Source organism: Equus asinus, chromosome 15 (genome assembly GCF_041296235.1).
Source record: "Equus asinus isolate D_3611 breed Donkey chromosome 15, EquAss-T2T_v2, whole genome shotgun sequence".
Taxonomy (NCBI): Eukaryota; Metazoa; Chordata; class Mammalia; order Perissodactyla; family Equidae; genus Equus; species Equus asinus.
Genome location: NC_091804.1, coordinates 5,434,735 through 6,479,375, shown reverse-complemented (window position 1 = coordinate 6,479,375; position 1,044,641 = coordinate 5,434,735). Strand labels below are relative to the sequence as shown.

At 45.2% G+C, this 1,044,641-nt stretch overlaps 3 protein-coding genes and 1 long non-coding RNA gene across 25 annotated transcripts; 3 read left to right on the top strand and 1 right to left on the bottom strand.

Moving 5' to 3' along the window:
* Positions 1 to 44,381: 44,381 nt before the first annotated feature.
* On the top strand, positions 44,382 to 44,837 carry SCP2D1 (SCP2 sterol binding domain containing 1). Its single transcript, XM_014856405.3, has one exon. The coding sequence runs from the start codon at positions 44,382 to 44,384 to the stop codon at positions 44,835 to 44,837; it is 456 nt and encodes a 151-aa protein (XP_014711891.1).
* A 291,171-nt stretch (positions 44,838 to 336,008) lies between these two features.
* Positions 336,009 to 793,456, top strand: SLC24A3 (solute carrier family 24 member 3). 2 transcript variants are annotated; one of them, XM_014855848.3, is made up of 17 exons: positions 336,014 to 337,031; positions 399,051 to 399,179; positions 616,238 to 616,314; positions 668,918 to 668,992; positions 672,124 to 672,208; positions 672,582 to 672,685; positions 734,047 to 734,121; positions 743,177 to 743,202; positions 748,568 to 748,621; positions 754,380 to 754,513; positions 756,362 to 756,522; positions 757,308 to 757,578; positions 765,096 to 765,262; positions 768,131 to 768,245; positions 769,336 to 769,448; positions 788,140 to 788,205; positions 791,527 to 793,456. In XM_014855848.3, the coding sequence occupies exons 1-17, from the start codon at positions 336,590 to 336,592 to the stop codon at positions 791,674 to 791,676; spliced, it is 2,244 nt and encodes a 747-aa protein (XP_014711334.3). In that variant the 5' UTR covers positions 336,014 to 336,589; the 3' UTR covers positions 791,677 to 793,456. The 2 variants fall into 2 exon arrangements, with proteins under 2 accessions (XP_044604075.2, XP_014711334.3); XM_044748140.2 differs by lacking the exon at positions 399,051 to 399,179 and having other exon boundaries at positions 336,009 to 337,031.
* A 1,820-nt stretch (positions 793,457 to 795,276) lies between these two features.
* LOC139040299 (uncharacterized) lies at positions 795,277 to 835,224 on the bottom strand. 6 transcript variants are annotated; one of them, XR_011494535.1, is made up of 4 exons: positions 816,954 to 835,224; positions 816,760 to 816,855; positions 810,222 to 815,433; positions 804,236 to 810,123 (listed from the first exon to the last, which is right to left on the bottom strand). It is a non-coding gene; the product is annotated as an uncharacterized lncRNA (long non-coding RNA). The 6 variants fall into 6 exon arrangements; XR_011494532.1 differs by lacking the exons at positions 816,760 to 816,855; positions 816,954 to 835,224 and adding an exon at positions 795,277 to 804,200 and having other exon boundaries at positions 809,242 to 810,123; positions 810,222 to 815,524; XR_011494531.1 differs by lacking the exons at positions 816,760 to 816,855; positions 816,954 to 835,224 and adding an exon at positions 795,277 to 804,196 and having other exon boundaries at positions 809,242 to 810,123; positions 810,222 to 815,524.
* Positions 815,754 to 1,033,303, top strand: RIN2 (Ras and Rab interactor 2). Of its 16 annotated transcripts, XM_044748554.2 has the most exons (13): positions 854,795 to 854,929; positions 861,802 to 861,927; positions 933,689 to 933,781; positions 971,799 to 971,899; positions 992,110 to 992,302; positions 995,788 to 995,899; positions 998,754 to 998,826; positions 1,004,004 to 1,004,095; positions 1,007,683 to 1,008,852; positions 1,022,070 to 1,022,375; positions 1,024,184 to 1,024,315; positions 1,028,266 to 1,028,429; positions 1,031,458 to 1,033,303. In XM_044748554.2, the coding sequence occupies exons 3-13, from the start codon at positions 933,725 to 933,727 to the stop codon at positions 1,031,779 to 1,031,781; spliced, it is 2,724 nt and encodes a 907-aa protein (XP_044604489.2). In that variant the 5' UTR covers positions 854,795 to 854,929; positions 861,802 to 861,927; positions 933,689 to 933,724; the 3' UTR covers positions 1,031,782 to 1,033,303. The 16 variants fall into 16 exon arrangements, with proteins under 16 accessions (XP_044604484.2, XP_044604488.2, XP_044604489.2 ...); XM_044748549.2 differs by lacking the exons at positions 854,795 to 854,929; positions 861,802 to 861,927 and adding an exon at positions 815,754 to 816,191; XM_044748553.2 differs by lacking the exons at positions 854,795 to 854,929; positions 861,802 to 861,927 and adding an exon at positions 816,572 to 816,715.
* Positions 1,033,304 to 1,044,641: the final 11,338 nt, after the last annotated feature.

The window sequence follows — 1,044,641 nt, the reverse complement described above, 5'->3', positions numbered from 1 at the left end:
GGTAAAGAGCCCCATCCAGAAAATATGGGATGGTCTCAGAGGCAGAGCCTCCCATCGATCATATCAGAGGAGAGGGAAAGTCACTGTTTTGAGGGGGGTCGCCCCCTGCGGTCACTGCTAATGCTTTTGTTCTCTCCGGGGGTACAGACACCAGTGCATTAAATTTTTAGAGGTTCTGGAAAACAAAACCTTAAATTCCCATTATGAAAGTATGGTGGTATTTTAGATTTGTTAAATTATCTATTATTTTTTTTTAGGAAGACTGGCCCTAGCTAACATCCATGCCCATCTTCCTCTAGTTTATTTGTGGGATGCTTGCCACAGCGTGGCTTGATAAGTGGTGCATAGGTCCGCACCAGGGATCCAAGTTGGCAAACGCTGGGCTGTCAAAGCAGAATGTGCAAACTTAACTGCTGTGCCACCGGGCCGGCCTCTGTTAAATTAATTTTTTTTTTTTGAGGAAGATTAGCCCTGATCTAACATCTGCTGCCAATCCTCCTCTTTTTGCTGAGGAAGACTGGCCCTGAGCTAACATGCCCATCTTCCTCTACTTTATATGTGGGACGCCTACCACAGCATGGCTTACCAGGTGGCGCCATGTCCGCACCCGGGATCCGAACCGGTAAACCCCAGGCTGCCAAAGCAGAACATGCGAACTTAACCGCTTTGCCACCGGGCTGGCCCCTGTTAAATTAACTTTTGATAATATATTTCATATTTGTAGTGGGCTTAAAGCAACTTCTCTTGTTTCTGACTCTTCCTGAGGCTTGATGAGTCAGAGGCCCTGTGGTTGAGCGGGAAGTGTGTTGGGGTGTCTGTTGGAGCTTCAGCCGCTGCCAGCCTACAGCAGGCGTGGGGTCCAGGAGGCAGCCGTCAGAGGCGGCTGACATCTGCAGGATGAGGTGGAGTTGGCAGGTGAAGCGGTGGGCCCGGGGGAGTTGGAGTGAGTGCAGGGCCTCAGGCATGAGAGCGGGGGAGGTTCAGGCAGCTGCCAGCAGGTGGGAGACAGGGCACATCTGGGGACTTGGACAAGAGCAAGTCTGAGAAGCGAGCAGGGACCGGACCCACAGAGGTCTGGTACATCATGATAACCTGTTTAGGCTTCACCACGTCTCCCTCCTCCGTCTTCTCCAAGCTGACTTGTTGTCTTTGAGCAGTTTCTCCTGTCACGTGGCCTGGAGAGTGACCTCAGGAACTGAATACGCTCTGCCAGTGTCGTGGGACCAAGGCCCCTGGATTTGGACAGTCGTGTAGTGGTCTCAACAGGCTAAGGGGCTGCACAGACTTGGGGTTGGGTCCAGCTCTGCTATTAACTTGGTGCGTGACCTCACACAGCTTATGTGTTCATTCACTTCTCCAAACTTCTGTCCCCCATCTGTGCAGTCCTGGAGCTAAACCAGGGTGTAAGAGTTAAGTGAGAGATGTCCTCAGGGCGCCTGGCGTACACCTGGGATGCCAGGCCGTGTTACTGTGGTCGTGCAGCTCAGTGTGACCGAAACTTTCTTTCAGTATTTGCATCACATCTTTGGCTCACACTGAGCCTGCAGATAACCGAAATCCTGGGTTATTCCATATAGTCGCTGTCTGGCCAGTGAAGAACCCACGTGAAGAACTTAAACGTATTCCTGTTGGGCTCAGCCCGTGGTCTGGTGTATTGAAATATCTCAGATGTCATGCTGGCTGTTCCTCTCAGCTCTGTGTCAGCCTCAAACAGGTTTTCGATGTCTTTATCCAAGTCTTGGCTAACCACACCGCACAGGATAGAGCTGGCGCTCCATTGGAACTCTTCCTTCGGGTCACAGATGCATCAGTCATGTCTCTTTCAGCTCACATCCCTCCTTCCCACATCCCCGTTCTCGCTAAAATCACGCTATACTATTTTCACAGTATTTTGGTGATTAATCCAATGATCTTGTCAAAAAAAACTATTAATACAGCACAATGCGTTACTCGTGAACTCATGCTGCTTCCAGTGATCGCTGTGTTCTTTTCCACAGGCTCACAGCCATCTGTTTAATCATCTGTTCTAGAATGTTTTCAGGAACCCGCATCTGACTGGCCTGTCTGATGTATCTGAAATCCCTCTTTTTGAAACTGGGATTTTCAACCTGTTTGCTTTTCTGTCCCCTCTCTTCTCTTCAGAATATTTTTCAAAGGCGTCAGTGGCAAGTCTGTTCTGCAGTCACGTCTTTAAGTTATTTCAGAACTTTGAAACTTCAGTTCATGATCACAAAACCTGGAAGTCTGTCTTTTCACCTACCAGAGGCTTCAAGTCCCCTTTTATGATGTTGATTTTGCCCTTTTTTGTTGAAACATTTGCCTTACAGGAGTAGATAAAGTAACTAACTTCATTTGAGCACTTAGTCTTGAGCAAAAGCTACTCTAAGCCTTGTGTCAGCTCTTGTAATCACACAGCCCTTTTGTTATTTCTGGTTTACAGTTGAGGAACTTGAGACTTAGAACAGGTAACAGTCCAGAGCTGTGCAGGCTGTGAGATCTCAGCCAACTTACAAAGTATCCAGTCAGCCTGCCCCGCCGGCAGAACACAGGAGACCCGGGGTCAGAGACAGCACTGAGCGTTACAGCAATGGTGAAGCCGGTGTCAACTCCCTGAACCCTGGTTGCCACAAGTGACACAGAGAGCCGGGTGACACCTCACACGCAGCAGGTCGTGCTACAGAAGAATCCTGAGAACCCAAATCCTTTATAATGCCTGACCTTTGCTCTGGAGAGAGGCACTCTGTCTCCCAAAGCTGTTTGCTATTTAAACACCCTCAGAAATATAGTCCCAGAGCAAAGGCAGTCACCGCTGCTCACAATATGTGCAGAAACACCAGGGACCGCAGAGGATTGTCGCCCAACAGGAACATAAATCATTCCGTTAGGTAGTCGTCAGGATTCAAAGCCCCCATTGGACTGCCCGGCTGTGACAACGGAAAGGAAGGAGGAAGTGAGCTGTGGCGTCCTCTTCACACAGTGAAGATCTCTCACTCACAATCCTGCTCTGAACGTCATTCTTGCTCTAATCCCCGTTTTCCTTGCCACTCACTCCTTCCATCCCGTTAGCCTGTCCAGATCCCCTCTCCACCCTTCTCCGCCCTGCTGTTCCCTGGAGGAGGCTGACCTGTGTGCACTTCCTTCCTGCTTCTTGTCAGGTTCGGACAAGGAGGCCCCTGCAGGCGACCTGAGGACTGAAAGAACCAGGGCGGGGTTGCCCTGGCTCCCTCTGTCTCTGAAGGCGAAGGCCAAGGCCGCAGCCCCGCAGGCAGCCCCTCCTACAGCTATTTCTAAGTTTTCCAGTAACCCTCCCTCCCTCTACCTCTTCAGGCCTGGGGTGGTAACAGTGGCCTGGGGTAGCTAGCTCCAGTCCCTCAGCCCTGCCCCTGCATCAGCTTTTCCCAGTCACCTCGTTAGAGTGGGTCACTGCTTCCTGGACTCAGCGGCCCTCCACAGCCTGCTGCGTGGCCGGGCGGCCCGTCTCAGGGTTTCCTTCCCAGTGGGGTGTGCAGGCCCCTTATTGCTCTTGCTTGTTGGGATTGAAGTCCTGAGGCCTGTTGCCAGCTCACAGTTAATTTCTTTGGAAAATTATGGGAATTTTTCTCCTTTGTGGTCCTTCCTGTGTCACAGACATTGTTCAACAGTTTTATCTGAGCACCCTGCCCCACTTTTACTTTGAAGTCCCCAGTTGAGAGCCTGCATTTCGAGCATGGTGGTGTTGCAGGCCAGAGAAGGTCGGATCTTCCTCTTCTAAATCTCACCTTTTATTGAAGGAAGAGATCACGACACCCCATGTGTCACCAGGTCTCTTGGTTTCTACCCAGGATGTCAGAACTTTTAGAATTACACCGTCCGATACAGTAGCTACCTAGCCACATGTGACTAAATTGATTAAAACTAAATAAAATTTAAAATACCACATTTTCGTTATCCATTTGTTCATCACAGACACTTAGGTTGTTTCCATATCTTGGCTATTGTGACTAATGCTGCAATGAACATGGGAGTGCTGGTATCTCTTTAAGATACCGATTTTGTTTCCTTCAGATGAATACCCAGAAGTGCAACTGCTGGGTCATATGGTAGTTCTGTTTTTAATCTTTTGAGGATCCTCCCTACTGCTTTCCATAGTGGCTGCACCAGTTCACATTCCCACCCACAGTGCACGGGGTTCCCTTTCTCCACATCCTCACCAGCGCTTCTCTCGTCTTTTTGATGACAGGCATTCTAACAGGTGTGAGGTGATCTCATTGTGGTTTTGATTTGCATCTCCCTGAAGATTAGTGTTGTTGAGCACCTTTTCATGTACCTGGTGGCCATTTGTATATTTTCTTTGGAAAAATGTCTATTCAGGTCATTTGCCCATTTTTTAATCAGGTTATTATTATTTTTTTGGTATTGCTTTTTTCAATTGTATAAGTTCCTTATATATTTTGTATATTAACCCCTCATCACGTATATGGTTTGCAAATATTTTCTTCTATTCCATAGTTTGTTTTCATTCTGTTGATTGTTTCTTTTGCTGTGCAGAAACTTTTTAGTTTGATCTAGTCCCGCTTGTTTATTTTTGCTTCTGTTGCCTGTGCTTTGGGTGTCAAATCCAAGAACTCATTGCCAAGGGCAACGTCAAGAAACTTTCCCCTCTGTTTTCTTCTAGGAGTTTTAGGTTCTCTTACGCTCAAGTCTTCAATCATTTTGAGTTGTTTTTGTGAGTGTTGTAAAGTAGTGGCCCAGTTTCATTCTGCTGTGTGTAGCTGTCCAGCTTTCCCAGCACCATTTATTGAAGAAGCTTCCCTTTTTGCATTGTGTGTTCTTGACACACTTGTCAAAGATTAGTTGACTGTGTATGTGTGGGTTTATATCTTTATTCTGTTCTGTTGATCTCTAAGTCTGTTTTTTGCCAGTACCATACTTTTGGTTACTACAGCTTTGTCATATAGTTTGAAGTTAGGAAGTGTGATGCCTCAGCTTTGTTCTTTTTCAAGATTGCTTTGGCTATTTGGGGTCTCTTGTGGTGCCTTGCAAACCTTAGGGTTCTGTTTTCTATTTCTGTGAAAAATGTCAATTGAATTTTGATAGAGATTGCATTAAATCTGTATATGCTTTGAGTAGTATGGACATTTTAACAATATTAATTCTTCCAACCCATGAGCATGAGAGATCTATGTATTTATTTGTGTCTTTCTCAGTTTCTCTCATCATGTCTTATAGATTTTCATGTACAGGTCTTTCACCTCCTTGGTTTAACTTATTCCTAAGGATTTTGTTGTTTTTGATGCTATTGTAAATGGGATTCTTTTCTTAATTTTTTTTCCAATAGTTTGTTGTCAGTCTATAGAAATGCAAATGATTTTTCTATATTGATTTTGTATCCTGCACAACTTTACTGAATTTGTTTATTAATTCTAACAGGTTTTTTCTGGTGGAGTCTTTAGAGTTTTCTGTAAATAAGATCATGTCATCTACAGAGACAGTTTTACTTCTTCCTTTCCAATTTGGATATCTTTTATTTATTTTTCTTGCCTAATTGCTATGATTAGGACTTCCAATACTATGTTGACTAGAAATGACAAGAATGGGCACCCTTGTCTTGTTCCTGATCATTCTTTTGTTGTTGTTGTTGTTTTTTGAGGAAGATTAGCCCTGAGCTAACTACTGCCAGTCCTCCCCTTTTTTGCTGAGGAAGCCTGGCCCTGAGCTAACATCCGTGCCCATCTTCCTCTACTTTATATGTAGGACGCCTACCACAGCATGGCTTTTGCCAAGCAGTGCCATGTCCACACCCAGGATCCAAGCCGGCAAAGCCCAGGCTGCCGAGAAGCGGAATGTGTGAACTTAACTAACTGCGCCACCAGGCCGGCCCCCCTCCTGAGCATTCTTGATTGTTGAGTATGATTTTAGTTGTGGCCTTCTCATATCTTGCCTGTATTATGTTGAGGTACATTCCTTCTTTATATAATTTGTTGAGAGTTTTTATTACGAAAGGTTGTTAAATTATGCCAATTTTTATTTGCATCTATTGAGATAATTGCATGATTTTCATCCTTCATTCTGTTAATGTAATGTATTGCATTTATTGCTTTGCATATGTTGAACCATCCTTGCATCCCAGAGATAAAAACAACTCAATCATGGTATATGATCCTTTTAATGTGTTGGTGGACTCTGTTTGCCAGTATTTTGTTGAGAATTTTTGCATCTATACTCATCAGGGATATTGGCCTATGATTTTCTTTTCTTGTAGTATCCTTGTCTGGCTTTGATATCAGGGTGATGCTGGTCTCATAGAATGAGTTTGGAAATGTTCCTTTCTCCTCAGTTCTTTGGAAGAGTATGAGAAAGATTGATATGAATTCTTCTTTAAATGTTTGGTAGAATTCACCAGTAAAGCCATCAGGTCCTGGGCTTTTCTTTCTTGGGAGGATTTTGAGTACTGATTCAGTCTCCTGACTAGTAATTGCTGTGTCCAGACTTTCTATTTCTTCATGATTCAGTCTTTTAGGTTGTATGTTTCTAGGAATTTATTCATTTATTCTAGGTTCTCCAGTTTGTTGGTGTATAATTGTTCATAGTTGTCTCTTACGATCCTTTGTATTTCTCTTGTATCAGTTGTAATGTCTCCTCTTCCATTTCTGATTTCATTGATTTGAGTCTTCTTTGTTTCTTAGTTTAGCTAAAGATTTGTCAATATTGTTGTCAATCTTTTTGAAAAACCAGCTCTTAGTTTTGTTGATCTTTTCTATTGTTTTTTTCTGGTCTCTTTCATTTATTTCTTCTCTGATCTTTGTGATTTCCTTTGTTTCTGCTAATGTTGGACTTAGTTTGTTCTTTTTCTAGATCCTTGAGGTATAAAGTTAGGTTATTTGTTTGAGATCCTTCTTTTTTCTTAAGCAGGCATTTATTACTCCAAACTTCCCTCTTAGAACTGCTTTTGCTGCATCCCATAAGTTTTGGTATGTTGTGTTTGCATTTTCATTTATTTCAAGATATTTTTATTTTTTCCATTTCTTCTTTTACTCATTTGTTGTTCAGGTGTGTGTTGTTGAATTTCCACATACATGTGAATTTTCCAGTTTTCCTCCTGTTATTGATTTTTAGTTTTGTACTATTGTGGTGAGCAAAAATAGTTGGTATGAGTTCAGTCTTCTTAAATCGTTAAGACTTGTTTTGTGGCCTCACATACAGTCTATCCTGGAGAATGTTTACTGTGTGTTTGAGAAGAATATGTGTTCTTCTACTGTTAGAGGGAATGTTCTGTGTATGTCTGTTAGGTCCATATGGCCTAAACTGTAGTTGAAGTCCAATATTTCCTTATTGATTTCTATTTGGATGGTATATCCATTGTTGAAAGTGGGAGTACTGAAGTTTCCTACTGTTACTTTATTGTTGTCTATTTCTCCCTTAAGATCTGTTAGTATTTTCTTAATATGTTTAGGTGCTCTGATGTTGGGTGCATATATATTTACAATTGTTGTATCCTCTTGATGAATTGATCCCTTTTTCATTGTATAATGACCTTCTTTGTCTCTTGTTACAGTTTTTGACTTAAAGTCTATTTTGTCTGATATAAGTACAGCTACCCTTGCTGTCTTTTGGTTTCTATTTGTGTGGAATATCTTTTCCCATCCCCTCACTTTGAGCCTATGTGTGTCCTTAAAGCTGAGGTGAGTCTCTTATAGGCAGCATATACTTGAGTCTTGTTTTCTTTTCTATCCATTCAGCCACTCTATGCCTTTTGATTGGAGAATTTAACTAATTTACACTTAAAGTAATTATTGATAGATAAGGACTTACCAGTGCCGTCTTATTGTTTTCTGGCTGTTTTATAGTTCTTTTGTTCCTTTCTTCCTCCCTTGCTGTCTTCCTTTGCGATTTGATGAGGATTGTCCATAGTGGCATACTCTGATTCCCTTCTCTTTATCTTGTGTGTATCTACTGTAGATTTGTGTTTTGTGGTTACCCTGAGGCTTACATAAAGCATCTTATAGATATAACACCTATTTTATGCTGATAACAACTTAACTTTGGTTGCATACAAAATCTCTACACTTTTATTCCCCCACCACAGCATTTTATGTTTTTGATGTTACAGTTTACGTCTTTTGGTATTGTGTATTCATTAACAAATTATTGTAGCCATAGTTCGTTCTAATACTTTTGTTCTTTAACCTTTATTCTAGAATCAAGTGAGTAACATATTACTATATTACAGTATTAGAGTATTCTGGATATTACTGTATACTTACCTTTACCAATATGTTTTATTTTTTCATTTGTTTTCATGTTACTGATTGGCATTCTTTCATTTCTGCTTGAAGAACTCCTTCAAGGTCTAGTGGTGATGAACTCCCTCAGCTTTTATTTGTCTTGGAAAATCTTTATTTCCCCTTCATTTCTGAAGGACAGCTTTGCTGGTAAAGTATTCTTGGTTGGCAGATTTTTTTCTTCCATCACTTTGAATATATCATCCCATTCTCCCCTGGTCTGCAAGATTTCTGCTGAGAAATCTGCTGATAGCCTATGGGGGTTCCCTTGTATGTGAAGAGGTTTTTTTCTCCTTCTGCTTTTAAAATTCTCTCTTTGTCTTTGATTTTAGCCAGTTTTGTTATAATGTGTTTGGAGAATATCTCTTTGGATTGAATTTGTTTCAGGACCTATGAGCTTCATGAACTTGGATGTCCAAATCCATCCCCAGGTTTTGAAAGTTCTCAGCCATTATTTCTTTAAATAAGCTTTCTGCCCTTTTCTCCCTCTCTTCTCCTTCTGGCATTTCAATAATGCATAAATTGTTTTGCTTGATGGTAGCCTATAGTGCACATATCCTTTCCTTACTTTTTTTCATTCTTTTTTCTTTGTTTTCCTCTGACTGAATAATTTTGAATTATCTCTCTTTCAGTTCATAGATTCTCTTTCACTTGATCAAGTTTGCTGTTGATGCTGATTGCATTTTTTATTTCATTCACTTAATTCTTCAGCTCCAGAATTTCTCTCTTTTTTTTCTTAATAATGAGGCTTAAAGAGGTTAGTAATTGTACAAAGTCACAGATCTAGTACAGACCTTTTTTTTTTTTTTAATGGCAGAGTAAGATTCGCCCTGAACTAACATCTGTTGCCAGTCTTACTCTTTATTTTTCCCTCCCCAAAGCGCTAATGCGTGGTTGTATATCCTGGTTGTAAGTCCTTCTAGTTCTTCTATGTGAGCTGCTGCCACAGCTTGGCTACTGACAGATGGTGGTGTGGTTCTGCGACCAGGAAACAAACCCAGGCTGCCAAAGCGGTGAGAGTGCCGAACTCTAACTGCTAGACTATCAGGGCTGGCTCTGTTTCTTCTTTAAAAAATGATTCCTATCTCTCTGTTAAAATTCTCATTTTGTTCATGTATTGTTTTTCTGATTTCATTGAATTGTCTGTGTTTTCTTATAGTTCACTGATCTTCCTTAAAACAACTATTTTGAATTCTTTATTGGACAAATTGCAGATCTCCATTTCTTTGGGACCAGTTGCTGGAAAATTATTGTGTTGGTTTGGTGGTGTCATGTTTCCTTGATTTTTCTTGTTCCTTGAGGTCTTGTGTTGCCATCTTCACTTTTGAAGAAGCAGTCCCCCCCTCCAGTCTGTATTGATTGGTTTTGGGAAAGAAATATCTTCTTTCAGCCCTGCTGGAGATTCTGAGGCCTTCTTAGACTCTTTCTGTGCATACACCTGCTCCATGCTTCTTGTTCCCTCTTGTGGGGAAATTCTTAAGATTGTCTATCTCTTTCAATTCTGCAAAGCCAGCCAAGGTGCCGACAGCCTCCTGTTTGCTTTCCCTAGGGCAGTGCTGAGTGCTAAGTTTGTGTGATTGCTCCCAATCCTACAGAGTTGGGTCGGCTTTCTGTGTTGATCACTAGCTATCTGCAAAGGCTTGCACTTGTTGCCCTCAGTGACGCACACAGGGAGCTGGCCACTGGGTGCGGGGGTATGTGAGTGGGGTGCATGGAGCATTGAGGGTATCATGGGCCAGACAGGGGGATCTGCAGGCGAAGTGTCCCTAGTGGCCCGTGGGCAAAGCAGCTGGTAGGATCCACATCCCTTCGATGCCCTCCAGGAGCCCTGGCTGCCATTCTCCCAGCCCTTCCCACCACAGTCACACAGCACACCTCAGTAATCTGGGTGGTGTGAGAACGCAGTGAGCCTTTGGCAGTGTCCCACAGCCGGGGAAGCCAGGTGCTCACTCACACCCTCTCGCTTCCTCCTGTGGGAGAAATTGTGTGCTGAGAGGGTCTCTCTCGGCATGGAGCTGTGCCACCTTGGGCAGTGGTGATGCAGGTAAAGCGAAACTGTTCCTCCTACCCTCCTCAATGTGTCCAGTCTCAGGTTTTTTTTGTTCCACCAGTGTTCTGGAACTTCTCCAGCAGGCTTCCGGACTTCCGCAAAGGTACTCTCATCCATGGGTGGTTGTCAAAATCGATGTTCCTTGAGAGGAAGACATAGAAAACTCCGATTCCACATACTTGATGAAGTCACTCTCCCTTCCGTCTTCTTCCTTATTCTCTCAGAGGATAATGGTATTTTCCCTTGTGTTTTTCCACCTTTTCTCCTCAGAATCAGGCCAGCTGATATGCTCAGCCACAGGCATGGCCACCTTAAGGAAGATAAACAAACACAAACTCTGAAGGTCACTGGGACAGTGCCCGCACCCAGGGTAAAGTCCTTTGGGCTTTCATTGAGATGTGGCTCCAGAAACTTCCCTTTCTTCACCTTGTCATCCTCCTCCTGGGAAGAGGCCCCTCCTGCACAGGGCTGCTCTCACACCTGCTGTGCATCCTGCCCTGAAGCGCTCACCTACCAGATGCATGGTGCAAGTCCCTCATGAGCTGTCATCGTTCCTGCAGGACGCAGGAGACAGCACTTGTCTTGTGCTTGCCCTTCTCGCTCTGGGAACACCCAGCATTTGCTCCCTGCTCCCCGCTTTCCCTGGACCTTTGGGTTGAGGGAGGCGCCCACTTGTCCCTACAGCTTTGCCTCTGCCCTGTCTGCCTCCTCCTCTCCATCTCCACCGCCACCCTGGTCCAAGTTGCTCTCACCTAGATGACCACAACCACTTTCAACAGGTTTCTTGCTGTCCCTTCCTGCTCCCTCCCTTCCATTCTGTATACTTTGAATGACGTGAACCATACCATGCCACTTCGTGACTTAAAACCTTCAGTGGGTTTCTGGCTCCAGGTTCCTTATTGAAGTCTGTTAAGTTCTCAGTGCTTTGTGCCCACCCAACTTTCTGGCCTTATCTCCCACCCCTCCCATTCATCTCTGACCTCACTTCTGGTGTGACCAGTTTGTTCCCCTCTTTCCTTGTCTTAGCACTGAAAGTCCAATGTCCCAGGAAACAGAGATGGTTGGTCACCCTACATCACCTCCCACTGCTCTGAGACCTCACCTCCCTCCTCTATCCCCTTTGTTCTCTGTGCTCTAAGTCTCTTTGACCTTTGTTTTCCACAGTTGATCCTAGCTCCTTCCTACCTCAGGGCCTTTTCACATGCTGTTTCCCTGCTGGAATTCAACTCCCTGTTCTGTCTCTGGCTAGCTCCTCTCATGCTTCAGGTCTTTACTTAATTGTAATTGTTCTAAGAGGCCTTTGTGAGCACCCCGTCCAGGAACACCCCCCACCCACCCATGATCTTTCTTTAGAGTACTGTGTTCTCTTCCTTGCTGGCACCTAGTGCAGTTGGACAGTCCAACTCCCTGGTGTGTTGGCTTGGTTGCTGTTGGGTTCTCCCACTGAACTGCAGGCTCCTCAAGGGAAAGTTCATCTGTCTTGTTCCCTGTGAAGCCCCAGCCCCTGGCACAGGGCCCAGCACTTGGTGAGGGCTCATGTCTCTGTTGAGCAAATGAATAAATGCACATGGAGATGACCTGCTGAGAAAGTCAGCTTCCATCTTAACTAGTATTTTTAGTCTCCTCAAGGAAGAAACAGGTGATTTTCTATTACTCGAACTATTTTTTAAAAAATGAAATAGTTTTTTATTATGATATTCCATTAGGATTTCCCCATATCTATGAATAATTCATGTGGATATTTCTATTTGCTCTGTCATCCTTCTAGTTAACGATTAGATTCCTATAGAGTGGAAGACTGAGAGCATATTTTCGTGGCAGGAGGATCTCCCCAGGCCTCCGCTCTGTCGTGGTGGAGGGTGTTGTGTTTAGCTTGCACAAGGGTGCTGTTTCCCAGGTTGCACTCCAGGTGCCTGACTCGAGTGCCGTGTGCTGTCCCTTCAGGCTGCTCAGACTCTTCTCCTGGGCGGGTGCCTGGCACACCCTGAACACGTCACTTCCAACGAATGTGTGAATGGTTTGCCATCTGAGGCTTATGGGGCTGTCTTCTCCTTTTTATTAAATAGATGAGGACAGAACCACTGTCTTCTCGTCCTCTTCTTTCTGTGGGGCAGGGAAAAGTGTTCCCTGCAGCCTTGGAGCAGCACAGACATGGTCACAGAATCACCTTCCAGAGAGATTCTCAAATCCACCTGGTGGTCAAGGTCACTTGGAGAGTTTGTTAAAAACAGATTCCAGAAAGTGCGGCTCAGTGGCCCTGAGCTGGTGCTTGATGTGTCTAAAAAGTCCCACGGGTGATTTTGATTTGGGAATTGCTTCTCTAAACAAGTGGTTCTCAAAGTAGGATCCCCAGACTATCAGAATTAGCACCACTTGTCACTTGTTAGAAATGCAGAGTCTCGGGCTCCATCCCTGACCTGCTCAATCAGAAATTAGGGGTGTGGCCTGAGAGTCTGGGTTTTCACCAGCCTCCAGTTGATGCTGATGCTAAGCTTTGAGCATCACTGCCCTTGCCTATTCCAAACAAGAGACTGAGTGGCATGCATCGAGTGACAAGCATCCCCCCTCTGCATCTACCAGAGGTTCTTAGCCCAAGCTGCGTGGTAGTCACCTGGGGAGTTTTTAAAAGTCCCGGGGTCCAGGCTGCATCCCAAGCCAGTGAAGTTCACCAGGCTATTCTGGTGAGCAGCTGAGGCTGAGAACCACCAGTGTAGGATATCTTACAGTGTTCCTTAACCATTCTCTTCTTCCCTTCACCTGTAAACATGATGTGCATGGGGATAGTGTCTTACATTTAAAAATGCTTTTCAGACGTGACCCCTGTGCTGGATCAGTTCTGTGCTGTAACCAGAGACGATTCATCACCATCGTGTAGATCAGACCACCAAGAAGGAAACTGACTTGCTGGAGATCAAAGGAATAGAGACTGGGCCGTTCCTTGATCCTAAGGCTCCTGACGCTTGGGCCTCATTCGTTTGTTCGTTCGTTCATTCATTCGTTCACTTGGCAGTCTGTATCAGCTCCTGTGCTAGTCGCTGGGCACACTCAGTTACAGATGAATGTAACTGAGCCCTGACTCCAGGAGGCATCATCTGCTGAGAAGATGGACAGACAGGCAGACAGGTACCTGGAGCAGAGAGCTTCAGTACAGGCAGCAAGAAGGTCCTCTGAAGATGGCCGAGCAAGCATTCCAGAGCATCCGGGGGAAGCAGCACTTGAGGGGAATTTCCAGGGCAGCTTGGTCAGTGGTCTGGGATGTAGGGGATGCTCAGGCAACCGTGGACAGCTCGCGTGAAGGTGTACCTAGAGAACAAACCTGGAGAAACATGGGGCATTCTGGGAACCTCAAGGAAGATTTAATATCTGGACATAACGCTCCATTCAAGACCTTTCAAGCTTTTCCATCTGAATCTTCTTGTTGTCCATTAGCAGGTTATTCAGTAAAATCAGGACAGTATCCTGAGGGCAACACGAGCACTCCAAGTTCTGGACCATTTTGGCTGGTATTCAGAGGAAGTGGGCTTTGGTCTCAGGGTCTTCTCTCTCTTATCTGGGCCAAGCACCGAGGCAGGCTTTGCCTTCTTTCTGGTATAATGGAAGAGTGCCCTCCTGAGGGGCCTCAGTACAGGATATGGGAAAAGCCCATGGTGGCCCAGAGCTCGGCATTTGCAGAAAGTGGAGCAGAAAGAGCAGTACATATCTGGTCAGAGCTCCGGGTCTGGCTTCCCGTCCTATGGATGTTCTTAGAGGACTGACCTTTGTCAAGCCTTTTTGATGTGGGGTCGGCCAGCCAGGGAGTTGAAAGAAAGATTTCTTGGACTCTCAAGGTCTGGTAGTAGTGCTCTTTTATTTAAAGAATAGTGTGGAATAGCATGGGGACAGGACCCATGGGCAGTAAAGAGCTGCTGCAAACATGGGTTGAGAGTAGGACATGTGAGCTGTCCACGGTTGCCTGAGCATCCCCTACATCCCAGACCACCGACCAAGCTGCCCTGGAAATTCCCCTCAAGTGCTGCTTCCCCCGAATGCTCTGGAATGCTTGCACGGCCATCTTCAGAGGACCTTCTTGCTACCTGTACTGAAGCTCTCTGCTCTGGTTACCTGTCTGCCTGTCTGTCCATCTTCTCAGCAGATTATGCCTCCTGGAGTCAGGGCTCAGTTACATTCATCTGTAACTGAGTGTGCCCAGCAACATGGGTTGAGAGTAGGGCTAAATTTAAGGCATAGGTATGTGAGTTATCTCTTTGCAAGACAAAGGAAAGAATACGTAAAAAGTTGTTAAAATGATATCAGTGCAGGTGGGGTCTGGTTATTGGGTGGTCCTATAACTTTAGATAAGAATCATACCGGATTAAGTCAGGATGTCCTATGCTTCCATGAGGATGTTGGTGGTGGGGGGAATCAGCTACATGAGGTTACCAGACAAGCACAATAAACAAGACTTAAGTCCTTGCTGTCACCATTAAGAGTTTCTAGAGATAAGGTCATCCCCCCTTCCTCCTGGTGCAGAGAGGGAGACACCCCCACAGATGGAGACTTCCTTCACAAATGCAAATGTCTCTCATCAAAGGGCAAGCAAATTCCACTCCTCAGAGCCTCCTTCCCATCTGCAGTTTTTAACAGTAACCAGCCTAAAATAATCCTCATCATTTTGACCACTGAGTCTCTTTCTTGTCTGAGTGGCCATGCCTCCTGCGTTGGGTTGCTGTGAGACTCAGGGTGACAATGCCCAAGGACAGGTACAGCAAGATGGTGGCTGCTCAGCCAACACTGTGTCTGCTGGGGAGGGGAGGGAGGGGTTGGAAGCAGAGCACTGATCATTATGCCTGCTTCCCCTGCAAACCCCTGGCCCCCAGAATTGTATTCCTGAGTTGTGGGCTGGGATCAGATCAGGGAGAGAGGCCTGCTGGGCCTTGGGAGATGTGCCGCTCATCTCTCTTCAGTTTTCAGGTTGCTTTCTGGCACATGTTGATGTAAGTGTTGCTGCTCATCAGGAAAACAGAAACACTGTGTGGATAACTCACAGCAAAGAAGGATCCCTCCACATTTCTCACTATTTTCTGAAGATGGGATGCTTCTAAATAAGGACGGGGAAAGAGGAGGCCCTCCCTGCCCGGGGTGGGGGTCGGGGGCGGGGGGGGGGGTGGGAATCCCAGAGAGAGCCAAACCAAGCTGTGCTCTGAGAGAAAGGCCTCGGGGCATAACTACGACCCTCCCAACTCCAGCCACATTTGCCTCTGAATAGAGTGGAGTTATTTCCCCTTACACACGAGATTCCAGATGCTTCTCCCTCTCCAACGTGATGATAGCCCATTCTAGTAAACTCTCCTCTCTGAAAAAGTCTATTAACAAAAAACAAACTATATTTTGGCATTTGGGGGCCAGTGCTATGAAGCCACTAGAAATATGGGGAAAGATCCCTGGATTTCCAGGAATGTAGGATTATAATCTATTCTAATAAAGAGCTTAAAGGATTGCTTTTTAAACTTTTAATTTGGAAATAATTTCACACTCACAGAAAAGTTGCAAGAGTAGTGCAAAAAATACCCTATATCCTGTATCTAGGTTTGCCTATTGCTGACATTTGTCCCTTGGCTTTATCATTCCTCTCAGCCCCTTTATATATGTGCATATTTTTTTCCTGAATTCAAGGACAAATTGCGTTCACACTTGAGGGTAAGTTACGCACCTCACAGCCCTTCACCCCTGAGTACTTCAGTGTGTGTTCCCTGTGACAAATAAAAATGGCAAGTAATAGGATATATTGGAATATGAGGAAGCCATTTGGTATAAACCTAATTCGGCCTGACCTTGTCTTTCCAAAGGGGCCTGACCGTGGCCGTTGAGCATGCATTGTACATCTGCTTTAGAGATTCCCTGTGGCAAGAGCAAAGGCCCTTGAGATAAAGGTGCAACTTCCCTCCCCCTCCCAACGTTGGCATCTCCTTAAGGATTAAGCATCTTTCCTTAGGCTAGAAACTGATTGCTGCGCTCACCTGTGACTGCCCAGCTCGAGACAATAGACTTGCCTCCTGCTACGCCCACCAAGATAGCAGACCCACTACCTGCTGTGTCCATCAAGTGCTGTGCCAACTGGGCAATCTTGTGACTATTGTGGGAGGGACATTTCAATCATATGTGAAACACCCTGTTTGGGGGTATATAACCACTCTGTGCACCCCACTTCTTCAGTGCCCTTTCTTCCTTTGGGAAGAAAGGCCCCGGGCCATGGTCCTCAGATTTCAGCTCAGAATAAACTCACCCAAATTTTCATTTACAGATTGGTTATGGATTATTTTCGTCGACACCTGGAATGGGGACCTCCTCTTACATAACCACTGCGCGGTTGTCAACCTCACTAACTTTAGTGCTCTTTTCTCTAACTTATTGTCCTTATTCTAGTTTTGTTGATTAACCCAATAAAGATTCTGATCACCAGTTCTGATTCGGGTAGGGGTGGGGTGGGCTTCCCCCACACCAACAAGCAATTCTCAGACACCAGCTGGGTGTCCTACAATTTAACTCAATTCTGACACTATTTACCCAGAGATGGGGACACCGGACCTCTTAATCTCAAGTTCATGTGACCAATGCACAAAGTGCCAATCACTGAGACACTGGCGCTTGGAGATAGAGAAAGGTTTGTTAAAATTGGCCAAAAATGAGAAGGCAGGAAGACAGGTTCTCTCAAATCTGCCTTAATGAAAGAAGAAAGCAGGGGTTTCATAGAGCTAAGGGGCTTGGGAGCAGGGGTTTCGGAGAAACAAAGGGCAGATCATGTTTCTTTCACTCCAGGTAAGGCATCAAGGGCAGCTGGGGGCTGGTTGTCTGGTGATTGTAACTTCCTTGAAGACATTCTTTTTCTTCTGCAAAACAAGCTCGTAAATCCTTGTTACCCTTGAGTCACTCCTCGATTAAACAAGGAAACAGTCAATTAACAAGATTAACTTCTGGGGCCGGGCCTGGTGGTGCAGTGGTTAGGTTCGCACTTTCCGCTTCGTTGGCCTGAGGTTCACCGGTTCGGATCCTGTGTGTGGACATGGTGCCGCTTGGCAAGCCACGCTGTGGTAAGTGTCCCACATATAAAGTAGAGGAAGATGGGCACGGATGTTAGCTCAGGGCCAGTCTTCCTCAGCAAAAAGAGGAGGATTGGCAGATGTTAGCCAGGGCTAATCTTCCTCAAAAAAAAAAAAAGAACAAAAAACAACAACAACAAGATTAACTTCTTTTCATCTGTGTCTGTGTTGGGAACAAGGCTGACCGGTAATCATATTGTTATTGAGTATCTACAGTAACCCTCAGGTACCTGGCTTCATTAGCATGAGATTCCATTCCCTCAACTTCAGATGCCAGTTGCAAGTCCAGCTTGTCACCTGTGCTTCTGACCGACTGGCTAGAGATTGGCGGTTTCAACAATCCCCTCCTTGGGTTCGATTAATTTGCTAAAGCAGCTCACAGAACTCAGAGAAACATTTTACTGACTCGATTACCAGTTTATTATGAAAAGATCTAACTCAGGAACGTCCACATGGAAGAGATGCACAGGGCAAGGTGTGGGGAAAGGATTGGAGCTTCCATGCCCTCTCCTCGTGCACCACTCTCCCCAAATCTCCGTGTGTTCACCGACCCGGAAGCTCTCTGAACCCTGTCCTTTAGGTTTGTATGGAGGCTTCATTACTTAGGCATAATTGATTAAGTCATTGGCAATTGATTCAGTCTTCAGCCCCTCTCCCCTCCCCAGAAGTAGGGGTGGGGTGGTTGGTTCCCCAGGCTACCAGCCCCCATCTTTAGGTGGAATCCAAAAGCCATCTTATTAACATAACAAAAGACACCTTTGTTGCTGTCATCACTTAGGAAATTCCAAGGGTTTTGGGAGCTTGTGCTGAAGACTAAATATTTCTTATTGTAAATCACAATGACACATCCTTTGTTGCTACTTTTTTAACCTTCAGGACAGGATTCAGTGTGGGATCAAGCTGCCTTTCTGTGGCTTCTTTTACTTCCAGATTAGCCCATGAGTGGTCACTTCCCTGCCATGGGCTGTGGTTTCCTCATCTGTAAGATGCAGGGGTCAGAGTGTTCCTGGCACGTTGGGTTCTTATTGTCCGCTGGATAGAAATCAAGAGAGACAACAAACAGGAGTAGAAAAGTAAAAGTTTATTAGCTTGTGCACAGGAGGGGCACAAGGGAGCTGGTGTGGAAAGGAAAGGGGCAGGTGAACAGCTCATTAGGGAGCAGGATTGTAGGGCTTTTATTAGGCAAAGGCTGGGGAGGAGGGCCTTGTCGTGGTGTGTAGAGGTGGGGTTGTGCTTGTGCCTGTGCTGTTGTTCATCGTGCGTTGCATGTATCATTAGCATGCCAGCTCTCCACCCCTGGGTGTGATTTTTACTATGCTAATGGGGCTATGCTTTATTATGCTTCAGTGCACTCTTGGGTGCCAGGGCACATGTGTAAGCCCGGGAAAGCCCTGAAGCTGTGGAATGTGGATCTTGGTGGTCTCTATCTGATTCTCCTAGCCTGCCCTTTGGTTAGAGGCCTTGTCTTGTTAGGCCAGGCGCCCTGCGGATGACCCTGTCTCGTTAGGCTGGTTCCTGTGTCAAGAGTAGCTGACATCTTGAGTTCTGTGATTATTTGATGGCCTGCGATGCCCAGCACAGTGTTTTACATGCTAGGTGCTTTTTAGATGTTTAATTGAAGTCCTGGTTTCTAGAGGGATTGAGAGTAGCTTTCTATTTCAGGAAGCTTATGTCTCACCTTCCTCTCTAAAACAGGACTGCTGGCACTGGAAGCAAATCTAAAGACTCTGCCCTGGGCTCCAAGATATCTCAAAGGTGACTGTTTAAAGTAATAGTAGCAGCAATGAATTTGGTGATTGTAGCGTATGGATAAGTGAGACGAATGACAAGATGTCACAAGGTGCGAGAGGGAGGAATCGGGAATACTCTCTTCTAAGGGACCTGCACGACATGTGAAGAGGTACACTGTTATTTAAAGGTGGACTTAGATTTGATCAGATGTATATTTTAAACTCTAGGGAAACCGCAATATGTTTTCTACAAGAAACCCAGTTTAAATAGAAAGACTGTGATAGGTTAAAAGTAAAGGGGTAGAGAAAGATATACCATGTTAACACTAATCAAAAGAAACCTGGAGTAGCTATATTAGTTTCAGACACAGCAGACATCAGAGTGAGGAAAATTATTACGGATAAAAAGGAGTACTGCATCATGATAAATGGGTCAGTTCTCCAAAAAGAGATAAGAATGTATGTGTGTAACAACAGACTGTCAAAATATGTGAGGCAAAAATCGATAGAGCTAAAAAGAAAAATCCACTATTGTTGTTGGAGATTTCAGCATCGCCCTGAAGTAATTGACAGATCAACCAGGCAGAAAATCAGTAAGAATGGAGTTGACCTGAACAGCACTATCAATCAACTTGATCTAATTGACATTCGTAGAATGCTCCACGCACCAACAGCAGAATACGTATTTTTCTTGAGCTTGCATAGAACATTCACCAAGATAGACCACATTCTGGGTCATAAGACACACCTTAACAAATTTAAAAGACTAGCAATCGTACAAAGTTAGTTCTCCAGCCACAATGGAACTAAACTAGGGATCAATAACAGAAAAATATTTGGAAAATCCCCAATATTTGGAGATTAAACAACATGCTTCTAAATAATGCATGGATCAAATAAGAAGTCTTGACAGAAATTTAAAAATATTTTAACTAAAGGAAAATGAACATATAGTTTATTAAAATTTGTAGGGTGAAGCAAAAGCAGGGCTTAGGGGGAAATTTGTGTCATTAAATGCATATATCAGGACAGAAGAGAGAGCTAAAATTACTAACCTCAGCTTCCATCTTAGGAAACTAAAGAAGGAGGAGTATCTTAAACTTAAGGCAAGTAGAAGAAAAGAAATTAAAAATATACTCCTTCAAAAAAAGATATAAATAAGAGGTAGCTCCACTGCTTGGAGAAATAATTGTGATAATAATAGTCATAATGACATCAACGATAATGAAGTTGACCATGATGATGGCTAATATTTCCATTGTGCTCTTTATGTGCCAGCTGCTGTTCTAAGTAGTTCTCATGTACTCACCATTTAATGCTTACAATAACTCTGTGAGGAAAGTACTGCTAGAATCCCCATTTCACAGATGAGACACTGAGGCACAGAGCCATTAAGTAACTTGCCCAAGGGCGCACAACTACCAAGGGGAGGAGCCAGTATTTGAATGAGCCGGTCTGGCTCCAGAAGAGGCAGAACCACTCTGTTCCTGTTCTGTGTCTTCTCCAGAAGAACAGTGACTGATCTTCTAGAACAATATATATATATATATATATATATATTAGGAACATGTGAAGGATAGAAGGGGTGGCCTAAGATGCCATCACAGGGTGTGCAAGAAATACAGATGCTCTTATGACCCTAGGGAACCTGTTCTTAGTGTTTGAGAAATCATCGAGGATAGGAATGCTGCCAGGAGGTTTGTGGCAGATAAATTCTACACAGGAATTTGCTAGGGGAATGCCACAGGGCTGTGCTCCAGACAGCACATTTATCAATGAGGATGAAGTTAACCTCATCAAGTGGGCTGATTCTGAAAGCTGAAAGGAGAGCCTTGAGTGATGCTGGAATCTAGAGCACACTTCCAATAAAATACAATTAAACAAGATTCTTTGGCTGAAACAAAACTTGCAAAATATAGACTAGGCAGGATCCAGTAAAGAGAAGTTTCTGTGAAAATGAACTTGGGGTTTAGCAAACCACAAGCTACAAATGAGTTGCAAGTATGATGTAGCTGCCAAAACTTCTGGCACTGTCTCCAGCCTCACTGAAAGGGACCTGGTGTTTGTGCTAGAGGCTCTCTGGCTGGATACTGCATCAGAATCATTTAAAAGTTATTGAAAATGTCTGAGCCCCAGCCCCAGAGATGCTGATACAGTAGGTCAGGGCTGAGATGAGGGACTGAGAATGCTTAAAAGCGAGGTGTTCAGAATGGTAGCGGGATTGAGAATTGTTACTTGTCCCAGGAGTGAAGTCAACGTGGTTCTGAGCATCAAAGTGCAGAGAGCATGAGGAGCCAGGCCTTCCAGAGTCAGCCTGGTTCACAGAGAGACCTGAGGCCAACCGAACATTAGCAATCTCTGTGCAAAGATGCCTCGAAAAGCTCTTACTTCACTTTCGTCTTGGGCCTTCAAAGAGCTCTTGACTTTGGTCAATTTCACCTGGTAGGAGGATCTTGCTCGGTTCTGGGCTTTCCCAGCTTTCATTAGGGATGTCAAGAGACTAGGTTTTGGGGATAACAATGGTGGTTGAATATCTTGAGTATCTCGAGGGAGCTGACACACAGTAGGCACCCCCCTCCAAAGATGTTGAATCTCTTCCTGCCTTTTCCTTTTCTTGTGTCAATGTATGAGGCATGTACTGTAGCCATGCAGCCTTTTCAGGTGATATGGTAGCTAGCCTCTATGATGGCCCCCCTGAATTGTCACTTCTTGGTATACAGGCTCTTGTGTCCCACTTCATTGAATCAGGGCTGACCTGTGTGATCAGTAGAACACAGCAAAATTAATGATGTGGGACTAAAAGCGTTGGTCAGAAAAGGCATTGCAGCTTCAACCTCGTTTTCTTGGATGCTTTCTCTGGGGGAAGCCAGGCGCCATGTTACGACAACACTCAAGCAGCCCCATGGGGAGCCCCACAAAGAAAGGAACCAACTATAGTGCCACCGTGCCATTCATGTGAATGAACTGCCTTGGAAATGGATCCTCCAGCCCCAGCTGAGCCTTCAGATGCCTGGAGCCCCAGCTCGCAACTTGCTGAGCTATCACCATAGCCACACACCTCAGGCCTTCTTATTACGTGAGAAAAATAAGCCACTAATTTGTCTAAGCCAGGAGGGTGCCAGACAATAATGCATAGGCTGGCTGCCTGTTTTTTGTAGGTAAAGTTTTATTGGAACACAATCACAGTCATTTAAGTATTGTTTATGGCTGCTTTCACGTTCTAGTGGCAGAGATGAGTAGTTGTGACAGAGATTGTGTGGCCCACAGCCTAAAACATTTACTATCTTATCTGGCCCTTTGAGAAAGTTTGCCAACCCTTTATCTAAGCCATTGCTTTTTTTTTCCTACTTGCAGCTAAATGCAATACCTAAATGATAAATGGTCCAATCCACAGGACATTTTTTCTTCAAGCTCCAGGTGACTCAGTGATGTCAAAGCTCATGGGGAATCATTTTTTTTTTTTAAGATTTTATCTTTCCTTTTTCTTCCCAAAGCCCCCTGGCACACAGTTGTACATTTTTAGTTGTGGGTCTTTCTAGTTGTGGCATGTGGGATGCCACCTCAGCGTGGCCTGATGAGCGGTGCCATGTCTGTGCTCAGGATCCGAACTGGTGAATCCCTGGGCAACCGAAGCAGAGTGCGTGAACCCAACTACTCGGCCACGGGGCCGGTCCCTCATGGGGAATCTTGTCAGAAAGACCATCCGGTTCTCTAAACCCTGCTCCGACCAAAGAATTGGTTCATCAAGAGAAACAGTCAGGAAATGGAATCCATCTTAGCTGATTCAAGAGACTTTAACAAAAGGGCTCCTTACAGAGGTGAGGGAGAGTCAAGAATTCAAACGCAAGATAGCCAGGCACCCAGAGACCCGCAACAGTGGGAAGCCGTTACCTCCTGCAGACTTGTAGGGGAAAAGGGAGGAAGTGGTGTTACCAGAGCCCATCGGGTGCCCTTGAACCCCACTGATACATTAGGACCGAATAATAACTATGGTTTAAGCTACTCTAAGAATTCAGATCCAGTTTGAACCAGCTATGTGAGAGCAAAATTGGCTACTGGAACAATTACCCGGAGGAGGCAGCCTGCGGAAACACTCTTGCTACAAGTCTACCATCTGAGTAATTGTGCCAAGTAGCTAGTGGCCTCAGTTGTCTGTACAATTACTACCTCTTTAGTTGATTTTCCTTGTATAAATGAATTTGAATTTTTTTATCATATCATAAATGCCCAAACCATGTTTTACGTGTCATTTTTTACCAGATTTTTTTAGCCCCAAACATTATCTATAATTAAAGGGGAAGCTGCCAGTTCTTGTAGCATTTTTCACCTTAAGAGAAGTCCAGAATGTTCGAACTCTCTACAAAGTACAAAGTAGTCTTTTCTCTAGAGATTTTTGAATTTTATGTTTGATGGTTCAGAATAAAAGAGACCTTGAAAAACAGAACCAGATGGGGTCTCCTCCCATTGCCCTACCAAGTGTCAGAGCCAAACCATCAACGTGGGCTCCCCTGGTGATCTGAAAACGCTGTCACGCTGACTCTTATTTTGGGTGTATTGATGGTCTTACTGGGCAGTACAAGCCAGAGCAGGACTGCCATCTTTCTTTTTAGGCGCTGAGGCCCAAGCCCAACCCCCGTCACAGTTCAGATGTTGCAAAAGAGGGGCCACAGATTCCTTCCCCCAGGAGGGGCCCCAAAGACTCTGCCTGCAGTGCAAGAGCAGCTTCAAAATGACCACCCTGCTGTATACGTGCTTGTTTATGCCATTCCAGCTAATACTGCCATTCCACTTACTCCTTAACAAATTACCCCAAAACTTATCCACTTAAAACAGTCATTTTGTTGTGCTTAATGGATTCAGTTGGTCAGGAATCCAGGCAGAGCATGCCAGGGATGACTTGTCTTTGCCCCCCAGTTTCTAAGGTCTTACCTGGGAAGGTCTCAATGCGAGGGGTGATGCAACAGTTGGGGGTTGGAATCATCTGAAGGCTCCTCCACTCTCGTGTCTAGTGTCTGAGATGAGAAGACTTGAAGACTAGAACCAGAGCACTCACCCATGGCTTCTCCATGTCGCTGGGCCTTCTCACAACATGGCGGCTTCCATGTCGTTGAACTTCTCACAGGGCAGCTCAGGCTCCCAGTGTTGATGGTCCAGTGAACAAGGCAGAAGATGCATGGCCTTTTTTGGGATCCAGCCTTGGAAATCACATAGCTTAATTTCTGCTGTCTATTACTCCAAACAGTCACAGCCCATCCAGATTCAAAGGAAGGGAAAATAGTCCCCACTCTCCATGAAGGGAGTGTCAGAGAATTTTAGAGCCATATTTTAAAACCATCATATTTGCAAATGGGGGAGTAGTTTCATTTACCTGGTAGAAAGTGACATAAATTTAAATGTAGTGTTTTCTCATCTGGAGGTTGGAGAGACCTCACCCAGATACATGTACACAGGCCAGGCTGAGTGAAATTTTTAACCAGACTTCAGAGGCCAGAGATTTCAATTCCAAATAATTGATATGTGGCAGTGATGGTGGTGGTGTGATGGAGTGTTATTAAAGAACTATGAGCTGGCCATTTGGATGCCATCTTTATCTCCTGCCTAACATTTGAGATCCATTCCAACACTGAGAGGAGAAACTGAGAAAATCATATAACTGCACCCTGTTGGGGTAGGGCAGAAAGAAGAGCGGAGAAGATTGTGAATAAGGTGTGGTCACTTGTTGGGTCCTAAATAAGATGAGGCTCCCATCAGGCTGAGCAGACCATGAGGCCAGGAGCAGGAAAAGACAATATTCAAAGAAGGCTGAAGAGAAGTTGGAATGGATTGGAAGAGAAAGTCAGATCTGTCAATAGCTAACAAGAGGTCATAAAGGGAAACTATAGTTTTGGGGATGGGAAGGGAGAGGAAGGAATGCATTGGAGGCCATGGCTAGCTATTAAATGAGGAAGAGATTTAGAGACCCTCAGTAAGGTCTCAGGAACAATGGGGCTAGGGTGTTGCTCCTGGCTTGGGAGAAGCAAAATAGAAATTTCAAGGCTAACTTGCGAGAAACGTGGAGATGAGACATTTTCCAGGTACTGTGAGGGAGGGAGCTGGTTATAAATATATACCAAGGTCATGTTTTTGCCATGGAGCATCCCCAAGAGATAGAATTGGCATCCCATATGTTGACAGAAGCCCTTCAAATGGTGTGGTTGGCTATTGTTCCCATGTCTTCTAGTATTCTGAGAATAAATTAGGGCCCAGTGGTTTCTGGCTGTTGCATGCCTCGCTGGCCATAGGAAGCTGGCCCTTAAGTTTATTTAGGACTTTTACATTCGTTATCTCATTCACTCTTACAAGCTTGTGAAGTAGGCAGAGAAGGTATTATCATGCCCATTTGGAGGATGAGGAAACTGGAATTGGAGAGGTTAAGTGGATTCTCCAAGCCAGGCAGCAGCAGGGCCAGGACTGGAATCCAAGTCTCACACTTTCAGGCATGACCAGGGCCTCTGGCCTTTGTCCTGCCACCTCCCATGCTGAGCCAGGTTGTAGTATCAGTCACCTGCCCCCCTCTTCCAGTGGCAGATGCGAGAAGGAAATGTTTGACTGCTCCTTGTAGCTGGAGTCCATTTCAACTTCGGTCTTCCTTTCATACATGCACACACAAACCCCCTCTGAGGCCACACATGATGTTGTTGTTACAGAATGTTGTTGTACATGATGTTGTTACCAGAATGTTTCAAAGGCTGCAGGGTCCTGCATTCCATTTCTTCCCTCATTGATCTGTTGCCTACCACTCCAAACCATAGTGGCTTAAAACAATAACCATTTATTATTTCTCACACTTCCATGGGTCAGCAATCTGGGCAGTTTTTCTGCCAGTCTCTTCCTGGGTTCAGGCACATGGTGGTGATCATCTGACAGCGAGGCTGGAGCTGAAGAGCCCAGGATGCCCTCATTCTTATGTCTGGATGTTGGTGGGACACCTCCATTCTCCAGGTGGCCTCCGATCCTTCAGTAGGCTAGCCTGGGCTTCCTCACAGTGTGGCTTCCTCATAGCGTGGTGGTCTCAGGGTTCCAGGAAGGTGGAGGTGGAAGCCGCAAGGCCCCTTAAGGCCTAGACTCATGAAACCAACAACATCACATCCACCATATTATATTGGTCAAAATAAGTCAGAAAGCCAGCCCAGATTCAAGAAGGGTGAGAAATAGACTCCAAGGATGGAGTCTTGATGGGAGGGGCAGCAGTGTCCCATTGCAAAGAGGCATGGACTAATTTGGGACCATTATTGTAATGACCTACTGTAAACCATGACCTGGTGAACAAGGATTAGCCAAAACATGCCCCTAATAGGAATAAACAAGCCTCTTCTTACTATAGCACTTCCACCTCAGCTAGTGTTCTTTGGTGGTAAACAACAGAAACAGACTTCAGTGAACTTAACAGAACAGTCACGTGTTAGAAGGGCATCAGAGAGCTTGCAGAGTTGATGGAAGGATTTGGCAATGAGACCCCAAAAGTGATCGGAAGAGGCCAGCTCTGGGGATCTCTGAAGCAGGGATTGATAGCCTTTGTGGGGAACTACCACTGGCATGACTTAGTTTCAGCTGATTTTTTTTTTTTTTTTTGGTCTTTGTGTCATTTGGCTCAAGATTCAGATTCCTTGGGGAGCTGCCTTGGCACGTGTTCCCACTGCTTGGGTGGGTAGTGGGGGCAGGGCAACTTGATTGATTGGACCTCATGGAATGGGGATGGGGTGGTGTCCCAGAGGAGAAGTGAGGTACTGTGTAAAAAGTGGGAGAGCTGCTAGGTAGGCCAAAATGTCAGTTGCCTACTGATTCTAACCATGTCCGGTGGGAGCTTATATGGACCTTTTGGGCCTGATAGTCACTTATATGTGAACAGCATCATTCTGTCTCAATGCCTCTGCTTCCAACCCTCCACCCCCGTGCCCTAAGAATGAAAACAATCATTAAAAATCTTTTTTTCCTTCTTTCATGCAAAATGTAATCTTAGATTAACTTTTGTCCCATCAGACCTAACTTCTTAAGTGCAAGTGTTCCCAAAGTTCCTATCATTCACTCTGTGTTGCACTCACCATCCTCTCTGAGCCACTTTAACCCCTAACATGATATCAGTCCTCACTTCTTCGTCTAAGTCTGGTACGGACCATTTCTAACTTCCTGTGAGAATCCTCCGCCCAAACCCATTAGACTCAACCTGCTCTCCCTCCCAAAATATGCTGTGGCAGCTACCACATACTGGCTCTCTCTGCGTCAACTTCAACCCCCTTATGCATATCTCCCTGTACTGTAGAGACTGGAAAGATAGAAATGACATTTCTCAAACTCCTGTGCAGCTGGGGAGCCATGCTTGATTGACTTCCACCAAGCAGGCCCACCCACGGGAGACATGGAAGGGGAAGTGAGTGATGGGAGGTGATGGGAGCTCTATGGCAGCTACATGGATGGCCATGTCGACGCTGCGTCTCATGTCAGAGGCATTCCGTTCTTCTGGGGCAGCATGGCAGCTTCTACTGTCCAGCCCTCTAAAGTCACAGGCTGTCGGTAGTGGCGGCTGTAGGGTTTCTGCTAGAACATTCCTGTGGAGAGGTTGGACATATCTCCTGGCCGCATTGCTCCTGGCCATGTAGCACCCAAGCTTGGTTCTTGGCCCTAGAGAAATTTTGTGAGATACCTAATGGAATACGCCTTTTTTGCTTAAACTTGTTAGAGTGGATTCTGTTGTCTGCAACTAAGAATGCTGCCTGATATAAACACTCACTAGCTCACCCAGTTCTGTAGTATAAATGTTGAATAGACTCTTTGTCCCCTACAAAAAAAGAGCCCTGTACCATTTTGCACTTCTACCAGCAGTGTATGAGAGTTCCAACTGCTTTGTCTTCTTGCTGGTGCCTGGTTGTGTCAGCACTTTATTATGTTGGTAAAAGAAACAATATAGTTTAAAAAAATGTTCCACTATCATAACATGACTTTGGGTGGAGGACAAGATACTAACACACACACCCACACACACACCCCCCACACACATATTTTAAAAACTTGCATTGCAGTAAAAAAAAAAAAAGCATGTTTGTTATTAACAGTAGCTAGGTCTTTTGAGTCCAACTCCTCACTTTGTTGCCCTATATTGTCACAGATGAAGAATTTAGGGAAGTCTTCAAGGTATTGTTTGATTTAAACTAGAAAAAACCTCTCCAAATCTATAGACAGAGCTTCCCTAATTGTTCCTGTCTTCTTGTTGGGTGTGTGAGTGGACTGTGAACAGAACTGTCTCGTCACGAATTCAGGACACTTCTTCACGTCCATGAATTATCCTTTGAAGAGAGGAGGAGACTGAATAAAATGACTTAGGTATAGAAGTTCAATCCCAGGGCCAGTGTGTAACTTAGTCATCATTTTCATGTTGAATTAGAAGGTTCATTCAAAGTCAAGAGGCATATGGTTAGCAGCGAATTAACAGCCTTGATAGAATTCTTATCAATTCAGGAGACTGTGCTAATTTGAAACCATTGCCAGCTCTCTCTCTTAATAAGCTATGCTCTATTCTCCCCACCCTTCCCCCGAGCTTCCTCCCTGACTCCCAAAGTCTGTTGCAGAGCCAGCTGAGGATTCTTACTTGCACACCAGCCAAGACCCAAACCTTGCTGGGGCTGGAATCCGACCTCAGGACTCCGACTTCAGTTTTTCATCTATAGGGAATTTTCTTGTTTCACCTTCCAAGGCAATGTTCTCAGCATGGTTCCTGACATTCCAAGGAGAAATCCTTGGTTATTGGTATCAAGGTCTTTTACAAAGAGACTAGGGCCCAATGTTGTGTCGTGTTTACCAGTGTGTACATGTGTGTGTGTTTTGGGGGGGAAGCCAGAAAGCAAGGTGGGTGGGGAGGGAGGCAGAGGGGGGTGATTCATTGAATTCATCCCAAAGAATCATGTAAATTACTTCTTGATAATCTGCCATTTCAACATTTCCTGTTGTCTTTTCCTTCCTCTTTGGTGCTGACGACAGACTCCATGGGATCCGGTGACTGGAGCAGGACAGGTACATGCTGACCCGCTCTCGTAGAAGCATCTCACACACTCTGCCTCTTTAAAAGTAGACATAGGAATTGCATTGTGTCTTGTGCTCCACTTTTGAGGCTTCCAGAAATAGGAATTCTGCTGTCAGGTCCCTCTCAGTGCAAGGAATCCCTTCCCCTAACAATAAGGAAGAAATTAGAACAGCACACAAGTCTTTCTTGTAGAATGTCACACTCAGCCTGTCGCCTGGTTTTAACTAACATGGCAACCTATAGGAATGGCTGTAACTCACTCTGGAATTCTATGACTGCTGTCTTACTGTATATTTTCTCATTATATATAGGATTCTGAGGTGACAGATTTGATTTCCCTTTGATTCCCCTCCCCACCCAATGTTTGACTCAGTGTATTGTTAGTTTTTGCTATGTAACCCCAAAACTTAGTGGCTTAGCAAAACACACATTATTTTTAGTAGACTTTATTTTTTAGAGTAGTTTTAGGCTCACAGGAAAATTGAGTGGAAAGTCCAGAGAGCTCCCTGTACCCTCTATCCTCACACATGCATGGCCTCCTCCACTATCAGTATCCCCTACCAAACCGGTACATTTGTTACAATTGTTGAACCTACGGAGAGATATCATTACCATCCAAAGTCCATACTTTACATTAGGATTCACTCTTGGCGTTACACATCTGATGGGTTTTGACAAATGTATAATGACATGCTTACCACCATTATCGTATCATACAGAATAGTTTCACTGCCCTAACAATCATCTGTGCAGTGCCTATTCATCCCGCCCTCCCTTCTCCCTAACTCCTGACAACCACTGATCTTTTCACTGTCTCCATAGTTTTGTCTTTTCTAGATTGTCATATACTTGGAATCATACAGTATGTAGCCTTTTCAGATTGGCTTCTTTCACTTAATAAGGTGCATTTAGGGTTCCTCCATGTCTTTTCATGGCCTATAGCTCATTTCTTTTTAGTGCTGAATAATTCCATTATTTAGACATACCACAGTTTATTTATCCATTCACCTACTAAAGGACATTTTGGTTGCTTCCAATTTGTGGCAATTATGAATAAAGTTGCTATAAACATTTGTGTTCAGGTTTTGTGTGGACCTTAAGTTTCCAACTCATTTGGGTAAATATCAACGAGTGCAATTGCTGGATTGTATGATAGGAGTATGTTTAATTTTGTCAAGAAACTGTCAAACTGTCTTCCAAACTGGCTGTACCATTTTGCATTTCCATCGGCAGTGAATGAGAGTTCCTGTTGCTCCACTTCCTTGCCAACATTTGGTGCTGTCAGTGCTTTGGATTTTGGCCATTCTGACATGTATGCAGTGGTAACATATTTTTTGTTTCTCAAGACTCTATGGATTGTCCAAATGGCTCTTCTCACATGGGCTGCTCAGCTGGGGCTGGGAGGTCTAGGATGATCTCACTTCTATTTCTGGAGCCTTGGCTAGCATAGCTGGAGCCTCACTCCCTGTGGTCTCTCATCCTCCAGCAGGCTAGCCCAGGCTTCTTCACATGGTGATGAGAGCATTCCCAATAGCAAGAGAGGGCATGTCCAGTGGTGCATCACTTTTCAAACCTCTGCTTATCTCATGTTTGGTACACCTCATTGTCTAAAGCAAGTCACATGGCCAGGCCCAGATTGAATGGATAGAGAAATGGACTCCATTCTTGATGGGAGGAGATGCAAAATATTGTGACTATATTTTCCCTATCTATAGCAACTGGTGACTGTGATGTCTAACTCAGCAAAGGAGTAATCTCTGACATTACATTAAACTGCTCTAGATCCCCACCCAGGGGGCACCCAGGAAAGTGGTTTCTTCAGTGGTGCAGGGAAATATTATAGGAAGGAGACTAGATAATCTCATTCTTCTTTTCTAATTACCCACTTGGCCTTGCTCCAAAGGGGCAGTCATCATCTTCTCAGACCCCATAAGGAACTCACAGTCTCTGGTCTTAATGCTCCATAAAAGAAAAGCTGTACATTTATTCTTGTCCTCATTTCTTAACTGCTGAGAAAGACATTGTCGAGGTTTAAGGGGTGATAATTAATCATGCCTCTTCCGTCTTTGGAATCACTTGAGAAATAGATGCAAGCAATGGAAATTCGAGATCAAAATAGCACCTCCATTGCTGGCAGGACTGGACAAGAGAATATGCCTTGGGCTACACCTAGACAGGGCTTCCTGCTTCTTCCACTAAGGACAGATTTGGGATGCCCATGGAGGGGAGCCTGGGTCTGCAGGGTAGGTCCACTGGCCTGACCAGACAAAGGGGGAATCGTTGCCTCTCACTTTTAGGTCATGGCCGTCAAGACAGAGGGATAAGGGCAGCACTTGAGAACAGGGAGAAAAGGGGCCACCCAGGCTATGTGTGGCTGCGTCTCCTTCTCTCTCCTCACTGCCAGGGAGAGGAGCGGGGGGCGGGGGGGAGGTTGGAAGGGTAGGTGGTAGCTTTCCCCTAACTATTTCTAGTCTGACTTTTTTGAAATTTTTCTGTATGCATATATTTTCTTAGCTTCTTGTTGAAGCACAATATACTGATAGAGAAGAGCACACATCATGAGTATATGGCTCGATACTTTTTCGCAAATTAAAAACACTCATGTAACCAGCACCTGGGTCAAGAATCAGAAAATTACCAGCTCCCCAGAAGCTATATGGACTCTTTTTTTTTGTCTGGCTTCTTTTGCTCAAAATTATGAGGTTCACTACGTTGTGTATAGATGTAGATTCTCATTCTTGTAGAGTATCCTACTCTGTGAATACCCTGTAATTTATTTATCCATTCTACTGTCGATGGGCTTATGTGCAGTTGCCAGATTTGGCTGACTAAAAACATTCTAATCTGTGCCTTTTGTGAAAATTTCTGGTTAATACGTCTCTAGAAATATCCCCTGGGGCCCAGTGATTCCACTTCTAGAGATAGATCCAACAAAAATGTCTAGCGATTTTAGGTACTGAAAATTGTTGTCCAAAGTGGAACCATTTGACATTCCTGCTGGCAGCATTATGAGAGCTCCAGCTGCCCACTTCCTTGCCTCCTAATACTTTAGAAAAGACAGAAGTTCCCCTTCTGTAGATGAGGGTGAAATACCAGAAGACGGAGAAAACGAGACCCTATAATTGAAAAGGGAAGAATTTTTAAAAGAATTAAAAAGTGTTTCTTAAATACATTAATCCATCTTATTTTTTTGACGCATTTCAAAATAAGTTGCAGACAATTGACAGATGGGGTCTTTTTAGGTGCAACACTACCCCACATGCAGTGATTTATGATTTAACTTTAGAAACTTGAGACGCTCTCAAAGTCTCACCCAGCCCGGGGGAGGAAGGGTTCGGGGACAAAACGTTCCCTCCCCAGAATTTGTGATAAAGACCCAATTAGTGACTGCAGTGATGAAGCGGGAAGGTTTAACCTTTCAGGCATACCAACAATGTACTCCTTAATTTGAAAATAGGGTACAAAGTGTTAGCAAGTGAAGAATAGTAATCGTTCATCACTCAACTTGACATATCTCTTTTGGAGCAGAGGCAAGAGAAGGGATCCTCTGTGCTCCATTTATTCTGGCTTTCATCTAACTTCTCTGAGAAAGGACCAGATGCTCTAATGAGGGGTACCAGACACAGAAAATATCTGGAGATCAGAAGAAAAGATGCTGACAGCTTTCCCCTCAAGAAGCCTCCTTCCCTCCAGCTCCTCAGAGCACTTGATATGCCACCCCCGGCAGCAGGTCTTATCATGCCTTTTTGCAAAGGTAGAAAAGTGGTGCAGGGAGGCTAAAAGGACTCACTCAAGGCTACAAGGGAAGCTGAATGTTCAGCTCAAAATAGAAACCTGGAGCTCTGGGAAAGCAGACAGCCTGAGAGGGTCCTTTAATCTCTGGACCCTTCTGTGTCTTTTTAAATAATGTCTTTCCTTGAAAGAGCTTTTCTCCCCCTAACGACAGGGCTGCCAACTCTCCCTCCAGGATGTTGTAAAAAGGTGACATTTAACAGTGGAAATTGAAACTCTAATTGACTTCTCCTAAAGCAGAAAAACAAGTGCCCTGTATTCCTTCTCGTGGCCAGATGTTTGTAATTGTCCCCTCGGGATTCCACCTTGAGGGAAGAGGTAAAATAGAACAGTTTACTTGAACTGGTGTAGTTACACACTCAAGATTTGTTTTTTCTGCGTGGTGGAAGACATGGAGGGCCCATCCACGCAGACAGGTCTCAGGAAGAGGCTTCTAGTTCACGTCACTAGACCCTGGACCAAAGCAGCCCCAGAATCTCTTGCAGTGATAATAAAGAGCTGGAGGTGAACACTCCGTTTCCAGCTCTGGTGGTGTGGGGGGCCTGTGATTGTTCAGATTAACTGTGTGACTTGCTTTGGCTAATGGAATTTTAGCCACGATGTGAGCAAAGTCTTGAAATGTTCTTGTGCCGGCGGGCTTGCCTTCTTGAGTTGCAGTCATCACGAGAAGAATATGCCCCAGGGAGCCTGCTGGTCCAGGAGGATGAAAGACACAGGGAGCCTGGAGCCCAGCCCAAATGAACCCAGCCCAGATCAGCCAATCGCTGCCTCCCCACAAACATATTTCTCTGCGAGAAATGATTGCTCATTGTCGTGAGCCGCCGTTTTGTGGTGGGTTGTAATGCGGCACATCATGACATAGCTGACTGGTACAGGACCCCGAAAGGAGAAGAGGGAGAGACAGATTCTGAGTGTTCTATGGACCAAATTTGCAAAAATGCTCAGCTTGGGGTAGTCATATAGGAAGCACTGAGTAACTGTGAGAGGAACTGAATTCAACGGGGTGACTGTATTTCATATATTTAAAAAGAACAGAGTGAACCACACTACATATCCTGAATGTCTGGCCTCCCTGTTAATATCTTTTTCCTAATTAACTGTAACTTTTATGAAGCCCTTTCTAATGGTTTCTTTCTCATCTCTTCCCCAGTCAGTATGTTGACATCTATCCATAACTCAGTCATAGGCTGAACCATCAACACCTATATACCCACCACCTAGATTCTACTATTTACATTTTGCTGTATTTATTTTGTTACATGTCTATCTATCAATCCTCCTATCCATCCATCAATCTATCTTATATTTTTTATGTATAAATTTTTAAAAATTCTTTTAAAAAATTTTATTTAGGTCAAATTGGCTTTTAATATTGTGTAATTTAAGGTATATATTACTATATGTCACTTTCTGTATAGACTGCATCGTGCTCACCACCAATAGTCTAGTTTTTATCTATCACCATACTTGTGTCCCTCTACCCCAGTCACCCTCCCCTCACCCCTTTTTCCTCTGGTAACCATTAATCTCTTCTCCTTATCTATGTGCTTGTTTATCTTCCACATATGAGGGAAATCATATGGTATTTGTCTTTCTCTGTGTGACTTATTTCACTTAGCATAATACCCTCAAGGTACACCCATGTTGTCGAAAATGGCACAATTCTGTCTTTTTCATGGCTGAGTAGTATTCCATTGTAGAAAATACCACATCTTCTCTATCCATTCATCCGTTGATGGGCATTTGGGTTGCTTCCACATCTTGGCTATTGTTTGTTTGTTTTTTAAAGATTGACCCTGAGCTAACATCTGTTGCCAATCTTTTCTTTTTTTCTTCTTCTCCCCAAAGTCCCCCAGTCCATAGTTGTACATTCTAATTGTAGGTCCTTCTAGTTTTGCTATGTGGGACGCCACCTCAGCATGGCCTGATGAGCGGTGCCATGTCCACAACCAGGATCCGAACCAGCAAAACCCTGAGCTGCCAAAGTGGAGTGCATGAACTTAATGACTTGGCCATGGGCCGGCCCCTTGGCTATTATGAATAATGCTGCGATGAATATAGGGGTGCATAGTCTATCTTAATTTTTGATGCATTTCAACACAAACTGCAGATGTCAGTATACTTCACCCCTATGATGAATTCTGACAAACGCATATATCCATCACCCCTGGAAGTTTCCTCATGCCCCTTTCCGGTTAATCCCACCCCCACACCCCAGGGTAAAGACTATTTTGATTTGTTTTCCATTACAGATTAGTTTTGCCAGTTTTAGAACTTTGTATAAATGGAATTATACACTATGTAGTCTTTTCTCTCCAGCTTCTTCTATTTGGCATATTTTTTTTATATTCACCCATGTTGCTATGTCTATCAGTAAGGGCTTTCATTTTTAAATAAATAGGCAAGATCTTTGCTGACTCTCTTTACCTTAAAAGTTTGGGCTTCTATCATGTGTATTCAGTTACAGTGTTAAATAACACACTTGAGCCAAACATCCTTCCGAAACAGGCATCTCTCCTGCTGGTCTGTCAGAAATCTTGTCCTCTGGTTTTTACCCCACCCCCTACCCCTTTTTGGGGTTGATAAATCTTTCAGAACTGCTGAGGGAATTTATCGAGATTTGTCTCATGGGCACAGTGCTTTTGATTTACTGAGTTTAGTAAAATGTAGGGGCTGACCAAGCTCTTAGGATTAATTGCATCTGACTTTTCCCCAAGGGGTCGTCAGCAGTTAATTCTTCACAGGCCTCACAACAGTGTGTCCAAACTGTGGGTTAGTGGGAAGGATGCAAAGACTTGGCAAGCTGTCCTCTTACTTTTCTCTGGCTGGGCGACAAGAGTCCATAGCAGTGAGTGGAAAAAAATAAGAAAATAAGAATGAAGTAACATTTTCCTCCACAATATGCAGGTGCTCAGCCTATTTGGCCACTTTATCCCTTAGACTTAGCTTGAGGTTTTAACTAGGTGGTTTCTAAAAATCAACGCCACAGTCAGCCCGGCTCCTGGCTTTGATCCGTGTCAATTTGGCAAAGGTGGAATTTCCGTTTCCCAGAATTCCCTTCCTTTCAGACCTCCGGGATTACCTGGAGCACTGAACTCGCGCGAACCTGGGAAGGCGGAAGTGACGCCATACTGTGGCCTTTCTACCCCTGGAAGGTGAGCGCGGGCGCTGGGTGGGAGGGGGCGCCTGGGGTCGTCCCGGCACGCTCGCCCTCGCCTTTGGGCCTGCAGCGGCTTGGCGGCCGCGCCTCCTCCAGCCCTGCTGACTCCTGGGCGGCTGGCGGGCCAGCAGCACCGTCACCGCCTCCTCCGCTTCCGCAGGCCCAGCACCAGACACAGAAGCACCGGCCATACACAGGCCGTGTACCCAGCGCCCTCCCTCAGATGTCGAGTCACATCCCCGTAACAGATCCCACTGCTGTGTCACTGTTGATGCTTCTGTCTCTCTGACTAAATCCTGAGTGGATACACTCAGCGATGAACGTTTCCCGCCACGCAAGATGTGCCCCACGCACTGCGTTTTCCTCCCCAATACCCGACCTGGTACCGAGATCCACACTCCTCCACTCAGCCGGGAGCCAGGGAAGGCGGCTGAGCCCAGCCTCAAAGGTGACTTGAAGAACCTAAGCCAGTCCCGGTAAGGGTACTGGATGCAGTCCTGGTCACTGAAGGACTTCTGGAGGATAGGCCCTTCAGATAAAGAGAGGCGTGGGAGGAAAGGCTCCTTGTTATTGTTCTACTGAATGTTGCCCCAAACTGCTGCCGCCACAAGGGATGCTGGCCTTTGAAGAACATGCGCAGGAAGATGCGGGAAGGAGGACCTAGGGTCCTTGAAGACTCGTTGAGCTGCTCAAGGCGCCAACCTTGGGGTAGCCATCTCGTCCCTGTTTGCCTGGGACTTTCCTGGTTTTAGCACTGAAGGTCCAGTGTCCTGGGCAGCCCCTCAGCCCTGAGCATGCCGGATGGTCCATCACTCTAGCCCTGCCTTAATGGGAGATAATTCCCTTTACTGTTAAGCCGTTTGAGTTGTGGCTCTTTTTGGTGCTGGTGGCTGAGCGCATTCTGAATGGTATGGGGCCCTGAAAGAACACAGCTTTTGTTTCTGACAGCAGTTTTAAAAGAGGTATTCTAAAAAATGTTTTCAGTAATGTCAACATCATTGGAAAAGTGCATCACTTATCTTAGAAACTGTGTGTCAATTTTGTTTGTTCAAAATGAGTTTCATTAATTTATGGACAAGCATAACATACATTCTACCTAATTTTTAAAAAGTTACCACTTGGGCATGCGTATGACATATGGAAAGATAACGGTTCTGGTTTAGGTATCTGCATGTCTCTGGGCCTTTCTTTAGCTTGTCTTTAAGTAGGAGCACCCTGCCGTGGGCCACTGATGGCCTTTGGGAGGGGAGGGAAGGGGCGATCTCGGTTCTATATGTTTAAAAGTCTCACTTAACTTACTGGGACTTTTAGAATATATTGTACGTGAGTTTGGTGTAGTTAAGTGATTTTTCCAGAAAGAAAGGCTTCCAGGGCTTGACACTGTCTCTCTGTGGGTGTAGTAGATTAATTACATTATTGACCTTTGCCCTTTCCTGGATCTACACCTGGCTTAGCCTGGGCTGCTATAACGAAAATACCATGGATTCTGTGGCTTATAAACAATAAAAATTTATTTCTCACAGTTCTGGAGGCTGGATGTCTGAGACCAGGGTGCCAGGAGTGTTGGTTTCTGGTGAGAGCCCTATTCCCAGCTGCAGGCCATCAGCTTCTCATTGTATCCTCACGTGGTGCAGAGTAGAGAGGGGAAGTAAGGTCTCTCATGACCCTTACAAGGGCATTCATGGGGGCTCCACCCTCATGACCTCATATAATGCTAATTACCTCCCAAAGGCCCCACTTCCTAATATCATCTGTGGAGAGGCAGGCAGGGTTTCAACATATGAATGGGGTTATACGTTCAATCCATAACATTCTGCTTCTGGCTTCCCAAAATTCATGTCCTTCTCACATGCAAAATACATTCATCCCATCCCCCAAACCCCTAAAATCTTGATTTATTCCAGCATCAACTCTAACATCTAAAGTCTGAAGTCTCGTCTAAATATCATCTAAATCAGCTATGGGTGAGACTCAAGGTATGATGCATCCTGAGTCAGAATTCCTCACCAGCTGTGAACATGTGAAACCAAACAAGTTATACACTTCCAAAATACAATGGTGGGACAGGCATAGGATAGATACTTTCGTTGCAAAAGGGAGAAATAGGGAAGAAGGAAAGGGAGATGGGTCCTAAGGAATTCCAAAACCTAGCAAGGCAAACTCTGAGATCTTAAGGCTTGAGCATAATGCTCTTTGGTTCTGTGCTCTGCCCTTCAGGCCCACTGGGGTGGCAGTCCTGCCTTCCGGACCTTCTGGGGCGGAGGTACTGCCCCCAATAGCTGTAACTGGCAGGGGTGTCATTCCCAGGGCTCTGCTGGGCGGCCCCAGCCCCAAGGCTTTGGGCAGATGCCATCTGACTTGTTGAAAGCAATGCAATCATCCCACTTTTGAAACCAAGGAGGCAGCCCTGATCTCTGAACTGCCTGTGGGATCATTCTTCCCTTGTCTTTAAGAATGGGACGTGTTCTCAGCCAAATAGTTCTATAGTTCCATCCTACAAAATCCAGGAAATCTGAGGGCCTTCCTCCATTCCTTCCCATCTCATTTTCTTTCAGTTCCCACTGGTGGTTTTCCTTCTGGGGTGGCTGATTAAGTCCGTCGTTCACACTCATACAAATTTCCCTATCAAACAGTCGTTGGCCACACCCTTAGTGTTCTCATATTTTGCAATATGGATAGGCTGAGAATTTTCCAAATCTTTAAGTTGTGCTTCCTTTTGGCTTAACAATTCTGTCTTTAAGTCATTTCTGTCTTATATTTTACTCTGACCAGTCAAGAGGGGCCAAGTTACACCTCTGACACTTTGCTTAGAGATCATTCAGCTAAATATCCAATTTCATCTCTTGCAAGTTCTACCTTCTCCAAAACACTAGAACATGAACATGATTCAGCCAAGTTTTTTGCTGCTTTATAACAAGGATTTTCCTTCCTCCGGTTTCCAATAACATGTTCCTAAATTCTGTCTGAGACCTCATCGGAATGGCCTTTACTGTCCACATTTCTACTAACATCCTGTTCATGATTACTTAGGTATTCTCTGAGAAGGCTGAGCCTTTCTCTACAGCTCTCTTCTTTTCTTTGCATGTCACCTTTAAAGGTCTGGTCACAGCAATGTGGACTTTTTTAGTGTACACCTAAACTCTTGCAGCCTCTACCTATTACTCAGTTCCAAAGCTGCTTCCACATTTTTAGGTATTTATATAGCAGCACCCCCACATCTCAGCACCAATTTTCTCTCTTAGCTTGGGCTACTATAACAAAAATGCCATAGACTGAGTGGCTTATAAACAACAGAAATCACTTTTCTCAATTCTGGAGACTGGAAATCCCAGATCAGGGTGCCGACTGCTTGGGTTCTGGCAAGGGCCCTCTTCTGGGTTACAGGGTGCCACCTGCTCATTGCATCTCATGTGGTCGAGAGCAGAGAGAGGAAACAAGCTCTCTTATTACTCTTGTAAGGACACTAATCCCATCATGGGGGCCCCACCCTCATGACCTCGTCTGATCCTAATCACCTCCCAAAGGCCCCACTTCCTGATACCATCACATTGTGTGTGTGTGTGGAGGGGGTGCAGGGCAGGGGTAGAGGTTCATGAGATGAGTTTTGGGGGGACACAAACATTCAGTCAATAATAATACCTTTTGCATGTAGCCTGGTAGTGCCCTCCCACCATGACCCTGGGATTGCCCATGTGATGTTCCCTGGCCAGCAGAGGCAAGCAGAGGCTGCAACAGCGCTCACGTAGTTGGGAGTGTTTGCTCATGCTCTGCCCCCACCGTGACAATGTGCCTAGGTTCGCCTGTGGGAGGATGTGTCACATGGCCCAGGCACGCCAGCCGATAATCAGACAACTGCCAGACATGTGAGTGAGCCCAGAGGAGGCCAGAAGAATCCCCCAGCTGAGCCCAGCCTAAAATACCAGTCCATTAACTCAGGAGCTAAAGAACTGCCTATTGTTTGAAGCCAGTGAATTTGGCGGTGGTTTGTCAGGCAGCAGTACTGCAGCGATTGATGACTAAGGCGACTTTTACCCATCAGGGACAATCTGGATGGGCTGTAAGAAGGAGTTAAATGTGTTCACTTTACAGGCAGTCACACCTTACACAACTGAGCTCAGAAGTTATCCAATAATCACCCACTTGGGCATGCTTATGTCCTATTTAAAGATAAATGTAACAGTACCATTGTACATATAAATGTGTATCTTTAGGCCTTTAGCTTTGTCCAAAAATGGAGTGCCCTCACATGGCCCAGATACCACCAATGGGAGCTGGTCTCTGTTCCACATGTGTAATAGTCTCAGGTGAGTTTTGGGGGGTTTTAGGAATGGATTTTTGTATGTTTGGTGTAATTCAGTGATTACAGACAGGGGCAGCATCCATTAGATGCCCAAGTAACTTCCTTGTGGCGATTAGGACGATGTTGGGCTTGTTTCCCCGGATGCTGATGGGAAATCTCGTGTGACTATTTAAATTTAAATTAGTTGTAACTAAATGAAATTAACTCAGCTCCTCAGTCGTACCAGCCATATGTCAAGTGCTCGACAGCCACGGATGGCTAGTGGCTCCCGCTTTGGACAGTGCAGATACAGAACGTTTTCATTATCTCAGAAAACTCTATTGGGCACTTCTGGGCTCCATGTTCGTGTTCAAATTTCTTATTTATAGAATGTTTTCTGTGTAAACTTCTAGTTTCTGCTGACCATTTCATTCTGACAGCCCTTCACTCTGCTCCCTATGGGAAAAATGAGTTACTGTAATCTAGATTATTTTATAAAACTCAAACTAGCGTGTTTTGACACCTACAATGTTAAATATTCTCTTTGTTTACAGGTCACAAAGCTGACCATTAAAGTGGACTCTTTATTTATTTCCAGGTACCGACAGAGGGAGTATCCACTCTGTCAGGGCGGATGAGGCTTGGGAGGGAGTGAGGGCAGCTGAGAGAACCCTCAGTTTGAGTTGTGAAAACCCAACAAAACCTCAGGGGCAGGGGAGCGGGGGAGCAGAAAACGAAGCACAAAAAGAGAATATTGGGCGAAATCATGCTTTAAGGCCAGGTTCCCCTGAACTTGCCCTCCTGCCCCCACCCCAGCTTGAGCTGGCATTGACTGGAGCACAGGGCCCACCTCCACAATCTGGTTTTTTCAAGGAGGGACTGTCCCCAAAGTAATTTCTCCCAAAGCCACTCCTCGCCTCTCTTCATCCCTTTACTCACTTGGATGAGGCGACTTTTTTGAGTGGTGAATCTGGGAAGTATGAACTGAGCTCCTCCATGTCCAGAACTTTCCCTGGGTGTGCCCCTCACTACCAGCCTCACATGCAGAGGCTTCCATGGAGGGTGGCCGATAGGTAGGTGGGTAACTCTGGCCTTGCATTGTAGGGTTTAGAGGGCAGGCCCACTGGGGCCTCACACTAACTCCTTTCCCTCAATTTTGCTTCTATCAGTGAGAAAGGCAAAATTTTGCTTGCTACCTGCCTTTCCTTGTCTTATTTCTCAATTTCTTTAGAATTCAGGTAGGGAAGAAAAATGCTGTTTATTGAATGTTCCCACAGACCCCATAGTCTTGGTAAATTGTTTTCTGAGGCTGCCCCGTGCTTGATTCAGGGTGCATTTATGCACCTGTCCCAGCTTAGCTTGTGTCTGACCCTCAAAGTCAAAAGCGCATCCGGCTAGATGTTGCGTGGATCCTACTGCATGGCGGTGGTGGGCTTGATAGAGGCTGACGCAGTTTAAACTGACGTTTGAAGGCAGGGCAGAGTTTGAATAGAAATAGAGGATGGGATGCAAAAACCTAGGTGGGAAACTCAAGGAACGTTCAGGAAAGGAGTGTAAGACCCGCTGGTCTGCAGGGCTCCTGCAGGGACAGGAGAGAAAAGTCTGGAGAGGTGGGGATCACCGGCTGGTGATATTTCTCCTCACCTCAATCATTCAGCACCTTTGCTTATCTTTTTTTTTTATTGAGCTACCATCGACGTATAACATTATATTAGTTTCAGGTGTGCAACATAATGATTTGATATTTGTATATATTGTGAAACGAGCCTCACAATAAGTCTAGATAACATCAGTCACCATACATGGTTACAATTTTTTTGTGTGTGTGATGAGCCATTGTAGTTTTCATTTGCCTGTCCCCAGTGACTAATGATGTTGAGCACCTTTCCCTGTGCATACTGGCCATTCATACTGGGATTCCTCAATGGTAGAAATACCCATAAAAGATAGAAACTCATGAAGGGGACATGTATGGGCTGTGGAACTGCATTCTCCTCTGAACACTAAGGCAGGAACAACAGCCCAGCTGGGGACCCATCTGAAGAATTCAGAGGGGACACCCCCACCCTTGAGGAAGAGCAGATACTGGTGGCGATGGGGCTCAGTTCTCTGCTGGTGGCTCCCAGCGAGCTTACTGGAGAATTGCCTGCCTCATCATTTTACATTCTCCAAGCTGACTTGTCCACATCGGGCGCCTCAGAATAAAGACTTGGTTTTGATGGTTGTTGGGTTTTGTTTAACTGCTGCATGTTGATAATACCAGTGCATTCATCATGTACCAAAGAAAGTGTATTGAAGCCTTTTTTTACTTTCTGCATTCCTACCACAGAGAACAAAGCTACCAGCAACTCCGTTTAATGTAGCTTCACTTACACATAAGAGCAGTGGGGTCAGGAATGGACACAGGCACCAACTAGACGGAGCAAACAATGGCCCAATCTGGGTCAGTTTGAGAAAATAGATAATGATAATAATAGATTATGACCCATAGGATGAAATAAATATCCACAAGTCCATACTGAGATAAATAAATAATTGAACAAATAAAGAAATGAGGGAGAAGGGACAGGCTCTTCCTTACAGCAGAATTCCAATCGTTCAATCTAAAGGGAGCGATGCGAGTAGAAAATGACCACTTAGCACACATCACTCGGATGGACCACGGATGGATGCAAAAAGGAGTGGGCTGAAGTATGATCTGAAACGGGATATTTGCAGTCTCAAAGTCCCCACAAGATACTTATTCACCACAAACGGAAAAACAGTATCTCTGCAGTGGAGAAACCTGGTGATACCACCTCATCAAGCGATCAAGGTCAACTACCCAGTAATGGGACATATTGACACTGCATACCCCAATACGATGCTCAGAGAAGGGCACCAGAGTGCTTCTGTGGTGTCCTGCCAAAAAACCTCAACCTAATCATGAGGAAACATCAGACAGACTAAAAGTGGGTTCTGGGGTCATTTTTACCTCTGTTCAAACCTGGCTACCCTACTTTCTGTCTCTGTGACTTTGTGTAAGTCACTTCATTTCTCCTTGCCACAGTTTCCTAATCTGTAAAATGGGGATAAAAATAGTACTTACCGGGGCTGGCCTGGTGGGGTAGTGGTTAAGTTTGAACGCCCTGCTTTGGTGGTTCACAGGTTTGGATCCTGGGTGCAGACCTACGCATGGCTCATCAAGCCATGCGGTGGTGGTATTCCACAAACAAAATAGGGGAAGATTGGCACAGATGTTAGCTCAGGGACAACCTTCCTTAGCAAAAAAAAAAAAAAAAAGTACCTATCTCAGAGCATTGTAGTGAGGATTGAATGTGTAAATACATGTACAGGGCCCAGAACAGTGTCTTGGTTCAAGTAAGGGCTATACGATTACATGAAATTATCATCTGAGACCGGAAGCATCTTCTGTTGATCTTAGAGATATTTATTTACTTATTTTTTCCCATTCACTGTACTTCCAGAAGCTTTCTGATGCAGGCCCTTGTGCCAATTTCTTCTCCAACCAGCTATTTTGCTCTAAAAGCATTTCGCCCTCCACGAGCAGCCAGGTAAAGCCAAATTCAGCACCAGGATCTATGCCTTGATGATTATCTGCTTTTAAAGGGATCAGAATAACTGCTACTGAGAGATGCCTGCATTGGAAAGACAGAGGTCATGTCACCAAAGAACCTTCTGGGGCCAGTTTCCCTTATTCCCACATGGGGTCCAGACCTTTCTGGCCTTGCGAGACCAATAGCCCTGATTGGTTTAGGGGTTGGTGGTGTGGGTCTGCCTCACAATTACCTGTCTGAGTCTCACCCCATGTCACATTTTAGCCTCTATCTGGCCAATAAGACTGCAGCACACACACCGGCTTCACTCCCCACACACACTTGGGCCTTACCTCTGATGTCACAATCTGACCTGCGGATATTAATCTGACCACAGCGGCTCACAAACCAGACAGCAAAGTCAGGAGGACCAGTACAGTAAGATGTGGAAGAGGACTGACCATCAGCCCAAGATCAAAGCGGGGGATGGGCCTGAGGATCTGGGGTCAGCTCAGGAACACGCTGCGCCGCACCCTCTGGAGCTGTCAGAATCCCAGAGCTTCCTCGTGTTCGAGGACATTAGCCATCACATCAAAGAAATGGGGGCCCAACTGGTAAAGAAAGTCAATGCCATCTTTCAGCTGGACATCACCAAAGATGGGAAGACCATTCTGCAGTGGACCATTGACCTGAAGAATGGCGCTGGGGACATGTATCCAGGATCCGCCAGGCTCCCAGCAGACACTGTCTTCACAATCCCAGAGCCTGTCTTTATGGAGCTGGTTTTGGGCAAAATGAATCCTCAGAAGGCTTTCCTTGCTGGCAAGTTCAAAGTGAGTGGCAAAGTTCTGCTTGGCCAGAAGCTGGAGAGGGTCTTCAAAGACTGGGCTAAATTTTAAGCATGCAAAAATACCAAGGAAATGATCAGCACTTCTCCCTGATTATAAGATTGAGCAGAAATCATGCTTAAACCGAAGATTAAAACAAAAAGTATCCAATATTTTTACTCAAATTCTTCCTATTCAAGTTTGATTAATTTTCCTGCTGATTTGTAAATTTGCAGTGAGGGTTCTAGAGCAGTAAAGAGTGTTGGAGTATATCACCTAAAATCTTTGTCTTTTTCTTTTCTTAGATTCACTTTTGCTGTAATATGCTAGCATGAAGCCTCATGTAGAGAAATGGTTTTGACAGTTGGATTGAAATGCTCCAATGATTGAGTTCCTGAGAAGTTTTTTTTTCTTTTAGTTTGGTGCTTTGGGGAAAGAACAACCATAATTGTGCAGATCTGCATTCCAGAACTTGGTTCTTTGAGAAGACTTTAACACAGGGGTGCAGGATTCTAAGAGGGTGGGTCCACAGCTGTGTGGATGGAATAAGGGGAAGAGCTCTTGGTGTATCATGACTTCTGATGGAATTAACTCCAGGAGAGTTGAAGGGCTTGAAAGATGTTCTAGGCTGCTGGCTCTTAAACTGGAGCATGCATCAGATCCCCTGGAAGGCTGGTGAAAGCCCCAATTGCTGAGCCCCCTCAGTCTTTCCACTCTGTAGGTCTGGGCTGGGAAGAATGTGCGTTTCTAACAAGTTCCTAGGTGATGCTGATGGGGCCACCCTCGGAGAAGCCCTGCTCTGGTTCATGCCCCGGCTTTCAGTGTTGATCATAACTGTTCTAGTCTAGACCAACAAGGTATTGCCATTATTTAAAGGAGCTCCTGGAGACAAGTTACATAGCCCTCTTGTGGGCCATCTCTGAAGTGTCAGAAGTTTGTGCACTGAACGTTTTCCCAAATCTAAGGTCATCCTGGGAGATTTTCCCTCCTGGGAGCCCTCTCCACTCATTGGGAGGACTGGAATGAAGCCAGCTGCAACCTGATGTGACCTTTTGAGTGAGTGTATGGGTCATTTGTTCCACCATGATCTGTGTGCACTTTTTTTTTTCCTGAGGAAGATTAGCCCTGAGCTAACATCTGTTGCCAATCTTCCCCTTTCTTTTTGTTTTTTTTGAGGAAGGTTAGCCCTAAGCCAACATCTGTACTAATCTTCCTCCACTTTATCTGTGGGTTGCCACCACAGCATGTCTGATGAGTAGTGTAGGTCTGTGCCTGGGCTCTGAACCCATGAACACAGGCCGCCAAAGTAGAGCATGTGAACTTAACCACTACGCCACAGGGCTGGCCCCTGTGTGTACCTTTATCTTGTAGGTTAAATACACATAGTGTGGACACTCTGCAACCCACATGGAAGTTTCATTAAAACGGCCATGCTCAAGCATGTGCCTACCAAATGATCCAGCCACTCCATTCCTAGGTATTTTCCCAACAGGAAAGAAAGCATACGTACAAGTACAGAAATTTGTATGTGAATGTTCATGGAGCTGTATTTATGATAGTCCCAAACTGTAAATAAGCCAAATATCCATCCATAAGTGAATGGATGAACAAATTGTTGTATGTCATTCCCTGCAATATTACTCAGCAACAAAAAAGAACGAGTTATTGATGTACATACAACAACATGGATGAATGTCAGAATAATTACACTGAATGAAAGAAGCCAGAGAAAACCAAGTGCATTCTATATGGTTCTATTTGTTAACATACTAGGAAATGCAAACAGTAGTGAGAAAAAAAATATCAGTGGTTGCCAAGGGACAGGCTTGGGGAGTGGGGAGGGATGGGGCCATTACAAATGGCCACGAGGAAGTGGGGCTGATGGATAGATTCATCACCTTGACGGTAGTGATGGCTTCACAGGTGTATCTGTAGGTCAGACATTCAAGTGCACACTTAAACATGCAGTTTATATGTGTCAGTATAAGCTCAGGAATGCTTTGAGAACCTGCCACCCTCGGTTCAAAACCAAGCCTTTATAAGGGGAATTTAAAACTCGATCCTGCCTTGGCACAACGCATCCTCTGACCTCGCAGTGTGTCCACTTTTCCAACCCCTTACTGATTTAGATGGCTCTGCAGAGCCCCTTCTGACCTCTCCATGTCAGAAGAAGGCAGAGGGAAGGCTTGTTGCTGACAAAATCTCATTCTCTCGGTGGGAAACGAAGAGACATTTTTTGGGTTGACGCTCAACTCTGCGGTACAGAATTGCTAAGGGGGTGTGAGTGGGATGTGGAGCACCTCCTGGTTCTTTGCTCGCCTGGGTCATTCGGTGGGTGACCGTGTGGTGCACCTGCCGATGCCCCCGCCTGGGGCAGCGGTGGGTGTCTGAGAGGCTGGAGACTGACTGTGAGCACTGTCGTGAGCACTCACCTAGCCCGCTCCAGGTCCCTCCGTTCAAGCCGTGTTTATGAGAGTATTTATGAGCGTCAGGCTGCCAGGCAGGGTTTGGGATGCTGTTTTCAGGGAGATGCCTTGCCCAAGTCCGTTCCCTGAGTGGTCCTGCTCACACCCTGAGTTGGTCATAGCCTCAGGGATTGGCCCTGAGATGTGGTTGCTTAGAGATCAGGCGTGGGGTGCAGAGGGGTGGGAGGGAGGGGGTGTTACAGAGGGTCACACCTGGGCTGGCATCTGACCAAAGGGAGGCCTACCCCATAGGCTGGACAGCGACCTATAGCCTATTATGAATTGGAACAAAATCTTGACCTGAAGTAATTAGATTCCTTTCTCAGGAATGTGGAACTGGGAAGCCGGGAGGCTGAGCTACAGGTGAGCAGTGGGGATGGAATATGAGAGGCTGGGATGCAGAAGAGGCAAGGGAGGCACTGTGGCAGTCTGGCAGCTGCCATGGAAGGAGCTGGAGAGTGGGAAGAGCAGAAGCCTTGAATAAGGAGAGAGAGCTGGTTGACAACTGAAGAGAGGAGTTCGGGCTTTGGGAAACGCGAGAGCAAACCCCTTTTCAGCCAAAAGAAACAAAATTGCTCGACACTGGGATGCCAGGTGGAGCAGCTGGAAGGACTTGGATTACGGAATCAGAAAGGTAGTTCCGAGCCCAGGTGACCACTTCATGTCCTTGTAATCAAGGTAATTATTGGACCACTCTGTGCCTCAGCTGCCTCGTCCAGAAATGGGGCCAGCAGCCTTACGACATCAGGTTGTTGGGGAGCCCTGAGTAGGTCATGCCCAGCATAGTCACCGGCCCAGCTGGGTTTTCCATGCTGGTGAGTTCCCTTCTGGATGAGAGGAAAGGGGGCACTTTCACTGGCTCCCTATTGCCTCCTGAAAAAGTCCACACTCCAGCTTTCACGCTTGGTTCCAGGGACCTCTGCTTCGTCTCACACTCAGTTGGTGTCCTACAAGTTCACATCTGGCTCAAAACACACATCTGTATGTTTCTCGGTCTGCACAGGGTTGGCCAGCACAGTGTTTTTGAAGTTTGAATGAGGACATTTTGTATAAGAATAGGATTTCTGAATTCTGAAAAATTGGATTATTTTTCACAGTGAGCCCATATTCCTGCATGGAAATGCTCGGGGGACGGGGAGTGGGGTGGCTCTCCAGACAGGCCTGAGCCCCAGCCTCCAGGCTGGGTTTTGGTGGCCCTCTGTCACTGAGCTTACACGGCTGTTTCCTCCAGCGGGGCCTGTTTTGCCGGCCCCCACAGGTGCTTGCATCCGTGCCTGCAGCTCCCCACCACACGTGCTCTTACTCTCCCCCTAACTGAAATGCCCGGGGTTAGTTTTCTGTTGCTGTGTAACGAATTACCACAAACTTAGCAGCTTAAAACGGCACCTGTTTATCGTCTCCCCATTTCTGCAGGTCAGGAGTCCTGGTGGGCTCAGCTGGGTTCTTGGTTTCAACCTCATCTCAGGCTGAAGTCAAGGTGTGGGCCTGGCTGGGCTCTCATCTGGGGAGCTGGGGGAAGAATCTGCTCCAAGCTCACGTGGGTTGTGGCCTATTTCAGTTCCCTGTGGTTGTGGGACTGAGGTCTCTATGTTCTCAATGGTTGTCAGCCAAGGATGCTCTCTCAGCTCCTGAAGGCTGCCCACATTCCTAGTCACATGGCTCCTCTGTCTGCAAAGGCAGCAATGGCACATCGGGTCCCTCTTGGGCTTCAAATCTTTCTGAACTCTTCTGCCTTCATCTTCTGCCTCTACTTTAAAGGACTTGAGTGATGACATTGGGCTTACCCAGATAATCCAAGATAATCTCCCTATTTTAACATCAATTGATTAGTAATCTTAATTATATCTGCAAAGTCCCTTTTGCCATGTAAGGTAATGCTATGGACTGAATGATTATGCCTAACTCCTACCCAAACTCTTAGGAGCTCTCTCTTTCTCCACCATGTGAGGATACAGCAAGAAGGCACCATCTCTAGCCTGGAGGAGAGCTCTCACCACAACCTGACCATGCTGGCACCCTGATCTCAGACTTCCACCTTCCAGAACTGGAGAAATAAATGCCTGTTGTTTAAGGCACCCAGTCTAGGCATTTTGTTACAGCAGCTGGAGCTGACTGAGACAGGCCGTGTATTCAGGGGTGTGATATATCATCATATTCACAGTCCTGGGGACTGGTGTGTAGAATCTTCTTGGGGGCCATATTCTGCCTACCTTCCCCCTGAATCTCCCAACTAAATCCCACCCACCCTACAAGATCCTCCTCCATGAAGCCACCCAGATCCGGTTGTCATCTTCCTCTCCCCCAGTGCTCGTGCCCCCCTTTTTCCAGCTTTGTGTTCTGACAATGGGCGTGTGCCATCCTCTCTGGGCCAACCTAACGTCTTAGTTTGCCCAGGACTGTCTCATTTTACACTGCTGTCTGGATGTTCAGTCAGGGGGGCCTCCTTCCTTCCTCAGAAGGGTCTCAGTTTGGTGACAGGCCCCAGGGCCAACCTGTGCGCCTCCCAGAGCTGAGACGCTCCTGAGAGCAGGCGTCGGTCAGGGCTTTATTCTCTCAACGCCTAACACCCACAGTACACTTTATAAAGGTTTGTTGAATGAATAAACAGACTCCTAAAGGTTTTTTGAAAACATGCACATGGAAAAAAAATCCAAATAGTACAAAAGGGTGTAAAGAAAAAATTCAGTTCTTCATTCTTCTCCTGACCCCCTTCTATTTTTATATCAAAAAGCACCCACAGTTACCAGCTTCTTGTGTGTCCTTCCAGATATGGACACACAAGCCCCATGTACATTTCCACATCTCGCTTTTTGCTTTTACAGGAATGGAGCTGACCACAGATGCTATTCTCTGCCTTGCATTTTAGCTTATTCCAAAAGTTTACACAGTCTTCTTCTTCAAAGAACACCCTGCAGAAGGGTCAAAGGTCAGACTTACCCAACTGAAATTTTTCTCACATTTGCCTGTGTCCTTTGGGGAGACTCTCACAATGGGCTGCTTTACAAGTGAAGGGTGCAAAGTGAACCCCCTTCCTTGGAGGTGGGAGTTGTTTCCCCTCACTATGAGAGTGGTCCTGCCAATCCTCAGTGTCCCAGAACTGTGGGTGGAGCTGGGGGGTGTCTGTGCCCATGGCTTCTCCTCCTTCTGGGCTCCCCTCTGCCCAAGGCCCAACAGAGAGTGTCTGGCGTGAGGGGCCCACACAGAGGATGCTGGAAAGACCCGGCCAGGCACTGGGCCCTTTCTCTCTGGGACCCTAAGGACTGTCTGATAACTGAGCAAGAGGCTTAGCTCTAGAGCAGGAATCAACAGATGGCACTGCAGAATTGGGAACTTCTGCAACAGGTGGACACTGGAGCAGGAGAGAGGGAGGCGCTCAGGTGGGTCCTGGGTCCACTACCAGGAATCCTGAGTTTCCTCGCAGCCAGGAAGATTCCATTCATTTGCCTGCAGCACAAAAGGAGGCAGAAATTATATTCTGATGAAGGATTTTTCTGTTAGAGGCACAGGAAACTCTCTCCTGGGAGACTGCCCCCTCGCCAGATTTATGTGGGTGTTAGTGAAACCCACACATGCCAGTTTTTCTGTTTTCTACACCTGGTGCTGAAGTGAGGGTCTCTTTCCAGGGGACAGTGCCGAGGTGTGGGTGCCAGTTCATATGCAGGGCATCCATGGAAAATAGCTCTTCATCCTCTATTCGTAGCCTGCTTTACACCTTTCAAGGGACTTCCATTGTTCTGACTCAGCTGATAGTGCCTGGGAAGTGTTGAGTGCAAGGTCCATGTGCCATAAGAACGTAATACGATCTAGTATTGAAATGTTACCAGTTCATCGACTGAACAGCTCATTCACTTAGCAAATATTTATTGAGCATCTTCTATGGGCAGCCCCTGTGCTAAGTATTGAGATGCAACGGTAAATGAAGCACTTCCTCTGGATCCAAGGAGACGACACCCTGTTGGAAGACAACACTTCCGGCAGGAATCTGGAGCTCGGAGAGGCTAACAGCATGCCTTGGTTAGGAAGAAGTGAGGGCTGGGTGTGGGCTGAAGAGCCCCCCTGGGGCTGCCTCCGCCTTCAGCTTGGAAAAGGCCTGGACGTGCACCAGGCCCGAGCAGGGAGGCAGCAAACGCTCACTGCCTGAGGAGGGTTCTCTGAAGAGCCCATGCCTGGCCAAGACCAGACTGAGGTCCTGGAGCCCAGGGCACTGTCAGGGCCCTCCGGTCACGCAGCTGATTCTCTGGTCCTCACACGGGACAGGGCAGTCTCACCTCCCACAGCAGATTCCTTCATGTGTGTTTAGGCACGAGATCCAGGAGAGCACGGGCCGTGGGGGCAGGGTTTCTATTCTGGAGGGGTTAAGTTAGGGAAGATTTCGGATTTTTAGCAGTGAGCTGTCAGATTTCGTTTGTTCATTGACTGACTGATTGGCCCATTCATCTAACAAATATTGAGCCTCTCTCATGTGTGAGGCATGAATGATAGTAAGCTGCCAGGGACCAGTGATTTACAGGCCAGGATTCCTCCCGGTTGGTTGGACCTGCTCTCATGGGCTTCTTATTTTCCGTACTCATTATTAAAGGTTCTGGAAATCACTGCTGGTTCTAGGTGCTGGGGCGACAGTGGCAAGAAGCTCAGGTCCCTCCTCTCCCGGAGCTTTTATTTTCAGAAAGGAGGTGTGTGTGGAAGGTGCAGAGACAAACAATAAACAGTAAAGAAATAACCAAACAAGATGATCAGCAAGCGAGTACTGACGGAAGGAAGCACCCGGGGAGTGCGGCCGAGGGGGACTGGGCGCCAGGGGAGGCCTCTCTGAGAAGGGGCCGCCTGAACTTGATCCTGCGGCAGTGGCAGCGGACCCAGGCGAAGCCTCCGGTGGCAGCGGTTTACCTGGGAGGCGGTCCCAGGAAACGCCGATCGGTCAGGGAGCGGGGACGTGAGATCCGGCAAGGAAGGCGGGCGATTCAGGGTCAACCACGGAGTGGTCACTGCGCTGGACAGTCGGGGCTCAGCCGGTCCACAGCAGTGCTCGGGACCCGTCCCGGGGCGCGGGAGCTGCGGCGTCTAAACCAGCTGCCGGCGGCCTGGGGGACGGCTGCTCCCGACGGGGCTGCGGCCTCCCAGGCGGAGCGGGCTCCGGGCGCCCGCCGGTGTCAGTCAGCTGGGGCTGTGGGTGGCAGCCAGACCCGGCGGACCAGAGCGGGCGCTGAGTCCCGGCCGCCCAGCCGGGCTCTGGTTCGAGGGGTCAGACCTGGGCTTTGGGGACCACGCCAGGGCTGGGCTCGCCGGCCGTTTCCAGCTGTGGGACCTCGGGCACGTTGCTTTTATCTACTTATTTTTCAAATACACGTTTTTAGAGAAAAGTCTAACAAATCCTAAATGTGCAGCTCTACAAAATTCCCCAAACGGAACAAACCCCCGTAGCCAGCACCTGGCTGGAGAAACGCGACAGGATCAGCACCCAGGAGCCCCTCCCAGCCCCTCCCCGGGAGAACGCCCTCTGACTTCGGGCCTCTCGGGTTTGGGGTGTTTCCGTGCTTTCTGGGAACGGCTGCTTCCAGCCCCGCGCGCCGTCGCGTGTCGGTTCCCTGCTTTCGCCCGGCTCCAGCTGGGGCCGTTTAGCGCGGGGCCGCGGAACCTTCCCGCCCGTCTGGGTGATGGGAAGTCCCTTTCTGTCACTCGGCGTTGGTGCGCGTCTCGGCCAGGTTTGCGGTGACAGCCGCGGCCTGGCGGCTCGCACAAGGGAGGCGCTTCGTGAACGGTGGTGACACGACCCCGGGGCAGGGCCAGCCTGGGGCCCACCTGCCCGCCCCGCGAGGCCAGCCCGCCGCTGCCCGGGAGCCTGGCTTCTACTTTTCTTTGGGACACAAAACATTCTTCCAGACCTGCGACCTGGCTCATCACAAGACACGTCCGCCACCTCCTACAAATACCAGCTTTGCACCGTTTTGTGGAGCACGCTATCTGTGTCGCCCAGCAGAGCATTAGATGGATGTTTAGTTGGCTCCGAAGACGGCTGCAGCCCCAGGGCCCAGGACGAGGTCCGCGGGCGGCGGCGCGGGCCGGGGGCGCCCGGGGGACGCGGCGGGGACGGTGGCGGGCGGGGCGGCCCCCACGGCCAGCTTCCCTGGAGGACCCGGCGGCGGGCGCCGCGCTCTCCGGGCCCTGCGGCTGTTCTGTGCGCCGAGGGCGGCCCCGTCGGAGGGTCCTGCTTGTCTCGGGAGCCGCACGGACCCACCGGGGGCTGCGCTCCTGTCCCCGCCGGGAAGCGCAGGGCCGCGCCGGTGAGACAGAGGAGTTTCGGCCGAGCGGGCCTCGCCCCCGCGTCCCCGAGGCCCGCGACGCGGGGACGGAGCCCCTTCCGGCCAGGCGGGCCGGGGACGCCGCCGAGGCCTGAGCGCCGCTGCACCGCGGCCGCTTCCAGGATGGCCTCCCAGCCTGCGCCCGTGGGGCCGGACTCCGAGGGCCCAGCCGAGGCCGAGGAGAAATCTGGAGCCTGGAGGACAAGCCGGGGCAGCAGCTCTCCCTCTGACCTCCCCTTCCCTTGGCCTCCAGCTCTTCGCAGGAGGAAGAGGGACCACCCACGGTGTTGCCGGCCCCCAGGCACGCGTTCATTCCGTGGTGGTTAGTGAGCACCTGGTGTGTAACGTACCTACTCGGCCCTGTGCCTTGTGTAGAGGATGCAATGGTGAGCAGAACGACCGCTCCTGTCCTCGGGAACAGCGTGGCACCTGGCTACACACTGTGGTGAGGGCTCGGAAGGAGAAGCCCAGGGCGTCCTCTAGACTGGATGGGAGTCAGGGCAGGCGTCCTGAGGCATGAGGTTAGAGGAGTGATTGGGCCGTAACTTGAGATGGGGCAGAGATGAGACCTTTCCAGGCAGAGGGAGTAACACGTGCAAATGCCCAGTGGCTGGCAGAGTAAGATAAGTTCCAGGAATAGAAGACTAGGCCCGTGGGACTGGAGCATGGTGGTCAATGGTGGATAATGGCAGAAGGCTGGAGAGGCACAGGAGCCAGCCAAGGCATGGCCCTCTAGTCTGGGGACAGGACTTTTCTTGTCATCTTCATGTAATCTCAGGCTGGGAAATGCCTGCTAAAATCGGGATGCTATGTTGAGTGGCCCCATCTTATTCTGGAAGAGAAGCTTGGGGTGGGGGATGACACTTCAAGTTGGGTCCAAAGACTTGCAAAACTAGGATTGCCACAGGATTTAGTTTTATCCCACTGTCTTGAGATCTGTGACCCCAGACTCCTCCAAGCTCTGATGGTGACCCTCATGATGGTGGTGGCTCTATGATGTCACTGAGGGTACAGTGACCAAAGGCCTAAACTTAACACTCTGCTCAGGAAACGGAGGGCTTCATTTCGGTGTCTGTCCAGGCCACAGCCTAATGGGTCATTAAATAGACTCGAGAGGAGAAACAGCCAAGGGAAGAAGGAAAGCCGCTCACTGTATGTCCCCGTGGCACTGTCTTTTCTTCTGAGACTAGGGGAATGTCAAAGCCATGAGTATTTGGCAAGGCAGTGGTGTGCAGTGGGCAGACTGGCGAGGTGGGGCAGTGGGAAGCACCTCGGAGGGTCAGAGGAGGCTGGTGGCATCCTGGTTGTACAGCCAACCAGATCTGTGGCACCATCCTTTCCTTTCCGGTGGGCCTCTTTTTTCCTCAACCTTACAACGGGGGGGGGGGGGGGGGGCGGGGGGCGGGGGGGGCCCAGCTGATCCCCATTTCCCGTGGATATTTATAATTCTGGAAAAAATGGTTGGTAGCTGGAAATTAACTGGGAAAGGGGAGGTCAGCTCAGTGGTAACAGTGAGAGGTGGCATTCTGGGTACATTTGTCTACGTGCCAGGCACTGCATTACGAGCTTAACACGTTTAACTTAGTTCCTGTCACCTCCACTGGGAGAGCACCAGGAATTATTCCCATTGCTACTGGGAGAGTGAAAACCTGCCAAGGTCTAGGCCTCAGAAAGATGATGGTGCTTCCCCCCACTTGCAGCACATGTAATTAAAAATAAAAACTATGGGGCCAGCTGTGTGGCGTAGTGGTTAAGTCTGTCACACTCTGCTTTGGTGGCCTGGGTTCGCAGGTTCAGATCCTGGGTGCGGACTTACACCACTCATCAAGCCAGGCTGTGGCAGCATCCCACATGCAAAAATAGAGGAAGACTGGCACAGATGTTAGCTCAGGGCTAATCTTCCTCAAGCAAAAAAAAATAAAAAGCAAAATTGGCAACAGATGTTAGCTCACAGTGAATCTTCCTCACCAAATAAATAAATAAATAAAAACTATGCTAAACCATAGATTAAGTGCAAGATAGACCAACCAAGTAATGGTTTTTTCTCCATGACGACTAGTTTGATGCCTTTTGAAATATTCTTGTATACAGTTTTGGTTATTTTTTTATGTCAATTTGAAGGAGGTGATTATGAAATAGTTTAATATAAAATAATAACAAAGTCTCACTTTGTTATGTAAAATAGAATGTAAAATGTAAAACAGAATACCAAGAAATTAAAGCTGGTTGGGAATTGCCCGATCTCAAAGCCGTCAGGAATGGTTTGTAAGCTGGGTCTAGGCCACCGCCCGCGGCGGGGGCCCCCTCAGCTGGCGAGAGGGAGACCACCCTCCTGGGTGGATGCTGTGGAAAGTCGGTCTTGACGTCTGTGAGCTGCGGTTGCATGAGGTCTTCAGGAACGCAGCTGTCCAATAAATACAACTGCCAGGTAGCAGATTATTTTGAAAAAGAAAAATCCAGCCGAGTGTCTCAAGTCGCGTGTGGCCATGGCAGAGGCTCCCTCTGCCTCCCTGGTCACCTAGGGGAAGAGGCGCCACCTGAGTCGCACGAGGGCACGAGGGCCACGTGCAGCTGGCATTGGAAACAGGTCTGTCTGACTCTGAACGTCTCACAGAGAGACGTGGTGTCCCTGACCTCCTCCCGTAAAATAAAAAGGGAAAAATTGAAGAGCTAGGCAGGACTTGGAATTCACTAAGCAGGGTTTGCCTTTTAGAGCTGAATAAACTGAGATCCAGAGAGGAACTGAAGGACCGAGGCCTCGGCTGCTGGGATTCCATGGGCTTCCCCAGTTTTCCAGGGAAACTCGCGAAGGTGGACCTGAGATCTATTTCAAGCTGGTTCCCAGCCTCGCTGTGGGACCACCAGGAGCTCACCTGCCCTCTCTGGGCTCCAGTCTCGCCTCTCTCAGGGAATCAGAGGAGTTGGATTAGGTGAGCTGTCACATTCCTTCACACTTGAAAGTTCTCTTACTCTGATTCCGGTCTCTTCTCCTTGAGCCGCTTCCCATTGTCTCTTGGGGAGGAAACTGGGGTGGCGGAAGGGGCAGGCCCCAGATGGGATGGGGGGTGGAAGTGAACTAGAAATGCAGAAGGAGGGGCCGACCCGGTGGCGCAGCGGTTAAGTGTGCACATTTGATTTTGGTGGCCCGGGGTTTGCTGGTTTGGATCCCAGGTGTGGACATGGCGCCGCTTGGCAAAGCATGCTGTGGTAGGCATCCCACATATAAAGTAGAGGAAGATGGGCATGGATGTTAGCTCAGGGCCAGTCTTCCTCAGCAAAAAGAGGAGGATTGGCAGCAGATGTTAGCTCAGGGCTAATCCTCCTCAAAAAAGAGAAAAAAAAAGAGAAATGCAGAAGCAATCAAAAGGGAAGTTTATTTGATAAAGAGCAATGAAAAATTTCTTTCCTTTCTTTTCTTTTTTGAAGAAATAGCCAGTATCAGAGCTCAAGACAACTGACCAGTGATTGAGGAATTTTAGTTCTCCATTACAAAGACTCAGTGATGCTCTCCCATTCCGTATGTACACAGCCCACAGAACACAACATGCAGTTGCCTGTGCCTACGCATCACACACCCTCTGGGACGCAGGCATGGCAGACTCCCGGCATCAATGCGCTGCTTCAGGGCGGTCCGTCCCAGGGGCGGCTTTGATGGGCGTCTCTGGAGAAATCTACTCCGTGGGGTTCGTGGGCTTAGGACCTTGGAAAACTTTCTGAAATGTCGTTGACCAGCTTGGCTGACATGTTAATTTGCCTCCTGTTTCCATTTTCTTCATCTTGAGCAGCTCTCTCAGATACGATTAGTCATGAGCCCTTCTCACACCTCTCAGATATTCTTTGTGGAACTGGGTCCAAAGTCTTTTTTGCAGGGCAGCATACCATTTCCTTATAGCCCCCAAAACACTGCGTCCCAAGCTATCTCAACATTGGCTTGATGCAAGGCTCAGTTATTCTCTGGATCTGCAGGTTGACGATGGGTCTGCCAAGCTAGGCTGGGCGTTGGGGGGCGACGCGGCTCTGCTCCCTCGGTCTCTCATCCCCTCTTCCTCCTCTCAGGCCAGCGGGCTGGTCTGGCCCGGGGTGTTTTTCCCACAGTGATGGTGAGGAGAGCGGCCTGAGTGCACACCCTCTTCCAGTCTGGGCTAACATCCCGCTGACCAGAGGAAGTCACATGGCAAACCCAGAATCAGAAGGTAGAGAAGTGTATTCCAGGGTTAGAAGTGAGGGAAGAGAGTGAAATGCTGGAAGAATAATTATTGTCCGTGTCTACTATTATAATTTATAGGGTGTGGTGGTTTAAAAACATGCCTGCAAGTCTTTTGACACCCCTCTCGTCAAGAGGTGGAATCTAGGTCCCCTCCCTTTGAACCCGAGCGGGTCCTCGTGACTGCCTCGGTGAATGGGATATGGCAGAAGTGACGCTGTGTGGCTTCCTAGGCTTCTGCCTGTGTCTCGTAGACACGCTCAGCCCCATGTGAGAAGCCCTGCCACCCTGAGGTGATGTCGGAGATACCACGTGGGGAGACCAGAGTCCCGGTCAGGAGTCCTTGGAGATGAACGCAGACCCTGCGTCTCTCTGAGCAAGCATCCCCGGCGGGGCCCAGTTAACCCCCAGACTCTGAGCCAAACAAATGGGTATTCCTGTTTTAAGCCATTGTTTTGGGGCGGCTCCTTATGGGGTATTAGATAACAGGAAAATCAAGGTTACAATTTCTAACAAGGAATGGAACTTGGAGTGAATCACAGCTCCCCGACTTGCCACCCGGTCCGTGACCTTGGACAAGCCTGTGAATCCCTCTGCGCCTCAGCTTCTCCATCTATAAAATGACCGTGTTCTTGGCCATCCAGCTGCTGTTGAGTTACATCAAACACGGAGTGCAGGCCTGGGTCCTAGCAGGCGCTCAGTCAAGGCTGATCGAATGACTAACCACTTACCATTACGCTTGGCTCATCAAGTGTGGGAGGAAGCAGGTAAAGACTGGCTGGGGAGAGACTGGGGGGTCACAAAATGGGTGAATGGAGGTCCTGAGACTCGTCTGTGGGTTCTCCAAGTCTATAAACTGTGGCTTTCAGAGGTGGTTGACCGCATTGTGTGTGTGCTTCAAATCTTCCTTTAAAAAGGAAGCTGTTAAGAGAGTAGATCTTAAAAATTCTTGGGGCCGGCCCCGTGGCCGAGTGGTTGGGTTTGCATGCTTTGCTTCAGTGGCCCAGGGTTTCACCGGTTCGGATCCTGGGCTTGGACATGGCACTGCTTGTTAGGCCATTCTGAGGCGGCGTCCTACATAGCACAACCAGAGGCACTCACAACTAGAATATACAGCTATGCACTGGGGGGCTTTGGGGAAAAGAAGAAGAAAAGAAGAAAAAAAGAAGATTGGCAACAGTTGTTAGCTCAGTCTTTAAAAAGAAAGTCTTTAAAAAAATGCCAGTCTTAAGAACAAAAACATTCTCATCACAAGAAAAACATTTTGTAACCATGTGAGATGATGGATGTTAACTAAACTCATGGCAGTAATCATTTCACAATATAGATACATGTCAAATCATTATGTTGCACACTTTAAACTAATACAACAGTTCTGTGTCAATTATATCTCGATAAAACTGGAAGAAAAAAGAAAGGAAGCTGACACCTTTTGAAGCCTTGATTGACATGTGTGAAATTTGTTTCCTGGGGCTCACAAGGGAGCTGTTGTTTGCCCAGCTTTGTTTCATTAAGGTGTAGTGACACACAACACATAATTTGTTTGGGGGGATGTTTTAGGTAGGCTGATGAAGGTGGAGGCTAATGAATCAGTGTAGCCAGCCTGTTTGGGCTCCTCTCCAACCTCAGCAACCAAAGGGATCTTCCTTTGTAAACAACTTTTACTGACCAACAGCACACATACAGCAGAAGGTGCACACATCCTCAGTGTGCGCTCAATGAGTTTCATAAACTGAACACACCCATATAACCAACACGCAGATCACGAAACAGACTATTCCAGCATCCTGGAGGCCCCTCATGCCCCTCTCCTCACCAGGGAAACCACGGTCCCGACTTAAAATAACATTCACTTTCCCCAGTTTTTGCTTTTTATGTAAACAGAGTCCTACACTCTGCACGCCTTTGTGTCTGGAGTCTCTGGCTTAGCATGCTGTCTGTGCAATTCTTGAGTTTCCTGTGCGCACACTGGCTCCTTCACCCTCTTTGATGCACCATATTTCATTTTGTGAATACACTGCCATTTATTTATCCATTCTACTGTTGGGGGTCGTTTCCAGATTTGCTTCCCACCTGCCTATCTCACCAGATTATTTGACATTGTCTGAAACACCTAGAACATGCACTTAGAACCTGAGGCCAAGGAGGAAGTTTCCTTAGTAAATTCAAATCTGTTCCCCTCCCGTTGCCCACACTGCCCGGTTTATCTTTGTTAGCTGTTCCGGCCTCTCACGCACTTGCCACGATTTCAAGGGTGATGGTGAGAACGCATCCCCTCCGCCCCTCCCCGCCCCGGCCTTCCCTCTGGTGGCCGCTGCCTGAAGCCCACCCTCAGAGGCTCTTTCCTTACCCACTGTTATGATACTGGTGCCCTGGAAGGCATGTTCTCTTGCGCCTCTATGTCATTTGTCCCCCAGGGAGAAGAAAGGAATGACTTTTTCTGGGAATAGATCTGGATCAGGGATCCAGTGGCACTTGACATCTGAGGGAAGAGAGTTTTCACTTAAAAAGGAAGGAAGAGGGAAAGTGCCCCCAAGGGAGGATGGGGACTTTGACTACAAACTCAAGGTGGCTCAGGTTCTGCCTGTCTCTGGCCCGCTTTGGGCCCTGCGACAGGAGCGAGAGATTAGATCTGGGATGCGAAGGCCCAGCGAGGAAGTCCTGGACCCAACCTCATCCTAAGGCGCCCCTTGATAAGACATCTCTCTAAGGAAGGAAACACTGCAGTTAAAACTGTGGCAGGCTGCTTTCTTATCATTTAGAATTTATCTTCAACTTATTGAAAGAGCTCTTTCAGACTTCATTACGTGAAGATTTTATCATATATTCCTCTTGAGTGAACATAAAAAAATACAAGCAAAACAAATTGGTGAACGTATTCTAAATTTCTTAACATTCAGAGTCCGATTTTTCTGACTCACTTTTGACTCCAAGTTGTTGATTCCTGTGGCCTCCCCTCTCCTCTGATGGTATCGTCCTCAGGACCATCAAGAGCCTTGTTGATGGAGCAGTTCTTAGGATAATGCACAGAAGAACCAAAGCCTTGGCTCTGGGCTCTTAAGCTGGTTTTGCAGTTACAGAAAGCCAGCCTGCTTCCAGTTCCCGCTCCGGGAGAGCTGCTGAGGGCAGAGTTTACCTTCCCCTCGCCCCACCTCGGGCAGTGAGCGCTCCACTGCAGGCTGCAGCCACTCTGCATGTTTTGATGCTGGTGCTTTTAATATCCAAGCGTGTACGGGCCACGGCTACTATGTGACTGCTTCCCAGAGGAAGCGGTTGTGAGGAACCTTTGATAATAAGATGCACCCCAACTTCAGAGCTGTTAGCACGGGAAAACAACCCTAATTGCTGTCTTAGAATCAATGCAACACCGTGACCCACAGCTATCCACACGTTGGCTCTGCCGTCCTCCTGAACCATGACCTTCCAGAAGTCTGTAGCCTGTGTCTGAACACTTGATTTTTCTTCATCTTTCTGAAAATATTGCATGTAAACTGATTGCGTCCCTCCCCTCTCCACGTCCTTCCAGAGTAGACTCAGTAACACAACTCAATCCTTTTTCTGGAGCAAAATGAAAACGTGACATCAGCCCTCAGACCCAGGAGAGCTGTGCTCACTATCATGAAACAATTCAGCATCAAAGCAGCCAGGGAGGCGGAGGGCCTGCCGCCTCCCGCCTCCACTCCTGGCCTCCTCGCTCCTACCCTATCGGGTGAGCCCGGGTCTGGGCTGCGTTTTCTGCTTGACTGTTCCCGCTTCACCCGGGGATGCGCTTCAGCGCTGGCAGACGCGATTTGTTTTTTGCTGCCGCTCCATTAAAGAACCGCCCCTGAGACCCCCATGAAAAAAGTTGGTTTTGTTTGTTTTTTGCAAGAGGTTCCTTCAGAAAAAGGCTCAGGCAATTCCCCCGGGGAACTTTCCTCTTGATTTCTCACGGCTTAGGAGCCTGGAGATCTGATGTTCATCTCCCTGACTTCAGAGCTCGCCTGAGAAGAGTGGAGAGGGGGCCGCTCGTTTTCCTTTTAGAGTTCCTTGGCGGACGGCTCAGCAGCCCCACCACCACAGATGGAGGGCTCTCCTCCTCTGCAGGTAGGTTTGGGACAAATTTAGTTTCTTAGCAAGCTCCCCGGGGCTGTGTGAGAGATATCCCCTTTCATTGAAGAGATGCTCTGAGCTTCAGGAGAAGAAAACAATGCTTCATGTCTGAACAAAAGAGAACGTTCTGCCGAGATGAAGGGAAGGCTTTTCTTGAAGCTCTGGAGATGGGTGAAGCAGAAGAGAGTAAAGGAGAGCGAGGTGGCATGAGGCTGGGGCACGCAGGAGACCCTGCTGGGGGAGTTTGAATAATTGATCTCATTTCTTCCCTCCCTTCTAGTCTTGTGTACCCACAACCTTGCCGTGGCCTCGTGGATGGGGGCTATGTTCACCCCTACCCCTTGAGTTTACGTTTGCCCATTTAACTTGATTTGGACAATGGGATGTTAGCAGATACCACACAGGTAGAGGCTTGAAATGCTCCTGGGCGAGGGTTTTGCTCTGTTGCACTCCTGACTTTCACCATGGTAAAAACGTGCCTTGGGTATTTGCAGGACCGAGGGCACTGAGGTACACACAGAGCAGACCTGGATCCAACCCACAGCGTATGCCAAGCCACCTAAATCTACTGTAGGTCAGCCAAATCCCAGCCAATCCGCTGAAATGTGATCAGGGAATAGATTCTTATTGCTATGTACTACTGTGTTTTGGGATTGTTGTTACACAGCACATTGTGGCAATAGCTGACTAATGCAGAAACTTTTTTTTACCCTCTCAAACCTTTACTAAAGTCAATAAATTCATGAAATGCTTGAGATAAGTGATTTTTTAAAATGGAAACCTGGGAGGGGTTGGGCTTATGACTGAATTACAAAGCAGTATTGAGGGAGAAAGGAGCATTTAGAAGAGAGCTGGTAGGTGAAGAGAGGCCCTGAGGAGAGCTTAGGAGCCTCCCAGGGCCGTGGTGACGGAGGCTGGGCAGAGTTTTAGCAGCTCCCCGACGGGCACAGAGCACCCAGCTGACACTGGTTTCAATAAGAAAGGACACAAGCCAGACACCAAAAATATGAGTGTATTCGTCAGGGTGCTCCAGAGAAATAAAACCAACAGGATTTGGGCATATATATGCATATATAAAGAGATTTATTTTAAGGAATTGGCTCACACTGTTATGGAAGCTGGTGAGGCCAAAGTCTGTAGGGTGGGCTGTCAGGCTGGAGACTCGGGGAAAAGCCAATGTTCCCATTCAAATCCAAAAGCGGTCTGCCAGCAAAGGCCCTCTTGCCCAGGAAGTCAGTATTTTGTTTTATTCAGGCCTTCAACTGATTGCATGAGGCCCACCTGCATTATGGAGTGCAATCTGCTTTACTTAAAATACACCAATTTAAATGTCAATCTCATTCAAAAACACTCTCACAGAAACATCTGGAATAACATTTGACCACATGTCTGGGCACAGTGGCCCAGGCAAACTAACACAAAAAGTGAACCATCACAATGGGCTTTAATCTTTCTTTGGCCCTGAGAAAAGGTAACCCATTTGCACCATGTTGGTGAGCTGTAAGTTACCAATAAGAGGGCCAGCATCCAACGGACATACATTGATTCATCTCTCAGTCATGTCCCAGGGGAAGTGGTGGGGACTACTGTTGAGGACATTTTGGATTGGATCCACTGAATTCACTGTCTTTGGCAAAATATCATTGCTAACATTCTTAAAAAATCTTGTGCTGGATTAGAGTATATGCCCACCAGGTGCATGAATTGGTACAACTTGATGACTTTTCACAAAGTGACCCATTCTGGATCAAAAATAGGGCCCACGAGCACCCTAGCAACCCTTCTCACATTCCCTTCTAGTTGCTACTCTTTTCCTAAGGGTAACCACTGCCTCCCAATCTAAGACCACAGATGAGTTTTTCCTGTTTTGTACTTCATGGCAGGTGTATTTTCCACGGATGTTTGCACTAATATATCCCATCCTACCTCTTCTGAAAACATGCTGCTGACATTCTTCCATTGAGAGATGAGGTCTCTGTTCCCTCCCTGTGAATATGTGTGGGCCTGTGACTACGGTAGAAGTGACACCACATGGCTTCTGGGGTTACGTTACTAAAGGCAATCTGACTACTCCTGGATCCTTCTGGGATGCTTACTCTGGGAACCCAGCCACATGCAAGACGGTGTGTATGTGTTCCAACTCAGCCCCCGATGAGGTGCCAGCTGATAGGAGGCATCATCCACCACACATGTGAGCCAGGACCCTTCAGACGATGCAGCCTCCGGCTTTCCAGTCTTCCCAATTGCCTTGGAGTGGAGCAGAGATGAGCTGTCCCCCACCAAGCTCTGCCCAAGTTCAGATTTAGGAGCAAAACAAACACTGTTGTTTAAAGGCACTGACTTTTGGGGTCATTTGTTACACAGCAAGAGATAACTAGAACACAATTTATACAAATGGCATCATTTGGTATGAATTCTTTACTCACATCCAACATAATTCTGTGAGATTCTTCCATGTTGCTGCGTGTGGTTGGAGATAGCTCATTCTTATGCGTTCTAGTATGTGATCATGTGGATGCAATGCAGTTTATGTATTCACTGTACTGTTGACAGACCTTAGTTGTTTCTAGTTTTGGGCTATTAATAAAAGCCAAACATTCTAGGACATGTCTTTCGGTAAACATCTATGTATGGATGTATCTCTCTGGGTGTGTACCCGGAGTTGGAACTGCTGTGTCATAGAGTATGTCTGTGCTCTGCTTTAGTAGTTACTGCCAAAAAGTTTGCTAATATTCTTGTTGAACAAAATACTAAAAGCAACTTTGCAGGCTTGTTTATGGACTGTCCTCCTGAAGTTTGACCCAGGGCAGGAGAGAGATCAGATTGGAGACATCCTAGTCATCTCTAGGGAGGATTCTGGGTCAGGACTGTTTGATTTATCAGCTCTGTAACCCCAGGGCCCAGCAAGCTTGCAAGGAACATAAACTGTGAGAGCATCGATTTGCAGAACGGGAGTCTCGTGGTGCAACGTGATCAAGGAGCGGCCCTTTCTGGTAGTCCTCCTTCTGCGCTCCCTTTAATGGCTTTAGGAGGACACATAAAAGTCCAAATTTGGTCTCATCTTTGGAAACTACGATTGCCAAGGAAGTTTCTTGTAAGTGTTCCATATTAAGAAGATTCCTGGACCACACACTACAGCCTCCACCCTCTAAATCAGATTAGTCCAGAAAGATCCCAACGAAGGTAGGAAAAAGCTAAATTGCTCTTTTATCTACCTCTTGTTGTCAGTGCTGTAGAGTGGATTCCAACTGCTAGTGACCCTGTGGACAGCAGAGTGGAACCCTGCCCCGTGTTTTTGCGCCATCCTCTCACCTTCTGGAGCTCTATCCCACAATGCTCTGCTGCCATTCATGGGGGTTTCATGGCCAAATTTTTGGAAGTGTGTGTCCAGGTCCTTCTTCCTAGTCTGTCTTAGTCTGGAAGCTCTGCTGAAACCTGTCCACCAGGGATGACCCTGCTGGTGTTTGAAATCCCGGTGGCGTAGCTTTCAAAATCACAGCAACATGCAGCTGCCACAGTATAACTGATAGGTGGGTGGCATGGTTCCCTGACTGGGAAATGAACCCAGGCCACAGCGGTGAGAGCCCTGAATCTTAACTGCTAGGCCACCAGGGCTGGCACAAAAAAACTGGGCAGGGTTCCACTCTGCTGTATACAGGGTCACTAGGAGTCGAAATTTACTCGACAGCATAATATTATAGGCCTCTTAGTTTACATTTTAAATGAAAATTTAACCCAACAGATGTAGAACTCACAATGCACGATTAAAGTGATCACAATATGAGGAACCTTAACCAAGATCACACAAACCCAGGCACGGGCTTGTCACCATTGCTACCTACCTAGTGGCAATTGTTGAGGATGCCATCGACAATGGCCTTGATTTCATGGGTGATGAAATGTGAAAAATGTGTGTATGTTAGAACTGGTACGACAAAGCCCTTTGACCATCCCTCCCAGTCGCAGCCCCTATCCAGGAGGGTAACTTACCTACTGTCTGTGTCGATCTTTACCTCGATCAGCTTAGATAATTAAGGATTAAGTTAAGTATGATTTCTGATTCTGTTAATAGCTTGGAACAAGTATCAGACCTTCTCAGCGTATCTCTGTCCGAATTTGTCAAATTGTCAGGATGGCCATTTTCCCAAAAGGTGACAAGAAGCAGCATCTCTTGTTCCTTATCACCGCAGGGACCGAGAGCCTTTGGGGTCTCCTAGCAGGGACTGTCCCCTTGGGAACCAGGTCTTCGATATTTGAGCCTGGACACCACCCGGGGAGGCTGCTGAGAGGTCTGCGATGTGGACGAAGGAGAGAGCAGGACCAGGGAGCAAGGGGGAGAGAAAGATGGAGAAGAGAGAACCAACGAGAACCAACAGACCAGGAAGGAAGACAGACCTGAGTGACGAGAGAACGCTACATCTGATAAAGAGGGGCCAAGGCCTCAGTAGGCCTCAGTGGGCTGCTCCCATGCACTTAGGGTAGATAGCACAAAATCATGACCCTGAAGGGTGCTTGTAAGCCTCAGCTTCCTCATCTATAAAATGGATTACTATTATTATTGTCATCTACCTCCCTGCGTTATCATAGGATTTGTTGAGATGATAACTATAAGGGCCTCAGCTCAGCACCTGGGGGGCGGTGGTAAATGCTTAATTAATGTAGTGAATGTTACAATTCTTCACAGATAGAGATCTAGATAGTAAATAACAAATCTTCCTCTGAAAAACAAATAAACATTTCCCTTTGGAAAATATTCTGGCTAACATTTTCATACTACCATGTGTAAGTGATCGTCCTTCAAAACAGACTGTGACCAGGTAAATGTCACTGAAGCAGTAGTGTGACATATGGGGCCCTCTACAGTCCTGCAGAGCCCCGGGGCGGTGTTGGGACCGCCATTGGCCGTGGGCGGTAGCACCTATTGGTCAGAAGCTTGTGCTCTGCCTCGGTTGGAATCCTGGCTCTGCCCCTTACCAGCCGTATGACCTTGGGTGAGTTCCGTAACAACTCTGAGCCTCAGTTTCTCGTCTGTAAAAAGGAAATAATAATAGCATCCATTAAACAGAGTTGTTGTAAAACTAAACATGGTTAGGCAGGTAGTAACTTGAACAGGTGTGGGTGCAGAGTCAGCACTCAATACTTAGCAGCTGTTATATTTGCAGTGGAGGGGTAGCTCAGGGTCAGGTTCACAGGGAACTCTGGTTAGGTGAATGCCGGAAAATGTTTATCCCAGGTCAACAAAGCGGACGGAATGCAGACTCGAAATCCTCCCAGATTCAGCCGCGAAGCCAGCCCTCATTGCCGATGCCATGTGTCAGGATGAGACGTGACTCCTTTTGGAGAAGTTGCAACAAGCACTGAACGCAGTTGGGAGGCAGTGGAAGGCAAGTCCCCATGCCAGGATTTAGTCGACAGAAGGCAGCAGCTTCCAGAAGATCTGCATCAGGCAAAAGATGAACGTGTTCTGGTTTCCCAGGGGCTGTGTCGCCCTAGCAGAGTGTTGCATAATTACTTTTATTTCCTTAGCTCTCCTATCAAAAGACCATTTACATTCCCTTGGAAGGGTGGCTTCTCCCTCCTGGTGTCCCTACAGCCATTCCCCCCAGTGAACCCTGACAAGGGTGATGAGGAAGTAGGAAAGAGACTTCTCCTGCCACAGAAGGACCTGGGCATCTGCAGGTGGGTTGTGTGTGACTCAGGAGCCGCCATCACAGGCTCCACTGCCCACATGAGATCTCAAGGTTGAGGTGGAGGGAGCATGTGAGACTGGCCTGCTGCACACAGCAGACACATGGCTGCCCGGGACACTCGTGTAGAGGTCATTCTCCTTGGTTGTTCAGCATTAGCACCATGTCCTTTCTGGGTTTGAAGGATATTCCACTTTATTTATCTTATTGTGACTAAAAATGCTAGATGCTGGTGTTTCCACTCTCTTTTGCAGCCAGGGTGCAGGCGTGTGCCTTAGACCCTGCCAGCTCAGAGTCACCACCTCCGTTTTCAGACCTTGGCTTGGGAGCTAGTGCTGGAGAGAAGCAGAAGCTGGGCAGAGTTCATCCTGGAAGGGTGGTGGCAGCAGTGATGGGAGCTACCCCATTCCCTGAGGCCACAGTGATGACGATTGCAACAGCAGTGTTCACCACGGCTGGTGTCACTGTCCAGTGGTGGTCAGCAGCAGTGGCACTGTGTTGTTCACTCCCTGTCACTCTCCAACCCACTCTTCATCCTTCTCTGCACTGACGGGTCTCCTGAGAGGCTGGCCTCTGTGGACCATGTCACTGGACTCGCTTGCCTTCAGGCTTCCAGTTGGATTTGGTCACTGGGTGGCATCAGAAGGAAAGGTGAAGACAGAGGTCAAGGTACTTCTTCCCTCCTTCGTGCCTGCCTGGTGCCAAGTTTCTGGAAGTTGCTGTGTCTTTCCATAGCTATGGTTCCTGTTCAGTGGCTCCTCCTCCAGGGCTCCAGCACTCACTGGGCTCCAGTTCAGACCTGGGGTGGTGAGGACTTCCTGCCTCTGCTAGTCTCTGGGTGCTTCAACAGGCCCTATCTTTACTCCTTTAATCTTTCCCACTTTAATAAACTCCTTTCTTAAACTACTCAAAGTTGGTTTCTGTTCCCTGTTTTTGCTAAACCCTGAGGACACTTCTCTGCCCAGACTTAGGTCTTGCAAAATGGCTGTTTCTGCAGTTGATGGCGCTCAGATTGAAAAGCTGTCCCACGGGTATTAAGATGGAGCAGGGCCTTGAGTTGAAGCCCTTTTGGAGCGGCCAGTCCTGGGGTGTTCTTTGACCAAAACTGCTTTCTCGAAGATATCTTGAGTCCATTTTCACAGCCACTGGACTGTGTGAGGACCAGGAAAAGGACCCCTGTGATAAGCTGTGGAAGGTAGCCAAGACTGTGGAAAGGGCCACACTTGTTCATTCCTTGCCACATCCATTTCTCTTGCAATGTGACTTCACAGCTCCTCTCATCGACAGGGCAGTCTGTCTCCACACCCCTCGAATCTGTTTGACTGGCTTAACCAGCAGAGGAGAGTGGAGGAGATGGTGGGCCAGCTCTGGGCCTGGGCCTCAAGAGGTCACGCATGCTTCTACTTGCTTCCTCAGACCCCTGCCTCCGCCACGTAAGTGAGCCTGGGCTAACCTGCTGGGGGGTGATGGACCGAATGCATCCAGGCCAAGTTGTCCCAGGTGAAGCCCATACACGTGAGGGAGCCCAGACAGGATCACAGAGCCACTTTGCAGCTGGCTGCAGACACACGAGAGCACCCAGTTGAGGTCAGAAGCACCACCCAGCTAGGCCCAGCCAACATTTCTGACCCACAGAATTGTGAACTAAACAAGTTGTTATTATTTTAGAGGAATTTGTTACAGAGCTGTAGCTAGCTGTAGCTAACTGACCCTTGGCTGCCCAGCAACGTCTTCCGAGGGCGTGGTGGGTGGGTGACCATGTGAGTCACATGAGGCTCTTCACAACCCCCACCACTAACCTCGTTTCTCATTAGGAGGGGACAAGGAAAAACTCGTTTTTTATTGAGCTTAATAAGGGAAAGAAGAAATAGCAAAGCAGTTACTTCTGCCCTCACGTTGTCTCTGAGCTGATACCTGAAATTAGTAGTTTATCTGGTACCACTCCTCTCTCAACACTGCTTCTTCTGTCCTGACTCCTCTGTCGCATTTTCTGTGGAAGCAGCTGCTCCCCTCTTCTGGAACGTCTGTGTTTCAAAGCTAACCCTGGTTTCACAAAAGGCAGACTGTTGAAGCAAAGAATTCCCACATCTTAACAGTTGAGCTGACTTCTGAGCCATCCAGGAAGCAGTGGGAACCTGCCTGCGTGTTGCTCTAAATGGGAAATTAGCAAACACAATATGATAAAATTGCCCCAAATTGGGAGGATTAACGTAAGGATGTGAGATGGATGGGAGCAAAAACTGTAATCAGGAACAATGGCAGGCGATGAATGGAGGGAAATGAGAACTCCCTGGGCGGCACCCAGAAACCGGGCTCGCTTTTCTTTCCCCCATACATTCCTCTTCTCCAGGCTTCCAAGCTGATTTTGTTTATCAAACGCTTGCCTCTGGCTTCCTGGCACCATGCTCCCAGCCACAGGGCTGGGCGGGCCACAGGGGCATCAGTCCTCCTGAGCTCTGGGATGCCCAGGCCAGGATGCTGCAAATCTGGGCTGACTCCCCGCTGGCCCACATCTCCTCTCCCAGATGACTTGACCGCTCCTGGAATCCAAAGCCTGTGTCCACAGGCTGTCTTTAGTGTGAATTCAGAGGCAGGGGAATGACTTAGGTTGGTGTGCCTTACTGTCTGTCAGATTGGTGAACTAGCAAGCTTGTCTTTAACCTCAACTCCAAGAGGGAGGGCAGGCCAAAATGAGGCAGTCGACAACCATGGTTGCCGCAGAAAGAAGTGGGATTGGAGGCAGGCAGTGAGGGGTTATCTTTTGAGCGAGTGTCTGTATTTGGGAAGTCCTGAACTCGATGACTTTTCCAAGTTAGAGCTGGACTCCTCAAGAGGTGATTTCTCATTTGCTCGTAGTAATGTTGAGGTGAGACTCTGCTTCTTGGAGACCTGCCTGACTTGCACTGGGGTGACCATGTGACTGCGCTCCAATGACTCAAATGAGAAAACAATGGGTATGCAAAGACATGAGGCTTTGAGATATATTCAGAATGCTCTCCAGAAAGGTTGACTCAACATCTGATCCTTCCAGGTGGGTGTGTGCGAGAGCTCACGCACCCAGCTCTTCATCAGCATAAGGAATCATCGTGGAAATGATGGTGGAAAATGCTATGCCATATTGGTTTGCTTTGATTACCAGAGAGAGAGAGAGAGGACATGCTCAATCTGATATTTGTATTTCTTCTTTTGTAAATTGTTTATTTAAGTTATCTGCCTTTTTTTTCCTTTGGGAGTTTTAAAACTTGATTTTTCTTTGAAACACTGATCAACTTTTATTTCAAAATGTCTACAAAGTTTTAATTCTCCATTATACAAATAATTTTTCAAAATTCAGACATTATTCAATATCTCCTGGAGAAAAATCTTGATTTTTAAAGGCTCAATATGTGTTAGCTATTATTTTTAGACTGTAGGTATGGGGGATCAGAATTGGCCACCCCAAAATGTGTATCTTTGACTTGACTATTTTTAAGAATAAAAGACTCTGAAAGAAACTTTGACCTTCCTCCTAACTGCCTAAAAGAATTTAAGATAAAAGGGCTGTCCGAGAACAGGCTGTCACCATGGATAACTCTGGGTATTGGTAGACTGGGAGGCCCCTTGCTAGGCCCATTTTTATCAAAGTTCTTTGTTGGGTCACATTGTCTACAGATGGCCCAGCAAACATCTGTTCATCAAACATTTGCTTTTCCATCTCCATGTGAATTACCTTCCTCCCCTTTGGAATCCCAAACCACCCCCCCCAACATCCTCCTTTGTCTTTAGCTGAAGATGGTATTTAAGGTGGTAACTTCTGCCATTTTGGTGAGTTACTCAGTTTTGCTGGGTTTCTCCCATGTATACATGTTATTAAACTTTGTTTGACTTTCTCCTGTTATTCTGCCTCAGGTCAATTTAATTCTCAGACCAGCCAGAAGGACCTGGAGGGACGGGAATAATTCTTCCTCCCCTACGTGGGCTACACCTAACTGGCAGTGCCAGTTAATAGGAACATTTTGTGAGTTGAATTATCTTTAAATATTAAAACTGTCAACCAATTGTCTGTCCTCTATGTTGCACATCTTTTTTTCCTGGATTGAATTTGACTTTTGGCTTTGTGGGTATGGATGTGTTTTGACCATTCAGAAAAACTTAAATTTGATATAATCAGATTTATCTTTTCTTTCATAGTTTCATCTTTTAGTGCATAGATAAAACTTCTCTACCCAAGATCATGTGGATCTCCACTAACTCTATTGTAGTTTTATCTCCTACATTTAACTGTTGAAGGCAGCTGGAATTTTTTGGTGAATCTGCTATAAGGTGGAGATAACTTTGTTTTTAGGAAATGGTATTTAGGTGCTCAATGGGGTCATAATTCCAAATGTCCTGGGCAGGCATCAGGAAAAAGTTGCCCACAAACGCTGTTGGCATCTCGAGAGGCTGAATCAAATTAAAGTCTGTGCTGCATTGAGTTGGGGCATCTTCTGGGAGCCAGGTAGATATCCAGCTGTTGATTGACAGCATCTTGCCTTTCTAGACCATTCCACCAGACCAAGACCTCAGAGAACAGCTCTAGGCAGGATGCCCATAAATTTATCATCCATCCAGGACACTTTTGAGGGTTAAAGGGGGGGCACCATTAAGAATTATGCAAGGACTGCAGGCACAGCCTGGGATTTTCCCAGGCAAACAGAAGTGCTTTGTTACTCTAACTGCAGGGGACTGAGTCTCTCTCTTCTGGCAATTAAGGATTGATGTCTTCTCTGTGAGTGACAGTGGCATCCTGGCAGTTTATATTACTTGTGCTCAGCTTCAGGGCAAGCAACAGTTGACTGGCCAGACTCTTTGCCAGATAAGTATATGTCTTCTAGAGAGGGAGTAGGAGCAGGAAAGAAGTGGAGAAGAATCAACATATGTTCAGTAGGATGTACATTATTCCTGAGAGAAAGGAGGCTTGAAAACATCACGTTTGGAAGGGATGCTGGCCAGGGGTTAGTTACATGGGAGATCAATGGGCATTTTGATGAACCAATTAGCACACCTATGCATCCCTGTTAGTACTGAGCATGGTGATTAATTTCCTAGGACAAGAATGGCCTCCTTTTTCAGGAAAAGGATGGTCTTCTTGGTTTTTTAAAAAAAGAGCCAATTGCCATGAAGATTTCCCTGCCTCTGGTTTCTCCCTTTTCAGCCCCAGAGCACAGCAGCCCCATGTGCAGGGATGAGATTGGCTATGGCGGGAAAGTTGAACAATATCATACATAGGCCCCTGTAGGCTTGAGGGGCACCACGCCTGTTTGGGTTTTTCTGCAGAAACATTGCTGCTGATTGCTCTGTGTGTGTGTGTCATCGTGACTCTGCAGCTTCACTTTATTGGGAGAAGAAGGGGCAGGTGGTCACTTATCACCATGACTGGCGTATAAATGAAAACAGAAGCGTGCCCTGAGAACAGGTCCGTGCTTCGAAAGTCAACTGCTTCATCAGGCAGCAGTGAAGAAACACCTTTCTGGTTGAATCAGAATAAGTAGGACAAGGTTTTATATGCCAATCGAGTAGGTGGGGGAAGTGCATATAGTAGTTAGCATTGCTGCCCTCAATTAAACTATTCAGGGTTTACTGGTTTCTGCAAAGAGTGTAATTGGCAAGTAAGCATCACACGAAGAGGTGATGGCTCCCCAAGGAACAAAGGGTCATCATGGTTTCTTGTGGCTGCCATGGCCATCTGCGCAACCACAGTGGCTCAAACAGCACAAATTTATTCTCTGATCCTTCTGGAGCTCAGGGGTCTGAAATCAGGCTCACCAGGCTCAAGTCAAGGCATCAGAGTGCTGGTTCCTTCTGGAGGCTCTGAGAGGAGAATCTGTTTCCTTATCTTTTCTGCTTCTAGTGGCCATCTGTGTTCCTTGGCTGTGGCCCCTCCTTCCATTTTCAAAGGGCATCACTGATCTCTCTGCTTGCATCATCTTGTCATCTTCTCTGACTCTGATCCTCCTGCCTCTCTCTCATAAGGATCATTGTGATTATATCTGGGCCCACCAGGATGGGCCCAGATAATCTCCCCATCTCAAGATCCTCAACCTAATCACATCTGCTAAGTCCCTTTTGCCATGTAAGGTAACATTCACAGGTTCCAGAAATTCGGATGTGATCGTATTTGGCGGAGGGCGGGGTGGTGGGTGGAGTGGGGGGGAGTGATGGGGCTCATTGTCCAGTCTAACTCAGGATCACTTGATAGGCCTTTTGGGAAATGAATTCTACATTCAGTCAAGGTCAATGGCTCCAAATAGACATTTCTCCCAGGACAATCATAATGTGTTTGAACTTGACAATGTATTTCCTAATTTATGAGGGGAAAATTGGAGGCAGCAAGGCCCAAAACAATGTTCCTTGGCAGCTCCTAAAAGGCCAAGCACTTTAAAAGCCAAAGGACATATTGATGGAGGTAGAGGCCATATACACAAGCAGATGGCATCACAGGATAACACGTCCAGAAGAATGTTTACAAAAAACAAACTCTCAAATGTCAGAGAGATCAGTGGAGAGAGCAGTGGAAAACAGGGTGCAGTGTCCTAGAGGGTAGCCCAAGGGAAGCAGCCAGATGGAGGCCCTCAGAGCTACCGAGGAGACTTGCTGCTTCACCCAGAACACAGCCGGTGGGGTTTCCAGAGGTCCTGACTCGTTAGTTTTCTCTCCCGGCTTTAGAGCGCCAGCATTTCTTCTTGCATTCCGCCGCTTGCTCCACTGTCTGCAAATGTGTAGGAGGTTTTGTATAAGCCACGTAAGAGGGAACTTCACAGCTGTCTTTCCTTAGTCTACAGCCAGCAGACTGGAGGAGGACAGTACCACTGGGTCCTTCTACCCCACGGATGCTTTCAGATGCACAGAAACTGCTTAGGGGATGGCCAAGGAGGGACAGCACGGACCTGCTTCCTTGAGGGGGAGGACCCGGAGTGCCTGCTATTTCAGGGTGGGATGGAGAGAGTCCAGGCCCTTCCCAGAAAAATGAAAATAGGAAACGTGCAGCCACTATGCGAAGCAGTATGGAAGTTCCTCAAAAAATTAAAAATAGAACTACTATATGATCCAGCAATTCCACCTCTAGGTATATATCAGAAGGAAATGAAGTCCCTGTCTTGGACAGGTATCTGCACCCCTGTGTTCATAGCAGCATTATTCACAATAGCCAAGACATGGAAACTACCTAAGTGTCCATCAATGGATGAATGGCTAAAGAAGACGTGGTATATGTATATACAATAGAATACTATTCAACCACAAAAAGGAAGGAAATTATGATATATGCTACAACATGGATGAACCCTGGAGACATTGTGCTAAGTGAAACAAGTCAGACAGAGAAAGATGAATACCGTATGATCTCACTTATATGTGGAATCTAGAAAAAACCCCCACCAAACTTGTAAATACGGAAAACAGATTGGTGGTTGCCCGGTGGGGGCGGTGGTGGGGTGGGGCAGTAGAGGGTGGGTGAAATGGGTGAAGGTGGTTGAAAGGTACAAACTTCCAATTATTAAATAAATAAGCCATGGGTATGTAAGGTACAGCATGGTAACTATAGTTAGTAGTACTGTACTGCATATTTAAAAGTTGCTAAGAGAATAGATCTTAAAAGTAATCAAAGGGGCCGGCCCCGTGGCTGAGTGGTTAAGTTTGCGTGCTCTGCTTCAGCGGCCCAGGGTTTCGCCAGTTCGGATCCTGGGCATAGATGTGGCACCGCTTGTCAGGCCGTGCTGAGGCGGCGTCCCATATAGCACAACCAGAGGCACTCACAACTAGAATATACAACTATGTACTGGGGGGCTTTGGGGAGAAGAAGAAGAAGAAGAAAAGAAGATTGGCAACAGATGTTAGCTCAGGTGTCAATCTTTAAAAAAAAGTAATCAGAAGAAAAATAAATTTGTTTAACTATGTATGATGACCAATGTTAACTAGACGTAATGTAATGATCATTTGACAACATATACATATATCAAGTTCTGTTGTTCACCTGAAACTAATATAATATGTCAATTATACCTCAATAGAAAACAAAAGGAAAAGTGGTTTGGGCAGGCAGTAACGCCCCAGGACCTTGAAAATTAAGGCTCCATTTGGGGCATAAAAGGAAATTCTGGGAAAGCTGACAAAGTGATGACTGAGTGAATGTTCTCTCCTTCTCTCTTGTTCTGTGCCCCCACCACAATCTCTCTCTCTCTCTTCCTCTCTCTCTCTCACACACACACACACACACACACGACCCTTTGATCATGCAGGTGGCCAAGATTCGCATATATAGCATCAGGAAAACGTCACTTTCTAAGGAGGCAGTGTGAGTGAGTGATAATCTAGGAGCTCTGGACCCTGGTCCGAATCTGCTTTATTAAGACCCCAAACGTTTTTGGACTACGTGTAAAGTGAAAGCTGTATCTAAATCAGTGGTTTTCAATATTTTTGGGTGTCAGGCTCTCCTTCAGGAATCTCACACTACTAGTTGTACTGTTTAATCGAAAGACTATATAAAATCACGGTGTCCTCCTGTGTTCCACCAAAAGCAGACACTGCGAGACAAGGAGGTGAGCTCCGGGAGTTTATTTGGGAGGTGATTTCAAGGAGCCCAAATGAGGGAGTGGAGGATGAGACTGGAAAGAAAGAGAAGCCAATAAGTGTGTGCTAATGAGCAGGGTTGCCTCTGTGGGCAATACGGGCTCCTTTCCAGTGGAGACGCCCTGAAGAACTGCTTCTCAAAGGGTGATCCCCCAACCAACAGCATGGGCTTCGCCTGGGAGCTTGTTAGAAATGCAAATCCTCAAGTACCCACCCTAGACCTACTGATCCCAAGCTCTGGTGGTGGGGCTTAGCAACCCAGGTTATTCAAGCCTTCCAGGTGATTCTGATGTACGCTGAAACTTGGGACCACCGGTATAGAACATGCCAGAGTTGACCCATTGAGAGGTTGAGGGATGGAGAAGCTGGAGTGATCATTCACCAACTCTCTTCTCTTATTGGTTGAGGTTGCTTGGTGACCTGGATCCCTTGGCACTCCAGGTGCCCTGAGCACAGTCTGAGAAAGGTCCCCTGGTGCTGGAGAAAGCTCTCAGGCAGAAAAGCCGAAAGACAGGTGCTCCAGGTGGAGTGCTGCCAGTGTGCACAGGAACGCTCCACCACAGCTGCAGGGAAACTCGAGAAGTCAGCTGAGGGGCTCTGGGGTGGGACAGCAGGAGGGTCTGCTACACATACCGAGAATTCAGCGGCATCTATACATATTTGCAAATAAAGGTGCGTATAGTGTGTGCATACATATATTCATTAGATTTATGGTTAGGGCTGAGTTAGATGCGGGGGGATGTTTAGACTCCTTACTTATTTAAATCAGCGTAGAGTTTGCACATCCATGGATTTACCAGTCATGGGGCATGTAATAACACGATTTTGCCTTATCACCCATGCTATAACTCGTGTGGAGAGACATACATTTTATTTTTCTGTGAAAAATGGCTCAAGAAAAAGTCCTCAGCTACTGTTGGTCATGTAGGTGGAGAGAAGATAAAAGTTCTCAGCTGGATAAGAGAAATGTTATAAGAAAAACAAGAGGCAATGGTGTCATCTGGGTGGTATTTGGAGTCCTGGGTGTCACAAAAGTGTTGGACTGTGGCTTTTTCAAATGTCCGAGTCTGCTGGACAGTGTCCTTAGTGGTTTTCATCTATTGTCCCTATATAGCACAGAGAGGGAGGTTGGCAAGAATTAAGCAGACTCCCAGCTCAGAGAGTTGGCATGCAAGGCACAGTTCTTGTCTTAATAGAACTGAAGTGCCAAATGGGAAACTGAGGCAAAAGCCCAGTTGTCTGGTCCAAGCCATGTGGTAAAGATTAGGCGAAGGTGGTGGACATTAAGATGGAGGGGGCGTCCCTGCTTTGACACATCCCAGGTTTACAATCCCATGACAAATTGCTACCCCTTCGCGCGGGGTGCTGGGGTGAGAGTTTCACAGGCTGGTGGCACTGGCAGTGGCCTGTGCAGTGTTCCTGTGCCTCACATCACATCTCTTTGCTTCACTTCTAGCTTCAGCTGCAGCGGCAGATGCTGTTCTCCAAGAAGCAGATGTTGAGTCAGAGTTACGAGTGCAAGAGGTTCGCTGGGAAGTAAGGGCTGAGAGCTGAAGAGGGAGGAAGCAGGATTGGGTAGGGGGAGGCGTCAGACCCCGATGCAGACTTGGCAAAGTCTGTACCAGCCCAGACTGCCCATTAGAGGAGCCTCACGTTGGATGGAAATGTCTAGGCTCTTCCTTGGAGCATTGCCTTGCTCAGTCACTGACCGGCACTGCCCCAAGAAGAACACAAACTTGGCTTGATAGTCAAGGTGACCTTGAGGAGGTCACAGCTGGAGGCTGTCAGCAGGACCAGAGACATAATTTTGCAGGGTCTAGTGCAAAATGAAATGGGGGCCTCTTGTTCAAAAGTTACTAAGAATGTCAACATGGCAACAGCAGAGCATTAACCCAAGTGTGGGGGCTGTCTAACTATGGGGCCCTGTGTGACGGCATGGGTCACACGTCCCTAAAGCCAGCCGTGGCTGTAGCTGACCATATTGCTTGCACCTACAAGGCATGTCCTGTCTTAAAGGGGATCTTAGCAGTGCACCCCACTTTGCTGCAGATCAGGACTTTCTGTGAAGTTGCAGGAGGTAGCTCAACCTGTTCCTGGGTGCCACCTACACCGATGAGGCTCTTAGCGCTCCTGGGGGCAGCCCTCGACTAGTGGAGGGACAATTCTGAGGTGTGTTTTACATAGCTCCTCAGAGGGGATCCCAGCAGGACTGAGCCTCAGTTGCCGCAGTGATAATCAGCTGGATAAAAAGCATTTTGTGGGGGCCTGTCCAGTGGTGCAGTGGTTAAGTTCATGTGTCCCACTTCGGTGGCCTGGGGTTTGTGGGTTTGGATCCTGGGTGTGGACATACACATTGCTCATCAAGCCATGCTATGGCAGTGTCCCACATAAAAAAAATAGAGGAAGATTGGCACAGATGTTAACTCAGGGACAATCTTCCTCACCATAAAAAAAAAATTAAAAAAGCATTTTATGGGCTTTTCCTTCCTCCCTGTCCCACTCTCTCCCCTTCATCCTGACTGCCTAGGACGACCTCTCAAATAAGCAGCCCACACCTAAGTCCTCATCTCCAGCTCTAAAACACATGCCCTCATTCAGGACTAACTCAGGAATTGGTGCCTCTGGCTGAAGATGGCTAGAGGAGGAAGAAGCTGATGTTATTCACAAAATAAGTGCTTTTCCTCAAATTTGTCAAGGAGGAAACTGAAAGAAGTATTATTATTATTATTATTATTATTGTTATTATTTTGGTAAGGAAGATTGGCCCTGAGCTAACATCTGTCCCAATCCTCCTCTATTTTGTATGTGGGATGCCGCCACAGCAAGCCTTGATGAATGGTGTGTAGGTTCGTGCTGGGGATCTGAACCGGCGAACCCCAGGCTGCCGAAGCAGAGCGTGTGAACTTAACCACTATGCCGCCAAGCCAGGCCCTGGGAAAAGTAATTTTTGATTAAGAAATAACCAACACCCATTGCTGGGAGAAATGAGGCCATCATTCACTTTGGCTGCAATAGGGATCAGAGACTCACATTGTCATGGCCAGTCGTCCCTGAGACCAGGGGGACAACCTCGGACTGAGGCTTTATTGCTAACGTATTGACTTTCCCTTTATGTAAGGGGAGAATAGCATGCTCCCCAGAGAACAGAAATTGACATGGGTCCTTTCCCAGTAAAGACCCTGAGCTGGTGGTATGACTTCTATCTCATTTGCTGAATGAAGGAGGGAAATTTCCAAAGACCTGTTAAAGTTCGAGGTGCCCTGGCTTAATTCCCCCACCACCAGTTTTATTGAGATATAATTGACATCTAACATTGTGTTAGTTTAGTACATATAACATAATGATTTGCTATATATAGATATATTACAAAATGATTACCACAGTAAGTTTAGTTAATATATATCACCTCACATATTATACATTTTTTCTTGTGATGAGAACTTTTAAGATTTACTCTCTTAGCAACATTCGAATATACAATACAGTAGTGTTAACTATAGTTACTATGCTGCACATTACAGGCCCAGAACTTCAAACTAGACGTTTGTATCTTTTGACACCTTCACCCATTTCCCCTACTCTCTACCCCTCACTTCTGGCAACAACCAATCTGTTTTTCCATTTCTATGAGTTCAGCTTTTGTAGATTCCACATATAAGTGAGATCATATGGGATTTGTCTTTCTCTGTCTGACTTATTTCACTCAGCATAATGCCCTCAAAGTCCATCTATCTTGTTGCAAGTGGCAGGATTACCTTCCTTTTTGTGGCTGAATAATATTCTGGTATACATATTCCACTAATATTCCATTCCAATAATATTCCATTGTATCTGGTATATACCACGTTTTCTTTATCCATTCATCCATGTGGACACTTAGGTTATTTTTATGTCTTGGCTATTGTAAATAATGCTGCAGTGAACACGGGGGTGTGCATATCTCTCCAAGATAGTGATTTCATTTCCTTTGGGCATGTTCCCAGAAATGGAGTTGCTGGATCATATGGTAGTTCTATTTTTAATTTTCTGATGAACCCCCATGCTGTTTTCCATAGTTACAGCACCAATTTACATTCCCACCCACAGAGCACAAGGGTTCCCTTTTCTCTACATCCTTGCCAACACTTGCTACCTCTTGTCTTTGGCGGCAGCCCCTCTAACAGGTGTGAGATGATATTTCACTGTGGTTTTGATTTGCATCTCCCTGATGATTGCCCTGGCTGAATTTTTCTTTTCAACTGTGTGTATATGCTGATCATTCACTTGAGGGTCAGGGTGAGTACTACTACTCATAATAAGGATATAGTGTGGGGAGAGTGGGAGTGGGTTCATGCTAAAGAAATGAGAGAGTTTTTGTTAGAGATTGCTTGGGAGACTTTGGTGGGCTCTGTGATGAGCTGTCCAGATCCACCTTATGAAAGCTTAATTATCCCAGCTTCTGAGTGCTGCTGGCAGACAGCCCTCAGCTGTCAGCCCATTTGGGGATTGGCTGGTTCAAGGCAGACCTCCTTCCAGGGGTTCCGACATCCAATGACTGGTCAACGTGTGTGTGAAGGTCCAGCCCTTCACCCCTCAGGAGTCAGCTCCGAAGGCCGCTTGAGCACAGAGCTCCGTGGGGTCGGCTGAGGCCTTCGTTGAGACTGCACTGCAGCTCAGCTTTCTCTCTGCCCAGTCCTCCTTCCCTCCCTTCCCTTCCTTAAGCACTGATCCCAAGAACCCTCCCTAAGAAGCCTCCTGCAAGCTAATCTTCATCCCAGAGTCTGCTTCCCAGTGTTGTCAGGTACCAGTGACATTACCCATGATGTTACGCGTTAATAACAACTCTCGGCTGAGCAGGCTCTTGGTTGTGTCTTGATGAATTGGGTTAGTCCCAGGCTCAACGTTTTCCGTTCAACAGCCTTTCATTAGTGGTGGGTCCAAGAAGGCTCTGAGGTTTAAAACGCTGCTGTTCTTCAGTTTTCAGGGAGCATGCCACCTTATACTTCCCAGTGACGTCTCTGCTCTGCAGCCAGGTTGAGCATTTTTGTTTCCTTTTAAATTGAGGTACAACTTATATATAGTAAATGCACAGATTTTAAACACACAATTTAATGAGTTTTGAGATATGTTTATGCCCCACCATGATTGAAAACATCTCCCTCATCTCCCGAATTCTCCCTGTGCCCTTTTCCCGGTCAGTATGTTCACCAGTCCCTCCAGGGGCAGCCCCTGTTCAGATTTCTGTCACCAGAGCTTTGTGTGGCCCCTTCCAGGATGTCACATAAATGGAATCACGTGGTGTGCACTCTTTGTATCTGGCTTCTTTCTCTTAGCAGAATGACTTTGAAATTCATACAATGTCTCAGTCAGTTAAGGCTGCTGTATGGAAACACCGTGGGCTGAGTGGCTTAGACCACAGAAATTTATTTTCATGTTCTGGAGGCTGGAAGCCTGAGGTCAGGGTGCCAGCATGATTGGTTTCTGGTGGGAGCTCTCTTCTGGCTTGTAGATGGCCATCTTCTTGCTGTGTCCTCACATGGTGGAGAGAGAGAGAGAGAGAGAAAGAAATCTTTCTCATGTCTCTTCTAAAAAGGGCACTAATCCCGTTCATGAGGTCTCCACCCTCATGATGTAATTATCTCCCAAATGTCCCATCTCCAAATTGGGGATTAGGGGACATGGTCAGTTTGCAGCATCCAAGTTGTGGCATATATTATTAGTTCTGTCCTTTTATTGCTGAGGTGTATTCCATTGTTGGGATGAACTCCAGTTTATCCATTTTCCTGTTGATAGACATTTGCGTTGTTTCTAGCTTTTGCCTGTTGTAAACATTCACGTACAAGGGTTTGTGTGGACATACGTTTTCATTTCTTTGGGATAACAAGGAGTGGAATAGGTGGGTCATAAGTAAATGCCGGGTTAACTTTATGAGAAACTGATAAACAGTTTTCCATGGCTGTTGTATTTGTTTGCCCATCTCAGGGTGAGAGTTTGGCCATTTGATTGTCTCCTGACACACAGACTCCATCAACATGAGAACAGGTGGCGATCTTGGAGTCTCTCACTCTTTTCTACCAAGTACGTCTACTGTTAGCAGAGGAGATCATGCTGTGGGAATGGAGAGTGCGGCCTGAAGCAGCCAATCAACCATCAGTGAGTCTTGTGGTTTATCCTAGAGGTTCATGGAAACTTGAGTTCTACTCCATGGTGTATCTGTAATTAAAAGAAAAAGGTTTGAGCGCCGGCCTGGCAATGTAGTGGTTAAGTTCACGTGCTCCATTTTGGTGGTCTGGGATTTGCAGGTTCGGATCCCGGGCCTGGACCTATGCACCGCTCATCAAGCCATGCTGTGCTTCCCACAGAAAATAGAGGAAGATTGGTGCAGATGTTAGTTCAGGACCAGCCTTCCTCACCAAAAAAAAAAAAGAAAAAAAAAAGGTTTGAAAGTGTGGAAGCTCCATAGAGATGGTACAAGTTTATCCCATGGCTTGGAGCTCCATCCTCCTCCTCTATGCCCAGCCAGGTGCTCTGAGGTGTACCTCTAGGGGATTGGGGCCTGTTCTTGAGAAACATACATCTAGTTACCCACTTTGTTTTGCAGATTGCAACTCAGATGCAGAGAAGTCAAGTAGCTTCTCTAATGTCACACAGCTATCTAGTGAAACAGCCAATTACTAGAATGTGATTTTCTTAACTGGCAGCCAAGAAAAATGAAATTGTACAGAGCTGTGGCCCGGTCATTCCTCTTTTTCCTCAAATAGGGGCAGTGAGAGATTTGGCTGAGCACCCTCTCCTTTGCCGAGGGGAGTTGTGTAATGTTTTAGGGTCCCACTTTGTCCCCCACTGATAAAGCAATTGCCACCAGTTCCTCTGAAGGAAGAAGGGGCTTTAGTTTTCTCCAGGCAGATAAAATCTCCCCTTTCACTTTAAGCACCCTCAGGACGCAGGCACACATGAAATTCACACGGATTAAACTGTTAATATACCAAAGGGGATGCCAGCAAGTGGCAACAGCGGTTAGAAACAGAAGCATCAAACTGCAGGAAACGGCCCAGAAATAGCAGCCTCCTCCAACCCCCTGATGGGGAGATTAGCATGTTAGGAGGAAAGATGACAGCGGCTTGGAGACACCTGGCTTTGTGTTCTATCTGTTGGCAGAGCAAGCGTCTCTTCTTCCCATTTTGTGCAAGACGTTAGCCAGAGCCACGACTTGGACCGAGTCACGTCATGGCAGCTGCACCCACAGCACCCTGCAGTGTGAGGGCTGTAAGCTGTTCTGTAGGTGTCCACACCACACACCAGCCGCCGGCAGACCCAGTGCACAGAGGGGTGAGCGCCATGCCACGGTGGTTTCATCACCGAGCTTCTTGTGATGGGGGAAGGAGACCGAAGACATGGACTCTATTGTGGATGTGCCATGAACTTTGTGATTTGGAGCAAGTCATCCCACCTCGCTGGAAGTGTTTCCTCATCTAGAGAAGAAAGGTTATTTATTTACTCATTCATTCTTTCTCTCCTGGACCCCAAAACAACAAGTAAGCACTTACTATGTACCCAGTACAATGACCAGCTTTGGGGAGACAGAGTGAGCAAGACAGGGCTCCCAACCACGGGAGCTTCAGTAGTCGTGTTAATGCCTCAGTTCTTCGTCCCACGTCCCACTCTGTGTCTAATCTCTCCCGTTTGTATTTGATTTTGTAGCCCTTCCCACTACAGAGGTGGATTCTATTTCCCCAACCCTTAACTTTGGGCTAGACCATGTGACTCTCTCGGGGTCACAGAATGTGGCGGAAATAACAGTGTGCCAATTCTGAGAGCTTGGCGTGTTTCCTTCTTGCCCTCTGCTATTGCCATGAAAAGCACATGCCCAGGGTAGCCCACCAGTTCCAGGAGGAGGAGGAGGAGGAAAGACACACGGAGCCCAGCCATGCCAGCTCCTAGGTCAGCTGACCCCCAGTTCACTCACAGACACATGAAGCAAGCCAAGATCAGCAGAGACCTCTGCCAGACCAGCCCCTTCCTAGCTGACCTGTTATGCAGCGTTATGTGGTCATACTCAGCTGTACAGAGCTCTCAGGGAACCAGACATTCCAGTTCAGTTGGATGAATACTCTGAGAGAGGGAAACGGAACGGTGAGGAGGGGGAAGTGGGCTGTGTAAGTTTGGAGGAAGGCACTTAGCCCAGTGGGGACTGAGAGAAGGGTCAAGGCGGAGATAAAGTTTTACTAAGTTCTGGATGATGAGCAGACCTTAGTCAGATGAAGTGGAGGAAAGGAGAGCTGGACCAGACTAAGGATCCAAAATCAGTTGCTTCAAGTTTGAATACAATTCATAGCTATATTTTATTTGATTGCACAGCCTTTTTTTTTTTAGCCTGAGCTAACATCTGTTGCCAACCCCCCTCCTCTTGCTGAGGAAGACTGGCCCTCAGCTAACATCTGTGCCCATCTTTTCCTACTTTATATGTGGGAGGCCACCACAGCATGGCTTGATAAGCAGTGCGTAGGTCCATGCTCGGGAACCAAACCAGCAAACCCCAGGCCGCCAAAGCAGAGCATGTGAACACTAACCACTATGCCATTGGGCTGCCCCCTGGAATTTTTAAATTAGTTGACAACATTTAAAAATGGGAAGATTTCCTTTTAAAATGCAGATTTTACCTTTTCTAGAAACATTGGATAATCTGGTGACCCTGGGCCTGCTTCCTCACTTGGGAAAAATGTCTTGGAGGGGAGTAGTGGACGCCTCTTTGGAGAGGATATGTCCCCTCTCCTTCACTGTAGCCCCTTGGTCATCCCACTTCACTCACTCACGATTCTTCTTTCTCCTGTAGACATCTGAGTCTGCCCATCCTGGACCAGGTCATCTTCCTGGTTGCTGCTGGTTCAAAGTCACTTATCCCCTTAACTCTGTCCAGTTGCGTTTATCCCATCTATTGGGCTTTTCCCCATGGCTATATTTTTCATTTCCAAGACTTTGAATCAGTCTTTTCATATGTATCTGTTGTTTTTTCGTATCTTTTAAATTAAGATTTTAATTTTGAGGTAATTATAGATTCTCATGCAGTTGTAAGAAATAAACACAGAGAGATCCTGTGTATCTTTTATCCAGTTTCCCTCAGTGATGACACCTTGCTGATTTATGGTGCAATATTACTATCAGGATATTGGCATTGATATGACACACCCATCCCTCTTGTTTAGATTTCCCTGGTTTTACTTGTACTCGCGTGTGTGTGTTTAGTTCTGTGCAATCTTATCACATGTTTAAGTTTGTGTAGTAACCATCACAGTTGTGATACAGAGCACGTCCATCGTCACAAAGATCCCCTGTGGTGCCCTTTGACAGCAGTGCTCATTTCCTCCCACTCCTCCCCAATGCCCCGCCCCCCCCATACTTAGCTCCTGGCAAACACGTGTCTGCCCTCCATTTCTATAACGGAGCCACACAGTCTGCAACCTTTGGGACTGACGCTTTTCACTCAGTATAGTTCTGGGAGACTTGTCCAAGTTGATGTGTGTATCAAGAGTTCATTCTTCATTACGAGTACATTCCACGGTACTGTCGGACCACAGTTTAACTGTTCACCTGTTGAAGGATTTCTGGCTATTTCCAGCTTTTGGCTGTTATGAATAAAGCTGTTATGAACATTTACGTACAGATCTTTGTATGGACATAAATTTTCATTTCTCTGGGATAAATGCCCAAAAGTACATTTTCTGGATCAAATGGTAATTGCATATTTAATTTTACAAGAAGCTATCAAACTGTTTTCCCGAATGAATGTATCATTCCGCGTTCCCACCAGCAAAGTATGAGTGATCTAGTTTCTCTGCATTGTTGCCAAGATTTGGTGCTGTCACTGTTTTTTATTTTAGCCCTTCTGATAGGTGTGCAGTGGTATCTCATTGTGGTTTTGATTTACATTTCCCTGATGGCTAATGATGTTGAGCATCTTTTCATCATGTGTTTTCAACACGTGCTTTCATCTGTATATACTCTCCGGTGAACTGTCTGCTTTTAAGGGAGCAGGTGGCTTGATTTGGCTCCTGGAATCAAGCTGGATTCAGCCCTAAAAGCCATAATCCCAGGCCGCAGTAGGCTACTTTCTTTTGGGCTGTCTGCCTGGAAGCCTCACCTCCGCTCTTGGCTTCAAGCAGTGAACCTGGTGTCTCGTGTCAGAACACCTTTGTTCCAACTGGAACAACTTTACTCCAACTACCCTAGCTGGAAAGTCCCAGACTGTGCCCGGGAAAGTCCACACTGAAAATATTTCCTCTGTGTTCATCCAGGGCCCTTCAGTTCTTCATTCCACAGCACCTGCATCTTTGTTTTCCAGCAGAACACGGATGACAACTCAGCTTCATGCTTATGTGTATTTTGTGGGTTCTGTTACCTGATGGCTCTTTGGGTGTTGGACGGCGGACGGAGGACGCTCTGCATGGAGGGCAGGAGTTAGGTTGGGTCCCTCTAGTGGACACTGCGGGCACCCTGTCCACATCCTCTCAGCCCACCCCAGAGGTCACCTGCAGGCAGTTCTTGTACACGTCATGGCTTCTTGTGTCTCTCTGCCTTAGGGCTTCTGGCTACAGGCATGTGTTCTGTCCAGCAACAGGGAAGTCTGAAAGTGTTGGGGAGTTAATGCCCCAGAAGCAACCCTCAACCAAAGAATAAAAGTTGGTGGATTAATACCCCTGCTTCCTCCTCGCTCAGTTACAATTTTGAGGTGTGTTCTGCACAGACACCCAGACGTTCCTCCACCAGACTGAGGATCCTGCCATGTTTACTCATAAAGGCCCAATGCTCCAAGAATAGTACAGAGAAAATCTTTTATCCCAAATGTTAACATTTATCCTGTTTGCTTTATCATTCTCTCTCTCTCTCTCTCTCTCTAACTTCCTCTCTCTCTGTCTCTCTGCCCCAATACTTCAGTATGCATCTCCTAAAAAACAAGAGACTTATCTTATGTAACCACAATATAATGTCCACATCAGAAAGTTAACATGGATATGTAGTCCTGCTTGCTAATGACACATCTTCTTCAAATTTTGTTAATTGTCAATAATATCCTTTACATCAAAGGAAAAAACATTTTCTGATTCAGGATTCTATCCAGAATAAGATGTTGCATTTAGCTGCCATGTCTCTTTAATCTCCTTTAATCTGGAAGAGTTCTTCAATCTTTCTTTGTCTTTCACAAATGACTTTGACATTTCTTTTTTGACCTGGATGTTTTTGATGGTGTAGGCCAGTTATTTTGTAGAATGCCCCTCAGTTTGGGTTTGTCTGATGTTCCTCGTGATTAGATTCAGATGATGTGCTTTTGGGAGGAATACCCCATAAACGATGTGTGTTCTTCCCAGTGCATCACGTCAAGAGGGAGATGATGTTCCATAATTGGTGATGTTAAGACTGATTATTTTTTAAGTAGGAACTTAAGAGGAAGTCATTAAGTAGGATCTCTGTGTTCTGTGTTCCTTACAGCGAGGATTCATGTGCCATGGCCAGTAGAATCAGAGTTCCCTTTAGACATTCTCTCATTGGTATCACCCATGTAAATTCTTCATGCCCTGAGGGCAGGTTACACACATAGAAGGTGATGGATATGCCCACATAACAGCCCTGAGCTCTGGCCTCAGGAATTGGGTAGGATGAGAATTCTGCTCTCCTCCCCAGACTCTTGGACCCGAGGAAGCTGGGGAATGAGGAGATGGGGTAGACCAGTAATTTTTTGTCCCTCAGGTATAGTCCGTTTCACCCAGCTCTGGTCTAGGCACACTAGGCTTACAAATTTGGTGAGATCTATGCCCCTCCACATAGGTTTTAGCTTCTTTGACCACAGACTAGGCGTTTCGGCTGCCTCGTCACTGTGTTTGCTGTTTTCTAATGCAGCATTGGATGCAACCACTTTAGCAGGACATCCTGTGAGTTTCGACAAGTTACTTGAACGCTGCGATTTCACGGTTTCTTCATCTGTAAAATGATAACCCTCATACATACCTTCGAGTGTAGTATGAGGAAAGGTGATATATTGGATGTAAAATGTAGCAAGCACCTGGAACACGTAAATACTCAGTGAATACGTTCTATTGTTGTTAATGATAACAATTAAAAAGAAGCCTGCACCTAGAGGTAGGGAATCTATGTTTGAATCCCAGCTCAACCTCTTCTTGACTTTGTGACCGACCTTGGCAAGTCTCCTAACCTCTGAGCCTTGATTTCCTTGTCTGTAAACTGAGGATCCTCAAATGTTCCCTGGCTACTCACGGGACTGTTGGAAGTAAGGAGTGAGCTACTGTGTGTGAAAGCCATTTATCCAGGGAGGGCTTATGTAGATGTGAGTGGACCCCAGCGCTCTCTCTTCTATACCAGCCCGGGCTGTATGTCCATGAGGAGGGGCCAGGGCTATGTTAAAGCAACGGGGCTGGAAATGATCGTTGGTTCTAAGGCCCAACAGCAAAACCACTGGAAATCCTGCCTTGCCCTGCCCCAAGCCCTGACTCTCCCTAAGTTTGGCCCCCAAAAGTCTCTTGGGATGCCTTTGGTGGCCCCTGACCCCTTGGTGGCTGGCTCTCTGCCTGCTGTGGCATTGTAGGTGGCTGCTAGACCACGGGGGCTGTGGGCCCGCAGATCTCCGTCTCTGAAACTGCCCCGGTCATCCTGCGGACCCCAGGGCAGAGCAGAGCCCTCTCTTCATCTGTGTGACTGATACTGTTAGGCTTCTTCACAATTTCCTAGAGATCCTTGTGTCAGTTGTTCTCAACCTTGGCTGCATGTTGAGTATCACCTGGAGAACTTTAAAAACACTGGGTACAATAAGAGGGAGAAAGACAAATGCCGTCTGACCTCACTCATATGTGAAATATACAACAAACAAATGAACAAAGAAAACAAAACAAAAATAGATGTGTAGATACAGAGGACAGATTGGTGGTTACCAGAGGGGATGGGGGAGGCGACGGAGAAATGGGTGAAGGGGCTCAATTGTATAGTGACAGATGGAAACCAGAGTTTTGGTGGTGAGCACGCTGAGGTGTATAGAGAAGAGGAATTATAATGCTGTACACGTGAAATTTTTATAATGTTATAAACCATTGTCATCTCAATAAAAAAAAATAAATAAAACACAGATGCCAAAATGGAAAAAAGTAAACAAACAAAAACACTGGGTGGCATCCAGACATGAGTCTTTTTAAAGCTGTCCCAGTGATTACAGATTGAGAACCACTGCTCTAAACTGTGTTTTTCTCCAAGCCAGAATCTGAAGGCTGTGGGGACCTGGAGGCAATCTGCCCCGCGTGGACTTGGAGCTCCCTCCGGCTGCAGTCGGACTGCCTGCTTCTCCAGGGACCAACATGGCAGAGGCGCGAGATCACCCCTTCAAGGGCCTTGCAAATCAGTAACTAACACTTATCAGCCTTTAGCCCGTTTTGATCCTACATGATTTTGACCTTATGGCTTGACTTTGGAATCTTCCGTCTATAAAAGCATGGCTCTGCTGTACAGAGTAATTTCACGTTTCGTTCAGTCCCTCCCATGATCCTGAGATAGGGACTGATGCAAAATCCACTTAGTAACCGGAAAAACAGACTCAGGTGTTGGTGAATAGTTCAACATCATCAGTTGCTGAGTGGCATCGTGCCTAAATCCAGGTCCTACCACTACAATTTGTTACTCAATTATTTGTGTCTCCAACTTTTATGATATTTTCCACAACTTCTAGTACAAGACTGGACATATGGTGGATATTTATTATGATTGTTAAAAATAATATTATCAAAAATGGACAACATTTATAAACTATCTTATCGTTTGTAAAGAACATTCATATCCATTCTCTTTTTATTAAAATACTTGCTAAGGAGTTATAAATAAGTGAATGAACACATAGTTTTGAAAGAGAAGTTGGAGGTTTGTACTAGCATCCTTTCAAACTCCCCAAATATTCAGGAGGGGAACCTTATGGTCTTTGCCCGTGGATGGCCTGCATCTCTAGGCAGTGAAGATCACACGTTGGTTCCTCACTCTGAACACCCATCCTTCCCAGCATCCACTGTGTCGCATCTCATGGAGTGGTAAGCCTATGTCCTAACTGGCTGCTCAGAAAACACTTAGGTTTATCTTACCTCGGCCATGTGAAGTTGGGTAAGTTGTTTCTCTGGGTTTCAATATCTGCATGCGAAAAAGGAGAGAGCTGGACTAGACTGGTGGCAAATGCAAGGCAAGTATATGCATCTCTCCTCACCCAGGCACAAGCTAGACACTGCTAATCGACTGCACAACTTCTACCCCACTGGGTTTGGTGCAGTCTCAGAATCTGTGTGAGCCCAGAACACCAGGCAGCCGCCGCAGGTTGACTGACAGCAGGTTGACTGGAGTGAGCACTGAGGATGAAACCGATTAGCCGTCCTGGCAGCAGATGGTTTCTGAGTTCCCGTCCAGCTCTACTATTCTTTGTTCTCTGGTTTTAAAATGTTGGGAGAGCCTGTGAGCTGTTATGATCCCGAAGGTGGAACCGGCAGCATAACTTGGGATGCCCAGGGCATTGATGGGGCTCAGAAATTTCCTGAAAGCAGAGGTTCCCAGGTTTGGCTGCACGTTAGAACCACCTGGCAGCTTTTTTTTTTTTGTAATTGAGGTAGAGGTATATCGTACACACAATAAAGTGCATGCATCTCAGGGGCACAGCTTGGTGGGTATTCACAGACATGTATATCTGTGCAACCACTGTCCTAATCGAGACAGAACGTTTCTAGGAGCCCAGCAGGAGCCCTTGTGTCTCTGCCCATTAATACCCCAGAGGTAACCACTATTCTGTTTTCTATCATCACAGATTAATTTCGCCTGATTTTGAATTTTATATAAAGTGTGTAGTCTTTTGTGTCTGGCTTCTTTTGCTTAATCAAATTTTTGAGATTCATCAACATTTTGAGATTCATCCACGTTGTTGAGTGCGTTGGTAGCTAGTTCATTTATGTTGCCGATGAGTATTCCATTGTACGAATATGCCGCACATTATCTGGTCTCCTGCTGATGGAGGTTTGAGTTTTTCCAGGTTTGCGCTATTATGAGGAAACCTGCTCTGACCAGTCTGTACTTAGCTTTTGGTGGACAGATGCTCTCATTTCTCTAGGAGTGGAGTGGATTGTCGGGTCTGAGGGTGATACCAAACCTGAAGTGAGTTCGCTCACTCGTTGCGCAACAAGCCAATCTCTGACCCCGGGTGTGGTGGAAGAAAGTAGGAATTTTATTTTTGCACAGTGCTGAGCAAGGAGAGAGAGCAGCTAACGCTGAAATCCCAAACTCCCTGAAAGGCTAAAAGGAAGAGTTTTTATTTGGGGTTTTAGGTAGGGGAGGGGGAGCATATGGCCTTGCTGGTTGGAGCTTTCCCACCAGCCCGTCTTTGGCCTTGAGACACTTGCAGAGAGGAGGGAGCCCGTGACCTTGCTGGTTAGCAGCTTTCCCACCAGCCTGTATCTCTTTGTGGGGAGGAGATGATCCAGGTGTTTGTCCTTGAAGGTGTCTGTCTCCATGGAGCATAGTGGATTCTGGAGCCAGGAAGCTAGAGAGTAAGCAGGGAATGAGTGTTTTAGTTTTAACCCCATATATGCTGGGTTTAATGTAGGGTAACTGATATCAGAGTCAGTATCAAGGGCGGATGTAGCGTCAACCCTCACTATTCATAGATTCTGTGTTGCGAATTTGCCTATTTGCTAAAATATATCTGTTGCCCCAAAACTCAATGCTCATGCACTTTCACAGTCATTTGTGGGCATGTGCAGAGCAGCAGAACATTTCAGTTGCCCATCGCAGCTGAGGTCAGACAAGGCAATGCTCTGCTTTCTTCTTTCAGCTGTAAGCAACTGTCCTTTTCACTATATGTTTAGTGTCATGTTTTTTGCATTTTTGTGCTTTTTGTTGGTGATTTCAATGTTTAACATGGCCCCAAGCCTAATGCTGTAGTGCTGTTGTTGCTAAGCTCAAGAGGCTGTGATGTGCATTCTGGAGAAAATGTGTATAGATAAGTTTCGTTCAGGCATGAGTTACAGTGCTGTTGGCCATGAGTTCAGCGCTAATGAATCAAGTATGGAAATAAAATAAGGTGTCTTTAAGCAGAAGCACACATAAAACAAGATTATGTATTGATCAGCTAACAAAAATGTTGTGACCAGAGCCTTGCGGGACGCTAACCCTGTCTTTCCCCCAGGAGCAGTGGTTCAGTATTCGCTAATTCAGTGTTTGGTCGTGACTTTATAGAACACAACTGCCATGAATAATGAGGATTGACTGTGTATTGAACTTTAATAAATACTATTCAATAGTTCCCTAAAATGATTGTACCACCTGGGGAGCTTTTAAAATTCCTCTTGGTCAGGCCACACCTAGACCAACTGAATTAGCATGTCTGGCAGGGCACCCAGGGCCAGGGGTCTTAAAGCTCCCCAGGTGGTCCCACTCTACAGCCGGTGCTGACTTGTTGACTGTCGCTGATAGAAATACTAGTAGAGAAGACAAGGCGATCACGACACAGAACACAGCCTGTATGTACAGCTGTCGCTCAATAAGTAGTTGTTGATTTCACTTGAAGGTGTTCTTTTGGGTTCTTTCTATTGAGTGCTTTACTCTCTCCTTACGTATGGTTTGTGCATATAAAAAGACAATCAAGGGGGAAAAAATGATCGCTCACCTGGAAGATAAATGACAAGAATTATCCCCATAGCAAGCTGCAGCTCTTGCTCATGGACCTGGGCTTGAGGATAGAGAGTGAAAAGCCACTTGTCCAGCAGAAATAAGGAATTATGTACGAGGCACACGTGCATCTCTCAGCACCTATGAACCTGAGCAAAGGGAGGGCGGGGAGGCTGCGTAGCAATTGGAAAGGCACTGCGACAGGAAACCAAGGCGAGGATTGCTTCCCAAACTCAGAAGAACAGCTCTTCTTCTCAGGAGATCAGTGTCTCCTTCTCTGAAAGGCGGCAGTACCCACTTCCACGGTAGCTGCGCAAACTTAGCCAAGAAAACTCGAATTTCCATCCCAGGAGGATGAGCTCTTTTGTTGAAATTACTGTGATCACTCAGGTTAAATGGTAACGTGGTGAGACCTGCCTCTCACTCTCCAGAACAGCGAGAGCTGCTGGAAGCACTTGCCTTGCTGGTCCTCAGGCACCACATGAAGGTATCTCTGTGTTTGCCTCCGGGGTGGGGGGGGGGGGGGGGAAGCTCCAGCCTTTAGTGCTCAGGGTTGAATTGGAAATTGCTTAAGGGGCGTCTGAGTTGTCCAGTGTTTCTCAGTGTGGCGTCCAGACCACAGTGACAGCATCACCTGGGAACTTGTTAGATATGCAAATGTTAGGACCCACCCCAGATAAAATATAGAATGCTCAGTTAAATGAGAACTTCAGATAAACAATGATTTCTTTAGTATAAATATGTCCCATGCAATATTTGGGACTAAGTACTAAAAAAAATAATTTCTTGTTTAGCTGAAATTCAAATCTAACTGGGAGTTGTGTATTTTTATTTGCAAATCTGGAAACCCTAGAACCTCAGACCTATGGAATCAGAAACTCTGTGCATGGGGCCCAAGAAAGTGTGTTTCAATGAGCTTTCCAGGTGATCCTGATGCATGCTAAAGCTTAAGAACCACTTCTCTGGTTTCATCTTCCCGTCTCATCTAGTTGATCTAGGAAAGGTTAATTTTACTCTAGTCATATCTCAGTGGCTGGACTTTACTAGCAAGAAATATCTGAGATGTAAGTCTAACTTTTTGCTCAAATTGGAAATAAATAACTCATTATCTCATTCTCTTTGTAATTCATGTTGGGCAGGGCCCTAATTTAGACTCAGGAGTTGACCCTCTCTCTAGACACTGATGAATCTGTGCAAGGTGCACATTACCCAGTTTCTGGCGCCTGTTCCCTTTGAGGTTTGCTGCTGCATGGGACCTCTGACCAAGAGGTGGCAAGGTTGCCTGTGTTTGTGACCTGTGGTGAGACTGAGGTACAGACTTCTTTGTCTCCACTGCTGCCACACCACAGTAGCTGTTGGGCTTTCTCACCTCCAGGAGTCCACCACAGGCTTGTCTCACCTGGATAAGGTGACAGTTAATATATATATATATGTCATCCCAGGCCTCTTTCCACAGCAGCAGCCGTCACTTCACCATAGAAACTAAATTAGAGAGGTCTGAGCAGGATGGGTTCTGGGCAAAATAATTAGAGTCTGAATAACGGTGATAACAGTCAACAATAGCCAGCATTTATTGAGCACCTCATATACACCAGGCATTGTGCAAAGCATGTAACCTGTAGCATCTCATTTAATCTTCATGATAGCATTGTGCATTCAGAACTATTTTCCTCACTTTAAGGTAAGGAAGCTGAGATTTAGAAAGGGCCTGTATCTTGCCCATGATCTCACAATCAGGAAACGGAAGATTTGAATCCCCATTTGTCCAACTCCATAGCTGGTACTCTGAACCATAATACCCATTGATTTCCTTTTGGAAAACTGATATTAATTAAGTGCCATTGTGCTAAACACCACATTCTTTAGCCCATAGTGAGCCCCCACTATGTGCAGGCACAAGGCTAGGTGCTGCGGGAATCAGAGATGCCTTACATACAGGCCTGGTACTCTGACAGCCATACATGGGTGGTGGAACAAGATGTTTGAAATAACAACCAATATCTCTCCCCATTGTATTTAGCCTCGCTTCCTAAGGCAGCCCTATGCACTCAGGCAAGGACTGGGGCAGCAAAAAAATACAAAAGGACGGAGTTTCTTTTCTTGGCTCATGAATTTTGGAGTCTTAGATACTTTGGGGAATGGGAAGTACTCCAATATGGATAAAATATTTAGGAGAACAGTTCATGAGAGGAGCAAGTCTTTCCCATTCTTCTCTTAGACTCTAGAAAAGGATTTCTAGAGAGGGAGAGTGATGGACGGCAGAGGACAAGGGTTCTTGGTTCTCCCTCCCGGGCCATGTCCTAGGGAGATGATAAAGCCTTCAAACTGGTTGTGCGGACTACAAGAACAAGGTGGTCTTGAACCCCACTGCCAGGGTGAGGCTCAGAAAGATGGCAGGTCTCCAATGTAGAAATGGCAACGTTAGTGTAGGGGCAGGCAAGGCTTTGGAAGTCCTAATGGAGTTTCCTGCATTTCAGCATGGCACTGTCCCAGGGGATGAACTTTTATGTACTCAAAATGAGCACTGAAATAGCATCAAAAACGTCTAGACTTGAAGGAGACACTGATGGGAACAAGGAATGTTTCCATGGCAACATGCACAGATTGATGCATACCTTAGCACTCTTCAGTGCGGAGAGAGAACACTGAAGACTAGATAACCCTTTCCCCAGTAATGGCTGTAACCTTAGCCCGGTAAAACTTAGATGCTGTCCCTGGGAAAGAGGAGGTAACCCCAAGTGGACTGAGGTAAATTTTCTGCTATCTGGGCCGAATGGGGACTTGAAATAGAAATTAAAGTGAGTGATAGAAAAATCAAGACAGTTATCTGCTCACTCATGCCAGGAAAAATTGTGGAAGACTTTGGGATTAGTGAAAAAGGTTACTGGTTGTCCTGTCTAGGGCACCCTTCCAGGCTGTCTTTGCCTTTCATTGTCTTTGGGCTATCTTACAGTTCTATAAGTGATAGCAAAACTACCATTATTCAAATGCTTCTTGTCCATAGAAATATAAACAAATTTTGTCTGATGGAGATGCAATTAATTATTGCCCAGTGGGTATCGGCCAGTTTTACATCTGTTTGCAACTTCATTTCAGGATGTATGTTGTTTACATATGTGGGTGTTTTTTGAATTCTCTTTTGAGCTGATTACAGCATCTTACTGGTTCCCTCATAATTGACGAGTTAAGTAAATCTTTGACATGTATTCATCTTATAACTGTATGAGACCCATCCACCTTTGAAAAAAAATTATCCTTTACTTCTGGTTTCCAGTCTGGTATATAAGGAGCTGAGAAGTCATCGCTCCATTTTAACAACGAGTAAAAAGCTAGACAAACTGAAAAATCAACAACTCTTCTTAGATTCATTCGACAAGTGTGGTCACAGGGCAAGCTGCTGCCCCCAAACTGGAGAGACGGACAGGTGGGTCCCGAGAATCACAACTTATCGGAGCAGAAACCTCCGTGGAAGCTAGTTCCAGGCAGGAACACCTGGACTGCAACTGATGAGTCACTGGTGGCTCAGTGGACAAGTCTGAGAGAGAAAAACTCCTGGGAGAGCCAGTCATGTTTGGGCGTGGGGACAGACTTTTATGAGTTTTACCCCCAGGACTCTACCAAGTTCTCACAGGGACGATTGGAGGGAAAATCCCCTCAGCCTTCCAGCAGGAAGAACTATTTTGAAATGTCAAAGCACTCTGTTTTTCTCAACAAGGCCTGTGCTCAGTAGAAACTATTTTACCAGTCTAATCTACTGGGATTTTATTAGAGTCTAACCGACCTGGGGTAAGGGAAATACCTCGCTCCAGCCTTCTCTAGCCATCCTGTACCACCTAAAGGGGTGGGAAAAACCCCCTGAGAAACACTTGTAAAGTTCCTAGCCCATGATTTAGTTTATATAAGTGAAACGAATGACAGCAGTGATACAAGGGATGGGAGGGAGGTGTTAAGAGTGTTTTGTTATTATAAGGCACCTGCATTACCTGTGAAGTAGCATTGCGTCATTTGGAAGTGGACTTGGATTAATTGCAAATGTATGTTGCAAAGTCTAGGGCAACCACTAAAAAAAATTTAAAAAGAAGTATATTCTAAGAAAGGAAAGAAAATGGAATCATATAAAATGCTCATCTAAAACCACAAAGGGCAGAAAAAGAATGGAAGACAAAAATAAGAACAAAGAACAAGCACAATGAATAGAAAAGATTAACAAACATGGTAGATCCAACTATATCAATAATCACTTTAAATGTCATTGGTCTAAATACGTCAATTGAAAGACAGAGACTGCCAGAGTGTGTCAAAAAACAAAACCCAACTATATGTTGTCTACAAGAAACTCATTCTAAATATAAAGACACATATAATTTAAAAGTAAAGGGGTGGAGAAAGACATACCACGCTAACACTAATCAAAAGAAAGTGGGAGTAGCTATATTAATTTTAGACCGAGTAGACTTCAGAGCAAGGAAAGTAACTGGGCATAAAGAGGGGTATTACATAATGATAAGTCAGTTTTCCAAGAAAGCATATCAATTCGTAATGCATATGCACATAATAACAGAGGGTCAAATACATAAGGTAAAAACTGATAGACCTGCAAGGAGAGCTAGATGAATCCACTATTGTATTTGGGGACTCTAACATCTCTCTATCAGAAATAGATCCATTAGGCAGAAAATCAGTAAGGGCATAGTTGAACTCAACAGCACCGTCAGTTCACTGGATATAATTGACATCTATGGACTACTTTATCCAACACCAGCAGAAGACACATTCTTTTCAAGCTCACATGGACCATTCACCAACACAGACCACAGTGGGCTGTAAAATATGCCTTAACAAGCTTAAAAGAATAGAGCTCATATAATGTATATTCCCAGACCACAATGGAATTAAACTAGAAATCAATAACAGAAAGAGAGCTGGAAAATCTCAAAGTACTTGGAGATTAAACAACACACTTCTAAATAACACATAAATCAAAGAAGAAATCTCAAGAGAAGTTTCAAAATACTTTGAACTAACTGAAATGAATATACAACTTTGAAGATTTCGTAGGATGCAGTGATAGCAGTGCTGGGAAAGAAATTTATAGCATTAAGTGTATATATTAGAAAAGAATAAAGATCTAAAATGAATAAACTAAGCTTCCTCCTTCGGAAACTAGAAAAAGAAAAGCAAGTTAAGTCCAAAATAAACAGAAGAAATGTAACAATAAAAATTAGAGCAGATTTTCCCAGTTGTGGGCTGGTGAAAGTGTTCTGAGCACGTTTAAGGTTGGCTAGGCTAAGCTATGACGTTTGGTAGGTTAGGTGTAGTAAACGCATTTTCTACTTACGATATTTTCAACTTACGATGGGTTTATGGGGCCGCAACCCCATTGCAAGTTGAGGAAGATCTGTATCATCTGGCCATCTGGCCATCTGGTCATCAAGTCAGCTGGTGCTGGAGAAGCCTGGCCTCAAGGGGCAGCAGGGAATAGAGGGGTGGGCTGCAGCCAGTCACAGAGGGTCTTATTTGTCTGGACTTTGTCCTATAAGCAAGGGAGAGGCATGGAAGGGTTTTTTTTTTTAATTTTTAAAATTTTTATTTATTTATTTTGAGGAAGATTAGCCCTGAGCTAACATCCGCTGCCAATCCTCCTCTTTTTGCTGAGGAAGACTGGCCCCGAGCTAACATTTGTGTCCATCTTCCTCTACTTTATATGTGGGACGCCTAGCACAGCATGGCTTGATAAGCTGTGCCATCTCCGCACCAGGATCTGAACTGGTGAACCCGGGGCCGCCGAAGCAGAACGTGCGAACTTAACTGCTGCACCATCAGGCCGGCTCTGGAAGGGTTTTAAATAAGGTCAGGTTTGCCTTTTAGAAAAATCATTTTGGCCAGTGTGGAGCTGACTGGGAGGGAATGTGTTGGGAGTGGTGGTTGGGCTGGAGTGTGGGCGGGACATGGAGGCAGAGAGGCCAATAGGAGGCCGTGGAGAAGGCCCTGGGAGAGCTGGGGGAGGGGAGTGACAGACGAAAAGGCAGGGTTTGCTGGGGGGAAAGCTTAGAAGAGGGGAGTTTCAATAGCTTCACCTTTAAAAATGACAATGGCAAAGCTGTGAAGTGTTGGTTGCTTTTCTTTTAACTTTTTAATTTTGACTCAATTTTGGAGTTATAGAAAAGGCTTAAGAATATTTTCCTGGCAGTCTGAAAATAAGTTACAGACATGATATCTCTTTGCTCCTTTATTCTTTACCCCTTTATTCTTCAAAGCGTATTTCCCCAAAACAAAAATCCTCCTGTAGAACCACCACACAGTCATGTAAATCAGGAAATTAAACATTTATGGAATACTATTATGTAATCTATAAGCATGATTTGGATTTCAGTCCTTTCTGGCAACCCCCCACCCCGAAACAAAAAAAACTCCTGGCTCAAACATTGCATTCAGTTGTCACGTCTCTGTAGTCCCCCACAGTCGGGAACAGTTCCTCAGGCTTTCTTTGTCTTTCATCACCTTGACATTTTCGAAGAGTGTAGGGCAATTATGTTGTAGAATGTCCTTCATTTTGAGTTCGTCTGATGTCTCCCCAGGCTTAGATTCCGGTTGCGCATTTCTGGCAGGAATATACAGAAGCGCTGTTGCGTCCCTCAGTGCATCAAGCCGGGAAGCACGAGATGCTCATTTGTCCCATCATGGGGGAGTGATAACTCTGATCACCTGGTTAAGGTGGTATCTGCCAGATTTCTCCACTATAAAGTGGCTATTTTTCCCTTTGTAATTCATAAGTATCTTTGGGGAGATGCTTTGAAACCAGGCAAATGTCCTGCTATTCCTCAAACTTTCATTCTTAACTGAGATGGTTACTTTTAACCCACGCTTTCCAATGTGGAAACTGATGCTGGAGGAATGAAGTGACTTGTCCGGCTCACAATATCAGCAAGTAAAACTCAAGTTCGAATTTCCTGACTCTCGATCACACTTTGTTGTCTCCTCTTCTCCTGGCTTAATAATGTCTGTTCCTAAAACCATCCCTCATGTAACGGAGGGACTGTACCAAGGCCACAGCCTCAGCCAGGTCCCCTCAGCCCTTTCATTTCAGCCTCACTTCCAGATGCCAGCGCTTGAGGGCTTTTGTGCAGCCACTGGGCCCTGCTCTGCCACCCTGTGTCCACGGAAGCGCCAGGAAAACACCCCTTGGGAGCAGCCCTCACTACTGACCACTGCTGACAGGAGCTGCTGGAGAAATTCCTCAGCGACCCTGTCCATTAGGTGGGAAGCTCTGGGTGTGAGTTCTACCCTGCTTCACCAGGATGAAGGTGCGTGTGCCCTCAGCAGTGACCTGCTCAATAACCTGCTCTTACCGGCTTTCTTCACCTCCCCATATCACCCACCCCCGCCATTATTTCCTAGGATCACATGCTAAACAAAGTACTTGCATTCGAATCCTTGCCTTCAGGTCTGCTTCTGGGGGGGAACTAAAGGAACACGCCTTGTGAAGTTTTGTGTTCCCTCTCCATTGTGGTCCCTCCCACCAGTCCCCTGTCAGGGTCCCTTGAAAATCAGAGCCCTCAAGAATGAGCACAGCCTTTGAAGTGGGGTCTGAGCAGGCTAGGCTGGAGCCTGCTGGGATCTCAGGAAGGGACTGGGAGGGTAACCAGGGCAAGTTACACCCTTGCTAAGCTCCACGGAGCTGGTCTGAGGCCCGATCTGATTGGACCGTCAAATAGAGATGTGGTTGAAAACACGGGTGTGCCAGAAACTGGAGTCAGAGACAACTGCATCCAACAGGGTGGCCCTGACATCTCCCTTTGGGAGCACGTTGTAAGTGGAGTGTCAAGTTGGCCTGAAGCTACAACATTGGGATGCACATGTCCTTTGAGTCAGTGTCTTAGGTGGGGCTCCCTGGCAGTGAGCCCTGAGATGAAAGTCTCTGTGTAGGTGTGTTATTCAGGCAGGATTCTGGAGAGAAATTGACAAGAAGCAAGGCGAGCAGGGAGGGGGAGAAGCAGCAAGGGTGCAGGTGAAATCCAGCCTCCGCCCGAGCCCGTGGCTGTCCTGGAGTGTGACCTGCGCCAGGAGCTGGTCCTGTCTCGAGGCCAGGGAGCGGGGTTTCTCACTCTGCATCACGGTGGGCAGGCGCGTAGACTCCGAGGCACTCCCTGCCTTCTGTGTGCTGGGTAGTGGTTCCAGTAGTGCACGGGCACCAACGTGGGTTGCAAGTGCGAGCAAAGAAAGTGAAGTGCACAGAAGTGGAGGCTGGGCACACCGAAATGGTGTCTTAGTCAGCTCAGGCTGCACAACAAATACCACAGACGGAGTAGCTTAAACAATTGAAATCTATTTCTTCACAGTTCTGGAGGCTGGAAGGCCAAGGTCAAGGTGCCAGCAGGGTTGCTTTCTGGGGCGGCCTCTCTCCTCGGCTGGCAGGTGGCTGCCTTCCTGCCGTGCCCTCACTTGGCCTTTCCTCTGTGCCTGCATGGCCCTGAGGTCTCTTTCTCTTCTCAGAAGGACACCAGTCATATCGAATTAGGGTCCCCTCTTAATGGCCTCATTTAACCATAATCACCTCTTTAAGGCCCTATCTCCTAATACAGTCACATTAGGCATTAGGGTTTCAGCCTACAGATTTTTGAGGGGGACACAACTCAGTCCATAACAAATGGTTAGAAGGATCTGAGGCCATCTGGGTAGAGTTGCAACAGCATCTGTGCAGGTTGGTGCCTCGGAATTCAAGTCGAAGCCTCACTGAATCTTCTTTAGCGACCACTTCACATTGTGGACGCAGTGAGTGTCCACAAGTCTTGAACAAGAGCAGTGCCCATGCCATGCCTGCACAGTTGGCCATCACCCTCCCTCGGTCTTCACTCATCCTTACGGAGGGGTCACCTCCTTAGAGCTCAAAGGATATCCGAAAGGGCTGACACTGTGGTCTCTTTGCAGGTGGAGGAAACTGAGTCTGGAACAGCCAAACGCCTGCATGGAAGTTGGCATCTTCACGCTGGAGTTGGGCTCGCCATCCAGGCCTCCAGACTCAGCAGGGAATAAAGCTGTTGTTTTTACCAGATGTCGCTTCTCTTTCTGTGAAGAAGAATGTGTGGCTTGATTTCCTCCCATCAGATTTGTGAATTGCTTCTGGCCACCAGGGAGGTAACCTCTTCCTCGGGGTTAATGGTATTTACAGCATCTGCAACACCAACTGGGGCTCTGGATTCAGTCTCTGCAATTAAGCTGCTCCATAGGCAAACAGGAGCTTATGGAAGTCTTTTGACAAGCTGAATATTTATAAGCAGGTTTATCTTAATTAAGATTGCTAAGTGGCCAAGCTGGAAATGTGTTTTCTTCTTTTACACAAAGTCTTTGAGCTGGGTGGTAACTGGAGGTCAGATTTTTGGGGCTGCAGATGGGAGAAGATTTAGTGATTGGATGGGCTGGCCACAAAAGGTGAGAGACGGTCAGCAGTTCATTCATAGGCAACCTTGAAGGGCTCCTCTTGAGAAATCCCTTTTCCTTAATCAGCAAGTTCACACTCAGCCTGGGGTTGGGCACTAGCTCTCCTCCTTTTTTTTTTTTTTTTTTTTGAGGAAGACTAGCCCTGAGCTAACATCTGCCAATCCTCCTCTTTTTGCTGAGGAAGACTGGCCCTGTGGCTCTCCTCTTGAAAGAAGCAATTTGTGTGATAGGCAACATGCTTATGCCTGGCTGTGGTTTATGGGGGCTTCTTTCTGGTGGGGATGGAGGTAAGTCATCTTAGTGGAGGGACATCTTTTCTCCCCAATCCAGTTGACCACAGCAAATGCTCAGTGGGAATTCTTTGGGTAGGTGACCGATTCGTCCTAGTTTGCCAGGGACTTTCCCAGTTTTAAAACTGAAAGTCCCACACCCTGGAAGCAACCTCGCTCTGATTGGTCACTCTCTTTTTAGACCAAGAAGAGAAAGCTCTTTACATTGGAACGAAGGCCCCTTACATCTCCAGTGGCCTCTTGATTACAGTTCAGCTGGAGGTCAAGGCACCTGACTCTCAGAATGTGACCACCCCTACCTCTTTGCAGCCACGTTCTTCATAGGCTCACTTGTAGCACAAAGGAAACTCCTCCCCTTCCACCATCACTGTCCTTCCCGGCCCCAGATGTCAGCTGGGGCTGCAGATATTGGGGGCTTCTCTGGGCAGAGGCCAAGATGGCTTCTCACATGGCCACCCGACGGGAGCTGAGCTGGGCTGCCTGCCAGACGGCCTGCAGGTGGCCTCTACCTCAGTGGTCTCGGGGTAGTTGACTTCGAGGATGGTGGCCGCCCCTTACCCTGGCCCTCTCCCCGTCCCAAGAGGACCCTGTGGATTTGCAGGACTTTTCCAGCCTCACCTGGAAGGGACTCAGGATCTCTTCTGCTGCATTCTGTTAGCAAGCGAGTCCCTCAGGTGAGCAAGGTAGGGGCTGCAGACCCCCCTCCGTGAGAGGAGTGCTGAACAGTTTGCAGACGTGTTCTCAAACCGGGACAGTGGTGGTGTTTTCTGTGTCTTCGTAGATATTTTGGTGGAAACTTGGGAGAAGCCAAATAGAGGATGTTTTTAGCCAGAGGAGAATCCAGTTTTATCCTAATGTTTAGGGGCAGAGTCATCTCCCTGCTGGTTGTTTGTCTGATCCTGGCGTGTGCTCCTGATGGCGGAAGGGAAGCAGGGAGCTGGCCACACCAGAGGGCTTCCTGTTAGCCAGTCAGACACACTCTGGGAACGCAGAGGCGGCTGGGGGCCTGGTCTAAACAAGGGATTATTTAAGCCTGGAGTGGACCTGAGAGCCTGCATTTTAACAAGCTGCCCGGATGTGGATGCTGCTGGGCCACTGGACCACACTTTGAATAGGAAGGGGCTAAACCTAGGCTCCTGGGCCAACGCCTGCCAGCAGCCTGTTTTGCATGGGCTGTAAGCGAAGAGTGGTTTTCATATTTTTAAAGGGTTTTTAAAGAACAAAGAAGAGTACATGACAAAGACCATCAGTGCCTGCAAAGCTCACAATATTTATTGTCTGGCCCTTTACAGAAAACATTTGCTAACCCCTGATCTAAACCATACAGAGTTCACGCTGGCTGGAGGTATGGCTTTCTGCTCTTTGGTTTGTCCCAGCTCCTGTGACGGTTAAGGCGCCTTAGTCTTGGGCCCTTGGGGCACTCCACATGGCGCTACCCACTCATGGATGGCTGAGAAACTCGGCCCCCTTCATGACCCTTGAAGTTTCACCCCCTCCATCTCTCCCCCCTCAGTCCTCCCTGTAGTGCTCAGCCTTCAGTGGGAATGTCCAGCCATTCACTGCACCCAGTGCTGGAAAGGGGCTGGGCTGGGCTGGGCTAGGGGTAGGGTGGGGAGGGGACAGCTGTGATCCCCAGGGAGGAGGAAGCAGGAGGAAGAGGTCTGTCTGACCTTGGGGAGTAGTTTCTGAATGACAAAGCAGATCTTTCATCTTGCCAAGATTAATTTTCTACACTTATCTCTCCTATATGTAGCTGTGGTTGTTTTAAAACAAGGCCCCGCAAGTCCCGCCATTGAAAGGTAGGGTCTGTCTTCCCTTCTCGTGAACCAGGTTTCCGTGACTCATCAGCAGAATACAGCTGGAGTAACGTGGTGCTGTTTTTCAGGCCCAGGCAGTTTCTTCTCCCTGTCTGTTGGGGTGCTTCCTATTAGAATCCAGCCGCCATGCTGGGAGGAAGCCCGAGTAACCGGGGGGGCCACGTGGAAAGGAACGAAGGCTGCCGGTCACACCTAGCTGAGCTCCCAGCTGACAAGCGGCCCCACCTGGGGACCAGGAGACTGAGTCACTCCAGTGGACCCTCCACCCCCTATATGGAGCAGAAATGAGCTGTCCCACCGCCCCTGCCGAAACTGCAGATCTGTGATCAAAACAGATGATTGTGGTTGTTTTAAGTCACTAAGTTCTAGGGTGTTTTGCTAAGTACCAATCCATAACTGGGAGATTTACACTGAAAGAATGTCTCTGTCTGTGCTTGGCAAGGCTCCTAACTACTCTCCTAGGCCTGAGATTTATCAGGGCCCAGGAAACTCAGGGTGACAGAGAGAGAACATAAACCTGTCCTGCACAGCTGGGTGGGGAGGGATCACTTTGAGATTAGTCACGCACGTTTTGTAATTTCCGGGCTGCTTTGGGGCTGCCTTTCCCCACCGGTAGCAGCACTCAAAGGCAAGTGGAAAATACATTTGTCACAAAAACAGGGCAAAGTGACTGCCCAACAATATGTGACTCTACAGAGAAACCATTAGAGGAGATTCCATTTACCAGTGTCCCCATAGGAGCAAATGATTTAGCATGGTCTGCTTTCTCTTATCAGTGGGCTGGCGTAATGGATTTTTCCTCCTAGTAATCGGGCGTTCAGGGCTTGTCTTCTTGTACCCTAGTGTCCCTTGCTCTTAGGTACTCCTTTACAGGAAGCCTGTTGCAGATGCATTTTGGGCGTGTGTTTACAGCTCACAGTGAATCCTTTAAACTCCCCTCCTTCTCCCACAGGGGTGACCAGTAATGGCCACATTTGCCCAGTATGATCCGCCTCTCAGGGCACAGTTGACTGGATTGGGATGTGTGTGTGAGTATGGGGGCAGGGGTCACTGAGCCCAGACTCTGCTTGTCTCTGTCCCCGAGGGTGGCGAGGGAGGGGGGAAAGTCCTACGGCTCAAAGAGAAGGATGCAGCCACATGCAGAGAGAAGCAGGGACTGGGGACGAAGAGAGAATCCTGCCAAGGCTCTCCAGGGACCCGTCTCAGCCCTTCTGGGCCTGACTATCATTCTTGCTCAGAACTCCCTGGATCCTAATGCCGAGCCTCCTGTGCAACTGATGCTAGCATGAGCCCTTTTCTGTTATTTTCTACTACATTGTCACATACAGAACCGCTTTCCCAGAGTCACTCTTCTTGATTTATAGATGTAAATTGGGCCATGAACGTGATCTGGGACCACACTTGCCCATATTTGCTGAGCTCTTACCTAGGTACAGGGGAGACAGAGATGAGCGGCACAGGAACCTGCTATGTGCTCCATCTGCCCAGTCCCTGTGAGCCTGCAGAGAACTGCATTGTGGGAAGATCCCTCACCCCTCACAGGACAAGGTACCATAGCAACCATGGATGCCAGGTCCCAAGTGTACCAAATTTCTGTGCTTTTATTTCCGAAGAAAAAAATAAAAAAGCCACCTAAATTTCTTTTCTCTCTTCAAAGGTTATTTTTTATTGAGGGAGAAATAATAACAAAACCACAGAATTCTTTTTTGTAAGGTAGATTTGGGTGCATACAGTGACCTTTTGAGTGGGTGGAGAGGTCCAAATAAAAACACAAAAATGTGAGTAAAACTGAGACTACTGGATGAGGCCCAAGTAATGCTTTGAGGTGCCATCAGTGCCAACGGCAGAGGTTGATTGATAAATTGAGTAATTCACTAAACAAGCCATTATTGAGTGCCTACTCTGTCCTGCACTAACCAGGCCAAGGGAGTCCAGGTGTGTAAGACACAAGGCTCTGTTGTGTGCCTCCGTGCAGTCTCATCACTCATTAGCAGCATCAACAAAAATGCATGTGCCTGCCCTCCTTTTGCTAGGAGCTTGGAGAAGCAAAAGGAAGAGTGAGACACTGCTCATTTCCTCCTGGGCATCATCATCCCAGTGGGCTAAGGAGGCGTATATAAAACCATAAGCTCCAGCACAAAGTGGTGCATTCAAAGTCCACATGGGTGGTGCACATAAGACCCGTCCCCCAGGCTCAAAGGGAGGGCCCAGTGGGCTGGAGTGATCTGGGAAGCCTTCACGGAGGAGGCAAATCTTGACTTGTCCCTTAAATGAGAGAGATTTGCTGGGTGGAGAGATGAAGGGAGGGTGTTGGAGGTGACAAAGTCTATCCCTGTCTCAGGGGCTAGATTGGCTGGATCCTGGACTGGGAAGCCAGGCCGGGGGTGGATTGTGGAGACCCAGAAGGCTAAGAGGACTAGACAGTACTCTGGGGAATGGGAATGGGAAGCCATGAAAAGTTTTGGAATGAGCGGTATTGACACAAATAATCCATAACCAATCTATAAGTCAAAATTGGAGCGAGGGGAACAGCCCTGTGGCTGAGTGGTTGGGTTTGCACGCTCCGCTTCAGCGGCCCAGGGTTTTGCTGGTTCGGATCCTGGGTGTGGACATGGTACCGCTCATCAGGCCATGCTGAGGTGGCGTCCCACATGCCACAACCAGAAGGACCCACAACTAAAAATATGGAACTATGTACTGGGGGGCTTTGGGGAGAAATATGGAACTATGTACTGGGGAGAAAAAGGAAAAACAAAATCTTTAAAAAAAAAATTGGAGTGATTTTCTTATGAGCCAGAGTGAGGATTATAACCCTGGAGGGCCTTAGAAGGCGTTCCGTCCTGGAGAAGCATGTTTTCAGTACAGTCTTATATCTTTTTAGAACAAAGAATGTACATTAAACACACCCAGGATACATTTTCATCAAAATTTCAAAGAGGTATTCAGTTGCAAATTAGCAGGTCACCATGACTGTGCCGTCAGGAAAGGGACTAACCTGGGTGTTACCAATGTTACCAACAGGGCTTAGGAGGGGAAGCATGCTTCTCCCCTGAAGAGAGTGCGTCTTTACTTTAACGGATAAGCAGATGTACAATGTGGGTTTGATAGGCCATAAGTCAGGCTTTTTAGTTCAAGCCGAATCAGTTTTGAACCCGAATAGTTACCTCGTATACCTCAATATGTGAGAATCTCTTGTCAGTGGCACACACAAAACTTGGCTGCATAAAGCTTATTCCTCCAGTTTTGGCGGAGTGGGTGGGCCGCTGGAGGCCGGAGCCCCGCTGGGAGGCAGTTGCCATGGGTGGGGTGAGAAGTGCTAGGCTCTTTCCTAAGTGTTGGAACATCCTTTAAATGATCTAACAAAAGCTGGAGTGGACAGTATGGAATCGCCTTGCCTCCTACGTCTGTAGGGCAGGGTTTTCTTTGGAGGAAGTGACTTTATTATTTGATGTGATGATGTTCAGGGTATGCCACCCCTCTGCGTTCACTGTTGAGTGCACACTGAGGGCTTCCTACTGCAAGTATCTCCAGCTCTCCACCTAGGGGCGTTCTCTGGTGTGCTTGGTCAAAGATGGGCAGATGGAAGTTAACGCCCCCTAGGAATAGCCGTTAGCCAACGATGGTGGTATTTGCTAGATACATAACCCTACGCCCTCATCCCTGTCCCAAGGGTGGAATGGCTCTGTGCCATGTTCTGTGCTGTCTTCCAGAGTGCCCAGCATGCTTGATCTTCAGGTGCCCACACTAGTATCCTGATCCCTCCCGCAGCCTGTATGGGTTGGCTTCCCTGCCCGGCCTCATTCCTGCTCTCCTCCGGTGGTACTTCCCAAGACTTCCTCCCAAATAAACTGCTTGCACTAAATTCTCATTTCAGGGTCTGTTTCTGGGCAATCCCAACCTACAACAAATGAACTAAAACCAGACACCCTGGTGTTCGACATCTAGGCATTCTCCTTTAGTGGTAGGCAAATAGAAATCACTGCTCTTTGGAACACGAGCTTCCATTCTTCTGGGGTAGAGGCTTTGTGGGTCTACTCGTCCAGATGTGTATAAGGTCCTGGTGGCTTGCTGCAGGATGTACCACAAGTCCAGTGCCTGCTCTGGGCCACCACCCTCCCTTCGAGTGTTGTAGTATCTTCAGGTTCCTACCCATCAGGAGGAGATACAGGGACAGTCGGTGAGTATGAGCTTTGCCCTGTTTGGTGGCTCTGTGCATGGAAGAGGATGCACGATAGCTGTGCAGCATTTGGAGACAAGGCCAGATCTAGAGATGGAGGGTAGATGGCAGCAAAGTCTTAATCATATCTGTTGGAACTTCATGTCCTCTTTTCATTAATGTGTTGGAGATGCATTTCAGACTCACCACTGCAGGGCTTTGAAAGTCTTTTTCTAGACATGACTTGGTTTTCCAAGAAGCTGACATCCCTACCCTGGAACCCAGCACCCTCCGTGGCCATGTTTTTTCAGACACCGTTCACACAAGCAAGTTAGAAAATTTAAAGTCAGCAAAGGGATGATTCCAATAAAAGCAAATTAGGGAAGACTTTTAAGTCTTAGAAAGGCACTTGTCTGCACATCCGAGGCCAATAATTCTTAGCACATGTGAGTAAAAGCAATTTGCTAACTCCAATTGTCTTAGTTCCTCTTTCTGAGCCTCACTTTACTATGGCTCTTTAGAGAGGGAAGTCAATGAGACTGAAATTGTTTCTGGTAACTGATCCCCAAGTAGGCAAATTAGCTCAAGCCAAAGGACCTACAAAACACCAGATGGGCATCAAAAAAGTCAGACAAGATGTAATTATGAATTTCGAAGATCAAAAAGTTATTCTAAATAACCAGAAGTATTGGTACAATTGTCCTTTGGGTGACATAGTGGATTGCTAAAAGACCTGTAAGGGCATTTTTCTTGGGCAATTTTAGTCATAATAATGTTTTGAAACTTCTCTGTAAGGTCATAGTTGAGCTCAAATCTCAGCTTGTCTGAGTGTCTAAAATGGACTTTTGTGACTGCAGCCATCAGTGTGAAATCTTATCTATTTCTTTTTACCTTCTCTCTGGACCTACGCTTTTTGAGAGGGTGACTTTGAGGGCAAAGTTAGGGCAGCAACAGAAATAACCAGACCATCTGTAATAGCTTTCATGACGGTTCAAGGGGGCTCTGGCAAACTTTTTCATCCCGGAGAGCCCAGTAGAGTGAGAATGTGTCCAGCTCCAGCTCCAGAAGTTCCCGATAACATGCTGAGAAGATGAAGGAGCCCTCCCTCGGGGTGGTGGGAGCCTTTGATGAAGGAGTGAAAATGACTCATCTGGGAGAGGAGGGGGACTGGATAAAGGCCAGAATGAGCACACCTATAAACCACGCCCCCTTCTGCACTAGATCTCTAGAAATTACGGAAAAGACATAAAACACATTCATTACATCTCTGTAAATTGCATGTATTACCTTTCATGGACCTGAAAATTGTGAGAAATGCACGAAAGCCAGAAGGGAGATGAAATCAGATTAAAGTGGAGTTCACCAATCAAAGTGTGGGCAGGTGAGGAGTTCTTTAAAAGGTGGGAGCCGTCCAGGGAGGCTGTACGAGGGCTCCAGGAGAGCTCCAAGCTGAGGCTGTGGATGCAGAGTGAGAGGAGGGTGCTTGGGGTCACCTGTCCAGGTGATTGGTGGGGTATTGCTAAGAGAAGCCAGGTAGGTTGCCAGCTACCTTTGTGAAGCAGCAGCAGGCAGAGGCATTTGCTCCTGTGGGAGTAGCAAGCACAGGTACTCGGGAAAGAGGGCAGTATAGCAGGTAGCTGCTGGTACTAGGGGTTGACAAGCTACTGACACATTCAGTGTAACGTCTTGACATGAAGCATTTACCAAACACCTGCAGCATTTCCATCAAATTTGGGGACAAGGCAAAGATGTCACAATCATCACTACTATTCAGCATTATACTAGAGGCCCAAGCAACGAGAGAGGGAAAAATGAGATATCTGGGGATGATATGATTACTTAGAAAGTCAAGTGAGAAATTATTAGAACTAGTTAGATTTCTATAGAGTGCTCTGGTTTAAGACTAACATAAAAAGTCAAAAGATTTCTTAAAAAACTAGCAATAATACGTTGGAACTGTAATACAAAATAAGATTCTATAGCCATAAAACTATAAAATACCTAGTAATAAATGTAACAACAAAAAAACAAGATCTACATGAAAAAAATTACAAATCCTTATTAAATGTCACCGGTAGATAGCAGAGCAAGTGAAGAACCATACCGTGTTCCTATACTATTTGCCAATGATCACTAAATTAATCCATAAAATACAAACAGGATTTTTTTTTGAGGAAGATTAGCACTGAGCTAACATCTGCTGCCAATCCTCCTCTTTTTGCTGAGGAAGCCTGGCCCTGAGCTAACATCCGTGCCCATCTTCCTCCACTTTATACGTGGGACGCCTACTACAGCATGGCTTGCCAGTGGTGCCATGTCCGCACCCGGGATCCGAAGCAGAATGTGCCCACTTAACCGCTGTGCCACTGGGCCGGCCCCAAACAAGATTTTTAAAAGGCATTTGATGAAGTGCATTATAGGGTTCTTGTCTTATGAGATATAAAAATATATTGTGATATATATTAATATATATTACACATTTTTATACATGATAAATTAAAAGCTAAAAGTACAAGTTGTAACTACAAAAGTATTAGAAGAAAATATAAGAACATTTGGTAATAATCTTGGGATGGGGAAATTTTCTTAAGCAAGACACAAAATGCAGATGGCATAATTGATAAATTTTGATAGACTATATCAAAATTAAAACCTGTATACCAAGTGGTAGCATAGAACCATTAAATTACAATAGCATAAATAACCAGAAAATATTATTGACATTTTTCAGTTAAATGACTAATATCCAGACTACATAAAGCACTCCAAAAAGCAATCAGGAAAAGAGATAATGCTGTATAAAAAGGAGTGTGGCTGAATCACAAAATTACTGTACACTCATAAGTAGAGACAAAATATGCTCTACTTTATATCTCTGTGCTTGGTCTCATCTCCTCTATTGGGACTCCATAGCTTCGTCCACTCTACTAAGCTTAACATGAACATTAAGTGGTTTCTTAGGTTAATGTCAGGCTCATCTGGATACACGCCTAGACTTTCTGACTTCTGTCCCCGCCTCAAGATGCAGCTGGTTGTGTGGGTGACTCTGTGGCTGTGTGACCTTGTGATGGTAAGGACACGCAGAAGTTCATTTGTTGACTTCTGGATCCTCCCTCATATCACCTCAGTCCATGGATCAGTGACCACTCAGGTACCACTGGTCCCATGCCTGGATGTTCTGTTTCCGTTGGCATCTGCAGCTGAGGTCTGCATCGATGTCTTGCGTTCTGCTCTCTCTCCCAGCGTGGTCAATACCTATGGTTCTTTCTGGCTGACCAAGCCCCACTGCTGCCCTCACTAGGGCAATCCCACCCCTGACCCAAGGTCTACCTAGGTCCCCAAGCCATGGGGCCCATCCTGTAACCCTTACCTATGAGCCGCTTCTCCTCATCACAGTGCCCTCCTGCCCCTTTGGCATGCTCCCCAGCTAACTACCCAGGTTCCTTTGCACCTGGAGAGGCTGCAGGAAACTCCTGGTTCCATCAGTGTCACATGTAGAGTTGCCCCAGATAAAATACAGAATGCTCAGTTAAATCTGAATTTCAGATAAACCACAAATCATTTTTTATTACAACTATGTCCCAAATATTGCATGTCTCAAGTATTGTCTGGTGCATAGTTACACTAAAAAATGATGTATTGTTTATCTGAAATTCAAACTTAACTGGACAGCCTGTATTTTTTTTTTTTTAAAGATTTTATTTTTTCCTTTTTCTCCCCAAAGCCCCCCAATACATAGTTGTATATTCTTCGTTGTGGGTCCTTCTAGTTGTAGCATGTGGGACGCTGCCTCAGCGTGGTTTGATGAGCAGTGCCATGTCTGTGCCCAGGATTCGAACCAACGAAACACTGGGCCGCCTGCAGCGGAGTGCACAGACTTAACCACTCGGCCACGGGGCCAGCCCCTGGACAGCCTGTATTTTTATTTGCTGAATCTGTAACCCCAGGCACACGGGAACCAAGTGTGCTTGGGAGAGTTTGACTCAAGTCCTTTCTCCTGCCTGGTGCTTCCTCTGCCACCTTGCACACTGGGTTGAGTTGGTTGTGCCCACTCCAGCTGGGGCTGGGGGCTGAGCGTGAGGCCATTTCCTTCCCTCGTCTGGAAGGGAAGGGAAGCTGAGGTCCTCCTGCCTTTTGCTTTCCTCCCGGTTTATATACAAGTGTCTACTCCCTCAACCCAGAGCAATGAAACTCAGACACCCTCCTCCCTAGCAGGCTCCTAGGCCTCTCCTTTGTTCTCTTCCCAGGTCTGCAGACCTCCTTAGGTCCTCCAGGATCTGGACATGATAAAGGAATTTAGAAAATCCCTTTCTCTTTGTACAAAGCCTGGATTTAGAGCCCATTATCTTGCTGTGAACTCAAACTCTTCTTTGAATGTTAGAATCTGAATATTAATTCTTGGTATAAGTGCTGCAGATAATTCTAAAACCCCTCACTGGTCCCCAACCTCGAAGGCAGCTGAAGTCCTCAGGCTGACTAGGGAAAGTCTGCTAAGGTGTAATTTTTAATAAGTTGGAAACATTACTTTTATACGAATGTAAAATGAACACATGTCAAAGATTTTATTTAGTCATTAATTACTGAAGAAGCCAGTCAGTTGTTAAAACAGATTCAAGTCAGAATTTGAGTTACGGAGAGTTATATTCTCTGGGACAAAATCAATGTGCATTGCTATGGGCAGGAACCATTAATATGGCTACTAATTGTCTTCAATTTAACTGCTACCCGCACAGACGTTGAAAGTGGCCTAACCAATGGAAAGTCAATCAGAGGCACACACTTCTATAGAATCAGAAAATCCCCAGGAGGTCATCTAGGCAATGCCCAGATCTCCACTGAGAGGATACCCAGGGATGTCTTTGCCCATTCTCAAGTCTTAGACAATTTTTCCTGAAAAAGTATAATATTCTCCTCAATTTTTTAACCTGTTACAAATAGTAAAAGATAATAAGTTCAAAGAAGAGGAAATACAAATGGCCAATAAATATAAGACTAAATGTTCAACATCACGAGTACATGCATGAGAAACACATATTAAAACAACATGAGAATTTTTATCAGTTAACATCCAGGGTGGGGAAACAAAGACTCCGATGTGTTGATGTTGGAAGTGTAAGTTGGTTACATTTTTTGGAGTGCAATTTGGTACTGTCTATTGAAATTTTAAACGTATGCACCTTTGACCAGCAATTTCACTTATAGGTGTATCGCTGAGAGAAAAATTCACAAACATGCAAATGAACAACAATGAAAACATCATTAATTCATGTACCAAATATTCGTAAAGCACCTACTGTATGCCAAGCTCAGAGATGCTTGAGATAAATCAATGAAGAAACCAAAGGTCCCAGCTCCCAGGGAACTTGTATTCTCATGGGGAAGATAGACAGTAAGCAAGCAATATAAGGAATATGTAAATCCTCTAGTATTTTAGAAGGTAATAAGTGTAAGAGAGTGTAAGGAAGGAAAAGATTTTCTTTGATCCTTGTAGGGTCCCTGGCTGGGTCTGAAAATTAAACTGATAAAGGTTAACAGTAGAAAAGCATACACATTTATTTAAAATGAGTTTTACATGACACGGGATCCTTCTTAAGGAAATGAAGACCCGAAGAAACAGTTAGACCCACAGGTCTACCACTTTTATGCTGGGTTTGATGAAGACTAGACAGTCGTGGAAGGAGGTGACAGGTCAAGGAGTAGGAGGGAAGTGTAGTAAACTGGGCAGACTTAGCAAGCCCTGTTTGTTCAAATTCTCCTTCGTGTTTCTTTGTCTTCAGAAATAAGGACGTTCCTTTCCGCCAGGTGTGGGAGGGCTCCTCTCACGTGACGGTTTGATGGCCTGTTTCGGGGAGAAGGCTTGGCGGAAGTTTAAGTGACCTTTCTGCTTCCACCATTTTCTCACACTCCTTCAGCTTAAAATATTCGAGACGCCGAGGTGCCATATATTGGTGTAGCATGTCCTGAACTCCATCAGGAGGGTCAGAGGTGCTTAGAGTGGAGAGTGAGAGTGCAGAACAGATTTCAGTATTAAATAAGGTGGCCAAGGTAGGCCTCATTCAGAAGGAGAGATTTGAACAAAGACTTGAAGGAGATGAAGGAAGGAATCATGCAGGTATTTAGGGGAACAGCAAAGGCAAAGACGTTGAGGTGGGAGTGTGCTTAGCATGTCTGAGAAATAGCAAGGAAGCCGTTGTAGTTGGAGTGAGGAGAGAGGAGGAGGAAAGGAAGGCAGAGTGGAAAATGGGGCACCCAACTCAAGAGGCCCTATTGGACATTGTAAGGGCTTTGGATTTCTCTGTAAATAAAATGAGGAGCTTTGTAGGATTTTGAACAAGGGAAGGTATGCCATCTGATTAATTATATGTTCCCAGAATCCCCTTGGTGGCTGTATAGAGAAAATATGGTAGGTGCAAGAGGGTAGAAGCAAGGGCACCAGGCAGGGGGCTGTTGCTCCTGGCCCGGACTTGGGAGAGAGCAGTGGGGGTAAAGGTGGTCAGATTCTTCAAAGGTTCTGAAGATAGAACCCACAGGATTTCCCGACATTGAATATGGAGTCAAGGCTGACTCCCAGCGTTTTGGTCTGACCAACTTGGTTGTCAGCTGAGATGGGGAAGGCCGAGGGTAGAGTAAGGGTCCTTTCTGAGGTGAGTGGGGGAGGGTCATCAGGAGTTGAGTTTTCAACATAAGAGGTCAGAGATGAAGTCTTTTTGGTGTAATACAGTCATGTATCACTTAATGATGGGGACATGTTCTGAGAAATTCGTTGTTAGGCGGTTTTGCCGTTGTGCGAACATCATAGAGTGTACTTACATAAACCCAGATGGTATAGCCTACTTGACACCTAGGCTATGTCTTATGGGATATATGTGCTAATCTATGGGACCACCATTGTATATGTGGTCTGTCATTGAATGAAACAGTGTTACGCAGCGCATGACTGAATTGCTTACATAATTTTAAAATAACGTAAAGAAAACAAAAGTGATTGATGAGAAATCTTGTCTTGCCTTGGCCTCGAGTTTCCTTATCTATAAGGTGACCTGTAAGATCCTTCTACCTCTAGGAATCCATGTTCTGTAATGTCACGCGAACCTGGGTCCTTCTTAATTTGAAGCCAGACTGTGTTTATTCTTTTTTATACAGCAGCCTCAATTCTGGCCCAGTCATACTGGGTTGTGATCAGAGAAGGACAAAATTTGGCTTTTTCCTCTAATCATAAAATTGAGGGATCACTTTGAAGTATGACCAAAATTTGCAAGCACATTGGTTTTCAATTCAATTTCAGACAGAAGTTAAAGCACATGGCTGCCGGAAAGTCCTTTCCTGACTACATGGCCTCTCAGAAGATGGTGAAGTGTATGGTCTTCATTGCAGTAAGTTCAAGTTGAAGAGGAGTCTCATGACTGGGTGGCTGAAGCCTTGGGGACATGAAGAAATGTTTCTTTTTGCTTTCTCTGGTTGATCTACTCTGACACCTATTTAAACAACCAAAGACTCTGTTTCACTCACAACCTGACTATGCCTTCTGCCCCTTTACTCCTGCTCCTTGCTAGTTAGCTCTCAGATTAGGTTATTGATCCCTAGAGTATGACTATCCGAGTGTAGGACTGGCCAGTGGGATGTTTGAAAAGAGGATTTGGACAGAGCATGACCCTGAAAGCTAATGTATTTCTACTAAATGGCTCAATTGAAAATCCATCCTGCGGCCAGGACATTTCTTGCTCCATTAAAAAAAGTAGCATTTACTTTAAGAAGCTAAGAACAAACTTAAAAATATTTGATGGCTATGGCTGTTGACTTCCTCACACTCCACATGATAATACCTTCAGTTCATTTTTTTTGATTAAAGACAACAATTTTTTGTACTGATGTACTACAAAATTTAAAAGGTTCCCCAAAGTATAAAGTCAAGTACCACACAGAGATCATCATTATTCATATTTTAGTGTATTTACTTCCAATTTCCCTTTCATATATGTGCTGTTAAAGAAAAAGTATTCTGACACTTGTTAAAAGAGTAGAGAGGACTTTATTAAGCATTATTGCAATAGGTGCCAAGGCTATTGCAATAAGGAGGGAGACCAGGCCCAGCTCTGAATGCAGCAAGGCCAGATGGGGATTTAAAGCCAACAAGCAGAACGAGGAGGGCATCGGTGGATCTTTGGAGAAGTATTAAAAGGACAAATCAAGGGCAGGGGGAGTCTTCCTAAACTGACTTCACAGGATTCTTGCTGAAGGCAGTCCAGGGTGACCAGATATCAAGAGTAAGGGGGATTCTCTCTAAACTGATTTAGTAGGATTCTTGCTAAGACTGGGCAATGCAGCCCCAGGCAAGGACAGGGGCAAAGCTTGAGGCATAGGCTCAGAGGAGCCTGACTAAAGTTTGGTCAAGGAGAGCGTCTTTGTCAACGCAATGGGGACAAATGAAATATTTATTTATTTACAAAAGACCATAGCCCCTTCTCCCATCTCTCTCCTCACTAGTCCTCCCCAGTGGGATTGGAAAGCAGAGAGATAAAAGAGCACAGGTACTGGAATCTGAGTAAGCCAATAGTCTTGAGGAAGGTAATGTAAGCTGAGCAGAAAACAAACCCTGCTTGCCCTAAGGGAAAAGGGGAAGAAGGTTGTGTCAGAGAAAAGGGGTGGGAGCCTGGGCAGTATATATAATTTTCGCATAATACCTCTTGATAAAAAGTGAGAGTATAACGTTAGATATCAGGATTAGTTAATTTAGGGTTCTCCAGGACAGCACTAATTTTGACCCATAATAGAGTACGGAGCTCCTAATTAGCAACTAAAGAAGCGAGCCCTGAACTGTTAACACACAGATCAACTTGGTGTTGTGAGCTAAGGGGCTCTGTGTTGACTCCTTTGGTCTGGTACCAATAGGTTGTGTAAACTCGAGCAAGTCACTCAATTTTCTGTCTTTACTTTCCTTATCAGAAGGGAAAATGAATGAATGGAATTGGTTCGTTTGTAGCATCGTGAATCTATAAAGTTACAGTTGTAAAATGAGATCTGTGTTTTCCCCGTGTCTTGGGCAGCCTCACCCCACTTCACTTTGGCAAATGTATGCGCGTCCCCATTCTTTCCAAATGGCGGCTGGCTCTTTGGCCTGTGTCTGTTTCGTGGTTTGTCTGGCAGTGTATTTCCTGTTGACTCACTGCACCAACCTCAGGTTACTGAGAGAGAGAGGAGACTAGTGATCACCAGGATTTACCACGGTAGTCAAAAGATTTTGAGTGTGGACTAGGGTGGACCTGAGGGAAAGAACATTTTAATGAGTTTGTGTGGGCAGCAAAACGATCCATGTGATGATAGGTAGAATTTAATGGAGATGCTTCCTCCTGCTTCCCTTTCCTTCCACCTTCTCCAGGCCTGCTCCCCACCGGAACTGCACCACTTAATTATCTTTGCTGATAAAGATTAATGGTAATCATTCAGCTCGTGAATGAGTAAAAAGAGAGATTGCCTGAGTCACCCAGGGTCTTCTTCCCACCCTTGCAGGAAACTAAGCTGTGTTTTTTATGACTTCTGTGCTTTGCAGGGACTCTAATTTCCCCCTGTTGGTGACCATTACTGTGCTTTATATAGAACAATAAAACCGCATGGCACATTAACCTTTGCAAATGACACAGTCAGACAGTGCCTTCGTAAGCAGCGGCTCTGATGCAAGCACAGGAAAATGAAACACAACTTTAGCTCTCCTGCAAGGCTATTGCTTTGCATAGCTTTCCCCCTGTGGCCCACCTCACCATTCTAAAGCATCACAGACAATGCAGCTTATCCCTAACTCTTGGAGGTAGGAAGAGGGGGCCATCACAAATGGCCAGTTTAGAGCAGGAGTGGGCATCTGACCAGTTCTCACAGCCCCCTCTGCTGCCCCCTGATCTGGGCCAGCATTGTCTCCCCCCTGAATTCTTGCACTAGCTTTGTGACTGGGCTCCGTTTCTACTGCTGCCCTCACAGTGTATTTGCAAATCAGCAGCCAGAGGGATCCTTTGACAACATAAGTTAGATCATATCACTGCTCCTCAAAGTCCACCCAGGCTGCCTATGTCACTCCCATTAGAAGACGAGGTCTTTACAATGCCCACTCCCCTACCCCCGTTACTTCCCCACCCCTCTCCTGGCTCCCTCTGCCTGGAAGGGCCTTTGCACTGGCTGTTCCCTCAAATTCTCTTCACCAGATTTCTGCAGGACTCCTTCCCTCACCTCCTTCAGGCTTTTATTCAAATGCTGTCTTTTCATTGAGGCCTTTTCTGCTCTGAAGATGCAAATTCGTCCCCCACGCTCTCTGTCTTCCTCCTTAGCACTTATCAACATCTAACAGGCTGTTTTTTAATTTAAGACAAACAATTCACTGGTTACTGGTCATTTTCAAAATCATCAGTTTTACATACTATATTTAAATAAATAAATTATATATTTCTAATATTATATTTATTACTATTATTGTTTACTATTTATCATGGCCTAGTGAAATAAGCTTCATGAAGTTGAGGCTTTTTGTCTGATTTGTTCCCTGTTCTTGGGCTTATATCCTTTCCATCAGTGCTTCTCAAACTTTAACATGCCCACCAATCACTTGGGCACCCTTCTAAAATATAGATGCTAATTTGGTAGCTTTGGGGTGGGACCCGAGAATCTGCATCCCTAACAAGCTCAGGTCTGCCACACCTGAAACAGCAAGGCTGGAGTTTGTGAATCCTCGCCTAGAGGCAGGGCCACCATTTGTTTTCTTTCCAAAGCCAAGTTCAAAAGCTCAGGTCTGGGCTGGGTTCAGAATCATGTGGGAGAGCTTTCAGATATGGGTTCCTGGGTGGCTCCCTCAGAGGCCGTGATTTAGGAGGTCAGAAGGAGGGCCTGGGAATCTCGTTTTATAGAGCTCTCCAGGTGACTGGAATGTGCAGCTAAGAGGGGTAACCACTGATGTAGAGAAATTAAGAATTTCTTGCACGTGCAAATGTGATTCTGATTTTGCCAAATTGTCGTCTAGTGATTACAAAATGAAAATTGACATCTCAATTGAAAATCAAAAAATTCTTTTTCCTCATTTGCATCATTTGGTTGGCCTCCAAAAGAATCTAATGATTTCAACAGAAAAAGGAAAATGTGTATAATCAACTCAGAATATCCCCATTCGCCACTTTAAATTTCTATTTAGTATTATGAAAATAACATAAGCGCATGGTAAACAATTCCAACAGTAAGAAGGTATGCAATGAAAAGCGAGCTTTTCTTCCATCCTGGATTTCCAATCTCATTCTTTGGAGGAAATTATTGTCAACTGTTTCTTGTGAATATTTACAGAAAATTTCTAGACACATGCACACTCTTTTTTTTTGCCTTGTTAAAAAAAGGGAAATGTGATCAATGCCTTTGTCCCAGGCTTTTTCTTATTACTGTGTGTTTTGGCTAGCCATGTGTGGCAGATTGTGTTTTCCAACATGGTGGCAACTCTAAGATGCCCAAGACCTCTCCCACTGAGGTGAGGGCTTATAGTCCTTTCCTTTGAATCTGGGTGGGCTTGTGACTATGTTGGAAGTGACACCATGTGACTTTTGAGGTTAGATCATAAAAAGTGATACAACCTCCCCTGGTCCTCTTGGGTTGCTTGCTCGTGGAATCCAGTCGCCATGTTGTGGGGAAGTAGAGAGACCACACAGATAAGCCAAATTTAGGTTTTTTGGCCAAAAGTCCTAGCTGAAGTCCCAGCCAACAGGTAGCATCAACCTCCAGAAATGTGCAGGAGTGAGTGTCAGATGATTCCAGTCTCCAGTCTCCAGGCCACTCCAGCAAGCAGAGATGAGCTGCAAAGAAACTGGAGACAGAATTTCCTGATCCTTTTTAAGGGCTACACTGCAGGAGTTACAGGAGGATGGTATAACCTGAGTGTCATTCATCGGTGATCTTGAGCCAATCAGTCACTCTGTATGAGTTACGCTAGGCTAGGCAAAGCTGCAGGAGCAAGCAAATTTCACATCTTACAACTTCACATCGTTAGTATTTACTCCTCACTCACATTACAGTCCAGGGAGGGTCAGGTGGCTCTCCTCCACATCATGACTCAGGGATCCCATTTCCTTCTGTGTGGTGGTTCTTTTTATCTTCAAGGGCCTCCTTGGAATCCTTTACTGTATCCTCATCTTTTAGCTGCCCTATGAGTAAAAAAAGAGAGCATGGAGGATTGCAAAAGAAATCGTATGGCTTGGCCCTAAATGAGTTCTATCGCTTCTGCCCACAATCCATTGGTCAAGAGCCAAACATTTGGCCTCGTCCTAACTGCAAAGGAGTCCAGGAAAGGTGGTCTTCTTGACTACTTAGGGAGCGAATCTAGCCAGTTTGTGCCACATGGTGTCTCACTTTCCTCCTGTGGATGGAGATAATAACAAAATGTAAGACGTTGCCTTATCTCTGAAGAAGCTGACAGGACTGTACACATTTTAGGTATTATGGTGTTTCCCATCAGAGAAAGATATCATGACACTGAGATCATGGACACTTCATCATTATTCTGGGGTCCCTGTGGATGATGGGCAATGATAAGCCATTGGCCCTCTCCCAGGCTGTCCTAAATCTAACCACTGGCAACCATTGCGCTAACACTAACAAGTGCTTCTCCCCACTGGAGAGAACCGCACGCTACAAGAAGCTGCCCACACACATGTTCTTCTGACTCAAAGAAAGGAATCTCGGGAGCACAGTTGGTCCCTCACCAGGCAACGTTCAAGTGGGACATTAAGCAGAAATGCACTTGTTCTTTCTGTCTTCAACTTTGTACTATACTGGTGGTGACCCAGGCTGTTTCCATAACAGCGTGTAAACTTCATATAAATGAGAGCAAGAAAAAGATCAAACTAAAGGACCTGAAAACAAATAATGTCAACCCTTTTGGACCCTGGTTGCCCACCAGGCTTTCTTGTCCATTTCCTCAATAAGATGCTTAAATTTAGGGGAGCCCAGTCTTTTCAGCTGTGCAATGGGGCTAGCAATACCAGAGCTGCCTAGCTTAAGATCGGATAGGCAAATGCTCTGGAGGGGGCATCAGGAGCTGCATGAACTATCGTGTAAGGAGGCATGCAGTCGTGCGTCTCCTAACATTGCTTGAGAAGCAGTAGGCAGCAGCCTTGTTGTGCAACTCTAAAAATCATGGCCATTTTTCTGATGATAAATTTTCTGTATAAAACTTGGAAAATACAGGAAAGTCCAATTATAGCTTCTGTTTATTGAATAATTTCTATGTCCAACTGATTTGGATAACAGAACGCTGTTAACCTCTCAGATTGGAGGTAGTTACGCTGCTTGCTGTTATCTGCCTATTTTCAAAGCACGTAGCTCAGTAGTTTCACAACATGTGTCAGGGCCTTAAAAATGTCCATTTCCTTTGAGCCTATAAATTTCTTCCTAGAAATCTTTCCTAAAGATATAATCCTAAGCGCGGCCCAGATTTATGGCCAAAGGTCCAAAGATGGCCACTGCAGGGTTATTTATGAAAGTGAGAAGTTGAAAATGTAAATACCTGTCATTAAAGTAATGGTTAGTAAATCACGGAGCATTCGTGCGGTAGAATATTGTGTGATCCCTAAGGATAATGTTTACCTTATACTTTTAATGATATAGGAAATTGTTTGTTACATAAATATTCACAGATTGGTGAATGTTATGTAGTTTTATCTCAACTGCATTCAAAACGCATAGCAAAATGACAGGACAGAAATAGGCCAAAAGGATTTGTCTTGCTTCTGAATGGGAGAATTATGAGAAACTTCTTTTCTTGTGTATTTCTCTCCCCTTTCTCCAGCTTTTCCATAGCACTTTTAAAAGTTTCTACATGGAACAAGATTAGGAAAATGAAGTAAAATACTGACGCAAAGTTCAGAACCCTGCAAATTCTCCTCTTAAACTGACGTTTCCGATCTCAACTCCATTTCTCCTTTGTTTACAGTTTCATCTGCTTTTTCTTATAAATGCTTATGTTGCCCTTGGTGCCATAAGCACTAGATTAAATTGAATTCAAAATATGTAAAAACTGGAGCCACCCACTCAGCAAGGCTTCATCTGCCAAGCGAATCTTCAAAGGAACCGAGAGGTAAGTGGTTCTCATATTAAATTTCCACCTTCAGGCACAGGTCAGAAGCACAGTGATATGTCTCCCAGAATGCCAAGGCTGTCTTCCACTAGCAAGATTCAGAGGAAAAAGAACTATTCTGCGGGATCCAGTAAAGCTGCAGCCTGTTGGAGATGAACCTCCATGAAGAATCAGGTCAATTGAGAGAGGACAAGTTTGCGGAGAATGCAAACGGATTGAGTTTCCTTTAGAATGTGAAAATCCCTGTGACAGCTTAGGGGTTTTGTGTGAGTGGAGACTGAATGTCCCTTTGAGGAGTTTGCCTGGAGGATAGTCAAGGAAAACATCCCCCGGGTAGAATTTCCACACCCCGTCATCTGAAGAGGAGTGCCCAGAGGGGACAAAGACTTCCTGGGATCCTCTCGGCTATCTTACCTGCTCTTGACCGCTGCCCCCAGAGCCCTCGAGAAGACTAAGTCACATGTGGAATGACTTCTGAGCAGAACCCAATAAAGTGTGATATGTATTAAATATCATGCAATTATCTACTTGCGGTAGAAGCAAAGGCAAGGATATTATTTGTTCTAAGTGTCAATACCTCATGAGGCCTTGCAGAAACCTTGACAACTGGGACCCTACAGATAGTCACCCTACATCTTTCCTGGTGGGGAAGATGAGTCAAGCATAGATTTCTTTTATTAGAAATTGCCTCAAAACTCAAAATAAAATTAGAAGTTTGCTTGGAGGGTAGACTCAGTGAATGCAATGGTGTTTGCTGATCCTAGAAATCTCAGAGACATCACACTCAAAAGGGATCTCCAGCTTGAGCGCACTTCGTTGCTCTCTGTTCTTTTCTGACTAATGTCTGATTTCAGTCCATATATCAAGTAAGGCTGGTGATCAGTTTATCACGTGGCCTTGAACTTTTCTGGGACCGGGAGTCTTTGTTAAGGAGGATACAATACACGGGATAGCCTAGTTGTGAGACTCAACCATATTTTACTTGCGTTGATAAGACTTCCATTTCTTTGCATCTCTCGTGATGTGGTTTCTGGTTCCTAACTTTTGCATCTTTCCCCCTCTACGCCCATGAGGGGTTCACCAGCTCCCCTTACCTTTCTGAGCTCATTCTCAAATTTTCTTTGCTGTCTATCTGACCAGTTCTGGTAAAGACACTGCCCTTCTTGTTCAGAGCCCAGAGCCTCTCTGCACATAAGTTCTTATGACAGGTTTGGCCATGTCTCCTGTCATGCAGTCCCTGCTATGGTGACCTGACCTGGACTCCCGTACCCTCCAAGTCCTGGAAAATGGCTCTGCCGTTTCAGAATCCCTGCCAGATATTAGAGCTCTGCCTTTGAACCCAAGTCTAGGCCTTTCCAGTGCCACTCACATCTAAGTCTCGCCACCTCCCAAGCCCTCCCAGTAGACTGGTTGTCACACCTGCCATTTCACCCCTGGTCTCCAGCTTTCACCTGCTTTTCTGACGTTCAGGATGCTACTGACCTACCCAGAGGACAGCTGCAGGGAGATGCTTCCTCCTTAGAAAGAAGCTTTAAAATGACTCAGTTCCATTCCTAGGATCCAAGAGATGAGGGTGACTAACTCAGGTTACAGCTACCCAGAAGCTAGTGCAAGTTGAAGAGTGGACTTTTGGGTGGGGGGTGGGAGGGCTTTCTCAATGACATCAGCTCCCCCCCCACCTTTACTGAGGTATAATTGACAAATAAAAGTATATATACTTAAACTGTACAATTCAATGAGTTGATGTAGGTATACATTGTGAAATGATTACCACAATCAAGTTAATTAACACATCTATCACCTCACAGTTACCTTTTTTTGTGGTGAGAACGCTTAAGATCTACTCTCTTAGTAAATTTCAAGTATCCCAATACAGTATTATTGACTATACTCGTCATGCTGCACATTAGATCCCCAGAACTATCATAGCCTCAGATTTATCTTATAACTGAAATTTTGTACACTTTGACCGACATATCCTCATTTCCGCCACCTCAGGTCCTAGAAACCGCCTTTCTACTCTCTGTTTCTATAAGTTCAGCTTGCTTTTTTTCTTTTTAGATTCCACATAGAAGTGACACCATACAGTATTTGTCTGTCTGGCTTAGCATCAGCTTCTGTTCACTTTGTATGAGTGAGACTGAAACAAGGTCCAGAAGCAAAGGTAGGACTCCCTGCGTGAAAGGCAGGTCACTCAGGAAAGCAAGACCAAATTACGAGAATGCTCCTGCAGCCCCTGATGATTGGGGCTGTACTGTCAAAGTATCCTCACCAATGTCATGGGATGTCATGGTCAACTGTGAAGCATGCACCTTCCTAAATAGAAAAACAAAACCCAGATTATCCAAGGAAAATATCCTCCATGTGTGGAGTGGCTGGATCCCACAGCCCAGATCTTGTCCTCCCCAAAGTAATCTTCTTCTTGGAGATTTCTTACTCAAGGTCTGGCCTGAGTAGGGGCACAGCCCTTCCCCTTAGTAGTATTATTGAAGGAGACTGACGCTCGACAATACTTTCATAAAAGCTTCTGGATGACAAAATGGAAATACACATTGAAGGGAATCACAAATTAGATAATCTGGCTATAAGGTACAGGAATTACTTTTGGTCTTGTTTTGTTTCATTCTTGGGATGCTTTGCAGAGGATGCAGTCTTCCTAGGTCCCAGCTTGCTGCTATATCATACCTTTGGTGGAGATTGGAAAGTCCATGGATGAATTTCAAGCAACATTGATCTCCTGAAATTGTAATTGAATGTTTGTGTGCCTGTGCATTTTTATGGGAATAGAGTCTATAGCTTTCATGAGATTCTCAAAGATGCCTTTGTATCTCAAAATGGTAGGTGCCATCTAAGCCCCTGTAATTGAGTCCCACAAACTGGACAACTCAACTCCTCAAAGCCAAGAGATTGAATGCAGGAGACAGTGGCTGGATCTTCTCTCCAGCTTCCTTCATTGGATAATTGACCCCAAGAATGACTATCTCTTTCGAGAAGAACCAAACCACACTGATAACCAATTCAAAACACAACTCCAAAAGAAATGGTACCCTAACATTGGGATCATGTTTTATTACAAGACCAGTCTCTGCCTGGCTCTTGCAAACCAAAGCTCCTTGTTTTATGATGTAAAAACAGGAAACAATTTTGTTTAAATCCCTCACATCTTTCTTCCCGGAGTTCAATTGAATTGGATGTTTAGAATGTTTAGCAAATTTTGCTTTTATAGATACCTAGCGAGGAGAACTTTAACTTTAATGTGTTTTATGTTTTCAGAAGGTTAAAACAATTAATATTGTGGAAACAATGCCATGTATCATCCCAGAGATAGCTGTGCATTTAAATTGATACATTAGTTTAATTCCCCCAATGAATGGCTTATCATCTCTGTTGGCAAGTGCGGCTCATGCATAATTAGCAAAATCACACAGATACTTTCCCAAAGAATCCACGTTGGGCTGGTGGGAGATCAGTGGCAAAAACTACTGATCTCGGCTTGGTTGATCAAACGTTGAAGATGACCAGTAAGGTCCTTGCAAACTCAAATAACAGTTTTGAGTTTCCACAGAAAGAATGCCACTCTCGGGATGGAGAGGCCAGAGTTATGGTATGGCATGGGACACCAGCCAGCTGTATAAACTTAGGTGAGTTATCTGGTCTGTCTGAACACTCACCTTGGTTCTTGTCTGTAGACTGAGGTGCTCTGAGGTCCAGTTCAGCTCTGACTTTTATGAGTCTGTTGACTGTACAAGTTTGAGTGACTCTGCAAAAGCCTTGGAGGGAACACATGACTATAAATATGGGCAAAAAGGAGTAAGGGACAGGACACTAGTGCTGTGGGTGGGGCTGTGCTAAAACAGGGTCCAGGCAGTAGTTGAATTAGAAAATACTGGGACATCGAGGATCTCATTTCACCATCTGGATGTTCAGGTGGACAGTCCCAAGTTTGTCCAATGATTATACAACTTTCTACCTGTCTTTAGCTCCATTGAGGCAAATAAGCTTGAGCTGATCTCTAGAAACAAGAAAGAAGTACATTTATTAGTTAGGGTCACATTTTCACTTCCACCATCATCTATTTGCCCCAGGGCACTCTTCCTTTACTCATGGCAGTGACTGAAATAGCAGTTATACACTGGACAACGATGGAATAAATTTTAGGTTTACATTTCCCAAGAGGATTCAGATTCACTAAATATCTGCCCTCAGAGACAAGGCACAAGGTCCTAAGCTAGGGAAATGTATGTCTAAATAGCTCTACTTAGAGACCTGAAGAACGGACTTGCAGAATGATCTTCGCTTGCAGACATTGGTCAGTAGTTTCAGCAACTTCCACCCAGTCCTGCCAAAGATATGCATGCTTCTCCCAGTTCTCACTTGCTAATTTGTTGTTTGCAAAACCTGAAGCAACCTCGGTCCACAGCTAGCTTGGCAAAAGCTGACTGTCTCTACCTGCAATGTCTACCAGTGAACTCAAGTTTGAGTTTCAGAAATGTTCTTGATAGAGGAAATTTGCAGTGACCCCATTAAAACTACAATCCAACACAAAGCATCATTTATGAGTATTTCCCAGTGGGGCTGAGGAGGGCCGAGTACAGAGCAGTAAGGAGACATTTAGGTGAAAATAAAACTCAAACATTTTTATCCCTCACATTTTGAATGTGTTTCTTAGGCCCAGCCAGTGACCTGGAAATTCATGGCTAGAAAGGAGATATTTCAAAATGTTTCTGAGTAAAATAATTTCTGGTAAATGTTATCATCAAACAGAAGTATTATGCAAAGCTTGACACAAATGCAAATCAGATTCAGAAAGCCTATCCTTAATAAGCTGAAAGGGAAATGAGTTCATAAATAACCAGGACATGTAGTGATATGGGCAGGTGTATTTGAAGAGCAGGAACCACGATATGTGGTGGAAATTGCACAGGAAACTGTAAGCTCAGTTTGGTTGGAAACCAGGTTGAAAGGGTAGATTAGAGTCAGGACTCATTCGTGATATTTTTGTTATCACAGTCTGGGACAACAATAACCTTTTTAAAGCTAACCTGTTGACCTCTTGACTCCTGTAGAGCTTGGGGACTATTGGAGGCCCCTAGTGGTCAGGAGGTTCCCGGGAAGCCACTCCCAGCTGGATGGTCTTTTGGAACTTTTGAGATATTTACTGAACATCTCCTATGTAAAAAGCTCTACAAGGCACTGCAAGAAATTCTAGGAATCATCTCTTTTAAGGATCTTGAAGTGTAGAAACAAGTGTAAGTATCTTAAGAAAGGTGCAAGGAAAGAGAAAATAGATGCTGAAGAGGCATTTGGTGAAGTCAGTACCCGTTTCTGATAAAACTCTTTGAACCAGGAAGAGAACGGATCCTTAATTTGATAAAGATGATTATAGGGGACACTTACTGTCTGGGGTCACTCCATTTCTATTTTCTGATTGGCTTAAGCCAATCAGCACAGCCTATCCACTTGGCCATAGTGACTTGTTCAGGAATGAGGAAGTGACAGTCCATTGGGCAACTGTGACATAAGGATATTTCTTCTGACTCCTGGGAAGGCAGCTGCCTAGAGGGATGTTCCCTTTCTGTAATATGTGACCAAGAAAATATGGAGCCCTGGGGCCGGCCAGGTGGCACAGCAGTTAGGTGCTCACGTTCTGCTTCTTGGTGGCCTGGGGTTCACTATTTTAGATCCCGGGTGCTGACTTGGCACCATTGGCATGCCATGCTGTGGTAGGCGTCCTACATATAAAGTGGAGGAAGATGGGCACGGATGTTAGCTCAGGGCCAGGCTTCCTCAGCAAAAAAAAGAGGAGGACTGGCAGTAGTTAGCTTGGGGCTAATCTTCCTCAAAAAAAAAAAAAGAAAAGAAAAGAAAATATGGAGCCCTGAGAGGCCTCTGGCAGCTATCTTAGGACCAGGAAGGGTAGCAGCCTTAGGCCTAAGGCTGAGCAGAGAGATGACTGACTGGAACAAGTCTTGCCTGAACCTGCTGTGAGACTTCTAATTTACTTTATAAGTCAGTTTGAGTTTAGTTTTTGTCACTGAAAACAGCTGAAAGATTGCTAATGGATTAAAACATTGATCTTAAACTAAGAGGGAACATCACATTAATGGAGAAACATTTGAGACTTTCTCATTAAACTCAGAAACAAGAAAAGATTGCCACGACCCCTTCTATAACTCAATATTGTTTTACGCCGCATCAGCCAATGCAGTACAGCAAGTTCTGAGGAAGAATTTTTGGAAAGGAAAACTTACAGATGATGTGATTTTCATTTACAAATCATGTGATTTTCTATTTGGAAAACTTAATCAACTGAAAAACTATTATAAGAGAGTTCAGAAATGTGGCTGGAAATCAAATATAGAAGAAAATCCGTAATTCTCCTATATGCCAGTAATAGACATTTATAAAATATAATGGAAAATGAGTTCATTCACAATTGCATCAAATAATGTGTAGAACCCATATTTAAAAATAACAGCATTTAACAGAGGGCAGACATTTCAGAAGTATGTTTGTATAATTCACAATGTTAGTGTGGATGCAGGCCCGCTGAGACATAGCTGTCAATTATCACAAAAATGGTGTGCTCATTTTTGGAGCTCAGTGAGGCAATGAATACCAAAAGTTTTAACAGCTTGAAAACTCTTTGTTTCCTAGCCTTTGCTGCTCCAGAAATTTATTCTGAGGAAATTACTAAAGATCTGCCCAAAGATTTAGTTCCAAGGATGTTTACTGAAGTGTCTTTTATAAATACAGGAAATAATTAAAATGTAGCACAAAAGGGATTAGGTAAATAAATTCTGGTATTCATACACAATGGGAGAGTTTGCAATTATTGAAAAGATGTTATAGAAGCGTATTTGTTGGCTTGGAAAGATGTATATGAAATATTAAATGAAAACGCAGTTTACTAAGCAGTATGTGCAGAGTGACCTCATTTTAAAGCCGATGTGACAGGCCAGTGCGTAGAGATGGGGAGGAAAGAGTGGACTAGATGTCCTAGGAGATGTCACATGGCATGGAGGCCAGTGTGGGTCTCCAGAAGGTGGCAGTTCTGAGAGGAAGGACATGGAGAGAGAGCCAACAAAAAGGAAAGCTACTACTTGCTTCTCTAAGTAGTTCTCTCTGGCTCCATATACGCTCAGTAAAACACACTCAGCGTCATTGGATTTCTTGTGGAAGGCACATGGGTCTGAGCTTTGCGCTATGTCACCATAGATGGAGGAGTGGTTAGTTATCTATTGCTGCATAACAAATTGCCCCAAAACTTAGTAGAGTTGATCTCGCACAGCATTTATTAACTCGGGCAGTTTCTGTGGGTGAAGAATTTGGGAGCAGCTTGGCTGGATGGTGCAGTTCGGTCTCATGTTGCGCAGGCTTGACTGGGATGGGAGGATCTACTTCCCAGGTCATTCATACGGCTGCAGGCAGGACGCATCACTTCCTCAGCATGTGGGCCTCTTGCTCAGGCTGCTCACAACGTGACTCCCACTACAGCAAAGGGTCTGAGAGGAAGAGAGTGGGCACCCAAGACGGAAGTCTTTCATAACCCAGTCTCAGGAATGGCTTGCCATTACTCCTGCCATTTGCTATGGGACACTCTGACTAACCCTGGTAGAATGTGGGAGGGAACTACACCAGGCTGTGAATACTAGCAGGCCATTGGGGGCCATCTTAGAAGCTTAGAAGCTGTGGGAAGAGAAGAGAGCTGGAGAAGGTGGGGTAGGGAGGGAGCTATGATGACATGAGGGCAGAAATTTTGGGAGGTCACAGGTAGTATGTTGGATTCATCAAGTTGTGAAATTTGGGTTTGAAGCTAAGTTTACCCACATCTCTGAGAGTCACAAAGGCTCAAATTGCCATATAGAATATGCACGGGATTGGACTAAAATCTCTTGGTGATGATTGGGGGGAAATTGGGGGATCAGAGAGAACCTATTTGAGAATGGTGTCATTCAACCCATATAGTCCAAGCAGAGGGATTATCAGTTAGTGTGAAGAGTCTGTGTAGTGAAAGGCAGTGCTGGGAGGAAGGTGACTGCAGCTTTCATATAAAAAGGCCCACTGTTAATTATTTATAAGTAGGAGGGTTTGAGTCATATCAGTGGGAGGACCATGTGTTCCTCATGTAGATGTAACTGCAGGACCTCTGGAAGAAAGTTCTCAAATGGGCAGAGAACATTGGGTTTTTGATAATTGAGGGGGAAATACTAGTTGCAGCCATGGCAGGCGGAGAGAAACTGAACTGCAGTTCAAAGACAGTGATTTTCTCCCACCCTTTCATCCCCCCTTCATGGACCCCATCTACAGGATCAGCACTCCCCCCTTCTCTGTGAAATGAGCAGAAGACTCTTTGGATGTCCAGCCAAAGCCTGAAGCAGCAGAGTCTATAGGACAACAAGGAAAGTGGGGATGGGATTCTATTGCCCTCTGGGGAGGGGTCTCTGTGAAAGATGGAGGCCACAGCCCAGAAGGATGGAGGGCTTAAGAGAGGTCTGGGAGAAGAGAACAAGGAAGTTTGGGGGATAGATAGGGAGGGAGGTGTACCCTAGTGGGACACCTTCTAGAGGCCCATGTGTGATCAGGATTTAAGGTAGCTAGCCGTCTTCTGTGGGTGCCTAGGTGATTAACCAATCATGGACAACCCACAGTCCAAGAAGCAGAGCTGCTTCCCCCGACCTTCACGTCACCTCTCCACGCACCCCACCACAAACATCGAGGGACAGAATGGCATCCCCAAAGCTCAGTTCACACACGCACACTCACCGGTTGCACATACACACATACTCCCATGCGCACATATATGTAAACAGAGATGTGCTATACACGGTAACAGAGGGATAAGTTTTATTTATTATGTAACCCATATGAAATCCAGGGTCTTCAATGGCCAGGTCTCAGTACTTTGTCACATTCAAAGAAACACGGTCTAGCAAAGAAAGGTAATTAAAAAATAAACATAATCCCAATCTTTGTAACTATCTGCCAGAGAACATTAAAGGGGATCCAATTCTTAACCCTCAGCAATTTTTCAAAATCCCCTCCTCATTCCTCTCTCATTGTTTCATAGCTCTGGTTTCTTTTTCATGCAAACCCTACTCGTTTAGTTCTCTCTTTCTTTCCCCTGTCTCTGCAGTACTGTGTCTCTCTATCCTTCCTTTTTATTCAAAATCTCCAGGGGTCAAAGAAAGGAGAGGTCACACTTGGGTGTGAACAACCAGCACAGAATCCCTGAGGCGTGGCATTGGAGACCTATCTGAAGACCACGGTGATAGAGAAAGGGAGAGAGAGAGAGCGTGAGCAACGAGAACAGATGGGAGCTCTTCAGTTGCCTTAGAATCCCAGAATCACGGGCTTTGCGGTTGGGAGGGCCGTGAGGGAGGGCGCAGGTCACCACGCAGTTTTAACAAAGCTCCCCAAGGTGCAGGTCACGGTTGATGCCCTCTACCAGCTCCTGTTAACTGCACGTGAACTGCAGTTGGGCGAGGGCACTCTGGAGGCCTGCACGGGAGAGGTGGGGTTAGGAGACAGAGGACGGGCTAGTGGGAGGCAAGGAAGGCTCCCTGGAGGAGGGTGACGCCAGAGGGGGATGGACGGATGACGTCAACTAGGGAACCGAGGAGCTGGGAGGCTCTCCCGGGCAGAGGCAACAGCCTAAGTAACAGTAGGAAGACGGGGTGTTGAGGGAAAGTATTATTTGAGCATAAAATGTAAAGAAGGGAGTGATGGGAGAGAGGTCCAGAGAAACAAGCTTTCAGGGCAAGTCTTGTCAGCCATGCTGAGGAGTTCAGACTGTGGCCTGCAGGGGGCACCTCAGAGGGTTTCCGCTAAAAGGGACGCAGACTTGCGCTGTACATGCTGCCACGCAGGGACGTGTGGGGAACGCGCTGGGCGAGGGGAGGGGGCGAGAGGAGAAGGGGGGGATGGAAAAAAGAGGATATTTGGAAGGCAAGCTCTTAGGGCTTGAACGTAGAAGGTGAGAGCGCGGGAAGGGTCAAGCATGATTCTCAGGTTTCCGGTCGGGGGGCAGGGGGACAGGGGGTTCCAGTGGAGGCAGGGCAGGCAGGCTTAGGCCCCGCTGTGCAGGGAAACGTGGGCTTGGTTTTGGCCACGTGGGCTAAGGTGCCGGGCGGCAGGGGACGGAGTGCTGGAGTCCGAACGCCCGAGGAGGGGTCAGGCGGGTCGTGGGGATGCAGGAGCTGCCAGCTATTGCTGAGAGTCGAACAAGGAGCGTGGAGGGGCCACGGGGAGCACCGGGGGCAGGAGATGACCTGGGGACACCAACAGTCTTGGTGTGGGCGGAGGGAGAGGTGCTCACTGCCGGGCAAATGAGGAAGGCGTTGGCTGGGTAAGGGAGGGGCAGGGAAGGAGAGGGTCAGCGTGAGGCCGGAGGGCAGGCTGGTTCTGCATGTAGAGAAGCTTCAGTGCCAGACCCCAGGGGAGTGGCGGGTCAGAGCCAGGACTCAGTCTGGCCATGGTGGGAAGACAGCTGGGAGAGACAAGGCAAGGGCGGCTGTAGCGTCTGAACACGAGGACCGGAGAAGACAGACCTAAGTGGGAACACCACCGGAGGGAGGGGCCCGGGATGCTGGAATCACACTGCCTGAGTTCAAATCCTGGCTCTGCCACTTGCCTGCTGTGTGACCTTGGGCAAATCACCTAACTTCTCTGTGCCTCAGTCGCCTCATCTGTAAAATTGCAGTAAAAGTAGTATGTACCTCGAGGGTTGTAGTGAGGGTAAACTGAGTCAAGAAACGTATGTTATAATACATAGCAAGTGCTATGTCAAAACTACCATTATGCTATCACATATGGCATGTTAAGAGTATATATACAGTATATAGAATAAATAGCATGTATTATACAGTACATACATTATAGTGTATATATATATAATATGTAAAATATGTGCAACTATCATAATGAATACTACTGTTATAATGTATATTATTTAAAATAATTTATTATATATAATATATTATGGCATATATTTGTGTAATATATAAAAATATATATTATTCTATATGAATGATTATATAATTGTACATACTGCTATTATAGATATACTGCATATATTTCTATAAAAGCTATTATTATTATCATCATTATCATTGTTATTATTAGAATGTGTTCAGTGCCATGGATGCTGAGGTTAATAAGTAGTATAATTAAATTGGTAGAGTTAATAGAGAAGTAGTGAGAATGACATAGAACTTTCGAGCCCAGGTGGTCGGGTGTGTGTTGATACAATGACTAGAAATAGAGTCTGGTGTGTGTGATGAATTTGGGCTTTAAACACAAAATCGCACAAAGACTTGGAAGAGCTGCTGTAGGCCCTCTGGTCCAACCTGCTCGTTCTACCAATGAGAAGAGCGGCTCCAGTGCGTCACCAGGCTGCCTGAGGTCACAGGGTCGTGGGTGGAGGTGTCCTGCCTCCTCCCTTCCTGCACATGCTGAATTTGGGTGGAATCCATAGAAATGGTCAGCACAGAGGTGAGGGCGGGGTCCTGGTGGAGGCCCCTCACTGGAAGTTCTGTTGTCCACGTTAACGTGGGGTCCAGCTCGACCATCTCTCCGGCCTTCCCTGCCCCTCCACCCTTCAGTTACCCTTCGTCGTTTGGAGACCCTGTCCTCTGCAGCCCAGGACTGCTGATGTTTGCCTGTGGAGGGACTCCTGACAAGAGCTCTGGAGAACCCCCAAAAATATTAGCAGATCGATACTTCAAAAACCCAGTTTGATCTACTTTCATTCTTTTGCATGTGGCTGTCCAGTTTTCCCAACACCATTTGTTGAAGAGACTCTCCTTTCTCCATCGTATGCTCTTGGCTCCCTTGTCGAATATTAGCTGTCCATAAATGTGTGGGTTTACTTCTGGGCTCTCAATTCTGTTCCATTGATCTGTGTGTCTGTTTTTGTGCCAGTACCATGCTGTTTTGTTTACTACGGCTTTGTAGTATAATTTGAAATTGGGGACTGTGATACCTCCAGCTTTGTTCTTATTTCTCAGGAGTCCTTTGGCTATTCGGGGTCTTTTGTTGTTCCATATGAATTTTAGGATTCTTTGTTCTATCTCTGTAAAAAATGTTGTTGGAACTTTGATAGAGATTGCGTTGAATCTATAGATTGCTTACACCATGCACAAAAATCAACTCAAAATGGATTAAAGACTTGAATGTAAGACCCGAAACCATGAGACTTCTAGAAGAAAACATAGGCAGTACGCCCTATGACATCGGTCTGAGCAGCATATTTTCAAGTCCCATGTCTGACCGGGCAAGGGAAACAAAAGAAAAATGAACAAATGGGACTACATCAAACTAAAAAGCTTCTGCACAGCAAAGGAAACCGTCAACAAAACGAAAAGACAACCTAACAATTGGGAGCAGACATTTGCAAACCATGTATCAGATAAGGGGTTAATATCCAAAATATACAACGAACTCATACAGCTCAACAACAAGAAAACCAACAATCCAATTAGAAAATGGGCAAAAGATCTGAACAGAGATTTCTCCAAAGAAGAAATACAGATGGCCAACAGGCATATGAAAAGATGCTCAACATCATTAGCTATCAGGGAAATGCAAATCAAAACTACAATGAGGTATCACCTCACTCCGATCAGAATGGCTATAAGACAGGAAACAACAAATGTTGGAGAGGATGTGGAGAGAAAGGAACCCCAGTTCACTGCTGGTGGCAGTGCAAACTGGTGCAGCCACTATGGAAAGCAGTTTGGAGTATCCTCAGAAAATTAAGGATAGATCTACCATATGATCCAGCTATTCCCCTGCTGGGTATTTATCCAAAGAACTTGAAAACACAAAGGCATAAAGATACTTGCAGCCCTATGTTCATTGCAGCATTATACACAATAGCCAAGACTTGGAAGCAACCTAGGTGCCCATCAAGGGACGAATGGATAAAGAAGATGTGGTATTTATACATGATGGACTACTACTCAGCCATCAGAAATGACGAAATCCGGCCATTTGTGACAACATGGATGGACCTTGAGGGTATTATACTGAGTGAAATAAGTTAGAGGGAGAAAGTCAAATACCATATGATCTCACTCATAAGTAGAAGATAAAAACGACAAAAAAGAAAAACACATAGCATTGGAGATCGGACTGATGGTTACCATTGGGGAAGGGGGAGGGGGGAGGGCAAAAGGGGTGATTAGGGGCACATGTGAGGGGATGCACTATAATTAGCGTTCGGGTGGTGAACATGATGTAATGTATCCAGAATTTGAAATAAGATGTACATCCGAAAAAAAAAATTAAAAAAAAAAAAACCCAGTTTGATACCAGAAGGAGCTGGTGTTTGTCTTTTCCTCAAGCCTGAAACAGTGAGTCTCTGTGCTCCCCAAAGACCAGCCTCCTGAGGGAGATGGCCTTTGGGTGAGACAGATTGATTAGCTTCCGAGGGGGGAGCCAGGATTCAGGGCTGCTGTCCTAGCCCCACGGAGTCCCAAGAATCTTTTGATGTCTCTATTGAAGTCCCTTATTGAGGACCAAAATGTATTCTCTGTGAATTTCCCATGTCATCCTGGCTTGAAAGAAAAGATAGTAATTTCAGGCAGCTTGTGATTCTAGAGGTGTTATGAAAGGCGTATTTCTAGATGCATTTGAGGATGTTGTCGGAATAAATCTAACCACTGCCTTTTCTTCCCAGAATCACTGCAAGGCAAGACTGTGATGAATGCAGAGTTTGTCTTTACAGCATCTCGCCTTTCCTCCCCATGCCCTGTTCTTCTCAGGGACCAGGGACTTTCATGCTATCCAGAGGCACGTCGGCCTCCCCCGCCTGCCTGCCGTGTGGCTCACCACTCTCCCTTGCCCTCCCTGGGCATGCTCCTGCCCTGGCCCATCCCGCCCTGGGACAGCCTCAGTGAGAGGGTGTCCACGCCAGGAGCAGAGAGCTGAGCGGGGGACCTCATGTGAAGATGAGGAGAACAAGTCCTGTCAGTGTCGGTCCAGGCTTGTTTTGTCCAGCAGCTTTCCACAGGTCACAACCCCTGATGTGGACATTGTTTGCAGACCTAAGTGGAAGAGTCAGACATAAAAGAACTGAATGAGTCTGTCCCGTCCAGACTACTCTTTCCTGTAAGGGAGCAAGCACCAGAATCCTGACTCTAATTTCCGGTTGGGTCTTCCCAACATGGACGCTGTTGCAAGCGTAGACGTGTTTAGAGCAGCGGCGAGGGGTGATAGAGCTCACTCCAGAATGTGCTAAACCATTAACTTCGACTCCAGCTACACACAGCAACGTAATGGTGAATTTTAAAAAGTCCCAGAAAATTGCATACACCGTGACACACTTTTAATAAAATTGAAAACAATTAAACAAAACAACATATTTTTAGAAATACGTATGTGTCAAAACTACACATAAAGTAAAGTAACTGTTAAATCTGTGGTTGTGTTGATTGTGCAGAGGTAGCGGATAGAATGGGGAGAAGTGTATAGATAGGTGGAAATTATTGTCAATATTTTGGGTCTTGTGTTCATGGTGTATCCACGCCTGTGAATTATGAAAAGAATATAAATTAAAATGCACAGAACAATTACAAAAATGAGTTATTGATCTAGTTAACACTTATTTGTATGCCAAGTATTGTTCTAAGCACTTTATAAATGTCATCAACTCACTGAATTCTCAAAACAACACTTTACAGTAGGTATTATTATTATTGTTTCCTTTTCCATGAGGAAACTGAGGCTCAGAGAGGTCAAGTAATTAGCCCAACATCACAAAGCTGAGCTGGGATTCTAACCCAGGCTGTGCATCTCCAGAGTCCTGTGTTGTGATTAATGCACTTCTGCGAATCCAAGGTCCGTAAGGAAAGGGGAACAAGTTAACTGAAGGAACAAGTTTCTACATGATTCAAGTGTAAAGGTGGGGAAGGAGGGATGGCTGGCCGCAGTCTGGGAACAAAGCAGACGGTTCTACATAGGGTAACGTTCCAGCTGATTACTACCTGCACTCTCCCAGGCAAAATATTTGTACGTTGGCAAGGCTTTTCTGGATTGATTCTAAGAGTGGGCATTTCGGTGAGGTGGCAGGCTAATGGGGGGCAATCTGTTGGCTGATTGAGTCTCTGAGCTTCCTTATGTCACAACGACAAGCGGGCCGCCTGCTACCTGGAGTTAGTGCCTCTCTTTATTTGGCCTCAAGATTTATCATCTATGAGCAAATATTGACTTCTGGAATTAACTTGTAATGTCCTGCAACAAAAGTCAATACTGGTTTGATAACATACCTGGTGACGGAGTGCAGTGGAGTTATAGTCTACTAATCAGTAGGAAGACCATGATGGAAGCTTCGTTTTCTTTTAAGTCAGACATTCTCCGAGAGTGGTCTCCAGAACAGCAGGACTAGTACCACTTGGGAACATTTTGGAAGTGCAAAATTGTGGGCCTTGCCTCAGTCCTTGTGAATTTGGAGCCCCGGGCGTGTGGGCCCCCAGTGATGTGCTGGCAAAGGGTTAACAACAGGATCTCTGAAAAAAGGGTATAAACGTATATACATACGTTTATTATAAATTTTCCTGATATATAAGATGTGTAGCACACAATTCACAAATAATATTAAAATATTCAGTATTCCTTTTTATAAATTTCATGTAGCAAATTGATTTTCACAGGATGCTTTTGTTTGCTTCTGCCAATCTTGTGTATTAGAGACAAGCTATGGTTGCAAGTGAGAAATGAGTGTAGTTCAACATGAATGTTGGTGATAGTTTTGTTTACATTAAGGAGTAAGACGAAAGTGAAACAAATAAAGATGTATGTTGTGTCAGAATGTTAGTTGTTTGTCAATGACATGAGCAACTTTGCTGCATCAGATAATAATTTCCAAATATTGAAAGACTATTCCTCAATTTTTTCTTTCTGCTATTCACAAGGTAATAGCTAAAGGCTGATACACTTTTAAGTTTCATTTGTTTTGTTAAAATTTTCTCCATGACTTTCTTAAGTCTAAACAATTAACAAAATAATAAATCCAGCCCAGACTTGTAGCATTTGCCCATTGCTATGGTGTAAGTACTTCTGCCACGGCCGGCTTCAAGCCACATGCCAGCACTGAGCCGGGAGTTAGGAAGACGCGCAGTGGCACACTGGTGCACGCTGTGTCCATCATACGGATACGACAGACGAGTGTCCTCAAGAGCAGGCATAATAGAAACATGCAGTAAAATAGTTAGGAAATACTTTGAAGGTAATTTTTTAAAAACATAATTTCTTTAGTTATACATTTTTATGATTTACTTTTTAATGATAGCTGTGTTTCACAGCAGTTTGCAAATTTCCAGAAAATTTAACAATTGGCTCTCCTGAGCTGTTCTGAATTGCTCCAGTACACCCCTGGGCCCAGGAACGTGTGTTTCAGCAAGCCCTCCAGCTGACTCTGAGGACGCTAAGTTTTGAGAACCGCTGCTCCAGCAGATGCTGAGGATGAGAGACGCATGTAGCTGTAACTAACCTCGTGCTCCGTGCTTGGGTCTGGCCAACCAAACGCTGTACTTCAACGTTTAAGCAAATTCAGATTTGGGCAGAAGAGAGGAATGTCTCTAAAGGGGAAGAGAGGAAAGAGAAGAGGTGTGGACTTTGAATCTTTGATTTTTTTCTTCCAGATTTGGCCCAGTTTGGTAAACCATTAGTAGACCAAGTAAACCTTAGAGCAAATTATGGCTCAGTTTATCCTCTTGAAACAAAATGGCGGCTGATGCAACCGCTCAAAAGACATGTCTTCTGGAGTCTAAAAAAATTGGTTAATTTATTCAATAAATATTTATTAAGCATCCGTGATGTTCTAAGCACTGTTCTGGATGCTGATGATGCAGGACACTGAGCAAGATGGATAAGGACGCCGACCTCCAGGAGGTCACATTTTAGGAGGACAACAGTAAAAATACCAAGTAAAAGCCAGATAAGCAAGAGAATTACTGGAACTATTACATGTCACAAAGTAAACAGAAGAAATTTGTGTAGTAGAGAGTGATGGTTGGGAAGGGATTATTTTTTGGTTAAAGTAACCGGGGAGGGCCTCTTTGAGGAGGTGACAGTTCAGTGAAGAAATGAATGGTAAAAAGAATCCAGCCAGGGAACTACCTGGGCAAAGAGCCTCCCGGCAGGGGAGACAACAATGGTAAAGGTCTTGAGGGAGGAACAGGCTTGATATGTCCAAGGCCTGCCTGACAGGGAGGCCAGTGTGGCCGGAACAGTGTGAACGAAGTGAGAATGGGGAGATGCGTTGAAAGGCAGGCAGGGGCCAGCTCAGGCAGGGTCTTTCAGGCCACAGCCAAAATTTTGGGTTTCATTCTAAGCGATGGGAAGCCTTTGGGAGGCTTAAGGCAGGGGAGTGATGGGTCTAATTTCTGCTTTAAAAAAACTGCTGGCTGCTGTGCGGAGAATGGGCTGTAAGAAGCAAGAGTGGAAGCGGGGAAGACTGTTGGAAGAGTCTGGGGCCCGGATACCACCGCTTGGAATGGAAGTGGCCAGGATGCAGAGGTGTTTTGGGGGCAGAGCAGATTGGACTGGCTGAGTGATTGTGACATATGCTCTATGAGAACAAAGACCATCAACCCCACCATCTTTAAGCAAAGTTGGCTAGCATTCTTCGTGTTTATGTCTGCTAATGTCTTTCTCACATCGGTTGATCTATCGGTTTCTGCCTTCTTCATGCAGTCCCAGGTACAGTGTTTAGGAAGGTGGTGGCCTCTTAATTGGGTGGGCAACTGAGGAGCCCTCACTCAGAAGACGCTCCACAGAGACTGTGTGTAATCCTCTGAGTCCCAGCCCATGAGCTTAGGTCGATAAGGGCCAAGCAGGAGTTGGGACGGGAGACTACGCCAACAGCTGCTTGTACCTGTGCACAGGTGCGGGCAACCATTCCTAGTGTGCATTTGCTGCCTTCCCACCCTACTCGAATTGGGCGGGTGAGCCCTCTCCATGGATCTGGGGGACTTCACCTTTCTTATGAACCTGGCCAGCTTTGCTGTGTGCATTTTTCCAGGAGTGGGCTTGGAGGATAATTCCCGAAGGACTCTGGCCTGCAGACTGCTTAACCTTTTTTTTTTTTTAAAGATTTTATTTTTCCTTTTTCTTCCAAAGCCCCCCAGTACATAGTTGTGTATGTTTAGTTGTGGGTCCTTCTAGCTGTGGCACGTGGGATGCCGCCTCAGCATGGCTTGATGAGCAGTGCCATGTCTGTGCCCAGGATTCGAACTGGTGAAACCCTGGGCCGCTGAAGCAGAGTGTGCGAGCCTAACCACTTGGCCATGGGGCTGGCCCTTGCTTAACTTTTGATGTATGAGGAGTAGGAGCTGTCACCCGGAGATTCCCAGAGATTCTCAGTCTGATGCTGAGGTCATCACTATGGTGCATATTTTGTAAATTGTTCCACAGATGATTTTGATTCATTGATTTAAAAAAAAAAAAAACCACGAACACAGTAGCATCTTATTTATACAATATTCTCTGAGAGTACAACGTTCCACGTAAATGTATTTTTCATAGATGTCCTTGGATGTCAAGGCAACTTTTTTTTTTTCTTAAAGATTGGTACCTGAGCTAACATCTGCTGCCAATCTTCTTCATTTTTTTTTCTTCTTCTCCCCGAAGCTCCCCCAGTACATAGCCATATATTCTAGTTGTAGGTCCTTCTGGTGGTGCGCTGTGGGATGCTGCCGCAGCATGGCTTGATGAGCGGTGCCGTGTCCATGCCCAGGATCCAAACCGGTGAAACCCTGGGCTGCTGAAGCGGAGAGTGTGAACTTAACCACTCAGCCACGGGGTCAGACCCTCAAGGCAACTTTTATGTCATGAACACGTTTGAGCATTTTGGAGAGACGCTTTCCTAAAGCAAGTGAGACTCTTAAGCAGAGTGTCTCCGCGATTTGACTTCCCTTGGTGACCTGTGTTCACCGTTATGACTATCAGTCACTCCTTCATACTGTAACGTAGTGACAAGTGACCCCATGCCCAATGAAGCTGACTGTTGTGTGAACGTCTTCATTCCCTCACTTTCTCTTTGGAGAACTAGACCCTCTGTGGAGTGTTTTACATCATTAACACCTACTGATGGCACCCAGGGTGAGAGTACGGCAAACAGGGGCCACCCTTCACTGTTCTTCATTAGAAAATTGGTGTTTTAAGACGATCTGTATTTGGGAGGTTTGGTCTAAAGTCTCCGGAAGCTATCTCTATGTTTTTCTATCCATCTGGGTAGTATGCACTAAACGTGACCCACTTTGTATTATTTATCAATACAAAAACTTTTTATTATTGGTCCTGGTTCATCTAAATTGAAGAATAAAGAGGAGTCATCAGGATGATAAAGTAAGATGTCTCTTGGGTCATCTAAGCACAAGGCCAAAGGAAGAAATTCAACTGGAACTGCCAAGAACACCCCAGGGGCCTGTTAGTAAGGATGTATGTCAGTAAGATCTGTGTCACCAGTCCCCACTACTGGGGCCACGCCACCCTCTCCCAGCCACAAGTCGGGCAGCCATGAGTGGACACTGACGGGAGCTTTGGGACAAACAGTCACAGCTCTAAAGCATTGCAAGTTTTCCTAGAACTGGTTTGTGTACTGAAAAGAACTTTGCTCCTAGGGGAGGTTACGTCATGGAATCTTCTAGAGGTCCCAATACCCTGCTATGATGTGTAAGAGCTGCCTCGCTCCAGAATTTGACAGGAAGTATTTGATGCTGTCATTTACGTGAAAACATAAATGGTGTCTTTCTTCCAGTCCCTGGCTTTTGACGAACAGAAGCCTCTCTCTGGTGCGCTGTGATGCATGGCCTTATCTTTAGCAGCAGTTAAACCTCCAACAGCAAAATTGCAGGCGGCACCTAGACAAGTTTCTCTTGACAGGCCAGACACCAGAAGTGTAAGTGGGAGGGTTCAGGGTTGCCTTTTGAACCAAAATAGATGAGAGATGAACCAAGAAATTGTCTGCATTTTGCCTGCTGTTTGTTCTCTTCCTTTGGGGAAATATATAATTATTCTGTAACTATTTATACACAGATGCAGGTAATTTTTCTTTTTCTAAAGAGAAAAGTCAAAGATTGTCATTGTCTGTGTCACATCAAACTGAAACAGCTTCGGCCCCTTCCTCCGTATTTCTGTGGTAGTTGTCTCTATGAGCCACAAACAAAGGAGATATGGTTTGACTAGGATGAGACCATCCGGGCTGGGGGGAAGCACACGCCCCATCCCGCCCCCCCACCCAGAGAAGGATCACGGCTGCCTTGGGCTGTTGGTTCTCACTTGAGAAATGCATGGTCTAAAGATTTTTCTTTGCTTCTTGTTTTCCACCCAGACCCAAGGGACACACACTCCACCCGTCCTGCAGGAGAGGCTATTGGCAAAGTCTTTGCGTCCTGTAAACTGTTGAATCGAATACCCTCCGCCATTACTGACCTAGGTTTATGGAGCACCTCTTGGTGAGTAAGATCCTGTGCTTATGTTGGGGTGATCATACAGAAGACTCATGGGGCCATCCTTCAAGAGGCTTACAGCTTGGTTAGAGAAATCAGAGAAATGCCCCCAAATTAAACAAGACAAAACCAAAACTGAACAGCAAAAACAATCAACCAAACAAAATAAAAACCAAAAACCAGCCACATCCCACCATTCCTTCCTCCTTCCTCCTGCAATGTAATGTCTTCATTTGATTGCTGACCTCTTTTTTCTTAACATGGAGATTTGTGTGTTTGTTTGGATGGTATTTTTGGAGGATGGGGGCCTTTGGATTTCTTGAGCTGGAGATTATTAGCGTTTTACGCCCAATGCATATGGCCAGAAGATCTCTCTGTTTTCTAGGTGCAGAGAATGCTGTCTGTAAATCACAGCCATCCAGCGAATGCCTTATGAAGAGCTTCTCAATACCGCATTTCTCCTGTAGAGGGAAAAATGCCTGCATTTAACTTCTGCCTCCTAATCTTCAGTTGACAGAAACCAGGAAACTGCTCAATTTCATATGTTTATTTCAAAATACCCCATCTTAGCCAAGTGTCTGGCTGCTCCATTCTGTAAATGCAAGGCGCCACCATCATGCCTTGTATTTCTTTTCTCTCTCCCTGTGTTGGCTGACTCTCGTGTCCAAAAGGCAGGCTTTCAACAAATTGCATTCTGATTGACTGACCTGGATTTCTACTGGGGAACTGAACACTAAAGCCAAATGGATTTGACCAAAACTTGCTTTGCTGGAGTTTTTAAGTCTCTTTCAGAAGCAGCCTTGGACACGTTTTATGAGAGGGGTGAAGAATATTATTTAGAAACAATGGTACAAGCTAGAGTTACAGTAAAGAGGGTTTTAGAGTTGGATGAAATCTCAGGTTATCTGTCTTAAGCTCTTAGCTATTCAATTCATAGTCTTCTTTTGGGAGCAACTGTTGAGACCAAGTTCCTAAGTTCATAAAACCACAGACCTCTGAATGATTCGAACTTGTCTTTTGAATGGCTGTTTACCCTCGTATTTGTTTTTAGCTTGAATCTCACAGCCGTTTTGATCCATCTAACCAAGGAGCCTAGTATCCAAAATGATGTGTGGTTCCATGGAGTTCATGATGTTACTTGGTGGTGCTGGGGGTGAAATCCAGGGATTCATGACCTCCCGACTATCCTCATGGACCCTGGTTGAGGCCGTCACTATTTTAGGCCAGCTGACCACAGTGGCTTCCGGATGACTTCCTGGCCTCCAGCCATTTCCTCTTCTAACTCAACCACACTGTGTTCCCAAGCCCCAGGACTATCATGGACTTTTACCCAATCTAAACACTTTCATGTCTCCCTATTATTTTTTTAAGTAAACTTTTAATTTTAGAGTGGTTTTAAGTTTATAGGAAAACTGCAAAGGTAGTACAAACTTCCTAAATACCCCAAACCCAGTTTCCCCTATTACTAATATTCACTCTGGGTGTGGTACATTTGTTACAATAATGAACCAATGAATATACATTATTGTTAACTAAAGTCCATACTTTATTCAGATTCCCTTAGTTTTAACCTAATGTCCTTCTCCGAATCCAGGATCCCATCCAGAATACCATACTACATTTAGTGCTCATGTCTCTTTAGGTTTCTCTTGGCTGTGGTGGTTTCTCAGGTTTGCCTTCCTTTTGATGACCTTGACAGTTTGTAGGAGTACTGATAAGGTATTTTGTAGAATGCCCTTCTATTGGAATTTGTCTGATTTTTCCCCCCTCATAATTAGCCTGGGGCGATGTGTTCTTGGAAGACCACAAGAGGTAAAGTACCGTTTTCCTCTCGTTGCATCAAGGGTGCATACTATCAAAATCGCCTGTCACTGTTGATGTGGACCTGACCACCTGGCCAAGGTCTCTCCACTGTCAAGCTTCTCTTTCCCTCTTCCGCTCTTTGGAGGGAAGTCACTGTCTGCGGTACTCACTCAAGCAGTGGGCAGTTACGCTCCATCTCCTTGAGGACAGAGTATCTGCATAAATTATTTGGAATTCTTCTGCACAGAGATTCATCTTTTCTCCCCTAATTTTAATTTCTTCAATCATTTATTTATTTTGTTCCTCAAACTGTTTCAACTTTGGTCATTGGAAGCTTTTTCAGCTGGCTCCTGTGGCCCTTTGACTTAGCCTTATCATTGTGGGGTTTAATTTTTTTGAACACTTTCTTATTTTGGGTGGCACAAGATACTCCAGGTTAATTTTTTATATTTCCTGCCCTAGTCCTAGAATCAGCCATCTTTTCAAGGAGCCCTGATTCCCTTTTTAATTCCAAAGCTATTTAGGTAAGCACATTTCTCCTCTACCCACTTCAGTGAAGTTGTTTCATACCTTGATAATACATTTAGATTATTTTATCACATTCTGCACTCCATCCCGGGATCTCTTGACATCCTAAGTGATTTTTTAAAATTTACGTACTTAAAGTGTATTCTTTGTGCTGTAAAGTTCTGTGGGTTTTGGCAAATGCATAGTGTCATATATTTACCATTTGAGTATTGTGGTCAGCTAAACAGTGACCCACCACAGATGTCCACGTCCTGATCCCTGGAACCTATGAATATATTACTTTGCATGATAAAAGAAACTTTGCAGATGTGACTAAGATAGGATCTTGAGAGAGAGATTATCCTGGGTCATCTGGATAAGCCCAACATAATCGCAAGGGTTCTTAGGAGAGGGAGGCAGGATTAGAGTTGGACATGTGATGAAGCAAGATGTTGGAGTGATACGAGGAAGGGGGCCATGATGCAAAGAATGCAGCAGCCTCTAGAGGCTGAAAAAGGCAAGAAATGGATTCTACTACGAGGCTTCCAGAAGGAATGCAACTTTGCTGACCTGTTGATTTTAGACTTCTCACCCCCAGAAATATAAGAGTAAATTTGTGTTGTTTTAAGCCACTAAGTTTGTGGGAATTTATTGCAGCAGCAGTGGGAAATTAATATAGATTTTAGTACCTGGAAATGGGATGCTGCTATAACAACTACCTAAAAATGTGGAAGCGGCTTTGGGATTGGGTAATGGGTAAAGGCTGGAAGAATTGTGAGGACCAAGATTGAAAAAGTCAAGATTGCCTTGAACAGACTATAGTAGAAAGATGGATGTTAAAGACTTTACCTGTGAGGGCTTGGGACAAAGAGAGGAGCATGATAGAGAAAGCCGGTATTGTCTTAGACGGTACCTATATTGTCATAAACAGAACATTGGCAGAAATATGAACATTATGAAGGTGGTTCTGGTGAAGGCTCAGAAGGGAATGAAGAATCTCTTACTGGAAACTGAAGGGAGGGAGAGTCTTGTTACATAGCGGCTGGAAACTTAGCTGAGTTTTATCCTACAGTTGTGTGGAAAGCAGAACTTGTAAGTGATAAACTTAGATATTTAGCCAAAGATATTTCCAGGCAAAGTGTTGAAAGTGCAGCCTAGTTTCTTCTTCCTCTTATAGTAAAATGTGAGAAGAAAGAGATAAATTGAAGGAAGATTTGTTAAAAAGGAACAAGGACTTGATAATTTAGGAAATTTTTAGCCTATCCAGATTGCAAAAGGTGGGGAAATGGAGGATCTTGTCCCCTTCAGCTTCCAGAGCAGGTATAAATGTTATCTCCTGCTGGGCAAAATACAATGGCAAATTCCTCCAAAAAAGGTAAAAATTTTTAAAAACTAAAATTAAAAGACCCATTGTCAGGAAACTGTTCTCTGGAGAGAAATCAAGGTGCAGCTGGGCAACATTTTGCTAGTGCTTCAGAAGAAAGAAAAGAGCAGAGTATTCAGTCACATGCAAGACTCTCTGAAGAGATTAGATTTGTGACTTATGAATCCCCTCAGTCATCTCAAAAGAAGCAAAAAATATAGAAGGAATGATCCAGGAGACGTCTTTGGAAGAGTCTCTCGTCTAATGGAGTGAATCCCCATGACATACATGGGAGACCCACAATATTTAACGTTATGCCCGAAGAAACACTACGAGCCATTATGTTTGTGGTAATTTGTTTTATAGCAATAGAAGACTAATACACCTACCCAAATCCATGTTTCCTGTCTTCCTCAAAGTCCCTTGTTGTTTTTTTTTTTTTTAACACTTTATTTGTTTAGTGCAGTTTAAAGTTCACAGAATTGAGGGGAAGATACAGAAATTTCCCATATGCCCCTTGCCCCTATACATGCATAGCCTTCCCTGCAGTCAACATCTGCCACCAGAATGATACATTTGTTACAACTGATGAACCTACATTGATACACCCAAAGCCCCTAGTTTACATTAGGGCTCACTCTTAGTGTTGTACATTTTATGGGTTTGGACAAATATATAATAACATGTACCTAGTACTATGTTATCATATAGAGTATTTTCACTTCTCTAAAAACATTCTGCCTATTAATCTTGCCTCTCATCCCGCAGTGCCTGTCAATCACTGAGTTTTTACTGTCTTCATAGTTTTGCCTTTTCCAGAATGTTATATAGTTGGAATCATATAGTATGTATACATTATACAGCCTTCTCAGATTGGCTTCTTTCACTTAGTAATATGTGTTTAAGTTTCCTCTATGTCTTTGCATGGCTTGATAGCTCATTTCTTTTTAGTGCTGAATAATATTCCATTGTCTGGATGTACCACAATGCATCCATTCACCCACTGAAGAACATTTTGGTTGCTTCCAAGTTTTGGCAATTGTTAATAAAGCTGCTATAAACATATGTATGCTTTGTACATATGTAAACATATGCTTTTCTGTGGACATAAATTTTCAACTCCTTTGGGTAAACTCCAGGGATTGTGATTGTTGGATTGTATGGTAAGAGTATGTTCAATTTTGTAAGAAACTGCCAAAATGTCTTTCAAAGTGGATGTACCATTTTTAATTCCAACCAGAAGTGAATGAGAGTTCCTGTTGCTCCTCCTCCTCGCTAGCATTTGCTGGAGTCAGTGTTCTAGATCTCGGCCATTCTACTAGGTGTAGCTCATTGCTGTTTTCATTTGCATTTCTCTGATGACATATAATGTGGAGCATCTTTTCATAGGCTTATTTCCCATCTGTATAACTTCTTTGGCGAGGTGTCTGTTAAGGTCTTTGGTCTATTTTTTAATCTGGTTGCTCATTTTCTTACTGTTGACTTTTAAGAGTTCTTTGTATATTTTGGATAACAGTCCTTTATCAGATGAGTCTTTTGCAAATATTTTCTCCCAGTCTATGACTTGGCTTCTAATTCGTTTGACAGCGTCTTTCACAGAGCAGAAGTTTTTAAATTTAATGAATTATAACTTATCAATTATTTCTCTCTTGGATCATGCCTTTGGCGTTGGGTCTAAAAAGGCATTGTCATACCCAAGATCATTAAGTTTTCCCCTCCATTATCTTCTATGAGTTTTATGGTTTTGCATTTTACAGTTAGGTCTGTGATCCATTTTGAGTTACTTTTTGCAAAGCGTTTAAGGTCTATGTCTAGATTTTTTTTTGGTAAGTAGATGTCCAGTTGTCCCTGCACCATTTGTTGTCTTTGCTTTATTCTATTGTCTTTGCTCCTTTGTCAAAGATCAGTTGACTATATTTATGTAGGTCAATTTTTGGGCTTTCTATTCCGTCATCTATTTGTCTGTTAGTTCACCAGTACCACACTGTCTTGATTACTATTGTTTTGTAGTAAGTCTAGAAGTTGAGTAATGTCAGCCCTACAACTTTGCTCTTCTCCTTTAATGTTGTGTTGGCTATTATAGGTCTTTTGCTTCTCCGTATAAACTTTGGAATTAATTTGTCAATATCTACCAAAAATAACTTTCTGAGATTTTGGTTGGGATCACATTGAATTTATAGATGAAGTTGGGAAAAACTGACATATTCATGATATTGAGTCTTCCTACCTGTGAACATGGAATATCTCTCCATTTATTTAGTTTTTCTTTGATTTTTTTTTATCAGAGTTTTTCGGTTTTCCTCATATAGATCTTACACATATTTTGTTAGATTTGTACCTTAGTATTTCATTTTTTGGAGATGCTAATGTAAATGGCATTGTCCATTTAATTTCAAATTCCACTTGTTTGTTGCTGATATATAGGAGAGCAATGGACTCTTAGATCCTCCAACCTTGCCATAATTGCTTATTAGTTCCAGGAGTTTTCTTGTCAATTGTTTCAGATTTTCTGCATAGGTGATCATGTCATCTGCGAACGAAGACAGTTTTATTTCTTCCTTCTCAGTCTGTATACCTTTTATTTCCTTTTCTTGTCTTATTACATTAGTTAGAACTTCCAGCCTGATGTTGAAAGTAGCAGTGAGAAGGAATATCCCTACCTTGTACCTGAGCTTAGTGGAAAGATTTGAGTTTCTCGCCATTAATTATAATGTTAGCTGTGGGTTTTTTGCAGATACTCTTTATCACATTGAGAAAGTTCTCCTCTATTTCTAGTTTACTGAGAGTTTTTATCATGAATGGTTGTTTGTTTTTAAGAGCAGCAATTGTGCTCAGCTACTTTTCCTAACCTTCTTCCAGCTAGGTGTGACCGTGTGAGTAAGTTCTGGCTATTGAGAAATAAGCAGGAGCTGTGAGGTAGGACTTCTAGAATTTCCCCTTAAAGTGAGAGAAAAATGGCTAGGCAATGCCTTTTTGGCCTTTTCCGCTTTCCTTTTTCCTGTTCCTGGAATGTAGATAGGATGGCTGGAGATTAAGCAGCCATATAAGACCATGAAGATAAACCATGTATGAAGATGGAAGTCATGTCGTAAGGAAAGTGGAACAGAGAGAGATGAGGAACCTATACCCTTGATGATTTTATACTATAACTGTTATACCTGTTGTAGACTGCCAACCTCTGGGATTGGGTTCTGTAGTAGTGTTTCATTGCTCTGTAATAAATTACCACAAATTTAGAAGCTTAGAACAACATAATTTTATTATATTACAGCTTCTGTGGATCAGGAGTCCAGACATAGGTAAGCTGAGTTCTCTGCTCAGGGTCTTGCCAGGCCAAAATCAAGGTGTTGGCTGGGGCTGCAACCCCAACTAAGGCTTGGGTTCTCCTTCCAAGTTCACTGATTGTTGGCAAAATTCATTTCCTAGAGGTTGTAGGACTGAAGTCCCTATCAACCAAGAACCACTCTTAGCAGCTGGGAGCCACTTTCAGCTCTTTGCCATGCAGCTGCTGTAGGTTGTTCACAGCGTGACTTTTCGCTTTCTTCCAGGACGGAGGGAGCGTGTCTTTCTGACTTGTAATCCCTCTCCAGTCTACTACTGTGGAGTCTTATATAATCTAACCTAATCAAGGGAGTGATTATTCCATCGTATTCACACTGAAGGAGAGGGGATTATACAAGGTGTGTATACTATGAAGTGGGAAACTTGGGGTCCATCTTAGAGTTCTACCTACCAGAGCAGACAACCACTGGTGTTTGAAGGGGTGCTTTAGAAATGCTTGTTGGTTTGTTGGACTGTTGGCTTCTTCATACCAGAAAGCCACTTCTAATTCTCCCTTGTGCTGGAATTGATATAGTTCAGCTCCTCACCTATCCGGCTCAGAGACGGGGAGTCATGAGCAGAGTAAGAGTTAGGCTTTTCTCATATTTCTGCAAAGTTTAGGCAGATCAACAAAAATAACTATAAAAACAGCCACTAAAATTTACCAAGAGCAAAAGTGGTTTGCTGAATACTTTTCTAAGTGGTTTGCATGTGTGAATGAATTGAATCTTCATCATAAATCTATGCAGTAGGACTATGACTATCTGCATTTTGCAGATAAAAACCTTAAATGTAGAGAGTTCGGTACCTTTCCCAGGTTCTCACAGCTAGCAAGTAGCAGAGCCAGGCTTTGAACCCTGGCAGACTGGAGTCAATGCCTATGCTCAAATCAGTGCTAATATGCCCATGAATCACCTGGGAACCTTGTTCATGCAGATTCTAATTCAGAAGGTGTTGAGTGAGGCCTGAAATGCTACCTATCTAACCAACTCCAGGTGATGCAGGTCCATGGACCACACTTTGAGTAGCGAGGGTATAAACTATTATGCTGTGTTGGCTCAGCAACATTGTTGGGCATGTCAGATCCTAACGTAAGTGTGGGAGTAGAAGGTGTGAATCTATAAATCTATATGGATACCCTCAGATTCTCCAGATGGGAAGATATAGGGGTGAAGGTCGGGGGCAGCTAAGCTTTAAGTATTTAAGGGGTCATGAGAGGAATTTTTAGGATCTTTGATTTTCAGAAAGTGGCAGTTCCGAATTTGGTTGTCTTCCACCTTTCCCAGACTGTTCAACTCTGTGAACACAGAGACGCTCTCCAGGCCTGACCCATCCCCTTGAGCATCTCCAGAAATAGACCATGGCCACAGTATTTGCCTGTGGCCTGGATGACAGCATGGGGAAGGCAGAGAAATGTATCCTCAAATGGTGTGTGTGGGAGTTTATTACGGTCTTACCTAGAACCTCAGAAGCGGGAGAAGATAAATCTTCTCAGGTGAGGTGGAGTAAGCTAGGAGTGACTCTCCTAGGAGGCTGGGAGTGAACTCTCAACTTGTCGGAAGGCCCAGGATGGATCAGGGGAGGTGAGAGAGAGAAAGGAGAGAGGCTCAGCTCAGTGCGGATGGTCCAGATCTGGGAGGAGGCAGGTTGTGTAGGGGAGAGAGTCAGAAGCAGCAGTGGTTCCCAGGAAGAGAGCAACCTCCAGCTGATTCCATTTGACTTGCTTGAGGGGTGGACGGGGGAGTAGAATTTGAATAGCTGTACATGGTCAATGCACAAAGGCACTACATACTCTTGACTTTAAGAAGGGCTTTCGCCAGTGACCCAGAAGCATTCCTCCACGTGGAAATGTGTATGGAAAGCAAAAAGGCAGAGCTTAACAGCGATAGTAATTGGTATGGAGTGTTACCATGGATCCGGAGGTTTGTATGTGCATCACTTCATCTATGCACTGTACAACCCTCATTTTCCAGATGGAGAACTTGGCCACAGGGAACTTAAGAATGTTGACAAAAGGCCCAGGGTTTAGCCAGTTTAGATCCTGGGTGCAGACCTAGCCTTGCTCATCAAGCCATGCTGAGGCGGCGTCCCACCTAGCAGAACCAGAGGGACCCACAACTAGAGTATACAACTATGTACTGGGGGGCTTTGGGGAGAAGAATCAAAAAGAGGAAGATTGGCAACAGATGTTAGCTCAGGGCCAATCTTAAAAAAAAAAAAAAAGAAAGTTGCTGAAGACCTGAGAGCTAGTAAATGGTGAGATCAGGATTTGAACCTCAATCCTGTATCTCTGAAGTCCATTTGCTGAACCACAATGCTGTACTTGCCCTAATAGATGGGGACCAACATCCTTGTTTTATCCAGGTAAGAAAACTGTGGCTTAGTGAATTTTGAGGACTTATCCAAGAAGATAGGGCAGCCAGAGACTGGCCCTCAGCTAGGATCTCGTAGTTAGCTAACTCTGGTAATCCTCGTATTTTCCTGTTTCTCTCTTGTCTTTTTTTTTTTTTTTTTGGTGAGGAAAATTGGCCCTGAGCTAACATCTATTGCCAATCTTCCTCTTTTTTTGTTTGAGGAAGATTGTTGCTGAGCTAACATCTGTCCCAAACTTCCTCTATTTTGTATGTAGGACGCCACCACTGCATGACTTGATGAGTGCTGTGTAGGTCCACGCCCCGGATCTGAACCCACAAACCCCAGTCCACTGAAGTGGAGTGCGCAAACTTAACCACTGTGCAAGTGGGCCGGCCCCTATCTCTTGTCTTTTTAGTCAAATTAGAAGTCTTTTGAGAGCAGAACCCCTGTTTTATTTTTCTCTGTAGCCTGAGCTCCCAGTATAAACCAGGTGCTCATCTAATGTCAAAGTAATGATCGAGCGGTACCAGACTTAGTCCAATTGTTGGTTAAGATTGCTACTGGGTGTGACATTAACATGGTCTTTGGTGGCTAGAGCTCTGTTTTCCTGGGTGCTTGGAGGAGGAGCCAGGAGCTGGTGCTGATCTTTAATTCATGCTCTCCTGGCGAGGGAGAGTAGCTTGGTTCCCCAGAATCCTGACAACCTTCTCTAGACATTCCTGCTACCCAAACCCAGCTTGTCTTCTGACTCAAATCTCATCACGCCTCCTGCAGGTCACCCAGTCTTGTACTCTTCTAGCTTAACTACTTGTGGCTTCAGTCACTATGCAGCAGAGTCCAACAGAACTTTCTGTGGTGATCTAAATATCCTATACCCACGCTGTGCAACACAGCCGCCACTGGCTACACACGGCTATTGAGCCCTGGAAATGTGGCTAATGCAACTGAGAAACTGAATTTTAAATTTTATTGAATTTAAAAAATTTAAATAGGCACATGTGGCAAGTAATTACCATATTGTAAAAAATCAGATCTAGATTTAACCCTCACATTGCTGCCTCCAGCACAGCTCTCTCCCTTGAGCCCCCAAATTAATTTTCAGCTGACCACTGAACTTCCTTCTGTGGCTTCAATGACCAAACAAGTTCCAGTGAGAACTCCTTGCTAACTCCATCCTAAGTCTGAGCTTCGCCTGGATTCTTGGTCTCACCTCCCTGGTCACCTCCTACTTGCTTGCTTAGCAGGAAGCCACAGTGGTGTTCTTGCCTGCTCTCTCTCCTCCATCTGTGGATTCTCCGTCCTGTTATCTTTCCTCTGGTCACTGGCTTTGTTCTATTGCTCATCACCTCCTGTATGGACCTTTGCAATGATCTCCCCATGGGTCTCTTCTTTCTAGTTCTCTTGGCTTGTGGTTGATTGTGTCATTGGTCCCAATCTTCACTCCTCTGTAATAGAATCACTCATCCATCTTCTCGCCATTGTCTCATGGTGGATGGTTCTCAACTTGGGGCTTGGTCATGTGGCTTGCTTTGACCATTAGGATGTTCACACGTGTGATGTGAGCAAAAGCTTGAAATATGCTTGTGCAGATAGGCTTGCCTTCCTGCACTTGTGCTCTCACCCTGAGAAGAAAATGCCTGGATAGCTTCTGTCCCAGGAGGATGAGAGATACGTGGAGCAGCCCTGGATCCCACTCATAGTCTGGAGCCAAGTCCAGCTGATCCCAGCCGAGGTCAGCCATATTTAGCCAAAATACGGGTGCCAGAGTGAGAAACATGCTTACTGTTATATGCCACTACAATTTTGGAGTGTTTGTTACTCAGTAAAAGCTGACTAACACACAGCTGTAATCTACTCGCCTCGCTGCCAAAGTCTGTGCTGTGAAACCTAGATCTGTCTTGTTACTGGCATACAGTGTCTGATTTTTCCTGCAGGGTAAAAGTCCGAAGGTTTACCCTGACGTGGAAGCCCTGCTTTGCCCAGCCCCAGCTTCTCATCGCCATCTCACTCCGCCGTGGCCCTGACTCACCTGCCACCCAGAATACTTGGAAGTTTGGAGGATGCTTTGGACTTTGCCTCCTTCATACCTTTGTCTTCTCTTTCCTTCTGCCTGGACTCTCATTCCATACCTGCTTTGTCCATTCCTATTTATTCTTCAGAGCCTGCTCAAATGCCACCACTCTGTGAAGCTTTGCTTTGCTCTCTCAGAAGCAGGCCCTTGATGTCCCCATGGCCCCCCAGAGATAATGCTGTTAAAGTACTCATTTCACGGTGTTGTAGCAGGTTGTGTCTGCGATCTGGCTTAGGCTGATAGCTTTAGGGAAGGAACTATTTTATTCATGCTTGTGTCCCTTATATCTATGCCTATCTCATTTCCGGGCACATGGTAGATGCTCAAAACAGGTGTAATGAGTTAATTTTAAGGGGCATCGTTTGGCAGTCTGCCCTTCGAGGCAGTGAGGAGCTTGTGGAGAGCAGATTAATTCCGAGATCTCATGCAAGTAGCATCCCTGTGGTCCTCAGAGTGGCTCTGCCAGGAAAGGAGTTATGCTTGGCAGAGCCCGTGTTCAAGCCTCTGCCTGCTCTGCTGCATGACAGATGGGGAGGCAGCGTAGTCCTGTAGCTGGAGCACAGAACTGAGAGTCAAGAGAGCCAGCTTGCAGCCCTGGCCCTGTCACCAGCTTCTCCCCTTATCTCTCTGAGCTTCAGGTTCTTTGTACAACGAGGCTCTCCGATTCGAGAGTCTCCCCAGGCGCTCCTGACTCTGATGTTTAACTGCTGCATTCTGTAGGAGTTTGGAATTAAGGGGTTCCTCCAGAATTCCCCAGGCCCCCAGGAGATGTGTAGAGCCGTGAATGATGGGGCAGTTGGATTAGGGGCACCCAGACCCTTACTGAGGGCAGGGAACTTGGTTCTTACCAACTTTTCCTATGCACGCACTCGTCATCTATCTGCTGGATAAAAAAGACACCAAAGCTTAGTGGCTTAAGACAATAATGTGTTGTTATTTCTCATGCTTTTGTGGGTTTGCTGTGCTTCTCTGGGCAGATTTCGCTCTTGGGCAGCTGCAGTCGCAGGGTGGCTGGGGCAGCAGTTGTCTGAGGGCTTGACTGGGCCAGATGTCCCAGATGCCTCCTCCACATGGCTGGCAGTGGACGCTGGCTGTCGGCTGGGACTGTCACTGGAGCACCAGCTTGCGGCTTCTGCATGTGGCTTGGGCCTCTCACAATATGGTGGCCAAGGGGGAGCATCTCAAGAGTGAGAGTTCCTAGTGAGAGTCTCAGGTAGAAGCTGCAAGGCTTCTATGATCTAGGCTCAGAATTCGTAGAACATCATTTTTGCTGGATTCTTTTGAACAGACAAATCGCCAAGGCCAGTCCAGATTTAAGTGGCAAAGCACAGACTGCCTTCTCCACGGGAGGAATGTTAAGGAATCTGCAGCCATCTTCAGTTCAGCCTGGGAATGTGCTGAGATAAGGATCTTGGATTTAGAAAATCTTCTAATACTGGAAAGGGCCAGGTGACTGTACCTAGCCATTTTGGGGTGCCTTGGGGGCTATCCTCAAGGCCGAGAAGGGGAGAGTCTGGATCTCATCTATATTTAATCAGACCATTTCTCTGAGGTTCAGCTTTAGGTATTTCTGTTAAATAAAGAGTTCCATGGCTTTTAAAGGTAATGTTATTACTGGGGTTCAGTGCGGGTCCCACGGCCTTAGCAAACACATGCATCCTGAGTGAGTTCCCTGGGCTCGTGGTTCAGCCTAGGTGCCTCCAGCAGAAGACAGAGATGCAGGTTTGGCCTGACCTTATGGAAGGAGACGCTTCCTTAGACTGGCCCTTCCTGGGAGCATGGGCAGAGCTCGGGGAGAACCCTTCCTTCCCCTTCCCATGGAAAAATACTCTGAACTTTCGTTAAATTTCTCACTAGTCTATATGTCTCTTAGTTATCTGTCATTAAAATTAAATACAAAATGGAGACCGAACTTGAGAATTCCCTGAGTAGACAAAACCATTTAAGTCACATAAGCAAAACTAAATCTAGCTTATTTCATGAACGTAAGCAACTCTTAGGCTATTTGTTATAAATGCCTCTGATAATCATAAAAGAAACAAATCATCTTCCTAGAAATGGTATGAGATTGTCGCTTTTAATCAATCCCCTGCTGCCTGGAAACCACCATTGTAATGCCAATCATTGTGAAGAGTCAACAACTTCCTCATTTTTACCCTATAAACCATCCTGTAACGTCATAGCCTGAGCTTCATATCAGTTTTAAATTTGAAAGCTCTGAAGTTTGCAAACTGTTCTTATTTGCACAATAAACTCTTACTAAATACTATTTATTGATCTGGTGGTTTTAATTTGGCTATTTCTGGATTTTTGGCACTTTTAACTCAGTTTTCCACTTGGAAATGGGGTCCACAGGTACAACCTGTAGCCCTTGTCACACTTCTGTTCTCTGATGTAACGTGAACTTTAAAAGGAGATACTAACTGAAAGCCCTTTGTGAAAAAGCCCGAGGGCATCATCTTCCTGTGTTGTTAATTGTCATTCGCCGAATTAGACTACAATCTCGTTAGGGTCGGACCTGGATTTTCCTGATCTCTGTATCCCTCTTGGTGCCTTATTTGCATACAGGCGGCTCTCAGTGAGGTTTAGACCTGGACTGGAGGAATTGAAAAGCTCCGAACTGTCCTACTGACCGTTTCCTTGGGAATCCCTCCACGGGTCTCTGAATGGCCCTAAATTCAGTGCTTTGAAGAAAATGTTTTGCTCCTAAAAGGGAGACGGCTGTCTTTTCTCCTTTGATGGATTGGTGGCCAGGCTAGGGGGAGGAGAGGTGACTCACCACAGAGGTCGGAGCAGACAGGGAGGGGAGGAGGTCTTGGCTGGTCATGCTGCTTGGGGAACCACTCCAAGCCTGGGCTTGTCACGCTTCTTACCTGCTTTTAGTCATCAGGGTCATTAGGTTCCGTGGATGTGCCATGCGGCCCTGACTCTCAACTCTCAGAAGCATGGAAAGATGGGTTGATGACAACCCAGGGCCAAAACCAGATGTAAATTTGTCATGATTCGATTTCTCTTTTTAGGTACTGCTCTGTGTATGTATATTTTCATCTGTCTGATGGAGGCCTGGGAATTAGATAACTCGAGGACAATCGGCTGCTCAACCACATATTCTTGGCTCCTCTGGGTGTCAATGCCAGTGGAAAAAATGCAAAAGCAGTAACTGGTCCCTGTGAGGGCAGCCTTCACCCTGCCACTTCCCTCTCCCTGGAATTAGAGGTTGGTTCATCTTTTAAGAATGACCAAGTTGAATGGTTCTTCCTGGTGCGTGTGGCTGTTCCCTGGTGGGACTCAGGGAAACAGGAGTGGGTCTTTCTGAACTGATGAAGCCAGAAAATATTGAGGTCTTGAACCTTCAATAATGGAATTTGTGTTGGTTTGAGTTCCCCGCTAAAAGTGGAGTCTGAGACCAGGGCTTGGATGTAGGTAGTGTTCTGGGAGGTCATCCCAGGAGGCAGGAGGGAGCAAGGATGATGATGTGGGGAGGAGAAAGAATCAAAATGAGGGTGTGTTTTTGTGAGCAGCAGGGTTCAGTTTTGCTAAGACCTCTGAGAGCCATAGAGGTCTCTCTGAGAGCCCTGAAGGATGAGAGTCTGGGGCGTTTATCCAGTGGCCCTTCATTTCCCCATTGGTTGTGGTAGCCCCTGGACTGTTGACTTCCCTGCCATCCTGGCTGCTCTTGTGCTGGGCCTAGAAGGGTCCTGCTGTGTGGTAGAAGGCTCTGGGGGAAGAAAGTGGAAATATAGGAGGGATGTACTCGAGGTGGGAAGCTGTCAGTGAGAGGTGAGTCTGCGCTCTCAAGGAACTATCCACAAACAGACTGGAATCAGAGCGGGGCTGAGCAGATATGATGTAGGGCATCTTCTGTTTCCAACAGGGACAACTTCTGATAATGTCTTGAGCCATAAGCAGTAATGGACCTTTAGGACTTACTCATTGAGGAGGAATAGGAGCAATTGGTTAGGTGGTGGGCTTGAGTCATTCTGCAATGTTTAGAAAAGAATTGTTACTAGTCAGAAGACCGATCACTATTATCTACTCCTGGCTCTACTTTTACCAAATTAAGTTATTTTCTCATCTGAGACTGAAAATATTCTATAAAAAATATATGCTTCATATTTACCTTCAGTTTTATCATTTTTCACTTTTCATTTCTTTAAGTAAATCCAAATGTTTGAAGAGATAATGGCTAACAATTGTCTAAATGTAATAAAAGACCATAAGCAAGAGGCTCAGTATACCCAGATCAGGATAAATATAAAACATATACGCACGCAGTCGTGCACACACACACATGTGCACACACCTGAAATCCAAAGATAAAAACTCAAAGGCAGTCAGAGAAAAGAGAAATATTACATAAACAAGAATAAAAATAAGAGTATTTCTTCTGCTCCATTCTCTCTCTCTCTCCTCCTCTTGGGACTTCTATTACATGTATGTTAGACTGCTTGACGTTGTCTCAAACTTGCAAGTTTGTTCTATTTTTTCCCTTTGGGTTTCAGTATATGTAATTTTTATTGACCCATCTTCAAGTTCATCAGTTCCTTCCTCAGCTGTGTTCTGATGATAAGACCAGAGAAAGAATTAATCTCTGAGATTGCATTTGTATTTCTAGCATTTCCATTTGACTCTTTTTGACTCTCTGCTGAAATTCCCTATCTGTTAGTTCATGCTCCTATTAGATTTGTTAGATTTGTGTTCAATTTTCCCATTAGATTTTTAAGAGAATAATCATAGTTATTTTAAGGTCTATGCCTGACAGTTCCAACATCTGAGTCATCTGAGTCTGGTTCTGTTGGTTGTTTTCTCTCTCTACAATGGGTTGTTCTTTCTTGCTTTTTTGTGTATCTCAAAATTTTTGACTGCATGCCAGACACTGGTTTTTGAAAACAGTAGAGACTGAAGTAAGTAGTGTTTATGCCTGGAAAAGGGCACACCTCTTCTGTCGGGTCATTAGCATGGGTGGTTGAATCAGTTTACCTAGGAATTGAGCTGGGTTTCGGTTTTGTTTCTGCCGTCGTTTCCTGCCTACACTGCAGACTTCAGGTCCCGCTGTCAGTGGGCTGTTGTTGTCTTGTGCTTGGTGCGGGCGTTGGAGAGCTGGGGGGATGGTCTCTGTGTTCCTGTTTCACACTCAGCTTTCAATAGTACCCATGTGGTCAGTTTCTCCAAAATCTTCACACTCCCCAGTAACACACTTTGTTGCTTGGTGCTTGGTGCTTAGGATGGGGACTGGGGGTGGAGAGTGTCTCACTTTTCCTGGTCTAGCCTCAGGCTTACGCAAGGGCTGTTCCCCTGAGTATCAGGGAGAGGGATTTATCAGCATCTGCCAGCCCACAGGGAAACCACGCTCTGCAGAGTTTATCTGTTTGGATCTTGGTCTCGAGAGTTTCCTGCCTTCCCCTCAACAGTAGCAAACCTCTGCTTTGTCTTGGTGTGGGATTCAGGGCTCAAGAGCATTTCCTTCCCCTACTGCAGCCGCTTATGGCTGTTGCTTCACCTGAAGGAGGGTCTGGGAAGTGGGTAGTGTGTCGTGCCTGCCCTGCAGTGGCAGCAGATCACCACCCACACACCTCACACCTTCAGGTACTTGTTTTAGTCCCTTCTCTTATACCAGTCTTTCCGGTGTGCTCCTGGTGAAGGCCCACGGCAAATAATTTGTGAGTGACTGTGAACTCTCTTTGTTTCTGGAACTTCCGTAATTCTAAATTGATATGCTGGCCCACTCTTGACTTTTTAGAATTCATTAAAATTTTAGCTGATTTCTTCTTATCTGCTTTTGTGGTGGCCTCCTCTGTCAGCCTGTTGTGAACTGACGAAAGTGAACCCGTTTGTGTGTCCCATCTCCCCTCAGATTTTGGAATTTAGTTCACTTGGTTGCCTTGTGACCTCAACTCTCAGATGGGCTCAAAAAAGTTACATTTTTGTAGATTTCCTGGCTTTTCCTCATGGTTAGAGTGGGAAGAAGTGTCTTCTTGTGACCTTCTACATCCTTTGTGGAAGTGGACAACTGTCATTTAAATGTCTATTGTACACAGGAAACTGGGCCAGGCCCTGTTTGTCGACTGTGCACCATGACTCAGCCCTTTCGACCAGTCCTCCTCAGATGGATAACGCTTTGGCCGCCTTTGTGATTTGTGGAAAAGCCACCTCCTGGATTTCTTCCTCAACTTTAAGCACCACAGTCTTTAGGATAGCGAGGGCCCATCCCAGTTCTGCACCCAGCGTTCTGGCTCTGGCTCAGCACCGCTTGCCTGGGAGTAGTCAGTGGGCACATCTGTTGTGTCATCTAAGAGCAGTGTGGTAGAGTAGGAGGGGATCGGGTATGCTGTCAGAACTGCTAACTCCATGAGAGTGTTGGCCAGGTATCCCTTCACTCGGGTTCTTACTCTTCGTCATGTCACTTTAAGCGTCTCCTCAACTCTGGGTCCCAGTTTTCTTCTCTGTAAAATTAAAGGTGGGACTGAATTCTCTTAGAATGGATGGCCTCCAGGCCACAGCGGGCCAGCGATTCCTGGGGTTTTGGAATCTACATGTATGTGTGCATTTTCTCAATCAAGAGGTAGTAAAGGGAAACTGCCATCATGTGGGGTTATAAGAAACGCTCTGTGTTAAAAGCAGTGCTCAGATTTGGGAAGTAGGAAACCATCGCTGAGCTTCTGTGGTTTCCAGATAGGGTTAGCATCTCTGACCTCCACACCATTCCATCCAGGCTGACTCAGACTTCACGTAGCTTATTTCTTGGGCTTCTCTTCAAGTATCTGCTTGAAGGAAATGTTTTGTGGAAAAAATTGAAATTCACTCAGAAATCAGATCAGTGGTCGCCTGGATGCCAGGGGTCTGGGGAAGGAGCTGAGAGCTTTTTGGTGACAGAAGTGTTCTGTGTCTTGATTGTGGTGGTTGTTATATGGGTATGTTGTGTGTATTTGGCAAAACTCATTGAACTATATATTAAAATGCATGAAATGTGTTGTATGTAAATTGTACTTCAATAGAGTTGATTTATAAATTGAAAGCCACTGCTTCAGATTAGTTTTTCTCAAATTTTTAAATATCCATGCTCCTTTCAGTTAGACTAAAAGCCTCACGCTGTTCTTTAGTTACTTAGAATTTCGAAAGAAATTAATTCTAGTGGGAAAGAGCAGATCAAAACAGTGGTAATTTTAGAATATGCCCTGTTAATTTGGAGATAAGAATAATAAAATCTCTGCCTGGCTTCCAATGATTCAGAATTTATATTTGCATTTTATCCTTTTGACTTCAGCATGCGCACACGCGTGTGTGTGTGTGTGTGTGTGTGTGTAAGACAAACTATTCTTGATACGTTGAAGTTCCCTCAGTTGCCACTGGTTCATCCCAGTCTCATTTCTGACCTCCTCCTTGTCTCCTCTCCCCTTCATCCTAGAGCAAGAGTACGAAAGTTTAGTATACATTCTTCCTGTGCATTTTTTGACATCTTTTCACACACACACACACACACATATATATATACACCTATGAACAACACATAGTATTATTTTTAACTTTTATTTGTAAATTTATGCAGTCAGTTTCAGACTATGCAGATTGTTCTGCAATTTCCTTTTTTCAATCGACATTATATTTTTGAGATCTACTCATATTACGTATCTAGATCGAGGTAATTTTTCTCACTGCTGTGCAGACTTCCATCATACAGATATACCACAACTTAGTTTCAACTTCCCTTTCCTTTTGTTATCCTTGGGAGCGATGCAGCCACGATCTTCCTTTTACGCGCAGAGGGTTTCTCCAGGTTACACCTAGAACTAGAGTTCTTCCACCATGGGGCTGGAATAAGCTTTTCCAACTCAAGTGCATCCCAGCTCCCACCCAAAGATCTGATGTTCCCATCTTCCCCTTCAACAGCTTCAGCTCCTTTGGGAGTCACTGTTCTAGAACAGGGGTTGGCAAATGTTCTGTTAAAGGGCCAGAGAGTAAATATTTTGTGCTTTGCTGGCCAACAGGCAATGTCGAGAATATGATGTAGGTATTTATATAACCATTTAAAATGTAACCATTGAAAAATGTAAAAACTGGGGTCGGCCCATTGGCATAGCAGTTAAGTTCTCACGTTCTGCTTCGGTGGCCCGGGGTTCGCTCGTTTGGATCCCAGGTGTGGACCTATGCACAGCTTGTCAAGCCATGCTGTGGCAGGCGTCCAACCTATAAAATAGAGGAAGATGGGCATGGATGTTAGCTCTGGGCCAGTCTTCCTCAGCAAAAAGAGGTGGATTGGCAGCAGATGTTAGCTCAGGGCTAATCTTTCTCAAAAAAAAAAAAAAAAAAAAAACGTAAAAACTATTCTTAGCTTGTAGGCTGTGACAAAGCGGTGGCTGGCTGGATTTGGCTTATGCATTATGCTTTGCTGATCCCTGTTCTAGACTCTTCTAGTTCTAGACAATCTTCTAGTTCTAGTATGAATTTACTAGTTAACAGATAAATTAATATACGTGTGGATACATAACCCCCCCGCCCCGAACACACACAATGTAAGAAGTTAGGTTGTTGGTACACACACTTTTGATTGAAGGAAGCCCTGGGGGACACGGTGTCCCATGTCTCACAAAGTTGCTGTTGCCCTTCTTTTTTAGGAACAGCGGGCTCAAGAGTGGCTCCACCCCAAGGAGCCTCATGCTTCTGTGGCCCGTCAGTTGGTGGTGTGCCCTTTTCCTTGGTGAGCGGACACACAGCAATAATGCTTCTGTCTCTGTGGGTATTTGTAGTTGCAAGAACACAAGAACCCAGTCTCCCACATGTCGTGTGACTCTTTACAAGGAATGTGACGTGTGTGTCGGGCAGGGTCTCTCCAGTGATCCTGAGGACAAAATGCTGTGAGGCTCAGTGAAGGGAGAGCCACAGAAATGGGCCGAGTTTTGGAAAACACAGACTTTAGGGAACATTAAGGCGTTTGACTCCATCTTTCTAAAGGTGGGGAGGGGATGGTATATCAAGGCTGATATGGGGGAAATACCTGCCCCCCATTGTTCCCCAAGACAACTAGTGCAAGCACGGTTAGTGGAATAGATGACAATACGGAAAGACTCAGGTTAAAGCAGTTTTCCATAAAACCCTGGTCCCAAGTAGAATTTGGTGTGGCCATTTCCTGTCCTTCCAGTAGGACTGTATCCAGACTCACTGTGACAACTGATGTCCAGTCTATTCTTTACCATTTCTGGGAAAGGCATACAATCTATTCTCCAGTGACTTTGAAGGCACCCTCTGGGAGGTGGCTGCCTTGGGGGACTGTGTAAGGTTCCTCACTGGTATGAGGACAACCATTTTGTTGGGGAGAAGGTTGCAGGGAGAGGTGAAAAGGGAATGCACATGTGTGTGTGTCTCAGGGGCGGTATAGATAGAGATACCCTTCCTTTTCAAAATGTCTAACTCACATAGAAGACACTCTTCCAAATCTCAGTGACCTCTCAAATTCTGTCAGACCCACCAAGTGTGGATCGACCCAATGCTGCAGTCTTCCTCTCCCACCATCCTCACTGCCTCTTGCTGTCCACCTCTCCAGATTATGAGAGCCTGTCTTGAATTCCTCTCCAGCAAACACACTCCCTACTCCTGTCCCAGCCCCTTTGGTTCCATAGAACTCAGAGAAGACGTGACAACAAAGAAGAGCGACTCACTGAAGCTGTTCAAGACCCAGTGGCTGAAGGGGATGGACCCACCTGAGTTTCTTCCAGGCCCTGCCCCTGAGGGGTGGGGCTTATGCCATGACTGGGGGAGGCAACCCCATGAAGACATGAGTTGGAATCATTAGAGCTGGCGGACTAGGTGACACTCCTTGTCTTCTCTTCCGGAACTTTCTACCATGCCTGAGCCCAGTAGCTGGCAGAGCTGATAATCAGGTGCAGGCTTCTGACTGCTGATTTTATGATCTATTGACTCAAACATTCTACCTCTTACCTAGAGCAAACAGCTCAGCAACGACATCCCATGATCCCCTGAAGCTCGGATTTGCTGCAGCCCACGCAGAGGGCTAAATTAGACTGTTTGTACCTTGGCCTATGTCTTCTAAATGGTTCTGTGGATAATGGTGTTTATCCCCCACAGAGATGGAGGCAAACGGAGGAAGGAACTCAGAGGTAGGATTTCCTGAGAAAACAAAGCTCACTAGTGAACTGACTACCCACAAGTTTAAGTATTTAAATTCTACTTTCAACTGAAAGGAGAATGTGTCATTACATATTGTCAGGCTCCAGTATTAATTCCCAGCTCTAACGTGGGATTCATTGGAGAGTCTTTTATCCTTTCTGGCCTTTGTAGATGCTATTCCCTGAGCCAGACACATGCGTCTCCCTCCCACTCTTCCCCTGGTGAATTCTTAGTCACGGCTTTGACATCACTCTTAGCGCTTTCCTGCGCTCTGTGGCACTGGACTCCCCTGTCATGGAACTTGTCATGTGGGCTGTAATTGCTCATGCACTTATCTGAATCTTCCACTAAATCAGAAATAGCATCCTCATTGTTATCGTCACAGCATCACTATGCCTGGGTCCACGGCGGCTAGATTCCAAATGTCAACTGTGAACCGTGCGAGGGTGCTCAGATTTATTCCCTGGCTGCTGGCTGAGGATGAGGAGGTCAGGCAGGGGTTTTGATGTGCTGGGATGGGCCAAAAGTTCAGCACTGGGCACACAGGGTCCTAAGCTGGTTCTAGAGGCTCACTCTAAGTGGTGCCCGGCCTCCATGGCATATCTAGAGGTTGTACAAACTCAGGAGTGGCTCCAACATGGAAGTTCCCACAACTTGGGCAAATGAGGCAGAATAGGAGATCCTGGACACCAGGAGAGTTTGACTCATAGCAAGGTTTATCCAGAGCTGGGATGTGTAGTGCAGGAACCAGGCCTTAAGGTGGGAGAAGACACAGATAGGCAGGCTTCAGGGTCCAAGTGGAACCTGGAAAGAAGCGGAAAGGAAAAATAGGAAGGTTCCTGTTAGGCTGGGTCCCCCGAGAAGCAGATCCTGAGACGAAGATTCCAGAGCAAGTGGTTTATTTGGGAAGTGGAGGAAACAGCAGTGTGAGAGAGAGTGGGTGTGAGGCCGGGAAAGGACGGCGGCCGATGAAGTGCATTATGAAATGTGTGACCTCTGTGGGCGCCCAGAGCTCCATCTTGCTGAGGAGCCCTGGGCCGGTGTAGCACGTGTCTCGGAGCCTCCCTGCGTGGGGAGCGAGGGTGCTCAGGGATCTCCCAGAGTCCCATCTGTCATTGGTTGAGAGGTGCTCTCCCAGGATCTGGGATTTCTTCTCTCTCATGAGTTGGATGAAGTGGCTTTAGCACCAGAAAAAGCCCTCAGACAAAGAGGGGCAGTGCTGGCAGTGGGACGTGGGGCCAGTGTGCACGGAACCAATAAGGCCTGAGGGCTGGGGGTGTGCTCACTGCGCGGGCTACAAGGCTTCAGTGTGAAGACTCATCTCTGGAGCATCAGACCCTAGGGCCAGTTCTCAGCAGCTGCGCATAGTGTGCCTACGAGCACATGTAAGCCTAGCTGCTGACACACCTCTGGCCCCTGTTGAATTGGGTGTGGCAGAGTCTGTAGGCACTCCGGTGGGACGGAGTGGCTTGAGCAGAGAGACCCTATCTTGATCTTCTGTATTCCCTTGTCTCCCGGGCCTGCTGCGTAGAAGACCCTTAAGAGCTTTGGGTTGAGCAGAACTAAAATCCAGCTTGAAGGAGTCAGAAAAGAGAGGGGAGCAACTCCTCACTCAAGGGCCCGGAGGCCACCGTCAGTGACCAGTAGCAGCAGTGGCTGACATCTACAGAGGGCTTTCCATCTGCCGGGCCCTGCACTCCAATCCTTACCTGCTTGATCCCATCTAGGCACCATTGCCCTCGGAGGTAGGCACTGTTTTCTGTCTCCTGGAAACCTGGAACTGAGAGAGGACTAGCACAAACCTAGTTGGGAAAATATTGCTCTCGCATTTCAAAATTGGAAAATGAAACACATCCAAAAATCTGGGGAAGAAAGATGCCTTTCCAGCAGTAATCAACATAATTTTTCTGGACAACGCCTTAAATATCGGAATAAGAATACAGGACTTGTGAACCCAGGGAACTGGGCAGGGCAGGCCTCCCGCGGGCACCACCTGGCTCTGCCGTCAGGCTGGCCCCTCTTAGCCTGTAGGGTGGCTGCAGATGCTCGAGAGCAGGGCTGCCTCAGTATCCCTCAGCCTTCTTTCCCAAGGTCCAGCCTTGGTCCAGTCCAGAAGCTTTTCCTAATAGCCACAGAATTCTTGCCCCAAATTAGACTTTTCTTGTAGACCAAATTGCATGACAATTCTACAAGACATCCACTTATCCACACACACACATAAAATATTCATCTGGGAAAACGCAACTTAGAAAATGGGCTACATAAGCAAAATCATTTTAGAAAGCGTCCTTCTATCCTCAGGAGAGACAGTGTGGAGGAGGGATGAATGCAGCTCTGCTCTTAAAATCCATGGGCAGGTGGGGGGCTCTAGACTTAGCTGTGTGACCTTGGAGCAGGTGTTTCCCTCGCTGTAGAATGGAGGCTGGGCTAATGAGATCTTGAGTCCGGTCCACCTCTGCTTTCCATAGTGGAAGGATCCTGCTCTGAGCTCCCCCGGCATGGCCAGCCCCGGGTTTGGGACAAGCAGCCCATTCACAGTGACAGGTAAGGTGAAGGAAACGTCCCACGTGGAACTGATGCCAAAGCACGGGGGCTCAAGAGAAACTGAAACACCAGACTGTCAAGTGCTCCTCATCTGAACATCGGGGATGCTTCCAGGATGCCTCTCCTCCCTCAGGCGTCCCTCATTCGTCCTCCCTCAGGTTCAGGTTTCCAAGAGACAGAAAACCTGAGCGTCCCATTTCTATACCTTCTACTTGTCTACATCCAACATGGAACTATTCTGTGGTTGTTTATTTTGACTATTCCCCAATATCATCTGTTTCTTGAGTTAATCTGGAAAATGCCAAACCTTTCTGTCATTCCCTGGGACAGACCAACGTTTCCAGGCCAGGCCCCATTCTCTCTGGGAGCTGAGAGTGAGTGGATCTCAGTGCAGGGGTCCCACTAGAGGCCTCCCTTACCACACCCCACTCCCTCAGCAAGGCCACAGCTGTGCTCACACAATGCCATCGGAGGAAAAGGCAGTAGGGGGCAGTAGTGACCAAGGTAAACACATCCTGGGTTCCCAGACCTGACCGCATCATCAGATATGCCTGGAGGGCTTACAAAAATTAGAGAAGCATGAGTCTTGTATCAGTCAGCTTTTTCTGTGTAACAAACTTCTTCAAAACTTAATGGCTTAAAACATTAGCCATTTATTTGGCTCATGATTCTGTGTGGTGGGGGGTTCTTCTGCTCTGAGCTGGCTCATCTGATCTTGGTGGGGCTCCCTTAGGCACTGTGGTCAGCTGGTAGGTTGGCTGAGGCCTGGCCTGTCTAGGAGAGCCTCCCTCACATGGCTGGTGGCCGGCAGGCTATTGGCTGGGGTGGCCAATGCAACTGGGCCATGTCTTTCTCTTCTTCCTGCAGGCCGGCTCAGGCTTATTCACATGGAGCCACAGGATCCAGGCAGAGGGTGAGCCATGAGCCACGAGCATCTTTCAAGTCTCTGCTTATGTCACAGTTGCTGATGTTTTACTGGAAAAGCAAGTCTCATGGACAAGCCTAGAGCCTTTGTGGGACAGGACCACCCAAGGATGTAGATATAAGAGGTGTGAACTAGTTGGGGCATCACTGCAAACATCTACCTCAGACTTCCGCTCCAGACTTGCTGAGTCAGACTCTGTGGGGTGGCCCCAGGAATCCCTGGTTTAACCAATTCCCTGGGTAATTCTTTCAGAGCTGCTCCTCAGAAAGTCAGGTGGGGACCACTGGAAGCAGTGATGAGTTGTAAACTCAGAAGACTGCAGAGGCCAGGCAAGTACTAACAAGAATGTGTGACATTGCAGGTGCAGGGTGACAGGGAATACTCAGTCTGAGCAAACTGGATGGTTCCTGAATGGAAGGAATTCAAATTCAGTTTTCTTAACATACTGACCAGGCTAAAGCCCTATGTCCAAGTGGCATGTGGCTATAAGCTGGTGTCCCTCAGTTTTATGATGATGATTTCCCAAACAGTTAGAAAGACAGGTGGACCCTGAGTGAGGGGCCCCACACCAACTCCACAGAGACCACTCCTCTCATCCCAGCTGCCCAAGCATGGGCACCGAGACAGGGAAGCTGGCACTCAGGGGTCCTCCCTGCCTTCCCAACTTGGACTCCAACTCACCTTCCTGTTGAAATCTTCCCTTACCGTCTCTTACTTCATTTTTCCTCCCCAGCACTCATCACCGCCTGACAGATGTTTTCTCTGTTTATTGGTTTGCTACTTCTCTCTCTCCCACGAGAACATACGCTCCGCGGACTCCTGTCTGTTTTGTCCACTTCTGGACCCTCAGGGCCTGGCACTCAGTGGGCGCTTAATGAACGTTTCTTTAATGAATGGAGCCCCCTCACTATCGTTCTTCATTTTGATTATTTCTCTTTTCTGGCCAGAGACTGGCCTCAGGAATGGTGCGAGCCTGGCCTCAAGCATCTCTTCCAACTCTCTGCGTCGGCTCTGTGGACCAAAGTCAGGCTGGTGGACAGGTTCCTCCCATGTATGCCCATCTTCCTCCAAATCCAGTTGCATTGCAGGACTTTCCTCTCCAGGATTCTCAGAGGCGGGTGAAATGCCCCCATCCCCCGAGCCAGGCCTTGTCTGGAAGCACGGCGGCAGGGAGGGCACGTGGGTCCTGGTGCACGGAGACCTCTGCTCTAGCTCTTCCTCCACTCAGCATTTATTATTAGCAATTAACTTTGTTTTGGTTGGACATTTAAGTTCAACTCTCTTAGCAAATTTCAGTTGTGCAATACAGCGTTGTCAACTACAGTCACCATGTTATACATTAGATTCTCAAGACCTTATTCATCTTATAGCTGAAAGTCTGTACCCTTTACCACCTCTCCCTATTTCCCAACCCCCAACCCCTGCAACCACTTTTCTACTCTCCGTTTTGATAAATTTGACTTTTTTTTAGATTCCACATATAAATAATACCATGCAATATTTATGTTTCTCTGGCTTATTTTATTTAGCATAATGTCCTCAAGGTCCATCCCTGTTGTTGCAAATGGCAGGATTTCCTTCTTCGTCATGGTTGAATAATATTTTGTTTTTATATATATACATACCACATCTTCTTTATCCATTTGACCACTGACAGACACTTAGGTCGTTCCCATATCTTGGCTATTGTGAATAATGCTGCATCACCCAGCATTTAGAATGCAGACCATTAGGACCAGAGGGACCACAGCTGTGAGAGAACTGGAGCGGAGAGAGGTGCGTGTGTCGCCAGCATGGGCCATGCAGCTCAGCATATCCCAGGGCCCCCTACTTACTTGGAGGAGCATTTGAGTTTGCTCCCCCAGATCTGACAGGCGAGGAAATAGAGCTTCAGAAACGTCAGAAATCTGCCCAGGGCCAGAGCCAACTGGAGACTCCACCTTCCCGCCTCTCAGCCCCCTGAGCTCCCACACACCGTCCCGGCCCCTCATCCTCAAGGGGAGAGCAAATCAGAATTTTCTTACCCAGCTGAGTTCTAACTTGACCGCCGCTGAAGAAAACAGTATACATGGGCCCTAAAATGCTTTCAGAGAAAGAGGAAAGGATTTAAGCATTTCATAAAGATAAACAAAAACTCCTAGCAGGCTGGGGTTCAAATTGCTCAAGAGGGAACCAGAACCCCTCAAATGGACTTTTGATAAGTTCCTTTAAAATATAGGATCAGGAGAATAACGTGGCAGGACCCAGTCTTTTCATCAGAGAAGAAATGAAGTCCTGTGGCGATGTGGGCGTCCTGCGGGGACACTGGAGCGATGCTTCTGCAGCACGTGTCTGGCTCTCTCTTATTGCTCAGACACCATCATCCAACAGCTTGTTTTGCATCTTGCTGGAAGCAGACGTGAGCATCCCAGGCTGTTTTAGATCACGGTTTACAGGCTGGAGATATGGCGTGTTTCCAAGGGCCAAATGTTTGAAGCAGACACACCGTGTTCCCACTTGGAAACCCGGGACTTATTGGACGAGAACATCTCACATATGATAGGAAAATGCAGCAGTTCCAAGTATCAGAGCAGTTGCAGATCCAGGCCCCTTCCTCAAAGCATATCCAGAAGGCATGCTAGAAAAGGTGTGTTGCTTTCCGATGCCAGGAGGCATCAGCCAGCAAGGATCTCCCACAGTTTGGTCCACGTGGGCAGGTGGTGTCACTAACTGGGCCTGAATCCAAATGATGCTAGTTCAGAGGAGAGGCTCTGTGCTTCATCTGTGGGACAATGAGTCCCCCCACCCCCGTGCTCCCTGCTGGGGTCCGAGCAGGAGGGGAGGCTTGTCTATGCCTACCACAGCATCCCAGTACGTAACCCGCTCTTTGGATTGGGCCTCATATTGCACAAGAACAGTGTTTGCTCAACTCACCTTCTGGAGTGTCTTTGGCTTCAATGTTGAAAGGCAGGTTCCTGAGTCCAAGGGCATGCTGATTCAGCAGAGGGGATGGGGGGCATAAAGGGGCCTTTTGCAGGTGCCTCTCAGAGGTATCAACCATCCTCGGGGCAGCTTCCAAGAGACAGGGTGGGGAAAAGAAAACTCAGCCTTATGCCTGAGAATTTGGGAGCTGAGCAGAAGTTGGAAATGTTTCCCTGCTAAAGGAAGTCTACTGGGTTGTCTGAAGACCAGGAAAGGAATCCTACAGGGCTGCGAGTAGGACACGTGTCAACCACAAACACAGCTATTTGAGCCCATTGATGATTAACAAGGGAAGGATAGGCACCTGCCAGCTTAATGAGGTTATTATCCATTTTTAATCTCAAATTTGTATGTCCAACCAAGACCTCAGCCTTGAACTCCCAGTGTGTCTATCTAATTGCCTACTTGGCATCTCCGCTCAGATGTCTAATAGGCATCTCACCTTTCACACATCCAGAACAAGCTCCTGACCTTTCTATCGGCACCTGATCCCCTCAGTCTTTCCTGTCTCAGCCAGTAGCAAACCCACCCTTCCAGGAGCTTGGGCAAACATCTGCCAGTCACCCTTGACTCTTCTCTTTTGTTCACACTGTTCATACAATCCATCAGCAAATCCTGGTGCCTAGACCTTCAAAATATACCAGAATCTGCCCATTTCTCATGACCTCCACAGCTACCATCCTGGTCTGCGCCATTGTCACCTCTTGTCTGCAGTATTACAGCAGTCTTCTAAGTGGTTATCCACTCTTTGTTGTCTTTCCTCAGCACAGCAGGCAGAGAGATTCTCCTAAAACCATAGGTTGGATTGTGCCATTCTGCTCCAAACCATCCATGGCTTTTCCTCTTACACAGAGTAAAATCCAAAGTCATGACTGTGGGCCTGCATGCTCTGGCCTGCCACCCCCTTTCTGACCTCATCTTGGGACCCAATGTGCTTCCCAAGTCCCTGCCCCAGGACCTTTGTGCTTGCTGCACTCTTCTCACTGAGTTTGCAGATGATGGCTCCTGCCAGCTCCACTATGGTGAATGCCATTGTGCCTGTCCGTATCCTCTCAGTACTCACCTTTCTCACGTGGGTAATGGCTTCCTATTGGGGGCACCTGCCATTCTACATGGTGTGCTCGAGGCTTGCGTGGGACGGGCCAGGTGGGATTTGGAAAGTACCCCAGATTCCCACTCCCTTGGACAGGACAACTGTGAGGTATGTTCTGCATGGTCCCCAGCAGGGCTGAGTCCTGGGTGCCCACAGTGGTAACTGACTTGATCGCACACGTGTTATCTGCTGCCTTCTCCTCCCTGTCTCACTTCCCTACTTTTCTATGTGTTTTCTGGGATCATCTTCCAAGTAAATCACTTGCTCTCAAATCCTCACCTTGGGGCCAGCTTCTGGGGCATCCAAATTAGGGCAATGGCTTTAAGGCTCTCTGGTATGAGAGCCATCCAGGGAGACAGTCCAGATGGTAAGGTCCTGTTTGTACCTTGTGACCAAAGCTCAGCATGCAAAGCCCCACTCTTCCCAAGAGACTGCTGCTCATGGCTTCCATCTGGGCAAATGACCGGAAGTCTCGAAAGTGTGAAAACATACATGTCGCGGCAGCCAGAAAAGAAGTCTTACTGTGGTTCCATGTAGTCTCTCTCCACTCTGCTCTCAGATGCCAGCGGAGCATCCACACTGGAGAGAGCGATTTACTTTTCATCATCCAGGGAGAAGAGGAATGCAATCTCTGTTCTCAGGGGACCTGGGAATTTCAGAGCCCAGGTTTTGCAGACTGTGCTGGTAACTTGGGCTGTGAAACAAACCGCCTTGAACTTAAACAATGACAATATTTACTCGGCTCACAAATCTACAATTTGGTCAGGGTTTGGCAGGGACGGCGCATCTCTGCCCCGTTGGCGTCAGCGGAGCACCTCAAAGGCCAAGGGCTGGAGTCTTCAGGCGTCACGTTTGGAAGTTGACTGTGAAGCCTTGAAGAGCAGGCACTTCTGAGGCAGCTCTCTGCTCTCCGTTGTCTCCCCACGGGGTCCCTTCAGCACGATGACTTCGGGGTAGCCAGACTTCTTACATGTGGCTCAGAGCTCCACATGTGCATGTCTCAAGTGAGTGAGAGCTTGGTGGAGCTGTATTACTTTTTATGACTCGGCCTAGGAAATTACATAGCATCACTTTTGCCACATCTTTTGGAGGAGGTTACAAAGGTCCACCTTTGCCACACAGATCTTTGCTTTCAAGTCTATTGGTGTGATGTTCCTTATAGTCAAAAGCTTCTAGTCTTCAGTGAAAATATCCTTGCAGACCCAGAGAGACATGGCCAATGACATAACAGGAGTCTTGCTGGACCAGAGCTGGGACCCACCTTCTCGTGTCAGAGAGCTCAGGCTACCTCCCAGTCCAAGTGTTTGCATGAGTTCCTACATGTCCTTTGTCGTGGTGTTGTTGAGGGAAGAGGAAGATTTTTGGCAGTAGAATAGAAGGAGAGGTGGATGGAGGGAATGGCAGGGAAGAGCTGGGACTGTTTGGAATACCCAGTGGGAGAGCCAGAGACAAAAGGCCAAAGAGCCTGTTTTCATGAGGCATTTTGTGAGATGCAGCACAAGCTGCAGTGTCTCAGAGTCTTGGCAATGAGGTGCAGCCTAGCACTGGGGAACATGGAACCCTCTTCTGCTCTGGCATCTCGGGCACTGGAGTGTGGGGGGCTCTGGGAGGTGGGGTGTACATAGGTGTGTCCTTGGAGAGCACTGACAGTGACAGGCAGGAACCGTGACAAGGGTCTGGAGCAAAAGAATATGGGGATATTTGTTCTTAACGTGTGTAAAACACCATTCTGGGTACATCCCAAAACAATGGGAGGAGATGGGGAGGCCCCGCGTGTCTGTGTCACCAGATGCAGGCATGGAGCTGGGAAGTCTGGTAGTGACAAGGACGTGCCCTTCTCAAGTTCACAGTCAGGGTGTTTGGGGAGGGTAACAGGATAAAAGACATGGTCATATCATAGCCATATGTGGTAAATTGTGATGGCAGGCATTTGTGCGTGTGTGTGTGTGTCTAAAAAGTGAGAGATGAAGGTTGAGTGGGTAAGGCTGACACCTTCGCAGAGCGCCTCTGTCACTCTACAGCACACTGATACAGGAGACACTCTTCACAGCATGTCTGCTGCCTGAGAGCCTGTCACCTCCCTGGCCAGGGGGCAAATCTCAGTAGAAGAAGAGATGGGAATTTATAGCTGGAAAAAGACTATAGGGGCTCAGTGTTTTACCAAGGAGGATGTGATGTCCTGGAGACAGCCTGGGGACATGGCAGCGACCCTGGCCCTATTGGGAGGACACTCACCATTTCGTGACATGAATTTTTAACAAGCTTCATAGAGGACTTTGTAATTCTTCCAGGGAAAATTAACAGACCTCTAAATGCTACAGTGTCCGATATATTTTACCATTTGAGAAAAGCTTTTTTTCTCCCTCTTGAAAAATCTAGGAAAAATTTGGATAGGCAAATAAAGAAAATAAAATCACCCTAAGTCTTAATATTCAGATATATCCAATATTAATAGTGTATATATAAAAAACATTAAAATAACACATCATAAGTACTTGCATTTCTCCCCTCCTCTTCTGAGAAGGGAGGGCATTCTTATGCTAGGTGGAGCGATTGGTGGAAAAGAAATTTGGCCCAGCTGAGAGAGGCCAAGCTGATTTATATAAGAAAGGGTATGGAGATACTCCAACGAGAAAAAGATAGCGATGGGGAGAATTTGTAAGAGAAGAGAAAAGAGAGAGAGAAGGAGAAGAAGAGAAAGAAGAAGAAAGAGAAGGAAGAAGAGGAAGAGGAGGAGGAGAGAGAGGAAGGGGTGCAGGGCAGCAGGAGAAAGAGCGTGTAAGTGAGGGAGAAAGGTTCAAAGGCTGGGAGTTTGGGTGAATGAGCAAGATCAAAAGGCGAAAGAGAGGGTATGCACGTAGCTATAGTGTGGGATAAACTTCTGAGGAAAGGAAAGGATGGCAAAAGAAATTTTTAAAGAAATATTTGTTACCATACACTGCAGAAAAACTTCAGGAAACACGTACATGTCCCTTCAATTCTGGTCTGCTGAAGACAGCAGTTTTAAAGCCTGAAGATGACCAAGTCTTATTTGGGATATTTATATCTATCTATATAATCCCATATTATTAAAAAAAATCAAAGTAAGATCATTTTTGACATATTATTTTACAACCTGCCCTTTTCACTTAACAACATGTATAGAACATAATCTTTAATGACCACATAATATTCCAGTGTGGGAATGTACCATAATTTGTTTAACTCATCCCTCATTGGCCATTTGGATTATTTCCTTTTTTTTTTTATTGTTCTAAGCAATATTGCAATGAATAACTTTATAAGTTAATTTTCATGACTAAAGATGGTGATTTACATACACAATGATTTCCTTAGGATACATTTCTTGAAGTAGACTTGCTGGGCTAATGGGAATATAAAATATTATAGCTTTTAATAGCCCATTACTGGACTGTCTTACAGAAAGGTTGACTGATTATTCTCCTATTGGGAGGATAGCTTCCAATCTATTGATCCTAAGCTATTTTCCCTTGTCCTGTAACTATATTCTGAGGGTAAGCCAACTACAGTGTGAGCTCCAGGAAGGCAGCAGCCCTTTCTGACCCTACATGGCATAGATCTTAGCACATACTAGGAACTCAATGAATATGTTTGAATGAATGAATGAATGAATGAATGGATGAATGATTGGATGGGTGGATGGATTTGGACTCTGCAAAGGTAAGGTTTCTACTTATCTAGAGCTCTTTAATGTCTGGTACACTGCCGAGCACAGGGTAGGTACCTAATATCCTAAGGAAGTTGGTCTTCGTCCAAGCATATTGCCATCCAGGAGGCAGTAGTTCTTTGCAGTCTAAGAAAGTTGATTGTTCACTTGAAAGTCTCTGGCTCCAGAAGAAGTCCATCACCCCAGGAATGTGTTATACTCCCTGGAGGATTGGGTTCCAATCTTCACCACACCATCCATCCTAATGACTGCTAAGTTTGACCGATTGATAAGTTTCTCTTGGGGTGGCCCCAACCTTAGCAAATCTTTATCTTCTTCCAATAACAGATCAATCCACCTTTTGGACATTCCTTTAAAATGCTGCGTGGAGAAGATCGAGGGAGAGGATGGATGGGAGGCATCTAGCACAGCGCCTGCCACAGAATTGGTTCTCAAAAATGGCGGCTGTTACTGTGATTAAGTGCATCACTCTTCAGTGTCACCCCTGGTCTTGTGTACTCAAGAAAAAAAGTAAATAACTACCTTTCTGTTAGTTTTTTAGCTTAATCCTTTCTATGTTGCTATGAGTTACATGTATTTTTTCCATTTTAAAGTGCAGGAAACTGGAGTTTGGAGAGGTAAAGTGACATTCCTGCTATCTCCTAATTGCTAGTGGTCCACTGACTCTAGGAGAGAATGCATGCAGTGTCAGTTTTAGTGCAAACTCCACCCTGAGCATAGCTCCCCTTTTGGCCGGTTGGTAGAGATGGAGCACAGAGCCGCCTGTGTCTCTGGGGTGCTGTTGGTTGCCTGGGTGCTTTCCTGAGGAAGGGGGGAGCCTTTATTTCCTTGCTCAGCCTCATTCTATTTTTATTTAATTGCAGTAAAAACCACATAACATGAAATTTCCATCTTAACCACTTTCAAGTGTATAGTTCAGCAGTGTTAAGTATATTCGCATTGTTGTGGAACAGCTCTCCAGAACTTCATCTAGCAAACCTGAAATTCTGTACCCACTAAACAAAAACCCCTCTCCCTCTGTGCCCGCTGCTGGCAGCCACCGTTCTACTTTCTGTCTATGAATCTGACCACTTTAGGTACTTCATATAAGTGAAATCATATAGTATTTCTCTTTCTGTGTCCAGTTTATTTCACTTAGCACAGCGTCCTCCAGTTCATCTATTTTGTAGCACGTGACAGGACTGCCTTCCTTCTAAGGCTGAATAATACTCTGTTTGTGTATGTACCACATTTGTTTATCCATTCATCCATTGATGCACGTTTAGTTTGGGAAGCCATTTTCATCACAGCCTCTCTGACAACTAGGCAGGCAGAGGCCAACTGTGTTTAAGAAACTCCACTGAGGTCAGCCAGACAAGTTGTGATAGCTCAGACCAGATACTGTGTGTAAAAAGGCAGGCAACTCCTAAAAATTCTCTTGCCAACATTGTGAGAGGTTCCTATGAGGAAAGGACAGTAGTCAAGGTTTTTTTGCACCAGGTTGAAAGTAAAAAGATCAACTGCTCATGTTGAAAAGGAAACCAAACTGAAGCGGCCAGGTTTTCACTGTGGTTGATTTAAGGTGTGGATCTGGCACTTTATTTAGTCTGGATTTATGTGCCTCTTAGTCAATGCCTGAGCTGAGGGAATGCCAGGAGTTCCCCTGGCCAGGCACCAAGATTTATTCTGTCCTCTCAAACCCCATCACTTTGATCTTCTTTCCATGTTTTCCCAGCAATGCCGGTGGCAGTGGAAAAGGGAGTTAGCTCAAATTGATCAGTTTTTCCTTCGAAAGTGAGAGTTTGCCTTTGGGATCTCTGTTGAGAACAGACCTGGAAGTCTAAACAGCAGCTGTACGTAGGCTGGTGTGAGGAGTCAAGGTTGGTGTTTGTGAGAAGGAGAGGCTTTTGTTTTCCTCTGTTGGCACTCAAACCGTGGTTGCTCTGGGACAAGACTGTGTCTGGCATCACTAGCTTATCTAGAGGACGGTTACAGGGACAGTGCAGAGAAAAGCTGGGGTGGGCATGCACACACCCACACATACACGACAGAGAGCGTCTCCTGTCCACAACTCTTCAAACCTGATTGTTGGCTGTATCCAAAGAGATGCTTGAAGGATGGTATCTCCGTGGCAGGCATCATGTTTTCGGTCTTGTTAAGACTGAAAGTATGACTTTGGGTGAGCTGTTTAATCACCTGGAACTTCATTTTCCTTAAGTATCAAGGGAGGCCAATGACGTCCTGAGCTGTGATAATACAAGTAAAAGTGCCCGGCACTTAGCGAGCACGTGATACGTTCTCAATTCCATCTTATTTTCTTCAACGTGAATGTCATTTCCAGCACTCACGGATGCCTTTTAGGTAGCTACTTTTAAGGATAGTCCTTGCAGTCTGTGCTGGTTTGACTTTCTGCTTTTCCTAAGGCATCCAAGGTCATCCTCTTAGGAAGTCTAAGAGACAAACCTCAGACTGTGTTCATTCTTTCCCAGATGGAAAATGGAAAATTGTGGTCAAGCATCCAAATGTTTGGTCTATAAAACACTCAAAACATTTAGATGTTTGGTGTTGGGAGGGCAAGGTGCCATCTAAGCATGTGAGTGTCATAAAGTCACAACTGGCCTCGCCATCAGGATCTTTGGTTTTAATCAGGTAACCCAGGAGAAACAAACCACACTTTGTGGTTTAACTCATTTCGTCTCTTCCTTAGGAAAATTTGTATTTATCCTCGCTCCAGAAGGTTAAAAAGGTTGCTTTGAAATGAGTTGATTTGCAGTGGCTGGATGGATTCTTTGAAATTGTATAAATATCTGACTTTATAAGGATTCAAATTTGCTCCTTATTTAGACCAAACTTGGTCAAAAGGAAGTTCTGGATTTGCCTCAGAGAAAAAGAAAATAAATGATTTGTTTTCAAGATTATGTGGTCTTTTAAAAGCTGGGTCCTGTTTAGCTCTTTCATCTACATATTAATCAAACCATTTTTATTGTTCATCTTCGTTAGACTATAGGTTTATTTTCAATGCTGTTCGCAAATCAAAGTCATGATGTTAAACATTTCTCCAAAAAATAGAAACAATAAAAGTCTCACCATCAATGCTGCCTTCGTCCATTGACACCGAAAGAATGCCGAGAATGTGAGATCCACCCATGGTCAGTTGCTTGCATTGATGGTCTCAATTCTTCACTCCTCTCATTGTGGGCAGGGCATTCTGCCCCACTAGTTAACACCTGGTTCAGCTGTGTGACTTGATTTGGCCAGTGGAATGTTTGCACATGTGAGGTATGTCACAGCAAAAGCTTGAAAAAGAGGCTTGCTCTCTTGCAATAACCATGGGAACACATCTGAGTTAGCTTGCTGGAGTATTATACGTGAAACACAGTCACATCTTCCCCCATCCCAGCTGAGGCCATCATGACAGACATGAGAGCCCAGCTGAGAGTAGCCAGCCGACTTACAGTTGACCAGATGCATGAGCAGACATGAGCAAGATCAGCAGAAAGACCCAGACAACCCATAGACTCTGGAGCAATAACAATTACATAAATAATAGTAAAATAATTTTAAATGATAATTAATATTAGTATTTTAGGCTACTGCCATTTGGGGATGTTTTGTTACGGAGCGTTGTTGTGGCAATTAATAACCCCTACCTTGTACACATCGCCCTGTGCTCTGAAATCAAATGGATCTGCTTCATACTAGCTGTGTGACAAGGAGCATGTTACCTCATCTCTTTGAGTATCATTTTCCTTACCCAAAATTAGAGAAAATAACTCCTGTCTGCCATGATGGTTGAGCAGACTGATACGGACTGTTGCTGAACAATTAATAAATAGCCTCCTTAACAAATATGGACCTGCCTTCTTTATCAAGAGTAAATGCAGAAAATTAGGCAGCTGGTGTTTGGTTGAGCCAGTGTGGTTTTTACAGAGACTCTTGTTTAAAGTCCTTGGGATAAACCCACCCAGAGAGAAAGCCCTGGGATGTCCTGCTTGGAAAATGGAAGGAATTTTACTGACAGGAAATAACCTTTTAATCTGGAGTATCATTTTGGCCCCAGTTTTTATTTTTGATCTTTGAGAGAGGATAAGGTAGGGACCAAAGAAACCCAGGGAAATTTCTAGACTGAATTAGTTTCTTTAATCCTGAGCTTTTGGATAACCACACAGGACATGCTGATTGTCTCTTAAGCAAGGATATTTGAGTGGCAGAGGGAAACGTATATAAGATAGACAGATTCCACCTCCTCAATGGGTCTGTTGAAGTGGACACAAGGAATGGAGCATTTGGGGCCTGATGCCTGGTTGATGGAGTTGTGGAACTGTCCTTTTGTGGTCTGTTCTGTGTTTGTATTTCCGGCTAAGAGAGTTGACCAGTGAGAAATAAGGGCATGTTTCTGCTATGTTTCACTATATTTCCATCCTATGAGACCTCTTTATTAAAAAAAAAAAAACTGTTCAACAGAAGTCTCAACACCTCAACTTTCTGCAGAATTCACCCAGTGTTAGAGAGCCTGGCTGAACATGAATACTCAACAAATGACTATTGGGTGCATAAATGAATGGATGAATGAGTGACTTCACCCTTGCCACGAGATTCTAGTCTTCTATAGAGACAGAGGAGACCATTGATTAAGCATGGTTAGAATCTTGGGATGTGCACACAGAAAGGGGCTTTAGGAACCACTTTCTTCAGTTCTCTCAGCTGATGAGGAAATAGTCTTAGAAAGATGAAACAGCTTGTCCTGGGTCAACCAGGAAGTTATGTGCGGGTGTAGGGACGTGCCCAGGACAGGAATCCAACTCTCCCATCTGCCATGCCAGCATTCTTTCCATTCTAGTCAGCTAGTCCCTCACACAATATTCTCTTTTTATATGCCACGTTATAATGTGTGGCTCAGGCAGTGTACTGGGCTGCTCCCACATTCCTAGTATTTTAACTTCAGTGTGTGTACTGTTTCCTTTGGAAAGTTCCTTAAATTATAAGAATTTCCCCAAAGTCCTGGATTTTATAAATATAAACATAAATGTATATTTATAATTATTACATAATATAAATATGTATAATTATTATTATACAAATATTAATATAAATATATATGTAATATTCAACCATTGCATAAAATGACTTTCTGCATCAGTCATTTAAGCCACTCCCATTCCACTGGGGCTCATCGTTTCCATGGTAACTAATGCACTGCAAAGTGGGGAACTCAGAGAGGAACTTGGTAGAGGATTAAAAAACAACACCATATATGAACATAAATTAAATGTGCCGTTGGATGGGGCACGGGAGAGGTCCACAACGTTTTTAATTGGTCTCTGCTTAGGAAAATCCCTGTAACTGACACAGCTTTGCTATTCACAGCAATCAGAACTCTGTAGCCTCCGGAATATCACATTCTTTCTACTAACCGGGCAGAGGAGCAGAGAAGCTGTTTGATACCTGTTACTGACAGAGGAGTTGAACGGAACTGTTTGAGTTTCCAGTTTTCCATTTGCTTGGAGACTTGAAAGACAGCAAGGAGGTTCTAGCTTCCCACCCGCCAGCCTGGGGGTGGGGGGGCGGGGGCAGGGGGTGGGGAGCAGGTAATCGCCTGGTAAATCAGTCATGCAAATTAGCACCCGCCCAAATGCCCAGGGCTTGTTAGAGAGCTGGCCAGAATGCAAGAAATGAGCTGTGAACCACTGAGGGCTTTTTGGAGCTGAGCTCTCAGCCCCACCGGGACTTCTTTCTTTCTTCTTTTTTCTTTTTTCTGTTCTGATTTTTCTCTCCTTGGGCCTCCCTTCTTTTTCTCTTGTTTCTCCCTTTGTTTGATTTTCTTTCCTGTGAATGCTTGTAGCACCCACCTTCCTGTGACCCCTAACTTCTGTCTGACTTGCCCAGTGGCTGTTCTCTCTGGTATTTTGTTGCTGCAAGCACTTGCCTTACCCTCCCTACCACACTACACACTCCTGGAGGACAGCAACTCTGTCTTCTGCCAGCTCCCAGCGCAGTGAGCAGTGCTGCCTCATTGACTAGCCTAAGTCAGTGGTCCTCAAATGTTAGTGTGCATCAGAATCTTCTAGATCGCTGGGCTCTGACCCCATAATTTCTTATTTGGTAAGTCTAGGGTGGGAAGGGGACTGAGAAATTTCATCTCTAATAAGTTTCCAGGTGATGCTGCTACTGCTGGTCTGGGGAGCACACTTTGAGAACCATTGGCTGAAGTCAAGCATGAACTCGATCAAACGACATCTTGTGATTTTCTCTCCCTCTCTCTCCTTTTTTTTTTTTTAGCAGAATTTTATATCATGCTGCACACATAGTTTTGTATTATGTTGGTTTGCTCTACCCTTAGCCAGCCCTAGTGGTCTAGTGGATAAGATTCGGCATTCTCACCATCGTGGCCCAGGTTCATTTCCTCGTCGAATGACACCACTTGTCTGTTGGTTGTCCTGCTGTGGTGGCAGTGTATTGCTATGATGCTAAAAGCTGTGCCATCAGTATTTTAAATACTAGCAGAGTCACCCATGATGGACAGGTTTCAGCAGAACTTCTAGACTAGACAGACTAGGAAGAAGGAGCTGCCCACCCACTTGTGAAAAAATTGGCCATGGAAACCCGATGAATAGTAGTGGAGCGTTATCTGATACAGCTATGAAAAGTGAGAGGATAACACAAAAAGACTGGGCAGGGCTCTGCTCTGCTCTAGGAGCAGATGTCTCTAGGAGTTGGAATTGACTCCATAGCAATAATAACAACAACCCTACCATTACCCAGGGGTGGTGTTCTCCAAGACCCTGAGCAGATCGGCTCTGAGAAGTTAACTCTCACTTGAGGGCAATGGTAATGGGGAAAAGGGTATTGCTTTCTCTGAACCAAGTAGAAGAATTTATGGGAAGTGAGTCTGAGCGTTCCAGTTGGAAAAGTCATGCTTGCCTTAGCCTGGTTACACTAACCTGAGCTCAGAAATCCAGACAAGGCACAGCCCAGCTTTTGATGGCTGGGATGTGCTCAAGCTGGACATTTCACTGCTGATGAGTTGAGCTATATCCCGGAAGACAACCAGGGCCTGCAACTCATCCTGCTGACAGCCCATCAAGGGACCACTTTCTGCAGTATGGGGTGGGCAGGGTCAGCCTGGAGGGTTGAAGACGGAAGTCATCAATGTTGATGTGTGTGTCTGGACATAGAGAGGCTGGTGTGAGTATGGGGACTACCTCCTAGGATCTCAAAAATATATCCACAGGAATGGGCGTTTCTGCATGAAGAAAGTGCCAAAAGAGTCTCGTCTCCATTTTCCGTGGGGTTTTTCATAACAAAGTATGTGATTTCAAGGGGACATCTTATTCTTGAAAGATAGCCCCATGGCACCCCCAAGAACATGAGTGGGTCCATAAAGGCTCAAGTCTGATATCAGCCACCACTATGAGGGACAGTCCATCCAAGCTTCAAGGGTATAAGTGTGTCCCATATGCACACACGTGCGTAAGGGTGTTTGTGTGCATTTGCGAGAGTGTGGGTGTTTTGGGGTGTGTGTGTGTACATGTGCATGTATGCATGGGGGGGGCAACTCTCACCACAGAGGGTACAGAGCTAGTGGATAAACGCCCAGCTGCCTTTCTTTCAGGCAGAAAGTTCTGGGGGGCACTGTGCATGACTCCGAGTGGGACTGATCACCCGGTACTCAGCAGCAACCTCCCTCAGTATACACCTCTTCGTTGGCCTTTCCTCCTCCCCTGTCAGACTCACTCGCTCTTCTCCCTCACTTCTTTAGGATTACCCTCCTAGAGAAATGATCCATTCCCGAGTCCTTGTCTCAAAAGTCCTTACTTGTGGAGGAGCCCAAACTAAGAGGTGACGTGGTTTGTTTGGTCTCTTCTGGTGACCACAGATGGCAAACAGCCATAACCCTCCATTCTGATGGGGCATCGTCGGATCTCTAGACATTTCCTGAATCTCATAAAAGTCTCTGTGTGACAGAGGAGGCTTTGAACTGGATTTCATGGAAGTGAAAGTTCCATGCAGGGCTCAGGAGCTGCTGTATGTGCAGGGAGACGAGGCCACAAGGAAGACCTTTGGCATCAACCAGGGCAGTTCTTTGTTATCTGTTCGAGGTGTGGGATTCCCAAGTAAGAAACTTAAAAACATGGTTATGTGTGCTGAAAAATCCTCCCAAACCCCTGGGTTAGTGTCTAAAGGCCACCTTAACAGGGAGAAAGCTTCTCCCTAAAGCAGGTGTGAGCAACACTCTCTTCTTCCACATATCTGCTTGGTATTTGTTCCACTCTTGACTGGAGCAAGCAGGCTTCATGGTCCTTGGGTACAGATGGGAAGCTGAGCCCTTAGCTTTGGGTCATCCTCCCATTCTCTCTGATGCAGCAGGAGAGAAGGCTCAGGTCCTGACAGTGGCCACACGGGGAACCAGATGCCCCCATTGGGTGAAGCCAGGAGAAAACTCCCACAGTGCTCTCTCCACAGCATTCTTGTTCATGTAAAGCCAGGTTAACACAACCATCAAGGGCAACAGGAAAGAGGGATAGAAATCACAAAAATGTACCAGGCTGCTTAAATTGGGCTTAGGGAAAAGTTTGAGTCCATCGGGCAGGGAGGGGTTGGTACTTTGCCCTGCCACTTCTAGACACAAGTTCCTTCAGGGCAGTGGTTCTCAGAGAATAGCAGGAGGGTATTGGGCTGGCTTCCTGGACTCCACCCCTGGAGGGTGTAATTCAGTACGTCTGCAGTGAGTCCTGGTGTCTGGATGTTTTTCACATGCTCCCTAGATTATTTCGATGTGAGGCCAGGCTTGGGAATCATCACCACATCAGGGCTTGTTGGTCTCACTCATAGGTCATTCACAGCAGGGGCCACTGTGACCAATTCCAGCATCTTGGAGGCTGTGGGGAAACCAGCTGTGGCGTATCCTTCACCTCCCTGTGCCTGGGAGACCAGCAGCCCTCGTGCTTGCAATGCAGGGAAGAGGCCAGAGTTCTCTGATAGGAGCTTCCTGCGAAGGGGACGGAAGAGCTGGTTAAAGCCCAGATTGGACTGAAATAGCTGCCAGTGACCTTGCCTGAGGCTCTTTTATGTCAATTTGAAATGTCCCAAGTTCTAAAGTTTCTCAGGGGAGTAATCAAGGCAGCCTGCTCTCCTTTCTTCTATAAAGCTGTGTATCATCCCTCCTCCCTGATGAGATGTTCAAGGACATGTCTGCACTTGGTCCTATTTCATCCTGGAGAAAATAGAAATAGACCGAGGAAGGCTTTGCTCAAAGTGGAGGTGAGGTCCTGGGTGTGAAGAAATGGAAAGAGAGGGAAAGGAAGGCGAGGGCTCTGATGAGAGGACAGAGGGGTATAGAAAGAATGAAATGGAGAGAGAAATGGTAAAAGGCATGAAGGGAAGGGGGCATAAGAAATGGAAAAGTGGGAGGCAAAAGGCACCCATGGCTTATCCCAGATAGCAGAGCAGGTGCTATTCTCCTGTATCAGTTGGGATACAGTTATCTGCCATTTCCTCCGACTCACAGGGTAGATGGAACTCCAGTGGTGCCACGGATTAGCTCGATCATAGTGGGACGTGCTTTGATCCTTGCCTGCCACATACAATAATTAGACGCTGGGAGGCAAATGGAAGGAGAGATGTGGGAGCGCCCTGCTATTTAGAGAAAGGGCTGAAATAAAGCCAAGGCACTGTCATCAGCCATTCTTGGTGCCTTTATGGATGGAAACTCTATGTGGACTAAGTGCATGGACAGCTAACTTCTCATCTTCTGGGTTCAGTTATTTACATTTCTTTTTGGGAATCCACTTCTCTCTTGGCATTTGATTCATTTCAAACTAAAAGATATTTTGCTTGGGATTAGCCTTGGTAGCTATCTTCATCCTTTTAGCATGGATTTATTTCTGACTACTGACTCTACACGTTCTTCTCTTCTGCAGCAATATCCGTCTGGTTCACCAAGGGCTCCAGGTCATCACTCTTCATTCATTTATTTATTGGTTCATTCATTCAACACACATGTATTGTGTGTGTTACTGCACATCTCTGTTGGGCAAGATGCTGTGATATTACTGAAGATGGAATGATAAACACATCTCTGTTCTTTTGGAACTTAGGGTCCAGCATATCAGTTCTCAACCCTGTCTGCACATTATGGTCACTTCAAAATACCCTTGTCAGGCCCTGTGTCTGACTCATTGCATCATTCTCTCTAGCTGAGGATCCAGCTGATTCTGAGGTTCACCCAGGTTTGAGATTCACAGGGAAAGGGTGCTCTCTAAGCATTGGTATTATTTGGGTCCTCAGACTCCATGTTAGTCCCTCAGTAGGGACATGAAGAGCATGTGTTTTCCTGTCTCTGCTCTGAGTGGCATTTTCTCTGTGGCTTCTCCTACTGCTGGACAGCTCCTCCTTCCACAGGCCCAGACGTCACTGCTCAGGCCAGCTATGGTTTCAACTTCTGCAGCTCTAGTAACACCATTTCCTTTCTTTGTCCTTCTAGACCTATGTGTGGAGTGGCCTCTAGCTGTCACTGATCTTTGTGTGGCTTCTCAGCTGTCCCATACTCGTGAAAGTTATCCCCTGCAGTGAATTCCTTCTGTATGAAGTGTCTGGGGTGGTCTCTGTTCCTAAAGGGAGCCTGACTGACACAAAGTAAAATGTAATGGAAGGCATCTACAAAGTGGCAGTCTCTTCGTCCCTTGTGAGTGGTGCATATGGTGTACAGGGAGGCAGAGACCAAGGTTTCTGGGGAAAGGATGTTCATATCTTGCATCTGAAGCATCCGGAACAGAACTAATAGGTGGTGCATGTCCTACCTGAATCCAGACCACCTGTAAAGTGATTCCTAGCTGCCACCTCCAATCTGCTGAATCAAATTCTCTGGCTGGGGTCAGACACAGTCAATTTAATGAGGTTCTTCCAGAGGTAGATAGCATCCTGATACATATAGCACGCTGCCAGAGAAAGCTGCCATTGACCTGAACCTCTCAGAGAGCCATGTGTGCTTCCTCAGGGTCCAGTTTCAGTTCTGCTTCTGACTCATGATCTCTTTGATCAGGGGAGTGTCCTCTCACCATATGGGACAGCTCCATGAAGAACAACTGACCCCCGCTGGCAAAGCATCAACTCACATTCATCTCTCTCAAAAATCACAGTATTTTTTTTAACTGGCAGAGAGGTTCAGTGTTTTAAGGCAGAGTGATTTGTGGGAGAGCAAAAGGTGTGGATCTTCGACTCCTTCAGATTTGTATTAGGACCCAAGCTCAGGAACCTTGGCTGTGCAATCTCCAAAGGTCTTCAATACCTTGACAGTAACCCATCCTTGTAAGGTAGCTGTGAAGAGTAAATGAGATAATTAGCTATCAAACTCCCAGCACATAGTAGGCATCGACAGCAGTTGCTTCTATTCCTCCTCCAATCTGATGTAACAGTGCAGCAGAGGAGACTGAAGGTCCGGAATGACTTGAGTTTCCGCATGGCTTAGTCGTTCCTTTTTCTCTTTCCTATCAAAGTAAGCCAAGGATCCTCTTGCTTGCTATGGACATTTACTTCCGGTAAATTCCAATGACACATAATATTTATCATTATTTTTTCTCTTAAGTATTTATTACTTCTTTATCTAAGCAATAGGGATAGGGCCTGCAATTGAGATAGGGACTGCATTCCCCCATAATTTATAAGCATCTTTCTGGGCATATAGCAGACATTCACTAAGTATGGATTTATTTGTTACTCCTCCAGTGATGGCTACAACCTGTCAAATAGAGTTGAATATGCAAGTTATGTGCCCTCAGAAGCGGAACAAGCTCCCTTCGGTACTATGCCTGCAATTTGAAGAGCTGCCATTAGATGGTAGTGAGTACTGTGGAATCTATTGAAGTTACTTGTGCCCTCATGAAGTGTAGGGAACTGATAGGATACTATCCACTTGACTTGGTATGGGGGGGCGGATAAAGATCCTTTCATCAAAACAACATTGTAAAAAATTAGCTAATCATCAATTAGCTGCAAATCCCATGATTTGTCTGCCCCGTTTTTTTTCTGCCTAGCACTTGATATTTTAAATGACATCTTTTTCACCATTTTCTTCGTTTACATTCCATCTATATCTCCAAGTAACTCGTTATCCTTCAGCCCTTAATTTTTTATTAGAATGCTTACCTAAGTTCAATTATCTCTTACAGCGAAGTGTTTTGTTTTTCTCTCTCTTTTTAACTACATGAGTCATTTACTATTAAAGATTCTGCTTCCTTTGGAATAAGTGCTTAATTAATCAATAATATTGATTAATTGATTAACCAGTAATATTCTTTCATTTTCCTCCAAGAAAATTCCAGACTTTGTGAGTCTATACACTGCAGCCATTCTCTACCGGGAGGCTGTTTTCCTTCCTTACTGTTTGGAACTGAGGAAAACAGAGCCTAGAGAGGGAGCTTTTAGACACACATGACCATGGGCTTCTTCATAGTGGACTCATGAGGACTTTGTGTGGATTAATGAGACACAATTGCAATTGTTTTCCTAAGAGTGGTTTAAGACTATGATTGCCAGGAAAACCTCTGCCCTTCGAGGTGCAGTCTGAAGAATTTTGAGTATGAGAAGTTGAGTGTGTAGGGGGTGGAGTTCAAGTGCAGAAGTCAATGTCTTGCCCATAAAGGCATCTGGAGCCCTTTCCTTATCCTGCCATCCCTTGAGTTCTGATGTCTGAGCCTCTCTACACCTGCTTATTCTTTGGGACATCATCTCCCAGTGGAGAAGTAGAATCTGCTCCCCATGCATGAGAACACAAACGTCACCAAATGGTGCCTAACAGAAAGCCTTGGCTTTGAAATAGTGCCTGCTGAAAGGAAAGAAGGCTAGTCAAAAATACTGATGGGGATACTAACATCTGATGCCATTTTGTGGCTGTTGGCCTGGGGTTTTGCATGCATTTTACCCAAGTCCTCTTACCATCCTGTTGTGGTTATCTATTGCTGTGTAACAAATCATCCTGAAACTAAGTGGCTTAAAACAACAATCATTTTGTTGTATCCGATGATTCTGTGGGTCAAAAATTGAGGTCAGTCTCAGCTGGGCAATTCTTCTGCTCTACACCCATCAATTCAGGTCGTTTGGTCATATTCAGCTGGTGCATGGGCTGGTCTGGAGGGTCCAGATGGACTTCATTCCCATGGCTGGGGTCTTGGTTGGCTGGAAGGCTGGGCTCAGCTGGATGGCTGACCACAGCACATACATGTGGCTTCTCTAACATGAGGGTCAAGGCTCCCAGAGAGAATGTTCCAAGAGACCCAGAAGGAAGCTGCAACTCTTCTTCTGATCTTGCCTTGGAATTCCCAGAACATCACTCTGACACATTCTCTTGGTCAAGCAAGTCACTAAAGGAAGCCCTGACACAGGGAGGTGGGAATTAGATCCTACGTCCCAAAGGGAGGAGGAGCAAAGAATACGTGGCCCTCTTTCCTCTGCCTCACCTGCTCCCCATGCTCCCTTCTGTAGCAGTTATCACCTTCTCACATCCTGTATCATTTACTTATTTATTAGGTTTGCTGCTCATTGTTAGTCTATCTACACTTGAGTATAAGTCCACGAAGGCAAGGACGTCTGTTTTCTTCACTGGAGTATCCTAAGCACCTAGATAGAGTCTGGAACATAGCAGGTCTCAATTCATAATTGTTGAATGCCGAATGAATTATTTCATTTAATCTTCTCACTGTCCTTTGAGAAAGCTACTATTACTATCCCCACAGAGAGATGAAGTCACCTGTTCAAAGTCACACAGCTAGTGAGTGGCAGAGCCAGGGCTTGAACCCGGGTCTCCCCGATGTACTTTTGTAGATGAGAAACTAATTCCACACCAGGCAAGGAAGTCAGCACGCAAGAGGGCGATCAAAGAACGGTGATCACGGCCTTTCCTCGCTTCTCAGGCCAAATCAGTGACCGGCTTGGGGGTCCGTGGTTTTCCCTTGAAATGGCTTATCTCATGTACTGGCTCTGCCTTCTTTTACCAGAAAGACCCACGGGAAGGCTGCTGTAGAGCATCAAGTGTGGGGTGAGCTTGTTGCCTCTCCCTCGGTGCTGCTGGTCGTGATCGTCAGTCCAGGACTCGGAGTGAAGAAGGTTCTTCATTTGATTGTGAAATCCAGCCAGCTGCCCTGTGACGAGCAGCAGCCCTCTGCACTCCTGTTGAATAATTCTGTGTAGTGTCCTCCTGGCTATATTTAGACGTGACACATGGTCTCTGTGTTTGCTAAGACGATGACACGACCTAGGGGACAAAGTCTCTGAAGCCACCCCATGCAGGCAGAGCCCGATGTCTGTGATCACACCTCCTTTCTCGACAATCCACCTCTCCTCCCATTGCCAATGTCAAGCTTCCCAATGTCTCCTGGGAGAAGCCAACCTCCCCAGATGCTCTTTTATTTTGTCATCTCTGGAACCACTTCAGTAAAATGACATCATATGACGTTGTCAAATCCAGTGAAGTCTTTTCCTGTCTAAAATCCCTGCCTCGCTGTCTCCTTTGCTATGACACAGCCCTGTGTAGGGGGTAGCCTGAAAATGAGGTGACTGACTGGTGATGCTGGAGGATGATGGAAACCATGGCCCAGTGGGGTTGTGTCGTAGCTGGGTAGCAAATAGGGCTTGTGGAAGGTGGCAGAAGGATATTCCAAAGGAGGGAGATGCAGTCCAGAAAATCAATGATTGGGGCCAAAATTAGAAACCACAAGAAGCTAATCATAGGATCAGAGATAAGAGCAGATCTGAGTTCCAAGGGTGGGGCCATTTGTTCATCCATGGACTCATTCATTGAGCAACTATCTACAGAGTGCCTCCTGTGTGCCCAATGCCTGCCAGGCTCTGAGAATATGGGGGCAAAGCCACCAGTCCTGTTCTTACCTGCATGGAGTTTGCAGTCTGGCAGGGGAGGATGCTGGTGGACAAGCTGACAGACGGATAGACTATTGAAAGTGTGGTGTGGATGACAGAGAAGGATGGAGGGGTTGTGTACTGGGGGACCTTTCTGGGGGTCCCAGGGGAAAATAAGGCTGAGTCGGGGGAAGAGTGGGGGAAAGTGTTCTAGGCAGAGGGAAGGGCATTTCAGAAGGCTGCGAAGGTAGTGAGAGTTTGGCACGTTTAAGGAACTGAGCGAAGACTTCTGGAGGAGGCGGATGTTACAGAGAAGAGCGTGGGCTTCTGGTACAGCTGCCCCTCAGTAGGATTTCATGGGCCCAGCAGCCACTGCTGCAACTTGTGCCTCAATAACGTCTTAAATGTGCTGTGTAATTTCTGACTATCTGGAAAAACACTGTCGTGTGCCTCCTTCCATACTTCTGGAAGCCTCTTCCAGGAAGCCTCCCTGGATTCCCCTGCTAGAACTGGCCACTCTAGGGTTCTGTGCTGAGTGTTGCACACACAGAATCACTAGCCGGCCTTGTGTGCAATCCGTCTGCTGCCTCATGGGAATTTGTGCTTAAAGGCAACCTTGGTTTTCTTTATCTTGGCATCCCCAGGGCCCAGAACAGGGCCAGGCACATTGCAGGTGTGCAATAAATAGTAGATGAAAGGTGGCTCAGACCCTATTGCTGCATTACAAAACTTAGCAGCCCGAGACAACCACTTTATCATGCGCAGATTCTGGGGCTCACGAGTTCACACAGGGCAGAGAGAGAATGGCTTATGTCTTTTTCCGGATATTTGAGGCCTCAAATTCTCCCATTCTCTGAGAAGAAGAATGCAAGTCTGGGTGAGACCCAAAGCTGGGGGCTTGCATCATCTGGAGGACCTTCCCTTGCCTGTGGTGGTTGATGCTGGCTGTTGGCTGGGACCTGGGCTGGGCCTGTGGACCAGAACATCTAGACACGGCCTCTCCATGTGGCCTGGGCTTCCTCACAAGACGGCAGCCTTGGGGTAGTCAGGCACCTTACAGGACGGCTCAGTGCCCCAAAGTCAAGGGCTCCCTCACATAAGATGGCAGCTGCGTTGGCTTTTCTGACTCTACCTTGGAAGTCACCCCATGTCACTTGCACCACACTCTCTTGGCTTTAAGTGAGTGACAAGCCCACGTCACCTCACCCCTCAAAGGGTTTCTACGATGTTAGCATCCCTGGCAGGTTCATTGGAATAGATTAGTTCAGCTGTATCTAAATTATGTTCTGTGGAGAGCCATCAGAACGTGACAACTGTCCCCTCAGCCCCCTTCCTGAAGAGCACACATGGCTGTCCTCTTCCATCAGGCCAGCAGGAGGGAAGTCAGGGTCCCCACGAGGGACTTGTGGGCACTAGAGGACAGGGTACTGTTCAGGGCTCCACCTGCCCTAGGTGAGAGAAGAAGCGTGGTGTGTGGGTGCAGTGGGGAGACACGAAGCCCTTAGACTGATGAAGTTGCGTGGATGAGAAGCCTGGCACTGAGATGTCGGGCATCCTGCTGGGACAGGGGACTTGAAGTCAAGGCCACTCGAGCCACATGGAGCCCTGAAGGCGGATGCCTGTCTCAGTCCTGCACAGGTGAGTTGGAGGGCTGGGTGAGGCTCGTGCTCCATCCAGGCCAACTGCCCCCGTCCTGGCCTTGGACATGTGCTGTGACCTCATTGCATCTGAGATGCCTGAGAGAGGTGGGACATTCAGACAGCAGCTGGGAAGGGTGGGGACTGCTGAGCCAGACTTCCTGGGCTCCACATCACCCCTGACTCCCTTGGTAAAATCCCTGGGGGTGTTGGTCCAGGTGAAGGGACAGGCCTGCCCCCCGGGGTGGGGCCTGCACTTTTGGGCTGGGCCCGTGGTTATGCTCAGAGCCTGGACCCTGGGTCGCACTTTTTTGTCATCACGCTTCTCTCAGCACACTTTATTATTATTTTTTATTGAGGTAAAATTCATACAGTGTAAGATTCACCATCAGCCATCGCCACCATCTTATCCCAGAACTCTCCCTCGGCCCATGAAGCACCCTGTACCATCGCGCTCCCTCCTCTCTCCCCCGCCCCTGGCAACCACCAGTCTGCTTTCCGCTTTCTGAATCTGCCGGTTCCAGGTATCATTTCATGTCTGTGGAATCACACAGTCTGTGTAGCCACTTGTTTGCTCCCTCTGTTGGTGTGACAATCAGCTCAGGTCAGGGGTGGTCTGGCCACACCTCCCCTCAGCTATATCCAGGTCCTTGTGAGGGACACTGGGAGCCACTCAGCTCTCCTGGTGCCGAATACGCCTGGGTCAGCCCTTGACCAGTGGGGGACAGGGCCTCCCCTCCCTGGTCCACCCTCAGGTGGACAATTCAGAGTTGTGTTCCACCCAGGTCCTCCGAGCCTCCCACCAGGAAAGAGCCTGGTGGCTCACAGTGGTGACCAGCTCAGTAATCCACCATCAGGTTGATGTTTGTCCCGTCAGCCCTGCCAATCCTGCTCCCTGAGCCAACTGCCTGCCTCTGCAGACAACAAACCAATCAATGAACAAAAATAACTTCTTGCATGGAAATCTAGTCCTAGATGCTGCTTTTGGGGCCAGGAGTAGGCAGGCAAAGACAGCTCCCAAAGAAGAAAACCCCCACAAAGGGACTTTGCAGCCACTGGACACAGCCGGGCCGGTGTGGACTGGGGAGGTGGTGAAGGCAAAGGCTCTGGGGTCAGTCTCACTTCCAGCCTGGCTCTGCTCCCCAGGTGACGTCGCACAGCACTCAGTGCCTCTGTGCTTTGGTCTTCTCATCTGTAAAATAGGATGATAACACGTCCTACCCAACAAGGATGCTGGGAAGGTCCAGTGAGGTACCATGTTACAGGCGCTGGGAGCAGGGCCATGGACGCAGCAAGTGCGATTGTCATCATGTCATTATTCAGCTCAAAAATTCTACTGAGCAAACGGATCTCCAGCCTCGCCTTACTTCAGGCCTGCTGTACCCAGCACTCCAGACCTGTGCTGTCCAGTTGGCAGCCACATGTGGCTCTTGAAAAGTCAATCAGTTAAAGTTAAATAAAATTAAAAGTTCAGTTCCCCGGCAGCTCTAGCTGCATTTCAAGTGTTCAGTGGCCCCACGTGACGCATGGCTCCCACACTGGACAGCACAGATACAGGGCATTTCTACTGTCGCAGAAAGTTCTTTTGGGCAGCGCTCCTCCCAATGCTCTGAGCTAGTCCTTATTGTTCAGATCTTCAGTGTACCCGCCCCCATTGCTTTGTTCATGGTGCTCCTCCTTCTGTGGAGTGCCATCCGCTCGGCTCTGCTCTCCCCAAATCGTACCATCCCTCTGGAAGGGGAGGCTCCACCCAGGTCCTGACCTGCATCAGCCCTGCACTGTCAGGGTTGGCTGGCAATGAGTTCTGATCCTTGCTGTGTGACCAGCCGCACTGGGCTCCTGGTTGCCAGCCAGGCTCAAGTTCTGGTCCACCTGGGTTCCTTCTCCGTTCCAGGCTGAGGGACAGCAGCCACCCGGGGGGGCTGTTCTCACGGGGGTGGCAGATGTACACGAGGCTGGGAACAGACACACCATCACTTCTGCCCACGTGCCATCAACCAAAGCAAGAGACTTTGAGACTGAGTCCAAATCAGGGGGCAGGAAGTCCCCTTTGCCTTCGTTAGGAGGGGCTGCAAAGTTCTAAGTCCAGGGGCATGGATATGGGAGGGGCCAAGAATTGGAGCCAGTAACGTAATCCATCCCTGATTAAGGCAACCCCCTCCCCTCTTCTCACTCATGACTGGGCTGTCGGTCCTCTGGCTCCCAGAGGCTCCTCCCGCTTCTGCTGCTCCCCCGACGCAGGCAGCATCCCTCTATTCTCCCTCTCCCTCCACACCGTCCTTCCTGTGAACACCATTGGTGTGGGGCTTTCAGCTTCGAGGAAGGCACCACCTAAAGTAGGAATCACTGAGATTCATACCTCCATTGACACATTTGCAGGCTAACCTGGGACATCTTTTCCTCAGATCAGAGAGTCGTTTTTTTTTCATTTTTTAAATTTTTTTTAATTTTCTTTTTAAAGATTGGCACCTGGGCTAGCAACTGTTGCCAATCTTTTTTTTTTTTTTTCTGCTTTATCTCCCCAAACCCCCCCGTACACAGGTGCACGTCCTTCTAGTTGTGGGATGTGGGACGCGGCCTCAACGTGGCCTGACGAGCAGTGCCATGTCCACACCCAGGACCCGAACCTTGGGCCCCCGCAGCGGAGCGCGCGAACTTAACCACTTGGCCACAGAGCCGGCCCCCAGAGAGTCCTTAATGATGTATTTTAGGCAGTGTGAGAACTACTGGGGGCTCCATTTATCCTCGTCTGTGTGTTGATAAACAGGGGCTGGGGCCAAGAATGTTTCTTCTGCAAGTCCTGACGTACGCCGTTCAAGGAGCTCTGTTAGGGCAGTCATCTGGGTGTCGGGTCACCTTCAGAAAAGTTTCTCCCTGTCTCTGGGCTCTGGTTTTCTTATGTGTAGAGTAGATGGTCAGGCTGATGGTTCCTACGGCCCTCGATGGCCTCGAAACATTGGGGACCCGAATCCTCACCCTGTCCCGGGTCGAGGCAGCAGCTGGCCTTGAGGAGATGTACTCTGCTTCCTCTTTGCTGTCTCTACCAACCTTTCCAACTCCTGACTCTTGTTCTTTGCCAAGGAAGCTGACTTCCAGTCTCCCAGAAAGAGGTTTTCCAGAAGGTGAGGCTGTAGAGACCTGAGTGTGGCCTGGGCATTAGCCCGGCCTGGAATCCCGCTCCCTTCATTGGGTGGGGGAAGGCCTCACTGGAGCATCACTGCCATGCTGCAGACTCAAGTCAAACCGAGTCAAATCCCAACGCATCCCCGGGGCAAATTCAGGATTACCCCAGAGGCCCTGGGCTTTAGCAGTACAGAAGGCCCTGACATTGGCTCCCAGGGCTGTACCCACCCTGCTTCCCCCACACGAGCATCAGAACAGTGGCATTTAATTTTCTGCAGACAAACCCCAGGCTTTTCTTCCCCAGGAACCAAATTAACTAACATTTATCCAGAATGATTTGCTGCTGGTTTGGAAGCTCATATTTGGAGACAAGGATGTTTCTAACAAGGTCCCAGAAATAGCTGGGGAAATAATCTGTTTGGTTGCTCGCCCTCGACAACAATAGAAGCAGGCAGAATGATTTACGGCTGCTGGGGAGACGTCTCCCTGCAGGACCCCGCCTGGGCAGTCCTTCTCCGGAGCATATGCGGGGGTCAGGGTATCTGTCACAGGCTGGGAACCAGATGGAAAGAGATTTGGAGAGGGGAGTGGGGAGAAGGGGATTGGTGGGTGCTGGAGGCTGCAGGTGCACTGGTCAGACAGGTGGACCCCAGAGGGTGATGGATTCAGACACAGACAACTGAGGAGGAGAGAGGAAGGAAAGCCAGCCCGGATGGAGCAACTACTGAACGTGGGGCCTCTGCAAAGGAGTCAACCCCTAGACTCCGACTCGGTCCTCCTCTCCCATTTTACACTCTCTGTGTAGAACACCCAATATACGTCACGTACTGTGTGAGAATCTAGGTATCTTACTTGACTATGACCCTTGAGACCACCAAGGTCCCTGTAACTGTTAATTCTGTTAAATACAACTAGTGTTACACTGATAGAGATCTTCTACTATGCTGGGGCACAGTCTTTCTTTCTCACTGAGACCCTAAAAGACAGGAATAATAATGCCTACATTTTCTAGAGAAGGAACTTGAGTTTCCAAGAAGTTGAATAATTTGTCTTAGGTTACAACTAGTAAAGAGGGAGCCTAGGGGGAAAACCCATCATACCTGTGCAGTCCAGTAGAATGAAGTGAAGCACACACGCAGTTTTAAGATTCCTAGTAGCCACATTAAAAAACAGTAAAAAGGAACAGGTGAAATGAATGTCAACAAAATATTTTATTTAACCTAATACATCCAAAATATTATATCTCAACATGTAGTCAACATAAAGATTATTAAACAGTTATTTTACATTCTTTTTTTTCTTTTCACCAAGTGGTTGAAGTTTATTGTGCATTTCGCCCTTCACAGCACATCTCAACTGGGATGAGGGCATTTGAAGCGGTCAACAGTCACAGGTGGCCCACAGTATCCTTACAGGACCGCGCAGCTCTAGAGGCATGTACGGGGTTTTTATGGAAGCTGGGTGTCAGAGACGGCTTCAAGGGCAAACTCAGGTCAGCCTGAGTTGGACCTAGGGACACAAATGCCACACTACCAAGTCCAAACTCCAGGGGCGCCCTTCTGTATCCAGTGCTCCCGGGAACAGCAGGTGTGGCCTAGGGGTTAGCCATAATACTAGGGTGAGGCCACAGATCTCCCAGCACTGTCCCTGTTGAGTGAACTGGAAGAATCTGTCAAGGTCAGGGCAGTGGCAGGGGCTAGACTGAGGAGGAGAGAGAGCAAGGTAAGGTGGACCGCACCTGCCACCCTGAGGGGGCTGTGTTTCATTCTGCAGCTGATGCGGAGTTGTGACAGTGGTGACATCAAGGGCTTGCTTTTCAGTGGGCAACTCAGGCAGCCACACGCAAGCTGGACTAGAGGGGCTGAGACACGGAGGGAACTGTCACATAGCAGGAGGGAAATGCTGAGGGGCTGACCTGGGGCAGGGGATGGCGTGCAGCAGAGAGACGGAGCACTGGACTCTGGATGGATCAGATTCGGTGTGGGGGCGAGGGAGGAATCCAGCAGGCTCCCTTCTGCAAGCGTCTGATTTTCCTACAGAAATCTTCAGCCACCTTGGGGCTGAAGCAGAGGACCAGGAGTTTGGAGCACACCACCTCTGTTTTACAAACAGAGATAGAGATGCCAATTTGACATCAGGAGGCAGCTGGAATCACCTTTAAGTCTCCTTGTCACCTGCATGGCCCCCTTTAAACTCTCCCTCCTCAGCACGAACGACCTGCCTCCCTCTGCCCACTCGTCTCCCTGCGGTTCTAGTGAACGTGGCTGTTTCTCCTAATGGCTCTCTTGTACTGGGAGCACCTCTCTGTGGGATATGCTAGGGGATCACCTAGAGGCCTGTCATCCAGAAAACCTGTGGGGAAAGAGAAGCAGTTTCACAGAGCTCAAGCCACAGCTCCAACATTGTTCCTTCCAGCTGAATTTGCCATCATTAATGACAGTCATGGTTCAACTTACACCAAGGTACTCCAGCTGTGAGGGACCTGAGATTCTGCATTTCCAACAGCCCCCAGGGGTGTCTTTGCTGCTGGTCTTGAACCACACTTGGAGTATAATTGGCTGCAGCTGGGATTCTCAGCCTGGGCTGCACCAGAGGTGCCCGGAAAGACTGTGAAATTCCCAATGCCCAGTCTGCACCAAAGTCCAGCTAATGCAGAACTTCTGAGATCTAGATGTTCTCTTGGAATCCAGCCCCGTGTGAAGAAGTCTACACTATCTAGCGGGAGAGAAAGAGCCTGGAGGATGAGACACCTCATGGAAGGAGGGGCCCCAGGGAGGAGAACCCAAGCCCAGCATGAGCCATCCCAGCTGAGGGCTCAGGCGTGAGTGAGACCATCTTGGTCCTTGAGCCCCAGGCCAGCAACCCAGGCAACACCATACGGAGCAGAGATAAGCTGTCTCCACAGAGGCCTGCCTGAATTCTTCACCCACAGCATCACGAGCTGGTATTTTTAAGGTTATGGTTTGTAAGCCACTAAGCTTGGGGTGATTTCTTATGCAGCAATAGCTAACTGATACAACCCACAGGACCCAAAGTGCCCAGAGAGTGGGCCCTGTGTTGTTCACCTTTATAGCCCCTACATGCCTAGCATTCAAGTGGGGATTTGGAGAATGCTGGAGAAATGCTGAATGCCAGGGAAAGGCCAAAGTGAAAATCACTGTCGTCCAGGCCAATTAAAGGCAGGAAGCGGAGGTCTGTTGTTTGGACATATATTCAGTAAAAGTCAAAGCCAAATAGACAAGGCTCTCCTCCCTCCCGAGGAGCATCTGGCCTTCTGCTGGCCTCGGCTGACTGCCTGCTCTTCCTCCCTGCTCAGTGCTCTCCGTGCAGTCTGGCTCCCAGACACAGCCCAGCACTCGGAGCAGTGGTCAGTGAGGGGTAAATGGCTTCAGGGAGCTCCCTGCAAGGTGCTCAGGCACAGCCTGGCCTGTGATGGTGATTCTGGCTCCTGTGGGTCTCCTGGGGCCTATGGCTCACCTCTCATTGCCAAAGACGCCAGGACTGGGGCCTCAAACTTCCCTGAAGGTGAAGGATTGGTGAGTGCCTCACGGTGGCCCAGGAAGGGAACTTGTGGGAAAGGGTGGGAAGAGGAGTGTCCTGGGGTCCCACCCAGATTTTGCAGCCACAGAGGCCTTTGGGGACAGCAGCTCCTTGGGGACATGAGCACAGCTTGGGATGCAGAGCTGGCAGCTAGAGAGAGTTGTGGCCACACCAGCTTTAGCTCCTCCCAGGGGCTTTTGTCAGGGCTCCTCCCTCAGCCCCAGCACCTGCTGCTGCCTCCAGAAACATCTCTCTTAGCCATGGAGGAACGATGCCCCACGGGCTGGCTTAGGGGACGGAGGGGTGAGCTCTGCCCTGCCCTCCACTCCCTGCCTTTATGTGAGTGGTCACAATGCTGCAACTTTCCTTCGTCCTTCTCCAGCGGGGTCACACCTCCCTTCAGAGAGCAGTCCCAGAGGAAATGGCCACTCAGCACCTCCCTGATGCTTGGCTAGTGCTGGTTGCTGGGCTCTGTTCACAGTGCATGTGTGAAGACCTCTTGGGGACATGGAGGCTATTAGGTGAGGTCCCTCAAAGTGGCCCCTGAGCTGGTGCCAGGCCATGAGGTCTTTGTTAGCTGGTGACAAGATGAGCATTTAGAAACTTTTATGGCACTTCAACATTGCTGCAACATCCATGCTTGTCATGTGGTATTTTACAAAAGTATTAGTCCACGATGGATTGGAAATAAAACAGATCCATCACCACAGAGAAGCAGCACAGTGCTGGGAACTACAGGCTGTATGTGGGAACAGCAAGGGAAGCGCCCCCGGGATCTCCCCTCCACTGCCCGCCCCTGAGTTTACACTAACAAGGCAGCGAGGATGTTTGTGTTCCCCAGTGTTCCAGCAAGCTCCTGGGCCCAGCTCTTCCTCCTCCGAGCTCCCGCCATCCTAGTGGTTCTCAAACTGTGGTCTCCGGGCTAGCAGTCAGCACAACATGGGAGTGTGTTAGAGCCGCACCCTGTCGGATCCCACCCGGGACCCACTAGATCAAGAAGCTTCTTCCACAAGCCCTCCCGGGGATTCTGATGCTTGCCGGAAAACATCATACAGACGCTTTCATTCTCTGCTGCTTCTGACCAGGTTACTCTCTTCTCCACAGCTATATCCTAATCTTCTTAAAGGGCAGAGGCCCTGAATTCTACTCCTTCTGTTTCTTCCACAGCTCCTAGCCCGGTGCAGACATAGGGGCTGAATAAACAGACCACTGATATGCCCTGTCTCCTGAAGTTTCATCACAATTACTGTACCCATTGTACAGCTGGGGAAACCCAGCAGTAGAAGGAACAGATAAAACTGATTTTAGGACCAGATGATGGAAGAGTTGGGATGAAAAGTCTCTCCTTCTTTCTCCTGACACGGCGTCCCGCAGGAGTGGAGAACTGACTCCTTTCAGAGCCCCTCCTCCCTGCTTTCATGGCCTTCTACCCTTCCCGAACCCTGAGCTCACTGGGTTTGGCCTTGTAGGACACCACCCCCCCCCCCCCCCCCCCCCCGCCAAGCCTTTTAAATTTTAAAACAAGAAGTTGAGGGGCTACCAAAGGAAGTGGTTGGCTCTGTTTGGCAATTGCGCAGTCAGAGAAGTCTGACTTCTGTGGACGTAGTCACCACTGCAGACAAAACTGAGGCAGCTGTGGGACATTCCTCACATGAAAGGACCCTATACCCTTCTGTTCTCGGACTTCCCACTGGCCCTGAAGTCATTAAGTGGTATCGTGGCACATCCCCTCAGAGGTCTTGGGGAGTGGGACACTCCCATCCCAACGGTGCCAGGGATCCTGCAGGGCCCTTCTGCCCCTTGGGGTTCAGCTCTGGGGGAGTGATCACGCCATTTTTTTCCTGGCTCTGTCCTGCTGATGGCCTGCTGAAGGGAGGGAGGGGGAGTCTGGCAAGAGCGTATGTGAGCCGGCAGATTTCCTGTACTCACCCAAAGACTAGTTGCAATAACTTAAGTCAGACCATGGTGTGGAACAGAGCCGTGGAAACAGCTGTCTTCTGAGCTGAGGACCCCGACACGGCACTGGGGCCTGACCCCACCTTCTCACCTCTCCTTCCTCTGTGGGAAGAGCAGGTGGCAAGTCCTAAAGCCAGGCCATCCCTCAGTCCTGAAACCCACATGTTCAGCCCTGGAGAGCTGACCGCCTCCGAGCTAGCAGAACTGGGGGCAGCTTGGGGCAAACCAGGCCTCCAGCCAGGGCGGCCTTCATGCCCTGCACCTACTGGCCCTCCACCCGCCACACTCTTTCCTTCTATTAAGATCTGGTGTTCTGTGGCTCCAAACCACTATTTTGGAGGAGGCAGCACCTAAAACCAGGTGTCCCTCATGCTCCTTTTTTTTCTTCCTGCTCTGTGTATTGTGGGCAATGAACACGGGAAGGTTAAGTGTTGCAGGGCACTTCTGACCTGAAAGGTTAAGTAACCCCCTGCTTGACATCATACTCTTAGGACAAAAGGTGACTCCTATCTCTATCCCCAGCTCCCGCCTGCCCTCACCTCCTCAGCCTTACTCACATGCAGGCTGCTGTTTCTCCAACACACCGAGCTCCTGCCTCGGGGCTCCAAGTAGTCATTCCCTCTGCCTGGATTGTTCTGTGCTTATCTTTCAATGCTTTTGTCCCATTTAAGTCTGAGCTCAAATGTCATCTTCCCAGAGAGGGCTCTTGTGACCACATATAACATCACCTGCCTTCCTCCATCTGCCCGTCCGCTGCTCTGGCCCCTCTCTCTTACACTCCCTGCTTCACTTCCGTCACGGCCCTTGACACTCCCTGCCTTTACTTCCACATTTGTCAGTACGCTTACAGCCGTCTACCGCCCAGCGTTAAACACTCCACAAAACAGGAGTCTGGCTGATTCCCTCCTGGATCCCAGGGACTTTCCCACAGTTGACATGCCGTGAGTGTTGGTGGAAGGAATGATGAATTTGGAGACAAGAGGCGGTATTAGTTTTCTGGGGCTGCTGTGACAAATTACCACAAACTTGGTGGCTTCAAACAAAATAAATTTGGGGCCGGCTCCATCGCCGAGTGGTTAAGTTTGCGCGCTCTGCTGTGGCGGCCCAGGGTTCGGATCCTGGGTGCGGACATGGCACCGCTCGTCAGGCCACGTTGAGGGGGCGTCCCAATCCCACAAGTAAAAGGACCTGTAACTAAGATATACAACTGTGTATGGGGGGGTTGGGGAGATAAAGAAGAAAAAAAAATTGGCAACAGTTGTTAGCCCAGGTGCCAATCTTTATAAATAAATAAATAAATAAATTTATTCTCTCAGTTCTGGGGTCCAGAAGTCTGAAATCAGTTTCACAGGGCTAAGGCGTTGGCAGGACTGCACTCCCTCTAAGGACCTCCAAGGTTTTCCCTGCACCTTCCAGCTTCCCATCGTTGTTGGGGTCCTTTGCTTGGGGCCACATCACTTGAGTCTCTGCCCTGTCTTTGCATTGCCTTCTCCTGTGTGTGTGTCTGTTTCAAAACTTCCTCTGCCTCTCTCTTATAAAGATACCTGTGATTTCATTTTAGGACCCACCAGGCTAATCCAGAATAAGCGACCTGTCTCAAGATCGTGAACTTAATCACACCATTTGTCATATAAAATCGTATCCTCAGGTTCCAGACACTAGGAGCTGGACATGTCTTTGGGGCCACCATTCAGCTCACAACAGATGGGAATCATAATATATGCCTAGTTCACTGCACAAAATTCTTGAAAAGATCCAAAGACATTTGCAATAGGATACGTGTTGAAAGTGAACAATTCCCTTCAAATCTTTGTTTTTAGTGACTTCCAGAAGAATGTAAGAGGCAACATAAAAGTGAGTTCTTGCACTGGAACCAGGATGCTTGCACGCATGCCACCACTGAAATATGGAGTGGAGCAAGGCAAATTTGTTCTGGCCTCAGTCCCCTGGGTGTTGCTGGCCCAGCAGCCTCCGTTGGTGTCACAGCCATGCTTTGACAGCAGCTGCTTGAATTTATGGATGTTTTGCTGAAAAATTAGACTAGACTAAAACAATCTGAGGGTTGTAGCTCTCGCGCAGTTTTGCAAGCTCAGCAAAGATAACCAAATTTGCTTGCTGTGCAGAATATCATTCCCTTTCTGGCAGGAAGCTCACCGTGTCTTTCCATTAGGCGAATCCGGTGTCTAACTTAACAGCAGAGGGGAAGGAGGGGCAGGCGGGGAACTGTTGAAGGCTGTGGGAGGCAGGTCAGGAGAGAGAACACTGAAGATTACTGTGGGGTGCTTCCTGGTTCCAAGTGGAATCACCTGGGGAGTCTTAAAGACGCCCACACCTGGATCCCACGCCAGAGCGTCTGATGTAACCGGTCTTGGCATGGCCCAGGCATCGGAGAAATTTTAAAGCTACCTGAGTGATTCCAACTTGTGGGCCATGTTTAAGACCACGGAGCTAGGCTCTGGCTAGGACCAGGTTATAATTCCTCCAGGCACAGTGGACATGATGGTCTCAGGTTTGAGGGTTCAGCAAGGTCACTGGATGGGGAGAGAGCAAGTTGGGGGTTTCCTTGGGAGTTCTGGAGACACACACACACAGCTCCCCAGGTGGCTTATATATAAAACAGGAGCACCCCAGCTTTCCAGGGCTCTCTGGATTTGGGGAGCTGATGATATGGCCCCTGGGGAAGACCTTGGGTTTGAGCAGGTTTTGCCTCCCAGCCCCGACTCAGGTCCCTCCAGATCTCACCTACCTCATGGATCAGCACTGTCCAAGCTTTAAAGTGCAGTTGAGTCACCTGGGGATGTTGTTCACATAGATTCCGGTTTTGCCAGCTCTGGGCTGGGGCCTGAGAGTCTGCGCTTCTGACAGCTCTGAGTGCTGCTGCCGGTCCCCAGGCCCCACTTTAAGGAGTAAGAGCACAAATGGGGTCTGCTTTAGCAGCTCACTGCCATGAGGCTTTCCCCAGGAACCTTCTGGAACTCAATGGGGCTACTTCTAGTTGGGATTCTAGTGGCTTCTGGAGACGTCAATGCCGCCCATTATCTCCACTTGCCGACCAGTGTAGTGTTACATTGCCTGGGGCTGGGCCTTGGTTCTCTCCGAGGTGACATCTTGACCCCGCAGAGCAATGGCTCTCAGCTTGGGCTGTCCCTCAGAACCATCTGAGGAGCTTTGAAAAATACTGATGTTGGGGGCCCCCAGCCCACCCTGTGAGGTCAGGTTTAATTCACCTAGGGTATGGCCCGCCCACTGGATTGTTAAAGCTCCTCCTCGGCTGATTCTAACATAAAGTCCAGGCTGCGCGCTCGCGCCTCCAGCTGTGGTTCTCCAGTGCGGCCCCAGCGAGGGGCAGCAGGATCTCTTAGGACCTTGTGAGGGACATGAGTTCTCAGGCCCCACCCAGACCCAGTGAGTCAGGAATCTGGGGTGAAACCTGGCAATCTGTGTGGTCTAACAGCACTGCGGGAGACTGTGATGCACCCTGAGTTTGAGGATCCCTTTTTTAGGATATTAAGGCGGCATAAAGCTTGTCACTTGACCACTGCTGAGGGTGCGTGAGAGGCTGGACACAGCTGTGGTTTCCTGGGGAGTCCTGAGCAAAATCAGGTGCTCCTGAGGGGGGCTCCTAGGGCCCTGTGATGCTGAGAGATGGGGGGGTCAGCACCCTGCTCAGGCTCCCACGCTCCGAGCTGGCTGCTCCCGCGCGGCCTCCGCAGGCCACCTTCCAGCCCCAGATGCATTGGCTATTTACAGTCTCAGCTGAATAATATTTTCCATCATGTGGCACAGACTTGACTCAGGAGTCCTTTGGAGCTGCCCAGGGTCATGTTTCTCTGCTTATCTATGACTGTCTGGACCCAAGTCCTTGGGATAGATCCCTAGTCTCTGTTTTTCCCCTAATTGAGGCCTAACTGGGGGGGGGGGGGGGAGATGGAGGAGAATGACCTAGAATGTCCCCTGCCCTTGCAAGAAGCCTCCCAGAGTGCATGTAACCTTCACAACCCCTCATTCCATGAGAAAGGGTGATGACCAAGGAGGGTGAATCGTTGCTAAAAGTCGCACAGCTTGTCTGTGACAGCCCCAGGTCTCAAACGTAAATCTCTGGGCCCAGTGGACTCATTGTTCACTGCATTTTAGGGGAGGCCTCTTGACCCCGTCCTCATTCCTCCCTCACAGGCTATGAGCCTGACACCCTCAGGGGCTGATTTCAGATTTAAGGTCAGGTGACTAACTGCCAGGGTGAGAGGAGGCTCCACCTGCTACCTAAGGTGTGGGGGGTGGATTCTGCAAAACACATCCTGAGAGGCATGCGCCCATGGCTCCCCTGGGCCAGACAGGGAAAAGCCCAGACGGCCCCTTATCAGGCTCCCAGCAGCGGCCAGCGGATGGGCCCCCTCCCTAGATCCAGGACAAAAGCAGGCCCTGCTGTGGACTCCCCCAGGACCAGTCAGTTCAGACACCCAGGTCAGATGGCCCACTTTCCAGGCAGGCACCCTCAAAGAGGAGCCGTCCACTTGCATGGCCACTGTACTTGGGACACTGCTCTGAGCTGGAGGCACCTTCTCAGGTAAAGGCCCTAGGAGCAGTTGGGGTGGGCAGAGGGGGCAGTTCAGCTTCCACATCTTCAGCAAAGCCCTCAGCCAGTCCCTCGCCGGGTTTGGGCTGCCCTGGACAGAAGCATGGGGGCTAGGCTTTCGTACTCCACCGTGACCAAATGCAGGCTCCCTCTGGGGAGGGGCGGAAAACTGGGCATAGAGGCACGCAGGTGAGAGCTGCCAGCCAGCTCTGGGGCCGCTGGGAGAGCACATGCCTCGTCCTGATGGAGGGGTGCGGGGGGCACACAGCACCCACCACAGTCCCGTGCCAGGTAGCCAAGCCCAATCCAGGCCGGCCAAGAGTAGGTTTTGGCTGAGGAGTGGGGTCGCACGAGGCAGCGATTCAGCGTGGCCACTGACAAGGCCAGAAAGTACCTGGAGTTGAATCAGCCTCACTACTTACTAGCTGTGGGGGCTGGGGAAGGCAACACTATCTCTCTGTGACTCAGTTTCCTCAACTGTAGAATGGAAATACTATTAGCACATATTTTGCTGTAAGGACTAAAGGAACTATCATGTGGAAAGAATTTAACTCAGTGGTTGGCAAAGTGCTTAATAGACAGCATTTTGTTCCTGGAACAGGGCTTCGTGTGCTGAGGAACCTACCTGAACAGAGAGAACGCCGAGGCTGAGGACAGGTCTGGACTTTGTGGGGCAGAGATGCAGAGGGTGTGCCCGTTCCTGGGCACACACACACGCACACATCCCAGTGAAGAACTGTGAAGGCAGAAATGCAGAGAATAACAGATGCAAATGCCCAGGCTTTGAGTGTCTGCATGAACTTGTGAAGCCCCGTGAAAACACTGGGAGTTCAAGGACAGGGGTACCCGGGCTGTGCACCTGTGAGGCTCTGCAGAGGTCGGGTGCATGTAGGCAAGGGTTCTGAGGCATCCCTCCGAGTCTCCTGGAACTTTTCTGGGCCCCTGAGGCACATGCACACTTAATGGTGTCCTCAGTGAGGAGGACATGGAGCGTGTGGACCATCCACCCAAGACTGCCGGGAACATGACAGTGGCCGAGAACCAGGCAGCGACGAGCAGCTCCGCAGATACAAGAGCTCGCCTACGCTGACCACGGTCTGGAGAGCTACTGGGTGCTGGATGTGGCTGCTTCCCCAGCCCCTCAACCACCGCTTATATAAGCTCCCTAGGGAGAAGGAGGGAGAGGGGAAAATCCAGATTAAATCTGAATGACTGAGTTGATCCTGTCATTGAGATAGATTAAAGCCTCCTGTCCCTCATCGAGAGGAATGGGCGTATGAAATAGTGATTAAGTTAGGGTATTGTAGAAAAAAGGTTGCGCTGGTGCCCCTGCAATTTTGGACCTGGATGTTCGTACCTGCCGCCTTTTGATCCTCTTTAGCTCTCTTGAAACCCATTCACTCACTTGGCATTCCTACTTCTAAGATTTCTGCAAGCTCCACCCATGTGAAAGGTGACAGGTGGAATATGGAAGAGCTTTTAAGAATGCTAATGCACTGTGCAGTGTAAGAGATGTGGGTTCACGATAATGCCAAATGAGTCCAGGAAGAGAGAAGTATCGAATGCAGAAGGCACTGAGAGGGGATTAAGGTGAGAGGATGTCCCAGTGCTATTTCTAATTGTCTCAGTTACTCGGCCACACGAAGCCCTAACTCCTCTTGCTGTCACTGTTATATGTTATATAATAATCAGCATAATACAGGTGATTAAGTGGCTCTCGAGCAAGTCATATTGGCTAATTCCTCTAATCATGGGGCTTTTTGCTATCTTTAAAGCCCTAGACGCTGCCTTGGGGAGCTTCCAGCAGGTGATGGACTCCATATCCAGCATAAGCCGCCAGAGCCCTGGATTCGCGACGTTAGAAGATCCGGTTTCCAAACACTGTTTTCCTCTCACGAGGGAGGAGTCGGCCGCGTTTCTGTGCTGGGTTTGGCCGTCTGTGGAGAAGGCGTTTCGGCCTCCAGGTCTCCCTGCCCGTGGGAGGCTGAGTCTGCCTTCAGTGCTCCCCTCCTCCCAGGGTGACCACCTTACCCCCCGCTGTGCTCTGAGGCCTTCTGGGGACGTCACCCTGCCCCATGATTTGGGGAGAGGCTTAGAAAGTTCAGTTTAAGGGCTCTGGGTTAGAAGCCAGACAAAGAAATCTGGATTCAGATCCCTACATGCCCACCATTTATCTGACCTGAGGTAGGCTACTCAGGCCAGCTTGGTTTCCTCGTGTGTGAAACGGGGAAGCAAATGGTTCCTAACTCAAAACTCTGTTTTGAGCAGGGCTTCCCCACTGCACACGTCCAGGGCTCCAGTCGATTGTCTTCTACACAACTCGCTTCTCCTGGGGTATGAGGATGGAGCCCCTGGAGTTGTGCAACCTCATCAGCCTGGCAGTGAGGATAAGCAGGAGCATGCACAGAAAGCTCACAACACGGTGCCCGCCACCTCTGAGCTCCAGCAGTCCAAGGGCAGCCTCTGGTGCTGGTTCAGTGGCACCTGGGAGCTACGGCTCTTCATCAGCAGCACCGCTGGCTGGTGGGAGGACAGGACCCAATCATCCCAGGCTCTCAATCCTGATGGCATCTTCCGGGGGAGGCTGTGATCTCAAGGTTTGTTGGGGGAGAAGAAAGTTCCTTGGCCGCAGAATTGAGTCTCAGAGTTGGAGCCCAGGTAAAGCACTCAGGCATTTCAGAAAGGAGAGCTGTCAGGGCAGCCCCATGACCTAGTGGTTAAGTTCGGCGCACTCCACTTCGGCAGCCCAGGTTCATGGGTTCAGATCCCAGGCACAGACCTACACCACACATCAGTTGTGCTGTGATGGTGACTCACATATGAAAAAGAGAAAGATTGGCAACAGATGTTAGCTCAGGGCTAATCTTCCTCAGCAAAAAAAGAAAAAGAAAAGCGGAGAGCTGTCATTCCCACTTCCAGCAGAGATGGAGGAGAAAAAGTTTGGCCAGCCCTACCATGCCTCCTGCAAGAGACACCACTCAAGGGGAAGTAGCACTGCCCATCTCTGCTCAATGTTCAGTATGAGACAGTTCGCTGTCCCCAGCTGACTGTTCTCACTTATTGATCATGTGTAGCATGGTTCTCTCATGTGAGGCTGTGCCAGTCATGGTGCAGGGAGACTGTATCTCCTCAGTCCCTGCCTCTGGTGAATGCGGGAACCTAAGGGGGCAATGGGAGATCTGGGCTGCAGTCTCTGGAACCCCAGCTTCATGCATGCTGCTCACTCCACAGAACACCATTCTCTGCTCCCAGTATCCACATCCTGTTCATCCTTCAGGACCCAGCTAAGTCTCACCTCCCCCATGAAGTCTCCCTGATTACTCAAGTCCTTCTCTGAACTCAGATATCTCAGTGTATGAACCTTTAGCTCAGTACTGAAATATTTACCCTGCCATACATTTTTAATTTCTTCTTTGAGAATGTCTTCTCCATTCCTAGAACATCGCACCAGTGCTTCTATTGAGCAACAATTTTATTTTGTCTGTATTAAAGGTGTTTGGATATGTCTTCCCCCTCTAGACATGCGCTGCTTGAGAATAGAGAAAGGGTCTTTGTAACCCCTGCCGTGCTAAGAACAACTCATATATTACTTGATTTGATGCAGTGTTTGTTTGTCAAGGACCCATCAAACCCACTGAACAGGCTTGGCGATTTCCTCATATCCATGGTAGACACAGAGACTCATGCCCAGGACCCCTCAGGGCAGGACTTGCTTCCCAGCTGTGGAGAGTGTGGTCAGCAGGCGTCCTTCAGCCGTCAGCTCCATCGGGATCCCCCTCAGCGGCAGACAGTGTCTTGTCTGGGGGTCACATCCTTCCAGGGTGAACTATGTCTAGTGACAGTAGTGTGGGGATATAAAGGCCTGGCCATTTTAGCCAGACCTGGGACAACTCTGAAAGCAACGTTCATTCCAGAACTCCCTGCCAGGTTGATCCAGGCTTTATTGGGCCTGCCTGATGGTTTGACTTCTCCTTCTTTCCATTCTTACTTCCTCCCCCTTCCTTCATAGTATTGATCCCTAGTAAGCATATGACTCCTCAAATTCCATCTCCCTGTCCATTTCCTCCATAAAACTAAACCTGTGAAAATGTCTGTCAGGGGAATGAGGGTGGTGACAGCTGATCCCATTTGTGAGTAAATATTGTCAGGAAAACACATGAGGGTACAAGGTGAGTAATAGTTGCCACACTTAGGAGCTAGAGCTCTTTCGGTGACTCATTCCTTCTCTCTCTGGAAGAGAAAAGATGCGAGAGATGGCTGGAGTCAGTGTGCTCTCCTCTCTGGCGGCCATTTTACTGCAGGAATTACCCTTTCCCGGCCCTTCCTTATGTGTATCAGTTAGCTGTTGCTGAGTAACAAGCCACCCCAGCACTCAGAGTTTCGCAGTCAGTTCCTAGGGAGCAGGCAGGCCCTAGTGCAGGGCAGCTTATGGGAGAGGAGTGTCTGGGGTCACAATGAGTGAGATGCTCTTGTTTGGTTCACTTCCTACTTCCTTTCACTCTGTATGTTACACACACGAGCATGTAAGAGGGAGCCTTCCTTCCTGTTCTCTCCCTGACACACTGCAGATGGCAGAGAAGGAACCGTGAACGCAGGGTCTGGGAGCCACAGTGGAGCTCTACTGAGAATGCAGATATAGCCATGGCCACCACTGTTCCTTCCAACACCCTGCTGGCTGGAGCAGTCACCTGATCTTACTGAATGACGTCCAGCCCTTTATTCTTGCATTCTGTTCATCACAAAGCCTGACCCAAGGTTGCTTGGCAGCACCTTGTATCTCTCCTATTATATAAATCTGTGTGGTCCATGCACAACCTACTTGCAAGTTTCCCTTGCTTTCCCAGCAGAGTTGCTGGCCTGGAGCGTTCTGTGAATTCTCTTCCTCTTCCTTTCTCTCTTCGGTCCGTTTTTAAAAAAGATTTTATTCTGATTTTATATGTTGATTTTAAACATTTTTTTGTTTTAATTTTTAAAGTAACATACAGTAATATTGACCTTTTTTGGATAGAATTTGACTTTTTTGGTGTACAATTCTATGAATTTCAACACATGTATAGATGCATGTATCTATCGCCGAAATCAGGATAGAAAACAATTCCATCCCCCCAAACTCCCTCATGCTACCCTTTTATGGTCTCATTCTCCTTGTACACCTAACCCCTGGAAACCACTGATCTGTTCTTCATCACTAGTTTGTATTTCTGCGAATGTCAAATAAATGGAATCTTACATTCTATAACCTTTCAAGACGGGCCTTTCACTCAACATAATGTCTTCAAGGTTCATCTAAGTCGATGCCGGTATCAATAGCTCATTTTTTAAACTTATGAGTGGTATTCCGTTGTATAGATGCACCAGTGTACTTCCCCATTCACCCACTGAATTGAATTGCCTCCAGCTTGAGGGGTTATGAATAGAACTGTATAAACATTTGTGTACAGGCTTTATGTGAACATAAGTTTTTCATCTCTCTAGGGTAAATAACTAGAGTTTGGATTTCAGGGTCATGTTTAATTGGGCACATGTTTAACTTCATAAGAAACTGCTAAACTGTTTTCCAGAGTAGCTGAACCATTTTTCATTCCTCCCTATAATGGTGTTCCACATCCTTGTCAGCACCTGGTATTAGCAGCAATTAAAAATTTAAAAAAAATAGCTTTATTGAGATTTAACTCACACACTGTACAGTTCGCCCATTTTAAATGTATAAATTCAATTGTTTTTAGGATATTCACAGATATTTGTAACTATCATCACAGTTAATTTTAGAACATTGCATCACCTCAAAAAGAGATCCTCTGCCCATGAGCTCTTTGTCTATCACCTCCTATTCCCTCCCCCGTCCTCCTCAGTCCTAGGCAACCACCAATCTACTTTGTGTCTTTATAGATTTGCCTAGTCTGAAAATTTCATATAACCGGAATTATACAACATGTGGTATTTTCTTTCACCTAACATAAAGTTTTCAAGGTTCACCCATGTTCCAGCACATATCACTACTTCATCCTTTTTTATAGCAAAATTATATTCCATTGTATAGACATACCACACTTTATTTATCTGCTCATTGGTTGATGGATACTTGGGTTGTATCCAAATTTTGCAGTTGTGAATATTGCTGCTGTGAACATTTGTGTACAAGATATGTACCATTTCCATAGTTCTTCCTTAGTTCCTGATATTTCAAGTTTTCTTCCGGTACTAGTTTACTTCAAGCTGAAGAACTTTCCTTTGCAATTCTTTGAGGACAGTCCTACTAGAAATAAATTATCTTAGTTTTTCTTCATCTGAGAATATCTTTATTTTACTTTTATTTCAGAAGGATATTTTCACTGGATATAGAATTCTGGGTTGATAGTTCTTTTCTTTCAATGCTTGAAAAATATATCCCTTGTTTTTGGCCTTTATGGTTTCTGATGTGAAATTCAAAGTCCTTTGAGTTATTATTCCTACACAAGGATTGTAGGAATGTCATTTTCCTCTGTTTTTTTTCCACAATTTGTTTTTCTTTGCCTTTAGTTTTCAGCAGTTTGGTTATATGACTTCTGGGTGTAGAATTCTTTAGATTTATAATGTTTAGGCTTTGTCCATCTTAAATCTGTAGGTTTATGTCTTTCACCAATCTAGGGAAGTTTTCAGCCATTATTTCTTGAAATGGTTTTTTATGCATTGCCTTCTTTCTACTCTCCTTTTGAGGCTCTGATGGCAGGATTTTTATACTTCTTGGTGCTGTCCCACAGGTCCCTGAGACTCTCTTCATTTTTTTCAATCTTTTTCTCTTTGTTGTTCAGTTTTTATAATTTCCATTGATCAATCTTCAAGGTCATTGACTCTTTTCTTTATTATTTCCATTTTGTATTGAGCCCATCCAGTGAGTTTAAAAATTATTTTTGGTTATTGTACTTTTCTGTTACGAAATTTACATTTGGCTCTTCTTTATAGCTTCTACCTCTTTGCTGAGATTTCGTATCTTTCCATTTATTTCAAGAGTGTTCATACTTTTTTGGAGCATTTTTATAATAGCTATTCAAAGTCTTTGTCAGATACTTTCAACTTTTGTGTCATCTGGCGTTATCATCTGTTGATTGTCTTTTCCACTAAGAATTCTGATTTTCTTGATTCTTCCTATGTCAAGTAGTTTGGGTTTGTATCCTGGACATTTTGAATAATTATGTTGTGAAATCCTGGATCCTTTAAAAATCATTAGATAGGATGTTGGTATTTTCATTTTACCAGGCCATCAAACTTTTCAAGACACAAGTTCTCACCAGTCTCTTTAGGTTACGTTTTCAGTGTCAGTTACATTTTCAAATCTTTTCAGTGTGATTTGTATCTGTCCCACATGTGCTTACCCAGTCCCATCTGATATCTGTGTGATGGTCTGTCTGATAGTTCAATTCTCAAAGTCTATGGTGTGCTTTTTATGGTCTGATCCATGCACGTACAGCTTATAGCTGAGCTCAAGAATCATAAGCTATACGATTGCTTTCCAGAGCTCTGCTCTGTCTGTGACCTCCTTATTACTTTCTGGTTTTCTGGGGGCTCCCCCTTTTGGTCCTCCAGACAGAAACCCGGCACTTTATCTTGCTCTGCCACACTCTTCCACCCAGTACGTCTTTGTCTTGGGTCAAGCAGCAGGAGGACAGAGAGAAAAGAAGCAATGAGGGTTCACCCCTACCACTTGAGGTCACAGCTCCTCCAACTGGTGAGAAAATTCTCTCCCTCAGGTTTTGGGTTCCTGTGGGCCTTCATTGATGTTTCTGCAGTGCCACCACTATCACCAGATTGTTTGGAAGCTGAAGTGTGACACAATGGAAAAAAGAATGAAAAGGGGAGTGTTTTTACTCTCTCTATGAATGTGAGGAGACCCCTTTTCCACTCTACAAGCCAGAACTAGAGGCTTCTTCTAGAGCTGTTTCATCCGTACCTGTGCCCACATCCAAGTTTTAAGCTGTACTGAATCCAGGCCAGGGAAGACTGGAGGAAAATAAAATGGTAAATCACTGCCTGTTCAATGGCACTTGAATCCTAGCCTTTCCACCCAATCTGCTTGCTACTGTTTACTTTTTGGAGTCCTCCAGTAACTGCTCCATGCATTCTGTACAGATTATGGCTACATCCAGTGGAAGCAACAAGCTGGACTGTACTTACTCCGTTATACCCTAAACTGGAACCTCCCCTGGGTCTCTTTTTTTTTGCATTTTAGGGGTCATTCTCATATCCCCCCTTATCACTGAAAAGTACCCTTGTGACCTCTTACCCCTTGTACTGCTCCTTTACTCCTAAGGCATCCTCCAACAACTGTCAGATTCCAGTACAAAAATTGTGGTTAAGCTCAACTAAAATTGTCATCAGCCATAGAAGCCCATCTTCCCTGGGTGGAACAAAAGACCCAGACCCCTTCCTCTATGACTATTTGTTAGCCAGGTCCTAACCCAAACATTTGCTGAGCAAGAATTACATAACTGGCATAATACTAAAGTTGGAGGCCTTGTTGACCACTGGGTATTTACCATTTCTTTGTATTGATAATAGAAACAAGATAGGATGATGACAAGATACAGTTGTAATAGTCTGCCCAATCAGAATGGTAGGAGAGAAATATTCAACCAACAGTTAAATTAATAGCGATGGAAATTGGTATAGCCTTCTTAGAAAGGAATTCTGGAAAAAAAACAAGAAATGCTAAAGCATTCATACATACTGGGAATTTATCACAAGGAAATAATTCTAAAAACAAAGCTGTATAGTAAAAAGGTACTTATTAATGGATTATCTCTAATAGCCAGGCATTGGAAATAACCCCAATGTACCCAAACTAGGGAACATTTCATTAAATTATGGTACATAAATAGTATGTTATGGAATATAATCATTTAAAGTAAATATTTTGAATAGTATGCAGGAGCATACAAAAATGGACCAGTTATCTATTGCTGTGTAATTTTATACTTCCTAGACCATATTAAGCTTTTTGTTCCTGGAGGGGCCAAAAAGCTATGGATGCTACCCAGATGAAAAGGGTAGGGAAGGAAGTTTCAACAGAATATTGTTGAAGTCTAGAATTAAATGAAATAAAAACACTTCATGTTTGTATGCCTCCCAGCATATTAAAAAAACTAACTCCACCAGTAGCATATACTTTTATATTATCACATTATTCAATCCTATTAATTTTAGTAGTTTATTTTGTGGGGAGGGGCAGTTTCTAAGTTTGCAAGCATATAATTTTCAAGTGAAATTAATTTTACCTTTTTAGTATAACTCCTGAGTGTTTTTGTCTTACAACGCTAGGAAAAACCTCTAAAACAATGTTATTAACAGTAGTGATATAAGACAATCATTTCCTATTCTAGAATCTTTGACATAATTCATTATGTGAATAATGTGCAGAAGAAAAAATATGATATAGCAAATCACATTTAGCAAATACTAAAAAATGCATTGCATGAAATTCCACATTTAATCCTTACAAAAGTTCTAAGCATAATTGGAATAGGAGGGTGCAAAAAATGGTAAAATAGAAAGTATTTCTCCAAAACTGCTAACAAACATCCTATTTTGTATGCCGCTACAAACATCTATTCAAAATATGGGGCCAGCTCAGTGGTGTGGTGGTTAAGTTTGCACATTCTGCTTCAGTGGCCCAGGGCTCGCAGGTTTGGATCCTGGCCGTGGACCTACACACAGCCCATCAAGCCATGCTATGGCGGCATCCCACATACAAAATAGAGGAATACTGGCACAGATGTTAGCTCAGGGACAATTTTCCTCACACACACACAAATATGTATATATATGTATATATATATTCAAAACAATCATTTAAAATGACTCTACACTATAACATAATATTTATATATCTAATTTAATGAATTTAGTTCAAGAATTATTGTGTTAAATTGAATACCTTTGAGTGTTCTCATTACTTCTTTTTTTAGGTTCATCTTTTGGTGTCATGTCCATGAACTTTTCACTTAACCCCAGGTTGTGAAGATTTTCTTCCAAAAGTTTTTTTTTTTAAAGATTGTCACCTAATCTAACATCTATTGCCAATCTTCTTTTTTCTTCTTCTCCCCCAAGGCTCGCAGTACATAGTTGTATATTCTAGTTGTGAGTGCTTCTGGTTGTGCTGTGTGGGACGCCGCCTCAGCGTGGCCTGACGAGCAGTGCCGTGTCAGGGCCGGGATCCGAACTGGTGAAATCCCGGGCCACCGTAGCGGAGCCCATGAACCTAACCACTTGGCCACGGGGCCGGCCCTCCCTCTGCAAGGTTTATAGTTTTACATTTTACTCTTAGAATTATGATCCATTTTGGGTTAATTTTTGTATGAGGTGTGTGGTTTAGTTCGGGATTCGTCTTTTTGTATGTGGATGTCAAATTGCCACTTTTTGGAAAGACTGTCCTTCCTCCACTGAACTGCTCTTGTGATGCAATTTTGCTCTTCTCAGTCTCTCAAAAATCAGCTGGCGGTTTTTTTTGTGTAGATCTATTTTTGGACTCTCATTTTGTTCTACTGTCATAATTACCTTAGCCTTATTAAGAGTAAGTCTTAGAATCAGGTAGTGTGATTCCTCTAATGTATTCTTTTAAAAAATGACTCAGCCACTCTAGTTCCTTTGCCTTTCTCTCTCTATATAGAATCAGCTTGTCCATACCTACAAAAAATTCTATTGGGATTGTAATTCATATCGCCTAAATTCCATGTGATATAACTTACCCACCAAAAAAGTGTATTCATCTAGGAATAGGATCATCTTTAGATTCTTAGAATAAATCTTCTGTAGTCATGGTTTATCATCCTTTTACTATACTGATGGATTCAACTTGCCAATGTTTCATTTACATTTTTTTGCCTCCGTATTTATAAATAAAACTGACCTAGAGTAGTGTTTTGGGTTTTGTTTTGTTTTGTTTTGTTTTGTTTGGTACATCCTATATAAAGTTTTGCTAGTATGGCTAAGGTAGCTTCATTGAATGGATTTGGAAAATTTTCCATGTTTTCCTATGGTCTGGAATTGTTGGATGTAGGAATTATCTATATACTTTTCTACAGACTTTCTGAGTCTCTGCATATCTAAAAATATCTTTCCTTGACAGGTGGTTGATTTTATGGCTGGGTATAGATTCCCGGAATATGGTACTCATTCAGTCAGCTTTAAACATTTTCCCATGGTCTTACCTCCACTATTGCAGACAAGGTATCTGATGCCAGGATATCTTTTTTCCATTGAAGGTTATGTCATTTCTTTCTATAACCATGTAATATTTTCTTTCCTATAATTGGAATTCAGGAATTTCATCAGGAAATGTCACTGGCAGTCTGGGTTGGTTTGTTTGTTTGTTTTTAATTATGGCTAATTTTACTTGCGGCTCTGTCACTCTTTTAACCTGAAGACTCAAAGCTTTTTCTACTCAGACAAATTTTCTTTTATGATTTCCTTATTTATTACTTCCCTGTCTGTTCCCTTTACCCTTCCAGTAAACTTTTATTACTCACATTCACATTTCCGGTCTGTCCTCCAAGTCTCTTTTCTTAATTCCTATGAATTCCACATAGTTTATAAAATACTTTTTCCACTTGACCTTCCAAAATAGTAATTTGGTTCTCAACAAAGAGTATTCTCTTCTCAGTTAGGCTACTGAACTTGTAATTTCACAAGTAAGCGTTCTGGTTCTAGAAATTTCTCTTGTTCTGTGTTAAAATGAATGCCCTTGGAAGTTCTCATCTGCTTTTTGTTTAAACTCGTCTGTCTCTTGCATCAGCTCTGTTTTAATAGCAGTTATCTGTCCTCCCTGTTAAACTTAGTCTTCTCCCTAAGGTTGCTGAATTTCCTTAATTTGACAGTTCTCAATCTTGGCCACACATGAGAGTCACTCTAGGGAGGTTTTAAAAATCCCAATGCCCAGGACACAGAAAAACCAGCTAATGAAGAATCTCTAGGGGTGAAATTCAGGCTTTGATAGCTTCTAAAGCTCCCCAGGTGATTCCAGGGTATCAGCCAAGAGTAAGCGCCAGCCTCTTCAATGGGGCTCATTTTCGAGCCAGCCCTAATGGCCTGGTGGTTAAAGTTTGGTGCTCTCACCTCTTCAGTGGCCCAGGTTCGTTTCCTGGTTGCATAAGCACACCACCTCTCTGTCACTTGCTGTGCTGTGGCGGCAGCTCACATAGAAGAACTAAAGGGACTTACAATTAGGATATACAACCATGCACTGGGGCTTTGGGGAGAAAAAAAAAAAAAAGGAAGATTAGCAGGCAAATCTTTCCCTGCAAAAAAAAAAAAAATGATGAATTTACATGGTTCTTATTTTATTTTTCTATTTATAGGCAGGTATTCCTTAGAATTTATAGAGATTAAAGCTTTGATGTTTCAACTGGCAGTTTTTGCTCTCATGAGGTGGTGGTGAAAAACCTGGAAAACTGTTCACTCTGCTGGAAAAACAGGAGGAAGCTCTCTGTCCCTAGGTCTTTTGGGAGACAAGTGACGGCATTCCCCCATCCACAGGGACAAGTGTCAATGCATTTCAGTGTGCTCACTCCTGCAGGTTCACAATAATCTGTGGACAAGGCAGGCTTTCTAAGGACCACATGCAGCAAGGTGAACAGGGAAGGCAAAGACCTTCTCTTTGAAGGTGATTTTTGGTCGTACCTTGCTGATTGTGTTATTCCAGATGGAGAAATGGAAAAGGAAGGTGAACACCCATGCATATAAGCAGCCGTCTTTCCAGAATCCCCTCTGAGATTCTTCTTGGTAATTAAAACTTTATCACAATTTAGATTTTTAGAATCAGCTGACTAGCGTAAATGTCAAATGTCCATAAACTTAAATTGGGCTCATAAAAAATCTCATGTACATACACACAACAACATGGATGAATTTCAGATGCATTATGCTAAGTGATAGAATCCAGACTCACAAAGCTATACAGTATGATTCCATTTATGTGACATCTGGAAAAGACAAACCATAGGGACAGAAAACAGATCAGTGGTTGCCAGAAGCTAAGAGTTACGGGTGGGGATTGGCTACAAATGGGCAGTGGAGGAAAATTAGGGGTGATGGAACTCTTTTATATTTTGTGGTGGTGCTTACATCATTATATACATTTGTCAAAACTCATAGACCTGTGCACTAAAAATGGTACATTTTATTGCATGTAAATTGTACCTTAATAAACCCTCCTGGAAAAGAACATAATGTACCTCCTCCATTGTACTGAACTTTTGGCAGATCCCCCAAATCCTCGTAGACCTCTTAGCATTTGTCCATTCTATTTGCTCTGCCAAGAAATTTCCACTTAACCTTTATGACTTGGATTAGAGACCGCCTCCTCTGGGAAGCCTTCCATACCCCACAAGATGACTACTTGTGGTTCTCTAACACACAATGGTTCCTGCTATCCCGGCCCTCCTTGTGTAGCACTGCAGGAGCTTGTCTATATGTTTGTGGTCCCTGATAGACTGTAAGTCAATAAAAGCAGGGATTTCATCTTACTTTTCACTGTGTCCCCATCACCTAACTCACTTCTAAGTACTGAGTCACCTATCACTTGGCAAAGGCAAGCTAGCTACCATCTAACACGTGTACCTGTTCACCAGGAACTTGTCTTTTCAGGAGCCTTCCAGGAAGCCCCTAAAAAATCAGAAAGTGTCCCAGAAGTTACTTGCAAAATCCTTGCACTAGAGCATGTGTGCTCAGCTATGGAGCTCACAAAGCAGACGGACATGACACTGAGTTTTCAAACCTGAAAGGTAGGTACCTGGAGGAAGATATTTTGAGAAGATGGAAGTGAGTTCCCTGAAAATCCATGGTCCATAACGCCTCATCCATTTTTATAGCTGCAATCAACAAGAAAGCTTGTTCTGTTTGCTTTCTTTGCTTGACAATATAATTTCAGAGACTGATGAAAAATGTTTTCAGCACTAAAATCAATACTTCTGATTACAGCCGCTTTTGTGCTCATCTCTCCCCAGTGGAAACGTTGCCAGAAAAGTTGAGAAGATATATGGAAGCTCTGCGCCTCTTGATTTTTTAGCTCTCAAAAAGAGCTGTCTGTTCTAATCAAACACTACATTTATTTTGAAGAATTTGAAGGCCTGGCTAGGGGTAAAAGAAGAGAAATGATAACTTTGAAACACTTGCTATAAAGCTGTTGTACTTGATCAAATAAGGACCCATCCGCTCACCTCTGCTTCAGAATCACATTTCTTTTCCTTCAGATTCCAAACCAAAGTATCTTGTGAAAGCTCTTTTTGTAGTTGGGGGATGCCCCGTTGTCTTCTCACTCTATGCCCCTGAGAGATTCTTGTTCCAGACGGTAGGCAGAACACCGCCTCCATCAGGAGGAGGGGCCTCCAGCTGTCTTGAGGGCTGAAGTCCATTGAAATGTTCGTCTCAAGCCACACCCTCAGGTGAGCAAGAAATGCAACTTTCTCTACTTGTCTTTAACTGAACCAATTTCTCTTTTGCATTTGGCTGGGTGGTGGGAGCTTCCTCTTGGTCATTTCAGGGTTTCTCTTTCTTTTACTTCAGGATTGCATCTAAGTTCTGGGAAGCCACGGAGAGCCAAAGTCTCCAGAGGTGCAGGGTGAAGGGAGGCTGTGAGATTGTGATTTATAGTAAGAAATGTATGTATTGGTCTCTGCCTCTGGTTTCTGGCACAGAACTGCTAAAACCCTCGTAATTTCCCAGTAATAACAGCACTAGGAGCATCTTTTGTTCTAATATTTGGTCTCTCACCCTGGTTCCTGACACAGGGCTCCTGAAACCCTTGTAATTTCCTGGTGTCTTTTGTTCTCATGAGGTGACTCTGGGTAGGCTCCTGGATGGGTCCTGAATGAGGGCTGGTCACTAGAAAGACCAAATCATAATTAGAAGCTTGGAATTTTCAGCTGCTCCCTCATTTTCTTGAGAAGGGCTGGAAATGGAGCTACTGATCAATCATGCCTACGTGATGAAGCCTCCATAAAATCTCAGGGTTCAGAGAGCTTCCAGGTAGGTGAACACATCTACAGCGGGAGGGTGACGCACCCCACCTCCACAGGGACGGAAGCTCCTGCACTCAGGACCCTCGCAGGCCTTGCTGTATATATCTCTTCATCTGGCTCTTCATCTGTATCCTTTATGTCCTTTAATAAATTTGTAAATGTAAGTGTTCCCCTGAGTTCTGTGGGATGCTCTAAGCAAATTAATCATACCTGAGGAGGGGGTCATGGGCACCTCCAATTTGTAGCCAAATTGGACAGAAGTTGTGGGTAACCTGGGGACCTGCTACATGTGCCTGGCATCTGAAGTGGGGTGGGGGCAGTCCTGTGGCCCTGAACCCTTCACCTGTGGGATCTGACACTGTCTCCAGGTAGGCAGTGTTAGAACTGAGTTAAAAGGTAGGACACCCAGCTGGTGCTGCAGAAAATTGCTTGGTGTGGGGAAAAACCCCCACACATTTGGCGACCAGAAGTGAAGCGTTTTGTGTGAGTACTAAAAGAGACACATAGGAAAGAAAGGAAGGCACATAGTAAAGAAGAGCTGAGTTTTTACCCGCACAGATGGAAAGCTAAGTTTTTCCTTTGTAGAGGCATATCTCACTCTCCATTGTTCTCATTTCTCCACCATGTGCCTCATCCCGTCTGGCCCTCGGTCATTGATTCATGCAGGTCATTGCCTCCCAGACCTCCAGTTCCATCGGCGTATCCTCCTTCCATCCAACTGCTGGGTCTTGCTCTCTTTCTCTATCACATGAAACATTTTAGTTTTTCCTTTCGTTGTGCAAGGGGTCTCTGAGGTTGTCTTGGCCCGTCTTCTCAGGTGCTCAAGAGTTCTTGTGATTCTTCTCATAAGAGCTCTAAGCCCATCACAGGGTCGCACTCTCATGACCTCATCTGACCTTAACAACCACCCGAAGGCCCCACTTCCGAATACCATCACAGCATCTCCTCCGTCTTAGGCCCTCGAGGAAGTCTGTGCAGTGTCCGAGTCCATCAGGAAGTGAGGCACAAGCTTCTTGGCTCCCTGGAGTTGCAGTTACTACTTCCAACTCCTCGGTTACCTGAGTGGGGATGGATGGGTCGTGGGCTCGAAGTCCCTGTCTCAAGGCAGCCATGCATCTCTAGGCCACCAGATGCCACACAAATATATATATTAGATCAACCATTATGAAATTGCCGGTTTTATTGGTCAAAACTGGTTTAATAGTAGTAATCTCATACTAAATTGAATAGAATAAATACAGTGTGGGCTATACCTGCCAAATCACAACACACCACTTTCAATCTGTCCACCAACTTTGCAATGATTTTTGTTGAATTATGTCTAGCAAATTGTATTCCTCCTTGAAGACCTTTAGTTGTTCTTGCAAACTAATTGTGCTTGTCTATTTTGAACAACTTCTTTCTAAACCACTGGCACACTTCATTTGGAAGATTGTCTAACAAGTTATAAAATGTTGTTCCCAAGTTTTGAGATTGTGGAGAGAGTTAGAGTTTTTATAGGTAACACCCATGATTGTTTTTTTTAAATCACATAACATTGGGAATATATCCAAACATCTTTTTAAAAAATGCTGTCTTCATAGCACGCATTTCTTCAAAAAAGCAGTTTCTTTTCACTCTTTGTTTAAATGTCATCTTTACCTTGGATGGACAGGTGTGACACTTCTTTTAAAAAGAATTATTTGTTAGATAGCAGAGCAGTGGCAGCCACTTGTCATTTCAGGAAAGGTCAGCAAATCTGAAACACTTGTCTTTTTGAAAAAGAAAAGCATATAACTCATCCTTAAGTCTGCCAAATCTTTTAAGCACTTTGCTGCGAGATAACATACAAATCTGTATATGGCACAAAAACGTTTCAAAGTCAGTCACTTAGTCTGCTCAGGCTGCTGTAACAAAATACCATAGCCTGGGTGACTTAAACAATAGGAACTGATTTCTCACAGTTCTGGAGGCTGGGAAGTCCAAGATGAAGGTGCTGGCAGATTTGGTGTCTGGTGAGAGCCTGCTTGCTGGCTTGTAGATGGCTGCCGTCTTGCTGTGTGCTTAGATGGTCTTTGCTTGGTGGGTGCTCATGAAGAGAGAGACAGAAAGAAAGAGAGAGAATGAGAGAGAGAGAAGGCTCATGTCTCTTGCTCTTCTTTTTTTTTTTTCCAGAGCTTTCTTTTTTGAGGAAGATTGGCCCTGAGCTAACATCTATTGCCAATCTTCCTCTTTTTTTTCCTCCTCAAAGCCCCAGTACATAGTTGTATATCCTATTTGTAGGTCATTCTAGCTCTTCTATGTGGGTTGCCTCCAAAGCATGACTTGAAGAGAGGTGCTAGGTCCATGCCCACGATCCGAACCAGTGAACCCCAGGCTGCCAAAGTGGAGTGCCTGAACTTAACCACTCAGCCACGGGGCCTGCCCCTCTTGCTCTTCTTAAGCTTATCATGGGGGCTTCACCCTCATGACCTCATCTAAACCTAATAACCTCCCAAAGGCCCTGCTTCGAAATGCCATCACACTGGGGGCTAGCTCTTCAACGTACGAATTTGGGGGGAAAGCAAACATTCGGTCCATAACAGTCCCCTCCTATTATAAAGTATTGTAAAAATTCTACTTGATCTTAAAGGTCTTAATCTTATAAAATTGCCAACATCATTGATATGCTGTAGTCCTTGGCACACTTCTGGCTAACATATTTTCTGCAAGAGTTTCCCCATGAATGTGGCAGTGAGGGAGTGTGTCTCACATGTGGTATTATCTTGGCAGCCTTATCCCCAAATTCTTTTTTAATCTCATAAGACCTTGTATTTAAGAAAGAACTCAACTGTTGAGCTTATGTCTTTCCTTGCACATCTTTACTACAGTGACGCACCGAAAGCACTTCTTGTGGATTTCATTATTGAAACCAATCTGGCAAATCCCATAAGCTAAACTTTTTACAAACATCTGTACTTAATCTGTTTACAACCTCCTGCACTGCATGCTTGTTCAAATGCTTGTTTCTTCAGTGGTGTTGTCTGTGAGTATTCCAATGGCGTTTGCTGGCAGAGGGAGGCATTTTAGTTTGTTACCATATTGTTTTCTGTGCATTTTTTAGTAATTTTTTATTGATGTAGGATGACAAGTGTTCTCTCAAAGTTGAGTGGCTTTTGTTCATCACTAATAAATAAAAAGATTTTTGAAATTTTAACATCAATGAAAAAATATTAATATTTGTCTTCTTATGTCTGATGCTTTTAAACAATGTCTGGCTACACATGATGGCTTCATATAGCCATTCTCAAGTTAATTAAGCCCCACAGACAATGGTTTCAGTAACTTTTCTGAATTCCTCCAAGGAAGGTGCAGAGCTGGCTGGCACCATTCTGGATTCATAGGGAGAAAGTCATCGTTACATTCAGTGGATGTTTTAGGGCATTAGGATTTAATTTCCTGGAACTCCTGTTGAGAAGGACTGGGAAAATCTTAAGACAAAATATAATTTAGTGTAACATCCATCATTAATAATAGTACATATAAATGTTTATTTTAAATAGGTTTATTTATGCTAGATAAAAATCACTGCCAACCCCTTTGCATTATAGAATTCCTATCCTTCCCTCAGGATCTCCGAGGACATGACTGGTAGGTAAATGGATCTATTGAAGACCTCATGTCATTCCATATATTAATTATTGGAAGGCTAAGATCTTTCATATGATTTTTAAAAAATAAATATAAATATAGGTTTAAGTATTAAATTAGTAAAATGTTTTCTTTCTATACCCTGAAGAAGTGTCTGCCCTACTTTCTGGAGTGTGGGTACCTTATTTTGGAGATCATTGGTTTAGGAGTACAAATGTCACTTCCCTATCTTTTTTGAATCACCATGCCCGTTTGCATTGAGAACTGAGAAATTGTGGAGGGGGGATGATTATGAAGTCTCGTTTATATAATAGCAAAAGCTAAGTGGACCTGGAATCCCAGGAATTTGTGGTAGATTGCTCTATTTGTTACGCAGCATTATTGTGACAGAACCCCACCAGTTCAGAAGAGGATGCCCCTGTAAAGTAGCTGTAGGTCCTTTATTCTGGGTCGTTCTGGGGATGAAAGTCACATCACAGAGCCAACCCAGCCTGTAACCTGGAGCTAAGCCATGCTGAATCCAACAGAGCCACAGCTGGCCTGCAGATCCACGTGCAGTACCACAGCAAAATAATGGCAAATAAATGTTTGAATGAGTGTGCTTAGCATTGATTTCAGCCCTGAGAACTCTTGTACTTGTCTATCCTAAGTTTTGTGAAGAGTTATTAACACAGAAGCACTCAGATATGTATAGACATTCTCTGAGCCGCGTTGCTCAGAATTACCTGGCTATGACTTGGTTCCAAAATATATGAGTGTTTGGCAACCATCTCAGACAATCCCCAAATACACCTTATTATTTCTCATCATTCATGCCTTTGGGATGAAAATGGATCAGTCTGGGTTTGGTCAGGAAAACAGACTTGCTAACTACGTTATAAGAACAAGGAACTGGGGTTTACATGAATGTGGGAGTAGCTGAGGGAACCACAGTCTGAAGGCTGCTGCGGAAGGATGGGAGAGACAGTCACTTATCACCCAGAGCTGGAAAGACTGGGATTCTCAGAGGTGTCTGAGAAGCCACCAAGTCTAGCTGTCAAAGTGTAAGCTGGGGATGGAGTCTGCTAAATAGCCACGTTCAACAAACTGCTCCGTTTGACATGACTCCCCAAGAACTGCGGCCTCTGCTCTGCTTCTGCCTTGCCGTGTGAGCTCTTCTCACTGGCAGTGAGTTTTTCTCATTTAAGCCTGAAACGTCTCAGGGGAAAGAGTGCTAGGAAATGTGGCTCCTGGTCTGAGGTGGGACTCCTGGTGGTGCCAGGTGATAACAGACGGTTCAGCAGAAGGATTGCCATTTGTTGTGTTTACTCTATGCCAGCTGCCAACCCAGGGCTTTATGTGCCTGAGTCTGTTTAAGTCTTGTAGTAAGACGGAGGAGTGGGAGATCCCCCAAGTACTCAGCTGCTACGTGACCAAGACAGGATGGGAGCTCCAAAGCCCACGCTCTTGGCATCACATGTCACAGCTGTCCGTGCAGTTCCCTTCTTACCACGTGGTGTGGTCACAGCACAAATGTGTCTCCTCTACTGGACTCCAGCTTCCAGGGAGAGGGCGAGCTCTCTTATTCATCTTTGGTTCTTCGATTGCTTGGAGTTTTTGTATACTTCAGGATAGCATCTGTACATAGAAGGAATCCGGCATTTTTTTTTAATTACATTGTTTAGATGTAGAAACAAGAAGACAAAAAATGTAGATAAGAAGGTGGGTAATCGTACACACTGATAGACACCATTCTTCCTCCCTGTCTTGTAGAGCATGTGTATTTTGAGAGAGGAATTCTTGCCATGCTCACCGAAGCCACTGTTTTGAGAGGCATGTATCTGGTTTGTCTCCTTGGTGCCAGGCAGGGCTCCACTCCAACCAGACGGAAGACCACCGTTTATTTAATTAATTTACTTTAAGATTCTCACCGTCTCTCCTGAATTTGCTCAGGAATATGAAGAGAAGAAATGAGATGGAACTGAAAATCCTCGTCACAGTCCACTCTCAAACAGCCCATAACTTCCCTGGGATTTGACGGGATATTTGCATTAAGGAAAATGTCTGTTAGCTGGGTCTCTGGAACTTCTTTTCACTCTCAACGGCTTCCAGTCTGGCTCTCCCAGGTTCTGAAAATATAGTCTTATTTTTTGCTCTCCTTTCAGCTTGAAACGGACATCAAATGCAGACATCTCATACCGTTTACACCCAGCAGGCTGTCAGCAGAGGCGCACGGGAAGAAAGCATGTTTAATCGTGAGGAGCAAATAGAATGTATACACATCCGGCAAACTGAAATGTTTTACCTTGGCTCTGGCTTCCACCGCCCCGACGTGTGGTAGCAGCTATTAAGACTTAGCTATGAATCCCCATCACTCTCAAAGTCCTGTTGATGGGAATAAGGGCTGAGGTTTTCCTGCTCCTTAGACTCTGGGCCCAGCCAAGCCAACAAGTCATCATTAGCCTGGGCTACTGATTCAGTCTCCCTTGTTGACTCCATGGTAGGTAACTATTTCATGATCAGTTTACAGTAGGTAGAAATCAAAAGTACAACCTTATTCTCTGTTGGTCTCTTCCATTCTCTGCTGGCCTTACTTGGCCTTCAGAGCATGACATAGTCACCATCAGCTCTCGTTGGTCCCTGCGGCTTCCACCTAAAGCATGTGTTAGAAGGAATCGTTGGCAACCCTGAGGGCAGAAGTGCATGCTGCCTCAGGCTCCAGGGGTGGTATCACTTGCTGGAGTGGTATGTCTCTAGCAGAGTCAGATAATTCAATAATTATCAGATGATTCAATACCCGCCCCCAAAAGCAGGTCCTTATAGCAAGAAACCGTGTGTGTGCTTTTCCCTCATAGCTTTGGAGAAAGGCCAAAACTTGTGTTATCTCCACTTCATACTCAAGTGACCTAAAGAGGGAAGAGAGGCCACTTTCACATTTTTACAGGGTCACTGCTGCTAATTCCTCTTCCTCCCCCTCCTCCTCCTTCGCTTTCACTGATTTCTCAGTTAGAAACTAAAAAGCCCGTGGACTCTCAGGCACTGCTGGTGGAGGTGTGGTTCGTATGACCACTCTGGCACACTGTTTAGTGACATTTAAGAAACCAGCACAGGCAGCACCATGGCCTTCTCAGTGTTTATATATACAGCACGGCCCAGCCATTCCATTCGCAGGAATGAACCCAGTAGAAACGCATACATCTGTACATCAAAAGCCATGTATTAGAATGTTCCTAACAGCGTTATTCATAATAGCCCCAAACTGGAAATAACACAACTGTTCACCAACAGCAGAATTAACGACTAATTGGTTCAATTCGTACACAGTGCAATATGACAGCAATGAGAATGAACAAAATACAACCACATGCAACAACATGAATGAATCTCACAAGCATGATGCTGAACATAAGAAGCCAGGCACAAAAGAGTGCATATTTTTGTGCCTGACTCCAGTGACATAAAGTTTGAAAACAAGAAATGTTAATTTATGGTATTAGAAGGCAGGATGGGAAGTGATCTGAGACCGGAGGGGCCTAGGGAGGCTTGGCAGGGGGCTGCCAATGATCTATTTCCTGATCTGGGGGCTGATTACGCTTGTGTGTTCAGTTCGTGTAAGTTCATCGAGCCATACAGTAGTCATTTGTGAACTTTCCTTTATTTATGTCTTTGTTTATATTTATGTCCTTTATTTATATATTATGTTTCCTTTATGTATATATCATACTTCAATAATATTAAAAATAGTAAAAATATAAAGTTCATGAAGACAGAAAGCAAAATATAAAGCCTACTTATGTGGGGTTTTTTTCCTTACAAATTGACCATCAGCAGAGAGAGGAGTTGTTGACAACACCCCACTTGCTAGCGTACGTGGCAGGGTCCTCTAGCCAGTGGGTCCCACCTCATTCCCCAGTCCTAACCCCTAAACTTGCATTTCCTGCTTCTCTCTAATCCCACCATCACAGATGCACATCAGCCTCTTCTCCAACTTTCCCTACCAGGAACCCTAATGCCACAGAGCTGTTGCTGTAACTGCTGCCCCCTGCAGTTTGGGGCCTTAACAGGGCCGGCCTTATGCACCAGTAGCACTTGGTATATGTCGGGGGGACCTCAAAGCAAGAGCATAGCTCTCTCTATCTCTCCATGTCTCTGTGGTATCTGAAATTCCCATATTTCCTTCATTCTTTTAGATGTCATCATTGAGGCTTTCTACTTAAATGTTAAAATGGAAGTGGCATGCTAATACTACTTTATAATTCTTCCGTCAATCAGACTTCACTTAAGGTTCCCTGTAAGCTAGAGAACCTCCGGCCGACACTTCCTTGGGAGTGATCATCAGACATTCGACCTTAAAGTTTTGAAGAATGGGCTAAGCATAGTGTTTTCCTTTTGTGATTAATAATTGTATTTCGTCCTTTCTTGACACAAATTGTGGCTACCAGAGATTTATCTAGTCCAGTGATTTTTCAAACTGCTTTTTTATCTGCCAAAGTCCTTCTTCAAATGCTGTCTAAATTAGAAGCATAAAAACTTAAGACAGACTAAGTCAGAGTTGTTGCGCAGCGGAAGAGGGAGTTCTCAGAGGCCTGTTGGCCCCTTCAGTGGTCCCAGGGGTCCCCGTGTTCAGGTCGGTATGGAGCTCTGAGGAGCTCAGACTAGAACACCAGGTATGTTGTCTAATCTTTTCAATTTATAGTCTCAGGAGAGTAAACTGACCAGCTCAAGCTCACTCTGGCCAAAATGACAGAGCCAGTTTGAGACGCTCCCTTCCAGACCAGTGTTCTTACCTCTCTGTCATAGGAGGAATAATAGTTTTCCGTCTTGTCTCAACGTTTGCAACTGGCGTCTCCTTCTCTGCTTGCGTTTTGAGTTCTTGAAGTCCAACTTCTCCTCAGGTGTTTGTAATCCCTGTTTTAGGCCTGGAAGTTTGTGCTAGAGCAAGGTGCTGGAAAATTCGTTCAGGTTCCGGGCCTTTCCTAGAGGAACTTGAATCTCGGCTTCAAAGTTCAGGGAGCCTGGAGTAGGTCCTACACAGAGAAGCGACAGAAGGACCAATTGAGCCCAGATGCTGGAAGAGTAACCCAGCTTGCCATTTTCTGAATTAGTTGCATGAGGTGGGTGAAATTGATGAGTACAATGGGTTTCATCTTTCATACACTATTCAACCCTTAAAATGGCGTGTGTGTGTGTTGTCAAAGCCCCACCAGCCAAAGGCTCCAGGAACACACCTGGAGGGACCAAATCAGGTTTATTTAATTTTCTACAGCAGGGGAGAGCCCACACTGGAGGAATTGGGGGTGTCTCAGTAAGGGGGTGTTGAGAGGGCTCCTCCTGGTTCCTGGGCTTGTTGGGTGATTCTAAAGAAGGCATAGGGATGTGGAAGCTAGTTCTAGGTTGGGTGTCATTAAGGAGTAGGAACAACACTATTGTTGTGTATCTTGGTAATTGTTATCTAGGAGGCAAAAGGATTAAAATGGGGCTAAAGATGTCGCTGGTAAAGAAACAAAGTTAACTGCTAGTTATTTTTGTGGTTTCAGAGTGTCCTTATCTCTAGTGAGGTTTAGATATGATTATCAACGGGTCTCGTTTCTGTCGTCCTTCACCCTGGTCACCAAATGTCCTTGTCTGGATATTATTTATTGTTATTTATATTCTGTGAAAGTTGTTTATACTCAGCTGGCGGCACTAGGACCTGTTTGCTTCTTGGTGTCGGCTGACATGGCCAATCTTTAACACATACATGTCCATACACTCATAGTTATGTCCATACCCGTATGTATATCGTGTGGGCATGTTGTTAAACAATGCAGTGTATTTGCAAGTACCTGGCATGGTGTGTCTGAAATAGACAACTGGAGAGACTGCCTTGCATTGAGGTTAATCACAGACAGACCTGGGGTTCTAATCCCTTAAGCAAATTTCTTCACCTAAGTTTCAAATTTCTCATCTATAAAATGGAGATAATAATACCCATGACATAGGCCTACTGTGAGAAGTCAATCAGCGTGTGCATGCAGAATGATAAGAACATGCCTGGAAATAGAAATGAGCACACACGTGAGTCAACCCCTTTGATCCCTACAGCCATTTCTAAGGTAGAGGCTGGGATAACTTGACCAAGATTTTGGCAGAGCAGCCTGACACCAGAGCCTGGATTTTACAGTTGAATTCTGCTTCCTGGTACGTGGCCTATGTTCCATAAATGGTGAATGAGTGTTGGTGCCCTCTGAGGAGACTGTATATGAATATATCACCAAAGTCACTCACAACTGCCCAGCAGGAAGCAATCAGGCCTTTCATTGTTGGTTTCAGTGAGATCTGAAGAGCAAGCAAGCCTGACTTTTTGAGTGACAGTGGAGAACATTGAGGTCTATGGCTGAGGCAGGAATGTCATTCATTTGGCTGCCTTGTCCCTGTCTCTTCTCGGAGAGATTGCTGTCAGGGGCAGTGGAGTCACATGACCCAAGTTGGCCAATAGGAATCTCTTTCCAGGGAACTTGGCTTTGATTGGTCTCTGTTGGACATTGAAGGGAGATGCTGTGAAGGACAAGGCTGGACTCTTCCCAACACATGCTGAGAGGAGACGAGACCAGACCAGTTCTCAGTGAAAGAGAATGCAAATACACAGAGAGAAAGAGCAATGAGAAGCCAGGTAGCCTCCAGAGGAGTTTTGGTCAAAGAGTTGGGGAGAAATTTGTTGCTTTGATTCCCAAAAAAGGTGAAGGAAGGTTGTGACCAGCCATCATTTCTGACCCATAAGCAAGTAAGCATGAGTCCTAAACCGGAAAGGACCACCAGGAGGTCTATAGCCAGTGGTGTGATCCCCACACAGCAGCAACTGTGTTACCTGGGAATGCCCAGGCCTCACCCCAGACCTATGAAATCAGAAACTCTGGAGGTGGGGCCCAGAGTCTGAGTTAAAACAAGAGCTCCAGGGGATTCTGATGTTGCTCAAGGCTGAGAACCACATAGACATGGTAGGGTCTTCCTTAACGCAGCTGTAGAGTCAGCCCTCTGTGAGAGCACACAGCACCCATGTGTGCCTCACTTTAGAGCCATAGTTAGTAGTCACAGGCCATTTGTTCTATCCTATTGCCCTGAGGAGGAAAAGCCATGACAAGCGGCCATGAGGAAACTTCAGGCCCCAATAGGGCACTTCCCTGTGGGTCTCACACCACACCTGGGTTCCTTGTGGGTTTCTTAATCTGGTCCCAAACCTGAGGAGACCTGTGAAGATACCATATGTCTTCAGGCTTATAAGAGAACCTAGTAGCTCTCTTTTTCAAGTAGATTCTGTGTCTTGTGAGTCATCTCTAAGTAACAGTAGAGAAATCCGTGACAAAGCTGAGGACACCTGTGGAAAATGGTCCCTCTCACTCAGCTTCTGAACTACTGGAGAAGCTTTATGAGGTAGTCTGTGTCAGTGCACACTGTGTTCCTGGGGTTTCTGGAATTAGGAAATAGGTGCAGCAAGAAATGGAGATTATTAGCTGACTGGGCAGTCAAAGTGACATTCTAGTTGGCCTTGGGAAATAGGGAGTTATTGGTAGCAAGAAACTTGTTTTTACTTTTCTTTTCCAAGTTTTCCAATGTTTTGGATGTATTTATATTCCTTAAGGAATACCCAGGGCTGCCTCAGACTTGTCACCTCACTACCTGCCCAACTCAACAGACTTCCTCCCCCCTCTAGAAACTTCTGGCTAGGTAGCCACCTGTCTAACATCACTAATTTCCTGCCTGAACTCCCTTTCTCTTGTTAACCAAACCCGAAGCACGAAACAGCCTTATTACACAATAAAACAAATTAACACTGTTTTAGCCAACTTAAATTTTTGAAAGACATTAATTCTATTTTTTGTGAAAACAGAAGCATTACCTTTTACGTTAGCACCAAAAAACAAAGAAAAAGATAACACTTAGGTTTAAAGCTAATAAAATATGTACAGAATTTTTATACAGAAAACTACAAAACTCTGTTGAAAGAATTCAAAGATCTAAAATTGATAATGGAGAGATATTCTGTGTACATTGGGATTATCAGATTCAATATTACTAAGATGTGTATTTTTTCAAGTTGATCTATAGATTCAACTCAATCCCAATGAAAATACCCACAAGCTGTTTTGTGGATGTCAACAAACTAATTCTAAAGTTACATGGAGAGGCAAAAGACCCAGAATGGCCAATACAACATTGAAGAACAACAAAGTCAAAGGACTGCCTTCTCCCAACTTTAAGACTTACATAAAGCTATAAAGACAGTGTGGCATTGGCGAAAGAACAGACTCACCGATCAACGAAACAGAATAGAAAGCTCAGAAATAAACTCACACAAATATACTCAAATGATATTTGACAATAGAGCAAAAACAATTCAATGGTGAAATGATAGTCTTTCCAACAAATGAACCTGGGCTAATTGAATGTCCACATGCAAAAACAAAAAAACAAGAAGAAAAGAATAAGAATCCAGATACAGACCTTAAAACTTTCTTAGAAGTTAACTCAAAATGGATCATAGACCTAAATGTAAAATGCAAAACTATAAAAATTCTATAAGAAAATGTTAGAGAAAATCTAAGTGACCTTGGGTTTGGTGACAAGTTTTCAGATAAAACACCAAAAGCATGATCCATGAGAAAAAAACCACTGATAAGTTGGACCTTATTAAAATCAAAAGCTTCGGCTCTGCAAAAGACATTGTTAAGAAAATGAAGAGACAGGTCACAGACTGGGAGAAAATATTTGCAAAATAAATATCCAATAAAGAAATTGTATCCAAAATATAAAAAGAACTCTTAAAACTAAATGATAAAAAAATAAGCAATCTGATTTAAAAATGGGCAAAAAATCTGAACAGATACCTCACCAAAGAAGATAGATAGATGGTAAAAGATGCTCCACCTCATACATCATTAGGGAATTGCAAATTAAAACAACAATGAGATACAATTACAGACCTATTAGAATGGATAAAATCCAAAAAACCAACAACACTAAATGAGGAACAGGAGCTCTCATATGTTGCTGGTGGGAATGCAAATGGTACAGCCACTTTAAAGACAGTTCAGCAATTTCTTCCAAAGCTTAAACATAGTCTCACCATATGATCCAGCAATTGTGCTCCTAGATCTTTGCCCAATTGAGTTGAAAACTTATGTCCACGCAAAAACATGTGGACAAAGTTTTAGAGAAGTTTTATTCACAATTGCCAAAAATAGGAAGCAATACAGATGTCCTTCAATAGGTGTATTGATAAAAAAAACTGTAGTACATTCATACGATGGATTGTTAGTTAAGCCATGAAAAGACTTGGAGGAATTTTAAAAGTATATTGCTAAGTGAAAAAAGCTAGTCTGAAAAAGCTACATACTGTATGATTCCAATCATATGACATCTTAGAAAAGGCAAAACTATGGAGATAGTAAAAAGATCAGTGGTTGCCAAGGGGTCAGGGTCAGAGAGCACATATACTGGACGCTGGTTTAAAGCATATCACATAGGACAATACCCTAATCTCATATAGTCTTGTCTCCTAGCTGTGCTGCTCCTGAGCCTTCAGCAGCTCATTCCAGCAGATAGCAAGCCAGCTGCTTCTGGGTGATGAGGCACATGGAAAAACCAAAGAATTCCAAGTGCGTGAGCCCATTGTCACACTTCCTTTGTAGTAAAACATGTCTTCTGAGCAGAAGCAACATCGTATGGGAAACCAGGGCAATGGAAAATATATTTTCTAAGTCCAAGAACAGTGGCTCTGGCAGAAGTGCTGTTGGCAGGGAAGACAAACCCCTCTCTGGGACATGTGTGTGACCCTATGAGAACAAGCACTGCTCCTAACATGATGGGAAGGTCCAGTGTAGTCAACTTGCCACTGGGCAGCTACTGCTGCCACATTTAGCATTGGCTGAAGCTCTCCATACATACCAACCTCTAGGGAGAGCCGGTTGGAGAGGGGTGGAGAGTCACACACTGGGTCATGACATCTCCAAATCTAGGGCTCCTGCTCTGAGACTTTCTAACTAGTCTGTGATGTTTTCACACTTCCAGGCTCCTCTCCCTCTGTCACAATGGAGCCCTCCTGATGATCTTTTCCATCTTGGTGGGAATGTAAGGCACCCCGGCCCTTTCCAGGAGTGTTTGCACTTTAACAGTAGTGTTTGAAGTGTTACTGCATCAAGCATGGCTCATTCCTCTGTGGCTACAAAGTTGGGCCCCTGGGAGCAGAGAGCATTATTTGATTTGACTTTTTGACTCTTGAGAACCACACCTGGGATAGCTGGCTTCCTTCCTGGGTAGATGTGGGAACCCCATGGGGATTCATGGAGAAATGTGGAGGAAGCCTGATTTGCAACAATTCTTGTCAAATTTCTGTAAGATGAGCCAAGGAGGAAGAGCATGGCTCTGGAGTCTGAAAATCCTGGGTTCAAAGCCAGGTTTTGCTAAGTCCTAGAAGGTATGACTTTGGACAGGTTACAAACCCTTGGGAAGATTCAGCTCTCCTCTTCTGTAAATTAGGAACAAGAGTGGCTACCCCTCAGGCCTGTTAGGAAGTTCAATACAATGGCGCAGGTTGTATCACACTGAGGTTCCAATGGATGCCAACTGTGTTCTTTCTGTGCTGTGCACTGTCCCGAGACACACCGGACCCCACCAGTCATTTCCGTGTCATCCCTGCACCTCACCAATCTGCAGAGTCGACAGTCACGTGTTTTGTTAAGGATCTCAAAGTCTGAGCCTCCCAAGAGGAAGCCAGACATTAAAAAAGCAGAGGTCTTATGTAAAGCTGTGGCTTTTTGCCAACGAAACCCACCACATCAATCTTCAAAGATGCGGTTCATTATTGTCAGGATGATGCAGTTAGTCTTAACGACCTGTCATAGACTGTGAGCAATGATTCTTAATAAAGCATCCAGGGTTAGGGTCCAAACGACCCACTGCTTGGGTCTATTCATCTCCTTCCCGAGCTCAGCCATGCATATCGAGACTCCTCGTGGTTTCTAAGTCCCTCCGAGGGGGAATTGTTTGGTGGTTTGCTATTGTGGGTCTCCTGGCCTGTAGTTAAGAAATGGGCCTGTCTCCTTCAGCCTGTTTTTCTTAAACAGACCAGGTGGAGAGCAAAGGCTAGGAGCTGGTGTTCCTCAACGAGTATGGGCCAATGGTCTGAAATAGCCTAACTGAGTGATCTCTGGGTATCACCCCTGGAGTTTAATAGTGTACCCAGAGGACAGGTTTTGTGTCTTATTTAAGAGATTAAATGACCACAAACTTGCTTCTCCATGAACCTGTCTCTGATCAGCACAGCCTCATGGAGAGCTCTCTCTTCTGAATATTTGTAATTCTCATAGTAGATTAATAATTGCTACTATATGCCTAGTCAACAGCCATCCCTCACCTTTCTTCCTTGCTGACAGAAGTATACCTCATACTCTGAAAAAGGCCAGATACTCGCTTTCCCAGACACCCTTCACTGGGACAAGGGCATGTGACGCATCATGACAATGGAACCAGGGGGAAAGTCAGCTAAGGGCTTGAGAGAAGGTTTTCCTCTGTAATCGAAGAGTAACAACAGAGAGGAAACATCCCTCTGCCTGCATTTGGATGGTGTGTGTGAGGATGTAGTCAGCTGCCTAGTGACCACGAGGGCAAAGCTGAGAGAGTCACAGAGAAGCCACCCCAGAGCCTTGACGTAGTGCAGCTGGCGAATGAGCACGTCCTGGAGCTCCCTGCCCGGACTTGCTGTTACGCGGGATCGTCAGCGCCCTATTGTTGCAGCACTTTCAGCTGAGTGCGGCAGACACTGTTGTCTACCTTCGCAAGAGTGTTCCTCCACATTCCTTGCTAAATCACGATTTTATTCCTTTGGGAAGAGATCCTCTCAGCCGTGTGCTAGGGGGGCATATAAGCCATCCTGGACAGCAGGATGTGAAGGGCAGCCTCCCGGAGGGCCCTGGTTCCTCCCTAAGAAGCAAGAAGTATGTGAGCAGAAAGGTCTGCCACCCTCTTCCCCTTTGAAAACAGTTGTGCGAGGTCACGTTACCGTGTTCCTCCTCGTGGGACCACCAGAAGATGCAGACAGAGTTGTCGAGGAGGCACCACTGAGCTGCTGAGCTGACCCCCAAACAACTGCATTTAGGGTTTTCAATAAAAGCCGTTTGGTACTATTGGATTTGTAGCCACGGCTGAGTGTTTCCCTGCTAAAGAGGTGTCGGGGGCCCTGGAGAGCTGGCGGGGAGGGGTAGATTTAAGAGCGATGCAGATTAGTTTCCCAGTCTAAACAAAAGCGATGGATATATATTTTTAGAGATGAAGAGAGAATTGGAATGAGCTGAAATACCCAGTCACATGAGAGAACTGTCCGCTTGGATAAGGGCTTTGTAAGGCTCTGAAACCCAAGGCTGCCTGGGACTGTGGTCGAGCCATGGAATGTGGCACACTGTAGGGGACATCCCAGGCAACCACTGGAGTGACCGAGGCCTGGAGGACAGGGGTTTCAGCACAGCCATGGGTGGGGCTGGGCACCTAGGGACCTGGGAGATACATCATGAATGGTGGGAGAGGGGAGGTAACTGTTGTCCCCAGGAGGCTGGACGCGGCCATCTTTGAAGTAGAAGGGAAAAGTAGAGACTAGTTTCAGTGATGTGCTAGTGAAGGCTGTCAGTAACTGGTTTATCACCCAGGTCCACAGTCCTGGACTATACCACAAGACTGGTGTGGTTTGGGAAAATGATGGATGCCCCTGTGTTTATCTTCATCTTCCAGCTCGTTTGTAAGCACCTTGAAGGCAGACACTGTTAGTAATGTTTCTCTGGTTATCCTGTCCTCTGTGTAGGGCATCAAATACTTGATTTTTAAATTTAATTCAACGAATATTTGTTGACCCCATACTCTGCCCCAGGCACTATGCCAGGCGTTAGGGATTCAGCAGTGAACATTTGCAGCAAGGAGGCTTGTGTGAGTCCAAGAAAGCTAACCCCTACCCCTTGTGGGTGGACCCAGTGGGCTTCTGCGCTGATCTGTCTCGACCACTAGAGGGCAGAAGAGGAGGCCCTTTTGCCTGTACCCTTCCCCGGAGGCATTTCCAGGGCATCTGAGAGACCAGGCTCTGGGCACCATCTGAGAGCTGAGAGGCAGGCGGGGATGGGAACAGTACTCCTTGTGATTATTTCTGAGTGGTGTGCTTTGGGTTGGCCTTTGTTTTTTCTTTCTTCCCAAGACATTCCGCAAATTGGAAAATCACTCCGTCATGCTAATTGTGACAGCGTGAGACCTCTGTGGAGTTCCAGCAGTGCCAGGCTCTGGGGAACACTGCCTTTTAAGCTGCGAAATGTCTTCTTCTACAGTAATGAACATCCTTTACCAGCATGAGAATGCACCGGAGGGTTCCCAAGAAAATGGAATAGGCTCTTTCCCATGGGTAGTTTTCTGCCCCCACCCCCCAACCACCTTGATCTAGAGTAATTATGACACCACTGGATTTCCCCTAGATGATGGAAACAGTGGGGGGAAATCTACTCAATATATGAGCCAGAACTTCAGATTGTACCAGTTTCTCAGTTCCTGGGCAACTGTGGTTGAATAGCTAATTAAACGGCTCTGGGTGTTGCGAAATAGTCACATTCCTTTATCTCATTCTCAATTTTCTCAACCTTTTGTAGTTATTAACTTCTGAGCATGGTTGCCCTATAATGAACAGAAAAATCTTGAGTCATTGTTTTCCCTTTTTTGTTGCTTAAAGTGATTCCCATCTGTGGTGAGATGAGCCCAAGTTTGCCACCAGGGAGACAAAGAGATTCTGGGGCATCTGCACGATGTTGGGGACTTTGTGGTGTTTGGGCCAGGAGAAGTAGAGCTGCAAGGCTTGTCTGTATGAGCTCCAAAGAGCCAGAGAAAGAGTTAACAATCCTGTGGTCTTACTTACGCAAGGCCACAAAATTAGTGTTTCTGTTTAAACTTCCCATGGATTTGCCTGTCACGAGTCACTGGCTACCTTAATTTGGAATTATATCCTAAATGTTTGAGGGAAATAGCAAAGGCAATGTATTTAATTGAAAACCACTTATCTTCAATTATTAAGTATTCAGTCAATAAGGTTTTATTGAGCATTTATTAAGTGCTGATCAAAGTCTGGATCCTGGGAAAATGCAGATTGGTCAAGAGTATGGGGCAACAGAGTCAGACCACATGGTTAGGAATCTCAGCTCCACTACATCCAGCTTGTGACATTGGGCAATTCATTTCATCTCTCCCCCTTCTCCTCAGTGACTACAGAGACCACATGTTTCAGATGGCAACACCATAAGACGGAGGATTCTGGATCCAGAGTCACCACATGGGGAAGAACTGCTCAAAAGAGCCATTGACTGCTCTCATGCTGTGCCGTGAGTGAGAAGTACAACCTTGTTATGTTAAACCATTGAGACTTTAAGATTTGTTTGTTATCACAGCAGAACCTAGCTGAAACTAACGTATAATGGCCATCTCTTGTTGCCCTGACCTCTGCCTCTCTGGGAGCGCTCGCCCCCAGGTCTCCCTGCTGCCAGATCCTACCTGGCTATAACCCTCAGTCCACCTCTGCTGCTGCATCCCTTTTCTCTCCACTCTTCCGTCCATTTCTCACCACTGAGCATCTGGGTCTCTTGTCCTACCACAGATAATCTCTATAACCCAGGCATAGATGCCCAGGTCGCAGATGTGGTACTCAGAGGACAGAGATCAGAGTTAGGCAATGTCATGAAAAACACAGGAGCGCATACCCACCTTATGCCTCTGAGTTGGAAACCAGGCTGTCCCAGAGAAGGAACCTTTTACACCCTTTCCTATAATGACAGTGAACATGGTGGCCTTGCAGGCAGCACAGAGCTAGCCAAGGTGGAAGGGTCTTCATTTTACAGCAACTTGTCTCTCCAGACATTTTCAGACAGAAAACTGTCCCTCAAAATGTGTTCTAATAGACTGCTGGAGCTCCAGGTGCTCGGTGAAGGGTGTGGGGGCCGAGCCAGCTCGGGCAATACCATGCAGAGCATTTCCATCTTGAGACTTTAGCATTCATGTTAACATGCTAAGATTTTGGGATGTCCTGCTCCAAAGCAACCTCTTTAATTTGGTTTAACCAAATCTATTCGACCCCAGGCATATCTTCTTTTGTTCACTAACACCTTTAGGAACAAATTTAAGGAAATGGCAAAATAGAGTATTCGTCCTTATTCTCACAGCCTCTGACCTTCACAGCATCAGTTGGAGCTATAGTACAGGAGCTCTGCAGTGATTGTCGGGACAGTAGAGAGAGTATAATTCTCTAAGGTTGATATTTTAATTTAATTAAGTGATTTTCATAGTTTCTCCTTGTTATCTCCTAATGATGACCAATAGGAAACAACGTAACTGAATTCAGTAATTACTAATAAGATGAAACTATTTTCCTTTTAATATAAGAGAATCAAGGACTTTTCATCTGATGGCAAGGGATGGCTTAGTTTTATGGACATAGTTATGCCTCACTTTTCAAAAAATATGTTCTGAGAAAATGTATAAATCAAACTTTTGAAAATAATATCTCATTTTCTTATTGGCTTACATTATCAGTAGTGTTTCATCTTAGCTTGATACCAATCTGGTATTATTTTTTCTGTATTTATCCCCCTAATATTTTAATCAGTTAGCTAATAATCAGCAAATTCCTAAATGCACAAAGAAACGTGGCAGTGAACCTTTAAATAAATGATCCCTCTCTACAGATGCCTCTTGTAGCTCTGGATACAGAGCCTTCTATATTATAAACACTTAATATTTTCTAAATGAATAAGTAAATTTTTTCTTCAGATTTCCCTCATGTAGAATGCACCCAAATATGGGAGTATTTGAGCAAAATCTAAGTTTATGCCTGCAGTCAGAAATGTATTTCCTGGTTGGAAATCATCTCATATTTTTAGAAGAAGTGGGAGTATATGTGGAAAATCTAGATATAAAATTGTACTATAATTGCTAGAGAAGTTCTCCTGGAAAGCAGTTTCAAGTAGAAAGTGGTGTTATGTGGTCAGGTTGGAAGAAGAAAGAAGAAATATAAGAAGACTTTGGAGAAAGCAAAACAGGGAAGATGAGTCGCATTTCCCTGCAGCGACAGGACGTGCTGTGGGTGTCCTGTCTTAATCATTTTGTTCTTTGTGTTAACTCTACACTGCACTACACCTCCTGTGCCCTCTTGGATTTGCCCAGCTCAGAAGCATTCGGACAGGTCTTGGTGTCTGTCAATATCTCTGCCTTCAGTGTTGTGTGGCACCTTGCAGCACTGGCCTGCCCCTGAGGTGGCCCTTCCTGTCAGCTGTTGACAGATGCTGCCCCTTCGGGCAATGCTCGTCACCCTGGGAATTGAGGGTGGCGTCACTAGCTGCTTGGCCATGACAGCTGGCTTGGGTAGGGTGCAGAGGCTATCTCCTGCCCTGCCCAGCCCTGGCCCTCCAGCATGGCCACTTCCGCCATCCCCCAAGTCTTCTGAGGTAAAAGGATGGACAGGCTGACTCCTGGCAGTGGGGTTCCCTGCCTCGCGGGCATCCTCCTCAGGGTGGCATTCTTCTTCGAGGTTGGAAAGAGGTCCAAGCTGGCCGGGCGCCGTGTAACATGGGAGTTGCTGATTGGTACACAAAGTCCAGATGTAGGAGAGGACCAGAAATGTCAGCTGTTTACTTGATTCAGGATTTGTCCTTGGTGATGCTTGGAGAGATTCTTTTTTAATTTTCTTTATGTTTTCTATTGGGATACAACATACATAATGTGCCTAAAGTTCATTTAAGAGTGTACAGCTCTATAAAACTTTATACGTTGTACTCTATATAGTCAGCTTGGGCTGCCATAACAAAATACCATAGACTGAGTGGCTTAAACTCAGACATATATTTTCTCACAGTTCTAGAGACTGGAAGTCCAAAATCAAGATGCCAGCAGGGTTGGTGCCTGGCGAGACCTCCTCCATGGGTTGCAGAAGGTCACCTTCTCACTGTGTCCTTACATGGTAGAAAGAGAGAAAGAATGAGCCCTTTGGTGTCTCTTCTTATAGGGACACTGATCCTATTAGGTCACCGCCCCACCCTTCTGACCTTGCTTAACCCTAATTACTTCCAGGAACACCCTAACTCCACTAGAGTCACCTGGGGGTTTGGGCTTCAACGCTGAATTTTGGGGGGAAGCAATTCAGTCCACAGCACATATACACACCTGGATAACCAGAACCCAGGTCAAGATTCAGAACCCTGCTAGCATCCCAGGAGTTTCCCTTGTTCCCCCTCCCAGCCGATCATCCCCACAGGGACCACTGTTCTTAGCTCTATCTCCATCAATTATTCTTTTTCTGTTTTGAATGTCATATAAATGAAATCATATCACATATACACTTGTATGTCTGACATCTTTTCCTCAACATTATGTCTGTGAGATTCATCTATGTCGTTATGTGTATTCATAGTTGACTAATTTTTATTGCTGTGAGGTATTTTATTATATGAATAGACCCCAATGTATCCATTCTCTTATTGATAAAGCTGCTATGAATACTCTTATCTATGTCTTTTGTTGGGTATAGACACACTTTCTCTTGGGTACAAACTAAGAGTGGAATCATTGAGCCATAGATTTAAGAATTTATTTTCATTCAGTTAGCTTAAGCATGTGTGAGTTGGCACAAGTAAATTTTAGCTGTAAGTGAAATATGAGTATCCCTGGTTTCAATAAATTGCAGGTACAAATGAAAGTTCATTTATTTCAGGGAGAGCTGATCACTACCGACTACCTGGCCTTGACCCTTTGCTCTGCCACTTACATGGGTTACTTAAGACCTTTGTGCCTCAGTTTCCTCATCTGTAAAACATTGATAATGATAATTGTAGCTACTTCTCAGCAGCAGTGTGCTATTTAATACCTAGAGAAGAGTTTTTCAACACTCTCTCTTCTATATGACAGAATAATTTTTAGTATTGACCATGTAGTAATCAATAATGATAAGTCATTCCTGAATTTGTTCTTTGGTTTTTAGAACAATTAACAATTTAAAAAGAAGAATTAAAATTTAACTTTAATGATATTATTCAAATTTGGAGAAATAGTTCATGTATGAACTAAAACTTTAACTTATCAAACAATATTAGCATGTCTTAAACTTTGCACTCAATTTCACTGTTTCAAATTTTAGTCACTAATAAAAACTCCAGTTGGTCACATAGAATTGAAGTGACTCAAGTTCTGTGTCTTGGTCTTTACAATCACTGTGCTGTCCTGTTTCCTTCTAATCTTCTGGCTACATGCAGGCATATTAGGACCGCAGGAGTTGGAGACACGAACTGAACCCCAGGCTCCAAGCATGAAGGATTCCCAGTGGTTATGAACTTACCTTCGAAGTGAATGCACATTGCTGAGTCTGCTTGTGTTGGAGGCTGACTCTAATACTGAGAATTATCCAAATGAGCTTCCATGTGGAATACAATGTTTATTAAAGGGGAAGTCATGAAAATGTGGTAATTCGAGACTTGAATGTATATTATTAAAACTCAGTGGTAACGACAGCAATTATTTCGAACATAGACCAATGTTTGGGGAGGGGTATTTTATCACTGAAGCTGCTCAGAATGGCTGGCTCATGGTAATAATAAAAAAAGGAGGCGAATTTCTGGTTGGTGTTATTTCTGCTCTGACCTTGTCTCCTGACAATGCTTCTGCTTATTTTCTGCACCCAGGGCAGAGTGCTCCCTCCGCTGTGCTCCTGGGACTCCACTTTCTCCTGGGGCTGTTCTGGGGTCATTCAACAGATATCAGCTGAGCACGATGGTGTGTAAGGCACCACTCCTGACACTGAGGCCAGAGAAGTAAACAAATCAGCGCCCTTCGCCTCAAGGAGCATATATTCTGGAGAAGTGGGGAGAGGAGAGAGAATAAAAAATAAACAAATAATTATATGTCAGGAGTGATAAAGGCTGTGAACACTAATAAAACAGGTTAAGGGGAACAGAGAGAGATGAGAGGGGGTCCAATTTTTGATGGGTGATTACGGAAGGGCTCTCTGAAGAAGTGACATGTGAGGCGCACAGACATCTGGGTAAACAGAGGCCCAGGCCAAGGGCACAGGAAGTGGCAAGCCATGAGGGGGAACATCCCTGGAACAGAAAAGAGGCCCATGTGGCCAGACCGGGGTCAGAGAGAAGAGAGTAGAGATGAGGTCATGGGAGCTGGGTTGGGTCAAGGGGTGAGGCCTTGCCAGCACAGTGGGGATGTTGAATGTTACTCTGAGGGAGATAGAAACTCATTGGGGGCTCATATTTGAGCAGAGGAAGGACACTCTCTGTAATGTTTTAGCAGAATCACTTTGGCTGCTGTGTTGAAGACAGATTTATGGCAAGATGGGAGAGGGCAAGGGCAGAAACAGGAGATATCTCCCAGCGGCAGCCCAAGAACGGCCAAGCATCCAAGCGAGAGATGAAGGTGGTTTGGACTAGGTACTGACAATGGAGGTGGGAGAAGTGGTAAAATTAAGGTCAAACCCGCTGGATTTACTGCTAGGATGTGTGTGTGTATGTGTGTGTGAGAGAGAGAGAGACAGACAGACAGACAGACAGACAGAGACAGAGACAGAGGGAGCTGAGTGGGCAAAGATGACCACTTACAAAAGCTTCCGCCTGGCATCTGGAAGGATGAGGTGCTGTGAGGTGAGCTGGGGAATACTGGAATACTGGGGAGGAGCAGGTTTAGAGAGAACTGACAGGTTCAGTTTGCCGTGCTTGGTCTGAAGTGCCTGCTGGAATCCAAGCAGGGAGAGCTCTGGGCTGGAGGTAAGAATTCAGCAGTTGTCAGTTTACACGCTGTGCGTAAAGCCCTGGGACTGGCTGAGTGCATCTCAGAAGTGATGAGAAAGAGGAGCCATGGTGTGTAGAAAATTAGGAAGGGGAGGAGCCAATCAAGGCAACTTAGAAGGAGTGGCCGAGAGAGAGCACTGTCTCAGAAGAAAGTGCTTGGTAAGGAGGAAGGAGTGATCCTGTGCCGCATGTGCTGCTGGAGCAGGAGGATGGAGGCAGGAATTCACCACAAGGTTCCTGAGGAGTAAACCAGTTGATGCACCTAGAACAGGCCCTGGCCCCTGTATGCACTCAATAATCATCACTATCACCAGTATTAACTGGTAAGTTTTTGGTTCTTAATATTTTAATAATTGTTGGTATAATAATGTCACTCTTATTATTTATAAACCTGGAACGTCAGAAGAATGCTGGCTACTAGGCAGCCAACTAAAACCTTTCTACCATTTGAACAGGAAAGAAGAATTTCGATTCCTTCTTTGTCATGATTATTTCTTGTGTCTCATCACACACTCTCGTGGGCCTACTCCACTCCAAGTACAGCAGCTGGCATTAAAAGAACTTGTTTTCTGTCATGCTGGCATGTTGTTGTTAAGCTCTTCTACGTCCTCTTATGTGAGCACATTGTATGAACACATTTCCATGCTCTTTTACAGTTTTGTAATGAATGTGGTGATGATGCAGCTGCCTTGATAAACTGCAAAGTACACCTGTCTCTTTCCTCTTTTCTTTGGCCACTGCTTCTCGGCACTGAATTTTCCTGCCAGATGAATAACTTCATTTATTTGAGGATAGGTATGTAGCCTGGGCAAAAAATACCTGAGTGTTAATGACATGTATCACACAAATACTCCAGAGGCAATGTCCCTTGGAGGGTCCGTGTCCCTTGTTTGAAGCAGTAAGGAGTTGTTCTTGATGCCTCACACCTGGACCCCACGTCCCGCAGGTCCAGAGAATGGACGGCTGGTGGTCACATTTCCACCGGCCTGGTGCAGCGGGCAGAGCCTTGGTGTGAGGGTATAGTCGAACACGGCTGCTCTCCCCTCTTCTTGTGAACACTACATGCTACCCCACTTGACTCTGTCTGCTCTCCTCAGCTGGCCTTCTGGCCACTGCTGTGCTTGACAGCATCTCCATTGGTGAATTTTCAGGACAAAGAAGACAGATGAACCCACATCCACCGGAGTCCCAGGGACAACCTGGAGGAAGGGCTGATGGCCTGAACTCTTGAATAGAGCCTTTGGAAATGAACCATAGGCTTCATGGCTTATTATAAGTTGGCTGTGATAAAACTTTGCTATTTGAGACAGAGGAACAGAAACACTGACTAGCCAGAGCCCTGTGTTGCAACAGAGGGAAGCTTTAGGTCATTTGTCTGCTCACATGTGCCTCCTGCACGTGAAATGGACCTCCGAGACACCTGGACCTCTCACTGAGAGTGACTCTGTATCCAAATGCCTGCTCCACATCCCCACTTGGACATGGAATAATCATCTCAAAGTGAACATGCCCAGAACCAAACTCCTGACCTCCCCCCAACCGCTCAGTCTCAGCAAATGGCAACTTCACCCTTCCTTTGGCTTATGCCCAATCTTGGAGTCAATTTTGACTCCTTTTTCTCCTTTCTCATGTGCCACAAAATAAATCCAGAATCCAATAATTTCTCAAGACCTCCACTGACCCACTGGGTCTGGGCTCCCTTTATGTCTTCCCTGGATGATCTCCCAGCTTCCACCCCTGCCCCTGCGCCCTGCCACCCACTGTCTATTCTCTATCCAGCAGCCAGAATAATCCGTTTTAAACATGGCAGGTCACACCCATTCCGTGCTCAAACCCTCTGATTGCCCCATCCCACTCGGACAACATCCACAGTCCTCACCACAGCCTCAAGTCCCTGCACAGTCTGGCCCCATCCTCTCCAACTTCATCCCCTAACCCCTTCCCGACGCCAATTCCACACTGGCCACCCTGGCCTCCTTCTATTTCTAGAGCATGTCAGGCACAGCTGTCCTCAGGGTCTTTGCTCCTACTATTCCTTCTTTCTGGAGTACTCCTCCCGAATATTCACATGGCTCACTCCCTCTTTTTCAACACTGCCTTCTCAGTACGGATTTCCCTTACTATCCAACATAAAATTCTGCACCCTGGCCCCCTCCTCTCCACCATCTACACTCCTCCCACCTCTCTTGCTTTATTTTTCTCTCTGAGACATGCTCATCAGACATACTGCGGCACAGAGCAAAATGGTTCACAGCAAGGACCCTGGAAGTAGACCAGGTGGTTGCACAGCTTGATTTCATCATGTGATAACTGGGTGAACTTGGGAAAATTGCTTAACCTTCTGTGCCTCAATTTCCTCATCTGTAAAATGGAGACTGTAGTAGTGCCTACCTCTGAATGAGCTATTGTTATTATTACTTGTTGCTATTGTCTGTCTTTACTCATTAGAGTGTAAAACGCCATGAGGGCAGAAGATTTTGTCTGTTTTGTTCAGGGCTGTGTTCTCAGTGCCTAAAATAATGCCTGGCACATAGTGGATGCCTAATTTAATATGTGTGGAATAAATGAACGAATTTTGAAAAATATAAAGTAGGCAGCTCATTATCTGTTACTGTGCAAATAAAAGTCTATTCTATGGTGTGTTTTTCATATTTAAAAACACTCAGAGTATAACAGAGTAGCTCATTCTAATTGAAATTCATAACTATTCAGAAGAAGGCACAGTGAAAAGTGAAAATTCTTTTCGTATCATACCCTCCTTTCCCCAGAGGTACGCTCAGTTAAGTTTGCTTTGCACCATTTTTGAGACTTTTTGTTTAATTATGTATATGTGTCACAAAGAAATACATAGTTTTGTTTCGTTTCATTTCAGGTTTAAGTAAATAGCAAACTGCAGGAATTTGTGGTCTTTATGTAGTCAAATATATCAGCCATTTCCTTCATGGCATTGGAGATTTGTGTCTTGCATAGGATCTTTATAGCCGTTACACTCTCACTTTTTAATAGATATTTTTTCCTTGAGAGCCTTTAGAATTTTCCTCCTTATCCTTATATTTTAGGGATTTACCAATATAGGTCCTAATGTGATTTTAAAGTTATCCTGTTTAGTCGTTTTTTCAATTTTAAGATACATGCCTCTCTTCAGTGCAGATAAATAGTCTAATAATATTTTTTGGATTATTTCTTTCTTTCCATTTCTGATCCTTCCTTCTGGAATTCCTATCAGGCCAAAGCTATACCCCCTGCCTTGATCCTACAAGTCTCTCAATACAGGTCTCTGGTATTTTCCATCTGGTTGTCTTTTATCCCTTTGTTTTGGCTACAAAGTGTCTGATAGAGAATGACAGTAACTAAAAACATTTACTGGTCAGCAACATAGCTTATCCGCTCACATATAATGTCTTTTGTGGGACCAGCGTTATTCAAGACAGCAGTCTTCTCTTTATAGCACAAAGATTATGTCCGCTGGGACCTCCTGGCCCTTGAACCTTATGTAAAACTGCCTCGAATCCCAAATCCATGGCCTGGTGAAGTCCTGAGACCACCCCAAGGTGTCTGGGAGTTCCAGGGCCTGCTCAAAATCTGTTGGCCTCCTTGGTCTGGGGCCCCTGCTTTGTTGTATAAAGTTTTTCCTCCACGTGCTTATGCGGCTAAGAAATTCTATCCTTGCTATAGTTTAAAAGTTATCTTCACACATAATAAATTGTATGATGATACTAAAGAGCTTGGGAGACATTGCCTAAGGAATCGCATAACAAACAATTTAATCCTCCATGTCTTAATCCCTTTTCTTCAAAGGATTTTCCAGACACTCAGCCACCCAAGCTTCCTCCTGGACCCGCCTTTCCCGCAGCTTCACTGCCGCCTCTCTCCTCCCGCGCCCTTCTCTCCAGATTCTTCCCCTTGGTTCAGCAGCATCACTAGCTGCTTCAGCTTCTGCTCCTGAGCGAGCACAGCACGAGCAGGGCAAAGAGCTTCCCCTCAGAAGATCCCCTCTCTTTACAAGGCAGTTGGGGCTATAAGTAACGACATTTTGCTCTGTTTTATATGGCTAGAAGCTATGCCTGGTGATTTTAATTGAATTATTTTAGCATTTCAAAGATAGAAGGGACCTTAAAATTTTCTAGCAACCCTAACATAACTAATTACCCTTCTAAGATTTGAGCTTGTCGCTTTATAACCTCCCACCAAGTACATTTTTGACCTGTCATAGAACATCACCAGGCATAGCTGACAGGACCTGACAGTTTTCACTGTTCACGTTCCACCGAAAATCTGGCTTCCTCCAGAAAGAGAAGGACAATCTCTGTATGACTCCACTCATATGAGGAATTTAAACACGTAGACACAGAGATCAGATTAGTGGCTACCAGGGGAAGGGGGGGTGGGGGGTGGGCACAAAGGGTGAAGGGGTGCGCCTACAACACGACTGACAAACAATAATGTATAACTGAAATTTCACAAGATTATAAACTATCATAAACTCAATAAAAATTAACTTTAAAAAGGTCTGGCTTCCTGTTGCTTTTAGTTTTCTCTCCAGAGAAGTAAAATCAACAGTGCTTGGCGATTGATCAGTAATGGTGAGTAACACTGTGGGAAATGATGAAGAAAGTCTGAGGTTCTCTATTTGACTGAAAAGATGGTGCATCTGTTAGGAATTACATTGGGCTGTAAGTAGAAAGTAGAGGGCTGCTTGTTTCATGTAACAGGAAGTGTAGAGGTGGGCAGCCCAGACTAGGTCAGCATATTGAAAATCACTATTGACCTCATGTCCTTCTCTCTTTATGCTTCCATGCTTAGTATGTGGCTCTGCTCCTTACAATCACAAGATGGCTGTAGCAGCTCCAGCCATTGCCTGCTTATATCTCACTGGCCAGAAGTGTCTGTATGACCACTCCTAACAGTGAGAGAGGCTGGGAGATAGAGTTTTTAGCTTTCCTAGATTCCCTTGTAGAGGCAAGCAAAAAAGAGGGAGTTGTAAATAGAATCTGGGTGAACTAAGCCACAGGGTGTGCCACACATGATAATGGCTTCCAGGGACACAGGAGGAAGCGTGTGCTTTGGTGGGGAATATATTGAATTTGGTTTGGGACATACTGAATTTGAGCTGCCGGTAGGGTTATCCCAAAAGACTGGTGGTTGGATCTGCTTCAGCCTGATGCATTTTACTGCTCCTTAACATAAAAGTGGCATAGCAAGGAACCCTGGAGTTGTATCTGCCTATTGGTAAACAGTGCACAGGACACAACCAGGAAGTGAAGAAAGAAGTCAAGACATGGTTCAGGCCGACCAGCTCGTTTCACCTCCTTGGCTTTCATAATTGGTTGAATAATACTCACATGATATATGACCCAAAATGGACCAACAAGACTCATGTCTAGGGCTTTTGGTGGGGACTATGGGCAAAGGGAAACTTATTTTTACCTTGGGTTGTTGATAGCGGAGATATAATTGGAGCTACTGGTGGCCACTTGGCTATTATATGGTAAGCTGGTGTTGACAAGATGGTACTACGGGGATGGTCCTGCATCCACCATATGGCCAGTGGACCTGACGAGGTAGTGTGTGGGATGAGAAGGCAGCTTTTCCCAGGCACAGGTGGTAGCTGTGAGATGGGGCTGTGAGTCCACGGTCTAAAACACTTGGCTTTCCTAAAGCAGCAACATAAAAATAACAAGAATGAATATGGTTTAATTAGAAATTTTATACGTTCTTACAAATATTTAACTATTTTTATGGAAAGCAGAGTCCATGCAAGATATGAGAAAAAATAATATGCAGCAGTAGATAGTGCAGCATTGTTTTTAATAGCAAAACCTATAAAATACAAATGTCAAACAACAATAAAATGAATGGGTGAATTATGGCGTGTCCATGCATGAGCATATTACGCAGCCTTTAAAAATTTTGTGTCAAACAATTTTTAGTGGCAATGGAAAATGTTCATGATATAATGTTGATACAAACTAATATAAACAGTATAATTCTAATGTTTTTTCTAAAAAGCCTTAATTTGCAGATAAAAGATTTAAGAATGAAATACATCAACATATAATAATGTTTTCCTCTGGATGGTGAGATTATGAATAATTTTAATTTTCTTCTTTATCCTCCCTATATTTTACTTTCATGAGCTTTTAATTTGATGATTATGAGCCCTTATTTTCATGATCATGAAAAAAACATTATTATTTATTTAAAGTTAGGGAAAAAGAAGCACAATCTCTGGTCATCATTTTGAATCTATCCTTAACATTAACTTGTCCTTCCCATGCCGCAGTACACGGGGCATCCCACCGTGAATTAGAGCTGAGCCTATATCCAGATTCGTCTTCATTGCTGGGTTATAGACTTCTTGATGGTGGAGCCCCAGCTTTGGTCCTTTCTGATCCCATGCTGTCCTGTCTTGTACACACTTGAATCTGATATGCACTTGTTGAGTTGAATTGCAGTGGGCAGCCCAGGCCTGCAATTATTAAGTGCCAAAGCAGGAAGAGAAATGAAGAGATGAAAAAGAGCCTAGAAGTCATCCTAAAGGAGGTGATCTCCAGGCAGGATGTGAGGGTGTTTTGCTGTAACTCCCTCTGCCTTGCTTTGTTCATCTGTGAACTGGGAATAATTGTAGCACCCTCTTTATGGCATCGATGTGAAGATTTATGAGTTAACAGGGTGAGGTCCTCACAACAGCGCTGGGCACGTAAGAAGCTCAATGCTGCCTCCTCCCGACTCTCTCCTCCTTCCACAGTGGGGAGCACTTTCTCCTCGCTCTGTAACTATGTACCTGAGGCAGTGTTTGGGCGCCTCAGTCCCCCCCCCACCCATGTTCTGCCCTTTATCACCTCACTTGCAAACTTCTTTACTCTCTGAGATCTCAAAACCCCTGAAATCAGGGATCTATTAAACTTTATATTCCCTTCGACGCATTGTACCTGCCAAGTACTGAATAAGACATATTTAATTAACTTTAAAATAATGTGTTTACTTTTCCTCCCAGGTGCCCTGACTGATTTTTCTTTTGAAATCATAGCATTCCTTAAACTCCAGTGAAAACATGCTCTGTTCCTGTAGAGGCGATTCCTAGAGAAAGGCACACTCGGCTTCAGGCTTGAGAGCAGGACTTTGGCCATTGAATGAGAGGTCACAGGACCAAGGCACACAGCTGGACAGTGGTAAAGACACTTGAACACAGCTCCCCAACTGGGAGCCCTTCACTGTCCTCCAGAAGGTAATCTTCAATGTCCAGGGGAAGGGGTATGCTTCTCATTTCCCGTTCCCGGTCACCTAGGGGTGGACTAGCCATGTGTGTGCACAGCTCCGGAGCACTCAGTGCATGTTCTCGTGAATGAATGTTTATCTATCATAAAATCCATCCATGGCCCCAGGCTGCTCAGTTACCCTTGCCCCTGTCCCCTGGCAGGTTTGCGTGGACTGGAAGCCAATTTTTGAATTATTCATTGTTCTAGGGTTCTATTCAAGGTTACCTTCAGAGTGATAGATGGGGACACTTAGAAGCTGCATTCCAGAGCTAGAAGCAGGAGCTCTTTTGGCTCTCAAGTTCCACCCTACTTGATATAGATAACCATTCTGGAGGTGTTTAGGAAGCATGAGGCCAGCCCCCGACTTTGAATTCTGTCTGTCCGAGTCAGTTGTCCTGTTATGTTAGGCAATCCCACTCACTTGCCCCTTCTGAATGTTGTCCTCCAGCCGAGGGAGATGTCGGTCTGTTGTGACCTGCTTTCTCCCCTCCCCAGCATGGTGAGAATGCACGTGGAAGTGATCTCTAGCATTTTTCAAGCATTAATGCCAATCGCCGATAACCGTTTGCTGTGTTGATTTAGAAGCCTCTGGAGAAAGCTTCCTGTTTAATCTGCAAATAAAGGTTCGTGTGACAGTGGGATGCTCGTCATTTCATAATGGTGTTGGAGCATATGTCTCGCTGGAGCATGACTCACAGGCTGAGTTGCCTACCACCGGATGTCACAAATAATGCTGCAATTCAAAAGGGGAGGGATGTTACCTGCAGGGCTCAGAAGGGATTTTTTAAACTAAAAGCCTTATTTGTGTGTCTTCCAGAATATTCTAAGCTCCATGCAGGAGGAGATACAATGCTCTTTGTTTAGGTAGTGAGGCAGAGGAAACAAATACTACATTATGTGTAATATCCCCGAAGCCAAATTACAATATTTACCTCTGCATGTTAGCTTGACGTGCATAATTATCTGTGCTTAGAACAGAAAATGGAAGAAAAGGTTCAATGAACACCCACCTGGGAGTTGTGAATGATGTTGTTCCAAAGAAACAAAAGTTGAGGAGGAGGATTTAGGGAGGAGGGAAGGAAGCGTGGTACTTGGACATCCTTAGGCAAAGAATGATTGCGATTTCAGGAGAATCTCCTGCAGCATAAGGATCTCTCTTGTCCATCAGCAGTGGCTCATCCTCAGGCAATTTTGTCATTGTTTTCTTCTCTGAACCATCATTAATGTCCTGGATGTTCCTCTATCAAAGATTAGGACAAAAAAGCTTTGATGCTGCTTTGATGCTCAGGGAGCATCCAGACTTTTGGGAAAGGATTGAGGCCAATGCTGTGGAAGATTTCACTGTGGCCTTTATGACCGGCTCAAGTTCAGTTGGACTGGCTGGAACCGTTGCAGCAGTGATGCTCTCCTCACATACCCTCTCATCCTGGTGGACTTCCACTTCCAGCAGGCAACATCTGTGCCTCTCCCGTGGTAGACTGCCCTACCCCATGTCAAAGGGACACAGAGACCCAGAACTGCCTGGGAATTTAACTCCTCCAGCAGCAGTTCGTGACCAACAACTGATGGGGTGTGGAAGTATAAATACTCTAGCTCTCTTGCCTGACTCTCCTCACACCCACAATTCAGATGACTGATGCTTCTTTTGAGCTCCCCACGGGAGTGAGCCAAAATCCCTCCATGGGTCTTTGCTGGATGCTGCACACTGGTCCCACTTTTCCATTTCCCTGACAGATTTTCCAGGAGTTCTTCCCAGTAAATCACTTTCACATGAAACCATGGACCATTGATGTGGGTTGAGAAGCATTCCCATGTGCAGGAACACGAGATGTGACTTCTCTGGCCACCGCTGACTGCAGCGAGGATGAGGGTCTGATCCAGAGCAGTCAGTTGATAAATGACTGACTGAAGAGGTCTGCCTAACAGTACTGGTCCTTGATGTCAACTCTTTACCCCAATCATATTTGCTCTTGCTCAGCTCAAATTGGAAGCACACAATCCCCGTTGGTAACCCAAGAAAAACAGAAGCACAATGGAGAGCAGTTGTCTCACCAAAATGTGAAGCATTAGACTAGTGAGCCACCGGTCAATGGGGCCAAGGGACAACCTTACATTGTCTGAGCTTGTTTTATCCTGAATGGCCTTGTTCCTGCATGCCCATCCAGTCTGCTGAGGCCTGGCCATGGCTGAAATAGTTTTCATCCTCTTTACTTCCTTGTACATCTTTTCACAACTCTCACCCCTGCTCCATCCCCCACTGACCAACACGACCATGTTCCTGAAAAAACTTAACAAATACAAAGAAGAGTGTTACAAAAAAATCCCCACATAATTCTAGGACCAAGAAATAGTACTATAGCCCCTGCCAACATTTTTTAACTTACATAATTACGTGTACATATTTTACAAAGTTAGGCTTATATATTATATATCATGAGCATTTTCTCACGCCCTAAAATATTCTATATGTACATGAATGATATACTACATGGCATTTCATAACAGAATGAACCATAATTTACTAAACCAGTCTCCTACTAGATACGTTGTTTCCAAATATTTATATATAAGTACATATTATAAATATATAAATATTACTGTGATAATCATCCTTATACATAAATCTGAATGTTCCTCTTTGAATGGTAGACTTACTGGCTCAGGAGGTATGACTTTCCTACAAGCCTTCGTATGGCCGAGTCCATGGTTCCCACAGTGGGCTGCACACTGGGGTCCTCTGGGGACCTTCAGAAAGTACCAATGCTGAGCCCCACCCTCAGAGACTGCGATTCGAGTGGTCTGGGGAGTGGTCAGGGCTAGGAATTTTGAGATTCTTAAGGAGATTCCCAGGTCATACTATTAGAAGTGGGACTCACTGTGCTACATTGTTTAGTGGCTGCTTTTAGCTTTAGGTAAAGAGAGACTTTAAATGGTAATAGAAGGAGACCTGATGTGTGTAAGGAAGGAGAAGCAGCAAAGTTTGGAACATTTCCTTAGTTTTGTACTCAGAGCTCTTGGCCGAGGCTGGTGGCTGACTTGATGGTGCCAAATGCCAAGGAGCATCCAAATACTGTTTACCTCTACCCCAAAAAGCATCCCCTTCCTGATGCCTGTCCATCCATCCTCCCAGCCTCCCTGCCCGTCAGGGGCTGCCCATGGCCTGTCCTGCTGAAGAGCTAATGGCAGCTCAACTGAAGTTCATCTTGCCTTCCAGGGACCCTAAAGGAGACCAGACTTCAGGGCTTGCCTGTTGGCACTGACTATGGTCCCCTTTGCTGATATCCAGTCCCTCCAGCTGCCCAGAAAGAAAGAGAATGACTTGTTATGGGCTGGACCTTCTGCCTACCCTCTCCCCAGGTCTTGAGATTTCCCGCAGATTTTAAACTTTGTGGCTGACTCTGATGCTGAGGCAATTTGGTAAGCATTCACTAACACTCCTCAGTCAAATCTGCTTTTTCACTCTCATGTCTGGTGCTTCAGGTGGATGCCTGGAGCAGCTGGTGACTGACTGGGCATCTCTCCCCATGCAGCCAGCTTGGACTTCTTCACAGCATGGTGGTCTCAGGGTAGTCAGAATTTTACCAAGTTGTCTGGCTTCTCCAAGAAAATGTGTTCCAAGAAACCAGGTGGAGGCTGTGAGGCTTTTTATGACCTAGCCATGGAATTCACACACTGTCACTTCCACCCACATTCTATTGGACAAAAAGTGAATCATGGGACCAGCCCAGATCTAAGGAGTGGGCACTACACAAGGCTGTGACTACGAAGACATGGGGTTCATTGAGAAGCCATCTTTGGAGATGAGTGACAACAGCAACTTCACAGGATTGAGTGGGGTTGTTAGGGTGTCAGGAGAAGGGAGAGCTCCCTACAGCTTATTATCCATATCCTTCTCCTTTCCTCTCTTTTTTCCTACTCACTCAGCTTTCATTTTTCCAGCAAATTCTATTACACACACATTAACTCAGAGAGTGGTAGTAGGAGTGAGGTGTAGGCAGAAAGCAAGAGTGACCTTACCCAAAAGCCAACTGACGGCTCTCCTTTGGGCCTGACATCCAGTGCTTTTCAGAACCATTTCCTCCCCAAACTTGATCCACTAGCTCCCTGATGCCTTATGTCGGGAGTTAAGGCTGATGTTTCTGAGATGTGATATAAGCAAAAGCACAGGAATACCACGATCCTTCTACCAGACTCCTCTATGAGATCAGAAGTCTTCCAAGAAAACTGTATCCAAGGGAAGTAGCCATGGCGGTATCCAATGATTTTATTAATGGCAAGTGAGGCAAAACTATGATTTCCAAATTATCCCACTGGGCAGATAAGAGATGCATTCTTCAGTAGGAGTGCAAAATTTTTTTCAGGAGAACAGAAGTCATTTACAGCTCAATCACCACTCACCACTCTTTCTGTCCTTTCTCAACAACAGACACCTAAGCTTTCAGCATGTGTCCAGTCTCTTCAATGGAACCAGAGACAAGACCTGAATATATTTCAAACTTCTCTGAGGAAAAACCCCATTGAGTATGGTGCTTCATGTCAGAGAGGTCACTGTTGACCTTGAGTAGGGGGCTGGTCAGGACCACTCAACTGGACAGCTCCAGAGGGGCATGTCTTGGGTCTTGAAGAGCTCAGACCTCAGGTCACCATCTGCAGACTCGGACCCTAAAACTGAGCCTTGGAGATCTTTTTTTTTAAAGATTTTATTTTTTCCTTTTTCTCCCCAAAGCCCCCTGGTACATAGTTGTATATTCTTCGTTGTGTGTCCTTCTAGTTGTAGCATGTGGGACTCTGCCTCAGCATGGTTTGATGAGCAGTCCGTGCCCAGGATTCGAACCAATGAAACACTGGGCCGCCTGCAGCGGAGCGTGCAAACTTAACCACTCGGCCATGGGGCCAGCCCCGAGCCTTGGAGATCTTGCCATGCAGCTCTAATTCAAATTTTAAACATAAATACAGACTTTTAAATCACAGGGCCAAGCACGTGGCCAGGGTGACACATAACAAAGAACGGGTGCTCAAAAAATATATGTTGAGTAAATGAATGAATGATAAAGTCCAGAGGTATAAAGTGGCTTGCCCAGGGTAGACAGGGAAATAGCAAAGTGGTCTCCCTCTCACTGTCCCCATCCCCTGGAAGTACTTAATTTGAGATTTGTGTCATTTTCGTGGCACTGATCTTTCTCTTCTCCGCATTGCAAATACCTGTGCAGGTGCCCTTAACTTTCCTGTTACATGATGTGCTCCCCAAGGGCAGGCCATATTCCTCTAAACACCGCTCAGGGAGCCTAGCCAAAGGCCTTGCACACAGTCAGGGGTCATAATGTGTGTTCCCTCTGATGCTCTAGGCTCTGGGTCTTTGAGTTGGTGTATAGGGCTTTTCATGGCTTCCCTCATTGTGTTTCTGTAAGTTTTTTTGGTCATTTTTTGCTTTTGTTGGTGCCTTCTAATTTATGGCTTCAAAACTGCCATCAGCTGGAAATCAAAAACCAAAGCTGAACGTGTACACACACACACATGCACACACACACACAGAGTGAATTCTTGTTATTTCTGGTAGTTGTGTTCTATAAAGTCCCCATCAGCACTGAATTAGCCAATACCAAACCATCTCCCCCGGAGGAAATACAGGGTTAGGTCCCACGAGCCTCTAGTCACAGCACAGAACAATACGGAGCCAGAGCGGGCAGCCTGAGTCCTGACAGTGTGATCTACTCCAGTGCAGATCTACTCCTCGACACTTTAACTTTGTAAGCCAGAAAATGTCAGTTTCAGTAACCTTTTTTGCCACTTCCATGTGAACGAGTCCTGATTAATTTATCTGCTTAATAAAAAATGCCTCTTACTATATTCTAGAAATGAAATATAACCAATGTTGCTTTACCTCCAGTGACAGGAAGCTCTCTACCTAATGAGGCACTCTACAGAGATGGCATTTATTCAAACAACCTCCCTACACAGAGACATACAGAAACATGTATTGAGCGCTCACTGTGTACCAGGCACTGGAGTGGGCTGTGGAGATTAAAAAATGATTACGACAGCCTACACTTTCAAAGAGTCCATGGTTTAAGCTCTTTTCCACTTCTAAGAATTTATTCCTTGTAATTAATAAGGGAAAAATAATTTTCTTCTTACTGCTTGTCTCACTTAGCTATTGTTATAATACTGCTGCATAAAAAAACCACCATAGAGTCTTGGCTTAGCAACCTGCACATGGCCTGAGGTGGCTCTGAGGATCCCAGCTCGGCTCACTGTCATGTCTGGGGTTCCCTGAGGTTTGGGTGTTCTAGACTGGCCTTGGCTGGGCAGCTCCACTTCTCACAGGTGGGCTGGGATGGCTCAGTGTCAAGCTACAATGGCTGGGGTGTCTGTTCCATATATTTCTCACACTCCTTAGACCAGTGGGCTAGCCAGCACGTTCTTCTCATGATGATAGCTGAGGCCTCCTAGGGCATAGGCTCACTTCCACCTTGTTCTATTGGCTAACGCAAGTCACATGGACAAGTCCAAAGTCAAGGCAGCAGGGAAATAATCTGCCTTTTTAGTGGGAGAGATTGCACAGGCATATAGCAAAGGCCATGAATGTAGAGAGGGGTGAAGGACTGGAGTCAATAATGCAATCTACACTCACTCATTGGTCTTAGATCTGCCTTCTAGAAATCCACTCTAGCTTCTCATGAGAGAGGATCACTTACTTATTAACGGTTTCACTTCTGCTTTGGGATTGTTCCTCAGATAAACTTGGTGATCTTGCCATGGCTCTCTCCTCTCTGGGCCTTACTTTCCTCAAATGTGGAGCATAGCAAGAGCCATCTGTCTGTTAAAGGACCCAGAAAACGGGCGTTAGCCCCTCCATAATGTGCTCTTATCATGAGTTCTCCTTCCTGATTCATCATGAGGGCTCTGCCTCATTCCAAGTTACACTCTGCAAATTAAGTTCCGGAGAAGCCAATATTGACGGCAATGCATTAGGTATGAAATTGTCTTGAATTTGTGTACTTGTTTCCAAAACCACTCCGAGAAACTGTTTGCATCAGGCTAATTTTGCTCATTCTTTTGGTAGGAGTATGTTCTGATAATAGGATCGGACAGGCTACATTATTTCCTGTAATGCTTTGCCGGAGAAAGATTGATTTTCTCTAAGTGAAGTACGATGCACCCCTTCCATTAAACAAATTACACTGCTTAGGTCAGGAAAGCTACAAGAAGGAGCATGGTGTGCTGATAAATGTTTAACAACTAGCTCCCTGGAAGAAAAAGCCCTGATTTGTAGTGTTTGCCAATTTCCCTGGTATAACAACTCCCACCGTGGCTGATTTCAAGCTACCAATGTGGTGATGCTTCTGAACACAGACTTGGGAAGAGATGCTCTTGAGCGAGCCTGCGCCACCCCAGCGCTGCCTGCACCGCTCTGATGTTGAGACGGAAAAATGGGTTCCCTTTCTGGCTCTTCCTAGGGAGAGACGAGACGGGATTTGTGTCCTACGTAGACTTTCTCAGAGGTTAAAGTCAGCAGTGGATCCATCAGAATGAGTCTAGAGTGTTGACAGAAAGGGCTTTCTCTGGGAAGGGGCTGTTTAAAAGTAATACCACTGGCTGCTTTTTTTTCCTGGTGCCTAAATGCCAGGCACTTTCCTCAATACTTAACATGCATTCACACAGGTATTCCTGACCACGACTCCGTGAGGTAGGTTCTGTTGGAGAATAGTGAAATGGCGTGCCTCAGGCCACACCCAGTAAGTAGAGACAGAGATTTGAACCAGACTCCTTGTTGGAGGTCATGAAGCTCTCCTGACACCCACTCAGAACCCGGGGGTTTAGAGTTGGTACTCATAGCTCCTGCTTGCCTGCACATCTGCTACTCCCTTGATCTGGTTGTCTTCTCCACTCTCTCCATTTGGCAAATGAATACTTCCTCCAAGGCTGGTGTATGTCTCCGAGCCTGTGCTGACTCACATCTGTGGCCCAATCCCAGGCTACATCCAGTGAGGAGCAAGTCCGGCTGGCACTGGCTCACAGGAGCTGCTTGGTAAGCCTTCAGAAATTTTGCAAGCCGTTATTAAAATTAAATTATATAAACTTCCAATTAAATAAACTATGTTAAAAATAAAGGGAACAAATACTCGTTGCCTATCACTTCCTAATTATCTTACTGTAATCTATGCTCTTGGGGTTATTTATACCTGTTACGTCACGCAGTGGAAAAATCTACCTAATGGTGGCTGCTGCGCATCTCTTTCCAACTCCACGTTCAGTGACATCACCTGGGTATCTTGAAATCACACATGGTGGGAATATTTACACCGTGGAAATCAACAAATGCTGCAAAGCAGGGTTTGGTTTGCTGTTTTATTGACTGGCCAGACTTGAAAAGGCAGATTAAATCTAGACGTGTGCCATGTCTGTAACTTCGACTTTGAGAACGGCACAAAACTTAATATGTGAAAACTCTTATTAATTTCAGCAAAGAAGTCACTCACATCATTGATGAACAAGTGACTTTCCAATATACAGCTTTGTATCACTTTTGTCTTATTGATGTGAATAAAAATATCAGCCAGCATTCAAAATGGAACTACACTCATTCGTCCATTGCAACCATAGGTTGGCTACCGATACAAGAGTTAGACAAAAATCAACAAAAGCGGCTTTCTTTCTCAGCCAAGATGGAGCAACAGGTTTACTCTCTCACCTGAAATAACATTAAAAAATGGATAAAATATATGAAAATTGGTTCTCAGGACATTGGATACTAGTAGCTGAAGGGCAGTGAGAGACAGGAAACAAGGTGAGATCTGTGATCACCCCAGCCTACTGTCTACAGAGAGTTTCAAGGCAGTGAAACAGAGGGGGCTGGATGGAGAGGTTGAGGACAGAACCTGGTGGGACCCCTGAGTTGAGGAGATGGAGCTGGAAGTCTGGAGAGGCAGGGGCGGCTGTGGGGTCATAGCACCAGAGAAGAGAGCTTCTCAGAGGGAACACTCCGGAGATCTTCACAAAGTGTCCCTCCCGTATTCAGCTCACTACTGATCCGTGCTACAGCTGTGCATTACCTGGGCTTTACTTGGCTCAGGTTAAAGCCTGAAGGGTTATGTATAAGTAATTGTTATAGACTCTCTCTGCATCAGTGTGATGGACTAAAATAGAGACGTGTAATTTGAGACTGCATGCTTCCTTGCACATTACAAAATATGGTAGATTAGGGGGCTGGCCCCATGGCTGAGTGGTTGCGTCCGTGTGTTCTGCTTCAGCAGCCCAGGGTTTTGCTGGTTCAGATCCTGGGTGGGGTCATGTCACTGCTCATCAGGCCAAGCTGAGGTGGCGTCCCACAAAACAGAACCAGAAGGACCTATAACTAGAATACACAACTATGTACTGGGGGGCTTTGGGGAGAAGAAGAAGGAGGAGGAGGAGGAGGAGGGGGAGGAGGAGGAAGGGGAGGGGGAGGAGGGGGAGGAGGGGGAGGGGAAGGAGGGGGTAGGGGAGGAGGGGGAGGAGGAGGAGGGGGAGGGGGAAGGGGAGGAGGGGGAGGAGGGGGAGGAGGGGGAGGGGAGGAGGGGGAGGGGGAGGAGGGGGAGGAGGGGGAGGAGGAGGAGGGGGAAGAGAAGAAGAAGAAGGAGAAGACGAATTCAAAAAGAAGATTAGCAACATTTGTTAGCTCAGGTACCAATCTTTAAATAAATAAATAAATAAAATATATATGGTAGATTAGATTTATGTATCAGTAGACACCCTTTTAACTAATTCATCTGCCAGACTTGATTTAGTCACAGCACATCTGGGATGCAGCATCATTAAAGGGGAGAGATAGAATGGCATGCAGTACTTTACGATGTATCAGCAGCTAATGGAAATCCTTCACCTATGTACATGCAAGATGCAGGTGTATACATACATGAAGATGCAGGTGTCAGCCTGGACCAGGTAGCTGGAGCTGAGGTTGCTATGACTCTGGATTCAGAGTTGTGGACAAGCTGGACAAAATTATTATTTCTCCATGGAATTTATTTAAAAGCATTTATTGAGACTTGTGATGATGGAGTTAGTGTGCTAACCACCAGACCGGATGGCAGGGTGGACACAGCCACTTAGGTTAGGAGTGCAGAGTCCCAGTGCTGCAGCCTCTGAGCACCGGCAGGAGAAAGTTGGCCTTTGTCATTTCCCTGGAGTGTCACTCTGGGTTCCTAGCTGCTAGAAATTATGCTCTTATAATACCGCTAAATGCTGTTCATCAAATTTGTGTCTAAATCCACAGGGACACACATAGATTGTGTTCCTACATGGAAATCCTACTGCTACTAAAACGACCTTTTTTTTTTCTGGAGCTAACTGTGTGTCCACTGTGCCACATGCCTTTCTATACATCATCTCACTTAATAGAAGTTAGGGTGACTTCAGTTTAAAATCCACTCTCAGAGGTAAAGTTATTTCCTACGATCTCCCAGTGATGTCTGCCCTATTCCAAAGCTTGCATTTGTAACTTTCCTGTTACATGACGCTTCTGAACAAACAATGGCATAAACCATTTTTATTCATATGGTGCTTTACTGTTTAACATTTACATGATCTGATTTAACCATGCACGCAATCAAAACCATCCTGTTGTGTAAGTATCTTTAACTCCACTGAACAGGTGAGGAAAGCTTTAGGCAGGTTGAGTGTCTTGCCCATTTGGGGGCACCTGGGATGTGGCAGAGCTGGAATCAAAACTCTGGTGTTTTTGCCCTAAATCCTTATCTCTTCCCACTCCATCACAGGAAGAGAGTGCTCTTACATAAAAGACCAGGGGAGTTTGACATGGTTTATTTAGGAGAATGTTAGTCTACTAAGTGGTTCTTGGCAGCAGTTGGAGAACAGGAGAGGTCATTGCAAACTCTGCAACACGGTGCTATTGCCACTTCATTGAGCTGCCTAAAAAGGATGCTTATCTTACACCACAAGCGAAAAACAACTCGGAATGGGTTAAAGACTTAAATGTAAGACCTGAAACGGTAAAAGTCCTAGAAGAAAACATAGCGGGAAAGCTTCTTGACATTGATCTTGGCAATGAGTTCATGGATATAACATTGAAAACACAGGCAAGAAAAGCAAAAATAAACAAGTGGGACTATATTAAACTCAAAACCTTCTGCACAGCAAAAGAAACAATCAACAGGTGAAAAGGCAACCTATGGAATGGAAGAAGATATTTGCAAATCATATACCAGATACGGTGTTAATATACAAACTATATAAGGAACCCATACAACTCAATAACAATAAAACTAATAACTCAGTTAAAATATGAGCTAAGGACTTGAATAGACATTTTTCCAAAGAAGACATACAAATGGCCAACAGGTAAATTAAAAGATTCTCAACATCAGTAATTACTAGTGAGATGCAAATCAAAATCACAATGAGGTATCACCTCACACCTGTCAGCATGGCTACTATCAAAAAAACAAAAGATAATAAATGATGGTGAAGATGTGGAGAAACCAAAACCCTGGCACACCATTGGTGAGAATGCAAAATGATGTAGCTGCCATGGAAAACAGCATGGCGGTTCCTCAAAAATTGAAAACAGAACTATCATATGAACCAGCAATCTCACTTCTGAGTACCCAAAATAATTGAAATCAGGTTCTCAAAGAGGTATTTGCACTCCCGTGTTCATTGCAGCGCCTTTCACAATAGCCGAGTGGTGGAAGAGTTCATAGAGAGAGAAATGGATAAAGAAAATGCGGCATAGACGTACAGTGGAATGCTACTCAGCCTTAAAGAAGAAGCGAGTTCTGCAAGATGTGACAACATGGATGGACCTTGAAGACATTATACTAAGTGAAATAAGCCAGTCACAGGACAAATATTTTATGGTTCTATTCATATGAGGTATCTAAAATAGTCAAATTCATAAAATCGAAGACTAGAACGGTGGTTTCCAGGGCCTGGAGTGAGGAGGGAAATGGGGAGATATCAGTCAACAGGCATAAAATTTCAGTTGTGGGATGAATAAGCTCTAGAGATCGACTGTACAGCGTAGTACCTGTGATCAACGACAACGCATTGTAAGCTTGAATTTAAGAGAATAGGTCTCATGTCAAGGGTTTTTGCCACAATAAAACATTTTTTTAAATGAAAAAACAAACAAACCCCAAACCACTTGACCTCTTAGAACAATACCAGAATGAAAAAAACAAAAAAGTAAAAAAGAAAGTAAAAAAAGACTCACTCATTCAAGGCTGGAAGGATTTCTTTGGCCTCATGTTTAAGAACTGGGCCTCCAGATTCAGATGATCTTGGCTGCAGCTCTAACATCACCCTTTACGGGCTGGGTGACTTGAAGCAACTTACTTAACCTCTCTGAGCCTCAGTTTTTCCATCTGCCAATTGGGAATAACCCTACCTCCCAGGGCTGTTGTCAGGTTTCAATGAGATGATCCATGAGATGGAGCATTTAGTGCAGTCACTGTTCCCATGGTCTGGTTTCTGCAGCATGTTCAGGTTGAGCGGGCCCTGTGGGCTCTGCTGTCACTGTCTTGTGCATGGGGAGTGCTGAAGGGACATGGGCGGGGCACCGGCAACTGGCAGCACCCTCCATAGCATCCTCCACAGGATATTTCAGTACCCCTATCAGGTGGTGTACGTAGATGATGGGGGCCTGTTCTCAGAGGTGTTCCCTATTCCTGGGGAAAGACCAGGCTTCTGAGAGCTGGCAGGTGTGGGTGTGGAGACATCGCCACGTGGGAAATTAGTGCCAACATGTCCTAACCATCCTCCCAGAGGGCTGACCTGTGAGCCCTGTGCTGCACCTCTGAGAGTTCGCGCCGCGCTTAGAACTCTCCTTTCTTGGTCAGTACAGCACGGCAAACGTTCCTCACACCATCGAAAATCCAGACTTCCACTTCACCCGCTACTTCCTCAGTGTTACATGTGGTCCTCATTATTTTAAGGAGTGAAATTATTCAGTTAAAATTTATTTGGAGAATTTTGCAACTCTGGGGTGTTGAAAAACCTGCATAGGGAATCCCAACTATTTTAATTCAAAAGTAATAAAGCTTAAAGTATTGCAAATACTTTACAATTTAAACATTTTCCATTTTAATTGGCCTCATGCCCCTACAGAAACACATCACAGACGTTCAGAACCTGCCAGGGAGTACCACGGCATCATTACATAACAATCTGGGAATTAGGGCGCCTGAGCTCTGGTTGTGGCGATGATTCTCTTTCCCTGGTGTCCTCAGGAAAGACAACGTAGACTTCTGAAGTTGGTTAAAAGGGGGCTGGGGAGAACCTGTTATTCAATCTCCATTTCTTTCTTAACTTTAAAAATTTTTGTTTTTGGTGAGAAAGATTGGCCCTGAGCTAACATCTGTTGCCAATCTTTCTCTCTTTGCTTGAGAAAGATTGTGACTGAGTTAACATCTGTGCTAGTCGTCTTCTGTTTTGTATGGGGGATGCCACCACAGCATGGCTTGATAAGCGGTGTGTAGATCCAGGCTAGGATCAGAACCCGTGAACACCAAGCCCCCAAAGCAGAGCACGCAAACTTAAGCACTATGCCACTGGGCTCGCCCCATTAACTTTTAAATTTTAAAATTAAATAAATGCAAAATATTTTTTTCATGAGAGGAATGACAAATGCATGAGATCCTCCACTCACCACCCAGCATAAGAATCGGAATATTAACAATTCCTTTGAAATACCCTGGACCCTCCCTAATGACCTCCAAGGCTGCCCAGAGGTCATCACTCTCTTGAATTTTGGGTTTATGGCTACCTAGCTTTTACTTATAGTTTTATTACATACGTAAATATCCCTAATCACTATATTTAATTCTGTATGCTTCTTTACTTTAAAATTTGATTGATATTCTACATATTCTTCGGGAACTTGCTTTCCCCCTCAATATTATGTTTTTGAGATTCTCACATTTTGTTCTGAGTTGCTGTCATTGACTCATTTGCATCTTTGCAGTTGTCCATTAGATGGACCATCTACTGTCTAATTTCATGGTTTCTATTTGTCCAATTTTTCTTTTTTCTCTATTCTTGCATTTTTCTGGGTTGTTTTTCTTTTCCTTTTTTTTTTAAAAAACTCCTTCAATTGGTTTGGAAGTCTTGTATTCCATTTTTTGTTGTTGTTGAGGAAGATTCGCTCTGGGCTAACATTTGTGCCTATCTTCTTCCACTATATGTGGGTCACCACCACAGCATGGCTGACAGGTGGTGTGGGTCCATGCCTGGGATCTGAACCCACAAACCAGGGCCAGCAAAGTGAAAAGCACCAAACTTAGCCTCTGTGCTGTGGGGCCGGCCCCTGAACTCCATTTTTAATCTCTGTGACTTTCTCTTTTTCCATCAGCCAAAGAAATCTCTCTGCTTTTAAGGGCTCAGGTGATGGGATCAGATCGACCTGGATAATTCCCTATCCTAAGGTCAACCACATGACACAATCATGGGAGGATGTCTCATCACACCCACAGGTTCCATGGATAGGGCAGAACATCTTGGGGGCATCATTTTAGAAATTGTACCACAGTTTGTGACAGCTGGCCTGATGGAGTGTGGCAGAAATACCACCACGTGACTTGTGATGAAAGATCATGGAGGTGACACCCTGGAACACTATTGCTTGGAACCCTGGAACGCCAAGTAAGAAGTCAACTAGCCTGAAGCCGCCATGCTGTGAGGAAACCAAGCCACACACAGCAGTCACAGGTAGGCACTCTGGCGTGCAGTCCTAAACTCTGAGGCATCCCAGGTCAGCCCAAGATTTGTAAGGGAATTAGCATTAGGTCATTCTAGCCCTCAGCTGTTGAGTTACTCCCAGTCTTCAAGCCTTCCCAGTTGAGGTTCCAGACGTAGAAGAGTGGAAATAAGCCATTCCCACTGCATTCTGTTCAAATTCCTGACCAATGAATTCAAGAACATAATGAAACAATTGTCTTGTCTCTACTTTGGGGATAATCTGTTATGCAGCAATAGTAACTGGGACAAACCAGAAGCTAGAAAAAAATTCATATTTTCTCACTGACCTTATTGACGGGCTGGGGTAGGGGTGGGGCAGCACTGTGAGTCACCTACCCTTTCCCCAGGGGTTCTTATATGTGATGAAAAACACAGCGGCTCCATTCACTTTTTAAATATTTGTCATTTTCACTTACCCTGCACCAGACACTAGATGGGGTACTGGGCATAGGGGTGCTAGACAGAGGGGACAACATCCCCCACCCCCATAGAGCTTAGAGGCTAATGGGGAGGAACTGATAATGGAATCTAAACATGTAAATATTCAAGATAATTGTGGATAATGCTAACTCTTACGAGGCAAATGACACAGAGGGTGTTGAGCCTGGTGCGGAGGAGGAGAGGTCACTTTTGATTGGGTGGCGAGTAAGGGGCCTCTGAAGAGGCAGCAGCTGAACTCCGAGTGACAGTCAGTTCTGCTATCACACCTGTTTCGAAAATGTGGATGTGTTCCAGTGTGATTGCTATATTGGGAAACAAGTTTCAAATTGCTGATGCACAATTTCATCTGCAAAACACTAGGTAAACACAGAAAACTGCACCTGCTGAACTGAGCTGTGTGGGAACACACAAAAGGCACACACATGGGCTTCGCATGCACCTCAGCTCCCCACATATGGGATGAGCCCCACCCGCCCATCTCGTGGTACAGCTTCGGTGTGACTTCAGATAACCTCCTTCCACCCTGTTCACAATAGTTCACAAGGTTGCAGCTCTTCTGGTGACGTCCACTTCCACAAGCAAACTTTAAGCCTTTTTCAAGATTAGGTGACACATTTATTGTCGTATTTATGCATTTCTTAACTATTTACATGTGTAAGACTGCTACCGTTTATATTAGGTTCCAATCTTTTAAAATTTTTATTAGGTTCTAATCTTTGTTAACGTGCCACTGACTTTTGAGTGCTGCGCTCCTACCCCCCCCTTTCCGCATAAAGCCTGTGGTTCTGATTGCATGATTTTGCACAGCATGGTGATATTTAGGATCACATATGTCATGCTGTTGCAGAACTTACTGTACAAGAAGGACTGTTTGAGATCCTGTGGAGATCTTGGAGCAACAGGTGCACCATCTCAGGGGCAGAAAGGAGCCTCATGTGTCTGAGGAACAGGGTGACACGGCTTGGTAGAGGGGAACCTAAGGGGATAAGGGGAGAGAGCCGTGAGAGCCAGACCATTTGGGGGCTTATAGTCCATGGTAAGGAGTTTGGATGGGACCCAGCGGAGGGGCTAAATACAGCATCTGCCTCGTTACTGGTCCAGCTGGGTTGGAGAGGAGCAAGTGAGGGGGAGACGGGTCAGCTGTGTGCTCGTCAATGCTGTCCCCTGAGGGCGGGGGAGTGGGAGTCCTCCCAGGGAAGCACCAGGATGGAGAAACAGGTCTCCTCCAACAACTTAAATTCACTTCTTTCGTGTAGCACCAAGGCCTTGTCAGTGCTCAGGGCCTGACTAGGAGAAATGTGGCATTGGTCTCGGACGGCATCTTCACCATTAACTGGTCCCACACCCACCTGAGAGGGGACTGATTTACCCGTGTTCATAGTGGCAAAGCTGGGACTGAAAACCAAGTCTAATTTTTGACTGATTGATTGATTGGCAGTGGATGAAGGTAGACATTTTCAATTTCCGGAGGCAGGGGGCAATGCCTTATATTCCTAAATTTTTAATAATGCCTATGTTGAAAGGATTTGAAAAAATGTTTCTTGCTACCTACATCTGTTCATAAGCAGTATGAACTTTTTGGCTACACCCTGGAAATTTTCCATTGTGACATTATTTCCACTCAGAAATTTCTAGGTCCTTGACTTTCCAATGCTCTCAAGGACAAAGTTGTGCTACTCTCTTTGATCTCCCTTTGATTGGCATTCCTCAACAATTCTGAAAGTCTTTTCTTTCCAGATGAGGCACCAGGATGAGGTTTTAACAGGGTTGATATGTAATTAGTGGAGGAACTCCATTGACCTGGGAATGATTAAAGACGAATAAGAGTAGCTCTGCTCTATAGTTGGAGAAAGGGAGGCAATGAGAGAAGGGTAAACTATAGCGCAGTGGTGTTCCAGGCGCCCATTATGGCTCGTACATAAAGCATTGCCCTATTCCTTTCTCCCACCACCTCACTTCCTAAGCTCCTCCTCCTCAGACTGGGAGGAACCAGCGTCCTCCAGGCTTTAGCTGTCAGTTGAAGCAGTGGTGGTTCTTCCTTGGGCATTTAGTTTCTTCACATTCTATGGCTTCTGTTTAGGGATTCTGTGATGAAACAAAAGTTTCTCTTTGTCTTCATTGAGGCTCTTTCTCCTTACTGTCAACGCCCCTCCTTCTTGAGAAAGGGACCTGGTGTGGGAACTCGGAGAGATCCTCCCTCAGACCTGCCACACTCATTCCATCTTCATTGCTCATCTTCCTGCTCATGGCCATCATCCAAATCCCACACGTCTTCTAGGGCCTGGATACTTCTCACTTCCTCCGTGAATACTCCCCTGACCATTCCAGCACATACTGACTCCCCCCGTCTGTATATTTCTGTAGCCTTTATGTTCAAGTCAGGAATCTTTCATTTATAAAGAATAGACTGACACACAGATGAGTTCAAGTTAAGAAAAACAAAATAAAAGCGGTGTATGGGAAATTTGTTCAAGAACCAGGAAAGGAATATAAATAGCTGAATAACTACCATTCAGGATGGATGTGGACTGGTCAGTTCTGAGAATGGGGCTAACCTCCACTGCATTCTCACCTTTCTATTTTCATCCATCTCGGCCCCTTCTTTGCTTCTCTCTGTTATTTTTATCCAACATTTCCTTCCCAACCTTCCTCTCTGAGCTTTACTTTATCATATCTTTGGTGTGCAAAAGGCCCCCAAATGGCTCCCCTGTCTTCAACTCTCTTTGCCCACTGGCACCCACAACTGGCCAGAAACCTCCCTCTCAATCCCTTAGTTCTAACTCCTGGAAAAGGAAGACTTTGGTTGATCCAGATCATCCTTTCGAACCAGGGCACATGAACCATAAGTTTGGCCAGCCAATGGATCACTCGCCTCGGGTCAGGTGTCCACCCTGGCTGAATGAATTGTGACCCCAAATTTTAGGATGACATGGTAGAGTGCCCCTTGATCTGGGATACGTGAACAGAATACGCGAACGTTAAAGGGGTGTATGCAGTGTAGGGGATAAATTGGCATCTTTAATACAACCTATGTTCACCTCCACAGAGTATAATACTTAATGGTCCTTGTAATGCTTCATATGTCTTGACCTTGTCTCCTTTAGGAGATGCGCTCTTGTTGGCCCATCTGTCAAACAGTCCCTATTTGAACCGCATTCCCCACAGTGCTGTTGAGAGGACCAACAGAACTGATGTCTGCTTGACATATGAAATGTCAGCCTGAGTGTCCAACAAGGAGAGATTGATTAAATAAATTACAGCAGAATGATACAATGGAAAACTAGTCCACCATTACAATGCAGTAGTAGCAGAATATTTATGTGGCAAGATGTTTAAGGCATTATTAAATGGAAAAAATGAACTCCAAACAGAATACACGTCATGATTCTGTTTGTGAGCATGCACACACACATTCATCCTCACATTTGGAAAGATGCTCACCAAAATGTCAACAACAGTACAATGTAGGTGGTAAGATTATTGATGATGTAAATTTTATCCTATTTGCTGAGCTGTATTTCCAAACTTTCTGCAATAAGCATCTGTCACTTTTGCAATAAGAAAAAAGATAAAACTTACTAAAAAGAAACTAAAATGTAATGCAAAGCTGTAATTTTCTTAAGGAGAAACTGGTGTTTTTAGATCCCACTGCAATAAATAATTTGGGGCTCCCTTAAATTATATGTGGAAAGGTCGTAGATAAATATATACATGTTTATGCCTGAATGTGTGTGCATGTAAGAATGAGATTACCTGTAGAACTACATTGAATGGCTTTATTGGGTTGCACTTCCCAAGAGGCAATAGTTTATTTGAGAGATGATCCCAGGAAGCACTGAGAAGAGAGTAGGGAAATGAGACAGAGAGTGGAAGAAAGCCAACAGCACGTGTGTTATTGAGCACCTGGGGTTCCGTCTCGCTGGGGACTGCTGAGAGCGTGAGAAACATGCCTCAGAGTTGTCCTACCCAAGGACCGAGGGAGCTGGGGCATTTGTCTACCACTCCCATTGGTTATTGGTTTAAGGCTGCTCCCAGAGGGTGTCCTGGCATGTCCATCCTCCATGTGCTCAGGCAGAGGAGGGTCCAGGGACCAGAGAAGGCCCTTGGTTTGGCAAAGATGCACACGTGCTCACAGTTGGAAGGCATTGGGTTGACATACACAAGAATGACAAGAGTCAAGGTGATGTGGGCTGGGTACCAACAGCATCCACTGCAATGGCATTCTGCTTTCCTCAGTAAGCACCACCCCTAGGTTTCATTTGCATTTCTGTGGTGGCGGGCCTGGGGCTGTGGCAGGAAGTGGGCAGGAGTGGTCGAGCTGTAGGAGGCCCACAAGGGAAATCCTTCAACTGGGCTTGTTGCTACCCTATCAACCACCAAAAGCTTGAGTGTTCGTTTAGGAAACTGATGCCCCTGGTGATGTTGGGAATATTCAAAACGAAAGTTGTGAAATGTAGGTTTTTAACATTAACCCACTCCGGCCAGTGAAATTGAAGAATGTCCCACGAAAACATGATATCGGAACTTAGAGATGTTTATTTATGCATTTGGTAAGACCATATTTTTTTATGAGGCGTTTGAACTCTTCTGGGTTTAAGGTAGATTCCATCAACCCAAGTCTATAAAATCCCTCACAATTCACTTTATGATGTGTTTGAAATACCGCAGCTGAATTATTTGTTGATGATTTGTCCTCTTTTTGACACCTCAGCTGGGGATCGTCCTCCCAAAAATAGAATTGCTAACTTCTTGGAGACTTGTGACTGCTGTTGGCTAGCAACGTCGGTGTACAGGACAAATAAATGTTTATTTGTTGGGGCCAAGTGGGTAGCAACAGGGTTCTGGACCTTAGAAACTCCAAGAGGAGCACAGACTTTTAGAACTAGAGTCACAAACTTTTCACTTTATGGGTGAAGACACAGAGGCCCAAGGTCACCCAACTAGTGGAAGGTGGCACTGGTGGCACCCAACTAGTGGAAGGTGGCCCACAGTGTGGGCCATGTGGGGGCACTGATTGGTGGCCTACACTGTTTGGCTGGTCAACAATACTGATGCTATAATTCTGTGATCTTGAGAATTGTCCCATTAGGCCCCAGTGGGGGGCTTTGACACGCTCTCCCTTTCCTGGGCCACTTTGGCACTGATGTCACCCTCTGCGGTTTCCCTGAGCTTTTTCCTTAGATTCTCCTTCTTTCTCTTCTTCAGGAAAGATTCACTGATTACTTCAGGGTGTTGCCAATCGACTAGAACAAGTCATTCTGGGCTTCTTACACAATATTTTGGAGTGTTAGGGACAGACAGAGTGAGAAGAGATGGCTGGGAGCCTGCACGCTTGTGTTCTGGCCTGGTCTTCTTTCCGTCCCAGTGGGGGCCGTTTCGAGGATAAATTAAATAATGTGGTGAGGAAATCACTCTAGAGCGAGGGTGAGTTCATCAGAGGTTAAACGTTCAGAGGGAAAAAAGGGCAGTTGGCCTCTTTGAGAAGTCAAGCAGAACGTCAGCTTAAGCGGAGTGCGATGCGCCAGGGCTGCCTGCTGGCTGGTTCACGAGGGCAGGTTTCACGCTAGGCAGGGACAAGACAGGCGGGTCTTCCAGAACCCGGGCTCGGGCAGCGCATGTGTGAACAGGGCTGAGAACTTGTAGGTTACTAAACCAAGAAAATAACCTTTTTCAGCCTCCATGCATTCACTGGTAAAATTATTGGAATGATTTGCGTTGTCTTTTTATTTCTTGGATGGATTAATTATGATGAAACAGGAAAAGCACTTTGAACAAGAAGGTAGTATGTGTTCAACAGATGTTATCGATCTGCCTATCTATCTGTCTATTGTCATCACCATCATCGCCATCCACAATAACGACAAAGTCATGACCAGCAGACATGGTCCTGCTTCACCTCCTCCCTGGGGCTTGGTCTTTCCATCTTGGTGTCTGGCTCTGTGCTCTTGTATCCGAGGGAATTTTGAGCTGAGTTTTAGCTCACCTCCCATGGCTGCTCCTTCATCTGCTCTGTACCAGTGTAGACATGGGGCTCAATCCCTCCATCCAGACCCCACCACCCAAACATTCATGTAACGCTTTTGAATACAGACTTTACCAAAGATTTAGCGGGGTTACGGGTCCGCGCAGCAGCAACACTGTGGCAGACCCACTTAGTTCCTAACTAATAACCGCTCTCCCTTCTTTGTTAATTACGAAACCATAATTTTGTTTGTGGTAGGGACATGCTCAACCGAAAACAGTCACTTCCTCAGACTCCGTTGTGGCTAGGGGTGTGACACAGTTCTGCCCAACAGGGCAAGCCTTTGCTTTCCTGATATAGACGCCATCTACTTCCTCCTTCACTCTTCCATCTTCTGCCTGCCAGAAGGTGGGTGTGATGCCTGAGGAGGTACAGCAACCACTTTGTGACCAGAACGAAGAAAAAAAGAGCACATGCTAAGGAAGGCAGACAGACTCTTTGTTCCTGCGGACGTTATAGAGCAGCCAGACTATCCCTGAACTGCCAACCTTGGGCTTATTGCCATGTGAGAGAGGAAGAAAAAGAAAAACGCTTCTATCTGTTCAGGCCTGAGTCAAATGCTATCCCAACGTGAAGACAAATGCCATCTTAAATCGAAGACTAAATGTCCTGTTTTGTTACACGGGTCCCTGACTATTTCTCCCAGTGTGGGGTCCAGCTTCCAGCTACTCTCCTCATCTTCTATTCCCAGCCCCACCCTGATCAGCAACTTCAAAATTTCCTGGACAGTCTTATACAATTTTTAAGGAAGGAACTGGGAAATAAAGATGTAAAAAGTACTAAATCCCTGTGGATCACAAGGTGTCCCCGTGGCCGAGTGGTTAAGTTCGCGTGCTCCACTGCTGCAGCGGCCCAGTGTTTCGTGGGTTCGAATACCGGGCACGGACATCACACCACTCATCAGGCCATGCTGAGGCGGTGCCCCACATACCACAACTAGAAGGACCCACAACTAAGAATTTACAACCATGTACTGAGGGGTTTTGGGGAGAAAAAGGAAAAAATAAAATCTTCAAAAGAAAAATTGTGTAAGACTTTCCAGAAAAGGAGTCATATTAACATGAATTAGGACAGTGACCTTAGAAGAGGGAATTGGTTAAAGCCAGTATTACTCTATATTCTATACTTCTATAAACTAGTAAGATAACTTATTGCATGCATATTTTAATTTTTAAATGAACTGTTTTCTCCCTGTTTAGACAGTCGTCATGTAGAGTGGCTAAAGAGGATTCACATTCAAAGAAAAGGACTAAGGAAGCATTTTAATTCTTGCCTCTGATAAACAACTGAGAGGCTCGAAAGGGTTTTCTATTTCTTTTTCTTGGTGAGGAAGATTGGCCCTGAGCTAACATCTGTTGCCAATCTTCCTCTTTTTGCCTGAGGAAAATTCACCTTGAGCTAACATCCATGCCAATCTTGCTCTGTTTTGTTTGTGGGATGCTACCATAGCGTGCCTTGGTAAGTGGTGTATGTCCATGCCCAACATCTGAACCTGCGGACCCGGGGCCACCGAAGTGGAGCAGGCTGAACTTAACCACCACATCACTGGGCTGGCCCCTCGAAAGGGTTTTCATAAAAGGAAAAGGAAAGCCACCATTTTTTTAAGTAGAGCCTGATAATAGCTGTGTTTGAGGACAGAGACACTTATTCAGGGGTGTATACTATTTTGGACGTTGCTTAACTCAGCTTCACTTTGCATTTAATTGGAAATTATAGAGTTATCAATATACAGATATTTACAATAAAGATTTGCAGTTCCTTAAATTCATTGTGGATTATATATCTGCTTTGCTTGGTTCCACACTCCACAAAAAATCCTCTAGTTTCTGGGCACAGGTGAGGATCCTGGATGCCTGTCCTCCCCGGATTGGAGGATTGGGGGCAGGGGCTCGGCTCCCCCCAAGGACAGCGTCAGAAGGCAGCTGTGTGACTCCCGAGGCCGACGTCCTCATAGCCCTGTTGATGAGTGTGAGTAATGGTGACAGCTGGCTTTTTCTGAGCGTCTCCTCTGGGCCAGGCTCTGAGCTCGGTAATTCTGCCTATGGTCCCCATGCAGAGAGCACTGTTTGTACCAAAGGACCCGGATCCCAGAGGGGCAAGTTGACTCGTCTAGGTCATTGGCAGAGGGCCCAAACCCAGGTACGCCAGATGCAAAGCCTTTTAATCACTGTGGGGTGAGGCTCTGTTTCTCTTTTAGTTTTATTTTTTGACAGCCTTTTTATTTTGGAATAATTTTAAATGTGCAGCAAAGACATCAGAGATGAGTTCCCATATGCTCCCCAGCACCCCGCTTCCCCATTGCTACCATCTTACATTGCCATTGTTTCCCTTTATTTTATCTCTTTCCCTCTGGAATTCTAGGTGTCACCTTTGGAATAGGAAAAAATAAATTGTTTCTTTCTCTGCTTTTTTTCTTTAGCTGCAGCCTGCCTGGCCCCTTCTTTTGAAGGGGAAACAGAACTTGAAACGTGGAGAACTGACCTTCTTTCAAGAGGTGACCTCGTTCTGGCCTGGGGAGACAGAAGGGCCAGGAGATGCCCAAGAAAGCCAGCCCACCCGCCTCCTGTGGGCTCTGCCCGCACCAGGGTGTGGGAGGTGGGGGGGGGGGGGGGCGGCGCGCACAGAGGTCTCTGTGGCAGGAGGACCTGTGGCGAGTTCCGGTGAGAAACTCAACAGGAGCTGCTTTTCTTGAACAATTCTGTTTACTTTAGACTACTTGTACCAGCTTTTCAGCTGAAGACGGAGACCTGTTCATGAAAGCTAAAGTAATGCCACTTTGTTCTTGCATTGCTTGTTTAAGATGGCAAAGCTCATTAAGGGCATGGGGACCCTTGGTCTCCTGCTGATGTAAGCATGTGGGTGACCCTGCGTTGCATGCCCAACCCGTTCTTTAACAGACTCAGGAAGAAGGTAGAAAGCTAGAGCTGCAACATCACCCTGGTTGCTGACACAGCTCATACGGCTTGAGTGCAGAGAGGACGGTGTATTATTACGTTGTGTGTCATTTTCTCCCACGCTACCCCCTTGCTACATGTCACCTACCTCCCTGAGGACAGCCCCACTTTTTGGCCAGGTTTCAATCTCACACAATCACACATGGAGTGGTGGGCCCCAGCAGGGGGGTAGGTGTGGGTCAGGTAAAAATCGAATCCCCCCTATAGCCAGAAATGCAATCCATATCCTCATGCCCTAGCCTGGCACCCAGGCTTTTCCCGTCCTATGGATCCAGACTCACACCCTCATGCGTAGACGCTGACTCATTTGGGGTGGGGTCAGGGAGCAACTGCTTCACACCAGGTCTGGGAGCAGGGATCCCATGGAAGGGAATGTGGGTAGGGTACACAAAAATGTATGTGTTTCAGGTATGAAAATACCTTCACAAAATCAAACCTTAGGCTTATCTGTAGGGCTTTACGGGACTGTTGCCGCATAGGGCATTCATTTAGGGAACAGTAAGAAAAGTCGGGAGATTGTCCAATGTATCTTCCCCTTCCTATCACACTGAAACTCTTTAATCACTTCCAGAAGATTAAAAAGAGTTCTTTTCTTAAAGTTCTGCCAACAGCAGGATTCCACTCTCTCTCTCCGCCCCACTTTGCGGTATTTGGTAGTTCACTCACAGTTGGCCAAACCAAGAACGGCTAAAAGCTTTCATTGGCAAACACCAGAACTCAGCCTCTGTGGGTGTACATGGGGAAACCCCTGTGATCTGAAATATATAACAGCCTTCAACTGGCTCCTTCCGCTTCCTTCTGAAAATAGAACTTGTCCACTTAAAACATACTGATAATAAGCCCGAGGAATCCTTCCACCCAGAGTCCCACAGCGCTGTGAGCGCACGGAAGCCCCAGCCAAGTCTAACCTCCAGAGGAGCTTGCAAGACGGTCACCAGGAAGGCTTAGGCTAGGCTGAGCTAGTTTTAAACCAGGTTGTCAGAGGAATGAAAGACTGTGTGTGTGCCCGTGTGTGTGCGTGTGTGCGCGCACGAGTGTGCATATGCCAGTGGCACTTGTCTCCAAATGGCATTCGTGTCTCAGTGGAAGCAAGTGCAGAAGCAACAAGACTCTTGAAAGCAACTGCTCATCAAGCATGTGGCCATCGCTTACACAGCATCTGCCACATGCCAGACGTCTACATCAGTGGTCGGAATCCCCGCACAGCCTATAGGGTGGGCATTGGTGGCAGGTGCTATCTGAGGGATCGAGTGCATCGCATGCTGCGTCAGTGCTCCACAGTAGCCCCCAGGCTCTCTTCACCATTTTCATGCACACTCAGTGTGCATTTACTTCCGACAGTCAGCCCCTGTGTCTCTGTTGGAGGACCGTTCTCGGGCCTCTGAGACATGCTCTGCTGCACGTGGAGCCAGGGGGTCCTTGGGAAGTGTGTGTTTTACTTTCTTCTCTAACAATAAGTGGGCAGGTTTGACAGGAAGCCAATGCAGTGAGAAGGCAAGTTCAGATCAGGTTTCTGCCACCTTCTCCTTTGCCTTCTAAGACATTGAGACATAATTTATATTCATGGCAACCTGCAGGTCCTGAGTTTTGACAATTGGATCCACATGTGTAACTCACACCCCTATCAAGATAATGAACATTTTCCTCACTATAAACATTTCTTCACACCCTTCCCAACCAGTTCCTACCTCTAGAAGGCCACAGGCAATCAATCACTTTCTGATTTACATTAACATCATTTAATTTAGCCTGTTCTAGAACTTCACGTAACAGGAATCATACTTTATGTACTCATTTATGTCTGCCTTCTTTCCGTCAAAATTATGTTTGTAAGATTCATCCATTCCATTGTGTGTGGCAATAATTCTATCAATATTCCATTTGTATGAACAGACTACAGTTTGTTTATCCATTCTTCTGTTAAAGGACATTTGAATTGTTTCCAGTTTGGGGCTATTATGAATCAAGTTACTTTGAACATTCACATACAAGTCTTTCTATAGACCAATTATTTTCTTCCAGATAGTTTTTCCTCCTCTTTGGTCCACCCCATTTAAGCCTTTACTCCATTATGTGCTTGGAGTTGTTTTCCGACAATTCTAAAGCAGAGAAAAGTAGTTTTCTTGCTTTGATTTCAAAAGTTCATGCCCTTACATCATAGCACACTGAAACCTTTGAGGGGTAGAGGAGACAGGACTTCCTCTGCCCAGACAATGGAAGATTCACTTGGATAAGAGTGGCAAGGAGAAGTGGAAGGAGCCAGACACACAGGGCCAGTGGCCCCCGGAAGAAGCAGACAGGACTCGATGGGGCCTCAGAGCTGGGAATGAGAGAGAGCTGAGCAAAGAGCCACAGAACTTGTCCAGAAGCGTGGTTACAAACAGACACTGAGCTCAGTTAAATTAAGCAGCAGAGGAATTTATTGACTGATAAAATTAAGAGATAATCTAAGGAATCATGATCAGAAAATAGGAAGAAGCTAAAGGAATTTAGGCGGCTGGACTCTTAGCCAAGGTCATGTCAAAGGAGTAGACAGGTTGGGATGAGATGTGGGTCCTGAATGCTGTAGCTGACACCCTAGACCTCGAATGCATGAGCTGATACCACCACTACAGCCACCCTGGAGACAGAAACGCGTGAGCTGACACCTTTGCCATACATGTAGACCCCGGATAAAGGCTGATGTCATTGCCATCTTCAATCCCTGAATACTGAGGCTGGCACCACCACTGCCAGGTTGCGTCTTATAGGCGCTCTGGGGCCCTGAGTGCTGGACCTGGCCCCACACCTCCCAACTGAATGTTGGAGGTTTCTCATCTGGAATTGCCCCTGGCACTGGAATAACACTGAACACCTCCCTTCTGCCAGAATGGTTTATAACAATCCCTGCCTCCCTGAGCCACCAGCTCCAGATCCTAGGACTGGCTTTTCTGAGGTCAGGACCACACTCCACTCACCAGAGAGAGTGAGCATCCTGTCTTGTTCAGCACTGGAAGACGTGAGCTGCCACCTCCGTGACCACACACGCCCAACCCTATTCAACAGGTACCATCTGTGACTTGCATCAAGGCTTTGTTAACCATCCGTAGCTACGTAGAGAGGATTTTCCCTCAACAATGCCGGCTGCTCAGCAAGTGTCCACTAATTGGGACTGATGACTGCTTGTGCCCAAGGTTCTGCTTGGTGTCCACCTGACTTAGGCCACCCACATGGACCTTCCTTCACCTGTAAATCCAAGAGAAGGCAGTGGGGCCCAGGAGTCCTTGGGCTGGTGGTGACGGGAAGGCAAATATCTATCATCTGACCAGGGAGGGCCACTTGAACAGACTAGCTAAATTTTTAAAATTTTTACTATAGTAAATACTGAACATACAAAGCCCTTCAATCCACAGATAATTCTGCTCCTTCTATAGCCTGATCCATATGCCTCAGACATCATATTATTACATGTCACTTAGAAATAGTACAGTAGGGATCTGCATCATTTGAGGGCACATAGTGTACACAAGGCCACCCTCACTTCTGGCTCCCACTGCAGCGTTAGAGAGAGGCTCCCAAAGCCACCCTCGGGTTTGAGGACTCACTAGAAGGGCTCACAGAGCTCACAGAAAGGTCTTCTACTCGTGGTTATGATTTATTACAGGCAAAGGACTAGAATCAGTCAAGGGAAGAAGCATACAGGTCAGGGGCCAGGAAAGTTCCTAACATGGACCTTCAGTTGTCCTCTTCTCGTGGAGTCCTGGACAGCCTTACCCTCCTGGCATCGACATGTGACAGCACGCACAGAGCACTGCCAGCCAGGGCAACGTGCCTGAGCCTGGAGTCCAGAATCTTTGCTGCGGCTCCAGGTCGACTCCCCACATGGCTGACTTCAGTCTCCAGCCCCTGTGGAGGTTGAGTTGACACTGCGTGACTCAAGGCGCCCATCAAAAATCACGTTGTTAGACTTTCTGATGTGGCCAGTACCAACCCTGAACAAAGTCCCGCCTGTCAGACAGGACTTTCTGAGGGCTTAGAGATCACCTCCCAGATGCTGAGGCAAAAGCCAGCTCTCTCTAGGGCAGGGTAAACACTTTACTACATGGGTCTCTGAATAAATGTAACTTTAAAAAAAATACTACACAGTGATCACACCTAAAACGTACAATAATTCCTTAGTATCATCAAATATATAATCAGTGTTCAAATTTCCATTTCATAATTTTTCATAATTTTTAAATAAAATATTTCCTAATTTTTTAAGTTTTTTTGTTTGTTTGAAGTAGGATCCAAATAAGGTCTATAAGCTGGTTAACAGGTATTTAAAGCCTGTTTATTCCATAGGTTTCCCCGCCATACTTTTTCTTTGCAATTTATGTGCTGAAGAAACTGGTTGCTTTCCTTACAGAATTTGCCACTGTCTGGATTTTACTGTCTCCTGTGGTGTTGGTTATCATGTTCCTCTGTCCCCTGTATGTCTTGTAAAGTGGCAGCTGAGCCTAGAGGTTCAGTCAAATTCGTGTTCGATTGTTTTTGGCAAGAATACCTCATACAAGGTGGTGTGCTCTCCCTTGAGGGGGACTGTTATCTGGCACCCCTGTTTTTGTGACATTGGTAGCCATTGATGGTCATTGCTTACATCCATTAGTTCATTAGGAGCTGAGAAAAGAGCCTGCTCAAATGAACTCTGAGCTGGGTCTGTGATCAAACAGAGCTTGCCATGCCTTCCCACCCCCATGTTTTTGTTCCTGTAATTCAAATATGGGAAGAACCCTGTGTTTCTGCCCACAGAGATGCTCCTTACCAATTTACTGGGGACAATGATGAGTTCAGTTTTTTTCCTTCCCATCATGGGAGACACTTTCTGTCTTTGCTGGTCCATAGTGCCTCCGATGCTGCTGAGATGGTGACTCCATGTAGTAACCCTTAAGGCCAGACAGCAATGCCTTCAGACATTTGTCTTTGCTGGAGGCCCCAAGAGTTACTATTTCTTCTCCAAGGGTTTCTCCCTTTGCCTGTCTCCCTCAGAGAAACACCCAGTGGGTCATGCTGCAGGTGTCTGACTTTATTATCTGAAGGGTTAGGAAAACCCTAGAGCAAGGTCGTATAGCAGGACTGAGTGGGCTCCGTCCCTCCTTCATCCCACTCAAGGGCCTTGCAAACAAAGCCTTCAGAGGAGGGTGGCCATGGCTGCCTCCTCTCCCCACCTCCCTCCCCTCCCTGCAGCCATTGTTTGGACCTCACAGTCCTTGTGTCCCATCTCCTTCCCCTGGGAGATCCCATCTACTTCTGGGAAGAGGAGGATGTTCCATTCCCCAGGCCCTCCTGTGACTTGCAAACTTGAGCTTTTCAGCTTTAGCTGGCTGCAGATGTGGCTTTTCCTGGGCCCAAGCATTGCCCACACTGTGAGGGGGGAGCTGGGCAGGGTCAGGTGGGAGGGGTGGTGCCTCCGCCTCCAGTTTCATGCCCCCAGCTGATTTCCTCATTAGTTACCCAAGAAGCAGGCACATTCACCAGGATGGGCACTCTTTCACACCCTCTCTATGACAAAGTCTAGTCTCTTATAAAGGAAGGGCCTCCTCTTCCTTACCGAGGTCCCCAGCATCCCTGGACTCTTCGCCCAGCCTGGCTTACATTGTGCATGCATCCACACAGCCACAGCCATTCTCTCTTATCCACGTGGGGTCTGTCGTCCCAGCCTCAGCGAGCTCCTTCCCCTCTCACAGAAGGAGAGGAGTTCCACCCACCCCACCATACTGCTGTTTTACAGTTGAGAAACCGAGGACGGAGATGTTACCGAACCTGAAGTGAGTTCGCTCACCCGTTGCACAGCAAGCCGATCTCTGACCCCTGGTGTGGTGGAAGAAAGCAGGAATTTTATTTTTGCACAGCGCTGAGCAAGGAGAGAGGGCAGCTAGCACTCAAATCCCAAACTCCCCGAAAAGCTAAAAGGAAGGGTTTTTATTTGGGGTTTTAGGTAGGGGAGGGGGAGCCTATGGCCTTGCTGGTCGGAGCTTTCCCACCAGCCTGTCTTTGGCCTTGAGACACTTGCAGAGAGGAGGAAGTCCATGACCTTGCTGGTCAGCAGCTTTCCCACCAGCCTGTATCTCTTTGTGCGAGGAGATAGTGAATCCAGGTGCTTGTCCTTGGTGGTGTCTGTCTCCACGGAGGATAGTGGATTTTGGAGCCAGGAAGCCAGAGAGTAAGCAGGGAATGAGCGTTTTGGTTTTAACCCCATATATGCTGGGTTTAATGTAGGGTAACTGATATCCGGGTCAGTATCAGAGAGAGGGTAAGTGACTTGCCCAAGTTACACAGCTGGTAAATAGAAAGCCAGAATTTAAATTCAGGTGTTTGTCTTCCCAAAGGGGCTGGCAGGTCGAAATCTTTCACTTAGTGTTTTTTACTATGTATAATTAAAAGACTGGGAGGCTCAGGGCACAAGTGGTCTGTGTGAAATGAAACATAAGCGTTGAACCTGGTGCTCCGCGGAGCAAGCTTCTTGAGGTGCGCGAGCAAATGCGAGGCGGGGCCGTGATGCAGAGCAGAGTGACGCTCCACAGGCACGCGCAACTGCTAGGCAGAGAAGGGAGAGTGAGTGTTGTGTTCAGTTTTTCTCTTGTGAAAAACACATTTTAAAAATTTGTAGCCTGGGAAAATGGAATATGGATCAACCAGAGAAAACTGGAAATTCAGAATTATTGAGAGGTGACAATCCTTTTCTGTGCCACCAAGTGACAAAATGAAAAAAGGTACAAGTGAGCATCAGACTGATTTAACTGTATTCACAGAATGCTCATCTTTAGAACCATTAGAAGCTCTAGGCTTTAGGAGCACCTGGAAAATGTACTTAAACATTGAAAGATAATCCTCTGCACGCTCTCTGGGTTACTGCTCCCCAGCATGGGGACTAGCCATCACGCTGGAAGCACAACCATCCTGACTACTACTGGGCTTTGTGCTGATGTTCTGAGGGCAGCAGAGTAGGAGGCTCTGAGGAGATGTGAGCAGGTGAAGACAGCCCCGGGGCCGGAATGGCAGACCATCTGCAGAAGCTGCATCCTTGCAGCTCTCCTGTAGCACTGCACGGTTGAGGGGGTCGGTGAACGGGTTGGGGGTAGGTGTGTGTTTGTGGGGGCATGCTAAGAAATGTTATATTTATCAAAATAAAAATGTTGAGGGAATAAATCATTCTTTCCATGGTGAAATAGTCAAGGTCTTTCGTCCAAGCTTCATTGTCATCAATATGCTTCGGGGAGAATAATGTTTTCAAAGTAAAAAACCAATAAGATTTGTATTTCTATCCCATGTATATTACACAGCAGCCATTTTGCAAAAATAGCCAGGGCAAAGAGGGGAGCTGCCCCCTCGGGAGAGAGGCTTGGATGTAAGGATGTCCCAGCTGACAGGAGGTGGAAATGAAAGCCCCCCAGGGAACTGTGGAAAGGAGAAGAGGGGTGGCAAGGGAAGATGGTGAGATGTATGTCCTGACCTCCTCCTGCCCTAGGTCAGAGGAAACGTAGAAGCAGAGGGACATTGGCCATGGTTCCCACTTGGAGTGTTAGGTCCTCTGATTAAGCGAAGAGGAAGAAGAGAATTTGAGTTTGCACTTCCAGCAGCCCTGGGCTCCCATGTGGCACAGTAAGGATCCAGGCAGACCCCTGGGCTTCCAAGAGTGGAGAATCAGCAGTAAATCCTTGGGAAGCTGACAGAGGTTGCTGTCTTGGAGCAAAGTGACTTGCAGACAAGAGCTACAGGGAGTGTCACCGAGGCTGGGGACTGAATGTGAATCCAAAACAGATTGCAGCATCAGAGAGGGCTGGGTTTGGAGACCAGGTCAAGAGGAGAGGACTCCAGGCTCTGATGGGGCCCCAAAGCTGGACCACCAGCTCACCAGCTACAATTCCAGCCACCAATGCAAACAGGGTACTTAGAGGACAGAGGGACTAGGGGCTTGTCCAAGGAGGGCAGAAGAGCCACAGCCGTGCCTGCTCCTGTGTGTGTGGATCTGAGATCCCATCTCCACCATCAGCAAGAAGTCCCTCCTCAAATGCCACGTAACATCCTGGAAGAACAGAGCATGAGAAAGCTACACTCTCATCCAAAACATGCTGAGGTAACTACGGAGACTTTTCAATGTACTGGTTCAAGTTGAGTCAATCAGGCTAGACTAAATTTAATGAAGCCCAGACCTGGTAAGATGGAGTGGTGGGATTGTGTGGAAGCTGCATTTTCTTTGAGCGTGAGCTTGTAAACTTGTTACATGGAAAAGCAAGTGGTGAGACCTCCTGACCTCTGCTCTCCAGCTCGAATTCTTGGATAGGTTGAGGGCAAAACTGAAAAGTGGATGCATCTGCCTCATTTCCTTCTGGGAATGTGGAAAGTAGGGGCTACCCAGGGGGCTCCTGGACCCACACAGCAAAAATTCAAAGGCATAGTTAGACAGAAAGAGAGCTTGAGTTTAGCTCCCAGATGCTCCCTGCAGCAACGAAGTGATGCACAAGTTCCACAACTCATACAAGGTTGTGGAAAGAAGCTGATGGTGCTGGCAATGAGCTTACCCTGGGGATCACCATCGTGGGAGTAAAATGACCCAGAGGCTGGGGGCCAGTCTCCGAAGAAGCACACCTCACTGTGTCCACATCCCATTGGCCAGAACTAGTCAAATGGCCAGAGCTGGACGCAAGGCAGGCTAGGAAATGCAGTCTTCCTGTGTGCCCTAGGGTAGATGAGATGTTTCATGAATACATGGCATTGTTTTGGCTGCACTGGCAGACCTTAGGGGGCCATGTAGAGCCAGCGAGAGCTGAGACGGGCAAGATAGGCATGGAAGCTCATGGAGCCCTGACAGGTTCAGCAGCTGTAGACCACAGAAGGGATATTCCCAGGGACACTGTCTCCCCACAGGCGTGGGGCTCCAAAGAACAACAGCACAAGGGCACCTACCACAGCTTTCCCAAGGATAAGATATGCACCTCCTTGTTCTTAGGTGTTAGGGAAGAGAAGGAGGAGGGGCAGAACTTGGAAGACCCAAGTATTTATCTGAAAGAGAATATTGTAAAGTGAAAGGAGACTGCTTAAGACCAAAGAGAGAGAATTATTGGTTATTGTCAACGTAGTTTCCCGCTTACCTTGAGGGGTGGGGGCAAGGACGCTCTGGGCAGATTAAATCTTTTCTTGTTAATAAGGGAGCCACACTTTGCTTCCCCGCTAGAGTATGGAGTGTGTTAATTTGTGGCCCTGCACAATGTTTTATTTAGCTGACTCGAAATCCATGTCAAGAAATTAGTCTCACGTGTCCTCTTGTCTGGCCTAAGGTGTGCATACTCTCTGAGCTGCTCTTCTTTAAGACTCTCCCTGGAGTTCTGATGTGGGACTTCTGAGGACAGGACCCCCTTGTACCTGAGCTTTGCCAGGGATCTCAGATTGAGCTCTGCTTGGAGGCAGGAGGGTGGACCAGATGTCTTCTGGTTTAATGAGTCTATGGTGGGTAACACAGGCTGCCTTTAAAAAAAATTGACCTTCAATATTAGTTTAACTGTTGCAAGCTGAAAGGTCTGCATGCAAGTAATAAACAAGAAGAGTATATTGGCCAGAGTGAGGCATTAGGGATTTGTGGTGACTGTGGCAAATTAAAGACCATATGCCCTGCCCAACAGTATTCAGAGTTATTTAAAAAAATAAAGCAAGACACTGTGCTCACCCAACAAACGTGCCTGTGGTCAGCATTCATGCTGCCCATTTGCAGCCTCACTTCAACAATTAATGTTCAATAATTTTTAAGGCATATTATGCAGAAATAATTTTTAAAACTATTTACTGTTAGGGAACAACTTCTTTTCTTTTCATATTTGTCCTTTTATGAGCTGTTTTGAAACTCCAAGAGATTTGGGGGTCATAAGAACCACAGACTACCTTAGGAAAGAATCAGTTACTATTGAAAGTCCAAGCAAAGAGCGGTGAGTTCACAGCCTTTGAAATTTCAGTCCAGCATTTTCACCAGGTGACATGGGCTGCGAGACACTTTACAGGTATTAAATTAGAGCACTCCCCTGTTGATCCCTGAATGCAATAAAAAGCAGAAAGAGAACCGTAGAGAAAAAAATTCAGAAATTGTGTATAAAAGCCTCTCAAATCAGAGAGGTCCCTTGGTGAATATGGACGTTCTGCTTCCCCAACCCAGATCTCGAGCTCTGTGGGTGTCAAGGTCCTGGTTTCAAACTACTTAGAGATGAACACGACGATGCTTAAGACTCTGGGTCTCCTCATGTTAGGGAGAGGGTGAGGTCTGAGTTGTATGAAGGGTAGTCACATCTTTCTGGATAGACACATAGAGTCATTTAGCTGATGTAGAGGATATGTGTAGGGAGCTGCCGTATATGGACACTAAGTAGCCAAAGGGGTGGACTGTGCCAGCCACAAAGCTGTTGTCTCAAAGCTCCCAACTCTCCTTTCTGTCTTCTGCTCTGTGTCCTGGGGCTGAGACCCGCCTCTGCTTGCCAGCTGCTCTCTTAGGCCCCATGGATAGGGGTGTAGGAGGGAGATCACGAGGCTGGAGGGGAGAAGACCTGCTCTTCCCTATGTGCTTCTTGCTCCTGTCAGCAGCGACCCACCTTGCTTCTCCACAGCGGAGAAGTTCAGATACAGTTTGTGTCTACAGCAGCAGCTGGATCTGGCTTGCGGTTTTCCCCACACTTGCGAAACCAGACTTATCGCACCCGGCTCAGACACCAGCACCAGCTGCCCAGTGCCCTGTCCTCAGAGGTCTTCCTCCAGCACCACAAGGACACTCCTCCAAGCTCAGAGACACCAATGCCAGCCACCTGATGCCTGCTGCTTGCTAGTAAGAGTTTTACCTGCATGGGACCCCATCTCTAAGCATCTACAATTCAATGATTACAACCTCTTCCCTGTGCTCCTCCAGTCCCGTGGTGATCTCTGCATCCTGTGGTTGCCACCTCCATGACACCTTCATGTTCTCTTTTCACCTTTTCACTTCTCCAAGCCTTGGTGAATTCTTTATACTAAGTTCTCTTCATGAGGTGAACCAGTTTGGTTTCTATCTCTTGACTGGACCATAACTGATAAGATGAAGCTTCAGAAGTAAGGGAGGGATGAGCAACGCAGAATTCCTTATGATTATAATACTACATGTGTCTACACCTAGAGACCTACCAGGGTAGGTCCATCATTAGGGGTACCTGATGGCTCTTTCCCTGCCTTGTTCCCCATCTGCTGCCAACCTTAAGAGGCCAGTCACTTCCCCCTAGTGGGAACGCGCTCTGATCAGCTCAGCATGTGGCATTAACAACCACACGGCCCCAGGGGGGAACACGTTTTCCTTCTCACCCCAGCATAAGCCTGTCTTCCAAGGTGCTGTGTTCTGTCCACTGCGGACCTCTTCCCCGTGGTCTAGAGGGTGGGCACCTCAGATGAGACACTCTCTCTTTCCACAGGACTGTGAGTTTGCTGCCTGCTTCTCACAAGGCGCTTGCACTGGAACACAGTAGACCAGCATCTGGAGGCACTGTGTCATCCAGGCTTTGTGATCCAGGGGAGGGAGGGACCACCCGGAATATGTTGGCATCTCCCAGCCCAGCTCAGTTAATTGTCGGTTTTACATTCAGTGTGAAGTAGAAACAGGCTTCCACACTCACACTAACTCCTACTGGCCCGCTCGTAGGAAACTACACCTAACTCCAGAAGCCAAGCGATAATATGGGGCAGTTAAAATCCATGCTGGGAATATGTGAATTTCTCCCAATTAAGTAACGAATCCCACAGCACAGCTTTGCCAGAACACATGTCAACTTTACATTCCCCTCGCTCCCACCATCAGCATTCGGGTTGACAGTGACCCCCTGAAAACACTGCGGGGCAATTGCTTTATACACGCCCGATTTAAAGGGTGTGGTGTTGATTGTCTCCTAAGAGGAAAATCACCTTCTACTTCTTCTAAGTCAGAGAATGACGGAGACCTTTAAATCACATTTTTAGGATTATGGGGAGAAGAAAAGTGTTATTCTCAAGGCTGGCTACAGTTTGAGCCGCTTAGTTTAGGGGAGAGCCATTCTGTAATTTCTTTAATCATAATGGGAGTGTGCACTGGGTTGAATAATGTCCCCCAAAATTCATGTCCAGCAGGAAGCTCAGAATGTGACCTTATTTGGAAATAAGGTCTTTGCAGATATAATTAATGAAGATGAGGTCATACCGGGTTAGGGTGTGCCCTAATCCAGTGACTGATGTCTGTATAAGGAGAGAAAACAGAGACACAGAAGCAGAATGCCGTGTGACAATGGAGACATCGGAGTGATGCGTCTAAAGCCAAGGAAGGCTGAGGATTGCCGGCAGCCATCAGAGGCTGGAGGAGGCAAGGAAGGATCCTCCCCTAGGGCAAGGAGGGAGGACGGCCCTGCCGACGCCTTGATTTCCTACCCCTGGCCTCCCGAACCATGAGATAAAAAATTTTTATTGTTTAAGCCACCCAGTTTATGACAATTCATTACAGTAGCCCTAGAAAACTGATCCAGTGTATTTGATTGTGAAAGATGATGTCTCTTTGAGAACATTTTAAAGTTTTAAGAAAAGTTTAAAATTAAAAGAATTAGAGCTCTGAATATTAAAGAAGTAGAAAGGTTGAAGGTTTCTTTGGCAGGTGACTCAATGAGGAAGGTGAGAGAAAATTCAGGCAGAGGATAAAGTAGAGGCAGAGGTGGCCAGAGGAGAATAAATGGTAGCAGAAAACCTTAGGGTTCATTTTCTCCTGGAGCATCCCATGACATTAGGACGCCATCACAAAAGTAATGCTTTTTAGTTAATGAGCTAAAAGAGGAAGGGCTAGATTTTTGAGAATCATGGTATCATGATCCCTTGTCAATGGTCAGAATCAAGTATACGCTATAGGAGAGGAACAAGCAAACCAGAGTTGATAACTCAAGACATTTTGGATTCACATACTACACAACCGTGTCTGGGGCGGAAGGGAATGTCTGGCCAGACCACTTCTGTTCCCTCTGTTTGGTTGAGTGTGTTCCCCGAGGGAGAGAAGTTATTACACAAGTGAATTAGAAATACCAGGCACGACTCATTCTTTACCCTCTCTCTTTCTGTGCACTTCTCAGATGTTCTGCCAGAATCTGTGCCCCAACTTCAAACAGACACCCTTAGGCCCTGTGATAGGCGGAGTGATGGCCCCCAAAGATGTCTTACTCCTTGGAAACTGTGAGTTTTACCTTACGTGGCAAAAGGGACTTTGCAGATGTGATTAGAGTGAGGACCTTGACATGGAGAGAGTATCCTAGATTATCCAGGGGCACCCAGTCACACGGGTTCCTTAAAGGCAGGGCACCTTTCCCAGCTGTGGTCAGAGAGATGAACATGGCTGGATTTGAAGTTGGAAGGGGAGAGCTATGAGCCAAGGAATGCAGGCAGCCTCTCAAATCTGGAAAAATTTTTTAAAAGGCATTCTTCTTCTATTAGTCTGCTCAGGCTGCCGTAACAAAATACCATAGTCTGGGTGGCTTAAACACGAGAAAATTATTTCTCACGGTTCTGGGGGCTAGAAGTCCAAGACAAGGTGCCCGCCAATTCAGTTCCTGATGACAGTCCTCTTCCTGGCTTGCAGATGGTGCCTTCTCACTGTGTCCTACACGGCCTTTCCTTGGTACGTGTGCCCAGAATGAGACATCTCTCTCTAGTCCTCTTCTTATAAGGCCTACAGACACCTACAAGGGGGCTATGATCATATCACTACAGACAGGTACTGTAAGCCCTTGGAGGCTGAGGATTGTGTTGGTCGTGATTCTGCCAGCCTAGCTCAGTGCCTAAAGCATAGTAGATACCCAATACAGATTCGTCACACAGAAAAAGGAAAGACATTGATGTTCAGAGAGGATCAGAAAGGATAACTTTCTCAGGATCAGGGGAAGATATAGATCAAAACCAAATCTGTCCATCTAAAGGAAGGTCACACACTTTTTACTACAAGGTGTAAGCCCCCAAAGTAGAGTACATGCATATAAAAGCAAGAGAACTTTTATTTATTCGGTCCCCACTGTCTCAGATCATTTTCATGCATTATTTCCTCTGGGTCTTATGAGGCAGGCATTAATTATATTCACTGAATGGATAAGAAAACCAAAGCTCAGAGAGGTTAAAAAATGTTCTCAAAGTTTTGAGTAGTTGTGGCGGAAAAGATTTCAAAACCCAAGTCTGTTGGGCTTTTGCAAAGTCAGCGTTTTTTCCACTTTCCCATTCTGTAAATGTAGTATTTATTTTCATTCGCCTGTGTACACGAGTCACCCTATGAAAGCAGAATCTATTGTTTTCTTTACATGCTCACACTGTTCACTGTAACCATAGTCTTTATGAAGGCAGGAACTGTATCTACTCTTTTTCTTTTATTCCCAGCGGTAGCTCTTGTCACGTAGCTTATCACGCTTGCAGATGCTATTAACTGACGACAGCAGACTTCCTGGGCTCAACACAGATCTCAGAGGTACGTTTACACTAATTAGAGCTATTTCAAAATCTTAGAACAGCTGCAAGTATTTTGTTGTAAAGAGTCACTCAGTTAAGATTTTTCGGATGCTTGGCATATGAGAGACACCACATGGGGAATAGAACAAAATCCACCTGGAGGCAGGCTGGCCTGGAGTCTAGCTTGTGGGCTCCGAAGTCACACAGGGTTGGGTTCGGATCCTGAATCACCACTCACTAGCTGTGGGATTTTAGCAAGTTATACCCCCTCTCTGAACCTCAGTTCCACATCTATAACAATAGTTCTTATTTCTAAGGTTTTGTGTGTATTTGCTTTGTTTTTGCTCTTTTGAGGGTAAGGATTAAGTAAAACAAAACTGAGAAGCTTTCAACATGGCATCTGAGGCATAGCAAATGCTTATTAAGTGGTAACTAGTATTATTATTAGTCCACAATGTAATCTATGTAAACTGCTTGTTAGCACAGTGTCTGGTATGTAATGAGCACTCAAAACCATCATACAACATTATTAATAAGATGAGATCATTGCCATTATAAATCGTCAATCTAGATAAGAGATAAGACTGACATGTAGATTTAAAAGCCTCCGAGTGAGACTTCCAGTTTCTAGTCGGGCATGTAAGAAGCTCGGACATCATCAATCCCACCCTCACAAGGGAAAAGCTGAACAAACTGAAAACCAACAACTCTTCTTAAATCCAGATCACAGGGCAAACCCACGCCCCAGAACTGGAGAGACATACAGGTGGAGACAGGGAATTCAAACTTCCTGGGCAGAATCCCAGGGGCAGAAACCTCCACAGGAACCAGTGCTGGAGTAGGAAAATCTGAACTGTAGCTGACCGACTGCTGAGGCCCAGTGTGGACAGGTGTGAGAGTTAAAAACTCGAGGTCTAAGGGAGGCCACTTCCAGGAGCCCTGCCAGATTCTCACTGTGAGGATCAGAGAAAAGTCCCCTTGTCCAGAGCATTCTGTTCTTAACAAGGCCTGCTCTCAAGAGAAACTATTTTACCAGAGCCTAAGCAACTGGGGTTTTACCAGAGCCTAACCAATCTGAGGGAAGGGAAAAACCCACCTCCAGCTCCCTCTAACCTTCCTCTCTCACTTAAAGAGAGAGGAAATCCTGAGAAGCATGTGTGAAGGTCACATCCCAGGGGCATGGGCTCACCAGAAGACTAAGATTTTATCAGAGGACTACAGAATGCCTGCCCTACTCCCACACCTTGTCACCACATCAGTAAGACTCCCATATAGTGACAGGAGAATACAACGAAAGGACTGCATGTCTCAGACCTTATGTAAGAGCAAATCTCTAGGGAAACCCAAAGACAACAGGAGAGAAAAAACAAGGACATACAAGGAAATTTTAGCCTCTGACAATGACAGTTATAGCAAACAAGAAACACAACCTAATCCATAGCCATATGAATGTGAAACCTCACACTGAAGTCTATTTATCTCAGTTCCCTTTATCTGGTGTGTTATGCCCAGCTTTCAACAAAAAATTATAAGACGTACTGAAAGACAAAAAACACAGTTTGAAGAGACAGAGCAAGCATCAGAAGAAGACTCAGGTATGAAAAACATGCTAGAATTACCAGACTGGGAATTTAAAATAACAATAATTAATATTCTAAGGGGTCTAATGGAAAAGTGGACAATAAGCAAGAACAGATGGGCAATGCAAGCAGAGAGATGGAAATTCTGAGAAAGAATCAAGGAAATACTGGGACAAAAAATCTGCAACAGCAATGAAGAATGCCTTTGATGAGCTCATCAGTAGACAGGACACGGCCAAAAAGGAACCAGTGAGCTTGAAGAAATGCCAATAGAAACTTCCAAAACGGAAATGAAAAGAGAAAAAAGAATGAAAAAGACAGAAGTGAACACCTAAGAATTACAATTACAAAAGGTATAAATACATGCAATCGATAGAATGCCAGAAGGAGGAGAAAGAGAGAAAGGAACAGAAGAAATATTTGAAGCAATAATGACATAATTTTCCAAAATTAATGATACACACCACACCATAGATCCAGGAAGCTTAGAGAACACCAAGCAGGATAAACACCAAAAAGTACACAGATACATCACATAAAAACCGTGGAAAATCAGGGACAAAGAAGAAGTCTTGAAAGAGCCAATGGGGAAAAACTTTACCTAGAGAGAAACAAGGATATGAATTGTATTCCACTTCTTTTCAGACATCATGCAAGCAAGAAGAGAGTGGAGTGAAATATTTAAAGTGATGAAAGAAAAAAACCAACTTATAACTCTTTATCCATTGAAATTATCCTTCAAAAGTGAAGGAGAAATAAGGATTTTCTTAGATTAACAAAAATGGAGAGAATTTGTCACCTGTGGACCAGCCTTGCAAGAAATGTTCAGAAATAAGAAAAAAAATTCTTCAGAAATAAGGAAAATGATATAGGTCAGAAACTTAGATTTACATAAAGAAAGAAAGATTGTTAAGTGGTAATAAATGAACTTAGAATACAATATTTTATTTTTCCAAATATAAAAACACATATAGATTAAAAATAAACCATGGAGAAAGAAATAACGTGCTAACACTAATCAAAAGAAATCTGGAGTAGCTATATTAATTTCAGGCAAAACAGACTTCAAAGAAGGGAAAATTATCAGAGATAAAAAGAGCCATCATAATGATAAAGGAGTCAATTCTCCGAGAATAACAATCCTTAATGTGTATGCACCTAACAACAGAGCATCAAAATACATGAGACAAAAACTAATAGAATTCTAAGGATAAAGAGACAAATCTACTATTAGAGTTGGAAAGTTCAATACCCCTCTGTCAGAAATGAGCAGATCCAGTAGGGAGAAAATCAGTAAAGTCATGGGTGAACTGAACAGTATCATCAATCAACCTGATCTAATTGACTCTGCAGACTACTTCATTCAACAACAGCAGAATACACATTGTCCTCCAGCTCACAGGGAACGTTCACCAAGATAGACCACGCTCTGGGACATACACACACCGCAACAAGCTTAAAAGAATAGAAGTCATACATAGTATACTTTCAGACCACAACGGAATTAAACTAGAAATCGGCAACAGAAACAGCTGGAACAGAATAGTTGGGAAACCCAAAGAAGTTGGGGGTTAAACATCATACTTTTAAATAACACGTAAGTCAAAGAAGTCTCAAGAGAGATTTTAAAATGCTTTGAAATAAGTGAAAAGGAGAACGTAACTCATCAAAATTTGTGGGGTATACTGAAAGCAGTGCTTAAAGGGAAAATTTATAGCATAAAATGCTTATTTAGAAAAGAAGAACTTAAAATCTCTAATCTAAACTTCCATTTTAGAAAACTGGAAAAAAAAGGGCCAATAAAATCCAAAATATGCAGAAAAAAAGAAATACAAATTACAAGAGAAATCAATGAAATTGAAAACAGGAATTCAATGGAGAAAATCAACAAAACCCAAAGTTAGTTCTTTGAAAAAGATCAATAAAATTGATAAACCTCTAGCCAGGTTAACTAAAAAAAAAAAAAAAAAAAAAAGACAAAAATCATTAATGTTAAAAAAATAATAAAGGAACATTATGAACAACTCTATACCCACAAACTAGATAACCAATTTCTTAAAAGAACAGTCAACTAAAACTCACACAAGGGAAAAGAGATAATCTTCATAGGCCTATTAAAGAAATTGAATCAATAATTAATAACCTTCTAAAACAGACAGCACCAGGTCCAGATGGGTTTGCTGGTGAGTTCTACCAAGTACTTAAGGAAGAGATTATACCAAATTGTCTACAATTTCTTTTAGGAAATAAAGGTAGAGAGATACTTCCCAACTCATTGTATGAGGCCAGCATTACCCTAATATCAAAACCAGACAAGACATTACAAAAAAGGAAAACCACAGACCAATATCTCTCATGAACATATTTGCAAAATTCCTCAATAAAACATTAGTAAATCAAATACAACAGTGTATAAAAAAGAATTAAACACCATGACCAGTGAGATTTATCTCAAATGTGCAAGGCTTGTTCAATCTTTGAAAATCAATTAATGTAATCCATTACATTGACAGGCTAAAGAAAAAAATATGATTATATTGACAGATGTAGAAAAAGCATTTGACAAAATCCATCACCCATTATGATATAAACCTCTCAGCAAACTAAGAATAGAGGAGAGCTTCATCAACTTTAAAAAGAATATCTACCCAAACACTACATACTTGATGGTGAAAAACTAGATTTTTCTTACTAAAATCAGGAAAAGTCAAGGATATCTACTCTCACCACTCCTATTCAACATTGTACTGGAGGTCCTAGCTAACTCAAAAAGACAAGAAAAGGAAATAATAGGTATACAGATTGAGAAGGAAGAAATAAAGTTATCTCTTTGTTTGCAGGCAACATGATTGTTTACATAGAAAATCCCAAAGAATTAACAAAAATCTTCTATAACTAATAAGCAACTATATCAAGGTTGTAGGATACAAGCACAATATAAATAATAAAAGTCAATCTCTTTCCTATGTACCAGCGACGAACAATTGGAATTTGAAACTAAAAGCATGATACCATTTATATTAGCACCAAAAAAGAAATACTTAATTATAGATTTAACGAAATATGTATAAGACCTATATGAGGCAAACTACAGAAATTTGATGAATTAATTCAAAGAAGAATTTTAAAAAATTGAGCTATATTCCACTTTGGAATACAAAGACTCAATATTGTTAAAATGTCATTTTTAACAATTTGAAATATAGATTCAATGCTATCCAAGTAAAATCCAAGAAAATTATTTTGCGGTTATTGGCAAACTGATACTAAAGTTTATATGGAAAGATAGAGACCCAAAATAGCCAACACAATATTGAAGGAGAAGAATGATGTTGGAGGACTGACACTATCTGCCTTCAACACTTACTAGAGAACTATAGTAGTCAGGAGAGTGTAGTATTGGCAAAAGAACAGACAAATAGATTAATGGGACAAGATAGAGAGCCGAGAAATATACCCACACAAATATAGTCAAGTGACCTTTGACAAAGAAGCAAAGTAATTCAATGGAGAAGGAATAGTCTTTTCAACAAATGGTGCTGGAACAACTAGACATCCACATGCAAATAAAGGAATCTAGACACAGACCTGACACTCTTCACAAAAAGCAATTCAAAATGGATCATAGATCTAAATGTGAAATGCAAAACTATAAACTCCTAGAAGATGACGTAAAGGAAAATGTAAGTAGCCTTGGATATGGCGATGACTTTTTAGATATAACCGCAAAAGCACAATCTACGAAAAAAAATCGATGTTGGACTTCATTAATATTAAAAGCAACGTTTTTCTCTGTGAAAGATACTGTTAAAAGAGTGAAAAGTCAAGCCACGAACTAGGAGAAAAGCTTTGTAAAACACATATCTGATAAAGAACTGGCATACAAAATAATGAAAAAACAAAACTCAACAGTAAGAAAACAACCCAACTAAAGTATGAACAAAAGATTTGAATATATACCTAACCAGGGAAGATATTCAGATGGTAAATAAACATATGCAAAGATGCATAACATCACATATCATTGGAGAATTGCAAATTAAAACAGTGAGATACCAATACACAGCTATTAGAATGGCTTAAATTCAAAACACTGATCAAACCAAATGCTGGCATGAATGTGGAGCAAGAGGAACTCTCATTCACTGCCGGTGGGAATGCAAAATGGTACAGTCATCCTGGAAGGTAGTTTTCAGTTTCTTACAAAACTAAACATAATCTTACCATATTATCCAGCAATCACACTCTTCGGTTTTTACCCAAATGAGTTGAAAACTTACGTCCACCAAAAAAAAAAAAAAACCTTGCACATGAATGTTTATAGCAGCTTTACTCTTAATTCCCCCAAATTGGAAGCAAGTAAGATGTCCTTCAATAAGTGAATGAATAAACAGACTGTGGTACATCCAGACAAGGGGATGTTATTCAGTGATAAAAATAAATAAACTTTCAAGACATGAAAAGACATGGGGAAATCTTAAACGCATATTGCTAAGTGAAAGAAGCCAAAATGAAAAGGTTAAAAACTGTGTGATTCTAATTATATGACATTCTGGAAGAGTTCAAACCACGGAGACAGTAAAAAGATCAGTGTTTGCCAGGGGTTCTTGGAGAAGGAAGGATGGATAGATGAAGCACAGGGGATTTTTAGGGCAATGAAACTATTCTGTGTTATAAAGTAATGATGGATACATGTCATTCTTTGCCAAACCCATAGAAGATACAACAAAACAGTTAATTGTAATGTAAGCTATGAACTTTAGTTAACAATAATGTATTGGTATTGGCTCATCAATGGTAACATATGTCCCACACTAATGAACAATTTTAATAATAGGGAAAACGGGTGGAGTAGTATATAGAAACTCGCTATACTTTCTCTCAATTTTTCCATAAATCTAAACTTTAAAAAAAAGTTGATTAATTATTTTTAAAGCCTTATATCAAAAAAAGTTAGTTCTAAAGGCCAAGGTTAAACGAGAAATACAAATAATTTGTACTGTAGAAATGCAGGTAGTCACCAGGAAAGAACCATGAAAGAGAGATTTCTGGTGGATCTGGAACAGGAGAGATCTGGATGGGCAAGTGCAGTGGATATCTGAGACCAGAGAAGGGAAACAAACATGTTTGGTCCAGAAACCCAGATGAATTTGATAATGTTGCAGAAGTGCTTATACCTGAAAAGTGAGTTAGAGAAGTGGATGGGAATGTATTCTGGATGGTGCTGAACGCGCTCTGTGTGCGGAAGACACCACCGTCTGCTTATCTAGTGGTCATTCTTCCTTCCTCTAACAAGCCTCCATTTTGTTCTGATATTGGCTGGCTGGCCAAGTGGTTTTGAGGAAGTCTAGAATTCTCCTCAGACTCTTAGGGTAACATTTTCCTTGCTCTAAACCAATCTGTCTCTCTCTCCTCCCTTAGAACTCAGCCACTATATTGTGAGGAAGCCCAGACCACATGTTCCAGCAGACAGCCCCAGCTGAAGTGCTAAGGTTCCAGACAACACCCAGCCTACCAGACTTGTAGGTAAACAACGCTTCAGAGGATTCCAGCCCCCAGGCTTGGAGTCTTCCAGCTGAGGCCCCAGACATTGTGTGGCAGAGACGAGCCATCCCCTCTGTGCACTGATTGAATTCCTGGCCCCGAAAAACCATGAAGCATTGTCAGTGAGTATCATTGTTTTCAGATACTAAGATTTGGAGTGATCTGTTTGTTATTCCACGGTAGATAATGAATACATAGCCATTTTCTCAGTTTCTGTCCATCAGGCCTGAGATGGACCTCCCTTGGTCCCGCTGACCTGCAGGTCTGCATCTGACCTTGGCTCATCTCTCTGAGGTGGAAGCAGCCCTTGTTGTCAACTGCTCAGTTCTAAGGTTCTATCTTCACTAACCAGGTTGGCAAGCATTGCTGAAAGGGCTGAGAAGCAAAAGTAAGGTTTATCAGCTCTTGAAAGTTCTTGGGCATGCTGCTGATTCTGCTGAGACCTTTACACATGTTCTCACAGCCGCCCTGTGAGGTTGGTGTCATTGTCATCACCGCCTCCATTTTACAGATGAAGAAACTGGGGCTGGGCATGGTTAAGTCCTGAAGTCACATAGTGGTCAAGCTGGGATTCAAACTCACATCTTCTGATTTCAAGTCGCATTTCTTTTGCTAACTGGGTCAAATCCATATTCATTTCACTCATCTTTGGCTGGGTCCGCACCACTGCCCAAGCATCCTTTATTTTCTCTTGCTTTCTCCCCATCTCTTATTCATCAGGATTTGAAATGTTTTCTATTTTCCTCGAATCCCACCCACATTCTCTTTGAAAACTTCCCTCCTTCTGGCCATGTAGAGGGAATAAAGTCATAGAAGGAGGATCTGGAACCATGGATGAAACGTCCATCCACTGCTGGAAAACACCACGTGGACAGACTATGAGAGGGAGCTGTGCCTGTCTCCTCCCATTTCTGCTTATTGTCTTCTGCCAGTGTCTCCCATTGGCCAAACTGGCCCAGAATCCTATTGGTCAGAAAGCTGAGAGACATGGCTGGCAGAATGATGGTGCTTCACCAGAATTTCCCTGCCCATAACTCTAAATTTCTGTAAGTGTTTGGATACACTTGTCTTAGATTTTCCAGGTTAAAAATTCATAAAGTGAATCTGAAGATTGATTCTGTCCAGATTTATGGACAAATGTTGCACTATCTACCAAGGTCATCCCCATCCACACTGGATTCCGGAAACTTCTCTCTTCCCTCACTCTTCTCCTCACGTGGTGATATTAGCAATAGAAGCATCCCCATCTATATGTTTTATTAACTTGACCTTGTCCTGTCTTCCAACACAGTTGACTGCTTCAAGGCTGGGCACTTGACTAGAAGTTAAGTTTGGGACCTAGAGAATTTCAGTGTCTCTAAAGGTGATTGGACATACAACCTGTATACTCAGGATCTAGGTGACCTGAGTAAGTGATCATTGAAAAAATTGTAAAATATATCACACACACCAAAGAATGTATGTAATCTGTACGTACATTTTAAAGAATAATAGTTATTTGTTAAAAGCCAAATACCTATGTCTGCCGTGAAACTTTTGGAGTTTTCTATACACGCTTCCCTAAATCCATCTCCCCACCTCCTGTCATAAGTGTCAATCATTTCCTTGCTTTTAATTTTTAGTTTTGCCATATATATGTATATTTCTAAACAACATATGACTTGTTTTTGAAACTTTATTCAAATAAAATCATGCCTTAGGCATCCTTCTGAAAGTTTCTTTCTTTTTACACTCAGCATTATCTTTTTTGAAATTCATCTATATTGATGTATTTAACTGTTTTTTCATTTTTTCCTGCTGCATATATATACCAAATGTATTGATTCATTCTACTTTGACTAGACAAGCTGCTTCTAGATTATTTGCTACAACGATGATGTTATGAAAAAATTTTGTGCCTGTTACTTAGTACACGTCGTTGTTTTTTCAGGGAAAAGATGTTAGAGTAGAAATACTGAGTCATAGGAGAGAGAGAGATATGATACATATGATATATATGTATCTCTGTGTGTAAATATATATATATATTTATGTATACCTATAAACAGTCATATGACCCAGCCTTTCTACTCTAGCATATTTGCCCTAGAAAAACAGTGATGCGTACCAGGTAAAAAGTTCAAAGTTTTTCATGGCATCATATATACATTGCTAGCTTTTATGCTTAAAGCCAAATTATTTTCCAAAATAATTTTTACCAAACTATCCTCCATAATTAAGTATGAGCACTCCCATTTTTACAAATCCTCACCAACACCCAGTGTTGTCAGGCTTTTTTTTTTTTTTAAGGAAAATTAGCGCTGAGCCAGCATCCTCCACTAATCTTCCTTCTTTTGCTGAGGAAGATTGGCCCTGAGCTAACATCTGTGCCTGTCTTCCTCTTCTTTATATGTGGGATGTTGCCACAGCATGGCTTGATGAGCGGTACATAGGTCCGTGCCTGGGATCTGAACCGGTGAACATCCAGCCACCAAGGCAGAGTGTGGGAACTTAACTGCTACACCACCAGGCTGCTACTTGTCAGACATTTTAATGTATGCTTTTCATTTGCATTTCCCTCATTGCTGATGAATTAGAGGATATTTGTGCATGTCGTTTGCTCCTACTTCTCTCTGAAGTGGCTATTCATGTTTACTAATTTTCTTATTGTGTTATTTTTCTAGATTTATAAGAAATATTTATGTGTATATACATATTTTTTTTTTTTTTGAGGAAGATTAGCCCTGAGCTAACATCTGCCACCAATCCTCCTCTTTTTGCTCAGGAAGACTGGCCCTGAGCCAACATCTGTGCCCATCTTCCTCTACTTTATGTGTGGGATGCCTACCACAGCATGGCTTGCCAAGTGGTGCCACGTCTGCACCCAGGATCCGAACCAGCGAATCCTGGGCCACCGAAGAGGAATGTGTGCACTTAACTGCTGCGCCACCAGGCCAGCCCCAAGAAATGTTTACACATTTTTGATTCAAATTCTTTACCTTACATATAAGGCAAATATCTTCTCCCAATTTGTGGTTTGACTTTTCATTTATGGAATCTTTTATTGAACAGAAGTTCTTAATTTTCATGTAGCTAAATAAAGCTATTTTTCCTTTCTAAATTTTCCCTGTTTGGGTTCTATTTAAATAACTTTTGTTCTTCAGAAAATACTTTCAATGCCCCAGTCTGATTTCCTCACTGTTTGTGTTGGAAAGTTCTATATAAACTTGAACTCACTTCAGTAATTTTAAGAGATTTTCTATTGTTGGTCTGACCTTGTGTTCAGGAATAAATCCACCTTAGTCACATTATATATATTATTTTCAGGTCTGGATTCAATGTGCCAATATTCTGTTTAGGACTTTGTACATCTCTGGTCATATTTGAGATTGTAATTTTCCCTTTTCACACTATTCTCGTCTGACTTTGCCGTCAAGGTCATGCCTCTTTTGGGCTCTGAAGAGTTTGTTCAGCAGTAGAATGGTCTTTTCCTGAGCATGCAAGTGAATTCAACTGTAAAACTGTCTGAGTGGTATTTTATTTGTGGAGAATCTTAAATTAGTAATTGTTCTGTTGGTTATTATTTGATGATTCATATTTTCCTATTTGTTTTTGGAGTGCGCTTTGGTAAAGTATGTATTTCTAAGGATTGGTCCACTTTATCCAAATTTATTGGCATATTCATAAAATCTTCTTAATCCTTTTAATGTTTATAGCATTCATGATGAGGTCCCCTTTTTCATTCCTCATATAAGTTATTGGCTCCTTCCTTCCTTCCCTCCTCCTTCTCTCCCTCCCCTCTTTCTGTGTATTTTTTCTTTCTGATCAATCTTGTCAGAGACTTGTGAATTTTATCAGTCTGTTCAAAAAAGCCACTTTTGGCATAATTTATTTATTTACTTTTTTAGGAAGATTAGCCCTTAGCTAACTACTGCCAGTCCTCCTCTTTTTGCTGAGGAAGACTGGCCCTGAGCTAACATCGTGACCATCTTCCTCTACTTTATATGTGGGACTCCTACCACAGCATGGCCTGCCAAGCAGTGCCATGTCCGCACCCAGGATCCGGGCCGGTGAACCCCGGGCCGCCAAGAAGCGGAACGTGGGAACTTAACCCCTGGGCCACCGGGCCGACCCTGATTTTCTTGATTGTATCTTTGCTTTGTATTTAATTTATTTTATGTTCTTATTTTTATTATTTATTTCCTTCTACTTCAGTTAAGTTCGTTGCTCTTTTACTAACTTCTTAAACTGGATGCTAAGTTTGTTTCCTTTCTGCATCACTTCTGATGTAATATGTGTTTTTTAAGGTCATACATTTATAAATGCCACTCTACCGCTTTTGCAATGGCCCCCGAGTTTTCAATAGGCAGTATTTTAGTATTGTTTAAAATATTTTCTAATTACCATTGTTATTCCTTCTTTGACCTATGGGTTATTTAGTAAATATAGATCATCCATAGATCAAGTGTGATAATTGTCTTATTCAAATCTCTGATTTGATCAGTTGTTAGTGTATTTGACATATTAATTACTGGAGAAATGTGGTAAAATCTAACATCTAAGGATGAGTCACAGATTAAAAAATATTAATTTGAAGTTATGTTTTAGAAGCAAGTTTGAAATTGTTACATCTTCCTGGTAAATTGAAATTTTTACTTATATGTCATGACTCGTATATCTCTTATGTCTTCAGCTTTACAGTTATCATGAGGATTGCATTTAATATTCTAAGTTTGTAGTAATCTAATTTGAATTGATACCAATTTAGCTTAAATAACATATAAAAACTCTTCTCCTAAACAGCTCTGTTCTCCTTTTATGTTATATTTGTTACAAATTACACCTTTATACCTTGTGTGCCTGACAATATAGATTTATAATTTTTTATGTATTTGTTTTTAAAATCATATAAGAAATAAAAAGTGGAGTTACAAACTAAAGATACAATAATATAATTTTTTATATTTGCCCATGTATTTGCCTTAACTGGAGATATTTATTTCTTCATGTGGGTTTGAGTTACTATCCGATGTCCTTTTATTTCAACCTGAAGGTCTCCCTTTAGCATTTCTTGTAGGGTAGATCTAATGGTAACAGATTCCCTCAGCTTGTTTATCTGCAAATGTCTTAATTTCTCATTCATTTCTGAAGGACAGTTTTGCCAGATATAGAATTCTTGGTTAAGTTTTTTCTTTCAGCATTTTAAATATATCATCCCACTGCATTCTGGACCTCCTTCTTTCTCATGACAACTGGCTGTTAATTTTACTGGGGATCCCTTTACATCATGAGTTGCTTTTCTTTTGTTGCTTTCAAGATTCTCTCTCTGTCTCTGACTTTCGACAGCTTGATTATAATATGTCTTGGAGTTCATTGAGCTTCTTGGAGTTGTAGATTCAGGTTTTTCATCTAATTTGGGAAATTTTCAATCATTATTTCCACAAATATTTTTTTCTATCACTTTCTCTCTCTCTTTTCCTTCTGGGACTCTCATACACGTATGTCAGTCCATTTGATGCTGTCCCCAGGTCCCTTAGACTGTGTTCCTCTTTCTTCATGACTAGAAAGAGAAAGGGAGTGGGGGAAAGAGGAGGATAAAGAAAAAAATGAGGATAAGTAAGAACAGAAAGGAGGACAAAGAGAAAAATATACAGGAGAATGAAATAGAGCAGAGAAGAAGACAAATGAGAAATGGAAAGTGATGACTTCTCGAGTTCCCTACAGAACACCAAACTCTGTTCCTGGAACTGCTGCTTTCTTGCCCTTGGGATTTGGGAGGCATCCTGAGGCTTTGTCAGCATCTCCATATTTATCTGTTTAGGCATCTCAACGTAGGTCCTATTATTTATCACCAAAAGAGACTTCTGGATACTCCATCACACCACTTCTGACACTAAGTGGGCTGGCCTGCTCTTCTGGTTTGTGGCTTCTCTACTTTGCTGTAGAGACACGTGGGACTGTATTCAACAGGAAGTATAAGTGGGCTGCTCTCCAAGATCCTGCCATAGTGTATAATCTCAAAATTATCAATAGTTCACTTTAGAAAAACAACATTCAGCGAAGATTGCTTGAAGAACATCTACTCCTTCAGTTCTAAATTTTTATCCCTAGATTAGCCATAACTAAAGGAAACTGAGGACCCAGATGTCATCATTCAGGTTCCTCCTGATAATTACTTTACTACATATCACTTTGATTTGATGCTACCAATCTGTATTGGTGTTTGTTATGAGAAATATGGTCTATGTAGTTAGTGGATATCTTGCTTATTGTTGTGTATTCAATTGTGTCTCCTCAAAACTCACATGTTGAGGTCCTGACCCTCACTTCCTCAGAATATGACCTTATTTGGAAATAAGATAGTTGCAGACGTAGTTAAATCAATATGAAGTCATTAGGGTGGGGCCTGATCCAACATGACTAGTGTCCTTACAAAAAAGGGAAATTTGGACACGGAGACACATACATGGAGAATGCTATGTGAAAATGGAGGCATAGATTGGGGTGATGGAAACCAAGGAACACCAAAGATTGCCATCAAACCACCAAAAGACAGGCAAGAGGCAAAGGACGGATACTTCCTCACACCCTAGGAAGGAAGCAACTCTGTTAATACCTTGTGTCAGACTTCTAGCTTCTAGAACTGTGAGACAATAAATTTCTGTTTTGTACGCTACCCACTTTGTGGTGCTTTGTTCTAGCAGCTACAGCAAACTAACTATGAGTCCATCAACACTGGCTCTTTCCACAGAGATGGCTAATGGTGGTCCCTAGTATAGGCTAGGGCATGAATTTTGCCCTCCCCAGTCACAAGTGCTCACATCCATGACTTTTCATTACCTGTTAACTTGAGCTTAACTTAAGTAAGCCTATGATTGTACTTAATACTGCATTATAGCCATTCACTCACTAAAAAAGAATGGCTCAGGTGTGCCAAGAAAAAGGTTTGCATTCACCTGCAAACTTTGTTTTGTTTTAGAGATGCCAATGAGAGGCCGTCATCTAGAAAAAAAAATCCAGTTATGCCTGAAGGGAGGCCTGTCCAAGAAAATGGCTGAGAGGCCACTAGATACCTTGGTGGGTTATTTCCCACTGTCTTTGATTTTGATACAATAGTCAAAGCAGTCCTCTTCCATCTTCTCACATAAATACGTGGCAAAATAACTCTTTGCATTAAAGAGGGACTTCTGGCAGCCTTCACAGGGTAAAGAGTTTGTGCTTCCTATCACAGCAGAACCCAGCTCTCAGCATACCCTAGTGTGCAAGTATACTGCTCTCACATCTTGTGATAAGGGCTGACTCAGACATATTCCTAGGTGGTATATTCTGTAGTCTGGGGTGTGGGTAACCACAATACTGCTCTGTCAGTGCCTTCCATGCAGTGGACATTTTGGTAGCTTTTCCTGGGGGGGGGGCCTTATTCCCATGTGACTGGAGACCTTATAAGAAGAGGAAATTAGGACACAGACATTCACAGAGGGAAGACCATGTGAAGATACAAGGAGGAGAAGATGACCATCTACAGGCCAAGGTAAAAAAATAAGTTTCTGTTGTTTAAGTCACCTAGTCTATAGTACTTTTTTATGGCAGCCACAGCAAACTGCACTAATACCCCCTTAAGGATTCATGGTTTTGCTTTCCATGGTTTCAGTTACCCATGGTCAACTACTGTCTGAAAATATTAAATCGACAATTCCAGAAATAAACACTTCATAAGTTTTAAATTGCATGCCATTCTGAGTAACATGATGAAATCTCATGCTATCCTGCTCCGTCAAGCCCAGGACGTGAATCATCCCTTTGTCCAGCACATCCATGCTGTATGCACTACCTGCCCGTTAGTCACTTAGTAGCCATCTGGGTTATCGGATTGACTGTTGCCGTATCACGGTGCTTGTGTTCAAGTAACCCTTATTTTGCTTAATAATAACCCCCAAACACAAGAGTAGTCATGCTGGCAATTCAAATATTCTAAAGAGAAGTTGTAAAGTGCTATCTTTAACTGAAAAGGTGAAAGTTCCTGACTTAATAAGGAAAGAAAAAAATTGTATGCTGAAGTTGCTAAGACTTATGGTAAGAACAAACCTTCTATCCATGAAGCTGTGAAGGAGAGAGGAATTTGTGCTAGTTCTGCTGTCGCACCTCAAATATGTATGTATAGGAAAAAACATAGCATATATAGGGTTTGGTACTATCTGTGGTTTCAGGCAGCCATTGGGTCTTGAAATATATCCCCCGCAGAAAAGAGGGGACTACTGTAATATGGTGAAATCAATCAGCAGCTCCAGGGTGAGGGTTTTGACTGGACCTTGTCAATCAGGGCATTCACGTTCCTGTGAAAACAGTGGCTGGTTTACTTGTGAAGGCAATAGATTGAGTGTTTGACTTTAATCGTCACCTGTATTTACACCCTCATCATAGCTTCATTGTGGGCAGAGTGTACTTTTCTACCCCTTGATTGTGGCCTTGGCCATTTGACTTTGATCAATAGCATGTGGGCAGAATTGACACTGTGCGAATTTCAAGCATACACCTTAAGAAGTTTTGTGTATTCATCTCTTGCACTCTTGTCATTTCTATGACAATAAAATGAGTCAGCTAGCCTCAGATCCAAGGAGAATGAGAGGCAGAGAAGAGCGTCCCTGACTTGAAGTAGAGCCACCCAGTCCACTCAGCCTAAATCAGCCCCCCAAACGACCTGCAGACACGTGAGTGAGCCCAGATGACAGCAGAGCTTCCTCCAGGTAGACTTCAGACACGTGAGTAATTCTTACTGTTAAGTGGAACCAAGATAGTGTGGTTGTTACACAGCTTTCTGTGGAAATAGCTAGCTGATACAATGAACATATGACCCGAGATTGTTCAATCAAGATAGAAGCCCAAGATATTTTTCTCAGTGTTGGGAAGGAGTTGTTCTTTCTCTCTGAGGGAGCATATAGCCCTGGAAGTTATTGGCAGCCACCCTTGTGCCCAGGTTGTAGATGATGCCAAGGAGACAGAACAGAGAAATTAAAGGAATCTACATTCTTGTTGGTGTTGTTGAGCCACAGAATCAAAGCAAACATAAGGCTTAAACTACTTCCGAAATTCTCAGTTATATGAGCAAAGAAATCCCTTATTGTTCAAGCCCATTTGATTCAGATTTTCCATTACTGCATAAAGATAGACTCAGAACTCCTGATTTCAGCTCCAACATGTAAAGAGCTTAGAAGTGATCACTCCTATCCTTAAAACAAGAAAAATGAAAAACAAACTGAAAATAAACAAAATTTCTTGGATCCATCAAAGATCTGAGATCAGAGGACAAACCACTACCCCAAAGTCTAGAGAGAAGGTGAACACAGAGAATCTGCTTAACTAGAGTGGAAGCAGCTGGAGTCACAAAGGGAGCAACACTTAAATGGTCATTTTGACGACCTGCTTGAGAGTGAGAAATTCTTGGAATCTGCAGTCTTAGGGGCCCCACACTTTCATGAATCTACTTCTAGGAACTCCACCAGGTTCTTAGGGTGAAGAGTCAAGAAAGATCCCCTCATGGTGTGACAGGAGGAGGGAGAAGAATAACCATGTGAGATGTGCCTCAAGAGTTCTTCATAACAAATGCTCATTCTTCAGGGAGAAGGATTTTACCAGAACATAAGAGGAGGGAAAAAAGCTAAGAAATCCTTGTGAAGGTCACAGCCCAGGGACATGGGCCTATTAAAAGACTGTGATTTAGTCATACGATTATAGAATGCTTCCTCTCTCAGACCTTACCATCACATCACTAGGGCTTCAGTATAATAACATCAGATTACAGCTAAAGAGCTACAAGGTGCAGACTCTATTTAAGGAGCCCAAAGGCAACAGGGGAGATAAAAACAAAGACATTAGATGAATTTGGAGCCTCTGAAATCTTCAGTTACAGCAAACATTAAACACAGCCAACTCTTAGACAGATTAACATAAAACCTCAGTTCTTATTACCCAATACATCATGTCTAGCTTTTAATAAAATATTACAAAGCATGCTAAAAGGCAAGAAAAAACACAGCCTTAAGAGAAAAAGGGAGCGTTAGAGCCAGACTCGGATATGATACAGATTTTGAAATAATTAGACAGGGAATTAAAAATAACTATGATTAATATGTTAAGGGCTGTAATGGAAAAAGTAGACAACATGCAAGAACAGATGGATAATGTAAGCAGAGAGATGGAAACTATAACAAATAATCAAGAGGAAATCCTACAAGTCAAAAGCACTGTAACGGAAATGAAGAAAGCCTTTGATGGGCTCATCAGTAGACACAGCACAGCCAAGGAAGGGATCAGAGAGGTCAAGGATATGCCAATAGAAAATTCCCAAACTGAGAAATAAACAAATAAAGCAGAACAAAGTATCCTAGAACTGTGGGAAAATTTCAAAAGGTATAACATATACATAATTGGAATACCAGAAGGAGAAAAAAGACAAAGGAGAAGAAGAAATAAATAGTTCTTGGAGTAACGTAATGACAGAGAATATTCCAAAATTAATGACAGATCTAGAATCCCAGACCCAGGAAGCTCAGAGAACACCAAGGTAAATACCAAAAAATCTATACCTAGGTATAGCATACTCAAACTACGGAAAACCAATGACAAAGCCTTGAAAGAAGATGAATGGGGAGAAACCTTACCTAGAGAGAAACAAGGATAAGAATTATTGAGGACTTCTCATCAGAAACCATGCAAGCCAGCAGAGAGTGGGGTGAAATATTTAAAGTGTGAAGTGAAAGAAAATATGTAGAATTCTATATCCAGAAAAATTATCCTTCAAAACTGAATGAGAAGTAAAGATTTTCTCAGTAAAACAAAAACAGGAAATTGATTACCAGTACGTCTGTCTAGAAATACATGTTCAAAAAGTTCTTTATGGAGAAGGAAAATTATATAGGTCAGACACTTGGACCTACATAAAGAAAGGAAGCGCATCCCAGAAGGAATAAAACGAGGTAAAATAAAATATTTTATTTTTCTTATTCTTATGATCTAAAAGATAACTGTTTAAAGTGACAATAGGAACAATGTATTGGGTGATTGTAGCATATGGTTACATGAAATGAAGGACAGTAAGGTCATAAGGGATGAGAGGGAGGAATTGGGAATACTCTCCTGTTATAAGGTAGCTGCACTACGTGTGAAATGGTATAGTATTATCTGAAGGCTAACTTAGATTAGTAGGAAATGTATATTGCAATCTTTAGGGCAACCACTAAAATTTGTTTTTAAATGAAGTATAATTTGTATGCTAAGAGAGGAGAGAAAGAGGAATCATACGAAACGCTCAATTGAAACCAGAGAAGGCAGAAAAAGAGAGGAAGAAAGAAGAGAAACAAAGAATAAATGCAATGAATAGAAAATAGTTACGAACATGGTAGATCTTAATCTAACTATATCAATAATCTGTAAATATAAATTATCTAAATACACCAATTAAAAAACAAAGGTTGTTGGAGCGGATCAAAAAACAGGACCCAAATGTATGTTGTCAACCAACAGCTCTCTTTAAATATAAAGACTTAGATAGGTTGAAAGTAAAGGGCTGGAGGGGCCGGCCCGGTGGCATGGTGGTTAAGTCCTTGTGCTCTGCTTCGGCAGCCCAGGGTTTGCAGGCCTGGATCCCGGGTATGGACCTAGCACTGGTGGTCAAGCCATGCTGTGGCAGCATCCCACATAAAATAGAGGAAGATTGGCACAAATGCTAGCTCAGCAACAATTTTCCTCAAGCAAATAGAGGAAGATCGGCAACAGATGTTAGCTCAGGGCCAACCTCACACACACACACACACACACACACACACACAAAGTAAAGGGATGGAAAAAGATATACCATGCTAACAGTAATCAAGAGAAAACTAGAGTAACTACATTAATTTCAGCCAAAACTGACTTCACAACGAGAAAAATTATGGGAGATAAAGCAGGGCACTACAAAATGATAAGGGGGTGAATTCTCTAAGAAGACATAACAATCCTATGCACCTAACAAGAGAGCATCAAAATATGGGAGGCAAACACTAATAGAACTTCAAGGAGAAATAGACAAATCCACTAGTATAGTTGATGACTTCAACACCCCTCTTTCAGTAATTGATAGATGAAGCAAGCAGAAAAGGATACAGTGAGCAGTAAGGTAAGCTGATCTGAACAGCACTATCAATCAACTTGACGTTTATAGACAACTCCATCCAACAACAGCAGAATACACATTCTTCTCAAGCTCACATGGCACTTTCACTAAAATTGACCATATCCTGGGTCGTAAATTACACAAATTTAAAAGAACAGAAATCGCACAAAGTATGTTCACAGGCCGCAATGGAATTAAACTAGAAATGAATAACAGAAATTCTAAATAGACAGAAATTTTTAAAAAACAATTCTAAATAACCATGGTGGGTCAAAGAAGTGTCAAGAGAAATTTACAAATATTTTGAACTAAATGAAACAAAGAAAGTACAACTTCTCAAAAATACATACTTCTCACTAACACAACCATCACATTAGTTTCCCAGAGAGCTGCTCATGCTCTTCCAGGAACGGGGTACTTCTTCAGTGAAGTGGTTATCTAACCCCAGTGTAAGGCTCTGAGTCAGTCACCTCCACTCTGAGGTGTCGAGTGCGTTCAGACGAGTTCCATTGGGTCTGAGGCACAGGCGCACTGTGCTTGAAAGCTTCAGAGTATAAGCTCTTGGAGAGTGAAGGAATTCATCCGCAGTGCTGGTTCTGTACAGAACGTTCAAATGCTGTCTGGTTTTTAGTATAGACACCCCAACAAAGCTGTAACACTTCTCAGATCATAAGTTTAAAATATTCTAAAAATCACGTTGCATTTCCAAACAAGATCTGAGTCTCTGGTCTGCTGGTGCTCACTTAGGCATTTTGAGTTTAATTGGGTTTAGCAAGAAGTGCTGGCACAGAGAATAAGGATGTTTCAAAGTTTAGCTTTGGCCTCAATACTCGGCTCTAATCTGATATTTGACTTTGCCTGAGCTCTGTCTTTGGAAGTCTGAGGGGCCTAATTCGCTTATTTCACTACTCTGTTTTGCAATCCTCTCTTGTGTTTGATCAACAATCATGTGATTGCATAGGGAACACATATCTAATTGGAAACAATGCCAGTAATCAGATTAAGACATATCCCTTAGATTTATTTTTAATATTTGAATATTTATTTCCATATATAGGCAAGCATTTTAGATGTAACTTAGAGTGAAAAGTTTCCACGTTTGAAATTCCACTAGTTAGCTGAAGTATACATATATATTTATTATTACAAGAGTAAAGTGTTGTACTAACGATGATTGTGAATAATTAAATTTATGTATAAAAGTAATTAGTATTTTCAATATTTTAACGAGGAAAGAAATTGATAATTATTATGAATTTTTAAAAGAGAAGGTTCGAGCTAAGTAACTTTAATATGACCAGCCATCTCATCATTTCTGAGCAAACAAATGTTTATAAAAATTTGAATAATAATTGATTAGTCTGCTCAAGCTCCCGTAGCAGAATACCAAAGACTGAAGGCTTAAAGAACAGAAATGTATTTATTTTCCCATAGTTCTAGAGGCGGGAGCTCCAAGAGCAAGGTGCCAGAAGGACTGGTTTCTGGTGAGGTCTCTCTTCCTATCTTGCAGATGGCCAACTTCTTGCTGTGTCCTCACATGGCCTTTCCTCTATGCATGTGCTCCTTATGTCTCTTCCCCTTCTTATGAGAATGCTAGTCCTACTTATGACCTCATTTAACCCGAGTTACTTCCTTAAAGAGCCCATCTCCACATACAGTAACGTTGGGGGTTAGGGCTTCAACATGTGAATTTGGGAGGCACAATAACAATGATATTATAATAATACAACATAAACCAGTAACAATGTGTTTTATATATTAATCCATAGTATAAAATAAAATTAACTTTGCAAACCGCATTAATTTTTAGTTATTTAACGCCATATATAGGCTGTAAGAAAAAGTCTTTTATGGACTTTTTCATATCTTATGGTGACAAATGAAAAGCAGAACTTCAATTTCACCACCTCAAGATTCCACAAGGAAGAAAAAGATCCAAAAACTCTGTGATAAAACATCTTCAATCTAAATGTAATAAAAAAGAAAAAGAGAATGAAGAAAAGAAAAAATGCTTTGAAGACTGTGTAGAAACAAACATTTGGTTCTTACTTATCAAAATTCAAAACAGCAGAATTCTAAATGCCTTAAGAAGGAAATTCTTTATAATTTTGGGTTAACAGGAGCTTACTTTTTAAACAAAAATATGTCAAAATAGTTGTTTAGATTGCAATCATTCTCAGTAGTTATAGAAAAAGCTATGGATCCTATGTGCAAAGTTCCTTCTAAAAAATCTATTATAAAAGTCTTTTATTGAATTATAAAATGCTAAACCCCAAAAGGGTCATAATATTTAATGTGCCGCTTCTATATCTTGCATTGGGCATTTGGACGTGTAAAATCATGAGGTCCTTTTTGCATTTGATAGCATGGTGAATGGCTTATTAAGAGACTTCTCAGTTTCTGCCAGCTAATATATGAATCTGCTGAAGAAGTGTTCATAGACTGGAAACTCTGCAAAAGAAAGCCCCATGCAACCGATGATGGGACATCTGTGATGAAGGTCAGGAGAGAATGAGGAGCTCACAAGCAAGCCAAGTTTTAGGCACAACCTCCAGTTGTGTGTTCAAAAAGGAATTAAGTAGTGATAACGTAAGAGAATTACTGGTCAGAAGTAGACGAATTTTGGGTCACATCCATTGTCTTCTTCAGTCACAGGCAGACTGCAAGACATACGAGAGATTATAGAACTGCCTTGCGAGATGCTCACACAAGACATTAACAGCAGATAGAGAGCAGCTGTTACTTGTTTAAAAGGCTGCTTGAACAAAAGAAAGTTTTAACACTGCTTTGCGCTGTATACAAAACCAACACAGAAGAAGTCACTAACAATGGTCACAGACATAAAGTCACCTTATTAAAGTGCATCATTCACTGGTTTCTAGCATATTCACAAAGATATGCCAGCATCACTACTATCTAATTCTAGAACATGTCATGGCCCCAAAAGGAAACCCATACTTATTAGTACTCACTCTCCATTCTCCTCTCCCCTAAACCCTTGGGAACTACTAATCTACTTTCTGTCTATATGGATTTGCATTTTCTGGACATTTCATATGAATTAAATCATAAATATACAGCCTTTTGTGTCTGACTTCTTTCATTTAGCAAATGTTTGCAAGGTTTATCCATGTTATAGCATGTACCAATACTTCATTATTTGTTACTGATGATTAATATTTCATTGTGTGGACAAACCGTATTTTGTGTATCCGTTCATCAGCTCGTGTGCAATTAGGTTATCTCCACTTTTAAACTATTATGAATAGAGCTGCAGTGAACATTTGCATTCATGTTTTTGTGTATGCCTACGAATGGAATTTCTGGGTCACATGATAACTCTATGTTTAACATTTTAGGAACTGCCGAAGTGTTTTCCAAGGCAGCCACACCATTTAACACTCCCATCATCAATGTACGAGGATTCTTATTTCTTCGCATCCTCATCAATACTTATTATTATCTGTGGTTTTGATTAGAGCCATCTTAGTGGATGTGAAGTAGTATCTCATTGTGGTTGTTTTGCAGTTCTCTAATGACAAATGATGTTAAGCATTTTTGCGTGTTTTTATTGGCCATTAGTATATCTTCTTTGGATAAATGTCTTACTCAAAATACGCTCATTTTAAAATTGGGTTATTTGGTCTTTTTAGTGTTGTAAGTGTTCTTCATATATTATAGATACTAGTGACTTATCAGTTATATGATTTGCAAATATTTTCTCCCCTTTTGTAGGTTGCTTTTTACTGTCTTGATAGTGTCCTTTGAAGCACAATTATTTTTAATTTTGACGAAGTTCAATTAATCACTTTTTTAAATTGTTTGTGTTTTTGGTGTCATGTCTAAGAGACCATTGACTAATACTGGGTCCTGAAGACTTATGATTCTGATTTCTTTTAAGAGTTTTACTATTTTAGCTCTTCCACTTAGACTTTTGATTCATATTGAATTAATTCTTGTGTATGCTGTGAGGGGTTTGGGTTCAAACTCATTCTTTTCATGTAGATATCCATTTGTCCCAGCACCTTTTGTTGCAAAGGCTATTCTTTCCCCATTGAAATTTCTTGGCACTCATGTCAAAAGTTAATTCACCATCAAAGCGTGGGTACATTTCTGGACTCAATTATATTGCATTTATCTATGTGTCTGCCATTATATCAGTACCAAACACTATTGATAACTGTAGCTTTGCAGTGAATTTTGAAACTGGGAAGCGTGAGTTCTCCAACTTTGTTCTTTTTCAAGATTGCTTTGGCTATTTTGGTCCCTTTATTTCCATGAGCTCTTGTTTTAAATAGACTTTATTTTTTAGAGCAGTTTTAGGTTCACAGAAAAATTAAGCAGAAGGTACAGATAGCTCCCATATACCTCCCACTCCCCTCTCATTCCCTGAAACCTCCCCTATTATCAAAATCCTACACCAGAGTGGTTACATTTCTTACAATCAATGAACCTACCTTGACACAACATCTTCACCCAAGGTTCACGGTTTACCTCAAGATTCATTCTTGGTGTTATACTTTCTATGGGTTTTGACAAATGCATAATGACATATATCCACCATTACAGTATCATACAGAATAGTTTCAACGTCCTAAAAATCACCTTGACATGATTATGTGATTTTTATTCTTTAGCTTATTGATGTGAAGTTTCATCTATTTATCCCTCCATTCCTTCTAACCCCTGTAAATCATTGGTCTCTTTATTGTCTCCAGAGTTTTGTGTTTTCCAGAATGTCAGAGAGTTGGAATCATACAGCACATAGTCTTTTCAGATTGGCTTCTTTCACTTTGTATTATGCATTGATGTTTCCTCCATATCTTTTCATGACTAGTTAGCTCATTTCTTTTTAGTGCTGAATAATATTCCATTGTCCAAATGTACCACACTTTATTTATCCATTCACCTACTGAAGCACATCGTGACTGCTTCCAAGTTTTGGCAATTATGAATAAACGTGCTCTAAACCTCTGTGTACAGGTTTTTGAGTGGATATAAGTATTTGGCTCCTTTGGATAAATACTAAGGGGTATGATTGCTGGATCATATGGTTAAGAGTACGTTTAGTTTTGTAAAAAAACTGCCAAACTGTGTTCTAAAGTGTCTGTACCACTTTGTATTCCCACCAGCAATGAATGAGAGGTCCTATTACTCCATATCCGGGTCAGCATTTGACATTGTCAGCGTTTGGGGTTTTAGCGATTCTCATAGGTGTGTAGTGATATCTCATTGTTGTTTTAATTTGCAACTTTCTAATGACATATGAGGTGAAGCATCCTTTCATATGCTTATTTGCCATTTTTATATATTCTTTGGTGAGCCAGCTGTTCAGGTCTTTTGCTCATTTTTTAATGGGGTTGTTCATTTTCTTATTTTTGAGTTTTAAGAGTTCTTTGTATATTTTGCATAACAGTTCTTTATCAGATGTGTCTTTTGCAAATATTTTCTCCCAGTACCTGGTTTGTTTTCTCATTCTCTTGACGGTGTCTTTTGCAGAGAAAGCATTTTTAATTTCAATGACATCCAGCTTATCAATTATTTTTTTCATGGATTGTGTCTTTGGTATTGTATCTAAAGAATCTTTGCCATACCTGAGATTACCCGGAACTTCTCCCTATGTTATCTTCTAGGATTTTTATAATTTTTGTTTTTACATTTAGGCCTATGATCCATTTTGAGTTAATTTTTGTGAAAAGTGTAATGTCAATGTCTAGGTTCTTTTATTTGCATGTAGATGTCCAGTTGTTCCAACACCATTTGCTGAAAAGACTATCTTTACTCCAGTGTATTGTCTTTGCTCCTTTGTCAAAGATCACTTGATTATATTTATGTGGGTCTATTTCTAGACTCTCTATGTTATTCCATTGATATATTTGTCTGTTCTTTTGTGAATATTACACTGTCTTGTTTATTATAGCTTTATGGTGAGTCTTGAAGTAGGGTAGAGTCAGTCCTCTGAGTTTGTTCTTCTCTTTCAATATTGTGTTGGCTATTCTGAGTCTTTTGTCTCTCCATATAATCTTTAGGATCAAGTTTTTGATATTCACAAAATGACTTGCTGGGATTTTTATTGGGATTGCATTGAATCTATAGATCAAGTTGGGAAGAATCGATATCTTGACACTGCTGAGTTTCCTATCCAGGAACACAGGATGTCTTTCCATTTATATAGTTCTTTGATTTCTTTCATCAGATTTTGTAGTTTTTCTCATTTAGTTCTTGCACACATTTCATTAGATTTATACCTGACTATTTAATTTTTTTGAATGTTAATGTAAATGATATTGTTTTTAATTTCATATTCCACTGGTTCATTGCTGGTATATAGGAGCGTGACTGACTCTTGTATATTAACCTTGGATCCTCCAATCTTGCTATAATCATTTATTAATTCCTGGAGTTTCTTTGTCTTTTCTTTCATATTTTTCACATAGACCATGGTGTCAAAAGTAAAAAAAGACAGTTTTATTTCTTCCTTACCAATCTTTCTATCTCTTATTTCCTTTTCTTGTTTTACTGCATTAGTTAGTGATGCCGACCCTGACATCAGTTTCCCCACATTAAACCCAGCATATATGAGGTTAAAACCAAAACACTCATTCCCTGCTTACTCCGTGGCTTCCTGGCTCCAGAATCCACTATCCTCCATGGAGACAGACACCACCAAGGACAAGCACCTGGATTCACCATCTCCTCCCCACAAAGAGATACAGGCTGGTGGGAAAGCTGCTGACCAGCAAGGTCATGGGCTCCCTCCTCTCTGCAAGTAGTCTCAAAGCCAAAGACAGGCTGGTGGGAAAGCTCCGACCAGCAAGGCCATAGGCTCCCCCCCACCCACCTAAAACCCCAAATAAAAACCCTTCCTTTTAGTTTTTCGGGGAGTTTGGGATTTGAGTGTTAGCTGCCCTCTCTCCTTGGTCAGCACTGTGCAATAATAAAATTCCTACTTTCTTCCACCACCCCTGGTGTCAGAGATTGGCTTGCTGTGCAACGGGTGAGAGAACTCACTTCAGGTTTGATATCACTAGACCTTCTGGTATGATGTTGAAAAGGAGAGAGGAGACATCCTTGCCCTTTTCTGATCATTGCAGGAAAGCTTTTAGTTTTTCATCAAGTATGATGTCAGCTGTAAGGGTTTTTTGTAGATATCCTTTATCAAGTTGTGGAAGTTCCATGTATTCTTAGTTTATGGAGAGTTTTTATAATGATCAGATGTTGAATTTTGTCTAATGTTTTTTCTGCATCTGTTGATATGATTATGTGATTTTTATTCTTTACCTTGTTGATCTGAAGGATTACATCCATTGATTTTTTTAATGCTGAACCAGCCTTGCATACCTGGAATAAATCCCACTTGGTCATGGTGTATAATTATTTCTATACGTTCTTGGATTTGATTTCCTAATTTTTTCTGAGGATTTTGTGTCTATGTTCATGAGGGATATTGGTCTTTAGTTTTCTTTTCTTATAATGTTTTTGTCTGGTTTTGGGCTCACAGTAATGCTGGCCTCATAGAATGAGTCAGAAAGTACTCTCTCTTGTTCTATCTTCTGGATTAGGGATAAAGAGGAACATCGTAGATAATTGGCATAATTTCTTCCTTGAATGTTTGGTAGAATTCACTAGTAAATCCAACCAGGCATAGTGCTTTCTGTTTTGGAAGGTTATTAATTACTGATTCAATATTAGTAATTTATGTTAATTATTTAAAATTTCTTTATTCTTTAAAGATGTAGGCCTGTTTAAGTTGTCTATTTCTTTTTGTGTGAGTTTTGCCTTTCAAGGAGTTGGTCATTTCCTCTAGGTTACCAAATTTGTGGCATAGAGTTGTTCATAATATTCCTTTATTATCTTTTTAATGTCCATGGGATAAGTGGGGATGACCCTTATTTCATTTCTGATATTAGTAACTTGTGACTTCTCCCTTTTTGTTTGTAATCAATTCAGCTAGAGGCTTATTCATTTTGTTGATCTTTTGAAGAACCAGGTTTTGGTTTTGTTGACTTTCTCCATTGATTTCTGCTATTATTTTTATTATTTCTTTTCTTCTGCTTACTTTGGATTTGATTCTATTTTCTTTTTCTAGTTTCCTAAGGTGAAAGCTTAGATTATTGATTTTAGGTCTTTCTTATTTTTTAATATAAGTGTTCAGTGCCACAAATTTCCCACTAAGCACTATTTTTGCTATATCCCACAAACTTTAGTAAGTTGCATTTTATTTTCGTTTAGTTCAAAATATTTAAAAAAATTTTTTGAGATTCTTCTTCGACCCATGTGTTGTTTGGAAAGGTATTATTTAATCTCCAAATATTTTGGGATTTTCCATCTATCTTTCTACTATTGATTTCTAGTTTAATTCATTTGTACAATGAGAACATACTTTGTATGATTGCTATTCTTTTAAATTTGTTGAGGTGTGTATTATGGACCACAATGCAGTGTATCTTGGTGAATATTCCATGTGAGCTTGAGAAGAGTATGCATTCTGCTGCTGTTGGATGAAGGAATCAATAGATGTCAATTATGTCCAGTTGATTGGTGGTGCTGTTGAGTTCAAATATATCTTTACTGATTTTCTGCCTGCTGGATCTGTCCATTTTCTGAAAGAGCGGAGTTAAATCTCCAATTATAATAATCGATTCATCTCTTTCTCCTTGCAGTTCTATTAGTTTCTGCTTCATGTATTTTGACACCGTTGTTAGGCACATTGAGGATTGTTAGGTCTTCTTGAAGAATTGACCCCTTTATCATTATATAATGTTCCTCTTTACCCCTGATAACTTTCCTTGCTCTGAAGTCTGACCTGTCTGAAATTAACATAGCTCCTCTCATTTTCTTTTTATTATTGCTGGCATGGTATATCTTTCTCTATCTCTACTTTTAATCTGCGTGTAACTTTATATTTTAAATGTATTCCTTATAGACAACATATATTTGGGCCTTGTTTTTTAATCCACTCTGACAGTCTCTGTTTTTTAATTAATGTAATTAGATCATTCATGTTTAAAGCAGTTATTGATAGTTGGATTAATATCTGCCATATTTGTTACTGTTTTCCATTCATTGCCCTTGTCCTTTGTTCTTATTTTTGTTCTTCACTCTGTTTCTGACATTTGTGGGTTTTATTTAGCATTTTTCACAATTCTATTTTCTTTTCTTTCTCGGGAGGTCAGTTATACTTCATTTTTTGGTTGCCCTAGAGTTTGAAATATACATTTGAAATCCTTACTTTCAAATAATGCTATACTACTTCACAATTAGTGTAAATACCTTATAATAACAAAGAAATCCTAATTATTTCTTTCTGTCCAGTGTATCATTGCTCATTGCTGTCATTCATTTCCCTTGTACATAAGCATACATAAATATATCTATTCAAATACATTGTTGCTACTATTATTTCAACTATTATCCATCAGATCAATTAAGAATGAGAAAAATAAAGTTTTTATTTTATCTTCACTTATTCCTTCTCAAATGCTCTTCCTTTCTTTGTATAGATCCAAGTTTCTGACTACATCACTTTCCTTCTCTCTGAAGAACTTCTTTTAACATTTCTTGTAGGGCAGGCCTACTGGGAACAGATTCCCTCAATTTCTGTTTGTCTGAGAAAGTCTTTCTTCTACACTTTCAAAGGATAGTTTTCTAGTGTACAGAATCATAGGTTGGTGTTTTTTTCCTTCAACACTTAAAATATACCACACCACTCTCTTCTTGCATGCATGATTTCTGAAGAGAAGTTGGATATAATTCTTATCTTTACTCCTCTAGAGGTAAGATGTTTTCCCTCCTCTGGCTTCTTTCAATACTTTTTCTTTATCTTTGATTTTCTGAAGTTTGAATATGATATGGCCTAGATGCAGTCTTTTTTTTTAGCATTTGTCCTGCTAGATGTTCTCTGAACTTCCTGGATCTGTGATTTGGTGTCCAACATTAGTTTGGAGAAAATTATCGGTCATTGTTACTTCAAATACATCTGTTCCTTTCTCTTTTTTTTCTCCTTCTGGTATTCCCATTATATGTGTGTTATACCTTATACAGTTGTCCCACAATTCTTGGATATTTGGTTCTGTTTATTTCAGTCTTTGCTTTTCCATTTTGGAAGTTGCCGTTTACATATCCTCAAGTTCAGAGATTCTTTCCTCAGCTGTTTTCAGTGTACTAATAAGCCCACCAAAGGCATTTTTCATTTCTACTTTAGTATTTTCAATCCCTTGTGTTTCTTCTTGATTCTTAGAATGTCCATCTCTCTGCTTACATTGCCCATCTGTTCTTGCATGGTCCCTACATTATACGTATATCCCTTACCATGTTAATCATGGTTGTTCTAACTTCCTGGTCTGATAATTCCAACATCTCTGTCATATTTGAGTCTGATTCTGATGCCTGCTCTGTCTCTTCAACTGTGTGCTTGCCTTTGAGTATGTCTTGTAATTTTTTCTTGGCAGTCAGACACGATATACTAGGTTAAAGGCACTGCAGCAAATAGGCCTCCAGTCATGTGATGATGAGGTGTGTGAAGGAGAGGAAGCATTCTATAGACCATGATTAGGTCTCAGTCTTTTAGTAAGCCTGTGCCTCTGAGCTGTGAGCTTCACCAGTGCTTCTCAGTTCTCTCTTCAGCCCCCTTCAGTGGTTCACGATAGCTATAGTGGGCTGGAGCTGAGCATCTCCCTTCCCCCAGGTTGTTTAGGCTCTGACAAATCCCTAATAGTTTAGGCTCTAGTAAAATAGTTTCTCATGAGGACAGGCCTTAAGAAGAATAGAATTCTGTGTCATATTCCAAAATGGTTCCTTTTTCCCTCCACTTACTGGAAGCACGAGGAAATTTTTCTCCAATACCACCATGAAAATCTGGTGAAGCTCTGGAAGGTGAAAATCACAAAGTGTGGGATTCCTCCTATGACTGCCCCTCCCTAGAGATTTTACCGCTCGGACTTGTCCACCCTGAGCCTCCAGTAATTCATCAATTACAGTTTACATTTTCCTACCCTGGTATTGGTTCCCTTGAGGTTTGTGCTCAGGGGTTTCTGCTCTGGTAAGTTGTGATTTTCTATATCTGCCTGAGGGCAGTGGTTTGCCCCTGACCCCACTTCTCTTACGGATCTAAAAAGAGTTGTTGATTTTTCAGTTTGTTCAGCTTTTTACTTATGTTAAAAGACCTACTTAGGAAAGAGTATGACTTTCAGTCTCCTTATGTGCTGAACTGGAAACTGGAAGTCCATATCCGCATGTATCTCAGAATCAACTTGTTAATTTCTGTAAAAGGGAAGCTGAAATTTTGACAAATGTTGTATTAAATCTATAGGTCAATTTAAAGAATATTGCCATTTTAACACTACTAAGCATTCCAGTATATGAACACAGGATGTCTTTCCATTTCTTTAGGTCTTTTAGAGTCTTTCAATGATGCCTTGTAGGCTTCAGTGGACTTGTTTTGTTAAATTTATTCCTAAGTGTTTTATCTTTTTTGATACTATTGTAAATGGAATTGCTTTTAAATTTTGTTTTCAAATTGTTTATTATGAGGGTATGGAAATTCAATTGAATTTTTATGTTGATTTTGTATCCTGCCTCCTTGCTAAACTCATTCATTAGCTCTAGTAGTTTTTTGTGTGCATTCCTGCAAATAGAAATAGGTTTACTTTGTCCTTTTCAATCTGATGCCTTTCATTTCTTTTTCTTGCCTAATTGCCCTATCCAGAACCTCCAGTACCACGGTGAATAGAAGTTTGAGAGCAGACATCCTTTTCCTGCTCTTGAACTCAGAAGGAAAGTTCTGTCTTTCACGATTATGATGTTAGCTGTGGGTTCTTCATAGATGCCCTTTGTTGTTTTGAGGATGTTCTCTTCTATTTGTAGTCTGTTGAGTATTTTTATTATGAAGGGGTATTGGATTTTGTCAAAAAAATTTTTGGCATCAATAGAAATGATCATGCGATTTTGTCCTTTATTCTACCGAAATGCTGTGCTATTTGTTGTTTTCTGTATGTTGAGCTAATCTTGCATTCCTGGAGTAATTTCCACTTGCTCGTGGTATATAATCCTTTTGTATGTTGCTGGATTCAGTTTGTTAGTATTTTGTTGAGGATTTTTCATCTATATTCATAAGATTTCTTTCCCTGTGATGTCATTTCCTGGTTTTGCTATCAAAAAAATACTGGCGTCATAGAATGAGTTGTAAAGTCTCCTCTCCTCTTCTATTTTTGTAAGCGTTTGTAAAGAATTCATTTTAATTCTTCCTTAAACATTTGGTAAAACTCATCAGTGAAGCCATCTGGTCCTGAGTTTTCTTTATGGGAAGTTTTTTCATCTTTAATTTAATCTCTTATTATAGGTCTATTAAGATATTTTATTTATTCTTGAGTCAGTTTTGGTAGTTTGTGCCTTTCTAAGAATTTGTGTATTTTACCTGGGTTATCTAATTTCTTGGCATTCAATTGTTTATAGTATTCCCTTATAATTTTTAGTTTTGTGATGTCAGTAGCAATGTCATGTCTTTCATTCCTGATCTTAGTAATTTGAGTCTTCTCTTTTTTTCAGGGTCAGTCTAGCTACTTTGTCAATTTTGTTGATCTTTTGAAAGAACAAACTTTTGTTTTCATTGATTTTTATCCACTTTTTTTCTATTTCATTTATTTCCACTCCAATCTTTATTATTCTTTCCTTCTGCTAGCTTTGGTTTATTTGCTGGTTTTTTTTTTTTTGATAGTTTCTTAAGGTAAGAGGTTAGATTCTTTATCTAATTTCTTTACTTTTTTTTTTAATATAGACATTTATGGGGCTGGCCCAGTGGCATAGTGGCTAAGTTCGTGCACTCAACTTTGGCGGCCTGGGGTTTGCAGGTTCAGATCCCAGACACAGACCTATGCACTGCTCATCAAGTCATGCTCTGGCAGCATCCCACATACAAAGTGGAGGAAGATTGCCACAGATGTTAGTTCAGCGACAATCTTCCTCAAGCAAAAAGAGAAAGATTGGCAACAGATGTTAGCTGAAGGCCAGTTTTCCTCACACACACACGCACACACACACGCACACACACACAAATAGACATTTATAGCTGTAAATTTCCCTCTGAGCTCTGCCTTAGTCACATCTCATACGTTCAGGTATGTTGTGTGTGTGTGTGTGTTTTCATCTCAAAATATTTTCTAATTTTTTTGTGATTTCATTTTTGACCCATTGATTATTTAGCAGTGTCTTGTTTATTTTTCATCTATTTATGAGTTTCCCAACTTTCCTTCTGTTATTGATTTCCAGTCTTACTCTATTGTAGTTGGAGAACAGCCTTTGCATGATTTTAATTATTTTAAATTTGTTTAAAGTTGTTTTTTATCCTAACACATGGTCTATCCTGGAGAATGTTCCATATGCACTTGCAAATCATGTATTTCCTGCTATTTTGGGGTGGAGTGTTCTATAGATGTCTGTTAGGTACAGTTGGGTTATGGTGCTGTTCAAGTCTTTTATTTCCTTGTTGATCTTCATCCTAGTTACTCTATCCATTATTGAAAGTGGGCTATAGAAGTCTTCAACTATTATTTTTGATTTGTCTATTTCTCCAATCTATTATGCCAGTTTTTGCTTCATGTATTTTGGGTTCTGTTTTTAGGTGCATATATGTTTGTAATCATTATATCTTCCTGATGGATCTACACTTTTTATCACTATAAAATATGCTTTGTCTGTAGTAATGATTTTTGTATTCAAGTCTGTTTCATTTGGTATTGCTATAACCACTCAGCTCTCTTTTGGTTACTGTTTGCATAGTATATATTTTTTTCTGTCTTTTCAGTTTCAACTATTTGTGCCTTTGAATCTAAAGTGTGTCCCTTGTATATAGCACATAACTGAATCATGTTTTGTGTTTTTTAAATCCATTTTGCCCATCTCCACCTTTGGATTGGGGTGTTCAATCCATTTCCATTTAATGCAATTAGGCAGGATTTATATCTGCCACTTTGCTGTTTGTTTTCTATGTGTCTTATGTTGTTTTTGCTTCTCTACTTTTCCATTATTGGTATATTTTATGTTAAATAGGTATGTTCTGAGGTATTATTTTAATTCTCTTGTAATTTATCTTACTTTGTGAAGAAGAAGAAGATTAGCTCTAAGCTAACATCTGCTGCCCATCCTCCTGTTTTTGCCAAGGAAGACTGGCCCTGAGCTAACATCAGTACCCATCTTCCTCTACTTAACCACTGTGCCACTGGGTTGGCCCCTATCTTACTTTTTTAAAGTTATTTTCTTAGTCATTGTTTTGAGGATTATAATTAACATTTTAACAAAGTGTCAGATTAATACCACCTTAATTTCATTTGTGTATACAAATTGTGCTCTTATATAACTCCAATCCTTCCCCTTCATTACTGCTGTCATTGTTACTCAAACTACATCTTTATACATTGTGTGACCTTCAATATGGATTTATAATTACAGCTTTATGCAGTTGTCTTTTAAATCATATAGTACAAAGTTACAGAAATACATTTATAGCATCTTTTTTATATACCTATTGAGTTATTCTTACTGTGCTCTTTATTTCTTTGTGTGGATTTGAGTTTCTCTCTTATGTCCTTTTATTTCAGCCTAAAGGACTCCCTTTAATATTTCTTGAAGAGCAAGTCTGCCAGGGAAGAATTCTCTGTTTTTTAAAAATCTAGGAATCCCTTGGGGGCCTGCCTGGTGGCACAGTGGTTCAGTTTGCATGTTCTGCTTTGTTGGCCCAGGGTTCTCCTGTTCAGATCCCAGGTGTGGACCTGTGCACCACTTGTCAGGCCATGCTGTGGCAAGTGTCTCACATATAAAGTGGAGGAAGATGGGAATGGATGTTAGCACAGGGCCAGTCTTCCTCAGCAAAAAAGAAGAGGATTGGTAGTAGATGTTAGCTCAGGGCTAATCTTCCTAAAAAAAAAATAATAAAAATTGAGGAATCCCCTAATTTCTTCTTTATTTTTGAAGGATAGTTTTGCTGGATACATAAATCTTGGTTGACAATTCTTTTCTGTCAGCACTGTGAGTTTGTCATCCCACTGCCTGCTGACTTCAATGATTTATGATGAGAAATCAGCTGTTAATATTATTAAGTTCCCTTGTATGAAATGAATCACTTTTCTCTTGCTGCTTTCAACATTCCATCTGTCAACACTCTCAGTATAAGGTGTCTAGATGTGGACCTCTTTGTGTTTATACTTCTTGGAGTTTTTTGAGCTGTTTGGATGTGTAGATTAATGTTTTCATCAAAATTTAGGAAATTTTCAGCCTTTATTTCTTCAAAAATTTTTTTCACTCTTCTCTATCTGGGACTCCCATTATGCATATGTGAGTACAGTTGATGATGTCCCACAAGTCTATGAGCTGCTGTTCATTATTCTTCATTTGTCTTTCTCAGACTAGATTCTCTCAATTGATCTATTTTCAAGTTTGCTGATTCTTCCTTCTGCTCACTCACATCTGCTGTGGAGACCCTCTAGTGAAGTTTTCATTTCAGTTATTGTACTTATCAACTTCAGATTTCTTTTTAAAGTAACATTTTTAATGATAGTCTCTATTTGGCGAGACATCATCCTTATACTTTTCTTTAGTTTTTAGACTTTTTAAAAAACTCTTTGGATATATTTAAAATAGCTGATTAAAGTCTTTGTCTAGTATGTCCAATGTCTGGCTTCATCAGGAATAGTTTCTATTAACTTCCTTTTTCTTTTTTCTGTTATGAGCTATAATTTCTTGTATTTTTGTGTGTCTCATAATTTTTTGGTGAAAAACATCTTAAGTAAAATAATGTGACAGTTCTGAAGATCAGATTCTTCCCCGTTCTTCAGGTTTGTTGTCGTTGTTATTCTTCTTTCACTGACTTTTCTGATCTAATTCTATAAAGTCTGCATTCTTTGTCACATGTTGTTGCTGAAATCTCTGCTCATTTAGTTTACTGGTCAGCTATAGCTGGACAGAGATTTCCTTAAATGCCTTGAACCCATAAGTCTCTTGTTCTTGGCCCAGGGGCTCAGTGTGTTTGGGGGCATGTCTTCAATACTCAGCCAGACAGTTTACAACTCTGTCTTGTTCTTCTCTTCCTCTTTGCTCAGAGCCTTAAGTCAGTCAGCAGTGAGAACTTAGGCTCTTCTCAGGTCTTTCCTTAGCATGTACACAGCCCTGGACATGCACACAGCCCTACACGTGTGTAGTTTTCTACATTCCCAGGAATGTTAGGAATTTTCACAAAGCCCCTGATGGACATCTCATTCTCTATTTTTTATTTTAAGCTTTTTTTTTCCTTTTTGCTGAGAAAGATTGTCAGTGAGCTAACATCTGTGCCAATCTTCCTCTATTTTGTATACGGGATGTCGCCACAGCGTGGCCTGATGAGTGGTCTGTAGGTCTGTGCCCAGGATTCTTCTGCAAACCTCAGGCTGCTGAAGCAGATTGTGTGAATTTAACCACCATGCCACCAGGCTGGCCCCTATTTTAAGCTTTTTGATTAGCCTACTGTTCATCCCATCAGTTATACACTGCCTCAGGCAGCCATGATGTTAAACAATTGCCACTGATTGTTTTTATCAAATTCCCACAGGGAAAAAGCTGTTTGTATTTAATGAGCTCTAAGTCAGATCAAATAAAGAGAGGTGTTCCAGAAAACCACCAGGCATGTCAAATAATGACATTCTGTCTCTTCCGGTGGCTGCTAGGCTGCTTGTTTCCACTGTGATTGTGGGCTATTGGTTTTCAAGGCTACTGTGGAGCTTGGAAGTGGGAGTGGGAATAAGGAAATTTAAAATGGTACATAGCTTGCTATTCTTACTTATCCTCAGCCATTTTTTTCCTTGGATAAATGCCCCCTCCCCCAGCTCCAGATTGCTGAAAGTCTTTGGTTAATTCTCAGAGTCCTCAAGAAGTTGATTCTAACCATTTTCCCAGTGTTCACATTACTGTTATGGCAGGAAAGATTTTTGGACATATTCACTTTGCCATTCTTCTGCTCATGGAACTTTAAAGAGCTGGTGAAACATTGCCTATCTGAGATTTTTGTGGTATAATAGAACATCTCAGTAATCATGTCACATGTGATGATTACTATAATGAGGAATTCAGAAAGATCAAAAGCTTTATGCCTGCGATCACCATATGAGGGGTTAGCAATTCCTCCTATCAGAAAGTTGAAATTCCCTGATAACTCTATACCACTATGAGTGATGATGTTATAGCTTTTTATCTTTGAAAGAGGAAAGAAACTGGCATTTTTATAAACGAGGAAATGAAGGCATCTGCGGTTGTGACATTCTCCTAATCCTGAATATCAGTGGAAAAGCCAAAAATAGCTCCTTGTTCCTTTGAGCCCTGGTTTTGGCAGAATATTCACTTATAGTTCTGGAATCAGATATTGTTGCTTAGGAAGGAATAAAAATGATTTGCTGTGTGGAGCAAGGAGCCCTTGTTGTAACTTTAGTGCCTCTGAAGTTTCTCTGAAATACAAAGAGAGAAGAATGCATGTTTTAAGAACAAAACAAAGCAAAACACTTTTGAACTATGACATTTTGAAATTGGTGGCCACCAATAGCATAATACCCAATAGGACTGACCAAAGATTTCTTATACTTCAAGTAATCAGAGACAAAAATGGTGTCTATCAAAAGAATTGATTAATACTAATAACATATTGATGACTTAAAAATAAAAAATGCAATCTATTTGATTGTAAATTACTACCTCAGCTTAATTCATGTACTTTACTAACACTAGGTTTGGGATCATATAGGCAGTTATTAGATTTTTCCACTCTGAACAGCACTGTTCTTCTTTTAAAGACAAGACTCTAAGTCTTATAAGCCTCGATTCCTTGACTGGTAGATTCATGAGGTCGTGAAATCTTATGTAGGCAGTCTTAAGGTTGGGTGCTGCACTTAAATAAGCACTTCTCTGGGATAGCAACATAGGATGGAAATACAACCTGTAGAGAGGCCCTTCTGTTTTCCTCTCCCCACCACTCATTGTTTATTGCCTGAACACAGCTCCCTCCCCTCCTCAAATTCCCAGCCTACTCACACACTTAACTCTTCTCTAGTAGTTATAAATGCTTCAAGGAAACAGTAAGCAACTTTTTATAAAATGGTTGAATACCACAGTAATCATTATTATGGACAAGATCCACCAAAGGATGCTAAAATTAATGGGTGAAATTTTGAGGAGAAACAAGATTTGCATAGCTTCTAAGTTATCTCCCCGCAAGATATCAACTCTAAGTGCTCAAGGTTAACAACACCAGTAATAAGACATATTGACACGTAGGGGAGGAAGATAAGTCCTCTACCCTCTGGGTCCTTCTGGCTGGGCTATGAATTAAATTCACATGAGACAGAATAACAGGAGAAAATCAAACAAAGCTTTACAACATGTATACATGGGAGACACTCAGGGAAACGGAGCAACTCACCAAAATGGCTGAGGTGCCAGCTTAAATATCATCTTCAACTAAAGATGAAGGAGCATGATGGGGGTAATGGTTTGGGATTTCAAAGGGGAGGAAGGCAATTCACATGGAAATGGAAAAGCAAATGTTTGGTAAACATAACTTTGATAAGAGTGAGCTTGGCAAGGATCCTCCAAGTCTACGGACACCCAGAGTTATCTAGAGTGACAGCCTGCCCTGAGACAGGCCCTTTATCTTAAATTCTTTTAGGCACATAGGGGGAAGGTCATGTTTCTTTCAGAGTCTTTTGTTCTTAAAAATAGCCAAGTGAAAGAGACACATTTTGAGGTGTCTCTGATCTCCCACAGACATCACAAGCCCCTTGATATGATGCACTGAGGACTCAGCATCATTTCATTGCCAGAAATTTATAACCTCATGCAAATCGTGAGAAAATATTAGACAAACCTAAATTCAGGAATATTCTACAAAATAAACCATCAATACTCTTCAAAAGTGTCAAAATCATGAAAGAGAAGGAAAGACTAAAGAATCATCATAGATTGGAGGAGACTAAGGAGAAATAATAACTATATGCAATGTGGGATCCTGGATAGGATGCTGGAACAGAAAAAGAACGTCAGAAGAAAAAGTGATGAAATTTGAATACGGCCTGTAATTTAGTTAGTAGTATTGTACCTGTGTTAATTTTATAGATTTGATTATCATACTATAGATATCCAAGGCGATAACGTTAGGGGAAGTTCATGAGGAGTCTACAGGAACTCTTTATACTATTTTTGCAACTTTCTGTAAGTCTAAAATTAGTTCAAAATAAAAATTTAAAAAAACTGTTGCTTTTACTATTTAATATCTCAAGGAAAATTTTTTTCATTCCTTTAATACTTTTTGTCATCCTACTAAAAAACTTGATATTTTTGGACATAATATTCTATTGAGAATATGACTATTACAGACTATGCATGGAAACATTTTGAAAGAAAATAACAAGTATTATACCAAGGCAGAGTTGTATTCTCAAATTCTCATGCTACTTTTTCAAATTTTAATTTATACCCTATTTTGTGTTTAAAATGCATTATACACTGGTGGTGTTACGAACTAACATAGCTTACAATAGGCATGGGATTTAACTTAGAAATTCTTCTTTTGAATATTATCCAGAATGGAGGGACTTGTGATTCACAGCTAAATGCCCAATGATGTATCTGGATTTCTTATTCCTTGGGGACTTCAGAATCTATTGCTTGTAGAATACTTTACTTGAATGTCAGGAATTTGATTTTGTTGGTTTTCTATATTCAAGAAGAGTTTAAAAGCAAATGGGACATGGAAAGTTGAAAAAATAAACTGGTATATGTAACCTTGAGTGTTATAATTCATAGTTAGCCATAAACATGGGTAGTTAAGAAGTCCTAGTCATCTCATCTAAGAGGGAGTAACAATAAAATTCATGCTTCTAAATCTTTAAGATGCAAAAGAATCTTTCGTGGATTTTGTTAAAATGCAGAGCCTGATTCAGCAGGCCTGTGGTGTGCCCTGAGATTCTGCATTTCTAACAAGCTCCCAAGAGATGCCATGCTCCTGGCCTACGGACGGCATTTTGAGTAGCAAGGAGTTCAATGTCTGGAAAGGAAATGCTACAGATGAGTCCTGTCTACCTCAGGTGTAAACTTTCTAAGAAGCGATTTAATTGTAAACCAGTGAAATATTCAAGTACCTTAAGGCAGTACAGCTGATGATGCACTTTGAGGAAATCTCCCCAGTGAAACACACTCTGGGGACAGGGAGTACTGTGTGTGATGCACGTCATCTCTTCTAGGAGTTTTATGGTTTCAGGTCTTACATTCAAGTCTTTAACCTATTTTGAGTTAATTTTTGTGGATAGTGTAAGATAATGTTCTACTTTCATTCTTTTGCATGCGGCTGTCCATTTTTCCAAGACCATTTATTGAAGAGACTCTCCTTTCTCCACTGTATGTTCTTGGCTCCTTTGTTGAAAATTAGCTGCCATAAATGTGTGGGTTTATCTCTGGACTCTCAATTCTGTCCATTGATCTGTGTGTGTCTGTTTTTCTGCCAATACCATGTGGTTTTGATAACTACAGCTTTGTAGTATATTTTGAAATCAGGATAAACCTCCAGCTTTGTTCTTTTTTCTCAGGTTTGCTTTGGCTATTTGGGGTCTTTTATTTTTCCATAAAGTTGCAGGGTACAAAATTAACATACAAAAATCAGTTGCATGTCTATATATTAATAACAAATTAGCAGAAAGAGAAATGAAGAACACAACCCCATTTACAATCACAACAAAAAGAATTAAATACCTAGGAATAAATTTAACCAAGGATGTTAGACTTATACACTGAAAAATATAAGATATTATTGAAAGACACAAAGAAGTGGAAAGATATTCCATGCTCATGGATTGAAGAATTAGCATAGTTAAAATGTTCATATTACCCAAAGCAGTCTGCAGGTTCACTGCACTCCCTAGTAGAATCCCAATGACACTTTTCACGGAAATAGCCCCAGTCACCTCAATATCAGATGTTGTCCGGGCAGAAATGTGGAAAGGAAGGAGACTGTGGATTCAGTCTGACATTAAGTTGAACCAGTCAAGAGCAGGTAGGGTGGAAGGAAGCACTTCTCCCAGGCAGACAGAAATCCCCCAGGAAGATGTCTACCGCTGCCACCAGGGGGCGCATCACCACAGCTTTTCCAGGTCAGCGGTGTGCACTTGCAACCTTTCCTTGGGGCAGCTGGTAGCTTGGGGGATGAAATGAGATAAGGAAATGGATACAGCATTGTACAACGTGGGGACGGGCATCCCACTGTTTTAGAACCTGATCTTGGGTCTGTCTGGTGACAGGGACTTGGTGATGGGTCATGTGTTTACAGCTCTTAGGCTGTTACACTTGGCAGATGAGCTTGGCTTGAACTGAAGTGCATTCTAATCTGCAGTTACACTCCAGGTGTTTGAGGAAGAGAGCTTTCCTGTGGTGACCCTCATACAGATGACACAGTGATGTTAAAGTGTGAAGGGTGACTGACTTTGGCATCTCTTCCTTTTGAAAGTTTTGTATTTCCAAAATGCTTCATTGCTGCAAACATCCTTCCAAGGAAGGGTTGTCTTCATCTTTCTAGTTGTTGGTGAGGAAACTGAGGCACAGGGCAGAAACGCCTGCATCTGAGATCTGTGGCCAAATTAGAATGCGAAGTCCAGCTTCCTGCTCTAGCCAGCAAAGGCCACCATGTGGGTGGGCTGCTCCCGCTCTGCCATCTGAGGACTCCTCAGAAAAAAGCCTCAGGGCACAGGGCAGGCAGTGAAATGCTGGGCAAAACGGCTCACCAGGGAAGGCAGGCCTGGGCCCTGGACCTAACCTTTTCCTCCAGCCTGCCAAAGTCAAACTGTGCCAGTTCCTGTAATTTAGGTCAACATGTCTTAACTGCTTACACATGAACAGATTCTTTTAATTTTTCTTTATTTCTTAAATTAAAAAAATAGGACATCTTGATGCCAGAAAAATAACTCTAAAAATATAAAACCAATATAAAAAATCAATATAAAATAAAAAGTGAAAGTCCCTCTTCATTCGCTGATCCCCGCCCCAAATCCTGTAATCCCACCTCCAGAAGTAACCATTGCTGATCATTCAAAAAAAATACACGTATATCGTTAACATAGAAATATAATTTATATACGTTCGTTTATATATACGTATCTAGAAAGAGAGACACATACACAGATGATTTTGCTTAACTTTACGAACATGACATTATGCAACTCATAATGCAGCTTGCTTTTGCCACTTAACATGTATACCACATTTTATCAGGATAAGGTTTTGAAATTCAAAAATGATAATACATTTTACAGATCTGTTTCTTGATTAAAAACACGGAATTCCTAAACTTCTTATTTATATGTTAGCGAAAACAAGCCCCCAGGGCCCTCCTTGGGTCCTCCTGCCGTACTCGGCATTCTGCCTTCTGAAGTTCACATCGGTAAAATAAAATTAGCGCGGTTTACATGTTTTCTTTTCAAACGATTCCGAGAGAATGAGCAAACTGCTCAAATTGTGAATAGTTAATTTTTGTCCTCTGAGGATTTAAAATTTTAACCTATTATTGCCATGGCGCCGGATCATTTTTTTATAGGAGTCATTTTTTAAAAAATAGCACTCTTATGAAACAGGAGATAGATATAGCCATAGCTATAGGGTGTGTTTGTGTACTCTGTCTTTATTTCTTCCAAATCCTCAAAACGAGTCAATTAAAAATATTGACAAAAATGGCGAGGTAATATACTTTTCCTTTTTAGATTTGCCCTCCAGGATCCACCAAAAATACATGCCAAGATGTTCGTTTCTGTAGAGCAGCAGATCTCAACCCTCAGCACAGAAGAGTTTGGGAATAATGCAAATTCTGGGCCTCCTGAAGCCTGTCTCCTCAGCACGGGGCAGGGAAGTGACATTTCTCTCAAGCTCCCTTGTACTTTTTCTGTCCACCAACGTTTGATTGAAAGGCCGCTCCATGGCTGTGCCACAGACTGGGTGGGAATCTTTCCTGAGGGGACCTGTGCCTATTCCGCTTTCCTCTCATTTAGAAGAAAAAGGGAGGGGAGAGAATGCACAAGAGATGGATTGTGCTTTTTCCATTAAAAATTACTTCCAAATTTTATGCACATCTTAGGACTTCTAGGCTTTTCTTTAAAAGCTTGACCCCGAGGTTGCCAGTTGACCTCTTGTTCTGCAGTTACCCTTGGGTGCTGTAACCAGTTTGAGAAGCAGCTGGTGACTGTTTCAATTTCAGCTGACTTTCCTTATAAAACTAGCCAATCTGGGAGGTCATGTGTCTCTGATCCAGAGGCAGTGGTTTGGTTATTCTTGGCTTACACTAAACTTGGAAAGCAATCGAAGCATCAGGTAAAAAACAGTCCATACCTACGCGTGTGAAAAAGAACAAAACCCTACACACCAGTGTGGATGCAGCCCACAGGAACAGGCTGAGCAAAAGTGCCTCCGTTTACCTGAAGTTCAAGGACAGGCAACAATGACCCACGGCGAGAGAGGTGGGAGAGGGGTGGGGATTTGGCACAAGGGAGCCTTCAGGGGGGCAGGCAATGTTCTAAGTTGTAATCCAGAGCCCACGTAGGATATATATACATGTATAAAGTCCCTGTGCTAAGTGCCTAAGCTGTGTCCATTTTACAGTAAGTATATTACACCGCAATAAATTAAAAAAAAAAAGAGGATGGGCAATTGTGAATATGACAAGGGTTTACTAAGAATACCAAATCTACAGTCATATTCCCGTAATGAGTCAAAATCACCGAGAAAATGCAGACAGTCGGACAAAAAGAAAATTAAAAATTGGAAACTACTAGAAAATAAGCAGTTTCTTTTAAATCCAGTTGTAAACTGAACACTCAAAATAACGTGAGGCCCCCCCCCGTGGACATGGTGCTCTCAGATACCTCATGACACGGAGTGTGGACGAGGAGTGATTATTCTGTGTTTGTCAAAATGCTAACAGCTCAGGAAAAGTCTAAAGGAGCAGTTTTATTGGCTTTTTGATAAGGGCAGTGGACAAGAATGGGGAGGGAGATAAGTTGTCAGGCCTCCTGAGCCAAGGTGGCGTTTTTCCAAATCAGGGCGACTGTGCACGTTCAGGGTGGCACATGCGGAGGCGCAGGGCAGGCGGTCCGTCCGGCCAGTGCCACGGCTGACCAAACAGAGGCAGGGACAGGCGTGGCTGTTTGTCTCCAGGCACGCACGGAGGGTGTGCTACATCTAAGGGCCGTCCCAGGAGCACTGCACGGAAGAGTTTCCCCCTTATTCCCCCATCCACCAACACTTGGCCTTATAGTGTTTAAAGGTTTTCTGGGAACATCTAGTGATCTTCCCTCCTTTGCTCGGGCCACATCTCTCTGTGTCACAGGGCAGCCACGGGGAGGAGGCTACCTTCTCCTCATCGAGCAAATGGTTTTTTCTCTGATTTTCTCCTCTTCTCCCTTCTCTACTGGTGGCTTGTCTGACACAAGTGGCCTTGTTTGGTGTTACAGAGACACCACCTTGCTTTGCTGTGGAAACTGCTCTGTCAGGTCTGGGTGCTGTGGGGGAGGGGAGGCTGGAGACCTGGAAATAATGCAGGGGGCACAGAAGACACTGGTTCTCTGGCACAGACAAGGCCGCGCTCACTGGCTGATATCAGAGCTGCCCTGGGCTGAGAATCTGCGAACGTGGTCACGGGAGGCTTTGGATTCTTTGCCATAAAGGCTGAGCTGTGAGAAAGAAGAACCACTTCGATGTCCCCACATCAGGCCCAAAGTCTGCATGGAACTGAAACTGGAATGTTTATAGGAGGCAAAAACAGGGGCACAAACCATGACCACCAGCCTCCAGCCCAGAGTGAGGAGGTACGATGTAAATATGTCCGTCTTATTCCTGGAAAGGGGAAGGCCCCAGCACATCATGGGGAGATGCCACTCTTTCCAAGCGAGCTAATTCTCAGACTAATGTGTCAGGGCCTGGAATTTTCTCCCTAAGTCTCCCTGCACAAAATGTGAGATCAAATGCAAGCAGATTAAGAAATAAAAGGCAAAAGCTACCTCAGGATTGATGAGGATCCTGATAGTGAAAGACAAATAGCACAATAATTATTTCAGCTCCTGATCCTTCCAAAATTCAGTTTCCCAGGGGAGCTTCCAAAGACCAGGAGAGGGCAGGCAGGGCAAGAATAATGGTTTCCTTGGAAGAGGGGCCCACCGGGATCTGTCTCCCTTCTCCAGTGCTCACAGCCGATTTGAGAGCCTACTCCCCACGAAGTGGGCCTGTTGGAGGGAGGGGAGCAGAGGGACTTCCCCAACCTAAGAAAGGCCCTTCCCTCTCATTCCTGCAGAGAAGCCTTTGCCATGCGGGGTGAGGAACCCACTAGGCCAAGGGGCTGTCAGGCTGGGGACCAGAAGCCCCCGTTTTCCTTCCCTGGGTGCTGGTTAGCTGCTCAGGGGTCTCTGCCTCTGCTTTACTTCAATATCCCGCTTTGCTCTGAAATCTGTCAGGATGAACATTAACTAAGAAATCATTTCTCTGTGCCACAGGAGTGATCTCTCTGTCTCTCCCTTTCCTTCTTGCCCTTTCTTCCTCTTACTGTAGGTGCCGAGAGCGTTTCCAGGGAATTGCCCATCCCTGGTTTCTCGCCTCCTCCTTCCTGCTCTCTTCCGGATGTCTCTCCCATCACCACATTACACAATTCCTTGTGTCTGTGGCAATTTCCCCCGAGCTAGTGTTCATTCCCTAACCCAATTAGTTCCAAATTGCCTCTCTCACTTTTATTTTTCCTATTTACACTAGAAAAAGTGATTTGAGTGTCTTTCCTAGTTAGTTGAATGAAAGACAGAATATTCTGAGCTCCTAAACTTTCCTTTCTGTGTCTCTGGATGTCTGATGGAGGTAATTCGACCAGAGAATTCTCTACACACACTCCAGCCTGGAAGAACTTATGTATTTTTAAATCCCCCTCTGTACCTGGCAATCAAAGCAAAGGGACAGCCAGCCACACGGGCCTTATAGGGAAGGCCCTCTGTGTGTCTGCGAAGATGCCAAACTGAGAACTGAGAACGGCAGTAAGTGAACGATATGCCCAGGAAGCAAACGTCTTCCAACCTTGTTGGGCGAAATGGCCCTTCTGTGGAAAGGAAGCCACCTATGAAGGCCTGCTATGTCCTTTGCCATGACTCTGCTCCCAGATGCCGTTGGGGTCATCGGGGAGGCTGTGGGCTAGAAAGTCACCCACAGGTGGGGACTAACTTGGACACTGCGGGTCATCCCAGACCTAGGAGAAAAGAAGGCTGTACAGAGGCTCCCTCCTTCCTGCTCACCTCCCTAGATGTCCGCAGCTAGATTCCCTGATGCGATCAGATTGCATTCCAGACAGACACCTGGTTTCCAGTTGAGTCTTTTGGAACAGGCCCTTTTGTTTTCAACCTCACCACAAAGGCATCTCCTCCTCAGGGCTGTATCCACCAACCCAACCAGCAGCCCTAGGGAGGCACCAGGAAGGAAGCCAGGCAAGCCCGAGGAGGGAGGGTGGGTGTGCCTGAGACCACTAGGTGTCCGGTCTAAGAGCACCTTCTGCAGGGCTGCTGGCCCGGTCGGCTCTAGGACGGTCAACATCTGCAGCAGGTGAGGGCAGGAATAGAACCGGAGAGAGGGCAATGCGGGAACCAGGGCTCTGACCTCAGGGGTAGGAGCAGGCTGATGCTCCCTGCAGAAGGTCAGGAGCCTCCTCCTGAGGTTGGCTACGGACCCTCAGGCGGCTTCGTCCAGGGACAGCGCCAGCTGTCCCCCTTCCCTCAGACACAGCATGGGGCTTGGTCCAGCATAATCGGGAGTGGAGCGTGAGCCCGGGCCAGAGGGGGGAGCCAGGACACCCCAGTGGGCGAAGAGCCTCTGGGAAGTCCCGTTCCAGGTCTTGAGCCTGGCGCGCAGGGGGATCCCCACGAGGGGGCAGAGGGAAACCCAGGAGGCCGGCGGGAGGAGGCGAGGCCGGTGGCTGGGCGCGCGCAGCCAAGCGCACTCGCAGCGCTTTCTCTCTGGGCAGAGGGTGGGGAGGGGGCTGAAGAGATCCTTGGTTTCCCCGAAAGTTTGGGGTGAATCCTTTTTCCTGGAGATCCGCCTCTCCGCGGCGTGTGCTTCCCGAGAGGGGGCCTCCTGCGCCGCCCCACTTCCCCTGGCACCGAACGACTTAAGGATTGCGCACGGGGCTGCCTCCCCAGCTCAGTCTCCTCCCCACGCGCCCCCTCTCCGCCGCGCTGGCCAGCGCCGGGCTGCGTCCCCGGCACTGCCCCCCGCCCGTGCCCGAGCCGCCGCGCCGCTGCAGGCTCCGGGGAGCTACGCCTGCCCGTGCACCGCTCGCCCCGTGCTCCCGGCGCGCTCCGGCCCGGCTCGGCCCCGGCTCCCCGCGCGCGGACCATGGAGTAGGCGGGCGGCCCCACGACGCGCTCCTGCAGCCGGCGAGGCCGGAGCCAGCCCGGGGTGGCCTCGCCAGCCGGCGGACTTGGCCAGCGGCGGGCCCTCCTCCCGCCGGTCCTTCCCCGCTCCTCCTCCTCGGCCGCCGCCGCCCCCGCCTCCGGCCGCCCCCACCGCCCCCGCCGCGCCGCCGCCCGAGGCCGAGCGCGGACGCCGAGCGTGGGAGCCATGGCGCGCGAGGAGGAGAGGGACCCCGAACGCCGGGAGGCGGCGGCGCGGGCTAGAGGCGAGGAGGAGGAGGAGGAGGAGGGGGAGGAGGGACTGAGCGATAGCGACGACGAGGACGAAGACGAGGAGACCGGCAGAGGCGAGGAAGAGGAAGAGGAGGCGGCGGCGGCCGGGCTGGAGCGCAGCGAGGACGCGCGGCTGCAGCGCGCAGGGCTGCCTCCCGCCCCCGTCCCCGCCGCGGCCGCCCGCGACAGGAGCGGCCGCTGCTCGCCGGGGCCCCCGCCGGTGCCACTGTCCTGCTGCCCGAGGATGCCGTCGTCCGACGACGAGGAGCGCGAGCGTCGCCGGAGCCGCCGGAGGGACCTTCTGCTGAGCCAGCTCTCCTTCCTGGCCTTGGTGGCGCTGCTGCTCTGGTCGCTGTCGAGCGTGCAAGAGCATAATGGTGAGTGCTCGCTGCCTGCCCAGAGTGGGCGCTGCGGCTCCGGCAGCTCGGGCTGCCTGGCCTGGGCGCGGGGCGAACAGGCTGGCTCGGCGGGCGGGGTGCCGGGCACGAGGACCCCCCCTGCCCCTCGGAGGGCTGGGGAAGACGGGGCCCTGAGGGCGAGGACCGCGCAGCGGAGAAGCGGCCGGCACGCTGGGGCACCTGGCTGCCCTGGGAACCCCTGCCTGTGCCTCTTGGCTCTGTCCTTCTTACCCACGAGCTGGAGGGACTGGTGGTCGCGGCGCTGGGGACTGTACCCTAAAAAAGTCCCCCAAGGCCAGTAATAAAGTTGTCTCGGTATCTCTGCAGGTAACTACCTGTACACTTTGGCTCGTTGAGGGCCTGAAGGGGGCTGGTTGACTGGTGAACACACAGTTATCCAGTGTTCTCCGTATAGAAGAGGCGGGCCGGACCAGGCAGAAAGCTCCGTCCCCGCCTTTCCAGAACAGGTGCTGAGTACTTCGGATAGGAAGAATGTGTTGGCCACCTGGCTAGTGTTTAGGAATGAGTTTGTTCTCTTAAACTGACCACTCACTGGGAAGACTGATCCCTTCTGTGGACTTGGCAGCTCGGGAAGAAATGATTTAGCCCGGACCGCCCACGGCTCTGGACCTGCTCTCCTGGTGCCCTGCAGTGGGTCCGCCCTTCACCCCACAACTTTTGTCTTATCTTTATCCTTGGCTTTCTTGAGCTGAAATGGACCTTGTGGAGAAATGTGCTCAGAACAGTTGTCCACTGAAAACACTTTGGACTCTGGGGTGCAGCTGTCTGAAAAACGGAGGAAAGACTTAGAAGAATAACAGTTGTAAAACCGTTTTATATCCCGGCCGTTCAAATGGCACGGTTCGTGGGAAAACAGCCATATAAATGGTTGTGAGAAAAAGCAGTTACAAATATGTGCTTTGGTGTTAAGATAGACATAACTCTAATATGAGGTGTTATGAAGTGCAGAATAAAGCCATTTTGATAGTGATGGTAAAATATTTTTAAAGGTGCTGTCAATTAAAAAAGAGCTCTGTCCCCCGAATGGCTGGTCTCAGGCTTCGTGGTAAAAGCAGATGGTTGGTCTTGGTTCAGGTCTTAGCAGACCTCTTGACAGACTTCATCATATATGGTAATATGGGAGAGTCCGTCCTGGTCTTCAGTGGCGCTGTTCAGACTCCACGACTCTCTCCATTCACCCTGAATCCCAGGTTGTGTGGTTGGGGGGCCTGACATGAGGAAGGGGCTGTGCCAGGATGAGGGGAGCTGGACCTCTCTCCAAGGGCAGAGGCACACCTGCCAGATACCAGTTACTGGGTGATTCTCAAGAAGAGGGTTTTCATTAACCCCCTTTTAATCTTCCCAATTTTTGTGAGTACAAAGCCAGGCTGTACTTGATGACACCTTTGGAAAGGGCCATTCCAAGTCGATTACGTGCCGGCCATTTTTCCTGCCTGTTGAGGCTGTCTGAATCACAGAGTTCCCACCACTTTCCAGGATATGAAAGACGTATTTATGGGGGGAGAATGTGACCCATACGCTTAAGTCCGTCCGTGGCAGGGGCTGCCTGGGCCCCGGGGAAGCTGGGATGTTCTGGGGGGAGGGAGTATCAGACACTCTGCAAACTTGAATCCTGGTGACTAGAATGGCGTTTTGAAATGGTTTGCCTAGCGGTGACATTTCTGTTCAGGTGTCGCTGACTCGGATAGCACAGCCCTTTTCTCCATCCCTTCCTTTGAGCTCTGTTTGTCCTTCCTTCCATTTATGTTCCTCTCCTCCCTCTCACTCCCTCTCCACCCCCTCCTATAAACATAGACCTTAAGAAGACTCCCACCTCAGCAACTGACCATGACAGTGGAAAGCCAACGGTGGTACGAGGATGCCATCCAGCCTCTGTTTATTTCCCCCAAATGGCGTACCAATTGTAATTCTGTCTCGAATCACCTTCTTTCCACCAGATATTGATAATTTCGTTATGTGATGCACAGTAGTATTTTGCAACAAGGCACAGGTTTTTTTAGATAATAAGATATTAATTAATGTGTATGAGTCTGCAAATGGTTATTTTGATTGTCATTCAGCAACCTTCAGCATTGAATAGTGACTTTTACCCTGGAAACTTGGGGTCTACTCTGCTTAAGGGTCCTTTCAGTATAGAGAAAAAGTTTGGAGTTTGGACTCTTTAAAAGATTCTGCGACTTGGAGAGGCTGAGTGATTCACTTAAGGTCACACAGCAATTGAGGAGTAGAGAAAAAAACCAATCTGAGGTGACCTGGCTCTTTGATCGCACCCCTCTTCCCTGGCATTCATGCCACCTTCTGGGTGCAGCTTTGTAATATTTATATAACCACAAAGGGGTACCTTCATAATGATCAAAGGTAATATTTTTATTCACCTTGAAAGCCATACAGTGATTAAATGTAACTTCTCAGAAGCCTGTTTTCTAACACGTATTGATTTTTCTTTTTTTATAAAAAGGACAGTTCTTTTACTAAACCAAAATAGAGGTGTGTGGCAATTATGTTGTATAAGGTTTCTAATCATGTGGAATCTGAGATCCCTTTCTTCACATCTATCCAAAGTCAGCGAAGAGTCTTTTCTGCTGAGATGGGACACAAGTGTTAAATTTGGGTCAGGAAGGGTTAACACTGGAATCAAGGGAAATGTTAATTCTCACAACCAAAGCAATAGTAACAGCTGGAATCGGGTGGGCTCCTGGGTGGCAGGCCCTGTGCTAGGCACACTTCATATCTGTTGCTGTATTTAATCTGCAGACTGTCTTTGCAGATGTGGGGCCTCCAGCTGTGGAGGAAGAAAAGCCCTGGGGTTGCTTTGTTTAGTTGTTGCCGATGAAAATCTCATTTTTGATGTCTGTTTTCAAAGCCGATTGAGGTAAGGTGTGAGATTTGCTAACAAGGGTTTTCTTTATTTTTTGCCGTGAGAATGGATTACTTTTGTATGTTTTGAGTGCCTTAAAAGTGTTTAATTTTTCTTTGAAGTAAGGAGCCTGGTCATTTTTCTCCAGAATAGTGTGGATAAAGACCAGGAATTCTAACTCAGGAGTAGTTATAGACATCTCCTCTAGAAGGTTCATAGGGGGGTGGATAGTGAATAAGAAAAATTATACATAGAAGCTTCGAGTTTCTGTCCCAGTTACTATTGCTGCATAACAGATCATCACAAAACTTAGTAGCGTAAAACAACAATTTTATTGTTTTCTTCATGGATTTGGACAGGTCATAATGGGGACAGCTTATCTCTGCTCCATTATGTCTGGGGCCTCAGGTAGAAAGATCGAAAGGCTGGGTGACTTGACAGCTGGGGCTGGAGCCATCTGGAAGCAACATCACTCTCATGTCTTGGGTTGATGCCAGCAGTTGGCTGGACCCTTAGCTGGACCGTCAACCAGAACACCTACATGTGGCCTCTCCCTATGGCTTCTCCACATGCCTTAGTTTGAGCTTCCTCAGAGCATGGCAGCCGCGTTCCAAGAGAACAAGGTGGAAGTGCATGGCATTTTTATGTCTTCGCTTCAGAAGTCACATGGTATCACTTCCACTATTTTCTGTTGGTCGAGGAGTGACAGATGTCAGCCGAGGTTCAGGGATAGATGCCACCATCTACTCAATGGAGGAGTGTCAGAGTACGTTGTAAAAAGAGCACGTGCACTGGGAGGATATTGTTGTGGCCGTCTTCGGAAAACCAGGGATCCAAAGGGATAATAACTTAGGACTGATTGCAGACGTTTCCCAAGGAGGTAAATGATATGTGTGTGTGTATATATATATTTGGAGTGTGTGTGCGTTTATACTTGGAGTGTGTGTATGTATGTACATTTGTATGTATACACACACACGTAATTTTTGAAATACCTTCCAACCATGAAAACATTGCTACTCATCTTAACTGGTGTGGGGTCCAGTGGTGGTGTTTGAAAATAGGGCTGCTGTGCAGATCTGAGCTGCAAATTTCAGTTGCAGATCTGAGAGCCCATCTTGAGCTTTGTGCCTTCCCATTCTCAGAGGTCTGTGACCATGACCTTTCTGTCCCTCGTGTGGTTTACAGAGAGGCCTTGCCAGGCTCTCCAGCTTTGTCTCCCCTCCCTGTCCTCCCCTTTCCACGCTTCACCACTCTGGCTTTTCTTCTCCTCAGAAAGGCGACACGTCTTCTGGCCCCAGACCTCTAGCATGTACTGGTCCTGCTGTCACCGCTGCAGCTAGTTAATCCTTTATCCGGCACTTCGGTGCCCAAGATCTTCCTGATGGAACCAGGTCTCCCATTTTGCTCTCTGAGCACGCTGTTATCCCCTCATAGCATTTATCACAGTGGCAATTTTGTATTTATTTGGTTATAATTTGAGAAACATCTCCTCTTCACCAGATTCCAAGCTGCGGGAGATCAGGGACCCTCTGAACTTCCCTGACCTTTGTCACCTATTTGTTACGTAAAGAAGCGCTTTTGGTTTCTGTACTACAGTGCTTGTGATAAAAATTAGCTACTGTGTATTAGGAACCCACCGACTGGCACACACTTTATTTTCGTGGTTTATAATTCTGCCCCCAGTCTAGCAAATTCCATGTTGCCACTGGTTTTTCATGGGCTCCCACTGAGCTGCAGAAAAATGAGTGCTGTGCCCAGTGCCACTTCATTAAGTGAGAGGATTTGAACCCAAGCCCATCGGCGTCCGAGCTGCGTGCCGCTGCCTTGCCTAGCCTCGGCTTAGGAGGACGTGAATAGAAATGGGAATCACACTGCCTTTTTCAGTCAACTGGCGAGTAGAGGAGTAACAGAAGGTTGCTTTCATAGAAGAGTATTTTAGAAACACATTGCTTTTCAACCTTTTCTATTTTCTGCCTAAACATATATAGATGTGTCTCTTTCCTCCTGGCTTTTCTTAGCTGCTCATCAACCCAGATTTTTCTCAAAGATTTCCTCCTTGCAAGCCTCGAATCCTTGTGGGAAGATTTTTTTTACCCTGGAGGGTTGGCAAAGCCAAAAGAATTGCAAACCCAGCCATTTGCTGAGAATTCCAAGGTCTGGCGGAAGCTGGCTGATAGGACAGGATTTTGGCAACTCTAGTTTCTTTAAGGAGATTTCTTTTCCTTGAGCAAAATAATTGTTGGGGAGGAATAATAGTACACAGATTGTTATAATGGGAAAACTGAGGTATGGAGAGTTCAGAAAACATCCTTGAAGTTGTATAGCAAATGGGCCATACTATGAGAAAGGTACTTTGAGTTTTTCTGGTCTTTTCCTGCCTTCCATGTCTGGAGAGCTTGTTTGGTGATGATTTTTGTTTATCATTTGCAGTGGTTTCAAATGTGGTGTTATCTTGTAGAATTTGAGAATTTGAAGTGTTAAGAATTCAAGTGGAAGAAGGTTTTCTATGAGTGAGGTGGTGATGGACGCCATCCAGGCAGTTTGAATCATCGAGTCATAATTCTCAGACTTGGACGACATCTTCCAGTCTCTCCTGTGGCTGCAGGTCTCTTAGGATCCACCTGCTGCTCTCTCCTCATCCTCATCCCTGGGTGTGGTAATACTCCCCTTTATTACACGCCCTGGGGATTTCACTGTCCCTCAGTGGTTTCCCCAGCCCTTCCCCCACCTTTGTAAATGGTCCCTTATGAAACTCTCTTCAGTCTCACCCATTGAGTGAGTTCCTGCCTGACCCGACTGGTACAAGACACAGACCTTCGTGTGTTCATTCAGTGAACACGTGGCAGGCTTTTTGCTAGTTGCTGGCGTGATGGTGGTGTCTGAGACTGACACCCACAGTATCATCCTCATGGTGCTCAGTCTTCAGTAGGAAGACAGGCTTTGAACAACGAATTTTCAAGAATTATAAGAGAGTTGAATGAGAAGTAGAGCATGGCGTGGAGGAGGTGTTGGTGGTCAGGAGAAGCTGGAACCTGGAAAATAAAAGGAATTAGGTTGGTAAAGACTGGGAGACAAAAAGGCAAACTCACAGGAAAATGAGCAAAAGGTATGGGCAGGCAGTTCACAAAAAAGCAGTTGCAAATGGCCAATAGACACAAATAAAAATCCTCAGCCTTAAGACGAATCAGGGAAATCTACATTTAAAAATGACGAAATACCATTTTTCCACATCAGATTGGCAAAAATGAAAACGTGATAGTATCAAGCGTTGGCAAAGGTACGGGAGAGACAGCTCCTCTCATTTACTGCGGGTGAGGATGTAAATTGGTACGCTAAACACCACGGGAGACTACAACAGGATGATGAGGTTTTTAGGCACAGACCCCAAATGAAGCTTTGGCCTTTTCATGAGATTGATGTGTAGCAAGGGGAGCGCTAGGATTAGAATGGCAGTGCATGCGTACTTGAGGCTTGCATATAGACTCAATTTACCTGGACCCATCTGTGACCTTGGAGCATGTTGGTCATGACCCTTTGAATTCTAGAGTTTAGAGATTAGGTGAGAGTCGGAGGGGAAAGGCCTTGATCATTTCTGGAGCTGTCCAAACCAGTAAAAGTTACTTACTTAAATCATGATATTCCTTGTTTGTCAATCGCTGTTTCTAGGAGAGCGAGCGTGAACAGACAAAGTAAGCGCATCTGTGACCTAGTTTGAAGGAATTTCACATTTGCAACTTTGTGTCTTTCCCTTTGTGCTTCTGCATTGTTTGACCTTAGCAAAAGTCATTGGGAGTGTTGTGGAATCCGAACCTGTGGAGGACAGGAAGTAACAAGAGGTTTTCTTGAACAGGACTTTCAGGTGAGAACAGAGTGGATGAGGAGGGGTGTGGGCGTCCAGGAGAAAGGGGGTGCCACAGGTTGACGTCAAGAGGTCAGTAGCGCCACTTTTAAGAAAGGACATGAGACACTCATTTTTGGACATTTTGATTTTGATTACTGGTGGGCTGTCTGGGTGGAATACAGCTGCCTGTTGAAAGTCAAGTTTATAAGCAGTTGCTACAGGTAGTATACATGAGGGTGAAAATTGTACCTTTGGTTAGCTCCTTGGGTCTCAATCTTCTCTGCACATTGTAATCACCAGGGAACTTTAAACTTTACTTGTGTCTGAGTCCTACCCCCCGAGATATTCTGATGTAAAGTTCCGGGACGTAGCCTGGGCATTGGGATTATTTTGAAATGAGAAGCGTGGCTCCCACGTGCAGCCAAGAGTGGGCACTTCTGGGTTAGACCAATGGTCAGTACTTACCTTATCACGGCCACAGCAGCGTTCTTCATAGCTGACCTGTGAAGTATCCTGGGCTTAATTTTTCTGTCTTGAAGATAAATTAATATTTGTCTGTTTAGTTTTCTAAGCCTTTACCACTAATTGAAGCCCAGAGTTTCCTCCTCGTATGTACAATGCCGTTAGATATTCTACCCAGTCCTTTTTTTGGAGAAACGTTTACCCGATTCTTCTGGCCTGTGCTAGTCTGGACAGGTTGCTTGTTAAACCTGCTGCCCAGCTGTCATCTTGAGATCTCCCTTCAACTTCATCCTGCGTGGTTTTGTTTTGTTTTGTTTTTTTTCCAGTTCTCCTCATGTTGAAAACCCTGTTTGCTGAAACCCACATATGTGTCTATCTTGGTTCATTCCTTCATTTGTGGTATACATTTTGGGGGATCACACACTCCAGGTGCCTCAGATGGGGTATGGAAATAACAAAACAGGTTTGAGACATTGTGTGTTTGAAAATATATTCATTCTACGCCAACACGTAGAAGACAGTTAGGCTGGGTCAAGAATTTCAGTTAGAACACTTTTTTTTTCAGAATTTGGAAGGCATTGCTCTGTTGTCTTCTACCTTCCACCCTTGCCTCTGGGAAGTCTGTTGCTGTCCCAGCTCTTACATTTTTGGGTGAAACCTTTTTTTTTCCCCTCTAAGACCATGCGTGCTCTCTTTGCTCCTCACGTTCAGTCGTATCATGACTGGTATGGCACTGCTTTCATGCATTTTCTTGGGCACTCAGCTAGTCCTTCTAATCTGGAAGCTTACATCCTTCAGATCTGGGAACTCATCTTAGGCTTCTCCGTCCTAAATCCTCTCTCCTTCTGGATTGTCTGTTATTTGGGTGTTTGACTTCTTGGATTGATCTTCTGACTTTCTTATCTTTTCTCTCCTACTTTTTCTCAGCTTTTTGCTCTAATTTCTATAGATTTTCTTAATTGTATCTGCCAAATCTTATACTGAGCCTTTAATTTCTGCTGTTGTATTTTTAACATCCAAGAGCTCATTTTGCTGCTGGAAGTTATTTTTAGTAGCATCCTGTTCTGCTTCATCAATACAGTATCATCTCTTCTATCCCTAGGTATATTAATAGTGTCTTTCAAGTTTTCTTTTCTCTGAATGGACTCTGTTTCTCCAAGTTGCTGTTGTCTGTTTTTTGTTTTGTTTTTCTTATTATGTGCTTTCTTTGAATGTCAAGTGATCCTTGGCATCTACTCATATTTAAGTGAGGCCATTAAAAAGATGATTGGAAACTGCAAGGAGAGGGGTCTGTTGATTGTGTCTCTGTAAGGTGACCTGACTGGGCCATGTCACTGGGCAGTACTCCATGTCTCTAGTTTTAGATCTCTTATCAGGGGTGGTCAGATTTCCCAGAGAAAGGTCACTCAGTGTCCTGTCTTGAGGGAAAAGACCTGGTTACATCTGGGAATCCAATGGGAGAGGAAGCTGGGATAGGGGACATGCATTCAGCAGAAACACTCCTGCGCTCAAGGACAACTGTGAGTATGGAAGAGCTGAACAATTTATTTTGACACATTGCAGGACCATCCCAAGTTATTTAAATCCTCCTGCCTTCCTCCTTCCCTCCCTCCCTTCCTGCCTTCCTCCTTTCTGTCTTTTAACTTCTGTACCCATGAAACTCGTTAAGACTTGTTGCCTCCTGGGGGTGCTAATGGTCAAAAGTATGGGGAGGTGTAGTTGTCACCATATCCTTTTCTTTAAATTGAAGTTTTTATTGAGAGAGTTGTAGATTCACATGCACTTGTAAGAAATAATACAGAGAGATTCCTTGTACATTTTCCCCAGTGGTAACATTTTGCAAAACTTTAGTATCATCTTAACCAGGGTAGTGACATGGATACAATCCACCAATTTTATTCAGATTTCCCCACATTTGTACTCTGTGTGTGTGTGTGTGTGTGTGCACGCACATATGCTTGTGTGTGTAAGTTCTGTATAATTTTATTACCTGTGTAGGTTCCTAAACCACTACAGTCAAAATATTGGACAAATCCAACATTACGTGGATAACTTGTGTTGCCCTTTTATAACCATGCATGCCCCATGTACCTTTTTGTATAAAAGGAACAGTAAAGTAACTCGTATGACCTATGGCAAAAATAAAATTAATTAAAAATTATAACTTTAAGACTCAAGGGAAATTCCACCAATAATGTTGCTCTGTACAAAAGACTGCTTATTAGTTGGGGGCAGGGAAATGAGCATAAGGTCCATCTACATTAGTGAGATTAGGACATGGATGTTTTCCCGTTCATTGCAGTTTTATTACTTTCAGGTACAGTAACCTGAGCTAAGTGCCAGATAAAGGCTGCGCATGGCTAGTTCACTGTTTGTTTGATGGATAATTTTTTTCTGTCATTTGCACAATATTTCTGAATGAATGCTCAGTGAAAATAGTTTATTCAAGTTGTTTGGTCATTCAGGCAGTTTAGCCATGCTCCTTGCAATATTGCTTTCACCGTTATTTGTCTCCCAGAGTACTGAGATGAAGGAGATCTTGGGGACCGTGGTATCTTAACGTCTGATTTTATGTTTGAGGAAACTGATGTGAAAGAGAGTTTGAACTGGTGCCAGAACCCAGTTCCAAGAACCCTGACTCCATGCTTACTAAATACTTACAGAAAAATCAGCGGAAAGTTAAGGTTAGAGATACATTTTATGCAAGTAGACTCTGGGTGAAATTGTTTCAAATTCTGAAATGTTTCTGAAGTGCTGGAATCTTGATGGGAATTATTTGGCATGCAGTTATGGTCACTATATGGGGAAAATTAGGGAATTTCGGGGTGAGCTACTTCTTATAGTGAACAAGAGATTTGTTTATTCAGAAATACTGGTTCTTAGGACACTCTGAGCTGGCTTTAGGAGAGAGTTAATATCGTTGGTTCACCTTTTGCCTGGGTAGTCACCTCACGTAACCAGTAGAATGGTAGTTTTGAAAATGAGTGCCCTTTAATTTTTCTTGTTAGTAGTCTTTGAGCTTATAAGATTTCAACTTTTTCTTTTAAATCCCTGATGGTTGCAATTCTAGGCTGTGATCTGAGCGTAACTTCCAAAGAGAGAAAAGTTTCCTGGGACCTTAACCCAGAGTTTGAAACCTGATGGTAATGATCTTGTGAGTGGGATTTCATGGTTTGGTTGTATGAAATCACAAGTGTTTCTTGGGGTGTGTTCTGAAAGAAAACTCATTGCACTTAGTTTTGGTAAATCTAGGCACGAGGACTGGTCTATTCCAGTATTTTCCAACATTGTGGTATATTTCCTCCCTTATCTATTTCAAAGTTGATGTCATACCATATATAGTGTCTTGGATCCTGCTTTAAAATTTTTTCAAATTAACATATAGTCAAATTGACTGACATTCAGGATACAGAACAGAAATATCAGCCCCCCAAAACTCCCTCAAACGGTCCTTTTGTAGTCACACCCTCCCTCATCTCTAACCCCTGGTCTGTTCTCTGTCACTATGGGTTTGTCTTTTTGAGGATGTCATACAAATGGAATCCTGCAGTTTGTAGCTTTTGACACTGCTTCTCTCACTCAGCATGATGCCTCTCATATTCATCTAGTCATTGCACGTATCAGTAGTTCATCCCTTTATGTGGCTAAGTAGTAGTCCTTATATGGGTGTACAACAGCTTGTTTATCCATTTACCTGTTGAAGAACATTGGGGTTGTTTTTAGTTTTGGTAATTATGAATAGAGCTGCTGTAAACATTCAGATCCAGGTTTTTAAAATTTCTTTTCTTGCCTTATTGCAATGGCTAAGACTTGCAATACAATATTGAGTTTGAGTGGACATCCTTGCCTTATCCCTGATCTTAGGGGGAAAGCCTTCAGTCCTTTACCATTAAATATGATGTTTGCTGTAGGGTTTTCATAGATGTCCTTTATCAAGTTGAGGAAATTCTCACCTACTGCTAGTTTGCTGAGAATTTTTATCAGAGATGGATATTCAAGTTTGTCAGATGCTTTTCCCACATCGATTGATACAATCCCATGGTTTTTCTTCTTTGGATAGTTAAAATGGTAGATTATGCAGATTGAGTTTTGAATATGGAATCAGCCTTGCATACCCTGGATAAGCTCCATTTGATCATGGTGTGTTTTTCATCTTATATTTTTCTGCATTTGAATTGGTCATGTTTTGTTGAGGACTTTTGTGTCTGTGATCACCCAGGGTATTGGTCGTAGTTTTCTTTTCTTGTACTATCTTTGTCTGGTTTTGCTGAACCTGTAAAATGAATTAGAAAGTATTCTTTTCTCTTCTATTTTCTAGAAGAGGTTATGCAGAATTGGTGGATTCTGCTTTTTAACTAATCATAAACATTTCTCCATGATGTCAAACTTGAAAAATAATTTTTAATGTCTGCATAATAATAATATTAAAAATCATGGTGTTTTTCTTAGTGTTACAACAGTGACATTTACTGAACACAGCCTGCTTGAGGCACTGTTCTAAGTGCTTTATCTGTAATGACTCCTTTAATCCCCACAACATCCAATGGAGGAGGTACCAGTATTATCTCCATTTTACATGCAAAAAAAAAAATAAGACACAAGAGTATAAGTAACTTGCTCAAGCTCACAAAGTTTCTATGTGGCCAGGTAGAGTGTGAACTCAGGCTGTGTGGTTCCAAATCCTGTGGTCTTAACTATTACATTATATACTCTGATTATACCATAATTTACTTATTCAGGCCTCCATTTGAGAAATTTAGGTATTTTCCGTATCCTCCCCTTGATGAACATTCTTGTGCTGAGGTTGTTGGTAATCTCTGACAAATTCTTCAGGTGGGATTCCTAGAATTGCTATTTCAGTGTCAAAGTGCGTACCCATTACAAAGGCTACCACATACTGCTATGTACCTTTCCAGGAATTTGAGCAAATTAGAAATTCCAACAGCAGTGTTTGAGAGTGCTTCATTCAGTGTTCTTTGCCAGAATTGAATGATTATTTTAGATATTTTATTCAGTTTGATTCCAGAGAGATGGTATCTCATTACTGTAGTTTGCCTTTCTTCTTTATTAGTGGAGCTGAATATTTTAAAAAATGTTTATTGGCCATTTATATTTCTTTCCTTGTGAGGAAAATTTGTTCATGTCCATTGTCCTTTTGTTTTACAATGGGATAACAATGTTTTTCTTTTTTGTTTTAAAGATTGGCAGCTGTTGTCAATCTCCCTTTTTTTAATTCTTCTCTCCAAAGCCCCCCAGTACATAGTTGTATGTTCTAGTTGTGAGTGCCTCTGGTTGTGCTATGTGGGACGCTGCCTCAGCATGGCCTGATGAGCCCAGGATCCAAAGCGACTAAACTTCAGGCCACTGAAGTGGAGCATGTGAACTTAACCAGTTGGCCACCGGCCTGACCCCTTTTTTTTTTTTTAAATGTGACTTTTTTTTTTGGCTGGGAAAGATTAGCCCTGCACTAACATCTGTTGCCAGTCTTCCTCTTTTTTTTTTTTCTTTCCCTCCCCAAAGCCTCAGTACATTGTCCTTCTAGTTCTTCTCTGTGAGCCACCACCACAGTATGGCTGCTGACAGACAAGGAGTATGGTTCTTTGACTGGGGATGGAAGCTGGGCTGCTGAAGTGGAGAGTGATGAACTTTAACCAATAGGCCATCAGGGCTGGCTCAACAGTATTTTTCTTAATGATTTGTAAGAGCTCTTTTTTATATTCTCTCTATAATAATCTTTTATCCCATTTCAGAAGTTTTACTTGTTTTTTTGACATACAGAAAGATTTTCATTTTTATCTAGTTGAAACTATGTCTCTTTTCCCTTGTATTTTTTCACTGTTTTATTCTTAGATCTGGGAACTCAATCATATATTTATTCCACATCATCCTTTATGTCTTTTTCCCCCTATTTTTATAGTTTAATTTTTTAAAAGTGTAACTGTTTACTTCATTTGAAATTTATTTTGGGGTAAGATGAAGATTTAACTTAAACAGAGTAACAGACTTAACAGTTAAATTGTTTATTGAATAATCTTTCCTTTACCCACGCAGTTGTGGTACCACCTTTATTCTATGCTTATTCTCTTATGTCCTAGAAGTTTTTGTGATGTCTGTTTTGTCCTATTTACCCATTAATTAATTGTTGTAGTTTATTAGCATGTTAATTATCTGATAGGGCAAGACTCCTCTCCTCTTGTTTTGGAAAAAAAAAATCATTTGCTGTTATCACTCGTTTATCCTTCCAGGTGAGCTTTAGAATCTCTGTTAAATTTTGCCCAAATGCCTCTGGGTTTTGACAAATCTAGAAATAATTTTTGGAAAAATGGCATCTTACAGCACTGAGTCTTCTTTTCATAGTGTGCTTCTTCATTTGGTAAAGGCTTTAGAAATATCTGTCAAGATTCATAAATTATTTCCCTATTTCTTTTTTACATTTATTTGTGAAAGTTATTTTGGTATTATTATTTATTGTTGCTATTATTTCATTCTTTATATATTTTTAAAAAATATTTCTTCTTTATAATTTATTTTTTATTTTATTCTTAAATCTTAAACTATGTAAGTAATTTTAAAAATAAATTTGTTATACAATCCAATGCCCTGTATTTTCTAAGAATTTGCTGTTATAGGAAACTTGTAGATTCACGCTGTAGTTGAATCGTTTTTTACTATTGGTTTTTGGTTAAGTTGGTTACTTTTCATTATGCTGTGAAACTTTCCTTTTCTTTCTTTTTCCAAGCGTTTTTAAAAAAACTCAGGCATGGGGGCTGGCCCCGTGGCCGAGTGGTTAAGTTCGCGCGCTCCGCTGCAGGCGGCCCAGTGTTTCGTTGGTTCGAATCCTGGGCGCGGACATGGCACTGCTCATCAGACCACGCTGAGGCAGCGTCCCACATGCCACAACTGGAAGAACCCACAACGAAGAATACACAACTATGTACCGGGGGGCTTTGGGGAGAAAAAGGAAAAAAATAAAATCTTTAAAAAAAAAAAAAAAAAAACTCAGGCATGGATGTTGTATGTGGTCAAATGCCCTGTTAACATTCATTGAAGTGTTTAATATAACATAATGTAAGTCAACATCCATATGAAGCTGCAGCTGAAGTAAACCATAGATAGTCATGGTATGTTTTTTCTTTTAATATGATGTTGGATTTGATTTGTTCATATTTTCTATAGAATTTTTGCTTTTATAGTCATGACAGAGATTGACATGTAGCTTCTTTGCCAGGTTTTGGTGTTAGCGTGCACTAACTTTACAAAACAAATTGATGATTTTCGTGTTCTTATACATTCTAGAATATTTTATGAAGTTTGAGAAACATCTGTAATTTTAAAATTTGAAAGAACACTTATAGTACTGCCTGGCCTGTAGACTTATTGAAGGTAATTCTGGACAGACTTTTCAGTTTCTTCCATTGCTACTTTTCTGTGTGGGTAATTTGTTTTCCCAGAGAAATGTCAATTTCATTAAGACTTTTTAAATCCCATTATATGTTATGTATTTCATTTTTAAATTTTAACTTGTTCTGTAATTGTGGTTATGTAACATTTTCTCATTACTAACTTAAGTGTTTTTCTTTTTTTATTGATCAAATCTGACTGTATTTGGTTTATTTTATTACTTTTGGAAGATCCATCTCTTGTGTACCTTCATCAGTTTTGGTTTTTCCTCTGTTTTCTGAATCATTGATTACAGCTTTAAGGGTTCTTTAAAATCCTGTCTTCATTCCTTTGTTTGCTTTTCTAACATCTTGAATCAAGTGCTTTATTCATATATTTGTAGTCTTTCTTACTAGTGGGGCATTTGCCTTGTGGGGCAGCTTTAGATTCACTTTAAAAGTTTTAAAATGTCCTCGAGCCATTATTATGCTTTCCAAATTGTCTTGTAATTGTACTTTTATTTTTTCTGCAATTTATTAGTTAGGAGCATGATTTTTAATTTCTAGGTTGTCAGGGTGTTCTTATGTGTATATTTTAAAATATTAATTTCTAAGTTTCTTTCCTTTTGTCCAGAGAATGTGACTTTTGATTGTGGTTTTTCATTTGTTTTGCTCATTTTTCTTGGAACATGAACTGTCTTCCGTGTCGACCATCTTCTCTCTCATCATTTCCCTCTTGTCATTTCCTCATCATTCTACAAGTCTCTCAATTTTTTTTCTCCTCAATGATTTGATTTTTAGCACTTTGGGTCTGCTCTCCTGCCTTTTATTACATTTAAGTTTGTTCATGCATTTCTGTTTTTTTCACCATTTCATATCTTGTCTGCCTCCATATTAGCTAGCTCCCATTGCAATCTTAGCCTTTCTGTCCATTTTCAGTTTTTCTTTCCTATATCCCATGTTTCCTTCCATGTCATTGAGATTTACAAAATAGATTCTTCCGAAAATGTACTTTTCCTTCCTGTAACAAATTATTTTGGGAAGTGTTGTTTTTTTTTTAATAAATTTGAAAAAAATTATTATAAATTTTTATGTTGCAGAGAATCTTCAAAGTTTTCTTGAGTTATCCACTTTTGAAAGAGAAGATCCAGGCTGTGGGTGTGCCTGTGAACAGACCTGCCTGTCCTTCCAGAGCGCTCACCTTGCCACATTGTGTCAGGGTACCATTAGCATGTCTTCAGTGGAAGGTGTGGTTGGTGTTCATGGTCCTTGGCCAAATTCCCTGTGTTTATGTTGACTTTTCTAGGGTGACTCAGCTTGCTGGGGAGGGGCTCTCCTGCTCCTGCTGCCTGGTAGTTTGAATATTTACATTTAGCTGGAGCTTTATTCATACAATTTCGGTCAGTTGCTGCTTCTTCCGAGTTCTTCCATCTAGAGACGGTGCATGAAAATCTGTCACCTCAGTTTGAATCCCTCCCGTGGCTGTTTCCATCTCTCCTGTTTTCTGTTATTCTCTGGAAGGTAGTAGACCCCCCATCCATCCACTCTTTTCCCTTTGTGAGTTGTATTTCCAGGAATTGGGGTCTCAGAATGGATGGATGTAGAAAGATGTATTTATGAGGTGGGGAATGCCCTTGAAAGCAGTTCCTTTCAGCAGCAACAGTCTCATGTTCCTGAGATAGGAGTTCACACCTGGGGATCAGCGTGCGCTCCCGTGGTCCGCCTGTCATGTTCCATTCTTGCATTTCAGGGACTCATCCACACTCATCATCTTTTTATGTATTTCTACATTTCTTTCACTGGGAATGTAGGAAAGGGTGAGTCACAAGCCATTGGCTAATTCCCGTGGTGTTCCAGAATGCCTCTTCAGGTTTTAGTTTGAAATTTAAGAAGAAATTTAGTTGATGGATAGAGGGGTTCAGGAACAGCTAAATTTGTCTGATGTTAACCAACTGGTCCTTGTGTGCTCCAGGTTCACATCTCTCACATATTTTACCTCACTTAATTATTTCCACAGAACCATGGATTAGGTGTTACCCTCATTGGAGTCGGGATGACTTGCCCACAGTCTCACAGGTAGACAATGGTGGTTTCCACTGTGCTAAACATCTCTGAGGAAAGAGCTCACTGAACTTTTCTTGCCAGGGAGTTCAACAAGAAGCTACCCCAGTGTGCAGGCAGGATATTCTCCCCCTCCCCCTCAAAGATGCCCGTATGCTAACTCCTGGAAACTGTGCATTTGTTCTGTTACGTGGCAAGGGGGAATTAAGGTTGCAGATGGAATGAAGGTTGCTAGTCAGCTGACTTTGAGATGGGGAGATTATCCTGGATTATCCGAGTGGACCCATTGTAATTACAGGGGACCTAATAAGTGAAAGGAGGAGGCAGGAAGAGCAGAGTCAGGGAAAGTGAGGTGATGACAGAAACAGAGGTAGGAGTGATATAATTACTAGCTTTGAAGATGGAAGGGGCCCATGAGCCAGGGAATGTGGGCAGTCTCTAGGAGCTGGAAAGAGCCAGGAAACGGATTCTCCTGTGGAGCCTCCAGAAGGAGCACAGCCCTGCTGACACGTTCACTTTAGCCCAGTGAGACTCCTGTTGGATTTATGACTTCTAGAAGCAAAAGATTTTGGTCTGTTTTAAGCCACTAAGTTTGTGGAAATTTATTACCGCAGCAATAGGAAACTGATACACTCAGCATATCAAATGTTGGTCATGGTCTGACTCTGAAAAGTGGCAATAGGAAGTCCTGGAATGTTTGATTCTGTGTCTGTATCACACAGGCATTTATACGAGCAGTTACTGTGTCAGTATAGATATGCCATATATTCATTTGCTCACTGTGTTGCTGTTATACTCCCCCAACGAGAATGCCAGCTCCCAGGAAACAGAGCTTCATCTGCTGTGTTCACTGCTGTATGCCCAGTGCCTGGTGTAGAGGAGAAGCACAATAAATGTTGGCTGCATTTTTCCTTTCTGCCCAGATGGCATTGTGCCAACTAAATGGAACCTAATTTGTGTCCTTGATGGAATATTGCTAACTATGTAAGTAGTAACAGAGATAAAAAGAAAGAAGAAATTGAGTTAAAATTATGCCACCCTCTAAGATCAAATATTAATTTTCAGTGTTCTTTCTAGTATTTGGTCATATGCATAAATATTTCTTATATAGGTAGAAATATTCCTTAGACACTGAATGATCGTCTCATAAGATAGGTTGTCACCATAAAAAAAAAATAAAACGTATGTTGCACTTTTTGCTTATAAATGTGATGTCCCATGTTGCATTTTTGAGCTTTAATATATTTTAAATAAAGATAACAGTCAGTTTTTTATAGTTATCATTTCACAGGCTGGTTGGCATTCCATTGAATATATAGGATAGTCCATTGAATACAGAGAATATATATGTTGAATATATAATTAATTGTATTTGTTGGTTATTTAAAGTATTATGGGTTATTTAAAATACTTTATCGCTATTAATTAAGCACCTTTGTGCATGAGTCTGTTACAAGTCGCTGTAACTCTCTAGTCAGTACAGTGTTTGTACTAATCCAGTAGGTCTGGACCCACTGGGGGAGCTGCTACAACGCCTGTGAAGCTGTCGGGCTTCCATGTGTTTCTGTAGAGCTCTGTCACTAGGTTCCGTGCCTCGGCGTGTTTTGTTTCACTTATTCCTAAGGCATCTGTGCCCGGCATCAAGTGTCCCCACCTTCTCTCTTCAACCTCAGATTGACTTCTACCTAAAATTGTTCCTCATCAGAAATCCCCAGAAGTGGAGGCAAAAGCAAAGTGTTAATGGGACAGCGATGGCAAAGAGGAAATACTAATTTGGAAAACGAATCAAGAGGGTTATGAGTATCAGAGAAGGCATCTCCTTAAAATAGGTCGTGTGATGACCTTCACTTTTTTAAATAGACGTTTTGTTTTTCTTCTCTTCTTGACAGTGCTTTGGTTTTCCTACATGCTGACTGTGCCTCTGATGACAAAATAAGAAGGAAAAACACAATTTTAACCGTTGACTCAGTTTCGTAAGAGCAATGAGAAGTCTGGTGGTGGGGGAGGGTATCTCCCCAGGCTCCCTCTGGTTGTAGAAGCCAGCAGTGACCTGAGTTACAAACAACAGCTCTGTGCCTGGGAGGAGAAGGATGTGCTCTCCAAGGCGCATCTGGACAGCTGTTTTGCCGAGGATGGCAAGAACATCATCTTTTAATCTTGAGCCAAGAAAACCACAGATGGACATGTCGTGTCCTGCCTGGGAAGGGATGCTCCTGTAGGCTTCTGGGGTGCCGTAGTGTCCTTCGATGGCTCTTTCGCCTTGTGTTTGCTTTCCAATGATTTTTGAGTCCATTGGGAAGCAGAGTAGGAAGGAAAGAAGGAGGGAGGAAGAGAAGAGGTGTGTTTGTCTGGGAGCACTCTCTTCCAATGAACATTCTGAGTGTCAGCACAGAATAAGAGTTTACTTTAGGAGACAACAGGAATGAAATCTTTTATGTTGATATTGTGCAGGACTGATCCGTATTGTTCTGCTGCGAAGGACAGTAGAACGTCACCATCCTCCTGCTTCTTTATAGTTTCTGCCATGAGAACATTCACGGACAGGAAACTTGGCTCGTATTGTCCAGAAGAGGCGTGCTGGGCAGTGAGTCTGGGGACAGGTTCACCCCACTCCTGCTGCTAACCTGCCTGTTTACTTTTGTTCTCAGTTTCCTCATCTGTAAAGTGTGAGCACTTACACTAAACTGCCTTTACGTTGATAACAGTAAATCTCTAATTTTATCATTAATTTTAAATCGCCAGCCTCCTGGAAGATGTTAGAAATACACTTTCTTCTAAGGCTAATTTACAGCTAGGCCAATATAGTTTTGCTTCTGAGCATGCCCTGAATCATTATTTGCTTTTATTTATGTATTTATTTATTTATTTATTTATTGAGGAAGATTAGCCCTGAGCTAACATCTGCTGCCAATCCTCCTCTTTTTACTGAGGAAGACTGGCCCTGAGCTAACATCCGTGCCCATCTTCCTCTACCTTATATATGGGACGCCTATCACAGCATGGCTTGTCAAGTGGTGCCATGTCCGCACCCGGGATCCGAATGGGCGAACCCCGGGCCACTGAAGTAGAACATGCACACTTAACCGCTGCGCCCCCAGGCCAACCCCCATTATTCACTTTTATTTCACGAGAATTACTCTTGTAGATGTGATTTTCTGTTAGTTTCACAGAGTCATTGAGATGGCGCGGCTCGATGAGTTTCCTCTGCATGTCATACATTTTCGCTTGTAGAAGCCAGGGATTTTCAAAGTGAGATCTTTGGATCAGTGGCATGGGTATCACCTGGCTCACCCTGTGAGCATGCTAGACATGCACAGTCATGGGCCCTACCCCAGCCTCTGGAATTGGCATCTTTGGGGATGGGAGCCAGGAAACTTTGTTCTGACATGGTCTCTTATTGCATGTGAACGAAGTCTGAGAAGCGTGTTACAGCCGTGGCAGCAGGCAGGTGATGATTCTGCCCTCTGCACATGAACAAACCCCAAGTGTATGGTTTGCCCTTTGAGTGACTGTGCTTCCAACACACCTAATGGGCTGTACTTGAAATGCCAACTTATGACGCTGCTGCTGCTCTGTTGGGGGCCGAACAGTGTTGACAGGAGAATGCAGATGATCTTGGGGTAGAAAGGAGGATGGACTTCCTTTCCTCATGGGGTGGCACTCATCCTCCTTTCTACCCCAAGCTTGGCTCCTCTCGGTCACCCAAGAATGGCACCTTTGCTGACTTTGAAGGGAGCTGCAGGTGCATGAGAGCGCTGGGAGGGCAGAGCCTTGGTGTGCTACCAAGCAATGAGGCAGGGGACAGGGGTGGCTTCTCTGAGGCCCGTGAGGAGAAACACCTGTGCTATCTCTGCCATTTCTATTTCGCTGTATTTATTTTGATGTCTGGCACTTGGCTTTGTTCCTAGTCCTGTGGTGACAGACCAGCACCCAGCCCTCTGCTTCTTGGCCTAGAGGATGGCGCCGAGGCCTGCGGCTGGCAGGTGCTCTCAGGGGGCTCTTCCTGGAGAGTCTGCCTGAGCTTAGAAGAGGTGCAGTGGTTCTCGTTACCAGTCACTTCTGGAAGGGTTAACCACAGCACCGTAAATACAGACATTTATTAGTGTGGGTGCCATGCCACACACACACACACACACACACACACTCTCACACCTGTTACAGTTATCCCTTCCCAGAAGAGGGTGTGGTGAGGTTTCTCTGTTTTTCCAGCCTGAGGTGGCACTTGCCTGGGATTGGGTGGCACAGCTGGTGGAGTTGTGTCCTCACTGTAAACTCACGCTGAATTAGCTGCTGCTGAGCAGTGAATGTGCCTACTCTTCTGACTATTTTCTACTCAAGGAATACTTACTGGTATTTATTTCTTACATCCTCTATTATCCTTTAAACCTCGACAGCCACTTAGGCACAGCCATGCCCTTCATGTGGATGTCCAGCCTAGGTGTGAATGGGGCCGAGACCCTGGCATGGAGCTGCAGCTGCTGAGAGGAAGGGCTGCCTTTTGCAAATTTGCATAAAGGTGCTATCCTCTCGCCTTCCCTATCTGTGCACCCACGGCGGAGGTGGGGGGTATACTCTCTCCAGTTGGTACAGAGGTGCTATATGGACCAGCAGTGGCCTGGGTCCCTGTGAGGTGCAAGGGAGGTATTTGTTTTCACTAAGGTGCGCTGCCTTCTTCTCCAAGTGTGAATGTTTCTAAAACAAAACTCATGGACTTACCTCCTAAACCAGGGTCCTTTCCTGTTTGGTGCCTCCAGGTGTGATAGCTGAGCATCCTGGATTCCTGTGTCTTCGTTACACCAGCATCCAGCACCTGGATCTCTGTACCTTCTTTCTTCACAGTGCCCCTTGTCTTTTCTCTCGCCTTGTCTACCCTCAGGTCCAGGTTCTTGTCACCTCATACCTCACTTTCTGGCCCCTTGCTTACCTGGCCTCCCAGCCCTCAGCCCCCTTCCTGCTGACTGTTCCAGCATGTTGCACTGGATCGAGCTGGACATCCATTCGTATTTCCCTTTTTCCCGTTACTTACAAAGTGTCTCAGTCAGCTCAGGCTGCTAAAGCACGAATACTATAGGCTGAGTGGCTAAAACCACAGATGTTTATTTCTCATAGTTCTGGAGGCTGGGAAGTGCAAGATCAAGGCATGGGCAGATTTGGTGTCTGGTGAGGGCTGCCTACTGGTTCATAGGTGGTCGTCTTCTCCTTGTGTCCTCACATGGTGGAAAGGGCAAGGGAGCTCTCTGGGGTCTCTTTTATAAGGGCGCTAATCCCGTTCATGAGGACTCCACCATCATGACCTAATCACTCCTAATATGGTCACCTTGGGGATTATGAGTTCAGCTTATGAACTTGGAGGACATATTCAGTCTATAACATAAAGTAAGACCGAATCCTGAAGCCTGCACTTTAAGCTTCCAGAATTTGGCTTTAGCCTACTTTGGAGATGGAGAGCCAATTCCATAGCTTCTAGGGTCAGGCAGCATGTGGATTTCAGTGAATTTAACTGGGTGAACACTGGGTGATAAACAAAACGAAGGGACAGCCTCGCTCATTCTCTCAACATTAGTTCAGTGTTTATTTTAGGACAGACTCTCAAACATTTAATGTGACCCTCCTTTCAAGGCCTAAGTCAACTCCTTCGTCCTTGACTCTTTACTCCATCTAATGGTGAACTTTTCTTTTGTTTGAACTTATCCATAATGTAATTTGATGTAATTCAGCTGACTTTTACTGGCGAGCCACTCTCTGTTGGTACCACCTGGAGCTAAATAAGACACAGTTCCTCGTGGAGGCACCTAGAGTTCACTGGGTCATAATAGGTGCTTATGCCACATGTGAAGTGCCCTTAAAAAGAGCCATGGGAGTCTTCGCAAAGGAGAGCCCAGCTCTGGCTGGCAGGGTTTGGATGCAACACACACCAGAGGTGGCTCATGCATTCACCTTTTTAAATTAATTGCTATTACCAAAGTAATTCATGGGTTGCATCCTGCCTGTGAAAATTTAAGACGTCACAGATAATGCTAATGTCCTCTTTGAACACCCTGGTCCTATCTCTGACATCTATGGCCCTGTCCAGAAGCCACACCATAACCAGTTGGGCGTGTCCCTGTTTATATACATTTTTATTTATCCATAGTGAACATGTAGCATTTCATTGTGCTTAGATGGTATCAGTCTGTGTATTTCATTCTGTATCTTGCTTATTCTCATTCGATAATGTATGTTAGAGATCGATCTAGTTCCTTCTTTTTAAAGCCAAAATAGCATCCCATGATATCCTGTGCACCCTCTCATGCACCCCTCACCCTTCCCCTGCTCTGCTGTTATCACAGGGAGCTACCTACCCCAGCTCTTTTATCCTCTGACTTCTAGGCAGGTTTGGCCAAAGGAAGTGCAAGAAGGGTTGAGAAAGAAGGGCCTCTCCTTCCCCTCCCCCTCACTTCCTCTCCCCTCCCCCTACTCTACTTTAGGCAGCCTCCCTGGCCATGACTGCATTCGTTCTGGAAGGCTCTCCCTTCATGGCCTGGCTCCCGAGCTCTGGTAACATCCCCTTTTCCCTTTGCCCTTTCCACCCTAGGGATGCTACCAGCTTCCTGCTGTTGCTGATCTCTGGGTTGCCCCACCAGCCCATTCCGCCTCTGAACTACTCTGTCACCTGTACAGCCAATTCCCGATGTTAAATTCCCCCGTTTCAAATACCTGGTGTGGCCTGTTTTCCTCACTGTTCTGACTCATTCATATGGATATATCAGAGACCATTTTGCTTTTTAGCTCTTCCCGTCGTGTTGGACATTTGAGTTGTTTTCATTTATTTCCCCATCACAAACAATGCTGGAGTTGAACTTTCTTGCACACGCTCCTGTGCCTGTGTGTGAGAGTAGTTTCTCTAGGTGACACCAAGCAGTGGGATCACCAGATCAGTTGTTCACCGTTTCACGCTGGCCTCTCTTCAGCTGGGTTCTGGATGGCAAATGCCTTCACATCCCTGCATAGTGAGCTGCTCTGCGGAGAGAAGAGTTGACTGAGTAACTGTTGAATGAATGAATAATGAGTTTCCATGCGCATATGGAGAAAGCATTGCCCAGTTGACCTCAGATGAAACACCCCCCAGGCCTTTTGGCTCTGTTCCCTGGCCTGCTTTCCTTGAACAGAGGACAGGTTATTTTGGAGGCCGCCCGCCCTGGAGAAGCTGATCCAGGAACCAGGGTCTGTGGCTTTGTTCAGCATCCAAACCAGCATGAGTGTCTAGGAACAGTGTTGTGGCTGGTGTAAAATAAGTGCTACAGAAAACTCCCTAGGACAGGCTTCGGAGACCAGGTGTCCACTGTGATTCAGGACAGTGCTGAGACTCAGGGTGGATGTGGGTGTGGATAGTGAGTGATGTGAGTTATGACTGCAGAATAACTCACAGGAAGCCAGCAGCTCATGCCTGTGGAAGCTCGGCCTCTCCATTCCTCCCTAGAGAGGCAATAGGCCGGCCCATATTTCATTGTATGCTTTTATACTCCACCCCCACAATGGTTTTAGATAAGAAAAAAAAAACACATAAAATGAGCATCAGAGGGATATTGCAAGGCCAGCAGATGTGACAGAAGACCCACAGACAGACAGGGACGGATATGTGGGAAAGGAGGGAGTGGAGGTTCCTTGGGGATGGATGTTCATAGCTCAGTGCCTGCAGGTTTGTTTATAAATCTTACGGTTTTTTTTATTTTAATAGTTGAGCTAGGCTGTTATTCCCCAGGGAACTGTCCAGACTTAAGACACCTCTAAATCCTACAATTACCTTTAAAAAGTAATATTAGTTATATAGCACTCAGCCAGAAATGATGATGATGAGAAATTATGGCCACGCAATGAACATCTGACACGCTCAGTCCTTGTGAACACTGGAGGCCAGTGATCACATTGGGCCTCCTTTCAGGAGGATTCTCTAAATTTTGAGTTTAGAGACCATCCAGGTTTTAGGAGCTGCAGATGTTCATTCTTTTTCCTTTCCCTCCCAAAGCAAAGTTTTTCTGGGGTGGAAGGATTCGATGTGGGACGGGATTGTAGTGCCTGCTGTTGCTGGCCAGGCAGTCGTGGGTTAGGGTTCTGTGATGGATAGAGTGGTCAGGATTTGGTTAGCCAACAGAACCGTCTGCTCCTCTCCTGCCTCAGCTGCCTGCTTTCTCGGGCTTTACCATCTGTAAGTCATCCTGTAAGGGATTTCGTGAGAATTACCTTATGCGGAGGCCTGGCGTATGGTCCCTTTAAAGTCACGAGAGTCTGTGCTCTGTGGGGTTCAACTTCTAACACGTCACACACAGCTCAGCTTGGCTCCAGTCTCTCTGAGGCATCTGAAAACTAGCAGGGCCATGCTGGAATTTGGGGTGCAAATTCATCCCCTCACGCATTCTCTTTTGTGGTACCCTGATCTCTGGTTCTGTGTCACATCAGTACACACTCATCGTAATTTGAATGGGATGTTGATGGCATGAGCATCAATGTGTGGCTGAGTTCAATTGAATTGAGATTTGCCCTCGTGAGAGGAAATTAGGCAGAGTGGAGAGGTGTGGATCATATAGCACTCACGTGGGACTCTGATGTAGTCTCCTTCTTGCCAAACCCCCACCTCACTGTCCCTCCCAGCCTCACCTCTCCTGATTTAAGCCTGGGCCTGAGACTTGCTTTCGCTGATTTCACTTCAAGAGCCTAAGCCCCTCTCCCATTTTCCTGCTGCCTTTTCTGTTTTCAGCCCAAATAGGAAATGACAAGGATGGTTTCAGTGCAGGGAGAATATGATTCATTTTATTACTTTCAAGAACTTTTTTGAATTTTATATGTACATAGTATATCTCCTGTAAGTGTATAGCTTGATGAATTTTCACAAATTAAGCAACAGCTGCCAGATCAAGAAACAGAGCAGGACCTGTACCCCTGAAGCCCCTCACAGCCGTTTCTAGTCACCATCACCCAACAGCGACCACTGTCCTCGCTTATTTCAGCATGGATTAGTTTTGCCTGTTTTTGTGTCTTATTTCAGTGTGACCTGTGTATCTGTTCTTTTGCTGAATATTATGGCTGTGAAATCTGTCTACATCATTTTGACTGGTGATAGATTATTCATTAATATTCCCATTTAGTATTTTATTGTGAGAATTGATGGACATTTGAGTAATTTCCAGTCTTTGCCTATCATGAGTCATGCTGTCCAGAACATTCTCATACATGTGTTTCTGTGATCACATGTGTGCATTTTGATTACCTCTGTGCCCCAGCATGGAATCTCTGGGTCTTAGGATATGCCTATGCTCGGCTTTCGTAGATCCTAATAAATAGTTTCCCGAAGTGGGTGTACTTATTTAAAGTATAACTTGGATTTTAAAGCAAAGCAGATCATTGAGCATGAACTTCATGGTCACATCTGTTGGATTGAAAGGTTTCATGGGAAAACCATAGCCAAGAGAGTCCAAACTTTTGGGGTGGAGAAGTGGCTGGCACCATAGCTCCCTTACCCTTGTTTGGTGTTGGGCCCCTACAGTCTGGTGTTGGGCCAGACAAGAGACACACCAGAGGCACACACCTTGACCTCTCTGGGCTGAAACAACAACAACAACAACAACAACAACAACAATTATTATTACTATTACTGATCTTCTTCTACTCCTCCTCCGTCTTACTCCCTCCTCCCTTACTTTCTCCTCCTCTTCTTCATAGACTTCTCTTTTCTTTGTTCTCTGAGAACATCTCCCAAAAGGAGCTGTATTCCCATCCCTCACCCAGCACACACAGCACACACACACACACACACACCCCGCCCCGCGTGTGTGGGAGGACCAGCTCCTGAGGTAGTGATACAGTCAGAGGCATCACAGCACAGAGAAGTGTTAATTGTACAGGAGGAAGTATGATCACAATAACTGGAGCTCTTCGGAGAAAAGCTTATTTAAGAAAAAAAAAAAAAACAGTAAGAACAAATCTTCCCAAAATTCGTGTGTCTGAGGAGGCCTGGGAGAGACAGCCTGCCCTCGCATTCCTGCTCTGCTTTCGGTGTTCACAGCATGCCAGGCGTGGAGTAAGCAGATGGGCAGAAACAACCCAGAGCCCCTCAGAAAAAATAACGGGACCGGGTGTTTTCTAAAGAGCACCTTTCTAGCCGGCGCCTCCTGTGACTGGGGATCACACCGCCAGCTTCTCCCCGGCTCGGGGGTCTGCCCCGAGATCCCACAGCTTGGAGTGGAGGGCCATGGGTCTAGGCGCTCATCTGCCTGCCGTCCTCAACCCTCCGTGTGGCACCTGATTGGGGGAGTTTCTCTGAGAGTGGAGGCTGCACCTTGGGTTTCCACATGTGGGGTCCCGTGCCCGGGGACTTCTACAGAGACCCAGCTCTCAACCAGACCCTGAGGCTTCTGCTATCAGCCCAGGACCCCTAGAGACTCTGTCACGATGGCTGTGCCTCCTGGGAGCTGGTGGAGTGGAGGCATCTGTGAGGAAGCCGACTGGATATAAGCGGGGGGTCCTTGGCGCTGGTCTAGGGGCCTTGGACGCAACGGGGTGCCACTTTGGCTGGGAGTGAACACACAAAGCGAAGGCAAGTGGCCAAGTCAGCCTGGCGGAATTTTATGTTGCCCTCTCCAGCCCCTTTGGCCAGGCGCAGCCCTCCCTCCTTGACCACTACAAAACCCGGGGCTGGGAAGCTGCCTGCTCAGTTCTCTGGCCTGCTCCTTAGTCTCTGAGGGGCACGGTGGGCCCTGAGGTGGGAGAAGAACAATTTGAGGCCATCCTCCATCTTCTCTGCCCCCTGCCAAGGACCTGGTAGAGACAATCAGTTTAGTGAGGTAGGAAAATGGTGGTTTTTAATGTCCCCTTTTATTATTTTCTTCCATTCATCCAACATCTTAGAAGATTCTGTTGACCCATAAAGCCGTATTAATAAAGCATTGATCTGTTCATTTTCTCCTGAAAATCATCAAAGACCCATACGAGGGCTTTCTGGCCTTTGGGTCACCCTGCAATAACTGGTGCGGCCACCTGAGTTTATATAATTGCAGCTGAAAGCAGAGGCTGGTGGCATTTCCAGTAGCCGTCACAGCCTTAATTGGAGTAGACCTGAGGGTTCTGTTATTTTGAAATAGCATGCAGATCTTCAGTACCACATTGTCCTACCGCTAGACAAGGGGTGACTGAAATGTGTGTGTGCATCGTAAAAGCAGAGTCTTTCCAGCACTTTCCCAATTCTGGGTTGGTGGGAGCTCCAGGGACAGTAACTCTCTGTTCAGGGTGGGCTGAACCATGTGTGTGCGAATGAGCAGACAGGCTCAGGGAGACCAGGGGAGCCAGCACAGGCGCTGCCTGCAGTAACTCACCCTTCTTGGGCAGGAGCAAATGAATGAGGAATCATAAACCTCCTTCTAAAGGGTTTCCACTCTGGTTGGCAGAGCCTGACTCCTGTGCAAGTGAGTTATTGAAGGAGGGAAGCAGGATAAAGCAGAATAGGCTGAGGATGAGGGCTAAGCTGGGTTGTAGTCTCTGCTGGGGTCAGCTGACCCCATAGGCAGACACAACTACATCCCAGAGTTGGTCCTGTCTGGGAGCAAAGAGTCTGCTGTTTGTACCCTCAGTCAGCCACTCACTGGCCCCTGGCATGGGGGCACGGTGACCTGCCAGGCAAGCAGCTGCTCTGGAGAAGGGGGCAGGTGAGAGCCATGAGCAGCCGTGCTCACAGCAGCTAGGGTGGTGCCTGAGAGGTGAAGGGGATCTGGGTGGGCACCAGCAAGCGAGTGCTGTACCGCCTGTGGGCCTGGCCAGTGATGGGCCACCACTCTCCCAGCCCTGTCCCTGTAACCAGGGCCCCTCTGGGCCTGGCAGCCTGGATCATGCCATTTGGAAAAGTGTGTGTGGCCCTGCTAGGACCTTGCAGTAGGTTTGGGAAAGCAAACCACCTGGATCGGAGAAGACTATGCATGTGGCAAAGCTGGGCTCCAGAGGGAGGTGTGGCTGCGAGGACCAGACGGTTTGCAGGGCTTGAGATGTTTGGGGAGGCACTGCTGTCTGAGACCTGTGAAAGGTGAGTTTTTGTTGGCATTTTTGCTCAGCCACGCATTCTTGCTTAGTCTACGTGCTCTCAGGCGCCAGGCGCAGTGCTGATGCCGAGCGGGGATTGGAAGCTCCCTCAGGTACACCAGAACCCCAGGTCTGTGCTGTCGGCTCCACCACCTCCACGCCTCCCCTCTCAGGCTGGGGACCTTTTCTCAGGATGGGCTGGCTCCCATTCAGGAGCCATTTCTCCATTTCTCCATTCTTGAGGCGGAGGTGTTGGTCAGGAGATCTCACCTGGTGTCACTCTGGTGGGGGCAAGCATGCTGGGTCCGAATTCCAAAAAATTGAAAAAGTGCTCATAAGTCAATTTACTGAGTGTGCATAGGGAGTTACCCAGGACCGGCATTGATGAGTAGATAACAATGATTGATCGATCGATTGATTTTTTAAAGATTGGCACCTGAGCTAACATCTATTGGGAATCTTTTCTTTTTTTCCTTCTTCTCCCTGAAGCCCCCCAGTACATAGTTGTATATTCTAGTTGTGAGTGCCTCTGGTTGTGCTATGTGGGACGCCACCTCAGCATGGCCTGAATGAGCAGTGCTAGGTCCACGACCCAGATCTGAACCCGCAAATCCCTGGGCCGCCAAAGCAGAGTGCATTAACTTAACCACTCAGTCACGGGGCCGGGCCAATAACAATGATTTATAATGAGCGCTTCCACTGGGCTGTGTGGGTGGTGCTTGTGGAGAGAGAGTGGCATTTTCAGCTCTGTCCCTTCTTTGCTAAGGTGCTCCTTCCAGGCTCGTGGTGGTGGCTGTGGGTTCAGAGCTTTCGGCACACTTAGCTCTCCTTGAGGGCGGTTGTGACGAATAGTGAGTGAGCATCCCCATCACAGTGGGGCTCATTCTACGGCAGAATGGCTGCTTTTTGTCTCTGTGGCAAAAGGCTACTGAGCAATGAATGTTAAGGGCTTTAGAAATGCTGAATAATAAGTGAACTTGATCCCACCGGGCAGCAAGTTCTGAAAGGCTCCTTCTGATTGACCCAGTTATCTCTTCAAGGTCCCTAGACTGGTGCTTCTGAAGAAGCGATTGGTTTAATCGTGTCTCTCTGTGCCTTGATGCCGTTGGATCCCCATCATAGACTTTCATCTCAAGAGCGAGTTTTAGGTTTTGAGAATAATAACTCAAAGATTTCCTGGAAAAGGTGGAGAAGGGGAGGTGACCTGTGGGAGTGTGAATGGGTATGCAGGAGCCCCAGATCCAAGAGGAAGATGAGTTTACAACTCAGAGGGAGGGGTAGTGGCTTAATCTGGAGCCAGTCTGCTTGGCCCTAATGGGAGTAAATAAAAACCCCAGTATTTGTGGGTGTTTCAGCTCCATTCATTCACTTTCATTGAGTCAACAGGTAGGTGTGGGGTGAGGTCACTTTTGCTGGTGTTGTGTTTGAGATGTCCCATATAGATTGGGTTTGGACCATAGAGGTCTGGGCTGTGGGAAGGAGCAATTCTTCACTCTTTTCCCAGGACTGTGCTGTAAGGAGCTAGGGCTGCAGCTGACATTTATTTTCTGCACGTTTCAGTGTTCTGAAAGTACAGGTCAGTTTTCGATTTTCTCTAAATTCATGGGGCAAGTTCCCTCACTCCTCATTAAATAATAATTTTCAGAAATGGTAAATCTTAGCTCTCATACAGATATAAAATGAACACATGTTAAAGATTTTATTTAAGTCATTATGGATGAGGAGACTGGTAATGTGACAAACATTGCAAAGGAGAATCCAAAGGACAGACTTATTTATAGATCAGGAATATTGAAATGAGTGTGCAGATAGAGGCTTCCACAGTAGGGGAGAGAAGTCAATTGAACCTACTGAAGAAAATTTGCATGCGTAGATAATAATTATTTTGCATTACTATCAACTTACAGAATTGTAAAATAGCTCAAAGGCAATGAAAATTTAGAATCAGACAACCTGGAAAGGTGTGTTCTAGACGATGCTTAGTTTTCTATTAAAGTGCAAATTTTTCCCTATATTCTTCTTAGTAGAGTCAACTATTTTAAGCGTTCAACTTGTTCTGAAAGTGCCTTTGTCCTTTTTAATATATAAGGAGCATTGATGAAAGTGTTTTTTTTTTTTTTATTGTGAGATGCTTTATGTCTGTTTTTATGATACTAAAGCAGTTACTACTCTCCAAATAACTTGAAGAGTTATTTTGGAAGAGAATTACTGAACTTACCCTGTGTAGTTTCCCAGGACCTGTATTAAAGAGTAGAAAGTAGGATTTATAGGATTTATGTATATGATGTATAAGATATTGGGTCTGTGAATAACATTGGAATAGCGAATCTGTGAACCGGAGATGAATTGGCTCAAACAACATAGAAGGTTCCAAAGCACAGCTGTTGTGGGGTGGGGGATGGGAAGTGGGGGGAAAGCACGTTTGCACAAACATCTAGATAATTCCAGAACACAGTTCCTGAAAAAAAAATTGGTAATTTCTTCATGCTTTAATTTTTAATCTCTGAAAACTTTTAATGTAACTTAATTGAAGCCAACATTTTTCACAGTTCAAAAGGACCCCAAATCCTAGATGCTTCTGTCTTGTCTGCCTTTCTGAAGTTTATCCTAAAAAGATGTGTAATTATTATGAAAAATGGAAGGACAAGGGAACTTATGGCAGGATTTAATGTAACAGAGCCTTTTCTGGTTCATTGTGAAAATATCCCTTCTTGACTCTCTGGTAGCCCTTGACATTGCTGGCCTGCCTCTCCTGTTGGAAAAGCATCCTTTCTTTCCTTGACCTTCTTTGGTCCCTGTTTTTCATTGCTGGGGCTATTCTCTGTGTCTTTTGTAGCCCCCTCTACCCTCTTTCCATTTGTTCCTAGGATGGCGCCCCTGGCACTGTGCTGCTCTCTCCCAGTCACCTCCCCATGGACACTACATCCTCGTCCGGAGAATCAGCTCCCACCTCTGTTCAGATGATTATGACCTTTGTTCTGCTGTGGAATGCCAGAGCATTTCCACCTGCCACTGGATATTTCCACCTGAATATTCTTACACTTCATACTCAGTATGTCCAAAATGCAAAGGATCAAATTTCTTCGAATGAAATGTAGCTCTTTTTTGAACTTATTCTCCCATCCATTTATCAGACACTATCAATTCTTTCTTCCCAATGCCTCTCTTATCTGACTTTTCCTTTTATTCGCTTGTTGCACCATAATCCAGGCCTTCATCCCTTCATTGCTGAGTCATTGCTGTAACTTCTGCATTAATCTTAACTCAGTCAGTGCTCCGTTAGCGCCTTGTGAGTGGGTACCATCACCCAGGCCCTCAACCAGCTGTTAGGGTTCCAGCACTCAGTCTGCTGAGAGGACAGGCATCAGTTGGATACTCACACCGTTAAGTGTATAGCCGTGACCTGTAAGAGCACGTAATGGGAAACCCTAAATTAGTCTGGAGGGCCAGAGGGCCAGACAGGACTTCTCTAAGGAGGTGATTGCTGAGGGAGCAGGCACTAAATACGTACAGGCGACGTGGAGGGGTGAGTTTATCAGGCGAGGAGCCTAGTGTTTACTGAGTCCTGGAGGTGATCGGATGTGTGGTGATTGGAGAGACTGAGCGTGAAAGACTCATGCTGCGGCGAAGTGAGTGAGGGGCAGAGCAAGGAGGGATGAGCCAGGGGTAGGAGAAGGCAGGGGCAGGCTGATGTTAAATTGCGGTAAGAATTCAGGTGTCTACATGGGTGGACCTTGAGGGCATTGTGCTAAATGAAACAAGTCAGAGAAAGACAGATACTGTATGATCTCACTTATATGTAGAATCTAAGAAAGCTGAACTTATAGAAACAGAGTAGAGTGGTGGTCACCAAGAGCTTGGGGGAGGGGGAGAAGGGGAGATGCTGGTCAAAGGGCACAAACCTCCAGCTATAAGAGGAATAAGCTCTGGGGATCTAAGGTACGGTATGGTGAGTGTGGTTGACAATACTGTATTACGTCTTCAAAGTTGCTGAGAGAGTTGACCTTAAATGTTGTCACCACACACATTTTAAAAAGGTGATTATGTGAGGTGATGGAGCTGTTAACTAATCTTATCGTGGTAATCATTTTGCAATATATACACGTATCAAACCATCACGTTGTACGGCTTAAACTTAAACAGTGTTCTGTGTCAGTTATATCTCATTAAGGCTGGGGGGAAAGTAAAGAATTTAGGTGGCTATCCTCAGAGCAGAGGGGAGTCTTTTTTTTTTTTTGAGGAAGATTAGCCCTGTCCTAACATCTGCTGCCAATCCTCCTCTTTTTGCTGAGGAAGCCTGGCCCTGAGCTAACATCCATGCCCATCTTCCTCTACTTTATACGTGGGACGCCTACCACAGCATGGCTTTTGCCAAGTGGTGCAATGTCCGCAGCCAGGATCCAAACTGGTGAACCCTGGGCCACCGAGAAGTGGAATGTGCGAACTTAACTGCTGCCCCACCGGGCCAGCCCCAGAGGGGAGTCTTTGAAGGGTTTTAAGCAGGAGGGGGATGACATGACCAGATAAGCCTTTTCAAAGGTCGTTGTGGCTGCTGTGTGATGTTCAGAAGACAAGGTAACTTGAAAATCCTCCTGATTCAGAACAACAGGAAATGCTGGATAATGTCGTAGCCAAGTGGAACCTCCTAGGAGGTCTGAGATCTCAATGGAGCTGTGAGTAAAAAGAAAGCTGAATACCCAAGGAGCACCCTGGCTCTGACTGCTGTATCTTCCCTGGTGGCATTCGCCCATCTCAGTAAACAAGGGATGCGGCTCTAATGACCACACAAGAAAATCAATTCCATATCTACACATCAGTCACATAGATGGAAAAATATATACCACTTAGAAAGCAAAGCCAATGACCCCACTCAGGTACCATCTCCCTCTGTGGGACCTTCCCTGATCAGGCAACCTTCCTACTTGGGTACAGAAACCATTCCTTGTACGTCTTTATACCCAACCTCCTACCCATCCTCACCAGAGTTACTTCCTCAGTTGCTTGGTTTAATAGTTTTTTGACTAAAAGAAAAAAATTTAAATCCCATTTCTGAAATGTCTTCAGCCTTTGCGGAGATCTGTGACTTACTCGGACACTGTTCAGGAGGGAAGGGTCTAATTGCCGAGGTAATAATTTTGTGGATGAAAGTAGGAGGCCCATAGCCACTAAAACTTTCATTCCTGGAGGCAGAGAGCAGTTCCCAGTCCTGTCCAGCATGGTAGCCAAGGGCCACACACGGCCAGCCGAACGCTTGAAATGTGGGCTTGAGATGTGCTGTGAGGGAAAAGCACCCACCAGATTTGGAAGACTTAGTTCAACGGAATGTGAATATCTCACTAATAATTTTATATTGACTTTGTGTTGTAATGATAATACTTTTGATATAGTGGGTAAATTAAAATGAACTATTAAAATTAATTTCACTGTTATTTTTTACTTAATGAGAATACTGGAAAATTTGTTACATTTGTGGGTTGCACTTGTAGACATTTTGTTTCTGTTGTTCGGCACTGTTCTGGGTTGCTCGTGCCCAGTTGTGTGCTGTGGGCTTCCTTGCTCTCAGGCTGTTTTCTCCTCTGTAGAATGGGTGGTGAGCGTCTCATGGACCTTAGTGAGTGGAGAGCTTTCTGCGGAGGAGCTGGCTCCCCACACGATACTTGGTCATGGTGAAGCTCTGTACCTGCACTGGGTGATTTTGTTTCTTGTTTGTCAGTCCAGTTTTGTTTGGGAGCACTGCACAGTCCCAGAAATAGGAAAAAAAAAGGGCTTCAAGAAAATTGACCATATTGCTGGCATCTTGCCTATTTATTGGAGCCAGGGATCAGGACCAGCCTTTAGGCAAAGTTTTATTACACGTCTTCTTTATGGGCTTCTATTTTAGAGAGAGTTGTGTGTGCCTGACTGTCTTTTAATCCTGCCATGGTTGTGGAGAATGGTAAACATCCTAGCTGATATCGTGCAAAGCAATCTTAATACTCAGAAAAATTATGATGGTTTTGTCAACTTTGAAGTTTTTTGTCACGTCGTTAATTGGTTACTAATGTGTAGTGAAATGAAAAACGGTTAAACTAATATTTAGTTAGTACTCTTATTTAAAACATCAGAGATATTGAGAATTGAAGTGTTTCATTTCTTTGTAAAAAACTTTCCGAGAGTAGTTTAGATAGCGCTTGCAGAATGGACGGAGCATCTTTTCTTGGCCTGGGCAAGTTGTCCTACTACTTTCTCACTTTGGATCAGCTTCCAACGTTTTCTCTTTTGCAGCTTCCGTGCTGTGAAGTATCTCCCAAGAGTTCCTTTAGCGTGAAGATTTTTGCTGGCGTCACTTCCTCCAGGATGTCTTCATGCGTTTTGTCACAATCACTTTCTTTGTGCTAAGTTTGCCTTTGCTGAGCTCCTCTGGCTGCGTACCTCGACTCTGGAGCAGCAACGGGGCATCCCCTTGTAGGAATTTCCTCTCTGACTCCATTCACACTCTATTCACAGCTCCCCTCCAGTGTTACCGCTTTGCATTTCTTTGCTGCACTTTCATCTTTTTGGCCAGTTCCTTCTTTTGATTATCCATCTTGTAGAATGTCACATGGGTTTGTCACTGGGAGACAACGGGGCAACACAACCACATGATTTGTAGTCTGTGGTGGACGGAGCCAGTGATGCAGTGACCAGCTGTGACAGACTTTGGAAACATTTTGATGTGTTGGTCGCTGATCATGATGTGCATGTCATTTGCACAGGGATGGCGGACCGAAGAGCTCGCAGTGGAGTGTGTACTTTTAGCAATTCCTCACGGTTAATATGTCGCGGTAACAGAAACTTGAACTGTTTTCTTGGGGCATTGGTGTTACTCAACTGAATTGTAGCACGTGAAATTAGTGGCTCTCAGAACTGTGCAAAGCGAAGACGGCCCATACTCAGCATGCTCAGGAGGTTATTCCTCGGGAGAGAGACACATCAACCCCTCGATCTGTGTCTCTGGTCCCTTGTCTGACCCAAAGCCCACCTTTCCTATTTGTGGTTCTCAGATGTTATCTTGTGACCGTGCTGAGTGTGCAGTGGAACCGTGCAGAGGTCAGCGTTCATTAAGTCATTCGACAGTTATGTGCTCCGTATCTGTCTCTGCTGGGTGCCGTGCTAGGCTCTGGCATGTTTGCTGGCAACTGAATGTGCCTTAAATTGCTCTCATTTTTGGTTTTTGGCAGCTAATATTCCAGCATATTTTCCAAACCACCACTTATACCATTTGCACAAGGTTTTAAAGTGACTTCTCACTTGCACAAGTTTCCACTATGTCGATTGCCGGGATGCACACGCTGTCGGGAGCATCAGGTTCCTGACGTTGGGATATGGGCTGCATCTTGGTGTGCCAGATGGGACGGTCCCTTTTCTAAATAGAGCAATCAACTAATGGACACAGTCTAAACTTGCATAGTTGCTAGTTAATTATTCAAACCATGTGTCATCAAAGCCAGTCACATTTCTCAGCATCTTCTTTCTTTAGGGTTTTTAATTGACCTGGGAATTATGGCTACCGTACTCAAAAGGGTGTGGTATGGTTTGTTTAGAATCAGATGTCTTTGCCTGGAGGGTTAAATTCCACTGAAAAACTACTTCACCCAGAAGAGAGATGTGGCCAGAGGGAGAGGTTCATGATCTTAGAGCTTTAAAAAAATTTTTAATCCTTTTGAGATTCTTTGCCATTAAATACATTAAGTAGTTTTGGCAAATAATGTATTTGCTTAAGAAATCCAAAACAGTTTTTATAAAACAGCTCTCTGGCTCCCAGTGATGAAGGAAACCAAATGCTTATGGAGGTAGGAGTGTGCCAGGAACTTTGACAGAACACAGTCCTCATAATAGCCTTCTGGAATAGGAACCATTATCTGCGTTTGTACAGTTGAGGAACCTGAGGTCTAGCCAGGCAAATTAAAATGCCTAAGATCTTAAGTGTTAAGTTGAATTTTGAGTTTTGAGTTTATCTGATTCCACAGTCCTTATACTTTTCCATATAGAAATGATCATAAATGTCTGGCATACTGGCCACCACTTTCTAATCCTGGTCCCATTACAGACATCACTAATTGATAACCTATTTATTTTTCCTGCCTTATTCCATGCTGCTGCCCATGAAGATGCTGAATGGTGCTCAGAGAGGAAACTCCATCTCACCCCCTAAATGAAAGGTAAAGAGATTTGAGGGATGTCTGGGCTAGGGAGGCACTGGTACAGCTGCTGGCGGGCAGCTCTCCAGCCAGTTTGGCCACTCACTACTATAGGGTCAGAGATGTCCCTCCCTCCTTCTAGCATTTTCCCTGTGTCCACTCTTTCTATATTTGGGATACTAAGAGAGAGCTAAAGTGTTCCCTGTGGAGTAAGCCACAGACAGGAAGAAAAACAATTACGAATTTAAATCTTGTCTGTTTAGCCTGTGTCTTGGTTTGAGTTTCCTTAAAAGCAGACCCTCAGACAAGGCCTTGGGCACAGGAGGTGATGCAGGACTTCCTCCAAGAGAGGGAATGAGGAAAGGGAGACAAAGTAGGGGGAAGGGCCTACAAAGGTGCCTTCTTAAGCAGAATGCTGCTGTGGACAGCCGGGGTGAACCCTAGATCTCTGAGAGACTGTGTGGAACGTGCCTCCACGGCAGGCAGCTGGAGCCTTTGTCCACCATATCCAGTTCCCCTCCTGCTGGAGGGCTGCTCACGTTCCTCCCCTCCCCCAGAATTGAGTCCTCTGTGTTTCTCAGTTGCTTCTGTGCTGACCAGCCTCCGCTGGTGCTGGAGAAAGCCCTCAGGCAGATGCAGGCACTGGGGTGGAGAAGCTGGGAGCAGGGCGCTGTGCTGGGGACACTCACGGGGACTGTGGGCTTGGAGCAGGGTTGCTCCAGCAGTGGCTCTAGCTGGCTGCTGACGGGTGATTTTCCCAGATGATGGGCAGAAAATTAAGCTGATCCCACACCCCTCGTTTTAGAAAGGCACCCAGACTCTTTATATTTTGAACGGCTAATGCCATGGGATGTACAGAGCCCAAATGGCCTTTCTCTGTGGCGAGGCTACATTCTTAGTGGTTGCAGCCCAGTGGTGTGGATTTGAAATTTATGGTGGTGGTTGATTCCATCGAAGACAACACAGAGTGCTCCTAATAAATTCCTCGTTATCTTTTACAACGATCTGGGGCAAGCATTGTTCCTCTTGACAGAGCAGGCCACGTCAGCCAGAGCGAATGTTACCCCAGACAGCCATGGACTGAAGGCGGAAGAGCGTTGCGGTCAAAATAACTAGCTTTGAAATGGAGCCAAACAGTCTTTCACCCGGGGAAGGGGCAGATCCAAGGCAGGGTGAACTCAGATGACCTTTGTGTTGAAGAGACCCTTCGCTTTGGGAGGTCCCTGAATTTGCAAGTAGCAAAATCTTTGCCACCAAAGAAGAAAAAGCGCTCTTGGTGACAGGGTAATGATATATTTTTGGTAATAGGTGCTAATTAACCCAGACGGCTGATTTTAATCATTACTGTCATCTGTTGAAATCAGCTAGCTGACGGAGTGGTTCAATCTCATCTTTTCCAATAGGCAGATCCTCAAAAACTGTGCTCTTTCCCCTTCCTACCTCTCTTAGCTGAAAAAAAAGAAGCCTAAAATTAGAATGGGGGGCACATTTTCTAGCACCCCTTGCAGCTTCCCTTGAGTTGTCTTAGTACATTCTTTTGTACTAGGCTTTGTCTCTCTGGACATCTAAACTGAGCGGAGAACGAGTCTACATTTCTTATTCAGCAATTTTTCTTGCAGAGCGCCCATGATAAACTTCTTTGGATCCTCCAACAGCGCCTCCTATAGCGGGGAGGGGTCAGTGTGTGTTTAGAGTTAATATGTTGATAGCTCTGTGTTACCCTCTGAAGAGATACACAGAAGAGGTGGTACTTGATTTCACAATCTCGTGGTAGGAGCTGCATGTGCATTTAGATTTATAGAATTATGCAATAGGTACTTTGCCTCTTGGAGTGAAGCAAAGTCATGTGGAAACATCTGGAGCAATTCCTAGATGCTTGGTCTTCCCACGGGCTTAGGCAGTAGTGCTGGTCCTAATCCGCCCCCAGGCAGCAGACAGAATGGTCTTGGTTATAGAAGGCATCCCAGCATTGGCCCCCATGGTCCGTGGGCTCACTTGCCCTTTCCTATAGGAGTAACTGAGGGAGGGGGACAGAGCTAAAGCTTCACATACCCTGGGGGTCCGTACCGATGTCACAGGGCCCTGGTTGTGTCCTGGAAATTTCAGTCAGTGATCCAGCATATTGAGTGTAAGTGACCTGCCACTGCTGGTTTTAGGAGTCATTTTTAAGGTGTTTTCACTACAGGAGAGGCATGAAATTGTTTCAGGCTCCAGGGTCTGATGAAGGCGTGTGTGGCACATACTCATGAATCCCTGCCAGGCGTCACCCTGGCACAGCTGCACTGCTACCCTTGGGGCCTAAGCTCTTCTGAGCAGTCGTGTCGGCATCCTCTGGACTTCTCAGACCTGTAAGCCATGTAGTCTGGCATCCACTTCTCTAATTATTTCATGGCTATTAATTTTGAGTCATCAGTGTCTTTCCTGTAGGAACCACGTCTGTACATTCTCTGTGGCCTTCCAAGGTCTTGGCACGGGTTTGACCAGCAAGGAGCTGCGGGCAGTTGCACCTCTCTGCCCTTGGTCCTCTCTGCATTCCCCATCAGGCTTTCCTACTCATGCCACATCACCCTTGTTGAGGACCTACTATGTGCCCAACCCAGTTTGTCAGGAAAAGGAGCCAAGAGAAGTGTATGAAATGTTCCTTTCCTCAAAGAGCTTCTGGAGTGGATGGAGAAACAAGGTATTTATGTGTGAGAGAAACGCAAGATCTGACATTCCAGAATTAAATGTGAACAAGAACAGCCCAGAAGTGGGAAGGCAAAGAAGAAAACGGACTCCAGTGCAGAGAGGAAAGGTGTCACAGAAAAGGAGGGATGCAGGCCAACCACAGCTCCAAGTGAGGTATGAATGTGGCTTAACAGGAAAGAACATGGTGAATGGTAGGCTGGGGCCTCACTGTCCTTCTCCTGTGGCCGGTCCAGTGTGCATGTTCTGTGTCTATGCCAGAGGGCCTGGTGAGAGACAGTAGGAAGTGGTTAGGACTGTGCTGAGGGCAAGGGAGCTTTCCTTGTCCAAAGGGGAGCAGGTGCTCTCCTAAGTGTCCACATGGCAGGAACTTAGGCCCATTTTGCCAGGTCTTCTGGTTTTTGAAGAGAGGCTGGAAATCTGGCTTTTTGTATGAAATTGGGGAGCTTTTGTAACACTAAGTGAACAAACTAAACATGTCTGTGCCAATCTACAGCCAGATTGTGACTTCTGGCCTTTGCCATCCCAGCGTGCTCCTCCTACAGGGTGACATTGCCGGGCAGCCTGATATCCTTCATCTCCTGACTGGATACCAGCACTGGCTGCCTCTGTGCAGTCACCCCAGGTGCCCCAGGGGGCTCCCAAACAGATCATAGGGACCCCACTTCATCTTCAGCGAGTGAAGCCTGGGAGAGAACATTGGACTGAGGGGAAACTGCTTTCCCTGTACTAACTCGGCTGCTTGCTGACTCAGGCCAGGATTTCTGAGTGCATTTTGGGCAGCCAGGTTGGGGTGGGGGCATGGCTTTGGGGAAAAAGCAATGAATCCAAGCGTTATGGAGTCTTTCATTCCTCAGCAACAAACTCAGCAGCTTTCTTTCCAATTTAATAAGTCAAGACCCTTGTGGCTCGTACAACAAGCGTGATGACAAGTAATAATAACTCATAAGAAAAAGGAAGAAATTTTTCTTTTTTGGTCCCCCTGACTCATGCCTCTAGCATGGGAAATCTAGGCAGTGTGGCCACAAATGTTCTCTGGGGCTGGGAGGCACGAATCCAGAGATCATGCTACATGAGCCGGGGAGGCTGAGGGGTCCATCAAGGAGGAGGTGGAACCGTGGGATCCTTGGATGTTCCATGCTTCTCAAGGGCAGCATGGTGGTCAGGAACCTGGATTCTGGAGCCAGACTGCCTGGGTCCAAATGACCGCTGTGCTGCTTCCTGGCTCTGTGATCTTGAATGTTACTTAACCTCTCAGTGCCATACGCTTTTCGTCTTTAACTACAAATAATAATAACAATGATGATACCTCCCACCCAGAGTTGTGAGAATTAAAGCTGTTGTCTGTAAACCACTTAGAAGACTATCTGATACATAACTGCCATAGAAGTATTTGCTGTTATTATTATTACTATACTATATACAGAAGAAAGGATCCACCTGCCTTTTCCCACATGTAGCAAATGCCTTTGATTCACTGGGTGGGGCTCCAGCAGCAACATTATTTACAGGAGATGGAAGTTCATTGACTCTCATTAACCCAACAGGCCTCTCCTCCCCAGAAATGTGTGCATCTTCTCTCACAAGAACCCCATAAAGTAGGGGATGTATGCATTATCCCTCCGTCAGGGGGATCTCAGGGGAGTTGAGTGGCTTATTCATGGTTCCCCGTCAGCTTCACCTTTGTTGCCTTTCGGCAGCTGCTGCTGTTGGGAGTCAGTTCATCTGGAGGGTGGAGAGGTGCAATTTTTTTTATTTGTTTTTGGTGAGGAAGCTTGTTCTTGAGCTAACATCTGTGCCAGTCTTCCTCTATTTTGTATGTGGGACGTCACCACAGCATGGCTTGATGAGCAGTGTATAGGGCCACGCCTGAGATCTGAACCTGCAAACCACAGCCTGCCAAAGCGGAGTGCGTGAACTTAACCACTACACCACCGGGCTGGCCCTGAGAGGTGCTTTTTTAGGGTGATTGTGGCTTGCTGCCTACCCCTTGTCCCGCTGGGCCTGTGCCCTGGTAGAAAACAGAATGATGGCTGACCAGGTTTGGAGTGTTGTTGAAGAAGAAGAGTGGACTTCCGTGGGTGTCTGTCTAACCTGCTGGTTTTTCATCTTTATCCCCTCCTTGTGGCCCAAAGCATGGGTTAGGAGGAAGCATAGTGCCATTAGATGGACCCAGAAACACTTGCTTTGGAGCTCAGTTGTAGCCACTGACTGGCATGTGACCATAGGCAGGTAATTGTCCTTCCAGAGCTTTGTTTAGTTTCCTAAAGGGAGATCACTAGATCTGTACTAATATTGGAGCCTTGAGCTGCATGTGGCCACTGAGCACTTGAAATATGGCTCATCGAATTGAGATGTGCTGTACATGTAAAATATATAATGGTCTTTGAAGGCTTAGTGCAAAAAAAAAAAGAATGTAAACAAGTTCATTAATCATTTTTATCCACACCATGGAATATTATTCAGCAATTAAAGGGAATGAAGTATTGATGTGTGCTGCAACATGGATGAACCTTGAAAGCATTACGCCAAGTCGGAGAAGCCAGTGCCCAGAGACTCCCTGCTGCTGGATTCCATTGATATGAAATGTCCAGAGTAGGCAAATCTATAGAGACGGAAAGTAGACTAGTGGTTGCCTAGAGCTGAGCAAGGGGGTGATGGAGAGTGACTGCTCATGGGTGCAAGGTGTCTTTTTGGGGTAAGGAAAATATTCTAACATTAGATTATGATGATGGTTGCACAATTCTGTAAACACACTAAAAACCGTTTAATTGTATTCTTTAAATGAGTGAATTTTATGATGTGTAATATATATCAAAAAAGGTGATAAAATAGTTTTTATATTTATTACATGGCAAAATGATAATATTTTGGATGGATGGGTTAAGCAAAATAGATTATTAAAAGCAATTTCACCTGTTGCGTTTTACCTTTTTAATGTGTCTGCAAGAAAATATGAAATTACACGCATGGCTCACAGTGCATTTCTGTTGGACTGCACTGTGCTGCACAGTCTCGAAGGACCTTCCTAGTTGCAGAATTATATTCTTCCATGAAACGATCCCCAGGTTTGGACTTCTGATGACTCATCTGGCACCATGGCTAAAGCCCAACTTGAAAAAAGTTCCTTTGGGTCTTTTTTTAAATCATTTTCAAAAATAGGTTTTTAAAGAGAAATCCTGGAAGGAAGCTCAGAGTCACATAAGGTGAACCCGAGAGCTGGGACTGTCACTTTCTCCTGCCCGCAAGAGCCACCCAGAGCCATCTGTAACTGTGGACAGGCCTGTCTTTAAAAAATTTACAGTCCTAGCCTGAACAACGGTTTCCTCAATCCATCCTCCTCTTGGAAGGTTGACGGCAGGACCGCCACTGCCCAGAGGAGCAGGCAGGAAATCCCTGGTTGGCAAAAGGGCTTAGCAGGAGCCTGGCCAGCCTGGTGCCTGGATTCCTCACATCCTTATGGCCCAGTCGGAGACCTTGAGGGTGTCTTTTAATCCCCAAAAGGCTCAATGTCCAAACACAAACCTTGGCCGCCATCTCGCCCCCAGGGAGGGCTGAAGACATCTCGAGAAGCCTCTTTTTACTTTAGTCCTCCGGGACTTCATCGAATGCCCGTTCTCTTTCCTGCAGTTTGCTGGGAGCTGTGGGGACATTCAGAAGTGCAAGGTGCATCGCCTTGTGCAGGACCTGACTCCTGCAAGAACTGGGAATTGTCTGGGTCTATTAAAAAAGAAAAGCCCCTGGATCTGGCTTGTATTTCCCCTGTGAGGCAGTCTTTCTCCTTTGCTCCTTCCACCCGCCTTCTTGCCTGGGGCCACGAGCCCTGGCCAACCTCTGCATTCTCCAGCACCTGCGCTTGGGTAGGCCCTGTTTGTAGTGTTGTTCCTAAACTCCGTTACCTCTCCTTTTACCAGTTTTCATTTAAACAACTGGGCCAAGTGTTCACAGTCTTGGGGAGGCCCAGCTGCAAGCTCCTGGAGGCTGGCTCCCCGGGCCCACCTGTTCCCACCAGCTGTCATTTCACATCTCCTCACCGGCTGCTTCCTACACCGTGAGCTTTCTCGTCCATTTTAAAGTTTGGCAAGGGCACAGAGAACCCAGGGCTTTCCGTAAAAGCCACTTTTAACATTTCTTTAGGAAACAAGGCAAAAGCAAACTTCTTTAGTTCCTGGGGTTCTTTTGCAATAATAGTCATATTCACAGAGAATTAGTCATAGAAACAGTAATGATGAGGAAGATACAGGAGTGAACACTTCCTATAGCTTTTCCTCCGAGTGTGAGCTTTCCAGAGATCTCCGGAGAAGAATAAGCAGGCACGGAACTCGCACAGGGCCATAAAGCATGAGAGACTGAAAATGTGACCATGCCTGTGTCTTCAGGGATCAGAGTGGTTCATGGGACACTAAGTTGATCACTTGGAGGCCCCTTCTCGTCCTGGCAATAACTCACCAAAGAAAAGTGCCGTTTCACCAGAACATTCCCATTGTAACATTAGCACAGAGACAGGGCCTGTTTCACAGTTAAATGCGAGTCAGGTAAATTTTCTGGTAATAGTGCTATCCGGGGGTGGGACTGAAGATAGAGCTGCTCGAAAATAATTTGCCTTTGAGCCGAGTTATGTCATGACTGTCCCAGGAGAGGACGTATTGCAGACACGGCTTTGCTCCTGAGGGGCAGCCCTCCAAACCCCTGCGATGGGAACATAAGTCAGACTGTGGTTCTGGAAGAGGAAAGGAAACGGGTAGGCAGCTTGAGAGGTGACAAGGCATTGGATGTGCTGCCTCGAACACGCGGGTGCCTCAGGGGCGAAGGCTGCGGCATTTGCGGGCCTTGGTTCTGGAATGGGCTGCTTCCGCCCGCCGGACGCCACCTGGAGATTCTTCTCTCAACGACTGTGTTTGTAATGCACTGCCCATGGTTTCGGTGCCACATCACCCTGCTGCTGGCAGTGCAGGGCCCAAGGCCTTTCAGACATAGAGGATATGGTCTTGGGAGCAGAGCAGTGCTGCGCGGCAGCGCCCCGTCATGCTTGGCAACCAGTGGAGGTGTGATCACACAGCAGCCACGGGGACCACCCTGTCTGGAGGGGTTTCTTGTACACGTGGATTCAGCCACATAGCAATAATCTTTTTTAGATCACTTTCAGATACTATAAGGGGGATGTTATTAATATTCACATACTGCTGGGACCTTCTGCAACACTTCTCCAACACGTTATATGAAAACATTCAACCTTGCAGAAATGTGGAAAGAACGGTGCAGTGAACACTCAGATACCCACCAGCTTGATTCCACCATTAACGTCTTGCTATTTGCAGCATTCTTTTTTGCCATGGCAAAATCTCTTCATCATTCTCCCATCCTATGTCCCTTTTTTGAAAAACCAGCCTTATCCCTCTTGTGTCTCTGATGGAAACATGGAGGGGAAGATTATACAAAAACAGCAGCTTAAAGAAACTGAGGCGGGAATCCAGGTGTCCTGAGTTTAAGGCAAATAAAGACAAAGGAAAGATTCCTGAAGTGGGAGCTAGAAAGTGGGGGTGCCAGACCAGGCACTGCTACTAAAAACCTGTACCCCTGGGGGGTCACTTTTATTCTGCCAGGACAGTCCTAAGCCTGACCTTGGACTGAGTGCTGCCTGCAGTCCAAGCTTGAGACCTTCGGCAAGTCACTGGCCTTGATGCTGAGCTATCGGTTTCTCATTTGGGAAGAAGGCGGGGAACACCCACCTCCTAAGGCTGTCGCAAGATTCAGTGAGGTACTGAGATGCAATGGAAGTTCCCCAAACGATACCTGGCATGAGGTGGGCATATGCAGGGTGGCAAATACTGTAGATACAAGTACACATACACCTTTGTAGAATGCCCAGCACATAATGCTTTCAGAGGTTTTGTGTATTATGTTGCTGAAGATACATCTGTATCGTGTTTAGAAACAATAGTGGTAACAAGAGCAGTAGTTATTGTAAAGTTAAGTAAACCTGAACCTAAGACAGAGAGCCAGAGAGAAAAAAATTTCTCAGTTCACAGCCTGAGCATTGTCTGTATGCATCTGTGGAAAGAGCTGTCACCTTTGCCTCTGTAGATGCTGTAGATCCTGGTTTATTACTTGCCGTAAAAGACCGGAGCCACAAGAGCACTGTCCTCTGTGGCTCTTTGGAGAAGGCCTGAGGGGCATCATCGCTGTACAGGACACGGTTATTGGAGCTCTGCCCTCCTGTTAGGTGACTGCCTCTGGCCTGGATGGACACGCTCCTCTTACTCAGTGACTTCCTGTTTATCATCTGGCAGTAATGACAGCTCACGCCTGTCATCTGAGAGGATGGGATCAGCTTGAGTCACAGCTGCAATGTATTTCTAATTGGAAACCAAATTGGCGTGGCCCTGGAAGCAGGAGATGGCAAGGAAAGCCTTTCTCCAGCACTTCAGAGGCCTCCAACCACTCATGATTCTCATCACGTCCTTGAGGCCCCTCGTAAATCATGACACTGTTCACATCACCTTTCGTGGCTTCACTGAACTTTTCTGAGGCAAGGAATCCTCTCGGAGAGATGGGAATTTATTCCAGGGACTCCTCATCCTTTCACATCCTGCTTGTCTACTTACTGCTGTTTTGAGCTGAGGGACGTTAGAGCTGGCTGTTAAGCTGCCATGATGGGGGACAAGGGAATGAATGAGAACAGGCCAGGTGCCATCTCTCACGCTAGAGGGAGGGCAATTTGACCTGATGGATAGTGGATCCCTGAGACCGGGGACAGGAACTTTGTGACGATCTTTCACTGTATTTATAAAAAGTTTTGTGTCCAGGGAGGCTAATCTATGGAACAGTTCACATGTGTGTAGGGCCAGCTTCCAGGAAGAGGTTCATACAGCAGTAAGGTCTCATAGGTTAGAAAATTGGAGAGCAATAATGTGAGCCAACGTCTGATGTTTCTTGTGGCAATACTTGTATCTTCTTAACAAAAGGTTTGATCGGATACGTCAGTCATGACACTTCATGGTGTCAAAAATAGAAAACAATTCAAAATGCCTAAAGCATTAGGTGATTTATTGGAGGGTGTTTCTGCAGGTAGGCTGGTGTGATGAGCAGACCAGCAGTGTCATCAGGGACCCAGTTTCCTTCTCTCCTTTTCCTCCCATCCTTATGTGAGCTTCATCTCAAGGCCAGCTTCCCACATAGTGGCAAAATGACTGCAGCAGTTCCAGGCATCGCCTCCTAACACAGGAGAGAGAAATACGACATCAGCAGCTCTCTCTGGAGAGTGAGAGGCTTTCCTTCCCAGAAGCTTCCAGCAAACCTCCCCTCTCATCTCACTGACCTGAGTGGGGCCACTTGCCACTCCTGAACCAGTCCTTTTGACCATGTTAAAGTAATGACGTCCTGTCCCTGGAGCTGAGATCAGATCAAGCTGCCCCTTCTCCATAACTTCCTGCTGCTACACAGTGGGGAAGAGTGGAAGGATCTTGAGAAAAGGACCACAATGTCCATGATATCTACCATGAGGGACATTTACTAACCCCACCTACTGTGTCTCTGACCCGTCTTTCCTGGAGCGACTCATACATGATTCCAGAAGAGATGGACACACCTTTGTTCCCCAAATCCCCTGCTTCATCGCCCCTTCTCAGCTTCTGTGCGCGTGTGGGTGCATGTCCTTATGTGTGTCCTTTTTTTGACTTCCTCTCCCTTGTTTCCTACTTGCTTTACTTTTAAAAACAGTGGAAGAGGACTTTCACTTTTCTTTTTTTTGACTCCCTGTCAAAGGACTTACTGACCTTGGCTGGTGGTGGCTGTGACGGACGGTTTGGACCTCAGTGGCCTAATGTGGCTTTGGGAGAGAGATGTGGGCGGAGGGAAGAGTGTAGAGAGGCATGCAAGAAGCAAACTGCAGAGTGGGACAGGGGGCCTTCAGCTAGAAGCATGTAGCAGATCCTAAATACTGAATATTGATGATTGTTTTCAAAAAATGTTTCAAGGAGGATGTTACTGGCAGTCTGCTCTTGTCAGGACCCTAGAAGATGAACAAAGCCGGATTCCTTAGGCAAATCCCGAATCAGTAGGAACACCCTTGGAGGGCTTCACTGGGATGGGAGCCAGGGAGGTGTTACTTTCTGCCTGAAAGGTGAGAAGCAAACCTGCCCATTGCACAGGGAGCAGGGGTGGCCTGGAAGGTTCCGTGTGCGTCACCCTATCCCGGTCTGGCCATTCGTGTACTCTCTCCCTGTCTTCCCTTTCCTGTTGGTGGATCTCTGGCTTGGGACTGAAACCCGAGAGGGCATGGATCCTATCTTTCTTTCCACTCACCCCTGTTACTCTCCTATGGCTGGCTTCAGTTTCCAGCTTGGAAAGGGGCAAGCAGTGGGCCAAAGGGTAGGAAAAAGTGAGAAGAACAAGTGGCTGTGCGCTTGAATGAAAACTGCACTGCCTGTCCTCTCCTCAGGCATGTCTTCCTCATTGTGAAATATTGAGAGGATATTTTAGTTCTGGTGTCAAGCTCTGTGGTGAGGAAAGAGAAGAGGAAAGGAAAACGTTATTGGAAAATCTACATGTCCATGGCTCTGGACCAATCACATCTTCCCTCTTGCTTCAAGAGACATTGTTTCCAAGATGGGGCCAAGGTTACCTTTGGTATCTGACATCATTTGGTGTCCCTCAAGACACCCCTCAGTCCTCCTCAGGTTCCAGCTGCAGCTGCAGTGGGCAGTTCAGTGTGAGTTCAGACTCCCCTTGCAATGATAGTGCCACCTCGAACGTAGGCCATGTGTCTTCCTGTTTCTGGCCCAGGGTCTTCCCCAGTAGATGGGACCTGGCTTGGGCCACTCAAAAGCGTAGCCTGGAATTTGGGGGAGTTGTGCTCCTGGGGCAATCCTCAGCTAGTGGGCGACGGGAGCCACAGCCCTCATCCTTCAGGTGGACAATTTTGGGAGACATCCTGGATGCAGCTCCAGGCTTCCAGTGGGACCATGCCCTTGCTCTGAGCAGCAGCAGCCTGCGTAATGCCCTCTCTTACATCCGGTTTCCCTTTCCCTGTCTTGCTTTCCACTCTCCCTCCCTCCTCCTTCCTGGCATCCCCTTCGGAATAAACTACTTGCACAAAAGCCTTTGTCTCAGACTTGGCTTTTGGGAAACCCAGACCCGGACACTTCCCAACACTGCAAACACTGCGCTGCAATCTGAAGCATTACTGCAATTTCACAATGACATTTGAGGCTTTTGTTTGTTTGACTGGGCCAGCCTCTGGCCATCATCTGGCCCAGGCTGGCGGGATGTTTGGGGGGCTGTACAAAGACTCTCTCTCTCCACCACGAGGGACCAGCCTTCATCCCTTGCAGCCTGTACTTGAACCCCTTATGTCCCGTAGTCATCTTCATCCCCACGCAGTGGTGCTGGTGCTCTTACAGCTTTATTACTTTGGTTGGTAGAAGGCATCATGGCGGGATGAGGGACCTTTGTGCAGAGAGAAGAAAGAACTCTGCTCAGAAGAGCACCTGATGGACACAGTGAGGATGAAGGCAGGGAGGTTTGGGGGAGAGCCTCACTGGGTTTCTGTCTTGGATTTTACCAGACTTTATGTGGGATGGGATAAAAGGTGGAAATGTGTATCAGCTAGGGGTATCTTGGTTTCTGTTAGAGAAAGGCCATTCCCATCTGGCTCAGGTTAAGAAAGGGATACATTGCAACGTGTAATGAAAAGTTCATGATTAGTGTGGCTTCGGGTATTCAGGAGTTGAAAAGTGATGTCCTCAGGACCTGGGCTCTCTCTGCCTCTTAGTTTGGCTCTACTTGCTTTTGTGTGCTGGCTTCCTTCTTGGACTCTAAGCATCCACGCTCTCCTAGTTTCAACTGCACTGGGAGAGAGTGGGTGAGTCTCTTTCCTGGGAGTTCTGCTTTGATTGGCTTGGCTCAATTATGGTCACATCTCAGAACCAATCATCATGGCCTGCAGGATGCGGGGCTTTGATTGGCCAGGCCTTTACTGAGTGAGTGGAGCTTCACCCAGACCAGGTAAACTGGACGTGGGAGAGGGCTCACTCCCCACATGAAAATCTGAGGTTGATTCAAATTAAGGGAGAAAGGATGCTGGGAAGGAGGAGTCCAGGCATGAAACTCCAGTGTAGTTTAAAAAAAAATTACTTGCCAATGGAGATTTATTGAATCCCTCTGCTATGCAAGTACTGGGGGCCAATGACAAAAGGTTGCTGTCATCAGGTAACTTACAGTCTAATGGAGGAAATAAGAAATGTGTGTGGCTGGAATGGAACTTGTCATCTGAAGCTGTGATCTCCAAACTGTTCTTATGAACGTATATTTATTTACAAATTGTGTATAATTAATACTGTAATACACATTATGTATATGCTTATATTCTATTTAAGCCTTGTATCTAATTTTGTATTTGTAGTTTTTTCATTTTAAAAGGATCTCGACATTACATAAGCTTCAGGCCCCACAAAACCTGCATCCACCCCTGATTTTTATATACCAAGAAACATAAACTTAAGAGGAAGAAAATAAACATGAAATAAACCATTTAAAAGTATTTTATTTGTTAATAGAACAAAACAGTACAATTTTACTAAGGTATTATAGTTATTAACATTATTCCAGTCTATGAGTACTATTTTAGTGAGGACAACATGACTGCATATACTTAATGTATTTGAAAATATTAGTTCCATACTTTGAGATACAGCTATTTGAGATCTCTTTATTTTAATTTAAGGTTCAGTTTAATATTGATGCTTCATGGTTGTCCTACCTGAGATAGATAATTCACGAAGATACATAGATCCAAATGGAATAAAAGCCTCATAGGCTATACCTACTAAATCAAGATGTTACTTTTCAATTTCATGCACTAATTATGCAAAGCCTTTTGTTAACATCTTCCTATTTTTCCTGGTTTTAATTGATTAGTCATTCTACTTTTCAGAAGGTGTTGTATTTACATATTTTTAATAAATCATTCAAAACTTATCGAAACGCTTCGTGTGGAATATTTTTAATCAGGTTACATAATTCTTTGAAGTTTTAAGTTAGGAAATATAAGTGTTTTAGATTCTACTGATTTTTATCATTTTGGGGAGGCAACACAATTTTTTGATATTTGTTTTCAAAATGCTGTCTCCATAGAATGAATTTCTCTAGGAAAGTAGCTACTTTTTCACCTGGTTGTTAAAATGTCACCTTGAAGGATGTGTGTGTGTGTTTTCTGAAGAAAATATTTGCTAGGTGCGTACTTAGCTGGTGGCCACATGTCTTCTCAGAAGAGGTTAGCCATATTTGCAGCAATTGCCTTTTTGTAAGAGAGAAATACCTAGTTTATCTTTAACAGTTTTTAAAAATTATTTTCCAAAAGATAATCAGTGTACATCTATATGGTATAAAAAATTTCATGATCGTGTCCCCATCTCATTTCAAAACAGTGTAGAGATTTTACTGTCTCAAATAATAGCTGCCAATCTGCTTCACTGAGCCTGTGTAGAGTGCACTAGATTGTGATCCTCTGAAAGAAGTGAACTAGGAAGAGCTCCCTGTCCATCCTGCACTCTTCCTTCAGGCCCCTCACCTACCGTGGGGGACAATGCCCTTCTGTTACATTAATTATGGAATATGCTGGCCTGTGGGTACTACTGTCAGCCTGTGTTTTAAATATTAAATAAATGTATATCTTTCTTATTTTTAGATCGGCATGTGATACACATGTGAAAGTTCTAATGTTTCTTTCCACTGTTCAATAAGTCATGTGGCCCATCCCCCGGGAGTCTGAAGGATGGGGAAAGATGTCCCATGGGACCCTACCAGCCTTTGATCAGATGACTCTACCTAGATTTAAAAAAAAAAGACTTACAGTCCAAGCTCAAGAGACTTTAGAGCTTGGATCATGCATGCATTTCAATTTTTATATGCAGCAACTGAGATAAAGTGATTCAACTTCTCCCACAGCCCAAAGCTAGTGACTGATCTGGTGCTAGAATCCTGTCACCAAATGCCAAGACGGCGAATTCCTATGCCATAAGCCCTGCTACCTTCTCTTATGGATCTCACATGATTTCTTGATCAACTTGAGCTGTCTTTGCTTTAAATCCTGATTGGGGATGCTTCTCTGCCACAGAGTAAGGTCACTATACCTCTTTGTCTAAGAGGGCTCGGGGCTGGGTTTTAGTATGGATGACTCTTTCCATTCTCCTCCACCAGTACTGTTGGTTGTCTCCCTTCTTCTCAAAGAAGGAAGCTAAAACAGAACAAAAACCAGACAAGCCCATCTTCTTCCTTGTCTCATCAGAATCTATGATCACCTCTATCTCAAGGCCATTGCCTTTTCCTCTGTCTCCCCTTGTCCCTGCAGTGTGCTGACAGAATTGGTGTTCTGCCTTGGTCCTTGACCTTGGAACAGGGACATCCTACTTATGAGATAAGGCAACCTTTAGTCACAAGCCACATGTGGCTATTTAAATTTAAATTTACATTAATTAAAATGAAATAAAATCAGAAATTCTATTTCCCAGTTGCACTAGCCACATTTAAAGTGAATAATAGCCAATGTGGCTGGTGGCTACCATATTGGACAGCGCCAGTCTAAGACATTCCCATCACTGCAGAAAGTTCCTTTCAATGGCACAGATCTAGATGGACCACAGTGATATTTGGGGTTTTCTGCCTTTTAAAATGTGGAAAATTATCTTAGGAGCATTTCAGGTGCTTGAAGGAGTATGTCTCCACTTAATTTCCCAGAGTTCCCCTGTCTGGAAGGTGATTTCAGTTTTGGAGCCAGGGATCTGTATTATACTCATTGAATTGAGGGTGCACCTTTGCCATCTGCCCCCGTTTTCCTCCCTATTTCTCCCTTCTGTCTACTCTTATCACCCCTGAAAGCTGTCTTTGTTGTGAGACCCATTACTCAGCCACCACCAACACAGAATTTTGAGCTGAATTGGCTTCCTGTCTTTGTGCTGTGGGATAATAGGAGCAGGTCAGGTATTGGCTGACACGATGCCCCCTACTGCCTGAGAAACGTGGGTCATTTCATTTCCCATCGTCAGGTGCAGTGGGCATTCGATTTTAGTATTTGCTCCTGAGCGCTGTATAGTAATCAGTGAGACGCAGCAGGCGCTCGCTTTCGACAGGGGTTAACTGTAGGTCTGCAGAGTTATTACATGAAGAGAAGAAAGACTCTCTCACCTTCATCCTCTTTCTCCTGCCGGATGGAACCCACAACCTGTCAGAGCTTCATCCTCTTCACTTCCATTGGGGGCTACTCTGTCCCACCCAATTGGGGGTCTCTGGGGTTGCTTGGACTGCAGAATGCACTGCCTGGGACACTTGCAGTGTCCTTTCTGAAACACAGCCCAGTTGGGGCTCACATTTGTATGTGGAGACTCAGACCCTGTTATTCATGCATGCTTTCATTTAAAAGTGTGTAATGGAGTCTCGTTTCTCAGAGTGCTACTTGCATCAGCAGCACAGGCGTCCACTGGGAACTTGTTAGAAGTGCAGAATCTTAGAGCCTGCTCCAGGCCTACTTAATCAGAATCTGCATTTTAACAAGGTCCCCAGGTGATGTGATAGCCATGCACAGTAGAGTTTGAGAAGAAATCCCATGTTGGATGTTGTATGTGTGTGTGAGATATTGATGGAGAGAAGAGTCTAGAAGAGAGGAGAGAGAGGAGAAGGGTCCTCTTGCCCTCTTCCAGATGGGGCCAGTCGGGAGACACCTCCATGGGGAGACCTGAACTTGGAACTGCCCAGGACGTCAAGGGGCAGAGAGGTGGCAGGAGAGCCTTCCAGGTGCAGCAGAGGGCGGGGGCGGGAGCCCGAGAAGCAGCACCGAGTCCTGGGGCTGACATGGGCCCTGACATGTTTCCAGATCATCAGGAGGAAGACAGGCTCTGAGGAGGGCAGCTGCCGGGGTCGTGAGGAAAATGGGACTGCTCTGAGAAGAGAAAGCTCTGACCCCAGGCTGCTGCCACCTGATCTTCTCAGGCCTTTCAAAGGAGTTTGAAAAGGGAGCCGGGACGAGGCAGAGGTGGGAGGAATGTGTCAGGGCGGCCAGACAGCACTGCAGATGCCGGGCCCCATCTCTCACAGGGGCTGAGGTGTGCTCAGCGGGGGGCCTTTCTGGCCCCTGGGAATGTTGAGGGTCCCTGCATTTTGAGCTTCAGAGATGGAGAGATCGAGCTGAGCACTGTCCTGGGAACTTTGAAGGCACACGACAATGTCTGTGAACGAGTTAGGAATGAAATAGTTGTGTGGTGTAGTGGAGCTTCTTGAACTTCGGAGTCCCCTGTGGAAATGCAGAGTCTCAGGCATGGGTCTGAGGTGGGCCCTGGATTCTGCGCTTCTGACAAGCTCGCAGGTGATGCTGACGTGGCTGGTCCAGGGACCATGCTTTGAGTAGCAAGACTGTAAAGCAAACGGTTTTGTCCAGGAACCCAGAAAACCTGGATTCTGGTTCAGGTTTGCCACCAAAATTCCCAGGCTTATCATGTAAACATGACCCCCCAGTCAAGGGGCACGACACCTGAGGGTGGTGTGGAATCGCCTGGGGATCTTTCCTGGAGATTCAGCTCTTCCCTCTTCCCTGGGGGATCCTGTGAGTACTGCCCAGTCCCAGCCAGGTGGTGGCTCGAGTGAAACACTCTGACACTGTGACTATCGAGCTTCCACCGAGTTTCAGGCCAGAGAGACACAACGCAGAGGAAACACAAGCAAGAGCAATCCAATAACGACAGTCAGGTTATGATTCCATCTGTGATGTGTGCTCTGAAGGAGAAGTAGCTCCTTCTCTGGGAGTCTGTGATGAGGGGGGTCCTGGAGGGTCAGGGAAGGCTGCCTGGAGGAGGGGCTTCCCACCGGAAGCAGCACGGGGCTATGTGGGCTCCCTCACCTTTGCCGCAGTCTCATGTCCAGACCTGCCTTGTTGTGCTCAACAGCCACGGCAGAATCTGCACTTGGGGCCAGTTCAGACTCTTGGCTCATGCCTTTGGGCTGGGTTCTTTGGGCAGTCCCTTGTTCCCAAGGCCACTCTTGCAGGGGTTCAGCCAGCCTGTCCCATCCCATGCCCAGCCTCTGCGTGCTGCGCAGCAGTGGGCGTCAGGAGGGAAGGGAAGCCGGGGATTTGGGCCGGGAGTAGAGGTCGCCGGGGCTCCTTTTTCTCCTCCTGTGGGTGAGACTGCACGGGGGCTCATAATGGGCCCCGTCTCCCTGGATGCAGAACACACCTGAATGCCACACGTCCTACAGCAGAACCTGGAGCCCCAGCAGCCCGCTCTGTGCTCCCACCCTTCCTTTCTCCATCCAAGGCCCCTGCTTGCCCCCGCCCTTAGCCCAGCAGCGGTGGGCAGGGCCCCTTCCTTCCTCCATCCTGCAGTCTCCCTTTGCATGTCACGCGAGACAGCTGCCCCTCAGGGCCTGGGAGCAGCAGCTCAGACTCCAGTGTGCTCTGTGTGGATTCCAGCTCCATTGGCCTGAGAGCCTGCATTTTTTTTTTTTTAAAGATTGGTACCTGAGCTAACAGCTGTTGCCAGTCTTTTTTTTCCTTCTTCTTCCCAGAACCCCCCAGTACATAGTTGTATATTGTAGTTGTGGTCATCTGGTTCTGCTATGAAGGACACTGCCTCAGCATGGCCTGACGAGTGGTACTGTGTCTGCACCCGGGATCCAAACCGGCGAAACCCTGGGCTGCCAAAGTGAGCGCGCAAACCCAACCACTGGTCTATGGGCTGGCCCCCTTTGTTTTTTTGAGCCTGCATTTCTAAGCAGCCCGAGGACGCCCATGCTGCTGCTGACTGACCACTCTGTGTAGGAGGCCTCCAGAGGACAGGGCATGAGTGGAAGTGTCTGCTTCGCTGGGCCGTGGCTTGGGGTTACTGTATTCCTCTTCCCCTCTGAGTGGAACGGAGGCCCATCCAATGAACTGAGAAATCTCTACTTTCAAAGAAGTTTTCTTCTTGAAGTAGAGGTGTTGTGCCTTGATACGGGGCTAGGTTTAAGTTCAGCATGCAGGCCGCTGCCTGGGATTGCCATGGCTTAGTTGGAGTGCATGAGAAGGAGCACTTGACCCAGCCACTGGGTGCTGAGTCCCCCGCCCACTGGACAGGGCGTGTAAATGGCTAGAGAGAGACATCCTGTGGGATCCGTGGCTTCCCTGCAGCTCTGAGTTCCCTGGAGCTGTCCTTCTCTGTCTTTCTGGAAGCTTTGAGGCAGTGCACAGTCTCTTCAGCCTCTGGCCTCTTCCTCTCCTGGTGGGTTTGGAGAGCTTGCAACCTCCCCATAGTTTGTGCTCCTTTCCTAGGACCAAGAACAGTGCAGGGACACGCTCTTCTTTCAGCTGGAAAATCTGTGTGAAAATCCACATGCAGAAAGCCAGCGCTTCCAGTGCTCCCCCTCTTGACCCACAGAGGGTGAGAACCACCAGGCTCACCCTCATGAGACCCCTGGGGTGGGGTCAGGAAGGGGGCCATTTGGAGAGTGGTGCAGGGGGTACAGCTTCGCCCCTGCTCACTGAGTCTGCAGAAGGCGGTCTGCTGGCTGTGGGCTTATGCAAACCCGACCTTCAACCCCAGGGTGAAGACCCGGGGCGCACAGAGTGGAGACAGCTGTGTAAACTACAGGGTGGGGTATTTATAGCCTCGGTGAGGAGCTGAGCCAGCCTGGAGAGCCGGAGGCAGTCACTGCGGCCATTGGCTCTGTCTCTTGTTCTGTTCACTGGGTTTTGGGACATTCCTCCTTCATTGTTGACTCAGACATTCCAAGACTCAGTTTCCTCATCTGCAAATGGGGGACTTTTGCCCTGATTCTTGGGGTGTTTCAGAATGGTGACTCTCTCCATCTCAGTTTTCGAGAAGAAATGCAGTATTCCAGTTCTCTGGGAGGGGAGAGTTAACACGACCTCTTAAAGTAAGCCTGCTGACCCATGAGGCCACTTCCCCTGGGCTCCCGGAGCTCTGGGACAAGGTGGGAATTGCATACCTGGGCTTTGGAGTCAGATTTGGGCTTGAGTCCAGGCTCGGCCACTTAACCCCCTCAGCAACAGCAGCAAGATGGTCAAAAGTCCCTGTGAGGGCATGGAGTGAGAGGGTGCAGGAAGGCTGCTTGGCACATAGGCAAGGGGCATGTGAGATACTTACGATGATGCTCTGGCAAACCCACCCACTGCTGCCTGTCCACATGTCTGAAGGAGGTAATGCCCTCCTCAGAGAGCAGACAGCCCCATCTCTCCGCTGGGCCTAGGACCAGGACTTAGGAAGGGTACAAGCCCTGTGGGACAGGGGTGCACACAGGAGAAAGTGTGTTAGTCTCAGGGTGAAGGCTGGGACTTGGGACACCCAAGAAAATCCATTATTGGTGTCAGAAATCCTTGGGCTCAAGTGCCTGTCACAGGGAGGAAGAAGGGGATGAGGGGAGAGAGAGAGGGAGGGGGAGAGAGCACTAAGCAGAGCAGGAGAGGGGAGCATACAGCTCTGTAATGGAAACTTGGCACCCAGCCTCCACTTTCTTTCCTTCCTTAGTGCATGTGGCTTGAGTCTCGCTTGAGAACTTCTTCCCCTTCCAGCAGGCACCCTGCGCTATCTCCATGGCCCACTCCTGTCCCCCCCTTCTCAGAGTGTGCAGTCACACACGCTGCCTCAGCTGATGACATGTGACATGTGAGCCTGCTGCCTCTCTCTTCATGCTCCTCCACCCCCTCCGCTGACTAATTAGGCCAACATGCAACTTCCAGGGCCCAGCAGATGGGGAGCCAAGAATGCAGTGGACAGGGGCCAAGTGTTTTTGTTGACATTGCTCAAGTGTAGCTTTGCGGAGCAGTCTCTGCTGTAGCAGAGAAGTCCAAGGAACCTGGGAGGTGAGTGAGGGGAAAGCAGTGAAAACACCAAGTATGGGCACCTCTCCAAGTCCCCTTTGCCACTTTCTGCCCCTCCTCCCTCAATCCAAGAATGTAACCCTTCATGTCATGACCAATGTCTCTGAGAAACCCATACTGAGCTGAGTGTGCATCCAATTGGATTTTAGAACCATTATCTTTTTTGTTTGTGATGCCTTCATGGGGTGATGCTCGTGCCCCATCACTGTTCCTAATAGTTTCTGGGGAAACAATCTTCTTGGAAATAGGTCCAGTGAAACTGTCTTCACCCCTCACCTATTTATAAGGTGCAGGCTTCATTGTTGATCTGCCTTACTATAGCTGAATAATGCAGCCAGATGGATTTCATCCTCTCCAGGCATCCACCAGGAATGTGGCCTTTGGGGTCACCAAACCTGGGTTCAAATCCCCATTCTCTCCCTCTTTGCTCACTGCGTGACCTTGGGAAAATCTTTCAACGTCTTTGTGCTTTGGTTTCCTTATTTGCAAATGGAGCTAATACTTCAAAATAACACTGTTGTTAAGATGAAACATGGTGAAGAATGGAATGTTGTTCGTACATCACAGACACTCAGTAAGTGGAGGGTGTGCTAAAAATGGAATGGTGGCTCTGGACTGGCTCTGATTGTAGACAAACCACTTCTACTCTGACTTATTTACTCCAAAGGTAAGTTGACTCCAGAACCAACTGCCCCTTCCTACCTCACCAGGAATCATGTGAGGACAAATGAAGTGGGTATAATCTTGTCACCTTTGGTTCTCAGTGGGCAGTAAGGGAATGCAATGCTTTGCTTTCATCCTTCTTATTTTCTCAGACACTGGTCTCTGCATTAGTGTAATCAGTGGTCAAATATATTTTTGTTGAGATAAAAGTTTGTAGGTTTTAGAATACAGAGGTGCTGCCTTAATAGTGTCTAATTCCTGAAGATATTGAATCAGTATGTTAAAAAAATCCTCTAATTTTCTGCTACAATAGCTGGCTTTATTTTTACATCTCTTAATTGGTATCAGCTTTTCTCTCAGAATTACAGAGTCATGGAAACTTGGCCTACGAAAGAACTTTGGAAGTCATTGGAAGGGACGCTCTTGCTTCTTTGCAGATCTTTGGAGTCTTCCTGAACATTAGGATTGCAGGACCAGAAAGCACTTTTCTTTGACCCAGAATACAAGAACAGCAGAATGGCCAATCTTTTGGCTCATACTACACCCTATCTTTGGATCCCATGCAGGCTGGCGGATACCATTGGTGTCCTGCCTACGTCACTGTGTTCTTACCCCTTCAGCGCACACTGGCACTGTCCAACTTGAAGCACCTACATCTCACTGTCTAAGTCCTTTTTCTGGACACCAGAGCCCACATTGGACACCTGTGTGGCAGGTTGGAAGTACCAAGGAACTAACATTGCCTGGGAATAGACTTCGACCAATGGTAGACCAGGAGTAGGTGGATAAATACCCCAGCTCCCTCACTCCTTGGGTATCTGAGATGCATGTCTACACTGGCCCAAGAGCTTTCCAGAGGGATCAAGCTCTGGTTTACTCATTTTGGTAACAGGCTTGAAATGCGCCCTCTACCGGCTGACTCTCTTTCCCTGTCCCATTTCTGTCTTCCCCCGTGGGTGCTCCCTGGCATCACCCCACCTTCCCATATAAACCACCTTTGCTTAATCCTCATCTCAGGAGCTGCTTCTGCAGAAACTCAGCCTGAGACAAATGAGATGTCTTTCTTCATACTTTTAGATCATTTATGATAATATGGTGTTATATTCACATTTTAGGGCTAGTTGTTTGATTTTAAGGCAACTGACCTTATTGTTTCTTTGTGAATTTTTGAAATTTTTTTCTCTGCTTGTCATCATTCTTAATCCTAAGAATTAACATTCAGGTTAACGTGACTACAAAAATCCCTTGTTTTAACCTTGAATTATCTTGATATTGTCCTCACAATTTTGGCTAAACCATATTTGTGGCTACCGTGTAAGTTTTTGTAGTTCAGAGTCTAAAGTTGTTATTTATTCTAGGTATGCTCTACCTTCTGTATTTTCTACAGGGGAAATGAATTTAGGGCTGTCCTGGCTAATATGCATAAGTTGTAATTTAATCTTCATAATTTTACATTGGAGAGCACTTTCCATTTGACTGAGGAAGACCTTAATCCATGAGCTGCTGATGTTACAGATGTCCTATTGGCTTGGGTGAAAGGCCCTTGACAAGCATTGTGATTTCCAGAAACTTCCATGAGTCTCACTTTATCCATCAACAAAGTGGGAATAATTATTTTGATATGTGCTTACTGAGCATCTGCTGTGAGTTAGCAGTGATTAGGTGTTGGAGAGTCAACATTGGACAAAGCAGACAATGTCCGTGCTGCCTCTTTTTTTCCCTGAGTGGTGTCATAAGGTTCAGATTCAATAATGAGGATGAAATCATTTGGGAAACTGTGAATCACCATGGAAACAGAGGAACGGGTATGATGACCTTCAGAATGGGTATGATTGACCTTTGGCTCATCATCAACCATTTTAGAACACCATGTTGATGTGGCTGGGTGGGTGATCTGGCCTTTTAAGAAGGCCACTGGGCCTGTGAATGAGGCCCTTGTCTTTGTATTTAAATACGTTTTTTGACCACAGCAACTCTGGACACTCAAGAGGTAGCCATCGCCTCATGCCACGTCTTTCTGTAGTGCCAAGCCACTAGGAAGAGCCATCTTTGCTTGTTGTTCTCATCTCCCAGTGACCCCATGATGTCCAGCTCTGTCATTTCCTTGCCTTTGTCTTACTTGATTTGTTCATGGTGATGAAGGCTATTGGTCACTTTTTCTTTTTTGAAATTCTCTTTCTGCTACCATCTGTGACACCATTTCTCCGGCTCTTTTTCTCCCTTTCATGATCCTTTGCTGAATTCCTTTGCTCTGCTTGTTCTCTGAAGGGATGTTGAGTTCCCCATGATTGCTTCTCCCATTCTGTTCTCTTTAGTCCCTTTCCCCCCTGCTCCGGGAGACTCCATCCTTAATGTCTAATACCCTGCCCTGTTTGTTTATGACTCCCCAGATGCTCTCTGTAGCTTAGCTGTCTCCCCTGAGGTATCTCCCCCACATTTACACAGGCCACGCACCTCCCTTTTGATTCTCCACAGACACTTCAAACCTAACATGTCCTTGACACAGTCTCCCCTCCAGGGTGCTCTTCAGTCTCTGTTCTTTCTTCTGGCACTTCATCCCTACAGTCTTCTCGGCTGGAGACCTCAACACTGTTATGTGCTCATCCCCTGATGAGCATTCAGTGGTTTACTTTTTCCTTGTTCATGCTTTTATCTTGTTTATTGAAACTTGCTATGTTGTATTCACTGGGCCTAGCTTCTGGGGATGTTGAAATGGTGTCTTAGCTGGGGCAACCCCCAGAGGCAGATCTTGAACATGTGTTCAATTGCAGATTGTTTATTTGGGAGGTGGTTCAAGGAAATACTGGTACGGAAGTAGATGCTGGTGGGCTGGAGCCAGTCATACTGACCTAGTGGAACTAATTGTCCCTATCTCTTCCCAAATCCCTGTTCAGTGAGGTCATATTGGTAGCTTAAAATTGGCCATAATAGGAATATTTACACCACGGGAATTGGCCAATGGCTACAAACCAGGACGTTTCCCCCCAGAGAGTTTATTGTTAAACATTTCTCAGCATGTCATTGGGAGTGAGAAATTAAGACAGGGAAGGACAGCAGCCAATAAAGTGTGTTTCATCAGGAGAGTTACGCTGTAAACAACTGGAGCATAATCCCAGTTTGATTTGGTGAGCTGAGATTTGGAAAACTCTGGAATCTATTTTAGAATACAGTAGTCCCCCTTATCTGGGAGTGATATGTTTCAAGACCCCCAGTGGATGCCTGAAACCCACATATAGTACAGAACCCTTTTATACTTTTTTTTCCCTGTAAATACATCCCTATGATAAAGATTACTTTATAAACTAGGCACAGTAAGACATTAACAACAATAGCTTCTCTTTGGCGTATGTGAATTGCCTACATCACTACTCTTGTGCTTTGGGGCCATTATCCTTGAACACGAGCACCGCAGTACTGCGACAGTTGGTCTGATAACCGAGATGGCTGCGACTAACAGAGGGGAGTGTATCCAGCCTGGATACACTGGACAAAGGAATGATTCACTTTCTGGACGGGACAGGTCGGGGCTGTGCAAGATTTCATCACGTTACTCAGAAGAGCGCACACTTTAAAACTTACGGATTGTTTGTTTTCGGAATTTTCCATTTAATATTTCTGGACCATGGTGGACTGTAGGTAACTGAAAGTGCAGCAGGTGGAACTGTGGATGAGGGGGCACTGCTGTACACCCCTCCAGGTCATCCCACTGGAGCAGGGAGGTATTGGTATACCACTTCTGCTAGGCACTGGCTGAGGGCTGCCTCATTGGGCCCAGTGGGACCCAGTAGCCAGAGGAAGCCCCCAGGCAGTTAGCGGCAGGTTGGGTGAACTGCAGTGGTAAGGCCTATGGGGGCCTAGGTGGGGCTGAGCAAATGGTGGCTGATTAGGACACTAGGCACCCAGTTTGGTATGGCCAAAACTCAGCTGTTAGTGATGTGTGGTTATGATCTTTTTCTCCCCAGACCTCGACTTCATGGACCTCATAGGGGAGGACAGACAGTGGACAGTGGGGAGGAAGTTAATGCAGGTGAACGACACTCTGACTTCAGAAGATGCAGGACTCCGGAGCAGCAAGAACTGCACTGAGCCAGGTAACAGCGACCGCTGTGCTGTGGGCAGTGGCTGCCGTTTTCTCTGATTGTAGCTAAGGAAGAGCTGGATGCTGTGGTTTTCCCTTGAGTTCTAAGCCAGAGAGACATTAAGGACATTTAGGGCAGGTGTCTAAGAAACAGAGGCGAGAGCCCTGGGGACTACTCAGGTGTGTTTCTACCTCTGTATTCTTTTTCTAGGGCAGTCGGGAAAAAGGTAAGTCAAAGTCAGCGGCACTCCTGATTCCGTACTGATACAAACTGGGATGCTGTGCCATCAAGTGGGAAACGGAGTCAGGAGCAGGATGGGTGAGGAGGTTCTGGGGCCGTTTTCCCTTTGAGCCCTGGAAGCCTCTCTGCCTGGTTTTTAATCAGGAGCCTTGTTTTGGTTACAGTAAAGGCACAGGGCTTGAACCAGCTTCTCACCTGTGATGTTGCTCTTTTCTTGGAAGGAGTGAATGTTCATTTGTCAGCTGTTATATTTGATGCCTATTGTGGCTTTTCTCAGGGAGATACGGAACGTTTTATCTCTAATGTTACTGAATTTAAAGAGAAAACAAACATAAAGGGAATCGAGGGCACTAGGAATCATCGAGACTCAGTTCACTAAGTCTCAGGAAACGACAGGTACGCTGGATGGATGAGGGCCCTGCTGGTTTAGACCAGGGGTCGGCAAACTTGTCCTGGAAAGGACCAGACAGTAAATATTTGGGGCTTTGCAGGCTATATACCATGTCTATAGTATATTAAAAAAACTTTTTATAACCCTTTAAACATTTAAAAACCATTCTTAGCTCACAGACTGTATACAGATGGCTGTGGGATGGATTAGGCCTGTGGCCACACTTCACCAGCCCTGGCTTGGACTTCTCAGCTCTCTGGGACCTCCTTCCTACCTGGTGGGGACTTGGGCCTCACATGTGCCCCCTTTAAAGGCCCAGGAGCTCGACAACTTGTGGATCCTACATCGAAAGGCCTGCCTGAGTTTTAGTGTCATCCTTGAAGAACATAAACCATGATCATTACAGCCCAAAGAACATTAAAACTTTGAGTGCAGACGGTGTTTTGTGAAGCTATGTGTCTGCTTTTTTTGGGGGGGAAGTTGGATAGGTACCCTTCCCCACCATACTGAGAATCCAACAATCAGCTCCCAAGCAGAGATGGAAAGAATTAAAAATAGATTACCCTCCAGCCTCCTGCAAAGAAAAACAACCCCACAATCCTACATAATCTGTATTCCTCAAGCTGGAGAATTCAAGGGTTACTGTGCTGTTATTAAATGCTCTGAAGGAGCACTCTTGAAGCCCATGGGCAGCGACATGAACTAGAAATGAAAATGGCGTGATGAGTGTGAGCGCCCCAGTGAGCGGACAGAGCCGCGTGTGTCTGAGAGCCGTGCGTTTATGGAGAACTGGCCTGAAAGGGAGTGGCAGGAAAGGTGCGGGTCATTGCTGTGCCAAGAACTCTGCTGCTGATCTGCTCTTACAGCCAAATAGTTTTCAACACCTTTCTGCAACTGATGGCCAGAAAATGACTAGGATGTTAGAAGACAGAAAATACAGTATTAGGGAGCCCAGCCGTCACCTTTGGTGGGAAAGAGTGGAGTCAGATCTGATACCATGACCATCTCTGGGATTCTGGGTTCGGCCACACACAGGACCCATAGTGATGGAGGGCTTCTGCTCCCTGTTGTTGGGGTTGTGTTTTGGGGGAGGTGGTGCCATCTCTCTGTGAGTGGCATTGCTCACTCAAGGTGCCAGGAAATGGAGTAACAGGTATAGAAGAATCAAGCACATTAAAAGTCATTGCAAGAGAGGAATTGACTCACCTCTGCGGTAGAAGAGATGTCCAGGTAAAAAGAGCAGAAGCCCAGTGCCCAGTGATGTTGGCAGGGAGGGCACAGGGAGAGGGAGGAGAGAAAGGGCTTCAGGAGGACCACGGAGGAGCCAATGAGAGCTCGTCCTGCTGCAGAGAGCTGGTCTGAGAAGAATAAGGACCCGGGAGGGGCATTCTTGATTTCCTCATGTGTGAACTCTGGGAACTGGGCTTGACTTCTGGGGCCCTTGGCTCTGAACCACATTCTATAAGGAAGATGATCCTGCCTGAAACAGGAAGGGTCCTGTTCAAATCCCAGCACAGCAAGGATCTCCCTGGAGCTTCTGTCCTTCCTAAGCCTACTTTGACCACGCAACGCTGCAGACCATTCTGTTCTCTGAATGTTTTTGGCACAAAACATTTCCAACTATGCTGTCCAATATGGGCATTCAGTGGCAACTTAAATTCAAATTAATTCAAATTAAATACAATTAAAAATTCAGATTCCCAGTTGCACTAGCCACATGTCAAATACCTGATCGCTGCATGTGGCTAGTGGCTACCACATCGGGTGGCACAGATCCTAGAACAGTTCCTCATCTCCAGAAGCTCTATTGGACAGGCAGGTGTAGGTCGAACTTCCATTTGTCTTTGGACATATCTCCTGATTTTTTAGCTCAGTTGCAAACATCTCAAGGATGCAGAGTAGATATGTAAATCTGAGGGCACCATCTCTTACCAGGGTCTTGGGGTCACACCCACCTGGATTTGAATCCCAGCTTAGAAGCTTGGAAGCTGTGGGCTTTGTGCAAAATGGTCAGGTTCTCTAAGCCTCTGTCTGCTTCTCTGCGAAACTGAGATAATCATTCTGACCTTTCACGACTGCTGTGAGAATTGGTAATGAGGTAATAAAATCGGAACAGCTTAGTGCCCTGTGTGGGGTAGCTTACTCGTGAATTTCCCGCTGTCTGCGGGGGGTGCCCACCCTTCCGTTACAGGGGGGTCGTGGAGCTGCACGCTCCAGCACCTGCTCACCGGAATGGGCAGATACGGCCTGCCTGGTCTCGTCAGCAGGCTCCTTCCTCAGGGGGCCCAGGTCCTGGCGGTCAGCGAGCTGGCCAGAGAGGCTCAACCACCCTCTTCTAGCACAGGAAGCTTTGAAGACCTCGCCATGGTAATGAGCACAGCCGCCTCTGAGGAAGCCTGTTTCCACAGGAAGGTGATCAAAATATTGCCATAGCCACACGTGACCCCTAGTTGCCTCGGTGCTCTTTCCAGAATGCTGTCTGAAGTCTACTTCTCAGGCTTGACCGAACAGATGCTTGATGAAAAAAAGCTGAGAGCCAAAGCACTCATAAGGCCCTAACTTAGAACTAAAATTTAAAAGTATTCATCTTCTCTCCCTCTGACTTACTGTGGGGTGAGAGGAATGAGCTGGAATGAGCAAAGGACAGGGCCGTTCACAAAACGTTGCCCAGTTTCCCTTAAGGGGTCAAAGGGGCCCTGCACGTGATGAATGTTAATTACTTTTGCTGGTTGATGCGAAATGTAGTGGTGTCTGCTCTCAAAGGTCTTAAATGTAAGGGCTGGGAAGTGAGCCATGTGGTTTCTGGTCTGGCTTCCTTCCTATTTGTGATGCTGTCAGCAGAGTGGTAGTGGACCTACCATGAGGACCATGCTTTCGGGTTCCCTCTGTACTTGGAGGGGTGATTATTCACACAGGAACCTGAGAGTTTGGGGTGCCAGAATGTGCCATGGCCATGTGAGTGATGGTGCCAGGGTCACAGGCGAAAGTTAATTTGGCTCTTGTCATAAAGTACACCTGGTGCTACTTGTGATGTTGCAGGGCTTCTTGGACTGTGTTCTCGGAACCCCTGGCTTTAGATGCCGTTAGAGTAAGTAGAGTAGATTGAGAGACTAGAGATGGAATGACCTCTATTCTGGTTGAATTCTCTAGCTCTGGGGCTGGTTTGCTTCTCAGATGTCCATTTCCTCACCTATGAAACACACCTGCACGTAGTTTATCCCTTCTATCCCTTCCATTGCACAAATCCAGTAATTCCAAGAAATTTCAAGAATAGAGATTCACAGAAACTTCCACCCCAAGACGTCCCTGCTCCTCTTCCCTTAATAACTTCTTTGTGTTTGTGAAACTGCGTGTCATACTTCAACCCTCCTTTTACTCCCTCTACCCTCACCCGCCCTCCCTTTTCCTCTCCTCCTCCGCCTCTTCCTTCACACCTCCATCTCCCTCTCTCTTTCTCTTTCTCTCTCTGAAAACCAGGGGCCCAGAGCACACACCCAGGGGAAGACCAGGATGCAGGGTGCCTGTTATAAAGTGTCAGTGTTGTTTGTGGTTGGTGTGGCAACATGAAGATGGCAGACTCTTCATGTGACAGCTGCCACTTTAAAGATATATTGCTTTGTACATTTTGGATTTAAAAAAAAAATGGCATTCTTCTCTTGCCCCTTAAAGACATGGCTTTGGTGGAGATTTGTAATTTTTACCTCCAGAACTGCATGAAAAAAACTGACCTCTGGGCTCCAATTTTTCTGCAATTGTTCCAGCCCTCTGTGAATTTTTAAGGTTGTTTTCTTAGCCTGACACTGCCAATTTCATCTGGAGCCTGGAAACATTGTTTTTTGGCAAATAACACTTGAAACTGTTTACTCAGATGACCTATTAAGAGAAATTTAACTTTGAATAAATTTGATGGACGGAAAATTAAGTTAGCTAAATGTAATATTGAGGGTGGTGGACAACTGTAGCAGAAATGAATTCTTTGTAATATTTATTTGTATACTTTGCATAATTTTATTTATGTACTTTGCAGTCTGTTCCCAGAAAAATCTATCATCTTTTGGTTTTTCGTTCTTTGATATTTTAAGGAAATGAGCTTTTCCTCAGAGTGCCTCTTTCAAATAAACTTTGGAAGAAGGAAGCTCTTTAAAATGATATCCTTTTGGCATGGGGTCCACTCTGAGATCGCTGGAGTTTCTTTTTATAAAGGGCTCAGCTCCATATCCCTGCCTGGCTTAGTTGGGTCTAAGTTCTCTGAAGATGGGAAGACACCTTGGGCCTGTGCTGTGGGACCAAGGAGAGGCTGGCAGGGTCCTGACCCTAAGGGTGTGCCAGGATCAGGTGCTTACTGGAGTGGCCAGAAACCACATGATCTAAGAGTTGAATATGAATTGTGATGGAGGAGGGAAGCCAGAGGTCTGTACGAGAGAAGCAGTATAGGGTAAGTCCAGGGGGTGAGCGTGGCCCGTGAACAAGAGCTGGAGGCCACACACAGAGTGGCACGCAGGGCAGGCTGGTTTAGGGCCCAGTTCATGAACAAAGTAGGTGTTGAGATCCTCCTGTTTTTGAATTTAAACCATAACATCAGGGACAGCTGGTTTAAAATCACAGGGCTGGGTGTGACCAATCTACAAAGCATAAAAGGTCCAAGTCACTCTCCTTTTACATAAAAATATTAGATCGGGGGGATGAACAACCTGCCCAAGGTCACATGGCTCGACAGAAGAGTAGAGCCCCCAAACTGCCACACATGGGTGCTTAATACATACTGATAATTAGGTAGAAAACCTGACATTTGTGTGATCTAGAGCAGCACTGTCCTGTAGAAATATAATGTAAGCTGCAGATTAATTTCAAACTTTCTAGTAGCTACATTAAGAAAGTAAAAAGAAACAGCTGAAATTAATTTCAATAATATATTTTATTTAACAAAATATATCCAAAATATTAGGAGTGAAAAATTTCAGTCACCTCAGTGTTTTGTCCTTGGGTTTGAACCCAGGATAGAGCTAAGGTTTTTTACAAAAGTCTTAAAATCTATACTTTATTGTATAGACACAGTCACATGACAACTTCCAGCTCACATAACTTTCACTAACTTTTCTCTGCAGCTGTAATTTTCATGGTTCAAATAATAGCTATTGACAGGCTAAAGTTTAACAAGTTAGAAATTCATTGTGATCTACTCTTTAATTTATATCAAATTCTTTCCTGAATTAGTGAGATAGGGTAATACTAGCTGCCATAATGGGTAAGTCCTCCAGATTTGGGGGTTTAACACAAAAGTTTCTTTCTTTCTCATGTAATCTTCTGGTCTGTGAGTGGCCCTGTTGCAGGAGGTGGTCCGTGGACTCTGGAGCCTTCCATTTCGAGACTTTCCCGTCCTCATGCTTGGTTTCCAAGGTCGCCATGCTTCTCTGCTTTAGGAGGAAAGAGCATGGAGGATGCACATAGCTGAGTTTTATGGACTAGACCCTCACTTCTGCTCCCATTCCATTGGCTAGGGCTCAGTCACATGACAACTTCCAGCCACAAGGGAGGGTGGGATGTGCATATTACCAGAATGCCCTGGAAGAAGAGAAAGCAGGTTTGGTAAACAGCTAGCTAGTCTCTGCTATATTATTTTCCCCCAAACTTGTCTCTTTTTGAAAAAACAGACTTCTCAATTTTCCTTTATTGTTATCTTATTACAAAAGCAGTATGCTCCCTCTATAGAAAAATCATAACCCACACTTAACTCTTCTGAGGTTGGCGTAGCTCTTGGTTTAACCCTCATGATTATCACCTGGTCAAGGTGACACAATTCGATCCTCTTTTCACCTTGGCAGGGTCACAAATGAGGTAGAAATTGTCCCAGTTGTGCCTGTTTGCAAATGGCATCTCTTGTTAGTACTTAGGGTTCTTAGTGCTTAGAACCCTAGGAAAAATAATGAATGTTTGAATATACACTAAGTCATCAGCAATAATTGGGAAGAGCTTGGGTTCTAGACTAAGTCCTAAATCCAAGCTCCATCTCTTTTGACTTATGTGATGCCAGGTGAGTGTCCTAGATTCTTTGAACCTCATTTCCACCATCTGTAAGGAGCAGATTAAGAAGCTCACTTTACAGAGTTGCAGTAATCCTGAAGTGAAGTAGGCTTTGTAAACCACGGGAACCTCAGTCATAGTACATGTTAATAAATTGTAGCTACGTTACCTTTCTTATCAGAAACATAATGAAGGGTAGACTGATGGCAATCATTTAGATGGGTTTTCCCGCTCTGAGGCTCATGAGGACGTTGTGGGACGAGGACGGTTGGTTTAAGGTCGGCTGGGTTCTTTAGTGCAGTTCAGCGACAGTGCAGCATTCTTACCGCTGTGTGGAGGAGACGTATCGAGGGATTAACTAGGAGATTTCTGACTAATGCCGTTTTCTGGCCTAAGAGGCCACTATGCAGACAAACAGGGTGAAATGGGAATACAGGATTTTCTACTTCACACTAAGGAAGAGTTTAAAAGTCTCAAGCTCCGGGAGGAAAGAGCCGGACACTGTTCATTTCTTCTAGCTCCAACATCCCTTTAGGACTTTTTTAATTGAGGCATTCTTTCAAAGCAGCCCAGGCAGCCTAACCCAGTGGATGGTGCCTGGAATCTTCCTGAAACACAGGTAAAGGATGTAAGCTCTGCTCTTAGATGCCTTTGTGGGCCTATTTGAAAAGAACTCTAGACTTTTCAAAGCGTTTTCACATTCGTTAGCTCATTGGAATACGTTTGGTCCTTAGAACAAAAATGCTGAAGGTCAGGAGTGACAGTATTATTGATAGATAAGTTAGACTGAGACCAAGGCAAGTTGAGTTAAAGAATTGAGAATTCATAGTCGTAAATGTGCAGAGAGGTGTAGGGATTATTGATTCCAAACCCTTTCCCTTGAAGCCAGGGCTCAGCAAACTATGGCCCTCCACTAAATCTGGCCTGTTGACTGTTTTTGTAAATAAAGTTTTATTGGAACACAGCCCTGCACGTCCATTTGTGTGTCTGTGGCTGCTTTTGCTCTACGAAGGCAGAGCTGAGTAGTTGCAGCACAGACACGGGGCCTGCAAAGCCTGAAATATTTCCTCTGTGGTTCTTTACAGGAATGTTTGCTGCACCCACATGGCCTGTGACAGACAGTGATGACCGCTTCTTCTTTGTGGCCATGGAGCAAAAGCGGCCCTGGCTGTGACTCCAGCCCTGGGAGGGTTGGGGGTGGTTCCCTCTTGCCTGGCCTCCAACTCCTCAGTCGTTTCTGGAGCTGCAGTGCACTCAGGGTCACTGGGGGGCTGTTTTCTTGTTCCACAGATAATCTCTTTTCACTGTTGAAGCCAGGACTGAGGTCTGGAGGTATGAAGGGGCATCCATCTTCAGGGTCCACCTCTGATTTTCAGTAGAGTGAGGACCAGCACTTGCATATCCTCTGGCTGCAAGACTGGGCTGTATCCCCTCACCTTGTTTGTGTGTGGAGTTGGCCTTAAGTCACATCTGCAAATCGGCGTCGCCAGGGATCACTGCTCTGCCTTCACCAGAGTGCTCTCAGGTGCCGAGAGCAACGGTTCTCACAGAAAAGCAGCAGCAGCCCCAGGAGCTTGTCAGAAATTCACATTCCTGGGCCCCACCTGAGACCTACTGGGTCAGAACCTCTGGGAAGTAGCCCAGCCATCCTGGTTTTCACAAGCTCTCCAGGGTCTTGTTGGGGGCACTCAAGTGTGAGGAGCCCTGGCTTAGTTCATTGTCACAGGGGGAGGTTTTCAAGCCAGGCCCCACCCCAGGCCAAGGCAACCTGAGTTTCTGGGACTAGGAACCAGGCATCAGTGGTTTGAAAGCTGTGCCATCATACCAGGGTGCAGCTGAGGTGAAGACCACCTGAGACCACCTCCGTGTACTAGCTGACTCTTGGAAGCCGGCCCTGGGATCTGGCTGAGGGGAAGATAGCTGGGCCTGCAAGCCAATCAGAAACCTCTCCTCTCGCCCCTCAACAAGCAGACGGGGGAGAGCGTCAGCCAAATTTAAGACACCAAAGCTGTCATGCTGTAGGTTTCTCATTCATTCAGCATTCGTTGTGAGCCACATGGACAGTCGTTCATTTTTAGACTCCATCTTAGGGTTCTGGGTTTCTGGGATTTCTAGGTTTCTAGGTTTCCCTGGGTGTCTAGGATTTCTTCCCCTGGGAAACGCCAGGATGGATTTTCCCCCACCTGTGTTTTAAAATGGGTATATATGAGAGTCGGGTGGGAACATTCCTGCCTTGTCTTATCAGTGGGTCTAATCTTGCCTTCTAGACCTCGGCTGGTTGCCCAACGCTCACCTCTCCCACCCACTCTCTCTCTCCTTCTCAGAAACCTGGGCTGGCAGAGGTGCAGGGCTGACCTGACCCATCGGCTGACCATGGGCCTGAGGGCAGGGCCCTGGGGTGCTGACCACCTCTCCTTGAAGCACGCTGACCCTGACTGGAACACTCCCAGGCCTGGGGTGGACTCCAGGAGCTTTGGGGTAGGATGAGGCCCAGGGAGGGCCCAGCCTCTCTTCCCAGAGGCTCACGGCAGCTTTTCCATCCCTCAGGCCTTTCTAAACAGGCTCTGAGGAACAACTTGGGGCAGTATGTCTGAGGGCTGTGGGGAGGGTATGTCTGAGTTGACCCACTGAGTGTGATTTCCACAGACTGCACACTAGGACATCAGGCGCCTCGCCTATTGCTTCCTCCTAATTGGGGCGCCCCGTGGGCAATGGGCCAAAGGCCACCCCTCCAGTTTGCACGCCCTGGGATAGGTCCCATCTAGGGACCCTAGATAGATGGCCACATTCCACCTTGGAGAGTAACTTTAAATAAGTACATGTCTGGATTATCATACTGGTGCTTCTGAGGTTCTTGATGTAGTGTTAAACCATTAGTTTGGCTGAAATTCCTATAATAGAACAATAAAATCCCTAAATTAAAGATTAGCAGTCTTTTTTAGAAGCTGACTCAGAACAAAATTGATGTGAGCCCGGCCCAGTGGCTTGTCCATCCCTACCAAGGTCTTTGTGCACAAAGCCCAGCCTGGGCTCCCCAGCCCTGAGCCGGCAGTGGGACCTAAGGGCTCAGCCAGAAGCCACGCCATTGAGATCAGGGATACTGGGCAGAGAAAGGGAAGAGGTCAGTCTGCAGCCCCTGGCACAGACGCCTCTGAAAGGAGCAGAGCACTGGGGTCCAGAGAGTCAGGCTGGGCTCATTTAAGCTTCTGTTACCTCAGTCACTGGGCGTTCAGAGTAGCCACTGGGTCAGTGGGAGAACCAGAAAACAAGGGTACCCAGGTTTTGTAATTGTGAAGTGCTTCTGAGTGGCGTTAGGGATGTGGACAGGGTCCCCCAGACCTGGAGAGGACCCCTGACTTTGACACTCGTGGGCTGTGGGACCCTGGACCAGTCTTTTAACCTCTCCAAGCCTTGATTTCCTCCCCTATGAAGTGGGGATGATTCATGGTACAAACAGAAAGGATTGCTGTGAAGTCAATGGAGTGAAGTGTGTGCAGTCCATAGCACACAGCACATGCTCAGCCTGTGAATGGATGCCGGTTTCCTGAGCCCTACTCTGTGCTGACCCTCAGGGCTCCCACACAGGGCCTGTTAGCTCTGCGTAGGAGAGGGTGATGTTCTTCACGCATTGATTAGGCATGGGGATTTCTACTACAGGAGGAGAGCAAAATGAACCTGCCACGTACTTATATTATAAGTACTAGGTAAGAAGTTGAAATATTCTTAATTATAACAGCCTATGTGCCAGTCATATGAACAGCCTCCCAGTGGATCTTTCTTGGCGAATAGGAATTCCACTGACACTGAGATCTTCTTGATCTGCCCTGGGAAAATCCCCAGGAAAATCACTGATGATGGGAATGTTGGTCTTTAGACCAAGGATGCAAATTTGGTGCGCAGAATGGGTATCAGCAGGTGAAGGAAGCAGAAGTGAAGGGCAGTGAGAAGGAGGAAAAGGAGCGGGGCTTGTTCTGTGCTTGATTCTGCCCGCCTTTCAGCCTCGTGACTGCCGAGGTGCAGGCCTGCCCAGTGGACGCGCCTTCAGTCAGCTCATGGGCAGCTCTCCTTCCACATTCCAGAGACATGAAGTTTCCTCACTGCTGGCGCCATTTTAACCACAAATACTGAGCCAATCTATTAAATTAAGTTATAATTTACCACTGAACCTAAAGAAAGGAAAGTTGTAACACAGCTGTACCTCCCACTCCGTCAGGTGTTTTTATCCATTGACCCTTGTTTCATGCGGAACCCGAGCTTCTTTGCAGGAACTGTTTGATGTTTGTGGCTCACAAAATGATGTTCCTTTTAACAGGGCCCAGGCCAAATAACTCGGTACCTGGTGCCTCTGCTTAGCGGTTCCCAGGGTACAGAGTCTCTCAGTACTTGCCGTTATGAATCTGGAATTATTGTCCTGTAAATGCCACAATTTCATGTACTGTTTATTTAAAAAATTTTGTATCCTCTCTCCCCATCTAGTCCCAAGAATCTTGCGTTTAGGGACTTTTTATTATTTTTTTGTCTCCAGCGTTTTATTATGAACATTTGCAAATATACAGAAAAATTGTAAGAATTTTACAGTAAGCACCTACAGACCCAGCACCTAGGTTCTCTAATTTACATTTTACTCTGCTGGGCTTGTCACCTGTTTATCCATCTAGTCAACCCTGTGTCTCTCCATCATCCATCCATGCTGTTTTATTTTAGTGGATTTCAAACTAATTTACAAACATAAATATAATCCCTTTCACATACCTTAGCATGCATAACATTAACTAGAGTTTATTATTTGTTTACCCTTCTTCTTTTTGGCTAGCATTTATGCACAATGAAGTGCACAAGTCTTAAGTGTACCATCAGTGAGTTCTAACATTTGCATAGACATTATCAAGATAGAAGATACACCATCATCCCAGGAAGATCCCTCATGCCCCTTTTCAGGAAGTCCCCAGCCCAGCTCACCCCCTCACAACCACTCTTCTGATTTCTGTTACCTTAGATTAGTTTATGCCTGTTTTCAAACTAAATACGCATATCATACAATACGTACCCTTTAATATAAGGCTTCTTTGTCAGCACACTGTTTTTGAGACTTATCCATGTTTTTATATATAGATACACCCTTGACTGTACAGGCACACGCACATGTAGCTAGACACGTATGCACATAGATTACACATACACAAATGACAGACTTTCCATGTAAATGTCATATGTTTCGTGTATTTCTCTCCAGGGAATGCTTTGTAGATTTTGGTCACTTTTCTTAGATACTTATCTTAGGTCGACTTTCAAAGGGACTTTTGTGATGTATGGAAAATTAGTAAGAGGTTTGGTTCACCAGGGAAGGTTCGTTATAGACAAAGGTCAGTCATCCCTAATGTGCCCTCTCACTTCCCTCCACTGCAGATCGCTGGACGGGACTCAGAAACCTTGTGGTTGGTTGTGGGAAGGGAAAGGAGAAGAGGAGGAGGGCGTGGGTGGGAAGGTGAAGAGGGAAGGGAGGAAAGGAGCAGTGTGAGTGGGAGGGGAGGGAAGGGGTGGTCTCCCCTGTCTTGAAGGTCTGGAACTAGTCAGGTGTCTCCAGATGCAACACTGCGCATTCAGTTATTCAGTTATACCAAAACGTCAAAGAAGACGTGCTGAGAAACTGCAGAAAACCATCTGATTCATTGAGTAAACGTTCACTCAGCGTGGCGTTGTCTCTCCAATCACCTGCATTGGGAACAAGCTGCCTGGTTTGGGAGGGAACCAGCTCTGCACCAAAGTGGGGCTCTGTGTGTGCTAGGGTCTTTGGACACGGTGAGACCCTCCTTTTCCCAAACAAACTCTGTCTGGGCAGAACCTTTGTTGGCACTGGTCCTCATTTGTTTCTTTGTGTTTGTTGTTTACTTGTCAGTTCCTGATACACAGGTTGATCTGAAATGCACAATTGACCTGTACAACAATGGCACACCCTTGGTGATCACTGATTTCATGCTGTAACCATACCTTGACTCAGTTCCCCTAGCAGATGCTGAGATAAGGATTTGGGTACATGTAGTTTATTTGGGAGGTGATCCCAGGAAATACCAATAGGGAGTGGGGAGGTAATAAGGGGAGAGAGGGCAAGGTAGCCAACGTATTGCTTGCCATGGGCCAGTTACCACTGGGGGCAACAGGGCTTAACCTCCCTGGGTTAATGACCTGGGATAGAGTATAGAAGTGCCCTCGGAGTTCCCCCACCAGTGGCAAGGGAGCTTGGGTGTGTAATATGGCAGCTTCCCTCAGTCATTGGTTGAGGCTGCTCCCAGGGGCTGCAGTGCCCTGGCACCTCCAGCCTGTCACTCACGCAGGCAGCGTCCATGCAGAGACAGCCACCAGGCGAAGAAGTGCAGGTGCTGGCCGTTGGAAGTTGGGCCACTGTGCACCCAAGAGCTACGGGTGAGGGCAGGTGAGTGGGGCACCAATAGGATTGCTACACACCTACTTCCCCCTTTCCAACGAAGTGTTTCAGTGTGGTCAAATAGGTTGGGAAGTTTATCCTAACCTAGAAAGAGCGTGTAACGGTGCTTCCTCTGTGTGTGCATGGGTTTGTCTTGCTGGGTGAAGGCACTTGGACTCACCCCGTTAGTTTTCTCTGCGTCATCATGTGTGTTTGTGCAAGTGCCAATGGCTCACCAGCCATAGTGGGCTGGTGCTGGGTGAGCCGAGGAAGCCTTTCATGCTGGGGCCCAGAGCAGAGGCTTCCTAGACCAGGGAACATTCCTTCGTTCCTCTTTCAGCTTTGACTGCTTCCATCCATATGCTGGACTTCTGGGGACCCCAGGGAGGCTCAGAACATGTCACAATTGACAAAAGGGGGACGCTAAGACAATCCTGCCTTAGCCCTTTCTGCAAGAGAATAGAGCCTTTGCTCATCAGGAAGATCTTTTTATTCTGCAATCAACTAAAGTAGAGGAGTGATTTCTATAAGTACTGCTGGGGCCAGGGGCCGGGAACTTATGTAAACTCAGGAAGGAGACTCACTTTGAGCCCTGGATAGAAATTGGGGAATGTGGTGTCCTGGCGAACAGATGGCTCATCCTTTAGTCTCAGGCATATGTCGTGTTTTAGGGATGCACACTGACATTTCTGGCTCCAGCGCCAGAAGCAAATATATCCATATTCTGAGGTAACCATTTAGTCGTCTCTGTCTTCTGTGAAATGGAATCTGTATTTCACACAAAATCATCTTTCAGAGTGACTCGATATATTTAAAGTAAGGAACCCTATAGCTCATGTATTTAGGTCCTACATGCTTTCATATTTCCAGGTCCCCCCAAATGTGGGATTTCCAAAGACGTCCAAAAAAACACATCCAACTTCGTGATGTTCTTCAGCCCAAACACTGGCACATGGGAGGTATTTCTCACCTGGAATTTGAGGTGTCTAGATCCCTCAAAAGCTGTGGAATATAATTTGTAGCCCCAGAGGAAGGCTTGTACCTTATGATGTTTTAAAACATGCCAGCAGGTGCTTGGCTATCTCTCTTGACATGGAATGGGCTCTCATTCTCCTCCTCTTGAATATGGGTGGTCTTTGTGGCTGACTTCTAACAGGTAGACTGTAAGTGCAGAAGTTGTATGCCTTCCGAAGCTGGGTCATAAAAGGCAATACAGCTTCCACCTGACTCTCTGTCTTGGGATGATTGCTCTTGGAACCCGGCCGCCATGCTGGGAGGAAGCCATGTGTAGGTGTTCCAGTCAACAGTCCCAGCTGAGGTCCTAGCTGATGGCTGACAGATAGCATCAACAACCAGACATGTGAGTGAAGACACCTTCTAGATCACCCTAGCTCACCCTTGCTCCAGCCACCGTAAAGCTGCAACCGCATGAGACCTGAGTGAGAACTGCCATATTGTTAAATAAATGAATGTGTGTTGCCAGTTTGGGTTGGTTTGTTATGCAGCCATAGTGACTGGTGCATGTATACACTCACTGTCATAGTGCTGAAGAACTTGTGGGACCACTAAAGGATCTCTGATGTTTGTTGCTCACTTTTGTCTGGTGTGATGAGTCACTTCTTGCTCCCCAGGAAATCAGTGTCTGGGGAGAAGAGACAAGAAGGGCGTATTTCTCTGGTTCCTGGAGTCTCCAGCTTGCATGAGGTTTCCAGCGTTTTTGACCTGAACAGGTTGGGGGTTGAGGGCCTGTTCCGTGTGTGGGGGCAGCAGCTGCTGCCTTTCTCTGTCCAGATGAGATCACACGGGTGGCAGTAGCTGCGCGAAGCAGCCCTCCCTGTTGTCCCTCTGTTCTGGGCTTCTGTGGCTGACCCTGTGCACCTAACTTGCTTTTTGATCGTGACCTCCACAATCTGGCCGCTGCCCTGGCAAGTAGCCAGCTGAGGGTGCATAGCAGTGTGGCTCCACCGTTCCTTCCAGTGCTTCTGTCCCCTGGAGGACGGGTCCCTGTGTGCCCAGCCAGGGGTCTTCTCTCTCACTTCCTCGCCTGCACCTCTCTTCATTCGGCCCAGGAATGGCTCCACCATTTCTTTACTCTCTTGGGGAGAAATGTGAAAATGCGTGTGAGAGAACTTTGAAAATCTACAAAGGTGTTGCAAAAATGGAAGGTACTGTTAAGGGATTAGGAAGCAGTGACTGGTCGGGCAGGAGCAGCACACTGTGCGGCTCTTCCACTGTCTCTGAAGACCGTAAGTTAGAGCCATAAACTCTCAACACTCAGAGGTTCTGAAAAATCGCGTGGCCCAGCAGCTCAGATGATGCCTGAGCTCCCTTTGCAGCATCACCAGGAAGTGGTCCTCTATCATATCCTCCGATATCCTCACAGACAGGGAGTTCACTCTCCCCTTGCTGTTAGAGGCCTTTTTTCCCTGGGCAACTTGGGTATTAAAATTGTCTTCCTTGTGCTGAACCAAAGTCTCTTCCTTTTGGTCATTCTGAGTTCTGTGAAATAAATCTTACTGCTTTTCCGTGTGGCACACCTTTAAGGTCAGCTATTTAGGTCTTTCTTGTCCAGGCTTCCCTCTCTTCAGTTTTTCAGCTGCCTCCCCCTGCCCACCCATATGACTTGGTTTGGAGCCCCCTGTAACCATCCTGGTTACCTGCTGGGCCAAATGTTAATCTCCTCTGCAACTTTTAAAAATCAATCTCCTGTTGATGTTTGAAGAACATGTGAAGAAATTGGACCTGATTCAATTCATGCTCAGCAGTTAGATATAATTATTTCAGATGCAAATCCAACATTCCCAAGTGAGGACTTGAATCCATAGGTTCTTTCCACGGACAAGGTAGAGGGACCTGGCCTCTGTCGAGTGTCTCCTTGGAGTCAGGGCTGGGCTGAGTGCTCTGCAGGCCGTGTCTCCTTAGCTCTCCTAACGTGCCCATGAGTCAGCAGCATTCCTGGAGCGCCAAGAGGGCAGCAGAACTGGAGGTAAACCCGGCCTCGCCCAGGTGCCCCTTCCCAGCACCTGGCTCCTCCCTGTGCTGCAGGTCGGGCAAGAATGTGCGCTGACATGTGGTTTCCACAGTACTGGTCTTTGCCTGCAGGGGATAAACCCTGTGTGGGCAGCACCAGGGCTGTCTGCTCATGGTTATGCCCCCGGGGTCTAGATAATACCCAGAAGCTGCTAGCTGCATCTGATATTTGTTGGTGTTAAATCTTTGTTGAACAATGAGTGAATGAATGAATCCTTGTAACTTCCCTGTGAGAATTGTTTTTTTTTTTACATTTTATTCTGAAACAATAAAAGAGTAGTACAGAAAACTATAAGGGACAATATGACAAAGTCCAGTGTATTTACTCTCAGAATTAATAAATGTTAACTATATTTGTTTGCTTCTAATCTTTTCCTATTAATAAGAAATAGAACATTGCAGATCAGGTTGACATCTTTTTCATTTGCCTCGTCAGGTCTTCTACCTTAAGACGCAACCAGCATGCTTGTTTTGGGGTGGCCCGTGTTTAATGTTTTTGCCTCATGTATTTGTATGCATAAGCAATAAATAATATTGTTTGGTGGGTTTTCAAATTTACAGAAGTGTTATTTTGCTATATTAATATTATGCAATGTTTTTTCTGCTCATATTTTTGAGATCCCTGTGCGCTATTCATTCATTTTAATTGCTGTCTAGTATCCTATTGTTTGATTCTATTGCCATTTATGTATCTGTTCCCTGGGAATACATATGTGGGTTGTTTTCTGTCCCCTGCTGTGTGTAATTAATATTCTTGTCACTGTAAGTGTTCAGGGAAGGAAACTTAGAGCCAGCAGTTAAATGACCCATGTAAGGTGTCACAGTTTTAATTGGCAGCAGAACCAGAGAATGAACCCGTATCTTCCTTCCGTTTGGGGCTATGGTCTTTCTCACTGCACCACAGTTGTCTCCCTCCAGGAAAGGAGATGATAAGTTGAAGGAAACGTTGGTGGGCTTTGTCTTCTAAAAGCTCCAGGAAGGGAAATGACCATTTTTAGAGAAGACTGTAAATGTTTGATGCAAAATGAGGTCACCCCCACGCGTTTCAAGGAAGAGAAAAGACCTGTGCTTGATAGAAAGGTTATCCCTGAGGCTGGGTCTCATCTCTCTTGTGACAGTTCGGTGTGAATAGCATTGTCACTGAAGCACCCAGGGTGAGTTTTACAACCACCAACTTTTACAACCGAGGCAAAGCTGGCCTGCATTTCACAAAAGCAGCAGGAGGCCACATGACTTTATCTCCCATCTCAGAGGGTCTCTGGGGTATGGGACCACTTCTGTCTTGGGGGTTAATGTCCCTTTTCTCATTTCAACTGAATATAGTGTCACTGTAGAGCAGATTTTTAAACCAGTTAACATAAAAAGAGACAAATCATTTCTTTCCTCATTTCTCTTTAGAAAGCGTTTTGAAAACATTAATCAAGTTTTACAAATTTGCCAAAAGATGGTTACGTTTCTGAGACAATAAAGGCCTTCTTTTCCCTTCTCAAGGGATGGCATAATGGCCTTGAAGCCACCTGGCTCTGTTACTTGGTATGGAAAGGCCCTGGGGCAATTTGCATAACTTCCTGCGTCTCAGTTTCCTCATCTTTCAAAGCAGATGGTGTTGATACTACCTCACTGCCAGAACAAATTTACCGTCAAGTGTGAGCCTCGGGGTTCCTCACTTGCAGGGGCCTTTCCAAGACCTTCTGTCTGATTTTTATTCATAATTTGGTATGCTTTTTCATAAAGGGCATCCCCTGAATTCTCTAAGCTTTGACCCCATAAGCCCTGGATCCACCTGCTTGCATATAAGGTTGTTGTAAGGATGTCTGTTGCATAATTATTGCACAGTAATTCTTAGCTGTTGTCAGGATAATTAACTGATAGCATGCTCCATGAATGTAACCCCATGCCTGGAACAGAGCAGGGGCTCAATTAGTGGCAGCTTTAGTTATTCTCTTCTCAAATTCTGTAGAGTTAGATTTCTTAGGATCTTCATCTTCAGGGACAAAGTGAGGAGGACCAGAGGTACCCACCCCTGCTGGCCTGCTGCCACAGATTCTCTGCGATGTAATAGACAAAAATCCCTTTAATTTCTTAACAGTTTTCCGCCTATTTCTCCTCCCCTTTTCTCCATCGTCTGGCTGACCTGAATGGTCGGTTGACTCCCCCACCCTATGGTGTGGCAAGCACTCAGCTAGGCAAGGACACTGTGAGGTTAATGTCATCTTCTCACGTGCTTTTTTTCTCCTCTTAAAAGGCCATGAATATGAAAATCCCTCAAGTAAAAGCCAACGGCAAGACATCTTACAGGGGAAAAAATAAGCTTATGAGAGAATGCTAATTACCAACAAAAGTGGAGAAGAAAGATTGTTTTTGGAGAGGGTGGGATTGTGAAGGAGAGAGCAGTAGTGATGAAAAGTTTATGCTTGGGCATCCTTAATGCCTTGGCTTCTTAAATAATCCACACCCTGAAAACTTGGACCAGGATATTTTGGTCCCATCTGGGTTTTAAGACCTGATGAGTTATTTTTCTCTTTCCTTCTTGAGTGCAACGTGACAGTTGTGTTTCTAAATTTAACTCTTTCTGTTTTGGCTGCTTGAAATATTTGTTCACAGAAGACCTGTGTGGGATGAGAACCGCTCTCTATGGAAGATCAGCACTGCCATGGGCTGTCACATCCCTGGGGAATAAAGCTTGGGGAGGGATGGTCCCATGGGCCATGGGTTAGTGGCTCTTCAATGTCACCTTTCTTTTCTCTGCAATGATGTATAATTTTTTTTTTCCAGGACTGGTTTCCTTGGTTTCTGTTACTCAGCCTCCCCAATACTCCCCTTTGCCTTAGGAAGTCCTGAGCACTGCCTCTGTTGTGAGGAAATCTGAAAGGTGGTTGTTCTTTCTGTGTAATTCTGAAATCCATTTATGGAATCTTTTTCCAGTTTCTTACCTCTTTGAACACCTTCTCAGCATTCACCATGCCCTGAATAGCCAGAGCATTTGTAATTGAGGCACCTGAACCACAGGGAGCTTAAGGGATTTGTCCCAAGTTACACAACATCCTAAGAGTGGATGCCAAGCCCTGACTTGGGTGAGGTGCTGCTTGGACCTCCATTCTCAGCCTTGCTTGGCTGTTTGCTCCTGGCATGTTTACACTAGGATGGCTTGTGAGGTTAAAAATTGGCGTGTGTAGCATTTTTGTGCCACTGGAGGTGCTTCACTGACCCTTCCTTGACCTTTTCTTTGGGTGAGATCTGGGTCTTTCAAGGGCTGGAGGTCTCCTGAGCCTTCTTCAGGCTCTACCTGTTCTCTGTCCTGGTGAGGATTTTAGGTTGGGATGAGGTCAGGGGAGGGCTGGGGCTTCTGGGCCGAATCTTGGGGAGGGATTTAAAAGACAGTTTGGTGTAGAAACAGCATGGAACTGTAGACTAAATTTTGGTCGTCACCTTTCCATTGATCAGTTAGGTGGGAACTTCAGTCCTCTCCTCTCAGAATGGGGATATGAGCTACATCACTGGGTTATTATGCAGAGTAAATGAGATCATATTAGTAATCGCACCTAATATTCATAGTATTACATGTAAAATGAATGCTCAGTCCCTGGTCACTCCCATTTGAGCCCCAGATTCTTTGTATATGAAATTCGCAGAGTAGACTAGATGATCTTTAAGGCCTCTGGCACTAAAATTGAATGATTTTCTTGTTAAGAGGAGATGTGAAATCTGTCTTCGTGTAGATGAAAAGCTTTCATAGATGAAAAGAGATAGAACCTCAGTACAAAAGGCGTCTTGTTTGTGAAGCATTTTGCACAGGAATGTTCGCCCAGGAAACCCCCCGAGGGCAGGTCTTGGTCTAGCAGTTCCAGCTCTTTCCCTAGTGCCTAGAATAGGCTTTGGCGCAGAGAGAGGGCTCAGGTTAGATATTTGTTGAATGAATGAATAGACGACATGACTGACTTTGTAGGACGTGAGACCCCAGCATCAGTGGTGGTCCACAGAGGTGGAATGAGAAAAAACTGGGGACACTGAAGGGCAGATCTATTGATGAGGAATTGGCTTCAGCTGTCAATTTTCCTGCTCTAAGATTCATTGCTCTAACTTAAAAACAGTAGTAACACTTGCCTGAAAAGTAGGCGCAGCATGGTACACACTGAAAATGTGTTCCATTTTGCAACAATCTGACCTGACTTGGAAATCAAAACTAGGGCAGGGGCTTCCTTGATCCACTAAGATTAGGAAACATGGCATCATATTCTTGGAGAATCCTCATACACTTGCACATCAAAGCCCATGAGAACTGCGGCAAGAAACCTGTTTGAATTTAAGCCCACATTTCCCGAAGCAGTTGGGTAACGGAACCCCTTTCTGGTGTTATTAACTTCCTAGGAAGCTTGGATTTGGCAAAACACACTTGGGGAAGTGCCCATCTAGGTGAGTTTGAATTATGTTGCAAATTGTGCTGTTTATTCAAGACATAAAATTCCAACTATTTTCCAACTATTTTCAAAATCAGGTGGTGATCCTCTAAAACATCTCATTCTGGGCAACCAGTTAAACTTTTAGAGGTGCATCTTTAGTGCCCCAGGAACCTCTGAACCAATCATTCATCTGTGATGACTAAGCAGATGCTGGTTTATTTCAACTAACTCAGCACAGGAATAGTTGCATGTTTCTTGTGCCTGATTTTAATGGAAACAAGTTTTGAAAGTGAAATGTCATCATCTTCATTTGTCATTCTTGACCTAATATCTACAAGACACAGAGGTCCCTCTGCAGGAGTATAAAGAGGGACCTTGGGAAATGGATTGGGGTGAGGGTGGGTGAGTGCCAGGTTAATTCTTTTTCCTTTCAACCTGGCCATTTTTTAAATTGAGGAGGTATCATATTAAGCGTGTTTTATTTCCACACTATGACGTTTTCTAATAGACTAATAAAGAAATGCTTTGAAAGGAAAAAGTCTCTTTAAAGGAGTATTGGCCAAGCTTGACGTTACCAACCCCTTGACTTAAAAGTTTCTTCAGCTCCACAGCTGGCAGCATTGCTCAGATCGCCCTTGCAAAAAGAAAGCTCTGGCTCAGACCAGGAGTGGCTTCATTTTGAAATTGCAAAAGACTAAAGACACTTTTATTTTCTTACGCATTTGGTTTTGAGAGTTCGGAAGTCAGACTTATGAGTCCACCTTTGCAGTCCCCAGATCACTACTGTCACATCAGTGGATTCTTCCCAAAGCAGATGTTGGAGAGCTAAGTCACACGGAGCGCCCGTCCTTTCACCACGTGGGCCGAGGCCTGTCAGGACAGATTTTGTACTTGGTGCATTCTGCAAACCTTTATTGAGCTATTTTGTTATTAAAATGTCTGAAATGAGCTGTGTCGTTTGGAATGTCGGCTGGAGTAAGACTAAACTGGGTTGCAGTAGGGGCTTTATTTCGTCGTTAAGGAGCCTGTATTATGACTTAAGTACCGCATTTATCTGGCATCCTCGGGAAGTCTTTTCCACGTTAATAGCTGCTGCTGATAGTGTGGCGCCTTGCGCATCTAGGAGCTCAACAAATGTTTGTTGAATGTGGTTGAATGAACTAAATGAAACAGCCTTTCAAATGCCACTTAAAAAGTGATAAGCATTTATTTGATGGATATCTTTCTAAAGTAAATTCTTTACTCTCGGAGACACAATGCACTGAATGTGGACTTGACTTTCTCACAATAAATTGAGCCATCGTTCTGTCAAGGAAAGGACAGAAGCTTAGGTGTCAAGTGGACCAGACTTAAAATCCGGACCCTTCCGTTTTCTAGCTGCAGAACTTGATCAGGTCTCCTAATCTTGATGACTGTTGGCTTCTTCACCTGTCAGGTGGGGGTGTCTGTGTCTGACCTGATGGCATTACTAGTATCTTAAATTAACTAATGTACATTAAGGACCTAACCAGGTGGCTAGCACATTGTCTAGCCTTTTGCTACTCAAAAAGCCCAGGGCCAGTGCCCCTGGGAGCTGGTTCGTGTTGCGGAATCTCACACCTTTCCCAGACCTGCTGACTCAGGATCTGCAGGTTAACAAGCTGCCCAGGTGATTCCTATTTAAAGTTTGTGAAGCACTGACCTAGAGCTTCCCTGATCTATTGGAGAGAGAAAGCAATAAGCCAACTTCAGGCAGTCAAGGCCTTTGGCTTTCTGGAAGGGTGCAGCGTCCTAAGCATAATGAGCAGCGGCCTACAAAAGGAGACTGGAACTTTTCTCTGGATTCTTCTCCATGCGGACAGGTTGACTTCAGGTAGCCCTTTATCATTTGTTTCTCAGCCATACTCAAGCAGATGTAGAGACATGATTTGGGGGATGTAAAGACAAGGGACTCCCCCTTCCTCCAGGAGAGCTGGGCTTCCCGCCTGTGCCCCATGTACCATGAGGTCCTGGGAATGATTCTGGGTCGTCAGGCTGGGTCAGGGCAGCAGAGCATCACGCTCTCTCCACTGCCAGCATCCAACCTACTGGAGTCCTGACCCTGCGCAGTGGGGAGAGTCCAGCAGGTCTCAAGGGCCTGAGGCAGAGACACGTTCAATGTCAGAGGCAGCCCCAGGAGAGGGTCCTGGCATGCTTGTTCCTGGGGGAGTTGGTCCCATGTCCCGGCTACCTTACCTAGGCATCACAGCATCTGATCACCAACTTTTCAGTTTTTTGAACAGATGGACCCTTGCTTTCACACCACCCCTTCTGACGTCTTTCTACCATATTCTAAGCTCTTGCTGCTCAGAGTGTTATGGGAGGATGCAGGCATAGGCATGGCTGGGGGCTTGTTGGCCACCCAGAAGCTCCGGTCCACCTGGACCCACTGAATCTCAGTGTGAATTTGCAGTGTTCTCAGATGATTCATGTACACAGTAGAGTGTGAGAAGCACCAGGCTAGTGTGTATTCAGTAAATAGTAATTCTCTCTTTCTTTGTTAAACATTGTGTATGAAATAAAAATCAATAAGGCTCCACGTGAGCGCTTGAGGAATGAGGAGCAAGACTTCAGGGCAGGGATTTCGTGAGAACTCCCTCTTTCCTCTCTAGTCCAGGCCAGTTCTCTGAGAGGCCGGGGCTGCTCCAGGACTGGCGTGTGGCTACCTGGGGAGGAACCTTACTGTTACTGGCCACTGTTCTTCCTCGTGGATGTCTGCACCCTTTGAAGCCCCCGCTGGAGACAGCCATTGTCTGTGTCGCTATCATTCGGGCAGCAAGAGTGTAAACAGAAGGCCATGCAGCATCGGCTTCATTACGTAATCCAGCTTTGGAGTCATACTTTCCAGATGTTGTGTATTGACATGCTTCCCGCTTCCTGCACTACCTGTTTCTTTAACAGCATTCAGCTTTTCTGGGGAAAGGTCAAAGACAAGCTCTGAGGACAGCTGGGTGCTTTACTTCTTCGGGAAAATGTCTTTTTTGATGCCTAAGTTGTGTTTATTGGCTTTCCTGGAATCTCTGAAAGATTTTCTTTTTCTCTCTATGTAAGCTTCCTCTCTCCCTCCTTCCCTCTTCCTCTCCTTCCCTCTTCCTCTCCTTCCTCCCTCCCTCCCTCCTGCCTCCCTCCCTCCCCCCTTCCTCCTTCTTCCCTCTCTTCCTTCCTCCCTCCTTCCCTTCCTCCTTCCTTCATTCCTTCCTTCCTTCTTCCTTCCTTCATTCCTTCCTTCCTTCTGAAGCTCAGTTTGGGGTCATTGGAGGCTTGGTTTGGTTGGTCACATGTACATATGGACTTGAGTTCACATCTCTGAAGAATTGGGGCATGAAGCTAAACCCATGTTCAAGGGCCCAGGGCTGGAAGAGAACCCCAGACTTGCACCTGGCAGCTTCAGGCCAGTGGGGACCACTACAAGTTTCTCACCATGTGGTGAATCGCCCCCGGGCCACACACAGGAAATCAGGACGAAGTGATAACTTACAGACAGACCCACACTCGCTGAGCTTTCCTGCTGGTCCAGGCACTCTCCTGGGGGTGGGGAGGCATGGAGATAGCAAGGACACAGTTTCAGCCCTCAAGAATCACACCCTGAAGGTAAGGGGAGAGAAATCCAGCCACTTCCATACAGAGTGATAAACACTAGACTAAAGGTGTCTGCGTTGGGCCCAATGGGGACCCTCAGAGGGCCAGGATGGATGGTAGGATGCGGATAAAGAGGCTTACAGGAGGCAGGAGGTGGCAGAGTTTGAATTGACGAGTGTCTCCAAAGGAAAACAGTTAAATTATGTCACCTCTGAGAGGACAATGACACTCGTTTGAGGAGGTGGGGCAGTGAAATCCGTACAGCCTGTTGTGCATTAACAATGATGTACAGCTCCCCTCTTTCCACTCTGGTCAGCAGAGAATTCATCGTGCAGCACTTGCTTCCCGCAGATGCTCCTTAGAATACATCTTTCAAGAGGATTCCACAAAAGAAATGCGGTTGCAGTCGCCTGATGTCATCCTGGGCCGTCTAAGAACGTGGCCCCTGTGCCCCGTTTGTCATGGGAGGACTTTTTTCTATGCATTCTCTCTTTCATCAGTCATCAGGAATGAGTAATTTTGTACCCATTTCCTCCTCTTGTTCTAATTCATGTTCCAAGCACTAGACTAGCAAATGGCAGGGAGCCTATAAGATAAGCTCAGTAAATTGGGGGCAGCTTACTGTCAGGGTGGGAAATTGCCATGTAAACCAAATGGCACTTGATTAGTTTATTAAGGTGACAAGGTTTTTTCCAGTGAAGTGATGTCCCTCAGGTGACAGTATTGGAAGAGTTCTTTAGGAGTATAAGACACAGGGCCCCATTTTCCCTTTAGTGAAAGGCTTCGTTCTTGCTTGTAAGAAATGTGTGCAGGTTGTTGGCAGGCTGCCCAACATGTGGACAGGTGTAGGGGAAGACATTCCGGGAACCTGCCCGAAGCTCCAGTAATATGGAAGCTGAGGACAGCTTTAGGATAGACACTTGGCCCTTTGTAGCCACAGGTTCCACATCTGCAGATTCAACCAAGTGCGGATGGAAAGGCCTACGATGGTTGTGTCTGTACTGAACACATACAGACTGTTTTTTCTTGTCATTATTCCCTAAGTAATACAGTATAACAACTATTTACATAGCATTTATGGTGTATTAGGTGTTATGAGTAATCTAGAGTTGATTTAAAGTACACAGGAGGATGTGCATAGGTTATATGCAAATACTGCACCACTTTCTGTAAAGGACCTGAGCATCCACCGACTTTGGTCTCCGTGGGGGTCCTGGGACTGAGCCCCTGCAGATACCGGGGGAGGACTGTATAGCTTTTATACGTATATCTGTGACTTTTTTAAAGTATAGGAATCATTTAAGATTACCTACTTAGCCTAGATAGTCCAAACAGTACTGAACTAGACAGAGTAAAAGTTAACATCTTTCTTCCCTCACACTTTGTCTCCTCCAGCTGTGCTCCAGGAAGATAGCCATTGTGAACAGGTGGCCAGGAGGGCAGGGTTCTTCATGACCTCTTTTTATTCACTCAAAAATGCACATACAGGGGCTGGCCCAGTGGTATAGTGGTTAACTTTGGCACATTCCACTTTGGCAGCCCAGGTTTGCCGGTTAGGATCCCAGGTGTGGACCTACACCGCTCATCAAGCCATGCTGTGGTGGCGACCCACTTGCAAAGTGGAGGATAGATTGGCACGAATGTTAGCTCAGGGCCGATCTTCCTCAAGCAAAATGAGGAAGACTGGCAATAGATGTTAGCTCGGGGCTAATCTTGTTCACACAAAAAAAGAAAAATAAAAGCACATACCTAGATTATTGGAACATAAATGGGACACATATTATACTTTATCTTGCTACTTTCTAAATTGCTGCCCCTGATGGTTTTGTTGTATTTTGTTCTGTTCATACCTTTTTGTCTAGGCTTTATGTTGACATGTGTGATGGGGAGGGGCGTTGGAGTGGTGGCAAGTTTTATTTCAGCACTTGAATGAACTAGGGAGTTGCCACACGTATATGAAGTTGCTCAGCGTCTCAGAGTCCTACTGGCCAGCTGTGTTTATGCTGCAGCAGCGTGAGTATTGGTGGTCAGTGGTGACTGCCCAGCCTCCCCACGAGCTAGCACAGCCTGGCTGTGCAGGTTTCCCCGGCTTCTTAGCTCACATTTGGTCACTCTCCTGCGTGGTTCCCCTAGAACTGTGCACAACTACAGCATCAGGACCAACACGATGAGGGTGAGCAGCAGTGTTCTCCAGTGTTTTCACTTCTCCTCCCTTTCTCTTTGCCTTTTTCATTCCCGCTCCATCCCCTGGGAAGAGAGAGAAAATGAAACAGAAGGTGTTTCAGATGCTGCTCCCCCACTCTGAGGTGGAAAGAAGTCAGAGCCTCCCAAGGAAGAGCAGGGGGGTGGCCAGCTCCTTCCCGGTTTGCCCTGGGCTCTGCACTGGAGTGGTACTGAAGGGAACACAGAACCTGAGCAGGTCCGGAACCCGCCCCGTCCTGCGCCATGACCCATTCCAACCCTCATGCCTGAACTTGTCTCTCTGAGGTCTGTCTTTTCTTAGTTGACTTAGCAAGTCATATCTTGGGATTTAACTAAGAATCGGATGCATTAGATCTCCTGTGGTTACGGTGTTCCGGCGGCCGAGTCCAGGTGGACACATAGCAGGCGCTGCTGTCAGAGTAGGTCCTGGAGATCACCACCACCTGGAGTAAGTTTCCCTGTGCTCAAGCCTTTTCTTCTGCCCTTTGCAGGCTAGTAACAGGGAGGTGCCTTGCTGACAAGTGTAATCCCTCTGGGCCTTTAGAAACTTGTTGTGCAACCTCCCCTACCCCTTGCCAGGAAATTATACATTTTAAAGGGTGGGCAGAGGGATGGCGATGCTGGACGCATGGGCTGAATGATAGAATTTCAAGCACTGGGGGGCAGGAAGGAAATCTCATTCTGTGAGCATTCCCTGACGTAGTTTACAGTCCTGTCACTCTGTTCATTTGTCCAGCTTGCGTTTATAGAATGGGGTACTATTGATGGACAGCAAAAGCTTTTCATTTAATTCTCTGCCCCCAAGTTTTTCTGTGGTTTTGTTGCAGGATCACAGGCCTACAGACAGGTGTCCATCCAGGGTCAATATTTTCGGAGGAAGGTTGGAGTAAAGGAGCAGCTGTTGCCTGATCCTATTCTAAACCATCTTTACTGGTGTTCTGGATCCTTGAGTGTTCTCAAGGAACTCAAGAGTGAGGGTTTTTCTTATCTACAGGTTGAAGGGAGTTGCCATAGGAGGCTGTTGGCCATGCAGGCAGCCTGGTCCTCCTGCCATGCCAGCTGGCATGCTGCCCATCCTCACAGCCTTCCAGAAAGAGAGTCAGCAAAGGCTTGTAATAACACACCTTGGTGGTTACCAGGCTGTGGCCTGTCGGTGTGTCTGGACATGGGCAGGCGGCCTGATGTCTCAGATGTGGGATTTACACATGGTGTCTGCAGTGCACAGACATACAGTATCACTCTGTCATTTAAAGACACTAACTACATGTTTTTGGCATTTGGTTAAAGGCTATACATAAAAAGTGCTGAAGGAGAAATTTGCTTTGATTTTATGGGTTATGGGGCCAGCGTGCTGGCAATCAAGTCACCTGCTTCTGGGGCACCCACATTCTGTCCCAGCTCGAGGAGATCGTCTGTTTTGTTTTTGTCTTTTTGCAAAGAAAAGGTCCTTTGTGTCCTGTCCGGAGAGCCACTCACCCTCACACCCATATCTGTTTTTAGCATTTTCACACATCGTGGGTCAGTTTCCTCTGTACCGAGTAGACCTGTTTGCCCCTCTTTTCCACCAGACTAGGAGTGTCTTAAATGAGAGAGGGAAAGGAGGCTGTGGGCAGCAGCCTGGAAGTGTCCTCTGAGTTTTCCAGAGCCTGACACGATTAGGACCAGTTACTGGGGCTGGGCGTCAGAGACTTCCACTCAGGTGCAAAGTAGGAGCCAGGCTTTGGAGGGATTTTCCATCCAGCACCAAGTAGGAACGAAGTAGAATGTTCTTGAAAGAGGTGGGACATGGTCCCACCCCAAGTAGGTTGTATGGCTAGGGGCACATCCCTTACCTTACAGGGCTGAGGCCTCTCCCTGTCCTGGTGTAGTCACAGCAGTTACTTGGGGTGGTCACCATGCTCGGACCAAGAACACACCAGCTGGTGATTTTTTTCGTCTGAGTGGATCCAGTGGCTCTGGTGGTAGGAGGGTCACTGCTCTGCTGGAGAATTCTAACACCATCACCAGACTTCACAGTTTTTTTTTTTTTAAAGATTGGCACCTGAGCTAACATCTGTTGCTAGTCTCCTTTTTTCTTTCTCCCCACAGCCCCCTAGTACATAGTTGTATATTCTAGTTGTGAGTGCCTCTGCTTGTGGCATGTGGGACGCTGCCTCAGCGTGGCCTGATGAGGGGTGCCATGTTGGCGCCTGGGATCCGAACCAGTGAAACCCTGGGCTGCCAAAGCCGAGCACGCGAACTTAACCACTTGGCCATGGGGCCGGCCCGTGGAAGTTGTTTGTTCACTTGTACACATAAATACTTGGAAGCTGCTAGTTTCAGGAGTGTTAGCAAAGATGAGGCCACAGGTCCTGCCTCTGCACACTTGCTGTGTGGCTGGAGAGAGAGAGAAATGAGATGAAGTCTCCGAAGCAACCAGAGGAGGGAAGCAGGTCCTGAGTTTCCATAAGAAGCCAAGGAGGGCATGTGCCTGCAGCCCCCTGGGGCACCGTGGGCAGTAAGACCTCACTGTTTGCGCCTCACCCAGCAGGTGCGCTGGTCTGTTGTACAGGACAGGGTTTCCCTGTTTGATCTGAGCTGTGGCTCATAAATCAGTCAAATAAGAAAATCCAATCTTGAAAATGTCTAGCAGTTCAAAAACTCTAGGATTAAGTTGCGCCAGTGGAGCTGTAAATCAGCCGGAAGCTCAGTCATTCTGATTCCCCTAGCAGGAAGGAGGCGGGGAGAGGCAATGTGGGCCCCAGGCAGCGGGGTAGACACCTGATGTGAGGTGGGCCTTGCAGAGGAGACAGTGAGAAGTTCTCTGCCAAGGAGGCAGACTTCTTTAATTATTGCCACCTCTCTTGTCAAAGTTTTAAAACATGGCATCTCCTTGATAGCCAAGTGAGTGAGCATGGCTGGGCCAGCACCCTTCTCCACCGTTACGGAATCATCTTGTTCCTCCTCAGTCATCAAGTGATACTTTCATTTCTCCTCTGCTTCCCATGATGTGACCTGCTGTGTTTACAGAAAAGAGGTAAAAGGGCAAAGAGTGCTTCAGGGCAAAGCAGCCACGCAAGGCCTGAAGGCAGCTCCCCTCACTCCTGGGACCCCAGATGGTAAAACAGACTCTTATCCACAGCCCCAGCTCAGACTTGCCTTGAATACCTCTCTGTAGAAGCAGACAAGAGCGAGCCACATTGGTGACCTTTCCTCCCTGAGTTGCTATGACAAGACCTGCACCTTTGGGGATCTCTTGTTCTCTGCCAGCTCCCCCTCCTTGTCGGGGAAATGGAATTGCTTTTCTGGGTGAGTGGTCATGCCCTCTGTTTACAGGACACCTCTCTTCCAAGGAGTGCAAAGCCTTTTACATTTGGGTGACCTCACACACTTCAGTCGGTGCAGTAATAGCTGTGTGCTGGGTCTTCAGGACCCAGAGTGGCTCCTCCACTCCTCCACTCAGAGCTTGCTGGCAAGATTCCACCTGCTCGCTCCTGCATTCCTTTGCCAAAAGGCCTTCTCTTGAGTCAGAGCCCACTTTGCTCCCCGCGTGGCAGGCTGGAAGGTCAGGGAGTCCGTGACCCCTGGGAGCAGCCCTCCCCCAGTGACAGATGGGAGCTGGTGCATCGTCCCACAGCTGGGATGCCCATAGTGGTCACCTGCTTGATAACACAAGCTTTGTTGGCTGCCTTCCCCAGTGTCTCAATTTCTTCTTCCTCTGGCTTCACCTTCCATGGTAATTACTTGCACTGAATTTTGTTTTTTCTGGAGTGTCTGTTCTGTGGAATCTTAAATCAAGACATTTACGTGCATCCTTTTTTGCAGGTAGGTGATGGTGGACATAGAGAAGGAGTAATTAGCCGTGATGGCAACAAGAGAGCGAGAGCAAGGCTGGAGCCAGAGCAAAACACAGCACCCCAGCCTGGGGAGGCCATGTTATTCCTCACCCCTGGTATTGATGCTCATAGCTTTTCCAGAAAAGCCAAAGTAGGTCCCCTCATGCCCATTTCCTGAGCTTTGGCTGCTGTTACTACCAGGCCTGGAATCAATAGTGGGAGACACTGTCTGTATGTGCTTCTCTGCCACGTGTAGCACACCCATCCACGCTCTCTCCAGCCCTGGAATGGGTGCAAGAGGTAAAGGACTTGCGGCTCTGGACCTGAGACTCGGCTTTAGTGGGAAAGGACAGCAGCAGGACACGAGGGCAGGGGCAGGGCGCTCTTCAGGTCCAGGCTGATGGGCAGGGGGCAGTCGTGCCCCAGAGCCGTTCCCTGGGCCACTCACAGGGTTAAAACCCAACTGCAAGGGCAGAGAAATACTGTCCAGCTCCATGCTGGATGGCCACCTCAGTCTCAATGGCAGTTTCTTTTTACCTTTAGAGGCAGCCGCTTTCCTTCCACATAGTCGTTCCCTTTGTTTCTAGCGTTTTCCAGATCTCAGAGGGCAGTTGGTAAGGATCCTGGTCTGGCGACATGTGTTTCCTCGCACGTGTTCCAGAGCGCCCTCTTCTGTTTGCCTGTTGAGGTGTTCACTGCACGGTTCTTCTTGACCCTCTCCCTGCCCTAGACTTTCCGGTTGTTTTCAAGGCGGAGGGTCAGCTTCCTTTAGGAAAGTGGGAATAGACCAAAATGAATCTCAAGGAACTGTGGGCTCCGCTGTTCTGCGAGCATGTGGTGGGAGACACCATTAGGGACAGAATAGGCTTAATTCTTCACTCCATAAGTGTGTGTGTGTGTGTGTGTGTATTATTGTTAAAATTTATCTCAAGCAAGCATTTTCCAGCAGAACTGCCTTCAAGAGAAATCAGCACCTCCGGCTTAGCACTGTTTCTGGGATCCACACCGGAAATGTGGGCGTTGCTCAAAGGCAGTTAGCTGTCTCAGCAGTTCCAGGTCACCCACCCTCACTCATTCACCAGCAAACTCGCCTCATTGCAAGCTCTCTCCTTCATCCGTGGATGCATTCAGATGCATGACTCTGGCGCCTACTTAAGTATGTGGCACTGTTAAAAGTGCTTGGATGTGGAAGTGAATAAAATAGACTCCTTGTCCTGGAAGAACCAGAGTCTAGAAGGCAAGAGTGCTGTTTAAAATATCTAACAATGGCAGGGTGTGAGCACTGACAAGTCAGAGCTGGCTGCCGTTGCATGGAGCCAGATCTCTGTTCTTGTAGTTTGGATCATGGGGATACGGTGATGGGGGTTTGCTGGCAGAGGGCTTAGGGAGGCACAGGCGGGGGCACTGGAGGGGTTTGGGGGGGCAGTTATTTACCAGGCGGTACAGAGTATTTTAGCCAGCCTTGGTGGTCTAGTGGCTAAGATTCGGCACTCTCACTGCTGTGGCCCAGGTTCATTTCCCAGTCAGGGAACCACACCCCTCATCTGTTGGTTGTCACACTGTGGTGGCTGTGTGTTGCTGTGATGCTGAAAGCTATACCACCAGTATTTCAAATACCAGCAGGGTCACCCATGATAGACAGGTTTCAGTGGAGCTTCCAGACTGAGACAGACTGGGAAGAAGGACCTGCCCACCCACTTCCAAAAATTTGCCTAAGAAAACCGTGTGGATAGCAGCAGAGCATTGTCTGGCATAGTGCTGGAAGATGAGAAGATGGTGTGAAAAGACCAGGCGGAGTTCTGCTCTGCTGTACACAGGGTCACTAGGAGGTGGAATCAACTCAACACACTAGTAACAACAGAGTATTTTGATATTTTAACAAATGGTATCTCCATCCATACCAGTGTATACCAGTTAACCTGTGCCCATTTGACAGTGTGGTTGTGGGTCACTCACACCTAAGAGATTGGTGCACTGGGCTTGCCAAGGGCGGCTCTCTTCCCTGTGCTGGGGGATGGAGTTGGTGGAGATTCCCAGAGCTTCCTCCTACTAACTCCCAGGGGGTATTTTTCTGGGCCTGCCTGGCTTCTGGGCAGGAATGGATTGGAAAAACCAGGTCCACCCAGTTTGCTCACCTGTAATTACATTTGCTTAAATCTGTTGGTGTGTCAAGGCTGTACCTGGAGCCAATGTTTAACTATAAGCTGGACCAGAGAAGTGCCAATGCCAGGTCCTGTGCTGAGAATTTCATGGCTCGGTTTTCTGTCGGCACAGACAGGTCAGGCTTTGTCATTTGGAGAGGTGGCTGTAGAGGAGGAAGACAAATCCTCTACTCTCTGGGTCCTTCTGGCTGGGCTATGAATTAAATTCACGTGAGACAGAATAACAGGAGAAAATCAAACAAAGCTTTACAACATGTATACATGGGAGACACTCAGGAAAACTCAACAACTGGCCAAAATGGTGGAGGACTTCATCTTAAATTCCATCTTCAGCTAAAGACAAAGGAGGATGTTGGGGGTGGGGAGAGTCAGTTATGCGAGATTACCAGAAAAGCACAGTAACAAGAGTAAGGTTATTATGCAGATTTAAGTCCTTGCCTTCCGCATTGATAAGAGTTTCTAGAGATAAAGTCATTCTCCCCTTCCTGGTGCAGAGAGGGAGACACCTTTACAGATGGAGATTTCGCTTACAAGTGTAAATATCTCTTACAAAGGATAACTTCTACTTTTCAGAGCTTCTCCACTGTCTGCAGTTTTTAAAAGTAACCAGCCCAAAATAATCCTCATGCCAAGGAAACACATTTTGGGTGGCCAATTCTGATCTCCCACATGGCCCATGTGTATGTTTTTTGTTTCAATCAAAATATGGTGATTTACTAGCATCATAAAGGTCAAGTTATGAAATTAACGTAAGGAGATGCCTGAGTGGAACTTAAAAGATTATTTCTACCTCATTTCACAGATTGTTGCTGAATTGCTATTCTGAGGCTCTTGGGTTTGGACATCTGCTCATTTTTCTGGGAGAGACGTTGTCACTTGTTTGGTTCATGCTATGGTTACTCTGCCTCAAGTGAGCTGATCTTATTGGCACTCTGCTCTTCTGGCTCTGAGTCATCCAATGTAGGGGGTATCACATTTGCTTGATCTCTGTAGATATGCACATACACAGGCATGTGCGTTTCCTAGATGTGTTTTCCACCACCCACCAAGCAATTTTCCAATTCTAACTGGACACTGACTGACTGTCCTATAGATTCAACTCAATTCCGACAACGTCTACCTGGAGAAGCATCAGATCCCACAGGTTAAGGGCTCCGTCCCACAAGGCTGCCGCCACTTCAGACACTAGTCGCAAATCCAGGTGCCTGTGCCTCTGACTGACTAGCTGTAAATTGGAGCTTCCCACGGCCGCCTCCTCGGGTTTGATTACTTTACTAGAGCGGCTTACAGAACTCAGAGAAACATTCGCTTATGTTTACCACTTTATTATAAAGATATTATATGTCAATTACATCTCAATAAAGGAATAAAATAAAGAATATTATAAGGGATACAGATACAGCCAGATGAAGAGGTACATAGAGCAAGGTCTGGAAGGGTCCTGTGCACAGGAGCTTCTGTCCCCATGCAACTGGGGTGCACCACCCTCCCAGCAGATGAAGGCATTTGGCCACCCGGAAGCTCCTCAACTCTTGTTCAAGAGTTTCGATAGAGCGCTATCTGCAGCCTTGGCTTTTCCTTTCCCCATGTTGGTGGGTGGGTTTGAAAATCAAACTCTCTTAATTACTTGGTCTTTCTGGTGACCAGCCCCATCCTGAGGATATCTAGGGGCCCCACCCAAAGTCACCTCATTAGCATAAACTCAGGTGTGCTCAAAAGGGGCTCCTTAAGAATGACAAAAGACACTCCTGTCACTTAGGAAATTCCAAGAGTTCTAGGAGCTTTTTGCCAGGAGCCAGGGCAAAGACCAAACATATTACATTGGACATGTATTATTATTGTTATATACACGAGTGTGTGTGTGCATGTATGTGTGTGTGTGTATATAACATATTTGGGTTTTTTTTGGTGAAATCCCTTGAAAGTAAGTTGCAGACAGACATCAAGACTCTTTGCCTCTAAATACTTGGGGCGGATGCCCTAAGAACAAGGGTGTTGCATACCCATCCGTAAGCACAATACCATTCAAGAAACGGAACGGTCACCTCAGAAACTTTTAATTTTTTTTTTTTTTGAGGAAGCTTAGCCCTGAGCTAACTACTGCCAATCCTCCTCTTTTTGCTGAGGAAGACTGGCCCTGAGCTAACATCCATGCCCATCTTCCTCTACTTTATACGTGGGATGCCTACCACAGCATGGATTTTGCCAAGCGGTGCCATGTCCGAACCCAGGATCCGAAGTGGCGAACCCCGGGCTGCCGAGAAGCAGAACGTGCAAACTTAACCATTGTGCCACTGGGTCGGCCTCTCAGAAACTTTTAAAATAATACAAATGAAGTTTTGATCAAATCAAGACCTGAGTATCAGAAGCATGCAAAATTATTAGTAATTTATTGGATGTTTACAGAGTCTCCCGTATGCACCAATCACTAGGTTTAGAACTAAGGAAGCAAGGAGCAGAGGAAAGAGTGAATTGGTCAAGATACTGAGAATATGTGAAGGACAAAAAAAAGAAACTTGAAGAAGCTCATGCTAAATGACTTCAGTCTTGGAAAATTAAAAGCCACTCCTACCTCGAGGCTGCCAGCTCATCCAGAAATCAGCACAGATCATCTTAAGGAGTAAGATTATCTTAGTCTTTGGGTCTCTAAGACATTTTTTACATTTAAATGTGTTTAAAATAACTAAAAGCATATGTCAAAGGACAGCACATAAAAGATACTATAGGTTAAATAAATATCTTCCCTTCCCATTTGTTAAATAAATATCTTCCCTTCCCATTTGTTAAATAAATACAGTTCCATTTTCTGGTCAGAAAAATGTTGATAATATCTATGTGCCCATATTGATATTTCTCCCAATTGTCCCCCAAAGTCTGTTAGAGTTTTATTTTTTAAATCTGAGATCTAGTCAAGGTTCACACACTGTTTGGTTGAGTCTCTTTAATCTGCCTAATTTTAGAATAGTTTCTTACCTTTTTCTTTTTTTTCCTGCCGTTGACATTTTGACGAGTCCAGGCTTGTTAACTTATAGAATGCCCAGGCTTCGCATTTGTCTGATTGTCTCTCCCTGATTAGATGCAGGTTGAACATTTTCTGCAAGAATTCTGCATAAGTGGTGGTGTCCTTCCCAATGCATCACGTCATTACATCGGGAGGCACATGATGCCAGTGTGTCCCATAATGAATTTTGATCACTCGCTTTTGGTGTATCCACTGGACTAGTACTTTACGTCTGTGTGGCTATCCTGCTTCCCAGCAACCTTTCACCTGTGGCTTAGCATCGGTGGATCATCTTCAGCTAGATCAGTTATATCAGAGTTTGCAAAATGGTCATTCTCCTATTCATTCACTTTTTCTTCTACATTAGCTGGCATTCCTCTCTAAAAATGAGCCCTTCCCCTTTTAGTATCACTATGGATTCTTTTTTATCCTCTTTGTTTTTACAATTTATTATCATCATCATCATTATTTGTTTTGCTGAGGATGATTTGCTCTGAGTTAACCTCTGTGCTAGTCTTCCTCTATTTTTTAGTATGTGGGCTGCCAGCACAGCATGGCTGCTAACAGAGCAGTATGGGTCTGTGACCAGGAACCAAACCTGGGTCACTGAAACAGAGAGCGCCAAACTTAACCACTGGGCTACCTGGGCTGGCTTTATTCTTTTTCTTTTTTTTGCTGAGAAAGATTCACCTGGAGCTAACGTCTGTTGCCGGTCTTCCTCTATTCTGTGTATGGGTTGCTGCCACAGCATGGCTGATGAGTGGTGTAGGTCCAAGCCCAGGATCTGAAACTGTGAACCTGGGCTGCTGAAGCGGAGCACGCTGAACTTAACTGCTGTGCCACTGGGCTGGCTTCCCATTTCTTTTTTTTTTGTGTGCTCAAAGTGTCCCAATTTTGGCCATGAGAGCCCATTCAAGCTGACATGTTTGCTAATGATTTTCCAGGCTCACCTTGCCTTATTCTTTCCTGTGGGAATATTTCAGACTTTGAGAGCCCTGGGATTTCTCTCTAGCCTGCACCTACCTGTTCTGTGAATCCAGTTAGACTGTAACAGTTTTTCTTGTGATTACTGAACGTTGGTCTTAAAAATCTGGCATTCCCTTGTGTCCACTTGGCACACATAGGAGACGCCATCTCCATGCCAGACCTGGGCCCAACAGCTGGGAGCTTGTGAAGTCAGCAGAGCCAGGGACTATGGCTAAACCTTTCTCTGAGCTTGTTGGGATTAATGCTCCTTGTCAGGTGGAGCTGATGAGGAGACAGTGAAACACAAAAACACTAGGAGTATAAAAGAACTTATTTTGGGTGAATGGCATTTTCCTTTGAGGAGAAATATGATATTCTTTACTCTTCACAGCTATAAAGTATGGAGAAGAGTGTTGTAGACAGAATGACCTGGAGCAAAGTCTGACTGTAAATGTGCTAACTGGTTGTTAGAGTGTTTGCGGGTCTAGGGACGCATCAGCTTTTGGATGGCCCAGCCTGAAAATGTTCTAGACTTCTCCTAGGACTTAGGTTTCACCCAGGGTTGTTGTTTCTGGCAAAGTTGATCATTTCTTTTATATTTAAGACTTTCTTTGGTCAAGAATCAATGGGATCAGGCATGTGTAGCCAATAGGACTAGACCTGCCCATTCAGGCAACCACACACCACGAGGCCAGCAGCGTCTTTAGCCTGCCATTTGGAATGCCCTCTCCATCAGCTCTTTCACTGTGAATCCCACATCCAGTGGGTTCACTGGGAGGTTAATATGGGAGATTGAGGCCTAAGGGGGACTTTTGCTACCATTTACACATTTTACGGAGCCTTCTGTCAGAGAAGTGCTGGAAGCCACATTTACCCATGAGAGAAACTAAAAGCTAGTGTTTCATTTGCCAAGATGGCGGAAAGATTGGCCTTAACTGGAAAACTGCTCCTGTCTTCTGCTCAGTTTTAAGAATATTTTCTCACAGCTCTGAAAACCATTTAATTGATGTTACTATCATCAACATCATCGTTAGCATTTCAAACAAGTCTACTAAAGTAAGAATATTTGCTTTCTAGTATGTCATAGACAAGAAGAATACCTGCCTCACAAGGTTGCTGAGAGGCCAATGAGATCAGGCGCAGAAAGCTCCTAGGGCAATGCCTGGTGCAGGATAAGAGCTCGGAAAACATCGTTTATGATTATTGGAATGTATTTGCTAGCTGTGATGATCTGGCATTGGAGCACTTACGAATAAAAAATGCTCTTCCCAAGACACTAAATAATTCCTCTTATTTCAGTCATTTGAAATCTCCTGGCTGTCTGCTGTGGTGGATGATAAGTTACAAATGGATGTCAGAGGGCAAATTTGACTACCCTTTCCCCTCATTAGAGCAAGGGAATTAGCCAGAATGCTGCTTTTCTTGGTGTTAAAACTCTAGTCAAATCCATTTGAAACCATTTTTAGTTTTAATGTTTTTCTTGTGTACTGATAATATCTGCAGTGAGATTGGGCTGCAAACATATTGTCATATCTAAGTTAGAAACTCTTTGACATTTGCCGTTAGGCATTTCGCTGCGCTGATGAATGGGATGTTCTGCTTTTAGGAAAACAACTCTCTCAGATTTGCACCAAGAGGTGTTACAATCCCACAAGCCTGGGTTCACAGTCCCTCAGGGTCAGTCACATGCTCTGTGGCTGTGGCTGCACTGGTCATCGCCTGTTCCTGACTCCACACCACGATGGTTTGACATCTTTACCCATCTGTATAATCAGAAAAAGTCAAGGTGTTGCTTCATTAATGAGATGCCCTCAGGCTCTGTCTATAGAACGCCAGCTATGTAGCTGGAAATGGGGAAAAGTCAATTATTTTTCCCCAAAGAGTTGAACACAGTCTGATATTTGCATTAATATTGTAACACATGCCGTCCTGGGAAATGTGTCAGACTTTGGGTCAGTGAGTTAATCCTGCCGGTATGTTCACTTTTCAATCTTCACCTTGGCAGTTGACATTCTGGAAGCACTGCTTTTCTGTTATGACAGCTTATGGAGGTGAATGGAAGGTGGGACTCTTTTTGAGATGACACCTTCTCGTTCTTACTCCTGCTCGTCATTCTCTTGCATTCCTAAAATAACTTAGGTGGCCTTTATGTCAAGGTGGGGTCACCCTGTAAAGAGAGAAGGAACCCAGACTACAGCCCTGAGCACTGACTTGGGTGAAGAGCCCCTGCTTACTTTCAGAGTTGGTGGATGGTCTCCAAGCGCCACTCCTTCCTGACCACTGCCGTGGGAGAGGAGGCACGGCTGCCAGGGCTGAGGGGTGTATTTCCCTCTGAATGTGGTGTGCCCCCTGGGACATGAATTCTTCCTTCAGCCAGTGTCTGGGAAGCAACAGATGGTATGCTCAAAAGGGATAATGGGGGATAGTTTCAGGAAGGGTCTACTTACCCAGAAGTGGGCAGGATGAGGGAGCCAGGAGGAGATGGTGAAGCCCAGAGAGTAGCCATAGTAAGGGGCCATTATGCCCCTGTGCCTGAGGGGGCAAACGAGGGCAGGGCCATCTCAACATTGTGGGCTATGGACGGGGGACTTGATAGGAGCCATGGGCCAAGAGAGAACTTGGGGAAGAAGTTCCCTGGTTTTGCACCTCCTGACCTTTAATCTCCTCCGGTTGGCCAAATCCACCTAGAAACCAAAGGCCAGTGAAGCCAGATCTGGCCTCTGGGGCACAGAGCAAGGGCAGGGGGCATGTGGATTGTGGCTCAGGAGGGACGGAGGGAAAATTTCCAGCACATTCAATTTTCTCCCCTTTTTTTTTTTTTTAGCACAGAACAAAACTTGCTTCCTTTGTTTTACAGAAATAGATTCTTTGGAAAGCCATGGAAAATAAATCCTGCCAACAATCAGGTACTGTTTAGGGATTCATTAGAACCAGACTTTGTGCCAGGAGAAAGATGGGTCTTGACCATTTTGTGAACGTTTTCTGTTCTCTACATTTATTTTGCTTAACATTTCTTTATTTCTTTAATTTTATTTTTAAAATATCCTATTAATATTTAACTACACCAAGTATTAGATCATTTTGTTCTGATATGATTCACACAATGGGAAGAGAATTTCTAAAGCCCTTCCCTTTCAGGATTGCTGGAGTGGCAGATGAAGGAAAATACCTTGAGTTTCCCCAGCTTTTGAGAAGGTCGCTGTTGACTCCCTGTGTCTTCCCACTGCATGGCTGGGCTGGAGAGTGATGGAGCAGCAGGCAGCTGTGACTGCTTTGTTCCCAAATGCCAAAGCACATGGGTCACCAAGAGAAGACCTTCTTTCATTTCCTCATGCCTGTGTCTCCCAGGTAGAGATGCCAGTGGGTGGAACATACGAGATGATGTGCATGTGCAACCACATGATTTGTTACCTGCACAGACGTGTGCAGAGTAAACAAGAGAAACGTCAGTGTGTGCCATACCCAGATGCTCCTGGAGTCTCGATGTGAAACTTGACGTACCGCAACCTCGGACTTCATTAGAGTCCTTGGTACCCTGCCTGCGAGAGGAGCTCACTTCAGGACGTGTTGTTCTGCCTCGATGACTATTTATTCTGTTAACGTGTGGTCTTTAGCATCATCATATCAATTGGATCTTACTGATTTGGATTTGTCTGCTCCCCGGCCTATGACCCTCCACTGCATTGTTGGCTGACCATACTTTGATGGTCTAAACATGTATCCTTATCCTGTCCACTTTTCCACAAGTTGTGTAGACTCAAGTTTATTCATTCAGTATATGTTTACTAGGCATCCACTCTGTGTCACTTGTTATATGTTCTGGGACATACGGACAAGGAACAAAAAGCCAAAGTTCCTGCCCTCGTGGAGATGCCATCCAGGGTCAGGGAGGAGTGGTGAAGACAAATAACAAACAAACATAAGCAAATGTAAAGTATGCTAGAAAGTGATAGGTGCTATGAAAAAATGAATGGGGCAGGAGGGATCAGGAGGAAGGGAGTGTGGGGTGGGTGGCAATTTTAAATCAAGGTAGGAGTCTTTGAGAAGGTGACATTTAAGCAGTTTCTGAAGGTGGTGTGGGAGGGAGCCATGGAGACACCCGAAGAAGAGCATTCCAGGCAGAAGGGACAGCAGGGGCAAAGGCCCTGAGGTGGAAGCATGCTTGGTGTATCCAGGGGACGGTACGGAGTCAGTGTGGCAGGAGCAGAATGAGGGAGGAGGAGAGGAGAGGGAGGAAGGTGAGAGGGGGATGGCAGGACCAGATGTCTTAGGGTTTAGAGCCCGATGGAGGTCTTTAGCTTTTACTGTGGATGGAGAGCCACTTCTTGCCACAAGAAGTGACGTGACCAGGCTTATATTTTTAAAGGATCAACCAGAATGTTGAGTTGATAATAAAATGTAGGGAGTGAGGGTGGAAAGTGGGAGACTTAGGAGACCATTAAAATGGCTGTGGCTCAGAGCAGGGTGGTAACAAGGGAGGGTGAGAGGAGGCCTTAGGTTCTGGCTACAGACTGGGAAATCTGACAACAGGATTTCCTGAAGGAGTAGATGTGGATGAGAGAGAGAGAGAAGAATCCAGGATTGTTGACCTGAGCAATTGCAGGACAGGGTGAGGCAGCTGCTGGAGCAGGCTCTATGGGGAGAAGATCAGCTGTTCTGTTTTGGAAGTGTTAATTTTGAGATGCACATTTCCAAGTAGAAATAATGAGTAGGAGGTGGAAGTGTGCACCTGGAGTTCAGTTGACAGGTCAAGGCTGGAGACATGAACTGGGAACTCTGCAGCCTGTAGAAGCTTGTATTTATAGCTGTGAGATGGAGGAGATCACCATGGAGTGAGCACGGGCAGAGAGGGGTCCTTCGTGCAGGCAGCAGAGGATACTGGGAGGAGCAGCCAGCGCCAGAGGAGGACTAGAGGATGTGGTCTGCCCTGGAAGCCCAGCACCGGGGGAGGAGGGAGTGAGCAGGGGTGGTTAATGCTGCTGACACCTCAGGTGACTCCAAGGCCATTGGTGACATGGACAAGAGCAGTCTCGGTGCTGCTGGGCACAAAATCCTGATTGGAATGGGTTCAAAGACGATGCGCGGGGAAGAATTGCAGACAGGTCATATCGGCAACTCTTTTGAGAAGTTTTGCTACGAAATAGTGAAGAGAAATAGTACAGTATCTCGTAGGAAAAGTGGGAATAAGGAGAATCTTTACCTGTTAGAAAAAAAGTAATCTGTTCGTATGCTAATGGAATGGTCCTAGTATACCTGAATGTATTGACTTCACAGTCTTTTTCTTCCTAACTTAATACATTTATTCCACTACTTCATTCCACAAGTGTGCCTCCCTCTCGTCAGTGGATCCAAACAGTCATCATTCCTGTAGGAAACATACGATAAGACATCCTTGAGTTCCGGTTTCAGTTCATCTGCTCGTTGGGCACAGATAAACCGTCTGACGGTGCTCAGTGGATAGGCCTATTATATTACTTTGTCATTATAATATTTGCTTGTTGTATTCTATTATATAGCTGTGAAGGTGATTTTGTATGTGCTGTTATTGAATTCATTATTTAGTTTACAGGGCAGTGGGAGCTGTGGAATCATTATTTGGGGAACAGATAAGATCCGTCTTCCTAGATCTTCTACTCTAGAAATAATTCTTCCCTTCAGAGCCAAGTGACCCCAGTCAGTTAGTCTGTGGTTGAAAACCTGCTCACGGGTCCTGAGTTTGCTGTTTGCTCATCCCATCTACTTAATATACTCTGAGTGCTATGTTTTTACCTCTGCTATTTCAAGGTCAAGATTTTGACCTTGGCAGCATCTGGGGACACTCTGTGATCTGACGTATGTGAAATCTTGCTTGTTCCAGCTTGGAGGCCTGTCACGTTACTGGACACCCCTTGAGTTGGTTGGAATCAGTGTTTTAATAATCTGGAGTCTCTAAACATGATTTTAACTGACAAGGGCTCCTTAACACACTTCGTAGACCATTTTGCACTATGCTCATGGTAGCATGATTCCTAGGCTGACCAGATCACACGCTTCTATTTGAGATCTAATTAGCCTTAATGTGGAACTGTCTTAGCTGTTTGCAGAGATGAAGTGCTGGTGTCTCTTGGGCAAAGGCTTCCCTGGGCAGGGCTGGCTGAGGAGGACCTGGCGGGCTCTGCGTCTGGACGTGCTCAAACTCTGTGGGGCTGACTTCTCTTCACCCCAGAGGAGCTGACTGGGGACTTTGCAGAGCTGTGGCTTGGCCAAGTAGATGTCCCCCAACTGTCTGGAGCCTCAAAGTGGGGTGCTATAGACTGCATATTTGTGTCCCCCAAAATTCATATGTTGGAGCCTTATTTAGATTTAGATGAGGTCATGAGGTTGAAGCCCCCAGGAGAGGATTAGTGCCCTTGTAGTAAGAGGAAGGGATCAGAACCCTTCCTCACGGTGCCAACCAGGTAGAGGGCTCCCACCAGACACTGAATCTGCTGGCACCTTGATCTTGGACCTCCAGCTTCCAGAAGTGTGAAAATGAATATTTGTTTGAGCCCCCAGCCCATGATACTTTGATATGGCAGCTCGAAGTGACTACAGCATGGAGGAATGCTTATTTCCTCCTAAAGTCAAACTTTAGGGGAAAAAGTCACCTTTCAAGCAACCGGGATCTTAGGAATGTTCTTAAAAATTAGCTCCCTTTTCACAGGACTCAGCTTGAAGGGGCTCCGCTGGGAGAAATCTAGGATAGTTTGAGCACCAAAATACATAAGGACAGGAATGAAGTATAAAAAACAAGAATCCATGACCCCATTCTTGTAATAAATCGATAAGCAAGTAGAGAAACAAATGGGGGAAGGGGACTCTGGCTTACGGTAGAATGCTGAGTGCTGACTGGTCAATGTAGAGAAGGTGCCGGATTGAGAGAGTCATACTTTTGTAGTTATCACAGTAAGGACTGAGTCAGGTAAAAGTCTTCAGTAGGTGGAAAATGTGGGGGAAAGTTTTGATGAGGAAGAGAATATTTGCATGGCCTTAAAATGTCTCACCATAGATTGCTTGTAAGTAGCAGGAGGAAAAAAAATAGTAACTATACAGTGGAGAAACCCAGCAATACACAAGTGAAAGTATGTTGTTTAAAGTTAACATCACCGATGAGACCAGGTGGTCACGGTGCCCTCCAGAGTTGATACTCCAGAAGGATGCAGTTTTGCCTCCATGGTGTTCTGGCCAGGAGTACACAACCTGAATCTAATTACGAGGAAGCACCAGAAAACCCCAAACAAGGAACATCTCATTTAAGCAAGGAATTGTGTCCTTCAAAAATGCTGATGGCATGACAGACAGAACATGGGACATGAGGAGCTGCCCCAGATTAGAGGAGACTGAAGAGACAGAACAGCTAAGTGCAGATGTTGACCAGATCCTCTACTGGAGGGAAAAAATGCTGTAATGGACATTATTGCGTTAATTGACAAAGTTTGAATATGGACAGTAGATTAGATAGAAGAATTATATCAATGATAAACTTACTGAAATTAATGAGTGTGCCATGGTCATGTAAAAGAATGTCCTTATCATTGGGAAATAAGCACTGAAGTATTTAAGGGCCATGATGTATACAACTTACTCTGGAATAGTTCAGAAATAATGGTTGATAGATGAATGGATGAGTGGAGGGATGAATGGATGGACAGATAGATAGATGGAAATAGATATAGATGGATAAATAATATGATAAAGCAAATGGGGCAGAATATTGACAATAGGTGAATCTAGATAAAAGGTTTATGGGAGTTCAGTGTACTTATTCTTGCAAATTTTCTGAGTTTGAAATTATTTCCAAAAAAAGTTAGAAAGAGTAAGCCTCCTTTGTTGATAGATTGATTGATTCCCTCATTTGTGCAGGATTTATTGAGCATCAGTCCGGCCCCATTTTCCTTGCTGTGAGCCACACAGACAAGCCCCTGGTTCTCATGAAATTTCTATTCTAGAGGGAGGTGACAGAATAAAGGAATACACAAAGAATCACAAGAAAGTGTCAGATGGTAATTGGTGTTAAAGAGAAAGGAAGCATGGTCATAAGGTGGTGATTGGGGTTGATGGTTGGGGTCCCGTTTAGATTAGGGGCCATGGGAATAATGGAAACCTGATCAAGGGAAGGAGTTGGTCCTATATCCACCTAGGGAAGAACTTTCCAGGCCAAGGGACCAGCTACTGCAAAGGCCCACCAACAGGATGGAGATGGGTGTGCTTGAGGAACAGAGAAGGACATTGTGACTGGGGGTTAGGGACAGGGTGAAGGATTCGGAACCTTGGGCAGGGCTGGACCATCTAAGGCCTTGTTGGCCACAGTAAGGAGTTTAGATTTTATTCTAAATAGGAGAGGGAGCCCATGGTAGGTTGGAAGAATGGATGTGACATTCATGAATTCATGTTTCCAGAGATCTCTCTGGCTACCTCTTGGAGTATGAAATGTAGGGGGACCCTGAGCGGGAGAAGAAGCCAGCGGACCACCGCTGTGGCCTCCATCAGGCACCAGGAGAGGCGGCCTGAGCGTGTCCCCCATCCATCCTCCAGGCCCCACTGAGGTGGACGTCTTTAGGAGTACAGGGGGACTGTACAAGCACGCTGTCTCTTTTTTGTCTTTTATACCAAGAGGTATCTTTAGTGCAGTCACTCACTGCCTCTCAGCAACTCTAAAAATTGACCAGATCTCTTTTTCCAACATTATTTTGCCACATGCCAAGAATGACAAAAATGCATCTCTCTCCAAATTTTTTTCTTTTTCTCTTGAGCTACTTTCAGGCCTGAGTGTTGGGGAAGAATAAATAGAAACATGACTAAAGAAGCCCAGTTCCACGGCGAGAAAACCCGCACGGGGTTGCAGAGAGGCACTGGGGGAGTCACCAGAGCCCCTAAAATAGGAGGGGTGATGAGGGGCTGGTAGTCCCAGGGACACTCTGGTGCTACGTGGAATATTTAAAAAAAAAATAAAGGCTATAGTTTTTTGTGGCATCAATAAGAATCAGAGAACAAGGGAGGAATGGAATTTTTAAAAAGAATACATTTTTGTGTGTGAATTTGCATTTTGTTGAGCAAACAAAATATTACTGAGTCCAGTCTTGCTGATTTCTTTTGCAATTATAGGTGAATCAATAATTGAAAACGGTAATTTTAGAAAAATGGAAGGGAAGAAAGCATCGTTAGTGTAACTGTTGCTTAATCTTTTGTATGTCCTCCGTGGTGGTGGTGATCCTCCAGTGAACATGGCTCTCGTTTTTGGATGTAGCTACGGGGTCGTCGAGCAGGAATAATGTGTGAGGTCTCACTGCCTCTTAGCATTTATGGTGAGAGAAGACAACAAGAGAGATGGTTGCGCAGCCCTGTGAATATACCAAAAAGTGCTGAATTGACATTTTATGTGGGTGAATTGTATGACGTGTGAGTTATATTTGAATAAAGCTGTTAGGAAAAAAAGACAACAAAAGAGAAATTTTTGTTGACGAAAATTTGACTATGATTTGACTATGAAGAAATCAAATTTTAAAAAGTCACATGGGGCCAGGCCCTGTGGCCTAGTGGTTTAGTTCGGCACACTCCTCTTTGGTGGCCTGGGTTTGGTACCCACACCACTCATCTGCCAGTGGCCATGCTGTGATGGTGGCTCACATACAAAATAGAGGACGATTGGCAACAGATGTTACCTGAGGGAGAATCTTCCTCAGCAAAAATGAAGAAGAAAAAAAAGTCACACAGGAAGCAAAATATACCAATGGCTGCTCATCGTCTCCATGGGATGTGGTCCACTTATTTTACTAATTTCGTATTGACCAAAAGGTCTTTCAGCTGGACTGTGGGAATAGCTTTCAGAACCAGGGACATAGTGTCTTCAGTGTTCTCAAAGGGATCAAATGTCTTTGGAGGGTGGTTTGATTTTTGGAAACAGCTAAAATTATTCAAAGGAGATTTGGCAATTAAGTGGATGATCAAGCTGAGAAATATCAGCACAGTAAAAATAATAATAATGAAAGAATAGTATGTGGTAAAACAACAGACATTTTCTTTGGAAGACTCCATATACCGACTCCATAAATGACATCTTTTTCAAAAGTGAAATTAGCTAGTTTTCAAACACCAAGTTTGTATGCTAAGGTAAATGTGACTGTCTGATGATTTGTGAATGACCCACGTAGTTAATCGTCTTCACTGGGTTCCTTCAGACTCTGACCCAGTCAAGTCAATGAAGAGAGTGTTCACAGCAGGTGATCACTGGGGGCAACCAGGACTGGTGTCCCTGGGCAAGTCTGGGAGCTTCTGTGGACCATGCCTCAGAGCTCCCCAAGCCAGGGAGCAAAGAAGCTGAGCTGTTTGCCCACTGATTCCCATCTGTTATTTGTTGAGCGCTGCTTCTAGCGGTATTTGTTGCACTGCTGGACTGCCCTGCGCATGGTGGGCTGAGCGTGCTCCCCCAGCCAGAAACGGAGTACTCAGGCAGAGTTAGAGGTGTTAGTAGCACTTACTACTTTAACCTAGATCAGTGCTGTCCAGCAGAACTTTCTTCAGTGATGGACATGTTCTATAATCTGTGCTGTATAATAAGATACTAGACACTTTGAAATATGACTCATGTGATTAAACTGAATTTTAAATTCTATTTCATTTTAATTAATTTAAATTTAAATAGCTACATGTGGCTAGTGGCTGCCATCATGGACAGTGCAGGTCTAAATAGAATATTAGAAAACAAATCCCTCAAAGTCTCAAAGTGCAGTATCAGAATAAAATGAGTGGTGTCTAAAGATGCATTTTCATTGCCTCTTAAATCCTCAGTCTTTTGCTCTTTAGTTGGTTGGGTTTTCAGCGTATCTTAGCTGATACATAGAACTTTGTGTGCCCAGCCGAAGATAATTGCTAATTAATGCTAATCCAGGTTTTTCAGAGACTGATGTAGGGGAGTTCCGTGTCCCTGCGTCCTAGCTCTGAACACAGAGAAGGGTGACATGTTAGAGGCTTCCTTGATAATCCATGTCTATAGGACCGCCCAAGTGCTTGACTCGACCCAGGGCAAGGCTGCTCTGGTAAATACTGTTGCAAGGAGGTTACTGGAATTATTCATTTGGTTTGATGCTTATAATTGAAAACAGCAGTGGTTAGGCAATTTTGTTTAGTCCTTTTTTAGCTTCATCGTTTTGACCAACTCTTTATTGTGGGGATAATATGATTGAAGATGTCAATCGGATCACTGGGTCAAGGGCATTCAGAAGATTATAGCCTGTTTCTGAAAAGCAGCCTGCATTATCAACAATTAATTTTTATTGAAAACAGGGAGGGACAATATAGACCATAAATGACAGTTATGTGGGACACCTGACTTACCTCATGCCATCTTCCTCCCCTCCCTTGCCCAAGGCAGACATTGCTAATCAATCACAGTGCTTTTGCTTGTGGACCTGAGATAGAGACTCTGGGTGTTTCCTTTTTTTTTTTGCCTCTGCAAAACCTCAGTACATAGTTGTATATCCTAGTTGTAGGTCATTCTAACTCCTCTGTCTGGGATGCCACCACAGCATGGCTTGAGGAGCAGTGGTAGATCTGTGCCCAGGATCCGAACCCACGAATCCAGGCCACTGAATCAGAGTGTGCCGAATTTAACTGCTATGCCATGGGGCTGGCCCCTCACTTATACTTTTAATAGACTTCATGTTGTTGTTTTTTCTTGACTCTGGGGATTGAGGGCACTACCATTATATTTCCTCTCACCGGGCCCTATTCCTTAGGCCAAGATTGGGCAAACTACCCCTGTTTTTGTAAGTAAAATGTTATTGGACACGGCCACACCCAATTGTTTATGTGTTGTCCATGGCTGCTTTTTTGGTACAACAGCACATTCAAGATCATATGACCTGCAAAGCTGAAAATATTTACTCTCTGTCCCTTTATAGGGAGGTTTTGCGGACCCTGCCCTAGACTTCTTTTGACTTCTCTACAGGGAGAAAAGCTCTCCTTCCTGTTGACTCAGGGAGCAGAGTTAGATTAGCCTGTCTGTCCTCCCCTGGGCTGGGCAAAGCTGGCGAGGCTTCCTGCTCATGAAACTTCCAGTCTGTGAAATATATATGACCTTGACACGTGGCCATGGTAGAAGCTTTTTAACCCCAGCACAGGATGGTTAATTACAGAGACAGAACTTCTTAAGCTCACTCTGCAAGCATGTGAGCTTGGGATAAGTTGGCCTTGGGATCACATTTTGGATTCCCACTTAGTGTATGGCCTTAGTCCAGTTGGCTTCGCTGAGTCTCCATTTCCCGCTCATTAGCATGAGAATATTAAATCACAGTCCTTGTGTGTGGCTGTGGAGATAACATCGCGGTGAGGATTAAATAAGAAAATGAGCTGAAAATCCTTATCCTAGCACCTCACACATGTTAAAAGTCCGTAACTGGTAGTTCCTCTTGAAGCAGCATGTTTTAGTAAATAAAGTGATGGATGAGGAGAGTGGGCTTGCTCAGAACAAGCTCGTATCTGCATCTGAGTGTCTTGGGAAAGAATCTCCATTCCTACTTCAGTAACCCTACTGTGTCAGTTAGCTATAGATGTGTAACTATAAACTCAGTTGTTTAAAAAAATAAGGACTTACTGTGGTTCATGTGTCCATGGGTCAGTTGGGTGGTTATGCTGATCTGGGTCAGGCTCAGCTGATCTCAGCTGAGTTGGTTCATGTGTCTGTGATCAAATGGTGGTCGGCTGGGGGACGACTGGACTAGGATGGCTTCATGTGTCTTGAGGGCTATTCTGGAAAATGGCCCAACATCGTTTCCATCACATTCTCTTGGCCAAATCAAGTCACAAGGACAACCCAAATTCAAAGGATAGCTCCACCAAAAGATGGAATGAGCTCAAAAATCCAGTTGCAAGGGGCACAGAGAAGGATGAATGAAGAACTGGGAAAATTTTTGCAATGATCTGTCACACTGGCTCCTTCACCAAGATGGTAAAAAATAAGTCAATAAGTCACAGACATCATGTCTTTCATCCATACAAATTATTAAAGTCAAGTATCTGAATATTTTCAGCTACTGCTGTTTTGCTTTATAAAGAAGACAATGAATATACCATCTTTACCTTTAACAGAAAGAAGCTATGAAATGAAGCTTTGGATTAGGAAGTTCCACATGGCAAACCCAAGATCTACCTTGCCCTGTTGTTCTTGCTACAGACGTTGGCCAGCAGAGCCTTTGATGTGACAGGATGTTGTTAATTTGGGCCTGCCTCCCACAGTTTGTCTGTCATGTAATAGAGTCAGCAGACCTGAGGGCCTGTTGACTGGTTGCATATCGGATTTCTTTGACATTTTTACAAGCACCACAGCCCTTGGATTCTTTTATGAAGGAGCCCTCAAGCCCTGGACTTCTCACACTCGTGGAGCTCCCTGAGGCTGTGTCTGCATATTGCTGCCGAGGCCACTTGAGAAGTGAAAATCGTGGCTGAGCAGTGCACTGTCTTGGCCTCTGGGACCAAGCAGTCCTGGATGACCTGCTGGTTTGAGCTCGTTGGCTATTTGATTTCAGCCAGTTGTGTGGGGGTGGACTAACTGACTGTTGAAAGCATGAGATGTTCAAGAGCTTGTGCTCTGGAGACAGACAGAACATGGAAACCTAGCTCTGCCATGTGCAGGTGTGACCTTGGGCAGGATGCTGACCTTGAGGGGCTTCAGGTTTACATTAGTAGGATGGGAATAATAACAGTGCTTATGAGATGGGGCTGTGAAGATGACACGAGTTAAAGCTTGTGATGCATCTGTCTTCAGTGTATGGAATCAGCACTCACTTGATGACAGCTCTGATTATCAGGATTATTTTTATGGGTCTGACTCCACTGTAGTGAGCCCCTTGTTGATTTCTAAGTCTGAGTTATGTGCCCAGTTTTGCCTTTTCAAAGGGGTCTCTAACACCTTTCTCAGGCTGGGTCTGGAAGGTCCAGTTTGAGTGGAAGCGTCCGTGGGTTGCCATGAAGATGTCGTTTTTGATTCACACAGGGACTTTCCACATTTTGAAGCGGATAGCTTCTCCTTAGCAAAGGGACACTTGCCAAGCTTCGAAAGAGCTGTGAGCTTGCTGAATCGTGGAAAGGCATTCTTGGACACAGAGCTCCCAACAAACCAGGCCCTGTTTGTAATTAATTTGAATGCTTCCAGAGCTCCACATTCTACCCTCCCTGTTGCATTCCCAGGGGGAGCTCATCGGGCCGGAGCACACAGTCCTTATTCCTAGCGTGTGGGCCACGGTTTAGTGGAGGGCAGTTATTTTTTGTCTCCAGGTACCTGTTTTGTTTTGTTTTTGTCTCTACTCAGCATCTGTGTGGGTGTTTGCACTGCAGAAGGGAGCTCGTAAATAAATACACCTGGTGAAGAATCCATGAGAATATTTATTCATAAGCTACCTCTGAGTCTGTATAACAGTTATACAAGAACAAAATGTCAGTTCGCTTCTTTAGCTGTTCAAAGATTCTGATATTTCCTGTTTTATAAGGAACAGTAAGAGGAACGGGTGAGGAAAACTGAACTTAAGATACGGCAGTGTCAGAAGAAACAAATTGTTAAACAAATGTTGGAGTTCACGTTTCACTTGGCTTCAACGCAGTGTTTCAGAGAGAGCCCACCCGGCTCTACCTGCTGGGTCGAGCTGTGTTCCTAACCCAGGGCTGTGAGGGTTGCCAGGCACTGAGGGCCAGCGGCCAGGAGCCTACAGGGGGTGAGGACAAACTGAGCTGGAGACAGCCTTTGACCATGAGCCGAGCCACTTGGATGCAACTCTGAGTTAGTAACACTTCAAGTGTTTGATCAGTCTTGTTTGACCAACAGTAGATCGGGTAGAGGGAGGCAGAGGAGTTCCAGAGGGAAATAGAGTGAATTCTGAACAATCCCCAAAGAACTTTCTTGTGGCGATTTGTGAAGCGAGAGGTGTTTGATGAATTGACGTTCTAACCAGGAGCTCGCACCCTGACATGTGTTTTGCAGCCTGTCTCTGTCACTGGGACTTGGGACGTGTGCAGGACCCAGGGTGTGGTCTCAGCTCTTTAGGTTTGAGACGGTGTTATGAGTTGAATTGTGTCCCCCAAAAAAGATATGTTGGAGCTCTAATGCCCAGTACTTCAGAATGTGGCCTTATTTGGAGACAGGGCCTTTGCAGGAGTAATCAAGTTAAAATAAGGTCATTGAGGTGGGCCTAATCCAGTATGGCAGACATCCTTTTAAAAAGCGGGTCTTTGGGCACAGACACACAGGGAGAAAGCCGTGTGAAGATGAAGGCAGAGATTGGGGCAATGATTCTACAAGCTAAGGAGTGCCAGATATTGGCAGCAAACCACCAGAAGCTGGGGAGAGGTGTGGAACAGATTCTCCCTGACAGCCCTCAGAAGGAACCAAAACTGCCGATACCTCCATCTTTGACTTCTAGTCTCTAGAACTGTGACACAATAAATGTCGATTGTTGAAGCCACCCAACTTGTGGCATGTTGTGGAGGCAGCCCTAGCAAACTAATACAGCTGGCATCGTGATAAAAGGCCTGGATAGTCTTACTCATCACCCTCCTGGCCTGTTTACACCACCCCCATAGCCTTTGCAGGGCAGAGGAGTGGGGTGGGGAAATAACAGTGGCAGGGCTTGGGGACCAGGTATTTCCAATGCCTCCCAAATGAGGCTGGGAACCCCTTGGCAACTGAGATTCATGAACACCTAGAAGTATTCCGAATAATCCCCAAAGGACTATTTCTATATATTTCTACTGAACACCCAGAAATGACCTGACAAGGTCCAGATTTCTGCCTGTTGTCTTGTCATCTGGATTTGCTGTTTATCACAATAATGGTAATATAAGAAGTCCATTTGTATGGTGTGGTTCATTGCGGGACTGACACAACTACACAGGGCAGTTTATGTGCAGGCCTCACTGAGTCTTCGCCACCACTGATCGAAGGTCTTACTGGGCCCTTTTGGTGGGGCGACTGAGCTCCAGAGGGTAGAGTGACTTGCACAGGGTGAATGATAGGACCAGAGTTCAAGTCCAGGACTTGACTGGCAGGATCTGTAATCTCCCCACTGTTCTGTAGGACAGTGCACTGTTGCCCAGCTGGCATCCCCTGGATCTGCCCCCAGGAGGCTGATTTAATTGATCTGGGAGGTGGCTTTGGCATGAAGAGTTTTCCAATCTCCTAGGTTGAGACTCACCACAATAGGCAAACTAACAAAGTATTTCAGGTTGAAAATGTTAAGTTAGCTTATTGAGAGTTTCTCACAGACGGTGGTGAGACTCACCTGGGAAATTTTTCCTTGAATACAGATTCTTGAGCCCCACCCAGGCCTACTAGATCAGATTTTCTAGGAGTGGAGTCCAGGAGTCTGTATTTTACAAAAGGTCCAAAGGTCATCTGAAGATTGTACAGTTTGGGGTTCTAGACTGTGTTCTGGAGGGGTTCTAGGCTGTGAAGGGCTCTGTGATCTTCTTGTAAAGACTGTGCTGTAACACCCTACCTGGTGACCTAGGGAGCATGGCTGTCTGTTCACTTCAGAGATTTCAAAGGTGAATATTATAGTGTCACACTAGAAAAGATGCAGAACTTGAAGATGGAATAAATACTCCTCACTCAAGAACTGGTATAATTCCTAGCCACCAAGGAACCCTGCTTTGGAATTTTAGAGTTCTGTGGAAGTCTGCCAAATGGAAGCAGTTTCCCATTCCGTAAACCATAGGATGCAACCTTTTTGACGTCATTTGGCCAATTTCTTTGTTCGTCAGATAAAGAAACTGAAGCACACAGAGGTGTGGTCACCCATCTGATCCCTGTGAAAGGTGAGCCTAGGATTGGAAGCTCCTAAAGCCAACTGTGATGTTCTTCTGCCACTGTGTTTCTGACCCTGCACCCATCTAGCTGCAATTCATTGGCCGCCTCTCTGAGAGATCTGTGTTCTGGATTGTCCTTTCCTGCAGGAGTCACTGTGATGTGGTGACAAGCAAAGCTGTTTTTGGCTAGGACCTATGCTAGAACCTAGGGAAGTCTGCCCGAGAAGGGCAAGAACACATTCTACACTGCATGGCTTAGGGCAAAGGAAGTCAAGGTTTCCACTCAGGATGTTCTGTAGAATGAATGACATGGTCTTCTCTGGAAGGTTGCCCACACCACCTTGGAGAGCCTCCTAATTCTGCCTTGTATAGACTTGTGCATGTCATATTGTGTACATTAGGGACCCTCTGTCCTGGGGTAGTTCATCATTCCATGTGAATAGGAGACATTGGAGAGATGGCATGATGTGGTGGAAATGAACACAACATTTGGGCTTAGAATCTTAGGGTGTTAGTCTCAGCTCCACTTCTTAATTGGATTGGATAAACTTATTAGGCTCTCTGGACTTCCATTTTCTCATCTCTAATAATATCTACTTTTGGGATTTTTGTGAAGAGTAAACAAGATATCGAGCATCAAAAGCACTTTAAACATTTATAAAATGTTATTATTTTTATTGTTGTTATTGGAACGTTGGTCTGCATTAGGTTGATATGAGAACTCGGGGTGGTACACCGACTTTGGTTTGTCCCTACAAGAACAGTTAAGTACAAGTTTCTACTTGTGGGTCTGGTTTTCTTTTGCCAGTCTTCAAATAATTTAGTAATATAATGCCCTATACAGTAAATTAAGCTGATTAGCTGTCTGTTCTCCTGAAGCTTAAAATACAAGACAGAAAATATTGGCAGTGACAAAGGCGACTGGTCCATTGGCCAGAGCAGGTCCATTAATTAATCAGCCTTTACATGTTGCTCAAGTGCTGTGGGAAACTGGGACAGATCCATGACACCTGTGCTCTGCCCTACGTCTCTATCATGATAAATTTCTGCTGAGTTGCCATGTTAATCTTTGGACAGATAAGATGATCGGATTTAAGATTATATTCAATTATATAACAGCCATACATTGGAATATTGGGCAATCATTAAAAATTAGGTTGTTGACTATTGACTGACATGAGAACATGTTTATAATAAATGTTTTAGGTGTAAAAAGCAAGTTACAATATGGAAATACGTGTACCAAAAGTTAAGAATGGATTTCTGGTGGCAGAAAGAAGGTATTTTTATTTTCATCATTGTACCTATTGGCATTTTTCAAGGAAATGCTAATTCTGCCTGGCGAATGTGGCTTCACAGAAGAGGTAACACTTGCGTCACATCTTGATGGATGTGTAGGAGTTTGAAAAGGCAGAAGGGCCATCCTGAGGAGTAGGAGTAGCATATGGGGGCATAGAAGAATGAAAGCCTATGGCCTGTTCTGGAAATGGCCAGCAGTTTAGGCTGGACCATATACAGATGGCCAACCAGTTAGGGTTTGCAGCGAAGTCTGGCTGGAACAGAGAGAAGGACTTGGGAGCGTTGGGAATCAATGTTGGAGAAATTCAATGAAGCTAGATTATGGAGGGCCTTATAGGCCTGGTGGTAGATTTCTCACCCATAAAGGGGAAGGGGATTAGAACGTGATTTTACAGGTGATGTGTGCTTGATGAACATGTCGGAGCATAAGGGGGCTTGCCCCTGCCATGTTTTCCAAAGTCATTGAGTCATGGGCCTCACCTGTAGCCAATACTCCTCTGAAAGTATTTTGGACCTCTGTTTTACTGCAGTCAGGGAAATAAGCCCTGGTCTCTGAGCCTGGAAGAATCATGGTGGACCTCACTTCTGGGAGTTGGTTTCCGGGTTGGGGAGAGCAGCTAAGTATTTGTGGACATCTCCTCTTCCTCTAGTGAATAAACAGGATAGTGGTCGATGATGGAGGGCACAGTGAACATATTGAGGCCACAATAAAGTGTATTGCTACATCATTTAAAAAGTTGTTTGCTGTTTTATTTTTTAATTTAATTTTTTGCTGTCTCATTATTTCTGAAGCTTAATAATATGGTTGAGACATATACCTGGCGGGTTTCTAGTGGAACCACCAGTCCATCTCTAAACAGTGTTCACGAGCATTCTGAATTCTAACTTCTACACCTTTAGATAGACTGAAACTGGTTGTAGCTTTGCATATCTACATGGTTTAGTCTTGGGATGGGTTTCCCAAGAATCAAACTCTGATTTGAGTTTAACTGGTTTATTTGGGAGGTGATCCCAAGAAGCACTGGTAGGGGAGTGGGAAATGAGGCAAGGGAAGGAGGCCAACAAAGGATGTAATAATAAGTAGGTCACTTCTTTGGGCAACAGGGGTTCAACCCCCTAGGGACTAGTGGGAGCCTGCGAGAGCACATGCAAGATTGTCCCTCTCAAGGAGTGAGGACACCAGGGAACATTTATCAATTAACTCCTGTCCACCGTTGTTTGAGGATTACCTCTGGGGAAATTAACTCCCCAGCACTCCTGGCCTTCTCTACATAATGAGCTGACCCTGCTCTGTGGCCAAGAAAGCCCTGAGACAAGGAAGAGGAGGTGCTGAAGGAATACGGTGGAGCACCTAGTACTCCATGTCACATGGAAGGCTTGTGACATGTAAAAGTGATGGCGAGAAACTAGATATTTTTCCCTAAGATCAGGAACAAGGCAAAGATATCCACTCTTACCACTCCTATTCAACATCAAAGTCCTACCAATGCAGTAAGAAAAGAAAAGGAAATAAAATGCATACAGATTGGGAAGGAGAAATAAAACTGTCTTTGTTCATGGATGTTATGATTGCCTCTGTAGAAAATCCCAAAGAATCAACAAAAAAACACATGGAACTAATAAGTGATTATAGCACAGTTGCAAGATACAAGGATCCAAAAGTCAGTTGCTTTCCTATATACGAGTAATGAATAATTAGAATTTGAAATTTAAAACACAACACCATTTACATTAACAACAAAATAGTGAAATACTTAGGTAAAAATCTAACAAAGCATGTACAAGATCTGTATGAGGGAAGCTAGAAAACTCTGGTTAAAGAAAGCAAACAGCTGAATAAATGGAGAGATATTCCATGTTTATGGATAGGAAGATACAATAGTGTTAAGATGTCAGTTCTTTCCAACTTGATCCTGACTAGATTCAATGTAATCCCAATCAAAATCCCAGCAAGTTATTCTGTGGATATCAACAAAGTGATTCCAAAGTCTATATGAAAAGGCAAAAGACCCAGAATAGCCACTCAGTATTGAAAGAGAAGAACAAAGTCAGAGGAATGACACTACAACATTTCAGCTCTTACAACAAAGCTATAGTAATCAAGACAGTGTGATATTCACCTGAAACTAATATAATGTTTTATGTCAATTATACATCAACAAAAAAATAATAAATTTCTGTTGTTTTTAAAAAAAGAGTGATATTGGTGAAATAATGGCAAATAGATCAATGGAACAGGATAGAGAGCCCCAAAATTGGAAGCAACCAAGATGTCCTTCAATATGTATGTGAGTAAGTAAATTGTGGTACATTCACATGATGGAATATTATTCAGCAATAAGAAGAAATGAGCTGTCAAGCCACAAAAGGACGTGGAGGAACCTTAAAAGCATATTGCTAAGTGAAAGAAACTAATCTGAAAGTGCTACATACTGTGTGTGAAGATGAAAGAATGACATTGTAGGAATCAGAGTACTATGTTTGGGGATGTGTATGGTGTGGTAGAAGACCTTGGGCTCCGGAGTCTGTCACACCAGAGTCCCATCCCAGCCTGTCTCTTAGAAGCAGTGGGACTTTAGATAAGTTACAAGTTAGCTTCAGAGGTCTCATCTGCAAAGTGAGGTGGTGAGACCTACTCCGTGGGGTTGTGAAGGTGAAGGGAGATGTTTGTAAAGCGTTTACACAACACAGCACATGGAACTCAGTTCCCTCCCACCCTCGCCCTGCCTGCAGACCTCAGGGTGCTGTGCGGAACATTTCACTTTGATTCAATCAAGAGTTGTGCCATCTCTGGCTTGTGTTCTGTGGCCGGGCTGCCAATTGACGACAGACAGCTACTCTGGCAGGTCACAACAAGGTGGTAATTGACCTTGCTCTCCCAGGACTTCCGTTCAGGCTCTGCTAGAAGCCAAGGGCTCCCCACGTGAGGTTTCAGTTTCACATTGTGGCACTCCAAACATTCTTTATGGACTGGCAAAGGCATTTCACACTGGAGGATGATTTGCTTTCTACAAGGAGAATTGGGAATTCCCAGCTGATTGGAAGGTTCTCTTCACTCTCATTTTAGTGCCTCAGACAGACTGTCCCATGTGTGCCAACACAGCCATATCTGGATGAGCGACCAGTCTGTAGTAGGGGATGAGCTGTCACTGTATTGGATGGTGCAGATATAGATTATTTCCATCCTCTCAGAAAGTTCTGTTGGATGGCACAGATAGGGCATATTCTGTCTCTCTCAGTAGCTCCGTTTTTTACCTCCTGCATGCATTTGCTCCTTGCTCTTTGTGCGGCCATCACCCCAGTTCAGGCCCTGAATGCCTAGTAACATGCTGATAGATTGATAGGGTTGTTCTTTAGCAAGTCTGGCATAGTTCTATAGCTCTAGTTTCTCAAATGGCAGAGCTAGCCTCTGCTTGGTACTCAAGCCCTCACCAGGACCCCAGCTCACCCATGCCACCATGTCTCCTCCCATTCCCCAGCGTGTGCCCCAAGTGCTTGGTGTGTACACCCCAGGATACCTGCTGTTTGGGGAGCTCATCGGTTCCCTCCATGCCTCTGTGCGAGGTCTCATTTCACTGTCCACTCTTGGAGCGGTCTCCTTCCTCTCCATCTGTCCTGGTCAAAGTCCCCTCCCTTTTGTGGCACATTTCTCAACTATCACCTCCTCAAAGAAGACCTTCGTGTTTACCCAACCAGAGATGATTTCTCCCTCAGGGAAAGGCCCTGACGCTTTAGGTTTCCTTCCCTTGTGACATGTGGCACATCTTGCTTCATAGGAAATTGGTCTGTTTGCATTACTCATACTTCCTCCTGGGGATATACATTCCTTTAAGGACAAGTGCTCTGTCCCCTTCGTCTGTGTAGGCTAGCCCAGTGCTTTGCTGAGCAATGCATATTTGGTGAATTGTAAGACCCTCCTGCCAAGAAACAATCTCCAGAGTCGCCTCTCCAAGAAGTTCTTTGCTAAACCACCGTGGGAACAAGCCAGCATACTCACACTGACTCCACCTAGGGGGCCCTACAGAATCTCTGCCTCAATCTCTTATCTCTCTGCCTCTAGACCGACATTTAGCCACACTGCTCATGTGTCCCCTTCTGCACACTAAGGGGATTGGACTGTGTACCAGACACTGTTGATGCCCAGCTTATGTCCCTCAGGCCTTATTACTTATGTGTGTGCTGCCCAGGTTTCTCACTGCCTGAGCCTGAATCTCTTGGCCTGAGGGTTTTGGAGGTTCTCCAAAGCCTGGGAAGACCACTCTGCCTGCCCCTTGAAGCAGACCACAAGGTCCAGGGAGTGAACATCCTTAGGAACAATTCTTCACCAACAACTGTTGAGGGTCAGTGTATAAATACCCCAGCTCCCTCTGCCCTCAGGTGGGATGGCTCTGAGGTACATGCTTTATATGGTTTCCCAGAGTTTCCCAGGAGGATTGAGCTTCTCAATGTGGATGTAGCCCACAGCATAACTGGCTTGGTGACGTTACCCTGCCTTCCTTCCCTGTCCCGCTTCCTGTCACGGTTCCCTTTACCTTCCAATAAACTGGCTGCCTTGAATCTTTGTCTCAGGCTCTGCATCTGGGGAACCCAAATTGAGATTGTGTGACTACAGAGTAATCTTCATTTCTGACATTCTGGCTTCTTTGGTTTTGTCATCCTTTGATTTCCTCTGGTTGGTGTTTTTGTCTACACAATTTGCCATCTGTGAGGTGTAATTTCCTAAGCTCTTAGCTGGAATGATTGCCTCATTCATGTCACAGGGCTAATCCTTGTAAGTAACATGTTCAGCCAGGGACCCAGTAGGATGAGGAACCTGCCTGGAGAGTGTGAGCACAGTTAGAGGTCTCCAGGAGTTCTGGAGGAAAGGGTGCAGAGATGTTCTTGGCGTCAATAGCTCTACCTTAAGCCAGGGATTACTGAGAGCTACCAGCTCTGCTGTTTATAGGAATGAATTCATAGCTGGGGAGTTTATATATGAAAAATGGGAAATACTTTTTAATATTAAATATCATTTTGTTCTGTGGTTGGTAAAAAGAGCATTTAATTAAAATAGAATTTGGTGGAAGAGATCAAAGTTACCTTGCGAAATTTCTTTTACAGATTTATTTCTATCTGAATTTGCTCCTACTTTTGTCCTCTTAATTCCTACTCTCCTGTCCTCTCTTTGTGTTCTTTTCCTTCCTTTCTCTCTGCCTCTCCTTTTACCACTATTATTTGTGCTGTTATATGTAGGCAATGTTAAGGTGTTTTCTTTTTTTTGGATACATATACAAATAACTTGATTTAACTATTTAGCATTTTAACTTATTAGAACATTCTAAATAAAAAAAGGACAAATTGTGTTGCCATCTCCCCTCCACTGCTCTTGCCAGACATCAGTAATTAATCACGGCACCCTTCTCAGCCCAGAGCTCAAGGAAGCCACTGCCAATTGATTGGTATCGGCATAGGAGGTGAAACTTTTGTGATTTAATGTCGGCTAAGCTGGGGAGACCAATTTTGTCAGATATTTGTCCTTTGTTAGGAGAATATCAGAAGAAAGGAGAGTTCTAGGACAACCTCTCCTTGAGTTCTGTGGGTTGTGAGTCAGTCTTGGGTGCAGCACTGTGCTAAGTTTGTCATCAGCTAGAGAGAACTCCCAAGAAAGAGGAGAACCACAGCTGAGTTTTGCACTCACCTCTGTTCAAGCCCCAGTGGCAGTTTAATAAAGACCTTTAACAGTATGTACACATGGGATTCTTGCTCTTTCTCTCCTCCCATGGATTTTATGTGTATTAATGCCGCTGGCTTTTCCCATAAACTAGACCCCAGATCCCTGGATCATTGACATCACTCTCTCACGGATGTTTTGATGTTTCACTGTCTCTCTGATGGTCTTCAGAGGCTCAGGTCCAGGGCTAGCCCCCATAGAGTCTTTCGAGGGAGGCAGAGAAGAGACATTTTTCCCACCTTCACTCCTCATCAGTCTTCTGTAGAAAGCTGGCCTTGGTGTTGTGGGCGTCTCCCACTGCTGCTCTGCCTGCTCCACCCACAGCTGAGGGCTAACTCCTTTACACTGGAGGGATCGTTTTCCTCTCCTGCCCACTTTCGCAGAGTCGAGGCTCGTTCTTCTCTGTCTGATCTCTGCATCATGGGTTAAGCAGTATCAGGACCAACCCATGGGGCTCAGCTGCTGTTCTCTGTCTAGGTCCGGATGTGTAACTGAACAGGACCCTCATCCCTCTGACTTTCTGGCCACTGCCACCGTTTCTGGCTTCTCCTCCCAACTTGTCCTTGTGTCCCAGCTTGAGAATCAACTTGGAGAACTTCTCTAGGATCTGCTATGTGACCTAAGTGATTACTTCTCATCCACTCTCATATGTGCATCAACAGGGTTGTTACCCTGTTATTACATTTGTCACTCCCAGCCTCCCCCAGATTCCTTTCCTGGGTGAGTGCCTGTCGGTGTCTGTGATGCCTTTGACACTGTGGATAGAGGCTTGGCTTGGTGCAGCTTTCTCTGTACACCTCCTAAAGCTGCAGAGAATGCAGCTTATTTGATTGCTCGATTACCTCAGTTTCCCTCAGGTGATCGGTTTGGGGCAGGATGAACACCTTAATATCCAGAGATTCCATGGGTTTCAGCAAGCACAGGATATATGGAAAACTTCTTCTGTGACTCTTCACATTCCAGTGACAGGAGAGCCCAGCTTCAAAAAGTCTCGTCGTGTGTGTCAATGCATCGGGAAGGGACTGGTGCCCCCCAAGTGCCTGGGTGTCTTGGGTTCTTAGAAGCAGAGCCTGAGATGAGGATTCATGAGCACGTGTTTAATTGAGGGAGAACTCTCAGGAGAAGCCTGTGAAAGAGGGAGAGAGGTCGGACATGGCAGGGGAAGAGGACAAAAGGATGCCTCTCAGGGCAGGTTCAGCCCTGACCTTATCCACTGCGGGGAAGGGTTAGTTCTGTAGCTTAAATCGGATCCAGAATCGTCCCTGCTTGAGTCAAGGGGCCTTAGCTTCTGTGCTTAGATCAGTGAGTCATTGAACACCCCGGAGGTTTGGGGGCCCCACCTTCCTGGGGGCAGTTCTGTGGATAGACTCCCAGCTTTAGCCCCAGCAGGTGGGGGGTGCAGTACCAGCCACTAAAGGAGATCTGGGCCGGCACCAATGGCAGCAACTGCCCCGAGTCTTGCTTTGGAAGAAGGAAGCTAACGCTTATTGAAAGACTGCTGTGAGCAGAGGTGTGTGGAGAGCTTCCACATCCATCTCCTCATTTAGTTCTTAAAACAACCCACAAACACAGCATTGTTTTCTCTCAGTGGGGTTCAGGAGCTTTCTGAGGTCTGAGAAATAGCAGAGGAGTTGGGATTTGAACCCAGATCCCTGTTTCTTGTTTTCTCTCCGCAAGGCCCCAGTTGTCTGCATTGAACCTCACTGCTAAATTGCTGTCTGCACCAGGGACCCCTGTTTGAATATGTGGGTTCTCAGCCCTTAATGGGGAAAAAACACTGTGTAGGGCTCTCTGAGTAAGTTTTTCCAAAAATCATCTTTTTAAGCCTTTAAGGCTCTCCTTCAGGCCTTTTTGCTTTTATTTATACAGTTTCACATTTGGAAATCAAAACAAACTTCTTTGCTTCCCGAACAAGCTCACAGTAGATTCAAATCACCAGTTTTTGAGGTGGGTCATTGACAGGCAGGGGAACGCTGGCTAATGCTCTTCAGTAGGCCCTAAGGATGTTATTATATTACATCCCAGAATTAACTGGAATCCATTTGCTCGTAAATCAACAGACTTCTATTGAGTATCTACCATGTGTCAGATACTGTGCTAGAGATACAGGGACTATTGAGACATGGTCCTTGTCCATAAAAAGTTTGCATTGTAAAAACTGCTTAAAGAGGAAGCAAGACACAAGAGCAAGAGCGTCCCCTGAGCAGGGTCCTTTATCACATTTACTGGACTAATAAAAATATGTGACCCAAGAAGCTCATGAAAGGATGCTCAACATCGTTAGTCATCAGGGAAATGAAGATTAAAACTATAATGAGATCCTACTGTACACTCAGTAGAATAGCTCCAATTTAAAAGCTGACAGTGCCAAGTGTTGACAAGGATGTGGCGTAACTGGAACTCTAATGTATGGTTGATGGAAGTATAAAATGGTGCAGCTACTTTGGAAAACGGTTTGGAGTTTCTCATAAGTTAAACATACACTTACCCTGTGACCCAACCATTGCACCCTTAGCTATTTAACCAAAAGAAATGAAAACGTCTGGTCACAAAAAGACATGCACATGTATGTTCACAGGAGTTTTATTCATAGTAGCCCCAAACTGGAAAAATCTAGATATCCATCAACTGGTAAATGGATAACCTAACAGAGCTACATCCATGCACTGGAATACCACTCAGCAGTTAAAAGAAAGAACCAATGAAACACACAACATGAGTGGATCTCAAAAACATCATGCTGAATGAAAGAAGCCAGACACAAAAGAGTACATACTGTGTGATTCCGTTTATATAAAATTCTAGATCATTCAAACTAATCTATACAGGCAGAAAGCAGATCAGTGGTAATGTGGGGGCCAGGGTAGGAGGATACACCACAAAGGGGCATAAGGAAACTCGGATGGGGGGTGATGGAATTGTACGCTTTAAATGGCTGTAGTTTACTGTACATAAATTATACTTTCAGAAAGTCAATTTTTAAAATGCATCTAGCAGTGTGGCCTACCAAATAGCAAATGTTCAATAAATGGTGGACTTAATGAAAAATGTATACATGTGGGCTACTGTGTGCCAGGTTCTCACCAGCCCCACTCCTAAGATAAGTCACTTCTCCTCCTGTGGGCAGCAGAGAGGCACAGGCGCTCTCCAAGGTCTTCCCATAGGGTAGGAGCACTGACCCAACTCCCCTTCTCGGTGGGTGCTGAGTGGTGGCCAAGGCCGCTTCCTAGTGGAAGCAGTTGTGTTCTCTTTTCCACCTTGGCATCCATTGACTCTGATTCAAACTTCCCAAGGCCTGGCCACACCTCAGGCTGGGCTGAGTCAAGAAACTACACCTCTGCTCCACACAGGCATCCTCCTGGCCCGAAGGAAGGAAGCTGCATGTGGTTCCAATCACCGAGTTACAGACTCAACCTAATCTTGGTTTTCAGTTTGGTTTGGAGGCCCCCTCCGAGGCTTCATCCACTAGTTCGGTTCTTGTGTTACATTTCAATCCTAGTGCATAACACTTTACAAGATAACTCCTGATTAAAATCCAATTAAAATGAGACAGAGAGAAGACAGGATGAGAAGGATGGCACATTTGAAAATAGCTCGTCTGAATTCCTGGGCTCTGTGTTCTACATCTGCTAAGATAAACAAGTGTGACTTTCGTTTTCTTCATAAATTGGGGTCTGAGTTTTATCCCTGTCCTCTCCAGCCTGGAGCTGTGGGGACCCCCAGGGACCTTCCATAGCCACTGACCCAACTGCTTGGGAATCCCCAGCCCCTCTCCACCTCCAGGGGTGCTTAATCCCCTTAGCAGTCTGGTGAAGGATATTGTTTTTAAATACATGAGATAAGATATACAGGGCAACAGAAAGTATTTCAACTACATTGAAGTACAGCTGCCAGTATAGTGAATAAACACCTGATGATGGAGGAGTAAGCCACGTGCCACTTTATTCACACGTTCAATAGCAGGATCCAGTGGTGGGTCTAATAGCTACTGTCATTTGAATTGTTGATGAGCATTATTGCTGTCTTGAGCTCTCTGCCACACTATAATGGGCTGTAAAATACCCGACAGCTATTGGTGATAAAGTCAAAGAAACTGCTAATACCATTTAGTTTGCTGCCAACATTCACGTTAGAAGGAAATGCTACATTTCAGTTAGAAGTTAGAAAAAAAATAAAAATGGTATTTTCTTCATCCCAGTTCAAAGTTCCCCTAAATTCTATCGATAAGCCCCTTGGGGGTTTGTAGACCCCTTGGTTTACAACCCCTGGGACTAAGACCCTACTCTCCCACCTGCCAGGCCTTCCCGCTGAGATGGATTGTCTGTCACCACTCCTGTCAGCAGCATACACCACCTCCTAAATTAAAAAAAAAATACTCCAGACATAAAAACATACAGGGAATAATATAATGAACATCCATATATCCATCACCCAACTAAGAAATAAACTCTTGCAAATACATGTTGAAATCTCCTTTGGACTTCTCACTGCTCAAACCTGCATTCTGTTCCCTGTCTCCCAGGGGCAACCTTCATCTAGAATTGGGTGTTTGTGATTCCTGTACACATCTTCAGGCTTTCACCACAAGTATACGTCTTATAAACACCACCAAGTATCAGCCGCCTGTTTTTAACTTGGTGCAAATGATCATGCACTCTGTGTATTCTTCTGCGATGTGCTTTTCTTCCTCCACGTTATGTGTGTGAGATTTAACCGCATTGGTGTAGGAGGCTCTAGTTCATGTATTCTCAAAGCTGCACAGGATCGTACTGCATGACTCTATCCCAGTTCAGTTAGCTCTTCTCCTGTTGAAGGACATTTGGATTGTTTGCAGAGTTTTCCCCTGACAGTGCTATACTGAACACTCGTGTAGGTGTCTCCTGGTAAGATGAATTTCTCTAGCAGTGGAATGGCTGGATCATAGGGTATGTGCATCCTTAGTTTTTATGGATTCTTCCAAACTGCTCTCCAGCATGGTTATACTGATAGATTTGCACTCTCACCCGCAGGAGATGTGAGTTCCTATTGTTCTCCATGGTCATAAATACTGGGTATTGTCAGATATTTTAATATCTGCCAGTCTGATGTTGGGTCTCAATGTGATTTTAACTTGCATCTCCCCGGTTACTGGAGATGAATGGTGCCCTCGACAGATGTCAGGTCCTAATTCCTGGAACTGTGACTGTTACCTTACATGGTAAAGTTTTTGCAAGGATCTTGATTTTAAGGGGAGATTACCTTGGATTATCCACATGGTCCCTAAATGCTATCACAAGTGTCCTTATCAGAGAGAGGCAGAGGGAGATTAGACACACATAGAGAAGGACGTGATGCAAAGATGGAGGCAGATCTTGGAGTGATGCGGCCACAAGCCAAGGACTGTCAACAATCGCCAGAAGCTGGGAAAGTCAGGAAACGAATTCTCCCTGAGCGCCTCTGGAGGGAGTGTGGCCCTGCTGACACCTGACTTTGGACTTCTGGTCCCCGGAACTGGGAGAGGATAAGTTTCTGTTGTTTTAAGGCACCCTATTTGTGGTAGTTTGTTACAGCACCCCTAAGAAACAGATGCACTGGTCAAGTTCAGCTTCTGTTCCTAAGTGTATTGGGCATTTGTATAGTCTCTTCGGTGAATGGCTTATTCATCAACTTTGCCTGTTGTTTTCTAATTAACTGTATGGGAGCTTTATACATTCTGGGCATCAGTTCTCTGTTGGTGCTATATTTTGTGCATGGCTTGTCTTTTCTCTGTTTGGTGGTGGTTTTTGATACACGGAAGTTTTAAACTTTAATGTAGTCAAATGCATCATTCTTTTTTCCTTTATAATTTTTGCTGTTTAAAAAGTCCTTTTCTACCCTGAAATTAGAGATACATACATATCCTGCTGTTGACTTCTCAATATCTACTGCTAGGACCATGGCCAGCCCCTGCCTTTTGGGTGAGACATCCTAGCTGGGACATCACTCTTCAGATAACGGACAAAGCTACACAGACATTCCAGTGAGCCCACAAGGGAGCATTGGCTTGGAAACTGGTGTTGGTGACATTTTACAAACCTCGATTTTGCCAAATGGCCATGCAGATTATTTTGATGCTTAGCTTTCATAGCTGTATCTACTCCTGCGCCTTTTAATCAGCACTCACCATTTGCCCCTTTCAGTTACCACCGCTGTAGGTCCAGCTAAGGCAAATTTTCCCTCCAGTTCAGCTGTCAGTTGCCAGTGCTGCTCCCCCTCCGATTCCAATCTGTATCGTCACTTTTGTTTGTTTATTATTTGCAGTGCCTAAAATTCCAATAGTGACAATTTTATTTAGTTTTTTCCTGTCAATAATCCAGATCAGGGGTCGTGACCTCGAATGCCTTCAGGGTGAGGCAGGTGATGTAAGAGGGAGGAAATGGATGTGCAACCCCAGGAGTGGCTGTGTAGGGGCAGGTCCCACCTGAAATCTGGTGTCGGCCATACGCACCCCACCTGCGCACCGCACCTGGGTGCATCCCACCCGCCCGCCTCACCTGGGCATATCCTGCCTGCCCACTGTACCTGAGCTCTGGGCTCCATGCTTGATGGCCTGTTATAGACCACCATCATGTAAACTTTGGTCTCATTTCAGAAAAAAGAGAAGTAAAACCTTCCAGCAAATGAAATGACTCCTCCTGATTCCCTTTGCAACCTTGACCAAGTCATTAACCGCTCTGCATCTTTCTTGAGCTTTACAATGGGATTATAGACTAGCTTATCTCTGAGGCGCCTTTCAGCTCATCAAAGTGCCTAATGACACTTAAGAAATCCAAAGGTGTCCATTTTCACTGACTTCTATCTTCCTTTTTTTTTTCTTTTCTTGGTGAGGAAGATTGGCCCTGAACTAATATCTGTTGCCAATCTTCCTCTTTTTGCTTGAGGAATATTGCCACTGAGCCAACATCTGTGCCAGTCTTGCAGTCTTCTCTATTTTGTATGTGGGACGCTGCCACAGCATGGCTTGATGAGCAGTGTGTAGGTCCATACCTGGGATCCGAACCCAGAGACCCCTGGCCGCTGAAGCAGAGTATGTGAACTCAACCACTATGCCACTGGGCTGGCCCCTCTGTCTTCCTTTTTTTACAAATTGTGGTAAAGTATACATAACATAACATTTACTATTTTAAGGTATACAATTAAGTGGCATTTAGTCCATTCACGATGTTGTGCAACCATCACCTGTTTCTAGTTCCAGAACGTTTTCATCACCCCAAAAGATACCCTATACCTATTATCAGCCACTCCCTACTCCCCTCTTCCCCTAGCCTCTGGGCAAACACCAATCTGTGTTCTGTCTCTATGGATTTGCCTATTCTGGATATTTCATATAAATGGAATCATGTAATATGTGGCCTTTTGTGTGTGGCGTATTTCACTTAGCATGTTTACACGGTATATTATATATATATAAGGTGTATATATATTATCATGTATCAGTACTTCATTCTTTTTTATAGCTGAACTGAATAATATTCCATTGTGTGGCCAGATCGCATTTTGTGTATCTGTTCATCTGTTGATGGACGTCTGAGTGTTTCCACCTTATGCCTGTTGGAGATGGTGCTGCTCTGAACTTAGTGTCCAAATTTTTGTTTAAACACTTCTCTGGTCAACTTCTTGGGGAACTGCCAAACTATTTTCCACAGTAGATGCACCATTTGTATCTTTCATGATCCATTGTTTCCCCAATTAAAAAAAAATCTTATTCTTTCAAATTGCCCATGTTCTAAGCTTCCTCTGTCTCTGTAAGTGTCCTTTATTTATGCCCCACCAGAGACATAGGGGACATTTGCTGTGGACAACCTACATGGAGCTCCAGCATCTTCTCTCCCCCCTGAGGGAACCATCCTGGGAGCTCCTCCCCCTAAAAGAGAGCTGCCAACTCATGTTGCCATTTACTCATATGGGTGACTGGGTGTGGAGGGGGAGAAGCAGCCCTTCCAGATCACCATGTGGTGGGAGGTGAGCATGTCCCCAGCCTGAGAGGGATGGTAATAGAATATGAGACACTTCCGTAGATTTCTGTCCTCCCATTGCCCCTTACCCCTCAAAGAGCAGGTCCCCACCCCCATGTGCTTCAGCAAACACAAAGTGAGTAGATGGTAACCTGGTACCTGCGGAGGAGGAAGTATCTCCTCTAGCAGAGATGGATGTCCTGATTCTGCTTTCTGACTATCTATTCGGAGACCAGACTGGTACTTTGGAGATGGCTTAATTTGGGTTCTCACCAAAATCAGAGCAACGATTTGGTTACTAGTAGATTATTTGGGAGGTGATCTCAAGAAACGCCTGTAGGGGACATTACCTCTGAGGACAACTGGGACTCAGTTCTAGTGGGGACCCTCTCAGAGACAGTGTTGAGCCACCGATGGGTGAGGAAACTAGGGTATTTATCTCCCAAATCGCATCTTGCCTTGGTTGAAAATCACTCTCGGGTTGTAAACCCCTCAGGATTTCTTGACTGCTCATATAGAGTACTCACCTGGTGCCAGAGAACATCCTCAGGCAGAGATGTAGGAAGCCATGGCATGGATGAAAACTATCCATGGAGACCTCCAAGGTGGTACCAACAGTGTTTGCTACAGGGAAAGGGATGTGGAAGAAGAGTGTATCAGATATTGCTGAGAAGGAGTCAGTATGTTGGGCACGGCTGAAGATATCTGATGTTTGAAGTCAGACATGAATGAGAAGGTCTTAACATCTCAACCAGTGGATGTCTCAACATCTCAACATATAAATGTCTCAACTGATCCTGTGGAATGTCTCCATTTTTCAACATGGGAAAATCTCAACATCTGAATCTGGGAATGTCTCAACATTGGAACCTGTGAATATCTTTACACCTCACTGTGCAGATGTCTCAACATCTTAACTTGCATGTCTCAACATCTCAATCTACAAATGTAATAACATCTGAACCCGAGAATATCTCAACATATGAATGCCTCAACATCTCAGCATGCAAATATCGTAACGTCTGAACCTGTGACTATCTCAACCTCTTAACATGCAAACACTTCCATATCTGAACCTGTGAATATTTAAACATCTCAGCATGCAAATTTCTCAATATCTCCACATGTGACTGTCTCAACATCTCAGCATGCAAATCCCACAACTGAAGCTGTGTAGTACTCCACATCTCAACATGCAGTCTGAATCTGCGATTGTCACATCTCAACATGCAAATGTCTTGACATCTGAAAGTGTGATTGTCAACATCACAGCATATGGATCTCAACATGACAATCCATGAATGTTGCAACATCATGACTCCAAAAAGTTGAGTGAGCCATTATCTTCCTTCCAAACCCCAGCCCTCAGAACCCCAGTGAGATACTAGCACACAGAAATTTTACCTCTTGTCAAAATTCTGCTCTTGTACACAGCTCAGCACTGGATCTTACAGGTGGAGAGATACCTGGTCAAGCTTTGCAACAATCCACTAGCACTCCGTGTATATGGAAATCAGGCTGCTGGCAATATCAGATACTCCCAAATCCTTGTTGTGGGGAAATGCCTCTCAACTTCATGGAAAAGATAATTCCAAACCCCATGTACTTTCCTGAAAGTGGCTTTAGAATTACTCTCATAATTGCGGACAAAATGAGGTCACGGATTCGAAACAACCTCTGACACTGGTAGAGTGACAGTTGATGACAAGGGAGGAGAAGGAAGACCTGTGGAAGCAGGCTCCCTGGGAAGTGGGTGTGGAGCTGACTGGGATGGGGTGCAGGGAGCTTTCGGGTTAGGAGTTATGGTCTGCATCTTGACAGGGCTTCAGGCTACACAGGCGTATCCATTTGTCAAAACTCAGTGAATATTCACTTAAGATTTGTGCATTTAATTGTATGTAAATTGTATCTCAGTAGAAAAATACAATCAACAGATATTAATATGATATGCATGCTGAAGTATTCGGGGAGAAGGGTTCTGATATCTGCAATATACTTTTAAATGCAGTTTTGAAAAGAGAGATTGATGAATAGAGGAATGGATGGATAGATACATGTGTGATAAAACAAGTATTTTACAGTGTTACATTAGAATCCAAGTGGTGGGTAACATTTTTTTTCAACTTTTCTGCATATTTCAAAATTTTCTTAATAAAATATTCCAGAAAAAAGTAGGTTCAGAAAACTAACAAGTCCAGCCATTTGGGGCTTGTTTGTTTGGGGCTGTGTGTGCTTCACCCACATCGTAGGCTCTGAGAACATGGCCCAGTTGTATCTCATTTTCATGCCTGATACTCATTAATGTCCTGGATTATTTTTAGAAATCTTAAACTTCTGTGTGTATTTAAGATAGGAAAAATTGAATGTAATTACTTTTGGAAATTTCCCATTAAAAATCTCCACATTAAAAAAGAGAAAGTTGATTCTTAATTAGGGGTAAATTTTAGCTACTTGGAAAATCCCACTTAAGTGGAGTCAGTCGTTCCCTGACAATGCAGGATGCATGAGACATCAGTTTAATTAGTATTTCTGGTTAGTGGGTGGTCACACAATCTTACCTTGACTTGGCTTCAGCATTTTGGGGGCATTTTTGCCTGTATTGATCGGGTTTTAGGGAAAGGACTTTGGGCTAGAGTCACCTGAGTTTGGATTCTGTCTAGTTGGTCTCCTTGCTGGGTGCATGACCAGGGAGACACTTCTTGATTTGTCTGAGCTCAGTGTTTTATGTGACAGGTGGGAACGATGATACCAAAAATATAGGCTTCTTGTAAGAAATCAATTAAAAAATGCAGACAAAGCACATTAAAGAGCCTGACACACAGTATGTTCTTAATCCAGGAGAGTTCTCACCCTCAGTTCCTTTCAGGCAGTCCCCACGACTGTTCTGTGAAGGAGAATTAATATTGTCACCTGCATTTCCCAGAAATGACAAGCATTTGGAGAAGTTCAATTACATGCAGACCCCCAACCGTTTGGGTATCCCAAAGTAGATGGAAGACTCGAACCCACGTCTCTGAGTCCACTGTTGTTTCTCCTTCAGCCGATCTTCCCCCCGTATCTGATGGCGTGGCCAAGAAAGCAGAATGAAGGGTGTGAAGATGAACTGAACTGGAATCTCCTTTGGTTTCAGGACAAAAATGATGTCGCCTCATGCTGTTGAGTATCACAAAAAATTTTGTTGAATGTTGTTAACATCTTTAGTGGAACAGTAAAAAGACAGGCTGAAATTACTCAGCAAACTTGAGGTGACCTTTCCAAAATGGTTAAACATTTGAATTTCACACATGTCACCTGGGGAAGCTTGGACTGGGACTACAACTGCCATCAATTTGAAGTCACACTGGAGGCACCAGCTGATGTCCTGTCCCCGTGAGCTCTCCAGGTATGAGGAGAGCTCCGGTTAGCAGATCCTGCTGCCCTTCACCCTGTCTCCCCACAGACCCCCACTTCCCACCTGAGGCCAAGCGATGGTCAGGAGGCTGGGGGCACAGGCTGGGGACACAGGAGTGGATCAGCAGGGCAGCAGTGGCCTTCCAAAGGCCCTGGATCCTTTTCACATGTACTCCCCTTGTCTTCTCTTCCTTTGGCCACATTTGTGGCATTTCTACACATGGCAATTAGAGAACAGTTGTGTTCCTTACTGGACCTTTCCCCTGGGACATCAAATCTGCCTCAGACCAGGTCGTCTCGGGCAGCCTCATGCCAGATATCTAAGTTTTAACGAAGCTTTGCCTGTCTTTTTAGGTTCATCATCCAGAATTGGCTACTGATCTTGTTTGCAGCATAAAGGAAGAAAAAAGTGTCCTTTGAGAATAATGTCAGCTGCTGAGTGCTCCATCAATGCTGAAGGGAGAGCCCAGAGCCCAGCGTGTGTGTCTGGTGAGGGGTGCCCACTCAGGGTGCTCTGTGGCATGGTAGAGACCGTGGAAGGGACAAAGTACAGTCAAACCAACCCCGAAGAGAAGCGATGGCCAAAGAACATAGACCTCATGGGGCTTATTGTTTTTAGAGCATGCTAGGGAATTACAACAGACTGTTTGGAGCCTTAACAATCGCTTATTTTGTATTGGATGTTTTAAAAAAGCAGAGGGTTTTTTTCTTTGTATGTTACACGTATGCCAGGAAAAATAGTTCCTGGAGAATGAAAACATCTCAAGGGTCAGTTTGCAACTTGAGAGGGGACATTGGGCCCAGTTGCAAAGATGCCATTTTCTCCCCAGCAGTGCATGTCCATGGAGGAGACAGATGTGGTCAAACAGATGGCCTGATGGCAGAAGGTTTCTTGCCTTTAGCAAGAGCCCCACAGGGTCTTCAGTGGGAGCTGTGGGTACAATAATGACCTCACCCCTGGCCAGGAAGGAAGTGGGCTCCAGAGCAGCTGGTGTCCAAAACCTAATGGAGACCAGGACTATAGGACGCCACACTGGCTGACATCCCGCAGCCTGGCCTGGTGTCTGCACACGGTTCTACACTTCTTCAAGCAGTTAACTTTTAAGCCACATGTTGCCTCAGCACCCCCAGGGCTGGATTGGGAAACCCACCCACACCCCATATTTCCTCTGGGCAGCACTGTCGTCTGCAAGGCTGAGGATCTGCCAAGTCAGGGATTAGGCACAGAGGAGCAGCAGGAAAATGAAAAGAAGAAAGTAGCAGGAAAAGCCCAAGCTGCAGTCCTCCTCTGGCTGCATTGGGCAGCCTCCCTGTCGATCACAGAGAGGGGCTCTCAGGGCTCGTGTACACTGTCTGCTGAGAGTGATGCCCTCCACACAGCTCCTCCATGCAGCCGCGCAGCCATGCTGGGTGCCGATAGGTGCTTTTCCAGGAGGCCTCGCACTTGACACCAGTGACAAACAAGGAGAAGGATGTTCCCCTACCAGCCCCTTAGCTTGAATTTCCTTCCAGCGGACTTCTGGGAAGGACAGGAATAATTAAAGCAGCGAGTGTTTCTCAAAGAGTGGTTCTGGGACCAGCAGCATCAGTTCTCCCTGGGAGCTTGTGAGAAATGCACATTCTCTCGCCTCACCCCAGACCCACTAAATCAGGAACTCTGGGGCTAGGCCTGGGAATCTGGGTTTTCACAAGCCCTCCAGTTGAGCCTGATCAGCACACTTAGTTGCACATTCACAGATGCTGTGGAACCAGGATGGCTCCTGCAGAAAATGGGTGGGAATGGGGATTCCATTGTGGGGCATTTCTTAGTCTCTTTCACATCCTAGATTCTCTCCATCGGCTTTAGTGGGGTTTCTGTACAGGAGGGGGTTTAGGGAGATTTGGGGTATTGATCTGATGGGAATGGGGCACTGGGGAATTTTTTTGAAGCTGCTATACAGAAAAGCACAAGGTTACTACTTAAGTGATATGTTATAGGTCGATAAAAGCAGTAACGCTTTTCTAATGATCTTTTGTTCACACTTTGCTTAAGAATGAGAAGACATCAATGGTTCATGTCAAAGACCTAATGTTGACGACCCTTGTCTGTGGGGGTAGGGCTAGAGCCTTGCCCCCTGCCCCTCCTTGAGGCTCCAGAAGGGACACAACCAATAGCAAAGGTTGCCTGTTTTGTAGTTCAGGACACTGCCCTGTGAAAATCAAGATCCTTTTGTTTTTCTTTCTGACTTTTCCCTGACTTGTGGGTCCAGGTATTGTTTATTATCTGGTTTTACTTTCTGCCTTCAGGCAAGGACTATATTTAAGCCAATTCAAACTTTGCAAGTCTTAAAAATACTTCTCTTTGCTAACTTCTTTCAGGTTTGGCAGGGTCTTTCCTTCGAACAGCAAATCCGTCTCTTTCTACCTGCCCAGACCTCGGGATTAACTCACCCCGTGATCTGTTCTTAACCTTTTCAAGCTACTAGTTGATGAGGTCATTTTGTGTGTGTGTGTTGGGGGCAGGGAGTGTCCTGTTTTCCTCTTCCATTGTCAGGGGTCCTAATTTTCAGTGTGGAAGGTTAATTTCTTTAAAGGCAAAACAGTCCTCATGATCCCTCATGGATAGTCACGCCTTCCTTGAGTCCATTTTCAGCTGATGGTCCCCGAAAGTTACCCCAGCATTCCGGAGGTGAAAGTTTCTGTGCCTGTTTAAAGAGCGACTTTTAAATACCGCATGCCCACGGTGTACATTTAAACGGGTAATTCTTTCCAAAGTGAATGACTTTCATACTGAAAGGAGACTTCTGGAGAGTTTTCTTTTCTTGTAGTTCCTTCATTTTAGTGGGTTTTTGAGCATGATTGTGGGTTCCAGTCACTCTTGCCCTACTGCCTCCCCCACATGCCTAAAGACCAGAGTCCTAAGACGTTTTCTGTCCTCCACAAACCATCACAGTAATCCAACTCTCCATCGCTGGAGGGGCCCCCAAACCACGCCTCTCTCTTCCTGAGACCCAGAGTAATAATGAGTGGGAGTCTTCAGTCACAGAGAGCCCTTTGGAATGATCAAACTTCCTTTATTAAAATTAAGGAAAAATAGGGACCAACAATCGGGCTTTACATTGAGGGGAACGTTTCAGCTTGCTGAGAATTGAAGCGTGGAAAGTATTCGGAAGGTAAAAGGTCAGTAGAAGAAACATAAAGGTCACATGCTTTCCATTCTCACCTCTCCACCCCGAGGTGTGCATCCCCTGCCCCCCCCCCCACCATCCCCAAATGTGAACGGAGAGAGTGCTGTGTGAAGTCCTGGAGTGGCTCCACCCCAGGCTTTCTTCTGTGAAGTAGGTGGGCCCATTGGCCAGCCCCGGATCCAGTAGAACTCCCTGTGATGACAGAATGTTCTCTGCACTGTTGAGTAAGGAAGCTACTTGCCACATGCGTCTGTTGAGCGCTTGACATGTGGCTAGTGTGACTGATCGGCTAAATTTTGAATTTTATTTAGTTCTATTTAATTTAAATTTAAATGGCCACATGTGGCTAGTGGCTGCCATGTGGGGCAGCAAAGAGCTGGAGGGAAGGAAGCAGAATTGCCCAAGCAGCGCCTGCTCTTCCTCAGCCCCAGATAATTCCTCTGGACAGTGGTAACAAGGAGTGGACTGGCTGCCCAAAGAGGAGTTCCTCCCCAATTCATTAAATCTGGAAGCTGAGAAGGAAAAGACCATTGTTTTGCAAAGAAATTGAGATAATTGAAGCTTGAAATTTTCACTGAGGTGAAACAGAGCTTCCTTCATTATTAACAAATAGGCTTGGGATGAAAAGCAGAGAGCTGAAGAGAGAGCTCTGCTTTTGCTTTTTTGTTTTTTTTTCTTTTTAAACCCTACTTTGTCCATCAGGGACAAATTGCAGAAAACTCTGTGGGTGTCCAAGGGCTTTCTTTGCTTAGGAAAAGGGTGGAGTAAGCAGTTGTCTAGTTAGATGCCCCGCTTCTCAGAACCTGCTGGTCTGTCTACTTTCTGGTTTACCATCTGCTGAGCCACGCTTTATCTGGAAGGGAGAGGAAGCAGGAATGAGGACCAGTTGTTTCGCCTTGTTGGTCGTGTTCGGGAAATGGTCTAGTAGGGAGGCGCGTGGAACATCCTGAAGTTGGGAAGATCCCAGGCAGCCCTACACCCAGCGTTGGTGCGTTGGCTGCGTTTGTGTGAGAAAACTAGTTCTGCTGTGGAATGTTCCTTAGTAATGATCGACCGGAATCCATCACTGGATGTCTGCTGAGTAACAGGCTCCATGTTTCATGCTATGAGAGTCAGAAGAAGCATCGTTTATTACCACAGCACATAGTACCATAGAGTAGAAAAGATAAAATATGCACTCTTGGAATAAATGGCAGGAAAGGTTATCAAAGTGTTAATTTTCCAGTAAAGAATAGGAATGTGAGAGTGTGTGTGTGTGTGCGTGCGCACGCACGTGGACACATTTAGCTACCACATTGGTGGCAGTCAGTGGGACAAAAACATTGTTATTAGAGGGATGTTTGGTTCCTTTTAAACTGAGAACCATCTCGACTGGTGTCTCTACTGAGGACAGTCCAGTAAGTGGTGACGATGAATGCTGACATTTGAAGACAGGCAAGGTTCAGCCAAAGAGAAAATGGGGCAGACAGAGTTAAAAGCAGTAAGCCAGGGTCCAAAGACTGCCCCAGGAACCTGGCACCCTACTAGCCTCTCCTTCTGTCAGTTCTGTCTTTCTCCCCTTGGTGTTGGCTCTCCATCTACAGCCCTTCTTGGCACATACCTTTGGCTGGATGTCTCCACTAGCAGCACTCTCCAGCTTGGCTCTGCCTTAAGGGCTGCTGTGTGCCCTTGTTCACACTCTTGGCTGGCACCTCCAGCTGTGGGCCACTGCATTCAACTGAGGTCTGGGTGGTGGCCCTCCTTCCTGAGTGCTTAGTGGGCACCGCCCCATTCCCCCTGGAGTCCCAGGCCCATCTGCTTCACCTCTCTCCCCAGGGAAGCAGCCATGACAGCCGTTGGCCCCAGTACCCAGCAGTGTAGCCAAAGGATGCTTTATTGAAAGAAGAGCATTTAACTAAAGTTAAATGTATTCTGAAACAAAAATGGAGCCCATGGTCTCTCAGCATCCAGGAAAATTTCTCAGTCCTGACATGTCAAAAGGACACAGCGGCCAGCCTGAAGGAGCTCTCACTGGCAAAGCTGGGACAATTTGAACATCAAAATAAATAATGACAGTAACAGGTTATAATCCATAGAATAAAATGATCTGTGAGTCCACGCTTGAGGGAAAGAAAGAAGGAAGGGATGCAAAGAGGGAGGAGGGAGGAAGGAGATGGAAATAACTCTTCTCTTGAGTAGGAGAAATGGTGAAATTAGAAAAATCACCATATGGCGAGCATCACCATAATTGTTTCAAGCAAGAACCACAAACTAATACTAAAACTAGTGGCTAAACGTTTGATAAACATGATATTTACATAGTCTCAAAGTATATCCGCACAGGGTACTTATTAGTTACAAAGGAGAAAATAGCAACTTTCAGTGGCGGAAGCTGGCTGACTCTACTCTAACCAAGTATGGTGAAGGGACAACTCAGCATCGTGCCTCCTGATGCCACGCCCTGGGAAGGACACAGTGTCACTTCTGGGGCAGTCCTGTCAAGAGAGATGGTCAGGCAAACTCACACTCAGGGGCATTCTACAAAATAGCTGGCCTGCAAGGGTATGAAAGACAAAGACAAAGCCAGATGGAGGAGCTGCCCCTGTGTGGAGGAGACTAACAAGGCAGGTCAGTTAAGTCCAAAGAACTTCTTTTCCTGTGAAAGCCATTAGTGAGATAATGAGCAAAATGCATAAGGTCTGTAGACGAGATAATAATATTGTTACCATTGTTAATTTCCATGTTTTGACAATTTCGCGGTGCTCATTTAAGAGAATGTCTTTGTTCTTGGGAAATACGTTACAAGTGAAAAGGGCTTGACACCTAGGTTGCCTGGGAGGGACACAGGGAACTGCTTGGGTGATGGAGTGCTCTGTCCTCCAGGGGTTACGAGAGTGTCTGTGTTTGTCAACACTTACTGAGCTGCACACTGAACATCTGTGCGTTTTCCCATATGTAAGTTATGCTTCATTGAAAAATTGAATCAGAAAAAATTAAATGCTTTTCTAAAAAGACAATTCCAAAATTGTTTAGTGTGTAAAGCCATTGAAGTGGGTACAAATCTTCCCAAAGTGGCTACTTTGAAATTCCACAGTAGTCTCTGATCATGCTAATTTTTTTTTAATAATTCTCTACTTCATGGTCATACATTATTTCCCCTCACAGCATTTAGCATCATATGGAGCACAACAAAGATTAGCCAGTTTGTTTGATGATTGCTATCTTAGACTTTATAACAAGTACACTCGTCCTCTGTGAGACCTGGCAGACAGGAAAGACAGTTGTTTTTCCAGGGGAGGAGCAGAAAGTGACCGCAGGTCAGAACTTTCCAGGCTCTCACAACCTGCGTGGAAACATTTTTCCACCTTAGGAAATGCTCCCACCATCTAACAGGACAGCTGAAGCGAGGCGAGCCCGTGGTTTGGAGCCGGACAATCTGCTTGTTGGAGTTTCCTTTTAAGGGACCCCAGCCAGCTCCCCGCCTTGTTTGCAAAGGTTGGAGAATTTATTTGTTGCTTTTTTAACCACCCTCCTGTGCCAGGAAGCTTTAGGATGTTGTAATCCCTCCGACTCCAGATCAGATGGAGTGGAAATTTCATGCCAGCCTCACCCAGAGAGAGGGTGAAGAGTGTGGGTGTGAAGTCAGGGCTCGGAACCCAGAGCCAGGCACCCGGTCAAGGAAGCAGGGTCAGGCTGTCACCTTGATAGCATCTCACCACATTGGACTCTGTTGCTTAAAAAAAGAAACCAGACTTTCCTGTCCAGCCGGCGCTCGGCCGTCAGGAGCCTGGCAGGCCATTATGGTGCCCTGTCCTTCATCACACACTTGAGTTACAGGGGCAGCATTTTGATCTTTATTGCAGATGACGATACTGAGGCTCAGAGATATCAAATCACTAGGACCTGGGCTTTCTTCCCTCTTTTCCAAGGTTCTTTGCAGTATATCATACAGCATGTCTTAGTGTGAGTTTCCGGGAAGCAGACCCTGAGCAAGGACTTGAGTGTGGTCATCTATTCGGGAGGTGATCCGGGGAGGGGAACGATGCCCTGCAGTAGCTTGCCCTGCTGGGGGCTTCTGGAAGGCAGTGTAGAACCTGCAGCTCAGCATTTTCCCCGTGGAGGAGGAGCAGGAGTACATATACGCCCACTCTCGTTAGTTGTTGGTTGAGGGCTGCTCGGAGGCGGGGTGTTAGTTCCTGGCGCATCATTCTGGACAAAGAGATGCGGATGTTGGTAGATGGAAGTTGAGCTGGCAGGGACTGAAATGGTGAAGACTGAGGAGGTGTGGGGAGGGAATCCAGTGTCTGCCAGGCTGCCTTTCAAGTGCCAGACCATGTGGAACAGACTGTGAGAGCTTTGAGAGGAAAAGAGCATTATGGACTGGACTCCGAGCCAGATCTTGGAATAGGATCATTCTGCCCTGGCAACCAGCGGCTGGGCAGTGACTCCGAAAGGCAGTGGAAGGGAGGGGGACAGGATTCTCTAATTAGTTCCTTAAAACAAGTCTAGGCCTCGTAGGTGCCTACCATTAGTAAGAGCCCCCACTGTCCCCAAAATGTGGGGCGGGTACCCTGACAACATCTCCTCACCCCTCCACACGTGTGAAAGCCTCAGGCTGCCCATGGTTGTTAATGATGTATTTCCTTAACCTTGTGGGGTGGGACCCTAGACTCAGTTCTAGTCCGACATCTAGAAGCCCCCGCTGTGTGACACTGAGCTAAGTCCCTAACTCCCAGTGTCTAAAATTCCTCCTGTGCTGTGGTTGTATTTGCCTGGCATCTTCTGCCTCAGTGAAAGAGTCAGAAGTCGAGGGCAGGCAGGAGAGAGACTAGAAGATATAAAGGAAGCATTGCAGGGTAGACAGCACGAGGCTCAGGGGGAGGCCACGGACAGCACCACCCACTGCTCTGCTTATCCAGAGCCACGCCTCACCCAGCCATGGCAGCCTTCTGAGGGTGAGGGGTGCTCCCAGAGGATGAGGAGGAACTTGAAAACAAAAAACAAAAAGGAGCTCGTGTGGGAAGAGAAGCTGTGACCTTGGCCTCCTTACACTATCTGGAGCCGACTCAGTTATGCCATTCAGATGTTTATTGTGAAAGTGGTGAAACAAAAAAAAGGAACAAATCAACAGACAGACCGGAGAATCCAACCTTGGGGAAGCTTCCTGTCCGTGTACCAGCAGGGGAATCCTACTGGAGTGAGAAAATGGGATTCCTTTGTTGGAGCCCCACTGGCCCCCTGTTATTAACAGTGACACTTAGACCAGAAAGGAAGGGTCCCCAGGGAGAAACAGGAAATATTAGCAAATGCAAGGCTTTCATCCCACGTGCTCAGCACCATGGAGCAAAGGACGCGAGGGACAACCAACACACTTCTGCCTTTCTCTGTGGTGGCCAGAATTACAGATTTAATCAGGTGGCATCAGAAGGCAAGTATTTGGACCGGTCTCTGGAAAGTTCTTCTGCTCCACCATTTCCTGTGGTGGCCTGGGGCTGGTGGGGACCACAAGGGAAATGAATGACAGAGCAAGGGCACATGCCTGACTTAGTTACCAAAAAAGAAAAAAAGGAAGAAAGAAATCCTTTCGCTTTGTGATTTTTTTGGTCTCTTTTCATTAAAGGGAGATCCTGGCAATTAGCTCTGGTCGGGGGCCTACAGGTTGGCTCTCTGCCCTCGCCTCACTTTGTCTTTTCAAACGGATACTGTTCGGTCTGGTTTTTGTTTGCTGCTGATGTTTAGTTCCTGAGAGAGGATCTGACTTACACAAGCTAATTTCTCCCTCAGCAAATCCCAAAGGAGATCAAGCCAGAGTGGAGGCTCTTGTGAGGGCCCCTGCTCTGTCCCGGCCAGCGTCAGCCCCCATCACCTCCTCTGGAGAGGCAGGGCCCGGAGCTGGACAGAGCCCTTCTTGAACCTGGCTGGGGGATTGGATGGGGGACGGGTCATCTGGAAGGAGCAGTGCACCATATTGGTTCATGGCATGAAAAGTTCAAAAAAACAGAGAGGAAGGGAACTCGAAAAATGAAGAACTCCCACTCTCAGAGAAGAAGGGGCTGGTCCTCATGGGGAGAGCCCTGCAGGGACTCGTGGTCGTGATTTTCATCGCCAGGTCACCACATGACTTTGGAAGACCACTCCAAGTTTCTGGACCCTGTTTCCTCGTTAGAAGAACAAGGGCATAGGACAGTGTGACCTCTAAAGCCCAAAAGGAGAACCAGGGGGAATAGGGACAAAAGCCAAGGGCCTAGGCAGAGGCATGGGTTCAATCTGCTGTCAGCCTTGAGTGGGTCACTTCAGCGTTATCTGCCTCTCCTTCATTGGGTACGTGAAGCCAATAAACTCAGAATGGCTTTTGTATTATCAGCTTTACTGGAAAGTTTGAGAGAGGAGAATCACTTTTTAGGCTAAAATAAACATTATGCTGTTCATGTTAAATGTGCTTGTGGGCCAGCCCGGTGGCGCAGTGGTTAAGTGCGCATGTTCCGCTTCAGCGGCCTGGGGTTCGCTGGTTTGGATCCTGGGTGCGGACATGGCACCACTTGGCAAGCCATGCTGTGGCAGGCGTCCCACATATAAAGTAGAGTAAGATGGGCACGGATGTGAGCTCAGGGCCAGTCTTCCTCAGCAAAAAGAGGAGGATTGGCAGCAAGCAGTTAGCTCAGGGCTAATCTTCCTCAAAAAAAAAATAAAAGTGCTTGAATTTTAAAGATAGCTACTTTGAAAATAATGACTGTAAATGGATTCTGTGCCTGCCTTAAGTCAGTTACAGCAAGAGCCCAGCCACTGGTGTATCTGTTCTTAGTCCTCTAGCCAGGGCTGGGTGGGACATCAAAGAAGCTCCCCCTTTTCTCCGTGCTTTAGTGATGAGACTAGCCCACATGCTCCTGAGTGCTTGGTGGTGTAGACCATCGCCAGCTCCGTGCCTTTGTCGGGTGTCGTTTCCATCTAAGATGGTGGTCCTAATTCTTGAGGGGCAGTGCCTGTGTGGAAGATGTGATTAAGCAGCTGATTAATTCTGACTTAGATTTTGCACAGAATTTGAAGGCACTGAGGGATCCCCTTTAAGCCCACTCAGTAGACCCCCTAGTCCGTGGATCCTAGGTTAAGACTTTGTCCAGGGCCGGCCTGATGGCACAGCTGTCAAGTTTGCATGTTCCACTTTGGCGGCCCGGGGTTTGCCGGTTCAGATCCCGGGTCCGAACATGGCACTGCTTGGCAAAAGCCATGCTGTGGCAGGTGTCCCACATATAAAGTAGAGGAAGATGGGCACGGATGTGAGCTCAGGGCCAGTCTTCCTCAGCAAAACGAGGAGGATTGGCAGCAGATGTTAGCTCAGGGCTAATCTTCTTCCAAAAAAGACTTTGTCCAGAGGGATATAGGTGCGGGGAGAGCTTGGTGGGGGAAGGGCTTTGGCTGCTGCTAGGTATCATTTTTCTGGAATGGGTGGGCTTCTGGATTTAGAGGTGTCTGCTAAGGGCATGACCTGTTTTTAGGCCAAGACAGTGTGATACTCTCAGAGAGGGTGGGGGTTGGGTGGGCAGGGAGGACCGTGTGTCTGTGTGCATCTCCTTGATCCCTGTAGGGTTAGTCACAGCTTCTTTCAGGTTCTTCTTGAGTGGGCTGAATACTGGGATTAAGTTGTAATCCCAGCATTATCCTTGTATTTGTCACCTAGCTACTGACAGCAGCTCTCACACCATCATTTTGAAAGGTATCGTGGATACTTCAATGCCAAAGTCTTTGCTTGAGAAGAGGCTTCAGACTGGGTAAGTGTGGAGACATGGCTTATCTTGTGGTCAGAGGGCAAAGCAGGGAGTCCCAATCATGCTTCAAAAATGGGAAAGTCACCTGGTTTCCCTGCTGACCTGATACAGAGACATCACTCAGATGTCACCCTGGGATGGGCTGAGAGGAAGCAGCATGGGCAGCTAACCCTCTTGCTGCTCCAGTTGCCTTTTCTTTCTCGTGTTGCACAAGTAACCATAACCTTGTTAAAATGAGAAGACGTTTGCCCTGAGCTGGGATGCTGGTGAAGCAGGCTGGATTCATGCCCCCCAAAATTAGGTAGAGTGCCTGCCCACTACACGCTCAGACATGTGGGATCCTGCCTGTGGAATGACCCTCCCCTTCAGGGCTCAGCACAAGGCATGGAGAAAGAAAGCCTGCATTCCTTTCTTATTTCTCCTGGAGCTCTGGGCACGTGGTGGGCTCCCAGCCATCCCTATGGGCTTGGGAGTACTAATGATTTTACAGGGCTTTATAACATGCACAGTTCTTTCATAGGCATCATCTGAGTTAATTCTCACCACAAGAATGGGGGGTAGTACAATGGCACCGTTTTCTAGATGGGGTGCTTAGGTGTGTGTCAGAGAAGTTAAGGGATGTGTCTCGAGTCCTAGCTCTGATCGGCAGCAGAACACAGGATTCAGGACTCTCATGGCCCTGTCCATATCCTTCACCTGTACCCATCAGGGCACCTGCATTCCTTGCCTGACAGCTTTCTCTGGCCAGACTGAGTGTGCTTTGCCTGCCTTCACGGTAGACCAGAAGTTGAGGACGTTGAGGAGTGAATGCTCCCTAGGGCAGCCCATAACCTGTGACAGATGAGAACTGGTGTGTAAATGCCCCAGCTCCTTCATCCCTTGGGCAAGATCACACTGAGGTACGTGGTCTATACCTTTTTCCCAGAGTTCCCTTGGAGCTAGGATTAAGCCCCAGCTACCCACAGTGATAACCAACATGTGCTTTACTGGCCATCTTCCCTTCCTGTATCACTTCCCGGCTCTCCTGCTGGCGCTGCTCCAAATTAGTCACTTGCACCGGAATCCTTGTCTTCAGGGTCTGCTCCTGGGGGGAACCTAAACTAAGACACAGATTTTTGGGCACCAAATACTGGTTTTTCCCATCTGGCTTCTCCTGTTTCCTTCCCGGTGTAAAGGTTCACCATGCTCCTTGAAGAGAAGTCAAGCTGTGTTCCAAGGCTAAGAATAATGTGTCTTAATACTGTGGTGCATGGTGTCTAGTTAAGGTTGGTGGATTTTCTTTTTCTTTCCTTTATTCTGTCTTTCTTTCTTTCTGTCTTTCCCTCTGTCTGTCTGTCTGTCTTCCTCTCCTTCCTTCCTTTCTCCCTTCCTTCCTTCCTTCCTGGCATTCCCTGGTATATGCCCCCATCTACCTCCCAGGTCAGCACTATTTCTTATCCAAAAAAGGAAGTTGCCTGAAATGGAGACGGGGAGGGCAGAGACCCAGGAGAAAACCCTCCTGTCAGAGCTTCTGGCCTGGGAAGACAGATTGGGTCCAGAGAGGTTATGGAGTTCACCAAGTTACTGCATTAATCCTGCACGTTGCCTCACGTCATGTGAGGGGAGGAAGTGCCTATCAAACTCCACAGCAGATGTTGTAAATCATGGGAAGTGTGCTGTGGCCACCTCTACGCTGTGGCTTGAAATGAAGCCATTTGTCAACTGAGGAGGCCAGGCTGCTCAGCCCCTCAGTCTCCTGGGCTGTGCCCTGGTGTAGAGAGGGGCGCTCCAGAGGCGTCGCTGGGGGTGGGATTCTGCACCTCCTTTGAACTCCCTTGAAAGTCAGAGAAGCTGAGAAAAACGTATCAAAATTTCCTGAGAAAGTTTTTCTGCATTTGGCAGAGATAAACTAAAATTTGCCATGTGAGTGGGGACGGCCTTTTTAAATAAAACAAGGTCTCCAAAATTCTGATACCTGTTTAGACACTTCTCTTGTGTGTCTTAAAGGAGACTGAAGTAAAGAGAAGATGCTGAGCACAGCCTGGCTTTCTTGTTTAAAACCAGTTATTAAACTTGGTTCATTCTAACCCCAAACAAGAAATGTGCGTGCATGCGCACATGTGTGTGTGTGAAGACAAGCATTGGAAGGAAAATATATGAGGGTGAGGGGAAGCAGGCAAATAGGGGTACCCATGGAATACAGTATGCACTGCAATTGATATTTCCTATAATCTTATAATTTTGTTTATTATTGATGAAACTGCCAGTGTGGAAACAATGTTTTAGGTGCTGGATGCCGTATCTAACAAGAAACCAAAAAGTGAGAGGAAAAATGGAGGGCCGTCTGTATTCGAGATTGCTATTTGCTGGTTGTTCCAGTGAACAGTTGTCATATAAAGGCTAGGAAGAAGAATAAATTGAAACAGTCGTACAAAACAAGGCACCAGAATCATCTCTGGATTGCTTGCTACCCTGGTCTGTGTGTCCTTAGCATTGATAATTGTGGGCAGGCTGTATTTTAGCCTTGCTGGAAGACCGTTCCCAATTCATTGTGCACCATGAGCAAGCCAAGAGAAAAGAATATTCCCAGAAGCAGAGTGTTCCAGCTTTTCTGAAAGGTCATTTCCCCTTTTTAGGGGGTAGCTCTCAGTACGGCAGAAATGCTTGGATGTCAACCCTGTCCCTTCACCCACTGCTGCAAGCTGACTCCATGTATTTGAGATAAAACCTTCCTCCCGGTCCATAGCATTTCTGGCTGAATTGGCCATGAGACAGAGGACCCTGTGTTCCTAATTATTTCTGAATGAAAAGCCCTGCGGGCAAGTGGAGATTCAGGGCAAGGATGGCCAGGTGGAGCAGTCACCAGTGTTCAGTGGATTGTAGAAATGGAGGGATAATTAAATTAAGAGTGCCAGGTGCAGGCATTGAAAAATAACCATGGGTGTTAATTATGCAGTCCAGCTTCACAGTCCAGTGTTAGCAGAGGAAATGCCATGGGCCTGTCCATCACATGGCAGCTTGAAAGGCTTGGGAGAGACACATTCATGGTTTCTAGAGAACTTGCCAGGGCTGCCTACTTGGGATTCTGGTGAAGCAGAAATTATTAGCTGGAGTGTGTACATTTTATCTATTTACACTGAGCCAAGGTGAGCATTTGGAGTGTGGGGGTGGCGAGGGGGTGTTAACTTTGAACCACATAGAAATTTGCGTGTAATGGGGATCATGGGTGAGTACGTTGTTTCCAGTATAGGCAAGAGCAGCGGACACTGAGAACGTGCAGCAGCAGCACTGGGAGACCACAGACACAGTGTGCTGAGTGAAAGAAGCCGGACTTTAAAGTCCATTCTGCCTGATTCTGTTTGGGTGAAGTTCTAGATCATTAAACTGAGCTGTGGTGATGGACTTCAGGTCTGTGGTTGCACGAGGGAACTTTATAGGGTGACGGGGAATGTTCTGTTTCTTCCTTGGGCTGAGGGTTACATGGATGTAAACATTCTTCAAAATACTTTGGATGTACAGTTAAAATCTGTCCATTTCATTGCATGTAAATTATTCCTTGGTGAAAGAAATATGAAAAGACCTTCCAAGGCTGCGTTCTTACGTGGATTTTGAACCCTGATCAGTCCATCTCAGATTTCATGTATGTGGTCCATCCTGACCACCTAGCCTTTCCCTCTTCACAGAGTTGTTGAGAACAACCTTTCATTAGAAGGCAGCCGGGTCTAATGCGGTGATGGCAGACTGCAGCCCTCGGGCCGCATCCACTAACCCTCATTTTTGTAAATATAATTGTATTGGAACACAGCCATGCTCATTCATTTATGTGTCCTTTGTGGCTGCTTTCATGGCACAGTGACAGAGCTGAGGAGCTGCTACAGAGACCGCTGGTCCACAAGCCTTAAATATTTACTATCCATCCCTTTCCAGAAAAGGTTTGCAGAAGCCTGGTCTAAAGGATTGTTTCTTTTTGGAACTACTCACTTCTGCTCTGTGTGGGCGGAGGTTTTGGACCGAGAATGCTGTCTAGGAAGGAGTCAGGTACAGATGCTGAGTTGTCACAATTTGGATGAGTTCTTCTTCATCCCTGAAGTTTGCTGGGTGTGCATGGTGCCATGGATCTACAGTGGGGTGCAGCTTGGCCTGTATGGAGTTTTTAAAAAAGTTTTCTGTGTTGTTCTTTTTAAGGAGGGAGAAATAAATAAGGGCTGGAAGCTCTCCGTAGCCAGAGTGAGACTCCTGTTTTAAACCCTAAGCCTTTAGCTGCAAATTATCTTGCATGGAAAATTAACTCAGCTAATTGATTTTTGTGTGTGTGTGTGGAAGATTAGCCCTGAGCTAACATCTGCTGCCAATCCTCCTCTTTTTACTGAGGAAGATTGGCCCTGAGTCAACATCTGTGCCCATCTTCCTCTATTTTGTATGTGGGACGGCTGCCACAGCATGGCTTGATAAATGGTGTGTAGGTCTGAACCCAGGATCTGAACCAGCAAACCCTGGGCCGCTGAAGCAGAATGTGCAAACCTAACCGCTGCACCACCAGGCTGGCCCCTCAGCTAATTGATTTTGATAAAAGTAGATGTGATCTGGTGAAACTTGGTCAACGTGGTTGGCAGTGTTTATTAAGTAAATGAAGGAACAAAGTGAACGAATGAACTGATATTAAAATTTAGGTTTGAATTTGGGGCTCACGGAGCCACTTTGTTGAAGATACTCTTTACTGTTGTCATTTTGTTTAAAAAGGTTTAAACCTTTTTACCTTCTCCCCTTTACCTTCTCCTATAAACTCCTTTACCTTCTCCCCAAGATTATGGTTGTGACCAGGCAGGACGTCTCTGAAGGATTTGGGAATGTGGCACACGGGTCCCAAAGCTTAGTCTTTGTTTATTTTGCAATTATTATTTCCTTCATCCGACTTCTTATTCTGTGATTACCAGAATTAAAGATCTTGGAGAGGGGGGATCAATAGCTTTTTAAATGAAAAGAACTAAATGTGTATCACTTAAAGCCTGAGATGTAGATTTCTGTTCTCCCTAAAAAAATACATGTACATGTATATATCTTCATATATGTATCTGAATGAATGCAGGCAGCTAATTGTAGACCCCGAGAGTCGACCTCCTGGGGACCTGACACTATCAGGTAGTGCTTCAGCGTCACATTAGGCTGCTCCTTGATGGCCCCAGGCTACAAGGGCTGCAAGCAGGTGAGGAGTAATTGTTAAAACTAGAGAATTACTATCTGAGAGGATTTCAGAAACAAGCAGGAGAATCATGAGAGGTGGAAATGTGTTCCACAGAGCACGGCACTGCAGATTTGATCACGCGTCCCCTGCTGTGGGGTTCACTCACGTAGTCAGTCGTATTTACTTAGAGCCTCCTCAGGGCCAGGCAGTGTGGGGGCCACTTTTTACTTCATTGGCAATGAGGGGCCGCAGAGGTGTGTGCTCACAGTCACACCCCCCTCAGTTGCCTTCGTTAACTGGAGGATAGCCGAGGGTTATCTGATGCTCAGCAGAATTCAGCCAGCCACTGCTTCTGCTGCGTGATAGTGGCAAAAATAATGAGATCTCTATAAAGGCCTCCCCTCCTCCCTTCAGGCCACTGCATCTGACAATAACAATAGAAGCAACAGCATAGACACACACACACATACACACACACCCCCCGTAGTCTAATGGTTTTTCCCTTATAGTTTCAGATATGAATTTGGGATTGAGGGAGAATATAATTTTTCATACTTTCATAAAGTATTTATTTTGTAAGTGTTCTTGTAGAATTGCTAAAAATAATCTCGTGATACAGACACTGGCTGGGTAGTATTGTATATGCATTTATTCATTCATCTATCCATCCATTCATTAACTCATCTTTAGAGCATGTTGCCATCTGCCAGGGACCATACTTGGTGCCAGGTAGGAAATAGTGAGCAAAAACAAGCCCAGTTCTTGCCCACAGGGAACTCACAGCTTCATGGGAGAGACAGGTAATTACCGAATCGTATTCAAATGTACGCTTGCCAGTTTAGAAAAGTATTGTAAATTATGCAGTACCATGAGATGACACAGTGGGTTGAGGGGTCAAGAGAGATTTCCCAGAGAAGGAAGTGATGTTGGGGCTGGAATCGACAGGAAGAATAGGGACGAGGTGAAGTTTGGAGGAAGTTCTGCAAAAGCCCTGTGGTCTTGAAGGAGCAGCACATGTAGGAGGAATTGAAAGAAGGCTGTAGAATGGGAGAAACAGAGAGTATGGTACAAGATGTCTCCAGTGTGGCTGGAGCCATTGGCAGCGACCTCTCCATTCAGGTCCTTGTGGATCGTGTTAAGGAGGCAAATGATTCTAAGGACAGTGGGAAGCTGCTGCAATGCTTTACTCAGCGTGGCTTTACATTTGGACAGCGTACATTTGGATTTACATTTTGGAAAATCCCTCTGACTGCTGTGCTGGTGTGGACCAGAGGAAAGACTCAACCTGGAGTGATGACTTTCTGTGTGTCGGTTTTTCTGCTTTCACTTTTCCTCTGGATTGTGGGGCTCTGGGCTGATTTAGTCTGATAGTCTCTGAGCAGAAGGACAAGTCATAGGGTATTTATTAAAGGAAAGGTAGGATGGAATATTCTGGAAGGATATTCCTTGGGATCTGGAATGAGGAGGAATACCACATACCAGCAGCAATGGGTGAAGCAGGGTATTTATGGTGCTAACAGGTAAACTGATGACTGAAATGATTCCATCCACCAAACCTTCGCTGTGAAGGTTATGTTTCTAATTTAGACTGGTTTTTCCTTTGATGGCCAGAATTAAGTGTAAGAAGTTTTCCCTGGCAACAAATCTTAAATGACAGAGTACTGGGGGATGATTCCTGACTTCTTGGAATAATGAGCCAGGCTAAGAGCAAAATAGGTAAGATACCTGGGTGACCAAGGCCTAAGTGGGAGTACAGTGGGGGGAATGAGGAGAAGTATAAAAGTGCTTAACTCAGTGTCTTGCATAGATGTTAGCTGTTATTACAATGACTGTTATTAATATTAATACCGTTACCAACAAGATTGTCCTGTGTTGCTCTCTCACTTGTTTATTTATTTATTCATTCATTCACTTCATCCTTTCAACAAGTGTTTATTGAGCACCCACAATGCCAGGTATTATTATAGGTGTTGAGGATGTCACAATGAGCAAAACTACATTCCAGTCACCGAGAAGCTTACGTTCTGGATAGGTGAGGCAAATCAATAAATAAAAACCAAATAAATAAATGCATGATCTGGCCGATGGGAATAAGGGCTGAGAAGAAAAATAAAACAGGAAAAGGATATGGAGAGGGATGGATAAGATGGTCCGGGAGGGCCTTTCTGGGGAGACGCTGTCCAGCCAAGATCAGAGTAGAGGGTGTGGACTGTGCAGATTGCTGGGAAGATCCAACGGCAGGTGCAAAGGGCCCGGTGGCAGGAGGTGCTTTCAGCATTTGAGGAGCGAGGAGGCTTGGGGAGTGCTCTCCACTGCGTGCCCCAAGCTTCTGTCATTATATAACCAGTAATCCTTAGTGACAGGAGCAGCCCCGCTTCCAGGTGGGGAAGGTCTGGAGCTCTGACAGGAGTGATTGGTGTCCATTTTCAGTTTTCTTGCTTCATTCCTTGGGGCTCTGCTTCCACCTCCCTCCCACCACTTCTGCACAGGTTAGGTCGGCAGCCATTCGTCTACTAGGTGAAGATTCCCGGGAGAAATCTCTTGAGAGTTTTAGCAAGTTAAAGTATTATTGTGTCTCCTTTCTGACAATATTCAAGATTGACAAAAATCTCCATTTGTCTAGTGACATGGTGACTGGAGGGCAGGTGTCCTGTTAAACATGGACACAGAAATAAGCATTGGGAGGTGACATGCTGAAGTAGAAATTGAAAGAAATACATCTTTGGATGAAATGGAACCGCTCAAGTGACATTTGAAATGTCTGCTCTGCATTCAATAGATGATGTTTTGCCATGAGCATCCCTTTCGACATTTACGCGGATGTCTGCCACGTGCCAGTTCTCTGCTGGGGACCAGGAAGCGTTCTTCAGTGTGTCTGCATCTTGGTAAACATGTCAACAGTTTGTGTGATTCACTGCAAGTGAATAAATGTTGTGAAGCTGGCTGATCGATTGGTATGCCAGGGCCTGCAAATGTGGAAGAAAATGCCTCCTCTTATCTGTGGGCGGAAATGCAAAAAACAGAAGTTCTCCCCAGGAAGATAATTACACAACGAATGATCTGAGTCTGTGAAAAGTTGCGGAAACTCAATTACCGTTGATGATGATAATGTGATTAATTAAAGCCACGTAGAAATTAGTCTAATTTACTGCAGTGGGAGGAAGAAAAAATAGATTTAAAAAGAAAATCAAGTGAGCTTTATTTTTTTACACCTAGGAGTCATAGTGATTAAAATTAAGCAACTTCCTCATCTTTTTAGAAGAGAACCTGGAGAAGCTCCTCTCTGCTCTGGGGGCCTGGCAGCTGGCTGACAGGCAGTGTGAACTCACACGTCATTCCTGATTCAGGAGCTGCCCGCGGCCTCTGGGTGGCCAGAGTCTTTCTACATGATGTACCTCTCTCTGGCCTCGCCAGGCAACCTGGAAGCCTCTGAGTGCTTCAAGACGAGATAACCAAGCTGCACAAATGCGGAGGGAAGAAGAGGGTTTAATTACATCTTCCCCCTGTTGCCTGTTCTCTCTTCTCCCACACAGAAATTAATCTGTGAACCAACGCAGCACATCTGGGCGTGAAGAGGATCAAGCAGGAGGCTGTTTGGCTGCAGCCCGGCTAGGTGATGGGACCGCACTTTGCTTGAATGTTCAGATACATTCCCCTTGAGGGACTGCCCCGGGTCTATGGCAAAGCCTGCAAAATTGCGAGCGTTCACCTCTTAGAATTACCACTGACTCGGCTGCCAAAACGTATTTTCCATCCATTTCTGACGGAGGCTTCTGTTTAAATAGAGAGGAAAGAGATGATCTCTTTTCAAAGCGATTCCAGCCTGATTCTCTGAGTGCCAAGTGGTAAAGTCACCAAGTCCAGGTGGAATGAATTGGTTTATCTTCTTTGGCAGCTCCGATCATCGCCCTCCCAAGAGGCTGGGCTATAAATGAGAGGTAATCACGATGATATACGTATTTCTCTGGGTTGCTGCTTGGCTGATCCAGTCCGTTTTCCATAGATATTATCACTTCAGACTGCTGCTATTCCATCACTGGTCTTGAATTTTTTGTTTAACCCCCGACTTCAAGAAGAGAAATCTGATGGTTTTTTGAATGCAGTTGAATTGCCAGAAAAGAAAGAGGAGGACCATACTCTCCTTGAACGTTTTTCTATAGAAGTTGTTTTTTTTTTTTAACCCAGACAAAAGTTGAATGATCATTTGCCCTCAGAAATGACATAAGAAGATGCGTGATAAACACGTAATAGTCAGTTCACGTGCGTGTACTCCTGTTGTGTGTGTAGACGTTGGATCTGTGGAGCTTCAGGGTGTCATTTTGCCTATTTTGCTTGGCTCACCGGCTTAAGAGCTTCCTTCAGTTGAAACTCAGGGTATTTGCATGCCCTCCTCATTACCTCTGCTGACTCCTAGTTAGAAACCTTGAGAACTGTTTGCATTTTGACCTGTTTTACCCACCACCCTGAAGCTGAAAGCTTCCTTCAGGTGTTGCTTATTAATTTCTTATGACCGTAGCACTCTCACTGTTTAGTGCTGTATTTTCACTTTCCTTCCCTACTGGTCAGACCTAAAGGCTGCGCTGGATCTGGGATGGTATCCTGATTCATCCCTGTACTTGCCCGGCTCCTGACAGCATGCACCATATACAGTCATTCCGTGAAACCTTTGTCCTCCCCAGGGATAGCCAGTGGCTCAGTTCACCTCATCAGGGGGGCTTTCCTGACCACCCCATCCAAGACTGCAGCCCCACATCACCTGCCTTCTCTAGTTATGCTTTGTATTGCCCTGTGGGATCTGTCACCACCTCTAAGCAGATATTTATTTGTTAACGTTTCTCTGCCCCTCACTACAAGCTCTATGAGAGTAAGAATTTGTTTCGTTTATTGTTGAATTTCCAGCTTAGGACAGTGTCTGAAACATAGCCGATACCCAGTACCTTTTTATTCGATGAAAAAATAATGGCTTAATTAATAGAAAAGAAAACACAAACTCACTCATACCCACAGCTAACATCATACTCAGTGGTGAAAGATGGAAAGCTTTTCCTCTAAGATCAGGAACAAGACAAGGATGCTTGCTTTTACCACTTATATTCAACAGAGCAGTGGCTGTCATAGCCAAAGCACTTGGGCAAGAAAAACGAAATAAAAGGCTTCCAAATTGGAAAGGAAGAAGTAAAATTTTCTCTCTCTGCAAGTGATATGATCTTTATGTAGAAAACCCTAGAGATTTCACCAAAAAAACTGTTAGAATTAATAAACAAATACAAATACAGCAGCTGCAGGATACAAAATCAACACACAAAAATCAGTCATGTTTGCGTACATTAACAATGAACAATACAAAAAGGAAATTAAGAAAACAATTCCACTTATAATAGCATCAAAAAGAATGAGATGTTTAGAAATAAACTTAACCAAGGAGGCAAAAGATTTTTACACCGAAGACTGTAAAACATTGCTGAAAGAAATTTAAAAAGACTTAAATAAATGGAAAGACATCCCATATTCATGAATTAGACGACTTAATATTGTTAAGATGTCCGTACGACCCAAAGTAACCTACAGATTTAATGCAATCTCTGTCATAACGCCAATGGTACCTTTTACGGAAATGGAAAATTCCATCCTAAAATTCATACGGAATCTCAAGGGACTCCAAATAGCCAAAACAATTTTGAAAAATAAGAACAAAGTTGGAGATCTTACGCCTCCTGATTTCAAAACTTATTACAACACTACAGCAATCAAAACAGTGTGGTATTGGCATAAAGACAGACATATAGACCGCTGGCATAGAATAGACAGCACAGAAATCAACCCTTGCTTCTAGAATTAAATGATTTTTCACATGGGTGCCAAGACCATACAGTGGGGCAAAGGATGATCTTGTCAACAAATGGTGTTGGGAAAACTGGATATCACATGCAAAAGAATGAAGTTGGACCTGTACTTACACTATATACAAAAAATAACTCAAAATTGATCAAAGACCTAAGTGTAAGACCTAAACTATAAGACTCTTAGAAGAAAACATAGGGCAGAAGCTTCACAGCATTGGGTTTGGCAATTATTTCTTGGGTATGACACCAAAAGCACAGGCAACAAGAGCAAAAATAGATATATTGGACTTTATCAAAATTCAGAACTTCTCTACATCTAAGGACACAATCGAGTGAAAAGGCAACCTGCAAAATGGAAGAAAATATTTGCAAATGATATATCTGAGAAAGGCTTACTGTCTAGAATACATGAAGAACTCCTGCAAGTCAACAACAAAAACCCAAACAACCTAATTAAAACGTGAGCAAAGGACTTGAATACACATTTCTCTCAAGAAGATATACAAAGGGCCAACAAGCATATGAAAAGATGCTCAACATCACTAATCATTAGGGAAAGGCAAATCAAAACCACAATGACATACCAACCTCACACTTATTAGGATGACTTCTACAAAAAGAAAGTAACAAGTGTTGCTGAGGATGTGGAGAAATTGGAACCCTTGAGCGCTATTGATAGGAATGTAAAATGGTGCTGCTGGTATGGAAAACAGTATGGTGGTTCCTCAAAAATTAAAAATAGAATGACCATATGATCCAGCAATCCCACTTCTGAGTATATATCCAAAAGCACTGAAAGCAGGGTCTCAAAGAGATACTTGTACACTCATGTTCACAGCAACATTATTTACAATAGCCAAAAGATAGAAGCATCCCAAATGTCCAACAACAGATGCATGGATAAACAAAACGTGGTATTTACATACAACGGAATATTATTCAGCCTTAAAAAAGAAGGAAATTCTGACACATGCTATAGAATGGATGAAACTTGAGGACGTTATGTTAAGTGAAATAAACCAGTCATAAAAATACAGATACTTTATGATTTTGCTTACATGAGGTGCCTAGAGTAGTCAAACTCATAGAAACAGAAAGTAGAGTGGTGATTGCTGGGGGCTGGGGGAAGGGGAAGAGGAGTTGTTTAATGGATAGAGTTTTGGTTTTGCAGGATGAGAAAAGTTCTGGAGATTCGTTGCACAACAATGTGAATAAACTTTACGCTACTGTACTGTACACTTAAAAAGGGTTAAGATGATAGATTTTATGTTATGTGTATTTTACCACAATTTAAAAAAATCATCCATAATCTCACCACCAGAATTGACCACTCTTAACATTTTGGTGTACTACTGTGTTAGGTTTGTAGATTTTTCTTTCCTATGCTTGTGTGTTTACAAACGTGTGTGTATACACACACACACACACACACACACACACACACACCCCAACACACCATTTATTGTGTTGACCTGACTGTTGTAGGCACATGGAGAAATACAAATTAAAGGAGAGCAGCCAGAGAGGTAATCAAATAATTACTGTGAAACCTAGTTGTTTTCTAGTAATTTAAATACTAAGACTGTTGGAGCACTGTCGGAACAGAGCAGGATGATTTTGCAAAGGAGAAGGCATCTAAGTTGGGTTTTAAAGTAGGAGTAGGAGTTTTACAGGCAGAGAAAGAGCATCAGTATTCCAGGAGGAACGGAAGTGTGTGAAAAGGAGTGGAGTTTTGAAAGGCTGCAACTTGTGTTGGAAACAGTGAAGTCTACGCATATGGTGGGATCGTGGGGATGGGGCAGGCAGTGGGAGGGCCTGAGCCTAGAAAGAAATGGTTTGGGGCCAGAATTTGGGGCTTCAGTCTTCTAGCTGTCAGCCAGTGGAGGTATTCCCCCTTCCTGTCCCAGAGGTGTTTATTTTTTAATTTTTTACTAATGAGAATGACATTTTGGCTGCAGCGTAACATTAAAATGGTCACCAGGAATGAGCTATCACTGCAGAAGTCATACAGTAGCCCCTGGTGATGGCCGTTTACTGCTCCGAGAAAGGAAGTTACCCACGCCCTGGTGCTCCCAGGGGATTCAACTTTTAATGTGTGTGGGGATTGACTCAAAGGGTGCTTGTCCTTTTCTCTTGCTTTGCAAATCCAAATCCTTTGAAATAGACCAAGTGGTGAGCCCGCAGGATTTATTATTCTTTACTCTCTAGAATGGCTCTGTCTAATAGAGATAAAATTCAAGAGACATGTACTTTTAATTATTCTAATAGTTACATTAAATAAAGCAAAAGACAGGTGAAATTAACTTTAGTAACATATTTTATTTAACCCATTTTATTTTTTGAAATAATAGTTCACCGTGTAATCAATATAAAATTATTGCGATAGTTACATTCTTTTTTTTTTATTAGGTCTTCAAAATCCAGTGTGTATTTTACGCTTACAACATGTCTCAATTCACACGAGTCACATTTCAAGCACTCAGTAGCCACGTGTCATTGGTGGCTACCACGTTGAACAGAGCAGGTCTAGAACATGCAACAGTTTAAAAGAAATAAGTAATAGCCCTGTAGTCTCTAACTCTTTGGTTAGAGTAAAACATGACCAAGACCAGAACCCTTTTTTAAGACTGCTCACAGCACAGATCAAGTTACTTCCCTGGCATTTAGGAAGGTTTAAGCTGATGGAGTATAATTTTCAATGACACTCGTTTGCCAGGATCATATAGTATCTAAAAACTATGCCGTCATGTCAAATCATGGTAATTAGTGCCATAAAAAACTTGTCAGGGGTTTGCTTGCAGACTCTCTCACCTCCACTTGCCAATCTTGCATATGGATGTTCTTTTGCATTTTCATCGCAGTTGACAGAACAGAATTCTGCTCCAGGATATATACACATGGCCTGTGTTAGTATGGATGGAAGTGAATTTAGAAGAGAGCTTGGCCTGAAGGGTAAAGAGAAAGCGATCATTAACGTCACTAAGTATTCGAGGTAGCAAACACACGAGCATGTGTTAGACGCTTTGATGTGTGTTTGTATGTATGTATGCATTTCAGCCCAACTCAATAGAATTAATACTTTCAATCTCAATGTAAGCACATTCTGGCCACTTTTCAAATTTTCCCTCATTCCATGTCTTGCATATTTTAACATACAGATTTGGAACTCTTAATTCATACATTATCCTTCTCTCATTAGCAAAATTTCTTCCGCAAGCCATATGTTTTTCTCCCCTCAAAATACAAATGATTTGTTTTTCAGCACAACCAGTCAGGTTCTTGCCAAAGGTATGGAATAGTCATTTTAGATGCGTATCTTGAAGCTCAGCCCTCCAATCAAGATAACAATACTACTTGGAAACCACAGCAGTTAGAAAGAAAATAAGACCTGAGCCCAGGAGTTTCGCAGTGTTTTCAAACTTTGCACGAAAACAAAATCCTAAAAACAACTCATTAGACAAAAGACATTTGTTGTCTTCAAAAGAGGGACTGTTTTTCCTCCTTATCTCTTATTTCATTTTACCTTGAAAATATTAGCCTTTTTCACATGTAAGTGGCTATAAAGGGAAAGATTGTTACTTTTTTTTTTTAAAGTAGTAATTAAGCAGATAAGGGAAACAAGATGAAGACTCTATATAAAGTTTGAGGCTAGAAAAAACCTTGAGAGTCTTTGCATCTATTGTATAAGTTGGAAGCTTCCAAGAAAGAACATGATTTGGAGCTATCTTTGTGGGGCTGAATGGGCTGTTAGTCCTTAATGCAGTCTTGTGAGGGACTGAAGAAGGAGGAGCGTTATGTCACAAGCTTTGCTCTCTGAGGACCTGGGGCACCAGGAGGTGAGATCCCAGTAGAAAGTGAGAAGCTCAGAGGAAATGAGAAACCTAGCTCATTCTCTCTCCTGAGCAAGGGAGAGATTCACCTACAGAGGAAATCAACACCATTTTCTTAAAACTCTTCTTTAGAAGAATGTAACCTACCTTATTGTGTTCTGGGTGCCTTATACTTTCTTCTATCTTGGCTTCTTTCTCTTAAATCTTTCCTTTCTACTTATTTCAAGAATTGGAGCCCTCTCTTTTCTCTCATTGGTAATCATTTGAGTTTATGATTTAGCTTCTAAGACTCCTAATGGATATGCCTTCATTACTTAATTTAACTTTAAAACACCATAGCGTTTTTTTTTTCTTGTTCAGAAAACCCTGTTGGGGTTTTGATTGGGATTGTGTTGAATGTACAGATCCAGTTAGAAAGAATTGGCGTCTTAACAACAGTGAGTCTTCCAACACATGAAAATGGTCTATGTCTCCATTTATTTAGGTGTTTCTCAGCAATGTTTTGTAATTTTCAGTGTACAGATTTTGAACATCTTTTTTCAGATTTATCCCAGATTTATCATGTATATATATATACATTTTTTTGTGTGTGTGAGGAAGATTGGCCCTGAGCTAACATCTGTGCCAATCTTCCTCTCTCTCTCTCTTTTTTTTTTTAATGAGGGATGCCACCACAGCGTGGCTTGATGAATGGTGCTAGGTCCACACTGGGCATCTGAACCTGAGAACCTTGGACCATCAAAGCAGAGCACACAAACTTAACCACTATGCCACTGGGCCAGCCCCCCAGATTTATCATATTTTTGATGCTGTTGTAAATAGTGTTGCTTTTTAAACTTTTCTGTTTCTGGTGGGTTTTTTTTTTTCTTGGTTGGGAAAGATTCTCCCTAAGCTAACGTCTGTTGCCAGTTTTCCTCTTCCCCCCGACCCACGCCTCCAAAGCTCTAGTACATAGTTGTATATTCTAGTTGTAGGTCTTTCTAGCTCTCCTATGTGAGCTGCTGCCATAGTACTGCTAAACCGGTGGTGTGGTTCCACACCCAGGAACCAAACCCCAACCACCAAAGTGGAGCGTGCCAAACCTTAGCCACCGGCTCATCAGGGCTGGCTCTCTGGTGGATTTTTTTAGTGTCAAATTTTGATTGTTCATTTCTAGCACTTAAAAATACAATAGATTTTTGCATATTGACCTTGTATCCTGCAACCCGCTAAGCTTACATATTAGTTCTAGTAGCTTTTGTGGATTACATTAGATTTCCTACATAGAGGATCATGTTGTCTGCAGATAAATGGTTTTACCTCTTTCTTTCCAGTTCGAATACCTTTTATTTGTTTTTCTTGCCTAACTCCACTGGCCAGAACTTCTGTAATTTTGAACAAAAGTAGAGAGAGTGGACATCCCTGTCTTGTGCCTTGTTGGAGAAAAGAATTCAGCCTTTCACCATTTAGTATGATGTAAGTTGTACGCTTTTTCTAGATGTTCTTTATCAAGTGAGGAACTTTCCCTATATTCCTAGTTTGCTAAGATTTTTTTTTATCAAGAATGGATATTGGATTTTGTCAAGGTCTTTTTTATGCATCTTTTGAGATGATGATGTGGCTTCTCATTTTTAGTTTGTTAGTGTGGTGAATTACATCACTTGATTTTTAAATGTCAAACCAACCTTGACTCTTAGGATGAATCTCACTTGGTCACGATGTACTGTCCTTTTTACATATTGTTGGATTTCATTTGCTAAAATTGTATTTAGAATTTTTGCATCTGTTTTTGTGAGAGATATTAGTCTATAGTTTGCTTTTCCTATAATGTCTGTGTCTGGTTTTGGTAGGTAACAGAATAATACTGGCCTCATAAAATAAGTTGTTTGAGAGCTGGAAGAGTTGGTATCATTTCCTTCTTAAGTTAGAACCTACCAGTGAAGCCATCCAGGCCTAGAGTTTATGTTAAGGTTTTTACAAATTCAATTTCTTTATTAGATAGAAAGCTATTCAAGAGGTCTGTTTCTTCTTGAATGAGTTTTAGTTTGTCAAATAATTTGTTCATTTCTTAAGTTGTTAAATTTCATAAAATTGTTCATAATATTTACTTAGTATCCTTTTAGTATGTATATGGAATCTGTATTGATGTCACCTCTTTCATTCCTGATCTGTCAGTTTTATTGATAATCTCCAGAACCAACTTTTGGTCTCATAGATTTTCTCTATTGCTTTCTTGTTTATTTTATATTTCATTAATTCCCACTCTGAAAGTTATTATTGTCTATCTTTTAATTACTTTGGATTTAATTTGTTTTTTTTAAACCTCTTTATTGAGGTATGATTGACGTACAGAAAGCTGCACATGTTGAATGTATACGACTTGATGAGTTTGAAGATAGTATACATCTGTGAAACCATCACTACAGTCTATGCCATAAGCATATCCTTCACCTCCAAAAGTTTGCTCCCACCCTATTTATTTATTTAGGATTATTTTTGTGTGTTAAGAAGACTTAAGGTGGGAAGTACCCTCAGAACAATTTTAACTTTATAATACGGTATTGTTAGCTATAGACTCCATGCTGTACAATAGATTTCTAGGATTTATTTATTTTGCATACCTAAAACTTTGTACCCTTTGACTAATATCTCCTTGTTTCCTCCTCCCCGCCACCCGTGGCAGCCATCATTCTACTCTCTGCTTCTGTAGACTTTGACTATTTTAGATACCTCATATAAGTGATATCAACATAGTACTTGTCCTTCTGTGTTTGGCTTATTTCACTTAGTATAATGTCCTCCAGGTTCATTCATTTGTTGCAAATGGCAAGATTTCCTTCTTTTTTAAGGCTGAATAATTTTCCATTGTATGTATATACCAGGTTTTTTTATCCATTCATCCGTCAATGGACATTTGGGTTGCTTCCTTTTCTTGGCTATTGTGAATAATCTTGCAGTGAACATAGGAGTGCAGATGTCTCTTTGAGATCCTGACTTCAGTTCCTTTGGCTAGATACCCAGAAGTAGATTGCCGGATCATATGGTAATTCTCTTTGTGGACTACGATGAAGTAAGTTGTTTGTGCACAGTAAAAGAAACAGTCAACCAATTGAAAGGCAATCTGTGGAATGGAAGAAAATATTTACTAGCAATATGGTGGGAAAGGCTTAATATCCAAAATATATAGGGAGCTCCTACAATTCAAGAGCAAAACAAAAACAAACACCACACAAATAGGCTAATTTAAAAATAGGCAAATGAACTGAATAGACATTTTTCCAAAGAAGACATACAATGGCCAACAGGTACATGAAAAGGTGCTCAGTATCACCAATCATCAAGAAAATGCAAATCAAAACCACAATGAGATATCACGTCACACCTGTTAAGATGACTGTGATTTAAAAAAAAAAAAAAAAGATAAGTGTTGGCAAGGATGTCAAGAAAAGGGAATCCCTGTGCACTGTGGGTGGGAATGTAAACTCGTGCAGCCACTATGGAAACCAGGATGGAGGTTGCTCTTTGCCACTTTTTTAAGAGAGAAGCTGAAGTTATTGATTTGAGACCTTTCTTTTTCAGTATATATATGAGTGTGTGTATATATATACACACACACATATATATATAGTGCTGTATGTCTCCCCTTACTTGATAGCGATAGCATCCACAAAGTTTGATATGATGTTTTTATTTTCATTCAGTTCAAAATGCTTTCTAATTTCTCTTTGCGTTCTTCTTTGGCATATGGGTTATTTAGAAATGTAGTAAACAACTAAATATTTTGTTTCAAAATATTTGGAAGATTTTCCAGATATCTTTCTGTACTTGATTTCTAGTTTAATTCCATTGTGGATGGGGAACAAACTTGGTATGACTTGATTCATTTTGAATTAATTGAGACTAGTTTTATGACCCAGAATATGGTTTATTTCGATAAATGTCCCATGTACAGTTGCAAAGAACACGTTTCTAATGCTGTTGGGGGCCGTGCTCTGCAAATGTCAGTTAGCTTCAGTTGGTTGACGGGATTAAGTATACCATGTCTCTGTCTACTTGTTATGTCAGTTATTGAGAAGGGGGTGTGGAAATAGCTTGTTCTCTGCTTTATTTTGGATAGTTTCTATTACTATATCTTCAAGGTCAGTAGTCTTTTCTTCTGAAATGTCCAGTCTGCTGTTAGTCCTGTCCAGTGTATTTTCATCTCAGACATTGTAGTTTTCATCTAGAGAAGCTCAGTTTGAGTCTTGTGAATATCTTCCATGTCTCTACATCACTTTTTGAACTATGGAATTCGTTTATAACAACTGTTTTAACGTGCTTGTCTGCCAATTCTAACATCAGTGTCAGTGTCTGGTTGGTTTTAAGATTTCTTTATCTCATTGCCGGTCCTATTTTGCAGCTGTTTTGCATGACCAGTAATCTTTGACAAGCTATCCAGACATTGTGAATTTTACCTTGTTAGATGCTGAATGTTTTTGTATTCCTATAAATATTCTGGAGTTTTGTTCTGGGATTCAGTTAAATTACTTGGAAACTTGAATCTTTGTCTCAGTGTCTGGTTCTGGGGGAACCTAGATGAAGGTCATTGGCTGCATGGGGATGATATACAAGCATCAGGAAGGGCAGAATCAACTAAGGCACAAATCCCTTTTTAATGTAATGTTATGAAAGAGGAAAGAAAGAATTACTGCTCTAAAGCTCTAATCTAAGGATTAGACAGAAGCCTTGGAGGAAATGATCACAAAATAATCAAATCCATGACGATCTCAGTAGGAATGAGCCAAAAATGTAGAGTGTTCATTTTAGGCAAGTAGATTTGCTTAAGTTTTCTCTCCAGCTATTTTTTCCCAACCATTATATGAGAAAGGGGAGAGGAATGCAGGTATCGGAGTTATTATTTAACAGCCTAAAGTTTTCTTCAGAAACAAGTGAACCAGGGTTGCAGAAGGACAAAAATGATGAGAAACCAACCAAGGACTTAGCCCAGTCTCTATAGAGCTAGGACACATAGGGAATGAGGCCAGATCCTCAAAGAGGAGTACAGTGAGACCGCCCAGGAACACAAGACCGATATGGAGAGCGCCCACATTGAAAGGAAGTTGTTGCTGGCGAAGGGTGTGAAAATAATGCAAACAAACAGAACATTTTAAATCTATTGGGCAGAAGGAAAGGATCAGAGGGGTTAGTTTCTTTGACAGATGAAAGCTTTTAAAATCTCACTTCTGTCCTTTCAGAAAAGATCAGCCCTGAACGTTTGGCTGCAGCTAGTTCCAGTTATGATGTTAGGAAGGAAAACAAAACTCAGTTAGGGAATTATGTGGTCCAGGATGACCCAAGAATATGGAATGTGTTGAGCTAAGCAGGCACTAGAACAGTGCTGTCTGAAAGAACTTTCTGCGATGCTGGAAATCGTTTATATCTGCGCTATCTAGGACAGTAGTCACTAGCCGCATATGGTTCTTGAGCACTTGAATGGTGATTAGTGAGACTGAGAAACTGAATTTTTAATTACATTTCATTTTAATCGCTGTAAGTTTAAATAACCACATGTGGCTAATGGCTTCTATCTTAGACGGCCCAGATTTGGAATATGCACCCCAGGGTAACCTAAGCTGTTACCAAGGAGCCACTGGCCCATCACTTTGAGACATCACATAGGACAGAGGATGAGCCAGAGGACTGGGGAAGGGCCAGTCTTGTTTCTCTACTTTTGTACGAGAAGTGTGACCCTGGCTCTGGCTTGTCTAATGTCTTAAGGTACGTGGGATGGTACCCTCTTGGGAATTAACTGACAGAACATCTTATGCAGCTCTTATGCAACATCTTCATGCTTGTTAAATTTGTCATGCATTCATTCAAGAAGTAGTTATTGAGTAATATGTATGAATTCAGCTCTGGGGACGAGGTGGTGAACAAAACAGACACAGTCTCTGTCCTCATCCTCATGGAAATGATAATCTAGCAAGAGGAGCAGATGTCAGACCAGAAATCACATCGACTTATTTAATTTTAACTATGAAAATTTTAACTACTATTAATAAGTAGGACAGAGTGCTGTGAGAACAGATAATGGGACTCAGACTCGTTTGAGAATGGCAGGGGGCCTTTCCTGAGGAAGTGACCTTTAAGTAGGAGTTAGTCTGGCAAAGATGTAGCTGTGGCTGGCCAGGGAAGGGCATTCCAGCGAGAGGAAACAAGAGCGGCCTGGTCCTGGGAAGTGAAGGACTTCGTGTTATTCTAGGAACTATAAGATACCAGTATAGCTAGATTTAAGGAATTGTTATTATTGTCAGGTGGTAGAGCCTTTAGGGGCAAAAGAGGCGAGTGGTTTCTTCCAAACTTTTACTATTAGCAGTGGAATCTTGTAGTCAATAAAATAGTCTGGGGAACCTTCGTAATAAAGCAGATGAAGGCAGATGTTGTGCACCTCCTGCGCAGAGCTCCTCCACTGAGCTCTGGGGCTTGGCTAAGGAGCGTATGTGGAAAACGCTGCTGGGGTCAGCTCTTCTCTTCTCACAGGTGAGGAAAACAAGGCTCAAGGCAGGCATGTGGCTGGGTTAAGGTCCCAGAGTTTGATAAGGGCACAGGGAAACTAGCCCTGGGATCCTCCGCCCCCACCCCCACCCCCAGCGTTCTTTCTGCTTTGCTGCAAAGGGGAAAAACTCTGAACCTGCCATCAGGGATTCTTTGGCATCTCTTTCAGAATTCAGTTCTATTCAGCAAATATTTTTGAGCACCTATTATATGTGCCGGGTACTCTCCTGGGAGCTGGGAATATATCAGTTAACACAACAAGCCACGGTCGTTTGTGGAGCTAAAATGTGAGCTTATGTTCAGACAAGGAAATTTTGGGCTGGAAAAGCCAGTGGCCTTCCTAGCTGTGGAAGTCTTTAGGTTCTTATGACATGGCACCATGAACAAATCCAAACGTCCTTACCTGCTTGCCATGGTGTAGGAAAACTTGAAAAGTAAATGGTCACAGAGAGCCACTGAGTACCAGGTATTTAGTAAGACCTTTGATAGGCATTACCAGGAAACAAGATCCTAAAGGGAGTTCCAGTTTTACCCCACTTCTTTCCCTGTCCTTCCATCGGCCTCCCTCCTCCTGCATTTGTTAATTTGCGTCAGCTCAAGCTGATGACTAGGGCAAGAGTTTTAATCCAGTCCCATGCAGACATCCATGCATTACAGCATCGTGCTGATGGAGCCCAGGGGTCGTGTTAGACACCCATGTGGACCAGTCAGGTGTAGTCTGTTCCAGGTACAAGCTAGTCATCTTGCAATGCGTGCTGCTCCTCACAAGATCGTTGACAGGCTGAAGAAGTGAAGGGGCTCTAGCCCTCATTGAATTGGGATTTTTTTCTTCTGACTCCCAAGCAAGATGGCCTTGCACTTCTGATTTCTTTCAAACCTATTAAGGGTGAAATGATTTTATTTGTAAGAGCCCACTCAGTTTCTTTCCACCTCCTCTCTCAGGGTGCTTAGAACAGAGATAGCGGACAGTATGACATACTCCAAAGGGGTCCTTCCCCAGTGCCCACCAGCCAGTGTCCCAGGCAGTCCTCTGTCTTTAGAGTGGGCTCTTGCTGGGCTTGGTTTTCTCTGAAAGTCAAGTATTGACCTTGCCCTCCAGCTTGTCTGGAGTCTTAATTCCAAGGTCTAGTGCATTTCTCCATAGTCCCTGGTCACCGTATTGCCCAAAGAGCCCACTCTTGGCAGCCTCTCCATTTGGGGAAGTTGTGGGTATGACTGAAACCAGATTTTGGGACTCCTACTTCAGTGCCTCTTCCACCAGGCTCTTCAGGAAAACCGGGACCCACCAGTACCACGAGACCATCAGTCTCAATTCCTTCTGTAAAGTGAAACTTAGGGATAGGAAAATTGATTCCTGTTTGAGAAAACAAAATTTTGGTGAGCCTTCTCTCAGTGGCCTCCTAGATGCCTCGGGTTCCTTTTCATTTTGAGGCAGAGCGTAAACAAATAACTAAAATGCCATTGGTGCTGTGGCCGTGCGTTCGGAAACGTACTTGCAAGATAAAAGGCAGAGTGGCAGCTTGGGTTTGATCACAACCGTGAAAGCATATTTCAGCTTCATAGACCTTCTCAGTTGGTAGTTTTTTCTACATTTTTACTGAAAATCATCCTAACGCAAATTACCTAATTTCTACTAGTACATTTGGCATCGGCACTGTTTCCCACCGGTTTAAAACAAAATCCCAAACCTTGAGGTATTTAAATTTTATTTCTCCTGAGGAACATAACCAAAAGGCGCAGCGGCCGAGGCTGATGGGCCTGTACACACCGGACAGTATAAAATGAAGGTGCTGTTTTCTTTTTGTAGAGGGAACTTCAGGTGAAATAAGGAAATGGATTTGGAAATATATCCATGTTTGTTCAGTGAATGATTTCCTGTGCTGAAGGATTGTATTAATAAACACGCTGTCAGCAAATGGAATTTCAAAAAGGAACCTCTGAAAACCTGATTGTGAATTACCTCATGGAACTCGCTGGAATCTTGTGCCTGCCCTTTCTTCTTTATTTGATTGCTTTGGAAAACTGTTAGAATTCAGCCTGAGAGGCCTATGGCCTTCCACGATATTGGGGTGGCCTGACCCAGAGCACTCAGTGTTTTAGCAGAATGTCTGGTGTTCCTAAATATACATGATTCGTATGTGTGTGTGTGTGTGTGTGTGTGTATGAGAGAGAGAAAGGAAGTAAGTGTATTTGAATGTTAGTGCCAAATCACACCCTACCCAGAATACTCCATTTTCTTTGAAATTCCACGAGTATCCTTGTACATACATGTGAGAACAATTATAAACCATGGAGGATTGGCAAAGTTGATTTAGAAATGGAGGGGCTTGGAGTTCAATTTTATGGCTTTCCTGCTTCTCTTTTCCTTTAATGTCTATACAGGGACTAAGAGAATTGACTTTTAGATCTTTGTCGAAAGATTCAGTCCAGTTCCATTCAAAAATGCCTATTGAGAGCCCATTCTGTGCCAGTCCACTCTGAACAAACAGGATGTGATTTCTACCTGTGGGGATAAAGATGCATGTGACAAATTTATTACAAGAGAGTGAGCAATGCAGTGAGAAGAGTAGGGGACAAGGTCCAGGAGTGTGGCAAAAACTGAAAGGCAAAACAAAACGGGACAGCGTTCAATCTGAAGGCCTGGGGATGCAGCAGGGATCTGTGGCCTTGTCCGTGTTCTGGGTGGCCAGTTCAGTGCCCCTGACTGGAATGAGTTAGTGCCATGGTGTTGGCCTCCCAAGGTGTGGGTGAAGTTATTCAGTTGCTTTTCCTATTGTATGTGAGAGAAACCTCCCACCCATTTATCAGGTTGAAGTTGCAAAGATACGAGGACAAGCCTCAGGGAAGCAGGGGGTTGGATTGGTAAGAGATGGCAGTTGACAGATGTGTGGTATTCTCAGGTCCCCCTCCATGAGCTGTCACAGCCGGATATCACTTATCAATCATGACAGTCTTTTCTGTTGATCTCTGCCAAGATGGTGAGCCAGGCAGTTTCTACCAGTTGGTGAGGTTAGCACCAGGAGGACACCTATTGACTATTACCAGAGTCTGTTTCTGAAAACTGAGTAGGAATATGGGGGCTTGCTGGGGACAGTGGAGACTCCCAAGGACCAGAGCCAGTTCTTGTCAGATTCCATGGGCAGAGAGGGTTGGCCACTCTTGGAGAGCATTTGGGCAGCAGCGTTGAGAGGCTGCTTAAGAAGGTCCAAGACAAAGAAATAGTTATGGGGTCTTTTGTGGTGATCAATTGAAATGACAGAGGTGGGCGATTTTTGGATAAATTGGACATGCCCTTCAGATGGAAAATATTTGTCATTTCTAGTTTCTCTGTGTCCTGGTGCTGTGTCCCAATTTCCATCTTGCTCCTGGGAGTCAAGAAAGAGGGGGGTGTTCTCTGATGGTGCACGCTCCAGCTGCCTCAGGCGTCGGGGGAGGCCACCTGGCCAAGTGGAGCTGCCTTTCATGTCAGAAACAGAGAAGGGAAAATAACAACAAAGTTTTCCTGGCTTTAGAAGAGAACTGCAGGAAAGATGCAGCAGAAAAAGACCTTTGAGAAGAATAAATGAATCACAAAAGTATCTATTTTAGGAATCTAGGTACTGGTGATTAACTTCAGGCATGGAAAAGAAAAAAAAGGAAAAAACTAACCTACAACAACAACAACAATAATGATAGTAATCACTTAGATGTGTCAGTTTTCCCCTTGTGCTCTATGTTATATATTTTTTCTTTTCTCCACCACGTGGATTGCTGAACCTTTTATAGTTTAGCAAGGAGATTTTGGCAATGTATGTTTCTCTTGTGGTATCTACGTCCTAACTGTCTACCCGTCCCAAAAGAATTTGGCAGAAGGTGTCAATGGGATGAGAGTAAGTCCTTCTGCTTCTTTCTGCCTTAGTGGGGGTTGGGCTACAGGAAGGGTAGGGCCTACTGACCTTTCCAAGAGAACTGGGGCTTTTATAGGAGAAAACCTGTAAAACCGGTTCCTCCTTTGAATTTTCTTTCTGTAACACTTAAAAAACACCTACTGTTTGCAAAGCACCTCTAAAATAGAAAAGAAGACAGAGACCCCCCCCCAAAAAAAGTGGAAGAAAAATGGTGAGTAACAAATACCTTTAACTCGGATGGAGAATTTTTTATATTTTACTTTAGCTATAAAAGAAATGCATTCTCAGTGAAGAAAACTTGTAAAACACTGAAAGGATAAAGAAAAACATCACCCTAATTTTATCTCTCAGAGATAGACTGTTAAAATTTGGTACATTTGTTGCCATTTTTCATGTCATTAAGAATTCTTTATACACATGGCTTTTAACGGCTGCACAGTTCGCCATTCATATGAGATTAACATGTGTAATAGTTTCCCCATTTTTCTCTATTAGAGTTGCTTTCAATTTTTAATATTATAAATAGCGTTCTGATGATCACTCTTTTCCAAAATTGGTGTCTCCGTTCCTGTCCATGCCATCAGGAGAGACTCCTGGAAGCAAAATACTAGCCAAAGGTTTGTAGATATTTTTGACGTTTAAGAAATTCTCTGGGTGTAAAGTACATCCATATAATGTTGCAAATAATATATAGAGTATTTCACCAAGGAAATCAGATTTATCTTCATGCTTTCATTCAGTCATTCATCATTCATTCATTCAGGAAAGTTTATTGAGCTCCTGCTGTATGGCTTCACTGTTCTGAGCAGAGCCGTCATAGTAATGAACATGAGAAACTGGGCTTGGCTGAAGGGGGCTGATAATCAAGAAAAACGTTAAAGAACCAGATATTTTCAGGGAGTGTTAGGTGAGGAGCTCAGTGGTCCTGGGTGATATCATTGAGAATGACTGGTGGAGACGGGGACCCACAGCCTGTTTAGGTTGTAGATCCAGGAAGGCCTCTCTGAGAAAGTGACTTGCAGGCTGGGACCTGAATTACAAGGAGACACCTTGCAAAGACCTAAGTGTTGGTATTTCCAGGCAGAGAAGCAGCAGATGCAAAGGCCTGGCATGGGCCCTGTGTGTGAAGATGAGGAGGGTCAGAGAAGGACTGGAGGGGCAGCTGGGCCAGGCCCGGTGACTGAGTTAAGGAAGCAGAAACAGGAGCTCAGATGTCGACACTGAGGGATCTGGAGGCAGGATGTATCCATCAGGTGAAGACTAGGAAGTGCCAGGACACATGCCCTAAGGAGAACGTTCTGTGCCTGTTCTGGCTAATAAACTGGAAAAGAGGCAGCGCACGTTTGTGGGTGAGCCACTGAGTCAGAAGGACTGCAGCACAATTAAATTCAAATGCCTTTTTGGAGAACAAGTTGAGGGAGATAAATTCCGTACACACCTGTGGCAAAAAAAAGAAAACAACCCAAGTGTAAAGCCTGGAAAATGATGCGATACATTATGGTAGATCCATAGTATAAAATGTTATGCCACTATTTTAAATCATAGCTGTGAAGAATTTTAATAACATCGGAAAATGCTAATGACACTTTATTAAGTTTAAAAAATCTAAAATTGTGTTAGTAGCACAGTTATGTAAGAAATATATACGTGCACAAAATATATATGGGATAGAGTGGTCTCAAATGTTAACAACGGATGTCTCTGGGTGGTAGGATTATGATTATCTTTAATTTTTGTCTTTATACTTTTCTGCATCTTCCCAATTTTGAATGATACACACATTAAATTCCTGTTCTGAAAAGTAAAATATATAAATGCTTTTTTGGATGCCAGAATTAGGATGAAATTCATCACACAGTTATTCGGTTATAGAACAAGGAACGGTAGTAAGAATAGGGGCATTAGAAAAACATTGAAAGGGGCCACAGAACAATGCAAGTGCCTTACAAGGAGCCAGGAGACTTTATCAAATACCTTATTAGAGGCCTAGAAAAAATACTTACAAAGAGGCAAAGAGATGTGGTACCCAGAGGGGGAAAAATAAACTACCACTTTGATAAAAAGGCATTAGACAATGTCCTTGAAGAAAGTGACCCACTGTGTGATTGTGGTCCACCCTAAAACGATAAGAGGATGGAAGGAAAAAAGGAAGCAATTGCATTGCTGTGCATCTCAGCATAGGTTTAGAGGAGAAACAGAAAACACTATTCTCTGCCCTGAGCTGTCAGGGGAGACTCAGACCATTCCACTGCAAGGAAGATAGTCAGAGGAAGAGAAATTGTTGGTGGATGGGAGACGAGGCAGCTGGGGGTTTTTATGTTAATATTTAGTCACGCCCCCCTCAGGCACACATGCTATCAGTCTTTAACAGGGAAGTGAACCAAAGTGCAGAACATTCAGGCCATGTGCCCAGGTGTGATTTCAAAGCTCAAGAAGGTTAGTCCCCTCCTTACTGGGTGGTTGGAGCAGTGGTGAATGCTTGTGGAGTTCCTGCCTCCCGGGAGCCAGGAACTGTGGAGTTTGGGCCATGGGACGAGTGATGGTCATTTGAAGACTTAAAAGATGAAAAATATTTGGTCTGGAAGGATCCTAAGTATGTATCAAATGACAAAATGGTGGAACTGAAGTATGGGGCTCTATCCCTGACAAGGTTGAAGAATAAGTCAGTGTTTCTGTCAGGTTTCTGGATTCCCAGAAGGCAGAACCAGGTCCAGTTTTGCCTCCATCATAGCCCCAGTGCCAAAAACATTGTCTGGCAGATGATAGGGGCTCAGAAGACACTGAAAATAAAGGAATAAAAGAATCTGGGGAACTGTCAGTGTAAGGTACCTCAAGAGGTGACACTGTAAACATCTTCACTCACCAATTCACTTTCTTTCTACAAATATTTATGGAACATTTTCCTACGCAAGCGACATCTTCAAAATAGAAATGAGTTCATAACAAATTTGACTAAATCAGTGAACCCACATTGGATCGTGAAAGGGAGCTGAAGTGGGTGATGTTTCTGGAAACATCTCTGGCCTTTTGGGAGGGAGTCTGGGGAGAAGCCTCATAGTTCCTCTCTGCGTTCCCCGGTACCTCAGGATGGCCACGCATTTATTGTTGTGGTTCCTAAATCTCTTCCCTTCCATCCAGTTGACACTTTCTTCTCTGCCATTTAGGGAAGCGTCCTGGACAGAGCAAAGATGAGTCACTTGCTGGCTGTTGTGGAAGAAGCCTGTTTGGCCTAGGGTCAGCATGGTTGTAAGTCACATGACCTCCCGAGCACATTCTTTCATCAAGGTGCTCCCAAATCACCTTTACTCCTTAGGTGGTGAACTGCACCCACTGTGGGCCTGGAAATCATCTTTCTTCAAATTCCTGCTTCAACAGAGAGTGTGGAGTTTTCAGGGGAACAATGACTCTATACCATGACACTACTTTATTTCTCTAGCATGGGTCTTCAGAATCCTATGGTGTCATGTTAGTTGGCAGGAAAATAAAGTCAACATTTGAGAAATGTCAGTATCCTTGGACATTGCCTTGGCCATCACCTAGCTGCTTGGTGATAGCTTTGGCCCGATTCTAGGGTCTTTGTCTTTCAAGAGCATCTGGCAACAAGAAGTGAGTTGGATTTCTCCGGCAGCTGTAGGCTCTGGCTGTCAGAATTGTCTTATTTTGATGCATGAGTGAGTCAAGCAAGCTTGAGGTGGAAGTGACTTAAGAATACGTAGGGAGCAATGGGGGTCACTTTGAAAGCGTCTCATTTGCGTCCCCCTCAAAGCTTTGGCAACCTCTCTATCAGTTTGAATATTGTAGGTTATGGTTTTAAGAAGTGAAAACCCAAAGACTTCACTTGAGTGGCCTCCAGTGCAGTAGATCTGCACACTATAGATTTGGGCATGGGGACATTGAATTTCCCTTGACATTTCCGAAATGGTGGAATTTTATTTCTGATGTATTTGGTGAACTTACTTTGTGTTCATCTCAGGGCCTATCCAGGGTATAATAAATTCACAATGTGAGCTAAAGAAGGGTTTCCCTTAGCCCTCTGCTTCCATACTTGTTCTTCAAGGATGCACAGGGTCATAGCCTCTTCTCCTTCTGCACAAGCGGGGGAAATTTTGAAGATATTAAACTACAGAATTCTTGAGTGTAGCACTAGACAGATTTCAGACCTCAGTAACTAGGAATTTAGAGCATTTGGCCTGCAGTTTTGTTCAAATTCATCCAAAGCATCTTTGTTTCAAGCCTAATGAAATTAAGCCCCAATGAAATTATTCAGGCAGAAGGAGTGACCCAGACAAAGAAAAATGAGTTGGATTGGGTGGTAAGATGGAGCTGAAAGTTCATGAAGAAAACTTTCCTAGAGACGGGGATGAGGAAATAAGGAAGAAGATTGTGACCACTGAATTTTCCTCATGGGTGAAATGTCAAATTGGAAAAGAAAAGGAGGAGGAGGATGTGGTGGAGGAGGAAGAGGGGGAAGATGGGGAGGTGGATGATCACGCAAAGGAAACAGCATGGCCAGCCTGTCCTGATGGAATTACGTTAAGATCTCTCAGAGCACAGTGTAGGCAACTCATTTAGGATACCCCTTTGGCTTAGTATCATGCAAGAAAGGAGGAAATGGGCCGTTTGCTCACAGCCTGAATCCCCTCTACTTCCCCATATGTGGAGTAACAGCCAAACAACTTGCAAATCATTACGTGATCTAAATCTAGCCACTAAACTCCCAGTAACTGGCGAGTGTGTATTATTTTGTAGGCTTTCTTCTCTTAAGCATGTCTCTGTTGAACACATTGCAATGTTTTCAGGATAAAAATAAAAAGATGATCAGAATTGCAAACAATGGTTTAAATGAGGAAGAGCCTTCTAGCTTGACACTTGCTATGGGAATACACCATCTTATATGGGTGCCCTAATTAGGGAGGTCTATGTGTGTCCACCTGGGAACCTCCCACAACCTGTTAGCTCCTAAAGTAATGTTCAACTCTTTCGCCTTTTGGCCATCTGCTTAGTCGTTGAGAAAGGCCAAACCCAGAAGTGTAAGGCTGAGAGAATTATCCTGGATCTGTAGATAGCCATGTTTTGATAAGTGAGACCCTTTTCTGAAAACAAAGGAAGAAAATGGGAAAATGAGAACATGGATTCATGATGCCTCATGGAGTGTCTTGTGCAAAGCCAATATGCAGTGAATATTTGTTATATAAATAAATAAATGGTATCAGACGTTGAGATTCCTAGGTCTCTATGACAACAGAAAAGTGCAGAAGAATTGGAGAAAATATTGAAGGGTTAGAAAAATTTCCCAATTTCTCTTCAAGGAGAATATTACTGAGTTCCAGGTGGGCTCCTGGAGCTGCCCAGTGGTATGCCCAGTCCTTTAAAGGAGTTCTTTCCAGAAAGATGCCTGAAGTTGCAAGTTCCAGCTACATTGGTTGCCTCCTCTGGTTTCTGGTTTTGGCTTCTATCAAGGATGCTGACACACAGTAATCATCTTTTACTTTGCCCTCAACCCCACTTTTGCAGCACAGACTAATGATTATGTTTTGATTTGCAACTTCCTGTTCTGAAGCAAGTGAATAAAAGGAAAACCAAAGTCTCTGTGACATTCTGCTATGGTTCCCTAGAACAGGAGTATTTTAGTAAAGCTCTCTGCTGGAATTACTTAATGTAAGTGCACTGAGAGAACATGATGGAAGCAATCAATAGGTTTGACTTCATAACATTTAAAACTTTCTCTTCAGAATGCTGTCTCATTAAAAAAATTAACAGGCAGATGTCAAACTGGGAAACGTTTGAAACAAATAGGACAGAGCAAAAAGATTAATATTCCTAATGTATAAAGAATTCATACAAATCAATAAGAAAAACATTAAGACCGAAAATAGCTCCTCAGGAAAAGGGCAAACAAATCTCCAGAGAGGAAATGCAAATGACAGATCATCATAGGATGAAACGTCCAGTCTCACTGGTTTTAACAAAATGCAAATTGAAATGGCAAAGGGACATCATTTCCCCTATCAGTAAACAAAGAGACTAAAACGATGGCCCAGAAAAAGGTACAGGGAGATAGAATGTTGTGTGCTACTCAGGAAAAGAACAGATTTTCTGGAAAAGTTGGCCCATACACAGGAAGAGCCTTAAAATACATGGATGCCCTTTGACCCAAGAATTCAATTTCTAGAAATGTATCTTGAGGAGGTTATCAGAAATGTGGACCCTCATCTGTGTATAATGGCATTCATAACAGACAATTGGTTTATTTAAACACTAATTATAAAGGAGCCAAAGTGCACCAAATTATGAGAATGGCTCAATAAATATTGCTTATCCATAAGTTCCATGAAATATAGAGCCACTATATAAAAGTTTTTCATGACATAGAAAAACTCTTTGAGATAAGACGTTCATAGAAAAAATAGGAAAATATCACTACAGATGATTTCATGTATATTTTTAAAATGGAAAGAGAATGGAAAAAAATACCAAATCCTCATGTCAGTTATCTCAGGGTAATGAGATTACAGAGAACTAGTATATTCTTTTAAAATATTTCACTCAGGTTTTCCAGAAAGGGTATCTCTTCTTCTTAAAATAGAAAAATAATGATGATCCCTCATAAGTGTCTTACAGTATGCCCACCATCTGTGGAGAACTAACCCATAAATTGCATAATGCACCATATCGTGTTGCCCTTTCTGCCTGGCCTGTCAAAAAGCTAAGACCAAATTTAATGCTCAACCAAAATAAATAATAGTTTTGATTTTATATCAAGTTTTTCTCCACATCTCCTTATATCACTCGTATGCTTTATGTTTATTTTTATGGCATATATCCTTAATTAGAAACCACTTCGAGTTCTTCTTATTTTGAAAATACTTAGCAATCGTGTTATTAATACATACAAACATATTTATGAGGTTTTAGAGTTGAGGAAAAGCGTTGAACACATTTGGTTTTAATGTCCAGCAGGAGAGATACGTAGGGACTGGTGTAAAGATCCTAGCGGTGTTGAGAGTGTGTACACTTGTGTATACAATGCACCTGTGTGCATGCACACACACATGTGGGAGCACACATTGCAACAGCTCACATGTGTGAGCACTTGTGCACACATGTATGTGAGCACACATACTCATGTGGAAGCACACATGCACACACATGACTGCTAGGCCTTCAGTGTTCAGTGTAAATCAGGCCACATGCTTTCCAGCAGTGACACACTACTTCAGAACTATGTAGACTCTGCCTCAATTGTGCAGTTAGTGCATGGTGTTAGCCACCTAACAAGGCTGCTGTAAGCCCTTTTTTTATTCTCAGAGGAATTCTTTCTTTGTTTACACAGTGAGGAAAAATTTTATTACAGACCCCGGGTTCTAGTCCCATTCATCTTTACATAAAAGTTTAGGTGGAAACAAATGCTTTGGCCATACCATTCATTTTTCCTTAAAAAAAAACCCTAAATAGGTAATTGAAATTTCACTTAAAAAAAGAGAACACTTAGGGGGTTGGCCCCGTGGCCGAGTGGTTGAGTTCGTGCGCTCCGCTGCAGGCGGCCCAGTGTTTCGTTGGTTCGAATCCTGGGCGCGGACATGGCACTGCTCATCAGACCACGCTGAGGCGGTGTCCCACATGCCACAACTGGAAGGACCCACAACGAAGAATATACAGCTATGTACCGGGGGGCTTTGGGGAGAAAAAGGAAAAAAAATAAAATCTTAAAAAAAAAAAAAAAAGAGAACGCTTAGGATTGAAATAACCTTTCAAAACTAACTCTGGTGCCCTGTCCAGGGATTTCTTCCTTCTGCCAATACTATGGCACCAGCTTTTGAAAAGAGAAAGAGCTTTATTACTAGATTGACCAGCAAGGAGACAAGAGGCAAATCTCTCAGATCTGTCTCTTTGATTCAAAGTTCAGGGCAAAATTTAAGGAGTTAGGGGTCACTGAGCTGCAGCTGGGTCCATGTAAGCTGATTGGTTGCTCTTGAATCAGTCTGTATATGGTAATAAAGCTGTTGGAAGCCAGATTTTCCTTATTGAAGGCTAGGGTCATCCATGGGCTATGGGTTCCTGCCTGGCAAGGTTTGACTAATCAACTACCTATTTTAAGGAAGCAAAACTGGTTTAAGCTGGTTAGCGTTTTATGTGCTGTTTCAGTTCCCCCTTTTTCTTTGTACCTTCCTTAATTTTTGAGGGAAATAGGGCAATGACGGTTCTAGCTACTTCCTGCTGATTAGGGGTGTATATTATTCCATCTCATTGAAGCAATCTCTTAGTCCTGATGATAGGTCAGTCTGTTTAAATTCATTTCAGAAGGCAGTGATGCAGGTGAGCTGCCACAGTTAAGCCTATATTGAATAAGCAAGTAATAAGATATTTAATAAGAAGCGTTCCAATGGAAACGAAAAGAAAAGCAAAGTTAATGGTTGGCACAAAGTATAAACCAGTTTCTGAGCTGAGGGGACAGCCAGTCAAGAAGATTTCTAGATGTCGGGGTCAAAGCATCTTTTGCAGTTTGGGATATCTGATGATGTCATCATGGGTTCAGGTATCTTTTTTAGTAACTTACACAGCAACAGGTGTGAAGATTGTCTAAACGTGGGCTATCATGCTGATCTCTCTTAAGTTTATATCAAGTTGTTCAGCTTCAGTTTGCAGGGCTTCAGGAAAAAGAGTGGTTTCACTTCTCAAGGACTCCAAATGAAAAGGATGGAGTTTGAAGATTTGTAGCCAGGTATTTCAGGAAACTAGAAGAATTCAGGATCCTGTCCACTTTACAGGTAGAAAACAAAAACATCAAAGACAATTAACAGAACTAGAATATGTATTCTAGTTTCTACTGAAACAATTTCTCTCTAAAAGAACCCTCATTTTTACAAAAGACAGCCAAATTAAGAGTGATTGGTTTACAAAATAAGTCTAGTTTCAAACTTGGCCTAATTATTTACATAAGTACATTAGGAATAGCAATTGATCATATAGGCTCTTTTAAATCTGCTCTGCTATAACTTTTCACAAGGAATCCAGATTGAAGTTTAAAGCCCTCCAGAGGCCAGGGAAGCCAAGCTAAGGAATAGTCAGCAGACTCTGCCTGCAATACCTTTAGATTTGGGTGAACTCTTCTTGAGGTTTCCCAAAATATACTGAAGTTCCTGCACCTGCCAGGAAGTGATCTTCTTTACTCACCTGGTAAGGTTGATGGGAACCCTGTAAGCAAGGTTCCAAGCAGTATTTCCAGGAGGCTTTATTTGTTCTGTAAAGTCAGCCTTTGTTCCCTAAAGCTACCTGCTCACATCTGAGTCTATGTATGTCTCTTTCAAATATGATGTTCCAGTCAAAGCTTTGGTAATACAACCAATGTTCCCAATTGTGTTCTGTTATAAGGAGAACAGTTTCTTATTGAACTTATGCAAACAAGTGCATTACCATGAAAATAAGAATATTTACTCATTCTAAATTCTGGAGGGATCAGGTAGGGAGAAAGATAAATGTTTCAATTTTGCTTACAAAGGTATGATTTATACAAGAAGTCATAAAAATGATAATCATCCTCATCAGTTCATTCGGTCTTGTGTAATCAACTCTTGATCTTTTGTTAGCAGTTTTATGAAGCCATCAGTTTCTCCTTTGGAGATTTATGATTTCTTACTGAGTTCAGTTTTATGATCTGAAACTTTATCAGAAACCTATATTCTAGGGTAAGTGTCAGAGTCCTTTCCATGAATCTCTCTGAAGATGAAACATATTTGCAAAATCATCAGAGTAAAACTGTCTGTAAATGACAAAAGACTTCAAAATGGCAATTGACAAAGAAATTTGGTTATTTCTGTGACATATAACATTTTAAGATAGTAACTAGAATTATAACGTATAACCAGGATAGGTCAGAATTTTAGGAATGTGTTACAATTTTTAAAATACGTATATTAATAACATTCACCTGTGGAATATAACTTAAGAAGGTTTATCATCATTTATTTGACAGTACTTCCCAAGTAATTTAACCTACCAAATAAGCCTAATTAGTTTACTATCTCCCTCTGTAGAGAGAGAGAACAAATTCTTTGGGAAGCCCCAAGGACCTGTTAGAAATTCTCAAAGTTATTTTCAGGTCAAAAGAAAGACTTTATTTAGGATTTGAATTTTGGAGAAGTTTGTCAAAAATATAAAGGCTTTAAGACACTTGGTCAAATAGGTCACTGTGAAACAGTACTTAGTTATCCATTTAACCAAAGTGACAACATAAGATGTTAAAGGCAAACACAGAGAGTTATTAAACAGTTTTTAAACCTTAATAGAGGACTTCAGCCTTTTTTAACATAGGAAATTATTTTCACAAAACATAAAATTTCTGTCTTTTAGGTGGATTTACTCAGAAGTAAAGAAAGCCTTTTATAATTTCTTTAGCAAGAGCAAACTAAAAGTTCAAGAAAATTATCCTTTAAGAGAGAGAAAATCAAATTCTAATATTGTACCAGCTTACTTTTGATATTAAGACATATTTACCTAAATTCATTTTAATCTTAGCCAACTTGACCATGCACAAAACTCTTTTCTCAGGTTTCCTCTTCTACAAACCTTCTGTAACTTTTTTTTTTTTTTTTACATTCAGAATTTATTTTCTGCCTTCCATTCTTTTTAGCCTCTCTTTAGGACAAAAATTATTTTTTCCTATAACCAGTTTTACATTAGGAAAAATTTACCTTTTTAACAAAACAAACAAACAAAAGTATTTCCCTTCCTTATACCTTCTTTCCTGAAAAGGTACATGTTACTCTCCTTGAATGCAAAGATGTTTTCCTCATTAAGTTTTTGTAGCTTTAATCACATACAATGCTCAATCTTTAGAAACCTTAATTTTTAGTGGAAAAAAAAGAAGTAAGCAATTATGAACTGTCTTTTACATTAGCATTCTGTGGCTTGGCAAATTTATAAATACTTCTTACAGTTTCTAGAAACATGCTACTTCATAGTACAATCTTTTAGTAAAGCACAAGACATGTTTATTAATAGACCAAAACATTTTTTCTCTGTAATAAGAAGATGAAAGTACTAATATTTTATCTTACTTGGAAATGGTCTAGATATTTAATGAATTTTTCATCATTTAACCTAACAAAACTTAAATGTTTTAAGTTACCAAAGAGATTTTAGAAGTTATTTTAAATACACATACCATGAAATATAATTATTGCTAAGTTTATCTATGAACTCTCATCTCACATCTAAATTGTTTGCTCCCAACAATTACGTTTGCTGATGAAAAGTTCATGAGACATTAGATAAAATTAGCTATCATTCTAAGTTATTATTTTTTGCTGACAGATTTTGTAACAGAGGTAACATGAGCTCATTTGAGTAATAAACTCAGGTAGGATAAAGGCTACATGTAATCTTTTATTTACCAAAGATTATTTCCTATCATGTTAACTTGAAAAACATTTGGGTTAGTTTCTATTACATTTAGGAATAATTTATATAATCACTTACTTTAAGCCAATTAACTTTGGCCATACCATCTGGAGGTAGAAAAATCTCACATTTACGACATACACATATAGACGTGCATGCACACATAGACAGACACAGACAGAGACCTTGTAACTTCTGTTAAATTTTTTCAGGTACAATACAAAACTCACTAGTAAGCTTTTCTATATGTTCTTCAAAAGGGGGTCCCTATGAGGCCATTGCACACCGTGGGCAGATGCCCCAATACTTCCAAAGAATCCCCAGGCACCTGGAAACTCCTGAAGGACCAGAGGGGACACTGCCTCTTTTCTTCAGAATTGGAAGACCCTCATAGAGTTAACTTCCAAAGAGAGTCTGTTACAGTCACCAAGAAACTCAGTCCCCAAACAGTTAATTCAGTTTAGACAAACAATATTAGTACATAGTAATAACATAGTAACATAGTAACTATATATACAGTACATACTAATAACATAGTAACATACTAACTATATATACAGTACGTAATAATAACATAGTAACATAGTAAGTAACATAGATCAGAATGCTAGCTAGACTACCAGCAGTACTCAGAACTAGATACCAGGAAGAACTCTCGAGTGAACCTTTTATCCTATCTCTCATCATCTTGGGTGGTTCAGGCCCAAGATTCAGGACTCAGCCTGCCAGGATTGTTACCGAACCTGAAGTGAGTTCGCTCACCCGTTGCGCAGCAAGCCAATCTCTGACACCGGGTGTGGTAGAAGAAAGTAGGAATTTTATTTTTGCACAGCACTGAGCAAGGAGAGAGGGCAGCTAACGCTGAAATCCCAAACTCCCCGAAAAAGCTAAAAGGAAGGGTTTTTATTTGGGGCTTTAGGTAGGGGAGGGGGAGCGTATGGCCTTGCTGGTCGGAGCTTTCCCACCAGCCTGTCTTTGGCCTTGAGACTACTTGCAGAGAGGAGGGAGCCCATGACCTTGCTGGTCAGCAGCTTTCCCACCAGCCTGTATCTCTTTGTGGGGAGGAGATAGTCAAGGTGCTTGTCCTTGACGGTGTCTGTCTCCATGGAGCATAGTGGATTCTGGAGCCAGGAAGCCAGAGAGTAAGCAGGGAATGAGTGTTTTGGTTTTAACCCCGTATATGCTGGGTTTAACGTGGGGAAACTGATATCAGGGTCGGTATCAGGATTTCCCAGAATACAACTCAAACTTATATTTTCAGGGGATCAAGCCAGAGAGATGAGGTAAGGGACAGTTGCTTTCTTAAAGTTACTCACCCACAGCCCAGAGACGTCTTGATCCAGAAGCAATTTCTTTTCTCAAAAGTTAAAAAAGTGCCGAGGAGCCTGGAGCACCATGGCAAGGGACCAGGAACCCAACAGTTGAGTCTAGACAAATTCAGTCTAGGTGGCCACTTAGGGTCACTGGCAAGGGCCCACACCCCACTGGGGGCTACAGTGCCTCAGGCAGGCTGTCACAAGACCTTGGTCCCTTCATGGTCACCAGAAATTGTTACTGAGCAAGGGCTTGCTACCCAATCTGCACAGAAGCTAATACCATGGTACCAGCTTTTGAGAAAAGAAAGAGCTTTATTGTGAGGTTGACCAGCAAGGAAACAAGAGGCAAAGCTCTCAAGTCTGTCTCTCTGATTCAAAGTTCAGGGCAAAATTTAAGGAGTTAGGAGCTACTGAGCTGCAGCTGGGTCTGTGTAAACTGAGCAGCAACCCTCACATCAGTCCGTTTATGGTAACCAAGCTGCTGGAAGCCAGATTTTCTCTACTGAAGACTGCGGTCACCCTGGGGCTATGGGTTCCCGCCTGGCAAGGTTTGATTAATCAATTACCTATTTTAAGGAAGCGAAACTAGTTTAAGGTGGTCAGTGTTTTATGTGCTGTTTCAAGTGTTTTACACATATTGACTCATCTCATCTCCTACCACCTCACGAAGATGGGCGTTACGTGGACTCCTGTGGCAAATGAAGAAACTGAGACACAAATAAGTGAAATTATTTGCTAAAGTTTACACAGCTGGCAGAGCCTAGATTCCAATTTAGGAAACCAGGCCATAGAACATGTGTTCCTAACGGCCCTGCCTTGGCTGGAATAGCTACCTCAGAGAATTCCCTTGAGGATTGAGTGACATGGTGCAGGTTATGTGACTGATTTCCTCTTAACCCCTCATTCCAGACAGTGATATCCAGGGGAAGTCATACCTAGGGAGGGAAATGTTATAATACCCCCTCTGCAACTAGGATAATATCCTAGTCTTCAGTCAAGTGTTACTCTGGGAAATCTAAAATTTCCATTAAGCATTTCTCTAAAGAGGGTTATAAAAACTCGATCATACCTGTGATAAGCTGAAAAAAATGCTCCCTCCCAAAGATATACTTTCTGATCCCTAGAACCTATGAATATTACCTTATATGGGAAAAGAGTGAATATTACCTTACCTTGAATGGCACAAGATGTGATTAACTTAAGGATCTTGAAAGGAGGAAATTATTCTGGATTATTGGGATGGGTGCTAAATACCATCACAAGTGTCCTTATAAGAGACAGGTGGAGGGAGATTAGATGCACACAGAGGAGAACGCGATGCAAAGACAGGCAGAAGAGTGATGCGGCCACAAGCCAACGAATGCGCCTAAACTGGAAGAGGCAAGGAAGGATTCTCGTCTGGAACCTCTGGAGGGAGTATGGCCCTGCTAAACACCTGGATTTTGGACGTCTGGCCTCCAGAACTGTCAGAGAATAAATTTCTACTGTTTTAAGCCACCTGGTTTGTGAGAATTTGTTACAGCAGCCCTAGGAAACTACTACAATGCCTCATCCCTAATGGGCTGAGAGCGTTTCCGTGTATCTCTGTAGAGGCCACCATAGTCATCCTCCTATGCTTATGCAGGTAGTAAAAGGATTTGTCTAGGCTCTTATAAAAAATAGCATCCTCAGGGCCTGGCCCATTTGCGTAATGGTTAAGTTCGCATGCCCCACTTGGGTGGCCCAGGGTTCGCAGGTTCAGATCCTGGGCACAGACCTACGCACGACTCATCAAGCTATGCTGTGGTGGCATCCCACATACAAAGTAGAGGAAGATTGCTACAGATGTTAGCTTAGCAACAGTCTTCCTCATCAAAAAAAAAAAAAATACCATCCACAGAAATGTCAAGGGAGGATATTGTATAAATTAAGGTGTTCAAATTGCATTAAGATGTGAATCCCGTGTAAGGTATTGCCTGTTCATTTTGGAAAATGTTGGGAACTTTCCTCTGAGTGTCTGGAGACCTCCCACCAACATCTTTTAGAGTCAGGGGGAGACCTCCCACCAACATCTTTTAGAGTCAGGGGGCAAGGTTCTGACAGCTGAAACCACAGCAAGCTCTTATCTCCATTTTACTCGTAAGAACACTCCAAGACAGAATGGTTAACTAATTTGCCCATGTTAACTCAGCTGAGAATTGAAAGAATATTCTGTATGGATAAGAGAGTCCTATGTAATTATGAAATGTATTATTGGAGATTTCATTTGTTTCAGGGAAGAAGAATTCCACTAATTTCATGTGCATCCTCAAGTATTTATTGAGAGTCTGCCATGTACAATTGAGAGATCTGCCATCACTGTATCGGGGCAAATGTGAGGGACTCAAAAGAAGTTAAAACCCAAGTCTCTGCCATTATGAGATTCATTCAGGATGTGAGCTATTGGCATGTAGAACAGGTCAGAACCAAGAAAACTGTTTGAATATGAGAAACAAACACCAGTGTTGAAGGAATTCAGAGAAGAGGCTGTATGGTTCTGATAGAGTCCTCTTTGTGAAGTCAAGAACCTACTGCATGGCCCGGGTCAGCCACTGATCCCCCATTGGTCCCTGGGAGAGTTCTGTCACTTCCCTGGATCTTAGATTCTTATCTATAAAATGCAGGTGAGAGTGGGCTCCCTGAGACCCTTTCTAGCTCTAGTTGAGATCCCAGAAAACTAGAGTAGCTGAGAGGTTCTGTCTTAGAACCCTTGGCAATTGGTTTTAAACTTTCTTAAGATTCTCATGTGACCCATTTCAAGTTCTAGTTATTTGTTAGTTCCTCGACATACATGAACGCTTTCTTGAGTTCTCAAGGCTATAGGATGTTAGGACATTAGGTTTGGGACGACAACAATTCTAGCCCTCGAGTAGATTTTTATTTTGTTGCTCTCCAGCATTTAAATTCATTTCGGATAAGTTTGGGACATTTCCCGCCACTAGAGCCCCAGTGGAAGACTTAGTCGCCAACACCCATAGAACAGTAAAAGGCTCAGTGCTGAGCTCCCAGCTCCCGGGGTTGGGGGCCCAAGACGGTCAATCAGACAAACACGTCCAACCCCGGAATCTGAACTGAGGATGGGAAGGAGGAGTGGGGCTGGTTCTGATGGCGGCTTCTCCCAGTTTCCAGGCTCTGCAGGTCACACTGAGGTGTCCATGTCCACTTGCAAACTGTGACATCAATGTGCTGATGGCAGGGCGACCCTCCTAGGCAGGTTCCATGGTGTGATTTTGAATATGGTTCTCTCCACTAAATCTACAAATGTCCATATCTGTTTCTGAGTCTGGTTTTTTCCAGTCTCAGAAACAGATATAGACGCTTGCTGGGTTCTTGACTTCACAAGGAGTGCTCTTTCTCAGAACCACCCAGACCCTTCCCTGAATTGCCGTTGTCCTGGCAGTTCTGTGAGCTACCATAAACCTTTCAATAAATTGTTCTCCTGCTCAACTCAGAGGACCTGCTTTTGCGTATAATGAAGACCTTCAGCTGATAAGAGCCCCCTTCCCTCACAGATAAGGAAACCGAGGTCAGGAGAGTGGCCTTGGCCCATACATCTGCAAGTTGGTGTCTTCCCCTGCTGATTCCTCATCAGTGCTTTTTCCTTGGTGATACCATGCCTCCTTGGTTATAGCAAATTGATGGTGCAAGAGAGATTTAAGGAAAAGTTGGAATTTGAACAGTTCACTAACGAGAGCCTATGACTTAAATAGGAGGAGAGGAGAATAGAAATTTTAGATTTTGAAACAAGAGCCTTCACTCATTCCTTTGCTTAGTCATTCTGTTAACCTTGAGCTTTTACTACTTCCTGGGCTCTGTGGTACGTACTTGAGAAATAGACACAAGGAGTCTTTCAAGGAGCTTTCAGTCTGATGGAAGAGACAGACGTACAGATACAACAAAATGCAATGAGTGATGCAACAAAGCTCTGCATGGAGTACTGTGGGAGCTCAGAGTAGGGCCTGTCAACCCAGAACCCACAAGAGTGGTCTTTGAGGGGGCCGGCCCAGTGGCGCAGTGGTCAAGTTTGCACGTTCCACTTCTCGGCGGCCCGGGGTTCACCGGTTTGGATCCCGGGTGCGGACATGGCACCACTTGGCAAGCCATACTGTGGTGGGCGTCCCACATATAAAGTAGAGGAAGATGGGCATGGATGTTAGCTCAGGGCCAGTCTTCCTCAGCAAAAAGAGGAGGATTGGCAGTAGTTAGCTCAGGGCTAATCTTCCTCAAAAAAAAAAAAAAAAGGAGTGGTCTTGGAGGACTTCTTCAAGCAGGTGACATGGAAGCTTAATTTTTCAGAATGAGCAGGAATTAGACAAATGAGAGGAAATTGGAAAGACAACACAAACTGGAGGGACAGCATGCACAAAGGCTGAAGGCAGGAGAGAAGGTTAGGTGTTTGGGAAAGTGGAAATAATTTTGGGTCTATTAGACTGGAGAGGTAGGTAGGAAAAAAAGAAGGAAAAAACAGACCCATAAAGGACCTTAAATATTAACAAGTTGGATTTGATCCTGAAGACAGTAAAGAATGGCCAAAAGGAAGTAACATGATCAGATTTGCATTTATAAAGAATTCCTGTGGCAGCAGTATAGAAAATAGATTGGAGATGATTTTAGTTAAATATGGCATATTATATATGTATTTATTTCTATTCCCTGACAAAACCCATGGACATGACAATAACGCAAATTAAAAAGGCATTGATTCACAAATTCAAAGAGAATAGGAGAGTAGTCAGCAGAGGAGAGAGGTCAATACAGTTCTATGAACTGTCAAGTGAATAGATGAGTGATACTTGACTTAGCTGGCCAGAGAAAGCTGGACTCCCCACCCCTGCAGGATGGAAGGGGGAGAAGCTAACCAGAAAGCAGCTGATTTGCTTTGAAGAATCCCTGAAAAGCTCAGGCATCAAGGTGCTGACTACCTCTGAAGGTGCAGCCTTTGGGAAGGGCCGGAAACAGAAGAATCAGTTGATTCTTTATTAGAACAATTACTTAAACTTGTAGATATCCTGTCTTCCCACACCACACAGTCAGGAAACCAGCCTCCACCCTAGCCCCAGCAGAGGACTGAAGGTGCGTTCTCTGAGTTGACCCTGAGACGTTCTGACTCAGGTATCAGCCGAACTGAGGGTGCTGGATGCAGCCCCTTACTGCACGAGGGGAGTAAGTGAAAGTCTGCATACTGAATGGCAAGACACCCAGAAATGGAAGCCAGACCTATAGTCTCTAGGCAGGAAATTGGAGGAGTACAAGGGTCTTTTGGGGGAAACTGATCAACTAAGAATAAAGATCTACAGTGTAATATTGACACTGGAGTTCCTCTGAGAAATCGCTAGACCCCTTCCTGATCACTGCACTGAAGCCCAGAGGAGAGACCACCTCTTCCTCCACAGTAACAGAGCTTTAGTCAGCACCTTACTCAAATATGAACAAACAACAGAGGAGCATCAGACGTTTGAGAGGGAAAGTCAAGAACCAAAGTGAAAAAGCCGAAATGTGAAGGGAAGAATTTGAAGGAAACAGAGGCAGTGTGGAATACATATGAAATGTCCAGAAAATGATAAGCGATAACCTTGGTTATGTATAAGAGAAGTTATTGCCCTCATGGAACAAGAACCGTGTGCTGTAAAAAAGGAAAACTCAGAGAATGCAAAAGAACTGAAATAAAAAAGATAATAGCAAAACCAAAAAGTTCAATGAACAAGTGGTAACATAAAGTTGAGGAAATCTCCCAGAAAATAGAATAAAACTAAAATGGGACAGAACAAAGTAGAGAAGAAAAATAAGAAAATTAGAGAATTAGTCATTGAGATCTAAAAGCTAGATGAATGAGTTACAGAAACCAACAATAACAAAAACAAAAACAGAAAATGGAAAAGGAGAAGAAATTATCAAAGAAAAAACCACAAAATGTCCAACTCACAGGTATGAGTTGTCCACTTGGAAAGGACCCCATTGAATACCTGTCACAATGGATTTAAAAAGACCCTTGTCTTTAAATACCATTCCCCATTAAAAGAACCAGAGATCCTTGGAGAAGTGGTTGATTCTAGATCTCGGGCAGGAAATGTACCAGATATACAAGATGGCACAGTGACAGCAGAGCAGTCATTGGAATCTGTGTGGGTCATGTCAGTAGGACTCAGCAGCCAATTTGGAGAGGTTCCTGCCAGTCAAAGATGTGATGATTTGAGCCTCACTTAGAAAAATGAGTGCAACCCATAAAACTCCAAGTTCATAAAGATTCTTAGAAAGAAGAGAACTCATTAGTAACCTTTGGAAGATGCTAGAGAACCAATTCATTATTTTGAGAGCTGGTAAATAATAAGAAAGAATGGAGCATTTATTTTGTCTTTCTCATAAGACTCAGGTAACCAAACAGTTGATGAGAGAAGGTTTCTCTTTGTAAAAATATTTCATCTAATAAACAAAGAAAAAATGAAAGAAAATGAGAACTTCACCGTCTTGCATTCCCCCGTGAAATGAAGGATCCAGGCTAAGATCATTTGTTGTCACTGACATCACTAAAAGAATGACAAGCAGCCACGTCGTGCCTCCTGATGGAAGTACGCACCACCACCTGGGAGATGCTGTTGCCAAATTCCAACCTCTCTTGGCACAAACCAGGCAATAAAAGGCCAGTTTTGCATTTTCCTGGCTACTTAAGACAGAAGAGAATATTTTAGGCTGAGGCTCAATTTACACTGAGCACAGAGACTGGGGATCTGGCATAAAGGCTTTTGCAAGTGATTGATTTAATATTTAAAGAGTGACCTGATGCCTCCAAGGAAAGTTCCTGAATCTCAGCCCAGGAGGAATGTTGGAGGTTTGACCCAGCTGTCCATCCGTCAGGTGGACCCATGCTGCAGCCCCTCGGGAACCCCCTCGGAGAGGGATATGAAGGAGCCGAGAACGGAGAGCTCAGCCTTGGGGTTGCACAGTCGCAGCAGCTGACATTTCCTGCCCATCCCCACGGGAGGCAGAGAGCAAAACTTCTCAGGCACAGTGTCTCCTGTTTCCACAGGCTTTTCGAAGCTGAGGTAACCTGGCTCAGAGAAGTTAACTCAAGGTCTCACGACGTCTTAGTTTGGGTTCCTCCAACAGCTGAGCCTGAACGAGGGCTTGGGTGTAGGAGGTGATGCGGGGAAGCGTGGTGAGGGAGGGAGGAAGTGAGACACAAGTGCCCACACGAGATGCATCAGGGAGCCAGTGACCGCTGTGGGCAGCTGGGGTCAGTCGGACTGGTGACCTACGGGCGTTAACCCACTGAGGGATGAGGAAGCGGGAGTATTCCTCCCTGATCACTCTCCCCCATTGGCTGAGGGCCGCTTCTGGGCTCCTTACCCCCTGGCACTTCGGGCTGGTCCTGCTGAGCTGGCCACCTGGCCAGAGGACCCCCGCAGACAGGGAGACTCAGGGAACTGACTACCTGTAGGGCAGCTGTCTGCAGGTGATCTCCAGGGTGAGTCGAGGCCAGGCCAGCAGAACCAGACATTCCTGGCCCCAACACTGCTTGTAATGCTGCACTAAATCAATCTTGGGGTCTTTTGTAAGGTGCAGACCTGGAACTTGGGGAGAGAGGACAGACTGATACCAGCTGGACGTGCCTAAGTCCAGTGGGTGATGACACAGATGTCATGTGTCAGGAGAGCAGGCACTTAGGCAGCTGGACTGTGCACGGGTGACACTGACATGATGCACTCCAGAAAGAAACGGGGACACTTTTCTGCTCAGTGTGCCGGCAAGGACCTGGCTTTTGACCTGGTTGGTCCTCCCTCATTCAACATCTTTTGCAGCCGTCTCTTAGATGGGGTGGTTCTGCTCCTTGCCTGGCTGCTTTGGTGGAAATGCTTCCAGTAGTTCTCAACCTTGGCTGCACATTATGATCACCTGGGGACCTTTCAAAAGACAGATGCCTCCGTGCTCTCCCCAGAGTGAAGGAGGTAATTGGTCTGTGGTGAGTGCTGGCACAGGAAGCCTTAGAAATCTCCCCAGGTGTTTCTAATGAGCAGCCACAGCTTATAAGAAAGTTCTAAAAGCTTAAGCAGGAAGTCCCTATTGCAAGCGAGTATTATTTTAGCATTCAGGAAGGAATTTCTCACTTCTTTTATGAAACCCCACCCACTGAGTTGGGAAAGAATGAGACCCAACAGAGGAGTGTGTGTGCAAGTCAAGTAAATGGGATAAGAGAGCTCATAAGCCTGATTGATTAGTGATTGATAAATGATTCGGAGAGGTTTGCTGTTGGAAGCCCCTGCCTCTGTCACCTCCTGGCCGTAAAAGTCTGCTTACCAACTGTACCTCTTCAGCTCCCCAAGCTTCATTTTCGACATCTCTAAAATGGAGATTTGCGTGTTGCCTGAGAAGACTCACATGACCTGTGTGCTAGCACACACAGGGGCGGTCCTTACCCCACGTCTCACTGCACAGGCTGAGGGTGGTTCTGTGTTCTGGTCTACCAAGAAGCTCCTTTAGTGGAGCAGGGATGTCCGTACCTCTCTGCAGGGCTGGGCAGCCGATGACATGCGAAGGGGACTTTTGAGGGAGGAGCCAAACTCGGGAGAGGAGAACGCCCTTCCTCCAGCTTTTCCTGCTCTGCGTGCTCAGCGCCAATAGCAGGGTGAATGTGATGTGACAGAAGCCCTCCACTCAGTCTGGAAGAGATGGCTGTGGTAATTAGGACAGAAGAAAACGTAGCCCAGCCATTTACCAACTTTGCAGGATGCTTTCCCTTCCAAAGAACAGCTAAGCAGGAGCCCCTGAGGTGTTTTTAATGGCCCTCAGCAGCAGGAGGGTTTGCAGATTTGTTTTCTGTGCTCCCAGGGGTTCAATTTCTCTTTTGGTATGGGCACTGAAGGGTATTGGTCTTTCAGACCCATTTGTTGTTATTAATAACACAGCGTCATCTGGAGCTTGAGCAAAGACGGGCAGTGAGGGAAGCAGGAATCCTGCTGTTTAGCGAGGGCAGCGTATTCAGAGCTATCCTTCTCCAGCTCCCACAGTAGGTCAGTTCTGTTGTGATTGGGGGTGCCAGGTCTCGATGGCGTAATCACGTTTGGAAGCCAGCTCTATCTAGGGAGCTTACCGTTTGGTGCAGGATGCCAGGTACATCAGCGGTTCATTTCAGTATTACACAGTGCATGATAAAATGAAGGCAGGCACAGAGCCGGAGGGAGGGGACAATGTGCAGAAAAGGCATTTGCCTGGCAAGGAGATGAGTTTAAAGGAGAAGTTATAGTCTGAAAAGGAGGGAAGGAATCCCTAATAGTGGAAGGAGCCATGGCAGAGTGGAGAGGAAAAGCATGGTGTGGTGGAGGAACAGCAAAAAGGCTGGCGTGGCCGGAGCAAACGTACACGGCCTGGGGGTCAGGGAGAGCGATGAGAGATGAAGCCGGGAGACTGGGCAGAGACCAAATACCGAGGACCATTTGCAAGGTCAGAGTCTAGACTTCACTCTGTGAGTGACCGAGGTGAGGAAAGACTTTTTCTCTCTTTATTTTGAAACTTCCAAACCTACAGAAAAGTTGAAAGAATAGTACAGTAAACGACTGTACACCCTATACCTGGACTCTCAGATTGTTACCATCTGCCACAGTGGCCTTCTCTCCTTCTCTCTGTGTTTCTTTTTTTGCAGAATCTTTGAAAGAGATTACAGACATCGTGACTAAATACTTGAGCATGGATGTCCAGCAAGAAAGGACATTCATTTTCCTACATAACCGCAGAACACATTATCGCACCCAAGGATTGATCATTGATAATACATTGACCATGTTATTGACATTTGGTCCAAAGTTAAATTTCCTTCATTTCCCCCAACATTGAACTTTATAGCTCTTCTGTTCTTTATTAGAGTCTGATCAAGGAAAACATGTTGCGTTTGGGGACATTGGCTCTTTAGTCTATTTGAACGCAGAACCATCCCCCACCTTTTCTTGTTGTTTTGTTTGTCTTGATATTAACATATGTTACTGGGCAGGGCAGTCACTCAGTAGGCTGTCCCCGTGTCTGGATCTTTGTGATTACGCACTCAGATTGGATGAAGGTTGAACATTTTTGGAAAAGCACCACATAGGAGGGGCGAGTCTCTGCCTCTGCATCGCATCCAGAGGCTCCTGAGGCCAGCTTGTCCCAGTGTTGCTGGACTGAATTCTTCACTGGGCTGTCACACAGTCTCTCCATTTTACAGAAACATCTTACCCTGTGTAACTAAGGGTGATTTTGCAATTCTGTCTTTCCTTCTCCATTTGTAGATTGGCATTCTCTCAGGAAAAGCTGCCCGCAACATCCCACTTTTAAAAAATCATCACTTTAGGTTCGTGGGATTCATTTTTTTATTCAGTGTGCTAGATAATGCCATTATGCTTGTTGGTGCTTAAATTGTTCCAAACTGGGCCAGGTCGTGTGTCCTTGATGGGTCCCCAGTTGACTTTGAGCACTTCTGGGCTTTCTGCCTCGCTTGCTACTTTTGTGCCCCAGACTTGGAATTGACCACGTCTTTGAGGAGCCCTGGTTTCTTATAGTGAGGAATGATCATTGGACACCATGGTCTGGATGCCGACCATGCTCCATCACTACAGAAATGTCATTGCTTCTAGGCCCCTTGAGTGGGGAGTGCTAAGAAATGTATATTTTTTTAAACTTATAAGTTTATGCCAATAACACCAATTCGTCACAAGGTTCTTCCTCATTTCTCTCCATCTCCATATGCCCACATTGGTTCCAAAATACAATCTTGCACCCACATAACGGCGTTTCAGTCAACGACGGACCACATATACGACGGTGGTCCCATAAGATTAGTGCCATGTAGCCTAGGTGGATAGTAGGCTATACCATCTAGGTTTGTGTAAGTGCACTCTAGGATGTTCTCACAATAGCAGAATCTTCTAACGAGGCATTTCTCAGAACATTTCCCAGTCGTTAAACCATGCCTGATTGTACAGGAACACATTTACTTATTTGCTGTGTCCTGTGATGTCCACAAAGTCGTTCTCAGGTTACTGTACCAGAGCACCACGATCACCAGCAGACTTGCTCAGTAAAATGTAAGATTTCTGTGCAGTTATTTTTCTCTTAAGAATATATCACACTAGGGGTGTGTGATCAGAGTCCTTGAATTTATTATTTGTGTGCATAGTTATGTTATCAATGTGTGCAGTTAGATTCATTTGAATGTAATTTAGAGTTTGTTTTTTCATCTTCAGTTTTATTTTTTACAAATGTAAAACGATTACATTTCCAAAGTCGATACTATATAAAATTGTTTCTGTAACCAGTCTCATAGGAATCAGGGGACTTGGTTGTTTCCAATATTTTGCTATTAAAATAATGCCAGGGCAAAGGATTTCAATTTGTAGATGTGTATCTTTCAAGTAAACTCCTGCAATGAGGTTGCAGCATTAAAGGGCAAATGCACGTGTGGTTTTGTGAGATGTCCCACGTTCCCTTTTGTACAGGCTGTACTGTTTGAGTTTTCAGTAGGTTCTGGCAGAGATTGGATTGGAGAGGAAATGAAGTCAGACATAGGAGGTCACTGTGGCTGTCTGGGCAAGTGACAACCAGGACCTGACTCGTGACAGTGAGATTGGGGAGGGAGATGGGGCTGAGGGGCTTTGCTCTTGATTGGGTATGGGGAGCAAGGAAGAAAAAGACTTGCAGGTGTTGGGACTCGGGTAAGGGGCAGTTTGGCGTCCACACAGACAGGAAACAAGGGGAGGAAGATGTGTGTGTGCACATGTGTCTGTGTGTGCGTATGCATGCGTGTGTGTCTTCATGTAAGCAAAGTACATACGGGCATGTGCGCATGTGTATGAATGAGTTTGGGAAGCAGAGGTGCAGAGGCCTGGAGCATGGGGTGGGGTTGTGCTGGCAGCAATGAGCCACTGGCATGAAGAGGGCAGTAAAAGCCATGATCATGGCCAAGTACATAAGGCTGCTGAGTGTCCCCAGCCTCTGGACACACAGGTTTCTCTGGGATGCACACGTGGACCCACTGCTGTAAATTAGAGGTAGTTCACCTGAAAGGGCAGCTGGAGGTTGAAGAAAAATACAGTGAGCACATTACATAAAAATGTAACTAACTGCTGTAAAAATAAGTGGCTGTGATGTTTCCCAGCTTTCGGGTACCTCGTAGGCTTTGGTAGTCCCTCGGGGGCAGGCAGGTGCACATGGGCCCTGATACGAGGCGCCGTGACTCTCATTATGAAACAAGCTGCTGGCCGGGTGCCTCAGGAGCAAGTCCTGGGGTGCTTCTGTCTGCTGAAGGCCCCATCCTTGTCCTCGTCCTCCCACAGGCCTGTCCTGGGCTGACCTGGGGGCCATAAAGATCTCTCTTAGAAAAAAGTGTCCGTCACAGGCTGGGAGCCTCATTTCGCTGATGTGCTCCTGTGGGGCCTACAGAGGTTCCCTGGAAAGGGGTCCCGTATCTTCCATCAGGAAACCTGCTCTTCATTTCTAGAGGGTCATTTACATTTGGCTAAAGGGGTGGCCCTCTGTGTTCATGCACAACTTTAATAACGGCAAATAAATCCCCATTTTTAGAAGGTTATCGAAAATTCTCTCTGCACACACGTAACAGACCAGCATATTTGCAGTAGCACGTCAGGGATTGTGCATTGCCATGTTCCTCATATTTGAATTTCTCACATAATTGAAAAATTCCTTCAAGAACCAATTGAACAACAATAAAACAGAGTTCCCTTTGGTTTTCATTTATTTCAGTGCAATCTTCCTAAAATACTTTCTTGCCTCCTACGCTGTGTCTAGTGCACATTACGTGGCCGTCTCTTAATAACTCGGTAGAATTAATATGAGTATTAGACTGGCCTGGTTGTGATGATTGCAGTTTCTGCCTGCTCTCTTGAAAGTTGGCTGCCGGCTGCTACTTCTGCTGTCTTCTGGTTTGCTGCTAACAGCTCTTTTCACCCCGGTGAAATCCAGTCTCTCTCCTTTCTGTCTGTGGCCTTGAACATTCAGTGGGCTTGGACACAGCTACCCGTTCTATATAGTGTTAATACTGTGTGTTAAGTAGGAGTCATGAGACTGAGACACTTCTCAAAAATCATTTCCTGACTAGGGTTCACGGCACCATTAGCAAGGACTAAGAAATTCTCGTGGAGGATGAGGACGAGGACCTGGAGAAAGTTCGACTTCTGGGTAGTGGAGTCTTACCACTGCTCTTGCCTACAAGTGTTCCTTTTCCTCAAAATGGTAACACCTCCAATACAGCTGACCCGTTTAGTGGCTGAACTCTCTCCTTTAGTGGGTAGGAATGGCGTGGCCATCCTTAGTCTTTGTCTGGGAGGGGAAGAGAAGAGGCCACGGCTTGGGGTTCTGAGTTCTTATCCAGTCCAGTTCCATCACGTCTTGACTATGCGGGCTCGGGCAGCGTGGAGCCTGCTTGGCCCGCGTCTCCTGTCTGCCAGGGAAGCTGTTCCTGCCTCGCCCAGGTGGGGCCTGCAGGAAGGCTTTGTCCGAGCAGCGCCATCTACAGACACAAGCTGTCCTTTTCTCCACAGGGGGGATGATTTAAATGTATGGTGGATGAACTATGGTACACACTCGTGATTTTCCTCAGCTACAGCAAGTGTGGACGCTTTCTTTCCACCTTCAAGTTCCCCTTCCTGGCCAGGGCTGCTTTTACCTCCCTCCACTCCCAAGACTTTTAAAAGGAAATATAATGCTATTTAAAAAAAATCTGAAATAATGTTCCCCCTGGTGGGCTGCAATGATCAGCAGGCAGAGTTTAATTTCTCTGAAAGTGACTCAGTGTAGGAAGAGGAGTGAACTGCGTGGACACAGCCATCCCCCATTCTTCTCACCTTGACCTCAGTCATCGTCAAGAGAAGAATCGAGGGGCTGACGTGTGAGGCTGACCCATAGGAAGCTGCTGATGCTGACTACTTTTAACATGAAAAAATGCCAGTTTCCGATGGTTTAACCTGAGGATTTCTGGGGAAAGAGATTTCCACTTGTGGTTTAGGGTTATTCGGGCAGTATCGCCCCTCTCATTTTTATGGTGAAAAATCTAGGAAATAAACCTAGGGAGGGCCATGTAAATAAATGCAAAGGTGATAAAAACACACCGCATCTCTATACTCTCTATTACCCATATTCAGGAGGTACTGTTCTTTCTCAAGCCTGGTTCGGTCCCAGATAGAGACTCACGTTCATGTGGAAGACGACGGGAACTGGGCCGGAATTCACTGTGTCGTTTTGATGTGCTGCCGCCCTTCCTCACGGCAGCTTCTTGGAGGACTGCCTTCGAGGGCTGCTCATCTGCTGAATAAATAGCGCCTGGGGCCGGCAGGGCCTCCACGCAGCGCGTCTGAGCGGCTCATGAATATGCTGTCACGGGAGAGCGGCGTGCGGTCACTCCATCTTTATTTCTGACTGACCCATAAAAGGCACCCTCCGTGTGGCTGATTACGAGCTCGTCATCTGATTTGAAGTTATGTCACCCTAAAGCAGGGAGAGTTTCCTCACCATAAATCTCTCATTTTGACTCCAGAGCTGCGGCAGGAAAGCCTGTCCGCACAGCTGAGAGACAAGGGGGCCTGGGCCTGTGATTAAATAGAGTGGAGGTGGAAGGCAGCCCACCACTGCCGGCTGCACGGAGGCATTCTGCAGGGGTGCCCAGGGGGTCTGAGGAGGGCGGGAGGGGCGGAGGGATGGGGGGTGCTCCATTTGGACCCCACCTGCTGTTTCCTTTGAGCTGAGATTGGGTTGGGCTCTGGCTGGGGTAAAGCCCATCCCTGGGGTCAGGTCCTGGAGCTCTAGTCTCCGCTGACACTGGTTTTGCAGAGACATGGCCAAAGACCCCACGGCTCTGTTTGCTGGGCTCACCAAAGAGGACGGAGGGTTAGAGCAGAGAAGACCAAAAATCTGCAGACGGATCTCCCCTGGCTTCCTGCTCAGGCAGGTGCCGTCTCCAGCCAGACCAAGGGCCTAATGCCAAAAGAAAGACTAGAGAAAGGAGGGAAATTGGGAAAGAAGGAAGAAGAGAAGGGAGGGAGAGAAGGAGAGAGGGAGGGAGGGAGGAGAGAGGGAGGGATGGAGGAAAAGGAGAGAGTAGAGAAAGCAGGAGGGAAGGAAGAAGAGGGGGTGGAGGGGAAGACCGTTCTCTCAACTGATTTCTGTGGAAATTCAAAACAGAACGTGTGCTGTAGGATTTCTGCAGCCTTCAGGGAGAGAGTTAATGGGGAAAATAGTGCAGAAAAATGCAGCTGATCCATGTTAGCAGCCCTGCTCCCTTGAGATGCCCCTGCCCCAGCCTGTGACCACACAGACACACATATGCTTGCACACATACAGACATGTACACACACAGGCACACGCACACCTGCATGCACATGTACACATACAGAGGCACACTTGGACACACAGACATGCGTGCACACACCCACTCATGCACGTGCACACACACGCTGACGTACACACACATGTACACACAGAGAGGCACAATCACACCCTGCTCCATCCTTCTTGTTTTGACTCTTCGCCTCTGCCGCTGTCTTTGCGCCTGATCCAGTGCTGCACTCTCCACAGGGGCGGATCCTCTAGCCCTGCGCCTGCCTTCAGGACCCCAGTCAGTCAAGAACCTCTGCTGGGTAGAAGGAGCACCTCAGGCTCTGGGTCGGGGGAGAGCTGCCTTAGACACTGGGGAATTTTTAACTGGCTGATTGGCCAGTGAGAAGAGAGTGTCGACAGAGTCTGGTGAGGTCTTGGGTTGTGCCCTCAGCGCAGCCCCCATTGGACATGCCAAGGTCATCGTGGGAGCCCTCGAGATGCCGGGACAGGATGAAACTTGCTAGGGCTTCATTAGGGAAATGCCTGTAAGGAGGGTGCAGGGCAGGGGCCTGGGGAGGCTGGGAAAGGCGGCAACCACTGCACCATCCGACCCCAGTGAAGGAGGGACAAAGGAAGGGAGGTTGTGCGGAAGCCTCCTCTAGGACTCCACGCAGCCATCAGGGAATCAGCGAGCCAACGCTGGCCCTCAGGGGAATCCTGTGTCCTGGGGACAGCCTGCCTTGGCATCCCCACTTGCCAGTGTGGCCACGGATCCTGTCACCCCGTGGTCAGTGGCTGAGATGTGTCAGGAGTCAGAGCAAGCCCCCCTGCTGCGCTGCGAACCGCCGCTGAGCAAACGGAGTCAGAAGTCAGCGAAACTTAGCCCCGAGTCAGAAGCAGCAGCCCACTCCCTTTCATCCTGATTTGAAACAGAAAATCAACAACAATTCGCTCAAGAGTTGAGTTCACTTAAAGAGAATGATAAATTCGGTCAAACAGTCCTGTGCTAACGAGGTGTTTTCTCCATCTCAACTCAAGGGGCTTTCTCTCTATGTCCAGCTGGGCAATGTGCAGGCACAGGGGTTAGCAGCACCAGCTAGACCAGGGCTTGAAGCCGGGGCAGGGGCATCTGGCTTGGAGATGAGGAGGGCATTCTGCATGGCGAAGGGAGCGTATACATTGTACAGGGTTATAAAATCATTTTGTTTCAGAATCTTTAAGAATCAGCTTTGAATCCCATCAGTTTAAGGTAAGTTGAGTGACCATGAGCGGAGATACTTTGTCATCTTAACTTCTCAAAGTCCCTAAATGCGCCCTAGCATCAGGTGGGTTTCACCAAAGGCATTGGCGGGGTGACAGGAGGTAGAAGCCTTTGCACTGAGGCCAAGGAAACGCCGAGAACGTGCAGAAACACAGCGCTTAGCAAAAGCCAACCCCCAAGCAGATATTCTGAGAAGAGTGGTAGTTGCCTGGCCTCATTTTGACAAAATCAAACATCTGTTATCTTAGTGACCATCCTAAAAAACAATGGAAAATTTTGGAGTTAAAAAAGAAGCTCAAAAAGACAAGAAAAAGTGCCTGAATATTTTCAAAGTCTTTGCTGGCTCTTTTTCTATGACCATCTCTAAGTTAGTCCATTGGGCTTTCCCTCACTGCCCACAATAATTCAAGCAGAGGCGTACGACCCCACAGAGAGTTCCAAGTTGCAGTCGATTCCACCACTGAATGTGTGTCTCAGACCCCAATACATTCATCAGTGAAGAAAAGAGAATCGGCAACAAAAGTGAGAGGAAGACTTCAGCTGGGGGCTTGGGCTCTCGCTGCCTGGGTAGAGAGGGTTGATGGTCTGCTGCTCACGCCCGCTCGGCTGTGCTGCCTCGGCTAAGGGGGATGATTTGCCAGCTCTTAGTAGCCAGATGCATTATTTGGCGTGTGTTCACCAAAGCATCTTAAAACTCTGATTTAGTGCTGTAAATTGCAAGAAGTATAAATTCATGTGAGTGTTTTGAGCTTTCAATGAACCTTCTTTGAATGGGCGTTGGAATTGTCTGTGTCTTAAATAAGATACACTCTGTGGCCGCTGTCCTGGCTGGTGACTCCTTTAGGAGTATGGTTCCGTTCTTCAGGCAGCTCCAGTTAAGATATAGATATTTTATCCAGTGCAAGTAGCTATCTTTCCAGTAAGTTCTCCCGCCCCGGATTCAGTGGAATATGTGCTGTCTCTGTGGTGTATCGTCTGGAGCATTTCAAGTTATATGTGGGGCAGTACAGCCCGTATTTTATTAGTAGACTAATGACACATGACCAGATCCTTATACAGAAAACATTTATATTTTATTTTCAGACTTTGGGAGTTGAAACTGGGTCAAATCACAGAGAGCTCTTACACAAACTAATGAGGTTACAAAATCCAGATCCTCAGCAATCAGGCTCGCGGTGGTTTTAATGAATGTTCCGCAGGGAGAGTGCACCAAGGCTTCTTGTTTGAATCAGACAGTGACTAAACTTAGGTCACTTTAGGTAAATTTTCTCCAATAGGCAGAGTATTAAACTTGCATCTGCATATCTTTGATTCTTTTGATGCTTTTTTCAATTATAACTGTTGGTTTTCCTCTTTGAAAGGCAAAAATAAAGAAGAAGGCACCAGAATTTTCCTGCTGCCTTGTGGGAGGTGGCGCCATGGAGTTTGGTGAGAGTGACTTGGTAGAGACTCTCATCTTGCTTTAAAATATAACACATTAATAGAGAAGATGGGGTGTGGTCAGGCCAACTGACCAGGAGACGCCTGCCGTTGAAAGTATAGTTTGTTCCTTACAGTTCCCAAGAGAAAACATTTATATTTTATCTTTAGACTTTGGGAGTTGAAACTGGGCCAGCACCACACAGGGACACACCGGGAAGCAGCAGGGTCGGTCAGGAGGCAGAGGGTGAGGGAACATGTGTGAGTGAGAGCCTTTGGTGGTGTTTTCAACAGGCAAGGCAGGGTGAGCGGGCTCAGGACTGGCTGGTGTGAATCATTTCAGTGGGCTCTGGGTTAGGGGCGGTCCCTAGTTGTCTGGTCCCTGGCTCCGGGGTGATCAGGGCAGCGGGTAGTGACCTGGGCTGTGAGAGCCCCATAAAGGAGGTGCTTGGAGTGTGGACTCTGGGTTGGTTGGTTTGCATTTGAAAAGTGTCCTCATTGTTCAGATGTCTAGGAGCTGGCTAATCCTGAGAGAGGCAGTCCCTCCAGGGTCAGCAAAGCCCCAGATGCCGAAGCATTAGAACTCGGAAAATAAAAGACATGATTAATACTCATCTCCAAGCCGAAATTCCAGTGGTTTATCAAACAAGATGAGTAAAGATTTAGGGCTACATTTGTGTTCACAGAAACCCCCATATAAGGGAAATTTTCATGGACATTAAAACCAAGAAATCACAGAACTTCATTCTCCCATAAAAGTCCACAAACCTGGTGTTCATCAGCCCCTGCTGGTCACTCCCTCGGGAGGCTCTGGAAGGCTCTGTAGAGAGAAGTGGGTAGCTAATAAACGGTGAGAGAGAAGGGGCACAACTTTGAGTTCGAGTGCCTGGTGGGAACAAATTAGTAAACATTTTTCAGGTGACCTCAGCCCAAAAAGTTTACACTGCAGGAATAACAGTTCAATTGCTGGATAAGAGGGAGAATGTTCTAGAACCCCAGGCTGTATTTTAGCATTGGTGATGAATGCCTTTTTTTTTTTTTGGAGAACTTGCTGTTTGCTTAGAAAGAGGGAAAGGTGAGCTGTCCATAATTCCTGCAGTGTAGGATGGTATGTACCGTTCATCCTTTTTTTCTGCATGCGTTTAGCAAGTTGCACAGCTGCCTCTTGGTGGTTATTTGTTCTTGGCTAATTACAGTGAAGGGATTTGATAGACTTACAGATAGGAACTCACGTTTTTTCTTTTCTCCTAGAAAAAATGGAACTCATCTCATGCCGAATTAGAGAGTCGTGTATACAGGGAAGCAAAAATGCTGACTGCACCCCTCAAGGGAGGGAACCTTTGACCCTCTTTCTGACATCACACAGTGATTCCACTTCATAGTTCTGGAAGCTCCATAACAACCGAGAGTAATCCTGGCCATCGCCAAGAGTCACCCTTCCTCTGTGCTGCTGCTAGCTTTGGGGTTCTCTGCACCTCTTTCAGCAGGTGCTTTTTGATCCGCTGACCCAATTACGCTGCCGTTGGATTTTGCCAAAATGATTACAAAATACTTTCCTTTCTATTTTAGGACAGTCTGTGATGGAGAGATAACGGGCTCCCAAGTCAGGCAAGCCCAGGGTCAAATCCTGGCTGAGCCCCTGACCAGATGGACAAATTTAGGCCGCTTACTCAACTTCCCAGACCTGAATTCCCTCCTCTGCACAATGAGCACAGCAGCACCTACCCCATAGCTGCACAGGAAGGTCAAACGGTAGTGTTTGTGAAAACCTGCCATGTTGTACACTTGTGTTTGTATGGTTTTTACGTTTCTACACCAAACAACATACAAAAGTATTTTAATAAAAAAGACATTTATTGTTACCATTTATATTCTATACTATAGCAGCGAGTACAGTTTGAGGAGAAATATTTGGGGAGGAGAGTCATCTGCTCACTGAAAATGTTAGGAATCCAGAATGATCTTTTTGGCTAGATGTTGTATTCACAGTTGGGTACCGGACATCTTGGGGGAGCTTCAGCGCAATTAGTGTATGCTTAAAGTACTCATAGTCAACTTTACAAAGCCGTTTCCCCAGGAATAGGGTGACCCAGTTGGAGTCCCCACTCTTAGCAGGTGCTAACACATAGCCTCGGAATCCAAAGGTGACTGTAGTTTTCTCAGTGTGTACTGAGTCTGTGACAGCTTTCTTTATCTTTACGGTCTCTTCCAGCTGCAACAGTCAATAGTTATAGGAGAAACATAGACCAAAGAGAAAGCTAGAAATCCTACTAGTTAAGCTAATCCTCACATTATAGTTGTCACCCATACTGGTTCCAAGAATGAATGGAATGATGACCCAGATATTCATTTTCTTGTTTCTTGGGTGTATAGCTTGATTTCCTGAAACTCCCTGTACTGGGTGACATGCTGGGACCTCCTTCCTAAAAATGCTGACTTGTGCTTGGTAAGGAGACTGGTTTGAGGTCTTCCTTGGTTCAAATGCAAATAAATGGATAATAATAGCTAACATTTATTGCATACTTACCATGTGCCAGAAAATGTCCTGAGAACTTGACACAGCAGCTCATTCAATCCTCACATTCTGTGCGGTGAGGACCATTATTATTATAACATATACTAACAGAATAATATTTTTATTTGCCAAGATGAGGAAACTGAGGCCCTGAGAGGGTCAGTGCCTGGCCCCAAGTTACGTGGCTGGGAGGGGAAGCCACAGACATGGGTTTGCACTAAGCTGCTAATGGGTCTTCTGTTTGACCTATGATTCTTCAACGATTGGGAGTAGTCTCCTCTGATTTCGTTTTAAAAAGCCAAGCAATAGGACCCAAGTAGAATTTCAGCTCATGATCTTGGCACGATTTAACATGACTCTCTGATGCTAGCATGAAGCTCTGATGTATGTCTCTTGGACTTCACACGTGGGTGTGAGAAAGAATGGCTGCTCCACCTGTGTAAAAGATCAGTGTGCTCACGTGGATTTAGAGGCCCTGGTACTTACAGGGGACGTCTTCTCTCCAGTTTCTGACTGGATGCTGTCAGGAGCTGTGTGGCCAGTAGATAGGTGCTGGAGCAAAGGACACTAGATGGTCGTATGGCTGCATCTTTCATCTTATCAGTCTTGTTCTGTCCTATCACTTTTCCCAGGTAGCTGGGTTGATGGCCACCTCTACATCTGGGCCCACATCCTTACAGCTCAGCCTCTAGAAAAGGACACTTTTCTTAGCTCCAGTTAGGACACTCCAAAGAAGGGCTCTGATTGGCTGTAGCTGGCACACGTGGCCTTTCTTGGCCCAATTGCAATGGCCAGGAAATTGAGGGACTATTTTCGGCTCAGCACAGGCCACATGCCCACCTTTGAGCAGTTGCTGCAGCCAGGGGAGTGGGGTCACGTCAGAAGATAGCCGCCCTCATATAGATGACAGGGTTAGAGGAGGGCTAGCGGATGAGATGTACCCGTGAAAAGAGAGGTCAAGTTCCAAAAGACAGAATGGCTAGATAGTTAGACAGAATAACAATGTGAACTGCGAATATATAAAAATTGACTTCTGAGGGTGTCTCAGAACGAGACAAACTGAGAACATAATTCTCTGCCCACATGCACAGGAAGTTTGGTGTTGGGCTATTGGTGAGCTACAAAAGGAAGAGTGAAGTTAAAGGGTGTGTATGAGGGGGTGATCAGAAGCATAGAGGAGGAGTTGACTCATACACCCCAGCTCTACCAATCTTCTTTTTCTCCTCAAACAAGCTAAGCCTTCTTATCACAGGCCCTTTGCACATGATCTCTCCTCTTGTCATAATGCTCATACTTTCACACTAACTGTAGCTGCTGCTTTTTCATCCCTCAGATCCCAAGGAAAAGAAAGAGGCCTTTCTTTATTCTTCTCTTTCATAGAACCCTCTTTCCCGTAGAGCACTTATTATAAATTTCAGTCATTTATTGAATCATTTATTTGTTCCTTATTTGTTTGTCTTCCCAGTGGACTGTGTCTGTTGGCTCCCCTGTATGTCTTCAGCGCCTGTCCAATGCCTGGCAATCAGTAGGGACTCAATACGTAGTGGAGGAATAATGTCTTTGTGTGAATGATGGGTTTATGGGGAGATCAAAACAAACGGCTGTACCAATGTGGAGAGGAGAGAAAGGAGAGAAGATAGGTAAGACAAGGATATGAGAATCTGAGAATCAATAGAAATCAGAAGAAGGAGCAAGGAGTGATTAGGCTAACAGAAAGCCCTCAAGAATCCTAGGAGGTGGTGAGAAGAACCCTCCTGTCTCATGTGGGGTGAGGATTCATCTAGGCAAGTTTATCTGAACGTCAGGACAGTGATGCCAGTGGGCATCTGGGTTACCATGGCATGACCCGCTCTATGGTTCTCTGTAGCAAACCTGTGTGTCTAAAGGGAGATGGGTTTTTAACCGGCTGACAGATGCTAGGGAGCCACTGTGCTTTGTATGGTGTGTGTTCTGTTCCCTCACTCCATTCTCCTTCCCCCTTTTCCCACTGCTATTTGGGGCACAGCTGTTGGCCATGCTTGCCTCTCACATCACGATTCCAGAAAATTCCCCACTGCCACTTTACTATGTGATGGTGAAGGCACGTTAATGAGGCCAGTGCAGGGACCTGCTGCATTTTCAGAGTAATACTCTGTACATAAGTCTGACTCCCAGGCGGACCCACTGAGAACATAGTGGTTTCCCCGGAAAGGCTCTGGCCTTGGTGCCCCAGCGCGCTCCTCCCCAAGGTTGAACCCAACGGCCCTGTGTTTTCAAAACGTGAAATGATCGTTGAGAAAAGGAAGTCAGTTGAGCTTGGCGAGTCCCCAGAGTCTGAGCACTGTGCACTCAGCTGTGAAAGGAAAATGCTGGCCTTTAAGCATACAAAAGGCCTCTGACAGACTTAGAATGAAGTGGCTTTTCACCACTTTCGGGAGGATAAATTGAACTTTTGAAAGGAAGCCTTGATTTCATGGAGACCTGGTTGTACAGTGACTATTTCTGAATGATACAGAAAGATGATCTTGGAGACCTTCAGCATGGGTTTCCCCCTGACCCATTGCCTATATTAGGGGTCAGTAGGTAGTTTAGACAGCAAGCCACCCATTGGCCTCTACACCCCTACGTGGTAGGTAGTGTAGACAGCAAGCCACTCGTTGGCCTCTGCACATCCACAGAGCGATTTGCAGCCTGCATCCCATAGCTGACCAAAGCATGCTAAATCTTGCCCAGAGACAAGTGCACAGCCAGGGTGAAGATAACCCTTGGTTGTGGCTTTCTGGAATTCAAAGCAGCTTCCTTACAGTAAGGCTTATTGCCTCCAAGTTGGTACTCTTCCCCACTGTGTGGACATTCCTGTTCAGCGGCTGTGCACATCTCCACTGCGGCATCCACTGTTGCTGGCAGGCCTGACACCCCCTTATTACTCTCTGACTGCTGTCGGGCCTGTGACCCCATCCTTGTCGAGCAGGGATGTGGTGTCACTGGGCAGCCTTCCCAAGTCTGAGGGTCATGTCTTACCCATCCCAAGCGATGTTCTTTTACTTTTAAGGCCTTGTAGGAACATGGTACCAAATTTTTATCTTTGTATTTTTACCTGGTTTTATTTAATTTTTTTCTCCTGTAGAAAACAAATGCATAAACAAAACAATATATTGAGAGAGAACATGGGCCCTCCAAAACAGATCAATTTGACTGGATTTTTCTAGCTCAGAGATGTACTTATGAATGATTTATATCTTTTAACATTCTATACAGATTTTGTTGGCATATGTGACTCCTTAGAACCCCACAAAAATAATTATTAGTAATAGCCTAAATTCACCAGAAACACATCAAAGCTCATTTCCTTCCAAGTACTTTCAAATTTCTTGCATTCTTCCTTTTCGTTTGTCCATAAATTATGTCTACATGAAATCAGAACTGGTGGATTTGGTCTGTGTAGTGGGCAAGTTCAGAGGTCTCTGCATGAATAAGAACCTGGTAAACAGAATGCCTCACTGATTGGAGTGTCTGATTTAGCGGTCTTTCCATGTAGACATGACTAACTCCTGTTGGGGATAAGAAAGGGAGAGAAAGGTTGAAATATCATTGGTTTCACATTTAGCCACCTTTGGGTGATGGGTTGATGGGTGGGGAGTGATGTTAGGGGCTGGGTTTCTGATTGGATGTAGGGGTTTCACTCCTACATAAGAAGTACAAATTCCTATGGATTTATTATATTTCACTCTTTCAAATATGGAGAAGAGAATCAGACCTAACCTTGACAATTTGTCTTTGCTGAAATGTAGTGGTCTGAGAATTCCTGGGCACTGAAGTCAGACATCACTCTAGAATTCATATTTTCTTCCTATCTGGGTAAATTTAACTTCCTTCAAAGCTCAGAGATAGCAAATGTAAATTTAAGAGCAAAACCGTACCCGATGCTTTACTTTTATCATACTAGTCGCAGCTGACCCTCTGCCCACCCACCACATCCAGTTAGGTGCTGTGTGGCATTCAGATGTGAAGGCTCCTGTCCATGCTCCAGGAAGGGGCTGGTCAGGCGGTGGGGAGAGAGAAGGAGATAAGTGTTCGAAGAACTGTTACGTCTCTGACTGTGGTAAGTCCCTTCCAAGTCAGATGCTGCAGAGCTATGAGGGCAAGAGCAAGCCAGCCCCTGTGATGTTGCTGATGAGGGGCAGCCTGTCTTCAGCCCCACTCACTCGGCTTCCATGAGGTCAGAGAGAGATGATGGCCACCCTTGCCATTCCCATTCTATTCTAACCAGACGAGATTTACTTACTTGGAAAAATCCAGAAGTACTTCCTGAAGAGGTCTGGTGGAATTACTCTTTAAAGAATGAGTAGAATTTCAACAACCAACGATTAGTCCGGGTTCAAGGAACGAGTCAAGAGAGGTAGAAGGGGCAATGGGCTGGCGGCCGGCACTCCACCAGGTGTCCGAGGAGGGTGAGTGGAGGTGGAGCCTGAGCTCGGCGGAGGGCGCTGGCGAGGGCCTGGCACAGGGGCAGCGGCAGCCTCGGGCTGTGTTTGGACGCAGATAGGACTTTCATCAGAGGTGGCTGACAGGGCCGTGTGAGAGGAATGCGTTCAAAGCAGAGCCGTTTGCTCCCTGAGCGGGAAGCGGGCCAGATTCTGAAACGCTACAGTCGCTGGGATTTCACACTGCGCACCCTCAGCAGTGCTTCCAGCAGGCTGTGGAGTAACGCCCGGGCCAGGCCATTTTTGAAATCACAGTTGGAAACCCTGAGCCCTCCTGCTGTCTCCCCGAGCTGGGGATGGGCTGTCCCTTCCTCACACAGTGGGAGTCGGTCTCTAAGCCCAGCTCTGATGCTGACCAACTCCGAGACCTTGGTTAAGTTACCTCATCTTTCTATCATTGTCTCTCTGATAGTTTTCATAAATCCGTTATTGACTCCCTTCAGTCTTTCTGTACAGTTTCCAGGTTAATCGGACAAAAATTCCACTGGGATGCTACTCTCCTGCACTAGGTTTCTTTGGCATCACATTTAAAAGGAGCTTTTAAGATGGTTCATCCCATTCTTCTCGGACCTCATCAGACCCACACCCTGGCATCCCCCCTGGGGGCCGGAAGTAGTGATAGTCGGCATCTCACAGACAAGGCAGGACCCGCTAGGCCTGCTCAGGGCACAGCACTCTTGTTTCCAGGTGAGGGACCCCATGCATCCGAAAGCAAAGGAGTGATCATGGCCAGTTAGGGCTGAAGTTAGCGCATATTCACTCAATTCACAGTCACTCCTCTGCCAACCAGATCATACTTCTCAGAACCCAGGAAATACAGATATGTTTGTAAATTACAAATATAGGGGCCAGCCCGGTGGCCTAGGGGTTGAGTTCATGTGCTCTGCTTCTTCGGCCTGGGTTTCGCAGGTTCAGATCCTGGCATGGACCCACACACTGCTCATCGTGACATGCTGTGGTGGCATCCCACATGCAAGGTGGAGGAAGATTGGCACAGGTGTTACCTCAGTGACAATCTTCCTCAAGCAAAAAGAGGAAGATTGGCAAAAGATGTTAGCTGAGGTCCAATCTTCCTTACCAAAAAAAAAAAAAAATATATATATATATATATATATTCATGTATAGGTATATATATATTTCATGTTTACTTGACATATTTTAAATTGAAAGACTTTATATTTTAGAGCAGCTTTAGGTTTACAGAAAGTAGTAGAAAGTATCCATATACCTCTTTACCCCTACCTCCCCAGTTTCCCCTATTATTAATATCTTGCATTAGTGTGGTACATTTGTTACAAATGATGAATAAATAATGATACATTATTATTAACTAAGCTGCATAGTTTACATTAGGGTTTACTCTTTTTTTTTTAAAGATTGGCACCTGAGCTAACATCTGTTGCCAATCTTCTCTCTTCTTCTCCTCCTCCTTTTCCTCCTCCTGCTCCTCCTCCTTCCCCTTCCCCACCCCTTTTCTCTCCTCCTCCTCCTCCTCTTCTTCTTCCCAAAGTCCCCCAGTACATAGTTGTATATTCTAGTTGTGGGTGCTTCTAGTTCTGCCATGTGAGACACCGCCTCAGCATGGCTTGATGAGCGGTGCTAGGTCCAGGTCCAGGATCTGACCCAGGGAAACCCTGGGCTGCCAAAGCGGAGTGCACCAACTTAACCACTCGGCCATGGGCCTGCCCCAGGCTTCACTCTTGGTGTTATACTTTCTGTGGGTTTTGCCAAATGCCTAACGACATGTATCCACCATTACAATATCCTATGGAGTAGTTTCACTGCCCTAAAAGTCTTCTCTGTTCTGCCTATTCATCCCTCCCTCCAACCCAACCTCTGGAAAGCACTGATCCTTCCACTGTGTCAGTAGTTTTGCCTTTTCCAGATTGTTGTATAGTTGTATGCATAGAGTATGTAGCCTTTTCAGATTGGCTTCTTCCACTTAGTAATGTGCATTTAAGGTTCCTCCATGTCTTTTCATGGCTTCATAGCTCGTTTCTTTTAATCACTGAATAATATTCCATTGTATGGATGTATCACAGTTTATTTGTCCATTCACCTACTGAAAGACACCTTGTTTGCTTCTAAATTTTGTCAATTAAGAATAAAGCTTGATGTAAAGATTCATGTGCGGGTTTTTGTGTGGATGTAAGTTTTCAGTTCATTTGGGTAAGTACCAAGGAGTGCACTTGCTGGATCATATGGCAAAAGTGTGTTCAGTTTTGTAAGAAATTGCCACACTGTCTTTCAAACTGCCTGCACCATTTTGCTTTCCCACCAGCAGTGAATGAGAGCATCTGTTGCTCCACATCCTCACCAGCATTTAGTGTTGTCAATGTTTTGGATTTCGGCCATTCTAATAGGTGTGCAGTGGTATCTTATCATTGTTTTAATTTGCAATTCCCTAATAATGTAAGATGTTGAGCATCTTTTCATGTGCTTATTTGCCATTTGTATATCTTCTTTGGTGAGGCATCTATTCAGGACTTTTGCCCATTTTTTAATTGGGTTGTTCATTTTCTTATTGTTGAGTTTTAAGAGTTCTTAGTATATTTTGCGTAACAGCTTTTTATCAGATATGTCTTTTGCAAATATTTTCTCCCTGTCTGTAGCTGGTCTTCTCATTCTCGTGACGGAGTATCTTGCAGAACAGAAGTTTTTAATTTTAATGAAGTCGAGCATATAAATTTTTTCTTTCATAGATCATGCCTTTGGTGTTGTGTCTAAAAAGTCATCACCAAACCCAAGGTCACCTAGATTTTCTCTTGTGTTATCTCTAGAAGTTTTGTAGCTTTGCATTTGCCTTTAAGTTTGTGATCCATCTTGAGTTAATTTTTGTGAAAAGTGTAATGTCAGTATCTGTATTCAGTTTTTGGCCTGTGGATGTAGTCCTAGCACCATTTGTTGAAAAGGCTGTACTTTCTCCATTGAATTGCCATTGTTTACCTTTGTCAAAGATCAGTTGACTATATTTGTGTAGGTTTGTTTCTGAGTACAGTTGGCCCTCTGTATCCATGGGTTTTGCACCTGAGGATTCAACCAACTGCAAATTGATTGGTTGAATCTGCTGATGTGAAACCTCTGAATATGGAGGGCTGACTGTATTCATTGTACCACCCTGTTTTATGTAAGGGACTTCAGCATCTGCAGATTTTGGTATCAATGGGGGTTCCTGAAACCAATCCCTCACAGATACCAAGGGACAACTGTATTCCATTCTGTTCCATCAATCTATGTGGCTGTTCTTTCACCAGTATGACACTTTCTTGGTTCCTGTAGCTTTATAGTAAGTGTTGAAGGAGGGTAGTATCAGTCCTTTGTCTTTGTTCTTCTTCTCCAGTAATATGTTGGCTATTCTGGGTATTTTGCCCCTCATATAAACTTCGTTGATCCACAAAATTACTTGCTGGAATTTTGATCGAGATTGCATTGAATCTATTGATCTATTTGGGAAGAACTGATATCTTAACACTGTTGAGTCTTCCTATCCATGAACATGAAATATATCTCCATTTATTCTTCTTTGATTCTTTCATCAGTGTTTTCTAGTTTTTCTCATATAGATCTTGCACATATTTTATTAGATTTATAACTATTTTTTCTGGTGCTAATATAAATGGTACTGTGTTTTCATTTCAAATTCTGATTGTTCATTGATGGTACATAGGAGAACATTTGACTTTTGTATATTAACCTTGTATCCTGCAGCTTTGCTTTAATCACTTATTAGTTCCAGGAGGGTTTTTTTTTTTTTTGCCAGTTCTTTGGGATTTTCTACATAGACAATCATCTAATCTGTGAAGACAGACAGTATTATTTCTTCCTTCCCAATCTGTATGCCTTTTGTTTATTTTTCTTGTCGTTTGCATTGGCTTGGACTTCCAGTATGATATGAATAGGAGTGGTTAGAGGGGACATTTTTGCCTTGTTCTTGATCTTAGGGGGAAAACATCTAGTTTCTCATCATTACTTTTACTGTTAAGCCTTCCACGTGACATGGAGTACTGGGTGCTCCACCTTGGCACCCCCTCTTCCTTTTCTGAGGGCTTTCTCTGGCCACAGAGCAGCCTCAGCTCATTATGTAGAGAAGACCAGGAGTACTGGGGAGTTAATAAAACATCTGTTTTCTCACCATTAAGTATGATGTTAGCTGTAGACTTTTTGTAGATGCTCTTTATCAAGTTGAGGAAGTTCCTCTCTATTTCTAATCCGCTGAGAGGTGGTTTTTCTTTTTTTTTTAAATCATGAATAGGTGTGGGATTTTGTCAAGTGCTTTTTATGCATATGTTGATATGATCATATGACCTTTCTTCTTTAGCCTGTTGATGTGATGGATTACATTAATTGATTTTCAGATGTTGAACCAGACTTGCACACTTGGTCATGGTGTGTAATTCATTTTATAAATTGTTAGATTCAATTTGCTAATGTATTGTTAAGAGTTTTTCCATCTGTGTTCATGAGAGATATTATTCTGTAGTTTTCCTTTCTTATAGTTTATTTATCTGATGTAGCATTAGTTTAATGCTGGCCTCATAGAATGAGTTAGGTAGTATTCTCTCTACTTCTCTTTTCTGGAAGAGATTGTAGAGAATTGTATAATTTCTTCCTTAGATGTTTGGTAGAATTCACCAGTGAACCCATCTAAGCCTGATACTTTCTCTTTTAGAAGGTTATTAATTATTGGTTCAATTTCCTTGATAGATTGAGACTTATTCTGATTGTCTATTTCTATTTATGTGAGTTTTGGTGGATTTTGTCATTCAAGGAATTGGTCCATTTTATCTCAGTTATCAATTTGGGGCATAGGGTTGTTAATGATATTCTTTATTATCCATGAGGCCAGCAGTAATGGCCTCTCTTTCATTTCCAATATTAATAATTTGTGTCTTCTCTCTTTTTTCCTATAACATGGCTGGAGATTGATCAATTTTATTGCTCATTTCACAGAAACAAATTTTAGTTTGTTGTTTTCCAGTTTTCATTTTCTGCAATTGATTTCTGCTCTAATTTTTATTACTTCTTTTCTTCTGCTTAATTTGGATTTAATTGGCTTTTCTTTTTCTAGTTTCCTAAGGTGAAAGCATAGATTATTGATTTTGAATCTTTCTTCTTTTCTCACATATGCATGTAATGCTATAAATTTCCCTCTTAAACACTGCTTTTGCTGCATTCTTCAGATTTTAATAAATTGTATTTCAATTTTCATTTTATTTGAGACATTTTTAAAATATAGAAAAGTACAAAGATAATTTACATTCTGTATAATCACCAACCAGAAGTGACTTTGTTGATGACCTTATATTTGCTTTGTCTCTTTTTGATAAAAACCAATACAAAACTACACAATAATATGGATGTTCTCTCCTCATCACCAGTTCTAATCACCCCCCACCCACCATTCCCAGAAATAACCACTGTCATGAAGGTGATGTGTTTCTTTCCAATCTACTTCTGCTGACTTAGGTGACAACCTCAATTCCTCCTATATCAACAATGTGGACCTCATGAAGCTGGAAAAGAGAGCAGTCAGTACATTGGAAGATAGCAGAAGCAGAATTCATAGTTATCTAGTTTGAAATGCATAGATACGTATTCATGCACAATGCATCTATCTTAGTTTGGGGTCTCCTAGAAACAGACCCAGCATCAAGGATTCAAGGGCAGGTCATTTGTTTGTCATTGCAGGTCACCTAGGAGCAGGAAAGTGAGACAATGAAGGGAAGAGCATTGAGAGAGGCTGCATCATCAGGGAAGTTATAACTGGGGGGGACTGGAGCTCAATCCTTCTGGGGACATGGGGGCAGCGTGTAGTCCACATGAGAAGTGAGCAAGCAGAATGTTCATTGGCTGAGAGGAGCTCCCAGGGGTACTGAGCCCCTGGCATTTCTGGCTGTGGACAAAGTTGGCTGTGACAGCCAGAAAGAGCCCTCAGGCAGAGAGGTGCAAGTACCAGCAGGCAGAAGTCAGGCAGGTATGTGCTGCATTGGTCAAGGTGAGGGGATGTGGGCAGTCTACTGACAGCATCTGCTAAAACCTCTCGTGAAAAATTCCTTTTCTAAGGCTTAACTTACTTAGTAAATATGTAAAAAGAAAATAAATAAATAAGAGCACGTGTCCTGTGCCAGGTCCTGGAATTTGTTCCATTCTCGCAGGAACCCTGTGAGGATGCGGTCGTTACCTTTATCTCGGATTGTCCAGATGTGGCAAATGAGGCTGACTAGGCTTCAGCACCAGGACTCTGACTGATCTGTCCAGACCCCAAGTTGCCTGTCCGAGAGTGTAGCTCTAGTAAGCCTTGGGAACATTCAGGAGGAAAACCTGTGGTAGCAGAGAAAGCTTATTCTGTGCCAGCTTTTAGAGGGCAGCAGACAGTGAGTGCTGGGATCCTTTTAATTAAGCATCAGAAACGCACAGGAGATTGAAAATAAACTGCTTCAGTGGGGAAGCTGATATATACAGATTAAAAAACATGTAAAAATCTGGAAATGCAAGTCTCTCATTAGGTGCGGGATAATGACCGAGTTTCTGTTTCCTAGCAATAAGGACAAAGATCTTAATTCTCCGTCCACCGTTTGCCTTTAGACAGGTCTTGGATTTGGTCACTGGCTGAAGACGGTTGCCGAGAGACATGTCTTTGGGTGTCTTATTGGAGGCGAGTGTTCAGGGACTTGCTCTGGGAAGGATGGAGTTACTCTTATTCTCTACATTCAGGTGACTTGGATGAGCCATCTGCACAGCAGATGTCAGAAAGGGGGAGAGCCCTTTTTGTGACCTTGACTCACTCTACCAGAATGTCTGCCTATGGGGAAAACTCCTGGGCTGAAAGTAAAGAGGCTTCAGCTTTGCCACTAACTGGCTGTAGGACTTTGGACAAGTCCATGGAACTCTCTGGATTTAGTGATTTTTGATCAGGGCCTGTTCACCTCTATTACTTGCACATGGCAGACAGGTGAACACACATGAACAATATAACCTGTGTCAAAAGCCCTCCACATGTGCCCACAGTGCTCAGTGTCTCCTGCCAGCATCTGCCACCTTGTATCATTAAGTGGGTCCCCCAGGCTAAGCCTGGCAGTTCACTGCAGGATTCCATTGTTCAGCATCTTCCCTACGACTTGAAAGAGGGCACTAAAAGCATACACACCCACCTTTTGGATCCCATAAAGCTGGAGGATGAGCACAGAGTACTTTGTTGAATTACTTAAGGTAGCTCTAGCTACTGTAATAGGTAAGACCCCAAATTTCAGTGGCTTAACACCATACGTTATTTCTCACTCTTGCAAGGTCTGATACAGTATTCATCAGGTAGTATTCCGTACAGTGACTCAGGGAGCCAGGAGCCTACTGTCTTCGGCTCACCATCTGCTGGGATCTTAGACATTCCCTTCTACCTGGCAGATGGGGAAAGAGTAAGGGTGGAGGATCATGGGGGAGATTTGAAAGGGCCAGGCTGAGAAGTGATGCATCTCATTTCTGCCCATGAATTGTTGGCTGGAACTCAGCCACATGGTGACACACTGAAAATAAGGTGCATACCGCAGATGTGGATAGGTTTTGGTGGAATTGTAGGCAACTCTACCTCAATCGTATGAAAGCAGAAGCAAGATTCACAAAGGCCTGACTGCCTGTTATAAGGGGGCATATCTTAAAAGATGAAAATTGGTGGAGATAAATGTGTAAAGTCAGGCTCTCAGTTGACAAAAGTCTTTTTACAGAAGCATGGGATGGAGAAGATGTGGCTGAAGAGCATCACACTTATAAGGAGCTCCCAGCTCTCTTGGGTCCCCATTTCACATACTGAGAGAGTAGCTAATGTTTGTGAGGTGCTTTCTGTGTCATGGGCACTGTCCTGGGCATTTGCATGTATTATCTCTTCTCATCTTCACAACCACCCCTGAGGTTGTGTTCTCATCATCCTCTTTTCACAGATCAACAATCTGAGGCTCAAGGAGATCAAGTAATTTGCCCAAGGTCACATGGCTGCTGTGGGGCAAATGAGATTCAAGTTCATATTGGTCTTGTTCAGATTTGATGTCTTTCCAGAGGAATGGATTTCTGAACCAGAGTGGAGTTAATCCTCCTCCCCGCATGCTAGATAGATGTGCATGATCAGCTCTCAGTGCCACATTCTACCAAGGAGGGGAGGGACAGGCATGGCTTCAATGCCCTGTCCTGGAGGGGAGGGCGGATGCCTGGGGCTGTTTGGCCTGGAGAAAGAACATTTCGGGTGGCTGCCCCATCTACTTGAAGGAAGAGAAGACTGAGTGGACAAGTTTTCAGAGCCTGGAGCAGTAGGACTAGGGCCTGAATAGGTGCAGTTACAGGGAGGCAGAGTTCTGTTCTACATGAGAAAGAGCATATATATTTTCCTTTTTTTTTTTTTAGTACAGAGACAAGAAGATGGCAAGTTTGCCATCACTGGAGATATTTGGGCCAATGCTGGGCACAATTTACTGGTGGTGTTTTGCAGGAATTCAAGCACCCCTTGGGAGTTGGGGGAATGGCCGTTCCTCTGCGAAGCTGCTCCAGGACATCCCGTTGGTGGATGACCCACTTTCTCTTTTGCGCCCACACTGTGCCTTTGAAAGAGCCTTGTTGCTGCATTGAGACACCTCAGCAAGTTTAATTTCTGCGGTAGGCTTATTCTGCCTTCCTGTGTCCAGTGGCAAGCACAGAATGGGTACTTGATAAAGCTTGTGATGAGTGAATGAATGCATGAATGTTGGGGAGGGAGGTAGAGACACATAACTTCTTGGGGCCCTGCCAACCCCAGGATTTCATACTTCCATGCACAAAATGAGCCCCCTCCTTCCAACACTGACCAGGGCATTTGGCTCCTCCTTTCCACCGGTTCTGAGTTCTGTGGGAGGCCCACGGTACCAGTCCCCACATCCCCCAAATGCAGGATCCAGGGTCACCACCAATCCCGCACAGGCCAGGATGGCTGGACCTGGTCTCGAAACCCTCAGCCCCAGCTCAGTGCCAGGCACAGTCCTAGACGCAATGCTCAGAGATGATTTCAGCATTACTAATAACAGTATCAGTGATACTAAAGGCTGCCATGTATTGGATGCTTATTATGCACAAATCACAGATGGTTACTTTGCATAATCTTTTAATCCCAATGACCAACTGTAAAATAGTCTTTATAATCCATACTTTGCAATGTGAAAACAAAATCTTGGGTTTCAGAGAAGACATGTGGCTGATCCTGGATGCAGGCCTCGTCCTGCCTAACTTCAATGCCATGTTTCCCCAGCAGTGGGTCACACGACTTCTCTGAGCCCTCAAATCACGGCATCAGACAGGTTATTATTTGCTCTTTGTCTCCAGAAGAAGGCTTTAATGGTTGCCCGTGTCCACGTTGTATCCCAGTGTTTGTGCCGATGGTTAACTGGATGCAGCTCCCACGGTCATGGTTAGGAGGGTGAGGTTGGACTCAGGTTTGGATCTTTGGGTCAAATCTGTGCCCCACCATTTAGCAGCATATCATCCTGAAGCCTTAGTACAGTGTGGGTGACATTTGTGTCCATCTCACAGGAAGTTGTCAAGGATTCAGTGAGATAAACAGTGCAAAGCAACTTAGCACAGCCCTGTCACCTAGTAAATGCCTCCTAAATTATTAGTATTGGGCAAGAGCAGAATGCCTGGGGGTCATTTTCGCCTCTTCTAGCCTTAAATGGGGGCAAAGCCACACTTCCTGAGCAGGGAAAGGACAACTGAGGGGCAGTCACTTGGCACCCCCTGTGCCCAGAGCTGTGGGTTGGATATATTTAGGGATGGTGCCCATGTTATTCAGGATCCTCTGAAAGCAGAGCATGAGACAAGGACTCAGGTAGTTTATTAGGGGAGTGATGGCAGGAAAAAGAAGTGAGGGGGCAGGAGAGTGAGGCAGGAAGGAGGAAGCACAAATCAAGGGAGCACTGTTGAGTATGCCACTACTGAGGGCAAGTGGGGCTCCATGCTGCTAGAACTAGGTAGAATGCCCCTCAACGTTGCTCCTCTGCAGAGATGGCTGCCGGGAGAGTTCCCCACCAGCCCCTGCCGCGGTGGCTGAGGGCCAGCTCCCCTGCACTTCCAGGGCCTGCACAGCCTCCTCGGTTTTGGGGGAGCCCAGAGGCTGAGGGCTGCTGCTGGTGCTGGTGGTGGGACTCTGCCTGGAGATGTGGCCTGAGCCCTGCAGCTGCAGCTGAAATAAAGGGCCCTGAGCACAGTGGCCTCACTGCCCGTGGGAGGGGCCCAGGCTCCTGGGGCCCAAGACACACCTTTTCAGGAAGATCACTCTGATGGTGTCCTAGGCTGAGGTCTTGAGTTGGGAACTGGGGAAAAGCTTTGGCCTCCGACAGGAGAATGGAAGGTGTTAGTCTTCCCAGCCACAATGCCCAGCCCAGTGAGATGCCCAGGTCTGTGGCCCTTGCATTGAACCCTCCCATCTTTCCCACGCTGTTAATTCTCTTCCTGTCCTTAAGTTTGAACATTCCACTGACTGAAAGTGCCTGGCAGACGAGATTAATGAGAACTTCAGGTTTGCAAACTTGGAGCTTTGGGGAAAGAGGACGAATACATTACTACTGCAAGTTCTCTGATACGAACCCCACCTTCCTACCACTGTTCTGTGGCGAGGGCTCCAAATCTGGCCCTGGAAGGGCTGCAAGGTAGACAGAGCATAAACTTTATTACAAAGACATGTTGAGTAGAAAATAAGGAGAAAAGAAACATCTTTCTTTTTTTTATCATCTTTGTATTCATTCATTCATTCACTCATTCATCATTTCTTGAGCATCCCCACTTTTCCCAAGGAAGAGAGCTATGGGGTCCAGTCCTGAAGGAATATACAGTCTGGGGAGAAGGGACAGAAGATGGGTGCCACTTTGGAAAGAGCCGACATGGAGCATCAATCACAGGTGCAGGTGAGAGCACCGTGGTTAGGAGGAGCTGGGTCTTTACAAGTTGATGTGATCAAAGCACAGTCCTGTGCGTGGGCTCATGAGACGTTAGATGAGGATGTTTCGGATGACGTGATGGTGGTCCCTTCCACTGAGCAGTGAACTGGACTCACTGCCGACATTCAGACAGCCGCTAACTGGCATCATTCAAACTCAGTAGCTCTCAGTGAAGGATGGGGCTGCATCCCCGATGCTTGTTACGTCTTCCTTCTGCCCCCACTACCAATGGGACTCATTCTGGTGCCATTTCCCCTGCCGTGAGAACGAGAGGATGCTATATTTACGATGGGGAGGAGAAGCTGATGGAGGGGAGGGAGAAGGAGAGGTGTGAACAGAGAAGTCCTTTCTCTGTGCAGTGTCACGTGTCACATTCTGCATCATACTGTTGTCATCCGTGTATGTGCCTGTCCGCCTCACCATATGCTACATTGTTGAGGATAGTGGCCACCTTTCTTGGGACACCACTAGCCCATAGAATGCTTTTGTGCAGACTTGTAAAAGGTGCCGCTTGTGCTGGTCATGGCCTTGTGGCCATGGCTTAGTGAACAGATGGTATCTTGGTTCGAATTTTTTTAAAGGTGCCCTTTGCAGGGATACCTCTGAGGTCCTGTTGGTGTTCTCTTTCTTGACCCAGGTGCTTGATTACATAGTTGTGTTAGATTTGTGAAAATTCATCAAACCTGCAACTTATGATTTATATACTTTTCGTATATGTATGTAATACTTCAATGACATTTGCCAAAAATTAAAGGAATGAGAAAACATATTTTATAAAATACCCCTTCCTCTAGCTTGGCTTGGCAAGGGCACCCAGTTTCCTCTTCAGCCAGGGGCCCTTGTGTACTGCACATCCTGCACAACTGTGCATGGCTGTCCTGACCTACTCAACGTTTCATGTCTCTGAGGGGCTTCCTGTAACTGCGCCTGGCCCCGGGCAGGTCATCTTGTCAGTGGGTGTCCACTTGGTCTTTTCATCAGTTGTGTTGAGTCTGTGTAGCCCTCCAAGCAGAGCCAGCTCTTTGTCTCCTTCATTGCTGATGACAACTCAGCTGTGTGGCACAGTGGAGAGGTCACTGGTACAAACTCGAGAGTTTTGTCACTTGAGCTAATCCCCTACTTCTGCAAGAGCAGACGAAAGGTTGGCCCGCCACTCACGGTGGTAGAGACATTTGAGTGATGGCCTCAAATGCGTGTGGGACTGGGAGAGTCTCAAGGTCATCGAGGAGGTTACATTTTCAGCTGTTGATAAATAACTTTCAACTGGTTTCTTAGTGACTCTGTCCCTTTCTGGTGCTACTTCCCTCTTCCCTCTCCCATGCATGCCTCCCTCAGGAGTGGATCATACGGTCTTTGTTGTGCTGCTGGAGTCTCAGATCTCAGGCTATCAAAAGGAAATCAAACTTTGTCTCCCTCTCTTTTTTCTTTCTTAGCAGTGCTAGAATGCGCTTTTAGCCCCAGGAAAGTGAAAGATTTACCAGCAGCCTCCCTCCCCACCCTTATTTGCTTTTCCTGACGTGCCTCAGTCTGTCCACATGTTATGAGACGGGATTCCCTGTGTGGCTATTTTCAGGAGCCCAGACCACATCTCATCACAGCAAAAAGACATAATTCAAAGAAGCCCAGCTCCAGTCCGGGGAAGCGTTGCGTGTGAGAGATAAGACACCCAGGGCTTATCCCACAAGTGCAGTAGTTCTCTTTCAGCCACAGACCAACGTTTGAGAGGCCAAGGGGAAGAGATGGTGTACTTTTTAAAGAAGAGGGTTAGAATTTTCCACAGGAGGGCTTATGATTTATCAAAGTTCACATCAAAACCTCCCATCTGGCCATCAGGCTCCCAGCAGTATTTCTGTCCTAACTGTATTTGCTGTTGTCAGAACGCGTCAGTGGCAAAGTTTAAAAAATGTAAAGCAGGTGGCTAATGTAGGGGCCTGAGTCATGTGTGTGTGTGTGTGTGTGTGTGCGCGCGCATGCGTCTGTGTGTCTTGATTGGGAGGAGGTGCTGTGGAGAAGGATCAGTAGAGAGGAAGGGAGAATGTTGAGAGTGGTGGGAGACTCTGGGATGGTTAACTGGGGAAAAGGGAGATGCTTGGTGGGTTTGGGAAGTAACCAGAGGACAGAGCTGACCCTTTTGTGAGAGGGCCCGCTGGGAGCATTATGCTCTGCTCCACGGGGCGTCATTGAGGGGCTGTGGGCAGATCCGTTTGATCACACACCCTGATCCGGCCCTTTGGAGTGGAGAGTGTGTTGATGGACACAAGGAGCGTAATGTCAACCACCAGAGTCCTCTGGGAGCCTGACCAAGTTCTGGAGGTCCTTGGCCTCTGGTCTCAAATGAAAAGCAACCAAGTATCGAAGAAACATGAGGAGTGGTTGGGGGTGTGGTTTAGGGTGGAGGGGAGGATCCTGGAGACAGAGATGCTGAGCGTTCAGCTTCTGATTGAAGCCCATTTGAAGCCTGTCTGCGTTAGATGTTCCCATCTCCTTGTGTTGCTTTGCCGAATGTTCTGCGCCTCCTTGTGCCCACCCCCTTTCCTTTATGCAGGCCTCTGATACACTCTCACCGCCATCTGAGCCTGCTCCCCGCCCAGGTCAGTTGCAGGCCCAGCCCACTGATAGCATGATGGGGACGTCAGAAAACAAATGCCCAAGAGAGGGCTTTAGGGGCCAAGAGTGTCCCTGGCTACCCCGTCTGCCTTAAAAATAACTGAAAATACACCCGAAGGCTTAATTTACTGCAAGTGTTTGGGGAAAAGATCTCCAACACCACTGACAGGGCCATTTTCCATTTTACAAGCTGCTGTCTCCAAATTTTAGTGAATTTTTCCTTGCAGAAATCTGGCCAGCTTGGTAACATTACCATCTCATAGTTTAACAGGCAGAGATGCTGGGGGTTTAGAAGTGTGCTCAAAGCCAGATATTTAGAGACAGGTCTGGTGTAATTGAATATTTATGGACTCTTGGTGCGGGGAGAGGCTGGGCAGCCGGCCTCGCTCGCTTCCCAACCATCTAAGAAGTCAACTTTCATCATATCAGTGTGGGAAAGACACATCAGTGTTGTGTGGTCCCCAGCCTATAAATCCCTGGTCCAGGATGGATTGAAGTTTGTTGAGAGCATCTTTTGCACTGGTCATTCATTTCCTGTTTTGTGATAGGATTTCCAGGTTGATAATTTAGGGCTGTGAGGTAGATAGAGTGGGTCTTGATTTCAACATGAGATTTGCAGAATCTGTTGTGATTTCATTGTAGGCTAGACAGATAACTGGGAATGGATGGGATATAGCTGGTATGTTAGTAGCTGCCTGAAAAACTGCTTCAAAAATGTGATTAATGGCCTGGGGGGAGGGGTCGTCTATAATGATATGTCTGCACTTGACCCCAGCAAGTTCAACATTTTTACAAATGATAGTGAGTTAGAAAAGTCAAGCCATAAAGAATCTCAGGGAAGACATAAAAGGCATAATTATCACATTTGCAAGAGGCCACGAGTTGTGGTAGGAACCACAAAGTGTAACGAAGAACAAGACTCCAGGGTGTCTCCTCCGCCTGCAGATGGAGGAGATGAAATTCAACCAGGATAAGTACAAAGTCCCACACACATGTTCTGAAAACCAGCTACACAAGTGCAGGATGGCGACCTCTGGCTAACAAGCAGCTTCTTGAGAGAGTGCTTGTACCTTGTAGTTTTGTTATTGTTAGTGCAATCTGACGTGGCTGGGGAGTTGCACAAATAGAAATAGAATGGGGGTGATAGCATCACCCTCTCTTCCTCCTTCCCTCCCTGACTCCTGCTGTATGTCTCTTTTTATCAGCAAGGCAGTCTTTTAATGCCCCCCTTGAAGACTTCCTTCTCATATCTGATGCCCATCTCCAAGCCGTGTATTTGTAAGGAGAATGGAACCACCATTGTTGGTTACTGACTGCCTGGCTATAAGGAGAACTCGTCACCCAAGCAAGATCGGGATCCTGATAGAAAGGAATGGGGGGAGAGTTGGATGTTGGACAGGCATCTGAAAATGTCGGCTACTCTAAGATTCTCTGGTTCCTTTTTATTTTCCATAGAGCACGGTACAGTGTTGGGTCATCAGTGGGTTGATTAACTAACGGATTCTTTCATCGCTCTTCCTCATGGTGTTCTCTGGCCAAGGCAGTGTGCTCAGCCTGAATACAGAGCAAGCTGAAGATGCCTGGGAGTTAACGTCCCAGGGGCAGTCTTCAGCCAAGGATGTATAGGAGCTGGTGGAGAAAACCCAGCCTCCCTGCCTCCTTGTGGAACAGTTCAAAGGTGGTTCAACATCATTTCTCAGAGCGTCCCTCGTGGGACTGAGTTCTTGTTGTTCACTGAGGTCAAGAGCTCATGACTACACCCTGTATTGGCTTCCTTCCCTCCCATGTCTCAATTCCCCACTCCTTACTGCTGCTTCCTAGGACCACTCCCCAAATAAACCGCTTATCTCAGGGTCAGCTTCTGGGGGAATCCGAATGAAGATAGAGGCTGAATAATTAGAACTACTTGGTTGGGAGACTAAAATGACAAGTGTCCCACAATGTATAATCAGTTCCTCAAGTGACTTTTATTAGGCACCTATTGTGTACAAGGAACTACACTCTGTGTTGGACGTGTTTACACAAATGAGGAAGCTATGAGTTTACAGTGTACTGGAGAAGGTCAAGTAAGTACGTCGCACCTGGAAAGTTCTCTGTGCTGCCAGGCAGTGCTACCACCTCCACGAATCCTGTGTTCTGCTCGTCTTCCCCATCTGAATCTGTAAAACCTCTTCTTAACCATGAAGGAAAAACCCTTTAGGAAAAGAGATTTGGTAAGATGCTGCTGCTCTGGTCCCACAGTCGGGTAGCCCTTGTAGGAGGCCCTATGGCAGGAGAAAGGCATGTATTCATTCCCTCCAGGAGCGAGTGTACAGCCCGTCTTCAGATCCTGCCGTGTTGTCTTGAGATGGCTAGCACTTCAGTGACCAGACCCTCTCCCAAACTGCCCCACTGCAGCCAGCAGTGGCTCAGAAATCCTCTGTTGACCCACAGATCTCAAACCCTTGTCGTTCGGCAAGGCGGGCTGGCCTGGGCAGGGGCACAGCTATGGGCAGCTTCAGCCTTAGAGGGGCTTTGCCCTGGGAGTCAGTGCAAAGTCCCAGGTACCTGGCTGTGCATGCTTCCCAGTACTCACTCTGCGTTCACAGGCACTTTGCGTTCACAGAGACAAAAGATGATGCTGCGACTTTGTGCAGAGTCTCCCTGTTAATGTTGTGGAAGCTTAAATATCAGAGCCTGAGTTTTCTCTTGGGATTAATATAAGGGGAGGCATGTGCCAGATATGGCTCCTCCATGAGCTCTCTGAGGCTATAAAAAGAAGCACTGCAAAGGGCATCCAGAAAAACGTCCGAACCCAAGAAAAAAATATCTCACGTAGTACTGACCAACATGTGGCTGGGATTTAAAGGGAAACCCTCATGGCACAATCCCAGATCTTCCCGGAGCCTCACATTTATGACCAGACTCTCTGGTCTTGGCAGGGGAAGTGCAGAGGAGGAGAGGCTTCTGGTTTCAGCTCTGTGCCTCACTTGCTGTGTGACCTGGGGCAAAGCAGTTTACCGACCTAGGTTTTAACTTTCAAATGAAGGAATTAGACTGGGTCATTTTCAAGCAACATTTTTTTTTTCCTGCGTGATACAAATCCAGACTAAAATGAAAATTATTTATGGCCTACTTTTTTTTAGTCTAAATGAAAGTGCTTTATTGAATTCTATGAGAGAAAATGTGTATTCTTAGAATTTAGATGATTTACTCTGCTGAATAGAACACCAGTGAAAACGTCCACACTGCTTTTTAGACTCTGAGCTGTTAATAGCCAGGCATATTTGAGAAGTGGTAGATGGGGGAATCTTTCCAACATTCTGCCCTGAAACTGGGTCTCTGGGCTGTCTTGTGAAGTCAGGCAAACCCGTGCGTCCTGACAGCCCCAGATCACTCATCACAGGACCTAGACCCCAATATCTAGGACGAACACTCCCCTTTGAGGACAGACACACTGTAGGGCTGTGACTCTGGCCCACTCTGTGTCCCATCTGGAGGAGGGCAAGGGAGTCAGCTGGGAGAACAAGCGCAGTGGTCCCCAGAGAAGGAGCCCCTCGTGGCCCCTCCGGGAATTACCTCCAGCCCATGGTAATCGAGAGTGGCAGCTCCAGCCGGAAGGCTCAGAGGTGGCCACGCCTGGGGATTAGGTGCCCCCAGGTGAATCACAGAGCATCTGGGGGCAGCAATGGATTTATTCCTCCTCTTTTTCTTCCAGAAAGTCCAGATTGTCCACACTCTGCAGTTACGTAATTAACCCTTCCGACGTGGCTCCTGCACACCTGGGTTGGCAGGGCTGGATGGGTCTACGGTGCTTCATAGGTCTGGGCAGGTTTTTCATCCTACATCCTGCAGAAAGGGTAGCTCGAAGCCTCTCTTGTGCATGTGCACACACATGCACACACACACGTGTCTGTGTGCATCTGTCTGTATTCTCGCCATCCTTGGTTTCACTTGAATAAAGTCAGAGACAGGTTTCGTACTCGGACCTTTAAGAATAGCTATTAACAATTATTTTTAACCAGTTCTTGCCTTATATTTGGCATTAGTCCAGGCTGTGTTTTTCTTTGATTTCAACAGATGTGGGTTTTTTTTTAATTGTGGTAAAATATATATATTATGAAATGTACCATCTTAACCATTTTTTAATGTATGGTTCAGTAGCATTAAGTACATTCACGTTGCAGTGCAAACATCACCACCACCATCTGTCTCCAGAACTTTTTCATCTTGCAAATCTGAAACACTGTTCCCATTCACCAACTTGTTGAATGTAATTCTGTCTCTATGCATTTGACTACTCTAGGTACCTCATAAGTGGAATCAAACAGTATTTGTCCTTCTGTGACTGGCTTATTTTATGCAGCATAATGTCCTCAAGGTTCATCCATGTTGTAGCATGTGACAGGAGTTCCTTCCTTTTTAAGGCTGATTAATATTCCATTATATGGATATACCACATTTTGTTTAGCCCAGACTGTGTTTTTCACAGTTGATTGAGCAGTCTCATTTTTGTTATTAATATATATCCTGTGGTCATCCGTATTTGAAATAATAATTATATTTAATTCTGTGGGGACGATGGGAAAAATCAGTGAGTCTTTACTGTGTGAGCTTTATCACGTCACTTACCTTGACGGACTTAACAGTTGTTACCTGTAGATACTTGAGAACTTGGGACTAGTTAATGCACTTGCCTTGGCCCATTGGAGTGGTTAAAATTGTAGTGTTATAGTCAGATTCGCTCAGAGCTCACGTCTTTCCTCCAGTGTGAGCAGGGGATCATGGGAGTCTCCTGAGATTTTGGAGGACTTGGGTCCCAGCACCTGCCTGTGGGAGGCTGCAGGTGTGGTGGGTGATGGATGGGTCTCGGTTGACTTGAATTGGGTAATTAACATGGCTTAGTGAGGTAGTTTGCTTTTAATGGAAAGTATATACGTTCAGATAAATTTTGAAGAGATGTTGAGCGTAAACCGGAACATCCCAGCAGGCTCGTTAAAGCCACCAGCACCTTCTTCCCATTCACTGCTTCCCTGCTCTCACCCCATCTAAGGCTCATCAGACACAACCACCAAGTCACGTAGATTTCTTGGGGTCTCTTGACCTCCTCATATTGCTAACCTGCTCAGTGCCATTCGTTACGTCTTTCGGTTGTGGGAGGAGTGGGAACTTGGGCATATGCCTGACACATTGTTCTTTTAAGTTATGGATACGTTTGAGACACTGTGTAAATATTTATTGATTTTTATTGTGCAGACTGTATTGACATAATGCAATATTAAATAGACTTTTACTACTGGATGGAACCTTAGAGGGCGGTTGTTCCTCCTTCTAAATACAGCGTATGAGCTTTGTTAAATATTTAATAAGTGGTCAATAACTATTTCTTTTAATATAATGAGTGTGATGTCTCTCTAGAAGCTGAATGTGAATTTGTGATCTTCAGGTGGCTGAAGAGAGACTTGAGGAATCCCTAGGTGTATCTTCCTCTCACTGATACCAATCACCCCCCACCCACAGCACCACCAAGGCTGAGAGATGGCACTTGCCAGGCCAGCCTGTAATTTCTGCTGTTCCTCAGCTCTGCCAGCTCTCAAACTTTAATTTTGTGCGTATGGATCACCCAGCATCCTGTTAATACGCAGATTATGACTCGGTAGGTCTGGAGTGGAGCAGAGGTTCTGCATTTCTCACATGCTCCTAGGTGCTACTGGTGCTGTGGGTCGGACCTCAGAGTGTGTTAGAAAGCATAGCAAGGCTCCTGGGAACCGAGGGGTATAACAGGAGACAGGGAAGGGAGGCAGCCGTACAGTTTGCTTTATCAAGCCAGTTACCCCTTTGGACAGCTGAAGCCCAGTTCCACTGGGGGCTCTAGGAGAAGCAGAACACACACATCAGCAGTACCCCATCTGAGGGGTGAGGGAGCCGGGATATTTATCCATCATCTCCCTTCAGTCACTGAGCGATGTTAATTCCCTGTCTATCCAGGGCTGCTGTGTGCACAGGCGGAGAAGGCTCTATTAGCAGAGAAAGCCAGGTCTCGTGGGTACTGATGGTGTTAGGGATGTCCTGCACACCTGCCCAGAGGCTGGGTGGGAAAGTGTACGTCTGATCTGCCCCCCAGGAGCCTGGGGGAGTGGGAAAGTGCCAGCTGTCCCCCCACCCCTTTGCTCCCATTTCCAAGGGAAGAGAGGATCCTGGTGTAGACACAGCTCTGTCTCAGTTGAGCCTCGAAGGCCAACAGAAGCCTGCAGCCAGCTCCTGCCCAGGGAAGCCACCAGACCCAAGCCCCAGGGCCCCCTGGGCTTTGTGCCCTGTCACATTCCCGACCCTTCTCTCTTTGGTAGTCTCCTGCTAGCAGTCCCTGAGTGATCCTACAGAAATCCAGATCCATATTTATCTGAATATGCCAAGGGCACACTCAGAGCCCAATAGTGTCACTGATGGAAGCTGGATCAGCTAAAGTAAAAATGGTGGGAGGCAGAGGAAGAGGAGTAAAATGACTGTTTTCACTTGAGCAGAGACCGTGGGGGGTGTCTTGGGAGTCCAGCCCTTGAGGCATTTATAAGTCAGCTTTGCAGGGGGAAGGAGAGGAGAGCGCAGCCAGTGTGGCCACGGGGAGAGGAGCCCTCGCCACCCAGACAGTGGGGCAGGGGGAGTTGTGCAAAACACACTTCTGCTTCTTGTGTTCTGTAGCAGCCAAAGCAGCAGGCACAAGGGTCTGTGCCCCCTGTGTGCCACAGGTTGGAGGAGAAGTGGGGCCTCCGAGGACGCGTGTTGGCCTTGCAGAACGTTCACCTGGCTCCTCCAGCTTCCTAGAGAGCTCTCACTGCAGTCATGGCCTGGGGAAGGACGAGGTGGTTTGGCCTATTTCTTCTGGCTTCAGCCCCCACCCTGACATCAGGGCTGTGTGCCTCACGCTCCCCTCGTGCAGTCTCTGGCTTTGGCCCACTTGCCAAGGATGTACTTGACGACAATGGTTTTCCTCCTTGTAGCCCCCACTGCAAACTGCTGGGCGTCTTTGGCAGGTGGCTGCACTCCTCTTCTTAGAGCCCATCTCCTGAAGAGGTCCCTTTTGTTAATTTTCAAGCAAGTGTCTCTTGCCATCGCCTTGAAAAAGGAAAATGTCAATGAACAGAGTTGCAATCCTGTTTAAAGAATTCTGTTGTTAGTTTAAGGAAGCACTGATGAATCCCTTTCACCATCACTGATGATGTTCTAAATGGTGAAAATGGTGGGTCCTTCCCCTCCATGGACCACCCTTCCAGTTCTCCACGGGCTGCTATGCAGGTGACTTGGTTCAGTTAGCAACATGTTATGAACACCTTTCCTTGTCAGCATAAAGAGACTTCCATGGCTTTTATCAACTGGGTGGCATTTCCCTGCTCTATTTTTTAGATGCTTTATTTTTATTTACGTAGGCTTCTCTTGTGAGGTGCAAGGTGACTCCCAGTTTCTCTACATCATAAACACCACTGCATCCTTGTATATCCACCTTTCCCTACGACAGATTCCTGTGAGTGTGTTGGCTGGGAATGCCACTATTTCCCAAGTGAGGTGGTGTGTATGGGGATCGCTCCCCTCTGCCAGGGTGTGGTGCCCACCACAGTCCCTCCATCAGTTAACATTTCAGTCGTGGTAAAATTCCATCGTAGCTGTGTAGTCACATATTGGTGTGGAGGAAGACCCCCAGAATCCCTCCACTGCAGCATTTAGCCCTCATCCTTGTGTTTTTCTATTAGTAAATATCAACATATAGGAGAGCTTTTTCTGTCTTTTCCATGATTTGTTCTGAGACAGCTCCCCAGGTGAATGCAGACCATGAATTGGAGGTCGTACCAAGAAAGGGATAGAGAAGAGGGGTGTGGACCGTTGGACACAGTGGGCACTGCAGTGGGCTCAGCCAGGACACGAGGGTGAGGAGTCCATCCGTACAGCACTGAGAACCCTGCTGAGAAGCTAGGACGTGCAGACAGAAGCTCTCTCCCTTACTGCACGTGCCCATCGAGAAGTTCAGGAGAAGATCCGTCTTGCAGGGGTGGCCTGGAGATGGAGTTAGGACTGAGAAAGGCATGGGGAAGGGAGGTGAGGTCCTCCGGGCTGGGTGGAGGTCTTGCGGGGAGGGGCTCAGGCAGGCTGCACTTACCTTGTCACCCCAAGGCTCTCCAAGAGTGCTGGGAGGTGCCCCAGGTCGAGGGTGAGGGGTGGGCCCCGTACTTTCTTTACCCACTATTACAGCCCTGTGGAAAATAGAAGGCCTTCACACAGAACGTCCACAGGCCTGCACGCTCTTTCCTGTCTTGTGAAATGCCAAGAAGGAAATCGAGACACACTGTCACCGAGGCCGTTGGGAAGTTAATGGTTTTCTATTGGCCTTTTCACAGGTTAATGGAACCTGTAAAAAGCTGCTACTGCAGTAAAAGGTTCTTCATCACTCGGGCTGTCAGGGCCTGCCTGGCCTCCTGGCGGCTCCGGCTGGCGGAGCGGGCTTTCCTGGGTTCTCAAAGCTGGATCTGGGACTTGCCTATGACTTACCCACCCTCCTTTCTGATCACCCAGCTTCTGAGGGCCTTCGTTCACATGCAGATGTGCACACATGCATACACACACACCCACTGCCAGTGGGTGTGTGTGTGTGTGTGTGTGGATGTGAGCCCATTCAAGCATGTGCTCACAAAGAGAAGGGCAAAGAGAGAGATGAATTCAGTTGGGAAAGGAATGACTGTCTGGTTTAGAACGCCACCTGGAGAACTCTTGTGTGCTTTCTCGTTTGTTCTCAATAAGTTTTCTTCCTGGGCCTGGTTTTGGGGAGCTCTTCGTTAGTACTTGATATTGTTGAAATTAACACTGATAGCACATTATGTACACAGTACATTTGTCTCTGGAATTTAAAGCTCCCTTTTTAGCAAGACTTTAAATATATTGAAGCTGAGAGAAAAAGGAGAGTGTGCCCATTATACAGACTAAGAAACTAAGGTCTATGAACAGACAGTGATGTCGCTGTTCCCTAGGAGCCAGTGGATTATACTTAGGCACGTGATCTTCTTTCACCTCTCCAGTCCAAAGTTTCTCCAGTGACTTTGGCCAGGGATAGTGCAGGTCCAGAGCAGCACTGCCCAATAGAACTTTCTGCAGTGATGGAAGTACTGTATACTTGTGTTGTCCAACATGGTAGCCCGCACCATGTGTGGCTGTTGAGCACTTGAAATGTGGCTAGCGGGACAGAGTACCTGAATTTTCCATTTTACGTAAATCGAACTAGTTTAAATTTAGATAGTCATATGTGGCCTGTGCTGCCGTGTTGGACATGCCTGGAGCATGTGAAGGAAGGGGCAGACACAAAAGGCACATTTCATGGAGTGAATGGTAGGCTCTCCTTGGCACCCTTTCTTCTGGGATTCCTTCATGGGAACAAGTTAGGAGGGTGGAGAAGTAGGGAGCTGTGAACACCAGGGGTTTTTAACGGTTGTGGAAGCATCTAGTCTCCAGTCCTCCTAGGGAAACCTCCCGTTTGGAACAGATTCTCCCCTAAGGGTCTTGGAAATATTTTTTTTATTATTAAAACACAGAAATACAAGAGACTTCTTATTACGATTCTTACATGGTTTGCTAGAATTGCACATTTGTTTGCTATGATCCAGCAAGTGAGCAAGGAAATTTAGTTGACACTTCCCTCAAAAGTCAGAGTTGATGGAGTGCCCATTATATTACTGCTTCTGCAGGATCTCTGTGATAAATTCACGCTTGAGTCTAGGGTCTTCCAAGAAAACAGGAAATCTTATCTCTATGGACCAACTTGCATGCTCCCCTTAGCAGAAAATGAAATGGATGTGGTCCAGCGTGTTTCCCTTTTGTCACAGATGTCAAAAATGTACGGCAAAATCCCTGCCCAGTTGTGCTCAGCGATTCCTCTCTGAGACATAATAGAATCTAACCCTGTTTCATTTGGGCTGGTGCTTCTACCACTGGGAGCACAGCAGAATCACTGTAGAGCCTTAAAAATAACCCACTGAGGCCCAGACTCCACCCCAGGCCAATTAAACCAGAATCTCTAGATGCAGCCTAAGAACTGATGTCTTTTAAAACTACCCAGGAATGTATCCTGGGCCCCGAGGGTGGGGCACCCCTGCTTTAGGCGGCCTTTGTCCATGTTCCTTCTCTTGTCTTATTTTGTATTTGATTTCCCAAATCTGCCTAGGGTCCATTTAGAAGTAGACTGTGCATAATTCTTAAATAAAATTCTACATCCTTTTCATTAGAGAAAGTACAATCTTATTTTCACCATATACAGAAATGTGGCTTTTCTGGAATATGGGAGCCCAAATGATAAATCTGAGCAGAATTTCTGTAAAATGTCAAATGATGGCATTATTTCCAACTGATTCCCTCTCTACCTGTTTCTACAACAGTTCTTTTGCCCTCAAATTCTGGTTGCAACAGGGAAGGATGCTCAGACCTCTCCCATATGGAGATTAAGGAAAATACACCAAGGCAAGGAGGACAGTGAGCAGCTACGATGCCTGCAGCGACATGGGGCAGGGAGCCCAGCTGGAGCCACCTCTTTTTCAGCTGATATGCAGCAGAAGTGGCCTGTGGGTGTTCTGTGTTTGCACTGGAGAAGAAAGCATAATCCCTGCTCTGAAGGGAAGCCTCTTAGGCTTCTGGAATATCGCCCTGGTCATCCTTCCCTCAGAAGGTAATAAAGTATGTGCATTCGCTGATTAGGAAGAAATGTCAAAGTGTGCACCGTGATGGAAGTCTCCGATTTCCCTGGCTCTGATGCATCGCGGCAGGAGCTCATGAATCTTTAATGGCTGGCCTATATTTAGGGGCTTTCAGTTTCTGAGGGCGATAAAAGGTTTGCAGAGATGGAGTTCTTCTAGCGCCCTGCCTTCCGCCAGGACCAGTGCCTATTTAAAGCATGTCTCGTCTTTCTAATGTACAGAGATTTTGCTGACCATGAGAAACTGTCCTGGGCCTGAGACTAGATTTATCAGACCTCCCCCAAAAAAGTATTTATGAAGTTATCCAAAATATATGATGGTGCACTCCGTGTCAGGCCTTGTGCTAGATGCAGTGGTAAATGAGATAGGGCCCCTGATCCTGAGCTTATATTCTAGTCAGGGGAAACAGACAACAGACAAGAAAACAAATAATCGAGGTAATTACAGGCTGTGATAATCGCTGTGAAAGAAATAAGCAGGGTGGTGTGACATGTTTTAAGCACAGAAGTGACATGACCTGATTTGCGTTTTGAAAGATCACTCTGGCTGCTGGGTGGGAAGATAGATTGGAGGCTACAAAAGTGAAAGCCAGGACACCAAGGAAGAGGCCATTTCAGTGGTCCAGGGAAGAGATGTTGACAGTGATAGAGCTGGAGAGAAGAGAGCAGATCGGCAGCCTGTCTGAGAGGGCCATCGAGAGAACTTGCTGTGATTTGGACAGGACAGTGGAGGCAAGAAAGCCAGAAAATCTCCTACACTAGTGGCTCAACAGGCACTGGATTGTTGTAACATTTCCCAAGACAGGGAGCCCCGAGGTGTGGGTAGAAGGGACAGGTTTGAGGGGAAGCATCAAATGTACTCTTATGCAAATGATCTAAGCATGGATGTCATTAAGTGTAGATGTGCCTAGGGTTCCAGCAAGATGGCAAGCGTGGAGATACCCATTTTGGAGACATAAGCTTATAGATAGCCTTTGCAAGCTGTGAGCTGACCTGGAAAGACAGCTCAGTTAAAGAATAAGCCCTTGGATCCTTCCCCATTTAGAATCCAGCAGAAAAGATACCAGCAAAGGAAACCAAGATGAGTGGACAGTGAGGAAGAAGGGAAAAAGAGTATGCCATCCTAGAAACCAAGAGAGAGAAGGAGGAGTAGTCAGAGAAGCAGAGAAAAGAGATCAGAGAAGTATTCATTGAGATGTCTCTTAGTATGGAGCCCATGACAAGGCTTGACAGGGGCCATTTTAGAGGGAGGTTGGAGAGTGGGAAATGGAAACGGACAGGACGAGTCAAAGAGTGAAGGAGTCAAAGAGTAAGATGAGAAAGTTGAGTTTCTACTTTTGCAAGTTTTTCTTTGAAAACTAAGCACAGAAATGGGACAGTGGCCAGACATTGAATGCTAAACAGGGGAGAGATTTGTTTTTAAAATGAGATATTTTGGGCTGGAGATTCTGTAGTATGTTTGTTTGCTGATGGAGATGATGGAGTAGAAAGGGAGACAATGTTGCAGTGGCAGAGGGGAGACCTATGGGGTACAGTTGTCAGAAATCCACGAGGGGACAGGACTCAGAAGACGTGTTCACCGATCCTCCTTCTAAAGCAGTGGGACATTTCCACTTTAACAGCAGGCTAGAGAAGATACAGGTGTAGATGCAGGGACCCTTGGGGATTCAGTGGAGGAAGACGACAGCCTGATTGCTCCTGTTTTTTCTCAATGTAAGGAAAAGTGATGAGCTGATGGAGAGGACATGTAGGAGGAGAGAGAAGAAAGTATGAAGCCATCTCCCCAAAGAGTGGGGAGCACATTTACGTAGAAAATGTTATCAGATTGTCTGCCTCCCTGGGTGCCTTTTCAGTTTCGATGGCCTGTATGAGGTGAGGGCTGCTAGCCCAGGTGTGTCGTCTTCTCTAGCCACATAATTTGCTCATGTGTGGCCCAGAGTAGGTGGAAGTTTGGGTTTAACCAGAGTCTGAAGTTTCGCCACTTGAGTACCACACAGGATGGGAGGGGCAAGGAAGGTGAGGGTATTTGAAAAGGAGTAATTAGAAAGATAGGCAGTGGGTCCTAATGGACAAGAAGGGCAGTGAAGAAAGAAAGGGGATGATAGATAGGGAAAAAGGGATTGTAGCACTGACGGTTCTAGCGAAAGTGGCCTGGACAGCTGGGATGGGGGGAGTGTTCAGAAAGGATGCTTGAAACTAAGGTGTTGGATGTCGTGACATCATTCATGATAATGAGTCAAGGCCTAGGAACACTGAAAGTAATACGGTCAGGAAAGTGAGAGGTGAGGGCTCTGGATGGTTGTCCCTGTGGATGTTGACATCACTGTGATTATGCCAGGAGCAGGGATGGAGAAGCAGGGACCAAGCCCATGGGTGAAGGGCATGCACCTGAGTGGGCAGGAGACAAGAGGGATAGAAGGATGGTATAGGAGCTGAATGACATGAACTTCAAAGGAACTGGAAGCTGTAGAAGAAGGGAGAGGAGAAGTAGTTTGGCAGCAACAGAGGGGAACTTTCATGAAAATTAAAACTATCTGGAATGCTTGAGTTTTCTCACTGTTTGTCTTGGAGCCAGTGTTTTACTTATTGCTATAGAAGCTTCTTGGAGAACAACATTTCTGCAGGTTTGAGGACTCCCAGCTGCCCCTGACCAACCTGCAGTGCTGGAGAAATTACAGCACGCTCACAATGCTGAGCAGGGGGCATGCATGTGACTGTGTCTACTGCTGAATGGCCAATTTCATGTTGCACAGTGCGTTCACCTGGGGACGTCAGGAGACCTGAGGACCAGCCCAGCTCTGCCAACATGTCCCTGTGTGATTTTGGACATCTGATGCCACCTCAGTTTACTCATTTGTAACACGAAAGAATAAATGTACTTCTTGATCTCCTAAATCCATTCTTGCTCTAGCTTTGCATGATTTTTCATGTCGGCATCTGGCCTGAGGTCTCTCTCTAAGTCTTGAGAAAAGCTAGCAAGCCTCAGTTTGCTTACATTGATAAAGGATGCCATCAGTTTATGAAAACTGACAAACCAAATGGCTGTTGCCACTAGCCCTTCCAAGCCTGCCATCTTGCCAACTTCAATTCTTCAACCTCTAAGTATTCCCACGTGAAAGGGATACCCGTCTCAGGGCTAAGGGGTGTCTACCACATCGGCTTGCTCCCTGCACCCTTAGAGGTGCTCTCAAGCCCTCCAGGGACCCTTACTTGAGGAGCACCTGGCAAGCTTAGGTCGTTCCCACAGTCTCAGGGCTGGGTGCGTGTGCATGGAGAGGCCTTCCACCCATGCTCTCGCTCAGTACCTTGGAGAGTCCAGCTCTACCTGTCTTGTCTGATAGTTGGGAATTCAAACGAGAGGCCAAAGTCCTGCCCTCAGAGGTTCACCCAAACATCACCCCTTTCTTATCTGCCATAGAACTGCCCGATGCATCTGGCTCTCCAAAGTGGAATGTCTTGGCATGTGGCTCAGTGGTGACAATGCCCAGATTTGAGACAGGAGGCCTGGTGGGTCCCAGACCAGGGCTGTTATCCTGGTGCTTTTAGGGCTGGCCTTCCATCTCTGAGAGGGGAATGGTTTGAAGCCAGGAGGCCAGGCTCTACTGCCCAAGGGTCAAGAGAGGATTCTTCTCTCTCTTGAGTAGCTTCTACACAGACTCTAAAATATGGATCACCTCATAGTCTGGGGATGGCTGCTCAGATGCACTGAACTCCTCCCCCTCCTTTGTACATACATACACATACACGTGCACACAAGTAGACAAGACCACTCTTGCCTAATGCTGACATTAACAATGCAAAATCCCTGAAATTAGACATAGCTAGACTGACCCACTCATCTCTGTGTTGTGTGTGCCTTGCACAGCACTTGGCATTGGGTAGATCACATACACACATTAGTTCATTCATTTATTCCTCACTGACACGTTAGTGATGTGACAGCCACATAGTGCCGGACATTTAGGGAGGTGCAGTGTTGTAGAGGTGAACACACACACAGTGGCCATAGTGCAAATATGGTAAGTGCCGTAAGATACCGACCATCAAAGCACCATGGGAGTTTCAAGTAGGAGGAATTTCTCCTAGAAGGGGTATCCAGGACAGGCTTCAGAGGGAGGTGGCACGAGGATGACTGTGACTTCAGCAGACAGAGGCTGGGAAGGGGCCAGGCCCCAGCAGAGTGGGCGTCAGGGGCTTGGAGGGCTTGTCAGGGATTCTGTGCCTGTTGTGATGTTTCTGGGTCAGGATGTCTTTGAGGAGGTTGAGGGAGAAGCGGAGTGAGCAGGGGGAGTGTCTGTGCTGACGCTGCTCATGGCAGTCTGGGGAAGGTGTGTGCGGCGTGTGGCGTTGCTGTGAGGCCCTCCCTGATAGGAGATCCCCATTTGCCTGATCCTCACTCCAAACTACTGTTTCAGTCACTCCGTGAATGTGGTCCTTAAACATGCACGGAAATTGCTTCAAATTTCAACCTTAATTAACATGCCATTGAGATCAAGCTTGGCACCAATTTCTTCCTCAGGGTTCATTGCTAATGCATTTCCTTTTTTGCTCTGGAAGCTGGAAAGCCAGGTGCTAGCTCTGTGAGCATTTCTAGGTGTTGACTGCACATATGTAACTAGAGAATGGGGCTGGGGTTTCCTGGTAAACTGAGCCTGGGAAGGAAAAAAGCCCAACTTGGGTTGGTAGTGTTTGCCAATTTCTGTGGTGTAAATGCCCCCATAGTGGCCAATGTCAAAGTAATAACAACTTACCCACTGGCTTGTAAAACTCTTGAATGTTTAACACGTGGCTCTAGGAGCTGGTCCATGGGCCCTGGCCCATCACTGCCTGGAATGAAGTGTGAGGATAAAGAAATAAAGGCAGTAAAGTTTCCTTCCCTTGGCATCCTGGTGTCTCTCACAACACTTTCTATCAACAGATGCTGTTTCTTAACTTAAAAAAAAAATTTTAACTGAATAGATTCAGCTGGTTTATCTTGCTATACCCAAGTTTTCAAACTGTTCCATTAAATATAGCAACATTTGAAAAATAAATATAAAAATAATAGTCTGTATATCTGTGCATGATAGAGAGATTGTTGCTTTACAAAGGGATTTGCCGTGTAGTTCCTTAAATGCCAGGTAATCTTGGGGTTTAAAAATTATTCGGTTTTGCAGGGCCAGCCCTGATGGCCTAGTGGTTGAAGTTTGGCACACTCTGCTCTGCCAGCCTGGGTTCAGTTCCCAGGTGTGGAACCACACCGCTCATCTGTCAGTGGCCGTGCTGTGACAGAGGCTCATATTAAAAAAAAAAAAAAAAAAAAAAAGGAAGATTGGCAACAGATGTTAGCTCAGGGAGAATCTTCCTCAGGGAAAAAAAAAATTCAATTTTGCAAATATTTAACTTTTTCTTAAAAATTTCCTCTTGCATAGAGCAACAGTTCTTAATTTGGGGTCCATGAGTTGCTGGAAGGACCCACTGGGGTGAGAGTTTAGGGAATTTGTGGATGCTTTGAATTAGCACACATACTCTTTTCTGTGGAGATGGTGTAGCTTTCAACAGATTCTTCAATATGTCCATTACTTAAAAGGTAATGACCTATGGCATCTGTCCCCAGGCCCTATATCATACACATCATACGTGCATGGGTGGTCAGCTCTGTGGATCCAACAAGACGTTTCAGAGTTGAAGGCACAGTTAAAGCTGATACAGATGCAGTCTGTGTGATGGTTGCCCTCACCGGTGGAGACACTGGGCTTACCCTGGGATGGCTGGTGGGACATGGGCTTTGTGAGGAAGGGTCTGCAACAGGTTTTTGATGATGATGGTGACAAGGATGACGACACCTCAGCTTTACATATGTAGGGAAGGAGATCGAGCGAAACAGAAACCAGGTCAGAAGCTGAAGCTCATTGCCTCCCTTCTCCACACATGAGGCCCCTCTGCCTGTGTGTGTTTATGAGTCTTTTAGTGTTACAAGTGTTTGTTTCCCCAGGGTTGTGACAGACAGTCCTCCACCATGGTGGGGTCACCCTGGGGGGGTCTCAAAAAGTTGATCTCAGTCTCCTGGTTAATTGGGGAAACCAAGGCTCTACACCTGACCCTCCCAAAGACTGTAGGGTTTTCTGTGGGAGGAAGGGAATTATGGCGGCGTGCCCCTCCCATGGCCTGAAATGGCAGAGCCAGTCATGGGGAGGTGCACCAGTGCCTTTCAGTCACACATGTTCACATCCATGGGTGACAGACTGCCCAGACCCTCTCAGGGTCTCCCTGTGGGCTCACCCTGACACGTCTGGATGGGCCCCCGTGGCAGCAGCAGTGGGAGCCGCTCCTGAGGACCCCAGGAAGGCTGAGGAAGAACAAGGAGCCCTCCGGCCACTGCATGGGACACTCAGCTGCTGTGGTCACTACACAGGTGTTGGGGGCCAGCTTGACCAGCCATGCTGGGACCCCTACTGCATCTGGTACCAGAGTAAGTACCTCTGGCCTCTCCCTACCTCTCTGACCCCAGAATCCTAGCTTCACACTTTCACAACCAAAGATCCTGCTCCTGAGACTCAGTGGGTCAGGGTTTCCTTATTCTTTTGCTGTGGTTATACGTGAGGTCATGAAGCCTCGCATCCATGTGACTCTTCAGGAGTTTATTTAATTTAGTCCTAGTTTAGTGAGAGGGATTAGATTCAGTGCGTAAATCACTGATTGTAAGTGGAAAGCTCACTAAGGGGACTGAAACGTCTGCTTTGTGATGATGACATTTGCCCACCCTGCGGGCGCGGCGTCAGGATCTGCGTGTGCATCCCTGCCTCCCGGCCTGGCGGGCGCCCTGTGCTGTCAGTCAGCTGTCCTCATGGCCCTGCTCCCCTGTGTCCCTGTGCTGGTCAGGAGGTGATATTTTTACACTTCTCTGGGCATCGATCTCATTTTCTGCAGAACCAGTGCTTTCTTTAAAAAGTCATGAGTGAATAATACATCTTCATAGCATTAGTGTACAAATGAACAATATTCTGAGGAATATGATCATTTCAGTCTCAATAGAGTTGCTATATGGGGAATATTTTTTCCTTAGTGAATTTTGTTTCAGAATTAGTGGCATAGTTTATTTTCTTTTCTCTATTAGTCTTCAGGATTTTGAAACACTTGTTCCTTAGAACTGTGTAGAACAAGATAGACAGTATTTAATTACGTTGTGAAGGTAAGAAAACTGAGGCTCGGCATTCATGGAATTGTCTAAGGTCAGAGCTCCAGCTTCATAGCTCAGAATCCCCCACACTGTCTACCCTGGGGAACTAATAATAATTAAATAGTAGTAGCATCATGGCCATACGACAATGACAGCTGACGTACCTTGAGCATTTTCTGGAACTGTGCTCAGTCCTTCATGTGGGCTTTTCTTCTTTCATCTCACAACAACCTGCGACATACATAAGTACTGCTCTTCCCATTCTCTGAGTTACACGGAGAGTCACTCACCCGTGGCCAGGTAGCTGGGGAGCCGGGCAGCCAGGATCTGAACCACCCCTCTCTGACCTTACTAACCGCCTTCTAGTAGGTTCCGTGTAGTCCATCAAGAGCCTCCCTGGGGAGCTGTCGTCACTTCCACAGAGGGTCTGGTCGCTCCTCTGCAGATGCTGGTGAAGAGCTCTGGGAAGTGCCCCTGAAGGCGGCCTGGGAGGGATGGGGCTGGCGCAGGCCTGGATACCAGGAACCTCTCCCTGTCCTTTCCAAACAGATCAGTTCTTAATTCAGTGGTTGAGTCTGCAGAGACTTCTAATTAAAAGATGGATTTTCTAATGAACTTTTATTAATTCAGCAATCTGCCTGGATGCTGAATTGTCATTTTTGCTAATAGAGAAAATGGTTTGGTTTATTTTCCAGAAGAGTGAAAGTCACTCAACTTGATTAAACTGTCTGAGGGGATTTTCTACTTGTCTTACTCACCACGGCCCAGGAGCTCGCTTCAGAAAGCCTGTCAGCTGCAGTGGCAATTCGAGGCTATCTTTTCTTTTGAAGTCGGCTGGATTTGGTGTCAGCTGCTTCTGAAATTCCTGGTGTGGTCTCCAGTGGTACCAGCCTAAAGCAAGGCTAAGCGGGATGATGTCTGCATTTCATGATTTCGGGCTATCAAGAAGGTCCCCAAGTCCACGGGGGTGCTCTCCCACTGCCCCTGGGCCGGGTAGCCAGGGAGTGGTGGAGGGTGGCATTTATTTCCCAGCAGCCTAGAACTCCATCATAACCCAGACTTTAAAATCTAACAGAGAGCTACCTGAAAAGAAAATTATTAAAAATTCAGAACTGCTAAAGAAAACGCTAACCAGGTTTGGCAGTGCATTAAAAGAAGTGTCTCTCGTGAGCAGGTAGGAGTTTATCTCAGTGATGCAAGGATTGATAAACAGTAGAATATTTACCATGGCATACGTCATAGAGATGGGTCTCCATGGAGAAAAACATTATTAAAAAATATTTGATGTTGAGGGAAAGGTGTCCCCTGATGTCAAAAAGACTCTCTCTCTGACACCAACAGTCAACGATGGAGGTGACCAGGAAACACACATGCTCCATAAAAATCACATCCGTGACAAAGAATGGCTGCCATTACGGTTTTTATGAAACATGCTTGCTTCAAAGGTCCTGGTGAAGAGCTATTATAAATAGAAGGATAAATGTTATTATTTTCAGATAACCTAATTATATACCTAGAAAATCATAAGACTTTATTACAAATTAATACCTCTTAAAATTAATCAGAAAGTTTTAAATGGTCAGGTAAAGCAAAAAAAATGCAGAAGTCAATTGCTTTCCCAAATATTGACAGTGTCCAGTTAGAAGGTACACCGAATCTTTTATTTGGATAATAACAATGAAAAAGTAGTAATAAAATGACTTAAGATTGACTAACAGTGCACAACCTATATAAAGAAAACTTCAACATGTACCTAAATATATATTAAAATATTTTAATAAATAGATGGTCTCAGGTAGAAGATGGAAATTTATTCTTATATCATCTTTCCAATTTAATTTAAAGATCTGTAAGATTTAGTTTTGGATTAACCTGAAGACCTAAAAATATTTTGAAGAAGAGCAATGAAGGAAAATTTTTTTCCTGCTCTGTATTGAAATGTGTTGTACGTTTTGTTAAAGCTACGGCGTTACACCAGACAGGTGAGTGATGCAAAGCAGAGAGCCTGAAACCGACCCTGGGTTTGACATGAGCCTCATCTCTGACAAAGGAAACAGCCTCAGCCAAGGCAGAGGGAAGGGTTTTTAGCAAAGTGTGTAAGGAAATTGGCAAATTACTTGGGAAGGCTCGAGTTAGATTTCCACCTTACTCTGCATATAAAATCCTCGCGTCTCCCCCACTGCTCTGTCAGACCAGAGCAGTCCGCTCACAGACAGAGAGCAGGAACCATCTGCCTCCTAGTCTCTTTCTTTCTGGCCTTGCAGGTGGTTATGGGGCTGCACCCAGAGGTTCATTTTGGTGAGCACTTGCTATAAATCCAGGATATTGGTTATTAAATAATAATAAGTCTGAGCTTGCCTCAGGTGCAAATCCTGGACTTGATTAAAGTTCACGATGAAGGCAATCCTAATGTTCTTACTACTTAGCAGATGACTTGTTTTTCTGCTGTGCAATATAAAATACAGGCCTAAAGGTAAAAGGCAAAACGATAAAACACTTAGAAGATGACATAGGAGAAAATCTAGGTGACCTTGGATTTGGTGATAACTTTTTGGATACAGCATCAAAAATAGAATCCGTGAAAGAAAAAAATAGTAAGTTGGACTTCATTAAAATGAAAAACTTTAGCTCTGCCAAAGACACTGTTAAAAGAATAAAAGACAAGGCACAGACTGGGAGAAAATCTTTGTAAAACATGGACCTGATAAAGGACTAGTATCCAAAATCTGTAGAATTATAGAGCATATTGTTGGAGAGAGCTAGGTGAATGCTTAAAGACAAGTGCTTCAGAGAAGGAGGGAACCAGGGTTGAGAGTGTGTGGCCTGCGGTCGTCAAAGCAAGGAAGAATGAGCAGGTGGGGATGTCACCATCCAAGTCATGGGAATCCAGACAAGGGCCCTGTCCCAAAGAATTCCAAAGGCGGCCCCTGGAGGAGGGATGCCAGCAGTGCACGCTTGTTAATCCTCCGCTTTCTCTGCTGTACCACTGTCCTGACTCTTCTGGGCACTGTATGGGATTTTTAGAAGCAGTGAGGCACAAATAACCAAGGGCCGTATTCCTTCCTGTGGATGAGGCCACAGGGCATCGCTGGGGATGGACTGGCACACAGCCGTGGAGTATGTGAACACCACGCTAAGGACTGTGGTCACCCCTTGATTGGCAGTTGAGCTAGGACAGCAGAAGTGAGCAGGAGAGATTGGAAAAAGAAGAATTAGCTGGAGAAGCAGGCTTGTAACGGCACAAGCCGGGAGGCCTCCTAAGGACCTGGCCCTGCTGGCAGTGAGGTGAAGAAGAGCCGATGGGTTGAAGAAATGTGGCAGGAGACAGGTCTCCTGATTTGGAAACCGGCTGGCCAGGGGGTGGGTCAAGTGTGGGAGGCCAAAAATGATTCCAGATCTTCTGTTCTGCTTCTATGTAGGTGCTGCTGCCGTTTACAGAAATAGCAAATGCAGGAGAAAGAGGCAGGTGTTTGCAGCTGGAGGGACGTGCAGGGAGTGGATCGCCAGTTTAGTCAGAGGCAAACCAAGTCCACAAAGAAGAGGGATTTTCACAGCAGACTAATTAATTACCTAGAGGGATTTTTGAGTTAGAAAGTGTCTCTTCTACAGTATGTGTGTGTATTAAAAGAACTCTGCAGAGTTAAGAATTGCAGATACTGTAGTCCTTGGATCGGGAGGAGTTTTCAGCCAAGGGGTCAGCTGGTTCCTCCTGGCCCTGTGGGCCTCACCTGTCAGGAGGGAGCCACCTGCCATGTGCCTAAAGATCAGGTGTTGGTGACATCACATTCAAGGTAAATAGCTTGATTATATTCTTGCTTCTCTAAGAGGTTTTCCCGTTTGCTGGCCTTATACATGAATATAGTGTAAATTCTGTACATGCGGTATGTACTCTGTGCGGTGTAAAATCATTTAGACTCGATGTCAAAAAGGAATTAAATTACTAATATTGGGCTTTGAGGGTTTTGGAAGTGAATGAAAGAATGTGGTTGTCATTTTCACAAGGGACAGCATGTAGAGGGCGATAAAAAAAAAACCCTACAGAGGGCCCCTGAACATTAACGCCCTCCCTCGGAAGACCTTCAGCAATGCCGTCCAAGGTGTCAGCAAGAAGTCCTCAGTCATCCGCATTTATTGCCGTCTGTCATCCCGGTTATTCGTAGGGATTTCATTTAGAGATGTGAATCCAGAGACTGTCAGAATCGGGAGCCAGGGGATGACCTTGTATGGCTGTTTCTGGTCTGGACCCAACCTTCCTACAATTGATAAATGGCACGCCCCTCCCCCCACCCCTTGGGAGAAATGAAGCGCAGGCTCAGGGCCTTATCGATTTTCCATAACAACAGATGCATCTTTAGGACTCTATTTTTATTTCAGAAGTGGCCTTCTGACCCTATTTGGGTCTGTCAATCAGCTGACAAAACGTTTTGTTGCTGTTGTTCTCGGCATGATCCTTTATGCTGTGGGTTTTTTCTTATATTTGAAGTGCAGAATATCCTTGGGATTCAGGTACATCCCCTTCTTCTTTGAGAGGCTTTTCTGAACTTTAATTTCAAAGATTTTTAAAAAGGGGAATGAGAGGGCCACAGCCCTTGATCCGTTGTGGTTTGACAAATCAAGCTCAGAAAGCTACAGTGGCCCCAAATGTGACTGTGCTCCCAGTGATCAGTAGTGTTCCTCAGCCCCTGAGGGGTCAGGACTGCACTGCCACTGGCAGGAGTCTGGGCCCGGGGCCACTCTGGCAGCGAGTCACTCAGGAGCTTTTACGGTCCTTAAGAGCCGTCCGTGCCCCTCTGCCTCCAGTGGAGAAGTTCAGGCCCCCAGGCCATTCACGTTATGTGACAAGGAACCGCAAACCCTGAACGTTTTTGGGGCAAGAGCTGACTGAAGTTCACCTCTGTCCCAAACGCAGCTCAGTGCCTGACACCATCAGCTCCTGTTGATGAGTGAGGGAAGAGGAGACCTTGCTTGCCAATGCTCAGTCTCCTTAGAAAGTGATGCAGTGGCTGCAGAACTTTCCTTTTCTTCCTCCAGAAAACCTCTCTGCTGTCTTTGAGCATGTTACAGATTTCTGAGGATGGTGTGGAATTCTCCCAGGTTTCTAACAGACTCATGCCGAGTTCACGGACCAGCTACCCTGAGGGGACTGCAGAGGGTAGGAGTCTTCGGCTGCTAACAGAACAGTGCATGCGGCCTCCTTTCCTGCTGACATCTGATTTGTTTCGGCACCTCCTTCAGGTCCACGGGTTAATTACTAGTTGCCCACGTCTTTAGCTTTATCCATTTTGCACACAGCTCTTCTTGGCTTTGTGCTTGCTCCACATCTGCATTTATGGGAGAAAGCACTGCCTCCTGACTGGCTCTCCTGACATCTCTCTTATGTGTTCCGGGCACCTCTGTGCTCTCCATTCTCAAAGATACGGGGAGAGAACGGTCCTGCTCTCCGCTCTCACTGTCTTAGCCTGGGCTCCCCAAGGAGCAAACCCTGAGCAAAGATGCAAGTGCAAGAGGTTTACCTGGGAGGTGACCCCAGGAAGCTTGGTGGCCAGTGGGGAAGTGAGGCAGGGAGGGAGGGAAATCAGTACAAGGTGTGTTAACGAGCAAGTGGGGTTTAGTCCCACTGCGGGGCACTGGGAGACAGTGAGGGAGGAGGAGGCTGGGGTTTTCAACCTCCAGTTCCCATCTCTCATCAGCTGGGGCTGCTCCTGGGGGCATTAAACCCCAGGTCTCTCCCACGCCCCACCTACAGGATGGGAGAAAGCCCTTGGGCAGAGAATCTCGGGCACTTGCATGAGGATTATGGATGCTCAGGGTGCATGGCTGGGACACTAACAGCACCAGCTACACTCAGGTTTTGAGGACCTTAAAAGAAAATTCAGAGGGGCTTTGGCTCCCATGCAGCTCGCCCAGTGGACTGGGGCAAGCTCCCCAAACTCTGTGAGACTCAGTTCTTCCCTCTGTAAAACAGGGAGGCTTGTGGTACGTACTCGTACAGTGGTCGCAGGAGCTAGGAAACGCACATGAAGTGCTTAGCATGGGGCCTGGCTGAGAAAGTACAAGGACATTTTAGCCATTAATGATGCTGTTATCACTTGTGTGTTTTGCCGCTTGTTTTAGACTAGAGTCTGTTCCATACAGTGTGGTAAGGTGTCTGCACAAAGTTGCAGTTACTAGAAGACGGGGGGCTTGGATGTCTGGGCTTAAGATTTGTGAGCTAAGAGAAGTCCTTCTACCTGTTTTCTCATTTGGACAGTTGGACTAGAGGAGAGGCTTTAACCACCTCAGCGACCTGGCCTTACAAACTGCGTTCACATCATTGGACACACACAACTGCTTGAATTCTGTTTTTTTCAAAGACGAAAGGGTGCCCAATTTAAGGTACACTCTTGCAGGAACTAATTGCTGGCAGGTTGTCTAGCTGACAGGTGGTGGGGTAGACTTGGTTCTGTGCCTTTGTCAGACAGCTAGCCCTTTTAGCTCCTGAGATCCCACTCACAGAGGAGTCCAGAACATTCCATAGACCTCATATTCCTTATCCTCACCCTCCGCACACAGAATCTGTGTGCTGATCTTGAAGAAGGAAAAGTTCCCAAGAGGATGACTGACTTGCTTTTGTTCCCTGGGTCGGTGGACTCAAGCTGAGAGCTGGGGTTATTGTTCAGGAGCGTTTGGGTCCTGGGAAACCTGTCCTTCCTGGCCTCGGGCTTTGGTGTCCTCCCAGAAGGCTTTGAAACAGCACAGTTGAGTTTAGTAATGTAAGAAAAATCCAATAGAGTTTGACAGATGCATATTGACTACCCTGTTTAATAAAAAGCCTCCGAAAATACTTTGGGTTCTTGACAAGAACATTGTAAATGCTCGCTTTTCCCACTGCCCAATATGTGCTTGGACATGTAAAATTTCTCATGGCTGCATATTCATTGAAAGAGCAGCCACTTATGGGGCTTTTCTGAGGCAACACTTTCAAGAGAAAGTGTTCCATTGCTACACCTTGGCTGTTAGTGTGCACAAAGTATGTTGAAAGAAGTATTAAAATAATGATAACTAATATTTGTTGAGCAGTTACTGTGTGCCAAACACTAGCTGTAGCACTTTACATGCATTGGTGCTTAGCTTTACATAACTCTAGGAAGTGTAGCAGGCAAAAACTACAATTTCACATGAGGAAATTGAAGCCCAAGCTTGCCCAGTTGGTAAGTGGTGAAGTCAGAATGAGAGTCCAGGAGGCCTGGCTTCAGACCTTATTGAAAATCCACCCCACCAATGTGAGAAGAATCTGAGAGGGATGGAGAGGAGGGGTCTGAGAGAGCTGGGTCTCGGACAGGGGCCAGCAAGGGTCAAGAAAATTCAAGCTGACTCTAATTTTTCAGGAGGTTACCTGGAGACGTATTGGTCCTCCCAGTCCTGCAGGGTTTACAGGTTGAGAGCCGAGTGGCTAGCTCAGGGATGTGAAGAACAGAGCGAGTCTGAGTTGGGATAAGTGGAGTTAGATGTTGGTGGGGTAGCTGGGGAGAACGTCCAAGGGGGCTCCTTGGAGAAGTCGGGGAAATCAGGTCAGCATTTTCTTCCACCCAGAGATGGTCCAGTGAGCATTCACTGGGTGACCTTCCCACACGAACCTCTTCTCTGGAGTGAGTGCTAGGTGTGGGTGCCTCCCCTAGTTGACCTCTGCCCTTGGGGTTCTCCTTTGAGTTCCAGACCCATATTCTCAGGCTTTCCACCTCCTCTGGAGAGCAGTAGGGTCTTCACACTCCACATGTCCAAACTGACCCCTTGACTATCCCCCAGACTTGATTCTCCTCCTGGGTTCCCATTCTCTGTGCCCAGCCCAACTACCCACCCATTGCTGATAGCAGGAACCTGGACGTCCTCCTAGACCTGACCTCTCCCTCACATCCCATGCCAATTCACTAAGGAACACTGCTGGCTATACCTCCTCATGAGCTCTCAAATCTGGCCACACCTTCTCCATGAGAGTGCCAAGCGCTTTCTCTCTCTTGGACCGTGCCGGAGGCCACACCGCTTCTATTCCCTACAGTGTGCTCTCCACATGATGGCCAGAATGATCCTTCTACAAATTTAACCTGATCGTGCATCCGTTTTTAAAAATGCATAAATGGCTTCCCATTGCTCTAAAGGTAAAGGCCAACACTTCTAACCTGGCCCTCCTGGCCCTCCCCGCCCACCTGGCGCACCTGGCCTGTATAGTCTGTGTGCTCTGACACCTCCCTGTCCCCCTCACCTCCTCTCACACTCTCCAACTTCTGTCCCCTCCAGCCTCACTCTCCTTCTTCAATCACACAAACACCATATTGACCTCGCTTCCCCTGGCTTCTCAAGGCCTGTTGTCTTCCTGCGCGGTTTTTCCCCTACGTATTTCCTGTGTCACTCCTGCTCTTCTGACCTCCCTGTGTAGGCAGGGGAATCACAGCCCTCCTTTCACAGGTTCTTAAAGCGTCAGAGAGTATCTTCTTGGTGCTCATCACAGTTTAAACTTGAAATTCAGTAGTGAAACTAATTTATCAATTACTGGACAGTACTCTCTCTGTCTCCCAAGTGCCCAGCAAATGGCAGGCTCGTAACAGGTGCTCAACAGGTATTTTATGAATGAATCAAGCAAGCAAGAGAGGAAGCAAGCAAGCCTAGGACAGTCTCACTTCTTTCCCATTTGGAGATTGTTTTTGCTTCTGTGAGGACAGAGCCCGTATCTTGCTGAAATGTTCTGGACAGTGAGAACCCTTCCACTAAGATGGTTCCTTCAGCCCCTGACTTGGTGGGACCTCAGAGATTTCAGGAAGGACCCCTGGGCAGAGGTTGAGAACCCCCCAAGCATGTAGCTCCGTCAGTACAAGGCTCTGCAACTGTGTGCACTGAGTTGAGTTGCAGGGTCTGTCACTCAGTATGAAGACCAGCTTAGCAGATGGAAAGTGTGCTGAGTTACGGAAATGCTCCGTGGCATTGCCGTGGTCTTTCCCCCTCCCCAGCATGGCAGAGCAGGACAGCTGTCTGCTGAGCTCACATGTCAGCACACCTCTGTCTCCACTGCAGGGATCCAGGCTCTGCAGCAATAAATTACCTACTGATATTTAGCTTGTTTGCTTGTAAATAATGACTGCTGTGGCCGGGCAAATCAGGACCAATGGGCAGTCCTGAGTCATTGATCAGACTGTGCCCCTGACCAGGGACTCCGGAAGGCACCTGCACTGGGTTACTGACAAGTCTCTTGTGCCCACACGGTGGTAGGAGGAGCTCCTTGGCGGATTTTTGAGTCAGCTTGGCTTTCAAAAGCAGTGGGAAAGGGGACCAAAGAAGAAAAAAGAGAAAGAAAAAGAGTTCTTTGCGATTGGAACAAATGGAAAAGGAATTCTAGAGGCAGCCAGCCTAGGACACTGGCCCCAGAATTTGCCGATCACATTTCAGTGGCTTGTGGGGTTGTGGAGTAGTTGTGTGTGTTTGTTTTAACCAAACCTAAATTTAGGGTTTGGAATATTTGGCGAAATCTTAAGGGTAGGTGGCATTTTTACCAGCTGTTTTTCTTTCCTCTGAGCTGTGTTCCAAATTCCCAAAGGAGCTGCCTCTTTTGTGTAGGCACCCAAGTCACTGCAGCCGTGCGCAGGAGAGAAGCCAGCAGGTCCACGCAGCCAGGAGGCCGGGCCAAGTGACCTGAGGCGTGAGCACACTAGGCTGCTGTGTTGGGAGCTTTGAGAGGGGCTGCCTGTGCTCATAGCCCAGCTTGTGGCAACTGCTGGGCCAGGTGGGGTCCACACTTGCTAGGGCTTGTTCTGGCTTTATTCTTGGGTCACATTGGGAGGCAAAGTCCCAGAATATCGGAGGGAGCTGAGGGAGCGGAGGACAAATTCAGCGACGGGCGTGGAGATTGGAGAGAGAGGCTTCCTAGGGACAGAGGTCCTGAGTGGTGGTCAAGGGTCAACTGGAAGTAAAATGGCATTAAAACATACTGAAAGAATTAAAAATAGAATTACCATATGATTCCGCAATTCCACTTCTGGGTATATATCCGAAGGAATTGAAAGCAAGGTCTCAAAGAGATATTTGTATACCCGTGTGCATAGCAGCGTTATTCACAATAGCCAAAAGGTGGAACCAACCCACGTGTCCACCAGCAGATAAATGGATAAACAAAATGTGGTGTATACATACAATGGAGTATTACTGAGCCTTTTTAAGGAAGGCAATTCTGAGATCTGCTACAATACAGATGAACCCTCAGGTTGAGGGTTCATGTTAGGTTGAATAAAATAAGCCAATCACAAAAAGACAAATATTGTGTGACTGCACTTATATGAGGTACCTAGTGCATTCAAGTTCAGAGAGACAGAAGGTGGAATGGTGGTTGCCGGGGCTGGGGGTGGGGAATGGGGAGTTGTGTTTAACAGGGACAGAGTTTCAGTTTTGCAAGATGAAAAAGTTTTGGAGATGGGTTGCACAACAATGTGAATATACTTAACACTATTAAACTATACACTTAACAATGGTTAAGATGGGAAGTTTTATGTTACATATGTTTTACCACAATTTAATAAAATTAAAATAAACCTTTCAAAACAACATACGGGAAGATACTCAGTCTCATTGTCTAAGCAAAAGTGTAAGCTAAAGCTCCACGGGACCCCATTTTCCCCGTATCGTAGGGGCAGAAATGGAAAAGTTAGATAATCGGAGGTGTTGGCATGGGCCTGGGGAGCAGGCACTCTCACACATTGCTAGTGGGTGTAAAAATTGGTACCAACACTTTGGATGGTATTTTATTTCTATCAAAGTTAAAAACTGTACATTACTTTTAGCCATCAATCCCCCTTCTAGGAGGTTATCCTATAAACACCCTTGTCCGGGTACACAGAAGTGTGCACAAGAACCCTGCAGCCCGATGTGCATAGCACACGACTGGAAGCCATGGAAGCCATCTCGATGCCCATCGCAGGGCCCCGGGTGGATGGGTCATTCCTTACACCAGGCAGCAGGTGAGGCAGCTGGATTGATTGCCCACGTGGAGAGGTTTCTGAGATGTGTTAAAGGAAAACAGCAGTGTGCAGACCGCTGTGTTTGTTTGGATACCATTTGTGAAAAAGAAAGGAGGCCGTATTTGTGCCTGAGTGCTTGTATATGTGTAAGAATTCATGCCAGGCTCCAGAGAGACTGAGCACCCTGGTTGTCGCCGGGCCTGGAGTGGGTGGCTTTTTAGGGACTGCATTCCTTCTTATGCCTTTGTTGATTACTTTCACAAGCTTGTGTTACCCCTTCTAAACAAGTCTGTGCGTACATAATATAGCTGTCCAAGTGAGCACACGCTTTTTCAGAGCTGGCTGTCATAAAGAAGGCCCAAGGCCTGGCAGCTCTCAGAGGGCCCTCTGGTCCACAGCTCGAGGACCAAACGACCGAGATTCACCCACTTCCAGAAAACCCCCCGGCTCCAACTGTCTTCCACATGTGGCCAGACTCACTCAGCCTGAAATCTTTAGAGTTGGAGATACATGTGGTGACTGAGGAACGGGATTTTTGGTTTTTAAAAAATATTCCTCTGTGTTATTAATAACTTCATCTGCATTTATTGAATCAGTTTGCTTTCTCTTAAAACTTCTCTGATGGGTCTCATCCTGAAGGAAGATGAGTTGCAATTGTGAAAGAAACAAAAGATAGAGAAGCAGTTTGGGGGCACAGGCACTTGGAGGTGGGGAACAGTCTTCATGCTGAGGGAACTTTGGGCCTTCAAGGGGGCATCTGCTTGGCTCCCACCAGGAAGGGAGAAAGGAGGCCCTAGAGAGTGGGAGACAGCCAGGCTCTTGAGGACCCCATTGCCACAGATCTGCTCTTTTTCACAAAACCAGCCTCTCCAAAGCCTCTCCAGGGGAGAGAAAGCTCCCTCCAGGAGAGACATGACCCCTCCGGGAGAGAGACAGAGCCCCCTCTGGGAGAGAGACGGAACCCCTCCTGGAGAGAGATGGAGTCCCTCCAGGAGAGAGACAGAGCCCCCTCTGGGAGAGAGACAGAGCCCCTCCAGGAGAGAGACAGAGCCCCCTCTGGGAGAGAGACGGAGTCCCTCCAGGAGAGATGGAGCCCCTCCAGGAGAGAGACAGAGCCCCTCCAGGAGAGTCAGAGCCCCTGTCCGGGCACCTGGAGCAAACACCCTTTGCCTGTCACTCTTCTGTCCTTGAGCCAGGCTACCTTCCAATTTTGGGGTTAGCCCATGTGGGTGAGCCATCAAGGGCTCTGGATAACAGGCTCTGTGGACATCGTTACCTGTGAGGTGTCTGGTGTGGGCCAGTCCCGGGCCTGGGGCATTGTGGAGGGGTGGTGAGTTGGACGGAGGGAGTTGCTGCTCTGACTCAGTGCTGAGACCAGGGTCGCTCAGCACCACTCTGGATGCGTTCGTGTACTTAGTAGGTCCTGGCTGATCCAGGGATGAGACTCTCCCCTCTAGGCCATGGCACTTATTGGGGAAACAGAATTTATAAGGACCAAGAACAATAATCATATAAATTGTTTTCCTAAATTATAAGAATTTAAAAAAATAGATCATGGGCTGCCAGGGGCTAAGAGTTGACTACTGGAGAATTTAGGGGTAAGAGGGTGGGAGAGGGTGATAAAACTGTTCCATATTTTGATTATGATGGCAGTTGCATCCATGAAAACCTTTGTCAAAACTCGTAGATGGGGGTCTGCCCAGTGGCACAGTGGTTAAGTTTGTGCACTCCGCTTTGGCGGCCAGAATTCACAGGTTCGGATCCCAGGCACAGACCTAGCCAATGCTCGGCAAGCCACACTCTGGCGGCATCCCACATAAAACAGAGGAGGATTGGCAACAGATGTTAGCTTAGGGCCAGTCTTCCTCACCAAAAAAAGAAAAAAAGAAACCTTGTAGAACTGTGCGCCAAAAGTGGTAAATTTTATTGACTCTAAATATTTGTGAGTAAATAAAGATTTCCAAAGGAAAGTTTCTGCCTACTGGTAAGATAATGTAAGAAAAGAACACTGTTGTCATGTGAGAGGTGTTGGCTTGGGACCTCAGTCCCCACTTTGGGGACGATGGCCTGAAGGTCAATTCACAAGCTCACCTTCAGGAACATATTTTCTAGGTTCCCATTTATCTCCCTCTCTCCATGCGCAACTCCATCGACAGCACTGACCACGTTTCGTGAGAGTTGTTCCGGGCTCCTTTTTATGCTCACGTGCTTTTGTCGATCAGATGGCTTAATCACGGGGTTGAGCTGTGGCTCATGGTGTGGTTGAGCTGGAAGAGAAAACCAGGGTTCCACTGTCCCATCCCCTGCCCGGCCCCCTAGGCCATGCAGAGTCAATAAAGAATGAAATACTGCATCGGGAGCCTGAGGACTGAAATACATCAGACTCCTGGTCCCCTGGGCTCGGATGCAGCCACGGTCAAGTTCTGGTTACAGGTCGAGACACTGGCATCAGTCAAACCTGGGACTGAGTTCTGCCTCCAAATCCTTGAACATGGTTATTTAAATAACAAAACCTCAGTTTTGTTCCTCTGTAAAATGAGGACAATAATAATATCTTCTTCCCCAGACGAGTTTAGAAGATCTCATTAAGTAAATGTGGAGAATTAACGATTTTCTTATAACTTTTCTTTGGCATCTCCCATAGAACCAAGTACTCAGAACACAGGAGAGGCTAAGTAGATTCCTCTGGGATTGAATTAAATGCCCTGTAATGTGAGAAGATGGTCCCAGAGGCTGGAGGCCTCAGTGCCACTGGGAGTCCTCCTGGTTTCCTCCAGGAGCACAAGGAGGGCTCTGTTTTCTCACCACCTTCAGTCTCTCTCTTTTCCTTTCATGTTCCTCTTCTCTTTTCCTTTCTCAGTCTTTCTCTTTTCCTTTTCTTTGTTTTGATTTTCATCATTCCTTTTTTCTCACAATGCTTTCACTAAATCTGATTGGCTTTTCTTGCACCAGAATCAATGTTTCTGAATAATACTGATAACAACAACATAGCACTTGACAATTTCCAAAGCAAAAATATCTTTTGCCTGATTTGGTAGATGAGGAAACCAAGGCTCAGAGGAGACACACGACTCACCCATTGGGCCCCAAACTAATACATATACGGTGGACCCAGAGCTTTCTGGAGAGCTGAATCCCAGGTTGTTGCACAATTTGATGTTGGTATTAGAAGATATCGAGAAATTCCATCTTGAGTCCATCATGGCCCTTAAACCTAAGTCGGTCACTGAGCTGAGAAGATGAAGACAAAGATCTGTACACCACATCCACTGCCCAGTGAATTTACAGGATAAGCTGTGGCCGTGGAATTCTAGAAATATTTGCTGATCCCCAAGATATTGATGCCGCTCCGAGGTCATGAAGCTCTGTTCCAAGCCTTCTTAGAATGATGTCTCTTTGTGGTTAGCTGCTGCTTCAATTTTATTGTCAAATTCCCTACAGAGTTTTGTTTTGTTTGTTTGTTTTTTCCTAATGAGGCTGTAGATGTGGGATGTTTCCTTCTTCAATTTGGGCTAAATTGGGAGACGTGGAGATAACCCTTCCTGCATGTTTATGTCACCGCATCCCGAACAGACCCGTAAGTCTGTACCCCCTTCCCCAAAGACGGATGGGGATGGGAAGGCATCACCAGGGAGACTTTCTCATGCTAAGCAAGGGGAGAATTAGGCATGCTCTGGGTAATGTGACTGTTATTATTTACTCTGGCATTTGTCCCACAGTCGCAGCTGCAATCATGGGACCTCAGACAGTGCTCAGTTCCCTCATCTAGGCCCCGCAGACCGGAGGGCAGCTGCTGGGGAGCACGGAGCTGGATCCCTAATCCCAGCCCTGCCCCCTGCTCACCTCTGAGGATTGATTGCACCTCCTTATTCCTGACTTGAGCACTTTAACGACTGGGCTGAGAAGTTAGGAAGGGGGCCCTATACATTGGAAAATAAAACAAAAACAGAGCAGTGCTTCTTCGTTAGAGACTTCCTGGTTTGGGGTCTGTTCTCCTTTTTCAGACCGAGAGAAAGATCTAAGAGAGTGCCTTCTCCTGTAAAGAAGTGAGGATGGCAGCCCAGCTCCACCCGCTTAACAACCACCTGGAGGAGAAAGCACCTAGGACTCTCGACCCTCCATTTCAGGTGCCACCAGGGGATGCTGCTTTTCCTAGAATTCTCATTTCAGAAGTGCCTATGGATGAGCTCGATTAGGAAATTGTTTAAACTATATTTCAGCCTAGTGACCAATGGGCAGAAATAGTTTAACTAAGTTGTACTCATGGAGGTCGATCGCAGAGCAGAAACTTGAAATCTTTCTGGTTGTTTTTTCCTTTTTCTGAACTCCAGAAAATGGAATATGTAAGCTGCTCTTAGAATTCCTGGGGAGGGTGCATGGCCTTGCACAATCCATACATTCAAAACTCCTGCTTCCTGTAATTTCTTAAGACAAAAGGGCATCGCGCCATGATGAGATGGAGAATTCCTAGGCTCCCGGTCCCATGCACAGGGACTAGGAAAGACACAGGTCCCCTTTTTGATGTGATTGACCCATCAGCTGTGGGGGATTTTTATTTCTTCTCAGTGTATGTGGGTTTTCATGTTTCAGAATCTTGAGTTAAGATCGCAGATTTTCATGGCAAGTATTTCATTTTATTTTGTTATTTTATTTTGATTACGATTGCAGAATAAGGGAGCATGTGACTCAAGAAAATTAAGTAAACCATAGTAATACATTTGACAGGGGCTCCTACCCCGTGTTCTCAGTTCATAATTTACATTTACTGAAATTCGGTAGATAGTATTCTCAACATTCACATATTTCTCTCTTTTATGGATTTTTCCCCAATTTATTTTTTCAAATGAGCTCAAGGACCTTTGGAAACAGAGTGAAAATGGGATGTTCCAGGATTCTGTCAGCCAGAAATCACTATTCAGAGGCACCAAGGTGCTTATCAGTGGAGTTTTAACTGTCGTTGAGTTAATAGTGGCCCTGAGAGTCTGTGGGTCCTGAACTGTCTTTTGAACATAGAAGAAAAATCAAATTATGTTCAGAAAAATGTTAGGGCTGAATGTGCTTTATAGCATGTGGTCTTTTTATTTGCCACCTATATGTTAACATATGGCGGATGGCTCTCTCTCTGGAGTGCACCATTCCCTTTCCCATACCGAATGACGGAGTTAGATATTGCTCCATTTTCTTTCTAAATCCAACACTAGATCTTGGAGGCTTTGGGTAGAAGGAAGTAGTAAATGTGTTTGGGAATAGAGAAAGTTCCTGTCATTTGTGTGTGTGTGTGATCCTGAATTGCTTCCCCGTCTCTAAATTCATAAACTTTCAAAGACTGCCAGGGATCACAGAAATCACGCTTCCCACTCGCTGGTGGCCCCACACTGGCCATATGACCTGTTGCCAGTTCACCTAAATTGTCCTCTTGACCCCAAAGGCCACGTCTCCTCCTGTCTGTCCCTGTGGACAGTAGTGCGATGGAACTCAGTCGTGAGCTCGGGGCTGGTGCCTCTCCAGTGCACAGCCCACGGCCCTTTGGGAATTGAGACAGTGACTCCTGGTTGACTTCCCCACAACAGAAACTCTTCTCAGACTCGTGAGAAAGCCGGCAGTTGAAACATGTCTCTTGAACCTCACTCCATCCTAGTCTATCCACTAAGCCCAAGGGAGAGGTGGGGGTCAGAGCCCAAGGGTCCCACTGGCCTTTTTGGTTACTGAATTGCCTAGTTTTCTAGGGAAAGAGATGTCCGGATGCCCCCATGTTATCATCGGCATAATTAACTACCTTAAAAAAAGAGCTTCAAGGACGTTATATGTGAACCACTGAAAAAAACCTTACCTGGACATCTGCTAAAAGACAAGACTCAGTAATTGATACAATTTGAGCTGTTAGTAAGATTGGGAGGTTAGGGTGAAGAGTTTACCAAGACACCAGTGTTAAAAATGAACATCGTTTCTCAGTTTGGTTGTTCCACACCCCACTTTCCAGGCCACCTTCCCTGAGGGATGAAATTCCATGTGCTCTTCACACAAAACAACATGGGATCTGCCCAGGGGCCCCTTGGGGACTTATCTCCCCCGACCTTGGTCCTTGCCTTCGCTCAGAGGTGTTAAAAATACGCACCTCTAGCTGTTACATAGGTATGATCTGTGTAATTGAATGATTGGCTTTTGGGCAAGACATTCTCTTTCTCGCTTCTCCTCCCTAGTGGCAATCTGTTTTTAAACTCAAAGTTGCCGTTTTTAAAACTCAAATGGCCTCTGTGTTTCTTTTCAATGAGAAGAAAGTATTTTATTCACATTTAAAACTGTGGAACTTTAATAAAATTCAGTTTTGCCTTTTCCCCCTTTCCCGTGGATTAATAACTCAGTTATGGTCATAATCATTTGATGCGTGTGAACTTGACCCTACCGTCCCTCAGTGAGAATGAGTCTCACAGCCATCCTCGCATTTGGACACCAGGGGTCTCAGCACCAAGCCCCTCACCTGAGCTGGGTTTGGCTGTTCAAGGAAGGGGCGGGCGTTAGCTCTTCCCTGCCCTTCTTGTGTTTCTTCTTATTCTCCTTTCTCCTGGTCATTGTTTTCTCCTGTGCATCGATTCTCCCTTCCTTCTTAGTTATCTTGTCTATGTTACCAGCCTCTTAAAAGGTGTTCCTCCAACATGCTCCCTTCCCCAACGCCACCTGCCTCATTTGCCGTGTTCCCGGGTTGGTTGAGCATGGAAGTACCATCTGTCTTCCATGCACCTTTGCACAGTAATGACCTCATGGCAGAAATGGCCAACTCTGTGCTTGACAGACAAAGGTGGCCTGATGAGGACTGAGCTTCTGGTCATCCTGGCTCTGGCCTCTCCAGGCTTTGTGGGTGCTACTATGGGCAGCACTGCCATCGTGTCCTGGACACCCCTGAACTCCTCATCCACCTGTCTTCCCCTCCTCTGGTTTCACTGCCTGAGATCGGGTACTCCAGAAGTGACCCTGAGATGAGGATTTGTGTGCTATTACTAAGGATGTGCCTGTAAGGGAGTGGGACCGGAGGAGGAAGAGGAGGAACCAGAGCAGGGCGGTGACTTCACTACAAGTCCTGCCCGGGGCAGCTGCCCTGGTCCCACAGAGGGCTCTCAAGTGTAGATTATGCCCTCTAGATGTCCCAATCCCAGGCATAGGAGCTGCCTCCACCAAGACTGGTGAAGGACCCCGGGCAGGGGAGGAGTGATGTTTATATTATCACCCAGGGTCTTCGACAGGTGCCCTAGGCCCGTCCAGGTGCTGGCTATGGGAAGCTGGAAGCACACTGAAGTGCATGTGCACATAAAACAAGGTGCCTGGGCAGGTCCACCCTGTTGTCCACTACTCAGCAGATCTGAAAGTGTCAACTAAGATGAGAGGCAACTTGTGAGATGGAGCCTCTGGCCTTGGCAGAGTCATACCTGTTCTTCCTTACCCTCTGGACCAAACGTTTGCTTGCTGGTAATCAGAACAACATTGTGGTTCAAAGTGCAGATTCTGGAGTCAAAGGAAACTAGGTTTTAGATCTGGCTCTGCCACTGAGGAGTCATATGGCCTACAGCAAGTTATTTGCCTTTCTGTGTGGAATCCTTGCATCTGTGCAATGGTGACAGTTCCATTTATCTACCAGGGTGCATGCATGGCCTGGCACCAGGGTCCAGCCCATGACACTCACTCAATAGATGGGAGTCTTATGGTCACTCATCTTTCCCAGTCTGAGAGGAGAGGCATCTGAGGGGTAAATGCTACCCTAGGACCTCACTTGCTGTGGACCTTTGACCCTTAATCCTGTGGTCAAAGTTCCAGTAGTTGAGTTGCCCACATCCCATAGTTACATATTTGCTATGTCCACAGACTCTTTGGACAGTTATTTCCTTTATACTTTTCTTAAAATAAGCTCACGTTCAAAGAAACATATTTATTTTTAAAAGTGATTTTTATATCTATCTCTTCCATAAATGAACATGGGTATTTTTATAATCACATGAAAATAAACATTATATAACTATTAACATAAAAAAAAGGTGTGTTCTCACATGGCCCAACGTCGTCTCACATATCCTTGGAAGCACAAGTCAGCATTCCTGCCACGTGCAGTCTCCATTCTCTGAGTACCACCTGAGCACAGTGATGGGCTTCATCAGCCCTATAGCTTGGGGAGCACCTCAGAGTAAGGTATTCTTAATGTTTCCAATAATGTTTTGTATTTTTGATTGCCAATGTCTACCTCTAGGCAGAGAATTATTTCTGGACCCTGAGGTCACTGGTGGGGCTGGCAGGTAGCTCTCTGAATTAAATGATTAGTCCTGGCCTCGTTGCCATAGCGACAGGAATCAGCACCAGCTGACCAGGTGGCCAGCCAGGTGGGGAAGTGTTACAGGTGTGAGCCATTCCTTTGTCGGCTTTCTCAACGACTCTCATTCACATCCCCCTGAGCTGGTCACACAAGCAGTCATCATCCCAGATCACATCTCTGACGTCTCAGATGAGAAGACCTGAAGACCATGGACCATGGTCTGCTCCGCTTACCTTGGAATAGGCATGTGATGCAGTGATGTATAAAACAAGAAGAGTGAAAAAGATAAGCGAACAGGATGGACATTGTTCATTTCCTTACAGATGAGCACAGCGCCTAGTGCAGAGGAAGCACACCAACATTTTTATCGAATGAATCAACCAAGTGCTAAAATCATGCTATATAATAGTCACACATCTACTCCTTCACCAGCGTTTACTATTTTCTGCGCTCTTAGGACCAGGTTGAGGACTAAAACATGAATAGAATAAAATAGTGCAGAAATGTGAAACACCCGTGGAATGTAGGGGTGGGTGGAGGGGTGGGGAAGAGGAAGAGAATCTGGGAGTTTCTTAAGGAAAGAGGATGAATCAGAAAATGGAAACACTGTGGGGTAAGGAGTCTGAATTAGGAGTCCAGTGTCAGGGAATTACCTGCCGTGCCAGCCGCCTCCTCATCCACCACCCTTGAGAGAGTGGTCCAGCCCTGCCCACCCCGAAACTCTGAAATGCGGCTGATACCCTAGAGGCATGCTGCCGGCAGACCACTGTGCCGCCTGCCTCTTCGGGTCCTAAGAAGAGACCTGGTTGTTGGGAAAATGCTCTCTTGGGCATGCTTCCTGTACACTGTATCTCTTGGCTGCAGCTCCCTTGGCTTAGCTTGCCACATTCCAAGTTAAAATAGCTCACGCGCCTTCCAAGCGGGACCCAGCGGCCCCCCCAGGGCCTGGGGTGTAGATGTGCGTGGAGGGAGAGGTCTGTGGTTGCTGATCTTCCTTGTGATGGACATCTGTCTGTGCTTCTCAGCCTTGGCCAGTAGGCCTTCTGTGTTATCTGAGATGATGCCTGTGTTGTCTGAATATTTAGACCCTGGCATTGCCCATCTGCAGCCCCTCCCACTCCAATCACTCATGTGTGTGCAAAACTTTTCAAATATTTTTAATCCTTGTCATGAAGAAGAGCAGGGTCTCTGCAGTGACGTGGCTCAGGTACAAGAGGTACAAAGTTAGCCAAGGAAAGCTTTGTGAACGCGAATCTCTGGAGCGTTCTCAACAAGGATGCCTGGTTTCATTCAAACTCGCTACCTTCCAAGTGATGGAATCATCTTGGAAATAAACGTTTTATTAAAATATAAAATCTCCCCAGAATCCCTCTTCAGACTTCAAAGGGAGATTTAGAGGAAGGAAATCCTACCCAATTTTAACTATTCTACGGATGTTTAGGAGGGTGGAAGGGAAGCAAAATTGTTTCTTGGTGCCAAATTCAAATCTGGTTCTGTGCTCTCAGTCAGTTTCCAGGGCACACAGCCTGGATATAGCTTTTCTCAGGCCTGGGGCTTAGCTTCGAACAGAAGGAGCTGGAACCACTGGTCCAGCTCTGGGCTGCAGTGACTTGGAGGGGTTAAAGAAGCAGAGCTTGCTCTGGTCATCCCGGACGCACCGGGCCTCGCCTCTCCCAGTTGGTGTGCACTGTACATTTCAGTGAGATGCCCCATTCCCTTGGAGACTTGAGAGCAAAAGCCAGCCCAAAGGGTTGTCTCAGGATGAGAACCCGAGACAAACGGTCACGTGCAAGTGGTTTATTGATGGAGAGTTCTCAGGAGAAGGGGAGGGAGAGAAGCAGGATCGGGCAGGAGAGGGAGTCAGCAAAGATGTGTTCTCAGCTGCAGACTGGGCTCAGCCTGGTCCCACAGGGATCACAGAGCCTGAATGGCACCATGGAGTTGTCCCCTCCTTGAGGCAGGAGAGTGGCTGCACACTGCTCTTGGAGTGGGGACTTAGTCTTCCGGGCATTTAGGGTAAGGTAGCAGGCATCGTCCAAGGGCAGTTGTCAGGAGAAGAATGCACCCTGAGCCGTTAGCAAGTGACATTGGAAGGTACACCATCCCAGTGAAGGGGATCTGGACAGGCACCGACAGCTTCCACCACAGGGGTACACAGTCACCCTGTTGTTCCATTTGACTTCACATGGGACTGGGTGTAATAAAATTACAAGTTCTTGTCACCTTTATAAGAAAGCAGCATTAATCTGTCGGTAAGAGGTATTTCTTTCCAAGCCATTAAACCTTAGCAGGTTTTAGACACGTTTTATAGAGGGATGGGGAGGGGTAGATACACGAGCTAATGTAGCTGGTCAGACATTATCACCTTCCCTTGTACACAGCACCACCAACCATGGACGTAGCCACTCAGCTATTCAGCCAAGCTTGTTAAAAATGAGGGCATAAAAAGAACTGATTTCATTCATTTTATGGCCATGTAGTTTCCCCCAGGAAAGGTAAGGCTGGCCAAAATGTGTGTGGTCCATACCTTTTGTGTCGAAGATGTTTTCAAGACTTTACTCCCTTGTATGTGCCTAGTCTTGCCCCCGACCATTACTTAGGCTTCTCTCCTCTTCTCTAGCCCTTGCCTTTGTCTTATTTGGAAATGGTCACAAAAAAATTACAGGCTTTTTCATTCTCAAACCCAAGTTGCCATTTCTTTCACACCATGACGTTCTATATCCAGATCCTCCACAGCACCCCATATTTGGGGCTGGGTATTGTGTTCTCACCTGAGTCTGTTCCTCCTTCCAACAGACCAAGACATAACCACAAATTCTGTTCCGTTTGGCTATTTGGATCTGAACTTCCTGGTAAAAACAAGATTAAAAAAAACAATAATGTGAAGGGAGGACATAGAAATGTCTGGAACGTGTTCAAGACCAGTGAAAACACTGTGAGAAGACAATCTCACTGCCGCCTCTCAGCTCCGACAAGTCAGACGTGCCCCTGGGACACCCTGACTCCCATCAGCTGGCACCAGGAATGGAAACTTTGGCCATGGGTAGTTGTTTCTGCGGCTTCTCCACTCCCTGCCTCACCCCCATCCCGTCTCCCTTCTCGCTGACAGTTTCTCAGAGCAAGTCCAGTCTAGCATCATTCCATCCTAAACACCAGCCAGCCCATCTCCGTGCAGCAGGGACCCATAGGCATGCTGGAATCTCAGTAGAAAAAATGCCCATCGGCTGAGCACGAATAGGCCCCTTCGGAACTGACAGGCTGACAAGTGATGTGTGTGGCTCACTTGGGGCCTGTCGTTTGAAGGGAAAGTACGGAATGCCATACCCATTTCCCAGAGGTGTGGGGAACAAGTTGCTGCCCACCACCCACCCTCCAGCCTGGACTCATGTGGTCTGGATCCCAGTCTCTGTGATTTACTGCAGATTCCTTTGGGATAATCAAGGGAATGTTTGTGGAAGAAGCAGCGTTTGTGTGGTTCCCGGGTTAGCCTGGGTTCCCAGAAGCTGAGCCTGGCATGAGCGTTCGTGTGAAAGTGATCTTGAAAGTGCTCCCTGGAAAAACTGGTAGGAGATGGAGCGGTGGGACCAGGAAGGGTGCAGGGAGGAGAAGGGTGCGGTATCAAGCCGCGGCTCGCAGCAGGGCGCCTTAGCTCAGGGAAGCGCCAGGTGCTGGCTGTTGGGTGCAGACACACCCTAGGAGCTGGCATGAGGAAAATGGTAAAGGACTCCACGGGGCAGAGCACACAGAGGGCTGCTTCAGTTCCCTTCTAGCAACTTTCAGGGGAGTTTATAGGAGGAATCACGCACCAGGCCAGTTCTTCCCCAGTGTCTACACCTCACTCTGGTGTAAGTTGGGATCTTTCGGGCCCTGATACCAGCTCCTTCCATCTTACGCTTGTGGTCCCAACACACCAAGCAGATATTGGGGTACCAGCATCCCGTGGCCATAAAACGTACAAAGATAGAATGGAGCCCCGGGGCACAGATAGAGTTCTTGCAAAAGGTGCCAGCATGCCTTTCATCAGGATGGATCTCAAGTCACAGGAGAATCTGAGTCAGCTCCGAGCTCATTTTCAGCCTATGACAGATGTCAAGAAGCAAGGAGACATTCCCAGCACTTCAGTAAGGCAAGATCTTCAAACCAGTCCCTTTATGGATGGGAGGGGCTGGGAAACTGAATAGGAAGCCCTGGTTAGAGAAAACTATTCACCACAAGGCCACAGTGGAGCGGAATCCCAGACTCTGCACACTCCAGGGTTATGTTTCTCTAGCCTGAGGCTTCGTAAAAGACTAATCAGGAACCCTGGCCAGTTTTAGTCTTGAGTCTCATTCTGGGTTCTAGTGTACCATGAAATATAATGCAATTCCACATGCTCTTTTAGATTCTGGGTGAAGTCTTTTTTTTTTTGAAAAAACACTGCTGGGGTTTGCAGAAGCACATCTTGATCTCTCTGAGCCTGGGGGAAATGTGAACTCAGCCCCCACTAATGTTGCTTCTGAGCAAGCGACTGTGGCATAGAAGAAAGGGCCTGTGACCTGCAAGATCTGGCTCCAGGACCCCCCTTGCTTTGTGAACTAGGCTTCAGTTTCCCTCTCTGTAAAGCACAGAGCTGGCAGGGTAGCCATGAGGATTAGGAAAGATCACCTAAGGGAAACACATTAACGGCTCTTACTGTTTCCACTGGAGAGCATGGCTGTTTGTTCAAGGAGAAACACGTTGAAGAGTACCCACCTCATTAGAACACGGAACAGCTCTGCCCCTTCCCACCTCCACACCTTTGTCTCTGCTTCCTCTGCACTTGGAGGGCCTCCTCCACGGCCTCATAAGCCCTCCCTTCTTCAAGCCTCCGCTCAGGTCTGATTCACTCCATGCAGTCTCACCCGCTGCTCCGGCCCCTGCTGATGCTTTTCTTCTGACCCCAAATACCACTCACTGTCTCATCCAGATTACTAGAGATACAGGTAGTTATAAGTATGGTTATATATACAGTTATCATTTCAGAGAGAGGTAAACAGTGGCAGATTGCATCTTCCAAAATGGCCACAGCAATAACTCCAGGACCATGTGCTCTTCTGGAATCTTGTCCCTTCCCCACCAAAAATCAAGAGATAGAGTCTACGCCCCCTCCCCTTAAGGCCAGCCAGACCTTCGTGACTACCCCAATGAACAGAAGGTGGTGGAAATGCTCTGCATGGCTTCACAGGCTAGGTCATCCAGCTTCCTCCTGGTTCTCTGTCTTGAAACACGTGCCTTATAGCTCTGAGCCCCCTGTGAGAAGTCCCCACCCTGAAGAGACACTGAGGGAAGATCACATGAAGAAACCACACTGAGATAAAGAAAGAGGCCTAGGAGCCCCGGCAGTTCCAATCCTGGGACCACCTACCTGAGCCCAGTCACCCTCCGGAAATGTGAGACATAAATAGTGTTAAGGTTGTCCTAAGTCACTATGTCTGGAATAGTTATTATGCAGCAGTTGGTATATATAATATACATACGTGCGTATACACATATATGCATATACATGTGTATGCACACACATACATACATAGATGTTTTGGGATATAGCCTGCCTTCTATTGACCTCCAGTTTGTGTGTTTGTGCGCTTGAATCTGGCTTCTCCAGCTGGGCTGTAAACTCCCTGAGTGCAAGGCTATATTGTGCACTACTGCCTAGTTATCCTCTGCCAGAGTCAGACCAGCATGGCAGATGGAACAGCTATGCCATGCATTGTTGAGTTAAACTGATGGGGAAACATCTGTGTGCACATCTGTATCCCTGCAAAGCTTGCTATCATTACAGGATGCAACTGTGATCATAAAGAAATCAGAGTCACTTTGGTCTTTGAACTTTCTCAAAAAAACCCTATATCCTTGGAGAGAACCATTTGCCTGAAATCGCTGAGAATAAGTTGCTTGATTTGCTTCTTTGTCATAGACTCAGGAAAAGATAATGCTGCTCTCCCAGCCCTCCCACTGGTGGGCACTTGACAGCCGGGCTCTTGGAGGAGATTGGGCTGGACCTTGTTTCTTTGGTCCAGGACCCCCGTGGGGTCTGCTGTGTCCATCTTCAGATTTGAAAAGCAGCCATTTTGCCCATCTCCTCTCCTTAGTGTTACCTAAAAGATCAGACATTTTTATACAGGTAAGTTTGACATTCTGGTCATATTTATTTGAGCTATGCAAGAAAGATTTAACATTTGGAGTCTCTCATACAATAACAATGTTATTTGTATCCTCCTCCCTCCAAACCCCACATATCTTAAACATTGAAAGAGTCATTTTTTAAAAGATTTAAGAGATTATTCTCTATGGCTCTATCTTTATGAAATGCCCTGAAATTCAATGTTTATGTGAGAAAAAATCAAATGGAGTAATGATATGAACTTCTTTTCTATCCTTTAAAAGTCTGCTAAGTCCTTTTACCCCACCTCCTGCATGAACTCACTGTATAGCGTGCCGAGTGAGTTGCGGGCAAGCCTCTTCAAGTACCTGTTAGATCAGTCCTCGGATAGTGGGGTAGTCAGGGGGTATTTGTTTTCTTTGATCAGCCTTTTCTCAAGTGGACCCAAGATTTGTCTTGAGTTATGACAATAAATAGGTCACACGAAATCTGTGACGTCATGACTGAGGTTATTACATCACAGTTTATGTTGCTGCTGCTGACTCTGCAACTTTTTGTCTCACGGTAATGTTGATTTCTTTCTTTGAATGTTTTCAACTCCAGCCAGCCCTGCAATGAGGTGTAAGCACATAGAAAGACAAGCTAGCCAGCAATGACATGAAATCCTAAGTTCTGAGGGGTCCAAGAGGTCATTGACTTGTAATGGGGAACACAGTGGAGTTCTGATGCAAGAACAAAGTGGGACCTTTCTCTCCTCCTTCGTGTTGAACTTTCCTCTTTACTTTGGATACAAGTTGTGGTATTTATTATTTTGGTTTTAACTAACTCAGGAACTAGGCAGAATTTCCCCTTTTTCCCTTTTCAAAAAATTAAACATTAATACTTTTACGTACTCTATGTAATGGCCAGATTTAGTCAAAAGTTTTGTTTTGCCTACCTTTTTTTTCTGCCTACTCTTCTTTCCTATTTCTGAAGCTTCACAAATTTGTCTGGACTTGAAAGGCATTTATTAAACACCTACCTTCTACTGCTGTGAATTTCAATTTGCCAACTTCATGTGGGACATCAAAATCTGACACTTATGGGAACATGTAAGAGAAGCTCCAGACCGCAGAATAAAGTGGAACACGACTTCGCTCCCTCAGCTACAACTGGTTTCCAAGATCATTTTGCCTCCTAACACATGCTCTTGCCTGTGAGCCTCCCGGCCTCACCTGTCAGATGTCAGAACTGCCACACATGCTTCCTTGGATTGTCTTGACCTTGAAATATTTATAGTTGAGGGCTTTGGAGCCCTGCAGCATCTCTTCCTATAATCTTCTACTGTGCTGAGTGCTCTTTCTGTCCAATCCTTGCTTTATCCATATGAATTAGTATGAAATTAGGTTACCTCCTAGCCCTTCCATCATATCTTGCCCGCCCACCCCACTGACCTTCACTTTCCCCAGGTGGTTATTTTCCACTGGGCCGCACAGTTATTTCAGGCTGAATTGGTTCCATGGCGGACTTAATGTGGCTTATAGCAAGTTTTGTGAATAGTAGCTAATGTGAATTTAGTTTACTGTAAATTTTCTGTGGCAGGTTATGATCTAAATTATTTGCATTTGAATATAAATATATATATAATATATTCTGGAATTTAGACTTCCAGTCATGGTAGAGTAGCTTGCATTGGATTAACACTCCTGTAGGAACAATGATAGACTCTGGACAAAATAAAGAAAAACAATTGTTCAAAAGCTCTGGAAAGTGAATAAAGCGAGCAGAGACTGAAGGGTACATGAACTTTGAAAGGAGGAAGACACACCAGTTGGCTTTTCCCCTAATGAAACTCCCCAGTATGTGCCATGCTTGGGGATAGAGCTCAAGCAGAAAGCAATTATCTTATTGGGCTGAAGCATCAGAGATTAGAGTTTAGAGCTTGTAGAACACCTAGAAATTGAGGAACATCCCAGAAAGGAGGGAGTCACAGAGGGGGAGCCTTAAACATGCATGTAAATACCCCTCAAATCTTTGACCCCTAAACTGTGCATGCTTTGAGGGCAACTCCAAGGAGCCCAGGGGGAAATAACAGCTGAAAGGCTGAAATTGCTAAGTAGACATTTCAGTAGCTAACCAGCATTAGGGAGACAGAATTTGGAGCTCAAGTCCACAAAGTTAAAGGGGCTTGGTAAACAGCTCAGACTTTCCAATGAAATCTTACAAGGACCACATCCCAGGACTAACAGCACTGTCAAAACAGACTTTTGTTAGGAAAAAAGCATAAAACCACCACCAGAGATGACTCTCCAGTAATGTAACTTCCTGTTAGAACAAAACCCAACACTCTTCAGAGGAAGACAACAGAATCCAGGGTCTCCTCAGAACATCATCTATAAAGTCAAATATATAATAAAAAATTACTAGACACACATCAAGTAGATTCTAACTCCCCTTGTGTTGATCTTGCCTCCTTTAAATTGTGACCAGTCTTGCTCTGCTAATTACAAGACAGCATAATGACCTTCTTAAGATATCTTCCTTGTCGTCGGTTCCTACTGTTGGTCTATACCCTTAAAGCCTATTTGGAGAACAAAGTACATCGTGGAAGCAAAAGGCATTTAGTCTGCTTTACTGAAAGCTATAATGTGCCATCACTAGAGCCCAATGATGGGCCAAGAAAATGGAGAAAAATTGATAGAGCAATTGTTTTTTGTTTTGGATTCAGTACACTCTTCTCTTAACTTTCATTCATATTCAGTGACAGATGTTTTATAAGAGATGGATCCGTGATATTTGGACTGGAGACTTTGGATGCACAAACTTAGTGATCCAACAAATGAGCTTTGAGTCCAAATCTGCCCTTAAAAGAGTTTCATGTGTAATTAAAAGATTCTTGAGTGCTTTGACCCCAAACTGTAGGTAAATGGTCAAAAGATATCTAATAGGCTGTAATATAAAAGGGAAAATGGTATCCTATAGGTAACATCTTCATTTTTCCCTCAAAGAAAGGCCAGAGGCTGCTAAGTACTAAATGAGGAGTAAGCACAGCTTTTATTTTGCCAACTGAATTAACCACTAGTTATCTGTTAATTTGCGTCCCTTCCTGCAATGAACTGTGAGTTTTCTTAGATATTTATTTAATTATTATAGACTAGATTTCAAGCTAATATTTTATAGATGGATAACAGCCTAATACATCTGCTTGAACATGTTTGGTATATTTGGAGGATTGTATCAAAACACTTTTAATCTCCCCCTTTAAATGGGTGATACTCTAAAAGAGGTGCAGATCAGAGGACATGATGGTAGCAATCACTGTCACCAGGCACAAAGAATGCTAGTTACTCTTTCACTTTAGGACTTTGTCAGCAAAGCTTCGGTGTAGGGAAATAAGAAGTACATATGCCCCCATTCCCGTTCTCATAACCATGGCAGACATTGTTAATAGATCACAATGCTCTCCCACACTAAGCCCCATCCAAGAATCAGCCTACCAGTCATTACCAGTCAACTGATGAACATATGAGAAGATTAAGATCTGTTTTTTATCCCTAAAATTGATGATAATGGAATAACGTAATGGAGAAAGAGAAAGAGCAGGTTTTGAAAGGGGAAGCAGAGGGAAAACTTTAACGGTTCTTCTCACCAAATCTTCCCGTTACTGCCTTCCCATCTGTAGACCAATAGAACAGTAAAGGTTACTTCTGGCTCTGAAATTTGATGAATTAACAAAAAAAAATCACTGATTTTGAAACCTCCAATTATTTAGGGTGCACATTTCATCTTCTATAAAATAAATGCATAAAGAATGAACATTTTCAATATATAGTCCTGCTGGGAATTACTACATTCAAAAAGAACTATTTTAATTGCATTTTTCCTAAGAAAGTTTTTCATGTAGCCTGATCGTCTCCAAGGGTGCTGAGGAGGAATGGGCATCCCTTCTAACCATTGTGTGTCCTCTTAAAAATCTATTTAATGAGTTTCTGCATATACCAGCTTGTTGGCCTGAGTTTCTCTGGTCAATAAGCAGACATGAGAGTGTGAGAGATGCAGCACCTGGGTCAGACCCCAGCTCATCCATCCAAACATTCCGTCTCTGACATCGGCACCAAGGAACATTTTGAGGAACAGAACAGTCCAAGAAGGGCACAGAGTTCTAAACACAGAAGACTGTTTACCATAAACATTTCATTTCCTTTAGTGAGAATTCATTAGTGACACAGCCATAGTAATCCCACATGAGCAATAAATGCAAGCTGTAGGCTCTTTCCCCTGCAAATAGGCCTCTCTATGTGCTGCCATGTTTGTGGCCTGAGAACACTACATTATTCATGGGATCACTGTATTTTCTACAGTAGCTGCTGGCTCAGAGACATGAGCAGCATTGATGCCATGGCTTTTCATTATTGATAAAGAAATATGTTTCTAGTTCTTCAAATTACATTTCAGTGCCTGCCAGGCCAAAAGTCTACGTAACTAATGATTAGGGTTCTTTAGTTGCAAAGAATGTCTGTTCTCTTCCAGAGAAAAGCTTGTGGGATGATTGTTTAAAATCCCCTGCCAATATGGACATGAGAAAAAGAACTCTGAAGTGGAAATCAAGGAGCTTCTCATGGGTATGTTGGATCAACTTCAGCACCATGAAAAAGGGCAAAGACAGTCTCCCTGCCTGCATCCAGGACTGAGGTGGTTCCACGCTGCTATTGACAATGCGTTATGCATCATTTCTCTATAAATGCACAGAAATAAGGCCATTGAGACTGTTGCCATTATTTGGGGGAAAATTCAGCTGAATATCCATGAGTCCTCTGCTGGAAAAAATAATCTTTGTTGAAATGGAGAGGCGCAAAATTGCAAAATTCCTAGCTCCCCTTGTCTAAATATAGGTTCACCAGAAGTAGATCCTGAGGCAGACTCAAGTACAAATTTATTTGGGAGATGATCCCAGATAGAAGAGTCAGGAAATGAGACAGGGAAGGGAAGGCAGCCAGTCAAAATAGTGTTATAAAGCCAGTTGTCACTGTGGGCAACTAGAGCTTAATCCTGCCGAGAACTCTAGCAAACAGTGTAGAACAGGCCTTAGAGTTCTCTCTCTCTCAAGTGTGGGCGCTGAGGTGTTTATACATCCATCTTCCATCAGACTTTGATTGAGAGCGTCTCCTGGGCAAGAGAGCAGTATTAATTCTCCAGCATATCCAGCATGCAGTTGCTGGGCAGAGCACCCCCTCTCAGCTTTGGAGAAAGCCTTCAGGCCAAGAGATGCAAGTGCGGGTAGTTGCTTAGCACAAAAGTGGTAGGACCCCAGGAATGTGGACAGGGCAGTGATGTCTTGGGAAACAACTCTTGTCCATATTTCTCCCTTTCCATTATTTAGTAAAGTAAAGGGAGCTACCACTAGATAATACAGTCACGCGTCACACATTCTAAGAAATGCGTCATTAGGTGATTTCTTCGTTGTATGAACATCATAGAGTGTACTTCACAAACCTACATGGCATAGCCCGCTACACACCTACGCTGTATGGTACTAACATTATCGGACCGCTGTCACATATGCTGTCCATTGTTGAGTGAAGCGTCGATAAGAAGCGCATGACTGTACTTACCTAATTCTACATACTATATATTGTATAACATTATCTCAATTAATCCTCATAATAACCACATCAACTGGTATTATTTTTCTTATCCTGCTTTACATGTTAAGAAATTAAGACTGAAAGACGTTAGGGAATTTTCCCAAGGCTACAGAACTTGTGAGTGGTGAAGGCGGGCATGCTGTCCGGGTCTTGAGGCTCTTATAAAACCCTGGCTGCCTGCGGTAAGCAAATGTCAGCGCATAAACATTTGGCTGAAACAACTTTTCTCAGCAAGGTTGATTGGTAATATCTTCTTGATTGATAGTTTGATGAGCCCTGGTTCTTGGTTACTATGACGTGTGCTTACATCTTCCTTCAAAGAGATGCTGTTCGTGATCTTATTTCCATGCACACATCAATGTGTTTGAATCCAGAACTTTATTTTTTGAAGGGAATTTTTTTTGTGCCTTTAAAAATGAAGTAAAAAAGTCAATTTGCCCTTTCTTGTACAGAGGAATCGACATGCTAAAAAGTCAGACCCCAAGTATGATCTCAGCTCCTCCACTAACATCTTTGTGAGCTTGGGCTGGTTACTTGCCTTCTTTGGGCCTTGGTTTACTTATCTGTAAATTGAGGATAATGCTTCCTATCGTGGAAGCAATGAAAAAGTCATAAATATATATTTACAGTACTTGATAAAGATTAGTTCCATCCTTAAATTCAGGATGCTTAAATTATTGGCATGATCTCAAAGAGAGTAGAGGGTGTCCTTGCCTCCAGCCTAATATTTCTTCCACTCAATTGTTAACTCTTTAAAGATCAGAACTGTGCATCCTTCATCTTTCTGTAACTAGGGTTGAGTATGGTATGCAATACTTGCTAAGGTCTGAATAAGTATGTATTTTTTGCAGTTTTGATTTGTTCATGGGGTTTCCAGTGTTATTGGCATGGTCCTTAGAACGAGACGCAAATAACAGCAGGCTGCAGTTCCCCAGGGACACCCTGCGCCACCTCTGCTCATTGTCATACACTCTCCCCTTTGCACTCCTGTGGCTTGCTGAGCCTCACTGACTGTAAGAGGAGGGCACTGAAATGTCTCTGAAAGTTTTCCAGAGACTAAATATTTAGAAAGTTAAGTTGTAAATATATCTACTTTTACACAGATTCTTTTGTGGCTAATTTGTTCAGGGGCCTTCAGTTATGACAAATGTGTTCATTTGATCAACAAACACTTGTTAAGTGCCTATCTTGTGCCAGGCACTGAGGATACAGAGAGGAATAAATTTTCTCCAACTTTGACTGGCCTCCCTCAGTCTAGTGGAGAAGGCAGAAGAAACCAAAAATTGCTGTGAGGTGAGACCTCGTGTGTAAATGCTGTGGAGATGCTGAGGACCACATTAGCTCTTGCATTACTCGGGGTGGGCTTGGATATGCTGGGTAACAAACAGTCCCAAAATCTCAGTGGCTAAGAAGAAAAGAAATGTTCTTTTTCACTCCTGCTATATGTATAAAATATGTGGATCAGGGGATGGGATTCTAACATCAGTCACTCAGGGACCCAGGCTGATGGAAGATTCATCCTGACATATGGTTCCATGAATGTGTAGAGAAGAAAATGCAAGATGGTGAATCAGACACTGCTATCAAAGTTGTCCCGGAAGTGTGACACGTGTCCTCTTGCTCACACTTCACTAACAAAAGCAAGCTGCTTGGCCCCACCTAACCTTAAAGGGGACCTGGAGTATACTCCTTCCTGGTCTGCAGAACAAAGAGAAATGGGATATTTGTGAACAGCCCAAATGGCCACCCAAGTTGGGATCCGGTTGTTGGGAGTTTTACTGAACTGTCCCTCCCAATGTTATTTCTCAGCTAATAATTGTCTTGTATATATACAAAAACTATCTCCTGGGAGAAAGGCACTCTGAGTTCATTCAAACTTGTATCCACTGGGTATTCGTTAGTCTCTTTCATGGATCCCAGCCTGGTGGGTGCTGGCCATGGAGAGAGAAATGATCAGGTTCCTGTCCTCAGGGAGCTCACAGTGTAGTTAAGTCGAAGGTACATGTGGGCAACCAATGACCATGGTTTGGTTGGAAAGTCATTTGTTGGGTCTCACACAGCACAACAGGGCCACAAAAAGATAGTCTAGGAGGCTGAATATTACCACACCTGGCCGACAGGGTTTTCCCAACACTCAGGCCAAGGGAGGAAGGAGCAGCAGGCTTTACAGGGGGAGAACCAGGACAGACGAAAGTGGCTCACACAGAAGCGTGAAATCAACCTCACTGCAGGGGAGGAAATGGGCAGTGTCAGGACCCCAATTCTTGGGGCAATCCCCAAGAGCCCAGTCAATGAAGATGAGCTAGGTATTTTGTTATGAAAAGACCCCTGGGATGAGCAGCCCAGGTTTCTTTCACTTAGGCAGAGCTGGGCTTTTTAGGATATGTTGATCTTTATCTTGGGCTGTTCCATTTGATCAATATGTGATTAGTATGTCTGAAGATGCCATGAATGTCCTTGCTGCATTTTTTTTTTCAACAAAACAGAAAATACTCTCCACCCCTGTGAACCTCCATTTAGACTCATCAAACTCAGGCCTCAGGAAAGCAGCCTGGAGAGAGAAGCAGGGCTGCTGATTGCTGTTGCCTTGGTAAAGGGATCCACTCATCCAGGGCTCTGTGGTTTCTATGGGAACAGCACTGCCTGCCTTTGCTGGCCCCCGGGGCTGGTGAGATATGCTGAAAGGAAAATTGGGGGAGAGAAGGAGAGGAGCAGAAAGAGACTTTGAGGACTTTGAAGGTATTTGGGGAAACCTTCAGTCGGTTGTGTAGCTGTTCCCAGCGTGCTGTGTAGGCCATCTGGCCCCGACAGCCTGAGCACAGGAGCACTTAAGTAGAGGCGCATGCATTCATATGGTTCCCTTGGACTAAACACCATCCCTGAGAAACGTGCCAACACGAGGTGGGCAGAAATTGGCAACAGGTGGATTTCGACCCCAAGACCAGAAAAGAATGTTTCTTTGGCCCCCTGGTGGACCAGCATCCCATCCTTGTTATAATTACGAAGAATAGTGATACATAGCCCAGGAAGCACCAGGGCGGGGAGGAGGGGTCGGGGAACAGTATTTCATATACACTGTCTGCACCCTTCCCAGCAACCCTGCAAGAAAGGCATCCTCACATCCATCTTACGGATGAAGGAACTGGGACTCTGAGAGGGGAAAGGATAACCCCTGAGTGGTGTAGGTGGGATTTGAACCAGGCCTGATTCTCCACTGTGGGCTCTTATGCAAAATCGAATCAAGGAAAATGTTAGGTCCCCAAATGTTAGGTTCTCTTTTCTTGGACAGCTGTGCCTCTTCTGAAAACACCACTTCCCAGGTGCGTTTGCAACACCAGGGTCTGTGTTGGCCAGGTGCGGAGTTTGCTCCATCTTGGGGAAGCGAGCTCAGCTGCTGCTGGCGGCTCTTGTCTTGAACTTCGGGCCATCTGGGCAAGGCTGACTTACTCCATCTCCAGTCAGCATGCAGGGTCTGCTCCCTCAGAGTCCATCCTCTGACATTTAGTGGATCTGCTGTGTGCACCAACTGTGCTCTGTGCTTGGACTAGAGAGAGCCGTGAGGAGGAGCCTCAGGCCGTTTTTCAGGTGGCTATTGGGCAAATTGAGGCCCCGAGAGATGAAAATACATGCCACCAGAGGCCACACTGGGAGCGCTGGGGTTGAGCCCCACATTTCCAAACACTCAATCGAGGATCCTTTCCTTGATGCCAGGCTGACCACTTCCTTGGGAAGATTAAACATAATTACACCAAACTGCTTTAGAACGAAGACAAAGCAGCACTTTGCAAAACAACAGAGTGTGTCTTGGCAGCTGTGTCATGGTGCATAAGTAGGGGCTGATGAGATCAACAATCAGCGTTAGAGGCCTCCTCCGGATGAAGCTGCTGCCACAGTGGGTCTCCGGTGACAGGGCCCTTCCTGAGTCAAGTTCTCTGCGGCCAGGGTCATCTGATAATGTCCTTTGCAAATGAACCAAAGAAGCTTCTAGCCTGCTGGAATCAATGCTTAATATAAGAACATGTTACAGTGCAGCTAACTGTGGTGGAAATCTTAACATTTGGGTCCTACCATGCTGGATTCAGAATACAAGTCCAACAACAATTTATCCAGAATACACACACACACACACACACACACACACACATATATGTAGTATTCCTTGAAAGTTGTGCATGAGTTTTTTGAAATCATTGTTTTAATTTCATCACCAACCTGATACATGTTTTCACAGAGTAGCTAGGATGAAAAAGTGGCCAGAGTGGGATCCATGTGAGGTGAAGTCTCCTGGAGAATACTCAACCTGGACATCCTTCCACCTTGCTATGAACCACCAAATAGGAATTCTGTTACTGTTCTTAAAGAAACTGATTTGAAAGCATTTAACTTACTCTCTTCCGCCTTTCCCACCACCACCCCCTATCACACCCACCCTTCATCTCGGCCACTGACCAGTCACATTCAGTTTGGTGAAGAAGTCCAATAGTGCCAGCTGCTCCATTCACAGACCCCTAGACCTGGTGGCTGCTGCATGGGATTTGTCCCATAGAGAATTTTCACCGATTTTCTCATGGCCGGTTGTGGCTTCTGACAGGAGAGGCACCTTTGACCAAGGGCTGGGAGTTTCTAGCTGGTGATGGATCAGACACCAGGCCATGAACAGCAGACCAAGATCGGGCTGATGCCCAGCCCCCCATTCCCCAGTGAGAGAGAAGAGAGAGAAGGTCCCTGAGCAGTGAGGAAGGAGGCGCCTGATAAAGAGTGTCTGTGGTCCCTCCCCTCACCCACGCCTGCTTGGCCAGGACTTCGGACAGCGCCTCAGCCCTTTCTGAGCCAGCGCCAGGTTCTGCGGGTCCTACCCCATCCAAGGGTGCAGCCTCCAGCATGATCTCCAAGAGCCCACCCAGGTCCCAGGATTGGCTGGGCTTTAAGACCTCTGCTGAGACAACTTCCCCCACCAAACCATGAAGCCCAGGGGATCCGTTTATTCATGGTCATTCCACTCATCCACCTGCGTTTCACTGAGTGCCAAGGGGACTTAAAATCAAAATGCGTGGATTCAAACATAAATGCTTCACTTACTGACAGCGTACCCTTGATCAAACCGCTACACTGCAGGCCTTGGGTTTCCCCATGGACAAAGTGGCAAAGAGGAGGGCGGACAGAGCCGGCCCAGGTGTGGGCACCATGCACACTCAGACTGGCAGGGTTGCTGCGCCATGGCCTTCACTCCCTTCACATGCTGCTCTCAGCCTCGCTTTTACTCAAAGCCACAATACTCCTCATGGAGGAAGCCCACAGGGCAGGAAGTGAAGAAGTGAGTGGCTTCCACATATGAGACAGAATGTGCCTCAATCCCCACCTCACTTTCCACCTCAACTCCTTCCTCACTGATGATAAGAGGTCCTCACGCATGATTGTTTTGCATGGCACCTGTCACGGGGTAGACCACTGGCTTCAGTTTCCTGAGGGTGATGGCTATTATGATCAATACATTGACTTGGCATACCAGCCCCATCTCCAGCTCTGGAGGTGGGAGGGAAATAGGATGGTCACATTTAAATCCTGGACTGCTCAGTGTCGAAAAGCCCTGTGGAAGCTACACAGAGAAATGCAAAGAAAGAAACAGCCTACCTGTTTCTCTCTGGTGTGTGGTGGCAGAATTTGGATCAGATCAGATCAGATCCCTTCTTGGAGGAAGTCCTGAGAAGGAAGAGGTAATGGGGCAGATTAAGATTGCAAATAGATACCAGGAACTGGGATAACAGTGGTGAGGGGTGTCACCAGGCCTGGATTTGCTGGGTGTGTAGCCCTGCAATGTAGCTTTCTAGCTGTGGATCCTTGAACATGGATTCTAATCTGTCCATCCCTTGGGTTCCTCATCTACAAAATGGGAATAATAGCTTTCTGTGAGGATAAACGGGCATAGTGGGGTGTGAAGTGCAAGGCACAGTGCCTGTGGGAGCAGGTGTTCCATAAACGTGTGCCATTGTCATCTTTGCACAAGTTTGTTGTTGGCCGTTCTGCCTGTCAGAGCTTTCTCTCATCCCATTTCTGTCCATCACCAGCCAGCCCATCCCCAGGGCATTGAGAATTTGTACAAAACAAAGGGAACATCAGAAAGGGGAAGTGCAGAGATGTGGACAGTGGTTCCTGTATTTTCAGAATCAAAGAATGAGACACAATGTCTGTGCAAGTCCAGTGGACATGGGAGCTGGATGGTGCTGAGAAGTCTGGGGCTCTGGGTGTCTGAGAGGAGTGTGGGACAGGCTGCCCTGCAAGGGCCTTTCCTCTCCTTACCTTTGCCTCCTCCCCATCACAGAGGCTGTCAGTTTCCTGGCTTTGAAAAGTGGGCTGAAAGGAACATTTCTTATGGTTTCTGACCCCTACTGGACTTCTTGGGGAAGGTGGGGGAGGGGGGGAAATGTAGGAGCCATGGGATGGTAATTTGAGCTAAAACTCATTTACTCAGAGTTCAAAGAGAAGTTCAAAGGAGAAAGTGTAAGCAGGCATCTTTTAAGAACGTAGGACATCCTGTGTGCCGAGGGAGAACCCGAGGGGAAGAAGGATGGGCAGGAGATGGCTGGGGCTGCAGAGAAGGCAGGTGTCTCCAGGTGCAGCCCCTGTGGACTCTGTTGCCAGCAGGGAGGTTTCTGGGAGGAGGAGCTGGGGAGTTTCTCTTCGGGGAAGCTGGAGAGCTCCCTCCAGCTCTGCTGACTGAACCAGAGCACTACCAGCCAGAGGTGTCAGGCCTGGGGATGGAAGGTGCTAGAGACACATCAGTAGAGTGGCTGGAAGCCTTGCAGTGCCCAGGGCCTGACGGGTGAGCTTGCGGCTTGTTCTCTGGACCCTCATCCTCGCACAGTAATTTCCGTATAGTAGCTTCATTGGGTCCGCAAGGTGAAACCCTCCAGGCTTGCCCTCTTACTGATCAGGAGGACTCAGTGCAGCCTCAGCTTAGAAGGACTCTTGGGTGATCATGACATCCCTGTCTTTCCTTGTCTCCCCCATTTTTTCATCCCACAAATGATTGTATAAAACTAGCAAGTGTGGTGAGCTAGACACTTATGGGTCAACCATCCTGTCTATGCTAGATGCACGCTCTGGCCCCAACACCACGTGGCTCTGGCCAAGACCTATAGGACATCTTCATCCAGTGCTGCCCTGGAGCAGAGAGAGGAGCCTTTTCAAGGAGTAGCCAAAATCGTGTGTCTTGGGCAAACGTCCTGGCCAATGAGCTGTAATCCTGAGGCGTGTCCTGTGCAGTTTCCCGGGGTCCCCAGGAGGACTGGGCCCCAGGTGTCCTGATCTGTCACCCACTCACTCGTTAATGCCACTGTCTTTGGCTCTTCTCCATCCTTTGTCTCATTGCCTCCCTCATTCACAGTGTGTCCAGGAGTCACCTCCCAAATAAAGTACGTACCCCCAAATCTTGCCTAAGGGTCTGCTTTTGAGGGAACCCAAAACAAGACAAGTGGCAAGCAGGTGTCATTGCATATATCCTCCGCATCAATTGGTGATGGTTTCCCTGAGTAGTCTCTGGAGATACACTTGGAGACCTCGTGGAGCTCTGAGGGAAAGACCTCCACGAGCTGGTGACGTCTGCCGAAGGTGGGGCTGAGGGCGTGGTATTATGTGTGCAGCTTCCTGCAGAGCCTGGTTTGATGCGTCCTTACATCCTCCAGAGAGGGGAGCAGTGGGCTTCTAGTGTAGGGACCACAGGAGGCCTCATGAGGGCCCTGGCCAGGAAGGTAGATTGGATTTATGAGCAGCAGAGAGAGGAGGCACAGTGGGGATGGGGCATATTCCAGACTGATGGTACAATTTGTGCAGAGAAACAAACAAACGAAGATATAAAAAGAAAGGAAATGCAAGGTGTGTTCAGGGACTGGCACATGATGCTGTCTGGTGAGAAGGTGAGAACACGTGCATCACCACGCACTGCTGAATGTCCAGTGGCCAGCGCTGTGCCCGGTACACAGGACTGCTTAGGTTGTCATTGTTTCGGTGAATGAACATGTGCAAAATATAGAAAATAGAGGGAAGAAAGGTCTAGTGGGAAACAACCAGGCCCAGCTTGGGACTACCAGTTTACAGACGGGCTTTCGTCTTGCAGCGTGGAAGGCTCAGAGCAGGGAGGGCGGGATGAGCAGCCCTGTGCAGATATGGTCAAATTCGAAACGGGAGTTGAGTGAAAGAGCAGGGAGGGAGTTGTAATGGGCACCAGGCCCAAGGCCCCAAGCCAGGCAGGCGAGTGGGAAAGGAAAGGAGGGGAAGAAGGGACAGGTTAGAGCAGGGGCCGTAACCCTGTGTGGGCCGTGGCCCCCTTGGTAATCCAGTGAGGCCTGCACACCTCTGCTCAGACAACATGTTTCAGTGCATGCAATAGAATATATAAGGTTACAAAAGGAAGCCGATCATGCTGAAATGAAGGTGTCAGAGTGTGGTCAGCCCTCCTTGTCTGTGGATTCCACACCCTCAAATTCAACCATCGCTGTTGGGAAGGCCTGCAGTGGCTGCCTCTGTACTGATCATGTATGGACTGTTTTTCTTGTCACAGTTCCCTAAACAATATAGTATAACAATATTTACTTAGCATTTACATTATATTAGGTATTATAAGTAATCAAGAGATGATTTAAAGTATACGGGAGGATGTGCATAGGTTCTGTGCAAATACTACGCCGCTTTATATAAAGGACTTGAGGGGCTGGCCTGGTAGTGTAGTGGTTAAGTGCACATGCTCTGCTTTGGTGGCCTGAGTTTTGCAGGTTCAGATCCCAGGTGCAGATGCACAAACCACTCATCCAGCTGTGCTGTGGCGGCATCCCACGTGCAAAATAGAGGAAGATTGGCACAGGTGTTAACTCTGCAACAACCTTCCTCAAGCAAAACGAGGAAGATTGGCAACAGATGTTAGCTCAGGGCCAGTCTCCTCACCAAAAAAAATAAAGAAAGGACTTGAGCATCCTTGGGTTTTATCCACAGGGCTCCTGGAACCCGTTCTCCCATGGATACTGAGGGACCACTGTATTAGAAAATAAATTTGCATGATAGTAGTTCACATGTTTCTTCATCAACACTTTAAGTAACAAGTGGCGATCTAACCCCGCCTAATGTTGAAGTGATGAGTGAGAGCTGCATGCACAGCAATACAGTGTGTCAGGAAAATACCTGCCGGTGCCTCTAACGCTACTGTGGTTTGTTGCCTATCTGAAGGAAACACTAAATTCCAGTTAGAGATGTGTGAACATAGAGATTTCATTTTTTCTCACCCAAGTTCATGGACCCCATTTTAAAATGAGGATTGGACACAGGGTCCCAGACCTCCAGCACTGCAAACGTCGTCTGTACTGAGCTGCTTTTCTCTCTCCGTTCTCTAGCCCTGCATGAATTCCCCGATGACATCTTCACCAATGAGGACAGAAGACAGGGGGCGGTGGTTCTGCACGTGCTCTGTGTAAGTACCCTCTCCTGGCTCTGCCTGGAGGGTCCAGAGGGACGGCCTGGCTGCAGTGGGGGCAGTGAGGTGCCTGCAGAGTCGTCTCCCTTCCTCCTATTCACACGCCTGCTGGGGGTTCCCTGAGCCCTGTGGGGGGTGATCTGCAAATGTACCCTCTTTAAAAGGCCACAGACTCATAATCTGGAAGGTGTGTGTGTATTCTTTCCTAGTCCACGCCCAAAGCGTGGGCCAAAGCCCAAATGAGTGTCGCCTTCTTGGGGAGCCCTTTCCTAACCAGCCTTTCTAAAATGCCACTGTCTTGCCCCTTACCTGGCTTTATTTATCTACATACTACTGATGACTTCCTAACATGCTATTATATAGTTATTTTCTTATTGTCCATCAACCTTACTCACATGTAAGCCCAAAATGACCAGGGACTTTGTTTTATGTATGGCTTAATCCCCAGACCTGTTCCTGGCACGTGGTAGGGACAAAGTATTTGTTAAACTAGTGTATTAAATGTAATGGCAACTGGCACAGTGTCTGGCACATAGTAGGTGATCAATAAAAGTTTGTTCTGGCTGTTAATATCCACCGCTGCCCTAGCACTTCCTCTGCAGACCCAGGGAATTGAATTGAAGGCCTTTGGTTTTCCTCATCCCTATTTGGAGAGTTTGGGGAGGGTGTGTGTGTGAAGATACATCTAAGGAGTGGCTGCAGAACCAGAAAGACCTGGGCCAAATTCTGGACCATGTACGTCACTGTGCTTTCCCATCTCTGTGGTATTCACTCTTCCCTGGAATGCTCTTAATTCCATTCTGGTTATTTATTGCTGTGAAACCAATTCTCCAAATTTAGTGACGTACCCAATAACCATTTTATATTGCTCATGGGTTCTGTGGTTCTCATGGGTTTCAGTAGTTCAGAAAAGGCACAGAGGGAATGCTGTACCATAGGATCAAGGGCCTAGGGTGGCACGATTCGGATGGCTGGTGATGATGCCAATGGCTGGGGCTGAAGCCACTGGTGCTGCAGGACCCCCTCCAAGAGCCTTCTGCACTCCCATGTCTGGTGTCTGGGCTGGGACTGTTGACCACAGTACATCTGTGTGACCTCTCCAGCATGGCTCCACATGGTCACCCAGGGCTCAGAGAGGGAGGGTTACGGTGAACAGAGAGGAAGCCCCACAGCCTTTGATGCCCCGGCCTTGGAAGTCTCACACGTCATTTCCACCAGACTCTGTTGCAGTCACAAGCCCACCATGACTCACCGGAAGGGGACAGGGACCTTACTTTTCACTCCACACCTGGAGTAGGTCAGTAGGCACACCCTGGGCTCTGGAGTCAGACCAGACGTGGGTTTGGAGCCCAGTTCTGCTGTCTTTGCTTTGTGTGTGGTTTCTGACCCTTTGTGTGCGTCCAGCCCATCTGGACCCATAAGCTGCCCTCAGCCTGACTCACTGCCTGGTGAAAGCAGTCAGCTCTTCAGGTCTTTCCCCACTTCCCTCGACCCCTCATCACCTTCCCCTTGAAAAAGAGGCGTGCGAAGTCCATTTTCAGCAAAGACACTCTCTAAAAATACCAAATGATAAAGTAGACTCTACAACCCTTCCTTCCCTCCAGGAGAGTCACATGCATAGAGCAATTAATACAGATGCCAGCTGCCACCTTTGGCGCCAAGGAGGCTCCGCTGTTGCAAGGCTGAGGAGACCAGGCACTGAGTCGGATCCAGAATTCCCGGGTAGCCATTAGCCCCTGACCCCCGACATCTGAGAAGGGGAGTTTCCATTCTTGGCCCAAACAATGTGGGCTTCCCTCCTCCCAGGGCCGTGTTGTGGCCTGCAGCTCACCCTTTCTCCCCACCTCTGCCTCCCATCTCAAATCTTCCGAATGCAGCTGAAGGCAGAGGAAGATGCATTTGCCCTGCTCTTCATGAGCTGAGGAGCCCTGTGAGGCCCCTGCTATCTGTGGTAGTGCATTCCCAGGCAGGCACGGAGGAAAAGTGGACAAAAATGGGTAATTTCCCCCTTCAACATTTCCTTAAATGAGTGGACATAAGCCTGCACATTAGGGCTCTGTCATCATTGGTGTCTAAATACCACAGTTAGCCCCTACCCTGGCCCCTGCATTATAGAAACCGCAGGGCAAGAAGACCAGGGGCCAGGGTCTGCTTCCACCCCTTCAAGACCATGCTCCAGGCACATGGAACTTCAGAATTCTCCACCCACAAAGCTTGAGCCTGCTGCTCCAGCCTGTGCAGGCCTTCTCCCAAGACCTGCTTCTTAGAGGGGAGAGACCCAAGTGGAGAAGCTTAGACTTGCTGCCCGGGGCGTCCACATACCTGCAGGTGGTACAGGGTGGAGCCAAGCTCGGACGAGAAGGAGGGCACCTCTTCTACATGGCAGGGGCACATGTTAGGGTGGGCCTGCTGGTGCCCTCCCCAGAGTCAAGGGCCAAATCTTATATTATCCTACTCACGAGAATCCAGGGTCCTCTCAGTAGGATGTCAGCTGCACGGGAGAAAGCTTTGGTAGAGAGTCTGGCACCTTGAACAGAAAAAGTTGCTCAGTCCCTGTTTGCTCAGTGCAGGAATGAGCAATTCTTCTTATCCCCTTCACCCCTCGTGGTGTCCAGCACGCTTAGGATGCTCGGGAGTTATCAGATGAACATCGTTGGACATAAGAAGAAATCCTTCCAGAGCTAACCTGTGGCCTTTCAGTGGCCAGAGGAAACAGATCAATGATTGAGTCAAAGCTCAAATAAGCTAAGTACAGATTTCCTGTACTTGGTCATCTAGAAAGCATTTCTGAGCCTCTGCCATATGGTAGTGCCAAGCTGGACCCTTCTAGAAACCTGAACACAGCCTCACTCCGCAGGAGCCCAGTGTCTTGTGGGAAGGCCCACTTAGGGACAGCTCTTGCCGTGTGCCAAGTGCTGGCTGTAGTCTATGCCACAAGCTGTGGGAGCTCAGAGAAGGCACCATGCAGTGCTGGGAGGCACAGCTGAGTGGAACTTGAAGAGTGGTTAGGCATTTTCCAAAGGAGAAGGGAGAAAAGGGATTCTAGGCAGGAATGGGAAACCCATGATCAAAGATGTAGTGACCAAGAGTTCAGGGAGTCTAGAGTGAGTGGAAACTAAGAACAGGGAAGGTGGGGGCACCTCACATGGGAGGCACCACGAGGTGATTCAGCAACTGGCCTGGAAGTGGTCGGAGCAGATTCCTGATCTTGCCATCCCTCCTTGCCTGGGGAATAGGGTCAGGCATGGCCAGAGAGGACCCAGAGCAGTCTTCTCTGCAGTCAGGTGAGAGAGGTCCAGGCAGGTCACAGAGAAAGGCTCAGGGACATTTGAGTAGGGGTCCCAGAAGCCCAGAGACCCTGTGGAACACCCAGGACTGGGGAGGGACATCGAGAAGGGCATGTGGGAGACTGAAGGTCATCTGGCCACGTCTAGGCCACTGACGAGCTGGGTCTGCATCATCCAGTGAGGGGGGGGTGCCCAGAGCTGTGTCCTGTCACCCCAGGCTGCCCTAGAGAGAGGGCCATGGGCTGTCCTTTCATGGGATTAACTGGCAGTAATTTGGGATCTCAACCAGAGCACCCAGTCCCTTCAGATCATGCTCCAGAACCTGATTAAACTTAGCATTTGCGCCTGAGCTCAAACTGCCTCCTTCCACTTGGCCCCGTGAGCTTGCTTTTCAGTAAGGCCCGTAGTTTTCAACCTCAGTTGGGTACTGGTTTGTGGACACACATGGTTCTGAGGGCTCCCTGAAACAATCTTTTAAAGCTTAGATGTCAAAGCTTGCTTCTCTTTCTCTTTTCCCTCATGTAAATACTTCCCTCTTTTGTGTAAGCTTTGTGGAAATCAAACAGCCATTTCTTCCCAAAATGGTAGCTTTAATTTTCCCTTGGATCTTTCTGGTTTTGTGGATTTCAGAAACACTAAATCCTGAGATTACACTAAAAAAAACGATTTCTCTTCCTTCCAACCGTTCTTCACGTGTGGGTTCCTTACTAATGTGGAAATCCATCATCTGTGTAACTTTATCAACAGTGAATATCCCCACGAAAACACGCTTGTCTTACAACTTGCTTTATAGCCCACCTGTTATAACGTTGAGACACTAGAAGCCATGTTCTCTGTCTGTGAGGAAATTTGCACCCTTTAAACTCATGGAATCTGCCCCAAATAGAGGAAGAAGGCCATGAATAATTTTCTAGAACCATGGTTTGTTGATGGTGATTTATAAATACCCTGTGAAATTTTGCTAATTATCCCACATGTAGATATCTGGATATTTAAGGTTATAAACCAAGCTACATGTTTTCTCTTCCAGTGAAAGCTTTAAATAATCAATATTTGAAATTCTTTCTCAAAATGAGTCTGTCTGTCCTTAATAATTCAACCTCCACAGCAGAAATAAATACCTTCGGTGCACCTTGTCAGCTTTCACAAGTATTCTTCCTATACTTCAAGTCTTCTTTTCACGTTTTTAAATGTAATTCCTGTTGTCCATCAGGCAGGTAGTTCTCTATGCTTGTGTGTGCGGTGGTATAAAGTACCACATTCCTGAACATGAATGAATAGTCCTTATGAAGGCAAGTGCCTGCTAAGTGAGTCTGTCAGGAGGATGGGCTGCTAAGTGGTCCAGCAATTCAGACCCATCTGTAGACCAGCCCAGGAAAGAAATGTCAGTGAGAAGGTTTCTGATGTCCATCTTCACATTCTAAAACCTAGACATGCTTTGAGGAGCCCCACAGGAAACTCAGGCATCAATTCTGTGCACATAGAAGAGACTTCTTCCTCCACGGAGCTGTTAGGGGGCCGCCATCTGGCCCATGTCAGACTTTCCAAGGCTGCAAAAGGGATGCGTGGGCTACCAGGAGGTCCCTGGCCATCTGCCTTAAGCCTGCTCTGTCTAGTGGCGGGGACTCCCTTGTACACATCTCCATCTTCACTGCACCCTGCTGTCCAGTGCCCGTTTTAGGGGCTCACGTGTTTTAAAGGGAGGTAGGCTCTACACAGGATGGAGCATCTGGGAAGTACAGGCAGGATTCTTGTCCTGGGCTGCCAAACCAGGGCTCCTGCACGTGGATGTTCTCCAGGGACGGCAGTGAGCACCGTTGATGTCAGTCTCTGCAGCATCTGTGTATGATGATGTCCAGGCCTCATTCCAAGGTTGGTGGTCTCCTCCAAACCCCCAGCTCCTGTCCGCATTCTCCTCATCCTCTCCAGCACAGGGAGTTTTTAATCTGGTCTGGGAATTGGGGAAGTTCACTTCATGAGCCTGCCTCCAAATTCTCTCTTATTCCCAGATCAGCTTTTTAAACTCAAGAATTTGCTCATTTCTGTCTCTTGATTCCATTGAGTCTTCCTTGCTCCTCAAAGCTGCAAAGAAAACCACTTGGCGTTGGAGGAAGTCCCTTGGGACGGAGGTGGTGAAATGTGAGTCAAATGTGAGGGGAAGGAAGGAGGCTATTCAAATGTCATCCTCCTGCTGGACTTGTGGTTTTTCTAGGTCCGTTCCATAGTTCCTCCATGCTGTGGTACTCCAGCCTAGCAGAGAGCCTGGGTGACCTGGATCTCTCTACCTCACTCTCCCCGTCCACACAGTCTCTGTTCTCTCTGAAGCTGTCTGTCTGCTGCCATACTGGCCAGACTCTCCCTTGGGTCATCTTTTTGCACCTGCTCTGCGTGCTCACTCCCTACCTACACTGTTCGCTATTTTCTTAATTCACAGCCCCTAGAAGTCTCTAATTGGCCAGCTCGGTTTTTCCTGCCCGGCCGTGGGTCACCAGCTGCCCTATGAGTTGACCAGTGAGATGAAAGCACAGGGCTTCCTTCAGGAGGCACAGAGGGCGGGGCAGCTCCTGAAGGAGGAGTTTCGGCTCTGCAACCCCAGCCTCTAACCCTAACCTCCTCCAGCCAGAATGCAAGTGAAGGATAGTTTGGATGTGTTCTTGAAGAAGCTGGGGCTGGGGCTTTGCAAGGAAAGCCCAAGTCCCAGGTGGGAAGCGCTCCCTTCCTCCTCCGGAGCTTTCCTTCCCCTGTCTGTCCCGGGGGAGGGGGCTGTCTGGAAGGGGCCTCACTAAATGGATGTCATTTCCTTGGGCCTGAGTTTGTTCCCATTATCTCTGCTGTTCAATTTTAATATCTGGAGGAATGGTTTCCCTGGATGTGCTCCTCTCTCTGGGGCCCAGATTGCTTTTAAGAGCCAAAGAATAAACTAATTGATGCAGTGGCAGGTTCTGAGGGGCACAAGGCTGGGTCCCGGCAGGAGTGCAGGAGGCCCCTCCCTGCTCCCCCTCCCCCTGCACTTGGAAAGGCAGCTTTGCGTATCAAAGCTCAGTCCACCTCAGCCCTAAGGCTCATTCTGCTCTCTTGGAGGCCATCCTCTTGCCTTTTTGGCTCTGAGACTCAACTTCACTTTTATAGACCAGCATTATCTAACAGAACTCTGCTGATGGAAATGCTGTCTATCTGCATGGTCCGTCATGGTAGCTGCTGGCCATGTGTGGCGACTGAGCACTTGAAATGTGGTTAGTATGACTGAGGAACCAATTTTTAATTTTATTTCATTTTAATTAATAAAAATTTAAATAGCCGCTTGTGGCAATGGGAGCCCTAGAAGGGCCAGATATGACTTCTAATTCAGCATCTCCTCTCCCTTTGCTGATGTTGCCAACTTGAAATAAAGAAGCAGATATGGCCCGGAAAAAAGGTCGCCAGCAAAGAGGCACTGCTCCTTTCCTCTGTCCTCTTACGGAATGGGATGTGTTTAGTGATTCAGACAAACAAGATGCAAGGAAGGCCCTGCCAGGCCACTTGGGAGGCTTGGGATGTTCCATGAGGAAGGAGGACACCCAGATTAGGAGCAAGGAAACTTGTAGACCACCAATACGCCTGGTGCTTTGGAACAAGTAACGGAACTTCTGCCCTCAGTTTCCACATCTGTAAAGTGGGAGCACATAGTAAGTGCTCAGGAAATGTTACATTTTTTGTCTACAGCTGAAGATGTTGGGGGTAGTGGTTTGGGACTTCAAGGGGAGGAAGACAATTTATATGGAGATGGAAATGCAAATGTTTGATAAACAAGCATTTGCTGGGCCATCTGTAGACAATGTGACCCAAGAAAGAACTTTGATAAAAATGGGCTTAGCAAGGACCCTCCCAGTCTACAACACCTAGAGTTATCTATTGTGAGGGCTCCTTCCTGGGACAGGCCTTCTATCTTAAATTCTTTTAGGCACTTAAGAGGCAGGTCAAAGTTTCTTTAAGTTCTTAAAAATAATCATGCCAGGGCCTGGCCCAGTGGTGTAGTGGTTAAGTTCAGCATACTTCTGCTGAAATGCAGCCTGGGGTTTGCAGCTTCAGATCCTGGGCACAGACCTGCACACCACTCATCAAGCCATGCTGTGGCAGTGTCCTACATGCAAAAAAATAGAACAAGATTGGCACAGATGTTAGCATAGGGCCAATCTTCTTCACACACACACATACACAAATCATGCCAGAGAGACACATTTTGGGGTGGCAAATTCTGATCCCCCACAAGAGCGACAGGAAGCAGGTAGCATGGAGGCCTCTCTGCAGCTGGCATTTCTGCCAAGCCCAGGGATCTGAGAGAGGGGGCTGCTGCAGGGGTTTTGAGATTTAAGGGGACCTACGTGCTCTAGTCAGCAAGGTCCCGAAAGCAACTCATTTCCTGGGCAGACATGTTTAGTTAAGGGATTTCACCCTGGAAGAGAAAAATGATTAGAAGAGCTTGTGGAATTTGCTGTTTATTCATGGAAAAGTGCTGAGCATGTCCTTAATTTGTCAGTGTCAACACAAAGCTAAAACAGGTGTCCAGAGAGGATTAGCACAAAGAGAGTAAATTATGTTTCAATAGATCTTCAGTTACTCCCTGCCTCCTTGCTCAGGAGACTTGGTTCAGAAGGCCCAGGTCTTACCATTAGGCGTCATGGGCTGCACACAGGCTGGCTAGTGGATTGATTTGCCAGGTTTCCTGAGCTGGATATAAAGCGAGATGGTTTAGAGCATGTGCTCTGAATGAAACCCACCTGAGTGTCAGTCCTGGCTTTCCACTCATTAGCTACATAGCCACAGGCAAGTTGCTTTGCCTTGCCAACCCTCTTTCCTCAGCTGTCTCTGGAGATGAGTATAGTACCCACCTCGTGAGTTGCTTTGAGGAATACATGAAGTCAGTTGTACTAAGCTCCTGGCAGAGCATCTGGCACCCACCTGTACCCTCTTAGTACTTGCAACTTGTATGTACCCTGCCTGACTCCCAACTTCCAACTCCTGTGACTCCAGGCTTTTTCTGGTCTCCAGAGCCCGTTCTACAAGAAGGCAGGACAGCCCAGAAGTGCCAGGAAACAACCAGCCCCCCAAAGTAGCCCTCAGTCGGAGAGGGGCTGGTAGATAAATGCCTCAGTTCCCTTGTGTTTTGGATGGGCTAATGAAACACATTCCACCCTGTCTTCCAGCCTCCCCCAAGCAAGAGTACGCTCTGGTGCCCGTCCAGCACCTTGCTGGATAACACACTTTGGTTAGCTGCCCGTCCTTCCCAGACGCATTTTCCTGCCCTTCCCTGCTCCCAGTGAAAGACCTTGCATTGGAATCCTCGGATGCACTTCTGCTTCTGAGGCACAAGCTGAGTAGATATAACCTGCGATTATAATTATGTAAATGAGGTCCCTGTCTAGAACCGGTGAGGCTACAGGAGATGCAGAATTCTGCGACTCCGGTCCCTTCTAGACATCCACAGACCACAGTGTGACATGAGTTGATGTACTATCTTTTGATTCATGTCCGGGACCCAGTACAATATGGAAAGAAGCCTGGGGAATGAGCTTCGCAGCAGACAGTTTCAAATTTGATCTTATGAGGAGCCTCAAATGGTGATGGGAGGGAGCATTGCTTAGATACCAAACGTTTATTCATGGACATGGGACACCTGCAAGCCTGCTGTATGCTTCCCTTCTTCTTATTTATTTCATTTATTACTTGGTCCCGTCATCCCCGCTCTATGTATTTTATTTTTGTTTATTTTGTTATATAGAAAATAAACTATGTGTTCCTCTGAGATGACATTGCCAACAGTCACAAGTTGTACCCAATAGTTATGAATTGACTATTTGCAATTTTGTAGTGTTTTTTCCTCTGCAAAGTGTGACTTCAAAAGCTAAGTAAACAATGAGGTACCGCTATTTAGACCTACCATATGTCCCAGTGTAAAGAACTCGTCTTTAGCAAATGTTCAGTCAACCAATCTGGATAAAATAGTCAATTAAACGTTCTAATTTATCAGAGAACACTCCGTGTATTTTCAGTGTTGGTGCTCAGCGGTTTTGCTTTTCGTCAATAGTTTCCTGATGATTCTTTTCTCTGGAGAACGTCGGTACAAGACTTTCTATTTATTATGCCTCAAGACATCAGAATACATGCTGTCTGGAGGGAACTTTGGTTTTTATTCCCTCTATGTATCATCCCCGCCCCCCACCCCCTGATATACAGACTCCAGATAAGGGTTTCAAATACAACAAAAACCTGACCTCAAAGCCCAGAAGCTTCTACCCCCCAGGGACCCAGATCTGCAGCCTGTTCCGCAGTCCGAGGAGCCATTTCCTCCTGGTGGGTCTGCACCAGAAGAGCTCCCATGGCCAAGATGCGCGTCTCAGGCAGGCCCCCCAGCAGCCCACCCTGAGACGAGGAGCCGGGCAGGTTCTTCATTTGGGGGTGATCCCAGGAAGCGCCCTGAGGAGGAAGGCATAGGAGGGAGGGCAGCCAATACAGGGAGTGTGGTAAAGCCAGCTACCCCCGTGGCAGGGCGCCTGGATCTTCACCCCACCAGACTGGCAGATAGTGGAAAACACGCCCCACTGATTTCCCAGCCGAGGCTCGAGGGAGCTGTGGTATGAACCCCTGCCGCCGGTCAGTCACTGTCTGAGGGCTGCCCTTCCATGAGAGCCAGGCGGCTCCACAGTCCTCCGGCCAGTGGATGGAAGTTGTCAAATTGGCATGCCAGGAACATGAGTGCCAGGGACGAGGGCAGATGCTGACAGTGTGTGTCAGGACATGTACCAGCCAGGCCGGCCCAAATAGGAATGGACTTGCACCTGTGCCCACACCTTGAGCTCATCCTGAAGATCCTGGCCAACCACTTCCTTTGAGTCTTCTCCCCAGCACCACCTTCCACAGGCTTGGTGAGTGTGGTTGAGACAAGTGTCCTCTAGGCGAGTTTAGGGGCTGGGAACTCCTGATGCTGGTTGATTGGCAGACTGTCCTGTAGCTTCCACAGTCTGTCTGAACCAACTTGGGGTGGGGGGGAGCAAAGAAAGATGTCGTTCCTTAAGGGACCTATGGAAAGGCTGCAGCTACCCAGTTCCAACCCTACATGGAAGGACTGTGAACACTGCCCTCAGGTGTATCATCTCCCACTCCCCCCTCCCAGACAGCTTGTCTTTCTGTTCAGCCCAGACATTTCCTTTCCTGCCCCACCAGCCGGGACTAGTGAGGGTCTTGTCTCCTCCCAGAGCATTTGTTTCCTTCGATGCCTTCCCTTCAGCATTGCGTCTGACTGTGGACTTGATAAGTTCTGTTAGTTCTACTATTTCTCACAATTAGTGTGAAAGTCAGGAGTGCACGTCCTGGCCTCAGTTTCCCCATCTGGGTATGGGGATGAGACTAGCACCTAGCTCATAGGGGTCCTGTTATGACATAAAGTAAAGCATGTAACATGCTTAGTCCAGTGCCTTGCACATCATAGGCACAAGAAAATGTTCACTGTCATATTATTTTCATTGTTCTACCCTGGATCAACCTATGTGCACCTCCTGTCCAGACAGTGGCCATCAGAATGTTGTTTGTGGCTTCAGTCCAATCACAGTTAATTAATCCCAGCACCATATCAACCTCTTGAGTGCAATGCTTTGCTCAGCACTCTCCCCCAGAGAGACAGTCCGCACCACCAGTGGGCCTACCTGGTGTGGGAGTGAGAAGAGTGGCTGTCAGAGTCATGGTGCCCAGGTTCAGATCCTAGCCTCGCCACTTTCTATGTGCATTACTTGGGGCGAGTTGCTTCGCTTCTCTGTACCTTGCTTTTCCTATAACATGAGGAGAATGATGATTGTATCTGCTACAGAAAGTGCTCTGAGAGAGTTCAAGAGATCACTCCATGCCAAATGCTTAGAGCAGAGCCCGGGGCTGAGCAAGTGCTCTATAACTGTGAGCCATCGCCGTCATTATTTCAGTGTCCCCACTGTCCATGTGCCAACCATTTTTCTAGTCTTTTTTTCTCTTCTCCTGTACACTCACATAGCCTGGTCTAGCAAAAACAGATTCTTCACCACCCACCAAGAAATCCCAGAGCCTTCCTGCCCCCAATTCCTGACCAGGCCCCAGTCGTCTTTGGTCTCCTTGGAATCCTACTGCAAGCTCCAGCTTGATGCCATCTCCTCCTTGAAGCTTTCTCTGACTTCCCATAAGGACGAGTGGGCCTTCACACTGACTCGGAGCTGCACCTGCTCTGAACTCCCACTTTCTTTGTTTGTCTCCTAAGGAACTTCCTGCACGCTGGCCTCTGATATAACACGTGGCTTGCCCTTCCCCCTCTTCCCAGATTAGTGTTAGCAAGCTGGAACCATGCCTTAGTCACCCTTATGTTCCTCTAACACCCAGCTTAGTACCTTGTTGCAGGCATTGCTTGTTGAAGGTGTAGTGTGTGAGTAAATGAAAGAATGAAGTGTGCTTACTCTTGGCTGAATATTGGGCCTGTCTGCTAAGCTGGTAAGCAAGAGGTAAGCAATGAAAGTAATATGATGTTTTCACAAGTCTTTAGGGGTCCCATCAATCCTAAGAATAATGAGATGGTCTTTTGGGGACAGACCTTCTTTGAGAGAAGTGTACTGAGTTAAATGCTCAGGATACCCCAGCTTACAAGGCAGGAGACAGCCAGTTAAAGCAAGAACACAGAGGCCACCGGCACAGAGGCTGTCATCTCTCCATGATGTTGGTGCTGCCCAGGTAGCTTGGATGTTGCAAAGATCCGGTGACAGCAGCGACACTCTCCTGCAGAGCTGTGTCTGTTTCACAGTTGTACAATGACTCAGAGTGCTTTCTCAACATTTGCACAAAGACATGGCATCTAAACAGACATCATCGTTAATGACGATCACAATGTTCTCTAACGCTATTAAATTATTTCCCTAAAGGGTTGGTTTCTATCTACTGAGGTATTTCTTCCACAGCCAAACTCAGTGCCCACATACGAAAGGCACCCAAGTGTGTTATCAGTTAAGGATGAGCAGAGAGAGGTTTGGGAATGTAGCTTTGGGTTCCTAAGCCCATTCAGCCTTGTGGGCCAACTCCAAGAAAGGAAACAGGTACGTTTGTCCCAGATGCTGCTACTCCACTCCGACCCCTCCCTTTCCCTGAGATCCCAGGGAGCTTCTTGCTCTCTTCAAAGGCTTCTGAAGATTTTCCGGAACTGTTTCCATTGCTGGTGCTCGCTTGTTCTCACACTTTAAGGAACCTCAGGGACCCCAAAGATAACTTGCCCTTTTCATTTGCACCACGTCTTTCATTGGGGAATTTGGAAGTAGTTCCCAAGGAGCTGGTTCAGAGGACATTTGGAATAGGCTGTCAACCGTCAACCCTCCCACTTGCTGTAAGCTGAGGCCCAAGATGGTGATCACTTAGCTAGCTCTTTACCCTCAAGGCGTGTGTCCTTGACTACCAAAGGCGCTCTCTTTGAGAGTCTTATTTCCTAAGGTTCTCTTCACATTTCTCCTAAGAATTCTAGAAGCTGTTTGCAAATATATTTCTTGGTGACAGGCTCTTTCACCAGAAATCTCATGGCAAGTATGCAGATTAGGTCCAAATGTGGCCCCATCCCTGGGCCTTTGGTTGGGGTGGTTTTCATGGATTCTCGTGATGAATCCTCAGAATGCCAAGGACTCGTGACTCCTTTCACATAAGTAGATTCCAAAGGTTGGCATAGAATATCTTTCATCAGCTGTTTCATTAGCACTCTGAGGGTTCTCCACAGAGGCGGAAGCCTGAGGATCTTTTTCCCCATCTTGAACTGGTTAGAACTGTCTTTTCCTCTCTGTGTGGACTGCAGGGATTAAGGCAGACGTATATTTTTGGCAGTTAGCATAATGCTTTTCAGCATCTAAAGCTGTGATGGGACCAGCAGTTTGGGCTTATGCGGGGCCCTCTTGTCCTCTCCTGGACACAGGCCCAAGTTCATTTGACTTCATCACTTTTTTGTTTTACAGAGTTGGCTTGAGGCAAGACCCATTACGCTGCTCCTCCGCAGAGGGCAGGACCTGGAGGGTCATTTTGTCCTTGCGCTCATATGCACATAGAACACATCTGGGGGCACACATAATACGCATATGCATATCTGTGGATGCTATAACCCTTTTTTAAAAGACAATAGGAAATAGGGGCTGGCCCCGTGGCTGAGTGGTTAAGTTCGCGCGCTCCGCTGCAGGCGGCCCAGTGTTTCGTTAGTTCGAATCCTGGGCGCGGACATGGCACTGCTCATCAAACCACGCTGAGGCAGCGTCCCACATGCCACAACTAGAAGAACGCACAACGAAGAATACACAACTATGTACTGGGAGGCTTTGGGGAGAAAAAGGAAAAAAATAAAAAATCTTAAAAAAAATAATAAGGGATATAGGGAATAAAAAACAATTAGCTTTAAAAAAAAAAAAAGACAATAGGAAATAATTTCTAACTTATTAGGCACAACTGCCTAAAGTAGGATCTGGATTTAAAAAGAAGTTGTGTGTGCATGCTTGTGTGTGTGTGTGTGCTTTTAATATCTCCCTTGGAAGCTCAGCACTTTATTGAAGAGGGAACGTAGGGTTGACACGGAGTCAGAACATCATTTGAAATGGAGCTATGAGTTTTTAAAAGCAACTTTTCATTCTCCTCTGCAAACCCATTCATCCCTTAGCTTGGCCATCTCAATAGTTGTTGCCACCAATCATTGAGTTGCTCAGGCTGGAATCTTAGAAATCAGCCTTGATTTCTCTCCCTCTCACCCTGCCCATCAGCAAATCCTGGCCATTTAACCCATGTCTCTGTCCCTTCTCCTCCCTCCCTCTCCTCGGGCACGGGTGTTATTCAGGCCACCATCACCTCTCACCTGGACCAGGATGTCCCCCTCACGTCCACATTCCGGGTAGTGGTCTAGGCAATCCTTTAAAATATACGTGGGGACCAGGACTGCATGTTCTGGCCTGTCTGCCTCTCCAATTCATCTCCCATATCCCCCTGCTGGCCACCGCACCTCAGCCCCACAGACCTTCCTCCTGTTCCTCAAAGATTTCAAGATTGGGGACCTGGGTACACCTCATTCCTTTGATTCCACGTTGACCCTCGATACCGCTGTCTTGTTCTCACTTGTGTGTGAACACTCACTAACACCCTGCTGCCTGAAAGTTCTGCTCTACTCTTTGCTCTACTGGCAAAGGAACCAGGTTTTTCTATACCAAAAATGGCAAAAAGTGAATCCTTTTGTCTCCCTTCCTATAGTAAATAGACGAGTCAGCTCAGAAAGGAATCTGTTCAAACTAGAAAGAGCTCAGCATGATAAAGAGATGATTTACTGTGTCATCCCTTATAAAATTAGTCGGCCCTCATTAAAAAAAAAAAACTGTTGGGAAAGAAGGAAAAAGCTCTTCTGTGAATGTGTTCACTTCTTCTGGATTTAGTGATGGTGTTGGCATGGAGACACAGCATGAAAAGGGAAGGGAAGGAGTGTCCTGCCCTGTAAGACATGACAGATACTTCAGTTGTTTCCCATTGTGATATTTCTAATAACAAGATACAAAGAAATCATATACACCGGGCATCAATAGGATAGCCATGGTGCTTTGAATGTCTTCAGATCCATTGAGTGCCAAAGGTTTGTATCTATTTGTCTTTGGGGTAAATAAATGATGACATTGGACCCATTCACCAAAGGAGAGAGAGTATGGCTGGGTGAGCATGTCAATATCTTAAGCTTGCTGATTTCCATGGTGGCCCAATGGTGGTGAGTCATTCTGTCCCAGAGCTACCACTGACCAGCTCCATGACCTTGAGTAAGTCACTTGCCCTTTGGGGTCTTGGCTTCTTCACCTTTAAGTGAGAAAAGTATTTTCAGAGTCCAGTCCAACTCCAAGATCCCCAATTTGTACAGTAAAAGATAAAAGGCCTCCTGAGTGACTTCAGGCATCCACCCCTGGCGGCCATGACGTCGTCCAATTTCCCAAGTGCAGCCCCTTCTGAGGAGCCTGGAGTTCTGGGAAACACACCAGCAGGCTTCATATTGCCCGACTAAAACTCTCCAGGCAGTAGTTGGGAGCTTGAGCACTGGGGTATAACCAGGCACTCTTGGAGGCTCTGTACCTTCTTGTCACAAGTGAACAGACACATCTCCATGACCCTGGGGTTAGATCAAGTCACATGACTGGTGTGGGCAGAACAGAGGCCCACAGCTGCTTCATATAAGAAGCAGGACTCCTGTAGAGAAACAAGAGCTACTGCCCCAAAAATAGTATTAATAGCAAGGGACAAGATGCTAGACAATGCCTGACTCAGTGTGCCAGTAGCCCAGCTACTCCATGCGCTGTAGTCCCATCACCAGTGCACCAGTCCACAGGCATCAGGATGGGAGCTGAGCAGAGGGGTCACCCAATGTTTTTTGCTCCTCTACTGTAAGCTCAGCCACCAAGTTATTAGGCCACTCATGCCCCCATTTCATTTTTCAGCCACAGATAGACCCAGCAGTGGTCCAGGTACATCAGAGAATTTTCCAGAAGTTCAAGATAACAATCAAGTAGTTAGGAATTTCTTCTCCCCTACTAGGATGGTTAAAATAAGAGCGAGAGAAAGAGAAACGTGACACATGTGAATATATAATGCACAAATACAGTTGTTTTGCTCCCAGGCCATGAGGAGAAGGAGGAGGGGGAATGCATTGGCTGGGGGTCCCCTCCGTGGAGAGAAGCATGCCAGTGTCTTCTGCACACCCTCTCCTTTAATCCTCCCAAGTGGCTGTAATCCTCCCCGTTTTATAAGTGAGTAAACCAAGGGCTGGAGACGTAACTAGTCCAAGGGAACAAATTGCTGATGTCGTGTTTAGACCAATGTGTGTGTAAATACCTCAGGTTCAGTCAAATGAAGAAACGTTAATTGAGAGCTTTGCAACTGAGAGGTGCAGAATGGAGACAGGGATGGGTAGCTAAGTATGGTCCTCACCTCCTAGGAGTCTGACATCTTGTAAGACATGAACTGGGACACATGACACAGTAACATAAGGTGCAAGCAGCTTCCCAAGCCCTGGTGTGACCTTCGTTTGTCCTGTCGTGTAGCTGTTCTCATTCCCATTTTTCAGATGGATAATTAAGGTTAAATGACTTGCCAGCTATGATGTAGTATTATTTACTCCATTTCACAGGTAGTGGAAACTGAGCCCACAGTACACTCATGAGTGACAGAGCTGGGGTTTGACCCCAGGCCATAAAGGGCCAGAGTGGGGGCCGTGGGGAAGGAGGCCCTTTCCCATGACAATGACTCGAATGATGACTTTGGGAGGAACTCCAGGGTTGATCAGTGGGCACATTGTTCCATCAGTTTTCTCAGCCTTCATTGTACACCCAGCTCTGGAAACAACCTCCCAGTTCCCATAAGCTGCCAGAAAACCCAGGGGAGTCCTGGGGGGCTGAACACGGGGACTCTGGGTGGGCTCTCAGGGCAGCATCAGCCAGCCTTGAGTCCAGTGCCAAGGTGAGCTGGGCATTTCTGGACAGGCTTCACAACGCCCCATGTCCAGAACCCTGAGTGACCGAGGTCTGCCCTTGCTGCTCCCTCATCCACACCCCAAGGAGAGGGGCCACCAGGCCAGACCCTGGTCACAGCTCAGGCCTGGGCCCTGCCCCGGCCCTTTGCTCTCGTCCGAGCAGCTAGGCTGCGTGAAAGAGCAGGAGCCCAGGGCCAGCAGTGTTTGCAGGGCTCATCTGGCCCTATCTGTTACCCTCATTTTTCTGAGATTCTGGAAGCCTTTGAATAGCACTCATGATAATTACAGAATCCCCACATATATTGATGAGAAACAGCTACATAAATAGCACATCTTGGTATTTACGAAGTGCCAGTTTTCTGTAAATATAGAATTTTGGCAATTGCTGACAAGCGGCTCTTCCACCTTCTGGAGCCAGCACTTGTCTTATTTCAGCCGTTTCCAGGGGACACTTCACATCACCTCTATCTGGGGACAGTCTGGTGGCTTCAGCAGATACGATTCCATGAAGCAACCAGGCACTCTGAAACCAAGAACAGTGATCCCAAATCTATTTCGGAGTGTGGGGACCCCCTTTTGACATCCAAGGAGTGTGTTGACCACTCCTCCACCATCTGTGCGTAGACGCCAGACCCCCTTACAATAAGTCAGGCTCTCCAGGGGGCTTGTGGTCTACAGGTTGGAAACCAAGACTCCTTTGTCCATCTAGAGCAGCATTTCCCAAACGGTGTTTTCAGGACACTACTGACAGAAGGATCATCATAGGTAGTATATGGAAAATAAGGATTCTTCAATGAAGTGTTTAAAAAATGCTAAGTTATTGTCTGTTTACTTTCTAAATACAGGGTTTCTCACAAACTTTAAACACGGTAATTTGGACTATGACTCTCCGTAGGAGAAGTATAACAGCAGGGTTTTCAAAACTGACCACAGAATTCTCCTTTTCACAGAGTGGTTTATAGGAGTTTGTAAAGCATCCTACTTTGAGTAACAGTGACTGGCCACCCTCAGGGCTCACTAATTGATCTGAGCTCAGCTCTCAAAGGAATGGTATTGTATCAGTTAGCTTTTGCTGTGTAACAAATGACCCTACATTTTAGTAGCTTAAACCAATAGCCATTTATTTAGCTTATGGTTTCATTGGTGAGCAGGTTGGGCTGGACACAGCTGGGTGGCTCTTCTGGTCTTGGCTGGACTTCCTCCTGTGTCTGTAGTCAGCTGTCAGCAGCCAGGCTTGGCTTTGGGCAGTTCACTGGCTGTCAGCTGGGGCAGTGAAAGCACTTGGGCCACATGCTGTGTCATCCTCCATCAGGCTAACCCGGGTTTATTCACAGGGCAGTTGGACAGGGTTCCAGGAAAGCATTCAGAAAGTGTTCTAGGCTTACCAATGGCGCAGTGTCACCTCCGCCACATTCTGTTGTTCAAAGCACTTCACAAGGCCAGCTCCCATGAGTCCTAAACCAAGGAGAAATGAGCCTGAGAAACAAGGGCTTTAGGGTCTTTGGAGAGGTGATTTGCTTGGGAGAACAGGGCTGGGGTTATTGTTGAAGCTGTGATTGCATAACAAAGAAAAAGAGCTTTGGACCTAGACTGCATGTTTATTTGGAGTGCCAGCAGCGGGAAGGGCTGCTGATGGAGATCGCACGGGACTAGAACCACCCTACAATTCATTCCTCCGTGCCCCCATGGGAGGTGAGTTTAAACTTCTCTCTCCCAATGGAGGAGTATTCTCAGGCATCAAAGCCCACTAATCAGAGATGACCAGGAGTGCACGTGCGGTCACTCCTTAGCGTGCTGCAGCAAGGGAGAACATGCCAGAGGAGCTCTGGGAGCATCTCTGGAAGGGGGTTTTAGCCTCGAGCTGCAGGATTTTGAGGAGGAATGGTAGAAGAGGGGTGGACTGGGGAGGATGTGATGAAAATATGGGTGCAGCTTGGTGATTTGATATCTCCACAGTGTCAGAAAGTGGTAAGATGTCAGCAGTGACGTGGGTGTCACTGGTAAGGACGCAACAGCAATCGCCTGACAGGTGGCATGGGGGTCACTTTGGGTTTGGGGTTCAGCTTTGTCCATGTCCTGTTGGACGTATTGCTCAGGATCCGTTGCCCGTGTGGGAATGTCAGAGTTCTCTTGGGAACAGTGGGGTTTGGTTGCCAGTGGGGAGACTTTGATTTCGTCATAGGCCAGGATGGAAGTCGGTCAGTAAGGGACCGACAGTGTGTGCTAGCCCCAGCTGTCAGCTGTCCCTGGGCTTCCTCGGCCATGTTAGAGGCATGGCAACCTCACAAGTGAACCCTCAGATGGGCAAATAGTTGAACTGGCAGGTTGCAGCCTTGGCCCTGCCCAGGTACTTCCTGTTGCCTGTGGGAAACACCACGCAGGTGGCCACTGCCCAGAGGTGCCTTTGCTTTGTCACCTGGAAAGTAGCACATGCATTGGAAGAGTGACTCTTGGTATATCACTGGACAGACCACTCAACTGCCAACAGTAAAACCAGTATGCAGCTGCCTGCTCCTGCCGACCTCATAGGCCTCTGGGGAGGTTTGTGGGAAATCATTCAGGGAGCTCTTTGAGAGGCCACCACTTGCACACATAATGCCTCTGGATGACAAAAGGCCAATGACAAAATGGCGCCACCTTCCTTGGCAGAGCCACCCAGACAGGCCATGGGACTTAGCCACAGAGTAGAGGTTGGGAGTTTACACCCCTCAGCTGAAAGGCTTGTGCAGTGCACAAACTGCACAGCTGTGCCCAACAGTCTTGCATTCATTATCTGTAGCAGAGTGCAGAATGTAGCCGTTACTCAGTCAATACTTTACATGAGATCATCGTTCTAGCTCATAGCACTTAATGAAGAAGATTCTGTAGCGTAGATCAATCAGTCAACAAATACACAGTTGATCCTCAAGATTTGCAAAATTTGCTATTTTGAAAATATTGCTATTTTGCTAAAAATTTTTTTCAACCCAAAAATTAATATTCATACTCATAGACATGCACAGAGTAGTGACTCCACATGCACGTTCTCAGCTGAGGTCAAACAAGGCAGTGCTCTGCCTTCTTGTCTCAGCTCTGATAGTGTCAACAAGCATCCTTTTCACAGTCTACTTAGTGCATGTTTTTTGCATTTTTCTGCTTTTTCTTGGTGGTTTTGCTGTTTAAAACTGCCTCCAAGTCTGGTGCTGGAGTGCTGTCTGGCTAGATGTGCCTTACGGAGAAAATACGTGTGTCGGATGAGCCTCGCTCAGGCGTGAGTTATAGTGCTGTTGGCTCTGCGTTCAGTGTTAATGATTCAACAATATCTGTTAAATAAGGTGCTTTTATGTATTGATCACTGTATGAAAATGCTATGGCTCGAGGCTCACCCGGTCCTATATTTCCTCTAGGAGGAATGGTTTAATGTTTATCATTTGGCCTTTGTGGTAACTCTATAGACCAGAACTACTGTGAGTAACAAGAATCAGCAGTAGCAACTTTGCGTCCTGGCGCATGCGGCAGAGGAGTGGCCTGTCCATTCTACTGCGTCAGGATCCGGAGTTTCAGGTCCTGCTTTTGCATCAGTTTGAGGGCCAGGACTGTACAGCATTAGGAGTGTGGGCTCAAGCATCGAAGAGACTTGTGTTGGAATTCCACCTCCATTACGGGCCAGTGGTATGACTGTGTATCCATTACGTGGCCTTCCCAAACTGAGTTTTCCCTCCTCTAAGATAAGAAGATAACAGTGCCTACATCTTGAGGTCACTATAAGAACTACATGAAAAAAATGCATATACAACACTGTATGAGGGGTTGGCCCAGTGTTGTAGTGGTTAAATTCATACACTCCGCTTCAGCAGCCCGGGGTTCACAGGTTCAGATCTGGGGAGCAGACCTACACACCGCTCATCAAGCCATGCTGTGGCAGCATCCCACATATAAAAAGTAGAGGAAGATTCGCAACAGAGCTTTGCTCAGGGCCAATCTTCCTCACTGAAAAAACACAAAAAAAATGCTGTACTGTGCTGGAATTCACCAAGTCCTCAATGAGTGTTGGCTGTTAATAGAGAGGTGACACTGGCCTTTCCTAAAAGGAAAGCGAGAGCAAGGGCAAATCAGAAGTGTTCCAGGTGAGATCAGTATTTTATTTCAAGCATTTTGAATTTCCTGAAAGGCACAGACACCTGTGTTCACGTGCTGATACTAGGACACATTCAAGAGCCAAATATTAATGCATTGAGGATTATCTGTATTAATGTTCCTCTCCATTAAAGAAAAATTGAGAGCTCACAGTATTTTCATTTCCACTGTAAATTTTGAAACTGGGTCTCTCTTTAGTTAGTGGTAGTCTAGCTTCCTACAGAAGCCCCCTTACAATGAGATATTCTCATAAAAATGGGACCTTCTGCCTAAGGAAGACATTTCTCCTTCTCTGTTCCTTGTCCCAAATAATATTTCCAGGGCATCCTTTTCAACAGCACCTGAGAGATAGGGCCCCACGTGCTCTGCACAGCTCTTTACTCTTCCTTGGCTACGTTAGCGGCACCTGTATTTTGCAGATCCTACCAGATTGTCTAGGTTGCTAATTTCTCATCCTTTCTAGTTTCTTTCTAGTTCCTTTCATATCCTATCCCTTCTTGCTGGGCATTTTCAAGGAAGTTTTTTTCCTTGTTATTTGCCCACTTGAGTAGCAAGAATTCCATTGGCCACAGGCAAAAAAATACCAAATTTCTCAACTGTGTCTGTCCCAGAGACTTCCTGAACTATTACTTCTCCTTTTACCCCTCTGCACATGCTCATGTCCTCCTCCAGGCTCAGGGATTTGGTCCTAAGCAGAGAATCCAGTTCCAGCCTCATTACCCCCTCCCTCATCAATATCCCTTCCCAGGCTTGTCCTTTTATTTCCTTTTTATACTTCTTTACCCAGTGGCCCATTCCCAAGCCTAAATGGTATTTTCAAATCACAAAAATTTATAGATATAGATATATATATAGATATAGATATAGATACAAAACAACCACAATTATGTAAATATATATAGTTATATACATTTTATATATATTATTATAAATTATATATCATATATGTATTATAGCATATATTAATATATTATATATTGTGTTATATATTTTATATATTATGTATTTTTTATATATATAATATATATATGTATATCCAGAATATATAAAAGACCTGCTATATATCAATAAGGAAAAGACAGACAGCCTTATGGAAGGAACAGGGCAAAAGATTTGAACAAGCACTTCATAGAAGAGGAAATTCAAATGTCCAGTAAACATATGAAAAGTTGCTCAATTCTGTTTGTCATCAGGGAAATGCAAATTAAAAATGTAATGCAGAACCAGTCCACATCCACTGGCGTGGCTAAAATGAAAGACTGGCAACCCCAAGTGTTGACAAGGATGGGGAGCAACTGGAACTCCCATCCACTGCTGGTAGGAATATAAACTGATGCAATCATTTTGTAAAATTATTTGGCAGTAAGGACTGAAGCTGAACAGCAGCATGGGGTTGCTCTGTGACCCAGCAATTCCACTCTTCTGTATCAACAGAAATGCATATTATATGCACACTAAATGTGCTAGAATGTCCATGGAAACACTGTTTGTAAGAGCCAAACACAGGAATCTACCCAAATGCCCATCAGTAATGGAAGGGCTAAATAAATGGTGCTAATGTCACACAGTAGAACATTACACAGCACGGGTAATGATGTACAACTGCTCACAACAATGTGGTTGAATCTCACACACACAGTATTGAGCCAGACACAAAAGAGTGCAGACTGTGTGATTCCACTTATATTAAAGTACAAAAACAGATATAAGTCAGGATAATGATTAGCCTTAGGGGTTAATGACTATGAGGGGTCTCCTGGGGTGCTGGTCATGTTTTATTGTTTCTTGATCAGGTTACTGATTCCATTGGTGCATTCAGTGTGTAAAAATTTTTCAAGCTGTTCCTTTATATGTCCATTCCAATAAGAAAGGAAACATAAATCAGAATCCCTGAGTCGCTGGTGAAATGGCAGCCAGAGCACAGTGGCTGCTCCCTGCCCTCCCCAGATCTGGCAGCAGCCTGGATTGAAAGTCCCTGCTGGATTTCGGCCGGGTCCAGGAGCTCTTCACACCAGCAGTCTGAGAGCTCTCTGGGTCTGCTTCTCACACTTTTCATCTTTGAGTTCAAGTTGCCAGGGTCCTGGCTGTTAGCCTCACGGTGTGGGCAGGTGGCTAGCCCAGAGCCTGGAGCCAGGCAGTCTGTGATTCCACTGGTTGATGGACATCTGTACTCACAACAGCACAGGCACAGTAAGTCCATATACACATTTGCTATAATCTGCTCCATTTTACAGATGAAGAAGCTAAGGCTCAGAGAGGACAAGTGGCTTATCCAAGATCACTCAGGGAACACATTCACTGTGGAGATAGAATTGGAACTAGGCTCTCCCAGACTCTAGAACCTGCCTGCTAAAGCATGGGCCCTTCTGCCAGGAAGAGGAGAGCAGGGGACTCAGTCGGTGCTCCCAGCGAGGGTCCTGCTCTGGCACAACCTGAACAAACCAGAAGCAACCTGAAGCCCTCCAAGCAATTGTCTCTTCCTGGGAGCCCATTTTAAATGCAAACTAATTTTTTAATCTGCCTTGAGAACAGAAAAGCTGTTCCTTTACACAAATATGAAACCGGAAGCTTCTCGGAGGCTGGTAACACCAACTCCTCCACCTCGTACATTCCAAACAATAAGGGAGGGACAAAGCCAGTGCCAAAGTGAGGAGTAAGCATCACATGTGTTACGTGTGGGTGGTTAATATTGCATGGAGACTGACAAAGCGGATTTCCTGACATTCTGCTTCTACATCACTGCTGCGCAAACGGGCTAGTTTGCATTTGATTTGCTTTATTTCCAGAAGTATTTTCAGAAATGGTAAAGGAAGCTGACAGGAAAAAGCAAAACGTCTCCTGTCTTCCTTCCCTTTATAGTGTAGTCTTAACTCATTTGTTACAATCACCAACGATCAATGACAACTGTTAATAAACAAAAAAATCTATTTGAACAGTGTCACTTTAAATGTATTTGAAATGTATAATCATTGAAGTAATTTTAAAATTACAAATAAGTGTGTGCTAATATTCTCCCTACGCCCCACCGCTGCTTGTTGTGCGATAACCCTGCAAAACCACCCAAGTGAGATGGTAAAGACTGGAAAGCTGAGTGCTTTCCAGACATATAGCTCACGTGTTCTTCTGATTTAAAAGCAGCTTTTTATTCTATTCTCTCTCTGTAGTGAACATATTTTGCTTAAACCTTCCAACAAAATGTACCTTTTAGACTAAATCCGTGATGGAAACTTTTCAGACAGAAAAGAACGACTCGTGCAAAAGATTTAATAATAGTAATACTGATGAGGATGGCAGGGCCCCAGGAGACAGAGATGTTTCTAGAAGGTGTTGGAGCTGCCCTAACCCTCCTTCATCCCTACACATGTTTTATGCTCTGGGAAATAGGGCTCCTGCCCCACCCAGCCCTCTCCTTTCTGTTTCCTCACTTCCTTTCTACAGTCAAATTAAAATGTCATTCACAAGTATCATTATTTACTTTGTAGTATCCCTGGCTTAGGACAGATCCTGAAGGAAGAGGATTTGGGGTGTAATCCAAGGATGTGGAGTACCCTCCCCAACACTTCCACACCTGTCTGCCTAAAATCACTAATCCTAGCATCTCAGGATTAGTCTTAGGATGCATGGTCTTATTCCTTATCAAAGTCATTTCTAGGGCATTCAGTTGTTATTTCCAGAATATTTCCATTAAATATAAAAATCTTACCAAAGATTTAAGAAACTTTAGCACTATTTAAATAAAAGGGATGTGGGGACATGGCGCGTTCTTGCCAGTTGGGACTTTAGCAAGCAGGCCTATGGAATGAGAGCTGTGTGCTGCCCGTTAATCTGAGTCCCTCCTCTCTCACATTCTCCTGGTTTGCAAGTCATCAGCTGTAATAGATTAGTCAACATGCATTGTGATGTTCCCCCTACCAGGTCTGCCTGAAGGGGAGGGGAGCAGGGACAGGATAAGGAAAAAGCCTCCACTCCTGCCCTCCAAGTGTGCAGTCTGTCAGGGATCCAACCAATGACAATTCCAAATGAGAATCCAAGGGACCTTACCCAACAGAGCATTATCAAGTCAGCTGTAGGGACCTGCAGGGGAAGGTGGAGTCAGAAACGGAGAGATGGGGGGCAGTGTTGAGAAGCAACATGCAGAGGAGACACACCTGAATGATGAGGCCCAAGTGAAAATTGTACTCCAGTCTATGCTAAAACCATAGAGCATGTGGAATTGGGAGATTGTGCATGTATGTACTTATTAGATGCTGAAAATGTATAAATGAGTAACCACTGTGTTTGGGATCAAGATAAGCTGCTGATCATCTTTTTGCAAACTAAGCCTCCTGTCTTCAGACTTTCTCTTGTTTAGAACACAAACCACAGGGCAGCATTCTTGCATCAGGGATGATAAGTTGACTGGAAACCAGGACCAGTGCTCCCAGGAGAAATCACTGTGTTTTGTTTTTTTGTTTGTCTTGGAGTTTTTGGTGAGGAAGATTTGCTCTGAGCTAGCATCTGTGCCTATCTTCCTCTGTTTTGTATGTGGGGCACTCCCACAGCATGGCTTAACAAGTGGTGTAGGTCTGCGCCCAGGATCCGAACCCACGAACCCAGGCCACCAAAGGGGAGCACACTGGACTTAACCTCTGCTCCTTGAGGCCGGCCCCTGTGTTTTGTTTTTGATGCTGCAAAGATTTTATTTTTCCTGCTGTTTCGTTTTTATTCCTTATGACTGCAAGGTGAATAAATTCAAGTTTGGGTAAAATCTGAGTCTGGGGGTTAAATTAGGTTCCTAGACCCAGCAGGGTGTCTAAGAATTCAACTCAATTCAACTCAATTCTAACGTTGTCTACCTGAAGATGGCATCAGATTCTAGGTTAGGAGCTCAGTCCTGCAAGACCGCCCTCCCTCCTTATTTCAGATGCCAGTTGCAAGCCCAGGTTGTCACCTGTGCTTCTGACCAACTGGCTATGAATTGGAGGTTCCCATGACCCCCTCCTTGGATTCAATTAATTTGCTAGAGTGGCTCACAAAACTCAGAGAAACATATCACTAGATTACCAGTATCCTGGTAGGCCACATGTTTTTTCCAGTGATGTTGCCATTATCCCAACCATTTTTGGAACTCTTCTTAGTCAAGTGAAGAGTTTTGGTGTTTATGAGTCCCACTAGAAAGTCAGTCCTCATGTTACATTCATTCTTTGTTTTAACCACAAATATGGTTACTCAGCCTAGCCATCCACTTGATTCACATATTTTACCTCCAGAAGGTTTTTGGCCGCTTCCCAAAAGCAAAACCACCTTCTGTGGACCTTCTTGCCACATTTGAAGTTGTCAGAAAGGACAAGCTACTGGCTCTGAAAGCACTTCCGAAGGACAGTGGGGACATCACAGAACTCCTTCCTCAAGGGGCCCTGAGAGATGCCCAGCTGTTGTTGGCCTTATAGAACCCCAGTCAGGTGGCTTCCTGCGGTGCTGAGACTAGAACAGCATGGAAGGTGGATGTTTTCGTTCTCTGTCTTTGTTCTGAGATTCTAGCCATCCAGGTGTGACCCAGCAATAGCATCAACAAGGAGCTTGAAAGAAAAAAACAACATAAGCATAAAAAGAATACCTGAAATTCTAGCGCTTGTGCATAGGTGTGCAAGGGGAAGTCTACCTGAGTGACATCATTCCTGCATCAGACTAAAATTCATGAGGTTAAAGGTTGCGGGATGGGAGGTTGGTAATCATAACACCTACTCCTCCTGTTTGGGGCATTTTTTAGCAAAGGACATTAGCAAAATTAGGAATTAGGGCTGCATTTGATACCTACCACTGCAAAACTCTGATAAAGTGTCCTGGATTTACACTCGCAAGCCAGGCATCAGAGTGAAGCTTCCTTCTCTATCCTCACTGTGTCTAAGGTGGCACAGTCATCAGAATGCACCTGACTACCCATGTGGGACAAAAGAAAACGGAATAGGCACACGTGCAGGTCGTTTTGAGTGAAGCAGACTGCCCACTATTAACTTGAACTCTGAGAGATGGTAAGAGGCATGGGCAGGGAGTGGAAGCAAAGGAAGGGCATGTGGATGCTCCTCCCAGCACCAGATCCAGGGATTAAGGAAGAATGAGGCTGTATGGGTATATTTATAATTAAAACAAAACAAAACAAGCCCTAGTGGAAGAGAGACCACATGAGGTTTAAAACCAGTGCGGCATATTTGTTGTGTTTTGAGTACTTACTGGGCTCAAAGTGGTGAAAGAGAAGAGGGAAGTATATACGGGAAATATAAGAAGTGGCCTGTAACTTAAGATGCTTGCAATGTGGGCAGAAAAACAATACACAATTACATAAAATTAGTAAACTCTGTAAAAGCAGATATGAATTAGTAATTCAGACACCACCGGCTGATAAACGCCTCCCAGTTTCCATATGGGTAGCAGGCCTGTCTGCGTGCCTGCTCCTGCCATCAGAGATGCTCCCACTGGAGGCAGCTGGCCTTGCTTCCACACTTGTACAGAGGTGCTCCCCTCTATGCAGATTGTGTTTAATTAAGACCAGATAAAAAGGCTGCTTTTCTCTGACTCTTGCTCCCATGTGGAGTTGAAAGGAATGAAACATCTAGGTCAGCCACACTCCCGGCCCTGGGAAGGGAGTGATGTCATTAGCAGGTCCCTCTGAGAGCCGGTTGGAGGTGTAGGGGTCTGGGTCCTGCTGCTTTGCCACACCCTCCACCCGGCCCCCGGGGGCTTCATGATGACACCTGCTCCCATTGCAGGATCTCTTGCAGTATTTCTGCAATGCTGGGATGAAACGCAATTCCTGGTTTGGAAACTGTCTTTTCAGGGTCTTGGAGGAGACAAAGGACTGTTTTAGTTCCATTTTCACTTTTACTGATACGAATTGATTGATGAGTAGGATGCTTTCATTTCCTGGGAAGTAAACACCATTCCTTAAAACCCATGAAATGGGTAGCTGGCCTGAGCCTTCTTACGCTGTCCCTTCCCCAGGTCATGGCTGGTAGGAGCATTTTGTGGCTGGTAAGGAATCCTTATCCACACCCTCCCTATACTGCTGAGCTTGTGCGGGAACCTGGAGCCAAGATTATCAGAGCTGGGAAAAGACTTCTCTGTGACTGCCAGAAACCAGGCCACGTTCCCTCGATACCACCTGATATCAAACCCTTTCATTCTCCCTCTCGTCTCTTATGTTTTTTAGCAGTAGATTATAAACCAATCTCATCAATGTGTAAAACAGAGCTACTTCAAAGAAGTAGGCTGGAAGGACCGAAGCCATGCACCCTGGACCCCATCACTCCCCATCCCCTACCCCGTTCCCGTCCCCACCCCTGCAAGGCAGCTCCGGACGAGACCTGGAGAGCATAGTTTGCCCTCATTTTCAGGGATGGCAGACTACTGATTTTTGAGGTCTTTTCCAGCTTGGAGGTTCTCATTCTCTGTGGCTTAGTCACACAGCACTCAAGCCATCTACCCACAGGAGTAAATCCAGGCGTTGCCTCCCAAACCTAGTCCATTTGCAGCTTCTCCTTTCTCTGAAATTGGAGCTGCCCTTCGTATAGTCACAGAGCCTGGAAACCTGGTAGGATCCGCCTTGCTGAATCCACCACCTGGCCTCCTCAGTCCTCGCTACTCAAAGCGTGGTCCATGGACCATCAGTATGGGCATCACCTGGTCGCTGCATAAGATGCAGAATCTCTGGCCCACCCCAAATCTACTGAATCAGAATCTGCATTTTAGCAAGATCCCCAGGAGATCGTGTGCACATTACAGTGTGAGAAGCAAATTTGGCACTCAACTATATTTAGTTTCCATCTCTACAGCCCATCAACCCATTGGCTCTTGCCTAGACCTCTGCAGGTGCCTCGCCTCCAGGTCGGATAGCTCTCTGGCACCGTCCATGGTGTCAGGCCGAGGCTGGCATTCCCCCAGGTCCTTTCCTAACCACCCACCCATTGCGCCCCCACAGTGTGCCCTAACAACTCTGACCTTCTTCCATGTCTTCAGCTGTCTGTTTTCTCTCTTTGGAAGGTTAACTACTGTGCATCTGTAAGATCTCAGCTGAGGGGTCACCTCCTCTCTGTAGCCTCCTCTGACCCCAATAGGGTCACATCCCCTATCTGTGTGAACTAGTAGTACTCTGTACCTTTCCTGTGATAGCTGTTATCACAATGTGTAATTATACACCTGTTTGTGGGATTGTTGGATTGACATTTCTCTCCCTAGACACTAATCTCCATGTAGGGAAGGACCGTGTCAGCTTTGCTTATCCTCCCAGGGCCTAACTCAGTGCCTGACACATCATGGATGCCCCATAGGCATTAAGCTGAGTGAAAGAAGCCTGGTACAAAGGACTAGATGCTGTATGATTTCAGTTATGTGAAATTTCTAGAAAAGACAAGCTAAAGAGGCAGAAAGCAGATGTTTGGTTGCCGGCAGTTAGAAATAAGGATTGGCTGCAAATGGACATGGGGGAACTTTCTAGGGTGAAGGAAGTGTTCTAAAATGGACTGTGGTGATAGTTGCACAATTTTATAATTTTGCTAAAAATCATCAAACTGTACAGTTACAATGGGTAAATTTTATGGTATATAAGTTACACTTCAATAAAGCTGTTCAAAAAATGAATGAAATGAACCAGGATCTCACAGATAACTACATGGACATGGCTGCTGGCATGTTCCCCCTCTCCTTCCTCCAAGGGAGAGATGTGCGTGCTCAGCAGCAGCTGGGGGAATGACCAGGCCAAAAACAACTCCCTCCCCCACCCTCCCCTTGCCTGGAGACAAGCTCAGATGCAGATGCTGAACCTGCATTCCTGTGACGGGCCCCAGAGCCAGGGCAAGAAGAGACCCGTGATTTCTAATAACCCTCAGCCCTGGTTGTAGTTCTGCCCTCTCTCTAATTAGAGAAGTCTGCTGCAGGCGTGGCCCAGAAATCAGGATCTCTTTGTAGCTATCACTGCAGAGTTTAACAAAATAACTATGGTTCAGTCAAGGATTTTTTTCTCCCCCAAATCATCAAAAATGACCATCCAGTTTTAATTATATTAGAATTCTTCTAACTGCATTCTTTTCTCCTCTGAATTTACATGGTTTTCTCTGCAATTACATGGTTTTCTCAGTCATCACGCAGATTAGTCCAGGCCCAGTGCATGAAAGAATGTGGACCTAGCAAGAGAGGTGTTGGCTTACAAGCCAGGCTGACATCCAGCCCTTCTCAGCTCTGCTGGGGACCGACTTGCTGGTGCTCATCCTTACCTGGGGTTGCATATTTAGAATGGCCTCCAATGTAAGTTCTTTGTTTTCACATACATTAACACTATAAATAATGGCCTTGGAAAATTTGTGCTATTAATTAGAAATTTTCTTTATCACTAATTTTTCTAAATTTAACAATGAGATGTTACATGATGTCTAACTGTAAGGTAAATAAGACGATATGTAGGGTAGGCTAACTGCAGTAAGAAATAGACCCTGTGTTAGTTTTCTATTGTTGTATAACAAATTACCACAAACTTAGAAGCTTGAAACAACGTCCATTTATTTTCTCACAGTTTATAGGTCAGATGTCCAGGTACAGTATGACTGGATTTTCTCCTCAGGGTCTCACAGGCTTAAATCAAGATGTCAGCCATCAACAAGAATATCCCTCAAAGCAAATGCTTTGAATTCGCTCCTTGAATCTCTTTCACCAGGAAGAAGCTAGCCATTTTTAAGGGTTCACCTTAAATAGGTTAGGCCTCACTAGGTTAAGCCCGCCGAGAATAATCTCCCTATCTTAAGGTCAACTGCTTAGAAACCTTAATTATACTTGCAAAATCTGTTCTCAGCAGCAACTAGTTTAGTGTTTGAGTAACTGCAAGGAGGTCTATGTACATCAGAGGGCCGTCTTAGAATCTACCTAACCACAGACCCCTAAATGCATCATGGCACAAACATAATGAAGGATTATTTCTTTCTCACACAACATTCCAAGGTGGTTGCAGGTCAAGGGCAGTGGAGCCAGCTCTTTTCCATAGCATCAGTTAAGGGCATGGACTGATGGCGCCTCTGCCATCTTCAACATGTGGCTTCCATGATCTTCCTGAGCATCGACAGCAGTCAGCAGAAGGGATAAAACATGGGGAGCATGATATGAAAGGTCTTAATGGACCAGGCCTGAGAGTGGTGCCCATCACTTCAGCTTGCTCACATTTGATTGGCTGGAACTCACTCACATGATGGCACCTAATCACAGGGGATACTGGGATGTGTTATCTTCAGCTGGGTAGCCGCTTTCTTATGACATCTTTACATCATGGTTAGGAGGGCACCAGTCTTTGGTGGATAGCTAGACATGCCTCTGCCACAACTGATTTTAAGGGAAACAATCTAGAATGATGCCATACAAATCAGGGATATTGTCCTCCAAGGTTAGAATTTGTTACAACAGAACCAATATCACAGTTCTGACCAGAAAACAGACACTATTTTTTAAAACATCAACATGTGTATTACTCATAACTTAATTGTTCGTTATATTTACTAGATTCAACCTCAAAAGCCTTTGACAGTTTGAAAAATGGTATCCACTCCCAACTGATGAAAACTTGAATGATCGAAATTTCAAATGATATGATGCAGGACATCAAAATCTGAGTTCCAAATACGTTTTGAAAAATAGAAAACATGAGAAAAACTATATGACCCCCCAAGATGATTATTTTGAATTGTGACATTCATTAGAAAATGAAAATTCTGGATATTTTCTTTAAAATATCTTATGTTTGACTCATACCTGATCATTGTCAATCCTTCTTATCAGGAAAAAGTATGTTTGGGAGAAACACAAATAAAAACTTTCAATTGACAAGACAGCGTTCACTAAATTTGACCTTGACAAATTTCTTTTTTTTTTAAAGATTTTATTTTTCCTTTTTCTCCCCAAATCCCCCCAGTCACATAGTTGCATATTTTTAGTTGTGGGTCCTTCTGGTTGTGGCATGTGGGTCGCCGCCTCACCATGTCCGCACCCAGGATTTGAACCAGTGAAACCCTGGGCCACCAAAGCAGAGCGCGTGAACTTAACTACTCAGCCATGGGGCCGGCCCCAGCCTTGACAAATTTCTGAAAGTTACTCTCACCATGCTATTCTAGATGGAATCCAAGAATTACAGCAATTTTCTCCCCGCCCCCTTATGTATTTCTTTTTGGTTCTTTAAAAGGCAACAGATTAAAAAAAATTTTTAGAGGAAAAACACTTGTTCTACTAATGTGCCATTTGAGAACCCCCCCTAACAGCACACACAGCATCATTGAGCTAAGCTTTGTTGTGTCCTATAAGACTTAACATTTCACACAAAGGAGTGAAGAAAAGGGAGACCCAGTGAAAAGCTGGGGTTGGCAGTAGTTTTCAAAAACTTACCTTAATTCACACAATGAGGTGAATAAACAACTGGAAATTGAAAAGAAGAATTCCACCTTCCTGACTTATGTGTAGCAACAAAATCACAATTAGAGAAAAATGAAGTTTGATGTGAATAAGTGTATATGAGCACATGTGTACAAGGAAAATGGAAAATGCATTTCTAGCTTTTATTTTGAACTTAAGTTAAAGACTAGCCGCATGATGTGAAAATGAAATTAGGTTTTCAGCAAATGTATTTTCCTTTTGTCTTTGCACAAGGAGGTGTAACCCATAGCCTTCTATCTGTGGCCTGCAAGATCCTTATATTGTACCTGTGTAGAAAGGTAACCACTAAGTCTGGTTGAGGGAGGAAGGGCCTTGAAAGCTGTGACCAGTTAAGGAACCATACTAAAAAATTTAAGAGGCATAATTAAGAGCAAACGAGGATAAATATTGGTGAGCTTAAGTAAATTCGACCCAACTTGGCAGTGAGCTCTGAGAGGAAATGAGAGTGGGGATGGGAGAGGAGGACATAAGGCGCCAATCAAATGAACTCTGTGTCGTTAGAGTGGTGTTTGGCTGCAGAGAACAGAAAACCCAACCAATAGTGGCTTAAACTCAGATGCCTATTTTTCTCAATGGAGAGAAGAATTCAGAGGAGTCAGTTCAAGGGCTAGTCTGTGCCTTTGCAGTTTCATTAATGTGCCAAGCCCTTTCCATCTTTCTGGCTGCAAAAGCTTCTCTTTGGTCCTCATGGTTTCAAGATGGAGGCTTTACTTTGGGTAAAGAGATTGTTGGAGTCAGGATGTTAGATGGGATAAACTGGGAAGGCAGGAGGTAATGATCAGGGTGGAATGCATGAATTTGAGATTGGGGAAGGGCCAGCAGATATTAATAATGACAAGGTCTACTATGGTATGATTATAGAGATGAGTGTCTGAGTTAGGACAGAAGACAAGACCCTTGGAGGAGAATTCAAGAAACTGACAGGCAGGATATTAAAAAGATCATCTACAAGTGTAGTGAAATCTCCAAAAATTAAAGCAGAAGTGGTATTATTTTAAAACTAATTATTATTCCCACTTCTATATCCAACATCTGTATGACCCTCTCTTGCCCTCACGATGAGTGTAGAAAAAGAAATTGCTTGGTGGAGTTGCTATAACGTGCCGCGAGTCTCTTGTTTTTCTTCATGTGCTGTGTCCTCCCAGCCTCCTCTGGAGACCACATATTACCCTGTACTGGAGGGACAGGTGACCTTTAGCCTGGGAATACGCTGCTCCTTTGGCTCCTGGGGACTAAAGCTCTCCAACGGAAGGCTATTCTCCTGCTGATCGCCCACCCTGTGGGACACACTCTCAACTTTCCTCCTAATGAGTCCTGGAATCCGTTCCAAGAGGCTGCTTCGTTACCTTGTTTCTTCCTTCCCCCTTCACTCCCTAGGGACCGAAAGCCTGACCTCAGCTGCCTGATCTATTCTGGGGCTCCAAATATATCAAAACCTCTCAAAAGCCAAAAGATAAAAAATTTAAAAACCTCAAAGTTGATTTTACTGACTGTGCAAGAAGCTAGCTGCTTCCTTGCCGCTCACTGTTTTATTCACCTGGAAACTATTTTCAATTCATTTGCCTCCCACCTAAAAGATTTCAGTCTCCTTCAGGATCTACCTTTAGGGAAACTTTTATTTCTCTTCAAATTTCTCATTGTTAGTACATTCTGGGAATGTTCCTCGCCCCATAAAAAAACAGTTGAGGCAGTCCCATTCTCAGACTTGAGCCAGGAATAGAAAGGTGAGCTGCTTCCTCGAAGCCTCTCCCTTTAGCAGAGGAGAAAAGCAATGTGAACAGCTCTCCCCCCACATCCCCAAATCTCTGCAGACGGCCCAGCTCTTCTTGGTGTCTGTAAAACTCATGCCTGTCATGCTGCTGTCTACATACCTGCCTCCCGGCTGGGGGGAAGACCATCGAATGCATTCTACTGATTTGGACTTTATTCCAACACCAAATTGTCCAAGTCTTTAGAGTGTAGCTGCTCCCCACCATGGCCATATACTTAGAAGTTTAGGAAAATAGAGGGTGTCTTCCTGCTTTCCCCAGGTTGTGACATTTCTTTCCATTATTTTGTGCATCAACAGGATTCATTCCCTCATTGTTTACTCACTGGATCTCTGGGCTCCAGTGAAGAAGCTGAATATAATTTCATTATGAAAGAGCATCTGATTTCAGCTGATTCCATTCACTTTTGACTTTGAGGTTAAACATTTCAAAAGATCATGTTTTCTTCTTTCTGCCTCCTCTTGAAATTCCCTGTTTGGATTTTCTCAGCTTCCTTGGCCTGTAATTCTCACTGACATGGAGGTTCCCCTCCTTGCTACCTTGAGTGTCAGTTTCTACAAACAAGAATGGACAAGATTAGGTGACAGGCTACACCTGTGACACCTTGCTTCGTCAGAGGAAAGAACGGGGCCATGCTTACCAGAGTCCAGAAATCCACAACCAGCTGGAATTTGTCATGTGCGTGTTGTGGGCAAACACCCAGGGGTGCAATTCTCAGGGTTTGCAAAGGCCCCAGACTGGCCTGCCTTTACCACCTTTCTTCCTTCATTCCCTCCTCCCTGCCTTTCTTTTTTTTTTTTTTTCTTTTCCTTATTGATTGATTTTTCCCAGAGAAGACTCTTCCTAATCTAACATCTGTTGTGAATCTTCCTCCTTTTTTCTTTTTTATCCCCCATGAACCTCCAATACATAGTTATCTACAGTTGTAAGATCTTCTGGCTCTTTTATGTGAGTTGCCACCACAGCATGGCTACTGATAGACGAGTGATGTAGTTCTGGCCCCAGGTGCCGAACCTGGGCTGCTGAAGCAGAGTGTGCTGAACTTTAACCTCTAGGCCATCAGGGCTAACTCAACTCCTTTCCTTTCTTTTGATGTCTAGAGAGTTAGTCTTCCAAATCACATGCAGTTTACAGCAAACAGGCAGCTGTGCACCCGTGTGTGTGCACCTGTGTGCATGTGTGTGTACCTGTGTGTGTGTGATGCATGTAAGTGATGGCTGGTATCGACAGAACACTTAAAAGCTGTGAGGAGATGGTACGTAGATTACGGTTACTGTCAGGTAACTCACTGCATCACAAGAAAGTAAGATGATTTTCATGGTGAGAGGGATACGCTCAGCTCAGAAAATGTGAAATCTTGTGCATCAAAGGGCAGAAGAGCATCTCTCTCTAACACAGCTGTGTAAACTTCCAGAGGCTAGAGTCCAGATGGGAATAATCCTTACTTCTCCCCCAACCCCTCAGAATGTGTCTTTGACTTTGTGGGTACTTAGTAAACATTTAATAACAGAAAGATTGATGGGGGTGCATAAAACTAATGTCAATAAAACCATTTACATGCAGTGATGCCATTCATGTCAGCTGACTGTGGAATGGCAACCCTGAGCCTTTCAAATGATGTTATGAAACCGAAGGTGACACCCATGACTGAGAGCTCAAGTGCGTGCATTGAATGTACAGGTCTGCCTGAGAATGTTGCCAGTAATGTACATCATGGAAACAAAATATTCAGGTACAAAAAAGAGGAAGCATTCAGAGAGCCAGATAAGCCTGTGCACCTTTGGGTGACATCGTAAAGAACTTATGCAGGTGGATGGACACTCTGAGGAGAGCAGAAGGCAGGCATGGGAGGCTAGTAGGCAGAGTGGGAGACAGAAGAAATGGTTCAGAAAAGGCAGAAAGTGAATCTCAGGTTTGAATGCGAAGTAAGAGGAATGGAGCCAACAACAGCAATGCAATTTAACAAAAAACAACCTAGAGACGGAAAATTCAGCATTCTCTATACACTGTCCAGCCTGGCGGCCACCAGCCACAGCTACCTCTGGAGCACGTGAAAGGTGGAGAGTCCAGACTGAGATGTGCTGTAAGTGGAGAACACACACCAGATCACGAGCACGCAGGGTGAAAAAGAAGACTGTAAAAAAAAGTTATTTTTATATTGATATTCCAATTACATATATTCAACATTTAAATCATGTACCAAAATAATAATATGTGGATATATTCAGTTAAACAAAACATATTAAAATTATTTCACCTGTTTCTTTTTACTTTTTTGAACTAAAAATTTTACTTCAAAAGCAGACAATTTTAAATTGCATATGTCATCTCAATAAAATGGAAAAAATAAATAAGTTGCATATGTAGCTTACATTATATTTCTCTTTGACAGCCCTGTTTAGAAGTGCTTCTAGCAAAGTCTAGGGAGAGGATAAGAAGGAAGATGGGAGGGAGAGAGTGTGTGGGAGTAGAAATCAGGTTGGGCTTCATTTCCTTCCCGGCTGTGGGCCATTGGGCAAGTTACCTACCTGGTGAGCCTCAGTTTCCTCATGCGCAAAATGATGCCTCCTCATGATGTCCATTTCATGGGGTTGTTGTTAAACCCAAATAAGAAACCATGCAGAGCCTCTAACAGGATACCTTGCCTGTAGCAGGGGGTCCTCACATAGAAGTTTCTTCTTCCCTTACTTCCCTCCACCCAGAGTAACCCATCAGAGGCTCCAGAGGCAGCAAGGCAGAGCTGAAATAAACTTTAGTGAATTCTGAATGTATATCTCAACTTTCTGAGTGGCCTGGTTTGCAGCAGACTTGGCCAGTGAAAAGAAGAATAAAATTCCCAGTGGAGAAACCAAACGGAGATGAGAAAGGACAGCACCTAGCGCACGATGACAGAGCTATCCACCCGATTTGGAGGGAAGATGGGATGACAACAGAGAAAGAGTCCTGAGAGTTCACAAGGAGGTCCTAGGAGTGCCCTGTCAGGTTGTGCTAAAAGCTGCTGTCAGGTATGCTTGGATCAAGTAGATACCTTTGTTCCTATTAGGTGGAGGAGTGTGATTTTTTAATTCTTTGCAGTTTTGGAAAGCCCACGTTGAGTTAGACACAGCCTCAGCAACCTACAGCGTTAATACGTCCCCAAATAGAATTTAGCATCCCTGAAAAAGAGAGTAACACCCGTGCTTATTATTCAGCTCGGAGACTCAGAAGGAGAACTATGCACCGGCTACTTATAAATAAGCCACCTGCCAAAGGAACATCAACCCACAGTGAATGTCCCACGATCCTGGTGAGTGAGCCTCATGGCAGCAGAAGTGAATTATTTTGGAGGCCCCTGGTTGTGATTTGACACTTCTTAAATAAAGGAATCCAAAACCAAGGAACACTGATGAATGAGGAATTCTGTCATCCAGTCCCAGTCTATTGGATTCGTAGTTCAAGAGTGGCCATGTTTTTTCTTCCGTTAGTCTCAACAATGAGAAAGAAAAATAGATGTGTGGCTAAGTTAGGACAATAGATAATCACCAGATTTCTCCAGGCAGTATTCTAAAAACCACTGGTCTAGAAGGGTTTCACGAGACTGACTTCTACTGCAATGGCACCAATGACTTTCTCATCCTTGGCTCAACATTCAGTCCCTCTTCAATGGGCCTCAGTTTCTCCTTTATAAAATGAAGATCGTTAGTGCATGAAAAGACATCATCAAACCAGTTCCCTTATTTTATGCCTGGGGAAAAGAAGGCCCCAAAAGTCATCCTATAAATGACTGGAGGGGATTGTGAGTTGCTTTGACTTTTAAGGGACGACTCCTCTGTGTATGGCAAATACATCACACCAAGGATTTCAACAACCCATGTCCAGTAGACGCTGACAGCCACAAAGATGCTCCAGAAGACGCACCATGGGCATCAAAAGTTGCCTTTTACTCATATCCTTCACTGTGCATCTTCGGCAGAAAGAAAATCCAAAGATAAAATTTCTTTCTTACTGGCAAAGTATTCAATGGGAAAATTGGTCGTGGTGTTAATAATCAGTGTGTCTTGTTAAATTGTCCTCTCCCCAGCCCCTATCGCCCAAATTGGTAGAGAATTCAGAGTCAGCTGAATACTGTCACCATTGAGTGAAGCCACTTAATATGTGTGAGTTTTCTTCTGGCAAACCCTAAGTAATTATGTCGCGCTGAGAAGGAGGCATTGTTTTGAGCTGGAGCGTAAAAATGTTGCTGTAGTAGCCAATGTGTTAAAAAAACAAAAGACAGTTTCAGCTCGGCAGCTTGAACAACTCAGAGGTAGGTCGCTTCTATAGCAAGTTTGTAGCACCTGGTTGGAACACCTTTCCCCAAGACTCCCAAGCGATTAGATTCATCTTTGATGAAGATTCTGCTCGAATATTTTGCCCATTTTTAATGGAGTTGTTTGTCTTCTTGTTTTTGTGTTGCAGATGTTCTTTATGAATAGAATAAAGTGTTCTTTATTCTATATGTTGAATACAAGTACTTTATAAGATCTATATTTTGCAACTCTTTTTCTCCCTATGGCCTTCCTTTTCATTTTCTTAACAGCGTCTTTTGAAAGGCAAAGTTTTGTTTTGTTTTTTATTTTGATGTGGTCCATTTTATCAATATTTTCCTGTCTAGGTTTTTCCTTTTTAGTGTTCTATCTAATCAATCTTTGATAACCCAAGATTTTCTCCTGTATTTTCTTCTGGAATGAGTTCCAGTTGGCATTAGCTTCTAGCATTTTTTCTTTTAGTTTTTCTACCTACTCCCTTAACTCTGAATTTAGAAACAAGTTCTCTTCCACCAGCTAAGTGCACTAAGAATCACTAATTTGGCCAGTGATGGAATGCTTGTAAAATCATAGCAAATTGGATTCTTTTGTTACCATATACGCTCATGTGTTGGCTTCAGTGGGGCACTTGCTACTCACACTCTTGATCTGGGTGCTGCCAAAAATAAGCCCTGAGACAAGGACTAGGTGGAGACAGTGATGGGCTGGTTAATATTTGACAAATGGCTCCCCTAGGGGGGAAAAAAGCCCTGATTTGTAGCATCTGTCAGTTTCCCTGGTGTAAACACCTACACCATGACCAGTTTTAAACTACCAATACACCAATGGACTAGCAAAATTCCTGAAAATTGAATAATTGGCCCTTGTGAGCTGACACAAGCCTGCTCCAGCACACCACCAGATGCAGGAAGTTGCTTTGAGGCAATGCCCAGGAAGCACAAGTGAGGGAGTGAGGAAATCAAGACAGGAGAAGGAGGGGAGCCGGCAAAGGGGCATTAACGAGCTGCTTGACAGCATGAACAGCTAGGGCCCAACCCTACTGAGGACTCTTGGAGGAATGGTGAGAACCATGACTCAGAATTGTCCCAGCGAGCTGAGCAGGCTGGGGCTTGATTCACTGACCCTACTACTGTCTTTGTTTTGTTAACGATTGTCCCTGGGTTTTTAAAATCTGGGCACTTTCAGGCCACCCTGCATGTGGGCTGAGGAAAGTTCTCTAGCACTGGAGGAGGCCTCAGGCAGAAAAGCAGAGCACCACAGGTAAGGTGGGAAGCTGTCCTGTGTAGGAAGCTGCCAGTGGGTCTTAATTTGTCCATTGTCAAAAGTGGGCCAACGGGCTTTAACAGCATCTGTTCCAATGGGCCACACACTTTTTTTAAACACTGGATTACCACTAGTCAACATCACCTCCCATTAGGTCCACAATCAAATGCACAATTCCCTGTCTGCTGCAAACTTGCTGATAAAATATAAGCGAGAAGAGGTACTTTCAATGTCGGTTAGGTAGTGCTTTCTTTACTGGCTCATAGCAGTGGACTTAAAGTCCCCACCTGACCAGACCCAGTGGCACTGGCATTCCCTACAGGAGCCATGATTTTCATTCTCCTTCTGTTCAATTAGTACATGTTCTTTAGAAAGGGAGTGGGGAAATTACTTCTTGTCAGTTCTTAAAAAGATAGGCAATGTAAGTATGAGTAATAGGATCCAATCAGATAATTTCCTCATCTAGGCCACTTAATAATTGGAACTAGGTATGTGGGGAGGTATACAAACTAGTAGACAAGTTGTATTCAAATATTTTCTTATCTGCAGACTGACTCACTGGTAGCATCTTGAGCCATCCACGTTCCTGAGGTCATCCCACTGAGCTTCCCTGTTGGATGTCTGACCTAACATTTCCATGGTTATGTAGATCAGAGAACAATCTTATCATGACGAGTAATAGAATGTTCTCTTAAATTCAAAACTCCAGTCTTACTTGGGGCAAAAAGAAATTGGCTATGGCTCAATCTTCTCTGCCCGGGAAACTTCCCACAGACGGGGAACAGATGGGCCTAGATTTAGACACCATCTGCTTTTCAGTTGTAATTAACATCGGATCCAGGGGTGGGCTGGATTTTGCCATTACATTGGCCATCCCAGTTCACCGCTGGGGAATCCTAAATCATATGTTTGTTGGAATGTGAAACTTGGGTTGGGTTTCTTTGCGTGGGCAACAGGCTCTTATGGGACAAAGGAGGAAAAGAAAACCAGGCCCTACAGCAAACCATTCCTTTGTGCCTCTGCTTCCATCTAAGTGGCCCCCAGAGATGCAGTCGAGGAGAGGACCAAGCCTGCTAATCTTTTCTTGTGTTTTTGTAAAGAAGAAAGTACGAATGATTCCCTGAGTTCACTTCAACTCAGTCGGTCTCACTTTTCTATCAAGTTGATTAAAATATCAATAACCCCATCAACAATATTATCCAGCATTTGCTGAATGCTTGCAGCAGTCCAGCTATTGTGCTGAGAATTTTGCATGCATTATCTAGTTTCAAAACAACCATATGAGGTAAATACTATTATTTTTCCCATTTTATAGACAAGGAAAACTGAAGCCTTAACGAGGTTAAAATACTCACCTTGGGTCACACAGCTGAGATAAGGACCCAGACTATCCTATTCACAGTACATCACTGCCTCCGTCGACTTATTTATGTTAGGGGAGACCAGGAGTAACTGCTGGCAGATTTCTTCCATTCCTGTTTTGCAAGTTGCAGAAGAGAGCTGCAAAAACTGTAAGATACCATTGTTCCCAGTCCCTTTATAATCTCAAGGGAATTTATTTCTCTGGTGCTTCAACGTGCTTTACCCCCGTGCCTTTGGATGATCTCCTGGGTTCTTTGCAACTCTGCTGCTTGCTTTTTCTGAGCCCTGGGGGAGGTAAGAGAAAGCATGATTAAATTTTAGCTCTCTGCCTTGGAGCCACAGCTCTTAACATTAGCGTCAGCATCTACAAACTGCAGCAAAAGTCAGTCCTTCTCATTATCAGTGACATTGTTCCTCCAACAACTGAGAGGATTTTTAGAACAGTCTGAGAGCATCTTTGTCTGGAGCCCTGTTGCTTTCTAACACACTCAGTGAACAGAATGCAAGAAGGACATCCCAAGACCAGCTGTCATTTGTACTGTTGTCCAGGTACAAAGGATTCCCTGGAATACCCCTAACATCAAGCCAGCCTATGTCAGCCAGAGAGGAAGGCAACCATGTGCCCAGCTAAGCTAATCACATGGCAGGAGAGATTGTGAACCTCCTAGTTAGAAGTCCATCATAATCATCTGGTAATGATTTTAATGGATTGTCGTTGAAGTATGAAGTTGGAAATACTGTAATATGAAGCTTTGGTCTGGCTTCGTTAGTTGCACTAGATCTTAAGCAATAAAATGAAGCTCAGAGTTTAAGCCCCACACAAGCCTGCTGGCTTTGTTCATTTATACAGACAGCCCCGGACTGGACCTCTACCCACAGCCATGCAGCTGGTTAGCCCTTTACACCCATCAAACAGGATCAGGCTCAGGACCATGGATGACCCAGTGTAGCCCTTCACCACTAGCAGGAAATCTCCTTGCACTCCAGGAGCACATCCTGTGATGCTGGATCAGTTCCAGTGGCAGGACACAGTAAAGACACATAGTTAAAGTACTCCCAACCTGGGAACTTTGCCATGGTTTTTCAACTGGGTACCCAAAGCTGAACTGTGGGGTGGCCATCTGAGACCTTCTCAGGACGCAGATCTACAAGGGGCACTAAAACATCACTCTAATAAACAGGAAAAATGGTGCCACTGAACTCAGGTTTCATAAATTTTGACCCCTCTACCTGAGGCAGACAGCTACCTAAAGTATAAATAAAAAAGATCTTCCTGCTTTTTGCTCCTGCCAGCCTATTTCTATTACATGTATTTTCTACATGCTCACATCCTCTCACCAGCTGAAATTTTAAAATTGAACAGTGCATAATATTTACCAACATTGAATAAAATCCATTTCAGTATCTAAATATTAAATATTAAAACTCTGAGTTCTCCAACAAGAAGTTGCCTAACTGTAGAGTAGTTCTTTTTACAAAAGAAACTTGAAAAGGGAATACCAATTACAGAAAAATAGGGGAAGATTTTGCAGAATATTTTTCAGAAATTGACTATACTTGGCAGCAGTGGAAATGAATTAGTAAGAAACTTAATTTCTATATACTTTTGTTATTAATAAAAGATTAGTTTTCTCTTCCTTCCTTCACTAAATAAATGTTGAATAAATATTTAAAGAACATGGGTTTGAAGAGGCGCCAGATTATAAGCCTGCCCGAGTGCCCCTGTCTCGGGCCTGTTCTGTTTGGGGAAGTCTTGGTTGCTCGTCCATGATTGGTTTGCAGTTCCTCTGTTTGATGTTATCTGGCAGCTTCGATGCCCACCAGCTCCCAAGGCTGTGTTTGGAGAGAGAATAACAAGAAAATGACAGGAAGACAAGAATGCAAATATCTTGATAACTTTAAGCAGCCTGGTATCTCTCAAAGGCACAATGTTGTGCAACAAGCTTAGCTCTAACTCTGGCATGAAAATTCCTACCCGATTGTGGTTTTCCTCAGACAGACTTGGCTCAGGTTACTGATAAAAACTTTCAGGCAAGAAGCAGGTTTCTCACCAACCTTGAAATGAAGAGTTCCATCATTTTGGAGATAGTTAAGTAAATTTTGAAATTTCACAGTCCTCCAGAAAAGTTAAATTCTCTAATATTTACAATACATCCCTAGGGTAGAAGTCATTGTCCTCATTTTCTCAAAGGAGCCTAGAGAGGAAGAGGCCACTGTTGGTAAACAAGCCTGTCGTCAGTCAGTCTTTATATGGGATTTTCAGAACTCCCACAGAGTATGCCACTATGGTTTAGTGGTTTAGTGGGGAAGAGAGAGGAGAGTGTCATTGAGAAGCGGGAGAGGAGGAAGGGAAAGAAATAACTCAAGGAAGAATGAGAGGTCATGAGAAACCTTCCAGCCAGTGGGCTCTCTGAGCCTTCAGACCACTCCTCCTCTCTTGCTGCTGAAAGCAATTAGGATTGGAGCCATGAGCTCTGGCTTGGACTGGAGTCATACCAATGGGGTAGAAGTCCAGTCTCTGTCATGCACTGGCTCTATGACCTTGGACTTATACTCACTCTGGCTGAATTTTCTTGTCTGAAAAGTGGCAATAACAACAGTGCCTACTTCATGGTGTAGTTGAGAGGATTAAGCTTTAAAGAAGCAGTTCTGTGTTAAGTATTCAATTCTATGCCCAGTGGTCAATATTGAGTAAATGTCTGCTGTCATCATCATCACCATCATTATCTTTCTCATGATCGCCATCATCATCAGTCTTTATCATCATCACATCACGATCACTATCATCACCTCCACCATCATCATCATCATTTACATCATCAAATCATTATCACTACCACCGTCACCATCATCAATATCGTCATCTTCACCATCCACCTCCTCCTCCTCATCCCCATCATCACATCACAATTACTATCATCAACATCACATCGTCATCACCATTACAACCAGCATCACCACCATCAGAACCACTGTGGTGATCACCATGATCATAAGGCTCATCTAGTGGAGTCAATGGTGATTCCTGTTCAAGACAGGTAGTCTGCACTTATCCATCCAAATATCTCAGCATGGCATATAAAAGCCTCCCCAAACTGACCTTTGCCTGTTTCTGCAGCCTCATCTTTCTCTGCTTCCTCACTCACAATCCACATCAATAGTGAATAATTTATAGATTTCAGCACAAACCTTGTTCATTTATGACACCATGCTTTTATTCATGCTGTTGCTTTGTCTAGCCAATTCTATCCTGACTTCTTTGCTTAGCTAATGCCTGTTCATCTTCTTGGATGTGATATAAACATCACCTCCTCCAGATTGCCTTACCATACCCTCCCTTTACTCTCTAAAACCTAGTTTAGGTGTCCTTCCTCTAAGCTCACATAGAAGCCAGTGAATAGCTATGTGTTTAGCTTTAACACCAAATTCTCTGCTTACATATTTTGCAGACATATTGGTCCTCAATCAGATCCTCCTCACTAGCTTGTGTGCCTATCCAACAGCTTTTGTGTGCTTTGCTTTTCATGGGTCACCCCTATAGACTTCAAAGAACTATATTGGGCTGGAGAGCCACCTCACCAGGATGCACTGAGAGTGGGAAATTCCTGGGAATTTGTGTTCTCTGGGGTGGCCACTAGCCAATGAATGACTGGTACAGTAGTAGGAAAGCCCAGCTCCTTTGCCTCAAGGCAAGACAAAGTCTGTGGTGCAACTTACACTCCAGAGTTCTGTGCAGGATTGGGCTGAGGCTGAGGTGTCACCTGACATCACACTTTTCCTTGGCTTCTTCTCCTTCTTTGTCCTGCTCCCCCACTACCTTACTGGTCTCTCATTGCATATGAATTCTCCTGTGAGGGTCCACTTCTGGCCAGTCAAGACCCAGAAGCCCATTTCTTTGGGCTAGTTTATACTACCTGAGAGCAGATTGCCCTTTCACACTAAATGTCATGTTTAAATGAATGGGCAGAACTGCTAGGCAGGTAGGGAATTTTCCATCCTTGGTGCCTGGAGTCCACTGGGAATGGATGCCACGTGATTAAGACTGGGGACTTTGAAGTCATACAGCAATAGATTTGGATGATTGCTGACTCTGCTAATAGGCTATGTTTCTTATTCCCTTGAAACCTCAGTTTCCTCATCTATAAAATGGAGACCTTATAGGCCCAACTTCTGTATGGGGGTTACTGGGAGGGTGAGATGAACTAATGCATGCCAAGGAGCCCATACAAAGAGCTCCTTCATTTATTCATTCATTCATTCGTTTGAGAAACATTCCAGAAAGAGTGCCAGGCCCTATTGTCGATCTGGGGGTACAGAAGTAAACAAAATTATTCCAAACCTCTGCCCTGGTGGACCCTCCAGATGTTGATGTTATCATCATGATAGACTCTAGGCCTGATGTGCTGAATCCCTCAGTGTGGGGCTCTTGAAGTTCAAATATGGGTTCAGTCTTTCAGCAGCTAGATAGTTAATTCCTGTCTCCCAGAATGAACTGGAAAGGTGATGGGAGATGGTGCCTGTGAAGTCAGGTTCCCACATGAGGCAAGTCCTAGGAGATGGGAGACCTCGGTCCTCGTCTGAGCTCTGTTGGGAACCTTGAGATTGAGCTGAAGTTGTGGGAAGAGCGGTGGCCCAGTGGTCCAGGGACAGGAGTTTCCGAACAGGACTGGCCAGTATGAGAGAGTGACTGAAGGAAAGTTATTTAACTGCCCAGGGCAATTGGACCTGACTTGAGGTCACAATTATAACCATTAACAGGTTTCATATGGTTGGTTCATTGCTTTACAATTATTGAACTCAATCATTCAGTCCATAAGTATTTCTTGAGCACACACTGTTTGCCAACCCTGTTCTGGACACTTGGGATACATCAGAGGACAAGACAGGCAAAGATCACTGTTCTTGTGGAGCATACATTCTGAGGAAGCAGACAGACAGTGAAAGAAACATAATAATGAATAAATTATCTAGTATTCTAGAAGATAATACCTGCAATGGAAAAAAGAAAAACTGGAGCAGGGTCAGAGGAGTGTGGCGGGGAGGTGCAGGAGAGGCATGTTGCAAGGTCACAGTGGGCTTCAGGAGGGTGAGGTTTGAGCCAAGATTGAAGGAAGCGAGAGGAAGGAGCCATGTGGATGGCTGGGGAGCGTGGGAGGGGCAGACAGAAGAGCCAGTGTAAGAGCCCTGAGGCAGAGCCAGCCAGGCTTATTCAAGCAACAGCCAGGAGGCCAGTATGCCTGGAGTGGAGTCAGCAAGGGAGAAAGTAGGAGGTGAAGTCAGAATTGTTTAGTTTCCATCACTCAAAATTAAGAGCTTTTACCTCAAGTCCAGATTTACAGCTTCTCTCTTGGAAAATCAGAAGCTCTGGCCACATTGAACACAATTTCTTGTGCAACAATGGCCAGGGTAGAGCCCAGGTGGGCTCACCTGAGGTGGGCCTCTGTTGTCCAACGAGCCATGGACCCTACCTCATCCTTTTCTCAGTCCCACACCCTGCAGCCCCTTTTGGCAGTTGAGGTGGTTGTGCTGGGCGGCAGCCTCTGACAACGCCAAGGGTGCCCAAACTCGTCATCACTCACTGCCTCCACCCCTTCACTCAGCCCCGATTCTCTGTGCCTGTTCTTGTGCAAGTCAAATGAAGACTTCTTCTGCGTAACGCCTTGAAAAAGGAAGAAATCCTTATAGGTTTAGGGTCATTATCCTTCCTGATTCCAGAACTGAGGCTCTTCCTTTGGAAGGAATAAATGGGCTTCACAGAGTGTGTGCCTGTGCTTGTGAGGAGGGTTACAGTGACAGGTCTGTGATTTCCACTGGGGACGTATTCCAGGTCTTGCCAATACTACTGTGGCTTATTGCCTGTATTCACAGTGGAAGGAAATGCGGAATTCTGCCTTAGTGTTAGTGAAAACAAAGATGCAGACTGTTCACATCCAACTTGACAAGCTCCTGAAGTTTTTCTATGTACTCCTTGAGGAGTTAGGGGCTCAAGGACCCCAGGTTAGGGGCCCCTGTCTTATATGAGGTCTCTGTACAAGGGGATTTGGGGCCTGGCAGAGGTTAGAGGAATAGATGCTCCTCAAATAGAGCGCAGACAGTCCTCTTCCTGAGAGGCTGTGTGGGATGGTGGTTAGGAGCACAGACTCAAGGAGACAGGTCACCTGGGTTTGAATCCTGCCTCCGCCACCTATAAGCTGTGTGACCTGAGCCAAGTCACTGAGCATGATTCCCACCTGCGAGGCTGGAGTATGCCCGTTGCTCTGTCCTGCAGCCATCGTGAGGGTTAATGGAGAATGTGTGTGCCTGGCACCTGGTGAGTGCCCTGTAAGGCCCACGTGGGCCTCAGCCCAACTGCATAAACCTGTCTCCAGAACCCTCCTTTAGTGGCTGTTGAGGGGAAGTGGCAGTTATCTTCCCACTTCCTTGAGAAACTGATGGCCAAAAGAAATAGATGACTTCTTCAAGGCCTCAGGAACCAGTCTCTCAGAGTGAGAGGCATCTGGAGTAAGGAGAGAAGAGAGAAAGAAGGAAGAGGATGTGGGGGAAACTGAAGCATTCTTCCCCCACTGAAGTATTTCTCCAGAAATGGCAAATCTCTCATTTCTGAGGCTCCAAAACAGTGACCCTAGTGCAGTGACCTCCAAGAACAGTGATCAGCCATGGGCCTCATCTGGTTATCACGAAACTCCTTTCAAGCGACATAATTATGGGATTTATGCTAATGGAGCAGGTGCATTAACATATACTCATTTCCTTTAGCATTTGAGTCCCTGCAAGAGAAACCTTTTCAGTTAGCTGTGAACTTCTAAAGACCTGCAGAGTGCCAACTGACAAAATGACCCTGGGGTGGGACTAAGGGAGAGAATCCCCCTAGACTTTTGGAAGACAGTTGTTTCTGCTAGTGGCCCGTCTGGATTTCACGCTGCATTTCATTCCTTCTGCAGCCTCCCTTAACCCACTTCCCTCTTGTTTTAATTTGGGCTCTCCCAGAAGCAGCCCCTGCGACAAGCATTGTCAGTGGTGATTTGTGGGTGGAGGGAAATAGCGGTATGAGGAGTGAGACAGGGAGGAGAACGCTGCTAATAAAAGGTGTATGGTTGCAACACTGTGGGCACCTGAAGCTTAATTCAGCTGGGAAACCCAGGGAGACAGCAGAGAGTTACCCCACCCAGGGGGCGAGGGAGCTGGGGTACTGATACATAGCTCCTGTCAGTCACTGTTTGAGGCTCCCCAGGCAGCATGAATGCCCCAGCACTTCTTGACTGCTTTGTGTAAGATTAAATCGAAAGTTTTCAAACAAATTGAGGCAGATTCTGACATTTGGAAGGCAGTGGAGCTCTCTTAATTGACCAGGCCTGAAGAATATGGTAGGACCAGGGGGCGCCGAAAGCCATCTGCTACCTTTTTCTTCCCTGCAACCCAGCCCCCCAAATTCTCTAGGTCAGAACCCTGGTCTGGCTGTGAGGCTCAGCATTTCTCTCTCTAGTCGCTAAAGACAGTGAGTGTTTCCAGAAGAACAATGTCCATACTGGTAGCAGAATCCGAGAGTGGGCCTAGTAGAATATGAGAGTGGGTTAGTCAGTCTCTCCATGGCATCAAGGGGCCATTAGATACCAAGCCCATAATGGGGAAAGATGATTTTTTTAAAAAATAACTTTTTTTTTCCCCAAGTCTATCCATAGATAATCACTTGAAACTATGACAAAGACAAGGAAAAAGGAAGATCTTTTTTGGTGATTATTCAAACCATATTCCCTGGGAGATTTAGAACAATTTCCACAATGGATAGGATTCTATAAATCTTCCCTAGGAATTGCTTCTCTGGCACCACCTTCTTTGAAATTAAAGACAGGGCCACACGGGTGCAGATAATGTAGTGAAAGCAAGTTATCTAGGAAAACCACTGACTACAGATGCCACGTAAAATAGTGGGTTAGTGTTGGGCCGTGTGGACGCATTTGCCCTCAGAATTTAGAAGTCCTTATGTATATCGGTGTTTCAGCTAGAGCCCATTCACCTCCATGAAGCCACAGGCCACAAAGATTTCCTGTTACCTTAGGTATTTTTCAGTTTAACCACCTTCACCAAAGTTTCTGGTTTTATTGTCTCAATCAACCTCTGAAATTGCCTGATGAGATAGTATTTATCTTTCAAAATCCCAGTTCAATAGCCACTTTTTCCACGAAGCTTTCTCAGACCTCCTTCACTACCCTTGCCCAGAAGAATGAATCTTCTGTATCCCATGTCAGTCAGGGAGGCACATGGCGGCAAGTATAGAAACCCCAACTAATGGCAACTGGTCTGGGAACTGAAGCCAGTAACTCCCTGCCTCCCACAGGGGCGGAAAGAATTAAGTGATACAGTCCTTGTAAAGTACCTCCAGCGTGCCTGAATTCCTGGCCCACAAATCGTGGCATATCATTAATAGTATTATATTATTGTTGTTATTGTCAATGATACTATTATATCCTTTAGAAAGATAGGAATGGTCAAATTATTCCAAGAAGCCCTCACTCTCTGAAATATTCAGAACGGTGATATTGATGGTGCCGTCAACATCAGTAGGCTCTCTGCGTCTTAGTTTGACTTTGTATGTTTGTTTTGGTCCTTTGTTCTGTTTTGTTTTTGTTTTCTTAGTAGTAGTAGTAGACATTTTTTTGAGGGGTCTTAGGTTCATAGCAAAATTGAGCAGAAGTACAAATGTCCCCTTGCCAGCCCCCCGACATGCACAGTCCCCACCCCCCCACCAATATCTTGTTCTGTTTTGTTTGTTTTTCCAGAGAGTTAGGGCAGAGTTTCTTGCAAGCAAAGTGGCAGGCCCGCCCTCAGATGCCAGGAGGTGCCTTGCACCTGGAAAGGAGCCCCATGGTTTGGCAGGCCCCTCGCATGTCCAGAAGAGTTTTGCCACAGGGTGTCTGACTTGGGTGGGCGTCCCCACCTCACACTGCCTTGTGCACAGGAAGTAACGTGGCTCTCAGTAGCCATCACCCTTGCAAGCACGGAGAGCCTGGCATGGCTATTGGTGTCTCGTTCTGGTCCGAGCATCGATATTGCAGGTGTTGGATGGAGCTTCTTGCCTTGAAACAGGATCACTATGTAATATTGGAACATAGTCTTAGAGAGATGGTTTATGGACTTCTGAGCCACGTTGGGGGTTTCAGCGAGTTGACTATGTCAGCTGTGGACAGCTTATTTAGTTCTTGGTTAATCCACAAATGTGCAACTCTGTATTCCAATTACTGCATTTGCCTGTCCTTTCAAAGTTAATGATAAAACCTGCATATCATTGGATCAGCCAGGTTATACAACAAGAGAGGATTGGAGACCATTGCAATTTGGGAATGTGTATCTGACTCATCCACAAACGTATAGAATACAGCATTAATTTTTTTCAGTTGACATTTTCTAAAAAATAAACACCCCACAGGCAAATAATTTTGTACAGATTATGAGTAGACCGAGAAATAAGAAGTTCTATTTAAGGCTTTTCTGCATGCCGGGCTCCCCAGCTCCTCAGAGATTAAAAAAGTGTAAGACAGAGTCCTTACCACTCACATCTTCTACCACCTACAAAAATCACACAATAAACACAAATTCGAGGTGGACAAATCAGAAAATACAGACAGAAACTATAAAATACAGATATAGTCATTCCAACCTAGGGAGAAACTATTTTGATTTATGGCCTTACAAACTCTTATATGCAAATATATGTGTGTGCGTGCACTCATATACATAGATAATTTAGCAAAAAAGAGATTATACACTATTTTATAACATTTTTCATTTAGCGGTGTATCGTAAATATCTTTCCTTGTCTCTAAATATGATTTACATAATACCTTTTAAAAGCATTTCATTGAATGATGATCCTAGTTTATATAAGTCATCCTCTATGGTATATTTTCTTAGGTTTTGATAATTTATTATAGTCAGCATTCTGGAATGAATATTCCTGGTGCATATGTTTTTGTGCCCTGTCTGATATTCCACAGAATCAAGTGTTAAGATACACTTTAGGATCTTACAATCTGGTTGAAGGGATCAAACACATGTGAAAAAGAAAACCAGTTTATAAAGGGAGGGAGGGGTGTCTGGTGCAACAGCCCAGAGTCAAAGGGCAGAGAGACCATTTCATACTTGGGTTGCTATAGAAGGCTTCATGAAGGACAGTTGCGAGTGTCAGAAACTCAACTCAAATAAGCTTAAGTGTAAAAGGCATATTATTGGCTCATGAAATTGGAAAGTCCACTTTGGTTTCAGACTGAAACTCCAGTCAAACTGGCCTATTTGCCAGTGTGTTATATTATGAAGTCGAGAGGCAGGGTGGGCTCTAGCACCACGTGATCAATGGCTCAGTGATGTCATTAAGTTGACTCAGGGTCAACTTCAGCTCATGTCAGATTTCCCTCAGTGTGGCTGCCAGTGGCAATCAGGACACCCAGCTTTCCTGTCTGCAGCCAGCACTGGAGGGTGAGACATGGCTCCCTCTGGCAAGGACTATAAAGTCTTTTCTGCCCTCTGATTGGGCAGCCTAGGTCATGTGCCCACCCCTGAACCAATAGCCATCACTGGGGAATAGTACACACTGATTGGCCAATCATTATCAGCTCCTGGAGGAAAGGGTGGGGTCACCTTCCACATGGGGTGTGGTGGATATTTGGACAAAACTGGGGTCCCATGATGAAGAAGTGGGGATGGGTGCTGGGTGATCAACAAACAATGGAATCCAAATAAAATTTCATTAATTAAAGAAGAAATATAAAGTTAGGTAAGTAGAGAAGTCATCAGAATTCCAGAGGATACGCTGACCAAAGATGTGGCAGCGAGATTGCAGAGGCTGTCCTGCAGGGAACAGGAGGGTACACAAGCTCAGCTGGAATGGGATGGGTTATATAAACTGGGATCATCATTCAATGAAATGCTGGTAAAAGGTATTATGTAAATCCATACTTAGAGACAAGGAAAGATATTTACGATACACTGCTAAATGAAAAATGTTATTCACTTATTTATTCCTTCATTGCACTTATATTTATTGAGTACCTACTATGTACCAGGCCTTGTGCTGAGTACTGGGGATAAATGAGATAATGTTCATATCCTCCTGGACTTCTAGTGGGGGAGATAGACAACAAACAAATTAATTTAATACCTAATATGTCAAAAACAAAGCAGGATAAGGGGAATAGAAAGAAACAGGAGGGAGGGGAGTCCAAGGCCTCTTGCTTAGATGGACATTAAACCAGGGACCTGAAGGAATGATCGAGCAAGCCACGGTGATCTGCGGGGAGCATGTTCTGGGCAGAGGGAATGGCAGAGTACAAAGGCCCTGGGGCAGGTGTCTGTGACATGTTTGGGAAACAAGGAGGACGAGGGGGAGAGTTGTAAGCAGTGCGGTCAGCGTGGAGTGGTGAGGTCAGGTAGGTCCTCGCAGGCATTGCAAAGACTTTGTGCTTAACTCTGAGTAAGATGGTGAACTCCTCATACCAGAGGATGTCATTGAAGCAGAGGGTGGCTGGACCCTCACCCTAGTGGCTTTGCCCTGACTCTGACTTTAACTCCTTCTCTCCTCTCTTCCAGGCCATGTACATGTTCTACGCACTGGCCATCGTGTGTGATGACTTCTTCGTCCCCTCTTTGGAAAAGATCTGTGAGGTAGGTGCCTCGTATTCTCAGCGTGTCTGAGCCAGGCACTGGTACTGCTCCAGCCTCCTCCCCCAAGGTCCTTAGGAGCCCTCCACGCAACCAGGGTGGCAATGCCAGGCGCCAGCGTGCTTCAGAGGGATAGCCCATATGAGCATAACCACTCCATCAGGCTGCTTAGAATCTCCGGATCCTGGTCCACAGTCGGGCTTTAAGGCATATGACCAGCTCTCCCTGCTCCATTTGACCATAACACAAGGTGCTATTTGTGTTCGGCTCCCATCTTCTTTCTCTTTTAAATCCTGCTCCTCCTTTCTCCCTGTCACTTCCTCTGTCTCCTTCTCCTCTGGATCCTTCTGCCCCCGTAACCCTCCTCTGGTGACTCGTGGGGGCCCCGCAGAGTGGAAATCCTCACCATACATCTCCGTCACCCTTCCTCTTTCTGTGTATGTACAGAGATGCTCCAAGCAGACGCCTGAAAGGCAAGGAGATGAGAGGATGGGCCGCAGAGACCAGGAAAGGGACTCTGTTTGCTATCAGACCTGTGAACGCCAGGCTGAATCAAGTCAAATCCCTTTCATCAGAAAATATCCAGCATATCTAGAACTCTTTCATTCTCTTGTCGCTTTCATCTCTTGTCTGTTTTGAAATGTAGTTCCCTTTATCTGGAAGCTTTCTATTTTATTTTATTTTAATTCAGAATCCCATTTCAAGAAAGGATCTCTTCCAGACACACCTCCCGTGGGGAACTCGAGTTCTTTATGTCGTTCTCAGACTTTGTCATCCCTCCCCTTTCCTCCCTCCCTCCCCTCAAATGTCTGATCCACAAGGTCTTGGGGGGCAGAGGGGAACAGAAGATGCATTTCTGTTAAGTTCCCAGGTGATGCTGAGGCCATTGGTCTGGAAACCACACTTTGAGAACCACTAACTTAAGCAGATGCTTCTACATCCTGGAAGTCTCTTCGTTCTGTGTACTTGAAAAAATAGGAGCACTGATCCGCAATAACCCCAGAGAGGCCCGCGAGCGGCTTCCTCTGTACCGCGGAAGTAGCAGAAGGAGAGTGAGTGCGCTCGTGTCTGACATGGACAGTGGGCAAGTGTGGAAGCCTTTGTCAAAGTGAGGACACCTGAGGACAGGGTCGCCTTATGCGGCAGGGGAGGAAATGCTGAAGCACCCGAAATTGGGGCCATTTGTGATCTCTGAAATACCACCATTTGGTGGTTTATTCTACGTGCAAAGCAAGCTACTCTCTGTCTTTCCCACACATTTTTTTTAACTAGCAAAGCCTCTGTTCTAGAAGTGTACGTATAATTGTCAGATGGGTTCCTCTCAACTGAGGAAGCCCACAGAACCTGCAAGCACGCCCCCTTGAGGAGGAAACAAGATGAAAGGCAGTGTGGGCCTTGCTGCCAGGGGCTGGGTTCTAGGCGCTGAGCTGCTCCAGAGTGAGATGCACAGGGGGCTGGCTGAGGAGCCGGGGGGTGGGAGAGTGCAGCGAGAGAAAAGGGAGAGAGAGATTGCTTCGTCCAGGGGATCGGGGAGGGCTCCTGCAGGGGCAGGATTGGAGCAGCCTTGGAGGGAGGGTCTCAGCGGCAACAAGTTTCAAGGGAGGATATTTGAGCAGAGAAGAGTCTGAGCCATAGAGCCAAGGGGGAGAAGCCGGAGCTGAAATCATCGTGAAGGGAGCCTAGGGCGTCAGGAGTCAGTGCTACGGAGGGAGCTTGGGAGGCTTTGAGGACCATGTGCTTGTAGATGGAAGGAGCCCAGAGACAGGAAGACAGACCCCCTAGCTGGTGACTAAGCATCCAGTGCAATGTTGCCAGGACCAAAGTGAATTAGGGGAGAAAAAGGAAGGGATGTAAGGAGGTATGGAGGAAGAAGCAAACTGAGTGGATGAAGGAGAAAGAGACAAACTGGAGATGAGCCAAGGTGTGGACTCCACAACCAGTGTCCCAGCAGGGAGCCGGAGCTGGAGCAGAGACAGCGGTGCTGGCTCACAGCTCAGGGCCAGTCTTGGCAAACCACCCATGGAGCATGAACTCTTAATTAGATTATCTTCTTGCAGACTCCCTGCGCTGGAGGGACAAGATGCCCCAGGCGTCCCTCCAGCCACACCTTTCAACTTGAGGCATCAGTACTTCTATCTTAGGGTCTTCTCAGAACCCTGTGTGAAGTTTAGCTGTTCAGTCAAGATCAAGGGAACCCAGGATTCCAGGTCAAAAGGCTCAGTTAGGGCTCCTGCGGCAGCTCCTGACTGAGCAGTGGCCTACGCCGAGGCCGTGCTGCCCCTCCATGGCTGAGCAAGGAAGTGCAGCTGCTGGTGCCCCAGGGAAGATGGAAGATCTCCTTCAAGACTGACATCTCCTAGCTGGGGTGCCAGGAGGGAACCAGCTATTTCCTGCCAGCCAGCAGCTTGCTTTCTGGGTCGTGACTGAATGCCGAAAAGCTGAGCATGCTAGCCAGCCTCTACTGTGCACTTGTCTTCTTGCAAATCACTTTTTGGATTAACGAACAGGGTTACCTGGAGAGCTCGTTGTGTAGAGTGTCCTGGCAGGGCTTTTCCTCACTTTCTACTCAGTCGCAACTCCACCCCCACTCTCCCTACAGGGGTTTCAAGACAGCATGGAGGAGGGGGGCAGGTTTCAGGAAGGTGACTCCCCACCCCCAGCCTCCATAGCCTCCTAGAATCAATGCTCGCAGACGGATTACCATGAGCCTAATTCAGCCTGAGATCCACGGTATTGAAAAAAATCAGGATATTTTGCATAAAAATGTGAATTTGGGTATCTCTTAAAAAATAAGCATGTGGCAGCACTAAGGGAACTGAGCAGTGCTGCCTTTAGAAAGGAGGTGAACGCCCCCCACGCCTCACTCCTGCCTGCTCCACTTCTCCCTGTTATCTGTGTGGCCCCTGGGAACATTGGGTTGGGGATCCCTAGATCTTATCAAGAGCCCCCTCCGTGAGCCTGCCCCTTGAGGAGGATGGCAAGAGGAGCCATGGCCCAGCGGGGGCTGGGGCAGGAGTGGCTGAGCTCTGGGAGGAAGAGGAGGAAGGGGACTGAGCCTGGGACCTCAGGGGTCACGGTCATCTCTGTTTCTGGGAGAATCTCAACTCACCGTATTTGTCCTCGCTCCTCTGCAGCGCCTGCACCTCAGTGAAGATGTGGCCGGGGCCACGTTCATGGCGGCAGGCAGTTCCGCCCCAGAGCTGTTCACATCAGTCATAGGTAGGTGCCAACCTGGGGAACGTCTCAGCCTTGCCCTCTCGAGGGGACCAGGGCTCTGGGGACAGATGGCCTGCCAGCAGGTTGTCTAACAGGCAGTGAGAATCTCCAGGCCCCAAGGAGCAGAACAGCAGCCTCCTGCCCCGCTGTAGTTGCTGTTGCTATTTCATTAAAGTGATGCTTTTACTTTGCATGAAGGTGCCAATGCTGCAGTGGGACAGTTTCCCCAGTGCAGATTAGAAAGCTCTCTCCAATCCTTGGCTGTTTCCTGCTGATCTTGAGAAGTGTGGAACTTAGCGCCTGTGAAAGCTCCCCGCACCCACCTTGGAATGCAGCTGGCCACAATGGCCAGGCTGACACTGGGTCTGTGTTTCAGGCGTCTTCATCACCAAGGGCGACGTGGGAGTAGGGACCATCGTGGGCTCAGCAGTATTCAATATCCTGTGTATCATCGGTGTCTGTGGGCTCTTCGCCGGGCAGGTAAGAGTGACGGCAGAATGTGGCATCTGGGGAGTGGTGGCGTGGAGGTGGGGCAGGGGCCTGTCCGGCAGGAGCACAGCCAGCGTGGGGCCCGTGGGCTGGGGTCACGGTGCCATGGGATCTCACAGCCCGGGAGGCTGGCCCAACTGGAACTGGAAGTTGTCAGGCACCGCTATTTGGTCTCCATGTTGGTGGGATGCACAGTAGCCTGGTCCACGTGAGCCATCAACCAGCCTGAAGATGCAGGCTAGGAATCTGAAGGTGTCGCCTTCATTTCGATGTGTTACTGATCTGAACTGGAATGACCTATAACAATTTTAGGTATGCTTTTCCTCAGTGGAAAGAGAGTAAATAAAGGAGAGAGAGACAAGAAATGACACAGATTTCTTTCTGCTAAAAACAGTTTGGAGTTGTCACAGTTTAAGACCCAATCCTTCCTTTTCTACAGTGATCAAGCATTTTTCTTACATGTTCCCTTTAGCTTGCTTTTGGTTCATGAGGGTCTTTGCGTGCCTGTATTTTATCTGTGGAGACTATCCCACTGCCAAGGGGTATCATGGGTCCTTGTCCTTTATGAATGCTGGTGTCTGTTTTGGAAAGTCATGGGAAGACACCTGGAAGTCGCCGAGTGTGAGGCTGCCTGGCAGCCTGGACGTTACAGGGCACCCAAGGGTTTGCAGCCATCCTGTTGGCTCTGATGTCCTAGTTCCCTCATAGGAATTTATTCAGAAACAACGTGATCCTGAGCTCTCTGTCCAATCATCCAGGGCTCTGAGTGTCTTCTAGGAAAAGTGACTTCTCAAAGCTTGTTGACGGCGCTCCACTTGCAGTATCGAGGAAGCTGGGGATCCTAACCAGCTCCCTCCCTGTGGAGGAGGCAGGGGCCTGCTGGAAGCGGTGGGTTGGTTTGGAAGGCTGAGGAAAGCTCCTGTGAACCCTCCCTCACATCCTCTCCCAGCCCCTCCGTCATTCAGTCCTCCGGCAGGGGCCCCTGATGCCGCCCGACTCTCTAAGGCTGACTAGAGTCTCTCAGGCAGGACGCGCTTGGGCACCCAGTGCTGTTCCCCACTGCCCACTTTTTACTTCCATCATCTTCGTGCCTATCGATTTGTCCAGGTTACCTGCTGGGTTCGTTGCTTCTGGGTGACAGGCAGAGGGACACCTGATCTCATCAGGAATAGGCTCCAGAGCCCACAGGTGGACGGTTACTTCTGAGAAGAGGCTTCTGTACAGCTGCGCCCATACGTGGGGGTTGAGTTCTGCCCCACTTGCTAGACTGAATGTTTTATTTTTTCTCACCCTTTTGGTCCCTTATCTCTTTCTTAGATTTTGTGGACCCATGATACGGTGTTTTTTAGATCTCCTATAAATGCGGTTAGTACCAAAAAAAGAAAAAAAGAAATGAGTGTCTGTCTTTGCCTTTGGCGCTATTTGCACTTCCCAGGCTCTCGTCTCTGTTGGCCACCTTCTCGTTGTCTGCCAGAGATGAACAGGCACATCCTACAGAAGAGCTGTTGCTGTTAGCTCTCTCTTAATTAGCATTGTCACCATTAGCAGTATGATTATTAGCCTGGCCATTATCAGTGTTGTCATTAGTTCAGTCATTTGTACCTGAAGCTTGATGCAAAGGCAACCCTAAAGAGGGAGAAATGATGTAAAGAAATGAAACAAATGACTGGGAAACATCTAGTAAATGCCATGCAACTAATTACATATGAAGTGGCTTGAATGCTTTTGGATTTCATAATTTATTAGCAATGCAATTAATCACTGGCTTGGTTAGAACAGCTGCATTAAAGACAAATTGCTTCCTGAACTTTACCAAGTGCTGCCATCAGTCACTCTACCTCCTCTGGAAGGTCTTTGCCGAGTTCATGTCACGACTCTGAATGATCGTGGAGAAAGGTACCCCCCATGATGATGTTAGAAGTAGCCCACGTGATGTTTCTGGGGGCCAGCCCTGCTTTCTGTCTTTCCTTGTCCCGTGCCCACTTGGAGAGTTCCAAAGCCATCCAGCTCTCTTCTTCAGGGCTTTGTAGAATCCATGAAGTCTTTGCAGAGGGAGAAAAATGATGTTTTGGAAAGAACATGAGCCCAGGAATCAGACTGGCCTGGGCTTGAGTCCTGACTCTGCCATTTGCTGGCTGTGGAGCCTTGGGGGAAGTCCTTCATCTCCCTCAGCCTGGAGTGGGTATAAGCGCACCTGCCTCCCACGTCACCGGCGGGATGAAACATAACGTGTTCAGCATTAAACAGCACCTGGCCCACGTCGTACGTGCTCAGTAAAGTTAGACACAATTATCAGCTCTCAGAAGAATAACGATCCCTGGGATCCTCCTCTCCAAATTCTACCCTAGGCTGCTGTGATCATTTGACCAAACAGTTGGTAGAACTCACTCGCTAATAGTAGGACGGCTGCAGGATGCCCAGTGTGGAGGCAAGGGAGGGTCGGGGAGGTCTTCTAAGTGAAAATCAAAGTAGGGAAGTGTTGATAGAAGGATGATCTCGGGGGACTGGTCTTTGCCTCTGCGCTGTCTGATCAGTGGGCGGAAAAGAAAGATCAGTAAGAAATGCACGCTGCCTTAAATCTTGAGAAGCCGTCCCAGGGCGGTGGAGCCGGAGCAGTGTAACATTATAGCAGAGGGTGGATATTGGGAACTGAACTGATTAATAAATCCAATCATGGCTCTCACTTAGCATTGTTATTTATGTCGCTCCGCACTTTCCTTTGGCTGGAGAATTACCAGCGAGTGCCGGTGGGCCTCTCTCGAATGTGTTCCGGCGTGAAGGGCTGCTCGTGACCAAGTCTGTTACCCATCTGAAATTAAAGTAATTAAGCCACAAGGTTTGAGTTCCTGTCTCAATTAGGGTTTTGATGAATTCGAGGTAATTAAACGTCTGCGGTATTTGCAGTCTGCAGACACACCTGGGCTTTGGTGCTCGCCTAAGGTACTTTGGGGAGTTTTATGGGACAAGAAGGAAATTGCTTCTTACAAAGTGGCTTATCTAGTGCTTCTTGGCATGCCTGCAGGACGTTTACAGGCTGTGGCCCTACAAGTTTCCTTTATTTAAAAACAAAAAATAAAAAGAATGAAGTGAGAATATCAAGCTCTAATGCAACTTGCTAATGTATTTCGGATATTGTATTGAAAGAACTTCATGCCAGTTCTGTAAGACATCATACCGATTATTTAAATCCTCCATCCAGAGCACGTTAAGCTTTAAAGACATAACCACAAACAGAGAGTAAATAGTGTGACCACGTCCCGGATTAGGACTTTCGTATCCCGGTTATTACAGGCCGGCAGACAACTCCAGTTTATATTGAAGAGCTCCAACACCAGCGCTCCTGGCATCCTCCGCATGTGCCTGACGTGCTCTGGCGAGGTGCATCCAATCTTAGCTGGGTTTGCCTCTCCTCAAATAACCGCCTGTGCATGCTGGCCCATTTACACAAACCCGAGCAGCCCCCAGAGCTTACACACCTGCATTGAAACCTGCCTTGGATGGGGTTTCCCCAGAAGGAGACTATAAGCAGCGATTCAAGCTCGAGTAGTTTATCTAACGGGTGATCCCAGGGCATGCCAGCTGGGGAGTGGAGCAGTGAGACAGGGAAGAGAACAAGCAAGCTACCGCTGGGGGCCACTGGGATTTACTCCTTCTAGGGGAACTGGGAGGTGGTGTAGAACGCGGCCCCCAGCTTACCTCACCCAAGGGGAAGAGAGCTGGGGTGTTTACCCAACAACCTCCACCAACTGTTGGTTAAGGTTGTTCCTAAAGGACGTTCCAGCTTGCCAGGCATAGGTAGGATGGACTTGGGGCCCAGAGAAAATCTCCAAGCGAAGAGACATAGGGGCTGGCCCTTGGAAGGAGGTAAAAGTGAGGAGCTATGTGTGGGACCATAGAGTGTTTGCTGCAAACTCAAGACTAAGTTTTTAAAAATAAGCTACCTGGTGGGTCCCGCCTCCACCTCCCTTGGATGAAACAAGCATTAGTACTAGGCTGACTATTAAGAGTTCAGGGCCAGGACGTCTTGCATTTAGGGAATTTCCTCTAATGTGAAAAATAACAGCTACCATTCTAGGAGCTTTCTGCTTCCAGTTAGGACGCAGAAGACCTTAGCTCCCGTGGGAGCACCGAAAAAAATCTGGCTAATATAAAAATCATTTTTATATGTGGCTCTATCAAAGAATGGAGACAGGAAAGGCTTGATGAACTGATTTCCAGAGAGAGGAGCCCTTGGTAAGTGAGCGGTGACCCTGGCAGGTCTGAGCGCAGGGAGAGCAGAGGCTGCCCAAGACCCAGAACCTCGCAGGGTGGAGACGGAGCCCGCTGATTGCAGGCAGTGGTAGAGCGAGATGGGATGTGTTGTGGTCAGAGAGACTAGGACGGGCAATGGTACTTTGTTCTGCACAGCAGTCTTTTCCACCCCACCCCAAATCTGCTGAGCAAAAGGGGAATGAAGGCAGGACTGGTAAGCAGAGAGCAATCACCCCATCTGCCCCAGCTCCCACGTTCTCCCGATACCTGCAATTGAGGAGTCCATGGGCTTACATGGAACCCCAGACCAAATCCTGGTGAGAACTAGGAGCCTAGCCCGTCCTTGGGACGCTGGGTGTGGGCTGAGCTGACCAGAGGTGGGCGCAGCTCAGTCTCCATCAAAGGAACCCGGCTGACTTCCGAATCGTCACCTCCTCACTTAGCCAACAGAAAGAGCAGAACGTGAAGTTCCCAGAGAAAAGAGCATTCTTCAGTTCTTACTCTTTTTCTACATGTGATTTCCAGGATGCAATAATAAATTACAAAACCTATGAAGAGGCAGGAATAAGACTCATAATCATAAGGAAACAGCAGCAGAAGCCAACCTCAGATGATCCAGATGTAAGAATTACAGAAGAGAATTTAAAATGTCTGTAGTAAATAAAGATGGGAAGAATAAATGAATGGATGGATAATTTCAGCAGAGAAGTGGAAAAAATAAGAAAACCAGATAGAAACTACATATCAAAAAAAAAAACCCACAAACCAGCTATCATTTTGTAAGCTTCTCCAGGGTGCTGGCATTGCACTAGACGCTTTATGAATATTCATAGAAACACACCCACTGAGTTTTAAGATAGTATTTTGCTCATTTACAGACAAGGAGACGGGTCTCTGGGCAGGAGGGCTACCGTGGGGTGGATAAGCCTGGATTTGAGTCCACATCTGCTGACTGTAAATTCCATTCTCCCTCCTCTTGGGGAACCTAGCATTTAAAAGTCTCCAGGTGTTCTACTGCGTTCTCATGATTAGCCTCAGCTTTTAGGTATTTGTTGGATGTTTTGAGTGTAGAAGGGCTGGGGGCAGTGCAAAGAACAGGCGCATCAGCACACGGTGGTGACCAGAGATGAGGGATAGGTGGACTCTGCGCAACCATGCTGGGCTAGAAACTTCTTTCATGATCAGATGACACCGTCCCATGCTAGGCTTTCACTAGCATGTTGAAATGCTAGTGAGGTGGAGGATTCAGGCTAATAAACAAGTGAGAGACCCACAGACCACCCAGTTTACCCTGTACACCTTGAGTTCTGGCCTCCTGTTCCCCAGACAGAACCTAGAACATCTCTTATCATGTTCCAATTCTGAGAAGCATCCCGATTCCCTGAGAGGCTGGGGACTGAGGACAGGCGAGGCCCAAAACCGCACACCACTAGTTGCCAAACCTAAAAATAGGGTCTGAAGCCCTCCCACTCACCCTCGAGAGGGAAGTGAAAGTGCTAGGAGGAGAAGCAGCGTCCATGGAGACTGGAGGAGCAGGTGCAGGGGGAGTCCTCGCCCAGGAAGCAGGAGTAGACCACGGCCAGGGGCAGGTCCCTGGAGTGCTCACTGAGTTCTATCACATTCCAGTAAAATGTAGTTTGTCCCCGTGTCATCTGCAGGCCACCTGCCTCAGGAAGACCTTGCTAGAAGGTGTGTCCCCAGCCCTAGGCCAGACCGAGTCAGAAGAGCAGCTGTACCTGCTTGAGCCCCATCTGCAGGCTCAGCTCTGCTCGGATTCTTGGACAGCTCATCCATGAGCAGGAGCAGCCCTCCCCGGGCAGTGGGCCCAGGCAGCACACAGTCCCCCTTGTGCCCCAGTCCTCTAACTGGCTGTCTGCCTGGGGCTGTCTTGCTCACTGTCCACTGGGAATTCTTTTCCCTGGCCGTTCTCCCTTGCCCCTGCAAGGCCAGGTCCTGACAGGTCCTGATCTTCCCGTGACAGACACTGTGGTTCCCGGCCCAGAGCTCCATTAAGGTCACCCGCCCAGCTTGGCACTGCTCCATCTCCTTGGCCTCTGCCTCCTCATCTCAGATCTCTGTTAGCTTTGACTTTGGCTCACAGCACTTGTTTCTAGTTTGTTCTACCTCGTTGAAATGATCTCCAGAAATCAGATCCATTCTCAGACCCACATCTTAGATTAGTTAAGAGGCTTTCAGGTAACAAAAAACTGGCTTCTTAAATAAAGAGAATTTATTGATGGCTCTGAAAAATACAGAAGAAAATGTACATCAGGCATGGTTTGATCAGGGCTCCACCCCATTTTCAGTGATTCTTTTGTCACTAATCTCTTCTGACTCCTTCCTCAGAATAGTTTTTCTTCACGGCAAAAAAATGGCTGTAGCAGTTTTAGGCCTCATACGCACATACACACTGACAAGAAAAGAGAAAGAGAATGTCTCTCCAGTGACCCCACCTTTCATCCCTGACCTGGCATCATCAAACAAAAATCTGATTGGGCCAACTAAGGTCAGCTGACCATCCCTGAGCCAATCACTGTGGAAGGAGCTAGACTTACTCAGTTGGCTGAGGTTAGTCAGGAACCACCCACTCATTCCCTCCACCTCAGAGGTAAGAATGTGATCAGTTCCACCCCAAATAGGCAGCTTTTGGTCCCTGGTTATCATACAGATAAACGACAAGACAAAGCCTGTGCAGTATTGTGTGCTGCTGTGATGGCTGCTTTCCCTGAGGGGTGTAACACACGCAATAAAATGCACAGATCAGTCACAGGTCTTTGTGTGGACATAGGCTTTTATTTCTTTTGGGTGAATAATACAGCAGTGGGATTGCTGGGTTGTATAGTGAGTATGTTTGTGAGAAACTGCCAACAGTTTTTCAAAGTGGCTGAACCCTTTCATATTTGCATTAATAATATGTGAGATTCCAGCTGTTCTGCATCATCAGCACTTGGTGTTATCAGTTTTGTTTTGTTTTCTTTTAATCTTATCCATTCTGGTGAGTATGAACGGCCCCTCATTGTGGTTTTAATTTGCATTTCCCTGACCAGTCATGATGTTGAGCATGTTTTCACGTGCTTACTTGTCATCCATGCATTTTCTCTGGTTGGAGAGTCTGATCACATCTTTGCCCATTTTTTCATTGAGGTTTTTGTCCTCTTAATTCCATTGTCAATGTGTTCTCCAAACCATTACCCTTGACCAATCCCTCTGCGTTATTCTGTCCAATTCATTTCCACTTCTGAATCCATGGAGAGTAGGGCTCTTAGAAATGACTTACACTGGTCATGGAAATGTTTTATTAGGGTTGTTTCTTACATTTGAGTTTTCAAGAGAGGTACTCAGAAACAGCGCTCTTGATTGTGTGGGAGGAAATGAAGAGGTCACATTCCTTCATCCGACAAACCTGGATGCAGCATCACTGAGGTCTGAAGTTCTTCCTTCTAGAAATGTGAGGAGGAGCGTAGGAGTCCCTGGCAGCTGGGGATGAACACTCCTTCCGTGTAATTAAGTCTCACGTTGCTCCTTGGAAATGAGTTGAGGGGATGGAGTTTCAAGGCACCGTCTGCGTCCTTGGAAAGGCTGTCCTCGGTGCTGGCGAACTTTCAGGGTACAAGGAGCCCAGGATCTTCAGCGATTGCAGCTGAGCACCATCCCAAGAAGAGAGTTCATCTTTGGGCCCAAATGGCATTTTCATGACCATGCCCAACTGGGCACAATGTCACCCATGCTGCCCCCTATTGCAGCCGGGCCCTCTCCCCCCACAAGTAGCTGAACCTGCAGTGAAGAGTGACTGTCATGGAGGCAAAAGCCTGTCTGGCTGCGGATGCTCGTTTTATTTATTATTCCTCGTTAACAAGCACGTGTCTGGTTCTTGCCCTGAGTCAGCACTGTTCTCACAGCCTTAGGTACATTCACTTGTTTGATCCCCACAATAACACTCTGAGGAGGATGCTGTTTTTACAGAAGAAGAAACTGAGGCTCTGAGAGATTAAGTAACGTGTCCATCACAGAACCAGTTATGTCAAGAGGCTTTTAGGGCTCAGGGGTCCAGCCAGCAGCACAGAAATGGTCAGTTCTCCCTGAAGCCCAGCTCAGAGTTGAGTCCGACCCAAGGCCTTGTACATCAGTGCCCTCCAGAGTATGGCCGTCCTCCCATTCCTTCACACTCAGCGCCTGCCCATCACCGTAGAACCCCCCTCACGGAGCAGGCCGAGGGCGTGATGGGGTGGAAAGGGGAGCCCTCAGTGCCTCTTTCACCCGCAGCTGGGATGTGTTTATGGTGTCTGCCGAGCTTACCTTCCTCTGGCTTCCTGGGCCCCACACGTCCACTTCTGGGCTCCACAGAAGCTGTCAGAGGGGCCCAGGCACCCCAGCACTTGGCAGGAGACCCCTCACCTCCACACCTGCCCTTTATTCACAGGCAGAGCCTGCAGACAAAACTAAGGGAGGTGAAGAATTCCAGTCCTGGCCTTCTAACTCCACCCCAGGCAAAGTCACTGGAAAGATTCCTTGATAAAAGAGAACCTAGAATGTTAGCAGGTCATGAAAGTGCATATGCAGCAGGACAAAGAAGGCTGCTACCATCTCTTCCGTCAGCCCAGTGTCCGCCAGAGTGCCCCCGGCCTGGCCTCTTGTTGCCCCACATTCACAGGGCTCTGCATGGGCTGTGACAGAGCAGACCAGATTTCGTGCCTTGGGTCTGAGCAGCTGTGGTCAAAGTGTCCGTGCCTAAGCCGGAGCCAGCACGTGAGGCCTGAGGCTGCCCCGACTTAAAATCACAAGCCTGTCTCTGCACGATAATGTTAATTAAAGGTGGTTTGTCTCTTCGTGTTGTCCTCTGTGACTTTAAAGCCAGGGTCATGATCCGCACTGGTGTTCTGGGGGAGATGTTGATTATGTTCCTTCTTGGGGCAGGAAGTTCATTTCTTGATTCAACAAGTGTTTGCTGAGGACTTACCACGTACCAGGCACTATTCTAGAGGCTGGAGGGACACCAGCGAAACAGTTACATTCTAGCAGTGGGCTGTGGGATGTCGCATACCTAGCAAAGATAATAAATTGAGAGACCAGATAGAGAGAAAGAGAGTATGAGATTGTGGGATGGTGAGATAGGGAGATGACATATGTGCCAGGTGGTGGTCACTGCTGTGAAGGAAAATAAAGCGAGGCAGGGCTCCCAGAGAGCCGGGGGAGAAGAGTTACTGATTTATAAAGCGTTTCCAGGGAAGGGACTTCTGCAAGAGTTGATAGTTTAACAGAGTGAGAAAATACTGCTAAATTCCCTTCCATGAAGAAAATGGCACCATCTAAAACGAAGATTCCAGTTCCAGGCACTGTTTTGAACAACTGAGTCTCTCTGAGCAGAGGGAATGTGTCACCCAAGCAGATAGACAGCCGCTGTCCCCGGGGAAACTGTGCAAACCTCACAAGCTGGAATAAGAAAACAGCAATGCCTCGGGCGACAGGAAGAGGCATGCTCAGTGAGCACCCTATCCCCAGCAACGATGGAATGCAGGAGGGGGCTACAGAGCATAGGGAATCCCCCTCCTGCCAGGAGACAGTCGCGGTGTGAGGCTGTGAACTCCTGAAAGCTCATCCTGTCTCCACTGTTTCCCACTGTTTCTGCAGCACCAGGAGTATGGCCTGCATGTGGGAGGGGCTCAGTCCATCTTTGATAATGACTGACACTGGGGAGGGGAGGGATGATCGTGGCATCAGAGCTAGAGTTCACAGTACCCCACAGCCTGGCACAGACTTGCTCAGGAACTATTTGACGGGAGCCTGGGGGGGTTAGACAATGTGTGGGTGAATGTCCCAACTTGCCACCAGATGCCCCAAAGACAAGGTGGGTTGAAATAGCGGAAAGTCTTTGGGCAGAACTTGAGACGTAGTCATGAAACGGAATTATTGGTTTTACGTGGCTTTCCATTCAGTGCCTATTATGTGCAGGCACAGAGCGTACAGAGGTGAACAAGATAGGAAAGTTCCTGCCCTCCTTGAGCTCATGGACCAGTGGGGAAACAGGCAAAGAGCACGGAAACCAACGAATGATCAAATAATAGTACAAAGAAAACGTCCTTGAAGGAAAAGTATAGGGCAGTGGGATGGAGGATGACTGGTGGGGAAGGTAGAGGGAGCAGCTTTAGGGAGGGCGGTCAGGAAAGTGTCCCAAATCAGGAAGGCAACTCTGCGTAGGAAGATTTGGGGAAGAAAGTTCTAGGTGGAAAGAGTAGTGGGTGTTCAGACAGGAACAAACATGGTGTGCTTGAAGGTCAGAAGAAAGGCCAGTCTGGAGCCTAGTGAAAAAGGGAGAGTGTGGCCAAGAGAGAGCTCTGGTTGGGGCAGATCATTCTGGGGATTTGGGTGCAATGGGAAGCCACTGGAGAGTTTTAAGCTGTAGAGTACAAATACCTGATTTATACTTTGGGAAATTCCTTCCAACTACTCTGTGGAAAAAGGTTTTCTATGGTGACAAGATGGTGGCAGGGAAACGAGTTAGGAAGTCTGTGGTGACGCATGAGTTGAACTCTGGGAATAAAGATAGTGAGAAGTGGTTGTTGGATTTAGAAGATTTTTGGAGGTAATACCAAGAGGATTTGCTAATGAATTGGAAAGGAGGGTGAGAGAATGAGGTAAATCAGGGGAGACTCCGGGGATTTTGTGTTGAGCGATGTAGATGGGTCCTGACTACACAAATGAGCACAAGCTGGTCATGAGAAATTATGAGAGCTTGTTTTCAGAGAATAGCCAGTGTATTATCTAACATGTTCTGAAGTCTACCATGGTGTGTCAGATCCAGAAACTTGGTAGGGTCACTGAAATATATTGCGTGATTTTAGTTTTTTAATTGAAAGTTCAGTCAGCCATCCGTAACTCACCGACCACTTTGCTGGGCAGCTTTTGTCGCTGAGAGCCCTGCTTAACCCTACTGAGCAGCCCAGCCAACTCTCTTCTGGAGCCACTACGACCGTGGTGTTATTGCTTGTGGTGAAAGCCCTGATTAGCTCCTTCTAGGACCTCAGATACGGTGGTGACACCTGAGTCCTGGACAGCGCTCCCCATCTTGTGTCAACCACAGTCTTCGTGAATTTACACTTGGCACCTAGGAGCTCCACAGACCACTGGAGTCATGATTTTGCATATGGGGAAGCTGGGTAAGAACAGTTGAAATCCACAGCATTTACTATGGTGTTGCCTGACCCAACATCCTCTCTGTCATCTCCCCTCCTCCTCTTCCCCCGCCTACCCTAGACCCAGATAGAGCTGGGGTGTTGTGTCAGATCACAACAGGCTGCAGTACCATGGGGTGTCTGTATTCCAGGTTCTCAGAGTTCCTGACAAGCCGCGTCTCTACTTGCGGAGGGACTCAGTCTGTAATTTTAAGATGGAGAAGCAACCAGTTTTAAAAGGGAAGGCAACCAAGGAAAATTTTGTGAGTTTTCTCTTAATGTAACAAAACGCTTTTCTAGTACTCTCTTATTTATTCCAGGCCAATCTCCTTTTATTTATGTGAAGTAAGACATTTATACCCTCCTGATTCAGCTGCTCTTTCCTGCAGGGGAAATATAACTCTGCATTTAAATAGAAACCTTAAAACTGGACCTGAGCCTGAATTTCCAAGTAAAAAAGAAACAAATGCCATTAACCTTTCCAAATGGGGTGCAGATCATTTGGGGTGTGAGAGCTCCTGTACCAAACGTCTGACTTTTGCAGGCAAAGTAAGATGGAGCAGCAGTTGGCCTGGAGCTCTCCCTCCCTGTTTCCCTGGATTACCAGAGCTACGACCCCCCAGGAGGTGGGAAAGAAAGTGGCCTCAGTGTGCTTTATTTGTGATTTTTTTCCCCAAGATGAAACTGTGGCTGCAGTTGGGGCATGGAAAATTAGAATTAGGGTACTTGATGCGGTAGCCAGCAGCTGGGAGACCCAAGGGCTAGGTGCAGCTGTTGGACAGCATTAGAGCCCTGGTCTCCATCACTGTAAGATCTTAGTCGTTACACAGTAAACCTTATTTTTCCCACTCTCTTGCTCTGTCTTTGATCACTGCAATATGCAGCTTCTAAAAACATGGGTCTCAGACTCCCCAAAGCATCTTGCTTTTTTTCCCTTTTTGTTTTTTTAACAATGTATAATATTCTTTTGGTCCCAGTTATCATCTATTTTTATTTTAAATTAAAGACAGTTTTAGTATTAATACCTAATCTTCATTGGGATCGCCGCTGAGCTCTTACAAAATTATATATATTAATTCATTTAATCTTTATATCAACCCTGTGAGGTAGGTATTGTTTTTCTCATTTTATAGATGAGAAAATAGAGCTCAGAGAGGGAGATGGAGAAACTCGCCCAGACCACATACCCAGGAATAGCAGAGTTGGGATTTGGAACTAGGCAGTCCTGTTCTAGAATTTGTATCCTCAATCTCTGTGGGACACTACGAGCCAAGGGAGCAAAACAACGCCAAGGGGCCTCCCATGGTGGAAGGTTGTAGAGAACATGTCTCGACTGAAGGAAGAGGCCGTCCTAGACTGTCAGACAGCTTCTCTCTCTGGTCTCAGAGACCACGCGCATGGGGTGTCCTTGAGCCTTTTTCTGTTAGAACCTTTTATAGGAGGTTCTGAGACTGGCGACCCAGGGCGTTGGTTGTCTCTTAGTGAGAAACAAGAGGATGTCTCCTTTTAGAAACGAAGACTCCCTCTGTTCTGAGCTATATTTACACGTGCCCTGATATGGAGGGTATTGAAATGTGGTATGGGACTAAATGGATTGTAAGGCTCTTTCTAACACTAATCATTGTGGTGCTGTGACCTTCCATGGCATCAGGCACAGAGGGCTCGCCTTTCCACTGTTCCGTGTTGACTAGAGCTACCCCTGAGCCCCTGATTGACTTGTCCAGCCTGTTCTGCCCTCTGTCTCTATTCTCTCTTTAGGAGAGTGGACTCTGTTTCAGGGACAAGGAGGAAAGATTGAAAGAGGGACAGCCCGGTGGGTTCTTCTATGACCCAGGGAGGCAAAGCTCAGGGTCCCTGGTGAAATGTTCAGTTTCCTTTTTGGAAACATGTTCTGGAACCCTTGGGCAGCTTGGTTTTGCTCATACTACCTGGAAAGGTCCAGGGGCCAAGTTGAAGGCCCAGGGGTATCTTCTGAGGGAAAGCCTCAGTTCCCGCACAAGGTGGTGATTCGCACAACTTCTGCACAAAGTTGGGGTGGAAAACCTGCTGTTTTTACCCAAGCAGTGGGTTCATCTCCCAACCGTCTCAGCCTCTCCTTGCCCCCAACTCCAGCCTCCAGACCCTGCCAGCACCACCCAGGTGAACCCCAAGGATGATTTAGAAGCAAAATGATCCTTGTGAATAATCAAGTCTCTGGGCCTGACTTGGCCAGAGTTGGGGTTGACCTTACGGAGTCCCAGCCCTGGGCTTAAGTTCCGTAGGGTTTTGGTCTGAGCACTCCTTGCCACACCACAGCATCTGCCCACTGAACATCCCAACTGTTGGGCCAGACAACTTGGTGGGGGATGATGGTGTGTCTGATGTTTTACATCTCCAACTTTGTGTTCCATAATTTCTCTCCTTTTCCAAAGGAAAGAGATTGGTGCGGAAGAGGGGTCCATAATGGATGTTTCTGAGGTTGTCTGCTTGCTTTTGGTGCTCATGTATCGAGTGAGTTCCATCAGAGATGGAATTAATGGACTCCACAAATAGTCTAGAATGACTTCATATTTGTGACCCAATCCTCTGGGGGTCTGAGTACCTGTTGGCCTATGGGCTGGCCATCATCAAACCACTTAGCCATTGTTTGAAAGCAGGAAGTCCTTTCTCCATCAAAAGAAAGAAGAGGCTTCCTGGAGCTTTCAGAGTTTGACTACATATTTTCCCTTTAGTTCTTTTCTTATTCATTAAATTGTTCATTTTGGAATTAAACGTGCTATTGCTGGCCTTGGAGCCATGTGTGCACGTAATCCAGAAAACTGCTGTGAATTCCTGGGGTACCAGCTGCTGCTGTCCTTGTGCCCCACTCAGACCCAGCCTGGTGCACAAGAGAGCAGCTGAGCCTTCGTCCCTGTCATTTCTGGGTCTGCCCTGCTCCATCATTCCAGGTCTGTGTTAAGGATTTCCAAGGATGGTCTGGGACTCCAGTGGCCGTTATTCCATGAGGGACAGCAGAGGTCTTTACAAGCCCCAGACTGCACCTGTGTGGTCCAATCACTGAGTCAGTGAGTGTTTACTGAGTAATAGTTGTGGTGCTTGGGGAGATGATGGTGACCAAGTCAGGACAGGCCCCTGAACTCTCCTGTTGCTGATATTCTAGTAGGGGAAGACAGGCTGTAAACAAGTATGTGATAAATCAACAAGGTAACTTCAGACAGAAGGAGTCTGAAGAGACTAAAACAGGGTAAGGTTAGTGACAAGCAGGGAGTAAAGGGCTGCAATGGGACCACGGCAGATGGAGCAGAGAACAAAGGCTTCTTTGGGGCTGAGACCTGACTGGTGAGAAGGAGCAGCCATGTGAAGAGCTAGAACATCCAGGCAATGAACTGCCGTGCAAAGGCTCTGAGGCAGAAACAAAGGGGCAGGTTAGAGGAACAGAAAGAAAGCCAGTGCTGCCTGAGAGCAGGGCCCTGGGGGGAACAGTGGGGGCCAGGCAGGGCTGGCAGTGGGTTCCTGAAAGCCCTGCTGAGGGGGTTGCCTGCAATCAGGACAATGTTCTAGGGAAACACTTGAGGGTGTTTTCCCTGGGGAGATGTCACAGAGAGTAGAAAGCAGTCGTAAATCCTGGTGTTAACCTAGCTCTCTCAAGATGTTCAATGGTTCTAAACCAGCTGAATGCCATATGGGCCACATCTCTGACATGACCCCGGCGTGAGTCTCCACCACAGCTGTCGATGCCTTGGATGTTGGCTCAAACCCCAATTGCTGGCTCTGAGGAACTCCCCCAGTTACCTTCCGCACCCACTCATCTCTGAACAGCTCTGCGTCCTCCATTCAGACAGCCCCTTCCCTCAGCCTGTGTTCCATTCCTGAAAGATTATGCCATCCGTTCACCTTAACCACGTTCTCATTGTTTTATTCTAAATCGCATCTTTTTTTCTTTCCAATTCTCAGCGTTCTCCCCTTTCGGGGGACCATTTTGATTAGCTGGCCCCAGGCTCTCGGATTTGCCACCCCCATTCTGGGAAGTGTTCTCCCTACCACCACCGTATTGTAACACTTGGTCTGACCAAGGTTTATGCTATTTCCAGGTACAAGAGTTAAACTGGGAAGTCAAGTTTGGGTGCTGAAATATTGGAATTTGGTTGGGCAGTCTGGTGGTTTTTTACAAACAACAGATTGGAATATTTGAAACTGGTGCTGTCCACAGAGTGGCTGCTTTGTTCGTTCACCTTCCACAAATAGCCGTCACACAGGTGTTTCTTTCAAGTCGTAATTTGTCAGATTTCTATTTGTGCTGAGCTGCCCCTGCTTCCCAGACTCTGTCCGTGGTGCCTAAACTGAGTGCACTGCACAGTTTTGTCCTCCCCCAGACTAGAGTTGGCCTAAATCCTGGTGAAAGGGGAGCAGGCTTTTGAGAGCTAGGCACTTCACATGTATGTCCTTGCTTATTCCTTATGATCACATTGGGGTAAACCCCATTTGAAAAATGAGGACATCTGACAAATGTGGTAGCCAGCTTCCAAGATTGTGTCTTGCTAATCCCAGCCTCCTGGTATGCAAGCCGTTTTGTTCCCTTCCCGCCCTGAACAAGGATCATCCATGTAACGAATAGTACATTGTGGAAACGGCAGGGTGTGACTTCTGAGGTTGGCCATAAAAGGCACTATGGCTTCTGCCTCCCTTTCTCTCTTGGATCACTTGCTCTGGGAGAAGGGGCAGCCACGTTGTGAGGACACTTAAGCAGCCCTCTGGGGAGGTCTGTGTGGAGAGAAACAGGCCTCTTGCCAACAACATAAAGTCACTAGCAACGTGACTGAGCCACCCTAAGAAGCAGTTCCTCCAGCTTCCCTAAGTCATCAGATGATTGTGGCCCCGACCAACGTCTTTATTCCAGCCTAATGAGACCTTGAGCCAGAATGACCCAACGAAGCCACTTCCAAATTTCCAACCCTCAGAAACTCTGTGAGATAATAAATGTTTATTGTGTCAAGTTGCTAAGTTTGGGAGTAGTCTGTTACACAGCATGAGGTAAAAAATACAGTAAAAGTTACCCGCATTTGACAAATGACAAAGCAGGCTCAGAGATGTAATCAGGGATTTCGAGAAATCAGTCAGTGGCAGAGCAGGGAACCAGCCGCGCGTCTGTGTCACAGAACAGTCTGTGCTCTCACCTCCCTGCACAGCTGCCCGTGGCATGTGACTTTTGACAGGTGAACAGTATCAGGAAGAAGCAACAGATCGTGTTGACTTCATCGCAGTCCTGCAATGGTCTTTGGTTTGAGGAACCCCAAGACAGTTGGAATAGTCACAATGTGTATGAACGTTAGATCAGATTTAATCAAAGCTGCATACTCACCCAGTACAACCACAGCTGTCTGATGTTTAAAGACTTTTACACTCAGTTTATTTCTAGTTCTCTCTCATAATTTTTTTAAATCACTTAAATCCACTGCCTAAATAGTCTGTTTCCAATTAGGACTTCTACTAAACTTTCTCCACAAAGGAGGTTTTTCTTTTTTCTTCTTTTATTTCATATTTTTAATTTTTTTAACAAAAATATAGCCTTGGTGCTAGAATTTAATAGCAATGTATGAGTTTCTGAAGCTGACGTCAACTGAGTCTTATGATTTTAGCAATTTATATTGGCTGCCGTGAAGAGATGAAAGTCCAACCTCACAAGCCTGCCATTTGAATTATGCCCATATTTACTCGTAAGGAGCCGTTACATGTGCTGTCTTCTTTTTGAAAAGCTATTCTGTACAGCATAGGCTTTCTGACTTATACCTGCAGGGTCTCCGTTGAGTGACCTGATTTTTCAATGTCTTCCCCAGCAAGTCACAGCCACCAAGTTGTTAAAGCTTTAGTTTTCCCACAATTCAATCTGTCGATCTTGCCAAACCAAGAGAAAACTAGTACAAGCTATTTGCTTTGAAAAAGAAAAAGAAAATTTTATCTATCAAGCTGCTTTCTTTCCAGCTCCTCCATTCGCTGGGGTCCAGTGGGACCTGAAGAAAGAGGCTGCCCCTTTCTTGCTCCCCTCACTCCCAACAGCTGTGCCCTCTTGCTGAAGCCAGTTCTGACACCCAGCTTGAAGTCTTACCCTGGGAATAGTCTTTCTTAATGCCCGGAATCATGTTTGGGTTAGGCCTCATGACCCCCCGAGCCAGACTTGCTGTTTGGCCGTGGTGAGCGGCCCAGCAAAGGAAAGTTGGCCAAACTAGCCAGCCTCCCACTCTTTCTCTCCCTGAGATAAAGTGGGCCTGTGGGATCATGCCCGGATGTCCAGGCTCAAAGGACTCCTCCCTCTGAAAGTTATTCTTGGGTACAGAGGAGGGCGGACTGCCCGCTTAGGTTCCCCATGAACCTGCTGCTCGCCGCAGTGGTGAACCTGTCCTATTCTAGTTATGACCTGCTTAGTGCTTCAGGCCTCCAGCATGGGGAAGGGTGACATCGGTCACTTAAATGAGCTTCTTACAGCAGGGTTGATTCTGGTTGAGATTGATTCAGGCAGTGCCCATAGAAGGAATGGCAGCTGGTAGTGATTTTATTTTTCACTCACAGCTCAGAGTGCTTAAAAATTATTTGGTGCTGAAATATGGAAGCACACATTTATTGTAGGGGATTTAATCTCCATCTCCAGTAAAGCTGTAAGACCCTCACTAAATGTGAGTCTGAACTACTGCTTCACAAACGATATTCATCTGACTTTGAGGAGTGAATGTTTAGAGCCCAAGGAAGTGTGCTGCCCAGCCTCCTCTCTGCCCACAAATAGAAATAGGAAGTATTTGTGCATCCCTCACATGTAGGAGGGAGATCAAAGGGGCAGGGGGCATGTAGGACTGAGGATGTAGAGGGAAGAAAGTCAGGGAAGGTCACGAACCACAGAAGAATGACCATGGCAGATGGGTGGACTGATGCTCGAGAAGAAAGTAGCTTGTCCACGCCCAGCTAGTAACTGTCAGCCTGTGAACTGAACTCCAGTGTTGTGCTTCGAGTCTGGCCTGCTTCGGCCGTTTCAGTGTGTATGTGGACTGTGACCAAGCTCTGCTTTATACCTGGTTCATCTGTCCGTCCTGACCCTCTGCAGCGCCTCAGGCCCCTTCATGAATTAACGAGAAGCTATGTAGGCATGAAGGAGAGATAGACAAGTTGAGTGGGTCTAGATGGTTATCTTCAAGGAAAGCACCAGAAAGATGAGTCAACTCAAAGATACTCTTTGAGAACTGTAACACATGACTTGCCTCCTTCTTCTGCCTCCACTCCCCAATTGGAACCGATTCTTCAGGCTCCTCAGAAGTCTCTTGCTGGACACAAATCCAGGGAGTTTTCCCACTGGGCATCATTTTCACCTGCTCCACTTTACAAAACGCTTTCTTCCTCCTGAAACCCCTCCCCTCTCACCCTCAAATGACGACATTCCTCCCCCACTGAGCTGCCCTTAGTCCCATCTCTCCTTATATGAGACAGACTCTTGTATTTTATGATTTCAGCGTCCTCCTCTGGACACCCACTCTTCATCCCTGGCCTTCACTTTTTTCCCATCCTCGGGACTTAATTTGTAAATGGGCTCCAGACCTTTCCAACCTGGGTCTTCTGAGACAGCCTCCAACTCAAGTTCTAAACCTTGAACTAATCTCTCTGCTCATTGGCTCACTATCTGTATTAGTCTTGGTGCTCCAGAGAAAAGAATCAATAATATATATATATATATATATATATATATATTTAGAGAGAGAGAGAGATTTACTATAAGGAATTGGCTCACACAGTTATGGACGCTAAGAAGTCCCAAGAACTACAGGATAAGCCAGCAAGCTGGAGACCCCACAAAAGCTGATGGTATGGTTCCAGTCCAAGTCCAAAGGCCTGAGAGCCAGGAGAGCCACTGGTGTAAGTTCCAGTCCAAGGTCAAGTGTAAAGGCAGGAGGCCGAGGGCCTAACCTGAAGACAAGCAGAGAGAAATAATTCTTTCTTCCTCAACCTTTTATTCTATTTGGGCCTTCAACGAATTGGATAAGGCCCACCTACATTGGGGAGGGCACTCTCATCCAGAAATATCCTCGTAGACATACCTAGAACTAATGTCTAACCACCCACCTGGGCACCCCCATGGCCCAGTCACAAGCTGACACATAAAATGAATCATCACACCATCCCACCTGAGTTCTTCAGGTACATTGCGTGCACCCCTTGGTTTCCATCACTTGTGCTTTAAGCCTCAGCCTCATGGCACACTCTCCACATCCAGCCCGCTGTCAAATCTGATCAATTCTTCCATCACAGCATTTCTTGTATCCGTCCCTTCCTTTCAGGTCCATTGACCCATCCAATACAGACCTTCACCTTTGGTCAACTGGACTGCCAAAGCCCCTCACCCCTGTCTTTCTGCCCTTTATCCCCTTCCTCAAATCCATTTTCACATTGATTAAACTTCCTGAACCTCCAATCTGACCTCATCTCTCGCCTGCAAGGCCCACTTTCCATGGTCACATCCCAGCAGCCATTTCCCATTTCCGCCGTCTTCCACCTCTCCACATTTACAGCAGAGCTGAACTGCTTATTGTGACTGGCCTTCATTTTCTTACCTCTGTGCAAGCGCTTACACACATGTTGTTCCTCCTAGCTGGAATGTCCTTCATCTCTGTTCACTCCACACCATCTCCCAATTTTGAAATCACATCTCATTTTTGTTCTTTAAGGCTGTTTTCAATGTCACCTGCTGCAAGAAGCCTTCCTCGATTGCCCTGGGGAGACAGAATCGTCTCTTCTTCAAACTCTTGTAGCAGTATTTCAGTTTTATTTTGTTATTTGTGTGTGCAGATGAAATTTCTAGAAGACTCTTAAACTTGTCTGTCCAAACTGATTCTTTTGATATTTGCTTCCTTTGGCGATGGTGATATGGGGATAGGATGTAGAGAAAACTACATAACCATATGAATATTATTTAGCAGTGTAAGATTTAAATATATATTCAAGGCAACATGCAATGTAAAATTACAGGTTGGGAAGTGATTAACTACCAGTGTACATTTTTCCAGATCCCAATGCATTATTCTACAGCATGAGTTACAGTTGGTCATTGGGATCCATGCCATTGCTGGTGTTTTCTCACGTTAACACACACAGGTCTAGGAAGAGGCATAACTAAGTCAATAAGTTTTCTTTGCAGATTAGCAACACTAGCTCCATTTTTCGAATGTGCTTCTGTTGTCTCTGTAGAATCGCCATGTCACAATAAGGCTTTAGAAAAGAAGAAGAATGATATTTTTTTCAAGTGGACAAAAATAGAATACAATATATAGTCGAGCCAGGGGTCCTCATTGATCTATGTATAGTATTCATTATCTGAGTCCCTGCTGTTAGCGGGTTGCATAGGGAAGCAGAGTTGTCCAAACACACACTATTCACTAATGAACTGAGCACTTGAGAAAACGGGCCCCACTATACCTCTTTCCCTGCTTAACAGTGACAGTAATCTTCTCACCCGTTACATCAGCCTATTTGTCCAGTTTATGGCCATTTGTTGGATGTTGTAACATCCCATAAAAATGCAAAGTTCATGAAGTTGATGTGTTAGACAATTGCTGTATCCCACATATAAAGACATTAAAAGATGAGGATCTCACAGTTGAGAAAGAAAATAAGATAAGGATGATGACACAGATCCTGTATCCTTCCAAAGAGAATGAGTCGAATATTAAAGGATTAGGACAGAGACTTGGAAGACTTGATGAGACCCTTGAATATTTTCCCTCAAACTCTCTTTATGGCTATGTGGGAAAATAAAATAGGAAGGAGGAGGGAGAGCTCTTACCTCACGCCCTTCTACTGTTTTATGGGGAAGTTACACCAAAGAGCAACCAACACTTGGTTCCTCCCTTGCTCATTACAGCAAACAGGGTGTGATTGCTGTTAGAACATAAATTTTTAAAGAAACATGGGGTTCATATATTTTGTTTTTCAAGATAAATTCTCAACGCAACCATGTTTTTTACTTATGCAACTTACGCTTGTTTTAAGTATCTTTTTGTTTTAAGAATGTGTCTTTTTACTCTGCCAGCTGTCCCCATGTTTATTATGTTTAAATAATGGAAGAAATTTCTTGCTTTGAAAAAGGACTTTAGATCAGAAATGGTATGGTTCGGGGGGGGGGGGGTCTCTGAATTCCCGTGAGTCGGTGGAGGCAACAACAGTGACTGGAACTTTGTGGTGTTTGCCATCAAACTGAACAAATGGGGCCAGCCCTGGTGGCCTAGTGGTTAAGTTCGGCACACACCACTTGGGCAGCCCAGGTTTGGTTCCTGGGTGCAGACCTACACCACTGATTGGTGAACGTGCTGTGGTTGTGGCCCACATAACAAATAGAGGAAGATTTGCAACAGATGTTAGCTTAGGGAGAATCTTCCTCAGGGGGGAAAAATTGAAAAAGCGTTTGTTGGTCTTGGTTGTAACCATGAATCCTCAATTTATACTCATTGAGTCAATGTGCCAGTGTTGGGTTGCATACCAGGGAACTCGGGGAGAAAACTGCTCATTTGTTTTCCTTATGAGCTGGCTACTGGCCGTCACTCTAATTCCAATGAAATAAAGCTTTTCCTGAAAGTTGGTGCTTTTTTCTTACTCCTTCTTTCCTTTTTCTTCTCTCCTCCTCCTTCTCCCCTTCTTTGTTTTTTTAATTTTTGTTCTGTTTTTTACCAAATATTAATTTGTATACACAGGGATACATTGGAATCCTCTAGCAACTCTCTGCTTCAAGATGTAGGACATCACTCCTGAAATAGACCTAAGAGATGATCTAGCCCACCCTCTCATTTTACAGATGAGAAACTTTGGCTGGAGACTGAAAGATGGAGGTCCCCCTCTCCCATAATCCCCTTTGCCACGCCTTCACAGCTCTAAGCCACGTCCCCCAAGCAGCTGCCTGCCCTGCCTCCTGGTAGGGATGGCCAGGAAGAGGAATGGCACAGAATCTAGAAACGCCAGATCTTGGAGCCTTTCTCCCCATGTCCAATTTTGTATGCCCCAGAAGTAGACTCTCAGACAAAGATTCAAGAGCAAGTAATTTATTTGGGACTAGATCCCGGGAAACCCTAGTGGGGAGAGGGAAAGAGAGACAAAGGAGAGAAAGAAGGCAACAAAGGTGTGCTATCCGGCAGGTACTGCTGTGGACACCTGGGACTCAGTCCCACAGGGGGACACTGGGAGATGGTAGGAAGCATGCACTTCAGGGTTCTCCCCCAGGGGTGGGGGAGTGGGAGTACATACACACCAACTCCCGTTAGTCACTGGTGTTGGGGTGACCCCTGGGGGTGTGACTCCCTTGCACTTCCAGCCTGCCCCATGTGAGGGCAGAGCAGGCTCTGGCAGCCAGAGAACGTTCAGGCAAGGTCGCAGGCGCTGGAATTTCTAAGTCCAGCCTATGTGTGTGGAGACAGTTGATGCTGACAGAAGGTGGGCAGGAAACCAGCTGTGTCCTCCACACACCATATCCCAGAAACACCCCACAGAGGGGACCGAGTCCACTCTCCCAATCTCAGGTAGGAAGATGTAAAATTCCTTTTTCAAGGAGGATGGGAGGAAGGGGGAACTAGAATGCATGACAGACCTAAATGTGACTGTCTTGAGAAGGAAGCCTTTGGGGGAAGTCTCATGCACACAAAAATCCCTGCAAATTTAATATGTGTGTGGACCAAGTTTAGGACAAAAGATGAATCTCATCCACCTGTCACCACTTACGGAAGATTCTATACTTCTCTGCCTGTTTCTCAGTCTTTAAAGGTTAAGTTCATCACTGATGTGGTTCTGGGACAGAGAGAGGAAAGGAAGTGGCTGTAACCTGTACAGAGATTCTTTGAAAACAGTAATCAATCTGATACATCGACTAAGAGTCCCGATTCCTCAGTCAGGACTCTCTAAGCAGAGTGGCCCATTGATATGTGATTCCTGCCATTTTCGTCAGTAAGCCTCTGGGGGAATGGATTTACGTGGGGAAGTGCACTGACTGCTGCTGAACCTTTGGTCAAGAACATACCTTCTCTGAAGGCTTCTTTGACCTTCAGGAGTTGGGATAGTGTATTCCTCTTCAGCTGCCCTCCACGAACCAGAACTTCTTTCAAAATGAAAATAATGAGTGGTAGAATCTTACGGTTTCAAAGGGACATTAGAGATTATTCAGTCCAAATTTCCTCCCAGTACAGTCCTTGAAGGAGCTCTGGAACCCACTCAGGTCAGGCTTGTGCACCTTCTCTTCCCTGTAACTGCTCGTCAAAGTCACAGGGACCCCCAGTAGCTAATCTAATGCTGATTCTCAGCTCTCTCTGACTTGATGTAGTGGCAGCACTTGGCACAGCTGCCCACCCCCTCCTGGATTCTGGGCTGCACACGGTCCTGGCTCTCCTCTCACCTCCCCGCTGCTCCTTCTCAGTCCCCATGGTTGGTTTGTCCTCGTCTCTCCACTGGACAGAACACTGGAGTGCTCAGTCTTCTGACCATTTCTCTTTTCTTTCCACACTCACTTGCAGGCTTGGAATACCATCCACGTGCTGATGATTCCAGACCCTTATCCCCAATCACCTACAGGCCACCTCAAATATGTCCAAACCTGGACTCCTGCCTCTTCCCGCAAATCTGCTCCTCCCAAGTCTTATATGTAAATGGTGTCTCCATCTTTCCAGGGGCTGAAACAAACCTTGGAGCATTCTTGGTTGCCTCTATACCCCATATCCCATGTCCAAATTATCAGGAAATCCTGTTGGCTCTACTTCAGAATACATCCCGAATCCGGCCACTTCTTACCATCTCCACGGCTGCGACCCTGGCTGAGCCGCCATCGTCCCTCCTCAGAATTGCTGCAGTAGGCCCCTGGGTGTCTCCCTGTCCCTTTCCTCATCCCCTAGAGCTCTATGCCCCCTATAGCAGCCAGAAGGACATTTGAAGGTCTAAGGTGAAACATGTCACCACTCTGTAAGCTCTCCATTAGGGCCGTGTCACACTCAGAGTAAAAGGCAAACAGCAGCTTCCAGAGCCCTCTGGCTTCATCTCGCACAGCACCCCTGACCCTCCAGTCTCAGCCTCCCTGCTGTCTCACACACACACACATGCTCCTGCCTTTGGCCTGCTCCTTCTTCCTTCAGGAACACTCCTGCCCTAGATATCCACGCACTGGCTCTCTCACGTCCCTCATGCATTATTCAGATGTCACCATCTCATTAGGTCTTCCGTGGTCATCCTACTGAAAAGTTCACACACACATCCCCATCCAGAAACCTCAGTCCCCTTTCTCTACTCATTTTTCTCCATAGTGTGTATCATCATAGAACGTGCTATATTTACTATATATAGTAAATATATATGAACAGGCAGGTTCATCACTGTTTCTTCGCACTGTATGCCCAGTGCTTTAACCATGCTTGGTAGCCATTGGGTGACTGATTGATGGAAGAAAAAACATCACAATCAAGTGTCCCTCCATCCTCAATGGCTTGCCATTCAGTAATGCAGAGCCTACCATTTTGCAAGGTGCTTCTTCTAGGAATTTTTAGAAGACTTCTTTCTTATGATATTGTGCTCGAATCTCCCTCCCCAGAATGTGTGACAGTTGGTCCCATTTCTGACTTCTCTGCCGAAACAAAATATATCTCTTCCCTGCTTAATCAGTAGTGAAAGCCAGATTTCAGAGGGACCCTCAGGGTTCACTTCCACCTAGGATGGGAACTGTTCCCTGCCTCTCTCCATTCTGGAACTCTTCTGGAACTTGGCCTCAAGACACCCGTCCCTCCCCAGGATGTTCATGCATGGTCAATGTCTCCATCCCAGTGTGGCGTCCAGTCCTGAAGGACATTGCTCACTGAGTGTGTAATAACCAATGCTGGGCACAGGGAGCTGTTCACCTCTTGCCTGTCACGTGAAACGCCCTTCCAGGCAGCTGGAGCCTGCATTGATCTGTAGCAGTTGGCTCTCACTCTTGGCTCATGGGAACTTTTGAGAGCTCTTATCTCCAGGTATTTTTCTCATGTACCACCTTGTTCTATATTTAGGTGTAAGATTCTTTGCGTTCATCCCTCTCACACCACCCTTGTTTGTCTTGGCACAGGCTGCTGATAGCTTTAAATCTTGATTCTCTCACATGGTCCTTTCGCTCTGTCTCCCAGTTGTGCGTGTTCACAGATCTGATAAGCAGTTTCAACAGTGTGATGAGGGTGGGGGCACTTTGCATCTGGTAAGTTTCCAGTGAAGATTGGTCTTTCTCCAAATTGTAGATTCGAGTGCTGAAGAGAATGGGGCCAAAGCAGGTGGCCCCATGCCACCCACCACGAGTGCTGATCACCTATGGGGAGGTGGCAGCATGAGACTGTGCCCCTCAGATTTCCGACTACAGGAAGAGTGGTTGACTGACCGCCCTGGCTGCTGCGTTCTGAAATCCATCACAGCATTTGGGCCAAGGCAGTGCTTCCCACAGGCTGCTCGCAGAAGCACCAGGTAGTTCTGGGAGACCTGGGACTCCTCCAGCCAGCAACTTTGACCTGAGGTCTCCCTGACAGCCAAGCTTTCTTAGAACTTAGACTGATTTAAGCTTAGAACGTAGTCTGCCATCTAAGATGCTTCCACCCAACCTGACCAGTCTACAGTGTTCCCCTGAGACTAGTAACCCCTATCAGGTCTGCACAGGCAGAAAATTGACTTTTGTATTGTTTGCCATTTCTGTAGAACTGTAGGGGTTGGCTGGAGTGGCATCTTGACAAGATTGCAATCAAGAGTGTGACTAAAACTTTGAGTTTGGAGTCAGACTGTTGAGACTGAATCCCATCTCTGCCACTTGCTACCTGTATGACATTGAGCAAATTACTTAAATTTTCTGTGCCTCAGTTTCCTTATCTGTAAAGTAGGTTAATAATAATACTTTTTACCTTGTAGGGTTATTGCAGTAGTTACATGAATTATTACGTGTAAAGTACTTAGCTTGGCAGTAGGTATATAGTAAATATTCAGTAAAAACAACCTATTACTATGCTCTTGCTCATGCGGTATCTTTCTCCTGAAATGCACGTCCTGCAGGGCGTGGCCCAAGCCCTTTCTCTCCTGGCAGCTGTCCCTTAGTGCTGCAGGCTCAGTGACTCTCCTTCCTCCAGACATTGGTCTTTACCACAGAACCCGGCTCTTGATCCCATTCTGCTTTTCTTACCCACTTTGCACACTAACATGAGTCCCCAAGCCAACCTGCAGGCCCTGGAAAAGCAAGTGCTGTCACTTATACTTCTATGTCCCATCCAGTGCATAATGCCCAGTAGGCTTTTATTAACCAAAGACCCAGCACAAATTGTGGAATCTGTAAAGTGCAGTTTGTGACTCTGAGGTCCCCCTGGATGCCATGTGGCTTCTAGTTAAAATGCCACCAACTCTGCAGCTGCCTGTGACTTTGCTTCTGTTGACCCAGCTAGATCCCTGACTTGGATCACTCTGCTATGAACACTAAGACTGATAATGAATACTGAGGCTGAGTTCATAGGAGTATTCATGGATGATCAAATGATCCAATGAGTTAGCATGTAACAACCCAAATTGAAATTTGCTGGCGGTGGTGGAATATATGTGTGTGTGTATGTGTGTTTTGATTAGTGACTCTCTCATGTTCGTTCATCATCCAAGGCATAATCCTTTTTTTAAGCCATAATCTTTTAAGCTTTAATTTCACAGACTATGTGATTTTTAGCTTCATCCTTGAACAGACCTCTATGGCATAGAGGATCTCTTCTGCCAAGTGGTTTAATTCCTTTTCCAGTTGGTTTTATTGTTGTTGTTTGGTTTATGTTTTGTTTTGTCCTATTTTAAAAAATCTATCAGGAGAGATCAAATCAGAGCCTAGAAGTTTTCAATGAATTAATTACATGCTGTCACTGGTTGGGTTTTATTCAAGCAGACACTGAAACAGAGTTATGGCTGCAAGGTATTTTTCAGGGATCAGTACCTGTGAAGTGACGGGGGAGGAAGGTGAAGTCAGGCTGTGATTCAGGCTCTCCAAAGCTTTGGCTAACCTGGAAGTTGCCTCTCTTAGTCAGTGTATGAGTGTCATCCAGGAAGGATGTGACCTTGAGCAAGGCAGCTGTCCAGGTTAAGTGGAGCCAGCCCAAGGGAGCTGACAGCTGGAGGCCCCCTGATGACCACACCCCCAGAGCTGGACAGCAAGTCCTTCCTTGAAGGGGTTTAAACATCACTTCTCCATGCCTACCAGATATGCTCTGGACAGAGCCATCCAAGACCTCTCAGTATTCGCATGCCCCAGTCAGGGAAAGCATGTTGGGGAAGGTAGGGTGGGTTCTTGACAACATTTTAGCAAGTATTGTGACCTCCCAGTTCTCAGGCTCACTGTCCATTCTGAGACAGCTGGCCTAGATCTGCCCACTGATGCTGGGGCCACCCAGACAGTAGGCACTGGGCTAGGAATGAAAAGTTTCTGTGTTTAAATCACCTGCAAGAAAATGGGTTCCAGGAAGTATCTGATTATCCAGAGGACACTGGAAGGGCTAGAGGCCATTTAGGAATTTTGATCAATCAATGTTGAGCAACATCCATAAGGATGTCAGCACCCCTCCAGCATCGGATTCATCACGAAGACATCTTCAGCCAAGAGCCCAAGCCTGGTTCTGTCCAAGGTGCTGCTGATGCAGCTTAGAACTCCCTCCAGGGCCTCTTTGAGGAATGGGAGGAAAGAGAGGAGCAAATCACCTCTGCAGATGCCTTGAGTTCCCTAATGGACAGCAGAGCTATGGACCGATCACCTACTCTTTCATTCATTCAGGATTTATTGAGTGCCTACTTGTGGCAAACCAAGCAGGTGAAGTCCCTGTCCTCCTGGCCCTTACATTTGAGTGGAATGTGTGGCATGCCAGGTATCATGCTGGGGGTTGCATGCCAGGTCAGATGGAAATGGCTTCAGCTACAGAGCTTATAATCCTATGGGACAAAGCTCCAAATGAAATTGACTTCATAGGACTCCTCTAGAGCAGATCCTTTGGACCCACTCCATCTGGACTCTGATGAAATATGAGACTCTAGACTGGGTCATGGAGAACGCCTGGTGGGTTCCATGCCAATGCATTTGAGTCAGCTCACCCCTGCCAGTAGGTGAAAGGACAGTACACCCCTAGGGCACTTCTGAATGTTGCCCAGAGATGTTGGGCAAGAAGCCCCTAGGACTATGGCAGCCATGGACATATGTCCAGACCCTTCTTCCCACTGCCTCCACCACTGGCTGGCGAGGAATGGCAGCAGCACCCCCAGTCTCAAAGCAGCAGGGCTTTGACATGTCCAGTGGGGCTGGTCTCCACATTGAACTCTTCTCGTACGGGCACATGGGATGCTGGCCATAAAATTTGTTTCAGGGCAGATCTGGGAGGGCAAATGGTGGTGAAACCTATGCTGTTCAAACCAAGACTGACTTTAGGAGGGCAGTTCAGGGCCCCTCTCTGAGGTCTAGCCAGGGGCTCTCCTGGGGGAAGTCTGCCACCCAAGGTCCACATCCCAAACCACCCACATGCCCACAGACTCTCAGCACCCACCCCAGCCCCCTATACTTTCTGCCTGTGTCACAGCAACAATCGTAAAAAGAGATTTAATAAGAAGAGCAGTGGTATTCCAGCAGGAATTTTCAGTTCCCGGTTCAGATGAGGCTGCATGTTACATAACAGCAGGGTAATGAAGACGGGGAGGCTCCAAGGGGCCATGGGACTTTCCTTTTTGATCTCCAGCTTCCAAGCCAGATCCCAGGGAGCTTTAAAACTTCCCTGATCCTATTTTAAATGATCTCATTTTAGGAGTTTTTTTTCCTTCCTCACTTTGAATTGGCTTCTCCTCCTAGCATTTCCACTGAACATCCACCTTGAAGTTTGCAGGCGAAGAGTGCCAGCCTGTTTTAAAACACATTGGCTACCAGTGGTAGGGAAATTGGGGAAGAGGTCACTGATGGAGACCCTCGAGGAATGCTGTCCCCCTTTCCAGACCCAGGAGTGGCGTGGTCAGAACTCAGAGCAGAGTCACGATGCCTGCGTTCACATTCCAGCATCAGCACTGCATTCGTCTGCTGGGGCCGCCATAAGAAAGCACCACAGACCAGGGCTTACATGACAGAAATTTATTCTTTCATGGTTCTGGAGGTTGGATGTCTGAGATCAAGGCGTCAGCAACGCTGGTTTCTTCTAAGGCCTCTCTCCTTGGCTTATAGATGGCTGTCCGTCTTCTGGCTGTGTCTTCACATGGTCTGCCCTCTGTGCATGTCTGTGTCCTAATCGCCTCTTATTATACAGACACCAGTCATGTTGGATCAGAGCCCACGGACATGACCTCATTTTACCTTAATAACCTCTTTAAAGGCCCTGTCTCCACATTGTCACATTCTGAGGTACTGGAGGTTAGAGCTAAAACGTATTAATTTGGGGACACAGTTCAGCCCATAACAACCATGTACTAACTAGGTGATCTTAAGCAAGTAGTTTTTGTGCCTCGTGTGCCTCTGTTTCTTTGTCTGAAAAATGGGCACAGCAATAATGCCTGCCCCATGGGGTTGTTGTGAGGATTAACTGAGTTAGTACCTCGTGAATTAAGTATGAGTTAGAACGGTGTCAAGAATTGTTATTTCAGATAAAGCAGAGCAAATTGTCAAGGCACAGCCTTTTCACTCTAGTGATCCATCGGGACAAGAAGTGCCTGACTCCGTCTTCAAATTCACAAAGAGTCTGTGGTCAATTATTTTACTGTTTGAGAGAGCCTAGTGGTTCAGATTCCCACAAACCAAAATGTAAAGCCATAAGCAGAGTAGACCACCAGGGCAGACCAGAGTTCCCAGTCCCTCCCCAGCATTGCTTCCTAACACCCACACATCTCCCCATGCCTCTCCCCCCCAACTACGGTGGCTTAAAACATGGCAGCAAATTCCTTTACGTTCTTCCCATCAAAAAATAGAGTCTGGTTACCTTCTCCTTGACTGTGGGCTGGCTAGTGCTTCCCTTCCAGCAAATACAATGAGATGGAAGTGACGTTGCATAGCTCCCCAGACTGGGTCGTAAAAGGCAGTAGGGTTCCCCATGGATCTCTCTCAGTTTCTCTGGATGTGGACATTAGGATCCCTAAGCCACCATGAAAGAAGCCCAGCTGTGGTGACGCTGCCATCCTGGAGAGGCCATACAAGGGTAGAGAGAGATGCCCAAGGAGCCCCAGGTTTCCTGCCCCAGCTGGGTGAAGGTTTCCTGCCCAGAAGCCAAACATGAGCATAAGCAATCTTCATATGTTTCCAGTCCCCAGTCCTCAAGCCACCCCAACTGATGCTGACGAGAACAAACATGAGCTGTCTCGTGGATCCACAATATCTGTGAACATGAGAATAGTTGGTTTATGCCACCATGTTTTTGAGTAATTTTTTATGAAACTGACATAGCTGGAGCACCAACTTAGCTCAAATCCAGCCACTTTGGGCAGGCTTTTGCGGGGTGCTTCTCACAGCTGCAGCCCCTCCCTTTGGTACCTTGGGGTGTAATCTCTGATAGGAGCTCTACACTTGGTGAATGTTTGTGTTGTGTTTAGACCATTGAAAACTGACAGAAGGCACTCTTGTTTATTGGCCAATGACAATTGATAGTCTTAAAAGAAGACCAGTTCTGGTTTGTCATGCAAGTGGTAAGGTATGGGTGCAAATTAAATTATGGCAAGGGAAAACCTTAACTGAGAAGAATGGTTTTAGGACACTTTATTCTGTAGGAAAGAAATCACTTATGACCCACCAAAAGGATCACAAGACCACCTCCCCCCCTCCCCCGCCAAAAGGCCCTCCTTTGCATTTTCAGAGGTTTCTAGACTATTAGAACAGTTTTTTCTTGGCTGATTCACTCCATAATCCCCAGTGTTAATTCAGCAACTGGGAATCCCATCAAAATCTGCCCAGCCTGAGGGTCTCCCAGCACATCCGGCTGTAATCCTGCAAAGCCTCCCCACTCACTGTAAGTTAAGCAGACCTTTTTATCATCAGTGCAGCTTCTAGCGTGTTAGAAATAAGATTAAATGGTGATTCTTTTCCCTTTGGGATAAAAGAAAGGATGAATTGGGGAGCCTTAAGATTCTCTGTGCTGTCTCTCTTCATTGGGGGGAAGCTTGAAGAGATAGCGATTGTACTTGAGCATCTCAAGTTCAAAGTTCTTCAAAACCAATACATTCGTCAGTGCTCTGTAGTGGGAAACCTTATAGATGGTGAGAGATCAGGCATTCTGGAGAGAAAAAGATGGGAAGAATAAGACCTGACATTGCCAGAAACTTCGATGTTTAACGTTAAAGCTTGACAGCAGGCAGAGGTTCACCTAGGGGACAGGCAGCTGCAGTGTTAACACCAGCTGTTGTCAGATGTTGCTGGGACACCCAGTACATCAATGGGGGAAATTGGATGAGACATTATCCTATGTCACTGGCTGGGACATTATCAGGCCTTCTGTCCTGTGTTTGCAGAGCAGCTGGATGGGTAATTCATTCATTCCTTACCTGAGAAATGAGACTTGAGCTTCTGTGCTAGGATGAGAGATTGGAAAAGAGAGTATTTGTTAAGCTGGAAGAAGCTACACCTCTGACCTCCTTTTGAGTCTGCTCCACCCCCTTTCCTCCAGAAACTCTCCTCTCAGCTGGTCTGCTCATAGCAGATCGTTACCATGAGGCATTAAAGCTCAGAAATGCTAAATCTCCTAGTGTTGCAGATACAGATCTGTCACTCTCATCAGTCCCTGCTCATTCAAGTCAAGCATCCGTTGAGCTCCGTTATGCCAAATTCAGGCAAGATGCAGGGAGACGTGGTGGCTTCTGAGGAGCTGTCCTCAGGGAGCTCCTGCAAAGTTCCTACTGTGCACTTGCAAAGTCAGGGACCTGGAAAGAGAAGCAGATGAGAGAGCAAGAAGAGAACTGAAGCACAGGACTGCACTGTGCCAGTGCCACAGCCTTCAGGAAATGAGAAGAGCAGTCAGAGCTTGATGCAGCATGGGGAGCTGGGGCCAGTTGCTGCGATGGTGTGTCAAGAAGGAAGCAAGATGGTGACCAGAGTGAACACAGACTCACTGGAGGCATGAGATGGGGCTGTTAAGAGACTAGCCTGCTGATAGCTGAAAGTCAATACAGGTTTAGGAGAAGACAAAAGGAGGGAACTGAGGCAGTGGAGCTGGGTAGTATCTAGAGAGTCTCTGAGTGAGCTGGCACCAATGCTTCAAGATAGTTCTCTCCTTGTCATCAAACCAGCAGCCACAATTCCCACCCCTCGAAGAAGGGGTTCTGACCAGAAAGAGCTGAAAAATGAAAAATCTGTTTCAGGGAGCATGGTCAAGAATGTCTTCGCTCTCATTCTTGAAGTCTGTGTAGACTTCTGAGAAGGCCATTTGCAACATGCCACGCTTTTGGCTAAACTGAGGAACAGAGTATCTGAAGGCACACTTCCCATTCCAGCCGTGCTGGATTATTTTCCAACCCTGGAGCATCAAGATGAGTTCAGCTGTGAATGTTTTTTGGTTTGGTTTTTTAAACAAGAGAAGCTGCCAAATGCAGCGACCTGAGTTCTGAGTCTTTAATGGAGCAGGAGAAAGGGGCTCCTCTCAGCAGCTGCCACATGCCCTGTACTTTGGAGAACTTGCCCAGGAGGCTTAAAGACACCACAGGCCCGTTTTGCCATTGTCCATTTTCTTTTGATGGTGGCAAGTCTCATGCCATAAAACCTTTCTTAAAATGACTGGTTCTTGGCACTAGAACCTTAACCTTTATAACTTTAGGTACTGACTGCCAGCACCCAGTGTGCTCAGCTCTGAAGCGGGAGCTGCAAGAGGGACAGCAAGCCAGTGGTCCTTTTTGCAGAGGCTTAGCTTTTCAATAGGCTTCAATTTTTAATGGATAACATTTATTAAAGATTCCTAATGTAGTGGGTTTGGTCAGCACACTGCCCTCTGGAATTGTGCTGTCCAGTGTAGTAGCTACTAGTCACATTTAAAATTAAATTACGTAATAAATATAAAATTAAACAAAGCTGAAAATTCAGTTCCTCAGTTAGACCAGTTCCATTTCAAGTGCTCGATAACCACGTGTGGATAACAGTTACCATATTGGACAGCGCAGATTATAGACCATTTCCGTCATCACGGCAAGTTCCATTGGACAGCTGCTCTCGAACGTAAGCCCACACTTTGTCTTGATAGCCAGTGGGGGATGGGAAATGGGCCTGCTAGAATGTGAGCAGAACACCTGGAGAAGAGCAAATATGTGTCCCTAAGAAGAAAGACCACTCCTTCATCACCCCAGGTGGGCTGAGCTACCTACTGACAGCTGCTGGCCCGCCACATCCCTGTGACTCGGGAAGAAGAGAGGGAGTTGAAGAGCATGCTTTATTCTCCACAGAAGCCCTTTTTTCTGAACTAGCCCAACAACTCTTTCTCTTGTCAGGAGTCAAGACATAGACCTCCCTCAGAAGAGCCAAGGCCTCAAGAAATCTTAAGTTAAGCTCAAGGCCTCTAGTAACTGAGGCCTCAAACTTACACCCCACCACTTCCGCTGTGTGCTATGACTCAAAGCAAGTCAGCCCAGATTCCAGGGAGGGAGGAGGGAACAGTTTTCACCTCTTGATGAGAGGAACTTCAAATAACCTTGGGTCATTTTTGCAATCTATTGGGTGGATCTGTTGGATGGATGTATGATATATGTCCCATGATTGGAAATAAAAATGTAAGTCTTGGTCCCTATCCAAAATTTGCCATATAGAGGCAAGCTGAGGAGTGAAAAGTGTAAGGGCAGGTAGAGTTCAGAGAAGGATGTGTCTCTTTCCTCAATTTTTCCCTATGCAGTGGGGCATCATTGCATGCCCTGTCTTACTTGATGAGACAGAATTTAAAAGCATGTTGATGTTATAATAATATCGTAGGGTAGCAGCCAGTTATTATTAATCTGACACCAACAATTCACTGGGTCTAAATTTACCAAGATGTTTCCCGTGGATGTCCATCCTCAGCCAGTACTGCCTGTCAGTTCTTTTCTAAGGGATGGAGTTGCAGCTGCTAATAACAGCTGTCAACAACAGCTGTAACAATAACACTAAACCACCAGTTTCTACAGTCTCATTCTTTCTGGGAGCCAAAGTGACTACAAACATGTATCGTGTCATTTATCCCTACAGGCGTATATTTATTCAGGAACAGTTGGCCACAAGTGGATGCAAGTAATAACTCCTTAAATTATGTATCTTTTCCATGGAATCCCAGTTTTCTGTTTCATCCTACCAAGAGTTTTAATGCAACACTCTCCTACTTCAGACATTTTTAATCTGTTCATCTGGTTCAGATTTCTTTTGGCTTGCCTTTTCTTCATCTTTGCTGAATTCTATTTTTCTTGCCATTTGTCTATAGAATAGTTTGTTCCTTTTCCATCACTTTAGTCCACCTGACCATAGCTTTGTAGGGTGTTGGTGAATTTGCTTTAGTAACAGTTATTATTTTTTAATATTACTTGGATTTATAAAATATCTCAACTTAATAATAGCCACTTGGTCCAATAAAAATCTATTAGAATTCAGAATGAAAGGGAAATTAACATCTATTGAATGCCAACTGCATCCAAGCTTCACAGTAAGACTTGACATCATCCTGTTCATCCTCATGTCAGTCCTAAAAGAGGTAGATTATTATTTTCATGTTCCAGCTGGGAAAACTGAGGCTCAGTGAAGCACCTTACCTAAGTTCTAGGATGAGAATGAAAAGAGCAAGAATATTATTCGTGTCACTTTTCCTGTTGACAAAGCTGTGATTCTAAGTTATGTATAGAGTAAGTCAGAAATTCCAATATTTTTCTCAAAAATGTCTGTTTTTGTACTTCGTTGATAGCAGGTGACAAAAACATGGATGTTGAATTGAACAGAATCAAATTCCTCTTTAGAGTAACAATGCAACTTATTTCAGGAGTAAGTGATTATTTCTTGGTCGTGTCCTCCTGGATTCTAAGTAGGTCTTCCCAGGGAAACACAAGAGACATTAACCTTAAGTAATTAATGCTTCCTTATAACTTTTTATTCCTCAGTGTCAGCACTCTATATACACCACACCTGGAAACTTTACGTAAAATTGCTCTGGGAGACTTGCTCCACCCTACAAGTATTCTAATCACCAGGCATCAGGAGTAAGAATAAAGAGTGCTGATGTAGAGGGAAAAAAGTAGTTTTCATGGCCTAAGTCCCCCATTTATGAGAAGGCTTTGTGTATTTCAATTACTAGTAATATGCCAATCTGATCATTCCCCCTCCTTTCAAAATGAATATAGACTGTCATTGAGAGCCAGTTAAGTACTGGGAAAAGATCAAATAGAAAGTCTTAGGGGAGGTCTTAGACAAAAACCTGTATTCTCCAACTTCAAATTGAGGACCTTCCTCCAAGGTTATACAACCAGGAAATGCCTGACCTACTGAAGATCCATGGAATGACCAGGAGTGAAGCCCACTAGAGCACTTCATACTCCCTTGTTATCTGCAAGGCAGGGATAGGCTGAGTCAATGTCAGAGTCAGAATCTGAGTGCAATAGGCACTTGGGAAAAGTCTAAAGAAATGAAGGCACTCATTTGGGGATCCATTCTATTGAAGGATGTCCCTACGACCAGGATGCAGTTGTCGTTCTGTGTTATTTCTAAGGAGTGGTACAGTTGCACACAAGCCATTCTTCCCAGTTGCCATCTCCCCATTTTTACATGTGAAAATATTGTTATTGTTATTCCATTGTGTCTGGATTTTCTATTTACTCATCTGTCTCTCCCATTATCACTATAGTATCTCCACCATGCAAGATTTGGGCTTTTTTGGAGAAGAGAGAATTCCTTTACTTAATTTAGACACTCATAAGCCTAACATGATTCAGACTATTCTGCTTTTAGATACCTCAAGGCTACTTCCACCTTCTATGAACATGAATGAATCCTGACTCTTGTGTTTACTTGGCAGATGGGTTGAGGATGGATAAAAAGGCACAGAATGAAGGCTATTAAATATTCTTGAAGAAGAGGGGATTTTGATAAGATAGACAAAGGAGCAACAAGCTGTAAAAGGCAAGGAAGGGAAGAATAAGTCCTGCCTGACCATCACTATTTTAAATGTTCCACTACATTAGTTAGCAGAAGAAGGAACACTATGGTGGCTTCCCTTGAGAAGAACATTCAGTTGAGTGATTTGTGAAATATTTAGCTGTCACATTCATGAACAAGTATAAACATTAGGTAATGATAAGTGGCAAGGATTTCATAAGGAAACATGTATTGGCACAGGTAGAGAGAAATTTGAAGTAACTTGAAGGAAAATTTTAATCAGCTGCCAAATTGAACGGATACTTTAAGGAAATACCTGTAAAAGTGGGAGTGCTCATATCACTGATGAGTAGAGAGGGCATCAGAGTGACATTAGCAAGAGGGAAGAATAGGAAGCCCCAGGCACTCCTTCCCTCATAGAGACACCAACTTAACAATAATATGGACTAGATACATGAATCATATAATTGCCTTTGTGAGAACTTCAAAAGCCAATTGAGAGCTTACAGCACCCCAGGTGAGTGCAAGGCCAAAAAGAGGTACATTGGAGCAGGTAGAAAAGTCCTTTGCACTTAATTGCCATACTCCATCCCCCTCCCAGCACAGTGCAGCACATTGGGAGAATACTCCCAACTTCTTGCCTCCCCCTCAGGAGGGGAAAGAAAGATGGAATGCCTGTCCAACGTTCTGGCTTTTCAAGGTGCTGCCTGAGGGACTGGTTTTGGTCTTGCCTTACTCAGAGCACTGACAGGAAAAACAGTAGCACACTTTGGACGCCTGGGGCCACTGAGAACAAAGATGTACCCCTTGGCTTGCCTCAGCACCAGAGAGATTGTAGTACCACAAACAGACACCAAAGGGAGCTCATGAGTAAAAACGGGCACATTTAGGGGCCGGCCAGGTGGAGCAGTGGTGAAGTGCACACATTCTGCTTTGGGGGCCCAGAGTTTGCTGGTTCGGATCCTGGGTGTGAACATGGCACCACTTGTCAAGCTAGGCTGTGGTGGGCATCCCACATATAAAGTAGAGGAAGATGGGCACAGATGTGAGCTCAGGACCAGTCTTCCTCAGCAAAAAGAGGAGGATTGGCAGCAGATGTTAGCTCAGTGCTAATCTTCCTCAAAAAAAAAGGCACATTTCTTCAGCTGAGAAATTTTACTTACAAGCCTAGAGAAGACACAAACCCAGAAAAGTTGAGAGGCCTATAGAATCTCTAGCTATGCTGATTGGTGAACATTTCCCCCTAAATGAAGACAATCCATAAAGACTGGGAGAAGTGGCTGTTATTTTTAAATGTCCAAACCTCAATAAAAGATCACAAGGCATACAAAGAAATAGGAAAATATGGCCAAATCAAAGGACCAAAATAAATTCTCCAGAAATGGATCCTAAAGAAATGAAGATCTATGAATGATCTCACAAAAAAATTCAAAATAACTATCATAATGATGCTTAATGAGCTAAAAGAGGACACAGACAACTAAATGAAATCAGGTAAATGATGTATGAACAAAATAAGAATATCAACAAAAAGAGAGAAATTATATAAAAGAACCAAACATAAATTCTGGAGCTGAAGAATAGAGTAACTAAATTGAAAAATTCACTAGAGGGGCTCAACAGCAGACTATCAAACAGAAGAATCAGTGAACTTGAAGGTAAGTTATTTGAAATAATCCAGTCAAAGCAGAAAAAAGAAAAGAATAAAGAGAAATGAAGAGAGCCTAAGGGACTTATGGGATACCATCCAAAGGACCAATATAAGCATTATGGGAGTCTCAGAGAGAAAAGAGAGAGAGAAAGGGGCAGAGGGCCTATTTGAAGGGATAATGACTGAATCTTCCCAAATTTGAGGAAGGAAATGGAGATCCTAATTCAAGAAGCTTAAAGAACTCCAATCAGGATTAACCCAAAGAGACCTATACTAAGACTCATTTTAATCAAACTGTCAAAAGACAAACAGAGAATCTTGAAAGCCACAAGAGAAAAGCAATCCATCACATCTAACGGAGCTCCCATAAAATTATTCACAAATTGCTCAACCTTGCAGGCCAGAAGGTAGTAGAATGATATATTCAAAGTTCTGAAAGAAGAAAAAATGCTAACCAAGAATACTATATTTAGCAAAACTGTCTTTCAAAAATAAGAGGAGAAGCAAGCCTCCCAGATAAACAAAAGCTGAGTGAGTTCGTCATCACTAGACCTGCCCTATAAGAAATGCTAAAAGGAGTCCTTCAAATTGAAATGAAAGGATGCTAGAAAGCAACATGAAAAAATATGAAAACATAAGCCTCTTTGGTAAAAGTGAATACATAGAACAAATATAGAATCCTGTAGTATTGTAAAGTTGGTGCATAATCACTTAATTCTGGTATAGAATTTAAAAGACAAAAGCATAAAAAAAACTATAAATTATTGATGAGTAGAGAGAAATAATCTCAGAAGCTCAGTGTACGTGAGGCCCTGTGGAAAGGCACTTTGATTTATACTCAGAAGAGGTTCTAATTTGAGTAAAGTTGTCCAGCTGGGGGTGAGGGAGACAATCAGAGGTTAAAGCATTAAACAAATGCAAATAATAAGACTCAGACAGCGTGTGACTTTGAAGATATCTGTTCAGTAATAATATTAATAGCAGTAAGTTTTGTGACAAGAAGTCATCCAAATACTCATGAGGTCCCTCCAAGTTTAACTTGAATGACCTGGGCTGACTTGACCTAGATAGCACGAATTTGCAGAGTCAGTTTCCAGAATCCTTATGCCATTTGCTGCTGATGCTGACCAGCTAACTCTTGCTTTGTTTTGAAAGAAGTTCTGATGATGAAGATAAATATTAGGATCAAGGAGACTATTTGAGAAAGAAAATGGCTCCAATTCTGGTTATAGAAGAGAATCCCAGAAGAAGAACAAAATATAACTGTCCTGAAGTGTTTTCTAGCTAAAAGGTATTCTTTTCCCCAACAGGATTGCAATTATCCTTTTCCATTTGACTAAGTAATATTTAACTTCATTTTCACAACTATGACGTAAGCCAAACTCCATTAAACCAAAACTATTTTAAAAGTATCTAATCCGACTACAAGGGGAAAGAACTGACTTTGTACATAGGGCTGCCCAGAGAGGCATTCCCCAGGGTGAACCCATCCCCCAGAAACAGAACAGCAAGGAGAGATGGGTCTTCATGGTCATTGCTCTGAAAATGGCCTCATAGAACTTAGGTGATGGCCCTCCAGGAGCTAATTGCATGGATGGAATGCATTAGCTGCTTAGAAGTAAAAACTGATTACATTAACAACTATGTAGAGCATAGTCACCATGACCACGTCAGGATGAGTGAGGATAAGTATTTTATTGTAAAAGTATTGTGAGTGATGAATCAAAACGTTGTGTTGTTTTACAAAATAGTGTAAGCACATATCCATTGTGGAATGTTTAACATAAAGTCAAAATATACCAACTCTTCCTTTTTAAGTTTGTAGAGTACTGACGCCTCTTGCTTGTCCCTCTGTCACCTTTTGGATGATCAGGAAGAGCAAAGGAAATAAATGTGATGGAAAGATCATTCTGTGTGACTGTCATGTCAGTGGGATTTGTGTAAATGGAGGGCACATTGAAATTATGAGCTTAAAGAAGGATTTTGCAATTATCTTTCATTCTGTTAGAATTAGTAAGCCTCTCTGTAGGAAATGCAGGGACCGTTGGGTCACACTGTAGACTCAGGATTCAGTGTTACAGTATTCTTTAGGACCGAGCGTGAGTCCCAAGCTTCTGTACACTTGGGCTGTGGGTGCTGAGAGACTCCACAGAGCCCTCACCCTGAGCCATGCTAAAGCTTCCCTGTGGCTCAGCAGGAAATGATGCAAAGGTTAGAAGTGTGTGCTTCAAGTATGAAATAAGCCAGATGCAAAAGGACAGATTCTGTGTGATTCCACTTATATGCAGTATCTAGAGCAGTCAAATTCAGAGACAGGAAGTACAATGGTGGTTGCCAGGGGAAGGAGAAATGGAGAGTTAGTGTTTAATGGGTACAGAGTTTCAGTTTGGGAAGACAAGAAAGTTCTGAAGATGAATGGTAGTGATGGTTGCACAACAACATGAAGGTACTTAATGCCACTGAATTGTACACTTAAAAATGGTTAGGTTGGTAATTCCTGTGTATATTCTATCACAATAAAAAAAAGTTAAAAAAAAAAAAAAAAAAAACATGGGCTTTAGACTCTGGCAGATGTGGGTCTGGACCTGACTGCCACTCTCAGCTGTGAGACCTTGGGCAAGTCTCTCCACTGGTCTAAGCCTCCGTTTGCCTCTCTAAAATGGGAGTGACCACATGCGCCTGCACAGGGTTGTTGGAAGAGTTGGAGGTTGTGGCAGATTCATTAAAGACACTCCATCCCCCATGCACAGCCTCAGGGGCAGGGCTTTGGTCCCCAGTTGGCCTAAGGAGAGCAGGACATTTTATATCTCAGGAAAACACTTCGAACCATACTCAGATTCGAACACCTGCTGGGGAATAGAGTTGGCCGAGGTCAGCAGCACTTGGCACCTGGCACATGGAGGCTCACAGTGGGACACAGGTGTGTTCGTTTTCTATTACCACTATCATAAAGCACCATAAACTTAGCAGCTTAAAACAACACAGATTGATTTTCTTACCGTTCTGGAGGTCAGAAGTCTAAAGTTAGAGCATCAGCAGGGCTGTGTGCCTTCTCGAAGCTTCAGGGGAGAATCTGGTTCCCTGCCTTTTTAGCTTCTAGAGGTCGCCTCCATTCCTTGGCTTGGCTCCCTTCCTTGTATCACTCCACCCTCTGGCTTCCATCATCACGTCTCCTGCTCCTCCCTCTGACCCTCCTTCCTCTGTCTTTTAAAGACCCTTGTGATTAAATTGGTCACATCCAGATAATCCAGGTTAACCTCCCCATATCAAGATCCATAACTTAATCACATCTGCAAAGTCTCTCTTACCACGTAAGCTAACATATCCTCAGGTGCCAGGGGTTAGGAGGTGGACATGTCTGGGGGCCAACCATACCAGGCAGTCTGTTTTTGTCAGGAGACCATCAAACAGCCCCTTTACGTCACCACTGAGCCCAGCTCAAAGGGTGAAGAGCAATTGTGCTGTACGTGAGATCAGATCTGGCCTGTTGAAAGGCTCTGGGCACACAGTCCTGGATAGTCCTTTAAAAAATGCCCAGCTTGGTCCTGCAATGCCTTGGGCTCTTTGGATTCTACAGCTGGGCCATGTGGACCCTGCCTCCCATGGAGAAGTTTGTCTTCAAAGTGAGTTGTAAATTCCTACAAGATAGGGACCCACCTACTATTTTATTTTTATTACTTGAGAAAAAAATAGGTTGGTTTTTTTTTAATATAATGTTTATAAGCATGGACTTTTGAGTCAGTCAGCTGGCTCCATTACTGGGCAAACAAAGCTTGACAGGTTACCTTGATCCCCAGTTTTCCACATCTGTGGAATTGAGGCATTATGCAGCCCTGCATTCATTGGCTGGGGTTGTCATAACAAAAGCACCACAGACTGAGCAGCTTAAACGACAGAAATGTATTTTCTCATACTTCTGGAGGCTAGAAGTCTGAGATCAGGGTGTCAGCAGGGTTGGTTCCTTCTGAGGCCTTTGCCTTTGGCGTGTAGATGGCCACTTTGTCCCTGTGTCTTCACGTGGTCTTTCCTCTGTGTTATCTGTATCCAAATTTTCTCTTCTATGGAGACACCGGTCATATTGCATTAGAGCCCAGCCTAGTGACCTCATTTTAACAAAATCCCTCTTTAAAGACCTCTGTTTCCAAATACAGTTCCCTTCTGAGGTTCTGGGAGTTAAGAGTACAACATATGAGTTTTGGAGAGGGTACAAATCAGCCCATAACAACCACTCATCTTAAGCAGTTGTGTGGGAATTAAATTAAAGCATGTAGACTCTAGGATGGTGCCTGACACTCATAAATATTCAAAAAACATGCTACTGCTGCTGCTATTGTTTTTAAAGGAAGTTGGCCAACACTCCCTCCCACCCCTTTCTATATCTGCTATAAAACAGTTCACATGTTTATAAGGGGACAAAGCTTCCTGTGCCTTCCATTTCCTTTCGAGCTCCCTGCTCAACAGCTTATTCTTATAGGTGTGGCCATTGCTAAATACTGAGACATCGCCAGTCAAAGGGGATGCATTTTTAGTCTTTTGCTCCGTGGTAGGAGTATTTATGTGCTATTTAAAGGGAGGCTGCGTATCTCTTTGAAATGCTTATTATCAAGGCATGTCTGAGTCAACTTTTTCAGCACAGCAATGCTGGCTTTGATTTTCACAGACCACTTGTGATTTGGTTAGCTCCTTCCCTCTACCTCCTGGGATCCAGGGTTTTATCGTTCATAGAAAAACTGAGAAAACAAGTCTCTCATTTATGGATCCCAGTCTCCCAGCTGGCACCAGGAGTTCTGCCAAGGAGACTCTACTCCCTCCAAGAAAGAAATGAAGGACTTTAAAATATCTGGATCTAGAACACTCATCCAGTGTCCGTCAAAAGTCTTGTACCAAAATGGTCAGAGCAGCTCTAATCATAATACTTCAAAACCAGTAACATCCCAAATATCCATCAGCAGGTAAATGGATAAACGAAAGGAATACTGGTCAACAATTAAAAAGGGACACATTACTGATACACACGACAACATAGGTGAGAAGCTCAAAAATATGCTGAGTGAAAGAAGCAGAGCAAAAGTAAAGATATTGTGTGATTCCACTTGTGTGAAGTTCTAGAACAGTGAAAACTAGTCTATGGTGGTAGAAATCAGATCAGTGGTTGACTGGGTGAGGATAGGTGGCATGTTGACTGGAAGGGGAATGGGGGACACTTTTATGGGTAGTAGAAATGTTCTCTTATCTTGACGGGGGTGGTGGTTACATGGACGTACAAATTTGTTTGTAACTCATCAAGCTATACATTTAAAATGGATGCATTTTATTACTTATAAATTAAGCTTCAAAAATTTTATTTAAAAACCAGTCAATAAATAAAGCAACATCCAACTAAGAGAGAAGAAAATTAATCGAAACCATTTCACAGCCTGTGTGATTAGAAAAAAAGACATTTGACTACATTTTTCATATTTGTGCATGTGTTGTCTCATAGGCACAGCCTATTTCTAAGTCATTGATGGCTGTGAAATGTGCTCATTTTTGAACAGAGGATCATCTCTTCATCTGAACCAAGGTTGGTTCTCAGGAGGGACGTTTACCTCCCTATCTACAGCTCATTGAAATAACAGTTGTGATGCACAGAGGAAGTGAATCCATCATTTCCCAGAGACTAGGAACACATACCAAGAGTAGTTTAGAAATTTTCATGAATTTCTAGAGGACAGAAATCACACGCCATGGTGTTGAGCAGAGCACATGCAGGATGATCTCATCCCAGAGCACACACAGGAAAGGGTTGAAATGGAAATGAGGGACATGGGTCCTTTCGGAGCCCTCAGAGCTTCAAGCACAGAATCAGAGGGTGTGGTGTGTGAGTAGGTTGGTAGAGAAGGAGTAATTAGCATAATTAAACGACTGTCTTTGTGCCTCAGGCATCTATTCCTGTGTAATTAGCCACCCCAAACTCAGTGGTGTAAAACAACCACCATTTAGTTCTGCTCAATGAGTCTGTGTTCCAGGAATTTGGACTGAGCACAGCAGAGATGGCTCATCACTATTCCACAATGTCTAGGGGAATACTGGAAATATTAAGAAATAACAGGGAAATACAGTGTCACTAGAAATACTGGAATGGCTGGAGCTGATTTGAAGGCTGGAGTTAGGATCATCTGGAAGATTCTTCACTCAAATTTTGGTACCTGGACTGGGCTGACTTGAGGCTAGGCTTAGCTGAGACTGTCATCTGGAGCACCTGCATGTGGCCTCTCCATGTGGCTTGGGCCTTCTCACATCGTGGCAGCCTCAGGTATCAGATTACTGTCACGGCATCTCAGGACTCTGAGGGTGAGTGTTCCAGAAAATAAGGCAGACATTGGCCTCTTATGACCTAGCCTGAAAAGTCAAATAACACCACTCTGTCAAACTCTGTTGGTCAAAAAGCCATAAGTCCACCCTGGTTCAGGAGGAGGGGACATGGATAGATCTACAGCTCTTGATGAGAGGAGTATCAAAGAATTTGTGGCCATATTTGAAAACCACCCTACCCTGGAACAAGTGAACCAGTTGTCCTTTCCCATCTCCATCAACTGACTTGTGGCTTTCCCAAGGCAGAACCAGAAAAATGGTCTTTAAAGCAGGTGAAGCTCTTTCTAGGGCGGCAGCCCTACAACACTGACCGCACCCCCTAGAGTGAAGCTTGCCTGTCTACACAACCTGTGTACCTTCACAGAGCCAGCGGTCAGCTCTCCCATTTAGGGGAATTTGGGAAAGCAGGCCTATACACCTGCAAATAAAACTCAAGCCAATTGCCATGTTACTCCACTTAGCCACCAGTTCGTATGTGTGAGCAGGCTTCCAGAGACAACCAGGCATTTGAGGAACCTTTCCAAAGGAAGCATCAGAATGGATAAACAAAACAGCTGTCACCAAGTCGCCAAAAATAGTGCAGATAATAGAAATGAACTTTTAAAAAATTTTAGTTAGTATCCTCAAGAATTTTACAAGGATATTGAAACCATAAATCCAGAACAGGCTGCTAATAAAAAAAAAGGGAGTGGGGGCAGCCCCATTGCATAGTGGTTAAGTGCAGCCTGCTCCGCTTCGGTGGCCCAGGTTCACAGGTTCGGACTCCCAGACATGGACCTACACCAATTGTCAGCCATGCTGTGGTGGCAACCTACATATAAAGTGGAGGAAGATTGGTGCAGATGTTAGCTCAGGGCAAATCTTCCTCAAGCAGAAAAAGAGGAAGATTGGGGGCCAGCCCCATGGCCAAGTGGTTGAAGTTCCACATGCCTCAGGGCTGGCCCCGTAGCCAAGTGGTTAAGTTCAGTGGCCCAGGGTTTCACTAGATCACATCCTGGGCATGGACATTCCACCGCTCATCAAGCCATGCTGAGGTGGCGTTCCATATAGTACATCCAGAAGGACCTACAACTAGAATATACAGCTATGTACTGGGGGCCTTGGGGAGAAGAAGAAAAGAAGATTGGCAACAGATGTTAGCTCAGGTGCCAATCTTTAAAAAATAAAAAACTTCCATGTGCTCTGCTTCAGTGGCCCTTGGTTCACAGGTTCAGATCCTGGGTATGAACCAACTCCACTCATCAGCCATACTGTGGTGGCATGCCACATACAAAGTAGAGGAAGACTGGCACAGATATTAGCTCAGGGCTAATCTTCCTCAGCAAAAAAAAAAAAGGGGGGGGAGGTGGGGGGACAATTAGTTAAAAAGAAACTGTTTAAAAAATTTTTAAATGTGACTTCCAAAATGTAGTAAATCATGAAAAGGACTGAAATAGTAGAATTGATATGGTGATGACCAAAATAGAGACTTGAGAGATAAGGAAAAGTAGTATCATTCAGTATTCAGAGCAGAAAGAAAAAGTGGTGGAAAAATATGATGGAAAAATGAAAAACATAGAAGATCAATCTAGGGGCTCCAGTATGAAATCTAACTGGAGTTCCAGAAGAAGAAGGCATAGAAATTGGAGGAGAGGAAGTCAACAAATATATAATAGTAGGAAATTTCCTCTCAACAGAAGGGAAACATGAGTCTGCATATTGAAAGAGTTGACACGGTGGCAGGCACAGGGAATGAAAATAAATCTACGCCTAAGGAGCATCTGCATGAAACTTCAAAACATTGAGGCTAAAAAGAAAGTCCTAAAATTTTCAGAAAGAAAATAGGTCATGTACAAAAGAATAGAATTAGACTAACTTTAGACTTTATTTGGCAACATTGAGTGCTAGAAGACAGTGGAACTATACTTTGAACGTTAAGACAGATAATGAATTTGGACCCAGACTTCTATGGTTAGCTAAACTAACAATCAAGTGGGAGATGATATTTTCCAGCAAACAAAATCTTCAGAATTTTACCTCTCAACTAACCTTTCTTAGGAAGCTACTTAAGAATGTACTCCAGCAAAATGAAGGTAAAATCTGAAGAAGAAGTTGGCAAAAATGACACAGCAGTCCAATGAATGAAATCTGAAAAAGCCAGCTGAGCAGGCAAGCCTAAAAAGAAAATGGTTCAAATTTGAAAAGAGAGTTCTAAGATCTCCAAAAAGAAGAATGGAGTTAATTGCAGTTCATATTTTAAAAAAAAAGTCTTTACATGTTAATATGGGGAAGAAGGCACGTGTTGAGTCTCCCAACAAGGAAAGAAATGTAGTTTCCAACTCTGAGATAAATAAAAATCTATCCAAGAAAGGTATTGGGAATATATAATGCAAACTAAAATGTGGAATTGCTTTTTTTTTTTAAGGATGTTGTTTAAGATAATAGGATCTATTTATCTTGACATAAGAACATTAGCTGTTGCATGGCAAGTGGATCATGACATTGAACCCATAAAGAAAGGGTTACATTTCTAACACACTGTTTGGCTCTACAGTGAGCAATGTATTCACCTACTAGTAGTAAAATATAACTGCTATGTATTGGTTTTCCACATTTAGACTCAATCTTTAGATAAAACACAGACAACTAACAGATGGTGATAGACTAGAATGTAGCTGTTTAATGTTGACAATGTAAAAATCAAGTTATGCCTGAGAGAGGTTTAAAAGTAGAAGGTGGGCTGAGGAGGTGGCTGGAGATAGCGATGTGGACACTCTTCTTCTACCTAAAATGGAAACAGGAAATACTTCTGAAAGCTAATGGAATGTGAGATAGAGAAGGAAACCTTCAAAGGTATATTAGCCCTAATAATAGTACTGTCAAATATTAGGAGTGTAAGAGGAGGTAGGGAATAATATACATGAGCTAAATCTTCATTTTTCCTAGTGAGATTCAGTAGGTGATGTCTGGAGTGGGTAAATCCAGGAAGAGTTATTGTGATCCCTTTATAGAAATAAGAACTAAAAGAACCAAAAATGAAAATAATTATAAGTATACACTGCTGGGAAGTACAAGGATGAGGCAGGGACATGTTTTCATTATAGACTCTTAAAGTAATATTTGATTATTTTATGATGAGCAATTAAATTTTCTTACTTTGGGGATGAAGTCATTAAGATAACCCCTAGAAGAACTAGCTTTCAAATATCTGGGGAGGAGGAGGGGGAAGGGAGAAACGGAACAACCACAGTTAACTATCAGCTATTATATAGACTTTAATATGTGCCAGGCAGACTTCTAACCTCTGACATATATCAATGCATTTGATCCTCGTAATAACCCTCGAGGGAGATGCTATTATTATCTCCATTCTGAAGATGAGGAAACTGAGCCACAGAGACATGAGACAATACCTTGCCAGAGGCCATACAGTAATGTCGGAGCCGGGATTTAGGCTTAGGCTTTCTGGCTCGGGTCCTTGTTCTTCAGCCTTCCGCCATAGTAACGGTGCCGTAGTAATGCCAGCACGAGTGTGTCATTTCCGCATCTTCATGATGAGAGGTCAACAGAAACCAAGATATAGAGGTAGAAGCAACTTATTTAATGTTGGCTTTGTGACACCTAAAATAACTAACAGCAGGAGTGTTAAGAACGGTCACCTCTGGTGAGTGAGATCCGGGGAGGCGGGGGTTATTACGAGGATCAAATGCATTTTTACTTTCATTCATGCTCAGTTGTACTGCTTAATTTTTTTTAATCATAATCACCAATTTTATGTTTTAAAGTTTATGTTGCACAAAAGCTACAAATTTCAGTGGACTTTTAATTTAAAGTCAATTTGAAATAGGAATAAATTTATGAAAACTCAATTTACGACACTTCTGTGACCCAAGATTGGAGGTAATTTGTATAAATGTGCATGACTTACACAACCAAATGCACCCTTAGGAAATTTGATGTAAACGTTTTATTATTTTAAGTGTTTGTTTCATTTGAAGGGAAATATATTAAAGTTTTCTTGCCAATACTTCTATCCAATTTAAAAGCCCCAGACAATGATTAGATTTTATCAGCCTTATGAATTAGTAAAAGTGAAGCTATGTGACCCCTGAGGACAGGTCACAGAGGGCTATACAGCTTCTGCTTATGTTCTTGGAGCACTTGTATTTGGAGCCCTGAGCCCCTGCTTGAGTCGTTTGACTGCCCTGAGACCGCCATACTGTGAGGAAGCCCTGACCACGTGGAGAGGCCATGTGTAGGTTCAGCCAAGGGCCCCAGTGAGATCTCAGTTGACAGCCAGCATCAGCCACCAGTTATGTGAGTGAACAGACCTTCTGATGATTCCAGCCCCTCAAAACCCTTTGCGTCTTTCCAACTATAAAGTTAAACCCAGCAATTCCACACTTCTTGTTTTATACTGATGTGACTCTCAAACTACATTTTTATTATAAACCCAAAAAAGATATTAAAACAAACCTACTTTAGAAACAGAGTGATGGAGAGCAGCACTGCTAGTGTATGGACTCTGAAATATTCACAAGGAATATATAAAATTCATTGTTATCTCTCAAAGTTTCATACACATAGATGGGGTTTCCTTCTGCCTTATGTGGGACTGGGCAGTGCTGAGTAGTTTCTCATTTCTGATTTTCTGGACATCCCTCAGCCCAATAGGTCATAGCAGGATGGGGCAGTGGTTTCGACCTCTGCTGGATGTTAGAATCACCTGGGAAGCTTTAGATAAATCCCGTTGGCCAAGCCACAACCCAGTTCAGCTAACTCAGCATCTCTGGGGGTAGGACCTAGGCATGAGTGTTTCGTAAAGCTTCCGGATGATTCCAATGGGCAGCCAAGTTGAGGACCAGGCCGTCCTGAGAGAGTCTCATTCAGAAGGTCTGGGTGGGCCCAGGAATCTGTATTTATCAGACGGACACGGGTCATTCTTATGATCAGGTAAGTTGAGTAATCACCGACAAGGGGCTAACCGTGTTGGCCCTGTGGGTATTCAGACCTGGTTCAAGATGTGACCCAGTCACTTTCAAACTGGGAGCCTTGGGCAAGTTATGTAGCCTCACTAAGCCTCAGTTGACTCATCTGGAAAATGAGAATATTAAAGATGGGAAGGAAAAAGGCACAGCAAGTGCTTGGCAGTGTTTGGCGCAGAAAGCCAATTTTAAGACCCTGGCTATTATAGGGAGGGGCTCCACTGCAGGCCAGGACCTCCTGGAAAACAGCCTAATCCTGGTCCCTGGAGGCCCCAAATCCTTCAGAGTGTCCCTTTCTTTCCCAGAAATGAGATAGGGTGCTCCAGGTATAGCCACTACTTGCAAAAGCTCTTCGTTCCTGATGCATACATGCACAACATTCCTTTCACCCCCAAATCCTAGGATCTTCTCGGTCGTTTTTGCATGGATCCTTACACATTGCTGAGTGTCCGGTGTGGGTAAACAGTATCATTCCAGGTGGAAAACTGAAATGTGGAAGAGCACAGATCAGGCTCCTGATCACAGGGCACGTTGGGGGTGAAGTTGGGGAGAAACCCAGGCCTCCAGGCCACGCACTCTGAAAAGTGGGCGAATGAGAGAAGGGGAGGTGGGTCGGACGGAGGGGTGAGGCCCCATGCCCGGCGTCGCCAGGAACCCCCTGGTCCCAGCCTCCTCTGCACAGTACAAGCATGCATGCCTGCTCTTGGACTTTCCACACTGCCGTTTGGTGACATTTCCCATCCCATGAACAGCTAGGGTACCAGCTACTCTCCACTTACATGGTTGTCTGCAAAGTGACAAGTTAACATAAATACCTCGGTAACGTCTCCTCATGTTTTTGTCTAAAAACTATTCAGCCCTTTGGGGAAGGGGTTTTCATTGACTGGCTGGTGTTACTGGCTGCCTCAGCCACATGGGCCCCTCGCTCTCTGCTTTATTGCTTAACACAGATCAAGCCAAGATGTATTATTGATGTTACCCTGCTTTAATTCTCAATTTCTTTAATGTGGGGGGAAAATATCTTCCAAGCACATGTTAAAGAAATGTTCTTGGGGCCAATCTGGTGGCCTGGTGGTTAAGTTCAGTGCACTCCACTTCGGTGGCCTGTGTTCAGTTCCCACGCATGGACCTACACCGCTCTGTTGGTGGCCATGCTGTGCTGGCAGCCCACATACTAAAAAATAGGGGAAGATGTGGCATGGATGTTAATTCAGGGCGAATCTCCCTCAGCAAAAAAAAAGAAAGAAATGTTCTTGTGTTCACTTTTCCCTGGTTGCAGAATTGATTCATGAGCGTCACCTGCTCTCCCTACCCTGAGTCACAGAAATTACTTAAAATAGATTGCCTGACAGATCAACTGGTACCGGATGAGCGGCACAGACATAGCAACCAGTATTTGTTAGTATGAAAATATCGCTGCACACCCCGAAGGGCGGAGTGTGACCCTGCCTCCACACCTGAGAGGGGACAGGTGCTTCCTTTTCCTACCTAGAGCTCCCACGGTGGCGCCTCCCACATCTCCTTTGAACACATACTCCGTTATAAGTCAGATTAGCTCCTGATGTTGCAAAAGTCCTTTCTTTGTCAAACACTAGGTAGAAATCTTAATTTTAAAAGTACGCAATCCATGTTTCCTCTCCTCTGTGACTTGATGAAGCCAGAGAAATGTGCATCCTTCCAGGTATGTAACGGACACTTCCAAATCCACATCCAAGCCTGTGGACTGAAAAGTAGCTAATTCTCTTGGTTTTCTATCCCCTTTGTCTTCAGCATTTTAATTTTCAGAGCAACTAGAGGGAAGTGGAACATCTGTCCCCATGATTCCATTACCAGTGTTCTGACAGCATGGAAAACACCGGCTTCTGCATGTGCAATATTATAGACACCAAATGCTAATGTAATAATGTGTGTAATTTTAGCCAGGGTCTTACTTCCAGAAGCTTAAACTCAAATACATGGTCTTGTCTGAATTTCTGAACTCACACAATATGTATTAACTTTCTTTTTCGTCAACACTTCAAACACAAAGAAGCCCCATGCCATGTTGGAGACCCTGGTACTATGACGATGTGTTACAGATCAGGACACTGAAATGATCCCTCAAGCTTCACATTGGCCTTTCAGGTTTCGTAATCAATAAAGTGAGGAAATATTTGCCTCCTACGTATATCCGGCTACTGACCCAAATGGGATAAATTTGAAAATAAATTCAGCACCACTCCAATTTGGATTTCTTTACACTGTCTTTTCAGTAGATGGAGTAGGAGAGCTTGGAAGGAGCAGGAGTTTTCCAGCATGGTTCTAGAAAGTGATTGTACAAATGGGTGATTTCCCCCAGCATCTTAAGTAGGGTTGGTGCTAGAAATTGATGAAGTGGGAAACCCGGTACAAGCAGTGTTTCTAATTTGCACCTGCAGCTCAAATATCCAGTTGCTCTCTGGCACAAAGATCCTAAGGGCTACCCATGACCGCTGCATCACATTCAGACCCTACTGTCCAGGGTGAGGGCCACCTCACCCGTCTCATAGGTGTGACTCGGACTCGGCGATTCTCTGTCCTCTAAGCCGGCACGTCTCACACTGTAACATGCACGTGGGTCACCTGGGAGTCTTGTTAGGATGCAGATTCTGATGCAGCAGGTCTAGAGTGGGGCCTGAGAGTTGCGCTTCTAACAAACTGTCCCAGATCACCATGGGGTAAAATAGCAGGGGGCACACACTGAGCTCTGGAGAGAGCGTCTCTTCAGCCCTCAGAGAAATGACCCATTCTGCACTTATCAGACTGAGAGAGGAGAATGATTTAATTCTTTTTAATTTAATTCCAATTTAATTCTTCCTGGAAAACTATGTGAATACAGCCAAGTTTCTTTCCATGATAATGGACAAAACAGAAAGCACACATAATCGAAATCTACAGAGAGCTCCAAACAGTGTTTTCGCCATTAGTTTCAGCCTCCTGCACCCGGGTTCTTATTGGCATAGCCGGAAGGGCCTGAGAGCCGCCTTCCCTCCCACCCCTTTCTGATGGAGAGACGACGGATTCAGTGACTGAAAGCAGGAACTGAGACGGAGTAGAACCTCAGGACTGCCGTTTCCAAAGACTAGATTAGGGGCTCTGTGATTTTGGAGGAGAAAAAAAATTACATCTTTATTTTTACTAACCACTTACATTTAACATTTCATTCCGTTATTCATGAGACAACAAACCTTGTACCGTGAGCAATACCTGTGGCTCTGTCTCCGATGGAATGTAGGACATTTTCATTCTGTGTCACAGTTGCTGCAGAAATCTCGCCTCTCCCTCCTCAGTCATCACTACACTGAAAGGACTGACTCTTCTCATAATAAGGAAACCTACTAGCTCTTGTTAATAAAGAAACACATGTTACTACATCTCCATTTCTCAGTGTTTTGATAACTGTATTTCAATAAATCAGTTTCTTTGTGATTATTTATTATTTATTTTATGCCTTTTAATACACAATTCTGAAAAGGGGTCCACAGAGTGCAAAGGGGTACGTAGCACAAAATGTCTAAGAACCCAAGCACAGTGCTGGCCTGTGAAGAAAGGCAGCTGGGGTGTTCCGTTCTGTCAACACATATTAACATAATTCTTGCAGATCAGAGGTCACAAATGCATATACCTGCAGGGTCCAGGTATATAGAGTACATGAGTGAAGTGGTCGGGCCTAAGGAAAACAATAGGAGAAAGAAGTGGTAAAAGACAGCTGACTCTTATGTCTTGGTATGTGGAAGCCATCTCTCCTCCCCCCGCAAAAAGAACTGTAATGTACATGTTGGCAATTACTGCAATTAACAAGAAACAAAAGGGAAAAAACTCTTAGTGTGCCAAACAACCCGAATAAAACAGCGGTCAATATCTAGCATGAGACAAATAGAGAGTATAGAAAGGTTCAGCTTTCCCTTAGGAATATTTTTCCAAAATCGCTAGACTTCCAGTTTTGCACCTTTCCAATGAAAAGCAAAATAGCTATCTTAACCAACACTCAAAAACAAAACACACACAAAAAAGGTAGGATCACCAGATTTGGCAAATAAAAATTCAGGGCACCCAATTTAATTTCAATTTCAGATAGGGAGCAAATATATTTTTAGTATATTTCCCAGCTGATATTTGAGATTACACTTATATTTAAAAATTACTTATTGTTTACCTGAAATTCAAATTTAACTGGGTGTCCTGTATTTTTTCTGGCAACTTTACTAACAAGCCAGCTCCAAGCGTGATGGAGTAGTTACTATTAAAATTAATATGTAGTATTAACATTAACAACTAACATTGTAATTGTATTTTTGTTTTGTTTTGTTTGAATAACATCTTTATTAAATTACCACATACATTCAGAAAAGTGCACATATTGTTAGTACAGCTCATTAACATTTCATGACTGAGCACCCCGGTAACCAGGACTGATCAAGAAAGAGGACAGTCCTGGCCTCCGGGAGCCCCTCGTGCCCTTTCAGGCTCTACCTCTGGCCCAAGGGAACAGTATTCCAGACTTAAAACAGCATAAGTTAGTATGTTCTGCTTTCGGACCTTACGTAAGTGGGATTGGGTTGTATTTTTAAGCTTACAAAACTCTGTGTGTGTGTGTGTGTGTGACTGCTTACTCTGATGATCTGATTATTGTGTGAATCCATGTTTCAGGGTAGGGCAGACACTGCAGTGCCCCACCTGTGCCCCCTCACCTTCGCCACTTCCGTTCCCCTTGGCCTGACTTCCATGCCAGAACCTGCGTCTGTTTCTCTGTCTGGGGGCTCTCCTTGGTCACTGCTCCTGGAGCAGGAAGTGCCAGGGAATCAACACTCCTGGGTGCAGCCCTCAACCAGTGACTGATGGGAGTGGGTGCATAAATACCCCAGCTCCCTCTCCCTGGGGTGAGACAAGGGGAGAGGCTTGTTCTATATGGTCTCCCAGAGCTCCCCACCAGGATTGCGTCCGAGTTGCCTCCTGCTGTAGTGTGCTTATTATCTTCCTTCTGTCACCTGCCTCACTTCTCCCATTCCCCAACAATGTTTCCTAGAATCACCTTCCAAATAAACTATGTGCACTCAAATCCTTGCCTCAGGCTCTGTTTCTGGGTGAATCTAAGCTAACACATCTGGTTACATGAAATTACCCTAAAATACCCTACATTTATTCAACAAACTTGTACCTAGTGCTAGTACTTAGGGCTGCCAAATGCAGTGAATGCAGACTCTACACCTGGTCCTAGAGTGAGCAAAGGGCCCCAGGAGCACAGCAGGCCACAGTCTGGTGGCCATAAGGTGAAAATTTTCCTCCCTGAGGCAGAGCTGACTCCCTGTGAATTCTGATGTGTGTGAGAACACTCTGAGCTACCAAATTTTGAAGACCTAACAGGCAATAACTTACATTTAACATGAAGACTACTGCACATAATGTTTTGGATGACTGAGAAGGCACTTCTGAGTCCCGGGCGCTCCGAGTCATTACGAGCACCCGTGGTTCTTCTTCAGCACGACCAATGAAGAGCATTCGCAAGATTACTGGACGTCTGCCCTGCCCTGCTGCGGCTCCTTTGTATTTAAACGTATCTCCTGTAGCAGCTTGTGTACTTGTCATTTGTTTTTTTTCTCTCATAAAACTAGAACTCAAAATGAGATTTCTTAGAAAAAAAATTAAAAATATGAAGTTATTTTCCTGTTTGTGAAGATCAATAAGCAGAAATTCATTGTATTTTGCAAAAGCGTGTTATCTTTTTATGCGGCCTGACGTTTACTGTCCATTTTTGACAGTGAACTTCTAGAAGGCAGGAGCCATTGGTATTTCAGTGACTTTCCCAGGATTGAAGTATGTAAAAAGTGTACTCGGATAATGAACAGACAGCAGGCCAAGACTTCCCTGTGGGAGGAGAGCCCAAGTCCGGCCTCACCTGTTCTGAGCCCTCATGCACTGAGTGTTCTCACATTGTAGGGGGGCACCCCCGAGCCCCATCCTTGCTCCACGTTGTGTGGCTGTCTGTCCTGAGATGAGAATTGGCTGTAGAAATTGTGTCAGCGCAAAAGCTTGGAACAAACTCATGTCATGATTTTTCAAATACCTTTTCTGTGAAATTTGTGTGAAATAATGACATTTCTATGAGACGATAGCACTTTTGTGTTTTATGTCATGTAACTATTAGGATGCTCTGACTGCTTCAATAGTTTTAAAAAGACAAAGTGCTCACCAGTTGAGGTGCCTTTTAAAATGTGTCGGCAATGTCAAATTCCATTCTTCATCAAAAAAGATCATTATATATATAATATTGTGTTATATATATATATATATACACATTCTCTATCCCCATATGTACAATGTGTGTATACTATCGTTTAAATATTAATAGCTGTTTGTTGATTTGAATACATATCCCTCTATAGAAAATATATAATTTTATCATGAATAATTACTTTTAACCTCCTAGGAGGAGCCAGATTCCCAGCAGATTATCACTCAACATTTGAATAAAGGAGAATGTGTTTTCCTCTGTTTTGGAAATGTGGATTTTTTTTGGCATTATGCCACTCTGAAACTAAATGAAATTATAAGAAGGAAACTGAAGCTGCATATTCAATAGAAAAAGTGTGAAATGCACTCCAGAAACAGAAAGGAAATGTCAAGATGCAATTCCAGCTGGGAGGGACTCCTAGAGCTGTAGGGGAAACAGAGCCTCTGGCTGTAATTGACAGAGGAGTTTGCCAGTGGATGGCCTTTTATAATCTGCACCATCTGTATTACTGATTAATGAGGTCAAGGGCAGAATTACTCACTGTTGGTTTTCTCCCAGGACCCCTGTTCTAGTCTCTTTGCCAGAATGACTTGTCTTTCCTCCTTGCAGCCATTTTGCAAAGTGCTGAGGAAGCAGTGTCTTCTCATCAATGTTTCCCCTGCTCTGGGTTGGGTGACACCTGCCAACAGATGAGAAAGAGCCTCCCATTTTGATGCAGAGGTGCTAACAGGTCCCTCTCTGCCAATAAATGTGTTCATGGTCTGAGTCAGATAGTTGCTGGCCTCCATCTAGAGATAAAGAATCCTTCACCAAGAAGAAGCGAAGGAAACTACAGAGACCCCATCAGTGTATTCATCTTTGTGGAAAAGTGAACCACTCAGCAAACAGTGAGCTGTGTTGGTGGTAGTGTCATTGTTATTTTTTAACTAAACTAGCTAAACAGAGTAGTTTCAGATTTGCTTAACTGGCTCCCTCCTAGACTAGTCCGTACCATATCCATATGCCTATCTGTAGTCCTATGGTAACTCCTTTCTCCTTTTGTTTTTAAAGATTTTATTTTTCCTTTTTCTCCCCAAACCCCCCCGGTACATAGTTGTGTATCCTTAGTTGTGGGTCCTTCTGATTGTGCTGTGTGGGATGCCACCTCAGCAGGGCCCCCCGAGCGGTGCCATGTCCATGCCCAGGATCCGAACCTGTGAAACCCTGGGCCGCTGAAGTGCAGCACGCGAACCCAACCACTCAGCCAGGGGGCTGGCGCCCCTTTCTCCTTCGATTTGCTTGTCCTGAATCTCTTTAAAGCAGTATATTTTTTAACTTGAGCTGCGGTCACTACTTTTTTGCCTCTCGCCTTCAACTCTGCCCTCCTTTGGCTACCGTCTCTAACACATGTGCCCAACAGCTTAAAGTCATAGAGAAAAGAAAGTCTCCATGGGCAGCAACCACAGACGGGTGTCCGCTCTTCATCCTGGCCTCCATGAGGCACTGTAGCATAGTGTGTGGGGACGGGGGCTGGAGACCCAGGCCTCCTGGGTTCAGATCCCAGCCCCTCCCCACTGCTAGCTGTATGACCTTGGTCAAGTCCCTCAACTTGGCCAAGCCTAGACTGCTGCACAGTGAAGGTGACCGTGCCCACCTTATTAGGTTGCTGTAGGATTGGATGAGCTAATTCTTCCAGATCCCGGTATTTGCAGGAAGTATCAGATAAATATTTGCTGTTGTGGTGAGTGGTAAGCTAGAGGTGGACATGAGGTCATGGTCCCAGCTCTCACTATAGACACTGCAGAATTAGCAACGATGGTTTAATTCAGTGTAGACTGTGGAAGGAAATTGTTCTCTGGTTTGACTCCTTACTTGTCCTCCAGTTCATCGCTTCTATAGAAAAATATTTGTTTTGCTAAGTGTAGGCTCTAAATCTGGAGCTGAAATTTGATGATAGTCCAGACATTGAAAACTATTCTGTTTACAAAGAGATAAAATATATCACTGTCCATCCAGATTTGACATCTTGTCCTGGTGCAAGGTGTATTTCATACAGCAGTAAATCTGAATGGATAATTGGTAGTATTCTTTCTTGTTTTTCATTTTATTATAGTTATATATGCACAGAGCTTAAAGAGGCAACCAGTTCTAGAAGGCTTGTTATGAAACACAGCCATCTGCCAGTCCCGCCAGCCCCAGTTTTGCACTCTTCTGAGGCGACCTCTTCCCACTGGTTTGGTTGTTCCTGGTACTTGCTCAGTATCTCTGAATAGCATGCTTAGATGGCCGTTCCTTGATTTTTCAGCTTCAGGCATTCTCCATTGACTTCACAGTATGGAAGAGGAAGGTGTGGGTCTCTTTCAGGCCCACCCACCACTCTTACCCAGGCCCCTATCCTCCCCAAATAGTTAGATGATAGATTTGGTTACACAGTGGTCTATGCTTAGTTGATTATGGCTATGTCAGCACTCTGTACCTGAGCCGTTAATACATAATGATTCGTCTTCCTTTCCTTCACAGCTCTGTGTTTCCTCTGTGGTTTACAGTTGTCTTTTTGTTGTTGTTCATGTGCTTACTTTTCTGTGTTCTATTCGTGGAGCTCCCTAATCTCCTTTTCATGGGTTCAGAATGATCAGCTATTCCGTCAGTTTTGTCCTTTTGGCATCATTTCCTCTGAGTCCTCTGACCTGCTCTAATACTGCTAGGTTTCTCTCTAAGTCTGCTGCACAAGTTTCATTTTAGAGTCTCCTTTTACCATCTTTCTAGAATTGTCCTTCACCACCATTCTGGAAATTTTGTTCACTTATTATTATAGATTCTAATTGTTTGATGTAATGATTTATTGTAACATAAATTTATGTAACAAGCAATTTACTCCCTTATTTTGGTGGAACACACCCTCCAGTAGCTTTTTGAGAAAGGGTGCATAGCAAGTAAATTTTTTTGAGATAATTAAACTTTTATATTTAGTCTTCTCTCACTTTTAATGAATGATTTTGTTGGGCATAGAATTCCAGATTGAAATCATTTTCCTCTTTAGTTTTGAAGGCATTATTTCATCATCTTTTAGCTTACAGTGCTTTTGCTGAGAAATAAAATGTCATTCTGGTTTTGAGCCCTTGTATATAACCCTGTTTCTCTCTCTCTGGTAATTTCTAGGACCTTTTCTTTGTCTCAGTATTCTGAAAGTTCATAATGATGTGCCTTGGTGTACATCTTTTCTTTGTCCTTTGTGCCGGTCACTCAGAGGGCCCTCTTACTTGGAAAATGCACATGCTCAACTTCTGGGAATTTTTCTTTATTATTTGAGTATTTCCTCTCCTCTGTTTCTGTTAAGGTGAGGGATGTGCGGTCACTGGTCTGCTTGCAGTGACAGAGGAAGTTTGGGGTTCTCAAACAGTCTTTCAGTTATCCTGTTTTCAGGCCCACTGTCACCGCCATTTCTAGAGTTGTTGTTGTTTTTTTTTTTTTTTTTCTGAGAAAGATTAGCCCTGAGCTAACTACTGCCAGTCCTCCTCTTTTTGCTGAGGAAGCCTGGCCCTGAGCTCACATCCATGCCCATCTTCCTCTACTTTATACATGGGACGCCTACCACAGCATGGCTTGCCAAGCGGTGCCATGTCCGCACCCGGGATCCCAACCGGCAAACCCCAGGCCACTGAGAAGCAGAACATGAGAACCTAACCGCTGCACCACCGGGCCGGCCCCCGTTTCTAGAGTTTTGCCCACTGCCAGCTGAATGACCAGTTGTTCTTCTTCTTTCCAACTTCCAAAATGGTGTTGCTCTGATCAGCTATTCTATTCTCTTTTTCTTGTGGGTTTTTTATCTTGTTAAAAAAAAAAAATCCCTTTCCTATTATCTTGTTATGGTATAACAAGAGCAAAGGTAACAGTGTATGTTCAATCTGCCAGCCCAAGTGATTTTTTTAAGGAAATTTAGAATTGATATTTGCCACATGTTTTAAGTCCATTTGCCTAATGCTAATAAATAGAATAAATATTCACAACATTTTATGACCTTCTGGAAAATGAACGATCAGTCCAGTTTACTCCTATAGATGGCGAATGATGACCACAGGCTCTAAGAGTATCGGTACAAGGGGAGCATGATGAAAGGGTTGAGAATACGTTATGTTTGTTCTAAAGTGATTTTTCTGGCTTGAGTCCTCTTCTTGACATCCCCATTATCTGTAACCTAGATCTGCAAATACGAAACCTAATAAGGCAAAATTAGCAACAGAAAATGCCTGTGTCCCTATAACAAGTGGAGGAGTGTGCTAGTTGAAAGAGAGTGGCCTTGTGATTCATTTCTGGTTCTGTTTAAGTCATATCTTTCATGTTACTTGAGTCCAGAACGCCTTCTCTGGTTTGACTTTGCCTGATCTTTTCTTGACAGACAGACACAGGGGTCAGGAAGGGAGGAAGCCCCAAAGGTCACTTTGTTCCTACAATCCCTTTTCCTCTGTCTTTGGTGCAGCAGGCGCCTGTCCTTGGCCCAGCTGAGAGCTGACACTTGCTGTGTCCTTTTTCACTCATGAGGCCCAGAGCAAAGGCAGCCACACATGTCCTATGGCCATGGGGTACTTGACACATTTCTAGGAAGACAAAAGGAGCTGTGAGTGGAGGCCGCCCAGGAAGCACCTCTGACATGGCCCTCTGGACTCTCCCAGGCTTCTTTGTGAGAGTCTGTCAACATGGACCTACTCTGCAAAGTGGAGAAAAAATACCAGGTATCCCTCACAGAGAGACTTTGAAGGACTTACCCTTACCAAGGAGAAATGACTCCCTCCAGAAGGAGCTTCCCCTGGTGTCCACACTCCCTCCCCTCCCCGCAACCTCTCCTCGCACAGTGCCCAGCCCTGGCTCCTTTCCCTCCTTGTACCCAGGGGCCTCCTTCCCCTGCAGAAGTCTGGACACAGCAGGCCAAGGCTGCCTTAGCCTCCAGCAACGTGTCTACTGGCCTCGGCTCAGCAGAGCCGTTGTATCTTTAAAGGGACATCTCCCAACTGCTAAAAGCAACATTTTCTCCAAATCAATATGCAAATCAATCTTTTAAAAATTCTGATTAAACCATGGGTCAAGTGCCAACAAGGCCACGTATATAATAGAGATGAGATAAGAGGACCAGGAGGGACTGCGGATCAGGCTTGTCCATGCCCCTCCTGAGGGCGGTCCTGGGTGCTCATTCCCAGACCATAGAGTTTTGGCAAGGACCAGGGGTAGGATCAGTCCTCCCCTTGACCGTAGGGATGCTGAGGCTGGTGCATTCCTGAGAGACGTAGGACTTTGAGTCAGTTTTGCTGAACGTTCCTCAGACTGCCCAGCAGCCTGGGACATGTCCATCCAACCTCCCCTCTCTCCTCCACAGGGGTCAGACCCCAGTCATGTTGGAGGGCACTCCCACCTTCCCCCCGGCTCCTTCCCCATTTTCTCTCATGAGTATCTCCCTGTAATAAAATTGTTGCAGGATTAATCCCATCTTAGCATCTGCTTTTCAGAAGATCCAGACTAATACGCCTGAAGACCCTCAATAAATTCATATCGACTGGCAGACTGACTGGGTCCAGGACAGGAGACAGAAATACTAGGCTGTGTTTCTGGTTTCTCTACTGGCTGGAGCCAGGGGGAGCTGTGCATTCTTATTGACACAGTCAGATAGCCTGTTTCTTACTGTCTCCCTCTTTGCCTTCAGGTGGTGGCTCTTTCCTCCTGGTGCCTGCTGAGGGATTCCATTTACTACACGCTGTCCGTGGTCGCACTCATCGTGGTAAGTGTGTGACGGACGCTTCACCTGAGTCCCCTGCAGTTTAACTCCCTGTCTTCCTTCTCACCCCGGGGCTCTGCGCGGCTCCTCTGCATGGGGCAGGTCGAGGCTCTCTGGTGTGAATGAGCAAAGAGATGTCTGTGCGTGGAGGCAGCTTTTTCTCCTTCCAGCTCCTCTGAGCACCCAGAACCCCAGCCTGATAGTCTGGTGCTCAGAACCAGAGTGTTGACTCTGGGGACCTGGTTCCGTGAGAGTCCCCTGCTGTTTCTCTGTGATCCCCTGACCCTTCCTCTCACTTTCCTCACAGGCTCCCTGGTAAGTCCCCTCAGCGTCAGTGTCCCTAGGTTCGGACCTTCCTCCTTCCCCCTCTCCCTCTAGACACTGTCCCAGGACACACCCTGCCCTTCCACAGTGCCCATGGCCACACCAGCTTTGTGCAGACAATTCCACAGCGTGTTCTTAGCAGTGGCATCTCCCTGAGGTCAGGGATAAGCAGCTCTCTACTGGACATCTTCATGTCCCAAACTCAGCGTGTCTCTAACCTGAGGATGATTTCCCCAAGAGTGGAGCCTCTTTCTATATTTCAGCCCCCATTTCTGTCCTAGCCCCCCAGCCTGGGAATGATATTAAACGGACCTTTCCCCCAACTCCCACCGTACCCATTTGGCTTAATTGTCCTGCCCTGGGGAGCAGAGGGTTCAGATATGCCACGTTGGAGCTGAAGACAGGCCCGGCTGTTGAACTCGTGGTTAGTGGACTTAAGGACACGCGCGCCCTCTGTGCTCTTGTTCTCAGTTATTACCTGTGGGGAAGATATGGTCACCCCAAATCAAGGAGACTCTTCTCTTCACTCCAGCCAGGACTTCTCAAACACTCTCTGCAGCAAGCTTTGTCGGCCGGCTACGAGCCCATGCTGATCATGGGCGCTCTGCTCCTCTGCCGTTAGGGTGCTTGGGGGTGATTTTTGAAAGTTACTTTTTTCAAGAGACACAATTAGGGGATGGTGTCAATGAATACAACTCTCTACTTTGCCGAATTCCAGAAAGAACCACTGTCATACAGACGAGGTGAGGAGACAGAACAGCGCAGGCCGAGATCTCCCGGGAGCACGGACTTGGCCACGTCCACTCCCAACAGCAGATTTGCCGGCATCAGCTGCTTTCTCTGTTTTCGGCATAGGCGCCTCCTAGACTATGTGTGAAAAACTCGTGCTCTGTCACATCTATCTGGATGTGTGCGAGATGAAACAGATGCAGTTGTCGCTAATGATGTGTGAAGAAGTAGAGTGGGTTTGCTGCTTCAGGCTGCAGGGGACTCTCACCCAGGCGGGGTCTTTGGGCGAAGCAATCCTCTGCCCACCCCCCACCCCCAGCAGAGCCTGAATCACCAGCTGAGCCCGCTGAACACGAGGCTGCCAGCAGTGCTGTTTCCCTCAGATGCCAACAACGTGCAAAGCAAGGGCTTCTTTGCTGTTAACCTGAAGATTTGGACTGTGGTTTACAGACTTCTGTGATTTTGAGAAAAATTACATTTCGCCACTGTTAGAAGTAGTGGAAAAGATGGAGTTTGAGCCCTCAGGGTTTGGTCTTGGTTCGTTTTACTTTAACTGTGTTCTTCCGACTTCAGTGTGCCCTGGGAACGCCCAGCGTGCTTCTTTAAGACGCGCAACCCAGAGATTTTAATTCAGTGGGTTCTGGGGTGGGACCCAGGAAATCGCCCTTTCACCAGGACCTTCCCCGCTCCCAGGTGACTCTGAGGCAGCGCCACACTGCACTTTGAGAAACTCACCTTCAAATACGGTTGGGCACCATTGCCCTGGGTGTCTGTCTGTCGCATGGCAATGCCCGTTTCTAGAGTAGATTTTGAGATTCTCAAAGGCATGGTGTCCTGGCAGCTTGCTTGTCTGGATGTCTGACTGCTGTTCGTCTCGAGCTTTACACGAGACTTACAACCCACGTGAGTCAGAAGCACAGCGCCCAGCAGAGGTTTCTCAGCATCCCCACGTGCAGTGGCGGCCCAGCCCAGGTGCTGCTCACACATGGCATCTGTCTGTCAAGGTTTCCTAATCTCCTCTTTCTGCAGTTCCCCTTAGGTCATGGTAGCAAAATCAGTCTTCCTCTGGCCTTCCTTACAGAATACTAAGCTTCTCTAGAGGACCCTGCAGTGGGCACTTAAAATTCCTGCTTTTAAAAGCCCTTCCTCCTGTCCACAAATAATTACCAACCATCCGAACAATTTAACTATTAGGATTTTTTTTTAACCTTCTGCCCCTTTTTATGGTTCTGAAATGTTCAGAAGACAGGACTGCCGGTCCCCTGAGGTGGTGCAGTGAAGAGCTCATCCCCAGAGGGCAAGTCTGGTTTGAGTGGGACCAGATGCTGCTTCTATACATTCCATTGAGAGGCCCTTCAGACCCACAGAGGAGCCCCGAGGACAGCCGTGGGCCTGGCGATCCAAAGAGCAGGAAAGACCACTTCTCCAGAGATGCTCAGGGCCGCTGGGCCAGGACCGTGCTAACAGAGTCGATGTTACCTGGATTCCGAAAATGCTAACACGGAAGGTGATGCAGAGGGACACGGCCGGAAGCAAAACCATCAGAGTGAGACGAGCTCCGGCATCCTGAGACCAGCAGAGCTCACAACAATTAACTAGAGACAAGGGACTCAATCCCCTGAGCATTTGGGTTTCAGCCCACCTTTGCTCTGTGTGCTTTCTAGTTGTTTGTCGTTATTGTTTAGGGGAAGGGCAGAAGAAATTAAGCAGGCGTTATGCCTGAAGCAGTGATCATTTCAAAAGCTCACAGTGTGTGTTTCTTAGCACGCCCTAGTGACGTCTCTACAGCGAAGCCTCAGGCCCTGGGTAGCTGGACATGGCCCAGGAGGCTCGGTTCATACTTGGGTCTCTCTCTGCAAGAGAAGTGTCGCCTTCTAAGTGCTGAGAGCACTCTGGGTCCTTTGGAGCATGTCCTTGTCCTACCTGATAGATAGTCCCCAAATCCTTACAGACCCGCTGTTGCTTGTCTCCCACCCAGTGACCCGCCCCCACCTGACCCCGCCTCCCAGTCCTACCCTTTCTCCGAATTCCAGCAGACCCCACAGTCTCTTCTGTTGAAACGTTACTGTAATTTACATAATCATGTAATTTACATAAATGCAAATGATTCATTACATCGCAGGCTCGCAGCTGCCCTAAAAGGAATACTTTATTTTTACCCTCATCTCTGCTTTGAGATCAGAGATTGTGAGCATCAAGAGAAGGGAAACCTCAAGTGGGAGTGGACAGGCCTCCGAGGCAGGTTCCAGATAACTTAGCCAGGCTCACACATCAGATTTGGGAGCACTATGCCTGGAGAAGGGCCAGCTGAGCCGCTGGCACCAGTTGGAGGCCCTCGGGCAGCCTGAGGGCTGACCCAGCAGCAGGGCTGGTCCGGTACCGCTTCCCTCTCTTTCTCGGAGGGCTCACTGCAGATACCCCTCTGAAGGGGATTCCAGAGAGATGAAGGCAGCACTGTCCAGTAGGGTAGCCACTGGGCACGTGTGGCTATTGAGCTCTTGAAATGAAGCTAGTGAGACCAAAGAACTGAGTTTTTAGTTTAATTTAAATTTATGTAGCCACGTGTGGCTAGTGCCTATCACATTGGATGGCACAGCTGTAGCGAGCAAGTCCTTCCACAGAAAATACACCTCCATTCTCAGAGGCATCCGTCGGTTTTAACAAGTTTCCACTCGCTATTTAATACGGGACTGAGAACTACTCTGGGTGTGTCACTGAAGACGTTCTAGTTCAATACTCACGCTCTGCAAGCGAGCTGTTATATGAGTCCCGTTTTACAGATGGCAAAACCGAGGCTCCAGAAATTTGGGTCTTTGCCCACAGTCAGGGAGCTGTAAGGCCTCAGGCTGACCGAGCCGGTGTCTCAGGCAGTACATCTCCACCACCCCAGCAAAGGATCTGGATTTTCCCTCCAGTGAGGTCTGCCTCTTACAGTCCAACATCATCCTGATTCTGCCCCACCCGCCCCCAGTCCACCAACGGAGAGGGCGTCTGCTGCACTTTACATTTTCAGACTGAAGGGAATGGCTTCCTCCTCCAGCTCCTGGAATTCTCTCATTAGCACAACTGATCTTAAATGATCCAGAAATCTCTTTATCTCGCCCTTTCTGAGAGAGAAGAGACCTCTTGCCATCCTGTTGATGACTGGCGGTCACCCTCGGGCCTCCGCTCTGGCTCAGCGCCCGTCCCTCTCGGACCCCTTCCTCACCAGCAGTTAACATCTCTCCAGCTTGGCGACATTGGGGCTCCTGCGTTCAGGGTACCCCTATTCCCTCCCAGCTCTCCTTCTGACAGAGTGGGAGTAACTGTGGTAGCTGGAAGGTCCTCACGGAGGATGCAGGCGAGAGAACTTGCAGGTTCCTTAAACAAATCGACTGTGGTCTCACAAAGGTCGCCTGGTTTGTAAACCCTGCCGCTGGGAGGAGGAGGGGCCTGCTTGGAGCGATGCTGCGTAACCCGGGCAGCTGGGGCAGCCTTGCATTTGCTCCTGGAACAGGGAGCAGGCCGGACTGGGGGATGCAGAGAGGAGCCGCTCCGCTTTCACGAGGAGAAGAACTTGGAAATTTCATTGTGTCTGTGTTTTTGCACTGCTCAGCAAACACAGTCCTTTGGGTTTAGCCACTATCCTCTCATCCTAAATCCGCCCTCCCATCCCTTCTTCACCCTGTAGCCTGCCCCACACATTTATGAGATGCCTGCTCCGCTCATGCCCTGCCTTTGGGTAAGCTTTATTTCCTACCCTCCTGCAGCCCCCACTACCATCAAGTCAGCCTGCTAGAGATCCTAATGTCAGAATTGCTATTAAACCGTAAAGTGTGAAAACCATATGGGTGCATAACAACAGCTTTGCAGTGTATTCCGTTGATTCCTCTCCTCAGATGGAATCTCCCTGGCCTCAGCTAAGCCATTGGCACCCCAGTCCCAGAAGCTGAGAAGGTCAGGACTGCGTTTGGTCACATCTCCTGAGGGTGTCTCCACACTGTGGAGTGAGAAGTCTGTGGAGGGCAGTGTCTGTTTCCAGCAGGGGAGGAAAGATTTCAAGGTTGCAGTCTCTTGAAAGAGAATGATGCTGTTGATTTTCTCCTATTATTTTTGCTGCTTAAAATTCTAACGGTGCCAGTGATTATAATACAAGCTACGGAATCTTATCTCAGCAGTGCGGCCGCCCCTGCTCCATGGTTACAGCTTATGGTAAGCAAACCCAGGGACTGACATGCCATGTGGGGCCAGCCACCTGCCTCCCTGCTCAGAGGCCAGCCGGCCTCTCCTCTCCTGCCCGCACACCTGGGCGACTCCTGGCTCGTCTTTTCCCTGCTCTTCCATCTCCAGTGTCCCACTCCCTTAGCGGGTCTCTGGGATGCTCTGTCATCCAGGGATCTACCAGCCTGATGTAAGCCTGTCTCTCTTGAAGAATTCTAGAGCAGACACTGGGACTGAAAAGCTGGTTTCCATGGTACCCAACCATTTCTCTGAGGCCTGGAAGAAAAGAATGTTTTTTTCAAATTCATTCCTGTGTGTTCACATTTAACTTGTCTATGGAACACGTGGAAAGCTTAGGGCAAAGCCAAAGGTAGCTTTGGAGGAACTGTGTATGGGTCAGAGAGCAAGTCGCCCAACCAGCCGTGTGCAGCAAATCTGGGGCCCAAAGATCAGCTCCACCCCCATGTGGTCTCTGGGGACGATCACAGTGCCCAGCCCCACACACAACCAGCAGAGCACAGAGAGGTGCTTTCCCAAGTCTCGTTTTCAAAAACCCTGCTAGGAAAAGGGTGGGTCAGTTCCAAGGGCCACACTGCAGGTCGCTCAACTGTAACACATCATAAGAATTGAGTATTGTCATAGATGAGGGACCCCTCTATCCCCAACTCAGAACACTAGGCAGGACCTGCCTCCAGAACATCACTTTGCCCCGTGACAGCAGTGGGTTGCCTGCCGCCTCCTTCAGGAGGCAGTCTGTCTTGAGGTGCTTGCCCTCCTCTCAGGAGATTTAATGGAGCTGCGAAAATAAACTTCAACTGACTTCATTTCAACCTCACGGCCTTGGCCAAACACGACTAAGGGCCGGGACATGAGCACCACCTAGTGGTGACGTGGTGGAACTGGGAGAGCAGTGTCTGGTTTCAAACAAGGCATGCTAATGGTTTCAGATTTTCTTCTACCCTAGTAATACGGCTGAGGGGTGGGAAAAGTTATTTTGTCTTCTTTACTCACAGATAGAGCATGAAAATACAGAGGGTTATGCAACACCTGTCTTGAGTAAGTTAAATAGAATCAAATCTGTAAGGAATAACAAATCCCTTTCCTGGAACCGTCAGCAAAATCAAGAGTCTCCTGTCCTTCTCATTTTGAGTTTTCAGACAGGACGACTCCAGTGCGCCATCAGGATGGTCCAGTACCGTACTCTCTCACAGGAACATTCTGTGAAAAGGGCCAATTGCCTCATTTTCAGTCTTCTGAATGGGTGGTCGGCTGATCGCCTCCCCCAAGGACCGCCAGACGCTAGGAGGCTGTTCATAACTCACCGTCTGCCTCCTTTCTCACCAAAAACAACCCTGTTTCCATTTAGATTTCCTTTAAGCCCTGATTTCTAGTCCCTTCTGTCACTTTATTGTTCTTTTCTGAGTCCTCTAATTTTTATACCCAATCCTCTTCAAGTAGTGGGATAAGATCCAGACCGTTGTTTGCTCATTAGCCACAGGGGAGCTGAGGCCTCCTGGCTCCGGTTGTCAGTGACAGGGCTTCACCATCAGTAATTTGAAGGTTCCAGGGCACCACCATCTGTTAGCACCCGTAGCGAGATCATCAGCATTTCCCTCCCCGTCTGCCTCTCTGAACCATGTTCCCACCCCCCGGCTCCCCTTGCCACCGCCATCACCTTAACTGCAGGCTCATGATGCTCTGTCCTTAATTGTGTATCTGGTCCAGTCTCGTCCAGGCATGTCCCAGTCTTTCTCTCATTTATTGTGTTCCCTGCAAATTCTGTTCCTACTTTGGGATCCTTTGTACAATTAAGCCTATTCTGATTTTTTTCATTGATATGATCATTGACTAGTCGATAGCTAAAGATGTATTGATCTGTGCCCCCACCTGGTAGTCAGAGGACACAGAATAAGGGCTTCCTAAAAGCTACTTTCATATTACAGAGTATCATCTGCCTTCCCTGATGGATGAAAATTAAATTGGTGCTCTAATAAACTCTTTACCAGGATCTTGTGCTCTCAAGTGGCTACGAATTGATTGTTCCAGCCCGCTGTCCAAGACTGATATTGAATTAACTTCAATTAATAGAAATCATTTTCCAACTTAAATCGTTTGTTCTGTTCCATGATTTCTTGGCAACAATTTTTTAAAAGCTAGTGATTATACAATAGCAGCTGTGAATGCCTTCCAGGGAGTAGATTCCATACCATCCAACCTAGATCACAGGATGATTTCCTTTATGTCTTTAATTCTCTTCCCATTCTGGTTTGACACTTTCATCCAAATGACAACCTGGTGAATCCAATGACAATGACAAGAGTCACAAAACTGATGGAGCCAATGTCTTTTTCAATGACCTGTCAGGAAGAGCGAGTTACAAATAAGTGTGGCCTGTTTCTCCTCATCCATCTCTTTATACCTTGGGGATAATTGGAGCGAGGCCCTTCTATGTGACTTGAGCTGTACCCTGCTCGTCCATAAGGTTTTCTCTGCATCTCTCACAACTGGTGGTTATTGTCATTGCTGGGGGGACCCAAGCAATGCCCACGTCATTAGCTGAGTTTACCATCTACGTGTGATAATGACACTTTACACCCAGATTGTCCTGCAAGTTTCTGCCTTAGAGTCTCCAGAGGGCCACTGCCCTTGAAGGCAAAGCCCCTCAGAGATGATCACTCTCAAAGCGGTCGTATCCCGTGAGAGTGGAAAGAAGGTGCTGTGAACCAGCCCTCAGCTTCCTGCTTGAATAAAATGTGACTGCACCCATGTGGTTTAAACAGCATGCCATCTGGGCAGATAAGTGTCACGGAAAGAACACTAAATCAAGAGCCAGGCCTGAGTTCTAGAACCAACTCTGCAGCTAATTGAGCAATGAGGGAAAATTACTCATGTTCTCTGTGGCTCTGTTTCCCTGTATAAATCAAAGGACTAGGATAATACCATATTTTCCCCCAAAGTGTGAAGTGATTTTAGATGATATATGGACTAGAACTTAAATAAATAATGTCCCATTGTGTATTCTCTTTGGATCCTAACTGATCAGAGGAAATGTTGGACACTTGTGTGTCTTCCACTGCTTCTGACCCTTGCTAATCTCCTTTAATGAGAGAGCAGGCCTGTGGCCCAGAGCCTGGGCAGCCCACAGTGTCCAGCCAGGATGCTTTGCAATCACTGTTATCATTGCGTTTATCTTTCCCTCTCTACATGTGCTGGCAAGTGGTGCTGATTCTCCACTTCTGGTTGTGATGCAAAGTTTCCTTTGAAAATAAATTCTTTTAAGGGAAAAAAAAAAAAAGTCAACTGAAAGAAAAATATTGAGTACGTAGAAGTCCATGTGCTTGCATAAAAGCTTGAAGATGCGGTACAGAGCACAGAGGTATGCAGACATCCTACAGGTGGCCCCTAAGTGGCTAACGTTTGGGAGCACCTGCCAAGTTCCTACACCCCTTTCCAGATCTGAAATTCTACAGTGTGTCTTGCTCCACACAGCAGATTGGTCCTACTTCCCTCTCACTCCACTGTTGGACAGAAATTGCAGGAAGGGTAGGATGATAACCGGATGCTTTTCCCCTCTGCAACATGCCCACTGAAGTCTGCCAGCAACACCTCCTTCCACAAATACCAGCCAGAGACCAGACCAGCACAGAGGGGGTTTCCCACAGGTGCTTCGTGTTCCAGGCCACCTCCAGCCTCGATTCCCGCCAAGCTAGCAGCAAGGGTGGACAACGTGCAATCATAAAGCGTACATGTGCGCGTGTACACATGTGTATATCTAATCTTCTATTTTTCTTTGTTTTTTTCACAGTTCATTTACGATGAACAAGTTTCCTGGTAAGTACCTCTTTTTCCCTTCCAATTTCTCCTTGTTATGTTGCAGAGCCAAATATATTAAAGACCAGAGTCAGGGTTTAGGAAAGAAAGGGAAGTGTCATGGTAGCTTGGAACAGCTAGCATTTCTTGGGGAACCCTTGGTCCACCTCAACAGAGAAATTAAATTGGTTTTCACAGAACAGAGACCTTTTCCCTTGGGCTGAGGTGGTAGGCTTCCACTTGGGATTCCAATATCTCACTGTTATCATCCAGGTTGGATGGCATGACTTAGCTGTGTCTTTCTGCAGTCAGCCATTGCTAGGCCATGGTTAAGATTTGACTGATATTTTCAAATTGTGTCCAAATCATGTCCGCATATCCCAAATACCCTGTATATCTCAGGAACTGGATACGGAGGCATCTCAGTGACTTTTAACCCATTAACGTTCGGCTTGACATTCAAGAAGATCTTAGAGCTCTGAAAACATCAGTGATTTTTTTTTTTTATAGATAAAAAACTGCCCTAATTAAACATATGGTAACATTGGCATTTGGGCCAACTGTCCAAATTACCTTTTTCGAAATGGGTTCTGAGCAAGTCAAATCTGTTTGAAATGGAAATAGAAATTGGGTGTGTTGTGCATTCTTGTTACGTTTTTCAAATATTTGATCTGTAGAAGTAGAGTAGTGTGAAATAACATCTTAGGAATGGATGGGTGTGGCACTGTAGGTGCACGACTTTCTTGGTATTATTTAAAGCTAAGAATGAGCTAGAAAAAGAAGTAGAGCCTTCACTGTCTCCACCTTCAACAAAATGAATGCTAACTGTTGTGGGAGTGATGTCTCTGTGTCTTAGGATATCTCTGTGATTCTCAGAATTTGAGGGGAATAAGGGAACTTAGCAGATTGACAATAAATGCTATGCACTATGCCAGGGTATTAAAATACTTTTCTCAGCTCTCTCTTTCCTCTGTCCAAGAGGGGTGAGGAGGAGACAGCTCGGAGAACTTGCTTTTAAGACCCATAATCTCTATATTGACCCCCCCAAAATTAGAAGGAAGTCTTCTTTGACTAACAGTGATCAATAGGCTGAAAGGGATCAAGATGCCCAGGAGCACCTCGGTCAGAGGTCTGGGTGAACCTCCTTGTGGGATCCACCTGGATGGAGTCGCCAAATGGAGTGGTGATACTTTTCCACACTTCCTTGGGGATTAAGTGCAGCACAAGAAAACTTGCAGAAGCATTCTCGCTCAAACAGATGGCACCGTTAGCACAAACACCGCTGACCCTCAGCAAACAGTAGGTGCTTAAGTGTTACTCAGTGTTGCTGATCTTTGCTAACAATGCTGCTATCAAGACAAACTAGTTAGGATCACAGTTGATCTCTGAAATTTTTCCGTTGCTTTTGTGCAGAAAACCTTAAGAAAGGCTATCCACGGGTGGTTTACTGTCCATCCGTCTTAGAGGGAGCTCTCTTTTCTACATCTCCCCGGCTGTGCTGGTGAAAACCGTGGCAGGAGGAGATGACAGCAGGGTTCTTGTGCACCCTGTTTCAGTGCTTACCCTCAAAACGTCTTTTAGGATGTTTCAGATGGTATGGAACAAGAAAGGGAGGGTCTGTTTCCTCTTCGTTCCAAAGGCTGAACCTCCTCTGAGGTTAGGAGATTAGAACGCCAGGTTCCTATGATGGAAAGTCAAGCCTGAGCTGAAGGGCCCAGATTCTGAAGTCATGGGACCCTCAGCCTGAGCACCACGTCTCCCACGTGAGTGAGGAGACAAGAGGGCTACGGATAAATGAGTTGTAAATTCCCAAGCGTGCTTTGTTCCAGCCTGGGGCAGGTTGGAATCATAACTCATGCACAGGCGTAGCTGCAGAGAAGAACCAGGGGGAGGCCATCATGGCGCCAGAACACCATTCCCGGCCCATCGCCTGTTACATAATTATTGTTATTATGCGCATGGGCTGACAGAGAACATTTTTCACATGAGTGAGGCTGAGAAGTTAAAGTCTGTGCCACTGGTTCATAACTGCTTTGGGATTTCCAGGGATTTCAGCTCCTCATTTGAATGCAAAATATAGTGAACTTTAAGATATTTTTCACTGTCCACATCTCTATCTTCTAACCTAACCAACCACAAGCATTTATTTTGCTGAAAAGGTGTGTCTAAGAGCTGATTTCTCTCTTTAAAGCCAGATTCTTCAGTCTGTGTAATTAAAGCACAGTACTGTTTCAGTAATACCTTAAACAGTGAATTCCATTCCTTGTAGAACATTCCAGCATGTCCTAGAAATTTCAAGGCAGGTAACCAATTCACCTCAGATCCTCAAAAGGAAATTAATTTCAGTTGTGTTTATTTTGAAACTAGAGTACTCTTTAGGAGGAAAGAAGCCATCAAATACAAATAACAAGAACAAGGTATCCCCATCATTCACGATTTAGATTCCTTTACCATTCCTGAAGCAGCTTTTTGCAATAAGTCACATTCAGCCAAGAACTGGCAGTAAGAAGGCTTTTAGTAGCACGTAATAAAAAAAACCAGCTACAGTAGATTAAAGAAATAGCGTTCCTTTTTCTCACATAATAAGTACCCCAGGTGTAGGTAGTACGATAGCTGTGCTTTTCTCTTCGCCTTTCCTCCATGGTCCCAAGATGGCTACTGCAGTTCCAACCATCAAGTTTGGATTGAAGGCAAGAAAGTGGAAGAAGGGGCTATGTCATTTTATTTAACACCTTTCCACTATACATCTCTTTGGTCACAACTGGGTTTGCCTTGACCAATAAGAGGCCGGGGAAATAGAATTATAACTGTAGACCAATTATTATTTATCCAGGGGGGCCACCCTCCTTAAGATCGAAGGGTCTCCATTCACTGCCTCAACATAGTGAAGCTGTTGTAGCAGGCAGGACATGGGAGTATCTGTTGGGTGCGTTTCAGTTGGATACCTGTCCCCAAAAGACACTTAAAAATAGAAAGCATCAGAGAGCCACCTATTAGGATGTGGCTTCAACCTGCAGAGCAAGGGCCATGAATCCATACTGACAGCTCAGCAAGGCCCACAGTGTTGCCAGAAGGAATTTGGAATGTGTCTTCAGTGAGTCTGAAGGCCTGATAAGAAAACTGAAAGATCCAGAGTGGTGTTTTGTTTCTTCTTGAGCCTCAAGTCGTGACTTTGAGAGAGAAAGGAGAGCCTGGGGACACACCTGGAGACTATCCACCTGCATAGCGTTCAAGACCAGCTTCCTGTGTTCTGGACCATGATTAGGAAAGTGGAGCCATGCCCTCCGGGCGAGAACAGGGAGGAGCAGGGAGTAGCCCCCCCAACACAGGCAAGAAGCATCTCTGGTGGGAGAAGGAGGGGCCAGTTGAAGGTGGTTCAAAATGGAAGTTTGTGAGAAGGGAAGAAACAAACCCAGATCATACCACAGATCAGGGCCGCAGAGGATGCGTGTGGGCTGTGGTCAGGAGAGGCAGAGGGAGAAGAGCGTTCTCAGGAGAGAGCCACATGACTTCTGAGTCTGCGTGTGGAGTCGGTCCCATTCCACAGCTGTTTCCCAAGCAGGTCCACATGCCAGGCTCCATTCCAGAACTGGACACAGAACACAGAACCAACCTTGGCCTTGACCTTGGGGTTCTTTCAGGGTTGAGGGGGAGGCAGACGGCTGACATGTAATCGTGGGGTTGTTTGGAGACACTCACAGGCCTGTGGGGAGAGGGAGCGTGGGGGAGGGACCCCAAAAAGCATTAAGCATTAAACTAGATGTATCTTTTCTATATTGTCATTATAAGTAAGTAAAATACCTTCTTAGTTTCTTTCCCCAAACTGTTTCCTACATCCATCATCCTTGATGATCGAACACTTGATCAGGCAGCAAAGCAGAGGGCAGCAGAGCCACAGCACGGAGGCCTCCCAGAGCCTGGGGCATTTCGTCCGGAGGACATGCTGGGTGCGCTTGAGTCCGGGCGCCAACAGAGCACACCTGAAATGTCAGCAGAAGCAGGGCACCCCCATCTCACGAGCACACCTGAAACACGGCAGAGAGAATCTTACTCGGATGTTGCAGTGGAAGGGCTTCTTTGAGTAAAAACTCAAAAAGAGCTGAAGGAATTAGAGAGCATAAATATACCTGTTTACATGGTGCCGGACTGAGCTCACCTGAACTGAAATATTTCATTGACGTTGGGTCGTTTCCTGGTGACCCCTCCCTGAGTCTGTTCGAATCCGTCTTAGGTATCTCTTCCTTCAAAAATGAATGCTGTGACTAAAATCTCACTTTTCCCAGTGAAGTTTATGCCACATATACATTGTTTCAATGAGTAAGAACCATGTTCAGGCCTCTGGAGGTGTTTTGCAGCTGAAAATTGATGTTTAGGGGAAGCCCCCCCCTGCACAGATGAGCCGAGGGCTGCCCTGTGCTGGGGAGAGAACAGCAGGCCACTGGGACAGGAGGCAGTTTCTGTTCGGAGGGAATTAGCTTTTTTAAATACCACTGCAGCCAAAACTCTAATATGTGCATCCTTTTTACATTTGACCACATAGTTCCCCAGGATCAATTTCTAGATGAAACTTGAAAAGAATGAGGAAGGAAAGGCATAACCTGGACATTCTTCATAGAGTATTCTCCAGATACCTTTTGTCAAAGACAAAATTACCCCTTCAATTAGCGAATTTAATTCTACAGCTAAAAGGGAACCTAGAAATCAAGTTTCATTGTTTTTTAGCTGGAAGTTACTAAAATAAAAAAAAGAAGTATTCAAATTACCAGAAGTTCAAAGTACCTTCCAGTGGATTTCATTATTTTTTTTCTTTCTTTCTCTTGACCATTTTCCTACTCATTCATTCTTATCCTTCCTGCTGGCACTTTCCCAGGTTCTCTCTCTTTCTCTCTCTGTCCTTCTCTCTCTCTCATCGTCCTCTCCCTGTCTATCTCCCTCTTTCTCTGCTTATGCCCAGCTCCTATGTACCCAACAATTCCTCGCTTGCCCCTATCGATTCCTCTAGTTTGCCCTTTGTAAATATATCTGAATAGTTTTAGTGAATGATTAAGGTGTGGATATGTTTATAAATAGATGCCTATATGCAGCAATATTATAGGAGGCCTGCTGTGTTCAAAAAACTCCTTTGGATGAGCAAATAACAGAGAGGAAGGAGCATTTTCCTTTAGGTAGAGAAGAAAGAGAAAGATCCTTGAAACCTATATGCAGCATAGAAAATGTCTAGAGACCAGGAAGCATTTGTAACCAGTTTTTACATCTGCCTTGTCCTTGCCGTGCTTGGTAGGGTTAACTGCCATTCACATCAAATATGTTTTTAAAGATCACCTGGTGTGTTGCACGTCTGCCTGCGGTGGCTTTTCTTAACTAACCAGTCTTGGTTTGTACACAGGTGGGAGTCTTTAGTCCTTGTGCTGATGTATCTTATCTACATTGTCATTATGAAGTAAGTAAAATACCTTCTTAGTTTCTTTTCCCAAACTGTTTCCTACCTCCAACATTGTGTGACCATATGGAAAGAGGAACCGGGAAGAAGGCAGGTATCTGACTGGTTTTCGATGCGTGCCATCACAGACTCATCCAGTTCCCTTGGCAACCTGCTATGAATCACTGCAATTTTGATTAGCAGCAACAGCAAAGGCCCTTCCAACCCTTATGTCTGATAGAATCAAAGCTTCAGAGTTTCATTTGAGAAATCTCTCAGACCCTTGCCCCTCTTCTGAACCTGGCAACTAGCTTTTGGCTGTTTCTTCACTCTCATAACAAGAAAGGAAATAAAACTCAATAAGTTATGCTTCTATATAGGCGGTGGGAAGATGGGACCAGAGCTAGTTAAGAAATGACTAAAACCATGGATTAAATCTCTGCAGATTTCCATTCATATTGTAATAGTCATCAATTGCTGTGTAACAAATGACCCCAAAACTTATTGCCTTAAAACCACGAACATATATTAGCTCATGCAGTTTCTGAGAGTTAGGCATCCAGGAACAGCTTAACTGGAGGGCTCTAGCTGAGGGTCTCTCACGAGATTGAAGGTTAGGAGGTTGGCAGGGCCACCATCCTCTATTTGACTGGGCCTCCAAGATGACCCACTCACGCAGTGGATGAGTTGATGCTGGCTGTTGGCTGGAGGCCTCTACTTCTCACCACACAGGCCTTTCCTTAGGGCTGCTTGGGTGTCCCCATACACAGCAGCGGGCTTCCTCCTGAGTAGGCGGTTCAAGAGAGAGAACAAGAGGGACCCTGCAGCGCCTTTTACAATCCAGTCTCACAAGTCGCACACTGCCGCCTCCACCCTGGTCTCTTTATTAGAAGTGAGTCACCAAGTCCAGGGCACACTCATGGGGTCCACTTCACCCTTTGAAGGGAGGAGTGCCAAAGAATCTCTGGATATATTTTAAAACCACCGTATCGTATGTTCTTTTTCTCCTTTGAGTCAGGCAGCTTACTATTTGTGTCAAGAATTATATTGCTGATGTTTCCCATACTCTAAGGTAAAATGCAAGCACCATGGGTGTGAACCTGCTGGTTCATCTTTTTGCTAAGTACCATTTAGGGGAGGAGCTTATAAATAGTGCAGAGATGTGCTGTGCTGCAGCTTCATGCCCCCCAGGGCACTGTTTCTTCTACTCTCAGTTAGCCCATGCTTTCCCCAGCACGTGTGAGTGCAGGAGTGACTGCCTTCTCTAGGGGCAAGAAAGTAGAATCCTATCAGAAAATGCCAGTTTGGACATAGCAGGTAGCAGTCTGGAATTGACATGTCAAGTTTTCCTTGCTGTTGTGGCCTGACAAAAAGTAATTCTGGCCTCTAGTGGCTAAGAGCCCTGTTGGGAGAAATCGATGTGGCCATTGGCAAAAGTCACATGCACAGTGAAGGTGGGAGCTGACTTGGCTGATGTCCAGAGTGGGTTGTAAGCAATCAGTTGCCAAGCCACTCAATATGGCGTCCAGCCTTCGCCTCAGGAGCTGTCTGATGGTCAGCGTGGACCCAATATCTGGGTCTTCTCACCGGAGGAGGGCATTTCTTGAGTAGAACCTTACCAAACATATCCTGGTGTGGAGTTACCGTGAGGTAACTGACAAAGAAAACAGGTGCTTTTACCACAAATCACCTTCCATTTAAAAATACCAATAGATGGGCTCTCAGGCAAATCAGAGTTGGCTCAAAGGCTTTCCAGAGTTTCTAGACTCCAAAGAGAAAGGCCTTAAAGATAGGAGCAGCCATCTTGCTTCTCTTTCTCTCACATAGCACAACAATGAGGGAATCATTGCCACAGTGAGGGGGCCTCCACAGCATGCGTCTTCCTCAGCATTTTCCATTTGATTATTTCACCTTTTTTTTTTTTTCAACTTTTTGAGACTTTAAGTTTGAATCCCCAAAGAGTCGAGTCCTCTCTTCCCTTTTGAAAAGGTGGATTGGTCGATTATTCCAGAAGAATTGACTGTCTGCTCTATGCCCAACGTTGATCTTGGGTTTTAAATCTAAATTTGGATAAAGTATGTTCCATACTGAACTCACTGGGGCCTTCACAGAATAAGGAAGTCTTCAAAACCAGATTTCATCCAAAGGGAAGGAAGATTGAGGAATCTTGCCAGCATGCACTCTGTGACCGTTGCATTCTTCCACTGACCCATCGTAAAGCCTGTGAGTTGCTGGCAGGGCCTGTGGACATTAAGATAACGCAGTGAACAGTTTCTCTGCTCTACCCCAAACCATGCCCCGTGTGAAAGCTAATGAGGTATGTTTCTGCTGATGCCTCAGCTTTACCAGCATTCCAGCTGTTCAGACCAGCAGGATACAAACAAAACGGGGAATGGCTGCTACCGTGCTCACAGAATTTTCTGCATAAATTCTGGCCCTAAGTTCTAAATTGAAATTTCTGCTCTTTAGCCATCCCCCTCTGCAATCACGGGCTTTAATCATTGGGTTTTATAAAATCTGATTTATAAAATTGCACGCTTCACAATAAAATAGCGTCAGGATGCAAGCACAAAATTTAAAACATTCAATTAAAAATATAAAACAGAGCAGCAGCAGTTAAATACAGCATATATTAGAATCATCAACTGCCTCCTGGGTAGATGGCTTTAGAATGACTTTAAACATTCTGTCTGAAGGTCAAAAAGCAATTTCAGTTTGCCAGATAGGTGGAAACCTGAAGGGAGCATGAGGCATACCTGGTCTTGGCAAGGACTGATTCTGGACATCTGGGTTGCTTCTTTGGGATTCGGTCCCCAGATGACGCAATATGGTCTGGTGGTTAAGATCGAGTGCTTCACGTTCAGCCCTGGCCGCAGATCCCACCCTGCCACTTGCCAGCAGGGGGACGTTGGCCGAGTGATTCAGCCATTTTGAATCTCAGTTTCCTGTTCTACAAAACAGGGTTAATAATACTTCCTACCTAAAGGGGCTTTTGTAAGGTTGGAATGTGATGGCATAGTTAACTTAGTAACCAATATCTGGTTTCAAGAAAGCTCTTATAATAATACTATACATAATATTATTATCCTGTTATTCAAATCCAAATAAATTGTAACACATAGTTGTTAACTTTAAAAGCAAACCCTCATGCAGGACAATATTTCTATGGGGAACATGGACTCTGAGTCAAGATGACAGAAACACACCATCTCCCCCATAGCTCTATCTGTGGGGGGGCATTCATGTTGAGTCTAGAAAGTAGAGAGACCTTTCCATTAAGAATGTTAACTATAGGGGCCGGCCCAGTGGCGCAGCGGTTAAGTTTGTACGTTCAGCTTCTCAGCAGCCCGGGGTTCGCCGGTTCGGATCCCTGGTGCGGACATGGCACCGCTTGGCACACCATGCTGTGGTAGGCGTCCCACGTATAAAGTAGAGGAAGATGGGCATGGATGTAAGCTCAGGGCCAGCCTTCCTCAGCAAAAAGAGGAGGACTGGCAGTAGTTAGCTCAGGGCTAATCTTCCTCAAAAAGAAAAAAAGAATGTTAACTATATACAACAGTCAACACAATAGTATGGCGAGCCCATGTGCCCGTCACCAGCCCCCACAACCGTCAACCACAGTTGCTCCGTCCACAACTGTGTCCACTTCCCTCCCTCCATAAGATTTGAAGCCCTAGACATACCAATTCATCTACAAAAATTTCAGTGTATGTCTCTAAATGGACGTATTTTTAACATAACCACAATATTATTATCCTAAAATCAATGCTAATTTTTTAATATGATTAAATATCCACTCAGTGTTCGAATTTTTAGTGGTCTCATAAATATTTTTTACAGTTTTCTTTTAGTCTCATAAATGTCATAAATATTTTAAAAATCAGAATCTAGATAAATTCCACTCATTACAATTGGTTGCTCCATCTTCTGGATCTCTTTTAACTTATAAATTCCCCCTCTGTTGATTTTTTTCCTTGTAATTTATTCTTTAACAAAGTGTGTCTGCTCTGCAGTTTCCACAGTTTGGAAATTGTTGATTACATCCCGTGTTGTCGTGTGGCCTGTTCCTTTGACCTGTTCCTTTGACCTCTGTGTTTCCTATATGTCAGCCATCAATCTGATTCAGGTTAGACTATGTCCCAGGTGGTGGTGAATTCTGCCATCAGCAGGCACATTGGTGTCTCCTGTCTCTCTGTTTGTGATGTTGACAGTCACTGATGCTCAGTAGCTGGCTCCATTATTTCATTAGGATTGCAAAATAGTCATCTTCTAATTCTTTTCCCCGCCTCTTATTAACCCTGAGAGTCCCCCAGGATTGGTCTTTTCACTGCCATCACCATCACTTTTGACTGGTTTTCTGTTCTCCCTCATGTGATATAAGAAGGACCCCAGGTTCCCCAGGTGTACAGGAGGGGGCTTATGGAAGAGAAGCCTCAGCCACAGAGGACCCCTTCATCTGTACTGTAGTGGCTGTCATGCCCCCGTAGGCCCACCCACCCACAGCTACACTGACAGAAGAACAGGACAGGCACAGGATACAGTGGGGAGAGACTCCAGAGAGTGACATGTCTATAGCAGCAAAAGGGATCAGGAACAAGAGGAGGAACAGCTGGAGTTGCTTGCCAGTTGGCAATTTAGAGTCACCATGCCCGGCTGCCGTTCCTATAGGAGGCCAGAGATCAAGCTGGTAGGATACCTCGATGGGTTGTCCTGTGGCCAGGAAGCCATCAAGGTCTTTAGGTCTTTGAGTTGGGGAAAGAGCAGCAGTGGCCCACAATGCCCTGGAAACTCTCCCCAGCTGTCTTTGCCCATGGGTTTTCTAGGATTCCTCCCTGAGAGTCTTCTAATACTAAAGATGAAGGAACCAGAACATTTACCTGCCAAAAACACCCAAGGAATTTGTGTAAGCTTCTTCCTTTCCAACACATGTGTTGGGAGCACTGCACAATGTGTTCACTCAATCCTTATGGAGAATCATAGCCCAGAATTTTTTCATAAAGCCAAGAGCCCGTCAGACCTGGAGTTACGGCATAACGGTAACAGAGATTCACAGGATCCCAACCTGTGACCTCAGGAAACCAAAGACAGAGGCCTAGACCACCCACCAGCCTGTAACTCGTAGGCCATGAGGCGCTGCACTGGGTAGCGGCACGAATGAGACATTCTCTGCTTCCCCACTAAGCGTGTCCCTGCCACCAAGGCCCTGGAGATCCGGCCCAGAGAAGGTAGACCTTGCCCATCCCACTGAGTCTCATCACAGCCCTTCTATGCACAGACTCCCAAGTAAGAGAACTCAATCCGGAGGTCCCGCCATTGACATTGAAGATGTTGCAGAGAAAGCAGTGTGTCACTAATTACTTATGTTCTGTTGATTTTATTTTCACTTACCATATCCTTAAACTGGAAAATGGGACAGGTTGCATATTCTGAGGGGTAATGGGGTGACAAAATAACATTACAGTCATGTGCCACATTATGAAGTTTTGGTCAACAACAGACTGCATATACGATGATGGTCCCGTAAGATTAGTACCATGTGGCCTAGGTGTGTAGTTGGCTATACCGTCTGGGTTTGTGTAAGTACATTCTATGACCTCAAAACAACAAATCACCTAACAACGCTTTCTCAGAATGTATCCCTATCATTAAGTGATGCATGACTGTAATAACTTGAGGCATGGGGTCCCCCACAATGCGTCCAGACTGAGAGCTGCAGGGAGCGCTGGGTGGGAGGAACAGCAAACGCTAATGGGGCTTTTCTGCTTATTCCTTTGTTCAGATATAACGCTTGCATACACCAGTGCTTCGAAAGGAGGACGAAAGGTGCTGGAAACATGGTCAACGGCTTGGCCAACAATGCTGAAATTGACGACAGCAGCAACTGCGACGCCACCGTGGTGCTACTCAAGAAAGGTAACGTAGGAGAGCCATGTACCAGAGGAGTGCCCACCCACTCTTACAGCCGCTGCTGGGCCCGAAGCTGACTGGAGAGCATGCTGCCCACCCCAGAGGAGACTAAGGGAGAGAAGGTTCTGGTCCTCCCTCCCTCCCTTTGGCTACATCATGGGGCAGTCTCACACCTGGTGATGAGCCCACTTGGAAAGCCCCATGGAAGTTCTTGGGCAAAACATTTGTTGGGAATGATACAGGGATATTAGGCCAGGATGGTAAAGGAGAGAAGACCACAGGTTTTGAGGTATTGACTCTGTCACATTTTGGCTGTGTGACCATGAAACATCAATTTTCTCTTCTGCAATTGGGGGATAATTTTTGTAATGAGTAAAGGAGATAGAATATGTAAAATACTCCATTAATGAAAGCTGTTATTAGTATATTGTATCCAGATTCATTCTCAGGCTAAAGTATGTCAGCTTCCAAGCTGCAAAATGACATAGAACGTTATCTTTTTTCCCCAAAGTAATTCCTATATTCAATAGATTCTTATTAAACAGTTGATATACTAAGAGAAATAATATAGTACTCTCTAATAAATAATATTCCTTCTTAGAGGAACACAGAAAATTATCATTTACTTTTCCCTAGAATGTGTTTCATTTTTCATTTAATTTTCTTTTAACTTTCCCCTTGAAATGTGCAGGTTTGTTTCTTCTTGGTCCCTTATGGTTGCTTTACAGGAAAAACAAAAAAGAAATGAGAAAATACAGGCTATTTTCAAATATATGTCTGACTTTGAAATCTGTGGGTAATTATTAGATTTTGAAATTCAATTATTTGATATACTTTTCTGACTAATTATATGCATGTTTAACAAAAGACTTGAGTTTTCAGTGCCATCCCACATAAGGATTTCATTTAGTTTCTTCTCTTCTGGGCAGTTTATAACCATAAAAGGAATATTCTTAGGGAATCAAAGAGAGCTACCTAATATTCGTCAGTGTTTCCAGAGATTGTTTCATGTTTTAGTGGCTTAGAAAACAGGAGTGAGAACCAGGAGAGGCTGTGGCCAGGTACCCATGAGCTGTGTGCTCAGATTGCACACTCAGGGAGGTCTGCCAGCAAATCATTACCCAGGGTTCGTCCCACGCCCCCTCTGGACCTCAGGCCTCTGTAATGTGGACAGCTCCCCCAGCCACCCCTTTGTCAGCCCTGCTCATAGGCTGGCCTGAGCAACATGTACGTTCCCCACCATGCCCTCCACTTGACACTAAAGTCAATTCTGAAGCTTTTAACAGCTCAGTGTGAACATTGTTGTCATTTGGAGCATGTAAAGGGTTACTAAAGATTACTGGGGTCTTTCCTGTGTCCCAGATCTGAGTGGTAGGAAAAGAACCCTTTGAGGGCAGGGAGGAATTCCCTTATGTTACCATGTATTCTTACTATGTCAGTGAATGATGCTTAAGTTATTTCAAGTCATTTCAAAAGAGCTATCAATGAGCCCCATGGAAAACAGATTTTGACTCTTCTCCAGATTTCGCTCACTACAACCCTCCCTGGATGGATGGATAGATGGATGGATGGATGGATGGATGGATGGAAGGGTGGGTGGATAGATAGATGGGTAGATGGAAGGATGGACAGATGGGAGGAAGGATGGATGGAAGGAAGAAGGAAGAATGATGGAAGGAACAAAGGAAGGATAGATCAGTAGATGGGAGGAAGGAAGGTAGGAAGGAAGGAAAAGGGGGAGGAGAGAAGGAGGGAAAGAGAGAGGGAGGGAGGAAGGAAAGGAAGACTGAATGAATATCTCTTCCCTGTTCCTAGCCTCAATGTTATTTTTATTCTGTTTTTTTGCCTCTTTAGCCAATTTCCAGCGCAAAGCGTCGGTGATCATGGTAGATGAGCTGCTGTCAGCCTACCCACACCAGCTGTCTTTCTCTGAGGCTGGCCTTCGAATCATGATCACCAGCCACTTTCCCCCCAAGACCCGACTCTCCATGGCCAGTCGCATGTTGATCAATGAGGTATCTGGGAAAGCACGGTCCTTTTGCCACTGGACAGGGGTGAGAAACTTTGGGGAGGGGAGCAATTTTCCTGGTCTGAAAGTGGAAGCACCTGACTCAACATTTAATAGAATTATATCCCTCGGCCGTTTCCCAACATCGTTGCTCACTGGGCCAGCTGTGCATCCTGGTCCTTGCTCTTCCTCCACGTGTTGAAAGACATGGTCTGGCTCCCAGTTATAGAGAAAAACTCTCCTGTCCCCTTCTGCCTACCTTTTTCTTTTTATCTTCCATTTGAATAAAGCCCTCTGACGTGAACTTGCACTGAAGTAGTTGCTAAATCAGAGTTACCTTAGTTTAAAGTAGTGCGGAGTCTCTGACCTGAATTTTTCTTTCTGTATTCCTTTCTCTGGATGGCAGCCTTATTGATACACTAGTCCAAATACACTTGTGTGGCTTTCTCACACATGGACCAAGGGATTCATACAATCTGGAGATGAAAGATAGTGCCACAGTGCACAGGGAATCAAAAAGCCTGATAGAAAAGAAATGTGCACCTGAGACATAGGAATTTTCCTCTAAAAGGATTTGCAAGTTCCAATGGGTCATAAAAGGCTAATCCTTCCTCCCAGAAGGAGTTTGTCTGAGTTGCTTATTACTTTGAGGAATCCCTTAAGACTTGACTGCAGAGTCTCCTGGAAGCATCTCCTTGTCAAGTGCCTAGGAAAGAGCCCAGTGCTCATGTTCTGGGTGTAAGGACTCACAGTCCCTCTGACCATGTTAAGAGTGCGCCTTTCTCTTTCCAGAGACAAAGACTGATAAACAGCAGGGCTTACGCCAATGGAGAATCCGAGGTGGCCATCAAAATCCCAATTAAGCACACCGTGGAGAACGGGACAGGGCCCAGCAATGCCCCAGACAGAGGTGTGAACGGGACTCGGAGGGACGATGTTGTTGCCGAGGCTGGCAACGAGACAGAGAATGAGAATGAGGACAATGAGAACAATGAGAATGATGAGGAGGAAGAGGAGGATGAGGAGGAGGATGAAGGACCATACACACCATTCGACCCCCCCTGTAAGAGGTCCTATGTCTGGGCTGGGGTTGGGAGCTGTGTTGAAGCCACTGAGTAGATGCCCTTGACTTTGAAGATCTTTCTGCCGTTCAATTCAAAGAATATCTCTATGTGAGCGTAAAAAGATTTATATTAATTTCTACAACAGGCAAGACTCTGTTGTAGAGGGTCCAAAGATGACCAAGATGACGACACATGATCAGTGGTTGAAATGTGGGAGCTTTGACCAAATGTATAATTGGTTGGCATTTTGTGGCACAAGGCCCTCTCTTAGCTGTTCTGCAGGACCTTTGGGTGCTAAGGAGGAAATGCACGTGAGCTGTGTTAGCAAAGAAGCTTGGTGCTCAAGGGAAGAGGTACTTCACCCAGCTTCACCTGTCCCATTCCAGCTGGCAGGGGAGCTGTCCTGTCTTGGCCAGCCCTAGGGGACACATGCAGCCTTCCCACTTGGCCTTGGTTTTCCTTCTCACTTCCTGCTCCTCACCCCCATTCAGATCCTTCATCTGCCACGACCTACTGTTTCCAGGGCGGGCACCACAGGAGATGCAGTCCTGGGCAAAAAGCATTCCAGCTCTAACTAACTCTCGCACGGTGGGGCTTGCCAAGGAAATCTCCTTGGTACCTTGAAGGGGTGGGGATAAGCAAGGCTTGTAAAGCTTTCAGGCCGTCAGGGTGGTGTCCCTTCCTGCCTGCTACCTCCAACAAAGACTTGGCTGTTCCAGCGACCTTGTGCCCCTACTGCACCCATTAGTGGAGTGGATGGACTAAACCCAAAGATTTCTGCCTATTTGCTAGTATTTCAGGAAAGAGTTCAGCGGTCCAGTTCACATTCACTGTCAAGTGTGTGAGGCTTAATTAACGTGGGCGACTTCTGTGAGAGGTTTCAATTTACAGGAGGACTATAAATTCTGAGGCAGGATTGCTTGATCCACTTGAAAGGCCGTTTAGTGGCGGCACGTGGGTGCAGTGTCAGAGTGGGGTCTTATTTTCAGATGCAAGGTCTTTCTGTGCTCCTCTTAGTATCCAGGGGACAGCAAGTAACACTCAGACCAGAACTGCTCCTGTGCCCCCACAGGGCCCCTGAGAGCTCAATCTTGTCAAGGACTTATCAAAACTAACTAGAAAATATCCACCCAAACTCCTATACCCCAAACTCCAGAACCGCCCAGCCAGAGTTAGATCAGTACCTGTTAGTAGGTTAACTTGATAGAGAAAAGCATACTGGCTCTTTATCCATTTTGCCACTGTTGGCTATATTTCTTGGCAACTCTCTTCCTTACCAACCAGGACAAAAACATTTTATGGACTAAATGACCAGACGCTCCATGCTTCCCTTGTAAACCATTGTGCTCAGTTTCTATTGCTAAGCAACAAATTCACACAAACTTAACAGCTTAGAACTCCCATTGATTTGCGCCCGGTTCTGAGGGTCAGAAGTCCTGCAAGGCCTACCTGGATTTCAGAGGCTCACAAGACCATAATCGAGGTGTGGGCAGGGCTGCAGTCCTTTCTGGAGGTCCCGGGAGGATCCCTCCTGAGCACGTTCAGGTTGCTGACGGAAGTTGGTTCCCTGCGGTTGTACGGCTGAGGTCCTGGTTCCTTGCTGGCTGTTGGCCAGGTGATGCTCTCTGCTCCTAGAGGCCGCCTGTGTTCCTTGTCACGTGGCCCCTCCATCTTCAAACCAGCAACAGTGTCTTGGGTCCTTCTCACTCTTCTAACCTGTCTGGCTTCCCCTCTGCTTGTGGGGGCTCCTGTGAATAGACAGGCCTAGTCTGATTAGAGCTGCATGGCCTCCCCATCTGGGGGTCAGCTCTGCCCACACAGCACAGCACAGTCGGGGACTGACAGCTCCTCCTCCTCACAGGTTCTGAGAATCAGGGCACAGAATCTTGGGGCCCATGTCTGCAATTCTGCCTGGCCCAGGTCTTGTTTTCAGAGTCCACCATCGTCAGCTCGTAACCAAGCTCCAGAAGTGCCCATTCTGCTAGAGTCTCTCACTGATTAGAGAAGTAGCGGGGCAGGTGAAGAGTCTGTACATGAGCAGACGTGGTGTTGCCCTCCCGGTTCCCAGAAGCCCCAAGTACACCCCTCCAGGCAGACCACTAAAGACACGTGTGGGACCAGACACATCGTCTGGCTCCCACACCTGGGCCTCATTACTTAGTGGGGGAAAAAGGGTCCCCTGCAGGTCACTTCTTCTGTACCTCTCACTTGGACCCGATAAATTCCAGACCTCACTGTGAGGTTTCAGTGTCTTGAAACTCCTGCTGGCTGCCCCGCCGCGTCTCTGTGATTAGGTTGCAGATGAGGAGGCCGCTTGTATGTTCAGAGACATGACTGGAGAGGTGGCCTCGGGACCCCCACTTCAGGGACCCTGCATCCTTTGGAATCACAGGCCTGAGAGGAGAAACAATGCTCTGCGTGGTCCTGCCTCCCCTTGGGGTCTCTGCCTCATGCCAGGGTCCCGAACTGGTGCGATAGGAAGTGGGATCCCAAGTTCTGCTGTACCAGCCCTCTCCCCTGGGCATCCTGATAAAGTGCAGCCTCTGATTCCGGAGGTCTGGGTGGGGCTCGAGATTTTGCATTGCTCACAAGCCCCCAGGTGACACCGATGCTGCTGGACCATGGGCCATCCCTGAGCGGCTGGAGCCCTGGAGTCACCCCAGCAATCCTCACAGCTCTTCTGAGACTCAGGGGACCCTCATGCAGAGCGAGTTTCACCTCTGAAGTGCAGAGTGGGCTTGTCCAGTTCTGACCCTCTGTTCTCCTCCACCAGCGCTGAGAAACCCCATTCCTCAGAAAATTCCATTTGAGGCTAGGGGGTTAAGTGTTGAGCCAGGCCCTCCCTGGGGCAGGCCAGCCCCCTTGCAGGGGCGATCAGGCTAGAGCGAGCGCGCCGCAGGCCAGCAGAGGGCACTCGAGGAGCCGCGAGGACTCAGCCCCGGAACCTCATGTCGGGTTCCTCTCACCCTAAGTTCCTTTGGCCTGAAGAAGGTCCGTCCCCACAATGAGGACAATTTTCCTCTCGTGGTCATCCTGCAAGGGCCGGGCTCCCTGTGTTTCTGTCACTCAGCTGCAGGGCTTTCTTCTCCCCAGGGCTTGACTATAGTGGGTACAATTAACAAGTAAATAATTAACAAATAAGGAGTATGTAAGTATAGGCCTATGTATGACATTTGTGTATGTGTCTGTATACATGAATATAAGTGTATATGCACATATGTACTCTGCACGTGTGGTATAATGTATGCACATAAGATGTTCATATACATACTGTATATGTGATGTATGTTTATAAAACATATGTACATGTATTAACATGCCTGTGTATATATGCGCATATAATATATATAGGTTAAATTCATATGGTGTGTATGTATATTATATACACCTCTGCATAGTGTATGTGTACATATATACATGCATATAAATTGTACAGATATTCTTATTTCTTGTGTGAAGAAAGCCTTACTACTGACTGACAGAAAGAGAAACATTTACATGTGTATGTAGGTAAATACACTTCCATAGAAAAAAGACTGAAGAGAAATACACCAAAATATAAGTATGTTTATCCTAGGTGGAATTATATTTGATTTTTTCTCTATTTCCCATTTTAAAACAATGTACATTTTTATTGCCTATATAATTAGAACAAATGTATATATTCAGCTCTAGGACTAAAATACTAAGCAATGACTTTTTCTCTTTCCAATAGAATTAAGCTTCCCAAAAAGCTTAATAAGGAATATAACTTAGGAACAAGTCCTCGGCTTTTTAGAGCTGGTCACACTCAAAGGGACGCTCTGTGCTCCGAGTGCCCGTTCACGCCCCTGGCTTCCTCTCCCAGTTGCTGGCTGTCTCTCGAGAAATCGCATCCTTGCCCACGCATCAGGTCCCTGAGCAGAGAGTTTGGTTTCCTAATTCACTGCTGCATCCTCGGCACCTGGAGCCGTGGCTGGCACAGAATGGCGCAGTGGGCATCAGTGGATATCTGTTAAATGAACGAACGAACCTATCCCCAGGTGGCTCTATTTGGACCACATGGCAATGGAACAAGAGAGGAGAAAATGTCCAGAAATGCTGTTGACTCACAGAGGAGAGGAAACGGTTTTTACCCCTTTGTTCAGAAATGGAAGTTTATATTAGCTAAAATGTGGACAGACGATTCTTACCTGACTGCTCTCGCTCCCCAAATCATTGAAAAAGCACATTTCTGTATCACCCGGTTTGCTCAAGGAGTTATGTTTGTTATATGACGTTTAAAGGTATATTCCAGATGATACTCATTGAATTTCTACTTCCTTGTTACAAGGGAGCTATAACTTACAGAAAGCAGCCCTATCATTTTTAATGTCAGTGAGAACTGTTTCTAGTTACACTGCCCTCCTTGTGTCAAGTCAGAATTTTTAAAGCAGCTGAGAGAAAAAACTCGACTCATTTGTGCTAACTTGTACTCCTTGCAGCTTTACCTAATAAGTATCATTTTCTACGCTCTTGCAGTAGTAAGTTCTGACTTTGTTTTTCTTCTCTTTTTTATCTTCTGAAGAATGACAAAGAGCCAAACTGAAGTCATTTCTCTTCCCAGCCATGTGTTCCTTTATAACTTCGATTGGGTGTGTACTGTAAACCAGATCTAGTCTTCCTCTCTCTCCCTGTGAGCGAGTCAGGAAGACCGGAAGGCCAGGAAGGGAGAACCCACGATGGATAAGTACTTGTCACCACATTGCAGCATTTAGGAACGTGCAGAATTCAGAAAGCATTTGGGATCCAAAGATCTGGCCATCTTGTGGATTCTGCAACATTTAAAAGTCCCTCACAAAACAACTCTCAGATAGTCTTTTCGCTTTGTAACCCAGCCAAACTCAGTCTAAATGTTCTCATCATTCACTTCACCATCTCCAGATCTTAAATCTGAAAAGGTGCATAGTAGCTAATAGGGAAAGATTTCCCCTTTCTGAATAATTTGTTCTCTTTGCCTTATTCTGCATTTGTAAGTGGGATACCCTTAGACTCTTAAAAACAAATAAATTTTCTTTGAGCATGTGCTAAATGCCCTGCACTGTTCATGGCATTCAAAATAGAGTGGTAAACCAGCTAGAGAAAACACTCATTCTTACAGAGTTTATATTCTAGTTTGGGGGCAACTGAAAATAAATGAGGAAACAAATGAACTTGATAATTTCAGACAGAATACATTTGTCATGAAACGAATAAAAGCAGGTGATGGGAAAGCAAGGAGTGTGGTGGGTGAGAATCTTGTCTAGATTGGGTGATCTGAGGGATCAGGTGACGTTTGAGCTGTGAAGTGACCTGCATGACAGGGCCGACTCAGCCACGAGGAGATCCAGGCAGAGGGAATGGCAAGTGCAAAGGCCCTGAGGCAGAAAGGCTTGGAGTGTCTGAGGAAGAAGGTCAAAGCAGGGGAGTGTGTGAGTAGGGAGAGTGGCAGGTGGGGGCCAAATCAAGTAAGGCCTCGTCAGCCGTATTGGGAAGATGTGGTTTTACTCTGAGAGCTGTGGAAGCTAATGGAAGGTTCTAGAACAGTCTGCTTTTGAGGCTGTCCCTCTTGCTGTTGGTGGTGAGCACATGGAGGCAGGGCAGGTGTAGGAGCCAGGAGTCCCCTCAGCAGCCAGGTCTTCAGCCAGGTCATGTGTGGAGGACTGGGCCCAGCGGGAAGCGGTGGGGATATAATGAGTTGTAGACAGATGAGAATGCCCTGGGCAAGTTGCCAGGGTTGGGCATAGGGGATGAAAGAACGGGGAGAGTCAAGAATGACCTTGAGTATTTTGACTCCAGTAACTTGCAAGCTTACGTTGTTCCAGCCCCTGTCATAATATCATCTCATTTAATTCTTCCAGCAACTCTGTGAGCTCAGTGCTGTTGTGTCCATATTTTACAGATGAGGAAACTGAGGCTCAGGGAATTTAAATAACTGAGCCACTCGACCCAGACAGAGGAGGGATCGGACCGAGTGCTCTCTGACGAGAAAGCCCCACTCTCCCCCCAGAGACTGCCCTGCCTCGGCCATCGGAGTGGGGCCTGGGGGCCAGAAGTGATGTCATGTAACTTTACACTGCAGTTTTAAGAAATTATTGGGAGTCTGGCAAGAGATAAAAGAAATAAGTGCTGGATAGTGATAGAAAATTATGAAATAAATTTGGTTAAACGTTTTATTAATCACTGTTCAAAATGTAATTTTAAAAATACCTCCGTAACTCTGGTGGGAATATAAAATGGTGGAATCATTTTGGAAAACTGTTTGGCAGTTTCTTCTAAAGTTAAATAAACACTATGACTCAGCAATTCTACTTCTGGGTCTTTGCCCAAGAAAAATGAGAACATGCCCACAAAAAGACTTGTAGAGAATGCTCATAGCCACTTTAGTCGTAATACCCCAAACCTGGAAACACCTCAAATTCCCATCCACAGGAGAACAGATAGACAAACTGTGTATCCACAGGGTAGAGCACTACACAGCTACTCAAAGGAATGAGTTACTGACACATGAATGAATCTCAAAAAACATTTTATTGAATAAAAGAAGGTAGACACAAAGACATACCATATGATTTTGTTATTTGAAGTTGGAGAACAGGAAAAACTGATCTGTGGTGGTAGGGACTGGGGGTTTGACTGGAACGAGGCATAGGGAACTTTCTGGAAGATGGAGATGTTCTGTATTCTCACTGAAGTGGGAATCACACATGAGTGTACATATTTCGTAGCAGAGGTGAGTTACTCCTTAAGCAGGATGGTAATAAAAGCCAAAGGAGAACTAATATGTTTGTCAAATCTGAGGCCACTAGGAACTCTTGGCTATATAGTCACCAAAATCAGCGTTTATAGGTATCTCTCATACACAGCACTCAGGCAGCACAGGTCATCAGTGACAGATCCATCATCTTGTCCATGGCAGCAGATAGTTAGAGAGCCAGAAAGCAATGATTAATTTGCAAATCCATATCAGCTTGGGATCCAAACACTCAAGCGGTGTTTTGACAGCTTTGAGGGCCTTTAAAACATCTTTCAAGACTTCCGTGAGCTGATGGACGATGCTTAGCAATTCCACTAGATGGCGCTGTGACCGCTGACACCTTGTGATCTGGAAAGATTGGGTTACCTAACCATGAGGAGGACAACAGGGGTGGACTGCTGGTCTTCCTAGCTCCCCTCCCTCATGCACGGCCCCCCACACACACCCATCCCTTTTTGTATCCTGAGAATCTTCCTCATCCTGTCCCACCTGGCCACATTCACCAAACCATCCCCCCTGCCCTGTATACTCAGAAGTGACTCATCCTGTCATTTCGGAGGCCCGGCTAGTAGGTGGGCAGTGGTTTTGTTGGTGGTGGAAAGCCATTTGAGTCTTTTTGGAAAAGAGCAATATAATAAAGTTTATGTCACAGGCCATCAGTCAGGATGTAAATGTCTGGGGGAAGCAGTGCAGAAGGCTGGTGGAGCAGAGAAATGAAGCCAACTGATTTTTTTTTTTTTTTTGCCTTTTTTATTTTCCCAGCTGGCAAACTGGAAACAGTGAAATGGGCATTCACCTGGCCACTGAGTTTTGTCTTATACTTCACTGTACCCAACTGCAACAAGCCCCGCTGGGAGAAATGGTTCATGGTGACGTTCGCTTCCTCCACACTGTGGATCGCAGCCTTCTCCTACGTGATGGTGTGGATGGTGAGTGTGTTGAGGACCCCATGGCATTGCTAGATCTCTTTAGAGTGAAAATTGCGCTCAACTAGAAGGGAATAGGCGTTGGGATTTCAGCCCAGTAGCTGTATCTGTCAGCTATTGCTGCAAAAAGCCACATAACAAACCACCCCCAAACTCAGTGGTTTAGAATCACGAGCATCTGTTCTCCTGCTCACATGTCTGCGGTTAACTAATCACAATGGGGACTGGCGCGGCAGCTCTGCTTCCAGCTACAGCACTGCTACGCTTGATTCAGGCAGCAGGTGGGGTTCGTGTCTACTCCATGCATTTGCTCCTTTTCCTTGAACCAGTGGCTACCTGGGGAATGCTCTTCTCTCAATGAATCATTGAAATGCAAGAGAGCAAGTGGTGAAAGACAAGAGGCTTCCCAGGGCCTTCGCTTGGAACTGACATACCATCATTTCTACCACCTTCCATCAGCCAAGCCCACCATCAATGGAGAAATACACTCCATCTGCTCCAGTGGGAAGAACAGCAGAGTCACCAGCCAAAGGGCCTGGAGGAAAGGGATGAGGAATTGGAGAGTGACGATCCCATCTATCAGAGTCACTTCCCCTAGCTGAGTCTCATCAACCAAAAAATGAGGTCATTGGACCAGGTGACTTCCCAAGGGTCCCTTCTGAAGCTAAACTAATGATTCAGGGATTGGAATAGGTTGTGGGGCTATGGCTCAAAAGAGCCTCTGCCCTAAGGCCGTTTTAGGAAATGCAGCCATCGGAATGCAGTGCCCATTTATGACCACTTTTTAACTGGGGAGCAAAACTAATTCATCAGAATTGGAGTTGGGCAGATATTAAAAGCCATCACAAAATTATGCACATCTAAGTTAATCTTGGTTGAATAGTGGACAGAAATGCAGTATAAGTTCTGGAGAATTAAACTCAAGAGCTAAAAAAAAAAGGTCTGAAAATATTGTTTTGGAGGTGATCGCAAATTTGTAAACCTGACACAATTAACTCATAATTATCCCTTGCCTTCAACATCACAGACAGATATTTTCTTCTTCAATCCGGATTTTATAGCCAGGGGTTTCTCCCTCACCCTATATTCATTAACGTTTTTATTTGACATATTCATTGGGTACCGTCTCTGTTCCAGGTTTAGGGAGTGTGTTGGTGTCCCTGACCTCCACGAGCTCAATGGTTTTCTCCAAAGTCCACTCACAAAGTAAACCACTGATCTGAGGCTCAGCCTCCTGTTTGCCTCCTTCCGCTCTGTGGAGGTTCTGGAAGTCCTGAGCAATGTCTGGGTGCAAGGGAGAAAACAGGAGAAGCAAGAGATCTGGTCCCAGCCACCTGGACAATCGGTTCCCAAACCTCCAGGCTCAACCACAAACATAACAGTAAGAGAGAGCAAGCAGCAGGGGCAGCAACTCCTTTCCAGGCCAAGCCCCGCTGAGCCAAACCAGATTCCTACAGGGACCCAGCTGAGGGTTAGAAAGGAAAAACAAGGTTTGGCCAGGATGCTTGTAGCTCATTTCACAAAAGGCTCCTCAGAACAACAAAAGAAATATGTGTTTCTGCATCTCACTTTCCTCCCTGGAGAGTGGAAGGCAGAGAGCCCCGAGGCCACCCCAAGTTCAGGCCAGCACTGAACGGAAATGAGGTTCAGTCTCTGGTTTGAAAAGAGGCAAGCCAGGCATGTCAACGGATTTAACTACCATCCCCCAAACCTTCGCATGGGGAAGGAGCAACTGTGCCCCTTGGAGTAAGTCAGGGTTTCATGTGTAGGTGTCTCTTTCCATTGCTGGCCCGGGAGGCACCATGCGGAGAACTGCTACTTACAACATGTGGTTTGCATTTCTTGTAATTTTACAGAAAGTGAGGGAGATCAAGTGGCATCCAAAATGACCTAAGCATTCCAGATCTTGCGAGTTAGCCTCTCCTCGGGCCAACACACAGGGAATGGGTCTCTTTTTCCACTTCTCTCTCTTTTGCCACTGGCTCCCTCCTCTTCTGTCTCACGGACTGCTTTCCTCTCAGTGTTCCCATCTGGAAATCAGGGGGCAAGAATGGGCTCATTTACCAGATGGAAGTGGTGTCTCAGGCATCCCGTGTCCACCCTCTGGCCCAACCCCTGCTGCATTAGTAGAGGCCTGCCTGTGCCAATGAGCCTGACCGCTGGTGGGAAGGACCCCTCTGGCACTTACCAGCCTAACTGCCTTGGGCAGTGCCTCAGTTTTCCCATCTGAAGAATAGAGATAATAATAGCACTGACTCCATAGGGTTGTTGTGAGAATTAAGCTAAAACACACGAATATCGCTTAGCACAACGCCTAAGTACTAAATAAACATTATCATTATTATCGTGAAGACATTGTTAGCAAATGTCAGGGAAGAGAGGAAAGGAATTGTCTGCTTATGGCTTTTCCTACATGACTGATGGTGTAAATCCAGCCCCTTTCTGGTTCTTGTAAATTCCCATTATGCATCTCAGGACTTGGATGCTGAAATTCCCAGTACAGCGTGGCAGCCATCCCTCCTGGGTTTCTCAGGACGTCCTGTGTTCAAATATCCTGTCTCAATCTTGCCTTTCCCCAGAAACTCTATTTCCCCTCCCTCAAACCGTCTGCCTCACCTGAATGGAACAAGTGAAAAAGACCTACCTTTGATTGGAAAATGGGCTCCGTAAGGGCACCCAGGTCCCCTGACCTGCAGGCCAGGTCTGCACGCACGGTTCTTTGCAGTCTGTATTGATTCAGAGGGCGGATGTTGCCCCCTGGAGAGATGGCCCAGCTTGTAGGCTTTTCTGCTTCTTGATCACAGGATCCATGAGCCCGTAGGGTTGGCGTTGGCCCTCAGCTCACCATCTGTCTCTTCCTGCTGCTTCCAGGTCACAATCATTGGGTACACGCTGGGAATTCCTGACGTCATCATGGGGATCACCTTCCTGGCTGCCGGAACCAGCGTGCCCGACTGCATGGCCAGCCTCATCGTGGCCAGACAAGGTGGGGCCTCCAGTGGACCGGGATGGGGGAGAAGGAAGGCCTCCCTACCTGGGAGTCCACATGGCAGTTACCGGGGCGCCAAGTACTGACTTGGAAGGAACAATGAGTGACTTCAGTGCCATGTTGGTCAGAAGGCTTCCTGGCATCAGAAGAACAGGGAAACAAGCCCGAAGGTCACCCCTTGAGAAAGGCAGAGATGTTTCCTGGGTAGCACCCGCAGCCCCTTCTGGAGGTTGTATTGTCATCCTTCTATCATTAAAAATGGTAATAAATATAATGATAGCTCACCTTTGCAGAGTGCCACACACAGAGCAAAGCAGATTAGGCACATTATCTGGCTTAATTTAAACAAATCTGTGAGGTAGGGACAACCATACCCCGTTCTATGTATAAGAAAACTGATACTTAGAGGAGACGGACCCCATGGCCTACGGTTTCCCCAGCTGCAATATCTCAAAGCGATGGCTGCCAGAGGTCCATCTTCAGTGGGTGACAGAGCCCTCCCTCCTTGAAAACCAAGCTCACTGTTTATTGCCAGACCTCCCCCATGATGGCCATGCGCTTCCTTGCCCACGCCCGCTCTAACTGATGTGCCTGATTTGTGCTAGAGGGCATTGTTTGCAACACGCAGTTTAGCTACAACACTTAGCACAGTATCCTCTAGAAGTCCTCATGAATTTCTACTAGTTACATCATTTTTCTTAATAGTGCTCAATTATTTAGAAGAATTAGAGCAGGTGAGAGGCTTTATAGAACTGTTGAGTTTATTCCTTTCTATAAGGATGTTTCAGAATTTTTGCAACTATATTTGGTTTTTTGAATCACTTGTATTTAGCCAATGATCATATTTGGAGTAAAGGTCAATAGATCAATAGAATGTGCACTTTATTCTGTTCTACTGAAAATACGTATTCAGTGTATTCAATGTCAGTGTCATGCTACAGTGACGGCCTAAGAGAGAACCAGGTACCTGTGCTAGCAGACCTGCTGGCTGGGCCTCTGGCTGTCGACCAAGGCTTGGGGGGTCCCTCGTGGGCCCTGCACCCCCCTGAGAGCGCCTCCCTCACTCAGTGACCTCTCATCCCTGCAGGCATGGGGGACATGGCCGTGTCCAACTCCATCGGGAGCAACGTGTTTGACATCCTCATCGGCCTCGGGCTCCCCTGGGCCCTGCAGACCCTGGCCGTGGATTACGGATCCTATGTAAGTGGGTCTCTTTGAACCCAGGGCTACACAGACTCTGTTTTTAGTGGCCTTGACCACTTGTCTCAGGGCAAGGAGGTGTGGAAATACTAATATTGAGGGAAAACAAATTCTTGTCAAAGTCCTTCAAAAGTCAGGCTCGAGAGGACATTCAGGACTCCAGAGCAGGGTTGGCAGGCTTTTTTTGTAAAGGGCCAGATAATAAATCTTTTAGGCTTTGTGGGCCAGACAGTCTCTGTCACAATTACTCGACTCTGTGGTTGTGGCCTGAAAGCAGCCAGGGACAATACGTAAGTGAGCGTGGCTGTTTCCGTGTGACTTTATTTATAGAAACTGAAATTTGAATTTCATATAATTTTCACGTCATGATATATTATGGTTCTTTCGACTCTTTTCAGCCATTTAAAGATGTAAAAACTACTTTTAACTCCTGTGCTATGCAAAAACAGATCGAGGGCCAGATTTGGTCCATGTGCCGTAATTTGCCAACCCCTGCTCTAGTGTATTTGTTTCACATGCAAAACGTTTCTATTCAGGAAGGAAGGGACACAAAATACAAGATGCCCTCTCTGCCAGGGATCTGATGACAGTCAGATCCAGCTGTGGTGGCCTCCGTGCTCTCTCTCTCAAGGTTAAGCTGATTGTGACTTCAGGTGGATTTGCTGGTGGCTGACACAAGTGGGTCCAAGTAGGCTTCAGTGCTCTTTCCCGACTTGCCAAAATGTTCCCCCTCTGCTAGTGGAAACTTCAGCCCTAGACGCTGTCCAAAGACTGAAGAAGAAGCTGCAATTAGAGATTTCTTCCTGTGTCTGGGAAAAAACAATATTGTCCTTCTGAAGTTTTTGCTCGGTGCTTCTCTAAATGTATTACTGAGCGTGGCTTTACTCTATCTGTACAATATGTTATAAGTGGTTGTATATTCGGCAGAAAATATTGTAGCTTATTTTATCAAAAGATCGTTGTCTTCAGAGTTGCTTGACTAATGGCTGTTTCAACTTGGGAGGTTGTATCCAGCTGGTTACAGTGAAATTGAAATCTGTTCCGAAAGGCCACGTGGTTTGGGTTCATGTGAAGTTACCTGTTGGCTGAGAGATTTCCTCAGAGGGTAAAGATAAGCACAGGGAGATGGAAGGAAGTAGAATGTATTTTAAGGAGATCTCTTCTCTGTTGTCTATGAAATTGGGTAATGACCACATTCCCACTTTAATATGGTAAAAATGGGCCACATTACATTACATTGGGGAGTCTGGGAAAGCTGCTTGCTGGAGGTAACTATGAGTTGAAATCTGAATAAGTAGAACCAGCCATGGGGAAATTGGGGCAGGACAGAGCAAAAGCATTGCAGGCAAAAGAAACAGCCAGTGCAAAGGCCCTGAGGCAAAAATACACTTGTTGGCGAGAAAGGAAGTTCAGTGTAAGTGGAGCAGAGTGAGCATGGGGGTGCATGGTTTGAGATGCAGTTGCGGCAGGAGGTGGGGGAGGAGGGGGCTGATCATGTGGGTGCTCATTTGACAACAAAAAATTATGGCATTCAAACTTACGTGATATATGGATTTAGAAAATGATGTTTGTGGACACCATCATAGCATGGCTTGATGAGCAGTGTGTAGGTCTATGCCTGGGATCCGAACTCATGAACCCTGAGCCACTAAAGCAGAGTACGCGAACATAACCACTACACAACCGGGCTGGCAGCACAGATCATTTTGTGATGAGGTCTAGAGGTGGTATATATCCTGTCTGCTCCCACCCGTTGTCTAGATAAGTCATATGTCCCCACCTAGATGCAAGAGAGATCCAGGACATTAGTTTAGCTGTGCATCCAGGAAGAAGAGGGGACACGGATATCAGACAACACTAGTAGTTCTCACAGTCTGGGGTGTCCAGTTGAGAGTGGAATCCAAACAAGAGGATTTGCTGGATAACCTTCTACTGCGGATGCTGAGCTGCTCTTGTCCGAGACATCCACCCATACTGCAGCATTCATCTGTCTGCCATGCCGACCAGAGCACTCAGGTTGAGGGGGCTCCATGCCCCTAACTGTACTGGGACGTGTTGACCACTCCTGCCTCTTTGATCTCCTTCTTCTGGGTCACATGTGGACACTCCACCTTCTGGTTAACACATCTCTCCTGAGCTCGAGCCGAGAGCCACATTATAGATTGTGTTTCATGTCTCTCATTAAAGTCTTGTTGCTTCCTTAAAATGCGAGACACCTTGATGCTGTTCTGCCATTCCTCAAATAATCTCTTGGGTTTTTGCTACAGCCAACTAATCTAAATTTTACTTTTTTATTCCTTTATTCTGATTAAAAAATAGCTAAAGGTCTTCACTGAAAATTAGAGAAACTCTAACTTTCTGTTATGATGGAAATGTTCTATGGCTGCACTGTCAAATGCAGTAGCCACTAGCTCCAAGAGGCTTTTGAGTACTTGAAAAGTGGCTGTTACAAGTGAATACCTGAATTTTTTATTTTTATTTTAATTAATTTAAACTTATATAGCCACATGTGGCTTGTGGCTGCCCATAAGATGCTTCAGCTTTAGAGGGTGAAATAAAAATCATACGTAGTCCAATCCATAGATATCAATTGTTAAATTGATATTAATTGTAAAATTTCAGCATATTTTTCTCTTTCTAGGTTGGCTTACATAGCTGAGACCACACTATACAGTTTTGCACATTGCTTTTTATACTTCTTATTCTATCAAACACATTTTCCTTAAAATCTCATTAGAGATATCTTTAATGCAGCATAAATAGTCTAGTTGTACCAAAATTTACTTAATCGTGCTGCTGCTGTGGGACACATGTTGCTTCATGAGTTTTGCTGTTATAAATAATGATGCCACAGACATCTTTGTGCATCAATCTTACAGATTTTAGAGATCTATAAAAATTGTTCATAAGACTACATTTACATTTGAGTTTATTTCCTTTGATCATTTTGCCAGAGTTGAAATTGTTATATAGAATATGAACACTTTGAAGCTCTTTACACATGCCTAATTATTTTTCAAAATGACAATATTCCTTACAGTTTAGTTTGTCCTAATTTCATTCCTGAGGTTTAGGGGGCAGCTTTTTGGCAACCTCATGTTCTTTCTTTTTTGTTAACACAGGCTTACCCCTCAAATTGTGAGCACAGGAAGCTCCGTGAGGGTGAGCTTCCTCGTGGCACATAGTATGGGGCATGTACATACTTGAGACATGAAAAAAGCGTTGACTAAATAGAGCCCGTGTTAGGTCTTCCATTGCATTAGCTTTCACCAACAGTTGCCTTTTGTGAGTTAGAGGGAAGCTTCAGGTCCAAGCTGAGACATGAGGACATGGGTAGGCTAATAATTTGGTGCCCCTTCAAACCAATATTTTTTTAAAGTTTTGGTTCAACATTTATTTTTCAGAGGAGACAGAATTCTGCATGAGCGAAGGGTGGAGAAAGGAGATTACTGGTTCTGTCATTGCCTCTCCTTATTGTCCCCCATTTCAGCTCAGGCCTTACACCTCCACGTCCTGCTTGAGCAAGGGCCCTGCAGCGAGCACAACCTGACTTGCTGAGGAAGAACGACTGGTGACCCTCAGTCACTACTTGGTCGTACTCGGTCTTGGTGCCTTATCCCTCCTTCCAAAGGCTCCAGCTCTTCTAGATGCAATGTTCTGTCTCTCATTTCATTCCCTGGTCCATCTTTATGTCCCATCTTCAGTGGCACCCCAGACCACCTGGCTTCCATGCCCCTTAACCCAGCTTGAGCATTGGGTATATGGATCTGTGGAGTTTGTCAACAATCCACCTGGCTTATTCCTCTGTTTGTTTCACTTTCCCACTTACCTCTTATGAAAGTTGTAAAGAAGTAAAATTCAGACCTCTGTGAACTCCAACTACTTTTTGTCTCCTCTGGTGAAGACTGGAGGATGGTGGCTAAAAAGCAGCCAGCAAAAGATGAAAAGAAACTGTGCTCTAAATAACCTGGAAAATCGATCTATGTTATTCTTACCATGTTGATTCTCTCCAGAGAGGGATGGACAGGCAGGAGCAGGGGATGCAAATTCTTCCCATATCTCTAAGATTTATGATGTTTATTTTTTCTTTCCTGGGATTACAGGGTACAGTCATGGAAGATGAAATAAAAACTTTAAAAATCAAAACTCAGAGCTCATACTGGAAATAAACCAGTTCTTCTTATGAGCTTTGAAATCTTCCTGACTAGAAATGGATATCAGGCCTGAAATTCCAACTCAACTAGGACTGTTGTCTGCCGTAAGTGAACCCATAATGATCTACCCTCATTCCTCTCCTGACATTCTCCCAACACTCTTTAGAGAACAGAAAATTAAACATAATTCTCCTGTCAGTAACATCACAGCCATGAAAACATAGCCTTTTCAGGTCCCAAATTCTAGTGACAGGGACCTGAAATTCTGATGATGAAGACAGAAACATAGGCCCTATGAGATGTTTGGCCCAAATTCATGCTTTCCATCTGTAGATGACATAATTGGGTCACTCTGGTCATTTTGCTGGAATTGTACAAGGAGCACATCTAATCCTGTGGGTGAAGATCTTCTTTGTCCTTGAAGTGGAGGCTAAAACGCAGGAGAAGAAACAGGCCACTACTCTGATCAGCAGCCGCGGCACACAGGAGAGTGTTCTTGGGGGAGACTTTTGGTTGAAAAGGCTGGAGAAAGAGGTGTAATGTTGTATTTTCATCCAGATCCTGCTATTTCTGTAACCAGTGCCAGATCTTCATTTTATTCCAGGGACAAAAATATCCAGTGTAGGCCTTTCCCCCGAAAGCAGAAATTCAGTAATATAATCTATAAACAGCTCATGAACCCCAGGGAAATCAAGATTTCTTTTCGTATGTGGTGAGGTAGGGGTCCCACTTCATCCTTTTGCTTGTGTACAATTATAGCAGCGAGCAATCCTCATACATCAATAGCTCCCGAGAGCTTTGCCATATTGCAGCCCAGTTAAATAATTTATATTCGTGCTGATGATTCTGAGTCATCAATAAAAAGTTGAAAATGAAATATTTTCATCAAAAACAGTTAAGGCACTGATATATAGAGAGGTGGACTTTAATTTTCTGGGACACTTTATTTGTACAGACTACCTCTTTGCCTGGTAATGGTAGACCAAAGTGGTGGCCCAGTATTTGGCCCAACCAAGCTGTGTCTGTTGGTTTTCCTGGAAGCCAGGGTCCCAGAACTGGCCCTCTGGAACCAAACTATCTCACAGAGTGGGTAAAGGGGCCCCCGGCAGGGACTCCAGTTGTCTCTTTCTCCAGCTCATCCTTCAGGTGTCAGCTTGGATGTCAGTTGTGATCTCCCAAGCTTGGGTCAGTTATCGCTCCTGTGTTTTTCAACAGCTCCCCTCATAGCTTATCTTTGCCCCCTTGTCTGAATCTCCCCTAGAGAGGCAATCTCCCTGAGGGCAGGAATGGTGCCAGTCTTATGCATTTATTGTTTCCTCTGTGCCTAGGTGGGTGCCTGGCACTTAGAATGTGCTCAACAAATATTTTTTGGATGGATGGGTGGATCCTAACTTACCGATCAGCATCACCTCACCTGAGGAGGAAGATATGTGAGCAAAGCAAAACAAAGGAATAGGCTGTCCTGAGAAAAGAGCAGAGGACAAACAAAACAGTAATAAGAACAGCTTAACCTACTATGTGCCAGGCACTCCAGGGACACCATGTGCACATGGTCTCATCTAATCCTGACAGCAGCTAAATAAGACAAGAATTATTTCTTCACTAGTGTTTATTGTGCACCTACTCTGTGCCAGGAACTTGGTGAAGCACTAGGAAAACAGAATGAACAAGGCAGACTACCTGGTAGAGGGTGCATCAGGTGGGGGGCACAGACAATCCATGAGTGACAAACACATGAGTGTGCTAACTCAGAGAGCAAAAGCCTTCTAAGGACAATGAGGCAGTGATGTGATAGAGAAGGGGGCACGTGTCATTCTGTATTCGATGGACGAGGAGGTTGGTTCAGTGCTGAGTGTGAATGACAAGGAAGAGTTGGGTGTGTGGAGGGCAGGGGGAGCATTCTAGAAAGAGGGGGCTGCAAGTGCAGAGACGCTGAGACAGGCTGTGTCTGAGAACAGCAGGAAGGCGAGGGCAGAGGGAGTACAGGGAGTGAGGTGGGCAGGGCGCCCAGGCTCCCTTCTGAGTGCACAGCTGGTCTAAGTCCCGTTCTGGAGATCAGGAAGCCAAGGCCCAGAGAGGTAACATCTCACAGACGGAAAGAGGCAGAGAGAGGACAGCGAGGCTTTTTTCTCTCCCCAAAGCACCAGAGATCAAAGGGGTGGGGAGGAGCTAATTGCGGAAAGCGAGTCATGCCACAGCGCCACCATGCATGTCTCAGGGCACAGGAGCTGGAGGGTCATCACTGGGGTGGAATTTTAGACCAGACCCATCCCTGAGTTTGAATCTTTGCTGGAAGAGAAGACAGGGTCTGCTTGTTAAGGCTAAGGTGAGCTCTTCAGCTTTACGTAAAGAGAGAAGGACCTGGAAGAGAAGAGAACTCCTGACCCCATACTCCCGTTCTAAAAGTCCCACAGACATCATGGCAGCTAAAATCCTCGCTGCCCTAGGTAAGTCACATATCTACAGTGAGTTTCTGACTGAGGGCTGGAGGAACCATTCTGGATGCTTCCATGAGGATTACCTGTCTAGTCAGTCCCTGGGTCCCTCCCTGGCTTTCATCGGGCCCTCCTGTGGCCAGCCCTCCACACCCAGCCACATTTTGGGGGCATCGCTGTGTAACTTCATGCCAAGATGCAGAAGTCCATTGGAAAAATAGTTCCAGGTTCATGGAAAAGCAAACTTAGGGGTCTATTGCCATGAGCCTTTTTGTCTTCCCTCTTCTCCACCTCCAGCTTTTCCCAGGAGAGAAGCTTCATTTCTGGAAGAACGCTCAGGGGCATCCTTCCATTTAGCATGACGGTAACCCCGTGACATCTGTCTGCACCTCTGACATCAGAAGTGGGAAGACTGTGTGGGTTTAATGGCCTCTCCTGCCCCTCCTGCCCTCGCAAGGGAGCTGCTGACTATTCTGAAGCAATTTTTACATCCTGACTAGATGAAATTTCCAAGTCATAATTATTGCATAGTTACCATCAAGACAGCTGTTTGTGCATGGTGTTAGGTTCAGGCATTGGACAGCGAGGAATGAATGCACTTTTACCGATTTTGACACTTCCTAGCACTTGTGACTTGCTCAGAAGCCAGCCAGCTACCTAAGTGCCCTGAAATAAAAAATATTTCTAAAAGTCAAAGTTTGGAAAAGTGGCACTTCTTGTCCCATTTTGGGATGGACCTCTGTTCCACAGGCTCTAACAGAACTAAGGAAGTGCCGGGCAGGCTACAGGAAGCCAGGGCAAAACTCAGACTCCTGAGCTAGGGCTTAGAAATGCAGAGTAAATCCGAGAAGTAACAGGGGGAGAAAGAGAGTCTGTCTGTCTTGCTCTGAGCAAGAGCCCACCTGACTCCACAGAGGTAAAAAGGAGAGGTGATCAGAAACATTCTTTCCCCACATCTTCTGCCCAGTTTATTCTTTCTCTGATCAAACATTAATTGAGGAGCCAGCCCCATGGCCGAGTGGTTCAAGTTCCATGTGCTCTGCTTCAGTGGCCTGGGGTTTGCGGGTTCGGATCCCTGGTGCATACCTACTCCATTCACCAGCCATGCTGTGGAGGCATCCCACACACACAGTAGAGGAAGATTGGCACAGATGTTAGCTCAAGGCTAATCTTCCTCAAGCAAAAAAAAAAAAAGTTAGCTCAGGGTGAATCTTCCTCACAAAAAAAACACAAAACATTAATTGAATGTTTACTGTATGCTAAACTGATAACTGTCATTGGGGATGCCTCAGTGAGCAAAACAGACATCATCCTGTGCCCCTCAAGCTACAGCCTCTGGAAGGAGACAACTGCAGAAGCAATCCCAAAAAGAAGTCTGATGCGTGCTCTCCTGAGGACTGGTTGTGCAGGAGTTGTGCAGTGTGTGGCAGGGTAGGAGACCTGGAATGATGGTGAGGAAGTGACACTTCTTCTGAGAATCTGAGATTGCTGGGAGCCAAGCAGGTCAAGAGAGTGAGAGGATTTTTTCAGGCAGAAGGATCAGCCTGTAGAAGACCAGGATATGAGGAGGCTTCATGCACCCGAGGACCCGAGGGCAGCTCCTGTGGCTGGGGGCTGGATGTGGGGGGTGGGAAGTGGGAAGTGAGGGATAAGTGGCAGGAGTGAAACTAGAGACAGAGAGAGACCGTGTGGTAAAGACACCGTGAGCCATGGTAAAGGAAAGAATGAAGGGTATTAGGGAGGGAGTGGTGTGATCGTATATGCCTTTTAGAAAGAAGATTCTGACCACTCCATGGAGAAAGGGTTGGGGCCAGACAAGACTGATGGCAGCAAGACCAGTTATATGGTATTTGTAGGAGAGAGAAAATATGGTGACCTGGACTAGGGTATTTGTATCCATTAGCTATTGCTACATAATGCTGTGTAACAGACCATCCCCCAAACTCATAGCCTACATACATTACCGTGTATTTCTCATGCGTGTATCTGAGTTGACGGTGTTTGAGTGATCTAGGCTTGGCTCCAAGCTTCACTTGGGTCTGCTCTATGTGTCTCTCATCCTCTTTGAACCAGTGACTTCCTGAGACACATTCTTCTCATGATGAAAAGCAGGAGCACAAGAAGCCACCTCGATTATGGACATACCTTTCAAACCTGTGTTAAGTCCACTAATATCCCATTGGCCAAAGCATGTCACATAGCCAAACCCAAATCCAGAGGCTGAGAAATACCTCTGTCCACCGTGAAGCTGTGGAAAGGAGGCGGGCATATAACTCTAGTACAGGGGAGGGGAATTGAGGCCAGTGATTTGCTCGGCCTCAATAGTAGCAGTGAAGCTGGACAACATGGAAGGCAAAGCAAGAGACTGCAGAAGAAGAACCAGCAGGCCCTGGTGATTGATTTAACATCAGCCCCTAAACATCTGTTAATGGGGAGGTGAGTTGGGACAAGACAAGGACCTGATCATCCAAGATTTTGTTAGCCATTGTGAAAAGTTTGGATTGTGTTCTAACTGTGACTGAGGATTTTAGCAAAGCAATGGCATGATTCACTTTACATTTTAAGATATTTGATGTTGTTTGGAACTGCAGAAGAAGGCGAGAAAGAGAGGAGACAAGTCAGGGACCTGGTGATAAGAGATGATGGCAATGTGTGCTGAGGTGGTAGGAGTATAGAGGGGGAGAAAAAGAGATTCATAAGGAAGAATTGATAAGATTTTCTGATGGATGGTTGGAGGAGATATGAGAAAGAGAAAAATCAAAGGTAACTTCTAGTTCTTTGCTTGAGCATGTTGACCTTAAACAGACAGCTAGTTATTTCTCCAGCAAAAATGAGTTTATTCAAGATCAGCAAAGAATTGCAATTCAGAATCTGCAACCATGGCAAGCGTGTGTGAGTCCTCCCTGCCCTCCACAAGAGGAGGAGAAGCTCTTTCATAGAGGGGCAGAAGAAGATGGGAGGGCTGGAGGGCTGCTGTAAACCCAGAGTCCATTGGAGGAACTAACAGCTCCGTGTGGAGTGGCTCTTCACTGGCTGAGCTGTGACCATCTCTCATTGGCTGAGCTTCTTGTTAGTCAAGAAAAGGAAGCCTTTCTTCTTCCTGTTGGACTCTGCTATTGACCCAGGGAGTGAGAGCACCCCCTTTTGGTCTCCTGACTCCAATTTAATGAGGAGTCTGTTATTAATTTCCACAAGTAACTAAGGGTATTGTGATGCCATTCATGGAGATGGAGATAACAACATGGAGGGTGGAGAACATTTGACAGGAAATATCAGGGTTCCATATAGCACAGATGAAGTTTGATATGTCTGAGGGTCATCCAGGTGGAGATGTCAAGTACAATGGAATAAATAAATATGTCTGAAGTTCAGAGGCAGATTCTCAGTTGGAGGTATAAACTTGGCAGTCCACAGCATTAATATGGTTTTTAAAGCATGAAGTTCATAAAGGAAGTAAACGTAGATAGATAAGAGAGCCCAGAATCATATCCTGTTGTCAAGTAGGGGGAAAAAAGCATCCAGTGAGGAAGACTGAGGAGTGGTCAGCCAGAGATGGGGAGAATCAGAAGAAAATGGGGCCAGAAGACTGTTTCAAGAAGGATGGAATGGCCAAGTATAGCAGGGCTTTTTCCAAGGTCCTTCTTCTAAGGCAAGCTCTGTCAGCCATCACCTCCTCCAAGAAGCCTACCCACAGCCAAATTTACTACTTCTAGAATCACATGGGACTGTCATCTCTGATGTGTGTGTCTCCCCGACTCTCTAAACTGAGGGCAGGAACTGGATCTTACTCAACCAATGCTCCCCAGCCCCCAGCAGAGGGCCTGTGTAGAGTGAATCGATGAACCAGTCAGTTCTTGATGCTGTTCACGTCTTTCCTTCTCAACTTTTTTGGTAAGCTTTCCCAAATCAGGTTCCCAATACCTGCACACTGCTCCACCTGCCAGGATCAGTTTTCCCTTTTTCTGAAAACCCCTGCCCAAACCCAAAGGGTCAGTGGGGCACTGGAGCACAGCTCTTCCTCACCCCACCTTCAGTGAGGCCACATTCGTAGCTTGCATTTGACCATGGTGGGAGTATTGACACCATGGAAATTACCAGAATAGCAGAATGCCACTGCCAGGGCCAGTGTACAAACTATTCCCACAGGACCTGGATAGGTTACTTGGAGATAGTTTGGTGACATCTTAATGAATGATTCTTTTCAATGTTGTCCTAACAGAGCTCCTGGAAGCTACAGCGACACTACCTAATCCCTTTAAGGTGAACCTTGACCATGAGATTTCAGGCACTGTGTCAGGAAAATGAGGTGATATTGGGGGAAGGAAGGGGCCTTACAGGTCTCCCATGAAAGGTCACCAAGGACTGAAACTGATTCATCTCATTCTCTGTAAAAGTTTAGATCCCCCAGAAACCATTTAATCCTGAGACAAGGATTTGGGATGAGAAGTTTACTCCGGAGGAGCAGGAAGTTCCTGTAGGAGAGTGGGGAGGTGAGATGGGAAGGGAAGGCAGCCAATGACTGGTGTGTGAGCAAACCCATTACTGCCCTGGGCAACTGGAGCTGAGACTCAAGAAGCTCAGGGAAATGGTGTACACCCGCATCCCAGAATGACGTCATCTGAAGGGCAGGGGGCTCGGGTGTTTATACACGCTCTCCAGAGAGGCAGGGGTAGAGATTGGCTTGGTACTTCCATGGTTCAGGGCAAAGCCCTCAGGCACAGATGCCTGTACTGGCCATTGGGAGGCAGCTGTCCCTTCCAAAATGGTAAGTAGGGAGAGGGGCAGGTATGGGGTCCCAATGGCATCTACTGCACTGGCATCTGTGGTTCTCACAACTCATTCAGGACTCTTTCAGAAATGATAGGCTGGAAAGGCTCAGGTGCCACTTCTGAGGGTTCTTAGCAGTTAAAGAGGAGAACTCTGGCTATTTCCCTGTGCCCTGCAGGGTGCAAGGAAGAGTCTAGAATTTACACTCTGAAGCCCAACTCTCACTGCAGACTTGACCCCGTACTAGCTTCATGGCTTTATGTGATATTGTCCACAGTGGTTAAGTTTGCACATTCCACTTTGGTGGCCCGGGGTTCACCGGTTGGGATCCCAGATGCAGACCTATGCACCACTTGTCAAGCCAAGCTATGGCAGCATCCCACATATAAAAAAGTAGAGGAAGATGGGCACAGATGTTAGCTCAGGGCCCGTCTTCCTCAGCAAAAAGGAAGGTTGGCAGCAGTTAGCTCAGGGCTAATCTTCCTCAAAAAAAAAAAATATATATATATATATAATAAGAAATATATGTTTGGTTTTCTTCCCCAATTCTAGCTCCTAAAACCCTTGGAATTTTCTAAGTGATGAGAGCCATAAAGGTGTCTTTTGTTATGTTAATGAGGTGACTTTTGGGAAGGACCTAAGGATGGGGACTGGTTGCCAGGGGACCCAACCATGCGATTAGAGGGTTGGATCTTTCAGTCCCACTCCCTGACCTCCAGGGGAGGAGAGAGGGGCTGGAGGTTGAATTGATTGACAGTGATTTAATCAATCATCCCCGTGTAATGAGGCCTCTAAAAATCCAAAAGGATGGGGTTCAGAGAGCTTCCAGGTTGGGGAACACGTGGAGATTTGGGGAGAGTGACATCCCAAAGAGGACATGGAGGCTCCATGCCCTTTCCCCACACCTTGCCCTGTGCATCTCTTCCATCTGGCTGTTCCTGATTTATATCCTTTTATAATAAACTGGTAATCTAGTAAGTGAGATATTTCTCTGAGTTCTGTGAGCTGCTCTAACCAAATTAATCGAACCCTAGGAGGGGGTCGTGGGAACCTCTGCTCTATAGCCAGTCAGTCAGAAGCACAGGTGACAATCTGGACTTGCAGTTGGAGCCTGGGGGAGTGGGACAGTCTTGTAGGACTGAGCCCTTAACCTGTAGGATCTGATGCTATCTCCAGGTAGAGAGTGTAGGAGGGGAAAATTCCCTTCTTCCTCTCTAGGTTCTTTGGCTGGTCTAGTAATTAAATGGACATATGACAGATTAACAGAAGAAAAACAAATTTAATTTCATATGTACAGGAGCCCATACAAATGTGAGACTCAGAGAAATGAAGGCTTGCTTTTATACTTTTAGACAAGGAAACAATAAATTTGTGTAGGATTGACAAGACAAAGGCTTTGGGCTGGGGATAGCAAATTGGTGAAACAGTAACAAGGTTTGCTTATATGGCCTTCTCGGTGCTCAATTCCCTATCTCTGGTGATAAGGAAGCCTTCTCCCCTCTTGGTACAGGGAGGGCACCTTTCACCTGGGAGATTTATTTCCTGCTTTCAGGGGAACACAGCAGGGTCAGAGTGTGCTTCTGGCACTGGCTATTTCTTAAGTAACCTTAATTCAAAATAATTGATATGCCAAAGTGGCATATTTTGAGGTGGCATATTCTGCTCCCCTTCAATAGTGTCAGAATTGAGTTAAATTTTAGGACACCCAGCTGGTGCCACAGAATTGCTTGAATGTGGGGGGGGGGGGGAACCCACATGCACAAACTGAAATTGGCGACCGGAGCCTTACCTTGGCTGAGTGCTTAACTTCCCTGAGCCTCAGTTGTCTCATCTGTACGTGGGGAAAACAAACCTCACCCCACTTGCCTCGGCAGCTGCTGCTAGAATTCGGTGCGACCCTGTGTCTGTGAGAGCACTCTGGAAGGGAAAGGACTTCAGCACCAGCTCCCTTTATGTGCCTCTTTTCTGTAGTCTTGTTCACTTTCTTACCTCATTAAGTTGTTCGAGGAAAGAGATTCCCACCCAAGGATATTCTACAATGTAAAGTCAAGGCTAGACACCTCCATCTGGAGCCCACACCCAAACAAGTGTTCGGATTACCCAAATCAGAAAACGCAAAGCGACACACAACATGTGTTCCAAGTTATAAATACGTTAGCAAAAGTCCATGGGCTTCTTGTTTTTCCTAAAAGAATTTGCTGGTTGGGTGGAGCTGACCTCAAACCATAGAGAGGTTTTAATCTGTAATAAGGGGGAGTCAGAATCTTTGAGGCTGGCGGTTTTGGATTCCCAAACAACCCGTCTAGGACTCAGGAAACTGTTTTGTGAACCGGATGCGTACATGGAACTAGGTATGAAAGGGTCTCTGCATGTGCATCCATACTAAAAAATATACATTCATCGTGGGCTAAATTCCTGTTGACTCTGGAACCAGCCAGTCTTCTGTTTCCTCTGCACCAACTGCCAGGAAGGAATTGGAGAATGGAAATGCGTATTTTTGAAGGCAAGAAGTAAAAACAATGTTAAATGTCAGAGTTGAACAATCCCAGTTGCACCCTGCGTACTTTCAGACAGGCATTGCCATGGAGATGTTCTGCATTTGCACTTAATGGGCCGTGCATCTGTGAGGCAGGAAGCAGCAAAACAGTTGTTGAGCTCAACACTGCACTGCGCACGCTTGGAGCTCAAAGGCTTGTCAGCAGCAGTTCAGAAATGAGAAGCGTCTGTGCTGTTGTCTGGCTTAGCACACTCCAAGAAACTGGTTTTTGAGGGGATGAGTTAGATTTGCTGCCCTCAGGGAGACTTATTGCTATGATGGAAATGTTTTATATCCCCATCAAAATGTGAGTTACATGTGTACATGCATTTGTCAAAACCTATCCAATAGTACAATTGAGATCTGTGCATTTTACTGTATGCAAATTATGCCTCTATTTTAAAAAAAATTTTTTGATGCTCTCTTACTTTGTGGCTTAGAAAGATCAACTTAAAGCCAGACCTCACCATGGTTAGTCTCCCCCCTCAGCTCTCACTGCCTTCAAAACACACTCGCACACACACAGAGGCACACACACACACTCGCACACACACAGAGGCACACACACACACACTCGCACACAAACAGAGTCACACACACACACTCGCACACACAGAGTCACACACACACACTCGCACACACACAGAGGCACACACACACACTCGCACACACACAGAGGCACACACACACTCGCACACACAGAGTCACACACACACTCGCACACACACACACACTCGCACACACACAGAGGCACACACACACACTCGCACACACACAGAGGCACACACACACACTCGCACACACAGAGTCACACACACACTCGCACACACACAGAGGCACACACACACACTCGCACACACACAGAGGCACACACACACACTCGCACACACACAGAGGCACACACACACTCGCACACACAGAGTCACACACACACTCGCACACACACAGAGGCACACACACACACTCGCACACACAGAGTCACACACACACTCGCACACACACACTTACTTGCATGTGCATGCTCAGCATCTCCGCACATGCTCTTTAAAATACACAGTTTGTGGAGCCAGAGGGGAACAGAACACAATCCAAAGTCAGGAAGAGATCAGCATCAGATGGACGATAGGGCAAGCAAGGCCCTATCCAATGAACCTGGAACAGGCATAAGGACTTAGGGAGGGATGGACAGAGTGGAGATGGAAAGGTGAGTGTCCCACCTGCCTAGACTGAAGGTCCAGAGAGGGAGACAGAAGAGCACTACGGTTGGAAAAGTGAGTCCTCCAGTTTGGAGAGGGTTTCCAGTGCCCAGTCACAGAGAGGGGATGATAGGATGGAAGAGAGTGCATTTGAGGTCCTCAGTGGAGTCCCTGGCTATCTTCAGGAGGGACCATTGTAGATCTCTTTTCATTTTGTTTGTGAATTATAAAATCAATACATGCCTATAGCCACACACTGGAAGCAGCCAGATGTCCATCAACAGGAGAACAATGAAACAAACCGTGGTATATTTATATGTTATAAAAAGAAATGAGCTGTCAATGCAATGAAAACCACAAAGAAATCTTAAAAAATTATGCAGAGTCAAAGAATCCTGGCTTTTATGCACAGTACGGGATTCCATTTACATGAAGCTTCTACAACAGGCGAAACCAAGCTATGGAGGAGAAGCTGAGAGCAGTGACCGGCTTGGGTGAGACTGACGAGGAGAGCACAGGAGAACTTTCTGGGGGATGGAAATGCTCTATGTCATGGCTGCGATTTGGCTTCCAGTACATGAGTGTATGCATTTCTCAAAACACACTGAATGGTGCAATTATGATTTTTTAATTTCACCCTATGGAAATTGCATCTAAAAACAAAAGACTCGTGAAGTAAAATTGAACCCTATTTAATGAGATGCAAGCTGAAGTGATTAGGGGTGAGGTATACTGGTATCCACATCTGATGTTGAAGATCATTTAAAAATAAGATGGCATAATTCTTTCAACTTTTCTGAGTGCTTGAAAACTTTCATAATAAAATGTTGGCTGAAAAAAAAAGCTATACGCACTCATAAAAACGTGGGGAAGGGAGACAGGGAACATTAGGCAGGGATTGCACTGCTTCTGGGACATCACCCAGGAGTGGCATCCAGGGTCTCTCTGCTTCCAGCCTCTCTGACCAGTCCATGCTGCCCCCCCAGAAACACTGGCCTTTTTGTAAACCACATTCCAAATGCTGCCTCAAGGACATATGTTATCCATTCATCGATTACATATTAAGCACGTGGTCTGTGCTTAGACTTGTGCCAGGCGGAGGATAAAGTCAGATGTGGTCCCCACCCTCGTGACGTTTGTCATCTACTGAGGCATTGATCCGAGAGCTGCCAGGTGATGAGTTTGTAAAAGCAGCAGCCAGGGGTGCCAGGGAGGTGGCTGGCCAGCTCATGAGTGGGAGAAGAATAATGGCCCAGACTTATTGAGAACTTACTATACACCAGATCCGTTCAAGCTTAACATGGAACAATTTGTTTAATCCTCACAACCACCCCATAAGATAAGGACTCCGTTATCCCCATTTTATACGTCAGAAGACTGAGGCTTGGGGACATTAAGCTGCCTGTCCATGATTATACAGCAAGCGAGTGACTAAGCAGGGATTCAGAACCCAGAAAGCTGGATCTGGAGCCTGTGCCCTAAACTGGGGTTCAGCAAACCTTTTCCAGAAAGGGCAAGAGAGGAAATATTTTAAGTGTTGTGGCCCATGCAGTTTCAGTCAGACTACTTGACTTTGCCATTGTAGCTTGAAAGCAGCTGTAGACAATACATAAATGAATGAGCTGAATTCCAGTAAAACTTTATTTACAAAAACAGGCAATGGGCCAGATTTGGCCCATGGGCCATAGTTTTCCAGCTCCTGCCCCAAACCACCTATTATCTCCTGTGACTGGGAGGCGTTCAACTTGGACCAGAGGCAACCGAAGGAACCCTAATTCCTGACTGTCATGTCTGTGTCGGAGTGTGGGACCAAACAGCAAGGAATCAGTACAGGCTTCAAGAGCCCAGGTCTCTAATTAACAATGAAAAAACCCAAAAGTACTCCCTGTGTGCATATGGTAGTCCATTACCAAAGGAAGCTGCAGAGTTTAGAAACAGGTGAAAAAGTGAAAAATACTCAAAAAACCCATGGAAGTTAGTTGTTTTTAGTCTTTAGAGCCAGATTTAGAATTTTGGCAGCACCGCTCTTTGAGAATTTATGTGAATGTAGGAAGAGTAAAGTTCCAAAGCTTTTGTTTAACATGATTCATTTTGAAAGTCTTGGCCAAAGAGAAGTTTCCTGCTTGGAGCTCTGCTCCCACTGGCTCTTGGTTTTTTAAGGGCAGGAAATCACTTTACTCAGTTCTTGTTGCTGACAAGAGTTCCACCCTGGAGCTCAGAGGGCGAGCGGGGCTGGGAATGCTTTGGCTCCATTCTTAGAAGAAGTCATGCAATGTTGAAAATTAAGAGCTCAAAAGGGTTTCTGGGTGTGTGTTCACAGTTTCAGGGTTGACCCAAGGACCGTGCGATTGAGGACAGCCCAGCAGACTCTTCCTTGCTCTGCACGGGGGCTGCCATCTTGCTCTGACAAGCCCCGCCTCTCCCCTTCAACACTGGCCAGGGTACATGTGGGAACGTCATAGGGTCAGTGTGGACAGAATAATCTGGGGCAGAAAATCTTTCAGTGTAGTGCATTTGTGGTGTATTGCTGGGTATTGGCCTCTTTACACCAACAGCTAATGAGGAAATCTGTCCACAGCCAGGCTGAGGGTCTACAGAAAGCTAAGCTCCCAGCTGGACTGGGACGAGGCCGATCTCCCATTTTTCCACACTGAATTAACTGAGTCAACCCATTGCTTCAGTGTCACAGAGATATGATTTAAGTCCTTGCTTCACAGAAGGCATTTGGCCTTTGGGAGTAATTTCCCTGTTGGGGTCCAGCAGATGGTTGGCTCATGCAGATTGTGTAGGCCAGGGAGAGAGTCCAGCCTGTTCCTTCTGTGACACAACATTGCTTAGTGAGATGTATTATTATTATGATCCAAGGTCCCCACAGAAAGGCTTGTCTGTTGAGGGCATGTGGTGTCCTGTCACCAAAAGATGAACTGAGCACACCCACCTACGGAGACACCCACGTGTTCCCATACCCACACCCCGGAGGTGAACTGGTGAAAGGGTAGCAAGAGGTGCCTTGAACCTTGTCAGAAGGACCCAGAACCACTCCTGCTAATAATCCACTACTTTATTCTCCAATGCAAACCATCACCCTGCCTCACTTTCCTTTCTATGAACACAGGTGACCCTTTGACTCCCAGCGGGACAGTGTACATTGGTGGGGGGACTGTGGTCCCCAAACCTGGACGCACATAAGAATTTCCAAGAGAACTGGTGAAAACTGAATGTCGAAGTCCCATCCCCCGAACCCTTGGAGATCAGAGGGATTTAGCCTTAGGACTTTCTCTAAGTCAGTGGTTCTTAAACTTTCCTGTGCATCAGAGCCACCTGGAGGGTTTATTAAAACACAGATTGATGGGCCTCATCCCCAGAGTTTCTGATACAGGAGGCCTGGGTGGGGCCTGAGATTCTGCATTTATAGCAAGTCCCCAGGTGATGCTGCTGCTGCTGGTCTGGGGACCATACTTTGAGAATGGATGCTCTAGGGCATACCTCCTATTTCCGGGCAGCAGCCTCAGGACCTAGGTCAAAGCAGAGGGGCGTCCTCTCTGCATTCTGAAAGGCAGATGCCTTTTCAGGAGCCTAACTCTGTTTCCTCCTTTTGTACAGATTCGGCTGAACAGCAGGGGACTGATCTACTCCGTGGGCTTGCTCTTGGCCTCCGTCTTTGTCACGGTAGGTGTGCAGTTCTCTCCCCACTGTTGAGTTCCCATGTTCGCCTCGCTCTTGGGTTCTTTAGCTACAGCATTTTTTTGGACACCAGATGGGTTTATCCTGCTGGTAGATGGGGACAGTCAGCCTCCAGATGTCCCATCATGCTCGTGGCTATTTCTTCTAGAAGTGGATCCTTTCAACTCACTAGAAAGCCTTTCTGACAGGAGCCACCTTCCTCTCAGAAGTGTGGCCCCGTCTCACATCAAAAGCAAAGGGGAGATACCACTTTTTTTGCAAGATTAATCACAGAAGGGTAGATTCCAGCTAATTGTTCCAGGTTACTAACTATCTCCATAAATCCTTGGATTTGACCAATACTCAGAGACCAAGAATATACTTTATTGATGGTGGGCTTTTGTGCCATTCTACTATCTTAGCCATTACATCCGTTTGTATAATTTAATATTCCAACTCAACTGACACATTTGGTGGCAACAAATTTGCACCAGCCCTGTGGACTGACCCACATGAAGTATCTATTAACGTACAAGTATGCTGTTGACTTTTCATGTTAATAAACATCGAGATGCAATATGTTTCTCCCTGAAATTTTCAAGGATGTATTCATTGAATTACACCTGGCATGTTAATGTACATGTGCTAGAAAATGGGGATTCAGAAGGGCAGGCAGGAGGTATGAGAGGTAATTTCTAGGATCAAGATGTGGGTCAAATGTCAAGGTTTTACCAAAGAACATACTGCCTTACACAAAAGTGAAAATTGACATAATTCCTTCTTTTGTAGTTTACGAGGTTCTTCAGGTCTGGTATGACTTAAGGTTATGCTACATATAGCCACACATTGTGCTTAATGCTTTGCATATATTTTCCCATTTGGAACTTACCACATCCCCATGAGGTAGTCACTCATATCAGCCCCATCTGTATCATGAACACCTGAGGCCTATAGAGAAGTCAACACCAAATGAATGGAGAAGCAAGCCACCTGACATCAGAGTGCACGCTCGAAGCTGTAGTTGCACGCTCTGTAGGAGACTAACCACTGCCAAGGCTGTGGAAATGGGGTTGGGGGGAGGTTGAAGAGACGTAGGTTTGGGGAAGAAGAGCAATTTCAAACATCTTAAGTTTGCAGTGCCTATTTGACATCCAAGGTGAGACGTCAGGAAAGCCATTGGAAAGATGAGTCTGAGTTCAGGAGAAATGTCCGCACTGGAGACACCAGAATGCAGATGGTATTTAAAGCTGTGCAATTGGATGTGACCTCCAAGAGAGTGAATGTAGACAGAAAAGGGAAGAGGCCCAAGGCTGAGTCTTGGTGCACTCCCACAGTTAGAGATCAGGATGGTGAGGATAAAACACCGAAAGAAACAGAACAAGCAGTCGGAGGGGTAGAGGAAAACCCGGAGAGCGTGGCATCTGGAAGCCGAGTGGAGAAGGTGCTTCAAGGTGGGGAGTGATCGGCTCTGTGAGGGAGATAAGTCCTGAGCGCTGGCCATTGGCGTTAGAAGTACAAAGTGATCACTGCTCTTGAGAAGGGTGGTTTTGTGGAGCGATGGGGCAGAAGGGTGAGTAGAATAAGTTAACAGTGAATGGGAGGAGAGAAATTGGAGACAGCTGGTATTTACAACTCTCAAGTTATCTCACTGTAAAGAAAGGAGAGAAATGGAAATCCAGAAAAAGCATACTTGTCTTTTAAGATGAGAGAGAGAGCGTTCTTTATGCCTATTAATCCAGGGGCAGAGTGGGGATATGGAGATAAAAGAGGGGGCAGGCCAGAACCATGTCTATAAGCCATAGGAGGAGGGACCTCGTTCACACGTGGAGGAGTTGGCCACGCGCTGGGCAGGGATGGTGGGTCCTCTCTAACAGCAGAGAAGGTGGGCAGCTAGGTGTGGTGATGGGAGCTCTGAGAAATGGGAACAAGGTCTCGAACTGAGAGTGAGGACAGAGAAGGGAGTGGTGGGGGTTTGAGAAGAGAGGAGAAATGGCAGTCTGTGAAAGGGAGAGACAGTGGGCTAGGGAAATGTGGGATGATTGTCATAAAGCATTCATGGCCCGCTTAAGTTTTATGATCTTGAATTTAAAGTGAGACCAATCAGCATGGCCAAGCGTTTTCCTCCAGTCTCGGTCAGCTGCGTGGAAGCAGCATGGAGTAGATGGCAGCTTGAACCAAAGGGATGTGGCTGAGCCAGCAAGGACAACAAAGCTAGAGAAAGGTCAGGGAATGGAGGGAAGGCCCAGGAGTGATTCTAGCGATTGCTGGTGGAATTTAAGCAGAGTTAGGAGGGACAGGGTGGGCGGGTACAAGGTGGGTGAAGTGCAGTGAAACCGTGGTGGTACCCACGAATACTGGGTTGTGGGAGTCTGCAGAGTTTTGGGAGTTGGGGTACCAGATGGAGTAAACGGGGAAGATGATTGTGGTCAGAGAGTGGGATGTTTGACACTGAGACAACGGAATTGTTTCTGTTATTGGTAATAGCAAGATGATCTAGGCTGCAGGGCTGTCCAATAGAACTTTCCACAGTGGCGGAAATGGCCTGTACCTGCACCGGACAATAGCCACTGGCCACATGTGGATACTGAGCACTTGAAATGTAGCTAGTACAACTGAGGAACGGAGATTTTAATTGTATTTCATTTAATTTAAATTTGGGTGACCACATGTGGCTAGTGGGGACAGCACAGGTCTAGGGTGTGGCCGTGGGAGTGAGTGGCTGAGGTAGGGTGGAGGACAGGCTGGCAGGAAGATCCTCTCGGTAGACAGTGAAATCGCTAAGAAGGACGACGGGTATGGTGAGTCTGGACTTAGGGCTCTGAGAAATGGGGGGAAAGACCAGGTTTGCACAATAGACTGCAACCAAGAGGGACAGAGCGTGACAGTTGTAAGACTTTAGATTCCTAGCTCAGTGTTTTTTGGGAGGAGAGAAGGAAAATTGTGTGGAAGCAGCAAGGAGGAGCAAGGGAGACAACTTACTGGCCTCGAGGCACAGGAATGGGAAGAAGTATGCCCACCACCTGCGAGGTCCCAGGATCTGCTTGGAGCCAGAGGGTGACGAGTCAGCACAGAGCAGGCCGGGGCTGGAGTCCAGGGGAGGAGCAGTGGCCACTAGGGCTATGTTTATTACTCCCATCATTTTTACTTTTTAAAGTCATTTTCCCACAACCAGCAGGTTCTGACTTCCCCGTTCTTGATTTTGATGTTCTTTCCTTCCGCAATGTGAGAGATGGGCTTGGTGGGCTCAGAGAGAATCAGGCTCTGCCGAGGGCCCTCCCGCAGCGCTGCCTGCTCCCATGCCCTCTGACCCCGCTCTGTGTGTTGCAGGTGTTTGGCGTGCACCTGAACAAGTGGCAGCTGGACAAGAAGCTTGGGTGCGGGTGCCTTTTCCTGTACGGCATATTCCTGTGCTTCTCCATCATGACGGAGTTCAACGTGTTCACCTTTGTGAACTTGCCCATGTGCGGGGACCACTGACCCGCCGGCTGCCCGCCGAGGCTCGGTTCCTTCTTTTCTGTGCAATACAAGACCTGGTCGCACCTCGAGTCACGCGGGCCCCCGGGGCCAGGGCGTCCGTCTCTCCTGCGCTGTTCACAGGCCTCCGCTCCTGCCTCGGTGGCCCAGGCTGTCCTCCCCTTCCCTTGCTCCCCGTCCTCCTTGGGTCCTACCTGCCACCCAGCCCCTCTCGCCCACCCCTTCCTGCCTCCTCCGTGTGAAGACTTCCGACATCCACGTGAATTTTCAAGCTCCATTTTTGAACAGTGACTGAGATTCTAGAAAAACTGGCTGCTAACTGGCCCAAGCCAGGCAAAACTTATTAGAATCCCTCCTCCTTTTTTAAGTTATTGGATGGAAGACTAACCTAATTTATGACCTGAGATTGTCGAAGGAATAGAGAGGCGAGGGTACGTTGATTATAGGGAGTGTTTGGGATTTTGTTATATTTTGAGGTGATTCCTAGGTTACTGGGTTTGGGGGGTTGTTTCAGTTTGGGGGGCTCCCCATTTTATTCCTTTTCTTCCAGAGATCGAGAGCTTCTCTTGCATCTTCTTTCACTGGGCTCTGGATTAGTGGATGATCCACAGGTCGGCCCTGCCGTGTCTTATGGGATCGAATCCCAGGCACTTCGCAGTATGCATGGATGTAGTGCTTTATAGAGGAACAGCAGGGCAAGGCCACTGGGAACAGCTGCGTGGCATTTGGTACCCAAGGATGCCTCCCTAAATTCCTGTAGGCATGTATAGGGGGCACAAGGTTTTCGAGGAAGAAGACAGCTTCCCACATGTCCATTATGACCATCACTTTCTCACTAGGTTCTTTCTAGTCTCTCAAGCAATAGTTCCAGCCTGCCTGAAGCCTTTGGTGAGGGGCCTTGGTTAAACTCTCCATCCGTGAGGGGGCAGGCGGTCAGCGGTGGAAGCTTCCCAACCTGTGAGTCCCTGAGATATGCTCGGGTTGCTTGGTATTTGGGGTGACAGGGAGTGACCCAGAGGCCACTACTGCTTTTCATGCAGGAGTTACAGACACTGGTTTTTTTGAAAATGGAGAAAAGCGCATTTTGCACAGACGTCGTCAATAAAGTCCCGATTTGCCGCTCGGTATTGACTACACTGGACCCTGACAGCTGGCTCTTGGGCCTGCGTCCTTCCTCACGGGATGCAACGCCACTGCCAAGCTGCCCCAGCTCCGCCCCTCCCCTCCTGGAGGGATGGCAAGGGAAGGAGAAGACAAGAACTGACACCTTCGAAACGGCAGAACGTGTTCAATGCAGACTCGCTCGGGGGCGTAAGTTATCGTGAACCTCGCTGCCAATCACTGCTCAGCAGCCCTGCCCGATTTTGTATGAAGCTGAATTATCATGCAGACGAATAATTCCACTGAGTTGAGACCCACCCATGCTTGTTACACTTGTATTTATTGAAACTGTGGATTCTTGCCCGTGCTGCCCCTTGTATTTACTTCAAGCACTGATCACTTATCATTCATTCGGTATGGTTTTTCCCGTCCCTTGTACACGTTCTGGTATGAATTGTAAAAATAACCTGCTACAAATCAGTTGAATGTTTCTGTCAATGGTGCAAACCGAGGCCAGCGTTAGCCAACGGGGCACCTGCCCGACGGAGGAACGGGAGAGGAAATCACCAATTTGGGCTCTCAGAGCTAAGACACACTTATTGATTCTGTTGCACATTTTGCACTGGTTTATGGCGATTGTTTTCTTGGACGGATAGTGTAAAATAAACTTCTCTGTTCTGTATCCTTCCCTGAGCAGAGCACATTACTTTCTCCCCTGGAGCGATGCCCGTTTGACATCGAGGAGTATGAATGGAAGGTGGAAAGATCGCAGTCACCATGTGGGCGCATATTTGCCGTCCTGGGTTGACTCACCTGGAAAGCTGGCAGATGGCTGGCAGATTGCCACTAGGTGGTGGCAAATCGTGGGTCCCCTCTAAATCTTGAAGGGACTTTGGATCTGTCGTCCCATAGAATACATGTGACGTTGGGTTAGAAATTTCTTTCAGCTAGACATGAGAGAAAGAACATTCCAGCACTGATGATGATGTTTAGCAGTGCTCAAGTTCACTGTCCTGTCTGATTTTACTAGTTATCAGTTGTGAAAATTCAGACTTCCCCAAAGCCGAGTCTTTAAAAGAGACAGTAATACATAGTTGTAATGAGGCGTATTCTCATCCTGCCTGACTCTCAGGAAATAATTACCCAGATCTAAATGTAGACTGAGATTAGTGACCAAGCCCAGCTCCCCAGGCTATAATCTCACGCACAAGAGGATGTCTTGTGGCCCTGAACAAGGGAAGGCTCATGCTGGAGCTTGTACTTCCTCCTGAGCGCATCCTAGTTGACCCCACAAGGAGGTACCACTAGAACATCCTCTTTTTCTGCAAAACGTGTCCCCTACTTGGCCCAGGCCTGCTGAGGGTTACTCCCGGAATGCATGCCCTTCAGGCGGCCTCGGATACACTGAGACGCCACGACAAGGGTACGTTGCCAGATAGCTTTTCCCGCTTCCCTAAGGAAAATGTTGGCTCCGCCCTTTTAGGGAAAGTGCACTTCTGTAGGTACATGTGTTATATTTACCTCCAAAAAGACCTGGAAGGCTGCTTTTTATGTTTCCCTAAGTCTGTTGCTTCAGACACTTAGAGTCATAAATTTGCACGCTAGAGATTTGAGACTCTGTCATGTTAAACACTTAGCCTTCAAAGAAAAGCCTATATATTTTAAAAGGGGGGCAGAAGCGGAGAGGGTGTGATAATACTGTGAAGTCCAGACAGTTTTCAATTGTGGTGTATAAGATAGGAACTCTCAATAAATCCAACTCTCAATCCAACTCTCAATAAATGTAATCAGATGTAGCCTTAGAACTTTACCTAATTGTTCATGAAAATGTTCCAATTGTTGGGAAAAAACAGAAGTAGGAAATTGGTGACAGTGATGTTGCTCTTTCCAAGATTCATTTCTTTTCACCTTTGCAAAATAGGATGATTATCATTAATAATAGGATAATTATCCAATTATTCTGACCCATTTGATGAAGCATTTTGAAGTAGATGGGACATTTCCATGTTGGATTTTGTGTGGTCTCATACTAATTAATGAGCTTGACTTATGTTGATATTTTCTGCAATAGCTGCTCAACGCACACACACCCCTCCCAATCTATCTGACACCAAAACTCTTTATGAAAACAATCCAGTGGATCATTGAAACTTTTCCAAATATCCAACTATCTATTATGATTCACTGCAGGAATGGGACGGATTCAGCAACTTTTCTTTTCTCTGATAAATAAAAAGCCATGTGTCCATTGCATCATCATCCAGAGATGTGTGGCACCACAGAGATGCTGAGAAAGTCGGGAGCCAAAGCCATGGAGGAGCAGAGAAAATTAGCAGTGTGCACGAGCTTAATTATGCCATGACCCAGGACTGATTCACATTGAATTGTATGCTTAGTTTCAAAACACAAGGCAGAGCAGTAAAACGCCACCCAAATCTTTCAGATGGCTGACTGTTGTGCTCAGGACAGTATTTCCTTAATAAAGAATACGCATTGGTGCCATTAACTTAAGAAGTTTTCACTGAACCTCAATTTAGCAAACACTCTTACCAAGTTGTAGAGATTTGCAATCCAACGAATAGTCATAGTTATTTTCTCATTTTGTTTTTGGTCTTTGTTTGTGCAACAGGTAGGCGAGGAGGGAAGATTTACAATGACAACTTTAGCATATACATGTGCCATTTAAAGGTTTTTCTACTAGAATTTATTTACATAAATGTATGCATGTGTACACAAATTGCATTTCTTCTTTACATTACTTCCAACTCATCCTGTTTATCAAAAGCTGAATTTGGTGATGTCACATCTGGTTTGTTGGGACAATCAATCCAGTAATTGATTCCAGAAAACTGCATACAAAACTTGGAATGAAATCTGACAAGGAATTTCAGAATCCTCGCAGTTTTTTGGGGGGTACTTCTGAGCTATGCCTACAGTCATTGCTAAACAGAGATGCACTTGTGGGCAAAGGTGCTTTCAGCATGAAACTAATGTTTTTAAATTCTTACAGAAAAAAATGTATTCCACTCAATTTAGCTTGTTATTTTTTGATATATAAGTCAGATGTTTCATCTCTCTCCCATGACTGATGAAAGATAATTCATTTTTCAAAAGCTGCACACTAAACCTGTGCTCTGGTCAGTCAGTCACCATTACTCTAACCACCAGTGAGTATGAGCCAAAATGCCCACTGCTTTATTTTTAGGGAAATTTATTTTGTCTACTGGTTACAAGTTTCTGAAATATCTAAAGTTCAAGAATATCTAAAAAGTGATTGTCATATCAGATTGAATTGTTTCCTCCAGTTGCTTCAAAGTTAAATATTATATCCAATATCATAGATAAGAAAATGCATTTACTCATCTTACTGTCTAAATCAGTGTTTCCCAGACTTCAGCAGGCATCAGAATTACCTGGACACTTACTAAGATACGGATTTCTGGGCCCCATGCCTGAGTTTCTGATTCAGGATGTCTAAGGATAGGCCCAAGCATTTGCATTTTTCATCAACTCCCAGATGCTACCGCTGCTGGGTCTGGGTCCCACTTTGAGAACCTCTGGTGTAAATAAAGTCCTTTGCCCAGAAAGCCACATTTTGCCTCCACCAGCCTTCACCAGTATCACTGGTTTACAGCTTGTGGAAAATACACACACACACACAGATGTACTATTTCTTTCAAAATTAGTTTTTCTACTGCCACTGAGATCTATGAATATGGCAAAAGTAGGAAAAGAAATATGGTCAACTCTTCAATAATCTATTCTCTATCATTCCGCAGCACATCTGCCCCCAGCCAAAAACAACTTTTAAATGAAAACCAAACCAGATCAAAGTAAATGGTTTTAAGATGAAGACGCAGGAGAGCCGAGATTCTGCGGGGAGCATTAGCTCAGTAGAGATGGGAGCAGGCAGCCACCAAATTCGTTCAGGTGAAAAAGGTTCGGTTCTAAACTCCAACAAGAGAAAGTAACAGTGACTACAGGAGAAGTTTCCTACACGGGAACGTTTGCACATGACAACCATATATAGCTAACTTTCTAATCTAAAAATGTTACTTTGACGCAAATCCATCCAACAAAGAAATCATGACTCAGAATAGAAATAAAAGGCTTGCACCTGAGTTGGCCTTCATGGCCCAAGTGCTTCAGACAATCACACACGCCCACATCATGGTCTGGCCTTAGAAACAGGTGTAGAACATCCCCAGCCACACATCTCCTACCTGGGGCTCAGAAACCTCCACCTACAGGGGCGGCCCCAGGTCAGCTTTTACGTCAAAAAGGACTGCGATCCCAGGTGAGAGATAGGCAAGAGCGGGATTTGTGCCCATGGCCAGACCTTAACTCGGGCTTGGGCTCTTGGCTTATCCACAAGAACCTCAGGGGACATAATGTGCTCCAAAGTGACGTGGTAAAAGCCACATTTTTATATCCACTAAAAGTTTTGCTCAGAGTCAGGAAGTGGGTTTAGATATTGGGATGCATAATCCGGTGGGAAGCAGGGAGGGTAAGGAGGAAGGCCAAAGTCTTCCTTTACAGAAATAAAACATTTTATGCTTGGCCTGTGCCAGCATACAGGCAGTCAGCCCAAAGGCAACGAGGTGTTCTCCGTCACTCCCTACATCTCTCCATGCACTAAGAAGCCAAGAGGCTCCGCTCCTCGAGGTGACCTCACCAGTGCTCCCACAAGAGGTAGCATTGCTGTCCTCGTTTGTGTCATGTTACCACTGAATGCAAGGTACGTCTTCGTATTTCCAAGACCCTCAGTGGTGGAGGCAGCGTCTTTACACTTCCAGGCAGAATGTAATCTGCCGCCTAAATGTTAACTAACACACATCTTAGAGGAAAAATGACAAATTTGAAGACATGCAAGAGATCTATGCCTAGAAATTCACTCATCTGTTATAAATGAGGCAAATCAGTTAATTGGAGGCACTGGTTCTTAATGTGCCTTGAATGAAGAGAGTCATAGAATTGTTTGTATTACTTTCAAAACGAGTCTAATACAATTTCAAGTTTTAAACTCCATTTTAGTTTTTGTTTCAGAAAGGAATTAGGTCTCTCTTCTATTTTAACATGTGTTGACTGGCTACTCAGAAAGTTTCACAATTTATACGTACGAATTCTCGGACAAGATGGCCTTTTAGCACGAGTGTTAAGCTTTCCCCGGCACCCCATCAGGGAAATCAGCGTCACATATCTGTTTCTTCTGAGAGTTACCGGTAGTGACTCAGTGGTCTGGAATGTAATGAGGTCCCATCTCGAATGCTGCTGGGTCCCTCTTTTTAATCTCGTGTTTTGCATCTGCCGATGGTCCTGACTGTTCCCACTTGGCACTTTTTCATAGGTCACAGGCAGTCTGACCTGACTTCTCCTTTCTGCTGGCCTGGAGCTGGCCAGGGGTGGGTTTCTCAAGTGTTTTTGTTGCCAGCTAAGCAAGATGCTGACGCAAGTCATCAAGAGACCCCTGAACAAGGAGGGGAAGCTACAGCATACCCAGGTTCTGTGATACATAGAGTAAAAACAGAGAACATTTTTAACCTGACTTTCAAACACTAGATAATAACATGGTGGCCATAATAGTATCCTTCTTCCTGTTAAAGCCATAATTCAGAGGAGCCAGCAAGGTCTGGACCCAAGGGCAGAAGTCCTGGCCTGTCCTCGCACATCTGAATTTCTCCCAAACAAGAGTGCAGGATTATGTGATCCCTGAGGTCCCTCCCAGATCAGATATTCTGTTAATTTAGACCAGAGAAGAGAAAAGGTGATTTCCCTCTAGAAATTAATATAGATATTATGTAAAGACAGTGAGACTGGTATGAGCTTTTGTTGTTTTTTTAATTTCTATTTTTTAGGTATGCTTTATTTTTGGTGAGGAAGATTGGCCCTGAGCTAAAATCTATTGCCAATCTTTTCTTTTTTTTCTTCTTCTCCCCAAAGCCCCCCAGTACATAGTTGTATATTCGAGTTGTAGGTCCTTCTAGTTCTGCTATGTAGGATGCGGCCTCAGCATGGCCTGATGAGCCGTGGATAGGTCCATGCCCAGGATCCGAACCAGGGAAACTCAGGCTGCCAAAGTAGAGCGCACAAACTTAACCACTTGGCCACGGGGCCGGCCCCCGGGATGAGTTTTGATATAAAATAGTTCACAAATTATTCTGGATGTTTCAGTTCACCTATAACTGGAATTCCATCTTTATTGTTGTGGGGTTTTCTTTTAATGTATATAATTTTGAACATTGTCCAAACATCAAACCTCTTTGACAAAGCCTCATATGTTGTCATGCTCAGGAAGAATTTTTAGGGTTCCAGAGACTAAAAACACATTCATCTTTAAAGGAAATGTGGAGAATCTGCTTTTTGCCTGGCACAGCTGTGAATATGTTGATCCCTTCTAAGTATCATACAAAGGGTGAACATACATAGTGTAAGTTCTGGGCCTCTGATAAAAGTCCCCAAAAGGACCCATCTTCTGGGCAGCAAGGAGCTCCACAAGATGCAGGACTGCTGGGCTGAAGGAATCCATGGTAGGTGAGCCACAATGAGTGGCTCTTGGCAGATGTCATGATCAGAACTTTCCAGTAGGGCTGGTAGAATGTGCCCAACTGCGTGGAGTCTGTTGGCCTGGAGAGGACACCAGGCACCTTTGACAAGCTCCACTAGCCATTTTAACACACATCAAAGTTGGAGACATGTAGTTGACTTTCCTTGTGAGTGTATGTCAATGTGGGGACAAAGGACATTTCAAAGAGTTACAACACATAACATAAACATTGTGCAATCATTGTTGGTTACCAATTACTCATTTTCTTAGGGTGCTCCATATGTCTTAGGACCATTGGAAGGTCAGAGTTACTTTTTTCTTGGCTCACATTTAAAATTCATTATTTGATATAGCACAATGACAAAATCAGGTACCATCACAAGGCAAAAATACATAATGTCATAAATATTTATTAAGAATTGGAAAAGTTGCAATTAAAAAAAAAGCCTGTCTATGCTCCCACAGCACACTTTCCTTGGGGAAAAATGACAGTGCTTTGTTCAACTCTTACTAAATTTTGGGACTTTCCCCCCAAAGAAAATCATAGTCATAAAGGGTAAAATCTGCACAATATATTAGTAAAATACTATGTCAGCAGCTTTCTAAGGAGCTCTCAGGGCATTTTTTTGACGTAGACCACAAAACATGTTTGTGATGGCCCAGCCGGAGCCAGGATAAGCAGCTGTGAGAGCTTTGCAGTTCAGAAGACCTATCCACACATAGACTGCTGAGGTCAGTCATGGAAAGCACACATGACCAGGGGCCCTCGACATGTCTTAGGGCTTATTTTTGAATTGATAAGGATGGATTACACAGGTACAGCATCAAATAGGCCCCTTCCCCCGGGTATTTTCAACCTGACAAAAGATCAGATTTGTGGTAGCAGCCAGCCAGCTGCCCATGGACCTAAGTGGCTCCTGACAAAAGAGAAAAGGAGGTGACGTTTCCAAGAAGTGTGGGGTGTGTGGACGTACGACTTGGCTCAGATGCTCATGCTTACATCATCATTTGGACACTGTCATCACTGCAGCTCACGTGCCAGTTCGTGTGAAAGGGCTACCTCTCTTTGTTGTAATTGTGCTGTTTCTAAGCAGTTCTGTCTACATCGCCTGTCCGTTCTTCCGATGTAGTTATGTGAACATAAGGCAGAAACCAGGACATTTGGCTTTCAAATCTTTATAACATGTATTTTCTTAATTTATGCATCTAGCATAGAGAATGCCAAATCTCCTGAGCAACCCTCATGCTTTCCTGACCTCCAGGTAGTCGCCAGCTGGAAGACAAGCCGGCTAATGGTGAAATTGCTTAGCTAACTCTCTTCACGGGCCTGCCTGGCCCAGGCACCATCTGTTTCCCAGTGACAGGGGTGTCCATGGGGCAACAGCTACACTGAGAGGATCTTCAGAGGATCACTGATGGGTGGAGGAAATGTGTTAACATAAAAACATTTTACTTTCCTTACTTTACCTCCGTAAATGAGGGAGGTTTCAATTTGGGGACCCTTAAAGCAAAGAAATGTCAAAAGGATACTCTGTTTACACTTGATGGCTGCAAAATATCTCTTTTTGCATGAGAACTCCACAGTGAAGATGCTTCATTTTCTTAGTCCCTATTAGAATTTAGTAATAATTTTTAAAAGTTGCAGTCTTGTTTCTCAGAGACTTCACCTGAATATGGGAGCACCAAAAAAGCTGTGAGTAGACGGAAGCACGCAGTCTTCTGCTGGCTGTTCAGAGACCTCCCCCGCCCCTGTCTGAGGTTCGTGTATTTTGACAAGCCCAGAAAACATTTCCCAACCCTCCTCCCTCTATGTCAGTGCAGGTCATGGTACCAACTTCAGGCCAAAGCAGCGATTCCTCAGCATGGTCCCACATTAGAATCACCTGGGGTGCATCCATGACTACCAATGCCTCCCCTATAATGCTGATCTGGATTATCTAGTTACCTGTCTCAGGCTGTCCAGGCATTTCTACATGTGTCCATGCTCAGAACCACAGCTCATGGAATTATAATCAGACCATTCGGGATATTTTATTGGGCAGATGCAAAAAGGAATGCTGTGTGCTCTGTAGGTCTTGGCTACTCAAAGTGTGAGTGGGCCTCAAACTAGCAGATTCGACTAGAAAGAGAGATTTGTGGAATTCCTCTAGAACAGCATTGTCAGGTAGAACTTTCTGCTTGATGGGGATGTCCTACGTCTGTCTTGTCCCAGAGGGTAGCTGTTAGGCACATGTAACTGTTGAGCTCTTGAAAGGTGGCTCACGCAACTGAGGAATAAAATTTTTAATCTGTTTTAACTTTAATTCAAATTTACATTTAAAGAACCACATGTGATTACTGGCTGCAGTATTGGACAGAGCTGGTAGAGAATATTAAGGGGCTGACCTGGTCAACACAGATCATAGAGTTTCTTCCAGAAATGAGAGAGGATGCCCCGCTGCTTTGACCTAGGTCATGAGGCTGCTGCCCAGAAATAGGAGGTATGCCTTAGAGCAGCCGTTGTCAAAGTATGGTCCCCAGACCAGCGGCAACATCATCACCTGGGGACTCGTTAGAAATGCAGAATCTCAGGCCCCACCCAGGCCTCCTGTATCAGAACCTGTATTTTAACAAGGTCTCCAGGTGATTTGTGTGAACATTTGAGTTTGAGAAACTCTGTGAGTAGTTATCTGCTCTCCAGAGGACACATAACCATTTGCACAGACACCCTTTTCTAGAAGGTCACTCTATATTGTCACTGGCTTCAGTGTACATTACAGGAATTGCCAAGTAGGACAGGCACAGATTATGGGGAACACACATTTGAAATTGAGGATGGACTCGTGAATTTGGAGGGCAAAAGAGTCATATTTTAGTCCCAATAAGCCCTCATTTTGATGGGGATAAAGGAGTAACTGCAGAGCGTTCCACTGAAAGGCCAAGATGTACCTCAGGGTGGATCTCACCTGGTCTTCAAATTCACCCCACTCTTTAGACGTGCACTCATGTCAGACACACTGCCAGATATCTGACTAATAGTGGAAATTCCTACGTTTTACTGATAAACAGGCCTGTCTCCTTTCCGTAATGAATTGGGATCTGATTCTCCTCTTTGCCTTCTAAAGCCCCACAAGATTTTGCCTCACTTGCAAGATAAGAAATTTCTCCTTTGAGGCAATGAAAAAACAATGCTCAACCAAAAAGGTCATTGAATTTAGCAAAAAGGGGCAGAAAATAGAACAAGGAGGAGAGTGATTTATGTAACAGTAATTTTTTGTAATAAGTGTGGGGACAGGTCCCACTGGGAGGAGATTTAGGCTGTAATTTTTGAAACGATAATTGGGCCCCAGCTGGCTGGCGGTGAGGTTGGAAGCCAGAAGCAAGCACGGCCAGGAAGAGGAGCAGCAGATGGCTCAGCCCACGGGGCAGGGGAGGCTGGGATAATCTCCTCGCCCAGGGGAGCACCCACAGTCATCTGTTGTGTTGGTGGTGTTGTGTAGTCATTTCAGTGTGGTCATCTTGGTGTAAGTGAGAATGAAAATCGCTCCTTCCGCAGCTCATGAAAGTAATTTAATCACAGCTCTCTGTGTGCCAAATTCTGGATGTTTAGCACAAACAGCCCTGAATTTTCCTTAGGGTTGGATTTTCCTTTCCTGGGGACCTCCGGTTACTCCTCCTCCCCTCGCTATTTAGCACCCCCAATCCAGAAATAAAACAACACAACTGGGAAGGGGTTTTAACTGCCTCTTTCACAGCCGTTGGGACCACTCCAAGTACCACAGATTCAATTATTTGGTATTCACATTCATCTCATCCCCTCCCCTTGTTGTACAAAAGCTATTTTTTAAAGCAATCACTACAGAATTCCATTTGCAAAAAAGCACAAGATGAAAACAAATAAAGTATTTTATTCTGGCAGTTTATGTCATTCTACCCACATATAAGAGCAAAGCAGAGAGAGGATTTGGTCCGTGGCCTCTCCCCAGGACCAAGAAGGGTCTGACACAAGAAAGCACACCACTGGCACTTTGACAAATAATTGCTTATATCCCACCACCAAAACAAGGATACAAAGTCCAAAAGTGTGTCAAGTACATATTCAAAACGTTTTTCAAAATGACTCTCGTTCAAAAATAAAATAAGGGAATAAGTGTAGGTTTAAGCTGTATGAACTCATCAGCGTGGGAACCAGAGAGATGGTGAAGCTGGGTCAAAGAGCATTTGGAGGAGCTGGGGACTTACAGGTGTATACAAGGACTGTGGAAAGAAGAGTGTGAGATATGAGACTGGGTAACAAGCTCCAAACCTTAGGCAATCTTTTTTACCTGACAAATTATGGTCAAGCTGAGTGTGCTCCACAGACAAGTCAGAATGAAGCAGGAAGGTTTGACTGGGTTGATTTAAAATTTTTCTGTTTCATTTTTCAGTTGAATTTAAAGTTCTGTGATGCTTCTCACTCTAAGTGTAATACATGCATGAAACAAAGTAAAATTGAAACCCTGTATGTTATAGCGCTAATTTCTATGTTAGGGGATTCTACGGTTTAAAAAAGAAATTAAAGAATTCTCAAAAGAAAAGTTCATTCTCAAATATTATTTTTTCCCTCAATGAAATTTTTAACCTTAAAATAAAATGAAGCAAGAGACAAACTCTGGTTATCTTTTTAAAAGAGAGAAACCGGGGGCTGGCCCAGTGGCACAGCGGTTAAGTTTGTGCGTTCCACTTCGGTGGCTGGAAGTTCGCTGGTTCAGATCCCAGGTGCAGACATGGCACCGCTTGGCAAGCATGCTGTGGTAGGCATCCCACATATAGAGGAAGATGGGCACGGATGTGAGCTCAGGGCCAGTCTTCTTCAGCAAAAAGAGGAGGATTGGCAGCAGATGTTAGCTCAGGGCTAATCTTCCTCAAAAAAAAAAGAAAGAAAAGAAACTGATTTTTTCATACTTGTATGAATAAGATTTCTCTATGTTTGTTTTGCCATTTCTTGTAAAGGACTACTTGTGTTTATTCCCCATTTTCCACTTGCATGTGTTAATTAGGAGTTTAAGAGAGGTGAAAACATTTATCTTTCCATTTTTCAGTAATCCAAGTATAAACCAGTCTTTCTGTATTTGAAAAAGTTGTGACTATTGGTAAACCTAGGAATATCTCACTACACCATTATTCAAATAACATTTGTCACATGTCACTATTCTAATTCTTTTTTTTAAAGCTTTTTGGTGAGGAAGATTGGCCCTGAGCTCACATCTGTTGCCAATCTTCCTTTCTTTTTCCCTCCCCAGAGCCCCAGTACACAGTTGTATATCCTAGTTGTAAGTCCTTCTAGTTCTACGTGGGATGCCCCCACAGCATGGCTTGATAAGTGGTTCTATGTCCACACCCAGGATCTGAACTGGTGAACCCTGGGCCGCCGAAGCGGAGCACGCGAACTCAACCATTTGGCCATGGGCTCAGCCCCTATTCTCTTTTAACTTACTTTGATAATCGTTGTGGATTGAATTGTGTCGCCCCTCAAAAAAATATGTTCAAGTCCTATTCTCTGCTACCTGTGGAGGTGACCTCATTTGGAAATAGAGTCTTCATAGACATAATCAAGTTAAGATGAGATCATACAGATTTGGGTGGGCCCTAAGACAACAACTGGTGTCCTTATAAGAAGAGGGAAATTGGGATGCAGACACACACAGAGAATGCCATGTGACCACGGAGGCAGAGGCTGGAGTGATGCTGCCACAGCTGAGCAATGCCAAGACTGCCAACAGCCTCCAAGAAGCTAAGAGAGAGGCCTGTACAGATGCTCCCTGGAGCCCCCAGCAAGGAACCAACTCTGAGTGATTTTGGACTCCTGGCCTCTGGAACTGTGAGAGAATACGTATCCATCGTTTTAAGTCACCACATTTGTGGTGATGTGTTACGGCAGCCCTAAGAAACGAATCCAATGATGATTCAGACAGCCACACAGAAATAATACTGAGTCTATCAACACATCAGGTCTCTTTGATTGGACCTTAACTATTTACAGGAAAAAGTTAAAACTATTGGTAAACATGGGAAAATCTCACAACACTGTTTAAGCCCTCTGTTTCCCTTTCCAGGTGGGGCCATTTGTACAAACAGAACAAACAGAACTCTCCAAGTGTGCCATCTTTGAAACAGTGTTTCTGTGGGAGATCCATTCCAGGCAGCACCTGGAAGTGCCAGGGCCACAAAGCCACGGCCCGGCACCTGCACACCCTCCCCCGTGCACCCAAGATGGGACCAGATCTGCCTGTGGTTCTGCCAAGATGAGGGCTGGCCGCCAGTTTGTGGGAGGAGGCTTGGACACTGGGTGGTCAGGGGCACTGTCTAACGGGGATGGGGCACACATGCGAGACCAAGACTTCTGCGACTTCTTCTCCCATTTGCTCTTATGCGGCTGGGCTGACGGCCTAAGTTAGAAGGCAGGCAGAAGGGTGGGGCAGGGCTTTCCCTGTGAAACATCAGCTCCAACAAAGACAAGCAGCCAGAGCTCCTTGGAAACGGGCAGAGGCTGAGGCCGGGGCCAGGTTGGGACAGTAGGAGACATCCTCAAGATGTATAGGATGATCACAGTCCCTGCCTTTAGACATCTGGCAGGTGAGTAGGGACACAGAGGATGCAGGTGCTGGAGTGTATGATGGCCGCTTCTCACTCTGCTGTGTGCCAACTGTCTGCCCAAGGGATGGAGAATCCAGCTGAGCTGTGCGTGGACCCTTGGCCCACGGAAACTGTGAGATGATAACTACGTGCTGTTTTAAGCTAACACATTTCTGGTCACTTGTTATGCAGCAGTAGAAAACATATCCTTAAACTCATGGAGCAACACAGACTGGAGCTAAGCTCTGACCTTCCTTAACACATATATGTCAGAATAGTCAGTACCCTCAGAATGTTGTGAGTTCTCGGACCAAAATGTTATGTCCCTGAGGAGTACAACTGCCAAAAAGGCAGCAAATATAACAACATACCACCTGAAGCAGAGTTACTGGAATGGCCTCACCAAAAATTTTAAATAAACATGATAAAAATATTAAGAAGGTGGGGGAAGTATTCAGCCAGATGAAATAAGAATCAGAGATCACACAAAAAGGAAACAAGTAGAAATATTAGATATGAAAAAGAGAACATGTGAATATAGAAAATGATAGCTGGAATAAAGAACAGATGGATAGAGCCACGGGACCAAGGATTCGGAAGGTGTGATCCGGACCTCCTCCAGAGGACAGCCGAGGAGACCAGAGACGGAAGATGGAGAAGTCAAAAGTTACGGAAGACAGAAGTAAATGCGCAGATTCAGGCCACAGAAGATCCAGAAGGAGAGGAGGAAAGAACTGAAATAACGTGCTTAAATTATTATTTAAGAAATCAGAATCAGAATAGAACCAGAAAAGATGAAAGTCTCCACACACAGAGTGTAGATAAAGAAAAACTCTTAGACTACGTTATAGTGGAATTTAAATTAAATTAAAAACATTGAAGACAAAGCTATTACTTTTAAGCTTCCAGATTGCCAAAGCAGATCACCTACAGTGAAGCAAAAATTAAACTGACCCCAGGCTTCTCAACAGCAGTGTGAGGCTCAAGAAGACAATGGAATCATACTTTTGAAGTATTAATAAATATAACTCTGAACTTAGAACTTTGTAACTAGCCAAATTGACACAGAACTGTGAGGACATAATACAAATACCTCCAGGCAGATGAAACCTTCAAGACTGTGCTGTATGCCAGAGGTACGGATACGCAGGGGACCACAGAGGAGCAGCTAGCGTGGAGGCTCAGGAGCTGGAACGGGAAGAAAAGGCAGACCCGAAGCAGAGCGGCAGGAGATGAGTAAAGAGCGGGCACAGGCCAGAGTGTGAGCCTGTGGGCCATGAGAAAGACTAGATTTCTTCTGAGAATGAGAAGCTGGTGGGGTGAGAGGGCGAGCGATGTGATCCACGTCCCTCCTAAATACATCATTCCACCTGCTGTGTGTGGAATAACCAGTAGGGGGCAGGAGTGGATGCAAGATTCCAGTTAGAAGGCTACTGCAGGGTGTGGAGCGGTGGTGGCCTAGGTTGGTGGCATGCAGGTGGAGAGGAGAGGACAGATTCAGGTTACACATTGTGGGGAGAGCAGGCTGACATCAGTGATGTGTTTGTAGTTGGGAGTAAAGAAAACGCAGGAAATTCAGGATAACACAGAGATAGGGAAGTTTTGGGAGAGCATATCAGGAGTTCTAACTTTTGTATGAGAACACTGAGTAGCTGTCATCTCCCCAAGCATATAAGAGGTACGATGGTAGTTGAGTACAGAAGTTGGGAGACAAGGTGAGAGGTCAGGACTGAGGATACAGATTTGTGATCATTGGTATAGATACACTGTTTAGAGCCAGGGGAAGAAATTACCCAGAGTGAATATGTATAGAGATGAGGGGAGCGAGGGGAGGACGGGAAAAGAAAGGAGAAGGGAGGGGAGGGGAAGCCTTGCTGGAGTCTGGTGACACTGGAGGGGGCACCAAAGGAGAATGCAGAGGAGCAGATCCAGAGAGCGTGGTGTTGGTGTGGAAGCCAAGAGAAAATGTGGTTTAATTTATGAGAGAAATAAATTGGATGCAGTAAAATGAAGAGAGTAAAGTGACCACAGAATTGGCTACATCCTGACAATGTGACTTTGACAAAAGCCATTTCCACCTAACGTCAGGGACAGACTAGAGCAGGCTGAAGAGCAAGTGGCAGGTGAAGAAGCCAAGACGAGTAATACAGAGAAGGGTGACGTGATGTAAGGATTGTAGGTGGCCCAGAGCAGGGGTCAGCCAACTTTTTTAAAGCGCCAGACAGTACACATTTCAGGCTTTGTGAGACAGGTGATGCTTTAAAGTACAGCTTTTATTATTAGCCAGCTTTGGCAAGGCCAGCAGATCAGGAGAGGATCGCCATTGCAAAGAGAGTTTGTAACTTACAGTTTCCAAGAGGAGGCGGCACGCCATGCCACAGAGGAACCTGTGGGGCAGCACCAGGGTTGGTGAGGAGGCAGAGGGAGCCAGAGGAGAACATGGGCAAGAGCCTCTATTGTGGCTTCCCCTGGAAGGAATAGGTGAGGCAGGATAAGCTGGCTTACAATTGGCTAGTGTGAATCATTTCAGTGGGCTCTGAGGCCTAGGGACTGTCCCTAGTTGCCTGGCACCTGGCCCTGGGGTGATGAGGGCAGAGGGATAGTGGCCCAAGTGTGAGAGTCTGATAAAGGAAGCAGTTGGGCTATGGGTTTTGGACTAGTGGATGTGCATATGAAAGGCAGGCTCAGAGAGCAAGTGGTTTGCTATCTGCAGGAATTAGCCAACCCCGGGAGGGACAGTCCCTTCCAGTGTCAGCAAGGCCCCAAGATGTCAAAGCATCAGAATAAAAAGACACGCTTAATATAGATGGCCTCTGCTGCAGCTCCTTAACTTTGCTGTTGAAGTATGAAAGCAGCCATAGACAATAAGTAAATAAACGAGTGTGGCTGGGTTCCAATTAAACTTTATTTTAAAAATAGGTAGGGGCCAGCCCCTTGGCCGAGTGGTTAAGTTCATGCGCTCCACTGGGGCGGCCTATGGTTTCGCTGGTTCGGATCCTGGGTGCGGACATGGCACCACTCATCAGGCCATGCTGAGGTGGCGTCCCACATGCCACAACTAGAAGGACCCACAACTAAAAATACACAACTATGTACTGGGGGGATTTGGGGAGAAAAGAGCAGAAAGAAAAAAAAAGATTGGCAACAGTCGTTAGCTCAGGTGCCAATCTTTAAAAAATAAATAAATAAATAGATAAACAAATAAATAAATAAAAATAGGTAGTGGGCCAGATTTGGGGCACAGGCTATGGTTTGCTGACCTGTGTCTAGACAAAGAAATCAGAACAATTAGAACAGAAGCAGTAAACAAAGATATCAATAAAGAAAACCTTTTTAGGGGCCAGCCGGGTGGCGTAGCAGTTAAGTGTGCACATTCTGCTTCGGCGGCCCAGGGTTCGCCTGTTCAGATCCCGGGTGCGGACATGGCACCGCTTGGCAAGCCATGCTGTGGTAGGCATCCCACTTATAAAATAGAGGAAGATGGGCATGAACGTTAGCTCAGGGCCAGTCTTCCTCAGCAAAAAGAGGCGGATTGGTGGCAGATGTTAGCTCAGGGCTAATCTTCCCCCCCCCCAAAAAAAGAAAGAAAAAGCAAAATTTTTTTAAAGCTGCAAAAGAAATCATTAGAGACTAGAATGTTTAATCTGTTGTATACCAAATCAATGAAAATACTCATACTCATACTCCAACACATCCTGGAAAAATGCTTAAATTAGAAAGATGAAGAAAAAGTCTTAAAAAAAGCCTGCCTATAATTATGAGGAAAAACAAATCAGGCTGAACCTAGACTTCTTCTCATTAAGAATAAATGTCAGGAAGTAATGAAGTAATGTCTACAGAGTTTTGAAGAGAAATGGTATCAGTTATTGCTATGTAACAAAATAGCCCAAAACTCAGTGACTTAAAACAACAACCGCCGCTGCTGCTCCATCACTGTGTGGGTTGGCTGGGCTCAGCTGCTGGCTCTTCTACTCCATGTGGTGTCCACTGGGGTCACCCACATGGCTGCATTCCGCGAGGAGCTCAGTCAGGGCTGGCTCGTCCCAGATGGCTTCACTCACACGCCCGTAGCCTCAGCCAGAGCGGCAGGAACAGCTGCAAGCTGTCACGACTCTGTCCACATGGTGTCTCGTCACTCAGTAGCCTGTCCAAAGATTACATGGTGTTGGATCCCATGAAGGCAAAATGGGGGCTGCTGGGCCTTTAAAGTCCTAAGGCACAAGTCACATACCATCACTTTTGCCACATTCCATTGGTCAGAGAAGTCAGAGGGCAAGGCTAGATTCAAGGAGAAGGGAAATGGACTGACCTCTTGATGGGAAGAGTGGTATGCGCATAGTAGGATGGGAGAAACTGTCGGGGGCCATCTTTGCAGACAATCTACCACAGTAGACAAGAATTCTACAGACATCTGTGTGTAAAGAGGCAAGAAAGATTTTCTCAGAAACAGAAATGCTCAGCAAACTTAGATCTCTTACGTCCTTGAAAAAATATGCTATATTCCAGCTGAGCTACAATATTTTAAGCTATATTTCTAGCTGATGAAAACATAAATCATTAAGAATAGCAAAGACATGATAATTAAACCTGAATAATTGTTGTAAATAGAATTAAAATCTGAATAGATATAAAATTATTCTCAAAAGATGTTATATAGTACAAAATAATAGTTCAATAATATAAATTTCTGCCCTACAGTCCAGAGTTCATAAACAAAGAATAAGGGGGCTGAACAAGGAACTAGAAAGCATGATGAATTCCATATTGTGCATGGGCAGAGCTGTGGATTTTTTGTTTTGGTAGTCAAGGTAGGCAGTTTTAAAATAAATGAAAGATAATCAGGACTCTTTATTTCCCCTCCCCTCAAAACTGCTCCCAACCCAGTAAGTGGCACCATTGTCACCCAGGGGCTCACCCGAAAACCAGCACAATGTGGGATTCCTCCTTCCCTTTCCTCCTCAAGCACTTCTTCCACAAGCCCTCAATACTCGTCCTTTTATGTGGGAAAGACTCGGGGTATAAACACACAGGGAAAAGCACGTGCACACACATTTTAAAAAACACTGTCCTAAGTGTTCCATTATAACTTCTGATTTTTCACAGTCTCAAAGGAGACAGTATTTTTTCAGTCAATGTAAACAAGTATTTACGATTTTAAGTCACCCTCCAAGTTTAGTAAATTTATGGATGGCTAAATTCAACTACAGGGTAATCTAAATTGTATCCAAATGTCGCACAGGAGGGACATATAAGAGAGCGCGCCCAGGCTGTCCTACCTTCACGGTGCAAGGAGGCACACTTTTCCTCTGTCTTCTCAGAGTCTCTGGCTGGACTGGTGGACTGGAGAATTCAGTTGACATAAGACAGATCAACAGGAGAAAAGCATACAAATTCTATTTTTACATGGACACAGGAGCCTTCACAGGAAAACAGAGACCCAAAACGCTGTTAGGCCTTGGTGCTTATATACTAGGCTGAACAAAGTGTAGTGAACGGGAAAAAATAACCAAAGAGGCAAAAGGGACAGAAGGGTTGTTTTCACAAGACATGTTTGCACAGATTCTTCTTGGCCTCAACTCCTTGCCTCCGGTGATGAGAATGTTCCTTTCCTCCTGGCAGAGGGAGGGTAGCTTTCACAGGGGAGTTTTATCTCCTGCTTTCAGGAAGAAAATAGGAGGTCACAGTGCCCTGCCTGCACCTGTTGTTTTGCAAGTGCCTATAGCTCAAAATAGACAATATGCCAAATAGGCATATTTTGGGGTGGTGTGTTCTGAACCCCCTCAATAGTATACCTTCAATCCACCCACCTTCCTCTGTCTCTTGTCATCAATCAGCTTAAATGTAGCGTCCTCCAGGGAGGTCTTCTCTGATCACCCAATGACATAGGCCCTCCAGCCACCCTCCCTCACATTCCTCTGGCATATTTCCATGGCACGCCTCATGCCCTGTATATCTTAATAATTATGTACTTGTGTGTTTATTGTCTGTCCCCCCATTAGAAGGAAAGCACCTTGAGAGAAAGACTTTGTCTCTTTTATCATATATCCACAGTGCCTAGGACAGTGTCTGCCACCCAATACACACTGAATAAAGAAAGGCATGAACCACTACGGCTAAAACAAGAAGTGTGCTTCTCAAACGACTAGAGAATATAGAAAGAGATAAGGGACAGTCAGTTTAACCAAAAGGCATAGAACTTAGGAAATGGCAGGGTTTTATAAAACCCCAACACATAAAACAAGATGGCAGAAATTAAACCAAATTTATCAGTTGGGTTTAAAAATAAAATTCAATTATGGTATGTGTTGCTTCAAAAGGACTCAGCTAAAAGAAAATGATGCAGAAAGGTTTAAAGAAGAGGACAGACAAAAATTTATCAGATGAATGCAAACATAAAGACAGCAGGGATCAGAATATGAATTTCGGTCAAAGAATAAATCAAGGCCAACACACTGAATGGAGCAAAGGAAGTTTTACACTGATAACTATGCCACCCACCGTGAAATTATAGCCCACATCAGTATCCATGTACTGGGTAACACCGCCCGAAAATGCTAGCATACAAAGGGTTGAAAATTCAAAGAAAAACGTCTCAGGACTCCAATGGAAATGGAAGATGTTAACACATCTGCTGTAAGTCCGCTTTATTTGGGAAGGGGAGTAAGGGATAAAGCAGGATATACATTAGGAGACCAGAGCCAACCCTGATGGCCTAGTGGTTAAAGTTTGGCACACTTTGCTTTGGTGGCCAGGGTTCGCTTTACAGTTGAGGAGCCACTCCACCTGTCTGTGAGTTGCCATGCTGTGGTGGCAGCTCACACAGAAGAACTAGAACGACTTACAACTAGGATATACAACCACTAGGACTTTGGGGAGAAAATGAAAAGAGGAGGAATATTGGCAACAGATGTTAGCTCATGGTGAATATTTCCCTGCAAGAAAAAAAAAAAATTAGGAGACTGGAGAATAAAACAGTAAAAGTAAATGACATAGAGAATTAGAATAAATATAAAAGATGAATTAGCATTTAATTAATTGATGTTCAAGTTCACTAATAAACAGTTTTTTAACAATTATTATATGCTAATTATAGAACTAGGTTATGGGGGGTATTAATATGCCCCTTCATTCTTTTTTGATAAACATATACATTTTTTTCAAAATGGATCATATTGTAGGTCACAAAGAAAGCCCCAACTATTTCCAAAAAGCAGAAATAACAGAAGCTACACTCCTTGACCACAATGCAATAAACCTAGAAATTAATAAAAATTTAAAGAACAACAGACCTCAACACTTGGAAATTTTTAAATGATCTAAATACCAAAGTCAAAGAAAAAACTGAAATATCAGGTGATTATATGTAAGTTCGCTTTTACATTTGTACTTCTAATTCTATGTATTAATTTTATATAAAAAATTAATACTTTTTTGTGACTAACAAAGTAACGCACCATTTTAAATATTCAGACAGTTCATAAACATACAACTTGAAAAGTTAAAGTCCCAATAATCTCACACTCCAGAGATAATCACTGATTCCTTTCTTTTTGATTTTGAAACAAAGATATGCATAAAAAAACAAATAGAATATGTATCCAGGCCAAACGCCCCTTCCTGTTAAGAAGCACCTCCCTCTGCGTGAACCTCATCTTTGGTTCACACCAAAGGGGCGATGGGTATTTCTAACTCCTGCATAAGTCCCATCATCAGGACTTAGTGAACCATCCACTGATACTCCCCACCTGTCTCCCAGGGGGCTGTGGGGACTGAGCAAGGTCACATCACCCAGGACCAATCAGAGCAATAAAGAAAAGAATCACCGCAATTACCGTGACTACTCTACAGCTCAGACCTGAGTATAAACCACCTTTTTCACGTCATTTTATGTGCACAAGACCTGCACCTCTACTTGCCCTGCTCAATAAAGGAGAGAATTAAATTGCTGAGTTGCCAGCTCAGGGTGACGCTCCCAGACCAAACCTGCTTGGTCTACTTTAGAGGGGAAATAACTTCATTAGAAAGGACACTTTCTTGGCTAGCTGGTCCTCAGCTGGCAAAAGTGTCTCCAGAGCGCTTGTGACCTCTGCAGCTGACTGGAGTGGCTACTTCAGTCTTCAGGGATCCTGGGGTGGGAGGTCAAACCTGTGAAATGTGAGGTAAGTCCATGAGGGCCCAAGGTTTGGCATTTTTGTCTTTCTTTCCTGGAGTTTTCTCCAACCACCTGTTTTAAATTGCGGCCTCTTCAGCACCCTCTCTTTCTTTTCCCGGGTTAATTTTTCTCCCCAGGTTAACTTTTCTCCCCAGCACCTAACATCACCCGTGCCACATGTTTTCCTTGTCTGCCTAGTTTATGGCCTGTTTCCCCCCTTAGAATGTGAGTTCCCTGAGAGCACGGTGCTCCATCTGTCTGGTTCCGGGCTCGAGCCCTGCTGCCTACAGTAGCACTTGGCTCAAAGTAGCTACTCAGTTTTGAAAGAATAACCCCCAAATCCATCTCTACAGTAAAAGATGTTTTTCTGGGGGAGGAGAGGGCCAAATGGGCCCCAAGTTCTGGAACAGAAGGAGTCTGTGGGGCCATCCAAGGGGCAATGTCCAAAAGACACGGAAGTTTTCAAGAAGGTGAGTGGTAAGAGAAAAGGGGAAACAAGAAAGGAGCGGAGGCTCTACACCTTCAGCATTTACCTGGGGTGCTTGTGTATAAAATGGAGTCAATCTGCAGACCAAGAAGGGACAAAAGAGGCAGGGGAGTCGGGCCAGTTCTGCTTCTGTCCACCCTCCCTTTTGCCCACATATCCAACCTTTTAGGAATTCCTGACAGTTCTACCCTTAAAATAAATAAAAATCCAACCACTTCTCTCCTCCTCCAGGCTGTCACCTGCTCTGCGCCACCGTGCTCTCCAGCCTAGACTACGTCCACAGCTTCCCGGTGGGCGTCCACCTTTGCCCCTACAGCCGGCTCTCCACAAACATCAGCCTCATCTTCCAGCACTGTGGATCAGACCCTGTCACCGCCTGCCCGCCCCCTCAAAGCCTCTGTCCCTAAAGCTCTCCCCAGGTATTCCCTTCCTCACCTCGCAGGCCTTCGCGCCAATCCCACCTTCAGGAGGCCCCCCCTGACCACCCTACCCACTTAATTCCACACCCTGCACGGGACGCCAGCCCTCCTCGGCCTCCTTATTCTGCCTTTTCCTTTGTTTCCTACCACTGACCTTTTCTAATATCCCGGATAACTATGGATGTTCACGGTTTACCCTGTCTCCCGCCCCTGCCCCTGCCCGCAGCTCCGCCGGGGCCGGGAGACCTTCCTGTTTCTCAGCGCATCCCAAGCCTGAAGAGCGCGGCCTGGTGCACGGGCTCGATTTTTTATTGAACCGGCGATTTGAACAGAAAGAGAAGTGCAGCGGCTTATGCTTTCCTGCCAGCTGAGCTGATTGTAAATGATAACTCAATCTTGGGATTTTAGCAGGCAGTATTCACAAGAGCACCACGAAGGAAACCCGGTCTCTTCGGCTGCTGGTCTGAAGCAGAACAAGAACAGAAATAAGGTCTTTGTCCGTTTCTTTTTTCTGCTTCTGCCCAAAAGAGGTGTCTCTGAGACTCTTTTTGGGACACCGGCAACAAGGGTAACTCTAACACTGCTGGATATTTCTCTCCGAAGGTGCTCTCCCCAGAGGGGAAGCGGGAAAGCTCAGCAGCTCACCAGGGACCGGCCTGAACTCGGAAGAAAAGACGCCAGCCGGTTCCTGCCTCCCCGCTTGCCCGCCCGCGGTGTCGCCTTCCCTCGGGGTTATAAAGGTCTCCCCGCGCAGCGCCACAGCACTTCCCGCCTCCCTGCCGCTCGGGTCCCTCGGGCCCGGGCGGGGCTGGGCGGCCCTGCACACGCAGAAACCGACCCGGGCGGCCCCCTTCCAGCGAGGATGAAGCAAAACAGCCCGCGGCGGGGCCGCGGCCGCCGCCCAGGCCCCTAGCGTGTCCGAGGCCGGCGCCGAGGGCCGGGGCTGCGCGGGCCTCCCGATCCCGGCCGGTGCTGCAGGCGGGCGGCGGGCTCGTCGCGGGAAAGGGGTGCGCACGCGTCTGTGCTGCTCTGTAATGAGTGGAAAGAAAGGGGACAGGGAGGAATCCCCGAGAACAAAACTCTGGTCCTCCCTGTGGAGTGCAGAAGAGCGGGGCGGTGGCGAGGAGGCGGGTCGGGAGCCGGTCCAGCCAAGTTTGCTCCGGGTTAGATAAACTTCCCGCTCCAGCTTTCTCCGTTGCAGCCCGAGGTCCCGGTTACCCGGTAAGCGCCGCGGCTGCATGCCCGGAGGGGCGGAGGGTGGGCGGTACGCGAGGAGGGGGCGGCCGGACCCCGGGGCGCGCAGGCGCCTGCCTTGCTCCCTCGGCTCACCCGCCCCGTCCCCTCCCCGAGCTCGGGGGGGGGGGGTGTTAGGGGAGGGGGGATGGCCAGCCCTGGAGCCGAGGGAGGGCCGGAGGCAGACACAAAGCCCTTCCCTCCCCTCCCCCTCCCCTCTCCCCTCCCCCTCCCCTCCCCCTCCCCTCCCCCTCCCCTCTCCACTACCCCTCCCCTCTCCCCTCCTCCTCCCCTCTCTCCTCCTCCTCCCTTCTCCCCTCCTCCTCCTGCCCTCCTCCTCCCTTCTCCCCTCCTCCTCCTCCCCTTCTCCTCCCCTCCTCCTTCTCCTCCTCCCCTCCCCTGCTCTTCCTCCTCCTCCTGCTCCTCCCGGGCTGGGAAACCCAGCCCCGCGCTAGTCTGCGGGGCCGCCGGTCGCCCCCGCCTCCACGACCTGCGGGGAGGGCCTGCGCGAGGTAAGGGGCGGCGGCACCAGAGACCCCACCCCCTGTGCCCGCACCCATCCTCCAGGGAGATTCTGGGGCGCGGGTGGGGCTCTGCGGCGTTCAAGGCTCTGGGTCCTGCTCGTCGCACTCGCCTTGCCTCCGGAGGAGACCTGGGGGAAGAGAACGAGCTAGCGTCCTCGGGGGTCGTGGGGACGGGTGGGGGAGGGAGCGCCAGGGAGTGAGGACACCGGGACAGGGACAGGGTGACCTTGGGGCGCTGCAGGGCGGCCGCTGGTCCAGGCAGGGTCAAGGGGTGTCCTCAGCTGACCTCTCCGGGGGTGCGTGAGGGGCTGCCGGAGAATGCCGGCGGCATGGCCACAGGTACGGGCGTGTGCGTGCGCGCGGGAGCAGGAGGAGGTAGGGACCTTTGTCGAGTTCTACCTGCGGGGACGTCTACAGGGTGTCAGGTGCGCCCCGCGCCTGTGCGCGGGGACAAGACCAGGGAAGCACAGCCCGAGTGCCCAGCGCAGATCCGGTCCGTGCGCCTAGTCAGTGCACCGCGTAGACGCTCCGGCCCGAGATTTCCTCCCCCGGGTGGAGGAGCCCCGGTAGGAGGGTCGGTGAGTCCCGGCACTGGGCGATGGGGCTGTCGCGGTGATTGATGGCGGCGCCGCAGGCGGAGGAGGAGCCCTGGGTTCCTGCCGGGAAGGGTCGGGGCCACATTCCCACTTTGAGGCCTCCCCGCCCCCTTCTGGGCTCGGCCTCCACCCTTGGCCTCGGCTCTCATCAGCGAGGCGTCCACCCCTCCACCCCCCCCCCCCCGTCACGGGGCGCCCCTCGACGGCCGGCGGACAGCAGGGTTTGCAGAATTCGGCTTTAAAGCCTGTGATATGTTGCCAAGAAACAGAGGGCGAGACCGGCCCCCTGGGGCCTCGGAGGCGCCGCTCTCGGAGATCGCCAGTCCTTGGGGCTCTCCTGCAGTGGAGGCGGCCGCGCGCAGCCCTGGCGCACGCGGAGCCGCGCTTTCTTGCAGACTGAGGGTTCCAGGCACCTTGGGGGTTCTTAGGAACGTGCTGTCATCAGAAAGGAAACCTGAGAGCACTCTTCGCCCAACAGGGCATTGTAAATATTGTAGCAAAAATAAACACTTGGCGGCACTCAGTATTAAGAAATAGTGTTTTAATGCTATATTTTAAAAAATAAAATTTAATGTAAAAGAATCCACGATGAGTAAACTGTCAACATTTTAAATAAAGACGGGATGTTGTTACCACCCTGCATCAGTGGTGTGCGTGCGACAGGAACAGTTCCCAGGCTCCCTCAGTGTGGTCCCCTCCTGGGGCCTTATGAGGGTTGACAGTGGCGTACGACAGATTATCCAGGCTGTCTTTGTATCTAGTCATGGTTTTTGACTAGAGCTTTTATTAACTTTTTACCTGGTTCAAATGTGGGAGAATATTTTGATAAGTGTACATAGAGGTGCACATTTTCCTTTTTGCTCAGGTTCCAGTATATCTCCAGAACACCCGTGCATTCCCAGTGCTCTGGCACTTCCATAGAGGGCATGGCCCCGGATTGACAGGGCCCTGGGACAGTGAGGGGCCCTTGCATTTGGGACTGGAGAAGAAGGCTGGCGGTTGACAGGAGCTTTGGGGTTTGGGGACTCTGTTCTCAGCAGTTTGAGGCTGGTGACATGAGAGAAGGCCAACCTGCTGCCAGGACCCCCTTTGTCTGGGGCCGTTGTGTTGCAGACAGCTTATCTGAGTAGAGAAAGAGACCTAAGATGGCCACACTTGGCCCCCATGAGGGGCAGACTGGAGGAGCTTGACTCCCTCTGGGGCCCTGCTCTGTGCTGGTGGTTTAGAGATAACTTCCCAGCACCACCCTTACCCCTCCCCTTCTCCAAATTCAGGGATCACTACCCCCTCCAAAGAGGAGTTCCATGCTCCAGAGACAGCTCCTTACCAGGCTCAGTCCTCCTCCTCTGCTTGGAGGAAACATGACTCCTTCCTCCTCTGTGCAAGGGCGTGCGGTGCTGGAAGCCAGCCTTCGCTGGGCCCGCTCTTGCCGTACTCCCCACATTATAGCGTTGTGGCATTAGGTCTCACTCCCCTTGTACATGCAGCCCTCCTAATGATCCTTCAGGGGTCCTCATGGTGTCAGCTGTGAAGGTTTTCCTGACCTCCCTCCTTTCTCTGGTAAGGCACCCCTCAGCGCCACCAGAATTCCTTGTGATGTATCACTTAGGGGCCACATGCAGTGGACCCCAGTTGCCCTCTGTCTATGAACTTCCTCAGGTTGAAAGCCAGGTCATAGCTCTTACTGCCCAGTACTCAAGGCATGGGTGTTGAAAGAATGAACAAAAATATGCGTTTGTAAATGCATTTTGAGGAGTTATACAGCAAGAAGTATATCCTTAGCAGATAATCATATTTTTAGAGCACCTTATAAAATGCTTTTACAGATAATGTCTCAGTTGTTTCTCACAACAGTACTATTAATTCCATTTGGTAGGTGAGAAAACAGGCCTGGAGAGGTCAGAGCACTAAGCCAGAACCAGGGCTCCCGGTCCAATAATGATTTCGCTGTGCCACAGCTGATTTGCTAGAGGTGGCTGTGCCCAGAGGCACACCCCATGCAGTATCTGTCTAGAGCGGAATTTACCAAATTGCGTTTTAGGATGCAACTTTAGTAAAGAATTACTAAAGCGTTACAGTGGTAAAATATATTAGAGAAATGCTAAGGTTAGCCGTTTTCCACTGCAGGACTTTTCAGTGCCTTTATTATTATAATGAGCTTTGGGACTCTTTAGATTGATGCCGTGATATGGAATATTTGCCAGCTTCATTTGGCCACAGAACACTCTCATGAAGGATCTTCTGGATCCAGTGTTCCAAGGAGTCCACTTTGGGAAATGTTGTTTAGCTCACCTTCTGACATCTAGGCAGTTTGCGAGGAACGTTGGTGCTCAAGATGGTAAAGATGTACATTCTGGACATTACAAAGGCACAGTAATCCCCCCTTGTAAATTTAGAGCTAATTGTTGGTTTGCCCACTTCTGTGAGCCTGATTAACACGAGTCCATTCTCCAGGGTCTGATCGGAGCTCAGGGAACTGAAGCAGTCGAGTAAGCAATGCAGACAGGCCCTGGAGAGAGCTGGCGGTGCTGTGCAGGAGCCACCGGTTTATGCCAGCTGCCCTGGGAACACCTCAGTGCGGCTGTAGTGGTGGGCGGCAGCTTAGGGGGTCTTGTACCGAGGGCACCTTTCGGTTGATCACTGCACTGAGTAGGAAAATACACTTGGTGGGCCCTGGGAGCTGGCAGTGTGGATTCTGTAGGGCGTCAATGTCACATTCACCCCTGAGGAGGCAGCAGCAGTCGCTCCCTGGGCACCTCCGGCCTGGAACAGAGACTGCTGATGGCAGCCCCCAGTTCATAGGCACCTGTTGTTTGAAATCAGGTGTCTAAAAAAGAGTTTGCCTGCAACCTACTATCAGGCACTTTTCACGGATTGGTAACCTTTGCTATTCAGGCTTTATTGCCTTTAAGAGAGGAGGTGAATGGGGAAGCCAGAGTTCTATTTAAAGGATTCAGAGGAGCGTTGTGGGCTAGCAGAGGAGCCTTGGGAAAGGGATAGGCCATCAGAGGCGCGGCCTGGAGAGGTTAACGTCCACCTGCAGACATTTCCCCATCTCCAATCCCAGCGAATTGATCTCAAGATTTGTTTCATAGATTTTTCCGAAGCACTGAAAGTAAGTAATCTCCGAGATCTGCATTGAATAGCTTGGTGTCACAAGAGTCAAAGACAGTCAAAGGGAGGAGTGTTTGAGAAAAATTGACCTATCAGTTGGGGGTGGGGGGTGCGCGTGTGTGCGGGCGCCTGTGGTCCTGCATGTTTGGCCAAGGAAGAGAGTGGGGAGAAAATGCCGAGTATGATTTTAAAAAAAAATTTTTTTTTCCTTAAAGATTGGCACCTGAGCTAACAATTGCTGCCAATCTTCTTTTTTTTCTGCTTTTTCTCCCCAAATCCCCCCAGTACATAGTTGTATATTTTAGTTGTGGGTCCTTCTAGTTGTGGCATGTGGGCTGCCCCCTCAACATGGCCTGACCAGCGGTGCCGTGTCGGCGCCCAGGATGTGAGCTAGGGAAACCCTGGGCCGCAGAAGCAGAGTCGGGGAACTTAACCACTCGGCCATGGGGCAGGCACCTGATTTTTAACTTTTGAGTTTAAAAGTCCTGTGTGTTACCCAGATAGCAATTTTCAATAAGCAGCTGGAGACACAGGGCGTCCTTGGGGCACTGTGGGGACCGGAGTGGGGAGTTGAACTTACCCAGGAAGAGGCCACAGAAAGGGGTTAAAGCAGAACTTGGAAGCCCACATCCAGGGGCGGGAAGGGATTGTGACGCCAGGGACTGGGAGGAAAAGGCTGCACTGATGAGCAGCCAACCAGGACTTTTTTTTTCTTTTTTAAAGATTAGCACCTGAGCTAACAACAGTTGCCAATCTTTTTTTTTTCCTTCTTCTTCCCTAAAGCTCCCCCAGTACACAGTTGTCTATTCTACTTGTGAGTGCCTCTGGTTGTGGCATGTGGGACACAGACTCAGCATGGCCTGACGAGCAGTGCCATGTTGGCGCCCAGGATCCGAACCAGCGAAACCCTGAGCCGTGGAGGCAGAGCTGTGAACTTAACCACTCAGCCAGGGGCCAGCCCCACAACCATGACTTTCAACCTGCTAGTTATGGCCAGCGTCTGGTATGTGGCTGGTCAGGGCCCAGGCTGTACCAGGGTGTGAAGTATTTTTTTTTCAATCATTTTATTGAGATCATAATGGTTTATAACATCATCTCATTTCAGGTGTACGTTACTATTTATCAATTTCTGTATAGACTGCATTGTGCTCACCACCAGAAGTCTAATTTTTATCCATCACCATACATGTGTCCCTTTACCCCTTTTGCCCACTCCCCAACCCTCTTCCCCTCTGGTAACCACTAATCTGTTCTCTATCCATGTGTGTGTTTATCTTCCACATATGAATGAAATCAAGCAGTGTTTGTCTTTGTCTGGCTTATTTTGCTCAACATCATACCCTCAAGGTCTATCCATGTTGTTGTAAACGGGATGATTTTGTCCTTTTTTTATGGCTAAGTATTCCATTGTGTATTTATACCACATCTTCTTTATCCATTCATCCATGGAAGGACACTTGGGTTGCTTCTCTGTCTTAGCTATTGTGAATAATGCTGCAATGAACATATGGGTGCATAAATCTCTTTGGATTGTTGATTTCAAGTTCTTTGGATAAATACCCAGTAGTAGGATAGCTGGGTCATGTAGTATTTCTATTTTTAATTTTTTGAGAAATCTCCACACTGTTTTCCATAGTGGCTGCACCAGTTTGCATTCCTACCAGCAGTGTATGAGGGTTCCCTTTTTTCCACATCGTCTCCGACATTTGTTATTTTTTGTCTTGGTAATTAAAACCATTCTGATGGGTGTAAGGTGATATGTTAATGTAGTTTTAATTTGCATTTCCCTGATGATTAGTGATGCTAAACATCTTTTCATGTGCCTATTGGCCATCTGTATATCTTCTTTGGAAAAATGTCTTTTCATATTCTCTGCCCATTTTTTGATTGGGTTGTTTTTGTCGTTGTTGTTGAGTTGTGTGAGTTCTTTATATACTTTGGAAACTAACCCCTTGTTGGATATACAATTTGCAAATATTGTCTCCCAGTTGGTGGATTGTCTTTCTGTTTTATTCATGGTTTCCGTGGCCGTGCAGGAGTGTTTTAGTCTGTTGTAGTCCCATTCGTTAATTTTTTCTTTTGTTTCCCTTGCCTGAGTGGACATGGTATTCAAAAAGATTCTGCTAAGACTGATGTCAAAGAGTCCACTGCCTAAATTTCTTCTAGGAGTTTTATGGTTTCAGGATTCAGTCCATTTTGAGTTAATTTTTGTGTATGGTACAAGATAAGGATCTGCTTTCATTCTTTTGCAAGTGGCTGTCTAGTGTTCCCAACACCATTTATTGAAGAGACTTTCCTTTCTCCATGTTCCTGGCTCCTCTGTCAAAGATTAGCTGTCCGTAGATGTGTGGCTTCATTTCTGGGCTTTCAGTTCGCTTTCATTGGTCTGTGTGTGTCTTTTTGTGTCAGTACCATGCTGTTTTGATCACTATAGTTTTATATTCTATTTTGAAGTCAGGGATTGTCATGCCTCCAGCTTTGTTCTTTTTTTCTCAGGATTGCTTTGGCTACTTGAGGTTTTTTGTTGTTCCATATAAATTTTAGGATTCTTTGTTCTATTACCATGAAGAATGTCATTGGGATTCTGATTGGGATTGCATTAAATCTGTAGGTTGCTTTAGGTAATATGGACAGTTTAACTATGTTTATTCTTCCGATCCATGAGCATGGAGTATTTTTCCATTTCTTTATATCTTCTTCAATTTCTTTCAATAATGTCTTATGGTTTTCAGTGTATATAGGTCTTTCACCTCCTTGGTTAAATTTATTCCTAGATATTTTATTCTTTTTATTGTGATTGTAAATGGGGTTGTATTCTTGAGTTCTCTTTCTACTAGTTCGTTTTTAGTGTATAGAAATGCAACTGATTTTTGTACATTTATTTTGTACCCTGCAACTTTGCTGTAGTTGTTCATTATTTCTAATAGTTTTCTGATGGATTCTTTAGGGCTTTCTATATATAGAATCATGTCATCCACAAACAGTGAGAGTTTTATTTCTTCCTTTCCAATTTGGATTCCTTTTATTTCTTTTTCTTGCCTAATTGCTCTGGCCAAAACCTCTGGTACTATGTTGAATAGGAGTGGTGAGAGTGGGCCGCCCTGTCTTGTTCCTGTTCTCAGAGGAATAGCTTTTAGTTTTTCGCCATTAAGTATGATGTTGGCTGTGAGTTTGTCATATATAGCCTTTATTATGTTGAGGCACTGTCTTTCTATACCCATTTCATTGACAGTTTTAATCATAAATGGATGTTGGATTTTGTCAAATGCTTCTCTGCATTTATTAAGATGAGCATGTAAGTTTTATTCCTCATTTTGTTAATGTGGTGTATCACATTGATTGATTTGCGGATATTGAACCATCTCTGTGTCCCTGGTGTAAACCCCTCTTGATCTTGGTGTATGATCCTTTTAATGCATTGCTGTATTTGGTTTGCCAATATTTTGTTGAGGATTTTTGCATATATGTTCATCGGTGATATTGGCCTGTAATTTTCCTCCTTTGTGCTGTCCTTGCCTCGTTTTTGCATCAGGGTGATGTTGGCTTCATAGAATGAGTTAAGAAGCATTCCATCGTCTTCAATATTTTGGGATAGTTTGAGAAAGATAGGTACTAAATCTTTGAATGTTTGGTAGAATTCTCCAGAGAAGCCATCTGGTCCTGGACTTTTGTTTTCTGGGAGGTTTTTGATTACTGTTTCAATCTCTTTACTTGTGATTGGTCTATTCAGATTCTCTGTTTCCTCTTGACTCAGTTTTGGACAGTTGTATGAGTCTAAGAATTTATCCATTTCTTCTAGGTTATCCAATTTGTAGGCATATAGTTTTTCATAGTATTCTCATAATCCTTTGTATTTCTGTGGTATCCCATTGTAATTTCTCCTCTTTCATTTCTAATTTTTTTTATATCAGCCTTCTCTTTTTTTCTTAGTGACTCTGGGGTTGTCAATTTTGTTTTCTCAAAGAATCAGCTCTTGGTTTTATTGATCCTTTCTACTATTTTTTTTTAGTCTCTATTTCATTTATTTCTGCTCTCTTTTTTATTGTTTCCCTCCTTCTGCTGACGCTGTCCATTGTTTGTTCTTCTTTTTCTAGTTCTATTAGATGTAGTTTAAGATTACTTATTTGAGATTTTTCTTGTTTGTTGAGGTTGGCCTGTATTACTATGAATTTCCCTCTTATGACCACTCTTGCTGCATTCCACAAGAGTTGGTATGTTGTATTTTCATTTTCATTTGTCTCCAGGTATTTTTTCATTTCTCCTTTGATTCCTTCATTGATCCAGTGGTTGTGCAGTAGCATGTTGTTTAGTCTCCAGATATTTGTGACTTTCCCAGCTTTTTTCTTGTAGTGGATTTCTACTTTCATAGCATTGTGATCAGAAAAGATACTTGATATGATTTCAATCTTCTTAAATTTATTGAAGCTTGCCTTGTTTCCCAACATTTCATCTATCTTTGACAGTGTTCCATGTGTACTTGAGAAGAATGTGTATTCTGCTGGTTTTGGATGGAATGTTCTATCTCTCTCTCTATATATCTATTAAGTCCATCTGTTCTATTTTTTCATTTAATTCCACCTCGTACCACTGCGGGGGAGCAGGAGCTGGGTTTCTGATCCCACTCCATCTACTGGAAGTTGTGGGGGGTACAGCGGGTGCTCCCAGTGGCCAGGAAAGCATTCACGGGTGGGCTCAGGGCTGCCACCGCCTCCTCTTACAGTTGCACCAAGACTGGTTCCCACTTGTGGGGCCGCAGTGGTAATATGGGCACTCCTGCTGACCAAGAAGGCACTTGCACATGTGTGTAGTTCTGCCATTGCCTCTTACGGTCTCACCAGCTGCTGTGCTTGGTGGGCAGGGCTTCTTTGCAGGTTCTGTGCCTAGGCCACTCATTGGGACTGCAGTGCTGGGCTCTCCTGCTGGCAAGAAAGCATTTGCACATGGGCTCAGGGCTTCCTCTGCCTCTCCTTAAAGTCACGCTGAGGCGCATTCCCACTTGCAGGACCACAGCGGCACCATGGGTGCTCCCAGCCAGGAAAGTGTTCACCTGTGCAAACAGGGCTGCTGGGAAAGGGTTGGGGAGTGCTCACCAATCTTCACTGCATCCCAGAGGCCCAGTCCCTCCACCTTCAGATGTCTAGCTGCATGGGTCTCTCAAGTGTCCTCTTGTGCTGTGTGGATATCCTCCGTTGGTCAATGAATGTCCATTTAGTTGTAGTTCAAAGGGGGAGAGACAAAGGGAATGGCTTACTCTGCCATGTTGCTGATGTCCTGAAGTATTTTTAATGTCATCCCTGAGAAGTCAGCTGAGAGTGCAAACGGAACCACACACATTGATACAGCCACTAGCAAACCAACTCAGCAGCATTATCACATGTTGATTGAATGAATGATTAAGTGACATTGCTTTTTGTAGCAGAAACTATTTTTAAACTTGCTAATGGTTTGGTAAAAGTCTGAACAGTGACATTTTTAGAAGACTCTCAGAAAATCAAGTTGGGTTTTTAGGGGAATGAGGCACGAGGCTGCAGGCATTCCAGCCTGTTCGAAGTGTTGTATTCTGGTCAAGAATCTTTGGTGGCAAGGACCCCCAGCGGTAACTTTGGATACCCTGAAAAGTTGCAGGAAAAGTTATAAAGATATGCTGATTTGTATTTTGAAACCATCTATAAGAACGATTTAAATGGTGTTGCTGAGCTTCACAGTGTCCAAATGAGAAACTAGTTCAGGAGGCGTTCTAATTACTGCTGTGAGCTGACGTCTCGTTTTTATTGGATACGACCTGTGGTCAAGTGATAGTAAATGAAGGTATTAACGTGTAATCCCCACTCATCTGAAATTCTCAGAAGTTGAGCATTCTTAAAATTAGACTTGTTGGAAACATTTGTATTTTACAACTTTTTTTTTTTTTAAAGATTTTATTGTTTTTTTTCCTTTTTCTCCCCAAAGCTCCCCCGGTACATAGTTGTGTATTCTTCGTTGTGGGTTCTTCTAGTTGTGGCATGTGGGACGCTGCCTCAGCGTGGTCTGATGAGCAGTGTCATGTCCGCGCCCAGGATTCGAACCAACGAAACACTGGGCCGCCTGCAGTGGAGCGCACAAACTTAACCACTCGGCCACGGGGCCAGCCCCTCAACTTTTTTTTTTTTTTAAAGATTTTATTTTTTTCCTTTTTCTCCTCAAAGCCCCCCGGTACATAGTTGTATATTCTTCGTTGTGGGTCCTTCTAGTTGTGACATGTGGGACGCCGCCTCAGCGTGGTTTGATGAGCAGTGCCATGTCCGCACCCAGGATTTGAACCAACGAAACACTGGGCCACCTGCAGCGGAGTGTGCGAACTTAACCACTCGGCCATGGGGCCAGCCCCTGTATTTTACAACTTTTAATGAATTAAGTCTGTTTTGAGTGAGAAGGTTAACCTAGTAAGTGAGATAAACAGACATTTGGGTTTTTATGTCTATAGTTTTGTGTGTTAGATCACGAATACAAAAATCCAAACATTTAGATAGTTTAAATAGTTAGCTAGATGAACCTTATTTGCCTAACAAAACATTGTTTTATTTATTGAAGAAATCACCACCGATTTTTTCTTCCGAATAGTTAACGCCACATTACACTTAACTCTGGTTTGATCACAAGAATACTTTTTAAAAATGAATTGAGGGGGCTGGCCCGGTGGCACAGTGGTTAAATGCACACGGTCTGTCCGATTAGGCGGCCCAGGGTTCACCAGTTCGGATCCCGGTTGCAGACATGGCACTGCTTGGCACGCCATGCTGTGGTAGGCATCCCACATATAAAGTAGAGGAAGATCGGCACAGATGTTAGCTCAGGGCCAGTTTTCCTCAGCAAAAAGGAGAGGATTGACAGCAGTTAGCTCAGGGCTAATCTTCCTCAAAAAAAAAAAAAATGAATTGAGGCAGATGTGTCTCCTGTATGAACAAGGGACACCTTCACGAGTCAGCTTGCACGTGAACCTTAGAGTCCTCGGCACTCAGCCAAGTTCCCACACCTCCCCACAGGGCAGAAACCAGAGCCGGGTCCCGGAAGACCAGTGTGGGGTTTGTCTGACTTCAGCGCGTGATGCCGGGGTAGGTGAGATGGTATCCCAGCAGCACTCCTCTTCTGCTACCCAGACATTTCTTGCCTGGGCGCTGAGTGTTCGTGGCTCTGTCACACAGCAGCTTCAATGTTGTGCCCCGTCAAGTGTTGGTACTTTTCCTTTGGATTCCTTTAATGGCTCCTGTGCTCAGAAAGCCTTTTTTGCGTCCTTAAACAGCTAGTCATTTATATTTTCTTTAATTTTTATGGTTTCGGTTTTACAGATTACTGTTAATTCACTTGGAATCATTCGTCAGGTGGCTGATGAAGTTAGAATGCAGCCTTAGTCTTTTTTCCCAATGATTTCCCCCAGGCCTAGCATCGGTTGGTGAATACGCTCTCCTCCCCAGCTCTGTAATACTTGCAGCATTTGGCAGGGCAAGTCTCATCCACTTTCCGCCCATTTATCTTTCTTCCCCCCCACATTTTCTTGGCAGTGTTCACCCTTAATTCTTCCAGTTAAATTTTATTCCATAGGATTTGTTTGGAATTGTGTTAAGCCTAGACACTGATTTGGGAAGAGCTGGCAGGTAGTTTTTGATCCTCTTCTTCTAGTAAACCACAATTGAGTGAAAGCCCACAGGCACTGGCTGTGCATATTCAGACCCCACTTGTTTACCGTCAGTCAGCAGGGTGCCGGCGGAAGGAGGCAGAAACCGGGCTGGTTCTGAGGCTCCAGGTTTCAGTGCTGCTGGGAGCTGTGGGATCCTCTGGGGGCTGTGGGATCCTGGCTGACTCGAGAACTGCGAGATTCCTTTGTGGTCTGACTGTCAGGTGCCCCTCTGTAATTCCTGGTCTGAAGGGCCCTCCAACCTACCAGGGGATACTTAGAAATACTGGCAAGGGCAGGGCAGCATGGTCATTGCTGGACTTGGAGACACACTGGTGCCAAGTTTGAATGTGAAAACCCCTAATTAAAGTTCTTCATTATTTTCCTTTGCAATTGTTTTTCCTCCTGGAAATTTCGGGATCCCAAGGAGAACAAGTACAGAGATGGGGGGTGTTTAAGAGGCTCCTCTGACTTTTGGCAACTCAGGTGACTGTGAAGGAAGGAGACTCCACCCCTGAAGATTTCATGGCTCCTGAGCAAAGGAGGGAGAGGGAGGGAGTCGGGACCAATGAGCAGACAGGTTGCCCCCCCACCTCCTGCAAGTGAGGAAAGTCCTCCATTTGGGGTAGTTTCCTCAAAGCTTCTTATCCTCCCTGTGGTGAGTTCTGATGTATGAAGTGACAGTCAGACCTGACAGCTCCCTGTCCCTCCCCAGGGTGGGAGCCCCCTCCTGGACATCTGCCCTTGCCATTCTTTCTGTAGTCTGAGATTCCTGTCTTAGTACATACTCAACACGTACTTGGTATTACAAACAGTTTTCTCTGGGCACATCTCATACCCCATTTATGCCTAATATTTTCAGCTAATGTCTTTCCCTAAGTAGTGTACAGGGTGACCTTAGGCTATGTATGTGATCTAAACAATACAAGTGACCTCCTACGCTGTGATGTTGGCTCGGGCGATCCCCCTTCTTAAACTCTATTTTCACAGGGCTCTGGCACCTGCCAGAGCTGGGGTAATTTCAAAGGGCAGAGGCCAGGAGAGGACAGTGACCTCTTTCTGTTCAAGGAGGACGTGGTTGCATTTAGAAGGGGCACTTTATCTTGTCCCGGGTGTCAGCAGAGCGTTCACAGTGGGAGGGGCTAGTTCTGATGGGGGCATTATTTGGTGGTAGCTGGTGACAAGTGGGTTCTGGCTAAGAGTGTCACATGCGAAGGATGAGAATCAGGAGGAGCATGGTGCATTTGGGAAGGAACGTGTCATTTGTTATGGCTCCACTTAGAATGTGAGATTCCTTGCTTGGGTTCTGCAAAGTGTGGGGAGAGAGGGAAGACATGGTCCAGACCGTCTGAGGACCTTCAGCCCAGGGAGGGAGGCAAGAGCTGTACATTCAAGACTCGAGGACAATTTAGGACAGCGTCATGTCGTAAAGAACCAGATTGTGTGCTGAGACAGGGAGAGTCTGGGAGGGAACCTTTCATCCACTGTTCTGGGTAGCACAGGCCCCTCACAAAGGAATGCTCAGGTCCTGCAGAGGGTTTTGCCCTATTTTTGATTTAAGTAGAACCTCAGCCTCCTTTATCTATAACAGGAGATAAGGGGTGGTCTTCACAGAAAGGTTCTGGAGACAGTGTAGGACCCACCAGGGTGGCCAGATCAGAGGTCAGCTTACTGGAGTAGTTGTACCCCTGTGTCAGTCGATCTTTGGCTAAGGGCTGCCCCAACACTTCCAGCTCAGTTGGGACACGGCAGCATACACCCTCACTGTCCAGGCCAGTCATTTGTCAGATCCTGGCTCCATAAACACACGTGAGCATCTGCGTGCATATGCACCTCCTCCATCCTTTCTGCGCCATTGTCATCATCATCCTCCCCTCCTCATTTCTGGAGGTTGCATGGACTCTGCCAGTGGAATCATAAGATGTCGGGATATTCGAATTGTTTCAAACTGGCCAATCACAAGAGGCTTCAGAGATGAAGCTCCTGATTATCAGGGGTTGCAATTTAACACGCAGATCCTACCAGTGATACCACCATTCATCTGCTATTCTGAGTGTGCAGCAGCTGGAATAACGGTCGAGACAGAGAAGCCAGAGTAACATGGCAGGACCACGTGGAATCAGAGGAGATTTTAAACATGGTTTGAGAGCTCAAGAGATATGTCATGGTAAGATTTAATTTGAACTATTGATACGAGGTAGAAATCAATCTCTTTAATTTTTTCTAATGTATTTTTTCATTTAGTTTAAGAATCAAGAAACCATTAAAACAATAATTGCAAGAGAAAAAATTATCAAACATAAGGATAAAAGAAAATGAACAGGACAAAGGAGTAATGTTTTAGCTACTATTTTCCCATGAGTCCATTCAAACTTCTGGATCTTGGTTGGTCTTTAATATTCTGAGGGATTCTCTGTACATCCCAGGAAAGATGATACAGTGCAAGGATGAAAAGCTTGAGGGAAAGCTGTACTCACTTCTTCCAGAGAGAGGAAAAAGCCAGGCATAAGAGCAATACTTCCTTTTCTCAAGGATTATGATGCTTTTATAAAATAAATATCATTCTAGAAATGGAGATAAAAATTAATAAACGTGGCAGAATAGTTGTTGAAGGTTGACTGAACTGAAGGTACTGTGCAGCTCTGTGATTAAGTATTATTAATTTTTTTTGCTGAGGACGATCTACCCTGAGCTAACAGCTGTGCCAATCTTCCTCTTTTTTTTTTAACTATGTGGGCTGCCAGCACAGCAGGGCTGCTAATAGAGCAGTGTAGGTCCATGCCTGGGAACCAAACCTGGGCCACTGAAGTGGAACGCACTGGGCTGGCCCTGGTTAAGTATTATTAAATTTAACAAAACTGCCTTTGAGGAAACGTTGTTTTGGTGAGTGCTGGGAAAATTGACAAAGATATGATACCATCTGACTTTAGAACGTTTTTACACACCATGTGAAAAGCCCAGCACAGAAGCAGGGAGAAGGCCCTTTGACTGACAAAGTTTTTTCCAGTAAACCATTTAACAGAAAATTTCTGCAAGTGAACATTGGTGGGAGAAGACAGTCCGCCTTGCCCTCAGTCTTGAGGAAATGTGAAGTCTTGTTTTTCTTGTAGAGTTGCTTCGGCTCAGCCACCACCATCATTTGTCATCCATTGACCCTGCCACCTGGTCCCTGTCCCTCATCCGAGGCCCGTTCTCACCTGCCTCCTCCCCAGCGCGGATTCCCTAGTCTGGGATTAGAACCCTTCCTCCGTGGAAACCTCGCTTCTCTCGCCAGTTTCTGTCAGGTGACTCTCCTCACTAAACCCACCCCTGGCTGAAGCATGCCTCCCGCAGACTGTGCCTGCACCAGGCAAGTGGACGTGGCTGGAAAACCACAGCCACGTTAGGGCGTTTATGGCCGTTCATCTCAAGGCGTCCTACTCCGCTTTATTAGTCCATCCATAGACTTTTAAAAGAATTACACTCATATATATAAAAAAGTGAAATAATGTTTTGGAAACTAACACTACTCATATTTCCTTTTCTCCTCTCTCTGATCCTATCCTGTTTCATTTACTTAAAATGTGCTGATGATGACCTTCTAAACTGATTTCACAACCCACTCATGGGTTTTGAAAAGAGATGCCGTAGATGATTATGTCACTCGCTTCCTCCCCTCCCAAACTCCCACATCCCCCAGCTCCTCACTTTAAGCTGATGCCCTTACTTCTTATTCACTGAGAAACTAGAATTAATCAGAACTTCCATCACACTTGCCTTAAAACTGACAACAGCCCTGCGCCTGGATCCATGTGCTCTCCCTCCCCTCCTGCCACACTGGGTAAAACACTTGGGCTCCTCTGTGGGGTCAGCCCCTCTGCCTGTGCAGTGGATCCCAACTTCTGTCACATAAAGGACACTACTCCAGCATTTGTTCCCTCTGTCCCGTATCACCTGTTTTGCCCCCTCTGTTGGGTCATTTCCACTGGGTACGGTCATGCTGTAATATCGCCCATTTTTGGAGAACCTTCCTTGACCCCACATCTGCCTCCAGCTCCTACCTCTTCTCAACTTCACTTGACAGCAGAGTTCTTCACGGGGGGGGGGGGGGGGTCTGTGCTCCTGCCTCCAGTCCCCCTCCTTCCATCCTTTCCTAGATCCACTCTCATCAAGATGTTGTACCCTGAACTGATCTTGTCAAGGCCCCCCATGACCTCCATGTGGCCAAATCCAGTGGTCAGTTTTTAGTCCCCGTCTCCTTCAATCTTCCAGCAGCATTTGACACAGGTACCTGCCCTTCCTACAAATACTTGGCTTTCAAGACCACGCTTTCTCTTGCTTCTCCTCCTTCACTACTACACTGGCCCTGCCAATATCTGCATCCAAACCATCAGCAAGTTTTGTCAGCTCTGCTTTCTATATATATCCCTGATCTGACCACTTCTCAACATCCCGCTGCTACTGCCTCAAAGCCCCCATCATCTGTCTCTGAATCTGGCAGTGTCCTCCTACCCCATCTCCTTGCTTTGTTCTGGCCTCCCTGCAGTGTATTTCTTCACAGCATACTCACAGTGATCTTTTAAAAACATATGCCAGATCCTCTAGTTTCCTTCCAGTTTCCATCTCACTCACGGTAAAATCCACGGTCTTTTCCTCAGCCCGAAAGTCCCTGTATGCTCTGGGCTCTCTTTACTGTTCTCACCTCGCTTCCCACCACCCGTCGCTTGCTGGCCCCAGCCACACCAGCCTCCTTGCTCTCCTCTGGGCCTCCGCACTCGCTCTTCCTTTGCCTGGATATCCATGTGACCCACCCCTCACTCCCTTCTGGTCTCTCTTCAAAAGTCCACTGCAGAGGGGGTGTCCGTGACTGCCCATAGGAAACAGCAGACCTACCACCCGCCCTCCTGACCCACTCCATCCCCAGGCCCTGCCTTATTTCTCACCAAGCATTTGTTTTCACCTGATATATGTTAGGAAAGTCGGGTTATGTCTGTTAGGTTCCGTGCTGCGTCCTCAGCACCTAGAATAGTGCTGGCATATGGTAGGTGCTGAATAAATATTTGTTGGATTAAACAGTTAAGGCGGAACGATGCCTGAAGGTTGGGTAGAGCGGCTCAAGAGGCCCAAATATTCCTTTGGGCTAAAAGTAAAAGTATACCTTGTTCTGAGGAACAAGGGCTTCAAGAGCTTCAAGAGCTCCGGCAGGAGACGTCTCACACCAGCTCAGGGCCCGTGGCTCATGCTGAGGAATCAGGAAGAAAATGGGCTATGACAGTGCTTTCCCTTTATCCTTTTCTCAATTTCTACAGGAGAGATTTGTTCTTAGTGCAAGTATGTGTGGTGTTGAAAGTAAGTTAGAGATAAAGACATTTGGACATTGAAATGCAACCTCCAGAGAGAGCTGAAGGATGGTGCTGAGGGGCTGTGACGCTCTAAAGCTCCTGAAGGGTCCAGACCTTCCAGAGTCACTGAAATTCCCCCTGGAGAACATTCTCCTGCAGGTGCTGGTTGCTGCCGAGTTTTCAACCCCTGCGCGTGACTGGAGGAGCTGGCTCCATAATTTGTGGGGCTCAAAGCAAAATGGAAATGGGGACCCCTTGTTCAAAAATTATTAATAATTTCCAGATGGCGTCAGCAGAGCATTAAACCAAGAGTGGGCCCCTCTGAACACGGGGCCTGTGTGACCACACGGGTCATGCCCCACAAAGCTGGCCCTGGAGCCATGCAAATCTCGTGTTATGTGTTGCAGGAGACATAAGCTTCCACTGACAAGTGCTTCAACATCCCAATTAATAATCATACCAGCCAAGCGGAGGGCACCAAGTGCCCACTGTGTGGCTGACGCTGTGCTCAGGACTTCACACTTGCTGTTCTCATTTTGTTATCCTAACAAGCCTGTGAGGTGGTTACCTCTCGTAGCATCCCATGGTACCCATAAAATAGTTTCCTTTTCCTTTCAGATTGTAGAAACTGAGGCACAGAGAGGTTAAGTAACTTGTGTATGGTCACAAAGCGTGAAAGTGGAAGAACCAGAATTCAAACCAGGTCTGTCAAAGATCAGCAGCTGCTCTGTGGTATCTCCAGAGCACCTCTGTGTGGAAATAGGAAGGTGAACTAGCTTCCTGGGGCTGCTATAACAAAGGACCACAGACTGAGTGGCTTCAAAGCACAGAAATGTATTGTCTCAGTTTGGAGGCTAGAAGTCCCAAATCAAGGTGTCAGCAGGGTGGCACTCCCTCTAGGGTGCTAGGGAAGGAATGTCCCGTGCCTTCGTCCTGGCTTCTGGTGGCCTCAGGGGTTCCTTGGCCTGCAGCCGCATTACTGCAGTCTCTGCCTGCACCCTCACATGGCGTGCTTCCTCCGTGTCTTCACATCGCCTTCCCTCTGTGCATCTCTGTTCAAACATCCCGTTTGTATAAGGACACAAGTCATACTGGAGTAGGGACCACATAAAGACCTCCTTTTAACTTGACTAAATCTTAATAGACTCGATTTGCAAATAAGGACACATTCTGCATGGTACTGGGGGTTAGGATGCCCACATATTTTTGGGGGGAACGTAATTCAACCCACAAACAGAGAGTAAAGTAAAGCCAGAGCCTGATAGATATCCAGGAAGTGTGGCCGGTGAGCACAGTTGGGAAATAGAGTCAGCCGTTCCCAGTAGTCGTCCCTCCGTGGTCGAAGTGCCTGCCGGGAATCGCCTGTCTGCCTTGTCCTGCAGGTCAGGGACGCTCAGCACCCCCTTGGGGTGGGTCAAGCCGCGAATGGGAGCGGGAGGCTCCACGAGATGGAGAGGCGAAGCAGGTGCTTCTTGACTGTGAGTTTGGAGATGTGCTGTCGTTCCGCTGCGTGCTGGTGTCAGTGGTCTGGCGGTGGCTCTGTTAGGCGACAGGGTCTCGTGAGAGATCTGCGCTGAATGACCCACAGCTTCTCCTTCCTGCGGGCTTAGGGGGTGCAAGAGGCCAAATGACTGTACTGGGGAGACAAGTAATAGAACTTCAAAGTTCCTAATAATGCGGTGATTCTGGTCACAGTCGCTATATAACTTCACAGCGTGTGAAAATAAAAAAATATATATATTTTATAATATATAAGTATCATTATGTATTATATATATATAATCAAAATAAAAGGAATAACTGTAACTTTCTATAAACTCGTGGCCATGCCGTTGCTGTCCCCCTGACCAGCGCCATCTCCGTGACCTGGAGGCTCCTTCCTTCTGACCCTGGGGTTCTGTCCCATGGAACGACGGCTCTCACACACGGGCAGGATTTGGAGGCCTTCGCAGGCTTTTGTCTTTTTTCGCACAAGAAACTGGCAAAGGCAGAGCTTCGGTTCCTGGACTCTGCTTCCATAATGCATCTAAACCCACTCCAATGTCTGTCGTTCCTTCCTGCCCCCAGCAGCCGGGCACGGTTCCCTGAAGCAGGATGGAGAGCCTGGGCTGCCTACGAGGACCGGGCGATGGAGCAGCACGAGGCACTCAGCAGAACCAACTGCGATTCCTGTTTCCAGAGGAAGTCAGATAGGAATGTGCACTGGGCACACTGTATTTTTCTTGGAGCAGCATGTGATAAAAGTGTTATTTTTCATGCGATAAAAGCGTTATTTTTGCAAACAGAGAAGAAGTGGGAAATGATCAAGAGCCAGAGGTTGCAGAAGACGAGACAGGAATTTTCAGTCAGGAAGAGGTATGGTTATTCTCTCTTGTCTTCTGCCACTGTGGCATGGGAAGGAATCAGAAGTGCCTGCAGAAAATCATTCCCATTCTAGAAAAAGGACAGAAGGCAGCAAGACCCAGGCATTCATTCAAATCTCTTGAAAACCCACGGTGGGTCAGACGCTGACTGGTGGGGTACCCACTTCCGTACCTCCGGAATCTTCGTGGCCATCGTCGGGTCTTGTGAGGAGGATGATACAATAGGATTTTATCTTAAAAAGGTCACTCTGACTACTAGTTACAGAAGGGGTTTCAGCGCAGCACGAGTGGTCGCAAGGAGACCAGATGGGAGAAGATTGTGACTGTTCAGAGAATCGGGGCACTAGGGAGGAATTAAAGGCAAAAATCAAAGAATGGCCCAGCAGAACCCAGTGATGGATTTGATGTGAGGGATGTGAACAGAGAGGCCCTGGGCTTCTCGCATGACCACTCGGCTTAATGGGGGCACCATGAAGGAGATGGTAAGTCCAGGAGGAAAAGAAGGCATGACAGAGTTCCATTTTGTAAATGTGAAGTTTGAGGTGCCTGTGAGAACTCAAGCGGAGGTGTCAAGAGGCCGGCTCCAGGATCTGAGCTTGAAAGAAGGCTTTGGGCTGCAAACACCTAGTTAGCCATTTTCAGTATACACAGAGCCGAGCCGGGGAAGATAAAATTGTCTACGAAAAGGGTATGAAGATATTGTCCTAGGGTTAACTTACCAGGACAGTAGTAAGAGCAGAATTTTATGTTTCTGAGTATAGCGTCCAAAGTCTGTGAAAACATTGCAACTCAAGGGTTGGTTGGCTGCTGGTTCGTTTCACTCAGCCGCATATCTTCCCTTCCAGCAGAGCCCCTTGGCAGTTGGGACTTAGCAGATTGGCATCCGGCTCCCTCTGACAGAGGGTTTCTGGGTCTAGTGGAAATGTTCTTTGGGACTGAGGAGACCACTTGATTTCGGTGACAGCCTGTGGATAGAGTCCTGAGGAGTGAGAGCGCTAGTAGTCATCATGAGAGCCAATATTTATTGAGTACACGTGTGTGTCACGGCTAGGCTTGGCGCAGTCCATGTGCTGTCTTACTAAATGCTGTACCAGTCTTGAAGATGGATACTCTTATTATGCCCATTTTACAGTGGGGAAACAGAGACTTGGACAGCATAAGTAACCGGCTCAAGGTCAAGGTAATCTGTGGCGTGGACCCAGCCATATCCACTGATGGAGCCCAACTCCTCAGTGCCAGGCTGCACCGGTTCCCCACCAGCCCGTGGTCTAAGCAACAGTAACCATCACCTCATTTAGAGGGGACTTGGGTTGTGGGACTCGGTGCATCCAGGAGCCTATCCTCCACTTCAGCTCTGGCCACAGCTGTGGAGAAATGCCCGGGAAATCTGGTTTTACCATTTCCCTCAGAAATAGAAATACTAATACTAACCAATATTTTTGTGATGTTTATAGTTTATTAAAGACTTTCCCAGGCATTCTCAAGCCTCAACCTTTCTGTGCCACCAAGTGTACTGTTAATCTCTTTGCGGTTACCTGATGAACTAGGAGGAAGGGCGAGGGGAGGCGGTGGAGGTGTGAAGGTGCGGGTCAGGAAGGGAATGCTTCTCCCCCCGCCCCGCCCCCTTTAACTCTCTTCCCTTTTATTTTTAAGACTGTATTGCCGGGGGACCACCAAATTCTCATCTTTTATGAACAAATAAAGAATTTCAGCTAAAAGATTGGTTGCAGGTTTTGTTTTCTCCTTTTTTATTACTTCTAATTGTAAAATTCAACAAAATTTACCATCTTAGCCATTTTTAGGTGCGCAGTTCAGTGGTGCTAAGTACTTTTATATCACTGTGCAACCATCACCACCATCCATCCACACAACTCTTTTCATCTTTCCAAACAAACTCTACCCGTTAAACCATAGCTGCCCATCTCGCTCCCGCCAGCTCCTGGCACCATTCTACTTTCTGCCTCTGAATTTGACTACTCTAGGTACCTCATATCAGTGGAATCATACAGTATTTGTCTTGCTTATTAACTTGTTTCATATAGCATAAATACTATATGTGTACAAAATGAAATGCTGGCTTATTTCACTTAGCATAATGTCCCCAAGGTTCAACCATGTTGTGGCATGTGTCAGAATTTCCTTCCTTTTTAAGGCTGAATAATATCCCATTGTATGTATACACCACATATTGTTTATCCGTTCATTTATCAGTGGACACTTGAGTTGCTTCCACCTTTTGGCTATTGTAAATAATGCTGTTATGAATCATGAGTGTTCAAATATCTCTTGGAGAACTCGTTTTCAGTTCTTTGGAGTGTATACCCAGAAGTGGAATTGCAAGATCATATGGTAATCTATTTTTAATTTTTTGAGGAACTGCCATACTGTTTTTCACAGCAGCTGCACCGTTTTCATTCCCACCAGCAGTTCACAAAGGTTCCAATTTTTCTACATCCTCACCAGCACTTATTTTGTTTTTTTCATAGTAGTCATTCCTGACGGGTATGACGTAGTATCTGATTGTGGTTTGATTTGCCTTTCCATAATAATTAGTCATGTTGAGCATCTTCTCATTTGCTTGTTGGTCATTTGTGTATCTTCTTTGTAAAAATATTTATTCAAGTCTTTTATCCATTTTTTATTCCAGCTGTTTTTGTTGTTGAGTTGTAGAGGTTCTCTGTATATTCTGGATATTAATCCCTTATCAGATATATGATGAGGAAATAATTTCTCCCACTCTGTGTATTGCCTTTTCACTCAATTATTTGTGTCCTTTGAGGCACACATGTTTTTAATTTTGACATAGTCCAATTTATCTATTTTTTCTTCTGTGGCCTGTGCTTTTGAGGTCATATCCAAGAAATCATTGCCAGACCCAATGACTTGAAGCTTTTCTCCTGTATTTTCGTCTAAGAGTTTTACAGTTTTAGCATTTATGCTTTGGTCTTTGATTGATTTGAGTTAATTTTTCTATATGGTGTAAGGTAAGGGACCAACTTTATTCTTTTGCATGTGGATGTCCAGTTTTTCTGTCACCATTTGTTGAAAAGACTGTCCTTTCCCCATTGAATGATCTTGGCAACTTTGTTGAAAATCATTTCACCTTATAAGCATGGGTTTATTTCTGGGCTTTCTAGTCTATTCTATCGGCTTTTTTGTCTGTCTTTATGCCAGTACCACACCATTTTGATCATGGTAGCTTTGTAGTAAGTTTTAGAATTAGGAAGTGTGAGTCCTCCAGCTTTGTTCTTCGTTTTAAAGATTTTTTTGGCTATTCAGGGTCTCTAGAGATTCCATATAAATTTGTGGATCAATTTTTCCATTCCTGCAAAAAAACACCATTGGTATTTTGATAGGGATCGCATTAAACCTGTAGATCACTTTGAATGGTATTGACATCTTAACAATATTAAGTTTTCCAATCCATGAATTCTGGATGTCTTTCCATGTGTTTCTGTCTTTAATTTCTTTGAATAATGTTTTGTACTTTTCAGTGTACACGTCTTTTACCTCCTTGGTCAAGTTTATTACTAAATATTTTATTCTTTTTGATGCAATTGTAAATGGAATTATTTTCTTAATTTTCCTTTTTGGGTTGTTGATTGTAAGGATATAGAAACACAACTGATTTTTTGTGTTGGTTCTGTATCCTGCAACTTTGCTGAATTCTTTTATTAGTTCTGTTTGTGGGATCTTTAGGGTTTTCTAAGATATACGATCATGTTGTCTGTGAACAGAGATGATTTTACTTTTTCCTTGCTAATTTGAATACCCTTTATTTCTTTTTCTTGCCTAATTGCTCTGGCTGGGACTTCCAGTACTGTGTTGAATAGAAGTGTCAAAAGCGGGCATCCTTGTCCTGTTCCTTAAAGCACAGGAGGAAATGGTTTTCTAATCCCCGTTTCTCCAGCGTTAATGGCAGAGTGTTTTGGTTTTTGTTTGTTTGTTTGTTTTGTTTAAATGCAGAGATGTGTGCTCAGAGACTGAGGACACAGTCAGAGGCTGTGGAGCACCTGGAAATCCTGAGGAGGCCGGGAAGGGAACGAGGCTGTTGGGCCAGGGGCTGGGGCTGTACTAGGGGAACTGCAGGGCTATGGGGAGTCACCATGTGACTGAGACGTGTCCCCAGGAGTGGCAGCTACACCAACCAACGGTGACCTGGGTCACAGAGCTCCTGCCCCTCTAAGCCTGGGGGACCCATTCCCTTTCCCCACCCTACTTGGGCCCTTCTGCCTATGGCTCCCTGCTCATTCGTCCTGCTGGGGTCATTGCCCCAGGCTATTGAAGAAAGGAGCTGGTGTCCCACCCCATGAGAGCCAGAGAGGGGTAGCTCCAATCTCACTTGCAAAGCAGAAAAGTGTTTTTGGAACCTCAGCCCTGCATTCTTCACACATTTTCCCTTCAGCACAGGAAGTTTACAATCCCACATTCCAGTTACCATAAAACTGCACCCTCAGGGATTACACAGGCTTCTATAAATTGTCAATTAGGCCTGACCCCCTCATAGCCTCGAGGTTCCAGGAAATGACCATTTGAAACTAGAGCCTCAAGTAAACTGGGGCTGTCTTTATTTTTCCCAACTGTATGTTTGTTTCCCAGCTGAGAACTGACCTTCTTTATAATAAGGGGGATTTCCTGCTCCCGTGAAATCTTTCATTTCTCTGGTGCAGTTTTCATTCCAGAGGAATTAAAAAATACTGTGAAAAAACAAACAAAATAATCAGGTGGAGCGAAGTCTCGCCTTGTGGCCTCCCTGAATTTTTACTGTGCTTTTTTTTAAAGTCAAATTTCATTCTTTTAGAAACAAAAATATAACTGAGTGCTGGGAGGCTCGGGACCTATGACTACGGTCAACGCGTGCTGCAATCTAGTCTCCTGGGGCTGCGATTTTCCTCCAAATCTAAGGAAATTCCTAGAAAGGCAATTAATGCTACAGAAACTATATTTCCAATAGAAAAAATAAAATCATGTCTCTGTTTGGGGTCTACTTGAATATATTTTCATTTGGGAAGGAAAAATAAAGTCTCCTGATATGGAAGAGATAATTTTAGAAATGCAAAGAGTATTGCCCCTGGGCATTTATAAATTTATAAATTGTCTGCATGAACATGCGTCACTGCCAGGTGTTATAGAAAAGCTGTCCTATTTGGTGTTGAGACAAGATGGTGAATTAAAGTTGTATCAGCATTTACATAGACAAAAAACTTTAGATAACAAAAAGACCCTAAAATTCATTGAATCCTACCACCTAATTTTACAGAAAGAGAAACTAAGTCCTAGAAAAGTTAAATTATGTGCCCAAGTTCTTGTAACTAACACACTTCACATCTTGGAGTTAGCTGTGTGCTAGCACTGTGCTGTGTGGGGCATTTATTTAGGTGTTGCTAAATAGCAATTATGTTTGATTTTAATCTCAAATCATTAGTTGCCTTTTCTTTCTTCCAGGAGAGAAAGCAGTCTTATCTAGAAGGAAAGACAGTTAGTGTTTTTGTTTATTTTTCTGAGACATGTGATTTTGTAAATTATATTTGTACTTTTATTACTGAGTTATTTTTAGCCATTTAGATTTTTTTTTAGTTTGTTGCATCCAATGTGTTTGCTACTCTAATTTCAAACTGATAATTTTCTAATTTTTTCAAATTAACTAAGTAAAAATTTTAGTAAAAAGAAAAAGGCATCATCTAAGCTCCTTCTACTCTTGATGTCACAGAGGACAGTGTTATATGAAAAAACCTGGCCATAAACTACGGAGTAGAAGCGTTGGACTCTGAATGTGAAGAAGTTTTACACCTAAGCAATTAATTTGCTTATAGTTGTCTTTTATGTGTATGCCCAAGGGTGATATATGATTCATAAAAAATATGTCTAAGTTGAATGGAGCTCTTTTGATGAGAATAAAATAAAAATTCTGTGATTAAAAGAAAAATAGTTCCCACTGTGCTGGAAACTTTATTTCATTTAGGGTCCCCACTCAGTTTCATAAAGTAACTGCCTTGATCCCCATCCTACAGATGGATGAACAAAGGCTCTGAGAAGTTAAGTGAGCTTGTCCCAGTCGCACAGTTAGTCAGTGGTGCCAGAGCCAGGATTTGCAACCAGGAGCGGCTGATTGTAAAACTCAGCTCAGACTTCCCAGGACAGCATCCCAAACACAGGCCTGAAGGCACGTCTCCGATTCTTAGCTTGGGGCAGATGCTGGCCAGGGAGAACCCTAAGCCTCTTGGGGACCAGGAGCCAAGGAATAACCCAGCTCCAGCAGCCAGTGCTTGGGCCATACCAAGCAATGGAGTATTTGCAGGGGGGCATTTGGAGGAAGAGCATCTATTCAGAGAGCTGGGACCTCAGAGGATCCCTTGGGGTGCGAGGAAGGAAACAGCCAGAGAAGCCACAGCGGTTGCCTTGGTAGCGTCTGGGATTGTGTCCCAGGCCTCCCCACTCTCCTGTGATTCCAGGGGTTCCCTTTCTCTCTTCACAGCCAGAGACCAGCATTGGAGAATGTGGGTCTTGGGTTGGGAAACACTACAAAGTCAGAAGGTAGAAACATCCAAAAGACAATTCTAAGTAAGTTGAAAAAGAAAATAGGGCCATTTGACTGATCCAGGGAGGGCGCACAAGGCAGTGTTCCAGAGGATCCATCCACTTGGATCACCGCCAAGCCATAAAAGGAGACCTGGTGACATTCTTTGAAATTCTGGGTCCAAAGAAGCAGAGTCAGGCCCTGGAGGGCATCACAATGGGGGTCAGGAGGGTGTCTGATTTCTGCCTCAGTCCTCACTTAAATCCAGCCAGTTCTGCTTCAGATGCCCAGTCCTGTGTGTCAGAGTGAGACCTGGCATTCAAGGCCCAGATAAACATGATCTTCATAATATGATAATAACAATAGTTAATATTTATTGAGTGTTACCAGGCCACAAGCCTGGAGCTAAGGGCTCTTCCTATGATGTTACTGAATCTGCCACCAATAACTAGAAGGATTGTGATAGATTTGAAAAAAAGAAAACAATTAGCAAAAACAGATGCTGGGGGGCAGTGTTTAAGGACACTTCTGGTTTGTTTTTTCAGAGACTCGCTTCTGAGCACAGCCTGTCCCGGGCTGTTTTCAATACGTGTGCAGGAAGGGAAGAGGGACACGGGTGGGCAGTTCAGGAGGCAGCTTCTCCAGGCCAGGCCCTGGGCCGGGGTGGGGGAGGGGGCACACACGTCATCTCAGTTCATTCTTACAGCACATCCTTACCTGAGGGGGAGGTGTTACTGCCCACAGTTCATGGGGTTGGCTGAAGTGAACCTCAGACGGGTGTAATTAACTTGCTCAGGATCCCAGGATTAGAAGCCAAGATTTCAGTAAGGAATGTGATTCCAAATTCCAGGACCCATGTTGCCTCCTGGGATGAAAAGCAGATTCATTTTGGCCACAATTGTCAAACTGTAGCCAAGCAGAGAGCCTCAGATAAGTGTCCCCAGATCCAGACATTAAAAATGGAAGTATTTTTACATACGCAAACACTTAGAGATTTTCTGAAATAAAGCCTTCGCTGCTGAGACAATCCGGCCACACCACACTTCCAAAAGTATCACAGCTCTTGCTTACAGAGCTCCAGTTAACGCAATTGATTTGTTGTTGGTACCAGCAGATTTCATGCCTCTAGGGAAAGAAGACACTGAATCTTAAGTCCACCCAAGCAGAGCAAAACCAGCCCCGCTCTGGAAGTCAGAGCGTTTGCCTTAAAGCAGCAGCGTCATGGCTTCTGTAATAGATGAGTCATTTTCCTCCCTGTGAGCAATTCATTAATAGATAATAGCTTTTATTTTGATTATAAAGGTAATATCTACTGGTACACGATTTGAACAATTCAAAAAAATACAAAGATGAAAATATAAAACACCAAAGCTCATTGATTCAGTTCTTGGGCCAGAGTGTAATGTGGTTCCGAGCATGAATTGTTAATGGGGAAGATATTTCTTCAGAAATTTCATCCATCATGCAGGCAGCTATGTAATTTCAAGGCTGCGTATGACTAGAATTCTGTTAAAAGGAAAGCGTTAAAATAGTGTGGAAGCAGTCGTGACCGAGGGCTGATGCACAGACAGCTTCCCATAACGGTCACGCATTTATGGGTTGTGAAGAGCTGCGCCTCCCTAAAAATACAGTCACAGGGGGAGATGGTGTTTCCTTCTCTGCTGAGATGTCACACGCCCTGCCATCCTCTGGACTCTGGGTGTAGGAGAGCAAACCCAGTGTGAATCAGGAGTATCACATGAGACCCCCACAAAACAGGACAGTGTTAGTTGAAGTGTGCTGTGCTCAGGATGGCTGGTGCTGGAACAAGAGGCTGATGGAGAGGCAGGACAGTGTGGTGAGCAAGAGCATGTGTTCTAGAGTTCTCGTGCCTCCATCAACTGGCTGTGGGTGTGTAGGCAAATTAATTAGCCTCTCTGAACCTCAGTTTCTTCATATATGAACTGGAGATAGGAACAGCCCCTGCCACAAAGAGGAATAAAAGAGTTGTGCATGTGTAATGGTTAAATTGGTGGCCCTTTATGCACTCAGCATTTGTCCTCGTGATTTTCACATGCAGTAATGACAATAATAGAGGTCCTGCAGGAGGAGCGGGCCTTTGTTCATTTTACCTCAGACCTCCCAGTAGCAGAGAGATGGAAGAGCCGCTGCAGCCTCACCAGGTGGTTAGGAGAGGCTGACAAATAAACCCCAAACTGTCAGGAGCTTCACACATAAAGGTTTGTGTGTAGCTGAGGTGGGTTGGGCAGCTGTTCTCCAGATGGCGACTCAGGGACCCAGGCTGTTTCTTCTTGTAGCGTGTCATCTGAAACACACAGTTACAAGGTCATGGCAGAAGGGGTCAAGGGCCTGGAGACAGGTGGGATGGTTTTTAAATGCCATATCTGAGTGTGGCACACATCACTCCCTACCTGTATTTAGATGGACAGAACTCAGCCACGTAGACTGAAATGTGAGAACGTCTGAGAAACAGAGGGGCACATGGATGCTTGGGGAGCAGACGTGGCCGGTGCCACAGGGGCTGCCTGTTGTGAGGAGTGGCATAGAATCACTTATTATAGTATTACCAAAACAGAGAACACTGATCGTGACTTTGGTTGGTGGCTTTCTGGAAGTTGGGAAAACTGTGTCCGGGCTTTGGGGATCTGTTTAGAAAAGCAGTGCTGTTGCATCACCCTGGAAATCAGACATCTGCCTCCCCTTCACCGTGCCGTCACCAGAGGCAGATGACTAATCAGGAACATGATGTCCTGTTTGGTTTTTCCAGGAAAGGTATTTCCAGGTACTTATCTGTGGCCGGTCTTCCTTAAAGTTCCTTAAACTTGTGCTTCCCCTTATGATGCTACTTACAGCTCAGGATGCAAAGCCTAAAGACGTCCGCATGGAAGGTTATGACGTCCTGGATCATCAAAGAAAGGTTACATTTCTCCTGGCGAGCTGGTTCCTGAGGGAGAATGATTTAGAACACGTTTTGAATAAAGCCCTCTTCAAAAACCTGGTTAATTCTTTGAGGGTTTAATTCCTAAACGGTTAGCCCTCCCTTATCTGGGCTCTGCTCATGACCAGAACCCAAGGACCCAGCTCAGACAGAGTCGATATTTACAGCAGGATGATTCATAAGGTAGTTAGTGGCTCGACCACCCTAGACTGGCCTGTCTCTCTCACTCAGCTCCTTCAGGGAAGGGTCCTGGTGGAGGCTGCCTGTTCCTTGCTCTGTGCCCAGCGCCTCACTCAATCCAGGCCTGAAATGTAGATTAAATGATGATTGTAAGATAACAAAGTTTCAGAATAACTGCTGGTTTGGTTAACTGATCGCTCCAAGAATTCACAAAGCAGTGATCCACCTATAAATGTTCACCGTTTTCTCCTGCGTTCTGCATGTCTGGTTGCTTGCTTGAGGCATGAACTTTGCATGCCAGTGTGGCCTCTTCTAAACATGACCCAGGTTGACTGTCCCTTGTCCTAATCATTAAGGTAGTCCCTATCTGGTGCACAGGGCCATTTCATGGCCACTCAAAGAGTATTCAGTAGGACCCACTGCACACCTGGAACAGGAGGGAAACCTGGAGGAGTACCCACGAGCCTTGAGGCAGAGTGAGGGAATGGTGACATGCACATAAACCGTCTCCACCTCCCCACATGTGACAGCTCCGTCACTCTGCTGCCTCCCCTGGAGTTCACAGCAGAGGCCACCAGTGGTCAGAGCCCCACGGTGGCAGTGGGAGGACTTCTGAAGAATCCAGCTCCTGCTCACTCAGGTGGTTTTAATTCTTGGACACATCATAAAATAGCAAATGTTTCCATTATATTAGAGTGTTCACTGGAAAAACCTTCCATGTTTAACAGGGTTTACATTAGTGTGGTTTTCTCAAATTGAATTCCTTATTCATTCATTCCACAAATATTTACAGAGAAGTTATTATATACACAGGCCTTTGCCATGGAATGCAGAAGGTCCAGGCCACGCTGCCCCTTTAAATACTCAGCCATGGCCCTGGGCACGGAGAAAACCCCAGGCTCTGCTCCGCATGCTCATTCCCGCCGGGACCTTCTCGTGAGCTTCCCTGGCCCATGGTCATTACATCGAGACCCCTCTCCTTCTCGCCCTGCTTGAATTGGTGACCCAGTTTGGGGCTGTCTTCTGGCTCTGACCTGAGAGGTAACTCCCAGGAGGAGGCCCTGGGAGCCTAGAGGAGAGGCCCCCAAGCCGGGGTTCCCCCAGAAGGAGGCCCTGGCAGTGTAAGTAATTCACTTGGCACTTGGGGTGGGGACACACCAGGGACACTGGGAGGTGAGTGGGGAGGTGAGTCAGGGGAGGGAGGCAGCCAGTCCAGGGTGTGTTGTCAATCAAATTGACCCTGTGAACAAGAGCTTAATCCTGTCTCAGTATAAATTAGGGGTGAGGGGTGGGGGGTAAGGAGGCCAGGTATTCCTGTGCCCTCTCCCAGCAGTCCTGGATGCGGGCTCTTGGGGGTCAGGGGTAGAGCGGAGTTCACTCCCAGCACTTAGGCCTGCTGAGCTCCTGGGAAGAGCCTGCTCCCATAGCCAGAGACAGGCTCAGGCAGACTGGGCAGGGGCAGGCCTACCTCAGGCGCCTGGACTGAGAGGCCGGATGCATCAGCAGGGCCGGACCTGGGGCCGGGAGGGCTCTGCCAACCCAGAGAATTCCCTGGATTTAGGCAAAGGCCGTTATCCTAGGGTGACTTGAAAATCACATGGGGCTCTTCCAGCACCTTCCCCACCCTGTGATTTCACTGAGGATGGCAGGTGCTGTCAGGGGCTCTGCATTTGCTGACAGTCGGGGCAGCTTTGGCTGTTTCGGTGATGGCCAATGATATTTAAGAATTTTGGCTTTGAGTATGCTTTAGTTGTCAGTATTTTAAACAACTGGTTGTGTGTGTGTGAATGTGTGTTAGTTATTAGAGTTCCTTTTTTAAAAAGTTACATATACTGCTGCCCTGAGACATTCCTGTATTGTGAAGAGCAAATAGGTTTGGGTAAAATGGATATATTTAATGCAATAAATGGCATTATTATTTTAACATAGCCAGCTCTGAGCTGCGATAGAATAATGGTTGCTTAGATCCAAATCTCTTTGCATAATTTCCAAAAGAAAAACACCCGAGTCAACAAATAGAGCAAATAAAGCCATCAGTGACACATGCCCACAGTATTACTCGAAGACAGAATTCTACAAACTTCAAGTTACTTGTAAGGATAAACACTCAGGTCCAGCCGGGCTGGCTCTGGATCCCACCCGTGTCGGGAGCGCTGGACAGAGACTGCAAAGAATAAGTGGAGAAAAGGAGAGGATTGCGGGGAGGCTGGGGTCTGGGGAGACTCACCCCTAGACAGACAAGTCCCATCCTGAGTGGAAATTCCTGAGTGTGCCTGGGGCCCGAGGTGACTGTCTTGGGAAAGAAGAGATTTCAAGACAGAAGGGGGAACCTTGGAAGGACACTCGCCCCTTGGAGACTGGGCGATGTGGAAAAAGAGCAGCGAAAGGGATAAAATCGAGAGAGTGGCAGAGACGAAAGGGAATCAACATCAGAAGAGACCTTCCTCCTCGCCAAGCAGCAGCCCTACGGTAAAGAAACTGCACTTCAGCAAATCAACAGCAGAGGGTGTGTTCTCACCAAGAAACCTAGTTAGCCACCCCAAGCCTGTCCCTTGTCAGCATCACCTCATTGCTGGCCTAGAAAAGAAAATCGATTATAAAAGGAGCAGAAAGCAGCAGACAACACGCAAGCAAATCTGCAATCAGAAGAAAACAGAGTCTGAGAATCAAAACATTTTGGGGGAGGAATGTCCTTACCCCTCTAAACACACACATGCACGCCCAAAACAGAAGAAAACAGCAATACGTTTTTCCAACATTAATTAGTTAAGTATCCTGAGGTAAGCATTTTCACATATATATTCATATATATAAACATTTTCATATATATCAAAAATTCAAAAAATCAGAGCTAAAATGGGCAAAACTCAGGAAGATGTGAGAGTTGGCTGAACTCAGGAGGGGAAATGAAAAAACTCAGTTTGCAGATGCTCGTGTTTTCCATGGGACCAGCCTGTCCGTGGACACAGACTGACCACTAACCTTGCACCTTCCGCGTCCACGGTGCTTTCTTTCCCAAGCTGCAGCCCACAGCAAGCATTCCTTGCCCTGAGCTATGCTGCCTCTTCTGATGGGAAACCTTCTGTCAGGCCGATCTTAGTGATAGTTTTTACTTTCCAACTTCTCTATAAACTGCAACTCTTGGAAATACCCAAATACTTTCCTAGGGCGATTCAAGTGGTACTTTTTTTTTTTTTTAAAGATTTTATTTTTTCCTTTTTCTCCCCAAAGCCCCCCGGTACATAGTTGTGTATTCTTCGTTGTGGGTTCCTCTAGTTGTGGCATGTGGGACGCTGCCTCAGCGTGGTCTGACGAGCAGTGCCATGTCCGCGCCCAGGATTCGAACCGACGAAACACTGGGCCGCCTGCAGCGGAGCGCGCGAACTTAACCACTTGGCCACGGGGCCAGCCCCTCAAGTGGTACTTTTTAAGTAGATAAAACTTTCCAAGAAGAACTTCATCTCCTTTGGTAATATGTCAAAGTTTCAGAGATAAACTTTTCAGAAAAATTTGTTTCCACATTGCAATGAATGCCCACAATAAATTGTGCCATATTTTATAGTTCACAAAGTAATTCCATCTATTATATTTATCTTTAAAGTTGCATGTTTAAACATAGGTTTGACAGTTTCTTCCCCTCCTCTGTGTAACCAGACACAGCTTAGAAACGGTTAGCCTTGGTTTATGTATCTGAAAAATGAGAATGGCAATGGCTTCCTCATATGTGATGTTTGCAGTATTTGGCTAACTTCAGACTGTGGGACAGAGTGTATTTTTCTGAAGATGGCCACAACATCATCGCCCACCCCCCATCCTTAGCCAGCTCCCTGTCAGGAGGTGGAGTCTAATCTCTTCCCCTTGTATCGGATACATTTGTGTCTCACTTATAATAATAGCATGTGGCAGAAATAATACAGCATTACTTCTGAGGATAAGTTGAAAGAAGTAATACAAGTTCCACTTTGCTCTGTGGGACACTCTTGCTGGAGCCCTGAGCTGCCATATCAGCAGTAATACTCTTCCAAGGCCCCCCATGCTGTGAGGAAGCCCAAGCTAGCCCATGGGAAGAGACCACATGGTCTGAAACTACATGAAGGAGGAGAAAGACGCCCTGCCAGTCTCCAGTGGTGCCAGCTGTGCCTCCCCACCCACGGCCCTTTGTTCCAGCTCCAGCTGCCTTCTGGCTGCAACCATACTCAAGACTCTCAGCCAGATCTACCCAGCCAAGCCCTTCCTGGATTCCAGACCCTCAGAAACCATAGAGATGATAAAATGATTGTTATTTTAAGCCACTGTATTGTGGTGATTTGTTATGTAGCAGTAGATAACTAGAAAGTATGAAACCTCAAGCAATAAGGACAATTTCTAGAGAATGAGTAGCAACCATGCCTAATTCCTTTTGTGATAGTTTTGTTTTGGATAATTTTTAAAGAGAAAATTGATAGACCAGAACGTGTCTCTTTTGAGAAGAATTATGTTCCTCTCTAGATTTACCTTATAAACTAACTTTCTACTGGAAAATAATTATTTTCAGTTGATTTTTTTTTTTTTGGTAGTTGCAGAGCTTTAAATACCTATTGCTTTTACAAAAGCGGGTGATAGGGCAGACTGTTGGAGAGGTGTGTGCTTTGTCCGTGACTGCATCCTCAAGGCTTTGTGATGAAGCCCAAGGCCGAGGAGCTCCCACACTGGCTGTGTGAGAGCAGACATGCCCGGCGGTCTAGGCCATAATAAAGAGGAGTGACCTCTGATGGAGGGCTGGAGCCAGAAAGTATCATAGCATAGTGGCTCTATTGTGGACTCAGATGGCTTGGGTTTGGATCCTGGCTCCCCAACGTGCTGGTGGTGTGACCATGGGCACGTAAACTCATCTCACCGTGCCTTAGTTGCCTGATCTGTTACAAGGGTCGTCACAAGGATTGAGTGGAATAATACGTGTGAATGACTCAATACAATGTCAAGAATGTAGTGAGCGCTCAGCGCTCTCAGGAATTTAAGCGCCAGATCCAGACACCCAGAGCTCGTGAAAGGGATAAAACACAGGAACTAAGAACCTGCGTGACTCAGGTGTATGGTTATGGGCTAGCACGTTACTGCCCCATGCAGAAGACAGGACAGTTCTAGACCTGCTTAATCTGTCCTAGGTGATGGCCTTTCCCAAACAGAGGGAACAGTGTGAAGTGCTATGCTCCCTTGCTGAAATTTCCAAGGAAGTTAGCAAGGTTCCATTGTAGAATTTAACATTTAAGTTAAAAATAGCAGCCTTAATCTGATACATGATGTGTACAACCGTGTTTAATGGCAATATACTGAGTGCTTTTACTTTGAGGTAAGGAACACGATGGGGATGCCCTGTCACCCTTATTCACTCCCACCTCATGTCACCTGTCACCCCACCACTTGTATTCCACATTGTACTGGCCATGTTACCAGGGCACTAAGGCAAGTAAAAGAAATAAAAGTTATTAAAATTAGAATTAGGACAGTCGTTATTCAGAGATTAATGTACTAGCAACAAACAATTAGAAAATTAAATAAAAACCTACAGTTTATGTACCAGCAAATACCTAGGAATAAATTTAACAACAGATGTACAAGAACACCACACTGAAAGCTACAAAACATTGAGAGAAATTAAGAAAGACCTAAATAAATAGAAGGATATACCATGTTCATGGATTGGAATACTCAATATTTTAAAGATGTCACTTCTCCCCCAAACAACCTATAAATTCCTTGAAATTCCAATTAAAGTCCAAGTGGGTTTTTTTTTCCTGTATAAATTGACAAGTTGAGTACAAAATTTAGATGGAAATGAAAAGTAATTATAATATCCAAGGTGATATTTAAGAATAACAGTAGATCTGGAGGTTTTACGTCACTAGTTTTAAGACTTGCCTTAAAGCTAAATAATTGAGAATGTGGCATCAAAACATAGATAGACAAATAAATCAATGGAACAGAATGAGAGTCTAGGGACAGACATATAGATATGCAGTCACTTGACTTACAAGAAAAGCTGTACTGCAATTAAACGGGGAGGGGAGAGTCTTTTCCACAGACCCTGCTAGGTCAGTTGTATATTCATAAAGAAAACGTGAAGCTTGATCCCCATGCCACACACAAACATGATTTCAAGATAGATCATAGACTTAAATGTTAAAACCAAGACTAGCAACATTCTAGAAGAAAATATAAGAGAATATCTTTGTGAACTTGGATTAGGAAAAGCTTTTTTAAAACAACTGATAAACAAAGAAAAGATTGATAAACTATACTTCATTGAGATTAAGAACATTTGTTCATCAAAAAATGCCCTTAAAAGAGTAAAAATGCAATGCCATAGACGCATCCACCCAAGGACTCACATCCAGGAGTATGTGCCTATATATATCAGACAACCTAGTTTAAGGATGGGCAAAAGACTTGAGCAGACAGTTTAAAAAGGAGAATATCAAAATGACCAATAGATACATGAAAAAATGATGTTCAACCAGAGATAGTCTCATCTGAACCAACTGATGTTCCCACCAGAGAAATGCAAATTAACAGCACAATAATATATCGTTACACATCCACCAAAAAAGCTAAAATTAAAATAACCAACAACATAAAGAGTTAGTGAAGATGTGGAAGACTTGTACATTGCTGGAGGGAATATATAATGGTACAAGATATTTGAAAAACTGTTTGGCTGTATTTACTAAAGCTGAGTATACACCTACCCTATGACACAGAGATTATACTGTGAAGTATACTCAACAGAAATGAGTGCTTGCCTGCACATGTACAAGACTGTTTATAACGGCTTTATTTGCAATAGCCAAAAACTGGAAACTTCTGTTATTTACATAGTGATGAAAAGGAATGATCTGTTGACACACACAACAATGTGGATGACTCTCACGTATATAATATTGACTTGAAATCAGACACAAAAGAGTATATATTGTATGGTTCCATTTATCTGTGTTTAAAAACAGGCAAATCCAATCTATATGACACAAGTCAAAACAGGGATTATCCTGTGGAGGTACTGAATAGGAGAAAGACCTGAGGGAACCTTCTGGAGTGGTGTAAAAAATCATCAAGCTGTACCCTTAAAATCTGTGCACTTTATTGTATGTAAGCTATATCTCAATCAGATTTCCCTTCCTTTTGTTATGTGGCAGTCTTGATTTTCTTCTTATTCCTTTATGACTTCTTTATCTCCACTAGCTTCTTTTCTCTCATTTTGTACAGGATTCTCTCCACAGTTCACTTATTTTCTCTTGCTACATGCTGCATCTTGGGCATTTTACTTACTTGTGGCCTTACCTGCCACCTCTCTGTAGGTGATTCTTACCTTTATATCTATCGCTCCAATCTCCCTCTTCCCATGGGGTCATAGGACTGACAGGGACGGACAGGGACATCTAACTGTTGTCTACTCCTCCATCCTGTGCTTCAGTCTCCTCTATAGCATCTCCCAGGGTTGTTGTCCAGTCTGTGCTTTAATTTCTTTGATGATAAGGAAACCACCCCCATCCCAAAGTGCTAGCCAGAGAGTCCTTGCCTTGACTTGCAATTTGCCTTCCTCTAATTTCTATCCTTTGGCTCCAGGGTCTGCCTCTTATGTGTTACTGATCAAGTCTAATTTCTCTTTCACATGACAGAGGGAGCCTTCCCTGCCTTTTCTTTTCTCCAAGTAAAGCATTCAAGGCTCCTTCAAGCATTTCTCCCAAACCATGGTCACATATTTCTGTCCACTTCTGGACAGGCTCTAGTTTTATCATGTTCCCATCAAAGTATGGCACCCAGAATTAGACAGAAGACTTCAAGGTGATCTAGCTTCTGTAGACCACCAGCTCCCTCGTTGTAGATGTGTTGTTTTGTGGATATATACTTCTCCACTTGTCCCTGTTAGTACTTCAACTGCCTATTGGCTTTCTCAATCCAGATCTCCCCAGAACCTCAGACTCAGCTAGCCAAAAATGAAATAATCGTCCACCGGCTCACACCAGCAGCTCCTCTAGCCTTCATAAGACCAGCAGATCGCTTGCCTACCTCCCACACAGACAACTTCACCCTAGCCTTATTAGTCACGAGGGCAACTGTTAAACCACTCTTCTTCATTCTCTACTTGTGAATGTGGGTTTTGGGGGGAGGGACTTTTTATCCTGATGCTAATTATCCATTTATTCCTGTTAATTTTTTGACTAGTGTTGGACTTTTCAACTTAGACTCAATTTACCTAAAAATTTAATAATTACCTACCCGCCCGCACCAGCTCCTCCTCCCCGACTTCCTTATCCACTCAGTGGCCATATTGGATGCTTCCTTCTCCTCTCTACCACGATAGAGTGTCGTCTCCCTCCAAAATGGCTCTTTGTCTGGCACCTTCTTTCCTAGTTCAAGTCCACATTTCCCTAGTTTAGATCTTCATTATCTGCCTTCGGTGGTCCTTCCACCTCCAGCACCTCACCCCTAGACAGATTTCAGCGGCTCCCGTAGGTTTATGTTGTAAAATGGAAGCCCTCCCCTTAGTCCAAGGTCTTTCCTGGCCTACTGTTCAACTCTAATCCCCAGTCCCCCCAGGGCCAGCCAGGATTCTAGTGTTTCTACCTTGGCACATCTGCATTTGGCCAAGCGGTTCTGTCTAAGCTATACCTTTCCCATGCTCCCCCAGTTGAAGCTGCACCCATCTGCTGCATCCCTTTCTGATGCCCACATCTAACATTAGGACCACGTTTGTGTCCATAGAGTGTCCAGTTTAGGCCTTGAACAAAATCCAGCAATGTTTGTTAAAATGATTAAACAAGTGAATGCATTGCCTCTACCTCTTTATTTTTTTTAAGATCAGCACCTGAGCTCACAATCTGTTGCCAATCTTTTTCTTCTCCCCAAAGCCCCTAAGTACATAGTTGTATTTTCTAGTTGTGAGTGCCTCTGGTTGTGGTATGTGGGACACCCCCTCAGCATGGCCTGATGAGCAGTGCCATGTCCGCGCCCAGGATCCAAACCAGCGAAACCCTGGGCTGTTGAAGCAGAGTGCACAAACTTAACCACTCGGCCACCAGGCTGGACCCTGAGTTGCCCCTTTTCTTTAATTGGCAAAATAGAATTCGAAATGATTGCAAAGTTACCATGGATATATGTGTATTCCTAGAAATACTGGTCATGTCTGAAGATCCAAAGAGGTTTCCAAAATAGTGACAACGGTGACTTTTGAGAAAATGGCTCAAAAATGATCTTGTGGATATTATTGCATTTAATCTTACATATTTAAGCAAAGGTCAAGGAATCCGCTGTGAAGGTATAGTGCTAAGATGTAGAGTGTTTAAGGTCCACAAAATTCTTAGCTTGTTTTTGACAGAAAAATGCTGGAGTAAAAGATGACCCACCAGGAGAGGAGGTGCACCCCTCCCCCCGATATCATTACACCGAAGTGAGAAAAACTTCATACAGTCACAGCAGCGTGGCTTCTGAGGGAAAAACTGAGAGCACTGGTTGAGGAAAGTTGACCAGGAAGCCCATTTTAAGGTAATCTAAAGTAATCTAAACTTTCTCTGTTACACAAAAGTCTTTGAAAAGGAGTAAAGAAATATAACAAATTTAAATTCTTGTTTTTCACAGGTGCTATAATTTCTATTACCAAAGAGTAAATTATTCCTCCGAGTAAGTGTTCCCAGAACTAGTAGCCAGACATATTTTATTGGGAGTGTTATTCTTCTCATGCAAACTTAGCATTTGGAATGACATATCAGTACAACTGGAGATCCTTATTCTGCTTTTATTGTGCCCATTTCAGGCAATAAATAAATAAGGGATGAAGAGTCTTCTAAATTTACCAGAAATGGTCATGTCCTGGAATTACCCATAATTCATATCTTAATTCCTTCCGTATTTCCTTCCCTCCCTCCCTCCCTGATCAGTTTCCTTGCAGGCTATTTTCTATGGTTGGGGTAGGTGGGGGGCGGGATCCCCTCTGGGGACAAGGCCGGAGCAGTGGACAGGGTCAAATTTACAGTTTTGAAAGACAGAGAAACTATTCTTTGCAGGTAGAGGAACTGGCCTGGGAGGTCTTTGGAGGAGAGGCTTACCCGCAGGGAAGGAGACTTCCAGCTGCCCTCCTTTGCTCTGCTTTTGAGGTTCCACCAGTCAGCAGTGGTCAGCCACATCAGTGTCCCCAGTTCCCATTCCAACAGCAAAAATCTGCATTTGTGAAAAGTGGTGCGAGGAGGAGATTCAAGTATATAACTTGCTTTACATTAATCAAATACTGACTGAGGTCTCAAATCATTTTCTGTGAAGATTTAAACAAGAGCAGAATTTATCCTGATCTTCAGAGAGAATCATGTGGATCAGACAAAATCAAAATACAGTAGTGATAATACAATGCAATAATACATGCTGTGAAACAGATGTATAAACTAAGATGTATTTACTGAGCGCAGTGAGTGTTCCAAGGAGTGAGGGATACACGTGGTTGGGAACTCAGAGCAGACTTGGGGAGCAGTGGAAAGAACCAGCATAGGGGTTAAAGGTGGGGACTGTGGTGACTGATGAACCAAACATCAATCTGGGCTTTGCCACTGGCCAGCTCACAGTGCTAAGCAGGTCCCTTCACTTCCCCCTGCTATAAAGTGAGACTCTAATGCTACCCACTTCATAAGGCGGTGTGATGGCTTAAGGGAGCCCCACGACAAGTACTTAGCATAGTGCCTGACATGTAATCAATTCTTAAATGCCAGAAATTGCCTCTGATATCTTGAGATGGATCTTAAAGGAAGGATGGGATTATAGCAGGAGGTGGCAGCAGAGGGTAAGGTATTTTAGGCTGAGCAACCATTCTGTGTGTGTGTGTGTGTGTGTGTGTGTGTGTTCAGAATATAGCAAATACTCCAGCCAAGGGGTAGGGGATATCCATGTGGTGGTACTGACCAACAGGGCTATTAGGGCTGTTCCATAGAGAAATGTTATCTGATAGAAACATAATGTGAGCCACACATGTCATTTAAAATTATCTAGTAGTTACATTAAAAAATGTTAAAAGAAATGAGTAAAATTAATTTTAATAATATATTTTATTTAATTCAATATATCAAAATGTTTCAACATGTGATCAATGTAAACAATTGTCAATGAGGTATTTTACTTTTTTTTATACTAAGTCTTCAAAACCCTCTGTGTTTTCTACTGCCAGCACATCTCAGTTGGGACTCCCCACATTTCAGGTGCTCAGTAGCCACAGAGGGCTAGTGGCTGTTGTACTGGACAGCCCAGCCCTGGCGGGCCTCACTCTGACCATAGTAGCACAGTGTTCTTTGTAGCTGTTCCTTGCTGTCTTCTCCCCTTGAGAGGCGGGTGGCAATGCCTTTTCTTAATACGACTAATTTAAAGAAAATTTAAAAAAAGAAAGGAAGAATCGAGGGAGACCAGTGCTGCAGGCCACCATCTTTCACAGCTGGCCTAGCCCTGAGACGTGGGCTAACAAAAGCTCTTTGCTCAAAGAATTTTGGGAGATACTGGGACGTACTTTAGCCCTTCTAGATCACGTTCACATAGAGGCTCTGGAAACCTTGCGACAAAGAAGCCCATTTTACTCCTTGTAACTCCACAGTCCTCAATTTGTTAGGATTATGGAACAGTGTTTTCTCTTGACACAACTAACACTGGTAACATTGGTTGGCAGCCTGTTCTCTTCAACCTGCTTTTACCTTGAGGGTTTTCGTTTTTAAGTATTTTATACAGGCTTTAGAGCTTCCGATGACAATAGCGACTCTGGGTATTTCCCACAGTGCATTGCACCTAATAGATGCTTAATCAATATTTGTTTAATTAATGAATACTTGTGATCAAGACAACCCCTCCCCCATAAATTTAGCTTTCCTCCGTAGAGAAATCAAATTAAACCTTAAGATAACTTACAATTGTCAAGGTTAGAAACACTTTAGTATTCCCTAGAGAAATTCTAGTTTGCTGGGAAACCAATATAAGTTTGAAATGAATTTGCATTTCTCTTAGGAAAACAACCATGTTACGCTTCAATAACCAACTGAAAACAGATGCCCTTTGCTGAGGAGATGCTTCTTGTGTCCGCACACTACGAGACCAGCACAGCCAGCCCGGGAAGGCTTCCCGGGTCCTTGCAGCTGGTCCCCTGCCTCAGGGGCGCCTCAGTCCACCCACTTCTCTCCTTAATATACAGCTGTATTCTTCTCATATTTGCAGGGGTTTTAAGTCTCCGTATGTAAGATTTTACAATATATGTCATGTTTGTCCACTGTACGCTCAGTGTAATATCTGTTCTTTAGGTTTATTTGGGTTTGGCTAGTTGCTGTATTTTTCAAAGTCAAAACCCCTTAGGAATTTTACTAATAGCATTTTGCCTGGTGAGTTTTTTCCCTCGGGTGCTCAAAAAACCTTGTCTTAAACACTAGAGATGCTCCTGCAGCAGCATTAGTCAAAGCTGGACGTTGGCAGCAACATTTAATTCCCTGTATTTTGCCCATGTGGAGAGAACACCAGATGCCTAAAACTGTAGTCGAATGTGAGAAGCTAGTTCACTGTTGATATACTGCTGGTGACAGCAAACCCCCTGCTCTGTAGGGCCGGATAGGTTTATCAGCCTCCCCGGTGTAGTGTTTCGCTAAATCCAAATTGGAAGTATGTGCCAGAGTGCTCAAACTCGGTCAACAAGGGTTAATGCAGATGCCTACTTTGTGCTCCTACTGTGTGAGCCGCCATGCTGGGTGGGCTAAGGAAAAATGAAGACCAATATCCCCTGAGCAGCACACACTGAAACAACATAATTAAGCTCTGCGAGCTCTGAAGTTTTTAATCGTTTAAGTGTTTTTCAAGTAGATGAAATGCTGCAGGATAACAGAGATATGAGATCACGGTCAGTGGGCGAAGTGTGACACACACAGGCAGATGCGCATACTAGAGGGAGTGGACGCTGAAGTTTGACCTTTTCTGTTTTGTAAAAAGAAAGATTTGGGGTATAGCAAAGATTTTCAAAATGGACATCTGTAAGTGTGGACTTATTTTCAGGGGTTTACCTATCCCCTTTGGGAATTTTTGAAATCTGTTTTCATATCAAGGATAATATTTAGTTATTCCTTGAACTGTATTCTCGGTCTTCTAAGGCAGTGTTTTTAAAACTGTAGGTCATGACCCACTGGTGGATTGTTACCCATTAATGGGTGAAGTTGAGCACATCCAACGTTGTTTTAAAGAAAAGTGATTGGAATGGAAAACATCAGAATGTATGGCTGGTAGTAAGAGTGAAGCATTGGTTCATAAAATGTTTGCTTCTGTTTTTTTTTTTTTTTTTAAAAAGAGTTTATTTTTTTCCTTTTTCTCCCCAAAGCCCCCCGGTACATAGTTGTATATTCTGCGTTGTGGGTCCTTCTAGTTGTGGCATGTGGGACACTGCCTCAGCGTAGCTTGATGAGCAGTGCCATGTCCATGCCCAGGATTCGAACCAACGAAACACTGGGCCGCCTGCAGCGGAGCACACGAACTTAAGCACTCGGCCACGGGGCCAACCCCTGCTTCTGTTTTATATGTGTGTGTATGCGTGAGGGTCATGATGTCAAATGTATTTATTACTGTGGGCAGAAGTCAAAAGAATTTGAAAGCCATTAATCGCTAGATCACGCGTTCTCAACCTTTGCACCATGTTGGAATCACCCAACGGGCTTTGAAAATAGGGCTGTGTGGGTCCTACCCCCAGAAATTCTGCTGTAACTGCTTTGGAGTTTTGGGCATGGGATTTGCTTAAAATTTCTCAGGTCTATCGCTTCTTGGCCTTTTGGCTAAGATCAAGTGTAAAATTTCTCAGGTCTGGGGTTGGCCCTGTGGTGTAGTGGTCAAGTTCTCATGCTCCGCTTTGGCAGCCTGGGATTCACCAGTTTGGATCCTGGGTGTGGACCTACACATCGCTTATCAAGCTATGCTGTGGTGGGCATCCCACATATAAAGTAGAGGAAGATGGGCATGGATGTTAGTTCAGGGCCAATCTTCCTCAGCAAAAAGAGGAGAATTGGTGGTAGATCTTAGCTCAGGGCTAATTTTCCTCAAAAAAAAAAAAAAAATTCTCAGGTGTGCAGCCAGGGGTGAGGACCCCTGAAGAGTTGAGCCTTGCAGCCAAATTCTGTCAGGTAATTTCAGTGCTTGCCTTTGGTTTGTGTTTATCTAATTTGCCTTGGGACAACGTCGTTCCGCAAATTGGAATTGTTGCACGATATCAGGAAGGAGCAGAGGGGCCTTAGGTCTTTGCCCCAAGTGAAGACCAAGTGCAGTCTAGTGGGAGAATGAACAAAAGCTTCGAAGTAGTTCAGACAGAGGAGTGTGGAGGGAGAATTCAGAGAGCGGAACAGAGTTTGGGATCATTTGACTTGTGTGAGCAGTTCCACCTGGTATTCCGCCCAGTGAGTGAATGTCCCAGAGTCGGCATGATCTGGGACACTGGCATCTGCTGTGTCCCCAGGGGCGTCTCAGCCTGTGGGCACCTCTCACTACCGTGAGCCTCTCCCCACAGCAGGTTACCCTCAAGGGTAGTTCTTGATTTATTCTCTCCGTTAGCCCTTCCCCTCACGGAAGACGCAGCTCCACTCTAGGCCTGTGACAGGCAGCTACTTAGTTTCAGCACATCGTCCGTTGCATTGAACTAATCTTGTCACTCCTGATTGTATTGTTTACATTCTTCTTCTTACATAATTTGTAATTTTCTTGGTTCTGTAATTGTACAAGATTGTGAGAATAAGGTATTTATACCTAGTTATTTTGTGTGTCCATACTTATTTAATGTTATAATATAGGCAGTGGAATGGAGGAACCGCTTGAATTTTTGTCCCCTGAGAGGCTAGCCTTCCTGTGCTCACGGGCTCCCTCTGTCCTGCGTGACGGTGCGGCTCATCCTGCATGCGGTGGGCTGGTAAATTAATGCCAACTTCTTAGCTGTCTAATAGCAAAGATCAGAATACATTGTGAGCGATGTAAATGGAGCTTAAGGTTTATTGGAATTATTTTTCAGTAGTGCTATCTATGTGAAGTAGGAGTTCAGAGGAAAATCTGGATTAAGAAGGAATGTGGGATTTAAAGTGTTACCCCAAAAAAGGTGATGATGATGACAATGACTGTGTTGCTGATGGTGGCAGTTAACATTTATTGAGCATTTACTAAGTAACCCACAATGGGCCAATGCTTTCCATGGCTTATTTTACTTGATCCTTAGAGCAGCCTTCTGCGGTTGGTGCTGTTACAATCATCCCACTTAGGAACCCAGGTTAAGTAAGTTGCCTGAGAGTCTCAGCTGGGATTCAAGACCAAATGTGTTGCCTCCGGGCCTGAGAGCTGAATCTTCACAAGCACGTGGAGTGGGGCAGGGAGGATATTCCCGGCCAGAAACGCGAATCTAGGGAATGAAGGAAGGGATGTGTGTGTCATCTGCCAGGGAGCATCCCAGAGGAGGTGCTGGCAAGGAAGTCAGAGTCCAGTTATACAGCCTGATGGAGAAGTTGAGACTGTGAAATGTTAATGAAAGAGTTAAAAAAAGATGAGATCATCTTCTTATCCTGATGTAGGGAGTTTCATAAGATATCATGAGAATAGAACAAGCAAGCTGCAGAATGACACACAGTGACCATAGAAAAGAAACAGGCACATACAGCTGTGTGTGTGTGTGTGAGAGAGAGAGAGAAAGAGAGAGAGAGAGAGAGAGGGAAAGGGAGAGGGAGAGAGAGGGAGATTGAATGTTTGAATGCCCAGGAGTGGTCTGGAAAGATATCATCCCAAATTATAACAGCGCCCACCTCTGCCTAGGGGGCAGGCTACAGGTATTAGTGCTGATAGTCAAAGGGAACTCGAGCTTTGATCTAATATTTACATTTTGTTTTCTGTTTGAAAGCAAGATGACTGCACTCATGTACTTAAATAATTTTGAAAAGGTTAAGGTGTTGATACAGAAAGAAAATGAGATGGGGTAATTTTGGAATTTCATATTCAGGTGAGTCTCATCTCCAAGTCCTAGACTGGAAGAGTGCAGGACTCTAAATTTGTAGGAGCTGGTGTGATGCAAGGTGTAAAGGAACAAACAAATTGTCAGTTAATTGACAGAGGATACAGTATTGTTGCTGATTAGTTCCTTTTTTTAAGTAGAGTTTTAGAAATCTGAGCATTGGCATAGGGATTTGGAGAACATTCGGGTAAAGAAAGTCCCTTCTCTTCAGTTACCTGGCCCAGAGGTGGGAATGAGGGTCAGAATAGGAGGGGAAAGCCATTCACTGTACCCTCATCTGTCAGGGTACCCTCCCAGAGCTGGGTGAGGAGCAAGTCCTCTGTGTGGTTGTTCATGGTATTTTTAAAATGCGTACAAAACTCTAAACGGCCGATTCTGTGTGTTGTAGATGGACACAAGAGATCTGGATTTCTGAACTTCTACTGGAAAAAATAAAATGTGCAAGCCCTTCAGACTGCTGGGGAGGTTGGGGCTGAACTGAAGTGGGAGATGAGAAGAGATGCTGGCGTGAAGGGTACGTGACGAGATTATAAAACCTGATGCGTGGCAACCCTGGGCTGCTTTTCATTTCCCAGTTCTTCAGTGTAGTCGAGGATATCGTGTGCTCCAGCTTGGTATGTTGGTGTGGATGTGACTGCTGTCTGACAGAGGGTCCGGGAGGATGCCTACTTGTTTCCAGGTAGCTGAGGGAGTCAGTTTATGATGCATTGGCAGCAGGAGCAAACCAGGAGCAGGATAGCTCAGGAGCCCCGAGAGCCTAAAATATAACCATTTGCGTGTATGGAGCGCTGACTGCCCCCCAGGCGTGGCTCTAAGCACTTTAACGCATTATTTCGTTTAATTCTCACAGCAACGCCATGAGATGGGCATGGCTGGTGCCCTCATCTTAGACATAAGGGGTATCAGGGGCACAAAGAACCTGGTTAGTTACTGAGGAGGACACTGGCTGTTTCTGGGGCCCCATCCCAACATCCCTCTTTCTCCCTTTCTCGGACATTTTGCACAATCTTTCTTCCTGACCCCACTTTCCATCGATTTTTGTTTCGTGAAATCATAGATCTCCACATTGAAAGGGAATTAGCATCAAAAGGATGTCAGTATAGGTCACTGTGGCAGACCATATTTTCCCAAAATGGCCACAGCAGTGTTGCTGCTCTTCCAGAACCTTGCCACGCCCCCATCCAGCAGGGAAATCAGATTTCCCTCCCTGTGAATTTGGATGGGACTTGGTCACTGCCTTGACAGAGAGACTGTGGCAGAAGTGACACTGAGTGACTTCAAAATTCAGATTGGCAAAGGTGGTGTGGCTTCCAGACAGTTCTCTCACTCTCTTGGGACTCTTGCCTTTGAGACCAGCCGCCATGTTGTGAGGAAGCCCAGGCCCCGTAGAAAGGCCGTGTGTAGGTGTTCCAGCCAACAGCCCCACCTCAGGCCCCCTGACATGTGAGGGGGATTTGGGATGGCTCCAGCCTCCAGCCTCGGAGCTGCCCAGACTGAGGCCGAGTGGAGCAGGAACAACACAGTGGTTCCCTGATGAACCGTTCCCGCAGAGCCCTGTGTCCACAGCAGATTTAGGAGCAAAATAAACATTGTCGTTGTTTTGGGCTGTCTCATGTAAACCCCTGCAATGCCGTTTAAGGTCGATGCCATTATACTCATTTACAAGTAAGAAAATGGAGGCTGAGTGAGATGAAATAACTCACCCGGGCCTGCACTGTGAGCAGGGCTTTGAACCCAGGGCTACCTGATGCCAAGCCTGCGGGATCACCCTGCCCCAAATGGCCCATTCCTTCCGGACTGAGAGCTGAGGGCTTTGCTGCTCTCAGAGAAAGCAGCCCCTTTGGATGAGGACGAGAGGGTGCAGCTTTGGAGAACTCGCTTGATGTAGTCTGTCCTGACTCTCATTTCCTTAATTTGAACTCTAGATAGTGCTGCCGGTCCTGCAACCGACAAGCAGCTCCGTGGGCAAGCCGCCTGCCTCCCCTCCGTGAGCTTGGATTCCGTGGGATCTGCTCACGTTACACCGGGTGCTTGTTCACATCATGTAATAGTCATCTTTGTAATCAAATGGTTCTCTGTCGTCAGTGTTTCTATTTCTTGTTTGACTTCAGCCTCCATGAGGCCAGGGGTCAGTCTGTGTGTTGTATTCCTCGTTTCTTCTAGCACAGACTCTGACCTGTAGTAGACAATGAATGCAAGTTAAATAAATACTGAAGAGCATTAAATGGGAATTTTCTTGAGAATGACGGTGATAGGATAAGGAAGTGAAAAATTCCAGGTATAAATACTCGTCTTATCTCAGTGTGAAAGTTTTGTCTTTTGAGGTCAGAACTATTTTTTTCACTTCCTCTGTCTTTCCTGTTAGATAAGACATCTTTCTGTTTGACTTTTATAAATAAATAACTTGAGTAATTCCCAGCCGTAAACAAACAATAACAGGAAGTGGCAGGCTCTGAAACAGTGTTTCGTTAGGGCGTTCTCCAAGTGGAAAATACTTTCAGACATGCAACATTGGAGAGCTGACTTTGTTGTGAATGTTGAAATATGACATGTGACTTCTGCCTTCATTCTGATCACCCTTTGCTCCTAGGAATGGTGGCACTTGGGTCTTTTACCTTGTGTTTAGTTACCTACGTGCATGTCACTGCAGCCACTTGAGAACCGTGAACTTATCTCTACATCATCCAGGATGTCCTATCCTTGACTTTGTGCTTAGTAGGTGTCGGGTTCCAGTAATAATGGAGGTAGCAACAGGACCAGAATAGGAGGACTTTTTTTTTTTTCAAGAAAGATAAATAAATGCACGTAAAATGTTAGGCAAGTTTAATTTTTTTTTAATTAAGGTTATGAAAGTTAACAACCTTGTGAAATTACAGTTGTACATTATTATTAGTCATGTTGTAGGTACACCACTTCACACCTAGTGCCCTCCCCCAACCCCCCTTTCCCCTGGCAACCACCAATAAGTTCTCTTTGTCCATATGGTAACTACCACCTATGAGTGGAGTCATACAGAGTTCGTCTTTCTCTGTCTGGCTTATTTCACTCAACATAATACCCTCAAGGTCTATCCATGTTGTTGTGAATGGGACGACTTTGTCCTTTTTTATGGCTGAGTAGTATTCCATTGTATATATATACCACATCTTCTTTATCCAATCATCAGTTGCTGGGCACTTAGGTTGGTTCCATGACTTGGCTATTGTGAATAATGCTGCGATGAACATAGGGGTGCATGGAACTTTTGGAATTGCTGATTTCAGGTTCTTAGGATAGATACCTATCTATCCTAAGTAGTGGGACGGCTGGGTCATAAGGTATTTCTGTTCTTAACTTTTTGAGGAATCTCCATACTGTTTTCCATAGTGGCTGCACCAGTTTGCATTCCCACCAACAGTGTATGAGGGTTCCCTTTTCTCTACAGCCTCTCCAACATTTGTCACACTTGGTTTTGGATATTTTTGCCATTCTAACAGGTGTAAGGTGGTATCTTAGTGTAGTTTTGATTTGCATTCCTCTGATGATTAGTGATGATGAGCATCTTTTCATGTGTCTATTGGCCATCCGTATATCTTCTTTGGAGAAATGTCTGTTCCTGTCCCCTGCCCATTTTGTAATTGGGTTGTTTGATTTTTTATTGTTGAGTTGTGTGAGTTCTTTGTATATTATGGAGGTTAACCCTTTGTCGGATAAATAACCTGTGAATATTTTTTCCCAATTAGTGGGCTGTTTTTTGTTTCAATCCTGTTTTCCCTTGCCTTGAAGAAGCTCTTTAGTCTTATGAAGTCCCATTTGTTTATTCTTTCTATTGTTTCCCTCATGTGAGGGGTTATGGTGTCCGAAAAGATTCTTTTGAAGCGGATGTCAAAGAGTGTACTGCCGATATTCTCTTCTAGAAGACTTATTGTTTCATGCCCAATCTTTAGGTCTTTGATCCATTTTGAGTTTATTTTAGTAAATGGTGAAAAAGAATGGTTGATTTTCATTCTTTTACATGTGGCTGTCCAGTTTTCCCAGCACCATTTATTGAAGAGACTTTCTTTCCTCCATTGTAGGCCCTCAGCTCCTTTGTCGAAGATTAACTGTCCATAGATGTGTGGTTTTATTTCTGGGCTTTCAATTCTGTTCCATTGATCTGTGCATCTGTTTTTGTACCAGTACCATGCTGTTTTGATTACTGTAGCTTTGTAGTATGTTTTGAAGTCAGGGATTGTGATGCCTCCAGCTTTGTTCTTCTTTCTCAGGATTGCTTTAGAAATTTGGGGTCTTTTGTTGCCCCATATGAATTTTAGGATTCTTTGTTCAATTTCTGTAAAGAATGACATGGGAATTCTGATTGGGATAGTGTTGAATCTGTAGATTGCTTTAGGTATTATGGACATTTTAACTATGTTTATTCTTCCAATTCATGTGCATGGAATGTCTTTCCATCTCTTTACGTCGTCGTTGATTTCTTTCAAGAAGGTCTTGTAGTTTTCATTGTATAGATCTTTCACTTCCTTGGTTAAATTTATCCCAAGGTATTTTATTCTTTTTGTTGCGATCGTGAATGGGATTGAGTTCTTGAGATCTTTTTCTGTTAGTTCATTGTTAGTGTATAGAAATGCTACTGATTTATGGATGTTGATTTTATACCCTGCAACTTTGCTGTAGTTGTTGATTCTAATAGTTTTTCTATGGATTCTTTGGGGTTTTCTATATATAAGATCATGTCATCTGCAAACAGTGAGAGTTTTACTTCTTCGTTGCCTATTTGGATTCCTTTCATTTCTTTTTCCTGCCGAATTGCTCTGGCCAAAACCTCCAGTACTATGTTGAATAAGAGTGGTGAAAGTGGGCACCCTTGTCTTGTTCCTGTTCTGAGAGGGATGGGTTTCAGTTTTTGTCTGTTGAGTATGATTTTGGCTGTAGGTTTGTCATATATGGCCTTTATTATGTTGAGTTACTTTCCTTCTATACCTATTTTATTGAGGGTTTTTATCATAAATGGATGTTGGATCTTGTCAAATGCTTTCTCTGCATCTATTGAGATGATCATGTGGTTTTTGTTTCTCGTTTTGTTAATGTAGTGAATCACGTTGATTGACTTGCGGATGTTGAACCATCCCTGTGTCCCTGGTATAAATCCCACTTGATCATGGTGTATAATCTTTTTGATGTATTGCTGTATTCGGTTTGCCAAAATTTTGTTGAGGATTTTTGCGTCTATGTTCATCAGTGATATCGGCCTATAGTTTTCCTTCTTTGTGTTGTCCTTGTCAGGTTTGGGGATCAGGGTGATGTTAGCTTCATAGAATGTATTAGGGAGTGCTCCATCTTCCTCTGTTTTCTGGAATAGTTTGAGAAGGATAGGTATTAAATCTTCTTTGAATGTTTGGTAGAATTCTCCAGAGAAGCCATCTGGCCCTGGACTCTTATTTTTGGGGAGGTTTTTGACTACTGTTTCTATTTCTTTACTTGTGATTGGCCTATTCAGATTCTCTAATTCTTTCTGATTCAGTTTGGGTAGGTTGTATGAGTCTAGGAATTTATCCATTTCTTCTAGGTTGTTCAATTTGTTGGCATATAGTTTTTCATAGTATTCTCTTATGATCTTTTCTATTTCTTCAGTATCTGTTGTGATTTCTCCTCTCTCGTTTCTAATTTTATTTATTTGAGACTTCTCTCTTTTTTTTCAGTGAGTCTGGCTAAGGGTTTGTCGATTTTGTTAATTTTTTTGAAGAACCAACTCTTTGTTTCATTGATCCTTTCTACTGTCTTTTTTGTTTCAATATCATTTATTTCTGCTCTAATTTTTATTATTTCCCTCCTTCTACTGACTTTGGGCTTTGTTTGTTCTTCTTTTTCTAATTCCGTTAGGTGTCGTTTGAGGTTGTTTATGTAAGATTTTTCTTGCTTATTGAGGTGAGCCTGTATTGCAATGAATTTCCCTCTTAGGACTGCCTTTGCTGCATCCCAAATCATTTGGTACGGTGTGTTTTCATTTTCATTTGTCTCCAGATAATGTTTGATTTCTTCTTTAATTTCTTCAATAATCCATTGTTTGTTCAGTAGCATGTTGTTTAGTCTCCACATTTTTGGCCCTTTCCCAGCTTTATTCTTGTAGTTGATTTCTAGTTTCATAGCATTATGATCAGAAAAGATGCTTGATATTATTTCAACCCTCTTGAACTTATTGATGCTTGCTTTGTTTCCCAAGATATGGTCTATCCTTGAGAATGTTCCATGCGCACTTGAGAAGAATGTGTAACCTGCTGTTTTTGGATGAAGTGTCCTATATGTATCTATTAGGTCCATCTGATCTAATTTTTCATTTAATTCTATAATTTCCTTGTTGATTTTCTGTCTGGATGATCTGTCCATTGGTGTTAATGGGGTGTTGAGGTCCCCTACTATTATTGTATTGCTGTTGATGTCTCCTTTTAGTTTTGTTAATAGTTTCTTTACGAATTTTGGTGCTCCTGTGTTAGGTGCGTATGTATTTATAAGTGTTACGTCATCTTGGTGGAGCGTCCCTTTTATCATTATGTACTACCTCTCTTTGTCTTTCTTTATCTGTTTTGCTTTGAAGTCTACTTTGTCTGATATAAGTATGGCAACACCTGCTTTCTTTTGTTCATTATTAGCTTGGAGTATTGTCTTCCATCCCTTCACTTTGAATCTGTGTTTGTCTTTGGGGCTGAGGTGTGTTTCCTGGAGGCAGCATATTGTTGGATCTTGTTCTTTGATCCATCCTGCCACTCTGTGCCTTTTGATTGGAGAGTTCAATCCATTCACGTTTAGAGTGATTATTGAAAGGTGGGGGCCTACTGTTGCCATTTTATCACTTGTTTTCAGGTTCTTTTGCATTTTGTTTTGATGGAGAGCTGTTACTTTGTGTTATTGTCCTTCTGCTTATCTCCTTTGTTCTGGATTTTGTAACCCCTTTCCTTTTTTTGATTTTTCAGGAATGAGGTTCTTCCTGAGCATTTCACGAAGAGGAGGTTTTGTGGTGATGAACTCCCTTAACTTTTGTTTATCTGGGAAAGTTTTTATTTCTCCATCATATTTGAAGGATATTTTCTCTGGGTAGAGTATGCTTGGCTGCAGGTTTTTGTCCTTCAGAGTTTTGAATATTTCATTCCAATCTCTTCTAGCCTGAAAGGTCTCTCCTGAGAAATCTGCTAATAGCCTTATGGGGTTTCCTTTGTAAGTTATTTTCTTCTGCCTGGCTACCCTTAGTATTTTCTCTTTGTCATTGACTTTTGCTAGTTTCACTATTATATGCCTTGGGGTTGGTCTTGTTGCGTTAATAAAGTTTGGAGATCTATTGGCTTCTGTCACATGAAGTTCCATCCCTCTTCCCAAGTTTGGAAAGTTCTCAGCTATTATTTCTTTGAACAGGCCTTCTGCCCCCTTCTCCTTCTCTTCTCCCTCTGGTATACGTATAATCCTTATGTTGCATCTCCTAATTGAGTTGGATAATTCTCGGAGAGTTTCTTCATTTCCTTTTAGTCTTAGTTCTCTCCTCCTCTGTCTGCAGCATTTCTATATTCCTATCCTCCAAATTGCTAATTCTGTCCTCCATATTATTGACCCTACTATTCAGAGACTCCAGATTTTTCTTAATCTCCTCCATTGTGTTCTTCATCTCCAGTATTTCTAATTGGTTCTTCTCTATAGTGTCACGCTCTTTTGTGACATAGCTCCTGAACTCATTGAGTTGTCTATCTGAATTCTCTTTTAACTCGTTGAGTTTTTTAATAATGGCAGTTTTGAAATCATTGTCATTTAAGTTATAGATTTCATTGTCTTTGGGATTGTTTTCTGGGTGCTTATCATTTTCGTTCTGTTGTGGAGATTTAATATATTTTTTCATACTGCTTGATGGCGTGGATTTGTGCCTCCGCATAGAGATAGAGTTTAGTCGCTGCTTCCACTTCTTGCAACTGGTGTGGAGCGGGGGGCAGCTGCTTAGACTGCACCAACCAGGAACCCTGTCAGCTGTTACTGAATGGACCTGGACCCCTCCTCGTAGTCACAGTGGTCCTGTGGGGTCCCTCGTCAGTTGTGGGGGCAATCGCAAGCGGGCCTCAGGCTGCTGGTGCCTACTGTTGCAGCCCACTGAGACGCGCTCCCTCCTTGTGGTCTGCAGTGGTGTTGTGGGCTTTCCCAGCAGCCAGGAGCAGGATCACCTATAATCACAGCTTTGTCCCTAACAGAGCCCACAAGATCACACTGGTCCACTATAGCTCCCAGCAGAGCTATGGGTATCTTCTGCAGTCTGTTGTTAGCTCACCTAGCTGTGCTACTTTTGCCCCAGGGCCTTCCCACCTTGCGATTGCCAGTCGGGACCTCTCCACTAGTGCTGTGCAGTGGCTTTCGCTGAGGCTGCTGTAGGAACCTGGAGTTCCCCCCTGGGCTACGTAGCCATTTCACTGGAGTCCACTCTGCCACACTCCACTCTCATGGGATCTCTGGGAGCCCCTTGCCTCGTCTGGGACACAGCCAGAGTCCGTGGGCCTGGCGGTGGCTTGTAAGCTGCTGCCTTGTGGGGAATTCTGCTCTAGGGAGCTTCCTGGTGTTCCGAATGCTGGGCGGGGCCTCCCTGCCAATGGCGAGCAGTGGCCCTCCCTGCTGGGGGGGTGCGGGACCCTGGAGCATCCCCCCGGCCCGCAGAGCCAGGTGTTGGAGCTCCACCCAGTCCCCAAGCACGTCTACGGGAAGTCCGGGTGCCCCGTGCACCGACCCATGCACTGGAGACCGGCAAGTTTAATTTTTAATTGTTTTTTTAGTGCTTAATCTATCAATTAGCTTTGTGCCTAACAAACCACCCCAAAACTTAGTAGCTTAAAACAATAGCCATTTATTTAGTTTGTGGTTCTGCAGGTTGACAGTTTGGGCTGGGCTCAGCTGGTCCAGCTGGGTTAGCTGGGCTGATTTGTGAGTCTTCAATCAACTGCCAGGTTGGCTGGGTGCTGACTGGTGGAGGATGACCTCAATGAAGACAGTTCACCGCTACCTTACATGTCTCTCATCCTCCGGCAGGTTAGTCAAGGCTCCAGGAGAGTGAAAATGATGGCTTCTTGAGGCTAGCACTTGAGAATGACACAGTGCCACTTCTGCTACATTCCATTGGCCAAAGCAAGTCACAGCCCAGTCCAAATTCAAGAGATGAGAAGTAGCTCTTGATGGGAGGAGCTGCAGAGCCACCTTACAAAAGGTGGGCATAGCTCCCCTCCGGCAGCCCAGGGTTTGCAGGTTCAGATCCTGGGTGCGGACCTAGCACTGCTTGTCAAGCCACACTGTGGCGGCATCCCACATGAAATAGAGGAGGACTGGCACAGATGTTAGTTCAGCAACAATCTTGCTCAAGCAAAAAGAGGAGGATTGGCAAGAGATGTTAGCTCAGGGCCAATCTTCCTTACAGAAAAACCCCAAAAAACCAAGGGTGAGCATATAGGGAGGGTGAAGAACTGTGGCCATCTTTGCAACCCACAACACCAAGTGGAGTGCAAATATTGTCCTGAGGGAATTAACAACATTACAATGGAGAGGGTGGCAAGGAAACTATTTGCATGGTTTATAACTGATGAGAAAATTCAACTGGGTTGAGAAGAGAGGCTAGTAGGGAGAGGCTGAGATGGACACGGAAGAGAAGAGCCACAGGCCATTTCCCGCATCCTCTGTCCGCCTGAGTGTGTAACGCTGGGGGCGAGATGGTGGCAGAGTACAGAGGGATCGGTTGATAAGAAAGAGAGAGTTTCTCTTCCTTTGCTGTTCTTTCTTCTCCCATTGTCGCCTGGGCATGCCAGGCCATGAGGGTGGGGCGGGTGGATCAGAGGGTGAGCAGCCACTTCGCGTCTAACAGGTGGAAAGAGACCTGCGCTGAGCCCGACAGACCTGGAGTCGCTTCAGTTCTGCTTCCTGCCGCTGAAGCATCAAGTCCCACACGGTTTGGCTGATGGATTTTGTTTGCTGGAACAGTCGGGGGCCAGCAAGGAGAGAGAGGAAGGGTCAAATGGTCTGTCTCCTATATCCCTTTTTTCCCATGGATTTTCAGGAAGGCTTCAACTTAGGAACACTCGGCCTCCTGACACTACAGCCGTTCGTTGTCCCATTTCATCATCATGATAGCCCTAAAAGGGTGGGATCATTACTGTCCTCGCTTGACAGATGAGGGCACTGAGTGCTGAGAGGGTCGGTAACTCAGCCAAGGTCTCATAGTTGTGCAGTGGCGAAGGCAGGTGTGAAGCCAGGCTGTGTGATTCCACAGTGTGTGCGCTGTACACTCCTATGCCAGTGTGGCCTGCGGGCTGGACAGAAGTGGCTGTCCAACAGGTGTAGTCTGAGCAAATGACTGCAGTTTGGATGGAGGTCTGAGCAGTGTGTTACGGAAAGGCGGGGCCGGTGGATGACATCACTGGAAAATTCATCAGCAAACAGTAAGAAGCAACTACCTTTGGGAAGGTCCCCGCCTTCCCCTGGGTGGTCGGGGATGGGGAATTTTAATCCCAAGTGGATGATCCATCTCTTTCTCCCCTAGAGGCTGGGTTTGAGCCCTCTTTTTTACTGTACCCCAAGGAGTGCTCTGGTGCTGTCTAGAGAGAGCATAGTCCTCTGCCCACCAGACTGAAGTCCTCCGGCCACTGCTGAGCCTGTTTGAAATAATTCCTCACTCAGGGCGTTTCCTTTAGAAATACCTCCCATGCCTGAGCCACGTGCACCAAGGAGCACAACCCCGCCAGCATATCCCACTGGAGGCCCTTCTTTGATCTTCTCTGGTTCTCAGCCTCCTCCTCCCTCCATGCAACAGAATTTCCCTAACTAAATATAACCAGTGGAGGATGCTTCATCTTCCCTGTGTTCTCCCTGCTCTCTGTTTAGTTAGAGGCTGGTGCTGCCATCAGCTGGCTGAGAATTTAAAGCGGTTTTGTGAAGATGGAATTTATTCCTATTCTCTTCATTTTCTTTTTTTACTCCTTATTTTCCTCTGTCCTAGCCCTTTCTTTGCAATATTAGCAGATTCAGCTTAGTAATAAGGATAAGCAGGTCTTGTTTGAAAATAAGTAGCATTTATTGAAAGCTTACTGAGTCAGGTCCTGTTGTAGATACGTTACATGTCCTTTCCTCACAGTAGCCCTGAGAGGTAGTAGGCTCTGTTTTTGTCCTCATTTTACAGCTAAGAAAGCTGAGGCACAGAGAGGGGAAGTCATCTGTGTGCCATGGTGTCTGCACATTCAAGAGCTCAATGGATGTTAGTTATTATTTGTAGAAATGAGCTGTGTCTTGGTCTGGGTCAAGAATTAGGGTTCAAGTATTTATATGGGTGGTGATGCCCGGAAGCACAGTGAGGGAGTCAGGATGGGATAGGAAAAGGGGAGAGGCCATACAGGGTGTGACCACGAGCAGGTGACCACTGTGGGCAATCCCACTGGGGATCTGTGACAGACTGCATAGGATGCATTTGAATTATCCCACCAAGGGATGCAGAAGCCAGAGTATTCTTGGAGAAGTGATGGGGACCTTTTCAAAGCAATTGTGAACTTCATAATTATATCCTGAATGTTTCTACCCATTTGTCCAGGGAAGAAAAGAGGGAAAGCCTGTTATACATTACTCCCCTTGGCTTCCTGTACCTCCCCTTTTTTCTCTGCATTAGCTCTTACTGGGCAATACATCATCCCCAAACTCCGAGGGAAAAGTAATAATAAACATTTATTTAGCTCATGCAACTAAAGGTCACTGGGGTTTGGCTGATCTGGGTTGGGCTCAGCTGGGCAGCTCTGCTGATCTTGATGGGCTAACTCACAGGCGGGGTGGCTGATCCAGGTGGGCTCCGCTGTGTGACTCTGCTTCCGGCATAGGGCCAGGTAGGCTTGGCTTCTTGCCGGGGTCTAGTTCAGGCCTGTCACACCTCAGTACGTTCTAAGTCCAGGGTGGTAGCAACCCCAGGGAGGCTCTTCTCATGACCATGACAGAAGCACGTGGAAACCAAGAGGCCTCTTAACTGACACTGCTGTGCTCTTGTATTGACTAAGGCAAGTCACATGGCCAAACCCAAGTCAAGAGGCAGAGAGGTCTAGTCTGCCTTAACTGGGGACGTTTCCACCACTGGCCTTGGTTTGGGAACAATAAGACGATTCTACCTAGCTTCCTCTGCCTCCTGCCACACTGGACAAATATAATGTGAAATTTAAAAGCCTTTACCAGTACCAGTTTTAGTTATCGCTTTGCGCAAAATCCCAAATCTTTAGTGATATTCTAATTTGTTATTAATGGGAGATGAAACAGTTTTTAAGAACTGCACCCCTTCAAGTTCCAGAAATCTCTTTGTTACCTCAGACCTCAGTGGGGATTGTTGGCTTGTCTGGTCGCATGGCTCTGTTTGTCGTGGACTCAGGAAGGGTCTGGAGTTGTTGAGCTTGCTCCTCCCACAGTGACAACTTGTTACCACCTCGGCAGCCTCCTGAAATGGTCAGACTTGCCGTCCACACGTGCCTGTTGCTCAGGCTCCTCAGAATGAAATAAGAGCAGCAAAGGGAATGAATAAATTGCCAATTATATTGATGTGTATGTTTTCCTACGTTTTAAGAGAAGGCTTTGAATTCTGTAAAAATGTCATTTCTTTGCTTCTCTCGGTACCTTGGCGCACTTGTCTGGCATGACTACAGTTTAACTGGAAGGAGAAGAGGCAAAGCTTTTATGTTGCGTGGAATTTGTAGCCATAAATTTACAGGGCTTTTTCCAAGTTAGCATGGAAAAGACTTGCCGTTTGATGCTTTTGGTGTGTTATAACTCATAAAGCATATGCTACGGGTGGATTGACTGTTGTGTTCTTGGCCCTGTAAAGAAGGTCTGCGGAAGAAACCTAAGCCTCGAACGATTAAACGTCTTTCCAAGCACTCATAAGTTATTTATACTGTGTCCCTGTGTTGGCCAAGCAAGCAAGCAAGCAAATGAACACAGACCTTGATGCTAATGTCTTAACTAGGGCACCTTATTTGGCCCAACAGAGCATCTAATTAATCTTTTAATGAAATCAGATTCCTTATTAATACTGTTAAAATGCTTGTGGACTTCGTGGCTTGATTCTTTCTTTATGTTTAAATACACAAGGATTGAGGAGAAAGTACCAGATGTGTGAGCCAATTAATAAGTGTCACTTCTTGGTGGGAAGGATGGTGGGGGAGCGGAGAAATGAGATAGGGAAGGGAAAGAGTTGTGTTAATGAGCAGATTACCACTGTAGGCAGCTGGGGCTCAGTCCTTCTGGGGAGCTCTGGGATACGGTGTCGACCTCACTGCACAGTTGCTTCACCCAAGAAGTGAGGACCCTGGGGTATTACCCACCAACTCCCATCCATCTTTGGTGAGGACCGTTCCAAGGGGCAGCAACTCCCTGGTCTTCTGGTCCACCCATGAGTGAATCAGGTATGCTACTGTCATTAGAGTCTTCAGAAGGAGAGCCATGGGTACTTGCAGTGGGAAACCCTTAACGTGTGTGGGGATGGTGGGTGCCGTGGGGACATGGGTGAAGCACCATTAGCATCTGCTCCAGGGGGCTCCAGGGATTTTAAGGAATAGAAGGAGAGAATTTGTAGCTTTTAAATCTGAGCACAGCAGAAGCCCTTCGAGCTCTTTGGACTGAATGGGGAAAGGAGAGTATTCTTTTGCAAGGCTATTTAATTTATTTAAATTTTGGCACAGCCGTATAATCAAACATATGATCACTAAAAAGAGAGGAAGAGCTACTGTGCTGACATGAAACTCTTCAAGTTATAGTTTTGTGGAAAAAAAGCATGGTACAGAACGATACTTAGAATATGCCCCCATTTATAAAAACTGTTTTGTTGAGATATGATTTACACGTCATAAAATTCAACCATTTTAAGCGTACAAGTATAAGTGTTTAGGTAAATTTATACAGTTTTCTAGAAATTTCATGTAAATGGAATCATGCAATATGAAGCTTTGGTGTCTGACTTCTTTCACTCAGCATGATGTTATTAAAGTCATCCGTGTGGTAGCATATGTCACTAGTGTGTTCCCTTTCACTGTGGCATAGTATTTCATTGCATGGATATGTCATTTTTTGTTTATCCATTCTACAGTTGATAGACATTTGCATTGTTTTTAGTTTTCTCATTGTGAATAATGCTGCTGTGAACATCCACATACAGTCTTTACATGGACATATTTTCATTTCTCTTGGGTAGGTGCTTATGAGCGAAATTTCTGAGTCGTATAGTAAGTGTATGTTTAGTCTTTAAGAAACTGCCAAACTATTTTCCAAAGAGGCTGGACCGTTTTACCGTGTTTCCACCAACAACAGATGAGGGCTCTAGTTTTTCCATATCTTCAACAACAGTTAGTATTGTCAGTCTTTCTTATGTTCATCATTCTGATAGAAGTGCAGTGGCATCCTATTGTGGGGTTAGCATTTCCCTAATGACTAATGATGTTGAGCATCTTTTCATGTATTTGCCATTCGTATATCTTCTTTGGTGAAGTATCTGTTCAAGCCTTTTCTCATTTTTGTGTTGGGTTGTTTATCTTCTTATTGATTACTAAGGGGTCTGGACCATTGTAATTGTTTCTGTAAGTTCAAAATGATTTCCAAAGAAAGTTTAAAAAAAAAAAAGCCTAGCCCTCATTACTCCCCCCATGTTATCTCAGAATGATACACTCAGGACTTCTTTCATAATGTGGACATCCTCACTAAAAGAATTAAAGGAAAGGACAAGATCAGAGTTTAAATCTTTCTCCAGAAAGAGTCATTGTTGGGTAACGAATCAATGGATCTTTATTAAATCAAGACATACTTCCTTGACCACTTTTTCTCTGTGAATGGGAAATTGGTGATTAAAAAATGTCCACATGTTGGATAAAGGGAAAACGTGAAAGGGCTTATTATTATCTTCCTTTCTTCAGTTACTGCAGAAGTTACTCAGCTTCCTCAGCCTTTTCCCTTTGTGTATGGGCAAGAGGCACTTGCTGTGTGTCCTCGGGACAGTCTAGGGTCAGACTGTGAGAGTGGAGGGATGAGCCGAGCTGCTCCATCTCCGCTTCTGCAGCAGGGGCACGGGCACACGTGTGGTCCACGGTGGATTTTCCCATTCTCGCCCAGTCCACACTGACCCTGACTGGGGCCCGATCAGCCCATTTGTGGAGTCACCTCTCTTTCACGTCCCACCAAATCCGCCACCTCTTCCTTAATTTCTCACATTATAAAAGAGGACCAGATATATGCCTGTAACTAAATTTACTGAGTTCAAACAGAAATTAACGGGCTAATTAGCCAATGGCAGATGGAGTAAAGACCAATGAGGTGGAAAAGAAAGATGGTCGAGTCCGCTTGCCATCTCCCTGACTGGGCAGGTCGGCTTGTACTTGCTGACTTTCAATTTTTCAAATATTTAGCGAGTACCAACTATTCGTTCTTTCGTTCATTCATTAAATCTTCATGAACTCCTAATGTGGGTCAGACCCTGTGAGGCTAGGGAGGGTTAATAGGAAGGAAAAGTGGCTGAGTGCTTTCCCCCGAGACTTCCATCCTAGTGGGCGAAACAGACAATAAGTAATCAAGTGAATAAATACGCAGTCTATGTCAGGTTATAAGCACAACACAATGAAATAAAACAGTGAGGAGGTAGAGACAGATAGGTTTATAAAAATTCTGTACTACAGGGGATTAATAAACAGACCTATAGTTTTGGAATATTTATTTATTTTCTAATTTTTCTATAACAAACTTACATTGTTTTGGTAATAAAAAAGGTATTCTAAATTTACAAAAAACATTAGATTTGAATGTCCACATGATTAATTGTATCACTCCTATCATAATTTTATAACCAAAAATATTGGAAAAGTCAACTGGAAAATAATACATAGGCTTTATTATCTGGGGTGTAGTTTCAGGCAAAAATAAAACATTTTAAGGCATGACTCAGACCGTTTGCCATGGGGCTCAGCTCCCTGGAGCAGATGCCTATATCTGTGTGTGGATGGCGCCCACTTCCTGCTCCCTTCCCCCTGCTCTTCCCCTCTTCAGTGCTACTGCACATCTGACTCTGTTTTTTCACTGATTGGTACCACTTCCCAGAAAGGTGATATTTGATTTCTTAACATTACCACTGATTATAACAACTGCTCACGACAACTAGCGTGGTCACACAACACCCTCACCTAAGACATCCACCCAAACCTGCCCGCCTCACACTCTCAAGTCTTTCAATTTCTGGTCTATACTGATTTTAAAATCCACTCGACCATCTCTGATGCTGGAATAAACCAAATCCTATCCAAGTACTAACTTCATTTTATGTTTTGTTAACCTGGTCATGTTTTCTTATAACTAAACAATTCAAATTAATATTTATCCATTTACGCATGACAAACTCAAAATTTGTGTCCACGTGGATTATTAATTGGCTCCATACTTGAAGTTCCATGGCTCCATTGTTTCCAGTGATTCCCATTGTTTCAAAGTGATTGATCTCAAGAGCTTTGAGGATTTTTTTTTGTTTGCTTATTTTTTTATTTGCTTGTTTGTTTGGATTCTAAGGAACCCAACTTTCCCTCCCTTGTTTTTCATTCCTAGATAACTCATTATTGAGAAATTAAATGGTGCTACTTGAGAGAAGGCTTATAATGAGGCAAGAATTCTCTCTATAAAGATAAGATGTACTTTAAGCAAAGTTAAAATTTGATAATAATCAACAAAAATATAGAAGGTATATAAAGGACTTTTTGAGATCAGGTGAAAAACAATATATTGGCTCTTTTTTTCTTATAACAAATACCAATTTCACTAAAAATAATTCATTTCTTTTTATATAACTATATTGTACTTTATACCAGTTCAATTTTGTCATAAATAGTTTTATTAGGCTTTATTTTGAAAATTTGCCTTTTTTTCTTCTTTGAACTTCAAAGAGCAGAAGTTACATTGGTATGCTCAGTGTGGTTTGTCGATGCGTACGAGTGTGTGTGTGGTTTCAATTTTTAGTTGTTTTTTCTCCCTTAACCTTTTCTTTTAATGTGAATCAGTTTGTAGTTCCCACTCCTGAGCACTGTGATTCATTGCTGTCCACTTCCTCTGGAGCTCACGACACCACAGAGTCCTCTGGGAAATCGATGAGTCATGGCACCTTGCCTGCCCGTGGTTGGCGTCAGCTCCAACAACTGTGTCTTTCAGAGGAAGGCGAAAGTTACTCTAGCATCTTCCTCTGGGGAATTAATAAAGCCTTAGTTTGGGGATTTGTATGGCTTGTCACACTCCATGGATTCGTCTTTACGATATAACATACAGGCAAATTGGGTCTTAAAAAGACAAACCTCTCATTTGGTTAAGACGCTTTTCAGGCACACTTCTGCCGTCAGGAAATAGTTGTAAGAGTTGATCACAGCCCTTTGTCTGTGGCATGTGTGTAATGTTTACGGCTGGGTTGAATCTTAACATATTGATACAGTTTTGAAAATCTTGGAACAGATGCATTTATCTCAAACATATTTTTATCTAACCCACTTGGGTCTAATTTTAGAAAGTTTCAAGCCAAAGAATTTTTCTTCACAGGCCAGACTTGTAAAGGCATTGCTGAAGTCATACCTTAATCGTATCAGTTTTTGTTGCTAGGTCTCAACTTGCATTTACTATCGCTGATTGACAGCTTGTGACCACCTATTCCCAGGAGGTGTCTGTGCTCTTACTGCCATTTGAGATCACCCGACCGAAGGGTGCTGTGGCTGCCAATTCTGCAATCAGGAGAACTCTGTAATTTTCCTGTTCAGAGTAAAAACTCTTTAAGTTTAAGGACCTAGAGCAGTCAAAGAGCAGGGACAAATGCTTAACCAGTTACATGGGCTGAACAAGACGTCAGGTCAGATTCTGGCCTGAGCCTTAGATGGCGCTGGGAAACCGTTTTTGCCTCAGTTTTCTTATGAGTCTGTTAGCACGGCGAGTTAGAGGCGGGAAGGCAGACAGAAAACAGTGCAGCCAGGGTAAGGGTTGGACATGGGTGACCTGCGGTCAGAACTGGGTCACACAAACAAAAAGCCTGACCAAATATTAGATGAACCAATAGGAAGTGTAACAGTGAAAGGGATTGCTAGCTCCATCTCACTGAGACAGCGGCGCTCCTGTCTGGATGTTCGGCTCCTGCCTGTCCTGTTGATCATCTGGAATACAGGTGATACGGAATAAGAACATGGTAACCTTCTTACCTCGAATTAGGATTTAAGTGTTGGCACACGGTGGGGACGACCAAGGAGAACCATATTGTACCCCAGCTCTGACGCTGGCCAGACCTCGGGCAGGTAACAGCCTTTAGGCCTCGCTTTCTTCGCTGATGGAATAAATTAGAGCCGACTCTACCTGAAGGCCTGGCGTGCTGTATTGAAGAGGATTCTGAAGTACCCCATTGGGAAAGAGCCCCACAACTGATGATCAGCGTCTGCAGCATCAGGGAGAGAAGGAGCACCCGGCGCCTGCCGTCCCCGGCTCTGTGATTTCTCAGCCTCCTCCCAGTGCCAACAGCACTCTAAGACGTTGTGACTTAGGACAAGTCTAGAGGGCCGCGTGTGTTGCTAACTTTGTGGATAACTAGCTAACCTGAACACCGGCCCGAGACCTTTACAGGCGTAGAAACTCAGTCAACACAAGGGGAGGCCCAGGCTTAGGTTCTTTCTCCTAAGTGGATTCACAGCTTGTTCCTGTGTAAACCACAGTGCCAGCTAGCCATCCACACTGGGAACTAATGCCTGGTGGGTTAACGGAGTACTCCCTGCTGTTTGGAGTTTGTAGGCCAAGGAAAATACATTATTTTTTCAAAAGATGCCTTTGATGAGCTTAGAACTAGAAAGAAAGCGAATGGTCTTGGTGGTTATTTCCCATGGATGACTGTCCTGCAATTAGAGGTGCTGGATATCTGACCCGTCCCCTCCACCAACAAGTCATCCATCTGGGGGATCTGATAAGCTGGTTTTCATAAAGCATTTTTGTTTCAGTTTCCATTCTCGCTGGAGTGTTCTGTTTTAATTATCTTGTCACTCCTGGCTGTTACAGGAAGGAAGAGGAGTTTGTTTCAATGTGATTCAAATAATGTTTGTTTTCTCTAGCCTTTTATTTTTTTCATACTTTAGTCATTTCATAGAACTTAATTTAGGGAACTAATTGGACCTGGTGCGAGCTGGTCCCAGAACGTTGCTGCAGGTGACGCTGACGCTGCTGATCTGGATGAGCCCTCCTGCCTACTCTAACTCCGCCTGCTCTAACCCCCTCCCGGGTGTCTGAGCTCCAAACTCATATATCTAGCTCTCTCTTGGTCATCTCCACTTTGGTGACCCACAGTTTCCTTGAACTGAGCTGGTCCAAAATTCAACTATTTGGTTTCTCCCACTATACCTGCTATTTTTCTGATGCCATATTTTGGTGAATTCTTCTGCCTTCCACTCAAGTCTCCTATAGAAGCTGAATGTCATCTTAGACACCTTTTCCCCTTCCCACCTCCCACATGTATCAAATCCTGTACTCCCTAAATAGATCTCACATCTACGCCTCACCCTTTATATTCCTCTCACATGTGTACTATCATCCCCCTCACAATCTGGTTGACTCTCTGCAATGTCACTCTCCTACTCAGAAGTATTCAGTGGTGCCTCGTCATCACCCATAGGGTCAAATCTAAATTTGTTTGCATGGCCTACAAGGTGGTCTATTCTGTCCAGCCTCCATTCCCCTTCCACAGAATTATTGGGGTTCTAGCACTAGTGAGCAATAGTGGATTGGTGGTTTCCCCAAGGCGGTTGCTCACCCCTCACTTCTGTATGGCATTTCTCTGTATGGCATTTCTCATGCTCTTCTCTCTGCCTGGAATCACTGCCTACTCATCCTTCCAGGCTCAGCTCAGAGGTTGCCTTCTTTGTAAAGCTCTCTGGTCTCCCAGAGGAAGAGCTTACACTTTCTATCTTCTGTTCCTATTGCACTGGTCGCAAATCTCAATTTTAAAGATTTTATTTATTTATTTATTTTTCCTTCTTCTCCCCAAAGCCCCCTAGTTCATAGTTGTATATTTCAATTGTGGGTCCTTCTAGTTGTGGCATGTAGGATGCTGCCACAGCATGGCTTGATGAGTGGTGCCATGCCCACGCCCAGGATCTGAACCGGCGAACCCCGGGCCACCAAAGCAGAGCACGTGAACTTAAGCACTTGGCCACGGGGCCGGCCCCCAAAAATCTCAGTTTTAGCAGTGATCCCATTGTAAATGTCTGGGTGCAGAGGGCAGCCTTTTAATATGTCTGTTATTTCGCATTGACTACTTGGTATATTGTAGATACTCAATCATGTTTGTTAAATAGAAGAATGGTTGAATGAATTGCGCTCCAAGATATACCCATCCTCAGTGCATAGGTTGGGAAATAAGAGAACTGGAAAGATGAGAACTAGGATTAGAGCTGGCTCATTCCTCTCCCACAAGTTTTTGAAGGGTGTTTTCGACAACCCAAGAATATTGTCTCCAGAACCTTCAGGCCCATAAAATCCATCCTAATCTGTGTTCCATCCTTTAACGTGGACCCAAATGTATTTTATTTCTGAGTGGCTCAGAGATCTGAGCTTCCTGGGAGATCTGCAGACTAGAAATGATACAGGACGGATATCGGACAGGTCGACCAGTTCTCCAAGACTCAGGAGGAAGGTGAGAACTGCCTAGATTTGACCAGGGGGGTGGCAGCACGCTATTTTTCTGTCTATTGGTCTTGTATTTTCTCAGAGCTGATAGATGAATTTCTTATAATGAATCCCAAGAATGGCAAGAGTTTTCAGGGGCTGAATCGATGGACTAGATGGAAGAGCCCATGTTTGTATGAAGAGACAGAAAGTAAGGAACTCTCAAAGCCAACAATAGATTCTAAACTGTATCCTGATTTTATCTTTGGAGCTCTCCTGCTCAGGGCCTATCCTTCGCTAAGTATCTTCTCTAAGTACCTTTATTCTATCAGATATTAGGATTATATTAACTTAGAGCGCTGTAATGGCCCTGCTAACAGTGCTTATTCTCCCGGCACTGGGTGCTCACTTATTTACACCAATGGGAGCGAGATACACGCACAGTTATAAAACCTAGACGTGAACACCATGTACATCTATTTGGATGAGCATAATTAACTTTCAATTATTTATGGTCACTCTTTATTACTTATGCTAATATGTGCATTATTATGGTTATGACAATAAATTTTGATAATAAATTAACTTGAAAAGTTCTTTGCTTGCATTTAGTATATTATTTCTTCACTGTGGAAAAAGAGAAGACTGTTTGCATAAATGCTTCTTATCTTGGCCTAATAACTTAGTAAACCAAGCTTTAAAAAAATCTCTTTAATAATTTCTAGTGATTAATAATAATCATTAAAATAGCCAGCATATATTAAGGGGTTACTACATTCCAGGCATTGTGCTAAGAAGTGTTTTTCCTTAGATTATTTCATTGAATACCCATCGTACAGATGAGGAAACTAAGGCACGGGGAGACTAAGCAACAGCTCAAAGTCTCGCACTTAGTGATTCCCCGGGATGCACCCTTCCCTGTTTTAGTGGTCACAGACCCATAGCAAGGAGGTGTTGCCAATTGTTGGAGTTTCTTACCTTGAAATTAAAGCTGACATGGTGAGGAAGCAGAGCATAGTGAAAATGTTTGTGGTCTGAAATCTGAAGACTGAGTTAAGTTTGATTTCATCCTTCAGTAGCCGTTTGACCTTCTCTGAGCAAAACTGAGTGAATGGTAGTAACACCTGCTTGTTCGCTTCTACAGCTGCCCAGGGGCTGGTGTGAGCATCAGCTGAGTGAGTAATTGTATAAAAGGGCGTTGAAAGCTGGCCTGAGGGAGTCCTGCTTTAGAGGCCTGAACTAGGTTCCCACCGGATGACCCTTTCCTTCCTGGAAGAAGGCTAGGGCAGAGAAGGAAGCTTCCAAGACTGTTTCCCACCACTTCTTCTCAAAGGGGCAAGTGTCTGTCCTTGGTTGAACACGAGATGATTTTAGCTGGACCGAAGATACATCTCTTTTAAGCTTGGGGATTTATTTTAAGATTATTTAAAATATATGTAACTAGCACATCAAATTGTGCTATCACCATGATTATTATTTAAGATGAGTTAGGTCTATTTGTTTTTAAGTAAATTAATTTCAAAAAGTAAATAAATGATAGTACAGTATTCCATGGATATGGTAGAAATTAGGGCAGGCAGTTGTCGATTTATGGTGTATCTAGTGACACTCAAGAGTCCCTCAGGGCCCTTCCTTTGCCCAGAGCCCTTCCAGGGGCCTGTGGGCATTTTACATTAGTAATTTTGTATTCTTTCTCATAAAGGAGGCTTTCGAAATAGAGGAAGCCTCAGGCCCCTGGAAACCTGGATCTGCCCTTGCGGAAGTTGGACTTTATAACAATTACAGGAGCTTCTCAGAATCTCAGGAAGAGATCTTTTGCAAGTTCTGGCTGTCAGGGACACAATAGGAGCCAAGAAGAAGAAAAATCATCTTTAACAGTTTTTAAAAAATGAACTCAAGACATTAGTTACAAAAACTTAGGTCCCATTGATCATTTCCAGGTGGGCAAGAACATTCAAAGGCCACCCTCTTAAACCACTTGTATGGAAGCTGATCCACCAAGATCCCTTTCACCAGGCTGGTGCACCCTTCCCCAAGCTGCTGTGGGTGTTGAATTCTAACGGCATCTCAGTGGCCTCCTTTTCTGGAGACCTGCCCTTGGCCAACAGGAACCTCCTCACCAAGGAGGATGTGCCTAGCTGGGCAGTCCAGCTCATTGACTGACTGATATACGGATGTAAAAGGCAGGACTCTTGCCTCAAGTGAGATAACTGTGCGGTTCTATTCATGCTAGAGAGCTCCCTGTGGGGTCGGGCCAAGGCTAGACTTTATTTGTGACCACAAGCTTGCTTGGTTCTTTATCCTTCTCTACTCTACCTTCCTCACTATCTGACAAGACATGGGCATCTGAATCCCCATCTCAGGTGTTGCTTCTGGGGAATCTGACATGGGACTAAGCCTTTCTCAACCGTTACCTCTCCAAATGGTTGAATAGCTTATGCTTGACTTTCCCCAGCAATCAGGGGCTCTCTGCTTTCCAGGGCAGTCTATCCCATTTGTAGGCAGCTCTGATCAACAGATAGTTCTTTCTTAGGCTGAGCCCATCAGGTTGAACATAGTTGTAAGAAGACAATTCTCCTGCCCCACCCCACCCCCCTTCCCAGTCTTCTCTCTACCCTAAACCTCCCCAGGCGTTTCAGCTAATCCTTTTGTGACCAGATTTCTGTTCTCTCACTCCTTGGCTTCTCTCCTCACCTCAATCCAGTGTGGCAGAATCCTACCACTGGTGTCCACAAAAACTGAGCCCTACGCTCTCGCTGAGAGCTGAGGACTCCCAGAGCAGGACTTTCTCCAATATAGAAACTGCTTTCGATGAGCCCAGATATGCATCAGTGATGCAGGCAACTCCATCAGCTTGTGCTATGATTCGGTTTCAATCCAGAGTCCCTTTCACATACGCTTCTGGTAGACTGTACCTTCCCCCAGGATGTGCTTGGGCAATGCTTTTTGTATCCTTGCTCATAGGATTTTGCCTTTATTTCGACTAAATTTCTTTTTGTGAGCCTATAGTCTCAGCCAGTTGAGTTGTATCTTGTATCCCAATTATGTCATCTGGTCCCATTTTTCCAAAGCATGTTACAAGCACCGCTAGAGATAGCCCGGAAGATTTTTAGGTGGTACTCAGATGAGCATTCTTTACACTTTTATTTCTTTGTTTATTTTAATTATTTTAAACTTAATTTATAGTACAAAAATATAATTAGCACATCAAATGTATAGCATCTTTTTATATAAATTTAAGTTAAAAATGAGTCAAGTTGAAGAAAATCCTTAAGCCCATGTAGTACACAGTGGTGAGAATTGTGAAGGCTGTGGGTAATGACTGGTGTTTAGGAAACATTGACTTAAGACTTGCCATTTCTGTCTGCTTTAGGCCGTTTGTCAGCTTAACCTTCACACAACCTTTATCACAGTTTAACTTTTTAATAAACATCCTGGACGGGAGGGGCATGGAAAGAAACTTGGGGCCTGCTCCAGTTTGATAGCAATCCATCAACTAGGGCTCTTTGTGTGTGGGCATCTAACTATTGTATTGTCATCCTCTGATGCACACTTTTCCATCTTGCTAATAAGGTGTCATTATTTGTCAGCTCCCTTTTTGAAATTCAGATCCGCGGGTAACGGATTTTTCCTAATTTCCTAGTCTAATAGCCTTTCCAAAAACTTACCAAGTGTGGCTAAGCTAATATAGTTTGTCTTTGGAAACCCAAGCTGACCCCTGGGGATGAGTACTTTTTGCCTAAAATATACCATTTTGCCAATAGTCTCAACCAGGGTCATGCATAAGATGGCCTCAAGCCAACAGCTACATAGCTGAAAGAGTCCATTGCCTTCTCTGTTTTTGAACCAGGAGGCAGCACTATCTCCCAGCCTTGTCCCAGCACCTCTTCGGATCCCTGTGAGTGCTTGAAGATGACCACAAATAGTCTCATGTGCATTTTATTTTTAATCATAGGCTGGCAGGTGATCCTTCCAGACTGGAAAATGGAAATGCCTATAGTACATCCAGATATCCTCTTACCACTGCTTCATGGACTTCAGGATTCAATCCTGTTTATAAACGCTGCCTTCCTCTTCCCAGGCTTACAGTCTTACTTTATTTTTCTTTAATTTTAGTATTATTAAGTTTTATGTTTTTGATTTTCTGTGCGCATGTGCCCCTTTACCCCTTTTGCCCTTCCCCTCTTCCTCTTTCCCTTCTGGTAACCACCAATCTATTTTCTGTGTCTGTTTGTTGTCGATGTTGGTTTATCTTCCACGTATGAGTGGACTCGTACAGTATTTGTCCTTCTCCATCTGACTTATTTTGCTTCCCATAATAGCCTCAAGCTCCATCCGTGTTATCCCACATGGCAAGATTTCATCTTTTTTATGGCTGAGTAGTATTCTATTGTGTTTGTATGTACCACATCTTCTTTGTCCATTCATCCATTGATAGGCACTTAGGTTATTTCCAAGTCTGGGCTATTGTAAATAATGCTTCAAAGAACATAGGGGTGCATATATCTTTTCGAGTTAAATGTTTTCGTGTTCTTTGGATAAATACCCAGAAGTGGTATAGCTGGATCATATGGTATTTCTATTCTTGACTTTTTGAGGAATCTCCATACTGTTTTTCATAGTGCTACACCAGTTTACCTTCCCACCAGCAAAGTACAAGGGTTCCATTTTTTTCCACATCCTCTCCAACACTTGCTATTTCTTGTCATTTTAATAATAGCCATTCTGACGGTTGTGAGGTGATGTCTTATTGTAGTTTTGATTTGCATTTCCCTAGTAATTGGTGATGTTGAACATCTTTTCACGTGCCTGTTGGCCATCTATATATCTTTTATGGAAAAACATCTGTCCAGAGCCTCCACCCATTTTTAAATTGGGCTGTTTGTTTTTTTGTTGTTGAGTTGTGTGGGTTCTTTATTTACTTTGGATATTAACCCCTTATCAGGTATATGGTTTGGAAATATCGTCTCCCAATTGTTAGATTGTCTTATCGTTTTGTTGATGGTTTCCTTTGCTGTGCAGAAAGTTTTCAGTTTGATATAGTCCCATTTGCTTATTTTTTCTTTTGTGTCCCTTGCCCAAGGAGACATCATATTCAAAAAGATACTGCTAAGGCCGATGTTGAAGAGTGTACTGCCTATGTTTTCTTCTAGGAGTTTTGTGGTTTCAGGTCGTAACATTCAATTCTTTAATCCATGTTGAGTTAATTTTTTTGCATGGTGTAAGGTAATAGTCTACTTTCATTCTTTTGCGTGTGGCTGTCCACTTTTCCCAACGCCATTTATTGAAGAGACTTTCCTTCCCCATTGTATGTTCCTGGCTCCTCTGTCAAAAATTAGCTGTCCCTAGATGTGCGGGTTTATTTCTGGGCTCTTGATTCTGTTTCATTGATCTGTGTGTGTTTTTCTGCCAGTTCCATGCTGTTTTGATTACTATAGCTTTGTAGTATTACTTCTTTTTTTATTTGTTCATATTACCTGTATTAAACACTCCAATGGGCAAGGAGTTGAATAGGTTCGCCTTTCTTTTATTCTGCTGCCAGGCAACCTAATCTTGTTCCAAAAATACCTTTAAAACATTATTTTATGGTTTTATTTAGCTTTATCTGTGAGACACCCATTTCCTGGGCTTTAGGCTTCTCGACGTTATTCATACAGATCCCTCGCACTGTTTGGGGTTCACCCAGGCCTCTGGAACCCTTATGCTTATTTTGTCCTTTCTAGCTGTGAGTTCATTGCAAAGTTGTCTGTGCAAACACATCAGCTTGTCATTCTTGTCCCTCTCAGCTATTTACGTACTTGTGTTTGTGGTGTCAGAACCCCATTTTCAAGAACTTTCCATCCTACTTGATGAGTGGAGGACATTTTTTATAGACTTCAACTCACCTTTAAACTTTAGAAATCTCTGCTCGTAAACTACAAAATTCTCAGCCGGACTAGGTTTCTCATTTCCCGATGTCATGACCATGAAGATAATATGCACATTTTCTCTCACAACGCCCATCACTTCCACTTCTCCCATCAGTTCCTCCTTGTTAGTTGCTAGTAAGTCGAGAATGGCAGCTCCTCCCACTGCTTTCTCAATCTTCTGAGGGCTGAACCTGTCAGTGAGTTAGGTCAAGGGTGTGTCATACGGAGTTTTTATCATAATGACACTATGAGAAGATGTGTGGACATTTGAATCGCCATCAGTTCTGTCTTTGATCTTTCTTCCTGATTTCTGTAACAGGAATGAATCACTCATTTCCTGCCTTTGACAGTGCCTGTGGTATCCTGGCATTACTAGTACTTTTCTCTGTTCATCTCCATTATTTTACAGCATGAAAACTCATGCATAGTTGCATAGATTTATTTGTTCTGGACTTACAGAGACAGCTTACTGACTCTCCAAAACAAACAAACAAAAATCTATTTCTTATGAGCAGAACACGATACAGTATGTCCTCCCTTTGTCATATTCTAGCTAAGACTCCCATTCCTGAGGTCTCACTGAGTCCTGTGACGTCTACTGAACTGATCATTTCCTCCACCACTCTTAAATCTGTTTTTGTTTTCCCTGACTCTGCTCTGTATTGCGACAGGACTGGTCCAACCAGCTGTGTTTTCTCAGGCTCCCTTTGCTAACTGGCTTCCTGATAGGTTTGGGCAGTGTGAAGCCCTGATAGATGTTGAGGGTGGAAGGAAGGGAAGAGCCAGGGCAATTCACCAACCTTGCTGTATTAATGATTCAGATTAATGCCTCAGCAAAATTACAGAGATAATCACTGGAGAATAGTTACATCTGAAAATTGTAGGCCCGTGAATGCTAAGGACTATTGAAATGACTAGTCATTGGATGAGAAGAGGCATTGGTGTGAGATTTGCAGAGATGATAATTGATCTAGTCTTGAAGAGTGCATGGCATTTTCCTGACAGAATCATGATGAACGTGTTGGGAAGAGGGAAGAATAGCTGAATGGTTATGGACACCAGAGTTGTAGGGTGTGCTTGCAAATGGGGATTAATTGGGTAGGACTGTAAAACAGGAGGCACAATGGGAGACAAAGCAGAAAAAAATAGTTTGGAGCCAGTGTATGAAGGACCCTCTGTAATAACCTTGCTAAGGAGTTTGTACTTTCCCCTATAGGTGAGTTCATTGGAACCCTAGAGTTCTAGAGTGACGAAGGACAGAAAGACCAAACTATATTAGAACAACTCCATTTATAGTCTACTTTGTATACTGGGTTTCTACAGAATATTGTATTTGATGAAAGTGCTATGGCTTAAAAAGTTCAAAATCCACTCTTGTGGGTGACAGGAGATGTATTGGTCGGGGTGTTTAGATGCCTACTACTGAATTGCCTGTAGCTGGTTTATGCAGGAAGAAATACTGAAGAACAGAGTTGTCAGACTCATAGGAGGGGTCAAGAAGTGGGCTTTAGGCTGAACTTCCCAAGTAACTCCCAGAGTGGCACCGCACAGTCAGCCCTCCAAGGATCAGGAAGCTGGTGAATCGGGACAGCCCTCCCCAGCGGCTCTCAGAGCCAAACCTGCTCTGCCATGGCCCTGCCCCTGCCTCTGTCCCTGCATCACTCAGGTCCCAGCAGATCTTCGCATGAGCCGTTCTGTTTGGCAGAACCTATATCACATGACTGCATCCCAGCAGTAAGGAGGCCAGGAAATGAGAGTTTTGTTGCTTTATTTTTGCATTCTGTGTTGGAAAGACAGGACTTAGCCTGCACGACATTATCAAACTAGGGGAGTCTGGTCAAAAGCTTTGGGGCATACACCAATGACAGATGTCCACTTCAGGGAGGCACTTATTTTTTTTAGGGGGGATATAGGATGATGCCTTAGTGTGTTCAGGCTGCTGGCACAAAATACCAGTTATTATAAACAACAGAAATTTATTTCTCACAGTTCTGGAGGCTGGCAGTCCGAGATTAGGGTGCCAGCATGGTCAGGTTAGGGCCCTCTTCCAAATGCAGACATCTGTTGTGTCCTCACCTGGTGGAAAGGATTAGGGAGCTCTGGAGGCCTCTTCTAAAAGGGCGCTAATCTCATTTATGAGAGCGCCGCCCTCACGATCTAATCACCTCCCAAAGGCCCCACCTCCTTGGCTTTTTCAACATGTGAATTTGGGGAGACACAAACCTTCAGACCACAGGAGATGAAAGTTTAATTTTAAAATATCATTTTCATGAAACCATTTGGTTTTTCAGCCAAGGCAATCATGATGACTATGTATAGGGTGTATGACTGCTGGCTTCTTTAGTTCGCTTCACGTTTCAACAAGTTCCTGAATCCAAGTTCATTAACTTTTACACTGGGTGTCAAATCATTTTTACTTATATGGCGTGACCCTTGGATCCTTTCTTGGCCCCTCTCTCATGTGTTGTTCTTGTGCAGGTTGGTGAGGACCGCCTGCTACCTGAGATATAGAGCCCTCCAGCATTACATGAGGACTGCTCTAATAATGTAACCCTCAGCCGTAAATCCTAGCCCTTTGCAACATCATTTCCTACAGCCTGTAACATAGCAAGCAGATATTTATCGCAGCCTAATCCAGGCAACTAATTCAGTCTCCAGGCCCTACATGTGGTTTGGCTGGAATTTCCTGTTGCTGTGGAATAAAGCATGTGCATTTGCCACATGATGTGTCTCTGAAATGAATGAAGGGTCATCAGTCTGGTGGACACTCTGATGTGCCACCAGACTCCCTTCAAGAAGGGGCTTGTTCCCCAGCTGCTGGGGTGTTGACCACAGGTAGCCTTCAATGTCAGCCCCTTCAGGGGTGCTTCAACTGCAGAGAGCTGTCTGGGCCAAGGTCCTGTTAAAGAATGAATGCATTTTGGGGCTGGCCCTGTGGCCGAGTGGTTAAGTTCGCACGCTCTGCTGCAGGCGGCCCAGTGTTTCCTTGGTTCAAATCCTGGGCGCAGACATGGCACTGCTCATCAAACCACGATGAGGCAGCGTCCCACATGCCACAACTAGAAGAACCCACAGCGAAGAATGTACAACTATGTACCGGGGGGCTTTGTGGAGAAAAAGGGGGAAAAAAAAAAGAATGAATGCATTTGATGACCCACAGTTGTAACGCTGAGCATAAGAGAGATTCCTTGCCCCTCCACCCCCAATTCTTCCAGGTAAATTCTTGTTCCAATTAATTAAAATTACAGTGAATTCATGACTATTTCCTCATTATAACATCAAACCAAAACTAAAAGGATTTATCCTCAACTCCCAAATCTGCAATTTAAAAATTGAAGTATGGAAAGATTTGTAATTCTTTTTACATATTACCAGCTTGTTTTTCAGAAAAAGTGAACAAATTTGGTTTAACTTCATTCCTCGTAGTTATGTGGGTATTTTAATTGGAATTACATTAAATCTCTATATTAAATTAAGAGCTGTTTTCGTCTATAGTATTTCTAGTCTACCAATGAGAAGACCATGCTATCTCTCTCCATATAGTTGTCTTTCTTCCTTTTTCCCATTAGGGTTACATAATTTTAAATGATTTTTATGTTTATTGAATTACACAATTCTCATGTATTTAATTTCTTTAGCTATTATGATGGGGAAGATAATAAATTTCTATTCTATTACTAAGATTAAATAATGCAGTAGATTTTTATGTTTATAGGTAGCACCCTGTAATTTTGCTGAACTTAACTATTTTCTCAAAGAAATTTTTTGTTGATATTTGTGCAACTTTAAGGTATATAAATCATCCCATTATAAAAACGACAACGACTAGAGCCTTATAACTCTGCAAACAGTAGATACTCCTTTTAGAGGGACTGGCAGACGTGGAGCACCATCATGGCCAGCCCGCTATTTTATTACTACCGCCTATTGCAGGTCACGTGCAGATACTTCCTTTAACCTTTATTTGCCCCCATTTTACAGATGGTGAAACTGAACCTCAGAGAGGTGAAGTAACACTGAACGTAAACCACACGCACACATGCACGCATGCTTGCACAAGCATGCGTGTGCACGCGGTACATTGTGGAGCTCTGACTGAGTCCAAAGCCTTTACATATAATGGCAGCAAAAAGGAAATTCTTGACAATTAATTTAACTCAATAAACATGAGGAACGTTCATGGAACATTGAAATACCTCAGGGGAAAATAAAGGCTCTGAGAAATCAACAAATTTGAGCCTTATCTTTTTCCTAATCTTGGCTAACTTCCTAAATGAGAAACAGTCTTTCACTGTCAGTTTAATTTGCATTTTTAGTACTAGGAAGGGTCATCATTTTCAAATTAACCACGTATCTTTTTTATCCTTTTCTTTGTTTTTTTTGTGTGTGTGTTTGTGAGGAAGATTGGCCCTGAGCTAACATCTGTTGCCAATCTTCCTCCTTTTGCTTGAGGAAGATTGGCCCTGAGCTAACATCTGTGCCAGTCTTCCTCCATTTTATGTGGGATGCCACCACAGGGTGGCCTGATTATCGGTGCTAGGTCTGCCCCTGGGATCCAGGCATGTGAACCCCAGGCCACCTAAGTGGAGCGCACAAACCTAACCGCTACGCCACCAGGTGGCCCTTGTTTTTTTCTTTTTCTTGTTCGTGACGTCTGCTGATTTCACCATTGGGATATTAGGATTTTTTATCAATTTATTTGAATTAATTATATAAGTATATTATCTTGTGTCAAATTCCTAGCAAATGTTAAGCCATCCCTTTACTTTGCTTTTTAATTGTGTTTATGATGTGTTTTGATGTACAGACACTTTAATTTTTTATGTAATTAAATTCATCAGTCTTTTCCTCTTTGATTCTTTTCTTTCTTGGAGTGGTGTGTGTGCTGGACGTGATCTTTGCTATCCAGAGATGAGACAGATGTATGCCTGTATTTGCATCTACTTTTATTACTTATTTATTTAATTCTATAATATATCTGAAACATATTTTGAGTGGAGGGGCAAGCAAAAGAAAGCACTTTATTTACCTGGCTAAAATAGTCATTTCTCAAAAATCAGATCTTTTTTTTTCTTTAGTCAAAAATTCTTCAGAGATTTTAGCTTGAAGATAAAATGCATCTTCTCTTCTTGGGAGGCTATTTTGTTCTTTTAACATAGAGTAACTTTTGTTAGTTACCTTCTAACTTATTTTTAAACAGACTCTGCATCGTCAGTCTGAAACTAGTCTTATCACACACCCGGGACAAGACACTGTGAGCTGAGCTGGTATTCGCTCTGTGTCTTGGAGAATAGAGGTATGCCCTGGAGGAAAGATAGACGCTATGGTTTCTTAAATAATTTACTCAACCACGTTTAACTAATTTCCTCAATCATGTTTAACAGTGATTTTAACTTTAATAAAAGTTTTTATTTTAATAAATATTTAATATATAAATTTAATATATAAACATTTAAATAATATTTTAATAAAAGTATTATTTAAAATACGTCTCATAAAATTCACTCTTTCAAAGCATACAATTCAGTGGTTTTCAGTTTATACACAGAATTTCGCAACCATTACCACTATCTAGTTCCAGAACCTTTCCATCACTGCAAAAAGAAACCCCATAACCATGAGCAGCCACTCCACACTCCTCCTTCCTCCTAGCCACTGGCAATCACTAATCTATCTACTCTCTTTCTCTATGGATTTACCTATTCTGGACATTTTGTATAAACGGAATCACACAGCATGTGGCCTTTTGTGTCTGTCTTCTTTTGCTTAGCATGCTTTGAAGGTTCATCCGTGTTGCATCATGTGTCAGTACTTCGTCCTTTTTCATAGCTATATAATGTTTCAGTGTATGGATATGCCACATTATGTTTATCCATTTATCAGCTGATGGACATGTGCATTGTTTCCCCTTTGTGGCAGTTATGAATAATGCTGGTGTAAACAGTCATGTACATGTTTTCTGAGGACATGAGTTTTCAGTTCTCTGGGATATATACCTAGGAGTCGCATTGATGGATTGTAGGGTAACTCTGTTTAGCTTTTTGAGAAATTGCCAAACTGTTTAGTAGCTGCAGCATTTTACAATCCCACCAGCAATATGTGAAGGTTCCGATTTCTTCACATGCTCACTGACGCTTGTCATCGTCCCTCTGTTTGATTATAGCCATCCCGGTCTGTGTGAAGTGGTATCTCACTGTGGTATTGGTTTACGTTTCCCTAGTGACTAATGATATTGAACATCTGTTTGATGTGCTTATTAGCCATTAATATGTCTTCTTTGCAGCAATGTCTATTCAGATCTTTCCTCCATTTTTTCATTGGGTTATTTGTCTCTTTATTGTTGTAAGAGTTGTACAAGTTCTTTATAAATTCTGAATACAAGTCTCTTATCAGACATGTAATTTGCATTGTAGCTTTGTATTAAGTTTTGAAACCAGGAAGTTTCAAATTCATTGTTGAATCCTCCAACTTTGTTCTTTTTCAAGACTGTTTTGGCCATCCTGCATCCCTTGCACTTTAGGATCAGCCTGTCAATTTCTGCAAAAAAAGTTTTGAAAGGGATTGTGTCAAATATGTAGATCACTTTGGGGAGTGGGGCCATCTTAACATCTTCCAATCCATGAACATGAAATGTCTTTCCATTTATTTACATCTTCCTTAATTTCTTTCAAGGATGTTTTGTAGTTTTCACTGTACAAGTCTTACACTTCTTTTGTTCAGTTTATTCCCATTTTATTCTTTTTGATGCTATTGTAGATTGAGTTGTTTTCTTAATTTCATCTTAATTACCAGTGTACAGAAACGCAATTATTTCTGTGCCTTGATCTTCTGTCCTGCAACCTTGCTAAACTTGTTTATTGGTCTGGTTTTTCTGTCTGGATTTCTTATGTTTTTCTGTACACAAGGTCATGTCATGTGTGGATAAAGATAGTTTTACTTCTTCCTTCCAATCTGTACGCTTTTTCTTTTTCTTGCCTAATTGCCCTGGCTAGAACCTCCAGTATAATGTTGACTACAAGTGGCAAGAGCAGACATGCTTGTCTTGTTCTTGATCTTTAGTGGAAAGCTTCTAGGTCTTTCCCCATTAAGTGTGATGTCAGCCGTGGATTTTTCATAGATGCTCTTCATCAGGATGAGGAAGTTCCTTTCTATTTCTAGTTTGTTGATTGTTTTTGTCATGGATTGGATTTATCAATTGCTTTTTCTTCATCTGTTTAGATGATTGTGTATTTTTGCCCTTTACTTTATTAATATGGTATATTACATTGATTTTTTCAGCTTTATTGGGGTATAATTTAGAAATAAAATTGTAAGATATTTAAAGGGTACACATCATGATGATTTAATATACATATACATTGTGAGAGGATTCCTCCCATGTAGTTAATTAACACATCCATCACTTCATGTATTTGTCTTTTTTCTCCTTTTTTTGGGTAAGAACATTTAAGTTCTGTCATCTTAGCAAGTGTCAATGATACAATAAGTGATATCAACTATAGTCACTGTGTTATATGTTAGATTCTCTCACCTTCCTCTTCTTATAGCTGCAAGTTTGTACCCGTTTACCAATTCCTTCCTAATTCTCCCAACCCCCAGCCCCTGGCAACTACTTTTCTACTCTCTGTTTCTATGAGTTTGACTCTTTTGGTTTTTGTTTATTTTTTTGAGGAAGATTGGCCCTGAGCTAACACCTGTTGCCAATCCTTCTCTTTTTGCTTGAGGAAGATTGTTGCTGAGGTGACACCTGTGCCAATTTTCCTCTACTTTATGTGGATTGCCACCACAGTGTGGCTTGATGAGCAGCAGCAGGTCTGTGCCTGGGATCCAAACCTATGAACCCTGGGCCGCCGAAGTGGAGCATGTGAACTTAAGCGCTACGCCAGTGGGCTGGCCCAACTTTGACTTTTTTAGATTCCATATATAAGCGATACCTTGCTGTATTTGTCTTTGTCTGTCTGGCTTATCTCACTAGGCATAGTGCCCTCAAGATTGTTGCATCCATGCTGTTGCGAACAGTGGGATTTCCTTTTTTCTCATGGCTGAATATTATCATTTTATCCATTTATTCATTGATAGATACTTAGGTTGTTTCCACATCTTGGCTATTGTGAATAATGCTGCAATCAACATGGGAGTGCAGACATCTCTCGAGATCCTTTTTTCATTTCCTGGATGTATATCATTGGATACATACCCAGAATTGGGATTGCTGGATCATATGGTAGAACTATTTTTAATTTTTTTGAGGAAACTTCTGTTTTTCATAGTGGCTGCACCAATTTACTTTCCCATCAACAATGTATAAGGGTTCCCTTTTCTCCACATCCTTGCTAACACTTGTTCATTGATTGATTTTTGTATGTTGAACTAGCCTTGCATTCTGAAGATAAATTGAATTTGGTTACGGCATTTAAACCTTTTTGTATGTTGCTAGATTTGGTTTGCTAGTATTTTGTTGAGGATTTTTTGCATCTATGTTCATAAAGGATATTGCACTGTAGTTTTCTTGTGATGACATTGTCTGGTTTTGGTATCATGTAATATGACCTCATAGCATGAGTTAGGTAGCGTTTCCACCTCTTCTATATTTTGGAAGCGTTTGTAAAGGATTGGTGATAATTCTTTAAACATTGGGTAGGATTCATCAATGAAGTCGTCTAGTCCTAGGCTTTTCATTGTGGAAAGGTTTTTTTAATTGTTATTTCAATCTCTTTATTTGTTACAGGTCTGTTCAGATTTTCTCTTTCTTCCTGAGTCAGTTTCAGTAGTCTGTCTTTCTGGGATTTGTCCTTTCATCTAGGTTATCTAGTTGGTTGGCATGCAGTTGTTCACAGTCTTCTCTTATAATTCTTTTTATTTCTGTAAAGTAGGTAGTAATGTCTCCTCTTTCATTGCTGACGTTAGTAATTTGAGTCTTCTTTCTTTTCTGTAGTTCAGTCTAACTAAAGGTTTGTCAATTTTGTTTATCTTTTCAAAGAAACAACTTTTGGTTTTGTTGATTTTTCTCAGTGTTTCTATTCTCTAATTCATTTATTTCTGCTCTACTCTTTATTGTTTCCTTCCTTCTGTTTGCTTTGGATTTAGATTGCTATTTTAAAAAATTTATTAAGGTGAAAGGTTAGGTTTGATTTGAAATCTTTTATCTTTTTTAACATAACCGTTGTATAGCTATAAATTTCCCACTAAGCACTGCCTTAGCTGCGTCTTGTAAGCTTTGGTATGCTGTTTTCTTTTTCATTTGTCTCATGTATTTTCTAATTTGCTTTATGATTTCTTTTTTGACCCATTGGTTATTTGAGTGTATTGTTTAATTTCCACATATATGGGAATTTTTCACTTCTCCATCTGCAATTGATTTCTAATTCATCTATTTCTAACTCACCTAATTCGTCTATTGTGGTCATACTTTGTATGATTTTAATCATTTTGTGTTTGTTGAGACTTGTTTTATGGCCTCAGATATGACCTATCTTGGAATGTGCACTTAAGGAGAATGTTGACTCTGCTGCTGTTGGGTGGCATGCTCTACAGATGTCTCTTGGGTCTGGTTGGTTCATAGTGTTGTTCACGTCTTCTATTTCCTTATTTCTCTTCTGTCTAACTCTTCTGCCCATTATTAAAAGTGGGTATTGAAATCTGCAACTATTATTGTGGAATTTCTATTTCTTCCTTCAATTCTGTCAGTTTCTGCTATATGTATTTTGGGGCTCTGTTGCTAAGAGCATATTTATATTGTATGTCTTCTTGATGGATTGTCCCTATTATCATTATAAAATATTCTTTGTCTCTAGTAACTATTTTTGTTCAAGTCCATTTTGTTTGATATTAGTATATCCCCTCCAGCTCTCTTTTGGTTACTGTTTGCATGGTATAACTTGTCCCATCCTTTACCTTTCAAGCTTTTTGTGTCTTCTGAATCTAAAGGGTATCTCTTATAGAGATTGTATTAGTCAGGCTTCTCCAGAGAAACAGAACCAATAAGATAGATATAGATATAAAAGAAGATTTGTTATAGGAATTAGCTCATGTGATTTTGGAGGCTGAGAAGTCCCATGATCTGCCATCTGTAAGCTGGAGAGCCAGAAAAACTGGTTGTGCAATTCACTCCAGGTCTGAAGGCCTGAGAACCAGGGGAGCTGATGATATAAGTGCAAGTCCAAAGGGTTGGGGTGTGGGGGAAGGCAACAGTTGAAGTTCCTATCTAAGTCTGAAGGCCCAAGAATCAGGAGCACCAGTGTCTGAGGGCAGGAGAAGATGGATTCTCAGCTCAAGCAGAGAGAGCATATTTGCCATTCGTCCACTTTTTGTTCTACTCCAGCTCTCAGTGGATTGGATGATGCCCATCCACATTGGTGAAGGGGATCTTCTTTACTTGTCTGTTGGTTCAAATGCTCCTCTCTTCTGGAGACATCCTCATAGGCACACCCAGAAATAATGTTTTACCAGCTACCTTTGCCCAGTCAAGTTACATACAAAATTAACCGTCACAGAGAACAGATAGTTGGATTTTAAAATTTCCTCTACCAATCTCTGTTTTATTGGAGTATTTAGTCCATTTATATTTAATGTAATTACTGGTAAGGTTGGATTTACATATGCCATTTTGCCATTTGTTTTCTATATGTCTTATGTCTTTTGTTTTTCTCTTCCTCCATTACTGCCTTCTTTTGTGTTAACTAGATATTTTCTAGTGTACTATTTTAATTTCCTTCTTGTTTCTCTTTTGAGTTATTTTTTAGTGCTTGCCCTGGGGATTACAATAAACATATTAACTTGTAACAATGTAGTTTGGATTAATACTAACTTAATTTTAATAACATATAAAAACTTTGCTTCTATATAGCTCTCTTTCCTCTCCTTTGTGCTAAATTGTCATACAAATTACATCTTTATATACTATCGGTCCATCAAAGCAGTTTTATAATTATTGTTTTATGCAATTGTCTTTATGTAAGATAGGAGAAAGAAAGTGTTTCGAACGAAAAATATGGTTATACTCTCCTTTATATTTTCCTATGTAGTTGCCTTTATTGGTACTCTTGTTTCTTCATGTGAATTCGAGTTAATGTTTAGTGTCCTTTCATTTGTCGTGAAGGACTCCCCTTAGTAGTTTTTGTAGGGCAGCTCTGGTAGCAAAGAATTCTCTCGGTTTTTGTTTATCTGGAAATGTCTGAACTTCTCTTTCATTCTTGATGGATAGTTTTTGCTGGATCTAGAATTCTTAGTTGACAGTCTTTTTCTTTCAGCACTTTGAATATGTTATCCCACCGCCTTCTGGCCTGCATGGTTTCTGATTAGATCGTGTATCTAGGCCAACAAGCACAATATGAAATTCAGGAGGTGGCAGAGCTTGCTGTTTGCGCATTTCAGTTTCCATTTCTTCACCTTCTGCAGAAAAGGAGCATGCTTCTTACTAGCTCCAGGAGTCTGGGGTTGCTCTCAAACTTTAGATGTTTGGAGGAGCACTGAGTCCTGAAAGAGCTTGGAGGCCTACTGGGGAAAAAAAATTGAACGAAAAGGAGAGAGAGAGAAGAACTACATATTAAGGATCCTGCAAAGAGGCATGAATTAATATAAAGGGAAATGTCTAGTTTTTAAAATAAATCTATTTAAGAAAGGAAAAAGGGAAAAAAGAAAGAGAGAAAGAGAGAGAGAGGGGAGAGGAGGGGAAGGGAGGGAAAATTGGATACCAAAGAGTTCATACCATCTGGTTCCATTTATATGAGGTTCAAACAGGCAAAACTAAGCTATTAGGATAGAAGTCAAGATAGTGGTTCTCTGGGATAGGGCAAGATGGAGGCTTCTGGAAGGCAGGCAATTTTTAAATCTTGGTCCAGGTATAGATGTGTATAAAAATTCTTAGAGCTGTCCACTTAAGACCTGTGCGTATATTCCATATCAACCCAAAAAGCAAGGAAAAAATATAATTCTGGAAAGATATTTTCGAAACTATCAATAGTGAGGGGAAAATAGAAGTAGAATTATTGAGAGAAAGAGGACAGGAATGTCACTATGTCTATCCTGTTTGGAAAAAAACTTTTTTGCAATAATTGTGTATTAGCAGATAAAAAGGATTTCTATTTTGGAAAAATATTAAATGAATAAATAAACACTGGGGGAGGGAATGCATCTAAGGGCCAATTTAGCCTTGGAAGGAGATGAAGATGGACTGGGGGTCTTTGGGGCAGTGGATGATTTCGAAGGGCAGGGTAATTTCACAACACTTGGGGAGAACTGTGGTTGTAGCCCCTCCTTCCCTACTGAGCATCATCCTGGGGCCTGGAGCTGGCTGTTGCCATTCGTATCTCTTTCCTTTTATGGCTAGAGGAAATCACACTCCCAAACATGGTAAAATCTAAACCCATGACCTGGATACATCCATTGCAGGCAGGTTTGGCACTGTTTGTGACCTAAGGGATTGGATAACCCAGCATGTCTTGGCACACCCACATTCCAGCACCTGTTTCTGTAATGTGGGATGTGGCTCTGGGTGCAGGGCTGATACTGGGGGTGCCACTCCCACCCACATACACTGCATCCCTGGAGACCTTCCCCAAGCCTCCTCATCTAGTCCCTGTAACTCCACCCAGTGGCCTGACAACACAAGCTGCTTAGCTTGGTGGGCCTGTGAGGCCTCCGTGATCATTTTTAATCTGTGTATGAGTGGACCAACCTGTTTGTTAAGAGCGAGATTCCAGCGGCAACTGCTGGGTGAGGTGGCTGTCTCAGTGGGAAGGGCCCAAGTGCCAGCCGGTGCACTTGCCTATGCTCCCGCCTCACTCATGTGCCCTGGCCTTGGTTCTTATCCCTTCCACTGCTTTAACTGCCTCACCACCATGTGGTTTCCACGGGAGGAACAAAATCACCAGGGAGAAAAGCTGCTGCGCACATAGTCCCTTTAATTGGTATATAATTGCCTAAATACTTGTGAAGGAAATAAAATAAAGGCAAAGGTGGGGAGGGGCCCCCTTTCCCATGGCAGTGAAAGTAACTTGCCCACATACATGCCTTAGAGCTTGCCTTGAGCTTTCATGAGCTAGATCCATTTTACCCTCCCAGCTACACTTCGAAATAGGAACTATTGTCTACATTTCACAGATAAGGAAATGGAAACTCAGGAGGTCCAGCCCCCACCCAAAGTCACAAAACCAGTCCAGTGATGGAACCAGACATGTCTCCTGGCTCCTGGCCTGCTTTTCTTCTGTGAATGGCCGCTCTTCCTGCTCAGAGTCTGCTGTGTCATAAGAGAATTGTTTGACTAGGGAAGGCCCTGTTCTCTCTTCTCCTTCCAACCTCCTCCTGGAGGATCTGGTTCAGCCTTCACTCCTGGCTTCTCTCCTGGGCCTTTCTTCTTGTGCTTCTGTCTCCCCATCCTCCTGCCCCTCCCACTTCTCCTGGTGTGATGTGGGCCCTCCTCTTACCCACTCATGTTCGGAGTGAATCATGTGTTATTACAATGAGCATGTCTTATTTCTACCATCGAGGGAAGAAAAATGCTAAAACTGATAGTTCAATACCAATTTCAACCTCATCTTTCACGAACAAAGAAACTGAAACTCGGAGAGAACATACCTGGTTCACAGTCACACACGGTGTTACCAGTGGGACTGGCCAAGTCCAGAACCCATGGCTCCCGTCCCTGTGGCTTTCTCCTGGCGCCAAGCCTTGGTAAGAGAGAGGTCAAGCTTATCAGTGCTTACTTGGGCAGGAGTATGGCACTCGTTCTTTGTCCCTCGTAAGGTGCCTGTGTTTCCCCCAGGTGACACCGAGCAGGCAGTGTCTAGGGAGACACAAATTGAAGCAGACATACTCCTATTTGGTTTTTTTTTTTTTTAATATATAAACACACACCATCATTTCCTTTCCACAGAGAGCCCTTCCCCACAGTTTACAGGAATGTTTTATAATTGTTGACGCAATCCATTCGTGGGCTCCTTTCAAGGCTAAGTCGCCATGCCCCTTAGTTCAACCCAAAAGTTCTTCTGATAATGAAGGAGATGTCTTCACATGTCCAGTCACACCCTGAACTGCTGGGAGAGCATCTTCATCCCCGCTGGGTGGTGAGTCATCAAGCCTCAAATCCGTACAGAGCCGTGCCCTGGGGCCCAGCAGAGCCTCATCTGTGCAGGTTTTGCAAGGCCCTCTCATGGGCACCTCATTGTGCTTGTACTTGTCTGAAACAATCAGCCAAAAGGTGTCTTTTCTTCTAGAAACTCACAGATTTAAAATCTTAAAAATTGATTAAGGTATTTTGTTGTTGTGAGTTGAAACATAAGTCAGATTCAAGAGAGGTCCCACCGTCTCCAGCATGGGCCTTTGGCACCACTTTCTTCTTTCTTCTTTGGCTCCTCTCAGTCCCTAAGAGATAGGTTCTTTAGGGAGCGTTTGAGCAGATGGGCCATACTCAGTCCTTCAAACGCAGCATGCAAGGGCTTTGTCAAAAGGACTTTAGTGTGATTTTTTGGTATTGCCATCTGGAATGCGAGCCGGCTTTTGTTGTTTCCGTTCTGTTGACGTGAATCTATAACTTCACCTGGAGTTGGGAGTAACAGACGTCTCATGGAATAAAAAGGCCGTTGAAGTGATGATTTGAACCGTAAAGGCAGAGCCGCCTCTTTCTCTACTAGTAAGCGTTCATATTTGTTTTGGAAGCTGATCTAGGTGTCCTCAATATGAAGGGGCCTATCGTGTGGTGAAGGTGACCTTTTCAAAGATCAAAACCATTGAGAGCCTCCCACAGTCGAAGATCATGGAGAGGCTCTGGACCTAATGCGGAAAGTCGGGGGCCAGTGGTGGAAGCGCCTGGAGCTCAGCTGGCGTTTAGTCAGGACCTCCTCTGTCCCTTCTCCCTGTGGGGGCCCTGTCAGGGATGTTTGTTGATTCTGTAAGAAGGTCCCTGTAATGGAAGTGCTTCATGGTTGAGAAGGGAATTGGGGAGCAGCATATGGAAGCAGCATACAGTGTTTGAGAAAGCTTTCTGGAGGGAGGTGGGGCTTGAGAAAGCTCTTGCCTGGACCTGGTTCATAAAAGCAGAAAGGAGTTGGAGGAGAGCGGAACAAAGGCTGGTCCAGGGCTCCTGGGGCACCTGACCGAGGGGTGTGGAGAATTTTGTGAGAAGAGTCTGTATGGTCCTAGAAGTTCTGCAGTGGCTGCCCTGGGCGATTGTAATGTCTGGTTCAGAAACTCTGCAGCCTGGAAAAGCACTGAGTGCGTCCCTCAGCCAGTTGTGTTCAGACCAGTCAGGGCTGCCTGTGAGTAGAGTGGTGGGTGGGCCAGCTGACGACTTCCCACCCACCCCTTCAGCCAGGGCAGCTCTGCCCTTTTCTGGAGAGCTTCCACCTCGAATTTCACTTGAAGAGAGGGATTCTGCTGCAAATAAAAGATGTTGGAATTCACCAATGCAGTCTAGCCATCTCATGTTAAATATAGGGAAACTGAGGCTCCGAGGAGTGAGGCAACTCCTTTTTAAGGTATACAGCTAGTCAAAGACAGCCTCTCTTATGTCTGATCCAATAATCTTTATACTGCTACAACCACCAGCATGTTAAAAGATAAAATAGCAAGGACATGGAAGAATAGTCACTTTGTCTGAGTTTCTTTTGAGAAGAACTAATCTTGTTAGAAGTGGAAAATTATTCTGACAAAATAAGTTTTAGTTCTCAAAGTGTTTTCAAATAAAAGATGTTGAGTTTATGGAGAAGACATTTTATAGTTGTTTAAAACATGCAATGCCGTAGCTCTACAGCATGATTTAGATAAATTAACAAGATTCAGGGTACAAATAGCTTAAACGGGGATGCCAAAAGAATAAACTTAGTTTCCTGATTGTCAGTCATATTTAAATCCTCAAGTATGTCAAACTTCAATGCCACAATAATTTAAGAGAGAATAACTCTAGAAGCGATATTGGGAGAGTATTTTTCCAGTTTGGCTGGTAAGTTTGGAAACAGTTTGCAATTGCAATCCTGTGCTATTGGCAGCTGCCCATTAAGCACTTCATTGTCTCAGATATTTAAAGGATAAAAAACATTACTTGCCTCTGAATCTGGGACCAACTGTTTTACCAAGATGAAAGCTAAAGGATCAAGGCTCGTAAAGATTTAATTGAAGCCACTAGGATATAAACCTGATAAATAATAGTTTTCACTTATGCTAAAATGTTTCCTATTGCTGATAGCATGTAACTCTGTTACTTTCCACATTAGCCTATCATAATTCTAAAAAGTTATCTTGATGTCTCAAAGTTATGTCTACTGCTGGAGGCACAAACTCAAAAACCAGGTAGTCATGTAAACAGGTGCGTGACTAGTGTATGACGACTGGGAATGGTGGAGACTGTTCAGCTAGAGAGTGCATTCTCTTTCTGGGGCGGCGGGGGCACCTTCGATTCCATCTAGCTGACTGCTGTTACATGGGAATGCAGGACCTGTGTTCCCAGGCTTGTGATTTTTCAAAAGATGCCAGAAATTCAGACTTGTAAATAGTATGTCTTAATTTTTACACATTGGCAACTATTCAGTTTCTCTTTTGTTTGTTTTTGTAACATTGGGCAGACCCAAATTAGTATTTTGCCCTGCAGTCAACGTTCTTTTATTGCTAAATAGAATAATGACATGGCTGAATTGCCAAAGGTAGTCTTACGGGATGCTCATCAACTCCTCTTTTTCTTTCATCTGCATCTAAAGCATTTAGCATTGGTTTGCAGGTTGTTTGTGTCAGCTTTTTTGTTAGCATCATCAGTTTGTTTGTTTGTTAGCATTCTTTTCCCCTAACAAAAGTCCAAAGGGTTCTGATGCTCTCCACCAACTCATTCTACCCCTTCTTGTAAAGCTGTGAGTTTAGGCAGTTTAGGGATATGTTACAACTAAGGGTTGTAGGATTTCTGAGTGTGATTTTTTAATACACATGTTAAAGAATCAGAGACGCTAATGCAGAAATGCACGTGCAGTGAAGGGAAGGAGCCCAGGCTGGCAGTGGGATCAGCAAGGGGATGGAGGTGCTGGAGCTCCAGCTTCAGAGAGCCGGAGGGTGTTCTAGAACTGGGCTGCCCACCACAGTAACCCCTGGCCATGTGGGACTGTTGAGCACTTGGAATGTGGCTGGTGTGAATTCAGATGTAAGTGAAAGTTCACCCCGGATTTGGGAAACAGGAAGGGAAAAAGAGAAAGTATCTCATTTTCTATAGTGATTACATGTTGAAATGATAATCTTTTAGATATATTGGGTAAATAAAATATTGAAATTAATTTTACCTGTTTATTTTGACTTTTTAATCTGTCTACTAGAAATTTAAAATTACATCTGTGATTCTCGTTCTACTGGACAGTGCAGCTTTAGAACAAGAGTCTGCGAACTTTTTCTGTAAAAGTCCAGAAGTAAATATTTTAGGCTCTTCAGGCCATACAGTCTTTCTTGCAGCCACTCACGCTGCCATTCTAGTGCAAAAGCAGCCATAGACACTATGTGTTCCAATAAAACTTTATTTACAAAAATGGGCGGGGGCTGGATTTGCTGACTCCTACTTGACAAGAAGGTAAAAGCCAGTGGGAAGGAGGGGTTGGGGGGACCCTTCTGAGCTGGTGGCATTCTGTTTCTTGGTCTGGGTGCTGGGTAAGTCGCTGTGCTAACTTTTTGAAAATTCATCAAGCTGTTTTACGTGTAATTTGTGTAGTTTTCCATGTGTACATTATACTTCAATAGAAAACTGACTTAAAAAGAGCCAGAGATGTGCATCTGCTCTTGTCAGTCAGTGACAATCCTCTTCCCATTTTAAGAGTGAAACCAGTTTTTCAGTTCTCTACCCGTAGTCAACCATTTAATTGTCCCAAATAATTTGGCTTTTCCCCAGGTACCTGTAACTCCTGCTTTACTGTCCATCATTCTTTACAACTGTCTCTACTTTCAGAGAATTGTACAGGAGCCTGGAAGCTCCTGGCCATTTAGGGAGTTGTAAGCACACAGAATTCACTGGAAATCAGCAGCTTACACTATGTTAAAGCTGTATACGCTTAAGTCACCAGATTTTGCCAATTAAAAATAAATTCTGGGGCTGGCCCCGTGGCCGAGCGGTTAAGTTCGCGCGCTCCGCTGCAGGCGGCCCAGTGTTTCGTTGGTTCGAATCCTGGGCGCGGACATGGCACTGCTCATCAAACCACGCTGAGGCAGCGTCCCACATGCCACAACTAGAAGGATCCACAACGAAGAATATACAACTATGTACTGGGGGGCTTTGGGGAGAAAAAGGAAAAAATAAAATCTTTAAAAAAAAAAAAAATAAATAAATAAATTCTGGTTCCCTGTGAGCCCATCCTGTCTGCAGAATGAATAAATGAGTTTTAATATTTTGTCCTTTAAATATAGACAGTCAGAAAAGTATGGCTTTTCCTTCTGGATCTTGATGCTGACCAGCTATAGTGCCCTTGTGCATGCCTGCTCAGATCTAGGGAGACAGCCTAGGGAAAACAGGGGCCGAGGTCTGGGCACCGGAGCTCAATGCACAGCCGGGTCCAGCAGCCGAGAGAGCGTTCTCCTCCCCCTGCCCTTTGCTCCTACTCTGCCTCGAAGTTGCAGTGATAGGGCCTTCCAGAAGTGGAAACATTTTTAAATAAGTCTTTTAACTTTTCGCCTGTGGATACAGCTGCGTTGACACAAAGCCACGTTTGAGGCCTGATGTCTCGGAAGCCTGGCACCACGGAGTGTTTTTCTGCTGGCCCCAGAATGGCTGGCTGTTAAGAGTGGTCCTGTGTTCAATCTCATCAATGTGGTGCTTGAACCGGACTTTCAGCTGACCTCCGAAAGGAAATAGTTTTAAAAGGAAGAATTTTAAGTCTGCCAAGAGTCAGAAAATGGCACAGCACAGAAAAAGCAAGGGTTTTGTGGTTTTTATATTAAAATACAAGTCTCTTAATGCCTCAAAACAGCAGCCTCCAGAAAATGTGAAGTTTAATATATGAGGCTAAAAAAGCCAATAGAAATTTTCTCTCTGTTCCTTGTGATTTATCAGAAAGGAGCAAGTCCCTTTCTCCTGAACCTCCTCCTACCACTGTTTTGAGTTTTATACAAGTGACAGTTCTCATTAAAGTAAATTTCAAAATGCTCTGAAAAAGTCCGCGCTGTGTTGATGAGCTCGCGCCCGAGGAGATTTTAGCCTGGACGCTCTGCAAAATGTGCCGTAAGGACAAAGGCCGTTGACGTTGGTTAATCCAGCATCATCAGCTGCTTTCCCACCTGCGCACCGCTCCTTTTGCCCAACACGTAGTCGGGTGGGGACCCTGCCGGACGGGGCAGGTTGCTCACTGTCCCAGCAAGAGTCAGTCTCTGGCTCAGTCGAGGCTGTCATTTCTCCAAGAGTGATCATTTGTAAGGAGGAATATCCTATCCTCAGTGTGGACTCTTGCTGGATTCTAGACAGGGGACAGACATAAGCTCACTTATAAATCAGTTCCTGGGAAATGTAAGCTACCATTCTCACAAACCAGTTGACCCCTATTGTCATCTTACCTTGTGTTTGTGGCGGTCTGACGAATAGATAAGGCAGAAAAGGACAGCACAGGCTACTAAAGGAGGTTTGGGGAACCTGAATTCAGCAGAAACGCCACCTACACTTTTGTCACCTGACTCTGCCCCTGGCGTGGTACATTCAGTTATAAGAACAAGTTCCAAGGGGGTGCATTCGAGGTTAGAAATGGCTGACAGAAGGGGCTTTGCCTAAACTGCAACCTGACGCTGATCTCCAGGGCTGCCGGAACCAGGACAGTGAGAGAAGACCTTGGAGCAAGGGGGCAAAGAGAAAACCTCGAGGCTGACGAGATAAAGGTGGGGAAGGGGTCCAGATGGCCTGGAGGTGACATGGGGCTAAGAGGATCCAGTCCAAGAGGGAGGAAGGAGTTGCAGCTTCAGGAGCTCTAGATGCAGGTGAAGCTTGGAGCCAGGTGTAGATGAAGGGGATGGGAAAGATTTCCAGCCACTGTGGACACCTACCCAGGTGCCAGAGATCCAGAGGGACAAAGAACCCTGGCCTCCTGAGGGTTCCAAGAGTTCTGGGGTGGGGTGACTGCATGTTGTTGGTGGGCTCTGCAACAGCTGCAATGACTGGCTGGGAAGGTGTATCAATCAGCCATAGTCTGAATAATGCTGCTTAATAAAGCATTTCCAAACTCAGAGGCATACGACCACAGACATTTCTTTCTCGCGCTCATGTGTGCAGGTGGCTTGAGTTCAGTGATCTAGGCTGGGCTCGGCCTGGCTTGGCTCCAAGTCATGGTTTGATTTGGGTCTGCTCCACGTGTCTCTCATCCTCCTGGGCTCTCAGAATGTGTTCTTCTCACGGCCATGGCACTGGAGCACAGCTCATGTGCATAAGCGTTTTTGTTGTTGTTGTTGTTTTGGTGAGGATGATTGGCCATGAGCTAACATCTGTTGCCAATCTTCCTCTTTTTGCTTGAGGAAGATTGTCCCTGAGCTAACATCTGTGCCAGTCTTCCTCCACTTTGTGTGTGGGATGCTGCTACGGCATGGCTTGATAAGCAATGAGTAGGTCCATGCCTGGGATGCGAACCCTGGGCTGCAGAAGCAGAGCACATGAACTCAACAACTGCGCCACCAGGCTGGTCTTCATAAGCACTTTTACAACCAGTATTCACATCCTTTATTGTATGGGCCAAAGCAGGTCGCACAACCAAGCCCACCATCGAGGGGGCAGGAAATATGCTCTGCCTCTGCCGAGGGGAACTGGAAAGTCATGTGGCAAAGGGTGTGGATAGAGAGGGGTGAAATACTGGAAATGGGTAACATGCTAAGTGGATTTTTGCCAGCATGTCCAGGTAGTGATCCCTACTCAGGATAGATGCCCCCCCTAACTAAACTCACACAGCTGATGCTCAAGCCGGAATGCCAATTTATTGATTTGCAGCAAGAAACCTAATTATGCTGTGGACTAGATTTATCATCCACTCAGTGTATTTTTTCTTGAGGAAAGCTACTTAGAGCATTGAATCATAATTCAGATTTTGCTTGTGAGCATGGAGACAGAGCACAGGGGCTTGGCTGGGGACCTCAGTGCCTTGCATTATCCAGGTCTGGTTGCCAGAGCCTCCGTCTCCACTACAGGAAAGTAGCTGTCAAAGGGGTACAGGGCAGGCCACCCCCGTTTAGCTGGAGACAGTGCCAACTTATTTTTTGTACTACTCTTTTCTGACCTCTTCTCTGATCATTCTTAACCTACCTTCTTTCTTTAGGTACACGGTAACTGACTCTATTACAGCTTTAGAGATAATAATGGAATTATTCTATGACTACAGATTGAGAATTAAGGCATTTGCAAGACTCCCCAGCTACCCAGTTACTGAATATCACTTAGGACAAGGTGCTTTTACTTGTTCATTACTAGCTCTGAAATTACCGTGAGTATGACACCTGATGGGATCTTACAATCCGTGTTGGCCGTGGGTGATGAGGTGGTTGTCATTTCCTGTGTGTGTACAAACTTGTTTGTTGTTCTTAGGGGCCTGACTGGATACCTGCAGCACCAGTGTTTCAGTCAACAAAGCATTTAAGCACCAGCTAAGGAAGGAATAAGAGTCTATGTTGTTGTCTGAAAACCTTCTATTGACCCTTCTGAAAGATCAAGAAAACACCAGCATCAGACTTGCACAATTGATGTCAGAAAATGCCACAAGAGTGGAGCACTCTCTTAAGAAATCCTGCACAATAATGCTCCTGAAAGAGTGGACTGTGTATATGAAATAATTTTAGGACTATATTAATCAATTTGTTTTGCTTTTAATGTGTGCAGAAAAGTTGTATATGATAGCATTGAAGGTCTCAATAACCATCAGGCTTTTAAAAGCACTTTCAATAAGATTAAACTCTAACGGATAAAGAGGCATCCTGTCGGGTTTAATTGGCACTGTTTGTCCGACTAGATGGTATGTAAAAAGAATGGTGGTCTTGCTATCAATGGTGACTTAGATGCTATCAAATTTAGTATTTGTCCACTGGAGAATTCCCGTGATTGGGCATCAGAAATGGAACTAAATCTTGAGAGGAGTGATTCCAGACCCTGCAGGGCAGCTAGTAATGAAGAAACAGGCAGAGACACCACTTTCTGTGTGACCTTTTAATGCTTTTACGTATACTGGAATATCTTAGCCTCTATCTGCCCTCATTTTTAAAAAATTTATTTTTATCGAATATAATTTTCATACATTAAAGTAAAATCTTAGATTTTACTCAGTGAAGTATATGCACATAGCCCTGTAGCCATCACTCAGATAAAGGTATAGGACATCTCCATCACCCCGGATAGTTTTTGTCAATACCACCCCCAAACGAGGAGGGCCGCTGTTCTGACATCTGTCGCCAGAGATTGGTTTCACTCAATCTATGGCATAAAATATCTACACTTTTGTGACTGCCTCCTTTTGTTCAACATAATGTTTTTGAGCTTCATCCACGTTGTGATATATATCAATAATTTGTTCCTTTTAATTCCTGGGGACTTATCCATTGTATCAATATACCACAATTTGTTTATCCGTTTTCCCATTAGTGGATATTTAAGCCATTTCTAGTTTGAGCTATTATGAATTAAGTTGCCATGAATATTCTTGCTTGTACGTATGTCTTTTTGTGGACCTGTGTACTCATTTATCTTGGATGTATACCTGAAAGTGAAATTCCTTGTTACAGGGTAGGCATAGATATCAGTAGATACTCCAGTTCTCCAAAGAGGTTGGACCAAATTTTACTCTCAACAGCAGTGTATGAGACTTCTAGTTGTTCCACATCTTTGCCAACACTTGATGTGGTCAGTCTTTTAAATTTTGTCCATTCAGCTGGTTACATGGGTATATCTCATTGTGGTTTTAATTTAGATTTTCATGATGAATATTAGCTTTGAATGCCTTTTCACATGCTTTAGATTTGCATATTCTCTTTAGCGAAGGGCCAATTCATGTCTTTTGCTCCTTTCTAAAATTTGTTTTATCTTTTTCTTATTGGTTTTCAGGTGTGTGTTTTTAAAAATATATTCTGGTCAGAAATTCTTTGTTAGATGTATGCATTTAGAATATCTTCTCCCATTATTTGGCTTGCTCATTCATTTTTTAATGATGTGTTTTGTTGAACAAAGTTTTTAATTTTAATGAAATCTAATTGATCCCTTTTTAAAGGTTTATTCTTCTTAAATTTTTTTTATTGAGATGGTTCATGCTGTTAATGTCCTGTTTAAGAAATCTTGGCGTACCCCTCATTTCCCTAGTCTGAGAACCACTGTTTCTCCTGCCAATTCACCTGCAGGCCAAAGTCAATGCATTTTCTTGAATAGGGAGAATGGAAATCAGGTCAAGCTAAATCTGGGTGAGATAGGAAGTATGCCAGAGATTAAATTAGGAAGGTGAAGTCTGTTAATTTACCAAATAGAATGAAGCTGGAAGAGGCCAAACACACCATTAGTTTTTGGTCTAAGGATCTGAAAGGAAAGATGTATTCTAGAGGCTTTGTGGTTGGGTGACCAGACAAATATCTGTATTGCTCTCCTGCCTGCATTGTGTCTCTTAGAGTATTTTGAGAAGCTCGTCAAACTCCTTCATAAAAACAGACTCTTGATGTTCACACCCCCTGATCTGTTGCCTAGAAACATTAACAAGTCGATGAAGTTTGTTTTAGGGACATCATGCTAATGTCTAGTGGCCATCATTTTTCTTCTAAGCACTCAAAAACCATCCTCTTAATAATCCTTTCTTGACCGTATTCAGGAAATAACATTTACCCATCCCTAATCTGCTGACTCCTCCCCCATTCTCCCTAAGTTTTCCTGAAAAAGATCAATGTCAATAATTCCATGATCTCATCTGTTTTCCTACAGTCCAGGGTAAATGTTTGAGTCTGCTTTTCATAATGAGATCCTGGCAAGGCCTGGATGGAAATGCCCAGGCAGTGGGGACCAGGGCCAAGCGGGAACTGGCAGGAAGCACAGAACATGCAAGGAGAAGGTGGGACCGCTATGAACTCTGTAGAGGACAGAAGCCTACTTCCCAAAGTGGATTGAGATCAAGGAGCAGCAGCTGAGTTGAGACCCTGGGGCTCAGGATATGGGCTCTGGAGACTGTGGGGCTGTGAGGCTTTCCTGGAAAGGCAGAACAGCTCGGTAGTAAGAACATACCTCTGTGCCAGGCCATTCCAAGAGTTTTACCATTAGTCTGTTGGGACAACGGGAATGAAGCTTAGTCTCCTAAGAGATGGTAATTGGCAGGAACAAGATGGGGAGGAGCCACTCAGCTTCCAAGAAGGTAAGATGGATAAGACTGCAGAGATGCCCTTGGGCCTCTTCCCTCAGGAACAGTGTAGATGAGCTTGGCGTAATAGAAAGAGAGGGCTCTTGGAAGTCAAACATACCTGGCCCTAATCCTGGCTCTACTACTTATTAATTATACGATACTAGACAAGATGAGACTATCATCCTAAGATTGATGAGAGGATCAAATAGTATGCATAAAATGCCAATTTTCCCATTTTCCTCTCATTTCTTTGATTCTTCCTTCTTTTTGCTACACCCAACAGATAGCTTTCAGTCCTTGTCTTTCTTGCCCACTTTGCAGCACAGGCCCCACTGAACAGTCACAATGTCTTGAAATAAAACCTTCTCTTGGCTCCCATGTAGATCCCTCTATTCCATGACGTCCGTTATCATATTATATAAGTCTGCTGGGGCTGCCAAACAAAAAACCCACAGACTGGTGGCTTAAACAACATAATCTATTTTCTCACAGTTTTGGAGGCTGGAAGTCCAAGATCAAGATGTTGGCAGGATTGGATTCTTTTAAGGCCTCTTTCCTTGGTTTGCAGATGACCGCCCTCTTGCTGCCTCTTCACATGACCTTTTCTCGGTGTGTGTGCATCCCGGTTGCCTCTCTCTCTATGTCCTAATCTCCTCTTCTTATCAGGACACCAGTCAGATTGGATTAGAACCCACCAGAATGGCCTCATTTTAACTCCATTACCTCTTTAAAGGCCCTATCTCCAAATACAGTCACATTCTAAGGTATTGGGAGCTAGGGCTTCAACATGTGAATTTTGGGGGACAAAATTCACTCCACAACATGTACATGCTGACACCTGCCATGCTTGTATCTCAAGCATGTATCCCACTTCAAGAGCCAAGTCCGTTGATGGACCTGCCTCCTGAACTTTCCACACGGATGTCCTACTGACAACTCAAATTCAGCCATTTCAAAATTCGGTTCATTATCTTTTCCCTAAATCTTTCCCTTCCTTGCCGACTGGTGGATTTATACAAGATGAGCACTGTCTCATATGGGTCTTTGCAATTTATTGAATCAATTTGAATAGGAAAAATCAAGAAAAGCAGCATGTATGTGCCAGGAGAGGAGCAGTATGAATTTATAGCATAGTCTTAAGCATGTGGCCTCTGGAGTCATCACTTCTCTCTACCACTCACTCCCTGTTGACTTTGGGAACATTATTTCACATCTTTACACCTCATTTCCATATCTGTCGAATTTGGGCTGATTAGGATGCCAACCTCTCATGGATGTTGTAAGAATTGTATGAGACCATGGATGTGCCCCAGCTGTGTACCCTTGGGCCTTATCATTGTGGTTCATACCAGCCTGACTTTTGGCTCCTAGCATGTGCATCTCTCTGCCAAAAGAGTCATGGGAATTAATGCCCTTTGAGAGGAGTCTTCAACCAAGGACTGGTGGGAGTTGGTGTAGAAAGAACCCCAACTCCCTCACGCTTTCGGCGGGGGGGGGGGTCACTCTGAGGCTTGTGTTTGATGCTGTTTGCCAGAGCTTCCTTGTGGATTAAACTTCCCTTGTCCACAGAGGTAACTGGCATGGAAACCATCCTCCCCTGCCCTGCCTTATTCCCCATTCACCCACCACTATTTCTGAGAATCATTTCCCCAAGAAATTGCTTGCCTTGGAATCTTTGTCTTGGGGTTTGCTTCTGGGGGAACCCAAACTGTGACAGGAAGTTATGGTCTGAATGTTTGTGTCCTCCCAAAAACCGTATGTTGAGATCCTAATGTCCATGGTGATGGTATTAGGGGCCTTGGGAGGTACTTAGGTCATAAGGATGGAGCCCTGATAATGGGATCAGTGCCCTTATAAAAGACACCCCACAGAGCTCCCTAGCCCCTTTCTCTATGTTAGGATACAACAAGGAGTCTTTGACCAGGAAGAGAGCCCTTGCCTGACCATGCTGGCACCTGGATCTCAGACTTCCAGCTTCCAGAACTGTGAGCAGTAAGTTTCTGTTGTTTGTAATAGCTGTGGTCTTTTGTTACAGCAGCTTCAATGGACTAAGACATAGTACATAAAAGCTTGGCTCAGTGCCTAGCATCTACCAAGTGCTCAGAGCTGCTGGTGTTGTTTCTGCCATTGTTAAGTTGTTGTTCATCAGTAGAAAGCAGAGATGCTCCTAGGCGGGAGCACAGTCTTCATGCTGTGTTCATCCCCAGGCGGCAGTGAGAAGCCCTGTGTGGGCATCATGAGGCTGTGGGAGCCCAGTTAATAATGGTCAGTTTACAACATGCATTGTCAGCGGGGGCTATATTGGTCCCAAGGAGCCAAAAATTGTTCTTTGGGGGGGACAAAAAATCTTACTCTCTTAATGTATAAAGCACAGAGATACATATGACATATAAACAAATATACAGTATATCTGTGGTGTTGAAATTTAATAGGAGGGTGAGTTAGAAAAAAATGTCTAAAAGGTTCCTGGGAGAGAGAGAGTCACAACAGTTACAAACCCCACTGGTTTACAGTTGGCAGGAAAAGTTACTCTTGACGTCACCCTGGCCTTGCGCCATCCTGGGTGGCACTGTATAGTTTTCAGGGTTCGTGTCCGCTTTTCTGGAGTGGGGAGGTAACAGTTGAACTTTCATAAAGTTGTTTAGTTAAGTTTGCCCAGCGAGGCACCAGGCTTTTTGGCAAAACATCCATCTGTTTGTGGTTAAGATTCTCCTGGTTCTTTGTACAACCAGACTTGGTTACATTTCGAGAACCATGAGGCTTGGCTCCGATGAACAAGATGACCAGTTCATCCAACACAGCATCCTTTGAATCTTTCCTTCCTGACTTCTCCAAAGCTTCTCCTCCTCCTGGCTGACAGCACTGAATTTGGCAAAAAGAAAAAAGGACCAAATTCTTTAGTTTCAACTCACATTTTCTTTGTCGAAGTATGATCGTTAAAGAGTTTTAAAAATACAGCTCCTCTACAGCTGTACAATGAGCATGACTTAAAAGATTTATTTCACCCATTAAAAAGGCATCAGCAGGATGGCCAAGCTGGTTCAAAGCAGGATACAGGAGACTGATGCATATATCATCACTTCAAAGTAAGGCTGCTGAAATGTGCTCACCAACTTAGATACAAAACTGGGTACCGTCCTGCAGGGTAATCAAACCATAATCTTTAGAGTTGTTCTCTACTGGACAAATATAATTTATAAATTATATTGGGATAATTATATCTGGATATTTTGGACAATTTTCCTTAAATTATCATCTAGATTCACCTTAGCATTTTCTATAGCAGTCTATCTGGGCCGAGAAATCTTAGCAAGATTTAGTTCTTCATTTTCCCTTTTGAGTATCTGAAAGGCTACCTGACAAACTTTAATTTGTCTCTTACATCAAAGGCACACAAGAGCTAGGTGCCTTCAATGGCTTGCTGTATATGTTTGCAACACCCTCATATGTAGAGTTTGCCTATTTCCATGGTGTAAATACTCCAACCATGGTGAATTTCAAGCTACCAATGTAATGTCATTCATTGAAGGCCAAGTTGGGAAGAGATGTATACACTCACTATTGTGAGCCAGTATTTTCGGGTTCCAGCACATCATTGGGTGGTGTGCTGTGACATATATTTTATGGATATGGATCTGGATCATAGTCATGGTATTCAGGTTATTTTCTAAGGATGTAGAATCATGGTCACCGGGTAAATATCTCTGAAGAGCCTGAAAGATCAGTTCATTCAGTGGTCCTAACACTATGATCCCTGGAACCCTAATATTCCTTGAGGGTCCCTCCGAGGTTATGCAAAGTTTATTTATAAAAGTTGTGTTTTTTAAAAATACAGTGAAAGTGTACACATGCATACCTATATAGCAAATATATAAAGAAATATATTGGAACTGATGAACACCAAGTTTAGAATTCTTGTAACTTCTCAGATGGAGAAGAGGAAACCATGGGGAAGAATCCATAGGGGTGGTGAATGTGGAGGTGTGTGATACAATCTTTAAACTTTTTTGCATATTTTAAGCACTGCATTATAAATTAGCAAAACACACCCCTACAAATGGATTTTATATCAAAGTTCAAACCTTTAAAAAACACTAACACATCAAATTGTACTTCCGGACTAACTTATTTTGTACACATGATGGAATAAAACATTCTCCTGTCCTCTCTGTTTGATGAAACATTTTCCAATGTCGCATGGTGCGCAGTTCTAAAGCATTAAACAGTCACTAAGAATCTTGTTTTATTTTGTGTAATGAGGTGGTGGAATGACTTTTAAATTTTAAAATAATTTCAAACAATAAATGTTGCAAGTATAGTACAAAGGATACTAGTATGCCACTTATTTATCCAGATTAATAAATTTTTAACATATTACCACCTTTGTTTTATTCTGTTTCCTACACGCACACGCACACACACGCACACACACTCCTTTTTCTAAATGATCTGAGAGTAAGTTGCATGCGTCACATCTGGAACAGTTAAAACTTCAGTGTTTACTTAAGAGCAAGGATGTATTCTTATGTCACCACAATACAGTTCTCAAATTCAGGAAATTTAACATTGACGCAATACTTTAATCTACAGTTCATATTCCAGTTTCACCAATTTTTCCAATAATGTCATTTATAGCAATTTTATTATCTTTTTTAGATTCAGGATCCACTCCAGGATCACCCATTGTATTCAATTGTCATTTCTCTTTGGATTCCTTCAATCTGAAGTGAATCCTCGGCCTTTCTTTGACTTTCACGACCTTGACATTTTTGAAGAGTTCAGGCCAGTGGTTTTGTAGCTTGGCCCTTGGTGTGGTTTGTCTGATGCTCCTCACAGGTGGATTCAGGTCATGCGCTCCTGGTGGGAATGCCACAGAAGTGACGCTGAGTCCTCCCCAATGCCTGATAGCAGGAGGCACACGTGGCAGGTGACTTGATGGCTGGTCAAGGTGTTGTGCTCAGGTTCCATTACAGTGGAAGGTTTTTGAGAGCCATGATTTGGCTAAAAATTAGAGGTGAATCAAAGGGAGGTTATTTAGACCCTTCTGGATGGTGGCTCCAAAGTAGCTCTGCAAATGTCATCCAGCTGGGCAAGCCAGCCTGCTCTCTAAGCTTGGAGGCATTTTTGTGGCCCACGAAAGGGCAGCATCAGCAGCCTGCTCTTGGCAGGGGCTGGAAAAGCCATCAGTGTCACATGTCTGTCGTGGGGCACTCTGGTGTGCAAAGAGCTGGGCTAGATTCTACGACTGGAGCTGTCCCAGGGTAGGCCTGGGAATGGTGGCTGAGACTGGCTGTCCCCCTGTTTGGTGATGTGATATTTGTGTGGCTTTTCTGAGGTTTCCTCACTTTACTATATAAAATGATGACGGTCTTTCCTCTGAGCCAGGGCTGCTGAAGCGCCGGGCCACAAATCCACACTGCCTGACCCAGGCTGGGACAGTGGCCTCTCCCAGAAAAACAGGAAATTAGAACATATGCACTTTCCACGTAATGGCTAAATGATGAGTTTCTCAGTGATTCCATGTGGCTTGAATAACAGAGTAATTTTCCTTCATGGAGTAAAGTACCCAAACTAATTAAGATGTATTGTATTGAATAACATTTTATTTTAGTGAGTTGTTTAGTGTCCAACACGGTTTTAAGTTCTATCAGAGTTACTCATTAATTCATTCCACAAGTTTTTCCTGGGCCAGAGAGCATGTGCTGTGGGCAGGGCAGCTGTTAGGCCCTCATCCGCATCTTATAGATATCCTGGGCACATTTCACCCTGTATAGATAGTGCTGGACAACACGCAGGCACCTGCCCTGCAGAGGCACACAGCCTGTGGGCGACAGACAGAAACCTGGAATGAAAATGCCGTGGAGGCTGTAAGAGGGGTCTTGGGCACCCAGGTAAGGGAAGACCTAACGGGGGAGTGGGGACAGTCACACAGGAGGTGGTCCTTGAGCTGAGTCGTGAGGGACGCAAGGGGCATTTTAAATAGACTGTTGCAAGGATACAAAGGTGTGGGAGATGAGGGTGGGCTCGTGGGAGGAGTCAGAAATGCAAGTAAACCTCTGAGTCAAATTGGGGAAGACCACTTAGTATATGCTAGTCAAAGGGTTTGGACTTCACATCCTAAGTGTCCGGGGCATCTTGATTAGGTTTTGTGTTTCTAGAGCAGAGTTCCTCAAACTTGAGGGTTTCTGGGAAAGAAGGCCCTGACTCACCTGTCTGAGGGAGCTCACTTGTATCTAGATATGTAGAGGTGGGAGGGTGAGGCCATTTCACCACTGGCCACACTGAGGTTGGGCTGCACTGAGCCCAGGAAGGCAGGACAGGAGATGGAAGAAAGCCAGGGACATAGGCCCTTGTGGAAATCGTGGAGCGCTGGACTGGCCCATGCCTCATGAGGACCACCTCTTGACGCCCACTGGGTTCCCCTAATCACTTTTACTCCTTAGTGACTTTTAAATTTATATTTTGAAATAATTTCAAACTTCTAGAAATTTGGAAGAATAGTTCAGAGAACTCCCACTTACCATTTATGCAGATTCACCAATTTGTACCATTTCGCCTGATTTGCTGTGTCATGTTCTGAACCGAGTGAGAGGTTGCCCGTGTCACACCTCTTTACCACTTACTACTTCCAGGTGCGGTTTTTAAGAACAGGTCGTTCTCTTACGTGCCCGCAGGAGCTTCCTCACTGGTGTGGTATTTTACGTAAACCACAGATACCAATCTTCCCAATAATGTCCTCATAGCATGTCCTTCTCCAGTCCAGGATTGCTTCTTTTTGAGGGGTTCAGGCCTCTTTAATCTCTTTTAATCTGGCATGATTCCTCAGCCTTTCCTTGTCTTTCATGACATTGATATTTTTGTAGAATCCAGGCCAGTTCTTTTATAGAATATCCCTCAGCTGGAGTGTGTATGATGTTTCCTTATAATTAGTTTCAGATTCCACCCCTCCAGTTGGAATATACTCTAATTGAGGATGTATTCTTGGGGCATCCCGTCTGGAGGAACAAGAATCTGTGTACTGTCACTGGGGATATCAGTTTAGATCACCTGGTCAAGGTGTTGTCTGGTTTTTCTATCATTCCTATTGTGATTACTATCATTCTTCGTGCAATTAATGAGCATTCTGTAAGGAGACATTACTGTTTATTTTTAAGCCAATTTGAACTGGGTTTTCTGTTCCTTCCAACATAAAAGCTCCTCACTGATTCAAGGACCCATGGGATTAATTGCTGGGATTAATTGCTGATTACCATGGACAAGTAAGCAAGCGATTATGACGAGGAAAATAGGAGGAGTTTCTTAAAAGCTTTAATTGTGGTCAGGTGGGAGCAGAGCTGGACCAAAGTGTGGGTATCCTGAGAAGACTAATCATTTGGTGACACTTCTTAGTCTTTGAATTTATTTTACAAGGGCTGGACCAAAAAAAACGGTAGTCTCCATTAATAAAAATTACATCCTCTGTTCAAAATAGTTTTATCATTAGTTGCACTGAATGTAACATTTTAACTTACTTGCAACTTTGCAACAATTTGCAAATAAGTCTTTCATTTCAGTTTTTTCATCACTGGTAACTGGATAATGTTAGTTACACTCACAAAGCATAGTGGTTATTTACAGAGACAGACAAATTTCATTCAAAATATGTTTATATATTTTTTCTGGATTTTATATTGGCAAAAATGTTTCCATTAGTTGTAATTAGCAGGATTCCTAAGAGACATAGTGACCCAGACTCTGAGACAAGGATTCAAGAACCAGTCATGTACCCTGGTATGTGTGATCTCAGGGGACATCAGCAGATGGTTTTTTTTTTTTTAAAAAATTGGAACCAGACAAAATAAATAGCTGCAATCCAGAAGACGGGGAAGGAGAAGCAGCTATTAAAGTGCATTATCAGGTGTGTGTGTCCGTCTGTCCATGATTGCCTGTGATTGTCTTGGTTTGGGTGCCTCCAGAAGCAGGTGAGGATTCAAGTACAAATAGTCTTGGAGGGGTAAAGGGAACACTGGTGGGAGAGTGTGGACGTGAGGAAACAGTTAGCCAGTGAAGGCATGTTACTCAGCCAGCCCCCGCTGGGGTGACCCGAGCCTGATCTCGCAGGATCCCCCTGGAGATAGCACAGAACCCGCACCTCACAGCTAACCCCTCAAGAGATGAGGGAGCTGGATCAAGGTGAGGCGAGTCACTGCTGCTTGTCGGTAGCCGCGCACCATGCATTATGTAGCTTCAGAATCTCGCCTGCCCGGGGCTGCCGACGTAGACCGCTTTCAACTCCCTGGTCTAGGTTTGGCCGTGCGGCTGGGAGTGACAGCGTGCAAATGTCATGTGTGAAAATACTCAACAAGGATGGGTGGTGCTAGTCAGGAATGTTCTCTAGCTCCACTTCTGTGGGACCTCTAGGGTCTCTATTCTGGAGCGGGCAGAGCCAATCTACACACATCACTGCTGAGATTGGAAAATTGGGTTGGAAACTGGTCAGAAAGGGGCCGTAGGCTGGCCCCGTCACTGAGTGGTTAAGTTTGCACGCTCTGCTTCAGTGGCTCAGGGTTTCGCTGGGTCGGATCCTGGGTGCGGACATGGCACTGCTCATCAAGCCATGCTGAGGTGGTGTCCCACATGCCACAACTAGAAGGATCCACAACTAAAATATACAACTATGTATCGGGAGTATTGGGGGAGAAAAAAGCAGAAAAGAAAAGAAAGATTGGCAACAGTTGTTAGCTCAGGTGCCAATCTTTAAAAAAAAAAAAAGAAAGGGGCCCTGAATACCCAACCAGGGAATATGGATATTCAATTCTAAAAACTGGGTTACGAGCAGGGAAGCAGAATGCTGGGTTCATTCCTTTGGTGTGGGCCTGCTGGACGGAGTGGAGCAGACACAGACCCAGACATCAGGGAGCTGCTGAAACCATTAAGGTTGCCGCGGTCCGAGTCCTGAGTAGATGTGGAGCAGGAGAAGGAGGGCAGAGACATTGGACATGAAGACGCTGCAGAATGCGAGTGACTGAAGAGAGGGAGGAGCCGAGGCTCAGGCCTGGTGTTGTCATTAACAGAGGAGAGCAAGGACTTCAGAGGAACGGAATGTTAAGTGGAAAGTCAGCATGCAAAGCTACATTTTAGAGAAGGAAACCAAAAATGCGTGCTGCTTTTTGTCCTTTTTTGTAGACAGATATCCTGAGTTAGAACAGGAGGTAGGAAAGGAAGAAGAGGACTCCACAAATGCTTCATTTTGTTTTGCTTTGGTTTGGTTTTTTTTTTTTTAAATTGGAACCAGACAAAATAAATAGCTGCAATCCAGAAATAATGCACAAGTCTGAATGATTTGACTGCTGTCTGCTCTCTTTGTACACCTTGATGAAATAATAAAGGGATAGAAAATAATCAAAAACGGGAAATAGAAAGGAAAAGGAAACACTCAAGGCCTAACTGAGAACGGGGTCTGTGGAGAGAGACTGTGAAAATAGAAGCTTCTGGCTGTAGGGAGCCTCATGTTTGTAGATAGAGGCACCAGACAGTGTGTGATGCCATCACAGGCAGTATGGGAGTTTTCCAGGTAAAAAAGGTAAAAGCCCTTTGTAAATCAAAGTACCGTATGCTAACTGGGTCAGTGTCTCCAGAGTAGTGGCTGTTGGCCCTGTTAGTCCAGAGCCCCCGTCTGGGTTAGGGGACAGTGAGGCGGTTGGTTTGGCCCAGAAGTGAGGCAGACATAAACTCTCTCTCCTGGCTTTAACAAAAGCACTCTCAGCCTTCTGGAGAAGAGCAAGAGGGAAAAGTCTTCAGGAAAACCAAAGCATTGACCTCTAACTGCCCCTTTGCTGGAGGCCTGTTATAGCCACCCAAAGAGAAGGAGGCCTTGTTTTACCAGGATAATCGGCTTTGGGCTGACTCTCAGGTACGTTGTCCAGTTTTCTTTGATCTGCAGTACCTCGAGGTCAATAGAAGCTGATCGTAGAGGGTCGTAAAATTACCCCAGCCCCAAAGCAAGTGTGCGTATGGGGGCTTGACCTCAGACACAGGGCAGAGGTATTTTTCAGTGCTTATTGGGTGTGTTTTGACCTCCCACATGAGGATGCTAGGAGGGGAAAGAAAGATGGTTTAGGATGTAGATACGAATGGAGGAGGCGTTCAAGAGGTGGGGTCCATAGCGTAAGGGCTATAATGTTTTAGAAAAACCAAAGGAGCACAATAGCTGGGATGCTTTAAGGAGAGAGCATGACCTCTTAAACTGGAATTAAGAGCTAGAGAAAAATTAGGATGCCTTAGGGCTGTTGAATCCAAGTCCGTCTGTTTTATCCAGGTGCCACAAGGGTGTAACCAGGGCCTCTCAGAACTGAACCTTACGCTTCTGCAAACCAGTCTGGAGTGACGGTGGGAGAGGAACAAAAGCGGTAGTGGGAGCTGTGTCGATTCTTCCGTGGGCTCTAAGATGATCCAACCCGCCCACCCAGTAGAGCTGCAAGGCCTGGGCAAGAGGGGCTCTGCCCTGGGCGGTGCACTTTGTCCACTCCAGCCTCACCCCTCCGCCTGGAAGGAGAGGTCTGCAGGGTCGTGCCACCTGCAGCCTACGTTCCCTCCCCGTCTCCGCTACACTCCAGATGCACAGCACTCGGGAATCCACGCCTGCCCTCCCCCACAGCCCTCCACACAGGGCTTCCCTGCTCTGGGTGTGGCTTCCGTAGGCTAGAAGGTGGGAGGGAATGTGAGATGGACGGTGCTTGGACAGGAGGGCTGGGGTGACCACAGAGCTGTCAGAGGGAGGAGAAGGGTGACAAGCCATGGAGTAGGTTCAGGATTGCCCCATATCCCCACGTTCAGCACAGAACACTGAAGAGTCTATGAATTTTAAATTGAAACTGGGCCTTCCAAGGCTTATAAAGGTTCATTTGTCATGGTAGGAGAATAGTTAACAGTTTGTAGTCTTGACTTAGGACTTTTAAATATTCAAACATAAAGTACAGGAGCTTCCCTTTGTCCTCTTGCCCCAGGCCCTGAAGATATTAGTGGCCACCCAACATCCCCTTGAGAGGCATGAGAGCCCAGACAAGGTCAGTGCCAGCCTGTCCCTGCTATCCATCAGACTGCCCGTCCGCGGGCCTGTTGGAGCCCTCGTCCTTCGCTCCTCTTTTTCCGGCAGTCTGGCCCCAAGGCTATCATGACCCAAAGCAGTCCCCCTTAGACATGAGTTTGTACTCACTTTTAAATACTCCCTATGGAAAAGGGATGTTCCCACTGCCTCTATTCCACCTTGGGCTCCATGCCAGTCGTGCCTGCCCTGCCGTAAGCGTGGGTCAGATACCTGCACGAGAAGATGGGGGTGTAAGCCTTGAAGAGAGCATGCAGAGCCTGGAGGAGCTATTTGGTATTTGTAGCCTGTGCAAAACTGAGTAATATGCACCTGGATTTGTGAATTACCTCAGTCACGTGTGCTGTCCCTCCCAGCACAAGACACAAATGCCATTGGTCAGCCAAGAGAGGTTTTTAAACATGCCTGAACTTCTGAGGCCCCATTTCAGACGCAAAATCCACCTTTTTTGTGACTGCAGCAGATACCACTGAGAGCCTTACTGATCTATGTGGGTTTCCATGACTCTTTTGTAGACAGCGAATATATTGTTTTGGAGAGAAACTGTTTCTTTCTTTATGCATCTGTCTCCCTAGACAGTTTCTGGCTTCTGGCTGCAGGTCTGGCTGGTATTAATATGTGTTGGCAGGGCATTTACTGTGTATGGAAGGTGGTGTGGCATTTTGCTATTTTGCTGTTGGATGCTGTGCTTCCGCTGACCATCCCACATGGATTCTGGGCTTAGAAGAGGGCGTTCTTCAGAGGAGGCCCAAACGTTCTCCAAGGCCAGAGATTTTAAGGCTCTAATCCCCACAACACATGGATGCAAGTACATGCACAAATACAGAGACGTCCACGTCCTTGGCCAGTTATATTTTATTGGGGGTTTTGTGTCTGTTCTGGTGGTTTTTTTGTTCTGTTTTGTGGGCTCTAATGAAGATGCAATGACTTGGATGCACACCTGGAGACCTCTTTAAAATTCTGATTTGTGTAAAAATGAAGGAGCTGAGAAACATGACTTGCTAGGGACTCGTAGAGAACAAAGTGGGTTTGTATGACGGGAAAGGCCTCCAGATCACAGATCCTCTGGGAAAAATCCAACCAGAGAGGGAACATGTGGACTCCCCAAACCAATGTCTTTATGTTTCAAAGTGGTATAAAAACTGGTTTTCTCCAGTATATTTTGTGGGTCAGCTGCGTGGTGTGGATGTTCCTGGCATGTGAGCTAACGTCTTTCTTGAAGCTGTGATTCTTTCTGTTATCTCCTACTTTAAGCAAGCCGTTCCTTAGAAACTTCCCTTTCAGCCTAGATGACTTCTCTGTAAAATCTCCTGCGCTTACTTACCCAGCAAACATTTACTGAGCGTATTTGTGCAGGCGCTGCGGAGGGTGTGGAGCCACTGCTCCGAATGAGGCAGGTAGGATCCCCGGGATCTGATTGGCCGGAGGAAGATCATTTTTCCTCTTCAACCTCTAGAGAAATGGAAGTACTAAGCCTACAGTAACAGACTGAACATACGGCTTCCTTCAGGTTTTCCTCATGGTACCATTTAACTTGGTTAAGATGGTAGCCAGAAATATTTCATGTCTTACTTGGGACAAATAATGTGGTTTCATGGATAAAGCACTGGTTTCAGTCTGGAGATCTAATTTCTTACTTTTGCTATCTTTTATTGCTTCAATGTATGAAGAATCAAATAAAAGCAGCCTCTTCAGAGACCTTGTGGTTTCGACTGGGTGGATTAAACGCAGTGGTGAACTGGAGTCAGTTCTCTGTACTTACTAGGGCTGATGCTTACATTTTCATGACTTTTGCAAGCCTGTTGATGTCATTTTGGTAGCTTGAAATTGCGCATGATGGAAGTGTTTACACCACAAAATAGGCAAATGCTAAAACTTGGGCTTTTATTCCTTGGAAAGCCAGTTGTTAAACATTCTGCAGCACATTACTGATTAAAAGGGAGGGTGAATTTCCTAATGGTGAAGTGGAAAGCTTGGAAAGACACAGCATATGGAGGATCAAAATGAAGGAAAAAAGAATCAAGTTAGTACATGAAATTCCAGGCAATATTTTCCCTGAGGGGGCTAGTTTATTCTACGGGGATCATGTTCCTCTTTTTTTTCCTTCATAGATGTGTTTGTCATAAGATTTCACCTAGGACCTTTTATTTTATTTTATCATGGTAAGAACACTTAACATGAGATCTACCCTCTTGAATAGGACATTTTCATGTACCCATTTGGCCTTGTGTATGTTCTTTACTCTTTGCTCCATTAATGACAGGCTGTTAGTAAACCAAACAAAAACCATTAGCACATATGAATGGTGACGGATAAAAGCTAGAATATTGGTGGTGGACACGATGCAGTCTATGCAGAAGCTGAAATATAATAATGTACACCTGAAAGTTATACAATGTTATAAGGCAGTATGGCCTCAGTAAAATAATTCTTTTAAAAAATAGGATCTGGGCAAGAATGCCTCGTCACCATTTGAAACTAGAGTTTCTAACCTGTAAAATTGGGGGAATAATACCAGCACCTAACTCATGGGGCTGTTTCAGGTTACGTGAGTTGTTGTTAATAAATCAATTAGAACAGTACACAGTGAGCACTACAGATATTTGTTAAATGAAAAAATAAACTAAAATAAAAAACCATTACAGGAACCATGAGTATTGAGTTTAGAATTCTAACTGTCCACTGTTGGGCAGTAGAGTATTCCTAGAGTCCCTGAGGAGGGTTGCTTCCACTTTTCTTACTGTTTATCTAAGAAAAACAAAATATTCAGTATTACAGTCACCTCATAATGAAACAGGTAAAGCTGCACTCAGCATGATTTGTGAGAGACCAAACCTTGACTGATGAGTTATATCTTGTAATTTTGGAAAGTGAAAAAACCTTTGTCTGAGAAAAATTACACAGGTAGAAGAAAACCTAACAGCTAAAACTATGCACAGTCAGATTGTTATTGACTACAAATTGACAGAAGCATCAAAGAATCTTGCAAAATATATATTCAAAATTTAACCCAGGAAAATTGGAACTTCATAGGAATAAAAACAACAACCACTGCCCGACAGGGCAGGAACTTTAAATAGTAGAATTTCATGAACACAGAATTCTGTTTGATCAATCACATCTCTGATATAAAGTTTATAAGGAACAGAATTCATCTCTAAAAACTACTTTCCATAAAATTAAAATTAAATGGATATCCATGTGGAAAAATAAAGACTCTTGACCCCATACCTCACACCATACACAAAAATTAATTTGAGATGGATCGTAGATCTATGCATAAAAGCTAAAACAACAAAGCTTTTAGGATAAAACACAGAATATTCAATAGCTTTAAATTCTTATATTGGAAGAAAAGAAAGGTACAAAATTGAAATAGAACTGAAAAATGTTTTAAATAGTTTAACTGCCTTATAAAGAAACTGACCAAGGAATCAAGATGGCTTCATGGGATATGCCCCAGAAAACATTTTCTCCATGAAAATTATCAATAATGGTATAATTCCAATTAAAATATTTGTGTTTATTAAGGATTGAGTTAAAACTTCCATGAGGTCACAAAGACCAGATTGAAATGACAGGGTAAAAACATCTTTGCAACTGTCTGTAACTCTGTCTCATGATCAGAAAAGCTGAATCGGTTCCGTTTCATTCAAGTCAGAAACTTAAATTTTAAAAAAATAGATAAACACACACGGCAAAGGCTCCACGCACATCTGCCATGGTGATAGAAGAGTTAGAAACATGCCCCTTTTTTCTCCTCTTCACCCCCAAATTGAAGCATCTTCCTTCAGATGGTCCAAGGGCCTCCCTCTCCTGTTTTCATCTAGGAAATCCTCACCAAAGGTGACACCTGCAAGGTCTGTTCCGGTTTGATGGGGCTCTTTCTTCATCAGTGTGTGCTTTGCTTTATTCCAAAATCTTTGAATTAAACATTTGATAAAGTGATGATAAACATCTTAAAGTTCTACCTGCTTCTAAAAGAACGAATGGTCATCTTTCTGAAGCTGTTTTGGTCAAAGTATAGTTGCTCAAAAGGAATGTAAATCTACCCAAACTGCTCAAGAAAAGGGGACGTGTGTTGTCAGGATCAGGTACACTGAGCCTTGATACTGCCCAGCTGGGTGGGAACCGCCTGAGGCCAAGACTCCTGACTCTCAGTTGCACATGTGCATTCTTCCCTCCCCTGCCCCCGTGCTGCAATGGTCTCATCTGTTCACTCAGGATATCTGCTGCCCATAAAGCGAGCTGGCATATGGCTCCAAATCCAGCTTTCAAGCATAAGCATGTACCATGTGACTCTCAACTCAAATTCTCCAGCAGAAGATTCTGTTTCATCTGAGGACAGCCAGTGAATTGCTCGCCTGGGTCAGGTGTCCATCTCCGGTCCAATCAACTGAGGGGATGGGGTGGGCAGAATCACTCAGGTTGCATTCTCGCAGGGCAGGCGCTCTACAAGATATGGGTGGGCCGGGCGGGGCATATGAATGAGGAGACCAGGTCGGTGGGCACTGGTGAACTGGAGGAGCTTAAATCTCATGTAAAGAGGACACTCAGAGTCGGCCAGTGCTCATGCTGGAATGATAACCCAGAATGACTGGATAGCGAGGCATGTACATTCTATGCAAAATGTCCTGAATTTGTAAAGTTGCCACTTGAAGCAGACACTGTCAAGCCCCTCCCATTCCCTTAGCATTTCTCATATCTCTTAGCATTTCCACACATGCTGGCCTAATTTCCAACTGCCAGCTTTGCCTGAGGGCTCTCTTTGGCCGCTAGAGCCCATTGTACCCACATCAGGGGCATGTTGGAAGTGCTGGTGAACTGGCCCCCTGGGGGCAGCTCTCAGCCAGTGACTGGGGGGAGCTAGACAAATACCCCAGCTCCCGGATGCCTCAGTTGAGACAACTCTGAGTCATGGTCTACGCTGGCTCCCAGAGTTCCCCGGAAGGGTTGATGTCCAGCCACCCACAGCTCACCTTGTATTGCCGCCCTTCCTGCCCCGTGTCACATCCCCTCTCCCTGACCAGTGTTTTCTGAAGCCACCTCTAATAAATAATAAGCACCTTTAATAATAGGCACCTCTCATAAGGCGCTTGGACATGAATCCTTGTCTCAGAGTCACAGAGACAGTTAATTCAAAAATTTTTAAAGTGTTTTACTTCATCTACAGTGTCTGCAGTGTAGACTCAATCCAGGCTCTGCCAGGTCATAACCCCCAATTAAGATTAACCACCTGTATTAACCCTTTTTACCACTATGGCCAGAGAGCCTTAGAAAAGAAAGCTCTAATGCCCAGTGGTCACAGGTGACAGTTGGTCCCTGAGGAGACCTGGAGTGTGTGGCTTCTTGTCCACGGCGTCCTCTGGGTTAAGAGCCAGTGTGACCTGTGAGTCTTCCTCAGTCTATGCGTGAAGTCACTGCACGCATGTGCGGGGTGCGTGGCCACTTACCACGTGGAGCTTTTCAAACCAGGAGGTTTGAAAAGACACATGCTTTTGAAATGCCGAAAGAGAGTGCCCTTGGGGGTAGCTGCCCCCCGTCTCCCTTCTCAGTCCTGTTCCAGGTGGGCAGAGGGCACCAGCCTTGAGGCCTGAGCCATGCTCAGGAGAAGCTGCCACTCAAAGGAGGGGTAGGGATGTCTGCAAGGATGTAGACATTCCTACAGGATGGAGGCTAATTCTTAAATGACCCAAGGGGTAAAATGAAGGTATTGGGTGGGAGGTGGGAGAGGCAGTTTCTCATCCAAGAATAGGAGGAATTTCTTTTTTTCTTATCTTTTTTTCTTTTTTTGGTGAGGAATATTGGCCCTGAGGTGACATCTGTGCCAGTCATCCTCTATTTTGTATGTGGGATGCGGCCACAGCATTGCTTGATGAGCAGTGTGTATGTAGGTCCATGCCCAGGATCCTGAACCAGCGAACACTGGGCTCCTGAAGTGGAGCGTGCAAACTTTACCACTATGCCACCAGGCTAGCCCCAGGAGGAATTTCTAACCAGCAGAGCTGCCCACATGTTGCCCAGGGCATGCACATTGCCCTTGGTGCAAGTGCCCACACCTCAGCCCTGTGGGCACTGGTAGAGCTTCTGCAGTGTGAACGAAGTGAGTCTCTGAGACACCAGTTTTCCAAGGGCAGAAAGGAGGGACCTCTACTGGAATTTGCCCACTTTACAGGCCAACCCCAGGCGTGGCAGAACAGGCACCGACTCCTGAGCACCTTGCCAAAATATCTATAATTATCCTTGGTTACTCTTGGGAAAATCAAGGCACTGAGCATCATTCCTAGTTCTATTTTAAAACACGGTTATTGAGTAAGGGGGCTGGAAATATGGTTCTTTGTTTCTGATGTCTTCCCACAAATTCGTTTCTCTTTTCAATGAAAAGTTTTCATGAACTTAAAACTGCTTGAAAAAAAACATTTGACTATTGACTGAAGGAAAATCAGTGCTGGACAGTGATACGAGACGCTTAAAGAAAGAAAAAATTTAAAAACTCACTTAGCTTGAATTGTCGAGCCAGAGCCTGGAATAGTTTTTTTCTGTCCAACTTGTAAAATCCGTGGTAGTACAAAGATAATTATGGAAATATTTAGAGAACTTCCCTGGATGCAGACACAGAGCCGCCCCCACTCGGTTCTACCTCTCAACAAAGACGAAAAGCGTTCAGAAGAAAGCAGACCTGTGGTCGCCGGAGCCGTTTGAGGAATCAGGTGAAAAGGTGCAGTGCATTTTTCAGGATTGGCCTTGACCTGACAGGTCCCCAGGGGTGAGTCACTTTCTCCTGCTTCCGTCAGTTTGGCTGTAAAATAATTACAATAATGAGACCTTGTTTACTAAGGACTGAAGTCCACTTTGCCTCGCCTCATTCAACTGCTAGAAAGAGGAAGAAAAAGGTGGTGATTAGAACGCTTTTGTGGCCAGCTCTCACAGAAGCTTGGAGATGGGAACCCAGGGCTTGAAGAAGCCAAGTTTCTGTTAAGTCGGACTTGTGTGTAGTGGACGCCAATGTAAGTGTAACCGCTGCTTGTCTTGTGGGTTTGCACTTGTGACCTGAGACAAATGAAATAGGAAGTTTGACTGTTTGGGCTAAATAAATAGAGGGGAGAGGGGAGGGAGGGGTGGAGAGAGGATCCGTCTTGGACCCTCCATCTTGCCGAGATCTGGCCTGTGGCCAGGTAGAGCTGGAAGAGTGCCAGCGACAGCCCAGCTCTGTTGATCAGTGGACTGGAAATCGGGCACTCTGCGTTCCAGTCCCCGGTGGCCAGCCTGCAGCCAAGGTCCAGGTGTGCTGCCTCGGCGTCTGTCCTCAGTGGCTCTCAGTGGAATGGACTGGACAGCCAGCCTTGAGCGGGCTTGCTCGTCGGCAGTCAAGGCAGCTGGGAGCCCGGCCAGACGACTCAGTGAGTCCTTTATGCTTCTCAGGATGGACTTCACCTCAGCTGTCACTCTTGGGGCACGTGGAAAACCAGGGTTAGGTTTACTCTGAAGTGGCAGAGCCTGGTGTCTCGGGGAGAGTGAGAAATATTCCCTTCCTGCCTTTGTCCTTTGGCCTCGCAGAGCAACCGGCTTCGTTTACATTCCTGCAGTGATGTTATTGAAAAGGCTTGGCAACTCCAAAGTGTTTGCAGTGTCCTTTAGTCTCATTAGGGCTTTTTTTTTTTTCCTTTGCTAGCTTTTAGCTAGCATCTGGAAAGATCCACTGGACACGCTGGGCTTGTTTTTTAAGAATCCACTTTACCCTTCAGGGAAACCAGGAAAATAGAAGCTTCCACTGTGTAAGTCTGGAGGAATCTCGCAGCCTCTCAAATGACGGTACCTTATTTGTTTCTTAGTCCAGGCTGTTATTGGCGGGGGGTGGGGGGGGCTCGGGGGGGGTGCGGTTAGGATGAAACTGCTGGTGTAACTTCCGGGGGGAGGGGTGGGCAACAGTGAATGGAAAGAAGTTATTGTTTTAACTTATATTAAATTTCTGTCAATATTAAGCCAAGGTATTAGAGGTTATGGTTTGGGAAGGAAAGTATTGTTACAGCAGGAAAGACCTTAAACTAAAACTTCCTTTGGGCTCTTAAGAACCGTACCTTTTAAAATTAGAACAATCTATGATGTGCTGCTGTCCGCGTGGATTTCATTCCGTGGGAAGGACCCACGGTGGCACTGGGCAGCCTGTTTGTGTTGCCTACTCTTGTCTCCATCCTGGAGCACCTTGTAAAGACGGAGGATGTGACCTGCATCTTCCCGAAGAAGTATGAGGCATCGGCCTGCCTGGCATGGAACCCACAATGCGTGTTTCAGTGAGGACCACCTGAGGCTGAAGTGCGTGCCTGCATTTGTCAGACAGCTAATTAAACGAGTAAAGTTCTGGAATCCAAATTGCTCCGTTGCTATAGGCAAAATTCCCTGCCTGTCTTGGCTCATCGGAAAAGGTTCGTGTATGCGAAACTTCTGAACAGAACAAAGGGACTTAGGTTGGCTGAGGAATGAGGTCTTGGCTCTCGCCGCCGAGCTGTTCCTTAACTGCTGTGGGACGTCAAATCCCTCGCCGAGAAAACGTCTGAAAGGAAAAGAATTGCAGAATTAGGCTTGGTTTCAAGACGTGTACTTTTTTATTTGTGTGCTTCTGGGTCTAAACAGTTAATCCCTTGCTCCCGAAGGTTACGGCGTGGTTCCCATTTCACTCTTAGTTCTGAGCACAGCGCTGTGTTTTCTTCCTGGAGTCCCTGCAGTCTGTGGACTTTGCTAATAAGTGATGAACTTCAAAGGGCTTGGGGCTGTGGCTCCGTTCAGCTGCTGAGCCGAGAACCTGAACTCTGGAGTCAGCGGAATTGCGATGGAAAGCTCACCAGCCTGCTCAGGAGGTTTTGGGAACGTTGGCCTTCGTCCCAGCAGGACTGCAAGTGGAAAGAAACACAAGGAAGACACCTCTAAACCTTCAAAGTGACTGAGCCATAGAGAGAGGACAAAAATAGGTGAAGCTTCTGGAAGGAGGGGGGGTGTGCGCTGCATTATTATTTTTTCCTAGATGGATTCCACTGGTCGTAGCAGCCCATGGTGAATGTGAACAGAGAGAGGCAAATCCCGGCACTGAAGCGACCCTCCCTCCAAAGACGGTTGCTCACTAGTGCGTATGGAGGTCTCTCCAAATCGCGTGATTACGCTTTTCCCCTTGTTGACATGTCCTTTGGTGCTGCTGGCTCTCTGTCCCCCAGCAAATAATGAAACAACCTTGGCAAACTGGCAGCTGCCGCGGTGGCTTCAGTGCCTCCCACCCCATCCCCGAAGCTGAACCCCTTTTAATAGTCCTTAATGTCGCACAAGATTGTTTCGCTTAATATTTTTCTCTTAATATTTGAAAATGTTTTCACTTAATATTTTCTTTGTTGTCCTTCCACCGTGTTGGTCGTGGTTAGGACCAGCTGCATCTTGCGAGTGTTATGGTGAGCGGAAGGGATTGTGAGTGGGCGGGCCGTTCTGTAATTGCTCCTGGTCCAGCCTCACTGGACAAGGAGGGTGTGGGGATGCTCCCCCATGTCTCCTGAGTGCATGCTGGCCAGCATAAGGCCAGATGCCCAGGTATGTATGTGTTTTACTCAGAAGTGGACACTGAAGGTTTCATTGCCGAGAGGGAAGATTATTGGGTTTTGGTGCTGGAGGGAGGGAAATTTCCAAGCTGAGCTAGCCATGGTTATGATCAGAATCAAACCATGCCTTTAAATTGCCCTCTGTGTCCGAAGTGCACCCCCCCCCACCCCTGGTTATCCTGGAGCTGTTTACGTGCTATTTCTTACACAAACTGACCTCTGCAAACAGGGACACAGGATTTCATTCCAGTCTTTGATTTCTATGGAGAAAATGGAGGGATTTATTCCCAGTGCCCTTGTGTTGACCTTGCCGGGGTAGAGGGCTGGCAGCATTAAGGATGACCTCATCCCATTCCAGCGGGATTTCCTCGGACATGCAGGGTCTCATTCTTTGGCTGTCCCTCTGTGATCAGCCACATTCAGTCCATAAGCTTCAGAGCAGATTACGGTGACATCTCATATTGGTCCCTTTCGGACTTGAGCGTGAGGTCAAGCAAACACAAAGCAATCATTCTGTTTTCCACAGTCCCAGAGACCTTCTGCGTCAGCTGGAGAAAGAGGAGGTGGGGCAGTGAGGTGGGGCACAGTCTAGGAACTGTGCTGTCTGAGGCAGGAAATCAGCCTGAAAGGAAGTGGAAGGGCTTTGGTGGGAAATAAATGGCACTGTGTTATTGACGGAAAAAGATCTTGGCAGGACTATTGTTGTGAGTGTTCTGTGGCTTAGAAAGGAATTTCCTACAGGCTGAACTAACCATTGAAATGTCTCTACCTTCAGGAGTCCCAGGCGTGCAGTAGAGCCTTGCTGGGGGAGATGTCAGCTTGGACCATGGGTGCCCGCGGTCTGGACAAGCGAGGAAGTTTCTTTAAGGTAAAGGGAAGCCTTGATTGGGATGGCTGATCGGCAGCGTGCTCACTCTGCTGCGTGGGGAGCTGCAGGGCCGCGGTGAACTGCGCAGGGCAGCCTGCTGTCTGAGGGAGCTTGCCTGAGCCCAGCTGGGAGCTGTTACCAGGTTTTACAGTAGCTTGGGGTTTCTGTGAGTTAGTGCTCCAGACAGGCCCAGGACCCAGGCACAGAGAGATGCCAGCCTGCGTAAGACAATGGAGGCAAGCTTTGCCAATCGCTCAGCTGTTTGTTTTCAGCTGGATGATTTTACGATAGAGGCTGGACTTTGCATTCCAGTGAGGCAGTGCTGTAGACCCATGTGTTTTACACTTTGCTTGACTGTACGAATCACTTAAGAGCTCATTAAGAAAGCAACAACAGACAGATTCCTGGGCCTCGCCCGAGACTGATTGAACGTTATTTGCTGGTGTCTTTTATCAAACACCCCAGAGGCCTCTTATCGTCAGGCAGGAGAGAAGCAAGGAAGCTTGATTAAACTGTACAACTTTTCTATATGCATGTTGGTGTTAATGGGATAAAATTACCTTGTTAACTTAATGAGATAAGATTCTAAATGGGTGTTTTATATATTCTGTGTGTGTGTGTGTTTTAAATTAAGACTTGGGGGGCCAGCCTGGTGACGCAGCAGTTAAGTGCGCATGTTCTGCTTCGGCGGCCCGGGGTTCGCCGGCCCGGGGTTCACCGGTTTGGATCCCAGGTGCGGACATGGCACCGCTCGGCACGCCATGCTGTGGTAGGCATCCCACATATAAAGTGGAGGAAGATGGGCCCGCATGTTAGCTCAGGGCCAGTCTTCCTCAGCAAAAAGAGGAGGATTGGCAGCAGTTAGCTAAGGGCTAATCTTCCTCAAAAAAAAAAAAGACTTGGTGGTTATTTCTGATTGACACTTGAGAAATAATTTCCTTTTGGCTTTTGCTTTGTGTCCCTTCACTCACCCTCAAAATAGTACATACTCGTGGAAAATTTGGAAAATAAAAGAATCTTGTAAAAAAAGTAGAAAAATGCAGAAAAATTCAAATGTACATTTGAAATCTGTCATAGGCAGGTGTTCAAACACCAGATCTTTTCCTCAAAGGAGGAATGATATAGAGACCTCCTAACTTTATTACTGAGGGAAACTGACAATGTTTAATAATTATCCCACCGTGATGGGTTGTAAGTATGTATTAACTAGCATTTATATGCTTCCTGTTTCTAAGAGACTAAACCTGAGTTACTGTGTCAATTCTGGACTTCAAAAAATCTACCAGGAGAGCCTTGTTGATAAAGCAAAGCTAAGTTCATTACACTGACTGCAGGAGGGGGGACGTCACCAGGACACCGTCCCATTGGTGTCTAAGCAAGGGGAGGTCGGCAGGCATGTTTATAGGGTTTGGAGGTCTAGGCCCAAGTCCTTTCAGCTGCGCTTTTCAAGGCAGAGCCTTGATTGGGCTTCAGCAAAGTTTGTGACATAAGAGTTCAGCAAGGCGAGGGTCTTGACGAGAGCGTGTGGCTGGTAAAGCACGGTGTGAGAAGCAAGCTGGTTATCAGGTGAGCAAACTGTTTGCCAGGACAAATTTGTGGGAATTTCCTACAGCAAAAAGCAAAGTTACTTATTGGTTTACAGCCTTAACTTCCTGGGTAAGAATATCTTGGAAGAAGTAGTTATGTTGACACAGATGGTCTCCATTCCCAGTCCTAATAGTTAGCTCTGTGCACATAGCAGTCTCAATCCTCAATCGGTTTACTCAACTTGAGTCACCCTGAAGAAGATGCACCCACATGAGGCAGACCAGGGGCTCCTCAAGTCTCCTGTAGACCAGACGCCAAACCCGCCAGGCTCCTGACCCGCTCAGCACAGTCTTAGGCTGAGATAGTTACTTTGTCCCCTGCCTTAAGGGATGAACCAACCCGCTCCTTAACCCAAGGCCCTGCCTCCCTCAGCCTACGTGTTGGCTGGTCTCTAATTACCACTGTATGTCAGGAAGAGGATCGGGGTTCAATCTCACGCAGTAGTTAGATTTTAAAGTCAAGGCAAAAGGAGAAAATTGAGTATCATCAAAATTGCCTTTGAAAATTCCTTAGGAACACACCTTGTTGGACCCACTACAACCTATTGTTAGGTCTGTTGTAGACAGTTTTTCCTGCGGTCCTGGGAAACATCTTTTTTTTTAAACTCCCAGTTGAACAGCAGGTAAAGTAGTTTGCCTGTATTTCTGGGCTACATCCTATGAAAGAATCTGTCAGGCAGGAGGCAAGGGGCCTGTCTGCACCTGCTGAGGGCAAGGCCTCTTCCCTCATTTCTCCTGAGTCAAAAGCCCTTGAGGAAAACGTTGGCAAAGTGGCCTGCACTATTTAACTTGGCATTGTCTGTATTTGTTTTGTTTTTGTTTTCAGAGCTTAAATTGTTTAATTTATTTAAGTTGGATCCTCCACGTTAATGATAGACTTACCCCACGCATCTTTCCTTTCTTTCCTCTTCTTTATAGACAGTGCTATTCTTTACTATGGCTATTCCATAATTAGTTGTTATGGAATAATATTATTATCAGTTATTATAACAAATAAATAAATAATTATTCCATACTTGAGGCATGCAGTTATGTGCAAGGATGAAGTCAACTGCCCTCTGGACATTTAATACTGACGCTTCGGAGGTCTGCTTTAAGAATGCTGGGGTAGCCTTCAGTTGCTGAGATGGTTTGGCACTCAGCACATCACTGGCCCTTCTTTTATTTTGGCGAGGAATATCGGCCCTGAGCTGACATCTCTGCCGTTCTTCCTCTACTTTATGTGGGACGCCACCACAGTGTGGCTTGGCTAGTGGTGCTAGGTCTGTGCCCGGGATCCAAATCCACAAACCCCAGGCTGCTGAAGCGGGGCGTGTAAACTTAACCACTAGGCCACCTGGCCAGACTGGCCCCTCTTTTAACTCCTCATGCTTTATTTATCCACATTTATTGAGCACCTGTGATCAGCCAGGCTCTGTACTAGGCTCCTGGGAGAGAAGCACTAGAAGCCATCCCTGACTGTATGGAGCTTTCAGTCTGATGGCAAAGAAAGCTGTGAATCAAATAATCACAGTACTAAATGCATAATACTAAATCATAAGAGGAAACAATGCTTTGTGTGAGAAGTAGAGGGGCACTGAGAAAATATAATGTAACGCGGGCTTCCAGAGGAATCTTTCCTGAGAAGGTGGCCTTTGATGTGAGAGCTGAGGTTGACTCCGTATAATCTAGGAAGGTGGGTGGGGCTAAAATTCAGAGTGACTCTTACGCTACTGTGGTGCCGTTCCCCACAGGCACCAGCGATGCCCTACGACAGGAGAGGACAATCTCATAGAACGCGAGGACTCATGGCTGTGCCCTTGGCTCACAGCTGAATTCTTCACGCTCATTATCCCTGTCTTGGTCATTAGGGCTCACGTGATTTTGTGTAAAGTGTAGATAATTGAAAGGCAATCACTGGATGTCTTTTTCATCCTTATCTCCCCCTATCCAGTTTGTGTTTTTAAACCAGAGTTGCTAACCACTAGTCGCAAGCCTTGACTTGTGGTTTCTAGTCTGTCCTGGCTCGTGGAAATGACTCAGAAAAGTCGCGGGACACGAGGGTCGTGGATAACACACACATTGTCTGAGCATTTGGGGGTGGCTGAGAATGCTCCGTGGTTGTTGTTCTTGTGGAGCCACATCCTGGAAGCTCTGGCCACAGAAATCTGTGCTGGACAAACACATTTTCCACAGTCCTTCCCAGCACCATTCTTAATTTCCCTCAACCACCTGTGAGAAATAAGACCTTCCTGCTCTAGGAGGTCTCTGTGCAAACACACAGCGGGAGGCAGGTGATGCCCGGGACAAGGCAGTCCAAGTTATCTGCACCTGAGTAATAAAATGGGACACCTATTGCTGTAAGATTTCAAGGGTGGGTTGTGTGAAAGAGATTGTGTAAGAAAAACATCATCTAGGCTGGGAAAAGTTCCAGGTGGTCCTGCATTAGGGCAGAGATGCTCCAAGTCATCTTTGACCCCTCCTTTTCCTGAATTCCGCAGCTTCCCCCAAGCCACCCCTACCCTACGCTGTCTAAGTGCCCAGTGCTGGCAAATTTCCCTCAAGTCTCCAAAGTCCACACTCTTCTTCCTTTTCCTACATCTGCCTCCTTACTTAGATTCTCATTCTTTCATTTGTGGGTGCTGTGGATGATGCTTGTAGTCCACCTGCACCACCACCGAGTGTGTGTGTGTTTTCTCCCAGACCATTCCATCCCTCCACGTGGCCTGCTTGCAGACTCTGGCTCCATGAGGGGCCCAGGACCAGGTCTGTACTCTTTGCCTTGACATTTAAGGACTTTCAGGCTGTGCTCCACCTCCTCCCCAACCCTTCCTCCACTGCTCCTGCCACTGCGCCATCATGGGTTTGCTCCTGTGGCCCAAACCTGCTACTGCCCGGCCTCCAGGCTTTCCCCACTCTGCCTCCTCTCCCTCACCTTCCACCTCTCCCCATCAGGTTCCAGCTACCCTTCCAGGCTCGTGGAGACTCACTTTATCCACTGACAGTGGAGCTCCCACGGGCTGAGCTGGTATCTGCCTTTTCTTTTGTCTGAAGGTAAAATTGTGGTAGAACGCCTAGCTGTGGCCCCACTGTAGTGCCAGGAAGTAAACTTCAATTCATAACTCAAGCTCTGCAATGAGGAATCTGTTCTGTCCCTTTGTTGCCATGTCCCTGATCCCGAGGGGGATCCTCTTACAGCAGAGAACAGTGCCAGAAGAGGACCGATGTGAACTGCCCACTCAACAATTCTGCTTTCTCCCAGGGATGGCCAGGTGAGCCTGCCCTCACTAGCCTACAAGGTGGTAGAGTTGCCTCTTTCTGAGTGGCAGCTTCCCAGCCTCCCTTTGCCTCTGGGACACGGGAGCATTTGGTCTTAACTGACCAGGAAGAAAATATGTTTTGACTACAGAGATCGTCCTCTTCTGTGCCTCCAAATGGCTCATTCTGTGGGGAGATGCCCCGAGTGTGGGCTCACAACCCGACGGGGATCGTTTGAGGGCCTGGCTGTGCAGCAGGGGCTCAGTGTGGTCCTTTTGCATGGTTTGTGTAACAGCTGCATCATATTTGTCTTTCAGAAACAGAAAGCCCATGACTATAGTTCAAAGAGGCCATGGAAGAGCTCTCTGGTACCACAAAGAGTAGAGGTGCGACTAGCTTTGGAGAAACCTAATTGCTAAAATCTGACTCTACAAAATAGATAAACCCGGGGTGATGTTTCTTTATACTCCACCATCCGTCTCCGGCGCAGCTGCACATCTTGGGCCTCAGTGATTCCTGGCATATGAATTTTCAGACTACTCTTTGTGTGGAGAGTCATTTCTCCCCGTGTATAGCCCAGACAACAATTCACTTTTGTGTAACCGTGGACAGAGATGGCAGAGGCTTGAAAAATAATGGGTGGAACCAAAATCACATTTTAGTCAATAATTTCATTGAACAAATCCTTGCATGGATCTGTGGGTGCTTAAAAGCCATAGATATGAGCATTGTGCCCTTGACCTCCCAGCATGTCCCCAGGACAGTGAGTAGATGTCACATCCCATGCCAAGCATCCAGGGGGGCACCATGCACCAGTCTATGATGAGGAAAGGACTCAGCAACCTGCAGTGGAAACAATAGCAATTAGAGATGTGGTCAGAGTGATCGACATACTGATAATTTTTCATAATAATATTGCAAAGCATACCTGACATCAGTCCTTGGTATGTCTTTTATTTTCCATAAATAAATTCATCTTAGACACTTATATCTGGAAAGGTCATAGCAATGCTGTCCCATAGAAGTACCGATAAGCCACAGGTGTCATTTTAAATGTTCTAGTAGCCACATTAAAACAAATCAAACAAGTGAAATTGATTTTAATAATATATTTTATTTAACTTAGTGTATTTAAAATATTATCATGTCAGCATGTAATCAATATAAAAGTATTAATCAGATATTTTGCGTTCTTTTTTTTTGTGCCACACCTTGAAATCCAGTGTGTATTTTACACTGAGCATGTCTCAGTTCAGACCAGACACGTTATCAAGTGCTCAGTAGCCACATGTGGCTGGTGGCTGGAGTAGTGGACAGCAAAGGCTTACATTTTAGCTAGTCTAAACCTCCTCCTTTTATAAATGGGGAAGCTGAGGCCCAGGGAGGTAGAGGTGCCAGGGTGGCTAGTCTACAGCAGGGATGGGAATCGGACCTGACTGTCTCCTGTGGCCCCCCCACCCTATGTAGCCTTCCAGAGGGTTCTGCTCTGATCCTGTTCCCCCTTTTCCAGCAAGATGTCCCAGGAAACTCCATCTGGAGAGGTCACGGGGACAGTGGCCTCTCTCTGGAGGAGCAGTTGGCTTTTTTAGAATACACATGCATATCTCTCACCATCTGCTCCAAATGCCTCCAGGACACAGATCAGCCCCCTAGGGCATGGCTTTCTAGGAATGCCGTGAATTTATTGGACAGCAGTTCCTGTCTGTTTCCAAAAAGCAATGGATTTCATGGTTTTATAGGGTATTTTTCCAGCACATTTTGGCCATCCATTTCTGATGTTAAATGTTGCCCGTCAGGCCTCAACACATTCTCACTTGCTCAAGGAACTTTGTTTTTTAAAAATCAAGACTGAAATACATTCACCTGTTTCCCCTCACCCACATATTTCTCCAGGCTTACTTGTAACTGAATTTTCCTCATTGCTAAGATGCCAAGAAGGAAGATGTAGATTTGAAAGACTATTGTGTCAATTTATAATTTTCAAAAATTTAAAACATGACTCATACAGTATACAATGAACATTGGTCAAAGTTTTATTCAGCTCATGCATGGAACCAGGAAACCAGTGTAATACTGGTTCAAAGAACACTGACAAATGCTGTGTTTGTAATTGACTTAAAAAGTCATTATATAATAAGGTTGCTGAGTTAAAGTCAAAACTGGTCAAAGTCCTACAAGGCAATAAAACTGTAGCTTTTGGGGTAATCCTTTTTTTTTTTGTTCTGAACAGAAATCTCCAGGCTGACATGTGACCTCTCAGTGCCTGAGCCCTTCATTAACAGCACAAAGCAAAGTCAAACACAAGTACATTCCTCTAGATAATGAAATAACCTTTAAGTAATAACCTTGTTAAGCAATGCCCAAGCGTGATGGTGAAAGGATATACTCAAAAACAAATGGCTCTTCCACCTGGAAACTTTAAAACTTTCCAATAAACAACTCTTGAGTGAGAGGGGAAATACAAACTGGAATTATAGAATTTCTAAAAAACAAACATAATCAAAATGCTACCTGTCAGAATCAATAACATACATTTAAAGCAGCAGAGGAAAATTCATAGCACTGAACACGTTATCAGAAAGACGTGCGCCATCCACCTTTTTGCCTTATTTCCAAGTTTTAAATAGTGTTTCTTAACAATTAACACTGAGATGATTTGTTCCCCACCTCTTCTACAACTCTCTCCTTTCCTTGTCCCCAAATTTCTTCAACCAGGGATTGTGCCTTAAAAGAGTGACTGTCTTCCAAGAGATTCTAGAACCATGGGAAAACTTGTTCTAAGTTGGTTGATTTAAATATCACTGGAGGGGAACTTCCTGTTCACTGAGGAATCACGGATGTATTAGTAGCATTACTTTCTGGGCTCTTTTTCATAATGTAAAATCCTGACAGCGATGTGTTTTGTATATTGCTCTGGTACCTAAAGTCAGATGTGTGAGTGGCCGTCGCCAGCAGGGTCACTGGACCAAGACGAAATGGATGCGGCCTGATTTCCAGGATAACATGCTTTCAGCTGTCTTTACGTTGATACACAGAAAACCGCCTTCACAACAAAATCCGAAGTTGTATTATCTATTGCTGCAAAACTACCCCAAACCTTAGTGACTTAAAACAACAAACATTTATGCCTCACACTTTCTGTGGGTCAGAAATCTGAGTGTGGTTTAGCCGAGTGCTTCCAGCTCAGGGTCCCTGTGAGATTGCCATCCAGTTGTCAGCCGGGTTGCAGTCTCTTCAGAAGGCTTGATCGGTGGAGAATCCACATCAGAACTCACTTGGCAGGTCTCACTCCCTCACCGCCTTGGCCTCTCCACAGGGCTGGCCTCACAACCTGGCGGCTGGCTTCCCCCAGGGCAAGTGACAAAGGAGAGAACAATAGATGAAAGCCCCAGTCTGTTTATAGCCTAATCTTGAGGGGGATGCCCCCGTCACTTGTGCCGTATTCTGTTCATTAGGAGCCGGTCAAGTGGCCCACCCCTCACTCAAGGACACACTACTCAAGGGTGTGAACACCAGGATGCAGGGTTCACTGAGGCCATCTTAGAGACCCAAACATAGGCAAACAGTTTCATCACAAATTCAGAAACCTACAGGGCCAGACAGAGTGATGGGAATGAAATGAATGAGGGCCTGGCGTCAGACAGGTAGTTTTGGTGGAGACTATGGCCAACTGGAGGGACAGGCCCCTTCCAGGAAGTGGAAGCTGCTAATTCAGTTCCAACCAGCTGTTGTCACACAAGAATGAATGTGGGTCTTCCGATATTTTTCAAGAGAGGCCAGAAATCCAGATTTTTCTGTAAACTAATCCCAATTTAAAAAGCATTGTGAGGGTGAAAGAAAATGCTCCAGAGGGCTGGCTCTGGCCTGTGGGCTGTCAGTTGGACTCCTAACTGGGCGAGGAGATCAGCTGTGTGGAAGTTCAGCCTCCTAACACTGCCAACCCCCCAGGAGGCTCTGGGGGTGTGCAAGGGAGGCGGACGCCCCACCTTCTGTTTCTCTGGGGGCCTCATGTTCAGCAGCGACAGAGCCTGAGAGTTCCAGCTGAGCCCAGGGAGATAAAGGATCATCCGTGGATGGACTGAGGGAAGATAGGGAAAGGCACAGCAAGCTTCTCTTGGCCTTAAGATGGTGCCGTGGGTCAGCCTAGGTCACCAGAGTACATAGGGACTCTAAGTTATAGATTTCTCCTCCATTTTTAGGAATAGCTTCTCACCTTTAGCTAGTGAGGTACCTAGAGCCCACTGTCCCAGATGGGAAGATGTCAAGGGAGGAACTACTGTGAGATACAGTCTTCTTTCTCCTTTCTCTTACCTTCTCGAAAGGAGAATGGCCTGCCCTAAAATATCTCTCCCACCTGCCTGTACTTCTAGCCAGAGATTCATTTTGAATTAGTACGTAGCACTTACTGGCAGTGTGTCAAATGGTACCATTAGTCATTCACAATTTAGTATAAAGGGCTTTCTAAACCAGTAGCTGAGATGAGACTAGAGAGGAAATTTGAGTTCATGTGTGCTGAGTAGGAGGGGATGAAAAGAGGTAAATTGGGGTCTCTGAGAGGAAGGACAGGGCACAGGGGCCCACTGTGGGTGGGTCATGCCGCAGGGGCATCAGTCCCCCAGGGTGGAGAGGATGTCAGGAAGTAAGAGGTGCAGACACAGGTAAGCACATCTTTGGGACGTTCTCGAAACACCATTCCCTGAACCTGGAGGCTCTGTGGTTCTACACGGGCCCTTTATTTAGGCTGCATCTTCCTTCACCACTAAAAGAAAACTGTTTCTCTACTCATAACACTTCTGACACCAAATGTATGGGCTTTTCCCACATCAGCCAGTTCTCCAGTTCTCTGTGGTATATTGTGTGTGTGTGTGTTTTTTTTTTAAGATTGACACCTGAGCTAACAACTGTTGCCAATCTTTTTTTTTAATCTCCTTCTTCTCCCCAAAGCCCCCCAGTACATACTTGTATATTCTAGTTGTGAGTGTCTCTGGTTGTGCTACTCTGTGGTGTTCACCAAGGAAAAATCACTACAGTTTAAATAGCAGAGATTTATTTGTGCAATTAGAATTGCAATTCAGGAGACACAGATTCAGGTGGAAACCCAAAACATGTCCCAGTTACAGGAGAGGGGTTCAGGGTTTTTATGGGGGAAATGAGAGGGTGAGGTGAGTGGTATTAAGAAGAGTTCGTCGGTGTTAGATGAGGTAAGGCTAGGTTTGTACTTGATAGATTGGCTTGAGGTTTGATCATCAGGCAAAAAGCTAGACTTGTGCTTCATTGATTGGTTCACGATTCGATCATCAGCCAGGTACAGTTTTATCAGTCCTTACAAACAGGATATTCTTATCCTTACTGACTTCTTGGAACGTTGGCGGTTTGGTCCAGTTTGGAAGATAAAGAAAACAAGATGTGCAAGTCAACTCCTCTGAAATGGCTGCTCCAGCTCTATTTTAATATGGCTCCACTCATGCCATCTTTCACAGTGGACACCAGCTGGGTGTCCTACAATTAAATTCCATTCTGACAGAGTTAGTGCAGACCCCACAGGTTAAGGCCTTAGTCCCACAAGACTGGCCCCCACTGAGGCGCCAACGGCAAGTAGTGGCTCCCCAGGGTACCCACACTTCTGTCTGACTTGGCTACAAATCAGAGGTTCCCACAACCCCTCCTCAGGTTCAGTAATTTGCTATCAAGGCCCACAGAACTAAGGGAAATACTTTATTTACTGGTACGGTGTATTATAAAAGATAAAGGGTACAGATGAACAGCCAGATGAAGAGGTTCATAGGCCAGTGTCGGAAAGTGTCCTGAGCACAGGAGCTTCTGCACCCGTGGAGTTTGGGGTGCAGCACCCTTTCAGCCTCACCAGCCACAAGGTCATTCATGTTTGAGCTTCACAATCAAACCCCTTCCTTTATGTTTTTTGTGGAGGTTCCGTAATGTAGGCATGACTGATTAAATCATTGGCCGTTGAAATTAACTGGGGATTAACCCAATCCCCAGCCTCCCTCCCCTCCCTGGTGGTGGGGCCGAGGGGTGGGGCTGAAAATTCCAACCCTCTAATCACATGGTTGGTTCCAATGGCAACCAGCCCCCATCCGGAAGCCATCTGGGGGCTTCCCCAGATTAACATAAACTCAGGTATGGTTGAAAGGGGCTTGCCATGGATAACAAAAGACACTTCTATCACCTCTATCACTCAGGAAATTCCGAGGGTTTTAGGAGCTCTGTGTCAGGAACCAGGGTCAAAGACCATATATAATAAATATATAATAAAGACCATAATAATTTTTATTATGTCATAACCGTGCAGGCAGGACAGGTGTGGTTAAGAGTCCTGCCTATCTCTCGAGTGAGCCAAACCCTAAAACTGGTCTTACCCCGGTTCCATTACCTTCTACCTGTGCAACTTTGAGCAAGTTCTCTCAACTCTTTGGGCCTCAGCCTCCTTATCTGGAAGCTGAGGATGAATGTACCTCCTTCCCTCATAGGGCTGCTGTTGTAAGAATTCATGATATCACTCCTAAAAAGCACTTAGTGCTGGCACTCGATCGTGGGCCGGAGGTTGCAGAGTCCTTGAGCGCTGGCCCTACACAGAGCACATGCACACGGGCTGAGTTCCCTCTGTGAACTTGCACTGATTTGGCTGGGCCCCGGGTTTTTCTGCAGGGACTGGACTCATCTTCATCCAGGTGGTGTAAAGCCAGGGTCTGAGGAAGCCGTTGCCCCCAGTGCTGGGACCTGTTGTACCTGGTGTTGCCGGAGACCTGGGCTGCATATACCAGCTCCTCACATTTCCGTTTCCTCATCCGTTAAGCAAGGGAGTTCCAGTGGAGGATTTCCTTCCCCACACATCTCATGGGATAAGAATCCCTGTGCGTACGTGATAAGATGGAAATTCTCAGACCTGTCTCATACCCACTGAATCAGAACCTCCAAGGGAGGGAATGGAAGCCTTTGGCCTGAACAAGGGCCCAGGTGATTGCTACTGTCAACAAATAAGAGGCATAAACTGCTAGAGAAGCAAAAGTTCATTTGAGGTCTCAAGAATTACAATTTGGGAGACCCAGATTCGAGCCGAAACTCAAATGTGCTCCAATCACAGGAGAGGGGCTCAGGGTTTTTATGGATAAAGGGGAGGAAGATGAGGTAAGTTGTGTTGAGGAAGAGTTCACTGGTGCTAGATGAGGTAAGGCTAGGTTTGTGCTTCATTGATTCTGTCGACACAAATAGTCCATAATCGATCTATAAATCAAAATTGCGGTGAGTTTATTATATGAGCCAGTTTTGAGGACTGTAGCCCGGGAACAACCTTCACCAGAGAAGGAAGCACTTGGAAGAAGAGGTTGTACAGTGCGGTCATCAACTGTCTTGGAACAAGGAACATACTTCAGACATGACAGGAATATCCCTTTTACTACAGTCATGAGATGCTTGATAGCACAGCAGGTCAGTGGTCACGAGGAGAGCACAGTAGATCACTAGTTAATCCTTAGTTTCTGGGAAGAAATGCTTATCCTTAAAGAAATGCTGACATGGGAGGAGACATGCATCCCTATCTTTAAGGGCATCATTCTTGGCTTAGTGACATTGTAAATGTTGAAAGCATATGTACAGTGCATGCTCAACAAGCCATGTCAGGCCTTTCTGGAAGGACAAGCTCAGGCCGAATTAGTTTTAAACCAAATGGCATCCTTATATACCCCAGTATCTTTTTGCTTTTAATTTATGCATCAGTTGGCTTGAGATTCAGCCATCAGCTAAAAGGCTAGACTTGTGCTTCATTGACTGGTTAACGATTTGGTCATCAGCCAAGTCCAGTTTCTTCAGTCCCTACAAACAGGATATTCTTGTCCCTACTGACTTCTCGGAATGTCGGTGGTTTGGTCTATTTTGGAAAATAAAGAAAACAAGATGTGCGAGGCAATTCCTGTGAAGTGGCTGCTCCAGCTCTCTTTTAATATGGCTCCACTCACATCATCTTTCACACTATCCTCAGAGGGCCTGGGAAACACTGATTAACCAGGTAGGTCCCTTCAAGGTGAAATGCTGAGTCTGCGTCTCTGCATTTGTGTGCATGTTAGGAAGTAACGAATACTTGAAATGTAGTCCCTGTTCAGCTCGGGCAGCCTTGGCATCGCCCAGAGCTTGATAGCAAGGCAGCCTCCACCAGAGGTTCTCGAAGTGTAGTGCCAGCTACCAGCATCAGCTTCACTGGGGAACTTGTTGGAAATGCAGATTCTTGGATTCCGCCCCAGACCTAGTGAATCAGGCATGCTGGGGGGTGGGGCCCAGGGGTCTGTATTTTAACAAGCCCACCAGGGGATTCAAGTTTGAGAACTGCTGCTCTATAGCCTATGTGTGAATGAGTAAACAGGATGATACAAAAAGCATAAAAATGGCTGTATTCTAGACCTGGCTTCATGTTCCCCTCTGGAAAATAGAGTAATGTCACCTTCCCAGCTGGGTTGTGCCATCAAGTAGTTTATGTCCGGGTGGGGGAAAATCCCCTTTCTTCCCTTCTTGTGTTCTTATGGCTGGACTAATAATAAACTTGACATAAGACAAGATTAACAGGAGAAAAACCCAGTTTAATACATACATTTTGGAGATCATAGAGCAATGATGCTTGGAGAGTGCACAAAGCAGGCAGTATATATATCTTTTACACAAAGAAACAATAAATTTGTGAACAATTGACAAGACAAACTTAAGTTTGGGGTACATAGTTAGTGAGAAACTTAAACAGAGTTTCAGTTTGGGATAGGAAATCAACAAGGTTTGTTTCTGCAGGCTGCTCTCTCCAGGCATGCCCTCGCTCTGGTGATGGGGACGCAGGACAGCCCCTTCCACAGGGGAGTGATCTCCTGCTGTCAGGCGAACAGAGACAGGAGGGTCAGAAAGACCTTTTACTTCTCAAGTAGCTTTAATTCAAAATAATCAATATGCCATTGTGGGATATTTGGGGGTGGTCTGCCCTGGGCCCCCACATTTAGACATATAGTACTTTGATGATTTCACTCACTCACTCTCTGTAAGCTTTGGTGCTGTTGCCACCGTCTGAAAAGATGTTCTACTTGTTTTGTCTGCTTTCCCGCGACACCCCCACATTATATTTGCTCTCTCAAAAGCTGCTGCACACAGACACCCTACTAGGCAGAGTGACTTAGCTACCCAGAACCCAGTAACAGAAAGAAGCAAAATTGACGCACAAAGCCTCCGTCACCTGCCATCGCCACTTACCCACATTCACTGTGCTCGAACATTCGCTCTGCTAAGATTCCGGGATGCAGGCTCCTCCTGTCTCCAGCGAGAGCCTGAGGGAAGTGAACTTTTAAACTCTACTGTTGGTGTCCACCTCTGTTAGCCAAAGGAACAGAAAAACCAGCTGAATATCCTTTGCTAAATGCCTGGCATTTAGGTGAAACATACCGTTTTGGTGCCACGCCACATGCACGGCCCAGCCTCGCTCCTTATTCAACTACTTTTTAAAATTTATGTTTAATTTCACAAACACTATTTCAGGGATCGTTCTGAGCACTTGAAACCCATTAGCTTATTTAATCCTCACACTGTCATTATGCCCATTTTACAGATGAGGAAACGGACATGGAGAGTTTACAAAACTTGCCTAGTGTCACACAGTTTGTGAATTCTGTGGTGGTTCCTTGGTGACTGCACTTCACCTTGGAAGGAATTTCTTAGAGATGGGACCTAGCACTCTTGGGGCCTTAAAATGCTGACTCTGTGCCTTGGCTGCTCTGAAATGAGCTCTAAGCCCCCTCCTTACACCGTGCTCCATGTCTGGGTCTGTGTTGGACGCTTGTTAATGGAGATGCCTGATTTCCCCACTCCTCCCTCCCAGCCTGTCCTCTACTGGCCGCCCCCAGCTGTCTCTTTCAGATGGTCACCTCCCAGAGTTTCCTGCCTCAAAAAGTGGGGCTCGCCCTTCTCAAAGACCCCCAGGAATGCATACTTCATCAGAATTAGGTTTGCTAACTTGCAGCCAGGGAGAACACACACCAGAAGAAGCGTGGGGTAACTGGGAGGGGCTTATGACAGGATTGGGGCTTGTGCTGGCTAATTCTAAGGAAGGAAGCGTTGCAGATTTAGCAAATTAAAACACCAGACACCCAGCTGAACTGGAATTTCAGATATGACATAAGCATATCCTATGTGATATTTGGGACATACTTCAACTAAAAAAGTATTCATTGTTTATCTAAAATTTGAATTTAACTGGGCATCCTGTATTTTATCTGGCAACCCTGAAGGAGGATTTGAGTGTTATCAGGACGTGAGGGCAGTTCAGTGATTGGGTAGCTTAATAATTTTTATCTAGAAGGCAGGAGGAGTAGAGGGGTCCAGAGGCGTCACTGGTTAAGAAGCAGCCGATGCTCAGTGTGTGTCGGGAGAGGGGGCTGTTTAGTCGTTTTTGTGGTTTGCGTCCTGTGTTCTGTCTTTTTTCAGACCTGGTCCTTGGTAGCCTCATGGAATTGGCGTGTTTACGTTTTGTCTGCATTATTTATGTTGGAGTGGGAGCATGCCAGAAGCCTTGCTCACTTTCTCATTGACTTCCAGGTTCTGGGCTTGTTTCAGAGTCTCCCGAGATGCTGATGTCTCTAAGACGCAGGTTACTCGGGGTTCTGGTCCAGGATAGGCAGTTAGTTCCATCTAGACCTCTGGTTCTCTACTTTTGGTTGTTACAACGTGGGTGGAGGTACGACTGGCTGGCTTCCTACGATGCATAGGCAGTTCCCCCACAACAAAGAATTATCTGGCCCCAAATTTCCATTGTGCTGAAATTGAGAGATCCTGGTCTGCAGTGTGAATTAGGAAATAACCCATTTCTGAGGTCTCTCTAACTATCTCTGGGGCAGGTTTTCAGAAGTAAAGGAAATGAAAGCAAGAAAACTGTGTGCATGTCTTTAACACCTACTGTTCTGAATTTGTATTCCCTGGTACTAGCTCATACCTGGCCCTTAATAGTAGGTGTTCAATAAATATGCTGAATGAATGAAAAATGTGTAATACATCTTTGTGTGTATTGTATAGGTATTGTTCATTTTTTCAGCTTGTATTGACTCAGCGTCTGTAAGCCTGGCCAGTCCTGGGCCCTGAGTGTGGGGTGATGGCGGAAGCAGATTACAATTAGAGAAACCCCAGCTTGAAGGATGGCAGAGAGGCACAGGGCTGCCATGGACAATTGGGGAAGCTTCCTGAGGAGGTGGCATTTCAGCTGAACTCTGCAGGAGAGAAAGAGACAAGGAGAAGAGCATTCCCAGGCAAGGGAGAGGCTCTTGCAAAAGCCAGAGCAGTGCCTGAAACTCAGAAAGAAGAACAGGTGGGGAGTGCCGAGGATGATAGAGCTGGGGGATGGGCAGGAAGTGAGGGAAGGCGGGGTTTGGCACCTGCCTGGGTGTGGAGTCGGGCTTCCATTCTTAGTGCCATTGGAAGCTGTGAAGGGTTTTGAGGAGGGAGTGACATGATCCAGCATAAGTGCAACCCTCAGAAAACTCACTTGGCGTTAGCACCCTGTCACCGCGAATCCGTCAACCAAGAAAACCAAAGTGCGTTTCACATCTTCCCTGGAGTCCCTCAGAGGACACACAGCTGGCCTCCGTGCGGGCAGAACTTGCAGTCAGCCTGCTGGTGTCTCCCTGCACTTTGCCGTGTGCCCAGCAGCTCTGTCCAAAAACGTCCCCTCTCCACTCTCTCAAAACTCCTCCCTGCAGCTCCAGATCATCTGCAGTTCACTCCGCCTCGCTCCCACCTTCTCGTCTTTATTGTGCACATTGTCTTGCCTGTCTGGACTCCTGAGCTTTCTTCTCTGCTCCACAGTCAGAATCTGCACAGCTGACGCTGTGCAGAGCTGACGCCCCACTTGGGAGGCAGAGAGGGAGGAAGGCTGCAAACTCTGGTTGTGTATTTGTTGTTCAGTTCTGCCTCGTACTTTCTGAAGTTGCTCTCGTACCTGCAACATGTGGAGTGGACTCGGGGCAGCAGCCGAGGGAAGGAGGCAGTCGCCTAGGACAAAGTCAGCAACTGCCATCAGCACCCCTAGTCCGGGGCGCCTGCTTTTGTAATTGGGACACGGCCACGCCTGCTCATTTATGTATTGTCTACGGCTGCTTCTGCCCCGCGGCTGCAGAGCTGCGTTGCTACAGAGACTATTGCACGCAAAGCCTAAAATATTTACTCTCTGGCCCTCTGCAGAAAAAGTTTGCTGACTGCTGACTTGGGAGATAATTGCATTTTGTCACTGAATTCTCAAGGGCGATCTTGAGTATGGGTAGCAACGTCTCCAGTTTACAAATGAACAAACACGTGCCAGGGCCAGTAAGAAAGAGGTCTCTGAGGGCAGGGCCCATTCTCCTTCCTCAGCCACACTACCTGCCTCATACAGGTTGTCAGAAATAGCTAGAATGAATACACCAGAGGTCTCAACCTCAGATGCCTACGGGGCCAGGTGGATAATGTAAACCAGTAAAGCCAACTCAGGTGAAAGTTGATAAATGGCAACTGACATTTGGCTTCGGTATTGGGGAACAACAGGAAATGGTGGGGACTGTAGCAAAACTGAAGAGCAGATGTCCCATCTAAAGACACATCACCGCGACAGCCCAGTGTTTGTAATTTTCAAGAAGCCAGCCCTGCTGATTGACCTGGTGGTTAAGATTCGGCTCTCTCACCACCACAGCTCAGGTGTCTTTCTGGTTAGGGTACCACACCACTCATCTGTCGGTTGTCATACTGTGGTGGCTGCATGATACTGTGATGCCGAAAGCTACTGGTATTCCAAATACCAGCAGGGTCACCCATGGTGGACAGGTTTCAGTGGAGCTTCCAGACTGAGACAGACTAGCAAGAAGGACCTAGCCACCCACTTCCAGTAAATTCGCTGTGAAAACCCTATGAATGGCAGTGGCTCGTTGTCTGATATGGTGCCAGAAGGATGGCGCAAAAAGACCAGGCAGCCTTCTGCTCTGCTATATACTAGGAGTCAGAATCAACTCAATGGCACTAATAACAAAGAAACCTTTTAATTTCTAAATTTGAATTGGGTTTTTATGTAAATCTCCTAAGTTTTGCATGAAATATCCTTTATGTTTAAACATTGAAATTATTTTAGCCATAAAAAGCAGGACAAGCCCGTGTGAGGCAAGGTGGGCAAAACATAGCTACATGTGTCCAGAGGCCACCAGGGACCTCTGATATACAACATACATGTTGGACTGACTGTCAGACTTCCTTGGGCAGGGTGCATCCCTAACGAGGTGAGAGGCAGCTCCAGATACGGCAGCTGGGAGTTGTCCTGGGCCCTCACCAGGAAAACTTCCGTGCCAGCAGTTAGTCTTGGCTTCCGGTCAAGCTTTCTGCTGGACACCGAGATAAGCTCCACTTATCATCAGAGAGAAGGAAGCATCCAGGAGCCAAAGAGGCCACAGAGATGCCGGGAGGCTGAGCTCAGAGAGGAGGGTGGGTGAGTTCTGGGAGAGCTCCAGGGTCTGAGGTAAAGCTGGTAAGTTCATCCTGGGGACAGCTAACAGTGGCTTTCCAGGGATGCACACAGCAACCTTTCAAATGTAAAAGCCCAATATTCCTTTTACTGCATCAAAGAGAGGGGCACCCTGCCTGGGGAGACATTGGTGCAAGTCTGAGAACCCAGCTGCCATCCCTGTTGCAGCCATCACCAGCTACTTGACATGGAAAACTCCCAGAGCCTCAGTTTCCTCCTCTGCAAAATGGGATCATTAAAAGTCCCTGACCTGTCGTACCAGGACGATGTGAAGATTAGTGACACGATGGATGGTACTTGCTGCAGAGAAAGCCTCTCGTTAAGTGGTAGCTACTGCTGGCTGAAGCTGGCTAACACGGAGTATTTCTGTACCTTTCCTGTGATGTGTGACGTGGACTTCCTGAGACTTCCCCCAAGTCAGGACCGCTTCCGTCCGCTCTCCACCCATCACATCCATAGCGCTGTCGCTTCAAGACCTGACAAGACTTATCCAACAAGCAGTATGTTATGTTCTGTACGTGAGAACTTGAGACCGATTTTGGACATCCAAAGGAGGGGGAAAAATAACCCTCTGGTAACTAGAATAACCCAGCATGCAAGTGAATGAGTGTTGAGAACAATTCCTGTAACCCAAAGACATTACTTATGACTGAGGCTTCAAATTTAAAAGTTTAAAGCTTTTCAAGATCAAACCGGAGAGGCAGAAATTACTTCCGGGTGGAAGAAGTCAGTGCCCCGCGTTCCCTTCCATTCAGAGAGATTTGTGGTCATTTGTTGAAAACCTACTATTTGAAGGAGCTGGACTTAGGGCATGAGTGATGGGAAAAATACACACAGGGAGCACTATGCCTGCTCTCAAGTTTTGCTAGTAATTTCCTGAGGAACAGAAAACAAATAGGCCTGTCCCAGAGCAGCCCGCTTTATAATCTGCCCCTGGACCCCCCCTCACTTTCTCACCCCTGCCGCTCACCCACAGTCTTTTCCTGCCTACCCCCAAGACCACATTAAATGCCTTTAGAGTTTCCCAAATACTGAAAAATTTTGACTCATCACCATTTATACGTAATTAAAAATAAAAATTTTTATTTTCCTAAGTGACACAAAAGTTAACTATTTGATGAAATTAAAACTTGTCTCCTTTCTGGAAATGTTTGACAGCCAGGTACTGGGTGAGGCCATCAGGGATGAGCATTTTGGTGCGTGGTGTGCTCCTGTGTATTGGCAACCCAGCACTGCTCAGCAGCCCCCACCACTGGCGTGGGCTGATGTGGCTTAAGCTCTAATGTGCATGGATGCGCCAGGCACCTTCCTTACACCAGTTCCCTTCAGTCCCCCCACCAAGTTCTCATCGCCATTTTACAGATGAGGAAATGAGGCTCAGGGAGATTATAGTCTCCGCTGACAGGTCCCACAGCCAGCAGGAGCCTGAGGTGGGCTGCCTGGTGGCCACTGAGCATTGGCTCCCCCCGGGGCACTAATCAGGAGCCTTAGTGAAGGGACTCGGCTGAGTGTGGTCTGCATGCACAGGGGCTGCAGCATGGCCAGGCCTGGGAGCCCAGCAGCCTTGTGCCGCAGGAAGTGCGGCCCCCTCACCCGCGCTTCCTCTGGCTTGTGCTCCAGGGGCACATCGATGCAGATTTTGAGGACAAGGAACAGAGTGGCAGAACTTTTCCAAAGGAGAGATTTCCCACAATAAGAATGTACAAAGTGAGCTTTGGAGATGTGTTGGGAGAAATTAGGGAACTTGTTCCCTGGTTTTCATCCTTGAGTACATTGTTTGAACTTTTTCCCCCTCAGGGGAGAGGGATGGTGGTTTTTATGGATTTCATTGCAAATTTACAGAAGAGTTGCAAGAATAGCCAAAGAGATTCCTTGTGTTATATCCTTCCATGTATGTATGTACTATATGATTTCATATATATGTACTATATAATTTCAAATTTCCTTAAAACTTGCAAGAATAGTATAAGGGACTCCTAGATAATCATTACCCTGGTTCCAGATTCACCAGTTGTTTACATTTTGCACCATTTGCCCGATGGCTCTTTCTACACACACACACAAACAATTGTATATGTAAATAGCCCATAAATATATAAATGTCTCTCTATAGTTTCATATGTAATATCTTTTCTGAACCATTTGAGGATACAGTGGAGACATCACGCCCATTTAAATCCTTCAGTGTGTATATCCTAGGAACAGGGACATTCTCGTACATAATTAGAGTAAAAGATCAAAACCAAGACCTTCAACGTTGATACAACACTCTCTAGCCCACAGTTGTCTTCAACATTTGGTAATTGCCCCAGTTAAGTCCTTACACTTTCTTTTTCCCTCATCCTGGATTCAACCCAGGCTCAGTCATGCATTTAGTTGTCATGATTCTTTAGTCTCCAAATGGCACTGTTTTATTCATTTTATTTTATTCCGTGTTTAACTTTTTGCTGAAGTGTAACATACATACAGAATGTGCTCACATCAGTTTCCAGCTTGATGAGTTTCACAAAATCAGCATAGCTAGTCCTGGTTCTAAATGGTGCCTGTGTAAGCTGTCAAAAACATCAATCCCTTGGTTATCACAATAGGCGATTCTTAGGACATGAGCCCAGCGCATGGGGACCAGGCAACATGAGGTGACTGTGGTTTTGATCAAAGGAGCTGTGGGAAGCCCTTTTAATTCGGCTTTAACTTCCCTGCCCTGCAGATTCCTGTGGCCCCTTGCACCATTTCAGTCTCCCCTCAATGTGTTTTGATGATTAAATTAAGCTGAACGTTAAAAGCAGATTGTAAAACTCCAGCTTTAACTCCAGCAGTCTTGCTCAGCCACCCATCAACTGGACCCAGACAAAAGTCATGTGGCCCTAGACAAGTTTCTCATCTGAACCGAGATGCTGCCAGCCCAAAACAGAGCAGGAGCTGCCAGGCATTGCTCATAGACACAAAAGGAAGATGTGTGGGGTTCCACCCAGCTCTCTAGCTCTAGACCTGACCTCAGGTCTCCCACTCCAGGTCAGTGCTCATATTGTTAGGCCAGGTCTTCCCTCCTGGGGTGTCTCAGCGTTGTCACCTGATTCCAGGTGGCTTGTCAGCATTAGAAAGGTTCCTGGCATCCTTTGCTGGGGTGGTCATTCCTGATCATCTTGTGTGTGAACAGCAGGCCCTTCTTCTCCATCCTGAGTGTTCGATATCATCAGGAAACAGAGGACAAACAGAGGAGGCTGCATCTTGTTCTCGGCATCAAGAGGCCCCATCTGAGCGGGCCGGCCCAGGGCTGGCCCTCAGCCCCTACGGACAGGGTCAGCGAAAGCGCTGCTGAGAGCTTCCTCCTTTTCACGTTTCGGGCCCTTTTGGGCTTTGCTTCTGATGACCTTACCTTTTTAGGGGAGTCTGGGGCTGGGACATTGTAGATTATTTCCTCAAAAGATGGTCTCCCCAGCGTTTATCTCTAAAAAAACAAAACAAAACACAAAACTCTGATACCCTGTTTTCTGACTTTTACGGATTCTGGTTTTATTTTTTTAATTGTGGTAAAACAGAAATAACATGAAATTTACCAGTTTAAACACTGTGGCATTAAGTACCTTCACACTGTTGTACAGCCGCCACCACCATCCATTTCCAGAACTTTTTCATCATCCGAAACAAAGTCTGTAGTCATTAAACCATAACTTCCCGTTCTCCTCTTCCCCTCGCCCCTGGCAACCACCATTCTACTTTCTGTTTCTGTGAGTTTGACTAATTCCAGGTGCCTCATATAAATGGAATCATGCACTATTTGTCTTTTTGTGCCTGGATCATTCCATTTAGCATAATGTCCACAAGGTTCATCCATAGTGTAGCATCTCTCAGAATTTCCTTCCTCTTTAAGGCAGAATAATATTTTGCTCTGTGTAGATTTTAGGTTTTGTTTATCCAGTCATCTGTTGATGGACATTTGGGTTGCTTCCCCCTTTTAGCTATTGTGAGTAATGCTGCTATGAACGTGGGTTGGATTCTGTTTTTAAAGACTGTGTTCTTAGTTCTCTTGCCCTGAATCAGACTAGGAAAACTTCTCTGATTCGGGGCACATTGCCCACAAGGCACGTGTCATGTGTATTGGTGGGTGTGTGCTGGGACTGAAGTTAAACCTGAGTGTCCCCCCCCAACCCCCAATGTTTGCTGGCTGAGAAAGGCAAATGGCTTTAATAACTGCCATCTATTCAGTGATCAGAAGGGCTTTCCTGAGCTATTAAGTGAGTTAGATCAAGCAAATTAAAGTTGTCAGTGGTACTACCATCTGTGACCACTCACCAGACACATGTTTCTTATTATTTTTCTCTGTCTTGCTTTCCCAGTCACATTGTAAGCCTTTCTTGGCATAGGGCCGATGTCCATACCTCTTTTCACGTCCATTAATCCCAGTACCCTAAAAGTAGCTGGTCTCCAGTAAATGTGAGTTGACAAGGACTTGCATTCCAAGTCTGCCATCTACCCATGCTATGCGTTGACATCTCTGGTCTCCTAATGCAGTATGTACTTTCCCGCCGTCAAAAGAACTTTTCTTTGGCAATTTGCACTGAACAGTTGCTGCTGTCATGTGTGCAGCTGGGCAGCTGAATTAAATTAGTGAGTTGAAGTATTAAGAAAACAACTGCAAGAGTTGATGCAGCCAGTATATATTTGGCACCTGCTATGCGACCAGCTGGACAAGATGCTGGATATACCTACATCTAAAGCATTGGTCTTGTTCTTCGGATCTTGTCCTCTAGTCCTCAGACCTCATTATTGTTCTTAATGCTAAAAAGAGGGTTGCAAACCTCTTCATCAAAGTTATTTTGTCTGTGTGGAGGAGAGACGAGGCCAAGCTAGCAATGGGACACTGGGCCCAATTCTGGTCACATAACCTAAACCAAAGCAGTGTTGCAAGAATAGTCCGAGGCACCCCTGTATACCTACCCATTACCTGGGAACACTAGGAGGGAGAAAGTCTCTGAGGGTGGTGAAGGCACCTGGCTGCTTATGGTGGAGGAGATAGCCTGAGAAGTCTCGCTCTGAATTTACTGTGAAAAGAAAAACATTGTCAGGTTCCCCAGCAGCAGATTCAGAGACAGGATGTGAATGCCGGTGGTCTCTTCTCTTCGGAAGGTGATCACAGGAAGCTCAGGTAGGGGAGTAGGGAAGTGAGACAGAGAAGGGAAGGTAGCCGCTGGGGCTCAGTCTTGCTGGGGACCTCTGGGAGGAGAGTGTCAGGGACTATCAGAGTTGTCCCTGCAAGGGGGCCAGAATGCTGGGTATTTATGCATCAAGTCCCATCCTGCTCTGAGCTCAGCCAGCAGGAGCATCCGCGAACCTTGGGCAGAGACTGCCAGGTGTTTGCGGTAGGAAGCCGTCACTGTGTAAGGGAGCAGTGACCTCCGAGGGTTACGGTCAGGCCACTACCAGTACCTGCTACACGTATCCTCTCTGAAATGTCGAGCCTTGGTGCCTCAGCTGAGTTCTGCATCAAAGCCTTGGTTCCTGATGAGGAACCAACTCTTTGCATTTTAGTAAGTTTCAGAACCTGGGTGATTCATCCCCTCAGCATTACTAATCATCTTCATAAGACTGAGAATGACCAGACTGTGCATTTTCTTAAAATCCAAATTCCCTTCTCAGAATCCCTCTGCCTTCTTCCTTCCCTAAACTAAACATATGTGCTCAGAGGACGTTGTCATACTCAATTTACAGAAAAAAAAATTCTTAATGGTCTGTTTCAAAATTTTCATTTTAATGTTGCAAGTTGTAGGTTCCTACCTCTTCTCCAAGTCCTTTCCCTTTGAATCTCCCCATTCATTTCTGTTTGTTTGTTGTTTTTAATTAAAACTGAAATTCCAAATGCAGCAGTTACTATCCCCAGGGGCCGTGTCAGCATCCCCTAAGTCAGCATTTCTTTAAGGGTTTCTGCAGAACGTTGCTCCCTGGAACGGTCATCAACGGAGAGTCCTGAGGGCAGAAGGTCTGCGGAATCCTGCACACCCCAGTCTCTGCCTGGAGACCCACACGGCACGGCAGCATCTTCAAAGGTTCTGAGGGGTCCACAGTGACCTTGTTTAATCGAATGTTTAAGTCATTGGATGTTTCCAATGTTATTAGGGCAGTAACCCTTTTTTGAAGTCATGCTTTTCACATCCTGTACTGCTAGTGTTGGGTGCAAAACATTTGAGGAAATACTACTTTAACACATACCCCAGCTCTCTCAGCGCATTTGAAATTAGTAGGCGTTTGGAGTGGGTTGAGCAGAAGCAGCGGGACACAGAAAAACTATAGCTGGGAGTTTACTCTATTTTTATAACTAGAAGAAAAGAGAAAACTTCCTTATATGTAACTATTTCAGATTCCTTATTGAAATCATCCCCTGGCATGGAATTCAATAGCTCGGCCATGGGAATTGGCAGAACATCTTATTTCCTTTGTTTTATCAAGGCCTGCACCAACCAAGTGATATATTGCTGGCACTTCCATTTGGCAAATTTAAGCAGTTATTTACAGAGTGTTGTATTGCCAAACCCAGGGGCTCTGAAGAAAACATGTCTAACTGCTATGCTGTGAACTCCAGTTTCTATATGAATTCCACTTACTGAATTATTCTTTTACTTCTATTTTTCCTAAAATAAAAATAATTGGGCTTTTTTGGTGAGGAAGATTGGCTCTCAGCTAACATCTGTTGCCAATCTTCGTTTTTTTTTTCTCACCAAAGCCCCAGTACACAGTTGTATATTCTGGTTGTAGATCCTTCTAGTTATTCTATGAGGGATGCCACCTCAGCATGGCTTGACAAGCGGTGCTAGGTCCATGCCCAGGGTCCAAACTGGCAAACCCCAGGCCGTGGAAGTGGAGCACAGGAACTTAACCACCAGGCCACCAGGCCAGCCCCAGTTATTTTTTCTATGAAAAAAATATGCTTATTGCAGAAGAATAAAAAAATGTAAGAAAGAAAGAGAATATCACCTACATTGTACCACCTCTAATTGTCTCACTTGGAAATGAGCCCTGTGAGTGTCTTGATGCTGATGCATCCAGAATTTTGCTCTGTCTGTAATTCTATTACATTACGTAAATCCATATATAAATGTATTATATAAATTGGCTCAGAGAATAGATACTGTTTTGCAACTTTTTCCCACTTAACATCACTATATTGATATATTGACATATATTGTACATATCAATAAATACATAACTGAGTCACCATTTTAGTGGCTGCATAGTATTCCAGTCCATTGTTATACCACACCTTAATGAGCCCACTGTCATTAGACATTTAGTCCTTTTTCCATTGTTGATTATTATAAATGAAGCTGCCAAGAACATTCTTTTATATATATATATATATATATATATATATATATATATATGATTATTTCTTTGGGTCAATTCCTAGAATTAGAAATGCTCGATTTAATAGTTTCATACTTAAATTATTGATATGTACATTCAGTTGACTTCCAGAAAGGGTGAGTCAGTATTTCTCCTCCAATGCTTGTAGAAAGTCCAGTGAAGACAGCTGTTCAGTAGGAAGCTGGAGGTGGTAAAAGGGAAGTGAATGTGACTACAACATTCACGCCACCACATTCCGGAAAGGCAAGGAAGGACAGCTGGCAATCACCAAGAGTTCAAGCCAAAAGAGGCGTTAGGAATTCATTGATCTATTTAACGTTTGAGGAACCTGAAGTCCAGAGAGGGTAAGCACCTCCCCTCCACACACACATACACAAGGCCAAGGACCCACAGTCGTCAAGTCTCTTAGAAGGGACAGCCCTAATCTTCAGGGATAATTTTCAAGAAATGAAAAACATAATTCTCATGCAAATACATAGTGAGTGTCAAAGATTGATTTAGCTCGTTAAGGAGAAAATCAACAGGATGTTGGAGCTGATTACAGATGGCAGAGACTAGTAAATAAATAGTGGACGAAGGAATCCAGTTTTGAACGAGCTTTAATGTCTGCTGGTAGCTGGCTTTGTGTGTCTAACTGTGCAAGGTTAGATACAAGCTTGATATTGTGGATATTCAACAATTTTTTGACCTTCCAACACTGCAATTTCATATAGTTCAACCTAATATAAAACTGGCTAAAGACGTACAGGGCAATAAAACCAAAACTTATGGGGTTATCTTTTCTACCAAACAAATATCATTTGCAATCTATCAATCTTCCAGAATGTCTACACCTGACTTTACAGAATCTGGGCCTTAAGAAAAAAAAAAAGAGTCAAACAAAATGACATCCCAGGTGATCCTTAGATAGGCTTGTTAGTGCCCAACCATGACTTTGAAAGGGAACTTTTTTTGCTTCAAGCTTTGCATAGTTTTCTCAACTGTAGGAGCAACATTTTATGGCTGAAGCGATCTGTGGGTGGACAAGGTTGATCTTAGTGGTGAACCTACCCATGCTGCATTGGGCAGCGTTTCCTCTGAAGTTTCCTCTGGGTTTCCTCTGAAGGCTTGAAGGCTGAAGGGCACCACATTCAGGTTTTAGCTCTCATTTCCCATGCAAATGGGCTCCTAGCTTCCAGTTTCCCAGGGACTTGGGACAGAGGTGCCTGCTCCCTGTGCAGGAACCTGCTTTTGCCAGGTTTCCAGCGGCTGTCGTGGTGGAACACCTCCCGAGAGGAGTCTGTCTTCCTGTCTCATCTGCAGAGAGCTCCAGGTGCAGCCCAGGAGGCTGGATGCCGGCTAGTCATCTCGGCAGCCCCGATTTTGTAAATTCCGGGCTGCTCGTCCCCACATAAGCATGTTTGTCACAAACAAGACAGCAAAACCAGCCCCTAACAATTGACCAGCACAACCTCAGGCCTCTTCAACTTAAGCTCCACGAAGACGTAGATGAGCAGATTTCAATTCTAAGATGGACTGATTTTTGAAATTTATCGTCTCTGAAATCATTTGTATCCTATAGTCAATGATGTGTTACAATTGTAAGTGGCAGCTCGTCTTTTTCCCTCGATGTCATATAAAATATGTGTCTTAGAATTGATAGCATCTTAAATTTGATGGAGCATATTGTGTTTTTTTCTTCCCTATTGTAGACCCAGAGCCTGATGCTTAGTAAGTACTCTATAAACATTTCTTAAAAATATAAAGAAAAAATGCACGCTCAAACTTAAACCACAAATGCTAAAACCAACCAGGGCTGTAGAAAACACCAGTGCCAACTCTTAGAAAGAACTTCATTCTTCATGGTGCTTCTCTCATTTGGCTTCTTACTTAAAACTCAAAAGCCATAGCAGTGATATGGTGACATCTATGACTCTGAGGTCATTGAAGACTCTAACAGAATACTGGCCCCAGACAAGTGGCAAAGTAGATCAGGACCTCAGCAGAATGATTGTTTCAAGATATACCACACAAGCTGCTTCCATATTTCTTATATTGAACTACAGACACTATACGCATCTTTAAAAATTGTTTTTATTTTTTGCCAAAGAGATGCTAAATTGAAACTTAGAGTGTTGGCTCTGCAAGGTCATTTCAAATATAGTTTAAAAAAAAAAAGGAAAAACAAGTCTGGGCTGGGCCTCCAGAAGTCGCACTGACTCGGCAGCACCTGTGTCAGCATGATCCTCCCAGCCCCTCCCAGCTTGCCCATATTTGGTGTCAAATGTCTGGCCAGGTAGGACCAAGCTGAGTCTCTTACATATTGGTAGAAGTGTTTTACAGTTTAGTCACTGGGGGACTGTGTTTAAAGCCAACGGCTTCGACTCAGTAAGAACGTAACCGGGATCAGAGGAGAGCTGCTGCATTCTGGATGTGCAACCAACCATGTTCCTGTGTTTGGTGGTGAATAATTTAAAAATCTTGAGCAGTACCTTGTTAGTGGGCTCACAATGTCAGCTGCTTCCCCTTCATGCCCAGCTGAGGTTCCAATGGACTAGGTGGAGCTCTACCCGCTCCATGTCCTGATTTACCCCCGGTCTAGAAGGAAATGAACAGGGAAGTTACAAAGAAGAAGGCGGAAGAGGGAAGAGCGCGCGTTCATTCAAGGACTCATGTATGCCAGGGACTGTCCTGAGCTCAGAGGATACAGCGGTGAGCAAAAAGACAGCGTTGCTGCTCAGTGGGTTTTACACCCAGGTTGGGGCCGTTTGGGAGAGCCTCTGGCTCCAGGAATAACCCACAGGCAGAGCCATCAACCTCAAATGGTGAAAGAGGGGGCTGAGCGGAAGGTTAGGGGGCATCTTGGATCAGCTTCCTCAGAAATAGTCCCAGAGCTAAAGATTTTCATGAAAGTGGCTTATCAGGAAGTGCTCCCAAGAGAAATCCATAGTGGAGTGGGGCAGAGAAGAAGGTCAGACACGGCTCCATCTTACTGGGAGCTTGGGGACAGTGTAGGTCTCACCTCAGAGTGGTGTCAAGCACAGGTGGGGGAGCCGGAGTATTTATACCTCAGAGTCACTGGTGGAGAACTGACTCTCAGGGTCCTTCTAGGTCTCTGTGCGCCAGACAAAGCAGGTGCCGGCTGTCCGAAAGCCATCCTCTGACAAGGGACTCGGGGCTGGCTGTGAGGGGCCAGGTTCCCTTCTCCTGACTACTCGCAGGAGGCATTAGGGGTCCCCTCCAGTGGAAGCACTAGTCTCAAGGGAGGTCATCAAACGCAGCCTGATTTTTGCCGGATTGTCAGATTTGCGGAAGGGCCAAGAGGCTAAAAGCTCTAGATTCTTGGTCTCTCAGTGAGATTCCCCAGGAGGTACCAACAGCACACAAGGGGCATCAGGTCCTGAATTTCCTGGGGCTCCCCTAATTTCAAATACTTCTCTCTGTTGTAGGTACATCCATGCTTGTCAGGCCCCTAACAAGCCGTGTGGAACTGAAGTGGCTTTGGGGACATAGCATGTGGAGGTCTCCCTAATGGGCATTGCACAAGGACCCGTGTCCCCCAACAGATACAAATAGCCAACACATCCTGCTACCTTCATCCCACTCCACACGTAGAGCACCCTGTAAACCAGGCCTCTCATTTTTCTGTCATCTGTGGGTGGAGTAAGTTGCCGAGCCTTCTCCCCTCCAGCAAATACATCTGCTGCAGACTTTACCTGCATCACCTCAGTGAACTCTTAAACAGCCCTGAGAAGCCCGCCTCAGCATAGCCTCAGTTCACGGACAAGGACATTTAAGGGGTCAAATTATTTACTCAAGGACATGCTGCTTGAAGCAGCACAGCCAGAGGAATTCCAAGCCAGGCATTTAGCCAAAATTCTGCTTTTAAATATTAAATTATTCACTTGCGTTTGTTTCCTCTAAATACTGCTATTTACTACTTTGAACTAAAAACAGAAAGTTACTCAGGTTGAACCATTCATTCCCTGAACTCAGAGGATGGGTGGGGGTTGGCTGGTTATTACCTTTTACTCTATGGAAGTGTGTTGGAGGCGTGTGGTATTTTTTTGAAGATGGTGAATGTTGTTTTGGTAAACAGGAGGGTTCTGATTGTGATTAAGAGGACGTTTTGAATCAGCAGGGCTGAGGTGGACATTTGCATAAATACTGTTGAGCTCATTTGCTGGCCTCTGGAATGAGAGATCAAGGACAGAGTTCTACCTCAAGCCTCATGGGGCACCGCCAGCCTTGGGGCACATTGGAAAAAGGCAGCCCTCTGGGCACACTCCTTGGCCTGCAGAAGGGACCTGGGGGCAGATACAGCGTCCCAGAGTCTAGGAGCTTGGGGAACCTGGTTCTGGCCATATTATAGTCATTCCTCACCTCCTCGTCCTGACTTCACGCCCCACTCAAAATTAAATTCCAGATGAATGAAAGTCCTACAAACAAATAAATACATTCTTTGTAAATAAGCAAAACTGTATATGTCTTAGCAAAAAATAGAGGAGACTATTACTTCAAGATAAGGAATGTCTTCCTAGACAAAGGTCAGTAAACAAGAGTCATAATGAACTTCTGATTCTATCAACATTAAAAGCCTAAGGAAATTTTAAATTTCTCTCATATAGAAAAGCAGTATGAAAGAAAATCTTTTAAATATTTGAGACAATGGATTCATGTCCATAACTTATGCAGCTTAAGAAAAATCAAGAAACCCTAAAATGAGCCACAGATAACTGAACAGGCAATCCTTCAGAGAAAGAAATACAAGTAGACAACAAAAATATAATCTGAGCAAAGCTCAGGAAGACAGTAAGAAGCCACTGTACTCATCAGATTGGCCAAAGCTTAAAAGTTTGGAAATAGCAAACGCTGGCCAGTGAGATGGATGCTTTCTAAGACGGTGGAGGCAGAGGAGATGGACTCAGTCCCCTGGAGGGCAACGTGGCACCAGCTCATAACCTCCCCACGCACGGAGGCCTGCGTTTTCCCTCGGCTTTCACACGGCACGCAAGGCTGTGCATCGCAGTACTGCTTGTGACCTCAAAACATTGGAAACAACCTAAGCGTCTATCAAAATAGAATGGATATGTGGTACATCGCCATGTGGTATATCCTTATGGTGGAAACCATTCCCACGTAAAATGAATGAACTAGGGCTTCATGTGTCAGTGTGGGTAAAGCCCACAGCATTTCACTGGGTGAAGTAAGCAAGCTACAGGACAGTCCGCCAGTATGATTCCATCAGGTGGAAAAAGCGATGACATTCAAGAATGGTACATGCAAAACTGATGATAGTGGTTACCTCTGAGTAGGTGGGATTCTGAGTGATGGGCAAAAAGAGATTAGCTTTAACTACAATAATATATGTTTTTCACTGGGAATGTATTCATGTATTATGTTTCTAATTGTAATTAAATTTCAAAAATATAAATGCAACCACACTTGGGAGATGTAACACACACAGTTTAAAAACAAAACAAAAGGGCAAGGCTCTGAGCTGCTTCAGCATCCTTCCCAAACACTCCTCTACAAATGAAGGGAAGAAGTCTTCATTACTTTTTTGTTTCCATGGTGACAATTCCTGGGAGCAAAATCATTTGAAAGTTTATAAGCAGCCCATTATTTTCCAGACTACTTTAGAAAAACTCCAACGTGAATGTGCCCATCAGACCATAATGCTTCTCCAGCTCAGCGGAAGCAGACAGGAGGAGGAATTGTTTGGGTCGTGTGGTTTTTCATGACCTGGAGATAGGTCTAATCCCACAGAGTGGATGGGATTGTAAAGGACCATCACACCCCAGGGCCAAGTTGCTGTACTTGGAGAATAGAAATTCCACAGCTGGGAGCCACGCACCTGACATTTCCCACACCCTAGGTTTCAAGTCTTCATCGTATCAGCAACTCATCCCTTTTCAAACCGCTGATAACGTTCCTGAGTTAGACTTGGAATTCGAGGAGCACTGTATCAGAACTTGCTCTATATGCACTTTCTTGTTTTATTTTTACTTGACCTTCAAGAGAATTTTTCTCCCTTTATCTAACCTTAAAAAGAGAAAACAAGATTTGGAGTCACTCTTGTTTTCCTCACTCCAGCCTCCTGTGCAAGCAGGGATTGCATACAATGACTTCTGTCCTCAGCTGGGGAAAATTGGTGTCCAAGATTGGGGACCTCTGGGCAGACAGGCAGAAGGAAGATTGGACTCTAAAAACACTGGTCTTTGTAGATCCAGGTCTGCTGCTGGTGATGACATGGTCTCCTTGCAGTCTGGAAGGTGTATGAATCTGTTTTAAGTGTCTTTTAGCTTTATTGGCTCTCCGCTTCACAGCAACAATCACCGTTAATAGAAAGAGAGAATTTAAATAGGAAGAGAATTCGGGGACACGCAAGTGCCTGTTGCCAAGTGTTTTAATCCCATTGTCCTTTTTAATCTTCCAACACCCTTCTCCCCATAGCATCGTCTTAGCTGCAGGGGTCCAAGGATGAGTGTGCCATGATGGATTCAGGACTCAGCCAACAGGGGACTGAGACAGGATTTGACGGCAGGTCTTCCAAACCCGAAGCTGATGTGCTCACCTCTACTGCGTGCTGCCAAACTACCAGCCAGTCCTGCGAGCTAGCCTGCCTCTGATCCGTACAAGGCTGCTGCTCGAAATGAGGCCCCTCAGATGAGGCTCCCGCCTCCAGGGAAATTACCCAGAATGATTACATAATGGTACAGATCTTTGCAGACTCCTGCCCCAGACTGGAGTGTGGCAGGCCCAGCCGTGTCCAGGTCTAGCCTGGGGTGTGACCTCAAATGGCGGGAAAGAACCTGGGGCTTCCAAATTCTCTAGTCCTTGGCTGGGTGCCAGTTGGCATGGAAATCACCCAGGTGAACACTTTGTTATGCATGAATACTGCCAGGTTAGGGACCCTAGGGCTTTGGGTTTCTTTCTTTTCTTTTCTTCTTCTTCCTCTTTTTTTTTTTTGGTGAGGAAGATTGGCCCTGAGCTAACAGCTGTTGCCAATCTTCCTCCTTTTTTTGCTTGAGGAAGATTGGCCTGAGCTAACATCTGTGCCAATCTTCCTCTATTTTACGTGGGATGCCACCACAGTGCAGCTTGACGAGTAGTGCTAAGTCTGAGCCTGAATCCAAACCTGCGAACCCTGGGCCTCTGAAGCAGAGTGTGTGAACTTAACTGCTACACCACCAGGCCAGCCCCAAGGCACTGGGTTTCTGAGTACAATGAAGGAGACCCAGGGACCCAACCCCTGGCCTGCCTTCCTCTCCTCTGTTGTTGTGGTCCCCAGGCACCCCTGCTCTGGCCTCTTCCCACTATGGCAGCCACAGCAGTTCCTGTCCTGCCAGCAGCCTGCTCTCTCCCTGCTTCGGAAGGCAAGCATACCTCCCCTCTGTTTCCCTCAGGGGATAAACACAGGCAACGCCCAGGCTTTACCAGAACTGGCTCTGCTCTGCCCTGTGCATGCTGATGGCTGTCTCTCGGCTCGAGGCCTTAGTCACTGGAGTTTTCTGGTAAGAACACAGATGCTGTGTTTTTGGTATAAGAACCACTGTCTCACCAACTTAGTGTGCTGGAACCTGGCATCCCATCTCGCTGTGATCGCACTGAGTAGCAGCTGCTTGGCTCTGTCACCACCTTCCCGGGGGTCCACACACGTGCTGGGCAGCCAAGGTATGGACAGCAATGCTTGCTTGCCAGCTTGTCAGATGCTTAAGCAGCCCCTTCCCGTCCTTGTAGGAATTCTGAAGAGGGACAGGGATGTGCTGAAGTGTTGGGTTGTGTAAGCGGATTTGGAGAAACTTCAGTTAGCACCAATTTTGATGAAGGACTTAGGTTGAAACTACTGTTGGCTTTAACATGGGAAAGCTTAGGTTAAAACTGGTCCCCTGGGAGGTGGTAAGTTATCTCTGTTTGCCCTCAAAGAATGAAATTTGGAAGAACGTAGGAGCATAAGGGATGAGACCAAACATCTACAAGAATTAAAAACAAACAAACACAAATGTGTCTGAGGACAATGTAGGAAACCCCTCACATCCAGTCAGTGACATCTGGGAAGACCTCAGAGCGGAGCAGACGTTTGGGGATGACTCTTGCTGGCGGAGGGGCCTGGTGGGTATATAAACAGACCATTCGGAGAGGCTCTGGAACACTGACCTTTGGTCCACTTGTCGGGTAAATCCCTCTGTGCTGTCAGTTGGATGAGTTTGGGAAGGATGGAGTGTGGGGAGAGAAAGAAGGGGCTGAAAAATCCCTCCTCCAGCAGCGAAGGGTGTCATAGCTGTCCAGCTAGGTGCAGCCTCTGTCTTCATCCACCTTTGTGTCCTGGGGTCACTGCACCTCCCTTCTGCATTATGGATGAGTGGGCTTATCGGTAGTTTGCCATCTGAATGCTGCTGAGTAGGACCCACACTTTGTAGTTTCTTAGTGTTTGGCTGGGAACAGAAAAGGAGGCTAGGGTGGAACATGGAGGTCTGGAAATGCACCCAAAGGTGTCAGCACAAGCAGGTCTGGAGGAAGCAGCTGGCCGGAGAGCATCAGCTGCCTCTCCTAGAGAAGGTCATTTGGGATTTTTATCTTCAGATGAATATGGTGGCCATGAGGTGACTGCGGGTGGAGAGGGTGGATGTGTCTGGTGACCCATTTTCCTGCTGAGGATGGGACTCTTTTCTCCTAGGTTTGCCTGAGGCTGTCTCTGTTCCTCCGTCAGACAGGGCTCTCTGCTCCCTTGTGGGCTGCGTGTGGCTCTTCCATCCAGGACCATAGCCATGGCCCAGATGGGAGGGGACACCAGCCCAGAGTGGCAGGGCTTCTCACAGACACTCAGCCTCCCCCGGCTCACCCCACTTGCTCCCACCTTCTCAGTCCCTCCATCTCCTTCCATTTTCATACGCATCCACCCTTTTTCTTATTTTCCTAACAATTTTGATATTATGAAGTATTTTAAACAGACAGAAAATCACATGTGACACGAAAACACGCATCACTAGCTCTGTCAAATCTTATCATTTTGCTATTTCATTTCAAGAAATAAAATCTTGGGCCGGCCGGTGGTGCAGTGGTTAAGTTCGCACGTTCCGCTTCTCGGCGGCCTGGGGTTCCCCAGTTCAGATCCTGGGTGCAGACATGGCACCGCCTGGTAAGCCATGCTGTGGCAGGCATCCCACATGTAAAATAGAGGAAGATGGGCATGGATGTGAGCTCAGGGCCAGTTTTCCTCAGCAAAAAGAGGAGGATTGGCAGTAGTTAGCTCAGGGCTAATCTTCCTCACAAAACAAAAAAGAAAGAAGATCTCACAGGTGGTTGAGTCTCCTGACCTGTGAACACCTCTGTCCATTTCTCCTCTAGAGGTAGCCACTGTCCTTGATTAGGACTGTAACCCTCCTATTGCATATTGGAGTGGTCTTCATATCTGTGTGTGTATCTACCAGCACTAAATAGTACAATTGTGCATGGTTTTAAACTTCATATACTGAATGTAACCCTTTTCAACTTTTCTTCCTTTTTTTTTTCCTTTTATGAAAGCTTTTTGACCTTTTGTGTTTGTATGTGTGTTGATGCATATAACTCTGACTCGTTAATTTTAACTGCTGTGTAATATTCCGTTCTTAGCCATTCTCCAATTGATAGACATTTAGGTGCTTATAATTTGGTTTTCTTCCAAATAGTGGTGCAGCAAATATTCTTTTAAAGGTCTCCTTACACCCATGTGCAAGAGTTTCTCTAGAGTGCATATCTAGGACGTCTGTGTATCTTCAACTCTACAAGATATTGTGAATTGCTCTCCGCAGTGGCTCTATGAACAATACTCCTCCAGCATCATGTGGGGATTCCTGTTTTCCCACATCCTGGAATATTTGGCCTTGTAGGAGTTTTTAATTTTTGCCGCTAGGACATATGTAAAAGGAGATCTCCTGATCATTTTCTCTTCCAAGGCCCCAGTGCTTCTAGAAGCTCTACCTACTACCCACACCCTAGTCACACACAAAGGGGAAGGATCAAGCATGCAGGACCTGGCTGGCCTCCCATCTGACCTCTGAGTATTGAGAGGTGCAGAGCTGTTTGTAGGCTAATAGCTATTTGCTATTTGCTTCTCTATCTACACTCGTCCCTTAGATAATCTCTGCCTGTCACAGGATTTGGGAATACTAACACATATGCCAGTGACCTCCAAATGTATAAATATCTCCATCTTCAATGTCAAAAGCCACTTCAATTTAATTGATGGCCAATAAGCGACTTAAATAAAACTTAACCTACCCAATGTCCAACTCAGTTTCGCCCTCAAGCCTAATCCTTTCCCATATCAATCAAGGGCACTGCCATCTGTCTGATTGCTCAAGCCCAGAACTTAGGGGGTGTCCCTTATTCCTCTCTTCCCACCACCCCCACATTCCATCCATCAACTTCTATCAATTTCTATGTCAAACTGGTTCTGGATTTCATCCCTTATTTATTTCTTTTCTTTTTTATTTTTTTGAGGAAAATTATCCCTGAGCTAACATCTATGCCCATAGTCCTCTATTTTTTCAATATATGTGGGATGCCTGCCATAGCATGGCTTGATTAGTGGTGCACAGGTTCGCGACCAGGATCTGAACCCGGGAACTGTGGGCCACCAAAGCAGAGCACACGAACTTAACCACTACGCCACAGGGAGGGCCCCTCCCCACTTTTTTCTAATTCCACTGCTACCACCTTGGTCCAAGCCGCCATCATCTCTTACCTGGATCCCTGCAGTTGCCTCCTAAGTGGTCTTGCTGCTCCTCCTCTTGCCCTTACAAACCATCTCTAATGAGGAGACAAAGTGATCTTTTTAGAAGATAAAACAAGTAAAATGTCGTTCCCCTGCTTAAAGCCCTCTGATGGTTCTTAGTTTAGAAACCTCAAATCCAAGGATACTGCCATCTAGAATGCTGATGAGCTCCGGTCCCTGACTGCCTCTCCTTCCATATGACTCCGCAGCCTCTGGGACTTTCTCCGTGTAGATGGGTCTTCCCTTGATTGTTTCATGACTCCCTTGTCATTCAGGGGCTCCATCACTTCCGCAAAGACCTGTCCTGGCCATCCCACCATGGTGAGAGTAGTCCCTACAGAATCACTCACTTCTCTTTTCATTCTAGAACTTCTCAGTGCTCTGTGCTGGGGTCTGTGCCCCACCAGAATACCATCTCTGTGAAGATTGTCAGCCTTACTCTATATTTGTGGTGCCTGGCATGAAGTGAGTGGCCAAAAAGGTTTGTAGAATTAATGAATGAATAGATGGGGTGAACATTTTAGAACAACCTATATGCTCAGATGAAGTTTCTCCCAGAGTCTGACTGGGATAAACGCTGCTTGACATGCTAGAAACATTTGTCTTTAGCTACGAGTGATTCTCAAAGTTTTTAGTCCCAGGATTCCTTTACACTATTAAAAATTATGGAGGACCCTAAAGAGCGTGTGTTCATGTGGATTCTATCTACAGACATTGGCTGTATCAGAAAATGAATGGATAAAATTTTTTAATGTTTATTAAAACAATAATCTAATACATATTGACATGACATTTATATGAGAAATAACTACTTCTAAAAAAAATTAGCGAGCAATGCCACACTTTGAGAACAGCTGCTCTGTGTACAGTGCCTGGTTAGCACCAGGAAAGATTCTGTTGAATGAGTGGATAGGTGGGCTCAAGCATTTAGACCAGCCTTCAGGGTCAGATGGAGCCTCTTCCCAGGTGTGAGTGGGGGATATGAGACCACACCAGCCTTCTGCAAGAAGACGGCACGTTTCCCCCTTCATTCCCCGTGGCTGCCCCGCCCGCCCAAGCACCCACTCCCGGCCCCACGCCACCGGCTCTCTTCCCCTTTCCCTAAGTCTTTTCTCATCAAAAAAAAAAAAAAAACACAGAAAATAAGTTGAGAAATAAGTACAATGCCATTGAAAATTGATTTGCAAGCTGTATATGTCTTTAAAATATGCTTATTTCTGTAACCACGATTGTATAAATGTTAATCCAGGGAATTCCTCTTGAGTTTTCCCTTGATGATATGAATGTTGAGGCCTGGTTTCACCAGGATTTGTTTATTTCTCTTTGTATTCATGTTGAGTAACCAAACTGGGTGTCATATTCTTTTTCTTAGGGCGATACCGAAACCTAAGTTCTTCCTCTTTCTATTGAAGAAGCTGCTCCCTCTCTTATTTTTTCATCTGGGGAGAGGAAATTCACAGAGCCAGGACTTAAAAAAAAAAAAAGGTGGTCCTCTCTGTGCTGTGGAAGGGACTGGAGTGTCCCGGCTCGGGGCACGCCTCTTCCACTTGCTGACGTCACACTATTTTTGTCTTTGAACAGCTCATTGACACGATAGCCTCGGAGATCGGAGAACTGAAACAGGAGATGGTGTGGACAGATGTCAGCCTGGAAAATGGCTTGGGACCCACCGAAGCCCACAGGTGACAGAGGCGATTAGGCGTCGCGTGCGAGATGGGGGCTGCGTGAACCCTGTTAGCTGCGAGGACTGCCATTCTGGTCACTCCTCAAGTTTGGGAACTGGGAGAGTGGTGGCCGCTCCAGATGAAGCTGTCTGTAGGAGGTGGGAGGGGCCCAGGAACCAGTTGTCTGCTTGTTTATTTTAATCACTTTGAAGGCACTTGAACTTTCCACCCTCTCAACTCCTCCTGGCACCAGAACCCGGACACCTAAATTTCTCTCTGCCATATCCACCTACTCACAATGATGGAAACAGTAACGCAGCAGGATCCTCCGTGTGCAAAATAGAATTCAGTGTAGCCCACGTGAGTCTCCAGAAGGTTTAAAGGGGAGCACTAAAGAGGATGGACTCATTTTGCGTTCTCAGGTCAGAAAAAAACCCCAGCACTTACTGTACCCATTAGGCTGAAAGTGATTGAGTGTATTGGAAATTGGATGTGGTTGAAATGATTAAGAAAGGGGAGGCCATGTGGTACACTGGTGAAGTCTGGCCCGTTGTGCCCATACTGCAGGGGATCTGAGTAGGGCTGTGTCTGAAGAATGGTGGTGCAGAGGTCGGGGTGGGTGGCAGGTTGGAGGAGACGGCCACGACCTGCTCCAGCGCTTGAATGCTGTAATGCATTGCTAGCAAAGACAGCAGAATATGCTCACTACAAAATGACTTGGACGCTTGGAGCCTTGGAGGCCAGATTCACGATCAGCTTCCCCTTTCCCCAGGAAACGGGGTTAAGGTTGCCTGATGCCATGAGAGGGTGAGCTTGGTGGAGTGGTTTTTGCCTGCAAGTCGTGAGACGAGACGGGCAGGAGGAGTGGGCGGGCGGCGGCCCTGGCTGTGCAGGCAGGTTTCAAACCAGCCCAACCAGTCCCGCCACAGACGGGAGAGTGTGCAAACCCGGGAGGCATTTTGCAGTGGAAGGAGGTGCTTTAACTCCCGTGTCTGTCCTGGAGGAATTGTATTTCCCCTTAGCTGTGGGAACTCTGTGCGCGTTGCAACTCCTTTCCTTCTCCACAAAATGACGGGAGTAGACCAGATGGTCTCCTGGCTGCTCGCAACAGCACCCAGGCCTTCTATGAGTCCTCTAGACCTCAATGTGATGGCTTCCATTGGTGAATGTTTTCCCATGGACTCGGCAAGTGCACACAATGATTTTTCATTAGAGGCTTTCTGCCTCACATTCAAATTCTGAGGAAATTTAGCCAGGGGATTTCTCTTTACCCTTTTCATTACTGATCTAAAATTAAATTGAGAGTCTAAGTTGATGACCAGGTCCCTGAACCTCCTGACTCCCCTCTGAGGTAAATCTCCTGTATGACCCCATTCAGCTGACGTGGGACCTGGATGATGTGGGAAAAAGCCGGACTAATGAGGCTGTGGCTTCTGTGCTGGGGTCTCTCACTGATTTTTTGGAAGCATGGAGTGCTGACTTTGCCTTTAATTCCTCCACTTTTGCCCAGTGGCTTCAGGAGGGCCAGATAACGGAGAGGCAGGGTAAAGGGGACTTTGTGTTGTTTCCACAATGAAGGCAGAGCAGCGCAGATGGGGAGTGAGAGCAGGAGCGGGGAGGCTAGCAGAGCCTCCTCAAGTGAAACCGCTGTGGTGAGAAGAAGCAGTCGGCCTCTGGGGACCTCGGCTGGACACATTCTGGTGGCTGCGCAGACGCATCGCAGTTGCCTTCCTCTGTGGCCTCAGCCACCCCAGCTGCCGTCACCGGGACGTGTCTGTGGCTCCCCAGTTTGTTAAACACTGGGTTAAGTGCCAGCCTGGTGCCCTAGGTTAGGAGTGCTGTGCCCCTACCTGCGCTGGCTTTTGGCTGCTCGCTCGTGGTTGATGTTGAGAAGAGCTTGAGATCTTTAACATTTTCTTGTGTCATGGACCCCTTCTCAGAATAGTATTTTAAATGCATGAAATAAAATATGTAGGATGACATAGGGAAAACTATTATATTGAAATACAATGATCAGAATTTTAAACGTGCATGATTTCATAGCACAGGTACTTTATTAACATGATAAGTAACAAGGTGTAGCTGTGGGTCTGGGAACTGCTGTCATCTGGAAGCTGAGACGAGCATAAACAGTACTACTACACCAACAAGGAAACATGTGGGGCTTCTCTTGGTGACAGTTTCAGCTGTTGAGAGAATGACTGAGATTTCTTGCCTGCATTCAAAATGGGAGGAAGTTAATTTCAAAACCAGGTTAGTGAAAGAAAACATGTCACTTTTTTCCATCTAGTGCTCAGTTCCTACCTCCCGTCCCATCAGTGTCGTCGGACACAGTCCCTCTACCCGCCCTTCCTGGACCACTGCTGGGCTTGGCATCAGGGACCCCATGCTGCTGGGTTTCCACTCACCTCGCCCGCTACTGCTTTCCGGCTGGGTCCTCTCATCTCCCTGGCTCCTCACCCTGAGCACCCAGAGCTCAGGCCCGGAGCCTCCTCTCGTCACATCTCCCCTCCTCTCTCTCCCACAAGCCTTGAGCAAGATGCTTAAAAGTCTCTGTGCCTCAGTGTCCACACCAGTAACATGAGGATAATAAGAGAGCTTTACCTCAGAGTTGTTAGGAAGATAAAGGGAGCTAAGAGTTGTAAAGGACTTAGCGCCATGTTGGCACGTGGTAAACACAATACAGTCATGCATCTTAACGATGGGGGTATGTTCTGAGAAATGCGTCATTAGGTCATTTTGTCGTTATGTGAACATCATAGAGTGTCCTTACACAAAACCAGATGGTATAGCCTACTACACAGTAGGCCTCTGAGGCTCAAATACTTTAGAATTGCCTAAGGCTGGGCATCTTTCATTCATTCACCAAATATTGTGTGTGCTATACGCCAGACACTACTGTAGGCACTGGAAAAACAGCCCTGAGCACAGACTAAACCCCTCCTCTCACGGAGCTCATATGGTCCTAATCTTATGGGACCACCATCGTATGTGCAGTTCCTCATTGACGGAAATGTTATGTGGCACACAACTGTATATTGTTTACTGAAAAAAATGTCTAGAGTAATTTCCTAGGTAATCCCATCCTGGTGGCTTTGATACCATCTATATATTGGTGATTCCCAACTTATATCCCTAGGCTGGACCTCTCGAATCCAGATGTTTACATCCAGCTGCCCACTCAGCCTGACCTTTGGCATCTCTTATGAAAATCAAGACTGAGCCCTTGGTTTCCCTTCACAGACCTGCTTCTTCCATCCCCATAACTGTGCCTCCAAGTGCTTGGGCCTCACAGTCATTCCTGATGCCTCCCCTTCTCTCATAACCGCCCTCCCATCCATCTCCACATCCTGGCAGCTCTACCTTTAAGATAGCTCCTGGACGGGGCACCACTCAGCAGCAGCACTGCTGGAGACCCCTGCCTGGTGCCTCTGCTTTCCCATGTGCACCTTCTCTGAGCTGTTATCTGAGCAGCATAGAGAATGACCTGACTTTAGTTCATCTAATCCAAATCATGCCACTCTGTTCAAAGCCCTTCAGGAGTTTTCTATTTAAAACCAAATCATCACATGGCCCTCGAGACCCCACAGGATCTGACTCCTCACATCGCCTCACCATCTCTTCTCTTAGTCTCTCCCCCTCCATCACTCCGCTCCAGGTGCACGGGCTCCCTGCCAAGCAGCCTCCTACCTCCCGGCCTCTATACTTTCTGCTCCCTCTGCCTGGAATACCCTTCCTCCAGGAAGCATTTACCCTTGGCCTCTCCCTTCCTCTGTCACCTTAGCTGGCTTTTTCTTCTTCATAGAACTTGTACAGATCTGACATATACTCCCTTGCTTCGTTGTGCATTTTCTGCCTCCCAGCACTGGAAGGTGAGCTCCGTGAGAGCAGGGGTTTAGTCTGTGCTCAGGGCTGTGTTTCCAGTGCCTACAATAGTGTCTGGCATATAGCATACACTCAAATATTTGTTGAGTGGATGAAAGATGTCAACCCTTAGGAGGCCTCTTGCAGAAATAAGACATCACCCTTGTGAAGCAATTAGGGGACACCAGATAAGGCATAAAAAATAAGAAGTTGAAAATGTGTGAGAGGCCTTCAGATTCCTCCCTAGCAAAGAAGAGGAACCAGAACCCCTTCCCTCTAGCTTCCAGCCATGCTTCCTCCAGCAATTCTGAGTTTGGGCCCTGGTAAACGTTTGCCAATAGAGTAGGAGCTAGTTAGATCTATCCCATGCCTTTGGTAGTGTTTTGCCAAATGGAAGCTAGGAGGCCAGCAGAAAGATGAGGGGTTTCTTGTTTCTGATTATCTGCTTTCTCTACATACTGTTTCCTCTGCCCTCTTTCTTCCCACTCCATCCCCCTGAAAGACTAGAGTATAGGAAAACAAAGTCTTTTTACTTTCCCCTCCCTCCCCTGGGATTTCACAATCCTTTTTCAGGTGGGGGTAGGGTGTCTGTTTGGGCCGGCCAGTGCTCCACCCTCCTCACCACCTGGACCCATTGCCTGAGACGAGTCTGTAAAGATTCTTTTGTCCTCAGGTAGAACAGAAGACTCAAACCAAACAACTTCCTGAAATGAGACTCAGGCTGAGTGTCCCAGCCAGACCAGCTCATCGCAGGCTATTGCTGGCTTTGTCTACCCTCTTACTTTCCTTTATCTCCCTCACTCCTGTTGTCACCTGGCTGGTACTCTCCAGCCCAAGTGGATCACTAGGGATGCCCAGGGTCCTGAAACTCCACATCTCCACCCCACCGTATTCAGTGCTACAATGTAGGAGTTGATCACCACTGTTGGCCTTGTCTGGAAGGGTCTACGTCCCTGGGAAGTTCTGAGCTTCCCAGCACCTATGTGACAGCATTGATATCAAAACCACAAGAAACTCAGACTCCCAGTCCCTGGTACAACCCTTCAATTCCTCCCTTAACTAGAGGTTAGAAACCAAGAATAGAAGAGAATAACAGTGGCTCACAGTCTAGGGAAGAAATGCCCAGCATTCCACTTAAGTAAGTCTCCAATAGGACACCAGTGAACCTGCTGGCTGCTCTGTGACCTAATGAATGAAACCCATTCTCGCTTAGTGCTACTTTTACAAAACTTTCCACTAAAGTAAAACATAATTGAGAAAGAGAGCACACAAATCAATATAAAGCTAGATGAATTTTCACAGAGTAAATACTACATAACAGCATCCAGATTAAGAAACAGAACATTCTTGGCACCCCTCAGTGCTCCCTTCTAATCCCTGTGCACCCCAAGGGTAACCACTTTCCTAACTTTTGTTGCCATGGATTAGTTTTGCCTGTTTTTTAACTTTATATATCTGGAATCATACAACATGTGCTCTTTTAACTCTGACTTCTATCATTCAACGTTTTATGTAGGATTCCATTGTGTGAACACAGCACAATTTGTTTATCTGTTCTACTGTTGAGAGATATTTGAGTTGTTTCCAATTTGGTGCTATTTTAAATAATGCTGCTATGAACATTCTTGTGCATGTCTTTTGGTGAATGCACGTGACATGCTTGAGTTAGGAATATAGGAGTGAAATTGTTGGGTTGCAGGATGGTTATATATTCAACCTTAGTAAATAGTGCCCAACAGTTTTCCAGAGTCATTGTATCAATTTGCACTTCCACCAACAGTGTGTGAGAGTTCTCAATGCTCCATTCTCATCTGCACTTGGTACTGGCTGCTTTTTCATTTTAGCCATTTGGATGGGTGTGTGGATTTAGAGCTTCTGAAACCATGATGTATAGAGACGGGTAAAGAGTACCTGTATCTCAGTGCTCTGGGACTCAGGAATGGGGATTCTTTACTTTTGATGGAGCGTTACAGTTTTTCCACATGTCTAAGTTTAACGTTAAAGTGGAGAATTCTGAGCTCATAGCCAGTTCATCGGGTGATATTTATGGAAACTGGGGCGTGGAAAGGATTATTTGGAAGGAGGAGATGAAAAGATAAAATAATCCAGAAACTATGAGAAAAGTGCAAATAGATACGTACCTTTTATTATTTCTATTTCTACTTTTGAATCTTAGGCCTAACAACCTTTCAGCAGGAAAAAATTGGTAATGAAATTCCCCCCATCTCTTAAATTCTTTTGCATTACTTTGTTCAGTACGTATATGCGGAAATATTCAGCGTCTCATGAATTGATTTGGCCAAGGCCATTAGCTGCGTCATAACTAAAAAATCTATGCGCCTAAATCTGATACAGCTATTTTTGGAGTTTAAACTGCCTTTAAACTCAGAATACATCTGCATCCAAGGCGATTTCCTATATTTAAAAAATATATGTCCTCAAGTTCAGTGACTTCAAACACAGAATGTAATGTCCCTTCATTTTATTCCTTTCCATCTTTTCCTCTTGAAAACATCGGATACAAAATGACTATTATTTATTGATTTATACCCACTTTTGCTCTTCTGAAGATTTTAGAGAGCGTATCCGTGACGTCATTTGGAAGCAAGTTCAAATCATCAGGTGCAAAAATCACAAAAATTTTGTCTTCTTACAGTGTCTGTGTCGTGTACAGTGTTAGCCTGCAAAACAAATATTTCTCTCTTTTACCCTATCTGGAAAACTGCCTGCACCTCAGGCCATTGGTTTGAGGCTTGAGGCCCATCCTAAGGTTCCGCAGATTCTGAGAGCAGGCTGTTCTCCGAGAACCTGTCAGAAAGGTTGGTTTTCCTCCATTACTGTGAGCTCCAGTCTGGCTTACCAGAACGTGAGAAGCTCACAATAATCGTTTGCTACAGATTGTTAGATGTATCTTGCAGTATCTTAGGCTCCTTGAAAAAAGTGGTGTTATTAAAATTTATGGTTCCTTCTCACACATTGTCTATTTCTGAGAATTGTAAATGCACGTTTCTACTGATTCTTGGATACTTGTCACTGCCTCCCTCTTCACATTCTTTGAAGACAATCTGGTGGGAAAACAAGGTAGAAAAGCCCTTTGACTTGGGTCGAGGTTGTGTTCTGAAAGACAGTTGAAAATCTGTTGCCTGAAACAGCCAAGTGAACCATGGACACGGCCACTCTTTCCTTCGGGGAAGGAAGTGGGGCGGGGGCACACTTTGAAGGGTTGTGTTTATAATTAGAGGAGGTCATGTAGTGGTAATCGTTTTGCAGTAGTAAGACATTTTCCTATCCTGCCTGTTGAGGATATTCTGCTATGACTAGCTGATCAGTTTCTCCCCTAACCCCCCCCATAGTGTTTTCTTATTTCAAGCCACCAAAAGGTTTTGGAATGTAGTTTCAAGGAATTTTGTGTGAAGATTGACCAACTCTTTGTTCAATGTAGCAACAATTAAGTTCAACTTAAAGAAAATATTTATTGAGTGACGCTATTTGGTAAAATACCTGGATAGTGGAGCCTGGGGATTTACACAGCCTAGGGAGAAAGAATTGTAAACAAATGAGTATCATGTAATGGAATGAGGACGTAACAGAGGACTATGCCAGGTGAATAGAGGCGTGCACCAGATGTCCTGGAAACCTTGGGGGATGGGGTAGGGGCAGCGGGTAATTCCAGGTAGGAGGTGGTTTTAGAAAAGATGAGATTTGAGACTCAACATCAACCTTAAAGAATGGGATAAGCAAGTATAAGTATGGCCTCCAGATCAAAAATGGCCAAAACAGCTGTTTAGTCTGTCTTGATTAGTGATATCTGTGATATTGGGGAAAGTTTTTGAAAAGAACATGTAAGATTTCTTTTTTGATTACCAAAAGCACAACACAATAAATAAAAATAAATATTACCATGCACCCACCCCCTGAGAAAGAGCCACTGTTGAGCGTTTGTTGGCTATTTTATTTCTTTGTCTTGGCGTGTGTCCTTCTGATGCTTTTCCGTGTGTTGAAGTGGTAGATCATGCATGATTTCCACCGATTTACAAGGGTGTTTTTGATCGTCCTGGAAATGCACAGTGTGTCCTAGAAATTGATTCCAGTTGTGTTGAGGGGTAGCATCTTCCAATTTAGTGGCTGGCTTCCTGTCAGCAGTACACTTGGGCACACACAACTGTGACAGCCACCTACTCTCCAGTTAGACACATTTTCCCTTTTGCAGACCTTGCCTCATTGCTGGTGTTAGTAGTTGATTCTGCCACAGAATATCTGCTTGGTTAGAATGCAGTTGGGATTCAGGCCAGCTCAAATAACACCAGTGTAACCAAAAGCGTTTCTAGACTAAGAAGTGCGAATCCACAAAACGCTTCCATTTCCGGGAAGCCTCGTGCATGCCACTGCTCAGACTCGAAGGTCAGCGGCCGAGCTTCGAGCCCGCCTGGCTCCTTTGCCTCCTGTTTTCAGCTCCAAGGGTACCCGGGACAATAGGTTCTTTGTTTCTATTGCTTAGTTTTACAGGAATGAATGAACGCCCCTGCCAGCGTTGGCTCCAGATCTGCCCTTTTCATCTCTAGCTGGAGGGTCAACGAGAGGAAGTTCATAAGCAGAAAAGTCACCAAATCCTCCTCTTGTGAAGGTGGCGGTGCCTCCACCCCAGGGGCAGACGTGTTTTTTTTGTTGATGTTTCCATTTCCGTATTCTTTCCTCCTAGTCCTCGGTAGATGAAGCTTGAAAATCATCAAAGGCCCTAAAAGTTTTTCACATAAATCCTCCTTCAACATGCTTTTAGAAATCTTTCTGAGGAGGTTGAGGCCTCCGCAGTCAGAAAGCAGCAGCCCTTAGCGATGCAGGAATAAAATCCGCAACCCAAAACACGTTAATCTTTTTCCTTCCAGAGTTTAGGGGACAAAAAAGGTCTTGCTTGAGAAATTCAAATATCAACTTGCATGGTGTAGGGTGTAACTGCACCAGTTAGAGAAATGGTCCCATGCCCAGTTCTATCAATTTCTAGTGTTTAACCTCTCATAAGGAGATAAAATGAATGGCCTCTAATATCCCTCCCAACCCAGGGAAACTGAGCGATCCTTCCAGGACGTCCCTTCCCCAGGCCTCTGCCCATCACTTTTCCCATTTTGGGTGGTGGCCAAAGATTCCTCAGCTCACCTGGCAATTTCTCTCCTATAAACTGAGAAGTTAGCCAGGACCCCCACATGTAGCCAGAATGAAGTTGGGCCTGCCTTCCTCTCCCGACTTAAATATTACAGAGTAGGAGTTTAATTCAGCTTCACAAATTCTAAAGAAGTGTTTTCATGATTGAAAGTATTAGGAAATCATTGGACATCAACAACTAGGTATTCTTGAAAAGGAAAGTTTGCTGGGAATTTATTTGCTGTGTGTATGTATGGGTGTTTAACAAAAATTGTAATTGGTCCTTATTCCAGAAATTTTTATCAGATGGATCTCTCAGGTATGAAGTGTTGTTTTCGTTGGGGTGGGGGAAAATCCCCTTTCTACCCTTCTTGTGTTCTTATGGCTGGACTAATAATAAACTTGACGAAAGACCAGGTTAACAGGAGAAAACCCAGTTTAATACACACGTATTGGAGATCATAGAGAAATGATGCTTGGAGAGTGAACAAAGAAGGCAGTGTGTATACCTTTTTCATAAAGAAACAATACATTTGTGAGGAATGACAGGACAAAGAAACTTAGCTTTGAGGTACGTCGTTAGTGAGACATGAGGAGTCTAGGCTTGAGGAGTAAATTGGCAAGGGTTGTTTCTACGGCTTCTGGGCCCTGAGTGCCCCAGCTCTGCTGATGGGGATGCAGGGAGAGCCCCTTCCACAGGGGAGGTTTGTTTCTTGCTTTCGGGGGAACAGAGAGAGGAGGGGCAGAAAGCCCTTTTTGCTTCTCAAGTTAACTTTAATTCAAAATAATTGATATACTATTGTGGGATATTTTGGGGCGGCCTGCCCTGGGCCTCAACATTTTCTTCTTCTCTCTACGTAAGAGGCCTCTTCTACTAACGTTTTTTCAGAAACCGTTGACCCCAGACCCATCACTTCTCCTCGTCCAGCTCCACGAAGCCCTTCATTCGTCTCCCACCAAGCTGGACACGTCGGCCACTGTTTGGCCTGTGGGGCGTGTTTACTTTCCTTTTGATACTTACACAAGGATCTACTGCTCCAACCAAGAGCAAGACCATGGTGGACACAGGACTCTGACTTCTGTCTGGTCCTTAATTCTTAAGATATCCCTGCACTGGCCTCTTACAGCTGGAGCACTCCAGCAGTCCCATGTCCTGGGCTGTACCTTTCTCGCCACTGTGGCTGGTTGAGGCAACGTCCTGTGAAAAGGCTTTGTCAGGCTAGGGTGCAGCTGAAGACTCGACATCCACGGCATGAGGAAAGGGAGACCCTCAGAGAGGCAGGACGTGCATGGAAATTCCAACACTAAAATATCAAGAGAAGTGGTTTCTTGTCCTTTCTTGGTTCCATCTGAAAGCTGAGGATGGCAGGCACCAGAGTCCAGGTTGGGACTAGACCCTTATGATAGATGGGGAACGCTCCAGCTGCAGGGAGTGGCCAGGAGCCGCCCTCAAGGAGGTTCATTACGTGCTGACAACACGGTGTTTATAGGATAGTCTGTGTCTCCTAGAGGGAAACACATTGCCTTGCTTTCTTTTTGGGAATATCTAAAAATTATTTGTGAGTATCTAAAACTAAAAGAGACATCCTGAAAACTCTACTGAACAGAATGTTTATTCGCAGTTCCCAAGATGTTCCAGGGTCTTATAATCAGTAGTTTTCAAGTTTTGTTTGTTTTAGTAACAGTTTCCTTTTTTTGACAAGAATCCATCTTTACAGAGAGGGGAAACCGAGGCTCAGTGACATGTAGTAAGGGGCCCAGGCCTCACAGTTCTGAGGAGTCGGCTGAGGCTTTGATTCACCTCTGACTGAATGCTCTTTCCACCAAACCGCTGGAGATGATGAAGCTGGGCAAACGCTAGAGTCAGCACCAATTTGATGGAAGCTGTGACATGCCTTAGAAAACTAGCATCTTGAAATCAGTGCACTCACATGTGCAGGAAATGAGTGGTTTTATTCCAGGTGAATGGGAACCCCTTGATAACTGAATGTTAAAACCCCTGGAGGTGTGTGCGTGAGGGTCTCACTCTGCACCTCGCTTAACCAAAGGCAGCTTTCCTGCCAGCACTACCCTCGCTTCTGTGCCCAAACAGCTGCTTCTGTTGGAATCCTAAATCTTGTTCCCAGTGTTGGAATAAGGCTTGCTGAATTTGGGAGCCCTGAATGGAGGTCCTATTACCAGCGTCCTGTGTTGGTGGGGATAGAATTACAATTCTAGGCCAAAACTCGGTGTTGACTTTTACACCCCAAGTCACCTAAAGCGTCCCCCTGACCAGTCGATGGCAGGCTTGGAGGGGGTGTCCGTGAGGGAAATTCTCAAGCAGTGAAGGAGCTGCTGAAAGTTTGAATTTGTTGTTCTGAAGGGCCTCGTCTTGCCCCAGGCCCTGAGACGGCCAAAGGCCAGGGGGCTCTTAGTAGCTGTGGTGATTTTTGCCACCCATTTCCTGATAAACCCAGAGACAAGAACCCTTTGTCTCCTGAGACTGGAACTGAGCAGCCGGCTTCTGTTGATGGAGTCTGGCTGAGGAAAGGCCTGAATCAGAGGTTGTGCCGGGGGACCCAGACAGAAGCTGATGCAGAGACCCAGTGCCCGTGACCTTTCTCGTTGCCCAAGCTCCTCCCTTCCTCACTCGCAGGGAATAAACCTACTGTCCTCAGATCACCTCCTACCCAGTGCCCCCTCCCGTCACACCTAGAGCAGACATTTTATCAATGCCTGTCCTGGGCTAGGCCTGAGAATAGCCTGGGGGTGAGGCCAGGCCTGTGAGAGAGATCTGTATATAACGCAGAGTGAAATGGGGTCTGTGCCCCAGACGCATAGACACTGTGGGTAATGGAATTCAGTGTGCTGAAATGTTACTTGCGGTTGGCGGAGGTAGGGGAGGGGACAGGATTTGACCTTGGTTTTGACAGGTGGGTAGGAGCCTCTCTTGGCTGTGGACGCTCAAGAATAGCGTGAACACAGGCAAGCAGGGGGCTGAGCAATGACAAATAGATGCTTTTTTTCAAGATGATCTTCCCCCTTGAATCTGTGAGAGAGATTTTTTAAACATTAATACAGGAAAAATATTCTTATGTTCTAATCTAAATTTCGTCTCTTGTGTGTGCCACAATTTTTCTCTTATTCATGTACCATCTTTTTTTTTTTTTTTTGAGGAAGATTAGCCCTGAGCTAACATCCATACCCATCTTCCTCTACTTTATATGTGAGATGCCTACCACAGCATGGCTTGCCAGGCGGTGCCATGTCCACACCCGGGATCTGAACTAGTGAAACTTGGGACGCCAAAGCAGAACGTGAGAACTTAACCGCTGTGCCCCTCATGCACCATCTTTACTATTAACTTACCTAATATTTTTCTTTAAATTGGCTCATCTTTTACATTTATTTTAGAAGTTAAATTTAGTAAGCCAGTCATGAAGAGACAAATACTGTGTGATTCCACTTATACGAGGTACTTAGGTCAAGTCATAGAGACAGGAAGTAGAACGGTGGCTGCCCAGAATGGGGGGAGGGCATGTGGAGAGTTACTGTTTCATAGGTATAGAGTTTCAGTTTTTCCAGAGGAAGAGTTCTGGAGATGGATGTTGTACAACAATGTGAATATACGTAATACCACTGAACTCTACACTTAAAAATGGTTAAGTTGGTAAATTTTATATTCTGTGTATTTTACCACAATAAAAAAATTGGGGGAAAAAAAGTAAATTTAATATCTCCACCATAATTGGGGACTACACTAAATACATGTCACTCTTAAAATAAGTATTGGACGTTAAAATAAAAACCATGCCTTCGTGTACTGCCTTGGCATATCCAGCACTCTTTGAGAAATAGTGTCAATTTTTAATAAACCATTGAGAAGTTATAAAATATTAAGTTTAATCTAAGACCATCCCACCAAATAGAGTTTTGTGTTGTTTCTGAGTTCTTCACTTTGCAGCAGGACTGCAGCTCTTTACGTTCAGGAGACCAGTGACGTAGTGAATCTTAAGCCCATAATTTAGTCCTAGACAAAAGCTACCTGGAACCCTGGGCTCTGCTTTTGTTGTTTTTGTTTCGTTTTGTTTTGTTTTACCGACGAGGTTAGCATCCTAGTGATTATGATTAGCCCCAACAATTTGTCTCGATTCATTCTATGACTGTTTATTAGGCACTTACCATGTAAACAAGGAAAACCTATTCGATTTCTTAAAAGTCTAGAAGGTCCACTGGGACCCTCAGGGAACCAGCCCTTGCTGCAGGAAGAGCTCTGGGTCTTTCCCTAGCCTTGAGTTAGTTATCAGGGAGCACTTTGCTGGAAATCCAGGCGAGGCTTGGCAAGGTATGACCTGGGGAGAGCCTGACACTCACCCCTTAAGATTCCAGATCTGAGGCGGCCCTCGTGGCTCACTCAGTCCCACATCCAACACCAGGACTGGCCTGGAAGGAGCAGGCAAAGCAAGCAGGGATTCTCCTTCCTAGAAGAGAATTACCTTCCACTTTGTAAAGCCTGATAGAGGAGCCCAAGGGTGATGCCTGGGTCTAGGAATCGGGGAGTAGAGAAGGAGGCAGGCCAAAAGCCAAGCTGTATTTTAGCAGGTTGTGATGATCCTCCAACTAATCCTGCTGACTCAGTCTCCAAGTGACTCCAGATGACTCAGTTTACAGAGCTCGTTAATTCTGCAAGTAGAAGCAAAACAGACTACCTGGATGGACTATGAGTGGCTTTTCCATGAAGATAGATCACAAACATGCCAAATTGCAGGGCAGATGGGACAGTGTCTGTGCAAAGCCACACACACTCATACCTGCAGACACCCAGAAGGGAGCCACAGAACCATGGAGCGTGGTTTAGGAGAGCATTACTTAATTAGAGTTACTCCCCCATCATTTAATTCCACAGAGGCCTTGCCATTGATCCTATGAGAGGTTTTCAGATGTTGCTAATTAACTAAACCAATCTCTTTCTTAATTAAACTGTGATCCAACAGTCTGCTGTGAAAAGGAATATTCTTAGCACATTTTAAATATTTAATTGAAACAGCTTTTGTCTTTAAAAAAAGCAATCACAGGGGCCAGCCCCCGGCCTAGTAGTTAAGTTCAGTGCACTCTACTTCGGCAGTCTGGGTTCAGTCCCCTCGGGTGTGGACTTGTACCACTCATCGGTGGCCATGCTGTGGCAGCGACCCACATAGAAAATAGAGGAAGATAGGCACAGATGTTAACTCAGGGTGAATCTTCCTCAGGAAAAGAAAATATGTATACATAATTGTTCGCTTAATGGTATGTTTTTAACACGTAGAGAAGGTTTGGGGGCTTTTTGTTTTTTTGAGTATACTTGTTTTGTCCCTATGTTCTAACTCTGAGGACAGAGCCATCCAGAGCACTGCACCCCTGCTAAGACCCATTAGCCAAATGAACATGTACCACCCTTGTTGACAGGAATAATTTGGCATTTTGCCTTATGTCTAGGCCCCTTAAACTTTGTTTTTGCTATTCAACAGCCAAACTTGGATTTTTATATCTAGAAGATTGTTGACTGTATTTAACTGCACTAGTGTTTTTCTTCCGCAGAAACAACCTAATATCAAATTTTTATGTATTTTCTGTACTGCCTTGTTCATTGTCTAGCTCATTTGTTTGAAAATAGATGGGACTGTAAAGTCAAGCCTACACCACCCGTGTGTCGTGTAGAATGGAGCCTGGGAGAGAGAGTGATGTATTGGGAAGTGCGAGGGAGCCTTAGACTTCGGGACCTTGGTCATTTAGAAGCTGTATTGATAGACTGTGCCATCCTCTGGAATTCTGGATTAGGGCAAGAAACAGCATCATTTGGGAGTTCTGTTGAAAGTTATTGGTTTCTCTGAGATGAATTTAATTCTGTAAATTTTAATAAAACTAGGCCTAATGTCTGCCTGGCTGTCCTGCAATAGAAGGCACTTTCTACAATCGTTTATTCTTGCACCTCCCTGGGCTCCCAAAGCCTTACCCTGGGAGTGAAAGGAAAACAGCCAAGTGGAAAAGCCACTCTCCTCCCACACTCTGAGGAGCCTTAAACTGGGCATGCCCATAGGGGAGCTGGTGCTGGAGAGCCCTGTCCGCCACCCCTACTCCCCCCAGAGTGGGTGGAATATCCAACCGTCTGCTTCAGAGCCATGAGAGCCGGGTCAGTTGGAATGGGGAGAGATATGGTATAGGAGTTTTCCAGTATTTGTTCTCTGCTCCTAGAGACACCTTGCATTTGTGGGACATTTCATGGTTCATTGAATATTTTCACATGTGGGTCTCACTGAATTCATACCTGAGCTTCATCTCCCCATGAAAGCAGGCCTAGATATTTGGAAATATTAGTAATAGTTGAGTAAATAAATGAATTTTATACTCATAAAAACCCACTGAGAGGGCCAGCCCCATGGCCAAGTGGTTAAGTTCGCGTACTCTGCTTCGGCGGCCCAGGGTTTCACTGGTTCAGATCCTGGGCGTGGACATGGCACCACTTGTCAGGCCATGTTGAGGCATTGTCCCACATACCACAACTAGAAGGACCTACAACTAAAAATATACAACTATGTACTGGGGGGATTTGGGGAGAAAAAAAAGCAGAAAAGAAAAAAAAAAACCACCCAGTGAGATGGTAGATATTTGCCCATCCCATTTTCTCCAAGTTATTATTTTGAGAAATTTTAAACAGACAGAAAAATTGTAAGAATAGTACTGTTCATCTGAATTCACCAACTATTGAAAATTTTGCCACATTTGCTTTCTCTCTATTTTTTTCCCTTTTTTTGGGAGGAGGTGGGGAGCTGACCAGTTGATGCTTACTTTCAAACATTTTCACACTTTTCCCCTAAATTCTTTAGTATGCATCTAATGCATCTCTTAAGAACAGGAGCATTGTCCGACATAACCATAATAAAATGATCACAGTCAGGATATTAAACGTCAATACAATATCATCTAATATACACCCACATCCAAATACTCCCAGTTGCCCTTTCTGGCTGTTTCTCATTCTGATTCATATTTGATCAATTCCATGCACTCAGTATAGTTATCACATCTCTTTAGTTTCCTTTTATCTATAATCCACAGCCTTTTTAAAAAAATTCTTTCATGACACTGACATTTTTGAAGAGTTCAGGCCGGTGGTTTTGCAGAAAATCCCTGAATTTGGACTTGTCTGTTTCCTCCCGTTTAGATTCAGGTTAAACACATTTTGGGGCAGGAAGACGACCGAGGTGATACTGTAACCTCGGAGCATCACCTCGGAGGCGCTGGATGTCGGGTGTCTCATTTTTGGCGGTGTTAACCCTGATCACCTGGTTAAGATGGTGTCTGCCGGGTTTCTCATTGTCGGGGCACCTTTCCCTCTCCGTGATCAGTAATCTGCAGGATGACATTTTAAGACTTTGAATGCTCTGTTTCCTAACAGTCTTTCATCTCCTGATATTAGCATCCATTCATGATTCTTGATTGTGTCATTTCTACGTGGTGGTGGAGGTGTTATTTAGCACTTTCAGGTTAAAAAAACAGAGCTCAAAAGAAGAGCTGACCAGGCCTCAGGTGCCAGCTGTCCTGCTGTGACCATATCATCATTAGGATCTCCTGGATTATATCACAGTGGTTTATCTTTTATAAGCCACTCATTCTTTGCCCTCTCTCATATTTGCATGCAGGCACTTGTTTGAGAAGTCACGTCTCTGTTAATCTCATCAGATTCTGTCTTGGATCTTGGGGGAAATCCCTGGAAGCAGAGCCTGAAGGGGGATTCTTGTGCAGTGATGAATTGTGAGAGGCTCTCAGGAGCAGCCTTTGAAGGACTGAGGCATACAGGATGTATGGGGAGGAAACCAGGCCAAGATGTGGGCTCACTGAAGTGCAGCCTCAGCCTGACTCCGCAGGGAGCTCTGGAGCATGACTAGCACCCCAGAGCTGCCCCACCATGAGGCAAGAAGGCCGCACCTCTCCGCTAGGGATCAGGATGTCTTGAGCAGTAGGTCTGCTCCTGGGGGAGGGCGTAACTTTCTGGGCATGTCCAGGAGAAGGGGCAGCTGTGAGCTTTTGGCAGCTGATGCTCACAGCAGTGGGGCCGTGGGTGCCTGGTCTGGTAAAGGGGATCTGGGGCGGGGCACCAAACAGCATCAAATGCAGGTTCGACGTGTCCCTCATTAGTTCTTTCCTGAAGGTTGTCCCTGATAAAAGCCAATTTGTCCTGTAATAATATGCTATAAACCTCAAATGGCTGGCTGAATAAAGGCATTAGTTAGCTTGGTCATTTGCAAAGACAGGATCTAATTTATGGTTGTTCCTGTATGAAGCCCCATGAATCTTATTCACCGTCTTCCTGTCTGGGCCCTGGCTTTTTAGGCTGAGATCAGTTGTCAGAACAAAGGCTTTTTAACCTTTTGAAACAACTGAGGTGTCAGGATGTGCCCTTCGAAGGAAAGAAGCAGTGTCAACATATTGACTCTCATGAGTGTCAGGGTTGCCATGTTAGAGATTGTAGAATTTGGTCTTGGTAAAATGTCCCCAACCTGAGATGACAGGGATGAAATGTTTCTTTATTTGGGTTCCAAGAATTCTTTCAGTGGCATGTTACCCGCTGTCCCTCTTTCTCCAAAAGATCCCCCACCTGATTGGATCTGAGTTAAAGTGCACATTTTGCTCTCAGGTCTCAAGCAAGCGCTCCTCAAAGTGCTCCTCAGATTGGCAGCATCAGCATCACCCAGAGCTTGCCAGAGATACAGTCTCAGGCCCGCCCCAGACCTGCAGAATCAGACTATCTGGGGCTGAAAGTGGGAATCTGGCTTTAACAAACCCCAGGAGATTTCTCACACAGGCTCCAGCGCTCATCCAAAGCAGTGGTCGTAAACTTGGCTGCACGTTGGGATCTCCTGGGGGACTTTAAAAAATTCCAACGCCTGCCTTCTACCCCAAAGTGTCTGATTTATTTGATCTGGGGTGCAGTCTGGTCATCACACCATTTTTAAGCTCCCCAGGCGATTTTAATGGGCAGCCAGGGTTGAAAATCCCTGCTCCAAAGTCGTCTCGTTTACCTTACGTGAAAGGAATCTTAACACCAGCTTCATTTTGAAGAGTTTGTTCTTAGAGCTGCAAAGATTCACTTCAAAATACCCGGAGGCCCTGGAATGGCATTTGCAGAATGAGAAACAGCTCTTTTTTTGGCACAGACTCTCCCATCTGGAAAGTTGTAGCAGAGGTAAAGGAAAACTTTGAGGGGAAACACAATGTAAATCTTGAATGGAAGCATGAGATTCTTTCGATCTGTAGAAAGTCAACGAGGTGAGGGGGAGAAGTTAGGGTGGCAGTCTCTGGCCGACCCACGTGCTGTCGTTGTGCGTGTTATTACTGAGTCTGCACACCCAAAAATGATCGCCTTAAGTTGGCTTCCTCTGTATTTAGTCCACCTTCATAGGAGTGGAGCAGTCCACGTGCAAATAGCACACCTCCTTTCTACACACTCACCTTATATTCAGCTTCATCCTTCATCTTCCTCAATGTTGAAGACTTCAGCCAGGTAGTACATTTGGGTTTAGATGTTTGAAGACCGTGTGTACCCCAACCTAAAGTCGGCTCTTCGTACATAAATGGACAGGTCTGCTGTTCGCACTGGCCACTCCAGGACCAGTGTTGATGACCAACCAGCTCCTTGAGAGCCAGGGAAAGTGGGAGTTCTGAGCATAGTAGCGGGACAGAGACCCCAGAGCTAAGCAGCCTTGGGTTGGAATTTGTACCCTGTTCCTCTTACTGGAGGCATGTCTTTGCCTTGAACAAGTTCCTCAAGCAGCCTGAGCCTGCCGGTCCTCTCCTTGTAAACTGGGTTCCTAGGACCTGCCTTTCAGGGCTGTTGTGAGAAGGAAATGAGAGAATGCTTTTTACAGGGCCTGGCTGACCGGAGACACCACATAGACAAGCCATCCTGTGCTCATGATCTTACCTGTTACCTGCCAAGTTGGACAAACACCAGACCTCTTGAATTTCTAGCTCTGCCATTTCATAGCTATTTATAACTCTGGACAGCTCAGTAACTTCGTGGGCCTCAGTTTCCTCATTTGTAAAATGGGGATTAAATACTCAATAACAGAATTATTGTTGGTGCCAAAGGTGACGATGGAAGTCAATATGATTTTTTTATGAAAATTTCATTCCTATGTCATACAATTCAAACTTTAAAGTGTACAAGTCAGTGGTTTTCAGTATATTCACAAAGTTGTACAACCATCAGCACATCTCATTCTAGAACATTTTCATTACCTCGAAAAGAAACTTTACACCCATGAGGAATCACTGCCCATCTCGCCCTCCTCCCCTGTCCCAGCCAACCACTGATCTTTCTCTCTCTATTTTTGTCTAATCTAGATATTTCACATAAGTGGAATCATACAATATTGTGTCTGGCTTCTTTCATTTAGCATGATGTCCTCAAGGTGCATCCATTTTGTATCATAGATAGTACTTCATGAAAAGAATGAATGAATATTGTGGCTGAATAAAATTCCGTTGAATGGATATACCACATTTTATTTATCCATTCATTAATTGATGGAACCTTTATTTATCCATTCATTAGGTGATGGAGTCTATGTTTCTCATATGACAGTGGAAATGGCTGTTTCCACTTCGTAGCAATTATAAATAATGTTCATATGAGTTTATGAATTGTACAGCACCGTTCAACTGTGAAGTTTTACTACAAATATTAGTAATAAAAATGCCTAGATGTGTGAAAAGAAATAAAATCCAATTTATTTGCATATAATTCAAATGTGGGTGAGAGTGAATGTTTTGTCTTTGCTTTTAGCGCATGCCATGGTCATGCTTGTGATATATATGCTATTGAGCTTTAGGACCTCATGGTTACCAAATGGAATTTAACATTTAGGGTTCTGTGCTCAGAGTAAGAAATGTGCAATGCCAGAAGACCAACTAAACAGCATTTGGAATGTTTAGAACCTTTCAAAAACTGGGTTAGAAGTAGAAGTTTGGGTCTATTTAGTGTTGTTGAGTACTATTGTGTACTCTGTTTAATATTAGAGATACAGAGGGAAATATAACATGGTGTCTGCCCTCAGAAAGCTTTCAGTCTGAGGGGAAGACAATGCGGTGGCGATGACAAGCTGGGCCATGTGCTATGCTAGGCCTGGCCTATGAGGTCGTAGGATGGTATCCTTGTTAGGGAAATTGTGCTACAGACATTTGACCCCTGCCAATTCTCTTTCTCCTAGCATGGTAAGACAGAAGGCTGATGGCTATTCCGAGGAAAAGGATGTGAAGCCCTGTCCCCGGGACTCAGGCTATGACAGCCTCTCCAACAGGCTCAGCATTTTGGACCGCCTTCTCCACACCCACCCGATATGGCTGCAGCTGAGTCTGAGTGAGGAGGAGGCAGCACAAGTCCTACAGTCCCAGCCTCCAGGGGTAAGACTCAGAACCACAGGGAGACAGGTTGAGGCAGGCAGGGCTGCTGCTTCCTCAAAGAGAAAGACTTGGAGTTCCAGAAAGTTCTCCCAGCCTGTACAGAGTGTGGTTCCCGGTGTGTCCCTGGGTTGCAATGCAGGGAAATTCTGGACAGTACCGAGGCAGCTTTCTAAGGAAAAGAGCCCTTCAGGATTTGTCTTTCTGTCTTCATCTGCTTGGTTACCATGGGAGGTCCAGGACTCAGAGGATAATAGGGCATCTGGTAGTGAGGAAGAGCTGCTGCCCAAAGGCCCAGGGCCTGACTTCTTGAGACTCAACATTGAGGATGAGCCTGGTTGTGGGGTCCTCAGTTGCCCCTGCTGTATTCTTTTCATTCTGAGCCTGGGAACCCTGCCAGGGCCCAGCCATCCAACTTGAGACCCACCCTTCAAAAGTGCTATGTCCATAGACTTGTCTTCTGTGACTGCTGATGTAATCTTCTTTTCCTTGGGCTTTCTCAGTGGCTTTCCACATGGATCAAAGACCAATTCGGTTCCTTCAGCTACTGCCACGCAAGACCAGTCTCTTAATCAAGACCACTTCACGACTGTATAGAAGTTCCTAAAAAAATGTTATTCAATGATTGGTCTATCCTATGCTGTCCAGTGTTGTAGCTGCTTACTCCATGTGACTATTTAAATTTACATTAATTAAATTAAATTAAGTTAAATTAAATTAAAAATTCGCTTCCTCAGTTGCACTAGACACATTTTAGAGCTCACTAGTAACTGGTGGCTGGAGGTTACCATACAGGATGGTGCAGGATATAGAACATTTCCATCATTGCAGAAAGTTCTATTGGACAGCACTGGTGTACACCTTCCCAACAAAGGATAAGTACAATAAATCACAGATAAAATAAGACTTGAAACAATACCACAAGAAATAGAAACTAAAATATATGGAGAGGCAAGGAGAAAATTCCATCAGTAGCTGGTCAAGGAATTTCCTAACAATTGGGCACAAAAATAAACTTTTGAGTTCCCTATCAGTCGGAGCCTGTCTGTTATCACTTTTGACTTATAAGTAAGTGAGCTTTTGTTTCTCATATGACAGAAACAGGCAGGACTGGGCCCGGCCCCATGGCTGAATGGTTAAGTTCACGTGGTCCGCTTCGGCAGCCCAGGGTTTCGCCAGTTTGAATCCTGGGCGCAGACATGGCATCGCTTGTCAGGCCATGCTGAGGCGGCGTCCCACATAGCACAACTAGAATATACAACTATGTACTGGGGTAGGGGGCAGGCTTTGGGGAGAAGAAAAAGAAAAACAAAAAAGAAACACACAGGACCGAGGTCTCTGTTGGAACATGCTCAGGGCGACAGGCGCAGATTTGATCATCTTTGTGAAAATTCCTTGACTAGCATGCCGGGTCATAGCCTCTAGTTTGGGTCTGTATGATCAGGACCCCCTTCTGTGAGGCACGCATTTTATGGAGTTTGAGTTGTCTGCTCCTGCGTTTCTACAAAAAATTCTGAAGACAGAGGTTGTCCTGTTGCTAGGCAATAGTTCCCTCCTGGTGTCGGCATGTCCATTCCTGCTGAGACCAGGTGGGGAACAAGTCAGGCGGGGTGTTCTCTCTGTCTGCCTGCTTGATCCCTGAACAGGACCTGCCTGACAAGATTGGCAGGCTGAGGGCAGGGGGAGGACAAGAGCAACATGGATCAGAAAGAGGCCAAAGTGCACCAGGAGAAGCAAGAACGCTGAAGAGAAGGAAGAGCAGGTGCGAGAGGAAGGGAGGTTTGAAAGACCAACCGTGGTTGCATAGGTCCTTGTGGTGCCACCACCCTTAATTATTCTACAACCTAAGATGGGGGTTGGCAAGCTATTTCTGTCAAGGGCCAGAGTTAAATGTTTTTGGCTTTGTGGGTCATACAGTCTCTGTCATGACTAATCAACTCTGCTTTGTAGTACAGACGCAGCCATAGACAATAAGGAAATGAATGAGCATGGCTTTGTTTTAATAAAACTTTATTTACAAAAACAAGTGGCAGGATGGATTTGGTCTGCAGGCCATACTTTCCTGACTCCTGATCTAAGGCTGCGGACATGCAGGAAATAAGCCTAGAGGTTGTGCTCTCCCTGACACCCAAGGCTCAAAGAGAGCCCCACTGGCATAAGGGAATAATACTTCTTTTCTACCAACCAACAGCTGCCTCCCAGCAGTGCTTTGGGCTTTTACCCATCAGATAGTATTTAGGAAGCACTGGCTACAATTTTAGGGTATCCCAGAGACACTGACTCCCAGAACTGGCTACTAGGTGAATCCCATGACTGCCTCCCCATGAGTGCTGGGAAAAAAGAGAGAACTCAAAGGTCTTTTGGTTTCATTCCGTACCAGACACCCAATTCCCACAACCCCTATCCTCCCAAAAAATAGTTTCTTAGAAGCTATTGACTGGACATTGGGAGAGAAGTGAAGATTAGGTGGAAAAAAATAAAGAACAGTAGGGGAGCAGAGAGTACTGTGCCCAAATGTAGAGGAAAGAGGGGAAGTAAAGAAACAGGACAGGATAGGCTCCTTGGAGAAGGGTCATGTACTGCAGAAGGGAACAGAACTCAGCCAGCCTGCTGCCCCGCACACTCTAGGGGGCGCCATTTGATTTGTGGTCTAGGTAAATGGTGCCCCCTGGAGTTGTGCAGTGCAGAGCAGTACAGGGCACACCTGCCTCTGCAGTGATGGAGGCCAGAATGGTGTCCTGAGATCTGTGCTGGGAGTTGGGCTGGCTTAAAGCATGTGTCTGAAGACAATGTTAGAACCTGGAGGGAGCTGTCGGAAAGCAGGTTGTTCAGGAGCAAATGGACCGCCAGCCTTAGTGCTGGCTGGGGCGAACCTCGGAGCACGCCTGCCCACCTCCCTAAGGGAGCAGCTGTTTTCTGGCTCCAGCAGGTTGTTGCTATGCATGGTCCTGCCATATCATCTCATTTTCCATGAGAAGTTAGAAATCCAGATTTTAACGTGAAAAACAAAAATTTCTGCTTTTTCACTGTTGTCAACAAATTCAATTTTCTGTTGTAAATACACCTATGAGCCAAATTAGCCAGTGAACTCCCAATTCTGTGTCTATGGTTTAGTCATGTTACTGTGTTTAGATGGAGGTTTCATCAGCCAGGATTCCCACAGAAGACACAGCTAGGGAACACGGAACACGAGCTGTAAAACAATCACCAAACTGAAAATGCTTCTGCAGACTACCGGAGCTCTTGGCCTCATGGAGCACGTTGTGTCACGGGGAAGTCGGACTCTTTTGAAGCTAGTTATCACAGGAAGGCGTCTGTGGCATGCTCGCTGATGGCCTCTTTCTCTGGCAGTGGAGTGTCCTGTGTTGAGCCTTGCAATTTAGCCATGAAGGGGGTTCTAGTCATGGATGTTGGGTATATGGGAAATCATATGTCCAGGTTCCAACTGTCTGGCTGTTTCCTAAGCTTGAATTTCTTCTCTCTGCTAGATTTTCCTGGTTCGTAAATCCACCAAAATGCAGAAGAAAGTCCTCTCCCTTCGCCTGCCCTGTGAATTTGGAGCCCCCCTCAAGGAATTTGCCATAAAGGAAAGCACATACAGTAAGTGGTCACTGGGTGGTTAGGTCCTGGTTGACTTGAGGGCCATGGGTCTCCTGAGAAGGGGAAGTGGAAAGAGCCTGCACTTTGAGACAGACAGACATGGGTCTGAGTCCTGGTTCTGCCACTTGTTCATTTAATGACTGGGCAGGTAACATCTCCTAGGAGCCTCGGTTTTCTTCTCTGTATAATGTGACAGTAACCTCAGAGAGTTGTTAACAGTTTAAACGGCCTGTATGCAAAGTGTGCAACCTACTGCTTGGCATACGGCCGGGGCCTAAAAGAGGTTGCCTTCCTCGCCCCCTTCCCAGTTACATGGAACATGGATTTGGTTCCCAGGTTTGCTGATGACTAAGCTGCAGGGCAAGCTGCAGCAATCGAGCCTTTTAATGGGATATGATGCTAAAGCATGTGTCTGCAGATCTTCGTGAATAATCCTGAGCAGACATGTTCCCTCCGAGCAATCACTGTTCAGTCTTCTATGAAATGCAGCTAATCAGAGGCAGAATCCAGCCCTTTGAAAAAATTAACTGGCTGAAGTTTTAAAGGGAGAGTGGTGTTTAATAGCATTGGTTTTCTTTCACTATTCCACGGTCACTGGAAATGTGAAGTCTTGGGAGGATAAGTTTTGAATTGAAAAGGGAACACACAGTTCTGATGTACTGCCAGCCTCCAAGAAAGTCTCGGAAGCTGGCTCTGGGCCCCAAAGGGGAAGGTGTCCCCGAAGTCACAGGTTAGCAGGCAGAGGTGTGAAGGCCTGGAGAGCCAGGTTTGGAAGCCCATCCACTGACTGTCTCAATAGAACACCGAAACCAGGAGTCTCACTTGCTTCTCAGTTTTGACATAAGTAAGCCTCAGTCCCTGCCTTTGAAGAAACCCAAGGTGTTGCCATCAACTGAAGGGCAGATGTGGGGTTACCCTCCGGCCGGAGTTCATAGTCTCACTGAGCCACTGGCCTTTCCCTGAGTCTAGAGGAGACATTTCCAGCAGAAGTGAAACCTGCCAGCCTCTGTGATCAGCCTCAGGTTCAGCAGTAAACCCACGCCCCGCGATGTTTTTTCTCCAGGTCTCCCAAGGTTGCTGATGCCAGGGAACAACTTCCATGTGCAAAGACACATGCGCAGTCACTGAAGCTGGTGAATGATGCACACCAGTTTATTTACAGTAGGATGTAATCAGAAGATAGATTTCAAACCACTGTTTTAAAAATAATAAATTAAATATTAAGTCAAAAAAGGCAATGCTGAGTTGGCTTTTGAAGTCTGCTAGACTAGAAGTGATAGATCTAACTGGGTTTCCGATCCCTTCTCATATCCAGAGTTAACCACGATGAGTCAGCCTGGAGGCCCCTTCCTTCGCCTCCTGCAGTAAGTGAGTTAGCGTTTGTACTTCAGAGCTTTCTTGGTGCTCATCTTAGCTCCCTTTCAGCTAAAGGTTTTCCCTCTCTATTTTGTCAAGACTTCTATCACTTCCCTGTTCCTTTCCAGGGGAATTAAAGTGGTCAAAAGAGCTAATCTGAGCAAAGCGTTGAGCTGGCTATAACTCGTCACCACAGGCCTTGGTCCTACTGTGATGGCCCCTTCCCTGCCTTCCCTGCCAACTGAGGTGGATTGAGAGAGGAAGGACTTGCTATAAAAACATAGATATTTTGTCATAACCTCTGGACAATGTGGTTTAATGTGGTATTTATATACCACCTCCTATTTGTATAGACCGCTTTCACATAAATTACTCCATTTTTTAAAATTTCAGTTCCCACTGCTACCCTTCTGGGAGACAACGAAAGTATTATTGTCCATTTTACAGATGAGAAAACCATGGCTCAAAGACGTTAACCTGCCCCAAATGAGTTTCCTCCCACTTAACTCATTAAATTGTGGCACACATGTGTGTGTGTGTTTGTCTTTGTGTGTGTCTGTCTGTCATGGTATATGGCACAGATGTGTTTTGGAGTGCTACAGAAATACTAAATAAGCAAAATAATACAACATAAGCAACTAAGCAAAATAAATGAGGACATGGAATATTACAAAAGGAAGAAAAATCTCATCTGATTGAGGAAATGAGGAAATATTCACAAAGCTGTGGCTATTTGGAATGTTTTTGGAAGAGTGACTACAGGAGTGACATTTCAGCTGAGATGGCATGAGGAGTGGTTGGCAGATATCTAAGTTGGAGTCAAACCAGTCTTGCACCATTTGGAAGATGTACAAAAGGGCACACCATCTTGCCAGGATATCTCTTCTCATTAGGAAGCTTGTGCACGTGGCAGTGGCGGTGGTGGGTGGGGACACTCTAAGCAAATGGGTTTTAGAATCTTTCATACTGAATTGAACCAAAAGCTGATTACTGGAAACCTTGTGTTATCCTCCAAGCTTTGTGCACCTTCTGCCTTGCATCTTTACCGGAGGTGACCTGTTTTGGCAAAGAGGACTGTGACCCAGGAGGTCCATCCTTGGAGGGTCAAGGACACTGGGGGCCTTGGTGTTCCCCAAGCCCTGTCAGGTGCTGATGGTCACTCACTCCAGCCAGACTGGCCCCTTGACCCCCACCCAACTTTGTGTTCTGAACTTTGAAAAAAAGGTAGTTGTGCAATTTGAGTCTGTGCCGGTCTGTTTACCCAGCGTCGGAGCATGTGCTCTGAATGAGTCAGGGGCTGAGCTTCTGGGCCATCGACTCTTTACTGGCCTGTTCCTGGCTGACACACGTCCTCCTCGCAGCTGGTTCTGATAAGCCGCACAGTGGTTTGAGAGCACAGAGATTGTCCTCGCATGCAGCACACGGCATTGGAGGGCCTTTCCTTTCCCGGGACGCACTCAGGGACACTCAGCTGCTTTCTGAAATCTCTCTTTTCCAGCCTTTTCCCTGGAAGGCTCAGGAATCAGTTTTGCGGATTTATTCCGGCTCATTGCTTTCTACTGCATCAGCAGGTAAGGCCTCTTCGTCTCTTATGATTTCGAGCACCTGCTTGGTGTGTGCAATATAATCAGCCTGTAGGTTTCTTGATTAAAGCGGGGCAGAGGGATCTGGGAGGCTTGCTTCCTATTAGATGTCCCTGGAAGAATTGGCAACTGAATTAAAATGGTCACCAAGTCCCTTGTGCCGGGCTTCAGATCAAAACAACTACCCTGACCCCTCAAAGGTAAAATCTCATTAATGTGATGAAATCAATTAATGTGATCATGTCTTCAAGCTGCTCCCATGGCTCCTGTCACTTAGACCTATCAAGCACCAGAAGACACACGCATGCACACACCTACACATATGTGCACACGCGTGCACACACAGAAAGGGATCAGTGATGCAAACCTGTAACATTTAAGGTCCTTGACAATGCTTCTGAAACTCTTCAAGGGATGCAGTTCATTCTAGAAATGTGGGTTCCTTAAACCAGCCCATAAATCTTGTATCCTTGTCCTTCAGGCCAGCTGGGTGCTCATGCCCTCTTCACAACTAAAGCGACTGTTTTAGTCCATGTGAAGTTAAGCCCAAATCCCCTCTGTTAACGGGGCTCAGGAGGGTGCAAGCTGTGGAAGCGTTTTTTCTTTGTGTCTAGCCATAACAGTTTTTCAAATTGAGTGTTGTGTCAGTGGTTAAGAGTCAACCCTTTCTCTGCAGAGATAGACGGTGGCTCCTCCTAGGGAGTGGAGCTCAGTGGGCTTCCTGTGCTTTTCTGGATCTGTTGCAGCCATTCCAGTGGGATGGGCATGGTTACTAGGGTTGTTTCCACAGATCACTGCTCACAGCCTGTGATCATACTCGGAGGCTGAGAAGCTTGTTGGGGATTGGTTTATTTTATATTAATTTAAGAGTCAAGTTATTTCTCAAAGACTGAGTTAAACATTCGTTGTACCTGTGGGAGTAGACCCTTCTGGGAGCAGGCACTAACCTGTTTACTCCCGGAGGTCCCCAGGGCATCTGAAGCCACACAATCAGTGGCCTGAGGGCTAGGAGGCATTTTCTGAGGGGGAATCCAGCGCTACTTACCCGCAGGAAGAAACCGAGGGGCTTCACCTAGAATGGGACCAGAACCCTGTGAGTGCCCCCGAGGGCACGCCACCTGCCTGGAGGTGGGCAGGAGCCCTGGCCCGTGTGAGCAAAGTGCTGTCCAAAGAGAAGAGGTCGGTTAGGAAGCCCCCACTGTCCCCAGGGATCCACACCTGGGCTAGTGTGAGGCCGACCAGTCCCTGGGAGCGAATTTCAACACTGACATGACAGTCAGAGGTGACATTGGCCAATGTTTATTCTTCGTAGTTTGCTCGTTGATGATTGTGCTGTTGTTATGAAAGATTGTTAGCCCTATAGAACAGTATTTGGCAGCAGTGCACAAAAGATACCATCTCTCCCCCGAGTGTTGGTATAGACTGGAATACCTGCTGTCCAGGGCTGTGTGGTGATTGAAGGAGATAAAGGACATGAAAGCCTTTTGTGAACTACAAAGCATGGTACCAATATAAGGTGCTTTCAGAAAAATCCTGACGTTGACATTTTCTGATTAGGGAGACCTGAGATTCATTGTCCTATTTTTTTTTAATGCAAAGTTTCTTGATGTTTTTGTTTCTCTTTTTACACTATATGTTACTCATTTACCTAAATCTATGTACTTAGTAATCAGTAATTGATCTGACTCAGTCTTATCAAAATATTTTTGAAATGTTCTAGTTGGTTATTAATAAAAGAGAGAAAGTGATTAGATTGTCAGGTCTGGTTTCACACAGAATGCATATGCCCATATGCACTAGACTAGAGAGTTCACGGATCAATATGCATACGATTTGCCACATCAGGAAGACACATTGAAAAGTATAGTTGAGAACACAAATAGTGATACAAACCTTGACCACCAATGCCTAATAGCTCTGCCAATTTGGTGTAATCAGTGTAGAGCAGAGCACTGCCTTGCAAACTTTTATGCGCACTAGAATCACCTGGAATGTTGTTAGAGTGCAGATTCCGATTTGGGGGGTGTAGGGCAGCACCTGAGATTCTGCATTTCCAGCAGGCTCCCAGCTGATGAGGCCGACCGATGCTGCTGGTCCTACAGCTACTCTTTGGGTAGTGAGGAGCTAGAGGAAATAAAAATTATACTGATTAATTATTAAGTATAATTATAATTTCAGGGGCTTTCTATATCTGTGCTAGGCACCATACGTACATTATTTCCAATCATCATGGCAGCCCTGAAATTAGGATCGTGGAGACACTGTGGCTCGGACAGAGTGAGAGGCTTGCCTACAATTCAGTTCAAGTAGCAGATATTGGACATTTGAACCCAGGCCTGCCTTGATGCTGAAGCGCAAGTTTTCCCACTGTACAGCACAGCTCCGCAGATCGCGGGGCCTGACACAGCTGGGTTCCCATCCTCACTTCATCCTGCATTGGCTCTGTGAGTGGGAACAGGGACCTCCTCATCGATGTCCTCCTGTGCGCCTGACCTGTGGGATGGGGCACACTGAAGCTCTCTCCCAGGGGCGCAAGGGGCCCCACATGAGTTACAGTGCTTGGTGCAATGCAATAGTAGGCGCTCAATAAAGTTAGTCTCCTCCCCTTCAGAAATAGGACATGTGACATTAAGAAAATCTAGATTGTACATGTAATAAAACTCTTGGGTGAAACGTTTATACCTAAGATGGCTTTATTTTGTCTGTTATGTAAGTTTTAGAATCGAGCCCCTTTCCTTAACAGGGCATAGGTAAGAAGGAAGCGCCCCTTTTGTGCGTGTGTGTGTGTGAGAGGAGGAGGCACTGAATGTACCCTTGGCTGGCACAGCAGGAGAGGACTCATGCCCAACATCTAATTTTCTAGTAGATTAAGGCCTAAAACCACCCATTAACGAATGACAGGTGTGGTTTCCTGTCATGTATGTCATTAAGAAAAACCAAGACCAGTGGTGTGATGTTTAGGTTCCAGGTACTGCATTGGGCAAGGTAAAAGCTTACCATAAAAATAGCTTGGTTTTGTCATATGTGGCTTTTCCCTCAGATTGTCTAAAGAAATTAGATTTTAAATAAGTTGGGACAGCCATAGAAACATGTATTAGCATGATGTTTTGGCGTTACAAAGTTCTAGTTCCCCTTATCTTTACTAAGATTAGTATCAGGGTCACCACCTCTCCCGGTCCAGCAGCAGCTTTTACAAACACTGCCGTCCCCTGGGGCGCCACCTGCTTCATCAAGAACAGATGCGAGTGGACAAGAAGGAGATGCTCCCAACATTTGGGGGCAAACAACAGGGTCTCCTGGAAGAGGAGGTGACCCAGGCTTGCCACCTCAGGAAAGAGGCACCTCCTGGCTGCCGGCTCCTAGGCTTGGTGAAGCCGGCTATCAGAGCCCTGGTGACACACTCACATTTTTCTCATGTTTTGCTCTTTGCATTGACCTGACTAATTTGTTACTCATTGTCAACAACGTCAAGGGTTCCAGAATTCTCCGGTATCCAGATTTAATCTGATTCAGCCTAGAATGTTGCCTAATCTTACTGTAAACAACTAGTTGTTTGGGATAGTTATTGTTTTCAATGGAAATATTCAGGGCATCTTGTGTAGGCAAAATACAGGCAGAAGCTCCAAGCTTTGTCCCTCACTTACTCCAGCCCAGCCACAATGGCCTTCTTGCTGTTCTTCATACCTGCCAGACCCTCCCCCACCCCGGGGCCTTTGTACCTGCTGCTCCCTCTGCCTGGAAATTCTTTCCCTTGTGGTTTACTCCCTGGTCACTTTTAGATCTTCAGTCAAATGCTACCTGCTCATGGGGCGCTCCCTGGCCGACTCTCACACTTGAACACATTATTCCCCTTTTGCACGTCATTTTTATCCATGGCACACATCCCTTTCTCATATATTCTATAAACTGCATATTTGTTTATTGTCTGTTGCACTGGAATGAAGCTCCATGCAGGCAGGGATTTGTGTCTCTTTTGTTCCCAGCACCTGGAACAATGTCTGGCACATCATAGATGGCCATAAGTATTTGTTGAATGAATGAATGAATTCTTTCTTTGTAAGACTAATTCCACCACTGAAAGAAGAACTCCTTTTCGGATAAATTACCATTGTTATTATCCATTCATTCATTTATTCAAAACACACTTTCTCCCTGTGTGTGCGGGGCGAGGCATTGTACTGAGCCCTGTGGGGTACTCCCCAGTGCTTAGAGCAACTTTCTAACCCTTGTGTATGAAAATGAACAAATGTTTATTGAGTCTGCCTTTACACTTTCAAAGAAAGCAGGAGGTCGTGGTCCATGTGTTTACTAGTGGTGACTCTATCGCCTGGCCCTGGAAGGACCCTGGTGCGAGCTCAGCTCCTTCCTGTTGGGCCTGTTGGTCTGCGATGCTGTAATGCGTGTGTTTGCCGGTCTACACATGGCGCCACGCTGCTTGGGGGAAGGGTTGTTACATGAGGGACTTTAGATTTGTCTTCCCATTCAAAGCATGGTCCGGGGGTGCAGCAGCATTGCCGGGGAGCTTGGCAGAAATGCGAAATCTCCAGCCTCAGCTAGACCTCCTGTGAATCAGAGTATGCAGTATAACAAGATCCCAGGGATTCACGTGCACGTTACAGTTAGAGAAGCGCTACCTTAAGACATGAGGAAATTTTGTTTGTAGCACAAAGGACCGGGCATGGGCTTTGGCTGAAGACGTCACAAGTACAGTCAACAGATATTCATTGAGAAGCTGTAGTGTGTAAGGCACTGCGTTAATCAGTCTTGGTTTAGGATTACACATTCCTGCCCAGGGAGTTGAGGCCCAGCATCTAGCAAATTAGTACATAATATTTTATGTGTGTGACAGATCCACCAACATAGTTAGCGATGTGGATATTAACTCTAGATACATTTTAGCTACCCAGGAAGGAAATTTGGACCTCGCTACAGATATTGAAACCACGTGGGCTTGTCTCTCAGCCTGTCCCGAGTGTGTTAATAGGGGCAGGAATAGTATTCCTACAGTCCTATCACTAGGAAAGATAAGTTCCAGTTAGGGTTGATGTGGTGTCTCCTTGGGACATTTTACATAATTTAAGCTGAAACATCTCGAGGATGGAAATGAAAGCAAGGGATAGAAACAAGACATGTAATTACAAATATTCTCTTTTTTGAAAAATCAGGGACGTTCTGCCGTTTACTTTGAAGTTGCCTTATGCCATTTCAACAGCCAAGACTGAGGCTCATCTTGAAGAACTAGCCCAGCTGGGATTAAGTAAGTGGGTGCCCCTGCAGGTCTCTTTTGAAATGAATGCGTGGAACAGAGTCAATGTTAGGCTGGCTGATGATACATCATTACATCAAGAAATAATACCCATCTCCATGACAAAACTCTGCCTTCAGGTCCAAAAAGGTCCCTGAATCAAACCTTCTAAGAGTCTTTTTTAAGTCTAAGGTTGAACCGACTCTCAGAGGCAGGTGCTGGGTTTGCCTGGGTAACTCCATATCTGCACAGTGTCTCCCGGCAATGAGTTTGAGCCACCCAAATGTCCAAGTCCTAGTTCTACATGAACTTCTGTCAAGTGTCGAGTCTTTCCTGTCCGTGGCATCCTGCTGGGGAAGGGCAGTGCTTGATAGAAAGGGGAATCCAGCGCAGCACATCTCACGTGCCCAGGTTTATTCTGGAGGAATGCACGGGCACTGACGGCACTTTTGGGCTTTGAGGAATTTGACAGCACAGGCCTCTAGAGTAACATCTGTCTCACTTCCCCTCTTGATCATCCGGCCCTGGTGTTCTGGGCCACATCCCTTACCCTGCCTGGTGTCCTTGCTCCAGCCAGCTGGGCTTTTCTCCCCCCTCCCGCCCCTTTCCTGATGCCCCTACGCCCAGCAGCGCACGGCCGGGCAGTGGTTGACACTGGATCAGGACATACAGCTCACCCAGTTTCACTTCTTTGTCCCCTTGCCCTGGGGAATCCTTGTGGGTTTAACTTTTGCAAAAAAGTTTTCCTCCTAGATCAGAAGGGGAAATTCTCTTTAAGATTTTAGGGCTTCAGTCTTCAGCTAGATTACCAAGCAGGCCATAGTCATTGAAGGGAAGTTTGGGCTTCTGAAGTGCAAGTACCAGGATTCCTAGGACCTAGGGAACTATGATACTGACCCAGCAAATAAAAATATATGGGTTCCTCCTTTGGCATGTTTTTCTCTTATCTAAAGAACTTGTTTTGAAGTGCGTGCCATTGCCAGGGGAACCTGCGAAATTCAGAGAAGCCTGGAGGTAGATTCAGTTTCCCTTCTGAAGCTGGGATTGCTTCACAAGAATGGCCACGTGTCTGAGGCCTGGGCAAATGGCTGATAGGATTGGGAAACAGAATCCTGGTAAAAAATATCAGGGCTGTATAAGTGTCCCCACTGAAAAGTTACGCCATCTCTTGCAGTTGAATTTTATACACCTTTGGAGAGAGTTTAAAATACTTCCTGAATTTAAGTTAATATAATCAACTAAATTGTAGGCCTCTGGAAGTCACGCACCAGGTCTCAGTTCTCTCTGGTGACCTCTTTCCCCGTAACTCCAGGTGCGGTGGTCAGCATGCAGGGTATGCTTTGTGCCAGGGCTGAAAGATGGAAGTATCCGGGACAGCGCTTGTGCCCTACAAAGATAAAGGCAAAAACAGCTTGCTCTAATGGCCATTAACCGGAAGCAAATGCAGTCTAATTAATATATATTCAACTTGTAATTGTCAATGTGCACATTATCCATTTTGTGAAGAGCCAGCACTTTTTAAAATTCTGTACCTCATTTATGGGTTCGTCCAACAAATATTTCTGGAGGGTCTGCCATGTGGCAGACACTGCCCCACACCAAGGGTTCAAAGGTTAATCTGTGTCCAGCCCCCTGCTTCCCCACCACTTAGGTTTATAGTCCACTTGGGAGGAACGCGTACATGTGAGCTCAGTGTACTAAGCCTTATGAAGTCTTACAGTAGTGGCAGAAGTCTGAGGAGGACCCAAAGAAGATGGGAACAGTTCCCCCGAGACACTGTCCAATAAAAACACATATAAGGCAATCCAATATGTAATTTAAAATTTTCTAGTAGCTACATCAAAGAAAATTAAAAAGACATAGGTGAAATTAATTCTTGTAATTCATTTTATTTAATGTAATATATCTGAAATGTTATTTCAACATATAAGTAATATAAAGTATTAATGAAATATTTTACATTCTTTTTTTCATATTAAGTGTTTGAAATCCAGTATGTATTTTATCCTTATAGCACATCTCTATTCAGGCACTAAATTTTCATCAGGAATACATGATCTGTATTCAGATTTCATTTGATGTACAGTCGAGAAAGTAGATTCACATACCCAACTTCAGAATCTACTTAAAAGTTTTCCAATAACTGGATTGAGCATCAGTTTTAAAATTTAAATTGATTAACATTAAATACAATTTAAAATTGAGTTCCGGGGCCAGCCCAGTGGCACAGCAGTTAAGTTTGCACATTCCACTTTGGCGGCCGTGTTCACTGGTTGGATCCCGGGTGCGGCCCTATGCACCGCTCATCAAGCCATGTTGTGGCAGGCATCCCACATATAAAGTAGAGGAAGATGGGCACGGATGTTAGCTCAGGGCCAGTCTTCCTCAGCAAAAAAAGGAGGATTGGCAGCAGATGTTAGCTCAGGGCTAATCTTCCTCAAAAAAAAATAAAATAAAATAAAATTGAGTTCCTCCACTGCACTAGCTGGATTTCAAGCGCTCAATAGCCACAGGTGACTGTTGGCTCTCGTGTTGGACAGCACAGAACTAGAGGGAAGGGAAGGAAGGACAAGAGAAAGCAGGTGACTCAAGCACCAGTCTCAGGCACGTTGACAACACAGACAAGGCAGGGCAGGGGCTCGCAGTGGCAGCCTCCCCCCAACCCCCCATGACCAGCCATTCTTGGCCCAGAGGAAAGGAACCCATTTTAAGCAAACACAACAAGGCAAAGCTATAGAGAGAAAATAACCGATTCCAAATGGAAATTACAACAGACAGCACTCATCACCACCACTGCCTCCCTCCGTTTGCCTGGAAAACCGAGACTCATCTGTCAGAGGAGACACAGGCAGTGTAGCTGCATTAAGCAATGTGCACTACTCCAAAGCGTTGAATATGCAGAGCCATGGTAAGGAGGCCGTAGGATTTGGGAAGGATAGGCAGCAAACCACAAAGATAAATGGTTGAACTTGCACTTAGCATTTACATAACTTTGCTGTCTTTTTTTGCTGATGGGACCCATGTGTGTAATTTCCCTCCTTTCAGGGTTTTAATGCTGAACGTGTAAAATCCCAAGCAGATTGTGTAACATCCCCCAGGCCCAGCTGCCAGTCCTGTCCATTAAAGGGGAACTGCCAGGTCCTCCGCGAGGCAGCCCCGGAGCGGTTGACTGGAAAGGCTGGTGGTGCTTTGCCATGGACCCAGCTTTTGTAAAGCAAGTCTGTGAGCCCCGTGCCCCATGGCCTTTTCTGAGCTTATACTCTAAGAATGGCCCTTATTTTTTTCCTCACCTGGGAAAAGGCTGGGCTGGCTTTGTGTGTTGGCCAAGCCATTTATTTCCCAAGGGCTTTGAAGGTGAAAAGCCCCTGGAGCCTTCCAGGGAGCCCACAGCTGGGCCTGGCAGCATTTCTGCCCTTTCCGGTAAAGGAATGTAATTAAAGCAGGAAAAAAAAGAAAGAAGAAAAAGAACAACACCCAAGCATAGCGCCTCCCCCTCCAAAGACGTGTGTTGTCATGCAAGTGTGCTTTTTTTAATTTGTGAAGGAATGGCCTGAGTGTACTGTATTTACATTCTTGTGTTCACTGATAATGACTTTCAGATTTTTGGAGCTCTCCAGCTGACAACAAACCCCCAAACCCTCCACCTCCCCATAGGCCTCTCTCCTCAGACGGTGTCTGCCCTGCCTCGCGTCAGCTCTGCCTTATAAATGGAGTGCATTCTATCAAAACCAGGACGCCTTCGGAGCTGGAGTGCAGCCAGACCAACGGAGCCCTGTGTTTCATTAATCCTCTCTTCTTGAAAGTGCACAGCCAGGACCTCAGTGGAGGCCTGAAACGGCCCTGCACAAGGACTCCCAACGCGAATGGCACCGAGAGGCCTCGGTCCCCCCCGCCCAGGCCCCCGCCGCCCGCTATTAATAGTCTGCACACAAGCCCTCAGCTGTCCAGGCCCGAAGCCCCGGCGAGCATGCCAGAAACAGTCAACCATAACAAACATGGGAACGTAGCGCCGCCTGGAACGAGACCAGCCCCCGTGCCTCCACCCCGGCTGAAGAAGCAGGCTTCTTTTCTCGAGGCGGACGGCGGCGCGCAGCCCGTGACCAGCGGCCGGCCGCGCGCGGGCCCGGAGCGGGAGCGGGAGCAGCGGGAGCGGGCGCGGGAGCCAGAGCCGGAGCGGGAGCGGGAGCGGGAGCGGGCGCGGGCCCCGCCGGAGGAGGCCCCGGGGCGTTGCACAAGCGCCCAGCCCGGCGCCTCTGAATCACGGCCCCCGTGGCATGGAGGCCGGCAGAGGCTGAGCGACATGAGCATTTCCACTTCCTCCTCCGACTCGCTGGACTTCGACCGCAGCATGCCGCTCTTTGGCTACGAGGCGGACACCACCAGCAGCCTGGAGGACTACGAAGGGGAGAGCGACCAGGAGACCATGGCCCCCCCCATCAAGTCCAAAAAGAAGCGCAGCGGCTCCTTCGTGCTGCCCAAGCTTGTCAAGTCGCAGCTCCGCAAGATGAGCGGGGTCTTCAGCTCCTTCATGACCCCCGAGAAGCGCATGGTCAGGAGGATCGCTGAGCTGTCCCGGGACAAGTGCACCTACTTCGGGTGCCTGGTGCAGGACTACGTGAGCTTTCTGCAGGAGAACAAGGAGTGCCACGTGTCCAGCACGGACATGCTGCAGACCATCCGGCAGTTCATGACCCAGGTGAAGAACTACTTGTCTCAGAGCTCGGAGCTGGACCCCCCCATCGAGTCGCTGATCCCTGAAGACCAAATAGGTAAGTACCCCCTTGGCCTTTTTTTTTTAGTATAAAAAAATACAGTAACCTCGTAAGACAGTGCACCCTGTGTTAGTTATTTTGGATGAAGTTTTCTCCGGAGTTCGAAACAGCAGCACACTCCACTCCCTCCAGGATTGGAAGGGAAACTCGGCTCTTAAGCAGACCTCACCTTCGCCCTGCCTGGCTGCTGCGTGCTGGGCTCAGAAATGCTGTTTGGAATGACTGATGGGATCTGCAGAATGATTCTACTCAGGTGTGGAGATTGCCTTCTAGGGTCCAGTTGCCCACCTGATTTTGTGCTGTGTCTGGGTGACACAAAAGTGCGTCTCTGCAGACTGTGCATGCCTAGAAAGATATTTTTGCTGCCGTCTGAGAGGCATGGGTGTTTCGTGGGGGAAGTACACTTTTATTGAGATATAGTGTATGTTCAGAAGATGCAGAGATCTGGGTGTCCAGCTGGACGAGTTTCCACACTGAACACAGCTGTGTGACAAGAACCAGCTCAGTAAGCAGAACACAACCAGCGTCCTGAAGCCCCGGGACCCCCACCCTGTCCATCTTCTCCTGAAAGGGTAGCTGCCTTGCTGGCGTCTAATCCCATAGAATTCAGTAAGCAGCAGTGTTTTCGAGTAAGCAAAAAACCGGAAAGGACAAGTTTATTTTGTGTACCTTTAAAGTAAGTGACAGTGTTTGGAAGTCACATGAAAGGTGTTTTCTCTGAAGTCCAGGGGAAATACTTTCTTTGTAACCTCACTGAAGGGCTGGAGTGTTAATCGTTACTTTAGCCAAGGAAACATTGAATTTGGCAAGCTGTCTTTTTTTCCAGGGTGAAAGTGTTGACGGGATTTATTTATTTCTTGAATTTCAGAAGGTTGAGTCTAAAGGGCTGATTTCAGAGACCTCATTCACTGGGCAGCAGCAGCCAAAAGAGCTACCACACGTTTCTAGGCTGTTCATAAAGCTAAAGCCGAATCTCTTCTTTCTGATTGGGTCTGTTTGTCGAAAGTAGTAAACAGTGTGTGGTAGAGAGTGGGCTCTTTCTCTTTTCCTCTCTTTCTCCTTCCCTCCCTCTCTCTCTTTCTCCTTTAAGTGAGTTTCAGCAGCTCTTTGATTTTCTCACAAAAGAGTCAAAGCCTTGTTTGTTTTCTTGTGGTTTGAGCCCGGTTGGATGGGCGTGGTTAGAGCTGGCCTGTTACTGAAGCGAGGGGCGAGGGGCGGGAAGGAATGTGTCCTTGTGATGTGCCTTAGGGCTGAAGGAGACCTCCAGGACAAGGCAGAGCAGCCACACAGGCCAGCTCTTTCCCCCATCCTACCAGAGCCCACCTCTTGGGGAGACCAGCTCAGATGTAAGATTAACAGGGACCCCCAACCTGCACAAGAAGCTTCCTCTTGGGGGGGGCCCAGGGGAAGAGGGAGGCAGTTGCTGATGTCAGCCCTGAGCTATGTGGCGGGTAGCACCAACCAACCCACAGAGACAGGGCTTCCGAGGGAACAAGGGCCTTCCCTGCCAGTACTGGTCCCGGGAAGCTCCTCTGCCAGCTTCTTTTGGAGTCAAGTTCAGATATGGTACTTGCTCTTAGAGTGCAAGGGCTCATTTTCTAACCAAAACTAAATATGTACTTTGCTATTCCAGAAAGACTCAGCTTTTCATTTAAAATCTAAGGTCACAACAAGAAGGGAAGCTGTCACCTATAGAGCCTCTCATATGAGCCGGGTAGCCTGTCCAGGTGATTTCCGTGGGTCCTGGCTCACCCCCGGGTCGCAGGCATCAGCCTCCCTTGTGGAGTGGAGAAAGGCAGGGCTTTGCCAGGTAGAGCCCTTTGTCTCAAGGCCACACCAACTAGTAGCTGGCAGGTGCAGCATTTGAACTTACTTCTGTCAGATTCACAGCTCATGTTTTTCTAACCTCAGCTTTCTGCTGCTGCTTGCGTTCATATTTTCTCATCAGAAATTAAGGGAAATTGAAAAAGAATTGGTTTTTATTATGTTGTACATCTAAAACTAATACAACGTTATATCTCAATTTTAAAATCTTAAAACTTTTTTTTAAATAAAAAGAAAGAAATTAAGGGGAATTGGAATAGTAGGCCAACCCTTTGTTGGGGCAGCTCAGACTAAAGCTCTTTGTGGAGGGCGTGGCCTTCCCAAGCTTTGCTATGCTTTTTTATTGGTTTGTTTATTTGGGTTTTTTAAACTTTTGCATGAAAGCAGGCACTTCATCATATCTGTTGCTTCCCTAGGGAAGCCGTCGTTCTGTTTTGCAAAGCACAGTGAATGCCTGACTGGGCTTTTGAAATTAAGAGGAAGGTGAGCTGGGGCAGAGGTTAACCTGAGAAACTCATCACGAGCCCAACTGGAGGGAAAGAGGTGACTCTGATTATTAGAAAACCAATCCCCTTAAATGTGCTCCTTACTGGATTAGGACTCTGACAAGAAATGGACTCAGTCTAGTTGCCTGTGTTTTACGTATTCCTAAATGAAGGGCTCTCTAGTTTACTAAGGACTTGTTAATACGGTGACTTCCTTGAGCCTCATAATCAAGTCAAGGTTGGTTTATTTGTGTAGATGTTCTTCAAGTTTTGCAGATTGAAGAACGGAGGCCAGGGTGTGTAGAGTGACTTGCAGAGGGTCATGCTGCCAGTGAGCAGGGGGAGCTTGCATTCAACCCGATCTTCTCTCTCTCCGTTGTGTGTCATTCTCACCACGTCTGACTTCCTGGGAGGATGTCATTCACTTCGAATCTAATTCACTCTGAATGCCACCCCCGGAATCCCAAGCCTCAAATTTGTTCTGAACAGGTGTCTACTAGTGCTCGTAAGGCTTTTCAAGCATGCCAGTTGGGGTTCTCTGCTTTAAAAAAATCTAGTCTGTCCTCCTTTCCCACAACTTCAGAAGGAGATATGAGGAGGGATTTAAATTTAAAGCCAGAGTTACGGAATGTCCATCCCGAAACTAAGGAAGTTGGAGGAGGCAATCCATTGGTTTAACCCCTGTAGAATTATAGCTATCATTCGTATGTGAAAAACAAGTGTATGAATGAAAGCATAGGATATATGCGTTTAGTATATGGAGATAGTGCTATCTGTCTTCTCCAGAGAGTGATTCTTCAGTTGCACAGAGAAAAGCCAATGAAAACACGGAATACCTCTCACCCACTGCCACCATATCCATGTGCTCCTGTCACAACCCTTTAGGTCAGCACTTTCTAGGTGATTATAAAATGGTAAACAGTCAGTCTCAAAAATGGAAAACTGCCACTCTAAATGGTTGTGTCCTGTCATGGAGAATTTGCATTCTGTTTAGACTGCTCTGTAAAGCACTTCCATCCAAAAGCCCTGCCATTTAGAGGTTCTTGAATAAATATTAGTTCTTTGACATCAGCTTTGCCCTCCTGCTTGGAGAATGAAGCCAATGAGGATAAGACATGGTGAGTTCCCATATGAGCCAGCTCTCTGTCCATCCCAGGGCCACATATGATGTTTCCCTTCTGGACAGTCATTCACCCACCCTCACCACCCCCCCCCCCAGCAAAATGGTGCATGGAAAGACAAACAGTTGCTTCAATAAAAAGTATACACAGTTTCGGGTCCTACTCGAAGCCCTGGGATCAGTAACTTCATTGACAGAGTGAGGTATACTCATTCCTGGTGTGTCCTGCCCTGTAAAGTATGGACCGGGTGTGATATCACTCATTATTCTGACATGTGTTCCTCATTGGTGAGTTTTCACATCATACCATTCTTGCTTCAGTCTTTTTCAACCAATGGGAGAAATTAGTCCAAAATTTCTAGCAGTGAAATCTCCACTTTACGGAACTTGTCGCATTTTGGTGGTTAGTGTTTTGACTTTATTCAAGCAAAAGAATTTTTATTTCTGATTTGATGTTAATCTTGGGAAATCCCTCTGTTTTCAAGTCTTGTTTCAAGAAAAACAAAATTTTTCCAACTCCAAAAATGTTAGCCATCCCAAATTTTCTATTTCATTCAAACTCCCCACCGCCGACTATCAACAACAATACAAAAAAGCCAACTGTTCGTATTCCTAAAAGTCAGTAGAGAAAAGCAAGAAAATATTGCATTGCTTCTTTAACGTCTGTATACTAAAATGTGTATTTTCCCTGAAGGCATTTTAATTATGTGAAGAAAAAGTATCCTTAAACTCAATCCCCACCTATTTCAAAGAGAACATTCATTTACGTACGAGCACATGTGTTTTTTTGTTTTTTTAGTAGAGAAATGACACTGAATTGTGATTAGACACCAGGGAGTATAGCAAGAATAAGAAAGAGGGGTTGAACTGATTCTCTCTTAACTATTACAGCAACTTTGCTTCTGATCATTTTTTTAAAAGTGAGTCTTCAAGTCTGGCTAAAGCTTCCATATCTAGTGTGACTTTTTAATTTTTAATTCACAGTTTGGTTTCAGCCCTTGGGTTATTAACTGCTCTTTTTAAGATAAAGAGTCACTCTGAGAGATGTGGCCAGAGAGGCATATTGGTGCCAAGTTGAGATTAAAACCTGGAATCTGACTTCTGATCTGGCCCGTGTGACCATATCACCTGCAAGGAGCGAATGTCCTTCTACAGTTTACAAGGGGTAGAGAGGAAGGAGAAAAATCGACCTTTTGCAGCATATAAAAATAATGCCTATATTATTTTTGAAAATTAGTTTAAATAGAAGACTGCAGCAAGAAGCACCCCTTTTTCTCATAGGGCATTATTTGTTTTATAATTTTTACTTTAAAGCATCGCAGTTGGGTTAATTATGTTCTATCAACCCAAAGAAGGTTCGGAACCCTGGAGCTGAGACTCTCTGCCCAGGACTCCGTGACTCTGTGGTGCTCTCTCTGTTCAAGGGCACTGTTAGCTCACTTATTCAGAGAGCCCTTACCAACAAGGTGGGGATTGGGGATGGCGTCACAAATAAGGCACACGAAGATGTCTGTGCCGAGGTGTTCTCTGATTGTACCCCTAGAATCTTCCATCTCAAGAGAGAGATGAGCCCCTCCCGGGCAGCAAACATCAGCGGGTAACAGAGGCGTTCATAGAGGGATTGAGTGTGAGGCGAAGAACACTTCATACGTGACATTGATTGAAATGGAAGCCTCAGAATCTTTAAGACTTGGCTGTGTTTCCCCCTACTCTCCTCCTGCCAAAAGAATGGCTCTGGTTGGCTGTCTTGGTGAGGCGAGCACCATGTAGAGGAGCCCTCACCTCCAGGGTCCCACCCGCAGCCCTGCTGCCTTCGCCCGGTCTCTCGGCAGGCACCGAGTCGGGCAGCCACAGCCCTTGCCCTGCCACTTCAGACCAGTGTCTACTCTGGAGGTTCTCCCTATTCACTCAGGCCCAGGGCCTTCTTTTAGAAGCCAGAAGTCACAGCCCTCCTCCTCTGTCGAGTCAGGCTGTGTATTAAACGTATAGTGTGTTTTTAATGGAACCAAGTGAAAGCCCCCCTAATCCCTCATCCGTGTGTAGTTCTTGACGGAGCACTTTTATGCGTGGAATCCCTTTAAATCCCCTTAATACCTTAGGAGGTCCTATTTATTATCCTCATTTTTATAGATGAGGAAACAAAAGCTTAGCGAGGTCAAGCCAGAATGCAAGAAGGACTGAAACCAACTCATGTGGCCGGTTTTTCCTGCACCTCCTGTGGCAGCTACCCCTGCCTTTCTGGTCCATTTTACGAGGAGAGAGGACGACCACGCTGGTGAATCATGCCATACCAGAGGGTGCCTGCCATCCACATGACTTATCCTGGCATTACCTGGGTCACCTGCCCAAGGTCGAGTCTGCCTGGTTTCTGCTCTGTAGAGCTAAATGTCCTCCACTTTCTGTCCCCTGTTCTTTGGAAGCAAGCCACTAAGCCCTGCCCACACTCAGTGCATGGGGATAGAATTAAGTTCTACCTCCCTAAGCCCAGGGGAGCCACATAAATTATTTGGAATTCTTCTGTAAGGAAGATTGGTCTCTTCTCTGCGTTTGTTTTTATTTTTATTTTAGTTTGTTTTTATTGGCCTTTTACTAGAAGTCACTGAAATCGGTCTGATGGCTTCCGTACATAAAACATTACGTGAAAATAGCCTATACTTTTGCATAATGTCCTTCTTTGAAGCCCACCAAAATGAACAAAAATCTAAGTGAATCCCAATGCTTGTCATCTTTATTTTGGCTCCATCTCTGCTGCGTCCTTATTTATTATTAATGGGCTGAAGTATGCATTGCTGACTAAACTTAAAGCAAACCCAGGTTACAGGACATCAGGATGACAGGGGGCTCTGCAGGGACGGGGTGACTGCCCCATACCTGGTTGATGGCTTCATCACGAGAGTTACACTTCCTGTATTCTGCAGGAGTAAGGAGAAGAAACATAATTTTCGCGTAGCCACCCAAAGGAAGGATTTTTAATTCAATTCAACAGTCACTTTGGAGCACTTGCCGCATGTGGGCCTCAGACTGGGGACTGCCGATGGCTCACGTGACGACCCCCAGGTGTGGTGTTCAGAGGGCTTCTCCTTGAGGGGAGAGGTCTAGTTTGCTCTCTGCCTTGGCAGAGGCAGCAAAGAAGTCTGAGGACACAGGGAGTGGGGAGGAGCCGTGTGGAGGAGGCAGGCAGGCAAGTCTTCATGGGAACCCACCTCGGGAAAGGCAAGGAGCTCACCAGACACAGGGAACAGCGTGTGGCAAAGTGCAGAGGCGCAGAGAACCACAGTACTGTCGCCTTCAGCAAGAACATGGGCTGCTTGTTCATGGGGATATGGCGGGAAGGAGGAGTGGTGGGCAAGGCAGGGCTCATCGCCAGGAGCTAAGTCGGAAAGGTGGTGCAAAGCATTTTACAACAGTTACCCCGGGCAGGGGAAGAGTCAGACTCTTTAACATCTCTCTAGCCCAGGTACCAACCAGTCAAATCAGACGCCAGCCATAAACACCTGTGGACCAGTGTGACAAACCAGGATGCCAGGGACCCGGAGTGGTCAGACACTGAGCAGGGACAACAGTGTGACCTGAGCCCTCCCCAGTTAGTGGACCGAAAACTGTTCGTGACGAACCAAATCCGCTATTCGTCCCACACACTTTCTCATCTGAAATGGGGCTGGGAGCTCTCTCCCTCTTGATTCCCATTGCTCTGAAAGATACAGAGCTTCCCAAGACGTTCAGGTCATCTGTGGTTTTCTGCTCTTAGATGGAGACAGAATGAGGCTGTGACAAAACCCAGGGAGTTTGGGGGCAGGAAAACCCAGAGGGCCAGACCTTCTGTCTTTCTACCTATGGATGCGAGGGAGTGAGGAAGAGTAAGAAGACATGAGAGAGAAAGATATACAGGAAACCAGGCAGCTTCTCAATTAATTGATCAAAGCACTTTTCAGTTCCCATTTCAAACCAAGTAAACCACAGTTATTGTACACAGCAAAAACAAAAGCTGAACAGCCCCGAATCGTTAAACCTGGTGTCCTTTTTCAAAGGCATACACTCGACATTCAGAGGGAACCAATGATGTTAGCCTGCTTACTTGGTGTCGGGTGCATACGGGCTGCTCGTTGTGTGAGATCTCTCCCAGTCTTCCTGACAATCCCATCAGGGAGCTGTGAGTGGTCCCATTTTACAGATGAGGAAGCTGAGGTCTGGAAAGGTCATCTTCTTCCCTCAAGGTCGAAAAGTAGAAAACTGCTGAGTTGGACTTCACATCTGACCTGAGGGCCACTGGGACACAAGGCAATCTGCTTTTTATGAGTAGTTTGTACAGAGGATTAGCAAAGTGCTGTTGTGACTGCTTGGGTGTCACGTCTCAGCTCTGCTGAGATGGGGTGGATAAATTTCTCGCTGAAATGAAGAAGCCTGGTGGTTCAGAGCAAGCACTTAGGCTGGACCATGGGGTTTGAAGTCCCAGCTCTGCTGCTGCTGAGCTCTGTGTGCTTGGTCATGTGTCTTCACATCTCTGTGCCTCAGTTTCCTCACATGTAATGTGTGCACTGGATGCTGTTGTGCCTGCCCCACTGACACTCACTTACCTGTTTGACTTCCGACTGCCAGCACTTGCCACGTTTTGTCCAACACTTTCTTATGCCACCAGAGCCCTTGTCCAGGGCACATAGAAAGGCTGGGGAATTAATGCCCTCCCTACCCTCTGGAAGCAGCCCTCAAGCAGGAACTGAAGGGAGCAGGTGTATAGATACCCCCACTGCCTCCGCTCTGGTGGGACGGCTCTGAGGCAGACTCCCAGCATGCTTGGGCTCCAGCTGCCTTCAGTGATAACTGGCTCAGTAAAGCCTGCAGCGCTGGCAGCCTTGTCTCCCGTCTCCTGTCTCCCGTCCGCCACTGGTGCTTCCTGGGCTCACCTCCCAAATGAACTACCCGCACCCAAATCCTTGTCTCAGGGTCAGCTTCTGGGAGAACCCAAACTAAGACAAATAGGGATTATGTATTCGTTTCAGTCAAAGGGTTGTTTAAATATGCGTAAAGTACGTAATGTGTAATGAACACACTGAGCACCCACTCGTCAGTTCTAATCCTTAATCCAGTTACGCAGCCAAAGGAAAATATGTTAGCACGTAAAGAACATAGCAGCTCGTTTTGCCTTTCTTGTGCAGAGGGAGGCGCAGCATGCCTCTCCTGACTTGTTTGCAGTGGGAACAACCAAGCGTACGTCTCCTTTCCACCATCCTGGGAAAATCATTTGACTTCTAATTCTAAACCTCATGCCCATCTGCAAAATGAGGATGGCACTAGTTCCTGCTTCACAAGGCTGAAGTGAGGGTTAACATATAGTGAGGTCACACAGATAGCCCCCTTAGAATAGGAACTGTTCCTGCTTCACAAGGCTGAAGTGAGGGTTAACATACAGTGAGGTCACACAGATAGCCCCCTTAGAATAGGAACTGTTCCTGCTTCACAAGGCTGAAGTGAGGGTTAACATACAGTGAGGTCACACAGATAGCCCCCTTAGAATAGGAACTGTACAAATAGATGCCCAATAAACATCAGTGATTATAAACGTTTGAATTTCACATTTTGAGTTCCCTACAAAAAAGGCCCGCTTCTTGTCATCAACCATTAGCTTCTGTTTCTACTACTTGGCTTTTTTTTTTTTAGTAATCAGAATACTAGAACTCGAAGAAACCAAGAGGCCATGTGAACTAACCTCATCTTTTATCTTCGTCATGTAACTTTAGGGTACAACCTGTATGTTTTGAATATTCTGTTGTTTAGACTCTGGGTAGTTAAAATCCCCTGGAGAATATTGATTATTACTTCGTTTTGTTTTAGCAGTCAGTCAGGTTCAGACTGCTAGTTCTGTCTTGCCTTCCATGGGCAGTGAATTCCAATGGCAGTTCCAAAGTTCGAGGCAATGGCAGTGAGAGAGGTGAAGTGACATGGCCAAAATTGCTTAGAAAGGTAGAGCCAGGCTGGCTGCCAGCCCTCATGGTCCTAGTGTTCTTTCTAAGACACACCTTCTCTGGACTTCACCTTCGCCTCTCAGGCTCTCACTTCCCTCTAGGCAGCAGTGGGTAAGCAGAAAGTGCTCAGACCAAGTCGGTGCATGATCCAGTCTTGTGATGGTTCCCTGTCTGATCTCTGACCTTCTCTGGAATCTGTTCTGTCAGTCAGAGTGGCGCAAGGGGATGAGGCTTCTGTCTTGTCTTCCTAATAGGTTCCTAATAGGGGAGTGATCACTTCACAGCACTGGAGGCCAGTACATTTGATGCTTCTTGTAAATTACCACATCAGGTCACGTTAAGGCAGGGAGCATCCAAGCAACTGCTATGATCTCTACCATTTCCCCCTAATGGATGAACTTTGGGGACAATTGATAAGATCTGTATAAATATTTTGAGAAATTTTTTTTCCAGTTTTGGTCATTCAGCTAACATTTGGTTTCCAAAATTCAAAATGTTGTAGCTCAAACAATTCTCTAGGATTTTCTTGTTGTTTGTATCTTTGTTTGTGGATAAATACAATTGACATAGTCAGATTTCCTGGATTCAAATCCTGGCTCCCCCTCTTGCTAGCTGTATGGCATTGCTCTCTTTGGATTTCACTTTTCTCATCTATAAATTGAAGAAATAATAGTCCTCCCCACCTTGGGTTTTTTTGAGGATTTGAAGCGTCAGTTTACGTGTAAAGTGCCTAGAATAGTGTCATTGCTCTTATAGTTTAAAAGATTTTGTTTTCTTGGATTTAAAGCAACCAGAGATAGTGGAAAACAACATACAGAAGTAATTTATAAGAAATATGACTAATCTGTTCTTTTTTTTTTTTCTGAGCTAGTCCACATTCTGAAAGGTTTTCTGTTCATTTTGTTTCCTCAAATCATTTTTCCCTCTCACTTCATGAGCAGAACTGTTTTTCCTATGGGGGAGAACCAGCTGGGTACCAGGTCTCTGTCATTGGGACTTTTTTTTTCTATTCCTTATGTTTATTAAGGATTTGGGGTGGGGGGTGGGGTTAGGAGTAAAGTACTGAAAAAGCATGCAAAGAGACCAGTCTTTTTTATTTTTAAATTATGACCTTTAAAAATGTACTAAAAAAAAATATCCAGCACTAGTAATTTTTTTTATTCTGAGTTGTAAGAGAATGGGCACTTGGCAATGAGTCCTAGGTTTCAGCCCTTCTCACAGAATTCCACAGCTCCGTTTATGGTTCAAGGTGAAAATCCCAGGCTGGTCTCCAGTTTTATTTGTTCAATTTGTACATGGTTGTTGAGGTTTAACTTATATCCATAAAGTGCACAAATCTTAAGTGCTCAGTTCGATAAATTTTCACATGTGTGCACACACATATAGCTACTACCCAGATCCAGATATAGAACGCCTCCCCGGAAGTGTCACCCCACAGCCCCGTTTATTCCTAAGGATAACTGCCATCCTGACTTTCGTCATCATAGACTCATTCTGTTTGCTTTTGAACTTTATGTAAATGAAATGCTAAAGGAGATACTATTTATGTCTGGCTTTTCCCACAGAACATTTTATCTATGAGATTCATCCAGTTGCACTTGGAGCAGAAGTGTGCTCTTTTTCATGGAATGAATCTTCCATTGTCTGAATTCCATTCTCTGAATTCCACTGCACGAATATGTCCTTGTATCATTCCATTGGGATGGACCTTTGGGTTGTTTCCAGTTTTTGGTTCTTATGAATAATGCTGTTATCAGCATTCATGTACGTCCCTAATATTAATGATTGGCATGCCTTTCACCCCCTTGGTGACCTCATTCTAACAGGAGTGATTAACACGGTTAACAGCAGTGTATAACACGATTATATATTAGAACCATGTGTAGGTTTCAGAACCTTTGGAGAGGAATAAATTGGTGAATGTTTCTAAAGCACCTTGAATGTTAGAATTAAGAGATTATTTACTTTGAAAAGCAGTATGATTGATTGTTTAAAATAGTTGTGCAGCCTCAAGCAAGCCCTTAGACATCTCCAAGCCTCAGTTTCCTCATGTGTAAAGTGGGCATAATATTAGTATTATGCAAAAGTAATAGAGTTAGTGTAAGAATTAGATGAGATAATGAAATAAAATACTTAGAGCCTAAATCAACTGAGTGCTCCACGTTAATTGCTGCTGTTGACTTTTCATCGTGGTGACTATTTAGGATAAAGTCAAAGATGCCTGAGTTTATTAACGCACCATAACCAATGCAAAGCAAGTAATTTGCTTTTATGCCAGATGTTAAGTGAGAATGTTGTACTGTTTTTCTTCTTACGTTATAACCTCTTTTGCTTCAACCTTGATTTCTATAGTTGTGTAAAGCTGTATATTTAAACAAAGAGATCTCTGGGATAGGATATGAAAGTGGAAGAACTGAGAAAAACTTAGGCTGGAGAAGCTAATCATTGTGGGGTCAGCACTAACTTTTGGCATCGGTTTTAGCTTTGGGTTATGAGAAAATTGTTTTTTATGTTTGTGCATCTGGCTTAGATTTCTCTTTGTCCCTGACTTTGTAATAATAGGTGATAATTTGGATTCAGTGTGATCTGATCCAATGTCAGAAATTCCAAAGGCAGGAGAGAGAACTCAGTTATTTCCAATCTTAGAAGTAAGTGGATCCATGGGCTTCAGAATGGAATCACATTAAAGGGTCATATTATGTGTGGTTGCTACCCAGGTAGTTTTGATGAGAATGTGCAAACATTTGGGATTGAAAAGCTGATGTTGAAAAAGCAGAGAGCTTATTATTGTGTAAATCATCTTAAGTCTGGATCTCCAGATCTGTGGTCCTGGTCATTTTACTGTCAGCCAAGAAAGCTACTCCGTTGGGCAACCATTCAAAGAAAGAGGGAAAAATAATGCCTCCCACACCTGAAGGTGTTTCCTAACTCTGAGCACAAAGACATTTCAAAATTTTTTAATTTTTATTTCGAAATCATTTCAGACCCACAGAAAAGTGGTAAAAAATAGTACCAAGAAATCGTGTCTGCCCTTCACCCTGATTTCCCAAAAGTTAGCACTTTGCCACATTTGTTTCATACTTGGCCTTTCTCTTTGTTTACACACAACACACACACACACACACTCACACACTTCTTTTTTCTGAACCATTTGAGAGTGAGTTGCAGACATTGTGTCTGTTTACTCCTAAATACTCAGTGTGTATTTCCTAAAAACAAGGACATTCTGTAACAAAACCCAAGTAAATACTGATTCCCTAAACTAACACTAAAACCTGTTCTGCAGGTTCTATTCAGATCTCATCTAATGTCTCACAAATGTCCTTTACAGCAAATGAAATAAAGAAGTTTTTTGGTCCAGAATCTAATCTAAGATAACATGTGTGTTTAGCTGAATTTATTTCCTCAGAAAATATTTTAAGGGATCTCGAACCCTATTAGAAAATCCTTCCTTTAAAATAATGTATTTACTTACCTGTCAACTGGATGATTGGTAGAAGGACTAAGTCAAAAGAATGTCTTCTAAAATATTTGCCTGGGCTTATGGGGGAGGGGACGTAAAAGTAGCTAACACAAATACATTTAATTGTATTGATTGTATGCAACAGAAACTGTAAAACTTTATTAGGAAAGATTCACTCTTCCTGACATTACAGAAAAAAATCTTGGAGTGCCAGTGGTAGTGTTGGGTGGCTGGATGTGAAGCTGTATCTTGTCTGCCCTGCAACCAATGCCCAGAGTTGCAAATGTCCATTCCGAGAAAGCAGACATTGCGTTTCCTCTTTCTTCAGACCATGGTCACAGTAACTGCCCTTTCTTTGGCAGATGTGGTGTTGGAGAAAGCCATGCACAAGTGCATCCTGAAGCCCCTGAAGGGGCACGTGGAGGCCATGCTGAAGGACTTCCACATGGCCGACGGCTCGTGGAAACAGCTCAAGGAGAACCTGCAGCTGGTCCGGCAGAGGAATCCACAGGAGCTGGGGGTCTTCGCCCCGACCCCTGATATTGTGGATGTGGAGAAAATCAAAGTCAAATTCATGACAATGCAGAAGATGTATTCCCCGGAAAAGAAAGTCATGCTGCTGCTGAGGGTCTGCAAGCTTATTTACACTGTCATGGAGAACAACTCAGGTGAGGCTGCCCGAAGTCCAGGCTCTTCACCACTTCCCACCAGGGCCCGTGACCAGGCCAGGCACATGTCAGTCTTTCTGAGTCCCAATTTCTCTTCCTTTCAATCTCTTGATTTCACCAAGTGGCTCACAAAAATATAAGTGTTACTCTGGTATCTGGCAAATTAGTCACATGCAACACATTAATAGCACCAAAAAGAGCAAGTGGATAAGAGCTGTGAGATTTTTGTACAATGCCAGTTGATTAAAGATTGAGTTCAGGGTGGGGGAAGTGGATTCAGGCTCTGAAGTCCAAGTTCGAATCCTAGCCCTGAAGTTAATTAAGTGTGGGACTTTGGCCACCTTACTCAACCTTCTAAAAGTTTCCGCGCACCTGTTGCTGGCTATGACCCTGTCCTTCCTAAGGTGGGGATCAGATGCTGGCACAGCCTCAGGCACGATGGAAATATTAGCAATTATCAGTACTACATTTTGGACAGTGAGGTGTGTGTGAATGATCTACACATGTGTCAGAAATTCAGAGCATTCAGTAATAATGCAGTTTCATTACAGCCATTTCACTGGCTCTCCTTTCTTTGCCACAAGCTGAAGCAATGTAACTGGAATTCACAAGAGTTCCAATGTTGGAAGTAAGCCCTCGGATTTCCCCTGGTCTGCTGCTTGTAGATGCAGGAGCAGCCTTGATTCGTGGAGTGGCTGAGCCCTGCTCTGTTCCAGGTCTTCCGTGAGCCTGGTGTAATTCCGTGGATGATTACCAACTTTTCCTCTGAGTGAAACTGCTTCACGGAGAAGCAACAGAGAGAAAAACACAGGCTGTAATAACCACCACTTGAGTAGATAGGAATGTGTGTGCACTGCAAGTTGTTAAGCAAAGACATGCATGTGAGCTCGTGGGCTAGTGATGATAGCATATGAACATCACCTCTGAAATCCGCAAGCATATTTCACCTACGGGAAATAGAATTTTTATAGTTCGTGAAATAATTTATGAAAGATCTCCCAAAAATATCTGCACAGGACTGTGTTCTTCTGAAGCACAGTTTCTTAACCTCAGCACTAGTGACATTTAAAGCAGACAATTCTTTGTTGTGGGGGCCGTGCCGCTTCCTGTAGGAAGCTTGTCTGCATCCCAGATGCTACCCGCAACCCCACCCTCCAGTCGTGACAAGGAAAAATGTCTCCAGACAATGCCAAGTTCCCCTGGGGGCAAAATCACCCCCGTTGAGAATCACCATTGTAATGAAAAGTAGCAATAAGGACTAAATTTTTTTGCCATTTATTAAGCGTAGGTACCTGTTCAACATATACTGAATTAGCACATTTAAGTAAATTAATTCTGTCTCACGTTGAACACAGAGCAAAGTTTACTCTTGGTTTGAGTTTGGTTCTGTCATTGTGGTTATGATTAATTCGCACAAAAAGCAATAGGAACCAGACACAAAAGATTAATGTAATAAGTAGATACTTTGTAAATTTTTATAATATTACTTGCTGAAAGTTAAACTATTTAAAAGTGCTCTGTTCTAGTGCATAGCTTGATGTAAATCATGAAAATGGGGAGAAAATCTTTCCTGTGTTCATGGACTCACAGACGTTCATTCTGAAGTTGTGAGTTAGGGCTGGCCTCTGACATGAGCGGGGGTGGGGGCGAGTCACTGCCTCCATGGATTCCTGAAACGCCCACCTCTGCTCATGAATAGCACATTTCCCCAGGGTGACTCCTCGGTCTAATAAAAGTGGCAAGTAGGATATGAAAGAAAGGAATGTTAGTAACAATCTTCCCTTCTTCCCCTTTCCTCCTAATCCCAGGGAGGATGTACGGAGCGGACGACTTTTTACCGGTCCTGACCTATGTCATAGCCCAGTGTGACATGCTGGAGCTGGACACGGAGATCGAGTACATGATGGAGCTCTTAGACCCATCGCTGTTACATGGAGAAGGTAAGGGAGGGGGGGAACTGGGTGCTTTTTTTCAGTTTAGTTTTCATTTTTTTTTAATTAAGGTGAAATTCACATAACCTAAAGTTAACCACTTTAAAGTGAACAATTCAGTAGTATTTAATACATTTGCAATTTTTTGCAGTCTGCCACCTCTATCTAACAGTGGGATGTTTCATCGCCCCAAAATAAAATCCCATGGGTCCTTTTTTGACATTTTACGATTAAATGAAGTTTTAGATTCTTTTTTAATTTAAACGAATGTGTTGACTTTTTTCTGATTACAAAAGTAATACATATTCGTCGTAGAAAATATGGAAAAGTCAGAAAAATACTAAGAATATAACCCTGCCCTAATTATCCTTCACTGAGATTGGTTATTTGCAATAAAAAAAATCATTCAAAAGAATAAATGCCATTTTAAAAAAGAAATGGTTTCTTTGATTCCAAGAGGAAGCTGTAAACTTTTGTTAGAGAATATTTCCACTGCCAGAAGAATATCCTGCTGTTTTATCTGTGAAACGGATGAAGGCCTGTCTTTTGTTTTCTAGATGAAAACAGCATTGATTTTCTTTTCTATTTAAAAAATAGTATCTGCTCGTTTTTGAAATAAAAATACAGTGGAGTGAAATCTGGGCGGTTTGCTTTCAATTGACCTTGTCAGTTCAGTTTCCTTCTTGTGTCTGCCTGACCCCAACATGTCTTAGCAGAAATTCCTTCTCCTTACACATCAGTTTGGTATTTTATCATGGAGATAATTTGGATGTTTGTCACTGTGGTGCACAGCCTTGAAAAGCAGAAATAACTGGAACTCTGATGTGAGCTAGTCTTTTTAAAGGAGAACAAATCAGGGCCTGTCCTTGTGAATCCTGTTGATCCATTTTCCTGTGCGCCTGTCAGAGCCCAGACAGACCCTGAGCGGGGAATGGTTGTCGAGAATTTCCTTCTTTTCTGCAGGGAGTTGAGTCTGGGCCTGAGAAAAAAGGTCCCTGCTGGTAGGGTTCCCCAGGGAATGCATCACCCTGGGATTTCCCCTGGAGGGAATTTAAATGCATCGTCACCCCGAACGTGCCCTTAGTCCCTAAGTCCTCAGTGTTTGGCTTGCTTTGCAGAGGGTCTGTCCTCCCGGGAACCCTCGCCGGACGCCCTTCCTGCCCCTCCACGGCTAGTGCTGACTCAGGATTCGTGATGCATGTCTTTCCGTGCTGTCCCTCCACCCCCGGCCGATATGAATGAGCCTCTTTCATGCTCTACCCTCTCTCTCAGTTATCTCCCCTCATTAATATTCCCAACCCTCGAACCAGACACTCCATGATGAGCCACCAAGACCTTCCCTGGAGCTTTCATCGCCTGCTCTGCCCTGGGATTTCACAGGAGCGAGGAAGCATGTGGTTTTGCCCAGGCACTGAGAGAAGCATATGGTAGTCTCCACACCATGCTTCCCTTTCTTCTACTTCATTATTATTAGAATTTTACATGCATCCAGGGTTTTTGTTTTCTTTTGTTGTTTCTTTTTTTTTTTTTTGAGCTTCAATCACATTTAATTCTAGTAATAAGTATGTCAGACTCTTGGGGCTTTGGGAAAAGGGCATGCCAGTTTCACTCAGAAAATTACCGTTCTGTTGCTGATATTGTGTACTTAGGACAAACATGTGCTTTCATCTTGTGGCCCAAGGATCGAGACAGCCACTTCCTGCCGCCTCTCCCGGTGTTTCCCCAGAGCGAGGCCCTGCCCTGAGCACTGTGTTGATGCCAGAGGGCATGTGGCTGGCCTCACCTCCAGGAATCAAATGTGACAGAAAGACAGGGACCCAGCTAGTGACTACGTAGAGCAGCCGGTGAGCTTGCGCCTAAACTAGAAGCTGCCTCCACTTAGCTGTGTCTCGCGCTTCTTGGCCTCCTTCCTCGGGAGAGCAGCGCGGCCACTTGGGTTGGCTGTGGTTGCAGGCCAGGCCTGTGCATCAGCGAACTGAAGCGGTGCCGACAGGAGGAAGAGGCTGCTGAGCAGAGACGCCTTGCCGACCTGGTCGGCGCGGCCTACCCGAAGCCCTCTTTGGTTTGCGGGCCAGCAGCCCACATCTCTTTTCTGCTGTTTAAGCAGGTAGTTTCATTTACGGAAAAGGCGTCATAGAATCCCTTTGAAGTGCACAGCTCTTGTGGTAGGGTTATAGTTTTGCTGAAATTTAAACCTTCCTCTAATTGCATCCATATGTTTCAAAATGTGGTCAATTTTGTGCTTCCAGCATTTTGATTTTTCTCCTTAGTGGCCTGAACTCATATCAGAGGTATGGAGTCTAAAATTTGACGTCCAAAGGAAACACCCTTCCTCCCAAACTGGGTTCTAACCGCCCCTCCAATCCCAGCTCCAGTACTGACCCCTCCACACAGCCTTGCTTGAATACTGAAATCCATTCTAATTTCTCCTGAAATCCTGTGTTGCATTTAAATTCTGTACTACTGATTTTCACACTCAGTCACATGCTGATTTGTTTATGGGGCAAATATGTAGTAAAAATCAGCTACTCAGAATTCTGTACTAGCATGTAGGGGCTGCCATGGGGAACTTAGACCCAGGAGGTGGGGCCGTTCAACTATTCAAATGACTCCAAAAAAAAACCCGGCCATGTGATGTGTGCCTAGAAAGTGTATCGTGAAGAGTGGGCTAGATGAGGCTGCAGTGAAGAATTACCCCCAAAGCTCCGTCAGCGACCTGAGAATCGCGAAGGTGTGTTTCTCTCTTAAGTCGCATAGCCGTTGTGATTCACAGGGGGCTCTGTTCGTGTCTCTGGTGCTGCGCCAGCTGCTGGCTTGAATGCTGCCACTTGTTGACCAGAGAGAGTTCTTTAGGGTTTTGCATTAGCAGCTAAATACTTCAGTCGTGAAAGTGATTCTTTTGCGCAAAACTCATTTAACCACAACTAACTTCTAGTCCCGGCATGAATAAACCACCAGTGTCCGTTTTCCTTTGATAAATTCATAAACTTCCCATAGAGTGGGGACTCAGATTCTCTTTCTTACAAACCCACCCCCTGCTCTGTACCTGGCTTGGGCTTATAGTAGAGATTCAGTAGGTGTTTTGACAAAGAATGTATCTCAATTTAAAATGTGCTGTGCCCAATTAGAGAATTTTTAATAAACAGTTGGGGCGCCCCCTAGTGGATCTTGAAATGGAGCTCACAAGCTCCACCAAAGGCACCTAATTATAGTTTAGGACAAAACTTAGGAACACATTTATATGCATCTCACCGTGTTGTAAGTCTTTTAACACTCCCCCAAACATAAGAAATCATTACCAAATGCACCATCAAATGGGCATCACTTGCTTTTCCTAAATGTGTTACGTTGGTTCGCAAGTAAGAGGAAGAAAGGGACTCAGGAGTGAGAAGCTGTTTTGAAGAACCCATATTATCGTGAACACGCTTGTATTTTGTTCAGTTCTTTCAAAGTGTATAGTTTACTTAAAAATTAGGAAATATTAATTCCTAAAAGAAAAGCCCCAAAGCAAGTATTGCCAGGAGATATGTGAACTCTCGTTTGTAAAGTAAATGATTCTCACCTCGGAGCAATCAACCTGGCCCCCCCTCACAGACCTCCCCGCCTTCGTCAGGCCAAAATGCCCTGAGCTTTTCTGGCAAAGCATTTTGACAATTGCACTTAAATAATTTAGAGATGGGTCTCACCCATAATAATGGAAATTCCATCAGTGAAAACAGGGCATCGTCAGCCTGACTGGTCGGTGCCCCCCTGGGCCCTGGCACAGGCCTGAGTCACCCAGTACATCCATGGGGATGATGCTGAAGGATGTGCTTGTGCATACGTGCTTCTGTGGTCCCACAAGGAAATGCGTGTGGGAGAAATGGAGAAAACACAAAGCCCGGCTTCTAACTCTGTTGCCCACTGACTGTATCAGCAGAGCGTCGAGTCCTGAAGTTCACTCTTTTTGCCCTTTCTAGGAGGGTATTACTTGACAAGCGCCTACGGAGCACTTTCTCTGATAAAGAATTTCCAAGAAGAGCAAGCAGCGCGCCTGCTCAGCTCGGAGGCCAGAGACACCCTGAGGCAGTGGCACAAACGGAGGACCACCAACCGGAGCATCCCCTCAGTGGACGACTTTCAGGTATGCGGCTGCCATGGCTCTGCAGGCCCGTGCTGCTTCCTTTGTCCTCCAGGAAGGCAGAGCTGGCTCGCAGACACACGGCCCAGGGTGCCTGAGGTCCTCTCTTTGTCAGATCATCCGGCGGAAAAGGGATATTTTAAACCACCCTCTGGCCTTGTTGTTTCGCTTCCCTGTTTTCCTTACATTAAAAAAATATATGTGGGTTTGGCCTAAGTTTTGCTGCCTTTAAGAAAACAGTCAAATTAAGGCAGGATTTCTCCCAGCCTGGATGCCGAGCACCTGAGCAGACAGGAAGGAAGTCAAGAAGGAGGAAGCTCTTGGCACAGGCAGCGGAGATTTTATTTCAGCCTAGTGGAAACAGCAGTGTTGGGCTGCTATGGGCAGCAGTGCTGAGAAGAGGGAGAGATGCAGGGGTGTCTGCCCTTGTCTCCTTCCTTTTTCGCTCCCCACCCCCCCAAAGAGAAGACCCCAGAATCTCGTCAGCAGCCAATCAGGGACAGAGTTTACAAGTGAGCATCTGAGGGGGCTGGCCCAGTGGTGCAGCGGTTAAGTGCCAACGTTCCGGTTAAGTGCCAACGTTCCGCTTCAGTGGCCTGGGGTTCACCAGTTCAGATCCCGGGTGTGGACATGGCAAGCCATGCTGCGGTAGGCGTCCCACATATAAAGTAGAGGAAGACGGGCACGGATGTTAGCTCAGGGCCAGTCTTCCTCAGCAAAAAGAGGAAGACTGGCAGCAGATGTTAGCTCAAGGCTGATCTTCCTCAAAAAAAAAAAGTGAGTATCTGAGCCAAGTCTGCCTGGATCCCATCCAGAGTTTTCCATGACCATGAGCAGGTGCCCGGGAATGTGGGGTTGCCACAGTGCTTGTTTCTTGGAGAGAAGAGCCAGATGAAGGCTGTAGAAGTCTTTACCCAACATAGCAGCTCTTGATTTGCTCATACTCTATGAAATTTTGAGTAAGTCTGCAAATGTCTTCGAATAATATTCTGAAAGTTTCAAATCGAGTTATAAAATCTGACTGTGTTTTGTTTCTATGTGCCACGTGATGAGTTTCCAAGCAGGCCGATATGGCTCCATGTCCAAATTCACCTTCCTTGCCCTTTTTGCCTTCTCAGTGCTCTGAAAATACTCAAAAGGTGCATTTGGTTCAGTCAGCCCACTGTGGAAAGGCAAGGTCAGCAGGTTGTCCTCTCAGATAGCACTATTCTTAGGAGTTCCTTGCCAGGCACAGAAATCTAAACAGCAAGAATGCACACTGTGTGCTCTCCCCCGCTGGGGTAGTTGGGTTAAGTCGTTTCACATAGGCAGGCCCTTGGAATCTGCTATACTGGCTGTCTGACTAGGGGCTTCCTAAGGTCACCCAGCCTCTAATGAGAAGAAGGGAGGAAATGAGAGAAGCTCATTCTTCCATCACCCCACCTGCCACCAGCCCCTTCCTCCTGTCCCCTCTCTCCTTCTGGAGCTTCTAGCCTACGGACCCCCAGATGCCACAGAGTCCCCTCCTTCTGCACACCCCTCCCCACTGGCCTTGCACATCTTCTTAGACTAGAACCCAAGTGGGGAATTGTCAGCAGTCAGCTGGATTGTAAAAGCAAATCTCAGAAGCAAAGCTCCACCTGGAACTCCTAAATCAGGGGTCACAGGCACACACACAAGTCTCCTCACTTCGGAGAGGCAGCACACCACAGTGGTGAAGACGCTAGAATGCTAGCTCTGCCAGTCAGTAGCTGTGTGGCCCTGGGCAAGTTACTTAGCCTCTCTGTGCCTCAGTTTCTTCGCTGGTCAATGGGGATAGTGTAGACTTCTTTCACAAAGTTCTCTTCAGAGTCAGTGAGTAAATGCATACTAGTGTGTGGACCAAGTATTGGGGGGGGTGATGGGAGAGGAGGGGGTTGGTAAAACGGAGCACACGTGTACTCTGAGGTGTTCGAGTACACAGGAGTGTCAGAATTATCTTAGGTGTGCACAGCACACTGTCTTCTCTCCCTCATCCCAGTGAGCTCTCTTGGTCGCCGTGTGGAACCCTGGGCAGAGAGCACCACTTCCCTTCACTCCTGAGTAGGGGTGCCAGATTTAAAAAAGGAAAATGTATTTGTTTTCTGTCTGAAAATCAAATTTAACTAGTCATTCTCTCATTCATCTGGTAATGCCACTCCTGAGGAAGTGGAAACTGAAGAAGTTGTCCGGGGTCACGGAATCGTGGGGAGCCTGGCTAGGTGTAGAGTCTCCTCTCCTCGTCCGGGCTTTGTGCGTGTGAGGCCGCGGTGTTGTCTGTTTCCCGATGACACAGGCCTGGTCTGTTCACAGGCCCAGGCTGCAGACATTTTCTCCTTCCCTCAGACACCACGTCGCTCTTGATCAGCTCCGTCTCCGCAGGCTTTTGGCCAAGTCAACCTTCTCTTCTTGCTGACATTTTCCACACTGGACCCAGAGACACTTGGAACCTTGTATGAGGTTGAACCACATGAAATTCCCATTTGGGGAGGTGAAAAATGGTCATATATCGGCAGTATCTTATGGTCCAACCTAACATTATTGCCCTTGCTTAGGCTTCATAAAAAGTAGTCCGAAGTGAGCACAGTATGTGCTCTCGTGTCTGCATATTTTAAACGGCTCTTCCTGCTGACTCCTGGTTCAGGCATTCCTGCTGTTTGGTTTATTTTTCAAGCTGGGAATAATCCCACTATCGGGTCTGGTTCACACCCTCAACCAGGGATTTCTTAGCCAGACTTTATGAGGGACACTGAAAGATCAGAACAGGGCTGAACGGACTTCCTGCTTCTTATTTGCGATGAATTAAAATACAGCAACTCAGTCCATATAGGTGTTCTCCCCATTGTCCAAATTCAGATCGGCTTCTTTCCTTGCACTTCGAGGCCTCATGTCCTGATGTTGGACATCCTGAGGAGCCGGAGCCTGGAGTGGCTCACACGTTAGACCTCTCACTTGCATCTCATCCCATTCCCTTATTGCGATGTCTCGTTTCTTCTTCTGACTTTGTCCCCGGTTTCTCTCTTTCCACCTGCAGAATTATCTCCGAGTTGCATTCCAGGAGGTCAACAGTGGCTGCACGGGCAAGACCCTCCTCGTGAGACCTTACGTCACCACCGAGGATGTGTGTCAGCTCTGTGCCGAGAAGTTTAAAGTGGGGGACCCTGAGGAGTACAGCCTCTTCCTCTTTGTTGACGAAACGTGGCAACAGCTGGCAGAGGACACTTACCCTCAAAAAATCAAAGCTGAGCTGCATAGCCGGCCACAACCCCACATCTTCCACTTTGTCTACAAGCGCATCAAGAATGATCCCTACGGCGTCATTTTCCAGAATGGGGAAGAAGATCTCACCACCTCATAGTGGTGCACCCCAGTGGTGCGTCCAAAGCGGGGTGAGGAACCTTGCCTTTGGCTCCCACATGCTTGGGCTTGAAAAGCAGTCACCGCCTTGGGGACCTCCTGGTTCAGTGACTAAGCCATCCACAGGCCAACTTGGCCAAGGACATCTTTAGCCACATTGCCCAAGCAAGGTCGCTGAGGTTCATGATGCAGTAGGATTCTCTCTCAGAGATGGAGAATTGCATTTGATGGTTCAGGTGTCTTGAGATCGTCTGCTACCTGCCCCCAACCGGATTCTAGGTTGGCTCGCATGTATGTATATGTGCTGAACAAACACTTAAGGAACAAGCTCTTCTCTTGACTTCGGCAGCAGGTGTTCGACAAGACTGTCCGATGCAGCCTGTCAGGTGCTTCTCAGTTCTGTGGATGGCTCCATCCTTTCCTTCCTGTTTTTTTCTTTTCTTCATCTTCCTTTTTTTTTACAAAGAGCCTTTGTGTTTTTATATATTTCATAGAAATTTTTATAGCAGTTGCAGGTAAACTGTCAGGATTGGTTTTTAAAATATTTTTGTAACTTTAAGATATTCTATAATTATGCATGTGATTTTAACATTTAATATTCAAAAAAAATCTCTTGCTGGATTTGAGAGTATTGCATTTTAAAAGTCTCTCTTCTGTAACTGGATGTTTTGGCAACTTTGTGGGGAGAGACTGCTGGATTTCTTAAAGCGATGTATTACTGACACTGGCCACAGAATGCCTTTGGAAATCTGATGTACTGTTCCCTTGTTCACCCTCAGTGGTATTTTGTTGTTTTGTGTTGTAACCAAGTGATGCTGAGGATCAGGAGAGAAATGAATGTAGAGAGAGGTCGAGAGAGAAATACAGACTCTAAGAAAGGACTAAGGAGTGTAGTCTGCTGGTTCGGGCTCCTTGCAGGAAGTGGGAAAAGGAGATGGCAGGAACCACCTATGCTGAAAATACTGTAAACATGCAGTGAGATTTGGCAAAAAATCTATCACATGTTATTTGCTTTTGGAAGCAATTTTGAAAACCCTATGCAGAAAAAAAAATAAGGATAACAGTGTTTTTCCTTTTCCACATAAATCAAAACTAACAGCATCAAATTATTTTGGGCAGAAACCAAGTAATGTGTAATGTGACTTTCACTGAGTAATAAGATGCTGTTTGGAAAAGAGTTTGCAAGTGCACCCAAAAGCCTGTGTGCATTATAAGAATGTATGGTGAAGTTAAATTTATGTTTTATGAAACCTGTTTGGGGTTGCACAAAGTGTGAGGGTCTTGTATCAACGTAACACAGGTAGTTATAAAAACATGTTATTGTACTGTGTAAAGATGCATAGACATCTAATTTGGTTGGCTTTGTTCCTTGTACCTTTTTTAGCTTTTGCTGTACATCTAGAACCCTCAGCACATACTGTGTTGTACTTCCTTTTGTAAATGATTTTTTAAATGGAATTTTGCACATAATACATTGTAATACTGTACGATAATCATGTGTGAAAATAATTTTTGAAATAGTCCTCAGTTGTTTTTTTTTCCTCTAGAAGCAGAATATAATTATGCATCACACAACGTCACATAAGTCTGAAATCTAAGCCGGTGGGGTGGTTACATAATCCATAGAAAAAAAACAGAAGAGTTTTCAGCAGGTCATGTACTGATATCGGGCAAAAATCAAGGAGCAGAAAGAAAGAATGGTGTTCTAACCTGGAAGGATTTCCAGTGTTATACAGAACAGTACTTGGCTTAGCTGGACCTAGAGAAAATCACAGTTAATCGGAAGACAGAGCTAGCCAGGACCTTGCATACAGCCCCGCCCCGTCTTATGCAACCTCTCAAGTGCCCTGGCTGAGAGTTCAGTGCTGTTTCCAAACCAACAGGGCAGAGGCTCCGTCTCATTTGCTGCCATATTCCCGGTGCTTGGAACCATGCCCGGCATATGGTAAATGCTTGAAAAGACCTTGTTGACTGAGCGAACTTTCTAACCCAACTTAAAGATCAGAATGACAGCTGAACAGACTGCCTGCTTTTTATATTTACAATGAATTAAAAATGACAATTCAATCCATAGAGTTGTCCTCCCCACTCTCCAAATTAAGGTCATTGTGCTTTCTTTGTCTTTACAAATCGGTACACTGCTGATTTAAAACAGGTCAGACATCGGAGTGGGAGGCAGCCTGAGCCTTCAACGAGTTGAGAGTGAGATCAAAATAGGAAAAGTCCGTGTGAGCAGAAGAAAACATCACAAGACGGCCCCTGGTTTTGTCATTTGGCAACGTGTCTCTGCTAAAATTACAACATCACATGCATCTTCAATTTTTCCCCACACAGACATTTCTCACTTCTCAAATTGCCAGGAAACAGATTTTGGTGCAGTTTGGAAGAGAAGGGTAAAAATATATATGCTTGGTGGAGGGAGAGGAGAATGTATTTCTAAATCTAAAAATACATTATAAAAGTTGGCCACAGGAAAGGAGTTTTCTTTTGATGTTGTATGCACTGCCAAATGTTTCCCCCTCAGGCACATAGGATAGAAATAGAAACTGTTAAAGTGGTTTGATAGCATGTGAAAGTTACAGCTTTAGATCCATAAGAAAACACAACGGGCAGGAAACCCCACCATGAATGCTTTCATTCATAAATGTGACCTCACCTCCACTGGGCAGCTCTTACCTTCATCTTTAGGAGATGTGAAATGAGAGAGCACTCTGATTATTAACAGCACTGCCTGGTTACTCCCCAAAAGACGGAGAGAAATGGCACAGTCCATGGGGCATAGGTATTTTAATCATTTGGCAGTATCTGACAGTAAAATTCTAAAAATCATTATTCTTCAGACCATGGTCATAAGGGTGAATTTGAGACCAAAACTCTTGTTGGACATTTAGTTAACCCTGATCAAGTTGGAAATAAGAAAAGAATTCATATAACCTTGCAGAATCATAAACAGATGCTAAGACATGAAGGAAGAGATGGAAGGAGAGAGGAGTAAAATGGGGTTTTGTCTCAGGGAACAGGTTCTTATTTGAAAAAGACCTATTTTTCCCAGCATCAAAGGATGGATGGCAGTTGGCACGAACTTTTCCCACAGGAACACTGACTTTGCCAGGAAAGGCGGGGGAAGTTAAAATTATTCGGAAAAGTCTGGGCAAGTAGTCCTAACAAAGCGGTCCCCGAGGCCTGCCCTGGACCCCAGCGCCTCCTGAAGCCCGCGGGGAAGCTCTGAGGGGACACAGTTGGCGCAAGGCGAGCAGCTTCTTATCTCGATTCTAATAAATTCTAACCTTCCAAAGTGGAATTTGCCCAAATTCTGACACTCTACATAGTAGACATTTGGAATAACATCATACAGTGAAGCTGAGTATTTGACTAAACACCTTAGAACCGCAGCCAGCCCTCTCACCGCGCAGCCTGGAGGGAAAGGGGGCTCAGCCCACAGGCCTGACACAGCCCGAGGTGCGGTTTTCCTCCAGGTCCGCATTTCTCAGCCCCTGCAGCGGGGGAGGGGACAGGAGAGCCTGCAGGTCTGCGGCCCGGGGGACATCGCCTTGCATAACTGAGGCGGTTTTCGGCTGGCGCTTCCCTTTTCCCTCGTTTGGCTCCATCCCCTCCTTCCCTCTCTTTCTCCCCCTGACCCCGGAGGGCTTCTCCGTCCCCCGAGTCTCTCCGGAGCGCCGTCCCGAGGCTCCGCGCCCCGAGGCGGCTCCGCCGCCGGCCTCTCCCGGCCCCGCCGGAGGCTCCGCCCCCCCGGCCCTCGCGGGAGTGGGGGCCGCTGTCCCCGCGCGGTCCGGGTCCTCAGCTGCGGCCGCTTCCTCAGATCGCCCGCGGGCGTTTCAAACTCCTGACGCCCAGGTTGCCCAGACCGTCAGAATCTCTGCAGACCGACCCGGGCGACCGTCTTTACTGAAATTTCCAGGCGATTCTGTGAAATCAGGGCTGAGAAATACCAGCTTAGATCAAGACACAGGTCTTAAGATACAAACACACCTGGAGAGGTAAGACTTTGTCCACGGCCGCTAACACCTCACCAAGTGTAGGTTCTCGACCTTACTCCACTGGCAGAAAACCATGGAATATGTACTTCTAGCATGGTGCCGTTCCAGAGAAATATGATGCCAGCCACATAGGTAATTTTCAATTTCTAGTAGCCACATTTAAAAAAGGAAAAAGAAACGGGTGAAACATTACTGTATTACTAATAATTTACTTTATTTGAGTAATATATTGGTGATATAGTTTATTTAACCCATCATATCCCAAATATAATGTTTCAACAATTAATCTAAAATATTAAAGAGGTATTTTACATTATTTTATTTTTTTACATTGTCTTCAAAATCTTGTGTTTTGGACTTATAGCCCATCTCATTTCACACTTGTCATGTCTCAAATGCTCAACAGCCTCATGTGGCTAGCGGCTACCAGATTGGATAGTACAGTTCTATCATATTAACTAAGAATGATTTAAAAGCTAAAAGATATAACTATGTGTGTATATAAAATAAAATCACATCCACAAAAAACACACACATGCATACTGTCAAGCGTGTACATCTCACTGGCTGAGGATAAAGGCAGCATCTTGCCTCATCGAAGAGCTGCAAGGCTGGTATGAATTAGTCCGTGCAGAGTACTTAGAACAGTACCTAGCACACCATAAGCACATCAAATATTAGTTACTATTGGCATTACAGAATCAACTTCTTCAATATTTTTCCACTATTGCTTGTTTCTACTTACCCACTCATGTTATCATCTGCTGCCAATTTCTTGTAAAATAGAAGAAAGGCAGTAACAGGTATCAAAGGTTTAAGAAAAATATATTGGGGTGGGATGTCCAGTATGGGAGGATTAAAAATAAAGTGAATGCCATCCATTAATGTGGTTGTTGACGAGGTTGGTGGTGTTGGCGGTATCTGTGTGAATTGGGAGTATTTTCCCACTGTTCCCTACTGGCCGAGAGCACAAGCAGAGCTAGTAGCCAGTGGTGACTTTTGCCAAGAAGGGGAAAATGGAGGAAGAAAAGTTGCAAAGACAAGCTTTGCCATCTTCCCAGTCATGAGCAAAGTGAAATCCTGAGGGGAAGCATCTCTGCCTCTATGGGAGTCCACAGTGGCACTTCCCAGAAGCGAATTATTACTTAAGTAAAAGTGTAACTAGAGTCAGTGATTACTGTAACAACTTTTCCTCTTTTATTTTATTTATTATATTCAGTTATATTTACATATTCATGTACATCATTTAACACAATTACTCTTAAAGCAATAATGCTTTACAAAAAGAATAAGGTCTGTGATGTGTTTTTCTCTCTGATGTCCATGCTTCCTATTTCTTGCCACTTCTACAAATTATAAGAGAATGGACTCATTTATCAGATGGTAGTTTCAGTCAATTTTGTCTTTCTCACTCTCTTGTTTCTCTGTTTATTGATGTCCGGTTGCACACAGAACAGACTTATGCATCTACTATGAATTGAAAGAATGAAAATCTGCAAAGACTCTAACCAATCAAAAGCAAATACGTGTGAATTAGCTGGGACATTGGAAAGCTTCCGTTTTTTTACGAGCAAATGGAAATACATGCAAATTGCAAAATGTCATTTCACAGATAGTGTGAGATTTTGCTGCTGAAAATACAGTCCACAGACCAAGTATTTCATCTCCTGGGAGCTGGTTAGATCTCAGGCCCTTCCCAGACCTGCTGAATGCTACTCTGCATTTTAACAAAATCCCCAGATGATCCATGTGCACATTTTAGTTTGAGAAGTATTAATTCAAGGCATATTTGGGTGAATGGCATTTGTGCAACTGATACAATTAAACAAATTAAAGAAACTGAGTCTACAATACAGTTGTTGAAAAAAATCCACATCAAGGCACATCACTGAAATTTTACAACAGTTGGGATAAGGAGAAGATTCTAAAAGTTTCTGCAAAATGGAAGGGTGATGTATCAGTTAGCTTTTTTCTATGTGACAAATCACCCAAACTTAGTGACAAAACAATCCGTGGTTTGGTTGGGTGGTTCTTCTGGTCTGAGCTGGATGCATGTTGGTTGTATCGCCTAAGACAGCCTCACACGTCTAGGACTTCCTGGCGTGGCTGGGACTTCTCTCCACACAGTCTCTTATCTTCTAGGAAACTAGTTTGGAATTGTTCACAAGGTGATGGAAGGGTTCTCAGCAGTAAGAGAGGACCAGCCCAATGCACAAGCACTTTTCAAACCTCCAGTTACGTCATGTTTGCTATTGTCCTTTTGACCAAAGTAAGTTATATGGCTGGGTCCATAGTCCAGGTGGAAAAAGACTATCTAATGGTATAGATAAAGTGAGATATGGTTCTTTAGGGGTCATTATGATAACTACGCAAGGTGTATGCAAAGTATACCTTGATATACGCAAGGATCAGAAATCAAATGGTATCAGACTTCTCAACAGCGTCTCTGAAAGCTAGAAGCCAAGAGAAAGAAAATGATTTCTAACCTTCAGAATTCTGAGAGACAATTTCTAAGATAGAATTCTCTACCCAGCCAAAGTGTCAAGCACTAGTAAAGATAGAAGATTCAGAAGAATACGTAAGGCCTCAAATATTTCATCTCCAATTCTTCTGAATGATATGCTTCAAGAAAACAAAGAAATGAGTGAAGAAAGAAGGAAAAAATGGATCTAGGAACTAGGAATAGGATATTTGACTCTGTAGAATGGTGAGGAGATTTCCCAGGATGACTCTGCAGCAGTTCTAGAAAGTAACTGGTCCACATTACAACAGGAGGACAGCCCTAAGAAGGATATCTCAATTAAAAAAAAGGAAATGACGGATTATTCTGAATTATTAGGTCCTATTGAAAGGAATTTCATAGCTGTGGAATAGAGATTGAAGATGAATTGGTGAAAAGTACATTAAAAGTAAGCAAACAGAAAAAAAGAAGCACTTATTAACTCCAAGAAAAACAAAAAGTTGCACAAAAAGGAAATACAATTTCATTGTAGTTTAGCTCTTAACACTATACACGGTCATAATGAAAAACATTACCCAAAGTGTTATATAATTATTTGGGGAGGATGGCGAAGAAAAACTGCATGTGTATGTACATGTGGTGAGGAGGGGTCACGGCGTAAGAAGATTGAGTCCTCACTCTCTGCAATATGGACTCAGTAATTAATGTCTAATATTGGAAAAGAAAGAAAGAAACATCAGTTTAAGCCAATTTTTAGAAATATGGCAATAAATAATGGAGGACACAGCTGGAGAAGTTGTTTAGGGAAAGGAACATCAGAAATAGGATGGGGGAGCAGGAACTGCTGCTTCATGATACACCTGTGAATATTTGACTTTGTAAACGATGTAGTGTGTTTATTTATTTATTTATTTATTTACTTACATATTGAGGAAGATTAGCCCTGAGCTAACATCTGCTCCCAATCCTCCTCTTTTTGCTGAGGAAGACTGGCCCTTGGCCTGTCAAGCAGTGCCATGTCCACACCCGGGATCCGAACCAGCAAACCCCTGGCCGCTGAAGTGGAACATGCGAACTTAACCGCTGCGTCACCGGGCCAGCCCCTATATTGTGTTTATTTTTTAAAAACAAATCCTGGGACTGGGCTGGTGGTGTAGAGGTCAAGTTTGTGCATTCCACTTCAGTGGCCCCAGGTTCACCAGTTCAGATCCTGGGCATGGACCTACATACTGCTCATCAAGCCATGCTGTGGCAGCATCCCGCATGCAAAATAGAGGAAGATTGGTACAGATGTCAGCTCAGTGACAATCTTCCTCAAGCAAAAAGAGGAAGATTGGCAACAAATGTTAGCTCAGGGCCAATCTTCCTCACTAAAAATAAATTGAAATTAAAAATTTTTTTTAAAAAAGGGGTCGGCCCAGGGGCTGGCCCCGTGGCCGAGTGGTTAAGTTCGCGTGCTTCGCTGCAGGCGGCCCAGTGTTTCATTAGTTCGAATCCTGGGCACGGACATGGCACTGCTCATCAGACCATGCTGAGGCAGCGTCCCACATGCCACAACTAGAAGAACCCACAACAAAGAATACACAACTATGTACTGGGGGGCTTTGGGGAGAAAAAGGAAAAAAATAAAATCTTAAAAAAAAAAAAAACCCAACCCAGAGTCATAAAAAAAAAAAAAGGGGTCGGCCCAGTGGTGCAGTGGTTAAGTTTGCACGTCCCTTTTTGGCAGCCTGGGGTTTGCCGGGTTGGATCCTGGGTATGGACCTACACACCGCTTATCTAGCCATGCTGTGGCAGGTGTCCCACACATAAAATAGAGGAGGGTGGTCATGGATGTTAGCTCAGGGCCAATCTTCCTCAGCAAGAGAAGGATTGGCAGCATATGTTAGCTCAGGGCTAATGTTCCTCAAAAATAAAAAATAAAAAGTTTTAAAAAAAATTACTCAAAATTAAAAATACATAAATAAATAAATAAAATAAAAACAAAAACAAATCCTCTCTTCCCCTCAAAAAAGATAGGGCAGAATCATATGAATGAACCAATGTGACAGGGAAGAGCATAGGACGGTCCAGGATTGTTCGGAATTATTGCCTGGAGAAATGGAAGAGTCTGCAAGATCCACCACCCGTTCCCTTTGCAGTCACAGACTCGTGAGGCCAAAGGAATTCACTTTCCCATATGGTCTACACAATTTACTGCCTGGTCACCTAAGACATTTGATTAATTACATCATCTATGTTTTTTCAAAATTGATGAGTAAAATGGCCCTATAATTAATAGGTCCTCAGGCAATGAAATACCTTTAAAAGGAAATTGGCTGTCTTTTCAGAAAATACAAAAGCTTAAACTTCCTACATCACACTCGGGCAGTGTGACTAATGATCTGGATACACGATGAGGTCCCTGCACAAACACCCACCCCCGGGTGCTGCCTGGATGGGGATGTTTTTATCAGTTGTGTTGAAGGCTCAGTCTCTTTAATTCTGAGAAGATTTCTTATATTTTTAAAATTAGCTTTTCTTCCTCACCATTTTCTTTGTTTTCTCTTTCCGGAGTTGTTATTATTTGAAAATTGGACCTAGATTAAGCTCCTGTTTTTTTTTTTTTTTTGAGCTTTAATTCCTACTTTCTGTCTCTGTATCTTTATTTCTTATCCTTTTTGGAGCATTGCTTCAATTATTGAATTTTTTATTTATAATAACATTTTTGCGATTTCCAAGAATTCTTTTTTTGTCTCTAAATATAAGTTTTATAAAAAAAAATTTTCTGTAGATGCAATATCTTCTTATCTTTCTGTGGATAAGAGTTATAGTATGATCTTTTTTTTTTTTTTTTCTGTTCATCCCAGTTCTCTTTTTCTGTTTGATTGTTTTGATCTCTGTCTTTGGGTTAGAGACTTTACTCAAACGTCAAGTGACTTTTAACTATTCGTAATTAAATGTAAAGCCCCATAAAGCTTACTGGAAGCTGTGTATATTGGGCAGAGTTTGTGAATTGGTGGCCCTCCCCACAGGGTGACCATATGGCAACCTGCTCATTTTATTGGAGGGCTGAAAAATGTGAATATCTGTGGGGCTTTTCTCTTGGGTCAGGCTGTTTCCCAACAAAAAATTCTCCAATATCCTCCTGGAGGCTGCGGGGTGGGGTTACGTCTGGCTGCCAGCACTCTGGGAGCCAAGCAGGCAGGGTGTGCAGGGGGTCATCTTTCAGTGTCGCCTCCTCTCACTTCACTGCCTGTGCTCTGAACTCCAGGCACAGCTTCTTGTGCCCCTCCGGGGAGTGAGGCTGTCATCTACTCCCTTTACTTGAACCTGGCTCGTCTACTTCCTGAGCCTCACCAGACTCTGCACCAGGAATCAGTGGCCTTGCCTCTTGGCTTTTCCTCCTCAGCTTGCTTCTGTCTGCAGAGTTTACTAGCAGCCATAATTTTGCTGCCAGTTCTCATTGGTTAGTGTCTCCTCCTCTGTTCTTTTTGTTCTTATGGGTTTATGCCTTAAAAAAATTTTTTTTAATTCTCTTTTATTCTTATTTTAGTGAGGTATTGGTAGGGAGATGTGTGCAGCCTACCTCATTTAATTGAAAGCTATAGTCATCTCTTAACCTGAGAGGTGAGTGCATTTGAACAACCTAGTTAGCAAAACTGAAACCAGATGAGTACCTTGATGGTTGGCGTCAATGCATCTATCGTGTCCACTTCTTATTTTGTATAAATTATATATTTTATTTGAAGGCAACCACCCATCCAAGCTGTTTTATTGTCAAGCACATTGCCTAGAATTTATCAAAATATATATTTACTGTGAACTCCGTCTTTTCCACATGATCTGAAGGAAAAGAAGCAGACCAGCGACAGACGCCGCGCCAGGCTGTTTGCTTGTTTAAACGTGGAGTTTCGCGTGATGGCCAAGCGCCCGGGTCAGCACTCTTCGCGGAAGAGCACATGCTGTTTTGTCTCAATGAGCAGGAAAATGTTGTGTGATAAAATGTGGTAAAAGCTTACAGTTTTTTCCAACTAAGCAGTAAAAGGAATTACACGACGTAAAATGATAAATAAAAAACTCTATGAGTCATCTTCAATGCAGGGAAAATGTGCCGCCAGGACAGAAACAACGTTCTTCTGCTTGTTCAAAATAAAATCTAATGCACTGAAACAGAAATCAATACGAGCATGTCCTAGAAGCTCAAACAACCGTGGGGCTCGAAGGGGTTCAATGCAGTTCATGCTTTTCAAATAAATGTATTGAAATGATGGGGACAATGATGTAAAGACTATTGTTGATTCTATTTTTTTTAAAGTCAGCTTTATTAAGGTATAACTTGCATACAGTGAAGTTCACTCTTTTTAGTGGACGGTCTCTGAATTTTGAGTTACATTCATTCAGGGAGCCACCATCATGGTCAGTCCCATGAAACCCTCCCCAATCCTCCCACCCCTTCCCCCGCCTGCTCCTGGCAACCACTGATCTGTTTTCTGCTCCTATAATTCTGCCTTTTCCAGAATGTCATATAAATGGAATCAGAGTACGTAGACATTTGACTCCATCTCTTTGACCTTGGCTTAAATATCCATGTACAGGTTTTTGTGTGAACATAAGTTTTCATTTCTCTGGGATAAATGCCCAGGAGAGTAATTGCTGGGTTAAATGGTAGCTGCATATTTACTTTTTAAAGAAACCACTGAACTGTTGTCCAGAGAGGCTGGAAATTTTACATTCCCACTGGCTATGTGGGCATGATCCTGATTTCCGTGTGTGTGTGTGTGTGTGTGTGTGTGAATTTCAGTGTTAAACTGCTGAAATTGTCAGAGAGTCACTACATTTAAAATGTATGCCCTGTTAAGAATGTTTTATTTCTGTAAATGTTATGACTAATGACACTCCAATATAAACTAAGTCACCCACAAAAGGGAAAACAAAAATCACGCTGGCCTTACTCTTTTCCTCTAGAAACTTTAAACACCAAAAAACAACGGAGTAATGACATTTACAGAATTCTGGTGGGAAAGAACATAGGACCCATGAATATCCAGCTGATATTCCAATCAGGCATTCTAACAGACTAAGGAGCTCTGGAAATAGAGGACCAGCCCCTGGAAAACAAAGCAAACCCAGACAAACAAAGAAAAGACACTATAATGAAGTCTAGCCAATCTGTAAACGAATACAAATGAAGAAAGGAATGGGAAAATTGTAATAAAAAAAATGGCAGTGTTACATCCACCCAATTATCAACTTAAAACCAAACAACTGGGAGATGCATAGTTGTAATACAGATGTAGATATCAGTTCTGAAAAGTAACAATAATACAAGCAACATAATCAAGAGAATAGGGTAAAGGAGAAAAAAATCATAATCAACTCATCTTTCATTACAAAGAGACAATAGTGTCCTAAATTGAAATTTATAAGTAAAAAATATTATTTCAATCTCTTAATGATTTTCATTAAGATGTTAAAATCATATATAATATATATGATAGGGGTCAGCCTGGTGGCGCAGCAGTTAAGTTCGCATGTTCTGCTTCGGCGGCCGGGGGTTCCCTGGTTTGGATCCCGGGTGTGGACATGGCACTGCTTGGCAAGCCATGCTGTGGCAGGCATCCCACATATAAAGTAGAGGAAGATGGGCACGGATGGTAACTCAGGGCCAGTCTTCCTCAGCAAATAAAGAGGAGGATTGGCAGTAGATGTTAGCTCAGGGTTAATCTTCCTCAAAAAAAAAATCATATATAATATATATGATATAATATATATATCTTAAGCTTCAAAGGAAATCTTTAGGTACTCATATTCCTATTGTGCTCAGCAATCTCTTTGGTTTTAATTCAGTTCTTTTTTCTTCCGTTAAATTGAAGGAAAATTAACGTCATACTTTTTATTTAATATTGACTTACATAATCTGAGCCTCTTAAGTAAAAGTCTCTTTCTCACTCCCCTTAAACTACATAGAAAGATGTCTGCAGTTCTTCCAGGATTAACATGGTTTATTCCTGGGTGGTAGAATTTTCAGTGATTTATTGCTTTCTTCTTTGTATATTTCTACAAGTATTCAATTTTCTAAATAATATGCATATATCACTTGGATTAAAACAACACAGACTTTAAAAAAAATGTAAATAGCCCTAAGAGGTATTTAAAAAAACAAAACAAAACATAAATCATGTGCTGACATGTAGGTTTTTCTGGGTGGAGCGAGACAGTAAGAGAAAGGGAGGTGGCTTCAAAGGGTCTGCTCATCTCCCACGAGCTGCTTGTCAGGTACCTGAGCAACGTGCGTCCGCTCCCGCACTGACTGTGTTAAGGTTCCATGATCAAGGGTTTGCCTCTCCCACACTCTACATTTCCAAGTTTCGATTCTTCCAAATGCAAAATACTTAATTTTATTTGTTTTTCTTAACAGAC

Coding starts and splice junctions, on each gene's coding strand:
- SCP2D1 (XM_014856405.3), top strand. CDS start 44,382: ATGTGGAAGAGGACTGACCATCAGCCCAAGATCAAAGCGGGGGATGGG.
- SLC24A3 (XM_014855848.3), top strand. CDS start 336,590: ATGGCGCGCGAGGAGGAGAGGGACCCCGAACGCCGGGAGGCGGCGGCG. Junction 399,180..616,237: donor CAAGAACTGCACTGAGCCAG/GTAACAGCGACC, acceptor TCCGTTCTCTAG/CCCTGCATGAATTCCCCGAT. Junction 788,206..791,526: donor TGGCCTCCGTCTTTGTCACG/GTAGGTGTGCAG, acceptor TGTGTGTTGCAG/GTGTTTGGCGTGCACCTGAA.
- RIN2 (XM_070485511.1), top strand. CDS start 966,688: ATGAAGGAGACCCAGGGACCCAACCCCTGGCCTGCCTTCCTCTCCTCT. Junction 1,004,096..1,007,682: donor ACTAGCCCAGCTGGGATTAA/GTAAGTGGGTGC, acceptor AATGACTTTCAG/ATTTTTGGAGCTCTCCAGCT. Junction 1,008,853..1,022,069: donor GATCCCTGAAGACCAAATAG/GTAAGTACCCCC, acceptor TTTCTTTGGCAG/ATGTGGTGTTGGAGAAAGCC.